Source organism: Bufo gargarizans, chromosome 10 (genome assembly GCF_014858855.1).
Source record: "Bufo gargarizans isolate SCDJY-AF-19 chromosome 10, ASM1485885v1, whole genome shotgun sequence".
Classification (NCBI taxonomy): Eukaryota; Metazoa; Chordata; class Amphibia; order Anura; family Bufonidae; genus Bufo; species Bufo gargarizans.
The window spans coordinates 67,164,125-68,316,190 of record NC_058089.1 but is presented as its reverse complement, the minus strand read 5'-3'; the positions used below and the strand labels follow the sequence as shown (position 1 = coordinate 68,316,190).

General features: G+C 44.2%; 3 protein-coding genes and 2 pseudogenes across 8 annotated transcripts; 2 read left to right on the top strand and 3 right to left on the bottom strand.

Moving 5' to 3' along the window:
- Window positions 1-19,957: 19,957 nt before the first annotated feature.
- Window positions 19,958-20,122, bottom strand: LOC122921154 (annotated as a pseudogene).
- Window positions 20,123-41,894: 21,772 nt separating this feature from the next.
- On the bottom strand, window positions 41,895-41,965 carry LOC122921157 (annotated as a pseudogene).
- A 64,976-nt stretch (window positions 41,966-106,941) lies between these two features.
- On the top strand, window positions 106,942-162,822 carry CTCF (CCCTC-binding factor). Of its 2 annotated transcripts, none has more exons than XM_044269692.1 (11): window positions 106,942-107,106; window positions 128,820-129,603; window positions 132,578-132,748; window positions 138,294-138,427; window positions 138,647-138,767; window positions 139,270-139,419; window positions 150,001-150,161; window positions 150,660-150,842; window positions 159,625-159,772; window positions 160,784-160,951; window positions 161,382-162,822. In XM_044269692.1, the coding sequence occupies exons 2-11, from the start codon at window positions 128,829-128,831 to the stop codon at window positions 161,567-161,569; spliced, it is 2,199 nt and encodes a 732-aa protein (XP_044125627.1). In that variant the 5' UTR covers window positions 106,942-107,106; window positions 128,820-128,828; the 3' UTR covers window positions 161,570-162,822. The 2 variants fall into 2 exon arrangements, with proteins under 2 accessions (XP_044125627.1, XP_044125628.1); XM_044269693.1 differs by lacking the exon at window positions 106,942-107,106 and adding an exon at window positions 107,197-107,525.
- Window positions 162,823-215,395: 52,573 nt separating this feature from the next.
- LOC122921143 (capping protein, Arp2/3 and myosin-I linker protein 3-like) lies at window positions 215,396-997,525 on the top strand. Of its 3 annotated transcripts, XM_044271158.1 has the most exons (25): window positions 215,396-215,448; window positions 289,793-289,884; window positions 316,558-316,608; window positions 336,790-336,849; window positions 374,914-375,035; window positions 395,987-396,081; window positions 417,112-417,182; window positions 425,375-425,448; window positions 452,479-452,554; window positions 491,929-492,017; window positions 530,751-530,845; window positions 596,741-596,827; window positions 633,805-633,914; window positions 654,741-654,818; window positions 654,905-654,981; window positions 660,708-660,809; window positions 691,220-691,289; window positions 712,428-712,509; window positions 740,082-740,178; window positions 764,349-764,406; window positions 829,248-829,420; window positions 841,798-841,866; window positions 874,997-875,090; window positions 971,362-971,433; window positions 996,810-997,525. In XM_044271158.1, exons 1-25 carry the CDS (start codon window positions 215,421-215,423, stop codon window positions 996,822-996,824), a joined length of 2,037 nt encoding a protein of 678 aa, XP_044127093.1. In that variant the 5' UTR covers window positions 215,396-215,420; the 3' UTR covers window positions 996,825-997,525. The 3 variants fall into 3 exon arrangements, with proteins under 3 accessions (XP_044127093.1, XP_044127094.1, XP_044127095.1); XM_044271159.1 differs by lacking the exon at window positions 316,558-316,608; XM_044271160.1 differs by lacking the exon at window positions 289,793-289,884 and having other exon boundaries at window positions 215,412-215,448.
- A 39,244-nt stretch (window positions 997,526-1,036,769) lies between these two features.
- Window positions 1,036,770-1,107,774, bottom strand: RELA (RELA proto-oncogene, NF-kB subunit). 3 transcript variants are annotated; one of them, XM_044269780.1, is made up of 11 exons: window positions 1,107,646-1,107,774; window positions 1,095,629-1,095,667; window positions 1,093,366-1,093,520; window positions 1,079,719-1,079,867; window positions 1,074,441-1,074,532; window positions 1,074,221-1,074,352; window positions 1,069,017-1,069,121; window positions 1,064,247-1,064,459; window positions 1,049,666-1,049,746; window positions 1,043,352-1,043,411; window positions 1,036,770-1,040,658 (listed from the first exon to the last, which is right to left on the bottom strand). In XM_044269780.1, exons 1-11 carry the CDS (start codon window positions 1,107,650-1,107,652, stop codon window positions 1,040,063-1,040,065), a joined length of 1,629 nt encoding a protein of 542 aa, XP_044125715.1. In that variant the 5' UTR covers window positions 1,107,653-1,107,774; the 3' UTR covers window positions 1,036,770-1,040,062. The 3 variants fall into 3 exon arrangements, with proteins under 3 accessions (XP_044125715.1, XP_044125716.1, XP_044125717.1); XM_044269781.1 differs by having other exon boundaries at window positions 1,064,247-1,064,456; XM_044269782.1 differs by lacking the exon at window positions 1,095,629-1,095,667 and having other exon boundaries at window positions 1,107,646-1,107,767.
- Window positions 1,107,775-1,152,066: the final 44,292 nt, after the last annotated feature.

Sequence of the window (1,152,066 nt, the reverse complement as noted above, 5' to 3'; positions counted from 1 at the left end):
CTTCAAAGTAGCCACCTTTTGCTTTGATTACTCTTGGCATTCTCTTGATGAGCTTCAAGAGGTAGTCACCTGAAATGGTTTTCACTTCACAGGTGTGCCCTGTCAGGTTTACTAAGTGGGATTTCTTGCCTTATAAATGGGGTTGGGACCATCAGTTGCGTTGTGGAGAAGTCAGGTGGATACACAGCTGATAGTCCTACTGAATAGACTGTTAGAATTTGTATTATGGTAAGAAAAAAGCAGCTAAGTAAAGAAAAACGAGTGGTCATTACTTTAAAGGGACACTGACAGGCCCAATTAGCATATTTAGGTATATATATGTCAGTACAGGTCTTCTAAAGTCTAATAAAATCATCTAAGTAGCCCCCCTGTCCACCTTTATAAATACCGAAATATAAAGTTTTATAACCTGCTTGTCCGGTCACCAATCTGCCCAAGGGGCGGCGTTTCATGTCAAAATGCGCTCAGCCAGCCGCTCCCAACTGCCGTTCTGAAGCCCTGCTCAGCTCATCAATATTCACTTCGCTGGGCGGTGGCTACAACTCTCCCGACTCACGATCCTGCGCATGGCCCATTCAATCCTCTGGGCACGTCCTCCGTCCAATCTTCAGCGCATGCGACTGGCCGGGGTCACATCGCTCCTGCATACAGAGCGCTGCAGCCTCTGCTTTATGCGCATGCGCCGGGCACTTGAGTCGGGAGAGTTGTAGCTGCCGCCCAGCGAAGTGAATATTGATGAGCTGGGCGGGGCTTCAGAACGGCAGTTGGGAGCGGCTGGCTGGGCTCATTTTGACATGAAACGCCGCCCCTTGGGCAGATTGGTGACCGGACAAGCAGGTTATAAAACTTTATATTTCGGTATTTATAAGGTGGACAGGGGGGCTACTTAGATGATTTTAATAGACTTTAGAAGACCTGTACTGACATATATATACCTAAATATGCTAATTGGGCCTGTAAGTGTCCCTTTAAGAAATGAAGGTCAGTCAGTCCGAAAAATTGGGAAAACTTTGAAAGTGTCCCAAAGTGCAGTCACAAAAACCATCTAGCGCTACAAAGAAACTGGCTCACATGCAGACCGCCCCAGGAAAGGAAGACCAAGAGTCACCTCTGCTGCGGAGGATAAGTTCATCCGAGTCACCAGCCTCAGAAATCGCAGGGTAACAGCAGCTCAGATTAGAGACCAGGTCAATGTCACACAGAGTTCTAGCAGCAGACACATCTCTAGAACAACTGTTAAGAGGAGACTGTGTGAATCAGGCCTTCATGGTAGAATATCTGCTAGGAAACCACTGCTAAGGACAGGCAACAAGCAGAAGAGACTTGTTTGGGCTAAAGAACACAAGTGGAAATCTGTGCTTCGGTCTGATGAGTCCAAATTTGAGATCTTTGGTTCCAACCACCGTGTCTTTGTGCGACGCAAAAAAGGTGAACGGATGGACTCTACATGCCTGGTTTCCACCGTGAAGCATTGAGGAGGAGGAGGTGTGATGGTGTGGGGGTGCTTTGCTGGTGACACTGTTGGGGATTTATTCAAAATTGAAGGCATACTGAACCAGCATGGCTACCACAGCATCTTGCAGCAGCATGCTATTCCATCCGGTTTGCGTTTAGTTGGACCATCATTTATTTTTCAACAGGACAATGACCCCAAACACACCTCCAGGCTGTGTAAAGGCTATTTCACCATGAAGGAGAGTGATGGGGTTCTGCGCCAGATGACCTGGCCTCCACAGTCACCGGACCTGAACCCAATCGAGATGGTTTGGGGTGAGCTGGACCGCAGAGTGAAGGCAAAAGGGCCAACAAGTGCTAAGCATCTCTGGGAACTCCTTCAAGACTGTTGGAAGACCATTTCAGGTGACTACCTCTTGAAGCTCATCAAGAGTGTGCAAAGCAGTAATCAAAGCAAAATGTGGCTACTTTGAAGAACCTAGAATATTACATATTTTCAGTTGTTTCACACTGAAAATATTATTATTTTTATATTATGTATATAAATCCACATGTGTTAATTCATAGTTTTGATGCCTTCAGTGTGAATCTACAATTTTCATAGTCGGGAAAATAAAGAAAACGAATGAGAAGGTGTGTCCAAACTTTTGGTCTGTACTGTGTATGTATGTGTATATATATATATATATATATATATATATATATATATATATATATATACCAACCAACCCCACCCAAACTGGAGGGGATGGGGGAGACAATTGAAGAAGAAATAGAAAAAAAATTAATTCTAATTTCAGAAAACCCAAAAACTTCCTCAAGTAATAACTACATCCAAGGAGTTCATACCAGATTATATTATTCAGCATATTTTTACAAACTAAAATTGAACAAAGCCATCCACAGAGCATCTGCATCTTGGCACACATAAAGTCTTACTATGTCACCAGATATGCACTTTGGAACCTTAAGGGACCTAGCATCTGTTAATATACAAATAACAGGACAAAGTGGAACTGTTATCTGATGAGACTTGCTGAGTATTTAATTGAATTTAATTTAATTAACGCTTCGGACACATCTTAAGATGAATCAGGTCAGCAGACCCCTGAACACATTTTGGGCATTTATCCGAAGATCTTTTCTGGATTTTAAATTTGCATATAATATCTGTGAATAATGTGACACTGACAAATGTTCCCTTATATATGTGAAATATCACCTACACCCTTTCTAAATTTTTTGCAGCTTCCAAATTCAAAATGTAAACACTTAGAATATATTCTCATTGAGTAAACCTTGCCGACAACTTATATCTATAGTGTTCCTCAGTAAAGAGATCCAGAATGGCAACATTTTCAATGTGAAAGACAACAGATTTAGCCTGGGCTCTATGAAAAAGACAATTCCATAGTAGGACTATAATTATAAAATGTATATTAATCTTTATTTAATCCAAATATACAACTTCAATATAAAATATAGAAGAGAAAGGCACGATTGAAATAGATACAGAAAATATGCTTGAGGGACATAAATTGGGTGAAGCACTCCATGTCACAATAACTGGATACAAATCAAAACCAGATGTATTGAATCACATATATTTAACTGAGTATATACAGATTATAAAATGAGCCTGAATAATAGTACTCTACCAAAAATTATGTATCGAGCTACATGTGTACAGCTGAATACATGTATATCATCTTCCTTGGGTTTCACATTGTGTTACCCTGGGGGAATAGCTATTATACATGTATTCAGCTGTACACGCATAGCTTGATATATCATTTTTGGTAGAGTACTATTATTCAGGCTCATTTTTTAATCTGTATATACTCAGTTAAGTATATGTGATTCAATACATCTGGTTTGGATTTATATCCAGTTATTGTGACATGGAGTGCTTCACCCGATTTATGTCCCTCAAGCATATTTTCTGGGTTCTTATTTATAATTCCATAGTATCTAAATAATGCACGGTAGGGAAACCCATATTGTTTCAGTACCTCAAAAGCAACCCAGAATGAATCACTTGATCAAGTCTGGTAATGCCAAATTTAATAAAGAACTGTGCATCCAAATCATCCGTAAAATGAGGCAGTGTATTATTACACTGCACCCGAGCTGATCAGCGCGTGTCTTTCTAGCAGCTTACCAAGCACAGTACCATGCATTGGATCTCAGCCGCATTCATTTAAATGGGACTGAGCTGTGCCTAGGCTATGTAACCACTAAACATAACACCACTATCCTAGAAAGAGGTCTCTTCAAACAGCTGATAAGAGATGGTGCCAGGAGTAGGACTCCCACTGATCGGATATTGGGTGTCCTGAGGATAGGTCATCAGTATAAAACTCGAGGAAAAATAATCTCTAGTCACACTTTCTGGTTTAAAATTGTGCTAAACTTAGTGGCCCCCAGAATTCGAACAGTGACGTTTTTCCACCTCCTAGACACATGCTCTGGATATAGTGACCAACACAACCTGACTCCCATTACGGCAAAAAACCTTACCTGACCTGCTAGAAAGTAATTCAGCAGATGTGAGAGCGCCATTTTGGGGGCATTTACCCTTCCAAATCAACTCAGAGTAAGGCCGAATGCACACGCCTTTCACTCCTGCTCTCAGCAGGAATCCAGCCCGTGGTTCCACGGACCACTCACGGCCGTGTGCATGAGCCCTTATGCATCAATTATTCTAAACACTGCAGGAAACCACACTGGGTTATTTGCAAAAGGAAAAAAGCAATAGCTGGAGGAGTATAACAATTTAGCATAACATCACCTGAGACGCAAAGGATAATGGAAGCTGTTTTCGTATCTTAATTTTCTCCATCAGTCTGTGGCTCAAGGTGATTATATTCAGATCAACATAATCCTCGATTCTCCTGGACACTAAGTATTTAAATGTAACGTTTTTATCAATTATCTCCAAGTGTTCCAGCAGTCAAGAGAAGCAGTATTAATTTCTGCTAGTAATGGTTCAGTCACACATCTGCAAGTGTTTTTCAGACCGCACATGGCTGGCACTATGATAGAATGCCTGTTGTCCGTGGCTGTGGACAAGAATAGAACATGCTCTATCTTTTTTATGGGGCCACGGAACGGAAGTGCAGATGCGGACTGCATATGGTGTGCTGTTTGCATCTTTTGTGGGTCCACACCCGTTCTGCAAAATTGTGGAACAGATGCAGACATTGGAATGGACCCTTAATCACAGGACCTGAGTAATCGCCAAACCTCCGAAAGATTTCTACGATAACTGGGAGAGCAACAATGGTATCACTGAAAAAGTATGATATTGTAAGCATACAAAGAAAGTTTACTCTCCCCAACACCATATCTAAATGACTTGCGAACACCATTTCAAATGGTTCAATTGCTAGGTCCATTATGCAGGTCACAGACTTCTATTATGACAGAATGAATAACAGAATGCCTCTAAAGGTAACAGAATCCATAACTCAATTCAGTAAATACTGCAACACGCACACAAACTTCAAAATTTGAAATTCGAGCACCCCTAGTGGTATTTGGAACACACTCTGCAATTTTGGGGTCATTCCCTTCCTTGCTGTTTGGGGGACTTCACCAGGGAAATGTTGCCCTGGTTTAACACAGGCACCATAACTTACAGAAGTACTGGGGCCATCCCATTTCTGGTTTTGAAAAATTACAGCCTTGATCACCACGTCTTTAAAATGAAGGAATTATCCTGTCTGGCTGGCAGAATGAAAAAAATAAAATAAAAAACACGTAAGCATTATACAGTGCCATCTGAACAATGTGCACTGCCAGCACACATACAGTTTCCTCATGGCACTGTATGGCTTCAGCATTTGATCTGAAAGGTCAACCAATATTAACCGGACAGAATAATATCAAAGAGACGGACCCCCAAGGAGTCATAATCGCCAAAAAATGAAGCTGACTTTTGTATATATGAAAATCCCAAAAACTTTATTGTAAATATATATATAAACAATACATACATGTAAAATAAAAGAGGCAGCACAAGGCGGGACACACAGATGAGGAGCAGGACCCAAGGAGAGGCCGGGAGATCAGTGCACAAAATAACAGGGAAAAAGAATGCTAGCTAGGAGCATACCTCAGAACCTTATAGCAGCAACGCCCCAAACAAAATGCAAAGGAGGCGATTATAGAGATTGAGGTTAAGATGAAAGGAACAAGATTAGACATACCCTGGATGGTGCAAAGATCTCTCGCCGACTCCTGACCCAACACCGTTTCGCCAGTAAACCTGGCTTCTTCCGGGGATAATTGCACAATAACGTAAGACCAGAGGAGAATGGTATAGTCTCCCTACAATAATCCCTATAACAGCAGGAAAATCAGAGAGGCCTCCAAAAATTAGAGGTATGGGAATTTTAAAATATAACTTTTACTATTGTTAAAATATTTCAACACCTTAAAGACATACAACAATTATAGAACTCTTGTGTGCAGTGCGCCACACTTTGGCTACAACCTACTAAAATATGTCACCAGGCAGGTTTGGACCATGGGATACAACCTGGGGGAGGAAAAAATGTAGGAATCTCACCAGTCCAGACACGATGGGTGGTTATTTCGGATGTGGATCGTTCAAAGGCCCCTAGGTTGCCATTAGTGCCAGCTCCGGTGCCTGATCAATGTACCACCAAGCGGAAGATAGGAGTTCTCCAATGTGTCATACATGCGAGGCAGGGTAGCTCTTGAATGTCTATGCAGAGGTGGCAGCAGGAACAGCTCTCCATAAATTGCCCTGGAAGGGGAAGGGAGCTGAGAAAACCCTGCCTACCTATGCAGAGCACCCGCCCGGATGCCTGTCCCTAGGCCCGAGCAGAATCCCTAGTGCACGCTAGAAAGAAGTTCCCGACGTGCCACGTTTCATTGCAGTAACTAATCATGGGATACACCGTCTAGGTTAAATAAGCTGAGTACACTAATGGCTGAATATACAATTGTCTTGGTGAATGAGCTGAGTACACTAATTGCTGGACATACAGTTGTGTTCAAAATAATAGCAGTCAGACATCACTAACCTGATCAATCACTGTTTTTGGTAGAAATTATATTTCTACATGGCAAATAATTTACTAGCAGGTGTACTAGAGTAATACAAATCCAACAGTCATGACTTGCATGCTGCTGATTCTCTGTAATTAAATAACTTATTGAAAGGGGCATGTTCAAAATAATAGCAGTGTGGGGGGGGGGGCGTGGCCTGCTGCCGACGGAGATGGCTGCTTGGTGAAAGAGCTCCGCTTCACCATCCCTGCAAAGCGACCTTAAGCATTCTGGCAAAGGAGATTCAGAGTCACCGATCCGTCTCCTACCTCCACAGTGACATGATGACCAGGAAGAAAGCGTCTCGCCCGGGTCTTAGACGTCTAACTGAATTCTTTTCAGCCCAGGAGCCTGATGGCGGTTTCCCGCCACTACGATCCGTCTTTTCACCAGCACAGCAGGAGAAGGAAAGCCACTCAGCACATGCAGCCACGGGTATTTCTTCGACTCCTACGGCTAGCCGGGTTGAAACAGAGACGAGAAGCAAGCGAGTACACACGCCGTACAGATCCAATGCCAGGGGAAGTGAGCTCCGTGATGATGCTGAACAAGGGGAAGCCATGATGTCCATGCTGCCGGTGAGTGACTCCATAGCCGGCTCAAAGAGTGGCGATATTTCCCCCTCAGATAAAGTGCGTTCCACCGCGGTAGTCAAAGCACCTGCAACGGGGGTTGCGACATCGGATCCTCTGCAGGACTTTGTATGCACAGATCAGGCGGTGACAGAAATCTCACTTAAAGTGATGATGACGGCTGTACATCAATCCCTTACATCTCAGTTACAACAAGTAGCTTCCTCCATTACATCTGCAGTGGATGACCTGGGCTCCAGGGTGAACCATATTGAACATAAAATGGGGGAGCTAACCAACTCCCACAATGAGTTAATTGATGCACATTATACTCTGGAGGATGAAGTTGCAGGGCTGAGAGCTAAATTAGCCGACTTGGAGGACAGAAATAGGCGTAATAACCTGAAATTCAGAGGGATATCAGATTCCATCGCACCGGCTAATCTGCAGCAATATCTGGGTGAGATGCTCAAATCAATATTCCCAGACAAAGATCCCCAAATGCTCCTGATTGACAGGGCTCATCATCTGCCTAAACCTAAACACCTTCCAGCTTCAGCGTCCAAAGATGTCATTGCACGCTTTCACTTCTACTGCATTAAGGAAGAGCTTGTCTCCTACATCAGGAAAAATCGTAACTTACGTTCCAGGACATTCAAATATTTGCTGATCTGTCGCAAGTGACATTACACGCTAGAAAGCAACTTTCACCAATAACCAGAGTCCTGAGGGATCTCCAAATTCCATACAAGTGGGGTTTTCCGCTGAAACTCCTGATTCATAAAGATGGGAAAACTTTTATTATCAAGAACCCTGAAGAAGGGGAGTCGTTGCTTAAAACGTGGAACATTGGAAGATCCTCATCGCCGGTTCCAGCTAGACAGAAATCTTCTACCCATGTGACCCTGGATTGGTCCACGGTGGGAGACTGATCCTGAGAATAGTACCTAGGTTGCACTTATTTCCCTGTAGCCAAGGGATGGCGGTGTTAGGCCGAACTGTTCACCCCCAATTTCTCTGGTCCAGGTTTCTTCTGAGAACCTCCCTTAGACCAGTCATTCCCAGTTGTTGTTTAATAACCTATGTTTTCTCTACAGGTTGCATTGGTAATGTTATTTGATTTTTTTGTCCTTTTTCTTTTTTCCAATGGTCCCATGTCGATCTATCATCCATCACCAGAATCTTGGGTTGTAGAGGTTATAGCCTGTTTTCAGCATCAAAGTACTAGTATTTATGATGGCGGTTAGAATAATGTCTATTAATGCCAAAGGGCTAAACTCCCCTTATAAGAGATCCTTACTTTGGAAAGATGTGCGGTCCTCGCAGACTGATATAATATGTATTCAGGAAACACATTTCATGCATAGCAATCATCCAGATTTCGCTAACAAAGGTTTCTCTACTGTATTACTTGCTAACTCTAGCAAAAAGAAAGCAGGGGTGGCTATTGCGATTAGAGATTCTTTGGCTATGCAGGTTGAGAAAGTGATAACTGATGTGGGTGGGAGATATATTGTCCTTGTAGGTCTTATTGGCTCAGTCGCGTTGACCCTGGTTAGTATATATGCCCCCAATAAATCTCCTGTCAGGTTCCTAAACAAAGTACTGAGAAAAGCGCAGTGTGCAAAAGGGTCATTTAATGATCTGCGGGGACTTTAACATAGTACCAGATAGGAACATGGATTCTTCAAGTTCTAGCAGAATTTTGGCTCCATCCTTGGGGCGATGGCTGAGAGATAATCGACTATACGATACATTTCGATGTTTAAACGCGAATTCGAAAGAATATAGCTTTTACTCCGCTAGACATCGATCGTTCTCTCGAATCGATCTGTTTCTCGCGGACAGACCTTTTATTATCTAGGATCTCTAAATCCTCGGTAGGAATAACGTCGTGGTCTGACCACGCACCAATCTCGTGTTCGATTTCCCAGTTATTGCCAACTAGTGCTCAAAAAACCTGGAGAAATAACACTTTTCTCCTCCGTCACCCTAAATACAAGCCGTGCACAGAAGCTGCCATAAAGGAATATTTCTCTATCAATGATACAGGGGATATTAGTGCTTTTACCCTTTGGCAAGCTCACAAGGCGACTATCAGAGGAGAATTGCTAAAACAGAGCTCACACTTTAAAAAAGCACGAGAGGCCAAACTTTCATCTCTCCTGGAAGAGGAGGCTAAAATGGAGGAACAAATAAGGTTAGATCCATCTGTAATTCTTCATAGGAAGTTAATGTCTTTGAGAAATTAAATCCATTCCACTCTCCAATTAGACTATGATCGTCAATTAACCTCCATGCGACTGTCATACTATAAGTCCTATAATAAACCGAGTAGGCTAATGGCGAGGAAAGTAAAACCCTTGACTCAAAAAATTAACATCCCCTATGTGCTTGCCCCTGATAAAAAGTCCAGAATCACTCACCCCAATGAGATAGCAGAATCCTTCAACCAATACTACTCAAAGTTATATAATCTCAACAAAGATCCCGCCACGCTGCAACCATCTGTAGAGAGTATTGCTGCTTTTCTCCAAAAAGTTAGCCTACCCTCATTGAATACTGAACAACTGGAGGATCTAAACTCCCCAATCTCAGCTTCAGAAGTCGAAGCCACAATTAAATCTCTCAAACCAAATAAATCACCCGGCCCTGATGGGTATTCAAATGAGTATTATCATCTGTTTTCCCCTATATTACAACCACATCTCGTGCAACTTTTCAATAAGGTGTTAGCTGGAGATCAATTTCCACCTGAAATGCTACAAGCTATGATTGTCACTATACCAAAGCCGGGAAAATCAACCGATTCACCAGCCAATTTTCGCCCGATTTCCCTCCTCAATTGCGATGTTAAGCTGTATGCAAAAGTACTGGCCCTTAGACTTTTGAAAATTTTACCTGAATTAATCCATAGTGACCAAGTGGGATTTACAAAGTGTAGGGAGGCACCAGATGGTACCCGTAGGATATTGGGTCTTCTACAAAAGGCTGGGGCTTTGACAACGCCTTCTCTGCTCCTTACTTTAGATGCAGAGAAGGTGTTCGACCGGATTCATTGGGGATTTGCATCAGCTGTATTAGATAAATTTGGCTTTCAGGGTCAAATTAAAAACGCGATCCTTGCTCTTTATTCTTCCCCGTACGCTAGGTTACTGGTGAATGGATCCCTCTCCTCCCCCTTTTCCATTACTAATGGTACCCGCCAGGGCTGCCCTCTCTCCCCTTTCCTCTTTTTAATGGTAATGGAGCCCTTTGCGGAAATGATACGGATGGCAGACAAGATTCGGGGTATACCAGCGTGCAATCGACAGCATAAGATTGGTTTATCCACTGATGATGTTATACTGACCGTATCTGACCCCTTGTCTTCACTTCGGGCTACATTGCAGATTATAAAGGAATTCGGAGAGGTATCCTATTATAAAATCAATGAATCTAAATCCCAGATATTAGCCATCAAAATTCCCCCATCATTGAGGAAGGTGTTGGAAATCGAATTCCCTTTTCAATGGACAGCAGATTCTATCACTTACTTGGGCGTTCAAATTTGCTTCCCGCTTTCACACTTAGTCAAAGCTAATTATGATACGCTTTATAATTCCCTTCAATCTGACCTGAACAAATATTCCAAATTGGACCTATCCTGGTTAGGGAGAGTAGTAATCTATAAAATGATGGTGCTCCCAAAGATTCTGTATCTATTTCGCACTCTCCCCATCCCTATCCCTGTCTCGGTCTTTGTAAAATTTAAGGCTCAGTTGCTCTCCTTTATTTGGAACAAAGGCCCTCACAGAATAGCAGCCTCTATACTTTATAGTCATAGAATGCATGGAGGTTTAGGGGTTCCAAATCTCCAGGGATACTACAACTCGTTTGTTTTCAAGCAGTTAAAATTTTGGTACAGTCAGGAACAAACCCCAAACTGGCAAAAGATAGAGGTGGACCTTAACAAAGGGAGATCTCTCTACTCTCTTCTCTTATTTACATGCTATAGACGACAGCTTTCCGCTACCTACAGCACTGACTCTGAAATCATCAATTCAGACTTGGAAATTGTTGTTACATAGGATGGGTCCGACGTCTCCAATGAGAACTATTCAGATACCTATAGAAATCCTGCAATACTATATGTCGGACTTCTCGGTGAGTAATTGGCGGAAAGCTGGAATACAGGTGTTAAATGATTTCTATGACAAGGATGTTCTTAAGTCATTTACAAGCCTTCAAGCCTCTTATAAGATACCAGACACATATTATTATCAATACACTAGGATTGCTCACTGTTTAGCTAAAGGGCCTAAAAGAATTGCAAAAGTTCCAGTAGTTCTTCTTAATGCTATACTTTATACACAAGGAGTTACACGTATTCCTACCAGCTCAATATACAAAACAGTTATAGGTGATGAACTCCTTTCAAAAAGAGCTCATTTTCTGAATTGGGAAAGGGATTTAAAAGTCTCATATCCTACGAATAAATGGCAAACAGCAATTAGAATTACCCTACAGGCTACAAAGTGTTCTAATTTGGTGGAAGGTTACCTTAAATTACTTTCTAGGTGGTATTTTACCCCAGCCAAGCTTTCCAGATTCTATCCCAATGTTGAAAATGTATGTTGGAGTTGTCAGAAGACACCTGGTAATCTGTTACATATATTCTGGGAATGCGTGGGAATCCTTCCCTTTTGGGGTGCGGTTGAAGGTCTGGTGAGAGAAGTAACAGGCTTTAATATAACACTCTCTCCAGCACTGGCACTCCTCTCATTAGACCTCGATTTGTTGCCACGGCAATTTAGAGTCTTAACCTGTCATATTCTGCTAACAGCCAAGCTCCTGATTGCTAAACACTGGAAGTCGGCCAAGATTCCCTCCCGTACTGACCTCATTGAAAGAATTTCAACACATGTTATCTTTGAACATCTCTGGGCTCAGAGGACTAATAGGTTGCAGCAATTTCATTCATCCTGGACACCTAAACTCGCTAAATTCCCTATGCCTAGCTAACCGAAATCTACCGTCTTGACTCCAAGCTGGCTCTACAAGCTGGTTTAGTTTTCCAGCAGTTATAACACTGGGGCCCACCGATTTACCTACTTCCTTATTCCATTGGGATTCCCTTTTATTTTTATTCTCCCCTGTTTATGTTTCTTGTCTTTGTTCTTCTTATTATTATTTCTTGATTGTCGCGGTTCTACGTTGGCAGCACCCGGGCGGGTGCCGTAGAACTTCTTTAATATACAAAATTGGTCAATGTTCTTTAATCAGTGGCTGTGACCACTATATATTGTTGTCTTGTGTATCGTATATACTGTATGCTGAGTGGCTGCGTCCACAAATTAACGATATGCGTCTGATATACATCTTTGACAATAAAAATGTATTGGAATAAAAAAAAATATATAATAGCAGTGTGGAGATCAATGAGTGAGGTCATTCATTCTTTGAAAAACAGGTGGCAATTATTCCCCTTATTTAAGGAAGGAAGGCAGCAAATGTTGTACATGCTGGTTACAGTCCATTTCTCTCTGAAATTTTGAGGATAATGGGTTGTTCCAGACATGGTTCAGAAGAACAGAGTACCTTGATTCAAAAGTTGACTGGAGAGGGGAAAACATAAAGAAGTGCAGAAAATGATAGGTTGCTCAGTTAAAGTGATCGCAAATGCTTTAAAATGGCAACCAAAACCTGAAAGACGTGAAAGAAAGTGAAAAACTACCATTCGAATGGATAGAAGAATAGCCCATATGGCAAGGACACTGTTACAATTAGAAGACACTTATGTGAAGCCAAGCTATCTGCAAGAAGCCCCTGCAAAGTCCCACTGTTGAAAAAAAAACATGGTTACAATTTGCCAAAGAGCACATTTACTGGCCTAAAGAGACATATTGTGGACTGATGAAAGTAAGATTGTTCTTTTTTGGGTCTAGTGGCCGGAGACAGTTTGTCAGATGACCCCCAAACACTGAATTCAAGCCACAGTACACTGTGAAGACAGTGAAGCATGGTGGTGCAAGCATCATGAGATGGGAATGTTTTTCATACTAGGGTGTTGGGCCTATTTATCGCATACCAGGGATCATGGATCAGTTTGAATACATCAGAATACTTGAAGAGGTCATGCTGCCTTATGCTGAAGAGGAAATGCCCTTGAAATGGGTGTTCCAACAAGACAAAGACCCCAAACACACCAGTAAATGTGCAACATTTTGGTTCCAGTCCAACAAGATTGACGTTATGGAGTGGTCAGCCCAATCCCCGGATCTTAATCCAATAGAAAACTTGTGGGGTGACATTAAAAATGCAGTTTCTGAGGCAAAACCAAGAAATAGAGAAGAACTGTGGAATGTAGTCCAATCATCCTGGGCTGGAATATCTGTTCACAGGTGCCAGAAGTTGGTTGACTCCATGCAACACAGATGTACAGCAGTTCTCAGAAACAGTGGTTATACAACTAAATATTAGTTAGGTGATTCAAAGGAAAGCAAAGTCTTCAAACATTTTTCTGTTTATATAGTGAATGTTTGAGTTTGTAAAGAAGAATACAAACGCTGCTATATTTTGGAAAAGTCTAATATTCACTTTTCTTCATTTTTTTTTTAGAGGAAAAACACAAATTTGATATATTTCTTTTCGGGTTTTGATTTGGAATTGAATGTCTAGTGTTCCCAATGCATTTGTGGGTATGGAAATAGAAGCTAGTAGAAGGTTTTTGAGCTTTATTCCCTTTTTTATTCACACTGCTATTATTTTGAACACAACTGTATGTTAGTTGCTGAATACACAGGTAGTTGAATACACAATGGCTGATTTACATAATTGCTAAACTCTGAATATTCTAAGTATCAAAAGTGGATAACTCCAACTTTGAGTCAAGAGATAGGGATTACCACCAATGTAAGAAGATGTCCCGCACTGAGGATGCAAGTGATCGTGAGAAATCCCTAAGGTGCCCTATAGTGATGAGGGACACCGAGCGACAGAATTAACACGGAGTCATGCGGCCCTGCCCACTGATAGAGATGTCCCGAACTATTCGCCGGCGAATAGTTCCCGGCGAACATAGCTTGTTCGCGTTCGCCGCTGCGGGCGAACATATGCGATGTTCGGTCCGCCTCCTATGCGTCATCATTGAGCAAACTTTGACCCTGTACCTCACAGTCAGCAGACACATTCCAGCCAATTAGCATACCCTCCCTCCCAGACCCTCCCACCGCCTATCAAAAAGCAAGGACAGCATCCATCTTAGATTAATTCTGAAGCTGCAGTTTCACAAAAATGTAATCGCAATGCGATTAATACAGGTTATATTAATAGCATTGCGATTACAACTTAGAGCTGGGTTCCTAATGGTTATATTGATAGAATATAACGAAGATTGAGAATATAGTGCTATATTCATTGTCAATTCTAGCAATACAACCATTAGGAACTCAGATCTAAGTTGTAATCGTAATGCGAATAATGCAGGTTATATTAATCGCATTGCGAATTCAAGCTAGCGAATGCAAGCTAAGTTCCTAATGGTTGTATTGCTAGAATTGACGAATATAACACTATATTCTCAATCTTCGTTATATTCTAGCAATGAAACCTTTAGGAACCCAGCAGCTCTAAGTTGAATTCGCAATGCGATTAATATAACCTGCATTAATCGCATTGCGATTACAACTTTCTCAAATCCGACAGTACATTCTAGCATGGAGCCGTTCCCATGGTGATGAGGACGCTGCATGAGCACGGAAGTCGGCAGAAGCTCTAAGTTGAAATCGCAATGCGATTAATTCAAGTTCTATAAATCGCATTGCGATTTCAACTCACCACACTCTGCGTCAACTATGTAATTTTCCATGGGAGTTTTGCCATGGATCCCCCTCTGGCATGCCACAGTCCAGGTGTTAGTCCCCTTGAAACAACTTTTCAATCACTATTGTGGCCACAAAGAGTCCCTGTGGGTTTTCAAATTCGCCTTCCTATTGAAGTCTATTGCGGTTCGCCCGGTTTGCACGTTCGCGAACATTTGCGGAAATCCGCGTTCGCCGTTCGCGAACGCAAAATTTTATGTTTGCGACATCACTACCCACTGATAGTTAGGCTACTGTAGTTTGTAATTACCTTGAAGTCCCTTATCACTATAGGGCACCTTAGGGATTCCTCCCAATCACTTGTATTTTCAGTACGGGACATCTTACATTTAACCTAGACAGTGTATCCCCTGATGAGTTACTGCAACGAAACGTGGCACATCGGGAACTTCTTTCTAGGGTGCACTAGGGATTCTGCTCGGGCCTAGGGACAGGTATCCAGGCGGGGTCGCCCCTTTTGGGGTGGGTGCTCTGCATAGGTAGGCAGGGTTTTCTCAGCTCCCTTCCCCTTCCAGGGCAATTTAAGGAGAGCTGTTTCTGCTGTCACCTCTGCATAGACATTCAAGAGCTACCCTGAAGTGGAAGAGATTGAGTGCAATGATGCCCAACCACTTATGTTTGAGGATTAGGATGTGGGAGGACCATCGCAGTATGTCTCTGATGATGATGACGAAACACAGGTGTCAACTGCGTCGACTTTCTGTAGTGTGCAGACCAGCCAGGAGGGCAGGGGTGAGGAGTGAGTGAATGATTATGTGGAGGATGATGAGGTCCTAGACCTCACATGGCATCCAGGTCATGCCAGTGATGTGTGCAGTTCAGAGGAAGAGGTGGGGTCACGCAGCACCAGCCACACAGCAAAAGAGGGACCAGGGTGCAAAAGCAGAGCAGCCAGCCCCCAGTCAGTACGCCTGCTGCCTCCCAATGCGCCAAGGAACATAGCACACAAAGCCAGTACGAAGGAGTTCCCTGGCGTGGCAGTTTTTCATGCATTGTTCTGATGACAGGACACTGGTGGTTTGCACCACCTGCATGATCCAGCATCTAACTGCAAAGCACGAGCTGCAGTGAAGTAGACACCTGAAGAACCATGAAAGATCTGAGGCTCCAACTCCCCCTCTTCTGCTGCAGTCTCGGCCTATTCCTCCCCCTCTGGAGCAACAGGGGCCCCTGCCACAATGCAGAAAGAGGATGTCACAGCAATACCACCACCACCGTCACCCAGCATCTTAACACTGTCCCATGGAATCGTTCAGCTGTCCATCCCTCAAACAAGAAAACGAGACCCCCCTACCCAACCGTGAAAAATCCTGGCCTTTGAAATGCTGCCATTCCGTCTGGCAGAGACAGACAGTTTTAAAAACGTCATGACGACATCTGACCCACTATATGTGGTTCCCAGCCTCCACTACTTTTCCAGGTGGGCCATCCCTGCCCTGCACAAACAACTGGTGGAAAAAAATCAGGTGTGTACTATGCGACGCCATCAGAGGTAAGGTCCACATAACCACCTATACATGGACCAGTAAGCACAGACAGGAACATTATTTCTCCCTAACTGCTCACTGGGTAAATGTAGTGGCGGCAGTGCCTGAGGCAGAAAGCATTGGAAGTACAAGGCGAAGGTAGAGTAGGAGGACGAAGAAGTTGCCAATGCAGCTGGGGCGAAGGGAGGGTTAGCATGACCAAAATGTGGAAAAATGTCTGCCTGCTACAACATCCAGCACCACCACCTGATATGGACCATCTTAGCAGGAGGCAGCGTTTCAGCAACATGGTGGAACAGTCTGCACCATTCAACTTCTGCTAGTTTGTGGATCTTCTATGATTTCCACAAGTCAGGCTTGTGGCCCTCCAGTTGATGTCCCCTGGCAAACCTGACGACATCTCCCTAATACCAGGGAGCATACCAGTTGTAAGGGATGAAGCTGTCCCACTTGTCCCAGCCTAGACCTCTCGATAGGGGCAGGAGAAAGAAGCAAGACATGGCCTTGCCTGCAGAGCCGTTTGCAGTTCTCAGAGTCCGGTGAACACTGTCACAAACAAAGCCGATTTGCAGTAAAGTGTGCAGGTCTGGAATGCCCTTCCCACCTTTACGGGGCCTTTGTACATGATGGCTCGCTTCACTCTGTCCATTTTGGATCCCTAACTAAAGCAAAACACTGTCCTGGTGATGGCCCTAGAAATGGTGGCAAGAGGGAGCCATGCCTGTGTGGTCTACTGTATAGCACAGGCAGAACTTCATTATGCAGGACAAATGCTTCTGACTTCCCGCAGTTGACTTTGGCCTGTGAAGCTTGTCCAAACTCCTCGTAGGTCTGGACGAGTGCAGTCACCGAATGCCGGTTAGTGTAGAAGATGGTCACGTCATCTATGTACAGCGAGCACTTGACCTCGTAGTGTCCTTGTCCTGGTGTGGTGATCCCTCTGATAGACTCTGCTCTATAACACAAACAAAAAGGAGAGGTGATAGAGGGAAGCCTTGTATGACCCCAAAGAGAACCGGGAGTGGTCAGTCTTCCAGCCGTTCACCATCACCATGCTATGGATATCAAGGTACATAAGGTTAACAAACTAGCAGAACCTCTTCCCCAGAACTAGTTTGCGCAGTTCTCTGCCCATGAATTCATGAGAGACTCGATCAAAGGCCTTCTCCTGATCAAGGCTGACCAGGGCTGCATGTACACTGTGGTCTTTGATGTAGCGGACTGTCTCTCACAAGGTCAAGAGTGTCTGTTACCAGGAATACTGCAGGTCTGGTCCGGATGGATGATCCTGCCAATGACCTTCAGCCAGTTGGCCAGTACCTTGGCGAGGATCTTATAGTCCACGTTCAAGAGAGAGATAGGACGCCAGTTTTTCAGGTCACATCTCTCCTCCTTCCGCTTATACAGGATCTTGAACATACCTTCCCTCAGTGAGTTCTAGCAGTTCCGGACAGATCCGTTCCCCCAGCACTACATAGAGCTCCGCTAGAAGGCCATCACTTCCCGGGGTCCTGCGAGACTTAAAGTATCTAGCAGTAGAGAGCAGCTCCCCCACTGTTAGTGGGACATCTATAGCCGTCGCACTGACAGGGTCAAGTTGGTTAGTGATACCTGACAGGAATTTATCGGCAGCTTCTGGGATGGTGGTCTTGGGGGAGTAGAGGTGGCTGTAGTAGTCTGTGACAACTCCCATCAGGTCCTCTTTCCCGGATCGCATGTTGCCCATCCTGTCCACCAGCTCATTCAGGGGCATGTGACCTGCGTGTAGCTTCTTGAAAAAGAATGATTTGCACCTCTGATCCTTTTCCATGTGTCCCATCTTAGAACGAAAGATGATTCCCCTGGATTCCTTCTCAAAGTGCCTTTTCAGGTTCTTCTTGGTTTCCTCCAGCTCCTCCTTCACGTCACAGCCGCAGTGGTAAAGGTCTTGCAGAGACTGCAACTCTTGCTGCAGCTTTCTGAAGACCCTCTTCCTCTCACGTGCCTGTTGTCGTTTGGCCTGAAAGAAACAGCGGAACTAGAGTTTAACATACTCCTACAAGTCAATGACTTCCGCCAGTATTTCCCCTTGTTTCAGCAGGGTGCAAATCAACTTCCAGGATCAAGGAGGGGGGACCCATTACCAAGGATACACTGGGCGTGAATGGCTCTGTGATCGGAGAAGGAATAGGGTACCATCAGGTGGCCATGCTACCTGACTGCCCGAGAGGTGAACACGAAGTCGATCCGAGAGCAAGGTGAGCCAACAGGCCGTCTCCATGTGTAATTTACAGAGCCGTTCCCCATGGAGCCCACTATGTCTCGCAAAGAAGCCTCGGTCACCATCTCGATCAGCAGTTGGGAGGCAACATTGAGCTTTCTCGAGGTGCCGGAGCAACACCCCTCTGCCTCGATCAAACAGTTGAAATCCCTGCCCATCACTACTGTCCTGGTGGTGGCAAGCTGAGGTCCTAGGGCCTGGAAAAGCTTTTTGGATGCATACACATTGATGAATCTAACCGGTTCACCTGCCCATGAGCCATCTACAACAAGAAGTCTACCGCAGATGAGTTTCTCGCAGAGTCAAGTGCAAAGGCATTCCCCCTGACGAGGATAGCCACCCCAGCGAACTTGCAGTCGCCACCCCCAGAACAGTACGAAGGCCCATGGGATCACTGGCGAATTGGTTATAGGTGTTGGCGGTGGGTAGGGCGCATTCCTGCAACATGAATACATCGTCAGCTTGAGGGGTGAGAAAAGCTAGTATCCTCTGGCATCTAAACCTATCCCTAATACTCCTCACATTGATGGAAAAAAGATTGAGATTAGCCATCATAGAGGTGAGAGAAAAAGTCAACGACACTGTCTAGTTACCATATTTCCATCCAGAAGCCTTGTTCATTCAGGATCTTGGTGGGCTCCCTTACCACCAGCAGAACTGCTTCAGGAATGTGGAGATGTTTTTCCCAGGGGTGTAGATGTTCCTGATGGATGACTGTTATCCATCTTTCTTCTTTCCTTACATTGCTGTTGTATAAGAATTTAGTGAATTCGGCCCTTGGAATGTCACCGTAGTCCAGTATCTTCTGCAGACCTCCATGGTTATGAAGGTTATGTAGAAAGTACAGTTCCAAAACTGGATGCCATAGGTTTTGCTTTTGGAGAACCCCTGATCCATCAGCATCTTCTTGACAAATATCCCATTGGGTATCTGCGGCCTCCTCCCATCCACTTCCTTAGGCTGCAGGGCCACAACATTCTGCATCCATGCATCCTGCCTTTGCTACTTGCTGTGGGCCCCTTGCTATGAGCAATCAAGGGTGCTAGCATCCTGGGGGGGGCTTGAAGTGCTGGTGGTGGTGGGGTTCCTCTTGGCTGATCCTGGGCCAAACTTCTAGTTTTTGCTGGTCGGGGACATGGCTTCCAGCAGGTTTGTTCCAAGTAAGTACTGTCTAACTCTGTACACCAAGACCGACAAGCAACAGGCCCAGATGCGGTCAGAGACTGGAACTCTTTCGTAACTAAGGGAACAGCTCTACACCCAATAGCAGCAGTGAGCTGAAGCCGATTTTAACAGACGATGCCCATTAGGCCAAGTGTAGGGGGTACCCAAAGCACCTGAGCCGTCAAGGTAGGCTGATAAGAACAGATACTACACTTGATCTTAGCTAAAAGGCTGAGAAGCGAGTAGGTCCATTCTTCGAGTGGACACAGCAAGCTCTTTTTCACTCTCCCTGTTCTAAAATTCTAATATATATATATATATATATATACACAGTACAGAGCAAAAGTTTGGACACATCTTCTCATTCAAAGAGTTTTCTTTATTTTCATGACTATGAAAATTGTAGATCCACACTGAAGGCATCAAAACTGAAGGTAAGCGAGAATGGTTCTTCTTACGTCGAGGCAATGGAACCTTTCTTCTTTCGCATTCTTAGGGGAGGTACAAAAGGAGGGAAGAATTATTTCCTGCTCTCTGTGAAACGGTGATACCACTTTTGGTAAGAAAGATGGGTCTAATTTCAGAATGACTCTGTCATCCAGAATCCTCAAGAATGGTTCTCTGATGGAGAGGGCCTGAATCTCCCCAATTCTACGAGCTGTGGTAATGGCTAGTAAGAAGACAGCTTTAAGGGAAAGCATTTTATCCGATAATTGGTCAATAGGTTCAAAGGGGGACCTACAAAGACTCTCTAAGACTACATTTAAGTCCCATGGGGGAACCGTCTGTCTAACAGTGGGTCTTAACCAGGAAATCGACTTAACAAACCTCCTAATCCACCTGTGGTCGGCCAGAGGGGTGTCGAGAAAACGACTCAAAGCCGAAATCTGGACCTTAAGGGTACTGGGCTTTAGGCCCAGGTCGAACCCTGCCTGTAAAAAGTCCAGAATGCAGCCTATAGACGGGACCGAGATTCCTGGATGAGTGTCTGCGAGCCATGATTTCGGCTCTGCTGCAAGGTTGAGATTACCTTATCTGAAAGGCCTTTACTTCTCAGGATCTGCCTTTCAGGATCCAGGCTGTTAGCTTTAACTTCCCGAGATTCGGGTGTTCCAGGGGCCCCTGAACGAGAAGGTCCTTCCTTGCTGGAAGGGTTATTGGGTCTCCTAGGAGTAAGTCCATCAACAGCGGAAACCAGGCTCTCTTCGGCCAGGCCGGGGCTATCAGGATAAGGGTCGCTGAGCAAGCCTTTAGTTTTTTCAGGACCAGTGGAATTAAAGGAAACGGAGGAAAGGCATAAGCTAATTCCATGTCCCATTTCTGGGATAAGGCGTCTACCCCCCGCGGATTGTCTCTGGGGTTCAGGGAGAAGAATTGATCTACCTGGGTGTTCCTTCTGGAGGCAAATAGGTCTATCTGTGGGAACCCCCATTGATGGCATATTTGAAGGAAAACTTCCCGGTTTAGACACCATTCGCCTGCATCGAGACAGTGTCTGCTCAGAAAGTCTGCCGCGGAGTTCTCTGCCCCCTTTAAGTGGACAGCTGTCACCGAGAGGACTTTCCTCTCTGCCCAGTGAAATTTTTTTTCTGATAAACCCTGAAGTAGAGGGTTCCTGGTCCCCCCCTGACGCTTCAGGTAACATACGGTGGTCACGTTGTCTGACAGAACTCTGATGTGGTGGTTGGAGAGAATATATTCGGCTGATATTAGTGTCTTCCATACCGCCTTCAGCTCCCTGTAATTTGACGATCTGCGGCTGTCCAGGCTGGACCATCTGCCCTGGAAGACCTGTCCCTCCAGATGGGCCCCCCAACCCACCTGGCTTGCATCCGTGGTGATGACTATAGAAGGAGAAGGGTTCCAGGCTACCCCCTTCTTTAGGTTTCCGGGATTGGTCCACCAGGATAGAGAATCCAGACACCGCTTTGTAAGCGTTACTTTCGAGTCTAAGGAATGATGATCCTTGTCCCAAGATGCCAGTACTGCGGACTGTAGGCTCCTGGAATGAAACTGGGCCCACGGGATCACTGAGATGCATGAAGTCATCAGGCCAAGGACCTTCATTGCCTCCCTTAGAGTATGACCCTTCTGTTTCTGGAAGGTCGTTATCTTTCTCCTTATCGACTCCTGCTTGGATTCTGGAAGGAAGGAGAATTGACTTTCTGTGTCCAAGAGAACACCTAAAAATTGCTTCCTGGTGTTTGGTACTAGGTCGGATTTGGGGTAATTTATCACCCAGCCTAGATCCTTGAAGAGGGCTAAGGTCTGATGAATACTGCCCTCCAGATTCTGTTTTGTGTCGGCCATAAGAAGAAAATCGTCCAAGTATGGAACAATCCTTATTTGCTGCTTTCTCAAATGCGCCACAATTTCCGTGATGACTTTTGTAAAGATTCGAGGGGCTGAAGAGATTCCAAAGGGGAGACACTGGAATTGATAATGAAGGACCGTCCCCTCCTGAATGACTGCAAACCTGAGATATTTCTGGTGTAGGGGGTGAATCGGGATGTGGTAATACGCATCCTTCAGGTCCAAGGTACATAGAAGGTCTCCCTCTGAAATCAACGGAATTGCCAACTTTATGGATTCCATCTTGAACTTGTGATAGATTATTGATTTGTTCAGGGACTTCAAATTGATAATTGTCCTGTAGGATCCATCTGGTTTTTTTATTAGAAAGAGACTTGAGTAATGACCCAGGAACTTCTGATTTTCCGGAACCTGGACAATAGCATTTAATTTTAACAGCTTCTGCACGTCCAGACCTAATTGATTTTGTTGACTCACTGAATGGACTTTTGTAACTAGGAATCTTTCCGGGGGAGGACCGCGGAATTCTAATTTTACCCCTTCTCGGATGGAATTTAGGTTCCACTGATTTTGGGTAATCCGAGTCCAGGATTCCCAAAATAAGCGGAGCCTGCCCCCTACTGGCCTGATGTCATTGCTTACTTGGGCCTGAGTTGGGATTGAAGAGGAAACCCCTACCTCTCCCTCCTTTAGGGTAGCTCCATCTACCCGGTTTACCTTTCCCTCTCTCTGAGGGTGTAGACTGTCTAGAGGTCTTACGAAAGGGCTGCACTGGCTTTTTTGCTTTTTCCTCCGGAAACCCTTTCTTTTTGTCTGCTGCGCTTTCCAAAATGGAATCGAGGACCTGGCCGAAAAGGTATGTTCCGGTGACGGGAATTGCGCATAGTTTGTTCTTAGAGGCAATGTCTCCTGTCCAGGATTTGAGCCAGAGGGCCCGTCTTGCTGTGTTCGTAAGAGCGTCGTTTCTAGCAGCAAAACGAATGGACTCTGCTGAGGCGTCCGCCATGAAGGATGCTGCAAATTTTAATAAAGGTAAGGACTCAAGAATTTCCTCCCTGGAGGTCTTCATCTTGAGATGCTCCTCCAGTTGCTCCAGCCATAAGCACATTGCTCGACCTACTGAGGTTGCTGAAATGTTAGCATTAATAGTGGCCGCTGAGGATTCCCAGGCCTTCTTCAGGAATCCATCCATTTTCCGGTCCATGGGGTCTTTTAATTGTGAGGAATCCTCGAATGGAATAGACGTCTTCTTCACCACCTTGGCCACCTGGATGTCGACTTTTGGAATTTCATCCCAAAGTTTAGTTTCCTCAGGATTGAAGGCCAGTCTGCTCTTGAATTCCCTGGGAATATAGAGTTTTTTGTCACCCTCTTCCCATTCATCTTTGATAAGATCTTGAAGATAATAATTCACCGGGAAAAGCTTCCTTTTCCTGGCCCTTCCGCCGAACATCTCGTCCTGTATAGAACGTTTCGGCTCCTCCTCCTCAACTGCCATGGTCTGTCTTACTGCAGTAAGGAGCGAGTCCAGTTGATCCGAGGAAAACAGGTATTTCCTAGGCTCCTCCGACACCGAAGGGGGGGATCTGATCCTCCAAATCGTCTGAAGGGTACCCGGTTTCTTCCTCTGAATCCGATACTAAGTGTACCCTGGTACGCTTGGACGGAGGGGAAGCGGGAACTGGAAGGGAAGGGGGCTGATTCATTCCGGCCGCCTGTACTTCCTCTCTGACGATGGTTCTCAGCTCTTCCAGGAAGGATGGTTGTTCTTCCTTCAGGATCTTTGCTAAGCAATCCATGCAGAGGGCCTTCCTATACGACTCAGACAGCTTTTTAGTGCATGTCGCACACTTCTTAGCTTTTTTCTTGGCGTCTCCATGCGGTCTATGTCCCGCCTCCTTTTCCACCTTAAAAGGGGGAGAAGGAGATATAAAACCAGCCTAGGGGGAACTATACACCTGCCAGCCGGATACCACTTACATTACTCTGGATGAGGGGGTCAGCTACCGCATCTAGCTTGCTCACACCTTGGGCCTCCATGATGCAACCGCCAAAGCACACATCACAGTGTTTATATAAGGGTCCTACCTTACAGGCCCTCCCCTCATCGCCGCCGGGACCGCCTCCTCTTCTGGGGGACTCTTCCTCAGAAAAATCGACCCCACATGCGAGGCCCCTAACCGAGGCCTCCAGCATGTATGCGCGCCGCCATCTTGGACGCGTCACTTCCGGGTCGCACAGGAAGTGACGCCGACCGCGTCATCGAGGAGGGCGGAGCCGCTGCTGAGCGCAGAGCTCCGTTGGAGAAGCCGCTCAGCGTCCAGGTACCTGCGGCCTGTTCCAAGGAAAAAAGGTACCGGACAAGCTAGGGGACCCCTTCCCAGAGTGGTGCTGGCTTTTAGGCCACACGGAGGCTGAAGAGGAGAGGCAAGAGCCCCCCGACCAGCCTCGGCCTAGTGCTTGTTCCCTACATTAGCAGGGATCCACTCACTGCTCCTATCCCAGTAGGGACAGGAAGAACACTAGTGGGAGGGTAGGGGAGGGGCCTTTTAACCTCTCACGCTTCCTGTCCCTACAGAGATCCAATAGGACATCCTCCAGTGGGTACTGTCATGGAGGGACGTCCTGGAAATATGTCTTCTAGATTCTTCAAAGTAGCCACCTTTTGCTTTGATTACTGCTTTGCACACTCTTCACAGGTGTGCCCTGTCAGGTTTAATAAGTGGGATTTCTTGCCTTATAAACCAGCATGGCTACCACAGCATCTTGCAGCGGAATGCTATTCCATCCGGTTTGCGTTTAGTTGGACCATCATTTATTTTTCAACAGGACAATGACCCCAAACACACCTCCAGGCTGTGTAAGGGCCATTTGACCATGAAGGAGAGTGATTGGGTGCTGCGCCAGATGACCTGGCCTCCACAGTCACCGGACCTGAACCCAATCGAGATGATTTAGGGTGAGCTGGACCGCAAAGTGAAGGCAAAAGGGCCAACAAGTGCTAAGCATCTCTGGGAACTCCTTCAAGACTGTTGGAAGACCATGTCGAGCCGCCGGGCTAATTGGAGTATCGTCCTCTGTATTACCTCTCTTCCTCCTCGCTCCTCTGCTGCAGCTGACTGACGTGCGGCGTGGTGTTGGCGCTGGGCCGCCGGGCTGATTGGAGTCCCGCCCTCCGTATTACTCTGGCTTGATGTCTTGCCCCTGAAATCGGCGCTCCACCTGGTGACCTGCGGTTTGGATGGACCGGTGGCGGGCTCTCTGCCATTGAGCAGCGGGTGTGTGGCGTGCAGCGGGACTGCACTGCGGCCGGCCAACATTGCACAGGAATACCTAAAGAGCCTCAGGAGGGTGGACGCGACTGGCTGTGTGTGTCAACAGCAGACTTCAGAGACACTGAAGAGTGGGATCGCATCCATTGTCTGTTAATTGGAGCCATTCACGGATTTGGGTCCATGGACTGACCACGCTGAGGATGGGCAAGTAGGGTGAAAGTCACCCGGTTGACTGTTTAACACTGCTATAAACATCTAACTAACTTACTAACCATATAAAAAAAGGTCTTCAACTGTGAAGTCACCGTGGGCAGCTCTTTTAATAATATTAACAAAGGAATACCTCTGAATGATCTAAGGGGTACAAGTGACTCCTTGGCTCTAGTTAGAGGGGCCCACTATTACATCTAAAGGGCCACTCTGAAGGAGCCGTGGAGTCGGGGGGGGGAAAAAACACCGTGACCTAGGCCAGACCGGCCAGTTATTGTCATAGATTATTGCGGTTGTCCAAAGGTGTGAATATGGCCCCCAAAGCTCAAAATAGGAAATCTCTGGGCACTACGTCCCCAAAAGGGTCAGAAAATAAAAGCCCTAGACCCAATATAGACAGGTATCTAAGATCCTCCCCCACAAAAACAACAGGTACATTGCCTAGAAAAACCGTAACGCCCTCCGACTATAGTGATAAGGAAGATATGGATACATTCGCGTATGGAAACAATTGAGCAAAAATTGGGGGACATCTTTGACACTTTAAAAATTACTAACCGAGCCTTAGGAACACTTACAACTACTGTATGCTCTATGCAAACTGATATCTCTCTTCTCAGGGACGATATGGACAAAATTCGCTGTAGGGTAAAAGAAACGGAACAATCCTTAACTGCCACTAAAAATGAAGTCACCTCAATGGGAAAAAAAATTGAAAGGATTGATTTAGAGCATAGGGCCCTCAAAGAAAAATTGACCGACTTAGAGGATAGGTCACGCAGGGGGAACACCCGAATGATAGGCTTCCCTGAAGGATCAGAGGGGGGCGACCCGGGGGGATTTATACAGCAATGGTTGGGGGGACTCCCTGGTCTGAGAATCCTTTTCATCATTATTTATGGTTGAACAAGCACATAGAGCCCCCAACAAAAGGCCGCCCCCTGGCGCCCCTCCACGCAGCCTTCTTGCTAAATGATGTGCGTTAGCAATCGAGATTAAATATTGCGTCGAAAAAGAGAGCTAGGCAATTTGGTGTATAACGGAAATCAAATTTCGATCTACCCTGATTATTCTTTCTTTCTCTACCCAGATTAAGATTAGGGAGATTAAGAAACGTCTTATTAATGCTTATATTAAATATTCAATGTTATTCCTGGCCAAATTAAGAATAGTATATAATGACTCTGTTCCCTTTTTCACAAGCTCTGAGGAGGCTTCTGCTTGGTTGGACGCCAGGGGGATATGAGATATGAGAACATCTGCTGCACAGTGCTTGGTTCTCCTTTTCCCACTTTTTTCCCTTTGTGGCCTACTACGAATTATTTATTTAAACGCCATTTTGCCTTGGGGTCTAAGTTGTTTTTCTCACTGTATATATAGTGGGTAGGAAAGTGGGAGGGATGAGGGGAGGAGAGGGGGGTAGGAGGCCTAGGCGATGTGTAAGAGGAGCATGGGTCTTAACTGTCTCGTGCACCATGGGAGGGGGAGGTGGGGATGGGGAGGGTTGTTTCACTGCTGCGGGATCCAATATAGAGTCAGAAGGGGAGCGCAATGGGATGGACCATCCTCCAATATAGGGTAAATGGCACAGATCTTGACATGGAATGTCCGCGGATTGGCGGACAAACTCAAACGGAGGGTGGTCCATGATACCATCTTTAGACACCTACCTGCCATTGTGGGGCTGTTGGAGACTCATTTAACTCCTGAAAAAATGCACTATTTTGCACTATATGCAAAAATCCTGGACGCAGTACGAGTACCACTCCCACTACTAGATATAACCTTCTAAATATAACTCCCATGATTAATAAGGTGAAGGAAAAGATTCAAACTTGGCAGAAGTTGCCTCTGTCACAGGCAGAAAGGATTGCACTGGTTAGGATGGTGATCCTCCCTATCGCCCTATACCCCTTGACAGCATGTCCAATATGGATTGACGATTTTTTTTTCGGGCTGCTAGATGGACTGCTAAATGAGCTAATCTGGGGGAAGGGAAGGGTTAGGATCAAGCAAAAATATCTCTGTCTTTCTGAGAGAGATGGTGGCCTCTCCCTTCCATTCCTGCAGGGATACTACATTGCAGCTCAGATAAGGTGGTGGGTGGGACGAGGGGGGGGGGGGGGACCACCAGTCTGCAACGCTGCTGAATATCCTGTCAAGGGACTTTCAGGGGCCTTATGGAGAAATGTTTTCTATTTTGGAGACTGGGCATCCAGGAAAAAGGAAAAAACTGTGTTTAATCAGTGATACGCTAGATAGGGTCTGGAATAAAAATAAAAAGATATTGGGTGTAAGCAGTCCCACACTTTTCACTCCACTTTGGTACAATCACAATCTAAAAGAGTTTAGGCTAATTGAAGACTATAAGTATTGGAATTCACGCAGCATCAATAGTTTAACCCAAATTATATCACATAGTAGTATTATCCCTTTTGATGAATTAATAAAGGGTACAAATGTCACCTTCTTAGATAGATATAGATATGCACAAATTAGTCATGCATAAACAAACACTCAGGATAAAGATTCTTTGGACGTTAGTGCAAACTCCTTTTTGGACTATTGTTTTAAATTTAGGGACACACAACTCACTCTCTCACAAATATATCTTAGATTTCGGGACTGCTTAGGTGAAATAACTTTTAAAAGCAAGGGAGGCTGGGAAGCTGAATTAGGCGCAAGAAGTGCTGTTGATTGGGATACAGTATATCGAAATATAAAAAAAGCATCAATATCCCAAAAATATAGATTAATCAAGTTCAGGATTGTACATCGCCTGTATTACTCCCCAGCCTTCCTCACCAAAATATATAGGGAAAGAAGGGATACGTGTTGGAAGTGCTTGGCTGAAAACGCCGGTCTAACTCATATGCTATGGAATTGCCCAGAAATAAGTGGATTCTGGACCAGCATCTATGAAGAACTACATAGCAGATAAAAGATTAAACTGAACCGCTGTTTTATGCAGGCAATATTAGGTATTTTCTCCCCTATGGATTTAACGCCCTATCAGATTAGAATCTCTTTGGAGAGCTTCATGGTCGCAAAGGCCTTGATTCTTAAACACTGGGGCACAAAAAATAGCCCTACTAACTTTGAGTGGAGGGCTCGGATAGACACCATTGATGCTATAGAAGACTGGTAAGAAAAGCAGAGTGATTCTAGAAAGGGTGGGTCCTTAATATCTTCTATTTGCTCTATAAAGCCTGGATGTTTGTTGCATCGGGGAACAACCACGAGCAACAGCAGGAGACAGCCGGATCCCGCAGCAGTGAACCAACGGCTGGGTGTATAAGGGGGCTAATTATATGAATTGGTGTATGATTATGTGTGTTTTTTTTAAACTATATGTAATGGAATTTATATTCTTGGCTTAGGAAAACAATAAAGATTAATAAAAAAAATTAAAAAAAATAAAGTTAAGTAGCTAATTTTCAAGTACCCAAAAAAAAAAAAAAAAAAATGATAACTTCTGCCTGATCGCACGTCCCTGTGACGTCCACCATCCATTTGGATATCTTCGCTATCAACTTTCAATGTTTTTTTTTTGAGCCTACCATGTTGATCACGGTTATCGGTGAATCAGGGTTCCACACCGGAGAGGGAGATAAATGGTTTACATTTTTTTTTTGATCGAGCAGAAATATGGGAAAAGTTATTGAAGCGCAAATGTGGTTCAAATTATTGAAGCGCAAATGTGGTTCAAATTATTGAAGCGCAAATGTGGGACAAATTATTAAAGCGCAAATGTGGGACAAATTATTAAAGCGCAAATGTGGGACAAATTTGGCTGTGATTGGCCAGCGCTGCAGCCTAGGAGAAGGAGACGCCCACAGGACAAGGGCAGACATCGCCTACTATAACTTACAGAGCGGAGATACTGGAGGGCATAACGGGAGAACGGAGCGGCGCCCGGGGATAATAGTAAGTGCAGTGAGATCCCCGGGAGCCGCTCTACATGTCAGCATACTTAGTTCACGTTGTTTTTACAGGTGAAAGGTCCTCTTTAAAGGGCAAATGTGGGACAAATTATTGAAGCACAAATGTGGGACAACTTGTTAAAGTTTAAGCATTGAATGAAAGGACGTGGCGAGCATGAATTAAAGAAGAATTTCTGAAATTTTATTCCCTGTCACCTATGCAGAGCAGGGGTTTCTATCCGGCAAAATTTTAAAAATGTCACCTGACAATATAACAGACGATATTTAGAAATTTATGTTCCTGTCACCTATGCAGAGGTGCCCCTGTGACGTCCACCATCCATTTGGATATCTTCTCTATCAACCTTCAATGTTCTTTTCTAAGCCTACCATGTTGATCACGGTTATCGGCGAATCAGGGTTCCACGCCGGAGAGGGAGTGTGAGAAAAAGAGACCGCATGCAAGGGAGATAAATGGATTTTTTTTGATCAAGCAGAAATATGGGAAAAGTTATTGAAGCGCAAATGTGGGAAAAATTATTGAAGCGCAAATGTGAGACAACTTGTTAAAGTTTAGGCATTGAATGAAAGGAGGTGGCGCGCATGAATTAAAGAATAATTTCTGAAATTTTATTCCCTGTCACCTATTCACGTCCAAAATGTTAAAATGTCAACCCAAGAATGTAACAGAAAAATTTGGGAAATGTATTAACCTGTCTACTTGGTAGAGCAGGGGTCTATGACAGAAAAAAATTGTTTAATGTCACCTGAAAATGTAAAATAAAAATTTGAGAAATTTATTAAGCTGTCAACTAGGTAGAGGCGGGGTACATCACACCCAAAAATTGGTTAATTTTACCCGAAAATGTAACAGACAAATTAGTGAATATTTTTAACCTGTCTACTACGTATAGCAGTGGTACATCACACCAAAAAATTGGTGAATCTCACCCGAAAATGTAACAGACAAATAAAATCTGTACAAATAAAAAAAAAATATTAGATTTATGAGGTGGAGGTCCATATGGAGTAGGAGTTTGAGGAGGCGGTGGACGTAGGTGGAAGCAGCGTTGGAGGAGGACGAGGTAGCCAACACTGGTTTTTGGTTTTAATTTTTTTTATTTATTAGGGTACCTTCCAAAAGAGTGTGAAATATCCAAAATACAAGAATGAGCAATTGCGCTGTAGTATAGCAATGGCTGGTTAAGGCCGGTCTATTCTGCACAAGGTATGGACAGGTCTGGTTCATTTTAATGAACGTGAGCTTGTCCACATTGGCTGTGGACAGGCGGCTGCGCTTGTCTGGGATGACGCCTCCTGCCGTGCTAAACACACGTTCAGATAATACACTGGCTGCAGGGCAGGCTAGCACCTCCAAGACGTAAAGGGCGAGCTCAGGCCATGTGCCCAATTTGGAGACCCAGAAGTTGAAGTAGGCAGACCCGTCATTCAGTACGTGTAGGCGTGTGCACACATACTGCTCCACCATGTTGGTGAAATGCTACCTCCTGCTAAGACGTTCCATATCAGCTGGTGGTGCTGGTTGTTGTGGCGTGCTGACAAAGCTTTTCCACATTTCAGCCATGCTAACCCTGCCTTCTGAGGTGCTGGCGGGGCCCCAGCTGCGTTGGCGACCTCTGCCTTCGCCTTGTGCTTCCACTGTGTCCCCGCTGTCAGGTGGGAATGCCACCAGCAGAGCGTCTACCAGCGTGCGCTTGTACTTGTGCATCTTACGATCATGCTCCAGTGAGGGAATTAAGGATGATACGTTGTCCTTGTAACGGGGATCAAGCAGAGTGGCCACCCAGTAATCAGCACACGTTAGAATGTGGGCAACTCGGCGGTCGTTGCGGAGATACTGCAGCATGTAATCAATCGCTCCTGTGTGCCAGGCTGCCCAGAGGCAACGAAAAGCTGTCCTCTGTGGGAGGTGTATCATCTGTGTCCTCTGTATCCCTCCCATCCACGCACCAGTGATGGCCATGAGCTGGTCTGGGTGTCACCCTGCTGTGAACATGGTTCCTCCACCTCCATCTCCTCCTCTACCTCGTCATCCTCCAGAACTGTGCCCTGGCTGGACAATTGTGTACCTGGCGTTTGTGGGTGCAGGAACTCACCCTCGGAGCCACTTGAGAATGACTTGCCGGAAACCCTACGAAATGATTCCTCTTCCTCCTTCTCCTCCTGTGCCACATCCTCTTCCATAATCACCAGCAACATTTTTTCAAGGAGGCATAGAAGTGGGATAGTAACGCTGAGAACGGTGTTATCGGCACTGGCCATGTTGGTGGAGTACTCGAAACAGAGCAACAAGGAATACAGGTCTCGCATGGAGGCCCTTTCATTGGTGGTAAAGTGGTGCTGTTCCGCAGAGCGACTCACCCGTGCGTGCGGCAGCTGAAACTCCACTATCGCCTGCTGCTGCTCGTACAGTCTGGCCAGCATGTGCAAGGTGGAGTTCCACCTTGTGGACACGTCACATATGAGGGGGTGAGCGGGAAGGCTGAAGTTACGCTGCAGCACTGATAGGCGAGCAGCAGCAGGGTGAGCTCTGACATATCGGGGTAATTTTAAGGAATCTCTGCACCACCAAATTAAGCACATGCGCCAGGCAAGGGATGTGCGTCAAACTGGCTAGTCCCAGAGCTGCTACGAGCTTGAGGTTCACTGGCACCAACCACTCATCGGTCTGTTGTTCAAGGCCTGTCCACAGCTCCACAGCTCCATGCACCAAACTGCTATCTGCCTCTGCATTTACCTAGTGTGCTGTTATGGAGATATAACGTCCCTGACCGTGCTTACTGGTCCACATATCCGTAGTGAGGTGCACCTTGCCACAGATGTCGTTGCGCAGTGCACACCTGATTTTGTCCCCCACTTAGTTGTGCAGGGAAGGGATAGCTCGCCTGGAAAAGTATTGGCGGCTGGGCACGACGTACTGTGGGACAGCCACCGCCATAAGGCCTTTAAAACTCTCCGTCTCCACCAGACGGAATGACAGCATTCCAAAGGCCAGTAATTTAGAAATGCTGGCATTCAGGGCTAGGGATTGCTGGTGGGTAGGGGGGTACTTCCTCTTCCTCTCCAGTGTTTGGGAGATGGAGATCTGAACGCTTCCGTGGGACATTGTGGAGATGCTTGGTGACCCAGTTGATGGTGTTGCTGACAGATCCTCTGTTTGCGGGGGGGCACTGTCACTCCAGAGGTGGATGAAGAGGCCAAGACTGCAGCAGCAGAGGAAGCAGGAGGAGCCAAAGACCTTTCTTGGTTTTTGAGGTGTCTACTTTACTTCAGCTCGTCCTTTGCACTTACATGCCTGGTCATGCAGGTTGTGCTCAGGTTGAGAACGTTTATGCCTCGCTTCAGGCTCCGATTGAACAACGTGCAAGCCACTCGTGTCTTGCACATTGTCTGAAGAACTGCCACACCAGAGAACTCCTTGGAGCTGGCTTTGGTGTGCTCAGTCCCTTGCTGCGGTGGGCAGTCTAGGGGACGTCTGCTCTGCTTTTGCACCCTGCTTCCTCTTCTGCTGTGCTGGTGGCTCTGTGCGACCACCGCCTCTTCCTCCGAACTACATAGGTCACTAGCATAACCTTGATTCCATGTGGGGTTGAGGACCTCATCGTCCTACACATCCTCTTCCACCCAGTCTTCACCCCTGCCCTCCTTGTCAGTCTGCACACTTTCGAAAGCCCTGGCAGTTGGCACCTGTGTTTCGTCATCATCCGAGACGTGCTGCGATGGTCCTCCCATGTACTTATCTTGAAACATAAGTGGTTGGGCATCGGTGCACTCAATATCTTCCACTTCTGGGGCAGGGATAGGTGGATGGGCCTGGGAAACCCTGCTAACAGAGTCATCAAAAAGCAGAAGAAACTGCTGCATAACTTAAGGCTCAGACTGCTTGGCTGATTTGCAAGGGGGTGAGGTGAAAGACTGATGGACATCGTTGCAGGTGCCAACTCTAATCTTTCAGCAGGAGACTGGGTGGGAGACAATGTGAAGGAACTGAAGGCACTGTCAGCAACCCAATCTACTATTGCCTGTACTTGTTCTGGCCTCACCATTCGTAGAGCCGCATTAGGCCCGACCAAATACCGCTGCAGGTTCTGTTGCCTACTCATACCTGAGGAAGGGGTTCCACTTGTTCATGTAACTGGCACAGATCGACCACGTCCTCTCCCTCCAACAGGAGCTCCACCAGCAGCACAACGACCTGGGCCACGTCCCTTATTTGACACTCTCCTCATATTTCTCAAATTTAGGATCTTGCCCTATATGGGTTTTTAATTAATAGCAGAATAGAACGACAGTATGTAAAGGTTGTATCTCACACATACAGATGCAGACTAGGCCGCAATTAACGTTTTTTGCCCAAAAAGGGTGTTTTATTAATAGAAGAATATAACCACAGTATCTAACGTGTGTATCTCACACGTACAGATCCAGACTAGGCCGCAATAAAAACAATTGCCCAAAATGGCTGCTTTTTAAATAACTGAATAAAACCACAGTATTTAAAGGGTGTATCTCACACGTACAGATGTAGACTAGGCCGCAATTAAAGTTTTTTGCCCAAAATGGGTGCTTTTTTTATAACAGAATATGACAGCAGTATATAACCCCTGATGCAGCAAGGGCTATAAAATGGTGTATTTTGCCCAAAAAGGGTGTTTTATTAATAGAAGAATATTACCACAGTATCTAAAGTGTGTATCTCACAATAACATATGCAGCAAAGGCTGCAAAATTTATTTTTTTGCCCAAAATGGTTGTTTGTTTAATAACTGAATATGACAGCAGTATATAACCCTTGAATTTCACACGTGCTGATGCAGCAAGGGCTGTAAAAGTGTGTATTTTGCGCAAAAAGGGTGTTTTATTAATAGAAGAATATAACCACAGTATCTAAAGTGTGTATCTCACACGGACTAATCCAACTAGGCCGCAATTTAAGTTTTTTGCCCAAAATGGTTGTTTTTCAAATAACTGAATAGAACCACAATATCTAAAGGGTTTATCTCACACGTACTGATCCAGACTAGGCCGTGATGGGCAAGGAGTGATGGGTGAAGTCAAACTAAATAGGGGGAGGTAAAGGTCACATGATCCACACCTGAACAGGAGGTGTCGACATACACGCAACACACAGACAAAGTGAAACCAAAAGATGCTGTCAGATCACTAATGAGCAGATAATCTTTCAGACCTTCTCAAACCTGTCACCGGTGTGACAGTACCCCCCCCCCCCTCTTCTACGGGTGACCTCCGGGCAGGATGAGCTCTGTGGAATGCTCTCACCAGACAACTAGCATTAACATCGGTCACTGGAACCCACATCCTCCCCTCTGGATCGTACCCTCTCCAATGAACGAGATACTGGAGGGATCTCCGGAGAACTCGGGAGTCCACAATCCTGCTGATCTGAAATTCCAAATTGCCGTCCACCATGACAGGAGCAGGAGGCAAGGAGGACGACTCAACAGGTTCAACACATTTCTTTAACAACGATTTATGAAATACATTATGGATTTTTAATGCCTGAGGAAATTCAAGACTGAAGGCTACAGGGTCATCTTATATGGACCAATAAATCTTGGTCCCAACTTCCAAGAAGGTACCTTAAGTTTAATGTTTCTTGTAGACAGCCACACAGAATCACCCACTCTCAGGTCCGGACCACTCATACCTGTTGCCCATCTTTTCCAGGTTATTTTCCGCCAAATAGAAGACAAAGAAGAGGAAAATCGTTCCTCCTCAGGAATGCCGGAATTATGAGCACCATAAAATGTACCAAACTGTGGATGGTACCCATATGCCCCAAAAAATGGCGACTTATCAGTTGATTCCTGTCTACGGTTATTTATAGCAAACTCAGCTAACAACAAAAATGAAGACCACTCTTCCTGATTCTCGGAAACAAAACATCTCAAGTAAGTCTCCAGATTCTGATTGGTGCGAACTGTCTGTCAGTTCGACTGAGGATGAAAAGCCGAAGAGAAGGACAATTGTACACCCAGACGAGTACAGAATGCTCTCCAGAATCTGGAAACAAACTGAGTCCCTCTATCAGACACCACATCAGAGGGAATGCCATGTAGTTTCACGATGTTGTAGACAAACACCTGCGCAAGAGTTTTAGCATTGGGTAGACTAGGTAATGCAATAAAGTGTGCCATTTTACTAAATCGACAACCACCAGAATCATGGTCTTTCCTGAAGAATTTGGTAAATCTGTGATAAAATCCATGGACAAATGGGTCCAAGGTCTGCAGGGGATGGGCAATGGAAGCAGAGATCCGGAAGCCCAAGTATGTGTCACCTTAGCATGTGCACAGGTACCACAGGCTGACACATAGTCCTCAATACACTTACGCAATCCCAGCCACCAGAATCTGCGAGAGATGAGATCGATAGTCTATCTGCTCCCAGGGTGCCCAGCAAGCACCGTACAGTGATGTTCCTCGAACACCTTGTGACGTAATTCGGAGGGAACAAACAATTTCCCCTGAGGACAAGAGTCCAGAGCATCCTCCTGTGCCTCCAACACCCTGGCCTCGAGATCAGGATAAAGAGCGGAAATAACTACCCCTTCAGATAAAATGGGACTAGGGTCATTAGACTCACCCCCCACAGGAAAGCTACGTGACAAAGCATCCACCTTGACGTTCTTAACCCCAGGGCAGCAAGTGACGATGAAGTTAAATCTGGTGAAAAACAATGACCAGCTGGCCTGCCTTGGGTTCAGTCGCTTAGCCGACTCCAAGTAGGCCAGATTCTTGTGATCCGTAATTACCGTAATAGGATGAATTGCTCCTTCCAACCAATGCCGCCATTCTTCGAACACCAACTTAATGGCCAGCAATTCCCTATTACCCACATCATAATTCCTTTCAGCAGTCGAAAGTTTTTTTGAGAAAAATGCACATGCGCGCCATTTACTGGGTGAAGGACCCTGCGACAATATTGCTCCTACCCCAACCTCTGACCCGTCAACCTCAACAATAAATGGCTGAGACACGTCCGGTTGCACCAGAATAGGGGCCGAAGCAAAACATTCTTTCATAGCTTAAAAAGGCCTGTAATGCCGCATCAGACCTGACAGAAATATCTGCACCCTTCCTAGTCATGTTTGTTAAAGGTTTAACCACCGATGAATAGTTCAAGATACATTTACGGTAGTAGTTGGTAAACCCCAAAAAACGCATAAGCGCATTTAGATTTTCGGGTCGATCCCAGTCCAACACAGCACGGACCTTCTTGGGATCCATACAAAAACCTGACGATGAGAGCAGGTAACCCAGAAATTGCACTTCCGGTACAGCAAATACACACTTTTCCATCTTAGCATACAACTTATTCTCTCTTAGGATCTGTAATACCTGTTTCACATGATCCTGATGAGTCTCCATATTAGGCGAATAAATTAGTATGTCATCAAGCTATACAACGACAAACCTCCCCACCAGATGATGAAAGATGTCATTGACAAAGTGTTTAAAAACCGCAGGAGCATTGGTTAACCCAAAGGGCATGACCAGGTTTTCAAAATGACCCTCAGGAGTATTAAATGCGGTCTTCCACTAATCCCCCTCCTTGATCCTTACCAGATTATATGCCCCCCCCCCCTCAGATCCAATTTATGGAACACCTTGGCACCAACAAATCCGGAATCAAAAGAAGGGGGCAAGGATCACGGAAGTCCAGACATGGTCTCAGGGTACCATCCTTTTTCTTTACATCTCAGGGTACCATCCTTTTTCTTTACAAAGAAAAATCCAGCAGCCACTGGGGACTTGGATGGTCTTATATGTCCCTTTGCCAAACTCTTGGTGATATACTCTCGCATAGCCTTTCTTTCGGGTTACGAAAGATTATACAACCGAGATTTGGGCAATTTAGCTCCGGGAATAAGATTGACGGGACAGTCATACTCCCTGTGTGGAGGCAACTCCTGATTACCACTCTCAGAAAACACATCAGAAAATTCAGAAATGAACGAGGGTACAGTTTTAGTGGTAACCATAGAGAACGATGCATTAAGACAGTTGTCCATGCAAAAATCACTCCCACATAACTAGGGTTATGTTTGCTTAACCATAGTAAGCCCAACACCCACGGAACAGGCAGACCCTCAAACACATAACAGGAGATAGATTCCTGATGCAAATCACCCACTCTTAAATGAATGTCATTCACTACCTGCGACAGGCATTTTTTGGCGAGAGGTGCTGAGTCAATTGCAAAGACAGAAATACTATTCTCTAATGCATTAGTAGTCAACCAGTGAATGCGTACAAACTATCCATCAATCAAGTTAACTCCTGCCCCACTGTCGATAAAAGCTTCGATTTTCACAGTTTTGGACTCTAGCGCCACCTTGGCTGACAGGAGAAAACGGGTACTACCAGTAAAAGACAAAAGTAGGTTTTCTTGCTGCCCACCCACACTACCAATAGTAATTTGGGGATTAAACATTTTTTTTCCTTTGGTTTACACCTTGATGGTGCAAATACGGACAAATATTCACAAAATGTCCCTTCTTGCCACAACAAAAGCAGACTCCTTTCACATGACCCAAGCTTTTGCCAGTAGTTCCAGACGTACAGCAAGACGTACAGCAAGGGACATAGCTGCTTCCAATGACTCAGGATTTTCATGAAAAGCCGATGCGTCCTGCAGTCTCTCAGAGAGACCCTGGCAGAATTGACTACGGAGAGAAGAATCATTCCACTCTGTATCCGTATCCCATCTCCTAAATTCAGAGCAAAAGGTCTCCGCAGAACGTTCTCCCTGCCGCAAACCCCGTAACTTGGTCTCGGCCTGAGAGATCCGATCCGGGTCATCATAGATAAGACCTAAGGCTCTAAATTAATCTACCGACCGGAGGGACGGTGATCCGGTCGGCAGAGAAAAAGCCCAAGATTGGACGTCCTCTTTAAGTTATGAAATAATCATACCTACACGTTGACACTCATCACCAGAAGAGTATGGATGAAGCCTAAAGTATAATTCACATGACTCCCTGAACCGGATGAAATTGTCACTACCCCTGAAAAACCTGTCCGGGAGAGCTACCTTCGGTTCAGGGCAGACCTGGAACCCGCCACCGGAACCTGCAGCCTGTGGGCTCTGAATCTGCGAAACCATCGCACGGAGGTCTGCTACCTCCAAAGTCAGATTCTGCATCTGTTCGACCAGTGCAGTCATAGCATCCATAGCTGCACAGATCAGAACATAAAATGGCGGTATTGGCTCTGGATAATGTCACGGATGTAGTAGGGGAGGACACCAAAAGACAACAAGACGGAAGGTAAAAGACACTAGGCCTCACCGCTAGGGAAGGAAAAGGGTCACCACCTATGAAACCCTGCTCCTGGCCCTCAGATGCCCTAGACTTAATGACATGGCAGAGATATGCCTCTCCTTCCCTGGTGAAGGAACCAGCGTCTCACTGAGGCCTAGTAAACAACAGAGGGGGGGGGGGGAATACAACCAAACACAACAAGCGGAACACTTAACTTCTAAGGATGATGGATGATGGATGGTCAGGACTTCAACTAGAACCACACTCCTGCTCCTCCAAAACCAAATGAAGCTATCCAGAGCAAGGAGTGATGGGTGAAGTCAAACTAAATAGGGGGGGTAAAGGTCACATGATCCACACCTGAACAGGAAGTGTGAAAGCAACACACAGACAAAGTGAAACCAAAAGATGCTGTCAGATCACTAATGAGCAGAAAATCTTTCAGACCTTCTCAAAGCTGTCACCGGTGTGACAGCATGGCTTTTATGGCTTCTAAGGTCACACGGTTAAACGCTTGTTGATTGGCTGCTCTGCAGCCTTTCAAAAAGCGCCAAGAAATCGCCAAACACCGAACCCGAACGTTTACTGAAATGTTCGGGTTCGGGGTCCAAAAATCCTAAAGTTCAGTACAGTTACAGTTCGGGTTCACTCAACCCTAGTCCCTAATACTCCTAAGGCCCCATGCACACGGCCATGTTTCACGGCCGTGTGCGGGCCGTGGAACCGCGGCCTGGATCCCTCCTGAGTGCAGGAGCGCACGGCGTCACTGGTTGCTATGACGCTGTGCGCTCCCTGCTGCCGGCACAGTACAGTAATACACTGGTATAGATGATACCAGTGTATAACTGTATTGCGGCGGCAGCAGGGAGCGCACGGCGTCATAGCAACCAGTGACGCCGTGCGCTTCTGCTCTCAGGAGGGATCCAGGCCGCGGTTCCACGGCCCGCACACGGTCGTGAAACACGGCCGTGTGCATGGGGCCTAACAGTAATGGAAAAAAAGGTTAAAATTTGCCATCATGTAAGGAAAAGAAATAGGTTAGCGGAAACAATACAGCTTATTTACCACCAGTTGTCCGGCGGCTTCTCTTCTTCTTGTCTGCTGGCACAACAGCTGGCACTTGATGTCAAGCTTGTCGAAATGTTCGGCGGTCTGGAGGTCTTGCAGCGTGGGGATTTCAAAGATGGTAGCCGGTTACTCCACGTTGGTCTCGTCCGCCTGTTCCTCCACTTGCTGCTCCACCACTTATTCTTTTTTGGGCAGGGGATCTTCCACCGCCTCGATCATCTTTTTCTTGGAGTGGTTAGCGACTGGGCTGTCCCTCTCCTTTCTTTTCCCCTTTCTTTGCTGGACACCTGGGGACGAGAGAGCGGGATATTCCTCCTCGTAGGAGGCTGCTGTATCTGGAGGAGCAGTTAGTGCTACTGCAGCGGTGGCAATGGGGCGGGTTGGGCTGGGGGCAATGGAAGGTGCCACTTAGGTAATGGGCAGTTGGATCTGGGAATCCTCAGTGGTGGTGATGATGGGGCGGGAGAGGGGGGGTGGGAGCATGGTCTAGGGCAGGTGTCTGCTTACCATTCTTTCTAGGTGGTTTCGCCTTGGGTTTGGTCACCGCCGGAGTCGGGGCTGGGGTGGGGTTCCGGCTGGCCGGAGCTCTGGCTGCGATGGCTGCCAGGTATGTTCCCTGCTCCGGCAGTCCTTGTAGAATTGGGAGACCAGACAGCACAGATTGCATACCAACTTCTTGGGGCAGTCCTTGAAGTTGTGCCCTGCCACATGACAAATCCTGCAGGCGTCCTCCTTGCAGTCCTTCATCTGGTGGCCCTTTTTGCTGCATTTCCTGCAGACCTGCGGCATATCGGGGTAGTAGATGAGGGCCAAAGAGTTGCCCAAGGAGAATGACTGTGGCAGGTGCCTGTACGCCATCCAGGTCTGAAGGGTCTTTGTTGAGGCGGACGATGACAGACCACTTGCCGGTCCAGAAGCCATTCCCGTCCAAGATGTGGGTGGGGTCCCTCACCACGGTGCAGAACCACTTCAGGAAGATAACGATATTATTGCCTGGGATATGTGGGTTCCGCATAGAGACGATCACTCTCCTTTCTTCCCTCTGTACGGAGCCGCTGCCCACAAATCACCTGAAAGGAATTGAGACAAACAGATTTATTTTTTTCTAAAAAGCCAGAAGAGCGTGCTTTCAACACCCATGCAACAAAATCGTGCAGCGTGCCACACAAAAATCGTGCACTAGTTCGCGGTCTCATCGCAGGCCCTCTCCAAAGAGAAGAGCCCCCCACAAACCATTCCCAATCCCTCCGGGGCCGAAGTTCCTGCAAGGGACTGAGACAAGTGGCAACCCTAAGCCTAAGCCAAGGGTTCGCCCATCTGTGCTCCCGGATTTTGCCTAGGCTTCCACCCAGGGAGTCAGCCAGGAGCTCAACAAAGGTCTGGACTCTCCCCGGAGGGAGAGCCCAAGGGGTTTGGCAGGGGGGTCAGGAACCAATATGGCCACACACCCCCTAGACCTCAAGTAGGGGGTACCCGTAAGGGCGCCACAACCCTGAAAATCCTAGTGGACACACAACGTATAAAAGTGCACACAGTGAACATAAAAAATAAATAAAGTGAATGTGTGCCTTACGGCTCGGCCATTCGGCTGGAATTATAAAAATTCCTCTCTTGTCAAGGCCGAAGCCGAGCAAAGAGGAGCGAGTGTGCTAAAATGTGTGAAAGTGAAGTGCGTGCAAATGTGCCATCACTCAGAGGGATCCCACAGCTAGTGAGTTCCGGCACCTTAGGGTCACTACTCCTGGGGCACTATTGCGCTTCGGGCTTCCAAACAACTCAGCCCCTGTCTTCGATCCACCAGAGCCCTTCGTCACCTAGCAAGGGTAACTTTAAACCCAAGCCGTACACGCTAGGGATGCTGTGTGCTTCACTGCTCTCCTCCATACCATACTGCAAGCCCTCAGGTATGCCCTGTATGGATGGAGTTTACAGTCCAGGAGCCAGGCACCAGATACTACACTTGATCTTAGCCAAAAGGCCAAGAAGCGATTGAGACGAACAGATTTTTTTATTGTTTGATTGAAACACCTTTGTTACAATCAGTCGTCATACATACATACTTTAGTACTGTGACGCAGCACAGGCCACGAATCAGCACTTAATAAATTACTTACAATCGTCTTTGCGAGCATGGCATTGTTATGTAACGCACAGGCTAACCTACACTATACATCGCAATGAATGCTACACTAGCATACCTATTCAATCACAAAACCTTCCAACAAAGCATTTAGACAGTGATGAGGGAAGGGGAGGTGGGAAGGAGGGGGTAGGGAGGGAGAATCACATGCCCGAAGCTTTAGAGGGGGAATCACATGCCCAAAGCTTTATTGAGAGGACAAATACAAACGGGGGGCGAGGGGGAAGGAGAGGGGTTTAGTCCTCTTCTTCGTCGACGTCCAAGATGTTGTAATCCTGCAGCAGACTATGGATAAGTGTGCGGCAGTCCAGGACGGACTTGTTCTCCCTCCTGGGGATGAGCCGGTTCCTAGCAAACCAAATAGCGTCCTTAAAACAGTTCATAAGGCGCCAGGCCTCCTGGATGGCTCCAACAGTATGAATCCCAGGAAATAGTCCATACAGCACCGAAGTGCATTGCAGGCTGTTCCTGGGTACAGAGTCTTTGAGTTCATGTTTCAGGACGTCCAACAGGCGCTGTGCAAAGGGGCACTCCCAAAACAGGTGATAAGATGTTTCCTCCACGAAAGGGCACCTGGGGCAGTACCGGGTTTTGCACAGATTGCGGGCATGCATGAATGACCGGATAGGCAGTCCGTCCTGGATGGCCATCCATGACAAGTCCTTATGCCCGTTGGTCAACCTGTTTGACGACACATTAGTCCAAACTGTCTCTACGGTGTTGTCATGGATCCCTGGAATTGACTCCACCACGTCCTTTGCTCTGATGAGTTTGTGGATAGTTTTTGGCTTCCACAAGTCGGGTTTGAGGCCCTCCAGCTGGTGTTCCCTCACAAACCTGACAACGTCCCCGTAGAACCAGGGAGCGTGCCAGTTGTAGGGTATGGAGCTGTCCCATTTGTCCCAGCCCAGACCCCTCCAGAGGGGCAGGAGGAAAAAGCGAGACATAGCCTTGCCCGCAGAGCCGTTAGCAGTTCTCAGAGTCCGACGAACACTGTCACAAACAAAGGCGATCCGCAGTAAAGTGGGCAGGTCTGGTATGCCCTTTCCGCCCTTGCGGGGCTCTTTGTACATGATGGCTCATTTCATCTTAGATCCTCAGATGAAGCGAAACACTGTCCTGGTGATGGCCCTGGAAACGGTGGCAAGAGGGGGCCATGCCTGTGCGGTGTATTGGAGCACAGGCAAAACTTCATTTCGCAGGACGAGTGCTTTGCCCTCAATCATGAGGTGTCTAAGGCTCCACAGTCCGATTCTTTGGTTGACTTTGGCCAAGCGTTCTTCCCAAGACTTGAGGGCTGCGCCTTCCTTCCCGAACCAGACTCCCAGAATTTTGACGAAGCCCGATTTGATGGTTAATGGGAAGGGGGCAGAAGAGGCCAGTTGCCAGTCCCCGAAGAGCCTGGCTTCTGACTTGCCGCAGTTGACTTTGGCCCCTGAAGCTTGTCCGAACTTCTCGCAGGTCTGGACGAGTGCAGTCACCGAACACCGGTCGGCGCAGAAGACGGTCACATCGTCCATGTACAGCGAGCACTTGACCTCGTAGTGTCCAGGTCCTGGTGCGGTGATCCCTCTGATCTCTCCATTCTGCCGGACAGACTCCACGATGGATTCTATAACACAAACAAAAAGGAGAGGTGAAAGAGGGCAGCCTGTCTGACCCCGGAGCGAACCGAAAAGGGGTCAGTCTTCCAGCCGGTCACCAACACCGTGCTGCAAATGTCAAAATACATCAGGTCAACAAACGAACAGAACCTCCTGCCTAGACCTAGCTTGCGCAAAGCTCTGCCCATGAATTCATGAGACACTCGGTCAAAGGCCTTCTCCTGGTCAAGGCTGACCAGGGCCGCATGTACACGGCGGTCTTTGATATATTGTACCGTGTCTCTCATGAGAGCGAGGCTGTCCGCGATCCTGCGGCCAGGAATGCCGCAGGTTTGATCCGGGTGGATGATTCTGCCGATGACGACCTTCAGCCGGTTGGCTAGCACCTTGGCGAGGATCTTGTTGTCCGCGTTCAGGAGAGAGATAGGACGCCAGTTTTTCAGGTCACATCTCTCCCCCTTCCGCTTATACAGGATCGTGATCATTCCTTCAAGAGAATGCCAAGAGTGTGCAAAGCAGTAATCAAAGCAAAAGGTGGCTACTTTGAAGAACCTAGAATATGACATATTTTCAGTTGTTTCACACTTTTTTGTTATGTATATAATTCCACATGTGTTAATTCATTGTTTTGATGCCTTCAGTGTGAATCTACAATTTTCATATTTGAAAATAAAGAATACTCTTTGAATGAGAAGGTGTGTCCAAACTTTTCGTCTGTACTGTATGTTTACAGCATTTACCTGACGGATTAGGTCATGTGACTTTTTTTTTATAGAGCAGATGGTTACGGATGCGGCGATACCTAATATGTCTACTTTTTTATCTATTTCACTTTAACACAATAATAGCAGTTTTGAAGCAAAAAAAATAAATCATATTTTAGTGTCTCTATTGTCTGAGAGTGATAGCAATTTTTTTACCGATTGTCTTAGTTGGGTCTAATTTTTTGCAGGATAAGATGGCGGTTTGATTGGTGGGCATACACCTTTTTGATCACTTGCTGTTGCAATTTTTGTGATGTAAGTTGACAAAAATGGCTTTTTTTACACATTTTTTTATTTATTTTTCTACGGTGTTTACCTGAGAGGTTAGGTCATGCAATATTTTTATAGAGCTGGTTGTTACGGACGTGGCGATACCTAATATGTATATATCCTAATATGTATATATATTTTTTTATGTATTTCACTTTAGCACAATAATAGCAGTTTTGAAACAAAAAAATAATGTTTTAGTGTCTCCATGTTCCGAGAGCTATAGTTTTTATATTTTTTGGGCAATTGTCTTAGGGGCAAATTTTTTGTGGGATGAGGTGACGGTTTTATTTATACCATTTTGTGGGACATTTTTTATGGTGTTTATCGAACAGGGTGGATCATGTGATATATTTATAGAGCCGGTCATTACGTACGCGGGGATACCTAATATGTGTGGGATTTTTTTTCTTCTGTTTTTTTTATTATAATATAAGGGGAAAGGGGTGCTTGTTTACTTAAAAACTTTATTCATTTTATTAAAAACACTTTTTTATTATTTTTTTCTTTAATTTATTTATGATGTTCACTTTTTGGGGTCTGATCCCCTCTGCAATGCATTACAAAACATCTGTATTGTAATACATTGCCTGTTAGTGTACTACAGTGAGGAGTACACTAACAGGTTGCCCAGAAGACCCAGCCTGAGGCTGGATCTCCTCGGCACCCGTAGAAGGCAGGTCCCGATGCTGTGCAAGGCATTTGGCAGCCTCTGCACGGCATCGGGCTGCCTTCTGACACTTGAGTCCCCGCACAGCAGCACGGGGACTCGCTGCGCTCCCTCACCCGACACAAACCCCTTCTATATCACGGTCAGTGTGGACCGCAGCATAGAAGAGGTTACTCCGCAGTCATTCGCTTTTACAGCGATGCCGGATGATACAGCAGCAGCCCGGCTACCAGGGACTGCCGGGCACCTGCAGTGATCGGGTGCGCACCGCTCCGGTGGCTCCGGTGCCTGCCCAATCACCATGACGTACTATTATGTCAAATTGCGGGAACGCAGTGGCTTCCATGATGTAATAGTACGTCATGTGTCGGGAAGGGGTTAAACAACACAATGTAACTCCAAGTCAATCACACTTCTGTGAAATCAACCTGTCCAGTGATGAAACAACACTGATTGTGAATCAATTTCTCCTGCTGTTGTGCAAATTGGACTGACAACAGGTAGAAATGATAGGCAATTAGAAAGACAACCCCTGTAAAGGAGTGGTTCTGCAGGTGGTGACCACAGACCATTTCTCTGTTCTCATCCTTTTTGGCTGTTGTTTTAGTCACTTTTGGATTTTGGCATTGCTCTTACTCCTAGAGGTAGCAAGAGCCGAAAAGTTGCTCAGATAGTGCAGCTCATCCAGGATGGCACATCAACGCGAGCTGTGGCAAGAAAAATAGCTGTGTCTGTAAGCACAGTGTCCAAAGCATTGAGCAGATACCAGGAGACAGACCAGTACACCAGAAGATGTGGAGAGGGCCGTATGAGGGAAACAACCCAGCAGCAGGACCTCTGCCTCCTCCTTTGTGCAAGGAGGAACAGGAGAAGCAGTGCCAGAGCCCTGCAAAATGACCTCCAGTAGGCCACTAATATCCATGTGTCTGCTCAAACTGTCAGAAACAGACTCCATGAAAGTGGTATGAGGGCCTGAGGTCCACAATGGTGGCCAAACCCACTGCTGAGCCTCATTTCCTTGTCTTGGATCAGCCTGAAATTATATTTTTCACTTTGATTTTGGGTAGAGATGAGCGAATTTTTGAAAAGTTTGATTCCGCTGATTCGCCGAACTTTACAAAGAAATTTGCTTAGTGGCTAAATACTTCGTCATGAAGTGCAATGGGGTGCAATGACAGGCAGCTGCGATAGCGCCGTTCACGTCATTCTACCCCTCAGATGCCGCGTTCATAAATGATAGCGGCATCTTAGTGTATAAACAGTGTAAAATGAAATCAAACTTACCGTATCCATTTGCTCGCGATGGGCCGGCCGTGAAGATCTAGCGTGACATTTCACGCAGCACAAGATTACATCATCACGCCAGCCATCGTGGTGACCTCATATGTCACCACTGTGAGACAGTGACAGATCTCACACAGGTTAAAGGCAAGGAAGGGGTGGATAATGCGGCCCACACCCCTATTCCACCATAGGTGAGACCAGCTGGAGGAACTCAGGCTGGCATAAATCACCTCCCAGGGTGTCAGTAAGGGGAAACTGTGCAAAGCGGCCTGGTGAGGCTCTGTGAGTGTGGTCTCAGCTGGTCAAGGCTGAGAGACCACGAGGCTGGGAGTTATTCTGACCATGCTGGTGCCTGGGGATTGGTGGACTATTGGGCTGAGAAAGCCGTACCTGAAACAGTGTGTGAACTGTGATGTATACTGTAGGTGAGTCAGAGAGACATGTCTTATGTTTTAGTTAGTGCCCAGACGGGCAGGCTTTTATTTTGTACTGTTAATGTTTGTGCTTTTGCCACAATAAAGCACAGTTGAACATGAAAATCCGTTGTCTGTGAAGATTTCTGCGAGCGTGACCCCAGTGAAAGAGAGCTACTCCTCACAATTGGTGGAGGATGCGGGCTAGGTCCGTGCTGAAAGGACCACACAGAAAGTAAAAGGTAAAGTGGTTTCTAGAGGCAACATCATCGCAGAAAAGGGCAGCATCCGTGCTGTTCTGTACTTTTTCTTTTGCTGGGTTGTAAAGGAAATTGTTGTGTGGAGCTTAAAGGGCCAGAAGCCCAGTACAAGTGACTGACCGGTGGAAATGACTGCAAAATGGTAAAGCCCGTGGGAGAAATCCTGCGAGTTAGTGATCGGGGTAATCCCGCTGGGGGTCATTCTAGACTCCCATCAGCAGGTGTCTCGGGTGCTGCCTGAAATTCTGGACTTTGTAATGAGGGGGCCAGAGACAAAAACTGCGGTGTCACTGACCTTCATGACGGACTATGGCTCTGTACAGTGGGAGCTCTTGAAATGCGAGACCCTGAGGGTAGAGTTCATACTGGTCAAGGACTTTCCGTTCTTTTGGCAGATATGGAGCGGCAAGAGTGCTTCAAGTTCTGCAGTTGGAGTTCCACTCAGAATGCATTAGGGCTGGACGGATCCGTTCGGGGACGCTTGTGCGAGCCTTTAAACGGAACTCACAAGCGGAGCCCCCAACGCAAATATGAAAGTAGCCTTAGCCTGTTGTGGTTGCTCCCTCACAGGAGTCTGCAGGGGAGAAGATTACTGTGTTGCCTAAATTGCCTGTAACAAAAGCTAAGTTTGGGATGGCAAAACTCAGAGATCCTATGCTAGCCTGGGTAAGAGGTAGCACGATAGTGAAACCTGAGACTGATAAAGTGATAAAGGGGCTGGACAGTCATGCTTATAATAAGGACTATCCGGTGGTTCTCACTGAGTGTGAGACTCCAGTGAGAACTGGGACTAGTGAACTTGATGTTAAGAATACACTCATACATGAGGGAATGTTAAGCCGTGATTTCCCGTTCCGTGACTTGTGGGGAAGTGGAAACACTTCTGCAGTCAGTGACGAAACTCCTGCAGAACTGGTACCTAATCCTTTAAGTCAGGCATGCTCAACCTGCAGCCCTCCAGCTGTTGCAAAACTACAACTCCCAGCCTGCCCAAACAGCCTACAGCAGGGCATTATGGGAGTTGTAGTTTTACAACAGCTGGAGGGCCGCAGGTTGAGCATGCCTGCTTTAAGTGAAGAGACCATTAAAAACAATGGTGTGGATAAGGTGCAAGGTGATTGTGGCAAGTTGGCGGAAATGCATAATGAAAGGCGGATGTCATGTGAAATATCTGATGTTGATAACATGCTATTTCCGTTGCAGGTTGTGGTCAGGGGAGAAGTGCCCCCTGGTGGTAAAAATGTAAATGGTGATGAAGCTTTATTTTCTTCATCTGCTATTTTCCATGAAGAACTATATGACTTGATCAAGAGATTTGAAGAAGTTCATATAAGTAGTGTGGAGAGAAGCACAGCTCCAACTCGGTGTTTTAATGTGCAGTAAAATATGGTAGGGTTAGAGGGTGTATCGCATATACCAGAGGTGGATATGCAGTCTCCACAGTGTTTTATGGTTATTAAGGAAGTGTCCCAGGTGGAGATTAGCTCATCGGTGCCCCTAGAGGTCAGAATTAATAATGACATGAGCGGTATATGTGACGTATGTGCTGTGATCGATAGCAACTCAAAGAGTAAAGCTACCATGTCAGGCTCCTGCGAAACTAAGGTGGTTACTAGCAGCGACCAGATGACAGTTATATAGTTATATCTGATGATATGAGAATTAAGTCGGGTGATGTCAGCCTAGTGTCTGAAGCCCATATCCAGACAGTTGTAGATGACCTGACAGGACAGTACAGCTGCAAACAGGAGAATAATCTCTCTCTCTCCACACGGTCCCTAGAAACGTTAGAGAAGGGACTAGCTGTCTTCACAGAGCAACTAAAGAAGGATTCAGAAGGGTCAGAGGAGAAGGCCCAGAAAGAGAATGGTGATACTTCTACATCTGCTGCAGCAGAGCCAAGCGAGGAGCAGCTGGACCCGGAGGCCCAAAAGCAAGGCGCTTCCCACAAGCTTGTCCGAAAAGCTGAAAAGAAACAGAAGAAGTTTGACCGGCTCCTGGCTATAGAGAAATACATGTCGGCTTGATATGCCAAAGAACGTGACTGAGCGGAGACTGATGCTTGGGAGAAGGAGACCAAGGCCCTCTCCTTGGCTAGAGTCCTTGAAGAAGCGCTTGAGTAGCGAGGTGAATTTAAGAGGCTAAACAAGCAACTCAGAGCAGAGATTGAGGATCTCGTGAGCTCAAAGGATGACGTCGGGAAGAACACCTATGAATTGGAGAAGTCTAAGCCAGAGCCTATTAAGAATGGGTCTGGAGATGGCACTGCGGTGCTGGCCGAGGCAGAGAAGATGGAAGATGCTTCTGCTGAACCATTTTTTGGGGCTGAAGTGGATGCCGAAGCCCACAGACCCATGGTAGAGTGTAGCCTGGGCCAGGAAGATGTCCCCTCTGCCTACAAGGCCTTCCAAATAGCCAGCAACCCGCTGGGGAAGAAGTACGAGAAGGTGAATGACCACTTTTCGGATCCTGGCTATTACGATGGGCTGGCTCTCCTGACTCCTCCCCAAAAGGAGAACAGTGTCCTGGGTAAGCCTCTGGAGAAAATGCCGGAAGACGAAGAGTCTGCAGAAGACCCCAGTGTCTCCGGTGCCTCCTGCCTCGATGAGAAAGAGGGGGAGGAGTTAAGAGGGCAAGTATATGGTGCCATGTCTGAGAAGGATGAGAAGGCTGTCAAAGAGACTGGTGACTCCTAGAAGACAAAGGCTGAAGAAGTTAAGGCCAATGTGTTGGTGGACGTGAAGTCCCCAGGTACTGCAGAGACCAAAGTTAAGACAAAGGGAGCGCCAGTCAAAGTGGAAAAAGTCACTAAAAAAGCAGAGGTCTCTGAAACTGCCACCAAAGCTGGGGAAACCACTGCTGGAAAGAAGGAAGAAGTGAACTAGATGCACGTAAAAGAAGCGAGCAGGGGCAAGCATGCTGTGCTGAAGGAGCCCTGCAAAGCAAAGGAGAAAGTGTCTGGACATGACCATGACTGGGAATAGTTCAGTCAAGATCTGCAGCAGTCCAATAAAGGATATGGGGAGCATGTGCGGGATACAGAGAATCTAAAAAGAGAGAGAGATCAAAGTGCGAGAGCGCATCTTCATCACTCGGGAAGGAATAGAAAAAGAGTATCTGGCCATGAGATGGGCACAAGAGGCCTTCTGGCAGTTTCTATTGGGCAAGACGTCAGTTTTGGTGATAAACCAAGCTCTGCTGGCGTGGGTCTGGCAGAACAAAGGGAAGGTTATAGGCAAGGTAGATGCCCTCTCACCAGCCTTCCGTGATTATGCATGTGTTCACTCTCACAGGCTTGAACAAAGGAGGGGGGGGGGGGAATGTGAGACAGTGACAGATCTCGCACAGGTTAGAGGCAAGGGAGGGGTGGATAATGCGGCCCACACCCCTATTCCACCATACTCAGGCTGGCATAAAGCACCTCCCAGGGTGTCAGTAAGGGGGAAGTGTGCAAACAGAGGCCTGATGAGGCTCTGTGAGTGTGTTCTCAGCTGGGCAAGGCTGAGAGACCACGAGGCTGGGAGATATTCTGACCGTGCTGCAGCCTGAAATTGGTGGACTATTGGGCTGAGAAAGCCACACCTGAAACAGTGTGTGAACTGTGATGTATACTGTAGGTGAGTCAGAGAGACACGCCTTATGATTTAGTTAGTGCCCAGACGGGCAGACTTTTATTTTGTACTGTTTATGTTTGTGCTTTTCCACAATAAAGCACAGTTGAACATGAAAATCCACTGTCTGTGAAGATATCTGTGAGAGTGACCCCAGTAAAAGAGAGCTAACACTCACACTACGCACAGGATCTTTAATCAAGATGGCGGCTGGCGGCCTGTCGTGAGCAAATGGAGGAGGTAAGTATGAATTTTTTTTTATTTTACACTATTTCAGGGAAAATTGATTCGCTAACATGAAACATGAGGAAATTGGGCTTCGAGGCGAATCAAATTTATCCTGAAATTCTGATTGAATTCCACTTCGTGGGATTCAATTCGGTCATCTATAATGTTGAGTATCATTCCAAATCCAGACCTCCATGGGATATTAATTTACATTAATCATTTTTATGTTTTATTGTTTTCAACACATTCCACTATGTAATGAATAAAGATTTGCAACTGGAATATTTCATTAATTGAGATCTAGGATGTGGTATTTAAGTGTTCCCTTAATTTTTTTTAGCAGTGTATTTCCTTGTCCTTCAGCTGCAGTACCCATGGGGATTTCTAATCCTCCTGAAATATAGGACAGGAGATGTCAATTAATCAATCAAGGATGGCCTCCTTCTTTAGAAGAAGGTGGAGATGTTGGGAAGTATCTTGTTTATTTATTATTATTATTCCTTCTACTCTCCTACATAGTGTCCCATACCTCTTACATCCAGTGATGTCACCTTTGTTGTAGACGTTCTCTTTCTTTATCTTCTCCATTCAGACCAGACCGCCATGATGATTTTTAAGCCATCTCCCGTCTCTGCAGAGATTGACAAACAGACATTAGTTTCCCACATTTCCATCATCTTCACATCTTCTGAACAACCTTTTCTGCCACCCCCAATACAATACTGCAGAAACAGTCCCCCTGGAAATTGTCATGGAACCATGAACCAGACGTACAACAAGAGATAAGTGGAAATAAGAAGGCTTTATTGAAAATCAAGCTGTAAGGCGAAAGTCCAAACGGATGGCTAAACCGAAGCAGGGTCTTGCGAAGCCAGAGGTCAGGAACCAGAAGGGTGGTCAGACGAAGCCTGGATCAGGAACCAGCAGGGTAGTCAGACGAAGCCTGGATCAGGAACCAGCAGGGTAGTCAGACGAAGCCAGGATCAGGAACCAGAAGCAGCAGCAGTCTTAGAAGCATGTGAACACAGGAGGACCAAGCAAGGAACTGAAGCCACAGACCTCCTATATATATGAGCTAGGCATCCAGCTCCTCCCAGTGGGAAGGAGAAGCCGCAGGGTGGGAGGCTACAAGAAACCCAAAAACCAAGATGGCCACCAGCACATGTCAAACAAAGGAGAACAGCAAGAAGGTAAGACCATGACAGAAATACTACTACCACACAGATAGTGCCCCCCAACACTGTGCCCGCTGTGCCCGCAATACTATACTGCAGAAACAGTCCCCCTGGAAATACTACTACCACACAGATAGTGCCCCCAATACTGTGCCCGCTGTGCCCCCAGTACTATACTGCAGAAACAGTCCCCTTGGAAATACTGCTACCACACAGATAGTGCCCCCTTCAACAATTATTGGCACACAATGCTCTAAAAAATAACTGCGCCCAGACAATAATAGTATAAAGATAATGTCCCCCCAAAATAATTGTGCTAAGCTGATATTGTCACCACCAGATCTCTGAGAAGTTCTGATAGACCTTCAGTACCTCCTGCACGATGTTCTTTTGTTTTGCTTTCGCTTTGACATCTCTCCTCCCTCTCCCAGCTGTCATCTTTTAGCAGTGATTGCCTCCCTATATATCTCCTCCCATACTGCCTCACTTTGCAGTTTATACTACTTCCTGGATTGTGTTCTCTGCTTGAAGTTGCTACAGCTGGTTCTTCAGTTAAGTCTATTTCTGTATTTGTTGTTTTCCTGTTGGCTTGATTCTAGGTGACCCTGACTCCCTCCGTATTTAGTGCAGGGAGCCGGTGGTCCTGTCCCCTCACTATTATAGGGTTTGCAGGTGTCACTCAGTCTAGGTACGTGGACATGCAACTTTCTATCATTGAGATCTTTGCATGGGCTGAGAAGACAGGGAGAGCTTCAGGGCTTTAATAGGGCTCACGCTTTTGTTCCTTAGTTTTGGATCAAGCCAGTCGGATCCTTAATTGTAACTTCTTGTTTTCTGCTACACCATCTGTGACAGATACTATAACACTGTAACAGTGCTCCCCAAAATCCCACCAATAGAAATAATTCTCTGCCAGAGCACACTTAGTAGTAATAATGCCCCTATAGTGCCCATACTAGTAATCATGTTCCTCATAGCCCCCCAGTAGTACTAAAGCTCTGCATAATACCTCCTAGTAGTAATAGTTCTCCCTATAATATGACAGTACATGAAATACCCCCACTTAGTGCCAGCAGTTGAGCTAATCTCCCCATAATGTATGCCAGTATAAAATACCCCAATATAGTGCCCCAGTAAATGCCCTCATAGTGCTCCTCTCCCCCTTCCCCATAGTGTCCCCCATAATATGCCAGTAAAAAAAAGAATGCCCCTTCTTAGTGCCCCCAGCAGATGCTCCTATGGTGCTCCGCTCCCCCATAATGTGCCAGTAAAAAATGCCCCTTCTTAGTGCCACCAGATGCCCCAATAGTGCTCTACTCCCCATAGTGCCCCCAAATAATGCCACATAGTGCCGCTCTCCCCTAAAGTGCCTCCCATAATGTGCCAGTAAAAAATGTCCCCTTAGTGCCACCAGATGCCATAGTGCCCCCCATAATGTGCCAATTAAAAAAAGGACCCTTTAGAGCACTCACTTCCCCAAAGATGCCCCATAGTGCCGCTCTCCCCTATAGTGCCCCCATAATGTGCCAACAAAAAAAAAGCCCTCTTAGAGCCCCCAGATGCCCCATAGTGCGCCTCTCCCCCATGGTGCACCCCCATAATGTGCCAGTAAGAAATGACCCCATAGTGCCCCCCCAAAAAATGGGCAAGAAATAAATGCCCCCAGAGTGCCACCCCCAAAAAAATGGGGCTGTAAGAAATGTCAGCTCCTCCCGCAAAGAAAAAAAAAAACACTAATACTTACCTCCATCAGCAGTGATGTGATGCAGGCCTCTTCCGGCCTGTGTCCCCCGCTGTGTGCTGCCCGGCTCAGGCGGTGTGATGATAATGACTTCATTGCGCGGCCTGAGCCGGCCTCTGATAGGCTGCAGGCATTAGTGCCTGCGGCCTATCAGAAGTACAGGGAAGGAAGACGCCTCTGCCTCCCCTGCTGCAGCACAGGCATCTGTATCGCTGTCCTGAGAACGGTGATACAGATTAATATGGAGATGAGCGCTTCCACAATGCAAGCGCTCATCTCCTACTGCCCCCCCCCACCGCTGCTGGCAACTAGAACCAGGGCCACGCCGCCTGTGGTGACCGGTGGTGCGGCCCTGAGGAATTTAAAGACGTTAAAGATGGCCCAGCGGCCGTTTTTAACATGCTTTAGGGCGGCCTGGGGGGCAATTGCCTCCCTGCCCCCCCTTTCCAGCCCTCATCTGACGATTAGGCAGGGATAGAACGGAGAGTTAGGGGAAAAAAAAAACTTTATCTGATTTATTGTCTCTGGTGGTTGGGGTACACAGCACTTAGCTGTGAGACCCTAGACCCTCCCAGGAGTGCTGGCACTTTCATGTGTACGAGGGGCGAGATTCTCGTATTGAACCCACAGAATGTCCCCCCACTTTGGGTGTTAACGGGAAACTCGTGTGGGACCTTATGCACCCACTGCTAGATAAGGGTTACCACTTGTACGTGGATACATTATATACTAACATTCCCTTGTTCAGGTCCCTTGCCGCCAGATCCACATGCGCTTGTGGGACCATGCGGAAAAATCAACGCGGCCTTCCTTCCTACCCCCTTCAGGTACCTATCCCCAGGTGAGACCCGTGCCCTTACCAGTAGAAACCTGTTGCTGGTCAGGTATAAGGACAAGAGGGATGTACACAATCCACGGTGTGGGGGTATTTATACTACCCTGGCATTTTAGGGGCCCTAAAGCATGAGAAGAAGTCTGGAATCCAAATACCTAAAAATGCCCTTTGCCCTCCTAGGCTGCAAAAAAATGTCACATGTGGTATCGCCGTACTCAGGAGAAGTTGAGCAATGTGTTTTAGGGTGTCTTTTTACATATACCCATGCTGGGTGAGAGAAATATATTTCTAAAAGACAACTTTTCCAATTTTTTTTATACATAGTTGGCATTTGACAGAGATATTTCTCTCACCCAGCATGGGTATATGTAAAAATACACCCCAAAACACATTGCCCAACTTCTCCGGAGTACAGCGATACCACATGTGTGACACTTTTTTGCAGCCTAGGTGGGCAAAGGGGCCTACATTCCAAAGAACACCTTTAGGATTTCACAGGGCATTTTTTACACATTTTGATTTCAAACTACTTCTCACACATTAGGGCCCCTAAAATGCCAGGGCAGTATAACTACCCCACAAGTGACCCCATTTTTAAAAGAAGACACCCCAAGGTATTTCGTTGGGCATAGTGAGTTCATGGAAGCTTTTATTTTCTGTCAGAAGTTAGTGGAATATGAGACTTTGTAAGAAAAAAATATATAAAAAATCATTTTCCGCTAACTTGTGACAAAAAAAAAGAATTCTAGGAACTCGCCATGCCCCTCACAGGATACCTTGGGGTGTCTTCTTTCCAAAATGCGGTCACTTGTGGGGTAGTTATACTGCGCTGGCATTTTAGGGGCCCTAATACGTGAGAAGTAGTTTGAAATTCAAATGTGTAAAAAATGTCCTGTGAAATCCTAAAGGTGCTCTTTGGAATGTGGGCCCCTTTGCCCACCTAGGCTGCAAAAAAGTGTCACACATGTGGTATCGCCGTACTCAGGAGAAGTTGGGCAATGTGTTTTGGGGTGTATTTTTATATATACCCATGCTGTCAAAGTTGTCATTTGACACAGATATTTATCTCACCCAGCATGGGTATATGTAAAAAGACACCCCGAAACACATTGCCCAACTTCTCCTGAGTACGGCGACACCACATGTGTGACACTTTTTTGCAGCCTAGATGCACAAAGGGGCCCAAATTCCTTTTAGGAGGGCATTTTTAGGCATTTGGATTCCAGACTTCTTCTCACGCTTTAGGGCCCCTAAAATGCCCGGGCAGTATAAATATCCCACATGTGACCCCATTTTGGATAGAAGACACCCCAAGGTATTCCATGAGGGGCATGGAGAGTTCATAGAAGGTTATTTTTTGGGCACAAGTTAGTGGAAATTTTTATTTTTTATTTTTCTCACAAAGTCTCCCTTTCCGCTAACTTGGGACAAAAATGTCAATCTTTCATGGACTCAATATGTCCCTCAGCGAATATAATTGAAGTTCTCAAGCGTTCACTGGCCAGGAGATAGTAAGCACCCACAGACTTGGTGTACAATGTGCAGTCTGAGTTTTAATTTTCTCAGTGTTTATTTATACATAAAGAAGAAAACACAAAGCCAATCAAGGGTTTATGGTACAGGACACTGATTCAATGAAGCCAGAGAAACAATGCATGATAGCCTCATTTCAGGACAGTGCAAGCTATAGTTGTATGTGTGTGGACAGAGTCTGCCCTCAGCCCCAGGCAATCATAACCAGTCTTGCGACCCACGACAACTTTGCCTACATTCTGTGTTTGGAATGTTCTTAAATAGTTTGGAAAAGTGCTTCCAGGACAAGATATTTTACTTTATAGTAGTATAATAGTATAGTAATAATTGGCTCCCAAGGTGGACATCATCCAGGCCCCAAAAAAATGTGAAGGGGGATACAGCCTGGGGTACTTTCAGGTGCTGGTAAAATAACCGGACACAGAATGCGTCATGGAACTGGGGTTCATCTGTTTACAAAAACCCATATATCGTCACCCCCCCCCCCCCCCCCGAGCTAATCTTTAGTAACTGACTGAAATACTGTAAACACTATGCCCTTTGCACAGCTATTATGGTGGTGCTTAAAATGGATGAATAATATATGTTTCTCATAACCCACTTAGATATTATAAACATGTTCAGCAATTCTCTCTTTTTTTAATGGTCTAGGCCAGGGGTGCACAGCCTATTTGGTCTGAGGGACGCATTGTCACATTGTTCTGCCTCCTGGGACCACAAAAAAATTGAGCTGCTGAAACACTAAAGGTTCAGTGCAGGAAAACGGTAACTTGTTTTGCATCATTAATATTTAGTTTATACATTAATGCATTCATATAGCAATGCCACACAGGAGGCCTGATTATGTAAAAGCACACAGAAGAAGCAGGTGATTATACATAGCTGTTTATTAGAGATCTGCAAAGTAATTAGTAAAATCAACTTTAGGACTGCAAATATTATGAAAAACACAAAAAACACACCCCAGTTGAAAAAAAAATGCATGTGTGTCCTTTATTCAAAAATTACCATATACTTTTGGCCAGCTTATGCAGTTGGCAATTTTCCTGCAAAAACCCAGCAATGCAAAAAGCTGTGTGAATCCAGTCTCAGTGAATAAACAAGGTTGTGTGAATAAGCACATTAAAATCAATAGATAAGTGTGCTAAGCACACATGATATACGAAAGATGTTTCACACTTCCATGTCTGTGATGACATCCATGAATTGTTACATAGGACGCGTTTCGGCCTGTCCAGAGTTTTTGTCAGCTATAGTGGACTCTTGACGGGCTGAAAAGAATCCTATGTAATAAGTGAAGTAGTAAGGGGGTATATGTTTCGTCAAACTGTAAAGTGACAGGTACCAGGCCCCTTTTATACAGCTACCCCGCCCCTTTTATATTGCTTGATATTACATTTATATTGCTTGATATTAAATTAATATTGATTTAATATTAACCACCTCAGCCCCCCTAGCTGAAACACCCTTAATGACCAGGCCACTTTTTACACTTCTGCACTACACTACTTTCACCGTTTATTGCTCTGTCATGCAACTTACCACCCAAATGAATTTTACCTCCTTTTCTTCTCACTAATAGAGCTTTCATTTGGTGGTATTTCATTGCTGCTGACATTTTTTGTTATTAATCGAAATGTAACGATTTTTTTTGCAAAAAAATGAAATTTTTCACTTTCAGTTGTAAAATTTTGCAAAAAAACAACATCCATATATTAATTTTTCGCTAAATTTATTGTTCTACATGTCTTTGATAAAAAAAGTTAAAGATAAAAGTTATAGCGTTTACAAACTATGATACAAAAATGTGAATTTCCACTTTTTGAAGCAGCTCTGACTTTCTGAGCACCTGTCATGTTTCCTGAGGTTCTACAATGCCCAGACAGTAGAAAAACCCCACAAATGACCCCATTTCGGAGCTCCGCCAAACATCCATACCCACTTAGCTCGTATGCCCTGGCAAACACGATTTCTCCATTCACATCAATCGATGTGGATGAATAAATCATTGCCAGGATTTTTATTTTTTATATATATATATATATATATACAAAGTGTTTGCCAAAGCATATGAACACCGCCACCTCCTCAGCTCATATGCCTCGGCAAACGTATCTTTTACTGCAGAGGAGAAATCTCGTCTTGCAGCACCGCATACACCGACTTGTGTGTAATCTGACAGCAGCGCAATGCTTCTGTCAGAATGCACATCAGTGCTGCAGCTAGTCGATCGGTTGGTCCACCTGGAAGGTAAAAAAAAGAAAAGAAAAAAGAAAAAACAGGCCGCAACGCAATAAATCTTATTAACTTTATAATAACTTTAGAACAGAACATATAAACTTTATTTAACTTTTGAAACTGAACTTTAACTTTTTTGCTTACTAGTGGTTTTTTTTGTTTAGTTTTTTTACCTTTATAGGACAAACCTCTCCTTCCCCATGGGACAATGTGCAAAGCGCAAATCGCCCAAAGTTGTGGCGAAGTGCATTATACACTTTGTCCCAGGTGAAAGGAGAGGTTTGCAGCAGCTCTGTGTGTGAATGGGCCCTAATAGCCCTGTGTGCCTGTCCTGGTGAGATGTGATCCCTATGCTATGTGTACCTGTGTGTGGTACTTCCGGAAACACTCTCCAAAGCATAGGGCAGGGTGGTCAGGGCAGTCAGGACAGAAATAGCGGGTGTCACGCCTTATTCCACTCCTGCTACAGACACAACATCTTTTTCGGGGTGACGGTTGGGTTGAGGTACCAGGAACGACACTGGGGAAATGTCGCTCGTGTAGACGGCTAACTACACTGGTGGATGGGGCCACGGAACCTCCTGGGTACAGGAGGTTCTCGATGATCTCTTCCTGAAATTTGAGGAAGGATCGTGTTCTCCCAGCCTTACTGTACAGAACAAAACTATTATACAGAGCCAATTGAATTAAATATACAGACACCTTCTTATACCAGTGTCTGGTGCGTCGGGAAACTAAATACGGAGACAACATCTGGTCATTGAAGTCCACCCCTCCCATGAGCAAATTATAGTCGTGGACCGAGAGGGGCTTTTCAATGACTCTGGTTGCTCGCTCAATTTGGATTGTCGTGTCTACGTGAATGGAGGAGAGCATGTAAACGTCACGCTTGTCTCTCCATTTCACCGCGAGCAGTTCTTCGTTACACAAGGCAGCCCTCTCTCCCCTTGCAAGACGGGTGGTAACGAGCCGCTGGGGGAAGCCCACGCGACTAGTTCGCTCGGTGCCACAGCAGCCAATATGTTCTAGAAACAAATGCCTGAATAGGGCCACACTTGTGTAGAAATTGTCCACATAAAGATGGTGCCCCTTGCCAAATAAGGGTGACACCAAGTCCCAGACTGTCTTCCCACTGCTTCCCAGGTAGTCAGGGCAACCGACCGGCTCCAGGGTCTTATCTTTTCCCTCATAGATCCGAAATTTGTGGGTATAGCCTGTGGCCCTTTCACAGAGCTTATACAATTTGACCCCATACCGGGCGCGCTTGCTTGGGATGTATTGTTTAAAGCCAAGGCGCCTGGTAAAATGTATTAGGGACTCGTCTACGCAGATGTTTTGCTCAGGGGTATACAAATCTGCAAATTTCTGGTTGAAGTGGTCTATGAGGGGCCGAATTTTGTGGAGCCGGTCAAAAGCTGGGTGGCCTCTGGGACGGGAGGTGGTGTTATCACTAAAGTGCAGGAAACGCAGGATGGCCTCAAATCGTGCCCTGGACATGGCAGCAGAGAACATGGGCATGTGATGAATTGGGTTCGTGGACCAATATGACCGCAATTCATGCTTTTTGGTTAGACCCATGTTGAGGAGAAGGCCCAGAATTTTTTTTAATTAGGAAACTTGGACTGGTTTCCACCGGAAAGGCTGAGCATAAAAGCTTTCCGGGTTGGCGGATATAAATTGAGTGGCATACCGGTTTGTTTCTGCCACAACTAAGTCCAAGAGCTCCGCAGTCAAGAACAGCTCAAAAAGTCCCAGGGCCGAACCGATCTGATCTGTCTCAACCCGAACTCCAGACTGGGTGGTGAAAGGGGGAACTAATGGTGCGGCTGAAGTTGGGGGCTGCCAATCAGGATTTGCCAGCACCTCAGGGATTCTAGGGGGTCTACGGGCCTGTCTGTGCAGTGGCTGCGACGGGGTAACTAATGCACGTGCCACTGAACCAGCTTCAACTGCCCTTCTGGTGCTCGCCACTTCACCATGTTGTACGGCAGTGCTGGTACTAGGTCCAGGGAGGGCTGCAAAGCTGGTGTATGCCTCACCACGTAATCCGATAGCGCCAGCCCCACTCTGCTGCGCTTGAAGCGGATCCTGTGCAACCTGTGGTCTAGCAACACGAGGCCGGGTACGCCTGGTGGTATCAGGGACCTCAACCTCATCGTCCGAACTTTGAGTCAGACTGCCACTGCTTTCTACAGGTTCATATTCTGACCCGCTAGATTCGTCAGATGAGGTTTCCCATTCCTCATCCGACTGGGTCAGTAGCCTGTAGGCCTCTTCAGAAGAATACCCCCTGTTTGACATTTGGGCAACTAAATTTAGGGGTATTCCCTGAGACTATCCAAGAAAAAAAGCAAGCCTGTCTTACAAATGGGAGGCTAGCGAAGTACTGGAGGCCGCTGCGGTTGATAAAAAATATCAAAACTGATTTTTTTTATCGCCGCAGCACTTGTAAAGTGAACGTGCAGTGATCAAAAAAAAATTGGGGTCACTGCGGCGGGGCGGGCGTGGGCGAACGCACGTGTGGGCGACCGATCAGGCCTGATCGGGCAAACACTGTGTTTTGGGTGGAGGGCGAACTAAGGTGACACTAATACTATTATAGATCTGACTGTGATCAGTTTTTATCACTTACAGATATAAAAGTACAAATGCTGATTAGCGATACGCTAATCAGCTAATAAGTGACTGCGGTGCGGTGGGCTGGGCGCTAAACGATCGCTAAACTACCTAACCAAGGGGCCTAAACTATCCCTAAAACCTAACAGTCAATACCAGTGGGAAAAAAATGTGACAGTTTACACTGATCACTTTTTTCACTTTCACTAGTGATTGACAGGGGCAAGAAGGGGTGATCAAGGGGTTAATTGGGGTGCAGGGGGGTGATGTGGAGCTAAGTATAGTGTTTGGTGATACTCACTGTGATGCCTGCTCCTCTGCTGAGACCAACCGACGAAAAGGACCAGCAGAGGAGCAGGGAAGCCATTTAACACATCATATTTACTAATATGATGTGTTAACTGGCTTCTGATTTGAGATTTTAAAAATCGCCAGCCTGCCAGCAACGATCATTGGCTGGCAGGCTTGTGACGTGACCCCCCTCTAACTTTTGCCGGCCTGCGATGCGCATGCGTCATCTCGCGTCTCCCTGCCGCCTCTGGACCGCGATCCTGCGGTTAGGCGGTCTGGAGGTGGTTAATTTAATAAAATAATAGCATTAAAAATCAAACGATGACAAATTAAATTCGTTTTAAAAAGCTTTATTAACCCCTTCACGACCGCAATCCGTCTATATACGTGATAGCTGCACATACCCCATGCAGCTACCACGTGTATAGACGTCATGGCAGTTCTTTAATCCAAGCGCTGCAAAGCGCTTGGATTAAAGCTTCTGCCCCTGCCCTGGTGCTGTCACAGACAGCATACAGTCTAGTAATGCCGGCAAGGGACCAATCAGAGTGGTCCCTTGCCGGCAATCGATTTGATTGGTTAGTCTGTGCAGACTAACCAATCGGATCGCGGCAGTGTTAAAATGCCGGTTTCAGGCTCTGAGCTGCGCTCTGCAGATCAAAGCCTGAAATCACGTAATGTGTCCTGAAGCCCCCCGATCTGTGCCCCCTTCCTGTGCGCCTCCAACCCCCCACCACCACTATGAGCCCTGCCTCTGCCATCGGTCCCCGCCCCCCCCATCCATGTAGGCAACCGGATGCTTTGCAAAGGCGTCAGGTGTTGCCACCAACAGGAAATCTGGTAGTATTATACTTTGCAATGCAAGAGCACAACCATCAGCCCCACTGGATCTTCAAGATCCAAGAGGGAACTGATAAAAAAATGTGAAAAATAATAAAAGTAAAAATAAATAAATAAACATGTAAATAAAAAAAAAAGCCTTTTCCTATAAAAAAACAAAAACCACACATATTAGGTATCACCGCGTCCGTAACGACCATCTCTATATCATATATCACATGATCAACCCTGTCCAATAAAAAAGCTAATTTTGTCACCTTACATCACAAAACACCAAGCTATCAAAAAGGCGTATACACCCCAAAATAGTACAAATCAAACCGTTACCTCATCGTGCAAAAAATGAGCCCCTATTTAAGACAATCGCCCAAAAAATTTAAAAGCTATGGCTCTCAGACTATGGAGACACTAAAACATAATTTTTTGGGGTTTCAGGAATGCTATTATTGTGTAAAACTTAAATAAATAAGAAAAAGTATACATATTGGGTATTGCCACGTCCGTAACAATCTGCTCTATAAAACTGTCACATGACCTAACCCCTCAGATGAACGCCGTAAAAAAAAGAAAACTGTTCCAAAACAGCCAATTTTTTGGCCACCTTGCCCCATAAAGTGTAATAATGAATGATCAAAAAATCATATGTACCCAAAAATGGTACCAATAAAAACCTCAACTCTTTCTGCAAAAAACGAGCCACTGCACAAGACGATCGGTAAAAAAATAAAAAACACATGCCGTTCAGAAAATAGACACACAAAAACATATCTCTTTTTCAAAAATGCCTTATTATGTAAAACTGAAACAAACAAACAAAAAAAGTAGACATATTTGATATCACTGCGTCCGTAACAACCTGCTCTATAAAAATAGCACATGATCTACCCTGTCGGATGAATCTTGTAAAAAATTAAAGATGACAAAACGGTGCAAAAACAGCAATTTTTGGTTACCTTGCCTCACAAAAACGTAATATAGAGCAATTAAAAATCATATGTACCCCAAAATAGTACCAAAAAACTGTCACCTTATCCCCTAGCTGTTAACCCTTAATGTGTTAAAGAAAAAAATGCAATAAAATGGAAAATCTGCCCAAAAAGTGAAATGTTGAAAATTCATCTCCATTTTCCTTTAATTCTTGTGGAACACCAAAAGGGTAAACAAAGTTTGTAAAATCAGTTTTGAGTAACTTGAGGGGGTGTAGTTTCTACAATGTAGTCATTTATGGGGGGGGGGGGGGTATTCCTTATGTAAGCCCCACAAAGTGACTTCAGACATGATCTGGTCCTTAAATAGTGGGTTTGGGAAATTTTCTTAAAAATTTTAAGAATTGCTTCTAAACTTCTAAGCCTTCTAACATCCTAAAAAAATAAATGACATTTCCAAAATTATGCCAACATAAGGTATGAATATGGGGAATGTTAAGTAATTTTTTGAGGTGTCGCTTTCTGTTTTAGAAGCAGAGAAATAAAAAAATTTAAATTGCTAATTTTTTCAAAATTTTTGGTAAATTTGGGATTTTTTCATACATAAAGTTGAAATATATTGACTCAAATGTATGGCTGTCATGAAGTCCAAAGTGTCACGAGAAAACAATCTCAGAATGGCTTGGATAAGTAAAAGCGTTCCAAAGCTATTACAACATAAAGTGACGCATGTCAGATTTGTAAAGTTTGACCTGGACACTGGGGCATAAATGACCTTTGGTCATGAAAGGGTTAATTTTCCTTATTTACAACAGTCCCGTAGGGACAGACACGTTTGATTGTAATTACAACATCGTATACATAATCGTTTCATGCGTTTTGTTACAAATGAACACACAATACGGTCATTTTTTCTAAAATCGTTAGTGAACATTTTTAACACATTTTCAAAAGACATTCCTTTAGCAAGACATTGTAAGATATAGTTACAATAATAGCCGCAGACCGTACTAACGGCGTCTTGTATTTGTCTGTTTTGATACCTTATAGTCTTAGAATGTTTATATAAAAACTTCATAAAGTCGCCAGGAAATATTTCATTTGCGGGTGATAAACCATAAATATAAAAAAAAAATAGATACATCATTCGGGTATAATATAATTAAAATCCAATGCTTCCCCCGCTGATACGAAGTATCCGTATTTACAATGTATGCCACGGGCCTGTCGATGATTTTATCCCCCGGTAATAAATCGAACGGAAATACACCTTTAAATATGCGCTGGGCGTTAATATCAGCTTTAATAACACAGGCAATTTCATAATTATTTATGTTTATTGAAAATCATATAATACCTCCCGCCGATTATTTATTTTAATAATATTTTCATGAACTGAATATACAATCATGTTAATTGTGTTCGTAAATCGGTTCGGCAAATCTAATTTCAGCTCTCAGATTGGCAGTTTTTACTAGAGAGAAATGACCGCCGGGCTCTTGATCCGGCGATAAATCAAAAGCGAACAAAGTAAAACCGTTCAAAAACTCGTGCCGATCAACGGATAAAGCGTTGTGGGCCTTGTGTTTCCCTGAAATATGTACTAGGGCCATATATTCACGAACAGCTAATTCGTCTTGGAAGTTAGGTTGAAAAGGTTTTGCCGGTATCCGTTGACCATCCAAATATAAGGCTGCATAATTCACATTATAGTGGTTGAAGCACAAAGGATTTCTTTGGTAACTCCCGGAAAATGATTTGTTATCCACAAACGCTAGTATTACTGTTTTTGGTAGGTTTCAGAGAAAAAGATTCTCGTGGTTAGATATGCGAGTACCGGCGGGTACGCTATACACTTTAAGTGACGCCCGATCGATCGAGTACTTTGCGTTAGCTGTTATCTTTAGATTTAAACCGTTCAGTATTAACTCCGGTTGATTAAATATTTCGGCGTAAATGGGTCCCATTAATTCCACACTTCTAGAGCGTGCGGAATACTGTGCTCTCTTGCTGAAACCGACATTACGCCTGTTGAGAACCCGGTCATCATGATGTCCCGCTGTGTCTTAATAGAATAAACCAGCTGTAAATTGGGAAGCTGAAGTTTGTGAATTATAATTTATTACTGCCTCTATATACGCTCTATACGTATAAAGGTTGTCGCTTCTTGAAATCAACATGTCGCCGAGCGTTATAGCCAGTTGATTAAAAAGACTCGCTATAGGGTAGTTAATAATCGCAACGCAGGATCATTCTTATATGGGTGTGTTATCAGGACTAACGATTCTGCAAACGACGTGTAACAATGTGTTATTAAGGTCGTAATAATATTCACCATTGCCCGTGAGTAAAATTCCAAAAGGTGCTGTCACCGCCAGATCTCTGAGAAGGTCTGGCAGACGTTCTTCTCTACCTCTTGCATGACGTTCTTTGTTTTGGTTTCACTTTGTCTTTTCCTTTCCTTCTCCCAGCTGTCACCTATTTACACTAATTGCCTCCCTTTATATTCCCTCCTATACTGCCTCACTTTGCGGTTTATACTACTTCCTGGATTGTGTTCACTGCTGGAGGCCGCTGCTGCTGATTTCTCAGATAAGTCTTTTTCCTTTATTTGTGTTTCCTTGCTGGATAGATTCTAGGTGACCCTGAGTCCGTCCCTATTAAGTGCAGGGAGCCGGTGGTCGTGTCCCCTCACTATTATAGGGTTTTCCGGTGTCACACAGTATTAGGTACGTGGGCATGCAATCGTCTACAATAAAGATCTTTGCAGGGGCATAGCAGTCAGAGAGAGCTCTAGGGGTTTTATAGGGCTCACCCATATGCTCCTTAGTTTGGGATCAAGCCAGTCGGATGTTTATTTATAAGTTCCAGCTTTCTGCAACTCCATCTGTGACAGGTGCATTGTCAGTGATTGCGGCGACTGGTTGCACCTCTGCATAAAGCAATTTTTCAATGCTTGTTTGTGTAGGCGATATTTGAAAGATGTCCAACTCTGATTTGGCATACTCGGCGGAGGCGTCATGCACGAAAGCCATAGCGTCCGACTAGAAGATGTCGCTTGGTGAACGACTTCTTGTTTTCTGGTGGTGACATCTCTTAGATTGTGATACTTTATTCATAAAAGTTGGTAAGACAATGGCATCGCGTTCACGTTTTTCTTTTACGTATTTTTTTTACGTATTTGTACGACACCAGAGCCCTCCTTGCCTTGCGTCGACCTATTTATACTATCCATAAAGGCTGTCGACGCCGTAGTGACAACGTCTTTAGCGTTGTTACAAGCGGCTGTTTTCACGTGCGGCTTTACAAGCTCCACGCCTTTCTTAAATAGGGGAACGACACGCCGAAACAGACCCCGAAATAACCCGGCGAGGCCAGAACCATGCATGAATTCTGTACCGTGAAATCCGTCCAAACCATGACCGGCTTGCGGTATGTAATAATGCATATACGCGTCTGGGTCACTGTACACTCTCTGGGACAACATTTTAGTGCATCGTCACAGCGTGTGGTCTAAAGTGTAATCGCACAATAGTCTTACCTTATTTGAATTTAACAGGTTTAGCCTGATCCGTGAGTATCGATATTGTAACCGTGTCAAAATTATGTTTACAAACAGGTATATAGTCTGGCCGGTGATACTTTTGAGTGACTATCTCACAATTTTTACCGCCTAACTCGACGTTCTTAAAAGTTGTACGGAACTATCGCTAACAAGTTGATGTTGGACGATATCTGTACAAACAAACATTGTATAAAAACCGGCTTTAATATCGGGATTCATTTTTTTCTCTTTTGATGAAACTAGAACAATCCCCTTTATACCACCAGCAGGATGTTCTAAAACAGGTAAGCCAGGTCCTTTGTAGCGGAGAGCGATTTGCTTGGCGTCTACATTCTTGAGCGACGGAGCTTGCGAATACCCCGGCAGCCCCAAAATATTCCCCAACTTCACACAAGGCATGAACTTGTATAATGGTGAATTCATAACATAAACGGTTCTGTCAATATCGTCGTATCTCAGGCGCAGTTGATCGGGAGGTATTTTTATAGATTCAAGTTTGCTATTAATGGCTTTGATGAGATCGTGCATATTGGAGTAATAACCTAATTTAACAAAAAGCTTGCGGATCGGCTCGTCGCGATGAGCTATGTAGAACACACCATCTCTGGGGCCAAAGGTTTCCCACGTATGTGGGTACTAAATCTCCACTAAAGCCACTTTGTAAGGACCGCAAAGATGGACCGCTTTTGCTAACTTAGTGATGTAATCGGCGATGTTGTTTTTGGGATAAAGTTTGGCGGATGCGTTGCAGGGTAGCGTGATAAAAAAACTATCTGTCCTCCATAGTTTACAGATTCATCAACTGTTTTTCAGGCACCCAAGAGTTAAACTTGCAAAGTTTTCTTTATTTTTTCTTAATTGTTAGAAGAAATAAAATTGTTTGTTTTCAGAAGGATAAAATAATTGAACTACAAAATAATAAGTGGCTGTGTGACATCTGAATGCACTTAATTAAAAACTAAAATCAGCTTGTTAGTAATCTTTGTAACTATATCTTTCCTTTCCAATCCAAGCTAAAATTGTTCCAATGTCAACTTGAAAATGGTGATCTTGTGCATTTCCCAGACTGCAGACAAAATTTTTGAAGAGCATCTATTTATGCCTGCCTATTTAGGTCAACGTACTCTTGCGAGCAGACATTTTCTATTATGAACATTAGCAAAGCCAAAATTTAGGAGCAGACTTACTAATGAGAATCTTCAATCAATTCTGCAACTAGCCACAACTGAGCTAAGGCCGAAAATCCCAAAACTAGTGGAAAATATGTAACCCCATAAATCACACTAAGGCCTCTTTCACATCAGTGGATTACAAAGGTGCTGCCTGTGTTCTCCATAGACAGCACACTTATGGTCTCTTTAAACTGGATGATGATCTAGCAGATTGTTAGGAAGCGTTCCTTCTCAGCAATCTGCTGATCGCTAGCAGAGGAGACAGGTGCATTTACATGCACCGTTCTCCTCCAGAGTATGGAGAGGAGCGATCACTAATGCCATCCCCATACTGTCTCGTTGTTTCCCAGCAGCAGATTGTGTTTACACAGCACTATCTGCCACAGGAAAACGATGATCTTTTGTGCTGCACAAAAGATACAATTACCCAATAAACAAGCACTTTGCACATTCATTGGGTAACCGGCTGTGCATTTACACTGCAAGATCATCACTAACCAGCGTTACTAGTAACACTGCTCTAGCGATGATCTGTTCAATTGTCAGCCCATGTAAAGGGCCCTTTACCCATTGTGATAAAAGAGAACTCTTTAGCCGTTTGGGAAAATATCTACGGATATTACACTACTATTAAAAAAGTTAAACCGGTATTAAATATAGGTGATCACGTCAGAATTGTGCGCTATAGAGGGGCTTTCACAAAGGGGTATGAACAAACCTATACGGACGAGATATTTAAAATTTACGCTGTAAACACTAGGGGCCTCAGACCCCTTTATAAGTTGAAAGACCTATCCTACGAGTTCATTGATGGCTCGTTCTACCCGGAGGAAGTCCAAAAAGTAACCCTCGGCAAGCTACGGGTTCACAGGATAGAAAAAATACTGAGAAAGAAGAAAGTTCGGGGTAAAACGTTGTGTTTTGTAAAGTGGATAGGATACCCTGACAAGGTTTTCCCCTGGCGCATAAAAAAAAAAAAAAACTGGTCCTGATATTCAGTCTCTTCTAGAAAAGATTTAAATTGCCTATGGTTAAGCCCTCGCGATTTTATGAAGTTGACAACAACTTTCATTACATTTTCAAATCAAGCTTTTTTCCACACAGGGATAGTTGGTGGATGATGCAATGAAGCTGAATCAGTTGGTGCTTGCGCTACCCAAGGTGTTGCCTTAACAGAGATGCCATACAACTTTTGAGGCCTATGATGGCTGGAACTCCATCAGTAACAATTCAAAGTAGCTGACTTAAATCTAGATAATATCTAGACATAATTCCAATATACCACTTAACAAACCACTTCCCTTTGTTTGCCCTTGAAATTAGATCATTTCAAGTAATTCCTTCAAAAATTTGAAAATCTGTGGTCACCCCTTGAATGAAAAACAGTAGTTGAACTGATATCGGTTGACTCATCTGCTGCTCTTAAGAAAATACTTTTTTTTTTTTTTGCCCTTTTCTTTGGTCTGTCCTGAAATGTCTACAGCCATATTAGCAATCCTACTTTGAACAGTTATATGCCTGAGGCTAATAGATTCAAATTTTTTAACAGACACTGGGCATAGTTTCTGTGAAACAATTAAGCACTTTTGGTCGAGAAGACTTTGTATTCAATTCTGATATTCCCTAACTGACTTTCCATAGCCATTTCACTTTCTTTAGATATCTTGGTGAACATGGTCTACACTGTTCATCAGTTCATCGCCGCCTCTCTAACGTCTGCTCGCTTCAGCCAGATCCCGCGTGTGCGCACTAGGTATAGGGATCTGGCTGAAGCAGGCGGAGGTTAGAGAGGCGGCGATGAACTGAGGTAGGCGGATCTAATGAAAGGGAGGGCGGCGATTTCACTTCAGAAGGCGGCGCTGGGCACCTAAACGAGATGGGTGCAGCCGGGCACCCTTCACCATGAGACGTCCCCTTGGACACATTTTGAAGTGAGTGACAGGTGATATAAACCAGTTTTTTATGATTATAGAGCCACAGGCGCATTTGATAAAGTCACTTTTGGATTCAGTGTATTACTAGGGACATTGCCATATATTTAGGTTATAGGCCTCATTTCTGATGACAGAATCCCTTTAAATTGCTCAAATTTGAATGTTTGGTTTCATAGTGCCGCTTAAAATTGAATACCTTCGGCACAGCAACTATACTTTTGCAAATTAAGTAAACTAGCTATTCCCCTTTCTTCAATAAATAATTTTTCTGTCCAGGTCTCATAAAATTTCCTGTTCTCATCTGCAATTTTTCTCTTCTTCGCACTGCCTGCAGCATTCATTTTATGTATGTGCAGCAAAGACACTTAGGCAACTTTCACACTCGGGTTTTGTGCGGATCTGTCATGGATGGATCCGTTCAGATAATACAGCCATCTGCATCCGTTATGAACAGATCCATTTGTATTATCTTTAAAGGGACCCTGACACCAGTTTTGTGGTGTCCTAACTAAGGGCAACATAAATAAGTGACTGATTCTCTTAGCAAAATGCTGGTTCACTTTCTTTAATTGACCCAGTCAATCTCCCAACATCTTGTATTGAAAAGCTCCAGCTCATAATGATGAGTCATGAATATTCATGAGCTCCTGACTCTCCCCGCCTACCTGCTGCTGATTGACAGTTTTTTTTTTTTCAAATGAATCAGCAGCAGGTGGGCAGGGGAGTGGCTATAGCTGTTAATTAAATAAACGCTGGACTCAATGACATCATGCTGGACTCAAATCAGCTCATTAGCATGCGGCATGTGGCATCTTTGTGTGTATATTATGAGGTAACCATCTGTCACACCAGTAAGTGAATACATCTAAGGTACTTTTTAGTAGTTAATGATTGTATATAATTAGTTAGATTATAATCAAATATAAACATGACAGGTTTCCTTTAACATATCCGAGATGGATCCGGCTTGAACACCATTGAAAGTCAATGGAGGACGGATCAGTTTTCTATTGTGCCAGATTGTGTCAGTGGATCTGTCCCTATTGACTTACAGTGTGTGCCAGGACGGATCCGTTTGGTTCAGTTTCATCAGACGGACACGCTGCAAGCAGCATTTTGGTGTCCATCTCCAAAGCGGAATGGAGACTGAACTGATGCAAACTGATAAATTCTGAGCGCATATATTTTTCCATTCAGAATGCATTAAAATGCAAACTGATCCGTTTTGGACCGCTTGTGAGAGCCCATGACGGCTCTCACAAACGGAAAGCCAAAACGCAAGTGTGAAAGTAGACTTAGCTGTCTCCAATCTGTGAAAAACATATCACATGTAGGTTGTCAGAGAAAGTTAAACTGTGCACTTAAAATGACACAACGACATTGTGTGGGGCAGTACGATTTTGGCAATACTGAATTTATACACTATATTTTCCGCTTTATAAGATGTACTTTTTCCCCCCAACTTCTCATTAAAAAGGTTAATGCGTCTTATAAAGTGAATACTATGGAAGTGCTCAAAAGTATGTAGGAGGCGTGGGAAGCGGTGAGTAAACCTACTCACCCCGCTCTGCTGTGTCCTGACTGTGTACAGCCCTATGACCTGACACTGCACGCAGTCAGATGAGCGTGACTGCAGGAGAGACCGCTGGAGCTGGAGAGTAGCGGCGGAGCAGGAGAGGTAAGTGAATTTATTTATTTTCTCTGATGGGCATCTGATCTGAGGTCTGATATGGGGGGGCCTGATGTGAACTCTGACAGGGGTCTGATCTGAGGTCTTACATGGGAAGGTCTGATGTGGCATGGGGGGCTGATCTGAGGTCTGATATGGGGTTCTGTGATATAGGGGTCTGATCTGATATGGGATCTGATCTGAGGTGGAATAAAAAATATTTTTTTATTTTCCTCCTCTAAAACTTAGGTCTTATAAAGTGAAAAATACTATACTTTTTATTTAGTTTCACTATTCTAAAGAAATAAGATATATTGACAAAATAAGCTTTCTTTGCACCACCATATTCTAGCAGCCATACATTTTTTTTAATTTCCATCTAGAGCTGAGTGAGGGCTGCTGTGTTGCAGGCAAAAGCCACTTTCAGACCAGCGAGTTGTACACTCCGGACTCAGAGAGTGAGTATAAGACATTATAATGATTTATGATGCTATGTAATCCTTACAGTTTTGGAACGTACTGGATAACGCTAACATAATGCTGTTAGTGTTATCCAATACATTCCAGACCTCTAAGGGTTAAATAGCATCATAAATCATTAGAATGCTATGTGAGCCCGGCAGTGCTGGGAGTTCGGGACTGGAGCTGTCTTATACTCACACTCCAGTCCAGAGTGTACAACTCCCCCGTCAGAAAGCGGCCAAACTGTAGTTTTTATTGGTGCCATTTTGGGGTATGTGATGATATCATGAATAATTTTTTATAGCATTTTATTTAGTTTTTTTTTAAGGGGCAAGATTAATGGCGAATTGTGCACTTTTTTTTTTAATTATGTTGTTCACCGTGCAGGAAACATATTTTGATATTTTAATAGTTCAGAATTTTTTTTATGTGACCGTGCCTGCTATGTTTATTTCTTTATTTTTTATTTTTATATGTAAAGTTTACCCTTTAGGCTACTTTCACACTGGCGTTTTGTCTTTCCGTTTGGGAGAGCCGTTCAGGGCTCTCACAAGCGGTCCGAAACAGATCAGTTTTGCCCTAATGCATTCTGAATGGAAAAGGACCTGCTCAGAATGCATCAGTTTACCTCCTTTCTGTCTCCATTCCGCTTTGGAGGCGGACACCAGAACGCTGCTTGCAGCGTTTTGTTGTCTGGCTGACGAAACTGAGCCAAACGGATCCGTTCTGACACACAATGTAAGTCAATGGGAACAGATCCGTTTTCTATGACACAATCTGGCACAATAGAAAACTGATCCGTCCTCCATTGACTTTCAATAGTGCTCAAGACGGATTTGTTTTGGCTATGTTAAAGATAGTACAAATGGATCCGTTCTAAATGGATGCAGACATTCGTATTATCTAAACGGATCCATCTGTGCAGATCCATGATGGATCTGCACCAAACACGAGTGTGAAAGTAGCCTTAGTAACTAATGACATACTGTGTACGTCATGATGTGGTGTTAGTTACTGCATCATGACGTGCACAGTATATGATGAGGTCAAAGTGTCAACGCAAGTATAGTTACAGGTCATCTAATAAGCCTTATCTGTAAACCTCTAAGAGGTCATAAACACTTATTTAAGCCACATCATAATCACTAAGATAAGGATTGAGCTTTAATGAGTGTTTATAATGTCAGAGAGCAGAGATAAGAAGTCTGTCTGCACCCCAGATGACAGAAAATACTCGTCCCTGTCTGCTCTTGGCTACCTACCACCGCCTCCTTCATCTGCGCATGGGGTGAAGCAGCAGCGGCCGTGCGGGCTTCAGAAGCTACCCAGGTGCCGGGGAGTACATTGTGTGTGAGGGGTCCGGGCATATGGGGGGCATTTCAGGGGTCAGATAACCACTTTAACTTCACACAAAAGCAATCATTGGTTATGACAGGTGTCATGCAGTAACCAATAAGCACTTTTCCTTACTAGCAAGGAAAGTGCTCATTGGCTAATGTAGGCTCCTGTGACACACAAATACCTTGCACTGTGACAGGAAACTGTAATAACCAGAGCACTGCACTCAGCAAGCTAAGGTAATGGTTGGACTAATATTGGAGACGGCAGCGTTCCAATGCATGCCATCTAGCTTGTAGTGGTAGTGCAGTGTAATTACACCTGCCCTATCCAGAGGATAGGTTATCAATATCATTATGGTGCACAGGCAATATGCACCTGATTTTGTACAGAGATCAGCTGTGTCTTTGTGCAGTAGTACGGGGGCAGGATGGGGGCCACAAAAAGCGTCTGTGCGGGCCGCATGCGGCTTGCGGGTTGTGCACCCCTGGTCTAGGCTTTCTGCTTATGTATTGCTTTCTACATGGGCACCGGACCAAATAAATGGCACCGTGACTACTCTGCAGGTTAAATGTTAACCCCTTCTACACCGGGCCAGTTTTCAACTTCCTGCCCAGGCCATTGTTTGCAAATCTCACATGTGTCACTTTATGTGGTAATAGCTTTGGAACACTTTTACTTATCCAAGCCCTTCTGAGATTGTTTTCTCGTGACACATTGTACTTCATGATAGTAATAAATTTGAGTCAAGATATTTCACCTTTATTTGTGAAAAAATCCCAAATTTACCCAAAATTTTGAAAAATTCCCAAATTTCTCTACTTTTATAATAGATAGTGATACCTCATATAATAGTTATTACTTTACATTTCCCATATGTCTACTTCATATTTGGATCATTTGAAAAATGACATTTTATGTTTGGGGGACATTAGAAGTTTGGAAGCAAATCTTGACATTTTTGGGAAAATTTCCAAAACCCACTTTTTAAGGACCAGTTCAGGTCTGAAGTCTCTTTGTGAGGCTTACATAATAGAAATAACCCCAAAATGACCCCATTTTAGAAACTACACCCCTCAAGGTATACAAAACTGATTTTACAAACTTTGTTAACCCTTTAGGTGTTCCACAAGAATTAATGGAAAATGGAGATGAAATTTCAGAATTTCACTTTTTGGGCAGATTTTACATTTTAATCCATTTTTTCCAGTAGCAAAGCAAGGGTTAACAGCCAAACAAAACTCAATATTTATTACCCTCATTCTGCGGTTTACAGAAACAACCCACATTTGATCGTAAACTGCTGTATGGGCACACGGCAGGGCGCAGTAGGAAAGGAATGCCATATGGTTTTTGGAAGGCAAAACTGAAGCTGAACTGGTTTTTAGATGCCATGTCCCATTTGAAGCCCCCCTGATGCACCCCTACAGTAGAAACTCAAAAAAGTGACCACATTTTGGAAACCATGGGATAAGGTGCCAGTTTTATTGGTACTATTTTGGGGTACATATGATTTTTAATTGCTCTATATTACATTTTTTGTGAGGCAAGGTAACAAAAAAACTGATGTTTTGGCACTGTTTTTATTTTTAACAACTTTCATCTGACAGGTTAGATCATGCGCTATGTTTTTAGAGCAGGTTGTTACAGATGCAATGATATCAAATATGTGTACTTTCTATGATGTTTGTTTCAGTTTTATATAATAAAGCATTTTTGAAAACAAAAATGAGGTTTTTGCATCTCCATTTTCTGAACACCCTATTTTTTTTATTTTTCTGCCGATCGTCTTGTGTAGGGGCTCGTTTTTTGCAGGGAGAGTTGACGTTTTTATTGGTACCATTTTTGGGTACATATGATTTTTTGATGGGGCAAGGTGACCATTAAATTGGTTGTTTTGGTGCACATTTTATTTATTTATTTTTACAGCGTTTACCTGAGGGATTAGGTCATGTGACTTTTTTATACAGAAGATCGTTATGGACGTGGCAATACCTAATATGTGTACTTTTTCTTATTTATTTAAGTTTTACACAATAATAGCATTTTTGAAACCGAAATAATGTGTCATGGGGCGCCGGCCGTGCGGTCCGCTTCCGCTGTGCCGCCGGCGCCCTGTTAATAGTTCGTAGCGAGGACGCGCACAGCGTCTGCATCTCCAGGGCAACGGAAAACAGGGAGGACCCGGCTGCGCATTCCCCCTAAGCATGGCCGGCATCCTCCGCTCCCATGGGAACCATAGTAGGTCTGAGTGCCAAGCTGATCATTTGGCCCTCAGCAGTAGGGTAGGTCATGTGACGCTGGCCACGTCACATGACCATTTCCCTCCACTATTTAAACAGGCAACCTGTTGGCCAGAGGTTGCCTGTGATTTAGTTCTTCAGCTAAGGGATCATTCCTTTGGTCTCCTGCTTTAGGTATGGAATCTCGGCTCATGTTTTGTATTCTGGTTTTGCCTTCCTCTTGGATCTTTGCGTTTCTCCTGGTATCGACTCTCGCTTGGCATTTGGACTCCCTTTGTTTGCTCCTTTTGGTCTGGTTAGTTCCACCTGGTTTTGACCCTCAGCTTGTCCCTGTTTCTGGTATTGTATACTACCTGATACTGTCTTGACCTCCTGGCATTTGACCTAGCTTGTCTGACCTTGTTGTTTGTTGTCTGTCTCGTTTGTCACCTCTGCACTTACTTAGGTCAGGGACCGCCGCCCACTTGCACTCCATTATTTAGGACAGGTAAGTGCAAGTAGGCAGGGACAGAGATGTGGGTGGAGCCAGTTTGCACTTTCCCTTACCCCCCTGTCCGAATCACAGGCGCAACCACATTACTTTTTCTCATTATGGATCCGTTACAAAGGCTCACAGATCACGTTCAGAATTTGGCTCAGATTGTTCAGGAATTAGCGGAGAGGTTACAAGAAATTACCCATAATTTCTCTGCTTGCTCTCCATCCACATTACCGGTGGAACCCCATGTGAAGCTTCCAGATCGGTTCTTGGGGGATCGTAAGTGTTTTTTAGCTTTCAAAGAAAGTTGGAAATTGTATTTTTGTTTGAGGCCTCATTCTTCTGGTTCGGGATCACAAAGAGTGGGGATTATTATCTCCTTATTAGTGGGTGACCCTCAAGACTGGGCATTTTCATTATCCCCCGACTTTCTGTGTCTTAGGTCCATTGATGCATTTTTTCAGGCCCTTGGGACGAACCAGACAGAGCTACTGTTGCTGAGAGTCAGCTCAAGTCTCTGGTACAGGGTGACCGACCGGTGGAGGAGTAGTGCACCCAGTTTAGAAAATAGTGTGTCCCCTCTAGATGGAATGAACCAGCTCTTAAGAGTCAGTTTAGGTCAGGTCTGTCTGAGACCCTTAAGGATATGTTAGTGTCCTATCCTTTCCCGGACACCTTAGAGGAAACCATGACTCTTGCTATCAGACTGGACAGACGGCTTAGGGAGAGACACAGAGAGCATCTGTTTTTTCCACAGGTTTCCTCCAAAACCGAGACATATCCTATGGGGGTCAAATTCGAGCCCTTTCCAGACGAAGCCATGCAGTTGGGGATGACCAGAAGAGACCAACGCCGCCGCCGCGGTACATGTTTTTACTATGGTGACTCTGACCATTGGATCTGGCAGTGTCCCAAGGGTCCTCCTTCTGGAAAATCACCCAAACCAGAGGGACTTAAAGATAAGGTACTCCCCGGAGTAGTTAAGATAAAATAATTAGTACCTGCTACTATTTCGTTAAGTTCAACAAGGGGTCGGGTTAAGCTTTCATTGATTCAGGGTCGGCCTCTAACTTTATGGATCTTAAGTTTGCTCTTCAAGTGGGGATACCTGTTTTAGATCTTCCCAGACCTCTTTATATTGTAGCCATTGATTCTACCCCTTTGCTAGGTGGCACTGTTAGGTGTTGCACACCGGAAATAACTTTGACGGTGGGGGGGTGTCATACTGAAGTGTGCACGCTGATGTGTTTTCCTCATCTGATCCGGAGGGTCTGCTGCCCCATAGACCTTATGATTGTGCCATTAACTTAATGGCAGACTCTAAGTTTCCTAAGGGTCGTAAATATAATTTATCTGGACGGAGCGTAATTCCATGAGGGAATATATACAGGAAAGTCTTACTAAGGGACACATTAGACCCTCCGTGTCTCCTATTGGGGAGGGGTTTTTTTTTTGTCAAAAAGAAGGATGGAGGTCTCAGACCCTGTATTGATTATAGAAAATTGAACGAAATCACCATTAAAGGGTTTCTACCACTTTGATTTCACATAATTAGGTGTCAGACACTAGCGATCCGCTAGTGTCTGCTCTGCCAAATAATCCTGCTATAATAGATTTTGGGGCAGCCGTTTACCTAAAAAAAGAACTTATATTAATATGCTAATGACCCTCTAGGTGCTATGGGGGCGTCATTAGCACCTAGAGGATCGGTGTACCTTCACAAGATGCCGCCGCCCAGCGTGTCCCTCCAGCCCGTCCATCTCCTCCGGAATGCGATCAAACGGACACTTCACGCGCATGCGCCGTGTGCGGCTGTATTCGGCGCATGCGCAGTGAATGTCCGACCGCTTCCCTGCTCAGACATCTCCACTGCGCCTGCGCCGATGACGTCACAGTGCTCCATCGGCGCAGGCGCTGTGGAGATGTCTGAGCAGGGAAGCAGTCGGACATTCACTGCGCATGCGCCGAATACAGCCGCGCACGGCGCATGTGTGTGAAGTGTCCGTTTGATCGCATTCCGGAGGAGATGGGCGGGATGGAGGGACGCGCTGGGCGGCGGCATCTTGTGAAGGTACACCGATCCTCTAGGTGCTAATGACTCCCCCATAGCACCTAGAGGGTCATTAGCATATTAATATAAGTTCTTTTTTAGGTAAACGGCTGCCCCAAAAGCTATTATAGCAGGATTGTTTGGCAGAGCAGACACTAGCGGATCGCTAGTGTCTGACACCTAATTATGTGAAATCAAAGTGGTAGAAACCCTTTAAGAATCAATATTCCCTTCCATTGATCCCCGATCTTTTTAATCAGGTTCTGGGGGCATCCTGGTTTTCCAAATTCAATCTGAAGTGAGCATATAATTTAATTCAGATTAAAGAAGGGGATGAATGGAAAACTGCTTTCAACACCCCTGAGGGACATTTTGAATATTTAGTCATGCCTTTTGGACTGAGTATGTTCCTGCAGTTTTCCAAAATTTCATGAATTCCGAATTTCATAATATTCTTTAGAGAATTTATTGGTAGATTTGTTATTATTTATCTGGATGATATTTAGATATTTAGATATTTTTCTCCGAATTGGGAGTCTCATGTGTCACACATCAGACAGGTACTTGAGATTCTAAGGAAAGATCAATTGTCTGCTAAGTAAATTTTTAAGAAATTTATTTTTGGAGTACAAAAGATTTTATATCTAGGTTATATCCTCACTCCACACTCGTTTAACCGCTACTCGACCGCCTAAAGCAGGATTGCGTTCGGGCGGCGGCCGGGTTATTTCTCCTTGACGCATCGGCACGTCATCTCGCAAGACGCGAGATGACGCACCAAGCCGGCCCGCACATGCGCAGTGCGGGCCAGGAATCGTCGCAGAAGAAGTTCGTCACCAGCCTGCCAGCCAATGATCATCACTGGCAGGCTGGTGACTTTTGAAAAATCGAATCAGAAGCCATATAACACTATATTTATAAATATAGTGTGTTAAATGGCTTCTGTGCTCCTCTGCTGGTCCTTTTCGTCGGTTGGTCCCAGAAGAGGAACACAGATCACTGTAAGTGCAGCAAACACCTCACATTTAGCTCAAGATCACCCCCCCCCCCCAATCACCCCAATTAACCCCTTGATCACCCCTGTCAATCACTAGTGAAATGGAAAAAAGTGATCAGTGTAAACTGTTAGGTTAGGTTTTAGGTTCATTTAGGTTTTAGGTTAGGTTTTAGGTTCATTTAGACCCCTTTGTTAGGTAGTTAGCGTCGGTTAGCGCCCAGCCCACCGCACCGCAGTAACTGATTCGCTGATTAGCGTATCGCTAATCAGCATTAGTACTTTTATAGTATCTGTAAGTGATCAGAACTGATCACAGTCAGATCTATAATAGTATTAGTGTCACCTTAGTTCGCCCTCCACCCAAAATGCAGTGTTTGCCCGATCAGGCCTGATCGTTCGCCCACACGTGCGTCCACCCATGCCCACTCCGCTGCAGTGACAAATTTTTTAATTTTTTTTTATCACTGTGCAATCACTACACAAGCACTGCGGCGCTAAAAAAAATATCAGTTTTGATATTTTTTATCAATCACAGCGGCCTCCGGTACTTCGCTAGCCTCCCATTTGTAAGACAGGCTTGCTTTTTTTCTTGGGTAGTCTCAGGGAATACCCCCTAAATTTAGTTGACCAAATGGCAAATAAGGGATATTCTTCTGAAGAGGCCTACAGGCTTGTGACCCAGTCGGATGAGGAATGGGAACCCTCATCTGACGAATCCAGCGGGTCAGAATACGAACCTGTAGAAAGCAGTGGCAGTCTGACCCAAAGTTCGGATGATGAGGTTGAGGTCCCTGATACCACCAGGCGTACCCGGCCCTGTGTTGCTAGACCACAGGTTGCGCAGGATCCGCTTCAAGGGCAGCAGAGTGGGGCTGGCGCTGTCGGATTACGTGGTGAGGCATACACCAGCAGCGCAGCCCATCCTGGACCTAGTACAAGCACTGCTGTAGAACATGGTGAAGTGGCAAGCACCAGAAGGGCAGTTGAAGCCGGTACGGTGGCACGTGCAATAGTTCCCCCGTCGCAGCCATCGCACAGACAGGCCCGTAGAGCCCCTAGAGTCCCTGAGGTGCTGGCAAACCCTGATTGGCAGCCCCCAACTTCAGCCGCACCTGTAGTTCCCCCTTTCACCGCCCAGTCTGGAGTTCGGGTTGAGACAGCTCAGATGGGATCGGCACTGTTTTTCTTTAGCTGTTCTTGACTGCGGAGCTCTTGGACTTAGTCGTGGCAGAAACAAACTGGTATGCCACTCAATTTATAGCCGCCAACCCGGGAAGCTTTTATGCCCAGTCTTTCCAGTGGAAACCCATCCAAGTTTCCCGAATTTAAAACTTTTCTGGGCCTTCTCCTCAACATGGGCCTGACAAAAAAGCATAAATTGCGGTCATATTGGTCCACGAACCTAATTCATTACATGCCCATGTTCTCTGCTGCCATGTCCAGGACACGATTTGAGACCATCCTGCGTTTCCTGCACTCAAAATTCGGCCCCTCATAGACCACTTTAACACCAAATTTGTATACCCCTAAGCAAAACATCTGCATAGACGAGTCCCTTATACATTTTACCGGGCGCCTTGGCTTCAAACAATACATCCCAAGCAAGCGCGCCTGGTATGGGGTCAAATTGTATAAGCTCTGTGAAAGGGCCACAGGCTATACGCACAAATTTCGAGTCTATGAGGTAAAAGATCAGACCCTGGAGCCGGTCGGTTGCCCTGACTACCTGGGGAGCAGTGGGAAGACAGTCTGGGACTTGGTGTCACCCTTATTTGGCAAGGGGTACCATCTTTATGTGGACAATTTTTACACAAGTGTGCCACTTCAAGCATTTGTTTCTAGAACAGATTGACTGCTGTGGTACCGCGTGACCTAGTCGCTGGGGCTTCCCCCAACGGCTCGTTACCACCCGTCTTAGAAGGGGGGAGAGGGCTGCCTTGTGTAATGAAAAACTGCTCGCGGTGAAATGGAGAGACAAGCATGCTCTCCTCCATTCACGCAGACATGACAATACAAATTGAACGAGCAACCAGTGTCAATGAAAAGCCCCTCTGTGTCCACAACTATAATTTGCTCATGGGAGGGGTGGACTTCAATGATCAGATGTTGGCTCCTTATTTACTTTCCCGCAGGACCAGACGCTGGTATAAGAAGGTGTCTGTATATCTAATTCAATTGGCGATGTACAATAGTTTTGTTCTCTACAGTAAGGCTGGGAGAACACGATCCTTCCTCAAATTTCAGGAAGAGATCATCGAGAACCTCCTGTATCCTGAACCTAGGAGGTTCCATGGCCCCAGCCACCAGTGTAGTTAGCCGTCTGCACAAGCGACATTTCCCCAATGTCGTTGCTGGTACCTCAACCCAAGCGTCACCCCGAAAAAGATGTGTCTGTAGCACGAGTGGAATAAGGCGTGACACCCGCTATTTCTGTCCTGACTGCCCTGCCCACCCTGCCCTATGCTTAGGGGAGTGTTTCCAGAAGTACCACACACAGGTACACTTAGCATAGGGAGTGCGTTACACAGGACAGGCACACAGGGCTCTTAGGGCCCATTCACACAGAGCTGCTGCAAACCTCTCCTTTCACCTGGGACAAAGTGTATAATGTACTTCGCCACATCTCTGGGCGATTTGCGGTTTGCACATTGTCCCATGGGGAAGGAGAGGTTTGTCCTATAATGAAGGTAAAAAATTAAAATAAAATCACAGGTAAGCAAAAAAGTTAATGTTCCAAAAGTTCAAAAAAGTTTATAAAAGTGAATGTTCTGTTTCAAATGTTATATAAAGTTAATGTTAATAAATTTATTGCGTTGCGGCCTGTTTTTTTTTTTTTTACCTTCTAGGTGGACCAACCGATCGACCAGCTGCAGCACTGATGTGCATTCTGACAGAAGAATTGCGCTGCTGTCAGAATACACAAAAGTCGGTGTATACGGCGCTGCAAGACGAGATTTCTCCTCTGCAGTAAAAAAGATATGTTTGCCGAGGCTTATGAGCTGAGGGGCGGTGTTCACATGCTTTGGCAAACACTTTGTATATAAAAAAATTTAAAAAAAATTCCAGCAATGATTTATTTATCCACATTGATTGATGTGAATGGAGAAATCGGGTTTGCCAGGGCATACGGGCTGAGTGGGTTTGGATGTTGGGCGGAGCGCCTATGTCCTGGCAGACGCCTTTCCCCTTCTTTTTTTATTTTGCACATTTTTTGGCCGTTCATTTTTTTCTAGGTGACCCCACAAGTGACCCCATTTTGGAAAGAAGACATCCCAAGGTATTCAGTGAGGGGTATGGTGAGTTCATGAAAAATGTTAGTGAAATATGAGACTTTGTAAGAAAAAAATAAATAAAATAAAAATATCATTTTCCGCTAACTTGTGCCAAAAAAGAAATATTCTAGGAACTCGCCATGCCCCTCACGGAATACCTTGGGGTGTCTTCTTTCCAAAATGTGGTCACTTGTGGGGTATTTATACTGCCCTGGCATTTTAGGGGCCCTTAAGCGTGAGAAGTAGTTTTGAATCCAAATGCGTAAAAAATGCCCTGTGAAATCCTAAAAGTACTCTTGGCTGCAAAAAAGTGTCACACATGTGGTATCGCCATACTCAGAAGAAGTAGGGCAATGTGTTTTGGGGTGTGTTTTTACATATACCCATGCTGGGTGAGAGAAATATCTCTGTCAAATGACAACTTTGTATAAAAAAATGGGAAAGGGGGGCGGATCTTGTTAACTGGCTGTGGTGGCCGTTAAAGCCTTTGAAACCCTTAAAAATCATTTAAAAACACCCCAGTCTTGGTTCAGCTGGATCAAAAAAGACCTTTTATTGTGGAGGTGGACACATCTGAAGATGGGGTAGGGGTGGTTTTGTCTCAAGGACCCAATAACCTCACTAATTTAAGACCTTGTGCATTCTTTTCATGAAAATTCTCTCCCACTGAGAGGAATTACGATATCGGGAATCGGGAATTGTTAGCCATTAAGTGGGCATTTGAGGAGTGGAGGCATTTTTTGGAAGGGGCCAAACATTGCATCACTGTTCTCACTGACTATAAAAATGTATTGTTTCTTTAATGTGCTAAACGTCTGAATCCTCGCCAAGCCAGGTGGGCGTTATTCTTCACTCGTTTTAACTTCTCTATTTATAATTTTAGGCCAAGAAGTAAGAATGTGAAGGCCGACTCTTTGTCTCAAAGTTTTTGCGCGTTTCAACCTCCTGACGCTCCTCCTGAACCCATCTTACCACCTATTATTGTGGCAGCATTTTCCTCGGTTCTTGCGTCTGATATTGAGTCAGCACAACACCTAGCTCCGGCGCAAACACCCTCAGATAAGTTATTTGATCCTGGGCACTTTCGTCTCCGACTGCTGGGTGAGTGTCATCTGCTTGCGAGGTATGTGCTAGATCCAAGATGCTTAGAATTCGTCCTGCGGGTGAGTTACGGCCGCTACCCATTCCTAGGAAACCCTGGTCACATATCTCTATGGATTTCATCACTGACTTTCCACCCTCTGAGGGTAAGACAGTGGTTTGGGTAGTGGTCGATAGGTTCAGTAAAATGGTACACTTTGTTCCTTTGGCCACGCTCCCGAATGCCAAGACTCTGGCTTCTGTTTTTATTGAGCATGTGATACGATTGCATGGAGTGCCAGAGAACATAGTATCTGACAGGGGTGTTCAGTTCATATCAAAAATTTTGAGAGCCCTTTGTCAAAAATGTGAGATATCATTGTCCTTTTCGTTAGCTTTTCATCCTGTGACCGATGGACAAACCGAACGCCTTAATCAGGCTGTGGAACAATTTTTAAGGTCTTACATCTCTGACAATCAGCAATTGTGGGTGAAATTTCTTCCTTGGCAGAGTTCGCCATCAATAACCGGGTGAACTCTTCCACTGGAGTATCTCCATTTTTCTGTAATTTTGGTTTCTATCCTCGATTTAATTCTTGCTCATCTGTTTCCTCACTTAACCCTGAAGCTGATAGAGTAACGTCACAACTGTGCACAGTCTGGGCTCAGGTTCGGTCAAACCTGGAAAAACCTCAGGAGAGTCAAAAAATCTAAGCCAATAGGAGACATTCCAGATTTTATGGTGGAGGAGAAGGTTTGGCTGTCCACCAAAAATTTGCCATTAAAAGTATCTTCTAGGAAGTTTGCGCCACGATTTATTGGACCATATAAAATTCTTGACATTATTAACCCCGTATCATTTAGGTTGAAGCTGCCAGAGTCATTCTGTATTCACAATGTATTTCACAAATCATTGCTCAAGAAATATGTTTCACCGGTTGTTCCGTCGCAATCTGTTCCTCCCCCGATACTGGTGGACGGTCAAAATGAGTTTGCTATATCTAGAATCATCGATGTCAGGAGAGTTTGAAACTCGTTGCAGTACCTGGTGCACTGGAAGGGTTATGGCCCCGAGGAGAGGTCCTGGGTGCCGGTTAATAGAATCCATGCTACTAGGTTGATTGAAAAATGTCATTGTGCTCATCCGGAGAAGTCTTCTCCAGCTATTTTGGGTCCGGGGGCCCCTCATGGAAGAGGGGATACTGTCACGGGGCGCAGGCCATGCGGTCCACTTCCGCTGTGCCGCCGGCGCCCTGTGAATAGTTCAGAGCGAGGACGCGCACAGCGTCTCCGTCTCCAGGGCAATGGAAAACGGGGAGGACCCGGCCGTGCATTTCCTCTAAGCGTGGCTGGCGTCCATGGGAACCATAGTAGGTCTGAGCGCCGAGCTGATCATTCGGCACTCAGCATAAGGCAGGAGGATACGTCATGTGACACTGGCCACGTCACATGACCATTTCCCTCCACTATTTAAACAGGCAACCTGCTAGCCACATGTTGCCTGTAATTTAGAGGTGTGGATGGAGCCAGTTTGCACTTTCCCTTACCCCCTGTCCGTGACATAATTATATTTTAGTGCATCCATAGTCTAAGAGACATAGCTTTTTTCTTTTTTCGACTAATTGTCTTAGTTAAGTACTCATTTTTTGTGGGATGAGGTGACGAGGGGGTATATGCCTTTTTGATTGCTTGGTGTTGCAATTTTTGTGATGTAAGGTGACAAAAATAGCTTTTTTTTTTTACACAGTTTTTATTTTTTACGGTGTTCACCTGAGGGGTTAGGTATATATATACAGCTAGTTGTTATGGACGTGGCGATACCAAATATGTATACTTTATTTATTTTACTTTAGCACAATGATAACAGTTTGGAAGCTAAAAATAATCATATTTTAGTGCCTCCATTGTTTGAGAGTGATAGCTTTTTTATTTTTTGATAGGGTAGGGTCTCATTTTTTGCAGGATGAGGTGACTGTTTCATTGGTACTGTTTGGGGGGCATACGCCTTTTTTTTATCACTTGCTGTTGCAATTTTTGTGATGTAAGGTGACAAAAATGTTTTTTTTAACACCATTTTTAATTTTTTTATGGTGTTTATCAGACAGGGTGGATCATGTGATATATTTATAGAGCCGGTCATTACGGACACGGTGATACCTAATATGTGTGTTTTTTTTTTATTATTATAAAATAAGGGGAAAGGGGCATTTTTTCTCTTTTTTTTTACTTTATAAATTGTATTACTTTATTAATTTTATTCAAAACAGTACACCCAGAAGAGACGGGTGTACTCAATGATGTCATTGGCGCAGGCGCATTGTGGATGGAGCGGCCGAGCGAGCGTCCACCTCTCAGTGCGCCTGCGCCGACTGAATACCGTTACGGCGCAGGTGCGAGATCTTGATAGCAGACAGGGCTAGCCAGAGGACGATCCTGTTCCCTGGCCCTGTCAATCAACATGCGGAGGGGGCGTCTTTAGGATAGGAGAATGCGGCTACTACAAGCAAGTAGCCGCCCTACTTGCTGGTAGCAAGGTAATTTGCATATTTTATAAGTACGCTTTTAACAGAATCTACTGAACCGAAATGATTAATTAGATTATGTATGCATAAATTGCAGTAAAGGGATTATAAGTAAACAAAAAAAAAAAAACTGTTTAGTGGGGTGACAGAAGCCCTTTAAATTGGATTCTTTACTGTATGGGCAACCAGTGCAATGACTGGCACAGAGTGGAGGAATCGGAGTAGTGGTTAGACAGATAGGTGACCCTGGCTGCTGCATTAAGGATAGATTGGAGAATGAAGAGTCTGGTGAGGGGGAGGTCAATTAATAGTGAGTTACAGTAATCTAGGTGGGAATGCATCTGGGCAACAATAACAGTTTTTGTTGTTTCCATAGTGAGAAAGGGGCAGATTCTAAAGATATTTTTGAGGTGCAGGTGACATAAGCGGGCGAGAGATTGAATATAGGGAGGAAAGATCAGTGTCAAATGAAACATCAAGACAGCGAGCGTGCTGCCAAGCGTTATGGTAGTGCCACACACTGAGAGGAAGGTATCAGGTTTAGGTAGTTTAGTAGATGGAGAGAACACAAGAAGTTCTGTTTCAGACAGAGAGCAGACATGATTTTCAAGACAGTGGACAGAGAGTCACTGGTGCTCTGTAATACAGAAGGGGTGATGTCAGGGGATGAAGTGTATAGTTGTGTGTCATCAGCATAGAGATGACACTGGAAACTTAATCTTCTGATGGTCTGTCTTATTGGGGCTGTGGCAAAGAGATAGTGTGTGTGTAGGCAAGTTTTGTTTAAGGCTTGTATTAAGACATCCTCAGCATATTATTTATCTAAAAACCGTCAGTTTAGCCACCTCCTCCTTAACTTTACGTGTATCTGTGCAGTTCCTCTTAAGTTGATACTGGCTATATGGGTAGGTACATTCAAGAACCACCTTGAAAAATAAAGCTGTTTGTCTCCACAGGTTTGTGATATATATATCTAGGCTAGGACTGGCCCACAGGGGAATACTTGAGTCCCTGGTGGGCCTCTAATTCATCTCCCCCTGCACAAGTACACTAGAATGACTGTGGAAAACCATATCCAGCACTGCAGCAGGAATCCTGAATAGACTTCATTATTCAATCGGCAAGGTGGTACAGAGGTATGCTTACATGTTCCAGACCAAGTGGTCTGCCATGACTAAGGACCGTTTGGTCTGAAACATGTGAGCATACCTCGGTACTACCTGGCACTTGAGGAATACATGTCTAAGGACTGGTGAGTTGGACTATAGCTATTCTTTATAACAGTAGACTGCACTACATATAGACAGGCAGCATACAGCATCTCAACCAGCCTTTCATAAACAAAATATAGCTGACATGACTTCTAGGCACAGAAGTAGGCTAGCTCATATCCTCTTTTCCCAGGGATCTGCCTTCTTGAAGTTGCTGCAGGGACACCCATAACTAATTATCTTTTGCACCTTGCTACAACTGTGTGAGCACATTGTATTTGTTCAGTGGGCCCTCAGAATGAATTTTACTGGTGGGCCCTAGGCACACCTGCTAGAATTGTTATTTAGATTGGTGGTAAAACTATCCAAATTATAGCTAGGACCATCTCAAATTAAAATTATGTTGTCTATGTAGTGATGCCAGTGTACCAGGTCTGCATTGTAATATCAGAAACATTTCAGTAGCTACACTAAATTTGGTCACCATCCACAATAGTAATATCTCTTCATTTACTGTCCAAGGCCTTGAAAGGGTTAACACTCCAGTTTACAGGGGGGACCATAGAAAGAAACTATTGAATAGAGAATCCAACAAACAGCATAATGTCATGAGTAAGGATCTTGATTTGTTGAACCGAAACGCGTAGATGCTGCTCATCCTTATTATATGGGTTTCATATTTCTGCTTAATAAATTATAAGTATTTCTAGAAGCTGGATTTTTATTTTTGGACATTTAATTTGGTGGTACCCTGGCTGTTTCCTGCTTCATTGAGTATGACAGATGAGCTGTCCTGCTTTCCTATAAATTATTTCAAGATATATTTATGTGCTTTTAACTAATGTTGAAGAGCTGTTACTAGTTGGGGCCTCATAGTGAACTTCTGTTTTTCCACACAGACCAAACAAACGTATAATCTTGAGAGCCATCTGTCTATTCAACCTCTGGAACTTAAAGAGGACCTTTCATGGGTCCCGACTTTATAAACTAAGTATCAGGGTATGTAGGGCATACAGCGGGGATCTAATAGCACTTACAATTTTTTCTGGGCGCAGCTCCGTTCGCCCGCTGTGGCCCCCGTTAAATTCTCCCGCCCTGTATGCTAATTTTCACATAGGTACAGGGAGGAGGAGTCTGCCCTGTTTCTCACTGGGCGTCTCCTTCTCCCTGGCTGTAGCGCTGTCCAATCGCAGCGGAGAGCGTCACAGCCAGGGAGAGAAAAAAAAATTCTGCTTCTCCCTGGCAACTTCTTTTCTTCACTTTAATGGGGCCGCAAAAGATATGGACAGCACACCGTGTCCTGTCCGCATCTGTTTGTCCGTTGCAGAAAATGCGGAACACACGTGGCTGGTATCTGTGTTTTGTGGTCCGTAAAAAACGGTACAGTCATGTGTATGAGGCCTTACTAACAGGGAAAGCACTTATTGGTTAACCCTTTAATGACCAGGCCTGAAAAGGTCTTAATAAGTCACTTTTTTGTGATTTAGTAATAACTTTTGCAGCTTTTTATTACATGACACAGGGCTTTCTAATATTTTTTTTTTGTTTTATTAGGGGGAAACTATATAAAAAAAAATTATATTTTTATTCAAACTATAGCGCATTCTTTAAATATTCAAATTATTATAATTAGATGCCTATTTTGTGTTGGGTCGTTTTTTTAATTATATAATATGTATAGTTTCACCCGAATGGGATGATAATGGTGATGGTTTTGGTTGGTGTAGGCTTTTTTCTCTTTTATGTATTTTATTTTTTAAATATATTTCTGCTACAAAAAGACCTTTGGGGACACTGACTTTTTTTATTTTGCACATTTTCCTTTTTTTTCATTTTATTTATTTTGTATTATTTTTTATAATCACTTTATTACTTATTTTTCAAATATATTTTTGCCACATAATATCCCCCCCCCCTCCCGAGTGGTCATAAAAAGACAGCTGGGGGACAGTGAACAATTTCCTTTTGCACTTTTTCCTTTTACTTGTATTTTATTACTTTTTTTTAATGTTCTTATCTTTTTTTTTTTATATACTTTTGCCAGACAATATGTCCCCCAAGAGGTCTTTAACCCCTTCCCGACTAGTATGGCGCTGGCCGGGTCTTTAAAAATGGCGTCCCCTCTGTTTCTTACAGCAGACACCTGCGGCTAATGTCTATGACCGGCGGTAATGCCGATCGTGGACATTTTGCACTTCAGATGCCGTGATCAATCCTGACCACGGCATCTGAGTGCGCAAAATACTGGAAGCGCGCTCTTCCGGTAATAGCTGGAGGAGCCGGAGCTTGTGTGCAGCAGCCCCTTAGTGAATAACAGGAGGCTGCTGCTGAGTGTTTCCTATAGAGCACTTTCCTGTAATAGGGCTCTATAGGAAACTAGTGAGAATAGCAATCTAGGAAAAAAGCGTCAAAATGGCTGATTTGTCGTTTTTGGTCTCTTCATTTTCTACCAAAAATGTAATAAAAAGTGATCAAAAAGTCATACAAACCCTAGAATGGTATCAATGAAAAGTATAGATTGCCTGCAAAAAAGGAACCCCCACACAACTTCGTACATATAATTACAAAAAGTTTTAGGGGTCAAAACTGATTTTTTTCCAGCTTTTTTCCAGCTTTTTTTATTATTTTATTACTCATGCGAAAAGAATCAGCGGGGCATACTGCAGACATCCCGGAGAACTGATCCAGGCAGGGAGATGATGTGACAAAAGAGTATAAAAGAGGGGATAGCAATAAGAAAATAAATTCGAGAAGGAAAGCACATACATATTTATGCAAAGTCTCCTCAAATAGAAAGCAAGGAAGATCAAGTAGGAACTTGTATAGGAAAGAAAAGTTCAGAGTGGCAATTTAGTTACCACAAGAAAGATAGAAATAGATACAAAGAAATACTATCTTTCCATCTAACAGCTACAGGGAGGGTGTGAATGTAAATACCCTTTTGTAAAGAATTTTGCAGATCATATAAAAAATAATCACATCCTACTGCCATAAAAAAAAAAAATAACACAGCTTGCAAGTTTTAACCATTTATTGGGTTTCCTTTTTCTGATTTTATAAGGGTACTTTTACACTAGCGGCAAGGAACTCTTGCAGGCTGGTCCGGCGGGTGAACAGCCTGTCAGATCCATGCTGCCGCTAGTGCACGCGTGTCCCCGAACCACCGCTCTGACCCCATTGACTATAATGCCAAGAAGCAGCTGAAATAAAAGTACGACATGTCGTAGCCTGCCTTGCCGCTAGTGTGAAACTAGCCTTAGGAGAAATAGTAAAAGTTATTTTTGAAAAATAATAAATAAGGCCATAAACCGAAATAATATATTCTTTGGCTATTGTTATATATTAATTCATTCTGGGCCACTAAGGTCTCTTGAATTTATAGTGTTATTTTTCGCCACACATACAGTTTTGCATTTAGGCCAAAAAGTTCAACTTTGGTCTTATCTGACCAGAGCACCTTCTTCCACATGTTTGTTGTGTTCCCTACATAGTTTGTGGCAAACTTTAAAAGGGATTTCTTATGGCTTGCTTTCAAAAATGGTTTTCATCCTGCCACTCTTCCATAAAGGCCAGATTTGCGGAGTACACAACTTAGGCTACTTTCACACTAGCGTTTCACGGATCCGTTTGAAGGGCATTTCAAACGGATCTGTCAATAAACTGACTAAACGGAGCCAAACGGAAGCCATTCAGACGGCTCAGTTTGTACGGATCCGTCTGTATTACGGATCCGTTTGTCACGTTGGTTTCCGTTTTGTCATCCGTTTAGCGGATCCGTTTTGGAAGGAAAAGCATGTATTGAGATCTATAGGGTTGTAATGCTCCTTTATTTCTCCAGGGCTATCTTGTTGAAGTTCCAAAGCTGGTCCGACTTTGATTATGGACCACACCTTTCGGACTCTTGTACATGACTACATGCACTAAAAGATGTATAGTGTTCGTTAGCGGGCAATATGTCCCTGATCGTCATTGATCGTGCGTACAGGAGTAAAGAGCATCATGATGCTGACCATGTTGTGCCGCAAACTGGGCTATTGTCCCGCACTCATATGATGTATTAGTGCAAGACTATATCCCCGCGGGCAGCTCAACTTGCACAGGATGATTGTACACTATGATGCTGTGTACTCTCGTGTGCACGATCAATGCCACTATGGGACATATGGCCCGCTCACGGACCGTATGTCTCTTGTGGCATACAGTCGTGTGCAAGAGGCCTTAAAGGGGTTTTCTCATCTCATACATTGGGGGCATACCACTTTAACCTCTTCAGGACACATGACGTACCGGTACGTCATGATGCCCTGGTACTTAAGGACACATGACGTACCGGTACGTCATGTGTTGTTCCGATCACTGCCGCCCGGCTGGCAGTGATCGGAACAAGGTGCCTGCACAAATCATTGAGCAGGCACCTAGGCTAAATGCGCGGGGGGGTCCCGTGACCCCCCCATGTCGGCGATCGCAACAAACCGCAGGTCAATTCAGACCTGCGGTTTGATGCGCTTTTTGCCGTTTCTCATCCCCGCGGTCCCTGACCGCGGGGATCAGAAACTTTACAATGCCCAGAATATATATGTTCTTCCTCCCCCTGCACCCCTGAATGATATTTAGTGGGCGGGTGGTGCAGGGGGAGGGTTGCGGGCGGTGCGGGAGGCGGGCGGTGCGGCAGGCGGGATCGCGATCCCCCGCCCGCCTCCCATTGCGTAATCGTTGGTGTACAGTGGGTATACCAGGGTGCCAGCACATTGCTGGCACCCTGGTATAAACGGCTGACATCGTTGATGCGATGTCAGCCGTTTAACCCTTTCCATACAGCGGTCCGTACGGACGCTGTATGGAAAAGGTTAACAGTAAGAGGGAGCTCCCTCCCTCTCCGATCGGGGGGCTGCTGTGCCTTTGCAGCCCCCCGATGGGAGAGGGAGAGAGCCCCCAGACAGCCCCCCGACACCCCAGTCCTCACCCTTCCCCGTCTGCGAAGTTGTGGCAGACGGGGAAGGTTCCCATGGCAACAGGACGCCTGCTTAGGCGTCCTGCTGTCCATGGTGCTGAACAGATCTGTGCTGAAAGCATAGATCTGTTCAGTGTAAGTAAAATACAGTGCAGTACCCTATATAGAGTACAGTACTGTATTATGCAGACATCAGACCCACTGGATCTTCAAGAACCAAGTGGGTCTGGGTAAAAAAAAAAGTGAAAAAAAAGTAAAAATCAAAAAACACATTTATCACTGATTAAAAATGAAAAAAATTAAATTCCCTACACATGTTTGGTATCGCCGCGTCTGTAACGACCCGATCTATAAAACTGTCATGTTACTTTACCCGAACGGTGAACGCCATAAAAATAAAAAATTAAAAACTATGATGAAATAGAAATTTTGCCCACCTTACTTCCCAAAAAAAGGTAATAAAAGTGATCAAAAAAGTCGCATGTACGCCAAAATTGTAACAATCAAACCGTCATCTCATCCCGCAAAAAATGAGACCCTACTTAAGATAATCGCCCAAAAACTGAAAAAACTATGGCTCTTAGACTATGAAAACACTAAAACATCATTTTTTTTGTATCAAAAATGAAATCATTGTGTAAAACTTACATAAATTAAAAAAAGTATACATATTAGGTATTGCCGCGTCCGTATGGACCGGCTCTATAAAAATATCACATGACCTAACCCCTCAGGTGACCACCGTAAAAAAATAAAAATAAAAACGGTGTAAAAAAAGCAATTTTTTGTCATCTTACATCACAAAAAGTGCAATAGCAAGCGATCAAAAAATCATATGCACCCCAAAATAGTGCCAATCAAACCGTCATCTCATCCCGCAAAAAATGAGACCCTACTCAAGATAATCGCCCAAAAACTGAAACAACTATGGCTCTTAGACTATGGAGCCACTAAAACTTTTTTTGTTTTAAAAATGAAATCATTGTGTAAAACTTACATAAATAAAAAAAATTGTATACATATTATGTATCGCCGCGTCCGTGACAACCTGCTCTATAAAATTACCACATGATCTAACCTGTCAGATGAATGTTGTAAATAACAAAAAAAAAAAAACGGTGCCAAAAAGGTATTTCTTGTTACCTTGCCGCACAAAAAGTGTAATATAGAGCAACCAAAAATCATATGTACCCTAAACTAGTACCAACAAAACTGCCACCCTATCCCGTAGTTTCTAAAATGGGGTCACTTTTTTGGAGTTTCTACTCTAGGGGTGCATCAGGGGGGCTTCAAATGGGACATGGTGTCAAAAAAACTGTCCAGCAAAATCCAGCCTTCCAAAAACCGTATGGCATTCCTTTCCTTCTGCGCCCTGCCGTGTGCCCGTACAGCAGTTTACGACCACATATGGGGTGTTTCTGTAAACTACAGAATTAGGGCCATGAATAATGAGTTTTGTTTGGCTGTTAACCCTTTCTTTGTAACTGGAAAAAAAAAATTAAAATGGAAAATTTGCCCAAAAAGTGAAATTTGGAAATTGTATCTCTATTTTCCATTAAATCTTGTGCAACACCTAAAGGGTTAAAAATGTATGTAAAATCAGTTTTGAATACCTTGAGGGGTGTAGTTTCTTAGATGGGGTCACTTTTATGGAGTTTCTACTCTAGGGGTGCATCAGGGGGCTTCAAATGGGACATGGTGTCAAAAAAACAGTCCAGCAAAATCTGGCTTCCAAAAACCAAACGGCGCACCTTTCACTCTACGCCCCGCTGTGTGGCCGTACAGTAGTTTACAGCCACATATGGGGTGTTTCTGTAAACGGCAGAGTCAGGGCAATAAAGATACAGTCTTGTTTGGCTGTTAACCCTTGCTTTGTTAGTGGAAAAAATGGGTTAAAATGGAAAATAAGGCAAAAAAATGAAATTTTCTAATTTCATCCCCATTTGCCAATAACTCTTGTGCAACACCTAAAGGGTTAACGACGTATGTAAAATCAGTTTTGAATACCTTGAGGGGTGTAGTTTCTTAGATGGGGTCACTTTTAGGGAGTTTCTACTCTAGGGGTGCATCAGGGGGCTTCAAATGGGACATGGTGTAAATAAACCAATCCATAAAAATCAGCCTTCCAAAAACCATACGGCGCACCTTTCACTCTACGCCCCGCTGTGTGGCCGTACAGTAGTTTACGGCCACATATTGGGTGTTTCTGTAAACGGAAGAGTCAGGGCAATAAAGATACAGTCTTGTTTGGCTGTTAACCCTTGCTTTGTTAGTGGAAAAAATGGGTTAAAATGGAAAATTAGACAAAAAAATGAAATTCTCAAATTTCATCCCCATTTGCCAATAACTCTTGTGCAACACCTAAAGGGTTAATGACGTATGTAAAATCAGTTTTGAATACCTTGAGGGGTGTAGTTTCTTAGATGGGGTCATTTTTGGGAGGTTTCTATTATCTAAGCCTCACAATATGACTTCAAACCTGAACTGGTCCATAAAAAGTGGGATTTTGAAGATTTCTGAAAATTTTCAAAATTTGCTTCTAAACTTCTAAGCCTTGTAACATCCCCAAAAAATAAAATATCATTCCCAAAATGCTACAAACATGAAGTAGACATATGGGGAATGTAAAATCATCACAATTTTTGGGGGTATTACTATGTCTTACAGAAGTAGAGAAACTGAAACTTTGAAATTTGCTAATTTTTGAAATTTTTTGGTAAATTAGGTATTATTTTGTGCAAAAAAAATAATTTTTTTGACTTCATTTTACCAGTGTCATGAAGTACAATATGTGACGAAAAAACAATCTCAGAACGGCCTGGATAAGTCAAAGCGTTTTAAAGTTATCAGCACTTAAAGTTACACTGGTCAGATTTGCAAAAAATGGCCTGGTCCTAAGGTGTAAAAAGGCTGTGTCCCTAAGGGGTTAAGATATACCTACATTGTCTTATAAAAATAGAAAAAAGAGAAGCAGCACACAAAGAGAAAACGTGTGGGTGCAAAAAATCCTCCTAGGGGACCTGCGACCAAGGTCCCAGGTATGGATAATGTAGCAAAAAGAAGGCAGCACTCCAGATGATTGTGAAAAAGTGGACGGTTTATTCACTCATCAGCGACGTTTCAGCTCTCTCAATGGAGCCTTTTTCCAGCTACATTGTCTTATAGGCGCGGGTCCCACGGCTGGTACCCTCACATATATTGAGAACGAAGCCAAGAAAGTAGATGAGGTCGCACTGCGCTGCCGCCCTCCATTCATTTCTATGGTTGAGGCGGGGATTAGTGCTTGGCGGTGAACATACCATGGGAAATGTGTCCTACAGCAACGGTGCTCCCCGCTCTGTTCTCAATATAGGTGTGGGTCCTACCAATGTTACCCACACCTATCAGACAATGGGGGCATATTCAAGTGAAATCCCCCCATTGTCTATGTGAATACCCCTTTAAAAACTGTATGCCCCTTACGTGTCCCTTGTGGTAATCACACTAGTTATGTCAGAGCGTCATCGGGAAATCATTAATTAAACTGTAAAATTACAATTTATTAATGAATTCCTGATGATGCTGATGGACCGTGACTCCCACAAGGGCTTATATGAAAGGGCACAAGATTGAACAACGAACAAGCATTTGCTTGTTCATGTGCCAATCAAAGGGTCTACGATCAATAAAGAGCCAAAATTTAGCTCATTATTGATGGTCATGTATTAATGGTTCTTACGACATTGGCACTAATGCTGTTTTGATATAAAAACTACCAAGGGTGTTGTAATAAACGCACAGTAGTGAGACTAGGGTAGTTTTTATTTCAACACAGCTGTAGTGCCAAGGTTCCCTGTACAGGACAATAAAAACACAGACACAGTACAGTAAAGTATAATTTTTTTTTTTTTACTGTAAATAAATAAATAAATAAAATAAATATAAACTTTTTTTTTTTTTTTATAACTGTTCATAACTGTGAGGGGAGGTGGACTGTCGTGGACTCGATTCGCTGGGGCTGGCAATGGTAGCCTCCCTGTCCTGGCGAGCCACTGAGATTAAACTACGGGCCATAGGAAAGGATGCAGGGCGTAATTGAGGGGTGTGGAGAAAGGAAGGGTCTGAGGAGGAGGGGACCCGAGCATGTGTAGAGGTGGAGGGAGTTTGAAAAGAAGTAGGGGGAAAATAAGGGGTAGGAGAAGAAAAAGAAGAAGGAAACACATGCTCGGGGGGGGGGGGGGGGGGTGGGAAGGGAAAGGTTTGCGGTACTGGCCACTGGTGTGGGATGGGGGGTAGGTGTGGGATGGGGGTGGGGGTTGGGGGCGGTGCATGATTTCCCATGACCCGTTCTCTACCATGATCTTAAACTCATGCAACTGCTTGGGCGTCATTGAGTCCATCAAACCGATCATGTTTAGCCCATAATGGTAGTTTGGGCTGCGTTGATGCGCCGACTCCGCCCCCTCCCAGCGGCGAATCAAGTCAGCACCAAACTCCATCTGATGTCGGGCAAAACCTTCTAGAGCAGTGATGGTGAACCTGTTAGAGACTGAGTGCCCAAACTGCAACCCAAAACCCACTTATTTATCGCAAAATGCCAACCGGGAAATTTACCCTGAATGCTACAGTCCAATATAGTATATCTTCCATGTACTTTATTATTTAGCTATAATAGGCTGCCAGCATTCAGTGCACTGCCTGTGCTGTTCATAGTGCGTCCTGCTCTGATGAATGGCAGGAAAAGTCTAAGGCATATTGGTATACCATAGACTTTTCCATGGCTTGGGTGCCCACAGAGATGGCTCTGAGTACCGCCTCTGGCACCCATGCCATAGGTTCGCCACCACTGTTCTAGAGCGTCGGAAACGACCTCTACAAGGTTCGCATAATCGGCTTGACTTGGCCTACCGGATCTCTGCCCGCTCACCAGGGCTCTCAAATTTTGACAGAAACCTAAGAGCCTCTGTTGAGCGGAGGGACCCGGTAGGGGACCCAGATTATCCTGAGCCAATGCATGAGGGACAGGAGGGCTGGCGCTGGCGATCTGTTCCGGTTCCGCCTCAGGAGGTTGGTCAGGCTCCCGAGTGCTGCTGGCACTTCTGTAGAAAAAAAAAGGAAAGTTAGGAATTGTTCTTTAACCACTTCAGCCCCGCTAGGTGAAACCCCCTTCATGACCAGAGCACTTTTTACACTTCGGCACTACACTCCTTTCACCGTTTATCGCTCGGTCATGCAACTTACCACCCAAATGAATTTTACCTCCTTTTCTTCTCACTAATGGAGCTTTCATTTGGTGGTATTTTATTGCTGCTGACATTTTTACTTTTTTTGTTATTAATCAAAATGTAACGATTTTTTTGCAAAAAAATGACATTTTTCACTTTCAGCTGTAAAATTTTGCAAAAAAAACAACATCTATATATAAATTTTTCGCCAAATTTATTGTTCTACATGTCTTTGATAAAAAAAAAAATGTTTGGGCAAAAAAAAAAATGGTTTGGGTAAAAGTTATAGCATTTACAAACTATGGTACAAAAATGTGAATTTCCGCTTTTTGAAACAGCTCTGACTTTCTGAGCACCTGTCATGATTCCTGAGGTTCTACAATGCCCAAACAGTAGAAAAACCCCACAAATGACCCCATTTCGGAAAGTAGACACCCTAAGGCCTCTTTCACACGGGCGTCATGTTTTTTGCCCGGATAAGAGGCGGGTGCGTTGCGGGAAAATGCGCGATTTTTCCGCGCGAGTGCAAAACATTGTCATGCGTTTTGCACTCGCCTGAGAAAAATCACGCATGTTTGGTACCCAGACCAGAACTTCTTCACAGAAGTTCGGGCTTGGGATTGATGTTCTGAAGATTGTATTATTTTCCCTTATAACATGGTTATAAGGGAAAATAATAGCATTCTGGCTACAGAATGCTTAGTATAATAGTGCTGGAAGGGTTAAAAATAATAAAAAAGTTAACTCACCTTCTCCTCTTGTTCGCGTAGATCCCGGTCTGTTCTTTAGCTGTGGACTGAATAACCTGAGGTGATGTCAGATCACATGCTCCAATCACATGGTCCATCACCATGGTGATGGAGCATGTGATCTGACGTCATCAAAGGTCCTTCAGCCACAGCTAAAGAACAGACCGGCCTCTACGCGAACAAGAGGAGAAGGTGAGTTAACTTTTTTATTATTTTTAACCCTTCCAGCACTATTATACTATGCATTCTGTATTCAGAATGCTATTATTTTCCCTTATAACCATGTTATAAGGGAAAATAATACAGTGAATAGACTGTCACCTAGAACCCATGCGTGAAAATCGCACCGCATCCGCACTTGCTTGCGGATGCATGCGATTTTCACGCAACCCCATTCATTTCTATAGGGCCTGCGTTACGTGAAAAACGCACAAAGAGGAGCATGCTGCGATTTTCACGCAACGCATAAGTGATGCGTGAAAATCACCGCTCGTGTGCACAGCCCCATAGAAATGAATGGGTCAGGATTCAGTGCGGGTGCAGTGCGTTCACCGCACGCATCGCACCCGCACGGAAAACTCGCCCGTGTGAAAGGGGCCTTAAGGTATTCGCTGATGGGCATAGGGAGTTCATAGAACTTTTTATTTTTTGTCACAAGTTAGCGGAAAATGATGATGATTTTTTTTTTTCTTACAAAGTCTCATATTCCACTAACTTGCGACAAAAAATAAAAAATTCTAGGAACTCGCCATGCCCCTCACGGAATACCTTGGGGTGTCTTCTTTCCAAAATGGGGTCACTTGTGGCGTAGTTATACTGCCCTGGCAATTTAGGGGCCCAAATGTGTGAGAAGAACTTTGCAATCAAAATGTGTAAAAAATGACCGGTGAAATCCAAAAGGTGCACTTTGGAATATGTGCCCCTTTGCCCACCTTGGCAGCAAAAAAGTGTCACACATCTGGTATCGCCGTACTCAGGAGAAGTTGGGGAATGTGTTTTGGGGTGTCATTTTACATATACCCATGCTGGGTGAGAAAAATATCTTGGTCAAATGCCAACTTTGTATAAAAAAATGGGAAAAGTTGTCTTTTGCCAAGATATTTCTCTCACCCAGCATGGGTATATGTAAAATGGCACCCCAAAACACATTCCCCAACTTCTCCTGAGTACGGCGATATCAGATGTGTCACACTTTTTTGCTGCCAAGGTGGGCAAAGGGGCACATATTCCAAAGTGCACCTTTCAGATTTTGCAGGCCATTTTTTACACATTTTGATTGCAAGGTACTTCTCACACATTTGGGCCCCTAAATTGCCAGGGCAGTATAACTACGCCACAAGTGACCCCATTTTGGAAAGAAGACACCCCAAGGTATTCCGTGAGGGGCATGGCGAGTTCCTAGAATTTTTTATTTTTTGTCACAAGTTAACGGAAAATGATGATTTTTTTTTTTCTCTTTTTTCCTTACAAAGTCTCATATTCCACTAACTTGCGACAAAAAATAAAAAATTCTAGGAACTCGCCATGCCCCTCACGGAATACCTTGGGGTGTCTTCTTTCCAAAATGGGGTCACTTGTGGCGTAGTTATACTGTCCTGGCAATTTAGGGGCCCAGATGTGTGAGAAGTACCTTGCAATCAAAATGTGTAAAAAATGGCCTGCAAAATCCGAAAGGTGCACTTTGGAATATGCGCCCCTTTGCCCACCTTGGCAGCATAAAAGTGTCACACATGTGGTATCGCCGTACTCAGGAGAAGTTGGGCAATGTGTTTTGGGGTGTCATTTTACATATACCCATGCTGGGTGAGAAAAATATCTTGGCAAAAGACAACTTTTCCCATTTTTTTATACAAAGTTGGCATTTGATCAATGACAGGGGGGTGATCAATGACAGGGGGGTGATCACCCATATAGACTCCCTGATCACCCCCCTGTCATTGATCACCCCCCCTGTAAGGCTCCATTCAGACGTCCGTATGATTTTTACGGATCCATGGATACATGTATCGGATCCACAGAACGCATGCGGACGTCTGAATGGAGCCTTACAGGGGGGTTATCAATGACAGGGGGTGATCAGGGTAATCAGGGTGATCACCCCCCTGTCACTGATCACCCCCCCTGTAAGGCTCCATTCAGACATCCGCATGATTTTTTACGGATCCATGGATACATGTATCGGATCCACAGAACGCATGCGGACGTCTGAATGGAGCCTTACAGGGGGGTTATCAATGACAGGGGGTGATCAGGGTAATCACCCCCCTGTCACTGATCACCCCCCCTGTAAGGCTCCATTCAGACATCCGCATGATTTTTTACGGATCCATGGATACATGTATCGGATCCACAGAACGCATGCGGACGTCTGAATGGAGCCTTACAGGGGGGTTATCAATGACAGGGGGGTGATCAGGGAGTGTATATGGGTGATCACCCGCCTGTCATTGATCACCCCCTGTAAGGCTCCATTCAGACGTCCGCATGTGTTTTGCGGATCCGATCCATGTATCCGTAAAAATCATGCGGACGTCTGAATGGAGCCTTACAGGGGAGTGATCAATGACAGGGGGGTGATCAATGACAGGGGGTTCCAGAAGCACTGCACAGTTCCAGCCACAAACACCCCCGCAGTGCCAGAAGCACTGCACAGTTCCAGCCACAAACACCCCTGCAGTGCCAGCAAACCGCACAGTTCCAGCCACAAACACCCCCGCAGTGCCAGCAGCAACCACAGTTCCAGCCACAAACACCCCTGCAATGCCAGCAAACCACACAGTTCCAGCCACAAACACCCCCGCAGTGCCAGCAGCAACCACAGTTCCAGCCACAAACACCCCTGCAATGCCAGCAAACCGCACAGTTCCAGCCACAAACACCCCCGCAGTGCCAGCAGCAACCACAGTTCCAGCCACAAACACCCCTGCAATGCCAGCAAACCGCACAGTTCTAGCGACAAACACCCCCGCAGTGCCAGCAGCAACCACAGTTCCAGCCACACACGCCCCCCCCAGTGCCAGAAGCCCCCCATAAAGGCAGCCCACACCACCAGTGCCAGCGGCTCCCACTGTTCCAGACACACACACCCCTTCCCAAGTGCCAGCAGCCCCCCCACCCTAGAAATAGAGAGATAGATAGATAGATAGTAAAAAAAAAAAGATAGACAAACAGACAAAACTTCATACACTTTCCAGTCTCACCAAGTCGATGATCCAAAATGGCCGACGATGAGGGGGAGGGACAGGAAGTTACTGGGCATGCGCAGAAACATGAAAAGTTTGCGAACGGATCCGTGTCAAAGCGGAGCCAGGCCAGACGGATCCGTCCCCATTGACTTCAATTGTAAGCTGCGTTCGGGTGTCCGCCTGCTGAGCGGAACGGAGGCCAAACGCTGCCAGACTGATGCATTCTGAGCGGATCCTTATCCATTCAGAATGCATTGGGGCTGGACGGAAGCGTTCGGGGCCGCTTGTGAGAGCCTTTGAACGGAAATCACAAGCGGAGCCCCGAACGCAAGTGTGAAAGTAGCCTAAGGCTGCTTTCAGACGAGTGCGTGTCACGCTCCGGCCTCGCAGCGCAGCACCCATCCTGAACTTACAGCACTGCCGGATTGCATAGTATTATATTAATTTATGATGCTATGTAACCCTTACAGTTCTGGAATGTATTGGATAACACTGACAGCATTATGTCGTCTGAAGGCAGCCTAAGGCTGGTTTCACACGGGCGTTGCGGATTGGGGCGGGATGCGTTCAGGGTGCGTTCAGTGAAACTCGCACTATTTTGCAAGCAAGTTCAGTCAGTTTTGTCTGCGATTGCGTTTAGTTTTTCCGTTTTTTCCGCGCGGGTGCAATGCGTTTTGATGCGTTTTTCACACGCGTGATAAAAAACGGAATGTTTACAAACATCTCTTAGCAACCATCAGTGAAAAACGCATCGCACCCGCACTTGCTTGCGGATGCAATGCGTTTTTCATGCAGCCCCATTCACTTCTATGGGGCCAGGGCTGCGTGAAAAACGCAGAATATAGAACATGCTGCGATTTTCACGCAACGCAGAACTGATGCGTGAAAAACAACGCTCATGTACACAGACCCATTAAAATGAATGGGTCAGGATTCAGTGCGGGTGCTATGCGTTCACGTCACGCATTGCACCCGCGCGGAAAACTCGCTCGTGTGAAAGGGACCTAATAGTTGTCCTGTGGACAGATTCTCCCACCTAAGCTGTGGATCTGTGCAGCTCCTCCTGAGTGACCACGGGCCTTTTGGCTGCTTCTCTAATTAGTGCTCTACTTGCCTTATGGCTTGAACTAGAGATGTTCAAAGATTGAGATTTTTTTTTATAACCTAACCCTGCTTTACCCTTCTCCACAATGCTATCCCTGGCCTGTCTGGTGTATTCCTTGGTTTTAATGATGTTGTTTGGCCGTCAGGGAAGGGGAGGAGAGGGATGAGACGCTGTGGGCGGTTAGGGATTCAGGAGGAAGGCGTTTTGGGCACTGCAGGGGGGCGTTACTGGGCACACAAAGTGGAACATAACGCCCCTCTGGGCACCTTCAGGATTAATTAGCATAATTATAAAAGTCGTTTTTCAGCAAAACTACTGGACGGATTACAGTATAGAACAGCAAAGCCGATTCAAGGTAATCTGTGGAGCATGACTGGTTTAAAATCTGAATTTGTGTTATGAGAGGTGACAGAATCCCTTTAACCACAGGGGTGATTGGTGCTGTCCATTTCAGCACTACTCACCCCCATTGGAGCTCACCTGCAGCTCCCTCACTGGTTTTTACAGTGAGGAAACTGGATTGGCTCAAAATGGTTAATAGTTAATATTTACCACTTGTCTACTTAAAGTGGCTGGCCACTTTCTGCCTATTGTGAAACAATGTGTATGCAAGATGATCATATGACACTTACTAATATGGACAGCTCTCCACACAGATCCATGGGCTGCAGATCCCTTGATAAAGGTCACAACTGACCGAAACGTCGGGACTTCTGTATATGACCCTATCTTATGCCTAATATGTAACACTGGATGTGGAATGACACAAAGTGTTGTAAAGATAAAACACATGAATTCATGAATTAAAACTACTACCTTTAATATCACAACATGTGGTGTGCCATAGATCCCTATCTACAATTGTCTCGATCCTCTATGAGCACCCACCCCATTTAAGGTGTGCAGATCCCAATATCTTCCAACGCATATTATAATCAGCCATAAATCACTCCATTTTCAAAGTGCATGCCTCAAAGTACTCAAGATGACATGTAGAAACTTTTTTTCTTTTTACCCTTTAGGTATTTTACAAATTTTGGGGGGCATATTTGCATAACCTTGCATTTTTCAGTACTAAAGCTCATTTGCCACTTCTCTATCCAAGCCTCCAATCTATGCAGATCCATCTGTAGCAGTATACTGTCCACATTTGTGTTAATTTCTTTACACACTTTAGTATCGTCCACAAAAGTGTATATTTTACTGTGCAAGCCTTCTACAAGATCATTAATATATTGAAGAGAAAAGGTCCAGTGTGGTACCCCAATAGTGACCGAATCTGAGTATTATTTATTATTGTATGCACTTATATAGCGCTGACATATTCCGCAGCACTTTACATAAGTACCAAACTGTCTCCAATGGGGCTCAGAAATCTAAGTTCCCTATCAGTAAGTCTTTCGATTGTGGGAGGATTCCGTGAAGCAGCCCTTCCCAACATGTGTCTTGGATCACAGGAGGCATATCTTCAGCCACCGGTTGCCCATCAGTTTGTGGAGTGCGCGTTCGGGATACTTTACTCCAAGTGTAAGGTGTTCTTGTAGTCCCTACAAATGTATCCGGACAATGCAAAGCTGGTGATTCAAGCTTTTGTAGTCCTACACCACTTCACCAGGATTCACAATGCTTCCTTAGATGCTGGCCTGGACCAATATCTAACGTCATCAACTGTTGGTTTGGACCAGACCCTGCATGGACGACCTGGAACGTCCGGACTGTCTGTTCAGGAACTCTACGAGGACTACTGCAGCAGGGCTAAATGAGCAGTTCTGTGGCAGATGGATGATATTCATGGCAGTCACTGATTTGTTCTGGACTCTGCCCACTTTAATTTACTTGGTTAGTTAGCTTCCCTGTTGTTGTGTAGTTTCTGTAGGGACTTGCAAGAGAATAAGCATGCGCTTGCGAGGCAAGGTATTTTTCTGTCCCAATTCCACTTTTAATCCGACTTTTAAGACTGATTGCATGCAAATACAATTCTTTTCCTGCTAACAAGAAATATAATTTGGCGTAAAATACCTTCCTGATACCTCATTACAATCCTAGTAGCAGTGATGCAATGTGATTCCCATCGCTCATCTAATTTATTGGAATAGTTGTATTTACACTGCATCCCGGCTACTAAACAATGCCTTTCTAATTTTGAAGCCAAGTTATCACATGCAGAAGTGCTGCTACCGCACAAAATAGCTGATCCACAGGGGATGCCAGTCTTGGGGCACATGCCAAAGGTAGGGGCTAGGCTTTTTAACAAAGCTTCCTCCTGCCTCTCAGCACTAATCAATCAGGGCCAGAGTATATCTGGCTGATACAGGCTGAAGGTGACCCCTTCTTCATCATGTGGTGCGCTGGCAGAAGACCTCTAGGCTTGAGACCTCTGGCAACAGCATTCACGCCAACCGTGTCACGGCGCACAACAAAAGCCGTGACAGCATGTTGTACAATTGGCAGCGATCACACCCTACCAAACTTGGTATATACACACAAATGCACAGGGTCCTGGAGACATGGGGCGTATCAGTCGGTGTGGGTTAGAGGTGCTGCCTACGGTACGAGAACGGAGCGGGGAAATACTGTGCAGCCACCCTCCATTCATTTCAATGGGGCCACTGAAAATAGCCGAGCGCTGGCTCTGCTGTTTCCCTCTGCCCTATAGAAATGAATGGGAGCAGGGGCCACGCGTGAGCTCCTATTTACTTGTATGGGAGCAGCGCTTGGTGGTAGATGGACCCCGGGAAACCCAGGGTCCACCAGCCACAGCTCTCCCCGCTCTGTTCTCCTTGTAGGTGCGGCAGAGGTGGGACCCGCACCTATCAGACAATCCTAGCGATATGCCCCCATTGTATGTGATCAGAATACCCCATTAGCATTTCTGTACGCTGCTGTATATGGGAGTATGGATTCCACGGGGGCCGCACTGAACGCTGTACAGGCAGCAGCACACATCGCTGCTGTGCTATGCCAGGCTCTAGAGGAGCTGTCACCTCCCCCGACAGGTCAGTTTAGTAACTACTGGCACCGCCATGTAATGACCGTTCTCGAGTGCCTGTTCTTATGGCTCCAGCCCCCTATACCAGTAGGAGCTGGCACAGATTTCAGACATAATGTTCTCCTGTTTTTTTCTTCAGATAATAGTAAATGTGTCGGGCTGCATTTCTGGTAAAGTAAAGAGGGAGACCGAGAAGGAGGAAAAGTTCAGATTTTGCAGCAATACTGCACTAAAAAAGCTTCCTGTTGTTTTCAGTGGGAAATATGCACCACGGTTCACACAGGCGCGTATTTTTATGCTGCGGTTTTCAGAAAGGCTTGAAGAGCTGGTATGTCACTTCTCTGAATTGTTTCCGACTCGTTAAGTATTTAGCAGGAGTTTGACAAGAACGTTATCACCCATACAGGTGAACCGCCTAGTATTATTGGGCCACATTCACATCAGCAACGGAACCGTGTACAAACAGAAAGGTTTTTTTCTGGATCCGTTGAAATACTGGATCCGTCATTAAAAATTTTCAAAGGTCAAAAGTCCTGCGCAGACCAGAAAACCGGATCCGGCAATGTCTGGAACACTTGGTACCGGATCCAGCATTAATACATCTCTATGGAAATGAATGCTGGATCCGGTAAGTGCGGTATTGTTCCAGGATTTTGGCTAGGAAAAAAAAAGCTGCAGCATGCTGCAGTATTTTATCCGGTCAAATACCGTACAAGTGACGGAACAGAAGACATCCTGATGCATACTGAGCGGATTGCTTTCCATACAGAATGCATTAGGATAAAACTGATGCATTTTTTCTGGTATTGAGCCCCTTTACCAGATTTCAATACCGGAAACGAATAACGCTAGTGTGAAAGTACCCTAACGAGGACACTAATGGCAGATCCGGCACCTGACAAACACCATGCCCTGCTGGCCTGACCTCCCTTCAGGGGGCTGCATTCTCAGTGGGGAAAAAGGGCACAAAGGACTTTTTATTATCTTCAGAATTATACAGTGTGAACATGAGGCACATTTCATGCGATATTCAGCAGATATGAAAGCCTTTCCCACTGCAGAAAAGAGGCGAATAGATCGAAGTACCCGTCACGCATGTGGACGGTCCCAGGACCCGTCATCTAACCCTCCGCTTCTATCTCACAGCTACGAACACGTACATTCCCGACGTCACGACGTCGCTTTTAAATTTGGCGCTCAAATTGCGATTCCTCTCTAGAGCTCATCTCACTCACTCACCCCAGAAACATCGCCCCCAGTCCTCGAGCGGTTATGTAGTTCAATGCTGTGCCCGCATCAAACTACAGCTCCCAGAAGCCCTTCGGTCCCGCCTCAACTACGCATGCGCTGTAACTGATTATGCCGCCATTTTGTGAAGCAGGGGTTTGGAGAGATTAAACGGCGAGCTGGTTATCGTCTGGCGCCTCCGTTCTCGTCTCTCGCAGGTTCTCTATTCTGGATCCTTCGAATCTGTCCAAAAAGCAGAAAAAATCAGAGAAAAAGCTGCTCTAGGGAGGTAAGTAGAGGGAAAAACGCGATTTTGCAGGAGCTTTCTCCGGCCTCTAGGTGTCACGATGGGGCTCCGGTTCGGGCGGCTGATGGGGTGTTTGTCTCCCTCTATCGTTATTTGTATTTGGCGAAATGTCTGCAGCTCGGGCCTGGGAAGCGGCGTGTGCAGCGACGCCATTTGCTGTGCGCTCAGGCCGGCGCCAGCCCTGGGGATGCTGCGGGCCTGACCTCCATTTTACTCTCGCTTTTCTCAGTCTGCCCCGCTAGTGGAGGGGCTGTGCGCGGATTACTTCGCTGCCATACTCGGCGGTTCCCGCGCCATCACTTCTCCCGCACAATGCTGACTTGTGGACAACCACGCCCGCGGTCTCCCCGAGCCCCTGTCTGGACGAAGATGCTGAGGGCGGGAGAAGCTTCGCAGCTGTGGTAAATGTGGCCGCCTTACTGGGAACCGCAGTGTGTGAACAGGTTCTGACCCTGGCATTGACCCTGCATTGTGGGTCAGGTGACTGCATTATGCCTCCTCCAGCATCAGTGGTCAGGTGGCATCTCTTTCCTCTCCCACATCAGATCCTAACCTGCCTGAACCCCCTGGAAAACGCCGGCCTGAGGGGAATGTACAGGATTTCTGTGCGGACAGTCCTCATCAATTGATGCGGATTGAAGTGAATGGAGAAAATCTGCTCAGGAAATATAAAATAAATTGACTTGCTGTAGATTTTAAAATCCGCACGGAAAAAAAATCTGCATAGTGTACATGAGAATGCAATGTGCATGACCTATGGTGGGGATTTTCCGCGCACAATCCTGATCGTTTGCCTTTAGCCTAAGGGCGGCTGTACGTGGTGCAGATTACGCACGGTTTTTCCACACAGATGTTGTCCTGAAAAAGCGCAGTGTATTACAGCACCAGCAAAGTGTGCGAGAAACGTCTTGCACGCTTCGCTTTTTTCTTGGCTGTGAGGATTTTGCCGTCTGCAGCTCGCCAGTTGAGTTTTTTTTTTCTTTTTTTTTGTTCACATTTTGCCCTTTTCAATGGAAAGGTGAGATCTGCAGACCTGCAATAAATAGTGCAGATATCGTGTGCAGGTGGCCTTAGGGCGCATTCACGTGACCGCATGTATTTCGCAGTCTGTAAACAGTAAGTCCACAACATACGGATGCGGTCTGTGTGACATTTGTGTTTTATGCGGACCCATGGACTTCTTCATAGGGTCTGCATTTTGCGGTATGAAAGTGGAACGAACACTTGGATTCGGACAGCGTGGACCCCCCTCAGCAGTGTGAATCCCCGAAATACAGAGGGGATGCTGTCCTACTACCCCATGTTCATGCACACTACTGATCAAATAACTGAAGTGTGAACTCAGCCTTATAAAGCTCTAAGTTCACATCATTAAAGGGGTTGTCTCACTTCAGCAAATGACATTATCATGTAGAGAAAGTTAATACAAGGCACTTACTAATGTGTTGTGGTTGTCCATATTGCTTCCTTTGCTGGCTGGATTCATTTTTCCATCACCTTCATACCCTGCTTGTTCCCATGGATACAACCACCCTGCAATCCATCAGTGGAGGTCGTGTTCGCACTTATTAGGAAAAGGAGCCGGTTCTCTTGTGGCTGAGACCATGGGAGTGCACATAGGACAGTGCTTTTTCCTATAGTCTGCAAGCACGACCACTACTGATGGATTGCAGGGTGGTCGTAACTAGGGTTGTTTTGATACTAAAATTTAGATTTGGTATTGATACCATAAGGTATTGCGATATTCGATACCATGCGAAAAAATAAGGCTACTTTCACACTAGCGTTCGGGTTTCCGCTCGTGAGCTCCGTTTGAAGGAGCTCACGAGCGGACCCGAACGCAGCCGTCCAGCCCTGATGCAGTCTGAATGGAGGCGGATCCGCTCAGACTGCATCAGTCTGGCGGCGTTCAGCCTCCGCTCCGCTCGCCTCCGCACGGACAGGCGGACAGCTGAACGCTGCTTGCAGCGTTCGGGTGTCCGCCTGGCCGTGCGGAGGCGTGCGGATCCGTGCGGATCCGTCCAGACTTTCAATGTAAGTCAATGGGGACGGATCCGTTTGAAGATGCCACAATGTGGCTCAATCTTCAAGCGGATCCGTCCCCCATTGACTTTACATTGAAAGTCTGGACGGATCCGTACGAGGCTATTTTCACACTTAGCTGTTCTATGCTAAAAATAATGCAGACGGATCCGTTCTGAACGGAGCCTCCGTCTGCATTATTATGAGCGGATCCGTTCAGAACGGATCCGCCCGAACGCTAGTGTGAAAGTAGCCTAAAACGGCCTAGAAAAGCTGCGCGCATTTTATGGATGGCCTGGCTCATAATTGAACAGCCCCCCCCCCCCTTTAGAAATAGTCATTAATATTCTAATAGTTTGGACTTTTTGGACGTGGTGATATGTTTATTTATTTTATTTTATATGTAAAATTGGAGAAGGGGGTGATGTATACTTAACCCTTTCAAGACCAAGGGTCATTGATGCCCTAGTGTCCAGTTCAAAATTTACAAATCTGACATGTCACTTTGTGGTAATAGCTTTGGAACACTTTTACTTATCCACGCCATTCTGGGATTGTTTTCTCGTGACACATTGTACTTCATGATAGTCATATATTTGAGTCAATATATTTCGCCTTTATTTATGAAAAAAATCAAAAATGTACCCACAAATTTTGAAAAATTCTCAATTTTCCAAATTTCGGCGATTTTCTCTGCTTCTAAAACAGAAAGCGATACCTAATACAATATTTATTACTTAACATTCCCCATATGTCTACTTTGTTGGCATCATTTTGGAAATGTAATTTTATTTTTTTAGGACGTTAGATGGCTTAGATTTCAGGGATGTCAAACTCGTGGCCCTCCAGCTGTTGCAAAACTACAACTCCCATCTTGCCTGGGCATACTACCGCTATCAGGGAATGATGGGAGTTGTAGTTTTGCAACATCTGGAGGGCCATGAATTTGACATCCATGGCTTAGAAGTTTAGAAGCAATTCTTAAAACTTTAAAGAATTTCCAAAACCCTCCTTTTTAAGGACCAGTTCAGGTCTGAAGTCACTTTGTGGGGCCTACATAGTGGATACCCCCATAAATGACCCCATTGTAGAAACTACACCCCTTAAGTTACTTTGTTAACCCATTAGGCGTTCCACAAGAATTAAAGGAAAATGGAGATGAAATTTCTAAATTTCACTTTTTTGGGCAGATTATCCATTTTATTACATTTTTCTTTCTTTAATACATTGAGGGTTAACAGCTAAACAAAACTCAATATTTATTACCCTGATTCCGCGTTTACAGAAACACCCCACATGTGGTCGTAAACTGCTGTATGGGCACACGGCAGGGCGCAGAAGGAAAGGAATGCCATACGGTTTTTGGAAGGCAGATTTTGCTGGATTGGTTTTCTGAACGCCATATATTTTTTTTTTTTTCTGCTGATCATTTTGTGCAGGGGCTCTTTTTCTGCAAAAAAAAAAGTGTTGAGGTTTTTACTGGTAGCATTTTTGGGTACATAGGCTTTTTTGATCATTCATTATTACACTTTATGGGGCAAGGTGACCCAAAAATTGGCTGTTTTGGAACAGTTTTCATTTTTTTTTTTTACAGCGTTCATCTGAGGAGTTAGGTCTTGTGATAGTTTTATAGAGCAGATCGTTATGGACGTGCCAATACCTAATATGTATACTTTTTCTTATTTAAGTTTTACACAATAATAGCATTTCTGAAGCCCAAAAAATGTTTGTCTCCATAGTCTGAGAGCCTAGCTTTTTTTTATTTTTTGGGCGATTGTCTAAAATAGGGTATGAGGTGACTGTTTGGTACTATTTTGGGGGTCATAAGCCTTTTTGATCGCTTGCTGTTGCACTTTTTGTGATGTAAGGTGACAAAAAAGCTTTTTTGGCACTATTTTATTTTTAATCGGACGGGGTCTATCGTGTGATATATTTAGAGATGGTCGTTACGGACACGGTGCCTAATATGTGTATTTTTATTTTATTCCATTTTATTTTTTTTATAGGAAAAGGCAATTTCTTTTTTAATTTCCATTTTTTTTTTTTTTTTTTTTTTATCAAGTCCCTATTGGATCATGAAGATCCAGTGGGGCTGATGGCTGTACTATACTTTGCAATGCTCTTGCATTGCAAAGTATAATACTTTTAGATTCCTTGTACGGCCGGCAACATAACTGCAACAGGCGGAGGACCGCATCAGGAGATGAGCTGCAGGTGGACACAAGGGGGGGGCTTGGAGGGGCACAGATCGGCACTATCTTATTTCAGGCTCTGATCTGCAGAGCGCAGATCAGAGCCTGAAATCGGCATTTTTTCACTGCCGCAATCCGATTGGTTAGTCTACACACTCTGGTCCCTTGCTGGCATTACTGCACTGACAGCAGCAGTGCAGGGGCAGAAGCTTTAAAGAGCTGGTTTGACGTTTATAGACGTGATAGCTGCACGGGGCATGTGCAAATATCACGTATATAAACGTATTGCAGTCGTGAAGGGGTTAATATTATTTTTAAATATATAGACCGTATATATTTAACTATAACGTGGGATCTTTCATCCCTTGTCCTATTCACCCTATTAGAGCTCTATCAGGGTGAATATGACCTCACACTGTCCCTGCTGCTCTGTGCACACAACAGCAAGGAGATTACCATGGCAGCCAAGGCTTCAGTAGTGTCCTGGCTGCCATGGTAACCGATCGGAGCCCCAGGATTACAATGGGGCTCTGATCAGAAGCTACCACTGCCATGAGAGGAGGAGACTCTGCCACCAATGATTTTTAATACTGTGGGGGGGAATGCAGGAAGGCGGTGCCAGCAGAATCACATAGCCGGCATAGAGGCAGGTTGCCGGCTATGTGATTCTGCCGACTCCTGTATTAGGCTACTTTCACACTAGCGCTTGATCGGATCCGTTCTGAACGGATCCGATCATATTAATGCAGACGGAGGCTCCGTTCAGTACGGATCCGTCTGCATTAATAACTTAGAAAAATTTCTAAGTGCGCAAGATGCCTGAGCGGATCGACTTACATCGTTCAGCTGTCCGCCTGGCCCTGCGGAGGCTGAACGCCGCCAGACTGATGCAGTCTGAGCGGATCCGCTCCATTCAGACTGCATCAGGGCTGGACGGAGGCGTTCGGGTCCGCTCGTGAGCTCCTTCAAACGGAGCTCACGAGCGGACCGACGAACGCTAGTGTGAAAGTAGCCTCAGACGTTAATTATCATTGGTGGAGCAGTGCGCCCACCCCTCCTCCTAGGCAGCGGCATGGGGGGGGGGGGAACGAGAACAATGCTTCCTTCTCTCCTGTGCTGCTGAGGGAAGTTGGAGTGCGCTGAGAGCGGAGCGCTCATGTTCTGTGATACTAGACTGCGCAGCTCAGTATCTAAAAGAAAAAAAAATATGGAAATCGTATCGAAACTGGTACAAAAGTATCGATTGTGTATCAAAATTTCGATACCCGAAACAACCCTAGTCGTAACCCTGGAAATGATTAGTGTATAATGTGATAGAAATTGACGCCAGCAAAGGACGCACTAAGGAGAATACATTAGTAAGTGGTTTGTATTAACGTCCTCTACGTAATACATGCTATTTGCTGAAGTGAGACACAGCGGGGTCTGCTGTAAGTGATGCTGAATCTGATGATATCGTTTTTAGCATTCTAAGGCCCCATGCACACGGCCGTGTGCGGGTCGTGGAACCGCGGCCTGGATCCCTCCTGAGAGCAGGCGCGCACGGCGTCACTGGTTGCTATGACGCCGTGCGCTCCCTGCTGCCGCCGCAATACAGTAATACTGGTATGATCTATACCAGTGTATTACTGTACTGTGCCGGCAGCAGGGAGCGCACGGCGTCATAGCAACCAGTGACGCCGTGCGCGCCTGCTCTCAGGAGGGATCCAGGCCGCGGTTCCACGACCCGCACACGGCTGTGAACAACGGCCGTGTGCATGGGGCCTAACGCTGTGCTCCCACAGCCCAGCAGTAAGACATGGAGAGGTCTCTGGGAGCACAGCATCAGAGTATGAGGAGAACAATTACATAACTGTTTACAGGGCTCTTTTGGAGCTGGCGGACATTGGGTGTGTTCTTACCTGGCAGGTTGGTGCACACCACCATTGACTTGCAGACAACTACTTCCTACAATGCTTACTGAAGAATAAGATGGAATTGCTTGTGTTGTAAAACGATCACTTCTCATAAGCATAGACTCCGTTATAAGTTATTGACTCTTCTGTCATTGGTGACATGTCCCGAAGAGACCGGTGACCCAGCAGGGATATGCCGCTTGGGGACTTATCACCACAGGGGATAGTTTCTGGGAACTGGAAGGGTCTGCCTGCTGGAGCAGAGCAGGTCGGAGTGTATAACAGGGAGCATGCTGCCAAGAATAGGCCTTCTAACTATTACATCAGAGGACTGATCTACTGCACAGGACAAGCAATTCAGGACATGGTCACAGCGTGTGCGGCGGGCAGGTTTAAGAAGGATTTGGATGACTTCTTAAAAGTGACATTAATGCTTATGAAAACGTGTACAAATCCCCACCTTTCCTTTGGTTAATCCTGATGGACTGATATAAAATAAAATTATATATATATAACCTCTTTACTGAAGAACTGCGTGACTAGTCAGTATATGGAGACATCTACAGTAGGAAGGTGATGTCTGGCCAGTATGATTACATATACTACTCATTGAACTTTTGGTATTTGTGTTCATATATTTCAGCTAAACACGGGCCAGAGAGCATGCCTGCGACAAAGTTATGAAACAGCAAATGTAGATAAGTTTGCCTATCTCCCACCCTTCCCACAACCTGTCTTCAGAAAGTAGCGAGGTCGGCACAAACGCCACTTGTGATTTGTTGCAAGTCTTGTTTAAAAAAAATCGCAAACATGAGATTTGCAACTTTTCTTTCTGCCAAAAGAGGTGCAGAGAGCTGCTAAATCTCCCCATTAATCTGCAATGCGGTGGGACGTTTAAGTGTACTGTATTACATCGCTGGCAGTTTACAATGGGAAATGTAGGTGATGCTTCCTTTTACCTGTAATTAGCCTGTAGGTTGTGAAATGAAGATTTTGACTTGTTTGTGTGAATGTAGGGAAGGCTATCGCCTGCTCACAAGTGGAGGAGTGATCACAGAAGCAATCGCACATCTCCGTACAGAATCGCTGTCCAGTATAAAGATCGCTCTGCTGCCATCAAGCTATGATTTAGGTGTCCGCACAAACTATCCAATTACCTGATGTACAAGTGTTTGTCCATACTAACGCCTGTCGGTAATAATCGGCCCAAACGTCAGGCAGTGTAAAGGGCACTTTAAGAGGAACTTTCATGGGTCCAGACATTATGAAATAACTAGAAGGTTATGTAGGGCATAGTGCAGGGATGTAATATCGCTTACTAGTTTGTCTGGGCGTTGCACCGTTCCCCCGCTGTGCGCCCCACCCCCGCTCACTTTTTTCTACCTGATACGCTAATGAATAGCATCAGTACAAGGGAACCTGTCACCAGTTTTATGGTGTCCTAAGGCCTCATGCACACAACCGTTGTGTGCACCCGTGGCCGTTTTCTGTGATTTTCTGCGGACCCATTGACTTTCAATGGGTCTGTTGAAAACTCTGGAAATGCACCGTTTGTCATCCGCCTTCATGATCAGTGTATCCTGTCCGTCAAAAAAATGACCTGTCCTATTTTTTTATTTTATTTTTGGGGCGGACAACGGTTCATGGACCCATTCAAGTCAATGGGTCCGTGGAAAAACACAGATGCCCAAAAGATTGGCATCCATGTCCGTAGGCTACTTTCATACAGACGGATCTGAAGATCCGTCTGCATAAAAGCTTTTTCAGAGCTGAGTTTTCACTTTGTGGAAACTCAGATCCGACAGTATATTCTAACAGAGGCGTTCCCATGGTGATGGGGATGCTTCAAGTGAGAATATACTACGAACTGTGTACATGACTGCTTCCTGGCAGCACCCGATCTCTTACAGGGGGCTGTGATCCGCACAATTAACCCCTTTACTGTGATTTCGTAGTAAAGAGGTCACAGAGAGGCACGGAGCATTATCAGTCATGTTAATGCTCCGTGCCTCTGCAGTCTGCATCGGGTCTTGGCACTCTTTCACGGAGCGGATGCCACGCACGGCATCCGCTCGTGTGAAACAGCCCTTACATGGCAATAGAAAAGTGAACTCCCATTTAGAGGGAACAACCCTCTGTCCCTGGCCTCCTCAGGGTGGATTTGATTTAAATCCTAGTATTCTACATAAAGGCTAATTCTTGCTGGTATAACTTATAATATGCAAGTAGATGAAGATTTTTAGAATAACAACTTTTCATATTAGTTTGATTAGGTTGATTCTGCATTCATAGGTTTGTAGAAGTTCGGATTAAGGTATTTTTCTCAACTCTGTTCATGTTATAACATTTTTGCTGTGAAGAAGAGGCATGTGATCTCTGCTGAGTCAAATTCAGTTTTGAGAACTGCAAAAGTAAACCAAGCATCTGTGATAATATCTTGTAGGCAGAGAAACTGCCCAATAGTCTTACAAAAACGTTTGGAAGAGCATGACGTTGTGAATGGATTAATGGAATTTATTTACCAAAAAAATTACACATACAGAAACAGAATGTGTCGGCAGATGAGAACCATTTGGCCCATCTAGTCTGACCAATATACTGAATACTATGGATAGCCCCTGGCCCTATCTTATATGAAGGATGGCCTTATGCCTATCCCATGCATGCTTAAACTCCTTCACTGTATTTGCAGCTACCACTTCTGCAGGAAGGCTATTCCATGTAGGGGTAGGCGATATGCGATATAAATTTGTGCCACGATATGGATTTTGTGCATATCGCTGGACTGCGATATGACCACGGAGCGATCATGGTATGTCCGTGAGCGACATTATACTCACGTGCGCGGTGGCCGCCGGGCGCTCCTTCTGTCTGTGCGTCGCATTGCTAATGCTTATAGCTCACATGCGCCGTGGCCGCAGGGTGCTTCTTTTTCTCATAGATCTGTGCGGCGCATTGCTAATGCTATAAGCATTAGCAATGCGCCGCACAGACGTGCGCGGTGGCCGCAGGGCGCTCCTTCTGTGAGTATAATGCTGCTCACTGACATACCATGGCAGCTAGGACTTCAGTAGCGTCCTGCTGCCATGGTAACCTATCGGAACCCCAGCATTAAACTGCTAGGACTCCGATCCGAACTGCTGCTGCCACCAATGGTGGGGGGGTGGGGGGGGGGCGGCCCCTGCCACCGATGATCAATACTGGGGAGGGAGGGGGGGCCCACTGCCACCGCTACCAATGATGGAGGGGGACCGTGTGGCCACTGCCACCAATGAGTAATACTGGGGAGGGGAGGGGGGGGGGGGGGTTTGAGCTAGCAGAGGGGGCTGATAAGAGGATGAGGCGGGGGGGGGGGGGGCTACATGAGAGGCCTGCTGCCATGGTCAGCTCCCTGCTGTTGTGTGCACAAAGCACAGGGCAGCAAGGAGACTGTAAAGTCCTATTCACCCTAATAGAGCTATATTAGGGTGAATATGACAAGGATTCTAGCCCTTAACGAGGCTAATAGTTATTAAATAAAAAGTTTAAACCCCCCCTCCAATATAGAAAACAATATATCGCATATCGCACATGCCTAAAATTATATCGCGATATAGATTTTAGGCCATATTGCCCACCCCTAATTCCATGCATCCACTACTCCTAGTAAAGTAATACTTCCTGATATTACTTTCAAACCTTTGCCCCTCTAATTTAAAACTATGTCCTCTTGTAGCAGTTTTTCTTTTAAATATTCTTTTCCTCTTTTGCCTTGTTGATTCCCTTTATGTATTTAAAAGTTTCTATCATATCTCCTCTGTCTCGTCTTTCTTCCAAGCTATACATGTTAACCACTTCAACCCCCCTAGCTGAAACACCCTTAATGACCAGGCCACTTTTTACACTTCGGCACTACACTACTTTCACCGTTTATCGCTCGGTCATGCAACTTACCACCCAAATGAAATTTTACCTCCTTTTCTTCTCACTAATGGAGCTTTCATTTGGTGGTATTTCATTGCTGCTGACATTTTAACTTTTTTTGTTATTAATCGAAATTTAACGATTTTTTTTTGCAAAAAATGACATTTCCACTTCACCACCATGACGGCCCAGAGAGATTGACCCCTGACCTCTGTAGGGGCAGGAACAGAGATAGGTTTAAAAGGACCCCTCCCACCACCATTCACCAGTGTGTTCCTGCCCCTATAGTGGCCAGGACAGAGTAAAGTCCTCTCTGGCTTCCAGGGAGGTGAAGTGGACCTCGTTTATTATTTTCTAGTACCTGGGTGACCGCATCGGTGGTGCTCTTGCCTCCCTTGTGGCTCCTTTTCACCCAGGGATGCGTCCCCTGCTCTCCGGCGGACTCGTTCTCAAGCTGACAGGGGACGCCGGGGTCACGCTCCCTTGTGAGGGAAGCCTGCCCTGAGAATGCCGCGGGTCGCCTACCTCTCGGAGGTAGCCGACCGGAAAGACGCTCGCGGCCGTCGCGCGCGTCTGACGTCACTTCCGGGCCGCAGGCCGGAACCCGGAAGTAGATGGTTTTTCATAAAAAGGACGCTAACAGCTTTCCCGCTGCGCTATCTGCATCGCTCTCCTACCAGAGATGTCGGACCAGGAGAAGGAGACACAGCAGAAGGAGCAGACCGCTCCAGAGCGCCCTAGCGTGAGTAGCCCACCTGGGCACGGCGGCTTATTAGTTGGCTACAGGGGGAGGTTGTGCCTTAGAGGGTAACCACTGTCCCCTCCCCCTGGTGGTGTCTGCTGGTATACTGCATTTAATTTTGCTCCTATACCAGATTGACATTAATTAAATGGGCTGCCTCTCTCTCTCTCTCGCTAGGCCAAACTTACTTTAAAAAAAGTTAAGAAGACCGCCAGATGCATCCAGTGTACCGTCAGGCTTCCTGAGGATTACACAAAAAAACTGTGCAAGGATTGCATCACTAAGATAGTGAGAGATGAACAGCCCTCAATCATGCAGGAGTTCAGATCCATGATCCAGGAGGAGGTTAAATCTTCTTTGGCCTCCCTCCGTGAGGATACCAGGGAGATCCGCCCACCGAAAAGACCCAGGGGGGCAGACATCCCCTCTGACTCCGAGGATTTAGAGGAGGATGCATCATCCTCTAAAAAAGAGGAAGACGATCACCTATCTGAGGGCGAGATCATTGAGGACTCCAGAAAATTTTCCTTCACTCCCAGTGAGATGAGCGACCTTCTAAAGGCGGTCAGGGATACCATGGGGGTAGAAGATGTTCAGCAACCCCATACAGTTCAGGAGGAAATGTTTGGGGGATTGAGGGTCAAACGCTCCAGAGTATTCCCCATAAACGAAAATATTAAGGAGATGGTGATGGATGAATGGGCCCATCCAGAAAAGAAGCTGGGTATATCCAAAGAATTCAGGAATCGCCTTGCATTTGACCCTTCAGACTCAAAAATTTTTGACGAAGTCCCTAGAATCGATGTACAGGTGGCCAAGGTCAACAAGAGAACCTCACTTCCATTTGAGGATTCCTGTCAGCTAAAGGACACGATGGAAAGAAAGGCCGACAGCTTATTAAAAAGGTCCTGGGAGGCGGCTATGTTTAGTGTTAAGACAAACATAGCCGCTACTTCAGTCGCTAGGTCTATGTACCTATGGCTGAATGAATTAGAGGATCATCTAAGCAGCAAAACGCCTAGGGAACAGATATTAGATTCCATTCCCTTGTTAAAATCTGCTACAGGTTTTCTTGCGGACGCCTCTGCAGAGACAATTAGATTTTCGGCAAAGGATGCAGCCCTGTCCAACGCAGCCCGGAGGGCGCTTTGGATGAAATCTTGGTCAGGAGACATCCCTTCCAAGATGAAATTGTGTTCCATAGCCTTCTCGGGCGAATACGTGTTCGGCCCTGTACTGGACACGATCCTTGAAAAGGCTACGGATAAAAAGAGGGGTTTCCCTGAGGATAGGATCCCTAAAAAGAAACCTTCCTTTCGTGGTCAAAATACCCAAAGCAGTTCCTTTCGTGGTAAAGGAAAAACCGGACGTTGGAGTTACCCCAAAGGGGGGAGAGGTAGAGGGTTCTTGCTTAATCCCCAAAACAAGGGCGGTGAGAAACTGTGACGCCAGGATAGGGGAAAGACTATCCCTACATTTTGCTCAGTGGCAACAGACTTCTCCGAGCCTCTGGGTGCAAAATCTGGTCAAGTTTGGATACAAAATAGAACTATCTTCCCCCCCTCCGAACGTATTTCTGATTTCTCACCACCCTTCTCCTTTTCAGTACAGCCAGATCTGGAAGGAGGTCCAAAATCTTCTGGACCTAGGAGTAGTAATTCCAGTTCCCGAACTTCAACGAGGGCGGGGGTTCTACTCCAGCCTCTTCTTGGTAAAAAAGCTGGGGGGCGCCTTCCGCATGATCATAAATCTAAAGAGGCTAAACAAATTTGTGATCTACAAAAGGTTCAAGATGGAATCTTTAAATTCTACCATCCCCTTAATCCAAAAGGATGCGTCCCTCTGTACAATCGACCTGAAGGACGCATATTATCATGTTCCCATTCACTCCCAGTCTCAGAGGTTCCTGCGCTTTGCAGTAAGGGATCACGAGGGGTCTGTTCACCACTTCCAGTTCGTGGCTCTCCCCTTCGGGCTGGCCTCAGCCCCAAGGATTTTCACGAAACTGGTGGTAGAGATGGTCGCCTCCCTGAGACCTCAGGGGGTGACGGTGGTCCCTTATCTAGACGACTTTCTACTTATTTCAAACACGGTAGGTCAGTCTATAGCAGATCAAGAAATCTTCTGCTCCCTTCTGACATATTTAGGTTGGGTGATAAACCTAAAGAAATCCTCCCTAGTTCCGAATACCAGGGTAAAATTCCTAGGGGTTTTGCTGGATTCAGAAAAACAAACAACATTCCTTCCGGCAGAAAGAATCCAGAACCTACAGTCATCAATCAGAGCCTTCCTGAGACGTCGCTCCTTCTCGTTCAGAGAAACGATGAGCCTTTTAGGTCAGATGACAGCCTGCATTGTAGCAGTCCCATGGTGCCAAGCCCATTACAGAGCCCTTCAGTCCTGGCTTTTAAGGAAATGGGACAAAAATCTGACCTCGTTGGACAAAAAGATCCTGATCCCGGGCCACGTAAAGTCTTCAGTCCGGTGGTGGCTTCACACAAGAAATTTAAGAAAGGGCATGGTCTGGTCCAAGACCCCAGCAGTGCATATTCAGACCGATGCCAGCCTAAAAGGATGGGGCGCAAAAATTTACTCCGATCTGTACCAGGGAGACTGGCCTCCAAGGATTGCAGCCCAGTCCTCCAACTACAGGGAGCTCAGGGCAGTTTGGGAGACAATACGAACAGCTGCTCCAAAACTACAAAACCAACATATAAAGGTCTATTCAGACAATATAACGACCGTGTCCTACCTCAAGCATCAGGGGGGCACACGATCTCAGAAGCTGGAATGTCTATCCAGGAAAATCTTCCTCTGGGGGGAAAAAAACGTAAAATCAATATCGGCAGTTCATTTAAAAGGAAGCCTAAACTGTGCAGCAGACTTCCTCAGCAGGACTACCATAGACCAGGGAGAATGGGCCTTAAACGCCGAGATCTTCAGTTTGATTGTCCAGAGATGGGGTCTTCCAGTAATAGACCTATTCGCCACAAGGACAAACGCAAAGGTATCAACCTTTTGCTCCCTAAACCCAAGGGACGGGCCCCTAGCGATCGACGCCTTCTCCCTGCACTGGGACTGGGTCCTTGCATATGCCTTCCCTCCATTCCCATTAATCCCAAGGGTTCTCCAGAAGATCATCAGGGACAGAGCCAGAGTAATCCTGGTCACCCCGTACTGGCCCAAGAGGAGCTGGTTCTCGATCCTAACCAAACTCTCTCCACAGGAAGCATTTATTCTCCCAAGGAGAAAGGATATCCTGATCCAGGGGCCGGTTCTCCATCCCCATCCGGAAATCTTCAGCCTCTCGGCCTGGATCCTGAGTCCAACCTCCTAAGGCAGAGAGGTCTCTCTGAGGGTGTTATATCTACCTTAAAGGCCAGCAGAAAGAAGGTGACTAACTCCATTTATTTCAAGATCTGGAAAAGATTCTGCACCTGGTCGGGCGACGAAGCCCCAGATCAAACCAGACCAAATATACAGAAGATTCTGGATTTCCTTCAGAAGGGACTAGAGTTAGGGTTAAGTCCTTCTACCCTGAGAGTCCAGGTCTCAGCACTTAGCGCCTACTTCGATTCCGAATTGGCCAGCCATAGATGGATCCAAAGATTCCTAAGGTCTGCAGCCAGACTAAGACCGTCCCTCAGATCGAGGATGCCTACCTGGGACTTAAACATCGTCCTTAGAGGACTCACAGGTCCACCCTATGAACCCATGGACGCAAGTTCCCTGAAGAATCTTTCTCATAAGGTGGCTTTTCTTATAGCCATAACATCAGCAAAAAGACTGAGTGAGATCCAGGCATTGTCAATAAGACAACCATATCTCAGGGTACAGGAGGACCGTATCACCTTGAGGCTAGACCCTACATTTTTGCCAAAGGTAGTAACAGACTTCCATAGGAACCAGGAGATCATTCTGCCCTCCTTCTGTGTAGATCCTAAAAATTCTGGTGAGGAACGTTTCCATACGCTAGACGTCAGACAAGCAGTACTAAAATACCTAGAGGTCACTAAGAACCTGAGGAAGGTGGACAACTTATTAGTGCTCTTCGGTGGTAAGAATAACGGGAAGACAGCTTCCAGATCTACCATTGCCCGTTGGGTAAGACAGACTATTACAGACTGCTACAAGATCGAGGGCATCAGTTGTCCAGAGGTCATTCGGGCTCACTCCACAAGAGCGGTATCTGCCTCCTTCGCTGAAAGGGCAGGAGCTTCCTTAAATCAAATATGCCAGGCTGCTACCTGGTCTAATGTTAATACCTTCATTAAACATTATAGGCTCGACTTATCCAGGTCCTCCGACCTCGCATTTGGTCGCAAGGTCCTTCAGGCCGTTGCCCCACCCTAGTTCATATATAATCTGTTATGTCTCTCTGGGCCGTCATGGTGGTGAAGTGGAAAGCCGGAATTAGACTTACCGGTAATTCATTTTCCACGAATCCACCATGACGGCATGATATCCCGCCCTAAAAAAAAACAAAAAAAAAAAACCTTGGTATGAGGTAATACCAAAAAAAAAAAAAAAAAAACACAACACTTTGAGTTGTCTCACTTGTAAACTGGTGATTGTAGCACTATAATCTGGAACTCACTGGTGAATGGTGGTGGGAGGGGTCCTTTTAAACCTATCTCTGTTCCTGCCCCTACAGAGGTCAGGGGTCAATCTCTCTGGGCCGTCATGGTGGATTCGTGGAAAATGAATTACCGGTAAGTCTAATTCCGGCTTTTTCACTTTGTGTTGTAAAATTTAGCAAAAAAAAAAAACTACATCCATATATAAATTTTTCGCTAAATTTATTGTTCTACATGTCTTTGATTAAAAAAAAAAAGTTGGGGTAAAAAAAAAAAATGGTTTGGGTAAAAGTTATAGCGTTTACAAACTATGGTACAAAAATGTGAATTTCCGCTTTTTGAAGCAGCTCTGACTTTCTGAGCACCTGTCATGTTTCCTGAGGTTCTACAATGCCCAGACAGTAGAAAAACCCCACAAATGACCCCATTTCGGAAAGTAGACACCCTAAGGTATTCACTGATGGGCATAGTGAGTTCATAGAACTTTTTTTATTTTTTGTCACAAGTTAGCGGAAAATGATTTTTAACTTTTTTTCTTACAAAGTCTCATATTCCACTAACTTGTGACAAAAAATAAAAACTTCCATGAACTCACTATGCCCATCACAAAATACCTTGGGGTGTCTTCTTTCCAAAATGGGGTCACTTGTGGGGTAGTTATACTGCCCTGGCAATTTAGGGGCCCATATGTGTGAGAAGTAGTTTGAAATCAAAATGTGTAATAATAAAAAAAAAAATTAAAAAAAAAAATGACATGTGAAATCCTAAAGGTGCTCTTTGGAATGTGGGTCATATTGCTTTTTTTTTTTTTTTTTTTTTTTTTTTTTTTTTCATGGACTGGAAAAACGGATCACGGACGTGGATGACAAATGGTGCATTAGCTGAGTTTTCAACGGACCCATTGAAAGTCAATGGGTCCACAGAAATTCTCGGAGAACGGACACGGGACACAACAATGGTCGTGTGCATGAGGCCTTATTCTACATAATTAAAAAACGTATCTTTATTTCATGATGGAATAACCTTTTGGATGGTAATATATTTTCCTCCAAAAAGCATTTTATATAAAAAAAACTATTTAAATAAATCATATTTTACACAGGCACTGCCGTGCCCTTTGACAGGGTATATGCGCGTGTGTGTGATTTTAAATGCTTTCACTTATCAAAGTCATTCTGGATTTATTTTTTTTATTTTTTTATATACATAGTACTTCATGTCTGTTGCAAATTTAAGTCGATATATTATACCTTTTATTTAAAATGAAAATATAGAAAAATTCACTATTTGATATTTGATTGTCTGTCTGCTTTTAAGATGGATAGTGATCTCATAAAATTGCTATTTATCATTCACCAGATCTCTACTTTATGTTGGCATTTGTTTTGTAAGTGGTAATTAGCCTTTTAGGATGTTAGTTTTTTTTTTTAGAAGCAATTAAAAAAAATTCAAGGAATTTCCAAAACTGACTTTTTACAGGAAAATTCATAGACACCATAAATGACCCCATTTTAGAAAATACACCTTTCAAATTATTTAAAACTGATCTAACAAACTTTGGTGTTCCCCATGAGTTAAAGAAAATGGAAATATGTTGTTTTCTTTGCAGATTTTCCTTTTTTCCAGTATTGCTTAACCACCTCCTGTCCGCCTGTTGACTATAAACGTCCGGGAGGTGGATTTCTATCTCTGCATGGACGTTTCTGGACGTCCATTCATAGATAGCTGCTGCGTGCTAATCGTGCAGCTGCAGAGCGTGTTGCCAGCTGTCGGTGACAGCAGGGCAACCCAGAGGGAAGGCATGGACAGTTCCCAAGTGTCCTTGCCTTCTAGATCGCTTCCTGTCCTGGCGGTCATGTGACCGACGGGGTCGGGAGAGTGCAGGAGCTTTTGGGTCTTCTACAGACCTTGATCAGCTTTGCACTGAGGCTGTATAGTGCTGTACAGCCTCTTTGGGAGGTATATTTCCCCTGTAACTGGGGCTACTATGTTAGCCCCAGTTACAGGAGAAATCAATAGTGGGGGAAAAAAAATTGAATTTAAATGTCCCTATGTATGACCTTATAGGGGACGCAAAGTGTAAAATAAAAAGTTTCACATGTTAAAAAAAAATAAATAAAAAAAATTCCCTAAGTAAGGAATAAAATAAAGTAGACCTATTTTGGTATTTCTGCGTCTGTGATGGTTAGCTCTCTAAATATATCACATAAGTCCGATAAACACATAAACAAAAAAACTGTCAGCCATTTTTGTCACCTTACATCACAAAAAGTGCAACACCAAGTGATCAAAAAGGCCTATGTCCTACAAAATGGTACCAATAAAACCCTCACATCATCCTGCAAAAAATGAGCCCCTACATAAGAAAATCGCTAAAAACTATAGCTCTCAGAACTTGGACCACATTAAAACATTATTTTTTTGTTTCAAAAATGCTATTAAATTGAAATAAAAAAAGTATACATATTGGGTATCACCGTGTCCGTAACAACCAGCTCTCAAAATATCACATGACCTAAACCCTCGGGTGAACGCCATAAAAAAAAACTGCCAAAAAAGCTATTTTTCGTCGCCTTACACAACATAAAGTGCAAAACCAAGTGATCAAAAAGGCGAATGCCCCCAAAAATAGAACCAATCAAACTGTTATCTCATCCCACAAAAAGTTTGACCCTAACTAAGACAATCGGTCAAAAAATAAAAAAGCTATGGCTTTTTACACCTTCTATATGTAGTTGCAATGTTCTGAGTGGGATAGGTCCTTACTGGATCTATCCCATAATAAAATGGCTGCAGCTCTCACCTCTGTCTTTAATCCATGAAGCATGGAAAAAAGGCCAGAACTGGGCCTAATAGAATATCCAATAGAAAGAGAGAATCCTGCTTCTTGTGGAGTTAAAAAATTGTTCTTTATTGGCTCATTGTATAAAATCCAGCAAAATCGCAAGATATTGATGAAGGGCCGGATTCTGTAGCCCGAAACATGTTACTGTACACCTTTCTCTTGTGATTTTGCTGGATTTTATACGATGAGCCAATAAAGAACAATTTTTTTACTCCACAAGAAGCTGGATTCTCTCTTTCTATTGGATACTTCCCAGTAAGGACCCATCCCACTCAGAACTGCATATAGAAGGTGTAGCCATACCCCCCCCCCCCCCCCCCCCCCTCTGCAACATTGATGGGATTAGAAGAAAAAGCAACTTGGAAACCACAGTACCTGAGTTTTAATGTATTGTGGGGTTGTGGTTTACTAGAGACCATATTTTAATTCATTTAATAAAGTTTATACCTTTTTTTAGTTTACAATAAGTAGTACCCCTACAGGGATTTTCGGTCTTGTGACCGGTTGTATATTGAGGGTTTACCTTCCGGGGGTCTCTACTAGGGCCTATAGGGACGTGGTGATACCTAATATGAACACTTCTATAGCGATCTGCTCTTTTGATTAAAATGGAAATTCTGCCAAAAAAGTTAAATTTATAAATTTGATCTCAATTTTCCTTTAATTCTTGGGGAACACCTAAAGGGTTAACAAAGTTTGTAAAAATCAGTCTTGAGTAACTTGAGTGGTGTAGTTTCTACAACGGGGTCGTTTATGGGGGGGGGGGGGGTCATTTATGTAAGCTACACAGTGACTTCAGACCTGAACTGGTCCTTAAAGTGGGTTTTAACAATTTTCGTAAATATTTTAAGAATTGCTTCTAAAATTCTAAGCCTTCTAATGTTCTTAAAAAAAAATAAAAATTACAAAATGATGCCAACATAAAGTAGACATATGGGGAATGTTGAGTAATAAATATTTTGTGGTATCACTTTCTGTTTTAAAAGCAGAGATATAGAAATTTAGAAAATTGCAAATAAAAAGAAACACCACATATGTGTTCATAAACTGCTGTATGGAGACACAGCAGGGCTCTGAAGGGAAGCAGCGTCTTATGCTTTTTGGAAGGCAGATTTTGCTGAAATGTTTTTGGGTGCATTGTCACATTTGAAGAGACCCTGAGCTACCCCTACAGTGGAAATCCACAAAATTGGTTTTGGAAGCTGCACCACTAAAGGAATTTATCGAGGGTTATGCTTAGGCTTTGACCCCACAGGCATTTCATAGCACTTGGCAAAAAATTACATTTATCGTTTTTTAGATTTTTCATTTTCACAAGGGTAATAGGAGAAATGGGATCCCACAATTTCCCACATATTTTCTTCTGAACAAGGCAACACCTTATGTGGTCGTAAACTGTTTGAGCACACAGCAGACTTCAGAAGGCAATGGTGCCATGTGTATTTGAGGCCTGGTTTGGTAATTTATACAGCACTGGCTGACAACTGCAAAGGCTCTGAGGTTAAAGAGGACCTGTCACCACTCCTGACATGTCTGTTTTTAATAGCTTCATGCGTTCCCCATGTAACAACAATTCTGGAGCATCTACTCTGTATGTTGTGCCATTCCTTTATTTGCACTAGAACAGTGTTGGCGAACCTATGGCACCCTTGCCAGAGGCGGCACTCGGAGCCCCCTCTGTGGGCACCCGCACCCTGGAAAAAGTCTATGGCACACTAATAACTTTTTCCTGCCCTTCATCAGCGCAGGGCTCGCTATGAACAGCGCACTGAGTGTAGCAGACTATTATAGATAAATGATAGAGTACATGAAAGATATACTATGTTTGAGTGTAGAATTCAGGTTAAATTACAGAGTTGGCACTTTGCGATAAATAAGTGGGCTTTGGGTTGAAGTTTGGGCACTCCGTTTCTAAAAGGTTCACCATCACTGCACTAGAAGTTATAAATGAATTGCTATTAGCTTTCAGTAGAAGTACAGAGGGGAGGTAACCAGTTGGAAGGGGTGTCCCTGCACAGACTCACTCTATCCAAACTGGTTACCTCCTTTGTACCCTTACTGAAGGCTAATAGCAATTTATTTATAACTTCTAGTGCAAATAAAGGAATAGCATAACAAACAGCCATAAGAATAGATGCTCCAGAATTGTTACTATGTGGGGAATTCATGTAGCTATCAAAATAGACATGTCAGGAGTGGTGAAAGGTCCTCTTTAAATAAAATGGAAACCCCCAAGAAATGACCCCATTTTAGAAACCATACCCCTCAGAACCAAGGGGTGTAGTGAGCATTTTAACCTTATTGGTGTTTTGCCACAATTCATTTACAGCAGATTTTTTTTACATGGATGTGTGATTTAAGTGCCCAGTATGTTATGCCCAGCTTGTGCCAGTGTGAAAAGCCATCCCTTGTATTTTAATGCTGTGCTTGATGGTTTTAAAGAGGCCCTACATGTAAACATACCCCAGGGCTTAGGAGTAAAAGAGCACTAATGTGGTGGTTTACTGGGTGCAGAAATGCCATACATTTGGATGTAAACTGCAAAGTGGGACCGACTTCAGGATTTTGAACATAAGTCATCCCTGGCGCATCTCTGTTGTAAGCATAGAGGTTAATTGGAAACGGTGGATATGTCAGCAGTGACAGCCGCTGCTGGCGATAACTGCACACTAATGCTGCATGTACATGCTGCTGGTATCGCTTGTCCCTGGATAGCAGAGCTCGGGAACAAGGATTGAGGCGTCTTCACCTCTGATTTCTAAGTGGTTCACTCGTTGTTTGGGCGATGGATTATCAGGAACAAGCATTCGTAGGAACGTTTGATCCTGATTATTGGCGTGAACATCAGACCTTGTAAATGAAGTTTAGGGCACCAGCACACGTGGAAAAGTGCACTGTATGCTTTCTAGTACATACGATTTTCTAAATCTCATCCACATGATTTTCTGTCTATAAATTGATCTGAGGTAGATGTTTAAACCCTCATTATGTAAATTTATATGAAGGCACCTTCACACACTGCAGACTGTTCGCAGAAAATTCTGCTACTGAAAGTCTGCTGATTGGGGTTGCAGAAATCAATGTGCTTGCTGCCCCATTGAAATGAACAGAACTAATTTTCAGTTGTGGAAAAGTCTGGCACAAAATCGACAGTGTGTGAAGGCAGCCTTACTGGCCTTTCTATAGGAGCACCACCAGCGGTGGCTATTGCAGGGGCACTTGTGTATTACCTTAGTTTGTTTGCGGTGAGTTTTTTTTTTTTTTTTTTTTATTTACGGGCAATCCTTTAGACTCCTTAGGACCTGGGTGGTTTTTGGTTAGATGGCCTCTGCTCAGCTCCTCTTGTCTGTGCTACTGTTGAACGCGGTATCTCCAGTGTGTGAGGTGTAAAGTGGGGACGTGTGGAAAAAAAAATAATAATAATATATATATATATATATATATATATATATCTGCATATGCAATTTGTAATATACTTTTCAATTAATTGTTTTTCTTTTTTTTTATTTTTCCTTATAGTTCGTCAAAATGGAAGGAGAGATGGCAGAAGCCATTGTTGAAGATTCGGAGTCCTTCATGAAAAGAAAAGAAACAAAGACTTATCAGAGGCGAAGAGAGGGTGGGGCAGATGAAGATGGTTGTGTCATGGTGCAGAGTCAGACAGATGTGAATGATGTGTCCAGTGATGTTAATAGCAATGTTCAGATGGTTATGATGGAGCAGCTTGATTCTACTATACTTCAGATGAAAACTGAAGTCATGGAAGGTGTAGTTCCTCAAGAAGGTGATTCTTCAGTGGATGACACACAGATTATAACATTGCAAGTCGTTAATATGGAGGAACAGCCAATAAATTTAGGAGAACTCCAGCTTGTTCAGGTCCCAGTAGCTGTTCCTGTTGCAGCTACTTCTGTGGGCGAGCTTCATGCAGCATATGACAATGAAGTGGCAAAAGAAGGTCTGACTGAAGGTGAACCCATGATTTGCCACACCCTGCCTCTTCCAGAGGGTTTCCAAGTTGTTAAGGTTGGTGCAAATGGTGAAGTAGAAACATTAGAACAAGCAGAACTTCAATCACAAGAAGAGTCAACATGGCAGAAGGATCCAGATTATGCACCACCCATCAAAAAAACTAAGAAAATAAAGAAAAGTAAACTGCGCTACACAGAAGAAGGGAAGGATGTTGATGTTTCAGTTTATGACTTTGAAGAGGAACAGCAGGAAGGATTGCTCTCTGAAGTTAATGCTGAAAAGGTTGTTGGGAATATAAAGCCTCCTAAACCAACAAAAATTAAAAAGAAAGGTGCTGTAACTTAATATTTTAACGTTTTAATTAGTTTTGCTAATGTCCAAAATGGTGTGTTTTTTTTTTTTTTTTTTTTTTAAAGGCAATCATAAGTGGGATATCCCTTTTTTTTTTTTTTTTAATTATTATATGAACACATATTTTGATTACATTTGAAGCATTATTCAAACCTGCAAGTAAAATAGCAGCTACAGAATAAGTAAGGCTACTTTCACACTGGCGTTTTGGCTCTGTTTGTGAGATCCGTTCAGGGCTCTAACAAGTGATCCAAAACGGATCAGTATTGCCCTAATGCCTTCTGAATGGAAAAGGATCCGCTCAGAATGCATCAGTTTGCCTCCGATCAGTCTCCGTTCCGTTTTTTTTTTTTTTTCCTGCAAGCAGCGTTTTGTAGTCCGCCTGATGAAACTGAGCCAAACTGATCCGTGTTGGCTGTTACAGATAATACAAATGGATCTGTTCTGAACGGATGCAGACCATTGTATTATCTAAACAGATCCGTCCATGACTGATCCGCACAAAACGTGAGTGTGAAAGTAACCTAACAAAAAAATCAGCAGGAACTCAAAATTTGGGATGAAATTAACACCCCTCCCTCTTTAACCACCTCCCGTCCCCCCATAGACTAAAAACGTCCGGGAGGTGGTTCTCTCTCTGGACGTTCCTGAACGTCCATTTAAAGACTGCAGCCGCACGCTAATCGTGCAGCTGCAGATCGGGTTGCCCGCTGTCAGTGACAGCATGGCAACCCTTAGAGAACGCAGGTGTCCCTGCCTTCTATATCGCTGTATACACAGCGCTCACCAAGACCTGTGTATACAGTGCAGGAAGCGCTATGCACTTCCTGTTCCGGCCTAGTTAAATGTCCCCCAGAGGTCTTGTATAACCTTATTGGGGGATGAAAAGTGTAAAATAAGGGTTAAAAAAAAGTTTCACATGTAAAAAAAAAAAAAATACTCCAAGTAAGGCATTAAAAAAATAATAAAAATACAATGACATATTTGGTATTGCCACGTTCGTGACGGTTGGCTCTATAAATATATCGCATGATCCACCCAGCCTGATAAACCATAAAAAAGTAAAAAAATTCCATTTTTGTCATCTTACATCACAAAGGCGTATGTTCCACAAAATGGTACCAATAAAACAGTCACCTCATTCTGCAAAAAAGGAGCCCCATCATAAGAAAATCGCTTAAAAAAATAAAACTATAGTTCTCACAACATGGACACATTAAAACATCATTTTTGTTTCAAAAATGCTATTGTGTAAAACTTAAATAAGAAAAATTATACGTATTAGGTATCGCCACGTCCGTAACAAACTGCTCTATAAAAATGTCACATGACCTAACCCCTCAGATGAATGCTGTAAAAATAAACTGTGCTAAAACAACCAATTTTTTTGGTCACCTTGCCCCATAAAGTGTTATAATAAATGAACAAAAAATCATATGTGCCCAAAAATGGTACCAATAAAACTGGCACCCTATCCTGTAGTTTCCAAAATGGGGTCATTTTTGGGGAGTTTCTACTCGTGGGTTTTGTTTGGCTTTTAGAGGGCTTTTCACCAGGATACATGTATTGAAATGGTTGTTAGCTTACAGTGCGGCCCTTTGGAATTTTTTTTTTTAACTAGGCGGGGACTTGACTGTCTTGGGCGCGGTTATCTTCTCCCTGCATCCAATCAGAGCGCCCCGCTCTTAGCCAGGGAGAAGGAGCTCAATTTCTCGTGAGAACTTGAGCTTTTACACATCCCATGCCGTGCGCCACCTTTGGAGGTCCCTTAGGGGGTGGTGGGAGGAAAATTTGTAAAACTAACATCATGCTAGTTTGCCTAAGGGGGAGTATTAGTAAAGGTTGAACAAGTTGCTTCTTTTCTAGGGTTGTTTTTCATACTTACCCAAAGGATGCTGCTGCCGCCTGACTCCACCGCTGCGATGCTCTCTGCCGGGGACTCCAAGATGGCGAACGGCTCGGGATGTGTAAAAGCTCAGATTCTCGCAAACGGGGACCACAGCGGACGAAAGGGGGGGTTCTCTGAAAAAAAAATTAGCGGAAAGAAATCACTGGGGGCCCACACTGTAATGTAGTATAACTATTTCAATACATGTATCCTGGTGAAATGTCCTCTAACACTCAAAGGAAGAAATGGATTAAAATGGAAAATCTGCAAAAAAATGTGAAATTTAATCTCCATTTTCCTTTTATTCTTGTGGAGCACCTAAACGGTTAACAAAGTTTGTAAAATCAGTTTTGAGTAACTTGAAGGGTGTGACCAAAATGGTAAATCGTGGATTTAATTTTTTTCCCATTACAGCGTTCACAAAGCAGGAAAAATATTTGTATTTTAATAGTTCAGGCTTTTTTTTTGACTTTTGCACAATAGAGTCCCCTTAGGGGATCTTTGGATCGCTTGTCCCATAGACTGCAGTACAATACTATTGTGGTCTCTGGTATTCTAAGGCACTACCTACTGAGCCGTGCCTCAGACATAGTTAACTATGACACGCCTGGGAAACTTGAGAAGAACCCAGGCTGTCATGGTGAGCTATTGGGAACCCTGTGATTTCGCAGTAGGTGATCAGGTTGAAAGTTGTAGGAAGCCCCTCCGTCTGCCTAACTACACAGATTCCATGTTTGCTATGGACAGCAGCATCTGAGGTGTTATATGACCCGGTTGGACGTACTTGCTTATCCTGGTGATTGCGGCTAGTTGCCTACTGTATTGCACAGCACCTAGAATGCTTGCATGCGATTTTTTTTTGTCTATGCCTTTACTTTGGATTCTTTATTAGATAAACTAAGAGCTTACCACTGAAGAGGTATTTCAGACATTACAGAATTTCAAGTCTGTGGGGGAAAAAAAAAAGTGGGCATCTGCCAATGTTATTTAACCATGTAGTTTTATGTGGTGGAGGTATACTTGACGAAATAACTTTTTTTTTTTTTTTTTTTTTTTTTTTTTTCAGGTGTCAAGAAGACTTTCCAGTGTGAGCTTTGTAGTTACACATGTCCTAGACGTTCAAATCTTGATCGTCATATGAAAAGTCATACTGATGAACGACCTCACAAATGCCACCTATGTGGTCGAGCATTTAGAACAGTTACCTTGCTTAGGAACCATCTCAATACCCATACAGGTTAGATGTAACTTTTTTTCTTTTTACAATTTTTTTTTTTCATATTTTGACAGTGTGTATATATACCATTTATGTCAACATTTTATTGATCCAATGCAATGTGCTAAATGGTTTGTGCCAAGTTGATAATTAACTGATTGCTGATTTCCTCCGTTCTGAGCATGCACCCTGCCTCTTGATCCAGAGATAGCAGTGTTTTGTGGGCTATTTTCGGTGCTCCCAAGCAGAATGAATGGAGTGGCAGTGTGTGTGCATGACCTCCATCAGAACAGGGCCTTGTTCTTGGAATTGGAAGGGTTCCCAGTGGTCGGACCCCCAGTGATCAACTGGTTATTCCCTTTCTTGTGGATAGATGATAACTGATAAACTTGGCTCAACCCCTTTTAATGTCCCTAAGAAACAAACTTGCTTTCTCATCACTTTTTCTCGCTCGTTATCATTGGGGAACACAGGACTGTGGGTATAGCTTGCTGCTGCCACTAGGAGGCGACGCTAGTCTAGAACTGTTAACTCCTCCCCTGCAGGCTATACCCCCTCTAGCCAGGAGAGAGCATATCCGTTTTAGCTTGGTGTCCGTAGGAGGCAGACGTACAAACGAAGAAGCCACCCTGCTTAGGGTGGCTTCTTAGTGTGTGTGTGTGTGTGTGTGTGTGTTTTTTTTTTTTTTTTTTTTTTTTGTGTTTGGGAAACTGAGTCGCCCAGCCTATGTTATCCTGGGGAGCAAGGTCGGTGTCTGTTTCCCTCACCGCTCGACCTCCCCACAGAAGCAAAAGGAGGATAGAGGGCACCCGAGCTCCCCTGCTTCCCGCCAGCCAAAGGGTCACCTAAGGCCGCATGCATACAAGACCCTACAGTCATTCCAGAATCCTGCCACTCCGGTGCCAGCTGCTGAGAAGGTGACCCTGCTGGAAGACGTGACCCCCGTGGGTCCATTTAGGGAGGGTGAAGACGAGAGGATGAAGATGGGGTGAGTAAACCAGAGGAGGTAAGTATTTCCCCGCTTACCCCCCCCTTTCTGCTCCCATTTGGCACATACAGGGTCTAATCCCATAATAATGGTGGCAAAGTTGTGGGACTTACGGGGTTAACTGTGCCGGCTGGGTGGCATTGCCAGCAGGATTTTTGGGCAGCACTTCAGCGTGTAACTGGGACCATACTTGGCGGGCCACATCGCACTGCAATCAAAAGATCCAGGCGAGCCCCCAACTGGGTTAATTTACTTTTGCCAGCCCGCGCTTGCAGCGGAGCTGGCGCACAGTGTCTCCGGGCCACCCGACACTCCCCTTGGGCGCACGCTAACCCGAGATGGGTAGCGCCAGTCACATTCTGCCAGCTGTCCCTAGGGAGGAGCTTAAGTCCTTAATTCGCCAAATCTCACTGGCATTGATGCGGGCACTCTAGTAGCCCGATTATCGGCCCTTGCAGAGTCCTTGAAATGTTAGTTGTGGCTTAAGTTCTGGACTGCAGACCCTTCATCATAGCGCTCCCTCACACGCCTTCCTTTTGCAGAGTCCCGGTCTTCGTTCCAGGGGCATCGCATTGTTTCCTTACTTGGCCCCCACCCCCATCCAGCCACACATTAAAATCGAGGAACACTACAGGAAGTAGCTGCATATAGCCCGGTGGGGCGGTTTGCGATGCCTGCCAGAACGGGGGCAGAGCCTCTTTCTCCCCCGCTTGGTCGGACATCTCCTCAGCAACTGTACCTGCTGCATGGCACACTGGTGGGACAGTTAACCCCTTGCCCCCTGGCGATCTGGTAAAACAGTTAACCCTTTCCAGCCTCTAGTCTAGGCAGCGGGTTTAGGACCAGCCATGTCCAAACCAAACAGAGCACCCCGCAAAGCTGTTTACTACTCGCTTACCCTCGCTCCCAGCCAGACCCTGTCTGTACGGCATGCAATGCACCCAGTCAGATTCTGTCCTCCCCAGCCTGCTGACCGCCCTATAACCATGACTACGGACTGGGCCTTTGCCCTTTCCCAGGCAGTGGAGGACCTGACAAAAGTATCCCAATCCACCCTTTTCTCTTATGGGTCGTTTGGTTGGAAACTCTCCACCTACTCAGTCCGCACCTATCGTGGCTGAGCATTCTAGGGGCAGACTTGCTCAAAAACTGCCTAGAGCAGGACATCTCTTGTCCTCTATAGTCTTTGCATCCCCTCCCCCAGCTGGGTCATGCTCAGACGCATCCTCCCTCTTTGCGGAGGTTCTGTCTCATGTGGAAATTTGGGACTCGGACTCTGATCTGGATGCGGAACAATCTTCTAGGATTGCTTTCATGGTAGACAGTTTTGTCACAGTGGTCCGGGACACTTTCCAGGTACAAGATGTCTCTCCAGGTCCTTCTCGTCTTTTGGCGGCAAGTGGTTGCTTCACTGGACCGAGGTGAATTTCTTCCCTTGGTTTGGCGCCGCGAGTCTTCACAAAAGTACTCGCTCCCCTCCTTGCCATGCTTCGTTCCAGCGGCATCACATTGGTTCCTTACCTGGACGACATTCTAGTCAAGGCGCCGACATTAGATCAGAACAAAGTCTGCGAATTGCTTTGGATTCCATGACTTGCTTTGGGTGGATGGTAAACTTCCACAAGTCTACGCTTCCTCCCTCCAGACGGATCACCTTCCTTGGAATGATTCTCGACACGGAAGTGGCACATGTCCGTCTCCCTCTGAACAAGCGTCTAGCCCTCCTGTGGTCGATCTGCCTTCTTCTCTGGCACTAACATCCCTCGATTCGCAGTTGCATGCAAGTCCTGGGGTTAATGGTAGCCTCCTTCGAGCGATCAATTTTATCATCTTGTGAGAAGTCTCCGGACTCCCTGGACCACCGCATAGTCTTATCCTGGAAGGTGTGTTCGGTCCTCAGCTGGTGGCTAGTGACCCCAGTGCTACTGTCTGGGAAGTCCTTCCTCCCGTTCTCGTGGCTGGTCATCACCACTGATGCCAGTCTCCAGGGGTGGGGGTGAAGTTTTCCAACCTCGAACAGTTCAGGGCGTATTGCCTCTATCAGAATCCAAACTGCCCATCAGCATCCTGGAACTCTGGGTCATTCACCTGTCCCTCCTTCATTGGACCCCCTCCTGAGAGGCCGGCCGATCAGAATCCAGTCTGACAACGACACGGCAGTGGCATATTTAAATCGCCAGGACGGAATCCGCAGTCAAGCAGTGACTGAGTCGGCAAAGATCCTGCGATGGGCAGAGAAACATGTGCCAGCTCTTTCAGCGGTCTTCATCCCGGGAGTAGAGAATTGGACAGCGGATTACCTCAGTCGGACGACACTGGACCCCTGGGAGTGGTCTCTACATACGGAGGTGTTCGAGGCGATCTGTCTCCGTTGGGGTTGACCGGACGTGGACTTGATGGCATCCAGGCTCAACCACAAACTTAGTCTTCTCACGCACAAGGCATACGCCATAGACGCGTTGGTAGCGACATGGGACTGGTTCGATCTGCTGTATGCATTCCCTCCCATTCCTCTCCTACCCTGGCTCTTGTGCAGAATCCGGACAGAGGGCACCCAGACGATCCTCATCGCACTGGATTGGCCCAGTCGAGCGTGGTACTCCAACATAATACTTCTTCTGGGAGACGTACTGTGGCCCCTCCCGCTCAGGACCGATCTTCTCTCTCAGTGGCCTCTCTTCCACCAGAATTGACAGTCTCTTCATTTGACTGCGTGGCTGTTGAGGTGATCTGCACCATGATCAGGACCAGGAAGTCGGCATCGTCCAAGATTTATTATAGGATTTGTCTTTCTTTCCTGAGGTCTTGCAAGGACGTAACCTTCCCCTATGCGGTTCTCGCTGCCCACCGTTCTTTCCTTCCTGCAAGCAGGTTTGGACTTAGGTCTTGCCCTTAGTTTCCTGAAAGGTCAAGTCTCAGCGCTGTTCTTTGGGGGGCCCCCCCCCCCCCCCCCCCCTTTTCTTCCAGCACCCCTTGGTCTTGAAGGGCCCTGTTAAGACCTTCCTTCAGGGGGTGGCTCACACACTGTTCCCCCATATTGTCATCCTGTCCCTGTGTGGGACTTAAAGGGAACCTGTCACCTGGATTTTGGGTATAGAGCTGAGGACATGGGTTGCTAGATGGCATCTAGCACATCTGCAATACCTAGTCCCCATAGCTCTGTGTGCTTTTAATGTGAAAAAAAAAATAATGATTTGATACATATGCAAATTAACCTGAGATGAGTCAGGGACAGGACTCATCTCAGGTTAATTTGCATATGTATCAAATCGGTTTGTTTACACAATAAAAGCACACAGAGCTATGGGGACTGGGTATTGCGGATGTGCTAGATGCCATCTAGCAACCCATGTCCTCAGCTCTATACACAAAATCCCGGTGACAGGTTCCCTTTAAACCTCGTACTGGGGGGCATTCCAATCGGCCCCCTTTGAGCCTCTCCACTCGGTGTCGACCCGTTTGCTCTCCTGGAAGGTGACATTCCTGGTGGCTATCATGTCCATTAGGCGTGTTTCAGAATTAGCAGCGCTTTCTTGTAAGGAGCCCTTTCTAATTCTGCACCAGGACAAGGCGGTGCTTCGCCCGATACCTTCTTTTCAGCCGAAGGTATTCTCTGCCTTTCATCTTAACGAAAATATTGTTCTCCCTTTTTTGTTTTGCCCTTCTCCATCACATCCTCGAGAGCGTGCTCTCTATCGACTTGACAAGGTGTGGGCACTGAAGATTTATTTCAGTCATTGGCTACTTCTGGCATATGGATGCCTTTTTGTCATTCGTGAAGGGCCTCGTAAGGGCTTGGCAGCCTCCAAGGTGATGATCGCTAGGTGGATTTGTTCAACAATCACCGAGGCGTACTACTCCTGGGACAAGGTTCCGCCTCTCGGCGTCACGACTCATTCAACCAGGGTGGTTGGCGCTTCTTGGGCTCGCAGTCACCAGGCTTCGGCTCCCCAACTGTGCAAGGCGGTGACTTGGTCCTCCTTGCACATGTTCACCAACTTCTACCCGGTGCACTCTTTCGCATCGGCGGACGCTGCCTTGGACCACAAGGTCTTGCAGGCAGCTGTGTCCAGAGCTTCTATGGGAGTGTTTTTTTTTTTTTTTTTTTTTTTTCCTCCATGTGTTTGGGCTCTTCCCTCCCAGTGGACTGCTTTGGGACATCGCACAGTCCTGTGTCCCCCAATGATAACTACGAGATTTTTGTGAACTCTCCTGTAAAATCTTTCTCGCTGAGTTTTCATTGGGGGACACAGCACCCACCAGTATGGATATTTCCTTTTGTCGCTAATGCTTAGCGATGGGTTTGCCAGGAGCGTCCTCAGTTTGGTTCGGACCATTGGCGTTTGTTGCTCTCTCCTGGCTGGATGGGGTATAGCCTGAAGGGGAGGAGTTAACAGTTCTAGCCTAGTGTCTCCTGGTGGCAGCATCAAGCTATACCCACAGTCCTGTGTCCCCCAATGAAATCTCAGCGAGGAAAGAGATTTTACAAGTCCACAAAAATCTTGTGTTGATTTTTGCTAGTGTTACATTCATGATGTTTTGTGATAAAAATTAAGTGATTACTTTCATTTTTATTAGGTACTAGGCCTCATAAGTGCCCAGATTGTGACATGGCCTTTGTGACAAGTGGTGAATTGGTCAGACATCGCCGTTACAAACATACTCATGAGAAACCTTTTAAATGTTCCATGTGTGATTATGCCAGTGTTGAGGTAAGTGGTATTTAGATTTTTTTTTTTTTTTATTTATTTTTTTATATATATAATCATATTCTGGTAATTCACAGCAGACAGGTTGTTAACACTGCTAATTACTAAGGCATGGTTTGACCTATTTTCTGTTCTTTTGGATCCAAAAGAGAAGGCTTTTTTTATGCTTTGCAATTTGCACAATCTTTTGAAAACTAGAGATTCTTTTGTTCTCTTGACTAGGTAAGCAAGTTGAAGAGACATATCCGTTCTCACACTGGAGAGAGGCCTTTTCAGTGCAGTTTATGCAGTTATGCTAGTAGAGACACCTACAAACTGAAACGACATATGAGAACTCATTCAGGTAACTTTTCTTTATTTTTAATTGGCCCAGGCATACATCTGTGGTAAGGTATTGCAGCAGAGGAGGAGACTATTGAAACTGCCGTATGTGCATCACTGGCCACTGCACTATTATGAGATTGATCGCGTTTCCAGAGAGAATGCTGGCTATCTGCCAGAAAACTGCTGCATGCATCCCATTATAGTAAGGCATCTGGCGATGTCCAGCTATGCCCGTACTCTACCAGGACACATTCCACTAGACTGCTAAAATGTAGATGTGGACATAACCTTACAGAAAAGGTAAAGCCACAAGTGGAGTAAACCTTGCTGAATTGTGTGCTGAAAATCTACAGCAGTTTACAGTAGCAGTGACGTGGCTGAGTTTTAAACCGATCTCTTCCACATACAATGTAAGAAATCCACAGCAGTAATTGACCTACAGTGTAGATTTTACATCCCTGCCATGTCAATGTATGATGTGTATTTTACCCTTATAATGGATGCAAGGTCTTGTTTCCTAGGTGAAAAGCCATATGAATGCTATATTTGCCATGCACGCTTTACTCAAAGTGGTACAATGAAAATGCATATATTACAGAAGCACACTGAGAATGTTGCTAAATTTCACTGTCCCCACTGTGATACAGTTATTGCAAGGAAAAGCGATTTGGGTAAGTTTCAGTGCATGTCTTGTTTTATGGTATAGAAGATTGTAGATGGGAGTGGACAGCTCCCTTTTAATAAAGAGCATTAAAATTTAGTTTTTAATTTTAAACATTTGCTTACTAAATTCCCAAATCTTTTCGGCCATTTTGGCTCACAATTGTATCCAAAATCCAAAGTTGATTTGCTCCAAACGTTGTTTTAATGCGGTATGGAGACCTGTCTGCATTGAAAGTCTTTAAACCCTTTCCCTTTTTCACGCTTTGTTGCGGCCATCCATCTATTATCTGTCCTTTAATAAAAATGAAAACAGAATTTTAGAAATGTTTACAGTTGTCATTGAGGGTCTTATCCTATGCAGCCACCCTTATGGGGGCTTAGTTTAAGCGTTACCATCCTCCTGTTTAGAGATTCCTGCTCGGATCTTAAATAAGGCTCATGCACACAGCCGTAGTTTCTGTAATAAATAAAAAAAAATTAAAAATGCGTTGGATGTGGTCCCATTCATTTCAATGGGGCCGCAGAAAATGCAGACAGCACACCGCTTGGCCCTCGGTGTATGCCTATGAGGCTAGAGTGCATGTCAGTTGTGGTGCTGTACGTAAGGAAGAGGCACTCCGACTTAACCTGTAAATCACATAATGGAGGGCCTCATTCACATTGTGGTACAATTATTCAGGTAGTGGGACTTCTACACTCATAAAGCCTATGCACTAAGTGAAAGGCTTCCAAAAATTCCATGGAACTGCGTGCTCACGTCTCAAACAGTTGATGAGCTGCCAATTGTAAGCGCTGCTGCAGCATTCTTAGACCGGCGAAAGCTGTTGATGACTTGCGGAAATGGGAGCACACGTGGCGCACCTTTACCAGTAGCTCAGGCAAGATGGGGTAGGGTTTGATGATGCTTCCCCACTGCAGTGCTACACTGCTTCCAGCTACCGACTGATAGCGGACTGGTGATGCAAGAGGATAATTCTGAGGTGGAGGAGGAGAAGTGGGAGTTGGAACCACTAACGTAGGTGGTGGCCGAAACCCTGATGGAATTGGGGCCCGCAATCCTTGGCGTCAGTAGCACCTGTGCCATCCCAGGGTACGACTCTACCAGCCTCCATATCGTTCACCCAGTGTGCCATCAGGGAAATTGTGTCCCTGGCCGAATGCACTTGTCCATGTGTCAGTGGTTTAAGTTGACCTTCCCAGTAACTGCTTGGTCAGGGCATGGGTGATGTTACGGGACACATGCTGGTGTAAGGTGAGCACGGCACACCGTGAAAAAATGGTGATGGCTGGGGACTGCGTAACAAGGGATGGCCGCCGACATCAGACTGCGGAAGGCCTCAGTGTCCACAAGCCTAAATGGCAACATTTCCAGGGCCAGTCATTTGGAAAGTTGTGAATTTAGTGCTATGGTCTGTGGGTGGGTGACTGGGTATTTGTGCTTGCGTTCAATGGCCTGGGGTACGGACATTTGTATGCTGCGCTGGGACAAGGAAGTGGATGTGGTCGCTGATGGTGCTTGCAAAGGTCCATGTGCAGGGCGGGAGGCATCCGGGCTTGCACATTTTGACACGGGATTGGCCAGCACGTAACACACGGGAAGAGGAGGCAGTGGTGTGACCCGCAGACACAGATTGTGGACCCAGGCATTTAGCACACCTATTACGGTGCTTTGCCATGTGGTGGATCATGCTGGTGGTGAGGTTGCTAGTGTTCACTCCTCTGCTCATTTTTGTATGGCACAGTTGCGAATTACAATTCTTTTGTTGTCCACACTTTTCTCAAAAAAGCGCCCTTACTGCGAAACACCTACCTCTTGGCAAGGGAGTTTTCTGCAAAGGTGTGCTGCGGGGAACAGTTTCAGGCCTATTTGTGTGGCGCGCCGCCTCCCTTTTTTGCCACCCCACTGCCTCTTACAGCATGATGCGGTGCTGCGAACCTTCCCAGGTTGGGACAATGACTTTGTTGTCCACCTCCTCACTCTGCTCATCCTCCTGACTTGACCAAACAACCATCTCGGTTATTGACAACTGTGTCTCATCATCAACCTCTTGGGACTCTAATTGCCGTTGACTTATTTGCAACTGTCTCTTCATCATCCACCTCGTGATACACTAATTGCCGTTCCCCCACAGTCATCTTCTTGTGACTGTGGATGCTCAAGAGATTGGGAATCAGGGCACAAGATTTCATGTCCCTCTTCAAGCGAACTTGTCTAGAGGCCCAAATGAAGGAATGGCACTTAAAAGAGCTCCTCGGAATAGGAGTGTGGGATCACTTGTTTGGCAAGACTCTCCATGGTGGGAGGAAGGAGGATCAGGGTTAGGATTGTGTTGACCAGACTCTTGGCTACTGAGACTGGACTTGGTGGAAGACAGGGTGGTGCTTAACTGACTGGAAGCATTATCTGCTGCAATCTGACCGACTATCTGGTCGCACTTGTCTGACTTTGAGAGCGTTGTCCTGCAAACTGGGACATGAAGCTAGGTATCGTGGATGATTGTTTTTCTTGTGCTCTGGAAGCGGGCACAGTTTTAACACGCCCAGGGCTACAGCCTTGGTGTGCACAATCGGCATCACAGCCACTTTCCTGTCCCTTACTGCTATCCTTCATATTAAATGTTATATATGCTTGAAAGTATGTCACACGTACAGTAGCGTAGTATTTGTAAGTGTATGCACAAAATTTTTAACGGTATTTGGGATGTGGAAACATCACACAGGAGAAATACTGCAGATAATGTCGCTAATAACAGCAGCTGCTAATATAAAATTCAGGGAATGTCACAGGTATTTCGGATGTGGAAACGTTACACAGGAGAAATACCGCAGGTAATGTCCCTGTCCGCAGCGGACACTGTCTACGGAAAAAGTACACTGGATGTCAGTAATATTTTTTGGATGTGCACACGTTACACAGGAGATGTAGCGTAGCTAATGTAGCTGTCTGCAGCGGCTTAACTATTGCATGTTATTTAGCGCAGGATGCGCTAAAAATATATATTGCTGTCCTTTTGAAAGAACTTTTGCGTTTCAACTTAAAAAAAAATATGATTCACTCCCTACACTATTTCCCTTTTTCATCACAGCTCTCCCTGACTAATACAAAGCGGAACACGTGTCATCGGGTGCTATATAGCACCCAATGACTCGTTCTGACCAGCCAATCGCGAATGCCAGTAACCAATCTGGCTACGGCATTAGTGAAGGGCAGTACTTACCTGCACGTTTATTGTCTGCGTAGCTGAATACCGCCATGAGCCGAGCATTGAGATGCTCAAGCCGAAATAGAGTCCAGTTATGTGATTGTTTCTTTTATCTACATACTCACTTGCTTTCTGATGTTGTGCTCCCACAAAGCAGCTGTGAGATATATTGAGAGGACTCCTGTCTATTATATGCATGAGCTCAGGAGTCCCCTCAATGCATTATACTGCTGGGTTGTGGGAGCAAGAAAATAATGAAGTATAGAGATAAAGATCCATAACTAATCTTCCTCATATCTGTAAAGAATAAATCAAGGCAACTGGACGTACTGTAGATTTCTTAAACTTTTCGCTCATTCTTCCAACAAGCTTTCTCAATTCTGAGTGACGTACAAAGTGAGTGTCTGCCACATACAATGCTGTCTTTACACCTTTTTCTGGGAAGTCTTTATCACCTACTGACTCCAATTAGGATAATGGAATCAACACCTTTGACCCAATGCTGGGTATAATTACCAGATGTGGATTCAGTTACATATTTATTCCCAGAATTTTTGTACAGTCACTCGAATTGAGAAAGCTCGTTGGAAGAACGAGTGAAACGTTTTCAAGAAATCTACAGTACGTCCAGTTGCCTTGATTTATTCTTTACAGATATATACCATGACCTGGATAAATGAGAACCTTCAGACATTTAATCTTCCTCACTTACACTACACACCGCATATCCTAAGCCATAAGGTTGATTGCATACATTTTACCCTTCAGATGCCGCGGTCAAATGTGATCATGTCATTTTTGCAGTCCGGAAGCGGAAGTCTACGGGTAACCTGTTACAGCTCTGAAATAGCCCAAAGCCTCAAGCAGGCTTCGTAGTCAGTTTCAGAAATATACCAATACAGGGCACTGCGTGGCAGCATTGGATTGTTATATTGCAAATGAAGTGTTGAATGATGGCTATATAGTCATCAATAAACACAATGGTCAATCTAATGACTTTAAAAAAAGTTCAAATCACACCCCCTCCCCCTTTCCTTAAAATAAAAATACTTAATAAAAAAATAAACATTATGGGCATCACCATGTACGAAAATGCCCATACATTTAAAATATAACTATATTAATAGCGTAACGGGAGGGGGGAGGAAGAAATAAAGACTATTTGCCAGTTTTTGTCACTTCAACTACTATATATCTCTATCTATCTCTGAAAAGAACAGATAATCTTGATTATAAAGATTATTTTTCACGTTTTGCAATGCGCACAGGGATAATACTTATATGAATTGGAAACTTATTACAAGACCTAGGAGGGCATATAAAGATCTAATTATGCGCAGAAGGCCTGACAGTGTCCCTTTAAGGTCCAGCGCCCTACATGTACGGCGGGTTGATTGGGTGGATGCAGGAGCTGCACCTGCCTGATCAGTGGCATGGGTTCGGCAGTCACTGATAGCCAAACCTCTACTGTATGCGCCGGCATCGGTAAAAACACTTGCACTGCCATAGTCAGAGCTGCCTGTGCAAACTTTTTTTTTTTACATTTCAAGTTTAAAAAAAAAAAAAAAAAAAAGCAGCCTTTACCCAAAATAAAAAATATTGTAAACAAAAAAAACGGGGAAAAGAGAAACTTAGACACATTAGGTATTGCGGCGTCTGTCTCGGCTTGCTCTAACGCTACTTTCACACTAGCGGCAGAACGGATTCGACAGGCTGTTCACCCAGTCGGATCCATAAGGTGTTCCATGAGGGGCATGGCGAGTTCATAGAAGGTGTGTTTGTATATAAAAAAAAAAACAAAAAAAGTGTTTGCCAAAGCATATGAACACCGCTGCCTCCTCAGCTCATAAGCCTTGGCAAACGTATATTTTTTTTAAATTTTTTTTTATACTGCAGAGGAGAAATCTCGTCCAAGCGCAGCATACACCGACTTTTGTGTAATCTGACAGCAGCGCAATGCTTCTGTCAGAATGCACATCAGTGCTGCAGCTGGTCGATTGGTTGGTCCACTTAGACGGTAAAAAAAAAAAAAACAGGCCGCAACGCAATAAATTTATGAACATGAACTTTATAATAACATTTGAACAAAACATTAACTTTATTGAACTCTTGGAACAGAACATTAACTTTTTTGCTTACCGGTGATTATTATTTTATTTATTTTTTATAGGACAAACTAGGGCTGAAACGATTATTCGAATAACTCGATTAAATCGAGTCAAAAAATTCATCGATGCAGTTTCCCTGCATCGAGGAATCGTTCAGATCACGTGATCACGGAGCGGGAGTGAAATTGAGCGGCCAGCACAGCGGAGGAAGGAGGAGGAGGGAGTCTCTCCCTCCCCACTGTGCGCGGCTGCCGCTGAAGACCAAGTAGGAGGAGGAGGGGAGGGACTGTGGCCACTGCGCCACCAATGAATGTGCCGGCCATATCCCACAGGGTCCCCCTCCCTCCCTCCCCAGTATTAATCATTGGTGGCAGTGGCCACAGGGTCCCCCTTCTCCCCCTCATCATTGGTGGCAGTGTCAGTTCCGATCGGAGCCCCAGCAGTGTAATGCTGGGGCTCTGATCGGTTACCATGGGAGCCAGGACGCTGCTTAAGTCCTGGCTGCCATGGTATGTTAGTGAGCAGAGAGCAGCGCATTATACTCACGTGCGCTGTGGCCGGCGGTCGCTCCTTCTCATAGGTCTGTGCGGCGCATTGCTAATGCTGTAAGCATTAGCAATCCGCCGCACAGACAGAAGAAGGAGCGACCGGCGGCCACAGCGCACGTGAGTATAATGCGCTGCTCACTACTAACATACCATGGCAGCCAGGACTTAAGCAGCGTCCTGGCTCCCATGGTAACCGATCTGAGCCCCAGCATTACACTGCTGGGGCTCCGATCGGAACTGACACTGCCACCAATGATGGGGGGGAGGAGGGGGACCCTGTGGCCACTGCCACCAATGATTAATACTGGGGAGGGAGGGAGGGGGGGTTGCGTTACCAGAGGGGGCATATCAGAGGCTGGGGGGAGGGAGGGGAGGCAGATCAGAGGCTGGGGGGAGGGAGGGGAGGCAGATCAGAGGCTGGGGGGAGGGGGGGGAGGCAGATCAGAGGCTGGGGGGAGGGGGGGGAGGCAGATCAGAGGCTGGGGGGAGGGGGGGGAGGCAGATCAGAGGCTGGGGGCAGGCAGATGAAGAGAGAGTGGTTAATGGAGGCTGCAAGCACCACCTTTGCATGTATAAAGTTATTGGTTTAGAGAGGGGTTAATGAAGGCACCTCCAAGGTGCTTTCATTAACCTCTTCAGACCAATAACTTTATACATGCCTAATGCCAAGGTGCTTCCATTAACCCCTCCAAACCCAATGGGCATGTATAAAGTTATTGGTTTGGAGGGGTTAATGGAAGCACCTTGGCATTAGGCATGTATAAAGTTATTAACCCCTTCAAACCAATAACTTTATACATACCTAATTACGTACGTTATTTTAAGTAGCTTTTTCTTATTAGATTACTCGATGAATCGAGAAATATAATCGATAGAATACTCTATTACAAAAATATTCGTTTACTGCAGCCCTAGGACAAACCCTCTCCTTCCCCATGGGACAATGTGCAAAGCGCAAATCGCCCAGAGATGTGGCGAAGTACATTATGCACTTTGTCCCAGGTGAAAGGAGAGGTTTGCAGCAGCTGTGAGTGAAAGGGCCTTAACAGCCCTGTGTGCCTGTCCTGTGTAACGTAATCCCTATGCTAATAGTGTACCTGTGTGTGTGTGGTACTTCCGGAAACACTCCCCTAAGCATAGGGCAGGGTGCTCAGGGCAGTCAGGACAGAAATAGCAGGTGTCACGCCTTATGCCACTCCTGCTACAGACACGACATCTTTTTCGGGTGGCGCTTGGGTTGAGGTACCAGCAACGACATTGGGGAAATGTTTCTCGTGTAGACGGCTCACTACACTGGTGGATGGGGCCATGTAACCTCCTGGATACAGGAGGTTCTCGATCTCTTCCTGAAATTTGAGGAAGGATCCTGTTCTCCCAGCCTTACTGTAGAGAACAAAACTATTTTATGTACAGCCAATTGAATCAAATATACAGACACCACCTTATACCAGCGTCTGGTGCGGCGGGACACTAAATAAGGCGCCAACATCTGGTCATTGAAGTCCACCCCTCCCATGAGCAAATTATAGTCGTGGACCGAGAGGGGCTTTTCAAGGACACTGGTAGCTCGTTCTATTTGTATTGTCGTGTCTGCGTGAATGGAGGAGAGCATGTAAACGTCACGCTTGTCTCTCTATTTCACCGTGAGCAGTTCTTCGTTACACAAGGCAGCCCTCTCTTCCCCCCCCCCCCCCCCCCCCCCCCCCCTTGCAAGACGGGTGGTAACGAGCCGTTGGGGGAAGCCCCGGCAACTAGGTCGCGCGGTGCCACAGCAGCCAATCTGTTCTAGGAACAAATGCCTGAAGAGGGGCACACTTGTGTAGAAATTGTCCACATAAAGATGGTACCCCTTGCCAAATAAGGGTGACACTAAGTCCAAGACTGTCTTCCCACTGCTCCCCAGGTAGTCAGGGCAACCGATCGGCTCCAGGGTATGATCTTTACTCTCATAGACACTAAATTTGTGCGTATAGCCTGTGGCCCTTTCACAGAGCTTATACAATTTGACCCCATACTGGGTGCGCTTGTTTGGGATGTATTGTTTGAAGCCAAGGCGCCTGGTAAAATGTATAAGGGACTATGAGGGCCAAGTTTTGTGGAGCTGGTAAAAAGCTGGGTGGCCTCCGGGACGAGAGGTGCTGTTGTCACTAAAGTGCAGGAAACGCAGGATGGACTCAAATCGTGCCCTGGACATAGCAGCAGAGAACATGGGCATGTGATGAATTGGGTTCGTGGACCAATATGACCGCAATTTATGCTTTAGGTCCATGTTGAGGCGAAGGCCCAGATTTTTTTTTTTTATTCGGGAACTTGGACGGGTTTCCACCGGAAAGACGGCAAGCTTCCCGGGTTGGCGGCTATAATTTGAGTCCAAGAGCTCCGCAGTCAAGAACAGCTCATAAAATCCCAGTGCCGAACCGATCTGAGCTGTCTCAACCCAAACTCCAGACTGGGCGGTAAAAGGGGGAACTACTGGTGCGGCTGAAGTTGGGGGAGCTGCCAATCAGGGTTTGCCAGCACCTCAGGGGCTCTACGGGCCTGTCTGTGCAGTGGCTGTGACGAAGGAACTACTGCACGTGCCACCGTACCAGCTTCAACTGCCCTTCTGGTGCACGCCACTTCATGTTGTACGGCAGTGCTGGTACTAGGTCCAGGATGGGTTGCGCTGCTGGTGTATGCCTCACCGTGTAGTCCGACAGCGCCAGCCCCACTCTGCTGCTCTTGAAGCGAATCCTGCGCAACCTGTGGTCTAGCAACACGGGGCCGGGTACGCCTGGTGGTATCGGGGACCTCAACCTCCTCGTCCGAACTTTGGGTCAGACTGCCACGGCTTTCTACAGGTTCATATTCTGACCTGTATACCCCTTTTTTGCCATTTGGTCAACTAAATTTAGGGGGTATTCCCTAAAACTACCCAAGAAAAAAAAGCAAGTCTGTCTAACAAATGGGAGGCTAGCGAAGTACCGGAAGCCGCTGCGATTGATAAAAAAAATATCAAAACTGATTTATTTATTTTTTTATATCGCCGCAGCGCTTGTGAAGTGATTGTGCAGTGATGACATAAAATAATTTTTTTGTCACTGCGGCGGGGCGGGCGTCAGTAAACGCACATGTCGGCAACCAATCAGGCCTGATCAGGCAAACACTGCGTTTTGGGTGGAGGCCGAGCTAAGGTGACACTAATACTATTATATATCTGTGATCCGTTCTGATCACTTACAGATACTATAAAAGTACCAATGCTGATTAGCGATACGCGAATCAGTGACTGCGGTGGGCTGGGCGCTAACTGCCTAACAAAGGGGCCTAAACTATGCTAAACCTAACCGTCAATACTAGTGAAAAAAAAGTGAGTTTTCACTGATCACTTTTTTTTTTTTTTTCCCTTTTACTAGGTGATTGACAGGGGTTAATTGGGGTGATCTGGGGCTAAGTGTACTGTTGGTGTGTACTCACTCTGAACTGTGCTCCTCTGCTGGAACCAACCGACGAAAAGGACGAGCACAGAAGCCATTTAACACCTTATATTTTTAAATATCAGGTGGTATGTGGCTTCTGATTATTTTCAATAAAATGAATCAGCCTGCCAGCGACGATCATTGGCTGGCAGGCTGACGAACTTGTCCTCTAACTTCGCGGGCTGGCTATGATCGTAGTCTCGCGAGATGACGCGCCGGCGCGTAAAGGTGCCTGAGTCGGCCGCCTCCGGAACGCGATCCTGCGTTAGGCGGTCTGGAGGCGGTTAAAGTGGGTTTTGGAAATTTTCTGAAAAACTTCCAGATTTGCTTCTAAATTGCCTTCGAACATCCCAAAAAAAGAAAATGTCATTTACGAAAGATCCAAACATGAAGTAGACATATGGGACATGTAAAGTAATTATTTTAGAAGGTATCGCTATCTGTTATGAAAGCAGAGAAGTTGATGTTTTGAAAATTGCACTTTTCAAACTTTTGGGTATTTTTTTTTTTATAAATAAAAATGAAATATTTTGACTCATTACCATGAGTCATGATGTAACGAGAAATCAATCTCAGAATGGCTTGGATAAGTAAAAGCGTTTTAAAGTTATCACGGCATAAAGTGACACGTCAGATTGGTCCAGATAAAAAAAAGTTTGGTCCTTAAGGTGAAAAATGGGAGGGTCCTGAAGGGGTTAAAGACCATACCAAGTCCTAGCCACTTTTATGTAAACTTCTAATCCACTGTGAATGCATTAAAAGAAATAAACGCTGAAATCCTGTAGTATCATTCTGACACTTCACATTCTTGAAATCAAGTAGTGATTTCCGAGGTATCAGTTAAAACCGAAGCCGAGTTCGGTTCTAAGTTTTTTAAACTGGTTTTCCAATTTAAAAATCTAGTACCAAAGTTATTCAACGAAGTCACGAGCGACATCGAATAATTAACTTTGCCTTACAGCCAAAACTGTTAAAATTTTAATGTGGCAAAGGTATATTCACACTTATGACTTGTAAACTGTAAAAAAAACAAAAAAAAAAACTTGGGCTACTTTTACACTAGCATTGTTTAAATCCGGCATTCAATTCCGACACCGGAACTGCCCGCCGTATTCCAGAAAAAAAACTGATTACATTTGAATCCTGATCAGGATTTTGATCACAATGAAAAAATGCATTAGAAAAAACACGATCCGCCATTTATGGACTTTTTTTTTTCCTTCACATTTTTCGGGTTTAACATGCAATTTTTTCATTTTATTCTTGATCAAGGTGTGCATTTACGGAAGCAGCATTCCTTCATTGAGCAAGGCAAGAAGTGCCGCTACTGTGATACGGTCTTCCATGAGCGTTATGCCCTCATACAGCACCAGAAGTCTCACAAGAATGAAAAAAGATTCAAATGTGACCAGTGTGAATATGCTTGCAGACAGGTAAGTTACCTTTTGGTAAAGTATATTGACATTTTCTTAATGTTAAAGGGGTTGTCTGGATTCAGAGCTGAACCCAGACATATCCCTATCTTCACCCCTCCGATGCTTTCCCTAGCCCTGCGCTGTATCATGCAGGGCAAGTGCTTCTGCCCAGCAGTGTTCCTGGTGATGTCACAACTCTGATGGGCTAGCTTTAGCGCTGCCCTAGCCGTTTTACAGCCTGCCCATTAGTACCAATGATGTCACCCGGTTCACTGCTGGGCGGAAGCTTCCACCTAGCGGTCACTATGGAGAGCCTGGTAAGTCACCGGATCTCCTAAAAATGCCTTTGCCCTGCGCGGTGCTCATATTACAATGCTCATCAGGAGGTGTGGTCTTGTTCACTTTTAAGTGTTTTTTGTTTAAACTTTGTGTGTGTGGATAGAGATTAGAGAGAGAAGGTGTGTATAATGTTTTTTTTATTTGTGGAAGTTTGACTACATTATTTGTTTTATTCAGGAACGTCACATGATAATGCACAAACGTACCCATACTGGAGAGAAACCATATGCATGCAGCCATTGCGACAAAACGTTCCGTCAGAAGCAGCTTCTGGACATGCATTTCAAGAGATATCATGATCCTAGCTTTGTTCCTGCTGCATTTGTGTGTTCAAAGTGTGGAAAAACCTTTACGCGAAGGGTAAGATGTTGGAATAAACTGTTTTTCATAGAAAAAAGCAAAAGCTGCTCTTTCCTATTTTGTACTGTTACGTTGCTTCAAATAGGTTGTTAATGCAAAAAGACCTAATAGTACAGCACTGCGGTGGTGAGGACTTCAGAACTGTCTGCACCATCACTTTCAGGTGGCATCCTACTTTCAGTGCTAGGTTGTGATTATTATTTTTTTTCTCTTTTTCCATCATCTGAAATTTCATCATCAATAAGAAAAGGGTTACATTTTTAATCTATCAAAAACATACAATTTTTTTCTATACATAGACAAATATTTTCAATCCCCATTTACCCACTCTCCTACCACCCTTATGGGGAGGGAGAGGGGGATGTGTAATAAACAGCAAGGGGGAAAAAAAAAAATCCTCAATCTATCCAGCCCTAAAGTAACCACTTCTTCCATATTTCATCAACACTTTTTACTTTTCTACTATGGCCCTCCATCACTCGTTCTTCTTTAATCAGGTCATCAACTGCTTTTCTCCACTGCCGAACTGTTGGAGGGTCAGCCCCTACCCATTTCTTAAGTATTAGGAGTCTAGCTTGAAATAGCACTTTACTCGAGACCATTCGTGTATCTCTATTTAGGCTCAAATGTTTGGTTGCCCCCAAAATAGTCACGGGATCTTCTGATATTTGAACCTTCAAAATTAGGTATACAGTATCTGTTATTTCTGTCCAGTATCTGGGCAGTCTTGGGCATTTCCAGAAACAATGTATTAAATCAGCATTCTCTCCCCCACATTTTGTACAATCATCCGAAACTCTAACACCCATTCTTTTCAATATCCGTGGGGATCGATGCAGCCTATGAACTACTAAAAATTGTGAGATCTTATGTGAACCCCTGTTTGAGACTCCAGAATAATTTTTTAAAGCATCGTTCCATTTTTCTTCTGTAAAGAATTGAAGTTCATTTTCCTTTTTTGAGCAAGTATTGTAACCCGTTTCTTTTTTCCCTCCATCAATATCTTGTATCTTTTTGCCGTTATTCCTCCTCTTTCACCCACGTTGGTAAATTTGTGCAATAATTCAGATCTTTCCATCTTATATTTATCCTCTTGCATAACTGTCCACAATGCATTCCTAAGTTGGAAATATTTATATATACACTACGTGCAGAATTATTAGGCAAATTAGTATTTTGACCACATCATCCTCTTTATGCATGTTGTCTTACTCCAAGCTGTATAGGCTCGAAAGCCTACTACCAATTAAGCATATTAGGTGATGTGCATCTCTGTAATGAGAAGGGGTGTGGTCTAATGACCAACACCCTATATCAGGTGTGCATAATTATTTCCTTTGGCAAAATGGGTCAAAAGACGGACTTGACAGGCTCAGAAAAGTCAAAAATAGTGCGATATCTTGCAGAGGGATGCAGCACTCTTAAAATTGCAAAGCTTCTGAAGCGTGATCATCGAACAATCAAGCGTTTCATTCAAAATAGTCAACAGGGTCGCAAGAAGCGTGTGGAAAAACCAAGGCGCAAAATAACTGCCCATGAACTGAGAAAAGTCAAGCGTGCAGCTGCCAAGATGCCACTTGCCACCAGTTTGGCCATATTTCAGAGCTGCAACATCACTGGAGTGCCCAAAAGCACAAGGTGTGCAATACTCAGAGACATGGCCAAGGTAAGAAAGGCTGAAAGACGACCACCACTGAACAAGACACACAAGCTGAAACGTCAAGACTTGGCCAAGAAGTATCTCAAGACTGATTTTTCTAAGGTTTTATGGACTGATGAAATGAGAGTGAGTCTTGATGGGCCACATGGCTGGATTGGTAAAGGGCAGAGAGCTCCAGTCCGACTCAGACGCCAGCAAGGTGGAGGTGGAGTACTGGTTTGGGCTGGTATCATCAAAGATGAGCTTGTGGGGCCTTTTTGGGTTGAGGATGGAGTCAAGCTCAACTCCCAGTCCTACTGCCAGTTTCTGGAAGACTCCTTCTTCAAGCAGTGGTACAGGAAGAAGTCTGCAAGGTAAGAAAAACATGATTTTCATGCAGGACAATGCTCCATCACACGCGACCAAGTACCCCACAACGTGGCTGGCAAGAAAGGGTATAAAATAAGAAAATCTAATGACATGGCCTCCTTGTTCACCTGATCTGAACCCCATTGAGAACCTGTGGTCCATCATCAAATGTGAGATTTACAAGGAGGGAAAACAGTACACCTCTCTGAACAGTGTCTGGGAGGCTTTGGTTGCTGCTGCACGCAATGTTGATGGTGAACAGATCAAAACACTGACGGAATCCATGGATGGCAGGCTTTTGAGTGTCCTTGCAAAGAAAGGTGGCTATATTGGTCACTGATTTTTTGTTTTTGAATGTCAGAAATGTATATTTGTGAATGTTGAGATGTTATATTGGTTTCACTGGTAAAAATAAATAATTGAAATGGGTATATACAGGTCCTTAAAAAATTAGCATATTGTGATAAAGTTCATTATTTTCTGTAATGTACTGATAAACATTAGACTTTCATATATTTTAGATTCATTGCACACAAACTGAAGTAGTTCAAGCCTTTTATTGTTTTAATATTGATGATTTTGGCATACAGCTCATGAAAACCCAAAATTCCTATCTAAAAAAATTAGCATATCATGAAAAGGTTCTCTAAACGAGCTATTAACCTAATCATCTGAATCAACTAACTCTAAACACCTGCAAAAGATTCCTGAGGCTTTTAAAAACTCCCAGCCTGGTTCATTACTGAAAACGGCAATCATGGGTAAGACTGCCGACCTGACTGCTGTCCAAAAGGCCATCATTGACACCCTCAAGCAAGAGGGTAAGACGCAGAAAGAAATTTCTGAACGAATAGGCTGTTCCCAGAGTGCTGTATCAAGGCACCTCAGTGGGAAGTCTGTGGGAAGGAAAAAGTGTGGCAGAAAACGCTGCACAACGAGAAGAGGTGACCGGACCATGAGGAAGATTGTGGAGAAGGACCGATTCCAGACCTTGGGGGACCTGCGGAAGCAGTGGACTGAGTCTGGAGTAGAAACATCCAGAGCCACCGTGTACAGGCGTGTGCAGGAAATGGGCTACAGGTGCCGCATTCCCCAGAAACAGCGGCAGAAGCGCCTGACCTGGGCTACAGAGAAGCAGCACTGGACTGTTGCATGTCATTCGGAAATCAAGGTGCCAGAGTCTGGAGGAAGACTGGGGAGAGGGAAATGCCAAAATGCCTGAAGTCCAGTGTCAAGTACCCACAGTCAGTGATGGTCTGGGGTGCCATGTCAGCTGCTGGTGTTGGTCCACTGTGTTTTATCAAGGGCAGGGTCAATGCAGCTAGCTATCAGAAGATTTTGGAGCACTTCATGCTTCCATCTGCTGAAAAGCTTTATGGAGATGAAGATTTCATTTTTCAGCACGACCTGGCACCTGCTCACAGTGCCAAAACCACTGGTAAATGGTTTTACTGACCATGGTATTACTGTGCTCAATTGGCCTGCCAACTCTCCTGACCTGAACCCCATAGAGAATCTGTGGGATATTGGGAAGAGAAAGTTGAGAGACTCAAGACCCAACACTCTAGATGAGCTTAAGGCCGCTATCGAAGCATCCTGGCCTCCATAACACCTCAGCAGTGCCACAGGCCGATTGCCTCCATGCCACGTCGCATTGAAGCAGTCATTTCTGCAAAAGGATTCCCGACCAAGTATTGAGTGCATAACTGAACATAATTATTTGAAGGTTGACTTTTTTTGTATTAAAAACACTTTTCTTTTATTGGTCGGATGAAATATGCTAATTTTTTGAGATGGGAAATTTGGGTTTTCATGAGCTGTATGCCAAAATCATCAATATTAAAACAATAAAAGGCTTGAACTACTTCAGTTGTGTGTAATGAATCTAAAATATATGAAAGTCTAATGTTTATCAGTACATTACAGAAAATAATGAACTTTATCACAATATGCTAATTTTTTGAGAAGGACCTGTTATTGTTTTTTAAGTTGCCTAATAATTATGTACAGTAATAGTCACCTGCACACACAGATATCCCCCTAAAATAGCTAAAACTAAAAACTACTTCCAAAAATATTCAGCTTTGATATTAATGAGTTTTTTGGGTTCATTGAGAACATGGTTGTTCAATAATAAAATTAATCCTCAAAAATACAACTTGCCTAATAATTCTGCACTCCCTGTATATCCTTTTGCGGTATACCAAACTCTCTAACCATTGTGTTGAAGTCTTTTAGTTTACCCTGTTCAAATATCTGGTTTAAGTTTTTCCTCCCATTTTTTTCCCTGTCCATATAAATCTTAATCCCTTGCAGTTCCTTAAGGTTAATATTTTTCCAAATAGGTGTATAGTGCAAAAACCCTTTAATCTCTAATATTTTTTTAATTTCCACCCATATGTATTCCAATAAGTTTAAGACTCTATTTCCGATACTATTTCTCCCCAGTGTACCTGATTCCAACACCTCTAAATAATTCCATTCTTCTTTCCACCCCAATCTATTTACTACCTGCCTACCCACTAAACCATCTAAACTACCTTTTATGTGGCCATATTGTGTAATTATATAATAAAAAAATAAAAAAAAACAATTCGGAACTGCTAACTGGAGTATCTCTCTTTATTCTGGGAATCGTACCTTTCCAAAGAAAATCTCCCATTAAACTGTAGAGTAGTCTAAAAGTACCCTACGGCAGCCTGACTGGGGCATTTTGAAGAACATACAGTATTTTAGGGAGGAAAACCATTTTTATTAAATTTACACGACCCTGTATTGAAACTGGTAATCTTCGCCAAACATGTATTTTGGCCCCAAGTTTTTAAAGGGAGTACATTTAATTTTTCATATTCTTCTATATTTCCAGAAATTTGTATCCCTAAATATTTAAAGTTTTCTTGTTTTCCAAGCACCTGCACCTTTAAATCCCTCTGGGGTTGTGAATCTCCCAACATCAACATGTGATTTCCCCCAATTGATATTTAATCCAGAAAAACAACCAAACCTATCTATTATATCTATAACTCTATTAAACTGATCCCCAATATTGTGCGTAAATAACAAAATGTCATCCGCATACATTAACAATTTTTCCTCCCCGCCCTCATAGTGAAAACCTTTACTCTCCCTGTCATTTCTTATTATGCATGCCAAAGGTTCAATCGCAATAGCGAATAATAGTGGAGAGAGAGGGCATCCCTGCCTAGTGCCCCGGTATAGGGCAAGGGGCAGGGACAAGCTCCCGTCCACCATCACTCTAGTCCGAGGATTGTGATATATTAACTGTATCCACCTTATAAATCCTTCCCCTATACAGACCCTTTTTAATACTGTCCATAAATATTCCCATTCAATACAGTCGAATGCCTTTTGGGCATCCAATGATAGTACCGCTTTCTCTCCCACTTCTGATCTATTGGCTTCAATATTTAAAAATGACCTTCTTATATTTGAATATATCGTTCTACCAGGTATAAAACCTGTTTGATCTTCATTTATTACACCTTTAACCACCTTTTGATAGCCTATCGTCCAAAACTTTTGCCGAAATTTTAACATCCGTGTTTAAAAGTGATATTGGCCTATATGATCCAGGGTCTAATTGTTCTTTGCCCTTTTTTGGAATTAGTGTAATAATTGCCTCTTTCATGGAATCTGGTAGATCCCCGATTTTTTTTTATTTTTTTATATTCATTTTTTTAAGCCTCATCCAATGTTTTTAATTCGGGTACTAACACCTGGGAGAAAGTTTTAGATATTTCAAAAGGAAGCCCATCGCATCCTGGTGCCTTTTCAGATTTTACCTGCCCCAAAACCTTATTTATTTCCGCCATTGAGTTTTCTTTTTCTAAAAATTCTTTTTGGGCCTGGGATATCTCCCTAAGGGGAATCTGGTCTAAGTATAAATCTAGTTCTTGTTTTGAGTATTGTACCTTGGACTTGTATACCTCCTGGAAATATTCCAGGAACACTTCTTTAACTCCTTCAGGTGTATTAATTATTTCACCCATTTTGTCTTTAATCTCCCCTATCAAGCATTTCTCTTTAATTTCTTACTATATTTGCCAAAATATTACCAACTTTTTCTCCCTCTGAGGCTAACCGAATCCCTTGAAAAAGTAATTATTTCGTACTTCTCTCCATTTGATATACCTTTAACTTTTCCTGTTCTTCCTCCCATATTTTCTTATTATAATCAGTAGGGTATCTTATACATGTTGTTCCTGCTTCTTGAAATTTTTTTTTTTCCAATACAGTCCCCCTTTCCCTAGTAGTTATATTTCCAGTAATTCACTTTTTTTTTTTAAAAGCAATCCTCTTAAATATGCTTTAGCAGTGTCCCAAAAAATTAGCCTACTTATGGAATGATTATTCTCCCTAAAAAAATGTTTTAATTCTTCCATTATACTTTCTTTATCTGGAATCATTGGTAACCAATGGGGGTTGAACTTAAACGGTGGTAAAGCCTTCTTCTTTTTATTCAGATCTAGTTCCATTACCACCGCATTGTGGTCTGATAGGGCCATGGGCAAATACTTTATTTTAATCCTGTTGTAAGACATTAAACTTTTATTTCCCAGGACCATATCTATTCTAGACAAAGTTTGATGTGTTTTAGAATAACAGGAATACATGATTTCATCCGGGTTCTGGAAGCGCCAAACATCAATTCAATTAAATTCATGGGCTAGTTTATAAAAATCTACTTTTTGTGTTCTTCCCCCTCTGCTAGACGTTCTATCCCTGAGTGGATCCATTACTGCATTATAGTCTCCTATCGCAATCATTATGGATTCCTGTCTGTTCAACATAAATCTATACAGTTGATACAAAACATCTGGCTTATATGGTGGAGGAATATATATATTTGCAATTACCATTTTAACCCCTTCTATATTACAATATAGAAAGAGGTACCTGCCATGATCATCAGCCTCATATACCAGACACTCAAATTTAATTTTATTATGATAAAATCGCCAGCATAATTGCCAAGCAACAGTGAGAATAACCTCTCAACAAGTCCCATAAAAAAAAGAACACTGGAACCTCTTTCTTCCAAGGTGTACCGATACCTCCTGCTCGCTGCCGACTGCACCGGTCCCTCATAGCATCTGGACGCCTTACCACCACTCCACTCCCATCAGCCCCAGCAAGCCAACAACTCGCCACCCCAGTGGCAGACAGGTAACATCGCTGACCACAATATCAGGCATATCTGGGCGCCAACAAGCTAAAAAGCAGGGCAGAGGCAGCGACAGGACAGGAGAATCCCCGAACTTCAGTATATCGGCAACTCACCAAGCAGGGTCGGCGTCTCACATGGCAGGGTCAGCAAACAGCAAGCATGCGATCCGGGCGGCCAGCGTGCGGGGGGCGGAGCCTAGCGTCGCAAGTCTGACGCTCTCATGCTGGAGTTGCACCGCTAGGTTCTGAGTTAAAGGGATTGTCTCATGAAAAATATTCTATAGTTCAAAACAGCATCTAAATACTTTAAGAATTCCATGCAATTAAAAAAGTAGCCATAGTTATTCAATAAAATGTATCTGTATAGCGCCACCTGCTGTCTTATTTCTTTGTCCTGCCGCACATCCTCAGCGTCGTCCTTTATCTGCCTCCTGAGCTGTGATAGGGAGAGCCTGGACACGCCCCCTGAGCTGAAGCAGAAAAGACACTCCCCTTGAGCTCTCTCGGCTTGATATAACTCTAGGAGAGCAATGAATGTGGGGCACAGGGCTGGTTCTACCTTTGTTAGAAAGATATTGTATACTAGAATTTTTTGTTGGTCATGGAATAACCCCTTTAATTTTAGCCCTTAGCCCCCTGTGTAGCTCTATAAATTCATATGTACTGAACCCCCACTAGTGGTGGCTCCAAGCAGTTCATGGTGGGTATGGAGCTTAAAAGGGGAATATTAATGTATTGTATTTCTGGCACTTTTGCAGCCTAAATATGTTGAAAAATACTTAGTTGGGTCACTTTATTATTGGCACTTCCTACTTTTGACCTCAGCCGCACGTAGCTCATGAAAGAAGGCGCGTCATGAGCCAGCATGATGGGTATGTAAGGTGTGCAAATAGGCCATCTTGCACACTCATCCCTTGTTGCGGTAATGATTAACAGGTGGTTGATCTAATAACTTTTTTCTGGACGAGCGTGCTATTTCTGAAACCGCAGTTTATGAACTGTTCACCTGCTTTTATGGTGAAAATGCATCATGAGAGGACAAGTGGCACCATTTCATGCAAAGGTTTCTAGTCTTTGTAAAGGGGATAGATATAGATATCTCCATCTCTCATCCATTGCGCCCTCTCCTCTGCATTTTTCTGGTACCTGCAGCTGATTACTTGTATCAGTCGGTAGGAGCGCTCAGTGTCAAAACCCCCTGATATATTGATGACCTATTCTGCATATAGTTCATAAATATTTAGAGACCAGAAGACCCCCCCCCCCCCCCCCCCCCTCTCCTCATGCACAAATGCTGTGGCATACATTCAGACTATTACTGCTACAGCAAGTCAGTGTCCTCAGTGGCGATACTAGATTGTACAGCATTAGACCATGAAGCCAACAATTCGCGGTAGCTGTCACATTGATGAATCAATACATTTCTAGTTCTATAAGACTGTGCACATATTTGGGATTGCATTTTCATGGCAGGTTCCTTTTATTGCTTAGTCTGTACCTGCAATGCTTTTTTAATACTTGTATGAACTCAATTTCGCTCCTATGTTATCTCTGTGATCACATTTGTGCTCTTGCTTCTCGCTTCAGAATACAATGTCAAGGCATGCAGATAATTGCACTGGCCCTGATGGTACAGATGGCGAAAATGGTGGGGAAGCTGAGGCAATACATAAGAAAGTAAAACGTGGACGCAAGAGAAAGATGCGCTCCAAAAAGGAAGGGTCCACTGATAGTGGTAAGAATATACAGTTTAGGAAAAGAGAATTTTAGATTTTGTAGATAGCTTGAATCATCAAAGATCTCTGTAGTTTTGCAAATCTTTTATCATTTTGTCCCTCTCTGCAGTGGTGTGGTTAGCTCTCCATATTGTTCTCCTTGGCATTTCTAGGAGACCTTAAAAGCCAGTTGGGTGGGTACATTCAGCTCTTGGCTACCCACCTTTTTGTTCTGGTGATCTTTAGTGTTCAGCAAACTTGCGATTTCCAAGTTCCGGTTATCTAAGAATTCTGTAATGGGTTCTGTTACCACAGACCATAACTGAATTCTATGAAAGCATGCACCAAGGAAGCCTATATAATGGCCAGCATAGACTTCTATTATGATGGAATGCCTCTTATAGGCGTCCGTGGTGCATACCGTCAGAATTCCGCTATGGTCCGTGGTGATGGAATTCTTAGATAACCTGAACGCCGAAATTGCAAGTTTGCTCAACAATACTGATCTCAACTTTACTATATTATGTGAGATATAAGAAATATCACAGCTGGCACTGCCACACGTGTCTGTATGATCACATAAATCACTTCATCGCACTGACTCAAAAGCTTCACGGTGGTGATCTGCTGGTGATATAGTCCATATTATGGTCTCCAAGAATAGATAAAAGTACCGCGGCACTCACCATCAATCTTGAATTGCAGTTTATTTCATAGTTACCAAAAAGGTGGTGGACATGGAGCAGTACACAGGTGTATGAATCGGCAACAGCTGTTTTGCGCTTTGTCAAGCCTTGACAAAGCACGAGTTAGCGCAAAACAGCTGTTGCCGATTCATACACCTGTGTACTGCTCCACCTTTTTGTAACTATGAAATAAACATCAATTCAAGTTTGATGGTGAGTGCCGCTGTACTTTTTTCCATTTAATATATTCTGAGCTGAGAAATGTGTACACTCCTTTGGAACTCTTTAATTTTCACTTATAAGCTTCTTGGTGCTGAAGGTTTGATTTTGTATTACAATTTTTAGAGGATAATGCAGATCCAGACTTGGATGATGAAGATGACGAAGAGGAGGAAGATGAACTTCCAGTTGAAATAATAGATCATGAAGCAGAACAGTCACTAACTTCACTATCCCCTCCTGCTAAGAAACGCAGAGGAAGGCCACCCGGAAAGACTAATCAGCTGAAACAAAGTATGTTTCTATCGTTTTATTTTAATCAAAGGTGTGAAATTGCCTTGAACTTGTTATAAAAAGCATCCCATTTGCATAAAGTTAGAATTTTTGTAGGCAGAAAACTGGTAAAGTTGAGTAATGTGCCCTATTGACTTATGTGGGAAATCTTTGTATATGTGCTGTGACCTGTATGGGGTGGATGATCTGCGTCCTCTGTCTAGAACAGGTCAGCCTATTATAAGGCTCAGTGGTCGGAGAGAGATTTCAGGGATTTTTTGTCTTTATTTTTATATAATGGTGAAATATGGAATATAGGTAACACAGAAAATTAGGAAGGATAATTGACTGCAAGCAATCCGGTACTTGTATGCTGTATCTGAGCACCGTTAAAAACCTAAGATTCTTTTCAGACTATCAGATAATGCTAATACTTTTTTTTCCCCCCCAGCTGCTACAGTTATTCAAGTGGAGGATCAAAGTACAGGAGAAATTGAAAACATCATAGTACAAGTGAAGAAAGAAACTGACATGGAAGCAGAAGTAGTAATAGATGCTCCACCAACTGTTCCTACAATTGAAGCACCAAATGGAGATCTCAGTACTCCAGAGATGATATTTAGCCTGATGGACCGGTGATGAATAAAGGATCTTTTGGCTTCTGATTGAACTGGCAGGGGCTGTGTTTAAATGGCTCATTTCTATTTTATGGGAAATGTTTTATTTTTGTTTCTCTTTTTGTTAATTTAGCTTTCAGTAAATTTTAAGGACTTTTACTGAACCGGTTAGGCGGAAAGGTGGTAATACACTTTGTCTGTCTAAGGATGTGGTCTTCAGTATATAAAAAAAAAAGTGAAGTCATGGACGCCTAGAAGTTGTACGTAGTGTTGGTGGCATTTTAGAGATTTCACTAAAAGAAAAGTGACTACTTTCTTAGTTGCTTATTTTTACGTTTTGGCATTGAGATCTCAAGCAAGGGTCTTACCCAATTTAAAAACGGATTAACTTGTTCTTTTAGCAAATTCTTTCATTTTTTTAAATGGTATTAGGCATATGTAAAAAGATAAATGTCAAATGCAGATGGACTGGCTATAAAATCAGCTATTACTTTTGTGTAAATTGTTTTATTTGCATTAGTGAAAATTGAATCCTGATGAGGCCTACATTTTTATTGTAAAAATTATGGCATAAAACAGATTATTCCCAGAAGTACAACTGATTGCTACACATGGATGTCCATCATTAGTATATATAGCATGCTTAAATGTATTTGATTTTCTTTTTCAGAATATGGCTTTGTTGTGCAACACTTGATTCTGTAAATAACTTTTTTACATTTAATCTTTTTCTATTAAGAAATTTCAATAACTGTGGCAAGATGTAGTCAGTCATTTTAATTGCTGACTTGGGAAGAATGAATATACATAAATGTCCTTGGATGATAAAATTTGCAAATCTTGAACCAAAAGCTACATGTTGGCTGTTTTTTTTCCCCTCCGATCTCCATACTGTCCATGACCATAAATTAAATTATGCATAAAACATATTGACACTATATATATATATATATATATATATATATATATATATATATATATATATATATACAATTATATACACATATACACACACACACTCATATTAAGTGAAACTCCATTCCGTTTGCCTGTAATTTAATTTTCCCTAAATGTTCTCTTTTTCAACAACTTTCAGTTTAGATTTTGTAAAGTCCGTTCTTGTGGATTTTCTTCATTTTATAACCTTCTGTCCTGTGATATTTTCATTTTAAGAGGCCAACATTGTTTCATTGTTAAAATATTGTGATGGGCAAAAAAATAGGGGTTTTCCAATGCGAATGTACTACTGTACAGCTAATAAATAATGTAGGATTATTTTGTCTGATTTCTTTGTAAATATACCTGTTCCTTTCTCTTTGTCACTTATGAGCAGGGCCAGACTGGGAATCTTATTTTGGCCCTTGAAAAAAAATGTCGCCCTATGTTGTAGGTGGGCACAAATGACAGAAGGTGGGAGTAACACAAATTGGCATGGTCAGCTCAAGTACTTGGAGCGAGGACACAAAGGCCGGTCCAGCAATACCATAGAAGTGCAGCACAATTTGCTGTCCCAGCAGAGCCAAATACCACAGTGCAGCACAATATCACCATTCAGAGGATGATATCGCCATCCTGAGTCTGTTGGCCCACCGAACATTGACTAATTGGGAAGTCTTAAGGTAGGGTCAATGGCCCATCTGCCCCTGCTTGTGGGCAGTATAGTTGCAACACATTTTGCAGTGTAAAAAAAAAAAAAATAAATCCTAATGGCTATTCACACCTTTTTTGCATTTAATTCTTTCAGAACCTTGAAAATCTGTTTGCAAGCTGCTACAATTTTCAGACTTTTCATGTGGTCATGTCCCTTTCAGTACATGTTTTTATGTAATGTGTGTGTTCTGGAGGCTGCGGTCTTCATTAGCTCTTATGTGTAGAGGAGGTGGTTTGGTGTATTCTGGATAACTTGTGTTGGAAGGTGTCTCCTAGTTCGTAATAGTAGAAACTAGATTTGGTTACCATCATGTGGAGCTGTAATAGATTACAGAATACTAAATCTACCAAGATAAATCCCCCTTCACACTCCAATATACATATTGCAGATTCCACATCAGGTTTTTTCATTGTTGAAAATTCTCCTGTGAACCTACCCTAAAGCCTCATTCACACATCAGTATTTTGGTCAGTGATTGTGAGCCAAAACCAGAATTGGAGCCTCCACAAAGATAAGAAAAATCACCAAAATAAAGTGGCCTAAATAGGAGGAAATGCTCAAAAACCCCCACACTGTGGTGTGTTTATAACCGGGGGAGCATTTCCTCCACATGTGATCCGTTGCTAGCGACAATCCCCAGCAAAAAATGCATACAATGGAGGATGTCGGCAGCGGACAACATGTACCACAAAAGCATCCTACACAAGATGGGAGTAGTGTGTGGATGAAAATATACATACATAATAAATACATAAATCACTGCAAAAGGTGCACCACAATGATATGCAACTGACAACACTGGCCAATCCCTCAGGCTGATAGGAACTGAGACTTTAGCCAATGTATTCCAGTCAGGAACACAACTGAGCCTTTTTTGCACAACCGTCAAGGTATCCAAGTGTGGCATGGGTCCTACCACTAGACTACCTATGGTGTGTGAATGGTGCTAAGATCTAACTCGCAGCAAAGCTCCCACATACCTCCATAGTGAGATCACTCATGCAGTGGGAGAAGGGATAGGGCTGCAAGCCTCACCTATAATAGGCCATGTTACACAGGCTACCAGGTGCACTAGAATATTACCAGCATTGTGCAATGGCACACTCCATACATATAAAGAAAAATCACAACTAGTTTTTTGAGCATTTCCTAAAGCATTCCAGTTTCCTATAAGTATTTTAGTAAATATAAATATTAAAAAGCATACAATTCTAAGGTGAGAAGTCCTAGATGACAATACGGCCTCCAGGTGAATTGTATGCCAAAACCAGTAACTACGCTCCCACTATAACAATCACTGATTATTAGTCCAATCCCAGCTTGTGATAGATTACATATTAACATAGTTTATAAGGCTGGAAAAAATAATTTGTGCATCTAGTTCAGCGTGCTGTCCTGCAAGTTGATCCAGAGGAGGTGGAAACCAATTTTCCTCATTTTAGAGGGGAAAAAATGTCTTCCCGACTCCAATCAGGCAATCAGAATAACTCCCTGGATCAGCAACCCCTCTAGTAACTATACCCTGTAATATTACACTCCAGAAATACATCCAGGCCCCTCTTGAACTTTTAGTGAATTCACAATCGCCACCTCCTTAGGCAGAGTGTTCCATAGTCTCACTGCTCTTACCGTAAAGAATCCTCTTCTGTTTGTGTACAAACCTTTCCTCCAGACGCAGAGAATGTCCCCTCGTCACACTTTTATACATAGTTTTTAGATCTCCCCTGAGTGTGTGTGTGTGTCCCCCTAAAGTGAATAACACTAATTTTGATCTTTCATGGTACTGTGGTCCCCCATTCCAGTTATTACTTTAGTTGCCCTTCTCTGAACCCTCTCCAGCTCTGCTATGTCTGCCTATGTTAGTACTCAGTGTGGTCTGACTAGTGATTTGTAAAGTGGTAGGACTATGTTCTCATCACGGGCATCTATGCCCCTTTTGATGCAACCCATTATCTTATTGGCCTTGGCAGCAGCTGGTTTCTATAGCTTAGTTTGCTGTTCAATAAAAAATGTTAAGTCCTTTTCCATGTCAGTGTTACCCAGTGTTTTACCATTTAGTATGTACTGGTGACATGTTATTCAAATGGGAAGGAAAAAATACCTTAAAGGGATTTTGTCACCAAGTTTTGGGCTATAGAGCTGCGGACATGCACTGCTAGATCGCCGCTAGCATGTCCGCAATATATCTGTCCTATAGGGCTGTGTGGTTTTAATTTCTTTAAAAAATGATTTTAGAGATATGTAAATGAGTCTTGTATGTGTCCAAGGGGCTGTACTAACCTTCCTGGAGCCCAGCCGTGCCCGCCTGTGAAGGAGCCCAGCACCGCCTATGTCCTCTATCTCTTCCTTTCATCAACTATAGATTGCTGTAATCTCTCGATGCGCAGTGCCGGTTTAGTGTTCCTTTCATGTGCTGGCATCAAGAACTGCGCATGCCCGAGCTCGTGCATCGTAAGATTACGGCAATCTATAGTTGATGAAAGGAGGAGATTCAGAGGACATAGGCGGTGCTGGGCTCCTTCACAGGCGGGCGTGGCTGGGTACGGCTGGGCTCCAGGAAGGTTAGTACAGCCCCTTGGACACATACAAGACTAATTTACATATATAATATATATATATATATATATATATATATATATATATATATATATATATATATATATATATAATTCCTTTTTTTAAATGAAATTAAAACCACACAGATATATTGCAGACATGCTAGCGGCGATCTAGCCGTGCATGTCCGCAGCTCTATAGCCCAAAACTTGGTGACAGAATCCCTCAACTTTAGTGTTAAAGGGAACCTGTCGTCAACTTTATGCTGCCCATACCAACAGTAGAATAAAGTAGACAGGTGGGTTGATTTCAGCGGTCTGTCATTTAAAAGTAAGTGGTTGCTGAGAACCAACATTACAATCATTGCAGACTGGGCCTGGAAAAGAGTCCCGGCCACCAGAGAAGTCATGGTTATTCATGAAATCCTGCTCTCCTGCTGATGATTGACAGTCTTCTACCTAGTTTTCTTCCTTTCTCTCTAGCAGAAAACTGCCAATCAGCAGCAGATGGGCGGGGAGAGCAGGAGATTATGAATAACCGTGACTCTTCTCTTAGGTAGATTTGACTGTTTTTCCCGGCCTGGGCTGCAATGATTATGATGCTGGTTCTTGGCAACCACTTACTTTTAGCTCATGAGTGACACAGCGCTGACATCAGCATTTCTGTCCTTTAGTAAGGTCAGCATAAAGTTGATGAGAGATTCACTTTTAAACCTCATTTTCCACTTATCTGCTCAAGCCTCCAGTCTATCCAGATCCATCTGAAGCAGTATAATGTCCTTTTCAGTGTTAATTACTTTACATAGTTTAGAGTCATCTACAGAAATGTATATTTTACTATGCAAGCCCCACTGCTAATCATGCACTCCTCATTGCCGATGGTGCACCATAATCTCGTGCATGCGCCCTAAGTCCACTGGTCAGCGCCTGCTCGGTGTCCTTGCATCAGCCTCAGCGAACAAAGCGTGCATGCACCAACTGTCTGCGCACTTCGCCAGCGGGCGCTGACCAGTGGATTTAGGGTGCATGCGCGGCATTACGGTGCATAATTAGCAGTGGGGCGGCGCTGGGCTACGAGATGAGGGGCGTAGCTGGGCACAAACAGCCGGAGGGGCAGCCCCTTGGGCACGCTAGTAAGGTAATTAGCATATTAATGGAACCGATTTTTAGCCAAAATGAAAGGACAGGTGTGGGTAAAACTAGTATATTTTTAATTAGATAATGGAGACTGAGAGGATGATATGAACAGCTCCATATCGAAAATCTTGATGACAGAATCCCTTTAATTCTCTTAGAATATGGGAGTGTGTGCCATCTGGACATGATTTGTCTATTTTAATCCTTTTAAGAGGCTGCTGCACTTCTTCTAGGGTCAGATAGGCCATATTGCTAATTGTAATCCAAACAGAATGGTTAATTCCATAACAGCAGTTTATGATAATAAAAATCCACTGATATGGATACAATAATAGATTGTTTGAGGTTTCCCTAATCAAATGGTATTAATGTATTCCAACTTATATTAATTGTTGAAAATAGGAGTCTTTAGTCGTGACAGTTAGGGGCCAGCTGTATAATACAGCTGGCAATCGCAAGTAATGTCATGGGCCTTAAGCCTGGGCCATTGTCATGACGTTTCGGAATCACTACCTGTGCTCTGTTCTATAATATTTCAGGGAGAAGGGGGTTGAAATATTGAATTGTTGGCAGGACTATCCATAGTCCTGCCAACTCGCAAGTTAAAGGTGGTGATCTTTATACTTGTGGCTTTCACTGCCAACCTGGTTACTACAGTCTCTCTTCTCATTCTCTATATCAGCTATTAAATAGTTCAATAGGTATATGGGATTCTACAATGATCCTGTTTACAATGGTGATCTAGAGATTTGGAAGCATTGCACATGACAGATGTGATGTTGGCCTGCAGGCATGGAGGAGTCACTGCCTCACGCACCTGCCACTCTGTTGATGGACGGAAATGTCTATATGGAGCATGGAACACCAAATGATACCTCGCAAGTTGTACTGGTGACATGTGACTTCTTGTGAGTGGATAGTCTGCATTTTATAATGCCCTCTTTCCACTCTGTAGGTGCCACTTCCTGAGATAGCAATGCATGAAACGCATGTTATGGGGCCTGCCCATTTTGATCAATTAGTCTAATTTGGTGAACGTATATTGCTGTTATCAGATTAACCATTCTAGGTTTCTGTTGCATTTGGCAATATACCAGAAGCTCTGATTGGACTGTTAATCGTAGTGATTGTTATAGTGGGATTGCAGTTACTGGTTTTGGTATATAGCTGTAGCGCTGAAAGCAGTCTTGTCATCTAGGATTTCTTTCACGTTATTGTATGTTTTTAAATATTGATATTTAATAAATTAGACCTTTTATTGGGAACTAGAATGCTTAGTCTTTTATTTATAATCAGAGTAAGCTTTTCTCCGTCATGCAGGGTGTTATTGTGAAGAAGGGGCTTTGTTTTGTTGGCATTATATGGTTTTTATGTCTCATTACTTAAAAAAATAAAATGAAAGCTTTTTTAAAAAACATTGCTTTGTGTTACCATATTTTGACATCTATACCTTTTTGACTTTTCTGCTGACTGAGCTGTGTGAAGGTGCCATGGGGGCCTAACTCCTAAGCCTGGGCCATCTGCATGACTTTCTATGTCACTACCTTTGCTCTGTGCCTTAATGCATCAGAGTGAGAAGGGGTTAAAATATTAAATTGTTGGCAGGACTACTCCAGTTAGCTTGAGAGAGCTAGGTCAATCAAAAAAAGACTGCACTGCCGAAAGAATATAATATATATTTTTTTCTTTTTTTTCCCCTTCCTCTTTTCTTCTGCAAACTTCTCTCCTCGGATTTAAAGGGAAAGACTGGGTTTTCACCAGGTTTACAAGATGTAAAAAATCCTCCTCAGATCTACAAGTGCCTGCAGGGTGCAAATAGAAACTCCATATGGTGAAGTACTGCCACTGTGTTTTAAAACCACAAGGAAGAGATATACTCACAAGATTCCATTCACAGTGTGCGTATTTATCACCACTTGTGTCCCCACATCTCCATAAGCTTCAGCAAACACCTTTGGAATTCCTTGATCGTCTCATGGATCCCTGTTTCAAAGCTAAAAACATAATAAGCATTAACCCCTTAGTGACCACCCATACGTGTTTTTACGGCGGTCACTAAGGGGCCTTAGGCTGGGCCGCCGCGTTTTTACGGCGGCCCAGTCTAAGCGCTGCACGGCTCCCCCGTGCAGCGGGGAGCACGGACCCGGCTCTCACATGAGAGCCGGGACCCTGCTTTAACAGCCCGGACCGGCAGGAGTGCCGATCCGGGCTGTTTAACCCTTTACATGCCGGGCGCAATGGCGCCCGCTGCATGTAAAGTGGTGACAGAGGGAGCGGACTCCCTCTGTCTCCCATCAGCACCCCGAAAATAAGATCGCGGGGTGCTGATGTGTTCGGAAGCTTACCTTGCTTCCGTTCAGGGCCCCGAGCCTGTCTTCAGTTATTTCCAGCAGGCTGTGCCTCTCTGGCGCCACCTGCTGGTAAAGGTTTGAATAGCATTGCTATTGAAATGTAATGCCTTATAGAGATAATGCATTACATTTTAAAAGCAATCAAAATACTGTATATTATAGTCCCCTTGTGGGACTTTTAAGTAGTAAAAAAATTAAATAAATACACATTTATTAAATAAAAAAATTCCATAAAATAAAAAAATAATGCTTTTTTTTCATTGAAAATACGCTTTTCAATGAAAAAAATTGCAAAAAGAAAATATCCCCCATATGTTTGGTATTGCCGCGTCCGTAACGACCCGGACTACATAAATATTACATAAATTATCCCCTATGGTGAACGCCGTAAAAAATAAAAATAAAAAAAGACAGAATTTCTAATTTATTCTTAGTTTCCACCGAAAAAAACGTAATAACAAGCGATCAAAAAGCGCCATTTACTCCAAAATGATACCAATGAAAAATACAAGTTGTCCATCAAAAATCAAGCCCTCACACAACTCCATAGAAAAAGAAAAAAAAAAGTTATGGGTCTTGTGAAGTGGCAATGCAAAATCATTTTTTAGGTTAATAAAAGGGGTTTTATTGGAAAAAAAAAGTAGTAAAACGTAAAAACAATTATAAGTATTTAGTATCACTGTAATCGTACTGACCCAGAGAATAAAGATATGTTATTTGTACCGAAAAATGAACGCCGTAAAATTTATAATGTAAAAACGCAGTGGCAGTATTGCTATTTTCCCCCATCTCCCTCCCAGAAAGAGTTAATAAAAGTTAATCAGAAAGTTATGTGTACCCCAAAATGGTTCCATTAAAAACTACAACTTGTCCCGTAAAAAACAAGCCCTCATAAAGCTATATAGACCAAAAAATAAAAGTTATAGCTCTTGGAACGAGACCATGAAAAAAGGAAGAAAAACGCTTGGTCATAAAGGCCCAAACAGGCTTGGTCACTAAGGGGTTAAGATCAGCCTGCACAGACGTTGAGGTGAGCCAGGTAAAGGTGGTGATCCTTATACTTGCAGCTCTCACTAACGACCCTGTTACTACAAGTCTCTTATTTAGTAGAGTGGCTAGAACCACAATACAGGTCCTTCTAAAAAAAAAATAGCATATTGTGATAAAGTTCATTATTTTCTGTAATGTACTGATAAACATTTAGACTTTCATATATTTTAGATTAATTACACACAACTGAAGTAGTTCAAGCCTTTTATTGTTTTAATATTGATGATTTTGGCATACAGCTCATGAAAACCCCAAATTCCTATCTAAAAAAAATAGCATTTCTCGTACATTCCATTGGGGGACACAGACCATGGGTATAGCTTAGAGGTATTAGTAGGAGGGACACTATGCAAAACGAAACTCCTCCTCCTCGGGCTATACCCCCAGACACCTCCAGGAGGACTTCAGTCTTTGCTTAGTGTCCGTCCAAGGAGGTGACGCTTTTTCTTCTCCTGTTTGTTATTTTTTTCTGTTTTCAGATGGGGACGCAGGTCAGCATTGCGCTTTCCTGGCCCCCGTGGAGTGTCTGCCACTGTCTTTCGACGTGTCCAGGCTCAACATGTCAGCTCTGGCATCCCACCTGGGATGCCTGCTGCCTACCCTCCTCCAGAGCACTGTTCTCCTGGGTTGGAGTCAGAAGTCTGAAGAGGTGCATCCCTGCTGGTCTGGACATCGAGGGAGCATGCTGAGCAGATAAGTATTGCCCAGTCCCTCCCCCTCCCTCTGTGTCTGTTTGTCTGTGGCTACCTGGGTGAGCTTGAAGAAGGATCCTGATGGGCATCTCTTCCCCCTTAAACTTCCATCATAACTGTGGGCTTCAGCGCTTCTCTTCGGGCCTTGGCTGCTGCGCTCACTCAGCGCCCGCCGGCAGGCCGCTCCTCCATGGCCTCATTAACCCCTGCTGCGCCGCGTGAGGGGAGACGGGGTGTGTGTTCAAATCGCGCGCACTTATTTTCGCGCGCCATGATGACGCGTTCGGGGGGGCGGAGCCTCGGCATGCCGCTCTGACTGTCCTTACACTGGAGACTCTGTTTGCTCACTGCAGTGCAGCTCCTCATCTCTCTACACCGGAGACCTGCTAGCGTTGCCTGGGTGGTAGGAAAACAGCTTGCTCTGCTCCTGATCTTTGCAGCAACTGGTAGGAGATCTTTTACTGTGGGGTTCCATCATGCCAAAGCCTGGGGCACTTAAATCTGCCAAGGCCTCCTCTCAGGCTCTTTTGGGGTCATGCAAGGTGTGCCTTCTGCCTTTTTCTGCCTCTGGCACCTGTGACTCTTGCCCTGCTCCTGGACAGGATCAGCCTCCTTCTCTTGCTCAGCCCAGTCCTCCCTCTGCCCCTGCGGAACCGGCGGTACCCGCCTGGACTTCCGCCATGTCTAGTGCGGCAGCGGATCTGGCCCTAGTTGCCAAGGCAGCCATGTCCTTCATGGAGTGTATGGCAGCTACTACTCCAGTAGCATCCACCGCTCCATCTCCTCTCAGTGATTCTCACAGGGGGCGTCTGACGTCTAAGAGGCAGCGTGAGCGGCAGCATTCATCGTCGGATGACTCCGCTTCTCCCCCACGCCTTGAGGCATGCCCGATTGACTCTCCCTCTCGTGGGGAGCGCAAATCCGAAGGGGAATTATCCGGATCGGACGAGGCCACGGAGCAGGAACCCCTGCCTAAGCTTTCCACCATGGTATCCGAATTGGTGGAGGCTGTCCGTGACACTTTTAATATCCAAGGAGATTCCACTCCCTCCACTAGTCGGGAGTTCTCCCTCTTTCCGCCCAAAAGGGCCGAATCCGCGGTGTTCCCCGTTCATGAGGAATTCACAGCGGTCATATCAAAGGCTTGGGACCGACCCAATCAGAAATTTTCGGCCACCAAGCGCATGGATACGCTTTACCCTTTCCCCTCTGACTCAGTGGAAAAGTGGACTTCTTCCCCTAAGGTAGATCCTCCGGTGGCCAGGTTGGCCAAGAACACGGCCCTTCCTGTCCTAGACGGTTCCTCCCTGCAGGATGCGGTGGACAGACGCCTGGATTCACTTTCCAAGTCCATCTTCTCTCTGGCGGGCGCTTCCCTGCGACCGGCTTTTGCGTCGGCTTGGGTTGCCAGAGCCCTTACGGCGTGGTTGCGGCGCCACCACCAGGATCTGACGGAACAGGGCGCCCCTGCAGCCACTTTGGAATTTATTCTCCAAATGTCTCAGGCTTCTAAATATCTCAGGGAACCGATATCCATTGAAGCTTCACAATTTGCCCGTATTTCGGCCCTCTCGGTCATTCAGCGTAGAGAGGTTTGGTTGAAGGTGTGGGATGCTGATGCTTCTTCCAAGCGTTCCCTCGCTAACCTTCCCTTTGAAGGATCTAGGCTCTTTGGAGCCCAGTTGGACGAATTCATTTCTGCCGCAACGGGGGGCAAGAGTACGCATCTGCCTCAATCCAGATCCAAACGGCCCTTTCGATCTCGGGCTTCAGGGTTCCGGGTCCAGTCCTTTCGTCGCTTCTCCACGGCCAGGGCGTCTTCGTCCTCGTCGGCTGGGGGATCCCAGGAATCCCGCAAGAAGCCTTTCTTCAAACCCCAGCCCTCTTGGCGACCACGGGCACAGTCAACCCGTCCCCCTGCTCCCAAACAGCCCTCCGCATGAAGGGGTGCCCCCACCCCTCATGGTGGGGGGGGCCATTTGCTCTCCTTTCAACAGGTTTGGAGGGCTCACGTTCAGGACGCCTGGGCTCTGGAGATTGTGACGTCCGGTTACAGTTTGGAGTTTTTTCCCGTCTCGCGTTCTGGGGGATCCAGCCAGGGCCTCGGACCTCCTTTTGGCGGTCTCCTCTCTTCTGGACCGGGGTGTCATTTTTTTTCCGTTCCCCCGGAGGAACAGGGAACAGGTTTTTACTCAAACCCGTTCGTCGCTCCGAAAAAGGAGGGGTCGGTGCGCCTGATACTGGATCTGAAGCTTCTGAACAAGTTTCTACGGGTGCGGAGGTTTCGCATGGAGTCCCTTCGCTCCGTTATTGCTTCTCTGCTTCCAGGGGAATTTCTTGCGTCTGTGGACATTCAAGACGCCTACTTACACGTCCCGATTGCGAAGTCTCACCATCGCTTTCTGCGTTTTGCCATCTGGGGTAGTCATTACCAGTTCGTCGCCCTGCCTTTTGGGTTGGCGACCGCCCCTCGCCTTTTCACCAAGGTTTTGGCACCTCTCATGGCGCTTCTTCGCACCAGGGGCATCTCGTTGTTGCCCTACCTGGATGACCTCTTGATAAAAGCCTCGTCTCTTCCACAGGCCGAGGACAGCGTCCGAATTACCGTTCAATCTCTAGAACGGTTCGGGTGGCTGATCAATCTACCAAAATCCTCTCTGCACCCTTCCCAGAGACTCTCCTTCCTGGGGATGATTTTGAACACCTCGAGTTCTCGGGTGTTTCTTCCGGATTCCAAGTCCTCTCAGATTCGGAGGGCGGCGTCGCTCCTTCTACAAGCTCCTCGTCCCACCATTCGGGAGTGCATGCGGGTTCTGGGCCTTATGGTCTCCTCCTTCGAGGCGATTCCGTATGCCCAGTTCCACACTCGACCGTTACAACAGTGGATTCTTGCCCTATGGGACAAGACCTCTCTGGGTCTGGACGCTCCCGTCCGCCTGTCCTGGCAAGTTCGGTTGTCTCTCCCTTGGTGGCAGGCCTCCCCGAATCTCTCATCAGGGAGGTCCTTCCTTCCGTTCTCCTGGACGATAGTCACCACCGATGCCAGCCTCATCGGTTGGGGAGGCGTTCTCCGGAACCTTACAGTTTTGGAACTAAGGGCGATCTTCAACTCCCTCTCCCACTGGACTTCCCTCCTTGCGGCTCGGCCGGTGCGTGTTCTGCCGGACAATGCCACGGCTGTGGCCTACGTCAATCATCAGGGCGGAACGCGCATTCGGGCAGTGATGCAGGAGGTGGCAAGGATCCTCCTATGGGCGGAGTCTCATGTTCCAGTGTTGTCGGCGGTGTACATTCCGGGCGTCGACAACTGGACGGCGGATTTTCTGAGCCGCACCAAGGTGGATCCGGGAGAGTGGTCCCTACATCCGGAGGTGTTCGAGGACATCTGCCGCCGATGGGGCCGTCCGGACGTGGATTTAATGGCGTCCCGGCTAAACAACAAGGTGCCGGTGTTCCTGCCCCGTGCTCGGGACCCAAGGGCGTGCGGAGTGGACGCGCTGGTGTCTCCTTGGCAGCGATTCGACCTCCTCTGTCTTCCCTCCACTTCCTCTGTTGCCGAAGGTGCTGCGCAAGATCAAGGCGGAGGGGATACCGGCAATTCTTATCGCTCCGGATTGGCCTCGCCGCGCCTGGTTCTCCAACGTCGTCCGAATGCTAGCGGACGTTCCGTGGCCTCTTCCCGACAGAGAGGATCTTCTATCTCAGGGACCGCTCTTCCACCAGAATTCACGTCAGTTGCGTTTAACGCGTGGCTATTGAGACCTACATCCTGAGGAAGAGAGGCTTCTCTGATGCAGTGGTGAGAACCATGATCAGAGCTCGAAAGCCGGCTTCTTCGCGGATCTATTATCGCACCTGGAGGGCCTATCTAACCTTTTGTGAGAAGTCGGGTTTTCCGCCGCTTCGTTTCTCTGTTCCGGTGGTGCTGGCCTTTCTACAGTCCGGCCTTGAGGTGGGGCTGTCGCTCAGTTCTTTGAAGGGTCAGGTTTCGGCCTTGGCGGTCTTTTTTCAACGGTCTATTGCCTTTTTGGGGCCTGTGAAAACCTTCCTGCAGGGGGTGGTGCATTTGGTTCCTCCGTATGTTCCTCCCTTACCCCCCTGGGATCTTAACCTGGTCCTGCGCGCCCTTCAGGAGGCGCCTTTTGAGCCTCTGAGGGAGGTCTCCCTAGTCTTCCTCACCTGGAAGGTGGTTTTTCTGGTGGCCATTACCTCCATCTGGAGGGTTTCGGAGCTAGCCGCACTTTCCTGTCAGGAGCCTTTTCTGGTCTTCCACCAGGATAAGGTGGTGCTACGGCCGGTTCCTTCTATTTTGCCCAAGGTGGTTTCCCCGTTCCACCTTAACGAGGATTTTGTCCTGCCCTCTTTTTGTCCTTCTCCGGCGAACCCCAAGGAACGTGCTCTCCACTCCCTGGACGTCGTCAGGGCCCAGAAAGTGTATCTGGGGGCCACCGCCTCCTTTCGTCGTTCGGACTCCCTCTTTGTGGTTCCCGAGGGGTCTCGTAAGGGTCTGGCGGCTTCCAAGGTTACTGTGGCGCGGTGGATCTGTTCCGCTATTGCTGCGGCCTATCGCGCTCGTGGTCAGGTTCCCCCGTCGCGGATTACCGCTCACTCCACAAGGGCAGTGGGAGCTTCCTGGGCCAGACGCAATCGCGCCTCCGCCTCCCAGTTGTGTAAGGCTGCCACTTGGTCGTCCTTGCATACGTTCACAAAGTTTTATCAGTTGCACTCGCTGGCCTCGACTGATGCTGTCTTCGGGCGCAGGGTATTGTAGGCCATGGTGTCCGTTTAACGGTTGGACGTTTTTTCTCCTGGCGGTGTTGGTTTTTCCCACCCCATGGACTGCTTTTGGACGTCCCATGGTCTGTGTCCCCCAATGGAATGTACGAGAAAAGGAGATTTTTGTGAAACTCACCTGTAAAATCTTTTTCTCGTCTTTTCCATTGGGGGACACAGACCATGGGTAAAGCTTAGAGGTATTACTAGGATGGACACTATGCAAAACAAAACTCCTCCTCCTCGGGCTATACCCCCAGACACCTCCAGGAGGACTTCAGTCGTTGCAAAAGCAGTAGGAGAAGGAGAACTGAAAAAAACCACAGTGGAAACCATCACACCAACACACCATGAGCATAAACGAAAAAAGTGGGCGGGAGCTGTGTCCCCCAATGGAAAAGACGAGAAAAAGATTTTACAGGTGAGTTTCACAAAAATCTCCTTATTTCATCCGACCAATAAAATAAGTGTTTTTAATACAAAAAAATGTCAACCTTCAAATAATTATGTTCAGTTATGCACTCAATACTTGGTCGGGAATCCTTTTGCAGAAATGACTGCTTCAATGCGGCGTGGCATGGAGGCAATCAGCCTGTGGCACTGCTGAGGTGTTATGGAGGCCCAGGATGCTTCAATAGCGGCCTTAAGCTCATCCAGAGTGTTGGGTCTTGCGTCTCTCAACTTTCTATGGGGTTCAGGTCAGGAGAGTTGGCAGGCCAATTGAGCACAGTAATACCATGGTCGGTAAACCATTTACCAGTGGTTTTGGCACTGTGAGCAGGTGCCAGGTCGTGCTGAAAAATGAAATCTTCATCTCCATAAAGCTTTTCAGCAGATGGAAGCATGAAGTGCTCCAAAATCTCCTGATAGCTAGCTGCATTGACCCTGCCCTTGATAAAACACAGTGGACCAACACCAGCAGCTGACATGGCACCCCAGACCATCACTGACTGTGGGTACTTGACTTCAGGCATTTTGGCATTTCCCTCTCCCCAGTCTTCCTCCAGACTCTGACACCTTGATTTCCGAATGACATGCAAAATTTGCTTTCATCCGAAAAAAGTACTTTGGCCCACTGAGCAACAGTTCAGCGCTGCTTCTCTGTAGCCCAGGTCAGGCACTTCTGCCGCTGTTTCTGGTTCAAAAGTGGCTTGACCTGGGGAATGCGGCACCTGTAGCCCATTTCCTGCACACGCCTGCTCTGGATGTTTCTACTCCAGACTCAGTCCACTGCTTCCGCAGGTCCCCCAAGGTCTGGAATCTGTCCTTCTCCACAATCTTCCTCAGGGTCCGGTCACCTCTTCTCGTTGTGCAGCGTTTTCTGCCACACTTTTTCCTTCCCACTGAGGTGCCTTGATACAGCACTCTGGGAACAGCCTATTCGTTCAGAAATTTCTTTCTGTGTCTTACCCTCTTGCTTGAGGGTGTCAATGATAGCCTTCTGGACAGCAGTCAGGTCGGCAGTCTTCCCCATGATTGCGGTTTTGAGTAATGAACCAGGCTGGGAGTTTTTAAAAGCCTCAGGAATCTTTTGCTGGTGTTTAGAGTTAATTAGTTGATTCAGATGATTAGGTTAATAGCTCGTTTAGAGAACCTTTTCATGATATGCACATTTTTTTAAATAGGAATTTTGGGTTTTCATGAGCTGTATGCCAAAATCATCAATATTAAAACAAAAAAAAGGCTTGAACTACTTCAGTTGTGTGTAATGAATCTAAAATATATGAAAGTCTAATGTTTATCAGTACATTACAGAAAATAATGAACTTTATCACAATATGCTAATTTTTTTAGAAGGACCTGTACAGTTACTTTTTTACCCCTTAAAGGCTATGGACACCTTTTTGGGAGAAGTTTCACACCCCCCAGTCATCTCAATTGACTGCACACCTGAGACTGCATTCCTTGTGATAGAACAGGAAAACAGAGGTTTGAAAACCACACCCCTCCCCTTCGTCATCAGTGTTTTTCCTGTCCTACCAGAGGAAGGAATCCAGAGAGGGGCTGGGAGCTCGACCTCTTCAGTCAGGCAGGCAGAGGTCGGATCTGGGGGCCAGCTCTCCCTCCTCTTAATAAAGCCTGCGCTCGGGCATTGCAGGCACAGATTTCCCTGCAAAGTTCCCTCCTGCAGCGGTCTAACGTGGATTGGTAGTATGGGCCGGAGTGACGCTGTGACGCGCTCCCTCTGGCATCTTATGGATGCAGCATGACGTCGATGCAAGTGGGTGGAGAGCTGTGACATCATTTTCGGTGTCGCAGGTAATGGAAGCGTGTGCTGGTCTTAAACGGATCCAATCCAGGGCATCCAAGCTGGAAGCAAACATTGGGTTGTGGACAGACCAGCAGAGGAATTGAGCGCCCATACCACCCCAAGCTCTGGTGCAGAACCTGCTGCTATACAGGGCACAGTGAGTAGCCTGACTTTAGGTGCTATTATGACTTCTGGGTATTTGTGCTTTATCCTTCTCTCCCTTACACTTTCAGGGAGGCAAGGATCCAACTGCCTCAGTAAAGCCCAAAACTAGATTGTGGCATATGCTCTAAACAACTTTCTACTTGTGGCTCTAAACCACTTTGCAAGAAGTGTATGCAAATGTTGTTAAAGGGGAATCCTCTACCTTTTTAGAAGATAGATTCATGGTTAGAGAGGAAGTAAAATCTGCCTATGATTTACCCGTCTCCTCTAAGCCTCCACCTGTTCCTACAAAATTTCATCAGGTCCTGGTTAGTGATTCTGACAATATTGTCCTCTCTGATAACGACCCAGGTGATAGATCTTATGTCTCCTCGGATGAGGATAATGAATATAAAAGATTCCTATTTAACTCCGAGTATATTGACAAAAGAATTAGATCTATAAGGGGCACTATCCTCGTTCGATATAGGAAGACATTTTTGGGGGAAGGATGAAAAAGCATATTTCCCGTACTAGAAAATAAACAAAATATGATTAAGATGGAATGGACAAAACCAGAAAAGTGCTCTTTCATTCCTAGAGCATTAAAGGGTTTCTACCACTTAGGTGTCACATATTTGGCTGTCAGACACTAGCGATCCGCTAGTGTCTGCTCTGGCCAACCATCCTAATATAATTGCTTTTGGGGCGGTGGTTTGGCTAAAAAAACTACTTTTATTAACATGCTAATGAGCCTCTAGGTGCTATGGGGGCGTCATTAGCACCTAGAGGCTCCGTCTACCTTCAGAAACTGCCGCCGCCGAGCGCGTCCCTCCAGCCCGCCCATCTCCTCCTGAATGCGATCCTCGTATGTATTCTGCGCATGCGCAGTGAATGTCTGACCGCTTCCTTGCTCAGACATCTCCACTGCGCCTGCGCGATGACGCCATAGTGCTCCGAGGAACAGGCGCAGTGGAGATGTCTGAGCAGGGAAGCTGTCACATTTACTGCGCATGCGCAGAATACATACGAGGATCGCATTCAGGAGGAGAATGTCTGGTCCAGACATCACCACCTTACTATCAAGAATTCCACAATGTCTATCTTCTATATCATCCTTCTTCTCCTCTCGCTTTCTAAAACTTAACATGGATAAAACAGAATTCATCCTCTTTCCCCCATCTTGCTCAACCCCCCCCAACAGACCTATCTATCATGATCAATGGCTGCACACTCTCTCCGGTCAACAAAGTTCGCTGCCTTGGAGTGACCTTGGATTCTTCCCTCTCCTTCAGACCGCACATCCAAGCCCTTTCTACCACCTGCCACTTCCTACTCAAAAACATCTCCCGCCTCCGTGCTTTCCTTAACTTTCCTTTATCTGCGAAAATGCTTGTACATGCCCTCATCATCTCCCGCCTAGACTACTGTAACACTCCCCTCTGTGGCCTTCCATCTAGCACTCTCACACCCCTCCAATCTATCCTCAACTCTGCTGTCCGACTAATCCACCTCTCACCCTATTACTCCTCTGCCTCTCCCCTTTGCCAATCCCTTCACTGGCTCCCCATTGCCCAGCGAATTTACTTCAAATCACTAACAAATACATACAAGGCCGTCCATAACCTGTCCCCTCCCTACATCTCTGAGCTACTTTCCCGATCCACCCCCAAACGCACTCTCCGATCCTCACAAGACCTTCTCTCCTTTTATCGCCTCTTCCCACAATCGACTCCAAGATTTCTCCCGTGCATCCCCCATACTCTGGAACTCGCTACCCCAACATATCAGACTCTCACCTACAGTGGAATCCTTCAAAAGAAACCTGAAAACCCACCTCTTCAGACAAGCCTTCAACCAGTGACCCTGCTGCCTCCATACCGCCATGACCAACTTCACCCGCACCTATTGTGTCCTTCTCCCATACCATATAGATTGTAAGCCCTCACGGGCAGGGCCCTTTCTCCTTCTGTACCAGTTTGTAACTCTAATGATATTGAACTGGCTGCTGCTGCAGGCTCTGCTGCTTGTGGTTCCAGAGATGGTGGGAGGTCAGTGACTCTGTGTGGGGAGGAGAGGGGACTTTCCTGAAAGGGAGTTTCAGCAAGAGGAAAGCATTCCCCCATTTTGCTTTACTACTGAGAGTCTACTTGCATGGCTATATAGTAATCATCATGTGAATGATGCGCCTGTCATAAGCAAGCATACAGTTTGCCATTCTGGCTAGCGTGGACCCAGTTCTTTCCAGCTTCCCCCACTTAGATGATTGGTTATCATGGCCAGTGTCATCATCATCGTTATGCTCCTGCTCCTCCACCACCGACTCTTTCTCCTCCTCCAGTGCAGCTCTTCATCCTCCACTTCCTCCTCCATAGGATTTCTCCTTGTGGGTCCCCAACAACTACAAGGCGGCCAGCATGATGCGTTGCAGGACTAAATAACGATGTAGGGAGAATGTAATATTTCACCCAAATGCAATGCAGCCACAACGTTCCTGCCATTGTTGCTGACTATCTTGTCTAAATGGAGTTGGTAGGGAGACAGCCCCAAGTGATTGGCTGTGTGGCTACTTTCGCCCAGCTCTAATATGACATGGCAACACTTCACTTTATGTATATGATAGGGAGTAGGAGTGAAAGCAAAGATCTGTTCTGCTTCTGTTAGGGACGGGAGGATGTTCATAGAAGAGGATGTTAAGGGGGTGAATAAGCGCCTGGTGTGGGAACCAGACCAATCCAAATGTGGAGGTGTCAAAAGGACTTGTCTTTGGTGCCATGCTGCCTCTCTGCTACACAAAAACATTGAACCAGTGGTCCGTGAAGGACATATAATTGCATAGTTAATATGGTTGAAATAAGACATAAATCCATAATTATCAACCAAGGGATATGTGGGAATGTTAATTTTACAAAAGGGGACTAAGTCCCAGACTTCTACACACTTTCTTAAGCATGAATGTTATTTAATTTTAAGAATTCAGCTAAGCCTTTTTTTAAACTATCTACTGTTCCTGCTTTGACCATGTCCTGAGGTAGACTATTCCACAGATTTACAGTTATCACAGTAAAGAAGCCTTGACACCTCTGGAGACTGAACTTTTTCTTCTCACATACTCCAGTATATAGTCCCTTAACAGCCCTGGCAACACCGATATCAGCTCTTTTCGTATGGTATATTCTAAAAAAAACATTTTGTAGCTCTGTCTTTTCCTGTTCTTCAATGACCATCACCCCATTACCACTATTTAGGGAAGTTACCTGCTCTGACCTTGTTTTTTTTTTTGCATGCACTATATATGCTTTTTTTTGCGCTCTTTGGCCATCTGCCATTCATTTTTTTCTCTTTTTTTCACAGACATTATTAAGTCCTTTATAAATTTGGAAGGCTACAGCTGACCCCTCAGATTAATTTTTAATTATTAAAAATTAAATTACATTTTTTAAACCCCTTCTTTAGTTATTTATTGCCCTTTTTACTGTAGCTGAAAGTAATGTGAGGTTTAAATGTAGCCTACCAGAATATATTTTGCAGCATAATGTTGCATTGCAGATTTATAGCTCTCCCATTTATCCTCTGTATTAAAATTAAAATTAAGTGTTTTGCCCCCCCCCCCCCATTTGCTTTTTATAGTTCAGGGGGAATATTGTAGTCATGATTACCAAGTGTTTAACAAACAGTAACATTTACAACAAGTTCTATATTCTTAGAAATTACAATTACCAGATCCAAAAGAGCATCACCCCTAGTGGGGTCTTCTACAAACTGTTCAATAAAGTGGTCCTGTAACTGACTCCTGTCAATATCTGGGAAGTTAAAATTTCCCAGTATTACTACTGTACTCACCTGTGCAGCTTGCTCTATTTGGTTATTAAGCTGAATTTTTATCTCTTCTGTGACGTTAGAGCATCTATAGATTACTAGTGTTGAGCGAATATTCTAATCGTGAATTTTTATTGCGAATATCGGCACTTCGAGAATTTGCGAAGATCTAGAATACAAAGCTATATCTTTGTAATAGCGAATATTCTAGATTTTTTATTTATCACTAGATAAACCTATGATCTTTTCTCACCTATTGTATATAGCTTCTCTTAATCCTTATATAGGAAAGCGTGTGGTGGCTCACCTGTTGTGACAAATGATTTAAGTGCTCTGCTAAAAAATGGTTTTCCCTGAGAACCCTGTGAAAGTCAGAAAAATGTGAATAGTTTTGTATAGCAGGCACTCTACTATACAGAACTGTACCAATGTATTGCACAAACGGAGGTGTAATAAATGGGTATATATCCCAATAACTAATTGGTTAAGTATATTGACCTCTAGAGTAGAAATTTCTAAAAATACATTATTTATTATAATTATAAAAAATAGAAAAAGTATATGAGATGAAATAAAAATATAAAATACTCCGTACCAGTTAATAAATAGTTATGAATCAATAAGTCCATGTAAATAAATAAATATATTACATTAGAAAATCATAGTTTAGGGATTGGGGAAAAAGAAAAATAGTAGAACAAAGAATAAAAAATGGTAGAATAAAAAATGATAAATGAACCTGGTCCAGTGTTTAAAACACAAAAGGAATAATAATAATTAAAATCCAGTGATTGTGAAAAAATTATAATTAACCCCTTTAGGACACAGCCTTATTTCACCTTAAGGACCAGGCCATTTTTTGTAAATCTGATCAGTGTCACTTTAAGTGGTGATAAAAAAGATGTCTAAAAAAATTGCAAATTTCCAAGTTTTAATTTCTCTACTTCTATAATACATAGTAATACCTACAAAAATAGTTATTATTTGTGAATGATATTTTATTTTGGGGGGATGTTACAAGGCTTAGAAGTTTAGAAGCAAATCTTGAATATTTTCTGAAATTTTCAAAAACCCACTTTTTAGGGACCAGTTTAGGTCTGAAGTCACTTTGTGAGGCTTACATAATAGAAACCACCCAAAAATGACTCCATTATAGAAACTACACCCTTCAAGGTATTCAAAACTGATTTTACAAACGTTGTTAACCCTTTAGGTGTTCCACAAGAGTTAATAGCAAATGGTGATAACATTTCAGAATTTTTTGGCAAATTTTCCATTTTAATCCATTTTTTCCAGTAACAAAGCAAAGAGTTAACAGCCAAACAAAATTCTATATTTTTATTGCCCAAATTCTGTAGTTTGCAGAAACACCCCATATATGGCCTTAAATTACTGTACGGGCACACAGTAGGGCGTAGAGGGAAAGGTGCGCCTGATGGTTTTTGGACGGCAGATTTTGCTGTACTGTTTTTTTTGACACCATGTCCCATTTGAAGCCCCCCGATGCACCCCTAGAGTAGAAACTCCATACAAGTGACCCCATCTAAGAAACTACACCCCTCAAGGTGTTAGGCCTCTTTCACACTTGCATTGTCCGGATCCGGCGTGTACTCCACTTGCCGGAATTACACGCCGGATCCGGAAAAACGCAAGTGTACTGAAAGCATTTGAAGACGGATCCGTCTTCAAAATGCTTTCAGTGTTACTATGGCACCCAGGACGCTATTAAAGTCCTGGTTGCCATAGTAGGAGCGCGGAGCGGGGGAGCGGTATACTTACCATCCGTGCGGCTCCCGGGGCGCTCCAGAGTGACGTCAGAGCGCCCCATGCGCATGGATGATGTGCCATTCGATCACGTCATCCATGCGCCTGGGGCACCCTGACGTCACTCTGGAGCGCCCCGGGAGGGAGCCGCACGGATGGTAAGTATGCTGCTCCCCCGCTCCCCGCTACACTTCACCATGGCTGCCAGGACTTTAGCGTCCTGGCAGCCATGGTAACCACTCTAAAAAAGCTAAACGTCGTATCCGTCAATGCGCCGAAACGACGTTTAGCTTAAAGCCGGATCCAGATCAATGCCTTTCAATGGGCATTCATTCCGGATCTGGCCTTGCGGCAAGTCTTCAGTTTTTTTGGCCGGAGCAAAAAGCGCAGCATGCTGCGGTATTTTCTCTGGCCAAAAAACGTTCCGTTCCGGAACTGAAGACATCCTGATGCATCCTGAATGGATTTCACTCCATTCAGAATGCATTAGGATAAAACTGATCAGGATTCTTCCGGCATAGAGCCCCGACGACGGAACTCTATGCCGGAAGACAATAACGCAGGTGTGAAAGAGCCCTTAAAAGCTTATTTTACAAACTTTGTTAATCCTTTAGGTGTTCCACAAGATTTAATGGAAAATAGAGATACAATTTAGAAATTTCATTTTAATAATTTTTTTCCAGTTACAAAGCAAGGGTTAACAGCCAAACAAAACTCAATATTTATGGCTCTGATTCTGTAGTTTACAGAAACACCCCTCTGATGCACCCCTAGAGTAGAAACTCCAGAAAAGTGACCCCATTTTAGAAACTACGGGATATTGTGGCAGTATTGTTGGTATTAGTTTAGGGTACATAGGATTTTTGGTTCCTTTATATTACACTTGCGAGGCAAGAAATAACTGTTTTGGCACCGTTTTTATTTTTTGTTATTTACAACATTCATCTGACAGGTTAGATCATGTAATATTTTTATAGAGCAGGTTGTCATAGACGCGGCGAAGGCATCCGGTTGCCATGGTAACCATCACTCGCTGCCACAGCAGAGCAGTGGGTTATGGGGTTGGAGGGGGGCCACCTCCCTCTCCCATTGGGGCCTGAAAGGTACAGCAGCCCCCGATGGTAGAGGGAGGGAGCTCCCTCTTAACCTTTTCCATACAGCGGTCCCTACAGACCGTGGCATGGAAGGGGTTAAACGCATGGCATCTGTGCCAGCACAGATGTCAGGCATTTCAAGAAGAGTTTCAGCAATGTGCTGACACTCTGCAAACCGCTCGGCTATCCTGAGAGAGGGGACGGGCGGATGATCGCATGCCTGCCCGCCCTCCCTGCCGCCCTCCCTACCCCCCCGCTGCGCACGCCGGCAGATAACAAAGAGGGCAGCGGGGGGAGGGGGGGGGGGTAAACATTAAAATAAAGGTTATTTGAAGTTTATGATCCCCGTGGCAGGCGGCGGTGATCGGAACTATACATGACGTACCGGTACGTCTTGTGTCCTTAAGTACCAAAACAACATCCCGTACGTCATGTGTCCTGAAGAGGTTAAGGACCCTCAAAAAGTGGTGGGCAGAATTATAAAAGCATGATTTGAGTATGCAGGTGTGATCGGTGAGTATTGTAGAGAAGTTGATACAAACTCCGTAGTAGTGATGGTTGGTATCGCAATAGTGCTGTAGAAATAGTGATTCAATTGTTGCTCTGTACCTTTAGGTATTTATTGTATCAAATAATAATATTTTGAGTCATTCGGAATATTTTTTGTTGGCTACTATGTAGCTAGATCACTGTACTGTTGTTCTGATGCGATCTCCTCCCGGCTGTATTCTTTCAGCGCTGAGTCGGGGTTGGCATCCCACATGGCGTCCCCCATGTTGGCATGCTTTTGCTCCCGAATTATAACTGCGGGCTGTATGAATTGTCGGGTAATTAAGTTGCTACAGGTTGTGACTCTATATGGGGGTTGTAGTAATATCACCCCGATTACTAGCCAGACTGTATTCTGCAGCCAGCGATTAAAACCCACCCATCTGTGCCGGCGACGTCACCGGGCTTCCGGTACATCACCGGAACTCCAGAAAATGCCTTTGCCCTGCGCAATTTAGCGCAGGGCAAAGTAAAGCATCGAAGCATGAACTGCTCGGATGCTTAAGTCAGGGGGGGCTGCCTGGGTGAAAATGGAGGTATGTCTGGGTTCAGCTCTGAACCCTGGACAAACCCTCTAATAAGAATTTGGCTGAATGATTTTTTGTAGAGCAATGATATCTGTTTTATTACAACATCTGGAAAGTTGAATTGCTTCAGCACCAACCACAGAAAGTCACCTGATTTGAGATGTATGGCTTGGGGGACCTGCACACCTAGATCGCTATCATTAGGGTGAAAAACAATGTGAACTTTGGGATGCCAGCTAACTCTTCTCTCACTGCTTAGGAGGGCTGCATACAAATTTCTGTTTTTGTCCTAACATTATATTCAATAACCTTTCTGTATTGTTTTGTAATGTAAACTCATTTACCTCATAAACCTGGAACATCCAGAGTGCTGATGAAGGAGAACATGATGGATCCTGTGAAGAGTGTCCTGGAAAATCTGCTACTGCAAAGGTGGCAGGGGAACCTGCTACTGACGCAGGAGTGAAGGGGACGATTGCAGGAGACAAAGCCATAAACCTACAGACATAAAAAAAAAAAAAAGAAGTGAGTGGTCATGAAAAACTGGTTCTAAATGTCAAAAGAGCATCCCGTCAAAGTGCAGATGAGAGCGACAGCAGCTTAAGACGCATGACCTTATCTGATTCTATGCAAATTCTTCAATTTGAGAGCATAGCATCACCAGAGCCATTAGTTCCATTTATGTCAAGTAGTTCATCTGATGAAATTACCTGATGCGCAATGCTTTTCTACAAATGTATCCCACAGAAAGTGAGAAATTTCGAGAGAGCTCAACAAAGAGAGCTGCTTTTGTATGCAAAGAGACTTTCTGTTATTTGAAGTTTTTTCTTAATGGACAATCTCTGATACCCTAAAAATCTCCTCACGAATATCATCTTTTTACAAGAATGTGGAATAAAATAATCCCCAAACTACGCAGACCTAAGGGAAAGTTGTACACAGGGCCCTTCATTGTGGTCAGACAACAATAACAAAGCTACTGGAGTTGGAATACTATTCAAAGAAAATAGTTGCCAAATCATTTCATACATGCAATTGATTCCAGGGAGAACTTTATTAGTAAATATCAACTTTAATGGCAGAGAAATCAAATTACTAAATTGATATGCTTCACCTGAACTTCATGAAAGAGCTGAAATACTAGAGGACATACAACCTTTCTTAGGTGGTCAATCACCAGTGATCATGGCCGGAGACTTTAATTGTGCCCTAAAAGAGGAAGATAGAACTGGTGAGCAATCAAGAAGAAGAGACAAAACAGTGGAGCAACTTAAATATATGATTTTGGACTTTAATTTAATTGACATTTGGAGTAATGTAAAGGACAATGAACCAGGATACTCAGGGAGTAACTCTTTAGTTCAATCAAGACTGCATTATTTCTTAATTTCAAAAGTCCTGAAGCCTGTGATGATGTCCTTGGAGGGTAATATCTTCTCTAATCATAAGTTGCTTCTAGCGCAAATTCAAGTAAGTGAAGGTGGAAAAAGGCAAAGGCGTATGGATCTATTGAATGATGAAGATATAAAGAAGGTATTCGTTCAAAACTACAAGAAATTGACTTGTTATAAAGAAAAGTTCATATCAATATTGCTATGGTGGGAATATGTAAAAGCCAAAATTAAACAATTTTTCCTCAAAAGTTGAATTAAAAAAGCAAAAGAGAAAAAAACTGTGGTTCAAAAATCTTAATACCAAACAACAGACTTACCTGAAGCTGAGAAATGGAGGCTTCGATGTCTCAGACCTGATAGAGAAAACAAAAGGAGAAATTAAAAAGGCAATTTACCAGAAAGGCAAAGAAATAATATTTAATACCAAAATAAAGCAGCTTGAAGCTGATGAAAAATGTACAAGATTCTTCTACAAAAAAACAACTGGGCAAAAATATTAATATCAAATGTCAGTGGTGAAACAAAGAAAGAAGAAATGCTTAAAAAAGTCAATCAATTCTATCAAAAACTGTTTAATAAAAAACAATAGATAAAGCCTTTGTCGAAGATGCCTTAAACTCTTTAGAAAACAAGCTGGTAAAAGAGGAGCAATAAATGCTCTGCAAGGACATCTTGCTAGAAGAATTGCATGCTGTCTTTAAAGGTTTTGCAAAAAACAAAACGCCAGTGTCTGATGGACTTACAGTAGAAATGTACTTAACATTCTGGACTGTATTGAAAGGAGACCTGATGGCTATCTTCAAGGAAGCTTTAAGTACAGAAGTGTTGCCAGAATCTTGGAGGAAATGTACAGTGACATTATTATACAAAATGGCGACAAATTGCAATTAGAAAATTAGAGACCAATCACACTCCTAAATACGGATTACAAAGTTATGGCCAATTTGCTTGTGAATTGGATTAAAAAAGTAATTGGCAAAGTAATACATAAAGACCAAGTATGTGCAGTACCCGGTAGAGGAGTATGGGAAAATCTCAACATAATAAGAGACTGTATCTGGTATCACAATGAGAGAAAACAAGATCTAGCCATACTATCCTTGGACTTTCTTATGTGACTGAGTGTCACATAAGTTTCTGTGGTTGGTGCTGAAGCAAATGAACTTCCCCGATGTAATAAAACAGATATCATTGCTCTACAAAGAATCCTTCAGCCAAATTCTTATTAATGGTCTTCTCTCTGGACCCCTTGTCACCCATTATGATTGTGTTTTGGAGCCACTACTCTCACTACTACGAAAAGAAAAGGTAATCAAGGGTGTCTCTATACCTGGTGGTAATGGACCTACTGTTAAAACAGGGGCCTACATGGATGATGTCACAATCTTGTGTACAACAATACTTGCATTGAGGAGAGCCGTACAAATTACAGTATTCTTTAGCCAAGCTTTTGCCTTTCGTCTTAATAGAACAAAGTGTGATTGCTTTGCCATAGGAGATTGGAGAGAAGCAAATATCATGGATCAAAAAATACAAAAAGAGCAGATAAAAATACTTGGAGTATTTTTTATGACAATAACAACGGTCAAAAGAGTTGGGAGGAAGTCAAAGCGAAAGTCCAAAAGAAAGTGGAGTTTTGGAAGCTGCACAAATTAACAATAGAAGGGAAAAATGTTATCATTAAAGCCCTAATAATCCCAAATCTACTGTACTTGAATGTAGTCTGCCGTCCAAGTGATCAGTGTCTGAAATATCTTCAAAGAGTAATCTTTCACTTTATTTGGAGCTCGAAAATGGTGAAAGTCAACAGGGAGACAATGTATAAACAAAAATGTTTGGAGGCAAAGGGATACCTAATATTAAGAAAATTCTGTACCTGCATTTCTTTTCCCTGTGCTTCAGGATGATAAAAAGAACTGAGAATACCTGGTCCTTTTTCCTAAAGTATGCAGCAGGACATTTGTTCCGGAAATGAAAATGGTTACAAATTCTTTTAGCAGTTACCAGAGTTGCTTGTCCCAACAAGGAAATATGTATTAATTGAGAAGATCATTCGATAGTACTCCCTAGAGAAGTGTGAAAGAGACTGACTGTATAATGCTGAAATCATTATACAACATCTGAATAATAAGGAACAAGTCTGTCCAGTCTCACATTATACAAAAGCCAAGTCTTTGGAATGTTGGAAGCTTTGTAATTGCGCTTACCTCTCGAACTGTTTAAAAGACTTAGCTTGCATGGTAATGCAGGATTGTCTACTGACAAGAGCCTTTCAGCACAGGAGAGGACTGGTGTCAACGGCAAAGTGTACAAGAAGTGACTGTGTTATGGATGAAACCTCTCTCCATGTACAGGTCCTTCTAAAAAAAATTAGCATATTGTGATAAAGTTCATTATTTTCTGTAATGTACTGATAAACATTAGACTTTCATATATTTTAGATTCATTACACACCAACTGAAGTAGGTCAAGCCTTTTATTGTTTTAATATTGATGATTTTGGCATACAGCTCATGAAAACCCCAAATTCTTATCTAAAAAAATTAGCATATCATAAAAAGGTTCTCTAAACGAGCTATTAACCTAATCATCTGAATCAACTAATTAACTCTAAACACCTGCAAAAGATTCCTGAGGCTTTTAAAAACTCCCAGCCTGGTTCATTACTCAAAACCGCAATCATGGGTAAGACTGCCGACCTGACTGCTGTCCAGAAGGCCATCATTGACACCCTCAAGCAAGAGGGTAAGACACAGAAAGAAATTTCTGAACGAATAGGCTGTTCCCAGAGTGCTGTATCAAGGCACCTCAGTGGGAAGTCTGTGGGAAGGAAAAAGTGTGGCAGAAAACGCTGCACAACGAGAAGAGGTGACCGGACCCTGAGGAAGATTGTGGAGAAGGACCGATTCCAGACCTTGGGGGACCTGCGGAAGCAGTGGACTGAGTCTGGAGTAGAAACATCCAGAGCCACCGTGTACAGGTGTGTGCAGGAAATGGGCTACAGGTGCCGCATTCCCCAGGTCAAGCCACTTTTGAACCAGAAACAGCAGCAGAAGCGTCTGACCTGGACTACAGAGAAGCAGCACTGGACTGTTGCATGTCATTCGGAAATCAAGGTGCCAGAGTCTGGAGGAAGACTGGGGAGAGGGAAATGCCAAAATGCCTGAAGTCCAGTGTCAAGTACCCACAGTCAGTGATGGTCTGGGGTGCCATGTCAGCTGCTGGTGTTGGTCCACTGTGTTTTATCAAGGGCAGGGTCAATGCAGCTAGCTATCAGGAGATTTTGGAGCACTTCATGCTTCCATCTGCTGAAAAGCTTTATGGAGATGAAGATTTCATTTTTCAGCACGACCTGGCACCTGCTCACAGTGCTAAAACCACTGGTAAATGGTTTACTGACCATGGTATTACTGTGCTCAATTGGCCTGCCAACTCTCCTGACCTGAACCCCATAGAGAATCTGTGGGATATTGGGAAGAGAAAGTTGAGAGACGCAAGACCCAACACCCAACACTCTGGATGAGCTTAAGGCCGCTATTGAAGCATCCTGGGCCTCCATAACACCTCAGCAGTGCCACAGGCTGATTGCCTCCATGCCACGCCGCATTTAAACAGTCATTTCTGCAAAAGGATTCCCGACCAAGTATTGAGTGCATAACTGAACATAATTATTTGAAGGTTGACTTTTTTGTATTAAAAACACTTTTCTTTTATTGGTCGGATGAAATATGCTAATTTTTTGAGATAGGAAATTTGGGTTTTCATGAGCTGTATGCCAAAATCATCAATATTAAAACAATAAAAGGCTTGAACTACTTCAGTTGATGTGTAATGAATCTACAATATATGAAAGTCTAATGTTTATCAGTACATTACAGAAAATAATGAACTTTATCACAATATGCAAATTTTTTTAGAAGGACCTGTAATGTGGAATTGTAAGAATGCACAGAACTTATAGAGGAGGGTGGGTGTGTTGCTGAAGTATACTTGTTATCTGGGGTTCTTGAATCACAAACTAGTAATTTATGGACTTTGTACTATGCAGACAGACAGTAAGAAGCAGGTATTATGGATTATGGTGAACTGCTTGAAACATGCATTATGGAAAGTTCGTAATATTTTTTTGATCAAGAGAGACTTGATTGATGAAAAATAATGCATCAAACTTGCTTTAGGTGAGATTTATGTTTTCTATTTACTTGACGTTTAGGTGTTAGAGCTGCTACATTGTTCCAGTTCCTGGAATATAAATACTTTTTTGGTAACTTGGTTTGTATGTCTGGTTTGTAACAGGTTGATGTTACCAGCAGCTTTCTTTTTTATGGGTGTTCAGTTATTCCTAGCCACCTCCTCATTTCCTCACTAACCCCACCCCCCACTAAATCCCCACTGTCCCATTCTATATCCCACTCTCTATCTACTATTTCTAACCAATATTGGTATGACCACCCTCTCTCCCCCCAGATCCTAGCTTAAAATCTCGACCAGCCATCTAACCATTCTCTTAATCCCAGCACAGTTACACCCTCCCCATTAAGGTGCAGCTTGTCCTTAAGGTACAGCTTGTAGCTGACAGAGAAGCCCAGTTCTCCATGAACCCAAACTTTTCATTCCTGTGCCAGCTTTTAAGCCACTTATTAAACTCCCTAAGCTCCAGCTGTCTCTCTAGTGACACTCATGCCACTGGTAATATTTAAAAAAAAAAAAACTCAGAGGTCTTGGACTAGAGCTTCTCTCCTAGCTCCCTAAAATTATTTTTATCGCCCTTCACTCTCACCTTTACTTTAAAATCAGTACCATTGTGTACCATGAATGCCGGGTGTTCCCCAGCCGCACCCAGCAACCTGTCTATCCAATTCACAGTGCTGACTATATTAGAATCACATCTGGCCTTGGCAGTTTTTTTTTGAGGTTTTGGCTATAAGTTGCCTCTGCTATCTATTGCCACCTTGCCCACCACCCTCCTCCACTGATGCAACCTTCTCCTCAGCACCTTGATCCAGCTTTCAGTTTCTGTGCAACATGCAATAATTGTCATAGTCCTCCACCTCCCCACCACTTTTACAGTTGCAAGAAAAAGTATGTGAACCCTTTGAATGATATGGTTTCTGCACAAATTGGTTATAAAATAAGACCTGATCTTCATCTAAGTCACAACAATAGACAATCACAGTCTGGTTAAACTAATAAAACACAAAAAATTCAATGTTACCATGTTTTTATTGAACACACCATGTAAACATTCACAGTGCAGGTGGAAAAAGGATATGAACCCCTAGACTCATGACATCTCCAAGAGCTAATTGGAGTGAGGTGTCAGCCAACTGGAGTCCAATCAATGAGAAGAGATTGGGGGTGTTGGTTGCAGCTGCCCTGCCCTATAAAAAACACACAACAGTCCTGGGTTTGCTTTTCACAAGAAGCATTGTTGACTTGCATAAAGCTGGAAAGGGTTATAAAAGTATCTCCAAAAGCCTTGCTGTTCATCAGTCCATGGTAAGACAAATTGTCTATAAATGGAGAAAGTTCAGCACTGCTGCTACTCTCCCTAGGAGTGGTCGTCCTGTAAAGATGACTGCAAGAGCACAGTGCAGACTGCTCAATGAGGTGAAGAAGAATCCTAGAGTGTCAGCTAAAGACTTACAAAAGTCTCTGGCATATGCAAACATCCCTATTAGCGAATCTACGATACGCAAAACACTAAACAAGAATTGATTTCATGGGAGGATACCACAGAGGAAGCCACTGCTGTCTAAAAAAAACATTGCTGTACATTTACAGTTTGCACAAGAGCACCTGGACGTTCCACAGCAGTTCTTGCAAAATATTCTGTGGACAGATGAAACCAAAGTTGAGTTGTTTGGAAGAAACACACAACACTATGTGTGGAGGAAAAGAGGCACAACACACCAACATCAAAACCTCATCCCAACTGTGAAGTATAGTGGTCTGGTCATCATGGTTTGGGGCTGCATTGCTGTGTCAGGGCCTGGACAGATTGCTATCATCAAAGGAAAAATGAAAAACCAAGTTTATCAAGACATTTTCCAGGAGAACTTAAGGCCATCTGTCCACCAGCTGAAGCTCAACAGAAGATGGGTGTTGCAACAGGACAACGACCCAAAGCATAGAAGTAAATCAACAACAGAATGGCTTAAACAGAAGAAAATACACCTTCTGGAGTTGCCCAGTCAGAGTCCTGACCTTAACCCAATTGAGATGCTGTGGCATGACCTCAAGAAAGCGATTCACACCAGACATCCCAAGAATATTGCTAAACTGAAACAGTTCTGTAAAGAGGAATGGTCAAGAATTACTCATGACCGTTGTGCACATCTGATCTGCAACTACAGGAAACGTTTGGTTGAAGTTATTGCTGCCAAAGGAGGTTCAACCAGTTATTAAATCCAAGGGTTCACATATTTTTTCCACCTGCACTGTGAATGTTTACATGGTGTGTTCAATAAAAACATGGTAACATTTAATTCTTCGTGTGTTATTAGTTTAAGCAGACTGTGACTGTCTATTGTTGTGACTATTGTTGTGTCATTTTATGACCAATTTGTGCAGAAATCCATATCATTCCAAAGGGTTCACATACCTTTTCTGGCAACTGTATATGACTATTATATGTTATCATGTGATTCTTGGTCCCACTCTCGATTCCCTGCTCTGTCACTGTTGCTACAACTTCCCCTACCACCACCACTATGGCTACAAGTGCCACTACTACTACTGGCCAGATCTCTGCTGCTGCTACTAAACACATTGGATGATGAGGCCTGAGTCTTTTGTTTGCACTCCTCTGTTTTCCAGTTATTTTATTGTAATAAAAAGTCACAGGTGTCCTATAAATAAAAAATCATAGGTTTCCTTTTTTATTTCTTTCCTCTATTCCTTATTTTAGAGAAAATAAAATAAAATAAAAAATAACACAAACTTACTGTCCTGTTCTCACAACATGTACCCCCGGGGTCTGTATGCAGTTCAACAGGCAGATATCACCATTCTACTAGTTAATAAGATGAGACTTGTTTCTGTAGTCTGTGGTTTTTATTAACCGGCAGTAGATAAGGTAAACTATAGGAAGATGAACATACAAGAACTGAGTATACAGCACAATGTACACAAAACCAATACAAAAACATAAATAAATCCCTTACCGACGATGCTTTAGTAAGAGACACACAATGTGCAGCTGCTCCTTCCATAAGGTGAGGAGAAAAGGGAGCAGGAGCTTGTCTCTTTCCCAGAAAGCACTGTGAGCAGGAAGTCATAAGTCATAACTTAAAAAGGCAGAAGATGCACTTACAGCTAAAGGTCACTAGATGGTGCTAAAGGCACACACATTAACAAACTATGCAGAGAAGACAGTACACTCCCCGCTTGACATCAGCCGATGTCACTATTAGAATCCTCAGCAGATAACAGTAGGATTAGTTTGGAAGTAGGTCTGATAAACAGTTTGGTCTCATTTTGTTTGAAAATCTTGACCTCAACTTTACGGACATGTCCGTCTTCACTTGGGAACACTTAAGTAATGAGGCCCAAAGGCCAATGATTTCTTTGAGCCTGAGAGTCTTTAACAAGAACAATGTCATCAGGTTTTAGGTTGGGCTTAACTGTGTGCCATTTAGTTCTTGTCTGTAAGGTGGGAAGATATTGCTTCTTCCACCTATTCCAGAAGGTATCGGCAAGGCCTTGTACTTGTCTCCATTGGCGTTTGTAGAGATCTTTGGTGGCAAACTCTCCAGAAGGAGCACTCACTATACCAGTCTTTTGGGTAAGTAGAGAGGCAGGTGTAAGCAGTATTGGATCTCCTGGGTCATTTGATATCGGAGCCAAGGGTCTGGCATTGATAATGGCTGAGACTTCGGCCATAAAGGTTGTAAGGCATTCATGAGAGAGTCTAGCATTACCCACTTGTAGGAAAATAGAGTTCAAGATTCTGCGGGCTATGCCAATCATTCTTTCCCAGGCTCCTCCCATGTAAGAAGAATGGGGGGAATTGAAAAATCCAAGTACATCCTTGCTCACTAAGGAATCTTTTTACACTGTTATTATCCAAGTTGGAGAGAATCTTTAGCTCATTAGCAGCTCCAACAAAGTTTGTGCCTCTGTCAGAGCGGATTTGTTTTGCCTGAGGGCATTTATGAAGCTAGAAGTGTCCATAGACTCAATAACTTCAATGTGGACGGCTTGAATTGACATACAACTGAAAATGACTGCCCATCGCTTGGAGCTAGCGTGACTACTTCTAGTTTGACGTGTGATAACGGACCAGGGACCAAACATGTCAAGGCCCACATTATAAAATGGAGGGTCCATGTTAACCCTGTCGGATGGGAGATTGGCCATTTTTTTGCGTTTGTAAACCCCCACGTAGCTTGCGGCAAGTGATACATTTGAATATACATTTGTTAATACACCTTTTTACACAAACGAGCCACAGCCCAGCAGCACGTAACGCCCCTTCGGTGAATAGTCGGCCCTGGTGTTTTATCTTACTGTGGTAGTGCTCTACAAGCAAGGAAGCTAAATGATGATGACCAGGTATTATGATAGGGTGTTTCTCATTAAACCCTAATTTGGCCTCTTTAAGCCGCCCTCCCACTCTTAGCAGACTCTCATCAAGGACTGGATCAAGCTTCACTAACACACTGTCTTTTGACACAGGTTTTTTGTTGTTGATGCAGTAGAGTTCCTTAGCGAATGTCTCTTGTTGCATGGAACAAATAATTACTGTATATGCCGGCGTATAAGACGAGTGGGCGTATAAGACGACCCCCAACTTTTACACTGAAAATATAGAGTTTGGGATATACTCGCCGTATAAGACTACCCCTTTTTCAACACACAGCAGTACATTACTGCATCCCACCACCATCCCTGGGTACCTCTGCCATTCCTGAATCCCACCACCATCCCTGGGTACCACTGCCATCCCTGCATCCCACCACCATCCCTAGATACCACTGCCATCCCTGCATCCCACCACCATCCCTAGGTACCACCGCCATCCCATGGTATCACCACCATCCCTAGGTACCACCGCCATCCCATGGTATCACCACCATCCCTGCATCCCACCACCTTCCTTGTCCTCCCTCCCTGCCTCCCAGACCCTAAACATGTGCCACCTATACCCTGAACATGTTTTTGTTATGTTATTCTTCATATTCACATTCACTTATGCACATCTGCGCCGCACTTAGATACGCCGCACAGAGATCTCGCACATGCGCAGGAGCGAGATGCGAGCGGCCGTGAGGATCCCGTGTATCCACGCTCGCCGCATGAAATCTCGCACATGCGTAGGAGCGAGATGCGAGCGGCCAGGAGGATGGCGGTACAAGGAGCATACAAGGTACAGAGCAGGGGGAGGCATACAAGGTACGGAGCAGGGGGCGGTATACAAGGTACAGCGCAGGAGGGGCATATGCCGTGGGTTACATCACAGCTCTCAGCTGCTGGGGATACAAGGCAATAGCCCGGGCTCTCTCTGTTGATAATTCGGGCGTCCCGGCACTGCAGCGCCCGCCATACCCGGCGTATAAGACGACCCCCGACTTTTGAGAAGATTTTCATGTGTTAAAAAGATTTTCATGTGTTAAAAAGTAGTCTTATATGCAGAAATATACAGTAGATTTTTTGATTGTTCTAGCTCACTTACTGAGTATTCATTCTTACAATGGTGCCAACTTTTGCAGTTACATTTCATAACAAATGGGGTATGCTTGAAGGAACGGGCTACGTGTGCTAAGCAGGTGATAGCTCACACAAGTGACTTTCAGGTGGAAAACCTGATGAAACGGTGGCTACCAAGCTGATTGTACGAATTTACAGTGACTAGTACAGATACCTGGGGGCGGTTTTCTTTGTCAGAATCTGCATCTAACAGCTCATATGAGTCACAGGCTGAAGAATGTTCTGAGTTTTATAGAAAAGCAGGACCCGTGAACCAAACTGTGTCCTTAAGATGACTGGCAGCAACTGACCTGGTTGCTAAGTCTGCTGGGTTATGGTCAGTAGGTACAAAGTGCCATTGTTTTGGGAAAATGGACCTCCTGATTCTTAACACTCGGTTGTTAACGTAAAAACGCCTAGTTTGGTTGTAAATGTAGCCCAGGACCACTTTACTGTCTGTATAAAACTCGGTGTCTCGAATCTCTAGGTTTATCTCTGATGTAATTAATTCTGCTAGTTTAACGGCTAGTACAGCGGCACAAAGCTCTAGCCTGGGTATTGTATGTTCGAGAAGTGGTGCGAGTTTTGCTTTGCCCATGACAAACCCTGTGTGGCACTGACCTTTGTTGTCTATAGTTTTAAGATACGCTACAGCGGCAATTGCCTTGACGGACGCATCAGAGAATACATAAAGTCTTTGTGTTTTTACTTCTGTGGATGGCACAGGAGCGTAAGAACGTGGAACATGCAGGCTAGATAAAGTCTTTAGGGAGTTTCTCCACTCTATCCATAGGTTTCTTTTTTCAGGGGATAGTGGGTGATCCCAATCCAATGTTTCCTGAGTTAAATCTCTAAGTAGTGATTTGCCCTGGATTGTAACAGGGGCCATGAATCCTAAGGGATCATAAAGACTGTTTATGGCAGACAGGACACCTCTACGGGTAAAGGGCTTCTCTTCCTGGCTGACTTGGAAGGTAAACGTATCTGATTTTAGATCCCAGAGGAGACCAAGGCTACGTTGTATAGGAAGGGAGTCAGTCCGTAAGTCTAAGCTCTGTAGGTCATTTGAGTGGTCTTGAGAGGGAAATGCTTCTATCAGCTGCTTACTATTGGAGGCTATTTTGTGGAGTCTCAGGTTTGAGCATGCAAGCATTTCTTGAGCTCTCTTAAGGAGACTTATTGCACCCTCAACAGTGGGTAGTGATTTTAGACAGTCATCTACATAAAAGTCTCTTTCTACGAATTGTCTGACATCTGACCCATATTCTATTTCGCCTTCCTGAGCAGAGTGTCTGAGACCATAAGTTGCAACTGACTGCAGGGGAGGGCCTGTTACCAAAGATATGTACCCGCATGCGGTACTCTGCAATATCTTATATGGGGTCATTGTCAATAAACCAAAGAAATCTTAAAAAGTTTCTGTGTTCCTCTTTAACGAGAAAGCAATGAAACATCTGCTGAATGTCCGCCATGAAGGCAACAGAGTCTTTGCGAAAACAAAGCAGTACTCCTAGGAGCTTGTTGTAAGATCTGGACCTGAGAGCAGGACGTTGTTTAAGGAGACGCCTTCATATTTTGCGCTAGAGTCAAACACTACTCTAATTTGGCCCGCTTTCTTTGGGTGGTAAACCCCGAATATGGGTAAATACCAACATTTTTCTGAGTTTTTAAGGGTGGAAGCTATCTCAGCATGACCATTCTCAAATATTTTCCTCATGAAAGTAAAGAAGTGGTCTTTCATTTCTGGTTTCTTGTGGAAGCTACGCCTTAGAGAGACAAAACGTCTGTAGACTTGCTCTCTGTTGTTAGGCAAACGTTGCCTTTGAGGCCTGAAGGGAAGGGGTGCGACCCAACTATTTGTTTCATCCTTAGTGATTTCCTTTTGCATGGTTTCTAAAAACAATCTGTCTTCGTGGGACATTGCTACCTGATTGTCCTCCTTGGTCCTTTGGAACACTGAGCAACCTAGATGGTTTTTGTCACTGTCACAAGTTATGTCATGGTCTACAGAGTCTATGAAAGAACAAGATAGTTGAGTACTATGTGGCAATTCCTTTATGAGGAAGTTGTTTTTACATGGTTGGAAGATAGAGGGACGTCCATTATCTAATGTGCTTGTAAGCATGCTATTAATGGAAGTTGGTTTGTGTATGCTTGCTAAGCAGACATCTCCTACTATGACCCATCCTAGGTAATGCCTTTGGGCATAAGTAGCATGATGAGGGCCATTAATCTGTTCTCTAGTTTTATGAACTTATAAGATATTTCTCCCTAGGAGTAGGATTATCTGAGCGTTAGGATCAAGTTTTGGTAAGAGATGGGCTATACGCTGTAAATGGTGATGTATGGCTACCTCTGGTGTAGGGATCTCGTGTCTATTATCAGGGATTTGGTTACATTCAGTAATAGTTGGTAAGGAAAGACATGTTTTACCATCTATGGATTCAATTAGGTAACCACTAGCTCTCCTCCCCACTGTTTCTACAGTACCTGCACAGGTCTTTAGAGAATAAGGAGTGTTGGACCCTTTGATGTTGAAAATGTCAAAGAAAGTAGATTTGGCTAGGGACGCATTACTTTGGTCATCTAGGATGGCGTAAACATTGATGGCTTTGTCTCTGCAGCCCTTTGGGTATACTTTTGTTAGGCAGATTTTTGAGCAGGACCTGCCGCCTATGAGACCTTTACAGACTTCAGTGCATTGTGAAGCAACTGCTGGTGGGTTAGCTTCAGAGGTACTTTCCTCCCCGCCATGCTCTCTGGCACTGTTACTCTGTGATGAGGTCCATGGGGAAGGCCCAGGATGTAGGGCTGTGTTGTGATCTGAGTTGTTGCATTCTGTGCATTTTACACTAACCTGACAGTCTTTGGCAATATGTGATGTAGATGAGCAGCACTTGTAGCAAATGCAGTTCTCTTTGAGGAAGGCTTTGCGATCTCCTATGGACATTTCTCTAAAGGCTCTGCACTTCAGAAGAGGGTGTGGCTTCTTGTGTAGAGGGCACTGCTTACCAGGATCTTTGACTGTTTCGCGGCTGGCGGAGCTGTAATGCCTGTAAGAATCTGCAGGTGAAATGTTAGTTTTGTGCACTGCCACTGATCTGTTGTGTGGTCTGTGGTCATAGGGAGTGGCACAAGACTGTGATAGATCAAAGCTAGGGTCATTACGAATATTAGCCTCTAGCCTTACAAAGTCAACAAACACACTGAGGGGAGGGAATGACACATTGTAGGTATGTTTGTACCTTGACCCGTGGGAGACCCATTTCTCCTGCAGGTTGTGGGGAAGCTTTAATACAATAGGCTTGACACCTCTGGCAGTGTCGAGGAAAGCAAGACCCGGTAAATCCCCTTTGGCTTTGGCAACCTGTAATTCCATCAGTAGATCACTTAAATCCCTAAGTTTCTGGAACCCTTTGCTAGATATTTAAGGGAATTCGTCAATTCTTTTAAACAACGCATCCTCTATGACCTCTGCAGAACCATAACATTCATCAAATCTATCCCGGATCATTTTTAGGCAAATCTCTGGGTAGTTTATATTAATATCCCTGATTCTCTTGGCATGTTCTACAGAGTCTTTTCCAAGCCAATCTACGAGGAAGTCTATCTCCTCACTGTATGACAGACCCAAGTCTTTTGTAATGTTATAAAAGGAGGCCCGCCATGCTCTATAGTTTTCAGGGCGATCGCTGAACTTCGCCAGTTCCTTTGTAACTAGCTCTCGTTTAGTAAAGAAACTGGCAAAGTCTATTGTGCTCTGGTTACTATTAAGGTTGGTTGGAGGTGGAAAGTCACAGTGAGAGTGTGGTGTGCGATCATACCTGTATGGAGTCTCCCATGTAAGAGACTTAGGCCAGCCCATGTCATACCGTCTTGTGGGATACGGTGGCTCTGCAGGCTGGACTGGAAGCTGTCTTCCTTGGTGTTCAGGGAAGTTAGCTGGAGTTTTGTCACGTGGCTCTGGGCTCTCTTGTTTGTAGGACTGGGTTCCGAGCGTTACTCTTTCTTTTGGACGGTATGATTGCTCTGTGGCATAGGTGACATCTTCGGTTCCAGGGAATGGATCGGCATTGCTGTTTGGTCTGGAGTGTTGACGGACGTACTCTGAAGTGCGTTGTACAGGATCTTGCTGGCCGAGTTCTGGACTAAGCACACTGCGGTGACTTCCGGTTCTCGGGTATTCCATTGCTTCCAAGAACTCTGCTTCAGCCGTTTCTTTCTCTACGGCGAGTTTCTCTAGCTTTGCATCTGTTGGACCTGTTGCTTTGCTTTCTCAGCCCTTTCTTCTTTCATCTTCATTTCTTGTTCGGCAAAGGCTGCTTTGCTCCTTTGCGGCTTCTGCCTTTGCGCGGGCAATGGCGGCTGCATTGCTAACGGAAGATGATTTGGTGGAACCATCCTTCCCTGATCTTGTCTTGTAGCTTGATACTGTGCTACACGACATGGTGTTGGTGAAGACACTTAACTGCGTGGAGACTACTGTGCTGTGGAATGCCGGTCGCTGTGCTTAGAGAGTGGTCACAGTATGCAATCAAATGTGTCTACATTGCTTGAAGCGGCTATCCCGTTGCAGCACTGGACTGTATAGAAGTCGCTGTGGTGTCCATTTGCAGATATTGCGTGGACCGTAACAGACTTCTGTGTAGTCAGGTGTGCTTCTCTCGCTAGAAGTCGTCATTTACTGTCCTGTTCTCACAACATGTACCCCCGGGGTCTGTATGCAGTTCAACAGGCAGATATCACCATTCTACTAGTTAATAAGATGAGACTTGTTTCTGTAGTCTGTGGTTTTTATTAACCGGTAGTAGATAAGGTAAACTATAGGAAGATGAGCATACAAGAACTGAGTATACAGCACAATGTACACAAAACCAATACAAAAACATAAATAAATCCCTTACCGACGATGCTTTAGTAATGCAGCTGCTCCTTCCATGAGGTGAGGAGAAAAGGAAGCAGGAGCTTGTCTCTTTCCCAGAAAGCACTGTGAGCAGGAAGTCAGGTGACCTAATGAATATGCATAACTTAAAAAGGCAGAAGATGAACTTACAGCTAAAGGTCACTAGATGGTGCTCAAGGCACACACATTAACAAACTATGCAGAGAAGACAGTACACCTACTATCCAACCCAAAAATCCCCCACAGATTGGCACAGGAAGGTTTGAGGGAGAACCGGAATCGGGTTCGTACCAAACTTTAGGATTTTTGGACCCCGAATCCGAACTTTTCCGTAAAAGGGTTCGGTGTTCTGCGCCTTCTTGGCGCTTTTTGAATGGCTGCACAGCAGCCAATCAAAAGCAGTTAACTGTCTGACCTTAGAAGCCATCACAGCCATGCCTACTAATGGCATGGCTGTGATTGGCCAGAGCAGCATGTGACCCAGGCTCTATATAAGCTTGAGTCACGTAGCGCTGCACATCACTCTGCTGTTACAAGTGTAGGAAGAGGATGCTACTGGACTTGTGATTTCAGGGAGAGGATAGGAGAGAATCTAACTCAGCGATCTACAGAGAAATAGTCGTGTGGGTGCAGGACCCAATCGTTTTACCCTGCCCTGAGGCCATTGACCAAAAAAACAACAACAACTTTTATAATTCTGTTAGTTAGGTGGGTGGCAGCGGCGGCAACCATTTTATACAAGCTCGGTGCACCAGCACTGCATCTGAGCTTTTGGGACATTGCAAATCCCAATTTTTGGGGCAAACTACAAAATCTGGATTAGTCAGTGTGTAATATAAGGTAGAAATACACCCACCATTTTCTGGGGTTTTAAAAACACACAATATTTTTCAAAAAACAGTATTTTCCAGATCTGCAAGTGTTAAATTCAAGTTTAATATATACAGCTTTCATAATATTCTGTTACCCAAAAAAATACTTTTTGGGCAATCTACAACAGCTTTATTTGTCAGTGTGCAATTTAAGCTAGAAATACACCCATAATTTTCAGGTGTTTTAAAAAACACACCATTTTTTTCAAAAAACTGTATTTTCCCGATCTGCAAGTGTTAAATTCAAGTTTAATATATACAGCTTTCATATTCTGTTACCAAAAAAGACTTTTTTTGGCAATCTACAACATCTGTATTAGGCCTCTTTCACACTTGCGTTGTCCGGGTCCGGCGTGTACTCCATTTGCCGGAATTACACGCCGGATACAGAAAAACGCAAGTGTACTGAAAGCATTTGAAGACGGATCCGTCGCTATTGAAGTCCTGGTTGCCATAGTAGTAGTGGGGAGCGGGGGAGCAGTATACTTACAGTCCGTGCGGCTCCCGGGGCTCTCCAGAGTGACGTCAGAGCGCCCCATGCGCATGGATCATGTGATCCATGCGATCACGTCATCCATGCGCTTGGGGCGCCCTGACGTCACTCTGGAGCGCCCCGGGAGCCGCACGGATGGTAAGTATGCTGCTCCCCGCTCCCCACTACACTTTACCATGGCTGCCAGGACTTTAGCGTCCCGGCAGCCATGGTAACCATTGAGAAAAAGCTAAACGTCGCATCCGGCAATGCGCCGAAATGACGTTTAGCTTAAGGCTGGATCCGGATCAATGCCTTTCAATGGGCATTCATTCCGGATCCGGCCTTGCGGCAAGTGTTCCGGATTTTTGGCCGGAGCAAAAAGCGCAGCATGCTGTGCTATTTGCTGCGGCCAAAAAACGTTCCGTTCCGGAACGGAAGACATCCTTATGCATCCTGAAGGACCGACTGTCCATTCAGAATGCATTAGGATAATCCTGATCAGTATTCTTCCGGCATAGAGCCCCGACGACGGAACTCTATGCCGGAAGAAAATAACGCAATAACGCAAAAAAGAGCCCTTAGTCAGTGTGCAATTTAAGCTAGAAATACACCCATCATTTTCTGTGGTTTGAAAAACACACATTTTTTTCTCAAAAAACAGTATTTTCCAGATCTGCAAATGTTAAATTCAAGTTTAATATATACAGATTTTATATTCTGTTACAAAAAAAAAAACTTTTTGGGGAATTTACAACATCTTGATTAGTCAGTGTGCAATTTAACCTAGAAATACACCCATAATTTTCTGGTGTTTTAAAAACACACTATTTATTTATTTTTTTTAAACTGTATTTTCTGTATCTGCAAGTGTTAAATTCAAGTTTAATATATACAGCTTTCATATTCCGTTACCCAAAAAATACTTTTTGGGCAATCTACAACATCTGTATTAGTCAGTGTGCAACATTTTCTGGGGTTTGAAAAACACTTTTTTCCCCCAAAAAACACTATTTTCAGGTCTTGCAGCATCAGCACGTGTGAAATTACAGGCTTATATACTGCTGTCAAATTCAGTTGTTAAACAAACACTCATTTGGGCACAATTTTTTTTTGTTGGCAGCCTTTGATGCAGATGTCATTGTGAGATACACCCTTAATACATTTAGGTTACATTCAGAGATTTTAAATACAGCCATTTGGTGCACCAATATTGAATTCAGGCCTACACTGGTTCAGGCCGTGTGAGATACACCCTCTACATACAGGGGTTTTATTCAGGGATTTGAAATACAGCCATTTTGCGCAAATAAATATTTACTTCAGGCCTACACTGGTTCAGGCCCTATGAGATACCCCCTCTACATACAGGCATTTGATTCAGGGATTTGAAATACAGCCATTTAGGGCAATTAAATATTTACTTCAGGCCTACACTGGATCAGGCCCTGTGAGTAGAGTTGAGCGAACACCTGGATGTTCGGGTTCGAGAAGTTCGGCCGAACTTCCCGGAAATGTTCGGGTTCGGGATCCGAACCCGACCCGAACTTCGTCCCGAACCCCATTGAAGTCAATGGGGACCCAAACTTTTCGGCACTAAAAAGGCTGTAAAACAGCCCAGGAAAGGGCTAGAGGGCTGCAAAAGGCAGCAAAATGTAGTTAAATCCCCTGCAAACAAATGTGGATTTAACTCATAGGGAAATGAATAAAAATAAAAATAAATAAAAATTAACCAATATCAATTGGAGAGAGGTTCCATAGCAGAGATTCAGGCTTCATGTCATAGCAGAGAATCATGCTTCATGTCACCCAACACTGGAACAGGCCACTGTCAGATATTTTTAGGCCCTGGCACCGAGACAGAGGAGAGAGGTCCCATAGCAGAGATTCAGGCTTCATGTCATAGCAGAGAATCAGGCTTCACGTCAGCCAAAACTGAAACAGTCCATTGTCAGATATTTAGGCCCCGGGACCCAGACAGAGGAGAAAGGTCCCATAGCAGAGAATCAGGCTTCATGTCATAGCAGAGAATCAGGCTTCACGTCACCCACCACTGGAACAGGCCATTGTCAGATATTTAGGCCCCGACACCCAGACAGAGGAGAGAGGTCCCATAGCAGAGAATCAGGCTTCACGTCACACAAAACTGGAACAGTCCATTGTCAGATATTTAGGCCCCGGCACCCAGACAGAGGAGAGAGGTCTCATAGCAGAGTATCAGGCTTCAAGTCAGCAGAGAATCAGGCTTCAAGTCAGCAGAGAATCAGGCTTCATGTCATAGCAGAGAATCAGGCTTCATGTCATAGCAGAGAATCAGGCTTCATGTCAGCCAAAACTGGAACAGTCCATTGTCAGATATTTAGGCCCCGGCACCCAGACAGAGGAGAGAGGTCTCATAGCAGAGATTCAGGCTTCATGTCATAGCAGAGAATCAGGCTTCACGTCAGCCAAAACTGGAACAGTCCATTGTCAGATATTTAGGCCCCGGCACCCAGACAGAGGAGAGAGGTCCCATAGCAGAGTATCAGACTTCATGTCAGCAGAGAATCAGGCTTCATGTCATAGCAGAGAATCAGGCTTCATGTCATAGCAGAGAATCAGGCTTCATGTCAGCCAAAACTGGAACAGTCCATTGTCAGATATTTAGGTCCTGGCACCCAGACAGAGGAGAGAGGTCCCATAGCAGAGATTCAGGCTTCATGTCAGCAGAGAATCAGTCTGCATGTCATAGCAGAGAATCAAACTTCACGTCAGCCACCACTGCAACAGTCCATTGTCATATATTTAGACCCAGCATCCAGGCAGAGGAGAAAGGTCCCGTAACAGAGAATCTGGCTTCATGTCAGCAGAGAATCAGTCTGCATGTCATAGCAGAGAATCAGGCTTCACGTCACCCAACATTGGAACAGTCCATTGGCATATATTTAGGCCCAGGCACCCAGGCAGAGGAGAGAGGTCCCGTAACAGAGAATCTGGCTTCATGTCAGCAGAGAATCATGCTTCATGTCATAGCAGAGAATCAGGCTTCACGTCACCCAACACTGGAACAGTCCATTGTCAGATATTTAGGCCCAGGCACCCAGGCAGAGGAGAGAAGTCCCATAACAGAGAATCTGGCTTCATGTCAGCAGAGAATCAGTCTTCATGTCATAGCAGAGAATCAGGCTTCATGTCATAGCAGAGAATCAGGCTTCATGTCAGCCAAAACTGGAACAGTCCATTGTCAGATATTTAGGCCCCGGCACCCAGACAGAGGAGAGAGGTCTCATAGCAGAGATTCAGGCTTCATGTCATAGCAGAGAATCAGGCTTCACGTCAGCCAAAACTGGAACAGTCCATTGTCAGATATTTAGGCCCCGGCACCCAGACAGAGGAGAGAGGTCCCATAGCAGAGTATCAGACTTCATGTCAGCAGAGAATCAGGCTTCATGTCATAGCAGAGAATCAGGCTTCATGTCATAGCAGAGAATCAGGCTTCATGTCAGCCAAAACTGGAACAGTCCATTGTCAGATATTTAGGTCCCGGCACCCAGACAGAGGAGAGAGGTCCCATAGCAGAGATTCAGGCTTCATGTCAGCAGAGAATCAGTCTGCATGTCATAGCAGAGAATCAGGCTTCATGTCAGCCACCACTGCAACAGTCCATTGTCATATATTTAGACCCAGCACCCAGGCAGAGGAGAAAGGTCCCGTAACAGAGAATCTGGCTTCATGTCAGCAGAGAATCAGTCTGCATGTCATAGCAGAGAATCAGGCTTCACGTCACCCAACATTGGAACAGTCCATTGGCATATATTTAGGCCCAGGCACCCAGGCAGAGGAGAGAGGTCCCGTAACAGAGAATCTGGCTTCATGTCAGCAGAGAATCATGCTTCATGTCATAGCAGAGAATCAGGCTTCACGTCACCCAACACTGGAACAGTCCATTGTCAGATATTTAGGCCCAGGCACCCAGGCAGAGGAGAGAAGTCCCGTAACAGAGAATCAGGCTTCATGTCATAGCAGAGAATCAGGCTTCACGTCACCCAACACTGGAACAGTCCATTGTCAGATATTTAGGCCCAGGCACCCAGGCAGAGGAGAGAGGTCCCATAACAGAGAATCTGGCTTCATGTCCGCAGAGAATCAGTCTTCATGTCATAGCAGAGAATCATGCTTTACGTCACCCAACACTGGAACAGTCCATTGTCAGATATTTAGGCCCAGGCACCCAGGCAGAGGAGAGAGGTCCCGTAACAGAGAATCTGGCTTCATGTCAGCAGAGAATCAGTCTTCATGTCATAGCAGAGAATCATGCTTCACGTCACCCAACATTGGAACAGTCCATTGTCATATATTTAGGCCCCGGCACCCAGACAGAGGAGAAGTTCATTCAACTTTGGGTTGCCCTGCAATATAATGGTAAAATGAAAATAAAAATAGGATTGAATGAGGAAGTGCCCTGGAGTACAATAATATATGGTTAAGGGGAGGTAGTTAATATCTAATCTGCACAAGGGATGGACAGGTCCTGTGGGATCCATGCCTGGTTCATTTTTATGAACATCAGCTTGTCCACATTGGCTGTAGACAGGCGGCTGCGTTTGTCTGTAATGACAGGCAGGCCAGCACCTCCAAGGCATAAAAGGCTAGCTCTGGCCACGTGGACAATTTAGAGACCCAGAAGTTGAATGGGGCCGAACCATCAGTCAGTACGTGGAGGGGTGTGCACACGTACTGTTCCAGCATGTTAGTGAAATGTTGCCTCCTGCTAACACGTTGCGTCTCAGGTGGTGGTGCAGTTAGCTGTGGCGTGTTGACAAAACTTTTCCACATCTCTGCCATGCTAACCCTGCCCTCAGAGGAGCTGGCCGTGACACAGCTGCCTTGGCGACCTCTTGCTCCTCCTCTGCCTTGGCCTTGGGCTTCCACTTGTTCCCCTGTGACATTTGGGAATGCTCTCAGTAGCGCGTCTACCAACGTGCGCTTGTACTCACGCATCTTCCTATCACGCTCCAGTGCAGGAAGTAAGGTGGGCACATTGTCTTTGTACCGTGGATCCAGCAGGGTGGCAACCCAGTAGTCCGCACACGTTAAAATGTGGGCAACTCTGCTGTCGTTGCGCAGGCACTGCAGCATGTAGTCGCTCATGTGTGCCAGGCTGCCCAGAGGTAAGGACAAGCTGTCCTCTCTGGGAGGCGCATCGTCATCGCCCTGCGTTTCCCCCCAGCCACGCACCAGTGATGGGCCCGAGCTGCGTTGGGTGCCACCCCGCTGTGACCATGCTTCATCCTCATCCTCCTCCACCTTCTTCTCATCCTCGTCCTCCAGTAGTGGGCCCTGGCTGGCCACATTTGTACCTGGCCTCTGCTGTTGCAAAAAATCTCCCTCTGAGTCACTTCGAAGAGACTGGCCTGAAAGTGCTAAAAATGACCCCTCTTTCTCCTCCTCCTCCTCCTCCTGGGCCACCTCCTCTTCCATCATCGCCCTAAGTGTTTTCTCAAGGAGACATAGAAGTGGTATTGTAACGCTGATAACGGCGTCATCGCCACTGGCCATGTTGGTGGAGTACTCGAAACAGCGCAACAGGGCACACAGGTCTCGCATGGAGGCCCAGTCATTGGTGGTGAAGTGGTGCTGTTCCGCAGTGCGACTGACCCGTGCGTGCTGCAGCTGAAACTCCACTATGGCCTGCTGCTGCTCGCACAGTCTGTCCAGCATGTGCAAGGTGGAGTTCCACTGGTGGGCACGTTGCATATGAGGCGGTGAGCGGGAAGGCCGAAGTTACGCTGTAGTGCAGACAGGCGAGCAGCGGCAGGATGTGAACACCGGAAGCGCGAACAGACGGCCCGCACTTTATGCAGCAGCTCTGACATGTCGGGGTAGTTGTGAATGAACTTCTGCACCACCAAATTCAGCACATGCGCCAGGCAAGGGATGTGCGTCAAACCGGCTATTCCCAGAGCTGCAACGAGATTTTGCCCATTATCGCACACCACCAGGCCGGGCTTGAGGCTCACCGGCAGCAACCACTCGTCGGTCTGTTGTTCTATACCCCGCCACAACTCCTGTGCGGTGTGGGGCCTGTCCCCCAAACATATGAGTTTCAGAATGGCCTGCTGACGTTTACCCCGGGCTGCGCTGAAGTTGGTGGTGAAGGTGTGTGGCTGACTGGATGAGCAGGTGGAAGAAGAGGAGGAGGAAGCTGAGTAGGAGGAGGTGGCAACAGGAGGCAAAGAATGTTGCCCTGCGATCCTTGGCGGCGGAAGGACGTGCGCCAAACAGCTCTCCGCCTGGGGCCCAGCCGCCACTACATTTACCCAGTGTGCAGTTAGGGAGATATAGCGTCCCTGGCCGTGCTTACTGGTCCACGTATCTGTGGTTAGATGGACCTTGCCACAGATGGCGTTGCGCAGTGCACACTTGATTTTATCGGATACTTGGTTGTGCAGGGAAGGCACGGCTCTCTTGGAGAAGTAGTGGCGGCTGGGAACAACATACTGTGGGACAACAAGCGACATGAGCTGTTTGAAGCTGTCTGTGTCCACCAGCCTAAATTACAGCATTTCATAGGCCAGTAGTTTAGAAATGCTGGCATTCAGGGCCAGGGATCGAGGGTGGCTAGGTGGGAATTTACGCTTTCTCTCAAATGTTTGTGAGATGGAGAGCTGAACGCTGCCATGTGACATGGTTGAGACGCTTGGTGACGGAGGTGGTGGTGGTGTTGGTGGTACATCCCATGTTTGCTCGGCGGCAGGTGCCAACGTTCCTCCAGAGGCCGAGGAAGAGGCCGAGGCGGCGGCAGCAGCAGAAGAGGCCTAGGCGGCAGCAGCAGAAGAGGTAGCAGGGGGAGCCTGAGTGACTTCCTTGTTTTTAAGGTGTTTACTCCACTGCAGTTCATGCTTTGCACGCAGGTGCCTGGTCATGCAGGTTGTGCTAAGGTTCAGAACGTTAGTGCCTCGCTTCAGGCTCTGATGACACAGCGTGCAAACCACTCGGGTCTTGTCGTCAGCACATTGTTTGAAGAAGTTTCATGCCAGGGAACTCCTTGAAGCTGCCTTTGGGGTGCTCGGTCCCAGATGGCGGCGGTCAGTAGCAGGCGGAGTCTCTTGGCGGCGGGTGTTCTGCTTTTGCCCACTGCTCCCTCTTTTGCTACGCTGTTGGCTCGGTCTCACCACTGCCTCTTCCTCCGAACTGTGAAAGTCAGTGGCACGACCTTCATTCCATGAGGGGTCTAGGACCTCATCGTCCCCTGCATCGTCTTCCACCCAGTCTTGATCCCTGACCTCCTGTTCAGTCTGCACACTGCAGAAAGACGCAGCAGTTGGCACCTGTGTTTCGTCATCATCAGAGACGTGCTGAGGTGGTATTCCCATGTCCTCATCATCAGGAAACATAAGTGGTTGTGCGTCAGTGCATTCTATGTCTTCCACCGCTGGGGAAGGGCTAGGTGGATGCCCTTGGGAAACCCTGTCAGCGGAGTCTTCAAACAGCATAAGAGACTGCTGCATAACTTGAGGCTCAGACAGTTTCCCTGGTATGCATAGGGGTGATGTGACAGACTAATGGGCTTGGTTTTCAGGCGCCATCTGTGCGCTTTCTGCAGAAGACTGGGTGGGAGATAATGTTAACGTGCTGGATCCCCTGTCGGCCACCCAATTGACTAATGCCTGTACATGCTCAGGCCTTACCATCCTTAGAACGGCATTGGGCCCCACCAAATATCGCCGTAAAGTATGGCGGCTACTGGGACCTGAGGTAGTTGGTACACTAAGACGTGTGGCTGTGGCAGAACGGCCACGTCCTCTCCCAGCACCAGAGAGTCCACTAACACCACCACGAACATGTCCGTGTCCCTTACTAGATGTTTTCCTCATTGTTACCGTTCACCACAATAACAAAAATATTATTTGGCCCAATGTATTGAATTCAAATTCAGGCCTTTTTTTACAGACACCTAACACTATCTGGCTATCTATTTAGGTACCGTATTACACTAATAAAAGCACAGCAGTAACAACAGATTTAGCTGAATATAAATTTGAGGCCTAGTATTTAGGCGCTGGATGACAGGTATACGTTTACGGACAGAATTAGACTTGGAATTGCACAGTAGCGTGTGTGTGAAGTTATTGAGAATGACCCTATCTGCACCTCGAATCTAATATACCCTTTTAGGGATAGATTTAAAGTAGGCCTGATACAGCAGAAACCACTAATTTAGAGAATTGCTAAATTGGGAATTGTATTTCAACCCAGAACAAAAACTGTGCTTTGACGGACACTAAATAACTTGACCAGCCACAGCAATAATGACAGATTTAGATGAATATAAATTTGAGGCCTATTATTTAGGCGCTGGGTGACAGGTATACGTTTACACACAGAATTAGACTTGGAATTGCACAGTAGCGTGTGTGTGAAGTTATTGAGAACGACCCTATCAGCACCTTGAATCTTATAGACCCTTTTAATGAATAGATTTAAAGTAGCCCTGATACAGCAGAAACCACTAATTTAGGAAATTGCTAAGTTGGGAATTGTATTTCAACCCTGAACAAAAATATATCCTTTGCCAGACAGCAGACAGTATTACAATTGGCTGGCCACAGCTGAAACACCAGATTTAGGGTACTGCTATTTTGGCAATTGTATTTCACCCCTCAATAAAATAGCAAGCACAGCCAAGCCCCTGATATAGGGTATAGCCAAAAAATAACCACACTATTGATGGTTAAATGCACTTGGTGACAGCTTGCCCCTGATGTAGGATATTGGCAAAAAATAACCACACTATTGATGGTTAAATGCACTTGGTGACAGCTTGCCCCTGATGTAGGATATTGGCAAAAAATAACCACACTATTGATGGTTAAATGTACTTGGTGGCAGCTTGTGCTGGCGCACCACAAGACACAAAATGGCCGCCGATAACCCCAGAAAAAAGTGACTGAAAAACGCTCTGGGCAGCCTAAAAACTGTGAGCAATTCAATAGCAGCAGTTCAATCATCCACAGCTGCAGATCGATCTCTGAATTAAGTCTTTTGGAGGAGTTAATCACTGCCTAATCTGGCCCTAATGTCTCAGCTGCAACCTCTCCCTACACTGATCAGAGCAGAGTGACGTGCGGCGCTACGTGACTCCAGCTTAAATAGAGGCTGGGTCACATGCTGCACTGGCCAATCACAGCCATGCCAATAGTAGGCATGGCTGTGACGGCCTCTTGGGGCAAGTAGTATGACGCTTGTTGATTGGCTGCCGCCTTTCAAAAAGCGCCAAGAAAGCGACGAACACCGAACCCGGACTTTTACGAAAATGTTCGGGTTCGGGTCCGTGTCATGGACACCCCAAAATTCGGTACGAACCCGAACTATACAGTTCGGGTGGGCACATCCCTAGTTCAGACCTTCAGTGGCATTCAGAAAAGAAGATTTCCATGCCCATTAGTTTTCAGGACAGTCATCAAATTGGAGAAAGCCTGAGCTAACCATTTCTTTGCGGGTGAGATATTTGGTGACATCCACTGCACATTGTTGTTCGCGCGTGTAATCTATAGGTTGAGGTGATGGGAACGCTTGTTTTTTGTTCTTAGGGGTTTCTGGTGCTTCATTCTTGGTTTGCTGGCAGCCGCTGACCTCATGAGGTTGATTGGGCCTGCTCAGGGGGTATGTTGATCTCGGCCTGAATTCCTTTGCTTCAGGTTTAAGAGACTGTTCCTTTGTATGCGCATCAGTAAGGTTCTGGACGTACTCACTTGTTTGATCTGCAGAGAACCTGTGAGTCTTCATATGATTTTTCACTTCCTGACCGACTTGTTCCCATGTAGGCAGCGACCTCTGCTTCAGCAGCTGCAGTCTGTCGCTGCAGGATGAGCAATTTTGATTCTAAAACCGCTTCTTCTTGTGCTATGGCAGCTTCCCTAGCTGCTTTCTCTTGTGCTATGGCAGCTTCCCTAGCTGCTTCCATAGCTGCTTCCTTAGCTCTCTCTTGTGCTATGGCAGCTTTCTTTGCTTCTAACTCCTGCATCATCATGGCTTCTTTTTCTGCGTACTGTAGCTGGACGCGGGCAGCTTCTGCCTTGGCATGAGCTCTAACTGCTGAGGAACTTGCTGAGGACATCTTGCTAGCCCGTGAAGTTCTGGACACATGCGACTTTGCATTGTCTTGCTGGGCACTGGGAATGTTCTCCCTGCCTTGCTGTGTCGGCGGTAGCATGTCATCAGCCTGGTACTTTGTGATCTTAGACTCATGCTGCAGTTATGGCGTCTCAGTTTATTCCAAGCCGCCACGTCTTTTTACTGTTCTGCTTTGCGTTATTGAACTGTTGTATAACACTAGTCAGACAGCTTAACAATAATTCAGAAGTCATGAAACGTGAGACATCAGATCTGTATGTATTCTCTTTTCTGAATAACTTTGTAAAACTACAACATAAGAATAAACAAAACATATGTGTCTCACAGACAATTCCATCATAAGTCCAGGAATAGATCAAGAGCTCCTCTGCATGCAGCATGCTAGATCCAGGAGCAGTCATAAAATGGAGGAAATACAGTTCCAGGTTAAAGGTTACTGCCTCTGAGAAAAATACACTTCCTATAAAGTTCTGCCAAAGTGGAAACTAACTTTGACCACTAGATGGCAGCAACGTCAAACATAACATTTCAGTCTAATCTTTATAGCACATTACATACATTTATTATGCACAAAATGGGCAGAACAATGGCTATGAACAAAGTGGGTCCGTTTATACAGGATAATCTATTAAAAAACAGTGGAAAAAATAGACATAATGGAAAAAATGAGGGCAGGCTTGTGTTTGCTCATACTGCAGATATAACTGTCAGATGAAATTTTTTGATGTTTGGGGACATCCAGCATAAAGTATCCCAATTTATTACGTGGAGAAGCAACTATGTAGTATATAGTGTTATGTCGCTGTGGGGCCTTTTTATATAGGTAAAACAATAAGACCCCTATATGAAAGAACAGGGAAGGGATGTCCCCGGCTAATTAATCATGTACGTGAGACCCATGGAGGCGATCCGAATTGCCTTACGTTTGCCGGCATTGAGCTTGTTCCAGGCATGTTACATGGTGGAGATAGACACTGTGTGCTATTACAAAAGGAAGCCAGATGGATAATCTGGATGTCTGCCATGGGTCTCCTTGGTCTGAAATTAGAGGAATGACCTCTGTGTTTTTTTATTTTTATGAAATGATGTTTTTTATATCAAATGGTTTATCAAGCAATAATCAATTGTTGGTTTATAGTGTATGTTGTTTTTAACTCACCTAGTAAGCGTCTGAGGTCACCATGACAACCACAGGTAGTGACGGTGAGGTCAGTGGCCTGAGGAAGCTCGATAGCACGAAACGGTCTTTGCCGCTTGGCGTTCTGTGTTAAAATAAGTCCGCCCCAGCCCTATTGTCTGTACCTGTCTTTATATGAAGAATAAAGGAATCAACTACAGCAGTGGTGAGTGCCGCCCATCTTTCTTTACTCATCTTTTATGGATTTGATGCACTGTTATTAAGGACTGCGCACCACCTGTGCTGCTATTTGACAGGGCACATAGGTAGCTATTAGCTGTGAGAGAGGCATTGAGCAGTACCGCCCCGTTTCATGTTTTCTTTGGATTGCAGTTACTTTGAAACAGAATTTTGCACTAGAATTGTGGTGCAATTCTGACATAAAAGTTACACCGTAGACCACACCAATTTTCAACTAAGCCTCACTGTGTTTTTGAGCAAGTCTGACAAATTTGTAGAAACAGTAGTTTACATTCCCTACATTCATACATATATTTTTATTTTTACAATAATAAATGTTTTATAGAAGACTAGCAGTTAGTGGGAAGAAAATTTAAAAATAATGTAAAATATAAAAGAAGAACGTCTGCTGCCAGCTGGGTCCATTTCTGGCTTTAGCTTAAAAAGCTGCAAGGAAAGCTGTGGTGGTGATTTTTCCAAAACCAACCATAGTAAAGGTAAATTATTAGATGCTCTATGTATAACACATGAAGTTTAGTACATGACTATCAATGTCATACAAGTAAAGGTTATTTCCTTACTGTGATGCAGTTAGAGATGAGCTCAAAGGGTGGAGTTAGACTGAAACATATTGCCTTCCTGTATTCAGCTACAGAAGTTCTCTTTACAGCGAATGATTCAATAGGTGTGGTAACATCTTTTGGAAAGCAGCATGCAGGCCATCAGCTATGAGTTGCAAGGTGTGTATGTGTTTCTCATGTTACATGTACTGTATGTTGCAGGTTAAATGTAAAATTAAATATCTGAATTTTTGTATAGAGGATCTTTGCTTTAAAAAACTGAGAACAAAATCCATATCTCATTTTCTTATATTTATAAATTACCTTTTACCCTAAAGATCTTACATTACTACACTATTAGTATTTAACCCTTCCAGAAGCATGTGCGCCCTGTTAGTATGAGCAAAATATACTGCAAAATATATGTAGAGTGTTTAGGTAGCAACTGGTTTGTTTGAATGGGGCAGAAATAAGGCAGACGGAAGCATGACATTTTTTTCTTGAATCTTGCTGTACAATAAATATAATCATGTTCTCAAAACATAGTATTATTGACATTTTATTAATAAAATATAAAAAATATATCATGTACCAAACATGTGACATAATGGTATATTCACAATAAATAAAAACACAGGTATGGTAGGTACACCGAACATAAGTTAATGGTCATAAACCAAGTAAGGACTTGGAGTGCAACAGGTGAACCTCAAAAATCCAAGCACACCACTGTTTAAATTAAAAATGGTATCCTCATTGGTAGTGGTCAGCATTGCAGTTAGTGTCAAAGGGTCTGCTTTACTCCAAAGGAAAAATCTTCTCACCAACAATGCGGGCACTGACCCCCTGTAGTCTCCTCATAGCATCCTTGTCTGTGTGCCTGTGAACTTGTATGGATCACCAAAAGTAGATGTAGATAGTAGAGATGAGCGAATCTAAATAGACAAATTGGAATTCGATCCAGATTTCAGGAACATTTCGATTAGCACCAAAGCCAAATTTTCTCGCGCTTCCTGGTAGTGAATTGCATTTTTTCCTAAATTGACTGCTGCACGTGTTAGGACATGGAGCAAAGAACTCTGGGAATGAGGGATCACCCACAATGCTATAAATGCAGCCAATCAGCAGCCAGCCAGCCCTGTGATGTCACAGCCCTATAAATAGCCTCAGCCATCTTGTATTCAGCCATTTTCCAGTGTACTTAGTGCAGGGAGAGACATCAGCAGGCGCTAGGGACAGTGCTAGGAAACACTTTATTGTGCTGAAAAATCAATTTAGAAGTTCAGGGAAAGATTATTCAAGGTGTAGGGAAAGGATAGGGAGGCATCATCCACACTATAAAAGGACAACAGGGTGCAATAGGAAAGTGTACAGCCTGGGTAATAGGAGCGATTCTATTACACCTTGCTGTACTATTTGGGAATCCAAATTGCAGTTATACTGCTGCTTTTAGGTTGTTTGCACTATATGATACATCAGTAATTCCAGCAAACATTGCTTGTTATTGGGGTGTATTAATAGGAAAGATACATGCGTCCTTTTAGCCAGTCTGCTGTGAATTTTGCATTGTTTTACTTTTTTTGGGGTGGGGGGGTGTAGTGATAGGGAAAAAAAAAATATATGTCATAATTGCCATTCAGCGGTGAAGTTATACTGTACTACAGCCATTTACGGGGTGTATTAATGGGAAAGATATGTACGTCCTATTAGCCGCTCTGCATTAAAGTTACATTGTTTTACTTTTTTTGGGGGTTGTATTAATAGTAAAAAGAAAGGTCTTAATTGCCGTTCTGTGGTGAAGTTACATTGTACTACAGTTATTTACGGGGTGTATTAATAGGAAATATACCTCCTGCTGCCACATCACCACTCTGTGGTCTCCTCATGCTGTTGACACCTCACCACTATGTCACTGGGCCACTCTGTGGACTTATCATGATGTCCCCACCCTCACTGGGCCACTATTTTGCCTTTTTGGCCTGGTACACAGGGGTACAGGTGAATCCCCCGGTGGGCCCCTAGTTTCCTCCTCTTGCACAATAACACAGTAGACGTACTGCACTACATACATATAGTCAATGTACAGCATCTCAACCAGCTTATGTTCCTATGCAAAACTTGATAGATTATTACAGAAACTCCCCAGTTTATTATTATCGACCCAATCAGAGCTGAGATGACTTCTAGGTATAGGGCAGAGCTAGCTAGTGTCCTTTTTTCCCCAGGACCTACCTTCTCAAAGTTGCTGCAGGGACCCCCATATTAAATCATTTAGTAGCACCTTGCTGCTTTGTGAGCAGGTAATATATGACTGTATCTGTACGGTGGGCCCTACACCACTATACACACTCTCTGCAGCCAGGAAATAGCTGTTTTGCAGATACATTGATAAAAATGCTATAGATTATTTTTATCTTTATTTTTATCTTCATTTTTATTATGTCTTTGCCTTTATTTCATTTTTTTTTCTATTATTTGGTTCCAGGGCCGGACTGGGGATAAAAACCAGCCCTGGAAAAAGTTGCACACCAGCCCCACAGCGTTGCGTCATTATTTACTTGTTTATAAAAGGGGAAAGCATTCATTTTAAAACACGTGTGTAAACACGAATATGAACTTTGCCCCACAATAGCTCTTTTGTAGAACCCCATTGTTCATATTACTGTTTTACTGGCTAGGGCAGCGCTAAATCCCGGCCATCAGTGACGGTGACGTCACTGGGCTTCCTGGCAGCCCCATGGAGAGCCCCGGCACGTCACCAGATCTTCAAAAAATGCCTTTGCCCTGCGCGATTTAGCGCAGGGCAAAGGAGAGCATCGGAGCATGAACTGCTCCGATGCTCAAGTCAGGGGGGCTGCCGGGGTGAAAATGGAGGTATGTCCGGGTTCAGCTCTGAACCCGAACAACCCCTTTAATTTACACTCAGATATAGTCCTCCTGTAAGTACCTGGCCTTCCCCCTCTGTCCTCCTCTTCCTCACCCCCTTCCCCTTCTGTCCCCCTTGAATTTATGTCAGCAGCAGCACCAGGAGAAGGACTGGAGCTGCAGGCTGCACAGGGACAGGTGAGTGACTGGCACCCCCTTCCTGCTGTCACAGAGTTGCTGGGTTCTCCTGGAAAAGTTGTTGAAGTGCAGCTGCCTGGAGGTGGTGGGCTCCAAGCTTCTCACAGCCACTCTGACCACCATGCATGGAGTTTCAGCTGCCTGGAAGTGACCTTCAGGCTTCTATGTATGAAGGCACAGTAGACTGCTGGGAGCTGCCTGTGTGGAGGCTGAGCAGCCTGCTGGATGCAGAGAGTGTGATCACTGTCCCCTCCTGTACAGAGAGCAGCAAGGGACTCTCCAGGAGTGGCATCAGCTGGGCAGATCCGCTTCTAGGATCTGGGCACCATGGACATTCTGTAGCCCTCACATGCTTCTTTATGTATCACAGCAAGGAGATTGGGGCAGTTGACAGCAGGGCTCCGGCTGGAGGTAGCACTTTGTGAAAGGTTGTCACACAGGTTGTCAGGGGCTGGGAGTGGAGAACATCTTGGTGTGTAACCTGGTGTCACTGTGCTGTACAAAGGATCTGGTGGGCATGGTGCCTCCACAGAGGGCAGGGAATCAGATTGACTGAGGAGGGCTTGTACTTTGGAGAAGTATATGTGGCTTCATGTGACAGAGCAGAGGAATCGCACAGAAGAGTGTGCGGATGAGGATACGTTGTGTCTCCAGGAGCTCTGCCCCTGACATCTCCAAGTGTCAGACACTGCTGGACCCCTCTGGCACCCTGCACACAGAGCCTTCCTGTATGTATGGCTGGTGCCAACTTGTGATCAGATCTGACAGTCTAAAGCCAGGAAGCGCTGCCACCCTGTCCCCAGGTCTGCTCTGTGCATGCACCCGGAGCCCTCTGTGCCCACGCCGGTGATGCAATGTCCTGCAACCATAGTGGAGGTGATGTGGGAGGCTCTGGGCTCTGGATAAAAAGCAGCTCTGAAGGTAAAGGCAGGGGTAGGGACCGTTACTACGGCATGAAAGATGTGGTCGGGTCGGGGCAACAGGGTGCTGTTGAACTCCAGTAGAGGGGACGGGCTGCTTCTCCTGGGCACCAGTGACACTGGCAGGGGCAGCGGTGTGGGACCGGGAGGGGGCTTGCAGGAGAGCCACCGAGGGAAGCAGGGAGCTTGCATGAGCTTATTGGGGAAGCCGCTATCGTACAACAGCAGCCAGAGCTGCCGGAGGAACGTGAAGTACCAGAGGCTGCATAACTACCTGTGCAACGTGCTGGAGAGACCCCAGGCCTGGGCATTTGTCTACCACGTCTTTGTGAGTACCGGACACCGTGCTGCTGTGTATAATGCACCGCCACTCGCCACATGTGGGCATGGCCCTGGCATTCAATACATATCAGGGAAATCTATATTGTGCATTTATAATGTGTGCAGGGTGCCTGGGGGGTCCAGCAGGGTCTGTCACTTGGAGATGTCAGGGGCAGATCTCCTGGAGACACAACGTATCCTCATCCACACAATCTTCTGTGCCATTCCTCTGTCACATGAAGCCACATATTCTTCTCCAAAGTACAAGCCCTCCTCAGTCAATCTGATTCCCTGCCCTCTGTGGAGGCACCATGCTCAGCAGGTCCTTTGTACAGCACAGTGACACCAGGTTACACACCAAGATGTTCTCGACTCCCAGCCCCTGACAACCTGTGTGACAACCTTTCACAAAGTGCTACCTCCAGCCAGAGCCCTGCTGTCAACTGCCCCAATCTCCTTGCTGTGACGCATAAAGAAGCATGTGAGGGCAACACAGTGCCCATGGTGCCCAGATCCTAGAAGCTGATCTGCCCAGCCGATGCCACTCCTGGAGATTCCTGTAAACTGGAGACTGTATGTAAACTAATAGTATACATTACATAACCCTGACAGCCTGCACAGTCACATGTGGGCACAGCCCTGGCATCCAATACATGTCACAGAGAGCTATACTGTGCATTATAAGCTATACTGCACAGTATAGCTCTCTGTGATATATTTTGGATGCCAGGGATGTGCCCACATGTGACTGTGCAGGCTGTCAGGGTTATGTAGTGTATATTAGTGTAGTCTTATAATTTATAAGACTGTATGTAAATAATATACACTACATAACCCTGACAGCCTGCACAGTCACATGTGGGCACAGCCTGGCCCCTTCTTACCCCCAGTATTTACGGCTCCTCAAGTCCTCTCAGGGCATCGGTCATGACGGCAGCATACACAGGGGTCGGGCTCTGCTTCCGGTCTGCGGCCTGGGCCCGGCATATTGAATCTGGAGGTGAGGCGGCGGGAGCCTGAGGCCACTTGCAGGAAGAGAGGGGCAGCCACACACAGGACAGCCAGGCCGGGCCAGGAGGATCACGGGCTGCTGCTCACAGCGACACCAGGTGGTCGGAGGGAGCAGTGCCGCTCCCACGGAGGCCGGCCTGCTCAGCTCCCCCTAACGGCCACCACTACATCAGAGCTTTCGGATTCGGCCCGAGCTTTCGAATTCTCATCCAAGTAGCTATCAGCAGGGGTGAACCACTGATGAGGCAAAGTGAGGACTGCAAGGAGACGGCAATGTAGCTTCTAGCCCTGTACGCCTGCACAGCCCTGAATGCAGTTATGTCGCATAACGAGATTCAGAGCAGTGCCGAGATGGAGGCCAAATTGTGCTGTTTATTGTACATAGCAGCCTTCACATATTTTTTGCTACAATTTACGGCAGAAACTATAACATAAACTGCTATTCACAATATTTCCTGGACATCGCTGTTTTCAGTAGTGATGAGCGGCAGGTGCAATATTCGAATTTCGCAATATATCGCAAATATTTTGCAGAATATTCGCGAATTTGAGATTATATTCTTGATTGCGAAAATCGGCAATGTAATATTCGCTTAATGCGCGCAAAATACAGGCGTGGGTCACTTATACTACATTTTTCAAGCTGGTATAAGTTTCCTGAGACTGGAAAAAATGGTTGACACGGCAGAACATTAGAATAGCTTTATATGCAGATAGTGCTCCAATATATTTGCACAATTTTTTCTTAATACGTGCAACTTGTGACATCACAGCACTATGTCTGTAGCATGTATGTATGGACAGCAGAACCTGCCTAACACCCTGCACTGGAACCTATCAGCTACACTAAAGATCAATCTAACCTACACTGATCTCCCTCTAACTATCTGAATTATAGATATACAGTCAGGTCCATAAATATTGGGACATCGACACAATTCTATTTTTTTTGGCTCTATACACCACCACAGTGGATTTGAAATGAAACAAACAAGATGTGCTTTAACTGCAGACTATCAGCTTAAATTTGAGGGTATTTACATCCAAATCAGGTGAACGATGTAGGAATCACAACAGTTTGCATATGTGCCTCCCACTTGTGAAGGGGCCAAAAGTAATGGGACATAATACTAATCATAAATCAAACTTTCACTTTTTAATACTTGGTTGCAAATACTTTGCAGTCAATTACAGCCTGAAGTCGGGAATGCATAGACATCACCAGATGCTGGGTTTCATCCCTGATAATGCTCTGCCAGGCCTCTACTGCAACTGTCTTCAATTCCTGCTTGTTCTTGGGGCATTTCCCATTCAGTTTTGTCTTCAGCAAGTGAAATGCACGCTCAATCGGATTCAGGTCAGGTGATTGACTTGGCCATTGCATAACATTCCACTTCTTTCCCTTAAAAATCAGTTTGGTTGCTTTTGCAGTATGCTTTGGGTCATTGTCGTGAAGCACAGTCCAATGAGTTCTGAAGCATTTGGCTGAATATGAGCAGACAATATTGTCCGAAACACTTCAGAATTCATCCTGCTGCTTTTGTCAGCAGTCACATCATCAATAAATACAAGAGAACCAGTTCTATTGGCAGCCATACATGCCCACGCCATGACACTACCACCACCATGCTTCACTGATGAGGTGGTATGCTTAGGATCATGAGCAGTTCCTTTCCTTCTCCATACTCTTCTCTTCCCATCACTCTGGTACAAGTTGATCTTGGTCTCATCTGTCCATAAGATGTTGTTCCAGAACTGTGAAGGCTTTTTTTGATGCCTGGCCTTCCTGTTTTTGAGGCTCACCAATGGTTTACATCTTGTGGTAAACCCTCTGTATTCATTCTGGTGAAGTCTTCTCTTGATTGTTTACTTTGACACACATACACCTACCTCCTGGAGAGTGTTCTTGATCTGGACAACTGTTGTGAAGGGTGTTTTCATCACCAGGGAAATAATTCTACGGTCATCCACCACAGTTATTTCCGTGGTCTTCCCGGTCTTTTGGTGTTGCTGAGCTCACCGGTGCGTTCCTTCTTTTTAAGAATGTCCAAACAGTTTTGGCCACACCTAATGTTTTTGCTATCTCTCTGAGTGGTTTGTTTAGTTTTTTCAGCCTAATGATGGCTTGCTTCACTGATAGTTACAGCTCTTTGGATCTCATCTTGAGAGTTGACAGCAACAGATTCCAAATGCAAATAGCACACTTGAAATAAACTGTGGACCTTTTATCTGCTCATTGAAATTGGGATAATGTGGGAATAACACACACCTGGCCATGGAACAGCTGAGAAGCCAATTGTCCCATTACTTTTGGTCCCTTAACAAGTGGGAGGCACATATGCAAATTGTTGTAATTCCTACACCGTTCACCTGATTTGGATGTAAATACCCTCAAATTAAAGCTGACAGTCTGTAGTTAAAGCACATCTTGTTCGTTTCATTTCAAATCCATTGTGGTGGTGTATAGATCCAAAAATGTAAGAATTGTGTCGATGTCCCAATATTTATGGACCTGACTGTAAGTTAACTGTCTAATGTAATACAACAAAGCACAGAGCACAGCAATGACACTGCTGTATCTTTCATAACTGCAATAAACTTTTGAAATTAGCTGCTGGGGAGGTTCTTATATAGTAAGGGGTAGACAAGCTGTGACAAAACCTTCTCATTGTCCCACAAGCTAGAAGAAGGGAGGGATGATCACCTGTAGAGATGGCCCTGCGGTTCGCCTGGCGGTCATTTCCGCGGAAAACTTTGTTAGTTCGCGGCTCGCCGAATGGGCGAACATATGGCGATGTCTACATTGTAAAGAACTTTGACCTATGACACATCCATCAGGTGGTACAGGACAGCCAATTGAGATGTTTCAGCACATGGACATACCCCCTACCTTATAAATAACCCGATCTGGCCGCCATTTTATATTCAGTCTTTTGCCAGTGTAGGGAGAGGTTGCTGTGTGAGGCAGGGACAGACTGTTAGGGACACCAAACGCTAATAGGGCCACAAAAGTCCTTTTAAGGACTGGTATAGGTGTGCTATCGATAAGTTTGACTTTTTGAGGGGTGTAATATACTTATAATATACTTTCTAACATAGAAAGTATAATATAGTGCATTTGGGTAGTGCAGCATTTGTTTGCGGGTTTGCTGCGTTACCGCAGCTACACAGAGTGACAAACGCTATTTGAACAAATAATTTCTACTGGTGTGATATACCAGTGTCCCCACAAAAAAAGTGATTGAGGCAGGGGTGTGATATACCAATAATATTCTTTCTATATAGTGCATTAGGGTAGCGCAGAATGTTCGAGCTTAAAAAGATGATGACGCTGGATAACCCTGTTGCCCAACAGCTGACGACTGGCTTGTCGGAACTGCTAGCCCGCCAACTACTGCCATATAAACTGGTGGACTCGGAGGCCTTTAGAAAATTTGTGTCCATTAGCACACCGCAATTGAAGGTCCCCGGAAGGAAATATTTCTCCCAGAAGGGCATCCGGAGTTATATGGTAACGTTCAGCGGCAAGTGAATGTATCTCTGGCACACAGTGTCAGTGCCAAGATACATCTGACCACAGACCTGTGGTCTAGCAAACACGAGCAGGGAAGGTACATAACTTTTACTGACGGCCGTCAAGCATGCAACCCATGGCACCCGTGTGGATTTGGTATTACCACCACGATTGCATGCAGGCCTGCTTCTTCTTCTCCTCCTCCTACTCCATCCTCCGTCTCCTCCTCGGCTGACTCCTCCTTTTCCACTGCTACTGCCTCTTCCGCTGTGCCCCCCTCAAGATCCCCAGAACCTATTCGACGTGCCAGTTGAGACGTTGCCATGCTATGTTGCGGCTGTTGTGCCTGGAAGCCCAGAGCCACACCGGTCCTGGACTTATTTCAGCTTTGCGGTCACAGGCCGATCAGTAGCTGACCCCACTCAATTTGGTAAAGTGGTGTGCGACAACGATGCAAATCTGCTGAGCACGCTAAAACAGGGCAAAATGACACACGTGCCATACATGGCACATGTCCTGAACTTAGTCATGCAGCGATTTGTTGCCAAATACCCCGGGGTCCAGGATGTCTTGCGGCAGGCCAGGAAAATCTCTATTTTAAATGATCTTACACGGCCATGGCTTGCCTTGCTGACGTTCAGCGGCGACACCACCTGCCCGTCAGATGTCTGATTTGTGACAGCCCGACGCGCTGGAACTCCACCTTCTATATGCTTGATAGGCTGCTCCACCAGAAACATGCAGTTAGCGACTACCTGTATAAACTCTGCAGCAGGACGGGTTCTGGGGAGCTTGGTGCCTTTTCACCACCCCAGTGGCTGCTCATGCGCGACGCATGCAGACTTCTGTGGCCATTTGATGAGATCACCAAACTGGTCAGTCGCAGCCAGGGCACCATCAGTGACATCGTACCTTACGCCTTCTTTCTGGAGCGTGCATTGTGTTGTGTCCTTGATCAAGCCATCGAGGAGCAGGATCTGGTAGATGAGGAAGTCGTAATGCTGGATGAATTCCCTGGACAATAAGCAGGAGCCAGGCCACTCCACTGCTTCCAGTTTAGTGAAAATGGGGGCCTTCATGCTCCAGTGTTTGAAGAGGGATTAAAAGCATAAAGGGCAAGGACCAGTACTGGGTGGCAACATACTTAAACCCCCAGTACAAAAACAAAATGGCAGACATGTGACCAGCATCACAGAGTGCTGTCAGAATGCAGCACTTCCAGGCCTTGCCTCGAGAAATTCTGCATTCTGCTTTTGCGGGCACTAGCAGAGGAATTTCCACTCACAGAGAAACAGTTGTGGGTACCAATACAACAGCACTTGCAAGAAGAGGGCAGTTTGAAGATGCGTTGGTCACTTCAGATATGAGATCATTCTTGCAGCCAACCCATTGACAACTGCCCTCTGGATCCAGCATCAGGGAACGCCTAGACCGACAGTTGTCTGACTACATTGGATTAACGACCGATGTGGACGCTCTGAGAAGCGAGGAACCCCTGGACTACTGGGTGTGTAGGCTTGACCTGTGGCCAGAGCAGGCACAATTTGCCATGGAACTCTTGGCTTGCCCCTCGTCCAGTGTCCTGTCCAAAAGGAAGTTCAGCACAGCAGGGGGGATCGTGACCGATAAGCGCACTCGCCTAGCTCACGTTTAATTCAACTTTCCCATGACAGCCCACAAATATCCACCACCACCCAGAACAAATAATGGTCCTTGTCTTAGGTAAATGCAGCGGCATAAAAGGCCTTTTCTGTCCGGTGAATGCTTAATGTTTTGGGCCTCGGAGGAATTCAACACCTGTGATAACCACTTGTTTCAACTATTATCGTTAGTTTTTTTTTTTCAAGAGGGGGGATTTCGTTAGCCATGTTTTTAATCCAATTTTATATTTTTAGTTCTTTTAAACATATGTATTGGGATGGCTCACCCTCCAAGTTGCAAGGAAAAGGGTGCTCCCCCTGGAAAGGTTACCCCAAACCTTTGAGGGAAAACAGATATGCAAATAAATAAGAGGGGCACACCTACATCTAATTCACACGAACACTGGCCAATATTATTGAATTTATTAAATATAAATACAGTACCTAATTGATCACTCTAAAATACATAAAATGCTAATTTAAAATATAGCCATGCTAAGGGTTAATGTTTACATGGACTAGAATCTCAGTAGTGAATGTCTCTTTCAATAGTGCTGAGACTCAGCCTATAGGGTGATAGGTACAGTCTCTGTATTGGTCCGCGGTTTGTCTGAGATTCTTTCAGTATAGGATGTTTCACTATACTTGATGTAAAAAGAGATAGGTTTATTATCCTTTACGTTTTGTTACATATATTCTTTTCACAGTTATAGCTTTGTCTCACAGTTGTAGCTTTGCTAGTACACTGTGATAAGGTATGACAGGTTACTCACTGTTTAGAAGCGGTGGAGTGTTCGGATTTTTGCGCTTAGCGTGGCGTCCCATGTGTTTTCAGCGCAGATGATCGTACCTCCGGTCAGCTTTATAGTGAGTAATGAACTTGCAAAAAGGAGTAATGAACTTGCAAAAAGAGAAACAGTCCGTTAAAGTGCTGGGGTCAGTAGAGGATTAGACCCTACTTGAGATTTGCCGTAGCTTAATGTCCTTTTTACGGGGCAAAGCAGGACTTTCGTTTCCTTACGAAATATATTCGGATGTCATTGCAAATTCAATGGAGATGCGCAGATGGTATGCTGCGGTTTCCTTCTTTCTGTAGAGACTCTACAGAAAGAAGGAAACCTCAGCATACCATCGGTGCCTCGGAGGAATTCAACACCAGTGACGACCATGTGTTATCGAATTTCAACTATTATCATTAGTTTTTTTTTCAAGAGGGGGGATTTTGTTAGCCATGTTTTTAATCCAATTTTATATTTTTATAGTTCTTTTAAATATATGTATTTGACCTGTATTTGTACTGGCCTGCAGTAAAATGGATATCCATTGACCGTCTACTATACCTCTGGCCACATAATCACTTGATCTTTTATGTCCGGTGAATGCCTAATGTTTGGGGCCTGTAGTCCAGTGGCCTACAGTAAAATTTTTATCCATTGACAGCATAATTTACCTCGAGCCACAATCAGAATTTCTTTTATGTCAGGTGAATGCCTAATTTTTAAGGCCCGTACTCCCGTGGCCTAAAATAAAAGTTTTCTAGGGCACATTTCAGAGAATTTCCCTTTAAGACACATAAACATATCCCCTGATTAGGATACATATTTTTGGTTGGAATTTTTGTCATCGATCCCCTTCTAGTATATCACTGTCCTTTTGTTGTGGGACTATTTGCGCACTTCTACTAAGTATTTGGTGGCTGCAAATATGAGCTGACGGTTTTTCAGGTTCGCTTGCCATTAAAGTGTATGGGGCCCGCCGTTAACTTGTGGTTTACGAACATTTGATCACATTCGTGAACTGTCCTGGCCGATGTTCATCTATCACTAAATCACCTGATGTGTACTGTGTTAAAAAAAAGGAAAAAAAGAAAACTAATATTCATCATTACGAATATATAGCACTATATTCGAAATATTTGCCAATTCTCAAATTCTCGAAGTGCCAATATTCGCGATAAAAATTAGTAATATGAATATTCGCGCTCAACACTAGTATTTAGAAGTGCTGAGAAAGCTTTTGATCATATGTGCAGGTCATATGTGCAGCTCACATGAGTAAAGTCCTTCAGCACCTAAAAAACTCTAAGAAGTTGAGCATGGAGAAGCAGCAGCTTGTAAGTGTACAAATGTGTGTGTATGTGTGTGTCTCTGTGAATGTGTGTCTATATCTGATCTTATCTATATATATGAACTTGTATCTTATCTTATATATGTATTGTATCTTCCTGATCTTATATATATATATATATATATATATATATTATACACATTGTGGGAGATTAGCTCGTGGGGATCACTTTTTTCTGAAACAGACAGTCCGTAAGCAGGCAGTTTCCTTGAAAATCTGGCTGGTTGCCAGGTTTATTTAGGCAAAAAGGTTTGTACAGCAGAAAACAAACAAAACATAAAGTAAATCCTTGCCGTCCGGCGCTAAGCTATACAGTCGTGTCCTGACTATACGGTGTGGGGCTGCTCCCCGACACCGCCAACACAAATGGTATAGCAAACCTTTTGTTTTTCTCGCATCCAAACATAGCTCTCTCTTCAGCAACACAGGTTACAGTCCTGAGACTCAGCACATGAGAGCCCTGTTGTGCTCTCCTCCTGTTTATTTAAAGTCAACCTGGAGGTGAACTTCAGTGGACCACAATCTCTGGACCGGAACCAAGCCTGCCACAGAGGCTGGAGAAACCCGGTCCGGATTCCGGTTCAGTCCTTGACAACAGAGCGCATGCGAGGTGAAACATACCTATCATCCACCACCTCGCCTCGCATACCATCACATATCCTCCCCCTCTGCTCTAGCCCCCGCGGCTGAGCAACTGTCCCCAGCATACAATGTATGCGGGAGAGGGCATCCACAATGTTTTGGAGCTTGCCCGACCTATGCTCTACTGAAAACTTAAAGGGCTGTAAGGCCACAAACCATCTTGTCACACAGCTATTTTTTTCTCTGTTGTCACACATCCACTTTAGGGGTGCATGGTCGGTGAAGAGCTTAAACGACCTTCCCAATAAGTAATATTTCAGTGAGTCTAGGGTCCATTTAATAGCCAGACACTCCTTCTCAACAATGGTATAGTTCTTTTCATGCTTGTTCAGCTTTCGGCTCAGGTATACCACTGGGTGCTCCTCACCATCTCTGGTTTGGGATAGGACAGCCCCTAGGCCCACCTCAGAGGCGTCTGTCTGTACCACAAACTCCTTTGAGAAGTCCGGGGTTACCAACACCGGTAGTACACAAAGGGCCTGCTTTAACTTCTGGAAGGCCTCCTCAGCTTCAGGATTCCATTTAACCATGGCGACCCTCTGCCCTTTGTCAGGTCGGTCAGAGGGGCGGCAATGGTGGCAAAGTCGGGTATAAACCCGCGGTAATAACCCGTAATGCCAATAAAGGCCCGAACTTGTTTTTTGTTTATCGGTTGGGGACATTTTTGAATTGCCTCAACCTTATTGGTCTGGGGCTTGACTAGTCCCTGGCCAATAACGTAGCCATGGTATTTAACTTCCTCTAGGCCTATGGCACACTTTTTTGGGTTGGCCGTAAGACCTGCTTTCTTAAGGGAATCTACCACTGCTTGTACCCGGAGCAGGTGCGATTCCCAATCTGGGCTGTGGATGACCACATCGTCCAAATAAGCAGCTGCATACGGGCGATGTGGGCTCAAAGTTTTATCCATCATTCGTTGGAATGATGCAGGAGCTCCATGCAGACCAAAAGGCATCCGCTTATACTGAAACAAGCCTTCAGGAGTGGAAAAGGCCATTTTCTCCTTGGCCGATTCAGTTAGGGGTATCTGCCAGTAGCCTTTCGTCAGGTCTAGGGTCGTCATGTAGCGGGCTTGTCCCAACCTGTCCACGAGTTCGTCGAGGCATCGGGTAGGCATCGAACTTGGAGACACTGTTGAGTTTCCTAAAGCCGTTACAAAACCTAACAGTGCCATCGGGTTTTGGGACCAGCACTATGGAGCTCGACCAATCACTGTGGGACTCTTCTATCACGTCCAACTCTAACATAATTTTTATTTCCTTTGCGACTGCCTCTTGCCTGGCCTCCGGTATTCTATATGGCTTTACATTTATGCGAACCCCAGGTTCTGTCACTATGTCATGCTGAATCACGTTGGTTCGTCCGGGTAAGGGGGAGAAAAAGTCTCTATTTTTGTACAAAAACGCCCTAACGTCACTTTGTTGTACCAGGGATAGGGACTCCGTTATGGGGACGTCAGGGATCACCGGTCGCCAGACTGTTGCGGTCGGAGATGTGGCCAACAAAGTCTCTCTGTCCTTCCAGGGTTTTAAGAGATTGACATGATAAATTTGTTGTGGCTTCCGTTTCCCGGGTTGGTAGACCTTGTAGTTTACCTCTCCTACTTTTTCAACCACCTCAAAGGGACCCTGCCACTTAGCCAGGAACTTGCTTTCAACCGTGGGAACCAGTACCAACACTCGGTCCCCGGGGCTGAAAGTACGGACCTTGGCTCCCCGATTGTAGACCCTCCTCTGGGCCTCCTGGGCTCGCTCCATATGTTCACGAACCAGGGGCAAGACAGCTGCGATTCGATCCTGCTTGAAGGAGACATGCTCTATGATGCTTCGATACGGGGTGGCCTCTCCTTCCCATGTTTCTTTGGCGACATCTAGCAGCCCCCTGTGATGTCTACCATACAAAAGCCTCAAAGGGAGAATAACCTGTGGACACCTGCGGAACCTCGTGTATAGCAAACATGACATATGGTAGCAAAAAATCCCAATTTTTCCCATCTCTGTCAACCACCTAGATATATGGGGTGCCTTGATCGGTTAAGATCTCCTTTGGGATCCCGACTCGACTAAACACCTGGACTAACTCCTTGGCGATAGTCTTAGCGGAGGTGTTACGCAAGGGGATGGCCTCAGGGTAGCGTGTCGCGTAGTCCAGGATTACCAGAATATGCTGGTGACCTCGGGCAGACTTCACCACTGGCCCCACCAGGTCCATGCCAATCCGTTCAAAAGGGACCTTAATTATTGGTAGAGCGACCAGGGGACTGCGAAAATGGGGTGCCGGTGCTGACAATTGGCACTCGGGGCACGACCCACAGTACTGCCTGACATCTGCATGCAACCCAGGCCAGAAAAATCTCTGGGCGATTCTCTCCCTGGTCTTTGCAATGCCAAGATGTCCCCCCATCACGTGACTATGTGCCAGGTCTAGTACGACCCTGCGGAAGGGTTTGGGAACCAGTAGCTGTTCGACCTTGTCTTCTCCACGTTTATCACCTGATACAGTAAATTGTTGTTGAGGGCCATGTAGGGGAAGGACACCCCCCAGTTAGGGACCACCGGTTCCCCATCCACCATCTTAACATTTTCCCTAGGTCTAATGAGGGTGACATCTCGCCCAAATGCATGGCACCGATAACACTGTATGTGCTCTACCCCCAGTCCTTTGAAGGGTCCCAAAGACCTTCCTGGCTTCTTTGGCCAGTCTCCAGGTCTAGGACCCACAGTCTCATTAGCTGCAAAATCAGTCTTAACATTACCCCTGCTTTTAAACCCAGGATACCTTACCAGATACTGGGGGTGATATTGCGTCCCAAGACACTCCACGGTGGGGCATAGACGGATTCAGCAAGTCCTCAGAAGCAAGGTACCTCTCCACTAGGTCCACCAACTGGGTTGCAGTGTTGGGGTCCCCCTGTCCGAACCACTTCTTCAGTTTCGCAGGGAGCGCACGCAGGTACCGGTCCATTACTACCCGCTCCATGATCTGAGGGCCGGTCAAGGTCTCTGGCTGCAACCATTTCCTAGTGAGATGGATCAGGTCAAACATTTGAGAACGGGGTGGCTTGCCGCTGGAGTAACGCCACTGATGCACACGCTGGGCTCGGACTTCCATGTTGACACCCAAGCGTGCAAGTATCTCCGTCTTAAGTATCTTATAGTCCTGGGCCTTATCCGGTTTGAGATCAAAGTACGCCTTTTGAGGTTCCCCGGTCAAAAACGGGGCAACTAGACCAGCCCACTGTTCTTTTGGCCACTCCTCGCGGACAGCAGCTCTCTCAAAAGTCGCAAGGTAGGCCTCAACATCATCAGTAGGTGTCATCTTCTGTAGGTGGTAGGAGGCACGTACCAATTTTGGTTCCCCTGGCGCAGGAGGTGCGAACCCCTTTTTCAGTTCCACAAGAGCCTCGTCGAACTGCCGATTCATCTCCTGTTGGGCCACCTGTTGTGCTGCAGCGGCCTCTGCGACTTGGCGGTTGGATTCCCGCTCAGTGGCATTGGCCTGTAGCAGGGCCTTTAACATTTCCTCCATTTTCAGAAAATGCCTGCTGAGTCCACCACGTGTAGGATTTTAGCTCGTGGGGATCACCTTTTTCTGAAACAGACAGTCCGTAAGCAGGCAGTTTCCTTGAAAATCTGGCTGGTTGCCAGGTTTATTTAGGCAAAAAGGTTTGTACAGCAGAAAACAAACATAAAGTAAATCCTTGCCGTCCGGCGCTAAGCTATACAGTCGTGTCCTGACTACAGGGCCGGTGCTACCATAAGGCAGACCAAGCGGCCGCCTTAGGGCGCACCCAGGGGGAGGGCGGAAAAATGTGACATGGAGGGGGAGAAATGTGACATGGGGGTCTGATGGCTGACATTGGGGGCTGATCTGAGGTCTGATTAACATTGGGGGTCTGATTGGGGCTGTGAGCTGAGGTCTGATTAACATTGGGGGTCTGATTGCTGGTCTGACCTGAGGTGTAATGGAAAATATTTTTTTCTTATTATCCTCCTCTAAAACCTAGGTGTGTCTTAGAGGGCGTAAAATATGGTCCTTAAACGAGCCATTGTCTGAAGCAGAGAGAAGATACCAGGACCACAGAGAGGAGAAGCGTGGGGGGGGGGCGCCAAAATGTAGCTTCGCTTGTGTTGGCAAAAATCCTTGCACCGGCCCTGCCTGACTATACGGTGTGGGGCTGCTCCCGGACACCGCCAACACAAATGGTAAAGCAAACCTTTTGTTTTTCTCGCATCCATACATAGCTCTCTCTTCAGCAACACAGGTTACAGTCCTGAAACTCAGCACATGAGAGCCCTGTTGTGCTCTCTTCCTGTTTATTTAAAGTCCACCTGGAGGTGAACTCCAGTGGACTACAATCTCTGGACCGGAACCAAGCCTGCCACATAGGCTGGAAAAACCCGGTCCGGATTCCGGTTTAGTCCCTGACAACAGAGCGCATGCGAGGTGAAACATACCTATCATCCACCACCTCGCCTCGCATACCATCACAACATATATATTACACATAAAAATTTACAGGGGAAACTCATTACATGCAAAGCGAGATATTTCAAGCCTTTATTTGTTATAATTTGGATGATTATGGCTTACAGCTTATGAAACCCCAAAGTCCCAATTTTGAGGTACCCTTTTCTCAGGGGATATGGATTAATTAGCTGATTAGTGTGACACTTTGAGCCTAGAATATTGAACCTTTTCACAAAATTCTAATTTTAAGCTGCATTAATGCAATTCCTTTTAATTTGCATTACTGAAATAAATGGACTTTTGCACGATATTCTAATTTTTCGAGTTTCACCTGTATCTTAGCATTGCACAGTACCATTTCTCTTATCCTGAATAATGGGTGTAATTCTTTTATTCTGTATATACGGACGCTGCACAGTATGTCTTTTGTAACATATACTGGGTGTAATTCTCAGTATCTGCTCATATTCTGTATATATGGACACTGGACAGTACCACTTCTCCTGTCATGTATACTGGGTGTAATTCTCATTATCTGTGCTTATTCTGTATGTATAGACACTGCACAGTGCCACTTGTCTTGTCCTGTTTTTTGGATGTAATTCTCAGTATCTGCTCTTATTCTGTATATATGGACACTGCACAGTATATTGGGTGTAATTCTCAGCATCTGCTCTTATTCTGTAAATATGCACACTGCACAGTGCCACTTCTCTTGTCCTGTATACTGGGTGTAATTTTCAGTATCTGCTCTTATTGTGTATATATGGACACTGCACAGTGACACTTCTTTTGTCCTGCATACGGGGTGTGATTCTCAGTATCTTCTCTTATTCTGTATGTATGGACACTGCACAGTACCACTTCTCCTGTCCTGTATAATGGGTGTAATTCTCAGTATCTACTCACTCATTATATATATATATATATATATATATATATATATAGAAACCAAAAAGCGGGTCTCAGCAGCACAAGACAGAGATATAGGTGCACGTCCTCTCAGCCGTGGGCTCAAGCGGCTATAAATGGATAAATATCAAAAGGATGAGGCAGCACTCCAGATAAAGTGAAAAAAGGTGGTTCTTTTATTCCCTCTGCAACGTTTCAACCGTCTCGATGCGGTCTTTCTCAAGCATATCAAACAGTGTCATACAAGGGTATATATACCCACAATCCATAGCAAGAAATTATAGTGACAATTATTCAATATACAACATAATTAGTTCATAAAAAACATAATAAAGTGCATTGTGCATTATACAGTGAATCTGTCTAATACGATTACATGATGATTTATATATCACAGTACATTCACAGTGTATACAGTTCCAACAATTATGACTGTGATTTAATTGTTGGTTCACAACTCATCAACATACTCAAAAATCACCTGTGTATCATATAAAGTGCAATTATAACAACATAAGTTAAAAACAACTCACACCATAGCACCTGTGCAGGGGCGCCAAGATCCGCGTCCTCACTGTCGAACCGCGCATGCCCAAAATGTCAGCCGCATCACAGTAGCGACACCATCAAGGCCGAAGCCAGCAGCCGTCACCAAGGAAACGTGACGTCAAAGACACGCGACTCGGGAGGCGGCCACATGACCAAACCAGAGGCGTCGCCGGGAAACACCCACGATGCAGGGTCCGCGTCACCAGGTCAGACACGCCTACAACAGTGGCGTCACTGCCATGGCAACAGCCGGCCCAGCAGCATGCTCAGTGTCTCCACAAAATCCAGCGGCAGGCATAGGGCAGGCGCGAGCTTACAAAGAACGGCGGAGGGAGAACAAAAGGCCAAATAGAAATCTATGAGAACATATAGACGAGGGTTACTGAATACCTCACTAGGTCAACCTGTATTTATGTATTTAGAATATTTAAAAATAGGAGTGAACGTGGTTCGAGTATATCGGCAACAGGGGTTACCCCTAAATTATCTGTGCCATACTCATGTTAAATGACACTGGGACGGGGACCAAAAGGGGCCACGTCGTTCTCACGATCATCGCCCCCGGTCCATGACAGGCCTGGGATCCAAGGCACATCAATGCCAAGGTGCCCAGTTCCAGACACCGACCCTCATGTCTTAAGTAACCAAAGAGAAAACCACCACTCCAAAGAAATATAATTACAGTAGACCCCTTGAGTATCTTATTAAAGACAATGCAATTCATAAGGCCCCAAAGATCTCCCCCACCGCCATAGATCAACAAGGAGACGCAGCAATAGATGCCCACTGTCCATGCACAGAATTGGTGGAGTCCCAATAACTGGAGGAAGAAAAAAGAGAAAGAAGAAAATTAGAAAAATAAGGTAAAATAAAAAACGATCATATTATATATATAATCAGTTTCCATAGTTGATGACACTAGTAAATAAATATTCACATACACCAGGGCACGGCGAGTCAAGGATCAACAGGGAGTAGCAAGGAGCCCCCTCCTACAACACACTCCACTTAAAATCGACATTGAGACCATAAGGTCTCAGGGTGTTGAGGCGATGGATCCACCTCAATTCCCTCTGTTTAAGGGTCAGCGTCCTATCACCTCCCCTTCTGGACAAGGTGATCTGGTCCACCACCATAAACTTTAAATCTTTCTCTCTGTGTTTGGCCTCCACAAAGTGTTTAGGAACGGGCAGATCTTTTCTTTTTTGTCTGATAGAGAACCGGTGATTGTTGAGACGTGTCTTGATGTCACAAGTGGTCTCCCCAACATAAAGGAGACCACAAGGACAAGAAAGCACATAAATCACAAACGAACTGTTGCATGTTAGAAAGTGACCAATCCCATATTGGGTCCCTGTGACGGGATGCGTGAACTTCTCACCCTTGATCATGTAAGGGCAGTTAACACAACCCAAACAAGGGTAAGAACCCCTCCTTCGGGAGCCAATATGGGATTGTACCAAGGTCTTAGTGGGAATGTCTGCCCGTACCAGCTTATCACGAAAATTGGCAGCCCTCCTATACGAAAGCAGAGGCGGCAAAGTCAAAGCTGTAATGTCAGGAAAGTTACTCCTCAATATCGGCCAGTATTTGCGAACAATCTGAGCAATAGGGGCACTCTGTTCCGAGTACGTTGATATGAACGGTATCCTCTCAATTTTGCTACGTGTATTCACAGATGGTATCTGTTGTGGATCTCTCACTCTGCTAAGGTGTTTATCAATCACCTGAGCAGGATAGCCTCTTTTCATAAACTTATCTACCATCTGTGAAAACCGAGTCGGGAGTAGATCAGGGTCCTGTACCACCCTTTTAGTGTTGAATCTATTCTGTACCACCCTTTTAACCCTAAGTAATTGGCCATAGGGTACAGAATTAATAATTGACCTCGGATGACAGCTGTTGAAGTGTAACAGCGTGTTACAGTCAGTCGGCTTGGTATAAATATCCGTAGAAAGTCTATTGTTCACTATAGTGACCATAGTGTCAAGAAACTGGACATGGGTCGCAGAGTGGACCAAGGTGAAACTGATGTCAGGGTCCATGCTATTCAAAAAGTCATGGAAAAACCCTAACGAAATAGAGTCACCATGCCAGATGAGGAAGGCGTCATCTATGTATCTCCACCACCCCAGGACATTCCTGAAGTGGTGGGATACATAGATAAGGTCCTCCTCGAGGGCCGCCATGAAAACATTGGCATAGGTGGGTGCCACATTTGACCCCATGGCGGTCCCTCGTAACTGGAGATAAAAACTCTCCATAAACAAAAAATAATTGTTTCTCAAGACTAGATCAAGTAGATGAACAATGAAATCCTGACAGTGTGAAGAATGGCTACTGCCGGACAACTGCCTCCGGACTGCAGACCCCCCCCTATCAGGGTCAATGGAGGTGTATAGACTGGTTACATCAAAAGATGCCAGGAGGCAGTTGTCCGGCAGCACCATGTCAGAGATTTTATCCAAAAAGTCCCCAGTGTCCCTAATGTACGATCTGGCCGTAACAGCATACTGGCGAAGCAATTTATCCAGAAAAATCGAAATGTTAGAAAAAATGGAGCCAGTACCGGCAACAATGGGACGGCCAGGTGGGTCAATCAGTGATTTATGTATCTTGGGGAGTACATATATGACCGGTGTACGTGGTTGTGTTACGGATAAAAATGTATAAAGTTCACCATCAATAATGTCCTGAGCCAAAGCTGCATCCAGGACATTCTTGATGCATCTAGTAATCTCAAACTTCGGATCACCAGCCAACATTCTGTAAACATTCGGGTCACTCAGCTGTCTCCTAATCTCAAGGATGTATTTAGAGGTGTCCATGACAACAACCGCACCACCCTTGTCAGCTGGTTTGATGGTGAGGCTGTTGTCATGGCACAAACCCTCCAAAGTGACAACCTCAGCGGAAGTCATATTGGGATGTTTTAGGGGTATGGTGCTAGTCTCATCACGTAATGAGGCTACATCCCTAGAGACAGCCTTTCTGAACGTTTCTAGAGCAGAAGAACCACTGTGTGGTGAAAAATCACTCTTATTTGACAATCCAAAGGATTTAAGCCTCAATTCAGTAACAGAAGTCGATTGCTCCACCGAAGGACGACCTGCAAACCATATCTTGAGTTCAATACTCCTATATAGGCGCTGCAGGTCGGCCTCAAGATTGAACCAATCGACCCTGGTTGAGGGACAGAATGAAAGACCCTTAGACAACACCTTAATTTGTAAATCAGATAATGGCACAGAAGAGATATTTACCACCGTAGATAGATTATTCACTGGGCCTGATTCCCCTTTCTGCGCAATGACATGTGTTTGATTGTCCTTGGTGATTTGGGATTTACACCACTTGTGGTGTCTTCTGCCACCCCGTCTGGTTCTCTGACCATCACAGGGCCCATCTCTAAAAAAGGTTTCTTTGATGTAGGGTTCTGAGTGGCTGATGGCCCGGATTGTCCCGACTGTTTCCTATTATTACTCGATCGCTGTGACGAAAATTGCTGCTTTTTAGACATATCATTTTGCCATGTATATACTTTGCCCTTTGCGTAATCATCAGCGTCCCGCTGCCATTTCTTCCTTTTGGTGGATTCCTGTTCTTTGGTAAATTTAGATAGATATTCATTGCAACTATCATCATAGATTTTAAATTCATCCTGCCCCAGCATGGTTTCCAAAGCCGCTGTGGTCTGAGCTTGCCGTAGCCTACTATCCGCCAGTTCCTGTTGTAGAAACTCCAAGTTCAAGAGATTAATATCATAGGCGTATTTATTAGAAATCTGTACAAACTTCTGTGTATAAATAGATTCAGCAGGGAAAAGATTTGGTTTAAGTTGTGAGCGTATGCCTCTAGGGATTCTATGTTCCCTGAAATATTGACCAAGAGTCATTAGATGCAAGTCAGTGGACACAATTTTCTTGGCGTCTGCCTCAAAACTTCGCTTTAAGTCGATCAAAGTGGGTGTGGATAGAAAAGAGGGCTCACTCACCAGACACACACACTCACCTAAAGAATTATTAGGAACACCTGTCCTATTTCTCATTAATGCGATTATCTAGTCAACCAATCACATGGCAGTTGCTTCAATGCATGTAGGGTTGTGGTCCTGGTCAATACAATCTCCTGAACTCCAAACTGAATGTCAGAATGAGAAAGAATGGTGGGCTACAAAAGCAGAAGACCCCACCGGGTACCACTCATCTCCACTACAAATAGGAAAAAGAGGCTACAATTTGCGCAAGCTCGCCAAAATTGGACTGTTGAAGACTGGAAAAATGTTGCCTGGTCTGATGAGTCTTGATTTCTGTTGAGACATTCAAATAGTAGAGTCCGAATTTGACGTAAACAGAATGAGAACATGTCTCCATCATGCCTTGTTACCACTGTGCAGGCTGGTGGTGTAATGGTGTGGGGGATGTTTTCTGGGCACACTTTAGGCCCCTTAATGCCAATTGGCCATCATTTAAATGCCACGGGCTACCTGAGCATTGTTTCTGACCATGTCCATCCCTTCATGACCACCATGTACCCATCCTCTGATGGCTACTTCCAGCAGGATAATGCACCATGTCACAAAGCTCGAATCATTTCAAATTGGTTTCTTGAACATGACAATGAGTTCACTGTACTAAAATGACCCCCGCAGTCATCAGATCTCAACCCAATAGAGCATCTTTGGGATGTGGTGGAACGGGAGCTTCGTGCCCTGGATGTGCATCCCTCAAATCTCCATCAACTGCAAGATGCTATCCTATCAAAATGGGCCAACATTTCTAAAGAATGCTATCAGCACCTTGTTGAATCAATGCCACGTAGAATTAAGGCAGTTCTGAAGGCAAAAGGGGGTCCAACACCGTATTAGTATGGTGTTCCTAATAATTCTTTAGGTGAGTGTATATGGACCCTGCACAGTACTATTTCTCTCGTCCTGTATACTGAGTATAATTCTCAGTATCTGCTCTTATTCTGTCAATCTTATCGCAAATGTTTCAATTGCCGAGTAAAAACATGATTCCTCCCTGCTTCTTGCTTGTGGGCCAATGACTCATTGGCCCACAAGCAAGAAGCAGGGAGAAATCATGACTTTAAATGGGAAAAATGTACAGTACAAACCAAAAGTTTGGACACACCTTCTCATTCAAAGAGTTTTCTTTATTTTCATGACTATGAAAATTGTAGATTCACACTAAAGGCATCAAAACTATGAATTAACACATGTGAAATTATATACACATAACAAAAAAGTGTGAAACATTTGAAAATATGTCATATTCTAGGTTCTTCAAAGTAGCCACCTTTTGCTTGATTACTGCTTTGCACACTCTTGGCATTCTCTTGATGAGCTTCAAAAGGTAGTCACCTGAAATGGTTTTCACTTCACAGGTGTGCCCTGCCAGGTTTAATAAGTGGGATTTCTTGCCTTATAAATGGGGTTGGGACCATCAGTTGCGTTGTGGAGAAATCAAGTGGATACACAGCTGATAGTCCTACTGAATAGACTGTTAGAATTTGTATTATGGCAAGAAAAAAGCAGCTAAGTAAAGAAAAACTAGTGGCCATCATTACTTTAAGAAATGAAGGTCAGTCAGTCTGAAAAATTGGGAAAACTTTGAAAGTTTCCCCAATTGCAGTCACAAAAACCATCAAGCGCTACGAAGAAACTGGTTCACATGCGGACCGCCCCAGGAAAAGAAGACCAAGAGTCACCTCTGCTGAGGAGGATAAGTTCATCCGAGTCACCAGTCTCAGAAATCGCAGGTTATCAGCAGCTCAGATTAGAGACCAGGTCAATGCCACACAGAGATCTAGCAGCAGACACATCTCTAGAACAACTGTTAAGTGGAGACTGTGTGAATCAGACCTTCATGGTAGAATATCTGCTAGGAAACCACTGCTAAGGACAGGCAACAAGCAGAAGAGACTTGTTTGGGCTAAAGAACACAAGGAATGGACATTAGACCAGTGGAAATCTGTGCTTTGGTCTGATGAGTCCAAATTTGAGATCTTTGATTCCAACCACTGTGTCTTTGTGCGACGCAGAAAAGGTGAACGGATGGACTCTACATGCCTGGTTCCCACCGTGAAGCATGGAGGAGGAGGTGTGATGGTGTGGGGGTGCTGTGTTGGTGACACTGTTGGGGATCTATTCAAAATTCAAGGCATACTGAACCTGCATGGCTACCACAGCATCTTGCAGGGGCATGATATTCCATCCGGTTTGCGTTTAGTTGGACCATCATTTATTTTTCAACAGGACAATGACCCCACACACACCTCCAGGCTGTGTAAGGGCTATTTGACCATGAAGTAGAGTGAAGGGGTGCTGCACCAGATGACCTGGCCTCCACAGTCACCGGACCTGAACCCAATCGAGATGGTGCTAAGCATCTCTGGGAACTCCTTCAAGACTGTTGGAAGACCATTTCAGGTGACTACCTCTTGAAGCTCATCAAGAGAATGTCAAGAGTGTGCAAAGCAGTAATCAAAGTAAAAGGTGGCTACTTTGAAGAACCTAGAATATTACACATTTTCAGTTGTTTCACACTTTTTTGTTATGTATATAATTCCACATGTGTTAATTCATAGTTTTGATGCCTTCAGTGTGTATCTACAATTTTCATAGTCATGAAAATAAAGAAAACTCTTTGAATGAGAAGGTGTGTCCAAACCTTTGGTCTGTACTGTATATATATAGCACTATATCAAATATATTCATTTTTTAGACTATTCGTAATATTCTAAAACAAGAATATATAGCAATATAGTGAATATTCAAAAAAACCCACAAATACAGCCAGGTCCATAAATATTGGGACACCGACACAATTGTAACATTTTTGGCTCTATACACCACCACAATAGATTTGAAATAAAACTTACAAGATGTGCTTTAACCGCAGACTGTCAGCTTTAATTTGAGGGTATTTACATCCAAATCAGGTGAACGGTGTAGGAATGACAACAGTTTGCATATGTGCCTCCCACATTTTAAGGAACCAAAAGTAATGGGACAATTGGCTTCTCAGCTGTTCCATGGCCCGGTGTGTGTTATTCCCTCATTGTCCCAATTACAATGAGCAGATAAAAGGTCCAAAGTTTATTTCAAGTGTGCTATTTGCATTTGGCATCTGTTGCTGTCAACTCTCAAGATGAGATCCAAAGAGCTGTCACTATCAGTGAAGCAAGCCATCATTAGGCTGAAAAAACAAAACAAACCCATCAGAGCGATAGCAAAAATATTAGGCGTGGCCAAAACAACTGTTTGGAACATTCTTACAAAGAAGGAACGCATAGGTGAGCTCAGCAACACCAAAAGACCCGGAAGACCACGGAAAACAACTGTGGTGGATGACAGAAGAATTCTTTCCCTGTGAAGAAAACACCCTTCACAACAGTTGGCCAAGAACACTCTCCAGGAGGTAGGTGTATGTGTGCCAAAGTCAACATTCAAGAGAAGACTTCACCAGAGTGAATACAGAGGGTTCACCACAAGATGTAAACCATTGGTGAGCCTCAAAAACAGGAAGGCATGATTAGAGTTTGCAAATGACATTTAAAAAAGCCTTCACAGTTCTGGAACAACATCCTATGGACAGATGAGACCAAGATCAACTTGTACCAGAGTGATGGGAAGAGAAGAGTATGGAGAAGGAAAGGAACTGCTCATGATCCTAAGCATACCACCTCATCAGTGAAGCATGGTGGTGGTAGTGTCATGGCGTGAGCATGTATGGCTGCCAATAGAACTGATTTTCTTGTATTTTTTATAATGTGACCGCTGACAAAAGCAGCAGGATGAATTCTGAAGTGTTTCAGGCAATATTGTCTTCTCATATTTAGCCAAATGCTTCAGAACTCATTGGACGGTGCTTCACAGTGCAGATGGACAATGACCCAAAGCGTACTGCAAAAGCAACCAAAGAGTTTTTTAAGGTAAAGAAGTGGAATGTTATGCAATAGCCAAGTCAATCACCTGACCTGAATCCGATTTAGCATGCATTTCACTTGCTGAAGACAAAACTGAAGGGAAAATTCCCCAAGAACAAGCAGGAACTGAAGACAGTTGCAGTAGAGGCTTGGCAGAGCATCACCAGGGATGATGTCTATGCATTCCAGACTGCTGGCTGTAATTGACTGCAAAGGATTTGCAGCCAAGTATTAAAAAGTGAAAGTTTGATTTATGGTTATTATTCTGTCCCATTACTTTTGGTCTCTTAACAAGTGGGGGGCACATATGCAAACTGTTGCAATTCCTATACCATTCACCTGATTTAGATGTAAATACCCTCAAATTAAAGCTGACAGTCTGTTTCATTTCAAATCCATTGTGGTGGTGTATAGAGCCAAAAATGTTAGAATTGTGTAGATGTCCCAATATTTATGGGCCTGACTGTATAGAGCAATTTAGCTAATATAGTGCTATAATCTTCTTTGTCTAGTAGTTGTAATTTTTTTTCTCATCTGAAGTCCAGATTGGAAAAAAAATTTAACTATTGAAAAAAAAGATTATAGCACTATATTAGTTAAATTGCTCTACATTTGTTTTTTTCAAATATTCGCTGTATTGCTATATATTCTTGTTTTAGTATATTAAGAATATTCGAAAAAATTAATATATTCGATATAGTGCTATGACTCATTGACACACATGCAAGAAGCAGTGAGGAATCATGTTTTTGCTCGGCAATTAAAAAATTCACGATAAAAATTAGCATTACGAAAAATTTGCATATTACGCGATCATTACCTAGTCGATTTTTCAAGTAAAAAATCTGAGAATATAATAAATATTCAAATTTGCAAATATTCACCGAATATTCTACAAAATATTCGCAAAATATTGCGAATTCGAATATGACCCCTGCCACTCATCACTAGTAATTATTAGTATTTGCTCTTATTCTGTATATATGGAAACTTCACAGTACCACTTCTCTTGTCCTGTATACTGGGTGTAATTATCAGTATCAGTATCTTCTCTTATTCTGTATGTATGGACACTGCACAGTACCACTTCTCTTGTCCTGTATACTGGGTATACTTTTCAATATCTTTTCATATTCTATATATATATGGACCCTGCACAGTACAATTTTTCTCGTCTTGTATACTGAGTATATTTCTCAGTATCTACTCTTATTCTGTATATATGGACACTGCACAGTACCACTTCTTTTGCCCTGTATAATGGATTAATTATCAGTATTTGCTCTTATTCTGTATATATGGAAACTGCACAGTACCACTTCTCTCATCCTGTGTACTGAGTGTAATTCTTTGTATCTACTCACTGGAGTAGAAGCCCCAAAAATGAGGCATTCACCTGACAGAAAAGGCCATATATACATAAGACAAGGACCATTCTTTATTTTATGTGGTGGCAGATATGTGTCGGCTAGCATGAGAAAATTCAATTACACGTGGTCGTCATAGGTGTTGAATTCCTCAGAGATCCATGCCTCATTCTTTTTTAGAAATGTGAGGTAGTCCACACTGTCGTGAGCTAGGCAAGTGCGCTTATTGGTCACGATCCACCCTGCTGCGCTGAACGTCCTTTCGGACAGGACACTCGACGAGGGGCAAGCCAAGAGTTTAATGGCAAATTGTGTCCGGGCAAATTGTGCTCTGACCACAGGTCAATCCTGCACACCCAGTAGTCTAGGGGTTCATCACTTCTCAGAGCGTCCACATTGGCCATAACCCAATGTAGTAGGACACCTGGCGGTCTAGGCGTTCCCTGATGCTGGATCCGGAGGGTTGATGCTGTCGATGGGTTGGCTGTAAGAATGATATCATATGCTAAATGACCAACACATCTTCAAACTGCCCTCTTCTTGTAGGCACGGTAGGATTGTTACCCGCCCCTGTTTTTCTGTGGGTGGAAATTCCTCTGCCAGCGCCCGCAACAGCAGAATGCAACATCTCTCGCAGCAAGGCCTGGAAATGCTGCATTTTGCCAGCCCTCTGTGATGCTGGTAACATGTCCGCCAGTTTGTACCGGGTTTCTAAGTACGTTGCCACCCAGTACTGGTCCTTGCCCTTTATGCTTTTTTATACGGGGGTCCCTCTTCAAACAGTGGAGCATGAAGGCCCCCATTTGCACTAAATTGGAAGCGATGGAGCGCCCTTGTTCCTGCTCATCGCCCAGGAGAATGTCTTCCTCGGTCTCCTCCCCTCAGCCACGGACAACACCAGGGATCCTCAAAAAGTTTAAAGCCCCCCTCAAAGCCTGCTCTTCTTGCTTCTCCTCCCCCCAACCACTATCCTTCTCTGACTCCTCTTCAGACTCATGTTGACTTGTCTCAGATGGAGTAGCCCCCCCCTTGGAATTTATTCAGCATTGAGTCTTCCTCATCTTCCAGCTCCTGCTCCTCGACGGCTTGATCAATGACATGGCATAAGGCACGCTCCAGAAAGAAGACGTAAGGTACGATGTCACTGATGGCGCCCTGGCTGCGACTGACCAGTTTGGTGATCTCATCAAATAGCCGCAGAAGGCTGCATGCGTCGCGCATGAGCAGCCACTGGCGCAGTGAAAAGAAACCAAGCTCACCAGATCCTGTCCTGCTGCAGAGGTCATACAGGTAGTCGCTAAAGGCATGTTTCTGCTGGAGCAGCCTATCAAGCATATACAAGGTGGAGTTCCAGCGCGTCGGGCTGTTGCAAATTAGACATCTGATGAGCAAGTGGTATCGCCACTAAACGTCAGCAAGGCGAGCCATGGCCGTGTAAGATATTCTAAAATAGCCAGAGATTTTCCTGGCCTGCCGCAAGACGTCCTGGACCCTGGGGTATTTGGCAACGAATCGCTGCACGACTAAGTTCAGGATGTGTGCCATACACGGCAGGTGTGTCATTTTGCCCTGTTTTAGCGTGCTCAGCAGATTGGCATCGTTGTCACTTTACCAACTGTCAAATTGAGTTAGCCACTGATTGGCCTGTTATAATATAATAATTATATGTAATAGTTGTTCCAATAGCGCTTGTCCCTCTATATAGCTGCAGTATCACAGCAGAACCGCACACAACTGCTGCACAATACAAAGGCACTATAATATACTTTCTTTGTTAGAAAGTATATTAACAAGTATATTAAACCCCTCAGTATATCACACCTATCGATAGCACACCTATACCAGTCTTTAAAAGAAATTTTGTGGCCCTATTAGCTAGTGTTTGGTGTACCTAACACCCTGTCCCTTCTCCACAAAGCAACCTCTCCCTACACTGGCAAAACACAGATTTTAAAATGGCTGCCAGATCGGGTTCTGTTATAGGATGGGGGTGTGTCCATGTGCTAAAACATCTCAATTGGCTGTCCTGTCCCACCTGATGGATGTGTCATGGCAAACTGCTGTGGAGCACATGGCAGGATTCAGAACGGAAGGAGCGCGATATGGCTTTTACAGTACAGATTTTGATGATTTGGTTTAGGGGTGCCATAGGTTTTTATTTTTTAAGTAGTTCACCTGAGGGGGCATATAATGTGATATTTTTATAGAGCAGCCTGTCAAGTATGCGACGATACCTAATATGTGTATCTTTTTTATTTTTGTTTTTACACAGCGAAAGCCTTTTTGAACAGAATAAAATCTTGTTTTTGTGTTGCCATTTTCTGAGAGACATATTTTTTTCATTTTTTGGGCGATTGTCTTAGCTAGGGTCTCTTTTTTTGCAGGATGAGATGATGGTTTGATTGGTAGCATTTTCAGCTAAATAAACCTTTTTGATCGCTTGATAGCACACTTTTTGTGAGGCAAGGTGACCATAAAATGGCTGTTTTGGCACAGTTTAATTTTTTTTTATTTTTACGGCATTTACCTGACGGGGTGGATCATTTGATATTTTTATAGAGCCGGTCGATACGGACGTGGCAATACTGAATATATATATTTCTCTTTTTTTTTCCCTTTTTTTTTTACTTTACTTTGGGAAAAGGACGCTTTTTTTTACTTGAAACTTTAAATTAGTTTTTTGTAAAACTTTATTTTTAGTACTTCTTTTTTAACTTTATTTTTTGTCCCACTCTGGGACTTCAACCTTTCAGGGTCTGATCCCCTTTGCAATGCATAACAATACTTCTGTATTGTCATGCATTGGTTGTAAGTGTATTGCACACTGTAATACACTTCCAGCCTTTCTGCCTGTGAAATCCAGGGGGCTGGATCTCACAGGCTCACACGGAAGGCAGCCACGATGCCTAAGGAAGGCATTGGGCTGCCTTCCCGGACATCAGGTCCCCGTCACCGCAGTGTGGGGAACCCATGGGCGCCTGGCACACAGCAGGATACCGCACATGCCTCTGTCAGCGCTGACTGCAGCAGTGCAAGAGTTAATGCGCCAGCATCAATGTTTTCATTGGTCTCGGCTCATACGGCAGGGGTCCGTCTATCAGTGCCTGCTGGAACCCTGCAGCTGATCAAGCTCCTGCGCCCGCCCTATCGGAGCGCCATAGCTGTACGGTGCTGGGATTTGTGACCCAGTTCCCAGCGCATAGTATCCTATTGGTTAAAATAAGCCAGGGTGTATGTCTGTAAACATTTTGGGCCATTCATGATTTTTGGTTCAGTTGTCTAGAAAAAAATTGAGTAGGTTAAACCTGGACTGCAATGTGGTCTGCATTTGTTTTAGTTGCTGTACTTATGTTAGGGTCTGCAGTCTGTATTTACTCTGGGCTTTGCGTCTAATTACACTTTGGAGTCTAGTCTGGGGACTAAAGTCATGTTGAGGTGTGATTGATAAATGAGTTGCAATCACTACTTTGATTAGGTTAGCGATGTTTGGGGTATATGTAAACGGATGGCGTAGTGCGTCACTTAACACATTTTGTGCACCAGAATCTCCCTGGTGTAAGTAGAGAAAAATAGTGAATGATGGTGTGTATATGCTGTCTATATGTGTGTTTTTTATATGCTGTATATGGTACACTATGTGTGTATATGGTATATGTATGTGGATGCTGTGTGTATATGCTACATGTATGTGTGTATATGTAGCATGTGTATATGCTGTATACTGTATTTGTGTACAGTACAGACCAAAAGTTTGGACACACCTTCTCATTCAAAGAGTTTTCTTTATTTTCATGACTATGAAAATTGTAGATTCACCCTGAAGGCATCAAAACTATGAATTAACACATGTGGAATTATATACATAACAAAAAAGTGTGAAACAACTGAAAATATGTCATATTCTAGGTTCTTCAAAGTAGCCACCTTTTGCTTTGATTACTTTTTTTTGCACACTCTTGGCATCTGCATTTTCTGACATGGATGTTGGAAATCTACAACACTGACATTGGAGGGTGGGGGCACCAATTAACTTTTCACCTCAGGCAGCAAAAAGACTTGGTTCACCCCTGGCTATCAGAATGTATAATTATTTTTATGAGAGGTGCTGCAAACAAGTCGATATTTATAGAAAGTAAAGCATGTTCAGGAACTAACTTAAAGGGGTTATCCCATGATTAATGTAAAAAATGAAAATCAGACATCATATAGTACATGGCAATCTCTTTCTAACAAAGCAAGAACCAGTCCTGTACCTCACATGGATCCAGAGATCTCCCCATTAATTTCTCTGCTAGATTTATATCAAGCTGACAGCTCAAGGTGAGTTCTTTTCCGCTTTTGCTCAGGGGGCGTGTCTATTTAGTTGTAGATAAGGAGGCTTGTCCAGGCTCTCCCTATCACAGCTCTGGAGGAAGCTTCAGGGTGAAACTGAGCATGTGCGGTGATCTCAGTGAGCTGGACAAAGAAATAAGAATAAAAAAAACAACAGGTGGCGCTATACAGATATATTTTATTGAATAGCTCACTAGCTATACAAAATTATAAAAGTATTCAGATCTAGGTGCTGGTTTGAAAACTTTAGAATATTTTTCATGAGACATCCCCTTTAACTTTGAACCCAATCACAAACATTAGATAATAGGGAATCAACTGACTCGCACAATGGATAGTATCGCATTCCCAACATATATGATACATTTGGCATTTTCTGGTTAACACCTCTAGAATTTAGTAGGACAGCCATATTATAATTTAGACATTTTACTTGGACTTAATTAGATACCACCTATAAACATCTTAGCTGCTTTTTTAAATAGTTGACACATTTAAAGGATTTATAGATTGAAAATATAGAAACGTGCCATACATTAGGGGAGTTAAATCCGATTCCCAGTTTAAGATGAAGGGAAAGGAAACTTCCTTACATGAATCACGAAGTATTCCTGCAAGAAGTTTACAAATACTAGTGGAGGGTATGTTTGACGCTCTCCACTCAGTGTTGTTGGTGTCAGACTATACAGGGACACTCTCCCAATTGGTAACCTTCTCTGCAAGCTGCTGGTAATTCATTAATAAATTCTGGTAGAAATAACAAAGGAATGGCATAAACACAGAGCCATAAGAATAGATGCTCCAGAATTACTACATGGGGATTGCAAGTAGTTACTAAAACAGACATGTCTAGATAGGCGACAAGTCTTCTTTAAGGTTAGTACGTAAATTAAACAGATTTGTCACAGGCCCATCACCATTTCCATCTGGAAATAATAGATCTTATCTGAAAGAGATCTCTGTTAGAAATTTCAAATTTCTAACAAATGGATGAGAAGGCCACTAAACTGTTTCCTTGCAGAAAGGTGGTAATCAAGTGTTTCTTTGTTAGGGGGATCCAGATATCAATAATAATGCTTTAAAGGCTATAGATACCTTCATGGCAATTTTTTATGATTACATTTCATAAATTTTTGGACTAAAAATCATTTGTTCAATTGGTCTTTATTAAACACGTTCTGCAGTTTCTGAAATACAAAGGTTAAGAAGAGGCTGTTTGCAAGCTGTCATTTTCTGTTTTCTTTGAATAGCCTTATCTCCTGACCTCATAAAAACTCATTATAGCTCAATTTTTTTTTATCAAACTGATAAGATTATGGCTTAAATTAGTGTTTATGAAGTCAGACGATCAGAGATAAGAGCTACATGACCTAGCTACACATGAAAGACATCCTAAACCTCTCTTTGCAATTGGATGAAATAATACTTCTGCTCTAACTCGTGTTTTTTTTTCTGTTTCCAAATATAAAAGCAGATTATGTTCTATATTTATTCTACCGAGTAGCAAATAGATTTGTAAAAAACCTAGTTTGTTAAGAATTTCACAAAAATTCAGCCCTCAAATGAATCCAAAGCTTTTGCAATTAGTTTCGAACGAATCGCATAAAACCATGCGCAGTGCCATTTTACTGTGAGAATTGGTGGGAAAATACCACGAGGGAGAAAGAAGGATGCTCCATGACACTGGGAGGAAGTGGAGGTGAACGTGCCCTGGTTGGCTCAAAGGCTGACAGACAGCCTAGATTAGCCAATCAGGGGCAGCAGGCAGAGTTGTGCCTGTGCAAAACTAGCAGAATGTAATTCTGCTGTCTACTTGCGACCAGGCAGAAACAAGCTGTGCTGTGTGGCGTTGCTTCTGGAAACTGAAACTCTGAACTTTGAGTTACAGAAAATGCACTTACAGTTTTGCTAGTACCATTCAATAATCTGTGTGTTTCAAACCAGTGACTTTTCATTTAGGCTGAGTTCACACGAGCGTGACAGATTTGGTCCGGATGCGTTCAGGGTGCGTTCAGTTAAACTCGCACTATTTTGCAAGCAAGTTCAGTCAGTTTTGGCTGCAATTGCGTTTAGTTGTTCAGTTTTTTCCGCGCAGGTGCAATGCGTTTTGATGCGTTTTTCACGCGCGTGATAAAAAACTGAAGGTTTACAAACAACATCTCCTAGCAACCATCAGTGAAAAACGCATTGCATCCGCACTTGCTTGCAGATGCAATGCGTTATTAACGCAGCCCCATTCACTTCTATGGAGCCAGGGCTGCGTGAAAAACGCAGAATATAGAACATGCTGCGATTTTAAAGCATTGCAGAAGTGATGCATGAAAAAAAATGCTCATGTGCACAGCCCCATTGAAATGAATGGGTCAGGATTCAGTGCAGGTGCAATGCGTTCACCTCATGCATTGCACCCGCGCGGAAATCTCGCCCGTGTGAACGCAGCCTTAGGAAATCCATGACTTTTAATTTATAGGAAACTGATGTCTTTTCATATTAATTGCTCACAATAAAATGTCTTGAAAACAGAAGAGTGCAAAACGAAAGACCCAGGATTCATCATCTGAGAGTCAGAATGTGACAATTAGCCTAACCTTTACACATTCACACTGTACTCTTGCTGCTCCCAATTAAAAGGGAGAATTTTTCCAGGCTTGTTCAGAACAAGACACATTTTTTAATGACATTAACGTGTGTGAATAAATAGGGTAGGGTTCTTTCCCTGTTGAGGCCTAACATTTGGACACTTGGGGGGGGGGGTCATTTTTTATTCAGAAATACATCTATATTAGGCGAAGTTTGGTGCAGATTGCCGTTGTTCTGCAATCTGTGACTTTTCCCTGCTCACACAGATCCACCAAACAAATTTTGAACGTTTGCCGGTTTGTTTCTGACAATCATTCAAAAACAGCGCCAGTGCCATTTTTGACAATTGATGGGGAAAACTAGGAGGAAGGAAGAAGATGGCGGATCACATGACACTGAAGGGGGGTGAGGGTTTGCCTTGATTGGCTCAGAGACTGACAGACAGCCTGATTAGCCAATCAGGGGCAGGATTTAGGAAGGTCCTTTTGCTAAAAACATGATAGAATGCCTTTCTGTGTTCAACTTGTGACCTGAAAGGATGTCTTGTCTTGGAGAGTATTGGGAGAAAATATTGAGCTATAATTGGGTATATTTTAGGGTTTGATCAGCGAAAGAATATAGAAAGACTGAGAGACTGGTCTCACTTGCTTCATGCAGCTTGCTGACAACTAGTTCTGCATTACAAAACCATGCAAGAAACTCATATTTTTCTGTATGAACAGCCAGCCAGCTTTTGTTTTGTAAAAAAAAAGTTTCTACAGTTGATAGACTTATTGGCAGCATGCAAATAGCATACATTTTGCTACAAACACTGAGCAATAGTCCCCTTTTTTTTCTAAAAGTTAACCGTTTGTAATTGAGCATTTCAGTGTATTATACTTGTGTTACAGAATGCATTTTTTATTACTGCAGATTGTAAGCCCTCGTGGGCATGGCCCTCTCTCCTTCTGTACCAGTTTCTAACTCGTCTTGTTCATGCTTAGTGCAATTGTCTGTATTATGTATGTATATCCCTTTTCATATGTACAGCGCCATGGAATGAATGGTGCTTTAATAATTTATAATAAAAATACTGCAACATAATGGGTAGTTACAGCAAACGCAATACTGCAATAACGCCATTGTTAAATCTGTGTTACTGTCCACATTTTATTTTAACAGCAAAAAGCATGTTGCAAAATACCATTTAATTCAAACACATTTTACTACAAAAACTGCATTGTTATAAACGTTAATTAATATATTCTATTACTGCAGACATTTTACTGCAAAAACTGTGTTCTTATACGCATGCTAGAGAAGGCTTTCTTTTACTTCAATATACATTGTAATTCAAACACATTTTATTGCAAAAACTGCCTTCTTTCACCTGTGTTACTAAATGCATTCTATAACTGCAATATACCATATAGGTCAAACATATTACAGAGATAGTATTTTTATACGAGTATTAGTGAATGTATTCTTTTACTGCAATATATTGTGCAGTTCAAACACATTTATTACAAAAACTGCCTTGCTATAACCATGTTAATAAATGCATTCTATCACTGCAGTATACCGTGTAGTTCAAATACATTTCACTGCAAAAACTGCATTATTACCATTCTATATTGTCAATACCATTGTGAAGGGTGTTTGTAGAAGAGGGTGGGGGAGACATTTGTGTTTTTGGCTTTAAATTACAGAAAAAACACTAGCAATTTTGCTAGTACCATTTAATGTGTAACAAACCTATGACTTTTCATTTAGGAAACATTATTTTTAATTTATAGGGAACCCATGACTTTTATACATTATATGACATTCATTTATAGGCCTCAATAAAATGTCTAGAGAATGGAAGAGTGGAAAATAAAAACCCATGCCTTGTTATCTGAGAGTCAGAATGTGGGTAGTAGCATCTCAGACCATACCTTGGAGCCAGTGATCATAGCATTCCACCTGCTCCTTCTCCTTGAAACCCAAGATAAGCATTTCAGCTTCATAATCTCTGTTTTCATTGATCCTTTCTAGTGGGGTGCCTTAATTTTTCCTAAGTGGCAACAAAACCCTATGTGCTATAGAGGATACTCAAGTCAGTCTCCCTGTTAATGACTTGCGTGAAATCTATGAGCTGCAGGTTTATGGAGATGCGGGGGACCACATGCATAGAAGTAATGGTGGTGATAGTAGAGGCACCTATACCCGTGGGGGTGGTAGGGGCAGCGATAGTGACAGTGGCACCCGGGGCAAATACAGAGCAGGGAATAGGAAGGAGGGAGGAAGCCAAGCTCAGCTGCCACTATCTCTGTGCAAGTATCCCCCATCTGGCAATTTTTCTTCAGAGTGCCAGAAGACAACAGCATTGCTGTGTTCAAGATGTTCAGGGTTAAAATAAGTCTTGGTTACTCAAAAACAAATGTAGGCCACATGAAGCAGCATCAGCAGGTACTGTGGAAAAATAGAAGTGGCTTCCAGCTAGGACAAATTATTGTTTTTCTTTTCCCAGTCTCCTTTGCAGCAGCTAGACGTGCAGTACAGTGTCCTTGTCATCATCATCATCATCACTTGCTGCTTTTCCCGCTCAAACTACTCTTCCTACTCCGCTCCATTGTCAGTCATCATTAATGAACTGTGCGGCCTGGAAACAACGGTATGCAGCCAGCAATCTGCTGGTAAGCAAGTTTAACTGCCGACTGGCCAGTTTGCTGGTGGTGCAATCGCTGCCATACCACCTACTGGATTCTGCTGCCTTTAAGGAACTGACAGTCTGCGCTCAGCCTCACTAGATGATACCTAGCTGTCATTACTTCTCCCAAAAAGCTATCTCTGCTTCGCATTATCATGTGGTGGAGAACATGATTTGCTCCTAGCCATTCTGGCTATGCAGCAAAGTGCTTACATTTCCAGGTGACTGTCCTCCCATTTCAGCCATTCTTTTGTGGCAAGGAACTCCCTCCTGGACCTGCAGCAACAGAATGGTTTGTCATTGCACCACTTTTCATGACATTCCAACTCACTGGAATTCCACCTTGCATATGCCACACCATCTGTATGAGCAATAGAGGTAGAAGCCAATTTTCTTCATTTTAGGGGAAAAAAATCTTTCCCGACTTCAATCAGAATAACTCTCTGGATCAACAACCTATCTCTAGTAACTATAGCCTGTAATATTATTACAGTCCAGAAATACATCCAGGCCTCTCTGGAACTCTTTTTTAGTGAATTCATCATCACCACCTCCTCAGGCAGAGAGCTCTATAGTGTCACTGCTCTTACAGTAAAGAATACCCTGCTATCTTGAGAAACCTTCTTTCTTCTAGACGCAGTGGATGCCCCCTTGTCACAGTCACAGTCCTGGGTGTAAATAGAGGATGGGAGAGATCTCTGTACTGACCCCTGATGTATTAATACATAGGTATTAGATCTCCCCTTATGCCTATTTTTCTAAACTGTATAGCCGTAATTTTGACAATCTTTCAGGGTACTGTAGTCCATCCATTCCAGTTATTACTTTAGTTGCCCTCCTCTGAACCCTCTCCAGCTCTGGTATGCCTTGTTCACAGAAGCCCAGAACGGTACACAGTACTCCATGTGTGGTCTGACTAGTGATTTATAAAGTGGCAGGACTACTGGTAATTTATAAAGTGGCAAGACTATATTCTCATCATCATAATCTTATTGGCCTTCGCAGCAGCTGCCTGACACTAGTTTCTACGGTTAAGTTCAGCTGTTGCAGGACCTCATAGTACACACCTTAGCTGGTGCAGAATCTTATCATACACACTTCAGCTGGTACAGAATCTTATCATACACTCCATCTGGTGAAGAATCACATCATACACACCTCAGCTACTGCAGAACCGAGCCTCATAATACACACCTCAGCTGCTGCAGAACCTCATAATACACACCTCAGCTGCTGCAGAACATGATAATCTGATACTACAGAACACATAAGAATGGCAAAAGTCACTACGGTGCCTCCAGCAATAATACCCCCTATTGTACCCCAGTAATAATGCTCATATAATGCCCTTGTATTAATAATGTCACCTATAGGGTCTACAGCAATAATAATGCCCCCTATTGTTTTCCCAGTATTAATAACACGCCCAGTGCTAAAAATTCCACTATAGAGCCCCAGTATTAAAATGCTCCCAGTGCCTCTGTTAATGCCCCATATAGTGTCATCTGTATTAGCAAATGTCCCTGCAAATGCCCCCAATAGTATCCCAGTATTAAAAATTCCTTCATAGTGCCCCCCACAGTCCCCTAATAATGTCCCCAACAGTAATATCTACCCACAGTGCCCCGCCAGTCATATCGGCATCGCCTTGTCTACATTGTTTACCTGGCTGTCACAAACGCAGCAGTGATCAGGTGTAATTATAGTTCAGCCGTTCCATTCACTTCAATGGGAAGCTCCTTTCCATACACTTGAATAGGAAGGAGCAGCCCCTTTGAAGTGAATGGGACTGCGTAGGTGTAATTACACCTGCTCGCCTTCACAACTGTAGCGCTGCTTTTTCTGTAAACAGCTGATTGGAGGGGGTGCTGGGAGTCGACTCCCCATCGATTTGATATTGATGACCTATCCTGAGGACAGGTCATCAATTAAAAAAAAAAAAAACCCCTTTAAAGTACACACTCCTACTGGTGCCAAACTCTACTATTTACCATTTCTCTTGGCCCCCTTCTTGTTGCACAGATGGTCCAACTCTCTGTGCCACATTGCTCCAAACCATGTCAACATTGTACTCTATATGGGCCTTCGCTTACCTCCTCCACCTGCTATACTGCATATTAGTGACAGCACTTTGCAGCTTTCTGTGAAGTCGAAAGTGGGAGAAATACATGAAGAAAAAAATCTTATTTCTCTGTAAAGAAAAAAGCAAGTTAACAAAGTTTATGATGCAAAAGCTTTTGTCAGCGTGGAGTGGAAGGTTCTATGGGTTGTATTAAAAAATATGGGGTCTGTCTCTCAGTATATCTAGAATAAGGTTATTATAGTATATACCCACAGTCTATAATTACAACAAATTATATAATATATATAATATGCTCTTAATCTTTTTCGTTGGGTAAGGGTCCATTCACACATCTGCAAATTGGTCCGCATCCGTTCCGCAATATCGGGAATGGGTGCGGACCCATTCATTCTCCAGTAGGGGCCGGAAGAGATGCGGGCCGCGGCTCCGCAAAAAAATAGAACATCTCCTATTCTTGTCCGAAATTGCGGACAAGAATAGGCAGTTCTATGGGGGTGCTGCATCCGCAATACACTACGGACTTGTGAATGGATCCCAAGGGAACCCAACAGGAGCAGCCTCTATCCCTGCTCCTCTTTGAATTAGCTATAGAGCCGCAGGTTCAGTTAATCTGTGTTTCTACAGCAGTTAAAGATATGTGTTGTAGTTCCATCAATTAATGCATTGTTGCTGTTCTTAGATGTGGATTCTGACATGCAGCTTATTGATGTTTTTGGTATATACTCCAATTAATTGGGCAAGTCAATTCTGTTCCCCATGGACCCGCTATTCCCCTCAGTGTCAGAGAATAGATTCAGATAATGACTACATATTCACAGATTCAGATAATGACTACATATTCATAGATTCAGATAATGACTACATATAAATACCTTGGAGTGCAGGTTTTGACTTTTCCTCAGAATCATGTTGCCCTTAATATGACTCCCTTACTAGGGTACAGCCACATGTAACAGATTTACTGTAGATTTTATGGGCTTTAATTTCACAATCCTTCAAGTAAAATCAGCAGTGGAAAACCTGAATTAAATCATGCAGATTTGGTGCAGATGTTACTTGTGGAGTTGATGTGGAAAATAGAGAAAATATTTTGTTGTTTTAGATTTTCTAATTCTGAATTTAGTGATACTCTATATAAGATAAAAGTCAGGGGGTAAATTCTACAAAGAACCTTCGTTAATTCTGCAACAGAGATTGACATACTGCTACATATTCGCACTGCAGGTCATTTTCCGTGCAGGAAATCTACAAAGCATATGGATAAGATTTCTGCAAATCTGATTCTATAATCTGTCATTACTTTGTAAGCATGTACAATAGGTATTAACGGTTGCACGAAGCTCACACCATTATGGAATAATCCCAAATTGCCAGAAGTGCAATGGTTGGAGGTACAGTGGCCCAAGTAAATTCTGAGAACTTTGAGCAATTGCATTGAGAATTGGACTTACTAAACTCTACTAAGGCCTCTTTCACATGAGCAATATGGATTGTGTCAGGATCTGGTCAGGAAAAAACAAATGGTTTTGCACTCGTTTTGATGCATTTTTCATGCATGAAAAAAAGAAGAGTAACACTCGTAGCAACCATCATTGAAAGCATATTGCATCCCGATGCCTTTCGTTTTTTTATAGTAGCTCCAATCACTTCCATGGGGCCAGGGATGTATTTAAAAAATGCATACATTTTCCTAAATGCATAGATGATGCATAAAAAACAACACTCATATGCACATAACCATTGAAATGAATGGGTCAGGTTTCAGTCCAGATGCTATGTATTCGCTACACACATCACATCTGAATGGAAAACTGGCTAGTGTGAAATTAGCCTAATTTTAACAATATCTGCAACTTCCCTATGATTTGTATATTCACGGAAGATTAGGAGATTTTTTGCATAACCTAATCCCTAGTGGTAGAGGTTAGCTCCCTTTTTTATCAGCATTTCTTAAAGCTGGTCTGTCACCAATGAGCTCCCAAATCAACTGTTTGCATAAACAGATAGCTGTAGTTCACCTGATTAAAGTGCTGTTTATTGTTTGATCTGTTCCAGAGTTGAAATACTTGTTTACTAATATGCAAATTAGGCGTTTGGTAAAACAAGGGCATCACAGTTGCCATTATTGCACCCATCCTCCGCTCCTTTCTGTAGACAGCCCCCACCCTGCTTTGATTGACAGGGTCAGGCAGGCAAAGCAGTAACGGATGGGCTGGCCACAAAAAGGAGCAGAGCATGGGTTCAATGAGAGCAACAGTGACACCTTTGTAGCACTAAATGAGTAATTTGCATATTTAAAAAAGTATCATAACTCTGGAACAGAGCCTTGGATCAGCAAAAGAAAAACAGTGCTGTAATCGGGTGAACTAGAGCTATTTATCTGTACAAATAGTTGAATAGATCCTGGGAGATCACTTCTGACAGGCTCCTTTACGGGTCCATTCACACGTAAGTATTTTTATTTTCCAGATTTCCACTCAGTTTTTTTCAGATCCATGTTTTCGCAAAAAACTTCTGTTTTTACCAATTGTACATTCGCATCCGTTCCATTTTTCCGCCAAAAAAGGAAGGAGGAATATATGTTGCTAGGGCACAATTATTATTATTTTTTAATATTTCCTGGAAATTGCATTGCAAATGACATATTAAAGCGTTCAGCATGTCATCCACATTTTTGCGCACCCATTGACTACAAGAGGACCACGGACTGCATTTTGCAGACAATAGTAGGACAAGCTCTATTTTTTTTTGCGGATCAGCATAACGGAACGGAATGGAACAACGGATGCAGACTGCACACAGTCCGCATTTTTCGCGGGGCCATTAAAATAAATTCCGTTTGTCAAGTTTACATCAAATCCAGGTGTACAAAGAAGACTGGAGTCAGTAATTGCTGCCAAAGGTGCTTCAACTAAGTAATTAGAATAGGGTCTGAATACTTATGTCAATAAATTAAGAAAGATTTTGAATATTCTGTTTTCACGTTGTCATTATCAGGTAATGAGTGGAGAATGATGGTGAAAAACGTGATTTTTTTATTTTACACAAGGCCGCAACATAACAAAATAAAGTGAAAGGGCCTGAATCTCTGACTTAATATCCTGATACATCCCCTCTTTCTTTTCTTTCCTCATGTTTCCTCCTCGCACAATTGTTTAATGGATTCCTCTGCACATCCCCCACGCTCTGTAATTTTCTACTCCAACATGTCAAACACTTCCCCACCCCTACATCAAAAGCAACTCAAAAATATACCTGTTCAGGAAAGTCTACAACTTATCCTGTCCTGTCCTCACCTACTGTCTCCTTCCCTTTCCCCTAAGTCCTCTCGGGCAGGGTCCTCTCCCCCTCTGCACCAGTCTGTCACTCATTAATTAGTTCCTAGTTGAACGTGTTTTCATATTTTATTATGTATGTTAACATCTTTACATAAGTTAATTGCCCTGGAATTAATGGTTCTTTAAAAAAAATACTATGATCTTCTAAAATATTTTTCTTTAGTGTCATGTACATTCAAGTGTCATAAAATCTAGTATCCATGAATACTCAGTGAGCTTAAAAGACCATCAAAACAACAATAACAGAAACGGAAGATGTAGGTGTGTTATCAAGCAATTGATCTGACATAGCATGTGGTTTCCTGTGAAGATAAAATAATGAGTAGGTAAATTCAATTTGTGCACACCTGTTTTCAAAGAAACATTTAGACCTCATTCATACATCAGTGTTTTGTACCAGTGATTGTCATCTAAAACTAGAATTATATCCTCCAACAAGCTAAGGTATAAATGAAATATTTACACAGGTTGTGTGAGACACGTGAATAAGGCTTGTGTATATTTGAGTTATTCAGATATTTCTATATTTTTCACTAAAAACATAGATTTTCCAATCATCCCATTATCTTTGGCACCCCCTTGTATTTCATAAGAGTAATCTCAACTACCCAGAGCCTATGTTAGCTGGATATTAGGAGATTAACCACTTTTTTTTTTTTAGGGAGGGTTCACATGTAGTTTCTTAATGGCACTTTTGTGCGCATTTACATTTTTAGTGTAATTTCTTTTTATCCTGGTGTAAAAATACCAGCTCTAGATGTTAGCTAAAAGTCTATGGGAAACGTGAAATGCAGGACACACAAGAATTTTTTTTTTTGTAAATGCATTTTTTTTCACTTAAGCTTTAATTAAACTTTAAATCTGGCGTTAGGCAAAGTGAGGTAAATGGATAGAAAATAATTTTTCAGAGAAAAAGTCAATGTCCATAAAGAAAAGACAGATAACCAAGTAAAACTGATACTACCATACAGTAGCGACTATGGTAAAATAAGAAATATTATACATAAACATTGGGATATAATCAAAAAAGAAAAAGTGGTGGGGACGGTAATCCCACCTAAACCTCGGATCGTCTTTACAAAAGCACCCACCCTGGGAAACAAGATAGCCCCGACAGTTAGGGAGGAAGAACAAAGCAATAGTCCATCACTACAAAAATGGATGGAACTTAAAGGTTTCTTCAGGTGTGGACAATGCGGTAACTGCAAATTAACATCATTTACGAAACAAACAAAATAAATAATTGCAACAACAAATGGACATAAACACATCATAAAAGAATTTTTAACCTGCAGTACAGAAAACGTTATTTATATTATAGAATGTCCTTGCAAACGACAATACATTGGCAGGACCAAAAGAACCCTCAAAAAACGCCTAGCTGAACATATATCGAATATCAAAAAGGGGGTAGAGACTCACTCACTTTCCAAGCATTTTAAGATTACTCACAATAGTGACCCATCTGGTCTAAAATTTGCGGCCATCGATAAAGTACCTAAAAGTTGGAGAAGAGGAAACCACATAATTAGGATGTCTAGAATGGAAATGCAAAGAATTTTTGAGTTAGAGACTATGGGCTTGAGTTAAAGAGGGCTTAAACACAGAATATGAATTGTTTGGTTTTCTATAACTACAAGTTGGAGGCCTGCCTTTGAAGGTGAGCCCAGCCGAGCAGCTAAATGCCCCGGCGGGTTCCCCCTTGACGGCAGTCCATCATTCAACATCAACCGACTGCATGGAATATTTAATTATTTAATATTTAATTATTTTAGACTTATGTCAACTCACACAAATACTTTATAAACTTGTAGACAATACCAATAAAGAATGATGGGGCCAATGTCACATAAAGATATTGGCTAGATACCCAATTTTAGTTCTATTTTCCATTTTTATTTCCATGCTGGTATTTAGTATGATACTATATAATCTAAAAAATGTTTTATAGTTTTACATTTCTATATTCATATATTTTAGAATTCTATTTATGTATTTATACTGTATATATACTTATACATTTGCTTACATTGGAATCTCTTTCTGTCGACATGACATGTCGGTTTTTTACTCCGGTTAGGGGTCTCTGTTTTTAAACTCTATCCACCCTCTGCATCCTTTTGCATGTATACATGTCTTATGTTCTTTATCCTAGATCCATAGAATTAACAAATAAAACACAGACTGTTATACTGTTTTTTCAGACACAATCACCACTATACACTAACTGTGCCTTATAGATAATAACTGCATCTTTATAAATAACAACTGTAACCTCGATTCTATTTTGGAATAATGACCCATACTCTGAATTATACATATTGCTAGAAACAGAAAATATCACTATGTTACTCTGGAAATGTGTAACCATATTGCGGCGAGAAATGTAGGAAAATCGCATTGATACCGCATGGCTGCATCTTGCGTTTCTATTATGGTGGAATAGTTGCGCAAATCATTGGGAAGGTATGGCTGCAGCCACATATTTACAATAAGAAAAACCGCCAGCGTGCAACAATAAGAAAAACTACTAGCCTGAAAGAATTAAATATACTGACATTTATTGGTCAGATGACGGCTTTTGCAGGACTTCCGGAATAGAGTCCGGCTCGGATTTTGTAAGAGCCTTTCATGTGGAATATAAAAGGAGGGTCGCTTGGGGGGGTTGGATAACCACTGAAGAAGGGGATACTCTAGCCCCGAAACGCATCTGGTCTGACCCCCCAAGCATATGTGAGTGCACCACATTGAGGACATTAAAGGACGACTCTGAACCGATTACAACTGTCAGCCGGTCTGAATACTTTGCCCGGAGGGTTGGAATATGTTACCTGGATCCGAAATAGGCGAGGTCGCAGACAGCAACTAAACTGCAAACAGGTGATTCACAGCTGAACATAAGGGATCCACCCGACCGCAGTGAGCGTACCGGGAGCAAGCTTCGAAAGACGGCAGACACCGGTAAGAGCGTTCCATATCTCTAAACTGATATATTTCAGGAATGATTCCTGACCCAAAGCGGGACGCCGCTGGGTCAGCTACAAAACAGGTAACTGCCTCAGACTATTTCACCCTCTCTACCAATTTGGAAGTTATTTGACAATTACCTTCAAGCGCTACGTTGCCTTCATATATTGGAAACAATATCAGAAGAACCGATACTCTATTACTTCTTATTACTAGAACTCTTCCGAACCATCTACACCAGGGAACTTTTATCTATTCCACCAACTAACACATCGGCGAGATAGTTACAATCGGGTTTTCTGCTTCCCAACATTATTCTCATTATTCTCTGTGTTTAGATTGTGTCAGTACAAACTGTCAAACATTAAATGCGCACTGTTACAACACTAATGCAAGCCCATTGTACCTAAAGTGTAGGCGGCGAGAGCAAATTGCTCCGCAACACAATACTGAAAAATCGATCACTCTCCACCAAACATTAGCTACAATACTCTACAATACGCTAAGATCCTATGTAATTGAATATGGCTTCCTTGTAATCTATTGTAATTTATTGTGGCTGCATTGTTCTTTTAATGTTCTTTTAATATCCTTTTAATATCTTTTAACATTACTAGTATGTTCTATTGATCCATTGCCATAATTAATAAAGATAAGTTACCAAATATCCTAGGTGTGCTCAGGTTTTTCATTTAGAATTTTTAACCTTGTCTCAGCAGTGGGGTGATGCTGCGAAACTGAGAGCACCCTTCTTGATGTACCAACCACCTTGTGCATCCTACTAATATACTATTATTTTTTTAAATTAGTTGATATTCCAGCGCCTCATTCACGCCGTGTGCGTCAAGCCCCATAATATATGAAAGACGTTTATCTTTACCCAAGCATCCCTCCATGTCCCAGTAGACAAGCAAAACTTCAGCAGCCCCCCGACTCTCTCGTTACCATTTAGATGTCAGTCGCCACAGGAATCGCTCACCCTCTTGAGAGAGATCATTCGGCAACCGAGCAGGGGCATCCGTCTGGTCCCAGAGGATGCCGGGGATCCAGGCACGTGCGCCTTCCTTGCCAGGCGCTCCAGCATCAGGTCCAGCTGGCACACATAACGCGGGACAGAGGGGAGGGGAGGTCGGGAGGCGGCTTGATGTGTTACACAGCTCACGCCGTGCCCCTCCCCGCCAGCTCTGTCTTAAAGGGGTTGTCCAGGTTCAGAGCTGAACCTGGACATCCCTCCATTTTCACCCCGGCAGCCCCCCTGACATGAGCATCGGAGCAGTTCATGCTCCGATGCTCTCCTTTGCCCTGCGCTAAATCGCGCAGGGTCAGGGCATTTTTCTGAGTTCCGGTGACATACCGGGCTCTCTATGGGGCTGACAGGCAGCCCGGTGACGTCACCGGCACTGATGGGTGGGATTTGGCTCTGCCCTAGCCAGTAAAACGGCTAGGGCAGAGCTAAAGCCCGCCCCTCAGAGCCGGTGACGTCACCGAACACACTGCTGGGCGGAAGTTACCGCCCGGCAGTGTGTTATTGAAAACACAAGAGCCTGTGCCCTGCGCGATCTAGCGCAGGGCACGGGAGCGCATCGGAGCATGAGATGCTCCGATGCCAGGCTCAGGAGGGCTGCCGGGGTGAAAATAACGGTATGTCCGGGTTCAGCTCTGAACCCGGACAACCCCTTTAAGCTTATGTTAGTTCCTTTAGTCACGTTATATTCTAAAGTCTCCTCAAGGAGTTAGAGTCCCCTCTGTAGATGTGAATCAATATCTGTCTTATAAGTTATTGCTGCCGCCTTGAATTACTCTTAATGGTGTTCGCCATACAATTCTACTCTTGTGTAAAGCACGTACGCTACAGAATTTGTGGATTTTTATCCAAGCCTTTACACTTCAGAAAAACCTTTGAGGGTGGAATCTAGTAGGGGTAAGGCATGACAAAATCAATGGTAGAAATAAAGGGTAGAGTCAGTACGGGCAGAGTATTATCACAATAGGATAACCTGTCATCATAGGCAAAACAGCAGTTATGGCAGTTATGGCATAACTTAAACTGCTAGGCAGAGTTAGGGTGAGGTAGGTCAGGTTCGTTTCTGATAGCCGATCAGACCACAAATATATTAATACAGAGAATTGACAGGTAGATAAAGTCAGCATGTATGATATACTCCCTAACATTGAAATTACAACACCAAGAAGGAAAACTCGTGAAATTATGGAAATAACAGGATAGATAGACATGTTAATGATATGCAAATGATAAAAAAAATGGAAACTAAAATATTCAAAACATATTGATTTATTCACAATTAGTATGAGCACCACACGCAGAAATAAATAGGCTTACTTGTCTTTGCTGGCTGTCAATAAGGTTATTAAAGGGGTATTCCCATCTTGATGATCATGTTTTCAAAAGTTTACACTGGTGCCATACTTCATTTTTCTAAATAGCTTCTATTATTTATAATGCACCCATTTAGATAAATTGCCTTCCCTCCTACGCCATTGTTTACATTTGGGAACCCAAAGATAGATATGGCCACCGCTTCACCGCCGCATCTATAGGCCACCCTTGCAAAGACCGCATTTACTTTTCACCCAGGCAGCCGGTCATTCGAACGAGAGCACGCACACTGTGTACATGGCGTTTCTTCTTTCTTCATGGCCTTCTGATACAGAGCCGTGCATGCTCTGTATGCAGCGCTGCCGTAGGGGGAGAGAATGGTGAAGAATTAAGGGAGGAGGAGGGGAGCTGTCCGGGCTTTCTGATCGATGTGATTGGTCACTCAGATCTGAGTGACCAATCGCAGCATTCAGCAGCGCAGCCCGGATCTCCTCAGTAAGTCGTCAGGAGATCGGGGCTGCGCTGCTGTGTATAACCGTGCTGACCCCCCACCTTTCAATTTCAGGATGGCCGAGCGAGGCCCCATGCCCCATGCCCCCATGCTGGCACTGATGTCGGCCGTTAACCTTTTCCATCCCGTGGTCTGTACGGACCGATGTACGGTAGGGGTTAACTGGGAGGTAGCTCCCTCTCCCATCGGGTGCTGCCTTCACAGGCATCCTGCTAGCCATGGTATTTTTTTCCTTATAGTTTTTCAGTGCTTCCGTGCTACCCTCCTGTTTTAGTGATTTATATGCTTTCTTTTTGTCATTTATTGCTTTCTTTACAGTTCTTTTTATCCACATTGCATTGGTTTCTTTTTGTTCTTTATCCTTTTATTCCCATACGGTATTTACCTCTCACAATGAGATTTTAGGATGCTTTTAAAAAAAAACATTTTGTGGCTGTATTTTTATTTTTGAGGACTTTGTCCCAGTTAGTTAGGCCTGTGGCCTCTCTAAGTTGGCTAAATTTAGCTTTTATGAAGTTTGGTATTTTTGTTCCTCCCTGTAGAACGCACTTTTGAATTATAAATTATAATTGGAAGGTTATTACTTTATGGTCACTATTTCCCAGGTGTCCCCCAACCTGCATGTCTGTTGTTCTGTCAGGCCTATTGGTTAATACTAAGTCCAGTATGGCTGTCCCTCTAGTCGGGTCCTGAACCAGTTGGGAGAGGTAACCGTCTTTGGTTATTGCCAAGAACCTGTTTCCTTTATGAGATATACAAGTTTCAGTTTCCCAGTCTATATCTGGGTAGTTGACATTCCCCATAATAACCACCTCATTATGATTTGCCGCCTTGTCCATATCATTTAGTAGTAGATTTTCTGTGGACTCTGGTATATTAGGTGGTTTATAGTAAGCTCATATTAGTAAGTTATTATTGTTTTTAGCTCCTTGTATCTTTACCCACAGTGACTCCACATGTCCCTCACTTATATATTCCTGGAGTGTGGGATTTAGACAGGACTTTACATAAAGGCATACCCCCTTCTCTGGTTTTGATGATGCTTTCTAAACAGACTTTAACCTTGTACATTAACTGACCAGTCATAGCTATCATCCAGCAATGTTTCTGTTATTCCCACTATGTCATAGTCCTCCTCACACATCACTAATTCCAGTTCCCCAGTTTTATTAGTAAGGCTTCTGGCATTAGTATACAGTGTATACTATACAGTGTACTGCAATGTATTATAGAGGCATCAGACCCAATGGATCTTTAAGAACCAAGTGGGTCTGAGTCCAAAAAGTGTGAAAAAAAGGAAAAAAAGGAAAAAAATAAATCTAACATTTTCCCATATGCGCACTTTTATAATTCAGTAAAAATTAAGAAAAGAAAATATCCTAAATATTTTGGAATCGCCACGTCCGTATCGACCAGCTCTATAAAAATATCACATGACCTAACCCCTCAGGTAAACACCGTAAAAAAATAAAATAAAAACAATGCCCAAAAAGACTTTTTTTTGTCACCTACTGTCACAAACAGTGCAACACCAAGCAATCAAAAGGGCGTATACCCCCCAAAATAGTACCAATCAAACCGTCATCTCATCCCTCAAAAAATTATCCCCTACCTAAGACAATAGGCTAAAAAATAAAAAAGCTATGGCTACTAAATTATACTAAAAAAAAGCTATGACCTACTGTATAGGAATAGGCAGCCCAACGCGCTCTTTTATGAGGTAATAAATTGACATAGTAGCCAAGAGGAAGCTTTTTTGGCCTCCATCGGGTGAATACAGGCCTATGGCTACATACACCAACTGCGTCCACTGACTGCAGCGTGAACACAGGTTTATCAACACTGGTGCATGGTACAGAGCAGAGCTTCATAAATACAGCATTTTATCCAGAAAATTTACAGATATGCCCCGTTATTTTTCAGTTATTGCATAAAAGGACATGAATAAGGGTAGGTTCACACAGAAATTTTTGGAGGAGGTTTTGAGACAAAATTTTCCTGCATGTTTTTCATTCAAAACCAGAAGTGGGTTCGAAAGGAATCGGAAATGTAAAAGAAGGACTCAACGTCGCCTTCCTTCTGGATTCACTTCTGGCGTTGGATTCAAAATCTGAAGGGAAATCTACCTCAAAGCCTGCTTCAAAAAACCTCAGCGTGAACCTACCCTTAGGGCTCATGCATAAGAAAGTGTTTTTTGTCCGTGTCCGTTCCGTATTTTTTTTTCTGCCACTATACGGAACTAATATATATATATATATATATATATATATATATATATATAGCAGAAGCTGTTCTGCCACAGTGCTAGTGGGGGAGGGGAAGACAGATGTAGCAGAGCTGTATCTGAAGCTGTTCTGCCACAGTGCTAGAGGGTACTGGCGAAGACAGATGTAGCAGAGCTGTATCTGAAGCTGTTCTGCCACAGTGCTAGAGGGTACTGGCGAAGACAGATGTATCAGAGCTGTATCTGAAGCTGTTCTGCCACAGTGCTAGAGGATTTTGGCAAAGACAGATATAGCAAAGCTGTATAGGAAGCGGTTCTGCCACAGTGCTAGAGGGTACCAGCGAATATAGATGTAGCAGAGCTGTATATGCATCTATACAGATACATGGTCTAAGGTGTATACACAACTGTAGTAGAGCTGTAATGGAAGCAAATCTGCATCGGTGCTGGTGGATGGTGGATGGTAATATTTTAGGGGAAGCAAAAGCACAGATCATTTGGCTACTAGCTAACATGCTTTTGGGCTGATTTATAGTAGCAAATTATTGTTTTGCGGCTCAGAATGGGTTTTGTGTGTAAAACTGTATTGGCATGCAGGGCAGCCACATGTTACTGTCTTAGCTCACTTCCCATGGCTCTCTGAGGATGATTGCCCAGCATGGGGGATGGGCTTCACAGACACTGTAGGCTGCGAGACTGATGAGTCAGACTAATAACATGAACCAGCAAGCAAGGGCTGAGTTCTCAGTGTGATGTCATAAGGAGGTGTGGCAGGCCTTCACTCAAACTGCCTAAGCCCGCCCAGACTTAGAAGCAGAAAACCAGGAAGTGAACAGCAGAGCTGGCTGCAGGTGAGGATGAAATAGCAAGATGGGAAAACCCCTTTAATGATTGTCCTAGGAATGTTTTGCCACACTGAGAGCACTTGGGCACAGAAATCATCAAGATCCACTGCTAGCAGCTCTTTTTGCAATTGCCAACCAATGGCATTGACTTGTGGTCTCCAGACCAATCTTCCTCAGTACATCAGAGACCAAAGCAGAACTTATCACTGAGAACAGACTTCCATTCCAGCTTCCACTGCTGTGTTTTTTTTACACTGCATGGAATTTTCAAGCACCTAACTCCAGTCTGTGCAGAAACTGCACCCGCCCGATCAGTGGCAGGGGTCTGGCAGTCACTGATAGCTGGACCCCTGGTAATGCTGCAATGTAAATTGCTAAAATGTAATTCCCAGAGTGGGACAAAAAATAAATTAAAAAAAAGTTTTACACAATATAAAATTAAAAGTTTCAAGTAGATATATTCGGTATTGCCACATCTGTATCGACTGGCACTATAAAAATATCACATGATCCACCCTGTCAGATAAATGCTGTAAAAACAAAAAACAAACCCAGTGCCAAAACAGCAATTTTCTCGTCACCTTGCCTCACAAAAACTGTAATACCAAGCGATCAAAAAGGCATATGTAGCCGAAAAAGGTACCAATCAAACTGTCATCTCATAGCACAATAGTTCAGATTCCAATGTACTCCTAAAATATGGTTGATGAAAACGTGAACTGAAAGTGTATGTATAATTGACAAGTAAACTGTTGTATAAGATAACACTTTTGTTTAATAAAATGAGAGTAAACACAAACTGTCATCTCACCCCGCAAAAAAATGAGCCCCTACCTAAGACAATCACCCAAAAAATAAAAAAATATGTTTTTTTTAGAAAATGGCAATGCAAAAACAAGATTTTATTCTGTTCAAAAATGCTTTCACTATGTAAAACTTAACAACAATAAAAATAATAGATACATTTGGTATCACTGCGTCCATAACAACCTGCTCTGTAAAAATGTCACACAACATACCCACAGAGGTAAATGCTGTAAAAAATTTAATTAAAAAACTATGCTAAAAAAGCCATTTTTTGTCACCTTGCCTCACAAAAAGTCTTATATAGCCCAAAATGGTACCAATGAGAATGTCCCCTAATCCCGCATAAAATGAACCCCCACAAAAGACAATATCTCAAAAATGAAAAACCAATGGCAGTAAATCAATTCATCGAAATCTGCACTGCAAAAGCCATATAACGCTCCTTCTTTTCTGAGTCCTGCCATGTACCTGTGGCAGGCGCAGCATTATAAAGTGCCTTTTGCGTTGTGGAATTAGAAGAATTTTGATATCTCTGACTTTTAGTCTAACCAGACTGTCTATTACTCTGTAATTCATCTAGAACCGTTCTATGGAAACAGTAGGCTTAAAGAGCACACCAAATGCATCAAATAACTTCTTTATTAAAGGTGTTTTCTCAACACGCTATTTGATATTTACCTGCTCACGGCGCGCCGTCCACTTCCTGGTTCTGGCACTCGGCAGGGGGCGGGCTCCATCTTCATTGATGTCTTCTCCCGGCCGGGCCGCGCGCTGTACTGAACGCGCACGCCGAGTCCGCGCATGCGCCCTGGTGACTTCTTCCTGGCCAGGAGAAGAAAATAAGTCGTCTGCGCACGCGCTGCCACCGCGATTCCTGAGAAGAGCGGTGGCCGTAACCAGGGGAGACGGAAGACAACAGTCAGGTAAGTATAGGTTTATTTTTTTCTAAGGGGTGGGGATTTGTTAATGAAATATATTTAGAAAAATGATCACTGTTAAATCATTAACAGATTTAACAGTGATAAATACCCCTAACAGGATAATACCCCTTTAACTTCAACTTTTCTTCATATATAACACTGTCGCCTCTGCAGCAGATAGTCCATGTACAAAACATGTGTTGAATAAAGTGTCATAAAATGGTGGTTCAACTGTTCAATCTTGTCATTAAACATAAAATGCTGGATATATTTCTCTCCTGAGTATCTGTACTCTCACTTTAAGTTATTTAAGCACTTTATAATCTGTGTGTATTCAGCTCCTCTTTCTGGTGAATAATGATTCTAGCAGCTCCTGCTAGGGGAGTTCCCTGACAGGCTGTGTGTGAGGCTGGCTGTAATTGGTCTAGACTTCTGCCCAGCAACAACAGATTAATACTATGCTTTATGTTGTTTCTGCTGTGTCACTGAGCTTACCTTACATTACAAAATGAATCGTTAAGGCATACTATCATTATAGGACATCAAAAACATGATTTCACAGTAAATAACTCTGCTTTAGTCTTTAACACAAACATAGAAACTGTATTAAGGCTATTGGCAGGTCTAGCTGTATACACATATAAGCTATACTAGAAACCTAGGACAGGTCCTAGCTGGCTTGCTACACTCCCACCAAAATTACCTATAATTCTATGTTCTTAGTGGTAGGACTTCAACATTAATTTGAGGAATTTTCCATCAGGTTCTCAACTTCCAAATGTCTTTTATCAATCTCAAGTAGAGCAGCTTACTTCTGTATAGGACGTTCCAACCTGAGTGGAGTAGTGAGATGTTTTCCTTTTTTGACAAGTTTTGAATCTCCTATTTGTAATAACACTCTTCTTACTAGTCTTCATCCTTTTGAACTTCTAGAACTTTGGCCAATTTCCATTGACTTCTATGTAAATCTTCCTCTTTTACTAACACTATGTCACCAACTTGGACATTTCAGTGTTTGCCATTCTTCTTATCCAATCTTATGCTAAGTTCTCTTTCCTCCATCTATTCCAAAACTATGCTGATAGATATTGAACTGTTTGCCATCTCCTTTGAGCATATGAAATTCCCTTTGGTGAACTTGTCAGGCGGTGGCTGTATGTAATCAGACTTAAGGTGAAGTAGATGGTTGGGAGTTAAAGGTTCCAAACTTGTTGGATTGTTGATGCTATCAACTGCATGTGGACGACTGTTAACAATAGACATTACTTCATAGAATATGGTCCTAAGTGAAGCATCATCTATTCTTCCCGCATTCTTTTTCAACACTGAACTTAAACACATTTCTCACAGTTCTGATTTGTCTTTCCCAAACTCCTCCTGTATGGCTTGCATGTGGAGCATTCATATAAAAATTACACAGTTTCTCTAACAAATACTCAGTTACTTTTTCTTTATTGATCTCTTTTAGAGCTTTCTTTAATTCATTCTTTGCTCCGACAAAATTAGATCCTTGGTCAGATCTAAGCTCTCTGATAGTACCTCTAATGGCTATGTAACATCTTAAGGCGTTGATGAATACGTCAGTTGATATATCTTCTAACATTTCCAAGTAAATCGCTCTGGAACTCAGACATGTAAATATTAGTTCATATCTCTTGTACTCCTTGCAGTTCTGTTTGGTGATTAATGGGCCAAAACAATACATTCCACTATAAAGAAATGGTGGTGATGGGTTTACACAATCTGCCGGAAAATATGCCATTCTTTGTTCTTCTGTAGGTCTACGTGCCTTTCTGAAAACTACACATTTACTTATATACTTTGCTATAACTTTGCTTCCTTTCACAATCCAGTAACCACCTTCTCTCAAACAGCTTTGGATAAAGCTTCTTCCTTGATGCAAGGATATGTTGTGGTAGTAATCAATAATCAATCTTGTGAAAGTAGAGTTTTTGGGTTGAATTGCTGGATGCTTCACTCTTCTAGGTAACGAACTAACGATGCATTTTCCAGTCTCCCTCCCACTTTCAGTATACAATCCCGCAGAACAAGATTAAGCTTATACACTAGGTGATTGTTTGGAAGCCTTTTAGGTTCTTGACTAAGTCTCTTCAACTCTTCACTGTAGAATCTCTGTTGAATGAGTCTTATGACCATTTCTTCAGCTGTCAGTCTTTCTTCTACATTCAATGATTCCTTCTTTCTGATTCCCTTTGCCAAATGTTGAATTCGAGCTACTACATTTATGAATGTTTTCCATTTTCAACATCTGGCTAGTCTTTCAAGTATGTCATCAGTGCAGTTCCAGGTAAAATTTCTCTCAGGGCGAGTGTCAAAAAAACTCCTCCCCCCCAGCCCCCCCACCCCAGCCCCTATATTAGGCCCAAAATTGTGGAACGCATGCGGACCCATTTTGCAGACGTGTGAATGGAGCCTAACCCCTACACAGTGTAGAGGTATACTGTATATTGTGTGGCACAGTGTATGCTATGTGTGTATAACAAACATATTTCACATGAAAACTTACAATTACTTGGCTTGGCCCTTGGGGATCTCGGACGCCATTTCAACACTTTGGCCAGGGGCTCGGCGGAGCTGATGTGTTTTATCCTAATGAGAAAGATTTCATAATAAGGATTAAGGGGCAGAGGGATAGCAGAGCAGAGAGAGGCTGGTGCTGCTATTAGGGGGTCATACCATGAGGGAGTAATAAAGCCGACCATAATGCCCCCCCAGTAGTAATAATTCTCCTTATAATGTGCAAAACATATCCCCTTGTAATGCCCCCAGTTGAGCTAATGTTCCCATAATGTGCCAATATAAAATACTCCTTCTCAGTGCCCCCATAGATGACCCCATAGTGCTCCTCTCCCCCCTTCCTCATAGTACCCACCATAATGTGTCCCAGTATAAAATGCCCCTATACAGAGTCCCCATATAAAATACCCCTTCTTTTTAGCCTCTGGAGATGTCCCTATAGTGCCACCCAATAATGTGCCAGTAATAAGTGCCCCAATAGATGCCCCCCAATCATGTACCATTAAGATGTGCCCCCATATCATGTGCCAGTAAGATGTGCCCCCATAGATGCCCCCCAATCATGTGCCAGTAATAAGAGCCCCCCACCATCATGTGCCAGTAGCCTGAGTACCCCCCTATCATGTGCCAGTAGCCCCCCTATCAAGTGCCAGTAGCCCCCTATCAAGGGCCAGTAGCCCCCCCTTATGTGCCAGTAGCCTCCTATCATGTGCCAGTAGCCCCACTTATGTGCCAGTAGCCCCCCTTATGTCTGTGCCAGCAGCCCCCCTTATGTGCCAGAAGCCCCCCTTATGTGCCAGTAGCCAGTATTCCCCCCTATGTGCCAGCCCCCCTTATGTCTGTGCCAGAAGCCCCCCTTATGTGCCAGAAGCCTCCCTTATGTGCCAGCAGCCAGTAGCCCCCCTTATGTGTCAGCAGCCCCCCTTATGTGCCAGTAGCCAGTATCCCCCCTTATGTGCCAGCAGACCCCCTTATGTATGTGCCAGCCCAGCAGACCCCCTTATGTATGTGCCAGCCCAGCAGCCCCCCTTATGTCTGTGCCAGCCCAGCAGCCCCTCTTATGTCTGTGCTAGCCCAGCAGCCCCCTTATGTCTGTGCCAGCCCAGCAGCCCCCCTTATGTGCCAGGATTGTCATTTTTACATATAAAAAAAAACAAAAAAATGTATACTTACCTCCTCCAGGATGCAATGCAGGCCTATTCTGGCCTGTGTCCCTCGCTGGCTCAGGCGACGTGATGAAGTCATCGCGCCGCCTGCACCGGCCTCTGATTGGCTGCCGGCCTAGTGCTGGCAGCCTATCAGAGGAACAGGGAGGGGACACACCTCTCCCTGCCCTGCCGCATTACAGACATTTGTATCGCCGTCCCGAGGACGGCGATACAGATGAGATGACTTTGGAGATGAGTGAGCGCTTCCACAATGGAAGCGCAGCGCTCATCTCCTGCTGTGCCCTGCCGGCGCCCCCCTTCTGACAGCGCCCCGGGCGGCTGCCCGGCCCGCCCGCCCCAAGAAACGGCCCTGTATGTCATCTTGACACTTGGCAGCAGTGCTCAATGTTTGTACAACTTTTACTTCTGGATCAACCATAGACAATTCTGTGTAACCTTTACTGGGCGTGATTCCTTTTCCCAAATGAACTCTGGACCGGAGAGCCAGTTTGAATTTTTCAGTTCTGTTACATTCAGGCCTCTTGAAGCATGATCTGCTTGGTTATGCTTTGTATCAATTTCATGCCATTGTTCTGGATTTGTTATTTCCTAAATTTTCTCAACTCTGTTGGTGACAAAGATATGGAATCTTCGAGCTTCGTTGTTTATGTATCCTAGGACAACTTGTGAGTCTGTCCAAAAATATTCTTCATCTATTTTCAATTCCAATTCTTCTCTCAGAAACTTGCTTACTGATGCTGAAACTACAGCTGCAGTCAGTTCAAATCTTGGTATTGTCTGAATACTGGTAGGTACAACTCTGGCCTTCCCCATTACCAGGGCACAGTGTATATTTTCTTCTCCTATTACTCTGATGTAGGAGCACTGACCATAACCATATCTACTGGCATCTGAAAAATGATGAAGTTCTATTTTCTTGTACTTTCCGAAATCATGAGGTACAAAACATCTGGGTATTCGAGCTTCACTCAAGTTTTGCAAGTCTCTTATCCAACTCTCCCACCTTGGCCTCAAATTTTTTCAGATGGGCTCATCCCATCTTAACTTCTGTCTAATTCTTGCAGTATTTATTTTGCTCTGAGTTTTATTGGGGCCTAGAATCCCAATGGATTAAATATAGAAGCCACTGCGGAAAGAATGGTTTGTCTAGTTGAAACTTTCTCTTTAATAGATGCTTCAAAGAAGAACTTGTCGTTCGGTACATTCCATCCCAATCTAAGTACGTTCTGAACTAGAAAATTATCTACATTCTATATTGTTGATGCACGTTCAGAGTCACTGATGGATTCCATTACCTCTCTGAGATTAATTTATGAAAGCGCAGGTTTCCTCTTGCTCATAACTCTTGGCTTTCTTTCACTAGTTTGATTGCAGATTCTGTAGACTCTAGACTTAAGAGACCATCATCTACATAAAAGTTTTTCTTCAGAAAATGTGTTGCTGATAGGCAATCCTTTTCATTCTGATTAGCTAGGTACTTCATACCATAATTGGCGCAACCTGGAGATGATGCTGCTCCAAATAAGTGTACTTTTATTCTGTATTCTACTTGCTCTGTATCTCCATCCTCCTACCATAGAAACCTCAGGAAGTATCTACAGTCAGGTCCATAAATGTTGGGACATCGACACAATTCTAACATTTTTGGCTCTATACACCACCACAATAGATTTGAAATTAAACAAGCAAGATGTGCTTTAACTGCAGACTGGATCCACAGGATTTACTTTATGCTGTTAAAAACAAAGCAGGGCGCACCATAGGGTTATACCGTTGGTAGACAGATAAGATAAATGGTTCCAGTACAGGGCTCACCTTTTGTGGTTGTGCTATTTGTAGGCACAACTCTAGTAAAAGCTTGTCAATGACTGCGATGGAGTCTCGGTTCACTGGTGGATCTGCAGCCGCGGAGGGATGACTTCTTGTCGGAGATCCCTGAAGTCTCCAAGAAGTGGTAGGATACAGATATAAATAGATAAAATATCCCAGGGCGCAAGAATCCAGTCCAGATAGTAATAGTAAATAGAAACGTATTTATTGCAGAAGTACAACGTGTTTCGGGGAGTAGTTCCCCTTCATCAGGTACACAACACTGCATGCAGTTTAACTGCAGACTGTCAGCTTTAATTTGAGGGTATTTACATTTAAATCAGGTGAACGGTGTAGGAATTACAACAGTTTGCATATGTGCCTCCCAGTTGTTAGGGGACCAAAAGTAATGGGAAAGAATAAAAATTATAAATCAAACTTTCACTTTTTAATACTTGGTTGCAAATCCTTTGCAGTCAATTACAGCCTGAAGTCTGGAAAGCATAGACATCACCAGACGCTGGTTTTCATCCCTGGTGATGCTCTGCCAGGCCTCTACTGCAACTGTCTTCAGTTCCTGCTTGTTCTTGGGGCATTTTCCCTTCAGTTTTGTCTTCAGCAAGTGAAATGCATGCTCAATCGGATTCAGGTCAGGTGATTGACTTAGCCATTGCATAACATTCCACTTTTTTCCCTTAAAAAACTCTTTGGTTGCTTTTGCAGTATGCTTTGGGTTATTGTCCATCTGCACTGTGAAGCGCCGTCCAATGAGTTCTGAAGCATTTGGCTGAATACGAGCAGATAATATTGCCCAAAACACTTCCGAAATCATCCTGCTGCTTTTGTCAGCAGTCACATCATCAATAAATACAAGAGAACCAGTTCCATTGACAGCCATACATGCCCACACCATGACACTACCACCACCATGCTTCACTGATGAGGTGGTATGCTTAGGATCATGAGTAGTTCCTTTCCTTCTCCATACTCTTCTCTTCCCATCACTCTGGTACAAGTTGATCTTGGTCTCATCTGTCCATAGGATGTTGTTCCAGAACTGTGAAGGCTTTTTTAGATGTCATTTGGCAAACTCTAATCATGCCTTCCTGTTTTTGAGGCTCACCAATGGTTTACATCTTGTGGTGAACCCTCTGTATTAACTCTGGTGAAGTCTTCTCTTGATTGTTGACTTTGACACACATACACCTACCTCCTGGAGAGTGTTCTTGATCTGGCCAACTGTTGTGAAGGGTGTTTTCTTCACCAGGGAAATAATTCTTCAGTTATGCACAGTTGTTTTCCGTGGTCTTCTGGGTCTTTTGGTGTTGCTGAGCTCACCGGTGCATTCCTTCTTTTTAAGGATGTTCCAAACAGTTGTTTTGGCCACACCTAATGTTTTTGGTATCTCTCTGATTTTTTTTTTCAGCCTAATGATGGTTTGCTTCACTGATAGTGACATCTCTTTGGATCGTATTTGGAGAGTTGTCAGCAACAGACTCCAAATGCAAATAACACACTTGAAATGAACTCTGGACCTTTTATCTGCTCATTGTAATTGGGATAATGAGGAAATAACACACACCTGGCCATGGAACAGCTTAGAAGCCAATTGTCCCATTATTCTGCTGAATAATTTCTTCTAGAGCGAGTACGAATTTTATGTCTTCTTGGGATACACTCTTTTCTTTAAAACCTATATCTGCAAAGTCAGATTCAAGGATCTTGATTACTTTTGCTGGACTTACAGTTGGTAACTCTTGAACAGATATTCGATGATGCAATCCTGTCACCTGTCTTGAGTTTGCGATCTGCTGTTTTCCTCCAACACCCCATCCTAGATCAGTTTGAACATCTCAGGGTTCACCTTTTCCTCCTGTGATTACCTTTCATGGTACCAAGGCTTCGGGACAATCATAGCCTATCAACAGTCCAACATCAAACTCCTTCAGCAGCGACATTTCATGAGATATGATAGGTGCTCCCATTCATTGGCTGTTTCACAGGTAGGTATGCAATCTCGATCTAGAGGTATATCTTCTTTTGTATAAGCTGGAGGTAGATCTAATGTGCAGTTTGAATGAAGTCCTCCAACTCTGTTGTTTGACCCTTTGACTGTTCACTAATGTGTCTCTCCCCATCATTGTGGTGAATTTGAGCATCACTGGTTTCGTAGCCACTTGTAATTTCTTGATCAATGAAGGTGACATCACTCTGGTCATTCAGTAGCGCATAGGTGTATACCTTCTTGTTCCTCCTTTTAGGATTTAATATGCACACTGGCACAACCATTGATGTGCCATTGCTTTCTCCTTTCCTCACTCTGCAAGAGAATACCAATACTTTTTTTCCTTCCTTAGTATCTTTAGGTATTGAGGGTTTATCTTTCTTTGGACGTTCTTTATGTCGTGGTATAGGATGGCGTACTTTGCAAATACTGCATGTGGCCTTTTTCTTACACTCCTTAGTAACATGGTCTTTTCCTAGGCATCCAAAACACAGTTGGTTATCCAGCACAAATTTTTTATTTTCTTCTTGGGACTTCTTCAATTGTTGGCACTTATGTATGGAGTGGTTCTCTCCACAGAACATACATTTGAAGATAGTCTGAAGATTTGTCAGTTCTGTCTCTCTACTGATCCCAGTAGTGACTTTGAACTTGATCTCGTAGGTATCTGGACCTTTAGCTGCTGTGTTGGTTGCAAAGCTAGTTGCTCTTGCACATCTTCTCTCTCTTGCAGGCCTTTCTTCAAAGGATGTTAAGACGTAAGATGATGTTACTGGATTACATGCTATCATTGCTTCCTCATTAAAGAACTGAGAGAACTCTTTAAAACGTAAGAAATTTGTACCTAGATCTAACTGTTTAGTCACATACCGATTCCATCTAGAAGCCAGTTCTTCAGGTAGCTTAGTTAGCATCCTGTGGTTTTCTAGATAGTCGTGCAGTACTTCCAGTCCTTGAACATGTGGGATGACATTGCTGCATGTTTGCAGGAAGTCACCATACTTTTGGAATCTGAAGTGTTCTTTAGGACCCATTTTAGGCCAGTTATTCAGTTACTTTCTAAAGGCTCTTTGTACTAAGAAAGGATTACCATATCTTGCATTACATTTTTTCCAAGCTTGTTTGTAGGCTTCGTCTTTTCTATAGAAGTTACCTTCAAGAATTTCCTTGGCTTCTCCCCCAACATATCTCTGAAGGTAAAATAACTTGTCAACTGGACTGAAGCAATGATGCTAAATGATCATTTCAAAACTTGCCTTCCACTCTATGAACTTCAGTACGTCCCCTAAAAATACCGGAGCGTGAATTCTAGCTAGGACTGTTCTCTGTGGTCTTGCTGGAACAATGGTTGTAACATTCTCCTGATCATTGCTGTGGCATCTCGGAATAGAATCATCTGGTTCTATTTTCTCACTTAGTTCTGAATTAGGTGAGTCCTTTTGTTCATCTTTTCTGGTAGAGATAGAGGGTAAATTCACACAACTTTTTCCTAAAACTGGACTAGGCCTCTCTTTGTCTTTCTGAGCAGGGATGGAAGGATAATGACTTATTTCCTCACTACAAGCTGAAGATTTCCTTCCATTCTCCTGGGCATATGAAGAAAATTAGGAGTCTTATTCTTCACTTAGTACAGATTTGGACATATGACTACTCTGACTCATATCATCCTCATGTACTCTGAGTCTGGCTTCTATGATCTTAACTTCTTTCTGCCTTTCCAGGCTTTTCAATTCAGTTTCCATTTGATGGTGTTGTGCCTCCATTTCAGATTCCATCTGATGGCGTTGTGCCTCCATTTCAGATTCCATCTGATGGCACTGTGCCTCCATTTCAGCTTCCATCTGATGGCGTTGTGCATTCTTTTCAGCTTCCTTTTCAGCCATCAGTTGGCACTGCGCTTTGATAGCAGCTTCCATTTCAATTTCTGCTCTCTTGACAGCAAGTTGTTCAGCTAATTCCTTTCCTTTGGCTGAAGTATTTGAGGACTCTGATATACGGGTGGCACTTCTTGCTCTAACTTGATCATAGTTTTCTGCAGATGATAGTTCTCTCATGAGCTATACCAAATCTTTAGTGACCACAGTACATGTTTCCATGTTCCTTACAATATCCTGGGAAGGTGTCGTAAGTGACCGCAGGTTGACATATGCTGCCATAAGCTCCGATTCAGATTCTTCTACCGTCTCTACCATATCACTAAAGTTCCTTTTTATACTTTCTTGCTTTAGCTTTTTAAGAATGTCTTTAATGTATGATTTCCACTTCTCATACATTCTGGCAAACTTTTTTCCTTTTAATGCTGCTTCTTGCTCCAAATTTTCCAGTATCTTTGGGGTCGGTTTTCTGGCACGTGATAAACGTTTTAGTTCATCTGCTTGGGCTATATTTGTTTAAGGCAAGACTGATGCTGCAAAATAATCCTCTACCTCAGACAAGTTCCCTTGCTCTTCAACTTCTACTCTATCTATCTTTGTATCCTCTAACAGTGGCATGGTAATACTAGGCTCAGATATTTTACTTTAAATGATATAACAATCAATACAAATATTAAGAGTCCTTTCACTTTAAATGCAATATTGACAAATGTAGAAATAAAGGACTTTTACTTTAAATGTAACAGCAATAAATGCTGTCAATAAATGACTTTCACTTTAAATGCAATAGAGTTTGTGTAATACAAACTGTCCTTTGTCTTACTTTAAAGTCTTTATCGGAACACAAAAATGTCTCTTCTTGCCAAAGCCTATATGCAATGATAAATAATAAAGGAAAGCTCTGACCTTATTCTGAAGAGCAGTATACTGCGATCTGAAGGTTGCTGGAAAAAATGTCTGTCTTAAAGGAGACTTGTCTTTTCTTGATGTGATGCAATGCTTTGCGCTGACTTGCGATGCTCTGTTCAGACTTGCGATGCTCTGCGTTGAGTTGTGATGATCTGTGATGACTTGCGATGCACTGGCTTGGATACGCTGCTGCAGGCTCTGGGCCTAATGGCGGGAAACTAGCTGACTGCAGTACGTGGTCTCTCCGTAGATAGCGGTGCAGGCACTCTAGCTCTGGAGTCTGGCCTCCCACCATGCGTCTCTTTCTCTCTCTAGGGATCGCAGGAGAGTTGGCGCTCTTTCTCTGACTATCTTGCCTTTGCCGTTGTGCCACTTTAAGAGTCGGCTGCAGTTTATTAACTTCAACTTTTCTTCATATATAACACTGTCGCCTCCGCAGCAGATAGTCCATGTACAAAACACATGTTGAATAAAGTATCATAAAATGGCGGTATGCATAAGATGGTGGTTCAACTGTTCAATCTTTTCTTTCAACATAAAATGCTGGATATATTTATCTCTTGAGTATCTGTACTCTCACATTAAGTTATTCAAGCACTTTATGAGCTCTCTGAGAGGTATGAGGTCTAACTAATAGTTCACTTGCTGAATTTGGTCTTAATTTGTAGTATGCAATTTGTATGCTGGTAGTTTTAATTTGCAATTTGTATTTGCAATTGTATGGTTGCAATTGGTGGAACTGTAAGTAAACACATATATATCTAGTTCAGTATACAGTTCTAAACACAATACTAACAATAGGAACATTATAGAACTGGTTTAACTACCTATTTTGGCCTCTTGTTCCCATAAAACTGAACTCTGGCTGGATCTGTGTGTGTTCAGCATCTCTTTCTGGTGAATAATGATTCTAGCAGCTCCTGCTAGGGGAATTCCCAGACAGGCTGTGTGTGAGGCTTGCTGTGATTGGTGAAAACTCTTGCTGTGTGATAAGCTGGCTGTGATTGGTCTAGACTTCTGCCCAGCAACAACAGATTAACACTATGCTTTATGTTGTTTCTGCGGTATCACTGAACATATATTGCAACATGAATCTTAAAGGCATATTATCTTTTTATGCTTCTGTGAACACAAAATATAACAGTTATATGACATCCAAAACATGATGTCACAGTAAATAACTCTGCTTTTATCTTTAACACATAAACATAGGAACTGTATTAAGGCTATTGGCAGGTCTAGCTGTATACACATATAAGCTATACTAGAAACCTAGGACAGGTCCTAGCTGGCCAGCTACAGTACCCCCTGGCAGTTTACCACTACATATGGGGTGTTGCCATATTCAAGAGAAAATGGGCAATAAATTATGGGGTGCTTTTTCTCCTGTTACCCCTTGTGAAAATGTGGGGCTAAAGCAACATTTTATTGGAATAAATTACTTTCAATTTTCACAGCCAAGAGTTTCCAAATTCTGTAAAATGCTTAGGTGGTTAAAGTGCTCAGTAGACCCCTTAATATATCCTTTAAGGGGTGTAGTTTCTAAAATGGGGTCACTTTTTGAGGGTTTCCACTGTAGGGGTACATCAGGTTGCATTTAATACAAAATGGTGCCTAAAATCTATTCTAGTAAAATCTGCCACCAAAATCCATATGGCGCTCCTTTCCTTCCGACCACTGCCATGTGTCCATAGATCAGTTTGCTACCACATATGAGGTATTTCTGCAAACTGCAGAATCAGAGTAATGTATATTGAGGTTTATTTTGCAGGTAACCATTGCTGTGTTGCAAGAAAAAAATTGTTGAAATTTTGAAAAATTGCTTCTAAAATTTGAAGCCTTCTAACGTGCTAAAAAAATATCAGAATGGCTTGGATAAGGGCTCGTTCAAACGACCATTGGTACTCTCGTGCCTGTGCTGTGAACTGCAAATTGCGGTCCGCAATGCATGGGCACCTTCTGTGGGGCAGGCGCATGGGGATTGCGGACCAATTCACTTGAATGGGTCCGCGATCCCTCCATTCCGTAAAAAAGATAGAGCATGTTCTATCTTTTTGCGATGCAGAAGCACGGAATGGAACCCCAGAAAGCACTCCGTAGTGTTCCGTTCAATGCTTCCATTCCACATCTCCGGATTTGCGGACCCTTTGAAATGAACGGGTCCGCATCCGTGATGTGGAATGACAACGGAATGGTGCCCGTGTATTGTGGATCCACAAATGCGGTCCGTAATACGGGAATGAGACACCAACGGTGGTGTGAATGAGCTCTAAGAAAAAGCGTTCCATTTATTACCACATAAATTGACACGATTAGCAAAAATCGGCCTGGGATTTAGGGTGAAAAGTGGCCTGGTACTGAAAGGGTTAACTACTTTTTCTGGCTCAAGCTGAATGATAAATATTCCCCTGACTGTTGAGTCCACTATTTTAGAAGTACCAATTTAGAGTACTGTCTCTCTTGACAGTAGTATTGTTGATAAAATTTAATATAGGAATAAGATATAGATAAATAATATACATCAAATAATATCATTATAAAATAATTAGATAAATAAAACAATCCCCCAAAATTTATGGAATGTCCCAAAAAAGTTACTGTTTTTGCTGTAAGTGGTAAATTTCATACAACCTTTATTTTATATTGTATTGAATGTCTGATATAATCCATGCCATACTCTGGTATATTAGCAGCATATATATGGTATATGATATATAATGCCTTGAAAAAGTATTCATACCACTTGAACTTTTTTAAAAAATTTCACGTTACACCCACAAACTTAAGCCTCTTTTAAGCCTTTTAAGTTTCCGTTCTGTTTTTGCGGATTCCGTGTACGGTCTGTATGCGGAACCATTCACTTCAATGGGTCCGCAAAAACAACGGAAGGTACTCCGTATGCATTCTGTTTTCGTATTTCTGTATTTCTGTTCAAAGATAGAACATGTCCTATTATCACGTTCCGTGGCTTCATTCAAGTCAATGGTTCCACAAAAAAAAACTGAATGTCTTCCGTATCCGTTCCGTTTTTGCGGAACCATCTATTGAAAATTTTATGCCCAGAGCAATTTTTTTATTTACTTACTGTTTAAACATTCTTGTATGCTTCCGTTTCTGTTTGCGATCCGCAAAAAAAGGATCACAAACAAAAACCAAATGAAAAAACGGAACGTCAAAATGGAACGGAAGCAGAAACTTTACTGAAACAAAAAAACGGAAAAACAAATCTGTTTAAAACGGACTGCAAATTACTGAAAAAGCCATAGGGTCGTGTGTAAGAAGTCTTAAATTTATTTTATTGGGATTTTATGTGATAGACCAACACAAGGTAGCAAATATGTAGGAAGTGAAAAGAAAATGGTATATGGTTTTCAAAATGTCTAATAAATAAAAATCTGGAAAGTGTTAGGCTACTTTCACACTAGCGTTCGATCGGATCCGTTCTGAACGGATCCGATCATAATATTGCAGACGGAGGCTCCGTTCAGAACGGATCCGTCTGCATTATTTTAGCATATAAAAGCTAAGTGTGAAAATAGCCTCGTACGGATCCGTCCAGACTTTCAATGTAAAGTCAATGGGGGACGGATCCGCCTGAAGATTGAGCCACAGGGTGACATCTTCAAACGGATCCGTCCCCATTGACTTACATTGTAAGTCTGGACGGATCCGCACGGATCCGCACGCCTCCGCACGGATCCGCACGCCTCCGCACGGATCCGCACGCCTCCGCACGGCCAGGCGGACACCCGAACGCTGCAAGCAGCGTTCAGCTGTCCGCCTGTCCGTGCGGAGGCGAGCGGAGCGGAGGCTGAACGCCGCCAGACTGATGCAGTCTGAGCGGATCCGCTCCATTCAGACTGCATCAGGGCCAGGCGGCTGCGTTCGGGTCCGCTCGTGAGCTCCTTCAAACGGAGCTCACGAGCGGACCGACGAACGCTAGTGTGAAAGTAGCCTTATACTGCATTTGCATTACGACCAGGTTTTGCAGGATTGCCCTGTATTTAGACCAACTCTATATCAACTCTGACCAGCTATCCTGTTCCTGGGCCATGGGCCTCTTGGCTGCTTTTTTTAAATTAGTGCTCTCATTGATGTGCTGTTATTTTAAGTGAATGGCCATTCCTTGGTACGTGTAGGTTTGTAGTTGTGCCATACTCCTTCATTTTTTGGATAATGGATTTAACAGTGCTCCCTAAGATGTTCAGAGCTTGGGATATATTTTTATAACCGGACCCTGCTTTACACTTCTCCTCAACTTTATCCATGATCTGTGTGGTGTGTTCCTTGGCGTTCATAATAATCTTTGATCACTAATGTGGCTGCCCCTTTAACAGTGACCACCTTTTTAACAGTGACTTTCACAGTTACCGCCCCTTTAACAGTTACCGCCCTTTAACAGTGACTTTCACAGTGGCCGCCCCTTTAACAGTGACCGCACTTTTAACATTGACTTCCACGATGCCTGCCCCTTTAACAGTGAACTCTACAGCGCCCGCACCTTTAACAGTGAACTCCACAGCGCCCGTTTGTTTAATAGTGGCTTCTGCCCCCCATGCATGTAGCAGTTTAGTTGTGCCATCATACGTCATATGACTATAAATATTTCAGGACCTGCGAACTGCTAAAACCTGTGATCATTTATGGCAACCTGAAGTAGGACCTGTGAGCTTCTATTGGTTGATAAGGGACATGTGACCGTGTATGGCAGTTGGGATATAAAGAGAAAGACTTGCAGGCTTGTATTGGCTAATGCTGGTCATTTTTGGGGAATATCTTGGGAATGGTAAGTCCTAAAGAGCTGAGACCCCCCCCACAAGATTTCTTTTCAGGTAGCAAGGGATGTGTATACGAAGTTTCGTTGAAATGGATGATTGAGTTTTTGAGTTTTCACGGAACATACACACATATGTCAATTTATATATATAGATGGTGATATCTGTCTCAATATTGTTCATCAGAAATGTTTAGCTATTGCCCATGCCCAACACTTTTCAAAGATGAAGAGTGGCTGAAATTGTTTAGACATAGTTTAATGAGACTTTAGTAAAAAGAAAATGTGAGTAGAAGACCAGAGTGTTACCAATACAAGAATTGTGTTGAGAAAAATGGCAGCCAATTGAATTGGATGCATTATAAAATGTTCCTATATACATGCCATTATACTCTGTGCATGTCATTAGTCATTATTTAAACACAAAATAGCGACACTTATACAAAAGGTACTGATTCCCAAAACAGAGGCATCACTGGGGAGAACATTGTAGCAAATCCTCAAAATTTGAAAATTCATTGTTAATAGATATACAGATGCAGCAGTGTTAGCACTACTGCTGTTAACTCAAATTTCTTAACTCATTTCATTATCTTGAGACAAAAGCCATTGAAAATCAATTGAAGGTGTTTGCTTAGATTAGATAACCAAACTCAGAAATCTCAGAAAAAAGGAGTGCTAACCATGCTACATCCGTACAGTAGCTGTCAAGAGGTTGGACACTCCTCTTTATTCCATGTTTATTCTTGTCTTTTTTTATTTTATACTTTGTAGATTCACATTAAAGACATGATAACATATGTGAAATTAAAGGGGTATTCCCATCTCAAACACTGATGGCATATTGCTAGGATATGTCATTAATGCTAGAAAGGGGCAGGGACCCACTCTTATCTCCAGAACAGACCCTCCAAAGTGAAGAAGAGTGCATAGCACAAGCGCGGCCATCCTTCATTCACAGCTTTTGTACTTACGAAAATAGCTGAGCTCGCTTGCATAGCTATTTTTGGAACTCCTGTAGAAGTGAATGGAGAGCACACTGTGCATGCACAGCACCCTCTCCTTCACCTCGGGCGGCCCATTCTGGAGATAGGAGTGGGTTCCAGAGGTGGGACTTGCACCTATCTGGCATTGATGGCATATGCTAGCGATATGCCATCAATGTCTGAGATGGGAACAACCCTTTAAGTAGTAAACAAAAACCGTGCTAAACAAACCAGAATATGTTTTATATCCAAGATTCTTTCAAGTAGCTCTCATTTGCATTGACAGCTTTGCACACTCTTGGCATTCTCTCAATCAGCTTCAGGGTGTAGTCATTAGGTATAGTCTTCTAACAGTCTTGAAAAAGTTTCTAGAGGTACTGAGCTGTTGTTCCTTCAGTGCATTTCAGACCATTTCAATGTGGCTAAGGTTGGGTGATTGTGGATGTTATTTGACACAGCATTTCAACATTCTCTTGCTTGGACCAATAACCCTCACATCACCTTGGGGTGTTTTGTGGGTCATTTTCTTGTTGAAAACCAAATTATGATCCACCTAAGCACAAACCAGATAGGCACATTGATGCAAAATGCTGTGTTGCTATGCTTGTTAAGTGTGCCTTGAATATTGAATAAATTGCCAACAGTCTTTAGTTGCTAATGCCCCCATACCATCTCAACTCCTCCTCTATGCTTCACATTGGGAACCACAAATGTAGAAAGAATCTGTGTACCTTTTCTATGTCTCACAAAAACATGGCAGTTGGAAACAAAAATCTTGACTCATAAGACCAAAGTACAGATTCCCACACTGTGTTTCTTACCAGAAAACCTTTTTTGTAGTTGTTACTCAGTAGTGGCTTCTTTGCAGCAATTTGACTATAATGGGATGATTCTGACATATAATGGGATGAGTCTTCTCTGAACGTTTGATGTTGAGATCTGTCTGGTACTTGATTTAAGTAGGCTGTAATTTGAGGTGCTGTTAATTTGTGGTTACTGAGGCTGGTAACTCTAATGACCTTGTCTGCAGAGCTCTTGGTCTTCCTTTCCTGGGGCATTCCTCACAAAAGCCAGTTTCATCATAGAGTTTCATGGTTTTCATGGCACATTAGGACACTTTTATCTCCCTATTATGTTCTTATACTGTCCCTAGCTCAATATATACAGTGCATAAGTCTGCAGACAGAGCCGCACGGCACAGCTTCCTGCCAGGTTGCAAGTACAAAGCAGAATGACGTTCTGCTTGTTCTGCAGAGGCTTGCCCCTATCTGCTGCCCCCCTGATTGGCTTATCTAGGCCATCAGCCTGTGAGCCAATCAGGGCAAGCCCTCCACCTAGTAAAATGATGCTGCGTGCTGTTTTATGCGATTCATCTGAGACAAATCAGAAGTGAGTAAAATAAATAAAAATTGAACCAGTAAAAAAGTCACACACACTTGGATAATGAGGTCTATGGGCACATAGGTGTGGATGTTGATGTCAGGAACACTTCAGCATATACACAAGAAATTATTAAAATGATTCTAAACTAATTGAATCCATTACAAATTTCACAAAATTTCTGCTGCTAAACAAATGCTTTTGATGAATCATGCAAAAAAAGCACCTGCACCATTTTACTGTGACAAATTGAGGGAAAGAGGACAGCGAGAATAACGATGGAGGATCACATGACCCTGGGATGGAGGGGAGCTTGCTCTGATTGGCTTACAGACTTTCTGTCAGCCTGTGAACTAATTAGGGGGGCAGGAATTTAACAGGTTCTTCAGGCTCTTGGACAGCTATTATGAACTTTTTTCAATTGTGCAGGCTATTGACCATACATGCATCACCATAGGAGTGTGGTGTGTAGCAAATTCTCTTATTTCTTGTATACTCACCTACAGGAATAGATTTAATGGTATGCTTAAGATAGCAGCCATGCACATCCAAAATAGTATTTGTATTGGCTTCCAATAAAATGATATCATTACCTTGCTATTTTCTCTGTCATATGCTAGGGTAATGTCTAGAATAGAAACTTGTTAAATACTGCTGGTTCCCAAAAACTTCAAGTTGACAATATTATTGTTTATGTAGTCCCAAAAACTCTGTACAAGTGATACATCGACATCTCAAACCATTACTAGTTTCAATTGATCAGAGCTCCCATTGGTGTCTAAGTTTGGTAATTTATATAAGGCCTGGTGGGTATATACAGTTTCAAGAAAACATATGCGAACCCTTTGGAATGATATGGATTTCTGCACAAATTGGTCATAAAATGTGATCTGATCTTCATCTAAGTCACAACAATAGACAATAACAGTCTGTCTAAACTAATAACACACAAAGAATTCAATGTTACCATGTATTTATTGAACACACCATGTAAACATTCATAGTGCAGGTGGAAAAAATATGTGAACCCCTAGACTAATGACATCTCCAAGAGCTAATTGGAGTGAGGTGTCAGCCAACTGGAGTCCAATTAATGAGATGAGATTGGAGGTGTTTGTTACAGCTGTCCTGCCCTATAAAAAACACGCACAAGTTCTGGGTTTGCTTTTCACGAGAAGCATTGCCTGATGTGAATGATGCCTCGCACAAAAGAGCTCTCAGAAGACCTACGATTAAGAATTGTTGACTTGCATAAAGCTGGAAAGGGTTATAAAAGTATATCCAAAAGCTTTGCTGTTCATCAGTCCATGGTAAGACAAATTGTCTATAAATGGTGAAGGTTCAGCACTGCTGCTACTCTCCCTAGGAGTGGCCGTCCTGTAAAGATGACTGCAAGAGCACAGCGCAGACTGCTTAATGAGGTGAAGAAGAATCCTAGAGTGTCAGCTAAAGACTTACAAAAGTCTCTGGCATATGCCAACATCCCTGTTAGCGAATCTACGATACGTAAACCACTAAACAATAATTAATTTCATGGGAAGATACCACAGAGGAAGCCACTGCTGTCCAAAAAAAACATTGCTGCACGTTTACAGTTTGCACAAGAGTACCTGGATGTTCCACAGCTGTACTGGCAGAGTATTATGTGGACAGATGAAACCAAAGTTGAGTGGGCCAGATTTATCATGACTTTGACAGCTCACTCCACTTTAACATATGGCTAAAGTCAGTTTTAGCCAAGTCAGATTTATGAACGGCCCTTTAAGACTGTAATAAATGTGGTTTGACAGTAGCAGTTTATCCGTCAGTAAGCAGCTTTACAAAAGTTGCACGTTTTTATGAAAAAGTTGCACGTTTATATGAAAAAGTCTCATATTCTATTAAAAAGTCTCATAAGATATGCATGGTCCTCACTGGAGTGAAACTTTTTAAATAGTCCCAATAGTAAATCTGTCTAGAGATTCATTTACATAAGAAAACACGCCCACTTTCAGAAAACCGGTGAGCATAGTGCAGAGCAGAAAAAAGTCGCAAATTTGTGCACAGTTTTAGCGTTTGGGACTTTTTTGGGGACTTTTTCACTCCATTATTCTGACCTGAGCTAATGATAAATCTGGCCCTATGTGTGGAGAAAAAGAGGCACAGCACACCAACATCGAAACCTCATCTCAACTGTGAAGAATGGTGGTGGGGGCATCATGGTTTGGGGCTGCTTTGCTGCATCAGGGCCTGGACGGATTGGTATCATCGAAGGAAAAATGAATTCCCAAGTCCATCAAAACATTTTGCAGAAGAACTTAAGGCCATCTGTCCACCAGCTGAAGCTCAACAGAAGATGGGTGTTGCAACAGGACAACGACCCAAAGCATAGAAGTAAATCAACAACAGAATGGCTTAAACAGAAGAAAATACACCTTCTGGAGTGGCCCAGTTAGAGTCCTGAGTTGACCTCAACCTGATTGAGATGCTGTGGCATGACCTCAAGAAAGCGATTCACACCAGGCATCCCAAGAATATTGCTGAACTGAAACAGTTTTGTAAAGAGGAATGGTCAAGAATTACTCCTGACTGTTGTGCACGTCTGATCTGCAACTACAAGAAACGTTTGGTTGAAGTTATTTCTGCCAAAGGAGGTTCAACCAGTTTTTTAAATCCAAGGGTTCACATACTTTTTCCACCTGCACTGTGAATGTTTACATGGTGTGTTCAATAAAAACATGGTAACATTTAATTCTTTGTGTGTTATTAGTTAAATCAGACCGTGATTGTCTATTGTTGTGACTTAGATGAAGGTCAGATCACATTTTATGACCAATTTGTGCAGAAATCCATATCATTCCAAAGGGTTCACATACTTTTTCTTGCAACTGTATCTACAACAACAAATCCATTTTTCCACTGTGCCTCCTTACTTTTATGTTGTAAATGTTCTATTGTACTCTCTTATTAACACAATTGAGGTTCACTTATTAATTTGTAACTTATTTTATTTGCAGCATATATCGCTGATTTCTTTCATCCCAGGCAAGTAATGCTAATTAAACCTATTCAACTGAAAATGAAATCACAAAGCAAAGACTTAGCTTTGGTAGGTATAAAAGCATCCACTTTCACATGTCACTGAGAATAGATAAAAAGGGAATATACTGTGCATAGTTTGGTCTCTGCATACTCTACATGCTACAGAGCTTTTTAAACCTGCTGAAAAAAAATCTGCAAATTATGGATTAAAATGTGGAATTATCCCTGTATTTGCTATTTAGCTGTCCTTAAGGGCTCTTTCACACTTGCGTTGTCCGGATCCGTCGTGTACTCCATTTGCCGGAAAAACGCAAGTGAACTGAAAGCATTTGAAGACGGATCAGTCTTCAAAATGCGTTCAGTGTTACTATGGCAGCCAGGACGCTATTAAAGTCCTGGTTGCCATAGTAGTAGTGGGGAGCGGGGAAGCAGTATACATACCGTCCGTGCGGCTCCCGGGGCGCTCTAGAATGACGTCAGAGCGCCCCATGAGCATGGATGATGTGAACCATGCGATCACGTCATCCATGCGCATGGGGCGCCCTAACGTCACAACGTTTAGCTTAAGGCCGGATCCGGATTAATGCCTTTCAATGGGCATTAATTCCGGATCCGGCCTTGCGGCAAGTGTTCAGGATTTTTGGCCAGAGCAAAAAGCTGTCATAGTCTGTTATTCAAAAAACACCCATTTTGGGCAAAATACTTAATATTTCAGCCTTTGCTGCATCTGTGATTGTTAAAAACAAGCTTGAAATACTTCAATAATCTTCTGGCTTTGAAAAAACACCAATTTTTGGCAATACCCTCCATCTGGGGCCTCTGCCGTATTAGTCATAGTAACATAGTAACATAGTACATAAGGCCGAAAAAAGACACTTGCCCATCCAGTTTGGCCTGTCATCCTGCAAGTTGATCCAGAGGAAGGCAAAAAAAAACTGTGAGGTACAAGCCAATTTTCCTCACTTTAGGGGAATAAAAAATTCCTTCCCGACTCCAATCAGGCAATCAGAATAACTCCCTGGATCAACGACCCCTCTCTAGTAGCTATAGCCTGTAATATTATTACGCTCCAGAAATACATCCAGGCCCCTCTTGAATTCCTTTATTGTACTTACCATCACCACCTCCTCAGGCAGAGAGTTCCATAGTCTCACTGCTCTTACCGTAAAGAATCCTCTTCTATGTTTGTGTACAAACCTTCTTTCCTCCAGACGCATAGGATTCCCCTCGTCACAGTCACAGTCCTGGGGATAAATAGATGACGGGATAGATCTCTGTACTGACCCCTGATATATTTATACATATTAATTAGATCTCCTCTCAGTCGTCTTTTTTCTAAAGTGAATAACCCTAATTTTGATAATCTTTCAGGGTACTGTAGTTGCCCCATTCCAGTTATTACTTTAGTTGCCCTCCTCTGGACCCTCCCCAGCTCTGCTATGTCTGCTTTGTTCACTGGAGCCCAGAACTGTACACAGTACTCCATGTGTGGTCTGACTAATGATTTGTAAAGTGGTAGGACTATGTTCTCATCACGGGCATCTATGCCCCTTTTGATGCAGCCCATTACAGGGCTCCAGATGGCGACCAAAATGGTCGCCAATGCGACTTAGAATTTACAAATGGCGACAAGACTTTTTAGTCTTGTCGCCATTTGCGACTAGACCCTCCGCGGCAGCTCTGCAGTAGAACAGCGACGGGCACAAGAGCTGAGAGTTCTCTGCCCCGCCGCCAATGTTCTTCTCAGTCTGAGTCAGTGAGTCACAGCACACACTAGCAGAGACGCTGGCAGCAGGGAGGGGAGGGGCTGGGAGGAGTGTAATCTGATCCTAGAGTGGAAGCTGCTTCTGCCAGCCCCTCCCCTCCCCGCCCACCAACCAATCAGAGCTGAGGCAAGGCAAGGCGAGCACTAGCAGCTCTGAGTCACTGACAAGTACAGGGAGAAAGAATCGAATGAGTCACAGGTGAAAAGAACTAAAGATCCGACTTAGTGACTCATTCGATTCTTTCTTAGACTCCCTGTACAGTGTGCCCCCCCCAACACCCCAGTATAAGAAACATTGGTGGCACAGTGTGCCCCCCCAACACCCCAGTATAAGAAACATTGGTGGCACAGTGTGCCCCCCCAACACCCCAGTATAAGAAACATTGGTGGCACAGTGTGCCCCCCCCAGTATAAGAAACATTGGTGGCACAGTGGGAAGTGCCAATGAGGGTTAAAAAATAATTTTAAAAAATTAACTCACCTCCTCCAGTTGATCGCGTAGCTGCCGGTCTCCTGTTCTTTCTTCAGGACCGGTGGTGATGTCACTGAGCTCATCACATGGTCCATTACCATGGTGATGAATCATGTGATGTATCATGTGATGAGCACAGTGATGTCACCACAGGTCCTTTGACAGGTCCTGAAGAACAGGAGACGATCAATTGGAGGAGGTGAGTTAATTTTTTATTTTATTTTTTTAACCCTTATTGGCACTGCCCACTGCGCCAATGTTTATTATATTGAGGGGGGGGGGCGCACTGCGCCACCAATGTTTATTATATTGAGGGGGGGCACACTGCACCACCAATGTTTATTATACTGGGGTGTTGGGGGGGGGGGGTGCACACTGCACCACCAATGTTTATTATATTGAGGGGGGCACACTGCGCCCCCCAATGTTTATTATACTGGGGTGTTGGGGGGGTGCGCACTGCGCCACCAATGTTTATTATATTGAGGGGGGCACACTGCGCCACCAATGTTTATTATACTGGGGTGTTGGGGGGGTGCGCACTGCGCCACCAATGTTTCTTATATTGGGGGGGCGCACTGCGCCACCAATGTTTATCAAACTGGGGTGTTGGGGGGGCGCACTACGCCACCAATGTTTATTATATTGACCTTCTACTATGCATTCTGTATTAAAGAATGCTATTATTTTCCCTTATAACCATGTTATAAGGGAAAATAATACAGTGAATAGACTTTCATCCTAGCAACCATGAGTGAAAATCGCACCGCATCCGCACTTGCTTGCGATTTTCACGCAGCCCCATTAGCTTCTATGGGGCCTGCGTTGCGTGAAAAACGCACAACATAGAGCATGCTGCGATTTTCACGCAACGCACAAGTGATGTGTGAAAATCACCCCTCATGTGCACAGCCCCATAGAAGTGAATGGGTCCGGATTTAGTGTGGGTGCATTCCGGTATTTTGAATGCCAGATCCGGCACTAATACATTCCTATGGGAAAAAATGCTGGCTCCGGCATTCAGGCAAATCTTCAGGTTTTTTTCGCCGGAGATATAACCGTAGCATGCTGCGGTTTTATCTTTTGCCTGATCAGTCAAAATGACTGAACTGAAGACATCCTGATGCATCCTGAACGGATTACTCTCTATTCAGAATGCATGGTGATATGCCTGATCAGTTCTTTTCCGGTATAGAGCCCCTAGGACGGAACTCTATGCCGGAAAAGAAAAACACTAGTGTGAAAGTACCCTAAAATATTAAGTTTAAATCCCCCCTTTCCCAATTTTACATATAAAATATATAAAGAACAAATAAACATATTACATAGCGCTGTCCAAACTATTAAATTATTAAAAATATCTCCTATGCGGTGAGCATTCACCCTTTTTTAGTCACCTTGTCACCCCAAAAAATAGGATAGGACTGTTCTATTATGGGCTGAACACTTCATAATATGCGAAATGCACGCAGCCTTTTTTGGTGTTTTTTTTTTTTTATTATTTTTTTTTTTCGCGGTATTGAGTATCGCAATACTTTATGGTGACGAAAGCGAATAAAAATTTTGGTATCAAAACAACCCTATGCCGATCTGATCGGCGTAGCGTTGTCACGATACCAAAATTTTTATTCGGTTTTGATTTGGCGACTAAAAATTTGATTTGGCTCCTAAATTTTTCAGTTCAGGAGCCAATGGCTACCAGGTATTTTTTTTAGTCTGGAGCACTGCATTATCTTATTTGCCTTGGCAGCAGCTGCCTGACACTGTTTTTTTGCAGCTTAGTTTGCTGTTTATTAAAATTCCTAGATCTTTTTCCATGTCAGTGTTACCGAGTGTTTTACCATTTAATAAGTACGGGTGACTTGCATTATTCCTTACCATGTGCATAACTTTACATTTGTCAGTGTTAAACCTCATCTGCCACTTATCTGCCCAAGCCTGCAATCTATCCAGATCCCTCTGTAGTAGTATACTGTCCTCATCAATGTTAATTACTTTACACAGTTTAGTGTCATCTGCAAAAATTGATACTTTACTATGCAAGCCTTCTACAAGATCATTAATAAATATATTGAAGAGAATAGGGCCCAATACTGACTCCTGAGGTACCCCACTAGTGACAGTGACCAAATCTGAGTATTTACCATTAATAACCACCCTCTGTTTTCTATCATTGAGCCAGTTACTTACCCACTTACAGACGTTTTCTCCCAGTCCGAGCATTCTCATTTTATATACTAACCTTTTATGTGGTACAGCAAGCATGTCAAACTCAAATGCTAACATGGGCCAAAAAAACAAAATTTTAGTTTATGTGGGCCGCATCAAAAAAAAAAAAAATCTGACATTTTCATAGAACAACATTGTTGTTTCATGACTGCTGACCCCCAACATCCCGTTGCCCAATAATACAAGTGAGACCTAGGTTTGTTGGGTAAGGGCAACGGCCACAGCTTTATTTATTTTAAACATCAAATGCCAGCAAACATATCACCCTGTCAGCTGTTGGAATGTTTCCCCAACAGACAGCTCTACCATTAATAATAAAAGAGTCCGGAGCAACCTGCTCTCAGTAGGCTTAGACTCCCCAAGCCGCCTCTGCACCTTTTACCACTGCACTGTGCTGGCCAGGACGCCCACACTTCTTCTGAAAGACCCTTTGGTCTCAACCTCATCAGTCTGGTCCTTCCTTCCTTGGCAGTCCAGGGAGGTACAAGAACAACATAAAAAAAAACAAGAACAAGAACAACAAGAACAACAAGAAAATTAATGTTTTCTTCCAGACACTTGGCATCTCTTCTCTGCCACTAGCTTTCCTACTTCGGGGGAAATCTTGTTTGCAGTGATCACTTTTAAAACTGACCCAAGGTGAATGTCTGTAATTCTGGTTCTGACAGGAGACTTATTTCCTTTCATAAGTGAAAACAGCTGCTCGCACCGATAAGTACTTCCAAACATGGAAATAATTTCATATGCAAGTTTTCCAGTATTTATTAAACCTGGCTGGCAAATATTTGTAAAATTCAGGCACCCCAACTTCACTGAATTTTGCCTTCAAATCTTAATCGCACTGGATCTCAATTACTTCCATTTGCATATGATTAGGTACTGATTCTATGTTTATTGAAAAAAATCAAAGAAAACAGACAAATATTGTGGTTACTAGGAAACCAGCTAAACCGCAAGACCAAGCCGATGTGGCAACTAGGCAATAAATCAACAAATATCAAAAAGTGAAAATGTATTCACGATAAAACCACCAAGGAGGAATGATTATTATATTTATATATATATATATATATATATATATATATATATATATATACAAATATTAAACTTCACTATATGTACAATACCCCAACCCCCCCTGCACAATACCCCATGCCCTCCCTGCACAACACCCCATGACCCCCTGCATAAGACCCCATGCCCCTTTTGTACAACACTCCATGCCCCCTTTGCACAAGACCCCATGCCTCTTTTGCACAACACCCCATGTAGAGTTGTTGCGATACCAAATTTTTGATTCGGTTTCGATACCATGAAAAAGTATTGCGATACTCGATACCATTCGATACCACGCGAAAAAAAAAATAAACCAAAAAAGCCGCGTGCATTCTGCATTTTTAAAAATGGAGAATCGCGCAGTTTTTATTATTTTTTTTCTGTTCTGGCGTTCACCACCTAGATTTTTTTTTTATATTTTAATAGTTTGGACTTTTCTGACATGGCGATATGTAATATGTTTATTATTTATATATTTTATATATGTGAAATTGGGAAAAGGGGGTGATTTATACTTCATATTTTGGTGGGGGTTTTTTTTACTTTTTTTTTTTTTTACACTTTTTATTTAATAACTATTTCCCCCCTTAGGCTACTTTCACACTAGCTCACAAGCGGCCCCGAACGCATCCGTACGGCCCTAATGCATTCTGAGTAGATACGGATTCGCTCAGAATGCATCAGTCTGGCGGCGTTCAGCCTCCGCTCAGCAGGCGGACACCCGAACGCTGCTTGCAGCGTTCGGGTGTCCGCCTGGCTGTGCGGAGGCAAGCGGATCTGTCCAGACTTACAATGGAAGTCAATGGGGACGGGTCCGTTTGAAGATGACACAATATGGCTCAATCTTCAAACGGATCCGTCCCCCATTGACTTTCAATGTAAAAGTCTGGACGGATCCGTTCAGGCTACTTTCACAGTTAGAATTATTTTTACAATATAATGCAGACGGATCTGTTCTGAACGGATCCACCGTCTGCATTATATGAGCGGATCCGTCTCAGACGGATCCGCTCTGAACGCAAGTGTGAAAGTAGCCTTAGGGGCGAGAACCTGGGATCTTTCATCCCTTGTCCTATTCAGCTCTATCAGGGTGAATTGGACTTCACACTGTCCCTGCTGCTCTGTGCCTTGTGCACACAGCATCAGGGATGTTACCATGGCAACCAGGGCTTCTGTAGCGTCCTGGCTGCCATGGTAACTGGTCGGAGCCCCAGGCTTACACAGCTGGGGCTCCGATCAGAAGCTGCCACTGCACCACCAATGAGGGGGAGGGGGGAGGTCCCCGTGGCCACTGCCACCAATGATTTCAATACTGGGGGGGTTGAGAGGGGCTGGCGCACTGTGCCACCAATGATTTTAATGGGATGGGGGGTTAAGGGGGGGGGGGGGGCACACTGCACCACCAATGATAAATTACCCCTTTATACAGGAGGCTGGTACTGGCAGATCAGCAGTTAACCCCTCAGGTGCGGCACCTAAGGGGTTAACTGCCTCTGATCGCAGCTCCCTGTCAGCGGCAGGGTGCCGGCAATGCGATTCTGCTGCCGGCACCCGCCTCCTGTATTGTGTTAAACTTCTTTCACTATCAGGCCACACAGAGCGGCGCCCAGCGATGTCTCAGCACTCACCATTAGTCCTGGGCGCCGCTCGTTCGCCTGCAGTGCTCCATTACTGTCTCCTGCTCCACATGCTGCTGATTACTATCGGAGCGATGGGAGGAGACATCAGCTTCACTAGTGGGCGTTCCTTCTTCCTGGCTGTAGCGCTGTCCAATCGCAGCGCAGGGAGAAGGAACGCCCACTAGTGAAGCTGATGTCTCCTCCCATCGCTCCGATAGAAAGCAGCATGTGGAGCAGGAGAGGAGACAGTAATGGGGCACTGCGGGCGAACGGAGCGGCGCCCAGGACTAATGGTGAGTGCTGGGCGCCGCTCTGTGTGGAAATAGTCCAATCATTGGTGGCGCAGTGCGCCCGCCCCTCCTCCCCCCCTCTATTCTCATTGGTGGCGCAGTGCGCCCGCCCCTCCTCCCCCCCCTCTATTCTCATTGGTGGCGCAGTGCGCCCGCCCCTCCTCCCCCCCCTCTCTTCTCATTGGTGGCAGCGGCAGCAGCACAGGGGGAGGGAGGACAGCTTCCTTCTCCCCGTGCTGCTGAGAGAACATGAGCGCGCCGATAGCAGCGCGCTCATGTTCAGAGATACTTGCCGGGCCGCAAAGATATTCATTGCGGGCCGCATGTTTGACACCCATATGGTACAGTGTCAAATGCTTTGGAGAAGTCCAGATACACGACATCCATTGATTCGCCGCTGTCAAGTCTAGAACTTACCTCCTCATAGAAACTGATTAAATTTGTTTGACATGAGCGATCCCTCACGAAGCCATGCTGATATGGCGTTATTTGCTTATTTCCGTTAAGATGCTCTAACATAGCATCTCTCAGAAAACCTTCAAACTGTTTACCCACAACAGATGTTAAACTTACCGGCCTATAGTTTCCAGGCTCTGTTTTTGGACCCTTTTTGAATATTGGCACCACATTTGCCATGCGCCAATCCTGTGGGACATTCCCTGTCAATATAGAATCTGCAAATATCAGAAATAAGGGTCTGGCTATGACATTACTTAATTCCCTTAGGACACGAGGGTGTATGCCATCCGGTCCTGGCGATTTGTCTATTTTAATCTTTTTAAGTCGCTGTTGCACTTCTTCCTGGGTCAGACAGGACACTTTTAATGGGGAATTTATTTCAACATTCGGCATGTCATCTTACAGTTTATTTTCCTCAGTGAATACATTGGAGAAAAAAATATTTAACAGCTTTGCTTTCTCCTCGTCGCTCTCTGCGACTCCCCCCTCATTACTCTTTAACGGGCCGACACCTTCAGATTTATACTTTTTACCATTTATATAATTGAAGAACATTTTAGGGTTAGTTTTACTCTCTTTGGCAATTAATCTCTCAGTCTCTAGTTTGGCCGCTTTTATTTGTTTTTTACATGTTCTATTTTTTTCCTTATAGTTTTTCAGTGCTTCCGTGCTACCTTCCTGTTTTAGTGTTTTATATGCTTTCTTTTTGTCATTTATTGCTTTCTTTACAGTTCTGTTTATCCACATTGGTTTCTTTTTGTTCCTTAACCTTTTATTCCCATACGGTATGTACCTCTCACAATGAGATTTTAGGATGCTTTTAAAGATATCCCATTTTGTGGCTGTATTTTTATTTGTGAGGACTTTATCCCATTTAGTTAGGCCTATGGCCTCTCTTAGTTGGCTAAATTTTTCTTTTTTGAAGTTTGGTATTTTTGTTCCTCCCTGTAGAAACGCTCTTTTGAATGATAATTGGAAGGTTATTACTTTGTGGTCACTATTTCCCAGGTGTCCCCCAACCTGCACGTCTGTTGTTCTGTCAGGCCTATTGGTTAATACTAAGTCCAGTATGGCCATCCCTCTAGTCGGGTCCTGAACCTGTTGGGAGAGGTAATTGTCTTTGGTTATTGCCAAGAACCTGTTTCCTTTATGAGATATACAAGTTTCAGTTTTCCAGTCTAACAAGCTCACGTTTATTAAAATGAACCAGGCATGGATCCCACAGGACTTGTCCGTACCTTGTGCAGAATAGACATGTATACCGGCCTTAACCAGCCATTGTTATACTACAGCGCAATTGCTCATTCTTGTATTTTGAATATAGTACTTTTGGAGTGTACCCTAATTAAAAAATTTAAATTTAAAACCAAAATCCAGTGTTTGCTACCTCGTCCTCCTCCACTGCTGCTTCTACCTACACCGCTACGTCCACCACCTCCTCAAACTCCTACTCCATATGGACCTCCACCTCATAAATCAAGTTTCTTTATTTTTATTTGTACGTATTTTATTTTATGTCATTTCACTAATTTGTCTGTTACATTTTCGGGTGAAATTCACAAATTTTTGGGTGTGATATACCACTGCTATACCAAGTAGACAGGTTAAAAAAATTCACTCATTTGTCTGTTACATTCTTGGGTGACATTTTACAATTTTTGCCATGAATATACCCCTGCTCTGCATAGGTGACAGGGACTGAAATAATCTGTTCCATTGGTGGATGACATTAACCCATTTCTGGCGAGGAAAACCCCCTGTTCCATTGGTGGATGACATTAAACCATTTCTGGCGAGGAAAAGCCCCTCTCTGCACAGGTGACAGGGACCTACATTTCTAAAATTCATCTTTAATTGGCCCTTTCATTCGATCCTTCTGATTTAATAACTTGTCCCACATTTCCCTTCGGATGTGGTCTCTCTTTCTCACGCTCCCTCTCCTGCAAGGAACCCTGAATCGCTGCTAACTGTGATCAACATGGTAGGCGCAGAAAAGAACATCGAAAGTTGATAGAGCAGATATCCAATTGGAACGTGAACATCACGGGGACGTGCGACATGTTGGGGCAGTATGTTTGCACACGCCTACATGAACTGATTGGACACATGTCCTGAGCTTGCCCTTTTTACGCCCTGGAGGTGCTGGCCTGCCCTGCAGCCAGTGTATTGTCTGTGTGCTTGGCACAACTGGAGGGGGTTATCACAGGTTATATTTCCCAATGTTTTGGGGTGTACCCTAATTAAAAAATATATAAATACATTTCAAGCCAAAAAGCAGTGTAGGCTACCTCCTCCTCCACTGCCACTTCCACCTACACTGCCACATCCTCCGCCTCCTCAACCTCTTGCTCCATATGGACCTCATCCTCCTAGATTAAAATTATTTTTTTTTAATTTATGTATTTTATGTTATTTAAAGTCATTTCCCTATCCACATTTGTTTGTAGAGCACTTGCCATGCTCTTATCCACATTTTGATGCCATTTGCAGCCCTCCATTACATTTTTACAGCCATTTTAGTGCTCAAATGTTTGGGTCCCCATTGACTTCAATGGAGTTCGGGGTCAAGTTCGGGTTCCGAACTCGAACTTTTTTGTGAAGTTCGGCCGAACCCGTCGAACCCGAACATCCAGGTGTCCGCTCAACTCTAAAAGTGACGCATGATTGTTATTATGGGTGAAAAGCCTCTTGCTCTTTTTTGGTATACACGTTTAGTGAGAGATGTAAGCTTTATGTTAGGCTTTGTCCTAGTCTTTAGGTTCAGAAGCTCAGTGGATAGGCATAGCTATTTCTCTAACTCTGGTAAACCATCAGACCTAGGTATTTTCTCTTTCTCCTGGGCTGACTTCTGTGTACGCCTTGTTCAAGTCCCTTGGCCTACTCTGCGACATCACTGACCACGTCACAGTAGAAAAGAGCGGTAGGAGGACAAAGGAATACGCACTTCTATATTTCTTTTGTGAGGTGCTGTGGCATACGGGTCTATACCCATAGATACTTGGATAGAGAAAACCACGCAATCTCCATATGAAGTATGCAAAGTGGATTATTTATTTTAATACACTCCAAAATTGTGCGGTCGTTATTGACCTTTATCAATTGATTGCTGTAACATAGAAGGAGAGTGTAAATATAAAGAGGTTATTGGTAAATACTAAACGGTATAATGCTGTTAAGTAACCTGTATTCAGTAGCTATAATATGTAGCCAGTGAGGATACATAGGTACAATATTTAGAATAACTTTGCTACATGCTAGCTGTCTAATCTATATTCATTATAGTCATGCGGGAGCATCATGGGTTCCAAATTGGCGCCGGTATATACTAACACATAGATGGCACATTTTGAAACTTGCTACATCTACGTACTATTTCAACAATTTGCCCTTTGCTGGTATAGCTATATAGATGATGTATTCTGTATATGGATTGGCCCGGCACATACTCTCACACAATTCGTGGATAACATCAACCAGATAAGAACAGAATTAAAATTTACCTTACACTGCGATCCCAACTCCATAAGCTTCTTGGACACTCTGGTCCAAAACGATGAGAATGGTAACCTTGCCACTGATCTTTACACAAAACCAACAGACAGAAATGGACTCCTCCAATACACCAGCTGCCACCCCCAAAACACAAAGAGATCCTTACCGAGATCCCAGTTCACTAGAGTATGACGTATAGTATCCAATCCAAAGAACCAATTAATCCAATTAGAAAAAATGCAGAACAAATTCAGAGATAGAGGATACCCAGACCATCTCTTAACAGAAGAGTCCACCTCGATACTAGAATCTTATAACACCACCCAAAAAACTAGAATAGCTTTCGTCCACACATACCATACCATTGTTCCCAAAATACAACAGGTGACTCGTAAGCATTGGCCAGTGGCCACTACTACAGAAAACATATCTGACAATAACAGAGTTTCAAACACCAGCCTTAATGTGCCTTAAAAGACCAAAAAATCTGAGAGATCATCTAATACGACCGAAACGTCTCACATATCGCAGCCTTATTGGACAAGATTAGCAATCCAATTTACAGCAAATCCAAGAATTCAGAGCTGTAATATAATATATATGTATATCACTAGACAATATCTGCCTGCAGTTTCATGCAATCAACCATGACTCTACCTCTAATCTCTTTATTTTCATTTTGTTGCACTATTTTGCACAAATTTGGAGTGTATTAAAATAATCCACTTTGCATACTTCATATGGAGAGTCCATGGTTTTCTCTATACAGTAGAAAAGAGAAACATAATGTCTTTAAGAGTAAACATCTTGTTTAAAGATATTGCACTGAGTTTAGTCAGTGGGCCAATGAGTCTTCCCTCCACTGCCAGTTCCGCTTAGTGTTGATGTAGGTCATCACGTACACGATGGTCCATAATTCTGGTGATTCATGTGGATTATCACCTATGTGAGCATTACTTGGAGCTTCCTACTACCCTGCCTCCCAGGGTGGAAGATGCTATTTCCTCTACAGATAAGCCCATGTCAACTAGAATAATGCAATCTGCCTGCTATCATAGAAACTACTGGAGAGAGCATTGACTATGCTTCTGTTGTGTGAATCTGACATCAACTCTGCTCCTGTCCAAAATGCCAGTTGCTGGAAAAAACAAAACTGAACTTGAAAAAATAGGTTATTGACTGTGGGGACCGCTACCAACTTAATAGACTACCAGATGGTTAATGAACGTAAACTGGCTGTTATGAGTTCCTGTTAAGGTGACAGCAGTTGACACCACACCTCTGTCCCAAGGCATGATCCGTTTCATAGTCACAAAATATCCAAAGAACACCATGCAATATGTAACACCCCAGAGTGGTGTTACAACTTCTGCACCTTGCTCCTATCTTTTATGGTCTAACCTGTATGTCATGTATATATTTATTTCCAGGTCCCTCAACACTGTGCATTTATATCAATGTTATGTAACTGTTTATGTACAAACCGGATTCCAAAAAAGTTGGGACACTATACAAATCGTGAATAAAAACTGAATGCAATGATGTGGAGGTGCCAACTTCTAATATTTTATTCAGAATAGAACATAAATCACAGAACAAAAGTTTAAACTGAGAAAATGTACAATTTTAAGGGAAAAATATGTTGAATCAGAATTTCATGGTGTCAACAAACCCCCAAAAAGTTGGGACAAGGCCATTTTCACCACTGTGTGGCATCTCCCCTTCTTCTTACAACACTCAACAGATGTCTGGGGACCGAGGAGACCAGTTTCTCAAGTTTAGAAATAGGAATGCTCTCCCATTCTTGTCTAATACAGGCCTCTAACTGTTCAATCGCCTTGGGCCTTCTTTGTTGCACCTTCCTCTTTATGATGCGCCAAATGTTCTCTATAGGGGAAAGATCTGGACTGCAGACTGGCCATTTCAGTACCCGGATCCTTCTCCTACGCAGCCATGATGTTGTGATTGATGCAGAATGTGGCCTGGCATTATCTTGTTGAAAAATGCAGGGTCTTCCCTGAAAGAGATGACGTCTGGATGGGAGCATATGTTGTTCTAGAACCTGAATATATTTTTCTGCATTGATGGTGCCTTTCCAGACATGCAAGCTGCCCATGCCACACGCACTCATGCAACCCCATACCATCAGAGATGCAGGCTTCTGAACTGAGCATTGATAACAACTTGGGTTGTCCTTGTCCTCTTTGGTCCGGATGACATGGCGTCCCAGATTTCCAAAAAGAACAAATCGTGGCTCGTCTGACCACAGAACAGTCTTCCATTTTGCCACACTCCATTTTAAATGATCCCTGGCCCAGTGAAAACGCCTGAACTTGTGGATCTTGCTTAGAAATGGCTTCTTCTTTGCACTGTAGAGTTTCAGCTGGCAACGGCGGATGGCACGGTGGATTGTGTTCACTGACAATGGTTTCTGGAAGTATTCCTGAGCCCATTCTGCGATTTCCTTTACAGTAGCATTCCTGTTTGTGGTGCAGTGTCGTTTAAGGGCCCGGAGATCACGGGCATCCAGTATGGTTTTACGGCCTTGACCCTTACGCACAGAGATTGTTCCAGATTCTCTGAATCTTTGGATGATGTTATGCACAGTTGATGATGATAGATGCAAAGTCTTTGCAATTTTTCGCTGGGTAACACCTTTCTGATATTGCTCCACTATCTTTCTGCGCAACATTGTGGGAATTGGGGATCCTCTACCCATCTTGGCTTCTGAGAGACACTGCCACTCTGAGAAGCTCTTTTTATACCCAATCGTGTTGCCAATTGACCTAATTAGTGTTAATTGGTCTTCCAGCTCTTCGTTATGCTCAAATTTACTTTTTCCAGCCTCTTATTGCTACTTGTCCCAACTTTTTGGGGATTTGTAGACAACGTGAAAATTTGAATCAAAGTATTTTTCCTTTAAAATGATACATTTACTCGGATTAAACGTTTGATCTGTCATCTACGTTCTATTACAAATAAAATATTGACATTTGCCATCTCCACATCATTGCATTCAGTTTTTATTCACAATTTGTTTAGTGTCCCTTTTTGGGAATCCGTTTTGTAATATGCCTGGTTCACCAGCAGGTGGCAGCAAACATGGCAGAGCTTTATGTAGGTAGAATGGAGCATTCCATTCAATTCTAACCCCCCTCTGGAGAGAAGTGGGCTAGCCCTACTTCCTGAAGGAAAGGTGGGGACCAATTAGAGTTAGTGTAGTTTACCCACTGTAAGGGGAAGGGTGCACAGGGGCACGTGTCTGCTGAACGTGCCCACTCTAGCCAGAGCACCTTATGCTCTGCTGGCCGGGGAGGCTGAAGCCCAAAGCCTCATGAGCCAGGATATTAGTTCCTCGGCTGAAGATAAATCCAACTAAAGAGTGAAGTGCAGCGTAAAGAAGAAGTCGAGTTACTAAGTCAGCTTGTCAGTACAGCAGATTGAGAGAAGGATAGATCAGAGTTGCGTTTGCCTTCCAGTTTAATACTAAAGCCTGTGGAACAAAGACAAAGCCTGTAAACTGTTGGAAGAAATGTTTATTCAAAGTAAAGCTGCTGTTGAACCTCATCTCAAGGTCTGGACTCAAGTTCTTTCCAATCCCTCAATTATCTCCCCTTTTCTTTGCTTCGAAGCCAAAGCCTGGGGTCCAGCAGTATTCAGGTAGGAGCACCTTGACACGCATAGAGAGACATTTAGGCTGCACTACACCACTCGACATTCCTACGGGACTTGGGTCGCGATATAGAGGGCCCTTGGGGGAGGTTGCCCGTTGCAAATATACTTCCAAAGTGGCTCCCGGACTGAAGCTTCATCATGCTCCAAACACAATTCACTAATTTGCTCACTCTCCTCTCAGTGTAACAATTAGTGTTTATCGTGAATATTCTAATCGCAAATTTTTATCGTGAATTTGCGAAGATGTAGAATATAGTGATTATATATATATATATATATATATATATATATATATATATTATACAGTACAGACCAAAAGTTTGGACACACCTTCTCATTCAGGCATCAAAACTATGAATTAACACATGTGGAATTATATACATAACAAAAAATTGTGAAACAACTGAAAATATGTCATATTCTAGGTTCTTCAAAGTAGCCACCTTTTGCTTTGATTACTGCTTTGCACACTCTTGGCATTCTCTTGATGATCTTCAAGAGGTAGTCACCTGAAATGGTCTTCCAACAGTCTTGAAGGAGTTCCCAGAGATGCTTAGCACTTGTTGGCCCTTTTGCCTTCAATCTGCGGTCCAGCTCACCCCAAACCATCTCGATTGGGTTCAGGTCCGGTGACTGTGGAGGCCAGGTCTTTTGACGCAGCTTCCCATCACTCTCCTTCATGGTAAAATAGCCCTTAGACAGCCTGGAGGTGTGTTTGGGGTCATTGTCCTGTTGAAAAATAAATGATGGTCCAACTAAACGCAAACCGGATGGAATAGCATGCCGCTGCAAGATGCTGTGGTAGCCATGCTGGTTCAGTATGCCTTCAATTTTGAATAAATCCCCAACAGTGTCACCAGCAAAGCACCCCCACACCATCACACCTCCTCCTCCATGCTTCACGGTGGGAACCAGGCATGTAGAGTCCATCCGTTCACCTTTTCTGCGTCGCACAAAGACACAGTGGTTGGAACTAAAGATCTCAAATTTGGACTCATCAGACCAAAGCACAGATTTCCACTGGTCTAATGTCCATTCGTTGTGTTCTTTAGCCCAAACAAGTCTCTTCTGCTTGTTGCCTGTCCTTAGCAGTAGTTTCCTAGCAGATATTCTACTCCGCTTAACAGTTGTTCTAGAGATGTGTCTGCTGCTAGAACTCTGTGTGGCATTGCCATTGACCTAGAGCCAGATTTATCATTAGCTCAGGTCAGAATAATGGAGTGAAAAAGTCCCCCAAAAACTCCCAAACGCTAAAACTGCGCACAAATTTGCTACTTTTTTCTTCTCTGCACTATGCTCGTCAGTTTTTTTTAAAGTGGGCGTGTTTTCTTATGTAAATGAATCTCTAGACAGATTTACTATTGGGACTATTTAAAAAGTCGCAAAAAAGTAGCAATTTCACTCCAGTGAGGACCATGCTTATCTTATGAGACTTTTTAATAGAACATGCAACTTTTTCATAAAAAAGTGCAACTTTTTCGTAAAGATGTGCGACTTTTGTAAAGCTGCTTACTGACGGATAAACTGCTACCGTAAAACCACATTTATTACAGTCTTAAAGGGCCGATCATAAATCTGACTTGGCTAAAATTGACTTTAGCCATATGTTAAAGTGGAGTGAGCTGTCAGAGTCATGATAAATCTGGCCCCTAGTCTCTAATCTGAGCTGCTGTTAACCTGTGATTTCTGAGGCTGGTGACTCGGATGAACTTATCTTCCGCAGCAGAGGTGACTCTTGGTCTTCCTTTCCTGGGGCGGTCCACATATAAGCCAGTTACTTTGTAGCGCTTGATGGTTTTTGTGACTGCACTTGGGGACACTTTCAAAGTTTTCCCAATTTTTCGGACTGACTGACCTTCATTTCTTAAAGTAATGATGGCCACTCGTTTTTCTTTACTTAGCTGATTTTTTCTTGCCATAATACAAATTCTAACAGTCTATTCAGTAGGACTATCAGCTGTGTATCCACCTGACTTCTCCACAACGCAACTGATGGTCCCAACCCCATTTATTAGGCAAGAAATCCCACTTATTAAACCTGACAGGGCACACCTGTGAAGTGAAAACCATTTCAGGTGACTACCTCTTGAAGCTCATCAAGAGAATCCCAAGAGTGTGCAATGCAGTAATCAAAGCAAAAGGTGGCTACTTTGAAGAACCTACAATATGACATATTTTCAGTTGTTTCACACTTTTTTGTTATGTATATAATTCCACATGTGTTAGGCCTCTTTCACACTTGCGTTGTCCGGATCCGGTGTGTACTCCGCTTGCCGGAATTACACGCCGGATCCGGAAAAACGCAAGTGTACTGAAAGCATTTGAAGACGGATCCGTCTTCAAAATGCTTTCAGTGTTACTATGGCACCCAGGACGCTATTAAAGTCCTGGTTGCCATAGTAGTAGTGGGGAGCGGGGGAGCAGCATACTTACCATCCGTGCGGCTCCCGGGGCGCTCCAGAATGACGTCAGAGCGCCCCATGCGCATGGATCATGTGATCCATGCGATCACGTCATCCATGCGCCTGGGGCGCCCTGACGTCACTCTGGAGCGCCCCGGGAGCCGCACGGATGGTAAGTATGCTGCTCCCCGCTCCCCACTACGGTTTACCATGGCTGCCAGGACTTTAGCGTCCCGGCAGCCATGGTAACCATTGAGAAAAAGCTAAACGTCGCATCCGGCAATGCGCCGAAACGACGTTTAGCTTAAGGCCGGATCCGGATCAATGCCTTTCAATGGGCATTCATTCCGGATCCGGCCTTGCGGCAAGTGTTCCGGATTTTTGGCCGGAGCAAAAAGCGCAGCATGCTGCGCTATTTGCTGCGGCCAAAAAACGTTCCGTTCCGGAACGGAAGACATCCTGATGCATCCTGAAGGACGGACTGTCCATTCAGAATGCATTAGGATAATCCTGATCAGTATTCTTCCGGCATAGAGCCCCGACGACGGAACTCTATGCCGGAAGACTATAACGCAGGTGTGAAAGGGCCCTTAATTCATAGTTTTGATGCCTTCAGTATGAATCTACAATTTTCATAGTCATGAAAACAAAGAAAACTCTTTGAATGAGAAGGTGTGTCCAAACTTTTGGTCAGTACTATATATATATATACACATATACACACACCGCTTGTGGGCCAATTAGACGGCTGCAATATCTTTGTCAGAGCTTAGCAACATACCTAGCAACCAATAGGAAAGTTGCCTACCCCTTTAATATATAAGAAACTCCCCAGTATCCATTTTCTGCATTTTTTTGGCAGTTGAGAGAGAGAGAGCGAGAGCAGTGACATTGCTGTGCTCTGTGCTTTGAGCTGGATCCTATTCCTTATCCAATGACATTAGATAGTTAGCTCATATATATAATACAGATAGTTAGTGGGAGATAATCAGTGTAGGTTAGATATAGTGATATAGTGCAGCTGATAGATTCCATTGCAGGGTGTTAAGAATTACTGTTTCTCTTCTGTCCATACATACATGCTACAGACATAGTGCTGTGATGTCACAACAATACTTAGTGCACCAATCAGTAATATCTACTCAGACCTGATAAAATGTGAAGTTGCATGTATTGCGCAAAAAATATGCGCATCATTAGTGCTGATTTGCGCAATCGCAAAAATAATGACTGGAGATCACAAATTCTAGAATTCACGAATTTATAGCTAATATTGTGCGAAAAATTAGCAAAATATCGCAAAAATAAATATTGCCTATACCGCTTATCACTAACAATGCGTTATTCTTCAAACTTTTCCCAATTGCAATCACAGATAGCAATTGCAGAGTTCATCAAAATACATAGATAAATTATAAAAAGAAAGCAGTTAATCTACTAGAACAAGAAATGTAAAGACATTAAAATATTATAGAGAATAAAATGCTCTGTAAAATGCAAATACCAGTGGTACTCCAGCCTTGTTTGGTGTAGGAGCTCTGCTCCTCTTCTGGGTGATTCTGCCCAGTCCTTGAGGGCCACCTTGTTGGACATAAATTGTCTTCCTTTTGTATGCTCCTTATACCCTACCTCACTTTTTGTATGTTAGGTGTGGGTTTATGTTCAGGGTGTATTATACGTCTGGATTGTTGTTACATGTCTTGGCGGTTGTTGTCGTTTGTCCCTGCATGTATGTAAGATGTTTTCCTTGTTTGTTGTGTCCTCCGGAAGGGGGTTGGTTTCCCGGAGGGGTGAACCACTAGCCTGTATGCAGCAGTGTCTGGGGCTGCCATGCACCTTGCAGCATGGCGGTCCTGGTGGAGTCTGGTGTGCTGGATACCCGTGTGAGTTGCTGGTATGGCATCCTGTCGGGTGTTAGGGCTCCTGTACCTATACCCGGGTTCCAGTCATGGAGACTTTGGTAGGTAAGTGTGTTGTCTTGTGTCCTCACCTGCCAATCCTCTTGCTGTGTATGGTCTCTCCTTTTCCCTGCTGTTAGGTCTTTAGAGACTCTTGTTCTTCCTCGTCTTGGATGAACAGGATGTCTCCCCCCTGCTCCTATCTGAAGGATTATCAGGGCGACTCAGGGTCCCATGCTTCCATCGGAGTTCGCTCATACGGAGAGGAGTTAGGGAGAGGATTAGGGACGCCATAGGAGGTAATCTGCTTCCCTTTTCCTGGCTTCTTGGCCTAGCAGTTATCTCTCATCACTTTACATTGTGCGGTGGGGCGTTTCCCCTCTCCCCACTGTGACAAATATGAACAAATATGGGCAGCATGGTGGGCTCAGTGGTTAGCACTGGTGCCTTGCAGTACTGGGGTCTTAGGTTTGAATCTGACCAAGGACAACATCTGCATGGAGTTTGTATGTTGTTTGCGTGGGTTTCCTCTGGGTACTCCGGTTTCCCACACTCCAAAGACATACTAATAGGCAGCTTAGATTGTGAGCTTGTATGCTAATGTCTAACAGTTGGATGCTAATATCTGTGAAGTGCCGCAGAATATAGTGGTGCTATATAAGTGCATAAAATTGATAAATAATTAGGAGAAACTGAAGCTAACTATTCATAAAGCGAAGATCTCAAAATTTGAGGGATATACTTTAGATTTTCTTCATAATAGAGTATAGATACTTGGACAGGAAAAACATGTCAGGCAAGGCATGTGAATAGGAATGTGTCTGATAGTCTGCTTCTTCAAGTGAAGGTATAACATCTGATTCTTGGTCAGGCTTCATGAAACTCCAGTCAGGATGGGGTCCAGGGTGTTTTTATTTTTATTTATTTTATTTTCCTAAAAACACTAGATACTGCATGCGTCCTTATTACTGACAATACTGACTATTTACTATAAGAGGAAAATGAAATAGGTGGTGCTACAGTTGTCCTTACTCACAAATCTTGTGCTGTTTTCCAAGGACCTGGGTATGCGAGCTGCCTTTTTTATTTTTTTCGTTTATGTTTCTTACTTTCAGCTTCCCAGATCCATAACTTTTTTTATGTTTCTGTTTAAATAGCCATGTGCAGGCTTGTCTTTTGCAGGACAAGTTGTACTTTCTAATGCCACTATTTAATTTTGCATATGATGTAGTGGGAAGCTGGAAAGAAAATTCTAATTTGTTGTAATTGGAAACAAAATGCAATTCCGCCACAGTTTTATGCATTTAGTTTTTGCGGTGTTCCCAAGGGTTTTGTTTTTGTTTTTGTATGTGTGTGTATACATAGCTGTCCGTCAAAGGTCCACCTGGGCAACGCACCGCAGTAATAGCAGGAGATTTTAATGTAGATTTAACATTATTTGCTGAATCTATTCCTGCAAATCAATCAGCTCCTCCTGCTCTATAACATGCTGTCTGCAGGTTGCACTGCCTTTTATCCCCAAGTCTTTGTTACCAAATGTTACTTAATAATTTGGATTATATTTCCTTTTTTGACAATGATTCTATTTGCATTTTACAGAGCATTTTATTCTCTAATGTCTTTAAATTTCTTGTTCTAGTAGATTAAATGCTTTCTTTTTATAATTTATCTATGTATTTTACCACACCGTTTATATATCTCACAGGATCTATGCATGATGTTTTTAGAAATGTGTAAGGCCGATTCATTGGCCTGTATTTGTGGGAGGGGCTTGGCTGCCTACATCAGCCGCCGGCGCCCTCCCACATGCGTACGACGTACGAAGTTCCCAGTGTTCCGGAGCGTGCGTTGTACCTGACAGTCCTGCTGAACAGGCCAGGTAAGTCCGGTGGTGCGGTCGGCCCTGTTGGTAAGTGGGCCCCGCGCTCCGGAACACTTCATATGCCTCGTCCCCGCTCACGCTCGTACCATGGAGGTGGTGGAGCCCAACATGAGACCGCGCTTCCCTCCTCCGCCCGTTCAGCTTACCTCCACAAGCGCCTCCCACGCTCCATGTCTGCCGGTGCTGCCCCGCTCCCCCATGTGGTGGGCGTGGCCTTCAGCGGCGGGCCGGCCCCCCAGTTGGGGGGAGGCGCCCCTGCCACCGCACTATGCCGGGGATCGGGGCGGCTCCATGTGACCCGCCTTGCCACAATCGGGGTGGCAAGCCAGGGGGCACCACCGTGTCCCCACGCGGTGGATTTTGCCCAGCCGGCGGTGGGTCGGCCCTCCGGAATCGGGGGGCACCACCGCACTGGGCACTCCACCAGGGAGCGGTGGGCCTCCCACGTGGCACGAGGTTAAGGGGAATAAGGGGGGAAGGCGGTGCTATATTCACCTTCCCCCTATTCCAAATTATGTCAGGGGGCTACGCCGGTTCCCCACGCGGTGGACGCGCTCAGCCGGCGGAGGGTCGGCCCACAGACGGCAGGAGGGCACCCTCGCACTGGGCGCTCCACCAGGGACCGGTGAGGCCCCCCACGCGGCATTCCATCATCGGCAGGGATAGGCCCTCACCACCGGGGGTCCTCCCTGCGCCGGTTCAGGCCTGAGGGCTGCGCAGCTCCCCACGCGGCAGGTGTGCTCAGCCGGCGGGCGGGCCAGCCCTCGAACGGAGGGGGGCCCCTGCACTGCGCACCCTGCCAGGGACACGCGTCAACTCTCCACGTGGCACAAAAATCGTGTTGCGTGAGGCGTGAGCCGTTGCTCTTAAGTATCCCCCCGCTTGGTCCTCGGTGTCAGGGAGCTCCGCGCTCCCCACGCGGCGCAGTGGAACACGGTGGGGGATGCAATGGCCAGCGCCTCGCACACACTTAAAGTCTGGCACGGGCCGCCGTGCTGCTAGGTAGGTAGGGGTTCACCACAAACGACAGACAGAGTCGGGGGGGTGGAAAAACGTCAATCAATGCCACCCCCATCCGTTGATCAAATCCATTGCTCACAGCTCGCGCTCCATCAGTTGTACCTCGTGTATTGATTGGTTTCTTTGTGCTGCTTGTTTCCCAGGTCAGAGAGAGAATATAAAATATATATACACACACGAGAGAAGCCAGTCTAGGATTCACCCGAGTTTCCCACGAACAAGGTAGTGGGGGTTCACGTCAGTGGACGGGAGGTATTGATCACTAGCAAGGGAGTGGTCTCATGCACTGTTTTACGTCCAGGTTTCCTTTTCCATTTAAAACATCCGCGGGGTTCAGAACGCAGTGTTCCTCAGTTGGTAAGTAAGTTAGGTTCTGGCGTGTACTTCGGGTGGCGGTTCCTGGCCACTCTTTCACGGCTGCCGGGGGTTAGTGTGTGTGCTTCACAGGGACAGTGCACCTTTTCTACTACGTTGTCAAACAGCTTCACGGACACTGGTGGTCGCCCAGGGTAGCCGGTCACCTTGCATTATTGTCTCCTCAGCTGTGATGTCGCACGCGTCTGATATCATGGAAGCATCAGTGGATGAAAACGCTGCAGGGACGTCCGAAGGGGGCAGCACGTTATCCCTGCGTGCTTGGACTATCCCCAAGCTGATGGCGGAGCTGACGAGACGGGGCGTTCCTTTCCCGGCATCTGCCAGAAAAGCGGAGCTATACCGGTTATGGAAAGACTCCTTGGTGCCCAGCAGCGGTGATCCCCCCGCAGCCACGATACAGACATCGCTGGCCCAATTGCACCTCATGCTGAACAATTTGACTTCGGCCGTCACGTCCATACAGGCTAGACTCGAGTCAGTCGAGGCTCACAACTCGGCAGTGTCGGTTTCTTCCCCCGAGCCTCCGGTCGCCTCCACCTCTGCTGCAGCAGACATTCGCACTGCCCAGCCAGTCCCCAACGTGACTCCGTCTCACTTTGTCCCCATCAACATCAGAAAGGACATCCTAGAGGGTAGGGATATCAATCTCGCTTCGCTACTAATAGCCTCTAGGGACCTTTCCGACAACAAGGTGATAGCCTGCGGGGAAGTCTCGGTGGTGCTGAGAAGCCGCGACCACCGGCTCAATCGCAAATTGAACATTCCAGAGTTCGTCATGGCTTTCAGCCTTTTCAGGGACGTCATCTGTACTGCCAGGCCGGACAGGAGGGAGGAGCTAGACCTGTACCTCTTTAGGGTCACAGAGTTGGGACATAGGTATGGTGGGAACGCGTTCTATGATTACCACTGTTCGTTCTCAGCCAAAGCAGCTGCAGCCCTGTCCCAGTTTCAACATGTCACAGACTGGTCCGTCTTGGACACAGAGTTGTTCTGCAGACACTTTGCAGGCCTGTTCGGCCTGTCAGTCTATCTTCCACTCAGTAGAGTGGTGCCATAAGTCGGCTGTCGGCACGACATCATACCCCTCCGGCTCTTCAGCGGGGCCACTCGACATCTTCAGACCCCCCAATTCGGTAGACAAACTAGGACGACCCATCGTCCAGTTAGGTAGGGCCCAGATATGCAACAATTTTAATTACGCGTCTTGTAATTTCGGGCAATGCCGCTTGTTGCATATCTGTACCAACTGCTTCAGGGCCCACCCCCGAGTAGCTTGCTCATTAAAATCGGTGAAGAATTACATGAGCGTGGTCAATACTAGTCGTCTACAAGTAATGTTGCAAGGTCATCACAATCCAGGGTTCGTGCAGTTCCTGGTGTCAGGGTTCCATCACGACCCCAGAGGTCACACATGAGTGTAGGAACCTTCAGTCAGCCGAAAGGAATCCTGGCTCAGTAGACACACTCATAGAATCCGAGTTAGTCAAAGGGTTCTTAATTGGTCCTTTCGAAGTACCCCCATTTCAACGGTGGAGAGTCAGTCCCGTAGGGGTCGTCACAGGCAAGTTCAGTAAGAAGGAGAGACTCATCATTGACTTGTCTGCCCCACATGGCTCACAGGTTCCCAGCCTCAACTCCCTCGTTCCTTCAGAAGAAGTTGGTATGAGGTATTCTTCTATAGACCAGGCCATCGCCATCATCTTGCAGACAGGTCCCGGGTCCGTATTGTCCAAAGCAGATATATCGGACGCCTTTAAATTGCTCCCCATCATGCCAGCACTCTGGCAATGGCACGGTATCAGGTGGAGAGGCCTGTATTACTTTGCCACAAAACTCACCTTCGGTTCCAAGAGCAGCCCCTGGCTCTTCGATCAGCTGGCCCAAGCCCTCCACTGGGTTCTGGTACACAAGGTGCGCTGTGAATTCGTCATCCATTACCTAGACGACTTCCTACTGATTGAAAGGCCAGGGGCTGCTCCTCTGGGGCTGGGGAAGCTACGAAGGTGTTTTCCCCAGTTGGGGGTACCAGTTTCTTCCAAGAAAGTAGAGGGCCCGTCCACCGTGATCACCTTTCTGGGCATCGAGTTGGACTCCCAACACATGTTAGCCAGGTTACCCACGGACAAGCTAACGAGAGTCCGAGAAGTGATCCACAGGTTTTCAGCCACATCGGTGGTCACTAAGACTGACCTTCAGTCGCTACTGGGTATGTTAAATTTTGCCATGCGTATCATTCCGCAGGGCAGAACGTTCATATCCCGCCTGCTGGTGCTCCTAAGCACCGCCCCAGAACAGGACAGCCCAGTGCGTCTGGACAGCCAGGCCTTAGCGGATCTCCGTATGTGGGACCATTTCCTGGACCAGTGGAACGGGGTGTCCCTATTCGTTCCCGAGCTGTCGTGCCAGTCCCCCTTAGTCTTTTCGGACGCGGCAGCCGGCACAGGGTTTGCCGCTATATTTGGCATTCACTGGGTTGCAGACAGATGGCCTGCCGAGGCGGTACTAATCCCAGGGTTCCTCCACTCCTCGGCACTGTTCGAGCTGTACCCCATTGTGGTAGCTGCTCACATATGGGGCAGTCTCTGGGCGAACCAGTCCGTTCTGTTTGTGACGGACAACGCAGCCGTGGTAGACATCATAAACAGTGGGTCAGTGGCGGTTAGTACAACTCTCCCTACACCACCATTTCCACGTTCATAGCGCGCACGTGCCAGGTGAGCAAAACTTGGCTGCCGACGCCTTATCCAGGGCTAACTTTTCCCGTTTCTTTCAGATCATGCCAGAGGCAGATGCGACAGGCGCCACCGTTCCTCCTCACGAGTCCTTAATGTTAGCATAACCGACCACCTTGAGACGGCCCACGCTCTGATTCGCGATTCTCTCTCGCCCAACACGACCCGAGCATACCACACCGGGTGGAAGATGTTCTGCAGGTTCCAAGGGGAATGTCCTCAGGGGGAATCCAGTTTTCCAGATCACATCCTGGCGTTCATTGGCTACTGCCACTCAGTGCACAAGCTCTCCCACAGTACAGTGAGGTCGTACCTAGCGGGCGTACAACATTTCCTCTCAGTCAGTCATCCCGAACGACCATCAGTGTTCGCCATGCATGCTGTTAAAGCAGCACTCAAGGGCTTAAGTAAATGCGGACCTCAAGGCCAGGGGCGTAGGCAAGCGGTCACCGGGCCCCTTTTTCGCAATCTATCCGACGTCCTGGACAGTAATCCTTTCGGGGTTTTGCCCAGCTTGGTACTCAAATCTGCCATCTATTTAGCCTTTTACGGCTTTCTGAGGCCCGGGGAGTTCACTTGTTCTTCAGGCAGTAGCAAGTTCCTCACGGTCAGCCAGCTGGTCCAGAACACCGAGGGGTTCACGTTACTGCTCAAGACGTCTAAGACCTCCCAGGTGGGCCCCCCTGTCCCTGTGTCCTTCTATCCCACGTCACACCAATGGTGCCCCGTCACGGTGCTCCGTCAGCTACGATCCGCCTTGTCGGGGTCTGGGCCTAACAGTCCACTGTTACCCTTCGGGGTGGTTCCACTCACCACCCATCAGTTCGTGTCCCACGTCAGGTCACTGGTGGCCAGCCTGGGTGGTGATCCCTCCGCTATTTCAGGACATTCGTTCCGCATAGGCGCTGCGTCTGCAGCATCCAAGAATCAGGTACCAGCACACGTAATTCAGAAATTAGGGCGTTGGCACTCGGTATGTTTCACCCGTTACATACCTCACCCCGATACCGAAATGTCAACAGCTTTTCAGAACCTGGCTTTGTAATTACGTCGCAATAAAGTACTTTGCCTATCAGTATGTCTCTTGCCCTCTTTCAGGCGTCCCTCCATGACGCGGTTGCGGCACAACTCTGACCGCCTAGGGTTAGGTTCCCCAGGTAGGGTCAGGTACGTACCTGGTGGCCACGACCACAAATCTTACTTAGCATTGGGGACATTATCCCAGTCTAGGCAGTTAAGGCCTATGTTGCAGTTTGATATGTCGCCAGTGGTTTTACAAAATATTAATGATATTGCTATTTTAGCATGAAAGGAAATGGAGGTTGTTGTACCGGTCACTGGTGCTGTAATATGTTCTCATACCATCCATAGGTACTGACTTCATGCAGAGGATTCATGATGCATAACACACTTCAACCGAAGGTGAGTAAGCTGAAATATTGCAAAGCATTGTATTGTCTAATACTGAAATGATGTTACTAGCTTGTTACAGAATAGTATTTCAGTTTTTTATATATTTAAAATATTTATAGATGATTAATCCAGATGTGGACTCATTAAGATTGCAGTGAAACTAGTGTTGGTTAATTGAAACTATCCATACTAATTGCAACAATGTTGGTGATGCTTGACCAATTTCGGCATCATGAGTCAATGTTGTAATGTGTATGCAGGCCTCTGGTTGGCAGATATATTAACCATATACGTTTTCCTCAGCTGTTATGTGCAGTTGAATTGCAACCTTGGAACAGAAAGTAACTACTGGATCTCAAAACTTGAGGCACTAAAGCCACTAGACAGGTATACAAAGTAATTTTTAGTGAATCAAATCTCTTGATGAAGTTTGGCTAGGCAGCCGAATCAAATTTTTTATAAACTTCGCTCATCTCTAGTAGTGGAAGTCAATGGGAGAACCCGAGCATTAATCTGGTTCATAGGTCAAAAGGTCATAAATTGATGGAAACACCACCAAAATGGTTCAGGAACAGCATGGGGAGGATGTCTCGATGCATCTTGGACTCCCTGGTCGCTGCTGGGAACCATGTTGTCCGAGTAGTACGCCACTTTTAAAGACTGACAATAATACGCACAAAATCGGTTAAAAAAAAATCAATTTTAGAGGAAAAATTGTCAAGAAACATTCTTTCCTGTATATTCACTTGTATATAAAGTGCAAGTGCTGCCAAAAATTTACAAAGAAGAGGTACTCCGATACAACCTGTATATCACATAATGGAGGGCCTTATTCTCATTGTGGTACTTTTCTGCCCCTACCATGGTGATCATAGGTAACGGGGAATCAGGGTTCGATGCCGGAGAGGGAGCTTGAGAAAGGGATACCACATCCAAGGGAGGTCAATGGCTGAAATCTGATTGGCTGTTGTTGCCTTACCCCTTTTTTTTCCTAATTGTGAACCACCCAGAGAGGTCAAGTTATTAAAGCACAAGCATCCAAGGTAGGCAGCAGGTGCGCGGCAATTACCCACTCCTGACTTGGGGAGGTAGTGACAATAAATAACAGTACAGCACTCCTAAGCGGCCCTGTTATTGGAATGAGTACACATTCCGTTAACGAGGATCTATTAGAGGGCAAGTCTGGTGCCAGCAGCCAACTTGCTCCCGGCCTCCACAACGGATTGTGTTCACCAGACTCTTGGCTACCGAGACTAGACTTGCAGGTGAGGGCCTGCTGCCGCATTGTTGACTCTGGATAACGTCTAGGTGACTGCACGTACCTGTGACGGCGACAATCCATTTGATGTCTGCCCTATCAACTTTGGAGCAATTTTTGAACAAGGACCTTCTGGTATAGCACCGTTTTTCTTGTCCTCTCCACCAGAGGAATGAGAGATCAGAAGTTCTTTCTGTAGCGGGGGTCAAGAAGGGTGAACAACCAGTAATCTGTGTTGTCTAAAATGCGTATAACGAGTGGGTCGCAGGAAAGGCAGCCTAACATGAAGTCAGCCATGTGTGCCAGAGTACCAACAGGCAAGACTTCACTGTCGTCATCAAGAGGATCACTCTGAATCTCCTCATCCTCTTCCTCCTCTTCTGCCCACCAACGCTGAACAGATGGAATTAAACTACCCTCTGTAGCGGAGGCAACCATCTCCTGCTCCTCTTCATCGTCCAATTCACGCTGAGAAGACAGCCAGACCACCCTCCGTCCATCACCCTGTGTAATGTCTTCCCCCATTTCCACTTCTTCCACATGCAAAGCGTCGTCCTTAATTGTGAGCAGTCAGCGTTTGAGTAGACACAGAAGTGGGATGGTTACGCTGATGGCGTTATCGCCGCTCACCATCTGTGTTGATTCCTCAAAGGTTCTTAAAACGTCACAGAGGTCAGACATCCATGCCCAACTCTCGCTTCTGACTGGAAAGGCAATGATAATGTTGCAGCTGGTATTCCAGTACTGCCCTCTGCTGCTCACAAAGCCTGGCCAACATGTGGAACGTGGAGTTCCAGCGCATGCTCACGTTGCACAACAGCAGACCGGCTGAAGCTGTCGATGACTTGCGGAAATGTGCACACACCTTCACCAGTAGCTCAGGCAAATTGGGGTAGGTTTTGAGAAACCCTAAACCACTAAGTTTAAGACGTGGGCTAGGCATGGGATGTGTCTAAGCTTGCTGAGCTCCAAAACCGCCACCAAGTTACAGCCATTATCACACACAACCATGCCTGGTTGTAGGTTGAGTGGCCAGAGCCACATCTCAGTCTGGTCTCTTATCCCCTGCAGCAGCTCTGTGGCGGTGTGCTGTTTGTCCCCTAAGCATATCAGCTTCAGCACGGCCTGTTGTCGCTTCCCCACTGCAGTGCTACACTGCTTCCAGCTACCGGCTGATGGCCGACTGGTGCTGCATGTGGATAATTTGGAGGTGGAAGTGGAGGAGGAGGCGAAGTAGTAGAAGTGGGGGTTGGAGCCACTAACGTAGGTGTTGGTTGAAACCCTGATGGAATTAGGGCCCGCAATCCTCGGCGTGGGTAGCACCTGTGCCATCCCAGGGTATGACTCGCTCCCGGCCTCCGCAATTTTCACCCAGCATCCCTGTCCAAATGCACTTGTCTATGTGTCCGTGGTTAAGTGGACCTTCCCAGTAACTGCGTTGTTCAGGGCACGTGTGACATTTCGGGACACATGTTGGTGTAAGGCGGACATGGCACACCTCGAAAAATTGTGGCGGCTGGGGACAGAGTACCGCGGGATGGCTGCCGACATCAGTCTGCGGAAGACCTCAGTGTCCACAAGCCTAAATGGCAACATTTCCAGGGCCAGTAATTTTGAAAGATGCGCATTTAGTGGTATGGCCTGTGGGTGGCTGGGTATTTGCACTTGCATTCAAATACCTTGGATCATGACATTTGGACACTGCGCTGAGACAGGGAAGTGTATGTGGTCGCTGATGGTGCTTGCGAAGGTCCAGATGCAGGGCAGGATGCATCCTCGCCTGCACCTTCAACAGGCGATTGGCCAGCATGTACCATAGGGAAGATGAGGCAGTGGTGTGACTTGCAGATTGTGGACCCAGGCGTTCGTCTCACTTATTACGATGCTTGGATTCCATGTGGCGGATTATGCTGGTGGTGGTGAGGGTGATAGTGTTCACGCCCCGGCTCATTTTAGTGTGGCACAGGTTGCAAACTACTATTTTGTTGTTGTACGCACTTTCCTTAAAAAAAGGGCCATATTGGCAAACACCTACCCCTTGTCAAGGGAGATTTACGTAAGGGGGTGCTCCGTGGAACTGTTGCGTGCTTGTTTGGTGTGGCCCGCCCTCTCCCTTTTGCCACCCCACTGCCTCTTCCAGCCTGTTGCGTTGCTGCAGATCCCTCCCCCTCTGTACTGCTGTCCTCGCTTGGCTTTCCACCTTCCCAAGTTGGGTCAGTGACCTAGTCGTCCACTACCTCCTCTTCCACTTCCTCACTCTGATCATCCTCTTGATTTGTTGACCTAACCACAACCTCAGTGATTGACAATTGTGTCTCATCATCTACCTCATTAAACACTAATTGCCGTTCACCACCGTCATGTTCTTGTGACATATGTGTGGATGCTCAAGAGGTTGGGAATCAGGGCACAAGATCTCATGTCCCTCTTCAAGCGTGCTTGGCTAGAGGGCCAAATCAAGTAATGGCGATGAAAGATGAAAAAAGATCCTCGGAATTTCCGAGTGTAGGATCACTTGTTTGGCCAGACTCTCCATGGTGGGAGGAAGGAGGATCAGTGAGAGGATTCTGTTGACCAGACTCTTGACTACTGAGACTGGACTTGGTGGAAGACAGGGTGGGGCTTAACCAACTGGAAGCATTATCTGCTGCAATCCAACCGACCACCTGGTTGCACTGGTCTGACTTCAAGAGTTTTGTCTTGCGACGCCCTGCAAACTGTGACATGAAGCTAGTTATTGTGGATGATTGTTTTTCTTGTGCTCTGGCAGCAGGCACAGTTTCACGGCCATGGCCTCTGCATGAACCATCAGCCCACTTCCCCGTCCCTTACTGCTCGCCTTGTGCATATTAAATGTTATATGCAAGCTTGACACACAAGATGTGGCATTTATGTCACAACTCACAGCAAGCACAGTATATGGAAAAAGTATGTATAAGTACGGAAAAAGGAAAATAGATTTCAGTTATATTTCTCCAATCTCTGGCCTTGATACACAGAAGTTGCAGAAGAAGAAAGAAGATGAACCTTTGGATGGCGCTGTCAGCAGGAGTCGGAAGCGGGTAGGTATTGATAATACTTTTTTATTTTCAGTCAACGCGTTTCAGGGGCGGAGAGCCCCCTTCATCAGGACAGTATACAATTGTATACTGTCCTGATGAAGGGGGCTCTCCGCCCCTGAAACGCGTTGACTGAAAATAAAGTATTGTTATCAATACCTACCCGCTTCCGACTCCTGCTGACAGCGCCATCCAAAGGTTCATCTTCTTTCTTCTTCTGCAACTTACTTCTCCCCGACGAATGCTTCCAAGGCACGGGGCTGGAACCTAGGCAGCAGCGCAGGCACCCCGCACGCTGATCGGGAAAATCAGCACAAGCTTCATATAGGTGTTGTGACTTTTCACAACACCTTCTGGTAAGAGTTTTTATCTATCTCTTGCACCTATTAGTATACAATACCACACATGAGGCGCTGCCTCCTATCTCTCTTTTATCTTCTCTTGATACACAGAAGGTATTGGACAGATGTCTTTAGTCACTGCATACACCCTCTGTGAGGGATACCACCCCTCGTGCCCACTTAACGTCAACTACGTCGAGCTCACGGGATACGATATAGTCCCTGGTTTCCAAGATGTGGTGTTACGCCCTCCTGGAGGAGTATGTAAGGTCAGCTTGGTACAAGTTTACACAGACACCTCCTGTTGATGTGGGCACAGAGAGGCAACAAGCTGAGAGAGCCTTTTTTACTGCCGCAGTGAAACAGCGCTTTCTCAGCCCAGGTAATCTGCAACCAGCTTCTTGTTTGATATAAGCCCGGTCTGCTAACGGGATTATATAGGGTGAGAAACGGTAGCTTATAACTAGGCCAAAACATGGACGTGGGGATTCGTGATCGAGATACAAGACAGAACAAGATTAAATTATATATTTAATCGCATTAAGGTCACACTAGATATAACACTATACACACAGAATATATACAGTGGTCTGAGGTTATAAATACAGGCAATATGGTATACACAGGATTACACAGAGCACAAGTCAGTTACCGGGTAGATGAATGTTCCTTTGCGTTCTGATTAGTCCTTTGCTGTATTCACATAGAGGGCAGTGGTGTCAGCTGGTTGTAGGTCCCTCTAAACACATGGCACGATGTGACCCTCCTTCAGAGAAAAGACACGCGCGCTTGCTGGCACAAGTCTTTTAACCGGTAGCCGGTCCCTCCCCTCCCGGCCTTTAGGAGGGGTCCACCCCCCCTCTGCTGGGCTGGCAGCAAATAACTGTTATTTGGTTTCATTGGGGAGATATACATATCTCCCCTCCCTGGCCTCCCACCACCACACAAGAACATGGGCATGCTCATCGTGGCCACCGGTACACAATTATGTATCCGGTTTGCACCTGTGATGGCCGGGTGATTCATAATTTCTTATAAATCACTGGTTCCATGCTGTCTGCTAGATTTGATTGAACTGGGAAATGGCTTAGACCCACTGCAGGGAGGTTTTCCAGCAGGATCCATGCTGTCTGAATGGGGTGTGAAATTGTAGACAAAGGTGGCTTGCAAGAAGTTCCCTGCCATATGGCTGGGGCTTTGAAGCAGGGCTCTCCTGTGGAGTTCACTACCTCTGCTATCTTTCAGCAAATAGCGGGGGTGGAGACATGGCTGACAGTAATTATTAATCTATATTCCTCACACCCTCTATATAAAAAGTATTGAAAATGATGGAAAAAATATATTAATTTTCAGTTATATTTCTCCAATGAAAGATCCTCACCTGTCTCGCACTCCGGTGTGACTAAAAAGGGTCCTCGTCGAGCTGCGGGTTAGGTTACACGTGTTTTCATTGATACACCAGCTCTGACCCCTTTGCGAACCGACGCAGGGATGCGTTCACATGTGCACCAGAGGGGAAGACCGCATGGCTTTCGGGAACAGCTTGGCCGGACTAGTGGCAGTGCGCTGTGGCAGTGTACTGCTAGCTACTGACTGAAGATTGCTTAGGACTTCGTCCGTTCCAGTGGGACCCAGGATCCGGGACTTTCCGTGACCCATCCGTTTACCTGGCAAGTTGCACAGAGACTTATGCACGGATCGGGACTACTTCTGGCTCCTTCATTTTTTGTTTGCCTAATATTTGCCCAGTGAAGTTTACCTGGACTTTATTTTGTTAATAAATCCCTTTGATTTCATCCTCACTGGTCTGTTTCATTGGTGCCTTGCATTACAGAAGAGTGGCCCAACAAACAGTTGCCATGGAAAGAATCCAGCAGCACCTAACTGAGTTAGGATCTGTTAACCCAACAATGCCTGAATGTGTCGGCAGTCACTGCAGCTCAAATCCAGGAGCAACTGTCTAATGTGATGGGGCAGCAGCTGCTCCAAGGAGCTTCCATGTTACCCATCACGATCGCAAGACACCAAGTGGAGACGGAGATTCCTCTGCCTGTCTTCATCACAGGAGAAAGACAGGAATTCCTAAACTTCAGGGACTCCTGTCTTTTATATTTCAAGTTGCGGCCGATAGCTTCAGGCAATAATAGACAGAGGATTTGGGATTATAATGTCCTTGCTGCATGGAGATCCCCAACGTTGAGAGTTTAATTCAGAGCTTTCTTTGAGTCCAAGGCCGTTATCTACCATGACCCAGATCGTACCTGTACTACCGAGAACCATCTCGAGCATATTCAGCAAGGTCGCCGCCCTGCCGAAGAACACGCTGCGGAATTCAGGCGATGGCCAACTTTTACCACCTGGGGCAATGCAGCCCTCTGCCATCGCTTCCGGCTGGGACTTTCTAATTCAGTCCGGGATCTTCTTCTAGCCTTACCCACTCCTATCTCATTAGAGATGGCCATCTCCCAGGCAATCAATGCTGACAGACGAATCTGGGAGAGGCAGGTAAAATGGTTGGCTCGCTTTACACCATCACAGCCACATCCAGGGGCCACCAAGCTGGCAGAAGAGCCAATGGTGGTTGGGTCCTCCCATCTTACACAAGCGGAACAAGCTAGTCTCCAACAGAAAGGTCTGTGCCTGTTTTGTGGAAGAGCAGGACATCTTGTTAAGACCTGTCCCCTCCTGTCAGCGAGAAACTAATGTAACTAGGGGGCATAGAGGAGAGCCTCCTAGGTGCTATTATTAGAGTTGAGCGGACACCTGGATGTTCGGGTTCGAGAAGTTCGGCCGAACTTCCCGGGAAATGTTCGGGTTTGGGATCCGAACCCGACCCGAACTTCGTCCCAAACCCCATTGAAGTCAATGGGGACCCGAACTTTTCGGCACTAAAAAGGCTGTAAAACAGCCCAGGAAAGAGCTAGAAGGCTGCAAAAGGCAGCAACATGTAGGTAAACCCCCTGCAAACAAATGTGGATAGGCCCAGCACCCAGGCAGAGGAGAGAGGTCCCGTAACAGACAATCTGGCTTCATGTCAGCAGAGAATTAGTCTGCATGTCATAGCAGAGAATCAGGCTTCACGTCACCCAACATTGGAACAGTCCATTGGCATATATTTAGGCCCCGGCACCCAGACAGAGGAGAGGTTCATTCAACTTTGTGATTGATGCAGAATGTGGTCTGGCATTATCTTGTTGAAAAATGCAGGGTCTTCCCTAAAAGAGATGACGTCTGGATGGGAGCATATGTTGTTCTAGAACCTGAATATATTTTTCTGCATTGATGGTGCCTTTCCAGACATGCAAGCTGCCCATGCCACACGCACTCATGCAACCCCATACCATCAGAGATGCAGGCTTCTGAACTGAGCGTTGATAACAACTTGGGTTGTCCTTGTCCTCTTTGGTCCGGATGACATGGCGTCCCAGATTTCCAAAAAGAACTTTGAATCGTGACTTGTCTGACCACAAAACAGTCTTCCATTTTGCCACACTCCATTTTAAATGATCCCTGGCTCAGTGAAAACGCCTGAGCTTGTGGATCTTGCTTAGAAATGGCTTCTTCTTTGCACTGTAGAGTTTCAGCTGGCAACGGCGGATGGCACGGTGGATTGTGTTCACTGACAATGGTTTCTGGAAGTATTCTTGAGCTCATTATGCAATTTCCTTTACAGTAGCATTCCTGTTTGTGGTGCAGTGTCGTTTAAGGGCCCGGAAATCACGGGCATCCAGTATGGTTTTACGGCCTTGACCCTTACGCACAGAGATTGTTCCAGATTCTCTGAATCTTCGGATGAGGTTATGCACAGTTGATGACGATAGATGAAAAGTCTTTGCAATTTTTCGCTGGGTAACACCTTTCTGATATTGCTCCACTATCTTTCTGCGCAACATTGTGGGAATTGGTGATCCTCTACCCATCTTGGCTTCTGAGAGACACTGCCACTCTGAGAAGCTCCTTTTATACCCAATCATGTTGCCAATTGACCTAATTAGTGTTAATTGGTCTTCCAGCTCTTCGTTATGCTCAAATTTACTTTTTCCAGCCTCTTATTGCTACTTTTCCAACTTTTTGGGGATTTGTTGACACCGTGAAAATTTGAATCAACGTATTTTTCCTTTAAAATGATACATTTACTTGGATTAAACGTTTGATCTGTCATCTACGTTCTATTACAAATAAAATATTGACATTTACTGTCTCCACATCATTGCATTCAGTTTTTATTCACAATTTGTTTAGTGTCCCAACTTTTTGGGAATCCGGTTTGTATCTGCTCGCAAACCTATATGTTCTCGATCCACAGTATAACACTGTTCCACTCCAAGGGGACACAGAATGAAACAAAAACAGCAGACTGGACTTACAGCAAGAAATGCAAACTACATAAATTAGCATGGTGGAACACATTCGTAGACAAGGACTACCACCATCAACATCCAGAAGAACGTACAAACAGATAACAAAAACACACAACATGGACATACACAGGGAACAAACTGTGTAACAAATAGTACAGGGGTGTCAAATGTTGCCTAGCCTAGCTTGGCCATTCTGACCCCTCAGCGCCTGATGAGTCATTTGTCGCTGAGAGGTAACCCCTTTATAGCCAAACTGACTAGACCCCGCTGCACGATTTGTTACCTGAATCCCATCACTGGACACATTGCAATTACTTGCACAAGGGCAATTCCTTGCAATGTGTCCTTTGTTCCGACACCTGCAGCACCTGATTGGGCTTTCTGTCTTGTGTGTTTTGCAGTGCTTTGCTATATGACCCAAGCCACCACACGCAAAACATTTGATGTTTGCCCGGCATGGCTTAGGTCCATCCACACTGCATCCGCGCTCCCTGAATTATTCCATCTTCAGGGAGGCACTTTTCACAATCTTTCTTTCCCCCAATGTCAGGGAAACATCTCTGTTAGTCTGGACCGGCTTGGTCTAGTGATTTGGCCTGTCACAGACTACTCTCCCCTCTTTTTGCCCTGCATAGGGCAAAGTTTTGGGAAATTCCGACCCTGACTTTACGGGGAAAGAAAGGGCCGGCACCAACTTGGTGATGACCTGTTGCATGCCAGTCATTATCTGGGAGCTTACAGCAACCTGAGCCTTCAATTTGGCTACTGTCACATTAGTAGAGGCAGTCTGCTCCTTGGAGGCCTTGACCTCAGTATAAGACTGAGTCAACTTACCCTCAATTTCCTCCTTCTGCCTCTGCAGCTCTACCAACTGTGACTCTAACCTAGCCACCTGCGCATCTCGGTCAACAGTAGACTGCACATTCTCCGCCAGCTGTGTCCGTAATGCCGAAACCTGGTCCGAATTACTGGCACAGCACTGGCAGTGAACGGCCGGAGGAATTGTCTCTGTTGACTGAGACACCAGCGCCACTTCCTTTGGCTTACAGATGCTAGCCTCAAACGCATGAACCAGTTTGGCTAGCATCCGAAGCCGTTTGGTGGCCTTGTTCAACACCGTCCGTTTGTTAACACAAAGCTTGTGATAACTACAAGCCTGTGATAACAAATTGGACCACCGCATTTCTGCTGACTTGTATGTGGTGGGGAGGATGCGGCTAAATGTGCTGTGTCTGCTCAAGTGTTGCAGTGTGGGGAAGTCCATACTCACTGTTTGATGAGCGTCCATCTTCTCATTGGGGCTGTACCTCTTCGTCCTAGCGGCTGCTTGGAAGGAGTCCTTTTCCCGGATCGCTTCTTCCCGACCAGCTGGATTTGTACACAGCTCCAACAAAGATGGATCTCCTTGAGTGATGTTTCCTCTTCTCCCTCGCAATAATTTGTGCGATGCAGTGACCGTGTAAAGCAAATAGCAAAATATTACTCACAGATAGATTATAGAGTCTCTGCTAAAGATTTTGATCTGCGTTTGGTACTATATGGAAGAGTTGCGTTACCTGTCTGAATTATCAGGTCCTAGACGTTCAGATCACTGACCGCGTCTCTCTTGCCTGACAATTCACAGTATAACTGAGCTCTAGCCTCAAACACCATAAGGAAGAGTCGCATTACCTGTCCGAATTATCAGGTCCTAGACGCTCAGAAACCACTGACCACGTCTCTCTTGCCTGATAATTCACAGTATAACTGACCTCTAACCTCAAAACCAAACACAGATTTCAAAATCTAAGCAGTGGGCCTGGCTCGCCAGTGTAAAGGGGGAATATTAGTCACCAATATTATGCGAATATCGATAATTAATATTCATAAATAGGAGGAGCTGTCTATTGATGACTCCGCCTATTTATACCTTTATATAATAATAACAATACTTTCACTATACTTTACGCTAATCATTAAACTAGCTGCATGCTAGTGCAGGGGTACAGAGAAGGGTTGAGTATGGGCAGGTTGTGGGTAGGTAGCGGGTAGGGGTGAGGTACAAATAGTGGGGGTGATCGTTGGAGGGAATCAGGGGAGTAGGGGTTTGGGTCGTTGGTGGGATAATCAGGGGAGTAGGGGTTTATCGTTGGTGGGATAGCGGTAGGGGTTAATCGATACTTAGCGTTCTTGCTCATTCGTCTAGGGTTACTAGGCCATCTCCAGCAGCATGTGGCCCTCAGGGTGCTGTTCCCATGTGAGTCTCGCTCCAAGAGCCCCTGTTCCTTGCTTGGAGCGCCTATATCATCCTCAGAAACAGCCCACCTCCCCCCTCCTCAGGCATGTGACATCATAGTGTGCCTTCCTCAAATCCCCAGAGTCCTCGTCCCTAGTCCCAAAATGCTGGGAGTAGGAGCATGGAGTTTAGCCATGGGGCAGAGGTGTAGAAAACAGGTTTATGATGTCTTTGGTTATAAAGTCCCCTGACAAATGGTGCCAGAGAGTCTGATTGTTTGGGGCCTGAACAAAAGAGGACTAGATACTAATCAGCTGTTATCCTACAGGCTATCAGCACAAGTTTTACTCTAAACATGGGGGATGAACTGTTGATAAGAGTTGATAGAGAATTGAATACACTTCTATTTGGGGGCACATATTTTCCACAGGGGCCACAATGAGTCCCTGTGGACCACAGGGGCAGATGTGCGCAGATGCTGGGCACATCTGCGCACATCATCCTTTGATATGGCAGTCAGTGCATGCTTATATATCACACATACATGCACGTATTTCCATGCATGTATGGATATATATGCTTACGTCTCAACCCTTCCTCAACACCACTCTTACACTTTGACAAAACGGTTATTTCTGGCTACCTTCTTCAGCTACTATTCTGATGCTGCCACCTGCCTGATGCCACACCTGCCAGGTGTTCCTACTGCCAGCTACCATATTCCGCTGGTACTGGTATTGCCCCACACCTCCTTAATCTGTCACTGGGCCACTCTGTGGTCTCCTCATGCTGCTGCCATTTCACCACTCTGTGGTCTCTTCATGCTGCTTCCGGCTCCTCACTATGTCACTGGGTCACTCTGTGGTCTCGTCATGCTGCTGCCACCTCACCACTATGTCACTGGGCCACTCTGTGGTCTCCTCATCCTGCTGCCACATCATTACTTTCTGGTCTCCTCATGCTGCTGCCAGCTCACCACTATGTCACGGCGGACGTACACTAGTACCAAAGATAACACACCAACCAGGCTCTGGACGAGAGACAGGGGAAGGGTCACCTCCTAGCTAATCCCTGACCTCTTTCCCTGCACTGCTCAGCCCACAGCAGACCTTAAAGATAGGTGTGCTAGTGTCCTCCAGCCTGGGCTAGCAAAAACCCTGAATTCCCTAAGATGGTGAAGTGGGAAGATAGGAGCAGTCTGCTCGCACAGAACCTGGATGGACAAGAAGACACAAACAACCAAACTAACAATGACACTTATCTCAGAGAGCAGGAACAGACAGCTAACCTTCTCTTCAAGCTTCCCAGACAGAATGAACAGTATAATCCGCTCAGGGCACTGGGCGGTGTGCTATTTAAACTAATGACCCCACCCAGTGCACCTTATGAGAGGCGGATCCAGAACAGCTCCAAAGCAACCACTAAACTTGTGCTGCAATCCTGGCCGACCTCCGTACAGCGTCAGAATGGGGCATGACAGTACCCCCCCCCTTCTACGGGTGACCTCCGGACACCCTGCACCAACTTTATCCGGATGGGACCTATGAAAGGCCCTCACCAGTCGCCTGGCGTTGACATCTGATGCCGGAACCCACATCCTCTCCTCAGGACCGTATCCCTTCCAGTGCACCAGGTACTGGAGGGAGCCCCGAAGAACTCTCGAGTCGAGAATCCTGGAGATCTCGAACTCCAAGTTTCCCTCGACTAGAACAGGAGGAGGAGGCAATGGCGATGGTACCACCGGTTTAACTTTTTTTTTTTGCAAAGACCTGTAAAAAGACATCATGGATCCTCCAAGTCTGCGGAAGATCCAGCCGGAACGCCACCGGATTGATCACCGCAGAAATCTTATACGGACCAACAAATCTTGGACCCAGTTTCCAAGATGGCACTCTCAACTTGATATTCTTAGTGGACAACCACACCAGATCACCCACACACAGGTCCGGACCAGTCACACATCTCCTGTCAGCCATTCGTTTATACCTCTCACCCATCTTCTCCAAATTCCCTTGAATCCTCTGCCAGATAGAGGACAAGGCGGAAGAGAATCTCTCCTCCTCTGGCATCCCGGAGGAACCAGAACCAGAAAAGGTACTAAACTGAGGATGGAAACCTTATGCGCCAAAAAATGGCGACTTACCCGTGGACTCCTGCCTACGGTTATTCAATGCGAATTCTGCTAAGGACAAGAATGAGGACCAGTCCTCCTGATTCTCAGCCACAAAGCAGCTCAAATAGGTCTCCAGGTTCTGATTGGTACGCTCCGTCTGACCATTCGACTGTGGATGAAAAGCCGACGAGAAAGAAAGTTGAATGCCAAGCCGAGAGCAGAACGCCCTCCAAAACCTGGAGACAAACTGCGTGCCCCTATCAGAGACCACATCCGAAGGAATACCGTGCAATTTCACAATATTATCCACAAAGATTTGCGCAAGAGTCTTAGCGTTAGGCAGACTCGTTAGTGGTATAAAGTGAGCCATTTTACTGAAACGGTCGACTAACACCAAAATCAATGTTCTCCCGGAGGAACTCGGCAGGTCCGTAATAAAGTCCATGGACAAATATCTCCAAGGACGAGATGGAATAGACAATGGAAGAAGTGAACCAGGCGGTCGAGTATGAACAACCTTTGACCGAGCGCAGGTTTCACAAGCTGTCACGTAATTCTCAATACTCTTACGTAACCCTGGCCACCAGAACCTCCGGGACACCAGATCACAGGTGGACTTACCACCAGGATGTCCAGCGAGAACAGTATCGTGATGTTCCTTGAACATCTTGTATCGCAGGCCCTCAGGAACAAACAACCTCCCTGGGGGACACGAACCAGGAGCCCCCTCCTGAGCTCCCAATACCTCCATCTCCAATTCAGGGTACAGAGCAGAGACCACCACCCCATCCGCCAAAATCAGCGCCGGATCCTCTGAATCACCTCCCCCAGGGAAGCTGCGAGACAAGGCATCTGCCTTGACGTTTTTGACCTCTGGGCGAAAGGTAACAACGAAATTGAACCTGGTAAAAAACAATGACCATCTGGCCTGTCTAGGGTTCAGATGCTTGGCAGATTGCAGGTAGGCCAAATTCTTATGGTCTGTATACACCGTAACGGGGTGAGACGCCCCCTCTAACCAGTGACGCCATTCCTCAAAAGGCCAACTTGATAGCCAACAACTCCCTATCTCCAACATCATAATTCCTCTCGGCGACCGAGAGCTTCCTGGAGAAAAAGGCACACAGGACCCACTTGCCAGGAGAAGGACCCCACCTCTGATGCATCAACCTCCACCACGAATGGCTGAGACACATCCGGCTGCACCAGAATGGGAGCAGACGCAAAACGCTCCTTAATAGCCGAAAAGGCCTGCAATGCCTCATCCGACCAGACAGAGACATCAGCGCCTTTCTTGGTCATATCAGTAAGGGGTTTGACTAGGGTGGAATAATTCAAAATACATTTTCTATAATAATTTGTAAACCCCAAGAACCGCATCAAAGCTTTCTGATTCTCCGGTCGGTCCCACTACAGAACCGCCCGGACCTTTGCGGGGTCCATACGAAATCAGAAAGCATGTATCCCAAGAACGGAAGCTCTTGCACCGCAAACAAACATTTCTCCAGTTTAGCATATAACTTATTCTCCTGAAGGATCGTCAAAACCTGTCTCACATGATCCTGATGGGTCTCCAGATCAGGAGAATAAATTAAGATGTCATCTAGGTAAACTACTACGAACCTCCCCACCAAGTGATGAAAAATATCATTGACGAATCGCTGAAATACCGCTGGTGCATTAGTCAACCCAAAAGGCATTACCAGGTTCTCAAAATGACCCTCGTGCGTATTGAAGGCTGTTTTCCACTCATCCTCCTCCTTGATCCTGATCAGATTGTATGCTCCTCTCAAATCCAACTTGGAGAAAACCTTGGCTCCAACAATCTGATCAAAAAGATCAGAGATCAAAGGCAGGGGATATGGATCCCGGACTGTAATACGGTTCAACTCCCGGAAGTCCAAACACGGTCTCAGTGATCCATCTTTCTTCTTCACGAAGAACAAACCTACTGCCACTGGAGACTTAGATGGTCTGATATGACCCTTTGCCAAACTCTCGGCGACATACTTTCGCATGACCTCTCTCTCAGGTTGAGAGAGGTTGTAAAGCCGAGACTTAGGCAACTTAGCCCCCGGAATGAGATTCACTGGACAATCATAGTCTCGATGAGGGGGCAATTCCTGAGCCCCACCCTCCGAAAAGACATCCGAAAAATCCAAGAGATACTGAGGCAAGGCCGTAATGGACACTTCAGCAATAGATGTGACAAGACAATTATCTGAACAAAACTTGCTCCAACCAATGATTTGTCTTGCTTGCCAGTCTATAATAGGGTTATGTCTAGACAACCATGGCAACCCCAATACTATTGGAGCTGACAAATCCTTCATAAAAAAACAAGAAATAATCTCAGTATGTGAATCACCCACCCTTAAATGAATACCATGAACAATGTGAGTAAGGATCCTTTGAGAAAGAGGGGAAGAATCAATTGCAAAAACAGGAATCTCGTTCTCTAACATGCAAGTACTTAGTCCTAGGTCCTGAAGAGAAAGAAAGTCAATTAAATTTACCCCAGCACCACAATCAAGGAAAACATCAACAAACACATTTCTAGACTCTAGCGCCACCATAGCTGAAAGGAGAAAATGGGAACTGCAGGGAGCTTGCATACCTGTCTGCTCCACCACACCATTCATACAACCAAGTGTGAGGGGATTTTTTCTCTTCCACCTGTGGTTTAACATAAGGACAAGAAAAAAATAAAATGACCCTTCTTCCCACAATAGAAACATAGATTGTGCACTTTTCGAAAGTCTCTACGATCAGAATGGCCGGAAATCTGACCTAACTGCATGGGTTCCTCCCCTACCCCAGAGTAACAAGAAATATCACCCTGGGCAGCTGGTGAAACAAAACCGCACGCGGGAGGAATCCCCTCCACAGAGGGACCCTTACACCTCTCTCTGATACGTCTATCCAAACGTATAGACAAAGACATAGCACTCTCCAAAGTATCTGGGTATTCATGAAAAGCCAGGGCATCTTTCAACCTTTCAGATAACCCCTGACAAAACTGACTACGTAACGCGGGGTCGTTCCACCTCGACTCAGTAGCCCACCTCCTAAACTCTGTGCAGTAAACCTCAGCAGTATGTTTACCCTGTAGTAAGTTACGTAATTTTGATTCTGCCATCGAAACTCGATCTGGGTCATCGTAAATCAATCCCAGGGCTTTAAAGAATTCCTCCACCGACCGGAGGGCCAGAGAACCGGGCGGAAGAGAAAAAGCCCAGGATTGCGCGTCCCCTTTAAGCAAAGACATGATGATACCCACCCTCTGATCTTCATTACCTGAAGAAAATGGGCACAATCTAAAGTACAATTTACATGACTCTTTGAAGCGGAAAAAATCATCAGTACCCCCTGCAAATTTCTCAGGAAGAGCGACTTTAGGCTCCCCAACAATTTGACCAGTACCTGTTGCCAGCACCTTCTGACACTGTGACCGAACTACGCAGATCCGCAACCTCTAGGGATAAACCCTGCATGCGGTCAACCAGTGCATCAATTGACGCCATCGCAAAAGCGCTGAGCAATGGCCGTCACAGTGGGGCGGATTATAATGTCACTGCGGACGTACACCTTAAAGGTAGGTGTGCTAGTGTCCTCCAGCCTGGGCTAGCAAAAACCCTGAATTCCCTAAGATGTTGAAGTGGGAAGATAGGAGCAGTCTGCTCGCACAGAACCTGGATGGACAAGAAGACACAAACAACCAAACTAACAATGACACTTATCTCAGAGAGCAGGAACAGACAGCCAACCTTCTCTCCAAGCTTCCAAGACAGAATGAACAGTATAATCCGCTCAGGGCACTGGGCGGTGTGCTATTTAAACTAATGACCCCACCCTGTGCACCTGATGAGAGGCGAATCCAGCACGGCTCCAAAGCAACCACTAAACTTGTGCTGCAATCCTGGCCGACCTCCGTACAGCGTCAGAGTGGGGCATGACACATTATGTCGCTGGGCCACTCTGTGGTTTCCTCATGCTGCTGCCACCTCAACACTCCATGACTGGGCCACTATTTTGCATTTTAGCCTGGTTGACATCATTTATTTGACCCTTCTTCTGATATGTCAGAAGGAAGGAAAAATGAGACGTACAACGCATCCTTTCTACAGTATGTAGCATCTGTAGGGCCTTTATGACATAGTCCCTTTTTTTGCATCAGAATTGGCTTATGATTTGGTAGCTAAAAGCAGGAGTGGGTACAAAACACAGAAGACATGCAAAGATTCCATTCACGTGTCATCTCTGTTTTGGATCCACTCCTGTTTTTTTTTTTTTTGGTAATACGTTCATTTAAAAAATAGAAATCCTACCAAACCATGAAAACGTTCTCTTATGCCACCTGTCTAAGTCCGCTTTTATGGCCCGAAGAAGAGGCGGGTAGTTAACCTGATACAGGTCAGAGAGTGTAGGGGTCAGGAATATACCAAGGTACTTTAAAGACGAGCGCGCCCATTTAAAGGGGAAGTTGTCTGAAATGGACGTGACCGTGGTAGACGGGAGAGTAATGTTTAAGGCCTCAGATTTCTGATAATTAATTTTAAAGTTTGAGAGGTGGGCATATACTTTAAGTTCCCTCAGCAGGTTAGGGAGGGTAACCCTTGGGTTGGTAAGGAAAAATAGGAGGTCATCAGCGTAGGCTGCGACTTTGTGTGAGGTCCCATGTATCTGTAACCCGGTGATATCGGGGTTCCCCCTTATGCGACACAGAAGCGGTTCCAGACAGATCACAAATATTAGAGGGGATAGGGGACAACCCTGTCTCGTTCCATTGCGGATGGATAGGGGTGAGGAAAATTGGCCATTCACTTTGACAACCGCAGTGGGATTGGAGTAGAGATTGGTAATCCTAGACATCATCTTCCCACCCAGTCCTATGTAACGTAGGGTCTCAAACATGAATTTCCAATTGACCCTGTCAAATGCCTTTTTGGCATCAGTTGATAGGAGTAATGTCGGGATCTTAGAGGATACAGCTTGGTAAATCATATTTATTGCCCTTGTCGTGTTATCTCGAGCTTCTCTCAGGGGTAAGAACCCAATTTGGTCTAAATGGATTAATTTTTGGAGATGAGGGAGGAGGCGTGTAGCAAGTATTTTAGAGAACAATTTTAGATCCACATTAATCAGCGAGATGGGACGGTAACTTTGGCATTGTGAAAGGTCCTTCCCTTCCTTGGGGACGACCGTAATGTGCGCTCTAAGGGTATCATTGGGGAGAGTACGGGACATATCAAATGAGTTAAAGGCAGCTAAAAAATGAGTAAATAAAAATGTCCCCAAATTGTTTATAGTAGGGTAGCGTGAGTCCATCTGGACCAGGAGCCTTCCCAGCTTGAGAATCTTTAATAGCAGCCTGTAACTCAGATAGTGATATGGGCGTCTCCAATAGTGAGACCACCTCTGGAGGGAGAAATGGAAGGCCAGCGGACTCGAGATGAGACCTCATTGAGGGCATCGATCCATGGGCATTGGACTGATGGGAGTCCCCTAAGTTATATAGTGTGTGATAGTAGGATCTGAACGCTTCTGTTATTTCCCGCGAAAGGGAGACCTTTGAACCGGAGAGGGTAGACAAGTGTGGAACATAAGAGCATAGCCTAGTTTTCCGTAAAGCCCGGGCAAGGGTTCTGCTTGGTTTATTCCCATGTTCATAGTAGTGTCTACGGAATTTGGTTAAGGTCGCCTTTGCTTTTGAGAGGCAAAGTGAACGAACCTGATCTCGGAGCTGGGTGAGCTCTGCTCAATGCTGCGAGTCCAGGGTCTGTTTGTGTTGCTGTTCTAATGCGTGAATGCGCAACAGAAGGGAAGTTATCTTTACTGCTCTCTCTTTTTTCAACTGGGAACCTAGTTTTATAAAGGAGCCCCGAATAAAGCATTTATGGGCTTCCCAAATAGTAAGGGGATCACTCTCTGGTGCCACGTTAGTCACAAAATATTCAGTCAGGTCCTTCCGGATTTCAGAAGAGACCTGTAGGAGTGAGTCATTTAGTTGCCAATGCCAGGCCCTAGTTTGGTGGGTCGGGAAAGAAAGCGATGTAGAGATTAGGGCGTGGTCAGAGAAGGCTATTGGATCGATCTCCGCCCTTGTAAGAAGGTCTAGTCTAGCATGATTCAGGAGGAAAAAATCCAACCTGGAGTAGGAGTTGTGCGGGTATGAGAAGAACGTATAGTCTCGGGATGTTGGGTTTAAGATGCGTCATGTGTCTACAAGTTGCTGGGAGAAAAGGAGCTCTTTAAGCTTGGAAATGGTTGAGTGGGGATAAGAAACCTGACCCCTGGAGGAGTCCAAGCGAGGGTCTAGAACAATGTTGAAGTCACCTCCCAGAATCAGGAGGCCCTCGGTGAAGTCCTCCAAGGCTCTAAGGGTCTTGGACAGGAACCAAATCTGCCCATGTTAGGGGCATAAACAGACGCCAATGTAACTAAAGTACCTGCTATCTTTCCTTTAACAAACAGGTACCTGCCAGCTCCATCAGTGCGAGAATCAATCAGGTCCCAGGAGATTGCGTTGGAGATAAGGATTGAGACTCCTTTCGTCTTAGAATCAGGATCAGAACTGTGGTAGACATGTGGAAAACATCTATCGGAGAGCTTCGGAGTAGAAGAGGAGCGGAAATGTGTTTCCTGGATAAATGCCACATGTGCTTGTTTTAGGAAATAGCTGTTTTTTTAATTCGATTCGCCATGAATAAGTTTGGGTCAAATTGAATATTTTTTGAAAATTCAGCAAACTGACCAAATAAAATTCTGAGTTTCATTTTTTACATTAATGATAAGATAACCCTTTTTAACTTCATTATCATTTATTTTGTTTTAATGACTTAGGTGGAAAGTACATTCAGCTACTTAGAAATTACTGCCATTGATATTCAAGATCTTAAACTGGTGAGTACTTTAGTTTTGGTTTTACAGAATTTATTTGAATAAATCAATGCACTGATATGCATGTATAATGTCACAAATCAAGCTGCAAATAAAAACTAACAAAAAACAATCACACAGATTAATCAACTGTAAGAATTCAAAAAGGTGTTAACCACTGATAAAAATCAACAGTCTCTATATACCAGGCATGCTCAACCTGCGGCCCTCCAGCTGTTGCAAAACTACAACTCCCAGCATGCCCGAGCAGCCTACAGCTATCAGTCTACAGCAAGGCATTGTGGGAGTTGTAGTTTTACAACAGCTGGAGGGCCGCAGGTTGAGCATCCCTGCTATATACTATAGGTAATATTCAGGAAAAAATTGTAAGGCAGACTCTGACAATGTCATTATTTATATCTGATGGGGTTGTTTCTGCAGCACTGCATTTTTGTAAGGCCGAAATACAATAATGGTACAGTTGCTGAATTTCTGAAACAAATCTGCTGTATGTTGACATACCCTCAAGGCCCTTTATCACAGGCCTAATGAAAAGTTAATTTCCGATCGTTGTAAACATGTCCAGCTAATCACATTTCTTATTTGTACATAAGGCTTCAGTCGGCAAAAAAAAAATTCCAGCGGCACAGCTGAATAGATTTCTCAAATGCACACAACACCACCTCCATGCATCCACTGTACCTCATAGTTCACGAGCAGTGTCGCGGTGCTCTAGCCCTCCAGAAACATGTAACGTCCATAAAAATGAAGAAATGAATGGGGCGGCACTCACCTCTGTAAACCCTTAAAAGTATTCCCTTATTTGTACACGGAGCACTTCATTACAGCACATAGGGGCGGCACGCATTCCTCCCACACATAGCATAGTCGACGACCGTTCCACGCAGATACGCATTTCTTCAGGCCACTGACGTCAGCGCGTACTCTTGCTTTGCCTTTTTAACCACCTCAGCCCCCCTAGCTTAAACACCCTTAATGACCAGACCACTTTTTACAATTCTGCACTACACTACTTTCACAGTTTATTGCTCGGTGATGCAACTTACCACCCAAATAGATTTTACCTCCTTTTCTTCTCACTAATAGAGCTTTCATTTGGTGGTATTTCATTGCTGCTGACATTTTTACTTTTTTTTGTTATTAATCGAAATTTAATGAAATTTTTGCAAAAAACTGACATTTTTCACTTTCAGTTGTAAAAAAAACAATATATATACATTTTTGGGTAAAAAAAAATGGTTTGGGTAAAAGTTATAGCGTTTACAAACTATGGTACAAAAATGTGAATTTCCGCTTATTGAAGCAGCTCTGACTTTCTGAGCACCTGTCATGTTTCCTAAGGATCTACAATGCCCAGACAGTAGAAAAAACCCACAAATGACCCCATTTCGGAAAGTAGACACCCTAAGGTATTCGCTGATGGGCATAGTGAGTTCATAGAACTTTTTATTTTTTGCCACAAGTTAGCGGAAAATGATGATTTTCTTTTATTTTATTTTGCCTTACAAAGTCTCATATTCCACTAACTTGTGACAAAAAATAAAAACTTCCATGAACTCACTATGCCCATCACGAAATACCTTGGGGTGTCTTCTTTCAAAAAAATGCCCTGTGAAATCCTAAAGGTGCTCTTTGGAATGTGGGCCCCTTTGCCCACCTTGGCTGCAAAAAAGTGTCACACATGTGGTATCGCCGTACTCAGGAGAAGTTGGGCAATGTGTTTTGGGGTGTCATTTTACATATACCCATGCTGGGTGAAATAAATATCTCGGTCAAATGCCAACTTTGTGTAAAAAAATTGGAAAAGTTGTCTTTTGCCGAGATATTTCTCTCACCCAGCATGGGTATATGTAAAATGACACCCCAAAACACATTGCCCAACATTCCAAAGAGCACCTTTAGGATTTCACAGGGCATTTTTTACACATTTTGATTCCAAAACTACTTCTCACGCATTAGGGCCCCTAAAAAGCCCGGGCAGTATAACTACCCCCACAAGTGACCCCATTTTGGAAAGAAGACACTCCAAGGTATTCCGTGAGGGGCATGGTGAGTTCCTAGAATTTTTAATTTTTTTTCAAAAGTTAGTGGAATATGAAACTTTGTAAGAAAAAAAATAATAATCATTTTCCGCTAACTTGTGACAAAAAATAAAAAATTCTAGGAACTCACCATGCCCCTCACAGAATACCTTGGGGTGTCTTCTTTCCAAAATGGGGTCACTTGTGGGGTAGTTATACTGCCCTGGCTTTTTAGGGGCCCTAATGCGTGAGAAGTAGTTTGAAATCAAAATGTGTAAAAAATGCCCTGTGAAATCCTAAAGGTGCTCTTTGGAATGTGGGCCCCTTTGCCCACCTAGGCTTCAAAAAGTGTCACACATGTGGTATCGCCGTACTCAGGAGAAGTTGGGCAATGTGTTTTGGAGTGTCATTTTACATATACCCATGCTGGGTGAGAGAAATATCTCGGCAAAAGACAACTTTTCCAATTTTTTTTTTACACAAAGTTGGCATTTGACCAAGATATTTCTCTCACCCAGCATGGGTATATGTAAAAAGACACCCCAAAACACATTGCCCTACTTCTCCTGAGTACGGCGATACCACATGTGTGACACTGTTTTGCAGCCTACATGCGCAAAGGGCCCAAATTCCTTTTAGGAGGGCATTTTTAGACATTTGGGTTCAGGACTTCTTCTCACGCTTTAGGGCCCCTCTAAAATTCCAGGGCAGTATAAATACCCCACATGTGGCCCCATTTTGGAAAAAAAGACACCCCAAGGTATTCAATGAGGGGCATGGCGAGTTCATAGAAGATTTTTTTTGTTGGGCACAAGTTAGCGGAAATTGATTTTTTCTCACAAAGTCTCCCTTTCCGCTAACTTGGGACAAAAAGTTAAATCTTTCATGGACTCAATATGCCCCTCAGCGAATACCTTGGGGTGTCTTCTTTCCGAAATGGGGTCACATGTGGGGTATTTATACTGTCTGTATACGATCAGTTATGATGTTGTATCGATCAGGTAGTGTAAGGGTTACGCCCGCTTCACAGACTTTGACAGACCAAACTCCCCTTTTAATGCACCGCAAACAGTCCATTTGCCCAACAGCAAACTTCCCATTTGCACAAGGTTGGATACCAAGCTAGCCATGTCCCGTTGATGTCATTGAAGGTTTCTTCCTCCACCCAGCCACGTACAACACCAAAGGTCCCTGAAAGGTGAAATGAATTGATTTTTCAAAAAAACGCTGGCTCCCTCCCCTTTGTTTGAATCCACGCCACGGTCACTGCGTCTGCGCCGTGCAATTTACTGTCGCACCCGATATGAGTGGTATTTTCTGTAGTACTATTCTCATCAGTTTAATCCCTGTTACGTGACGTACCCAATCTGGGGTCTATTTATTAAATAGATTTTTTGAACGGGGAGATGGTTAAAAAAACGCTGGCTCCCTCCCCTTTGTTTGAATCCACGCCACGGTCACTGAGCCTGCGCCGTGCAATTTACTGTCACACCCGATATGAGTGCTATTTTCTGTAGTAGTATTCTCATCAGTTTAATCCATGTTACGTCCCATATCAGGGATTGCCTTTTGTGAAAATTATTTAGGCCGGGTACCTTCGACTGCCTTCACAGTGACAGACCAAACTCTGATACACCAAACTGAATTGATTTTAGGAACCGGGAGATGGAAAAAGCAGCTTGGTCGGTCCTCTTACTCCCAAGTTGTGGTACTGCGCGTGCACGGAGCAATGTGCTGTGACACCCTATATGAGTGGTGTCTTAACTAGTACTATTCCTATCAGTTTAATCCCGGTTACGTCCCCTATCCGGGGACATGTGTCGAATTGATTAATCATTGTCGAATTAACGACATCCTGAAATAATTTTGTTCTGAGCTCTGTACTTGCTTTGTTTTGGGATTTTTTAAATTGTCTGCATTATTTCTAATAAAAAAAATCATAATAAAGTCTCTTAATAGTTTATTTTATGTATTAAAAACCCATACAACTTAAAGGGGTTGTCCGGGTTCAGAGCTGAACCCGGACATACCCTTATTTTCACCCCGGCAGCCCTCCTGAGCCTGGCATCGGAGCATCTCATGCTCCGATGCGCTCCTGTGCCCTGCGCTACATCGCGCAGGGCACAGGCTCTTGTGTTTTCAATAACACACTGCCGGGCGGTAACTTCCGCCCAGCGGCGTGTTCGGTGACGTCACCGGCTCTGAGGGGCGGGCTTTAGCTCTGCCCTAGCCGTTTTACTGGCTAGGGCAGAGCCAAATCCCGCCCATCAGTGCCGGTGATGTCACCGGGCTGCCTGTCAGCCCCATGGTGAGCCCGGTTCGTCACCGGAACTCAGAAAAATACCTTTGCCCTGCGCGATTTAGCGCAGGGCAAAGGAGAGCATCGGAGCATGAACTGCTCCGATGCTCATGTCAGGGGGGCTGCCTGGGTGAAAATGGAGGTATGTCCAGGTTCAGCTCTGAACCTGGACAACCCCTTTAAAAAAAAAAAAAAAGTTTTTTTTTTTATATGAAAAATTATCCAGCCGATCGCTTTTAGTCTGATCATAATGAAGCAACGGCCTTATCTGGGGTGTGGCAACATTGCCAACACACTCATAGAGGTGATGATCGCTTCATTGTGATACGCAAGCCCCTTCACCACAACAAGGTACCGATCACGAAGGGGAATTGACACATGTATGTGCCTTTTTTTTTGTTTCGTTTTTGCAGCCACAGTGCAGCACTAGAGGCCAGAAAAATTAGGCATGTACACATGCCTGAAAAATTAGGTATTGTTGCAGCCGCTGCTACTGTTGAGGTTTTCCAGGCAGAAAGGTGACTAAAACATTGCGGCTTGAACCCTAGTTGGTGGCAGAGAATTCACGAAAGTCATCCGGTATGCAGACATTAAATACAGCAGCGTGGGGACCATTTTGAGGCCAAGGCATGTCATCAGGCCTTTTGTTAGTCAAACGTATCACCCACTGTCAGTACCTTCGGGATCCATGCCTCATTCATCTTAATGAAGGTGAGGTAATCAACACTTTTTTGACCGAGGCAACTTCTTTTCTCAGTGACTATGGCTCCTGCTGCACTGAAGGTGCTTTCTGACAGGACACTTGAAGCGGGGCAGGCCAGAAGTTCTATCGCAAACTGGGATAGTTCAGGCCACAAGTCAAGCCTGCACACCCAGTAGTCAAGGGGTTCATCGCTCTGCAGAGTGTCGATATCTGCAGTTAAGGCGAGCTAGTCTGCTACCTGTCGGTCGAGTTGTTCTCTAAGGCTGGATCCTGAAGGGCTGTGGTGATGTGTAGGACTGAAAAAGCTCCCCATGTCCTCCATCAACAACACATCTGTAAAGCGTCCTGTCCTTGCCGCCGTGGTCGTGGTAGGAGGAGGATTACTTTCACCTCTTCCCCTATTAGATTCCCGTTGTGCTGTGACATCCCCCTTATAAGCTGTGTAAAGCATATTTTTTAGTTTGGTTTTGAACTGCTGCATCCTTTCTGACTTCCGGTAATTTTGTAACATTTCCTCCACTTTCTGCTTATACCGGGGGTCTAGTAGCGTGGCCACCTAGTACAGGTCGTTCTCCTTTATCCTTTTTATACGAGGGTCCCTCAACAGACATGACAGCATGAAAGACCCCTTTTGCACAAGGTTGGATGCCGAGCTACTCATTTCCCGTTCCTCCTCCTCATTGATGTCATTGACGGTCTGTTCTTCCCCCCAGCTACGTACAACACCACGGGTCCCAGATAGGTGACAACAACGAGCACCCTGGGATGCCTGCTGTGGTTGGTCTTCCTCCAAAGCCACATTCCTCCTCTGACTCCTCTTTCTCATACTCCTCTTCCAGCGTTGCCGCAGGTCCGGCAAGCGATGATGACAAGGCTGTTTCTGGTGGTGATGGTGACCACAACTCTTCCTCTTCACGCTCATCTACAGCCTGATCCAGCACTCTTCGCAGGGCACGCTCCAGGAAGAAAACAAATAGGATGAGGTCGCTGATGGTGCCTTCGGTGCGACTGACTATGTTTTTCACCTTCTCAAAAGGACGCATGAGCCTACAGGCATTGCGCATGAGCGTCCAGTAACGTGGCAAAAATATTCCCAGCTCCACAGAGGCTGTCCTAGCACCCCGGTCATACAAATACTCGTTGACGGCTTTTTCTTGTTGGAGCAGGCGGTCGAACATTAGGAGTGTTGAATTCCAACGCGTCGGGCTGTCGCAAATCAAGCTCCTAACTGGCATGTTGTTTCGGCGCTGAATATCTGAAAAGTGCGCCATGGCCGTGTAGGAACGCCTGAAATGGCCACACACCTTCCTGGCCTGCTTGATGACATCCTGTAAGCCTGGGTACTTAGACACAAAGCGTTGTACGATGAGATTCAACACATGTGACAACTTCCAAATTCAATGCCGCCAACAAATTGCTTCCATTGTCACACACCACTTTGCCGATCTCCAGTTGGTGCGGGGTCAGCCATTGATCCACCTGTGCGTTCAGGGCGGACAGGAAACATAGAAACATAGAATGTGTCGGAAGATAAGAACCATTTGGCCCATCTAGTCTGCCCAATATACTAAATACTATGGATAGCCCCTGGCCCTATCTTAGATGAAGAATGGCCTTATGCCTATCCCATGCATGCTTAAACTCCTCCACTGTATTTGCAGCTACCACTTCTGCACGAAGGCTATTCCATGCATTCACTACTCTCTCAGTAAAGTAATACTTCCTGATATTACTTTTAAACCTATGGCCCTCTAATTTAAAACTATGTCCTCTTGTAGCAGTTTTTCTTCTTTTAAATATTCTCTCCTCTTTTACCTTGTTGATTCCCTTTATGTATTTAAAAGTTTCTATCAGGAGTGCTGGTCCGGTGTGGCTCTCTGCTTTCAGGCAAGTCAACCCCAAGACAGCGTGACACTGTCGTATCCGGGATGTGGAATAGCCCCTGGGGAGCTGGGGGGATTCAGTTGATGTGCAGCTTGATGCCGCAGCAGAAGAAGGTTCAGCCGAGGAGGTTATGGAAGAGGATGGAGTGGGAGGAGTAGAGGAGGTGGCAGGAGGCCTGCCTGCAAGTCGTGGCGGTTTCACCAACTCCGCTGCAGAGCCATGCATTCCATGCTTGGCAGCCATCAGCAGGTTGACCCACTGCGCAGTGTAGGTGATATACCTGCCCTGACCGTGCTTTGCAGACCAGGAATCAGTGGTCAGATGGACCCTTGCCCCAACACTGTTTGCCAGAGATGCCATGACTTCCTTTTCAATCACTGAGTAGAGGTTTGTGATTGCCTTATTAGAAAAAAAAATTTCGTCGGGGTACCTTCCACTGTGGTGTCCCAATAGTGACAAATTTTTTGAAGGCCTCAGACTCCACCAGCTGGTATGGTAAAAGCTGGCGGGCTAAGAGTTCCGTCAAGCCAGCTGTCAGACGCCGGGCAAGAGGGTGACTGTGTGACATTGGCTTCTTACGCTCAAACATTTCCTTTACAGACACCTGACTGTAGGCAGATGAGATGGAACTGCTCAAGGTGAGAGGCGGAGTGGCGGGTGGTTGAGAGGGGGCAAGGAGGACAGCAGTGGTTGACGTGGCTCAAGATGCTGGACCAGGAGGAGGATGGTGGCTTTGAGCTTGTGTGCTGCTTCTACTCGTCATCATGTGTTGATCCCATAGGCATTTGTGATGTGCGATCATGTGCCTTCGCAAAGCAGTTGTACCTAGGTGGGTGTTGGATTTCCCACGACTCAGTTTCTTTTGGCACAGGTTGCAAATGGCATCGCTGTTGTCAGAGGCAGACACACAAAAAAATGCCACACTGCTGAGCTTTGCAATGACTGCATTCTGGTGGTGGAAACAGCATGCATTGATTGGCGTGCTGTCTGGCTGACCCCGGGTGCCGATACATGCTGTCTGACTGTGCCACTAGCTCCTTGCGACAACCTCCCCCTGCTTCCAACTCGTCTCCTCCTTCTCTCTGTCTCCCCTTCTCTCTGTCTCCCCCCTCTTCTTCTTCTCTTTGAGCAGGCACCCATGTGGCATCCACAGACACATTGTCATCATCAACCACTTCACTTGTATCTGACACCTCAGCAAAGGAAGCAGCAGCGGGTACAACATCATCATCATCATAGAAACATAGAATGTGTCGGCAGATAAGAACCATTTGGCCCATCTAGTCTGCACAATATATCTGAATCCTATGAATAGTCCCTGGCCCTATCTTATATGAAGGATAGCCTTATGCCTATCCCATGCATGCTTAAACTCCTTCACTGTATTTGCAGTGAATCATCACACTGTACGCCCATGTGTGTAATGCTGCCTGACTGAAACATATCCCTGTTATCTACATCCCCTGGCAATATTGGTTTTGCATCACTAATTTAATCCAACTGATGTGTAAATAACTCCTCTGAGGAATCAAGTGAAGCTGTGGTGGCTGTGGTGGTGGCGGTGGGCAGGAGAGTGGTAACTTGAGAGCAGGTGACCAAAGCTGAGCTGGAGGAGGATGGTGCGTCAAGGTTCTTAGCGGAAGCTGTTGAAGATTGGGTGTCCTGTGTAAGCCAGTCAACTATTTTCTCCGAATTTTTGGGGTTCAGGGTACATGGTCTCTGAACACTGGGCATTATTCCAGGGTCAGTGGAAATCACAGCACCACGAACACGACAGCCTCTGCGGCGTGGCCTGCCTCTGCCTGTCATTTTTTATTAGATAAGTGTTACTATGAGTGCAAGGTACTGTGCCACCCTAAATAAGTGGTGGGCAGTAGGCACAGTACTGTCTGTGTGGGCCTGACACACACGGACTTGCAAATGTGATTATATAACAGAAATTTTTTCAATAGAATTCTTTTTATCTGCAAGGTATTTGAGTGAATGACACCCTGTAACGGTATGAGTGCAGGCCTAGACACTAGCCAGTGGGCCCAATACAGAATGTGTGGGCCTGACGCACACGGGCTTGCAAATGTGATTAGATCACAGAAAAAATTTAAATCAAATTTTTTTTTTCTGCAAGGTATTTGGGTGAATGACACCCTGTAACGGTATGAGTGGAGGCCTAGCCACTAGCCAGTGGACATAATACAGTATGTGTGGGCCTGACACACACGGGCTTGCAAATGTGATTAGATCACAGAAAATTTTTAAATGGAATTTTTTTTCCCTGCAAGGTATTTGAGCGAATGACACCCTGTAACCGTATGAGTGCAGGCCTAGCCACTAGCAAGTGGGCACAATACAGTATGTGTGGGCCTGACACACACGGGCTTGCAAATGTGATTAGATCACAGAAAAATGTTAAATATAATTTTTTTTTTCTGCGAGGTATTTGAGTGAATGACACCCTGTAACGGTATGAGTGCAGGCCTAGACACTAGCAGTATACAGTATGTGTGGGCCTGACACACACGGGCTTGCAAATGTGATTTTGTCACAGAAAAATATAAAATATAATTTTTTTTTATCTGCAAGGTATTTTCTGTCACACCCTTTATGAATGGTGTGCACTGTGCACACGTTGCTGTCTATGACTGAGACTGCAGCCTCTCACACACGGGCAGCCAGGCAACTGCAATAATATATATATATATATATATATATATATAAAAAGCACACTAATTTACCAGCCCTGAAAAGGGCTTTTTGGGGTGCTGTCTGGATGCTGTCCTTACAGCAGATGAGTCTGTGGACACAGAACAATGCCCTAGCTAACGCTTTCCCTATTGAATCAGCAGCAGCAGCAGCACTCTCCCTCCTCTCACTGTGAATGCAAATTCCGAATGAATCTAAAATGGATGCTGTCCAGGAGGTGGGAGGGTCTGGGAGGGAGGGTCTGCTGCTGATTGGCTGGAATGTGTCTGCTGACTGTGAGGTACAGGGTCAAAGTTTACTCAATGATTATGTATAGGGGCGGACCAAACATCGCATATGTTCGCCCGCAGCGGCGAACGCAAACAAGCTATGTTCGCCGGGAACTATTCGCCGGCTAATAGTTCGGAACATCACTAATAAAGGCTGTCTCCACCTTAACAGCAGGCTGGAGAGCCAATAAGTACAAAGAATAAGAAGAGGTAAATGTTCTATAAGCCATACTGCCAATAGACAGGAGATAGGCCACAATGACACATACCACTGTCATGCGGGTGGGTGTGTCCTTGTAGTTCAGCTGCGTGCCCGATACCTGCGCCAGGACTTACCTTCTGGGAACGCCACTATGCTGAACTGCGACTGCGCAGGAACTTCAAAACTATTCAGACGAGCCTCTAGTCCCAGTGCGCCTGCACCAACACTTAATCTCAGGGTGCACTCCTCCGTCTTCATGCGGATGCGCGAGGACTTAACCTCACAGCATATAAGCTATGAGGTAAACACACATGCGCGAACACTTTATCTCAGGGCGCGCTCCGCCGCCTTAGTGTGGCTGCGCACAGACTCAGCACATATGCTATAAGGTACCACAAGACTTATCTGCAGCTGTGTAGAGGGTAAACAGGCGCTATAACCAATAGAGTGCATGCGCTGACACTTAGTCTTAAAGTTCAGAGCTTACATTTAAAAAAAAAATATATATATTTAATCTATTATTATCTATCATACAAACAACATGTACAACATCAGACCATCAAAAGGTCCGTATCACAATAATCAACCGCATAATAACATTTTACCCCAAATTGAGAGAGGGAGAGAGAGGGAGAGAGAGGGACAGAGGGAGAGAAAAAAAAAAAAAAACAAAAAAAAAAACACACCTCGGCCCTGGTTCAACCATTTCTTCCATATTTTATATATTTTTTTCAGCTCTACCACTATTTCCCTTGGACACCTGTTCCAATTTAATCAGATTGAGCACTGCTTCCTGCCACTGTCTTTGTTTACCCATTTCCGAAGTATAAGCAGTCTCGCCTGAAATAGTACTTTACTCAATGCCGATTGTATCTCTTTGTTTAATTTAAGTTGTGCAATGGCCCCCAAAATACAGACTACGGGGTCTTCCAAAACTTGAATACCCAAAAATACCGATTTAGTCTCTACAATCTCTTTCCAATACCTTAATAGTGTATAAGGTCCGCCTTCTCCCCCCTTATATTAATATGTCCCTGCTAACTCAGTCATAAATTGAGGTGCTTTCTTAAGGCTTTATGCCCAAGTTCAAGCTTTGTCTCAGGTTTACTACTATACTATACCATCCACACTATAGCCTGACTGGCAGGTTATTCTTTGGACACCACACCATATATATATATATATATATATATATATATTTATTTGTGGTCATGGCTACGGCCAAGAGGTATCCAAAGAACCCTAGGGAGAAAACAACGGGAACAACCTAACCCAGCTAGGCGTGTCTTAGCTGACCTCACTAAATGGCTTGTTGTGTGCCCTAAGCCATGATCGTGGGTAGGCCTATAAGTGGGCAAAAACCAAGCCAAGTAGGGTAGAAGAGGAATTTGAATGGCATGTACAAACTAATCCCCAAGCCAACTGCAGGGCATCCGGGATCTAGAGCGAAAATTCGGGGTATGTGAGGCAAGACCAGTAGGAAACCTACAACCCATCTTGTGGATGACAAGGCCAGAGACATGATGCTCAATATTGCGGATACTGCACCAAAGCGGAATGGAGGACCGAGAAAACGTTGTGAAATGGATCATAAAAACCAACTGAAACTTGTAAAGTTTGGTTCTAGTGCGAGTACTGGCAATGCCCTAGCGTCAGGAGATCGTGGGACCAAAACCTAACTGCCTAGACTATGCAGGAATGAGGGCCAAAAGAACCATGTAGATAGGAAGAGAATCCTTGAATAGTTACCCAGACAACAGCTATCCGCGCTTTGTTCTACTGTGCGCCCCTGAGAATTGTTTTTACGCTTGAGACGTGAAGACCGACCTACTATCTGAATTTTCTAACGTGAGAAAATGCTGGACCTTGTCCAAAATCCGATTCAGCGTGGTTGTAGGGAGTCGGAGGTTAGTGCGGCAAGAAGCTATGAAGCCATAATATACAAGATTCTGTCTATGCCCTCCCATGAGTGAGGGAATGCAATGCAATGAAGCTACTGGCGAAAATGAATTCCTGGTCGTGGTAAAAAGGCAAAGACTTTGCGCGGGGACCTGGTTGACAAGATATGATCGACTACAATCAGAGACTGAAATGCTAGAGCGAATTGCCCTACTTGTTCTTCCTCTGGCAGGACCTGAACGAAAGCATGAACAATTAAAGAAAGACGAAATATCTGCGTAAGACATGACAATAATGCTGTAGGGCGAACCGGACCAGTTTGTGGTCAAAACATAAAATGAGCGATCGACATGGATTATTAGGGAAGCAGGTATGTATGCGATACATAGGGGCCATGGGGCCGAAGCAGTCGTCGGGCCCCCGAAGCCATAGGGCCAAAGCAGTCGTCGGGCCCCCGAAGCCATGGGGCCGAAGCAGTCGTCGGGCCCCCGAAGCCATAGGGCCAAAGCAGTCGTCGGGCCCCCGAAGCCATAGGGCCAAAGCAGTCGTCGGGCCCCCGAAGCCATAGGGCCAAAGCAGTCGTCGGGCCCCCGAAGCCATAGGGCCAAAGCAGTCATCGGGCCCCCGAAGCCATAGGGCCGAAGCAGTCGTCGGGCCCCCGAAGCCATAGGGCCGAAGCAGTCGTCGGGCCCCCGAAGCCATAGGCCCGAAGCAGTCGTCGGGCCCCCGAAGCCATAGGGCCGAAGCAGTCGTCGGGCCCCCGAAGCCATGGATCAACATGGAGCGATCAACATGGATTATTAGGAAATTAGGGAAGCAGGTATGTGTGCGATACATACGGGCCAGCCTAGATGCACAGATGGACAACCAACCAGGCAATCAGCCCAGCAGGACTGAAAACAGTCGTCGGGCCCCCGAAGCCATGGGGCCAAAGCAGGTCGTCGGGCCCCCGAAGCCATGGGGCCAAAGCAGGTCGTCGGGCCCCCGAAGCCATGGGGCCAAAGCAGGTCGTCGGGCCCCCGAAGCCATGGGGCCAAAGCAGGTCGTCGGGCCCCCGAAGCCATGGGGCCAAAGCAGGTCGTCGGGCCCCCGAAGCCATGGGGCCAAAGCAGGTCGTCGGGCCCCCGAAGCCATGGGGCCGAAGCAGGTCGTAGAATTAAGGACGGCTGGGGAAAAGATTGGGCCTTAACCCAACGGGTTTAGTAAGCAACCGGGACTCGATAACCTAGAAAGACAAAGACATGGACTCGCATAACCTCCAACAGAAACCTGGGACACTAACCAGCCTACAACCATGTCGTACCCTTAACAAACAAAACATGAAAAGTAGTCAAGGGGCCCCCGGAGCCATGAGGCCGGATCGGTCATAGGGCCCCCAAAGCCAGAGGGATGACGCGGCGGTGACGATAAGTAATTAAAACGTAAGCCGGACCTGATGGCATATGAAGCGACATGAATGATTGGATTGGTTAGAAGGTGGCCTAAGGAACATGACTGCCAACAGGCGTTAAAAATATAGACATTAGTAATCCGAAGCACGTGCATACATAACACTAACCACCGCGAACCATAAACGTAAACATGAAATGCCTGGGGCATTGCGAGTTCGCTAAGAGAAGTCTCTTATCGTGACAAACAAATGAACAGCTTGTGAAAACATAGCAGGGAACTTACTCCTATCGGCCCACTGACCTCCGCTGAGGAGCTGTTTGGTGAACTGGGGCAGGAGACCAATCTGAGTAAATACGAAACAGGATTAAACAGAAACTAGGCCTATGGAATGTGACAGACCACCGAGGAAGGGAACATAAGCCTGAAAAGAACGCAGTTATGTTTGTCAGGAGAGAGGTACCAGAGCGGTGGGTGCAGACTGCCCCGGTGAGATTGAGCAAAACCATGATGTAGCAATAAACAGGAGAATGCAGCTTTGAGTGGGAGCAGAGTACAACACATGATGTAACAACAAATGGGTGAATGCAGCTTTGGATGTGAGTGGTATCTAAAACCATGGTATAGGCGCATGAAAAGCATGGTATAAAGCAGACGTATAAATGCAACCTGAAAGTGAGCAGAGTATTGACGTGATGCGAAGCAGACATGTGGACGCAGCTCTAGTAGTGAAAGGAGTATAGGACAAGATGTGAAAAGCAGACATGCGGACGCAGCTTTGGATGTGAACGGAATATTAACTTGATGTGACATGGAAAGCGGCTTTGGTGAGTGGGGTATACAACCTGGTGTAGCAGTAGAAGTGTGAACACAACTTTGGGTATAAGCAGAGCATGAAAATTGGTATAAACGCAGCTCTGGTTGTGAGTGGAGCAAGGTGGGAACACCAGGGTGGTGCGTCCAGAGCATGAAAACGGAGTAACAGTAGCAGCTATGGCTGTAAGCTGAGTATACAACATGTAATAACAGGCCTGTAATATGGATCCGGCTGTCGGCTGGGGACGGAATGAGATGTAACAGCCAACAGGTGAGCGCAGCTTGAATGTGAGACCAATCTGAGTGAATACAAACCAAGAGTAGAAAAGTGCAGTACAGTGAAGACGTGCGGATGCAGCATAAGACATTAAATAAAAGCCGAAAGTGTAAATGCCGCTCAGGATAACAGCGAGCATGAAAGTGTGAGATTGTGGATAAGCTCTGCCTGTATATTTATGTTTAAATTGTATTGGAGCTGTCATTTGGCATTCCGGGCACTAGAGGCCGCTGTTTTGCAGCACAGTCAGCATGCTTCTGGGTGAACCAGTAAGTGTTGATCTGACATGGTGGAAGGATTGTGCTGTGAGGGGCTGAATCCGATTCCATCCTGGCTTGCGGATGTTCGGCAGTGAATGGACACTCAAAGGAAGGAGAGTATCTGCTGTCCCCTGTCAGGATCCAGCACTTTGAAAGAGAGGTTGTCCCAGGAAGACCAGTTCCAGTGTATGGACAGAAAACCTTAGCATCAAGCAAGGCCGCACGGTTGCTGAGAGCTTGGTGGCCATCCTGGGTAAGCGGCATCCTAGAGCCCAGAACGGACGCAGGTCAGTACACCTGATTACCAATTGTACTTCACTGTTTGGCGCCTAAAGTAACAGAGACTAGCCTAGGCCTTGTATGCGCTAGTTAGATAGGGTTATAGCTTTGTTAGGCCTTACTGTACTGGACTGCAGCACAGTAATTGACTTGCAGGCTCTGCTGCGTCTGCCACCGGTTAGGTGTGTCTTCTATAGCGGCACAGTACGACTTGTAGGCTCTGCTGTGTACCTTCGGACAGGGACGGTGACTGTAGGCTCTGTGTGTCCCTTCGGACAGGGACGGTGACTGTGGGCCTGGGGTATTACTTATACTGTTTGTACTTGTGTTAATACTGTTTCCAAAGTAAGTTTATATTCTTGCATATAAAGCTGGTGTCAGTGTTGCTTCCATATCTGTGACTTTGCTGTATCCTGGAGATCCCACGGCTTACGAAAGTGAAATACATGAAGTTTAAAGATGGTGGTAGCAGGGGGAACGAGGGGGGGGGGGGGGGAGACACATGGCAAGGAACAGCTACAGCAAAAGGCCTAAACAATAAACGCTGCATCCGATCTCCAAACATGACGTCAGGCGCAGCCCGGGTAACTCTTACTTCAGCCGGATTGCTGTAAAGAAACTTCATACAAGACGAACAAAGCAAAGTGAAACTTGTAAGATTTATAGGAACCAACTCTTATTACCAACAAACAAAAATGAAAAGCAAATGGAAGTATTTAGGCCCAAACGAGCAAACCTGAGGTAGCAGATTCTGAGGCGAAGCCTCCCGTTCGCTAGCAAAGTCGGATCCGACCGGCCTGGAGAGACGGCCCCGGCCCAACCTACTTACGTAGTATGGCGCGTGCATGCCACGGTAGCAGAGAGCAAAATAACAAGCTCCATGCTGCAAAGAAAGACTCCTACCACCAGAGAACCTAGTGCGCTAATGACACCCAGCGGCAGCTGTGCACCTGAAACACACACCTGTGAGTGAGGGTGTGGCTCATATATGAAGAGCCTCCGCCCCTCCCACAAATGCAGGCTGACTAATCAGCCTTACCAACATATATATATATATGGGATTGAGGAAAAATTCAGTATAATGTCCCTAATTACAGGGGATATATCAACAGCTATAGGGAACAATATTGTTACAAGGTTCAGAAGCATAAAAATTCTGGTATATGTCACCAAACGTGGTGTATACCATCTGACATGATCATAGAAAAACATTCTTACTGTACCTAACATACTAGAGGTAGTCAGATTGAATTAATTTTAGCAGCGTCTATTTTTGATACTACTCACAAGATGACGAAAATACTTCATAGTCAGTTGAATAAAGTGTGCAGACGACTATTCTAAAAAGGAAGAAAAAGTAAAGCCTTCATTGAGGCCTTTTGGGCTGAGACTGTCAAGGCGGTAAATCCACCTAGTCTCCTCTTGAAGGAGAAGTCTATCCAGATCACCTCTACGTACACCTAATGTCCTTTTAAATAGACCCCAACACTTTTAACAATTTGGGTCTCCCCCATGGAAGGCTCTAACGTGCCTGGATATTGTAGTATCTGATTTTGTGTTGATACTACTTCTGTGTTGGCAGATACGCCATCGAAATTCTTGTGATGTCTTGCCAACATACAATTTTAAACAGGGGCATTGGGCCACATACTCTATACCCGTCGTTTGGCAATTAATAAATTGCCTGATCTCATATTTTTTATTATCCACGGGGTAAATTAAATTTTGATATTTTTAATGTATGGACAGAAACTGCATCTCCCACATGGGTAGCTTCCCACCACATATGATTTCAACCAGATTGTTTTGGGGGGGGTCTTTTCTGTAAAGGCTCTGCACTAGATGGTCCTTGAGGTTTTTTCCCCTGCGATACGTGACGCTGGGTTTGGTCAGGAGCACTTCCCTAAGGTCATTGTCGGTTTGTAAAATATGCCAATGCTTTTGCATGACTTGAAAGAGTCCACAATGCTGTCCGTGATCCCTGCCTGTCTGCGCTCCCTCTCGCGCGCGCGCTCCCCTATCTTCAGGCTCCAAGTGGCGAAGGAGGAGGACGGCGCATGCGCTGGATTCACAAGCGTGGTCCCGGCGACTGTGCCGGCTGTCAATTACAGCGCATAGAGGCGGCGTTAGGGCAGGGGAGGTACGGCCAGAGGTGAGGGAAGGGCTACCCCCTTGACTTGTAGCGTGACTTCAGGAGCAGGAAATGAGAACTTTATAAGTTGATTTTTATAAGAATAAACAGCGCAGGAAAGCGGCTCTAACATGTAGAAGAACACACTGAAGATAATCTATAAGGTACTGTTGCTAGTTTATATAGTGAAAATGAGGTGAAAGGTTCGCTTTAACTTTTAATATCTGGGACAAGTGAGGTTATTAGCCTAAATAGGCTTTATTTTATCCATAACAGAGTGGGGATGAGGGCCAATAGCAGTGGCAATAACAGGGACAATAGTGTCCCCATGACAGAACGGGGAGGGGGGACAGCAGCACTTTCGTACAGCACAAGATGTTGCCAGATCACATTAGTAGCAGAACCCAAAAACAGCAATGTGATAGCAAGACCCAGTGGCATGCATATTCTTTTAAAAATATAACATGTACATATCAGTAGGTCAAGAAGCCCCATTGTAGGAATGGCAGTAGAGGCATCAGGCGGGTGGCATAAGGCAGGTGGCAGTATCAGAATGGTGGCAGCAGGATATGGCCAGAATTAATGGCCCATTTTGCTGAATATTCTGGTAGGCAGCACACTACAGTGTTATCATTAGTGGCAGAATAATCTATTCTGTTGCATCAGGCACCATCATCTGGACCTAGTCCAGGGGATCTTGGATTATGGGTGACAGGGTGCAGTCAAAGTATGCCACCACCTGATGGTTGAGGATCTTCTGCATGTCCTGCTGCTGCTGGGTGGTTTCTTGGTATGAGGCAGAAGAAAACTGCTCATTATAGACTCCAGACTTAAGTTTCTGCATATGGAGCCTGTTCTGCACTTCCTGCTCCCCATGTTCCTCCTGCCCCTCTCCTGTTGCTTGGGCAGATAAACCACTTAGTTGTGTATAAATTTCATGGGCGTTTATGTCCTCCTCCTCCCACCAGTTTATCCTCCTCAGGGCTCAGGTGACCTTGAAATGTAGGTGCAGTGTCTTCTGTCCCCTCGCCAATCAAATTTGTCAGCATCACCTCCAAGACATCAAGGAGTGGAATGACATCATTCATCCCATAGTTCTGCCAACTGACAAAGTGGCCTCCTCAAAGGGCCTAAGCAAATGGCATGTGTCACACATGAGCTGCCACCTGCTAACAAGGAAGTTACACCAGGGAGAAGACCTGTCAACCTGCAACATTAAGAAATCATTGACTGCCTTTCTCTGCTCGTACATGCAGTCTAACATATGGAACGTGGAGTTCCAATGGGTAGAAACATTTCATATCAGGCGATGTTGAGGACGGTGTGTTTGCAGCTCAAGGAGGATGTGTTTTACATGGTAAGAGTGGCTGAAGTGCAGGCATAGCTCTTGCAGTTCAGTGGAGTGAAGACATGAGAAACTGGGTGACAATGAGATCGAAGACGTGTGCCAAGCAGGGTGCATAGGTCAGCCCTCCCTGATGCAGTACAGACAAGATGTTCTTCCCATTACCAGTAACCATGGTTCCTATCTCCAGTTGGCGAGGAGACAGCCAGTATTTGATTTCTTTATTGATGACGCCGAGCAGTTCCTCCCTGGTGTGGCTTCATTTGTCAAGGCTGACCAGTTGTAGAACAGCTTGACAACACATAGGTGATATGGTAGAGGGCCTGTGATATGGTTTAGGAACTGTTCCTAAAGGGGAGGGTGAAGATAAGGTGGAGGATGAGGAGGCATTGCCAACAACTGGTCAAGTTGCTGGTGTTCCAAATCCGGAACCACATTTACCCAGTGGGCTGTGAAGTACATATATTGTCTTTGACCATAGTTGCAACTGCATACGTCAGCGCTGGTGTGAACTCACCTACCTTCTGCTCAAATTCCTTGTGCATGGCTGGTACAGGTTTTTTGGAAAAGTAATGTTGGCATGGACCTCTCCACCTTTGGTGGGCACAAGCCATTAGCTCTCTGAAATGTGCAGAGTCAACTACATGGAACGAGAAGGACTGTAGTACCTGCAACTTGGCCAGGTGCACATTCAGCTTCTACCCCATTCAATGAGTGCACACATTCTGTTGTCTTTTTGCAATTGCCTTGTGAATGATTGCTGTCGAAACAAGTGACAAGGAGGAGGAAGAGAAGGAGCATCAAGAGCAATAGATGACATTTAAGTAATCTATTAAGACATTTAAGTGAACAAAAGCTTCCTTCTGCTTACATTGTTGAGCCCTGACTGCTGGAAAGGGGGTGCGGGCCGATGGGAGATACAGCCTGATGCTGCAATGGCTGCAACACAAAATGAGTGGCACAGTTTTCCCACATTACTTTATGATGATGATCCATGTGTTGACGCAGGGCCATCGTGCCAACATTAGCACCCTGGCCGCGCCCCACCTTCTGCCCACACATCGTGCATACCACCATGCTAACTTCCCCCAGCAACTTGTTGAAACATTCCCACACTGGAGAATATGGCATTTTCTCTCCACCACTGCATGATGCATACCTGCTGCAGATTTTTATGATGCAGTGCACTGCTAGTGTGTTCCTCACAGGTAGTCTCGGAAGTAGCAGACGGTATACCCCTATCGCGTTTGGCTGTAGATCTCCCACTGCTTCCACTCTGCGGTGTCACGGGCACGCTTCCACCCTGCTGTCTCATAGGCATGCTTCCAGACTGCTGTTTCATGGGCACGCTGACTCCCTCGCCCCCTGATGAATGACGATACTTCCTCTTCACCCAGCTTCCACATTTGATCAGCAACATCATCTACATCTGTTTGGTCATCATTTGTATCACCATTACCTGTATATTGTGCATGTCCCTAACCTCTCGTAACATGTGATCCTACCCAACTGTCATCATCAGTAGTTGCGCTCCTAGAGGAGTCTGCAGCGGACCTCTCCTCCTAGTCTCGGCTGGCCTATAACTGCTCATTGTCCTCACAATTCTCATCCTCACTGAAAAGCGAGGCGTTGCTTGGCTAGCAGAAGGAGAAACAAAAACAAGAGGTAGGTTGAGGACAGCATGGTGTCAAAGGAACCCACTGATTCCTGGCTGTGTGTACCTGTTGTCATCTGAGATGATGCTAAAGAGCGAGTTAACTATTCCAGTACAGCTGGATTGTGGGTCAAAACATGACCACTAGATGACAGTGGTAGCTCTAGCCTGTTGCCGTGGCTGCTACCACTTGCCCTACTTCTGTTGCTACTTGTGCCATCTACAGTAACCTTTTTGCCACTGCCTGTTCTTTTGGAGGGCCCAGGCAACTGTCTGTTGGCCATAGTGTTCAGTAACTGAGCAATATAAATGTAGTGATATATTAGACCACCTTTTAATACTGAGTCTGAGGCACAGTAAGTCTATCTATAAAATAACTATGAGAAGCAAACTCTGTCAGACAGAGCAAAAACACTGAATTTATAAAAAAAACTATTTCCCTGAGTTGAGGGCAGCATTTCAGGGCATAAACTGGGGGCAGCTACTGTCACATAATAATACTGAGGATAAATGGGAGAGCTTTAAATCCACATTGAGCAATTGCACAAAAAAAATGTATTCCTTAAGGTAACAAGTATAAACAGCTAAAATTAACCCCCCCCCCCCATGGCTTATAGCTACTGTAAAAAGGGCAATAAATGACAAAAAAGGGCATTTAAAAATACAAATCTGAGGGGTCAGCTGTAGCCTTTGATGTTTACAAAGGGCTTAATAAAATCTAAAAAAAAGGAGATAAAATTTGCAGAAATACAAAAGAGAGTAAAACAAATTACAAAAAATTATTTAAATATATAAATGCCAAAAAACCAAGGTCTGAGCAGGTAGGCCTCCTAAATAATGGTAAAGGCGGGGTTAGTCACTGAAGATAAGGAAAAGGCAGAGTTACTAAATCGGGTTTTTGCGCTTAGTATATACAAAAGAAAAGAAAGGAGCTGATATCTGTGGTGCTGGGGCTCTTAGTACATCCATTAATATACTCAATTGGCTAACTGTAGATATGGTCCAAGCTAAGATAAATAAGGTAAATGTGAACAAGGCTCCGGGTCCAGATGGATTACACCCAAGAGTTCTTAAAGAGCTCAGTTCAATCATTGATGTGCCCCTATTTATAATTTTAAAAGAGTCTCTAGATACTGGTACAGTGCCAAGTGATTGGCGCAAGGCAAATGTGGTGCCCATATTCAAAAAATGATCTAGGTCCTCCACCTCCACAGTTAATTATAGACCAGTTAAACTTCTGTTGTAATAATAAGGTTTGAAAAGTAACAAATCGTAATATCACAGAAAAAAATTACTTTTCATATAAAAATGGCTGCCATTTAGGTTTTAGGCAAGTGCAGCTGAGACTCAGTGAGAAACAATCTTAGACTCTGGTATATGGAGATAGAGAGCAGTGATCTCACCATATTAATAGAGTGATATCCGATCCCAGACAGGAAAAGGAAAATATAGGAAAGTGACTGCAAATATAAGCAGTAACATCTATGAAGAATTACCACATTACCCCAGCGCATTTTATTTTTAAGACACTTGCTTTCTTTTTTCTTCCCATATATTTTTAATAAAGAAGTAAATGTTATGTTTTAAATTAGACCTGAAACGGGAACTTATTAGCCTTAGGCTATTTGAATTGTAATACTTAAATCCTGGGTCCAAAAGGGTCCCTGAAGGGAACTTCTCACTGTTTACCGCTGGCCCAGTGACGTCACGACTAGCATCAACTGACCTGGGCGCGGCTAAGCTCCGTTCAGTTCTCAAACAGCTGATCGGCAGGGGTCCCGGGTGTCAGACCTCCACCGGTCAGATGCTGACGATCTATTCAGAGGATAGATCATCAGTTTAAACAAACTGCAGAACCCCTTTAAACTAGGCATCAACTCGTGGGGCAGGGATGTAATACTACCGCTTTACAAAGTGTTGGTGCGGCCTCATCTGGTATATGCAGTTCAGTTCTGGGCACCAGTCCATAGAAAGGACGCTCTGCAGCTGTAAAAAGTACAGAGGAGAGCGACTAAACTGATAAGGGGCATGGAGGGTCTTAGTTATGAAGAAAGATGAAAAGAATAACATTTATTTAGCCTTCAGAAGAGACATCTAAGGGGGGGGGGGGGACGACATGATTCACCTATACCAGGGATGGGCAAACTGCGGCTCTCCAGCTGTTGTAAAACTACAAATCCCATCATGCCCTGCTGTAGGCTTATAGCTGTTGGCAGAAGCAAAAAAAAACAAAAAATATATAGTGGCAATTCTGGAGGAGCTGCCAAACCCCTGACACTGTAGCGTGTCTTCAATTGGGGGAGCAGCCCGACCGCATGTGGACCGCAGTAATCGACTAACCCCAGCAAAATATGCATACAATGGAGGATATCGGCGCGGTCCACATGCACCACAAGAGCAAACTACACTAAATGTAGCAATCATATAATACACGGAGAGAAAATGCACCAAACAGATATAACACTGACTATGCTGGCAAGACATAAGTAAAGGTATTAAAAGCTGAGACTTTTGCCAATATGTTCCAGTCATGGAAATATCGGAGCCCATCATGCACCACGTCACGGTTCTCAGCATGGCAAGGGGTCCTAACCGCTGCTCTAACTATGGTGTGAACACGGTCTAAAGGTGATATGGTTCAGCTCGCAGCCAAGCTCCCCCACAAATGCCCAGCATGAATACTGAGTAGTACCATGTGAACGGAACCAGGCCGCGAGCCACACCCACACCAGACCATGTGATGGAGGTTACCAGGTGCAAAAAAGTGTTAGAATGCCAAGTAGGGCAAACGCACTCAAATCTAACAAGTCAGAAGCAAAAAAAACAAAAAATATATAGTGGCAATTCTGGAGGAGCTGCCAAACCCCTGACACTGTAGCGTGTCTTCAATTGGGGGAGCAGCCCGACCGCATGTGGACCGCAGTAATCGACTAACCCCAGCAAAATATGCATACAATGGAGGATATCGGCGCGGTCCACATGCACCACAAGAGCAAACTACACGAAATGTAGCAATCATATAATACACGGAGAGAAAATGCACCAAACAGATATAACACTGACTATGCTGGCAAGACATAAGTAAAGGTATTAAAAGCTGAGACTTTTGCCAATATGTTCCAGTCATGGAGATATCGGAGCCCATCATGCACCACGTCACGGTTCTCAGCATGGCAAGGGGTCCTAACCGCTGCTCTAACTATGGTGTGAACACGGTCTAAAGGTGATATGGTTCAGCTCGCAGCCAAGCTCCCCCACAAATGCCCAGCATGAATACTGAGTAGTACCATGTGAACGGAACCAGGCCGCGAGCCACACCCACACCAGACCATGTGATGGAGGTTACCAGGTGCAAAAAAGTGTTAGAATGCCAAGTAGGGCAAACGCACTCAAATCTAACAAGTCAGAAGCAAAAAAAACAAAAAATATATAGTGGCAATTCTGGAGGAGCTGCCAAACCCCTGACACTGTAGCCTGTCTTCAATTGGGGGAGCAGCCCGACCGCATGTGGACCGCAGTAATCGACTAACCCCAGCAAAATATGCATACAATGGAGGATATCGGCGCGGTCCACATGCACCACAAGAGCAAACTACACGAAATGTAGCAATCATATAATACACGGAGAGAAAATGCACCAAACAGATATAACACTGACTATGCTGGCAAGACATAAGTAAAGGTATTAAAAGCTGAGACTTTTGCCAATATGTTCCAGTCATGGAGATATCGGAGCCCATCATGCACCACGTCACGGTTCTCAGCATGGCAAGGGGTCCTAACCGCTGCTCTAACTATGGTGTGAACACGGTCTAAAGGTGATATGGTTCAGCTCGCAGCCAAGCTCCCCCACAAATGCCCAGCATGAATACTGAGTAGTACCATGTGAACGGAACCAGGCCGCGAGCCACACCCACACCAGACCATGACACGCTACAGTGTCAGGGGTTTGGCAGCTCCTCCAGAATTGCCACTATATATTTTTTGTTTTTTTTGCTTCTGACTTGTTAGATTTGAGTGCGTTTGCCCTACTTGGCATTCTAACACTTTTTTGCACCTGGTAACCTCCATCACATGGTCTGGTGTGGGTGTGGCTCGCGGCCTGGTTCCGTTCACATGGTACTACTCAGTATTCATGCTGGGCATTTGTGGGGGAGCTTGGCTGCGAGCTGAACCATATCACCTTTAGACTGTGTTCACACCATAGTTAGAGCAGCGGTTAGGACCCCTTGCCATGCTGAGAACCGTGACGTGGTGCATGATGGGCTCCGATATCTCCATGACTGGAACATATTGGCAAAAGTCTCAGCTTTTAATACCTTTACTTATGTCTTGCCAGCATAGTCAGTGTTATATCTGTTTGGTGCATTTTCTCTCCGTGTATTATATGATTGCTACATTTCGTGTAGTTTGCTCTTGTGGTGCATGTGGACCGCGCCGATATCCTCCATTGTATGCATATTTTGCTGGGGTTAGTCGATTACTGCGGTCCACATGCGGTCGGGCTGCTCCCCCAATTGAAGACACGCTACAGTGTCAGGGGTTTGGCAGCTCCTCCAGAATTGCCACTATATATTTTTTGTTTTTTTTGCTTCTGACTTGTTAGATTTGAGTGCGTTTGCCCTACTTGGCATTCTAACACTTTTTTGCACCTGGTAACCTCCATCACATGGTCTGGTGTGGGTGTGGCTCGCGGCCTGGTTCCGTTCACATGGTACTACTCAGTATTCATGCTGGGCATTTGTGGGGGAGCTTGGCTGCGAGCTGAACCATATCACCTTTAGACCGTGTTCACACCATAGTTAGAGCAGCGGTTAGGACCCCTTGCCATGCTGAGAACCGTGACGTGGTGCATGATGGGCTCCGATATCTCCATGACTGGAACATATTGGCAAAAGTCTCAGCTTTTAATACCTTTACTTATGTCTTGCCAGCATAGTCAGTGTTATATCTGTTTGGTGCATTTTCTCTCCGTGTATTATATGATTGCTACATTTCGTGTAGTTTGCTCTTGTGGTGCATGTGGACCGCGCCGATATCCTCCATTGTATGCATATTTTGCTGGGGTTAGTCGATTACTGCGGTCCACATGCGGTCGGGCTGCTCCCCCAATTGAAGACACGCTACAGTGTCAGGGGTTTGGCAGCTCCTCCAGAATTGCCACTATATATTTTTGTTTTTTTTTGCTTCTGACTTGTTAGATTTGAGTGCGTTTGCCCTACTTGGCATTCTAACACTTTTTTGCACCTGGTAACCTCCATCACATGGTCTGGTGTGGGTGTGGCTCGCGGCCTGGTTCCGTTCACATGGTACTACTCAGTATTCATGCTGGGCATTTGTGGGGGAGCTTGGCTGCGAGCTGAACCATATCACCTTTAGACTGTGTTCACACCATAGTTAGAGCAGCGGTTAGGACCCCTTGCCATGCTGAGAACCGTGACGTGGTGCATGATGGGCTCCGATATCTCCATGACTGGAACATATTGGCAAAAGTCTCAGCTTTTAATACCTTTACTTATGTCTTGCCAGCATAGTCAGTGTTATATCTGTTTGGTGCATTTTCTCTCCGTGTATTATATGATTGCTACATTTCGTGTAGTTTGCTCTTGTGGTGCATGTGGACCGCGCCGATATCCTCCATTGTATGCATATTTTGCTGGGGTTAGTCGATTACTGCGGTCCACATGCGGTCGGGCTGCTCCCCCAATTGAAGACACGCTACAGTGTCAGGGGTTTGGCAGCTCCTCCAGAATTGCCACTATATATTTTTTGTTTTTTTTGCTTCTGACTTGTTAGATTTGAGTGCGTTTGCCCTACTTGGCATTCTAACACTTTTTTGCACCTGGTAACCTCCATCACATGGTCTGGTGTGGGTGTGGCTCGCGGCCTGGTTCCGTTCACATGGTACTACTCAGTATTCATGCTGGGCATTTGTGGGGGAGCTTGGCTGCGAGCTGAACCATATCACCTTTAGACCGTGTTCACACCATAGTTAGAGCAGCGGTTAGGACCCCTTGCCATGCTGAGAACCGTGACGTGGTGCATGATGGGCTCCGATATCTCCATGACTGGAACATATTGGCAAAAGTCTCAGCTTTTAATACCTTTACTTATGTCTTGCCAGCATAGTCAGTGTTATATCTGTTTGGTGCATTTTCTCTCCGTGTATTATATGATTGCTACATTTCGTGTAGTTTGCTCTTGTGGTGCATGTGGACCGCGCCGATATCCTCCATTGTATGCATATTTTGCTGGGGTTAGTCGATTACTGCGGTCCACATGCGGTCGGGCTGCTCCCCCAATTGAAGACACGCTACAGTGTCAGGGGTTTGGCAGCTCCTCCAGAATTGCCACTATATATTTTTTGTTTTTTTTGCTTCTGACTTGTTAGATTTGAGTGCGTTTGCCCTACTTGGCATTCTAACACTTTTTTGCACCTGGTAACCTCCATCACATGGTCTGGTGTGGGTGTGGCTCGCGGCCTGGTTCCGTTCACATGGTACTACTCAGTATTCATGCTGGGCATTTGTGGGGGAGCTTGGCTGCGAGCTGAACCATATCACCTTTAGACCGTGTTCACACCATAGTTAGAGCAGCGGTTAGGACCCCTTGCCATGCTGAGAACCGTGACGTGGTGCATGATGGGCTCCGATATCTCCATGACTGGAACATATTGGCAAAAGTCTCAGCTTTTAATACCTTTACTTATGTCTTGCCAGCATAGTCAGTGTTATATCTGTTTGGTGCATTTTCTCTCCGTGTATTATAGCTGTTGGCAGACTGGGCATACTGGGAGTTGTAGTTTTACAACAGCTGGAGAACCGCAGTTTGCCCATCCTTGACCTATACAAATATGTAAATGGCCATACAAAAAATACGCATAGTGAGTCTATGTGTAAAATAACAAATTAACTATGAATACTGAAGCAGTTAAACAAAATGCACATGGCAATTACACTCAACCTGCAGTGTCCCTGCTGTCTCCCTATGCTCTCCCTACAGTGTCAAAAAACTTCACTTTCCCTATCCAATATTCTTTTTTAAACTGTCGTCTGCAACAGTGTCCTTAGTGTGTAATCTTTTGTCACGTCTTTCCCTAAGCTTAGCTCACACGAAATGGCAGAGATGAGGCTGGATAAGGATTTTATAGGGCTGTGACATCACAGGGGACTGGCTAGCTGCATAGCCTTATGGATGGTCTCATGGTCCCAGACTTCTTACTTTCACTTTGTAACACGTGTAGCCGTCATTTTAGAAAAAAAAACTATTAGCTACCACGAAGTGTGAGGAAATTTGGATTTGTAGCAAATTACATTTTTCCTAAATTTCAGATCGAATTCCACTTCAGATGCTTTGATTTGCTCAACAATAATGAAATGTTGTGCCTTTCTGAAGCCAGCGATAACTGTGATCTGCTATTACTATAACTTCTGGCCAGATAGCCAGTCCTGCTACTACCTACATTCCACCTACAAACATGAGTTTGGTACACAGTCACACAAATTATGGTTATAGCATTTAATGTATCCGGTATAAAACTGGCGTTATTGCTGTAAAAGGCTTGTGCTATAATCCAATTGCTCAGCAGCAGAATGCTATTTGGGTGCTGTACTGCCAATAATAATATGTAGATACTTGAGGTTTTGGGGGGGGGGAAGCAAAAAAACATTTTTTTTTTCTTGTAGGTGGCTGGTTTTATAGTGCAGAACAGCAAGAATGAGATTCTGCAGCAGCTAAATTATTAAGCACTGTGCCCCAGCCCCTCACATCTTCAAACTGCTTTCCCTAATCAAAGCCCCTAGTATTCTAAACAATTATTTATTTCTATTCTTTTCCCATAATGTCTCTGTTACACTAGAAGAGATATGTAACGGGGTCTCGAAGGCACACTCGGTCTCCCATCAGCCGCAGACCTGCTGCTTAGCTTCGGGAGCGAGGATCTGTGTTTGACCTCGTTCCCAGGGCGGCTTTGCTAGCTGGGAGGCTCCCTGCTACTAGGTCTGCCTTGAGCACCGAGCTGATCACTTGGTGCTCGACTGGTTGGTCTATCGGTCATGTGACGCTGGCCACGTCACATGACCCTCACTCCCCACTATAAATACAGGCAGCCTGCTGGCCACAGGTTGCCTGTTAATTTAGGTTCCTGGCGTTTGTTGGATACCTGTATACTTACCTGATCCTGTTCCCTGACGATCCTTTGCCTGCTCCTCCTGTACTGCGCATCCTTCCTGGTATTTTGACCTCGGCTTCCACCTGACTATTCTTTGCGGACTCCTTTGGTACTTCTCGACTCTCCTGGTATTTATGACCCCGGCTTCTCCTGACCATTCTTTGCTTATCCCTCTGTACTGCGTTGTCCTCTTGGTTTTGACCCACTCTGTTTACTATCCGTTATTTGTCTTGTCTGTCCTTCCCGCATGTATCCTAAGTTAAGGACTGCCGTCCAGTTGTCCCCTGTCATCAGGACTCGTGAGGCAAGTAGGCAGGGCCAGGGGTGAGGGTGGAGCACAGTGGTCACTATCCTCCCCCCCTGTGTGTGTGTGTACGTGACCGTTACAAGATACTTGCTTGTGACTCTGTATACTGTCTAAGATCATTTTTACTGCATACATCCATCCACTCTCATTGACAGCTTAACACAGCCTCACTGAGGCTCTGTGAGCCATTTATGGTAAGCTTTCCCCCCCCCCCCCCCCACTCGTTCCTAGGGTCTTGTCAACATCCTTCTTCTTGCTCCCTCATGGTTTTGCTGCATGCCTTCTTACTGGATTCATCAGAAGCGAACCTGAAAAGCTTCAGGTTCGTTTGGTGGACACATTTTAGTGAAATTTTTAACAAACCCGGATTGTTTACAATGGCATAACACGGGGGAGATTTATCAAAACTGGCACTTTTTATGCCTGTCTTTATATTCCTTGAGCTGCTGGAGGATGTGCGTAATTTATGACAAGGCGCACGTCTCATCATAAATTAGGGTGCATCCTCCTGCAGTCCGTGCGCCTAACCAGAAATCTGCGATAGCTCAGAGCTGCAGTAGATTTCTAGCTTCATTAATGCCAGGAAACTGGTGTACATGAAGATAAATTTGATGCAGTGGCTGGCCAAGACAATCTCATTTACAAAAGTGGTGAGGATAGTGAAAAAGGGGAGATACAACTATTAATAAATTCACAGCTAAAACGTCACACCTGAGACTTCTTATCACCACTTTTCAGGCGCACAGGGAATTATAGATCTATTATTGTTATACAAAAAGCTTGCTTTCAGAATACCAGCTCATTTATATGATCTCCTTTCACATGCTTATTAACACCTTCCCACATTATGGTTTTAGGGATTCAGTGACTAAGCATTTTGGGATACATAGAACTTGCTGGTTAATTTCTATTAGCTCTTTCTGGGGATATGGAAAAAAACTGCAATACCACCACTAGGTTTTTACATAGTAAATTTTGCGGCATACACTTTGGGGCATAAATAACATGATAGCTTTATTCTCTAGGTCAGCATGATTACAGCAATTCCAAATATATACATATTGTAGGAGAGTACATGGGGTGGTGGTAGACGGGAGGTACGTGCCACCGGGGGTCCTGGCCCCGGTGGAGTAAGAGCCGGAAAAGTACATTTTGCAGCGGTTATGCTGCTAACACAGCGGATCCGGGCCGGCTCTTACTGGGAGCAGGCAGAAATGCGGGTGGGTCTCCCCACGGTCCAGGCCAGGTTTTGCAGGGAAGGGTTAAAACCCGACCAGCAACAAGGGTGTGGTGTGCAATGTGGAGGTTTTTTGTTCTCTGGCTGGGAGAGTGAGAGGTGGAGGTGAGCTGGGCTGTGTGCAGAGGCCTGTAAAGGACTGTGCGGGGAACCGCAGCTGAAGCCAGGAGGGATCTGTGTTCTGTGGCTAGAAGCCGGACCCAGGGACTTACTTCACCAAGGATAAAAAGGTGACATTACTCCTGGCTTTAAATAGATTTCGCTTTATGTAACGGAAACAGGCCTCAAGTAGCCTGCAGCAGGTTTGGGGCCCATTCAGGGACTTGCTGTGATTGAACTCTTATTTTGCTATTGTGTGTGACCACCCTCTCTATAAACTGCACTGCCTTTCACTTGTATTCACCGTGTGAATAAACAAAGCACTGGTCTGTGTAGCCTCTATACTGCACTCGCTACCACTACCTACCAGTGCGGATCCCCACAATATACAGTATAAATAATGTTTGATCACTTTTTGACGATAATTTTTTATTTTATTTTAAAGAAAATATTTTTGCATTACCGCATCCCAAAACTCATGCAGTTTAAATTTTTTGTTTTACAGAGCTGTTTGAGTTCTTGCTTTTTGCGAGACAATTTGTACTTTCATTGGCACCATTTTGGAGTACATAGCACTTTATCTCTTTTTATTCAATTTTTTTGTTGGTGGATAAAAATATACAGCAATATTGCCATATTTTATGGTGTGTTCACCATGGGGGAAAAGTTACATGATAATTTCACAGTGCAGGGGTCGTTTCAGATGTGGTGATACATAGTGGATATAAAAAGTTTACACACCCCTGTTAAAATGTCAGGTTTCTGTGATGTAAAAATAATGAGACAAAGATAAATAATTTCAGAACTTTTTCCACCTTTAATGTGACCTATAAATTGTACAACTCAATTGAAAAACAAACTGAAATCTTTTAGGTAAAGGGAATAAAAAAATATAAAAATAAAATAATATGGTTGCATAAGTATGCACACCCTTAAACTAATACTTTGTTGAAGCACCTTTTGATTTTATTACAGCACTCAGTCTTTGGGTAGGGTATGAGTGTATCAGCATGGCACATTTTGACTTGGCAAGATTTGGCCACTCTTTAACCACCTCCGGACCGCCTAACGCAGATGTGCGGTCCGGAGGTGGCAGCCCTGCGCACGACGACGCATATACGCGTCATGTCATCTCGCGAGGGCCGGGATTTCAGGAACGGAAGGTAAGCGAGTGGATCTCCAGCCTGCCAGCGGCGATCTCTCGCTGGCAGGCTGGAGATCCGAATTTTTTAACCCCTAACAGGTATATTAGACGCTGTTTTCATAACAGCGTCTAATATACCTCCTACCTGGTCCTCTGGTGGTCCCTTTTGTTAGGATCGACCACCAGAGGACTCAGGTAGGTCAGTACAGTCGCACCAAACACCACACTACACTACACCCCCCCCCCCCCGGTCACTTATTAACCCCTTATAAACCCCTGATCACCCCATATAAACTCCCTGATCACCCCCCTGTCATTGATCACCGCCCTGTCATTGATCACCCCCCTGTCAGGCTCCGTTCAGACGTCCGTATGATTTTTACGGATCCACGGATACATGGATCGGATCCGCAAAAAGCATACGGACGTCTGAATGGAGCCTTACAGGGGGGTGATCAATGACAGGCGGGTGATCACCCATATACACTCCCTGATCACCCCCTGTCATTGATCACCCTCGTCATTGATCACCCCCCTGTAAGGCACCATTCAGACGTCCGCATGATTTTTACGGATCCATGGATACATGGATCGGATCCGCAAAACACATGCGGACGTCTGAATGGAGCCTTACAGGGGGTGATCAATGACAGGCGGGTGATCACCCATATACACTCCCTGATCACCCCCCTGTCATTGATAACCCCCCTGTAAGGCTCCATTCAGACGTCCGCATGCGTTTTGTGGATCCGATCCATGTATCCATGGATCCGTAAAAAATCATGCGGATGTCTGAATGGAGCCTTACAGGGGGGGTGATCAGTGACAGGGGGGTGATCACCCTGATTACCCTGATCACCCCCTGTCATTGATAACCCCCCTGTAAGGCTCCATTCAGACGTCCGCATGCATTTTGTGGATCCGATCCATGTATCCATGGATCCGTAAAAAATCATGCGGATGTCTGAATGGAGCCTTACAGGGGGGGTGGTCAGTGACAGGGGGGTGATTACCCTGATCACCCCCTGTCATTGATAACCCCCCTGTAAGGCTCCATTCAGATGTCCGCATGCGTTTTGTGGATCCGATCCATGTATCCATGGATCCGTAAAAAATCATGCGGATGTCTGAATGGAGCCTTACAGGGGGGGTGGTCAGTGACAGGGGGGTGATTACCCTGATCACCCCCTGTCATTGATAACCCCCCTGTAAGGCTCCATTCAGACGTCCGCATGCGTTTTGTGGATCCGATCCATGGATCCGTAAAAAATCATGCGGGTGTCTGAATGGAGCCTTACAGGGGGGGTGATCAATGACAGGGGGGTGATCAGGGAGTCTATATGGGTGATCACCCCCCTGTCAATGATCCCCCCCCTGTCATTGATCACCCCCCTGTCATTGATCACTCCCCCCCCTGGTGAGGCTCCATTCAGCCATTTTTTTTGGCACAAGTTAGCGGAAATTTTTTGTTTGTTTTTGTTTTTTCTTACAAAGTCTCATATTCCACTAACTTGTGTCAAAAAATAAAATCTCACATGGACGCACCATACCCCTCACGGAATCCAAATGCGTAAACCTTTCCAAAGTGGGGTCACATGTGGGGTATTTATACTGCCCTGGCTTTTTAGGGGCCCGAAAGTGTGAGAAGAAGTCTGGGATCCAAATGTCTAAAAATGCCCTCCTAAAAGGAATTTGGGCCCCTTTGCGCATCTAGGCTGCAAAAAAGTGTCACACATGTGGTATCGCCGTACTCAGGAGAAGTTGGGGAATGTGTTTTGGGGTGTCATTTTACATATACCCATGCTGGGTGAGAAAAATATCTTGGTCAAATGCCAACTTTGTATAAAAAAATGGGAAAAGTTGTCTTTTGCCAAGATATTTCTCTCACCCAGCATGGGTATATGTAAAATGACCCCCCAAAACACATTGCCCAACTTCTCCTGAGTACGGCGATACCACATGTGTGACACTTTTTTTGCAGCCAAGGTGGGCAAAGGGGCACCTTTCGGATTTCGCAGGCCATTTTTTACACATTTTGATTGCAAGGTACTTCTTACACATTTGGGCCCCTAAATTGCCAGGGCAGTATAACTACGCCACAAGTGACCCCATTTTGGAAAGAAGACACCCCAAGGTATTCCGTGGGGGGCACGGCGAGTTCCTAGAATTTTTTATTTTTTGTCACAATTTAGCGGAAAATGATGATTTTTCTTTTTTTTTCTTTTTTCCTTACAAAGTCTCATATTCCACTAACTTGCGACAAAAAATTAAAAATTCTAGGAACTCGCCATGCCCCTCACGGAATACCTTGGGGTGTCTTCTTTCCAAAATGGGGTCACTTGTGGGGTAGTTATACTGCCCTGGCAATTTAGGGGCCCAAATGTGTGAGAAGAACTTTGCAATCAAAATGTGTAAAAAATGCCCTGCAAAATCCGAAAGGTGCACTTTGGAATATGTGCCCCTTTGCCCACCTTGGCAGCAAAAAAGTGTGACACATCTGGTATCGCCGTACTCAGGAGAAGTTGGGCAATGTGTTTTGGGGTGTCATTTTACATATACCCATGCTGGGTGAGAAAAATATCTTGGTCAAATGCCAACTTTGTATAAAAAAATGGGAAAAGTTGTCTTTTGCCAAGATATTTCTCTCACCCAGCATGGGTATATGTAAAATTACAGTTTTTTATTTTTTGTCGCAAGTTAGTGGAATATGAGACTTTGTAAGGAAAAAAGAGAAAAAAAAAAATCATCATTTTCCGCTAACTTGTGACAAAAAATAAAAAATTCTAGGAACTCGCCATGCCCCTCACGGAATACCTTGGGGTGTCTTCTTTCCAAAATGGGGTCACTTGTGGGGTAGTTATACTGCCCTGGCAATTTAGGGGCCCAAATGTGTGAGAAGTACCTTGCAATCAAAATGTGTAAAAAATGGCCTGCAAAATCTGAAAGGTGCACTTTGGAATATGTGCCCCTTTGCCCACCTTGGCTGCAAAAAAAGTGTGACACATCTGGTATCGCCGTACTCAGGAGAAGTTGGGGAATGTGTTTTGGGGGGTCATTTTACATATACCCATGCTGGATGAGAGAAATATCTTGGCAAAAGACAACTTTTCCCATTTTTTTATACAAAGTTGGCATTTGACCAAGATATTTTTCTCGCCCAGCATGGGTATATGTAAAATGACACCCCAAAACACATTCCCCAACTTCTCCTGAGTACGGCGATACCAGATGTGTCACACTTTTTTGCTGCCAAGGTGGGCAAAGGGGCGCATATTCCAAAGTGCACCTTTTGGATTTCACCGGTCATTTTTTACACATTTTGATTGCAAGGTACTTCTGGGGTCATTTGTGGGGTAGTTATACTGTTTGGGCATTGTAGAACCTCAGGAAACATGGCAGGTGCTCAGAAAGTCAGAGCTGTTTCAAAAAGCGGAAATTCACATTTTTGTACCATAGTTTGTAAATGCTATAACTTTTACCCAAACCATTTTTTTTTTTTGCCCAAACATTTTTTTTTTATCAAAGACATGTAGAACAATAAATTTGGTGAAAAATTTATATATGGATGTCGTTTTTTTTTGCAAAATTTTACAGCTGAAAGTGAAAAATGTCATTTTTTTGCAAAAAAATCGTTACATTTTGATTAATAACAAAAAAAGTAAAAATGCCAGCAGCAATGAAATACCACCAAATGAAAGCTCCATTAGTGAGAAGAAAAGGAGGTAAAATTAATTTGGGTGGTAAGTTGCATGACCGAGCGATAAACGGTGAAAGTAGTGTAGTGCCGAAGTGTAAAAAGTGCTCTGGTCATGAAGGGGGTTTCACCTAGCGGGGCTGAAGTGGTTAAAAAAAAACCACTCCAAATCTGTCAGATTGCGAGGGCATCTCCTGTGCACAGACCTCTTCAGATCACCCCACAGATTTTCAATCGGATTCAGGTCTGGGCTCTGGCTGGGCGATTCCAAAACTTTAATCTTCTTCTGGTAAAGTCATTCCTTTGTTGATTTGGATGTATGTTTTGGGTCGTTGTCGTGCTGAAAGATGAAGTTCCTCTTCATGCTCAGCTTTCTAGCAGAAGCCTGAAGGTTTTGTGCCAATATTGACATATTACAACTGTACATAATTCCCTCTAGCTTAACTAAGACCCCTTCCAGCTGAAGAAAAACAGCCCCAAAGCATGATGCTGCCACCACCATGCTTGACTGTGGGTATGGTGTTCTTTTGGTGATGTGTTGTTTTTGCGCCAAACATATCTTTTGGAATTATGGGCAAAAAATCCAACCTTGGTTTCATCAGATCATAACACCTTTTCCCACATGCTTTTGGAAGACTTCAGATGTGTTTTTGCAAAATGTAGCCTGGCTTGGATGTTTTTATTCGTACGAAAAGACCTTCGTCTTGCCACTCTACCCCATAGCCCAGACATATGAAGAATACGGGAGATCATTGTCACATGTACCATACAGCCAGTACTTGCCAGATATTCCTAAAGCTCCATTAATGTTGCTGTAGCCCTCTTGGTAGCCTCCCAGATCAGTTTTCTTCTCGTCTTTTCATCAATTTTGGAGAGACATCCAGTTCTTGGTAATGTCACTGTTGTGCCATATTTTCTCCACTTGATGATGACTGTCTTCACTGTGTTCCATGGTATATCTAATGACTTGGAAATTCTTTTGTACCCTTCTCCTGACTGATACCTTTTAACAATGAGATCCCTCTGATGCTTTGGAAGCTCTCTGTGGACCATGGCTTTTGCTGTTGGATGCGACTAAGAAAATTTCAGGAAAGACCAACTAAAGCAGATGAAATTTATTTGGGGTTAATCATAGGCACTTTAAATGATGGCAGGTGTATGCTGACTCCTATTTAACATGATTTTAAATGTGATTGCTTAATTCTGAGCACAGCTACAGTTATAAGAGGGTGTGCACACGCATGCAACCACATTATTATTTTTTTGGTTTTGTTTTCTTCCCTCCACCTAAAAGATTTCAGTTCATTTTTCAATTGAGTTGTACAGTTTATAGGTCACATTAAAGGTGAAAAAAGTTCTGAAATTATTTATCTTTGTCTAATTTTTTTACATCACAGAAACCTGACATTTTAACAGGGGTGTGTAGACTTTTTATATCCACTGTATATAATATAACAATATGTGGAGAAGATTACATTTTTGTAATTTTTTACATTAAAATGCTGTGTTCTTTTTTTTTTTTTTTACCACGAACAAGATGTGGTTTAACTGTAAACTGAGCTTTAATTTGAGGGTATTTACATCCAAATCAGGTGAACGGTGAAGGAATTACAACAGTTTGCATATGTGCCTCCCACTTGTTGAGGGACCAAAAGTAATGGGACATAATAATCATAAATCAAACTTTCCCTTTTTAATACTTGGTTGCAAATCCTTTGCAGTCAATTACAGCCTGAAGTCTGGAACGCATAGACCTCACCAGAAGCTGGGTGTCATCCCTGGTGATGCTCTGCCGGGCCTCTACTGCAACTGTCTTCAGTTCCTGCTTGTTCTTGGGGCATTTTCCCTTCAGTTTTGTCTTCAGCAAGTGAAATGCGTGCTCAATCGGATTCAGGTCAGGTTGGCCATTGCATAACATTCCACTTCTTTCCCTTAAAAAACTGGTTGCTTTTGCAGCATGCTTTGGGTCATTGTCCATCTGCACTGTGAAGCGCCGTCCAATGAGTTCTGAAGAAATTGGCTTAATATGAGCAGATAATATTGCCTGAAACACTTCAGAATTCATCCTGCTGCTTTTGTCAGCAGTCACATCATCAATAAATACAAGAGAACCAGTTCCATTTACAGCCATGACACTACCACCACCATGCTTCACTGATGAGGTGGTATGCTTAGGATCATGAGCAGTTCCTTTCCTTCTCCATACTCTTCTCTTCCCATCACTCTGGTACAAGTTGATCTTGGTCTCATCTGTCCATAGGATGTTGTTCCAGAACTGTGAAGTTTTTTTTAGATGTCGTTTGGCAAACTCTAATCTGGCTCTCCTGTTTTTGAGGCTCACCAATGGTGAACCCTCTGTATTCACTCTGGTGAAGTCTTCTCTTGATTGTTGACTTTGACACACATACACCTACCTCCTGAAGAGTGTTATGGATCTGGCCAACTGTTGTGAAGGTTGTTTTCTTCACCAGGGATAGAATTCTTCGGTCATCCACCACAGTTGTTTTCCATGGTCCACCGGGTCTTTTGGTGTTGCTGAGCTCACCGGTGTGTTCCTTCTTTTTAAGAATGTTCCAAACGGTTGTTTTGGCCACGCCTAATGTTTTTGCTATCTCTCTAATGTATTTTTTTTTTTTTTTTTCCAGCCTAATGATGGCTTGCTTCACTGATAGTGACAGCTCTTTGGATCTTATCTTGAGAGGTGACAGCAACAGATTCCAAATGCAAATAGCACACTTGAAATAAACTCTGGACCTTTTATCTGCTCATTGTAATTGGGATAATGAGGGAATCACAAACACCTGGCCATGTAAGAGCTGAAAAGCCAATTGTCCCATTACTTTTGGTCCCTTAACATGTGGGAGGCACATATGCAAACTGTTGTAATTCCTACACCGTTCACCTGATTTGGATGTAAATACCCTAAAATTAAAGCAGACAGTCTGAGGTTAAAGCACATCTTGTTCGTTTCATTTCAAATCGATTGTGGTGGTGTATAGAGCCAAAAATGTTAGAATTGTGTCGATGACCCACTATTTATGGACCTGACTGTATGTATATATATATATAACCTAGGGCTTCAGTTACCCTTGGGCCTTAATATATGATATCTGAAACGTGTCATGCAAGGTGCACAACTGCAACATTTAACCCCTCCCCACTGCACTGATTGTCACTACCACATCATTTGATGGGTATCTGGATGAAGCCCTCTTTTAGAGTTGTTCTTTAAGCAAAGAATGTCTAATCTTATTTTTTTTTTTAAGTATTTAACATTTGTTTTAACAGGCTGTATTAGAAACTGATACTTCTCTTTATCCTTGTCAATTTATTTCTGTGGAGGACCTTGAACAAGTTTTGATTTTTGTGATGACTGCCATAAAAAAAATATTTCCAGATTCATCTCCTGGGTGAGTACCATATTAAAAATATGCGTTGCAAAAAATCTGTGCAGCTTTGAATGCATTGTAGTCTCGTATAAATTAATCACCTGCTGCTATGTTCCATTTCTGGATGGAAACTGACTCAGCTTAGCCAAGTAGTGGGCCTAACTTTTTTTTATGTGCAATTTCAGTCAGGGCAAAAGAGGCATGCTCATGCGGCAGCCCATTGTATTACAGCCAGATGCAGATCGTGAGGAGGTGGGATGAATCTCCTGGGACACAAAGAATAGTTTTCTCTATCCCCTTAATGACTAGTCTTAAACTCTTTAAAGAGGACCTGTTGACAGGATCAACCATATTATATCAGCCATGCTACCTGGTAGGGTTCATCCTGCTGTTTAAATGAAACCTATCTTGTGAAAATTGGTAGCAGGGTTCGGGCTTAGGCATTTAGCCCTAAGATTTTTGTTTTTGGGTCTACCAAAATAATTTTTGTGGCATGTGTTTTCTTGTCACATAAGGCAGCTTATTGAACATTTTCTAAAGATTTTTTTTTTTCTTTAGCTTTATTTAGAGTAAACTGGACAAAAATGAAAACAGCAATTATTTTTTTTTTTTTTTTTTACTCTGGAGCCTTGTATTCTTTAAATTTGCAAATTGACACCGAATAAAATTCTTAAAATGGGATCTCTAATTTGCACTGGTCATTTTGACATCTGATATGTATAGTCTTGCATTGTCAGAAAATTACATTTATTTCTCAATCGTTTCTACCCAAATCAAAAATGCTCCAATTGGCCTTAAAATTCATGTATGATGCTCTGAGGTCTTCTATGACTCATCTTCTCTCTGGTTGAGACCAAAATATACACTGCTGTTGACGCACTAAATTATCTTTGCAGTATTATAAACTGTAGAAAAATTGCAACAGGACAAAAAAAGTGTGGCTTCTGCACATAGAAAGTGCTTTCTGTTTTAAAACTCATGTCATTTTCTCTGTACAACATGTTACAAGTACCCCTATCTTGTCCCTAATGATAAAACCTAACTTTCAATCTAGTAATCTTCTGAATGGAATACTATATATCTTCTTCAAAATCCCTATACTATGTCTGCAAGACCCAAAAATGGCTGGCTTGCTTGTGTTATTACTGTGTCTGTCTCAGACATGGTAGACATGTCCTATCACATCAGTGGCTAAGCTCAGAATGGAGTTTGTGCTTCAGAGCTAGCATAGAGCCTGATTGACCAGCCAATACCCTTCCTGCTGACTAGCTGTCAGACTGACAAAGGTTTGTGTGCAATCCCACTGGCCAGGGCTTCGCTGGGTTCATATGATCATCTGTATTCATCATCTGTATTGATCACCCTGTTTCACTCATCAGAGTACTGAATTTTAAATGTAAAATCGTGGTCATCCTTTTGTACGATTCAAATATTCATTTGGAAATTTGTGCTTAATCTTTTTACTTTCTGCTTATTTTAAATGATTTGCTCATCTCTACTCTGCTATAAACATTCTTATAAAATAGAGGGATTAGAAAGTTTCAGGTAAGTGGTAGAATGGGTTAAAAATGTATAAAATAAGCAGTATTCAACAGACTGATCTGGTGCCGTTCCTACAGTTAGTGGGTTTCCTCTTCCTAGTTCCAGCTCGACACACAAGAAAGGGCAAGAGTTACTGATTCACTCAGTTACTGGCTGAATTGGTGAACTGCCTCAGCCAGTTTTTGGTAAGTGTTCTGTCCACGTTATGTGTGAAGGAACATAGCTTGACAGACAGCTAAACCTTTTCCCGGGAATGAATTGACAATAGAATAATGTCCAGCTTTATCTTTATTGCAAGGATGTAAATGTGTTTGCATGGTAAAACAGCGATGCTACCGTGAGCTTAGATGTAGAGGATGACTCAAGAGACTTCCAAGACATTTGCTATTCCCATGCAGTGATGACTATGAATGAAGAAAATGGCTGCTATGTGCAGGGATGATGATGTCACTAAGATATGGAAGATGAAGTAGACCAAACTTGCAATGTGAATAGCTGCAATTGTATGTAAAACGGCCACTAGATGGAGCTGTTACACAATGAACAGAGAATGATACAGAAAACATATTAACTATGTATGAAAGTTATGTATAAATGAACAATAAACTTGTTAAAGGCATGACACTCCCTGCCTGGTATCTATAGTATACCATATTAAGAGAGCAACAAAATCAGTTCAGTAACGGGTCTGAAGAAGAGTTTATGCTCATGTTGCCTGCAGACTTTAACTTCCACCTTTCTGACCTTGCCATCTTCACGTGGGAACACCTTGGTTATTAGTCCCAAAAGCCAGTAATTTTTTTTTCGACTAAGGGTCTTTGACAAGGACAACATTACCAACCTCCATGTTGGGTTTGCTGGTTTGCCATTTATTCTGGACATGTAGTGTGGAAAGGTATTGTTTCCTCCATTTATTTCAGAAGGCATCTGCAAGGGTTTGCACTCGTCTTCATTGATATTTGTACAAGTCATTAGTACTAAACTCACCAGGAGAAGCTGATGCTGTACCGACCTTTTGGGTGAGAAGAGTGAAAGGGGTGAGCAAGAAAGGATCCTCTGGGTTGTTGGATATTGAGGTCAAAGGTCTGGCGTTTATGATCGCCACTACTTCGGCCATGAAGGTTGAGAGGGTCTCATGAGTGAGCTTTGAAGTTCCCAGCTCTAAAAAGACAGGATCAAGGATCCGGCGAACTAAGCCAATCATCGCCTCCCATGTGGGAAGAGTGTGGGGGATTGAATGACCATTTGCAGTCTTGGTCAGCAAGATATCTCCCTACATGGTCATTGTCAATGTTTGAGGGGATATATAGCTCTTTGCAGGCTCCAACGAAGTTGGTACCCCTATCAGAGCGGATAAGTTTAACTGGGCCTCTAATGGAAATGAAACGTCTGAGAGCATTTATAAAGCTGGATGTATCCAAAGACTAACTTCTATTTTCACATACCTGATACTCATGCACGGAAATAGGACTGCCCAGCATTTACTTTTTTGCATAGCCTCCTCTAGTGTGTTGTATGGTGACAGACCAGGTTCCAAACATGTCAAGACCAACATTATTAAAGGGGGGTCCTGTACTGAGACGGTCAGCAGGGAGGTTAGCCATCTTTTGTGACTGAAACATACTCCGTAGTTTTTGGCAAGTGACATATTTGAAAATGACACTACTCAAGACTTTTGGCTCCCATTATACAGAATCCAAACGTACGTAAAGCGCCTTCAGTAAACAAACGTACCTGATGTTAAGTCTTCTCTAGTGTTGCACAAGTAAGGATGCAATATGATTGCTTGGGAGTATTATATAAGTACATTCATTACTCTTGAGTTTTGCATTTGAAATGCGTCGTCCAACTCTCAACAGTCCATTAGCATCTATAAAGGGGTCAAGTCTCCTGAGGGAACTGTCTTTAGGAACACCCTTTTGATTTCGGATGAGTCAAAGTTCTTGAGCATAAACTTAGTGTTGGATACAACGTATGATAACATCTCTTGCCTGTGTGAGCTTGTCTACTGTATGAGCCTTGTGACAGTACTGCCAACCTTTGCAGTGCTCTGATCCTGTAGGTGTGGCTCTGAAAGATTTGGCTATGTGGATCAAGCCAGCTATAGCTCTGTTTAGTGATCTCCACGTAGAAAACTTGTTGAATCGTATGGATCCAAGCTCTCTGTTAAAAACTTTTGTGTAGAGTACAGAAACATGAGGACAAATCTCTGCATCAACGTTTGGCTCCAGTAATTAAAATTTGTATTTCTGAAGAGTGCCAAACACAGGTTTGTAGAGGAATGGTGGTCCTGTGAGCCATGTGGTATCTTTGAGTTGGGCTGCAGGAATGGCTCTTGTAGCATGGTCTGCAGGGTTGAGGTCATTTGGTACATAGTGCCACTAGGTAGGCTGTGTAGACCTCCTGATTCTTTGAACATAGACATAAAATCTCCTAGTCTCATTATAAATGTAGCCCAACACTACTTTTCTGTCCGTGTAAAATACTGTATTATCAAGATTTCCATCTATTTCAGACACAACAAGATCTGCTAGCTATACTGCTAGAACAGCAGCGCAAAGTTCCAATCTTGGTATGATAAGCTCAGGACTTGGTGACAGCTTTGCTTTGCCCATTGTAAAGTCAATTTGGACATGGCCTTTAATATTTATAGTTTTAAGGTAAACGACTGCAGCGATTGCTTTTACTGAGGCATCACAAAACATGCACAGCTGCTTGGACTGAACCTCAGCAGGAGAGAAGTGGGCATATAGCCTATGTATATGCAGGTTAGATAATGCCTTTAGAGAATCTCTCCATGTTGCCCATAGTGCGTATTTCTCTGAGGGAAGTGGCGAATCCCAATCACATATATCTGTGGTTAGCTCCCTGAGCAGAGTCTAACCTTGCATGATCACAGGCGCTGCAATTCCAAGTGGATCGTATAGACTGTTGATGGTGGACAGGACTCCACATCGTATGAAGGGTTTATGTTCTTGGTCAACCTGAAAAGTAAAGGTGTCAGACTTGAGGTCCCAGCTGAGCCCTAGGCTGCGCTGCATGGACAATGGGTCTGTTGCCAAGTCTAGATCCTTCGAATCACTAGCATTATCTTGAGTAGGAAAGGCCTCAATAACAACTTTGCTGTTTGAAGCTATCTTATGCAGCCTGAGGTTTGAACAGGAAAGCATACTTAAGTCCTTTTGAGTAGACCGATTGCGGCCTCTGGTGAGGGAAGAGACTTTAAGCCATCATCTACATAGAAGTCTCTTTCAACAAACTTCTTAACGTCCTCCCCATAGACTTTTTTTCACCTTCTTGTGCAAAAAGTCTGAGTCCATAAATAGCGACTGCAGGAGATCGTCTGTTGCCTAAAACATGCACCTTCATGCGATATTCTATGATGTCTTGGGTAGAGTCGTTGTCCTTGAACCAAAAGAATCTTAAGAAGTTCCCGTGCCCTTCTTTAACTTGGAAACAATAGAACATTTGTTGTATGTCGGCAATTACAGCAATGGGTTCTTCGCGGGATCTGATGAGGACACCGAGAAGTGTGTTGTTGAGGTCTGGTCCAGTCAAAAGAACATCATTGAGAGAGACTCCCTCATATTGTGAACTGGAGTCAAATACTACTTGGATTTGTCCTGGCTTCTTAGGCTGGTAAACGCCAAAGATTTTTAAGTACCAGCATTCTTCCTTTTCTTTTAGGGGTGGAGCTACTTCTGCATGACTGTTCTCCAATATCTTGTCCATGAATAAGAAAAAATGTTCCATCATTTCTGGTCTTTTCTGAAAGTTCAAGAATCCTTGCTCCATTATGTTTAAGAAGGCCTCATCTTCAATAGAGGGAGCTAACTTGTGGTCTTCCTTTGTCTTCTGGAACACCTTGCACCCCAAGCGGTCTTGGTCTTCACCACAAGGATGGTTCTCGATTTCTGAAAAGTCAGGATACAGTACACTTGCCAGCTTCTCCCTTACAAGGAATCTGTTAGGACAAGGCTGAAAGAGGGATGGATGTCCGTTGGCCAAAGGTGTTTGTGTAAAGAGAATTCACTGTGGTAGGCTTGTGAGCATTTCCTAAGCAGACATCATCTATAATGACCCACCCTAGGTCAAGCTTCTGGGCATATGGAGAATCATGACGACCGTTTATTTGTTTCCTCACCTTGTGGACTCTTATGATATCTCTTCCAAGCAGAAATATTATTTGCGCCTCTGGGTCGAGTGCAGGTATGAGATGTGCTATGGATTTTAGCTCTTCTGCCTTTTTCTTCACTTACACCTGTTCAAGTTGTAAGTGAATATGGAGAGCTGTGTCCTTTAATATTGAAGATATCAAAGAAAGTCGAGTTAGCAAGAGATCTATTACTCTGTTCATCAAGGATGGCATACAACCTTACTGCTTTCTCTTTATGACCAATAATAACAAGACAGATCTTGGAGCAAGATTTGTTACTAAGACCTTTTCCGCAGACTTCGGTGCACTGGGTGTCACTTCAGGAGGTACTTTGTGTCACTCTCCTCCCCACCGTGCTCTACAGCCTGTTCTGAGGGTATGAAAGTGTGAAAGTCTGAGGGTGTGAAAGTCCATGCAGCTGACCCATGGAGTAAGGCTGTATTGTGCCCTTCACTTCTGCGTTTAGAGCATCTGATGTTTACGGTACATTCTTTTACAAGAGGAGAGGTTGATTCACAACACCTGTAACAAATGTGGTTCTCCTTGAGGAAAGTTTTGCGGTCCCTGAGAATTTTTTTAATCTATTATCTATAATCCTCTGCATTTCAGCAATGAGTGCGGTTTCTTATGTAGAGAATAAGAGAGAAAAATCAAAGGAGAGTTTTTTTAATCTCACCAGGGGGCGCCACTCATAGCTTAATTGCATATAGATTATCGTCATAAATATTAAAAGGTAAGAAAATATATATATATATATTTTTTAAATATATATTTTACCAGAGTCACTCAGTTATGGTGAAATAGAATGTAATCATGCAGTGAAAATTCCACAGGCTTGTAGCCATACAAAATTCATCCATAAAATGGAATTGTAATTGTACTCACTTCACCCAGGAGGAGAGATGGGGGATAAACTCAAGACACCCCCAAACCCTTCCTCCTGCGCCTGGTTCGCTTCTAGGGTATCAGGAAATAACGGCAGTCCTACGACTGGAACTTCTTGTCAAATCCTTTATTCGGACAATCAGGGTAGGGTGAGGAAAAAAGGCCCAACGCGTTTCGGGGATACATAAATCCCCTTCATCAGGAGCATAAACACTTTTAAAGATAGTGGCTTATTTAAAATCAAATCTGGTGCCAAAAACGGTGTTTGAAACGTCACTTCCGGTCCGCGTGTATCCATGCGTTCCAGCATGGAACGCAAAAACGGAAGTGAGGTGTACAAAATACAAAGCATCTTATTATCTATAATTAATGCTCATTCGCCTATATGAGGCTACTCTACAAGTTATGTTATGCATGTATCGATCTTAAATATGGTGTAGATTCTGGCTTCTGATACGATACCCAGGTCCCGTCTCTTCTGCATATGTGAACGAACAACCGGAAGTGAAATCACTTCCGGTGGTCCAGGTACTCAAATGTAAGTCTACACAAAATTGTCTTTTCTGGGAAGGAGAGACATGTATCGGTCACAATGGTAAAGAGAGCAGGGAAGAGGTAGAGGTTTTTCAGTTAGTATTTGTTTTATATATTCACCAGTCTACGTCGACGGCCATGGAATGACGTCACCCCCCGATCTCCGCCCACTTCCGCTCGGTGGAACGCAAGTGGCGGGGCAGAGGGTTTCCGTCACCACGCAGGGATTCTGTGCACATGGGCAAAGGGGAAAAAAGGCATCTGAACACATTATGTCTAGGGTAATGGGTAAACAGGGGACAATACATAAGTAATTCTATTAAAACATCAAAGGGCTAACCCATATTCTCAGCCGATGTTGAGCATGAGGCCCTAAGTCTATTCATGTGAAAAGGTTTCCCAGATATATTACAATATATTAATAATAAAATGATATATATCAGCACATATAAAAAAAATGTATATATACATGAAAAATACATATGAAAAATAAACAGTAAAAAAATAATAATAAATAAACTAAAAATTAGAAAATAATAATAAAAATAGATCAGAAATAGATGAAAAATAATAAATATTTTTTTTTATTTATTTTATATTTATTTATTTTTCATCTATTTCTGATCTATTTTTATTATTATGTTTTAGTTTATTTATTTTTTTACTGTTTATTTATTTTTCATATGTATTTTTCATGTGTATATATACATATTTTTGTATGTGTGCTGATATATATTACTTTATTATTAATATATTGTAATATATCTGGGAAACCAGTATGCTAGACCTTGTAAATCCCATTCAGCTTTGGCAACTTGGAGCTCTGTCAGCAGGTCACTCAGTTCTCTCAGTTTCTGAAACCCTTTGTTCTGGATCTTGGAGAAATCCTCAATTCTTTTGAAGAGTGCGTTCTCTATAACTTCTGGTGAGCCGTAACAGTCCTCAAGTCTCTCCCATATCATGTTTAACCCAGTGCTTGGGTAGTTAATATTAATGGCTCTAATCCATTTTGCATGCTCTGCTGATTCATTTCATAGCCACTTGACAAGATCAATTTCCTCACTTGCAGACAGATCTAGGTCTCTGATTGTATTTCTGAATGATGATCGCCATGACCTATAGCTTTCGGGTCTGTCATCAAACTTGGAGAGCCCCTTGGTTATTAACTCACATTGTTCAAGGAATTTTAGAAACTCTGACATACCTGGATCTTTGTTTGTTGGATTGTTGCTGTAATAGTGACCATATACTTGTTCTTTCTTAAAGGATTTGACTATACTGAGATTATTTGTAGGCCTGAATGCAGGTTGCGTTGGGGGGGTTGATGTCCTATGAAACTGTCTCATTCAAATTGGGGTTTTTGGTTAATTTTAGTCACTAGTTGTGTGACAGGCGCTTGTTGGGGTTCTTCAGCAGGGGTTGACGCTGCTTTTGGACTTGAATTTAGGCTGTCATCTGGCTCCACATGCTGCATGACCTAATGTGAAGTGCGTTGCAAGTTATCATCATGATCAGGTTTAGGTCCAACTATGCTGCTGGGTCTATCACTTGCAGAGTTTTCTGCTTCTTCTAACGCTTCTGCTGCAGCAGCTGCAACTTCCTTTTCCACAGTTAGCTTTTCCAGAGCTGCTTGTTGTTCAGCCAGGGCTTTCCATGTGTGCTTTCTCCACTTCCATACAAGCTTTCTCCACCTTTAACTGTCTTTCTTCAGAAAATGTTGCGTGGGTTTTGGCGGCTTCAGCTTTTGCGCAGGCAATGGCGACTGTGGAGCTGTTCACTGATCTCTTTGAACTTCTGGAGCTAGCCGAGATGCGAGACCTTGTCTTGTACAGTTTGGATTCTCTTGACCACATAATGGCACAGCGAACAGGTTTGCACACTTGCAAATGTCGTGGATGACGAAGCTGCACCTTGCAGGGTTCAGTACCATGCGGTCCAACCTGTTAGAGGTTGTTGACTCGCAGGGTTTGAGGAATCACAGTTTCTAGTATCTAGCTTGTAAGAAGCCATTGTTTTACTGCGGCCAGGGAGTCGCAGTTCCTCGTATCTAGCTCATAAGTAGCCAGTTACTGGCTGAATTGGTGAACTGCCTCAGCCAGCTTTTGGTAAGTGTGAAGGTACATAGCTTGACAGACAGCTAAACCTTATCCCGGCAATGAATTGACAATGGAGTAACGTCCAACTTTATCTTTATTGCAAGGATGTAAATGCGTATGCGTGGTAAAACAGCAATGCTACCGTGAGCTTAGATGTAGAGGATGACTCAAGAGACTTCCAAGACATGCGCTATTCTCATGCAGTGATGACTGTGAATTAAGAAAATGGCTGCTATGTGCAGGGATGATGTCACTAAGATATGCAAGCTGAAGTAGACCAAACTTGTAATGTGAATAGCTGCAATTGTATGTAAAACGGCCACTAGATGGAGCTGTTACACAATGAACAGAGAATGATACAGAAAACATTAACTAGGTATGAAAGTTATGCATAAATTAACAATAAACTTGCTGAAGGCATGACAGTAAGTATCATAATAAATCCACTTGCAGTGTCGGGGGAACAATTAGATGAATGTTTCATTTAATTTATTTTTGCCTCTTTTCTCCAACTTTTTATCCCACTGGATAACCTCTTTAAACTCAGACAATGTATGGGTGAGAGTGGTTAGTAGAAAGAGATAGCACCTGCTAAGAAGCTGCCAGAATCAGAGATGGCTCCTATACAGAGAAAATAAACCCAAAATTATGTGCTGGATCTCATCCTTGTTGTACTTAACTTTTCAATTAAAATGTCATTCCATTATTCAACTTTCTTTAAAAACATGATCCAAGCATCACAGAGATAAATCAGAGCATGTAGACACAGTTTGAACATCGCTAGTACTTATCTATGATCTGTATAATGTGCCCTGTGATATACATTTATAGCAGAGGACAGTAAACCGCTGCATGGAGGCAGAACTATCTACACCAATAAGCAGTAGTAACATATGCCTGTAAGTAATGTTTCCAAGGCACAAAACTGGAATCTTAAAATAATAAAATTAATAATATATGCAAAACTTTTAAACCCAAAATATTGGGAACTTTTTCAGTAATGCAATATTAGATGTCATCTGTAATTTAAACCTGCCGGGAAAGAGGTGTTCAACATTTAGATACAAAGTGCCTTCCGATACAAAAGCACTTATCCTTAATAGAGATGAGCACATTTTTTGAAATACTGTTCAGTCTCTCTCTCTTTCTCTCTTTCTCTCTTTCTCTCTTTCTCTCTTTCTCTCTTTCTCTCTTTCTCTCTTTCTCTCTTTCTCTCTTTCTCTCTTTCTCTCTTTCTCTCTTTCTCTCTTTCTCTCTTTCTCTCTTTCTCTCTTTCTCTCTTTCTCTCTCTCTCTCAGGTTTGTTCTGACACCAAAGTGTTATGCAAGCTGGTGTGGACCCACTGCGCCACTGACTGGCTATACTCTGGAGTGGCGTGACTAAGCAACTACCTGGTCTTCACTAGAGCCTCTGATGGTGAGGATAGGCTTGGGCCGTTAAGGTAGTTGCCAGGTGCCACTCCAGAGCAGTCCCCGAGTCAGAGGCAGCTGACCAGGGGGTCAGAGATATCGGTGCAAGCACCGAGGGGAAGTGCGTGGTCAGGAAGTCGGGGGTCAGGGCAGGCAGTGATCAAACAAGGTCCATGAACAAAGTCCAAGGTCAGAGGCACATGGCAAACAAGCAAAAGTCTTAGTAACCACCTTTAAATACTTCCGGCAATCTAGCCATAGGCTGGTGAGAGAGGGCATGTACGTGCTGCCTCACAAGGGAGGAGAGACACACCCATACAAGCCCTCCACTCCAGCAAGAAGTAAACATTCAACAAATAAGCTAGCTGTTACCCGCGCTTGTCAGCACGGCGCATGGCAGCAGGAGGGAAAGGGAGCCCAGCGGCCGTGCAGAAGCACCGGCACGGACCGCAGGGGCAGAAGCCCCGGCACGGACCGCTGTGCTAGCAATAAGCTTCCAAAAATTCTCCCCTTTTTCGGAGAGCAAGCAGCAGCAGTACAGTTTGGAATATCATAAACAAGGCAGGAGATGTGTGGTTGCAGTACAGTATGGAAACTAACAGACAAGGCAGTAGATGTGCAGCTGTGTGATAGCAGTAGCCCTGGAAGCAGCAGTACAGTATCTGACAAGACTAACAAGGCAGACAGTGGCATCATTAGGCCGATGGTAAATAAATGTAATATTTTCCATGCTTATTCAGGACAATTTTTCACTACAGCCACCCACACTCTTAGGCTACTTTCACACTCGCGTTTTGGGTGGATCTGTCATAGATCTGCAAAAAAACGTCTGTTACAATAATACAACCGCATGCATCCGTCATGAACGGATCCGTTTGCTTTATCTGTAACATAGCCAAGACGGATCCGTCATGAATTCCATTGAAAGTCAATGGGACACGGATCCGTTTTCTATTTTGCCAGATTGTGTCAGAGAAAACGGCTTTTGGCTCCGTTTCATCAAGTGAACAGCAAAATGCTGCAGGCAGCGTTTTGGTGTCCACCTCCAGAGCGGAATTGAGACTGATCGGAGGCAAACTAATGCATTCTGAGCGGATCCTTTTCCATTCAGAGCCCTGAACGGATCTCACAAACGGAAAGCCTAAACGCCAATGTGAAAGTAGCCTTACTTGTGGATGACGTGGCACGAGTCACTTTCCATTACCCTGCCTGTTGCCACTCTGTCTTTTAACAGACATTATGAGGTCTATTTAAACAATGAGAAGTCACAGGTGTGGTGAACGGATTATTAAAGGGGTTGTCTCATTTCAGTAAGTGGCATTTATCATGTAGAGAAAGTTAATACAAGCCACTTACTAATGTATTGTTATTATCCATATTGCTTCCTTGGCTGGCCGGATTCATTTTTCCATCACATTATACACCGCTCGTTTCCATGGTTACAGACCACCCTGAAATCCATCTGTGGTGGTCATGCTTGCACACTATAGGAAAAAGTGTCAGCCTCTCTGGTGGCAAGGACCATGGGAGTGCATATAAGCTAGTGCTTTTTCCTATCTTCCTAACCATGGAAACGAGCAGTGTATAATGTGATGGTAAAATGAATCCAGTAAAGAAAGCAATATGAATAATAACAATACATTAGTAAGTGGCTTGTAATAACTTTCTCTATATAATAAATGCTACTTGCTGAAGTGACACAACCCCTTTAAATAAGGAAACTCTGTAACGTGTTTTTGGGAAAAAAGGTACTTTATAACCAAAATATACTCTTCTGTTGGTGCACTAAAATATGCCGAAAAATACGCTTATTGCAGAATCATAAACTGTGAGGACTTTGCAACAGGATTTTAGAAAGAAAAAGTCGCAATTGCACAACATCTTAAGCTAAATATACAGTGGATATAAAAAGTCTACACACCCCTGTTAAAATGTCAGGTTTCTGTGATGTAAAAAAAGGAGACAAAGATAAATCATTTCAGAACTTTTTCCCCCTTTAATGTGACCTATAAACTGTACAACTCAATTGAAAACCAACTGAAATCTTTTAGGTAGAGGGAAGAAAATACAAACCGGATTCCAAAAAAGTTGGGACACTAAGCAAATTGTGAATAAAAACTGAATGCAATGATGTGGACATGGCAAATGTCAATATTTTATTTGTAATAGAACGTAGATGACGTTTAATCCAAGTAAATGTATCATTTTAAAGGAAAAATACATTGATTCAAATTTTCACGGTGTCAACAAATCCCAAAAAAGTTGGGACAAGTAGCAATAAGAGGCTGGAAAAAGTAAATTTGAGCATAACGAAGAGCTGGAAGATCAATTAACACTAATTAGGTGAATTGGCAACATGATTGGGTATAAAAAGAGCTTCTCAGAGTGGCAGTGTCTCTCAGAAGCCAAGATGGGTAGAGGATCACCAATTCCCACAATGTTGCGCAGAAAGATAGTGGAGCAATATCAGAAAGGTGTTACCCAGCGAAAAATTGCAAATGACTTTGCATCTATCATCATCAACTGTGCATAACATCATCCGAAGATTCAGAGAATCTGGAACAATCTCTGTGCGTAAGGGTCAAGGCCGTAAAACCATACTGGATGCCCGTGAACTCCGGGCCCTTAAACGACACTGCACCACAAACAGGAATGCTACTGTAAAGGGAATCACAGAATGGGCTCAGGAATACTTCCAGAAACCATTGTCAGTGAACACAATCCACCGTGCCATCCAACTCTACAGTGCAAAGAAGAAGCCATTTCTAAGCAAGATCCACAAGCTCAGGCGTTTTCACTGGGCCAGGGATCATTTAAAATGGAGTGTGGCAAAATGGAAGACTGTTCTGTGGTCAGACGAGTCACGATTCGAAGTTCTTTTTGGAAATCTGGGACGCCATGTCATCCGGACCAAAGAGGACAAGGACAACCCAAGTTGTTATCAAGGCTCAGTTCAGAAGCCTGCATCTCTGATGGTATGAGGTTGCATGAGTGCGTGTGGCATGGGCAGCTTGCATGTCTGGAAAGGCACCATCAATGCAGAAAAATATATTCAGGTTCTAGAACAAATGCTCCCATCCAGACGTCATCTCTTTTCAACAAGATAATGACAGACCACATTCTGCATCAATCACAACATTATGGCTGCTTAGGAGAAGGATCCGGGTACTGAAATGGCCAGTCTACAGTCCATATCTTTCACCTATAGAGAACATTTGGCGCATCATAAAGAGGAAGGTGCAACAAAGAAGGCCCAAGATGATTGAACAGTTAGAGGCCTGTATTAGACAAGAATGGGAGAGCATTCCTATTTCTAAACTTGAGAAACTGGTCTCCTCGGTCCCCAGACGTCTGTTGAGTGTTGTAAAAAGAAGGGGAGATGCCACACAGTGGTGAAAATGGCCTTGTCCCAACTTTTTTGGGATTTGTTGACACCATGAAATTCTGATCCAACATATTTTTCCCTTAACCACTTAAGGACCACAGGTTTATACCCCCCCCCCCCCCCCCTAGTGACCAGGCCCTTTTTTACAAATTGGCACTCCACAACTTTAGCGGTTTATTGCTCGGTCATGCAACTTACCACCCAAATTAATTTTACCTCCTTTTCTTCTCACTAATAGAGCTTTCATTTGGTGGTATTTCATTTCTGCTGACATTTTTTGTTATTAATCGAAATTTAACAATTTTTTTGCAAATAAATGACATTTTTCACTTTCAGTTGTAAAATTTTGCAAAAAAAACGACATCCATATATAAATTTTTCGCAAAATTTATTGTTCTACATGTCTTTGATTTAAAAAAAATGTTTGGGTAAAAAAAAAAATGGTTTGGGTAAAAGTTATAGCGTTTACAAACTATGGTACAAAAATGTGAATTTCCGCTTTTTGAAGCAGCTCTGACTTTCTGAGCACCTGTCATGTTTCCTGAGGTTCTACAATGCCCAGACAGTAGAAACCCCCCACAAATGACCCCATTTTGGAAAGTAGACACCCTAAGGTATTCACTGATGGGCATAGTGAGTTCATAGAACTTTTTATTTTTTGTCACAAGTTAGCGGAAAATTATGATTTTTTTTTTTTTTTTTTTTTTTTTTTTTTTTTTTCTTACAAAGTCTCATATTCCACTAACTTGTGACAAAAAATAAAAACTTCCATGAACTCACTATGCCCATCACAAAATACCTTGGGGTGTCTTCTTTCCAAAATGGGGTCACTTGTGGGGAAGTTATACTGCCCTGGCAATTTAGGGGCCCAAATGTGTGAGAAGTACTTTGCAATCAAAATATGTAAAAAATGGCCTGTGAAATCCGAAAGGTGCACTTTGGAATGTGTGCCCCTTTGCCCACCTAGGCGGCAAAAAAGTGACACACATCTGGTATCGCCGTACTCAGGAGAAGTTGGGGAATGTGTTTTGGGGTGTCATTTTACATATACCCATGCTGGGTGAGAGAAATATCTTGGCAAAAGACAACTTTTCCCATTTTTTTATACAAAGTTGGCATTTGACCAAGATATTTATCTCACCCAGCATGGGTATATGTAAAATGACACCCCAAAACACATTGCCCAACTTCTCCTGAGTACGGCGATACCAGATGTGTCACACTTTTTTGCAGCCTAGGTGGGCAAAGGGGCACATATTCCAAAATGCACCTTTAGGATTTCACCGGCCATTTTTTACAGATTTTGATTTCAAACTACTTCGCACACATTAGGGCCCCTAAATTGCCAGGGCAGTATAACTACCCCACAAGTGACCCCATTTTGGAAAGAAGACACCCCAAGGTATTCCGTGAGGGGCATGGCGAGTTCCTGGAATTTTTAATTTTTTGTCACAAGTTAGTGGAATATGAGACTTTGTAAGAAAAAAAAAAAAAAAATCATAATTTTCCGCTAACTTGTGACAAAAAATAAAAAATTATAGGAACTCGCCATGCCCCTCACAGAATACCTTGGGGTGTCTTCTTTCCAAAATGGGGTCACTTGTGGGGTAGTTATACTGCCCTGGCATTCTAGGGGCCCTAATGTGTGGTAAGTAGTTTGAAATCAAAATGTGTAAAAAATGACCTGTGAAATCCGAAAGGTGCTCTTTGGAATGTGTCCCCCTTTGCCCACCTAGGCGGCAAAAAAGTGTCACACATCTGGTATCGCCGTACTCAGGAGAAGTTGGGGAATGTGTTTTGGGGTGTCATTTTACATATAACCATGCTGGGTGAGAGAAATATCTCTGCAAATGACAACTTTTCCCATATTTCTCTCACCCAGCATGGGTATATGTAAAATGACACCCCAAAACACATTCCCCAACTTCTCCTGAGTACGGCGATACCAGATGTGTGACACTTTTTTGCAGCCTAGATGCGCAAAGGGGCCCAAATTCCTTTTAGGGGGGCATTTTTAGACATTTGGATCCCAGACTTCTTCTCACGGTTTCAGGCCCCTAAAATGCCAGGGCAGTATAAATACCCCACATGTGACCCCATTTTGGAAAGAAGACACCCCAAGGTATTCAATGAGGGGCATGGCGAGTTCATCGAATTTTTTTTTTTGGGCACAAGTTAGCGGAAATTTTTATTTTATTTTATTTTTTTCTCACAAAGTCTCCCTTTCCGCTAACTTGGGACAAAAATGTCAATCTTTCATGGACTCAATATGCCCCTCACGGAATACCTTGGGGTGTCTTCTTTCCGAAATGGGGTCACATGTGGGGTATTTATACTGCCCTGGCTTTTTAGGGGCCCTAAAGAGTGAGAAGAAGTCTGGAATATAAATGTCTAAAAATGTTTACGCATTTGGATTCCGTGAGGGGTATGGTGAGTTCATGTGAGATTTTATTTTTTGACACAAGTTAGTGGAATACGAGACTTTGTAAGAAAAAACAAACAAAAAATATATATATTTCCGCTAACTTGGGCCAAAAAAATGTCTGAATGGAGCCTTACAGGGGGGCGATCAATGACAGGGGGTTGATCAGGGAGTGTATATGGGGTGATCACCCCTCTGTCATTGATCACCCCCCTGTCATTGATCACCCCCCTGTAAGGCTCCATTCAGACGTCCATATGTTTTTTACGGATCCACGGATACATAGATCGGGACCGCAAAACACATACGGATGTCTGAATGGAGCCTTACATGGGGGTGATCAATGACAGGGGGTGATCAGGGAGTGTATATGAGGTGATCACCCCCCTGTCACTGATCACCCCCCTGTAAGGCTCCATTCAGACGTCCGTATGCGTTTTGCGGATCCGATCCATGGATGCGTGAATCCGTAAAACACATGCAGACGTCTGAATGGAGCCTTACACGGGGGTGATCATCCCATATAGACTCCCTGATCACCCCCCTGTAAGGCTCCATTCAGACGTCCGTATGCGTTTTACGGATCTGATCCATGGATGCGTGGATCCGTAAAACACATGCAGACGTCTGAATGGAGCCTTACAGGGGGGTGATCAATGACAGGGGGGTGATCAGGAAGTCTATATGGGGTGATCACCCCCCTGTCACTGATCACCCCTCTGTAAGGCTCCATTCAGACGTCCGTATGTGTTTTGCGGATCCGATTCATAGATGCGTGGATCCGTAAAACACATACGGACATCTGAATGGAGCCTTACAGTGGGGTGATCAATGACAGGGGGTGATCAGGGAGTGTATATGGGTGATCACCCGCCTGTCATTGATTCCCCCCCTGTAAGGCTCCATTCAGACGTCCGTATGTGTTTTGCGGATCCGATCCATGTATCCGTGGATCCGTAAAAATCATACGGACGTCTGAATGGAGCCTTACAGGGGGGTGATCAATGATGGAGGTGATCAGGGAGTCTATATTGGTGATCACTCCTCTGTCATTGATCACCCCCCTGTAAGGCTCCATTCAGACGTCCGTATGTGTTTTGCGGATCCGATCCATGTATCCGTGGATCCGTAAAAATCATACGGACGTCTGAATGGAGCCTTACAGGGGGGTGATCAATGACGGAGGTGATCAGGGAGTCTATATTGGTGATCACTCCTCTGTCATTGATCACCCCCCTGTAAGGCTCCATTCAGACGTCCGCATGTGTTTTGCGGATCCGATCCATGTATCAGTGGATCCGTAAAAATCATACGGACGTCTGAATGGAGCCTTACAGGGGGGTGATCAATGACAGGGGGGTGATCAATGACAGGGAAGTGATCAGGAAATCTATATGCGTGATCACCCCCTTGTCATTGATCACCCCCCTGTAAGGCTCCATTCAGACGTCCGTATGCGTTTTGCGGATCCGATCCATGTATCCGTGGATCCGTAAAAATCATACGGACCTCTGAATGGAACCTTACAGGGGGGTGATCAATGACATGGGGGTGATCAATGACAGGGGGGTGATCAGGGAGTCTATATGGGCTGATCAGTGGTTTATAAAGGGTTAATAAGTGACGGGGGGGGGGTGTAGTGTAGTGTAGTGGTGTTTGGTGCTACTTTACTGACCTACCTGAGTCCTCTGGTGGTCGATCCTAACAAAAGGGACCACCAGAGGACCAGGTAGCAGGTATATTAGACGCTGTTATCAAAACAGCGTCTAATATACCTGTTAGGGGTTAAAAAAATCACATCTCCAGCCTGCCAGCGAGCGATCGCCGCTGGCAGGCTGGAGATCCATTCGCTTACCTTCCGTTCCTGTGAGCGCACGCGCCTGCGTGCGCGCGTTCACAGGAAATCTCGGCTCACGCGAGATGACGCCAATTGGCGTTAGCGTAGCCTGGGAGAGCCGCCGCAATGACGCCTTTCGGGGTTAGCGCGGCGCCAAGTGGTTAAAATGGTACATTTTCTCAGTTTAAACTTTTGTTCCGTGATTTATGTTCTATTCTGAATAAAATATTAGAAGTTGGCACCTCCACATCATTGCATTCAGTTTTTATTCACGATTTGTATAGTGTCCCAACTTTTTTGGAATCCGGTTTGTATATAAAAATAAAATAATTTGGTTGCATAAGTGTGCACACCCTTAAACTAATACTTTTTTGAAGCACCTTTTGATTTTATTACAGCACTCAGTCTTTTTGGGTATGAATCTTTTAGCATGGCACATTTTGGCACATAAATACTGTTATAAGGGTGAAGGCTGTCTTGGTTATGTACAATATATGTTTTTATATGTTGCAAGAGTTGGTGTGTTCACACTGTGCGTTTCTTTGGACTTTTGGTTGTTTCCTTTTCTAGTGAATGTTCACGGGAATTGGATCAGAGTCCCTAAGGGTTAACTTTTCGTTAAGTCCCAGTACAGTCTGTAATGCATCAACTCGGTAATGAGTGGGTGGCAACTAGGGTGTGATGCACAGGGAGACGACCAATAGGATCAATGCCGCCCCCCATGGATTGTTTGGGGGAATGGTCATCTTTTTCCTTTATATTGGGGTGTCTCACTGTGCAACAACGTTACGACTAAGGGTCCCAGTACCCGAAACGCGTCAACGCTAATCTGTTGTACTATGTGGCAGTCTGTCATGTCTGCATGATGTCCTAATAAAGAAGAGGTTTTTAATATGGATCCAACTTGAATCTGAGACCTTTCTTCATAATTACCTGCAGCCTGCGATGGGGTCACTCCCCTAGGGTTTCGGAATCGGGATCATACAACACTGGGAGGTGAGCTGGATAAAAATTGTCTCTCACATTTTGACTTCTCTGCAAAAACACTCCAAATCTGTCAGATTGCGAGGGCATCTCCTGTGCACAGCCCTCTTCAGATCACACCACAGATTTTCAATCAATCAAGACTCTGGCTGGGCAATTCCCAAAAACTTTAACATCAAGGTGTGGAGAGTAGAGAGAGAGGAGGCACTGCCAGACGTCACATTAATAATGATACCCAGTCTTCAACTACCTGTCCCTTGCACGTCTCGGTGGTGCACAGCCTTGACAGTATGCACACAAAATAGGGAGAGGAATAGAAAAAGGAGCACTCACCGGCGTGGTTAAAAGTCCTTTATTCGTACAAAAAGGTAAAATCTTCGGGCTGGGGCGTATGGTGCGACACAGCTGAAGTCAGCTTCAGCTGTGTCGCACCATATGCTCCATCTTCTTCTGGTAAAGCAATTCCTTTGTTGATTTGGATGTATGCTTTGGGTCGTTCTCATGCTGAAAGATGAAGTTCCTCTTCATGTTCAGCTTTCTAGCAGAAGCCTGAAGGTTTTGTGCCAATATTGACTGGTATTTGGAACTGTACATAATTTCCTGTAGCTTAACTAAGGCCCCAGTTCCAGCTGAAGAAAAAACAGCCCCTTGGCATGATGCTGCCACCACCATGCTTCACTGTGGGTATGGTGTTCTTTTGGTGATGTGCAGTGTTGTTTTTGTGCCAAGCATATCTTTTGGAATTATAGCCAAAAAGTTCAACCTTGGTTTCATCAGACCATAACACCTTTTCTCACATGCTTTTGGAAGATGTCAAATGTGTTTTTGCAAAATGTAGCCTGGCTTGGATGTTTTTCTTCATAAGAAAAGACTTTCGTCTTGCCACTCTACCCCATAGCCCAGACATATGAAGAATATGGGAGATTGTTGTGACATGTACCACACAGCCAGTACTTGCCAGATATTACTGCAGCTCCTTTAATTTTGCTGTAGGCCTCTTGGTAGCCTCCCAGATCAGTTTTCTTCTTGTCTTTTCATCAGTTTTGGAGGGACATCCAGTTCTTGGTAATGTCACTGTTGTGCCATATTTTCTCCACTTGATGATGACAGTCTTCACTGTGTTCCATGGTATATCTAATGCCTTGGACATTCTTTTGTACCCATCTCCTGACTGATACCTTTTAACAATGATATCCCTCTGATGCTTTGGAAGCTCTCTGTGGACCATGGCTTTTGCTGTGGGATGCGACTAAGAAAATTTCAGGCAAGACCAACTAGAGCAGATGAACTTTATTTGGGGTTAATCAGAGGCACTTTACATGATGGCAGATGTATGCTGACTCCTATTTAACATGATTTTGAACATGATTGCTTAATTCTGAACACAGCTACATCCCCAGTTATAAGAGGGTGTGCACACTTACGCAACCACATTATTTTTTTTTTTTTTTTTTGTTTTCTTCCTTCCACCTAAAAGATTTCAGTTTGTTTTTCAATTGAGTGGTACAGTTTATAGGTCACATTAAAGGTGGAAAAAGTTCTGAAATGATTTATCTTTGTCTCATTTTTTTTACATCACAGAAGCCTGACATTTTAACAGGGGTGTGTAGACTTTTTATATCCACTGTATATAATATGTATATATTTTATCCATAATGCTTCTAGCAAAATATATATGAAAATGCTAAACACATTTTGTATTTTTATTTTTTTTATCTGCAGAAAGATAATAAGGAAAAATCCAGATCTACAAGACAATTTCACAGGGATTACCGATCATCTGGAAGATTTTACAGAAGTGAACCAAGGACCTTGTGGTAATTGTCTATTTTAATGAAATTATCAAAGTCTTTTTTGAGACTGTATATGACTGTCATTCATAAAAACCATAAAGGGGGAGGGGTTTGCCTTTATATAAAAACCTGACTAAAGCCCATACTCTGAGTTACTGTGGGTAGAAATACATAGTGGGAAACCCAATAATAAAATACTGATAGGAGTTTGTTATAAGCTACCTAATATAACAGAGTCCACAGAAAATCTACTATTAATGGAAATAGAAGAGGCAGCAAAACAAATAAAGTTCTTTATTATAGGGGACTTCAATTACCAAGACTGAGAAACTGAAAGCTTTGGATATCATGAAGGAAACAGATTCTTGGAAAAGCTAAAGATAATTACCTTTCTCAACTGGTATAGGATCTAACTAGAGGGATGGCCATATTGGACTTTACTATATTAACCAATAGACTTGACAGAACAGATGTGTAGGTTGGGGGATGCCTGGGAGTAATATAATCAACTTCCAATTGTAATTCAAAATTGTGTTTTTTTTTCAGGGAGGCACAAAACGCTTAACTTCCCAAAAAAATATAATAATAATTTGACCAGTTTAGATTGTCCAAGTTAGTGAGACTGATGAACTATGTCCTAAAAAACTAAAATACAGCCCACAAAATGGGATATTTTTAAAAGCATCCTAAACTCTAATTACGAGAGATACCTATCTTATGGGATTAAAAGGGTCACAAACTAAAAAATAACAATGTGGATAAATAGAAATGTAATGTGGCAATAAATGACAAAAAGAAAGCATTTAAGTTACTAAAACAGGAATGTAGTGAAGAAGAGCTAAAAACCTACAAGGAGAAAAACAGAATATGTTAAAAGACCGATAAAGGGAGCCAGGCTCATTGCCAAAGAAAGTAAAACTAAACCTAAAATGTTTTTCAGTTATATAAATGCTAAACCTGAAAGAGTTATGAGGAAGGAGTTGTAAAGAATGATAAGGAGAAAGTGGGTATGAAGCCAGGTATGCTGTGGTTGTCCCTGAGAATAATAGTTTTTGCCTCGGATCAATAGGGAATCCATAGAGAACCACATGAGGGCTATTTGCCATAGGAAGCTGGGGCAGGAAGACCAAAACTCACAGACTGGCAAGGATGGCATTAATCAGAGAGGCAGCACAGAGACATAAGATAACCCTGGAGGAGCTGCAGAGTTCCACAGCAGAGACTGGAGTATCTGTACATAGGACGACAATAAGCCGTACGCTCCAAAGAGTTGGGCTTTATGGCAGAGTGGGCAGAAGAAAGCCATTACTTTCAGCAAAAAACAAAAAGACATGGTGTGAGTTTGCAAAAAGGCATGTGGGAGACTCCCAAAATGTATGGAGGAAGGTGCTCTGGTCTGATGAGACTAAAATTGAACTTTTCAGCCATCAAAGTAAACGTTATGTCTGGCGCAAACCCATCACATCACCTAAAGAACACCATCCTCACAGTGAAACATGTTGGTGGCAGAATCATGCTGTGGGGATGTTTTTCGGCAGCCAGGACTGGGAAACTTGTCAGAGTTGAGGGAAAGATGGATGGTGCTAAATGCAGGGATATTCTTGAGCAAAACCTGTACCACTCTGTGCGCGATTTGGCACTAGGACGGACGTTCACCTTCCAGCAGGACAATGACCCCAAACACATTGCTAAAGCAACACTTGAGTGGTTTAAGGGGAAACATGTAAATGGGTTGGAATGGCCTAGTCAAAGCCCAGATCTCAATCCAATAGAAAATCTCAGGTCAGACTTAAAGGGGTTGTCCAGGTTCAGAGCTGAACCCGGACATACCTCCATTTTCGCCCCGGCAGCCCCCCTGACAGGAGCATCAGAGCAGTTCATGCTCCGGTGCTCTCCTTTGCCCTGCGCTAAATCACCCAGGGCAAAGGCATTTTTTGGAGTACCGAAGTTCCGGTGATGTGGGCTCAGTTGTTTCAAGGGGACTAACACCTGGACTGTGGCATGCCGGAGGGGGATCCATGGCAAAACTCCCATGGAAAATTACATAGTTGACGCAGAGTTGGATTTTAATCCATAAAGGGCATGGAAAATTACATAGTTGACGCAGAGTTGGATTTTAATCCATAAAGGGCAAAAATCACCTAAGAATCCTATTTTTTTTTTGAACAACATGGTTTAAAACATCCAGTGTGTGTATACGATCAGGTATGATGTTGTAAGTATTGATCAGGTAGTGTAAGGGTTACGCCCGCTTCACAGACATTGACAGACCAAACTCCCCTTTTAATGCACCGCAAAAAACAACCGCAAACAGTCCATTTGCCCAACTGCAAACTTCCCATTTGCACAAGGTTGGATACCAAGCTAGCCATGTCCCGTTGATGTCATTGAAGGGTTCTTCCTTCACCCAGCCACGTACAACACCAAGGGTTCCCGAAAGGTGAATTGAATTGATTTTTCGAACAGGGAGATGGTTAAAAAAACGCTTGCTCTCTCCCCTTTGTTTGAATCCACGCCACGGTCACTGCATCTGCGCCGTGCAATTTACTGTCACACCCGATATTTGTGATATTTTCTATAGTACTATTTTCATCAGTTTAATCCCTGTTACGTCCCCTGTCCGGGGACGTGTGTCGAATTGATTAATCATTGTCGAATTAATGACATCCTGAAATAATTTTGTTCTGAGCTCTATACTAGCTTTGTATTGGAATTGATGGGGATTTCTTAAATTGTCTGCATTATTTCTAATAAAAAAATTATAATAAAGTCTCTTAATAGTTTATTTTATGTATTAAAAACCCATATAACGTTAAAAAAAAGTTGCTGTTTTTGCAGCCACAGTGCAGCACTAGAGGCCAGAAAAATTAGGCATGTACATATGCCTGAAAAATTCGGTATTGTTGCAGGAAAAATTGATGTTTACCAGGCAGAAAGGTGACTAAAACATTGCGGCCTGAACCCTAGTTAGTGGCGGAGAATTCACGAAAGTCATCCGGTATGCAGACATTAAATACAGCAGCGTGGGGACCATTTTGAGGCCAAGGCATGTCATCAGGCCTTTAGTTAGTCAAACGTATCCCCCACTGTCAGTCCCTCAGGATCCATGCCTCATTCATCTTAATAAAGGTGAGGTAATCAACACTTTTTTGACCGAGGCGACTTCTTTTCTCAGTGACAATGCCTCCTGCTGCTCTGAAGGTCCTTTCTGACAGGACACTTGAAGCGGGGCAGGCCAGAAGTTCTATCGCAAACTGGGATAGTTCAGGCCACAGGTCAAGCCTGCACACCCAGTAGTCAAGGGGTTCATCGCTCCTCAGAGTGTCAATCTGCAGTTAAGGCGAGGTAGTCTGTTACCTGTCAGTCGAGTCGTTCTCTAAGGCTGGCTCCCGAAGGGCTGTGGCGATGTGCATGACTGAAAAAGCTCTGCATGTCCTCCATCAACAACACATCTGTAAAGCGTCCTGTCCTTGCCGTCGTGGTCGTGGTAGGAGAAGGATTGCTTTCACCTCTTCCCCTGTTAGATTCCCGTTGTGCTGTGACATCCCCCTTATAAGCTGTGTAAAGCATATTTTTTTGTTTGGTTTTGAACTGCTGCATCCTTTCTGACTTCCGGTTATTTGGTAACATTTCCACCACTTTCTGCTTATACCAGGGGTCTAGTAGTGTGGCCACCCAGTACAGGTCGTTCACCTTCATCCTTTTTATACGAGGGTCCCTCAACAAACATGACAGCATGAAAGACCCCTTTTGCACAAGGTTGGATGCCGAGCTACTCATTTCCCGTTCCTTCTCCTCACTGATGTCATTGACGGTCTGTTCTTCCCCCCAGCCACGTACAACCCCACGGGTCCCAGATAGGTGACAACAACAAGCACCCTGGGATGCCTGCTGCGGTTGGTCTTCCTCCTTCTCAAAGCCACATTCCTCCTCTGACTCCTCTTCCTCATACTCCTCTTGCAGCGTTGCCGCAGGTCCGGCAAGCGATGATGACAAGGCTGTTTCTGGTGGTGATGGTGACCACAACTCTTCCTCTTCATGCTCATCTACAGCCTGATCCAGCACTCTTCGCAAGGCACGCTCCAGGAAGAAAACAAATGGGATGAGGTCGCTGATGGTGCGACTGACTAGGTTTGTCACCTCCTCAAAAGGACGCATGAGCCTACAGGCATTGCGCATGAGCGTCCAGTAACGTGGCAAAAAAATTCCCAGCTCCGCAGAGGCTGTCCTAGCACCCCGGTCATACAAATACTTGTTGACGTCTTTTTCTTGTTGGAGCAGGCGGTCGAACATTAGGAGTGTTATTATTATTATTTATTATTAAAGCAGAATTCATTCCATAGCGCTGTACATATGATAAGGGGTGCACATACATAATACAGATAAATGCACTAATCATAAACAAGATGAGTTACAAACTGGTACAGAAGGAGAGAGGGCCCTGCCCGTGAGGGCTTACAATCTACATGGTATGGGAGAAGGACACAGTAGGTGCGGGTTAAGTTGGTCATGGCGGTATAGAGGCAGCAGGGTCACTGGTTGTAGGCTTGTCTGAAGAGGTGGGTTTTCAGGTTTCTTTTGAAGGATTCCACTTAGGGTTGGGCGATATACCGGTATCACGATATACCGCGGTATAAAAAAAATGGCGATATGGCGATATCGCCGTTTCCTAAATACTGCAGTATTTCGTGACGTCATAGAAGCGGTCATGTGCGCTGACCGCTTCTAAATCCACGGCTGCCCGCCCCAGCATGAACCGTACGGCACAGAGTACTTGTACGCTTGCGGCGGCGCTCTTATCCATTCGGCCGGCGTGAGGGAGGGAAGGAATACTGTGACTCGCATTCCCGGCACCCGACCTCTGAGAGGACTCTGTGATCCGCGCAATTAATCCCAGCGCGGTGATCACAGCGTCCTCTCAGAGGTCGGGTGCCGGGAATGTTCTTAAGTCCCTGCATTGGTGGCAGTGGGCAGTTCCGATCGGAGTCCCAGCAGTGTAATGCTGGGGCTCCGATCGATTACCATGGCAGCCAGGAAGCTACTGAAGCCCTGGCTGCTATGGTATGTTAGTGAGCGGCATTATACTCACGTGTGCCGTGGCCGCCGGGCACTCCTTTTTCTCATAGGTCTGTGCGGCGCATTGCTAATGCTATAAGCATTAGCAATGCGCCGCACAGACAGAAGGAGCGCCCGGCGGCCACGGCGCACGTGAGTATAATGCTGCTTACTAACATACCATAGCAGCCAGGGCTTCAGTAGCTTCCTGGCTGCCATGGTAACCGATCGGAGCCCCAGCATTACACTGCTGGGACTCCGATCGGAACTGCCCACTGCCACCAATGATGGGGGGGGACCCTGTGGCCTCCAAAGATTAATATTTGGGAGGGAGGAGGGGGGGCCCACTGCCACCAATGATGGGGGGACGACCCTGTGGCCTCCAATGATTAATACTGTGGAGGGAGGGGGGCCCACTGCCACCAATGATGGGAGGGGGACCCTGTGGCCACTGCCACCAATGATTAATACAATTAACGTCTCCTTGTGGCTGCCTGGCTGCCCCCATACAGTGTAACGTCTCCTTGTGGCTGCCCCCATACAGTGTAACGTCTCCTTGTGGCTGCCCCCATACAGTGTAACGTCTCCTTGTGGCTGCCTGGCTGCCCCTATACAGTGTAACGTCTCCTTGTGGCTGCCCCCATACAGTGTAACGCCTCCTTGTGGCTGCCCCCATACAGTGTAACGTCTCCTTGTGGCTGCCCCCATACAGTGTTACGTCTCCTTGTGGCTGCCTGGCTGCCCCTATACAGTGTAACGCCTCCTTGTGGCTGCCCCCATACAGTGTAACGCCTCCTTGTGGCTGCCCCCATACAGTATAACGTCTCCTTGTGGCTGCCCCCATACAGTGTAACGTCTCCTTGTGGCTGCCTGGCTGCCCCTATACAGTGTAACGTCTCCTTGTGGCTGCCCCCATACAGTGTAACGCCTCCTTGTGGCTGCCTCCATACAGTATAACGTCTCCTTGTGGCCGCCCCCATACAGTATAACGTCTCCTTGTGGCTGCACCCATACAGTATAACGTCTCCTTGTGGATGCCCCCATACAGTATAACGTCTTCTTGTGGCTGCCCCCATACAGTGTAACGTCTCCTTGTGGCTGCCCCCATACAGTGTAACGTCTCCTTGTGGCCCCAAGTGTTTTTTTCTTCTAAATGGGCATTTATCGCAATAAATTTCTTAATATCGTTATCGTGGGTATATTTTTGATATCGTCCAACCCTAATTCCACTGTGGGTGAGAGTCTGATATGTTGGGGTAGCGGGTTCCAGAGTATGGGGGATGCACGGTAGAAATCTTGGAGTCGATTGCGTGTGGGGGTGTATCGGGAAAGTAGCTCAGAGATGTAGGGAGGGGACAGGTTATGGACGGCCTTGTATGTGTTTGTTAGTACTTTGAAGTGGATTCGTTGGGCAATGGGGAGCCAGTGAAGGGATTGGCAGAGGGGAGAGGCAGAGGAGTAATAAGGTGAGAGGTGGATTAGTTGGGCAGCAGAGTTGAGGATAGATTGGAGGGGTGCGAGAGTGCTAGATGGAAGGCCACAGAGGAGAATGTTGCAGTAGTCTAGGCGGGAGATAATGAGGGCATGTACAAGCATTTTCACAGATTCAAAGTTAAGGAAAGCACGGATGCGGGAGATGTTTTTGAGTTGGAAGCGGCAGGTGGTGTAAAGGGCTTGGATGTGCGGTCGGAAGGAAAGGGCAGAATCTAAGGTCACTCCAAGGCAGCGGGCTTTGTTGACTGGGGAGAGTGTGCAGCCATTGATCGTGATAGATAGGTCTGTTGGGGGGGTTGAACAAGATGGGGGAAAGATTATGAATTCTGTCTTATCCATGTTAAGTTTAAGAAAGCGAGAGGCGAAGGATGATATAGAAGATAGACATTGTTGGATTCTTGATAGTAAGGTGGTGATGTCTGGACCAGAGAGGTAGATTTGTGTGTCGTCAGCATAGGAGTGATACTGAAAGCCATGGGACTCTATGAGCTGTCCCAGGCCAAAAGTGTAGATTGAGAAGAGCAGGGGTCCTAGGACAGAGCCTTGTGGGACACCAACAGAGAGGGAATGAGACGAGGAGGTGGTGCGGGAGTGGTTAAATTCCAACGTGTCTGGCTGTCGCAAATAGAACACCTCACTGCCATGTTGTTTTGCCGCTGAATATCGAAATGAATAGCACACACCTTCCTGGCCTACTTAAGGACGTCCTGTAAGCCTGGGTACTTAGACACAAAACGTTGTACGATGAGATTCAACACATGTGCCATGCACGGCACATGTGAAAACTTGCCCAAATTCAAAGCCGCCTACAAATTGCTTCCATTGTCACACACCACTTTGCTGATCTCCAGTTGGTGCGGGTTCAGCCACTGATCCACCTGTGCGTTCAGGGCGGACAGGAGTTCTGGTCCGGTGTGGCTCTCTGCTTTCAGGCAAGTCAACCCCAAGACAGCGTGACACTGTCGTATCCGGGATGTGGAATAGCCCCTGGGGAGCTGGGGGGATTCAGTTGATGTGCAGACAGACGCCGCAGCAGAAGAGGACTCAGCCGAGGAGGTTATGGAAGAGGATGGAGTAGGAGGAGTAGAGGAGGTGGCAGTAGGCCTGCCTGCAAGTCGTGGGGGTGTCACCAACTCCGCTGCAGAGCCACGCGTTCCATGCTTGGCAGCCGTCAGCAGGTTGACAAAATGCGCAGTGTAGGTGATATACCTGCTCTGACCGTGCTTTGCAGACCAGTTATCAGTGGTCAGATGGACCCTTGACCCAACACTGTATGCCAGAGATGCCATGACTTCCTTTTCAATCACTGAGTAGAGGTTTGGGTTTGCCTTATTTAAAAAAATTTGTTCGGGTACCTTCCATGGTGTCCCAATAGCGACAAATTTGTTGAAGGCCTCAGACTCCACCAGCTGGTATGGTAAAAGCTGGCGGGCTAAGAGTTCCGTCAAGCCAGCTGTCAGATGCTGGGCAAGGGGGTGACTGTGAAATAAATCACAAAATCAAAACAAGTTAACAAAACAATATTACACAACCTAAAAACAATAATAATTATTTAGTCATGTAGAATTATTGAGTTATAGCTACCAGAATCAGCTTCTCTTTGGCCACCCTGCTCACAGGCCACCTCCTCTCAGGAAGGCTCTCTATAAACTGTCCTCTATGCCAAATTTTGCTCATGTTTTATACACATTTTTGGATCTTGGAACTCACTTCCACTCCCATCAGCAAATATTTCCTACTTCAAAGGATGGTTTTGATCTCTGTGTGTTCCTTCCCAATATGCACCAGGAGAATAAAAAGGTGTCACATTTTCCCACAACTTGCATATTATGACAACTCCTGTGATTTGTACATTGTTATGAGATCACACTGACTAGAGACATAACACTCTAGTGTTAATATTTGAATGGGAGAGTCCATCTGCCCTCAGGATGCCTTAAAAATGTAAGTTACTGTAAACACTACAACATCATGGCTGCGTAGGAGAAGGATCCGGGTACTGAAATGGCCCGTCTGCAGTCCAGATCTTTCACCTATAGAGAACATTTGGCGCATCATAAAGAGGAAGGTGCAACAAAGAAGGCCCAAGACGATTGAACAGTTAGAGGCCTGTATTGGACAAGAATGGGAGAGCATTCCTATTTCTAAACTTGAGAAACTGGTCTCCTCGGTCCCCAGACATCTGTTGAATGTTGTAAAAAGGAGGGGAGATGCCACACAGTGGTGAAAATGGCCTTGTCCCAACTTTTTGGGGATTTGTTGACACCATGAAATTCTAATTCAACATATTTTTCCCTTTAAAATGGTACATTTTCTCAGTTTAAACTTTTGTTCCGTGATTTATGTTCTATTCTGAATAAAATATTAGAAGTTAGCACCTCCACATCATTGCATTCAGTTTTTATTCACGATTTGTATAGTGTCCCAACTTTTTGGGAATCCGGTTTGTAGATTAACTTATTGAGAAGTTAGGCCAAGCCCGGTATTTTTCTGTGTTGGACCTCACCAAAGGGTACTGGCAGGTACCCTTGACGGAGGCTGACAAGGAAAAAACGGCTTTCATCACGCCAGAGGGGCTGTATCAGTACAAGCTATTACCCTTTGGTCTACATTGCGCTCCCACCTCGTTTCAAAGGCTAATGGATGTTGTACTCCGTCCACATCGTCGTTACACTTTGGCGTACCTGAATGATATCGTTATACACTGCACCGACTGGGAAAGTCACCTATCTAAAGTACAGGCTGTAGTGGACTCCCTTAGGAAGGCTGGCTTAACCGCTAACCCATAAAAGTGCGTGATAGGGTTAGAAGAGACCAAGTACCTGGGGTATGTAATTGGGCGTGGAATTATTAAACCTCAGGTAAACAAAATTGAGGCAATTCAGAATTGGCCATGAACGGTCACTACTTGGCAAGTAAAGTCGTTCCTCGGAATGGTGGGATACTATATGAGGTTTGTCCCTCACTTTGCTACAGTCACTGCACCATTTACAGGCCTTTTCAATGGATGCAATTCTGTGACGGTCCAGTGGAATGAGCAAGAGGAAAAGGCTTTCTCCTCTCTGAAGTCGGCCCTGTGGGGGTCCCCGGTGTTGGTTTACGCCCGACCTCAAGAGGGAGTTTGTGGTACAGACCGATGCCTCTGAGCTGTACTCTCTCAGGACATCAATGGAGGGGAACATCCTGTTGTTTTCCTGAGACGCAAACTTACCCTAGCCGAGACTAGGTACAGTATAGTGGAAAGAGATTGCCTGGCCATCAAGTGGGCACTTGAGTCTCTCCGCTATTATCTGTTGGGGAGAAAACTCTGTCTGGTAACCGACCACTCCCCTCTCAAGTGGATGAGCCAAGCCAAAGAGAGCAATGCTTGGGTCACCAGGTGGTTTTTGTCTCTACACAACTTTAAGTTTTCAGTGAAACATAGAGCAGGCAGGTTACAGGGAAATGCAGATGCCCTGTCTTGGGTACACTGTCTGGCAGATGTTCACCCCCTCAGGGTTGAACAAAGGAGGGAGATTCCTGGCCTCAGTGAGGTAAGAGCTGGTAATTTTAAGTGTCAGCGGCAGCTAGTGCTGACTGGCACTATGGGTGGGTGGGTGGCTGTTCCCCACGTTTGAGGCCAGGTTTTGGTTAGGGATATAAAACCCAGCCAGCAGTCTCATCTGTGGGTGTGGATTATCCTCCATCTGACAGTGGAGCTTTGCCAGTCTGTGTTGGGGCCTGAGAGTTTGGGCCGGGATTAAGGCCAGCTATCTTGTTTGGATGAAAGCACGTGGACTTCTGTTTCACCCAAGGACTTCTGTGTTGCTGCCTGGTGTGAACAAACACCAGACTCAAGCTGACTCAAGGTTTTTGTTGTCACTTTCCTTATGTGTAAATAAAACACTGAACTGTTTAAGTTAAAGATGTTGTAGTTGCCTCTATACTGTGTCTGCAAGCCTGTCTACCAGAGCAAATCCCCACAATATATATATACCGTACAGACCAAAGGTTTGGACACACCTTCTCATTCAAAGAGTTTTCTTTATTTTCATGACTATGAAAATTGTAGATTCACACTGAAGGCATCAAAACTATGAATTAACACATGTGGAATTATATACATAACAAAAAAGTGTGAAATAACTGAAAATATGTCATATTCTAGGTTCTTCAAAGTAGCCACCTTTTGCTTTGATTACTGCTTTGCACACTCTTGGCATTCTCTTGATGAGCTTCAAGAGGTAGTCTCCTGAAATGGTCTTCCAACAGTCTTGAAGGAGTTCCCAGAGATGCTTAGCACTTGTTGGCCCTTTTGCCTTCACTCTGCGGTCCAGCTCACCCCAAACCATCTCGATTGGGTTCAGGTCTGGTGACTGTGGAGGCCAGGTCATCTGGCGCAGCACCCTATCACTCTCCTTCATGGTCAAATAGCCCTTACACAGCCTGGAAGTGTGTTTGGGGTCATTGTCCTGTTGAAAAATAAATGATGGTCCAACTAAACACAAACCGGATGGAATAGCATGCCGCTGTAAGATGCTGTGGTAGCCATGCTGGTTCAGTATGCCTTCAATTTTGAATAAATCCCCAACAGTGTCACCAGCAAAGCACCACCACACCATCACACCTCCTCCTCCATGCTTCACGGTGGGAACCAGGTATGTAGAGTCCATCCGTTCACCTTTTCTGCGTCGCACAAAGACACGGTGGTTGGAACCAAAGATCTCAAATTTGGACTCATCAGACCAAAGCACAGATTTCCACTGGTCTAATGTTCATTCCTTGTGTTCTTTAGCCCAAACAAGTCTCTTCTGCTTGTTGCCTGTCCTTAGCAGTGGTTTCCTAGCAGATATTCTACCATGAAGGCTTGATTCATACAGTCTCCTCTTAACAGTTATTCTAGAGATGTGTCTGCTGCTAGAACTCTGTGTGGCATTGACCTGGTCTCTAATCTGAGCTCCTGTTAACCTGCAATTTCTGAGGCTGGTGACTCGGATGAACTTATCCTCCGCAGCAGAGGTGACTCTTGGTCTTCCTTTCCTGGGGCGGTCCGCATGTGATCCAGTTTCTTTGTAGCGTTTGATGGTTTTTGTGACTGCACTTGGGGACACTTTCAAAGTTTTCCCAATTTTTCGGACTGACTGACCTTCATTTCTTAAAGTAATGATGGCCACTCGTTTTTCTTTACTTAGCTGATTTTTTTCTTCCCATAATACAAATTCTAACAGTCTATTCAGTAGGACTATCAGCTGTGTATCCACCTGACTTCTCCACAATGCAACTGATGGTCCCAAACCCATTTATAAGGCAAGAAATCCCACTTGTTAAACCTGACAGGGTACACCTGTGAAGTGAAAATCATTTCAGGTGACTACCTCTTGAAGCTCATCAAGAGAATGCCAAGAGTGTGCAAAGCAGTAATCAAAGCAAAAGGTGGCTACTTTGAAGAACCTAGAATATGACATAGTTTCAGTTGTTTCACACTTTTTTGTTATGTATATAATTCCACATGTGTTAATTCATAGTTTTGATGCATTCAGTGTGAATCTACAATTTTCATAGTCATGAAAATAAAGAAAACTCTTTGAATGAGAAGGTGTGTCCAAACTTTTGGTCTGTACTATATATATTGTAGGAGAGTCCCCGGAATAATAATGGACGGACGATACGTGCCACCAGAGGTCCTGGCCTCGGTGGAGTAAGAACCGGATCATTGCGGTTACAGCGGCGAATGCTGCTGGCGCAGCGTGTCCGGGCCGGTTCTTACTGGGAACAGGTAAAGAGTGGGGGGGGGGGGGGGTGCCTGTTCCCCACGGCCAGCCCAGGTTTTTGGTGGAGCTGGGCCTTTAAGAACCCAGCCTGCTAATGATGGGGGTGGGGTGTGTCTTGCTGTGCTGGAGGTTTCCACAGAGAGAGTGACTGCTGGTGAAGGAGAGTCTGGGCGCAGCACACATTGAAGGATAGCCCTGGGACCTGTGGTGCTACGAGCCGAAGGGGCTCTGGCCTGAGGGAGACAAAGGCAGGTAGCTTACAAGCCTGCACGACCGCTGTGGTCTGTCCAAAACAAGGTGACTCAAACCTGCTGTTTATTTTCTATGGAAGGACTTTTGTTTTATGCACTATGTGAATATGCACCTGTGTGGTCTGCACAATGCCTGTTATGCCTTTGGTGTGAATAAAGTCACGGTGTATCACAAAGACTGTCTGTGATTGCCTCAATACTGCCGCCGCTACCGTAGCCTACCACGAGCACATCCCCACAATTGGTGGAGAATGCGGGCATTCCTGCAGTGAGGCAGGCCTGAAGCAAAAGTTGTGTTGGACTGCATGTCATATATCAGGCCTGCAAGTTTTATGGTTCCTGACAAGATGGAGGAGGCCATTAAGCACCTGATTCAGAGTAATGTACAGCAGCAGCAAACAAACAATCTCCTAATGCAGCAGCTGGCAGCCATGCAAGAGTCGGTGCGACCATCCCTGCAAGGAGTTTCAACTGCGACAACCCCGACTGTGTCTACCGCCAGGGACAAAGTCCGATCCGCCCTGAGGAAAATGGGTCCGGGAGATGATATAGAGGCATTCCTGATGGTGTTCGAAAGAACCGCGGAGCAAGAGAGGCTGCCGTTGGAGCAGTGGGCCGAGGTGGTGGCGCCTTTTCTGGTGGGGGACGCACAAAAGGCCTATTTTGACCTCAGCCGCGATGAGGCCAAGGACTATGAGAGGCTAAAAGCTGAGGTGTTGGCCAGGTTGGGGGTAAACACCTATGTGCGAGCGCACAGGGTGTATCAGTGGGTGTTTGCCGAGTCCCGACCCGCCCGGTCACAAGCCTATGACTTACTTCACCTAGTAAAAAAATGGCTTCAGCCTGAAATATTGAGCACTTCTCAGATGGTTGAAAGGGTCGTGGTCGACAGGTTCGTGCGTACCCTCCCGAGAGCCATACAGCGCTGGGTGGGACAAGGCGATCCAGGCAACCTGGAACAACTGGTTAGCCTGGTGGAGAGGTATATGGCCACTCAGGATTTGGTGCGGGACTCAGCGGTACTACCAAAGTCACGTCAGCCCCCGTTGCCGACCCGGGATCCTGAAAAAGGGATCCCACCACATAAGGAGGGGAGTGGATCTCCAGTCCGTGGGAGGAATACCCTGGGGAGGAGGGAGGCTGCGAGGATCAGATGTTGGCATTGTCAGGACTGGGGACATGTGGCATCCAACTGCCCTAGGGCGTCCGAACCCATGGACTGCGGGTTCGCTCGCCGGTCCTCTTTTTATGCCCACCCGGTGTATATAGCTGACCCCCTGCTGGCCGCAGACACCCCTCCGCTGTGTGATGTCGTTGTTAATGGACACTCCGTGCAGGCCCTGCTGGACTCTGGGAGCCTGGTAACTCTGGTCCATGAGTCGCTGGTAACGGAAAAACTCCCAGAAAGGCGAACCCTTACCATTGTCTGTATACATGGGGATCGCAGGGAGTATCCCACCACTAAGGTTACCCTGGCAGTGTGTGGAAAGGAGGTACCACATGTCGTCGGGGTGGGGAGACGGCTCCCTTATGCCGCAATATTGGGGAGGGACTTTCCCCTGTTCTGGACTTTGTGGAGGAACGGGTTGCCTACCTGTGGGGAAGGAAAATGTCCAGGTCCCGAGCCCGAGGACCCCGAGGCAGGGGCCCCAGCTGTAGGGGTCACCGTAGGGGAGGTAGAGTGTAACCCTGACCGGTTTCCCCTAGAAGTATTGGCGGGTGAGACAGTAGAAAGTTCGTCCGTCCTGGATCTGGAGGTACCCCGAGAAACCTTCGGGACCGCACAGCTCCAGGATTCGACGTTATTGCGGGCTAGAGAAGGGGTGTCGGTGATTAATGGTGTTGCCCAGCGTCCCGGCGCCGATACCGTATTTCCTCACCTGGCCTATAACCAGGACCTGTTATATAGGGTAGACAAGGTGAGGCAGGAGGTGGTGGAACAACTGGTGGTGCCCCAGCCTTACCGGCGAATGGTCTTGGATTTAGCGCATGCGCATGTGTTGGGTGGTCATCTGGGGGTTAAGAAAACGCTGGAGCGAATTCTACAACGGTTCTATTGGCCTGGGATATATGAGGAAGTCCGGAGGTTCTGTCAGTCCTGTCCAGTGTGTCAGCTGACTAGCCCCCAACCTCAGTATCGCAGTCCACTGGTACCTATGCCCATTATAGAGGTGCCCTTCGAAAGGATCGCCATGGATCTGGTAGGCCCCATTATTAAGTCAGCCCGAGGTCACCAACACATCCTGGTAGTGTTAGACTATGCCACTCGCTATCCGGAGGCGGGCCCATTGCGCCATACGTCGGCCAAGGTAATAGCTAAAGAGCTCATGAGTATGTTTGCCCGGGTGGGGATACCAAAGGAGATTCTGACGGACCAGGGGACACCCTTTATGTCCAAAGTAACAAAGGAATTGTGTAAGCTATTAAATATTAAACACCTGCACACGTCCGTCTACCATCCCCAAACCGATGGGTTAGTAGAACTGTTTAATAAGACCCTGAAGTCCATGCTAAAAAGAGTCGTGGCTAAGGACGGGAGAGATTGGGACTTACTGTTGCCCTATGTTTTGTTTGCGGTACGGGAGGTGCCCCAGGCGTCCACGGGGTTCTCGCCCTTTGAGTTGTTATATGGGCGACATCCCCGTGGGCTACTGGATATCGCTAAGGAGGCATGGGAGCAACAGCCTACGCCTCATAAAAGTGTGATAGAGCACATAGGAAAAATGCAGGACCGAATAGGGGTCGTGTTGCCGATCGTCCGTGAGCACATGGAAGCGGCACAACTGGCCCAGAGTCGGGTATATAACCGAACCGCCCGGGTAAGGACATTTCACCCGGGTGACCGAGTTCTTGTACTCGTGCCCACGGTCGAGAGTAAATTCTTGGCCCGGTGGCAAGGACCCTATGAAGTTAAGGAGAAAGTGGGCCCAGTTGATTACAGGATATACCAGCCAGGGCGGCGGAAGCCCGAACAGGTATATCATGTGAATCTACTAAAACCTTGGAGAGACAGAGAGAATTTGTTTGGAGACAGCCCGCCCTCTGTCGGGACGTCAGGGAGTGACCCGGGGTCACCAGGTGTTCCGGAGAGCGCCGCTGGGGTGACGATAGGGGACGGACTTTCGACCAAACAAGCACAAGAGGTGAGAGAATTTGTTAGTCGGAATAGGGACGTATTCTCTGACCTTCCTGGACGTACCACCTTGATCGAGCATGACATTGTCACCGAGCCCCGGGTGAAAGTCCGCCTAAGACCATACCGAGTACCGGAGGCTCGGCGACAGGCCATTTCGCAGGAGGTAAGATCGATGCTACGTCTAGGGGTCATAGAAGAGTCAAAGAGCGAGTGGGCTAGCCCGATTGTCCTTATTCCCAAACCGGATGGTTCATTACGGTTCTGTAATGATTTTAGGAAATTGAATGAGGTATCAAAATTTGACGCCTATCCCATGCCTCGGGTAGACGAGTTGATAGAGCGGCTGGGAAAAGCCCGGTATTTTTCGATCCTAGATCTCACGAAGGGCTACTGGCAGGTACCTCTGACGGAGGCAGCAAAGGAGAAGACGGCCTTTGTCACCCCGGAGGGGCTTTTTCAGTATAGGGTGTTGCCTTTTGGGTTGCATGGCGCTCCGGCTACGTTCCAGCGTCTGATGGATGTCGTCCTCAAGCCCCATCACCAGTATACCTCCGCGTATCTGGATGATATAGTCGTGTTTAGCCCAGACTGGGAGGGTCATTTGTCAAAACTTCAGGCAGTGATAGATTCTCTAAGGAAGGCGGGGTTAACTGCCAACCCAAAAAAATGCTCGGTGGGACTAGAGGAAGCTCGATATTTGGGGTATGTGATTGGACGCGGAGTCATTAGGCCCCAAGTGAATAAAGTTGAAGCAATCCGGAATTGGCCCCGGCCTCGTACGTCCAAGCAAGTACGGTCATTTTTGGGCCTGATTGGGTACTACATGAGGTTCATTCCCCATTTTGCCACCTTGGCAGCCCCGTTAACCGGCCTCTTGAAGGGTAGAAAGTCGGTGATGGTTCGCTGGGGGGAGCAGGAGGAGGAGGCGTTCTCCCGTTTGAAGTCGGCCCTATGTGAGTCCCCAGTTCTGGTGACGCCCGACTTCAAGCGGGAGTTTGTAGTTCAAACAGATGCCTCGGGAGTAGGACTAGGGGCTGTGCTTTCCCAAGAGCTCAACGGGGAAGAGCACCCCGTGGTTTTTCTAAGCCGCAAGCTTACCCCAGCAGAAACCCGGTATAGCATTGTGGAGAGAGAGTGCCTCGCCATCAAGTGGGCACTCGAGTCTCTCAGATATTACCTTCTGGGGAGAAGGTTTCGTCTGGTGACCGACCACTCCCCTCTCCAGTGGATGAGTCGGGCTAAGGAGGGGAGTGCTCGGGTTACCAGGTGGTTCTTGTCCCTCCAGAACTTTAAGTTCACTGTTGAGCACAGGGCCGGCCGCTTACAGGGGAACGCAGATGCCCTGTCCCGGGTACACTGCTGTGCATGTGTTCACCCCCTCAGGCTTGAACAGTATGTTCAAGCCCTCAGGGGTGAACAAAGGGGGGGGATATGTAGGAGAGTCCCCGGAATAATAATGGACGGACGATACGTGCCACCAGAGGTCCTGGCCTCGGTGGAGTAAGAACCGGATCATTGCGGTTACAGCGGCGAATGCTGCTGGCGCAGCGTGTCCGGGCCGGTTCTTACTGGGAACAGGTAAAGAGTGGGGGGGGTGCCTGTTCCCCACGGCCAGCCCAGGTTTTTGGTGGAGCTGGGCCTTTAAGAACCCAGCCTGCTAATGATGGGGGTGGGGTGTGTCTTGCTGTGCTGGAGGTTTCCACAGAGAGAGTGACTGCTGGTGAAGGAGAGTCTGGGCGCAGCACACATTGAAGGATAGCCCTGGGACCTGTGGTGCTACGAGCCAAAGGGGCTCTGGCCTGAGGGAGACAAAGGCAGGTAGCTTACAAGCCTGCACGACCGCTGTGGTCTGTCCAAAACAAGGTGACTCAAACCTGCTGTTTATTTTCTATGGAAGGACTTTTGTTTTATGCACTATGTGAATATGCACCTGTGTGGTCTGCACAATGCCTGTTATGCCTTTGGTGTGAATAAAGTCACGGTGTATCACAAAGACTGTCTGTGATTGCCTCAATACTGCCGCCGCTACCGTAGCCTACCACGAGCACATCCCCACAATATATATATATATATATATATATATGTATATATATATATATATATACTAACTAATGTAATGACACGGGAAAGCAGAGAGCACAGCAATAACACTGCTGTCTCTCTCAGATCTGTAAAACTGCAAAATTCTGCATACAAGGGCTGCTGGGGAGGTTCTTATATAGTATGGGGTAGGCAACTTTCCTATTGGTTGCTAGGAATGTTGCTAAGCTCAGACAAAGACATTGCAGCATTCTCATTGGCCCACAAGCAAGAAGGGAGGTTACTGTTGAAAAAAAATCTATAAAAATATTCGAAATTACGAATGTATATCACTATATTCTAAATATTAGCAAATTCTCAAAGTGCCGATATTCACGAATAATATTTGCTATTCGAATATTCAAGCCCAACACTAGTCATAATTTTTTTTACGCTCAAACATTTGGGCCACGGAAGCCTGCCTTGTGCCAGATTAACACGACGACAGCACGGTGAAAGGTGGAGTGGAAGACAAATGGGCGGAGAGAGGAGAAGGAGAAGAGGCAGGACATGGAGCACCAGGAGTGTGGCTTTGTTGGTTCTGACTGCATTGCTCCTACTGGGCTCGGTGATGGGAGGCCAGGTGCTAGGTGATTGTTGGGCATAACGCGACCTGTATGTTGACGGCACAGGCTGCAGATGGCAACACTATTATCAGCAGCTGACAAGTTAAAAAAAGCCCACACTGCAGATCCATGTGCTGGCGTCCTGGGAGCAAGATGTGACCGTGCATGGTGGATGGCTCACTCCAGATACATTTGTCTGCTTTTTGCCTCCTGTGCACTGTAAATTCTGCCTGCATCTCCTCCTTCTCCTCCCTATCTGCTGCTCTGTCTCTCCATCTGAATTCCTCTCCTCTTCCTCTCTTGTGGGCACCCACGTGACCTCCATCGACACGTCATCATTATCACCTTCACCACCACTGACATTAGAGATCTTGGAGTAGGCAGTAACAGCGGGAACCACCCTTGATGGGTTGATCTGGGTACTGTCGCTAGACCGCTGGGTGGCGGTCATTGCTACCTCATCTTCCTCATCTGATACCAAGAATGGCTGCGCATTTTAAGAACTGGGAATTAATGGGAAAATAATTCCTCTGACTCGAGTGGAGGGGCTATGGTGGTGGTGGTGTCTTTGGGAGTGCACACAGCAGAGAGTGAGGAGGGTGCAGATACAGTTGAAGAGGAGGGTGCAGAAGCAGAAGGCTGAGTGAGCCACTCAACCAACTCTGGTGCGTGAAGTATCGCACACACCTTCTCCAACTTCCCACTTAGGCTCCGGCCTGGTGCATCTACCAGACCCCTGCCACTCCTGCGGAATAGCCTGCCTCTTCCTCTGCCTGTCATATTCAAAATGACCCTGTGCCAAAGTCTGTAGAGAAGAGAGGTATTTGTAGAAGCAGGTATATACAACCCCTTAATCACTTTTTTGGGGGGAAACTGGTATTTCACACCAGTTGCAATTAGTTGTTTCAATGGCGTTTGTGCCTCTGTATAGCTGCGGTATCTCAACAGAACCGCACACAAATGGTGCACAATACAAATGCACTACATATAAATTATATTCTATGTATATATCGCACCCCTGCCTCACACTTTTTTTTTTTTAGGGCAGCTGTTATATCACACCAGTTGCAATTAGTTGTTTCAATGGCGTTTGTCCCTTTGTATTGCTGCGTTATCTCAGCAGAACCGCACACAAATGCTGCACTATACAAATGCACTATATAAAAATTATATTATAGGTATATCATACCCCTGCCTCAATAAGATTTTTTTGGGGGGGCAACTGGTATAGCACACCAGTTGCAATTAGTTGTTCCAATAGAGTTTGTCCCTGTTTGTCCCGGTGAACAGCGAACAAGCAAAGTTTGCCGGGCGAACCATAAGGCCATCTCTACTGTAGACTTATTAGTATTCGCAGCCCAAGACTGGTTGGATGTGGGGGTTCACCCTTCTCTCCCCACTCCAGCAATACAGGCCCTGAAAACCGGTTGTCAAGACAACTGCACAGATCTCTGTCATTCACATACCCTGGTTGCTTTTAGTAAAACATCAAAGTGATTAACCTTAGACGAATTTACACCCCATCCACCACTTCTCCAGACACTCTGTCACAATATATCTATATAAAAGAGAAAATACTGAAAATTACACCAAGCATACAGGAAAAGAGAAGTAGTATTTAGCAATGTCCAAACATACAGAACAAGGTAAGTGGTGCAGTGCAATGTCAAAAATGATCCTTACTCTGCATCCTTGTTTTCACCTCTTCATCAGATGTGAATGTAGCTGATTTTCAAATGATTTGCCATATGATTCACTCGCACTAGTCTGTCCAACACAATCAGTTCATGTGCAAACTCAGTGTTGTCCAGCTCCTTCTTCATGGCTGATACTTGTGTGACCTTCCTTGAACTTCTCTAGATATTCTTACACGTTTCTTTACAAATAAACACTTTCTCCATATTGTGCAAAGAGGTATCTCCCAAGAAAGAGACCCTCCATATTTTGCACAAAGTCTTCAATAAATATCAGTACCAGACACACCCTCAGACAAAAAAAATAATGAATCAGTGCACGCTGATCTTCATTCGTGCAAATCACAAGTTGTGCAGCCATTGTTTTTTATGGCGCAGTCACATATGAACTGACGTAACACGTTTAAATTGTTTATGTTGAAAAATTATGTTTATGTATAGAGGACAAGGAAAAATCTCATCCTCATTACTGGTAATGTAAGAGGCTGGAGATACTGTATGTGGAGCAACAATCCACATTGGAAAATCACAGAGGTGTCATAGACAAGTTGCAGTTGTAGTTGCATTGTGATCTATTATGGCAAAGTCACATGGGACTTGAACCTGGTTCCAGAAATCGAACAGGATTAGATTTTTGAAATAATGTTTGTGTTGTGGTAGGTCTACGGTCTCAACAAGATACCATTGACATCATAAGATGCCATGTCACAATGCAACTAATTTGTGATGTTCATGTTGTTATGTAACCCTAGCCTTCTCCATGGCTCTATAAAAATGTTACATTTTATTATTTTGATATGAATTTGAACCACTGGTTAGGCCCAGGTGTCATCATGTTCTACCATTTAAGCCACAGTAGAAAAAGGTTGTATGAAGCATTGCTTTACCCGTATGCTTGAGGTCTTAGATAGTTGTTATATTAAAGTAACAGCATTTTAGGTTACACCATTCTAATGTCTTTGTGGTCTACTGTAGTAATAAAGTAATTTCTTAATGAATACTCTACAGTATGTCCCGTTTTTGTTTTAGGAGGCTTTTCTGAGACATATGCCGCATTATGTGATTACAATGGATTTACTGTACAAGAAGAGATACAGTGGGTACGTTTATTTTTGCTTTGTACTATAAACTGCTTTGTAATATGACTTTTGTGAGTAATAATTAGTTAATTAATATATTTTATAACAAGTTCATTGAAAGTCTTAGTTTCCGTGCTAAACACAGCAAGGCCCTCTTGCTTTTACATTACCCTGTGAATTATATTAAACATTTTTAAATAAGTACATTTCATGCAATATGCTGCTCTAAAACACTATAGGGCCATGTTTCCTTGTGGCACATTTGGTATAGATTTTCACAGTAGAATTTTATATCATATATCTGCAACAGAGTAGAAGGGAGGGGAAGGGGAGGGTGCTTATGAGGGCTCTTCCTTGGGCTACAATGCAGCTAGCTAGTCATACAGCCAGCTGCATAAACCTGTAGCTATCAGTCCCGACTCAGATTCTGAAGGCTATAACCCTGGTTTTGTGGCAGTTAATACCACAATGTTTTGGTCTTCTTTTAAAGCTTAGATTGTCAGCTTCAAAAACAGAAAAGACCAATATTGTTTCTCTAGTTCCTGTTGACAGTCTGCACGAAGAAGAGATAATTAAATACTCTACTCTGTGTATAACTGTACAGATGACAAGAGGAGGGTAACATAGGCTTTTGTGAATGTTATCAATTGTCCAACAATCAGAGTTGTTGCATAGTAACATAGTTTACTCCAATCAGGCAATCAAAATAACTCCCTGAATGAATGACCCTTCTCCAGGAATCTAGTAACTATAACCTGTATTACACTCCAGAAATATATCCAGACCCCTCTTAAAATCTTTTAGTGAGTTCACCAACTCCTCTGGCAGAGGCTTCCATAGTCTCACTGCTCTTACAGTAAAGAATCATCTTCTATGTTTAGAAACCTTATTTCCTCTAGACTTGGATGTCCCCTCATCACAGCACTGGATATAAATAGATGATGGGAGAGATCTCTGTACTGACCCCTGATTTATTTATTTATACAGTACATAGTTATTAGATCCCTCTCAGTTGTCTTTTTTCTAAACGGAATAACCCTATTTTTGATAGTCTTTCTGGACACTGTAGTCCACCATTCTAGTTATAACTTTAGGTGCCCTCCTCTAAACTCTCACTATCTCTGATATATCTTTCTTTATCACAGGAGCACAGAACTGTACACAATACTCTGTGTGGTCTGACTAAGGATTTGTAAAGTGGCAGGACTATGTTGCATCCATCTATACCCTTTTTGATGCAACCCATTATCTTATTGGCCTTGGCAGCAGCTGCCTGACACTGGTTTCTACAGTTTAGATTTCTGTCTACTAAAATTCCTAGGTCTTTTTCCATGTCAGTGTTACTCAGTGTTTTATCATTTAGTATGTACTGGTGACTTGCATTATTCCTTCCCATGTGCATAACCTTACATTTGTCAGTGTTAAGCCTCATCTGCCATTTCTCTGCCCAAGCCTCCATTCTATCTAGATCAATCTGTAGCAGTATACTGTCCTCTTCAGTGTTAACTACTTTACACAGTTTAGTGTCTTCTGCAAAATTTGATCTTTTACTGTGCAAGCCTTCTACATTAATAAATATATTGAAGAGAATAGGGACCAATACTGACCCCTGTGGTACCCCACTAATGACAGTGACCCAATCTACGACATTTTCTCCCAGTTCAAGCATTCTTATTTTATATAATAATCTTTTATGTGGCACTGTATCAAATGTTTTGGAGAAGTCAAGATCTCTGACATCCATTGACTCACCCCAGTCCAGTCTAGAATTTTCCTCCTCATAGATAATGATTAATTCAGGACCAATCCCTCATGAAGGTGTGCTGATACAACTTTACATTCTAAATTTCATTTAAATACTCCAGGATAGCATCTCTTAAAAAAACCTTCAAACCGTTTACCCACAACAGATATTAGACTTACTGGCCTATAGATGCTATTCATTAACACTTTGACCCAGATGTTTACTAGAGATGTCGCGAACATTAAAATTTCCATTCGTGGACGGGGAAAATGAATTTCCGCAAATGTTGGCGAACGGGTGAACCGCCATAGACTTCAGTAGGCAGGCAAATTTTAAAACCCACAGGGACTCTTTCTGGCCACAATAGTGATGGAAAAGTTTTTTCAAGGGGACTGTAAACACCTGGACTGTAAACCCGACTCTACGTAGTTGACGCAGAGTCGGGTTTTAATCCATAAAGGGCATAAATCACCTAACATTCCTAAATTGTTTGGAATAACGTGCTTTAAAACATCCAGTGTGTGTATACGATCAGGTATGATGTTGTATCGATCAGGTAGTGTAAGGGTTACGCCCGCTTCACAGTGACAGACCAAACTCTGAGAGACCAAACTCCCCGTTTAACGCACTGCAAACAACCGCAAACAGTCCATTTGCACAACCGCAAACTCCCCATTTGCACAAGGTTGGATACCAAGCTAGCATTGTCCCGTTCCTTGTCCTCACTGACGTCATTGAAGGTCTCTTCCTCCACCCAGCCACGTACAACACCAAGGGTCCCCGAAAGGTGACAACAAGCACCCTGGGACGCCTGCTGTGGTTGGTCTTCCACCTCCTCAAAGCCACCTTCCTCCTCTGACTCCTCTTCTTCAGACTCCTCTCTCTGCGTTGCCGCAGGTCCAGCAATCGACGACGACAAGGCTGCTTCTGGTAGTGATGGTGGCCACAACTCTTCCTCTTCATGCTCATCTACGGCCTGATCCAGCACTCTTCGCAGGGCATGCTCCAGAAAAAACGCATATGGGTTGAGGTCGATGATGTTGCCTTGGGTTTGACTGACCAGGTTTGTCACCTCCGCAAAAGGACGCATGAGCCTATAGCCATTGTGCATGAGCGTTCAGTAACGCGGCCAAAAAATACCCAGCCCCGCAGAGGCTGTCCTTTTTTTTTTTTTTTTTCTTTCTTTTTTTTATACAAAAAATCTGTTCTTACCAGTTTAATCTTTGTTTTGTCCCCTATCAGTTGCCGGTGTATGGAATTGATTTTAGGAACCGGGAGATGGAAAAAGATGGTTCGTCGGTCCTCTTACTTCCAATTTGGGGCACTGCGCGTGCGCCATGCAATGTACTGTTACACCCTATATGAGTGGTGTGTTAAGTAGTACTATTCCTATCAGTTTAATCCCTGTTACGTTCCCTATCAGGGGACGTGTATCGAATAGATTTTAGACAACCACAAAGAGTTGTCAATAGTTGACACACTAATGACATAAATTGTATTCCTCTATGCGTCAATCTTGGTGTAGTGATGACTGTGCTCGTGCGCACGTTTGGGAGATTGCAGGCGATGGCGGTTTTTCAAAGCCTATGGTCGTGCTGAGGTAGTTTAGTGACAGTTAAGTGACCCAGAAAACAATGATTCTGCAGTGTGGGCCTATTGTTGGCCTAGTAGGCTTTAATGATCACCTTAGATGATCACAAAGAAAAATGTTTTTTCTATGCAAAATTATCCAGCCAATCGCTTTTGGTCTGTTCACAATGAAGCAACGACCTTATCATCTGGGGTGTGCCAACATTGCCAACGCACTCATAGAGGTGATCATTTACATGTGATACGGAAGCCCCTTCACCACAACAAGGTAACGATCACGAAGGGGAATTGACACATGTATGTGCCTTTTTTATGTTTTGTTTTTGCAGCCACAGTGCAGCACCAGAGGCCAGAAAAATTAGGCATGTACACATGCCTGAAAAATTAGGCATTGTTGAAAAATGTATGTTTTCCAGGCAGAAAGTGCACTAAAACATTGCGGCTTGAACCCTAGTTGGTGGCGGAGAAGTCACGCAAGTCATCTGGCATGCAGAGATTAAATACAGCAACGTGTGGACCATTTTTAGCCCAAGGCATCTCATCAGGCCTTTTTTAGTCAAATGCATCCCCCACTGTCAGTCCCTTCGGGATCCATGCCTCATTCATCTTAATAAAGGTGAGGTAATCTAGACTTTTTTGACCTAGGCGACTTCTCTTCTCAGTGACAATACCTCCTTCTGCGCTAAAGGTCCTTTCTGACAGGACACTTGAAGCGGGGCAGGCCAGAAGTTCTATCGAAAATTGGGATAGCTCAGGCCACAGGTCAAGCCTGCACACCCAGTAGTCAAGGGGTTCACCGCTCCTCAGAATGTAGATATCTGCAGTTAAGGCGAGGTAGTCTGCTACCTGTCGGATCGAGTCGTTCTCTGAGGGTGGTAGCACTTAAAAAGCTCTGCATGTCCTCCGACAACAACACGTCTGTAAAGTGTCCTGTCCTTGCCAGCGTGGTCGTGGCAGGAGGAGGATTACTTTCACCTCTTCCCTGTTAGATTCCCGTTGTGCTGTGACATCACCCTTATACGCTGTATAAAGCATACCTTTTTAACTTGTTTTGGAACTGCTGCATCCTTTCCGACTTCCGGTAATTCGGTAACATTTCAGCCACTTTCTGCTTATACCGGGGGTCTAGTAGCGTGGCCACCCAATACAGGTCATTCTCCTTTTTATACAAGGGTTATACGGAGGGAGTCAGGGTCACCTGGGATCCAGCAAACAGAAAAACACAAATTAATGAACAAAACTTATCTTGTAGAAGACTCAGAAGTAGGATGAACATGCACACACTCCAGGAAGTAATATAAACCGCAAACTGATGCACTATGGGGAGGGATTTAAAGGGATGCAATCAGTGCAACTACATGACAGCTGAGAGAGGCTAACGAGATGAGAAAATGAAAGCAAAACAAAGGAACCTCAAGGAGGAGGTTCTGAAAGGCATCTGTCAGAGCTTCTCAGATGTCTGGTGGTGACACATAATTGGTAAACTGGTAAAAAGTAGAACTGGCTTAGTTGCCTATAACAACCAATCAAATACCACCTTTCATTTTTGACAGCTCCTTTAGAAAATGAAAGGTGAAGTATGATTGGTTGCTATGGGCAAGAGATGAGATATAACTGCGCAGACTTAAAACCAAAATATGTGTGTCCTCGTACCAACTTATACCAAGTGCAGAATCTGGGAGCTGCTGTCAGCTTACCTATATAAACAAAGCCCCATTTGAAGGGACCCACAGTTAAAGCAATCTATACACTTTCCCCATAACCCTTATTTTTCCCTAACTCTTTAACTCCATGAATTTTTACATTTTTCAGAGTCTCTAGTGGAAGTCATGGTTCTTATACACCAAGGCAATAAAACTTAATTCACAGATGATTTTTCCATGATGTTTCCTAAACATCTGCACACTTTTCCTTATTAAATATAACTTCAATATCTGCAATAGGCAGGCTTTCAACTGTACAAGTTCCTCCAGACTGTCAGACTGGGTAAATGATCTCTACACATTTAGCCACTTGAAGAGATCTCATGCGACAGCTTAAACTGTCACCCTTCCCTTGTCAAATGGATGTCCGGGGTCCCATACATAGGCAACCAGACCAAACCAACTCTTTGTATTGTTTTATAAACAATAAGGCCCCTTTCACACGAGCGAGTATTCAGAGCGGGTGCAATGTGTGATGCAAACGCATTGCGCCCCCATGGAATCCAGACCCATTCATTTCAATGAGGCTGTGTACATGTGCGTTCGTTTTCTCGCATCACTTGTGCATTGCGTGAGAATCGCAGCATATTCTATATTCTGTGATTTTCCCGCAACGCTTACCTCATAGAAGTAAATGGAGCTGCATGAAAATCGCATTGCACCTGTGCGATAAACTGAACAACTGAACGAGATCGCAGAGAAAACTGAATGACTTTGTGAAATTGCGCATCTGGACCTAATCCGCACACGCTCGTCTGCAAGGGGCCTAAGTGTATTTCTTTTTTACCTAATCCCACTTCTGACACCAAATGTATTATGGTGCAGAAAGAGTGCAAAAAGAGTTACTAAACTGTGATAAAAGATATACAGTACAGACCAAAAGTTTGGACACACCTTCTCATTCAAAGAGTTTTCTTTATTTTCATAACTATGAAAATTGTAGATTCACACTAAAGGCATCAAAACTATGAATTAACACATGGGGAATTATATACATAACAAAAAAGTGTGAAACAACTGATGTCATATTCTAGGTTCTTCAAAGTAGCCACCTTTTGCTTTGATTACTGCTTTGCACACTCTTGGCATTCTCTTGATGAGCTTCAAGAGGTAGCCATCTGAAATGGTTTTCACTTCACAGGTGTGCCCTGTCAGGTTTAATAGGTGGGATTTCTTGCCTTATAAATGGGGTTGGGACCATCAGTTGCATTGTGGAGAAGTCAGGTGGATACACAGCTGATAGTCCTACTGAATAGACTGTTAGAATTTGTATTATGGCAAGAAAAAAGCAGCTAAGTAAAGAAAAACGAGTGGCCATCATTACTTTAAGAAATGAAGGTCAGTCAGTCCAAAAAATTGGGAAAACTTTGAAAGTGTCCCCAAGTGCAGTCACAAAAACCATCAAGCGCTACAAAGAAACTGGCTCACATGCGGACCACCCCAGGAAAGGAAGACCAAGATTCACCTCTGCTGCGGAGGATAAGTTCATCCAAGTCACCAGCCTCAGAAATTGCAGGTTAACAGCAGCTCAGATTAGAGACCAGGTCAATGCCACACAGAGTTCTAGCAGCAGACACATCTCTAGAACAACTGTTAAGAGGAGACTTTGAATCAGGCCTTCATGGTAGAATATCTGCTAGGAAACCACTGCTAAGGACAGGTAACAAACAGAAGAGACTTGTTTGGGCTAAAGAACACAAGGAATGGACATTAGACCAGTGGAAATCTGTGCTTTGGTCTGATGAGTCCAAATTTGAGATCTTTGGTTCCAACCACCGTGTCTTTGTGCAACGCAGAAAAGGTGAACGGATGGACTCTACATGCCTGGTTCCCACCGTTAAGCATGGAGGAGGAGGTGTGATGGCGTGGGGGTGCTTTGCTGGTGACACTGTTGGGGATTTATACAAAATTGAAGGCATACTGAACCAGCAATGGCTACCACAGCATCTTGCAGCGGCATGCTATTCCATCCGGTTTCCATTTAGTTGGACCATCATTTATTTTTCAACAGGACAATGACTTCAAACACACCTCCAGGCTGTGTAAGGGCTATTTGACCATGAAGGAGAGTGATGGGGTGCTGCGCCAGATGACCTGGCCTCCACAGTCACCGGACCTGAACCCAATCGAGATGGTTTTGGGTGAGCTGGGCCGCAGAGTGAAGGCAAAAGGGCCAACAAGTGCTAAGCATCTCTGGGAACTCCTTCAAGACTGTTGGAAGACCATTTCAGGAGACTACCTCTTGAAGCTCATCAAGAGAATGCCAAGAGTGTGCAAAGCAGTAATCAAAGCAAAAGGTGGCTACTTTGAAGAACCTAGAATATGACATATTTTCAGTTGTTCCACACTCTTTTTGTTATGTATATAATTCCACATGTGTTAATTCATAGTTTTGATGCCTTCAGTGTGAATCTACAATATTCATAGTCATGAAAATAAAGAAAACTCTTTGAATGAGAAGGTGTGTCCAAACTTTTGGTCTGTACTGTATACAAAGACAAGAAATGGGCCAGCTCCATCGACCATTGCCTAGCATGGCACTCAGCCAATGCCCATTATACAGAGAGGTGATGGTAGCAAGACATCTTACCTTAATGATATCTTCAATGGAGCTGAGCTCTCTATTCCAAAAAACTGTTTTCTACTCTCCTGGCCCACTCTAACCTCACCTAAAGGTTAGTACGCATATACAGTTTCCGCATACTGCAGAAATATGGTCAGGTATCGTCTCTGCCCATTTTTATTATAATGAATTAAAGGGGAAGAACCGATTAAAAACCTTGCTTTACAGGGACCAGTGTAAAGACTAGAGGGTTTTATGGTTATTGTTTAAATATAGATATTGACATGGAAAATTAAAAATAACATCATCAAAAATTCTAAGGATAGGTAATCAGTGTCTCATCAGTGGGGGTCTGACACCTAGGACCCTCGCCGATCAGCTGTATGAGAAGGCATAGGCACTCTGAGTAGTGAGGGAAAAAGACCCTTTTAACATAAAATTTTTAACAATAGCTCATTTTCTGATGACACATTCCCTTTAAATAGCTTTTCTAGGAAAAAAGAGCAAATTGCAGTTTATAACAAAGACATGTTAATTATGCAAATGAGTATAGATTCTTTAAGTACTGCATATCCTGTTGGAAACTGTATTTATATTGTTAAATATTTTGTAGGACATTGACAACATATATCACAGTCAAGAATCCAGAGAATTCAGATTATTAGATTTCATACACTTGGATGCCAGGTATGAATTATAGATCAAATATTTACTCAATGTACCATGCGCCATGTGATTGCTGTTTGTTTTTTGTTTTCATTTGAGACTGAATTTCTTATTTACATGGATTCTGTCAGCAGTTTAGTGCTTAATAGCAGGACAACATAAAATAGTGTTCACTATGCAAATAATATGGCTTACCTATTTTCATTTCTTATCATTTATTTACCAAAATAGACACATGACATAGGTAATCAATAGAGATATAGATCTATTGGATGTTGCAGAACCCAAAGATACTTGTGGTCATGAATAACATTATATTGTGATAAAAATGCATATTGTGTTAATAATACAGGGTGGGCCATTTATATGGATACACCTTAATAAAATGGGAATGGTTGGTGATATTAACTTCCTGTTTGTGGCACATTAGTATATGTGAGGGGGGAAACTTTTCAAGATGGGTGGTGACCATGGTGGCCATTTGAAGTCGGACATTTTGAATCCAACTTTTGTTTTTCAATAGGAAGAGGGTCATGTGACACATCAAACTTATTGGGAATTTCACAAGCATAAAATGTCAATCAGCTGCTCCTAAAACTACCAGGACATTGTTATGCATTAACCCCTTCCCGCCCAGAGCCGCAATAGTATGGTGCAGCGGGACGTGACTTGCCGCCCAGTGCCGTACTATTATGGCCCGCTAATCTGGGGGGGGGGGGGGGGGGGAGGAGCTGCGCCCGCCTGATCAGCTGCAGGGGATCGGCTGTTCCCGTTAGCTGGACCCCTGCTGTATGTGCCGGCATCAATGAAAACACAGATACCGGCATATTAACACCTACAATGCCGCGGTCAGCGCTGACCGTTACATAGAAGGGGTTTGTTGTGGGTTAGGGAGCCTATTTGGTCCCCATGCTGCTGTGGCGGGGACCCGATGGGTGAGAAGGCAGCCCAATGCCGTGCAGAGGCGACCCAATGCCTTGCACGGCATCAGAACCTGTCTTCTAGGGGTGCCCAGGAGAGACAGCCTGTGTCTCCTAGGCAACCTATTAGTTTATTACTCTGTGTAATACACTAACAGGCAATGCATTACAATGCAGATGTATTGTAATGAATTGCAGAGGGGATCAGACCCCCAAAAGTTTAAGTCAGAAATAAAGAAAAAAAAGTAAAAAACAGTGTTTCAAGTAAAAAAAAAAAAGAGAAAACGCCCCTTTTTCCCTGATTTTATAATAAAAAAAACAAAAAAAACACACATATTAGGTCTGTAACGACCGGCTCTATAAATGTATCACATGACCCACCTCGTCCGATAAACACCATAAAAAATAAAAATAAAAACGGTGTCAAAAAAGCCATTTTTGTCACCTTACATCAGAAAAAGTGCAACACCAAGCGATCAAAAAGGCGTATGTCCCACAAAATATCAATAAAACCGTCACCTCATCCCGCAAAGATGAGCCCCTGCATAAGAAAATCGCTCGAAAAAATAAAAATAAAAATATAACTCTCAGAACATAGAGACACTAAAACATCTTTTTTTTTTGTTTCAACTATGCTATTATTGTGTTAAAGTGAAATAAATAAAAAAGTATACATATTACGTATCGCCATGTCCTTAACAAACAGCTCTATACAAATATCACATGACCTAACCCCCCAGATGAACACCGTAAAAAATAAAAACTGTATTAAAAAAGGCCATTTTTGTAACAATCTAATCGTCACCTCATCCCACAAAAAATGAGATCCTACCTAAGACAATCGGTCAAAAAATAAAAAAATCTATTACTCTAAGACAATGGAGATGCTAAATTATGATTTGTTTTTGCTTCAAAACTGCTATTATTATGCTAAAGTGAAATAAATAAAACAAAGTAGACAAATGTTACCAATAAAACTGGCACCTTATCCCCTAGTTTCCAAATTGGGGTCACTTTTTGGGAGTTTCTACTGTAGGGGTGCATCAGTGGGGCTTAAAATGGGAAATGGCATCTAAAAACCAGTCCAGCAAAATCTACATTCCGAAAACCATATGGCGTTCCTTTCCTTCTGCGCCCTGGCATGTGCCCTTACATCAGTTTACAACCACATGTGGAGTGTTTCTGTAAACCGCAGAATCAGGGTAATAACATCCAAACAAAACTCAATATTTATCACTCAATGTGTTAAAGAAAAAAATTGATTAAAGTGGAAAATCTGCCAAAAAAGTGAAATTTTGAAATGTATTCTGCATTTTTCTTTAATTCTTGTGGAACACCTAAAGGGTTAACAAAGTTTGTAAAATCTTATTTAAAAAGTGTTGAGTAACTTGAGGGGTGTAGTTTCTACAATGGGGTAATTAATGGGGGGTTTCCACTATGGTAAGCCCCACAAAGTGGGAGTGGGAGTTTTGGTAAATTTGGGATTTTTTCATAAATAAAGGTGAAATATTTTGACTCAAAGTTATGACTATCATGAAGTACAATGTGTCACGAAAAAACAATCTCAGAATGGCATGGATAAATAAAAGTGTTCCAAAGTTATTACCACATAAAGTGACACATGTCAGATTTGCAAAACACGGCCTGGGCAGGAAGGTGAAAACTGGCCCGGGGTAGAAGAGGTTAAACGAGGCATGGACTCGTGGGGCAGGGATGTAATATTACCACTTTACAAAGCGTTGGTGCGGCCTCATCTGGAATATGCACTTCAGTTCTGGGCACCAGTCCATAGAATGAACGTACTGCAGCTGGAAAAAGTACAGAGGAGAGCGACTAAACTGATAAGGGGCAAGGGGGGTCTTAGTTATGAAAAAAGATTAAAAAAATTAAAGGGAAGAGACTTCTAAGGGGGGACATGATTAATCTATGCAAATATATAAATTGGCCATACAAAAAATACAGAGAAAAACTGTAAAAATGTAAAATGCCCTCAAAAGACAAGGGGGCACTGCCTCCGACTGGAGAAGAAAAAAGAAGCGTCAAAACTTCTTTACTGTAAGAACTATGAATCTGTGGAATAGACTTCCTCAGGACGTGGTCACAGAAGGAACAGTGGACAGTTTTAAAAAGGGTTTCGATGAATTCTTAAAAGTAAACAACATTACTGCTTATGAAAACATGTAGAAATCTTAGTCTCATTTCCTTCTGGGATTCGTATCCCCACCTATCCCTCGGTTGAACTTGAAGACTTATGTCTTTTTTCAACCTTATTAACTATACAGTATAACTATGTAATAGTACTGCGAATAGAAACTCAAATGTGTATGCTTTAAAAAAGAATAGCAAAACTAACTGTTGAGGCCCAAATAACTATAATACCATAATAAATGCCACAATTGGTTGCATTTTAACAATGTACTTTTAAAGAAATTTGTTCACACTGAAAATACAGTCTAATCTGTGGGCAGTATTTTGTAGAACAGGATGAGCTGAACAGATTAATATACAGTAGATTTGTGCAAAGAGGTTGTCTATAATTTGTATTTTATATAATTTTGTAGTTTTTTTGCGTGTTTTTTATTTTATTTATTTTTTTACAATGCAACATATTTAAGCAATACTCAAAGTATAGTTTTAGCTGCTAAAAAAATCCTGCAATCACAAGAAAATAATTTGGTAACTCTTTTCAGCCAAAGCCAGAATAAGATTCGAGAGGAGTCGGAAATATAAAGGAAAGACTTGGGCCTCTTTCACACGAGCGAGTATTCCACGTGGGTGCAATGCATGATGTGAACGCATTACGCCCGCACAGAATCCGGACCCATTTATTTAAATGGGACTGTATATATGAGCGTTGGTTTTCACACATCACTTGTGAGTTGTGTGAAAATCGCAGCATGTTCTATATTCTGCAATTTTCACACAACGCTGGCCCATTAGAAGTGAATGGGGCTGCGTGAAAATCGCATCCGCAAGCAATTGTGGATGCAATGCGTTTTTCACGGATGTTTGCTAAGAGATGTTTGTATAGCTTCAGTTTTTTATCATTAAATCGCATTGCACCCGCATGATAAAAACTGAACGCAATCGCATACAAAACTGAATGCCTTTGCTTTCGAAATTGCGCATTTTTTCCTGAACGCAACCGGACCTAATCCCCTATATTTCAAATTCCTGCTGGATCCACTTCTGATTTGGATAAAAAAAACTTGTTGAAAATGTACCTCAAAACGCCCTCCAAAAACTCGGTGTCAACCTACCCATAGAGTAAATTTTTAAACCAGAGGATCAAAAACAAATTTACACAAATACTTTACACAAATAATTATATAAAAATAAAACATACAAGTTAACTTAAGGGCATCCAGAGTTATATAAATAAAACTAATAATCAAAATATGTTATATAAAAGAATGTAATAAAAGCTTCATGATAAAAAACATAATGTATTACATTTCTTTTTAGTTTTAATTTAATAAATTTAGGCACTCCTTAAGAAACGGTTGGATTAATGTGCTTATTTTTATTTGATTTCCATTTGAATTTCATCAGAATATTAGGACATGAGTGCCACAGCTTACTAAAAGATTTTTATAGTGCATGTCACCATAAAATAATGCTAAAGAATCTATATATAAATTGTACGTGTCTACAGTAGAATCCTGATTAGAGTTGAGCGAACACCTGGATGTTTGGGTTTGACGGGTTCAGCCGAACTTTGGAAAAAAGTTAGAGTTTGGGACCCGAACTTGACCCCGAACTCCATTGAAGTCAATAGGGACCCGAACTTTTGAACACTAAAATGGCTGTAAAAAATGTCATGGAAAGGGCTAGAGGGCTGCAAATGGCGTCAAAATGTGGATAAGAGCATGGCAAGTGCTCTGCAAACAAATGTGGATAGGGAAATGACTTTAAATAACATAAAAAATTAAAAAACAAATCTTGATCTAGGAGGACCAGGTCCATATGGAGTAGGAGGTTGAGGAGGCGGTGGATGTGGCGGTGTAGGTGGAGGAGGAGGAGGTAGCCTACACTGCTTTTTGGTTTTAAATTTTTTTATTTTTTTTTAAATGGGGTACACCCCAAAACATTGGGAAATATAACCCTCCAGTCGTGCTCAACACACATTCAGACAATACACCGGCTGCAGGGAAGGCCATCACCTCCAAGTTGAAATATGGGAGAAATTATTAAAGCATAAAAGTGTGGCAACTTTTCAAAGTTTAAGCATTGAATGTAAGAATGTGGTCCGCATTTATTACTGAATAATTTATTAAATTTTATTCCCTGTCACCTATGCATAGCGGGTGTTTATTCACTTGTAAAATTGTATAATGTCAACCCAAGAATGTAACAGAAAAATGATTGAAATTTATTAATTATTATTTATTAATTATTTTTTTTCGGTCTACTAGGTATAGGAGTGGTGCATAACACCCCAAATTAGTGAATTTCACCAGAATATAAAACTGACAATTTTTTTATTTATTTTTTTACCTGTCTACTAGGTATAGCAGTGGTACTATACACCCAAAAAATTGTTAATTTCCCCATAAAATGTAACTGACAATTTTTTTTTATTTTTTTTTCCGGTCTACTAGGTATAACAGTGGTACTATACACCCAAATATTTGTGAATTTTACCAGAAAATGTTAATGAAAAAGTAGTGAAATATAAAATAAAAGATGTACAAAAAAAAATGGATTTATGAGGTGGAGTTCCATATGGAGTAGGAGTTTGAGGAGGCGGTGGACATAGCGGAGTAGGTGGAAGCGGCAGTGGCGGAGGATGAGATAGCCAACACAGGTTTTTGGATTTAATTTAATTTTGTCAAATTAAGGTACACTCCAAAAGATTGTTAAATATCCAGAATACAAACATGAGTAATTGCGCTGCAGTATAACAATGGCTGGTTAGTGCCGGTATACACTCACCTTTTGCCTTCAGAACTGCCTTAATTCTACGTGGCATTGATTCGACGAGGTGCTGATAGCATTCTTTAGAAATGTTGGCCCATATTGATAGGATAGCATCTTGCAGTTGATGGAGATTTGAGAGATGCACATCCAGGGCACGAAGCTCCCGTTTCACCACATCCCAAAGATGCTCTATTGGGTTGAGATCTGGTGACTGTGGGGGCCATTTTAGTACAGTGAACTCATTGTCATGTTCAAGAAACCAATTTGAAATGAATCAAGCTTTGTTACATGGTGCATTATCCTGCTGGAAGTAGCCATCAGAGGATGGGTACATGGTGGTCATGAAGGGATGGACATGGTCAGAAACAATGCTCAGGTAGCCCGTGGCATTTAAACGATGGCCAAATGGCACTAAGGGGCCTAAAGTGTGCCCAGAAAACATCCCCCACACCATTACACCACCACCACCAGCCTGCACAGTGGTAACAATGCATGATGGATACATGTTCTCATTCTGTTTACGCAAAATTCGGACTCTATCATTTGAATGTCTCAACAGAAATCGAGACTCATCAGACCAGGCAACGTTTTTACAGTCTTCAACAGTCCAATTTTGTTGAGCTTGTGCAAATTGTAGCCTCTTTTTCCTATTTGTAGTGGAGATGAGTGGCACCCGGTGGGGTCTTCTGCTGTTGTAGCCCACCTTTCTTTCCCATTCTGACATTCAGTTTGGAGTTCAGGAGATTGTCTTGACCAGGACCACAACCCTACATGCATTGAAGCAACTGCCATGTGATTGGTTGACTAGATAATTGCATTAATGAGAAATAGAACAGGTGTTCCTACTAATTCTTTAGGTGAGTGTACATGTCTATTCTGCACAAGGTACGCACAAGTCCTGAGGGATCCATGCCTGGTTAATTTTAATGAACGTGAAATTGTCCACATTGGCTGTGGACAGACGGCTGCGCTTGTCTATGTTGACGCCCCCTGCCGTGCTAAACACACGTTCAGATAATACACTGGCTGCAGGGCAGGCCAGCATCTCCAAGGCGTAAAGACCAAGCACAGGCCATGTGCCCAATTTGGAGACCCAGAAGTTGAAGGGGGCAGACCCGTCATTCAGTACGTGTAGGCATGTCCACACATACTGCTCCACCATGTTGGTGAAATGCTGCCTCCTGCTAAGATGTTTGATATCAGCTGGTGGTGCTGGTTGTTCCACATTTCGGCCATGCTAACCCTGCCTTCTGAGGTGCTGGCGGTGCCCCAGCTGTGTTGGCAACCTCTTCCTCATCCTTTACCTTTGTCTTGTGCTTCCACTGTGCCCCCACTGTCAGGTGGGAATGCCACCAGCAGTGCGTCTACCAGCGTGCGCTTGTACTTGCACATCTTATGATCATGCTCCAGTGACAGAATTAAGGACGGTACGCTGTCCTTGTAACGGGGATCCAGCAGAGTGGCCACCCAGTAATCAGCACAAGTTAGAATGTGGGCAACTCGACTGTTGTTGCGGAGACACTGCAGCATGTAATCGCTCATGTGTGCCAGGCTGCCCAGAGGAAACAAAAAGCTGTCCTCTGTGGGATGTGTATCGTCTGTGTCCTCTGTATCCCCCCATCCACGCACCAGTGATGGCCATGAGCTGGTCTGGGTTCCACCCTGCTGTGAACATGGTTTCTCCTCCTCCATCTCCTCACCCTCCACCTCCTCATCCTCCAGAACTGTGCCCTGGCTGGACAATTGTGTACCCTGGGTTTCTGGGTGCAGGAACCCACCCATGAGCCACTTGGGAATGACTGGCCGGAAACCCTACGAAATGATTCCTCCTCCTCCTCCTCCTCCTGTGCCACATCCTCTTCCATCATCGCCAGGTCTTGCATGGAGGCCCAGTCATTGGTGGTGAAGTGGTGCTCTTCCGCCGAGCGACTCACCCGTGCGTGGTGCAGCTGAAACTCCACTGTCGCCTGCTGCTGCTCGCACAGTCTGGCCAGCATGTACAAGGTGGAGTTCCACATTGTGGGCACTTCGCATTTGAGGCGGTGAGCTGGAAGGCTGAAGTTATGCTGCAGCGCTGACAGGCGAGCAGCAGCAGGGTGAGAACGCCTAAAACATGCATAGATGGCCTGCACTTTATGCAGCAGCTCTGACATATCGGGGTAATTTTTAAGGAATCTCTGCACCACCAAATTCAGCACATTCGCCAGGCAAGGGATGTGCGTCAAACCAGCTAGTCCCAGAGCTGCTACGAGATTTCGCCCATTATCACATACCATCAGACCGGACTTAAAGCTGACTGGCACAAACCACTCATCGGTCTCTTGTTGAAGGCCTGTCAACAGCCCCTGCGTGGTGTGGGGTTTGTCCCCCAAACAGATATGTTTTAAAACTGCCCGTCTGTTGTTTACCCCTGGCTGTGCTGAAGTTGGTGGTGAAGGTGTTATCTTGACCGGATGAGGAGCTGGTAGAGGATGAGGAAGCAGAGTAGGAGGAGGAAGCAACAGTAGGCAAACTGAAGCGCCCTGCAATCCTCGGTGGTGGAAGGACATGCACCAAACTGCTATTCGCCTCAGGCCCAGCCCCCACTGCATTTACCAAGTGTGCTGTTATGGAGCTATAACGGCCCTGACCGTGCTTACTGGTCCACGTATCCGTAGTCAGGTGCACCTTGCCACAGATAGCGTTGCACAGTGCACACCTGATTTTGTCCTCTACTTGGTTGTAAAGGGAAGGGATGGCTTGCCTTGAAAATAGTGGCGACTGGGCACGACGTGGATGAAGAGGCAGCGACTGCAGCAGAAGAGGAAGCAGGAGGAGCCAGAGACCTTTCTTGGTTTTTTAAGTGTCTACTCCACTGCAGCTCGTGCTTTGCACTTAAATGCCTGGTCATGCAGGTTGTGCTCAGGTTGAGAATGTTTATGCCTCGCTTCAGGCTCTCATTGCACAGCGTGCAAACCACTCGTGTCTTGTCATCAGCATATTTTCTGAAGAACTGGCATGCCAGGGAACTCCTTGGAGCTGCCTTTGGTGTGCTCGGTCCCTTGTTGCTGTGGGCAGTAGGAGGCGTACTGTCTAGAGGACAGACGCTCCGCTTTTGCACCCTGCTTCCTCTTCTGCTGTGCTGGTGGCTCTGTGCGACCACCGCCTTTTCCTCCGAACTACATAGGTCACTCGCATGACCTTGATTCCATGTGGGGTCGAGGACCTCCTCGTCCTCCACATCATCTTCCACCCAGTCTTCACCCCTGCCTTCCTTGTCGGTCTGCACACTTTCGAAAGCCCCAGCAGTTGACACCTGTGCTTCGTCATCATCCGAGACGTGCTGCGATGGTCCTCCCATGTACTCATCTTGAAAGATAAGTGGTTGGGCATCGGTGCATCCAATCTCTTCCACTTCTGGGGCAGGGCTAGGTGGATGGCCCTGGGAAACCCTGCTAACAGAGTCATCAAAAAGCAGAAGAGACTGCTGCATGACTGGGGGCTCAGACTGCTTGGCTGATTTGCAAGGGGGTGAGGTGAAAGACTGATGGACCTCGGCTGCAGGTGCCAACTGTGGTCTTTCAGCAGGAGACTGGGTGGGAGACAATGTGAAGGAACTGGATCCACTGTCAGCAACCCAATCTACTGTCGCCTGTACTTGTTTAGGCCTAACCATTCGTAGAGCAGCATTAGGCCCGACCAAATACCGCTGCAGGTTTTGACGCCTAGTCGCACCTGAGGAAGGGGTTTCATTTGTGCCTGTAGCTGGCACAGATCGACCACCTCCTCACCCTGCAACAAGAGCTCCCCTCATATTTTTCGAATTTAGGATCTTACCCTAAATGGGTGTTTAATTAATAGTAGAATAGAACAACAGTATGTAAAGGAAGTATCTCACAGGGCCTGAAATACTGTAGGCCTGAAGTAAATATATCTTTGCCCAAAATGGATGTATTTCAAATGCCTGATTCAAATACCTGTATGTAGACAGGGTATCTCACAGGGCCTAAAACAGTGTAGGCCTGAAGTAAATATATCTTTGCACAAAATGGCTGTATTTCAAATGGATGTATTTCAAATCTCTGAATCAAATCCCTGTATGTAGAGGGAGTATCTAACATGGTCTGAACCACTGTAGGCTTGAAGTAAATATGTCTTTGCACAAAATGGCTGTATATCAAATCCCTGTATCAAACCCCTGTATGTAGAGGGGGTATCTCACATGGTCTGAACCACTGTAGGCCTGAAGTAAATATTTATTTGCCCAAAGTGGCTGTATTTTAAATGGCTGTATTTCAAATGCCTGATTCAAACCCCTGTATGTAGTGGGGGTATCTCACACGGTCTGAACCACTGTAGGCCTGAAGTAAATATATCTTTGCATAAAATGGCTGTATTTCAAATGCCTGATTCAAATACCTGTATGTAGACAGGGTATCTCACAGGGCCTAAAACAGTGTAGGCCTGAAGTAAATATATCTTTGCACAAAATAGCTGTATTTCAAATTCCTGAATCAAACCCATGTATGTAGAGGGGGTATCTCACACGGTGTCACCGCCAGACATCTGAGAAGCTCTGACAGACGTTCTTCAGAACCTCCTGCTTGAGGTTCTTTTGTTTTACTTTTGTTTTGTCATCTCGTTTCCCTCTCTCAGCTGTCATCTAGTTGCACTGATTGCATCTTTTTAAATCCCCTCCCATACTGCATCACTTTGTGGTTTATACAACCTCCTGGAGTGTGTACATGCAGGATGCTACAACTGATGCTTCTACAGATAAGTCTGTTCATTGATTTGTGTTTTCCTGTTTGCTTGATCCTAGGTGACCCTGACTCCCTCCGTATTAAGTGTAGGGAGCCGGTGGTCGTGTCCCCTCACTATTATAGCGTGTTCAGGTGTCATACAGTCGAGGTACGAGGGCATGCAATTTTCTATCATAGAGATCTCATGCATGGGCTGAGAAGACAGGGAGAGTTTCAGGGCTTAAATAGGGGTCACCCTTTTGTTCCTTAGTTTCGGATCAAGCCAGTCGGATCCTTATTTGTAACTTCTTGTTTTCTGTTACACCATCCGTGACATTATAAACCGCCAAAACCGTCTTAAGCATGAATCCGGTTTCAACCTTGATTGACCGCATGCAGGGTCTTTCACTGGAGGTAGCAGATCTCCGGAAAACTGTCTCTGTTTGAGGTGACAGTTTCTGCTTGCGTTCATGGAATTTGTTCTGAGCCTAAAATCTCTCTTCCGGATACCTTCTCTGGGGGTAGTGAGAATTTTGTTCGCTTTAGAGAGGCTTGCAAACTCCATTTTCGCCTACTTCCCCATTCGTCTGGTGATGAGGAGCCGAGGGTGGGGATCATCATCTCGCTGCTCAGGGATAACGCTCAGTCTTGGGCCTTTTAGATATATGATAATCCGGATCGTATTGCTCTGGCTGAGTCTAGACTACGTCTTTTATGCCAGGGTAAACAGTCTGCAGAGATATACTGTTCAGTATTTCGGAGTTGGGCAGCTGATACTGGTTGGAATGATGCTGCACTCCGAAGTCAATTTTGCCATGGTCTTTCAGAGGGATTGAAAGATGCATTTGCCTTTCATGAGAGACCTACCTCCTTGGACTCTGCCATGTCTCCGGCTGTTCGTATTGACAGGCGTCTTAGAGAGAGGAGAGATCACTCCTTCCTGTCATACTCAGTCCAAGGACAGTGCAGCGGTCTCATTCAGCGCGCAGGGGTCTCAGTCTCTCTCAATCCCCTCTGAGCAGGAGCCCATGCAGCTGGGTTTGCTTGCCTCTGACAATAGAGGATTCAGCTCTCAGAGGAGGGTTTGTTTCTGTTGTGGAGGTATAAATCATTTGACAAATGTTTGTTCCTCTAGGAGATTCAGGCAATTTTTTTAGAGTAATAAAGAAACAAAAAGAAAAAAATCCTCTAAAAACATTCCATCTGTTACTATTGGCAAGGTTGATGCGGAAATTGAAGGTTTTCCGTTTGCTTGTAGTGGAGCAGCTGTCAATCTCATTGATAATCAATTTGCTATAACACATGGTCTCCAGGTATGCACTTTGGGAAAGGATATACCTGTTTTTGCTATTGATTCTGCTCCACTTTCTCAGAAATCGTTAAAGGGCATAGTTCACAATATCTGTTTTGATTGTGAGTGATACTCATGTTGAGGATGTGTCATGTTTCGTCCTAAGCGGGTTGCCTACTCCTCTAGTGTTGCGGCTACCCTGGCTCACTAAACATAACCCCACCATTGATTGGCAAGCTAGGCAAATAAATGGTTGGAGTGACTTTTGCAGAGAGAATTGCCTTACGACATCTGTTTCAAAGGTTTCTACTAAGACTGTACCATCTTTTCTCTCAGAATTTTCGGATGTGTTTTCTGAGAGTGGTGTTCAGGAGTTGCCCCCTCACAGGGAGTACGATTGCCTTATTAATCTCATCCCAGGCGCCAAGCTGCCTAAATCTCGTTTATACAATCTTTCCCAACCTGAAAGGGTCGCTATGCGTGCTTATATCTCTGAGAGCCTGAGAAAGGGACACATACGACCCTCGAAGTCACCTGTTGCCGCTGTTTTTTTCTTTGTTAAGAAAAAAGATGGCTCTTTAAGATTATGTCTGGATTTCAGGGAGCTGAACAGTATCACAATTCGTGACCCTTATCCGCTTCCTCTGATCCCGTACCTGTTTAACCAGGTTGTTGGGGCTAAAGTCTTTTCCAAGTTGGATCTAAGAGGGGCAACCTGGTCAGGGTCAGAGAAGGAGACGAATAAAAGACAGCCTTCAATACCCCTGAGGGCCATTTTGAGAATTTGGTTATGCCTTTTGGTTTGATGAATGCTCCAGCCGTCTTTCAGCATTTTGTGAACAGCATTTTTTTATCATTTAATGGGGAAATTTGTACTAGTGTATCTAGATGACATTTTGATTTTTTTCTCCTGATTTCAAAACTCATAAGGACCACCTACGTCAGGTCTTGCTCATCCTGCGGGAGAATAAATTGTACGCTAAACTGGAAAAATGCGTTTTTGCGGTTCCAGAAATGCAATTTCTGCGGTTTCTTCTCTCCGCTTCTGGTTTTCGCATTGACCCCGAGAAGGTCCGTGCTGTGCTTGAGTGGGAGCTTCCTGAGAATCACAAGGCGCTGATGCGTTTTTTGGGTTTTGCCAATTATTACATGAAGTTTATTTTGAATTATTCCTCTGTTGTTAAACCACTCACTGATATGACTAGAAAGGGGGTAGATTTTTCCTCCTGGTTGGTAGAGGCGCGTAAGGCCTTTTCTAGTATCAAGGAGAGTTTTGCTTCCGCTCCCATCTTGGTACAACCTGACATCTCAGGGTCCCTCTCCTAAATGGCGACCGTGTGCCTTTTTCTCAAAGAAACTCTCCTCCGCAGAGAGAAATTACGATGTGGGAGATAGGGAGTTGTTGGCCATCAAGTTAGCTTTTGAGGAATGGCGCCATTGGCTAGAGGGAGCCAGACACCCTATTGCCGTATTTACCGACCATAAGAATCTGGCCTACTTGGAGTCAGCCAAGCGTTTGACCCCGAGACAGGCCAGATGGTCTTTGTTCTTTTCTAGGTTTAATTTTGTAGTCACGTTTCGCCCTGGGGTTAAGAATGTGAAGGCGGATGCCCTGTCACGTTGTTTTCCAGGAGGTGGGAATTTTGAAGACCCGGGTCCCATTTTGGCTGAAGGTGTGGTGGTCTCTGCTCTTTATCCTGAATTGGAGGCAGAGGTTCAGGCAGCCCAGGCAGAGGCTTCTGATCTTTGTCCTCCTGGGAGGTTGTTTGTGCCTCTCGCTTTAAGACACAAGGTTTTTAAGGAGCACTGGCCTTGCTGGGCACCCGGGGGGTAGAGCCACAGTGGATCTCATCGCTCGGAGATTCTGGTGGCCGGCACATCGTAAGTCGGTTGAGGGTTTTTTCAAGGCCATCAGGTCCTCTCCTTCTGTTACCCATTCCTTCCCGTCCTTGGACACATCTGTCCATGGACTTTATTACGGAGCTGCCTCGTTCCTCGGGGAAGACTGTGATTCTGGTGGTGGTGGACGGTTTTAGCAAAATGGTGCATTTCAATTGCCCAATGCTAAGACACTGGCGCAGGCATTTATTGATCACATTATCAAATTGCATGGTATTCCTTCAGACATAGTCTCTGATAGGGGCACGCAGTTTGTTTCCAGATTTTGGAAGGCTTTCTGTTCTCGCTTGGGTTCGGTTGTCATTCTCTTCTGCTTTCGACCTGCAGTCGAATGGCCAGACAGAGCGCGTCAATCAGAATCTGGAGACATATCTGCGCTGTTTTGTGGCGGAGAATCAGGAGGATTGGTGTTCTTTTTTGTCCCTTGCTGAGTTTGCTTTAAATAACCGTCGTCAGGAGTCCTCTGATAAGTCACAATTTTTTGGTGTATATGGGTTTCATCCGCAGTTTTGGACATTCTCTGGAGAGGGGTCTTCTGGTTTACCTGATGAGGACAGATTCTCCTTGTCTTTGTCATCTATTTGGCAAAAGATTCAGGATAATCTAAAGAGCATGAGTGAGAGATATAAGCGTGTGGCGGATAAGAGACGTGTGCCTGGTCCGGACCTGAATGTTGGTGATCTGGTGTGGTTGTCTACTAAGAATATCAAATTTAAGGTTCCCTCCTGGAAGTTGGGTCCTAAGTTTATTGGGCTTTACAAAATCTTGTCCGTCATCAATCCTGTTGCCTACCGTCTTGATCTTCCTCAGACTTGGAAGATCCATAATGTTTTTCATAAGTCCTTATTTAAACCTTATGTCCAACCCATTGTACCCTCGTCTTTGCCTCCTCCTCCGATTGTGGTTGATGGTAATCTTGAATTTCAGGTCTCTAGGATTGTGGATTCTCATGTTGTCCGCGGTTCTCTCCAGTACCTCGTTCATTGGGAGGGTTATGGTCCTGAGGAGAGGATGTGGGTCCCAGTGATGGACATTAAGGCCACTCGTCTCATCAGGGCTTTCCATAGGTCCCATCCTGAGAAGGTGGGCTCTGAGTGTCCGGAGTCCACTCGTAGAAGGAGGGGTACGGTCACCACCAGACATCTGAGAAGCTCTGTCAGACGTTCTTCAGAACCTGCTGCTTGAGGTTCCTTTTGTTGTGCTTTCGTTTTCTCATCTCGTTAGCCTCTCTCAGCTGTCATGTAGTTGCACTGATTGCATCCCTTTAAATCCCTTCCCATACTGCATCACTTTGCGGTTTATACAACTTCCTGGAGTGTGTGCATGCTGGATGCTACTACTGAGTCTTCTACAGATAAGTTTTGTTTATTCATTTGTGTTTTCCTGTTTGCTGGATCCCTGGTGACCCCGACTCCCTCCGTATCAAGTGTAGGGAGCCGGTGGTCGTGTCCCCTCACTATTATAGGGTGCTCAGGTGTTATACAGTTGAGGAACGAGGATATGCGATCATCTACCATTGAGATTTTTGCATAGGCTGAGCAGTAAGGGAGAGAGCCAGGTCTGTTGCAGGGCTTTCCCTTTGGTTCCTTAGTTTTGGATCCAGTCAGTCGGATCTTCATTTTGTGTCTTCTAGTTTTCTGTACACCTTCCGTGACAGGCAGAGGACGAGGAAGAGGTCGTCAACGCAGCTGGGGCACCGTCAGAAACTTAGAAGACAGGGTTAGCATGGCTGAAATGTGGAAAAGCTTTGTCAGCACGCCACAACAACCAGCACCACCAGCTCATATGGAACGTCTTAGCAGGAGGCAGCATTTCACCAACATGGTGGAGCAGTATGTGTGCACACACCTACACGTACTGAATGACGGGTCTGCCCCCTTCATCTTCTGGGTCTCCAAATTGGGCACATGGCCTGAGCTTGCTCTTTATGCCTTGGAGGTGCTGGCCTGCCCTACATCCAGTGTATTATCTGAACGTGTGTTTAGCACACCAGGGGATGTCATCACAGACAAGCGCAGCGCCTTTCCACAGCCAATGTGGACAAGCTCACATTCATTGAAATGAACCAGGCATGGATCTCTCAGGTTTTGTCCGTACCTTGTCCAGAATAGACATGTATACCGGCACTAACCAGCCATTGTTATACTGCAGCGCAATTGCTCATGTTTGTATTTTGAATATTTCACACTCTTTTGGAGTATACCTTAATTTAAAAAAATTAAATTAAAACCAAAAACCTGTGTTGGCTATCTCGTTCTCCTCCACCGCCGCTTCCACCTACTCTTCTACGTCCACTGCCTCCTCAAACTCCTACTCCATATGGAACTCCACCTCATAATTTAATTTATTTAATTTTGTACGTGTTTTATTTTATATCATTTCAATACTTTGTCATTTACATTTTCAGGTGAAATTCACCAATTTTTGGGTTTATAGTACCACTGCTATACCTAGTAGGCCTGTTAAAAAATAAAATAAAATTGTCATTAACATTTTCTGGTGAAATGAACCAATTTTAGGGTGTATAGTACCACTGCTATACCTAGTAGGCCGGTTAACAAAAAAAATAATTATCAGTTACATTTCTGGTGAAATTGAGCAACTTTTTGGTGTGAAGTACCACTGCTATACCTAGTAGACCGGTAAAAAATAAAAAAAAATTGGCAGTAAAATTTTCTGGTGAAATTCAGCAATTGTTTGGTGTGATGTACCACTGCTATACCTATTAGACCGGTAAAAAAAAAAAAAAACATTTGTCAGTTACATTTTATGGTCAAATTCACAAATTTTGGGGTGTAATATACCCCTCCTCTAACTAGTTGACAGCTCAATACATTTCAATAATTTTTATTTCACATTTTCGGGTGACAATAAACAATTATTTTCTGTCATAGACCCCTGTTCTACCAAGTAGACAGGTTAATTAATTTCTGTAATTTTTCTGTTTCATTCTTGGGTTGACATTATACAATTTTAGATGTGAATAAACCCCTGCTCTACATAGGTGACGTGGAATAAAATTTTTGAAATGCTTCTTGAATTGATGCACGCCACCTCCTTTGATTCAATGCTTAAACTTAAACAAGTTGTACCACATTTAAGCTTTAATACTTTGTCCCACATTTCAGCTATACTCTTTTGGCCAACATTTGCGGCTCAATAGCTTTTCCCACAATTCCACTTTACTCTTTTGGCTCACATTTGGGCTTCAGTAATTTGTCCCACATTTGTGCCTCAATAGCTTTTCCCACATTTCTTCTCGATCCCCAATTTTTAAAAATAAATTTATCTCCCTTAAATTTGGTCTCTTTTTCTCATGCTCCCTCTCCGGCCTGGAACCCTGATCCCTAATCACCATGGTAGGCGTATAAAAGAACATCGAAAGTTGATAGAGCAGATATCAAATTGGATTGTGAACATCACGGGGACGTGCAACATGGTGGGGCAGTAAGTATGCACACGCCTACACGAACTTACTGACAGGGGTCAGCCCATGCAACTTCTGGGTCTCCAAATTGGGCACGTGGTGTGAGCTTGCCCTTTACGTCTTGGAGGTGCTTGCCTGCCCTGCAGCCGGTGTATTGTCTAAACGTGTGTTTAGCACAACTGGAGGGTTATATTTCCCAATGTTTTGGGGTGAACCCTAATTTAAAAAAATACATTTTAAACCAAAAAGCAGTGTAGGCTACCTCCTTGTCGCGGATGGTGTTGCAGAAAGCTGGAACTTATAAATAAACATCCGACTGGCTTGATCCCAAACTAAGGAGCATATGGGTGAGCCCTATAAAACCCCTAGAGCTCTCCCTGACTGCTATGTCCATGCAAAGGTCTTTATGGTAGACGATTGCATGCCCACGTACCTAATACTGTGTGACACCTGAAAAGCCTATAATAGTGCACTTAATACGGCTGGAGTCAGGGTCACCTAGAATCAAGCCAGCAAGGAAACGCAAATAAAGCAAAAAAGACTTATCTGAGGAAACGGCAGTAGCAGCCTCCAGCAGTGAACAACTCATCCAGGAAGAACTATAAACCGCAAAGTGAGGCAGTATGGGAGGGAATATAAAGGGAGACAATTAGTGTAAATAGGTGACAGCTGGGAGAAGGAAAGGAGATGACAAAGTGAAACCAAACGTCAGGCAAGAGGTAGAGAAGAACGTCTAACAGACCTTCTCACAGAACTGGCGGTGACACTCCTCCTCCACTTCCACCTACACCGCCACATCCACCGCCTCCTCAATCTCCTACTCCATATGGACCTGATCCTCCTAGAACAAGATTATTATTTTTATGTATTTTATGTTATTTAAAGTCATTTCCCTATCCATTCATTTGTTTTCAGAGCACTTGCCATGCTCTTAACCACATTTTGACGACATTTGCAGCCCTCTAGCCCTTTCCATGACATTTTTAGAGCCATTTTAGTGCTCAAAAGTTTGAGTCCCCATTGACTTCAATAGGGGTCAGGTTTGGGGTCAAGTTCGGGTCCTGAACTCAAACTTTTTTCCGAAGTTCGGCAAAACCTGCCGAACCCGAACAACCAGGTGTCCACTCAACTCTATTTCTGACTCGATTTCTAACAGTGATTTCTCCTCTGTTGCTTGGACTCTAGCTGTAATTTGTCATGGTCTGCTATTCCATCGATCCTATCCAAAAAATATTTTGTATCTCTGACATCTGTCAAAACTACCTACAATCTGTTGCAAAAAAAGAGTCCAGATAGATCGCAAGAGGATGCAGCAGCGAGTCAATGCAGGACACTATTGGACGTCTAGGAGAATAATCCATATTCTTGTGAACCTTTGGTAGCATATATAGGACCAGAATCTTGGGATACAAACTACTCAGGGCTTTTACAGTCTTGGCATCAAGTTGTCCTTACTATCTTCCAAAAAAAACATCAATCTCCTTTTTAAATACAGCGGTGGGATCTCCTGGCAGTTTCCTATAGACGTTGGTATCTGTTATTTGTGTATGTTTCCAAATATGATAGATATTCTAAACTAATAAAAAAAAGGTAATTCTGAAATATTGGGAGGAAGTTAGAAATGGCCAAAAATTTGGGAGAATATTTGTAGATAACCCCCTTTTTGCCTATAAAAAAAAAGTGTCTCTAAATAACATGCTGATTAGAAGTGACATACGCCCTAAAAAAAGTGAAAATCGTTAATTTCTAACGATAATTTGTTTTCCCTTAGTCCTAACAGCAGCACAGAGGAGGTTAACTGCCCCTGTGGACTGGTAGGACAGGCAGAATTTTTAATGAGCCCAAGAACCAATAAACGATCTTCAGCTCCCTGAAAGAGAGGAGATCACCCCCCAGCCCACCGTGTTTTTAACAAGCAAAATGTATTTAGGGTGGGATATTTGTGTGCTGCTGTTAGGACTAAGGGAAAACAAATTATCGTTAGAAATTAACGATTCCCTTACGTCCTACCAGCAGCACAGATGGGGAGATAGCAAGAAGAATCCCCTAGGGAGGGTCCTCATGCCTGGCAGAACTAAGAACAGTCTGCCCAAAGGCCGAAAACTCTGCCATCCTAGCATCTATCCTATAATGGGAGATGAAGGTTGACTCAGAGCTCCAGGAGGCCGCCTTACAGATCAACTCTAAGGGAAGAAGTCTTCTCTCTGCAACAGAGGTGGAGACAGCCCTAGTAGAATGGGCTCTCACAAACTCCGGAGGATTTAGGGATTGGGAGACGAAAGCCTCCCTAATGGCCTCCTTGATCCAGCGACTAATGGTGGCTTTAGATTTTCATCTATCCTGAATTCTCTGGATCTATCCACATAGACCTGGAGGCACCTTGAAATATCCAGCGGGTCTCTTGCTGGAGTATCAGAGGAGGATGCTGAAAACAAAACTGGTAAGGAGATTACCTGGTTGATATTTTGGAAGGTAGGCACCTTAGGCCTGAAGTAGGGTAAGAACTTCAGGAGTACCCTGTCCTGTAGGAAGATAATATAGGGGTGCATCGCAGAGAACGCCTGCAATTCAGAATTTTTTTTGGCTGAAGCTACAGCCAGAAGAAAAACCATCTTTAAAGTTAGAAATTTGAATTCGACCTCCTCCAAAGGCTCGAAGGGGGGGGGGGGGGATGCTAGCCCCCTGAGCACCACCGAAAGATCCCACTGGGGAATGGGTTTCAGTATAGTAGGCTTTAGTCTTTCAGCTCCCTTCAGGAAGCGTTTAATGAGTGGGTCCCGAGAATGCGGCCTGTTGAGACAGGCCGAGATGGCACAAATCTGTACCTTCAAGGTAGCTGGAGAAAGACCTTTATCTAATCCATCTTGAAGAAATTGTAATATCGCAGGAAGGGGCGGATCTGCAGACGCCACCTGTTTGGAATCACACCATGACCTGAAGAGTCTCATGATCCTGGAGTAGGCCTTCTTCGTAGACTCTGCTCGGGAATGCGACAACGTTCTCAGGACCGACTCGGAAAGCCCTTCTATGTTGGGAAGGGACTGATCAACCTCCAGGCTGTCAGGTTGAACCTGTGCAGATCTGGGCAGAGGTGAGTGTCCCACGACACCAGGGTCTGCTCCGGGGGGAGTCTCCAGTATTGTCCCCGACTCATCTGAATGAGCTGGGTAAACCAGGATCTCCTGGGCCAGAACGGTATGATGGCTATTACCGAGGCCTGATCCTGACGGATTTTCATCAATACCCTAGGTATCATGGAAAACCGAGGGAAGATGTAAGCCAGCCTGAACCTCCACGGTATCGACAGAGCATCTATCGCCAGGGGGTTGTCTTCCCTGTAAAGGGAACAGAACCTCGGCACCTTGGCGTTGAACCTGGTTGCCATGAGATCTACCTCTGGCATACCCCATCTGTGAACTAACTGCCTGAAGATTTCTGGATGCAGAGACCACTCCATGGTCGGTAATCCTCGACTTAAGCGGTCCGCTATCATATTGAGGGAGCCTCGAATATGAATGGCAGATAGATGGGAAAGGTTCGTCTCTGCCCACCAAAGAATTACCCCGTTCTTTGACAGAAGGGGCAATGATCTTGTGCCTCCCTGCTTGTTTATATAGAGAACCGCAGTCATATTGTCTGACTGGACTTTCACTGCTTTGCCCCGGATCTGAGGGGCGAAGTGAAGGAGGGCTAGCCGGATAGCTCGCATCTCGCGAAGATTGGAAGAAAGACGCCGCTCCAGAGGGGACCAAGATCCCTGTACTGGGGATCCGTCCAGGTGAGCGCCCCAGCCTACAAGGGACGCGTCTGTAGTCAATATGACCCAAGCTGGTTGGGTCATAGACATCCCTGCTGGTAGCTGAAACCACCATCTGAGGGAATTCCGGGTTTGACCGGACAGGGAATCTAGCCCCGCAGGGCTGCCGTTCTATAAGTGTAAGACCTCCGACTGAAGAGGACGGAGGTGCCATAACGCCCAAGGGACTGCGTCCGCAGCCGCTGACATGAGCCCCAGCATCTTCATGAGAGTCCGGATAGAGACTCGACGAGGGACAAAAAGGACTCTTGCTAGGTCCTGAATCCGCGCTCTCCTTTCTAGAGTCAACCGGAGGGACATCTCCACAGAGTCGACCACGAATCCTAAATAATGGATTGAAGTTGATGGGCTCACATTCGACTTCTGCCAGTTGATAATCCAGCCCAGGCGGAGGAGAAAGGAGATTGTGATCTGAGGATGGTGGGTAAGAATCGGAACTGAAGAGGCTACGAAAAGCCAATCGTCCAGATAAGGAATAATAGTCAGTCCTTGAAGTCTCAAGGCTGCCACCACCGACACCACAACCTTGGTGAAGATAAGGGGGGCGGAAGAGATTCCGAAGGGAAGCGCGGTGAACTGAAAGTGCCTGCGAACCCCTAACATCTGGACCGCGATCCTGAGGAATTTCCGGGAAACGGAATGGATCGGGATGTGAAGATACGCATCCTTGAGGTCCAGAGTAGCCATGATGTCCCCAGGACATGGCTGACTGACCTTATGGTTTCCATGCGAAACCTGGTTTTCCTTATGAATCGATTGAGGAATCTCAAATCGATGATCATCCGGAGATCTCCTGTCTTCTTGGGAACCAGGAACACTGGAGAATAAATCCCTAGGCCTCTCTCCCCTGCCGGCACCTCCTCTAGGGCTCCCTTGGAGATATAGTCCTGAATATAAGATACTAGGATCTTTTGTTTGGTAGACCCGAAGTTTCACGTGGCGATGAATCTTTCTGGGGGGAGGGAGATAAGATCTACCCGGTACTCGGCCGAAACTATGTCCTGAACCCAGGGGTCTGTGATCAACTGGGCCCAAGGTTCTTTGAAATGGGAGAGACGGCCCCCCACGGGAATCAGGGGGAGGGGTACGGGAAAGTTTAGAGGAGATACTGCAGGGGCAGCAGGGCTTATCCAAGAGCCTCGAGGAGGCCCATAGTCAGGAGGGTTTTGCCTCCCTGGTGGGTTTGCGGGAGCATCTCGAAAATTTACGAGACGGCCCCCCCAATCTCTGCGCCTAGCCTGCTGCCCTGGACGGCCTCTGCCTTTGTTCTCTTGTCTAGGGCGTCCCCGAAAGGGCTGCTGGGGGAGACTCTTCCCTTTCTTGTCAGAGAGTCCCTCCATAATCCTGTCTAATTAGGACCCGAACAGCCTATCCGGCTCGAAGGGGAGCCCACAAAGATTAAATTTGGACGCGTTGTCCGCGATCCATGGCTTCAGCCAAAGTGGTCTGCGGGCAGCTGAAACTAGGGCCATAGTTTTGGCGGCCAGTTTCAGGTGCATCTGAGAGGAATCGACCAGGAAGTCCATAGCCAGATTGGCTGATTTGAAGGCGGCCAAGATGTCGTCTCTCGAAACGCTCTGGTCCATGTCCGTCTGGATCTGGTTGAGCTTAGAGCGTAGAAAGGAGGCTACCTCAGTGGCCGCAATTGAAGTTGATGTGGAGGCAGCAGCCGCCGCTTAACCCCTTCTGAGGGTGCACTCTACCCTCCGGTCTAGAGGGTCCTGCAGACTAGACCGATCGTCTGCAGGGACCAGAGTGCGCCTGGACAACTTGGCTATAGCCATGTCCACCTTGGGAACGGAACCCCACGATTCCACCAAGGGTTTAGCCATCGGGTACATGAGCTTAAATTTCCTGGTGAGGACTGGGCCTTTTTCAGGCTTTCTCCACTCTGTACGCATTACAGTGAGGAGGGTCTCATCCGCTCTAAAGACACGCTGTGTCCGTCCGGCGGGATCGGAGGACTCCCCCATGTCAACATCCTGGTCCCCCGACCTGATGGACTTCAGAAACTTCTGCGTTTTCTCTGGAGGAAAAAAGCAAGAAGTTAATTCTTCTTACTCAGAAGAAGACCCCACGGAACACGGGGTAGGTCTCTCGACCGGTGCAACGACATCCATGGGAGTCTGAGAGGATCCTGGTAGTCTCTCATTAAGCAGACGCACCACTCCCTTAATGGAATCATCCACGTAGGTTTTAGTCCACTGGAACATTTCTTGCATCGTGGGTTCCGTGGATGCCGTGCAACAACTCTCACACCTGGAGTAAGGGCAGCTGTCGTCTAGAGGTGTGTTACACTCGTAACAGGCCAAATGCTTCCTCTTGGCCCCAGACTTCCGCGGATCCGAATCCTTAGGGGAAGCCATAATTCTGTAAAGAAAGAATAAACGGGTCATACCACCTACAAACGCCAGGAGGAGGTGAAACAAGACCATCTGGGCGCCCACCAGCACTGAAGAAAATAGAGCTGTGGAAGAAGAAGAACAACCCAAGCAATATATCACTAGAATATATCAAGGCACAGGGAACTCTGGAGCTAGCTTGTGAAGGGATGCAACCAGAGCACTGAATGAGAGGCTCTGGGCGCTTAAAAGGAGGAAGCCCCGCCCCCTGGGCGGGCCCTCGATTGAGACCAGCCCAGAGAGAGGTAATAGAGCCCATACTGGCTCACTTAACCCTATGTGTCTCCCCCTGCAATCCAGGAAGTCGAGGATGTCCATAAGGAGACAAATAGAATAGAGCGGTGAGGTTTAGAATCTCACTGCATTGATACGAAAAAAACGGAAGTGACGTAGCGCACACATGCGGGAAAAGCTGAGAGAACGGGACACCACATCGGCAGCTGGCGAGGGACCCGACAGCAGAGAAGGGCGCGCAGCTGCCGCGCTGAGGGGACGCCGCGGCGCCGCACACATGCGGGGACAACCGGGCGGCCTACAGCGGAAGAAGGGGGAGGGGAACACCCCCCCCCCCCCCCAACGGTACCCTAGAGAAAAAAAATAATAGCCGCAATAAGGCCTATAATAAAGGCAATGAGCGCAACAAAAAAGGGGCGATCCTGGATTAAGGAATAAAAGAGCCCCTAAGCACTCTTCAGCTCCCTGAGGGGGAGCGACACGCCAGTCCACCTGTCCAGTGGACAGAAAAAAACACGGTGGGCTGGGGGGTGATCTCCTCCCTTTCAGGGAGCTGAAGATCGTTTATTGGTTCTTGGGCTCATTAAAAATTCCGCCGGTCCTACCAGTCCACAGGGGCAGTTAACCCCATCTGTGCTGCTGGTAGGACGTAAGGGAAGACAGAGTTTCCTTGCAACCCAGAGGAGAGGTACTTTCCCCTGCCTGAGCTGTTAGACTTGTAGCGCTATAATTAAAGGTGACACTGTAGTACACTCGACACAGGGGGACAGGATACAAATTAAAGATTTTGCAACGTGCAAGACAAATAACGTCATATACTGCTTGAAATGTCCATGTGGTAAGATATACATTGGGCAAACATCTCGGGCTATAAGGATCAGAATCATTGAGCATAAGTCCAGCATTAGGAAGGAACTCAGAAGGGAGAGTAAGATGGATACAGTGGAGGTGAAAAAACAAAGGGAAACTGCGGTTGTCCAACATTTTTATGATCAGGCCTATCAGATGGCAGATCTGATTCTCAGGTGGCAGTTTCTGGAGGTAGTAAAAAGTGGAATCCATGAAGAGGATAACAGTAGGAGATTGTTAAAAAGAGAAAACTTTTGGATAGTGAAACTCCAGTCTTTAATACCTAAAAGGTTAAATGAAATTTGTAGATTTAGTGCATTTATATGATTGATAGCTTTCATGTTTTAGGGTTATTTATTTCTATGTATTTTGTATAAAAGTATATGGTTTGTATATACAGTACAGACCAAAAGTTTGGACACACCTTCTCATTCAAAGAGTTTTCTTTATTTTCATGACTATGAAAATTGTAGATTCACACTGAAGGCATCAAAACTATGAATTAATACATGTGGAATTATATACATAACAAAAAAGTGTAAAACAACGGAAAATATGTCATATTCTAGGTTCTTCAAAGTAGCCACCTTTTGCTTTGATTACTGCTTTGCACACTCTTGGCATTCTCTTGATGAGCTTCAAGAGGTAGTCACTTGAAATGGTTTTCACTTCACAGGTGTGCCCTGTCAGGTTTAATAAGTGGGATTTCTTGCCTTATAAATGGGGTTGGGACCATCAGTTGTGTTGTGGAGAAGTCAGGTGGATACACAGCTGATAGTCCTACTGAATAGACCAGTGTTTCCCAACCAGGGTGCCTCCAGCTGTTGCAAAACTACAACTCCCAGCATGCCCAGCTGGAGGCACACTGGTTGGAAAACACTGAAATAGACTTAGAATTTGTATTATGGCAAGACAAAAGCAGCTAAGTAAAGAAAAACGAGTGGCCATCATTACTTTAAGAAATGAAGGTCAGTCAGTCCAAAAAATTGGGAAAACTTTGAAAGTGGCTCACATGCGGACCGCCCCAGGAAAGGAAGACTAAGAGTCACCTCTGCTGCGGAGGATAAGTTCATCCGAGTCACCAGCCTCAGAAATCGCAGGTTAACAGAAGCTCAGATTAGAGACCAGGTCAAGCAGCAGACACATCTCTAGAACAACTGTTAAGAGGAGACTGTGTGAATCAGGCCTTCATGGTAGAATATCTGCTAGGAAACCACTGTTAAGGACAGGCAACAAGCAGAAGAGACTTGTTTGGGCTAAATAACACAAGGAATGGACATTAGACCAGTGGAAATCTGTGCTTTGGTCTGATGAGTCCAAATTTTAGATCTTTGGTTCCAACCACCGTGTCTTTGTGCGACGCAGAAAAGATGAACGGGTGGACTCTACATGCCTGGTTCCCACCGTGAAGCTCGTAGGAGGAGGTGTGATGGTGTGGTGGTGCTTTGCTGGTGACACTGTTGGGGATTTATTCAAAATTGAAGGCATACTGAACCAGCATGGCTACCACAGCATCTTGCAGCGGCATGCTATTCCATCCGGTTTACGTTTAGTTGGACCATCATTTATTTTTTAACAGGACAATGACCCCAAACACACCTCCAGGTTGTGTAAGGGCTATTTGACCATGAAGGAGAGTGATGGGGTGCTGCGCCAGATGACCTGGCCTCCACAGTCACCGGACCTGAACCCAATCGAGATGGTTTGGGGTGAGCTGGACAGCAGAGTGAAGGCAAAAGGGCCAACAAGTGCTAAGCATCTCTGGGAACTCCTTCAAGACTGTTGGAAGACCATTTCAGGTGACTGCCTCTTGAAGCTCATCAAGAGAATGCCAAGAGTGTGCAAAGCAGTAATCAAAGCAAAAGGTGGCAACTTTGAAGAACCTAGAATATGACATATTTTCGGTTGTTTCACACTTTTTTGTTATGTATATAATTCCAAATGTATTAATTCATAGTTTTGATGCCTTCAGTGTGAATCTACAATTTTCATAGTCATGAAAATAAAGAAAACTCTTTGAATGAGAAGGTGTGTCCAAACTTTTGGTCTGTGCTGTATGTATCAGCTGTTGGTGATATAAAAACCCCACCTCTCTCTCTACCTGCACTCATGAGTAAGAGGGCAGTGTTCACCTGAAATGTCGCATGTAGGGGAGGAGGAGTGAACGATGTCTGTCTCAGCGTCACTCATGATGTACCATTTTATATTGGAATGACGTAAAGAAATAAAAGAAACAAAAGGTTTTGTACCAGTGACTTGTGAGTATAACTTCTATTGCTCACTCACATGCAATATTGGCACAATGAGGTAAAAAGAGCACACAAGTTTGCAAGTTTGAAAGGCTTTTATATTATTAGGACTGCCAAATATCAATCACAACACTACTGCATTTAAACTGGATAATTATCAAATTTGTAACTCGAAAAAAGAAAGCATATCAATTAAAATTTCAAATTGTAAATGCGGTTTTGTGGAAATTGTTTTAGCAAACATCTAAACCTTAAAAAATAGTCATATTGGTGTTATATCATGCTAATGTTATTGGATCCATTTGTCTATTCTTCATTTTAGTGATGTTGCATTGGCAGTAACTTCATTGTCATTTAACCAGTGGTTCACAAAACTTCACTGCAAAGATATTCGTTTGGTAAGTTTAATGTTGCTGCTATTTTTCTCATGTGTGAATGCTGCTATATGACCACAGTATGGTAGTGTTGTCATTAGGGATGAGCGAACCCGAACTGTATAGTTCGGGTTCGTACCGAATTTTGGGGTGTCCGTGACACGGACCCGAACCCGAACATTTTAGTAAAAGTCCGGGTTCGGGTTCGGTGTTCGTCGCTTTCTTGGCGCTTTTTGAAAGGCTGCAAAGCAGCCAATCAACAAGCATCATACTACTTGCCCCAAGAGGCCGTCACAGCCATGCCTACTATTGGCATGGCTGTGATTGGCCAGTGCAGCATGTGACCCAGCCTCTATTTAAGCTGGAGTCACGTAGCGCCGCACGTCACTCTGCTCTGATCAGTGTAGGGAGAGGTTGCAGCTGCGACGTTAGGGCGAGATTAGGCAGTGATTAACTCCTCCAAAAGACTTAATTCAGTGATCGATCTACAGCTGTGGATCATTGAACTGCTGCTATTCAATTGCTCACTGTTTTTAGGCTGCCCAGAGCGTTTTTCATTCACTTTTTTCTGGGGTGATCGGCGGCCATTTTGTGTCTTGTGGTACGCCAGCACAAGCTGCCACCAAGTACATTTAACCATCAATAGTGTGGTTATTTTTTGGCTATATACTACATATGGGGCAAGCTGTCACCAAGTGCATTTAACCCTCAATAGTGTGGTTGTTTTTTGGCTATATCCTACATATGGGGCAAGCTGTCACCAAGTGCATTTAACCCTCAATAGTGTGGTTATTTTTTGGCTATATCCTACATATGGGGCAAGCTGTCGCCAAGTGCATTTAACCATCAATAGTGTGGTTATTTTTTGGCTATATCCTACATATGGGGCAAGCTGTCACCAAGTGCATTTAACCATCAATAGTGTGGTTATTTTTTGGCTATATCCTACATCAGGTTCAAGCTGTCACCAAGTGCATTTAACCATCAATAGTGTGGTTATTTTTTGGCTATATCCCACATCAGGGTCAAGCTGTCACCAAGTGCATTTAACCGTCAATAGTGTGGTTATTTTTTGGCTATATCCTACATCAGGGGCTTGGCTGTGCTTGCTATTTTATTGAGGGGTGAAATACAATTGCCAAAATAGGAATACCCTAAATCTGGTGTTTCAGCTGTGGCCAGCCAATTGTAATACTGTCTGCTGTCTGGCAAAGGATATATTTTTGTTCAGGGTTGAAATACAATTCCCAATTTTGCAATTCTCTAAATTAGTGGTTTCTGCTGTCTTAGGCCTACTTTAAATCTATCCCTAAAAGGGTATATAAGATTCAAGGTGCAGATAGGGTTATTCTCAATAACTTCACACACACGCTACTGTGCAACTCCAAGTCTAATTCTGTGTGTAAACGTATAACTGTCACCCAGCGCCTAAAAAATAGGCCTCAAATGTATATTCATCTAAATCTGTCATTATTGCTGTGGCTGGTCAAGTTATTTAGTGTCCGTCAAAGCACCGTTTTTGTTCTGGGTTGAAATACAATTCCCAATTTTGCAATTCTCTAAATTAGTGGTTTCTGCTGTATCAGGCCTACTTTAAATCTATCCCTAAAAGGGTATCTTAGTTTCAAGGAGCAGATAGGGTCATTCTCAATAACTTCACACACGCTACTGTGCAATTCCAAGTCTAATTCTGTCCGTAAACGTATACGGTCATCCAGCGCCTCAAATTTATATTCAGCTAAATCTGTCGTTACTGCTGTGCCTTTATTAGTGTAATACGGTACCTAAATAGATAGCCAGATAGTGTTAGGTGTCTGTAAAAAAAAAAGGCCTGAATTTTAATTCAATACATTGGGCCAAATAATATTTTTCTTATTGTGGTGAACGGTAACAATGAGGAAAACATCTAGTAAGGGACGCGGATGCGGACATGGTCGTGGTGGTGTTAGTGGACCCTCTGGTGCTGGGAGAGGATGTGGCCGTTCTGCCACAGCCACACGTCCTAGTGTACCAACTACCTCAGGTCCCAGTAGCCGCCATAATTTACAGCGATATTTGGTGGGGCCCAATGCCGTTCTAAGGATGGTAAGGCCTGAGCAGGTACAGGCATTAGTCAATTGGGTGGCCGACAGTGGATCCAGCACATTCACATTATCTTCCACCCAGTCTTCTGCAGAAAGTGCACAGATGGCGCCTGAAAACCAAGCCCATCAGTCTGTCACATCACCCCTATGCATACCAGGGAAACTGTCTGAGCCTCAAGTTATGCAGCAGTCTCTTATGCTGTTTGAAGACTCCGCTGGCAGGGTTTCCCAAGGGCATCCACCTAGCTCTTCCCCTGCGGTGGAAGACATAGAATGCACTGACACACAACCACTTATGTTTCCTGATGATGAGGACATGGGAATACCACCTCAGCACGTCTCTGATGATGACGAAACACAGGTGCCAACTGCTGCGTCTTTCTGCAGTGTGCAGACTGAACAGGAAGTCAGGGATCAAGACTGGGTGGAAGACGATGCAGGGGACGATGAGGTCCTAGACCCCACATGGAATGAAGGTCATGCCACTGACTTTTACAGTTCCGAGGAAGAGGCAGTGGTGAGACCGAGCCAACAGCGTAGCAAAAGAGGGAGCAGTGGGCAAAAGAAGAACACCCGCCGCCAAGAGACTCCGCCTGCTACTGACCGCCGCCATCTGGGACCGAGCACACCAAAGGCAGCTTCAAGGAGTTCCTTGGCATGGCACTTCTTCAACCAATGTGCTGACGACAAGACCCGAGTGGTTTGCACGCTGTGCCATCAGAGCCTGAAGCGAGGCATTAACGTTCTGAACCTTAGCACAACCTGCATGGCCAGGCACCTGCATGCAAAGCATGAACTGCAGTGGAGTAAACACCTTAAAAACAAGGAAGTCACTCAGGCTCCCCCTGCTACCTCTTCTGCTGCTGCCGCCTCGGCCTCTTCTGCTGCTGCTGCCGCCGCCTCAGCCTTTTCCTCCGCCTCTGGAGGAACGTTGGCACCTGCCGCCCAGCAAACATGGGATGTACCACCAACACCACCACCTGTGTCACCAAGCATCTCAACCATGTCACACGGCAGCGTTCAGCTCTCCATCTCACAAACATTTGAGAGAAAGCTTAAATTCCCACCTAGCCATCCCTGGCCCTGAATGCCAGCATTTCTAAACTACTGGCCTATGAAATGCTGTCATTTAGGCTGGTGGACACAGACAGCTTCAAACAGCTTATGTCGCTTGCTGTCCCACAGTATGTTGTTCCCAGCCGGCACTACTTCTCCAAGAGAGCCGTGCCTTCCCTGCACAACCAAGTATCCGATAAAATCAAGTGTGCACTGCGCAACGCCATCTGTGGCAAGGTCCACCTAACCACAGATACGTGGACCAGTAAGCACGGCCAGGGACGCTATATCTCCCTAACTGCACACTGGGTAAATGTAGTGGCGGCTGGGCCCCAGGCGGAGAGCTGTTTGGCGCACGTCCTTCCGCCGCCAAGGATCGCAGGGCAACATTCTTTGCCTCCTGTTGCTACCTCCTCCTACTCAGCTTCCTCCTCCTCTTCTTCCACCTGCTCATCCAGTCAGCCACACACCTTCACAACCAACTTCAGCACAGCCCGGGGTAAACGTCAGCAGGCCATTCTGAACCTCATATGTTTGGGGAACAGGCCCCACACCGCACAGGAGTTGTGGCGGGGTATAGAACAACAGACCGACGAGTGGTTGCTGCCGGTGAGCCTCAAGCCCGGCCTGGTGGTGTGCGATAATGGGCGAAATCTCATTGCAGCTCTGGGAATAGCCGGTTTGACACACATCACTTGCCTGGCGCATGTGCTGAATTTGGTGGTGCAGAAGTTCATTCACAACTACCCCGACATGTCAGAGCTGCTGCATAAAGTCCGGGCCGTCTGTTCGCGCTTCCGGCGTTCACATCCTGCCGCTGCTCGCCTGTCTGCGCTACAGTGTAACTTCGGCCTTCCCGCTCACCGCCTCATATGCGACGTGCCCACCAGGTGGAACTCCACCTTTTTTTTGATCAAATCTTTTTATTGAAGATCTGAATTTTTTTCATTTTTTTTGTCATGTGAACAAAAGTAACAACACACATAAACCCACCCTTAACCCCCCCCCCCTTCCCCAGCCCCCAAGTCCAGGTGCAGTCCATTTCCGAAAAAGTCCACAGCATATAGCAGAATGCAATCCAATACACATTCAAACCACAAGCACATCAGCTCATACCTATTGCTTTATAAAGTACATTATACCCATTTTCTTTTATTAATGCCTATGACTTCCACTCCCCTTTCCATTCTCAATCCTTCGTACTAAACAGTAAGATGAAAGTGTTCAATCCACGTATACCATATTTTGTTAAACTTTGTTATTCCCCCTCTTTTGATAAACATAACTCTCAAGTTGCACCAAGGTACGTGTCGTTGTTTTTAATTCACTTAACTCCGGTGGATCTTGAGCTATCCAACGGGACGCTATCCTCTTCCTAGCCTGATATAGAATGCGCTGAATTGCCAGCTTAACCTCTCTGGATCCTGACACTCCTCCAACATATCCCAAAATACATGAAATAGGAGAACATTCAATCGTAATCTTATAAACCTTCACAATGAGATCTACCACCTCCCTCCAATATCTACGTAGACGCGGACAGTTCCACATTAAGTGTATTAAGTCAGCCGACGAAGCCCCACATCTTGGACATGTATCATCAGTACGAAATCCTATTCTATATAACATTTTCGGCATCCTATACACCCTGTGAAGCAGCAGCAATTGCGAAACTCTATGAGCCTCACTCACCGCTATATCAGGAAAATCAGCTAGCACCTTCTCCCATTGATATTCCTTCAATCCTGGTATATCTTTTTCCCATTTTCCGAACAGTTGTAACGGATTTTTTTTATGCATGGCTTCCATTAGGCTAAGGTAATGCAGCGATATCACTCCCCCCGAGCCGCCACCAGTGGCCGTGAGGTCTATAATCGGGTGCTTCTGGGCAGGCATCAATTTCACCTGTCGCTCCTGCACTTGTATGGCATGTCTCACTTGTAAGAATACATAAAAGAGAGACTTGGGCAGATTGAACTCCTGCTGTAATGTAGAGAAATCCTTGAGGGATGTGTCTCCAAACAATTGACACAACCTGTCCAAGCCAAACTTCCTCCATGTCTTAACACTTGAAACCTTATTGAGTTCAGCATACATGATATTCGGCCAAATTGGAGTAAACTTCGTATATCCTTCAATTCCTGCCAATTTCCTGGTTTTCCACCACACCCTATGCATTAAATCCAATACCCCATATTTCTTCCCAATCTCTTTAAAAGCACCATCCTCCAGTGCTGATAGGAGACACCTTCTGTTAAGCAAGTGCTTTACTATTGTACCTGTCTTATTCACCGTTTCTTCCTCGCCCCAGCCCCTCATGTGCTGCATTTGGGCCGCCAGAAAGTAAGCTAAGGGGTCAGGGACACTCAGTCCTTCCTGGGTCTTAGACCTACACAGGGTACTCAATTTAATCTGAGAAATCCCCTTCTTCCAGATTAAGTCTCTAAAGATTGCATTGATAGTATAGAACATACCTAACGGAATCCACATGGGGGCGTTGTGCAGCACATAAAGGAGCTGGGGCATAAGAATAATTTTAAGCAGGTTTGTTCTGCCAACCATAGATAAAGGCAATTTCGACCATGCCTGTACTTTCTTCCTGAACTTACCCAGTAACGGCATTACGTTCAGATCTATAAAATCCCTATTATTCCTGGAGATCTGAATCCCCAAATATTTAAAACCCGACACTACCTGCAGCCCACCTGCCGAAACAGGATCTACCGCCATACCATCAGTAAGCGGCATTAGGACCAACTTTGACCAGTTAATTCTTAGGCCCGATATGTGTCCAAATCCGTTAATAATTTACATAGCAGCCGGTAGGGACCCATTCATCTAAAAACATGAGCAAATCATCTGCGTATAATGCTACTTTTTCAGTTGCCAACCCATATGCTATTCCTTTGACCTCCGTTGATAAACGTAAAGCCTCCGCCATAGTCTCAATTGCCATCGCAAACAATAGCGAATGGGTCAGAAAGGCATCCATTCACCAGTATTCTAGCCGTAGGGCCAGCGTACATCATTTTGATCCAGTCAATAAATACCGATCCCACCCCCATCTTTTCCAGTACCAGAACAGGTACTGTCATTCCACGCTGTCGAATGCTTTGGCCGCGTCAAGAGACGCGACCGCCGCATTCAAGGCGTGGACCTGGCCCACCTGAATATTCAGAAAGAGTCTCCTGATGTTTATCGCGGTCGACATGTTTGGCATAAAACCTGCCTGGTCCTTGTGTATGAGTGAGGCAATAACCGAGTTAAGACGGTTAGCCAATATTTTGGCCAGCAACTTAATATCCGCCTGCAACAATGAAATTGGCCTATATGACTATGCCTCCACCGGATCTTTACCTGGCTTTGGTATAACAACTATAATCGCCTCGTTCATTGTATTAGGCAATTTACCTGTCAGTTGGGCCTCATTAAGTACTTCCAATAGCTGGGGCAGTAAAATTGGGGCAAATTGTTTATAAATCTCAGCAGGTAGGCCATCACTCCCTGGAGCTTTATTGTTAGCCATGTCTCCCAGCGCCACTTCTAATTCTCTCAAAGTAAAGGGACTATCTAGGAGTGTCCTTTGGTCCTGATCTAGAGTAGGTAATCGTAAGGGATGGAGGAAATTTCGAATGTTGGTTTCTGTAGCTACAGTTTTAGAAGAGTATAGGTTCTTATAGAACCCTAACAATACCTGGGATGTTTTTTCTGTGGTAACCTGCACCATACCGTCCGTGTCACGCAGCGCGGCCACGTAATTAGACCTCTGTTGGGCCCTAGTAATCAGAGCCAACAGCCTGCCAGCCTTCTCCCCCTCTTCATAATACGTTTGTTTCAAGAAGAACCGCCTATTACGGGCATTCCGGAGCAGGCGTTCATCTAACTGCTGCTGCGCCTCTTTCCACTGAGTTTCAAGCTCTTGTCTAGGGTCTTCTATATAATTATTCTCGGCTGTCTCCACCGCTAGGAGTAACTGTTTGGTTAGAGCATTATTCTCTTTTTTCCGCCCACTAATTTTAGCAGCCAGTATCCCTCGCAGATAGGCCTTCATCGTATCCCATACTACTATCTTACTGGCAGAGGGAAGGTTTCGTTCAAAAAACTCAGTTAGATCATCCTTTACATCTGACAGATCAGCTAGGATATGCAGCCAGAAGGGATTGAACTTCCATTGAGTAGTTCTGCGCGACACGGGCGGCAACATCTGGAAGGTCGCCATAATCGGTGAATGATCAGAAATTTGTCTTGGTAAGTATCTAATGTCATGCAGTAAATAGCCCATTTCTTCATTGCCCAGAATGAAATAAATTCTGGACAAGGAACCAAATGTGCTGGAGCGACAGGAGAACCGCCTAATGTCAGGGTACTTCAACCTCCAGAAATCCAGAATGGCTGCTTCCTGTAGTAATCGGCCGAAGGGAGTGAGATCACTGCTGACAACCTGTGGGGAAGCCCAGAATTTATCCATTGATAAGTTAGGTATGTTGTTAAAATCTCCCATCATTAAAGTAGGTACATTAGGTCTTTCCGCTATCAAAGCAATTAACTGTTTCATCACCTGTGGGGAATATGGTGGAGGGATATAGACACCAATAATGACACATTCAACTGAGTATAGGGAGCCATGCAGATACACATATCTGCCCTCTCTATCAATTTTCTGGGAGAAACAGGTGAATGCAATAGACCTGTGTATCAGGATGCTCACCCCTCTTGCTTAAGCAGAATAGGTGGCATGGAAGCAGTGACCAGCCCATCTCGGTGTAAGAATGCCAGTTTAGTCTGGCAGTAAGTGAGTCTCTTGGAGACAGCAGATCAAGGGCTGATACTTCCCCACACCATCCAACACTGCCCGTCTTTTGTTTGCTTCCTTAATTCCCCTAACGTTCCAGCTGAAAAAGGTGACCTTACTAGCCATTAGTACAAAACAGTCCTCTACAGGCGAGTCGGATCCTATTCTGACCTAACCTAGCAATATGCTTATGCTGCAATCCCGCTGTGGATAATAGTATATTCCTGCATAACCTGGTTTCTAATTTAACCCACACCCCAAACATAAGAACACAGACAGACAAAACAAACAACAAAAACGAGACAGGAGAGAAAGGAACAATCCCAGTCACTCCTATCTTGAAGTAGTCTAAGACTCGGTCGTCGGTGTCTGACAGGTCCCTGCTCTTGCTCCCAAAGGGACTGCAGGTTTAAAGAAATTTAACCGTGTCAGAACCACCAACTCCTCATTGCATGTTGGACTTTCAGTGGGAAGACGCGACGAAAGCTATACAATGCTCCTCAGAATTCACAATACACTAGCATTCCCGCCCCCCACAGCCTCTCCTTAATAATCCATCTATTATCACATGAACCCGTTAAGTAAGTAAAGTACACATTTTCCATCAGTATGAGGCATATTGAAACAATAAACTGTAGATAAATCAACCACTATCCCTACGCACATGACTGTCTAATCACACAGACACAGTATCACGCACACGCATATATTCATGTAAACCGAACCGCTGTAACCGTCCTTCAGCCGTCATCCGCCTGTGGGTCAGCATTTCTCAAACAATTTTCGTGACTGTTCACCCATCGGAGGGCCTCTTTAGGGTCTTCAAAGAAATTGGTTCTGCCCAAAGCAACTATCCGCAGCCGCGCTGGAAACAGCATGGAGTAGGGGACGTTCAGGCTGAGCAGCCGCCTCTTTATATCTATGAACCGCGACCTCCGCTTCTGGACCTCCATAGAGTAGTCTGGAAACAGCGACACCCATTGACCACCAATGGTTAAATCAGGTTGTTCACAGGCCTTACGCAGGAGAATGTCTCTATCCTTATAGTGCAGGATTTTCATAAGGACCGGTCTTGGTGGGGCACCCTGTGGTAACGGTCTGGTAGGAACCCTGTGGGCCCTTTCTACAGCGAAAAGAGGTGTCAGAGTCTCTCTTCCAAAGGTTTCTCTCGCCCATGTTTCAAAATAATCTGACGGGTTAGAGCCCTCAACCTTCTCCGGCACCCCCACTATGCGTACGTTATTTCTCCGTGAACGATTTTCGAGGTCGTCCTGTTTTGCCATTAGAAGAGCTATTTTCTGAGTATGGTCAGCAGAAGCTCTTTTTAGGGAGGGTACAACATCTTCCATATCCCCTTCCAGGGCAGTTGTGCGGTCTGCCAGGCGCTTTAAATCATGGCGCACTATGGACATATCTTCCTTTATGGAGCCCTCCTGCATTCTCAGGGCCGTTAGTGATTTCCCACACTGGGTGATGGCTTTTAGCACATCCTTGAGGGTAGGTTCTTCTATATCAGGCTCCATAGCGTCAGTGTTGTCCGATTCTGTACAGCCTCGCAGCTCCTCATACCTGTTAGATCTGCTGGCAGAAATATCATGTACGCTATTCTCCTCGCCCACACAATTAGAGTCGGGTTGAGACGAAGACTTGTCTCGCTTCCCGCTTGATTCAGACAAGTCCACAAGTTCTGGTGAGTGCGCGAACCTCCCCAGCTTAGCAGCCGCTTCCCACTGGATGTCTTTCGCGCGATCGCTGCGCCGCAGCGTGTTAGGCCCGGCGCCATCTTTCAACTCCCTGCTCAGTCCTTTGGACTCTTTCTTTGGGCCCATTTTAGCTTACAAATCGGCACGGAAAGTTCCAGCTTTGGGTGAACAGGCGTCTACAGCACCAGGGCTTCAGTTGTGGTGAATTAAATTTGGTTTCTGGGGGTTCTAATCAGGATAAATAGACGAGGTGATGCGGGAGCTCTGCTCAGCACGTCTGCTCACATCCTCTGCTAGCCACGCCCCCCCCCCCCAATGTTTATTATACTGGGGTGTTGGGGGGGTGGAACTCCACCTTGCACATGCTGGACAGACTGTGCGAGCAGCAGCAGGCCATAGTGGAGTTTCAGATGCAGCACGCATGGGTCAGTCACACTGCGGAACAGCACCACTTCACCACCAATGACTGGGCCTCCATGCGAGACCTGTGTGCCCTGTTGCGCTGTTTCGAGTACTCCACCAACATGGCCAGTGGCGATGACACCGTTATCAGCGTTACAATACCACTTCTATGTCTCCTTGAGAAAACACTTAGGGCGATGATGGAAGAGGAGGTGGCCCAGGAGGAGGAGGAGGAGGAGGAAGAGGGGTCATTTTTAGCACTTTCAGGCCAGTCTCTTAGAAGTGACTCAGAGGGAGGTTTTTTGCAACAGCAGAGGCCAGGTACAAATGTGGTCAGCCAGGGCCCACTACTGGAGGACGAGGATGAGGAGGAGGTGGAGGAGGATGAGGATGAAGCATGGTCACAGCGGGGTGGCACCCAACGCAGCTCGGGCCCATCACTGGTGCGTGGCTGGGGGGAAACGCAGGACGATGACGATACGCCTCCCACAGAGGAGAGCTTGTCCTTACCTCTGGGCAGCCTGGCACACATGAGCGACTACATGCTGCAGTGCCTGCGCAACGACAGCAGAGTTGCCCACATTTTAACGTGTGCGGACTACTGGGTTGCCACCCTGCTGGATCCACGGTACAAAGACAATGTGCACACCTTACTTCCTGCACTGGAGCGTGATAGGAAGATGCACGAGTACAAGCTCACGTTGGTAGACGCGCTACTGAGAGCATTCCCAAATGTCACAGGGGAACAAGTGAAAGCCCAAGGCCAAGGCAGAGGAGGAGCAAGAGGTCGCCAAGGCAGCTGTGTCACGGCCAGCTCCTCTGACGGCAGGGTTAGCATGGCAGAGATGTGGAAAAGTTTTGTCAACATGCCACAGCTAACTGCACCACCACCTGATACGCAACGTGTTAGCAGGAGGCAACATTTCACTAACATGGTGGAACAGTACGTGTGCACACCCCTCCACGTACTGACTGATGGTTTGGCCCCATTCAACTTCTGGGTCTCTAAGTGGTCCACGTGGCCAGAGCTAGCCTTTTATGCCTTGGAGGTGCTGGCCTGCCCGGCGGCCAGCGTTTTGTCTAAACGTGTATTCAGCACTGCAGGGGGCGTCATTACAGACAAACGCAGCCACCTGTCTACAGCCAATGTGGACAAGCTGACGTTCATAAAAATGAACCAGGCATGGATCCCACAGGACCTGTCCATCCCTTGTGCAGATTAGACATTAACTACCTCCCCTTAACCATATATTATTGTACTCCAGGGCACTTCCTCATTCAATCCTATTTTTATTTTCATTTTACCATTATATTGCGGGGCAACCCAAAGTTGAATGAACCTCTCCTCTGTCTGGGTGCCGGGGCCTAAATATATGACAATGGACTGTTCCAATGTTGGGTGACGTGAAGCCTGATTCTCTGCTATGACATGAAGACTGATTCTCTGCTGACATGAAGCCAGATTCTCTGTTACAGGACCTTTTTCCTCTGCCTGGGTGCCTGGGCCTAAATATCTGACAATGGACTGTTCCAGTGTTGGGTGACGTGAAGCATGATTCTCTGCTATGACATGAAGACTGATTCTCTGCTGACATGAAGCCAGATCCTCTGTTACGGGACCTCTCTCCTCTGCCTGGGTGCTGGGCCTAAATATATGCCAATGGACTGTTGCAGTGGTGGCTGACGTGAAGCTTCATTCTCTGCTATGACATGCAGACTAATTCTCTGCTGACATGAAGCCAGATCCTCTGTTACGGGACCTCTCTCCTCTGCCTGGGTGCTGGGCCTAAATATCTGACAATGGACTGTTGCATTGGTGGCTGACGTGAAGCCTGATTCTCTGCTATGACATGCAGACTAATTCTCTGCTGACATGAACCCAGATTCTCTGTTACGGGACCTCTCTCCTCTGCCTGGGTGCCTGGGCCTAAATATCTGACAATGGACTGTTCCAGTGTTGGGTGACGTGAAGCATGATTCTCTGCTATGACATGAAGACTAATTCTTTGCTGACATGAAGCCAGATTCTCTGTTACAGGACCTCTCTCCTCTGCCTGGGTGCCTGGGCCTAAATATCTGACAATGGACTGTTCCAGTGTTGGGTGACGTGAAGCATGATTCTCTGCTATGACATGAAGACTGATTGTCTGCTGACATGAAGCCAGATTCTCTGTTACGGGACCTCTCTCCTCTGCCTGGGAGCCTGGGCCTAAATATCTGACAATGGACTGTTCCAGTGTTGGGTGACGTGAATCATGATTCTCTGCTATGACATGAAAACTGATTCTAAGCTGACATGAAGCCAGATTCTCTGTTACGGGACCTCTCTCCTCTGCCTGGGAGCCTGGGCCTAAATATATGACAATGGACTGTTACAGTGGTGGGTGACGTGAAGTCAGATTCTCTGCTATGGGACCTTTCTCCAATTGATATTGGTTAATTTTTATTTATTTTATTTTTATTCATTTCCCTATCCACATTTGTTTGCAGGGGATTTACCTACATGTTGCTGCCTTTTGCAGCCCTCTAGCCCTTTCCTGGGCTGTTTTACATCCTTTTTAGTGCTGAAAAGTTTGGGTTCCCATTGACTTCAATGGGGTTCGGGTTCGGGACGAAGTTCGGGTCGGGTTCGGATCCCGAACCCGAACATTTCCGGGAAGTTCGGCCGAACTTCTCGAACCCGAACATCCAGGTGTTCGCTCAACTCTAGTTGTCATAATAAAAGACATGTCTACATACATCCAGTTCAGCCTATTACCCTGCAAAGTTGATTCAGAGGAAGGCAAAAAAATAAAATAAAAAAAAATTAGATAGAGACCAATTTCCTCATTTTAGGGGAAAAAACGAATTCCTGACTCAAATCAGGCAATCAGAATAACTCCTTGGATCAACCACCCTTCTCCAGATCTCTAATATTATTACACTCCAGAAATACATCCAGTCCCCTCTTAAACTCTTTTAGTGAGTTCAACGTTACAACTTCCTCCGGTAGAGAGTTCCAAAGTCTCACTGCTATTACAGTAAAGAATCCTCTTCTATGTTGAAGAAGAAACCTTCTTTCCTCTACACAGTCTTGAGCAATAAATAGATCTTTGGAGAGATCTCTGTATTGACATTGATATATTTATACATGTAGTAGTGTTCAAAAGATGTCAGCCCAACATTGTTAACCTGATAAATCACTTTTTTTTTGTAGAAATGATATTTCTACATAGCAAATAATTTACTTGGAAGTGTAGTAGAGTAATAGAAAAAACACCCAAAAATTAGATCATGCATGCTGCTCATTCTGAGTAAGTGAATCATTAATTGAAAGGGGCATGTTTAAAATTTCAGCAGTAAGGATTTAAATTAGTTTAGTCATTCATTCTGTGGAATAACAGGTATCCATTTTGGCACTTATTTAAGGTGAAAAGGTGGCAAATGTTGCACATGTTAGTTATAGTTTGTTTCCTTCTGAAATACTGAAGAAAATTGGTTGTTCCAGAGATATTTCTGATTAATCACATACTTTGATTAAAAACTTCATTGGAAAGGGAAAAACATATAAGGGGTCATTTATGATCAGAAATACACCTATATTAGGTATATTTCTGGCACAGATTGTGGCACAGAGGTTATTCGTGTCTCAATCTGTGACTTTTCCCCGCTCATGTCAGGTCTAAAAAAGTGGGTGTGGTGTGGGAGGGGAAGGGGAGGGGCCGGTAGGCCTGTCTCATTCATCATTTTTTATGCCTGTTTTTAAGCATAGAAAATTGTATGAATCTAAGCCAGCAAGGAAGCTGGCTTTCATTTAGACAGGTGTTGGATACGCTGAAGTTATGTAGAGGCCTCTTTGGTGGGTCCACTGCCAGTGCAGGAGCTTCTTAAGACCGGTGTCTAAAACACCGGTCTTAATAAATGACCACCATAGAGAACTGCTGAAAATTATAAACTGCTCAGCTAAAATGATCTCAAATGCCTTGACGTGGCAATCAAAACCTGAAAGATGAATAAAGAAATGGGGAACTACTGTTCGAATATATCAAACAATAGCTGAAATGACAAAGGCTTGGCCATTGATCACTTCCAAAAAGATCAAAGACAATCTGAAGTTACCAGTGAACAATCAGAAGACAATTAATGAAACCAAGTTACCAGCAAGAACTCCCCACAAAGTCCCATTGTTGAAAATAAGATATGTCCTGAATAGGTAAAATTTTGCCAAGGAACAAATTGACTGGCCAAAGAGAAATGGAGCAACATTTTGTGGACTGATGAAAGCAAAATAGTTTTTTTTGGGTCACAGTAAACAGTGATTACAGTAAAGCATGGTGTTCAAAAATCATGATATGGGGATGTTTCTCATACCATGGTGTTGCGTTTATTTATTGCATACGAGGGATCGTGGATCAGTTTGAATATATCAAAATACTTGAGAAGCTCATGTTGCCCTATGTCGAGGAAGAAATGCCTTTGAAATGGGTGTTTCAACACAGTAATGAAATGGCCAAACCAATCCCCTCAATTCCTCAATTCCATAGAGAACTTGTGGGGTGACATCAGAAATGCTGTTTCTGAAGCAAAACCCCAAAAAGGCACTAACAATGGAATATACATCCTGGACTGAAATACCTGATCAGAGGTGCCAAAAGTTGGTCAACTCCATCAGGGCTGTCTCCAGTTTCATATGGGCCCTTTGGCTTAGTCTTAGTGGCCCCCCTTGTGGCATTTTGCATGACGCTTGCAGCAATGAAACTGCATGTGTTATAGATGTTGCCAAATACCTTACACAGAACATGCTATGGAGTGGATATATGTGAATCAGTCCTTATGTGCCTACTTTTTTTCCTACCCGGTGTTTCAGTCCCTCAGGTCTACTTACAGTATTCCGTTTTATACTGTATACTCTCTAAAGAGGTACTACAGACATTGAATATACTGCTGACTGGGAGAGGGTTACTGAGCTGGAGGCACTTTGCCCCACAGACACACTGCCCCACTTTATGCTTATGATGCCTCCTCTGACTGGCTGCTCACACTCCATGCTGGCACCTAGCCTGTTGGGCTTTCCTGTGGCTTCATTACAGATCAGAGCCGCCAGGTACTATTGGCTGATTGCCTAGGTGTAATTATTTCCCTTTGTGCCAGCACACAGTAGTAATGGCCAGATGTGCTCCTTCACAGTAGTTATGCCCAGATATGTGTCCTCTCACAATAGTTATGTCCAGATATGTGCCCCCTCAAAGTAGCTATGCTCAGATATGTCCCCTTCACAGTAGTAATGCCAACATTGTGCCCCCTTAACAAAAGCTATGGCCAGATATGTGCCCCCTTCACAGTTGCTATGCCCAGATGTGCCCCCTCAAAGCAGTTATGCCCAGGTATGTGCCCCTCACAGTAGTTATGCCCAGATATGTGCCCCTTCACAGTAGTTATGCCAGAAATGTGCCCTCTCACTGTAGCTATACCTAGATGTACCTCCTTACAGTAGTTATGCCCAGAGGTGCCCCATCACAGCAGTTATGCCCAGATATGTGCTCCCTTCACAGTAGATATGCCAAAATATGAGCCCCCTTCACAATAGATATGGCAAGATATTCTCCCCCTCACAATTGATATGCTAAGATGTGTGCCCCTTCACAATAGATATGCCAAGATATTTGCCTGCTTTACAGTAGATATGCCAAGATATGTGCCCCCTTCACAGTAGATATGCCCAGATAGATGCACCCTCATAGTACACATGCCCAGATATACATCATCTTCACAATAGTTATGCCCAGATTACTGCCCCCTTCATAGTGGATATGCCCAGATGTGCCCCCTTCAGGGAGTGAAAAATAAATAAAAAATACTCATCACCTGGCTCCTCCCATGATCTGCGCTCCCCATCAGCAGCAGCAGTTTCAAACAAAATGTGACCCTGGGCAAAAAAGTGGGCCCCAAATCTTGTAAGAATGTACTAACAATACTGTCACATTCTGTCAATTCCAGCCCAATTCCAGATCTGCACCCTCATGGCCCCAGAATACGCCACATGCCCTCTCCCCTCAACAGCAATGAGTTCCCCTCATTCAGAAAAAGATACAGCAATGGAGGGGGTCGTCATATAACATGTAGCCCAGGACTGCACTGCTCACCACTAGACCCTCCCTCACATGGCCACTCACAGGCATACACAACCCCTCTCACCCAATGTACCTGGACAAGCTCCAGTGCCCATGCAGAAAGAAAGCTCTGTCCTATAAACATTTGGTCATATGACCATTAACCCCTTTCCGACATCCGCCATTGATGTACGGGGCAATTTGGGTCTTTAAAGATGGTGCCAATTCTGGAGAAGAGCAGGTGCCATAGCAACCGAGTGCTATTTCATACAGCAGATACCCGAGACCAATGTACACGATTTGCAGTAATGCTGACCTGGACATTTAATCATTCAAATGCCGTGGTCAAATGCCACCATGTCAGGTCTTTAAAAATCTGAGAGTGTTAAAAACTGGAAACACGGGCTTCCTGTTCATGCACACTTTCCCCCAGAGGAGATCGGGGAAAGCACCCTGTTCTAAAAATGAGCCGCAGTCTGTACTAGGCTTCCAGGCTCATTATTAGTATGTCCCAGTTCAAACCAATAAGTGGCAGCACTGAACTGTAATACAGTGATTTCTATACAGAATAATGGAGCAATTCCCAGTACTCTGTATACGCTGCAATCTGATGATTGTGGTCCAAAAAAAATGAAAATAAAGTTTTGAAAATATAAAAAATAAAAATAAAATTAAAATCACCCCCCCCCTTTCCCCCAAATAAAAATAAACAAAAAAATTACATTATGAGCATCGCCGCATGTGAAAACGGCAATAATATTAAAATATTAAAAGTTAACCCATATGGTGAATGATGCAACAGAAAAAAATAAAACTGATTCTACGTTTTTTCATCATTTCATCACCCAAAATTGAATAAAAAGTGGTCAAGTTATACACACACTCAAAAACAACAGATCGTCCTGCAAAAAATTAGCCCCAAAACATCTCCGTAGACATAACTATAAAAAGTTATGAGGATCAGAATATCACGATGAAAAGGAAAAAAATATATTTTCCAAAGTGAGTCCTGACTTTTATAGCTGTGACAGAGGATGGGCTTGCTGCAGTAAGCAGGCCTATAAAGGGCGTGAGTGGGGGTGCTGTTAGGGTTGCCACCTTTCCCAACAAAGAATACTGGTTACTAGTGTTGGGTGAGCATGCTTGGCCGAATATCACGTGTGCTTGAGTCAGTGTGTTTAAATCTAATTTAACCTCTATTTAAGGAAAGTTTCTGGCAGGATTTGAACTCACAGCCTTCTACATTACAGCCCAGAATGTTAACCACTACACTATACAGCTGCATGGCCAGTTACTTAAAAAATAAAAAATAAAAATTAGTATTCCTATACAGCAGAAGTCTAATATTTATTTATTTATTTTTATTTATTATTATTTTTTTTGCAACTGGCCATGCAGCTGTATAGTGTAGTGGTTAACATTCTGGGCTGTAATGTAGAAGGTTGTGATTTCGAATCCCCTCAGAAATAGAGGCTAAATTTAATTTAAACATATATGTTTTTAGCCATAATATATTTACATATATTATATATATTTTAGAGTTGAGCGGACACCTGGATGTTCAGGTTTGGCAGGGCCGAACTTGAAAACAAAATTGGGGTTCGGGACCCGAACTTGAAGTCAATGGGGACCTGAACTTTTGAGCACTAAAATGGCTGTAAAAATGTAATGGAAAGAGCTAGAGGGCTGCAAAAGGCAGCAAAATGTGCTTAAGAGCATGGCAAATGCTCTGCAAACAAATGTGGATAGGGAAATGAATTAAAAAAACATAAAATACCTTAGAAAATTAAAAATTAGGAATGATGTAGGAGGAAGAGGTTGAGGAGGCGGTGAATGGGTGGATGTGGCTGTGTAGGCTCACGTGGCGGTCTAGGTGGAAGCGGCGGCGAAGGAGGAATAGGTAGCCTACACAGATGTGTGTTATTTAGCATTTTTACATAGGGGTATCCCCCAAGGAATAAGTGCACTTGAGTACAAGGATGGATGGTTGAGGCTGTTAGAACTGTCTATTCTGCACGAGGTACAGACAAGTCCTGAGGGATCCAAGCCTGGTTCATTTTAATCAACATGAGCTTGTCCACGTTGGCTGTGGACAGGCGGTTGCGTCTGTCTGTAATGACGCCTCCTGCCGTGCTAAATACACGTTCAGAGAGTACAATGGCTGCAGGGCAGGCCAGCACCTCCAAGGCATACAGGACAAGCTCTGGCCATGTGGACAATTTGGAGACCCAGAAGTTGAATGGGGCAGAACCATCAGTCAGTACGTGTAGTCGTGTGCACAGGTACTGTTCTACCATGTTGTTCAAATGCTGGCTCCTGCTAACATGCTCCATATCAACAGTTGGGGCCGGTTGTTGCGGCGAGGTGACAAAGCTTTTCCACATGTCGGCCATGCTAACCCTGCCTTCCGAGGTGCTGGCGCTGACACAGCTGCGTTGGCGACCTCTTCCTCCTCCCCTGCCTTCAACTTCTGTTTCCACTTGTCCCCCCGGCATCAGTCTGGAATGCTCTCAGGAGCACGTCTACCAGCATGCGCCTGTAGTCGCGCATCTTCCGATCATGCTCCAGTGAGGGAATTAAGGATGGCACATTGTCTTTGTAACGGGGATCCAGCAGGGTGACCACCCAGTAGTCAGCACACGTTAAAATGTGGGCAACTCTGCAGTCATTGCGCAGGCACTGCAGCATGTAATCGCTCATGTGTGCCAGGCTGCCCAGAGGTAAGGACAAGCTGTCCTCTGTGGGAGGCGTATTGTCTGTGTCCTCCGTATCCCCCCAGCCACGCACCATTGATGGGCCCGAGCTGCGTTGGATGCCACCCCGCTGTGAACATGCTTCATCCCCATCCTCCACCTCCTCCAGTAGTGGGCCCTGGCTGGCCAAATTTGTACCTGGCCTCTGCTGTTGCAAAAATCCTCTTTCTGAGCCACTTCTAAAAGACTGGCCTGAAAGTGTTAGAGATGACCCCTCTTCCTCCTCCTCGTCCTGGGCCACATCCTATTCCATTATCGCCCCCAGTGTGTTTTCTCAAGGAGACATAGAAGTGGTATTGTAATGCTGATAATGGCGTCATCGCCACTGGCCATGTTGGTGGAGTACTCGAAACAGCGCAACAGGGCACGCAAGTTTCGCATGGAGGCCCAGTCATTGGTGGTGAAGTGGTGCTGTTCCACAGTGCGACTCACCCGTGCGTGCTGCAGCTGAAACTCCACTATGGCCTGCTGCTGTTCACACAGTCTCTCCAGCATGTGCAAGGTGGAGTTCCACCTGGTGGGCACGTCACATATGAGGCGGTGAGCGGGAAGGCCGAAGTTACGCTGTAGAGCAGACAGCCGAGCGGCGGCAGAATAAGAATGCCGGAAGCGTGCATAGACGACCCGCACTTTATGCAGCAGCTCAGACATGTCGGGGTAGTTGTGAATGAATTTCTGCACCACCAAATTCAGCACATGTTCCAGGCAAGGGATGTGCGTCAAACCGGCTAGTCCCAGAGCTGCAATGAGATTTCACCCATTATCACACACCACCAGGCCGGGCTTGAGGCTCACTGGCAGCAACCACTCGTCAGTCTGTTGTTCTATACCCCGCCACAACACCTGCGCGGTGTGGGGCCTGTCCCTCAAACACATTAGTTTCAGAACTGCCTGCTGACGTTTACCCCTGGCTGTGCTGAAGTTGGTGGTGAAGGTCTGTCGCTGACCGGATGAGGAGGTGGTAGAAGAGGAGGAGGAAGCCAAGTAGGAAGAGGAGGCAAAGAATGATGCCCTGCGATCCTTGGCGGCGGAAGGCCGTGCACCAAACAGCTCTCCGCCTGGGGCCCAGCCGCCACTACATTTACCCTGTGTGCAGTTAGGGAGATATAGCGTCCCTGGCCGTGCTTACTGGTCCACATATTTGTGGTTAGGTGGACTTTGCCACAGATGGCGTTGCTCAGTGCACACTTGATTTTATCCGATACTTGGTTGGGCTCTCCTGGAGAAGTAGTGGCGGCTGGGAACGACGTACTGTGGGACAGCAAGCAACATGAGCTGTTTGAAGCTGTCCGTCTCCACCAGCCTGAATGACAGCATTTCAAAGGTCAGCAGTTTAGAAATGCTGGCATTCAGGGCCAGGGATCAAGGGTGGCTAGGTGGGAATTTACGCTTTCTCTTAAAGGTTTGTGAGATCGAGAGCTGAACGCTTCCGTGGGACATGGTGGAGATGCTTGGTGATGGAGGTGGTGGTGTTGGTGGCACATCCTCTGTTTGCTGGGCGGCAGGTGCCAACGTTCCTCTAGAGGCGGAGGAAGAGGCTGAGGCAGCAGCACAAGAGGGAGCAGGAGGGGCCTGAGCCCTTTCTTGGTTTTGAAGGTGCTTGCTCCACTGCAGCCCGTGTCTCGCATGTAGATGCCTGGTCATGCAGGTTTTGCTAAGGTTCAGAACATTAATGCCTCGCTTCAGGCTCTGATGGCACAGCGTGCAAACTACTCGGGTCTTGTCGTCAGCACATTGTGTGAAGAAGTACCATGCCAGGGAACTCCTTGAAGCTGCCTTTGGTGTGCTCGGTCCCTGGTGACGGTGGCCAGTAGCAGGCGAACTGTTTTGGTGATGGCTGCTCTGCTTTTGCACCCTGCTCCCGCTTTTGCTACACTGTTGCCTCTTCCTCCGAACTCTGAAAGTCAGTATCATGACCTTCATTCCATGTGGGGTCTGGGACCTCATTGTCCCCTGCATCGTCTTCCACCCAGTCTTCCTCCCTGACCTCCTTTTCAGTCTGCACACTGCAGAAAGACGCAGCAGTTGGCACCTGTGTTTCGTCATCATCAGAGACGTGCTGAGGTGGTATTCCCATGTCCTCATCAGGAAACATAAGTGGTTGTGTGTCAATGCATTCTATGTCTTCCACCCCTGGGGAAGGGCTAGGTGGATCCCCTTGGGAAACCCTGCCAGCAGAGTCTTCAAACAGCATATGAGACTCCTGCATGACTTGAAGCTCAGACAGGTTCCCTGATATTCACAGGGATGATGTGACAACTGATGGGCATGGGTTTCAGGCGCCACCTGTGCGCTTTCTGCAGAGAACTGGGTGGGAGATAATCTTAACGTGCTGGATCCACCGTCGGCCACCCAATTGACTAGCGCCTGTACTTGCTCAGGCCTTACCATCCTTAGAACGGCATTAGGCCCTACCAAATATCGCTGTAGATTCTGGCGGCTACTGGGACCTGAGGTAGTAGGTTCAGTAGGACGTGTAGCTGTGGCAGAACAGCCACGTCCTCTCCCTGCACCAGAGGCTCCACCAACACCACCACCACGACCATGACCGCGTCTCTTATTAGATGTTTGCCTTATAGTTAGCATTTACGAAGCAAAGTAAAAGTGGTTAAGTCTGTTAAAAATAATTTACCGCCAATAAAAAACCTGATGTAGGGTATTGCACTAAATTGTTTTTTTACTCTATATGACAGCGGTATTTGTGGCCTAAATGTGACACTCACTTTTGCATGTCTTATCCCAGATGTGCAGTATATCAGAGGGCTTTTTCACCCCGGTAACCAAAAAGCCGTATTTCTGGCCTAAATGTGACAGTCACTTATGCATGACTAATCCCAGATGTGCAGTATATCAGAGGCTTTTTTCACCCCAGTATGCCAAAGCCTTATTTCTGGACGAAATGTGACAGTCACTTATGCTTGTCTAATCCTAGATGTGCAGTATATTAGAGGTTTTTTTTCACCCCAGTAACCAAAAAGCCATATTTCTGGCCTAAATGTGACACTCACTTATGCTTGTTTAATCCCAGATGTGCAGTATATTAGAGGGTTTTTTCACCCCAGTAAGCAAAAAGATGTATTTCTGGACTAAATGTGACAGTCACTTATGTATGTCTTATCCCAGATGTGCAGTATATTAGAGGGTTTTTTCACCCCAGTAACCATAAAGCCGTATTTCTGGCCTAAATGTGACACTCACTTATGCATGTCTTATCCCAGATGTGCAGTATATTAGAGGGTTTTTTCACCCCAGTAACCATAAAGCCGTATTTCTGGCCTAAATGGGACAATCACTAATGCACGTGTAATCCCAGATGTGCACTATATTTAACAGATGTATTTTTTTAACCCCAGTAAGCAAAAAGCTGTATTTCTGTGCTTGCAGACATGCAGATAGCCTGTGCTGGTGCACTATCGTTGCATAAAATGGCTGTCGATTATGTATTGATATTGACTAACTGAATAAAAAAAAGTTTGTTTTCAGTAGTAGTTGGCTCAGGGCAGGCTTAAAAAAATGGTGCACTGCACCCACAAAACGCATTTGCTGTAGATCGCGGAGTACAAAAAACTGTTCTTGATAAGATTTCTCCCTGATCTCTCCTCTCCCTACACTAATCCGAGCAGAGTGACGGGCGGCGCTACGTGACTCCAGCTTAAATAGAGGCTGGGTCACATGCTGCAGTTGGCCAATCACAGCCATGCCAATAATAGACATGGCTGTGATGGCCTTTTGGGGCAAGTAGTATGACGCTTGTTGATTGGCTGCTTTGCAGCCTTTCAAAAAGCGCCATAAAAATCGCTGAACACCGAACCCAAACCCAAACTTTTACGTAAATGTTCGGGTTCGGGTCCGGGTGCCGAAAACCCGAAAAGTTCGGTACGAACCCGAACTTTACAGTTCGGTTTCGCTCAACTCTAATATATTTAGAATATATAACATGTGATAATATATGTAACTATATTATGGCTAAAACATCAGTAGTAGTTTCCCATATATTATGCATTCATATATATCAGGAGTATGATTATATATACTGTATGTATGTATGTATGTATATATATATATATATATATATATATATATATATATATATATATAGATAAAATCATACTTCTGCTATATATGAATGCATAATATGTGAGAAACTACTGCTGATGTTTTAGCTACAATATATTATAATATATTATATATTTAATAATTAAATTAAATTTAGCCTCTATTTCTGAAAAGTTTCTGATGGTTTTCGAACTCACAGCCTTCTACGTTACAGCCCAGAATGTTAACCACTACACTATACACTATACATCTGCATGGCCAGTTACTTAAAAAAAAAAGAAGAGACTTCTGCTGTATAGGAATACTTATTTTTTAAGTAACTGGCCATGCAGCCCTATGGTGTAGTGGTTAAGATTCTTCTGTAATGTAGAAGGTTGTGAGTCTGAATCCTGCCAGAAACTTTTTCAGAAATAGAGGCTAAATTTAAATATGCTGGGTGTCCCCAAGCAGTAAATCCATATATGGACATGGCTATACAGGTGAAACTCGAAAAATTTTAATATCGTGCAAAAGTCCATTTATTTCACTAATGAAAATTAAAAGGAATTGCATTAATGCAGCTTAAAATTAGAATTTTGTGAAAGGGTTCAATATTCTAGGCTCAAAGTATCACGCTCTAGTCAGCTAATTAATCCATATCCCCTGAGCAAAGGGTATCTTAAAATTGTGACTTTGGGGTTTCATCAATGGCGTACACACAATCCATGGCCCCGGTGCGAAACTGGTCCATGGGGCCCCCTCCCCTTCGACGCCCCCCCCAACCTGCCTTCACCCCCGCTGCACGCGCGTGTGTGTATGTGTGTATATGTATATATATATATATATATATATATATATATATATATATATATATATATATATATATATATATATATACTGTATATCATTATATACAAGAGAATAATATACAGTCGTGGCCAAAAGTTTTGAGAATTACATAAATATTGGAAATTGGAAGTTGCTGCTTAAGTTTTTTAATAGCAATTTGCATATACTCCAGCATGTTATGAAGAGTGATCAGATGAATTGCATAGTCCTTCTTTGCTATGAAAATTAACTTAATCCCCCCAAAAACTTCCCACTGCATTTCATTGCTGTCATTAAAGGGCCTTGCTGAGATCATTTCAGTAATCGTCTTGTTAACTCAGGTGAGAATGTTGACGAGCACAAGGCTGGAGATCATTATGTCAGGCTGATTGAGTTAAAATGGCAGACTTGACCTGTTAAAAGGAGGGTGATGCTTGAAATCATTGTTCTTCCATTGTTAATCATGGTGACCTGCAAAGAAACGCGTGCAGCCATCATTGCGTTGCATAAAAATGGCTTTATAGGCAGGGATATTGTGGCTACTAAGTTTGCACCTCAATCAACAATTTATAGGATCATCAAGAACTTCAAGGAAAGAAATTCAATTCTTGTTAAGAAGGCTTCAGGGCACCCAAGAAAGTCCAGCAAGCGCCAGGATCGTCTCCTAAAGAGGATTCAGCTGCGGGATCGGAGTGCCACCAGTGCAGAGCTTGCTCAGAAATGGCAGCAGGCAGGTGTGAGCGCATCTGCACGCACAGTGAGGTGAAGACTTTTGGAAGATGGCCTGGTGTGAAGAAGGGCAGCTTTGAAGCCACTTCTCTCCAAAAAAAACATCAGGGACAGATTGATCTTCTGCAGAAAATATGGTGAATGGACCGCTGAGGACTGGGGCAAAGTCATATTCTCTGATGAAGCCTCTTTCCGAGGCATCAGGAAAAGGGCTTGTCCGGAGAAGAAAAGGTGAGCGCTACCATCAGTCCTGTGTCCTGCCAACAGTAAAGCATCCTGAGACCATTCATGTGTGGGGTTGCTTCTCATCCAAGGGAGTGGGCTCACTCACAATTTTGCCCAAAAACACAGCCATGAATAAAGAATGGTACCAAAACACCCTCCAACAGCAACTTCTTACAACAATCCAACAACAGTTTTGTGAAGAACAATGCATTTCCAGCACGATGGAGCACCGTGCCAGAAGGCAAAAGTGATAACTAAGTGGCTCGGGGACTAAAACGTTGAAATTTTGGGTCCATGGCCTGGAAACTCCCCAGATCTTAATCCCATTGAGAACTTGTGGTCAATCCTCAAGAGGCGGGTGGACAAACAAAAACCCACTAATTCTGACAAACTCCAAGAAGTGATTATGAAAGAATGGGTTGCTATCAGTCAGGAATTGGCCCAGAAGTTGATTGAGAGCATGCCCAGTCGAATTGCAGAGGTCCTGAAAAAGAAGGGCCAACACTGCAAATACTGACTCTTTGCATAAATGTCATGTAATTGTTGATAAAAGCCTTTGAAATGTATGAAGTGCGTGTAATTATATTTCACTACATCACAGAAACAACTGAAACAAAGATCTAAAAGCAGTTTAGCAGCAAATTTTGTGAAAACTAATATTTGTGTCATTCTCCAAACTTTTGGCCACGACTGTACAACATCTTCTTGTATATAGTGATATAGTGGACCACGCTGATATAACCTGGGTATCTCTGGTATATTATTATATGTATAGCTGGTATAAGGCTACTGTTACACTAGCGTTCGGGGCTCCGCTTGTGAGTTCCGTTTGAAGGCTCTCACAAGCGGCCCCGAACGCATCCGTATGGGCCCCAATGCATTCTGAGTGGATGTGGATCCGCTCAGAATGCATCAGTCTGGCACCGTCTGTCCTCCGCTCCGCTCAGCAGGCGGACACCCGAACTCTGCTTGCAGCGTTCGGGTGTCCGTCTGGCCGTGTGGAGCCAAACGGATCCGTCCAGACTTACAATGTAAGTCAATGGGGACGGATCCGTTTGAAGTTGACACAATATGGCTCAATTTCAAACGGATCCGTCCCCCATTGACTTTCAATGTAAAGTCTGGACGGATCCGTCTGACTAACTTTCACACTTAGAATTTTTTTCGGAAATATAATACAGACGGATCCGTTCTGAACAGATCCCATCGTCAGCATTATAGGAGCGGATCCGTCTGTGCAGACACCAGACGGATCCGCTCCGAACGCAAGTGTGAAAGTAGCCTAAGTTATACATCTTAATATACCATAAGAAAAACTTATACCAGGCCAGGATGGCTAATTTGTAAGGGGGTGAGGTTCGTAAATCACTATTTAGAACATTAAAAAGTCAAAGATAACGGTAGTGAATACAAATTTGTACTCACTACCGTTACCTGTGATGTTTTAATGTTCTAAATAAAAAATAAGATTTTAATTTTCAATCTGGTGGGCCTGGATTGCTTTCTGTTTTGGTTGCACAAAAAAGACATAGAAGAGCTTGAGAAGGTTTTGGCTCTATTACCTACACTTGCTGGACTGGAATCTGTGCACCTTGTCGGAATATTTATGCTGTCTCCGATTGACAGTCTATATTATTTATGTGAATAAATAAGAATCTGTAATGAAGGAGATTCTAATCTATTATCATAAATACCAAGCTAAAACAATCTCGTGATCTGCGCTAAGTTAGACGATAAAAAGAAGGCGGTGGTAATTCAAAATATATATTTAATCAAGGGAGTCTGTCACCTCCATATGGCGATATACTGTGCTTACATGGCTCTGTAGCACACCTATACAGGATTGTAACGGTACCTTTGGTCTTTTCTTTAGACTTGTACAAGCAGGAAAAACAAAGTTTAATTAATATGCAAATGAGCACTCGCAAGTCCGGTGTTCAGTGTGTAGGTGCCCAGGCTGCTCTGCCTTCCTTTCACTTTACTCCTCCCCAGTCTCTGCCTTTGCCGCCCTCCAAGTCCGGACCTATCGATGAGGCAAGACACTTGGAGGGCAGGCAAAGGCAGAGGCTGGGGAGGAGTAAAGTGAAAGGAAGGCAGAGCAGCCTGGGCACCTACACACTGAACACCGCCCCTGGGCACTTGCGAGTGCTCATTTGCATGTTAATTAAACTTTGTTTTTCCTGCTGGTGCAAGTCTAGAGACAAATACAAAGGTACCGTTACAATCCTGTATAGGTGTGCTACAGAGCCATGTAAGCACTGTATATGGCCATATGGAGGTGACAGACTCCCTTTAAATAACAACAATAATACGGTGCAAACGAATATATGAGAAAATTGTTGACAATTGAAATTTAATCAATGATATGCAAAATAGTAAGAAAGTCAAAATAATCGAGAATATATATATATATATATATATATATATATATATATATATATATATATACACAATTATGCCTTATTATAGCAATACCCCTCAATTATATTTTAAATCAATTTGATACCTGATTTCTCTCAGCCGACAAATATCTGAATAAACCCAAATCTATACACAAAGTATGGTTAATTAAATATATATAGATATATTATATTAATAAATTATCCTATAAAATGTAGGTAAACAGAAATCAGTTTCAATGGTTCTAAGATGACTGCCTCAAATGGCTGAAAAGGAGGTCAGGGCTGGATCTGATGGATTAAGATGTCTTCTTCAAGATGATCTGATGATGGTCTGATCTGAAGCTGAAGGCCTGATGAAGGTTTTCTGATAATGAGTCTCTCTCTGTCAGCCCATACCATCTTTTTATCCTATCTTAGAAAGGGCTTAGTCAAGTTTTAATATTAACTAGTAACCTCATTTTATAACTAATAGGACCTCCCCTATGGATAATACACTCTAAACCTTAGGCCTCATGCACACGACAGTTTATTTTCACGGTCCGCAAAAACGGGGTCCGTAGGTCCATGATCCGTGACCGTTTTTTCGTCCGTGGGTCTTCCTTGATTTTTGGAGGATCCACGGACATGAAAAAAAAAGTCGTTTTGGTGTCCGCCTGGCCGTGCGGAGCCAAACGGATCCGTCCTGAATTACAATGCAAGTCAATGGGGATGGATCCGTTTGACGTTGACACAATATGGTGCCATTTCAAACGGATCCGTCCCCATTGACTTTCAATGTAAAGTTTTCCGTTTTCTCCAATCCGATGGTATATTTTAACTTGAAGCGTCCCCATCACCATGGGAACGCCTCTATGTTAGAATATACTGTCGGATATGAGCTACATCGTGAAACTCAGATCCGACAGTATATTCTAACACAGAGGCGTTCCCATGGTGATGGGGACGCTTCAGGTTAGAATATACTACAAACTGTGTACATGACTGCCCCCTGCTGCCTGGCAGCACCCGATCTCTTACAGGGGGCCGTGATCAGCACAATTAACCCCTCAGGTGCCGCACCTGAAGGGGTTAATTGTACTATCATATCCCCCTGTAAGAGATCAGGGCTGCCAGGCAGCAGGGGGCAGACCCCCCCTCCCCAGTTTGAATATCATTGGTGGCCAGTGCGGCCCCCCCCCTCCCTCCCTCTATTGTAATAAATCGTTGGTGGCACAGTGTGCGCCCCCCATCGCCCCCCCCTCCCTCCCTCTATTGTAATAAATCGTTGGTGGCACAGTGTGCGCCCCCCATCGCCCCCCCTCCCTCCCTCTATTGTAATAAATCGTTGGTGGCACAGTGTGCGCCCCCCATCGGCCCCCCCTCCCTCTATAGCAGTAACAACATTGGTGGCCAGTGTGCGGCCTCCCATCTCCCCCCCCCCCTCGATCATTGGTGGCAGCGTAGTTCCGATCGGAGTCCCAGTTTTTAATCGCTGGGGCTCCGATCGGTAACCATTGCAACCAGGAAGCTACTGCAGCCCTGGTTGCCATGGTTACTTAGCAATAGTACAATAGTAGAAGATTCATACTTACCTGCTTGCTGCTGCGATGTCTGTGACCGGCCGGGAGCTCCTCCTACTGGTAAGTGACAGTTCATTTAGCAATGCGCCGCACAGACCTGTCACTTACCAGTAGGTGGAGCTCCCGGCCGGACACGAACATCGCAGCAGCAAGCAGGTAACTATGAATCTTCTACTATTGTACTATTGCTAAGTAACCATGGCAACCAGAACTGCAGTAGCGTCCTGGTTGCCATGGTTACCGATCGGAGCCCCAGCGATTAAACTGGGACTCCGATCGGAACTACGCTGCCACCAATGATCGGGGGGGGGGGAGATGGGAGGCCGCACACTGGCCACCAATGTTGTTACTGCTATAGAGGGAGGGGGGCCGATGGGGGGTGCACACTGTGCCACCAACGATTTATTACAATAGAGGGAGGAAGGGGGGGCCCGATGGGGGGCGCACACTGGCCACCAAGCTATTATTACAATAGAGGGAGGGAGGGGGGGGCCGCACTGGCCACCAATGATATTCAAACTGGGGAGGGGGGGGGTCTGCCCCCTGCTGCCTGGCAGCCCTGATCTCTTACAGGGGGATATGATAGTACAATTAACCCCTTCAGGTGCCGCACCTAAAGGGGTTAATTGTGCTGATCACGGCCCCCTGTAAGAGATCGGGTGCTGCCAGGCAGCAGGGGGCAGTCTTGTACACAGTTTGTAGTGTATTCTAACTAGAAGCGTCCCCATCACCATGGGAACGCCTCTGTGTTAGAATATACTGTCGGATATGAGTTTTCACTAAGTGAAAACTTAGATCTGAAAAAGCTTTTATGCAGACGGATCTTCGGATCCGTCTGTATGAAAGCAACCTACGGCCACGGATCACGGACACGGATGCCAATCTTGTGTGCATCCGTGTTCTTTCACGGACCCATTGACTTGAATGGGTCCGTGAACCGTTGTCCGTCAAAAAAATAGGACAGGTCATATTTTTTTGACGGACAGGATAAACGGATCACGGCCTCGGCTGCAAAACGGTGCATTTTCCGATTTTTCCACTGACCTATTGAAAGTCAATGGGTCCGCGAAAAAAAACAGAAAACGGCACAACGGCCACGGATGCACACAACGGTCGTGTGCATGAGGCCTTAGTGTTACCCTAACACTAGATGGCACTAGTACTCCATACAAAAGTCGAGGCACTCATCTCTCTCTTCTGTATATTCTCTTATTCATTTAACTGAGATAAATGTTAACTAATGTTTTAGACAAAGCCTTGAAGAGACTGGAAAGAAACAATGAAGTTTATCTTTTGTCAAACATCTAGACTTTTTCTAAATCCCTGACTAAACCCAATTCATTCCAAACATAAACTACAACACTTCTGGTCATTGTTTGGTAAAAAGACAGGGTTTGTTTATGTTCCACATTTCTCCATTCATGAAATCTTCAGAGAAATAGATCATTAACTTACACTTTACTCTGGAAGACATTCCCTTAATTCTTACCCATATCCTACACACACATGTTGGTAAGGCTGATTAGTCAGCCTGCATTTGTGGGAGGGGCGGAGGCTCTTCATATACGAGCCACACCCTCACTCACAGGCCTGTGTTCTCAGGTGCACAGCTGCCGCTGGGTGTCATTAGCAAACTAGCTTCTCTGGTGGTAGGATTCTTTCTTTCTTTCTTTCTTTGCAGCATGGAGCTTATTTTGCTCTCTGCTACTGTAGCATGCACGCGCCATACTACGTAAGTAGGTTGGGACGGTCCGTCTCTCCTGGCCGGTCGGAACCGATTTTGCAGCGAACGGGAGGCTTCGCCTCAGAATCTGCTACCTCAGGTTTGCTCGTTGGGCCTAAATACTTCTATTTCTTTTCAACTTTGTTTGTTGGTAATAGGAGTTAGTTCCTATAAATCTTACAAGTTTCACTTCACTTTGTTCGTCTCGTATGAAAAGTTACTTCAGCCGGTTTGCTGTAAAGGAAGAGTTACCCAGGCTGCACGTGACGTCATGTTTGGAGATCGGAGGCAGCTGTTATTTTTTAGGCCTCTTGCTGTAGCTATTCCTTGTCACGTGTCTCCCCCTCCACCGCTACCACCATTTTTAGACTTCACGTATTTGACTGCTCAATGTACCTAAAAACCCTGCCGCTTTCATGCTCTGCTGTTATCCTGAGCGGCATTTACACTTTCGGCTTTTATTTCATGTCTTATGCTGCATCCGCACGTCCTTACTGTCCAGCACTTTCCTACTCTTAGTTCGTATTCACTCAGATTGGTCCCACATTCAAGCTGCGCTCACCTGTTGGCTGTTACATCTCATTCCGTCCCCAGCCGACAGCCGGATCTGTAGTACATGCCTGTTATTACTTGTTGTATGCTCGCCTTACAGCCATAGCTGCTACTGTTACTCGGGTTTCATGCTCTGGACGCACCACCCTGGTGTTCACACCTTGCTCCACTCACAACCAGAGCTGCGTTCATGCGTCGACTGGTATACCATGTTTGCTCTGCTCACTGTGAGAGCCGTGTTTACACGTCCGCTGTCACAACATATTCATGCTAGGCTTGTTTCAGAGCTGCATTCACGTTCACTGTTACATCATGTTTATGCTCCACTTACATTTAGAGCTGCTATTCTACCAATTTCATTCTTGGCCACACCCAGAGGTGCATTCACACTACGCTGTCAAATCATTTTTTGCACTCTACCCATGACCAGAGTTGCATTCACACGTCTATCGGTATATCATGTTTGCTCTACTCGCACCCAGAGCTGCGTTCACACGTCCTATGCTACTACAGGTTCATTCCAGGCCCATTTCAAGAACTGCATTCACGTCGCTGTTACATCTGTTATGCTCCGTTCACAACCAGAGCTGCTGTTATACCAAATTTCATGCTCTGCTTATACCCAGAGTTGTGTTCACACTTCTACTGCTACGCCAGGTCGTATACCCCACTCACCAAAGCCGCTTTCCGTGTGTGCTGTCACATCAAGTTAATATTCCGTTCACATCCAAAGCTGCGTCCGCATGTCTGCTTTTACATCTTGTCCTATACTCCATTCACTATTAGAACTGCGTTCACGTGTTTGCTTTCGCATCACGTCAATACTCTGCTCACTTTCAGATTGCATTTATGTGTCTGCTTTATACCATGCTTTTCATGCGCTACCCATACTCAGAGCTGCGCCCATACCATGTTTTTTAGGTACCACTCACATCCAAAGCTGCATTCACCCATTTGTTGTTACATCATGTGTGGTACTCTGCTCCCAGTCAAAGCTGCATTCTTCCATTCATTGCTACGTCATGGTTTTACTCAATAATCTCACCGGGGCAGTCTGCACCCACCGCTCTGGTACCTCTCTCCCGACAAACATAACTGCGTTCTTTTCAGGCTTACGTTCCCTTCCTCGGTGGTCTGTTACATTCCATAGGCCTACTTTCTGTTTAATCATGGTTCATAATCACTCAGACTGGTCTCCTTTTACTTCTGGTTCGTATTCACTCAGATTGGTCTCCTGCCCCAGTTCACCAAACAGCTCCTCAGCGGAGGTCAGTGGGCCAGTAAGTTTCCTGCTATGTTTTCACAAGCTGTTCATTTGTTTGTCACGATAAGAGACTTTCTCTTAGCGAACTTGCAATGCCTCAGGCTCTTGTTTTTCTCCCATCTGTTTCAATCTCCCATCTCTGTTAGTGTTTTATGTATGCATGTGGTTCGGATTACTAATGTCTATATGGTGGCAGTTATGTTCCTTAGGCTACTTTCTGGCCAATCCAATCATTCAAGTCGCTGCATATCCCATCAGGTCCGGCTTATGTTTTAATTACTTCTCGTCTCCGCAACGTCATCCCTGTGGCTTCGGGGGCCCCTATGACTGATCCGGCCTCATGGCTCCAGGGGGCTCATCACTGTTTTTCATGTTTTGTTTGTTAGGGGCACAACATGGTTGTAGGCTGGTTAGTGTCCCAGGTTTGCTGTTGGAGGGGGTCATGGTTATGCGAGTCCCCAAGGCATTCTGGTGCTGCATAAGTGGTTTATTTAAAAAAAAGAAAAAATAAATCATAAGAGACTCGCACGAGTGGCAGTTCGCTTATAGGACCTCACGACTGGCATCGTCATTCGTAGTTCACACTGCCATCTGATACTTTTTTCCGCCTTAAGAGACTCGCACGCATGGCTCCCCCCATAAGAGACTCGCACGCATGGCTCCCGCCATAAGAGACTCGCACGCATGGCTCCCGCCATAAGAGACTCGCACGCATGGCTCCCGCCATAAGAGACTCGCACGCATGGCTCCTGCCATAAGAGACTCGCACGCATGGCTCCCGCCATAAGAGACTCGCACGCATGGCTCCCGCCATAAGAGTCTCGCTGGAGTGGCTCTTGGCTTAGAGGATTTCACAATTGTCATCGACATTGGTAGGTCATACGGCCATCTGATACTATTTTCCATGGCACACCTTTCAGAAGTTTTCTTTTGTTCATTTATATTTTACAGATTAGTACTTGCGGTTCAATTCAGCCTCATTTCATTAAGAAGCTTTACCCCATGTCTTTGTCTTTCTAGGTTATCGAGTCCCATCAGCAAAGAAAAAGGAGCCTTTCAAAAGTGTGTAGAGGAAGATATATGTAAATTAAAGGCCAGACCAAGAGCCACAAACAATCTAACCAGAGGAGAGTTTGAGGCATTAAAACAATTTCAAAATAACTATTCCATCACCATACGCCCTGCAGACAAGGGAGGTGCGGTAGTGGTGATGGACACAATTAATTACAATAGGGAATGCCTCCAACAACTTTCAGATAGGGAGACCTATCAAAAATTTGGGGGAGACCCCCTTGAGAGATTTGAGTTGGAGCTCAGGAGATACAGTATGGACGGATTGGACAATGGTACAATATCACAGCAGGAACTGGATTTTATTTTGGGCATTCAGAGGAGGCTGCCATGCTTCTACTGCCTGCCTAAAGTTCATAAAAATCTGAATGATCCCCCAGGGCGCCCTATCGTCTCAGGGATTAGATCCATCACATCCAACCTGTCCAAATATATAGATGTGCAGTTACAGCCAACAATTAAGAAAAACAATTCCTATATCAAGGATACAACCCAAATCATACAGATTCTGGAAAACCTAGATGTCCAGCCTGAATGGATTATGGGCACACTTGATATTCAATCACTTTATACTGTGATTGATCATCACCAAGGAATTGATGCTGTAAAAATGCAACTAATAAGAGATGGCTCGTATGGAGCAATAAAAAAAGAGTTTATAATGAAAGGAATAGAGTATATCCTGAGCCACAAGTACTTTTTATTTGAGGGGTAATTCTTCTTGCAGAAACGGGGTACCGCCATGGGGACCAGATTCGCCCCCAGCTATGGAAATTTATTCTTGCCGAGTGGGAATATAACCACATCAAGCCGAGGCTGGGGACGGATCTGGCCCTGTGGCGCCGTTACATAGATGATGTGATCTTCATCTGGAAACAAAGTAAAGAAGAATTGGAAAAATTCCTAGAAATAATTAATATTAAAAACTTAAATTTGGTCTTTACCTCAAACATACAGGAGAGCACCGAATTCCTGGATTTACTAATCACAAAATCTGGTAATAAATACATATGTGAGACGTTTCGCAAACCCACAGCTAGAAATAGCTATATTGATTTTTCTAGCTGTCACCTGCCAAAATGGCTGACAAATGTCCCCTCTGGTCAGTTCCGTAGGATAAAACGGAACTGCACAGAGGGACACACTTTTGAGATAGAGGCCATTTGAGATGAAAAGATAATTTATTGAAAAGGAATATCCTGAAAACTTAGTGGCGGAGTCAATCAAATTAGGAAACTAGATAGAAGAGTTTTTTGAGAAGGAAGACAACAAAGATAAAAATGAGAAAGATAAAACACAAAACAAAGAAGAAGCTATTAGGGTTGTTCTTCCATTTAATTTAACTATAGGAAGATTCAGAAAATTATTAAAACCCATTGGCACCACGTGTTGAATGACAAAATTGTGGGACATCTACTTCCGACTGTTCCGACGATTACCTTCACTAGGGCACCTAATCTAGGTATTAAGGTGGCCCCTACTGTAAAACCTTGGAAACAGAACAAGTGGAGTCTTTCAGGAACCTGGCTGAGTCTGAAGGGTTTTTATAAATGTGGAAGGTGCATGGGTTGTAGAATGAATAAGAAACCCCGCCTGACGACGACTGTCCCCTCGACTCAGAATGATTTTAATTGGGAGATAGAAGATTGTCTTACATGTGACTCCAGTGGAGTTATCTACCTTCTCCAGTGTCCTTGCAATAGACAATATATAGGACGCACCAAGAGGCCATTCAAAAAAAGAGTGGCCGAGCATATTGCTAACATCAGGAAGGGGTACGATAAACATTCCCTATCAAAACATTATAAAGACGTACACAGGATCCATCCAGTCTGATGTTTGTGGCACTGGAAAAGGTGGAGAAACACTGGAGAGGCGGTGTTTTTTTTAGACAAATGTCTAGGATAGAATCCAGATGCATTTATGAATTTGGATCTCTACAACCGAAAGGTCTTAATTCGGAGTTGGAGATTTTTGGATTCATGTAGGTTGGGTGTCTTGTGGCCGACGGCACGTCGCATGCCAGGCCGTTTATTGGCGCTGCGACGTGTCCTTGGCTCCTAGACACCCACCCTTCCTTCTCTATCAAATTCCAAGAATTTTATCAAATTCCAAGAATCCTATAAATCTCCATTTTTCAAGATTCCTTAAATGCATTATAAATGTTGGGGAGTATTTATAGTTTTATATCCGGATTTTAATCTAAATAATTTGTTTAATAATATTTTATCATTAAAATGTGTTATCAATTAGATATTAAGTTTATATTTCAAACATCAGTATATCACACCAATTGGGACATCTGGGCAAAAAAACGCATGTGTCCCCAAAAAAAACGCATGGAAACTGCAAGTAGAAAAAAAAATGAAAAAAATAAAAAAAAAGGTTTTCAATGCTGTATGGAATTATCCCCTGATTATGTGGGAGGATTTCCTGACCAATTGGGAACAGCATGAACAGCAGGTGCTTGACAGTTGGGAAGTAATTAAGGAATGGATAAAAATGGAGGCCAGGCAGGCAGACACTTGACCACTGAGGAAGGGAGAGCGAATCTACCCGAAACGCGTATGGTGAAACAAGTGATGTACCTGTATTGAGAAGCTTCTGATAAAACTGTATGGCCATACAGAGAAAGAAAAAATTTTTTACAGTAAAGGAACAACTAGTTTTTTCGTCGAAAAGCTGTACCGAAGGAAATTGCGGAACAGAGTGTCAACTCTCGCGATCTTTAAAACTCCTGCAAAATTTGAACCAGCTTGCTGGAAGGAGCGATTAAATAAGCCGGCAGACATTTAAAGCTCCACTCAAGCAACAGGGAGACAGCAGACACCAGACGGTAAGCCAAATACTGATTTAAAGTTTACCTAGACTTTAAAAGGAAATACCATAAGAGACTTTTTATTCCAACATTATCAGGATTCCTGTGGACATTTTATGAATACATTACGTTCCCAGGGGAAATACACCTACAATATTTAAAGTGACACTCATTTTCCCAATCTGGGATAGAGTCACAGAGGAATTACCTCCCCCTTCACAATAACAGCATATATAAGACCTGGACAATACTTGAAGTTTTTGGTGTGTGATTTATATCAGTAAATTTATCGACTATAGATTAGTATTGAATATTTTATTATCATATATTTTATCATTCAATACAATATCGACTATACTATTACGTCTACTATAGTTTATGTGATTGTAGTTTTTGTATGTCATTGCTATAATACACTGTTTTTATTATTTTTATTACTTGAATTTTATGGGGATTTAATAATAAATATTTTCTGCATATGTCAATTTGGTTGCCAAGTGTATGAGTGCTCGCTCATTTTTCTATTGTTACATTCACTTTTTAACAGAGGGTGGGGTGATTCCCTCTATATGAGCTTGCAGCACCACCCTGTAACTACTAAGGAGTGAGCCACTACAACCCACTACTATTTTCAAAACTTGATATGTATTGTGCAACTCCTCTACAAGAGCATTAATAAATTTATTAAAGAGAATAGGCCCCTTAATTCTCTTATGTCTATTATAATCTATTTAAGATGCAGCTGCCTTTCTTCCTGGGTCAAATAGGCCACATTTCATAGGAAGTTTACTTTGACATTCTGCATTTCATCTTGCATTACATATTCCTCAGTGAATAGAGGAGAAAAAAATATTTAATACATTTGCTTTCTCTCAATTTCTTTCTATAACCCCTCCATCATCACTTTTTAAAGGGCACCAACACTTTCAAGTTTAACCTTTTTTATGATTTACATAATTGAAGAACATTTTAGGGTTAGTTTTACTCTCTTTGGCAATGAGCCTCACTGTCTTGCCTGCCTTTATCTGTTTGTATAGATGTTTTTCCTTTATAGTTTTTTATAGCTTTTTCGCTACCTTGCCGTTTTAGTAATTTAAATGCTTTATTTTTGTCATTTATTGCCCCTTTCTATTGCTATTTATCCAGATAGTTTTTTTTTTCTGTACCTAACACTTTTGTTTCTATTATGTATGTGCCTATTACAATGAACATTTAGGATGCTTTTAAAAAATATCCAATTTTGGGGCTGTATTCTTATTTGTGAGGAATCCCAGTAATGAAGCTAATGGCATCTCTAACCTGATCAAATTTTGCTTTTCAAAAGTTCTGCATTTTTGTGCCTCCTTGAACAAACACTCTTTTGAATGACCACTGGGAGTCTATTATATTATGGTCACTATTTCCCAGGTGTCCCTCAACATGTACATCTGTTGTTCTGTTAGGTCTAATGGTTAATACTAAGTCCAGTATGGCAGTTCCTGTATGAGATCCGAAGGTTTCAGTTTGACAGTCTATATCTGGGTAGTTGAAGTCCCCATAATAGCAACTTCATTATGTTTTGCTGCCTCATCTGTTTTCCTTCATGGTAGATTTTGTGTGCATTGATTTATTAGGTGACTTATAGCAAACCCCTATCTGTATTGTATTATTGTTTTGGCTCCATGTATTTCTACCCACAGTGACTCCACATGTTAATATGCCCTTACTTACAGGGGGAAATCTCGCCAAATTAGAATATCATCAAAAAGTAAATATATTTCAGTAATTCAATTCAGTGAAACTTTTCACTACGCACAGATTGATCTATTTCAAGTGTTTATTTTAATGTTGATGATTATAGCTTACAGCTAATGAAAACCCAACAGTCAGTATCTCAGAATTGTTTTATATTGTGAAAAGGTTCAATGTTGTAGACTCGTGGTGTTACACTCTCATCAGCTCATCAACACAAAACACCTGCAAAGGTTTCCTAAGTCTGTAAATGGTCCCTGAGTGCTGTATGCAAGCATATTGATGGAAAGTTAAGTGGATTGTCAAGAAAAGGCCTTTCAAGAACTTGGGGGAGATTCACAAGGAGTGGACTGCAGATGGAGTCAGTTCTTTAAGAGCCAACATACATAGATATTTCCAGGATATGGGCTACAACTGTCGCATTCCTTGTGTCAAGCCACTCTTGACCCAGAGACAATGTCAGAAGCATCTTACCTGAGCTAAGGAGAAAAAGGACTGGACTGTTGCATAGCGGTCCAAAGTCATGCTTTCAGATGAAAGTTAATTTTGTATTTCATTTGGAAATCGAGGTCCCAGAGTCTGGAGAAAAAGTGAAGAGGTACACAGTCCAAGTTGTTTGAAGTCCAGTGTGAAGTTTCTACAGTCAGACTGATGGTTTGGGGAGCCATGTCATCTGCTGGGATTTGTTCACTGCATTATATCAAGTCCAACGTTAGCACAACCATCTACCAACAAATTTTACAGCACTTCATGCTTCCCTCTGCTGACAAGCTTTATGGAGATGCTGATTTCATTTTCCAGCAGGACTTTCCCCCTGCCCAAAATTACTAATATCTGGTTTAATAACCACAGTATCGCTGTGCTCTGTGCTTGATTGACCAGCAAACTCACCTGACCTAAACTCCATAGAGAATCTATGGTATTGTGAAGAGGAAGGTGAGAGACACCAAACCCAACAATGCAGAGAAGCTGAAGGCCGCTATCAAAGCAAAATTGGGCTTCCATAACACCTAAGCAGTGCAATAGGCTCGTTGTCTCCATGCCACACTGCATTGATGCAGTAATTGATGCAAAAGGAGCTCTTACCAAGTATTGAATGCATACACTATATACACTTTTCAGTAGACCAACACTTCTGTTTTAAAAATCATTTATTTAATTGGTATTACATAATCTACTTTACTGAGATACTAACATTTGGGTTTTTATTAGCTGCAAGTCATAATCATCAAAATTAAAAGAAATAAACATTTGAAATAGATCACTCTGCGTGTAATGAATCTATATAACAATATACTCTATGTTTCACTTTTTGAATTTAATTACTAAAATAAATTAACTTTTTGATGATATTCTAATTTATTGTAATGCACCTGTAAACCTTCCCTATTTATAGCTTCCCCACGTGTCATTGTTGTCTATACCCATCCTGTGTATGTGGTAGTATTTTCTAATATGTGGTAGTATACCATAACTGCTTGATGGATGCAACTCTGGGACCAGTACTTATCCCTAGAACTATCTTGTGGATATCCCATAAGTTTAAATGGGAATAACCCTTTAATACTATTGCCCTTTTCAGAGGCCAGAGATTTCTGAGAAAATTCTATATGTGTTAGGAAGATCAAAGAAAATTGAAGAACTAGTTTTGGAGAACTGTGGATTAAAATGGTAAGAATGTTGTTGATTACTAAACTGCCAGAGCAAAGTAATACTCGTTTATAATGAAACTATTTTTGACATATTCTACGCTACTTGTCTTCGATATTTATGATCATTTTAGTCAATATTTTGCATTTAATAATCATATAGTTATTGGATTTTAAATGACAGTATTGCAACCCAGGAATTTTGTATTATTTTACAAACTAGCTTCGCACTGGTATATTTCCACTATTTCATTTAATGTTTGTGTGTGTCATTAAAAGATATCCACAGTGTCCCCCAAAACAGTGACATCCACAGCAGCCCATCCCTTAACACTGAACCCCCACAGTGCCCCGCCCCTTTAAAATGTGACCTCCACAGCACACTGCCTGACCCCCAAACAAAGACCTCCACAGCGGACCGCCTCCTTAAGTGACCTTCCACAATTATATACCTCTTAACAGTAACCTCCACAGGGCCCTGCCCCATAACATTGACCTCCACAGCACTTTGCCCCCTTAACTATGACCTCCACAGCACCCGCCCCTTAACAGTGACCCCCCACCGCCCCCTTAATGGTGACCTTCACAACACTACCCCTTTAACAGTGACCTTCACAGTACCCCACCCCCTTAACAGTGACCTCCACAGCACTCCATCCTCTTAACAGTGATCTTCACCATTCCCTGCCCCTTAACAGAGACCTCCACAGCGCCTGCCCCTTTAACAATGTCTTCCACAGTACCCCTCTCCCTTAAAAGTGACTTCCACAGTACCCTGCTCCCTTAACAGTGACCTTTACAATACCCCGCTGCCTTAACAGTGACCTCCACAGCAGCTGCCCCTTTAATAGTGAACTCCACAGTCCCCTGCCCCCTTACCTCCACAGTGCCTGCCCATTTAACAGTGACCTCCACAGCACCCTCCCCCCCCTTAAAAATGACCGCTGGGTTGTCATGGAAACCTGGTGTAAAACTGTGTGTATGTAGAGACTAAGGGCCTACGAGCTTTTATTGGCCGATAGAGGTCATGTGACCATGTGTATGGCAGTTGGGGTTTGAGTGAAAGACCTGTGGGCTTCTATTGCCTAATGCAGGTCATGTGATGGTGCCATATGTGCATTTTTTGGGGGGACTATCTCAGGAACGGTACATCTTAGAGAGCTGAGACTTAGTCTAAAACCTTCCCGTATGCCCAATGTACCTATATGCCAAATTTGTTGCAGATCAGTCCAGTCGTTTGGCTGTAAATAAAGAACAGACAGACGGACAGAAGTTAATTTTTATATACATGAGATCGAATTCCTTTTGTTATGGTCCATTATTGTCTTTAATTGACAGAATATAAAACCCTACAGAATTAGTATACACTTGAGGTCATGTGAGTTACATCAGCCTCTACAACTATGTTGGCTAAGCGTCGCAATGAAAATCATATTAACTCACACTCAAGCTGTCTTATACTATGCTCACCTTTAACCCATTCAGGACACAGACATATTTCACCTTAAGGACCAGACTATTATTAGCAAATTTGATGCGTCACTTTATGTGGTAAAAACATTATAACGCTTTTACTTATCCAGGCCATTCTGAGAATGTTTTCTCGTCACATATTGTGCTTCATAACAGTGATAAAATTGAGTAAAAATATTTCATTTTTATTTATAACAAAAATACCAAATTTACCAAAAATTGGGAGAAATTAGCAATTTTCCAAATTTCCGTTTCTCTGCTTTTAAAACAGATAGTGATACCTCCTAAAATAGTTATTTCTAATGGGGAGCTGGCGACGCGCTCTTCCCCCTGCAGCGCCACAGGCATCCCGCTAGTGAGGAGGAGTGAGGACGCAGCCGGCGTCCCCGTCTCCATGGTGATGAGGGTGCAGGGAGGACCCGGCCACGCACGATTCCTCAGCATGGCCGGCATCCTCCATTACCTAGACCAGTGATGGCTAACCTTGGCACTCCAGCTGTGGTGAAACTACGACTCCCAGCATGCTCCATTTATTTCTAGAGAGCAGCCAAGCAAGGGGGGTATCTTGGGAGTTGTAGTTTTACCACAGCTGGAGTGCCAAGGTTAGCCATCACTGACCTAGACAACGAGCAGCTGGGAAACTGAGTGCTGATGTCAATGAATCAGTGCTCAGCTGTACTGAGGTGCGGGACATGGGTCATGTGATGCTGGCCACGTCACGTGACCTCTCTAGTGGACCTATTTAAACAGGTAACCTGCTGGTCACAGGTTGCCTGTTGTTGGTCTTACTTGATCTAGTGATTCCTGTTTGTGCAACTTCTACCTTTTTGTTCTTGGCTCTGACCTGGTTCTACCACCTGTATTGACGTGATCTCTTGGCTCCTGACCTCGGCTTGTATTTGACCCTGACCTGGTGTTACTCCTGGTACTGACGCGAGCTCCTGGCTTTTGACCTCGGCTTGTATTCACTTGACATTATAGTTTATTGCGTGCTTTTGTACCCTCCTATCCTTTACCTGGGTCCTTTGCTCTATTGCTATTCTGTGCCGGCCTGGAAGCCTTGCTTCTGTGTCATCTGTCTCACTATTGTGTACACTCTGTGTTCCTTTTTTTTTAGGCCCCTGCACGTACGTGCGCTAGGGGCTGCCGCCCAGTTGCACGCCGTCGGTTAGGATGGACCGTGCAAGTTGGTATGGATGGGGATGTGGGTGGAGTTTAGGGTTGCACTCAACCCTAACTTTCGTGACATTTATTACTTTACAATTCCCATGTGTCTACTTCATGTTTGGATCATTTTGTAAATGACATTTTCTTTTTTTGAGACGTTAGAAGGGTTAGAAGTTTAGAAGCAAATCTTGAAACTTTTTTAGAAAATCTTCAAAACCCACTTTTTAAGGACCAGTTCAGGTCGGAAGTCACTTTGTAAGGCTTACATAATAGAAACCACCCATAAATGGCCCCATTTTAGAAACTACACCCTTCAATGTATTCAAAACCGATTTTACAAACTTTAACTCTAAGTGTTTCACAAGAATTAAAGGAAAATTTAGATGAAATTTCTGAATTTCACTTTTTTGGCAGATTTTCCATTTTAATCAATTTTTTTATATATTTTTGGCGGGGCCACTGAACGGAGCAACGGATGCGGACAGCATAAGGAGTGCAGTGAATGGGTCCGCATCCGAGCCGCACAAACTGCGGCTCGGATGCGGACCAGAACAATGGTCGTGTGCATGAGGCCTGATTCTGTCGTTTACAGAAAGACCTCATTTGCGATCGTAAACTGAGATTACACTGGGATAAATTTTAAGTTGCCGTGTCACATTTGAAGATGCGTAGAAACTCCCAAAAATTACCCCATTTTGGAAACTATGAGAAGGTGGTTTTGTTGGTACTATTTTAGGCTACATATGATTTTTGGTTGCTCTATATTACACTTTTTGTGAGGCAAGGTAACAAAAAATTGTTGTTTTGACACCGTTTTTATTTTTTGTCATTTACAATGCTCATCTGACAGGTTAGATCATGTGATATTTTTATAGAACAGGTTGTTATGGATGCGACAATACCAAATATGACTACTTTTATGGTTGTTTGTTTCAGTTTTGCATAATAAAGCATTTTTGAGATTTTTATATTTTTTTATAGTCTCCATATTCAGAAAGCCATATTTTTTATTTTATTTTTTTGGGTGACTGTCTTATGTAGGGGCTCATTTCGGTATGAGATAACCATTCGATTAGTACTATTTTAGGGTGCATATGATTTTTTTTATCGCTTGATGTCACAATTTTGTGATGTAAGGTGACAAAAAATTGCTTTTTTTACACTGCTTTTATTTTTTGGACAGTGCTCGTCTGAAGGGTTAATTCATGTGATATTTTTATACAGCAGGTTCTTACGGGCAATGCAATGCCTAATATGTATACTTTTTTAGTTTTTATTTAAGTTTTATACAATAACATTTTTGAAACAAAAAAAAAATCATGTTTTAGTGTCTCCATATTCTGAGAGCGATAGTTTTTTTATTTTGTTGGCGATTGTCTTAGGTAGGGGCTAATTTTTTGTGGGGTTAGGTGACTATTCTGGGGGGCATACACCTTTTTGATCGCTTAGTGTTGCACTTTTGGTGATGTAAGGTGACAAAAGTTTTTTTAGCACAGTTTTTTATTTTTGTGATGTAAGGCTTTTTTGACACCATCATTTTTTTTTATTTTTTACGGTGTTCACCTGAGGGGTTAGATCATGTGATATTTTTATAGAGCAGGTCATTATGGACCTGGCAATACCTAATATTATTTAAGTTTTACACAATAATATCATTTTTGAAACAAATAAAAAATCATGTTTTATTGTCTCCATAGTCTGAGAGCCATATTTTTTTGGGGAGTGATTTTCTTAGGTAGGGTATAATTTTGGCGGGATGAGATTCCGGTTTTATTTGCACTATTTTGGGGTGCATTTGAGTTTTTGATCACTTGCTATTGCACTTTTTGTGATGTAAGGTGATAAAAAATGGCTTTTTTGACATTATTTTTATTAGATTATTTTTACAGTGTTCACCAGAGGGATTAGGTCATGTGGTATTTTTAAAGAGCAGGTTGCTATGGATGCGATTTTTTTACATTTAACATGTTTTAGTGTCTCCATAGTCTGAGAGCCATATTATTTTTTTGGGGGTGATTGTCTTAGGTAAAGGCTCATTTTTTTTGAGGTGAGGTGACAGATTGGTACTATTCTGGGGGCATATACCTTTTTGATCGCTTGGTGTTGCACTTTTAGTGATGTAAGGTGACAAAAAATAGTTAAAATTTTAGGTCACGTAATATTTTTATAGGGCTGGTCAATACGGACGTGGCGATACCTAATAGGTCTACTTTTTCTTATTTTCCCTATTTTTAACATTTTTTTTAATGTTATTTTGGGAAAAGGACTTTTTTCACTTGAAACTTGCATTTTTTTATTATTAAACAAAAATTTATTTTTTCACTTTTTTTTCTTACTTTTTATATTTGTCCCACTGTGGGACTTAACCATTTTAATTGTTTGATCCCTATTTCAATTAAGTTCAGGGGGGCGATGGAATCAGAGGTAGCCCCTCCCTCTGTAAACCCTGCACGTGTCATGCACAAGCACCACATACCACATACAGCGATGCCAGTGGATGCAGCAGAGACCCGACTATCAGTAACAGCCAGGCCTGTGCTGTGGATCGGACGGGTGCAGATTCCCAATAACATCACGTACATGTACGTGGGAATGCGTTAAGGCACCACATTCCCCCACGTAGATGTACGTGATATTGCGGCAAGGGGCTAATGACCTGTAGCAAAATAGAAGCTGAGCTGTGATTGGTTGCTATATGCAACCTAATGAATATCCAGGCTAACTGCCACAAAAGCCAACAGACTATGGTTCCTGAAGTTTGGCGGTTAGGTTATTCAGCTAAATAATTGGAAAGCGCGCGGTGAAAATTTCAACTCAAAACATATTCTATAACCAGAGATGAGCAAATTTTTCAAAAATTCTATTTGCAGTGAATTTTGTTAAAAAACTGATATTTCCTGGCTGCAGAGAGCCTTTATAGTGGTGTAGAACACTGTGCCTTGCAGTAACATGCATAGGGAGTCTGCTTTGCTAGTGGGATACTGTGAGTCTGTATGACATGCAGATGACTGGCATCGCTCTTAGAATGACTGCACACTTCACTTATTTGGGCAGTCACGGGGTCAAAGCTGACCAAATAACTCAAGTATGTACTTGAGTCGATGTTAGCATCAAGAAGAAGCTCACATCTTTTACACCGTCGTCAGCTGATTCCACATAGATGTCAACAGAATCTGTTCTACAGTGGCATAGCTAGAAATGACTGGGCCCCACAGCAAATTTTTGAATGGGGCCCTCCTCCCCCAGTAATTTTTTCGCAACCCCTTCCTTTCATGCCGCCCTCATTCCTGTGGCTAGTAAAGATCGCTCTCTCAGACCGGGCCCGGCAGCTGTTCCATCTGTTTCCTACACTGTCTATACTGTCACTGTATATCATTTCATTGTGTAATACTGTTGAGGGGGCCCTGACAAAATCTTTTAGTCCTCCTGCCGCTTCCCCTGCTTCCCCTATAGCTACGCCCCTGGAGTTCTACTTATACACTTGTACAAGTAGAGCCCCCCCGACAGAGTGGGGAGGGTGTCAGCAGTAAGTTTGTGTTGACGTCATTAATTATTTTCCTCTTCCTCTGATCCATCAGAACAATAACCCACAAAAAATGGATCCTGACTGTGGAGCATCCATCCAACCTTGTGCAAATGGGGTCTTTCATGCTGTCATGCCTGTTGAGGGACCCTCGTATAAAAAGGCTGAAGAAGAACGACCTGTACTGGGTGGCCACACTACTAGACCCCCGGGAAAAGCAGAAAGTGCCTGAAATGTTAGCGAATTACCGGAAGTCGGAAAGGATGCAGCAGTTCCAAAACAAGTTAAAAAGTATGCTTTACACAGCGTATAAGGGTGATGTCACAGCACAACAGGAATCTAACAGGGGAAGAGGTGAAAGTAATCCTCCTCCTACCACGACCACGCCGGCAAGGACAGGACGCTTTACAGATGTGTTGTTGATAGAGGACATGCAAAGCTTTTTAAGTCCTACGGATCGCAACAGCCCTTCGGGGTCCACCCTCAGAGAACGATTTGACCGACAAGTAGCAGACTACCTCGCCTTAACTGCAGATATTGACACTCTGAGGAGCGATGAACCCCTTGACTACTGGGTGTGCAGGCTTGACCTGTGGCCTGAGCTATCCCAATTTGCAATAGAACTTCTGGCCTGCCCTGCTTCAAGTGTCCTGTCAGAAAGGACCTTCAGTGCAGCAAGAGGTATTGTCACTGAGAAGAGAAGTCGCCTAGGTCAAAAAACTCTAAATTACCTCACCTTTATTAAGATGAATAAGGCATGGATCCAAAAGGGATGCATTTGATTAAAAGAGGCCTGATGAGATGCCTTGGGCTAAAAATGGTCCCCACGCTGCTGTATTTAATCTCTGCATGCCGGATGACTTGTGTGACTTCTCCGGCACCAACTAGGGTTCAAGCCGCAATGCTTTAGTACACTTTCTGCCTGGAAAACAACACTGGCTGCAACAATACCAAATTTTTCAGGCATGTGTACACTCCTAATTTTTCTGGCCTTTGGTGCTGCACTGTGGCTGCAAAAACAAAACAAAAAAAAGGCACATACATGTGTCAATTCCCCTTCGTGATCGTTACCTTGTTGTGGTGAAGGGGCTTGCGTATCACAATGAAGCGATCACCTTTATGAGTGTGTTGCCAATGTTGGCACACCCCAGATGATAAGGTCGTAGCTTCATTGTGAACAGACCAAAAGCGATCGGCTGAATAATTTTTCATAGAAAAAACATACATTTTCTTTGTGATCATCTAAGGTGAGCATTAAAGCCTACTAGGCCAACAATGGGCCCACACTGAAGAATCATTGTTTTCTGGGTCACTTAACTGTCACTGAACTACCTCAGCACGACCATAGGCTTTGAAAAACCGCCATCGCCTGCAATCTCCCGAACGTGCACACGAGCACAGTCATCACTACACCAAGATTGACGCATAGAGAAATAAAATTTATGTCATGAGTGTGTCAACTATTGACGACAACTCTTTGCGGTGCGGTAAACGGGGAGATTGGTCTGTCACTGTTAAGCGGGCGTAACCCTTACACTACCTGATCGATACAACATCATACCTGATCGTATACACACACAGGATATTTTAAAGAACGTTATTCCAAACAATTTAGGAATGTTAGGTGATTTATGCCCTTTATGGATTTAAACCGGACTCTGCGTCAACTACGTAATTTTCCATGGGAGTTTTGCCATGGATTCCCCTCCTGCATGCCACCGTCCAGGTGTTAGTCCCCTTGAAAAAACTTTTCAATCACTATTGTTGCCAGAAAGAGACCCCGTGGGTTTTAAAATTCGCCTGCCTATTGAAGTCTATGGCGGTTCGCCTGTTCGCGAACATTTGTGTAAATAAATTTTATGTTCAACATCTCTAGTCATCAGGAGGATGACTCTCCATCTTCTCTTCTGCCCACCCACGCTGAACAGATTGAATTAAGCTTCCATGGGTACTACCCTCTGTAGCGTAGGGAACAGTCTCCTGCTCCTCCTCTTAATCAGTGGCGACTCTAGGAACAATATATAGGGGGGGGGGGGCACAAAGATACCACAGTCAAAAATGGGGGGCAAAAACAAAATAAGTATATATCAATAGGATTGCAAAATACAAGAGAATTGCGGTATGCAGCTATTCAGTCGTCTGCTGTGCCGTCCTCTGCTTGCTTCCACGGATTCTTTCCCCTTCTTTCTGTCTCTCGTCAGTGCACAGGCGCACTGTTATGGTGGATCTGTGGAAGACACACTGTTATGGGGGCATCTGTGGATGACACATTATGCCTCTCATTAGCCCTCATTATGCCTCTCATATCAGCCCCCATATCAGCCCTTATGCCTCATTAGCCCCCATTATTCCTCTTATTACCCCCATTATGCCTCTTATCACCCCCATATCAGCCCTTATGCCTCATTAGCCCCCATATCAGCCCTTATGTCTCATTAGCCCCCATTATAAGCCCTTATGCCTCATTAGACCAATTATAAGCCCTTATGTCTCATTAGCCTCAATTATTCCTCTTATTAGCCCGCATTATGCCTCATTAGCCCCCATTATGCCCCATTAGCCCCCATTATAAGCCATTATGCCTCTTATTAGCCCCCATCATGCCTCTTATTAGCCCCCATTATGCCTCTTATTAGCCCCCATATGCCTCATTTGCCCCCATATGCCTCAAATTAGCCCCCATAGCCCCCATATGCCTCCAATTAGCCCCATATGCCTCCAATTAGCCCCATATGCCTCCAATTAGCCCCCATATGCCTCCTATTAGCCCCATATGCCTCATAATAGCCCCCATATGCCTCCAATTAGCCCCCATAATGCCCCCAGCAGCCACATTTTTTATAAAATAAAATAAAAACACTTACCTCTCCTGCTCCTGGACGGACGCCGCCTGCAATTTTCTCCCTCCTCAGTCGACTGTGCTCTAAACTGGCGCACAGAGCGTGAGGTCACAGAGCGTCCTCACGCTGTGCGCAGCCCTGCACAGCTGACAGTCGAGGACCAGGAAGTGGCGAGTAGTGTTGAGCGCGAATATTCGAATATCAAATTTTTTTCGCGAATATCGGCACTTTGCTAATTCGCGAATATTTTGAATATAGTGATATAAATTCGATATTTCGAATATTCGTTTTTTTTTTTTATTGTTATATTTTTTTCTTTCCCACTTCCCTAAAGTTGTTCTTACCTGTCCTTTGGATTCCTGGCTTCCTAGCTGCTCCAGTCAGTGCCTGTTGCCGCTTCTGCCGACTTCCATGCTCATGAAGCGTCCCCATCACCATGGGAACGTCTCCATATACTAGAATGTACTGTCGGATTTGAGAATTACGTTGAAATCGCAATTCGATTATTTCAAGTTATAATAATCAAATTTCGATTTTAACTTAAAGGCTACTCTCCTATTGAAATAGCAATGCGATTAATTCAAGTTATAAAAATCGAATTTCGATTTCAACTTAGCACTGCTATATTCCATATTCGTTAATTCTAGCCTAATATGGACTGTAGCAGTGCTAAGTTAAAATCGAAATTCGATTATTATAACTTGAATTAATCGAATTGCGATTTCAACTTGGACCTGGTTTACTATATGGTTGGCTTCAATGGCTTGGTAGAATTAGCGAATATGACGAATATATTAGTTATATTCCACAAAACGAAGATAACGAATGTATTCTGCATCTTCGTTTTAGCTACCTATTCGTCAACTTCGCTAATTCTAGCAATCATATAGGAAAGTTTACTATAGAGACAGCTAAGTTTAATTCGCTATGCGATTATATGACTGCTTTTTTTTTAATAAATAGTATAATTATAATAATTATCAGGTATTATAATTCTATTTATTTTTAAAAAAAGCAAAGTAATATAATCGCATAGCGAATTAAACTTAGCTGTCTCTATAGTCAACTTTCCTATATCATTGCTAGAATTAGCGAAGTTGACGAATAGGTAGCTAAAACGAAGATGCAGAATACTTCGTTATCTTCGTTTTGTGGAATATAACGAATATATTCGTCATATTCGCTAATTCTACCAAGCCATTGAAGCCAACCATATAGTAAACCAGGTCCAAGTTGAAATCGCCATGCGATTAATATAACTCTAAGTAATCGCATGGCGATTTTAACTTAGTAATGCTATATTCCATGCTCATGGAGCATCCCCATCACCATGGGAACGACTCCATCTACTAGAATGTACTGTCGGATTTGAGAATTACGTTGAAATCGCAATTCGATTATTTCAAGTTATAATAATCGAATTTCGATTTTAACTTAAAGGCTACTCTCATATTGAAATAGCAATGCGATTAATTCAAGTTATAAAAATCGAATTTCGATTTTAACTTAGCACTGCTATATTCCATATTAGGCTAAAATTAACGAATATGGAATATAGCAGTGCTAAGTTAAAATCGAAATTCGATTATTATAACTTGAATTAATCGCATTAAGTTACAATCGCAATACGCGATTATTTAAATCGCATATTAATCGCGATAACAAGAATAATGACGAATATTCAATTTCAACGAATATAAAACGAATATTCTATCGAATATTCGCAAATTTTGTCGAAATCGAATATGGCACCTGCCGCTCATCACTAGTGGTGAGTACAGACCGTTCACAACTTTCTGGTCCTTCGGTACTAATGAGCGCTTCCATAATGGAAGCGCTCATTAGTATTCACCTGGGGGAATCAGCGGGGGGGGGGGGGCACCTGGGGGGGTAAAGAACAACATAGGGGGGCGATTGCCCCCCCTCGCCTCCTCTAGCGACGACACTACTCTTAATCATCCAATTCGAGCTGAGAAGACAAACAGGGTTGTCTTGCTATCACCCTGTGTAATGTCTTATTCCCCCATTTCCACCTCTTTAACACGCAAAGCGTCAGCCTTAACTGTGAGCAGCGAACGTTTGAGTAGACACAGAAGTGGGATGGTGACGCTGATAATAGCTTTATGGGGGATTCAGCCCGCACAACCCCTAGCAGATGCAGATTGCTATGGCGAAATACAGATTCAAACGCAAAAACACAAAATGGAATCGCACTCTGCAACCAGCACTCTGCCCTGCCTTTATGCTGGATGTTGAATAAGGCATTGGTGTACATTTTGGCCAAAGCGTAATAAGCCACTCACCACGTCACGGTCGCCTTAATGAGTGGTCCCTAACACTAGTTCCTACCCGTTATGGGCCATGACAGCCACACAAAGTCCAAGGAGCGCAGGTACAGCATGCACGCCAAGCACACTCTGCTTTTTACCCCGTCCGGTGCCATTACAGCTTTCATCGGATCCAGGGATGCAAGTACCAACATGCATGCTGAGCCCACTATATATTTCTCCTGGAGCCTAATGGCTACTGGTAGGTGCTATATAAGCAGACTCAGTTTTATACTGACTTTAAAACCAGCCTCCAGGGGATACTAACTGGTCAGGTGTGCATGACTGCTTGGAGATCGCCATGCCTCCAATATATACTACAAAGAAAAAATATGGGGGATTCAGCCTGCACAACCCCTAGCAGGTGCAGATTGCTATGGCAAAATACAGGGCAGAGTGCTGGTTGCAGAGTGCGATTGCATTTTGTGTTTTTGCTGATAATAGCTTTATCGCCACTTACCATCTGTGTTGATTCCTCAAAGTTTCTTAAAACCTCACAGAGGTCAGACATCCATGCCCACTCCTCGCTTCTGATTAGCGGAATCTGACTGGAAATGTGACGACCATGTAGCAGCTGGTATTACACTACTGCCCTCTGCTGCTCACAAAGCCTGGCCAACATGTGGAACGTCGAGTTCCAGCGCGTGCTCACGTCGCACAACAGCCGGTGATCTGGCAAGTTCAGGCGCTGCTGCAGCGTTGACAGACCGGCTGAAGCTGTCAATTACTTGTGGAAATGTGCACACAAGTGGCACAACTTCACCAGTAGCTCAGGCAAATTGGGGTAGGTTTTGAGAAACCACTGAACCACTAAGTTTAAGACGTGGGCTAGGCATGGGATGTGTGTGAGCTTGCCAAACTCCAAAGCCGCCACCAACTTACGGCCATTATCGCACACAACCGTGCCTGGTTGAAGGTTGAGTGGCGAGAGCCACAGCTCAGTCTGGTCTCTTATCCCCTGCAACAGCTCTGCTGAAGTGTGCTGTTTGTTCCCTAAGCATATCGGCTTCAGCACGGCATGTTGACACTTCCCCACTGCAGTGCTACAATGTTTCCAGCTACTGGCTGATGGCTGATTGGTGCTGCACACGGATAATTCGGAGGTGGAGGAGAAGTAGGGGTTGGAGTCACTAACGTAGGTGCTGGTGGAAACCCTGATGGAATTAGGGCCCGCAATCATCGGCGTCGGTAGCAGCTGTGCCATCCCAGGGTACGACTCGCTTCCGGCCTCCACAACGTTGAACATTCACCCAGAAAAGTAGCGTCCCTGTCCGAATGCACTTGTCCATGTGTCCGTGGTTAGGTGGACCTTCCCAGTAACTGCGTTGGTCAGGGCACGTGTAATATTTCGGGACACATGTTGGTGTAAGATGGGAACGGCACACCTTGAAAAATAGTGGCGGCTGGAAACGGAGCACTGCGGGACGGCCGCCGACATCAGGCTGCAAAAGGCCTCAGTGTCCACAAGCCTAAATGGCAACATTTCCAGTGCCAGTAATTTTGAAAGGTGCGCATTTAGTGCTATGGCCTGTGGGTGGGTGACTGGGTATTTGTGCTTGCGTTCAAATGCCTGGGGTAAGGACATTTTGGACGCTGCCCAGAGACAGGGAAATAAATGTGGTCGCTGATGGTGCTTGCGAAGGTCCACGTGCAGGGCAGGAGGCACCCTCGCCTTCGACAGGCGATTGGCCAGCATGTACCATAGGGGAAGAGAAAGCATTGGTATGACCCGCAGACACAGATTGTGGACCTAGACGTTGGTCCCACTTATTACGGCGCTTGGATGCCATACCATCATGCTGGTTGTGGTGAGGTTGCTAGTGTTCACCCCCCTGCTCATTTTTGTGTGGCACAGGTTGCAAACTAATATTCTTTTGTCGTCCGCACTTTCCTCAAAAAAGCGCCATACTGCGGAACACCTACCCACTTGGCAAGGGACATTTACACAAGGGGGTGCTCCGCTGAACAGTTGCGGGCCTGTTTGGTGTGGCCTGACTTCTCCCCTTTGCCACCCCACTGCCTCTTTCTGCCTGTTGTGGTGCTACAGATCTCTCCCCCTCTGTACTGCTGTCCTCGCTCGGCTTTCCACCTTCCCAGGTTGGGTCAGTGACCTCATAGTCCACCACCTCCTCTTCCACTTCCTCACTCTGATCATCCTCCCGATTTGTTGACTTAACTACAACCTCAGTGATTAACAACTGTGTCTCATCCTCTTAATCAACCTCTTGAGACAGTAATTGCGGTTGACTCATTGGCAACGGTGTCTCATCATCATCCACCTCAAACACTAATTGCCGTTCCCCACTGTCATGTTCTTGTGATTCTGGATGCTCGAGGTTGGGAATCGGGCACAAGATCTCATGTCCCTCTTTAAGCGTGGTTGGCGAGGGGGCCAAATCAAGTAATGGCGATGAAAAGAGGTCCTTGTAATATCCGAGTGTGGGATCACTTGTTTGGCCAGACTGTACATGGTGGAAGGAAGGAGGATCAGGGTGAGGATTGTGTTGACCAGACTTCTAGCTACTGAGACTGGACTTGGTGGAAGACAGGGTGCTCAACCGACTGGAAGCATTATCTGCTGCAATCCGACCGACCACCTGTTCGCACTGGGCTGACTTCGCAAGCGCTGTCCTGCGCTGCGCTGCAAACTGGAACATGAAGCTACAGTCAGGTCCATAAATATTGGGACATCAACACAATTCTAACATTTTTGGCTCTATACACCACCACAATGGATTTGAAATGAAACGAACAAGATGTGCTTTAACTGCAGACTGTCAGCTTTAATTTGAGGGTATTTACATCCAAATCAGGTGAACAGCGCTCCACAGTGCAGATGGATATTGACCCAAAGCATACTGCAAAAGCAACTAAAGAATTTTTTAAGGGTAAGAAGTGGAATGTTATGCAATGGCCAAGTCAATCACCTGACCTGAATCTGATTGAGCATGCATTTCACTTGCTGAAGACCAAACTGAAGGGAAAATGCCCCAAGAGCAAGCAGGAACTGAAGACAGTGGCAGAGCATTACCAGGGATGAAACCCAGCGTCTGGTGATGTCTATGCATTCCAGACTTCAGGCTGTAATTGACTGCAAAGGATTTGCAACAAAGTATTAAAAAGTGAAAGTTTGATTTATGATTATTATTCTGTCTCATTACTTTTGGTCCCTTAACAAGTAGGAGGCACATATGCAAACTGTTGTAATTCCTACACCGTACACCTGATTTGGATGTAAATACCCTCAAATTAAAGCTGACAGTTTGCAGTTAAAGCACATCTTGTTTGTTTCATTTCAAATCCATTGTGGTGGTGTATAGAGCCAAAAATGTTAGAATTGTGTAAATGTCCCAATAATGTTTTTCTATCTCTGGCCCTGCCATGCAGAAGGTAGTGCACAGATGTCAGAAGTCACTGCAGACACCCTTCTATAGGAAAAGTATGAAAAACATATACTAGATTTCACTTATATTTTTTCTATCTCTGGCCATGACACACACACAAGTTATAGCACAGATGTCAGAAGTCACTGCAGACACCCTTCTATAGAAAAAGTATTGGGGAAAAAAAATTAAAGGCTATATTATATTGCTGCCACCACACACAATAGTCCATAAAATAACTTTTGGGTCTTTGAAACGTTTTTCAACAAAATAGATTGTGATCACGCTCCCTACACTATCTGTCCCTTCCTAAGCGCAGCTCTCCCTGACTAATAATGAGCCGAACATGCGCCATAACGTGTTTTGGCCAGCTAATCACTGTAATGCCGGTAACCAACAAGGCTACGGCATTACAGTGATGGAAGTACTTACCTGCACGTTTATTGGCTGCATAGCAGCCAATAAACGTGCGAGGAGGAGACTTGAGCATGATGCTCGAGCACATGCGGTACTCGGGCGAGTACCGCCATGTGCCAAGCATAGCGATGCTCGAGCCGAACAGAAGTTTGGCCGAGCATGCTCGCTCAACACTACACAGGAGGCAAAAAGCAGACTGCTAATGTATCTGGAACGAGCCATCCACCATGCACGGTCACTTATGGTGCTCCTAGGATGCCGGCACATGGCTCCACAGTGTGGGCTTTTTAAAACGTGTCCGCTGCTGACAATATTGTTGCCATCTGCAGCCTGTGCTGTCAAAGCATAAGTCGCTGTAAGTCCAACACTCACCTAGGGACGACCGCCTTAAGATGGCACCTGGCCTCCCATCACCGAGCCCAGTGGGAGCAATACTGTCAGAACCCACAAGGCGCTCCACATCCTGCCTCTTCTCCTTCTCCTCTCTCCTCCCATTTGTCCTCCACTCCACCTTCCACAGTGCAGTTGTCGCGTTCATCTGGCAAAAATTAGTGGCCATTGTTTTTTTTTTTAAATAATTATTTTCTTTTTTACTCAATTTTACCACTGTCATGAAGTACAACATGTGACGAGAAAACATTCTCAGAATGGCCAGGATTAGTAAAAGCGTTTAAAAGTTATAACCACATTAAGTGACGCATGTCAGATTTGCAAAAAATGGCCTGGTCCTTAAGGTGAAAAATGGCAGTGTCCTGAAGGGGTTAACTTAAACAGTTCGGTGTTTATTCGCACATAAGGATAAGCAAAACAAAAAGTCAGTTTCAAGGAAAACTGTCACCTTGAGTCTGGTGTTTATTCACACCATGCAGCAATGCAGAAGTCCTTGGACATAGCAGAAACCAGCTGCTCTCATGCCAACAAGGTAGCAGGCCTTTACCTAGGCCTAAACTCCCAGGTCCCAACACAGAGACTGACAGAGCTTCACTGTCAGAGAGGAGTAAATTCCTACCACCTGACAGTGCTGCCTGTGTTTTATAGCCCAAACCAAGACCCGGCCTGGAATGTGGGCAGAAGCCACCCACCCTGCACTTTGGCTGCTCCCAGTAAGAGCCGGCCCGGATTGGCTTTACAGCCATACTAAATAGCAAAACCATGTCAGCCAGCACTAGCTGCCACTGACGCATGAAATTACTGGCTCTTACCTCACCGAGGCCAGGAAACTCTGTGACACATATCTTTCGTCAATAACGGACCCTTGCGCCTTCCTACATAACCCCCTCTTTGTTCAACCCTGAGGGGGTTAACATCTTCCAGACAGTGTACCCAGGACAGGGCATCCATGTTTCCCTGTAAGCAGCCTGCCCTGTGCTTCACTGAGAACTTGAAGTTCTGCAACGACTAGAACCATCTGGTGACCCGAGCAGTCCTCTCTTTGGCTTGACTCATCCACTTGAGAGGGGAGTGGTAGGTCACCAGACAGAACTTTCTCCCCAACATATAATATCAGAAAGACTCGAGTGCTTATTTGATGGCCAGGCACACTCTCTCCACTATACTGTACCTAGTCTCGGCCGGGATGAGCTTTTGGCTCAGGAAAACAACAGGATGTTCCTCCCCACTGATGTCCTGAGAGAGTACAGCTCCGAGGCCTACTTCAGAGGCATCTGTACCACAAATTCCCTCTTGAAGTCTGGTGTCACCAATACTGGGGACCCACACAGGGCAAATTTCAAAGCGGAGAAAGCCTTTTCCGCCTGTTCATTCCACTGAACAGTCACTGACTTGCGTCCCTTCAAAAGGCCTGTCAATGGTGTGGCAACTGTAGCAAAATTGGAGACAAACCTCATATAGTACAGCACCATACCCAGGAACGACTTTACTTGCCGAATAGTGACAGGTCGGGGCCAATTTCCAATTGCCTCAATTTTGTTTACCTGAGGTTTGATCATTCCACGCTCAATTACATACCCCAGGTACTTGGTCTCTTCTAACCCTATTGCGTACTTTTTGGGGTTAGCGGTTAAGCCAGCTTTCCTAAGGGAGTCCACTACAGCCTGTACTTTAGATAGGTGATTTTCCCAGTCAGCGCTATGGATAGCGATATCGTCTAGGTACGCCGAAGCGTACCGACGATGTGGGTGTAGTACAACGTCCATTAGCCTTTGAAACTTGGTGAGAGTGCCATGTAGACCAAAGGGTAATAGCTTGTACTGATACAGCCACTCTGGTGTGATGAAAGCAGTTTTTTCCTTGGCAGCCTCCATCAAGGGTACCTGCCAGTACCCTTTGGTGATGTCCAACACAGAAAAATACTGGGTTCGGCCTAACTTCTCAATAAGCTCATCTACTTGGGGGATGGGATATGCGTCAAACTTGGACACCTCATTCAGTTTGCGGAATTCATTACAAAACCGCAATGTCCCATTCGGCTTGGGTATTAAGACTATCGGACTGGCTCATTCACTTTTTGACTCCTCGATGACACCTAGCTGGAGCATTAGCTGCACTTCCTCCGCGATGGCTTGTCGCCGAGCTATGGGTACCCAGTACGGTTTTAACCGGACATTTGCCTGCGGCTCAGTGATAATGTCATGCCAGATTATGGACGAGCGTCCAGGAAGGTCTGAGAACACATCCGTGTTCCGACTAATGAACTCCCTGGCTTCCTGAGCCTGTTTAAAGGAGAGGCTGTCAGCAATTTTCACTGTAGCAGCCGCTTCCCTTGCTACAGACAGAGGGGCCGAAACCACTTCCCCTACGAACCTTGGTCGTGGGCTGTCTTCCGTACAGGTTTCCCTATCTCTCCATGGTTTGAGCAGATTCACATGGTACACCTGCTCCAGCTTTCGCCTCTCTGACTGGTGTACCTTGTAATCTACCTTTCCCATTTTTTCAATTACCTCGTAGGGCCCCTGCCACCTAGCTAGGAACTTACTGTCTACAGTCGGTACCAGAACAAACACCCGATCACCCGGGTTCAAGTTCCAGACCCGAGCCTGCCGATTTATAGACCCTACTCTGGGCTCACTGTGCTGCCTCCATATGCTCCCTAACCAGAGCTAACACTGTTTCCATCCATCCTTGCATCTGGGTGACGTATTCGACAACACTTTTGTGCGGTGTGGGTTGATGTTCCCACGCATCTTTGGCAACGTCCAACAGACCACGAACGTGTCTGCCGTATAGCAGTTCGATGGGCGAGAACCCAGTAGAGGCCTGGGGTACTTCTTGCATTGCGAACATGAGATAGGGCAGAAGAAGGTCCCAGTCCCTCCCATCTTTAGACACCACTCTTTTTAACATATTTTTTAATGTTTGATTAAACCTTTCTACCAGGCCATCTGTTTGCAGATGATACACAGACATCTGTAACTGTTTTATGTGAAGTAACTTACAGAGTTCCCTCATGACCTTGGACATAAATGGGGTCCCTTGGTCAGTCAGAACTTCCTTAGACAGACCCACTCAAGAAAACATCTCCATTAACTCCTTAGCTATGAGTTTGGCTGATGTATGACACAGTGGCGCCGCCTCCGGGTACCGGGTGGTATAGTCGAGGCTGACCAAGATGTGTTGGATTACAGAAATGTGGCTGGGGGCTGGTTATCTGACAGGTTGGGCAAGAGTTGCAATACTCTTCCAACTCTCTGAACACACTGGGCCAGTAGAACTGCTGTAGAATCCGGTCCTGTGTTTTCTGATGGCCTAGGTGTCCCCCATGAACATGTTGGTGGGCTAACTCCAACACGAGCTTGCAATATGCTCACCCGGTAGTTGATTTACTCGGTACAACATCTCCTGTTGAACCACAAAACAGGGGAACATAGACTCGGCCCCCAGTTGTTGAGGCTCACCCTGAACTACTACCACATTCTCAAAGGCTCAGGATAGAGTCGGCTCCTGGTGCTGTGCTGCACCAAAATTATCTCCGGAGACGTTGAGGTCTGCCAACTCCAGACCCGGCGGCAAGTCCTCCACGTCTCCCACCATCACACTTAGCAGGGTTGTCTCTCCCTCCTACACATACCGCTAGGCCTTCGGACTCAAGTTGCCAGGGTTCTGGTCTCCCCCCTGAGCCGGGCCACTCTGCTAGGGTTACGTCTGTCTCCCAGGTATCAGTAACTTTCTTATACGGCCATAGTGCCGGGAAACCGGGGAAGTTTCTCCCAATTATGAGTTCATACTGTAATTTTGTGGCGACAGCCACCTCATGAATCCACCTGCCGGCCACCGTTGATAGAGAGACCAGGGCAGTGGGATAGTCCTTTAAGTCTCCATGAATACACACTTTCGGCCAGTATACTTGGCGGGCCGTACCAAGGCAGCTTTTACAGGAACACCAGGCTCTCTGAATCCAGCAGAGCCACTGCCAGACTGTCCCCCACTTGACACACAACTTCCTGGCATATAATGAGTGGCAGTAGCCATAGTTGGTGTCCATGGGTTCACCCCCCGATGGGGACAGTCGCCCCTTATGTGTCCAGGCTCTTGACATCGCCAGCAGACCACCGGGGCTGCGTCTACAGGGGGTAACGCCCAGGCAGGTTTGGTGGCCCCCTCTCAAAAGAACCCCCCTGTAGATTTCTGGTGGCCTTGTAGCGCTCCACCAAAGCATTACACAGAGAGAACCTGGCCGATCCAGTGCTAGAGGGGATATGGCAAAGCCCTCCAGAACACATCCGCATAAGACGGTCCAGGATATCAGTGCATCAGGCTGCAGCCATTTTTGCAAACGGTGTAACAGGTCATAATACTGCAGTCTGGCGGGTTCAGCCGGGTTAAATTCCCACTGATGCATTCGCTGGGCCCAGACCAACACTTTCACCCCCAGTTTCGACAGGATCTCACCTTTTTATGGTCAGGTAGTCGGCCGCTTGATCACCGGGGAGATAGAAAAAAAACTTGCTGGGGTCCAGATGCCAGGAATGGAGCAACGACCTCAGCCCTTTGGTCTCAGGGTAACTTTTCCCTGAATGCCACCTTGTCGAACACCGCTAGATTGGTCTCGCTTATTCACACATAAGGATAAACAAAACAAAAAGTCAGTTTCAAGGAAAACTGTCACCTTAAGTCTGGTGTTTGTTCACACCATGCAGCAATGCAGAAGTCCTTGGACATAGTAGAAACCAACTGCTCTCATGCCAACAAGGTAGCAGGCCTTTACCCAGGCCCAACCTGCTTTATATAGCTCAAACCAAGACCCGGCCTGGAAAGTGGGCAACAGCCACCCACCCTGCACTTTGGCTGCTCCCAGTAAGAGCTGGCCCGGATCGGCTTTATAGCCATACTAAATAGCAAAACCATGTCAGCCAGCACTAGCTGCTGCTGACACATGAAATTTCCGGCTCTTACCTCACCGAGGCCAGGAATCTCGGTGACACATATCTTCCATCAATGACGGACCCTTGCGCCTTCCTACACCACATACTTACTTTTTGGGGCCTGTAGTCCACTGGACTGCTATAAAATTGATATCCAATGACCGTGTAATCTACCTCCAGTCACATACTTACTTGTTCTTTTCTTTCTGCTGAATGCATAATTTTTGGGGCCTGTAGTCCACTGGCCTGCTGTAAAATTGATATCCAATGACCATGTAATTTACCTCCAGCCACATACTTACTTTTTTATTTTCTGTACGAGGAATGAATAATTGTTGCGGCCTCGGAGGAATTCAACATCATTGACGACCACATGTTAGAAAGTACATTATAACATTGTACAAGGAAGGCAATCCATTAGAATATTCATAAAGATAAAACTTAACCTTTAATAATGTTACTATTAAAATATACCCTCAAAATGAAAATAAATCAAATTATTAAAGTTAAGCAAAAAGCATAGATGTGGTAAGCAATAACAAGTGCTCTGCGGCACTAAATCAGGTGCTCGGCAGCACCAAATCAAAATCCATATGTTCTACCACAATCCGGGGGGTTCCAGTGCACATCAATGAATCCCAGATGGAAAGCAAAAAACATCAATCCCTGGGCTAGATGTTGATGTGATATTGAAGGACAGGGAGGCAAAGAACTGTCCCTGATATTGCCTTACAGGGGGGTGCAATTCACTATATAAAAACGGCCCTAGTAAGCCCCTAGCCCCTAAGCGCCTGACTTCCAGGTGATCACTATATAGATCTATCTATGTGTTTTTGACTCATTATAAAAGTATAAGTATATCACACCCCTCAGTGTATCACACCTATTGATAGCACACCTATACCAGTTCTTAAAATGACTTTTGTGGCCCTATTAGCTAGGTGTCCCTAACAGCCTGTCCCCGCTCCACACAGCAACCTCTCCCTACACTGGCAAAAGACTGAATATAAAATGGCGGCCAGATCAGGTTTATTTATAAGGTAGGGGGTATGTCCATGTGCTGAAACATCTCAAATGGCTGTCCTGTACCACCTGATGGATGTGTCATGGGTCAAAGTTCTTCAGAATGTAAAAGAATATGGCGGGCGCGAATATCGCCATATGTTCGCATGTTCGGCAAATCGCAAACACGCAAAGTTCACCGCAAAACGACCGCCCGGGGAACCGCAGGGCTATTTCTAGTCAGAACACAAGCACACAGGAATAGATTAGCTGAGCAATCAGCCCACTGCTAGCCTCCTCCAGCGCAAGTGCCGCTGTGGGGAATAAGAGCATTGTATCCTTTTGGTAGGGGCAGCACAATATACTGCCCCAGCAAAACCAAATGCCACAGTGCAGCACAATTTACTGTCCTGGAAGGACCAAATACTACAGTGCAACACAATATACTGCCCCAGCAGAACCAAATACCATAGTGTAGCACAATATACTGCCCCAGTAGACACAAGTATCACAGTGCAGCACAATATACTGCCCCAGCAGAAACATATACCACTTTGCAGTACATTACAAATACTTTGCCCGCTGTGCTCCCCAATGTCCCCAAATATTATACTGTGGAAAACAATTCTTACAGTAATAATAATGCTGCCTATACTGTCCCCATCAATAATAAATCCACGGTTGTGCTGCCAGTATTAATAATGCCCCCTTTAGTGTACTCAGTAATAATAATGCCCCAATAGTTCACCCAATAATTCCCTCAGTAATAATAATGCCCCTTTTTTGTCGCAGTAAAAATGCCCATATAGTGCCCCCTGTAATAATAATGCCCACATAGTTCCCCAATAATAATGCCCCAAATAGTGCTTCAAGCAATAATACCTCCTATAGTGCCACAAGTAATACTAATTCACCTGATAGTGTCTCTGGTAATAATGCCCTCCGCAGTGACTCTGGTAATAATAATGCCCCCAATTTTGTCTCTGGTAATAATAATACCTTAATAATGCCTCAAACAATTTCCATCCCCGTTGCTACCAGAAATGTCTATTTCCACTGCCCCAGCAATGTTTATTCCCTCTCTTCCCAGTAATGTCCATCTCCACTGCCCCAGTAATGTTCATAGCTACTGTCCCAGTAATTTCTATTCCCACTGTTCCCAGTAATGTCCATCCCTTCTGTCCCCAGTAAGGTGGATTCCCACTGCCCTAGTAATGTTCATTCCCACTGTTTTCAGTTATTTCCTACTGCCCCAATAATGTCCATCCTCACTGTCCCAGTAATGTCCATCTGCAGTGACCAGGAACCGGGTACACTGATGCCACTTTAATGCAGTGGCAGGGTCAGGTGGATAATAGTCTGTATTTTTTCGTGACGCCAATTGCAGCGTGCGCAGGGTACTATTCCAGGGCCCTTTCAAGGTGTTATAACGCATGTCCCAGACTAGTAATGCCAGAGTAGTGTAATGGCCTATAAGTCTCTGTTGGGTAGTAGTACTTGTGTCAACGGTGTCTCCTACCTAGGTATGGCTGGACTCTTTGCTCCTGGCTCACTTACAATACATTTGAGTGTAGTGATAGTAGGAGTAATAGAGGAATTTTGCTGCAGAAATGATGTCTAGACATTAAGGTGAAGTTCAAATGTTTCTTTACTAAAGATAACTTGTATCCAAGCAGTATGCAGGTTTTGGCAACCATTGGCAGTAATAAATACTTCTGCTTAAAATTTTGAGCTTGCAGGATAAGTGGTCTGCTTGGTAGCTCTGTAATTGTGATGGGAATTAATCTTCTGCACTTTTCTGTGCCTTCTGCTGTATGGGACAGACTAGCTGAGGAGGAATGGCGTCTCCTAGGTCTCTAAACTTAACTCACAGATGATTTCTCAGTGGATGCTTTCTTCCTGGAACTCTGGAGGTTGTAGTTAGTTTTCTGCTTCTTCATCCAGCTGAGGCTGAAGGTGCTCAGACTGGGAATATGATCAAGTCTCAGCCAAGACAAAATCCTTGCTGTCTTCCCTATGCAGGGGAACTCCTCACACACACACACACTACCCTTAACAGGGGGTGGGCTACATCTAACTTCCTTCTCCTCCCATGCTGCAGGAAGTGGGAAGAGCCCACTTCCCTACAGAGGGGGAGCTAAGCTGAAATAATCCATTCCAGCCTAGATTCACTAAACTAGGACTTGGACCTTGCCAAAGAGTTGCTGCCACCTGCTGGTGAACCTGAAAAATTACAAGAACCATTGTGTTTAACACAGTTTTAGATACACATTTGTGAAGATATCATATAAATTACATCAGATGACAATGTAACGGCTCTTAGAAGATAGTAGCGGGGTAAATGTGTGTAGTAACACAACTCTGGGGTGTTACATTCCCCCTTACTTTGAGTTAAGCCGCCCTCGGATTATGCTTAGGATAATAGAAACAAGGGGGTACCCAATTAAGTGCTGCATGAAGTACACATAAAGACATACAAAGACAAACACATAACAGCTACCCCAAGGTTCCTGCCCGCATGAGTAGGGTGTCCTAATTAACAGTTTCCCTCGGTATACCCATGGGCATATGATACTTGAACGTTGCATAACCTGTAAACATGTTGGGGAGAAAAAAAACATGTTGGGGAAAACTGTGCAAAAACATTAGGCATTTATATAATCAATATTCAATAATAAGCCCAAATATAACCTGCGGCCCTCCAGCTGTTGTAAAACTACAACTCCCACAATGCCCTGCTGTAGGCTGATAGCTGTAGGCTGTTCGGGCATGCTGAGAGTTGTAGATTTGCAACAGCTGGAGGGCCGCAGGTTGAGCATGCCTGGTATAAAACAATAGATAAAAGCACATAAAATAGCAGCAAAAATGAGAACCATAGTCCCATGAGGCTCTCAAGTAATTTCAAGAAAGGGGATAAAACAATATGCAAACTTGGATGTAAAAAGTTATTGAAGATGGGGGGAGTCCTTACAAACCATGTTCATTATGGTGAAGAACAAACAAGAGCAACACACAGAACAAATGGCCAACAGATCTTCACCCATTAAGTGCAGTCCATATTGTGGCTCCCAGTAGTTCTTTATTTTTTTTTTAAGGACAAGGAGGATTTTAGAGAAGAACTTGCAGGTCCTCCTCACTGGTTAAGCTGCTGAAGCTCATCAGGGGGCGCTCCTGATTCTGATAATTAAATGTTGCAGCTGTTGTGGTGCGCCACTGCCCTTTTGTGTTTTTTTTTTTTTTTGGTACTGGCTGAGCAGTTAGCCTGTTGAATGCTGCAGTGACCTGCTGCAAGCCGGAATCCCTTGCCAGTGCAGAGGTGGGCAAAACCTCTGGCTGAAGAGGCTCTGGAAGGCAAACTGGGGGTGCCTGTGGGAGCTTCCATGGCAAAACGTAGCGTTGCACCCTGGGGTTAAAAGTCAGGATGGAGTTATTAATCTGAACCACCGTTAGTGTTGGGGGTGCAGCCAGGTCAGGGATAAAGGGCTCTAGCACAGGTTGGGCCCGTTCCCTAAAATGCAATTGTCCATCCGTGGTCTCTTGTAAGCACTGGACTCTCCCAGCAAAGCCTGGGTATTCCTGCCAGATCTCTGGGGTAGAAGCAGGGGTTAATGACTTGGCGCAAAGGGGCCTTGTATGGACCGCATTCAGGTATATTCTACCTGATCCCTGACATAGATATTGTGGCGGGCCTGAGGCAGGTAAGTCCACTTAACAGAGCGGCGGCCCATGAATACTTCGGCTCCCGAGTAATTATCCTGAAAGAAGCCCACTCCTCTCTCTACAGAAAACCACAGCACCATTCTGGTGCTCTGGGCGAGTTTTGGATCGTCGGGCTGGGGGGTCGTCCACTGCCTTTTTATATCTCCACTGACTTTGGGCATGGCTAGTGATTTTGAAGTGGACCTCGGGATAGAGGTAACTGGGCCTGGGTTCAGTCCTGCTGGGTGGCGCAGTGGGAACTCCAGCCGCCTCCGCCGTGCCAGCGGAGCGGGGCGGGGCCTCTCTGGGGCTAGTAGGCAAGTCAGGTACCACCGGGCGCAGTGCAGGTGCAGCTATGGGTTGTACCGGAGCCTAAGGGAGTGGGACTGCTACTACCTGATGTCGCAGCTGGGCGGCCGGTTCCGGTGCCTCCTGCTGGTCATCTTTGGTGGTCGCGGCTGTCTTTCGGAATGGCGGTCAACTCCTCCGAGGACGCAGCTGGTTCCTGGGCCGGGACATCAGTCGCTGGCGTTGACGACAGAGAGCTTGACGGTGATGTCTCTGAGACTTGTGTGACCTTGTCAATGGATTTCACAGGAGCATGCTTGAGTGTGGCAGCAATCTTTGAGGACATCTGTTCAGCTGTCGGGGAGGGATCCACAGCCTCCGGAGTCTGGACTGTAGTATCAACATCATCTTGCCCGGGAGCGGGTTTGAGAATGGAGGCCAACTTTACTTCAGCAGCGGTGGCCTTCTCACCACCAGTTGAGGAATCCACAACCTCCAGGGACACTCCGAAGGTGCTGGGGCCAGCTCTCCTCACAAGTTGGGAGACCCGGATCTCAGGTGGGTGAGTCGCATAAACTGGTTCTCCTTGCTCAGACATTTGGTCCCACTTGGGCTTTGTGAGCGCCATCTTCTTTGACTGCTCTGTCAGGATCAATGCAGGAAGTAAGGGTGGAGCCCATGGGGAGGAGTCTTTACTCCCTTGGCTCACATTGCAAATTTCTTGGTGGGTAGGCTTTAGTTTCCTGCTTCTAGGAGGGCGTAGTCATCATTTTCGCACTCTTGGAGGCCATAAAGACACTGCACCATTACGGAAAAATGGCGGATTAACCCCTGTAGTGCCGAAGCGCAAAATGCTGCATTTCTTGGTCCCGCAACAAAAGTAATAAAGTAAATTTTCAGGGTTTTCGGCAAAGTTCTTAGATCTTGCAGTACTGTTATACATCGATCCTGTTGTAGCAGTGATAGGCACACAATCGGATCCTGTTGTAGCAATGATAGGCACACAATCCGATCCTGTTAGGCACACAATTCGTTCCTGTTTGTGACGCCACTTTTGCAGTGACCAGGAACGTGGTACTCTGACGCCACTTTAATGCAGTGGCAGGGTCAGGTGGATAATATTCTTTATTTGTTAGTGACTCCAATTGCAGCATGCGCAGGGTACTATGCCAGGGCTCTTCCAAGGTATTAACACACAGATGATTTCTCAGGGGATGCTTTCTTCCTGGAACTCTGGAGGTTGTAGTTAGTTTTCTCCTTCTTCATCCAGCTGAGGCTGAAGGTGCTCAGACTGAGAATATGATCAAGTCTCAGCCGAGACAAGATCCTCACTGTCTTCCCTATGCAGGGGAACTCCTCACACACAACTTACCCCTAGCAGGGGGTGGGCTGCACTAACTCTAAATTCCTTCTCCTCCCATGCTGCAGGATGTGGAAACAGCCCACTTTCCTACAGAGGGGGAGCTAGGCTGGAATAATCCATTCCCGCCTAGATTCACTAAACTAGGACTTGGACCTTGCCAAAGAGTTTCTGCCACCTGCTGGTGAAACTGGAAAATTGCAAGAACAATTGTGTTTAACACAGTTTTAGATGCACATTTGTGAAGACATAATATAAATTACATCAGATAAAAATATAACGGCTCTTAGAAGATAGTAGCTGGGTAGAGACGTGTAGTAACACAACTCTGGGGTCTTACACATCCCCACTACCTCCAGTAATATTTATTTCCACTCTTCCCAGTAATGTCCATTCCCACTGACTATTCCTCATCACAGCCTGCGATGCAGGCCTCACACCTCTTCTTGCCTACAGCCTATGTCCCAGAACAAGAGGAGGATGGAGCTAAGCGTCATAGGGATGCTGGTGCTGGCAGTGGGAAAATCCTCAGCTTCTTTAGGACCTGAAGGGCAGACTAGTAAGCAAGTCTGTTATGACTTCTATTCAGCCGTCAGGTGTCAAAGGACCTGGCAGCAGGTGGTACTGGTCACGGATTGGTCAGTGGCAGCATCATGATAAGATAGCAGCAGTGCCTCTGCAGCCTGGAGCCCTCACTACAATATGCTGCAATGTCATTATTATGCTGGTACATGATAATGAAAGCACAATAGACGCCTTTGATGTGTAATCTGCTGTGATCTCATTATCAGGTTATAAAGTGTGAAGGGAAAGTCACTGCCGTCCCACAGTAAACTGAAGGCAAAAGGCCCCCCTGGAATACATTGCCAGTCCACCCCTGCATGCACCCTATACACCATGCAACCATTATATAAACTACTCTTACCCTATACAAACACTATGTAGACTACACTTATTCTATAAAAACACTATATATAGACTACATTTACCCTATATACACTCCATAACCCTATGTGCTTACTATATAGGCTTTCCTAACCATATGCACAAACTATGTAGACTAAATTTACTCAAATACACACACTCTATCCTTTACTAATTCTATGCACACACTATATAGACTATACTAATCCTATAATATTTCACACATAGTGGGTAGCATAATAAAACTTAACATTTAATAATTTCAAATAAAATAATATTTGTAAATGAGGAAGGGACCCAATAGAGGGATAGTGATAAAGATAGAGAGGAAAAAACAGACAGAAGGACACAATGCTGGGTCCCAAGCCCTAGGTGTCTCTAAGTCTGTCTCTGTCCCCACTCTAATTTACAAACCCTAGAGTCTCCCTAGTGTTCCTGCCTGACTTGATCATGCCTTGTCATTCAATAAACTAGGGACCTGATTTCATCCCTTGTAGTAGTAAACAAACTTGTTCCAACGCGTTTCATTAGTGGTTACCAATTCCTCAGGGGACTAAATTATACACTTTTGACCACAAGATACCCGGTCACAAATCAGATGTCTCAAATAAACACAAATAGGTTACAATCCAAGCTGATATAGTGTGATCAGCCCAGATCTACTTTTCTTATGACCACAAGATATCAGATCACAAATATGGTGTGTCAAGAAAACACAATTCAGTTACAATTCAAGCCGATATAGTCTAATCAGCCCAAATCCATTTTTATTCAATGCTCAAAAGGCTCTTATGGTGTTCACTCCCTAACATTGAAACAGTCATTATGGTCAGATTTTGCCAATAAGTATTACCAACTGTTCAAAGAGGTGTGCTCCAGGTGCTTAGCAGCGACAATTCAAAGGTACAGAGTCCCCATTAATTTTACTTATCTGCTCAATGTTAGATGGACATTGTATACAGACGGGTGATGCGGATGTCCTCCCTGGCGTTCTGCTGCCATATGCAGGACGCCGGGGAGGACATCCGCATCACCCGTCTGTATCGCAGAGGGACAAAATCTTGCGGGACAAGCGAGATCCGGTTCTGGGCTGCGGGACTTCCGGTGTTTGGAACGCACGCAGCGTGCGTTCCGGAAGTAGGAAGCAGATTTCCTATTAATGGCCGCAGATAGCTCCAGCAGGACCCGACCGAGGGAGTTCTCACCCACAGGAGGCGCGCGGTCAGTAGCAGCCCAGCCAGCCTCCTAGGAAACCGGACGTGGATTCTGGAAATCACTCTATCCTACAGCACCATGGAGGAGGAGAGTGCCCAACACGCAGATCAGCAGGAGGGTCATGAGAGCAGACCGGTACTCCTGGTGGGGTAAGGGGGATCATTCCCCATCCCTTTTTTCTTTTAGTCATGCTAAATCTCTTTTCCCTTTGTCTTGCCTTTTAGACTATAAAAGAGGGGCCTAGAAAGGCGGTCTCAAAAACCAGAGGGAAGGAAGTTGTTATGTCAACGTTGCGTTAAGAAAGTAGTGGAGGAAGAGTACCCATCCCTACTGCAGAATATTAGGGATATGGTGAAGTCAGAGGTTTCTGATTCCTTGAAAAAATAAAAAAAGAGCCTCCCTTCCGTAGCAGATCAGGGCAGATCAGGTATGGCTAATAAGACATCTGACACAGATTCATCAGAAGAAAGTGAACCAGGGGAGATCCTAAATAGCTCAGACTCGTCCCAGGACGAAGAATCCACTGGCAGACCACGTTTTTCCCCGGATGATATGGAAGCTTTACTAAAAGCAATCAATGCTACCATGAAGGTAGATGAATCCAGAGACCCAAAATCCGTTCAGGATATCATGTTTGGCGACCTAGGGCAGAAAAAATGAGAATTTAAAATTTTTGAATGAGAATATAAAATTTTTGATACAAAAGGAATGGAAAAAAACGTTATACATTTTTTTGTCCCTAAAAATGTGAAAAGGAAGTATTGGGACAGGTCTCCCCAGTTGGATGCACCTGTTGCGAAGATTTTAAAAAAATCGGCCTTAACGTTTGAGGACTTGGGTACTCTTAAAGACCCTATGGATAGGCAAGCGGAAGTTTACCTCAAAAAGGTCTGGGAGACCTCAGCTCAAACGTTTAAGCCAAATTTTGCCGCCACATCCACTGCTAGGTCTTAAAAGTCATGGCTACAGGAATTAGAATCTCACATTCAGAATAAAACCCCGTATACCACTATACTTAAAGCGGTAGATTTTATTTCTGACACCTCAGCGGATGCATTGAATTTGAACGCTAGGTCAACTGCACTCTCTAAGTCAGCCAGGCGAGCTATTTGGCTCAAAGGGTGGTCGGGAGACACTGGATCGAAAATTAAGCTTTGAGCAATTCCTTGTAACATAGTAACATAGTACATAAGGCCGAAAAAAGACATTTGTCCATCCAGTTCGGCCTGTCATCCTGCAAGTTGATCCAGAGGAAGGCAAAAAACCCCTGTGAGGTAGAAGCCAATTTTCCTCACTTTAGGGGAATAAAAATTCCTTCCCGACTCCAATCAGGCAATCAGAATAAATCCCTGGATCAACGATATCTCTCTAGTAGCTATAGCCTGTAATATTATTACGCTCCAGAAATACATCCAGGCCCCTTTTGAATTCCTTTATTGTACTCACCATCACCACCTCCTCAGGCAGAGAGTTCCATAGTCTCACTGCTCTTACCGTAAAGAATCCTTTTCTATGTTTGTGTACAAACCTTCTTTCCTCCAGACGCAGAGGATGTCCCCTCGTCACAGTTACCGTCCTGGGAATAAATAGATGACGGGATAGATCTCTGTACTGACCCCTGATATATTTATACATATTAATTAGATCTCCTCTCAGTCGTCTTTTTTCTAAAGTGAATAACCCTAATTTTGATAATCTTTCAGGGTACTGTAGTTGCCCCATTCCAGTTATTACTTTAGTTGCCCTCCTCTGGACCCTCTCCAGCTCTGCTATGTCTGCTTTGTTCACTGGAGCCCAGAACTGTACACAGTACTCCATGTGTGGTCTGACTAATGATTTGTAAAGTGGTAGGACTATGTTCTCATCACGGGCATCTATGCCCCTTTTGATGCAACCCATTATCTTATTGGCCTTGGCAGCAGCTGCCTGACACTGTTTTTTGCAGCTTAGTTTGCTGTTTATTAAAATTCCTAGATCTTTTTCCATGTGAGTGTTACCGAGTGTTTTACCATTTAATAAGTACGGGTGACTTGCATTATTCCTTCCCATGTGCATAACTTTACATTTGTCAGTGTTAAACCTCATCTGCCACTTATCTGCCCAAGCCTCCAATCTATCCAGATCCCTCTGTAATAGTATACTGTCCTCTTCAGTGTTAATTACTTTACACAGTTTAGTGTCATCTGCAAAAATTGATATTTTACTATGCAAGCCTTCTACAAGATCATTAATAAATATATTGAAGAGAATAGGGCCCAATACTGACCCCTGAGGTACTCCACTAGTGACAGTGACCCAATCTGAGTATTTACCATTAATAACCACCCTCTGTTTTCTATCATTGAGCCAGTTACTTACCCACTTACAGACGTTTTCTCCCAGTCCGAGCATTCTCATTTTATATACTAACCTTTTATGTGGTACAGTGTCAAATGCCTTGGAGAAGTCCAGATACACGACATCCATTGATTCTCCGCTGTCAAGTCTAGAACTTACCTCCTCATAGAAACTGATTAAATTTGTTTGACATGATCGATCCCTCACAAAGCCATGCTGATATGGCGTTATTTGCTTATTTCCGTTAAGATGCTCTAACATAGCATCTCTCAGAAAACCTTCAAACAGTTTACCCACAACAGATGTCAAACTTACCGGCCTATAGTTTCCAGGCTCTGTTTTTGGACCCTTTTTGAATATTGGCACCACATTTGCCATGCGCCAATCCTGTGGGACATTCCCTGTCAATATAGAATCTGCAAATATCAGAAATAAGGGGCTGGCTATGTCAGGGCGATTATCTTTTTGTGTCCGTCTTAGACGACCTTTTGGATAAGGCTTCAGAGTAAGAGTCCTGTATTGTTATTTATCGTCACTACCTCCACAAGTCAGGAGTGTGTGATTTGCACGACACCCGCTTGCCTTCCTTGGATGTGTTAGCCGTTTCTCAGGCTTCCTCTCCGGCATCGAACCCTGATTCCCCATTACCAGTGATCAACATGGTAGGTGCAAAAAAACCATCGAAAGTCGATAGGGTAGACATCCAAATGAATTGTGGTCGTCACAGGGACATGCAGTCTTCCAGAGGTTATCTAGAGTCACCTATACGGCAGCAAGCCCTCGCCCCTAAGGTTTTAGATGGTCAGATCAGCAGGCCCTTGCTCCAAATGTTTTTGAGGGTCACCAGCAGGCCATCAATCATCATTTTTCAAGGGTGTGTATGATGCCCTCCTTTATGTGTAACAAAGGGTGTTTTGGAGTGCCGGTTCCTTGTAATTTTATGAGTGTAGGAGTCCCACTACATGAACAATTGTACCACAATGTGAATGAGGCCCTCCTTTATGTAATATACAGGCTGTTTCGGAGTGCCTCTTGCTTGCAATTTTTTGCAGCACTTGCACTTTATATACAATTGAATATACTGGAAGGAATGTTTCCTAACAATTTTTCCTGTAAAATAGATTTATTTTTTTTGTGGGGGGTTTTGTGAGTATTTTTGTCAGTCTGTAAAAATGGCGTACAACTCGGACAACATGGTCCCAGCAGCAACCTGCGAGTCCAAGATGCATCCAGACATCGTCCCCATGGTGTTCCCGATCCATTTCGGTGGTGTTTCTGTCACTTTCTGACCTTTTCCAATGGACCAGGCACCCTCCCCTATTCAGAGCAGGGGGTGCATGGTTGTCTCCCATTGACTTCCATTATACTCGGGTGCTCGGCCGAGCACACAAATATAGCAATGTGTTCGGGCCAAAAACCCGAACACCCAAATACTTTGGTGCTCGATCAATACTACACCTTATACGCACACACCATATAGAGGACACTTACCCAGGTCACACCAGTTTAGTCCTTCTCCTGGGCCCTGCTTGGCTAGAGAACCTTGTTCACAACATCACAAAAGGTCCTGCATCTTCTGCTTGCTGTAGATGCTGAGCTGTTACTAGAATGTACAGGCTACTCCAGTCCTTTGCGCACTACTGAAGCTGAACAGAGGGGCGAAGCACTGGGCTGACTGCGTGCTTGATGTGGAGGAGAGGCGTTTGGCGCAGGAGAGGGGAACTCTAAGTAGCAAAATTTTGTATGTAGCACACAGCAACACAGGAAACAGGCTGTCATGGTGAAGCAGCTGTTCGCCTCTCACCTGACAGCCTGCTGTCTGCAGCAAGCACATGTGCTGTGTAGCCCTCTTTACTGCTGAGGATTTTTCTATGTTCCTGGACTGCGCATAAAATACACACTAAGGGCTTCTGTATGCTTTTTTTTTCGTGTTTATTTGTTAAATAAACTAGGACTGTTGGTGGTCTGCATGATTATGCCCACATCCTCCCTGTCATACTGAAGCACAGTAACTGTTTCACTACCAGAAAGGACTAGCTATGCATGTTGCTGCAATGCACAGTAATGAACGCCGACAGTGCAGTTTCTAGGTAAAATTTCTCTAAGGGCGAGTATCAAAAAAAACTCTCCCCCCCCCCCCTTCCCCATCAAAACTGCTTGATGAAATCATATCAGAAGAGTACTTGTAACCGTCTCACCATGTGTGTGTGTGTGTGTGTGTATATATATATATATATATATATATATATAAATATATATATAAATATATATAAATAGAAGACACCGCAGCACATCCGTTGGTGAAAATAGTGGATCTTTATTCACCCAAGCGACATTTCAGTCCACTTACTGGGACCTTTCTCAAGCAATACATCATATCAGACTGTGAGTTTTTATATGGTCATGGGTCATTAACATACATGAGTTTATACAAAAGTGTGCAAGAAAAATCGCATATGAATCTATACAAAAAAGACATCATACCTAGAAGAAAATATATCCAATACAAATAATCGTATAACAAAAACATCCAAGTATTGTGATTATACAATAGCGTAAAAAATTATATAAGTGGCAATCAATAGTATATAATCATCACCTGTGTATGTGTTATTGTGAACAGACCTTGTATGGAAGCGGGCAGGCTCAATAGTCAGCTGATACACTGTTGCGAATATCACCGCATGGAAACATCGTCCTGGAACTCAAGCTGCGCATGTCCATGATGTCACAACAGGGGCGGTCACGTATTCCCGTGTGAAGACATGGAACTAAAACTGCGCCTGTCCGTGACGTCGCCTAAGGACTAATCACATGGCATCATATGGAAACATCACATGACGGGTCGCATAATAATTCACTACAATGAAATAAATATAAGCGTCTTTATCGATGCGTAAATCGAGAGCAGCGGCTAATCAAGCAGGATGAAACACCCCGGGCATAATTTCGGATGTCATCCGGAAGGTGTAAGTAAAGACGGAGGGGACCGGCGGCAGCCGTAGCTCTCCAATCTCACTAGAGTAACCCTATCAGGTGAGAAACATCCAATATAGCCATAAAGTAACAGGTGTGAAAATTGTTTCAAAGAAATCTAACATATATATACAGCTGTCGCAGGATAAGCCGTATGAATTCAAAAGTATCCAGCTTCCTGTTGAGCAAAGCCCGTCCGTCCAAAGGTCCTATAAGTGACAAATATAAAAAAAATATATTATCCAAATATATTTATTAAAAGAAGACAAATTTTTCAATATATGACTCGACAGGTACAGAACAACGGGAAGTCATATAAATAGCCATGGCTTGTACTCTACGTTCAAACCACCCGGTTTGACAGTTTGTAACTTAAAGATCCATTCAGACTCACGTTTTTTAAGCATTTTCATGCGATTGCCGCCAGTTCACGGCTGTGGAACATGATCAAGAATTAAGTCATCTTCAACATGGCCCAGATCTGCAAAATGATGTGAGACAGGCAGGTCCCTGCGCTTCTTACGTATAGAGAAGCGGTGCTGGTTGAAGCGTGACTTAAAATCGCATGTGGTCTCCCCCACATACAAAAGTTTGCAGGGGCACCATAAAACATAAATAACAAAACTCGAATCGCATGTTAAATAAAATTTGAGAGGATAAGAAATCCCTGTGTGGGGATGCGTAAAATCACATCCCTTCACCATGTACTTCACACAGTGAAGGCACGGAAAGCTGCCACTTTTCCTCGGGGCCAAAAGTCGTTGACTTATACCTTTTTGTGGTCCTATATCGTTCTTAACAAGTTTATATTTTAAGTTACAAGCTCTCTAATATGACATAATCGGTCTAGTCATGAATTCTGGAATATTTTTATGTTCTGTACTCAGAATAAGAGAGCTTGTAACTTAAAAGATAAACTTGTTAAGAACGATATAGGACCACAAAAAGGTATAAGTCAACGACTTTTGTCCCCAAGGAAAAGTGGCAGCTTTCCGTGCCTTCACTGTGTGAACTGCAAGTACATGGTGAAGGGACGTGATTTTACGCATCCCCACACAGGGATTTCTTATCCCCTCAAATTTTATTTGACTTGCGATTCGAGTTTTGCGGACCTGGGCCATGTTGAAGGTGACTTAAAATTCATGATTCTTGATCATGTTCCACAGCCGCGAACTGGCGGCAATCGATGAAAATGCTTAAAAAAACGTGAGTCTGAATGGATCTTTAAGTTACAAACTGTCAAACCGGGTGGTTTGAACGTAGAGTATAAGCCATGGCTATTTATATGACTTCCCGTTGTTCTGTCCCTGTCGACTCATATATTGAAAAATTTGTCTTCTTTTAATAAATATATTTGGATAATATATTTTTTTATATTTGTCACTTTAGGACCTTTGGACGGACGGGCTTTGCTCAACAGTATGCTGGATACTTTTGAATTCATATGGTTTATCCCGCGACAGCTGTATATATATATATATGTTAGATTTCTTTGAAACAATTTTCACACCTGTTACTTTATGGCTATATTGGATGTTTCTCACCTGATAGGGTTACTCTAGTGAGATTGGCGAGCTACGGCTGCCGCCGGTCCCCTCAGTCTTTACTTACACCTTCCGGATGACAGAGCATCGCAAGATCGCACGTCATCCGAAATTATGCCCGGGGTGTTTCATCCTGCTTGATCAGCCGCTGCTCTCGATTTACGCATCGATAAAGACGCTTATATTTATTTCATTGTAGTGAATTATTATGCGACCCGTCATGTGATGTTTCCATATGATGTCATGTGATTAGTCCTTAGGCGACGTCACGGACAGGCGCAGTTTTAGTTCCATGTCTTCACACGGGAATACGTGACCGCCCCTGTTGTGACATCATGGACATGCGCAGCTTGAGTTCCGGGACGCCGTTTCCATGCGGTGATATCCGCAACAGTGTATCAGCTGACTATTGAGCCTGCCCGCTTCCATACAAGGTCTGTTCACAATAACACATACACAGGTGATGATTATATACTATTGATTGCCACTTATGTAATTTTTTACGCTATTGTATAATCACAATACTTGGATGTTTTTGTTATACGATTATTTGTATTGGATATATTTTCTTCTAGGTATGATGTCTTTTTTTGTATAGATTCATATGCGATTTTCTTGCACACTTTTGTATAAACTCTTAATTGTCATTCATGTATGTTGACCCATGACCATATAAAAACTCTGATATGATGTATTGCTTGAGAAAAATCCCAGTAAGCGGATTGAAACATCGCTTGGGTTAATAAAGATCCACTATTTTCATATATATATATATATTTTTTTTTTTTTTATGCTTAACACAAGATTTATTGAGAGCAAGAGAAAATTATAAATTACTGCTTAAACTGCTAAAAGTCGCAGGCAGAGTGGTACAGGAGAACCGCAGTACAAAGAAAGGCAATACCCTTAGAAGAGTAGTCATGAAATACAATCATTAATAATGTGCAAAACCAAGAAACTGTCATGTTAGCATTTAATAACTAACTAAAACCCAATCACAGCAGGTCTCAACTAGCACACTCAAGTAAATGTACAAAAAAACAAGTAACATATATAAACCAGATTCAAAGCATAGATGGCAAGGTGGATTACTGTATACTGTACATAAAATGTATGAAGGTTACACCATGCCGGACAATATAACCTCTGTGCCATGCTGTACAATAAATAGTATAACCCCCTACACAGTGTAGAGGTATACTGTATATTGTGTGGCACAGTGCAGGCTATATGTGTATAACATAAACATACTCCATATGAAATCTTGCAATTACTTGCTTGGCCCTTGGGGATCTCGGACACCACTTCAACACTTTGGTCGCAGGCTCGGTGGAGCTGATGTTGTGTTTTATCCTAATGAGAAAGATTTCATAATAAGGATTTGGAGGGACAGAGGGATAGCAGAGAAGGAAGAGGCTGGTGCTGCTACTAGGGGGTCATACCATGGGGGAGTAATAAAGGCCATCATAATGCCCCCCAGTAGAAATAATTCTCCTTATAATGTGCAAAACATGCCCCCAGTTGAGCTAATGTTCCCATAGTGTGCCAATATAAAATATCTTTTCTCAGTGCCCCCGTAGATGACCCCATAGTTCTCCTCTCCCCCCTTTCCCATAGTACCCACCATAATGTGTCCCAGTATAAAATGTCCCTATACAGAGCCCCCATATAAAATACCCCTTCTTTTTAGCCTCAGTAGATGCCCCTATAGTGCCACCCAATAATGTGCCAGTAAGATGTGCCCCAATAGATGCCCCCAATCATGTGCCAGTAAGATGCGCCCCCATAGATGCCCCCAATCATGTGCCAGTAATAAGAGCCCCCATAGATGCCCCCAATCATGTGCCAGTAATAAGAGCCCCCATAGATGCCCCCAAATCATGTGCCAGTAATAAGAGCCCCCATAGATGCCCCCAAATCATGTGCCAGTAATAAGAGGCCCCTACCATCATGTGCCAGTAGCCAGAGTAGCCCCCTTATGTGCCAGTGGCCCCCCTATCAAGTGCCAATAGCCCCCCGTATGTGCTAGTAGCCCCCCTTATGTGCCAGTAGTCCCTTTTATGTGCCAGTAGCCCCCTATCATGTGCCAGTAGCCCCCTATCATGTGCCAGTAGCCCCCCTTATCATGTGCCAGTAGTCCCCCTTATCATGTGCCAGTAGTCCCCCTTATCATATGCCAGTAGTCCCCCTTATCATATGCCAGTAGTCCCCCTTATCATGTGCCAGTAGTCCCCCTTATGTCTGTGCCAGTAGCCCTCTTATGTGCCAGAAGCCCCTCTTATGTGCCAGTATTGTAATTTGTACATATATATCTAAAAAAAAAAAGTATACTTACCTCTTCCAGCGATGCGATGCAGGCCTCTTCCGGCCTGTGTCCCTTCGCTGGCTCAGGCGGTGCGATGACATCATCGCGCCGCCTGCACCGGCCTCTGATAGGCTGCCAGTCTAGTCCTATCAGAGGAACAGGGAGGAAATAGAGATGGCTGTCAGTCACTGATAGCTGTGCGCAGATCTTAGGTCAACTACAGTAGCTGAACTTAAAGAAGTTGTCTGAGATTTTCATATTGATGACCTCTCCATCCAGTCTCTTTCCAATGGAGCTATCCAATCGTACTGGAGCGCCACGGCCTCCTCAAATAGCTAATGACTGCCAATCTGATATTGATGAGTTATCCTGAGGAAAGTTCATTAATATTAAACACCTGAACAACTCCCTTATAGCAGTTCTTTAGGTTTCCCGGAAGATTTTGACAATGTCTAAATCACAATTTTTGGCTAATCAATCAGGAGTTGGGAACAATTTTTTTCCCCCCTAAATGAGGAAAATTTGCTTCTACCTTATGATAGTCTTTTTTACCTTTCTCTGGATCAACTTTGCGGGATTAAGGGTTTAACTGGATGTATATATGTCTTATTTTTTAGCCTTATAAACTATGCTACTATGTTTTTTTGTCTACAGTGAATTTGCCATCAAGATGGCTCAGACACTTGATAACAATTCCAGCACCATGCTACATACAATTAATCTTTCTGGAAATCAAATAGAAGATAGAGGTAAATCAATGCAGTACATGTGTTGTGTGTATGTGTTTTGTACAGTACCAGACAAAAGTTAGAACACAAGAATTCAAAGTAGGATTGTTTAATTGTTGTCATAAATTTGTATACATAATGAACACATTACAATGGAAGTCATGAGAGATAAATATTACAACCAGGAAATGTACAAACCGGATTCCAAAAAAGTTGGGACACTAAACAAATTGTGAATAAAAACTGAATGCAATGATGTGGAGATGGCAAATGTCAATATTTTATTTGTAATAGAACGTAGATGACAGATCAAACGTTTAATCCAAGTAAAAGTATCATTTTAAAGGAAAAATACGTTGATTCAAATTTTCACGGTGTCAACAAATCCCCAAAAAGTTGGGACAAGTAGCAATAAGAGGCTGGAAAAAGTAAATTTGAGCATAACGAAGAGCTGGAAGACCAATTAACACTAATTAGGTCAATTGGCAACATGATTGGGTATAAAAAGAGCTTCTCAGAGTGGCAGTGTCTCTCAGAAGCCAAGATGGGTAGAGGATCACCAATTCCCACAATGTTGAGCAGAAAGATAGTGGAGCAATATCAGAAAGGTGTTACCCAGCAAAAAATTGCAAAGACTTTGCATCTATCATCATCAACTGTGCATAACATCATCCGAAGATTCAGAGAATCTGGAACAATCTCTGTGCATAAGGGTCAAGGCCGTAAAACCATACTGGATGCTCGTGATCTCCGGGCCCTTAAACGACACTGCACCACAAACAGGAATGCTACTGTAAAGGAAATTGCAGAATGGGCTCAGGAATACTTCCAGAAACCATTGTCAGTGAACACAATCCACCGTGCCATCCGCCGTTGCCAGCTGAAACTCTACAGTGCAAAGAAGAAGCCATTTCTAAGCAAGATCCACAAGCTCAGGCGTTTTCACTGGGCCAGGGATCATTTAAAATGGAGTGTGGCAAAATGGAAGACTGTTCTGTGGTCAGACGAGTCACAATTCAAAGTTCTTTTTGGAAATCTGGGATGCCATGTCATCCGGACCAAAGAGGACAAGGACAACCCAAGTTGCTATTAACGCTCAGTTCAGAAGCCTGCATCTCTACAGGTATGGGGTTGCATGAGTGCGTGTGGCATGGGCAGCTTGCATGTCTGGAAAGGCACCATCAATGCAGAAAAATATATTCAGGTTCTAGAACAACATATGCTCCCATCCAGACGTCATCTCCTTCAGGGAAGACCCTGCATTTTTCAACAAGATAATGCCAGACCACATTCTGCATTAATCACAACATCATGGCTGCGTAGGAGAAGGATCCGGGTACTGAAATGGCCAGTCTGCAGTCCAGATCTTTCACCTATAGAGAACATTTGGCGCATCATAAAGAGGAAGGTGCAACAAAGAAGGCCCAAGGGGATTGAACAGTTAGAGGCCTGTATTAGACAAGAATGGGAGAGCATTCCTATTTCTAAACTTGAGAAACTGGTCTCCTCGGTCCCCAGACGTCTGTTGAGTGTTGTAAGAAGAAGGGGAGATGCCACACAATGGTGAAAATGGCCTTGTTCCAACGTTTTGGGGATTTGTTGACACCATGAAATTCTGATTCAACATATTTTTCCCTTAAAATTGTACATTTTCTCAGTTTAAACTTTTGTTCCGTGATTTATGTTCTATTCTGAATAAAATATTAGAAGTTGGCACCTCCGCATCATTGCATTCAGTTTTTATTCACGATTTGTATAGTGTCCCAACTTTTTTGGAATCCGGTTTGTGAATCGTAGATGTAATATTGAAATGATGGGGGGGGGGGGGGGGGACCAGAAATGGGGGCAAGGAAGGAAAAAAGGACCAAAAAACAATACTCTGATCAATTTTCAAATTTTGCAGATCTTCAAAAGAGCAGAATCATGTTAAAGGCTTAGAAAAGCTTATTAAAAAATACAAAAAGTACAGCACCAAAGCACCTGATTGTTAAAAGCACATTAGTCACATAAGTTTTCCTAAAACACTGTTATGGCAGTCAGTGTGGAACCACTGTGTCAACCAACAGATTGGACTTTGGTCTACTCCTAAGGCCTAGTTCACATTTTAGAGATTTGATCAGTGATTTCCATCAGTGATTATGAGCCAAAAACAGGTGCAGATCAAAAACACAGAACAGGTGCAGAGCTTTCCAGGCCTAAGGGCATTATACTGAAAGTCCTCTGTTATTTATCCTTTAACTCCTGTATCCTAGATCTGGCCTTCACTGCAGGGGAACCACCAGGGCACTAACTCCTGGAGTAGTCTCTGTATAACAGAAAAGGGTCAATATCCAGGAAATGAGCAGAAGTCAGTACACAGGCAGAGAATTCAATACAGCACACCTAACACGAGGCTAGCGGACTAGGAACTAGAGTTGAGCGAACACCTGGATGTTCGGGTTCGAGAAGTTCGGCCGAACATCCCGGAAATGTTCGGGTTCGGGATCCGAACCCGATCCGAACTTCGTCCCGAACCCGAACCCCATTGAAGTCAATGGGGACCCGAACTTTTCGGCACTAAAACGGCTGTAAAACAGCCCAGGAAAGGGCTAGAGGGCTGCAAAAGGCAGCAACATGTAGGTAAATCCCCTGCAAACAAATGTGGATAGGGAAATTAATTAAAATAAAAATTAAATAAATAAAAATTAACCAAAATCAATTGGAGAGAGGTTCCATAGCAGAGAATCTGGCTTCCCGTCACCCACCACTGGAACAGTCCATTCTCAGATATTTAGGCCCCGGCACCCAGGCAGAGGAGAGAGGTCCCGTAACAGAGAATCTGTCTTCATGTCAGCAGAGAATTAGTCTGCATGTCATAGCAGAGAATGAGGCTTCACGTCAGCCACCACTGCAACAGTCCATTGGCATATATTTAGGCCTAGCACACAGGCAGAGGAGAGAGGTCCCGTAACAGAGAATCTGGCTTCATGTCAGCAGAGAATCAGTCTGCATGTCATAGCAGAGAATGAGGCTTCACGTCAGCCACCACTGCAACAGTCCATTGGCATATATTTAGGCCCAGCACACACACAGGCAGAGGAGAGAGGTCCCGTAACAGAGAATCTGTCTTCATGTCAGCAGAGAATTAGTCTGCATGTCATAGCAGAGAATGAGGCTTCACGTCACCCACCACTGCAACAGTCCATTGGCATATATTTAGGCCTAGCACACAGGCAGAGCAGAGAGGTCCCGTAACAGACAATCTGGCTTCATGACAGCAGAGAATCAGTCTGCATGTCATAGCAGAGAATGAGGCTTCACGTCACCCACCACTGCAACAGTCCATTGGCATATATTTAGGCCTAGCACACAGGCAGAGGAGAGAGGTCCCGTAACAGAGAATCTGTCTTCATGTCAGCAGAGAATCAGTCTGCATGTCATAGCAGAGAATGAGGCTTCACGTCAGCCACCACTGCAACAGTCCATTGGCATATATTTAGGCCCAGCACCCAGGCAGAGGAGGGAGGTCCCGTAACAGAGAATCTGTCTTCATGTCAGCAGAGAATTAGTCTGCATGTCATAGCAGAGAATGAGGCTTCACGTCAGCCACCACTGCAACAGTCCATTGGCATATATTTAGGCCCAGCACACACACAGGCAGAGGAGAGAGGTCCCGTAACAGAGAATCTGGCTTCATGTCAGCAGAGAATCAGTCTGCATGTCATAGCAGAGAATGAGGCTTCACGTCAGCCACCACTGCAACAGTCCATTGGCATATATTTAGGCCCAGCACACACACAGGCAGAGGAGAGAGGTCCCGTAACAGAGAATCTGGCTTCATGTCAGCAGAGAATCAGTCTGCATGTCATAGCAGAGAATGAGGCTTCACGTCAGCCACCACTGCAACAGTCCATTGGCATATATTTAGGCCCAGCACCCAGGCAGAGGAGGGAGGTCCCGTAACAGAGAATCTGTCTTCATGTCAGCAGAGAATTAGTCTGCATGTCATAGCAGAGAATGAGGCTTCACGTCAGCCACCACTGCAACAGTCCATTGGCATATATTTAGGCCCAGCACACACACAGGCAGAGGAGAGAGGTCCCGTAACAGAGAATCTGGCTTCATGTCAGCAGAGAATCAGTCTGCATGTCATAGCAGAGAATGAGGCTTCACGTCAGCCACCACTGCAACAGTCCATTGGCATATATTTAGGCCCAGCACACACACAGGCAGAGGAGAGAGGTCCCGTAACAGAGAATCTGGCTTCATGTCAGCAGAGAATCAGTCTGCATGTCATAGCAGAGAATGAGGCTTCACGTCAGCCACCACTGCAACAGTCCATTGGCATATATTTAGGCCCAGCACACACACAGGCAGAGGAGAGAGGTCCCGTAACAGAGAATCTGGCTTCATGTCAGCAGAGAATCAGTCTGCATGTCATAGCAGAGAATGAGGCTTCACGTCAGCCACCACTGCAACAGTCCATTGGCATATATTTAGGCCCAGCACACACACAGGCAGAGGAGAGAGGTCCCGTAACAGAGAATCTGTCTTCATGTCAGCAGAGAATTAGTCTGCATGTCATAGCAGAGAATGAGGCTTCACGTCACCCACCATTGCAACAGTCCATTGGCATATATTTAGGCCTAGCACACAGGCAGAGCAGAGAGGTCCCGTAACAGACAATCTGGCTTCATGACAGCAGAGAATCAGTCTGCATGTCATAGCAGAGAATGAGGCTTCACGTCACCCACCACTGCAACAGTCCATTGGCATATATTTAGGCCTAGCACACAGGCAGAGCAGAGAGGTCCCGTAACAGACAATCTGGCTTCATGTCAGCAGAGAATCAGTCTGCATGTCATAGCAGAGAATGAGGCTTCACGTCACCCACCACTGCAACAGTCCATTGGCATATATTTAGGCCTAGCACACAGGCAGAGCAGAGAGGTCCCGTAACAGACAATCTGGCTTCATGACAGCAGAGAATCAGTCTGCATGTCATAGCAGAGAATGAGGCTTCACGTCACCCACCACTGCAACAGTCCATTGGCATATATTTAGGCCTAGCACACAGGCAGAGCAGAGAGGTCCCGTAACAGACAATCTGGCTTCATGTCAGCAGAGAATCAGTCTGCATGTCATAGCAGAGAATGAGGCTTCACGTCACCCACCACTGCAACAGTCCATTGGCATATATTTAGGCCTAGCACACAGGCAGAGCAGAGAGGTCCCGTAACAGACAATCTGGCTTCATGACAGCAGAGAATCAGTCTGCATGTCATAGCAGAGAATGAGGCTTCACGTCACCCACCACTGCAACAGTCCATTGGCATATATTTAGGCCTAGCACACAGGCAGAGCAGAGAGGTCCCGTAACAGACAATCTGGCTTCATGTCAGCAGAGAATCAGTCTGCATGTCATAGCAGAGAATGAGGCTTCACGTCACCCACCACTGCAACAGTCCATTGGCATATATTTAGGCCTAGCACACAGGCAGAGCAGAGAGGTCCCGTAACAGACGATCTGGCTTCATGTCAGCAGAGAATCAGTCTGCATGTCATAGCAGAGAATCAGGCTTCACGTCAGCCACCACTGCAACAGTCCATTGTCATAAATTTAGGCCCAGCACCCAGGCAGAGGAGAGAGGTCCCGTAACAGACAATCTGGCTTCATGTCAGCAGAGAATTAGTCTGCATGTCATAGCAGAGAATCAGGCTTCATGTCAGCCACCACTGCAACAGTCCATTGGCATATATTTAGGCCTAGCACACAGGCAGAGGAGAGGTTCATTCAACTTTGGGTAGCATCGCAATATAATGGTAAAATGAAAATAAAAATAGGATTGAATGAGGAAGTGCCCTGGAGTCCAATAATATATGGTTATGGGGAGGTAGTTAATGTCTAATCTGGACAAGGGACGGACAGGTCCTGTGGGATCCATGCCTGGTTCATTTTTATGAACGTCAGCTTGTCCACATTGGCTGTAGACAGGCGGCTGCGTTTGTCTGTAATGACGCCCCCTGCCGTGCTGAATACACGTTCAGACAAAACGCTGGCTGCCGGGCAGGCCAGCACCTCCAAGGCATAAAAGGCTAGCTCTGGCCACGTGGACAATTTAGAGACCCAGAAGTTGAATGGGGCCGAACCATCAGTCAGTACGTGGAGGGGTGTGCACACGTACTGTTCCACCATGTTAGTGAAATGTTGCCTCCTGCTAACACGTTGCGTATCAGGTGGTGGTGCAGTTAGCTGTGGCGTGTTGACAAAAGTTTTCCACATCTCTGCCATGCTAACCCTGCCCTCAGAGGAGCTGGCCGTGACACAGCTGCCTTGGCGACCTCTTGCTCCTCCTCTGCCTTGGCCTTGGGCTTCCACTTGTTCCCCTGTGACATTTGGGAATGCTCTCAGTAGCGCGTCTACCAACGTGCGCTTGTACTCGCGCATCTTCCTATCACGCTCCAGTGCAGGAAGTAAGGTGGGCACATTGTCTTTGTAGCGTGGATCCAGCAGGGTGGCAACCCAGTAGTCCGCACAGGTTAAAATGTGGGCAACTCTGCTGTCGTTGCGCAGGCACTGCAGCATGTAGTCGCTCATGTGTGCCAGGCTGCCCAGGGGTAAGGACAAGCTGTCCTCTGTGGGAGGCGTATCGTCATCGTCCTGCCTTTCCCCCCAGCCACGCACCAGTGATGGACCCGAGCTGCGTTGGGTGCCACCCCGCTGTGACCATGCTTCATCCTCATCCTCCTCCACCTCCTCCTCATCCTCGTCCTCCTCGTCCTCCAGTAGTGGGCCCTGGCTGGCCACATTTGTACCTGGCCTCTGCTGTTGCAAAAAACCTCCCTCTGAGTCACTTCGAAGAGACTGGCCTGAAAGTGCTAAAAATGACCCCTCTTCCTCATCCTCCTCCTCCTCCTCCTGGGCCACCTCCTGTTCCATCATCGCCCTAAGTGTTTTCTCAAGGAGACATAGAAGTGGTATTGTAACGCTGATAACGGTGTCATCGCCACTGGCCATGTTGGTGGAGTACTCGAAACAGCGCAACAGGGCACACAGGTCTCGCATGGAGGCCCAGTCATTGGTGGTGAAGTGGTGCTGTTCTGTAGTGCGACTGACCCGTGCGTGCTGCAGCTGAAACTCCACTATGGCCTGCTGCTGCTCGCACAGTCTGTCCAGCATGTGCAAGGTGGAGTTCCACCTGGTGGGCACGTCGCATATGAGGCGGTGAGCGGGAAGGCCGAAGTTACGCTGTAGCGCAGACAGGCGAGCAGCGGCAGGATGTGAACGCCGGAAGCGCGAACAGACGGCCCGCACTTTATGCAGCAGCTCTGACATGTCGGGGTAGTTGTGAATGAACTTCTGCACCACCAAATTCAGCACATGCGCCAAGCAAGGGATGTGCGTCAAATTGGCTAGTCCCAGAGCTGCAACGAGATTTCGCCCATTATCACACACCACCAGGCCGGGCTTGAGGCTCACCGGCAGCAACCACTCGTCGGTCTGTTGTTCAATACCCCGCCACAACTCCTGTGCGGTGTGGGGCCTGTCCCCCAAACATATGAGTTTCAGAATGGCCTGCTGACTTTTACCCCGGGCTGTGCTGAAGTTGGTGGTGAAGGTGTGTGGCTGACTGGATGAGCAGGTGGAAGAAGAGGAGGAGGAAGCCGAGAAGGAGGAGGTGGCAACAGGAGGCAAAGAATGTTGCCCTGCGATCCTTGGCGGCGGCAGGACGTGCGCCAAACAGCTCTCCGCCTGGGGCCCAGCTGCCACTACATTTACCCAGTGTGCAGTTAGGGAGATATAGCGTCCCTGGCCGTGCTTACTGGTCCACGTATCTGTGGTTAGGTGGACCTTGCTACAGATGGCGTTGCGCAGTGCACACTTGATTTTATCGGATACTTGGTTGTGCAGGGAAGGCACGGCTCTCTTGGAGAAGTAGTGCCGGCTGGGAACAACATACTGTGGGACAGCAAGCGACATGAGCTGTTTGAAGCTGTCTGTGTCCACCAGCCTAAATGACAGCATTTCATAGGCCAGTAGTTTAGAAATGCTGGCATTCAGGGCCAGGGATCGAGGGTGGCTAGGTGGGAATTTACGCTTTCTATCAAATGTTTGTGAGATGGAGAGCTGAACGCTGGCGTGTGACATGGTTGAGACGCTTGGTGACGGAGGTGGTGGTGGTGGTGTTGGTGGTACATCCCCTGTTTGCTGGGCGGCAGGTGCCAACGTTCCTCCAGAGGCGGAGGAAGAGGCCGAGGCGGCAGCAGCAGAATAGGCCGAGGCGGCAGCAGCAGAAGAGGTAGCAGGGGGAGCCTGAGTGACTTCCTTGGTTTTAAGGTGTTTACTCCACTGCAGTTCATGCTTTGCATGCAGGTGCCTGGTCATGCAGGTTGTGCTCAGGTTCAGAACGTTAATGCCTCGCTTCAGGCTCTGATGGCACAGCGTGCAAACCACTCGGGTCTTGTCGTCAGCACATTGTTTGAAGAAGTGCCATGCCAGGGAACTCCTTGAAGCTGCCTTTGGGGTGCTCGGTCCCAGATGGCGGCGGTCAGTAGCAGGCGGAGTCTCTTGGCGGCGGGTGTTCTGCTTTTGCCCACTGCTCCCTCTTTTGCTACGCTGTTGGCTCGGTCTCACCACTGCCTCTTCCTCCGAACTGTGAAAGTCAGTGGCACGACCTTCATTCCATGTGGGGTCTAGGACCTCATCGTCCCCTGCATCGTCTTCCACCCAGTCTTGATCCCTGACCTCCTGTTCAGTCTGCACACTGCAGAAAGACGCAGCAGTTGGCACCTGTGTTTCGTCATCATCAGAGACATGCTGAGGTGGTATTCCCATGTCCTCATCATCAGGAAACATAAGTGGTTGTGCGTCAGTGCATTCTATGTCTTTCACCGCTGGGGAAGGGCTAGGTGGATGCCCTTGGGAAACCCTGCCAGCGGAGTCTTCAAACAGCATAAGAGACTGCTGCATAACTTGAGGCTGAGACAGTTTCCCTGGTATGCATGGGGGTGATGTGACAGACTGATGGGGTTGGTTTTCAGGCGCCATCTGTGCGCTTTCTGCAGAAGACTGGGTGGGAGATAATGTGAACGTGCTGGATCCACTGTCGGCCACCCAATTGACTAATGCCTGTACCTGCTCAGGCCTTACCATCCTTAGAACGGCATTGGGCCCCACCATATATCGCTGTAAATTCTGGCGGCTACTGGGACCTGAGGTAGTTGGTACACTAGGACGTGTGGATGTGGCAGAACGGCCACGTCCTCTCCCAGCACCAGAGGGTCCACTAACACCACCACGACCATGTCCACGTCCGCGTCCCTTACTAGATGTTTTTCTCATTGTTATGGTTCACCACAACAACAAATATATTATTTGGCCCAATGTATTGTATTCAAATTCAGCGGGATATAAATTTGAGGCCTAGTATTTAGGCGCTGGGTGACCGGTATGGATTTAGTGACAGAATTAGACTTGGAAATGCACAGAAGCGTGTGTGTGAAGTTATTCTGAATGACCCAATGTGCACCTTGAATATTATATACCCTTTTTGGGATAGATTTCAAATAGCTCTGATATAGCAGGAACCACTAAATTATGAAATTGCTAAATTGGGAATTGTACTTCAACCCAGAACAAAAAATGTGCTTTGACGGGCACTAAATAACTTTCCCAGCTACAACAGTACAGCGGTAACGAGAGATTTAGAGGGATTTAAATTTGAGGCCTAGTATTTAGGCGCTGGGTGACAGGTATGGGTTTAGTGACAGAATTAGACTTGGAAATACACAGTAGCGGGTGTGTGTGAAGTTATTCTGAATGACCCAATGTGCACCTTCAATATTATATACCCTTTTTGGGATAGATTTCAAATAGCTCTGATATAGCAGGAACCACTAAATTATGAAATTGCTAAATTGGGAATTGTACTTCAACCCAGAACAAAAAATGTGCTTTGACGGACACTAAATATCTTGCCCAGCAACAACAGTACAGCGGTGGGTAACGAGAGATTTAGAGGGATTTAAATTTGAGGCCTAGTATTTAGGCGCTGGGTCACCGGTATGGATTTAGTGACAGAATTAGACTTGGAAATGCACAGAAGCGTGTGTGTGAAGTTATTCTGAATGACCCTATGTGCACCTTCAATATTATATACCCTTTTAGGGATAGATTTCAAATAGCTCTGATATAGCAGAAACCACTAAATTATGAAATTGCTAAATTGGGAATTGTACTTCAACCCAGAACAAAAAATGTGCTTTGACGGACACTAAATATCTTGCCCAGCAACAACAGTACAGCGGTGGGTAACGAGAGATTTAGAGGGATTTAAATTTGAGGCCTAGTATTTAGGCGCTGGGTGACAGGTATGGGTTTAGTGACAGAATTAGACTTGGAAATACACAGTAGCGGGTGTGTGTGAAGTTATTCTGAATGACCCAATGTGCACCTTCAATATTATATACCCTTTTTGGGATAGATTTCAAATAGCTCTGATATAGCAGGAACCACTAAATTATGAAATTGCTAAATTGGGAATTGTACTTCAACCCAGAACAAAAAATGTGCTTTGACGGACACTAAATATCTTGCCCAGCAACAACAGTACAGCGGTGGGTAACGAGAGATTTAGAGGGATTTAAATTTGAGGCCTAGTATTTAGGCGCTGGGTCACCGGTATGGATTTAGTGACAGAATTAGACTTGGAAATGCACAGAAGCGTGTGTGTGAAGTTATTCTGAATGACCCTATGTGCACCTTCAATATTATATACCCTTTTAGGGATAGATTTCAAATAGCTCTGATATAGCAGAAACCACTAAATTATGAAATTGCTAAATTGGGAATTGTACTTCAACCCAGAACAAAAAATGTGCTTTGACGGACACTAAATATCTTGCCCAGCAACAACAGTACAGCGGTGGGTAACGAGAGATTTAGAGGGATTTAAATTTGAGGCCTAGTATTTAGGCGCTGGGTCACCGGTATGGATTTAGTGACAGAATTAGACTTGGAAATGCACAGAAGCGTGTGTGTGAAGTTATTCTGAATGACCCTATGTGCACCTTCAATATTATATACCCTTTTAGGGATAGATTTCAAATAGCTCTGATATAGCAGAAACCACTAAATTATGAAATTGCTAAATTGGGAATTGTACTTCAACCCAGAACAAAAAATGTGCTTTGACGGACACTAAATATCTTGCCCAGCAACAACAGTACAGTGGTGGGTAACGAGAGATTTAGAGGGATTTAAATTTGAGGCCTAGTATTTAGGCGCTGGGTCACCGGTATGGATTTAGTGACAGAATTAGACTTGGAAATGCACAGAAGCGTGTGTGTGAAGTTATTCTGAATGACCCTATGTGCACCTTCAATATTATATACCCTTTTAGGGATAGATTTCAAATAGCTCTGATATAGCAGAAACCACTAAATTATGAAATTGCTAAATTGGGAATTGTACTTCAACCCAGAACAAAAAATGTGCTTTGACGGACACTAAATATCTTGCCCAGCAACAACAGTACAGCGGTGGGTAACGAGAGATTTAGAGGGATTTAAATTTGAGGCCTAGTATTTAGGCGCTGGGTGACAGGTATGGGTTTAGTGACAGAATTAGACTTGGAAATACACAGTAGCGGGTGTGTGTGAAGTTATTCTGAATGACCCAATGTGCACCTTCAATATTATATACCCTTTTTGGGATAGATTTCAAATAGCTCTGATATAGCAGGAACCACTAAATTATGAAATTGCTAAATTGGGAATTGTATTTCAACCCAGAACAAGAAATGTGCTTGAACGGACACTAAATAACTCGCCCAGCTACAGCACTAGGGACAGATTTAGCTGGATATAAATTTGAGGCCTAGTATTTAGGCGCTGGGTGACCGGTATGGATTTAGTGACAGAATTAGACTGGGATATGGCCAAAAAATGAACAGACTATTGCTGGTTAAATGCACTTGGTGTGACAGCTTCACCCTGATGTAGGCTTTAGCCAAAAAACAACCACACCATTGAGGGTTAAATGCACTTGGTGACAGGCGCAGCTTGCCCCTGATTTTGTATATGGCCAAAAAATGAACAGACTATTGCTGGTTAAATGCACTTGGTGTGACAGCTTCACCCTGATGTAGGCTTTAGCCAAAAAACAACCACACCATTGAGGGTTAAATGCACTTGGTGACAGGCGCAGCTTGCCCCTGATTTTGTATATGGCCAAAAAATGAACAGACTATTGCTGGTTAAATGCACTTGGTGTGACAGCTTCACCCTGATGTAGGCTTTAGCCAAAAAACAACCACACCATTGAGGGTTAAATGCACTTGGTGACAGGCGCAGCTTGCCCCTGATTTTGTATATGGCCAAAAAATGAACAGACTATTGCTGGTTAAATGCACTTGGTGTGACAGCTTCACCCTGATGTAGGCTTTAGCCAAAAAACAACCACACCATTGAGGGTTAAATGCACTTGGTGACAGGCGCAGCTTGCCCCTGATTTTGTATATGGCCAAAAAATGAACAGACTATTGCTGGTTAAATGCACTTGGTGTGACAGCTTCACCCTGATGTAGGCTTTAGCCAAAAAACAACCACACCATTGAGGGTTAAATGCACTTGGTGACAGGCGCAGCTTGCCCCTGATTTTGTATATGGCCAAAAAATGAACAGACTATTGCTGGTTAAATGCACTTGGTGTGACAGCTTCACCCTGATGTAGGCTTTAGCCAAAAAACAACCACACCATTGAGGGTTAAATGCACTTGGTGACAGGCGCAGCTTGCCCCTGATTTTGTATATGGCCAAAAAATGAACAGACTATTGCTGGTTAAATGCACTTGGTGTGACAGCTTCACCCTGATGTAGGCTTTAGCCAAAAAACAACCACACCATTGAGGGTTAAATGCACTTGGTCGCAGCTTGTGCTGGCGCACCACAAGACACAAAATGGCCGCCGATCACCCCAGAAAAATGAGACTGACAAACGGTCTGTGCAGCCTAAAAACAGTGAGCAATTGAGGATCAGCAGCTCAATGATCCACAGCTGCAGATCGATCAGTTAATCAAGTCCTTTGGAGGAGTTAATCTGCCTAATCTCGCCCTACTGTCGCAGCCGCAACCTCTCCCTACGCTAATCAGAGCAGAGTGACGGGCGGCGCTATGTGACTCCAGCTTAAATAGAGGCTGGGTCACATGGTGCTCTGGCCAATCACAGCCATGCCAATAGTAGGCATGGCTGTGATGGCCTCTTGGGGCAAGTAGTATGACGCTTGTTGATTGGCTGCTTTGCAGCCTTTCAAAAAGCGCCAAGAAAGCGTCACAAAAGCGCGAAGAAAGCGACGAACACCGAACCCGAACCCGGACTTTTACGAAAATGTCCGGGTTCGGGTCCGTGTCACGGACACCCCAAAATTCGGTACGAACCCGAACTATACAGTTCGAGTTCGCTCATCCCTACTAGGAACCTATTGCTGTGGCACCATGCCACAGGGGAAGGAGCCTAAAGTGCCCCAAGGTGTGGATTAGGGCATGCACTGGCCCTTTAAGAGTTGGAGAGAGAGTGTGTGCACCGCACAGGCAGAGGAGGGACAGCCAGCAAGCAGGTTGCAGCCTGTATGGAGGGACAGAGCAGTCCTAGTGGCCAAACCCACCGGGAAGAGGAAAGAAGCGGGAGGTGGGTCCATGTCACCTTCCCATGATATAACTATGAAATAACTGTGGTACTCTTCAAAGTGACCTTATGACTCATCCCTTTCTGATGGGAGTTGATATGCACATATTTGTGTCATTGTTTATTATTTTTAGTAAATTTATTTTCATTTGGTAAAGACTAACTAACTTTAGTTTGCTCTATACTCCCTGATTAGGGCGTTCAGGAGGTTCCAGATACGGGATCGTCCCTATCTGGGCGGCCATTCTGTTCTAGGCAGGGCAGAACATAGATAGTCATCTCTAGGGACAGTCCTCCAAATATCGTTCATCATACAAATCCCTGTGTCTGCTACAAGAGTCATTTTCTTTTGTTTCTTGTTTTTTTCTGTTTTGTGTATTGGTTCATTAGGGGTACTTTATGTGTTTTTTACTTTTTATATTAATAAAGGCTAAGTTTTATAGGATGGTTATCTGTGATTATACTTTGCCTCATTAGATCATCACAAATTATACTACCCTCTGACGGGTTACAGTCTGTACTGGGAGCTCTTTTTTTCACCTTTAAAGGTGAGCATAGCAGGTGATCCACTGTAGAAATCACCTCCACTGTTGCCAGAGTTTTAAAAATTCATGGTGAGTCTTAATTTCTCATCTGGCCATCTCTTCCATATTTAATCAGCCTTTTCCAGCCAAAGGTTGATGAGCGATGATTCTCTACTAAGCCATTTAATGAGAATAAGGATGCCTGGATGCTGAACAAACTGGGTGGGGAGCTTATGCCTAAAGGTAGGCCAGAAGGAGTGTGGAAGCCACAATAATACAGATTCAGGGGTCAGTTTAAGTTAAGTGGAGCAGAAGATATTAAAGGGAACCTGTCATCAACTTTATGCTGCTCATACTAAAGGCAGCATAAAGTAGAGGCAGGTCAGTTGATTTCAGTGGTCTGTCATTTATAATTTAAAAGTAAGTGGTTGCCGAGAACCATTGCAGACTTGGCCTGGAAAAGAATTATGTCCACCTGAGAAGAGTCATGGTTATTCAAGAAATCCTGCTGTCCCTGTGTCACGCTTTGGTGTGAGAGGGAAACGCCACAGGTCTGAGAACTAGGGAAGGAAAATGGACACCTCCTAGTGAAAACCCTTACCAAAATTCTGACTGACTACAAGTATGAACAGACCCTAAAGGTAGGTGAGTTCATACGCAGGAATACCTAGAGTCCTATCAAGCCCTATAGGACCCTGTTACTTATGGCAGGGAAGAGACTACCTGTTCCTCCAAAAGGAAGGACGAATAGGAGTCTCTTTCAGGCCTAATACAAACAATAGGGAAATGCAACACACAGAACCCAAACAAAATACAAAAGGGAAAGAAAAGACTTAACTTCAAAAGAGCAATGGAAGCACCAGGAACTCAGCCGAGATCCAACCACAATCTATCCAAAGGTCCAAACAGAAGCTAAAAAACCGCAAAGCATTGTGGGAGAAACAACTATAAATATAGAAGGTTAAATGACCGTAATAGCCACCACCTAGGGAAAGAAGGTGTGGCAAACACCAGAAACAACACAGACGTAATTTGATCCAAACGGAAAACATGTCAGATCAAACCACATGTTGCCAGTCTCACCGATCTGCCACCTGTTGCGGGAACATCTGTGACACACTGCCCACCTGCTGATGACTGACAGTCTTCTACCTAGTTTTCTCCCTTTGTCTCTAGGAGAGAACTGCCAACCATCAGCAGATTGGCGGGGAGAGCAGGAGATTATGAATAACCATGACTCTTCTCAAGTAGATTTGACTCTTTTCAAGGCCTGGGCTGTAATGATTATAAAGCTGCTTCTCGGCAACTACTTACTATTGGCTAATGAGCGACACATCGCTGAAATCAGCATTTCTGTCACTTGTCACTATTCACTAATGAGGACAGCATAAATTTGATAACAGGTTTCCTTTAATTGTATCCTCTTTGTCTGGCCAATAGTCATGAATGGCCACGAAAAAAACTAAATTATGACCCAATGTTTAACATTTTCGAAACACCCCGCCAACATATATCCGAGAAACTCAAACCCATCTGCTTCATTCTTTGGGGTGTCTTATAGAGATGTGTTCAAAATAATAGCAGTCAGACATCACTAAGCTGATCAATCACTGTTTTTGGTAGAAATTATATGTCACGAGAAGGGGAATAGGGAAGTTGCAAACTGACTCCAGTCACTCCTCTGTCCCTGCCTACTTGCACTTACCCGTCCTAGGCAACGGAGTGCAACTGGGCGGTGATCTCTAGCCTGCATAAGTGTGCAAACAAACAGACAAACAAAGAGAGGTCGAACTAGCAATGTCAAAACCAGGAGGAGCAAGAATAACACAGGGAGCGAGCGAGGACAGGTCAAAGTCAAGCCAAAGTCAAATACCAGGAGATGCAAAAGTACATTAGAAGCAAGCAAGAGACGAAGTCAAGTAACAAGCCGAAATTCCGAAACCGAGTAAAATGCCAATTGAGTATTAAGGAGGTATAGAACCTTAATCACAAACAACCTGTGGCCAGCAGGCTGCCTGCTTAAATAGGGGAGAGAAGGAGTCATGTGACGCAGCCAGCTTTTCTAAAACGCACAGGAGTTTTTCACGAATTGATATAGCTTTCACAAATAATAGAGGTTCACTTGATATTGAAGGAGCTAGATATGGTCAACGTGGAATTTGGGATCATAACCCAATTATAATATACACAAAAATATACACAATTTTTTGGGGGGCGGATGAATGTTAGTTTAGGATGGATAAACATGATGGGTATACACGATAAGATAATGAAAAAGATAAGTGAATATTTTGAGATAAACGATGGATCAGCAGAAGATAAAATGGTATGGGAAGCTGCAAAGGCCTACATTAGAGGGATTATTATAAAATACACAATAATCTATAAGAAAGGGTTAAGAAAAAAAAATCCCAGGCTGCTTTCACACTAGCGTTCGCTGGTCCGCTCGTGAGCTCCGTTTGAAGGAGCTCACGAGCGGACCCGAACGCAGCCGTCCAGCCCTGATGCAGTCTGAATGGAGCGGATCCGCTCAGACTGCATCAGTCTGGCGGCGTTCAGCCTCCGCTCCGCTCGCCTCCGCACGGACAGGCGGACAGCTGAACGCTGCTTGCAGCGTTCGGGTGTCCGCCTGGCCGTGCGGAGGCGTGCGGATCCGTGCGGATCCGTCCAGACTTTCAATGTAAGTCAATGGGGACGGATCCGTTTGAAGATGCCACAATGTGGCTCAATCTTCAAGCGGATCCGTCCCCCATTGACTTTACATTGAAAGTCTGGACGGATCCGTACTAGGCTATTTTCACACTTAGCTGTTCTATGCTAAAAATAATGCAGACGGATCCGTTCTGAACGGAGCCTCCGTCTGCATTATTATGAGCGGATCCGTTCAGAACGGATCCGCCCGAACGCTAGTGTGAAAGTAGCCTAAGAACAACAGGCAGAAAAATATGAAAACATATATACTGAAAATCCAACAGAGCAAAACTATAGTGAGTGGATAAATAGGGTCTCTACATTGGAAGATGAATTGTATTTATCTGCAGAACAACAAAAAGAATTACGTGAGGGATAATTATATTAACGCTCACATACCTGATAAGAAGTTAGCGGCCCTGGTGGCAGCCCAGATTTAAAAAAAATAACTACATCCACTGGTAGTGGACAAATCAGGAAATAAAATGGTTGAACAAGCGGCTAAATTGGATGTGTTTAAGGAACATCTCTGAGATATATATAGTAGTAAGATAAATAAGAACTTGGTGCAAATACAACAGTTCCTAGACAAAATTAAGATGACTATGTTGACTTCAGACCAAAGGGAAAGTCTGGAAACCCCCTTAAACTCCTTGTAGGTAGAAAATATATTATCAAACATTACTAAGAACAAGACTCCAGAATTAGATGGCATCCCGTTTGAAGTATATGCCCAATATAAGGGAATACTTATTCGCAAATTAATGGCAATGTGGGATGCTTCGAGAAAATCAGAAAAACTGCCAGACACTCTGAGAGAAACCTTGATCACGCTTATTCTAAAACCTGGGAAAGATCCAATTTTTCCGGAATCATACCGTCCCATTTCATTGATTAATACTGACAACAAATTACTAGCAAAGACGTTAGCGTTTAGGCTTAGGAGGGTGGTCCCGGTGTTGGTCCATGAGGATCAGACAGGATTCATGCCGGGTAAAACACAACAGATAATATTCTGAGATGCTTTGTGAACACCCAACTTGAACCCACAAACTGTGGCGAACAACTGATTATAACGATAGATGCATCAAAGGCCTTTGATACTATAGAATGGCCATATTTAATCACAACAATTAAGAAAATGGGCTTTGGAGACAATTTTGTCTTGTGGATTAAGCTATTATACAACAAAATATCAGCAAGGGTGATAGTGAATGGAGAATATTCCGGGAATATACATATGGGTAGAGGGGTCAGACAGGGCTGCTCCCTCTCTCCTCTGCCATTCGCCATTGCTATGGAACCGTTAGCGGATATGATTAGGCAAGATGCAGAAATTGTGGGTTTCAGGTTTGGTGATCATGAGGAATAATTTTCTCTATGCAGATGATATTATGCTGTTTGTGGGATCCCATGGATCACTTACTAGGATCTTTACGATCTTTGATTACTATAGCAAATATGTCGGACTTAATATAAATTAGTCTAAATCGGCCTGCATTCCGATTGATCATCTGAAAGATTTAATACCGGGGCTACTTGAAATAAAGATGAGAGATGAACCCGTTAAGTATCTAGGAGTTCAAATAACCTCAAATCCTAAGGACTATGTCCAAATGAATGTGATCCCTAAAATACAGGAAATTAAGAAAAAAATTAGATGCATGGAAAAGACTTTGTCTCAATGGCAGGTCATATTTCATTGGTGAAAATGTGCTTATTGCCTTCTCTGAATTATATCCTATGGAATACGCCTGTTATAATTCCTAAAAAGTTTTTCAAAACAATAGCTAATCTTTTGTCGGATTTAATATGGAGAGGGAAAAAAACAAGGATAAGATCACAAATATTACAGATTCACGAGAAGGAGGGTGGATTATCAGTTCCGGATTTGGAACTATATTTTCTCTCTGGCCATATCAAAAATATGATAATATGGAGCAATTCACAAAGATACAAAACTATGTTAATAGGGATCAATAAAAAGCTGGATAAATGCAAAATTTTCCAAGTAGTCGAAGCTGGTATTCTGGCACAACAGCAAGTGAGCAAAATACCGATATATGAGCTGATGGCTAATGTCTGGAAGGAAACGAAAAAACGTATACATCTTATAGAATTAAGAACTTAAAATCTGGTGGAAAAATTGAATTTTTAAATTGGGCCAGGTATGGAAAGAGGGAGATATAAGAGCATACCAATATCTAAAAAATGAATATGAATTAGGGAGTAAGGACTTGAACCTTTACTATCTACAATTGAAGCAAGCATTAAGAATAACATTGGGAAAAGGAACACAAATTGCTGTCCTCCCACAATCTTTGGATAAAATGTTTAAATTAAAGCCAGGGAGGAAATTAGTTTCTAAAATATATGGAAGCCTTTTATATAAAAAAAAACTAAGGGAAAAGCAGTAACTAAAGAACTCAAGGGGCAGTAGACTAAATAAAACTTTACTTTTAATACATCAGGAGATAAAAAAGCCCCTACTAGACAAACAACGATTAAGACGTGCCCGGTGGGTATTAAACACCGAACAAAAATGTCACTGGTAAAACAGGCAGGAAGGGGGTAATTGACGGGCGGCGGAAACGTAGACAGAGACCACTAGCCCTAGTACCTCCCTGCTTGACCTGTGACACCCTATAAGTATCCGAGTGACGGGGTCCAAAAAACCCCGCAAGGGGTGGCCCAGACAGGAACTCTGATCCTAAATAAAAATACCCTGGTAAAGCCCTATTAGAACAGTGCCAGAAAAAATAGGAGGAGTTCCCACTTTGGGATACTGAAGGGTACAAGTGAACACAATACAAAAAAGAAAAAAAGGGTATAACATCACCTGGATGTCTAGAAGTCAGAGTGGGTGCATACCTATATAGTCCCGACGCGTTTCTTCAGTTTAGAGCCCCAAGATTCTTCAGGGGACACGGGGCTGCGTGTTCATGTAAGTCAGATCTTGACTACGCCTATGGACAAAGACATGTACATCTAAAAATATGTCACTATAGCAATAGTCAGATAGACAGAAGGTGAACCTCCCCCATTGTCTGTGTCAGATCAAGGAGAGGTATAGAACTTACTTCGTTTGCGGCTGCGGTCGAGAGTGGCTGTAAGCGCACTATGTAGCAAGACCCAGTGTGGTGGTGTCTGCTGGAGTTGTGACCGGCACTGGTGGGGTGAAAAACGCCGCATTATAAGGCTAGAGGGCCAGGTGGAGCGCATCAGTCTGAACTAATGGACTTCCGGCATGTGTGCTCCTTGATGACGCTACTGTATGGCTTCCTGAGGTCGCGATCACGTGGGCGGAAGTGACGTTTCCGCGCCTGCGCCTCTCTCATGCGTTCCATGGAGCTTGTGTGGAGCGCACGGCCGGCGCCATATTCAGACGTCATCCGGCCGCGCCGCACAACCCATGCACGTGTCAGAGATGCGGTCACATGATCGAGGCCAAGCCTCGGTCACACGGGCGCAGTGATTCCTCTTTATGGCCAGACTGCTGTGCATATCCACGATAGTGCAGTCGGCCATTTCTACAGTAAGACAAAGTATCCTGTCTTATTATCTCCTACACTAAGCAGGGTACTTATAAATTAAGCTAGAAAAATGGATGATTCCCCATTTAGCCAAATGTGGGAACCTACACCCATCCCAGCTATGGAAGGTGAGGGGGGGGGGGGAATCAATAAGGGGCGGGGGGAGAGACGCATTGCTCGCTGGTCCAGATGCGACCCCAGCATTTCCCTAAATATCCTCCGCCTCCTCACGCGTAATTGACAATTGTGTCAAGATCACGCGTGTACAAGACCAAAGAAAGAGGTTAAAAGTAAGAATAAGTGGCCACAGGGCCCACACAGAAAAATGGAGTAAATTACAGAAAGCAGCTGAAGTTCAACTGTTCATTAAGTCCATTGGGGGCTACTGTATTCAGTGTATATGTCCACCAACACTCCCTTTGGAGGATGGACCTGTTCCAGTCCCCCCCACGGGTCGGTTTGGCAACATGTTCGATTCCCATAAAACTAATCGATGTTATGCGTCCCTCATGGACCGTCTGCACATGACGCGCTACGGGGGTGTCCCTGTTGTTGCGAATATCGCCTTGGTGCTCCCCCATGCGTTTCCGCAGCTCCCTGACTGTCTTGCCTACATAACGCAGGCCGCACACACATGTGATCAGATAGATCACACCCGTAGTGCGGCAGTTCAGGAAGCTTTTAATGTGGTAGATGGTGTCCTTGGGTTCACCAATGAAAGTTTTCCCCTGTGTCAGGTGTACACAGAAGCTGCAACGGCCACATCTATAGCAACCCGTCAGGGATCTGTCTAACCACGTCTGTTGCTTGCTCGCCGTGGTGAAGTGGCTGTGCACCAATCTATCTCTCAGATTGTTACCCCTCCTAAAAGTGAGGGAAACTGAGGGATCCAGAACTTCAGCCAGGTCTGGGTCCATAAGTAATGTGTCCCAGTGGCGTGTCAATATACCTCTCACCTGTGACGCAGCCGCGTCAAAAGTACCTACCACCCGGACAGTACTCTGAGACCCGCGCTCTCTAGTCTTTGCTGGATGGAGAAGTGCAGTTCGTGCACGAGTCCTGGTTCTCTCATAGGCCAGTCTGAGGGTCCTATCCGGATACCCCCTCTCCTGGAACCTAGATCTGAGGTCGCGGGCCTGATGTTTAAAATCCGCGTCCTCAGAGCAATTGCGCTTGAGTCTCAGGTACTGTCCGGTGGGTATCCCTCTCTTAAGTGGGACAGGATGACAGCTGTCCCACCTAAGGAGGGAGTTCGTAGAAGTAGGTTTCCTATAGATGGATGTGTTGAGGCCGCCCTTGTCGTTCCTCCTGATGACTACATCCAGAAACGGAAGGCAGTCCTTCACAATGACCGATGTGAACCTAAGGTTGAAATTATTGATGTTCAGTTCACTGATCAATTTGTTAAAATCGCTCTCTGGTCCGCTCCACAACAGAAAAATATCGTCAATGTAGCGAGACCAGAGAGCGATATGACCCGTGAACCACCTTGGCGGATCACTGAACACCACCGATTCTTCCCACCAGCCCAGGAGCAGGTTGGCGTAAGATGGGGCACATGAACTGCCCATCGCTGTGCCCCTGAGCTGGTGGTAGACGCGGCCATCGAACATGAAGACATTGTTAGACAACACGAATTCCAGGAGCTCCAAGGTAAAGCCGTTGTGTTGAGAAAATTGTTGCCCCCTTGTACTCAAATAGTGACTGGAGGCCTCCAACCCTCGTCCATGTGGGATCGATGAGTAGAGGGCCTCCACGTCAATGGAGGCTAGGAACCAGTGCGGTTCTATACAAATGTCCTCAAGTTTCCCTAGCAAATCGCCAGTGTCTCTCACATAGGATGGCAGGGCCACCACAAAAGGACGCAGTACCCTATCGACGTATATCCCACAGTTCTGTGATATACTGCCGATGCCCGAGACAATCGGGCGGCCTTTCATAGGTGTTGTTTCTTTATGCACTTTTGGCAAACAGTAAAAGGTCGCCATAATCGGGTAGAGGGGGTACAGGAAGTCGTATTCCTCGTCACTAATGAGATGGATGTCTTTGGCCCTTGTCAAGATCTTTTTCAGGGTTCCTCGCAAGCTGTCAATAGGACTGCTTCGAAGGATCTCATATCCCGTCCCGTCTGACAAGATGGACAGACACATGTCACGATATGCGGACGTATCCATTATGACAGTGTTACCCCCCTTGTCAGACGGTTTGATAACAATGTTATTGTCATCCTCAAGGTCCCTGATGGCCTTTCTCTCTTTTTTGTTACAGTTGAACCTCAACGGAACTGGCTGTATATTGGCAAGCTCTGCAATAGTGTGTTGGAGGAACACGTCCACGCAGGACACTTCCCCCATGGGGGGCATTTTTACGCTTTTGTTTTTAAGAGATGTGAATGGACCCAGACCTTCAGCGTTCGGAGAAGGTTGATCAAGATTAAATAATATACGAACGTCTTTTAGAATTTCTACGGGGACACCAAGTTCGCGGCTTTCCCTTTTATCTCTCAATTTGTGGAACTTATGCCATCTCAGTCTGCGGGCAAATAGATTTAAGTCCCTAGTCCACCGAAATATGTCGAACTTGTTGGTGGGGACGAATGAAAGTCCACGTCCCAACAGACTGAGTTCGGTCGGGGAAAGAGTGCGGGAAGAAAGGTTTATAATTCGTTTATCTAGCAGGGCCTGGTCTACCCTACTTATTTCTCGATGTTCTTGCTCCTTAGGGGATAATGTGACCCCTGGTCTAAAAAAGGAACAGAAGAACCCGATGCAGCTGTATTTGGAGTTTGGGAGGAATATTGTGGGCCTTGTCGTGCCCGATTACCCCGTCCCCTGGACCTATATGCACCCCGTCCACGTCCCCTGCCCTTCGGGTTTCTCTCTTTCTCTGTATCGGAGAGTTCTGTATCCGTGGAGGAGATGTCTGTGTTCTGTGACGTGGGTGGGTTGGTTAGAAATTGGTAAGCTTTATTATCTCGGAAGTCCTGGGAGTCTCTGCTAAACTGTCGGTGTTTGCGGTCTTTTAGATGAAATTGATACCGCTCCACCGTATTCTGCAGCTGGACCTCTTTAGCAGAGAACTCCGGTTCCGATTGGAATTTCTTTGTGATGTCAATCTGTTCTTTTAATCCCGCCTCCGCCCGCTCCAGAACCACTCTCTCTTCATTCACCAACAGTTGCATAAACCGTAGAGAACTGGCAGTGGCCTCCTTTTCCCACTTTTTTAAGAACTCTGGGTTCCTAATGCGGTGTGCAGGGGATAGGGTGATACGAAGTCCTCTGGGCACTATCCCCTGTTTGATATAGTGCTCCAAGCCCTGCACCTCCCACCAGGAACTTATATGTTCTTTGTATAGTCTAGTGAGTTCCGAGAAGGCGCCATTGAGGGTAGGAGTGTACTTTTTTTGTATAAACAGTTGTTCAGAGAACACCAAACTGGCCTCTGAAACCCACACGTTTCTGTCTAAGCCTGTGGTCAGAAATCCCGACATGCCTCAAAGTAACAAATTCAATAAATGGTGGTCTTAACAGGAGGGGCTATCAAAGCCTCCCTGGTATACTGCTCAAAAATGCAAACAAAAGAACTCAAGGGGCAGTAGACTAAATAAAACTTTACTTTTAATACATCAGGAGATAAAAAAGCCCCTACTAGACAAACAACGATTAAGACGTGCCCGGTGGGTATTAAACACCGAACAAAAATGTCACTGGTAAAACAGGCAGGAAGGGGGTAATTGACGGGCGGCGGAAACGTAGACAGAGACCACTAGCCCTAGTACCTCCCTGCTTGACCTGTGACACCCTATAAGTATCCGAGTGACGGGGTCCAAAAAACCCCGCAAGGGGTGGCCCAGACAGGAACTCTGATCCTAAATAAAAATACCCTGGTAAAGCCCTATTAGAACAGTGCCAGAAAAAATAGGAGGAGTTCCCACTTTGGGATACTGAAGGGTACAAGTGAACACAATACAAAAAAGAAAAAAAGGGTATAACACCACCTGGATGTCTAGAAGTCAGAGTGGGTGCATACCTATATAGTCCCGACGCGTTTCTTCAGTTTAGAGCCCCAAGATTCTTCAGGGGACACGGGGCTGCGTGTTCATGTAAGTCAGATCTTGACTACGCCTATGGACAAAGACATGTACATCTAAAAATATGTCACTATAGCAATAGTCAGATAGACAGAAGGTGAACCTCCCCCATTGTCTGTGTCAGATCAAGGAGAGGTATAGAACTTACTTCGTTTGCGGCTGCGGTCGAGAGTGGCTGTAAGCGCACTATGTAGCAAGACCCAGTGTGGTGGTGTCTGCTGGAGTTGTGACCGGCACTGGTGGGGTGAAAAACGCCGCATTATAAGGCTAGAGGGCCAGGTGGAGCGCATCAGTCGGAACTAATGGACTTCCGGCATGTGCGCTCCTTGATGACGCTACTGTATGGCTTCCTGAGGTCGCGATCACGTGGGCGGAAGTGACGTTTCCGCGCCTGCACCTCTCTCATGCGTTCCATGGAGCTTGTGTGGAGCGCACGGCCGGCGCCATATTCAGACGTCATCCGGCCGCGCCGCACAACCCATGCACGTGTCAGAGATGCGGTCACATGATCGAGGCCAAGCCTCGGTCACACGGGCGCAGTGATTCCTCTTTATGGCCAGACTGCTGTGCATATCCACGATAGTGCAGTCGGCCATTTCTACAGTAAGACAAAGTATCCTGTCTTATTATCTCCTACACTAAGCAGGGTACTTATAAATTAAGCTAGAAAAATGGATGATTCCCCATTTAGCCAAATGTGGGAACCTACACCCATCCCAGCTATGGAAGGTGAGGGGGGGGGGAATCAATAAGGGGCGGGGGGAGAGACGCATTGCTCGCTGGTCCAGATGCGACCCCAGCATTTCCCTAAATATCCTCCGCCTCCTCACGCGTAATTGACAATTGTGTCAAGATCACGCGTGTACAAGACCAAAAAAGCAGTAACTACTTTAAGGTATAAATGGCAAGATGTTCTTAGTACCCAACCCGAGGTATTCTGGAAATTGGCTATACAAGCAAAGAGTGGAGTATCAAAGAACTGCTCCCATAGAATCACTCAACTTAATATATTATATTGTCTATACTATTCTCCCAAGATTCTGATGAAATGTTATAAATCTAAAGAATTTAGTTGTCAGAGGTGCGGGAGAGTAGGTGTAGACGATGTTCATATACTCTGGATGTGTACAGGGGCTCATGAATTCTGGGAGAAGGTAATTGAAAAACTAGAGTATCACTCATTCAGAATCCCTGGGTGCCTTGAAATATGTATTTTGGGGGTAATGGATAAAATAATGATACATGACCATCGAGATAAAGCATCTAAACTCCTATTTTAGGCCAGGAAATGCATTGTTAAACATTGGGGAGATAGTGCTGCGCCTACGGTCAAGGAGTGGGAAAATTTTACCCGAATTTCGCTTGCTAGAGAGAAATTTCACCTGGTAACTAAGAAGAAAAAATCTATTTTTGCTAGACTGTGGCAGGAATGGTTAAAATAGCTGCTACTTGTGGGGACGCTGGTTCTGTAGGCCCTGGGGGGGGGAGATGGGGAGAGAGGAGGAGGGGGATTTCCCCCCTTTTTTTTCTCACCAGAGGGAAAACATGTAGTGTGTGGAGGGAGGGAAAGGGAATGTAAATGATATGTATGTATGTATGTATGTATGTATGTATATTGATTATATTGTAAACTAAGACTAAAGATTGTTCAAGATTTTGTAAGATCTATTTGAAAAAATAAAAATAAAGATGATAATTAAAAAAAAAGGAAGGCGCGCGTGGCTGGGTCCTCTCCGCCCTCCGTTGTCCTGGAGATGAGGACACAGGGCACGTCCATGCTACGAGGTTATCGCTGGGCGCCGGCGGCTCCGAAGGGAAGAAGCCCTGTGACGGTACCCCCACCTTCAACGAGTGGCCACTGAACCCAAAATCACTGGAGAATGTTTTTCTGGAAGAGCGAGATTAAATTTTCTAATCTTTTTCTCGGGTCCATAACCGAGTTCATAACTGAAACGAGTTACGTACTTTCCTAACATCAATGATTTTAGAAATAAATTAATTTTGACTATTCACCAGTATCGGGGAAGGAACTGCCTGAGACGAAACTATGGGTGGAATATATTTTTTAAGCAAAGATTTATGAAATACATTGTGGATACGAAATTAGTCTGGCAGCTTCAACCTAAAAGATACAGGATTAATGTTGTCAAGAATTTCATATGGTCCAACAAATTGTGGTGCAAATTTCCTAGAAGATACTTTTAAGGACAATTTTTTTGTGGACAACCAGACTTTCTCCACAACCTTATAATCAACCACTTTGGAATGCTTCCTATTAGCTTTCATTTTCTGAACCTCCTGAGCTTTTTCCAGGCTCGACTGAACCCTAGCCCAAATACCCTAATTGCTGATTATCAGAGATGTAAGATCTTAAAAAATTATTCCACAGCCTGATTCAATCATTCAGTCTGTCCATTAGTCTCAGGATAAAAAGCTGATGAAAAGGATAACGATATCTCACACCTCTGACAACAGGCTCTCCAAAACTTGGAAACAAACTGAACACCCCTGTCACAATGTTCTCCGGAACTCCATGCAATCGTACCACTTGCTCAATAAAAACAGAAGCCAAAGTATTGGCATTTGGGAGCTTGGCCAGAGGAACATAATGTACCATCTTACTAAACCTATCGACCACTACCCAAACCACACATTTAACTTCAGAGGGTGGCAAGTCAGTAATGAAATCCATAGAAATATGTGACCGGGGTTTACTAGGAATGGGTAATGGTCGTAATTCACCAGCAGGGCGTGTTCTAGGAGTCTTGGATCTGGCACATACCTTGCAAGCAGAGACGAAAGAGCTGACATCCCTAGATAATGTGGGCCACCAATAAGACCTGGACACCAGTTCCTTAATGGCCTTTATATCAGGATGACCACATAAAACAGAATCATGGCACTCACTCAGCAGCCGGAAATGGAAATGACCAGGAACAAATAACTTACCTGTGGGTGTCTGCTCCGGAGCTAGGTGTTGCGCTGCCTCAATATCAGAAGCAAGATCCGTGGATAAAGATGCCACAATGGTGTTAGCCGGCAAGATAGGTTCAGGAGGAGTGTCAGGGGGTTGAAACGCACAAAAGCTTCAAGACAAAGCATCAGCTTTCACATTCTTACTTCCTGGCCTGAAAGTAATAGAGAAGTTAAAACATGTGAAGAACAATGCCCATCTGGCCTGACGATGATTCAAGCATTTTGCAGATTCGAGAAATAATACATTTTTATGATCAGAAAGAACAGTGATGCAATGTTTGGCCCCCTCCAAAAAATGTCTCCACTCCTCAAATGCCCATTTAATGGCTAACAATTCACTATTGCCAATATCGTAATTCCTTTTCCCAAAAAAATCACAAGAACTGCCCCCACCCCATCCTCAGAAGCATCAACCTCCACCACAAAAGGTTTCTCTTGATCCGGCTGAATCAAGACTGGGGCATTCCCAAAAGATTTCTTGAGAGTTTTGAAGGCTTCTATGGCCTCTATAGGCCAGTTAACAAGATCAGCCCCCTTCTTGGTTAAGTATGTTAAGGGTCTAGCAATTACTGAAAATGTTTTGATACATTTATGATAGTAATTAGAGAACCCATGGAAGCGTTGTAATGCTTTAAGGGAAGATGGCCTTACCCAGTCTTGAATAGCCTATACCTTACCAGGATTCATTTTAAATGAGTGTGGAGTAAGGATCTAACCAAGAAACAAAATTTCTTGTACCCCAAAAACACATTTTTCTAGTTTTACAGATAATTGATTTTTTTCTTAGACTTTCAGGCACTTGTTTGATATGAATAACATGGGAATGCCAAGTCAGGGAAAAAAATCTGAATATCATCAAGATATACAAACATAAATGTACCGATAAATTCTCTGAATATGTCATTCAGAAAATTTTGAAAGACTGCAGGAGCATTACAGAGCCCAAAAGGCATGACAGTGTATTCAAAGTGCCACTCTGGAGTATTAAAAGCTGTCTTCTATTCATCCCCTTCTTTGCTACAGATCAAATTATATGCCCCTTTTAAATCAAGCTGGGAGAACCATGATGCCCCCAGAATCCGATTGAACAGATTGGGGATCAATGGGAGAGAGTATTGATTTTTAATCGTGATTTTGTTAGATTCACGATAATCAATACACGATCTTAGGTCTCCATTCTTTTTTTTTTTTTTTTACAAAAAAGAACCCCGTCCCCATAAGAGACACAGAGGGTCTGATGTGTCCTTTATTTAGACTCTCCTTAATATACTTCCTCATAGAATAGTTCTCTGGCCCAGATAAATTATATATCCGACCCTTGGATTGGGAAGGACTAACAAAGGTATCCCCACCTGAATACTCAAACTTAAGATCAATAAAGTTAGAGGCCGACCCAGAATCAACAAAGGCATTACCTGACCCCTTGTTTAAACCAAATTTAATAGTAATAGGTACCAATAACTTCTGCTTTACCAACCCAGGGAGTACCTTATCCTTAGATCCCTCTGGTTTGGGTGATCTTCCGGAAGGAGGGACCTTGGGACATTGCCGGATCCAATGATCAGAGTCGCCACAATAGAAACATGCACCACGACAACGGCGTGGTTCTTTTCTAGTCAAACCGAGTTGCATAGGTTTATCGGTACAAGGCTCAGACTTGATCCCCACAGGATTGGTCTCTGGTTGGAACATAACCTGTGGAAAAAGCGAATGCTCCCGTTGTCTCTCCCTAATGCATCTGTCCAGTCTTACAGCAAGAGTCATTGTTTGCTCCAAGCTCTCAGGAGAGGGATAACACACAAGCATGTCTTTAAGAGTCTTCAGATAGGCCAGATCTAAACTGACTTTTAAGGGCAGGTTTATTCCAACCAGAGGGAACGCACCATTTACGAAATTGAGTACAGTAGTCTTCTACCGGTCGGTCACCCTGCTCAAGAGATTTTAACTAACTTTTCACGACTGATGCTCTGTCAGTCCCATCATACAAAACCCTGAGGGCTTGAAAAAACACGTCGTCCTAAGACACTGAGAGTCTGGGGGTAACGAAAACGCCCAGTTTTGGGGGTCGCCTTGAAAGAAGTATATAATAATTCCCACAACCGCTCCCCTAACTCCTGGACAATCTGAGACAGGTTTTGGACATGATCCGTGAGAGCTTGCAACGGATCCATGATATGGTAGTACGGCCTGTGATTCTGTCAGGAGAAGGGTAATAGGGAAGTTGCTAACTGACTCCACCCACTCCTCTGTCCCTGCCTACTTGCACTTACCAGTTCTAGGCAAGGAGCGCAACTGGGCGGCGATCCCTAGCCTGGGTAAGTGTGGAGGAACAAACAGACAAACAAAGAGAGGTCAAACTAGCAAGGTCAAACCCAGGAGGAGCAAGAATAACACAGGGAGCGAGCGAAGTCAAAGTCAAGTCGAAGTCAAATACCAGGAGATGCAAAAGTACAATAGGAGCAAGCAAGAGACGAAGTCAAGTAACAAGCCGAAATTCCAAAACCGATTAAAATGCCAATGGAGTATTCACAAGGTATAGGACCTTAATCACAGGCAACCTGTGGCCAGCAGGCTGCCTGTTTTAAATAGGGGAGATGAGTCATGTGACTTGGCCAGCGTCATATGACTCCTCCCCCTACAAACTGCTGAGCGCCGATTGCTCAGTTCGGCGCTTAGACTTTTCACCGAAAGTACGGGAGCGGAGGACGCCAACCACGTTAAGGAGGCATGCATGGCCGGGTCATCTCAGCCCCCCCGTTGCCCTGGAGACGAGGACGCACGGCACGTCCATGCTCTGAAGTTATTGCAGGGCGCCGGCGGTCCCGAAGGGAAGCCTGTGACATTATATTTCTACATGGCAAAGTATTTACTAGCAGGTGTAGTAGAGTAATAGAAATCCAACAGACCCAACAGTCATGACATGCATGCTGCTGATTCTGTGTAATTGAATCACTAATTGAAAGAGGCATGTTCAAAATAATAGCAGTGTGGAGTTCAATGAGTGAGGTCATTCATTCTTTGAAAAACAGGTGGCAATTATTGCCCTTATTTAAGGAAGGAAGGCAGCAAATGTTGTACCTGCTGGTTACAGTGCATTTCTGAATGGGGCATTCCATTGTTCAGAAGAACAGTGTACCTTGATTAAAAAGTTGATTGGAGAGGGGAAAACATATAATGAAGTGCAGAAAGTGATAGGCTGCTCAGCTAAAATGATCACAAATGGCTTTAAAATGGCAACCAAACCAAGGACTTGGCCATCAATCAGCTCCAGGAAGATAAAAGAAGGTCTAAAATTACCTGTGAGTACTGTTACAATTAGAAGACATCTATGTGAAGCCAAGCTATCTGCAAGAAGCCCCCACAAAGTCCCACTGTTGAAAAAAAGATACACTGCCCATCCAAAATAAGTCACCACCAAAAATATTTAGTTGGACCGCTTTTAGCTTTGATTACGGCACGCATTCGCTGTGGCATTGCTTCGATAAGCTTCTGATTTATTTCCATCCAGTGTTGCATTACTTTTTCACCAAGATCTTGCATTGATGATGGTCGAGTCTGACTACTGTGCAAAGCCTTCTCCAGCTCATCCCAAAGATTCTTAATGGGGTTAAGGTCTGGACACTGTGGTGGCCAATCCATGTGTGAAAATGATGTCTCATGCTCCCTGAACCACTCTTTCACATTTTGAGCCCAATGAATCTTGGCATTGTCATCTTGGAATATGCCCATGCCATCAGGGAAGAAAAAGTCTATTGAAGGAATAACCTGGTCATTCAGTATGTTCAGGTATTCACCTGACCTCATTCTTGGAGCACATACTGTTGCTGAACCTAGACCTCAACAACTGCAGCAACCCCAGATCATAGCACTGCCCGCACAGGCTTGTACAGTAGACACTAGGCATGATGGGTGCATCACTTCATCTTCCTCTCTTCTTACCCTGATGCGCCCATCACTCTGGATCAGGATAAATCTTGACTCATCAGACCACATGACCTTCTTCCATTGCTCCAGAGTCCAATCTTTATGCTCCCTAGCAAACGGAATCCTTTTTTTCTGGTTTGCCTCACTGATTAGTGGTTTTCTCACGGCTACACAGCTGTTCAGTCCCAATCCCTTGAATTCCCTTTGCATTGTGCATGTGGAAATGCTCTTACTTTCATTATTAAACATAGCCCTGAGTTCTACTGTTGTTTTTCCTCGATTTGATTTCACCAAACGTTTAAGTGATTGCTGATCACAATCATTCAGGATTTTTGCCCCACCACATTTCTTGGGTCCCCACTATCCTTCCAGTTTTTAATAATGCGTTGGATAGTTCTTAACCCAATTTTAGTAGTTTCTGCAATCTCCTTAGATGTTTTCTCTGCTTGATGGATGACAATGATTTGACCCTTCTCAAACATCTTTTCCACGACCACAAGATGTGTATTTCTTTAAGAAATGAGAAGCAACTCATTGTACCAGTTGGAGTTAAATAACTTGTTGCCAGCTGAAAAATAATTGCCCATGCAGCAATTGTCCAATAGGAGGCTCATAACTATTTGCTTAGTTAAATCCAGGTGGCGACTTTTTTTTTGGACAGGCAGTGTATATGCTGAAGAGGTTACAATTTGCCAAAGAGCACATTGACTGGTCTAAAGAGACATTTTGTGAACTGATGAAAGTAAGATTATTCTTTTTGGGTCTAGTGGCTGGAAACAGTTTGTCAGACAACCCCCAAACACTGAATTCAAGCCACAGTACACTGTGAAGACAGTGAAGCATGGTGGCGCAAGCATCATGATAGTAACATAGTACATAAGGCCGAAAAAAAGACATTTGTCCATCCAGTTCGGCCTGTTATCCTACAATGCCACCAATATAATAACCGGATCAATGATTTTAATACTATGTAAGCGAAACCACAAACAAATTAGCAACGCCACACTTCGATAAAGTGGTAAATACAACCTTTATTAAATGTAAAATATTACAATACATAGATAATTATTTAAGACAGCAGCCATAACAAAATGGAGGACACAAAACCAAGGAGGAGACTGAGGGGTCAGCACATGAGGGACACTGCGAACAGCATGAACAGAGCAGGCATCCACATTCACCTGTCAGTAATGTGCATAAGCTCCCGGACAAAACCAAAGAATGAGGAAAAAGCACAAGTGACATGTGGAGAAACACAAAAGTAGTAAAGACCCGCTGTGTGCTGGCTTCTCAGCCGCCGCCTCCCACCGCCGTTTCGCCAGACACGCTGGCTTCTTCTGGAAGAAGCCAGCGTGTCTGGCGAAACAACGTTGGGAGGCGGCGGCTATGTCTCCCTTGTTTACAGGAGCCCAGAACTGTACACATTACTCTATGTGTGGTCTGACTAGCGATTTGTAAAGTGGTAGGACTATGTTCTTATTACGGGCATCTATGCAACTTTTGATGCAACCCATTATCTTACTGGCCTTGGCAGCAGCTGCCTGGCACTGGTTTTTGCAGCTTAGTTTGCTGTTTATTAAAATTCCTAGGTCCTTTTCCATGTCAGTGTTACCCAGTGTTTTACCATTTAGTATGTACGGGTGACCTGCATTTTTCCTTCCCATGTGCATAACTTTACATTTATCAGTGTTAAACCCCATCTGCCACTTATCTGCCCAAGCCTCCAATCTATCCAGATCGCTCTGTAGTAGTATACTGTCCTCTTCAGTGTTAATTACTTTACACAGTTTAGTATGATCTGCGAAAATTTATACTTTACTATGCAAGCCTTCTACAAGATAATTAATAGATATATTGAAGAGAATAGGGCCCAATACTAACCCCTGAGGTACCCCACTAGTGACAGTGACCCAATCTGAGTGTGTACCGTTAATAACCACCCTCTGTTTTCTATCATTGAGCCAGTTACTTACCCACATACAGACGTTTTCTCCAAGTCTGAGCATTCTCATTTTATATACTAACCTTTTATGTGGTACAGTGTCAAATGCTTTGGAGAAGTCCAGATATACGACATCCATTGATTCGCCGCTGTCAAGTCTAGAACTTACCTCCTCATAGAAACTGATTAAATTAGTTTGGCATGACCGATCCCTCACGAAACCATGCTGATATGGCGTTATTTGCTTATTTCCGTTGAGATGCTCTAAGATAGCATCTCTCAGAAAACCTTCAAACAGTTTACCCACAATCGATGTAAAACTTACATGCCTATAATTTCCAGGCTCTGTTTTTGGACCCTTTTTGAATATTGGCACCACATTTGCCATGCGCCAATCCTGTGGGACATTCCCTGTCAGTATAGAGTCTGCAAATATCAGAAATAAGGGTCTGGCTATGACATTACTTAATTCCCTTAGGATACGGGGGTGTATGCCATCCGATCCTGGCGATTTGTCTATTTTAATCTTTTTAAGTCGCTGATGTACTTCTTCCTGGGTCAGACAGGACACTTTTAATGGGGAATTTATTTTTACATTCTGCATGTCATCTGACCGTTTGTTTTCCTCAGTGAATACATTGGAGAAAAAAAATATTTAACAGCTTTGCTTTCTCCTCGTCGCTCTTTGCGACTCCCCCCTCATTACTCTTTAAAGGGCCGACACCTTCAGATTTCAACTTTTTACCATTTATATAATTGAAGAACATTTTAGGGTTAGTTTTACTCTCTTTGGCAATTAATCTCTCGGTCTCTAGTTTGGCCGCTTTTATTTGTTTTTTTACATGTTCTATTTTTTTCCATATAGTTTTTCAGTGCTTCGGTGCCACCCTCCTGTTTTAATGATTTATATGTTTTCTTTTTGTCATTTATTGCTTTCTTTACAGTTCTATTTATCCACATTGTTGTTGTTTTTTGTTCCTTAACCTTTTATTCCCATATGGTATGTACCTCTCACAATGAGATTTTAGGATGCTTTTAAAGATATCCCATTTTGTGGCTGTATTTTTTTTTTTGAGGACTTTGTCCCAGTTAGTTAGGACTATGGCCTCTCTTAGTTGGCTAAATTTAGCTTTTTTGAAGTTTGGTATTTTTGTTCCTCCCTGTAGAAACACTCTTTTGAATGATAATTGGAAGGGTATTACTTTATGGTCACTATTTCCCAGGTGTCCCCCAACCTGCACGTCTGTTGTTCTGTCAGGCCTATTGGTTAATAATAAGTCCAGTATGGCCTTCCCTCTAGTCGGGTCCTGAACCAGAAGGGAGAGGTAATTGTCTATGGTTATTGCCAAGAACCTGTTTCCTTTATGAGATATACAAGTTTCAGTTTTCCAGTCTATATCTGGGTAGTTGAAGTCCCCCATAATAACCACCTCATTATGATTTGCCGCCTCGACTATCTCGTTTAGTAGTAGATTTTCTGTGGACTCTGATATATTAGGTGGTTTATAGTAAACTCCTATTAGTAATTTATTATTGTTTTTAGCTCAATGTATTTCTACCCACAGTGACTCCACATGTTCACGTCCCTCACTTATATCTTCACAGAGTGTGGGCTTTAGACCGGACTTTACATAAAGGCAGACCCCTCCCCCTCTCCGGTTTTGATGATCCTTTCTAAACAGACTGTAACCCTGTACATTAATTGACCAGTCATAGCTATCATCCAGCCATGTCTCAGTTATTCCCACTATGTCATAGTTCTCCTCACACATCGTTAATTCTAGCTCCCCAGTTTTATTAGTCAGGCTTCTGGCATTAGTATACATACATTTGAGAGGTTTATGTATATTTTTTACCCTACATCTTTCCTTCTGAACTGTTCTGGTCCCTCATTTCATTCCTTCCCCAGTCCCACTACCTTGCCCCCGGTCTCTATCTGCACTATCTTCCCCTCCTATAACATAATTACCCTCCCCCCAGTCCCCAGTTTAAACACTCTCCTCCAACCTTCTAGCCACCTTTTTCCCAGCACAGCTGTCCCTTCCCCATTGAGGTGCAGCCCGTCCCTACGATAGAGCCTGTAGCCGATAGAGTAGTCGGCCCAGTTCTCCAGGAACCCAAACCCCTCCTTCCTACACCAGTTCTTGAGCCACTTGTTAATCTCCCTAATCTCCCGCTGCCTTTCTTGTGTGGCTTGTGGTACAGGTAGTATTTTGGAAAATACTACCTTTGAGGTCCTTGCCATAAGCTTTTAACCTAAATCCCTGAAACTGACATCCCCCTCATCTGCCAAACGTGCAAACTTGTTGGGGTTTGTCAGATCAGGGCTAGCCTCCCTGGCACTCTTCCCTCTACCCCACTTTCTAACTGTTACCCAGCTAGCTAGCTCACTTTCCTCAGCCTCCTCTCTGTTACCATCCCCCTCATCTAACCCAAAGAGTGCTTACTCAGTGAGAAGCAAACTCTTTTGCAAATTGTCAATGCCTCTCAGTGTTGCGACTTGCCCGTTTAGAGACTCAATTTGCGATACCAAACGGGTAATTTGCTCACATCTTGAACAAAGATATACACCCTGGAACGGCAGTTCCAGGACTGCATACATCATGCAAGATGTGCACTGGACTGCGTTGTCAATTGTGCAACACATACTAAATGGGGATTATAACAGTAAAAAAGTAAAACGGTAAATATGATTTAGAATTAGACCCTGTCTGCTGTAGTTGAAGGACTACCTAGGATTAAGCCAACAACACACAAGTAAATTACAGCCAACCTTAGTTTCCTGCTCCTTGTCTTAAACTCCATTTCTTTAACTCCACTTAATAAGAAGCCCACTTAGTAGAGCAAGCCTCAGGAAGAGCAAGCTCTGGAGAGTTTAGTGGTTCAATTTTTAGCACCTGGTTGCCCAGGCCACTCCCCTTAATAAAGCAGAGGAAAAAAATGGGTTAAAATAGCAACACACAGCAGAGAAAAAAAAAAGTTTTAAATGGCAGTACTAAAATGCAAAAATGTAACTTTCAAGGATCTCTGCATCAAACCACACTCAGCCACCTTCAATCACTCCCACAAAATCACACTCGGCACCAGAAGCCCTTTTCTTTAACTCCACTTAATAAGAAGCCCACTTAGTAGAGCAAGCCTCAGGAAGCGCAAGCTCTGGAGAGTTTAGTGGTTCAATTTATAGCACCTGGTTTCCCAGGGAATGTTTCTCATACTACGGTATTGGACCTATTTATCGCATACTTGAATACTTGAAGAGGTCATGCTGCCTTATGCTGAAGAGGAAATGCCCTTGTAATGGGTGTTCCAACAAAGCAACGACCCCAAACACACCAGTAAACAAGCAACATCTTGGTTCCAGACCAACAACAACCTGTTCACAGGTGCCAGAAGTTGGTTGACTCCATGCAACACAGATGTACAGCAGTTCTCAGAAACAGTGGTTATACAACAAAATATTAGTTAAGTGATTCAAAGGAAATCAAAATCTTCAAACATTTTTCAGTTTCTTTAGTGAATGTTTGAGTTTGTAAAGAAAAATAAAAACACTGCTATTTTTTTAACAGTCTAATATTTACTTTTCTTCCATTTTTTTAGATGAACAACACAAACTTGATATATTTTTCTTCATGTTTTGATTTGGAATAGAATGTGTAGCGTTCCCAATGCATTTGTGTGTATGAAAATAAAAGCCATTAGAAGGATTTTGAGCTTTATTCACTTTTTTAAACACCTTGCTATTGTTTTGAACACAACTGTACTTCTTCTGGTTCCTCAAAGTTCCGCAAAGAGTTATATAAAAGGAAGATCAGATTGGGATGGACTCTTTTTGTAGCAATATTTTAAACAAAGTGTCTTTCTGCAAGACTTAGAATTCAGAAAGTAAAGCTGTACATGTGTATGGTATGTGAGTTCTAATGTGAAATTGCCAGGTTCAGAGCTACATGTACAAAAGTCAGAAGTATTAATCATGTCAACAAACTCATTAGTGAAGGCTGCAAAGGTCTGTGGATGTATGGTATTAGATTGTTAGGCATTGCAGAGGAAGGTTTTGATTCCAAAAGATAGTTGGAATTAAGGCCCTGAATATTTAGAAGAGGGTTTCTCAGAAGGCAGTTGGACAACTTTGGAGGTTTCAACAGATGCCATAACCCTGCAACGTGTTCGGATCCTAGAAAAGCTAACCCAATGTCTGATCCCATCCATTTGTAAATAGGAATACTAAGCTGAAGCATATAAAAAGCTCTACACTAAGATAGTACATCAGGGAGCCTAAAACCTCCCAATAGTCTCTTCTCCCTCTCCACACAATTTAGTTGAACAGTGAACTGACCTGCGAGAAAAGTAGAAACCATTACTAGAAATGGGTTGTTGATCTAGGGAGTTATTCTGATTGCCTGATTGGAGTTGGGAAGGATTTTTTACCCCTAAAGTGTTTTATTTATATTTTTTTGCCTTCCTCTGAATCAACTTGCAGGATAACAGGCTGAACTAGATGGATAAACTGTGTTCCTATGAGGTATAAACATTTGTGTGGCATAAAGGATTTCAGCAAATCCATCTAAGAGACTAAGTATGGGGCAGCACTGCTGTTAACGTACCAGATCACAGGTGTGGGACGGTAGACTGTAAGACCCAGTCAGATAATGCAATGTATAGTGGTGCTCTGCTATCTGAAAGTCCACAGTGAAGCATACAATAATCCAAGAAGAAGGAATAAATGACAGTGACACTCACCACTTTGCAGCAAAATTCTTCTTTAATTTCAATGAAGATAGAAGTTACAGAGGGCTGGGGCGGACAATGCGTAGGACGTTGAGTGATCAGCTGGCAACGGCCATTTCGCGCTCTTGCGCTTCCTCTGGCCTCTGACAAAGTTGCGCTACCCATGCGCTCATTTAAATGCGCCCACGTTGCCGCGGCAACCAAAGACACTGTCCACTATGGAACGGGGAGGGTATAAACTTAACATTCCCTGACAACCAGATGTACCTGTATCGTATGCATGGTCCTATATCTATATAAACAAACGCTAAGATCATTGCGATCATTTAGTCCCAAGGGACCCATAGCAGCAGTGCAGATAATCCACTCCGCCTCCTTTTGCAAAAGGGGGCGGTCCCTATCTCCACCCAGTACTGGGGTGGGGACATGTTCAAAGGCAGCGAATTTTAGACATTTAGTATTATAATCATGTTTTGTGCAAATGTGGTCAATGAGCCTGGGACAACCTTTTCCTGACTTCACTGAATTGATATGCTCCCTGAATCTCTCATACATAGGGCGGATCATCTTCCCTATGTAGAAGGATCCACAGGAGCATAATATCAGATATAACACGTATTTTGTTATGCATGTGGTAAATTGCTTGACTCTATGTCTAATACCCGCAAAGAAAAAATACTTGCCCTGTAAAACAAATTGACAAAATGAGCAGTCCCCACATTTATAGCTTCCTATTGGTATGCGCTCAGTGAGCCAGTTTCTAGCCTTGTTCTCCTTGAGTCTACTCCTCACCAACTTGTCTTTAATTGTATGGCACCTTTTAAAGGTAATAAGAGGTTTGTTGCATGTTAAATCTTGGAGCCCCTCTTCATTCTTGAGGATATCCCAATTTTTAAGTACAACCTGTTTTATGGTGTCTGCTAAGGGGCTGTATTTAAAGACAAATGCCAACCTATTTGTGGCGCTTTTATTAGAAGTGTTTTTTTTTCTTTTTTAGTAGTTCAACCTGTGTGAATTGGCCTGCTCTCTCTAACGCTGCGTTTAATTCAGATTCCGGGTATCCTCTGTGTAGGAGTCTCTCCTTCAATTCCTGGGCCTGCATAGTGTACCTTGCTTCTGTGCTGTTAGAACATTTCAAGCGCACAAATTGTCCAAAAGGGACCGCTCTCTTTTTATGATAGCAAATGTAGTTCAGTAAACCTTATCCCAAAGTAATTTATTACTCTATGCCCAGGCAAATCATTTGGGATGATTGCCATTTGAAAAGAGCTCTTTTTGACTCTAACCAAAGCAGAGATGTCAAAGTGTAACTGTTACAACATTTTTTAATTGTGTAGAAAAGTGATTACGAGTATATTTGTAGCATACTTTATAACATGATTTTGTCCTTTTTTTAATAATAAATAAAAAATAGCTCTGCATTTGTTCCTTAGTAATGCTCTGTAAATGAGCGTTGCTAAGGTAAACCAGTCTTCAATGTTTAGCACAGTACTGTGCTTGAAAGATGCTCCAGGCTCTCTGTTAGATGCAGAGTGAGCCTGCATCTAGCCTAACTGCCTCCCTGGTATTGACATTAGAGATGAGCAAATTTTTCAAAAAAAATTCAGAAAAATTTGATTCGATCTGAATATATTCGTAAAAAAACTGCTATTTCCTGGCTGCTAAGAGCCTTTATAGTGCCTTGTAGTAACACACATAGGGACTCTGCTTTGGTAGTGAAATACTGTGAGTCTGTATGACATGCAGATGACAGGCGTCGCTCTTAGAATCACTGCACACTTCACTTATTAAGGCAGTCAGGGGGCCAAAACTGACCAAAGAACTCAAGTATGATTGTATGAACTGAACCTTACATTTCGATGTTAGTGCCAAGAATAAGCACACTCCTTATACACTGTCGCCAGCTGATTCCACATAGATGTTATCAGAACCTGTCTATTAAACGCTTATACAAGTATAGCCCCCCGACAGATTGGAGCAGTAAGTTTGTGTTTACATTACTGATTAATAACCCACGAAATACATCAATAAAGATTTTACCGCAAATAACTGCAGCGCTGAATAAAATTCGTTTTTAGACTGAAATGTGTCAATAAAGATTTTGCTGCATAAAACTTCAGCGCTAATCGCTGAATAATATAAGTTTTTCAACCAAAATACGTCAGTAAAGATTTTACCGCATATAACTGCATGCTGCAGCGCTGAACGCAGAATAACATTAGTTTTTCAACCGAAATACATCCCAAAAGGTTTTACCACATATAACTTTGACTGAAATACGTCAATAAAAATTTTACCACATACAGGGAGTGCAGAATTATTAGGCAAATGAGTATTTTGACCACATCATCCTCTTTATGCATGTTGTCTTACTCCAAGCTGTATAGGCTCGAAAGCCTACTACCAATTAAGCATATTAGGTGATGTGCATCTCTGTAATGAGAAGGGGTGTGGTCTAATGGCATCAACACCCTATATCAGGTGTGCATAATTATTATTCCTTTCCTTTGGCAAAATGGGTCAAAAGAAGGACTTGACAATCTCAGAAAAGTCAAAAATAGTGAGATATCTTGCAGAGGGATGCAGCACTCTTAAAATTGCAAAGCTTCTGAAGCGTGATCATCGAACAATCAAGCGTTTCATTCAAAATAGTCAACAAGGTCGCAAGAAGCGTGTGGAAAAACCAAGGCGCAAAATAACTGCCCATGAACTGAGAAAAGTCAAGCGTGCAGCTGCCAAGATGCCACTTGCCACCAGTTTGGCCATATTTCAGAGCTGCGACATCACTGGAGTGCCCAAAAGCACAAGGTGTGCAATACTCAGAGACATGGCCAAGGTAAGAAAGGCTCAAAGACGACCACCACTGAACAAGACACACAAACTGAAACGTCAAGACTGGGCCAATAAATATCTCAAGACTGATTTTTCTAAGGTTTTATGGACTGATGAAATGAGAGTGAGTCTTGATGGGCCAGATGGATGGGCCCGTGGCTGGATTGGTAAAGGGCAGAGAGCTCCAGTCCGACTCAGACGCTAGCAAGGTGGAGGTGGAGTACTGGTTTGGGCTGGTATCATGAGCTTGTGGGGCCTTTTCGGGTTGAGGATGGAGTCAAGCTCAACTCCCAGTCCTACTGCCAGTTTCTGGAAGACACCTTCTTCAAGCAGTGGTACAGGAAGAAGTCTGCATCCTTCAAGAAAAACATGATTTTCATGCAGGACAATGCTCCATCACACGCGTCCAAGTACTCCACAGCGTGGCTGGCAAGAAAGGGTATAAAAGAAGAAAATCTAATGACATGGCCTCCTTGTTCACCTGATCTGAACCCCATTGAGAACCTGTGGTCCATCATCAAATGTGAGATTTACAAGGAGGGAAAACAGTACACCTCTCTGAACAGTGTCTGGGAGGCTGTGGTTGCTGCTGCACGCAATGTGGATGGTGAACAGATCAAAACACTGACAGAATCCATGGATGGCAGGCTTTTGAGTGTCCTTGCAAAGAAAGGTGGCTATATTGGTCACTGATTTGTTTTTGTTTTGTTTTTGAATGTCAGAAATGTATATTTGTGAATGTTGAGATGTTATATTGGTTTCACTGGTAAAAATAAATAATTGAAATGGGTGTATATTTGTTTTTTGTTAAGTTGCCTAACAATTATGCACAGTAATAGTCACCTGCACACACAGATATCTTGCCTAATAATTCTGCACTCCCTGTATAATGGAGCACGGAGATGGAGAGGGTCTTTGGATTCCCCCCACACTATACAGACATCTCAGAAATTAACCACTGCTCTCGACAGCAGTTCCTGGGAAGGTAATGGAGTGTCCCGGTCATCCGGCATCTATTCGCCCCGCTGAAGGATTATTTTAAAAGTGTGTAGAACCCACACGGGGCCCCAAACTGCAGATTTATCATGGAGACATCATGGAGATTTTACCGCATATAACCGCAGTAATGACCGCTGCATACATTTAGTTTTTAGACCAAAATACCTCAATAAAGATTTTACCACATATAACCGCTGCTGACGTGAACTGAGAATGTATTTGTCTTTTTGTACTAAAATAGGCCACTAAATTTTTCAAGACTTATAACTGCTGCCAACGTGAACTGAGTATTTTTTTTTCTTTTTGAACTGAAATAGGCCACTAAACGCTTTCAAGACATATAACCGCCACCGACATGAACTGAGAATGTATTTTTCTCTCTGTACTGAAATAAGCCACTAAACCCTTTTGCCACAAATAACTGCACCAGTGAAGTGCGTATATTTTTTTCATTCTTTAATAAAATAGGCCACTGAATGCTTTTGCCACAAGTGCACCAGTGAAGTGCGTATTTTTTTTTTCTTTCTGTACTCTTTCAACACATATAACCGCCTACGTAAACTGAGAATATATTTTTCTTTTTGTACTGAACTAGGCTAGTAAATGCTTTTAGCAGAAATAAATGCACCAGTGAAGTGCCTATATATTTTTCTTTCTGTACTAAAATATGCCACAAATAACTGCACCAGTGATGTGCATATATTTTTTTCTTTCTGTACTGAAATAGGCCACTAAACCCTTTTGCCACAAATAACTGCACCAGTGAAGTGCGTATATTTTTTCTTTCTATAATGAAATAGGCCACTGAACACTTTTGCCACAAATAAGTGCACCAGTGAAGTGTGCATATATTTTTCTTTCTGCACTGAAATAGATAACTAAACCCTTTTGCCACAAATAACTGCACCAGTGAAGTGCGTAAATATTTTTTTCTTTCCATAATGAAATAGGACACTGAATGCTTTTTTTTTTACAAATAAGTGCACCAGTGAAGTGCGTATATATTTTTCTTTCTGTACTGAAATAGGCCGCTAAACCCTTTTGCCACAAATAAGTGCACCAGTGAAGTGTGCATATATTTTTCTTTCTGCGCTGAAATAGATAACTAAACCCTTTTGCCACAAATAACTGCACCAGTGAAGTGCGTATATTTTTTTCTTTCTATAATGAAATAAGACACTGTACTGAACGCTTTTGCCACAAATAAGTGCACCAGTGAAGTGAATATATTTTCATCTTTCTGTACGCTTTCAACACCTATAACTGCAGAAGTCAACTGCATATATATTTTTCCTGTTTGAAAAGATATAAGCCACTAGAGGCTTTTCAACATAGTACTTGCACCCCAATAACAAATTGCTTGAATGACAGAGCTGTATAATGGCTATTTGGATCCCCAAGTAATCTTTCCCTGCACTTGTAAATTGCTTTTCTAGCAGTGGCCCTAGTGCCTTCTGACATCTCTCCCTGCACTAAAATGCTATAAAATGATTCCCCCCTATCCTTTCCCTGCACTTATAAATCGTTTTTTCAGTTTTTTTCCCCACAATTAGGTTTTTCCAATTGCTGTCCCTAGCGCCTTCTCACGTCTGTCCCTGCACTCAGAACGCTTTAAGATGGCCACCGTATTTATAGGGCTGTGACATAACAGGGCTGGCTGATGATTGGCTACATGCATGGCATTATGGGTCAGCCCGCCTTCCTAGAGTTCTTTACTCTATGTCCTCACACGTGTAGCCGCATTCGTTGCAAATTAAATTTTTCCTGAAATTCGGATCGAATTCCATTTCATCTGATTCGATTTGCTCATCATTTTTTTTTTTTTTTTTAAATATATTTATTTATCTTTTCCAATATACAAAAAACAGATACAAGTACACATATGGACCGTCCAAAGGGTCCATATTACAAAAACATTTTACATTTGTTTAAACATCTACATATATCTTTTTTATCCAAATACCACCCACCCCACTGAAGAGAGAGAGAAAAAAAAAAAAACTTGGCCCTGGTTCAACCATTTTTTCCAGATTTTATCCAGTTTTTCCTGTCTATCCCTCGATCTCTCCATGCCCTGTTCCAATCTAATCAAATTGTGTACAGCTTCCTGCCACTGTCCTACTGTGGGGGGATCTTTATTTATCCATTTTCGAAGTATCAACAGTCTAGCCTGAAACAATACCTTATTCAAGACCGACTGTACCTCTCTATTTAACCTAATATGTGCGGTAGCCCCCAGTATACAGACCACCGGATCCTCTGGAACTTGGATACCCAAAAATAATGCTATAGTCTCTACAATCTCCTTCCAATATCTGATCAATTTTGGGCATCTCCAAAAACAATGTATAAGATCCGCCCTCTCAGCCCTACATTTTGGGCACTTATCCGAGGTTCTAACCCCCATTTTCTTTAACAACCAGGGAGAACGATGTAGCCTATGAAGAATAAACAATTGCGAAATTTTATGTGAAGCCCTTTCTGAGACCCCCACATAACTTCTAAGGGCATCAACCCACTTATCTTCCGAAAGAGATAAAAGATCCTTTTCCCAATTTCCTCTAGCTGATATTATGATCCTTTCTTTTTTTGCCTCCATCAAAATTCCATACTTTTTTTTTGTCAGTCCCTATTTTTCCTCTCCACTAGTAAATCTATGTATTCTATTTGATTGTTCTTTTCTGTATTTATTTGAGTTACCTGATATCTTAACCGCGTTTTTTAACTGGAAATATTTAAACCTATCCTTCTGAGGGATCCCAAACTCTGTTACCAAAGTGGCAAAGTCCTTCAATATATCTCCCTCGAATAATTGCCCTAAATATTTGACCCCCTTTTTTTCCCAATCTATATAAGATTTAATCTTTTGCACTTCCTTTAGGTTTATATTGTTCCAAATAGGTGTGTAATTTAAAAAACCCTCAATATCCATATTTTTTTTCAATTCCACCCATGTGTTACCCATTAAATTCATTAACTTATTTTCTGTATTATATTTTCCTAATATTCCTGACTCCAAAACCTCTAAATAGTTTATTTCCCCTGTCCACCCCATCTTCATTAACTCATCCCTCCCCACCGTTCCATTTAAAGTTCCGCTTATCTGAGTATATTGTGTTATCAAATAATAAAAAATCCAATTTGGAACTGCTAAACCACCATCTCTTACTGGGAGTTGAAAAACCTGTCTCTTTAACCTAGGAGTATTGCCTTTCCAAATAAAATCCCCCATTAAAGTATCTAGCAACCCAAAAAACTTTCTGGGCAACCACATTGGGGAATTTTGCAAAACATATAGAATTTTGGGAAGGAAAATCATTTTTATTAAATTCACCCGACCCTGAATTGATGGTGGCAATTTTTTCCAAATATGTATTTTAGTTCTAAGTTCTTTTATTAAAGGAAGTATATTTAATTTCTCATAATCTTGAATATTTATAGAAATCTGTATGCCTAAATACCTAAAACTCTCGTGTTGTTCAAGTACATGCACCTTTGCAAAATTCTGTGGTGGCCCCTTACCTAATAACATCATATGGGATTTCTCCCAGTTTATATTTAATCCAGAATAAAATCCAAATTTATCTATTATATCTATAACTCTATTAAATTCCTCTCCCGTGTTGTGTAAAAATAATAAAATATCATCGGCATACATTATTAATTTTTCCTTTCCATCCTTATACTGAAAACCGATATACTCCTTATTATCTCTTATCAAGCATGCCAAAGGTTCAATTGCAATAGCGAATAATAGTGGAGAGAGAGGGCATCCCTGCCTGGTGCCCCTGTAAAGGGCAAAAGGCAGGGACAAGCTCCCGTCCACCATCACCCTGGACCTAGGATTGGAATATATGAGTTGGATCCACCTTATAAATCCCTCCCCCACACCAACCCTTTTTAACACTGCCCATAAATTGATTTGCTCATCTCTAATTGACCTCTATATAACTGTCCTTATGTAGTATGAAACCACTTCTTCCTGATTTCTGTACTATAAGTGGTGAGTGCTGACAGCGCATCTCTGTTCGAATTATGTAAATGTCACAAACCAGCAGGTGAGAACCTACTGTGCCACATGTCCTACCTCCTCTAAGGGCATTGTCTAAGTGAATACCTCGTTCTTCACAGTACCCCTGATAGTGGGGATAGACTTTCCAGAGGGGAACACAGGTCGCTACCTCTTGAGGAGAATTGGCACACGAGGCAGCTGGTTCAGGCGGACCAGGAGGTACCTGAGCAAGGTACAGACGTAGTCAGCAGGCCGAGTCATAACCAGGAGCAACAGTGCAGGAATGAAGGATGAGGCAGAGGAAAAAATCACGCAAGCAATAGATCAGGGCAGGCGGCACAGGTATAGGTCATACAATCCAGCTCGGAAACAGGAGAGTCAAGGCAAACAGACAGGGATCAAAGAGGTAGCGGAGTCCAGAAACACAAGCATGGGTCAGGTACACAGGAACACAAGCAGAGAATTCAGAAACCTTTGCAGGAAACAAGGACCTTGACACTCAGTCATCTGGGAAGGGGGCTGAGCCACTTATATATGTGCAGGAGGGCTAGGATTGGTCAGCGAGGTCACATGATCTACCCCATAAAGCACAGGAAGTGACACGTGCCAGCCCTTAATGAAATACTGCAGTGAACAAGCAGCAAGCATTCTATGGCCAGGGCTGAAAGGAAATCGTGGAGTGGATCCCAGAACAAATAGCACCAACAAAGACAGAGCTCAGGAATGCAGCAGTGAATGGGGAAGCACTAGCAGCAGATCACAGCTGAACACTACGCCCGGGACTGCGGCAGTAAGCAGGGGAACAGTGCGCATGGCAGCCACTGTTACAGTAAAAAAAATAAAGCAGTGTAAATCTGATGGTTATCAATATTTACACCAGCTTAGCAAGTTTTAAGCAAAAGTTCTGTTCTGGCCCTTTGTTGACATGCAGTTGCAGAGCTGTGGTGGAGTGTAACAACAATCTCTGAAGTTTTCCTTATGAATATGTATGGATGACAACAAAGACTGCCTTTCCCTCCACCTGCTCTGCAAAGGAAGTCAATAAAATTGCTGCCATGTTTGCAGTCTGACTGCTGGTATGTTGTATGTGTGGGACCACAAGCACCAGCTGTTCTTGTACAATGCTCTTCACAGCCAGCCGTAGACTACAGAGGAGAGAACTCCAGTATTTATAAGCTGTATGTCTGCAGGGTGAGGCGCGAGGGAAGATCCTGTGCACAGCATTTATCTCTTCAGTGCCTTGAGAAAAGGAAACCTTGCAGCTGCCCTGTACCTGAGGCAGAGCCTCCAACCCTGTGCTGCTTCTGCTATAAGGGGTTAAACCTTGCTGAAAAATTACAGGGGGGACACAGGGCAGACCACTAAGCCAGCAGGTTGGTAGTGAAGGGGGCATGGCTTGTTGCTCCAACCAGCACAGCCCATAGTGACGTTCCGTGCACAGAGGCAGATCTGCTCCCTCAGGCTTGTGCACAGAATGTCATCAGAGCAGGGAAAATAACTTCAACCCACAAAAATGTGAAAAAAAGATGAGACAACTGTGCATTAATTTGAATAGATATCTACCACATCACATCTCGCTATAAAAATTAGTGCATACTACATCCCTATATGAATACATACACATTGCTCTACGATTCCCTATAAACTTTATCACCTCAAAAACAGTTTAATTTTCCAATCTATGTTTAGATGCCCCAATTCTTTTCATGCTTTATACCTTACACATGGAAGAAAGGGCAAAGGTCCTTTTAGATCTCTGATATATTATTCTAGGGGTTGTAGGGAAATATGAGTCAGATAATTTTAACAGATTAAAACTTTTAATCTGTTAAGGAATATTCCTAATGTAATATGCACCTGTTAAAACAGGTAGATTTCTCTTTTTCATTCCTAATCTAACCATGTCGATTTTGTACTTTTTAATCTCCCTTCAATCCATTCCAATCCTTTCTATTTTTCCCTAGACTGTCCCTTTAACACTAGAATTGTTGCTTGTGCCTCTGCCAGAAACCCACCCAGAAACCCATCAGGAGGTCAACACTGTATGGCATCGGCTCGTTCTGCCCAGGCTTCTTCCTGCTGCTGCCACCCCTGATTGGCTGATGCGGCTGTATGCCATCCTCTGAGCAATCCCCTCCACTTCCTCCCAGTGTCATGTGACCATACCTCTTTTTTTCGCCCCTCGTGGTTTGTTCCTGGCAAGTCTCACCGTAAAAATGGTGCTGGATGCCATTTTACACAATTCATCCTAAACTAAACCAAAATCTTTGGATTGGTTTTGAGGATAAAGTTTTGTGAAATTTGTTTCGAATCTATTTGCTTATCTGCTTACTCAAGATCTGTGTGAGCTCCCTCCCTTACAATGGTATCATCAATATATCTTTGGTATATTTTTAAATTGTCCCTGTATTATTTTTTTTTAGTAACTAGTTTTATTGAAGTTTAACAAGAGGTATTAGACATTACGATGCAAAGCTGACACAACCCGCGCAGGGGATTTCCGAGCTTCATAGCATAATAAAACATGACATATTAGTGGAGAGTGAGTACATAATACATACATTATCAGATCAATAGTTACATTGAGGCCTACATCCGAGCCTTTTATTCGGAGACCATTCAGAGCTCAAGGGTCCACAATTCAGTGAGATACTACGGTCTGAACCCCTCCGACACAAAGTACATGTGTACAGGGTGTAAGGTCTGAGAAGAAGAGCACCATTCCCCTCATACCTTTTGAAACTTCTGCCTTTTGGCACTTTCTGTGTGTGTAAACTACTTTTTCCACGGAAACTGCATGGTTGACCAGTGCCTTTCACTGACTAACTGAAGGCCTCCTGTCCGCCATTCACCTCAGAGCTACTGCTTTCCTAGCCAGGAACAGGACCTCCCCCAGGAACACTCTCTGATGATGCGTCCACTGCTCCTCATCTAACTTTCCAAGGATACATATTTGGGGGCAGTAGAGGAAAGTTCAAAAAATGGCTCCAGCACCGCAATGTATGGTGTGAAAATCCCGGTCTTTATTGACACCATGAAATCCAGGTGAGTACAGCAATAAATAACAAACACCAGTGATCCCAGGGGCCCCGGATCTACGCGTTTCGAACTGTTAGGTTCTTAGTCATGATCCTAAGTGTCTTCCATGTTCGAAGCCTTATAAACTATCCGTCCGCCATTATCCCCTCCTAGTAAGGGAGGAGTATAGTGGAACAGGGCGGGCAGCAGAATCGGCCAGGTCCATGGGAGACACCTGTGTAAACCCAATCATAAGTAACAAAGTTTAAACCCCGCAAACACATATTATAAATCATATAAAAGAGTATATACACATATAAGACCTCTTACTATAGATAACTAATATAAAATCTTCTGTTGGTTGTCTCTCCAAGCATGCTTAATAAGATGTTCCTATTCATCATGAATTATACATCAGCAGACATGATATTCAGAAATCAAATACAAAAATCAAAAACCAAAACCCAAAGATAACTGCAAAGATCCCTGAGTCTTGGTCAGTGTCCAAAAAGCAGCAAATGGTCACATTTTACTGGAATATCCCATTTGTGTCATATATTTCTTTGATGTTCGTCCTTTCGTTTTGTTCATCCGTTGTATTGGAATTGAGTGTTTAATTTTCTTCATTAAGCTCAAAAAAACGCATTATGTGAACTAGGACCAAATGGGAGAAAAAGAAACCGCTTTTATCGGATGTGACATATTAAGTAATTAGTCCATATAACTAAACTAAAAGTGTATCGCATATCATGGGATCGGTTATTTAATAAATCTCCATAATGCATGCATTAATATAAAGTACATGTGTGTGGAGAGAGCAGATCATCTAATATAATAATAAAATTATTGCGGCAAAAAAAAAAAAAAAATTGTCATAACAGCAGATATATATGACAGTAATTCCACATGCCTATCCATTTTGCATATGCACACCATGGGCAAATTGTTGTAATATGTAAACTAGTATCCTGTTGTTGTAAGGATTTTTTCTTTTTTCAATTTTCAAAGACACACTGGATTATTATATTTGATCCTACATATTATCTATATCCATGTCCTATTTCTAGGACATGGACTATCTGTGCATAGAGCTTTGTTTTTTGGGGGAGGAACTTGAAGCAACAAATCTAGGAATCAAAGAGAACCCAAAATTCCGGCAATTCAAAACCGCACATGTGTTAAAACTATATTCCAATCCCGCCTTTATTAGACAGATGTACATTGTTCACTTAATATACAGAAGGGTATAAGGAGAGAAGAAAAACTTTTTCATCCCCCCTATACCTCCTATTATAAAATCAATCGGTGTGAACAATGTCGGTCACATGTGCGGCTTTGATTCCAGACCCGTAGCCTACTGTTCATTACAATATTACTGATTATCATTGTCTACCCTTGGTTTGACATGATGGTATATTAGTAAGGAGGAAAGACACCCTCAGAAGAAGAAAAAAGAAAGAAAGAGAAGACCTTAGCGGTTAAAAAGAAACATATAAATATATATGTTAGGTTAAAAATAATGGCCAATCCTACTTGTGCTGCAAATTCTTATCAGTATAAGTACATTAGTTCCCTTTTGAGATTGAGCCCCAGAGGATGTCTCGTGCTCAATCTCCAGATCCAGAATGCTTCTCTTAGAAAGATTTTTTGTTTCAGGTCTCCACCTCTTTTTGGTAATGTAACCCGTTCAAAGGCAAATGTGCTGAGATTGTCTACATTACGTCCATGCACATTTATGAAATGTTTGGCCGCATTCGATATACCTGTTGCTGTTGGATTACGGATGTAATTGAGATGTTCTCTCAGTCTATCCTTGAACTTTCTGCTTGTGCAGCCTACATATATTAAATCACACAATGTGCATGTAATAATGTAGACAACCCCAACTGTATCGCAGTTTATGTAGCTCCTGATGGGGAACCCTTCTGAGTGGGTTGAATTAAAGAATTCCTTGGTGTTGATGGTAAATTTACATGTTATACATCTGTTATTCCCACATTTGGAAAAGCCTGTATATTTTAACCACGTGGGTGGATCTTTGGCTTGAATTGGACTATACATGGATGGTGAAAGTAATTTGCCTAAGTTTCCGGGTCTTTTTGAGACCACGCGGCATCCATTTTGTAAGATTTCTCTAAGAATATTGTCCTCATACAGGATTGGAAGGAATTTTTTAATAATTTTCTTAATTTCAGGAAATTGTTTGCTGTAGGTTAAGACTAGTGTCGGTACGTATTCATCCGTCCGAACCTTTGTAGATGGAGTGTGCGTTTTACTAGAATCATCTTTTTTCCTTTCATCCTGTAGAGGGCACTCATATCCAATAGGAAATCTATTAGATTTGTGTTTAGTCATAAGTCCTAATAGGTCTGTTCTTGATTTATTTTTTGCTATTTTTAGACCTCTATGTAGCATCCAATGTGGGTAACCTCGCTTTTTTAAACGGGCCCAGATGTTAGCACATTCACCAAAGAAAGCTACATCCGTGCTACAATTTCTTCTTGCTCTTATGAACTCCCCCACTGGAATGCTCTTAATTGTGTGCAGTGGGTGGTGGCTATTCGCCTTTAGGATAGTGTTGCCAGACACCTCTTTACGATATGTCTCTGTCATCACTATACGACCTGGTTTTCCAGTCAACTTTAGATCTAAAAAATTGATACTTTCAGGTTGGTGGAAACAAGTAAATTTTAAATTGTATCTATTGTGATTCAAATAATCTATAAAGCCCGGTATGGCAGACACATCGCCACTCCATATGAGTAACAAGTCGTCGATGTATCTGCCATACCAGGCAAGAGAACCAGAATAGGGACCATCCACTGAATATATATACTTTTCTTCCCAGAAAGCCATCGATAAGTTGGCCAAAGATGGGGAGAATTTAGCTCCCATCGAGACCCCTGAGGTCTGAACATAAAAGGTTTCATCAAATGTGAAGTAATTATGTGTTAGGAGATAAACTGTGATCTCCAACACATAATCAATGAACACATCTGAGAAACTACTATATCTATGAAGGTTATATTCCAATGCCAGCGAGGCAAAATGGTGGGGAATGGACGGGTACAGTGCTACAACATCCAGGGTGACCCATGTATATGTATTTGACCACATGCAATTATGCATGTATTTTAATACATCGGTGGTATCCTTGATGTATCCTGGTAGTCTTTTCACTAGTGGTTGCAGCACTGAATCCAACCACTCACCCAATTTCTCGTTTAGCGATCCGATGCCTGATATTATGGGTCGTAGAGGGGGAGGATTCATCCCCTTGTGTATTTTGGGGAGGGCGTGGATGATAGGAGTTATTGGATATTGTACATTTAGAAAGTCCACTTCTTTTTGTGTTAGATGACCCTTGTCTAAACCCTTATTTAAAATGGAGGACAATTCCTGTTTGTATATAGTAAGGGGGTTACTTTTTAAGATGCTATATGTGGTGGTGTCAGACAACATCTCAAGCATCTGGGAATGATAACATGCTTTGTCAAGCACCACCACTGAGCCTCCCTTGTCCGCCATTTTAATAATAAGGTCTTTTTTATCTTCCAACTCTTTTAGTGCCGTTTTCTGTTTGTAATTCAAATTACATTCTCTATTTAAACGGATATTACTCTGTATTTTATGCAATTCGCCCTCTACTGCATCCTGAAAGATATCCATACTGTCAGTACGAAATTTGGTTGGATAATATTTACTATTAGGGGTTACAAATCTGTGCTGTGTATATTGTTCACATGGATCCCCGTTATCCACCTGTAGGTCCATAAGACATAATAAAGATTGCTGTTCTTTAAATGACATATTACAGAACTCATTATTATATTTATATTCACATATGTCACTAATAGGATCCTGTTGTGGTAAGGGGGATTCATGGAAACATCTCCTTAATGTTAGATTCCTCACAAACTTGTTCACCTGTAAAATAGTTATAAACGGGTCAAAGTTGTTAGTTGGTACAAAATTTAAACCTAAAGAAAGTACATCATTTTGTTCATCTGTTAATCCCTGGCTAGATAGATTCACAACATCTAGAAGTTGTATATTATTATCACAACCCACATTTATTTTTTGCGCAAGCGGGTCGACATCTGGTACGGTTTTTTTGTGCTTGCGGCCCCCCCTTCTATATCGTTTTTTGATTGTCCCGATTTATCTCTGTTACTTCTATTCTTCTGATAGTAAGAGGGTTTAACCTGCTGTGAGTTGTGGATATCGGAATCCTCCTGGGTTGTTTCATCCACTGATTCACATGATTCTGAAGTTTCTAAATCAGAGTTACTGAAACTAACTCTCCTTGAAGTGTCCGGTTTATTTATTCTTTTGTTATTTTTCGCATATTTTTTATTGTTGTTGTTATACTTTTTCTTCAGGATGGACTTTGGTGTACTGTACGGGTTATCTCTCCTTCCCCACTCATACACCTGGTTGTTTTTGTAGTCGTGGAGGTCTCTTTGGAATTTACGGTGCTTTGTTTCCATTATACTGTCCTCCATAACTTTAATGGATGTCATCATTTCCTCCTCTCTTCTGGAAAAATCTTCTGATGTTTTATATTTGCTCAGAGTCTCTTTACATGTATTAATTTCTGCTTGTATGTTGACGAGTCTTTCGCCTTCGTGCTCTATAATTAGAGACATCAACTGAAGTGAACAGGAGCTTAGTATTTGGTTCCAGCTTGATACAAAGGATTCTGAGAAGACCGTGGTTGGGACCTTTTTTAGTCTTAGGCCCCGTGGTATCATGGCTTTTTCAACATATTTTGTAAGGGTCGTTTGGTCCCACCAGATTTTGGTCTCATGTATTAAAAGTTTCTCCAGTTCTTGTAGCTCGGAGTCAGCATTGCTCCCGTCAGTTGATGTAAATTCATGTGCCGAAAAGACTTGATCAGCTTTGGATTTCCGGTCGGAATAAGCAGCATAAGCCATGATTAGTTAGGGGTCCCTGGGGTTGGTGTTGTCGCTGTCTTCGGGAAATATAAATAGTCCACATACAATAATATGGACGGAATGGTCAAAACTCGGTGAGCACGAGCGCTTGAACAATATAGTTTGAAAGAAAGGGGGTTGTAGCCAGCTCACCTCATCGTCTTGCAGCAGTGCACGGGGCGGACTCAAGCCGGTCCCTGGTCAGTAGAGGAAAGTTCAAAAAATTGCTCCAGCACCGCAATGTATGGTGTGAAAATCCCGGTCTTTATTGACACCATGAAATCCAGGTGAGTACAGCAATAAATAACAAACACCAGTGATCCCAGGAGCCCCGGATCTACGCGTTTCGAACTGTTAGGTTCTTAGTCATGATCCTAAGTGTCTTCCATGTTCGAAGCCTTATAAACTATCCGTCCGCCATTATCCCCTCCTAGTAAGGGAGGAGTATAGTGGAACAGGGCGGGCAGCAGAATCGGCCAGGTCCATGGGAGACACCTGTGTAAACCCAATCATAAGTAACAAAGTTTAAACCCCGCAAACACATATTATAAATCATATAAAAGAGTATATACACATATAAGACCTCTTACTATAGATAACTAATATAAAATCTTCTGTTGGTTGTCTCTCCAAGCATGCTTAATAAGATGTTCCTATTCATCATGAATTATACATCAGCAGACATGATATTCAGAAATCAAATACAAAAATCAAAAACCAAAACCCAAAGATAACTGCAAAGATCCCTGAGTCTTGGTCAGTGTCCAAAAAGCAGCAAATGGTCACATTTTACTGGAATATCCCATTTGTGTCATATATTTCTTTGATGTTCGTCCTTTCGTTTTGTTCATCCGTTGTATTGGAATTGAGTGTTTAATTTTCTTCATTAAGCTCAAAAAAACGCATTATGTGAACTAGGACCAAATGGGAGAAAAAGAAACCGCTTTTATCGGATGTGACATATTAAGTAATTAGTCCATATAACTAAACTAAAAGTGTATCGCATATCATGGGATCGGTTATTTAATAAATCTCCATAATGCATGCATTAATATAAAGTACATGTGTGTGGAGAGAGCAGATCATCTAATATAATAATAAAATTATTGCGGCAAAAAAAAAAACAAAATTGTCATAACAGCAGATATATATGACAGTAATTCCACATGCCTATCCATTTTGCATATGCACACCATGGGCAAATTGTTGTAATATGTAAACTAGTATCCTGTTGTTGTAAGGATTTTTTCTTTTTTCAATTTTCAAAGACACACTGGATTATTATATTTGATCCTACATATTATCTATATCCATGTCCTATTTCTAGGACATGGACTATCTGTGCATAGAGCTTTGTTTTTTGGGGGAGGAACTTGAAGCAACAAATCTAGGAATCAAAGAGAACCCAAAATTCCGGCAATTCAAAACCGCACATGTGTTAAAACTATATTCCAATCCCGCCTTTATTAGACAGATGTACATTGTTCACTTAATATACAGAAGGGTATAAGGAGAGAAGAAAAACTTTTTCATCCCCCCTATACCTCCTATTATAAAATCAATCGGTGTGAACAATGTCGGTCACATGTGCGGCTTTGATTCCAGACCCGTAGCCTACTGTTCATTACAATATTACTGATTATCATTGTCTACCCTTGGTTTGACATGATGGTATATTAGTAAGGAGGAAAGACACCCTCAGAAGAAGAAAAAAGAAAGAAAGAGAAGACCTTAGCGGTTAAAAAGAAACATATAAATATATATGTTAGGTTAAAAATAATGGCCAATCCTACTTGTGCTGCAAATTCTTATCAGTATAAGTACATTAGTTCCCTTTTGAGAAGTTTTGAGAAGTTTTTCTTCTCTCCTTATACCCTTCTGTATATTAAGTGAACAATGTACATCTGTCTAATAAAGGCGGGATTGGAATATAGTTTTAACACATGTGCGGTTTTGAATTGCCGGAATTTTGGGTTCTCTTTGATTCCTAGATTTGTTGCTTCAAGTTCCTCCCCCAAAAAACAAAGCTCTATGCACAGATAGTCCATGTCCTAGAAATAGGACATGGATATAGATAATATGTAGGATCAAATATAATAATCCAGTGTGTCTTTGAAAATTGAAAAAAGAAAAAATCCTTACAACAACAGGATACTAGTTTACATATTACAACAATTTGCCCATGGTGTGCATATGCAAAATGGATAGGCATGTGGAATTACTGTCATATATATCTGCTGTTATGACAATTTTTTTTTTTTTTTTGCCGCAATAATTTTATTATTATATTAGATGATCTGCTCTCTCCACACACATGTACTTTATATTAATGCATGCATTATGGAGATTTATTAAATAACCGATCCCATGATATGCGATACACTTTTAGTTTAGTTATATGGACTAATTACTTAATATGTCACATCCGATAAAAGCGGTTTCTTTTTCTCCCATTTGGTCCTAGTTCACATAATGCGTTTTTTTGAGCTTAATGAAGAAAATTAAACACTCAATTCCAATACAACGGATGAACAAAACGAAAGGACGAACATCAAAGAAATATATGACACAAATGGGATATTCCAGTAAAATGTGACCATTTGCTGCTTTTTGGACACTGACCAAGACTCAGGGATCTTTGCAGTTATCTTTGGGTTTTGGTTTTTGATTTTTGTATTTGATTTCTGAATATCATGTCTGCTGATGTATAATTCATGATGAATAGGAACATCTTATTAAGCATGCTTGGAGAGACAACCAACAGAAGATTTTATATTAGTTATCTATAGTAAGAGGTCTTATATGTGTATATACTCTTTTATATGATTTATAATATGTGTTTGCGGGGTTTAAACTTTGTTACTTATGATTGGGTTTACACAGGTGTCTCCCATGGACCTGGCCGATTCTGCTGCCCGCCCTGTTCCACTATACTACTCCCTTACTAGGAGGGGATAATGGCGGACGGATAGTTTATAAGGCTTCGAACATGGAAGACACTTAGGATCATGACTAAGAACCTAACAGTTCGAAACGCGTAGATCCGGGGCTCCTGGGATCACTGGTGTTTGTTATTTATTGCTGTACTCACCTGGATTTCATGGTGTCAATAAAGACCGGGATTTTCACACCATACATTGCGGTGCTGGAGCAATTTTTTGAACTTTCCTCTACTGACCAGGGACCGGCTTGAGTCCGCCCCGTGCACTGCTGCAAGACGATGAGGTGAGCTGGCTACAACCCCCTTTCTTTCAAACTATATTGTTCAAGCGCTCGTGCTCACCGAGTTTTGACCATTCCGTCCATATTATTGTATGTGGACTATTTATATTTCCCGAAGACAGCGACAACACCAACCCCAGGGACCCCTAACTAATCATGGCTTATGCTGCTTATTCCGACCGGAAATCCAAAGCTGATCAAGTCTTTTCGGCACATGAATTTACATCAACTGACGGGAGCAATGCTGACTCCGAGCTACAAGAACTGGAGAAACTTTTAATACATGAGACCAAAATCTGGTGGGACCAAACGACCCTTACAAAATATATTGAAAAAGTCATGATACCACGGGGCCTAAGACTAAAAAAGGTCCCAACCACGGTCTTCTCAGAATCCTTTGTATCAAGCTGGAACCAAATACTAAGCTCCTGTTCACTTCAGTTGATGTCTCTAATTATAGAGCACGAAGGCGAAAGACTCGTCAACATACAAGCAGAAATTAATACATGTAAAGAGACTCTGAGCAAATATAAAACATCAGAAGATTTTTCCAGAAGAGAGGAGGAAATGATGACATCCATTAAAGTTATGGAGGACAGTATAATGGAAACAAAGCACCGTAAATTCCAAAGAGACCTCCACGACTACAAAAACAACCAGGTGTATGAGTGGGGAAGGAGAGATAACCCGTACAGTACACCAAAGTCCATCCTGAAGAAAAAGTATAACAACAACAATAAAAAATATGCGAAAAATAACAAAAGAATAAATAAACCGGACACTTCAAGGAGAGTTAGTTTCAGTAACTCTGATTTAGAAACTTCAGAATCATGTGAATCAGTGGATGAAACAACCCAGGAGGATTCCGATATCCACAACTCACAGCAGGTTAAACCCTCTTACTATCAGAAGAATAGAAGTAACAGAGATAAATCGGGACAATCAAAAAACGATATAGAAGGGGGGGCCGCAAGCACAAAAAAACCGTACCAGATGTCGACCCGCTTGCGCAAAAAATAAATGTGGGTTGTGATAATAATATACAACTTCTAGATGTTGTGAATCTATCTAGCCAGGGATTAACAGATGAACAAAATGATGTACTTTCTTTAGGTTTAAATTTTGTACCAACTAACAACTTTGACCCGTTTATAACTATTTTACAGGTGAACAAGTTTGTGAGGAATCTAACATTAAGGAGATGTTTCCATGAATCCCCCTTACCACAACAGGATCCTATTAGTGACATATGTGAATATAAATATAATAATGAGTTCTGTAATATGTCATTTAAAGAACAGCAATCTTTATTATGTCTTATGGACCTACAGGTGGATAACGGGGATCCATGTGAACAATATACACAGCACAGATTTGTAACCCCTAATAGTAAATATTATCCAACCAAATTTCGTACTGACAGTATGGATATCTTTCAGGATGCAGTAGAGGGCGAATTGCATAAAATACAGAGTAATATCCGTTTAAATAGAGAATGTAATTTGAATTACAAACAGAAAACGGCACTAAAAGAGTTGGAAGATAAAAAAGACCTTATTATTAAAATGGCGGACAAGGGAGGCTCAGTGGTGGTGCTTGACAAAGCATGTTATCATTCCCAGATGCTTGAGATGTTGTCTGACACCACCACATATAGCATCTTAAAAAGTAACCCCCTTACTATATACAAACAGGAATTGTCCTCCATTTTAAATAAGGGTTTAGACAAGGGTCATCTAACACAAAAAGAAGTGGACTTTCTAAATGTACAATATCCAATAACTCCTATCATCCACGCCCTCCCCAAAATACACAAGGGGATGAATCCTCCCCCTCTACGACCCATAATATCAGGCATCGGATCGCTAAACGAGAAATTGGGTGAGTGGTTGGATTCAGTGCTGCAACCACTAGTGAAAAGACTACCAGGATACATCAAGGATACCACCGATGTATTAAAATACATGCATAATTGCATGTGGTCAAATACATATACATGGGTCACCCTGGATGTTGTAGCACTGTACCCGTCCATTCCCCACCATTTTGCCTCGCTGGCATTGGAATATAACCTTCATAGATATAGTAGTTTCTCAGATGTGTTCATTGATTATGTGTTGGAGATCACAGTTTATCTCCTAACACATAATTACTTCACATTTGATGAAACCTTTTATGTTCAGACCTCAGGGGTCTCGATGGGAGCTAAATTCTCCCCATCTTTGGCCAACTTATCGATGGCTTTCTGGGAAGAAAAGTATATATATTCAGTGGATGGTCCCTATTCTGGTTCTCTTGCCTGGTATGGCAGATACATCGACGACTTGTTACTCATATGGAGTGGCGATGTGTCTGCCATACCGGGCTTTATAGATTATTTGAATCACAATAGATACAATTTAAAATTTACTTGTTTCCACCAACCTGAAAGTATCAATTTTTTAGATCTAAAGTTGACTGGAAAACCAGGTCGTATAGTGATGACAGAGACATATCGTAAAGAGGTGTCTGGCAACACTATCCTAAAGGCGAATAGCCACCACCCACTGCACACAATTAAGAGCATTCCAGTGGGGGAGTTCATAAGAGCAAGAAGAAATTGTAGCACGGATGTAGCTTTCTTTGGTGAATGTGCTAACATCTGGGCCCGTTTAAAAAAGCGAGGTTACCCACATTGGATGCTACATAGAGGTCTAAAAATAGCAAAAAATAAATCAAGAACAGACCTATTAGGACTTATGACTAAACACAAATCTAATAGATTTCCTATTGGATATGAGTGCCCTCTACAGGATGAAAGGAAAAAAGATGATTCTAGTAAAACGCACACTCCATCTACAAAGGTTCGGACGGATGAATACGTACCGACACTAGTCTTAACCTACAGCAAACAATTTCCTGAAATTAAGAAAATTATTAAAAAATTCCTTCCAATCCTGTATGAGGACAATATTCTTAGAGAAATCTTACAAAATGGATGCCGCGTGGTCTCAAAAAGACCCGGAAACTTAGGCAAATTACTTTCACCATCCATGTATAGTCCAATTCAAGCCAAAGATCCACCCACGTGGTTAAAATATACAGGCTTTTCCAAATGTGGGAATAACAGATGTATAACATGTAAATTTACCATCAACACCAAGGAATTCTTTAATTCAACCCACTCAGAAGGGTTCCCCATCAGGAGCTACATAAACTGCGATACAGTTGGGGTTGTCTACATTATTACATGCACATTGTGTGATTTAATATATGTAGGCTGCACAAGCAGAAAGTTCAAGGATAGACTGAGAGAACATCTCAATTACATCCGTAATCCAACAGCAACAGGTATATCGAATGCGGCCAAACATTTCATAAATGTGCATGGACGTAATGTAGACAATCTCAGCACATTTGCCTTTGAACGGGTTACATTACCAAAAAGAGGTGGAGACCTGAAACAAAAAATCTTTCTAAGAGAAGCATTCTGGATCTGGAGATTGAGCACGAGACATCCTCTGGGGCTCAATCTCAAAAGGGAACTAATGTACTTATACTGATAAGAATTTGCAGCACAAGTAGGATTGGCCATTATTTTTAACCTAACATATATATTTATATGTTTCTTTTTAACCGCTAAGGTCTTCTCTTTCTTTCTTTTTTCTTCTTCTGAGGGTGTCTTTCCTCCTTACTAATATACCATCATGTCAAACCAAGGGTAGACAATGATAATCAGTAATATTGTAATGAACAGTAGGCTACGGGTCTGGAATCAAAGCCGCACATGTGACCGACATTGTTCACACCGATTGATTTTATAATAGGAGGTATAGGGGGGATGAAAAAGTTTTTCTTCTCTCCTTATACCCTTCTGTATATTAAGTGAACAATGTACATCTGTCTAATAAAGGCGGGATTGGAATATAGTTTTAACACATGTGCGGTTTTGAATTGCCGGAATTTTGGGTTCTCTTTGATTCCTAGATTTGTTGCTTCAAGTTCCTCCCCCAAAAAACAAAGCTCTATGCACAGATAGTCCATGTCCTAGAAATAGGACATGGATATAGATAATATGTAGGATCAAATATAATAATCCAGTGTGTCTTTGAAAATTGAAAAAAGAAAAAATCCTTACAACAACAGGATACTAGTTTACATATTACAACAATTTGCCCATGGTGTGCATATGCAAAATGGATAGGCATGTGGAATTACTGTCATATATATCTGCTGTTATGACAATTTTTTTTTTTTTTTTGCCGCAATAATTTTATTATTATATTAGATGATCTGCTCTCTCCACACACATGTACTTTATATTAATGCATGCATTATGGAGATTTATTAAATAACCGATCCCATGATATGCGATACACTTTTAGTTTAGTTATATGGACTAATTACTTAATATGTCACATCCGATAAAAGCGGTTTCTTTTTCTCCCATTTGGTCCTAGTTCACATAATGCGTTTTTTTGAGCTTAATGAAGAAAATTAAACACTCAATTCCAATACAACGGATGAACAAAACGAAAGGACGAACATCAAAGAAATATATGACACAAATGGGATATTCCAGTAAAATGTGACCATTTTCTGCTTTTTGGACACTGACCAAGACTCAGGGATCTTTGCAGTTATCTTTGGGTTTTGGTTTTTGATTTTTGTATTTGATTTCTGAATATCATGTCTGCTGATGTATAATTCATGATGAATAGGAACATCTTATTAAGCATGCTTGGAGAGACAACCAACAGAAGATTTTATATTAGTTATCTATAGTAAGAGGTCTTATATGTGTATATACTCTTTTATATGATTTATAATATGTGTTTGCGGGGTTTAAACTTTGTTACTTATGATTGGGTTTACACAGGTGTCTCCCATGGACCTGGCCGATTCTGCTGCCCGCCCTGTTCCACTATACTCCTCCCTTACTAGGAGGGGATAATGGCGGACGGATAGTTTATAAGGCTTCGAACATGGAAGACACTTAGGATCATGACTAAGAACCTAACAGTTCGAAACGCGTAGATCCGGGGCTCCTGGGATCACTGGTGTTTGTTATTTATTGCTGTACTCACCTGGATTTCATGGTGTCAATAAAGACCGGGATTTTCACACCATACATTGCGGTGCTGGAGCAATTTTTTGAACTTTCCTCTACTGACCAGGGACCGGCTTGAGTCCGCCCCGTGCACTGCTGCAAGACGATGAGGTGAGCTGGCTACAACCCCCTTTCTTTCAAACTATATTTGGGGGCACACTGGTATCAGAGTTGGAACCATTACCGATATGACATCTATCACACTCCTCCAAAAGGCCTGCAAGTGATCACACTCCCAAATCAAATGCCAAAAGTCCGCCCCCGGTTTGTGGCACTTATGACATCTACTGTGGGACAGTCTTCCCATTTTGTACAGTCTAGTGGGGGACAGATAGCTTCTGTGCAGTATAATATAGCCTATTATTAATCGATGGGAAGACCCTAGTAGGAGTCAGCAAGGCCTCCTCCCAGTCCTCCGCTGTAAGTGTAGGTATGGAGACTTTCCACCACTCCTCCACCACAAGGGGTTGGAGCAACTTCCAGCCTCCGAGTAAATGTGTATACAGCACAGATATGATCCCCCTAGGTCCTTGGGATCTCAGTACTCCTATCAAGGGAAACTTGGAGATGCTGCGGTCTGCACCCCGGAACTGGGCTCCAAGGGCATGTCTTAATTGAAGATAGCGATAGAAGAGGGTGCGAGGTATCCCAAACTTCCCCTGAATCTGCTGAAAAAAGCACAGTACACCTCCCTCGTAGAGGTCCTCCAGGGTGGTGACCCCTCTCTGTCTCCAGTCAGCAGAGCCCTCCAAGTCTGCCAGGTGTGGGAACATGGGATTATCCCAGAGTGGGGCGGCATCAGGCACATCTTTAAATGACTTCAATTTAGCAGCATTCCACACCTGGTTGGCCAGTTTGTATATAGGGAGTAGTCTCCCAGGTAGTGAGCGCGGGCTCTCTAACACCGGCCATAAGTGGGCAATTGGAGGTGCTCCTTCAACCAATACTCCGGTCCAGGTAAGTCCCCCAGTGTTACCCATGAGGATGTATACTTCAACTGACCAGCAATGTAATGCAAGAAAAATTCAGGCAGGGCGACTGTTAATGAGTGCAAGTGGTCGAAGAAGGCTTTGGGCACCGAAGTACATGCATGCGCCAGGAGGTAAAGACCTTTCGGAAGTAGTATCATCTTGACTTAGTTTAATTTTCCCATTACTGACAATGGCAGAGACTTCCACGTTTTAAACTTATCAATAAATAGTAGCTCCAAGGGGTCTATATTCCAAACCATTGACATGGCGGAGTCCCTGGTGATTACAATACCTAGGTATTTGAAGTTGGCTACAACAGGCAAATTTTGGAACCTTGGTGGCCAGTAATGTGACCATAGAGGCATAATGGCAGATTTCGTCCAGTTTATGTGTAAGCCCGAGTATGTGCCGAACTTCTCTATCACGGCTATTGCACCTGGAAGAGTACGTTCAGACTCAGCCATAAACAGAAGGAGATCATCAGCATATAGGCCTATTCTTTCCTCCCTATTCCCCATGGACACTCCCAAGTAGGACCCATCCTGTCTGATCCTCAAGGCCAGGTGTTCTATTGCTACCACGAATAACAGTGGGGATAGAGGGCAACTGTGCCTGGTACCCCTGTGAAGTGTAAAGGATTCAGATTGCATTCCGTTGACAAGTATATTAGCCATAGGTCTCTGATATAAGATTTCTACCCATCTCACAAACTTAGGGCCAAAACCAAAGTTCTCTAAGATCTGTAACAGGAAGGGCCAGTCTACGGAGTCGAAGGCCTTGGCTGTGTCCAGGGACGCCAAGGCCCAACATCTCCCCTCTACCGCGCCTATCTGTGCCACAACCTGTGCCCTTCTGACATTGTCAGAAGTCCTTCTGCCCGGAATGAATCCTGCCTGGTCTTGGTGTACAATAGAAGTTATAACTTTATTTAGATGGGTGGCGAGAAGCCTAGTTAAAATCTTATAGTCTAGATTTAATAGTGAAATCGGCTTATAAGAACCACATTCACCCAGGTCTTTATCCGGTTTCAGAATAACTACAATGGTAGCGTCATATCAGGTTTCAGGCAGTTGGTGCCGCTGATGGGAAGCTGAATACAATTTAAGGAGTTGAGGCCCTAGAATATCTATGTATCTGGAGTACACCTCCACAGGGATCCCTTCAGGTCCCAGCGCCTTCCCAGCAGGCAGATCCTTCACAGCCAGCTGGATCTCCTCCAGGGTTATATCTATGTCTAGAAGGTTTCTGTCCTCCGGACTCAGTTGGGGGTGGGAGACCTCAGATATGTACTCTTGCAGCTTCGGAGCAGTATATTGTGCCGCAGATCTGTACAGAGACCGATAGAAACTTTTAAAGCTGTTCAGGATACCGTCTACCGAGTCCACAACCGGACCTTCAGGGCTCTGCACACGTATGACTGAGGGTGACATAGTTTTAGCTATGTGGGCTAGAAGTCTACATGCCTGATCCCCAGACTCAAAGGACTGTTGCTTCATAAAGAACAACCTGCGCTCGCTCTTTTGAGATGCATCATATATGTTCTACCTCTAGCCATCCACTCTAACCTGTTCGCCTCCGAGGGGTCAGAACAAAACGATGCCTCAGCCTCCCTACATTTTATGTGCAGCTCCATCTCCTTTCGCACAGAATATTTTTTAATGTAAGAGAGGATTTCAAACAGCCTCTCAGGTAGGCTTTTAGAGTATCCCAGAGTAGCAAATCATCTGTCTCTTCACCCTGCATTTCTAGAAATACTTGGAGCTGATCAGGGACCCTGTCGTTGGGGGTCATCAGGGAGAGCCAGAAGGGATGGATTCTCATCTCCCCTTCCCCCTAGAGGTGGCGCTCGGCACTCTCAGTTGTGCCAGTACAGGGGCGTGGTCAGAAGGACCCTGCGGTTTATACTGAATGTCATCCAGATCCAATTTGTCTGAAATATGCACCCGCAGGATTTGAAAATTGTAATAAAGCTGAGAGATGGGGGAGGGTTAGTTATTCTGAAAGCTTGTATCTATCATAGCTAAATGAATGGGACATAGAGAAAGTTGAACGGGACCACAAGTTGTAATTACAGTGTGCTCCATCTACAAAGGAGACAATGTGCAGGTAATTTTGAAGAGGAAGCAGCACTTGCTCAAGCGACCCCTGTTGATCTTATATTGATGACTCATGCTGAGTATATTAAACCACTCCAAAAACCTTTTAAATCTTTCAAAAATGTGTTACTTTTGGCTCAACCCCAAAGCATTACCAAAAATGTATCAGAAATACAAGATTTGTTACAAGGGTTTCATTATTTTAGCCAATATTATTCTATTTATTTGTGTCAGAAAGCTGTCAGAAATATACTGTTAAAGCACACAAACAAATGGCAGGGGGATTTATAATAGAAGCTGTTTTACGTCTATGATATCCCTGTGCACTGCCTGAGGCTGCGCAATATTTATGATGAGGGCGGAGTGCCCCTCATCATAAATTAGGTGCAATATTCGGCAGTCCGTGCACATAAACTGAAATGTACACAAGCCCCTAGCTGGCATAGATTTCAGAAAACGCTTTAAGACCTCTAAGACGTTCACTAATAATAGCTGTATTTAAAAGTAGTTTTCTGAGAGCTGGCCTTTCCAAAAAGTATGCATAATGTTTGATGGAACTAAAAAATCTGTCATAGAAAATCTGGTCTGTATTAAAGGTCGACTTAGGTAGTCTATTGAAGAAGTTTTAGTGTATATATTAAACGGTAATTAAATGTCTTTTTTTTCCATAAGGAATGGCAGCAATTAGCCAACATTTTGAACAACGTCAACAAGTCTTACAACATCTTAGCCTTGCAAGAATTTCAGTAACAGCAAAAGGTAATCAAATTGTTTATATATGTATACAGAATTTTTTTCTTTTTTATGCAAAATAGTTTGGGATCTATTTTTAAATGCTATGGAATGTCACGGTTGTAGATGCATGTATTTCTGTCTGTAATTACCAATAAATAAGTATTGTGTCTAAGGCCTCATGCACACGACAGTAAAAAATGGCCGCCTGATAGCCGCTTGTGTAACGGCCATCACACAACCATTTTTTAGCACCAATATAAGTCTATTGGGCTATTCACATGGCCTTTCTTTTAACAGCCAGTGAATAGCGTCCGTTCAAAAATGGAACATGTTGGCCAGGCAGGCCCCATTGAAACCGTAACCACATGGGAGCCCGCAGTGACGTCACCACGCACAGTGCAGGTCTTTTGGCAGGACCTGTTCAATGAAGAGAGAAGAGACTGCTGCAGCACGAGCAAGTGGATGAGGTGAGTTTTTTTTTTTTTTCAAATCAACCAAAAAAATAACTAGGGGCCTACATTGGGGGCATTTTTATAAGCTGGAGGCAATAAAAAATAGATACACTATGGGGGACATTAATTTAGCTGAGGTCCTAAATGGGGCATTATTAAAGCTGTGGGCAGTATATAAAAATGTGTAACACCATGGGGAACACTACTATAGCTGGGGGCCAAATGGTGGGCATTATTAAAGCTGGGCGCAGTAAGAAAAAAAAATACTTACACTATGGGGGACATTATCTTATCTGGGGGTCTAAATGGGGGAACATTATTAAAGCTGGAGGCAGGATATAAAAAATAGCAACACCATGGGGGACATTATTTTAGCTGGGGGCCAAAATGGGGGCATTATTAAAGCTAGGGGCACTATAGAAAAATTATTTACACTGTGGGGGACATTATTTTAGCTGGGGGCACTATGGGGGACATTATAAGCATCATGGGGAGTCATGAAAAATAGATGCAAAACAGACATTAAAAATAGTGTTGATCGCGAATATTCTAATCGTGAATTTTTATTGCGAATATCGGCACTTTGTGAATTCGCGAAGATGTAGAATATAGTGCTATATATACGTAATCGCGAATATTCTTGATTTTTTTTCATCAGTAACCTCCCTTCTGGCTTGTGGGCCAATGAGAAGGCTGCAATAGCTTTGTCAGAGCTTAGCAACATCCTGAGCAATCAATAGGAAAGTTGCCTACCCCTTACTATATAAGAAACTCCCCAGCAGCTATTTTCTGCAGTTTTTTTGCAGTTCTGAGAGAGAGAACAGTGACATTGCTGTGCTCTCATCTGGATCCTATTCCTTATCCAATTACATTAGATAGTTAGTTAGCTCATATATATAATACAAATAGTGTAGGTTAGATAGTGATATAGTGTAGATCAGTGTTTCCCAACCAGTGTGCCTCCAGCTGTTACAAAACTACAACTCCCAGCATGCCCGCCCAGCCAAATGTTGTCCGGGCATGATGGGAGTTGTAGTTTTGCAACAGCTGGAGGCACACTGGTTGGGAAACACTGGTGTAGATGATAGGTTCCAGTGCAGGGTGTTAGGTAGTGTGATAGGAATTACTGTTTCTCTGCTGTCCATACATACACGCTACAGACATAGTGCTGTGATGTCACAACAATACTTAGTGCACCAATCAGTAATATCTACTCAGACCTGATAAAATGTGAAGTAGCATGTATTATGCAAAAAATATGCGCATCATTAGTCCCGATTTGCGCAGTCACAAAAATAATGACTGGAGATCACGAATTCTAGAATTCTTAAATTTATTGTGAATAGTATGTGAAAAATTCACAAAATATCACAAAAACGAATATTGTCGTGTGCATGTAGCCTAATATTACTGAAATAGAGCTAACTACCCTGTAATTGTGTTTCAATGCAGGCAGATGGGACAAGGCTGCTAATGATGTAATTATAGATCCATGAAATCACTTTCCCACATTAGTGTCCTAGTAAATGGGCACCACTAGGCAGTAGGCACAATTAGGCAGGAGATAACATTTTTAGCTACATAGGTATTATATATATATATATATATATATACACACACACACACTTCATCCAGCCTTCTTCATTACCCAGAAAAAGCTGGCTGAATAACATTTGTGATTCAAACAGTATCAATTGACTAATCAGCTGAAGCAAGAGCCAAAAAAAACACAACTCAGCAATGTTTCATTTAATTGCCACCTATCCTGATACAAGAGTCTGTTGTAATCTTCTGTAAGATAATAAGAGATAGGAAGCTATCACTCTCTATGCATTTTGACACCAAAGTTTCAAGTGTCCCATCAGGACAGCTATAGGTAGAAGATTCCTAGCATAGCAAATCCTTTAACACAACATAGAGTGCTGGTTGCAATGATGGTATACTAATGATGTTATTGCAGCAAAATGCTGTTTCTATAGTGCTGAACAGTATCTTGCCATAATGTACAATGTGTTCAAAGACACTGGTATAACAATGATGTTATTGCTGTAAAATGCTTTTGCCATAAGACTGAATGGTATTTTGCAGTAATATACAATGCATTCAATAACGGGTATAATAGATTGAATAACCCAAGTTTTTAGAAAAAAAAGGAGCAATTTCTTAGTGTTTGCAGCAGAATGTATGCTATTGGCATGCTGGCAATAAGTTTCTTGCAAGATTCTGTAATGCGGAATTTACCAGCAAGCTGTGTGAAACAGCCAGAAAAGTCCCTCACCCTCTATGCTAAGCTTTCCCTGGTAAAATCCTAACATCTATGTAATTATTTCCCCCTATTTTCTCTCTATATAATACCGCTATAATTTCTCTAGTACAATTGTGTCTGCAATTGTTTTTGGCAGACGCTGCCACTAGAATGTCACCTTTCACAAGACTGGGAACAGCATGTTGTTTTTTCCTTCTGAGCAGAAGGACCTGCCCAGATCAGGCTTGTCAGCCATTGAACCAATCAGGGCAAGCACTCCCATCCCTCACTTCCTCCCAGTGTCATGTGATCCTTCATCTTTTTCCTCCTTCCTGTTTTTCCAGCCAATTTTCCAGCGAGAATTAGATTGGTCATTATGGGAAACAAAACAAGTTTTTCCTTGCACCAGTTTTGATAAATCCGCCTCAGAGTGCATCTTTCCAAATCATGCCCAATCAACTGAATTTATCACTTGTGGGCTCCAATCAAGGTGTAGAAACATCTCAAATGTGATCAAGAGAAAAGCCCCAGAGCTTAATTTCAATACTTGTGTTAATGCAACATTTTTGTTTTTATTTTTAGTTGCAATAGATTTTTAGATTAAAATGAACAAATATTGTGGACGCAGCCACATGATACAAAATAATACATGAGTTATGCAGTGGTAAACTCTAACATGCTTGGGCATCAGGGCACCCGCTCAGGTGCTGCCAACCTGGTACATCTGATTTGCTTATTATCTTCAGTTGAGAGTGTTAGAGGGCTAGTAGCGAAACTCATTCAGTATCAAATGTGACTATCCGCGTAAGCGGAAGAGTACATATAAGTGGTCGCGTGCACATAAATAACAGTACATGCATGAGAAGAAAAAGAAGAAGAAAGAAGAATAAAATCAACAAAAAACCATAGCACAGGCATACAGGGATTGTGCATAGTATCTTAGCTTATCCATATGTGGGATAATGGGGGGGGGGGGGGAGGATAGGGAATCGTAATGTATGTGCCACTAACTATCTTTTCTCACACGGAATATCGGATAGACCAATACATAGTATAGCTAGTTCCGGGGATGGGGGACCCACATCTCAGTCACTTCTGGATGGTGCCATAGAGGAGAGATGAGAGGACAAAACCACCACATATGGGTTGGGTTACCCCTATATCCGCATTAGCGCCACCATACCGGAGAGTAATTCTCATTCACATGCGCTAGCCTATCGGGTGTGAGGTACCATCTTAGTTGGATTTTTCTATTTTGTTCTGCAAGATTAATGCATTTAGAGGGCTTAACTGCCCAAAAAAGTGCATCATGCCACTTCGCTAATGGGAATGTAGATTTGAGTTCCTCCTCCCATCTGATCATGAATGGCAACTTCCTCATACTGTATTGAGAGGATAGGGATTGAGACATCATAGACAGCCCCTTTTTTGCATTAGAAGCAAGGTTGAGGAATTTGGAGATTATCGTATTTACACCTGAGGGGTCATTAGATGTGGGAGGTAAGGAGTTCAGGAGGTGCCGGACCTGGAGATATTGATAGAAGACCTTATTGGGTAGGGCATATTGTCCGTCCAAGGATTCAAACTGTCATATTCATTTCCCATAATACAGCTTCCCAGTAGTATCAATGCCTCTGGAGTGCCAAGTTGAGAGGGAAAGATTAGGGATAAGGTGTTCTACTGACTTAAGAGGGAATAATTTTCTATCCAGAGTCCTAGCGAGGTCAGATTTGGAGAGCTTGAATTTCCAAGCCGCTGCGGTGGCCAGCATAGATTCTATTGGACCTACCTGGAGAGTAACCCCAAAGCCAACACTTTAGCTGAAGGTTCAGAATACAGCCCCATAATGCCTTTGACAATAGGACCAGAAAACCCAAATTTGCGTAACACACCTTCCAGATACCCCCAGTGTACCCTATCAAATGCTTTTTCTGCATCTAGTGACAGGAATGGAGTAGGGGATCTGGAAAGCTCTGCCACATGTAAGAGGTCTATAATACGTCTGGTTCCGTCCCTGCATTGTCTACCCGCCACAAAGGCTACCTGGTCTATATCAACCAAGGATTGTAGGACCTTATGTAATCTAGATGCTAGAATCTTCGAGAATAGCTTGATATCCGTATTCAACAAGGATATAGGTCTAAAGTTGCCAGGAGTATCTGCAGGCTTGCTTGCCAGGTTTAGGTAGTGTAACTACAGTTGCATTTAGAATTTCAGGAGGAATGTGGCCTGTAGACAAAAAGGAATTGAATAGCCGCTGCAGATACAGAACCAGAGTAGCCCGAAATACTTTATAGTACTCATTTATGTATCCATCTGGGCCAGGGGCAGAGTGCAGTTTTGCTGATCCTATTGCCTTCCCTATTTCCCGTTCAGTAATAGGGGTGTTTAGAGTGTCCAAGTCCGAAACAGAAATTTGGGGTAGAGAAAGTGGGTCAAGGAACGCTGCGATATCTGCAGGACTGGGTGTCACTACCAGAGCTTTGAGACGTTCTCACAGCTCTGTGTCTCCACCCCTGTGATGATGTCACTTAGAGTTTGGAGGTGTTCTCACTGTTCTGTTTCTCCGCCCCTGTGATGAGGTCTTTACTCCCAGCTGTCTCTCCTGCGTTTGATTTCCCTGCCTTTAAATCACCCCTCCTCCTATTGCAGGGCGTGGATTATATTTCTCTTTTCAGTTGTAGCTCTGCCTTGAGTATCTTCACTTCTTTAGCTACTAGTTCTCTGGACCTGTGTTCTGCTGCTGCAAGCACTCCGGATATTGCCAGCGGCCCTTGGATCCATCTTCTCTGCGGCTGCAGCTCCATCAGCTAAGTGTGCAGACTTTGTTGTGTACCTGGTGATTTCCTGACTGGATCTGGTGGCCACGGTTCCCTCAATATTCTGAGCAGGGCATCGGTGGCCGTGCCCCTTCCACTATTGTAGGGGTTACAGGGCTCATCAGTCTAAGGTACGCGGGCATGCCTCGTTCCACCATTTGGATCCGGGCATGTGCTTTAGCAGCATAGGGAGAGTGTTGAGGGTCTGACAGGAGTCACCCTTTCTCTTCCCTAGTTTGGGTCCGGTCAGTAGCTCTTCTTACTGTGTATGCTCTGGTTACCCTTAAACAGCCGTGACATTATAATCCACCAAAACCGTCCTTGTTGACATGGATCCGCTTTCTGACCTGGTTGACCGCATGCAGGGTCTTTCTTTGGAAGTAGCGGATCTCCGTCAATCTCTGACTCAGCTACAAGCATTGGGCTCTGCTCCGGCTCATGGAGTCTGTTGCAAGCCAAAGGTCTCACTTCCGGAAACGTTCTCCGGGGGCAGTGAGAATTTTGTTCGCTTCAGAGAGGCATGTAAACTCCATTTTTGTTTGTGTCCCCACTCCTCTGGTAATGAGGAACAGAGGGTGAGGATAGTCATCTCCCTGCTCAGAGGTAATGCTCAGACTTGGGCTTTTTCGCTGCCATCAGGGGATCCTTCCCTTCGATCCGTGGAAAGATTTTTTGTGGCCCTGGGGCAGATATATGATGACCCGGATCATGTTGCTCTGGCAGAATCGAACTTACGTGTTCTATGCCAGAACAAACTGTCTGCGGAGCTTTATTGTTCTGATTTTCGGAGATGGGCAGCTGATTCAGGCTGGAATGATGCTGCACTCCGAAGTCAGTTCTATCATGGTCTCTCAGAGGGTTTGAAAGATGCCTTTGCTTTCCATGAGAGACCAACGTCCTTAGAGTCTGCCATGTCATTAGCGGTACGCCTTGACAGGCGTCTAAGGGAAAGAAACAAGACCTCTCCGTCCAGCCATTGTCAGTCTAGGGGCAATGGTGCGGACTCATTCAGTATGCAGGGGTCTCATCCTGTCTCGCTCCCCTCTGAGGTGGAGCCCATGCAGCTAGGCCGACTTGCCCCTGATAAAAGAGGATTTAGTCCTCAGAATATGGTGTGTTTTTGTTGTGGGGGCATAGGTCATTTGGCAAATGTTTGTCCGTCTAGGAGATTCCTGACCTGTACTAAGAGCGATAATAAGAGAAAAACCTCAAGAGGTAGATCATCAAGTTCTGCTTCATCTGCTACTTTGGGCAAAGTTGATGTGGGAATTGATGCTTTTCCTTTGACCTGCAGTTCCCGTTTACTCCTGTCTGCCAGGGTGGCGCTAGAGAGCAAAGTCATTCCTTGTGAGATTTTTGTCGATAGTGGAGCGGCCGTCAATCTTATTGACACTCAATTTGTAGGCTTGCATGGTTTTCAGGTTTGTACATTAGAAAAGGATATACCTGTTTTTGCTATTGACTCTGCCCCACTCTCGCAGAGATCTCTGAAAGGCATTGTTCACGATATCCGGCTAGCTGTAGGTGACACTCATGTGGAGGAGATATCTTGTTTTGTCCTTAACAGATTGCCTTCTCCTCTAGTTTTGGGGCTACCCTGGCTCACTAGACATAACCCCACTATTGATTGGCAAGGAAGGCAAATAAATGAGTGGAGTGACTTTTGTAGAGAGAATTGTCTCACAGCCACTCTTGCAGAGGTGTCTACTAAAACTCTGCCATCATTTCTCTCTGATTTCTCGGATGTGTTTTCCGAGAGCGGTGTTCAGGAGCTACCTCCTCACCGGGAGTTTGACTGTCCCATTAACCTCATTCCCGGCGCCAAGCTGCCAAAGGCACGCCTCTACAATCTCTCACAACCGGAAAGACTCGCAATGCGAACCTATATCTCCGAGAGTCTCGAGAAGGGGCATATTCGTCCCTCAAAGTCACCTGTTGCCGCAGGGTTTTTTTTGTTAAAAAAAAAGATGGCTCTCTGAGACCTTGCTTAGATTTTAGGGAGCTGAACCGTATCACGATTCGCGCTCCCTATCCCCTTCCTCTGATCCCGGACCTCTTCAACCAAATTGTTGGGGCCAAGGTGTTTTCCAAATTGGATCTGAGAGGCGCGTACAACCTGGTCAGGGTCAGAGAGGGGGATGAATGGAAAACGGCCTTTAATACCCCTAACGGGCATTTCGAGAATCTCGTTATGCCTTTCGGCCTGATGAATGCTCCGGCCGTCTTTCAGCATTTTGTTAATAGTATTTTCTATCATTTAATGGGGAAATTTGTATTGGTGTATCTTGATGATATTTGGATTTTTTCCCCTGATGTTCAGACCCATCAGGATCATCTTTTTCAGGTCCTGCAGATACCTAGGTCACCTAGCTTATCCCTGACCTCTTTCCCTGCACTGCTCAGCCCACAGCAGACCTTGAAGGTAGGTGTGCTAGTGTCCTCCAGCCTGGGCTAACAAAAACCTTGAACTCCCTGAGATGGTGAAGTGGGGAGATAGGAGCAGTCTGCTCGCACAGAACCTGGATGGACAAGAAGACACAAACAACCGAACTAGCAATGACACTTATCTCTGAGAGCAGGAACTGACAGCCAACCTTCTCTCCAAGCTTCCCAGACCAGAATGAACAGTATAATCCGCTCAGGACACTGGGCTAAAGACCCCACCCAGTGCACCTGAGAGAGGTGGATCCAGCATGGCTCCAAAGCAATCACTAAACTCGTGCTGCTATCCTGGCTGACCTCCGCACATCGTCAGAGTGGGGCATGACAGTGATAAATGGGACTGCGACAGGAACGTATAGTCTCGTTCCCCTTCATGATGGTATCTCCATATATCAAGGTAAAAGAGGAAAGAATATTTAAAAGAAGAAAAACTGCTACAAGAGGACATAGTTTTAAATTAGAGGGGCAAAGGTTTAAAAGTAATATCAGGAAGTATTACTTTACTGAGAGAGTAGTGGATGCATGGAATAGCCTTCCTGCAAAAGTGGTAGCTGCAAATACAGTGGAGGAGTTTAAGCATGCATGGGATAGGCATAAGGCCATCCTTCATATAAGATAGGGCCAGGGGCTATCCATAGTATTTAGTATATTGGGCAGACTAGATGGGCCAAATGGTTCTTATCTGCCGACACATTCTATGTTTCTATGTTTCTATCATGGAGCTAAGTTTCTGCTATTAGGGATTTAAGGTCCCGTTTGTGTGTTGGGGTTCGACTGCTACAGTCGAACTCCACATTTGCCCGGATGTTAAAATCCCCCCCCCCCCCCTACCACCACAATAGAGCCCAAAGCCACAGCCCTGAGTTTGCGAAAGAAACAGCGAAGGAAGGATATTTGTCTGGTATTTTTATCATAATAAAGCATACTATCTCTGCACTGCTCCGGTTGCACAGACGGAAAATAAGCTACATCATTTGCCTGAATTATGGCTATAACCATATGAAAAACTATAACAGTAGTAAAACAAAAAACATAAAAAAAGGAAAAACAAGAGGCACTGGTAAAATGCCTCATATGGGTAGGTTTGAGAAGCTGGCTATTGCCCCTTTGAAATGTGGGGTGTAAGGAAGCGAGTCTTTCCGTTACCTTACAGCACCAAATACACGCTATTCAGTCCAGCTCAGGCTGGGTTCCATTCCACGGGAATGTTGGCCTGACGTCGCTGTAGATCTTCTGACATCTGAGCTTCTTCGGGAAGCAGGTCTAAGGCTTTCAACTTCTGCGCGCAACCTTCAGTGACGTGCACACGTGGATGACACCATCTTGCGCAATAATACGTTTCACTGGGAAGCCCCATCTGTAACGGATTTTCTTTTCCCGAATATCTTTGTTAAGGGAGCAAATTCTTTCCTTTTAGCTAGTGTCGCCGCCGACAGATCCGGCAACACTGAGAAGCCCTCAAAGAAACCAGGAGGTAACACTTTTAGAACTTGGTATAAGTGGATCCTCGCTAGGACATCACGAGGGACCGCTGAATCCAAGCTTGCCGGCTTGGGGATCCTGTGTATACGGTCAATGATAAGGTCCATCTCTGAAATCCAGCATAGCTTCTTTAAGCAGGGTCTGCAGTAGCGGGTGGAGTTGTTCTGGGCCTACCAACTCAGGTACTCCTCGCAAGCGTACATTGTTTCGTCGGCTTCTATCCTCCATATCAGAGAGTTTAGATTCGATCCTGCCAATCTCCTCCTCCAAAGCAGTGTTAGCATTGATAAGCTGGTTATGTGATGCAGTGAGTTCCGCCATCTTGCCTTCTAGGTTCGAGGTGCGTTCACCCAGTTGTACCACTTCGGTTTGTACCTCTCTGAGGACGTGGTGAAAGTCCTATTTCAGAGATGACCGCAGGGAGTCCAGCATATCGCGAAGCAGCTCTTCGGCAAGTGGTGAGCCTCCCGACCACTGTATGTAATCTGTGCGGGCCGCATCTAGAGAGGAAGCGGGAGAGCTCGCACAAGATGGCGGAGATGGTGACTTTGAGCTCCTGCTAAGCGGCGAAGTTTTATGGAAACTGGCATTTTTTAACTCGCGCCATAGTTGTATGAGACCTCATAAATTAGGGTGCTGGAAATGCTGAGAATTAGCCGAATTGCGGTGCTAACAGCGGAGCTCTTCACCTATGCAGCCAGCACCATCAGTGTCCAGGCCAAGCCCCATTTTTTTTTCTTTTTAATAAATTAGCAAACATATCTGAAATTCATAAAGAAAAAAGCACCGCGGCACTCACCACTGGTCACAAAGTTGCTGCTTGCAGTTTATTTTTCAAATACACATCGTGGACGTGGACAGAACACAGGTAAATGAACAGGCTACAGCTGTTTCGCGCTTGTGTTGTGCTTTGTCAAGCCTCCTGTGATGTGGAGGAGGGGGCAATAAATACCCTCATCTCATGCACGTCACTGGTTACAATTGAAGTGATATAAAAAACATGTGTGCTAAAACCAATCAAATGAAAACATTCTTGGCATTCTTGTCATTTAACCCTAGGGGGCCCATGGCTTGCGTTTTGATTATCCATGCAGCTTCTCGCTGCAGGCAGTGGCGGATCCAGGGGGGGGGGCAATGGGGCAATTGCCCCCTCCGAGCGGGCGGCGGCGGCGGCAGCGGGGCACAGGGAGATGAGCACTTCTATTGTGGAAGCGCTCATCTCCAGTCATCTGTATCGCCGTCCTCAGGACAGCAATACAGATGCCTGCCTGTGCTGCGGCAGGGGAGGGAGAGGCGTGTCCCTTTCCCTTCCTCTGATAGGCTGCCGGCCTAGTGCCTGCAGCCTATCAGAGGCTGGCGCAGGCGCCGCCTGAGCCATACAGCGTGGGACACAGGCCAGAAGAGGCCTGCATCGCATCGCTGACATGGAGATAAGTATGTGTTTTATTTTTTTTATTATATACAATACTTTTACTGGCGGGGGCTGTTATTACTTGCACCTGGGGGCTGTTATTACTGGCACCTGGGCCCTGGGGGCTGTTATTACTAGCACCTGGGGGCTGTTATTACTGGCAAAGGGGGGCTGTTATTACTGGGAGCTGTTATTACTGGCCCAGAGGGGCTGTTATTACTGGGGGCTGTTATTACTGGCAAAGGGGGGCTGTTATTACTGAGGGCTGTTATTACTGGCACAGTGGGGCTGTTATTACTGGGGGCTGTTATTACTGGCAAAGGGGGGCTGTTATTACTGGGGGCTGTTATTACTGGCACAGAGGGGCTCTTATTACTGGGGGCTCTTATTACTGGCCCAGAGGGGCTGTTATTACTGGCAAAGGGGGGCTGTTATTACTGGTGGCTGTTATTATTGGCACAGAGGGGCTGTTATTACTGGCACAGAGGGGCTCTTATTACTGGGGGCTGTTATTACTGGCACAGAGGGGCTCTTATTACTGGGGGCTGTTATTACTGGCACAGAGGGGCTCTAATTACTGGGGGCTGGTATTACTGGCACAGAGGGGCTGTTATTACTGGGGGCTGGTATTACTGGCATAGGGGCTGTTATTAATGGGGGCTGTTATTACTGGGGGCTGCTATTATTGGCACGGGGGGGGGGTTGTTAATACTGGCACATGATTGGGGGCACTATAGGGGCATCTACTGAGGCCACAAAGAAGGGGTATTTTATATGGGCTCTCTGTACAGTACAATTTTATACTGGGACACATTATGGTGGGTACTATGGGGAAGGGGGGAGAGGAGTACTATGGGGTCATCCACGGGGGGCACTAAGAAGGGGTATTTTATACTTGCAAATTATGGGGGACACTGAGGACATCTACTGGAGCATTTTATACTGGTACATTATGGGGAGCACTAGGAGGAAGGAGGGTGTGGAACACTATGGGGTCATTTACTAGGGGCACTATAGGGGTATTTTATACTGGCACATTATGGGGGCACTATAAGGACATTAGCTCAACTGGGGCATTACAAGGGTGTATTTTTTGCACTGTCACATTATAAGGAGAATTATTACTACTGGGGGGGCATTATGGTGGGCTTTATTACTCCCCCATGGTATGACCCCCTAGTAGCAGCACCAGCCTCTCCCTGCTCTGCTATCCCTCTGCCCCTTCTCTAAATCCTTATTATGAAATCTTTCTCATTAGGATAAAACACAACATCAGCTCCGCCGAGCCCCCGGCCAAAGTGTTGAAGTGTTGTCCGAGATCCCCAAGGGCCAAGCCAAGTAATTGTTTTCATGTGAAATATGTTTGTTATACACATATAGCCTACACTGTGTAGTCTGCTCTATAAGCACCATTGTTTTGTGGCGGCGGGCAGAAAATAATCTGAAAGTGCCCCTCCCGAGACCAGGCTCTGGATCCGCCACTGGCTGCAGGAGAATGCGTTTTCTGTCCCCCCTCTCATGGGGGTGTGGACCACTTCAATACCCGCATATTTCAAAATTTCACTGTTCCCCGCATGTTCATTATGTATATGCTCAATTAATCTCCATTTCTGGTAATAATAGATTATTTGTGTTCCCTAAAACGTACATATAGGCACCTGTGTGTCTTTCCAATGTAAAATCTCCCGCATGGGCACAAAATCGCATATACAACATATTGGGTCTTGACATCAAGAAAATCCAGTTCATATTGTTAGCTTGATTCAAATATTCCACAAATGCACTAAACATATGTTGATCAGTCACCTGTCCAGACAATAAATAGATCATCGATATATCTAAGGAAAACCTTGATATATCGAATGAATGGATTCTGGACGGTGTAAATATATCTCTCTTCAAAAATAGCTAAAAATAAATTAGCAAGGGTGCATGAGACAGGTGTCCCCATTGCTGTGCCTGACAATTGTTTGAACAATTTCTGATTAAAAGTAAAGGCATTATGTGTCAATATGAATGAGAGGGATTGCGTTCTTTTTCCCTCATCCCTGTGATATCTGAAATTCAGTTTTCTTATCATAGCGCATTGAGTGCAGAATAATGAGGGAAAACTTAGCACAAGGCCACAACATAACAAAATACGAAAAAAAGTGAAAGGGTCTAAATACTTTCCCTATATATATATATATATATATATATATATATATATATATATATATATACAGTACAGACCAAAAGTTTGGACACACCTTCTCATTCAAAGAGTTTTCTTTATTTTCATGACTATAAAAATGGTAGATTCACACTGAAGGCATCAAAACTATGAATTAACACATGTAGAATTATATACATCAAAAAAAAAGTGTGAAACAACTGAAAATATGTAATATTCTAGGTTCTTCAAAGTAGCCACCTTTTTCCTTTGATTACTGCTTTGCACACTCTTGGCATTCTCTTGATGAGCTTCAAGAGGTAGTCACCTGAAATGGTCTTCCAACAGTCCATCAATCTCCTTCATGATCAAATAGCCCTTACACAGCCTGGAGGTGTGTTTGGGGTCATTGTCCTGTGGAAAAATAAATGATGGTCAAACTAACAGCAAACCGGATGGAATAGCATGCCGCTGCAAGATGCTGTGGTAGCCATGCTGGTTCAGTATGCCTTCAATTTTGAATAAATCCCCAACAGTGTCACCAGCAAAGCACCCCCACACCATCACACCTCCTCCTCCTCCATGCTTCACGGTGGGAACCAGGCATGTAGAGTCCATCCGTTCACCTTTTCTGCGTCACACAAAGACACGGTGGTTGGAACCAAAGATCTCAAATTTGGACTTATCAGACCAAAGCACAGATTTCCACTGGTCTAATGTCCATTCCTTGTGTTCTTTAGCCCAAACAAGTCTCTTCTGCTTGTTGCCTGTCCTTAGCAGTGGTTTCCTAGCAGATATTCTACCATGAAGGCCTGATTCACACAGTCTCCTCTTAACAGTTGTTCTAGAGATGTGTCTGCTGCTAGAACTCTGTGTGGCATTGACCTGGTCTCTAATCTGAGCTGCTGTTAACCTGCGATTTCTGAGGCTGGTGACTTGGATGAACTTATCCTCCACAGCAGAGGTGACTCTTGGTCTTCCTTTCCTGGGGCGGTCCGCATGTGAGCCAGTTTCTTTGTAGCACTTGATGGTTTTTGTGACTGCACTTAGGGACACTTTCAAAGTTTTCCCAATTTTTCGGACTGACTGACCTTCATTTCTTAAAGTAATGATGGCTACTAGTTTTTCTTTACTTAGCTGCTTTTTTCTTGCCATAATACAAATTCTAACAGTCTATTCAGTAGGACTATCAGCTGTGTATCCACCTGACTTCTCCACAACCCAACTGATGTCCCAACCCCATTTATAAGGCAAGAAATCCCACTTATTAAACCTGACAGGGCACACATGTGAAGTGAAAACTATTTCAGGTGACTACCTCTTGAAGCTCAACAAGAGAATGGCAAGAGTGTGCAAAGCAGTAATCAAAGCAAAAGGTGGCTACTTTGAAGAACCTAGAATACGACATATTTTCAGTTGTTTCACACTTTGTTGTTATGTATATAATTTCACATGTGTTTATTCATAGTTTTGATGCCTTCAGTGTGAATCTACAATTTTCAAAGTCATGAAAATAAAGAAAACTCTTTGAATGAGGTGTGTCCAAACTTTTGGTCTGTACTGTATATATATATATATATATATATATATATATATATATATATATATATATATATACACACACACACAGCCAGGTCCATAAATATTGAGACATCAACACAACTCTAACATTTTTGGCTCTATACACCACCACAATGGATTTGAAATGAAACAAACAAGATGTGCTTTAACTGCAGACTGTCAGCTTTGATTTGAGGGTATTTACATCTAAATCAGGTGAACGGTGTAGGAATTAAAACAGTTCGCATATGTGCCTCCCACTTGTTAAGGGATCAAAAGTAATGGGACAATTGGCTTCTCAGCTGTTCCATGGCCAGGTGTGTGTTATTCCCTCATTATCCCAATTACAATGAGCAGATATAAGGTCCAGAGTTCATTTCAAGTGTGCTATTTGTATTTGGAATCTGTTCCTGTCAACTCTCAAGATGAGATCCAAAGAGCTGTCACTATCAGTGAAGCAAGCCATCATTAGGCTGAAAAAAAAAACCATCACAGAGATAGCAAAAACATTAGGCATGTCCAAAACAACTGTTTGGAACATTCTTTAAAAGAAGGAACGCACTGGTGAGCTCAGCAACACCAAAAGACCGCAGAAAATAACTGTGGTGAATGACCGAAGAATTCTTTCCCTAGGGAAGAAAACACCCTTCACAACAGTTGGTCAGATCAAGAACACTCTCCAGGAGGTAGGTGTATGTGTGTCAAAGTCAACAATCAAGAGAAGACTTGACCAGAGTGAATACAGAAGATTCACCACAAGATGTAAACCATTGGTGAGCCTCAAAAACAGGAAGGCCAGATTAGACCAAGATCAACTTGTACCAGAGTGATGGGAAGAGAAGAGTATGGAGAAGGAAAGGAACTGCTCATGACCCTAAGCATACATCCTTATCAGTAAAGCATGGTGGTGGTAGTGTCATGGCTGCCAATGGAACTGGTTCTCTTGTATTTATTAATGATGTGACTGCTGACAAAAGAAGCAGGATGAATTCTGAAGTGTTTCGGGCAATATTATCTGCTCATATTCAGCCAAATGCTTCAGATCCAAATACTGCAAAAGAAACCATAGAGTTTTTTAAGGGAAAGAAGTGGGATGTCATGCAACGGCAAGTCAATCACCTGATCTGAAACCAATTGAGGATGCATTTCACTTGCTGAAGACAAAACGGAAGGGAAAATGCCCCAAGAACAAGTAGAGGCCTGTCAGAGCATCACTAGGGATGAAACCCAGCGTCTGGTGAGGTCTGTGCGTTCCAGACTTTAGGCTGTAATTGACTGCAAAGGATTTGCAACCAAGTGTCACAGATGGTGTACAGGAAACAAGGCAAAGCAACATGCATAAATGACTCGCTGGATCCAAGAGCTAAGGAACCAAAGAGAGACCCCTGCAGAAGACCTGGCACTTTCCCTGGCTGCTCAGCCTATGCAAAGATCCGAATTGTGGAAGTTTGCATATCCACGTACCTTGACTATATAACCCCTGAGCACCCTACAATAGTGAGGGGACACGACCACCGGCTCCCTACACAAGATACGGAGGGAGTCAGGGTCACCTGGGATCCAGCAAACAGAAAATAACAGATAAATAATCAAACCTTAACTTTGTAGCAGACAGGAGAACAAGATCAGCATGCACACACACTCCAGGAAGAAGTATAAGCCGCCCAGAAAAGCATTCTGGGGAGGAATTTAAAGGGAAGCAATTAGTCCAACACATGACAGCTGAGAGAGGCTAACGAGATGAGGAACTGAATACCACAACAAAGAAACTCAAGGGGGAGGTTCTGAAAGGCCTCTGTCAGAGCTTCTCAGCTGTCTGGTTGTGACACCAAGTATTAAAAAGGGAAAGTTTGATTTATGATGATTATTATGTCCCATTACTTTTGGTCCCTTAACAAGTGGGAGGCACATATGCAATCTGCAAATACCCTCAAATTAAAGCTGGCAGTCTGCAGTTAAAGCACCTCTTTTTCGTTTCATTTCAAATCCATTGTGGTGGTGTAAAGAGCCAAAAATGTTAGTATTGTGTCGATGTCCCAATATTTATGGACCTGACTGTATATGCGAATTTCTTAAATTAGTTTTGTGTCTTATTTGTCTCCTATCGGGGTCAGACGGTGTTTGATCACATATGGCGTTATGGAAAGAAATGGCTTGTTGGGACCAAGTGTCCAAAAATGATGCCTTAAAATGGACAGATCCTTGCCCCTGTTTATGCACACAAAAATATCATAACAAAGTGTGGCTTCTTCTGCACAAGCATCCAAAAATTATGCACTAACAGGGGGAGAATGCTTGTCTCTATTTATATACACACAACTGTTAATTGTCAGAAGAAGGAGTAGCTTGTTCTGAATGAGCCTGGAAAAATTTGCCTTTTTAATTGGGAGCAGCAAAAGTATGTACAGTGTGGATGTTGAAAAGGTAGGGTAATAGTGGTATGTCATCGTAATAGTAGCGGTAGTAGCACAGCATGGAACAGACAAGCCAGTAGATGTGTGTGTGGCTATTAAGTAGTAGTAACGGATATGCAGTGGTAATGGTAGTAAGGTAATGAAAGTGGCAGTAGGGGCAGCAGAGAGTGGCAGAGAGTAGTAGCTGTGGTGGTGGCAGCATCAGCCATATGGTAAGGGACATGATGGTAGGTAGGCAAGACAGTGTCAGTGGCATAATGGCAGCAGCAGCAGGAGTCATATGGTACGGAATATAATGGTAGGCAGGCAGGAAGACAGCGACAGTGGCTTCTTGGCAGCAGCCATATAGTACAGAACATAATAGAAGGCAGGCAGACAGTGGCAATGGCATGATTGGGTACAGACAGAAAGGGAAAATCTATTCATCAGCTCAAAAGTGATGTTTTGTACACTGGAGGAGAACAACTTTGTCCCTTTTGATGTCATGATGCAACCTGCCACTCTGAAAACCCTCTCTAAGATATGACACCGGAGGCTAGGAAAGATAGTACAGAGAGCATACTGGGCCAGTTCCAGTCAATGTTCTAATCTTCACGCCCAGTAGTCCATGGGTTCAGGGAACAAGGATTGTGCTGGAGAAAGGCCAGAGTCCTGGTAAGACTGAATCTGGGTGTTCAGGTGTTATGTCTTTGTTTGCTGCGTCAGCCTGGCGCAGCACATGGAAAAAATTCTCTGTCATGTTGATGATACTTATCTGGCTGTTTGTCACGGAGGATGTTGCAGAAAGCTGGAACTTATAAATAAACATCCGACTGGCTTGATCCCAAACTAAGGAGTATATGGTTAAGCCCTATAAAACCCCTAGAGCTCTCCCTGACTGCTATGCCCATTCAAGGGTCTCTATGGTAGACGATTGCATGCCCACATACCTAATACTGTGTGACATCTGAAAACCCTATAATAGTGAGGGGACATGACCACCGGCTCCCTGAACTTAATACGGACAGAGTGTGGGTCACCTAGAATCAAGCCAGCAAGAAAACACAGATAAAGGAAAAAGACTTATCTGAGGAAACAGCAGCACCAGCCTCCAGCAGTGAACACCTCATCCAGGAAGTAGTATAAACCGCAAAGTGAGGCAGTATGGGAGGGAATATAAAGGGAGACAATTAGTCTAAATAGGTGACACCTGGGAGAAGGAAAGGAGATGCCAAAATGAAACCAAAACAAAGAACGTCATGCAAGAGGTAGAGAAGAACGTCTGCCAGACCTTCTCATAGAACTGGCGGTGACAGTACCCCTCCCTCTACGGGTGGACTCTGGACACTCAGAGCCCATCTTCTCAGGAGCAACCAGAATCTCAGAGCAATGAGATCCACTGTGGCTCTTCTCCCCGGGTGCCCAGCAAGGACAGTATTGTGGTTCTCCTTAAAAACCTTGTGTCGTAAAGCGAGAGGCACAAACAACCTCCCAGGAGGACAAAGATCAGGAGCCTCTGCCTGGGCTGCCTGAACCTCTGCCTCCAAATCAGGATAAAGAGCAGAGACGACCACCCCTTCAGCCAAATTGGGACCCGGGTATTCAAAGTTCCCCCCTCCCGGAAAACAACGTGACAGGGCATCCGCCTTCACATTTTTAACCCCAGGGCGGAACGTGACAACAAAATTAAACCTAGAGAAGAACAAAGACCATCTGGCCTGTCTTGGGTTCAGACGCTTGGCCAATTCCAAGTAGGTCAGCTTCTTATGGTCGGTAAACACGGTAATAGGGTGTATGGCTCCCTCTAACCAATGGCGCCATTCCTCAATTTGATGGCCAACAACTCCCTATCTCCCACATCGTAATTTCTATCTGCAGAGGAGAGTTTCCTTGAGAAAAAGGCACACGGTCACCATTTGGCAGGAGAGGGACCCTGAGATAAGACCGCACCCACACCCTCCTCAGAAGCATCCACCTCAACAATAAAAGGTAGAGAGACATCAGGTTGTACCAAGATGGGAGCGGAAGCAAAACTTTCTTTGATACTAAAAAAGGCTTTAAGCGCATCTACCGACCACAAGGAAAAATCTACCCCCTTTTTAGTCATATCAGTGAGGGGCTTAACAACAGAGAATAATTCAAAATGACCTTTCTGTAATAATTGGCAAAACCCCAAAACTGCATCAGCGCCTTCTAATTCTCAGGAAGCTCCCAATCAAGCACAGCAATGACCTTCTCAGGGTCCATGCGAAAACCAGAAGAGGAGAGAAAAAAAACTAGAAATTGAATCTCCAGAACCGCAAACACACACATTTTTCCAGTTTAGTTTCAATAGTTTTTTATTTTATCAATAAAACAAAGAAGTATTCGGACATAGACACCATCACAGTAGTCAGATGAGAAGGTGCGTTATGACAATACATCAGTGGGCGCAGCCACTGCCACACAATAATGCACAATACACCATAACCGTACATATCAGCAGTAACCCAGGTGTAACGCCAAAACACCTACAGGTGTTATCCACATTCCGCAGCATAGGCCATGCCGCCGTATACACAAACAGTATAAACAGATCAAACCAAGAGCTGTGGATTACCACAGAGCAACCTAGGGTAAGGCCTCCTCTAGGGAAGAGGAAATAACGGAGGGATGGGGGAGGAACACACATAAGGAAGGGTTAAGAAATACCCGTATCGTATTTCAGCTGTATCTCCGCTGCTTCCGCCTGTATCCCGGACTCCCTCCTCAAGGGGAGTAGAAGGGACCACTGATCCACTCACTCCAAGTCGCCTGTCTCAATTTAATGGGTATGGTTGATGGGGGTAATGAATGTTCATACCTGCAAGTCTGATTAATCTCTTGTATAACTTCGAAAATCGAAGGAGGGATCTGACTTTTCCAGTGCCGGGTAACTACCAATTTGGCGCTGAGCAAAACATGGCCTACAATGTGTCTATTCGGGAGCGGTATTTCCTTAATCCCAATGAACAACAAGGCCAACTCAGGGGATGGGTCTATTTTCCGCCTCGCTAAATTTGAAACCAAACGGAAGACTGACTTCCAATAGTCGTTTAGGATGGGACATGACCATAGGACATGGAGTAAGGATCCGCCTCCTCCACAGTTTCTCCAACAGTATGGCGATGTAGAAGGATAAATTATATGAAGTCTCTGGGGGGTAAAGTACCAATGTAGGATGGTTTTTAGACCTGCCTCATAGTGAGTGACACACTTGAAATTTGAAGCTACAAATCCAATAGCATCAGTCCATGAGTCCTCTGAAAAGGTCCTATTTAGATCCCTTTCCCATCTGAGGACAGGAGGGGATTTAACAAAAGAAGCTTTATCCCCCAGTATGTCATAAAGTGATCTTGTGGAGTGTTTTCTGAACAAGGAGGGAAACTGGAATAATCGCATCACGGATGAGTTGATCTGTGGAGGGGATTGAAGGGTCTTTGAAAGGAAGTGACGTATTCTTAAATATGTGAAAATTTCAGAGTGAGGTAATGCAAAAGCACTTTGAATGGTAGGAAACGGGAGAATTGAGTGGTCAGCTATCAGTTGGGAAATAGTGATGACCCCTTTATCTCGCCAAGGCGCTAAGTTAATGTCGGGTATGGACAACTCAATAGCCCGTGTGGAGGCTATTTTGAAGAGCTGGGATGAATCATCTTTCGATGCCTTATGTATGGTGGTCCACAGGGCTCCCACATGCGATATTGTGAGCAGAGTGGGTGCGAGGGAAGCAGGACCCCACAACAGGTGGATTAAGTAATCCCTAACCGGAACGTGTTTCAACGCATGGCTCTCAATCTGTTGCCACGCTTTTTCATTACTCGACGCCCACCATTCCCTAGCAAAGGAAAGGCCGATTGCTATAAAATAATCTCTAATGTTTGGGAGACCCGCTCCACCAGCGCGTCTCCTTCTGGTCAAGAGTTCGCGAGCTATCCTAGGCTTAGAACCTCCCCATATGTACTTGCCCAATAATGCCTGGGCTTTCTGAAAAAATGCAGCTGGGATCGGGATTGGAAGGGCCCGAAAGATATAAATCAGCTTAGGCAAGGTCATCATCTGGAACGATGCAATCCTACCCACCCAAGAGATTGTCTGCATAGAGAAGCTCGCGAAGTCCGTAGACAAGGTATTGAGAAGGGGGACATAGTTCTGTGTGTATAATAAAGAACAGGGCGAGGTGACCTTGATTCCTAAATAGGGAATCTCTGAACACTGCCAGTCCAGGTCGTGGGAAGCTTTCAGAGTGGCTAAATCTGCAGGTGAAATGTTGATAGGAAGGGCCTGAGATTTCGAGCTATTAATCTTGTAATACGAGAGGGAGCTATAGTGAGAGATCACATCGAATGTGGCCGAGAGGGATTGTGAGGGGTTTGTCAACGTGAGAATGATGTCATCAGCGTATAGGGTAATTGTGTGGGCTCTATTGCCAACTACAATCCCAGAGATAGTGGGCAGGTTTCTGATGTGTTGTGCCAGTGGCTCCAATGCCAAAATAAATAGAAGCGGCGACAACGGACAGCCCTGTCTCGACCCGTTAGTGATTATGAACGGATCCGACAGGATTCCATTAACCCACACTCTCGCCGAGGGGTGCGAGTACAGACTGGAGATGGCATGAATAATCGGACCTGAGAACCCCATCCCTCGGAGAGTGGAAAAAGCGTAATCCCAATGTAAGCGATCAAACGCTTTTTCGGCGTCTAAGGTCACTGCAAGCATTGGAAGAGAATGCACCTCCGCAAAGTTAACCAAATCTACAATGCGTCTGGTATTGTCGGAAGGCTGTCTTCCCGCCACGAAGCCGGCCTGGTCCGGATGGATCAAGGAAGGGATCAGGGGAGAGAGCCTGCTTGCAATGAGCTTGGCAAAAAGTTTTATGTCAGAATTTAACAGGGAGATCGGTCTGAAATTCTGGGGCACATCAGGGGATTTGCCTGGTTTAGGAATTGTGACCACTAAAGCTTCCACATTTTTCCAGTTTAGCGTACAATTTATTCTCCCGCAGAATTAGCAATCAGGAGAAAAAATCTACATCTAGATATGCCAGTACAAATTTCCCCATTAAATGATAAAAATGCTGTTCACAAAATGTTGGAAGATGGCCAGAGCATTCATCAAACCAAAGTGAAACCAAAACAAAGAACGTCATGCAAGAGGTAGAGAAGAACGTCTGCCAGACCTTCTCACAGGACTGGCGGTGACACTGCTGCTGTAGTGCCTTCCACTGCTTGGGAGATGGTTTGAGGTGGGTGACTCAGTGGGGGGCTGAGAGGGGCCTCAGACACACGGGTGGCAGACGTCTGGTCACTAAAAGCTACAGCAGGCTGAGTATACAGTGTTTCCGTGTAATAAAGTAATTTGGCCTCCCTTTTTGGTAATAGTAAAGCCTTGCTGTAATAGCGAGGGTGTAAAAGCATGGCTATCAAGTAATTATCAGGGTGGCCTTGAAATGGATCTCACAAGCGGATCCCCAAACGCAAGTGTGAACGTAGCCTAAACATTCATTTCCATGTACATAAACATCATTCTCCCCTCACCATCCACTTTCCACATACAGTCCCATGTAAATAACATCATTCCCTCCCTCAGCCACCTCAAGCACACAGTTCCATGTCAATAACATCCCTCCCTTCAGCCCTAACATACATCCCAGATAAATAACTACAACTCCCAGCATCTGCCTCTCCCTTAACTTACCTCTCCTCATGTACAGATATCACCATTAGGCTCCTTCTCCTCTTCACTCCGATCCAATCCTGCACTGGTCACATGATGGTGACATCATCCAGGTCATCCTATCACAGCCTGTTTTGCTGATCACATGACCTGTGATGTCACCACAGGTCCTTAACCTCTTCCCAGCGTAAGATTCAATTGTATTGTCGTTCTGTGTACGGCAATACAGTTGTATCTTGTAGGCAGGCAGGACATTCGGGGGCATGGGACAAAACATCCGGGCCCCAGGCCCCGAATGTTTTAACCTAGCAACGCCCCTGTTTGTAGCGCAACCTGCGCTAAATTGCTCGGTGTTAGGGAGAGCTGTGCATAGGAAGGGACAGACAAACTTTTCAGAGACCTAAAAGTCCTTTCAAGGACTATTGTGTGTGACAGCAGCAATATACATTTTTATTGCATCCTGTGCTAAATACTGTGTAATAGGCCGCTGCGGACAGTTAAATTATTCATGCCACATCTCCTGTGTAAAGTGTGCGCATACCTAAAATATCAGTTACATCCAGAGCACTTTTTCCGTAGACTGTGTCCGCTGTGGACAGTTAAATTATCCATGCCACATCTCCTGTTTAGGCCTCCTGCACACGACAGTATTTTTTAACGTCCCGCAAAACGTGGTTCCGTTGTACCATGATCCGTGCCCATTTTTTCTTCCGTGGGTCTTCCGTGATTTTTGAAGGATCCACGGACATGAAAAATGAAAAAAAAATCTAAGTCAAGTTTGCCATTGAAATGATAGGAAAAAACGGACACGGATCACCGAAGCGGATGACAATCTTGTGTGCATCCGTGATTTTTCACGGACCCATTGACTTGAATGGGTCCGTGAACCGTTGGCCGTGAAAAAAATAGGACCGGTCATAGTTTTTCCACAGCCAGGAAACACGGATCATGGATGTGGCTGCCAAACGGTGCATTTTCCGATTTTTTCCACGGACCCATTGAAAGTCAATGGGACCGCAGAAAAACACGTTAAACGGGACAACGACCACGGGTGCACACAACGGTCGTGTGCAGGAGGCCTTAAAGTGACATCCAGTACACTTTTTATGTATACGCTGCGAACAGTGACATTACCTGCGGGATATCTGCTGTATAACGTTTCCTCATTACAAATACTTTTGTAAATTTTTTTGCACATACATTTCCTAATCCTATGCGACTGTACGTGTGAAATTCTTTCAAGAATATATCACATTTAAAATGAAGAAGGCAAGCAGTAAGAGACTGGGAAGTGGCCATGATGCTGATGGTGCATGCAGAAAAGGTGCCTGCTGCCAGAACACAAGAAAAACAATCATCCACGATACCTAGCTTCATGTCCCAGTTTGCAGGGCGGCGCAGGAAACCACTCTTGAAGTCAGCCCAGTGCGAGTAGGTGGTCGGTCGGATTGCAGCAGATAATGCTTCCAGTCGGTTAAGCACCACCCTGTCTTCCACCAAGTCCAGTTTCAGTAGCCAATAGTCTGGTCAACACAATTCTCACCCTGATCCTCCCTCCTCCCACCATTCACAGTCTGGCCAAACAAGTGATCTCATACTCGGATATTCCGAGGACCTCTCTTCATTGCCATTACTTGATTTGGCCCTCTCACCAAGCACGCTTGAGACATGAGATCTTGTGCCCTGATTCCCAACCTCTTGAGCATGCACAGTCACAAGAACATGACAGTGGGGATGATGATGAGACACAGTTGCCAATGAGACGATCGCAATTACTGTCTCAAGAGGTTGATGAAGAGGATGAGCAGAGTGAGTTGGTGGCAAGCCGAGTGAGAACAGCAGTACAGAGGGGGAGGGATCTGCAGCACTGCAACAGCCTGGAAGAGGCAGTGGGTAATTTGCGCGCATGCTGCCTTGCTTGGATGTGGTAGCCATATCTGTTTCTCAGGCTCCCTCTCAGGAATCAAACACAGATTCCCCGTTACCCGTAGTCACCATGGTTTGCGCTGACAATAACATCGAAAGTTGATAGGCCAGACATCCAAATGGATAGTCGCCGTCACAGGGACGTGCGATCATCCTCAGGTGAACTAGAGTCACCAAAACGGCAGCAGGCCCTCACCCACAATGTTTTACATGGTCAGATCAGCAGGCCCTTGCTCCAAATGTTTTTGAGGGTCACCAGCAGGCCATCAATCATAATTTTTAAAGGGTGTGTATGATGCAATCCTTTATGTGTAACAAAGGGTGCATTGAGTGCCGGTTCCTTGTAATTTTTGGAAGCCCTTTCACTTAGTGCATAGGCTTTATGAGTGTAGGAGTGCCACTACCTGAACAGTTGTACCACAATGTGAATGAGGCCCTCCTTTATATGATATACATGTTGTATCGGAGTGCCTCTTCCTTGTAATTTTTGGCAGCACTTGCACTTTATATACAAGTAAATATACAGGAAAGAATGTTTCCTAACAATTTTTCGTCTAAAATCGAATTTTTTATTTGGTTTTCTGCGTATTATTGTCAGTCTTTAAAATTGGTGTACTATTCGTGGCTGTGTATAACAAGTCTGCAGAGCTGTACAGTACTTACAAAGTGAATGAGTTTTAAGCAATTCTCATTAATTTGTGGCTGAAACTTGTGTGGTGCAGATTTTAAAGGTGTTGTCTCACTTCAGCAAATGGCATTTATTATGTAGAGGAAGTTAATACAAGCCACTTACTAATGTATTTTTATTGTCCATATTGCTTCCTTTGCGGGCTGGATTCATTTTTCCATTGCATTATACACTGCTCGTTTCCATGGGTGTGACCGCACTATAGGAAAAAGTACATGCCTATGTGCACTCCCACGATCCCGGGCCACCAGAGAGGCTGGCACTCTTTCCTATAATGTGTGAGCATGACCACCGCTGATGGATTGCAGGGTGGTTGTAACCATGGAAACGAGCACTGTATAATGCAATGGAAAAATGAATCCAGCCAGCAAAGGAAGCAATATGGATAATAACAATACATTAGTAAGTGCATTGTATTAACGTTATCTACATGATAAATACCACTTGCTGAACTGAGACAACCCCTTTATATCTGCAGCATGTCAATTTATACCGCAGATTTTTATAGTGGATTTCAACCTTTTAAATACAAAGATTGAAATCTGTGCCTAATCAACAGCATCTCAGCATCAAAATCAGAGACAAAAATGCACAATTTTTTTCTGCTGTAGATTGCAAGAAGAAACACCACAGATTTTCTGCTGCAAAGATTCTGCAGCCAATCAGTCATGTGTGCACCTATCCTTCATGATATTTTTGAGGACAAGACAATTATAAATAATTTTGGTACTCAAGGACAATTTTCAACAATTTTTGTGGACAAGACAATTGTTACAATTTATACCCTAATACCTACAGATAGGAAGAGTGTACTACCACATGTCCCCTGTTGTTCTCATGTATTCTGTGAGTGATTATCCCTATCTTTGGCAATCTAATGTTGCCCTTCTTTCAACATGCCCTGGAATTGTTAGAGATAAAACTGATAATTCCTAGAGCTTGGAAGTCACAGTATCCGCCTCAACAGGTCAATTAATTTAGCTGTCTACAAAGCATGGAAGACATGATGGCTGCTGGGACAGTCAACTACTCAGTATTCATATCTCATTGGACCCCATGTCTGATGTTCTGAAATGTTCTCCCTCTTTGCATATCTGAATAGCTACTGTTGCAGTGAGCCAGACAGACAGGGGAATTATATGCGAGGTCACGGTTTGAGCATTAGGTGGGCCCAGGTCAATACAGTTCTGGTACTCACAGTTACATCGTTCCTGGGCAGGCCTGCACAAGTGATGAGGAGCACGGCACAGGAATTCTCTGGGGCACGCTCCGGTGTAAGGGACACAGGCCAGATGGTGGATCGAGGTGCCCTTGATAGTCTGTATTAATGTGCCTATGGCAAGGTCCCTTGTAGTCGTGACGCCAGTACCTTTTATGGTGGTACAACCGTTTACTGTAGTGTTAACTGAGGAATTGGAGACTGAGACAAGGATAGTGCAATCCAGCTTATAACTTTTACTGAACGATGCTCCTGGTAACGGTTACATCCAAGTATAAAACAGTCGCTAGTACATCCAGATATGAAATACAGTCTCTCATGCATACGGGGGTAGGATATTGTAAGTCCTCAGATCAAAAAGGCTCTTTGTCTTTTATATATATATATGAAAGCTACTGCTTTAGACTAGGCTTTTGAAGTATAAAAGTCTTGGGCTGGTATTAACTCTAGCCTTATACTAACCTGAATTAAAAGGTGGTTTTCAGAATCCTTGAACCTCTCCTTCCAGTGCATTTTTGACAGTTGGCCTAACTATCTTCAGGATTTAAACTGGAGGTGTGGAGGACGGAAGCTATGTCCTACACCTCATTGCAAAGGTGCCTGGAAAGCCTTTGAGTATGGTCGTTTGCTATCCTTTGACTTGAATAAAATATACTAATCCCCTTGAATACTTGCTGTTTGCAGCTTGTCACTGGTCACCCCGGAGGAGCGAGCTATAGAAGTAGATTTCTCACCTCTAGGCTGAATCTTATAGGCTTTAACCCTGGACTGTGGAGCCAACAGGGAGAGAGCAGAGAGGCAGGAGGCCTCCCTCCAGCAGGCAGCTACATCATGGCTGCACACTGACTAGACTAGTCTAAACTACCTAACTGGAATGTGTTGGAGGTGCCTTGACACTGAAGGCTCGTTCAAGCACATATGGTGGGATTGCCACCTAATAGAACCCTTCTGGAAGGGAATATGTGACATTATTTCTAAATTGCAGGATAGGACCTTCCCACTTTCACCACAACACTGTCTGATTGGCCTAAGACCGTCAAATTGCCATTCTCCACATACCAACCGCCTGCAACAACACCTCTTGGCAGTAGCCAGACTCCTCATAGTTTCATATTGGAAGTCGAGAAGTGTGCCTACTATCCCTCAATGGATGGCTCGCTGTGACCAAGTGTACCAGTTAGAGCAGATAGAGCATTGGGAGATTGACAACACTCCTCTGTTCGACAAAGTCTGGGGGGATTGGAAGAAATTGAGGGAATTTATCTAATTGGACCAAACCTGTTGTTCGTGTGTAACAGCCTTCCGCTTTGAGAGGTTTTCAGCTTATTATATTGATTATCACCTAGGAGTATAACTAAGGAGGTATACGATGCAACTGATATGACTTTTTTATCTGTCGTATGTTAACCCCTTCCCGACCGCAATCCGTATATTAACGTGATAGCTGCACATACCCCGTGCAGCTACCACGTATATAAACGTTCTGGCAGCTCTTTAATCCAAGCGCTGCAAAGCGCTTGGATTAAAGCTTATGCCCCTGCCCTGTATGCTGTCACGGACAGCATACAGTGCAGTAATGCCGGCAAGGGACCAATCAGAGTGGCCCCTTGCCGGCAATCGATCCGATTGGTTAGTCTGTGCAGACTAACCAATCGGATCACGGCAGTGAAAAAGTGCCGGTTTCAGGCTCTGATCTGCGCTGTGCAGATCAGAGCTTGAAATCACAGTGTCCTCGTGCCCCCCCCCCCATCTGTGCAGGCCGCCCCCACCATCTGTGCCCCATCTTGTGTCCACAGTGCCCCTCTTTGAGTCGCCCCCTCCCCGCCCCATACATTCCTCCTGCTGGCCGTGACCCCCCCCCCTTCCAGCGCTGCCCCCCGCTCGGTCCCCCCTTCTGTCTTTGATGGCAGCGGCTCCATTCCTGAGCCGCCACCATCATCAGAGTGTCTTCCTCCTCCTCCTGTGCCACATCCTCTTCCATCATCACCCAAAGCGTTTTTTTTTTTTCAAGGAGACATAGAAGTGGGATAGTAACACTGAAAACGGCATCATCAGCACTGGTCATGCTGGTGGAGTACTCGAAACAGTGTCAGCATCTGATTGTATTACACTTTGCAATGCAAGAGCATTGCAAAGTATAGTACAGCCCCACTGGATCTTCAAGATCCAAGAGGGACTTGATAAAAAAAAAATTTGAAAAATAAATAAAAGTAAAAATAAATAAATAAAAATGTAAAATTAAAAAAAAAAATTGCCTTTTCCTATAAAAAATGAAAAATAAAAAAACTACACATATTAGGTATGACCGCGTCCGTAATGACCATCTCTATAAAGATTTCACATGATAGACCCTGTCCGATAAACACCATAAAAAATAAAAAATAAAGTGTGTAAATTTTTTTTGTCACCTTTCATCACAAAAAGTGCAACAGCAAGCGATCAAAAAGGCGTATAACCCCCAAAATAGTACCAATCAAACCGTCACCTCGTCCCGCAAAAAATAATACCCTATTTAAGACAATCACCTAAAAAATAAAAAAGCTATGGCTCTCAGACTATAGAGACACTAAAAGATCATTTTTTTGGTTTCAGAAATGCTATTATTGTGTAAAACTTAAATAAATAAGAAAAAGTATACATATTAGGTATTGCCACATCCGTAACGATCTTCTCTATAAAACTATCACATGACCTAACTCCTCAGATGAACGCTGTAAAAATAAATAAATTAAAACTTTTCCAAAACAGCCAATTTTTGGGTCACCTTGCCCCATAAAGTGTAATAATGAATGATCAAAAAATCCTATATACCCAAAAATGGTACCAATAAAAACCTCAACACTTTCTCCAAAAAACGAGCCCCTGCACAAGACGATCGGCAGAAAAATAAAAAACATATGGCGTTCAGAAAATCAACCCAGCACAATCTGCCTTCCAAAAATCGTATGGCATTCCTTTCCTTCTGCACCGTGCCGTGTGCCCATACAGCAGTTTACGACCACAAGTGGGGTGTTTATGTAAACCGCGGAATCAGGGTAATAAATATTGAGTTTTGTTTGGCTGTTAACCCTCAATGTGTTAAAGAAAAAAAAATTATAAAATGAAAACTCTGCCCAAAAAGTGAAATTTAGAAATTTTATCTCCATTTTCCTTTAATTCTTGTGGAATGCCTAAAGGGTTAACAAAGTTAGTAAAATCAGTTTTGAGTAACTTGAGGGGTGTAGTTTCTACAATGGGGTCATTTATGGGGGTTCCCACTATGTAAGCCCCACAAAGGGACTTCAGACCTGAACTGGTCCTTTAAAAAGTGGGTTTTGGAAATTTTCTTAAAAATTGTAAGAATTGCTTCTAAACTTCTAAGCCTTCTAACGTCCTAAAAAAAAAAAAATGACATTTCCAAAATTATGCCAGCATAAAGTAGACATATGGGGAATGTTAAGTAATAAATATTTTATTTGGCATGACTTTCTGTTTTAGAAGCAGAGAAATTGAAATTTTGGAAAATTGAGAATTTTTCAAAATTTTTGGTAAATTTGGGTTTTTTCATAAATAAAGGTGAAAAATATTGACTCAAATATATGACTATCATGAAGTACAATGTGTCACGAGAAAACAGTCTCAGAATTGCGTGGATAAATAAAAGTGTTCCAAAGCTATTACCACATAAAGTGACGCATGTCAGATTTGTTAATTTTGACCTGGACACTGGGGCATCAATGAAAGGGTTAATGTTAATTGTTTCTTATTGCTTTACAAATTCACTGAAATTTGTCTATGTAGATGTCAATACTATTTTGCCTTGTGCGGTAGCACAACATGATGACATTCTTGTCCTCAAAGTATGACATTCTTTATGATATGTATAATAAAATATTTTACAAACTAAACTACCTAACTGGGCCTAAGCTATATATACACTGTAACACTGGAGAAACTAGTGTAGTGCACCCTAACTAGGCCTGTATAAAGGATCTTTCTTATAAAATCACATAGTTACATGGGAGAATATGCAGGGGCGGACTGAGAACCCTCAGGGCCCCCGGGCAAAATAAATCAAGGGCCCCTTTACAGGCCCCACCCATGTTCTGCTGCAAGCCCCACCCTTGTCCTGCCTCCATGCCCCGCCTCCAGCGACACCCTACACAATTTTTTATTTATTTTTTAACCCTCATTGGCACTGCCCACTGCGCCACCAATGTCGCACTCAATGTTTATTATACCGGGGGGGGAGGGTGCCGGAATGAAATAGCCGGCACCCGACCTCTATGACAGGGGGCTGCGATCAGCGGCAGTTAACGCCTCAGGTGCCGCTCCCTGTCATAGAGGTCGGGTGCCAGCTATTTGATTCTGGCACCCGCCTCCTGCATTTGTATTAACACGTCAGTTATCTTCATTGGTGGCGCAGTGGCCACAGCCCCTCCCCTCCTCCCATCTCTCTTCTTATTGGCGGAGGCGGCGGCAGCAGCACAGGGGGGAGGGAGAGGATCGCAGAGTTGTTCACATATGAATGAGTAAATACAGTGAGCGGGGCCCGGTGTTATGTTATTCTGCAGCGGGCCCCCATCCCGGCCAGGCCCTCGGACCATGTCCGAAGTGCCCGACCGGTCAGTCCGCCCCTGAGAATATGACATGAGATGAAGTACAGCATACAGGCATAATATATGACAATAAAACACAATCAAACTAGTTTCATGATCACGAGTTGGACACTGCACTGTGGTAATATATTTTGTGGTAATATCATACTGAAATTAGAAAGACCTGCCTTTTCCAATTTTTAACCATGGCAAAGTTAACCTTTCTGTTAATATAACTGTAGTATGTTGTCTTGAGGTGTCCAATAAAACTTGATTTAACTAAGTGTTAAACATTACCATTAGAGTTAAGCGGACACCTGGAAGTTAAGGTTCGATGGGTTCAACTGAACGTCGCAAAAAAGTTCGAGTTCGGGACCCGAACTTGACCCCGAACCCCATTGAAGTCAATAGGGACCCAAACTTTGGAGCACTAAAATGGCTCTAAAAAGTGATGGGAAGGGCTAGAGGGCTTCAAAAGGCAGCAAAATGTGGTTAAGAGCATGGCAAGTGCTCTGCAAACAAATGTGGATAGGGAAATGACTTAAAATAACATAAAATATGTAAAAATAAAGAATAATAATCTTGATCTAGGAGGAGAGGTCCATATGGAGAAGGAGGTTGAGGAGGCAGTGGAGGACGAGGTAGCCAACACTGGTTTTTGTTTTTTATTTGATTTTATTATTATTATTTTTTGTTAAAATTTGGGTAGACCCCAAAACATTGGGAAATATAAAGAATAAAACAAGAGAAGGTGCGCTGGAGTGCAACAATGGCTGGGTGAGGCTGGTATACATGTCTATTCTGCACAAGGTACGGACAAGTCCTATGGGATCCCTGCCTGGTTCATTTTAATTGACTGTGGACAGGCGGCTGCGCTTGTCTGTGATATACCCGTCCTGCCGTGCTAAACAAACGTTCAGACAATACACTGGCTGCAGGGCAGGACAGCACCTCCAAGACATAAAGGGCAAGCTCAGGCCATGTGCCCAATTTGGAGACCCAGAAGTTGAAGGAGGCAGACCCATCAGTCAGTACGTGTAGGCGTGTGCACACATACTGCTCCACTATGTTGCTGAAATGCGTTCCATATCAGCTGGTGGTGCTGGTCCACATTTCAGCCATGCTAACCCTGCCTTCTGAGGTGCTGGCGGTGCCCCAGCTGCATTGACGACCTCTTCCTCCTTCTCTGCCTTCGCCTTGTGCATCCACTGTGCCCCCGCTATCAGGTGGGAATGCCATCAGCAGCACATCTACCAGCGTGCGCTTGTACTCACACATCTTACGATCAGGTTCCAGTGACGGAATTAAGGACGGTACCTTGTCCTTGTAACGGGGATCCAGCAGCGTGGCCACCTAGTAATCAGCACAAGTTAGAATGTGAGCAACTCGGCGGTCGATGCGGAGACCCTGCACCATGTAATCGCTCATGTGTGCAAGGCTGCCCAGAGGCAACGACAAGCTGTCCTCCGTGGGAGGTGTATCGTCTGTGTCCTCTGTATCCCCCCAGCCACGCACCAGTGATGCTCATGAGCTGGTTTGGGTGCCACCCTGCTGTGAACAAGGTTCCTCCTCCTCCTCCACCTCCACCTCCTCATCCTCCAGAACTGTGCCCTGGCTGGAAAATTGTGTACCTGGCGTATGTTGGTGCAGAAACTCACCCTCGGAGTCACTTGTCAAGGACTGGCCTGAAACCTTTGTAAATTATTGCTCTTCCTCCTCCTCCTGTGCCACATCCTCTTCTGTCATCACCCAAAGCGTTTTTTCAAGGAGACATAGAAGTGGGATAGTAACACTGAAAACAGCATCATCAGCACTGGTTATGCTGGTCGAGTACTCGAAACAGCGCAACAAGGCACACATGGCTCGCATGGAGGCCCACTCATTGTTGGTGAAGTGGTGCTGTTCCGCAGAGCGACTCACCCGTGCGTGCTGCAGCTGAAACTCCACTATCGCCTGCTGCTGATCGCACAGTCTGGCCAGCATGTGCAAGGTGGAGTTCCATCTTGTAGGCACGTCGCATATGTAGCGGTGAGCGGGAAGGCCGAAGTTACGCTGCAGCGCAGACAGGCGAGCAGCAGCAGGGTGAGAATGCCGAAAGCATATACAGACGGCCCACACTTTCTGCAGCAGCTCTGACATATCGGAGTAATTTTTCAGGAATTTCTGCAGCACCAAATTCAGCACATGCACCAGGCAAGGGATGTGCGTCAAACCAGCTAGGCCCAGAGCTGCTACGAGATTTTGCCCATTAACCCACACCACTAAGCCGGGCTTGAGGGTCACTGGTACCAACCACTCATTGTGGAGATGCTTGTCGACCGAGGTGGTGGCGTTGCTGCCACATCCTCTGTTTGTTGGGTAGCAGGTGCCACTGTCACTCCAGAGGGGGATGAAGAGGCCAAGACTGCAGTAGAAGAGGAAGTAGGAGGAGCCAGAGACCTTTCTTGGTTTTTGAGGTGTCTACTCCACTGCAGCTCGTGCTTTGCACTTAGATGCCTGGTCATGCAGGCTGTGCTCAGGTTTAGAACGTTTATGCCTCGCTTCAGGCTCTGCTTGCAAAGCGTGCAAACCACATGTGTCTTGTCGTCAGCACATTGTCTGAAGAACTGCCACGCCAGGGAATTTCTTGGAACTGGCTTTGGTGTGCTCGGTCCCTTGGTGCGGTGGGCAGTAGCACGTGTACTGTCTAGAGGACGGCCGCTCCGCTTTTGCACCCTGCTCCCTCCTATGCTGTACTGGTGGCTCTGAGCGACCACCACCTCTTCCTTCGAACTGCACAGGTCACTCGCATGACCTTGATTCCATGTGGGGCCGAGGACCTCATTATTCTCCACATCATCTCCACCCACTCTTCACCCCTGCCCTCCTTGTCGGTCTGCAGACTGCAGAAAGCCGCAGCAGTTGGCACCTGTGTTTCGTCATCATCCGAGACGTGCTGCGGTGGTCCTCCCATGTACTCATCCTGAAACATAAGTGGTTGGGCATCAGTACACTCAATCTCTTCCACTTCTGGGGCAGGGCTATGTGGATGGCCCTGGGAAACCCTGCCAGCAGAGTCATCAAAAAGCAGAAGAGACTGCTGCATAACTTGGGGCTCAGACTGCTTGGCTGATTTGCAAGGGGGTGAGGTAAAAGACGGATTGCCATGGGCTGCAGGTGCCACCTATGATCTTTCAGCAGGAGACTGGGTGTGAGACAATGTGAAGGAACTGGAGGCACTGTCAGCCACCCACCCAATCTACTATCGCCTGTACTTGTTCTGGCCCTACCAAATAACGCTGAAGGTTCTGATGCCTACTCGCACCTGAGTAAGGTGTTTCATTTGGGTGTATAGCTGGCACAGATCAACCGCGTCCTCTCCCTGTAACAGGAGCTCCACCAACACCAGCAGCACCACGACCAGGGCCACGTCCCTTGTTTGACACTCTCCTCATTTTTTGCGGTCACCCACCGAAGTAGTAGACGTTTTTACTAAATTAAGTTCCTTGTAAACAATGTAGAGCAGGGTTTTTTTGACTGCCAAAATGGGTTAATGTCACCCATCAATGGAACAGACAAATTTTAGAAATATAGGTCCCTTCCACCTAGGCAGAGAAGGTTTTTTTGGACGGGAAAAATGGGTTAATGTCGCCCAACAATGGAACAGACGAGTTTTAAAAACTTATTGCCCAGTCTGCTATGCAGTGCAGGCAGCAAAGGTACTTTATTGCCAAAAAAAGTTTTTTTTCTCACACACAATGAAACAGATGGATTTAACTGTATTTCTTTAACTACCAGAAATGCAGCACAGGGCAAAAGGATACTTTATTGCTCCCAAAATAAAAAGTTTTTTTTTACCCTAAATTAAACAGATTTAAAGGGGTTCTGCACTTTCATTTAACTGATGATCTATCCTCTGGATAGATCATCAGCTTCTGATCGGCGGCGGTCCGACACCCAGGACCCCCGCCGATCAGCTGTTTAAGGGGCTAAGCAGGGGGCGGGGCTAAGCTCTGTTCACTTAAATGGAGCTTAGCCGAGCCCACGCAAGTTGATACTAGTCGTGACGTCAGTGGGCTGGCGGCCCGGCCGTAAACAGTGAGAAGGCCGCGGTGCTACTGGAGCGCCGCTGCAGCGCCGCTGCCTTCTCAAGCAGCTGATCGGCGGGGGTCCCGAGTGTCGGACCCCTGCCGATCAGAAGCTGATGATCTATCCAGAGGATAGATCATCAGTTAAATGAAAGTGCAGAACCCTTTTAACTGAGATTATATTTCACTGTCACAGATTAAGCACAGGGGGGTTTTACATAAAAAATTGTGGATATGTCACTCCTCCAATGGAACAGATTGATTTTCTGAATTTATGTGCTTGCCTGTGACATGTGCAGGCCTCAGAGGTACTTTACACCCAAAAATGAGAATTTGAAGTTCAAAAATGTAACAGCAGTATTTAATGGTTTTATTTGACTGACAGGAACGCAGCGTAGGCTGCAAATGTACTTTATAGCAACAAAAATTAGAATTTTTCAGCAAAAAATTTAACTGCAGTATTTGGCTGTTTTATATGACTGTCATAAATGCAGCACAGGGCAAAAAGGTACTTTATTGCCCCCAAAAATTGTTTTTTTAACCCTAAATGATGGATTTAACAGAGATTATAGTTCACTCTCACAAATTAAGTACAGGGGTTTTTTACTTAAAAAAACTGTGGATATGTCACCCCTACAATGGAACAGATGGATTTGCTGAATTTATGTACCTGCCTATCACATATGCAGTGCAGGCCTCGGAGGTACTTTACAACAAAAAATGTAAATATGTCGCCCTACAATGGAACAGATGGATTTAACTGATTATATTTCACTCTCAGAAATGCAGCACAGGGGTACTTTACAGAAAAAAAATGGGGATATGTCACCCCCTGGGTCACTGAGTTCACAGACGGCATTATTTTCCCTTCCCCGGCACATATGCAGTGCAGGTGCACTTTAAAAATATATGTATATGTCGGCCTCTGAACTACAAGAAAAAGATTAAATGATTGTCCCTGGCACATATGCAGTGCTGGCTGCACTGCTGTTGCACAAAATGGCCGCCGACGCCCATCTAACTAACAGATGGATTAAAACTTTTTTTTTCAAACTCGCTGGGCTCAGGGCAGGGTACAAAAATGTTGCATTGCACCCCTAAAACAAAAACTCTGTACATTGCTGACTTCACACCAAGTGCCGATATCAATCTTTCCTAATCTCTCCCTCACAGCAGCAGCATCCTATCCCTACAACTAGTAAGAACAGAGTGGTGCTACATGACTCCAGCTTATATAGAGGCTGGGTCACATGCTGCACTTGGCCAATCACAGCCATGCCATTAGTAGGCATGGCTGTGATGGCTTCTAAGGGCACACTAGTTGAACGCTGCACACTAGTTAAGCCCTGCAGCCTTTCAACAAGCGCCATTAAATCGCACCGAACTCGAACCCAAACTTTTACAAAAATGTTCGGGTTCAGGTACAAAAAACTTTACAGTTTGGGTTTGCTCAATCCTAATTATCATCATAAAAATGTGCACATTTATATGCCCTTTCCAACTCTTCCTTAAAAAAAAAAATTAGCTTTTCTCTTTAGATGGTGTCGTATTGCTATGATATATTACTGATTTTGTATCACTAATCTGCTGCACACATGAGGCCATGTACATAGGAGAAAATGTTCACACATCAATGCTGTAGTGGAATATACAAAGATCCAGTGGGGCCATGGAACTGTTAGCATGGGATTTTGTGTTATTTTAACCGAATGTAAAAATAATAATAATGAAGCTATTCAGTAGTTGTTTATTTTTCAGTAGTTTAAGAATAATGACTGTAAAATTGCATGTTATTAAAAAAGCTAATGAGTGGTTTACTTTTCTCTCTTTTTTATTTATTTATTTATGTATTTATTTGTTTTGCTTTCTAGGTATCAGCAGCTTATTTCAATGCCTTGCTTTGAATGACTCATTTAGTAAATCTCTTTACCATCTTGATCTGTCTGGAAACCCCGGCATTTTTGCCACGGAACATTCCACTGTGAGTTTTATTTTTACCTTCTTTAGATTATCTTTTTTGTTTAAAAAGAGTCTGTCACCTATTTTTGCACTTATTAAGCCATTGGTACTTACTGGCCACCAGATCATTTCAGATGTATTCCAGATGTACCATTGTGTCATTTGGCAATGTTTGGATTGTACTAAAAAAGAAGTTTTAATCCTCCAGATAATAGCTCCAGTGGAGAGTCCAGGGGACTGGGCTTGAGTTTTGAAAGTGCCCTAGCCTGCTGCCCTTCCCCATGCTTATTCCGCCCCTAAGATGAAAGGTTATCTGCCATTAGTAACAACATCACACTAATGCAGCGTTTCAGCCCTGGTTTCTCCTCAGGGCAGATGGGGAAGATTCCTGGCACAGCATAGGGGAGGAGAAAGCAGGGCTGAAACCTTTTCATCTTAGGGGCAGAACACAGTGCAGGAAAGGGTGGCAGAGTTGGGCACTTTCAAAACCCAAGCCCACACCACTGGGCACTTTGGAGCCCAAAGGCACATAGAACGGCAATGATCTGCTGGCCAGTACTAATGGTTTTAATACGTAAAAAATAGGTAAAAGACTCTCTAAGGTTTCAAAACTGTTCTAATAAAAAGTTCATCCAGCATTGAGGGGGTAAAAGTTATTTCCAGCTTTATTGTGAATACATATTAAAAACATTCCAGGGCATACCATTTTCCCAGCAAACACAAAGCAACAGCACTACAAATATAGAATATATAAACTAATGTAGTATTTACTACATTAAATGAATATCAGGTACTTAGCAAATATACCTGTATATGTCACGGTCCCTTCAGTGAAAGAGGTTAGAAGATCTGAGAGACTGGCTGCACGTTAGGTTATCTAACAGCCTATCTGTTTTCACTTGTTGCAGTGTTGTTGGTAATGAGCACATCTCTTGTCTCAGGTGTTAGCTTGTGGTCATTACTGCTCCTCTATTTAGTCTGGACTCACACTTTATACCATGCGGTTTATATTCTCTGCCTGGAGTTTGAACTGCTGGTGTGTGGTCCTCATCTGAGTTCCTGCTCATCCATTTTCTATTGACGATAAGTGTACTTCTCTTGGTATTTTGTTGATGATGATGATGTATAGTCTTGTGTACATGCAGTCTTACCGTTCAGGCCTCGATGCGCTTAGCTGACTAATTCAACAAGGGAGGAAATGTTGCTCCCATTTGCTTGTTGTTTACTAAGCCTCAGGGAGACTCTGGTTCGTTCATCTGGGAAGGAACCAGTAGTCTCAGACCCTGTCACTAATCCTAGGGCTTTTCAGGGTTACTAGGGCCTAGGTTTACGGTCTATGAATAGTCCCATCTTCAGGGTCTATGCATACTGACATGAGTCAGGGCTTGGTTTAGGGTTTCCTTAGGTGGTCACCTTTTTGCTTCCCCTAGCCTTGAGGCCTTGTTCCTGGTCATTTTCTTTCTGTTGTCATTCTGGTGTTCCTCCCCTCCCCCTACACTGTGACAGTACCTTTATACCTTACAATCTGCATTTCACCCTCTCCACTATACAGAAACTGCTGTTGCTAACGTGTCTAAAGATCTCCTGACAGCAAAAAGGAATTGCAAATATTCTCTACTGATTCTACTGGATCTCTCTGCAGTGTTTGATACGGTAGACCACAAACTCCTCCTCACCATGCTCCACTCAATTGGCCTTAAGGACTCTTCTCTCTCCAGGTTCTCTTCTTATCTCTCAGGCCACTTCTTTAATGTTTCATTCGCTTGCTCTACTTCTTCTCCTCTTAATGTTGGCGTTCCTTATGGTTCCTAGGTTCTCTTGTCTTCTCTCTCTACACAGCCCCCATCAGACAGACTATCAGTAGATTTGGCTTTCCGTACTATCTCTATGCTGATGACACCCAACTATATTCCCTGATATCACCCCTGCTTCACTCTAAAACACCAGTGATTGTCTAGCAGCTATCTCTAACATCATGTCCTCTCTATATCTAAAACCGAACCTCTCAAAAACTCAACTTTTTGTCTTTCCCCTCATCTACTAACCCACCTAAATTTGATATTTCGGTCTGCGGTACAATGATAACTCCTTGGCAGCATGCCTGCTGTCTTGGGGTTATGTTTGACTCAAATCTTTCCTTTGTTCTCCATATCCAATCATTTGCATGCTCTTTTGTCTGCACCTCAAGAACATCTCCAGAATCCACTATTTACTTACGTTGGTAATGGCAGAAACTCTTGTTGTTGCCTTGATTCATTCTCATCTTGACTACTGTAATCCATTACTAATTTGTCTCCCTCTCACTAAACTCTCCCACCTTCAGTCTGCTCTCCCACCTTCAGTCTGTCCTAAATGCTGCAGCCAGGCCCATCTAGTTGCCCATCCACCACAGAATACAGTTCAAACTTCTCACCCTCATCCACAAAGCTCCCCACAGTGCTGCACCTCCATATCTCTCCTCCCTAATTTCCATCTACCACTCTACTCGTGCTCTCCATTCTGCTAGTGATCTAAGATTAATATCCTCCATAAGGGCTCATTCGCACAAATTTATTTCAATGGGGCCACAAAAGATGCAGACCATGTGCTGTCCGCATTCATACTTCCATTCTGCGGTCCCGCCAAAAAAATAGAGCATGGTTTAATCTTTGAATAGGCATTTCTATTACAGTGCCAGCCATGTGTGGTCCGCAAAACACTGCAGTGCGCCCTAATTCGTAATACTCACTCCCATCTTCAAAACTTTACTCAAGCTGCACCTACTCTCTGGAATGCTCTGCCCCGAAATATCAAATCAATTCTCAACTCACCTGCCTTAAAAACACATATTTTCAGGCAGGCTTATCATGAATCTTCCCCCAGTAAATCCCCCCACCCCAACTCTTCAGACCTGGCCATATATAGCACCCGATGACGCGTGTTCGGCTCATCGAGATGTGCTGAGGAAGGGAAAGACAGTGTAGGGAGTGATATAGGAATATTTTTATTAGAAAAACTTTTCAGAGACCCAAAAGTCCTTTTAAGGACTATTGTGTGTGGCAGCAGTAATATATATTTTTAGCGCAAACTGCACTTAATAGCTTAAATTTTACAGACCCAAAAGTCCATCTAAGGACTATTATGTGTGGCAACAATATCTATTTTTAGAGCATCCTGCGCTAAATACCGTGCAATAGTTAGGCTGCTGCAGGCAGCGACATTAGCTGCCCCACATCTCCAGTTTAAAACGTGCGCATCCCAAAAATATCTGTGACTAGTGATGGATGAACATCGGCCGGAGCAATCAAATGTTTGCGAACCGCAAGTTCACTGCGAGCCCCATCCACTTTAATGGCAGGCGAACCTGAAAAACCTTCAGGTCACATTTGCAGCCACCAAATACTTATTAGAAGTGCACAAATCGTCCCACAATATGGACAGTGACATACCAGAGGGGAGCAATGGCAAAAATTCCCCCCCAAAATATGTATTTTAATCTGCGGCCATTTTTATGCATCTTTAAGGGAAACTGTCAAAAATGTGCCCTGCTGGAGCCTAGAAAACTTTTATTTTAGACCAAGGGAATATAGACCCCAAACATTGGGCATTCAACTGACAGAAAACATCAAGTGATTATGTGGCTGGAGGTATATTAGATGGTCATTGGATATAAATTTTACTTCAGGTCAGTGGAGTACAGGCCACAAAAATGATTAATTCACCGTACAGTAAAGAGCAAGTGATTATGTGGCTGGAGGTATATTAGACAGTCATTGAATATCAATTTTACTGCAGGCCATTGGAGTACAGATCCCAAACATTAGGCATTCACCGTACAGAAAACATCAAGTGATTATGTAGCTGGAGGTACATTAGGCGGTAACCGTATAACAATTTTACTGGTGACCATTATTGACGAAGGGCAAGCTAAGAGTTCCATGTCAAATTGTGCCAGCAAGCCTGCACACCCAGTAGATAAGGGGTTCCTCGCTTCTCAGAGCGTGCACATCGACCGTTAACCCGATGTAGTCAGACACCTGTCGGTCTAGGCATTCCCTGAGGCTGGATATTGAGGGTGGCTGTCGATGGGTTGGCTACAAGAATGATCTCACATCTTCAAACACATCTTCAAACCACCCTCTTCTTGCATGCGCTGTAGGATTGGTACCCACAACTGTTTCTCTGTGGGTGGAAATTCCTCTGCCAGTGCTCACAACAGCAGAATGCAGCATCTCTTGAAGCAAGGCCTGGCAATGCTGCATTCTGACAGCCCTCTGTGATGCTGTTAACATGTCTGCCATTTTGTGCTTGTATCGGGGGTCTAAGTATGTTGCCACCCAGCACTAGTCCTTTCCCTTTATGCTTTTTATACGGGGGTCCCTCTTCAAGCACTAAATTGGAAGCGGTGGAGCGGCCTGGCTCCTACTCATCGCCCCGGAGAATGTCGTCCTCGGTCTCCTCCCCCCAGCCACGGACAACACCAGGGATCCCAGAAAAGTTTAAAGCCTGCTCTTCTTGCTCCTCCTCCCCCCAGGCACCATCCTCCTCTAACTCCTCTTTAGACTCCTGCTGACTTGTCTCAGATGGAGTAGCCCCCCTGGGTATTCATTCAGCATTACGACTTCCTCATCTTCCTGCGCCTGCTCCTCAACGGCTTAATCAATGACACAACGCAATGCACGCTCCAGAAAGAAGGCATAAGGTACGATGTCACTGATGGTGCCCTGGCTGCGACTGACCAGTTTGGTGATCTCATCAAATGTCCGCAGAAGTCTGCATGCATCGCGCATGAGCAGCCACTGGTGCAGGGGAAAAAAAACAAGCTCCCCAGATCTTGCCCTGCCGCAGAGTTCGTACAGGTAGTCGTTAACAGCACGTTTCTTCTGGAGCAGCCTATCAAGCATATATAAGATAGAGTTCCATGCGTCGGGCAAGTGGTGTAGGATGGAGTAGGAGGAGTAGAAGAAGAGGCAGGCCTGCATGAAATTCGTGGCGGTAACACAAAATCCACACCGGTGCCACGGACAGAATGCTTGACAGCCGTCAGAAGGTTCACCCAGTGGTCAATAAAGGTTATGTACCTTCCCTGCCCGTGTTTGCTAGACCACATGTCTGTGGTCAGATGTATCTTGGCACCGACACTGTGTGCCAGAGATACATTCACTTGCCGCTGAACGTGCCCATATAGCTCTTCCATTGTGGTGTGCCAATGGCCACAAATTATCTAAAGGCCTCCGAGTCCACCAGTTGATATGGCAGAAGTTGGCGGGCTAGCAGTTCAGACAAGCCAGCGGTCAGCCATTGGGCATGGCGTCATCAACTTTTTATGTTCGAACATTTGGGCCACGGAAGCCTGCCTTTTGCCAAATGAACGTGACAACGGCGCGGTGGAAGGTGGAGTGGAGGACAAATGGGAGGAGAATGGACAAGGAAAAGAGGCAGTACGTGGAGCGCCGGAAATGTGGCTTTGTGGGTTCTGACGGTGCTGCTCCCATTGGGCTCGGTGATGGGAGGCCAAGTGCCTTCTTAAGGCGGCCGTCCCTAGGTGAGTGTAGGGCGTACCACGACTTATGCATTGACAGCACAGGCTGCAGATGGCAACACTATTGTCAGCAGTTGACACGTTAAAAAAAGCCCACACTGCGGAGCCATGTGCTGACGTCCTGGGAGCATGCATGGTGGCTAGCTCATTCCAGATACATTTGCAGTCTGCTTTTTGCCTCCTGTGCACTGCGAGTTCTGCCTGATTCTCCTCCCTATCTGCTGCTCCATCTTTCCCTCTGAACTCCCCTCCTCTTCCTCACTTGTGGGCACCCACTTGACGTCCATCGACACGTCATCATCGTCACCTTCACCACCACTGACATTAGAGATCTTGGCGTAGGCAGCAACAGCGGGGACCACCCTCCTTGGGCTGATCTGGGTACTGTTGTCAGACCGCTGTGTGGTGGCCGTTGCTACCTCCTCTTCCTCATCCGATGCCAAGAATGGCTTCGCATCGGTAAGGTCTGGGAATAGTTGGGAAAATAATTGGCCTGCCTCTTCCTCTGCCTGTCATTTTCAAAATCACCCTGTGACAAAAGTCTCTATAGAAGAGCAGTATTTGTGGAAGAAGGTATATAACACCCCTGCCTCAATCACTTTTTTTGGGGGCGACTGGCATATCACACCAGTAGAAATTATTTGTTCCAATAGCGTTTGTCACTCTGACCCTGTGACAAAATCCCTATAGAAGAGCAGTATTTGCGGAAGCAGGTATATCGCAGGCCTCAATAAATATTTGGTGGAAGCCGGTATATCAATACCCTCTATCAGTATTTTGTGGAAACAGGTATATAGAACCCAATAATGAGTATTTGCTGGAAGGTGGTAAATCAAACCCTTTAATCAATATTTCATGGAAGCTGGTGTATCGCAAGCATCAATCAATATTTGCTGGAAGCCGGTATATCAATCCCCTCTATCAGTATTTTGTGGAAACAGGTATATAGAACCCAATAATGAGTAGTGATGAGCGGCAGGGACAATATTCGACTTTGCGCTATTTAACAAATATTTGGTAGACTATTCATCATTTATTTGCAAATTCTAGATTATTTTCTTGATCGTGAAAAATAGGAAATGTAATATTCGCGTAATGCACGCAAAATACAGGCGTGGGTCACTATAGCTACATTTTTCCTGAGATTAGAGAAAATGGTTGGCAGGGCAGAACATAGCTTTATATATACAGTACAGACCAAAAGTTTGGACACACCTTCTAATTCAAAGAGTTTTCTTTATTTTCATGACTATGAAAATTGTAGATTCACACTGAAGGCATCAAAACTATGAATTAACACATGTGGAATTATATACATAACAAAAAAGTGTGAAACAACTGAAAATATGTCATATTCTAGGTTCTTCAAAGTAGCCACCTTTTGCTTTGATTACTGCTTTGCACACTCTTGGCATTCTCTTGATGAGCTTCAAGAGGTAGTGCTGAACCAGCGGACGAATTCTTGCTCCTGCGCCGTGCGAGTCTGTATTCGGCGCAGGCGCAGTGACTGTCTGAAAGCTCCCTGCCCTGGCATCTCCACTGTGCCCGCGCCATCTGTTCCTCGCAGCACTCTGACGTAATCAGCGCAGGCGCAGTGGAGATGTCTGTGCAGGGAGCAGGAGATGGGCAGGCTGGAGGGACGCGCTGGGCGGCATTTTGTGTGAGTAGACCAAGCCTCTAGATGCTGAAAAGACGCACCTAGAGGCTCATTAGCATATCAATAAAAGTTTGTTTTTTAGGCAAACGGCTGCACACAAAGGTATTATAATAGCATTGTTTGGTAGAGCAGTCAAAACGAGGTGATATAAACCCTTTAATGTTTGGATCATTTTGTAAACAGCATTTTTTTTTTTTTTGCGGATGTTAGAAGGCTTAGAAGTTTAGAAGTAAATCTTGACATTTTTCAGAAAATTTCCAGAACCCACATTTTAAGGACCAGTTCCGGTCTGAAGTCACTTTGTGAGGCTTACATTATAGAAACCACCCCAAAATGACCCCATTTTAGAAACTACACCCCTCAAGGTATTCAAAACTGATTTTACAAACTTTGCTAACTCTTTAGGTGTTCCACAAGAATTAATGGAAAATGGAGAGGAAATTTCAGAATTTAACTATTTTGGCAGATTTTCCATTTTAATCCATTTTTTCCGCTAACAAAGCAAGGGTTAACAGCCAAACAAAACTAAATATTTTTTGCCCTGATTGTGTAGTTTGCATAAACACCCCATATGTGGTTGTAAACTGTTGTATGGGCACATGGCAGGGTACAGAAGGAAAGGAACGCCATATGGTTTTTCGGAAGGCAGATTTTGCGCGACTGTTTTTTTTATACTATGTCCCATTTGAAGACCCCCTAATGCACCCCTAGAGTAGAAAATCCCCCAAATTACCCCATTTTGGAAACTACGGGATAAGGTGGAAGTTTTCTTGATATTATTTTAAGGTACATGATTTTTGGTTGCTCTATAATACACTTTTTGTGAGGCAAGGTAACAAAAATAGCTGTTTTGGCACAGTTTTTATTTTTTGTTATTAGCAGTGCTCATCTGACAGGTTAGATCATGTGGTATTTTTATAGAGCAGGTTGTGACGGATGTGACAATACCAAATATGACTTTGTGTCTCCATATTCTGAAAGCCATAGTATTTTTAGTTTTTTGGGGGGCGAGTGTCTTATATAGGTGTCTTATATAGGGGCTCATTTTTTTCAGTATGAGATGATGGTTTGATTGGTACTATTTTAGGTTGCATATGACTTTTTGATCACTTGGTATTGCACTTTTTGTGACGTAAGGTGACAAAAAATGTTTTTTTGACACAATGAATTATTTTTTATGGTGTTAACCTGAGTGGTTAGGTCATGTGATATTTTTATAGAGCAGGTTGTTATGGAAGCGGCAATACCTAATAAGTATACCCTTTTTTTTTCACTTTAGCACAATAATAGCAGTTTTGAAGCAAAAAAATCATATCTTAGTGTCTCCATTGTCTGAGAGCCATAGCTTTTTTATTTTTTGACCAATTGTCTTAGGTAGAGTCTCATTTTTTGCGGGATGAGGTGACTGTTTGATTTGTACTATTTTGGGGAGCATACGCCTTTTTGAGCGCTTGGTGTTGCAATATTTGTTATGAAAGGTGACCCAAAATTTATTTTTGGGCATTTTTTTTTTTTTATGGTGTTTACCTGAGGGGCTTGGTCATGTGATGTTACGGATGTGGCGATACCTAATATGTATACTTTTTTATAATTTAAGTTTTACACAATGATATCATTTTTGAAACAAAAATAAATAAATCATGTTTTAGTGTCTCCATAGTCTGAGAGTCATATTTCTTTTATTTTTTGGGCAATTGTCTTAGATAAGGTATAATTTTTGAGAGATTAGATGAGATTTGATTGCTTGCTATTATACTTTTTGTGATGTAAGGTGACAAAATTGCTTTTTGACACCGTTTTTATTTTATTTTATTTTTTTACGTTGTTTACCTGAGGGATTAAATCATGCAATATTTTTATAGAGTAGGTTGTTACAGCCGTGGCAATACCTAATATGTATACTTTATTTATTTAAGTTTTATACACTAATATCATTTTTGAAACCAAAAAATCATGTTTTAGTGTCTATAGTCTGAGAGCCTGTTTAATTTTTTGGGTGATTGTCTTAGGAAGGGTATCATTTTTGCGGGATGAGATGATGGTTTGATTGGCACTATTTTGGGATGCATATAACTGTTTGATCGCTTGCTATTATACTTTTTGTGATGTAAGGTGAGTAAGGAGAGTTATTTTTTTTTTTTACGGTGTTCACATGAGGGGTTAGGTCATGTGGTATTTTTATAGAGCAGGTTGTTACATATGTCGCAATATTTAATATCCCAACTTTTTTATTTTTTTTCACATTTAACACAATATAAAATCATTTTTGAAACAAAAAAAAAAATATTTTAGTGTCTCCTTAGTCTGAGAGCCATAGTTTTTTTTTGGGCGATTGTCTTAGGTAGGAGCTTATTTTTTGCAGGATGAGGTGGCCTTTTTGATCGCTTTGTATTGCACTTTTAGTTATGTAAGGTGACAAAAAGAATGGGGTTTTTTTTGCACAGTTTTTATTTTACTTTTTGGACGATGTTCACCTGAGGTGTTAGGTCATGTGATGTTTTTATATAGCCGGTCAATACAGATGGGACAATACCTAATATGTCTACTTTCCTTTTTTTCCCATTTTTTTTTTAAAAGGATGCTTTTTTTTTTACTTGAAACTTTTTATAGTCAATGGGGACAGAGCGGCAGTCCGGAGGCACACAGTCACTAGCGACATGACGGATCTGCCAGGCTGTTCACCCGATGGAACAGTCTGCCGGAGGTCCGTGCCGCTAGTGTGAAAGTAGCCTTAGCTTTATACAAGAACCAGTGAAGTAACTGGCGATTAGTGCAGTAATATGAGCAAGTGTGGTACTGCAGCAGGGAAGGTGCACACCCCAGCCAGTAGAAATAAAACACAAACACGCTAGTCATCAATACACAGGGCACAGTTTATTTTAATACCTGTTTGTCTGGCTCACTTATGTGTTTTAACAGATATTATTAAAAGCTATATTTTATTTTGTCACAATTATCTGGGTCAAGTTAGGTATCTAGCCTGTCAGGCTTATTTGTGTAGTTTGTAAAATAAAGCTATACCCAGATAAGGTTCTTTAGTTTCTTTGTACATACTTTTGCAGATGACCCCAAACTTTGTAATATGGTACAGTCTTTAGAAGATGTTAATAATTTTCAAGCTGACTTGGACAAACTTACTTTTTGGGCCTCCCCTTGGCAAATGAGGTTTAATATTGATAAATGTAAAGTTATGCACCTGGGGGCCAATAACCTGCATGCAGCATGTGTCCTGAGGGAGTCACTTGTTGAGAAGGATCCGGGTGTATTAGTAGATAACAGCATGCATGCAATATTTTTGCAGATGACACCAAACTTTGTAATATGGTACAGTCTATAGAAGATGTTAATAATTTTCAAGCTGACTTGGACAAACAAAAGCTATATTTTATTTTGTCACAATTATCTGGGTCAAGTTAGGTATCTAGCGAGTCAAGCTTAGGGCTCTTTCACACTTGCGTTGTCCGGATCCGCCGTGTACTCCATTTGCCGGAATTACACGCCGGATCCGGAAAAACGCAAGTGAACTGAAAGCATTTGAAGACGGATCAGTCTTCAAAATGCGTTCAGTGTTACTATGGCAGCCAGGACGCTATTAAAGTCCTGGTTGCCATAGTAGTAGTGGGGAGCGGGGGAACAGTATACTTACCGCCCGTGCGGCTCCCGGGGCACTCCAGAATGACGTCAGAGCGCCCCATGCGCATGGATGACGTGATCCATGCGATCACTTCATCCATGCACGTGGGGCGCCCTGACGTCACTCTGAAGCGCCCCGGGAGCCGCACGGACGGTAAGTATACTGCTCCCCCGCTCCCCACTACACTTTACCATGGCAAACAGTACTTTAGCGTCCTGGCAGCCATGGTAACCATTCAGAAAAAGCTAAACGTCGGATCCGGTAATGCGCCGAAACGACATTTAGCTGAAGGCCGGATCCGGATTAATGCCTTTCAATGGGCATTAATTCCGGATCCGGCCTTGCGGCAAGTGTTCAGGATTTTTGACCGCAGCAAGAAGCGCAGCATGCTGCGGTATTTTCTCTGGCAAAAAAAACTTTCTGGTCCTGAACTGAAGACATCCTGATGCATCCTGAACGGATTTCTTTCCATTCAGAATGCATGGGGATAATCCTGATCAGGATTCTTCCGGCATAGAGCCCCGACGACGGAACTCTATGCCGGAAAAGAACAAACGCAAGTGTGAAAGAGCCCTTATTTGTGTAATCTGCAAAAATAGAAACAGCACTATTAATCCCATCCTCTATGTAATTTATGAATAAGTTAAATAATAGCAGACCCAGCACAGAACCTTGGGGTATACCACTTATCACCGGGGATCATTCCAAGTAGAAATTATTAACCACAACTCTTTGAATACGATCTTGAAGCCAGTTTTCAATCCAATTACAAATGATATTTTCTAAACCAATAGACCTCAATCTACCCATTAGTTGTCAGTGTGGGACAGCATTGAATGCCTTTGCAAAGTCCAAAAACATAATAACCACAGCCATTCCTCTGTCCAGACTTCCACTCACCTCCTCATAAAAATAAATTAGGTTATTTTGACAGCTTTTCTTCTTAGTAAAACCATGTTGGCTATCACTTATTATATTATTTATTGTTACTGTTAATCCTGTATTTAGTCCTGTAGAAGGCCCTCAAACATTTTTCCCACTAGGGATGTTAAGCTTACTGGTCTATAACTTTCTGGTAAAGACCTAGCACCCTTTTTGAAAATGGCCACCACACTCACCTTGCGCCAGTTCCTTGGTACAATGCCTGTCATTAACCCCCTTCCCGACACATGACGTACTACTACATCATGAAAGTCGGTGACTTACCGCATCTTGACGTAATAGTACATCATGGATAACTCCGGTCACTGCGCCGAATCACGCGGTGACCGGAGTAAGCTGCCTGCACTAATCAGCAGTCAGCCATCTTAGCTGAGGGAGGCGAGGAGTATTTCCGTCCCCCTGCAGCTCCGACCGATCGCTGCGATTGGCTGGCTAGTGAAGACCAGCCCATCGCAGTGCTGGTAATGTATGGAGCTGCAGGGGGGCTCGGCTAGAGGTGGGAGGGGGCTGATGACATCAGCCTATGTCTCCTCCAAGGTCAGGGAGGGGACACCAGACACAGGTGTCCCTTCCCAGTGCTGCGATTGGCTAGAGCAACGCTCTAGCCTATGGCAGCGCTATACTTCTATTGCCCTATCTGTGGTGCTGATGGTGGCTGATATGGAGGTTATTGGGGCTGATTACATCAGCCCATGTCACCTAAGAAGTCAGGGAGGGGACATTAGACACTGATGTCACCTCCCAGCACTGCGAATGGCAGCGCTATGCAGCAGAAAGAACCGTTGGTGCCTCTCTGCAGGCAGCCATTCTAGCTTGGTGACTGCTTGCAGAGAGGACCTGTGCCCCTCTGTGCTGCTCGTTGTCGGCTGGGACTTGTGGTACTACCACATAAATCACAGCTTTTCATTCAGAGCTTTTCAGAAGAAGAAGAAAAAGAACAACACCTGGAACAGCTGTAGTGATCTTTGGCTAATCTGTAGCTGTTTCAGATCCCCATTCCCTGCCCCTGTGCCCCCCTCTCTCCCCCTTCACCCCCCTCGCCATCCTTTTTTTGTTTTTTTTTGTTTTTTTTTGCTTTTTTGGGCTCTGCACCACTTTTTCTGTGTGCGAGCTGTGACTGGCAAGTGCTGATCAGCAAGTGTGTTTTATTTTTTTGCGCCAGCTAGCTATATATGTAAATTTTAGTTTAGTATTTGGGATTTTTTAATCCACACACGTGCGGTCTGTGTTCGTGGGTCCTGCACCTGCTGAGCGCCGGTAAGTACTGTCAATTACTGACTGGTTATGCTCAGGTTTAGTGCCTTTTTTTTTATTTTATTTATTTTTGCCTTTTTTTTCTAAATTTTAATCTTATTCTTTCACTTATCTTTTTCTCTTTTCTTTCTTTCTCTTTTTTTCTTTATCATAAATTTTATTTTAATTAATATATTACAAGCCCCCTCACGTGTTAAATCTCCTTTTTGGAGGTATTACTATTTATTATAAAAGTAGAGATATTAAAATTTGGAAATTTGCTAATTTTTTCAAATTGTTTGTACATTTGGTATTTTTTTTATAAATAAAAATGTTTTTTTTACTAATTTTTACCACTGTCATGAAGTATGATATGTGACGAGAAAACTGTATCAGAATGGCCTGTATATGTAAAAGCGTTTTAAAGTTATTACCACATAAAGTGACACATGTCAGATAAAAAAAAAATGGCCTGGGCAGGAAGGTGAAGACAGGCCCGTGGTTGAAGGGGTTAAAGAATCTGTAAATATTATGAACAGAGGCAAAGCAATAACTGAACTGAGCTTCTATAGCAATCTAGGGATCTGGACCCTTGATCTTGTTCACTTTTACTTTTTTTTTTTTTTTTTACCATATTAGGAACTATAGCTACAGTCCGCCAGTTAAGTATTTTATTTGAGGTATTTACAACAGTGTATATACAGAGCTATAAAAAAAAAAAAAAACATTTAGGAGCTTTACCTTCTCTTGATCCCCACACCCTGTTACCTTCATTTAGTGGCCCTACATGTTCTGACCTTGGTATTTTGCATTTATGTATTTGAAGAATGTTTTGGGGATGGTCTTACTTTCTTTCATTGTGTAGTTTAGCTGATTTTATTACCCCCTTCCATAATTAATTTAGTTCTTTATACTACAGCTACAGTTGACCCCTCAGATTTGTATTTCCTATGTATTTCATCATTTATTGCCCTGTTTACACTATTTGTTAGCCATGTAGGGTTTCATTTTATTTGCTTGTACTTGTTACCTCTAGGAATGTATTTAACAATATACTTATCCATTTAGTAATAGTGTCTAGTGTTGAGCGCGAATATTCGAATAGCAAATTCGCGAATATTTCAAATATAGTGCTATATATTCGTTATAGCGAATATTCGTCATTTTCTCCCATCTGAACACATGATTCCTCCCTGCTTCTTGCTTGTGGGCCAATAAGTCATTGGCCCACAAGCAACTTAAGCAGGGAGGAATCATGACTTCAGATGGAAAAAAATGACGAAATATTCTAAAAAACGAATATAGCACTATATCGAATATATTCTTTTTTTAGATCTCACTGAGATCGTGAAAACTCAGATCCGATGGTATAATCTAACCCCCGGGCATTCCCATGTTGACGGGGACGCTTGTCGGGGAGGAGTATGCCGAAGTGGAACAACTGTACAGATTTAAAAAAAAGAAAAAGACGAATATTCTAAAAAAATTTATATATATAGTTTTTTTTTGAATATTCGTCATTTTTTTCCATCTGAAGTTATGATTCCTCCCTGCTTATGTTGCTTGACAAGCAACTTAAAGGGAATCTGTCACCAGTTTTATGGTGTCCTAACTAAGGGCAACATAAGTAAGTGGCAGATTATCTTAGCAAAATGCTGGGTCACTTTCTTTAGTTGACCCAGTCAATCTGCCAACATCTTGTATTGAAAAGCTACAACTGATAATGATGAGTCCTGAATATTCATGAGCTCCTGACTCTCCCCGCCTACCTGCTGCTGAATGACAGTTTTTTTCCATATGAATCAGCAGCAGGTGAGCAGGGGAGTGGCTATAGCTCTGAATTAAATATACGCTGGACTCAATGACATCACGCTGGACTCAAATCGGCTCATTAGCATGCAGCATGCGGCATCTTTATGTGTATATTATGAGGTGACCATCTGTTACACCAGTAAGTGAATACATCTAAGGTACTTTTTAGTAGTTAATGATTGTATATAATTAGTTAGATTATAATCAAATATCCACATGACAGGTTCCCTTTAAGCAGGAAGGAATCATAACTTCAGATGGAAAAAAATTACAAATATTCTAAAAAACAAATAAATGACACTATATCGAATATAGTGCTATATATTCCTTTTTGACCCACGCCTGTATTGATTGCGTAATATTTGCATATTACACGATCATTACATTGATGATTTTTCGAGTAAAACAAAAAGTATATTATAACGAATATTCAAATTTGCGAATAATCAACGAATATTCTATAAAATATTTGCGAAATATCACAAATTTGAATATGACCCCTGCCGCTCATCACTAATAGTGTCTATATGTGATAATAGTTGCTCCCAGTCTATGTCCTGAAGTGCAGCGCTAAACCCTGGGATATTCACTTTTTTAAAATTAAGTGTTTTTGCCCTACCAACCGGAGTTTGTTTTTTACAATTTAGTTTAATATAATTATATTATGGTCACTGTAACCAAGGTTTTCACGGACAGTAACATTTATCACAAGCTCTGCATTGTTAGAAATTACTAGATCCAGCTGAGCATCACCTCTAGTAGGATCTTCTACAAACTGGCCCAAAACATTATCCTGCAGAAAGCTGAGGAATCTTCTTCCTTTTGCAACAGAGGCAGAACCATGTTCCCAATCTATATATGTTGTTGTCACCACCAGATCTTTGAAAAGTTCTGTTAGACGTTCTCCAGTACCTTCTGCATGATCTTCTTTTGTTTTGCTTTCGTTTTGACATCTCTCCTCCCTCTCCCAGCTGTCATCTATTGGCAGTGATTGCCTCCCTATATATCTCCTCCCCATACTGCCTTACCTTGTGGTTTATACAACTTCCTGGAGTATGCTGATGCTAGAAGCTGTTACTACTGTATCCACAAGATAAGTCTGTTTTCTTTATTTCTGTTTGCCTGTGAGCTTGATCCTAGGTGACCCTGACTCCCTCCGTATTAAGTGTAGGGAGCCGGTGGTCGTGTCCCCTCACTATTATAGGGTGTTCAGGTGCATATAGTCAAGGAACGAGGGTATGCAATTTTCTACCATTGAGATTTTTGCATAGGCTGAGCAGTAAGGGAGAGAGCCAGGGCTGTTACAGGGCTTACCCTTTTGTTCCTTAGTTTTGGATCAAGTCAGTCGGATCTTCTTTTGTGTCTTCTAGTGTTCTGTAACATCATCCGTGACATATATGGGAGGGCCTGCAAGTGAGCTGACCCTTTAAAAGATTGTAGGCGAGGGCCTGCTAGTGAGCTGACCCTCTAAAAAATTTTATGCAAGGGCCTGCAGGTGAGCTGACCCTGTAAAAGATTTTAGATGCGGGCCTGCTGGTGAGCTGACCCTGTAAAATATTATATGGAAGGGCCTGCAGGTCACCATGCAAGGGCCTGCAGGTGAGCTCACCCTGTAAAAGATTTTAGGTGTGGGCCTGCTGGTGAGCTGATCTGCAGGCCCTTACTGCTCAGCCTATGCAAAAATCTCAATGGTAAAAAATTGCATACCCTCGTTCCTCGACTGTATGCACCTGAACACCCTATAATAGTGAGGGGACACGACCACCGGCTCCCTACACTTAATACGAAGGGAGTCAGGGTCACCTAGGATCAAGCTCACAGGCAAACAGAAATAAAGAAAACAGACTTATCTTGTGGATGCAGTAGTAACAGCTTCTAGCATCAGCACACTCAAGGAAGTTGTATAAACCGCAAGGTAAGGCAGTATGGGGATAAGATATATAGGGAGGCAATCACTGCCAATAGATGACAGCTGGGAGCGGGAGGAGGGGTTAGATGAAAGCAAAACAAAAGAAGATCATGCAGAAGGTACTGGAGAACGTCTAACAGAACTTCTCAAAGATATGATGGTGACAGTTGTATTTTATTCTGCACCCATGAAATAAAGAATATCACGTTTATTACTGCCATCTTGGAAGCTGGATCCCTTTCTTCTGATGTTCCCAATCTATGTTCGGATAGTTAAAATCTCCCATTATCACCACTGTGTCAGTCTGTGCCGCCCGCTCCATTTGCACATACAGTTGATCTTCTATCTCCTCAGTGATATTGGGGAGGTCTACACCAAAATAATTTTTTTCATTGTTTTCTTCCCTCTGTAATTCCACCCACAAGGTTTCAACAACTTTACAACCGTCATCCACAATTGTTTCTTTCACACTTACTTTTTATATCACTCCTTGCATACATACAGAAATTCACAACCACCTTTGCGGTTAGCCCTGTCATTTCTAAAGAGTGTTAAACCTTGAAGATTTACTAGATTCAGCTAGATATAGAGCAGAACCTGAACCAGCAGGTTGTGGCATACTTGGAGTGCACCCTGCCACCCCACATAAAAGATCCCCTGACCTACCGGGCAGCCAAACTCGATTTGTGGCCGCAAGCTTTCCTGCCTGGCCAGCAATGTCGCATCAGAGTGGGTGTTTAGTGCAGCGGAGGTCATAGTTACCCCAAGGAGAACTTGCCTGTCCACCCAAAATGTGGAGAAACTGACCTTTGTGAATATGAATCAGGTGTGGATCAGCCAGGATTTTTAAACATCAGCATAAAAAATAGCACAGTTCATGCATATAACAACACATGTAAGAAATAGTTCAAGTGGCACTGCGTTTAACTTCCTCTGCCAAACTGGCAATGTTACATTTGAGAAATTTGCTCATCTCTAGTCATAAAGCGTTCTCGGGATTCTTACTTTCACTTTGTAACACATGCTGCAGCTATTTTTTATTTATTTTTTTAAATCCGATTCATTTCCATAAAAGCATGAGGAAATTTGGCTTTGTGGTGAGTAACATTTTTCTTTAACCTCGGATTGAATTCTGCTTCAGATGCTTTGGTTCTCTCAACATTACTAAAAATGTTATTATGAAAGAGCACTGATTTAACAGTTTGAGGCTGCCGCCAAAAACCTAGTGGGTAAAAAAATAGGGGTAAATTGATCTATGGAGCAAAATATGCATACTCTAGACAAGCAAATCAATTTTATTAATATGGAACTCATCTTGAATTTCCCCAAAAATTTGGATTCTAATAAACCAAAATATTTTGCAACTAGAAAGTCCCACCTGAGAAAAACCCATCGAAAAATGATTAACAAAAGCTGAGTGTTTCACAACTACAGCACAGCCTTCCATTCATTGCTCAGCCTTTCAAACATAGCACAACTCAAAACTTAGCCTCACATCTGCAACTAGGTCTTTCAGGACAAAAGCCCTTTATCAGAGGAAAGCAGACATAATCAGATTTTCTAGTGTAGAGGCCTTGGGGGACTTCTGGCTGAATATTATTTCTATTATGGAGACCAGTTAATATTTATAATGACTATTGGAGATTAGGCAATGCTCATCTTGTTGTCAGAAAAAATGATATGCAAATTAGCATGTCTAACAGGCATCAGAAAAAAATTACTTTTAGTAACTTTTTTGTCACAAAAGCTAATTTGAATATTTTACCCCAAAACCCAAAGCTATACAATTAAGCTTTCCTGATAAAAAAAAAATATATAAAAGCAAAAAATTTCAGTCAATCAAATCTTAAAAGGGTTGCTCATCTCTACTTCACCTTAATGTAATTCAGCAGGCAGTAATACTTCTGGTCAGCTAGAGTTTAGTGTGTCTCATTGTCCTAAATGACTGTACCATTTCTCTAGCACAAATGTTCTCTGGTCCCATAGACTTCTGGGGAGGCAGAGGCTGACACTGGCCAATTTTGTTATTGCTATACTGTCTTGTCCTAATTAACTATTTAAAAGGTAATATTTTATTGGTTTACACCTAAAAAACAATGTGAAAAAAGGGGAAAGGGTTGACTCACATAAATCCCAGCGCGATGAGCAACAGGGGTCCAACTGTTACCATTACCCGTGCCCCTGCTGTATGCACCAGCATCGGTGAAAACACTGATGCCGGCATATTAACCCTAGCAGGGTCAGCGCTGACCGCAATGTCTTTGGAGGGAGGGAGTACCCATTGGGTCCCCGCGCTGTGGTGATGGGGACCCAATGGCTGGGAAGACATCCGATGCCTTCAATAGGCATCATGCTACCTTTCATGTAAGCCTGTGAGACCTAGCCCGCTGGGTCTCACAGGCAAGCACGCTGGGAGTGTATTACAATGTGTAATACAATTACAGCCAATGCATTACGATACAAATGTCTTCACCCGCCTGAATACACACATTAAAAAACGTCTGAATACACACATTAAAATGAATGGGGACGTGTGCTATCCGTGGAGAACACGAACAGCACACGTCCGTGGAACACTGACGTGTGAATGAGGCTTAATTTTTGTGGAACACCTAAAGGGTTAACAAAGTTTGTAAAATCAGTTTTGAGTAACTTGAGGAGTGCAAACATAAAGTAGACATATAGGGAATGTTAAGTAATAAATATTTCACGAGGTATCACTTTCTTTTTTAAAAGCAGAGAAATTTTGAAAATTGCAAGTTTTTCTACATTTTTTGTAAATTTTGTATTTTTTATAAAGGTGAAATATTTCAACTCATATTTATGACTGTCATGAAGTACAATGTGTCACGAGAAAAAATTATTCTAAATGGCTTGGATAAATAAAAGCGTTCCAAAGTTATTACCACATAAAGTGACACATATCAGATTTGCAAAAAATGGCCTGGGCAGGAAGGTGAAAACTGGCCCGGGGTAGAAGGGGTTAAATAAGGGACTCTGAGGCTCTCTGTTATCAGGATCTCTGGGGCTCCCATTGGTTAAACCCCCAGCAATCCTACATTTATCTATATGTGAATAGGTGATAAAGGGTTTATCACATGAATAGAATTTAAATTGTGCCTCTGGATTTTTTCAAATGTAATTTTATTTATTTTTTATTTATTTATTTATAAAAGTAAAACAAGAAATGAGATACAGGTAAAAAAATCGCAAGTATTACATACATGTGCATCACAGGAACATTGTACATAGAAAGTAAAAACCAATCCAGTGTGATGAATAAAATGTACGGTATTCCTTGATTTTATATCTTCATTAAAGACTTTTGGTACATCTTCACAACTTGTCTGAGACAAGGTTAGCTTACTGAAGAAAGAAGGTGTTGAATCCAGCACGCGATAAAATCTTTAAAATGTATAATATCCACATATGAATCCCAGGTACTATAGCACTCCTTTTAGCTTACATGTTTCGACCGAGTGTAGCAATCTTAAGCCTCATGCACACAGTACAGTACAGCAGCGGCACGAAGCGCACGGCGTCATAGCAACCAACAATGTTGTGCGCTCCTGCACTGAGCAGGAATCCAGGCCGGTATCTCACGATCCGTGTTCCACGACCATGTGCATTAAGCTTTAGTCATAGAAATATAACATGTAAGCTAACCTTGTTTGCGAAGATGTATCAACATTTTTTATGAAGATATGAAATAAAAATTCATTTTATTCATGCTGCATCAGTTTGTACATGCACTGTAGATCTGTGCAGTGAACACGCATTATATTTAACATGTGAGTGTGCTAGTTTTTCTTTTTGGGACTTCTTTACACTGGGTGTACAAAGTAAGTCCTATTAATACAAATGGCCATGTTGAGTAACACAGATGGTTTGGGAAACTGACCAACTGCACAAATTGGCACCTGAGGTTACTGTATCTGGTACCTGAGGTTATCTTCATGATATTGATGTAGGACAATTTTTAACAAAAACGTAATTGTCATAAACAAGAAATTATGGGAAAGAATGGATCTAGGCAAACAAAACCTCAGATGCCTAACTGAAAAGCACAGTTGACATTGTATGTTTATAGTGAAAATTTAGTGAATATTTTCAAAATATAATAATTTATTTTCTTTGTAGAATTTCTTCGAATTCTTAATTCATTGTACATCACTTTGTTATCTTAACCTTTCTGGGACAGACTGCGACCTAAATTCTGTGAGTATAGATTGTACACATTTCTTATCACTTGTAGAAACTTGCATACTTTACTTATAAGCTCTACGTTATTTTCTTTTCTTTAGCTGTTTGAATCCTTGCATCATGGTTGCTGCTTAAGCTTGTCCTGTCTGAATGCTGCAAGAAATGTATATTCACACAGGTAATCTGAAATTGCTAACTTTTATATTAATTTTAAAGGAACAGACACAGAGTTCCAATAATCCTCTGATTTATAGATTTTATAGGACATTGGACATTACTGAAATAAAAACCCACATTATCCCTGGTGCATTCCTAGTGTCAGAAAATAACAGCTTTGAAATATTTTAACAGTTCTTGCCATTGGTTTAAAACTCCTAGCAGTCACTGCAGATCTACAATGCTCATAATTTGTGTCCCAATATTTTTCATACATGATAATTGGGTCAATTAACCTGATTACAACCATGCACTGTACATGTAGCCCACTCTATATGCGGAGGGTGTCAGCTGTGAGATACTGCTGATACCTACCTCCAGTGACTGTGCTGCAAGCCCTGGATGAGCAAGGCAAAGGATGGGAGTGGTAAATGTATTTCTATTAGCACTGTTTTTATGTCTGACATATTATAGACAGGATCTGTTGTGCGTCTCATTTTTCCTTCCTTCTGACAGATAAGAAGGGTCAAATAAATAATTATGTCAGCCAGGCCGAAAGGCAAATAGTGGCCCAGTCATGAAGTGGGGAGAGTGGGAACAGTATGCAAAGTCCACAGAGTGGCCCTATGACATAGTTGTGAGGTGGAAGCAGCATGAGGAGACCATAGAGTGGCCCAAGGTAAGAGCCTGGAGGTGGCGGCAGCATCAGGAGGAGGCGACAGAGTGGCACAATGACAGTGTGGAGATGGCGGCAGCTTCAGGAGGCCACAGAGCGGCACAATGACATAGTGTGGAGGTGGCAGATACATGAGAAGACCAGAGAGTGGCAAAGTGACATAGTGTGGAGGTAGCAGCAGTCTGAGGAGACCACAGACTGGTAAGGGGACATAGTGTGAAGGTGGCAGCAGCATGAGAAAACCACAGAGTGGCAAGGTGACATAGCGTGGAGGTGGCAGCAGCATTAGGAGACCACAGAGTGACCCGGTGACAAAGTCTTGAGGTGGGTGTCAAAATCAGTGCCAGCTGAAGATGGTGGGTGAAAGAAGGAGCACTTGTCATCAGATTTGTGGCAGCATAGAATAGAAGCTGAGGCAGGTAGCTAGAAGAAACTGGCCCTCCTTGACACAGCGCCGACACCATGTTCTCCGCGTTGTCGGTCACCATGGTTCCGATTTTCAGTTGTCAAGCAGAAAGCCAGGAGCATCATGACACAGCTGTGCCCTGCACATGTGGAATGCTGAAGGGGCACTGTGAATTGTCCCTGCAGTGGAGGCTAAGGACACGGTGGAGGATGAGGAAGCAGAGGTGGACATTGTTGCAGGACCAACAGCGTGACAATGTTGAGGTGGAATCGGCGTCACCTTGCCAAGTTGCCTGTGTGGCTGTGCAGGAACCACATTCCACCAGTGGGCCGTAAAGGACATGTATTGTCCCTGACCTGACCATAGTTACAGCTCCACACATCATTGCTGGCGTGCACATTAGCAGACACCGACAGGCTCAAGGACTGGCCCACTTTCTGTTCTACATATGTGCAGGGCTGGTACTGACTTTTTCACAATGAAATTATGGTTTGGGACTCTCCACCTTGGCTTGGCACAAGCCATCAGTTCTCTGAAAGGTGCAGAGTCTACCACTTGGAAAGGGACAGACTGCAGCACCAGCAACTTGGCCAGGAGCATGTTCAGCTTTTGCGCCATTGGATGAGTTCACGCATACTATTGTCTCTTGGTAATCGCTTCAGTGATTGAAAACTGATGGAATGACTGACGAGGAGTAGGTTGGAAGAGGAGCATGAGCATCTGGACCAGCTCCCTTCGGCTGAGATGGTGGAGCCTTGACTGGCTGAAACTGGGTGCGTGCCATTGGGTGAAGCAGCTGTTGCTGCCGCAGGCTGGACCACCACATAGGAGCCATGGTTCTCCCAGGCCACTTTATGGGGACGCTGCATATGTTGACGAAGGGCCGTGGTGCCAACTTTGGCACCCTGGCTACGCTTCACTTTCTGCCCACATATTCTACATATGGCCATGTTAACCTCCTCCGGGGGCTTAACAAAAAACTGCCACACCACCGAGTAGGTAATTTTCCCCCCCAACAGTCCGCACTGACTGACTACTACCGCCACTGCCTCTGTGAACCCCTATACCACTACTTCCCAGGCAAGTAGGCTGCTGAGAAGCAGGTGGTCTACCCCGGGCATGTTAGGCTCCTGACCTCCCACTGCTGCCACCTTGCTGACTCCGAGCCATGCTACCACCTTGCTGGCTCAGCTGCTGCCTCATGGGCAAGCCTCCACCCTCTTCTCCTGATGATGATGAAGCCCCTTCTGCACCTGGCTCCCAAGTGCGATTGGCTTCATCATTATCGAGTAGTGTCTGCACGTCACTGATGTCCTCCTCAACAGTCTCTGGGTCAGGAGCCTGACTGCTCGCAACACCACCTCCCACGCCACTCTCCTCATCACTACTTAATCGCCTAGCGGAGGAAGCGGCGGATGTCTCCTCTAGATCTTGGCTGGGCAGTAGCTGCTGACTGTTCTCTAGTAGCTCGTCCTCGCTGTATAGTGGAGCTGAGCCTGCAACTTACAATACTTCTGTGGCTGAGGGAACAGCAAAAGACAGAGGACAGGTGAGGGCACATGGCCTGCTCCCGGGCCATGCCAACTAAGGGTTGTGTCTGACGAACCCACCCACTGTTGGCTGGGGGTGTCTGATGTCACTTGGGATGAAGAGAATGACCGAGTCAACCAATCTAGAACCGCTGAGTTGCTGGTCAAGACACGACCACTAGATGACACCGTGAGCTCAGGCCTCTCGCTGCGACTCCTGCTGCCATGCCCCCTTACTTTACTGCAATCTCTGCCTACGCCAGAAATATTTAGGCCTCTGCCACTCATCTGTGCATGGCCTGGCACTTCTCTGTCTGACATACTTTTAGCTGAACTAAATAAATTAAAAGCAAATTAAAACACCCCTAAAAGCGACAAATATATATATATTTTTTTTGTACTGAAATAGGCCACTAACCGCTTTCATCACAAATAACTGCAACACTGAAGTGTGTATGTATTTTTCTTTCTGTACGGAAATAGGCCACTATATGCTTTCGCCACATATAGCTGCAATAGTGAAATGCGTATATATTTTTTCTTTTTGTAATGAAATACGCCACTAAACGCTTTCAACACTTACAGCTGAAGTGAACTGCATATATATTTTTATTTTGTACTGAAATTCGCCACTAACTGCTTTCGCCACAAATAACTGCAACAATGAAGTGCGTATATATTTTTCTTTCTGTACTGAAATAGGTCACTAAACACTTTAAACACATAACTGCAGAAGTGAACTGAGAATATATTTTTCTTTTTGTACTGAAATAGGCCACTAAACGCTTTCACCATAAATAACTGCAACAGTGAAGTGCGTATATATTTTTCTTTTTGTACTGAAATAGGCCACTAAACGCTTTAAACACATATAATGGCAGAATTAAACTGAGAATCCATTTTTGTACTGAAATAGGCCACTAAATGCTTTCAACACTTATAGCTGAAGAAGTGAACTGCATATATATTTTTATTTTGTATCGAAATTCGCCACTAACAGCTTTTGCCACAAATAACTGCAACAATAAAGTGCGTATATATTTTTCTTTTTGTACTGAAATAGGCCACTAAACTCTTTTACCACAAATATTTGCAACATTGAACAGCATATATATTTTTCTTTTAGTCCTGAAATACATCACTAAATGCTATTGCCACAAATAATTGCAACAGTGAACTGCATATATATATTTTTTTGTGTACTGAAATTCGCCACTAACTGCTTTTGCCACAAATAACTGCAACAATAAAGTGCGTATATATTTTTCTTTCTGTACTGAAATAAGCCACTAAAAGCTTTAAACACATATAACTGCAGAAGTGAAAGAATATATTTTTCTTTTTGTACTGAAATAGGCCACTAAACGCTTTCACCATAAATAACTGTAACAGTGAAGTGTGTATATATTTTTAATTTTTGTACTGAAATAGACCACTAAACACTTTTAACACATAACTGCAGAAGCGAACTGAGAATCCATTTTTATTTTTGTACTGAAATAGGCCACTAAACACTTTCAAAACTTATAGCTGCAGAAGTGAACTATGTATATACTGTATTTTTCTTTTTCCACAGATATAAGCGACTAAAGGCTTTTCAACATAACTCTTGCACCTCAAGAACAAATTGCTGGAATGACAGCTGTATAATGGCTATTTGGATAATCTTTCCCTGAACTTGTAAATCGCTTTTTTTCCACAATGAGGTTTTTCCTATCACTGTCCCTAGTGCCTTCTAACGTCTCTCCCTGCACTAAAATGCTGTGAAATGATTCCTCCCTATGCTTTCCCTGCACTAATAAATCATTTTTCCAGTTTTTTCTTTGGTCACAATGAGGTTTTTCCTATTGCTGTCCGTTTCACCTTCTCACATCTGCCTCTGCACTCCAAATGCTGTAAAATATCTGAATCCAAGATGGCCACCGTTTTTATAGGGCTGTGACATCACAGGGCTGGCTGGCTGCTGATTGGCTTCATGCATGGCATTATGGGTCATCCCGCCTTCCCAGAGTTCCTTGCCCCATGTCCTCACATGTGTTGCCGCCATTTTAGGAAAAATTGCAATTCGTTACCATGAAGCACGAGGAAATTCGCATTAGTTGCTAATCAAATTTTTCCTGAAATTCGGATCGAATTCCACTTCGTCAGCTTCGATTCGCTCAGCTCTAGAAATAATGTCTAGTTCAGGAAATCCAATTAATTGCACACGAGTTCAGTCCCTGGTTTTAACAAATGTTCTCCTGTTCCAGTCATGTTCATAGGTATTAGGTTCTCTTAAAGGGAGTGTGTCATCAGATAATGACCGATTGTTTAAATGTGATTATTTTTAGTTTTCCTCAAAACGGCAAGATGCCAGCCCCAATATTCACATAGAATTTAAAAAAATCTGTAACAAAAAATGAATATGTGTTCCTATCTGGTTTTAACGGGTAGAAATACATTTCCCGACACATTCCCTTTAATACAGTATAACTCATGGTTTGGGAAGACTAGTTTAGTGACATAGTATGTTTTCCCCGGTGAGCCATTGGTGCCATATCTCTGTTGTCATATGGATGAAATGTCTAGTGCCAGGTAAAGAATTATATAACTCCACATAGATATGCTATATGTTGGTGAGTCTTAAACTGTCGATAAACATTCAATAACTATTGGCTGAATGGCTATCTTTCCCAACCCTCTCCCAGCTTCCCCATACACATACACATTCAGCTCAGCCGAACGTGTATGTGTGTTTTATGGGGAAAGTAGAGATAGCCACTGCCAGACGCTTCTGGCTTATCTCCAGCAAAACTAAAAGATTGGGCCAAAATATTCATTTCCCTCAATCCTTGTTCCCCCAACATCTGTCGGGGAAGAGTCGGGTGCTCCCAACACACATTAGTTGTGTTGGCATAACTGACTATTCTTGGCAAATTCGACCAACAAAAGGCTAATGTGTATGACTAGCTTTATACTTTAAAGATTGTTTACTGTGCATTAAAAATAGCTTACTTTTATTTGTTGAAATCCCCTGTGAGGAACTGTAGAACCAATTTTATTGGGACTAATATAAGCTTTTATTGTTAGATTATTCTTCTTAAAATGTTACTTATATAATATCATATGATGGATTTGACTTTGTATTTATTTTGCAGGAAAATCAAAGATTTAACTCCTATCGCCAAGTTTTTTAACAAAGCCTTTGTTCTCAAACATCTTAATCTATCAGGAACACAATTACCTTCAGATGTATTAAGGTAATATAGTAACAGTAACAGTTTATAAGGCCAAAAAAGGCATATGTACATTCAGTTTAGCCTATTATCCTGCAATGTTGATCTACAGGAAGGTAAAAAAAACTTATGGGGTTGAAGCCAATTTTCCTCATTTTAGGGGGAAAAAATCCTTCCCGAAGTTCACTGTCCATTATAATTCCTATGTAATTTTCCATTTCAGTATTAACCAGTGTTTTACCATTTAGTGTGTACAAGTGATATGCATTTTCCCTTCCCATGTGCATAACCATACATTTGTCAGTGTTAAACCTCATTTGCCACTTCTCTGTTCAAGCGTCAATCTCTCCAGATCCATCTGTAGCAGTATATTGTCCCCTTTTGTGTTAATTACTTTACAAAGTTTAGTATCATCTGTAAAATGTTATATTTTATTTACAAGATCATTAATAAATATATTGAAGAGAATAGGGCCTAATATTGACCCCACTAGTGACAATGACCCAATCTGAGTATTGTTGCTGCAATTTAGTAAAACCTCGCTTGTCTGTGGGATTCAAATAGATTAATAAGTTTTCCTATGTGCCAGGAGATGTGGTCAACCTAAGAATCAAAGACCCAGACACTTTGCTGGTTAAAGGGTTCTCTGCCGGGCAACGCCCGTAGAGTCAATTTTATTAGTTGTACATTGTGGATCTAACCACCCCCCTTTAGCTATCAATTTCAATATGTCCAAATCAAGTATTTATTAAAACAACCAGTCAGAAGCATAATGGTATGGAAAAATACATGTACACAGACATGACTGATATATGCAAAAGTCCTTATCTATATTTCTTTCAAGCAGTTCCTTATTTGTGGTGTTTGTCTAACTTTCTTTTAAGAATCATGTGACTATATTTCTGAATCATAGATGTTATATCAAAGAAATTTAAGCATAAAACCCAAAAATTTTGAATATTGGACAATTAGGTACAATTAGCACTATTCATGTTCATTAACCACTTAATTTCTTTCACATTTTCCTCCTCTTGAACATAATTTCCTAATTGTCTCAAGAGAGTTTCCAAATTGACTGCATTTAGTTTAAATCATGCAGTTGCAGCACTATGAAGTGCCTTTTGCGCTGTGGCATTAGAAGAATTTTGGTATCTTTGACTTTTAGTCTAACCAGACTGTCTATTACTCTGTAATTCCTCTAGCGCCGTTCTATGGAAACAGTAGGTTTAAAGAGCACATCAAATGCTTCAAATAACTTATTTATTAACTTCAACTTTTCTTCATATAAAACTGCCGCCTCCGCAGCAGATAGTCCATTGTTTTTAAGACGTGTTGAAAATATATCACAAAAAGATAGTGGTTCAACTGTTCAATCTTGTCATTCAACATAAAATGGTGGATATATTTCTCTTTTGAAAATCTGAGCTCTCACTTTGAGTCATTTAAGCACTTTATGATCTCTCTGAGAGGTATTTCTGAGGTCTAACTAATAGTTCTGCTTGCTCAACTTGGTTTGCAGTATGTAATTGCTTATGGTCTGGTATGAGCAGTTCGCAGTTTGTATGCAATTTCTATGGAATCTGGTTTGTATGCTTGCAATTGTATGGTTGCAATTGGTGGAACTGTAAGTAAACACATATATATCTAGTTAAGTATACAGTTCTAAACACACTACTAACAATATGAACATTAAATAACTGTTTTAAATACCTATATTGGCCTCCTGTTCCCATAAAACTCAGCTCTCAGTGGAGTGAATGTCTCTTCAGCTCCTGTCTCTGGTGAATAATAATTCTAGCAGCAGGAGCTTGGGAAATTCCCAGACAGGCTGTGTGTGAGGCTGGCTATGATTGGTGAAAACTCTTGCTGTGTGAGAAGCTGGTTGTGATTCATCTAGACTTCTGCCCAGCAGCAACAGATTAACACTATACTTTCTGTTGTTTCTGCTGTGTCATTGAGCTTACCTTTCATTACAAAATGAATCTTAAAGGAATATTATCTTTATCTGCATCTGGGAACACAAAATATATAACAGTTATAGGACATCCAAAACATGATGTCACAGTAAATAACTCTGCTTTTGTCTTTAACACATAAACATAGAAACTGTATTAAGGTTATTAGCAGGTTTAGCTGTATACGCATATAATCTATACTAGTAACCTAGGACAGGTCTTAGCTGGCCAGCTACACTATAGGCCATTCATCAATTGAGGTGTACCCTTAAGGGCCTTATATCCCTAATGCAGATCTTATATTTGTTCACCTCTGGGGAGTCGAAGGAGACACAAGTGAACAAGTGTTTTCCTCCTCATAAACACAGCCTGCTTAGGTATCCAGAGGATTCCCCAAATGACTACATTCTGACTGGATTCCCCAGATCAGGGCTAATAAGCCATTCAACATCTATGGTAGACTCCACTGTACACCCAGTTCCTCGCTTTCTTTCAAGTTATTCCCTGGAGAGGCACAGTCAGGAGGTGAGGCAATTGTCCCATAATCATCAGAATTCAAAGTATTCATGTCCAGGCTTCCATAGTTCTCAGCTGAATCATCTGAATCGTCAGGTTCAGTGTTCGCAGGTTGCATTGATATACATATATTCCTCTCTTGTAGCTTCTCCATGATTCACATTCAGTATATAGGTTGCAATTACAGTTGGTTTGTGATATGTGACACAGTGAGAGGTTTTGTCTAGGAAACCAGGTCTTTTCCTCCCAGCACGTGCTGCTTGGCGGATTTACAGCCTGGTGAGGTCAAATACTAGACCGGATTTTAAATGCTAGCCCGGGTTTTGGCAGCATCTGGCTGTCCTTAAATAGGCAGCTGGGCTCAGAAGCGAGGTTTCTGTGTTGGGACCTGGAAGCCTTGTGTTTGGATGAAGGATTGCTACCAGGGACTCAGGGAGTCTGGTGACCCTAGTAAGGGCTACCCTGGTGCAGTCCACTGAGTATACTGGCCGGAAAGTCGGGGTGATGTGCATCCACGGAGACTTAAGACTACCCCACGGCACTAGTGTCTCTAACCACAGTGGCCAGTAGATGGACCCAAGGATGTCGCTGTCTCCACAAATCTACATTATGAACTCATAATAGGGAGAGACTTCCCGGGCTTCCCGTCACTGTGGCCTGCTATGACAGTGGCTGATACCCATAAGACAGGGGTAACCATAGCAGAGTGGCCTGGCTCAGGGGGCAGACCAGAACCCTGGGAACCTGAGACCGAAGGGCCAGCGGTAGGGATGGCCGCCACTTCGGTGGAAGAGGGGGAGACAACCCCGCTAAATGTGATGGTGGGTCCTGAATTGGCAGACCTCAATGTCTCTGGGGATAATTTTGGTACCGCCCAATGTCGGGATCCAACCCTATGCCACGCCTGGGAAAATCTGTTAATAGTAGATGGTGAACAACAACAACCTGGGGCAGAGTCGCTTTGTGGTTCATCAAGATATGTTGTATCGGGTAAAACAACTACGGGGTGAACCTATTTTACAGTTGGTGGTTCCCAAGGCTTATCACAAGCTTGTGTTAGATCTAGCCCACCAACACATTCTCGGGGGTCACCTGGAGCTGCAGAGAACTCGTATTCTACAGCGGTTTTACTGGCCCAGTATATTCAAAGTGGAAGAGTTTTGTAAGTCTTGCCCGACCTGACAGATAATTAGCCCCCAGCCACATTTCCATAGTCCCCTAGTACCTCTCCTGATTATCAAAGTACCGTTTGACCGAATAGCTATGGACCTCATAGGTCCAGTACCAAAGTCCGCCAGAGGGCATCAACACATCTTAGTCATTCTAGACTACGCCACTCGGTACCCGGAAGCTGTGCCACTGCGACATACCTCAGCCTAACTCATAGCTAAGGAGTTAATGGAGATGTTTTCCCGAGTATGACTACCTGAAGAGGTTCTGACCGACCAACGGACCCCTTTTATGTCCAAGGTGATGAGGAAACTCTGTAAGTTGCTGCACATAAAACTACGGACGTCCGTTTACCATCCGCAAATGTACGGTCTGGTAGAACGGTTTAACCAAGCATTAAAAAATATGTTGAAAATGGTAGTGTCTAAAGATGGGAAGGACTGGGACCTCCTTATGCCCTATATCATGTTCGCAGTGTAAGAGGTACCCCAGGCCTCTACTGGGTTCTCGCTATATGGCAGACACCCTCGCGGTCTCTTGGATGTGGCCAAAGAGGCATGGGAACAACAACCCACTCCACATAAAAGTGTCATTGAGTATGTTACCCAGATGCAAGATCGGATAGAGACAAAGTTGCCTCTTGTTAGGGAACATATGGAGGTAGCTGAGCGAGCCCAGAGTCGGGTCTATAATCGGCAGGCTCGGATCCGGATCTTTAACCCAAATGATTGAGTTTTGGTTCTGGTGCCGACCGTGGAAAGTACGTTCCAGCTAGGTGGTAGGGGCCCTACGAGGTACTCGAGAAAAATGGAGATGTAAACTACAAGGTACACCAGCCAGGGCAGCGAAAGCCAGAGGAGGTTTACCATGTGAATTTACTCAAACGGTAGAAAGATAGGGAAACCTATACAGAAGACAGTCCGCGGCCGGGTTTTCTAGGAGAAGAGGTTGCCAGGCCCTCTGTCTGATGCAAGATAGACGGCTGCCACAGTAAAAATTGCTGACAGCCTCTCCTCTAAACAGACTCAGGAGGCTAGGGAGTTCGTTAGTCGGAACACGGATGTGTTCTCGGACCTCCCTGGACGTGCTTCCATAATCCAGCATGACTGTCACTCAGCCTCAGGCAAAAGTCAGATTAAAACCATACCGGGTACCTGAAGCTCGGCGACAAGCCATATCGGAGGAGGTGTAGCCAATGTTGCAGCTAGACATCATTGAGGAGTCAAAAAGTGAGTGGGCCAGTCCTATAGTATTGATACCCAAGCTGGATGGGATGTTGTGGTTTTGTAACAACTTTCGAAAACTTAGCAAGGTTTCCAAATTCGATGCGTATCCCATGCCCCAGGTGGATGAGCTCATCGAGAGGTTAGGACAAGCCTTGTATCTTTTTGTTTTTGATCTCATGAAAGGGTACTTGCAGGTGCCATTAACGGAGGTGCCAAAGAGAAAACTGCCTTCATCACGCCTGAGGGGCTGTATCAATTTGAGGTCTTACCCTTTGGTCTGCATGGCGCCCCTGCCACTTTTCAGCGACTAATGGACATTGTGCTTCGTCCACATCGTCGGTATGCTTTGGCTTACCTGGACAATATTGTTATCCACAGTACCGTCTCAGAAAGTCACCTACCCAAATTGCAGGCTGTAAGCTGGCCTAACCGCTAACCCCAAAAAATGGGCGATAGGGTTAGAAGAGACTAAGTACCTGGGGTATTGTAACGGATCTCCTGGCACCCCGACCCGGTACCTCCGTCGATAGATGCTCCTAGTGCTTCCCGAGGACTCCAAGCACTCCACTTGACACCGTAAGCGCTGCAGACTCCACGAACCGCCGAAGATTGGTTGAGGTCTCACCGTCTCTTACCCACCCTGGACCTACGACAAGGCTCCAGGCTCCAGTGGGTGAACCTCTCCTAAATCCAGAGAGCAGGAACAGCTCTTACAAGGGCTAATAGTATAGCCCAGGGAGTATAGCAAATCTTCAGCGTATAGAAATCCCCAGTGTCGATCAGTTACCCAAACACCAGCCTTAGCATGATGAAGGGTAAAAACAGGAACTCTTTATTGAACACACAAGCATTGACTTATACACATTTTCCAACAAGGTTACCAACCACAGGGTTTTGTAAAACCAACCAATAAACAGGTACAATACACTCAGACACTCCCACACAAAGTCCTCCCCTCTGCCTGTGATACAATTACCCCACACAATGGGTTGATGCAATTGTATCACAGGCAGGAGATACACAGTGTCTTCTATCCTAGAGACAACCGAGGAGTAAGTCAATTATCTCTCAGGACAAAGGGAAATCGCCAATACACACGTGGGGACAATAGGACAGACATCACCACTCAAATATACAATGTCCCACCCTTTACAGTACACATAGACATTTAACATATCCCAAAATGGCACGAATTAGATCAGGGATTAAAAAGTTAGTAAAAGTCCTTTGTAAGAGGGCCCATAATCCTGGGGCAAGAGGCTGGTAGCCAGGCTTCTTCACCACCCAGTGGCGAGGTTGGTTTCGTCGAATTTCTCCCCTTTTCCAAACAGACTAACAGGGTCTCTGACCTTCTGCCGGTCAGTGCCCTTGTTAGTCCAGCAGCCCACCCACAAAACAGAAACAGCAGTACAGCCCACCCACAATAAATGGTTACTACACCTGAGCAAGGGATAAACCTGTCCATGTCCATGTGCCTCACCACAGCTGTGTGGGGGACTGGTAGACTGCCTTGGTGGGTTGCTGAGTGGGCAGAGACCAGCGGTACTTTTCCCTGGTGCAAGCGCTACCATGTAAGAAGCCTGGTTGCAGCCTGGTTGTTGTAGGGGGGAGACCGACTGCCTCCCCTTTAGATACACCGCTCTGCTGTTGTAGGGAGAGACCGACTGTCTTCCCTTTAGATAGACCACCATGCTGCTGTGGGGGGAGACCGATTGTCTCCCCTTTGGCTAAACAGCCCTGTTGCTGGGGGACAGGACCGACTGTCCCTACCCCCTGTGCTGTGGAGTGCAGACCATGGTCCCATCTGCACTGTTGTGGGGCTTACTGTCTCCTGGGGATGGAGACTGTGCTCCCAATTCCTTGTAGATCACACGGCCGCTAGGGAATGGAGACTGGGCTCCCAAATCCCTGTAGATCACACGGCCGTTGGGGAATGGAGACTGGGCTCCCAATTCCCTGTAGATCACACGGCCGCTGGGGAATGGCGACTGGGCTCCCAATTCCCTGTACATCACATGGCCGCTGGGGAATGGAGACTGGGCTCCCAATTCCCTGTACATCACACGGCCGCTGGGGGATGGAGACAATGCTTTCCTCTCCCTGCAAAACATACTGCCACTGGGGAGCATGACTGACTGTCCCTACTCCCTGAAACTCCGGCTGCCGTTGGGGATCTGGGCCGACTGCCCAGCATCCCTGTAGGGCCGCTGGAGAGACCTCAGTCCCATCTCCACCTGCCATATGGGGTTCCCCCAGGACCAGTCTATGAGGTCCCCTACCTGTGTAGCTGGTACTGAAGCATGGAAAACTTCAGTCGGGTCTTCCCAGTAAACCTCCACAATATCCTCCCAGCTGAAGGGCTCTGGACCTGGGTCTGAAACTCTGCTCTCTCACTGAGACCTCTCAATGGAGTGGAAGAGATCTCGGTAGTCCTGCTCCAGTTCCCACTCCAGGGTTGCTAGGTGAGCCAGGTCTTTCTCTACCTAGTGGGGGTCATCCCAATCCTGCCTAGCCTCCCTCTCGTAGAAAATGTTCTGAAGTCTGGACTGTGCAGGGCTCCCAAAGTAAGGCTCTGCAAAGGACTCCCATAACAAGCCAGGACCATCAAACTCCTCTCCCTCTGGCTTGTCATGCTCAGCTGTCCAGGATATATACTGTGCCATATACCACCAGAGCGCCTGGTAGGCTTCCTCCAAACATAGATTCTGCCATACACTGTGCTCTAGTTCCTTCACCCATTCCTCCAGGGGCTGCTCTCCCAGGAAGGGCATCCGCAGGGCCACTTGCTTCTGCAATCGCTGCTCTCCATTGGGGAGACTCTCACCTCACTGGTATTTTACATTACCCAGGGCCTGGTACCAGATGCCTTTCCTTAATGCATCCCGGCCATCCAGGTCTTCCTCATCGTATGCCACGTCTGGTTCCATCCTGCTGCTGTAGCCAGGTGTGCTGTACGGATGCTAGTGTTGCCCTCAATTTTGTCAATCCACGAACAGTTTCTCCGAGCTGCTTCTCCTCTCACTAGGACGCCATCCCACTGCTTGCCACCAATGTAACGGATCTCCTGGCACCCCGTCCGGGTATCTCCGTCGAATGATGCTCCTAGCGCTTCCCGAGGACTCCAACACTCCACTCGACACCGTAAGCACTGCAGACCCCACGAACCACCGAAGCTTGGTTGAGGTCTTGCCGTCTCCTACCCACCCTGGACCTACGACAAGGCTCCAATGGGTGAACCTCTCTTCCTTCAGAGAGCAATGCAGGAACAAGTAACTGGAGCAAGCTCTTACAAGAGCTAGTAGTTATAGCCAGGGGAGTATAGCAAATCTTCAGCGTATAGAAATCCCCCAGTGTTCATCAGTTACTAAAAAAACAGCCTCAACATGATGAAGGGTAAAAACAGGAACTTTTTATTGAACACACAAGCATTGACTCATACACATTTTCCAACAAGGTTATAACCCACAGGGTTTTGTAAAACCAACCAATAAACACGTACAATACACTCAGACACTCTCACACAAAGTCCTCCCCTCTGTCTGTGATACAATTACCCCACACAATGGGTTGATGAGATTGTATCACAGGCAGGAGAATACACAGTGTCTTCTGTCCTGGAGACAACTGAGGAGTAAGTCAATTATCCCTCAGGACAAAGGGAAATCGCCAATACACACGTGGGGACAATAGGACAGACATCACTACTCAAATATACAATGTCCCACCCTTTACAGTACACATAGACATTTAACATATCCCAAAATGGCACAAATTAGATCAGGGATTCAAAAGTTAGTAAAAGTCCTTTGTGAACAAAGGAAGCCTGGCTGATGAGAGGGCCCATAATCCTGGGGCAAGAGGCTGGTAGCCAGGCTTCTCCACCACCCAGTGGCGAGGTTGGTTTCTTCACAGGTATGTCATTGGTTTCAGAGTCATCAAACCACAAGTGAACAAAATAGAGGTGATAAAGAATTGGTCCTGAACTGTCAATGCTAGGCAAATAAAGTCATTCCTGGGAATGGTGAGCTATTACATGAGGTTTGTTCCCCACTTTGCTACTCTAGCCGCGCCATTGACAGGACTCTTTAAGGGACACAAGTCAATGATGGTTCACTGGGATGATCGGGCAGAAGAGGCTTTCTCCACTTTGAAGTCGGCCCTGTGTGGGTCCCTGGTTTTGGTGATGCCTGACTTCAAAAGGGAGTTTGTAGTACAGACCGATGCCTCTGAAGTAGGCCTTGTGCTGTACTGTCTCAGTAAGTCAACAGGAAGGAGCATCACATTGTCTTGCTCAACCCAGCAGAGACCCGGTATAGTATAATTGAGAGAGAGTGCCTGGCTATCAAGTGGGCACTAGAATCTCTCTGCTATTAATTATTGGGGAGAAAATTCCGCCTGATGACTGACCACTCCGCTCTTAAGTGGATGAGCCAGGCCAAGGACAGAAATGCCCAGGTCACCTGATGGCTTCTCTCTCTACAAAACGTTATGTTTTTTGTGGAACACAGGGCAGGCCGGTTACAGGGAAACGCGGATGCCCTGTCCTGGGTCCACTGTCTGGCGTGTATTCACCCCCTCAGGGTTGAACAAATGGGGGGTATGTGACACAGTGAGAGGTTTGATCTGGGAAAACAAGTATTTTCCTCCCAGCATGTGCTAATTTACAGCCAGGTGAGATCAAATATCGGACCAGATTTTAAATGCTGTTCCTGGTTTTGGCAGCACCTGGCTGTCCTTAAATAGGCAGCTAGGCTCAGAAGCTTGCTACCTGTTTGGTGTGGAAACAGGTTGGTGCTGCTATCAGCAAGGACTCTTTGAGGCAGAATTGCTGCATGGTGTGAATTACCACCAACACCGCAAGGTGACTTTTAGTTTGAATATGACTGCTTTTTTTGTCACTTGCCTAAAGTGTGAATAAAACGCTGAACTGTTTGATCCAAAGAACTTGTTGTTGCCTCTATACTGCGTCCACTAATCCTGTCTACCAGAGCTAGTCCCCACAGATGATAACATCTTCTTCCTGATCTTACTGCAAATTTAATCAGAAATGATAAATTTACAACTGCCACAATTATCTCAATCTTCTTATAAAGATGACATCAACCACCAGCCAATCATTTTATTTAACTAAACCAGTTAACTGGGTTTAACCAACACGGCAAATCAGTCTAGTTGATAAGCCATTCTTCCTTAGAATTAGCGGCTCTATAAATTTTCCTTAACCTCTTAGCATGTTCCATATCAGCAACCACCCAAATTATACCATCCTTATGGCATGTGCACCAAACACTTGGTCTTCTGCTGTAACAGAACACCTTTTTGTTCTCAGACTCAAGCCCCAGGGATGATTAGCTAAGGTGCAGACTCCTGAGTGGTGAGGTGAGAGCCATCTATATGTATCTGTTTCACATACTACAAACACATTATGGTGGAAAAAACGTTTCCTGATTTTTTGTTCCTGATTGTTTGATGCTCCTGTTAAGTAGGTTGCTATTCTTTCCATATACTATAAGTTAAGAGGAGGATAAAAAATAAAATTCCCCCCAAAAAAAGAGTGTAAATCAAAGAGCTATTTTGGATGGAAGTCCAAAAGATCTTAGAGTAAAAGGAAGGAGAGCCAATCACCATAAAAGAGGGCGGTAGGAGGCTGCCGGTAAAGGCTGTATATGTAGAGAGCACTGCTACATACGTAAATACAGTAGACGAAAAGGAAAAGAAAAAACTGCCACAAGAAGAGGCGCCAACCCACTATTGGTCACTAATACAGGGTCATACTTGTATGGGAAAACTGTCTCTCTCAATGCACATCTGAAATAAAGATTAACACACATGTGTTCCACCGATTGATAGAATGGGCGGGAAAACATGTTCTCATGATATAGCCTATGCAGTAAGTGAAAGGGCTGCTAGAAACTGCAAGAAATCTGCACAAAACAACCTTTGTTACACAAAAAGGAGGGCATCATAAACACCCTCAAAAAATTATGATTGATGGCCTGCTGGTGACCCTCAAAAACATATGGAGCACGGGCCTGCTGATCTGACCATCTAAAACATTAGGAGCAAGGGCCTGCTGCCGCATTAGTGACTCTAGATAAACTCTGGGCAATCGCATGTCCCCCGTGACCGCGACGATCCATTTGGATGTCTGCCCTATCAACTTTCGATGTTCTTTTCTGCACCTACCATGGTGATCACGGGTAACGGGCAATCAGGGTTCAATGCCAGAGAGGGATCCTGAGAAAGGGCTACCAAATCCAAGGGAGGTCCATGGCTGAAATCTGATTGGCTGTTGTTACCTTGCAACTTTTTTTTCCTAATTGTGAACCATCCAGAGAGGGTGGGTCAAGTTACAGTTACTGGAATCATTTCCAGGGCCAGTAATTTTGAAAGGTGCGCATTTAGTGCTATTGGACTGTGGGTAGGTGGCTGGGTATTTGCGCTTGCATTCAATTGCCTGGGGTAATGACATTTGGATGCTGCACTGGGACAGGGAAGTGGATGTGGTCGCTGATGGTGCTTGCGAAGGTCCAAGTGCAGGGCGGGAGGCATCCGGGCCTGCGCCTTCGACAGGGGATTGGCCAGCACATACCATAGGGGAAGAGGAGGCAGTGGTATGACCCGCAGACACAGAGTGTGGACCCAGGTGTTCGTCCCAACTAATACGGTGCTTGGATGCCATGTGGCGGATCATGCTGGTATTGGTGAGGTTGCTAGTGTTCAAGCCCCGGCTCATTTTGGTGTGGCACAGGTTGCAAACTACTATTCTTTTGTTGTCTGCACTTTCCTCAAAAAATCGCCATAGTGCGGAACACCTAGCCCTTGGCAAGAGAGATTTACATGTGGGGGTGCTCCATGGAACAGTTGTGGGCCTGTTTGGTGTGGCCTGACTTCTCCCTTTTGGCACCCCACTGCCTCTTCCAGCCTGTTGCGGTGCTGCAGATCATTCCCCCTCTGTACTGCTGTCCTCGCTTGGCTTTCCACCTTCCCAGGTTGGATCAGTGACCTCATCGTCCACTACCTCCTCTTCTACTTCCTCACTCTAATCATCCTATTGATTTGTTGACCTAACCACAACCTCAGTGATTGACAACTGTCTCTCATCCTCTTCATCAGCCTCTTGAGACAGTAATTGCAGTTGACTCATTGGCAACTGTGTCTCATAATCATCCACCTCTTTAAACACTAATTGGCGTTCCCCACCATCATGTTCTTGTGACTGTGGATGCTCAAGAGGTTGGGAATCAGGGCACAAGATCTCATGTCCATTTCATCTGAAGTGCTTGTTAACACAGCGATCTACCTAGATTTTATTTTGTGGGTGCAGTGCACAATCTTTTTACCTTGCCCTGAGCCCTGTGACACAGAAAACTAACTTTTATCCGTCTGTTAGTTAGGTGGGCGGCAGCGGCCATTTTATGCAAGTTCAGTGCACCAGCACAGCATATGTGTATTTGTGTCAAATACAAGCTTGAAATACTGCAATCATATTCTGGGTTTATAAAAATCACACATTTTTGGCAAAACCCTACATCTGGTGCCTTTTGCAACATTTGTCAGTGTGAAATATAAGCTTGAAATGCTGCAATAATTTTCTGGGTTTTAAAAAACACCCTTTTTGGGCAAAATACTAAATTTGCAGCCTTTGCTGCATCTGTCAGTGTGAAATACAATTGTTAGATACTACTGTTATATTCTGCTATTAAAAAAACACCCATTTTGGGCAAAATACTAAATTTGCGGGATTTGCTGCATCTGTCATTGTTAAATATAAGCTTGAAATGCTGCAATAATTTTCTGGGTTTAAAAAAGCACCCTTTTTGGGCAAAATACAAATTTTTCAGCCTTTGCTGCATCTGTCAGTGTGAAATAAAAGCGTTAGATACCACTGTTATATTCTAAAAAAAATAAAAATAAATGTAAAATTAAAACAAAAAAAACAGTGTTGGCTACCTCGTCCTCCTCCACCGCTACTTCCACCTACACCGCTACGTCCACCGCCTCCTCAACCTCCTACTCCATATGGACCTCCACCTCATACATCAAGATTATTTTTTAAATTTGTACTTATTTTATTTTATGCTATTTCACTAATTTGTCTGTTACATTTTCGGGTGAAATTCACAAATTTTTGGCTGTGATACACCCCTGCTCTACATGGTAGACAGGTTAATAAATTGCACACATTTTTCTGTTACATTGTCGGGTGACACATTTCACTAATATGTCTGTTACATTTTCGGTTGAAATGTACCAAATTTTTGCTGTGATATACCCCTGCTCTACCTAGTAGACAGTTAAAGAAATTTCACCAATTTGTCTGTTACATTTTCGGGTGAAATTCACCAATTTTTGGCTGTGATATACCCCTGCTTTACCTAATTGACAGGTTAATACATTTCTCAAATTTTTCTGTTACATGGTTGGGTGACATTCACCAATTTTTAGCTGTGATATACCCCTTCTCTACCTGGTTGACAGGTTGATACATTTCACAAATTTTTCTGTGACATAGTTGGGTGACATTCACCAATTTTTGGCTGTGATATACCCCTGCTCTACCTAGTTGACAGGTTAATACATTTCACAAATTTTTCTGTTACATTCTTGGGTGCCATTTTACCATTTTTGCCGTGAATAAACCCCTGCTCTGCATAGGTGACAGGGACATACATTTAAAAAAATCATCTGCTCCATTGGTGGGTGACATTAACACATTTCTGGCGATGAAAAACCCCTGCTCTGCATAGGTGACAGGGACTTAAATTTCTAAAATTCATCTTTAATTGGCCCTTTTATTCGATCCTTCTGCTTTAATAACTTGTCCCACATTTCCGCTCAATCACATTGCAGCTATTGACCTTTCTGGGATGTGGTCTCCCTTTCTCACGCTCCCCCTCCGGCGTAGAACTGTGATTCACCGCTAACCGTGATCAACATGATAGGCTCAGAAAAGAACATCAAAAGTTGATAGAGAAGATATCCAATTGGATATGCGACATGGTGGAGCAGTATGTGTGCACACACCTACAAGTACTGACTGATGGGTCTGTCCACTTCAACTTCTGGGTCTACAAATTAGGCATATGGCCTGAGCTTGCCCTTTACGCCTTGGAGGTGCTGGCCTACCCTGCAGCCAGTGTATTGTCTGAACGTTTGTTTAGCACGGCTGGAAGGGGTTATAACAGGTTATATTTCCCCATATTTTGGGGTGTACCCTAATTTAAACAAAACAAATAAAAAATAAAACCAAAAAGCAGTGTATGCTACCTCCTCATCCTCCACCGCCGATTCCACCTACACTGCCACATCCTCCACCTCCTACTCCATATGGACCTCGTCCTCCAAGATCAAGATTATTATTTTTAATTTTTACTTATTTTAAGTAATTTCCCTATCGACATTTGTTGTTTGCAGAGCACTTGCCATACTATTAACCACATTTTGCTGCCATTTACAGCCCTCTAGCCCTTTCTATGACTTTTTTACAGCTATTTTAGTGCTCAAAAGTTCAGGTCCCCATTGACTTCAATGGGGTTTGGGGTAAAGTTTGGGTCCAAAAACTCAAACTTTTTTGTGAAGTTCGGCCAAACCTGAACATCCAGGTGTTTGCTCAACTCTTCAAATCAGCTTTCATCTAAATAAGAGCCAGTAAGCCTCAAATTTACTTCAGATCTGTTGAATGGTTTGGGCGGACCTGCGCACCTAGATCAATATCTTTAGGGTGACAAAATGTTTTCTGATTGTCCTAACGTAATATTCAATAACCTTTCTATAGAGTTTTGTCATGTAAAAACGAATTTGCATAAACATGGGCATATGGGAAAGACATGCAAATGAGCAAAATCTGCCTTGTTTTTCAGCTGAAAAACCATCTGCATGGAAAATTCGCAATCTACACTACTCATGAACAGCGCCATCTATTGGTTTCCTAGTCTAATGACAAGACTAATAGACTATTAGTCTTATGACAAGACTATTAGTGTAGCCTTTTGCATGGAAAATTTGCGATAAAAATTCACAATTAGAATATTTGTGATCTACACTACTTATGAACAGTGCCATCTATTGGATTCATAGTCTTGTCATAAGGCTATGAAACCAATAGATGGTGCTGTTCATGAATCATTACAAGCAGGGCAATAGTCCTCAGATACACCCTAGCAAGCCTTTATTACCGCAGATAAAGTGCTAGAAGATGTGTGACTGATAGCAGCAATCCGATATACACCTCAGTGCAAGCGCAAGCTATTATAGTACATGGGGGAGAGAAACAGAACTGGATCGCACATCCACAATGCTATGCTTTGATCTAACTCGCTTATCAGCGCTATATTAAAGTGTACAGCCCCCATACTGCATGCTGTACAAGAGGCATTAGTGTACATTTTGATCAAAAGGCATAAGCCCACTCACCACGCCAAGGTTGCCTCTTTGAGTGGGACCTACTCTGACAAAAAGGCGCAGCGCAGTGCGGTGACAAAGCGGCACTGCCCTGGTAGGCGGCGGGACCCAGGAGTCAAAACAGCAATCCTGCTGTCTGACAATGCCACCCATGGCACTGGGTCCCACAAACCCACCAGAACAGCACCACAAAAACAAAGGCCACCACGCAGTACTGCACCATGTGAACAGTTGTCTAACACAACATGTCCATTGCTATCAGGAGCTACAGGTCAATGACCACTATATGCAGACTTGTGTGATTAAAACCACCTGTGCCGAATGGGAGGAGTGCTGATACCAGTAAAGAAAAAGTGGTGAGTGGGCTTATGCCTTTTGATCAAAATATACACTAATGCCTCTTGTACAGCATGTAGTATGGGGGACTGTACACTATATTATAGCGCTGATAAGCAAGTTAGATCAAAGCATAGCATTGTGGATGTGCGATCCAATTCTGTTTCTCCCCCTGCAGAAAGCTATTATAGGCTGAGTGCTACACGGTGTGTGGACTGTGTTGAGCAGTGTGCCCCACTTACTAGCGCCCCAACAAGAGGAACAGTGCCCTCTATTGGTTTCATAGTCTTATGACAAGACTAATAGTCTTGTCATAAGACTATGAAACCAATAGATGGCGCTGTTCATTAGTAGTGTAGATCGCAAATTTTCCATGCAAATGTTTTTTTAGCTGAAAAACAAGTCATATTCTGCTCATTTGCATGTCTTTCCCATATGTCCATGTTTATGCAAATGAGTTTACATGACAAAATTGTATAGAAAGGTTATTGAATACTATGTTAGAACAATTAGAAAACCTTTTGTCACCCTAATGATATTGATCTAGGTACGCGGGTCCACCCAAGCCATCCAACAGATCTGAAGTAACTTTGAGGCTTACTGGCTCTTAGTCAGATGAGAGCTGGTTTGGAATGTCTCATAGTGCACAAGGCTGCCATTGTAAGGTATGCTGACTCAGCCTGTCATCTGTCTCATGGATAGATTGATGGCTTGCATATACCTGACTTTTGGCATATAGCCTTTGTGTGGTTATCTATTGTACGTCGTAGATAATAGGAGTCCAAGACGCATCCAGCCATCCTCTTAATGCTGGTTCCAAACTATTTTGATGGGTTATCTACAAAGAAACAGTACAATTCTTTTCTAACCCAAGCGATGCAGCCGATTGGATGGACTCTAAGGGCATTAAATAATTTACTCGCAGCAATACAGGGGGGAGCCAGGGGGGTCGATGGCGGGGGGGAGGGGGGAGGGGGGGATAGCCTATAGTTAGAGACCTATGAGTCACACTCAGCGACTCGCAGGTCAGTATGGGAGTAGGGGTAGGGGGGGAAGGGGGGGGGCTTTTTCCGCGGGGATCCGTCGAGGTATTGAGGGTGTGTCGTTGGGGGTGCCCCTGCCCTTCCGCCTAGCGCTGTCTTGAATTCAGGAAAAAAAAAAGAGGTGTGCAGTGTTTGACCTAGTTTCTAGACATTTACCAGCTATAGTCGCCTTGTTAGAAACACACCTATCAGGTGAAAAAGTGGCAGCGCTTAGCAGAAGGAGATGGGCCTCTCATGAATACCATTCCTGTTATTACACATACTCCCGTGGAATTAGCGTCTACGTCCACAGACAGGTAGACTACGTCCCAATAGAACAACTAATTGATCAAGAGGGTCGGTACATTTTTCTTCATTGTCAGTGGCAGGGTCAAAGGAGTATAATCGCTTTTATATATATTACACCCCCTTTTACAGCAATTTATGTAAACTGATGGATTATATTTCAGCACGAGAGGAGTGCCTGGTACTGGTGGTGGGCGACTTCAACTCGGTCATGGACATCAAAATAGATAGGATATCCACCATAACTAATTACGAACAAAACTCCAGTTCAAGTACTTTACTGTTTAGAATGTGTAAAGAAATGGCATTGGTCGATATATAGTGATCTCTCTATGGAAATAAGCAAGTATTTTCATGCTTTAGTAATACATATAGGTCCATGCCCCGGGCTCATCAACAGGGTTAAAAAAATGAATTATGAAAGTCACGGTATTTCCGACCACTCCCCGGTTACGGTAATATTGGATAGCTGTAATAAACCAAATAAAAATTTAATTTTTAAACTGAACCCCCCATTGGATAACATTAATAAGGGATGTGGATAAGATTAATGAAGAAATTAAGGTCTTCTGGAGCGACAATATTAACTGCGCTTAAGGCATACCTTTGAGGTTTATATTCACACCAAATTAGGAAACAGAAAAATGTATTTGCCCAAACTCAAAAAGAAATAGAAGGTACGCTCAACCAGATAATGAATGAGATCGCTCAGTTAAATATCCCAGAAAAACAACTTCAATTAAAAAAAGTGCGAGACGAATATAAACAGTATCTAGATAAAAAAGCACAGAATAAAATGTTCTTCTCGGGGCTGAGGACCTTTAGCGAATCCGGCAAACCAAGTAGATTATCCACAATAGTAAAAAATCAAAGGGGGAGTAACAACATTATGGGAATTAGGACAGAGGCAGGAGACATTTTAAGAGACCCTGATGATATCCTAGGGGAATTCACTCGATATTTCTCCATGCTATAGCAGGCTGGGCCCATAGATCAGGGAGGAAAAATAAATCAATACCTAGATAACATTAAGATTCCGGAATTTGACAAACAAGACATTGAATGGTTGAAAAGACCGATCCAACTGAGTGAGTTACAAACTACGCTAAAATCCATCAAGGGTAATACGTCCCCAGGGTTGGATGGTTTCCCATTCAAAGTATACCGAAAACATGAGGGAAATATCCTCCCCCAAATGTTGGAAGTATTAAACCAATCATAGATACTGGGCTCTCTACCTCCCTCATGGATGGAAGCAACCATCACAGTAATCCCAAAAAGGGGAAAGACCCGTTGTCAGTTACATCTTATCGTCCCATCTCTCTGTTGAACACAGATTATAAAATCCTTGCAAAACTGTTGGCCAACAGATTAAAAGTTGTTATTCATAAAGTTGTTCACGCGGACCAAACTGGGTTCATTCCTAAAAGGAATATACAGGATAATGTAAGGAGGGCCTTCCTGAATATTCAGATGGGGGATGGGGAGGACTGCTCTATCCTGTCTCTTGATGTGGCTAAGGCGTTCGACAGGATTTGGTGGCCCTTCCTCTGGAGACTGATGTCACGGGTGAAGATAGGTGAATATTTCTCCAGATGGGTTCACATTCTGTATCAAAACTCGGTATCCAGGGTTCGAGTTAATGGGGAATACTCTACCTCTTTTCCACTGACCCGAGGAACACGTCAGGGATGCCCCCTCTCCCCTTTACTCTTTTCATTGTTCCTGGAGCCAATGGCATGCAAAATTAGAGCAGATGAGGAAATACAGGGCTTTGGATGTGAGGGAGAAGCCGACAAAATAAGTCTGTATGCGGACGATACTTTTTTTGGGGAGAGGGTATAGGAACTTGCCCAGGGTTATGGAAAGTGTGGATGAATTTGGATGTTTATCTGGATATGAGATAAATTGGGAAAAATCAAAGTTTCTTCCATTGAGACGCCCTGTTCCACTGGGTTATCACTTTCGGGTTAGTACACTGACCCCATCAGAATCTCTACTATATCTGGGCATCCATATTGGGACCAAACTGGAATATTATAAGAAACTGAATATACTCCCAATAATAGTTAAAGTTAAGGAAAAAATTAGAACATGGTTAAAACTCACAAATCAACCGTATAGCCCTTATAAAAAAGACATTATTACCAATGCTATTATATGTACTAAATGCAAGCCCAATAATGGTAGAAGATATGTTTTTTAATAAACTGGAAACCCTTTTCAATGAATTAATATGGGGGCGCAAACGAGTTAGAATTAAAATACAATACTTGTATAAAGAAGAGGGTGGAATCTCTGTCCCTTTTCTAAAAGGATACTATGTGGCTGCACAGTTGAGATGGTGCGTGAGGAATCGAAAGAATAAATGTATACGCTTATTTTTGGGGAGCACTGTGGACCTTGGGAGGATCTTTTCTACATCCTCGAAAAGGGTCCTATTGAGAAGAAAACAATAACAAACCTGTTTAGTAGAATGCTTGGGTACATTTGGCAACAAGTTACACGTATAGCTGGAGTATCCCAAGCGGTTCAGTACACCCCCCTGTGGGGGAACGCACACTTACCACAAGTTATGCAACTGGGTGATGTTGAATATTGGGAAAAACAGGGGATACATTTAATTGCACAGGTTTTTGATAAAGGACAGATCAAGCCTCTAAATGAAATCCTCCCTGACACCACACTAGGATTCATTGATAAATTCCAATACGAACAGCTACGACACACCATACACTACACGGAAAATAAGAACTATTTCAATATCGCACGGAACACTTTTTTAGATTTCTGCCACGACATGACACTAAACACTTCCGCTATATCGCACATCTATGCAAAGTTAAAATATGAATACCCAAAATCGATCACATTTAGAGCTGAGGCTAAATGGGAAAAAGTTCTGCAGAATGCGGATCCAATCCCGTGGAATATTGTTTATTAAAATATTAAAAGGTCCACGGTCTCTCCTGCCCATGCGTGGATTCTTTTGAAAATTATACACCGTCTCTACTACACACCAGCACTATTGCATACTATTTATAAAAACAGAGAACAGAACTGCTATAAATGTAACAAAGACAGAGGAGAGTACAAACACTTGCTGTGGGAATGCCCGGGGATAAAAGATTACTGGATTAAAATATTTCGGAAACTGCAGAATAGCTCCCCCATGAAATACGAAGCACGCAGCGATTATGCGATTCTGGGTATTTTCCTAGAGACAGATAAAAATAAAACCGAGCAACTACTTTGGCTTCGGGGCATTGCCTTGGCCAAAATAATAATAGTTAAACATTGGGGCTCCAATAAATATCCTAATTTCCAGGAATGGATAGAGTGCATGAACAGGGCAAAGCTGTATGAACACAGTCTTGCCCAAACAGTGGGAAAAAAAGCAGCCTGGCTGCGGATATGGGGTAATTGGAAATGATAACACTAGGTGCGACGACGAAAAAAAAGGGGGTTGGAGGGAGGGGTGGGAGGGTATAAAACAAGAGGGAGAATTAATACAAGATGAGAACATGTCGTATTGTACTGCTTTTGATATTGAATTGGAATATTGTAGATTTCTATTTTTCTGAAGCATTAAACAAAAAAAAAAATATTTTGATGGGGTTTCCATCAATTTCTAACCATTTTTTGTGAACCAGACTCCTTCTCTTCTTTAGAGCAGGGTGTGCCTGGTTTGATGCTCGTGTCTCCCATTGAGTTTCATTGTATTAAATTGTACTCGAGCACCCCCAGTATTCAGCCAAGCGCTCTGATGTGCCAAGCATAGCGATGCTCGAGCCGAACAGCAGTTCGGCCAAACATGCTCGCTCAACACTACTCATAGTAGTTTCTCATGCATTAGGTATTCCTTTACAGCAGAAGTATATTTTTTTATTTTTTGGGCAATTGTAAAAAAATATATGGTACAAAATAATTGTGTAATCACTAATATATATATTCATACTTCTGATATATAAATACATAATATGTGGGAAACTACTACTGAGGTTTTTAGCCATAATATACAGTATGTACAGCAGGTTAACATGAAGCTCTGTAGTCCAGTGGTTAAGGTTCTTGACTTTAATGTAGAAGGCAAAAAAAACCTTGAAAAATTTGTGTAACAATTTTTTTTGGGGGGGAAAGGTCACAACCCTAACAGAACCTCTGCACCCCGGTGACCCCCATAACTTTTTTTTATAGTTATGTCTACAGAGATGTGTGGGGGCTTTTTTTAGGGAAATTCTTCTTTTTTTGCAATACCATTTTGGTGTGTGTATGAGATAAAATGATGAAAAAATGGCAAATCAGCCATTTTTTTTTCTGTTACATCCTTCACCATATGGGCTACCTTTTTGTTATATTTTAATAGTATGGATGTTTTCGGATTTTTAGTTTATTTTTGTGATTTAACATTTTAATTTTTTTTTATATTTTAAAAACTTTTTTTTAACTTTTTTAAATTACTTTTCATCAGATTGCAACTTATACAGAATAATGGAAATTGGTCCATTATTCTCTATAGAAATCACTATATCGACCCCTAAATATTAAAAAAATTGTGTGGCTTGTCTCAGAGGGCTTAACTTCTTAACTTCCTCCCATGTTTTCGTGTTCAAGGAGACATTAAACATTTCAGATTTGTTTGAATTGATTTTAAAATCTGAGATTTTATTAAAAGATTCAAACTCTATCAGCTTGGGTAAGGATTTCAGCGGATTTGTTAGAGCAAACAAGGTATCATCTGCATATGCCGCAATTTTATGATCCTTATTCTGGGTGGGTAGTCCAGTTATGTCCGGGTTTTACCTGATTTTGTCAAGGAAAGGTTCCAGACAAAGGAAGAAAAGAAGGGGGGATAACGAGCACCCCTACCTAGTCCCGTTGTAGATGTTAAAAGGTTTTGAGAGTATCCCATTTACTCTGACACTGTAACGGTCACGTACACACACACACAGGGGGGAGGATAGTGACCACTGTGCTCCACCCTCACCCCTGGCCCTGCCTACTTGCCTCACGAGTCCTGATGACCAGGGACAACTGGACGGCAGTCCCTAACTTAGGATACGTGCGGGAAAGACAGACAAGACAAATAACGGATAGTGAACGGACCGGGTCAAAACCAAGAGGACAACGCAGTACAGAGGGATAAGCAAAGATTGGTCAGGAGAAGCCGGGGTCATAAATACCAGGAGAGTCGAGAAGTACCAAAGGAGTCCGCAAAGAGTAGTCAGGTGGAAGCCGAGGTCAATATACCAGGAAGGATGCGTAGTACAGGAGGAGCAGGCAAAGGATCGTCAGGGAACAGGATCAGGTAAGTACACAGGTATCCAACAACTGCCAGGAACCTAAATTAACAGGCAACCTGTGGCCAGCAGGCTGCCTGTATTTATAGTGGGGAGTGAGGGTCATGTGACGTGGCCAGCGTCACATGACCGACAGACCGACCAGTCGAGCACCGAGTGATCAGCTCGGCGCTCAAGGCAGACCTAGGAGCAGGGAGCCTCCCAGCTAGCAAAGCCGCCCTGGGAACGAGGTCAAACACAGATCCTCGCTCCCGAAGCTAAGCAGCAGGTCTGCGGCTGATGGGAGACCGAGTGTGCCTTCGGCACCCCGTTACAGACACAGGCTATAATGACATTATTTTGTCAACAAAGGATGCTTTGAAAGCCAATTTGTTTAGAACCGCCCGGAGATAACCCTAGTTCAGTTGAGGAGAAGGGGTATATTTTTAACTGTAGCATGTTGCATCATATGGAAAACCTTAATAGTGTTATCCTTGGCCTCCCTTCCAGGAACGAAACCCACCTGGTCTCTATCAGAATATTCATTAATTTCTGCAGTCTGGCTGCCAACAATTTGGAAAACAATTTGATATCATTATTTAGTAGTGCTATCGGTCTGCAATTTGCACATTCAGTGCTGTCCTTCCCTTCTTTGGGGATCACAGAGACATGCACCAGCAGAGATGCGGATCTGAAGGGGACAGTCGGGGAGATCTTATTAAAGAGGCTCTCCAGATGAGGCGCTAACATTTCTTTAAATTTCTTATAATAGGTAGCAGTGAGGCCATCTGGGCCTAGTCGTTTCCCATTTTTAAAAGTGTCTATTGCTTGTCTAATTTCTTCAATAGTGAATGGGGCATTACGTTTATCTATCTGATCTTTTGTGAGGTTGGGAGTTTGCATATCCTTCAAATATTCATTGATATTAGTCATGGAATCAGTGTTAGCATCTTCATCTGGGTGAAGATTATAAAGTATAGGCCTTAATAACAAGGAAGTATACAAAAAAAAATTACATCCCACTACTTAGAGCAACAGAAACCCAATTTAAAAACTGGGAAGCACTTTGGCTATCATTGTTTGGCAGAATTAACTTGATAAAAATGGTTATCCTGCCCAAAGTTCTTTACCTTTTTCAGACTCTTCCTATAGAGATCCCTCAAGATTTCTTTAAAACGATTAAAAAACTTATACTAACAGTTGTTTGGCAAGGAAAACAAAATAGGCTGAAATACAAGACTTTAACCAGACATAGGAGAGATGGAGGTATGGGTCTCCTTGATATAGAAAAATTATAAAGCCATCATGCTCTCCAGAATTCTAGAGTGGGGAGTATTTCCACCCAATAAAAACTGAGTAGATATAGAGCAAGATTGTTTAGATTTTAATCTATATGCCATGCTCTGGAAAACACCTCAATATGCCAGTGACTTAAAGGTTAGAAACCCGATCACTAAACTGTCCTTGAAAAAAATGGCATCATATCAATAGAATGCTAAATTTCATACCCAAATGTGATATAAAAACCAGTTTTATACCACATAAATGGCATACTTTTTTAAAGATTCTAGATGAAAATAAAGCCCTGGGAGAACTCCTGTTGAAGTCTTTTTTAAGAATAATAACCTCATCTTAAAAGATTTAAGATGTAAGAGAGAGGTCAGTACCTATGTTCATATTTGGTACAGCTGTCCATTTATCTCTCCTTTTTTGGAAATCCATTAATAAAATACTTGATGAGGTGTTCAAGAAGGAGACTAAGCTTTCAGAGAAATTGATACTCAATATTTTTTTATGTAAGACAGGCTGTTATTAAATATGACCTATGCATACATTTCCTAAACGCTGCTAAGAAAATGGCTACAAGAAGATCCACCAACCAAGAATGGTTCCTGGAAATTCAGAAAATTCTAAGTTTTGAGAAACTAAGATGGACTATAGCCCAAAACCTGCAAACATTTTAGGATACCTGGCTTAAATGGACGGAATATCTAACACCTGATAGAGTTGCCTTGTTAATGACCTAATTTTACAGATTAAATGTACACTTTTGTCTTCTGGAACATTAACAATCAAACTGGTACTTTTCCCTTCTTTTTTTTCTTCCTTCCCCCCCTTCAACCCTCTCTTCTTTCCCTACCTCTACCTTGTTGGATAAACATGTTTAAATGTTGATGTTATACATGGATTGATGTATAATTTCTAGGAAGTATAACGATATGACTGTATTAAAATTGATTTGGAGTGGAGTAATTCCAATGTTTGTAAACTATAATACTTCCTCTAAATATACATATTTTACAAGAAATCACTATGTCACAGTTCAATGCTGCCACCTAGTGGCCTGAACGGAGATATACTAACAATGAGCCTGGAAGCCTAGTACAGGCTATGGCTCATTTTACCTGATCTCCGCTAGGGGAAGGTGTTTTTTAACACTAAGATGCCATGGTGACATTTGACAAATGCCACAAGGGGGCCCACTGAGATTTATCGCCCAAGGACCCACATGAACCTGGAGCCGGCCCTGTCAGCTACTACTCTGATTCCGCAGCCCGCCTGATGCCACACATCTGATGCCAAGTGCTCCTTATTTCACCCTTCTTCGTCAGCGGGTACTGGTATTGCCACCCACTGCCCCACTCTGTTACCTGGTCACTTTGTGGTCTCCTGATGCAGCTGCTGCTGCCATCTCCAAATGATGTCACCTTGCCACTCTGTGGTGTTCTGATGCTGCTGCTGCTACGGCCATCTTCACACTATGTCACCTTGCCACTCTGTGGTCTCTTCATGCTGCTGCCATATCCACACTATGACACCTTGGCACTTTCTGTATCCTGCTGCTGCCATCTTCACATTATGTCACCTTGCCACTCTGTGGTCTCTTCATACTGCTGTTACTGCCATCTCCACACTATGTCACCTTGCCACTCTGTGGTATCCTCATGCTGCTGCCATCTCTACACTATGTCACCTTGACACTCTGTGGGTTCGTGATGCTGCTGCCACCTCCAAACTATGTCACCTTGCCATCCGTGGTACCCTCCTCCTGATGCTGCTGCTACTGCCATCTCCACACTATGCCATCTCCACACTCATTGTGCCACTCAGTTGCCTCCTCATGCTGCTTCCACCTCACCATTATGTCATAGGGCAACTTCTCATGCTGTTCCCACCCTCCCCACATCACTACTGGGCCGCTATTTTTCCTTTCGGCCTGGCTGACATAATGATTTATTTTACATTTCTTCTGATCTGTTAGAAGGAAGGAAAAATGAGACGCACAACATATCCGGTCTGTATAGCAGCTGTAAGGCCTGTATGGTCCCATCAGAATTGGGTTATGATTTGGTAGCCAAAAGCAGGAGTGGGTACAAAACAAAGATGACAAGCAAATATTCCATTCATGTGTCATCTCTGTTTTAGATCCACTCCTGGATTTTTTTGGGCATTAGCAATACTGATAGATTATTAAGCAAATGCTGACCGAGTGAAGGCGGATGCTCCACAGACAGGATCCGTTTTTTGTGGGTTATTGTTCTGACGGATCAGAGGAAGGGCAAATTAATCAGTGATGTCAACACAAAGTTACTGCTGACACCCTCTCCACTCTGTCCGGGGGGGGGGCTCTACTTGTATATGCATTTAATAGAACAGGTTCTGTAGACATCTATGTGGAATCAGCTGGCAACGGTGTAAAGGAAGTGCGCTTCTTTTTTACGCTAATATCATCAAGGCTGAGTTCATATTTGAGTTATTTTGTCAATGTTGGCCCTGTGACTGCCCAAATTGGTGAAGTGTGCAGTGATTCTAAGAGCGACGTCTGGCATGTGCTTGTCATACTGACTCACAGTATTGTTTCACTACCACAGCATGCCCCCTATCCATGTTACTGCAAGGCACAGTGTACTACACCCCTATAAAGGCTCTCTGAAGCCAGGAAATAGCTGTTTTTTAATGCGATTCACCACGAATAAATTCGGATCGAAGCAAATTTTGCCCAAGAATTCGGTGAACCGGCCAAATCAAATTTTTGAAAAATTCTAGTCATAACCAGACGGGCTACCACAGTACCAAATTGTGAGACAGAGAGTAGTCAGAAGACAAACCGGTGTTAGAAACACTGGGAACAAATAACAGTACCAGAACCAGGAACAAGGGAACCAGCTAGAGCCAAACAAAGATGGTCACTGGCAATGGTGGCATGCACTAGGGGTTTTAAAGGGACACTGACAGGCCAAATTAGCATATTTAGGTATATATATGTCAGTACAGGTAATAAAGTCTATTAAAATCATCTAAGTATCCCCCCTGTCCACCTTATAAATACCGAAATATAAAGTTTTATAACCTGCTTGTCCGGTCACCAATCTGCCCAAGGGGCGGGGTTTAATGTCAAAATGCGCCCAGCCAGCCGCTCCCAACTGCCGTTCTGAAGCCCGGCTTAGCTCATCAATATTCACTTCGCTGGGCGGCGGCTACAACTCTCCCGACTCAAGATCCTGCGCATGGCCCATTCAATCCTCTGGGCACGTCCTCCGTTCAATCTTCAGCACATGCGCCCGGCCGGGGTCACATCGCGCCTGCGTACAGAGCGCTGCAGCCTCTGCTTTATGCGCATGCGCCGGGCACTTAAATCAGGAGAGTTGTAGCCGCCGCCCAGCGAAGAGAATATTGATGATCTGGGCGGGGCTTCAGAACGGCAGTTGGGAGCGGCTGGCTGGGCGCATTTTGACATGAAACGCCGCCCCTTGGGCAGATTAGTGACCGGACAAGCAGGTTATAAAACATTATATTTCGGTATTTATAAGGTGGACAGGGGGGGTACTTAGATGATTTTAATAGACTTTATAAGACCTGTACTGACATATATATACCTAAATATGCTAATTGGGCCTGTCAGTGTCCCTTTAAATAGAGATCCAGGTACTTTTATTCATCCGATGATCTGGCTCTCCTATAGGTAAGACCAGGAGGCATGAAGGTGATTGAGCAGATGGGCTGTCATTCAGCCAACTGCTTATCTTTCCAGCACATGCGCACTGCAGGGAGAAAGCAGAGCATTTCACTCTGTAAGTAATGACACAGTGCGTCCCTAGAAGGTAACTAGGGACGTGGCCATGTGACTGGGGGGGTGACTCAATATCGCATCTCTCACATCGCATGGGTGCCAAAGCTGAGGATCGTGCCACTGGAGCCCGGACAGGTAAGTTCATTACAAGTTCAGGAGGCATTATACAGATACATTTTATTGAATAACTCAGTAGCTATACTAAATGCTGGACACTGTCAAGGTGTCACTTAGTGTTGCTGTTCTCTGGAAGGGATGGTAAGGTGTGTTGCACCCCAAAGGGAAATAAGTCCAGAGAGTCAGGGTCTGCAGTAAACTAGTGTGCTTCTTTACTGGAGGACTTCAGGTGCAAAACAATACAGGTGAGGCATAGGGCTGGCTTCTCAAGTCTCCTCCCTGGTAGAAGAAGGGTTTGATCCTGCAGAAAGGCCTAAGATGGCTATCCCTCTCACTTTCAAGAAAGCTGGTACCCTGGTCAAAGGCTTGAGGCCCACGATCTGCAGATTCGTTTTCTGGTGATCCATGGTCTGTGGCTCAGTGTTCCCATCTTAGCATCTTCTTCTGGTCACTCATGCAGACTGGCAGAGTCTTAGCCTCCAAGCACTGGTCCCTAACCTTCTAGTGGGAGGAGTGGAGTAGAGAAACTCAGCACAAACAATTACAAATTTACCACTCCTGTCTATCATAGACTTACATTAGAGCTTCAATGATACACAATAGCAATGACAGAGCAGTTTTCCCAGACAAAACAAGTTTTCAGACATAACAGCATAGCTAAAACCAGACATTCAAATGTCAGTCTGCCTGGTTTTGGTGCTAAACAAGTCTGCTTTTTTCCCTTCAAAAACTCTTCTTTAAACCCTGTGGAAAATTACCAACTTATTATTAGCTAGAAAGTCCCAGAAGTCTCTAAGTGTTCATGAACCCTTTCCATGGAGCCTTGCAAACACATAGATATATGCAGTTACACAATATTAAACAGTGCAAGTTAACCCTTTAAAGTGAAATAAAGTAAGAAGTTGATGCTTATAGAAGAAAAAGGCAAATGTCCACAAATGTCCAGACTTCATAGTAACCTCTGCTCCAGGGCACTACGCTCTCCTCTACTAAGGAATACAAATTTGTGCAACAGGCACCAATTATGTACATAGGGGTGAGATAATCCAGCTCTACGGGGGCCTCAATCTTAAAGTTGGAGTTTGTTCTCCCTGTGTTACCCTGCTCCTACTGGGCTATCCAGGAAGAAAACATGAGGTTGCCTACAGGTGCAGAGAATAGTAGAAAAAAATCAGATGCACAGTAGTCCAGTCAGTAAATGTTAATACAGTAGAGGTTAGGTCAATGGGCAGGGGCGTAGCTAAAGGCTCATGGGCTCTGGTGAAAGAGTTCAGCTTGGGCCCCCCTTCACCTAGCTTTTCCGCTGCCTGAGGCAAATATTGAAACAGCCCCTACCTGCCAAATTCTCAACCTAACCCCTTCCCTCTAGTCCTACAGGGATTAAAGGGATTGTCCTCTTTTTACTACTGATGACCTATCCTCAGTATAGGTCATCAATATTAGATCGGCCGGGGTCCTCCTGCACCCCCAATGATCGGCTGTTTGAAGAAAGGGTAGCGCTCATATGAGAGCTGCTTTCTCTGCTCTGTTCACCTGCTCATCATAGCATTTTCAGTGATGAGCAAGTAAACAAAGCAGAGAAGGCAGCGCTCATACAAAAAAAAAAAAAAAAAAAGCAGACAGCCCCTTTAAAGACATACTTGGAAAACATTCCATATAGCACTACAGAACATACAGGGCCACACAGCGCCATGTAAATATTCTCTTTCCTCTTCTTCTCCTGTTAGACCAGACCCCCATGGTGACTTCTTTCAGCCATGCCTCGTCTCTGCAGAGTTTAACAAACAGACATCTTACTTTCCTACTTTTCCATCATTCTCCTACCTTTTCAACACCCCATCCTGCCACCCCCAATACTGTGTCCACTGTGCTCCCCAATACTTTCCTGAAGAAACAGTCCCCCTGAAAATACTGATACACCCCTTTATATTGTGCACTAGTACAAAAAATCCCCCCTTCTTTTCAGATCAGACCCCCACATAAAACCTTAAATGCAATCCTCCCATCTCAGACCAAACCCCCTTTAGACCTCTATGTCAGACCCCATATAAGACCCCATTTTAGACCTCAGATCAGACCCCCCTTAGACCTCCATGTAAGACCCCGACCCAATATCAGACCTCAGATAAGACCCTCATTAGAACTCCAGACCCCCACAGCGCTTCTCTCCCCCTCCTCCTGCAGACTAGTGAGCGCTTCCATTATGGAAGCACTCACTATTATTCCCTTTATAAGATGCACTGCACAGTACCACTGCGACCCCTATAGTTACGCCGGTGTCAATAGGACAATGTAGGAGATGGCGAGATACCATCTAACATTAAATAAGTCATATGAGCCCCAGGTCCAGTACATTGGTCAATGAGTACACTGTAGGAAATATTAGATGCGTTGGACTTAATGGTTCTCATGACTGATGTAACAGTACTTGCTGTCTAAGATCTCCTAGTGTCCTCATTCACCAATGTACTGGACCTCATATGCCTCATTTAATGTTAGGGGGTATCTCAGTATCTCCTACAGTGTCCCATTACCTAACCTGTACTGTATTGACAGTGACTGGCTGAACTACTGAATATCAGCATTACAGTCTCATTTTTTTTCTACCATCCCCTGCACTTTTAGGCAACCCCATGTCTTCTTCCTGGAAACCCCAGTTAGATCAGGGAGAACAAAGAAGACAGTAGGATACCCTTGTCAGGGTTTCTGGTACGCCCGTAGGCAGGGAGAGAGTAGAGCTAATGTAGGGTGTTTTACTAGGGTTGTTTTCATTTTGGGAGTTTTATAACGATAGTTAAAGGTTACATTTTATGGGGTAATTCTGTTTTTGCTGTGATGATATTTACATAACATCTTATTAGACATCCCAACTTTGCTGACAAGTGACTGGTCAGATCTGTGATTTCCTACTGTCTGCTGGTAAAAGGTAGTGCATTAAATTTATAGATGGATATACATTTTTTGTTTAGACGGATTACAGTATATTGTCAAGCAATAATTTATTTTAATTTTATGTCATTGTTTAACTCTAGAGCAATGTTTCAAGGGTTGGCAAGTAACGGGAACATATGTGATCTTCACATGGACCTTAGCAACTGTGAGGTATGTTTAGTATTATTTACTATCATTCCCAAACATATATAACAATTATAACTATAACTACAGTATTTAGTCCTCATGTATTTAGCAGTGTGGGTTTTTTTCTAACAATTTATAGCTTCCATGTGTATTTAATTTCTTTCTCCCATCAATCGAAAAACTATTTTTATCTTCAAAAATAGTAGCTGCGCTGAGATTCTTCGACTTGCCACATGGATTTGTGAAAAAAAAAATTGATGTGTATAGCTCAGGGATCAGCAACCTTCGGCACTCCAGCTGTTGTGAAACTATAACTCCCAGCATGCTCCTTTCACTTCTGTGGGAGTTCAGAGAACAGCCAAGCAAGTGTGCATGATGAAGTGTCGGAGGTTGCTGATCCCTGTATAGCTCCATTGGCTTGTATTGGTCTGCATGCTCCATTTTACCAGATAATTAATTTAAACATTTGAAGATTAATATATTTAATATTATATAGTCATGTGCTTTGAATAAATTAGATAATTTTCATTTTAGCTCTTTTAAATTGACATGTTCTGCTTAGTTCATCTATACACATAATTGGAAGTAAGAAAAAAATAAGATAGTGAAAGTCTGTGATTTTTTTTTTTATGATTGGCATTACCATTCTTACCATTCATTAATTGGATAAAGGTATTGATTTCTAAGATTACACATTTTCACGAGAACACTTTAGTGCCCAGATAAGGCCTTATTTACAGTTAAGTTTTTGGTAAAAAATAAACTATTCCCAGAGGGGAACAGAGGGAGGCTAAAACTTAACTTCTAATAAGTGTCAATAAAAAAGCTGCATTACACACAAGGACATATACATGCAACAAGGACTGACAGACAACGGCCCGCTGGGGTTAAAACAAAATTAGGATAATACCTAATTTGCAACAAAACAAGAAAAGGAATGGTCTCACCAATCAGTAGATGCAGATGGGATGGATGCTCCAGGAAATTTTACCAGTTAGGTCACCAGCTGTCTAGATCCACTGGATATGTTGGGCAGAAGTACCATCCAACAAAAAGATGCCAAATTGCAGTGTAGGTAGATGTCAGTAGCTGCTCACCCTAAATAACCCTCTCCAGGGATGGGGTCTAGCAAGCCCTACCTACCTACACAGAGCCCCGAAAGGGGCGACCACGTCCGGATACCTGTCCCTTTACGCAGGCCGAATCCCTACTATGCCCTTACACAAATGAGCTCCCGACGCGCCAACATGAACTCATCAGGGGAGAAATTTAAAAAAGGATACAGCAAAATTGGGGCAAAGCAAGTTGAAGTTTAGATGCTAGGTATATAATCCAAAGAAACAGAGATCCAGCTTCCAGTACAAAAAAGTGGCAGCTTTTATTGGAAATAGTGCTTAAAAACCAAACGGGGTATTCATGTCTATGCGTTTCTGATCATGTAGTGCTGATCCTTAGTCATGACAGAGAAGAAGTACACTGGCATGGATTTATATAGTGCCTCACCAAAAAAAAAAAAAAAAAGGGGGATCACAATTAAACCAAGCCACACCTTCATGCAAATGAAATACACAATGTTTCAGTGTTTGAATAAAACCACAGGCAAACAAATCTAAAACCATTGTAGTGCATGGAGTCAGTAGTGTAAAATCAAATCATGCCAACAATTGAGACCTTTAGGGATACGTGAATCCATACAAAAAATCCAGAAGGGTTCCCTGTTTAGCAATTTCCTTCTGTGGTCACCTACCCTTGCTGGAGGGTTAACTCTCTCCAGACCCTGAACATGCATGCCTGTGATATTGCCTCCATGAACAGCCGCATAATGTAAACTGACCCCAGACACGTTCCTCACCTTGGAATGTGGAATGTCAGAAATGTGCCTGCAGATCCTGTTTTTTAGGCATTATAGGGAGTCACATCCGGAACAGTTCGGGATTGTTGCATATTTGATATATTTGCAATTTCCTGAAAGGAAAGACCCGCTGTGCAAGACAAGATAAAAGAAAGAGAAGTAGGAAAAACAGGTGACAAAGAGGACGACAGGGATATATAATTTGCTACTTCAGAGCTGGAAAAATGCTTCTTAAGGGTTAAATTTCAAGCCAGTCTGTTCACATCCAGGATGGTGCGATAAATGTCAAAATGACATGCGGGGGAGAAAATAAGTCCTCTGGCTAATATGCCAAGTTGTGGCTGTGTGAGTATTTTAGAAGAAAGATTTATGACTTGGAGGGCATGTCCGCCTAGGTTTTCTTGTTTCGGGAGCGATATCGACCACCTCTTTGTGTGCTTAGGCCCGGAACAGCGTTTTTTGATGATTTAGGAAGAGAGGCTTTATCGCTGGTAATGGCGCTTGGTGAGGATGTTCTTATATTCACAGGAAGCACAGGTTGAAAACTCCAATGAAGAGTCTGAGGAGTCAGGTTCTGTAGAACTAAAAAACACTTTAGCCTTTTTTTTATTATTTTTGTTGCGGTTTGTTCTTTTCATAATGGAGTGTGGGGTGTTCACCTTGGTATCAGTCCAAGTATATACCATATGAGTTTTATGGTCCTGTAAATCGCTGTTGAACTTGTCTTGTTTGATGGTAATAAGAGTGTTCTCAGGTTGTCCTGTAGTTTTGTATCCATATCAGAAAAAGCCTGTAATTCTGAAAAAGTGATGGAATCCTGAATAACGTTTATTTGCTCTCTCAGTTTGGAGAGAACATGAACTCATCAGGGGAGTAATGTAAGAAAGGATAGAGCAAACTTGGGGAAAAGCAAGTTGAAGTTTAGATGATAGGTATATAATGGTCCTAAGGCAAACAGGTGGGCAATAGGACCAATGGGCATCAAATCAAAAATGAGTTTTTCCCATATATCTTTCCCTAAGGCTCAGTCTGTAATGGTGTCCTAGACTGGCCTAACCTGAAGGCTGACCTGGGGGCCTACACCTTGTGAATGTATATGTCCTTGTGTGTAACGCAGCTTTTTTATTGACACTTATTAAATGTTAAGTTTTAGCCTCCCTTTGTTCCCCTTTGGGAATAGTTTATTTTGACGTTGTATTTTGGAGATCCCTGTGAAGTTTATTACATTATTTGATACACACTTCGCTATTTTTGTTTCAAGTTTACGTTTCTTCAGAGTATGGCAGGCTTTCACTCAACAGGCTTTAACGCGGATAATTGGTTAGTGGAAGCCAAGGATGTATTCTCTGACAAACAATTCTCCCAGACAAAGTACACCCCTTCTTTCCATGTGGCCTTTAAAGAATTTACTGACACATGTAAGGATCAAATCCTTTCATGGTGGGATGTACAGAGCCTAGAGAGCTATCTAAAACATAACATTGTAACTAGGGGTCTTCGGATCTCACTCCTACCAGCCACGAGATTTAGAAATAAGTGGGAGCAGGAAGCAACAAGTAGCTCTCTTCGGCTCATGCACCTTCTGGTGGCAGAAGAGAATAATCTTGAGATTCTGAATAAAAATTAACCAAGAGTATTGAGGTAGCACAAACATTCTCACAGGAGGCGGAGTTTTCAAATAAATAAAAACAACTACAAAATACCCTTGAGAGGTTTCAATACAATCTTAAGGAGCGCAAGCACAGCCAGTTTGGGAGGGATTTGGCAGACTTCAAAGAAAACAGAATCTACTCCTCTATTGCCACATCAGGTGGCCATATCGATCAGTCTTTCACAGAGACAGATTTTTACGATAGCACGCACAAAGAGATCAGGAACCCACCCCAATGGTGGGGCCACCGGGGGCGACAAAAAGGATGATCAAGAGGGAGATACCGATTTTTTTTTTTAGGGGAAGCAGCCCAGAACCAGAGCCAATTCAACCAAACTCTGGTTTATCCGCTGCGCAACCGTATTCAGCCTCCCTCAAACCCTTAGGACCCCAGGTGGTAAATTTGTCCTCCCGCCCCCTTAGTACCGTTGAAATCTGTGTGCTTGAACTAGGCCTTTCATTGGAACCCACCCCCAATTTTAATAGGTTTGACATTATTAAGGATTTGAACCTTTTTGCTCGTAAGCTTCACTGGTATAAACATTTCGAGCATCAGGAGAGGAGACAGTGTCACGAACTTGGTATCCCTATGGACATTCTATCAGATGTACACCTACTTTATGATCTTGAAAGGGAGTCAGAACATCAGGAGGGTTCGGGTCCGTTTACTGACCTAAAATGAAACAGTAAAAAAAATGCCACCCACCCCAGCTGAGCTATCTTGTGTTGATGTCTTACTTGATATGGCTACACAGCAAATTGAGGAATTACGGCCTTGTCACGTCTCCAATCTTGATCGTGCCCAGACCACTGCTATTTCAAACCTTGAAAGTGACTCGTCCATAGTCATTAAACCCTCAGACATGGGGAGGTAATACAGTGGTCATGGATCACGATCAATATAGAGTTATGTGCGAATCGTTACTTCACGACCCCCTAACTTATGAAATATTGCCCCGAAACCCTACTGATGACTTGAGCGTGAGCTTAAGAGCATTTTGGATTAGGCTAAACACTCAGAGCTCATCACAAAGGAGGAATATAACTTTCTATTCCCGTCATACCCCATATGTCTACTTTTTACAGCCTCCCAAAATCACACAAAGGGACTAACCCCCTTAAAGGTCGTCCAATAGTGTCGGGGGTGGGGAATCTCTGTCAAAACTTGGGTATTTATATTGATCAGATTTTATCCCCCTTTGTGACGGCACTTCTGTCCTACACCCACGACACTACAGATCTACTTAAGCGCCTGGAAGGGATTTGTGTTGAAGAAGACAGTCTACTTGCAAGCATTGATGTTGAAGCTCTGTATTCCAGCATTCCACACTCATTTGGGATTAAGGCAGTTGACCACTTCTTGCAGACTCGGGGCTGTTAGTACCACGCCCACAGCCTCTTTGTCCTCCGTTTACATTGACCAAAAATGTGTTTTCCTTTAATAGCAGGATCTACCACCAGCTCAGGGGCACCGCGATGGCGAGTTCCTGTGCCCCATCGTATGCTAACCTGTTCCTGGGCTGGTGGAAAAACGACCCAGGTCTTTACGGAGGAACGCTCCAGCACCATGGAGCCTGTGGGGCTGTCGGCGCGATATATTGACGAGATCTTCATCACTTGGAACAGTAGCTGTCACAACCAGACATCTGAGAAGCTCTGACAGATGCCTTTCAGAATCTCCTCCTTGAACTTTCTTTGTTTTGGTTTTCAGTTCCTCATCTCGTTAGCCTCTCTCAGCTGTCATGTAGTTGGACTGATTGCATCCCTTTAAATTCCTCCCCATAATGCATTAGTGTGCGGTTTATACAACTTCCTGGAGTGTGTGTGTATGCTGATCCTATTTCACAGTCTTTTACAAGATAAGTGTTGTACATTCATTTGTGATTTTCTGTTTGCTGGATCCCAGGTGACCCTGACTCCCTCCGTGTCTAGTGTAGGGTGGTCGTGTCCCCTCACTATTGTAGGGTGTTCAGGTGTTATATAGTCGAGGTACGAGGATATGCGATCATCCACCATTGGGGTGTTCGCATAGGCTGAGCAGTCAGGGAGAGTGCCAGGTCTTATGCAGGGGTCTCCCTTTTGTTCCTTAGTTTTGGATCCAGTGAGTCATATATTCATTTTGCATTGTCTTGTTTCCTGTACACCTTCCGTGACAGTAGCATTGCTTCCTTCAACTCCCTGGTTGAAGGGCTCAATGACAATCACATTGGGTTACGCTTCACATCTGAGATTAATGAGGTGACTTTGCTGTTCCTTGATGTACTGATTACCAAAACCAGGAGAGGTGAACTAGACACATCAGTATACAGGAAACAAACCCTTTAATCAGTATTTTGTGGAAGCAGGTATATTAAACCACTCAATCAATACTTGGTGGAAACTAGTATCTCAAACCCCTTAATCAGTATTTTATGGAAGTAGGTATATCAAACCCATTAATCAAAATTTTGTGGAAACAGGTATAGTGCAGTCGTCAATCAATATTTGGTGGAAACAGGTATATCAAACTCCTTAATCAGTATTTTGTGGAAGTAGGTATATTAACCACTTCAGCCCCGCTAGGTGAAACCCCCTTCATGACCAGAGCACTTTTTACACTTCGGCACTACACTACTTTCACCGTTTATCGCTCGGTCATGCAACTTACCACCCAAATGAATTTTACCTCCTTTTCTTCTCACTAATGGAGCTTTCATTTGGTGGTATTTCATTGCTGCTGGCATTTTTACTTTTTTTGTTATTAATCAAAATGTAACGATTTTTTTGCAAAAAAATGACATTTTTCACTTTCAGCTGTAAAATTTTGCAAAAAAAACGACATCCATATATAAATTTTTCGCCAAATTTATTGTTCTACATGTCTTTGATAAAAAAAAAATGTTTGGGCAAAAAAAAAATGGTTTGGGTAAAAGTTATAGCATTTACAAACTATGGTACAAAAATGTGAATTTCCGCTTTTTGAAACAGCTCTGACTTTCTGAGCACCTGTCATGTTTCCTGAGGTTCTACAATGCCCAAACAGTAGAAAAACCCCACAAATGACCCCATTTCGGAAAGTAGACACCCTAAGGTATTCGCTGATGGGCATAGTGAGTTCATAGAACTTTTTATTTTTTGTCACAAGTTAGCGGAAAATGATGATGATTTTATTTTTTTATTTTTTTCTTACAAAGTCTCATATTCCACTAACTTGCGACAAAAAATAAAAAATTCTAGGAACTCACCATGCCCCTCACAGAATACCTTGGGGTGTCTTCTTTCCAAAATGGGGTCACTTGTGGGGTAGGTATACTGCCCTGGCAATTTAGGGGCCCAAATGTGTGAGAAGAACTTTGCAATCAAAATGTGTAAAAAATGACCGGTGAAATCCAAAAGGTGCACTTTGGAATATGTGCCCCTTTGCCCACCTTGGCAGCAAAAAAGTGTCACACATCTGGTATCGCCGTACTCAGGAGAAGTTGGGGAATGTGTTTTGAGGTGTCATTTTACATATACCCATGCTGGGTGAGAAAAATATCTTGGTCAAATGCCAACTTTGTATAAAGAAATGGGAAAAGTTGTCTTTTGCCAAGATATTTCTCTCATCCAGCATGGGTATATGTAAAATGACACCCCAAAACACATTCCCCAACTTCTCCTGAGTACGGCGATACCAGATGTGTCACACTTTTTTGCTGCCAAGGTGGGCAAAGGGGCACATATTCCAAAGTGCACCTTTCAGATTTTGCAGGCCATTTTTTACACATTTTTATTGCAAGGTACTTCTCACACATTTGGGCCCCTAAATTGCCAGGGCAGTATAACTACGCCACAAGTGACCCCATTTTGGAAAGAAGACACCCCAAGGTATTCCGTGAGGGGCATGGCAAGTTCCTAGAATTTTTTATTTTTGTCACAAGTTAGCGGAAAATGTTTTTTTTTTTTCTCTTTTTTTCTTACAAAGTCTCATATTCCACTAACTTGCGACAAAAAATAAAAAATTCTAGGAACTCGCCATGCCCCTCACGGAATACCTTGGGGTGTCTTCTTTCCAAAATGGGGTCACTTGTGGCGTAGTTATACTGCCCTGGCAATTTAGGGGCCCATATGTGTGAGAAGTACCTTGCAATCAAAATGTGTAAAAAATGGCCTGCGAAATCCGAAAGGTGCACTTTGGAATATGTGCCCCTTTGCCCACCTTGGCTGCAAAAAAGTGTCACACATGTGGTATCGCCGTACTCAGGAGAAGTTGGGCAATGTGTTTTGGGGTGTCATTTTACATATACCCATGCTGGGTGAGAGAAATATCTTGGCAAAAGACAACTTTTCCCATTTTTTTATACAAAGTTGGCATTTGACCAAGATATTTTTCTCACCCAGCATGGGTATATGTAAAATGACACCCCAAAACACATTCCCCAACTTCTCCTGAGTACGGCGATACCACATGTGTGACACTTTTTTGCAGCCTAGATGCGCAAAGGGGCCCAAATTCTTTTTAGGAGGGCATTTTTAGACATTTGGATCCCAGACTTCTTCTCACACTTTCGGGCCCCTAAAAAGCCAGGGCAGTATAAATACCCCACATGTGACCCCACTTTGGAAAGAAGACACCCCAAGGTATTCAATGAGGGGCATGGCGAGTTCCTAGAATTTTTATTTTTTTTGCATAAGTTAGCGGATATTGATTTTTTTTTTTGATTTTTTTCTCACAAAGTCTCACTTTCCGCTAACTTAGGACACAAATTTCAATCTTTCATGGACTCAATATGCCCCTCACGGAATACCTTGGGGTGTCTTCTTTCCGAAATGGGGTCACATGTGGGGTATTTATACTGCCCTGGCTTTTTAGGGGCCCTAAAGCGTGAGAAGAAGTCTGGAATATAAATGTCTAAAAATGTTTACGCATTTGGATTCCGTGAGGGGTATGGTGCGTCCATGTGAGATTTTATTTTTTGACACAAGTTAGTAGAATATGAGACTTTGTAAGAAAAAACAAAAACAAAAACAAACAAAAAATTTCCGCTAACTTGTGCCAAAAAAAATGTCTGAATGGAGCCTTACCAGGGGGGGGGGTGGTCAATGACAGGGGGGTGATCAATGACAGGGGGGTGATCACCCATATAGACTCCCTGATCACCCCCCTGTCATTGATCACCCCCCTGTAAGGCTCCATTCAGACATCCGCATGATTTTTACGGATCCATGGATACATGGATCGGATCCACAAAACACATGCGGACGTCTGAATGGAGCCTTACAGGAGGGCTATCAATGACAGGGGGGTGATCAGGGAGTGTATATGGGTGATCACCCGCCTGTCATTGATCACCCCCCTGTAAGGCTCCATTCAGACGTCCGTATGCTTTTTGCGGATCCGATCCATGTATCCGTGGATCCGTAAAAATCATACGGACGTCTGAACGGAGCCTGACAGGGGGGTGATCAATGACAGGGCGGTGATCAGGGAGTTTATATGGGGTGATCATGGGTGATCAGGGGTTTATAAGGGGTTAATAAGTGACGGGGGGGTGTAGTGTAGTGTAGTCTGGTGTTTGGTGCGACTCTACTGACCTACCTGAGTCCTCTGGTGGTCGATCCTAACAAAAGGGACCACCAGAGGACCAGGTAGGAGGTATATTAGACGCTGTTATGAAAACAGCGTCTAATATACCTGTTAGGGGTTAAAAAATTCGGATCTCCAGCCTGCCAGCGAGCGATCTCCGCTGGCAGGCTGTAGATCAGCTCGCTTACCTTCCGTTCCTGTGAGCGCGCACACCTGTGCGCGCGCGTTCACAGGAAATCTCGCGTCTCGCGAGAAGACGCGTATATGCGTCCAGGAGGAATAAAGCAACCACCTCCCGGACGCATATATTCGTACAGCGGTCGGGAGGTGGTTAAACGCCTTAATCAGTATTTTGTGGAAGCAGGTATATCACAGGCCTTAATCAATATTTGGTGGAAATAGGTATATCGAACCCCTTAATCAATATTTGGTGGAAGCAGGTATATCGCAGGCCTCAATTAATATTTGGTGGAAGCAGGTATATCAAACCCCTTAATCAGTATTTTCTGGTAGTAGGTATATTGTAGGCCTCAATCAATATTTGGTGGAAACAGGTATATCGAACCCCTTAATCAATATTTTGTGGAAGCAGGTATATCTAAGGCCTCAATCAATATTTGGTGGAAGCAGTTATATCAAACCCCTTAATCAGTATTTTCTGGAAGCAGGTATATCTCACCCCTCAATCAATATTTGGTGGAAGCAGGTATATCAAACACCTTAATCAAAATTTTGTGGAAGCAGGTATATTGCAGGCGTCAATCAATATTTGGTGGAAACAGGTATATAAAGCTCCTTAATCAGTATTTTGTGGAAGCAGGGATATTAAACCCCTTAATCAGTATTTTGTGGAAGCAGGCATATTGCAGGCCTCAATCAATATTTGGTGGAAATAGGTATATCGAATCCCTTAATCAATATTTTCTGGAAGCAGGTATATCACACCCCTCAATCAATATTTGGTGGAAGCAGGTATATCGAACACCTTAATCAGTATTTTGTGGAAGCAGGTATATCACACCCCTCAATAATTATTTTTTGCCACAACAGTTATATCACACCACCCTGTTTATTTGTGGCAACAGGTATATCGCAGCCCTCAATCAGTATTTTGTGGAAGAAGGTATATCTCACCCCTCAATCAGTTTTTTGGGGGGGCATCATGTTTATCACACCTATTTCAAATAGTTGCTCCAATAGCGCTTGTCCATCTATATAGCTGTGTATCGCAGGAGAACCACACAGAACTGCTGCACAATACAAATGCACTATAATATACTTTCTATGTTAGAAAGTATATTATAAGTATATCACACCTATCGATAGCATGCATATACCAGTCCTTAAAAGGACTTTTGTGGCCCTATTAGCTAGAGTTTGGTGTCCATAACAGCCTGTCCCTGCTCCACACAGCAACCTCTCCCTACACTGACAAAACACAGAATGTAAAATGGTTGCCAGATCAGGTTCTTTTATAGGGTGGGGGTGTTTCCATGTGCTGAAACGTCTTAATTGGCTGTCCTGTCTCAACTGATGGATGTGTCATGGGTCAAAGTTAGGCGCAAAGTTCGGCGAACATTGCCATATGTTCGCATGTTCGGCAAATCGCGAACGCACAAAGTTCACAGCGAAATGACCGCCGGGTGAACCACAAGGCCATCTCTAACAGCAAGCAATACAGGTGCAGGCAGCCTGGGATGTCGAGTCAGGTTACCAAGTAAGAGACCGACACAAGCACACGCTAACACTGTTCCAACACAGTGGTGGGAAGCTCCAGTTTAGTATGCTGAGTGAAGCACCGATTGGTACGCAAAGAGATACAATTGCAGAGAAATCGCAAAAATACTCTAACATACTGGCGAGTGAGCCCCAGGGAACATATGAATGAGGTGCCGGCACAGTTGCCGGGAAGGGCACACCGTGTAAATAGTGAGTGACTTATGGTTCTGCCAGGATGGGGCATGCTGCATAACTACTATATGGAGGTTTCAATATTTATTATCTCAGCAGTAATACCCATCTATTATAAATCTCATTATCAAAAATATTATTGCTGCTTACGGGATCTCAATTTACAATATAGATTGATCTATGGAGACATTTAAAAAATGTATAATACATATTGGCTATATTATTAGATATTTTATTCGGCTTATATCGAGACTATAAAAAAGGAACATTCTGTTTGGCTATATTCCATTTTGAAGATTTCTTAATTATTTGTTTTTATATCCTTCTATACAGAGAGTGCATAATTATTAGGCAAGTTGTATTTTTGAGGATTAATTTTATTATTGAACAACAACCATGTTCTCAATGAACCCAAAAAACTCATTAATATTAAAGCTGAATATTTTTGGAAGTAGTTTTTAGTTTGTTTTTAGTTTTAGCTATTTTAGGGGGATATCTGTGTGTGCAGGTGACTATTACTGTGCATAATTATTAGGCAACTTAACAAAAAAACAAATATATACCCATTTCAATTATTTATTTTTACCAGTGAAACCAATATAACATCTAAACATTCACAAATCAAAACAAAAACAAATCAGTGACCAATATAGCCACCTTTCTTTGCAAGGACACTCAAAAGCCTGCCATCCATGGATTCTGTCAGTGTTTTGATCTGTTCACCATCAACATTGCGTGCAGCAGCAACCACAGCCTACCAGACACTGTTCATAGAGGTGTACTGTTTTCCCTTCTTGTAAATCTCACATTTGATGATGGACCACAGGTTCTCAATGGGGTTCAGATCAGGTGAACAAGGAGGCCATGTCATTAGATTTTCTTCTTTTATACCCTTTCTTGCCAGCCACGCTGTGGAGTACTTGGACGCGTGTGATGGAGCATTGTCCTGCATGAAAATCATGTTTTTCTTGAAGGATGCAGACTTCTTCCTGTACCACTGCTTGAAGAAGGTGTCTTCCAGAAACTGGCAGTAGGACTGGGAGTTGAGCTTGACTCCATCCTCAACCCGAAAAGGCCCCACAAGCTCATCTTTGATGATACCAGCCCAAACCAGTACTCCACCTCCACCTTGCTGGTGTCTGAGTCGGACTGGAGCTCTCTGCCCTTTACCAATCCAGCCACGGGCCCATCCATCTGGCCCATCAAGACTCACTCTCATTTCATCAGTCTATAAAACCTTAGAAAAATCAGTCTTGAGATATTTCTTGGCCCAGTCTTGACGTTTCAGCTTGTGTGTCTTGTTCAGTGGTGGTCGTCTTTCAGCCTTTCTTACCTTGGCCATGTCTCTGAGTATTGCACACCTTGTGCTTTTGGGCACTCCAGTGATGTTGCAGCTCTGAAATATGGCCAAACTGGTGGCAAGTGGCATCTTGGCAGCTGCACGCTTGACTTTTCTCAGTTCATGGGCAGTTATTTTGCGCCTTGGTTTTTCCACACGCTTCTTGCGACCCTGTTGACTATTTTGAATGAAACGCTTGATTGTTCGATGATCACGCTTCAGAAGCTTTGCAATTTTAAGAGTGCTGCATCCCTCTGCAAGATATCTCATTATTTTTGACTTTTCTGAGCCTGTCAAGTCCTTCTTTTGACCCATTTTGCCAAAGGAAAGGAAGTTGCCTAATAATTATGCACACCTGATATAGGGTGTTGATGTCATTAGACCACACCCCTTCTCATTACAGAGATGCACATCACCTAATATGCTTAATTGGTAGTAGGCTTTCGAGCCTATACAGCTTGGAGTAAGACAACATGCATAAAGAGGATGATGTGGTCAAAATACTCATTTGCCTAATAATTCTGCACTCCCTGTATATTTATGTGATATGTTTTTTTATCCAGCTAGGGCCCTGCTGGAAATATTTTGATATTAAATGTTATTGTCACGTTATGGACCGTGACAGTTATAGACAACTATTATTGGAATTCAATACATAACTATTAGGTCTGCACAATATATCGCCAAAGCAATCGCAATAAATCGCCATATCGCAATCGCCAATTAGCCGACCTAAAAATGCTGCAATTGTATTACCATATTTTTCGCTTTATAAGACAAACTTTTTCCCCCCAAAAGTGGGGGGGAAATGGCAGTGCGTCAAATAAAGCGATGGTTGACTTTTTAGGTGGCTGACACTGATGTATCGCCGGCCGCTATGCTGCACAGAGCAGCCGGCGATACATCAGTTACTGTGCGGGGAGGGAGGAGGTGCTGGAGGCAATCCCGTTATTTAAATGAACAAATGTTCTTCTATTTATTATATTTTATTTATCTGTTCTGTGCATTGCTAGTAAGAAAATTGCAAGTTTTGTATTTTGTACTTTTGCAGTAATGCAAATATGTTATTTAATTTAGTAAAAGATGTTTTATTTTGAAAAACAATGTGCATTTCAGTTCTTGAGTTAAAGGGCTTCTGTCACCCCCAAAACCCTTTTTTTTTTTTTTGGTCGTGTTAAAATCGTTATTTAATGACTATTCCCTATATAGGGATCTTCCCTTTGTCTGTGGCTTCTTTTTATTAAAAAACAATCTTTTAAAATATGCAAATCGCTTCACTACCAGCAAGTAGGGTGTCTACTTGCTGGTAGCCGCCGCAAAAAAACGCCCCCTCCTCCTGTTGATTGACAGGGCCAGCAGCGATCTCCTCCTCCGGCTGGCCCTATCAGCATTTCAAAAATCCCGCGCCTGTCTTCATTCGGCGCAGGCGCTCTGAGAGAAGGAGGCTCGCCTTCTCAGCACTCCCTCAGTGCGCCTGCGCCGATGACGTCTTCTCTTTCGGTGATCAATTTATTGTATCACCTATTTTACCACTCAACACATAAAAACTGTCAACAAAATATATATTTAAGAGATGTTAAAGAAAATTCCCCTAACCGTTTCCTTCCAGAACAGACCCATTAGAATTGCATTACAGACATGAATATGCAGGCCATAAATCAGTTATAGAAAATTAATAAGATCATAGATGGGTTGTAAAATATTAGATAGTTTAATATGCCCATACATCATAATAGAAATACTTTACGAAACATTTACATAGCATTATATACTCCATCCCACACTTGGCTGTTATTACAACATATTAGGACATGTTAAATACCGTGCTGGATGGCAATACTGAATTATTTATCCAAGGTCCCCAAATACTATCAAACTTACAGAAGGCATTCATTTCTTTATATACAGACAACATGATGGTAGGCATGCAGGCAGACAGAAACAGTGGCAAATTGGGGAACTGTCCACAAGGCCTGGCCTATTCATTGACCTCAGCCGGAAGAGTGTGAATCCTCCTGGATCCATGCCTGGTTAATTGTGACAAAAGTGATTTTTTTTTTAACACTGGCTGAAGACAATTTGGTCCGTTTGAGTGTCATTGCACCCCCTGCTGCACTACAAACCCTGTCTAAGATGACATTGGAGAATAGGCAAGAAAGAACATAGCGAGCATACTGAGCCACTGTTCTAGTATGCCTGTCCAGAGGAGACCAAATTGACTACTGCTATTGCTGCGGCTTCTACTTCTTGTGGCATTGAAGATGGTGAAAGGTGGATAACTGTGGGGAGCAGAGAGGAACTTCTGTTTCAGACATGCTCGAGCCAGACATTTGCCCGCTGAACGTTGCGGAAAGCTGCATATACAGTGTTTCCGGAGGAAGAAAGCATTTCCTCATTTTTCTTTGATAGTGAGCAGGGGTCAAGTCCTGGGAAAAGAAAGTGTGGGAACTCACCCAAGATCCAGTGCCTCTGCGTGAAGTCACGGCACGTGGCGTACACAAAGGGCAGGGAAGGTCGGGAGGAGGAGCAAGCAAGTGCCTTATTTTTCGCCCTCTAAGACGCACCTAGGTTTTAGAGGAGGACCATAAGAAAGCAGCCCTCAGTAGCCTCATAGCAGCCCCCAGTGCATCTCCACCAGCCCCCAGTGCCTTTTCACCAGCCCCCAGTGCCTCTCCATCAGCCCCCAGTAGCCTCATAGCAGCCCCCAGTGCCTCTCCATCAGCCCTCCCTTGTCACTCTCTTTCTCCTCAATCCCTCCCTCGTCACTTTCTTTCTCCCCCCTCCCTTATCACTCTTTCTCCCCCTCCCCCCCTTGTCACTCTCTTTCTCCCTCCTCCCTTGTCACTCTCTTTCTCCCTGCTCCGCCCCCTTGTCACTCTCTTTCTCCCCCTCCCTCCCTCCCTTGTCACTCTCTTTCTCTCCCTCCCTCCCTCCCTTGTCACTCTCTCTTTCTCCCCCCTCCCTCCCTTGTCACTCTCTCTTTCTCCCCCCTCCCTCCCTTGTCACTCTCTTTCTCCCTCCTCCCTCCCTTGCCACTCTCTGTTTCTCCCTCCTCCCTCCCTTGTCGCTCTTTCTTTCTCCCCCCTCCCTTGTCACTCTCTTTCTCCCCCCTCCCTCCCTTGTCACTCTCTTCCCCCCCTCCCTCCCTTGTCACTCTCTCTTTCTCCCTCCTCCCTCCCTTGTCACTCTGTTTCTCCATCCTCCCTCCCTTGTCACTCTTTCTTTCTCCCCCCTCCCTTGTCACTCTTTCTTTCTCCCCCCCTCCCTTGTCACTCTCTTTCTCCCCCTCCCTCCCTTGTCACTCTCTTTCTCCCCCCCTTTCTCCCTTGTCACTCTTTTTCTCCTCCCTCCCTTGTCACTCTCTCTTTCTATCCCCTCCCTCCCTTGTCACTCTCTCTTTCTCCCTCCTCCCTCCCTTGTCACTCTCTTTCTCCCCCCTCTCTCCCTTGTCACTCTCTTTCTCCTCCCTCCCTTGTCACTCTCTCTTTCTATCCCCTCCCTCCCTTGTCACTCTCTTTCTCCCCCCTCCCTCCCTTGTCACTCTCTCTTTCTCCCCCCTCCCTTGTCACTCTCTCTTTCTCCCCCCTCCCTCCCTTGTCACTCTCTCTTTCTCCCCCCTCCCTCTCTTGTCACTCTCTTTTTCTCCCCTCTCCCTCCCTTGTCACTCTTTCTTTCTCCGCCCTCCCTCCCTTGTCACTCTCTCTTTATCCCCACCCACCTCGGGTGTAGCGTGGCCAAGCTCTGTCCGGTCCGTGGTACAGGAGCATTTGTTTTCTGTACCCGGCCGGACTGAAAGGAAGTGCACACTAAGTGAGCACTTCCTGTCAGTTCGGCTGGGTACAGGAAACAAAAGCTCCTGTACCACGGACTGGACAGAGCTCGGCCACGCTACACTTGAGGCGCTTCCTTCCTGTCAGTCCCTCTCTTCATGCTGCGCTAGAGCGGTGCGCCGACAGTGTTGAGGGGCACAATGTGCTGCCCTGCTGAAAGGGAACGGCGTTCCTGCTAAGAAAAAAGTGCAGGAACGCCGTTCCCACGCGTTCCTGCAGGACTCGAGCCCTGATAGTGAGGGTTAAAAAGCATTGCTATCCAGTAATCATCAGACTGCTTGACGAGAATGATATGTCTGAGGAACGTGCCTGAGGAGCCGCTTCTTTCCCACTCTGCCCCCACTAGGATGGTTGGGTGTCACGGATGATGTCATCATCATCCTCCTGTTCCTCCACCTCTGACTCCTCCTTCTCCAGTGGCAGTTCAGCCAATCGGGGCAAGTCCCGCTTCTTCTCAAAGTCATGTGAGCATCATTCTTCCTCCCTCATCGTTTTGCCTGCCAACTTGTTTTTATTAGTTTGATAAGAGTTTAGCTATAATGAGTGTTTGAGGTGATGAGATCAGAGATAAGGCTTCACATCAGCCATCAGTTGTTGGGACTCAGAAGTGATACTCTGCAAACAGACCGATTTTTAACCCCTGTTTCTCAAAAACTGCTGAAATATTTGAATAAAGACCAATTGAAAAAATGATTTTTTTTTTTTTGCCTAAAAACTAACCAACCGTGCATTGTAAATGTAATTCTGTGGGCGGGGATGGGCCAGTAGGCCCATCTCATTTTCCATTTTCTACGCCTAAAAAAGGTCTAAATGTAAGACAGCTTGGAAGCTGTCTTACATTTATAACTGGGGGAGGATCCGCCGAGGTTATGAAGAGGGTAGCACCATCCAAAACGCCGGTCTTAATAAATGTGCCCTATAGTACCTACATACTGTGGAATTATGCTGTCCACAATACAATATACAATACAGTTGACAAGTAATGCATGTGTGCTGTCATGTGCATAAGACCTTACACAAATAATATAGTTTAAAAGTTTATGTTGAAGTATAATAAGTTGTAGAAGTAACTGAATTCAGACGTATATACTGTACACCTAGCAGGGATTCTCTATTGCAGAGATTCCTGTAACAAATCTGCCATGTGTGCCATATTCTCATTCATCAGAATAATTTTTATAATGATACAAGTTAAAGGGGTTGTCCAATTTATTTACAGTGATGATCTTTTCTCAGAATATATCATCAATTTTAGATCAGCAGGGGCAGGGGGCACTCCCGGCACTCCCGCTGATCAGCTGTTTGAAGAGAAAGCAGCGGTTGTAACAAATACTGCCTTCTTTTCATTGTTTACCTGGTGAGCAGATAAACAATGAAGGGAAGGCAGCACTCGTACGAGCGCTGCTTTCTCTTCAAACTGTTGATCATCGGGGGTGCCGGAAGTTGCCGATCTGATATTGATGACCTATCCTGAGACTAGGTTGTCAAAATAAAAAAAGCGGACAACCTTTGATCCCATAACAGACAATACAGTATTTGAATCCAGAGGGGGAAAAAACTGCAGTTTGGTTTGAAGTACATATACAAGCAGATAAACAACACGAGTTTGTGAGAGTTCGCTTTTTTTTATTTCAAATGTGTGCTTGAATTAAAGAGGTATTCCCATCTCAGACAATGGGGGCATATCGCTAGGATATGCCCCCATTGTCTGATAGGTGCGGGTCCCACCTACAACGAAAACGAAGCGGGGAGCGCTGTGGCTGGAGGACCCTGGATTTCCCGGGGTCTGTCCACCACCAAGCACTGCTCCCATATAAGTAAATGGGAGTGCACGCACATACGCGGCCCATGCTTCCATATATTTATATGGGGCAGACGGCACTAGCCGAGGCTGTGCTCGGCTATTTTCGACGTCCCTATAGAAATGAATGGAGGGCAGCTGCGCATGCGCAGTGAGCCCTCCGTTCATTTCCCAGCTCTGTTCTCATTGTAGGTACAGTTCCCAGTTGTGGGACCCGCACCTATCAAACAATGGGGGCATATCCTAGCGATATGCCCTCATTGAGATGGGAAAACCCCTTTAAGTGTGTGACTTTAGATTCAGGGACTTTAGGAGAGACTACAATAAGTCAGTTGCTTATCATTGCACTGTATTATTGCATTTTTTTTCTTTCTTTTTTCTTGTGTAATCCCCAATAGTGTTCCATTATTGACAACCCAGTCCGGTGCACATCTTGTCAAATGTATGCAGTCCTGGAAGAGCAGTTTCAGGGTGCATATCTTTGTTCAAAATGTGAACAATGTCAAAATGTGTTTGGAATAGCACATTGTCTATCTAAACAAGCCAGTTTCGACACTAAGAAGCTTTAGTAATTTGGAAAAGGGTTTGCTGTTCACTGAGCAGGCACTCTATGAGGTAGATGTGGAGAAGGGTGGTAGCATGGAGGTTCAGAAAAGTGGCCTGTCTGACCCAGGAAAAAGTGTAGCAGTGTCTTTAATAGATTAAAATAGGCAAATTGTTGGGACCAGATGGCATACACCCCATCGCAGACTGCTATTGCCCCCCCCCCCTCCATCACCAAATGTTTTGATCCACGCGATAGTATTACCTGTATAAGGTGCCTGGGCATTTTGGGAGGCATGATAGGTGTTGGATAACCCGTAGTCAGACCCTTATTCCTGATATTTAAGGACTCTATAACGACAGGGAGTGTTCCACAGGATTTGCTTTTAGCAAATATGGTGCCAATATTTAAAAAGGGGTCAAAAACAGAGCCCATTAACTATAGGCTGGTAAGTTTAAAATCTGTCGTGGGTAAACTGTTTGAAGGTTTTCTTAGAGATGCTATTTTGGAGTACCTCAATAAAAATAAGCAAATAACACTGCATCAGCGTGGCTTCATGAGGGATCGGCCATCTCAAACTAATTTAATCAGTTTTTACATGGAGGCAAATCCTAGGCTTGACAGCCACGATTCAATGGATGTCATATATCTTGACTTCTCCAAAGCATTTAATACTGTGCCACATAAAAGGTGTCAGTATTGGGCTCTATCTCTTCAATATATTTATTAATGATCTTGTAGAAGGGTTATGCAGTAAAATATAATTTTTTTGAAGATGACACTAAACTGTGTAAAGTGATTAACATGCAAGAGTACAGAACACTGCTACAGATGTATCTGGATAGATTGGAGGCTAGGGCAGAGAAGTGCAGATGAGGTTTAACACTGACAAATGTAAGGTTATGCACATGGGAAGGAATAACGCAAGTCATCCGTACATACTAAATGGTAAACCACTAGGTAATACTGACATGGAAAAGGACCTAGGAATTTTTGTGAAGAACAAACTAAGCTGTAGAAACCAGTTTCAGGCAGCTGCTGCCAAGGCCAATAAGATAATGAGTTGCATCAAAAGGAGCAGAGATGCCCTTGATGAGAATATAGTCCTGCCACTTTGCAAATCACTAGTAGTATCATGGAGTATTGTGTACAGTTCTGGCCTCCTTTGAACAAGGCTATCATAGCAGAGCTGGAGAAGGTTCAGAGGAGGTAAAATAAAGTAATAACTGGAATAGATGGACTACAGTACCCAGAAAGATTATTAAAATGAGCGTTATTCAGTTTAGAAAAAAATGTGGGAGATCTAATAACTATGTATAACTTTATCAGGGGTCAGTACGAAGATCACTCCCATCATCTATTTATAACCAGAACTGTGACGAGTGAACATCCTCTACATCTAGAGGAAAGAAGGTTTGTACACAAACATGGAAGAGGATTCTTTACTGTAAGAGCAATTAGACTATGGAACTATCTGTCAGAAGAGGTGGTGATGGAGAATTCACTAAAAGAGTTCAAGAGAGGCCTGGATGTATTTTTGGAGTGTAATAATATTACAATTATAGTTACTAGATTTGTGGGGAGGTTGTTGATCCAGAGAGTTATTCTGATTGCCTGATTTAAGTCGGGAAGGAATTTTTCCTCCTAAAATGAGGAAAATTGGCTTCTAACTCATATATATATATATTTTTGCCTTCCTCTGGATCAACTTGCAGGATAACAGGAAGGCCTCTTTCACACTTGCGTTGTCCGGATCCGGCGTGTACTCCACTTGCCGGAATTACACTCCGGATCCGGAAAAACGCAAGTGAACTAAAAGCATTTGAAGACGGATCAGTCTTCAAAATGCGTTCAGTGTTACTATGGCAGCCAGGACGCTATTAAAATCCTGGTTGCCATAGTAGTAGTGGGGAGTGGGGGAGCGTTATACTTACAGTCCGTGCGGCTCCCGGGGCGCTCCAGAATGACGTCAGAGTGCCCCATGCGCATGGATGACGTGCCATGCAATCACGTGATCCATGCGCTCTGGAGCGCCCCGGGAGCCGCACGGACGGTAAGTATACTGCTCCCCCGCTCCCCACTACACTTTACCATGGCTGCCAGGACTTTAGCGTCCCGGCAGCCATGGTAACCATTCAGAAAAAGCTAAACGTCGGATCCGGCAATGCGCCAAAACGATGTTTAGCTTAAGGCCGGATCCGGATCAATGCCTTTCAATGGGCATTAATTCCGGATCCGGCCTTGCGGCAAGTCTTCAGGATTTTTGGCCGGAGCAAAAAGCGCAGCATGCTGCGGTATTTTCTCCGGCCAAAAAACGTTCTGGTCCGGAACTGAAGACATCCTGATGCATCCTGAATGGATTTCACTCCATTCAGAATGCATTAGGATAAAACTGATCAGGATTCTTCCGGCATAGAGCCCCGACGACGGAACTCTATGCCGGAAGAAAAGAACGCAGGTGTGAAAGAGCCCTAAAGTGGATGGACAGATGTCTTTTACAGCCTTACAAACTATGTTACTATGTTATTTAAACACAAAATGACCCAACAACAAAAAACTTAAATGTGTCCTTTTCTGATGATAGTCTGGTAACTTTATGGTAGCACTAATGCACAGATTATTTGATGTTCTCATTTTATGTCTGTAGAGGTTTGTTATAAAGAAAAGCTTTTTTATTTTTTTTCCTAAGCTCCGTTCATCTGGTGCACAAGTGATACAAGACATGATCTTTGATGTCAATTCTGTAGGGTCCTTGGATATATCTGGAAATGGTATGTAGTGTATTAGCAAGTAGCAATTTAAAAAAAATCATGTAATTCGGTTAAATATTGTTTTAAAAAAAACAGAGGCTGTTTTTTTTTGTTTTTTAGTTTTTTTTCGGTTCATGATTTATACACAGGATAGCTCATAAATATCAGATATTGGGGACCGAAACCCAACCACCCTACGATCAGCTGTTTGGGGAAGCCTGCAATGCTGGAAACTACATAGATCCTGGCTCCATCAACCTTATAATCTCTGCTAGCAACGGCTTCCCCCAGCAGCTGAAATGTGTGTGTCCCACCAGTCTGATATTGATTACCAATCCTGAGGATAGTTCATCAGTAGTGATAAGCGCAGGGGCAATATTCAAATTTGCAATATTTCACTAATAATTAATAGATTATTCATCATGTATTCGCGAATTCGAGAATTCTCTGTTATTTTCTTGATTGCAAAAAACAGCAATGTAATATTTGCATAATGCAAGCGCAATACAGGCGTGGGTCACTTTTGCTACATTTTCCAAGCTGCTAGAAGTTTCCTGAGAAAAAAAATTCACAGTAGTAAATATATTTATTTTTTATACGTAGGAATATAAACTATGTATCACTGGATAATTATCCTACTTAAAACTTAACTTTTAGTTAATATCAATTAAAATAAATCCCACAAAGTTGATGTGTATATTTATGATAACTGCATAGGTCAAATGCTATGGACTTAAGTACAATTAGACATGGGTAAATATGCAAATTCAAGTGCTCAAGGTTGGACATGAAGTCCCACTCACGGTTTGATGATAATTTCGTTATGTGGAGATGAAATATACCACAGTAAAAATCAACGTGACTGGGCGGTCCATGGAGATCTTGATTGGAAAAAAGAATGTCGAGATGAACAATATTTTCTTTTTGGGGTGTATATAGGGTAAAAAGGCAGGCAGATGCTGGGGAAATGAGATATCCCTACCAGGCTATTTTTATTTCTGCCTAAAAGCGGAGAAATCTCCCGCCTAAACGCGGAAGAATCACCTCAGGAGGAGGCGACCCCACTTATCGACGGCTATCCCTATTATACTATCCCTATAGCATCTCCCAATGTCTGTACAGCCAAAAAAAGATTAGGTTATTCCCAAAAAGAGAATGAGTTATTCCCAACGCGTTTCCTCCAGTGCAGGTGTGACCGGATTCATCAGGGGAAGAAAAATTGATGGTAAAACGGCACAATCGCCCTCAGCACAATGGCTCTCCAAAGATGTGTCCAACTGGATAATGCAGTCCCTGCTCAGGGACTGCATTATCCAGTTGGACACATCTTTGGAGAGCCATTGTGCTGAGGGCGATTGTGCCGTTTTACCATCAATTTTTCTTCCCCTGATGAATCCGGTCACACCTGCACTGGAGGAAACGCGTTGGGAATAACTCATTCTCTTTTTGGGAATAACCTAATCTTTTTTTGGCTGTACAGACATTGGGAGATGCTATAGGGATAGTATAATAGGGATAGCCGTCGATAAGTGGGGTCGCCTCCTCCTGAGGTGATTCTTCCGCGTTTAGGCGGGAGATTTCTCCGCTTTTAGGCAGAAATAAAAATAGCCTGGTAGGGATATCAAGTTTCCTGAGACTAGAGAAAATGGTTGTTGGCACGACAGAACATTACAAATGGCTTTATATGCAGATAGAGTGCTCCAATATATTAGCGATTGCGCTAATCGGCACTAATAATGAGAATATTTTGGTGCAATACGTGAAACTTCACATTTTAGCAGGTCTGACTGCATATTACTGATTGGTGCACTATGTATTGTTGTGACATCACAGCACTATGTCTGTAGCGTGTATGTATGGACAGCAGAACCTATCACACTACCTAACACTCTGCACTGCAACAGCTAGAGGATATAACCTACACTGACTATCTCCCACTAACTATCTTTATTATATATACAGTACAGACAAAAAGTTTGGACACACCTTCTCATTCAAAGAGTTTTCTTTGTTTTGATGACTATGAAAATTGTAGATTCACACTGAAGGCATCAAAACTATGAATTACACAGTCTCCTCTTAACAGTTGTTCTAGTGATGTCTGCTGCTAGAACTCTGTGTGGCATTGACCTGGTCTCTAATCTGAGCTGCTGTTAACCTGCAATTTCTGAGGCTGGTGACTCGGATGAACTTATCCTCCGCAGCAGAGGTGACTCTTGGTCTTCCTCTCCTGGGGCGGTCCGCATGTGAGCCAGTTTCTTTGTAGGCGATGGTTTTTGTGTCTGCACTTGGGGACACTTTCAAAGTTTTCCCAATTTTTATGACTGACTGACCTTCATTTCTTAAAGTAATGATGGCCACTCGTTTTTCTTCACTTAGCTGCTTTTTTCTTGCCATAATACAAATTCTAACAGTCTATTCAGTAGGACTATCAGCTGTGTATCCACCTGACTTCTCCACAACGCAACTGATGGTCCCAACCCCATTTATAAGGCAAGAAATCCCACTTATTAAACCTGACAGGACACATCTGTGAAGTAAAAAACATTTCAGGTGACTACCTCTTGAAGCTCATCAAGAGAATGCCAAGAGTGTGCAAAGCAGTAATCAAAGCAAAAGGTGGCTACTTTGAAGAACCTAGAATATGACATATTTTCTGTTGTTTCACACTTTTTTGTTATGTATATAATTCCACATGTGTTAATTCATAGTTTTGATGCCTTAAGTGTGAATCTACAATTTTCATAGTCATCAAAATAAAGAAAACTCTTTGAATGAGAAGGTGTGTCCAAACTTTTGGTCTGTACTATATACATATATATATATATATATATATATATATATATATATATGTAGCTAAGTCTGACTTGTCAGCCTGTATTTGTGGGAGGGGTGAAGGGCCTTTAAATTCGGCGGCAATCTCTCCCCAGCTGCACGCACTTCTCACAGTGCCCCTTCCACCCTCCCCTTTTTTATTATATCTCACTAGGGTGTGCCACCTTATTGGCCTACCTTCGTTCATGGCTAAGGACACTCCACCAGCCATCCAGTTTGGGTCAGTAATCGATAGTCAGGACAGGCTAGTCTCTGCCACTTTTCACAGTCCAGGTTCCTCTTCCTCAGTAGCCTCGACCACAAATAAATAAATAAATATATATATATATATATATATATATATATATGTATGTGTGTATATATATATATATATATATGTATGTATGTGTATATATATATATATATATATATGTATGTGTATATATATATATATATATATATATATATGTGTGTGTATATATGTATATATATATATATATATGGGGTGGAAATCATGTTTATATTTCCAGTCTATATTATGTACCATCCTGGCAGCATATGTATGTTTCTATTCAGGACTTGGTGGCTGTAGGTATGTGTGTTGGACATATCTTTAGTCCACACACAATGATGCAATTGTATACCATGATTTTAAAACTTATTTGGGCTTTGTGTGTTTTTGAATAAATTATATTTTTTAACAAGAGGCGCGGCCTTTGTATTCTGTATTTCTTTCTCTTAGCGTGTATGGTTACATATTAATACCGTGGTTTGCACTCTGACATTTATTTGGTTTGCCCCCCTTACCATATTTCTCTGTTTCATGTTAACGAGGAACTGTCACTAGAGATGGCCTTGCGGTTCGCCCGGCGGTCGTTTCACGGCAAACTTTGCGTGTTCGCCGAACATTCAAACATATGGAGATATTCGCGCCCGACATTTTACATTGTAAAGAACTTTGACCCATCCATCAGGTGGTACAGGACAGCCAATTTAGACATTTCAGCACATGGACATACCCCCTACCTTATAAATAAACCTGATCTGGCCGCTATTTTACATTCAGTGTTTTGCCAGTGTAAGGAGAGGTTGCTGTGTGGAGCAGGGACAGGCTGTTAGGGACACCTAGCTAATAGGGCCACAAAAGTCATTATAAGCACTAGTATAGGTGTGCTATTGATAGGTGTGATACAAAGAGGGGTGCAATATACTTATAATATACTTTTATAATGAGTCAAAAAAACACATAGATCTATATAGTGATCACCAGGAAGTCAGGGGCCTAGGGGCTAGGGGCTTACTAGGGCCATTTTTAAATAGGGTAATGTTCCGGACGGGGTCGCTCTTATCAGGGCGGGTGGTCTGTGGTTAGGCTATCAGGGCCAGAATAGCACCCCCCTGTAGGGCAATATCAGGGACAGCTCTTTGCCCACCCTGTCCTTTAATACCACATCATCATCTAGCCCAGGGATAGATGTTTTTTTGCTTTACCTCTGGGATTCATGGATGTGCACTGGAACCCCCCCGGATTGTGGTAGGACATATGGTTTCTGATTTTGTGTCGCCGAGCACCTGATTTAGTGCCGCTGAGCACTTGTTATTGCCTACCACATCTATGCTTTTTGCTTAACTTTAATCATTTAATTTATTTTCATTTTGAGGGATATCTTTTCCATTAACACTTCCACAAAATGGATCTGCATCCGTCCCGCAGATTTACGGAACGGGTGCAGACCCATCCGTCCCGCAGATTTACGGAACGGGTGCAGACCCATTCATTTTCAATGGGGCCGAAATGTGCTATCCGCATTTGGGGATCCGCACTTCCGCTTCCTTAAAAAAATAAAACACGTCCTATTCTTTTCCGCAATTGCAGGCAAGATTAGGTATTTTCTATTATAGTGCTGGCGATGTGCGGTCCGCAAATTGTGGAATGCACATTGCCGGTGTCTGTGTTTTGCGGATCCGCAAATCATTTACGGACGTGTGAATGGCCCCTCATAGTAACATTATTAAAGGTTACGGTTTATCTTTATGTATATTCTAATGGATTGCCTTCCTTGTACAATGTTATAATATACTTTCTATGTTAGAACGTATATTATAGTGCATTTGTATTGTGCGGCAGTTGTGTGCGGTTCTGCTGCGATACTGTAGGTATATAGAGGGACAAGCGTTATTGGAACAAATAATTTCTACTGGTGTGATTTACCAGTCGCCCCCCAAAAAAATGATTGAAAGGGGGTGTTATATACCAATATACTTTCTTTATAGTTCATTTGGGTACTGTATAGTGCATTTGTGCATGCGCGTACGCGACAATTATAATGCCGATATTTTGCATTGAAAGAAATAATGAATGGAGATCGCAAATTCAAATAATACATCTGGTATGTCACTGTCCATGTTGTGGGACTATTTGTGTGTAATTATTTCTTGGCTGCAAATATGAGCTGAAGGTTTTTCAGGTTCGCCTGCCTTTAAAATGAATGGGACCCACCGCAAACTTGTGGTTCGTGAACATTTGATTGCGTTTGCGCGATCTTGTTTACGAACCGTCCCGGCAGATGTTCGTTCATCACTAACTGTCACCATGAAATGCAATGCAATTTGCAGGCAGCATACGATAAAATAGGAGAAGCTGAAAGGATTGATAGTTTTTTTTTATGTGTAATTTAAATTACAGATGAGCGATATATATGGTATAAACAGTCATGGCTGAAAGTGTTGGCACCCCTGAAATTTTTCCAGAAAATGTATTTCTCCCAGAAAATTATTGCAATTACACGTTTTATTATACACATGTTTATTTTCTTTGTGTATACTGGAAGAACACAAAAACACGGAGGATAAAAAGGCAAAATGTTGTAACACAGGATGGTCAAGATGGTGGATAAGCAGCCCCAGTCAAGTTCCAAAGAAATTCAAGCTGTCGTGCAGGCTCAGGGTGCATCAGTGTCTCCATGAACTATCTGTAAACATTTGAATGAAATGAAACATTATGGCAGGAGACTCAGCAAGACCCCACTGCTGACACAGAGACGTAAAAAAGCTAGACTGCAGTTTGCCAAAATGTAAGTGACTGAGTAAGCCAAAATCCTACCGTGCAGGGTTCATTCCTTTATTAGTGACATATGCTGAACACAAATCAGATGTATGCATCAGGGCTGGGGCGGACTGTTCCTACACAGAATACTGAATGGCGATGGCCGTTTCATGCTAACTGCACTTCCAGGGGCCAACCAAAGCACAGTTAGCGCTAACCCAGCAGCGGTGAGTGCCGTCTACTTTCTTTTATCTACCGACCTGGATTCTACGTTGTTTGTATATATGGACTGAGCACCATGTTGCTGCATTGATAGGACACATGGAGAGCCAGCAATTTAACAGAGAAGCACTGAGCGGTGCCGCCCCATTTTATCTTTTCTACTCTACAGTATCACAAAGCACTGGAGAGTTCTGAAGTGTAAGGGGATGTAATAGAGAAAAAGAGGAGGAAGAGGGGGCTAAACAGATTCTTTGGATTAGAAGGTGTGAAACCCCAGAGGCGCCACCAGTGATGGTTTCTACACAACAATGGTGAGGATACTAGTGATCATATAAGATCCGTTTTTTCTTTTTTGTGAGAGAGAGAGAGAGAGAGAGAGAGAGAGGGAAGGCAGCTGAAAAAAGCATTAGTAGATACTATACGCTTGTATAATCAGGATAGATAAAAAAAAGGAGGATATGTATATCTGCATATATATTCCTCTAGCAGTTTAAAGCGCCACGCCCCAAATAAAATAATAAGTACATGAAGATATAAAATTCCAGTGAAGTAGCTATTAAGATAGAAAATAAAAGTTAATCATATTGATTAAATGGGAACAGTAGTTGTTGTTGTGATAGAATATAGCTGTGAGGAGCGAATAGAAATAATCATATGGTGTTACTGTCCACAACAACAATTTAAATTTTCCACTCACTTCACTAGGGTGTTGTCCAGGGGTTAAACTCAAGACGCCCGTGACAATACCCCCCCAGCCAGGATCGCTTAGTAGGTCTAAGAGGTTGCAGTCAGCAGGTAAACCAAGGCTTCAGTTCAATCTCTTTAATGGTGATACAGGCTGTCAATACACACAAAGGTAATAAACATGTGTATAATGAACCGTGTAATTTCAATAATTTTCTGTTAGAAATACTTCATTTTCTGAAAAACATTCAGTGATGCCAATACTTGCAGCCATGACTGTAACCATCCCTAGTCTCCTAGGACTCTTTCTAGGACATTTTTAGGAAAAGATGCTGTTAATTTTTTAAAAATTTTGGTATTTTGTTTTCCTTTTGGCATTAACAAACTGTGTTTAAAAACACACTGAGCTGTTGCATGAATTATGCTTTTTAATAATACCAAGCTTCCAAAAACGTTCTCATCAGGGGCACATACACAGTGTTATGAGGAAATAAAACGTGCCTTGTTGAGTAACCAGGCGTCCAAAAATTATGCATTAATGGGGACAGAATGCTTGTCTGTATTTATACACGCACAAGTGATAATTGTCAGACGAAAGAGTGGCTGGTTCTGAATGAGCCTTATAAAATTCAAACTTTTAATTTACGAGCAACAGGAGTACGGTGTGGATGTGAAAAGTGTTGGGTAATTGTAACAGGTAGCCACAACAATAGGGGCAGCAGTAGCAGCATAGCATGAAACCGACAAGGCAGTAGATCAGATGTTTAGGGGTAGTAGTTGTAACGGATGTGTAGCCTTAATAGTGGTGACAGTAGGTGATCAGCAGCGAGGAGTATCAACTGAATCAGTGACAGCAGCAGCAGCCATATGGTATATCTGTCTCCATATCTTGCGAGGGGCATTTGGGACGCTACTTGGCCCAATGATTTGTACCACCGCAGTATAAAACAATGGGGGTCATTTATTAATAGACATATGTCTATATTAGTCATTTTTCTGAAGCAGATTGTGGCACAGAGATTCTTTGCGCCGCAATCTGCGACTTTTTCACTGCTCATGCTAGATCTACAAAAGTGGTGCGTGGGATGGGCGGGGAAAGGGGTAGGCCCGTAACATTCATAATTTTCATTTTAATAATTTAGGCATAGAAATTGGTCTAAATCTTAGCCAGCAAGGGAGCTGGTGTATATTTAGAAGCAGCAGTGCAACCGCTGAAGTTATGTATAGACCAGCGCCTCTATCTAACTGGCGGATTCCCCTCAGTGCAGGGCCTTATTAAGACCAGCATTTTAGATGACCCTCAAAGTCTGTGACTTCTTCTGAGAGTTCTTTGTTCCAGAGAGAGATAAAGGTGGCACCAAGCTGCATAGGTTCTTCCAGGTAAGAAACCAGTACAAGGAAAGTAGGAACCAGATCTAGAGGATACCTGGGAACCTGCAAAACCATGCGTTCTCTATTTTATTCTCTGAGCTGACGATCCAAACTTACAAGCATCATAGTCTTGTCTAAAGAGTCAGGGGTAGGATAGCTCACAAATAAATCTTTTAAGGCCTCAGAAAGACCACTGACACTTTAATGTGGGATCGTTCCATCCAGAAGCGATACACCACTTCCTAAACTCGGCGCAAAACTACTCTAAGGTTGACTACCTTGTTTCAAACTGACCAGTTACTTTCAGCATATGCTGCTTTCTCCATTTCATCATAAAACAGACCCACAGCCAAAAAGAAATTGCCAACCGAGGCCAAATAGGTGAATCAAAAGAAAGAGAGAATATCCACTCCTGGGGGTCTTCCTGTAACAATAAAATGACAATTCCTATTCGTTGCTGCTCAGAACCTGAGGAAAAAGGCCTGAGTCTGATTATCTTATTGACCTTGGCAGTAGCTGCCTGACACTGGTTTCTACAGTTTAGTTTTCTGTCCACTAAAATTCCTAAGTACTTTTCCATGTCAGTGTTTTACCATTTGGTCTGTACGGGTAACTTGCGTTATTCATTTCCATGTGCATAATCTTACATTTGTCAGTGTTAATCCTCATTTGCACCTCTTTGGCCAAGCCTCCAATCTATCCAGATCCCTCTGTAGTAGTATACTTCCCTCTTCCATGTTAATTACTTTACACAGTTTAGTGTCATCTGCAAAAATTTATATTTTACTGTGCAAGCCTTCTACAAGATCATGAATAAATATATTGTGGAGAATAGGACCCAACACTGACCCCTGAGGTACCCCACTAGTGATGGTGACCCAATTTGAGTGTGTACCATTGATAACCACCCTCTGTTTTCTATCACTGAGGCAGTTACTTACCCACATACAGCATTGTTATTTTATACACAAATATTTTATGTGGCACAGCATGAAATGCTTTGGAGAAGTCAAGACGTATGACATCCATTGACCCCCCCCCCCCCTCCCCCATCAAGTCTATAGAACTGACCTCCTCATAGAAACTGATTAACTTAGTTTGACATGACTGATCCCTCGTGAAACCGTGCTGAGATGGCGTTATTCGCTTATTTTCATTTAGATACTCCGAGACAGTTTACCCACAACAGATGGTAAAGGGAACCTGTCATCAACTTTATGCTGATCTCACTGAGGGCAACATAAAACAGTGACAGAAATGCTGATTTCAGCGCTGTGTCACTCATGAGCTAAAAGTAAGTGGTTGCTGAGAACCAGCATCATAATCATTGCAGCCCAGGCCGGGAAAAGAGTCAAATCTACCTAAGAGAAGAGTCATGGTTTATCATAATCTCCTGCTCTCCCCGCCCATCTGCTGATGATTGGAGACAACTAGGTAGAAAACTGTCAGTCATCAGCAGTTGGGCAGGAGATTATGAATAACCATGACTTCTCAGGTGGCCGTGACTCTATTCCCGGCCCAGTCTGCAATGATTGTAATGTTGGTTCTCGGCAACCACTTACTTTTTACTTTTAAATGACAGACCACTGTAATCAACTCACCTGTCTCTACTTTATTCTGCCGTTAGTATGACAGGTTCCCTTTAAACTTACTGGCCCATAGTTTCCAGCCATGTCTCAGTTATTCCCACTATGTCATAGTACACCTCAATCCAGGTCTATATCTGAACTATCTTCCCCTCCTACAATGCTATTACCCCCCCCCCCCAGTCCCTAGTTTAAACACTCCTCCAACCTTCTAGTCATCTTCTCCCCCAAAACAGCTGCACCTTCCCCATTGAGATGCAGCCTATCCCTACGATAGAGTCTGTAGCCAACAGAGAAGTCCAGTTCTCCAGGAACCCAAACCCTTGCTTCTTACACCAGTTCTTGGGCCACTTGTTAACCTCCCTAATATCCCACTCCCTTTCTGGTGTAGCTTGTGGTACAGGTATGATTTTGGAAAATATTACCTTTGAGGTCCTTGTGACCAAAATCCCTAAAATAATTTTTAAGAACACTCCACCTAACTAGAGTTGAACGAAGTTGTTAAAAATTAAATTTGGTTGCTTCGCCAAATTTAACAAAAATGCTTGGTGGCGAATTACTTCACTGAACACCTCAGATGCCGTGTTCATCACTGATCGCAGCATCTGAGAATTATATTAAGGCCTTTCAGAGGTTGATCAGCTAAAAAAAAAAAATTAAATTGTACTTACCTTATCCATTTGAGCACAAAGAGGCTGCAGCAGCCATCTTGCTTGAAAAGCACAAAACCTCACACACTACGTGATGACATCATCAAGCTGGCCGCTATGGCGCCATAATACATCACTGCGCACGAGTTTTTGCGTACAATCTTCTAGCAATATGGCCACGGTGACCTCTTTGCACTCAAATAGATTAGGTGAGTATGATTTTTATTTTATTTTTTAATCGGGAAAATTGATTTGATTCCACGAAACAGGAGGAAGTTGGCTTCAAGGGGAATCAAATTTTCCCTGAAACTCGGATCTAAATCCGCTTCTGATATTTCGATTCGCTCAACACTATACCTAACTCTAAATTTGTCATTGGTTCCAATGTGGACCAGGACCACTGAATCTTTGCCAGCCCCTCCCATTAATCTATCAACCCGGTCTGCAAAATGTTGAACTCAAGCGCCAGGAAGACAATGCACCATCTTGGTCTTTGTGACAAATCACCCTATCTGTACCCCTAATAATTGAGTCTCCCACTACCAGCACCTGTCTGGCCTGCCCTGCTCTCCTGGTCCCCTGCTTTCTGGAGCTGACATTCCACTGTCTGGCAAAGGAAGTGTCTTGCTACAGCAGTTATCTCCCTGAACTGACATCCCCCTCATCTGCCAACCTTGCAAACTTGTTGTGGTGTGTCTGATCACAGTTGGCCTCCCTTGCACTCTTCCCTCTAACAGGCTTTCTGTTACCCAGCTAGCTACCTCACTTTCCTGATCCTCCATACTACCACCCTCTCCCGCACCTACTCCACAGAGTGACTGCTCAGTGAGCAGAAAGCTCTTTTCCAAATTGCCAATGCTTCTCAGTGTTGAAATTCGCTTATATAGATACACGATGTGCGATTCCAAACGGGCAATTTGCTCACATTTTGAACAAAGATATGCCCCTTCAAGCAGCAGTTCCAGTACTGCATACATTTGGCAAGATGTGCACTGCACGGAGTTGTCAGTAATGGAACACATACTAATGAGGATTACACAAGAAAGGAGGAAGAAAAAAAAATACAATAATACAGAGAAATGAAAGGCAACTTCATCTAGTCTCTTCCCAAAGTCTCTAAATCTAAAGTCACTTAATCTTAAGTCACACACTTAATACAAAGGCACACTTGAAATTTAACCCCTTCCTGACACATGACGTACTATTACGTCATGGAAGCCAATGCGTTCCCGCAATTTGATGTAATAGTAAAAGCCGATGCCAGTGGATTAACCCCTTCTATGCCATAGGCCGTCCTGACCGCAAGATAGAAGGGGTTTGTGTGGGATGAGGGAGCGCATTGAGTCCCCGCGCTGCAGGGACTCGATGTGTCAGAAGGCAGACCGATACCGTGCATAGGCTGCTCAATGCCTTTGCACGGCATCGGGACCTGCCTTCTACGGGTGCCGAGGAGATACAGCCTTAGGCTGGGTCTTCTAGGCAGCCTGGTAGTGTACTACTCTCTGTAGTACACGAACAGGCAATGCATTACAAGACCGATGTATTGTAATGCATTGAAGAGGAGATCAGAACCCCAAAATGAACATCAGAAATAAAGTTAAGAAAAAAAGTGTTTTTAATAAAAATTAATAAAGTAAAAAATAGAAAAAAAACGCCCCTTTCCCCTTATTTTCTAATAAAAACAGAAAAAATAAAATAAACCACACATATTAGGTATCGCCGCTTCCGTAATGACCGACTCTATTACTATATCACATGATTTACCCTGTCGGATAAACACTATAAAAAATTATAATGCTAAAAACGGTGTAAAAAAAAAGCCATTTTTGTCACCTTACTTCACAAAAAATGCAACACCAAGCGATCAAAAAGGCATATACCCCCAAAAATAGCACCAGTCAAACCGTCACCTCATCCCGCAAAAAATAGACCTTACCTAAGACAATTGGTCAAAAAATAAAAAAATTGTGGCTCTCAGACTATGGATACACCAAAATATCACTATTTCGGTTTCAAAAATGCTATTATTGTGTAAAACTTAAATAAATAAGAAAAAGTAGACATATTAGGTATTGCCACGTCCAAAACAATCTGCTCTATAAAAAGTCATTTTTTTTAGAGCAATTAAAACTCATATGTACCCCAAAATAGTACCAATAAAACTGTTTCCAAAATGTGGTTACTTTTTGAGTTTCTACTGTAGGGGTGCATCAGGGGGCTTCAAATGGGACATGGCATCTAAAAACCAGTTCAGCTAAATCTGCCTTCTAAAAATCTTATGGCGTTCCTTTCATACTGCGCCCTGCCGTGTGACCATACAGAAGTTTACGACCACATGTGGGGTGTTTCTGTAAATGGCAGAATCAGGGTAATAAATATTGAGTTTTCTTTAGCTGTTAACCCTTGCTTTGCTACTGTAAAAAATGGATTAAAATGTAAAATCTGACAAAAAACTGAAATTCTGAAATTTGATCTACATTTTCCATAAATTCTTGTGGAACACCTAAAGGGTTAACAAAGTTTGTAAAATCTGTTTTGAATAAATTGAGGGGTGCAGTATCTAAAATGGGATCATTTTTGGGTGGTTTCTATTATTTAAGCCCCACAAAGGGACTTCAGACCTGACTGGTCCTTAAAAAGTGGGTTATGGAAAAATTTCAAGATTTGCTTCCTTCTAACGTCCCCCAAAAAATTACATTTCATTTTCAAAATGATTCAAACATGAAGTAGACATATGGGAAATCTAAAGTAATAATTATTATATGATGTATCACTATCTATTATAAAAGTAGAGAAATAGACATTGGAAAATGTGGGAATTTTTAAAGATTTTGGGTAAACAACAAACCAGACTGCTGTTTTTTTCCCTTTGAATAAATCAGGATAAGGCGACTACCGTCACACACACAAACAGGGATAGTGCAGCCCTAAAGCTTCCTGGACCCACTATCCCTACCTAACGGCAGTTACTATACTGAAATACGTGTGAGGGCGTCACACATGAACAGGGAACAACAAACAAACACTAAGATGGTAGTTGTACAGAAAATGGTAAACAATGCAGACTACTGTTGAGCGAATCAAAGTTGATGAACTAGAATTCGATCCAAATTTCATTTTTTCTAAAACGACTATGCACATGTTACAAAGTGAAAGTAAGAAGGAGGGATTACCCATAATGCCGGGCAGCCAGCCAATCAGCAGATAGCCAGCCCCTGTGATATCACAGCCCTATAAAAAGCCTAATCTTGCCCAGTCTCCTCTATTTTACTGTGTACTTAGTACAGGGTGTGACAGGCGCTAGGGACAGTGGTTAGGAAAGACTGTCCCTAAACTTTTGAACAGTTTAGGGACAGCACTGAGATGTAGGGTAGAGTGTAAGGAGATAATAGGGAGACTTTATCCACACTATAGGGAGAGTGTAGGGGCCAATTGAACAGTGTAACGCTTTGCTGCACTCTATTCTAATACTACTGATTCTAGGTAGTTAATATTATTTTATACATAAGTAATTTCATCAATCCTTGATTCTGTAATTGGGGAGAATTTGTGGCCTACCTTGTTTTTCACTTAAGTAATTCCATTAATCCTTGATTCTGGGATGAAATTGTGTCCTGAAACTGCAGATTTGGGGGTGTTTACATTGTTTTTCACAAATTCCATTAATCCTTGATTCTGTAATTGTGGTGAAATTGTGGCAGGCGCAGCACTATGAAGTGCATTTTGCGCTGTGGCATTCGAAGAATTCTGATATCTGACTTTTAGTTTAACCAGACTGACCTTGTAATTTCTCTAGCGCCGTTCTATGGAAACAGTGGGTTTAAAGAGCACCAAATGCTTGAAATAACTTCTTTATTAACCTCTGCAGCATATACTCCATATACACTATAAAAGATTATCATAACAGTGATCCCTCTACTCTAAAATTTGCAGCCCTTGAAAAAGGTCAGAAGACATTGGAGAGGCGGCAATCACATAATGAACATGCCCAGGATTGAATCAAAAATATGTTTTTAATTTGATACCTTGATGCCAGAAGGCCTCAACGCGGAATTGGAGATTTTCAGTTTCCTGTAGACACTCTGGGGCGGGTGTCAATCTGGGATGGGACATCGAGGTCAGGCTGTCTACCAGAACCTTGATCTCCCCTCCTGGGTTGGCTCCCATCCCTACCTTCTCCACCAATCTCTACAACACTAGTCCTCCACACTTGAACCTGGATGACAAGACAGGAAAGTTAATACAAGTACCATGAAACATATGACATATTGATCGGCTAGGAACATTAATACTAAATGTATCCACTACACAAAAATTCAACATTTAATCTCACATATCGTAAATATAACAGAAAATAAACTGAAAATCCACTAGCACCACCTCCCTAGAAAATAACACGATCTGCCAGTAATATCAATAATAAATACATGATTTCAACATTTAATACTACATATTGTGAATAACAATAAAAAAATAAGTAGCAAATTTACCAACACTAAATCGCCTCCCCAGTAGAGTTCTTTACTAGAGTGGAGCGAACACCTGGATGTTCGGGTTCGAGAAGTTCGGCCGAACTTCCCGGAAATGTTCAGGTTCGGGTTCCAAACCCGATCCGAACTTCGTCCCGAACCAGAACCCCATTGAAGTCGATGGGGACCTGAACTTTTCGGCACTAAAAAGGCTGTAACACAGCCCAGGAAAGGGCTAGAGGGCTGCAAAAGGCAGCAACATGTAGGTAAATCCCCTGCAAACAAATGTGGATAGGGAAATTAATAAAAATAAAAATAAAATAAATAAAAATTAACCAATATCAATTGGAGAGAGGTCCCATAGCAGAGAATCTGGCTTCACGTCACCCACCACTGTAACAGTCCATTGTCATATATTTAGGCCCCGGCACCCAGGCAGAGGAGAGAGGTCCCGTAACAGAGAATCTGGCTTCATGTCACCAGAGAATCAGTCTTCATGTCATAGCATAGAATCAGGCTTCACGTCACCCACCACTGTAACAGTCCATTGTCATAAATTTAGGCCCCGGCACCCAGGCAGACGAGAGAGGTCCCGTAACAGAGAATCTGGTTTCATGTCAGCAGAGAATCAGTCTTCATATCATAGCAGAGAATCATGCTTCACGTCACCCACCACTGGAACAGTCCATTGTCATAAATTTAGGCCCCGGCACCCAGGCAGAGGAGAGAGGTCCCGTAACAGAGAATCTGGCTTCATGTCAGCAGAGAATCAGTCTTCATATCATAGCAGAGAATCATGCTTCACGTCACCCACCACTGTAACAGTTCATTGTCATATATTTAGGCCCAGGCACCCAGGCAGAGGAGAGAAGTCCCGTAGCAGAGAATCTGGCTTCATGTCACCAGAGAATCAGTCTTCATGTCATAGCATAGAATCAGACTTCACGTCACCCACCACTGGAACAGTCCATTGTCATAAATTTAGGCCCCGGCACCCAGGCAGAAGAGAGAGGTCCCATAACAGAGAATCTGGCTTCATGTCAGCAGAGAATCAGTCTGCATGTCATAGCAGAGAATCATGCTTCACGTCACCCACCACTGGAACAGTCCATTGTCATAAATTTAGGCCCCGGCACCCAGACAGAGGAGAGAGGTCCCATAACAGAGAATCTGGCTTCATGTCAGCAGAGAATCAGTCTTCATATCATAGCAGAGAATCATGCTTCACGTCAGCCACCACTGTAACAGTCCATTGTCATAAATTTAGGCCCCGGCACCCAGGCAGAGGAGAAAGGTCCCGTAACAGAGAATCTGGCTTCATGTCAGCAGAGAATCAGTCTTCATGTCATAGCATAGAATCAGGCTTCACGTCACCCACCACTGTAACAGTCCATTGTCATAAATTTAGGCCCCGGCACCCAGGCAGAGGAGAGAGGTCCCGTAACAGAGAATCTGGCTTCATGTCAGCAGAGAATCAGTCTTCATATCATAGCAGAGAATCATGCTTCACGTCACCCACCACTGTAACAGTTCATTGTCATATATTTAGGCCCAGGCACCCAGGCAGAGGAGAGAAGTCCCGTAGCAGAGAATCTGGCTTCATGTCACCAGAGAATCAGTCTTCATGTCATAGCATAGAATCAGACTTCACGTCACCCACCACTGGAACAGTCCATTGTCATAAATTTAGGCCCCGGCACCCAGGCAGAAGAGAGAGGTCCCGTAACAGAGAATCTGGCTTCATGTCAGCAGAGAATCAGTCTGCATGTCATAGCATAGAATCAGGCTTCACGTCACCCACCACTGTAACAGTCCATTGTCATAAATTTAGGCCCCGGCACCCAGGCAGAGGAGAGAGGTCCCGTAACAGAGAATCTGGCTTCATGTCAGCAGAGAATCAGTCTGCATATCATAGCAGAGAATCATGCTTCACGTCACCCACCACTGTAACAGTCCATTGTCATAAATGTAGGCCCCGGCACCCAGACATAGGAGAGGTTCATTCAACTTTGGGTTGCCCCGCAATATAATGGTAAAGTGAAAATAAAAATAGGATTGAATGAGGAAGTGCCCTGGAGTACAATAATATATGGTTAAGGGGAGGTAGTTAATGTCTAATCTGCACAAGGGATGGACAGGTCCTGTGGGATCCATGCCTGGTTCATTTTTATGAACGTCAGCTTGTCCACATTGGCTGTAGACAGGCGGCTGCGTTTGTCTGTAATGACGCCCCCTGCCGTGCTGAATACACGTTCAGACAAAACGCTGGCCGCCAGGCAGGCCAGCACCTCCAAGGCATAAAAGGCTAGCTCTGGCCACGTGGACAATTTAGAGACCCAGAAGTTGAATGGGGCCGAACCATCAGTCAGTACGTGGAGGGGTGTGCACACGTACTGTTCCACCATGTTAGTGAAATGTTGCCTCCTGCTAACACGTTGCGTATCAGGTGGTGGTGCAGTTAGCTGTGGCGTGTTGACAAAACTTTTCCACATCTCTGCCATGCTAACCCTGCCCTCAGAGGAGCTGGCCGTGACACAGCTGCCTTGGCGACCTCTTGCTCCTCCTCTGCCTTGGCCTTGGGCTTCCACTTGTTCCCCTGTGACATTTGGGAATGCTCTCAGTAGCGCGTCTACCAACGTGCGCTTGTACTTGCGCATCTTCCTATCGCGCTCCAGTGCAGGAAGTAAGGTGGGCACATTGTCTTTTTACCGTGGATCCAGCAGGGTGGCAACCCAGTAGTCCGCACACGTTAAAATGCGCAGGCACTGCAGCATGTAGTCGCTCATGTGTGCCAGGCTGCCCAGAGGTAAGGACAAGCTGTCCTCTGTGGGAGGCGTATCGTCATCATCCTGCGTTTCCCCCCAGCCACGCACCAGTGATGGGCCCGAGCTGCGTTGGGTGCCACCCCGCTGTGACCATGCTTCATCCTCATCCTCCTCCACCTCCTCCTCATCCTCCAGTAGTGGGCCCTGGCTGGCCACATTTGTACCTGGCCTCTGCTGTTGCAAAAAACCTTCCTCTGAGTCACTTCGAAGAGACTGGCCTGAAAGTGCTAAAAATGACCCCTCTTCCTCCTCCTCCTCCTGGGCCACCTCCTCTTCCATCATCGCCCTAAGTGTTTTCTCAAGGAGACATAGAAGTGGTATTGTAACGCTGATAACGGCGTCATCGCCACTGGCCATGTTGGTGGAGTACTCGAAACAGCGCAACAGGGCACACAGGTCTCGCATGGAGGCCCAGTCATTGGTGGTGAAGTGGTGCTGTTCCGCAGTGCGACTGACCAGTGCGTGCTGCAGCTGAAACTCCACTATGGCCTGCTGCTGCTCGCACAGTCTGTCCAGCATGTGCAAGGTGGAGTTCCACCTGGTGGGCACGTCGCATATGAGGCGGTGAGTGGGAAGGCCGAAGTTACGCTGTAGCGCAGACAGGCGAGCAGCGGCAGGATGTGAATGCCGGAAGCGCGAACAGACGGCCTGCACTTTATGCAGCAGCTCTGACATGTCGGGGTAGTTGTGAATGAACTTCTGCACCACCAAATTCAGCACATGCGCCAAGCAAGGGATGTGCGTCAAACCGGCTAGTCCCAGAGCTGCAATGAGATTTCGACCATTATCGCACACCACCAGGCCGGGCTTGAGGCTCACCGGCATCAACCACTCGTCGGTCTGTTGTTCTATACCCCGCCACAACTCCTGTGCAGTGTGGGACTTGTCCCCCAAACATATGAGTTTCAGAATGGCCTGCTGACGTTTACCCCGGGCTGTGCTGAAGTTGGTGGTGAAGGTGTGTGGCTGACTGGATGAGCAGGTGGAAGAAGAGGAGGAGGAAGCCGAGTAGGAGGAGGAGGCAACAGGAGGCAAAGAATGTTGCCCTGCGATCCTTGGCGGCGGAAGGACGTGCGCCAAACAGCTCTCCGCCTGGGGCCCAGCCGCCACTACATTTACCCAGTGTGCAGTTAGGGAGATATAGCGTCCCTGGCCGTGCTTACTGGTCCACGTATCTGTGGTTAGGTGGACCTTGCCACAGATGGCGTTGCGCAGTGCACACTTGATTTTATCGGATACTTGGTTGTGCAGGGAAGGCACGGCTTTCTTGGAGAAGTAGTGCCGGCTGGGAACAACATACTGTGGGACAGCAAGCGACATGAGCTGTTTGAAGCTGTCTGTGTCCACCAACCTAAATGACAGCATTTCATAGGCCAGTAGTTTAGAAATGCTGGCATTCAGGGCCAGGGATTGAGGGTGGCTAGGTGGAAATTTACGCTTTCTCTCAAATGTTTGTGAGATGGAGAGCTGAACGCTACCGTGTGACATGGTTGAGATGCTTGGTGACGGAGGTGGTGGTGTTGGTGGTACATCCCCTGTTTGCTGGGCGGCAGCTGCCAACGTTCCTCCAGAGGCGGAGGAAGAGGCCAAGGCGGCAGCAGCAGAAGAGGCCGAGGCGGCAGCAGCAGAAGAGGTAGCAGGGGGAGCCTGAGTGACTTCCTTGTTTTTAAGGCGTTTACTCCACTGCAGTTCATGCTTTGCATTCAGGTGCCTGGTCATGCAGGTTGTGCTAAAGTTCAGAACGTTAATGCCTCGCTTCAGGCTCTGATGGCACAGCGTGCAAACCACTCAGGTCTTGTCGTCAGCACATTGTTTGAAGAAGTGCCATGCCAGGGAACTCCTTGAAGCTGCCTTTGGGGTGCTCGGTCACAGATGGCGGCGGTCAGTAGCAGGCGGAGTCTCTTGGTGGCGGGTGTTCTGCTTTTGCCCACTGCTCCCTCTTTTGCTACGCTGTTGGCTCGGTCTCACCACTGCCTCTTCCTCCGAACTGTGAAAGTCAGTGGCACGACCTTCATTCCATGTGGGGTCTAGGACCTCATCGTCCCCTGCATCGTCTTCCACCCAGTCTTGATCCCTGACCTCCTGTTCAGTCTGCACACTGCAGAAAGACGCAGCAGTTGGCACCTGTGTTTCGTCATCATCAGAGACATGCTGAGGTGGTATTCCCATGTCCTCATCATCAGGAAACATAAGTGGTTGTGCGTCAGTGCATTCTATGTCTTCCACTGCTGGGGAAGGGCTAGGTGGATGCCCTTGGGAAACCCTGCCAGCAGAGTCTTCAAACAGCATAAGAGACTGCTGCATAACTTGAGGCTCAGACAGTTTCCCTGATATGCATGGGGGTGATGTAACAAACTCATAGGGTTGGTTTTCAGGCGCAATCTGTGCGCTTTCTGCAGAAGACTGGGTGGGAGATAATGTGAATGTGCTGGATCCACTGTCGGCCACCCAATTGACTAATGCCTGTACCTGCTCAGGCCTTACCATCCTTAGAACGGCTTTGGGCCCCACCAAATATCGCTATAAATTCTGGCGGCTACTGGGACCTGAGGTAGTTGGTACACTAGGACGTGTGGATGTGGCAGAACGGCCACGTCCTCTCCCAGCACCAGAGGGTCCACTAACACCACCACGACCAAGTCCGCGTCCTTTACTAGATGTTTTCCTCATTGTTATCGTTCACCACAACAACAAAAATATTATTTGGCCCAATGTATTGAATTCAAATTCAGGCCTTTTTTTACAGACACCTAACACTATCTGGCTATCTATTTAGGTACCGTATTACACTAATACAGGCACAGCAGTAACCACAGATTTAGCTGACTATGAATTTGAGGCCTAGTATTTAGGCGCTGGGTGACAGGTATACGTTTACGGACAGAATTAGACTTGGATATGCACAGTAGCGTGTGTGTCAAGTTATTGAGAATGACCCTATCAGCACCTTGAATCTAATATTCCCTTTTAGGGATAAATTTTAAGTAGGCCTGATACAGCAGAAATCACTAATTTAGAGAATTGCTAAATTGGGAATTGTATTTCAACCCAGAACAAAAACTGTGCTTTGACGGACACTAAATAACTTGCCCAGCCACAGCAATAACCACAGATTTAGCTGACTATAAATTTGAGGCCTATTATTTAGGCGCTGGGTGACAGGTATACGTTTACGGACAGAATTAGACTGGGATATGCACAGTAGCGTGTGTGTCAAGTTATTGAGAATGACCCTATCAGCACCTTGATTCTAATGTACCCTTTTAGGGATGGATTTAAAGTAGGCCTGATACAGCAGAAACCACTAATTTAGAGAATTGCTAAATTGGGAATTGTATTTCAACCCAGAACAAAACCTGTGCTTTGACGGATACTAAATAACTTGCCCAGCCACAGCAATAACCACAGATTTAGCTGACTATAAATTTGAGGCCTATAATTTAGGCGCTGGGTGACAGGTATACGTTTACAGTCAGAATTAGACTGGGATATGGCCAAAAAATAACCACACTATTGATTGTTAAATGCACTTGGTGTGACAGCTTGACCCTGATTTAGGATATAGCCAAAAAACAACCACACTATTGAGGGTTAAATGCACTTGGTGACAGCTTGCCCCTGATGTAGGATATAGCCAAAAAACAACCACACTATTGAGGGTTAAATGCACTTGGTGACAGCTTGATCCTGATGTAGGATATAGCCAAAAAATAACCACACTATTGAGGGTTAAATGCACTTGGTGACAACTTGACCCTGATGTAGGATATAGCCAAAAAATAACCACACTATTGAGGGTTAAATGTACTTTGTGGCAGCTTGTGCTGGCGCACCACAAGACACAAAATGGCCGCCGATCACCCCAGAAAAAAGTGAATGAAAAACGCTCTGGGCAGCCTAAAAACAGTGAGCAATTGAATATCAGCAGTTCAATGATCCACAGCTGCAGATCGATCAATGAATGAAGTCTTTTGGAGGAGTTAATCACTGCCTAATCTCGCCCTAACGTCGCAGCTGCAACCTCTCCCTATACTGATCAGAGCAGAGTGACGGGCGGCGCTATGTGACTCCAGCTTAAATAGAGGCTGGGTCACATGCTGCACTGGCCAATCACAGCCATGCCAATAGTAGGCATGGCTGTAACGGCCTCTTGGGGCAAGTAGTATGACGCTTGTTGATTGGCTGCTTTGCAGCCTTTCAAAAAGCGCCAAGAAAGCGACGAACACCGAACCCAAACCCGGACTTTTACGAAAATGTTCGGGTCCGTGTCACGGACACCCCAAAATTCGGTTCGCTCATCCCTATTCTTTACCACTACGGCACCCAAATTGCACCAGTGTGATCATTACCATATACATCACGTCTATATTTATCCCACATATCATAATGGACAATACTATCATCCTTATTACTTTTAATACATTGTAAACTTATTTGATATTAAGCAGGTCTTTTCTACAAACCGGATTCCAAAAAAGTTGGGACACTAAACAAATTGTGAATAAAAACTGAATGCAATGATGTGGAGATGGCAAATGTCAATATTTTATTTGTAATAGAACGTAGATGACAGATCAAACGTTTAATCTGAGTAAATGTATCATTTTAAAGGAAAAATACGTTGATTCAAATTTTCACGGTGTCAACAAATCCCAAAAAAGTTGGGACAAGTAGCAATAAGAGGCTGGAAAAAGTAAATTTGAGCATAACGAAGAGCTGGAAGACCAATTAACACTAATTAGGTCAATTGGCAACATGATTGGGTATAAAAAGAGCTTCTCAGAGTGGCAGTGTCTCTCAGAAGCCAAGATGGGTAGAGGATCACCAATTCCCACAATGTTGCACAGAAAGATAGTGGAGCAATATCAGAAAGGTGTTACCCAGCGAAAAATTGCAAAGACTTTGCATCTATCATCATCAACTGTGCATAACATCATCCGAAGATTCAGAGAATCTGGAACAATCTCTGTGCGTAAGGGTCAAGGCCGTAAAACCATACTGGATGCCGTGATCTCCGGGCCCTTAAACGACACTGCACCACAAACAGGAATCCTACTGTAAAGGAAATCACAGAATGGGCTCAGGAATACTTCCAGAAACCATTGTCAGTGAACACAATCCACCGTGACATCCGCCGTTGCCAGCTGAAACTCTACAGTGCAAAGACGAAGCCATTTCTAAGCAAGATCCACAAGCTCAGGCGTTTTCACTGGGCCAGGGATCATTTAAAATGGAGTGTGGCAAAATGGAAGACTGTTCTGTGGTCCGACGAGTCACGATTCGAAGTTCTTTTTGGAAATCTGGGCCGCCATGTCATCCGGACCAAAGAGGACAAGGACAACCCAAGTTGTTATCAACGCTCAGTTCAGAAGCCTGCATCTCTGATGGTATGGGGTTGCATGAGTGCGTGTGGCATGGGCAGCTTGCATGTCTGGAAAGGCACCATCAATGCAGAAAAATATATTCAGGTTCTAGAACAACATCTGCTCCCATCCAGACGTCATCTCTTTCAGGGAAGACCCTGCATTTTTCAACAAGATAATGCCAGACCACATTCTGCATCAATCACAACATCATGGCTGCGTAGGAGAAGGATTCGGGTACTGAAATGGCCAGTCTGCAATCCAGATCTTTCACCTATAGAGAACATTTGGCGTATCATAAAGAGGAAGGTGCAACAAAGAAGGCCCAAGACGATTGAACAGTTAGAGGCCTGTATTAGACAAGAATGGGAGAGCATTCCTATTTCTAAACTTGAGAAACTGGTCTTCTCGGTCCCCAGACGTCTGTTGAGTGTTGCAAGAAGAAGGGGAGATGCCACACAGTGGTGAAAATGGCCTTGTCCCAACTTTTTGGGGATTTGTTGACACCATGAAATTCTGATTCAACATATTTTTCCCTCAAAATGGTACAGTTTAAACTTTTGTTCCGTGATTTATGTTCTATTCTGAATAAAATATTACAAGTTGGCACCTCCACATCATTGCATTCAGTTTTTTTATTCACATTATGTATAGTGTCCCAACTTTTTGGGAATCCGGTTTGTACAATATGCTTTCATTATTTTTGTGTATCTACCCCATAACTAAGCGCATATTTACATATACATAATTTTAGTTAATTTATTTACCTCATCTATCTAATTAACCTCATAAATTATATGAGCCTCTTATATTATACTCTATATAATACATTCCATTTGGGTTCCTTCCTATTATATTTGAGAATGATTTTGAATGATGTGCCACTGAGGAAGAGACATTGAGCCTCGAAACGCGTATGGTTATCCTGCAGTATCACAGTTTCTTGCAACATCGAGTGAACCTGGGAAAATGACTGAAGAGATACTGCCGGTCATCCCAATACACACACCGCCCGATAACCTGCATCTTGGATCGTTCTATCTAAGGATAAAACAGCATGCCGCTACTCCCGCCCACGTGGGATGCCATGCAACGGGCAGGTAGAGCTAGGCCGACAAGCATCCCATCTTACCAACATGGGGATGGGTAACGTAACCAACAATCTGTTATCTGTACAAGCTACTTGCTCTGATTTATTTAATATATCTCCTTGCCCCTGGAGCGGCATATCACCTTTACAGTTGACATTAGATTTTTAACATACAAGATAGCGCAAGTAACATCCTATTTGTTGCAGTACAACTATAAGATAGGGAGCGCTTCTGGCGTGGTACTGCCTGGTAGTGAGATAAATCGGAACATTCTCCTCTTCTTCACCGTTATAGGGAGACATATATAGTTACCATCCGGTATAAAATGACCTTCCAAAACTAAAAGTTGGCTCTCTGTTGTACTAAATATACACAGAGCCGCCGCCGATACACCACAGGGGAGACTCTTACAACTTTACAACTCTGTACTGCCTCCTACTATTTATGAATGAATCCACTCTAAAATTGGGGCCTTTTTTCCACCCGCTGACAGGGAGCATAAATTAAAATACTATCAAGACATCCCATGTATTCAGTTGGCCCCTGCCTATGTGTGCCATCTCCCATCCTCATGAAGGGCTGACCAGGGGGACCCTCTGTGCTCACATTCCACTGCCATGACTGCTGGAGGGGGTGAGAAATTAGGAGCAGCACCATCTCCATCAGCAGCAACTTAAGTCTGGAGTCTCTAATGAGCACTTTTCTTCACCCGCCTACTGAAGAAACCACCCACTAGCAACAGCAGCAAGACATGGAGCAAAACCTGAACCAACAGGTGGTGGCATGCTCGGTCTGCACCCTGCCATCCCACTTCCAAGATCCCCTGGACTACTGGGCAGCCAAACTTGATTTGTGGCCGTCACTGGCCCAGTTTGCCTTGGACATGCTTTACTGCCCGGCTAGTAGTGTGGCATCAGAATGGGTGTTTAGTGCAGCAGAGGCATAGTTACCCCAAGGAGCATTTGCCTTTCCACCCAAAATGTGGAGAGACTGACATTTGTAAAGGTGAATCAGCTGCGGATCAGCCAGGATTTCCACACCCAGTGCGTGATGCATCAGACTAGATCATTCTGGCAGTCACACGAAAACATTGTGAAAAAACAGTCCATTACTTCTGGCCATATACTTCAACCACTATTCTGATGCTTCCACCCGCCTGATGCCACATACCTGCTGCCTCTGCTACCATCGTCTCCTGTTGCCACCCACCATCTTGTGCTGTTACTGCCACAGATTTTGCCACCCACCTCCCCACTCTGTGACGGGGCCACTATGTTGACTCCTCTCGCTGTTGCCACCCTCACCGTTCTGTGACTGGGCCACTGTGTTGACTCCTTATGCTGTTGCCAGCCTCACCACTCCTTAACTGGGCCACTACGTTGACTCCACATGCTGTTGCCACCCTCACCACTCTGACGGGGCAACTATATTGACTCCTCCCGCTGTTGCCACCTCACCACTCTGTGACTGAGCCACTATGTTGACTCCTCATGCTGTTGCCACCGTCCCCACTCTGTGACTGGGCCACTGTCCCTGTTTGGCCTTGTTGACATCACCATTTATTTTACCCTTCATCTGATCTGTCAGAAGAACTGAAACATGAAAAAGACAAGGGATCCTGTCTTTGGAGCATCCATAAGTCTTTATCATACTGTCAGTATTTTGCATCAGGATTTTCTAAAAATTAGGAAACCAAAACCAGGAGTGGGTACAAAACACTGAAGATATGCAAATATTCCAAACACATGTTATCTCTGTTTTGGGTTAACTTTTTTTTGGCCTTAGCAATTACTGACCAAATACTGACCACAGATGCTCAAAAGACATTTTTTGGGGGCTGTTCTTGTGATGGATTAGAATTAGAGGAAAATAAACAGTGATGTCAATACAAACTTACTGCTGACACCCTCTCCATGCTGTCATGGGCCACTACTTGTATCAGCGTGTAATAGGTTCTCTAAGCAATCTATGTGGAATCAGCAGTGTAAAATGAGACTGCTCTTTCAGTCTATAGTAGAATCTTGTGCCACTGCATGGTTAAGTCCTTTATACCTGATGTTAACATTGACCTGTAAGGCTAAGTTCACTCTTCAGTTATTTGGTCCGTTTTTGACTAAATAAGTGAAGTGGGAACTGATTCTAAGCGTGGCACCTGTCAATTGCCTGCCTCCAGGTGATTTTTTTTATAATTTTGGAGCAGCAACACCAGGGAATTTCCACAAATAGAGCGAGTGGTAAGAAAAGCTTACTGGCAAGTGTCCAAGCCGCGTATAGTCATGCCTGTGATTTTAATTTTTAACATTTTACATTGTGTTTTAAAGGCTTTGAACACATTCAGAGGCAAATATTTTTTATAATTGCATTTTCTTATTTTTGGCTAAAATTATTTTTTTCAATTGGTCTTTTTTAAAAATATTGAGCTGTTCTGTCACAAAGGGTTAACTGTTTAGATTGCTGTGGCATTGTACTTTTTACTTTCACGTTGTGCATGTCATCTAATAACTTTTATCTCTAATATAGTAAGGGGTAATAAACACTTATTTAAGCCACATTCTTAACAAGATTAAGACATGAGATATTATGAGTGTTTATAATGTCAGAGATAAGGAGACCATCAGATTAGCTGGCTGATGGAGCTGAGAGAAAATACAGATCCTTCTAGTAGAGCATCTAAGCCCTGTACAGAAAAAAGGGCTCCATATTTGTAATAAAGACTAATCTAAAAATGATTTTTAGCTCAAAATGAGTACAATGCAATAATAATAAAAAATGCCCCCAAATGTGTACATAGCCTTTAAGGATGTATAAAACAAAAGCAATTATTTTTATAAAGTTTTATTTTTTTCAAGGTTGTAAAGCATAAGAAAAAACTACTGTATATAAATTTTGTACTGCTGCAATCTTCGTGACTATGGCTATTTACCGATAAATAAAAAAGTAAGCAGGGAGGGAAAAATTCCTGCAGTGCCATGGGGTTAACAGGTGTGTAAAGGGTCCATTTACACAAATTGCGGATCCGCAAAACACGGACACCGGAAATGTGCGTTCCACATTTTGCAGACCGCACATCGCCGGTACTCTCATAGAAAATGCCTTTTCTTGTCCACAATTGTGGACAAGAATAGTACATGTTCTATTTTTTTGCGGAACGGAAGTGCGGCTCCGCGGATGCAAACAGCACATTCTGGCCCCATTGAAAATTAATTGCGGAACGGATGCGGACCCATTTTGCGGACGTGTGAATGGACTATAATGTTTGTTTGTGTCTCTGTTAGCTAACCCTTTAGAAGGATACAAAGTTGCTTGACCCTGTGCTATGAATTGATTATAGGAGTCATAAAAGAAAAACTCTACTCAAACTAGACAACCTTTTAAAAAGCTACTTCGGCACTGCATGTATAACATTGTTGAATTACCGTTATACTATTGTATAGGCTTACATTTTTAATGACAACTTATTTTTTTCTTGTAGGTTTTACCTCTGAAATGGTAACATTGATATTATCAGTTGGAAGGAGTAAATCGATAAAACATTTGTCTTTAGGCAAAAACTTCAATTCGAAGTTCAAGTGAGTATTATAAATTCATCTAAAGCTGTGTTCACATCACTTTTTTTTTCCATCTGTTTAAAGCAGTGATGCCCAATCTGCTGCCCTTCAGCTAGTGTAAAACTACAACTCCCATCATAGGCTGTTGTAGGATGATAGCTCTAGGCTGTTCGAGCATGCTTGGAGTTGTAGTTTATCAACAGCTGGAGGGCCACAGGTTGGGCATCCCTGATTTAAAGTAAACAAAAAACATATACATTAAAAGGATGCCTCAGACTGATGCCATACAGTGGCATCTGTTCACCATAGAGTTTCATTGTTTTAAAAAAAAAAAAAGTATAAATTTTTTTGACCATTGTAAAAAAATAGATATCCTTTTTTTTAACCGGACTGTGCGTGATACAAGAGCGTGGTTTCTGTATCCTTTTTTCTAAAGTATACATCAAATGGATGCATAAAACATAATGTGAACATACTCTAATATGTTAATTATCTTATATGGTAAGGGTGCTGGCACACAGTGCAGATCTGAGATGCATTCAGAATGCTGTTTTCAATTTAGCCAGTTTAGCAGCCTCCTTAACCCCTGGTGTTCAGCATTGTGGGAATGCTTCAATTCATTTCAGCTATCTACAATAAAAAACGGCATCCTGAATGCATGTCAGAACTATACTGTGTGCCAGCACCCTTAGGGTAAGGCTAACACTCTTTGTCACAGTAATATTGCTCAAAAATTTTTAACACAGTCCCACACAGATCCATCCAAGTTGGATTTTTGTGCGACTGTTGTGTTACAGTAGCAGCATGGCGCACGTCGAGCGAGTTTTCAGCGTGGGTGCGTTGCGTGAAGTGAACGCATAGCACCGCACTGAATCCTGACTCATTCATTTAAATAGGTCTGTGTACATGAGTGTCTTTTTTTTCACGCATCAGTTCTGCATTGCATGAGATTCGCAGTATGTTCTATATTATGTGTTTTTCACTCAGCCCTGGCCCCATTCAGTGAATGGGGCTTCAGTGAAAAACATACCGAATCCGGATTACATCAGATTGCAGTCTGGGTGCAAAGCGTTTTTCACTGATGGTTGCTAGTAGATGTTTGTAAACCTTCAGTTTTTTTTCACGCGCGTGAAAAACGCATCAAAACTGATTGCACCCACACAGAAAAAACTGAAACACTGAATGCAAATGCAGACAAAACTAATTGAACTTGCTTGTGAAATGGTCGAGTTTCACTGAACGCACCCTGAACGCATCCTGACACAATCCGTAATGTTCATGTGAAAGAGGCCTTAGGCTAGGGCTACACGCCGTCATTTGTTGTGTGACTATTTGTCGCAGTAATGTCACACAACATAATTTATAATGCTAGTCTATGGTGTCGCACTGCGACATCCTGTTACTGCGACATGACATGCCGCAGTTGCAGCTTGTCGCAGTGTGACACTATAGAATAGCATTATAAAATATGTTGCATGACATTGCTGTGATATAAATGTCGCACAACACATGTTGCAATGTAGTTGTACCATTCTTGACACGTGTAGCCCTAGCTTTAAATAACTTTCTATACTATAAGGATATTGCTTGGGATGAGGCTGGGGTTAGGTATTACAGAGCTTGTTCAGCATTACACCAAACTTCTTACAAAATTTGAGACTCCTTTTCTTGCCTCTAAAATAACTGCAACGCTACATGACATGGACTGCCCATGGTAAATGGATTTTAGCTGGACTTTAAACAGAACCAAATATTGTTTGTTGATTCTTTTGCTGGTGAATTGCTTTCCTAAAGGAGCACCAACAAGCATACCCAGCAGTTAATGGCAACTTCTGTTTCTGGTGGCATTAACTGAACCTTATTTGGTTCAAGTTCCAGTCACATGGTTCCCATTCCCATAATGAACAATTAGTGCACTCAAAGTAAAGATATATTGCAGTGACAAACCTTTTTGCGGTCTGAGATCTAAAAGATTCTCACTGTACTCAGGTTTTCTATAAGATCAGAGCAGAGAGAAACAAAAACAACATACAAACATACATACATTAGGTTCACAACTTAAGGGCTGTATTAATCACTAAGTACTGGAAGCGCTTCTTGAAGGGGGGGCAATGCCTTTCACTAGGAATAAAGAAAGAACATTTTTAAAATATTTTTTAAGATCGTTTTTTGACATGTTGTGTATGTGAATCAGGCGCCCTGGAGGACATTTATCAAATCTTTTACAACATTATTGTGGCATGAAATAAGTCGCAAATTATGGCGCACTGCATATTTGCTCCATAATTTGCAACTTTTTGAATTTCTTGACAAAGAAAGGGACAGGTTTAGTGGGAGGGCCAGGGCTTCCCACAACCCAAACAGGCATAAGTTATAGCTAAAGTCTACGCTGGCATGCGTAGATTGGAGTTTCTGGCACACCAAGGACCAGAGATATGCAGTTGCCTCTTAATAAATTAGACACATTTCCGGCCCACAGGTGCTCAAGACTGACGTATGGGAACGATGGTCTTGATAAATTTCCCCCGCTTTATAAATCAATGGCAAGGCCCAATACTAATAATAGTAACTCATCCTGCTTGTAAGCCTGGACAACTATTGGCTGTTGTTCGTATTTTGGACACATTTATACGTATAGTTTATAGATGAGCGAATCGAATCTCACGAAGTGGAATTCGATCCGAATTTCAGGATAAATTTGATTCGGCTCGAAATTTTATTCACCTTGAAGCGATGCTTCGTGTCAGCGAATCGATTTAACCTGAAATAGTGTAAAAAAAAAAAAAAAATTCAAGCTTACCCTCCTCCATTTGCTTGCAACGGGCCGTCAGCCTCCATCTTAAATGAAGATCTTGGCCCAAATCACGTGCGTGGTGACGTAATCTCGCTCCAGAACTTCAAGCAAAATAGCGGCGGCTAGCCCATCGCAAGCAAATGGAGGAGGTAAGTTTGAAATAATTATTTTTTTTATTGTTAATTTTACACCGTTTTTACACTCAGATGCCGCGATCATGTATGAACAGGGCATCTGAGGAGTACAATGACGGGGGCGGCGTTATAGCAGCTCCCTGTCATTGCACCCGTCACTTACCAAAGAATGTGCTTTGTGAAGAAGTAATTAGTCGCAAAGCAAATTCTTTTGTAAAATTCGGCGAATCAGCCGAATCGAACTTTACAATTATTTGCTCATTTCTAGTATAGTTGAATAAGACAGAACATGACAATGGAATTTACTGTAATATCTATACACATATGCCCATAGCTGGAGTTTTACTAACAGAACAATAGTACATGCACAATAACTTCATTTGTCACACTGGGTTATATCTAGAAGTTGTCACGGAAAATTCTCCTGGTCAGTCATCTTTAAAAATAAAAATGCAAAAAATACAAGTGGTCACCAAGATCCAAAGGTATAAACCTCTTCTTTATTTCAGCCAACATCTATACATAGTAGTAAGCAACCTTTAGATGTGAGTGACCACCTGTAATGTTTGAATCTGGATCTGTTGGAGGGAAGAACCGCCTCCAGTTCACTTGTGCATCCTTTGCATGAACTGCTGAAGACTACCTGGTGCTGTCTACAGAAGTACAGTATTAGGATCTTTAAAAATAAGTCAATATAATTAGATAGTTATAGAGATCACATTTCATAATTGTACCAAATGTGTCACATGTATCCTTGGAAGGTGTTTGTTGGGTGTATTAACAGCAGATATGTGCTGTTACTCTAGGGCAGGGGTGCACAACCCAGGGGCCACATGCGGCCATTGATACCATTCTATGCGGCCCCCAACCATCTGGTAACAGACATGTACAGTTGCAAGAAAAAGAATGTGAACCCTTTGAAATGATATGAATTTCTGCACAAATTGGTCATAAAATGTGATCTTCATCTAAGTCACAACAATAGACAATCACAGTCTGCTTAAACTAATAACATACAAAGAATTAAATGTTACCACGTTTTTTATTGAACACACCATGTAAACATTCACAATGCAGGTGGTAAAAGTATTTGAACCCCTAGACTAATGAACTCTCCAAGAGCTAATTGGAGTGAGGTGTCAGCCAACTGGAGTCCAATCAATGAGATGAGATTGAAGGTGTTGGTTACAGCTGCCTTGCCCTATAAAAAACACACACCAGTTCTGGGTTTGCTTTTCACAAGAAGCATTGCCTGATGTGAATGATGCCTTGCACAAAAGAGCTCTCAGAAGACCTTCGATTAAGAATTGTTGACTTGCATAAAGCTGGAAAGGGTTATAAAACTATCTCCAAAAGCCTTGCTGTTCATCAGTCCACGGTAAGACAAATTGTCTATAAATGGAGAAAGTTCAGCACTGCTGCTACTCTCCCTAGGAGTGGCCGTCCTGTAAAGATGACTGCAAGAGCACAGCGCAGACTGCTCAATGAGATGAAGAAGAATCCTAGTGTGTCAGCTAAAGACTTACAAAAGTCTCTGGCATATGCTAACATCCCTGTTAGAGAATCTACGATACATAAAACACTAAACAAGAATGGATTTCATGGGATGATACCACAGAGGAAGCCACTGCTGTCCAAAAAAACATTGCTGCACGTTTACAGTTTGCACAAGAGCACCTGGATGTTCCACAGCAGCACTGGCAAAATATTCTGTGGACAGATGAAACCTAAGTTGAGTTGTTTGGAAGAAACACACAACACTATGGGCCAGATTTATCATTAGCTCAGGTCAGAATAATGGAGTGAAAAAGTCCCCAAAAAAGTCCCAAACGCTAAAACTGCGCACAAATTTGCGACTTTTTTTTTTTGCTCGGCACTATGCTCCCCAGTTTTCTGAAAGTGGGCGTGTTTTCTTATGCAAATAAATCTCTAGACAGATTTGCTATTGGGACTATTTAAAAAGTCGCAAAAAAGTCGCAATTTCCCTCCAGTGAGGACCACGCTTATCTTATGAGACTTTTTAATAGAACATGCGACTTTTTCATAAAAGCGTGCGACTTTTTCGTAAAGATGTGCGACTTTTGTAAAGCTGCTTACTGACGGATAAACTGCTACCGTCAAACCACATTTATTACAGTCTTAAAGGGCCGATCATAAATCTGACTTGGCTAAAACTGACTTTAGCCATGTGTTAAAGTGGAGTGAGCTGTCAGAGTCATCATAAATCTGGCCCTATGTGTGGAGAAAAAGAAGCATAGCACACCAACATCAAAACCTCATCCCAACTGTGAAGTATGGTGGTGGGGGCATCATGGTTTGAGGCTGCTTTGCTGCGTCAGGGCCTGGACGGAATGTTATCATCAAAGGAAAAATGAATTCCCAAGTTTATCAAGACATTTTGCAGGAGAACTTAAGGCCATCTGTCCACCAGCTGAAGCTCAACAGAAGATGGATGTTGCAACAGGACAACGACCCAAAGCATAGAAGTAAATCAACAACAGAATGGCTTAAACAGAAGAAAATACGCCTTCTGGAGTGGCCTAGTCAGAGTCCTGACCTCAACCCGATTGAGATGCTGTGGCATGACCTCAAGAAAGCGATTCACACCAGACATCCCAAGAATATTGCTGAACTGAAACAGTTCTGTAAAGAGGAATGGTCAAGAATTACTCCTGACCGTTGTGCACGTCTGATCTGCCAAAGGAGGTTCAACCAGTTATTAAATCCAAGGGTTCACATACTTTTTCCACCTGCACTGTTAATGTTTACATGGTGTGTTCAATAAAAACATGGTAACATTTAATTATTAGTGTATTATTAGTTTAACAAATTGTGATTGTCTATTGTTGTGACTTAGGTGAAGATCAGATCACATTTCATGACCAATTTGTGCAGAAATCCATATCATTCCAAAGGGTTCACATACTTTTTCTTGCAACTCTATGTCTATGTCTTGTGGCTGCTCACGTGCATTTTTCATGTATTCTTCCATTAGATGGGAGTCCTGGAGGTATAACTAGACATTTATGATATATACTATGTGTACAATACACCATGAATACAGTATTCCACTTTATAATACCCCTTTAAATTTTATTTTCGCCTCTTGGGATTTCTTCAGTCTGACAATGTGGCTCCCACCCAGAAAACGTTGTGCACACCTAGACAGCTCTAGGGGCTGTCTACAGCTGAATATGCACTGAGGTGTGGCTTGATGATAGTGAGGCTATAGACACTTATGGGGTCATTTATTAAGTCTTTATAACTCCTATAGTTGGCGGTGGATCCGCCGAAGTTATGAAGAGGCGCAGGCTTCTAAATAACTCAGGCGTATCCAGCACCAGTCTAAATATAAACCAGATTCCATGATCGCTTACATTTAGACCTAAAACAGGCGTGAGCAAGGAAAAGTTGCAGATTGTGGCACAAATTAACTTTGCGCTGCAATCTGCACTAGAAATACACCTAATATAGGCAGATTTCTGAATACTAAATGACGCCCCCTTAAACTTTAGACCTGGCTCAGTTGTACGATGAGATCACACTGAGTAAAGGTCTTGATGTGCATTCGTTTTTTTTTTTTGGCAGCACTGTCTAACAATCTAATTTGTATTGGGAGTTTTCTGACTCTCCCATAACACATGAGGCTGTGAAGAAAAGAACTGGGTCAGCTGAATTTCAGCACCCAATCTTTTTGCTCTCTGGTGACATATGCAGCTGCCAGAGATGTCTCGAAAAGCCATAGGTGTTAGGCCTCTTTCACACGGGCGTGTGTGCCCCGTAGTCGTGCTGCGGTCCGCCAAATGTGGGCCGCAATGCACGAACATAGTCCGTGGGGCAGCTGCAGCGGATCGCGGATCCATTCACTTGAATGGGTCTGTGATACGGCCGTTCCGCAAAAAGATAGGACATAATCATTCTTTTTGCGGAACGGAAGTATAGGACGAAACCCCACGAAAGCACTCCGTAGTGCTTCCTGTAGGGTTCCGTTTCGTGCTTCCGTTCCGCACCATTCCACATCTCCGGATTTGTGGACCCATTGAAGTAAATGGGTCCGCATACGTGATGCGGAATGCCCACGGAACGGCACCCGTGTATTGCGGATCCGTAAATGCGGTCCACAATACGGCAACGGGGCGCACACGCCCATGTGAAAGAGGCCTTAGGCAGAGGCTTTCTTATTTCTCCCCATTGAAACCACATGTTCTGCCAAGCAGGTAATGTGAATGAATGTAGCTGTTGGTCTGGTCACAACTTAGCAAGCATTAGGTAGATGTCTGCCAGTGACTTATTTCCTTCTCCCCATTCAAAAACCATGCAAGCTTGGCCAAGTGTGCAAATTTATGGTGGAGTCAGGACAAATAGCTGCCAGTCTATTTAGTGTTATGCCAATCTAATATACACTGCCTGTCCCAAAAAAAAGTTGCCACCTGGATTTAACTAAGCAAATAGGTATGCGCCTCTTATTGGATAATTACTGCATGGGCGATTATCTTTCAGCTGGCAACAAGTTATTTAACCCCAACTGGTGCAATGAGTTGCTTCTCATTTCTTAAACAACCATGTGGAAAGACACATCTCGTGGTCGTGGAAAAGATGTTAGTCTGTTTGAGAAGGATCAAATTATTGTCATGCATCAAGCAAAGAAAACATCTAAAGAGATTGCAGAAACTACTAAAATTAGGTTAAGAACTGTCTAACGCATTATTAAAAACTGGAAGGATAGTGGGGACCCATCATATTCGAGGAAGAAATGTAGCGGGGAATAAATCCTGAATGATCGTGGTCGGAGATCACTTAAACGTTTGGGGAAATCAAATTGAAGAAAAACAACAGTAGAACTCTGGGCTATGTTTAATAGCGAAAGTAAGAGCATTTCCACATTGACAGTGAGAAGGGAACTCAAGGGATTGGGACAGCTGTGTAGCCATAAGAAAACCACTAGTCAGTGAGGCAAACCAGGAAAAAAAGGCTTCAATTTGCTAAGGAGCATAAAGATTGGACTCCGGAGCAATGGAAGAAGGTCATGTGGTCTGATGAGTCAAGATTTACCCTGTTCCACAGTGATAGGCGCATCATAGTAAGAAGAGAGGCAGATGCCTATTGTACAAGCCTGTGGGAGCAGTGCTATGATCTGGGGTTGCTGCAGTTGGTCAGGTCTAGGTTCAGCAACAGTATGTGCTCCAAGAATAAGGTCAGCTGGCTACCTGAACATACTGAATGACCAGGTTATTCCACCAATGGATTTTTTCTTAACCCTATTGAGAATCTTTGGGATGTGCCGGAGAAGGCTTTGCACAGCAGTCAGACTCTACCATCATTAATGCAAGAGCTTGGTGAAAAATTAATGCAACACTGGATGGTAATAAATCTTGTGACATTGCAGAAGCTTATAGAAACTATGCCGCAGCGAATGTGTGCCGTAATCAAAGCTAAAGGCGGTCCAACGAAATATTAGAGTGTGTGACATGAGCATTAAAAGTTCCTATGGCACCATGAACCTAAATAGGTGTACAGAGTCATGAACTTAGACCAGGCTATTATTCTAAAATTACAAATCTATTCTATGATAACACCAATATACAAATGGCTCCAATATAAGTCCTCTATCACGGTAGGTGAGGGAAGGGAAGCAAACCAAATACAACAAAAGCAACAAAACTCCAGGCTAGGCCCTAAAGCTAGGGAACAGGGAAAGGTCACCACCTGACAATCCCTGAGCCTTTCCTTGACTGCTGACAACTTGAGCAAATCCTTAAGATGGAAGTGCTCTTGCACTGGAACCTAAACCTTAACAAACCCTCAACTAGGGAGCTGGAGATAAGACGACCGGTTCCTAGCACAAGGTGGAGGAACCAGTGTCTTCCTGAGGCCTAGCCAGAACACACAACAAAAGGGAAGGAGTAGGACTTAGCTTAAGACGGACGGGGATCAGGGGATCCAGAAAACACCAGCTGAGAACTCCAGAAGCAAATATAAACCACAAGGGCTAAAGTCAGAGGCCGGTAAAATCAGCACCACTAAATAACTAATGAGCAGAACCTGTGGGGAGGTGGAATCCTGCCCAAAAACCACAACAAAGAGAAACAGAACAATCTGTCAGATCTTCTCAGGCCTCTCACAGGGCAGGGCAGGACATCCTCACTGTGTAAATCAGAGTTGATAAACCACACCAAAAATTGAACACATACACAGTACTACAAAATCATAAACAATACTTTATTAGTAACTTGAATACAATGTTATCTAAAAGAATATCAGTAACAGCAGCAGTCATTAGAAAGAAAAGGAACTGAAGCGGTGAAGCTACAAAAAAATAAAAAATAACCAATGTCTACAATCCCCAATAAAGACAGCCTATCAAAAGTAGTCACCAATGGACCAGGATACTTTCACAAGAGTGCAATAAATAAAAAACATATGCAGGGGTACATAATGAAAACGTAAAATACAGACCACTAACATTTCCAGCTCCGATGCACACATCACATCTAGCTTCCTCAGGGGAAGTTAGCTGGAACTGTTATTGGTCTTTATTAAAAATTTTAATTCTGTACCCCTGTATATGTTTTATATGTATTGTGCTATACACTTTACCTATGGAGGTTGTGAAAGTATCCTGATTAGTGATGAGTGAGCACCCAAAGTATTCGGGTGTTTGGCCCGAACACATCGCGATATTCGTGCGCTCGGCCGAGCACCCGAATCAGGGCTCGAGTCCTGCGGGAACATGTGGGAACAGCATTCCTGCACTTTTTTCATAGCAGGAGCGCCGTTCCCTTTCAAGGCCGGATGTCTTTAACGCCAGGCAAAAGGACCAGGAAGTGGTGAAGGCTTTGTACTCACCGCTTCCTGGTCCTCGGTAGGTGTAAAGGGGGGAATATTAATCACCAATATTATGCGAATATCGATAATTAATATTCCTAAATAGGAGGAGCCGTCTAGTGATGACTCCGCCTATTTATGCCTTTATATAGTAACAACACAATACTTTCGCTATGCTTTACACACTAATCACTATACTAGCTGCATGCGCCTTACTCACTACCGCTAACAAGTATACACTACACAAAGGGTACAAATATAACGGTATTTATTACATACTAAGCACGCAATACAGTAATTACTAACAATACACAGCACTACACATATACAATACTCAACTACACTATACGTTCCCAATGTCCACCCACAAACTATCTAGACAATTCACACATACATGTAACGTTAACAACCCACCCACCTGACTAATATTCTATCCCTAGGGGGGCACAACAAGGGTTAATCAAACCACACACTAAGGGGGATACAGGGGTAAGAATACAGGATAAATCAGTGGGACAGGGTTACTTAGGGGCAAATGACAGGGTTAACCAGGGTTCAGGGGTGATAGGATCAGGGCGGGGGATCAAGGGTACCTGGGACTGGGATGATAAGGGACTAGGATGTAGGGTCAGATATGGGGTACAGGGAGGTGGGATAGGGGGGGGATTTGTATTGTAGCAGGGGGGGGTAGATAGCAGCAGGGGGGTAGTCGTTGGTGGTATAGGGGGGTGGTGAGGGTATAGGAGGGTGTCGTTGGTAGTATAGGGGGGGTGGGTGATACTTAGGGTTTATTGCTCGTTGTCCAGGGGGGCTCGTCGTCCAGGGGATGATCCTCAGGTAGGGTGGGCGGCCGGGTCTCCTCTAACTTAGTGTCGGGTCCGCTGGACTTATATGTCCAGCGGCCCGCACTCCGTACCGCCCACATAGCGGCGCGCGAGCGCGCACCACTGTGAGGGACACGTGGGCCGGCGCGGTGAGATGACGTCACCGCGCATCCCTGCACGCGCGCCGCAGGGCCGCGCTTACTTGCTGGCAGGCGGGAGATCCTTTGATCTCCCGTCTGCAGCTCTCAGCATTCCGGACATCGCAATGGTAATTGCGATGCCGGAATGCGCATAATAGAGGGAGCGGAGGTGTCTCCTCTCGCTCTATTATGCCTAATTATCTCCAGCCGGGCTGCAGATAATTAGAACAAAAGGACTCAGATTCATTAGAATCTGAATCCTTTTGAGGTCGCCAGAATGACTGGACCTTATCCGGTCATCCTGGCGCCTTTACTCAGAATACATCAATGTGAATGTTTGGGGCACATTCACATTGATGCATCTGAGTCCATGTAGGGGGGGTTTATATATATATATATACAATATAGATATATATATTATACATGGGTATGGATGCTTGGGGCACATCCATACCCATGTATACATTAACTATGCATAAGGGGGCACATATAAGGGGTCACAAGCCCCTACATAACATATTATAAGGGGGCATACACCTTAAAGGGGCAGATACCCAAATATATATATATATATATATATACATATATATATATATATATATATATATATATATATGTATTCACGGGGCAGATTATATGAATTCCCACAGGGGCATGGATGAGCCCCTGGGGAATATCAGAGGCGGATGGGCGCAGGTGCTGGGCACATCTGCGCACATCGCCCTGAGGGGATGCACCGCCAATACATATATATATATGCACATGCCACCCTTCCTCAACAGTAGGTAACGCTTAAAGTTAAAATATACCATCAGATTGGAGAAAACTCAGATCCGATGGTATATTCTAAACCTGAGGTGTTCCCATGGTGATGGGGACGTACCTCTGACATGGTGCTGCCATCCGCGGCACCTGAGGGGTTAATTGCGCGGAAGGCAGCTCCTTTTCAGAGGTGGGGTGCCGGGAATATTTCTACAATGCTTGCATTGGTGGGCAGTGCGCCCCCTCCCCCCGTATTAAAATCATTGGTGGGCAGTGCGTCCACCCACTCCATCATTGGTGGCAGAGGCAGTTCCGATCGGAGTCCCAGCAGTGTAATGCTGGGGCTCCAATCAGTTACCATGGCAGCCAGGACGCTACTGAAGTCCTGTCTGGCTGCCATGTTTAGTTACTTAGCAGTATTATACTTACATGCGCTGTGGCCACCCGGCGCTCCTTCTTCTTGCAACTCACAGGTCTGTGCAGTGCTTTGCTATAAGCATAAGCAATGCGCCGCACAGACCTGTAAGTTACAAACCGATCGAAGCCCCAGTATGACACTGCTGGGACTCCGATCGGAACTGCCGCTGCCATCAATGATGGGGGGGAGGGCGCACTCTCCACCAATGATTTTAATACTGGGGAGGGCGCACTGCCCACCAATAATTTTAATACCAGGGAGGGGCGGGGCGGGCGCACTGCCCACCAATGATTTTAATACCGGGGAGGGGGGGAGGGCGCACTGCTCATCAATGATTTTAATACGGGAGGGCGCACTGCCCACCAATGCAAACATTGTAGATACATTCCCGACACCCGACCTCTGACAGAGAGCTGACGATTAACCCCAAATAAAGTTCAGCCGCTCTAGTTGGTCTTTCCTGAAATTTTCTTAGTCGCCTTCCACAGCAAAAGCCATGGCCCACAGAGAGCTTCCAAAGCATCAGAGGGATCTCATTGTTAAAAGGTACCAGTCAGGAGAAGGGTACAAAAGAATTTCCGAGGCATTAGATATACCATGGAACACAGTGAAGACAGTCATCATCAAGTCGAGAAAATATGGCACAACAGTGACATTACCAAGAACTGGCCGTCCCTCCAAAATTGATGAAAAGACGAGACGAAAACTGGTCTGAGAGGCTACCAAGAGGCCTACAGCAACATTAAAGGAGCTGCAGGAATATCTGGCAAGTACTGGCTGTGTGGTACATGTGACAACAATCTCCCGTATTCTTTATATGTCCGGGTTATGGGGTAGAGTGGCAAGACGAAAGCCTTTTCTTACAAAGAAAAACATCCAGGCCAGGCTACATTTTGCAAAAACACATCTGAAGTCTCCCAAAAGCATGTGGGAAAAGGTGTTATGGTCTGATGAAACCAAGGTTGAACTTTTTGGCCATAATTCCAAAAGATATGTTTGGCGCAAAAACAACACTGCATATCACCAAAAGAACACCATAGCCACAGTGAAGCATGGTGGTGGCAGCATCATGCTTTGGGGCTGTTTTTCTTCAGCTGGAACTGGGGCCTTAGTTAAGCTAGAGGGAATTATGAACAGTTCCAAATACCAGTCAATATTGGCACAAAGCCTTCAGGCTTCTGCTAGAAAGCTGAACATGAAGAGGAACTTCTTCTTTTAGCATGACAACGACCCAAAGCATGCATCCAAATCAACAAAGGAATTGTTTCACCAGAAGAAGATTAAAGTTTTAGAAGGGCCCAGCCAGAGCCCAGATGTGAATCCGATTGAAAATATGTGGGGTGATCTGAAGAGGGCTGTGCACAGGAGATGCCCTCGCAATCTGACAGATATGGAGTGTTTTTGTAAAGAAGAGTGGGAAAATCCTGCCAAGTCAAAATGTGCCATGCTGATAGACTCATACCCAAAAAAAGTGCTGTAATAAAATCAAAAGGTGTTTCAACAAAGTATTAGTTTAAGGGTGTGCACACTTATGCAACCATATTATTTTATTTTTAGATTTTTTTCTTCTCTCTACCTAAAAGATTTCAGTTTGTTTTTCAATTGAGTTGTACAGTTTAAAGGTCACATTAAAGGTGGAAAAAGTTCTTAAATTAGTTATATTTGTCATTCATTTTTTTACATCACAGAAACCTGACCTTTTAACAGGGGTGTGTAGACTTTTTATATCCACTGTGTGTATATATATATACAGACGTGGACAAAATTGTTGGTACCCTTTGGTCAATGAAAGAAAAAGTCACAATGGTCACAGAAATAACTTTAATCTGACAAAAGTAATAATAAATTAAAATTCTATAAATGTTAACCAATGAAAGTCAGACATTGTTTTTCAACCATGCTTCAACAGAATTATGTAAAAAAATAAACTCATGAAACAGGCATGGACAAAAATGATGGTACCCCTAGAAAACACAGAACATAATGTGACCAAAGGGACATGTTAATTCAAGGTGTGTCCACTAATTAGCATCACAGGTGTCTACAACCTTGTAATCAGCCATTGGGCCTATATATATGGCTCCAGGTAATCACTGTGTTGTTTGGTGATATGGTGTGTACCACACTCGACATGGACCAGAGGAAGCAAAGGAAAGAGCTGTCTCAAGAGATCAGAAAGAAAATTATAGACAAGCATGTTAAAGGTAAAGGCTATAAGACCATCTCCAAGCAACTAGATGTTCCTGTGAGTACAGTTGCACATATTATTCATAAGTTTAAGATCCATGGGACTGTAGCCAACCTCCCTGGACGTGGCCGCAGGAGGAAAATTGATGACAAATCTAAGAGACGGATAATCCGAATGGTAACAAAAGAGCCTAGAAAGACTTCTAAAGAGATTCAAGGTGAACTTCATGCTCAAGGAACATCAGTGTCAGATCGCACCATCCGTCGTTGTTTGAGCCAAAGTGGACTACATGGGAGACGACCAAGGAGGACACCATTGTTGAAAACGAATCATAAAAAAGCAAGACTGGAATATGCCAAACTACATGTTGACAAGCCACAAAGCTTCTGGGAGAATGTCCTGTGGACAGATGAGACAAAAATCGAAGTTTTTGCCAAGGCACATCAGCTGTATGTTCACAGACGAAAAAATGAAGCATATCAAGAAAAGAACACTGTCCCTACTGTGAAACATGGAGGAGGCTCTGTTATGTTCTGGGGCTGCTTTGCTGCGTCTGGCACAGGGTGTCTTGAATCTGTGCAGGGTACAATGAAATCTCAAGACTATCAAGGAATTCTAGAGAGAAATGTACTAGCCAGTGTCAGAAAGCTTGGTCTCAGTCGCAGGTCATGGGTCTTGCAACAGGACAATGACCCAAAACACACCGCTAAAAACACCCAAGAATGGCTAAGAGGAAAAAATTGGACTATTCTAAAGTGGCCTTCTATGAGCCCTGACCTCAATCCTATTGAGCATCTTTGGAAGGAGCTGAAACATGCAGTCTGGAAAAGGCACCCTTCAAACCGGACACAACTGGAGCAGTTTGCTCATGAGGAGTGGGCCAAAATACCTGCTGAGAGGTGCAGATGTCTCATTGACAGTTACAGGAAGCGTTTGATTGCAGTGATTGCCTCAAAAGGTTGCGCAACAAAATATTAAGTTAGGGGTACCATCATTTTTGTCCATGCCTGTTTCATGAGTTTATTTTTTTACATAATTCTGTTGAAGCATGGTTGAAAAACAATGTCTGACTTTCATTGGTTAACATTTATAGAATTTTAATTTATTATTACTTTTGTCAGATTAAAGTTATTTCTGTGACCATTGTGACTTTTTCTTTCATTGACCAAAGGGTACCAACAATTTTGTCCACGTCTGTATATATATATATACATATATATATATATATATATATATATATATACAGTACAGACCAAAAGTTTGGACACACCTTCTCATTCAAAGAGTTTTCTTTATTTTCATGACTATGAAAATTGTAGATTCACACTGAAGGCATCAAAACTATGAATTAACACATGTGGAATTATATACATAACAAAAAAGTGTGAAACAACTGAAAATATGTCATATTCTATGTTCGTCAAAGTAGCCACCTTTTGCTTTGATTACTGCTTTGCACACTCTTGGCATTCTCTTGATGAGCTTCAAGAGGTAGTCACCTGAAATGGTTTTCACTTCACAGGTGTTCCCTGTCAGGTTTAATAAGTGGGATTTCTTGCCTTATAAATGGGGTTGGGACCATCAGTTGCGTTGTGGAGAAGTCAGGTGGATACACAGCTGATAGTCCTACTGAATAGACTGTTAGAATTTGTATTATGGCAAGAAAAAAGCAGCTAAGTAAAGAAAAACGAGTGGCCATCATTACTTTAAGAAATGAAGGTCAGTCAGTCCGAAAAATTGGGAAAACTTTGAAAGTGTCCCCAAGTGCAGTCACAAAAATCATCAAGCGCTACAAAGAAACTGGCTCACATGCGGACCGCCCCAGGAAAGGAAGACCAAGAGTCACCTCTGCTGCGGAGGATAAGTTCATCCGAGTTACCAGCCTCAGAAATCGCAGGTTAACAGCAGTTCAGATTAGAGACCTGGTCAATGCCACACAGAGTTCTAGCAGCAGACACATCTCTAGAACAACTGTTAAGAGGAGACTGTGTGAATCAGGCCTTCATACATAGTAACATAGTACATAAGGCCGAAAAAAGACATTTGTCCATCCAGTTCGGCCTGTTATCCCGCAAGTTGATCCAGAGGAAGGCAAAAAAAACAAAAAACCCTGTGAGGTAGAAGCCAATTTTCTCCACTTTAGGGGACTATAAACTTCCTTCCCGACTCCAATCAGGCAATCAGAATAACTCCCTGGATCAACGACCCCTCTCTAGTAGCTATAGCCTGTAATATTATTAAGCTCCAGAAATACGTCCAGGGCCCTCTTGAATTCCTTTATTGTACTCACCATCACCACCTCCTCAGGCAGAGAGTTCCATATTCTCACTGCTCTTACCGTAAAGAATCCTTTTCTATGTTTGTGTACAAACCTTCTTTCCTCCAGACGCAGAGGATGTCCCCTCGTCACAGTCCTGGGGATAAATAGCTGATGGGATAGATCTCTGTACTGACCCCTGATATATTTATACATATTAATTAGATCTCCCCTCAGTCGTCTTTTTTCGAAAGTGAATAACCCTAATTTTGATAATCTTTCAGGGTACTGTAGTTGCCCCATTCCAGTTATTACTTTAGTTGCCCTTCTCTGGACCTTCTCCAGCTCTGCTATGTCTGCCTTGTTTACAGGAGCCCAGAACTGTACACAGTACTCCATGTGTGGTCTGACTAGCGATTTGTAAAGTGGTAGGACTATGTTCTTATCACGGGAATCTATGCCCCTTCTGATGCAACCCATTATCTTATTGGCCTTGGCAGCAGCTGCCTGACACTGGTTTTTGCAGCTTAGTTTGCTGTTTATTAAAATTCCTAGATCCTTTTCCATGTCAGTGTTACCGAGTGTTTTACCATTTAGTATGTATGGGTGACTTGCATTTTTCCTTCCCATGTGCATAACTTTACATTTATCAGTGTTAAACCCCATCTGCCACTTATCTGCCCAAGCCTCCAATCTATCCAGATCCCTCTGTAGTAGTATACTGTCCTCATCAGTGTAAATTACTTTACACAGTTTAGTGTCATCTGCAAAAACTGATACTTTACTATGCAAGCCTTCTACAAGATCATTAATAAATATATTGAAGAGAATAGGGCCCAATACTGACCCCTGAGGTACCCCACTAGTGACAGTGACCCAATCTGAGTGTGTACCGTTAATAACCACCCTCTGTTTTCTATCACTGAGCCAGTTACTTACCCACATACAGATGTTTTCTCCCAGTCCGAGCATTCTCATTTTATATACTAACCTTTTATGCGGTACAGTGTCAAATGCTTTGGAGAAGTCCAGATATACGACATCCATTGATTCGCCGCTGTCAAGTCTAGAACTTACCTCCTCATAGAAACTGATTAAATTAGTCTGACATGACCGATCCCTCACGAAGCCATGCTGATATGGCGTTATTTGCTTATTTCTGTTGAGATGCTCTAATATAGCATCTCTCAGAAAACCTTCAAACAGTTTACCCACAACAGATGTTAAACTTACCGGCCTATAGTTTCCAGGCTCTGTTTTTTGTCCCTTTTTGAATATTGGCACCACATATGCCATGCGCCAATCCTGTGGGACATTCCCAGTCAGTATAGAGTCAGCAAATATCAGAAATAAGGGTCTGGCTATGACATTACATAATTCCTTTAGGATACGGGGGTGTATGTCATCCGGTCCTGGCGATTTGTCTATTTTAATCTTTTTAAGTCGCTGATGTACTTCTTCCTGGGTCAGACAGGACACTTTTAATGGGGAATTTATTTTTGCATTCGGCATGTCATCTGACAATTTATTTTCCTCAGTGAATACATTGGAGAAAAAAATATTTAACAGCTTTGCTTTCTCCTCATCACTCTCTGCGACTTCCCCCTCATTACTCTTTAAAGGGCCGACACCTTCAGATTTATACTTTTTAACATTTATATAATTGAAGAACATTTTAGGGTTAGTTTTACTCTCTTTGGCAATTAATCTCTCGGTCTCTAGTTTGGCCGCTTTTATTTGTTTTTTACATGTTCTATTTTTTTCCTTATAGTATTTCAGTGCTTCCGTGCTCCCCTCCTGTTTCAGTGAATGATATGCTTTCTTTTTGTCATTTATTGCTTTCTTTACAGTTCTATTTATCCACATTGGTTTCTTTTTGTTCCTTAACCTTTTATTACCATACGGTATGTGCCTCTCACAATGAGATTTTAGGATGTTTTTAAAGATATCCCATTTTGTGGCTGTATTTTTATTTTTGAGGACTTTGTCCCAGTTAGTTTGCCTATGGCCTCTCTTAGTTGGCTAAATTTAGCTTTTTTGAAGTTTGGTATTTTTGTTCCTCCCTGTAGAAACGCTCTTTTGAATGATAATTGGAAGGTTATTACTTTGTGGTCACTATTTCCCAGGTGTCCCCCAACCTGCACATCTGTTGTTCTGTCCGGCCTATTGGTTAATACTAAGTCCAGTATGGCCGTCCCTCTAGTCGGGTCCTGAACCAGTTGGGAGAGGTAATTGTCTTTGGTTATTGCCAAGAACCTGTTTCCTTTATGAGATATACAAGTTTCAGTTTCCCAGTCTATATCTGGGTAGTTGAAGTCCCCCATAATAACCACCTCATTATGATTTGCCGCCTCGTCTATCTCGTTTAGTAATAGATTTTCTGTGGACTCTGGTATATTAGGTGGTTATAGTAAACTCCTATTAGTAAGTTATTGTTGTTTTTAGCTCCATGTATCTCTACCCACACTGACTCCACATGTTCATGTCCCTCACTTATATCTTCGCGGAGTGTGGTCTTTAGACAAGACTTTACATAAAGGCAAACCCCTTCCCCTCTCCAGTTTTGACGATCCTTTCTAAACAGACTGTAACCTTGTACATTAACCGCCCAGTCATAGCTATCATCCAGCCATGTCTCAGTTATTCCCACTATGTCATAGTTCTCCTCACACATCACTAATTCCAGTTCACCAGTTTTATTAGTCAGACTTCTGGCATTAGTATACATACATTTGAGAGGTTTATGTATATTTTTTACCCTACACCTTTTCTTCTGAACTGTTCTAGTCCCTCCTTCCATTCCTCCCCCAGTCCCATTACCTTGCCCCCGGTCTCTATCTGCGCTATCTTCCCGTCCTATAACGTAATTACCCTCCCCCCAGTCCCTAGTTTAAACACTCCTCCAACCTTCTAGCCATCTTTCTCCCCAGCACAGCTGCCCCTTCCCCATTGAGGTGCAGCCCGTCCCTACGATAGAGCCTGTAGCCGATAGAAAAATCGGCCCAGTTCTCCAGGAACCCAAACCCCTCCTTCCTACACCAGTTCTTGAGCCACTTGTTAATCTCCCTAATCTCCCGTTGCCTTTCTTGTGTGGCTCGTGGTACAGGCAGTATTTCAGGAAAATACTACCTTTGAGGTCCTTGCCCTCAGCTTTTGACCTAAATCCCTGAAATCATTTTTAAGGACTCTCCACCTACCTCTAACTTTGTCATTGGTTCCGATATGGACCATGACCGCTGGATCTTCTCCAGCCCCTCCCAGTAATCTGTCAACCCGATCCGCGATGTGTCGAACTCTAGCGCCAGGAAGACAGCACACTGTTCGGCGATCACGGTCTTTGTGACAGATTTCCCTATCTGTTCCCCTAATAATGGAGTCGCCCACTACCAGCACCTGTCTGGCCTGCCCTGCTCTCCTGGTTCCCTGCTTACTGGAGCTGACATTCCCCTGACTGGCAGAGGAAGTGTCCGGCTGCAGCAGTGCCGTCCCCGGACTGACATCCCCCTCATCTGCCAAACGTGCAAACTTGTTGGGGTGTGTCAGATCAGGGGCTAGCCTCCCTGGCACTCTTCCCTCTACCCCGCTTTCTAACTGTTACCCAGCTAGCTACCTCACTTTCCTCAGCCTCCTCTCTGTCACCCTCCCCCTCATCTACCCCAAAGAGTGCTTGCTCGGTGAGAAGCAAACTCTTTTGCAAATTATCAATGCCTCTCAGTGTTGCAACTTGCCCGTTTAGAGACTCGATTTGCGATTCCAAACGGGTTATTTGCTCACATCTAGAACAAAGATATGCACCCTGGAACTGCAGTTCCAGGACTGTATACATCATGCAAGATGTGCACTGGACTGCGTTGTAAATTGTAGAATATCTGCTAGGAAACCACTGCTATAGATAGGCAACAAGCAGAAGAGACTTGTTTGGGCTAAAGAACACAAGGAATGGACATTAGACCAGTGGAAATCTGTGCTTTGGTCTGATGAGTCCAAATTTGAGATCTTTGGTTCCAACCACTGTGTCTTTGTGTGACGCAGAAAAGGTGAAAGGATGGACTCTACATGCCTGGTTCCCATCGTGAAGCATGGAGGAGGAGGTGTGATGGTGTGGGGGTGCTTTGCTGGTGACACTGTTGGGGATTTATTCAAAATTGAAGGCATACTGAACCAGCATGGCTACCACAGCATCTTGCAGCGGCATGCTATTCCATCCGGTTTGCATTTAGTTGGACCATCATTTATTTTTCAACAGGACAATGACCCCAAACACAACTCCAGGCTGTATAAGGGCTATTTGACCATGAAGGAGAGTGATGGGGTGCTGCGCCAGATGACCTGGCCTCCACAGTCACCGGACCTAAAGCCAATCGAGATGGTTTGGGGTGAGCTGGACCGCAGAGTGAAGGCAAAAGGGCCAACAAGTGCTAAGCATCTCTGGGAACTCCTTCAAAACTGTTGGAAGACCATTTCAGGTGACTACCTTTTGAAGCTCATCAAGAGAATGCCAAGAGTGTGCAAAGTAGTAATCAAAGCAAAAGGTGGATACTTTGAAGAACCTAGAATATGACATATTTTCAGTTGTTTCACACTTTTTTGTTATGTATATAATTCCACATGTGTTAATTCATAGTTTTGATGCCTTCAGTGTGAATCTACAATTTTCATAGTCATGAAAATAAAGAAAACTCTTTGATTGAGAAGGTGTGTCCAAACTTTTGGTTCTTACTGTGTATATATACAGTGGGATGCGAAAGTTTGGGCAACCTTGTTAATCGTCATGATTTTCCTGTATAAATCGTTGGTTGTTACGATAAAAAATGTCAGTTAAATATATCATATACGAGACACACACAGTGATATTTGAGAAGTGAAATGAAGTTTATTGGATTTACAGAAAATGTGCTATAATTGTTTAAACAAAATTAGGCAGGTAAATAAATTTTGGCACTGTTGTCATTTTATTGATTCCAAAACCTTTAGAACTAATTATTGGAACTCAAATTGGCTTGGTAAGCTCAGTGACCCCTGACCTACATACACAGGTGAATCCAATTATGAGAAAGACTATTTAAGGGGGTAAATTGTAAGTTTCCCTCCTCTTTTAATTTTCTGTGAAGAGTAGCAACATGGGGCTCTCAAAACAACTCTCAAATGACCTGAAGACAAAGATTGTTCACCATCATGGTTTAGGGGAAGGATACAGAAAGCTGTCTCAGAGATTTCAGCTGTCTGTTTCCACAGTTAGGAACATATTGAGGAAATGGAAGACCACAGGCTCAGTTCAAGTTAAGGCTCGAAGTGGCAGACCAAGAAAAATCTCGGATAGACAGAAGCGACGAATGGTGAGAACAGTCAGAGTCAACCAACAGACCAGCACCAAAGACCTACAACATCATCTTGCTGCAGATGGAGTCACTGTGCATCGTGCAACCATTCGGCGCACTTTACACAAGGAGATGCTGTATGCGAGAGTGATGTAGAGGAAGCCTTTTCTCCACCCACAGCACAAAAAGTGCCGCTTGAGGTGGGCTAAAGAACATTTGGACAAGCCAGCTTCATTTTAGAATAAGGTGCTGTGGACTGATGAAACTAAAATTGAGTTATTTGGCCATAACAAGGGGCGTTATGCATGGAGGAAAAAGAACACAGCATTCCAAGAAAAACACCTGCTACCTACAGTAAAATATGGTGGTGGTTCCATCATGCTGTGGGGCTGTGTGGCCAGTGCAGGGACTGGGAATCTTGTCAAAGTTGAGGGACGCATGGATTCCACTCAGTATCAGCAGATTCTGGAGACCAATGTCCAGGAATCAGTGACAAAGCTGAAGCTGCGCCGGGGCTGGATCTTTCAACAAGACAACGACCCTAAACACTGCTCAAAATCCATTAAGGCATTTATGCAGAGGAACAAGTACAACATTCTGGAATGGCCATCTCAGTCCCCAGACCTGAATATAATTGAAAATCTGTGGTGTGACTTAAAGAGAGCTGTCCATGCTCGGAAGTCATCAAACCTGAATGAACTAAAGATGTTTTGTAAAGAGGAATGGTCCAAAATACCTTCAACCATAATCCAGACTCTCATTGGAACCTACAGGAAGCGTTTAGAGGCTGTAATTTCTGCAAAAGGAGGATCTACTAAATATTGATTTCATTTCTTTTTTGTGGTGCCCAAATTTATGCACCTGCTGTCACCACCAGACATCTGAGAAGCTCTGACAGACGTCTAGAACCTCCTCCTTGAGGTTCCTTTGTTTTGCTTTCATTTTCTCATCTTGTTAGCCTCTCTCAGCTGTCATGTAGTTGCACTGATTGCATTCCTTTAAATCCTTTTCCCATAGTGCATCACTTTGCGGTTTACACAACTTCCTGGAGTGTGTGCATGCTGTTCCTACTTCTCAGTCTTCTACAAGATAAGTTTTGTTCATTTATTTGTGTTTTTCTGTTTGCTGGATCCCAGGTGACCCTGACTCCCTCCGTATCTAGTGTAGGGAGCCGGTGGTCATGTCCCCTCACTATTATAGGGTGTTCAGGTGTTATACAGTCGAGGTACGAGGATATGCGATCATCTACCATTGGGATTTTCGCATAGGCTGAGCAGTCAGGGAGAGAGCCAGGTCTGATGCAGGGCTCTCCCTTTTTGTTCCTTAGTTTTGGATCCAGTCAGTCGTATATTAATTTTGTGTTTTCTAGTTTCCTGCACACCTTCCGTGACACCTGCCTAATTTTGTTTAAACAATTATAGCACACTTTCTGTAAATCCAATAAACTTCATTTCACTTCTCAAATATCACTGTGTGTGTCTCCTATATGATATATTTAACTGACACTTTTTATCGTAACAACCAACGATTTATACAGGAAAATCATGATGATTAACAAGGTTGCCCAAACTTTCGCATCCCACTGTATGTATATGTATGTATATATATATATATATATATATATATATATATTCTGCATCTCAATAAACTGCTATTCACCTATTAGATATCTGGACAGTTAACTGAAGAAGTCACATTACTGACTCCATCTTTAGTCCTATCCAGATCTCCTACAGATGCATTTTACAGGACTAAAATTAGAGGCTGTTGTGCAAATATAATAAAGGTCTGCAAGCAAACTTTTAAATACATGTATATTAGAAAAATGTATAACTGAGTATACTCTAAAAAAATAAATGTAGTCATTAAAATCAGAATACCTCTTTAAATACACTTTGTGCTATATACTTAAATTTTATTGCCAAATTCTTAATTATTCACTATTTAATCAGATGACTCTTGATTTATTATAGACGTATGTATTTAATTAAGGGGGTGTTCTGGTTACAAGACGTTATCCCATGTACACTGGTAGAAGCAGGTTAGGGGATATCTAACCGACCAGTTTGGTACTGACTACTGTGCTCAGCTAACTCTGACAGTCCAGTAGAGAAAAAATAGAGTGGAAAGGTGCATGCTTGACCTGCTATTCCTTTAGGAAAGGGGAACAGGATCCCGACAGTTGGTCTCCCACTAATTCGTTAGTTATCCCCTATTCTGTCCATAGATTTTGACTTCTTATACATGGAAGACCCTTTTAGGCTTAAGATTTCTATTTTTGTTATATCTGTCCCCCTTGCCACATGGAGGATTGTGATTAGTCTATGAATAGGCCTTTATTTTATATTAATGATTTGTACTTTTATGTGAAATGTATTTATAAAAATTATAACATTCATAAATTGCATTAAAATATATACATACTGCAAGCATTATATTTAGAATAGTAAATGGCAGACGCCAGTGGTTATAGGCTAGCTTTGATTACACAGTTATTTATTTTATTAATTGTAATTTTTTTTCTATTTTAGCACCTCTATCACAGATGTACTTCATCGAATTGTACAGCTGCTGCAAGATGATGACTGTGTATGTATTAATTGTGTCATGATGTAAACTGAACAGCAATATTGTGTTGGGGACTTTATTTTATGGAACATTGTCTGAAATGTGAGGGAAATAGGTTATGATAATCCTGTTCCCACACCTTCTTACCTGGCTATGGAGAGGTGGTGAGGAGGAAAAGAGAATCACAGGGATGGCTGTTAAATTCAGTTTGAGCAATGGAGTATGGTGTGAGGTTTTAAAGGGCCACAAAACCTTGAGAAACAAAGAAAAAAAAGTATAACGCTCTAAGGAAAGTTTGCCTATTGCTATTTCTGTATGGACATCTGCAAGCTGTTACAGATGTCCTCCCAGTCCCTCCATCTTTGGCTGTGGCGTGACCAGGGGCAGAACTGGGAAATTAAAGTGGCCCTGGAAAAAAAAAAAAGTGGCTCCATGTTTTAGGTGGGTTCAAATTCACAGAACGCAGGACAACAAAAGTAGCCTGGGCCAGCAATACCATAATAACATAGTAACATATTATAAAAGGCCAAAAAAAGACATTTGTCCATCCAGTTCGGCCTGTTATCCTGCAAGTTGATCTAGAGGAAGAAAAAAAAATGTGAGGTAGAAACCAATTTTCCCCACTTAAGGGGGGAAAAATTCCTTTCAGACTCTAATCACGCAATCAGAATAACTCCCTAGTGCAGAACAAAATGCTGCCCCAGCAGAACCAAATACCAAAGTGCAGCACAAAATACTGCCTCTGCAAAACCAAATGCGACAATGCAGCACAAAATACTACCACCTGTACCACAGTATAAAACCGTGTCATTGTCCTGAGGATGGCAATACAGTTGAATTCAGAAGGGCACCTGTGCCCGCTGGGCAGGTCCATATGTGCCTGATGATCCTACATTAATTAATGCTGAAGTATCAGATCTTTATGTACCTGATTGGTGGCCAAGAGGAGAGCTTTGGTCGGCATCGGCCCACCAGGAAATTTCCCTGTAGGTTCTATGGCCAGTCTACTCATGGGACTGACTCTTAAGGTATCTGACCTCACAGTCAGAAATGGACATTTGGGGAAATGGGAGGGACTTAAAAGGTTTGGCAACTATGACACAGGCTTTATTAGTGAATCGACAATGAATCAGCAACACAATGGAAAGCAAGGGGAAGGGACCAACCAATTACTGTAAAAACGTGGGGGAGTGAGCGCCAATCTCAAGCATATCAAAGTAAAATAAATGAAGTTAAAAGTTGCACCACCCACAAAGACGTGGGACTTGCATGTTGGGACAAGATAGTGGGTTGATAATATGATATGCAATGCAATAAAACAATGAATAAAACTGTCACGGCCATGGCTATGACCGTGACTCCTTAACCGCATGCGGTTGCCTGCGGTTTAGTTTGGGTGTTCAACCACAGGTGAGGGCCGCTGGTGTGTGGCCTCACTTGTGGTTGCCGCGGGCAACTAGTTGTGTTGTGTATGTGTCAGCGACACTGGCTTTTTGTTGGGAAAATGTATGCGTGATTCCACACCTCCTTTTGTGGTAAGGGTCGGACAGGTGCACCAGGCTAAGTGGGAAGTTGGAGAAGGTGCGTGTGATTGCGTCAAAAGACAAACCAGAGTTGGTTGAGTGGCTCACTCAGCCTTCGGCTTCTGCACCCTTCTCATCCTCTGTATCTGCACCCTTCTCACTCTCTGCTGTGTGCACCCCCAAAGACACAACCACCACCACCATCAAAGCCCCTCCACTCGAGTCAGAGGAATTATTTTCCCATCCATGCCCAGACCTTACTGATGCGCAGCCATTCTTGGCATCGGATGAGAAAGATGAGGTAGCAATGGCCGCCACCCAGCGGTCGACAGTACCCAGATCAGCCCAAGGAGGGAGGTCCCCACTGTTGCTGCCTACTCTAATGTCAGTGGTGGTGAAGGTGACGATGATGATGTATTGAAGGAAGTCACGTGGGTGCCCACAAGAGAGGAAGAGGAGGGGAGTTCAGAGGGAGAGACAGAGCAGCAGATAGGGGGTAGAGGGAGGAGACGCAGGCAGAACTCGCAGTGCACAAGAGGCAAAAAGCAGACAGCAAATGTATCTGGAGAAAGCCATCCACCATGCACGGTCACATCTGGCGCTCCTAGGACGCCAGCACATGGCTCTGCAGTGTGGGCTTTTTTTTTACGTGTCAGCTGCTGACAATAGTGTTGCCATCTGCAGCCTGTGCTGTCAACGCACAAGTCGCGGTAAGTCCAACACTCACCTAGGGACGACCGCCTTAAGAAGACACCTGGCCTCCCATCACTGATCACAGTAGGAGCAACACCATCAGAACCCACAAAGCCACACTCCCAGCACTTTACGTCCTGCCTTTTCTTCTTCTCCTCTCTTCTCCCATTTGCCCTCCACTCCACCTTCCACCGTGCAGTCGTCGCATTCATCTGGCAAAAGGCAGGCTTCCGTGGCCCAAATGTTTGAACGTAAAAAGTTGATGATGCCGGATAACCCTCTTGCCCAACGACTGAAAGCTGGCTTGTCGTAACTGCTAGCCCACCAACTACTGCCATATAAACATATAAATGGCCATATAAATTTGTGGCCATTGGCACACCACAATGGAAGGTCCCCGGAGGGATATATTTATCCCAGAAGGGCATCCCAGAGCTATATGGCCATGCTCAGCGGCAAGTGAATGTATCTCTGGCACAAAGAGTCGGTGCCAAGATACATTTGGCCACAGACACGTGGTCTAGCAAACACGGGCATTGAAGGTACATAACTTTTACTGCCCACTGGGTGAACCTTCTGACAGCTGTCAAGCATGTAACCCATGGCACCCGTGTGGATTTGGTGTTATAGCCATGGATTGCATGCAGGACTGTTTCTTCTTCGCCTCCTCCTACTCCATCCTCCGTCTCCTCTTCAGCTGACTCCTCCTTTTCCACTGCGCTTCCCAAGCTCCCCAGAAGCTATTCGACGTCCCAGGTGAGATGTTGACATACTGCGCTGCGGCTGTTGTGCCTGGAAGCCAAGAGCCACACCAGTCTTGCACTGTTTTCAGCTCTGTGGTCACAGGCCGATCAGTGGCTAACCCGCTCAATTTGACAGTTGGTAAAGTGGTGTGCGACAACGATGCCAATCTGCTGAAAGCACTGAAACAGTGTAAAATGACACACGTACCGTGCATGGCACATGTTCTGAACTTAGTCGTGCAGCGATTCGTTGCTAAATACCCCAGGGTCCAGGACACCACGCGGCAGGCCAGTAAATTCTCTAGCCATTTTAGAAGATCTTACACTGCCATGGCTCGCCTTGCTGACATTCAGCGGCAACACCACTTGCCCCTCAGACGTCTGATTTGTGACAGCACAACACGCTGGAACTCCACCTTGTATATGCTTAATAGGCTGCTTCAGCATCAACGTGCCGCTAACGACTGCCTGTATGAACTCTGCAGCAGGACAGGTTCTGCGGAGCTTGGTTTCTTTTCATTAAGCCAGTGGCTGCTCATGCGCTACACATGCAGACTTCTGCAGCCATTTGATGAGATCACCAAACTGGTCAGTCGCAGCCAGGGCACCATCAGTGACATCGTACCTTATGCCTTCTTTCTGGAGCGTGAATTGCGTTGTTTCATTGATCAAGCCATCGAGGAGCAGGAGCTGGAAGATGAGGAAGTCGCAATGCTTAATGAATTCCCAGGGGGGCTACTCCATCTGATACAAGTCAGCAGGAGTATGAAGAGGAGTCAGAGGAGGATGGTGGCGGGGGGAAGAGGAGGAGGAGCAAGAAGAGCAGGCTTTGAGGGGGACTTTAAACTTTTCGGGGATCCCTGGTGTTGTCTGTGCCTGGGGGGAGGAGACCGAGGACGACATTCTCCTGGGCGATGAGCAGGAGCCAGGGCGCTCCACTGCTTCCAATTTAGTGCAAATGGGGGACTTCATGCTCCAGTGTTTGCAGAGGGACCCCCCGTAAAAAAAGCATAATGGGCAAGGACCTGTACTGGTGCAGCGTCCCACTCAGGAACTCGTGGGAACTGCAAAAAAGCTTAAAACGACATTATCCTATTGCATGTCATTTTGTACTGCAACACCTGTTGTATCCCTGTTCATAGGCTGGTCTGGTGTAATTTATACATCCCACCACTAGATGGAGATAGTACTTAGGTCATACAAATACTTAGGTCAGGCCTAGTAAGGCAGTTGAGAGATGGTTTTTAAGTCATTAGGAGGTTAGGTAGAGTAGTAGAATCAGTGGTTACTCTGAGGCTACACACCACACATTAGTGGGTGAAGCCAAATGAAGAAATGAGGTAGAGCCAAGGTATGAGGCGCAGGAGAGCGTTTTCCTTCTGTGACCTTTTTAGATCCCAGAACCTACAACCAGAGGATAGCGTTTTCGTCCCTGGAAGAAGATAACCAATCTAAAGAGAGACATCGGTGAAAACAGCCATTACTAAAGGCTTAAAATGGATTCTGTCACCTCTCATAACACAAATTCAGATTTTAAACCAGTCATGCTCCACAGATTACCTTGAATCGGCTTTGCTGTTCTATACTGTAATCCGTCCAGTAGTTTTTCTGAAAAACGACTTTTATAATATAGCTAATTAATCCTGAAGGTGCCCAGAGGGGCGTTATGTTCCACTTTGTGTGCCCAGTAACGCCCCCTGCATTGCCCAAACTGCCTTCCTCCTGAATCCCTAACCGCTCACAGCGTCTCATCCCTCTCCTCCCCCTCCCTGACGGCCGAGCGAAGTCTCGCGCAGACGCAGTACCCACTGAGGGCTGCGCCAGTGCGATTTGCTGGAGACTGAGGGCGGGAGCTTCATCGTCGTCACTGGGCATGCGCCGAGCCCAGTGACGTCCGATGCTCGCTCTTCCCTCAGTCTCCAGCAAATCGCACTGGCGCAGCCCTCAGTGGGTACGGCGTCTGCGCGAGACTTTTACTGCAGTAAAATTGATATCCAATAACCATCTAATATACCTCTAGCCGCATAATTACTTGATCTTTTCTGTACGTTTAATGCATAATTTTTTGGGGCCTGTAATCTAACTGGCCAACAGTAAAATTGTTATAAAGTGACTGCCTAATGTACAGTACATCCAGCTACATAATCACTTGTTCTTTTCTGTACAATGAATGCCTTATGTGTGGGGCCTGTACTCCACTGGCCTGCAGTAAAATTGATATCCAATGACCGTCTAATATACCTCCAGCCACATAATCACTTCATCTTTTCTGTACTGTGAATGCCTAATGTTTGGGACCTCTACTCCACTGGCCTGCAGTAAAATTGTTATCCGAGGACCATCTAATATACCTCCAGCCACATAATCACTTGATCCTTTCTGTCCGGTAAATCCCTAATGTTTGGGGCCTGTACTCCACTGGCCTGCAGTAAAATTGATATCCAATGACCGTCTAATATACCTCCCGCCACATAATATCTTCTGTAGTGTGGATGCCTAATGTTTGGGGCCTATACTCCACTGCCTGCAGTAAAATTGATAACCAATGACTGTCTAATATACCTCCAGCCACATAATTACTTGATCTTTTCTGTAGTTGAATGCATCATTTTTTGGGGCCTGTAATCTAACTGGCCAACAGTAAAATTGTTATACGGTGACCGCCTAATGTACTGTACCTCCAGCCACATAATCACTTATTCTTTTCTGTACGGTGAATGCCTAACGTTTGGGGCTTGTACTCCACTGGCCTGCAGTAAAATTGATATCCAATGACCGTCTAATATACCTCCCTCCACATAATCACTTCATCTTTTCTGTACTGTGAATAGCTATTGTTTGGGGCCTTTACTCCCCTGCCTGCGGAAAAATTGATATCCAATGACTGTCTAATATACCTCCAGCCACATAATTGCTTGATCTTTTCTGTACGTTGAATGCATCATTTTTTGGGGCCTTTAATCTAACTGGCCAACAGTAAAATTGTTATACGGTGACCGCCAAGTATTAAGCAATGTATTGCTGCATTTGTGGGAGGGGAGTCTGATTACAAGGCTAATTATACGCACCTGTGAGCCAGGCTGGCTGATTACTAGGCTATTTACAGGCACCTGTGGGCCCAGGCTAACGCTGATTCAGCAGATTTCACTACCTCTGAGTCAGCTCTAGGATACAGCAGCATGGTGTGGAGGCTCCTTACAGCTGGGCAACTGCAGAATGCCTCAGGAGGGCGCTGGTATTCGTGGTAGGATCGGAGTTGTTTGCACGGGACCCACGCTGCGGTCCGCGACGTATAGTGCCCTGGGATGAAGCAGAGTTTGGGCGCTAATGGTCGAACCATGGTTGTTTGCATTGTTTGTCTGGCTATTCAGAGGCCTGGTGGGGCCATTGCATACAGTCATTGGGGTAGCAGGTGCTTAGAGTGGGCATGGTTGTATGTATGTTTTCTGATACCTGGTTTACATGCGGGGCGCGTGTCTGCAGTTGGCTCAAGCACGCGTGCTGGGTTTAAGTGATGGTAAATGTGGTTCAATGGTCGATAAAAAAAAAAAAAAAAAACTTAGTATATTTTGTCCAGCTTGCAGGGGGCTAGAATAGGCATGGTCGCATGTTCTGATACCTGTTACATATGGGACGCGTGTCACCAAGCTACGCACGCTGTGTTTAAGTGATGGTATTTTATTAATTTAGTTTTTGGAAGGGTCATGGATCAATGGGGGAAAAAAAATAAAAAATTAGGAGGTTCGTTTGCACCTGGGCAATGGCAGAAGGTGCCAGGCGAGTGCTGGCATTCACGGTAGGATCGGACTTGGTTACCTTCAAAGCTACATCCGTGTGTCTGCGTTCACATTTTGTCCTATACACCATTCACTACTAGAGCTGCGGTCATACGTCCGCTGTTACATTACATTAATACTCTGCTCACTTTGAGATTGCATTCATACAGCTTCTTTATACCATGCTCCTCATACTCAGAGCTGTGCCCATACCATGTTTTTAGGCACCACTCACATCCAGAGCTGCACTTACCCACTTGTTCTTGCATCATGTGTTATACTCTGCTTCCACTTAAAGCTGCATTTCTTTTCATTGCTACATAATGGTTACTCAGTATTCTTACTAGGGCTATCAGCATACTGCTCTTCCGATAAACATAGCTGCTTACGGTTCTTTCCCTGGTGGTTTGTTACATTCCTTAGGCCTACCTTTTTCAGTTTACTTGGAGAGAGGGGGGGGGGGGAAGGAAAAAAAAAAACATTTTGGGTGGTGTTCTTTAGTCCTGGTTTGCATTCACTCAGACTGGTCTCCTTTACTTCTGGTTCTCATTCACTCAGATTGATCTCGCACCCCAGTTAACCAAATACCTCCCTAGCGGTCAGTGGCCAATAGGAGTAAGTTCCTACTATGTTTTCACAGTTGTTCATTCGTTTGTCACGACAAGGGTCTTTTCTTAGCGAACTGCAATGCCTCTGGCTCTTGTTTTTCTCCCATCTGTTTCAATTTCGCGGTTGATTTAATGTTTCGTTCATGCAAGTGGTTCGGATCTCTAATATCTATGCATTTTCCATTAGGTCTGGCTCACGTTTTAATTACTTATTGTCACTGGAAGGTCATCCAGGTCATTGTCTGGGCTTCGGGGGGCATCATGGCTTTGGGGGCCCGATGGCCATTCTTCATGTTGTTCGTTAGGGGTACAATATGGTTGTAGGCTGGTTAGCATCCTAGGTTTATTGTTGGAGAGGGTCATGGTTATGCGAGTCCCCAAGTCATACTGGTGCTGCATAAGTGGTTTAAAAAAAAAAAAAAAGATAATTTATATAAATCTGCCATTAGTCTCGCACGCATGGCTTCTCCCCTTTTAGTGTTACATATGACTCCGCCATTAGAGGCTCTCACGCATGGCTTCTCCCTTTTAGTGTTACATATGACTCCGCCATTAGAGTCTCTCACGCATGGCTTAGCCATTAGAGTCTCCCACGTATGGCTTCCCCCTTCTAGGAAGATGTTCTAAGTTTGCTGTCTAAAGTGAAGACAAATAAGTCACAGGGGCCTGATGAGATACACCCAAAATTATTAAAAGAGCTTAGTGGTGAGCTGGCAAAACCGTTAACAGATTTATTTAACCAATCATTAGTAACAGGAGTCGTCCCGGAAGATTGGAAATTGGCAAATGTCGTGCCCATTCACAAGAAAGGTAGTAGGGAGGAATCGAGCAACTATAGACCAGTGAGTCTGACATCAATAGTAGGCAAATTAATGGAAACCGTATTAAAGGATAGGATTGTGGAACATCTAAAATCCCATGGATTGCAAGATGAAAAACAACATGGGTTTACTTCAGGGAGATCATGTCAAACAAATCTTATAGATTTTTTTGACTGGGTGACTAAAATAATAGACGGTGGAGGTGCAGTAGACATCGCATATCTAGATTTTAGTAAGGCTTTTGACACTGTCCCACATAGAAGACTTATCAATAAACTGCAGTCATTGAGCATGGACTCCCATATTGTTGAGTGGATTAGGCAGTGGCTGAGTGACAGACAACAGAGGGTTGTAGTCAATGGAGAACATTCAAAACAAGGTCATGTTACCAGTGGGGTTCCACAGGGATCTGTACTGGGACCAATTTTGTTTAATATCTTCATAAGTGATATTGCAAAAGGCCTCGATGGTAAGGTTTGTCTTTTTGCTGATGACACAAAGATATGTAACAGGGTTGATGTTCCTGGAGGGAAACGCCAAATGGAAAAGGATTTAGGAAAACTAGAAGAATTGTCAGAACTCTGGCAACTGAAATTTAATGTGGATAAGTGCAAGATAATGCACCTGGGGCGTAAAAACCCAAGGGCAGAATATAGAATATTTGACACAGTCCTGACCTCAGTATCTGAGGAAAGGGATTTAGGAGTAATTATTTCAGAAGACTTAAAGGTGGGAAGACAATGTAATAGAGCAGCACGAAATGCCAGCAGAATGCTTGGATGTATAGGGAGAGGTATAAGCAGTAGAAAGAGTGAAGTGCTTATGCCGCTGTACAGAACACTGGTGAGACCTCACTTGGAGTATTGTGCGCAGTACTGGAGGCCATATCTCCAGAAGGATATAGATACTCTAGAGAGAGTTCAGAGAAGAGCTACTAAACTAGTACATGGATTGCAGGATAAAACTTACCAGGAAAGGTTAAAGGACCTTAATATGTATAGCTTGGAAGAAAGAAGAGACAGAGGGGATATGATAGAAACTTTTAAATACATAAAGGGAATCAACTCGGTAAAGGAGGAGAGCATATTTAAAAGACGAAAAACTACCACAAGAGGACACCGTTTTAAATTAGAGGGGCAAAGGTTTAAAAGTAATATAAGGAAGTATTACTTTACTGAGAGAGTAGTGGATGCATGGAATAGCCTTCCTGCAGAAGTGGTAGCTGCAAATACAGTGAAGGAGTTTAAGCATGCATGGGATAGGCATAAGGCTATCCTTCAGTTAAGATAGGGCCAGGGACTATTCATAGGATTCAGATATATTGGGCAGACTAGATGAGCCAAATGGTTCTTATCTGCCGACACATTCTATGTTTCTATGTTTCTATGTTTCTAGTGTTACATATGACTCCGCCATTAGAGTCTCTCACGCATGGCTTAGCCATTAGAGTCTCTCACGTATGGCTTCTCCCTTTTAGTGTTACATATGACTCCGCCATTAGAGTCTCTCACGCATGGCTTAGCCATTAGAGTCTCTCACGCATGGCTTAGCCATTAGAGTCTCTCACGCATGGCTTAGCCATTAGAGTCTCTCACGCATGGCTTAGCCATTAGAGTCTCTCACGCATGGCTTCTCCCTTTTAGTGTTACATATGACTCCGCCATTAGAGTCTCTCACGCATGGCTTAGCCATTAGAGTCTCTCACGTATGGCTGCACCCGCACTGAATACCGACCCATTCATTTCTATGGGGCTGTTCACATGAGCGGTGATTTTCACGCATCACTTATGCGTTGCATGAAAATCGCAGCATGCTCCTCTTTGTGCATTGCGGTGCCATAATCCACGCAACGCAGGCCCCATAGAAGTAAATGGGGTTGCGTGAAAATCGCAAGCATCCGCAAGCAAGTGCGGATGCGGTGTGATTGTCACGCACGGTTGCTAGGAGACGATCGGGATGGAGACCCGATCATTATTATTTTCCCTTATAACATGGTTATAAGGGAAAATAATAGCATTCTGAATACAGAATGCATAGTAAAATAGCGCTGGAGGGGTTAAAAATAAATAAATAAATAATTTAACTCACCTTAATCCACTTGCTTGCGTAGCCCGGCATCTCCTTCTGTCTTCATCTGAGCTTTGTGCAGTAACAAGGACCTTTGGTGACGTCACAGTCATCACATGATCCATCACCATGGTAAAAGATCATGTGATGGATCATGTGATGACCGGAGTGACATGATCACAGGTCCTGTTCATGTATTTAATGCTCACCCCAGGTCCTGTTCAGCAAAGGAGCCAGAAGGAGATGCCAGGCTACGCGAGCAAGTGGATTAAGGTGAGTTAAATTATTTTGTATTTTTTTTAACCCTTCCAGCGCAATTTTACTATGCATTCTGTATTCAGAATGCTATTATTTTCCCTTATAACCATGTTATAAGGGAAAATAATACAATCTACACAACATCGATCCTAAGCCTGAACTTCTGTGAAGAAGTTGGGGCTTGGGTACCAAACACGCGCGATTTTTCTCACGTGAGTGCAAAAAGCATTACAATGTTTTGCACTTGCGCGGAAAAATCGCGGGTGTTCCCGCAACGCATCCGCACATTTCCCGCAACGCCCGTGTGAAACGGGCCTTAGTGTCACATATGACTCCGCCATTAAAGTCTCTCACGCATGGCTTAGCCATTAGAGTCTCTCACGTATGGCTTCTCCCTTTTAGTGTCACATGTGACTCCGCCATTAGAGTCTCTCGCGCATGGCTTCTCCCTTTTAGTGTCACATATGACTCCGCCATTAGAGTCTCTCACGCATGGCTTAGCCATTAGAGTCTCTCACATATGGCTTCTCCCTTTTAGTGTCACATATGACTCCGCCATTAAAGTCTCTCACGTATGGCTTCTCCGTTTTAGTCTTACACAATGACTCCGCCATTTGTCTCTCATGCATGGCTTCTCCGTTTTAGTCTTACACATATGACTCTGCCATTAGTCTCTCACGCATGGCTTCTCCGTTTTAGTCTTACACAATGACTCCGCCATTAGAGTCTCTCACACATGGCTTAGCCATTAGTCTCTCACGTATGGCTTTTCCCTTTTAGTGTCACATATGACACCGCCATTAGAGTCTCTCACATATGGCTTCTCCGTTTTAGTCTTACACAATGACTCCGCCATTTGTCTCTCATGCATGGCTTCTCCGTTTTAGTCTTACACATATGACTCTGCCATTAGTCTCTCAAGCATGGCTTCTCAGTTTTAGTTTTACATATATGACTCCGCCATTAGTCTCTCACGCATGGCTTCTCTGTTTTAGTCTTACACAAGTCTCCGCCATTAGTCTCTCGCGTATGGCTTCTCCCTTTTAGTGTTACACATATGACTCCGCCATTAGTCTCTCATGCATGGCTTTTCCGTTTTAGTGTTGCACATATGACTCCGCCATTAGAGTCTCTCACGCATGGCTTCTCCCCTTCTAGTGTTACATATGACTCCGCCATTAGTCTCTCACGCACGGCTTCTCTCCTGTTAGTGTTACACATATGACTCCGCCATCAGTCTCTCACGCATGGCTTCTCCCTTTAGTGTTACACATGTCTCCGCCATTAGAGTCTCTCACGCATGGCTCCACCATTAGTCTCTCTGTTTGTATTGTTTGTCTGGCTATTCAGAGGCCTGGTGGGGCCATTGCATACAGTCATTGAGGTAGCAGGTGCTTAGAGTGGGCATGGTTGTATGTATGTTTTCTGATACCTGGTTTACATGCGGGGCACGTGTCTGCAGTTGGCTTCTCCGTTTAAATTTTACACACATAACTCCGCCATTCGAGGCCGGCTGCGTGGTCCCACAACACGTACGTTCCATGTCTTTTTCTGCCTTCGGACCCGCTTGCATGGCTCGGTCATCTGTGGCTCACAATACAATACTTGTGATGGCTCGCACGCATGGCTTGTGCCATTAGAGTCTCACTCACGTTATTGTTTTCCCTGACTTTTATTTTCTAGGTTGTTGGGTTTTCATTGTTTTCTTTATAAACAGTCATCCAAAGCCTGCCTTTGCGGACATCGTCTTCTCCCAGGCATGCTTACTTTATCTACAAACTTGGGCCGAGGGTGTTGGTGTCCGGCCTAAGTCCTGGGTATCGGCCGTCTTCCAGTAGGAGGTACAGTAATAAGACGCAGTTTACGAAGTCTGTCATGTCTTCAGACACAACAAGTCCTATCACGACTACAGGCGCAGCATACATAGTTTATCACGACCTTAAGCTTATTTTCTGTCACAACTGCAGGTATTATGTGTACGTTCTGTCCTTATTACAGGCAACATTAGCTCGTTAATCGATATAGCCATGTAGTCCTGTGTATACGGCATACATATTAGGACATCATCAGACATCATCCACAACTCCATCCTCCGTCAGGCAAAACTCAATCAGCCCTCAGACATCAGACAAAACTCCGTCCTCCGTCAGGCAAAACTCCATCAGACATAAGACAAAACTCCGTCCTACGTCACCCAAAACTCCATCAGACCTCAGACATCAGACAAAACTCCGTCCTCCATCAGGCAAAACTCCATCAGAACTCAGACATCATCCACAACTCCATCCTCCGTCAGGCAAAACTCCATCAGCCCTCAGACATCAGACAAAACTCCGTCCTCCGTCAGGCAAAACTCCATCAGACATCAGACAAAACTCCGTCCTCCGTCAGACAAAACTCCATCAGCCCTCAGACATCAGACAAAACTCCGTCCTCCGTCACCCAAAACTCTATCAGACCTCAGACATCAGACAAAACTCCGTCCTCCGTCACCCAAAACTCCATCAGACCTCAGACATCAGACAAAACTCCGTCCTCCATCAGGCAAAACTCCATCAGACCTCAGACATCAGACAAAACTCCGTCCTCCGTCACCCAAAACTCCATCAGACCTCAGACATCAGACAAAACTCCGTCCTCCGTCAGGCAAAACTCCATCAGACCTCAGACATCAGCTAAAACTCTGTCCTCCCTCAGACATCAGCCAAAACTCCGTCCTCCCTAACTCAAAATACGCCCTACTACACACACTCTTCACCTGACGGAGCTGCTAGCTGCTGGAGAAGCAAAGGACCTGTGATGACGTCATGACCATGTGACGAGTCACGTGTGTGGGAGGGGTCAGATGTGCACAGCAGCTGGTAGAGTGTACAGAACAGTAGCCATCAAATAGAGCTCTGTACTAGAGATGTGTGTGTAACCTGCATGTAGCAGAGCTGTGTACTGTGTTACAGAGATGTATGTGTAACCTGCAGGTAGCAGAGCTGTGTCCTGTGTTACAGAGATGTATGTGTAACCTGCATGTAGCAGAGCTGTGTACTGTGTTACAGAGATGTATGTGTAACCTGCATGTAGCAGAGCTGTGTACTGTGTTACAGAGATGTATGTGTAACCTGCAGGTAGCAGATCTGTATGTGTAACCTGCAGGTAGCAGAGCTGTGTACTGTGTAGCAGATCTGTATGTGTAACCTGCAGGTAGCAGAGCTGTGTACTGTGTTGCAGAGATGTATGTGTAACCTGCAGGTAGCAGAGCTGTGTACTGTGTTACAGAGATGTATGTGTAACCTGCATGTAGCAGAGCTGTGTACTGTGTTACAGAGATGTATGTGTAACCTGCATGTAGCAGAGCTGTGTACTGTGTTACAGAGATGTATGTGTAACCTGCAGGTAGCAGATCTGTATGTGTAACCTGCAGGTAGCAGAGCTGTGTACTGTGTAGCAGATCTGTATGTGTAACCTGCAGGTAGCAGAGCTGCGTACTGTGTTGCAGATCTGTATGTGTAACCTGCAGGTAGCAGAGCTGTGTACTGTGTAGCAGATCTGTATGTGTAACCTGCATGTAGCAGAGCTGTGTACTGTGTAGCAGATCTGTATGTGTAACCTGCAGGTAGCAGAGCTGTGTGCTGTGTAGCAGATCTGTATGTGTAACCTGCAGGTAGCAGAGCTGTGTACTGTGTTGCAGATCTGTATGTGTAACCTGCATGTAGCAGAGCTGTGTACTGTGTTACAGAGATGTATGTGTAACCTGCAGGTAGCAGATCTGTATGTGTAACCTGCAGGTAGCAGAGCTGTGTACTGTGTAGCAGAGCTGTATGTGTAACCTGCATGTAGCAGAGCTGTGTACTGTGTAGCAGTACTGTATGTGTAACCTGCATGTAGCAGTGCTGTGCACTGTGTAGTAGAGCTGTATGTGTAACCTGCATGTAGCAGTGCTGTGTACTGTGTAGCAGAGCTGTATTTGTAACCTGAATGTAGCAGAGCTGTGTACTGTGTAGCAGAGCTGTATGTATAATCTGCATGTATCAGAGCTGTGTGCTGTGTAGCGGAGCTGTATGTGTAACCTGCATGTAGCAGGCTGTGTACTGTGTTACAGGGATGTATGTGCAACCTGCATGTAGCAGTGCTGTGTACTGTGTTACAGAGATGTGTGTGTAACCGCAAGTAGCAGAGCTTTTTACTGTGTAACAGAGATGTGTGTGTAACCTGGGAACTATAAAAAAGTGTAAAATAAAACATAAAAATTCAGATCACCCCCCTTTTCCCAAAATGAAAATAAAAGAACTAAAAAAATACACATCATGGGTGTCGCAATGTGTAAAAACACCCATTGTATAAAAATATATTCCCCATACGGCAAACGGCAAAACAGAAGAAAAAAAAGAGTCCAAATGTCCGATTCGCCGTTTTTGGTCGCTTCATTTGCTACAAAAATGTAAATAAAAAGTGATCAAAAAGTCTTAAACACCCCAGAATGGTATCATTAAAAAGTTTAGATTGCCCCACAAAAAATGAGCCCCCATCCAGCTCTGTACACATAATTCCCAAAAAGTTATAGAGCTCAAAATATGACGACAAAAAAATAAATCTGATTCTGTAAATCTCCTGTCACTCCGAGTTACTCAGAATTGGTCGCCCTAATTAATAAATACATGCAACATGAATGCATATATGCCGCTTCACACAGATCACAAGTGTTAGGCCTCTTGCACATGAACGTTGTTGGTCCATTCCGTGTATTGGGGACAGCAATTTGCAGTCCCCAATGCACGGGCAACGTGCGTGCAGCGGCCGGGACAGATCCAGACCCATTCAACTTGAATAGGTCCGTGAATATGTTCTACTTTTTTGCTGTGCGGAGGCATGGCCAGAAACACCACGGAAGCACTCTGTAATGCTTCTGTGGGGATCCGATCCGTGTTTCTGTTCCGTTCAAGTGAATGGGTCGACATCACGGATGCGGGATGCACACGGCTGGTGCCCTGTGTATTGCGGAACTGCCGTATGTGGTCCACAATACGACCACAGGCACACAGCGACCATGTGCAAGAGGCCTTACAAAGATGGGATTTAAGGTGCACATCCTCTTGTGCTTCCCATATTCCACAGATTTATATCACACAGCTACTTACAGTTGTGCTGATAAGTTTACATACCCTTGCAGAATTTATGATTTCTTAAAGGGGTATTCTCATCTTCCCTTTTTCATACTTACCTTCCTTGAGCGTTCACTTCCTGTATTCTTCTCCCGGCCGGGCCGCGCTTGCGCAGAAGACTGAAGATTCTCTCCCGGCCGGGCCGCGCAATGTCCTGAACGCGCACAGCGCCGCGCATGTGCCATGGTGACTTATTCCTGGCCTGTATAGTACAGAGTCGGCGTGCGCATTCGCGGCTCTGTACTATACTGGCCAGGAAGAAGTCATCATGGCGCGTTCAGGACATTGCGCGGCCCAGCTGGGAGAGAATTTTCCGTCTTCTGCGCAAGCGTGGCCCGGCTGGATTCGACAGGAGAGGTGGCCGTGACCAGGGGAGACCAAAGACAACATCAGGTAAGAGGGGACTTATTTTCTAAAAAAGGATGGGAATTGGGTAATAAAATGTATTTAGAAAAATTATCACTGTCAAATCATTAACAGATTTACCAGTGATCATTAAGATGAGAATACCCCTTTAACCATTGTTCAGAGAATATGATTGATAACACGGACACTTTTCTCTCGCTCATGGTTAGTGGTCGGCTGAAGCCATTTATGTCAAACAACGGTGTTTACTCTTTATAAATCATAATCACAACACAAACTCCCCAAATGACCCTGGTCAGAAGTTTACACACCCCAGTTATTAATACCATGTATTGCCCCCTTTAGCATCAATGACAGCTTGAAGTCTTTTGTGGTAGTTGTGGATGAGGCTCTTTATTTTCTCAGATGGTAAAACTGCCTATTCTTCCTGTTGAAAAAAAAAAAGCAATTCCACCACAGTTTTACGTGATTTTTATTTACGACATTCGATGTGCGATAAAACTGACTGGTTACTTTTATTCTACAGGTCAGATCGAATCCGGCAATACCTTATATGTATAGTTTTTCTTGCGTTTTAATAGTGATAAAAAATTTAAAATATCCGATTTGTTTTGTCGCCATATTTTGAGCCCCATAACTTTTTTGTAATTATGTGTACAGAGCTGGATGGGGGCTCATTTTTTGCGGGGCAATCTAAACTTTTTACTGATACCATTCTGGGGTGTTTAAGACTTTTTGATCACTTTTTATTTACATTTTTGTAGCAAATGAAGTGACCAAAAACGGCGAATCGGACATTTGGACTCTTTTTTTTTTTTCTGTTTTGCTGTTTGCCGTATGGGGAATATATTTTTATACAATGGGCGTTTTTACACATTGCGAAACCCATGATGTGTCTTTTATTTTAATTTTGGGAAAAGGGGGGTGATCTGAATATTTATGTTTTTTTTTTTACACTTTTTTATAGTTCCCAGGTTACACACACATCTCTGTAACACAGTACACAGCTCTGCTACCTGCAGGTTGCACATACATCCCTGTAACACAGTACACAGCTCTGCTACATGCAGGTTACACATACAGCTCTGCTACACAGTACACAGCACTTCTACATGCAGGTTACACACACATCTCTGTAACACAGTACACAGCTCTGCTACATGCTGTTACACACACTGCTCTATATACACAGTACACAGCTCTGCTACATGCAGGTTACACACACATCTCTGTAACACAGTACACATCTCTGCTACACAGTACACAGCACTGCTACCTGCAGGTTGCACATACATCCCTGTAACACAGTACACAGCTCTGCTACATGCAGGTTACACATACAGCTCTGCTACACAGTACACAGCACTGCTACATGCAGGTTACACGTACAGCTCTGCTACACAGTACACAGCACTGCTACCTGCAGGTTGCACATACATCCCTGTAACACATTACACAGCTCTGCTACATGCAGGTTACACATACAGCTCTGCTACACAGTTCACAGCTCTGCTACATGCAGGTTACACATACAGCTCTGCTACACAGTACACAGCTCTGCTACATGCAGGTTACACATACAGATCTGCTACACAGTACACAGCTCTGCTACCTGCAGGTTACACATACATCTCTGTAACACAGTACACAGCTCTGCTACCTGCAGGTTACACATACAGATCTGCTACACAGTACACAGCTCTGCTACCTGCAGGTTACACATACAGATCTGCTACCTGCAGGTTACACATACATCTCTGTAACACAGTACACAGCTCTGCTACATGCAGGTTACACATACATCTCTGTAACACAGTACACAGCTCTGCTACATGCAGGTTACACACACATCTCTAGTACAGAGCTCTATTTGATGGCTACTGTTCTGTACACTCTACCAGCTGCTGTGCACATCTGACCCCTCCCACACACGTGACTCGTCACATGGTCATGACGTCATCACAGGTCCTTTGCCTCTCCAGCAGCTAGCAGCTCCGTCAGGTGAAGAGTGTGTGTAGTAGGGCGTATTTTGAGTTAGGGAGGACGGAGTTTTGGCTGATGTCTGAGGGAGGACAGAGTTTTAGCTGATGTCTGAGGTCTGATGGAGTTTTGCCTGACAGAGGACGGAGTTTTGTCTGATGTCTGAGGTCTGATGGAGTTTTGGGTGACGGAGGACGGAGTTTTGTCTGATGTCTGAGGTCTGATGGAGTTTTGCCTGATGGAGGACGGAGTTTTGTCTGATGTCTGAGGTCTGATGGAGTTTTGGGTGACGGAGGACGGAGTTTTGTCTGATGTCTGATGTCTGAGGTCTGATGGAGTTTTGGGTGACGGAGGACGGAGTTTTGTCTGATGTCTGAGGGCTGATGGAGTTTTGTCTGACGGAGGACGGAGTTTTGTCTGATGTCTGATGGAGTTTTGCCTGACGGAGGACGGAGTTTTGTCTGATGTCTGAGGGCTGATGGAGTTTTGCCTGACGGAGGATGGAGTTGTGGATGATGTCTGACGATGTCCTAATATGTATGCCGTATGTGTATGGTTCCCCAGGCCTGGTGAGTTTACACATTTCACTTAATTTACTACTACAGTAAGACGGAAGACTCCATGTTCTAACTTTTGGGCCCTTAATAGAAAGTGTGGCCTGGCGAATAAGTAGAGGTAAGTATTTTGCCACCAGGAACAGTTGGTGCCTGATCAGGGCCCATGGCAGATGGTTGGAGTTCATCTAGGCCTTCCAACAGATTCACCATTGTTTGTTTCAGTCTGCAGCTCTCAGGAATCAGACCTTCTCGTTATAGGGTCATATGTTAGTCAACATAGGAGTAAATCGTTCCTGGTTACCGGCCACTCTATGAATCGCATCAGCATTTACCATCTCCAAGAACTATGTGGTGGTGCACATAACAAAAAGGTAAGGTAGATGGAAGTCACTGATATATACGGTATATTCCGCACCTTCATCGTGAAAGATCTTTTCCGTTCAAAATCTGGTGTTGTAACGGTATGTATATATTACTCTAAACTAAGGTATGCTCTTTTTGACCCCTTTAGGCTGCCCTACCACAGCGTTATGGCATAACTCTACTGCTTGTTGTAGATGGGTTAGGTTCACCTTTCTGATAGCCGATCCGACCACAAATGTACTGTACCTCCAGCCACATAATCACTTATTCTTATCTGTACTGTGAATTAGAGATGTCGCAAACATAAAACTTTCCATTTGCGAACGGGGAACGCAAATTTCTGCAAATGTTCGCGAACGGGCAAACCACCATTGACTTCAATAGGCAGGTGAATTTTAAAGCCCACAGGGACTCTTTCTAGCCACAGTAGTGATGGAAAAGTTGTTTCAAGGGGACTAACACCTGGACTGTGGCATGCCGGAGGGGAATCCATGGGAGTTTTCATAGTTGACGCAGAGTTGGATTTTAATCCATAAAGGGCATAAATCGCCTAACAATCCGAATTTTTTTTGAACAACGTGGTTTAAAACATCCAGTGTGTGTATACGATCAGGTATGATGTTGTATCGATCAGGTAGTGTAAGGGTTACGCCCGCTTCACAGACATTGACAGACCAAACTCCCCTTTTAATGCACCGCAACTTCCGATTTGCACCAGGTTGGATACCAAGCTAGCCATGTCCCGTTGATGTCATTGAAGGTTTCTTCCTCCACTCAGCCACGTACAACACCAAGGGTCCCCGAAAGGTGAATTGAATTGATTTTTCGAACGGGAAGATGGTTAAAAAAAATCACTGCGTCTGCGCCGTGCAATTTACTGTCACACCCGATATGAGTGGATTTTCTGTAGTACTATTCTTATCAGTTTAATCCCTGTTACGTCCCATATCAGGGATTGCCTTTTGTGAAAAAAAAATTTGGCCGGGTACCTTCGACTGCCTTCACAGTGACAGACCAAACTCTGATACACCAAACTGACTTGATTTTAGGAACTGGGAGATGGAAAAAGCAGCTTGGTCGGTCCTCTTACTCCCAAGTCGGAGCAATGTGCTGTGACACCCTATATGAGTGGTGTCTTAACTAGTACTATTCCTATCAGTTTAATCCCTGTTACGTCCCCTATCCGGGGACGTGTGTCGAATTGATTAATCATTGTATTATTTCTAATAAACTATTAAGAGACTTTATTAAGATTTTTTATTTTATATATTAAAAACCCATACAACTTAGAAAAACCTTTTTCTTTTTTTTTTTTTATGAAACATTATCCAGCCGATCGCTTTTAGTCTGATCATAATGAAGCAACGGCCTTATCTGGGGTGTGGCAACATTGCCAACACACTCATAGAGGTGATGATCACTTCATTGTTATACGCAAGCCCCTTCACCACAACAAGGTACCGATCACGAAGAGGAATTGACACATGTATGTGCCTTTTTTTTGTTTTGTTTTTGCAGTCACAGTGCAGCACTAGAGGCCAGAAAAATTTATGTTTTCCAGACAGAAAGGTGACTAAAACATTGCGGCTTGAACCCTAGTTGGTGGCGGAGAATTCACGAAAGTCATCCTGTATGCAGACATTAAATACAGCAGCGTGGGGACCATTTTGAGGCCAAGCCATGTTATCAGGCCTTTTGTTAGTCAAACGTATCCCCCATTGTCAGTTCCTTCGGGATCCATGCCTCATTCATCTTAATGAAGGTGAGGTAATCAACACTTTCTTGACCGAGGCGACTTATTTTGTCAGTGACAATGCCTCCTGCTGCACTGAAGGTCCTTTCTGACAGGACACTTGAAGCGGGGCAGGCCAGAAGTTTTATCGCAACCTGGGATAGTTCAGGCTACAGGTAAAGCCTGCACACCCAATAGTCAAGGGGTTTATCGCTCCTCAGAGTGTCGATATCTGCAGTTAAGGCAAGGTAGTCTGCTACGTGTCGGTCGAGTCGTTCTCTAAGGGCTGTGGCGATGTGTAGGACTGAAAAAGCTCTGCATGTCCTCCATCAACAACACATCTGTAAAGCGTCCTGTCCTTGCCGCCGTGGTCGTTGTAGGAGGAGGATTACGTTCACCTCTTCCCCTGTTAGATTTCCGTTGTGCTGTAACATCCCCCTTATAAGCTGTGTAAAGCATATTTTTTTGTTTGGTTTTGAACTGCTGCATCCTTTCTGACTTTCGGTAATTTGGTAACATTTCCGCCACTTTCTGCTTATACCGGGGGTCTAGTAGCGTGGCCACCCAGTACAGGTCGTTCTCCTTCATCCTTTTTATACGAGGGTCCCTCAACAGACATGACAGCATGAAAGACCCCATTTGCACAAGGTTGGATACCGAGCTACTCATTTCCCGTTCCTCATTGACGGTCTGTTCTCCCCCCCCCCCCCAGCCATGTACAACACCACGGGTCCCAGATAGGTGACAACAATGAGCACCCTGGGATGCCTGCTGTGGTTGGTCTTCCTCCTTCTCAAAGCCACATTCCTCCTCTGACTCCTCTTCCTCATACTCCTCTTCCAGCGTTGACGCAGGTCCGGCAAGCGATGATGACAAGGCTGTTTCTGGTGGTGATGGTGACCACAACTCTTCCTCTTCACGCTTATCTACAGCCTGATCAAGCACTCTTCGCAGGGAACGCTCCAGGAAGAAAACAAATGGGATGAGGTCGCTGATGGTGCCTTCGGTGCGACTGACTAGGTTTGTCACCTCCTCAAAAGGACGCATGAGCCTACAGGCATTGCGCATGAGCGTCCAGTAATGTGGCAAAAAAACTCCAAGCTCCGCAGAGGCTGTCCTAGCACCCCAGTCATACAAATACTCATCGACGGCTTTTTCTTGTTGGAGCAGGCGGTCGAACATTAGCAGTGTTGAATTCCAACGTGTCGGACGTTGCCGCAAATCAAGCGCCTCACTGGCATGTTGTTTTGGCGCTGAATGTCTGAAAAGTGCGCCATGGCCGTGTAGGAACGCCTGAAATGGCCACACCCCTTCCTGGCCTGCTTGAGGACGTCCTGTAAGCCTGGGTACTTAGACACAAAGCGTTGTACGATGAGATTCAACACATATGCCATGCACATGTGACAACTTGCCCAAATTCAATGCCGCCAACAAATTGCTTTCATTGTCACACACCACTTTGCCGATCTCCAGTTGGTGCGGGGTCAGCCACTGATCCACCTGTGCGTTCAGGGCGGACAGGAGTGCTGGTCTGGTGAGGCTCTCTGCTTTCAGGCAAGTCAACCCCAAGACAGCGTGACACTGTCGTATCTGGGATGTGGAATAGCCCCTGGAGAGCTGGGGGGATTCAGTTGATGTGCAGCCAGACGCCGCAGCAGAAGAGGACTCAGCCACCCTATATGAGTGGTGTGCACACAGTACAGTCTGTGGGCCTGTGGCCTCTCACACACGGGCAGGCAACTGCAATATACAGGGAGTGCAGAATTATTAGGCAAGTTGTATTTTTGAGGATTCATTTTATTATTGAACAACAACCATGTTCTCAATGAACCCAAAAAACTCATTAATATCAAAGCTGAATATTTTTGGAAGTAGTTTTTAGTTTGTTTTTAGTTTTAGCTATTTTAGGGGAATATCTGTGTGTGCAGGTGACTATTACTGTGCATAATTATTAGGCAACTTAACAAAAAACAAATATATACCCATTTCAATTATTTATTTTTACCAGTGAAACCAATATAACATCTCAACATTCACAAATATGCATTTCTGACATTCAAAAACAAAACAAAAACAAATCAGTGACCAATATAGCCACCTTTCTTTGCAAGGACACTCAAAAGCCTGCCATCCATGGATTCTGTCAGTGTTTTGATCTGTTCACCATCAACATTGCGTGCAGCAGCAACCACAGCCTCCCAGACACTGTTCAGAGAGGTGTACTGTTTTCCCTCCTTGTAAATCTCACATTTGATGATGGACCACAGGTTCTCAATGGGGTTCAGATCAGGTGAACAAGGAGGCCATGTCATTAGATTTTCTTCTTTTATACCCTTTCTTGCCAGCCACGCTGTGGAGTACTTGGACGCGTGTGATGGAGCATTGTCCTGCATGATAATCATGTTTTTCTTGAAGGATGCAGACTTCTTCCTGTACCACTGCTTGAAGAAGGTGCCTTCCAGAAACTGGCAGTAGGACTGGGAGTTGAGCTTGACTCCATCCTCAACCCGAAAAGGCCCCACAAGCTCATCTTTGATAATACCAGACCAAACCAGTACTCCACCTCCACCTTGCTGGCGTCTGAGTCGGACTGGAGCTCTCTGCCCTTTACCAATCCAGCCACGGGCCCATCCATCTGGCCCATCAAGACTCACTATCATTTCATTAGTCCATAAAACCTTAGAAAAATCAGTCTTGAGATATTTCTTGGCCCAGTCTTGACGTTTCAGCTTGTGTGTCTTGTTCAGTGGTGGTCGTCTTTCAGCCTTTCTTACCTTGGCCATGTCTCTGAGTATTGCACACCTTGTGCTTTTGGGCACTCCAGTGATGTTGCAGCTCTGAAATATGGCCAAACTGGTGGCAAGTGGCATCTTGGCAGCTGCACGCTTGACTTTTCTCAGTTCATGGGCAGTTATTTTGCGCCTTGGTTTTTCCACACGCTTCTTGCGACCCTGTTGACTATTTTGAATAAAACGCTTGATTGTTCGATGATCACGCTTCAGAAGCTTTGCAATTTTAAGAGTGCTGCATCCCTCTGCAAGATATCTCACTATTTTTGACTTTTCTGAGCCTGTCAAGTCCTTCTTTTGACCCATTTCGCCAAAGGAAAGGAAGTTGCCTAATAATTATGCACACCTGATATAGGGTGTTGATGTCATTAGACCACACCCCTTCTCATTACAGAGATGCACATCACCTAATATGCTTAATTGGTAGTAGGCTTTCGAGCCTATACAGCTTGGAGTAAGACAACATGCATAAAGAGGATGATGTGGTCAAAATACTCATTTGCCTAATAATTCTGCACTCCCTGTATATATGTAGAAAAAAATAAATAAAAGCAGACGGATGTACCAGCCCTAAAAAGGGCTTTTTGGGGTGCTGTCAGGGCGCTGTCCTAACAGCAGATGAGTCTTTGAGGATTGGAGTGGACACAGAACACTGGCCTAGCTAACTATTTCCCAATTAATTCAGCAGCAGCACTCTCCCTGCTCTAACTAACACTGCAGCTTCAGAATGAATCTAAGAGGGCTGCCGTCCTTGCTTTTTTTTAGGAGGTGGGAGGGTCTGGGAGGGAGCATATGCTGATTGGCTGGAATGTGTCTGCTGACTGTGAGGTACAGGGTCAAAGTTTGCTCAGTGATGGCGTATAGGGGGCGGACCAAACATCGCATATGTTCGCCCGCTGCTGCGAACGCGAACAAGTAATGTTCGCCGGGAACTGTTCACAGGCGAATAGTTTGGGACATCTCTAGCTATATACAGTGGTACCGAAGCACGATATTGTAAAGACTACATCGTATAGATAGGAGGTACATGGCAGTCTTACCTGGTTGAGCCGCATAGATAGAGGACAAAAAAGCGTAAGGTTGAAATACCCACAGTGGGTTGCAGTTTGCTGCAGTGGTATGGGGCTCTATTTTCATTATTAGTTGGCCTGGGAACCATCTCCTATTACCCACACACTCAATCAATTGGAGTACCATCCAACCTTACATCATCACTGTCCATGTTGTAGGGCTATTTTTGCACTTCTAGTAAGTATTTGGTGAATGCAAATAAGACCTGAGGGTTTGTCAGGTTCGTCTGCCATTAAAGTGAATGGGGCCCGACGCAAATTTGCAGTTCGTGTACATTTGATCGTGTTCGCGAATCGTCCCGGCTGATGTTCGTCCATGCCTATTCTACACCTTCTTTTGCTGTATGGGCCGAATTACGCAGTGGTGAAATTTTTAATTTCAAAGCAATCTCCGCTGCTCTGGATCTCCTGTAAAGTCAATGTCTCCAACTATGCCCCTCGTGCGATTTACACCAGATACATTATTTTCATGTAGAGATCCAAGAATTATGTTGGAGGCATGTAGTGTATGCAACCCATGTGCGACCACTCTTATCACTCTCACGCTTTTCTGCACCTTGTTTGAAAATCGGAACCATGGTGACCAACAACGGTAAGAACATGGTGTCGGCACTGCGTCAAGGAGGGCAAACGTGTTTAATCGTGTTGTCAAGCAGTTCCTGAAGTCTTCCACCCATCTGCAAGACAGATGGCCAGTAAACTTTGTATGCACTTCAGTTACTCGTACACCGCAAAGCACACCCTCCTTGAGCTGCAGTGGCAGAAAGGCATCCCCCAACATTGACTGATATGTGCAACGTTTCAACCCGTTGGAATTCCACCCTCCATATGCTGGACTGACTATACGAACAGAGAAAGGCCATCCAAGCAGACAGGAGTAGTCCCCTGTGTAACTTTGATGTCAGCCAGTGGCAGCTTATGTGTGACACCTGCCATTTGCTCAGGCCCTTTGAGGAGGCCACATTATTTGTCAGTCTCCAGAACTACGGGATCAACAATGTCATTCCACTGCTTCATGTCCTGGAACAGATGCTAGTAAATCTGGCTGGTCAGGGGACTGGAGACGTGGCGCTTAGAAAGATGGCGTCAGAGTTTGATACCTTTTGTCTGTCAAGATCTCTGTTTACAGTCAGTGAACGGGAACATCATTTATCGCAAGGATATGCAAACACCAACCAATGGGGTGTTAACCCCAGAAGTAGGTAATCGGCACTGTAATTTTCACAGCCCGAGGTATCCTTCCGGAAGCTTGACCTCTGCACGACGGCAGTCCGCATTGCGGAGCTGTCTAAAAGAAAAATCCCACAGTGCAACTCTTGGAGGAAACTCTTGATCCAGCACAGGCTGCTTTGCTCCTTCAAAAACAATGGACTCTGTACAGCGTGACACCGATGTATAATTTCTCCTACACCAGACTGCAAAAGTATTTCAAGCACCTGTCTGCACACGAAGCTGCCGAGAAGCAGAAGGGTCTTGCCATTGAAGTGGGCTCAGAGGTGAACCTAAAAGCCAAATTTTCCTGTTTACCTGGACTCAAAGGCAAACTCAGAGAAGCGGATTCTGTGGACAGGTTGGTTCTGCGGGAAGTACACAGAGGATGATCTATTGGAGGTGTTACCAAAGACAATTACTTGCCTCCCGCTCTTCTTGTATAACGGCTCCAAGGCGTTCACGGCTATCGTAGGGACATGGTTCCAAATAAACTTTGTTGTTTCTGTAAGCTGGTGATCAGTTCTCTTACATGGCTAGCATTGATATGGACCAGGTATGACATGTCTGGATCAGTGTCAGACACAGAGCTTGTTTTCTCTGTGCCTGTCGAACCTCGCATGGACATTTCTTATGCCATCCACACAGAGGATTTCAAGACTTTATGGAATGATATTCATAAATCAAAGGATGAGGTCACGTTGGAGGAAGTGGACAATTTATTCCAATGTATGTACTCGCAGTTCTTCAGACACTTTAGAATCCACTTATCTGTGGCATCAGTGCATTGTGAAGTTCCTCAGTAAGGACTACCTAATCCGAAAGCTGGGATCATCACTGAGCTGACCATCACTAACATCCAGTATTGAACACATGGACGACTCTCAACTCGGACCTTGTTCGGGACCCCCCGGACGTCTTACATGTCTTAGACATGATCCCTGCAGTGGTTACTACATGTAACTTATATCGCTTCTTACTGGTCTGTTACAGCAGCTGTGAGACCTGCACATACTAAGGCTTATTTATGAAGATTTTCGGGTGTTGCCTGTACCGACCAGTTACCTTACAGCTGTGATTGTGTAGCCTGCACTGTAGGAATGAGCTGGAGACGGCGTGTTTGCTGAACTGTCCTCTGGTTATCAGCCATAACCCCATACATTTCATGATTAATATGCATTACCATCATGGTCACCCCCTCACTGGTTGTCAATCCATTCTTGTTGATGAAGCACTTTTTTTTCACTTTCTCTTTTAAATCTTGTGCTTTTACCCCTTCTGTGTTGTATTTTATGTGTGTTAAATTAATGTCCTGTTTATGTTAAATAAACATTTTTTTTTTTCTCCCCAGTAAAAATAATATTTTTTTTGAAGAATTGGCTTGTGATTTGGTAGCCAAAAGCAGGAGTGGGTACAAAAAACACAGAAGACATGCAAATATTCCGTTCACATATCATCTCTGTTTTTGATCCACTCCTGTTTGTTTTTTTTGGCATTAGCAATACTGATGGATAACTGACAAAATGCTGACCAAGTGAAGGCGGATGCTCCAGACAGGATCTGTTTTTTGTGGGTTATTGCTCTGATGGATCAAAGGAAGGGCAAAATAATCAGTGACATCAACACAAACTTATGGCTGACACCCTCTCCACTCTGTCTGGGGGCTCTACTTGTATACGTGTTTAATAGAACAGGTTCTGTAGACATCTATGTGGAATCAGCTGATGACAGTGTAAAAGGAGTGCGCTTCTTCTTGGCACTAACATTGACATGTAAGGCCGAGTTCATACTTGAGTTATTTGGTCAGTTTTGGCCCTGTGACTGCCCAAATAAGTAAAGCATGCAGTGATTCTACAGACTTACAGTATTATTTCACTGGGAATTAGTAGCAGGGAATAGCAGCTGTGGCAAGGCAGCAGCAGTAGCCATACAGTACAAAACATGATAGTAGGTAGGCAGACAGCACAGTGGCCTGATGGTGGCAGCAGCAGCCATGTGGTACAGAACATGAGGTTAAGCAGGCAGACAGGGGCAGTAGCAAACTGGGGTACCATCAGAGAGGACAGATCGACTCATCAGCCTCAGCTGAAGGACTGTACAAAATCCTAACATATCCGTGCATCATTGCTTTTGACAGAAGTGATGTTTTGGACACCAGTGGAAGACAACTTGGTCCATCTGGGTGTCATAATGCCCCATTCCATGCTGAAAGCCTTCTCTAAGATTACACTGCAGGCTGGGCAGGATAGAAGAGAAAGTGCATACTTGGCCAGCTCGGGCCACTGTTCCAGTCTGCTTGGCCAGAAACCCATGGAATCAGGAAAGATGGTATGTGCTAATGAAAGGCCACAATCATTTAGAGAACTAAACAATTTTAAACAAATATAAGACAGCAAAATTATATTTGGGTGAAGGTGCAGAAGTGCCTACATTTGCATAACAAGACAATTTATACTTTTGCTTACCTAGCCAGAAGTTCAACACAGAAAAATTAAATTGGAGCGAAGGTGCGGAAGTGTACCAAATTTGTGTAACGACAAGACAGTTTATAGTACTTTTGCTTACCTGGCCAGGAGTCCAAAACACTACACAGGTCATAAAAATTGAATTTTGATGAAGGCAAGAAAGTGTGCCACAATTCCCACTACTGACAGGTACAGCAGCAACTGCACTGCCAACAACTTGGCCAGGTGAAAGTTCAGCTTGCACACAAGCTAATTGCTGGTCACAAAAAGTTTTCTCAGCGGGCCGAGTTTTCTCAGAGGACTGAGCTGACTGGACGTGCTGTCCTGTAGATCCTGGCACAGGTCATATCTTCCTTCCGGCTGCTTAAACCTCCTTTACATGTGCCAGTTAAGGGCATCTGTACTTCTGACACATAGAGGCACCATCTCTTCAGCGATGTAACTGAATTCTCCATTTTCTATGAACAACACTATCTGCAGCGCAGTCAACATTTAACTCATGGTTAAAATTGGCAAGCACAGAGCCCAGGCACAGGTCAGGAGTGTCCAGACAAATCAGTAACTCTACTATCTGATAACTCTCTGGGATTTACAGTATAAAAAAGTATTGCAATGCCTCCCCCTAACAAATCTACCCAAACTCTCCCAGCTGGGTCCACTGAATATCACAATTCCCCCTGATCACCTTCAACAAATAAAAATGAAATCCCCTTTTGAATGTCCCAATGGCTATATTCAATACCCTAGGATTAGAATCATGGCAAATCTAAACAAGCTATATAACATTAATTACAAACCACTACTCGTGTCTCTGCCATCCACTATACACTCATGGTCCCCTGCTTTGCTTTCATGGATTGGCAGAAAAAAATTCCAGAAACTGAATTCCATAATCATACCAAAAGCAACATACTTCCTCCAGATCCTTCCAATGTTCTTACGAAGTTCTTTGAAATTTTGAGTTTCTTAAGAAGTTCTTTGAACAGTTTGAGAAAATTTGCTCTGTATATATCTGGGACAAAATCAAACCCTGTATATCACGTAAAATTCTCCAACTTCCTTCTGATAAAGGTGGTGTTGGTTTTCCATCTATACATAAGACTTACTGAGCAATCCACCTTGGTGGGGCTTAGATGCCCCAGTCACAAAGATATGATATGTCTAGGGGAGAGCATAAGATAAAATACTCTTAAGATAATTAATATCTCACAATCTCCCAAGATATTACCCCCATTGGCATATGGCGTTTTACCAGCAGCCACACTAAGGGTCTGGAAAGATCATCGCATCAGAGCTCTTTGCTCCAAATTCCCTTCACCATTAACAAAACTTAGAGACTGCTTTTCCCTTCCAAATACGGATCAGGGAAACCCCCTCCTTAGTCAAAAAAGAAGAAATCTATCCCACTGACCTGCTGGACCAGGTAGGCGCCCTCCTTTCTGCTTCTGATATTTTGGACTTATTAGATATCCCTCTATTAGAGGATAAGCAACACAAGTATTTTTGCAAACATATACAACCTTAACTCAACTCGAGAGGAGAGTAACGTCCCCTTTCTTGGTTCGAGCAGTTCTGCCTACAAGTAAAATCCCCATCCAAAGTAATCTCAACTATAAACAAACACTCCCTCCCCTTAGATAACCCATCAATTCCATATTTCATTAAAGATTGGGAGAAAGACTTGCAAACCATATTCTCACCTTCTCAGATCACATCACTTTTATGCAACCACAAACATATCTCTAGGTGCGTGAAGATTCAGGAGAACACTTACAAAATCCTTTCAATGTGGTATCTAACACTACTTAAACACAAATGTACAATACAGTAGATACAAACTGCTGGAGATGCTGGCAAACAAAAGGCTCTTTCCTGCACATCTGGTGGGAATACAAGTTAATAGAACCATTCTGTCAATATACTTTTAAGATCATCAATAAAGTCTGTAAAACCAATCCCACTTAAACCTGAGCGCTTTACTCTCGCTATTCCTCTGGAGATGTCTCCTCAACCCTACATTGGCTAAACAAGATAGACCAATTTGCCAGATTTGAAGAAATGTATTACTGGGAATCGAGTTCTCATCAGGCTTACTCACGTACAGAATATGGGCACTTTGGTCGCAATGTAGAGGACTTCTCTATGACGCCTGCCCTTCACCCACTCCCATTTGAGATTTCTTACTAAGTTCAGACCTACGCCTTTTATGCAATATTATGCCATGTATTGTACTTAGGTAGTGTGTGGTCTTACCTTGCTAACTAGTTAAACCCACTTAACGGTCCTGATCAAGGGGACAGTAGCTTACCCCCATTCCCCCTCCAGCCAACCCCACTCCTCACTCTCTTCCCTTTTTCAACTTTTTATCTCCACTATACTTAAGCTGATTGTCACAAATATTGGGGAGAGGAGGGACACCAGACAAGAAATTACACAAAACTAGGCCTCAACGCTATGGAGAAGGGAAAGGTCACCTCCTAGGAAACCCCTAGATCTGGCCCTGACTCCTGTCAGTATGTATAGACCCTAAAGATGGGAAAATACATATTCTGGAACCTAAACACCTTAAGAGCCCTGATAAGCCCTAGAGGTAGTGAAAGGGAAAGAGACTACTGGTTCCTTCCCAGGTGAATGAACCAGTGTCTCCCTGAGGCCTAGTAACAACAAGCACAAGGGAACAACCAAATGCATAGAGCAGTACAACTTATCTTATAGAAAATGGAAGAGCAGGAACACAGGAATGTCCACACACCAACTATTCCAAAACCATGCAGAGAATATTAACCACATGGTAAGAAGTGTGAAACCAAACTAAATAGGGAAGTAGTAATGTCCAGCCAGCTGCACTTGACAAGAGGTGTGGTCATTACCAAATCACAACACTGAGAATCAAGAAACTGTCAGTTAACCTCACGTGCTGACAAGCTCTCTGATCTTCTAGCCTCTGTCACAGACGGTACCAGCCTAAAGTCTTTATAATTTTGCTCTTTGCACATGCAAAATCCAACAAGAGTTTTTATGTACTTGTTTTAGCTACTGTGCATATTATACAAGATCTCCTGTACTCTCCTCTTCAGGTTAGTTCAATTTGTTGTAATTGTTATTGTTGTTTCAATTTGAAAAAAACAATATACAAATATTTTAAAAGACAAGAATACTTTTCTCATGGTCACACATTCCTGTCACAGGTAAGAAAGGTAGAGAGGAAGTGCACCCCCTAAACTGCCAGCCTCAACCCTGTCCCTACCTACTTGCACCACCCGCCCTAGGTGACGGGGCGCAACTGGGCGACGGTCCCTGACCTATGTAAGTGTAGAGCAGAGCGAACAGAGAAAGAGAGGAACAGACAGCCAAGGCAGAAGGCGGTACACAAGACTAAGGCAAACGGATAGACAGGGAGGTAGATAAGACAACAGGCAAATCCTAAAAAGCGCTGAAGTGCCTTTAATGAAGATGGTCTTACCCAGTCTTGGATAGCCTGAACCTTACTGGGATCCATTTTAATTGGATGTGGAGTAAGAATGTACCCAAGATAGGGAATTTCTTGACCTCCAAACACACATTTCTCCAATTTAACGGACAGATGATTCTCCCTGAGGATTCTAAGAACAGATCTGATGTGAGATACATGGATATTCGAGTCAGGTGAAAAGACAAGAATATCAAGATAAACATTCATAACTTTGCCAATAAGTTTTCTAAAAATGTCGTTCATAAAGTTCTGAAACACAGCTGGGGCATTACATAGACCGAATGGCATAACAAGATACTCAAACTGTCCTTCTGGGGTATTAAAGTCCATTTTCCACTCATCACCTTCCTTAATACGAATCAAGTTATAAGCCCCCCTCAAATCGAGTTTAGAAAACCAAGAAGCACCCAAGATCTGGTTAAATAAATCCAGAATCAACGGGATGGAATATTGATTCCTAATAGTAATTTTATTCAAGTTTCTATAATCAATACAGGGTCTGAGACCACCAGCCTTAACAAAAAAGAACCCAGCTCCCAAGGGCGAGGTGGAGGGCCTAATATGTCCCTTCTTAAGACTCTCCTGGATGTAGTCTCTCATGGCAGTGCGTTCAGGACCAGAGAGATTGCAAATGCGTCCCTTAGGAAACTTGGAGTCGGGAACTAACTCAATAACACATAAGGCCTATGAGGATCGAGAGTGTCGGTCTCAGCAGTGGAAAAAACATCATGAAAATCAGCAATAAAGTGGGGAATGGTATCAAAAGAAACTCCAGCTTGAACTACTGTTAAGCAAGAACTACAGTTGGAACCCCATCTCTCTAACTCGCCCGAACTCCAGTTTATGACCAGATTATGTTGCCGAAGCCAGGGCATGCCAAGAACTACTTGTACCGGAAGATTCTCTAAAATGAAAAAAGAACATTTCTCAGAGTGGCAGACCCCTACAGACAGGGTAATCTCGGAAGTACTGAGTTTTATCGTGCCCCCCCCCAGGAGGGGAGTAGAGTCGATAGCAACCACCTGGACCGGGGTGGACAATTTTAGTATTGGGATCCCTATCCGTTTAACAAATTTGAGATCAACAAAGCTAAATACTGACCCAGAATCCACAAAAGCACTTCCTGACCCCTTTAAGACCCCCCAAGGAAATTGAGACAGGCGACAATAGTTTGCTTATTACCACCTCTGGGAATACCTTGTCCTTGGATCCCTCTGACTTGGACGATCTTCCGGAAGGAGGTGTTTTGGGACATTGACGAACCCACTGGTCAGAATCGCCACAATAAAAACAAGAGCCGCGACAACGGCGTAGTTCTCTTTGCGTCATCCCTAGCTGCATGGGCTCGTCCAACTGAGTCTCCATCTTGGGTTCGGTAGGAGAAGTCTCAGGTTTGAGAAGGGGATGAGGAGAAAACAAATGCTCCCGCTCTCTCTCTCTATCTCTCACTAATCCGTCTGTCAAATCTGATGGCTAAGGTCATGGTCTCCTCTAAAGAGTCAGGACCGGGGTAGCAGACCAGCATATCCTTCAACCTCTCTGTCAACCCTGCTTTGAATTGGCATTTGAGAGCAGGTTCGTTCCAGCCCGAGGGAACGCACCACTTGCGGAACTGGGTGCAATAATCTTTCATGGGCCGCTCTCCCTGGGTAAGGGCCTTTAGATTAGATTCAGCCACAGATGCCCGGTCAGGCTCATCGTAAAGGACCCTTAGTGCCTGGAAAAAGAGGTCGACAGAATTGAGACAAGGGGAGTCAGACGGCAAAGAAAAGGCCCACTCCTGGGGGACCCCTTGAAGCAAAGAGATGATTATCCCAACCCTTTGTGGGTCAGGGCCCGAGGAGTGAGGTCGTAGTTGGAAATAAGGTCTGCAGCTCTCCCTGAAAGCTAAAAAAATTTGAGAACCGATCAGGTAATTTAATATGCGGTTCTACCTGAATGTTGGCGGGAGCAAGATGGGGGGTGTCTGGGCGGTCTCCTGTACCTGTAACCTCTCCCCTAATTCTTGCACAATTTGGGCAAGACCCTGCACATGCTCGTTGAGACTCTGTAGAGGGTCCATGTTAATTTGAGGCCTGTGATTCTGTCATGGGTAAGGAAGGTAGAGAGGAAGTGCACCCCCTAAACTGCCACCCTCAACCCTGTCCCTGCCTACTTGCACCATGTCCTAGGTTACAGGGCGCAACTGGGCGATGGTCCCTGACCTACGTAAGTGTAAAGCAAAGTGAACAGAGAAAGAGAGGAACAGACAGCCAAGGCAGAAGGCGGTACACAAGGCAAACGGATAGACAGGGAGGTAGAAAATACAACAGTACCCAGTGATGGGAAAGGCAATGGCGGGTCAACTAGCCGAGGTCGGTCCGGGAGGTCACGTCAATACAAGGGATGAGGCAGGAGACGAAATCCGAGAACGAGCCGAGGTCAAATCCGAGATATAGTGTAGGTACCAAGGGAGCGGGCAAAGCGAGGACAGGAAACAAACAAGGTCAATACCAGAGGTCAAGTAGGAAGCAATAATAATAATACACACAGCCCTAGAGACAAAAATCACAGGCAACCTGTAGCCAGCAGGCCGTCTGTATTTATAGTGGGGAGTGAGGGTCATGTGACGTGGCCAGCGTCACATGACCGACAGACAGACAAGTCGAGCACCGAGTGATCAGCTCAGCGCTCAAGGCAGACCTAGGAGCAGGGAGCCTCCCAGCTAGCAAAGCCTCCCTGGGAATGAGGCCAAACACAGATCCTCACTCCCGAAGCTAAGCAGCAGGTCTGTGGCTGATGGGAGACTGAGTGCATCTTCGGCGCCCCGTTACACATTCCATTATGAATGTTTCACAATGGAGTAGGGGATAAGAGGATAAGTCTGGGCAAGAGAAGAAACAAGTGATGATGACAAGGAAACTGTGCTGCTTGGGGATGCCGGCTGGCTGCTACAAAGAAGACCAGGAGAAGGAGTACAGACTTTTTCTGATTAAGCCACAGCTTAATTTACTCTTGTACACAGCCGCTTGTAGAGCAGGCATCCTCAAACTGTGGCCCTCCAGCTTTTGCAAAACTACAACTCCCAGCATGTCCGAACAGCCTACAGGTATCAGCCTACAGCAGGACATTGTGGGAGTTGTAGTTTTACAAGAGCTGGAGGGCCGCAGTTTGAGGATGCCTGCTGTAGAGAAAAAAAAGCCATATGAGAGTTGTTCTCACTGAGCTATAGGCAGCCAAGCGTGGCCTAGGACTTTCCTTTTTTCAGCCTGCACACATAGTATCGGCGGCTTCACCAGTTCCTGAGCTGAGCACAACAGAAGAAGATCTGACCCTTCCAATTTTTTGGGAGGTTTTGGGCATACGTTGCCTCTGCTCTATTTTGCCAGCACAGCCACAGCCCTCCTCTGATGTCACCTCCTCCTCAGCACCCCAATCTGACTTCCAGGTCCTGTCTAACACACAATCATCATCATAGTCCTCAACCTCGCTGCCACTTTTATCAGACTATGATATGTCATTGTGGGCTCCTTGGCCCCCCTCCTGAATCTGATTCCTTTCTCTGTATTTTCCCCTAGTGCCACTATTGCTACCACTGCCCCTACCTCCACTACTACTACAACTTCTACTACTGGCCAGATGGCTGGTGCTGCTACTAAACACATTCTAACTCTCGAATGATAAGGCCTGGGTCTTACATTTTGCACTCTTCCATTTTCAAGACATTTTATTATGGGTTTCCAATAAATCAAAAGTCACGGGTTTGGTACACACAGATTATTAAACGATGCCAGCAAAATCACAATTGTATTTTTGGAAATTTAAAGACAGAGGCACAATAAAAAGTCCCTACTCCCTCCGCTTCTACAAACACGCTGCACATTGCTATTGACTAATATGATGTTTGTGGTGAAATGTTTTTGAACTCTTCATTTAATATTAATGGTTCAACAATTACATTTTTGTACTATGAAACATGATGCAATGCAATAAAGCGGTCACTAACACCAATCTAATGATGCAGTGTGTGCAGTAAAATGTCTTTGAACTATGAATGCATTTAATATCACAGGTTCAACAATAATAGTTTTGTACTATAAAAGATTATGGGATGCAGTAATGCATCCATTAACACCAATATAGCTATGTAGTGTTTGCAGTGAAACGTAATTGAACTCTGCATCTAATATAATTTATGGGCAGGGCTGAACGTGTCTTGGTCGTGGGTAAGGCATGCCGAACCTGAACTGTATGGCTGGGTTGTGCCTGGAGCCACGGGCGTGGGTAGGCCTGGAGAGGGCATACCCTGTTGGAGTGTATGAGAAAAGGGGATGGGAGGGAGGGGTAAGTGAGTCACACCACTAGAGAACAGGGGAGGCAGGTATATATAGGGTGCCGACGCCCTGCCCACAAATACAGGCTGACCTCAGCCTTAATACTTATGGGCAGGGCTGAACGCGTCTTGGTCGTGGGTAAGGCATGCCAAACCTGAACTGTATGGCTGGGTTGTGCCTGGAGCCACGGGCGTGGGTAGGCCTGGAGAGGGCAAAAAGTCAGGGACACTGTGTTGACTAAATCAGTTTATTCGAATTCCTTCCAACATGCATAATCTATAATGCCAATAACTGAAAAGCCTGAGAGATTTCCCTGTGTGGATCGGGGATGTACCTGCTGAAGCAAGACGATCTCCAGCGCCCCATGGACCGGATGACTTGAGCGGGGACCCTGTGCCTTGATGCTGCAGATGCTGCCCCGATGCGGAATGAATGGCCCGAAATGGGATATAAATTGGGTTGAAGAGAGTGGCTTGTTTTTGAACGGCAGGAGAGGACTGTCAGGAGGTGCTGTTCGTAACAGGGACAATAACTTGTTGAGGATCTGGACTGGGCACCAGTTGTTCTGGGCGGGGAAATATTTTATTTCCGTGGGTGGCCCCGTCTGGCTTATCTTGGTCAGCGGGATGCTGAGTATGAAATGATTATTGTGCCAAGACAGCTGTTCTTTGCGGAGACAGCCATGGCCCAGCGAGCTGCCAGTGAACTCTCCTGGCCGGAGGAAGCCATAGAAACTTAGGAACATGGCCGCTTGAATAACCGTGCTGGTGAGGGGCCCAAAAGGGTTGCCGTCCAGGGCGGAAGACAAGTCCCTGAACAACTCGCTGGATACTGGCTGCCTGCCGGTGGGAGCCTGTTTGGCACTTTTTTGGATTCCCCTGAGAGCCGCCTTGATAGCCTGGTTTGAAAAAATGGAAAAGTGACCTGGGTTACTGAGGATGAAGTGATGTTGGAGACCTGCTAGGTATAATTTGATGGTATTGTGTGAAAGTTTTTGTTGGGAGAGACAGAAGGCTATGAATGCCAGAAGGTAGGATATTTCATCCCGGCCGTCCTGAGGATAGCGAAGCTTAAATTGATTGAACGCTTTCAACCCCGCTCTGTAGTTCCTGGACGTATTTGGGGCTAGAGACTGGCCCGTGAGGTGTTTCGCCATTGAAACCAAAGCTTCTAACCCATGACTAGGGTGTGGTATGCTGGGACTGAGGCTCCCATGGGATCCACGTCAGGCATCTCCTGAAAGAAAACCGTAAAATTTAATCTGGACAGTGCGTCTGCTGCTACATTTTTTGGGCCCTGAATGTGTTCACCTGAAAAACGGAAGTTGAGGGAAAGGGAGAGCCATACTAGCCTGCGCAGCAAAGACATGATCCTGGGTGACTTGGCTCTTTGTTTGTCCAGGATGTCGACCAACGCTTGACTATCCGTGACAAACAAGACGGAGGAGTTGGCCCACTGTTCGCCCCCAGACTCGAGCCGCGGCGACTATTGGATGTAACTCCAGGAGAGGAGATGACTTTAAGGCTTCTGTGTCTGAGCTCAGTTCTAGGGGCCACCCACCTGCCAACTAGTGGTTGCCGAAAATGGCTGCAAACCCGGCTGACCCTGCTGCGTCCGAAAAAACTATGGGTGAGAGCATGGTTCAAGGGGGGATGAATAAAGCAACGCCATTCCAGTCCGCTAAAAAAGATTCCCACATTGACAGGTCTGCTCTGGCATGACTATCTAGGGGAATGGTGCTGCCTTGATCTTGAGCTTCAGGGAGAAGCTGAAGCAACCTCGACATGAATGATTTGCCTTGAGGCATGACCCTGGTCGCAAAGTTAAGCATCCCCAGAAGAGACTGGAACTCCGTTTTGGTGACGGAATTTGCGAGTCTGGCTTTGGTTATGGCTGTTCGGATCTTGGTCAGTTTTTCTGCTGGGAGCCTGGCTTCCATCCGGACAGTGTCCAGAATGATGCCTAGGAAGGTGACCTGGGTGGCTGGCCCCTCTGTCTTATTTGAAGCTATCGGAACCTGTAACTGTCTGAAGGTTTCCGTTAGCGTGACTAGGCCGGACGGTTGAGGATGTTGTTTTTCGACTATCAGGAAGTCGTCTAAATAGTGGATAACCATTGGCAAGTCACCGTGGTGGACCAAGATCCAGTGGAGCGCTTTCGCCAGCTGGTCAAAAATCCAGGGACTGCTTTTGCATCCGAAAGTGAGACGGTTTGCAAAGTAAAATTTGTTGGACCATCTGATGCCGTAGTAGCCCCAAAGCTGCGGCCGAACAGGCAGCAGCTTGAAAGCGTTGGCTATGTCTGCCTTCGTGAGCCAAGAGCCCTTGCCTGAGAGCAAAATGAGTTGTACTGCCTGGTCGATGGAGGAATAACGCATCGAATACTCGTCTGAAGGTATCAGGGAATTCAGGCTTGGGGTGGAAGAAGCATGTGGAGCGGACAAGTCGTAGATGAGACGTTTTTTATTTGACGACTGTTTAGACACAATGCCGACTGGATTAATGCGCCAGTGCGGGAAGGGAACATCAAAGAAGGGGCACAACAAAAAACCCTTAGTGACCTCCGCTTGGAGCAGAGATTCAACCGTTTCCGGGTCCTGACTAGTGGATAGTATGAAACCCTTCGTGGAAGCCAGATATCAGGAACTCTACGAAGGCTCGGTGATGGTGATTTTCGAGGAGCCCCGACAGCAATTCGACATTGATGTCGGTTGGTCATAGCTGTTTGGACGTCTTCCTAGGGCACGTGGAGCGAGGGTGGGCTCTGAAACATAGTGAACAAATGTGGAGGGCCCTACATGCGTTGAAGGCGCAACTTCCCAGATTAAAGTTGTTGCATAGTTGGCTCTTGCCGAGGTACACTATGGGTCTCCCTAGTTTGTCGATTGTGCTGGAGTTCCCCTGGGTTCCAGAGGGGCCGGGCCACACCCCTTGCGGAGTAGCAGGGTTGGAGTTCGGGCACCATCCGGTGGAGTGGAATATGGCTTGGCAGCTTGCGCATGTGGGAGCCCGGAGACCCGCGAAGTGCCGTCAGAAAAGTTCCATGTCCATCTCCGCCCAATTAGTGACAAACTGGAATTGGGCGAGCGCTGCTGCTGCTTTGGCGGAAAAGGACCGGTGGAAATCGTAAAAAGCCGATCCACCATATTTCTGGCCAAGGTCGGTGACCCGATATAGGTATTTGTCCAGTTCCTCCCTCCTGTCTGGCTGGGCTGAACATACCACATCCCTGTATATGCTAAAGGCCAGCACGAATTCGGGGATGGTCAACTATTCATGCGTGCGTCCTTTGCTTTCAGGACTATTGACACGTCCCCGCAATTAATCACTCGACTTTCTGGGGTGTCTTGGGACGTTATCAGGATCGATGCTAGGTTTATATCCCTTCCTGCCAAGATATCCTTTTTGAGGCTATCTGGTAAGAAATGAGATGGGGCAATCTGGGGGGGGGAGGCATGAGTGTACCTGGAAGAAGCTGTGGGAGAAGCAGGGATGGTGCTGGTGCCTGGGTCTGACCGGACACTGACGGCTGAGATTCCAGGACCCCCACCCTTGACTGGATGTCTGAGATGGAGCTGACTAAGCCATTGATGGAGGACTGGAGTTGGGCCAATGACAGTTGAATGGACGGAAGGGAGGTTTGTTCCTCTGAGGGCCCGGCCTCTGTTGTCAGTAGCCCATAAAGTTCGGCTTTCCTGGCAGAAGCTGGATACCGAATCCCTCTTTTGTTCAGCTCCATGATCAGTCTTGGGATGGTCCAGCTCCGGAGGGACCCGTTGTTGGCCCGGCCCGAAATCGAAGAGCCTAGCATGGAACCATTGTCCTCTATGTCGGACACCTGTGACATCGTGGACCAGTCTTTTAACCGGACCAAGACCTGCTCCTAGGTTGTGGAATGGACCGCTCCTGGCTTGCCACTATCAGAAAAACCAACAATAAGAACTAACAAAGTATATACAGACTGGGGTATGCATGGATAGGACCTACCGGTGCTTTTACCCTTATTGCGCATTTCTTACCTTGCGGGGCTTTGCCTGAATTGGAGATGATGGTGGTCGGTAGACACTTCTAGGAATCTGAGGGGAAACATTAAGTAGACTGAATAACGTAGCCGTGGAGGCAAGATGCGGACCGTGAGACCCTTCGCCGTTCGGGGGGTTCTTAATTAAAGGCGGGTCAGGATAGCGTGCGGGAGTGTGGAGGGCTCCGCCTGACATAGTGTGGTAGCTGCGGCGGCTGGACCTGGCGGCCAAGCAGTTAGTTTGTCTTGGGGAACCCGGGAGACAAAATAAATGACATGGCAGAGTCAACGGTAGCTGAACCTGGACGATCCAGGTGACGTACAACATTTAACGTGGCCTGGACGATCCAGGTAACGAACAATAACATCACAGGTATCTGTGGAGGCTAGACCTGGGAGAATTAGGTGACATACAACATTCAAAACTCGGCCTGGACGATCCAGATAACAAACAACTGACATAGTTGAGGTCTGCAGCAGCTGGCCCGGCGGGGTCCAGGTGACATGCAACATCGAACTCGGCCTGGACGATCCAGGTAGCATGCCACATTTAAAACTCGGTCTGGACGATCCAGGTGGCATGCAACATTTAAAACTCGGCCTGGACGATCCAGGTGGCATGCAACATTTAAAACTCGGCCTGGACGATCCAGGTGGCATGCAACATTTGAACTCTGCCTGGACGATCCAGGTGACATGCAGCATTTGAACTCGGCCTGGATGATCCAGGTGACATGCAGAATTTGAACTCGGCCTGGATGATCCAGGTAAGATGCAGCATTACACTCGGCCTGGACGATCCAGGTGACATGCAACATTTAAAACTCGGCCTGGACGATCCAGGTGACGTGCAACATTGGATTCGGCCTGGGCGATCCAGGTAACATGCAATATTACACTTGGCCCAGACGATCCGGGAGCCATGCGACATTGCACATGGCCTGGACGATCCAGGTGACATGCAACATTGGGTTCGGCCTGGATGATCCAGGTGATATGCAGCATTACACTCGGCCCGGACGATCCAGGTGACATGCAACATTTAAACTCGTTCTGGACGATCCAGGTGACATGCAACATTTAAACTCGGCCTGGACGATCCAGGTGACATGCAACATTTGAACTCGGCCTGGACGATCCAGGTGACATGCAACATTTGAACTCTGCCTGGACGATCCAGGTGACATGCAGCATTACACTCGGCCTGGACGATCCAGGTGACATGTAACATTTAAAACTCGGCCTGGGCGATCCAGGTAATATGCAATATTACACTTGGCCTGGATGATCCGGGAGCCATGCGATATTGCACATGGCCCGGACAATCCAGGTAACAAAACAGCTGATATTTCGAACTTGGCCTGGACGATCCGGGTGGGAGACCTAACGATGTGGCCGGTATCTGCGGGGCTGCATATGGACGACCCAGATAAGCTATGAGCGTGTTCGACTGTTCGTTCATTGCTGTCCCCTCCGCCTGGCTGGGACATGCGATGAAGCGGTGACGCTTGTGAAGCGCAATCAGGGCCCCCGGTGCCTACTGCTGCCATGGGGCCCCGCCTCCATGTTATGCGGCAGCCCCAGCCTGGACTGACCCACGACTTGGCAGGGTGATGGGTGTGTGGGTATGCATCCGTTGTGGGAGATGTACCTCCTGATACCGGTTGGGAGCCGGGCTGCCCGTTGCCGGCTCGCCGCCAGTGGCTGATGTGCCCCTGCTGCCTAACCGTGTCGCCTCTGCTGTATAGCACGTGCTGCTATGTTTGGGGAGAGGATCTGGCGGCTGTGCGGGCGGTGCGCGGCGCCCCTGAGTGCTTCAGAGGTGGAGGGGAGGAACCCTGGACCTGTGCCCTGCTGCGGAATGCTGTCCCCCGTCGCTTGCTCCGTCCCTGAAGGAGTGGGTGGCGGACGTGTGTGGGGGGAATCGCTCGGCGCTCTGCTGGAAGTGCCTGGAGCGCCGGCGGACGTGCGTTCCACCGTGGCCCGCATGCGAGTCGTGCAGACTTCTCGCGGGAAGAGATCCCTGGCAGAGGACAGGGAAGAAGCTGAGGCTCCGAGCTCCCGGTACTTACTTGGGGCCTGAAGAAATCTGTCCGGAATGGTAGCGCTCTGCGATGCGAGGCTTGCGTGGAGACGAAAGGTGGCTTGCTTGTGACGGCAGCTAGATGTGGCTCCTCCTACTGAAGTAAGTGAGTCACACCACTAGAGAACAGGGGAGGCAGGTATATATAGGGTGCCGACGCCCTGCCCACAAATACAGGCATTTTTGTGCTATGAAACACACTGTGCGATGCAATAATGTGTTTCACAAACACCAATATAACATTGCAGTGTATAAGGTAAGATGTCTACATACGCTGCATTTAATATTACTGGTATAAAAATGGCATTATCACCATAAAATGCTTTTGCCATAATGCAACACATTTAATAACAAGGACAGATATAATGCTAAAAAAAAAATGCAATTGCTCAATGTTTTCACCAGAATGTTATTGGGATGCAGTGCTGACAATAACAAACTGTAGAAACGTGAGGTTTGGCTGATGCAGTATATCTGTCAGCCTCTGAGCCAATATGGGCAAGTCCTTACCTCTCTTCCTAATAGTGTCATATGATCCTCCATCTTCTTCCTCCCTTATGTTTTTTTTCTGGTGATAACAGTAAAATTGAGATGGGTGCTTATTTTAACCACCTCCTGTCCGCACGTTTACTATAAATGTCCGGGAGGTGGTTCTATATCTCTGAATGGATGTTTCTGAACGTCCATTCAGAGATCGCAGCTGCATGCTAACCGTGCAGCTGCAGATCGGGTTGCCCTCTGTCAGTGACAGCAGGGCAACCCTTAGAAAAAGCAGGGACAGTTCCCAGGTGTCCCTGCCTTCTAGATCGCTGTATACACAGCGCTCACCAAGCTATGCGCTTCCTGTTCCGGCCTGGGGGTCATGTGACCGCCGGGTGAGTGCAGGAGCTGTCGGGTCTTTCACAGACCTTGATCAGCCCTGCACAGAGGCTGTACAGCGCAGTATACCGCTGTACAGCCTCTCTGGGGGGTGTACTTCCCCTGTAACTGGGGCTACTATGTCAGCCCCAGTTACAGGAGAAATCAATAGTGAAAAGAAAGAAAAAGAAAGTGAAGTTAAACGTCCCCCAGAGTGTATGACCTTATGGGGGATGAAAAGTGTAAAATAAAAAATAAAAAAATAAGTAAGGAATGAAAAAAAATATTTAAAACTAGAAGAAAAAAAATAGACATATTTGTAATTGCAGCGTCCGTGACGGTCGGCTCTATAAATATATCACATAATCCACCCAGTCCGATAAACACCATAAAAAAAACGGTGTAAAAAAAAGTAATTTTTGTCACCTTACATCCTAAAAAGTGCAACACCACAAAATGCTACCAATAAAACCGTCACCTTATTCCGCAAAAAATTTGCTCCTACATAAGAAAATCGCAAAAAAAATATAAATATATAGCTTTCAGAACATGGACACATTTAAACATATTTTTTTTGTTCAAAAAATGCTATTATTGTTTTAAAGTGAATTAAATAAAAAAAAAGTATACATATTAGGTATTGCCACGTCTGTAATGATCTGCTCTATAAAAATGTCACATGACCTAACTCCTCAGGTAAAAGCTGTAAAAATAAATAAATAAAAACAATGCTAAAACAACACAATTTTTTGGGGTCACCTTGCCCCATAAAGTGTTATAATGAATGATCAAAAAATCATATGTACCCAAAAATAGTACCAATAAAACTGGCACCTTATCCTCTAGTTTCCAAAATGGGGTCACTTTTTGGAAGTTTTTACTGTAAGGGTGCATCGGGGGGGCTTCAAATGGGAGATGGCATCTAAAAACCAGTTCAGCAAAATCTGCCTTCCAAAAACCATGTGGCGCTCCTTTTCTTCTGCCCCTTGCCGTGTGCCCATACAGCAGTTTATGACCACATGTGGGGTGTTTCTGTAAACCGCAGAATCAGGGTAATAAATATTGAGTTTTGTTTGGGCTGTTAACACTCGATGTGTTATGGAAAAAAAATTATTAAAGTGGAAAATCTGCCAAAAAAGTGAAGTTTTAAAATTTGATCTCCATTTTCCTTTAATTCTTGTGGAATGCCTAAAGGGTTAACAAAGTTTGTAAAATCAGTTTTAAGTAACTTGAGGGGTGCAGTTTCTACAATGGGGTCATTTATGGGGTATCCACTATGTAAGCCCCACAAAGTGACTTCAGACCTGAACTGGTCCTTAAAAAGTTGGTTTTTGCAATTTTCTTTCAAATTTCAAGAATTGCTTCTAAAATTCTAAGCCTTCTAACGTCCTAAAAAAATAAAATTACATTTACAAAATGATTCCAACATAAAGTAGACATATGGGAAATGTTAAGTAATAAATATTTTATGAGGTATTACTTTCTGTTTTAAAAGCAGAGAAATATAAATTTAGAAAATTGCAAATTTTTCAAAATTTTGGGTAAAATTGGGATTTTTTCATAAATAAAGGTGAAATATATTGACTCAAATTTATGACTCATGAAGTACAGTCACGAGAAAACAATCTCCTGAATGGCTTGGATAAGTAAAAGTGTTCCAAAGTTATTACCACATAAAGTGAGATATGTCAGACTCCTGGTTCAAGAAGGGGCAAATGGCCCGGATGTGAAGTGGTTAAGTAATTTTTAAAAGCAAATCGCAAAAGAATCTCATTCATTCAACGGACAAACTACTTTGGTATATAATTTGACATCTGTATTCAGTACAGATATAGGTCAGAAATTTACTGGAGAAGTAGGTTTCTTACCAGGTTTAGGTATTGTTATTAGAGCATATAGCATTTCAGGTGGACATTAGATGGACATTAGAGCAGATAGCATTTCAGAGGGATATTGAAAAAGGGTCCAAAAACAAAGCCTGAAAATTATAGGCCAGTTTAACATCTGTTGTGGGTAAACTGTTTGATGATTTTCTAAGAGATGCTATCTTGGAGTACCTCAATGGAAATAAGCAAATAATGCCATATCGGCATGGTTTCATAAGGGATCGGTCATGTCAAGCTAATTTAATCAGTTTCTATGAGGAGGTAAGTTCTAGACTTGACCGCGGTGAATCAATGGATGTCGTATATATGGACTTCTCCAAAGCATTTGACACTGTACCACATAAAAGGTTAGTATATAAAACTGAGTGATAGAAAACAGAGGGTGGTTATTAACGGTATACACTCAGATTGGGTCCCAGTCACTAGTGGGGTACCTCAGGGGTCAGTATTGGGCCCTATTCTCTTCAATATATTTATTAACGATCTTCTAGAAGGCTTGTACAGTAAAATATCAATTTTTGCAGATGACACTAAACTATATAAAGTAATTAACACCGAAGAGGGAAGTATACTACTACAGATTGATCTGGATAGATTGTTGGCATGGGCAGAGAAGTGGCAGTTTAACACTGACAAATGTAAGGTTATGCACATGGGAAGGAAAAATACATGTCACCAGTACATATTAAATGGTAAAACACTGGGTAACACTGCCATGGAAAACGACTTAAGAATTTTAGTAAACAGCAAACTAAGCTGTAGAAACCAGTGTCAGGCAGCTTCTGCAATGACCAATAACATAATGGGTTGCATCAAAAGAGGCATAGATGCCCGTGATGAGAACATAGTCCTGCCACTTTACAAATCACTAGTCAGACCACATATGAAGTACAGTGTACAGTTCTGGGCTCCTGTGAACGAGGCAGACATAGCAGAACTGGAGAGGGTTCAGAGAAGGGCAACTCATGTAATAACTGGAATGGGGGACTACAATAACCTGAAAGATTATCCAAATTACGGTTATTCACTTTAGAAAAAAGACGACTAAGGGGAGATTTAATAACTAGGGTTGAGCGAACCCGAACTTTAGGAATTTTGTACCCCGGACCCGAACCCAAACATTTCAGTAAAAGTTCTGGTTCGGGTTCGGTGTTCATCGCTTTCTCAGCACTGTTTGAAAGGCTGCAGAGCAGCCAATCAACAAGCGTTTAACTTTCTGACCTTAGAAGCCATCACAGCCATGCCTACTAATGGCATGGCTGTGATTGGCCAGTGCAGCATGTGACTCAGGCTCTATATAAGCTTGAGTAGCACTGCACGTCACTCTGCTGTTACAAATGTAGGGAGAAGATGCTGCTTGACTGGTGATTTCAGGAAGAGAATAGAAGAGAATCTAACTCAGCGATCTACATACAATTAGTTGTGTGGGTGCAGGGCACAATCTTTTTACCCTGCCCTGAGCCCATTGACCGAAAAAAATAACTTTTCTAAGTCATTAAGGGGGGCGGCGGCGGCAGCCATTTTATGCAAGCTCAGTGCACCAGCACTGCATCTGAGCTTTTGGGACATTGAAATCCAAGCTTTAAAAACAAGCACAAATAATCTTTTTTTTTTTTTTTAAATCACCATTTTTGGGCAATTTACAACATTTGGTGCATTTGCAGGCTTAGTCAGTGTGCAATTTAAGCTAGAAATACAGCCATTATTTTCTGGGGTTTTAAAAACACACTTTGTTGCCAAAAAATACTATTTTCCAGATCTGCAAGTGTTAAATTCAAGTTTAAAATATACAGCTTTCATATTCTGTTACCCAAAAAACACTTTTTTGGCAATATACAACGTCTGGATTAGTCAGTGTGAAATTTAAGCTAGAAATACAGCCATCATTTTATATGTTTTCAAAAACACACTTTGACAAAAAAATATATTTTTCTGATCTGCAAGTGTTAAATTCAAGTTTAATATATAGAACTTTCATATTCTGTTACCCAAAAAACACTTTTTTTGCAATATGCAACATCTGGATTAGTCAGTGTGCAATTTAAGCTAGAAATACAGCCATTGTTTTCTTGGTTTTTAAAAACACACATTTTTTCGCCAGATTCCACTATTTTTCTGGCCTTGCAGCATCAGCACGTGTGAAATTCCAGGGTTATATACTGCTGTCAAATTCAGTTATTAAACAAACACCCGATTGGGCAAAAAAAATTAGTTGGCAGCCTTTGCTGCAGATGTAATTGTGAGATACCGCCTTTACATACTGTCTTTCTATTCAGTTATTTGAAATAAAGCCATTTTGGGCACAATTCTTTGATAGCGTCATAGTGTGGATCAGGGCGTGTGAGATACACCCTGTATATACAGGGAATCTATTCAGGTATTTGAAATACAGCCATTTTGGTCAAACAAAATTAAAAGAAGGCCTAGTCTGGTTCAGGGCATGTGCGATACACTCTTTAAATACATGGGTTGGATTCTTTTATTAATTGTGAGATACACCCTTTATATATTTGGGCTATATTGAGATATTTAAAATACCGTCCATTTGGTGCACAAATCTTTAATTGAGGCCTAGTGTGGGTCAGGCCGTGTGAGATACACCCTGTATATACAGGGCTCATATTCTTCTATTAATAAAACACCCTTTTTGGGGCAAAATACACAATTTTCAGGCCTTGCAGCATCTTGACGTTTGAAATACCAGGGTTATATACTGCTGCCATATTCAATTATTAAACAAACACCTGTTTAGGCAAAAAAAGTTTTTGGGGCAGCCTTTGCTGCATATGTCATTGTGACATACACCCTTTATATATTTGGGTTATATTCAGATATTTGAAATACCGCCATTTAGTGCACAAATCTTTACTTGAGGCCTAGTCTGGCTCAGGCTTTAAATACAGGGGTTTGATTCAGGTATTTTAAATACAGCCATTGTGGGCAAACAAATTTAATTGAGGCCTAGTCTGGTTCAGGGCGTGTGAGATACACCCTGTACATACTGTCGTTCTATTCTACTATTAATTAAACACCCATTTAGGGCAAGATCCTAAATTCGAGAAATATGAGGAGAGCGTCAAATAAGGGACATGGCCCAGGTCGTGGTGCTGCTGGTGGAGCTCCTGTTGCAGGGAGAGGACGTGGCCGATCTGTGCCAGCTACACGCACAAGTGAAAGCCCTTCCTCAGGTGCGAGTAGGCGACAGAACCTGCAGCGGTATTTGGTCGGGCCTAATGCAGCTCTACGAATAGTGATGCCTAAACAAGTACAGCCAATAGTAGATTGGGTTGCTGACAGTGGATCCAGTTCCTTCACATTGACTCCCACCCAGTCTCCTCCTGAAAGACCAGAGTTGGCACCTGCAGCCGATGTCCATCAGTCTTTCACCTCACCCCCTTGCAAATCAGCCAAGCAGTCTGAGCCCCAAGTCATGCAGCAGTCTCTTCTGCTTTTTGATGACTCTGTTAGCAGGGTTCCCCAGGGCCATCCACCTAGCCCTGCCCCATAAGTGGAAAAGATTGAGTGCACCGATGCCCAACCTCTTATATTTCAAGATAAGTACATGGGAGGACCATCGCAGAACATCTTGGATGATGACGAAACACAGGTGCCAACTGCTGGGGCTTTCGAAAGTGTGCAGACCGACAAGGAAGGCAGAGGTGAAGACTGGGTGGAAGATGATGTGGAGGACGATGAGGTCCTCGACCCCACATGTAATCAAGGTCATGCGAGTGACCTATGTAGTTCGGAGGAAGAGGCGGTGGTCGCACAGAGCCACCAGCACAGCCGAAGAGGGAGCAGGTTGTAAAAAGCGGAGCAGCTGTCATCTAGACAGTACGCCTGCTACTGCCCACCGCAGCAAGGGACCGAGCACACCAAAGCCAGCTCCAAGGAGTTCCCTGGCGTGGCAGTTCTTCAGACAATGTGCTGATGACAAGACACGAGTGCTTTGTATGCTGTGCAATCAGAGCCTGAAGCGAGGCATAGACGTTTTTAACCTGAGCACAACCTGCATGATCAGGCATTTAAGTGCAAAGCACGAGCTGTAGTGGAGTAGACACCTAAAAAACCAAGAAAGGTCTCTGGCTCCTCCTGCTTCCTCTTCTGCTGCAGTCTCGGCCTCTTCATCCACCTCTGGAGTGACAGTGCCACCTGCCACCCCACAAACAGAGGATCTGCCAGCAACACCAACACCTGGCTCACCAAGCATCTCCACAATGTCCCACGGAAGCGTTCAGCTTTCCATCTCCCAAATGCTGGAGAGGAAGAGGAAGTACCCCCCTACCCACCTGCATTCCCTAGCCCTGAATGCCAGCATTTCTAAATTATTGGCCTTTGAAATGCTGTCATTCTGTCTGGTCAGCGTAACACCTTCACCACCAACTTCAGCACAGCCAGGGGTAAACGACAGAAGGCATTTTTAAAACTTATCTGTTTGCGGGACAAACCCCACACTGCGCAGGAGCTGTGGACGGGCCTTGAACAACAGACCGATGAGTGGTTGGTCCTTGAACAACAGACCGATGAGTGGTTGGTGCCAGTGAGCCTCAAGCCCGGCCTGGTAGTGTGCGATAATGGGCAAAATCTCGTAGCAGCTCTGGGACTAGCCGGTTTGACGCACATCCCTTGCCTGGCGCATGTGCTGAATTTGGTGGTGCAGAGATTCCTTAGAAAATTACCCCGCTATGTCAGAGCTGCTGCATAAAGTGCGGGCCGTCTGTGCCTGCTTTCGGCGTTCTCACCCTGCTGCTGCTTGCCTGTCAGCGCTGCAGCGTAACTTCGGCCTTCCCGCTCATCGCCTCATATGTGACGTGCCCACAAGGTGGAACTCCACCTTGCACATGCTGGCCAGACAGTGCAAGCAGCAGCAGGCGATAGTGGAGTTTCAGCTGCAGCATGCACGGGTGAGTCGCTCGGCAGAACACCACCACTTCACCACCAATGACTAGGCCTCCATGCGAGACCTGTGTTCCTTGTTACGCTGTTTTGAGTACGCCACCAACATGGCCAGTGCCGATAACGCCGTTCTCAGTGTAACTATCCCACTTCTATGCCTCCTTGAAAAAATGCTGCTGGCGATGATGGAAGAAGATGTGGCACAGGAGGAGGAAGAGGGATCATTTTGTAGGGTTTCCTGCCAGTCATTCCCAAGTGGCTCTGAGGGTGGGTTCCTGCACCCACAAACGCCAGGTACATAATTGTCCAGCCAGAGCACAGTTCTGGAGAATGATGAGGTGGAGGATGAGGAGGAGGAGATTGAGGAGTAGAAGGAACCATGTTCACAGCAGGGTGGCACTGGTGTGTGGATGGGGTGATACAGAGGACACAGACGATACACCTCCCACAGAGGACAGCTTTTTGTTGCCTCTGGGAAGCCTGGCACATATGAGCGATTACATGCTGCAGTGTCTCCACAACGACTACCGAGTTGCCCACATTCTAAGGGCTGTTTCACACGACAACTGTGATTTCGTAGTAAAGAGGTCACAGAGAGGCACGGAGCATTATCAGTCATGTTAATGCTCCGTGCCTCTGCAGTCTGCAGCGGGTCTTGGCACTCTTTCACTGAGCGGATGCCACGCACGGCATCCGCTCGTGTGAAACAGCCCTAACTTGTGCTGATTACTGGATGGCCACGCTGCTGGATCACCCATTACATGGACAATGTACCGTCCTAAATTCCTTCACTGGAGAGTGATCGTAAGATGCGCGAGTACAAGCGCACACTGGTAGACGTGCTGCTGGTGGTATTCACACCTGACAGCGGGGGCACAGTTGAAGCACAAGGCCAATGCAGAGGAGGAAGAGGTCGCAAACGCAGCTGGGGCACCGCCAGCACCTCAGAAGGCAGGGTTAGCATGGCCGAAATGTGGAAAAGCTTTGTCAGCAAGCCACAACAAGTAGCACCACCAGTCTTAGCAGGAGGCAGCATTTCACCAACATGGTCAAGCAATATGTGTACACACGCCTACACGTACTGAATGACGGGTCTGCCCCCTTCAATTTCTGGGTCTCCAAATTGGGCACATGGCCTGAGCTTGCCCTTTACGCCTTGGATGTGCTGGCCTGCCCTGCAGCCAGTGTATTATCTGAACGTGTGTTTAGCACGGCAGGGGGCGTCATCACAGACAAGCGCAGCCGCCTGTCCACAGCCAATGTGGACAAGCTCACGTTCATTAAAATGAGCCAGGCATGGATCCCTCAGGACTTGTCCGTACCTTGTGGAGAATAGACATGTATACCGGCACAAACCAGCCATTGTTATACTGCAGCGCAATTGCTCATTCTTGTATTTTGGATATTTCACACTCTTTTAGAGTGTACCCTAATAAAAATAAAAAAAATGTAAACCAAAAACCTGTGTTGGCTACCTCGTCCTCCTCCACCGCCGCTTCCACGCTTCCACCTACACCGCTACATCCACCGCCTCCTCAAACTCCTACTCCATATGGAACTCCACCTCATAAATCAATTTATTTTTATTTTATTTGTACGTATTTTATTTTATGTCATTTCACTACTTTGTCATTTACATTTTTGGGTAAAATTCACCAATTTTGGGGTGTATAGTACCACTGCTATACCTAGTAGACAGGTAAAAAAATTAAAAATAAATTGTTAATTAAATTTTCGGGTGAAATTCCCCAATTTTGGGGTCTATACATAGTAGACCAGTAAAAAATAAATAAATTTGTCAGTTACATTTTCTGATGAAATTCAAAAAATTTTGGGTGTGATGTACCACTGCTATACTTATTAGACCAGTAAAAAAATATATATATTTTGTTAGTTACATTTTCTGGTGAAATTTGCCCATTTTTGGGTGTGATGTACCCTTCTTCTACCTAGTTGACAGCTTCATAAATTTAAATAATTTTTCTTTAATATTTTCGGGTGACAATTTTTTTCTGTCATAGACCTCTGCTCTACCAAAATAAATTTCACAAATTTTTCTGTTACATTCTTGGGTTGACATTATACAATTTTAGACGTGAATAAACCCCTGCTCTGCATAGGTGACAGGGAATACAATTTAATGAATTCTTCAGTAATTAATGTGCGCCACATCCTTTCATTCAATGCTTAAACTTTAAAAAGTTGTCACACTTTTATGCTTTAATAATTTCTCCCATAATTTCAAATTTGAAAAAAAATAATCCTCCCTTGGATGTGGTCTCTCTTTCTCACGCTCCCTCTCCGGCATAGAACCCTGATTCCCCGCCATTGATCACCATTGTAGGCGCAGAAAAGAACATCGAAAGTTGATAGAGCACATATCAAATTGGATCGTGAACATCACGGGGACATGCGACATGGTGGGGCAGTAAGTTTGCACACGCCTACACGAACTGACTGACAGAGTCATCCATTGCAACTTCAGGGTCTCCAAATTGGGCACATGGCCTGAGCTTGCCTTTTACTACTTGGAGGTGCTGGCCTGCCCTGCAGCCAGTGTATTGTCTGAACGTGTGCTTAGCACGACTGCAAGGGGTTATCACAGGTTATATTTCCCAATGTTTTGGGGTGTACCCTAACCAGGGAATTCTACACAAAAAAGAAGCAGTATTCATAAACATATAACACCCGAAAACCGCTGTGTTCTACCATAACCCCAAAATACATAAGGACACGCAAAATCCACCAGGGAGACCGATCGTGTCAGGCATAGACTGCCTTACCAGTTCTTTGTCCAGATATATCGATCAACAGTTACAGCCATATGCACAAGCACTCCCCACATACCTAAAGGACACAAAACATACATTACAAACGTTGATCAAAGTCAAATGGATAGAGGATTATATAATTGGTACATTAGATATCAAATCCCTTTACACAGTTATTGAAAACCAGAAAGGAATTGATTCAGTTAAATATTTTTTTTAAACCAAAGGGGAGATTCCAGAGACGCAAATTAATTACCTAGGGGATTGCATTATGTTTATTTTAACTAAAAATTATTTTACATATAATGACCACATGGGGGACCATGATGGGGACAAGGTTCGCAGCGGGGTTAGCAAATCTTTGCGTTGGATGGTGGAAACACCAATATATCAATGGAGAACTCCGGGCGGGCCTCGTTCTCTGGCGACATTTTATTGATGATATAGTTTTTATATGGGAAGGAGGGGAAAATAGCTTACAGGAGTTTTTAAATTATATTAATAAAAATGATTTTTATCTGGAATTCACGGCAACTTACAGTAGGAAAGAAGTACATTTCTTAGATTTAACTCTATATATAGAAGGGGACACACAATTTCCAGACTGGAGCTCTGTGCTGCTGTGCTTGCAGTAGAGTTGGCTGAACTTATAACATCAGAAATGAACCTGGAAATCAAGGAAGTCGAGTTTTACACGGACAGCAAGGTAGTTCTAGGATATATTTGCAATGAAACCAGATTTTTTTATGTCTATGTCAGCAATCGGGTGCTAAGGATCAGGAGATCCACTTGTCCTAAACAGTGGCACTACGTGCCTAAACAGCATGATCAAGAAGTCACAACATGGTTTACGGGTCCTGCATTCCTGTACTGTTCAACGACTTGCAGTATCTTATCCGACACGTTTGAATTGGTAGACCCAGATGCTGATGAAGAGATCTGGCCTGAAATATCTGTTCATCTACGTGCTGTGACTTCGCACAACCAACTCAAATCCCATCGTTTTGACAGGTTCTCCACCTGGATGTTGTTTGTTTGTGCTATAGGTTATGTAGTTCATAGAGCTCAGTCTTACAAGTTGACATTACCTGTGAGCCAACATCACTGCAAACACGCCTTTACTGCTGCTAATCTGGAAAGGTCCAAGAACGTAATAATTTGCATGATACAACGTGAATGTCATGCTAAGGAAATAGACTACCTCAGCAAAGATCAAACAGTCTACAAGAATAGTGCTTTGATGAAGCTTGATCCCATCATTGGCCAAAATGGGTTGCTAAGAATGAAGGACCTAGTAGTTGACGCCAGATGGGGAGTGTTCTACCCAGCTGAGTTAGAGAATCATTACAGATCACGTCTGCCTCAGTCTTGGTATTTTTGAAGTGTTACTATGGTTGTAGCACCATCTAGTGGTGTTAAGTTGCATTACACTTTGTTTTTCCTGTTACAAAGAATACTGCATTGTGGGTGGTGCACTGCATTGTGGGAGTGCAAAGCATCCTGGGAGAGAGAAGCTTCCAGTCTCCAGGACACATCAGCAGAGGTGTCCTTTTGCATATCTCCTTCTTAAACTGCACTATCCTTGTAAAAGCATATCTGGTGAGAGATCTACCTTTGTTTCAGGGATATTGTGTTATACAGAGCTGTTCAGCTAGTTGTAATTGTTACTCAGGGAGTTGTTACTAATGTTAGCTAGAAAAGTAATCTTATGTACAGGCAGCCATTTTACCATGTGCTTCAGTGTTAATGCAAATTTTATAGTACATGCTATCTATACTTTATACTTGCCTTTTTCATTCTTGTCGTTTTACCAAACAAGTTAGATTTCAAAAAGTGTTGAGTGCAAATATTCGAATAGCAAATTCGCCACTTTGAGAATTTGCAAATATTTGGAATATAGTGCTATATATTCGTATTCACAAATAGTGTTGATTGCGAATATTCTAATCACAAATTTATTGCAAATTCATTGCGAATATCGGCACTTAGCGACATCCCTAGCAACCAATAGGAAAGTTGCCTACCCCTTAGTGTTGATCGCGGATATTCTAATCGTGAATTTTTATCGTGAATATATTACATTGCCGATTTTTGCAATCAAGTAAATAATGACTGGAGATCACAAATTCTCGTATTTGCGAATTTATGGAGAATATTCGGCCAAAAATTTGCAAAATATCGCGGATTCGAATATTGCCTATGCCGCTCATCACTAATTGCAAAGAACAGTCCTCTTATTTGGAAGACAGGAATGTTTTATGCTGAATGTCAGCCTGGAGACTGTGTGAACATGTATGAAGACAGAACAGGGGTCATTTTGCCTTCCTCTGGTTCAACTTGCAAGATAACAGGCTGATCTGATGGACAGATGTCTTTTTTCAGCCTTATAAACTATGTATTCTTGAGTTTCGGCTGCTTGGCCAAACAGCAATGCAAATGAAGGGAAAGAATATGAGAATATTTTTTTCTAAATAATCATTAGATAGATTGTCTTTAGATAGACCATCTTGGCCAGTAGATGTACAAGTTTTAGGGATTTAATAGCAGTGACAATCTCAGGTATCATAAAGATAATTTTTGTAAATCACTCAAATTAAGCCTTGGGAGATTCAAGTTATGTAAAAATGTATTCATGCTATTAATGTCTAGTTGGAAGGGAAGGTTATCATTTTTGAAGTTATAATAGGTTTAGTAATAAGTTCTGAATTGGGCAATATCTTGCAGGTTAATGATTTTCCCAGTTCTCTTATGATATAGTACTTAGATATAAACTCAATTAGCATGCAAATAATATCATAGTTGGACTTTAAGAGTTGATGAAGGTCATCTCTTAATTTTTTAAGGGCCATAGAGTTATAAAGAGAAGGGGACTTTTTGTTAACCCCTTAACGACCAGGCCTGATAAGGCCTTAAAAGGGGCTGTCCGCTCTTGTTATACTTAGGATAGGTCATCAGTAAAACAAAAATGGAGAACCCCTTTAAAGTGTAACTGACGATTTTTTTTTTTGTGTAGTGCATAGGGGCAGTGATACTGACCATTTTTGTAATATACTGTAATTACGGAAATCATGCATTTCTATTAGAAAAATATCCCCAAATTGTCCCATTTTGAGCCTTAACAACGCTCTTCTGTTTACATAAGTCAGTGTTGAGGAAATCTCCATAGTTATGTAAACAGAAGACAGAGGACCATTGCCATTTTCTGAGAGCCCTATTTTTTTTTATTTTTCTACCGATATTCTTGTGTGAGGGCTTGTTGTTTTGCACAATAAAGTGATGTTTTCCTTGGATTCACTTTGGGGCCCATAGTAGTTTTTGATCACTCAAGTTGACCAAATAATGGCTGTTGCGGCACATTTTTATTTATATTTTTTCCTGTTCACCTTAGGGGGTAGATAATGTGATGATTCTGTACAGCTGGTTGTTATGGATGTGTGATATCTAATATGTCTATTTTCTTTCTATTTTTTACAATCAGAAAGGCCTTGATTAGGGGAAGAGTGAGCATTAAAGTAATAAAATTCAGTTAGTGTTTTAGTAATTCTGTTAGAGTAATCAGGATATTCTAAAATGTAGTTGTTTAGACGCCAAATATGAACTGGGGTAGTGTGTGTGGATTCTGCAAATTTGACAGATATAAAGGGGTGATCTGACCATGAAATAAGACCTATTTTGCTATTTTTAGCCCTAAACAGGCCTTGGCTTAATATTTAAAAAAGTCCTTCTCAGACCCAGGTTGTCTACATAGGCAGGAGGGATTTCTCACTTTCTGTCTAGACAAATATAACATTCATTAGTGTTGAAAAGCTGGATTACAAGTCCTGTTGAGCTGTACTTCCTGCCCATATAATGTTACCCTTACATTGGTCAAGTAAACCAGCTCTTCCAGGACCCTGAAAGGCAAACTTGACTATTATGGCCTATATGGGAGTGGGGAGGGGGTTTGTCTTGGTAGATTTAGCATTCTGAAGTTTCTATTGCATCTCCAAATGGGGGTCACCCAATATTCCCAAGACCTTGAATGCCAAATCCACCCAGCTTTGCTATTCTACAAATGGCATACATCTTGCCAGGTGGAATGTCTTTAACCTGAACTGGAGTAACATAAATGACGCAGACAGGATCTTTGATGAACTGGGGCTCTTTTACTCAGTGATCTGGGTCAAACAAGAAAGAAAGGACATTGACTTTGGTATTCTTCTTGTCTGGGTGGAAATAGACAGCAAAATTAAATCAGCTACCACCGAGCCTGTTGAGGGTTGAGATACTGAGCAGACTGAAGTCAAGCTCTTGTGGTCTATAGATGACAAAGGGATGGCAGGCGCTCTCTATAGATGTCTCCAAAGGACTTGGAGAAAAAAAAACACAAGTTACCATCTTACTGAAGGCCACTTTCTGGGTGAAGACAGCTCAGTCTCCTAACAAAAAAACAGTTGAAATATCTAGGTGACGTAAAATTGAGGCAGTGGTGAAGTCCTGCTTAAGAGATTTAAATGCAGATTAATCAGTTGGAGTGGAGAAGTGAGGGATAAATTGCTTGTAGTAATTTGCATAGAATAGAATGGTTGGAGATGATATAGTCTCAAACAGACACTTCTCAAAATTAGCATATACTTTGAATTTCTCCTGTAGAATAGTTTACAATGAGAGGTTAGAGAAGGGGAGAAAACCAGAATTTCTGCGTTGCACAGTCCAAAGGGCATAGTAAGATAATCGTAATAGCCGTCAAGGGTATTCAATTCTGTCTTTCACTTGTCACCCTCATGGATTGGAATGAAAATGTGAGCCCCATGGAGATCCAGCTTCGTGAGCATCCTGGCTCCATAGAGTCTATTAAAAGGCTCAGGGGTTAAGTCAGAGGGTATTTTCTCTTTTGCAGTAATCTTATTCAGACCACGATAATCAATTCCTTTCCTTAACAAAGAAAGAAACTGGTACCTGCCGGTGAGGTGGACTTCTGGATGAAGCCTCTTTCCAGGTTCTCTTTACTATAGTCAGACATGGCCTAAGACTCAGGCAGAGAGAGTGGGTAGCACAGCCACGTGGTTGTTAGTTCCTGGCATTAGGTATATAGGTAGTCTCATCTTGACATTTGCTTAGCTTGTTAGGCATGAGGTAGACCCTGTAGATTCTGAGGTACCTGTAAAATTCAGGCAGGTCATACAAGAGCCAGACAGTGCAAAGTCTGTCATGAGTTCTAATCAATAACAGGACATCGCCATATCAGTCCCAGTGCAAGGTGACTAGTTGACACAAACAGGACATAGAAGGAAAGCTTTTCCGTATGCAAGTTTCCCACATCCCCAACAGCCGCCACAGGCAAAATACACTCACCTAAAGAATTATTAGGAACACCATACTAATACGGTGTTGGACCCCCTTTTGCCTTCAGAACTGCCTTAATTCTACGTGGCATTGATTCAACAAGGTGCTGATAGCATTCTTTAGAAATGTTGTCCCATATTGATAGGATAGCATCTTGCAGTTGATGGAGATTTGAGGGATGCACATCCAGGGCATGAAGCTCCCGTTCCACCACATCCCAAAGATGCTCTATTGGGTTGAGATCTGGTGACTGTGGGGTACATTTTAGTCCAGTGAACTCATTGTCTTCAACAGTCCAATTTTGGCAAGCTCGTGCAAATTGTGGCCTCTTTTTCCTATTTGTAGTGGAGATGAGTGGTACCCGGTGGGGTCTTCTGCTGTTGTAGCCCATCCGCCTCAAGGTTGTGCATGTTGTGGCTTGACAAATGCTTTGCTGCATACCTCGATTGTAACGAGTGGTTATTTTAGTCAACGTTGCTCTTCTATCAGCTTGAATCAGTCGGCCCATTCTCCTCTGACCTCTAGCATCAACAAGGCATTTTTGCCCACAGAACTGCCGCATACTGGATGTTTTTCCCTTTTCACACCATTCTTTGTAAACCCTAGAAATGGTTGTGCATGAAAATCACAGTAACTGAGCAGATTGTGAAATACTCTGACCGGCCCGTCTGGCACCAACAACCATGCCACGCACAAAATTGCTTAAATCACCTTTCTTTCCCATTCTGAAATTCAGTTTGGAGTTTGCATTGAAGCAACTGCCATGTGATTGGTTGACTAGATAATCGCATTAATGAGAAATAGAACAGGTGTTCCTAATAATTCTTTAGGTTAGTGTATATGCTGCTGGTTATGCAGTAAAATGCACTTATTGTATGTAACGCTTGGAGATAGGGACAGCCCACTTTCCCTACCTACTTGCAGTTCAAGCCTTAGGTAGCAAGACCGCAACTGGTCAACAGTCATTATGTTACTAAGGGGCAGAGACAGACATACCTCAGGAGAAAAAACAAACAAAGAGATAGTCGTATTTAAAAATGGTTCAAAACCAGGCAGACAACGCAGTACAAAAACAAAAGACAGCAGAAATCAAATACCAGATGGGATGCACAGTGCAACTCACGTGAGACAGAGAGCGGTCAAAAGCACAAGCAAATCCAAATGAATCCAAGAACCGGGAACCTAGCTAGTGAGCCCAAACTAGACTACCACTTGCACTGGTATATGGCCAAGAAGAGGTTTAAATTGAGCACTGAGTCCCAGGATCAGAACCTGATCAATCATGACTCTGTGCTCAATTAGTCAGAAGAATAGCACACAAGAATAGAGCAGCTGAGCAATCAGCTAACTGCTTGCCTCCTCCAGCACACGCCCACTGCAGGGAGAAACAGAGCATTGCATCCTGTTGCTAAGGATGCTGTCGCATCACCAGGGGGCACAGCTTAGCATCACATCTCTCCCAGCACCAAAGCTGGATATTTCCCTGCTGGAGCCCAGACAGGTAAGTTTCTGACCTTGTGTGCTTATTAACTATAAAAACTTAGCAACATGTTTTTGGAAAAAAAAGGGTGCAATTGTGCAACATCTGCGGCAACATATACGCTGTTGGTGATGCTGGAAAATAGAATTATTTACAATTATTAACTGTAGAAGCTTTCAATCATCAGTACTTCATTGACAGTTCATAACCTCAATGATGTGCAAAAGTACAAGTTTGTGAAGTTGAAAAATACATACAGTACAGACCAAAAGTTTGGACACACCTTCTCATTCAAAGAGTTTTCTTTATTTTCATGACTATTAAAATTGTAGATTCACACTGAAGGCATCAAAACTATGAATTAACACATGTGGAATTATATACATAACAAAAAAGTGTGAAACAACTGAAAATATGTCATATTCTAGGTTCTTCAAAGTAGCCACCTTTTGCTTTGATTACTGCTTTTCACACTCTTGGCATTCTCTTGTTGAGCTTCAAGAGATTAGTCACCTGAAATGGTTTTCACTTCACAGGTGTGCCCTGTCAGGTTTAATAAGTGGGATTTATTACCTTATAAATGGGGTTAGGACCATTATTTGCCTTGTGGAGAAGTCAGGTGGATACACAGCTGATAGCCCTACTGAATAGAATTTGTATTATGGCAAGAAAAAAGCAGCTAAGTAAAGAAAAACGAGTGGCCATCATTACTTTAAGAAATGAAGGTCAGTCAGTCTGAAAAATTGGGAAAGCTTTGAAACTGTCCCCAAGTGCAGTCACAAAAACCATCAAGCACTACAAAGAAACTGGCTCACATGCGGACCGCCCCAGGAAAGGAAGACCAAGAGTCACCTCTGCTGCGGAGGATAAGTTTATCCGAGTCACCAGCCTCAGAAATCGCAGGATAACAGCAGCTCAGATTAGAGACCAGGTCAATGCCACACAGAGTTCTAGCAGCAGACACATCTCTAGAACTGTTAGGAGACTGTTTGAATCAGGCCTTCATGGTAGAATATCTGCTAGGAAACCACTGCTAAGGACAGGCAACAAGCAGAAGAGACTTGTTTGGGCTAAAGAACACAAGGAATGGACATTAAACCAGTGGAAATCTGTGCTTTGGTCTGATGAGTCCAAATTTTAGATCTTTCGTTCCAACCGAGTCTTTGTGCGATGCATAAAAGGTGAACGGATGGACTCTACATGCCTGGTTCCCACCGTGAAGCATGGAGGAGGAGGTATGATGGTGTGGGGGTGCTTTGCTGGTGACACTGTTGGGGATTTATTCAAAATTGAAGGCATACTGAACCAGCATGGCTACCACAGCATCTTGCAGCGGCATGCTATTCCATCCGGTTTGCGTTTAGTTGGACTATCATTTCTTTTTCAACAGGACAATGACCCCAAACACACCTCCAGGCTGTGTAAGGGCTATTTGACCATGAAGGAGAGTTATGGGGTGCTGCGCCAGATGACCTGGCTTCCACAGTCACCGGACCTGAACCCAATCGAGATGGTTTGGGGTGAGCTGGACCGCAGAGTGAAGGTAAAAGGGCCAACAAGTGCTAAGCATCTCTGGGAACTCCTTCAAGACTGTTGGAAGACCATTTCAGGTGACTACCTCTTGAAGCTCATTAAGAAAATGCCAAGAGTGTGCAAGACAGTAATCAAAGCAAAAGGTGGCTACTTTGAAGAACCTAGAATATGACATATTTTCAGTTGTTTCACACTTTTTTGTTAGATATATAATTCCACATGTGTTAATTCATAGTTTTGATGCCTTCAGTGTGAATCTACAATTTTCATAGTCATAAAAATAAAGAAAACTCTTTAAATGAGAAGGTGTGTCCAAACTTTTGGTCTGTACTGTATGTCCATCCAGTTCAGGATACCATCCTACAACATTGATCCAGGGGGAGGCAGAACCCCGTTACTGAGTAACCCACCCTTGCATAAGCAGCATCATCCAGCCCAAAATGCCACCCTCCCCCCTTAATCGCTATTAACCGTTAAAGTGTGTCTTAGGCTTGCAATACCACTGGAGTGCACCCTCAACCCTATCTAATCTTCTAAAACAGACACGCTGAAGAATGTAAAAATCCTAACAGTTTAAAATCAGAAGAATTTCATGCAAATTTATTATCACCATCAATTGACTCACATGCATCAACTATTCCATAAAGCATCTGGCTAGAATGTCTATACACACAAAATTGGAATAATGTGCATCTCCAATATGGTCGTCCTCAGAAAAGAATACATTGGAGTAGATTACTAATACAGTCTTTAGTTAGGCAGCATAACCCCTTTCCGGCATCTGCCATACATGTATGGCAGATGTCGGGTCTTTAAAGATGGTACCCACTCAGAAGCAGGAACACAATGAGTCTCCCATACGCTGCAATGTTAATCATTACAGTCTATGGGAGAAGCAATCAGACAATCTCATGTAAAAGTCCGCTAGGATGATGATAAGCATAAAAAAAAGTTATTTAAATATTTTAAAAAATCCAATCATCACCTTTACCCATATTAAAAAAAAACTATAAAAAAGATGAAGATCATTAGCATCATCACTTCCCAGAATATCCATATTTAAAACAATGCAATGGTGAATCTGGATTTTTTATTTTTTCATTTCTTCACCTCCGAAAAATTTATACACACTCCAAAATGGTATCAATAAAAGCTACAGATCATTCTACAAAAAAAAGTCCTCAAAGAGCTCCATAGACATAAATATAAAAAAAAGCTATTTTTAAAGTATTAAAACACAATAAAAGCTATAAAAATGTGGTATCACTGTAATCTTACTTACCACATATAGAACACCGTTAAAATGAAACCCATAAACTAGCAGAATTGCATTTTTGTCATTTTTTCCAGCTTCCACCTACATCTTATCCAATATTAATTGGTGCCATTAGAAAGTGCAAGTTGTCTGGCCACACACCACCCACACAACTACAGTCAGGTCCATAAATATTGGGACATCGACACAATTCTAACATTTCTGGCTCTATAAAACCACCACAATGGATTTGAAATAAAACAAACAAGGTGTGCTTTAACTGCAGACTGTCAGCTTTAATTTGAGAGTATTTACATCCAAATCAGGTGAATGGTGTAGGAATTACAACAGTTTTTGATGATGTGACTGCTGAAAAAAGCAGCAGGATGAATTCTGAAGTGTTTTGGGCAATATTATCTGCTCATATTCAGCCCAATGCTTCAGAACAGAATTAAACGGCGCTTCACAGTGCAGATGGACAATGACCCAAAGCATACTGCAAAAGCAACCTAAGAGTTTTTTAAGGGTAAGAAGTGGAATGTTATGCAATGGCCAAGTCAATCACCTGACCTGAATCGGATTGAGCATGCATTTCACTTGCTGAAGACAAAACTGAAGGGAAAATGCCCCAAGAACAAGCAGGAACTGAAGACAGTTGCAGTAGAGGCTTGGCAGAGCATCACCAGGGATGAAACCCAGCGTCTGGTGATGTCTACGCATTCCAGACTTCAGGCTGTAATTGATTCTAAAGGATTTGCAACCAAGTATTAAAAAGTTTGATTTATGATTATTATTATGTCCCATTACTTTTGGTCCCTTAACAAGTGGGAGACTCATATGCAAACTGTTGTAATTCCTACACCATTCACCTGATTTGGATGTAAATACCCTCAAATTAAAGCTGACAGTCTGCAGTTAAAAAGCACATCTTGTTAGTTTCATTTCAAATGCATTGTGGTGGTGTATAGAGCCAAAAATGTTAGACTTGTGTCAGTGTCCCAATATTTATGGACCTGACTGTATATGAAGGAAAAAACAAAAAGTTATGGCTCTGTGGAAGAAGGGAGAAAAAATAAATAAATAGAAAATCGCTCAGTAAGGAAGAGGTTATAATTACACCTAGCTGTCAATCATGCACCAAATTAATCACAGTGACATACATATTATAGTAGTCATATACCTCTTAAATGCTATTCTTTAGTCCAATATTTTGCACAAAAAGTGGTGCATGGCAGACAATAGATCTGCCCTGTTTTGCAACTTCACAGAGTTGCACAACCTTTACCATCTGTTTTGGGAAAACAGGTTATGTAACTCTGTTGCACAGATTAGGGTGGGCTCACAGCTGTGTTCTGGATTTCGTTATGGCTTTCCGTTATAACATGGTTATAACTGAAAATAACGGAATCCATAAGACAATAGTCAAAACGGAAGCCTTTAAGAGGCATTCCGCTTTGATCCGTCTTAATAGAAGTCTATGGGAATCATAACGGATCCGTCTGGTTCCCGTTATGCAAGACGGAAAACAAAGTCCTGTCGACAGGACTTTTTTCTACGTTCTGCATAACGGAAATGGGACAGGTCCGTTATGATTCCCATAGACTTCTATAAAGACGGAATGCCTTTTAAAGGCTTCCGTTTTGCATTCCGTCATAATACAAGTCTATGGGCCGCATAACGGATCCGTCCTTCAGTCTTATGGATTCCATTATTTTCAATTATAACCATGTTATAACGGAAAGCCATAATGGAATCCAGAATGCAGATGTGAACCCACCCTTAATAATAAATCTGTATACCGTAAATTGATTTGTATCCAATAAAGGGGGAATTCTGGCATTCAAGCTAACAATTAAAATCATAATTTATTGAAAAGTCCATTAAAATAAGGTATCTGACACAGAGCCCTTCTCATATAGCTGACATGTTTCGAATCTAGTAGCACTGGTTCTTACTCATAGCATAAATTGATTTGTGCCTGTTAGCCCAGTGCTCCGTGTCTGCGCTGCTGCCCCTACACGCAGACATGGGCGTCGGGCTCCTTCACCCCCTCCTAGTGCATCGTGCCATGCTGACAAGCGGGGGCAGCGGGTAGCTTAACTGTTATATATGCCCCTACTTGCTGGCACGGGTTGAGCTATGTAGTTTCTAGCATCCTCCTTCTAGCACTCTATCTTCCCCAGCCTATTGCTGGCCTGCAATGTGCATTTAAAGGTGCCTCCTTCAACTGGGAGGTGGCTTAGCAATTAGGTTCCTAGCTAGTCTAGTTTCCTGTTTAAGCTATATGTGTTCTGCTGTTTCTTGTCATTTTGTGTACCAGACTTTGGATTACCTTTTATGGACTTTGCCTGATTGCCATCTGTCCTGACTTTGGATTACCTTTTATGGACTTTGCCTGATTGCCATCTGTCCTGACTTCTGCCTTTGTACCCTCTAATCAGCCTCTGAACTCCCAGTATCCACTGAGTGTATTATGTCACCTGGATGTCAATCCAGTGGGTTCACACTCAGGTCCCGATTCCATTGTGTTCTAATTTCCCTTTGGAGTAGCATATGGCACACCCCTCGGGAAAGTCTCTCCTCGCTATCAGAGGTATCATGTGAAGGACAATTGGTGTGCTCAGACATCGCACTCAGACGGAGTTGGTCATGTGGGACAGCGGGTTGTCACCCACTGGTCATAACACTTATTGACATTTTGATGTATTGTATGCATTGTATATTGTATTATGAGTCTTGAATATGCCTCATATCGCCGAATATACATTGATGCCATTATTTATTCCTTTAAATTTAGGCAATCATTTCCCTGTCTCTGGCTGATTCAAGATTAAAGTCAGGAACCAACATTATTCTGAATGCTCTGAAAAACATCAACAACCTTACTAAGTTAGATATAAGTGGAAATTTAATGGGTGACCATGGAGCAAAACTACTAGCAAAAGCCTTACATGTTAATAGAAAACTCAGGTGAGTGACCACTTTATTGTAAGTAATGTTTACTTATAAACAATCATCTCACAATATGTAAAGGATTGATTTACACATTCATGTTTTTATGCTGTTTTTCTAAAGTCAAATACAATTGTTTATTCAACATGAAGCTATGACTTAACAATTCCTTAAGGCTACATTCACACAGCTGTATTCATTTAGTGGTTTGCAAAATGAGGATACTGAATGTGTGCATCCCACAGTTTTTGAATCTCCTGTAACACCTGGGACAGACATGGACAGTAAGCCCTAACCTAGAACCCAGCCCCATTTCTCTATCTACTTGCAGTGCAAGCTTTGGGTAGCAACACCACAACTGGTTGACAGTCCATATGCTACTTACGTGCAGAGACAGACAAACACCAAGAGACAAAACAACATAAAAACAGGAATGTATGTAAATGGATCAGAGCCACACATGTTATACAGTACCAAACGAGAGACAGAGTGGTCAGAAGACAAGCCAAGATCAGAACCAGAGACAACGCAATACCAAATGAGAGACAAAAAGTAGTAAAAAGACAAGCCAGGGTCAGAGGAACAAACAATGCAATATGCACAGAAACCAGGAACACAGCTAGTGAGTGTCACAGCGAGGTGTGGGAGGTAAACTCCAAACCGAACACAGGAGGGAAGGGAAAAGGTACCAGGCCTGGAAACTAGGGAAAGGGGGAAGATCACCACCTAGTGAATCCCTAAACCAAGCCCTGGCTACTATCAGTATGAACAGACCTCGATGGTAGGAATGTTCATACGCAGGAACCTGGAGCCCTATCTGACCCTAAAGGGCCCTGGAAATAGTGTCAGGACAAAAGATGACCTGTTCCTTTCCAGGTGAAGGAACAGGAGACTCCCTCAGGCCAAATACCAAAAGATAGGGGAATAAAACAACTAGAAATAGGAAAAAGACACTTAACTCCGAAGTACACGGATGAGCAGGAACTCAGTGAAGAACCATACACCAACACTTCCACAACCAGAAAGGAGTTATCAACCGCATAGCATGATGGGCGAGACCAGACTAAATAGAGGAGTTGGAATGACCACTTAAGCTACACCTGAGACAAAAGGTGTGGTTATAACCAGCAACAACACAGAAACAAGTGAAACCAAACAGGCTGTCAGATCAAATCACGTGCAGCCAGTCTCTTAGATTTTCTGACCCCTGTCACGGGAGAGACCGTGACAGTGAGTCAGAGACTACCACTGGCACTGGTATATGGTCAGGAAAACATTTAAATAGAGCACAGAGTCCCAGGATCAGAACCTGATAGGTCATGACTCTGCAATCCATTAGTCAGAACACTAGCACACAGGAATAGAGCAGCTGAGCAATCAGCCCACTGCTAGTCTCCTCCAGCACATGCCCGCTATGGGGAGAAAGAGCATTACATCCAACAGGACGCTCACAGTAGCGCCGCTACCTTCTCAAAACAGCTTATTGGCAGGGATCCCAGGTGTCAGACCCCCATAAATTAGAAACTGTTGACATATCCTAAAGATAATTTTGCGTTTTAATTCCATCCGGTTTATATATTAATAAGACTGGCCTTGAGAATAGTCCCAACGTTTTGGTTGGATAACGACCTTTATCAAGGGATCTGTGCCCTTAGTTGCAGGGATTCAATCCGGCCAGTCACATTGATATATAAACCGGATGGAATTAAAACGCAAAATGATGTAAATATAAACATTATGTATTAAAGCATCACTTGAAAAGGAATCCCGGTGTGCCATAGATTTTTGCATTGGATTACACTGACATTTTTGTCCTCTATGAGCACCCAGAATTAATGGGTGTGCAGGTCTCTTTCTCCTTCACTATCCTGAAGATAAGTCATCAGTAAAAAAAACTCTTGGAAAACCCTTTCAACTATCAGGGCCATATGACATAATGTTTAAGTAGCAGCAGCAGCATGAGGAGACAACAGAGTGGCCCAGTGACATAGTGGGGAGGTTGCAGCAGCATGAGGAGACCACAGAGTGGTCCATTTACATAGTGTTGAGGTGGCAGCATGAGGGGAAGCCACAGAGTGGCCCAGTGACATAGTGTTGAGTTAGCAGCAGCATGAGGAGGCCACAGACTGGCAATCTACCATAGTTTGGAGGTGGCAGCAGCAGCAACATGATGAGACCACAGAGTGGCCCAGTGTCATAGTTAATTTAGCAGCAGCAGCATGAGGAGACTACAGAGAGGCCTAGAGACAGAGTTGTGATTTGGCAGCAGCATAAGGAGACCACAGAGTGCCAAGGTGAGATAGTGTGGAGGTGGCAGCAGCAGCATGAGGAAGCCACAGAGTAGCCCAGTGACACAGTGTTGAGTTAGCAGCAGCATAAGGAGGCCACAGAGTGGCCCAGTGACATAGTGTTGATTTAGCAGCAGTATGAGGAGACCACAGAGTGGCAAGGTGACATAGTGTGGAGGTGGCAGCAGCAGCAGCATGAGGAGGCCACAGAATGGTAAGGTGACAGTGTGGAGGTGGCAGCAGTAGCAGGAGGAGGCCACATTTTGTCAAGGTTTGGGTGAGGCAGCATGGTGGATGATCTAATCTCATTTAGGCTATTAACCTCACTTGTCCCAGATATTAAAACTTAACTTTTATTAAGTCTACTAAGAATTTCAAAATGAAAACAAAGTGTACTCAGAAGGAATTGAAACTTTCTGATGTCCTGTCAGTACTACAGCATTAATGACCTAGCTGGAATGTGAGCCAGGGGTGCACACCCCATTCGTTTACACACTTTGTTGCTGTGTTAGCAGTTCTATATAGTACCATCCTATCTATATAGCCATAGAGGATTCCATGTGCAAACACTAAAGAACCAGGACATGATCTGCTATTACTACTTGTAGCTGGAGCTGACATGGATTTCAGAGTCTAAAACATAAGACTGTCCCATCTGTGAATTGTCCCTGCAGTGGAGGCCAATATTTTGTAGAATATTTGTCATATATTTGAGAATTCGAGATTATATTCTTGATTGTGAAAATCGGCAATGTAATATTCGCGTATAGCGTGAAAAATACAGGTGTGGGTCACTTATGCTACATTTTTCAAGCTTGCATAAGTTTCCTGAGACTGGAGAAAATGGTTGGCATGGCAGAACATTATAATAGCTTTATATGCAGATAGTGCTCCAATATATTTGCGCTTGCGAATTATCGGCAATTAATGATGTGCATATTTTTCGCAATACGTGCAACTTGTGACATCACAGCACTATATCTGTAGCATGTATGTATGGACAGCAGAACCTATTACACTGCCTAACACCCTGCACTGGAACCTATCAGCTACATTATAGATCAATCTAACCTACACTCCCCCTATCTGAATTATATAATATAAGTTAACTGTCTAATGTAATACAACAAAGCACAGAGCACAGCAATGACACTGCTGTCTCTTTCATAACTGCAATAAACTTTTGAAAATAGCTGCTGGGGAGGTTCTTATATAGTAAGGGGTAGGCAACTTTTCTTTTGGTTGCTAGGGATGTTGCTAAGCTGTGACAAAGCCTTCTCATTGGCCCACAAGCTAGAAGAAGGGAGGCATGATCACCTGATGTGTACTGTGTTAAAAAAAAAAAAAAAAAGAATATTCGTCATTGCGAATATATAGCACTATTTTCTAAATATTCGCAAATTCTCGAAGTGCTGATTTTCGCAATAAAAATCTCTTAATGCGAATATTCGCGCTCAACACTAATGGCCAGGAGCATGTTCAGCTTCTGTGCCGCTGGATGAGTGCATGCATATTGTTGTCTCTTGGGAATCGCTTTGGTGATCGATTGTTGATGGAATGACTGATGAGGAGTAGGAGGATGAGGAGCAGGAGCATCAGGACCAATAGATGATGGGAAGGACAGACAGATCCCTTCATCTGAGGTGGTGGAGCCTTAACTGCCTGCAATCAGGGTTGTGCCACTGGTGATGCAGCAGTTGCTGCAGCAGGCTGGACCACCACATTGGAACCACGGTTCTCCCAGGCCACTTTATGGTGACACTGCATATGTTGACGCAGGGCCGTTGTGCCAACGTTGGCACCCTGGCTACGCTCCACCTTCTGCCCACAGATTCGGCAACGAGCCATGTTCACCTCCTCCCCCAACACTCCGCACTGACTGACTGCTACCACCGCTGCTTCTGTGAACCACTGTACCACTGCTTTCTGAGCAGGTAGGCTCCTGAAAAGCGGGTAGTCTACCCCGGGCACGTTTGGACCCCGACCTCCCACTTCTGCGACCATACTGACTCCGAGCCATGCTACCGACTTGCTGGCTCTGCCGCTGCCTCACATGCAAGCTGCCACCCTCTTGTCCCAATGATGATGAAGCCCCTTCGTCACCCGGCCCTCAATTGCGATCAGCTACATCATCATCAAGTATTGTCTGTACGTCACTGATGTCCTTCTCAACGGTCTCTGAACCAGGAGCCTGACCACTCGCAACATCAGCTCCCACACCACTCTCCTCATCACTACTTGCCAGCCTACCAAAGGAAGCGGTGGATGTCTCCTCCAGATCTTGGCTGGGCAGTAGCTGCTGACTGTCCTCTAGTAGCTCGTCCTCGCTGTATAGTGGAGTGGTATTATGTCACTAGGGAGGAAGAACTGCTGGGTTGCTGGTCAAGACACAACCGCTAGCTGACTGAGAGCTCAGGCCTCTGGAAGTGACCCCCTGATGCCACGCCCCCTTACTCTGCTGCGACCTTTACCTGCACCAGAAACATTTAGGCCTCTGCCCCGCCCCTGTGCAGGACCTGTTACTTCTCTGTCTGACTCACTGTTAGATCAAATAATTAAATAAAAAGGAAATTAATACACCCCAAAAAAGGCTGCAATTTTGTCGCTTCACCACACAACAGCAAATAATACTTTTTTTGCCACTAATACACGCCAATAAAGGCTTTAGAACATATAACTGCACCGTTGAACGGCAAATAATACATCTTTTTTTGCCACTAATACAATTCTAAAAGTAATGTAATTTTCTCACTTCACCACAAAACAGCAAAAAAATACTTCTTTTGTGCCACTAATACACGCCAAAAAACTAATGCGTGACAAAAAAGGCTTTAGAACATATAACTGCACTGCTGAACGGCAAATAAGCCCTTTTTTCCGACTTATACACTCCAAAAAAGACTTTAGAACATTTAACTGCTCCGCACAAGGGCTAATATTTCTTAGTAATTTCCACCTGCTGATGTCTCTCTCTGCACTATGCAAACTGGAAAATGCCTGAATCCCAGATGGCTGAGGCTTTTTACAGGGCTGTGAAATCACAGGGCTGTCTGGCTGCTGATTGGCTGCATACATGGTGGGTGATCTTTCGTTCCTAGAGTTTTTTGCTCCATGTCCTAACGTGCAGCAGCCATTTTAGGAAAAAAAATGTATTCCTTACCACGAAGTGTGAGGAAATTTGGATTCGGTGCAAATCAAATTTTTCCTGAAATTCGGATCGAATTCCACTTCGTCAACTTCGTTTCGCTCATTTCTAGTTACAAATTTAACAAGCAATTCTGCAGCCAAATGATTCCAAGGTTTTGTTATTTGCTTCAGACAAATTATCCAAAATAGTTCCTGCTATTTTACTGTGAAAGTTGGAGTGAAACAGGGCAGGGAGGATGAAGATGGAGGAACACATGACCCTTGGAAGGAAGGGAGCTTGCCCACAGCCAACCTGATTGGCTGAAAGTATGTGAGACAATCAGGGGTCATGATATTGGCAAGTCCTTCTGCTCTGTGCAATGTATAAAGCACAGACACCATTCTGAGCTTTGCCTGCCATGTAAGAGGGCATGTGTACTTATGTGTCCTGGCAGAAAACAATTTTAGACACAAGCTAGCCATATTAGAGTGTTGGGATAGTTTAGGGATATATTTAGTTAACTACTGTAAATTGAATTACTAGATAGAAAAGTTAGGGTTTTATCAAAGAGGGAAAGCTTAAGGTCATAGTTGTATGTATGGCTTACAGTGAGGGCCAGCTGCTGGCCAGTGGAAAGCTTTATGTAATCCACTAATTAATCACCAGTGACTGCAGAAATATTTTGAGCAAGTTTCTACAGGTCCTAAGTGTTTAATAGGCATATTTCCAATCCCAGCACCTCCAGCACCATACATTTCACTAGATACGCTGCCCAATTAAGCCTTTTACTTTATAAATACCAGTTGCAATTAGGCTACCGTTTCAAATTGCGCATATACCAGTTCAATTCAAAGCGTTGTGCTACAGTGTTAATATAAAAAACATAGAAACCTAGAAAAATAGAATGTGTCTTCAGATAAGAACCATTTGGCCCATCTAGTCTGCCCAATATACTGAATACTATGAATAGCTCCTGGCCCTATCTTATATGAAGGATGGTCTTATGCCTATCCCATGCATGCTTAAACTTCTTCACTGTATTTGCAGCTACCACTTCTGAAGGAAGGCTATTCCATGCATCCACTCAGTAAAGTAATACTTTCTGATATTACTTTTAAACCTTTGCCCCTCTAATTTAAAACTATGTCCTCTTGTAGCAGTTTTTCTTCTTTTGAATATTCTCTCCTCTTTTTTACCTTGTTGATTCCCTTTATGTATTAAAACGTTTCTATCATATCCCCTCTGTCTCGTCTTTCTTCCAAGCTATACATGTTAAGGTCCTTTAATCTTTCCTGGTAAGTTTTATCCTGCAATCCATGTACCAGTTTAGTAGCTCTTCTCTGAACTCTTTCCAAAGTATCACTATCCTTCTGGAGATATAGACTCCAGTACTGCGCACAATACTCCAAATGAGGTCTCACTAGTGCTCTGTAGAGCGGCATGAGCACCTCCCTCTTTCTACTGACAATGCCTCTCCCTATACACCCAAGCATTCTGCTAGCATTTACTGCAGCTCTATGACATTGTCTGCCTACGTTTAAGTACTAGTTTAATTTATGCATTGTACCGCTGCTTTTATATACCTGTTAAATTTAATGCACTCCACTGCACGTTGATATACTAGTTAAATTCAATGCATTATACTGCTGCGTCAATAAACACCACTTAAATACAATGCATTATACTGCTTCATTAATATACCAGTTAATAAATACATACCCGTTATCAACCCATTATACTTCTGCGTTTATTATACCAGTTAAATTCAACACAATATTCTGCTGCATTAATATAGCAGTTAAATTCAACAAATTATACTGCTACATTAAATGGGTTGTCCTGCCATTTATATTGATGACCTATTTTCTGTATACTATCTGATCTAACAAAATGTGAAGAAAGTGAAAGTGAGTGGAAAACAAAAGACCCGTGCTGGTCATCAGCAAGTCAGAATGTGTGTAGCTATAGTAGTGCCAACAGCAGTAGCAGCACCAAGCCATAAAGCCAGTAGTAGTAGAAGTAGCAGCAGGCCACATTTCTCTCTCACTTCTGATAGGCACCAGAATATTGAGGACAAGGGGATGACATTGAGGTTTGGATGGCTCACTCCTCCCCTTAGTCACAATAAGTTGATGTTGATGTCATCTCTGAGTCTGACACCATGCATTTGAGCCGTGGCTCAGCACGTCTTGTAGCCCCAGAGAAGCTTTTCACTTGTATTATCTCTATCATCACTGCCCCCTCCTAGTGGAGCACCTTATTTTTCCCTAAGAGGTAACAATACCCCATGTAATATGGAAGACAGTCAAGATAGTCAGCATGTTGACGACTTGTGTGAGAACAGTCCGTTTTTGGACTGCCATAAGGAGGTGGTTCAGGCAGAGACAAGAAAACCGATGCATAGCTGTGTTGGTGGTAATGGTAGCAGTAGTGGCACTTATAACCACAGTGATGATGGTAGGAGCAGAGGTAGCCATTGTGACAATGGCACTTGGGGTAAATAAAGAGGTGAGAAATGGGAGGGGGGTCAAGGCGCCCATAATGAAATATCAATAAGTCTGATAAAAGTGATGATGATTGTATGTTGGACAAGATCTGGGAGTTTGATCGGGATGCTGAGGAGCAGGTGACATCAGTGAAGGAGGGTGGTGGCCATGTTGGCAATAAAGAGCAGAGGCAATGTACGGCCAAAACCTCCAAAAAATGCCATTGCTAGATATGCTTATATTGTGATCACCTCGAGAACTGGTGATGGCACTAAAACTATTGGTGCAGGCAGGGGCGTACATAGAAATCATTGGGCCCCATAGCAAGAATCTGAATTGGGCCCCCTAACTCCGCCCACTAGCCAACCCTTGGCCCATCCCTGTGCCCCACGTTAAACACGCAGGCCACAGTGGGTACAAGCTTACTTACACACAGCCCCAGAGAATAAAGAGTTAAAGCAGTGACGTCACCTCCTTCTGCAAAACAAGAACGTTTCTGAAAACTGGATTCACAGGAAGGGGGAAGACGACAACATCGCCCCCCTGACGGCCACAAGCAGAACAGCATTTCCCCGGATGATAAAAGTCAGCAGTCAGACGCCCCTGTGAAAAATAGAGGTTGAGGAGACACAGGGTGAGGAACTGCAGGCAGATGGGGGCGCAATAGAACAGCCAGGCTGCAGTGCATTGGCCTGAGCAATACTTATACCAGCTGTACATATATAATTATATACAGGAAATGCCCAGGTTATACCAGCATGCTCCATATCACTATATACAAGAAGATGTATACGGTATTGCATCTTCTTGTATATAGTGATATGGAGCATGCTGGTATAACCTGGGCATTTCCTGTATATAATTATATATGTACAGCTGGTATAAGTTATACATCTTCTGCTATATAATATACCAAAAGATCTGTAACTTATACCATATACGTTACAATATGTACATATATAATTATATACAGCAGATCCCCATGTTATACCTCAATGCTCCATATCACTATATACAAGATGTTATACCGTATACATATTATTGTATATAGTGATATGGGCCATTCTTGTGTAACCTGGGCATCTCCTGTATATGATTATATATGTGCAGCTATTACCATCTGTACATATATATGAGCCTCCCCCCCTGAGTCCTCTAAAAGCCCCCCAAAATGTCCAGGGGATGGGGAAGTACACTGTCCTTTATGAGACCCCCCCCCCGTTCCCCCATCTTGCTCCCCATGAGTCCTTGATGCATACTACATGATGAACCAACCATATAGTCAGGAGCGGCCTTAAGTCCGGGAAGGGAGGGGGGGTGTCTGCCACTGCACTGACAGTGGCTGATAACTTCAGGCGGGCAGCACATGTGAGCAGCGCGCAGGGACTCCAGAAGATCATGCGCCGCATCGCCTCACTGGACTGTATGTATGGCCAATCAGCAGCAGCCTCTTTGCGCTGATTGGCCAGTGTGAAATGCAGCCCGGAGTCTCGCTTCTTCCGGTCAGTGATTGGCTAGTGGCTCCGACGGGGGGGGGGGGGCCCCGTTCGGAAGAACACACAAGTGCCGCTAGCGCCGCATATTAACTAAGTGTGCAGACTGTAGAGCAAACAGAGGGGGCGGGGCCTTCGGTGCACTCCGGGCCCCCCTGTGCCACGGGCCCCATAGCAACGGCGTGGTCTGCCTATATTGGCGGTACGCCACTGGGTGCAGGCTCGAAACATGGTAACCTAGGACAAGATCATCTTCCACTAACTGTGTGCGAGTATCTCTCGTATTGCAGTTTTTCCTCTTGTGTCAGCAGACAGAAGCACTGCCATGTACAAGATCTGCTGGATGAAAATAAGCAGTAGGTGATCAAACACAAACATAGGCACCACAGCTGTAGTGTAGCACATGAAGCCGCATAACCAGATCCAGCGGGAAAATAGAACTGGCCAGCAACCAGAACAAGACTGTTCTCCTTCCGCCAGTCGCCTTTGTGACAGCCTGCATCTGCAACAAGTACAATGTCCTTGTCATACATGAGCAAAGGCATATGCAGCACCCAAACAACCAGGTGCAGTCGTACCTAATCTGTGCGCTTTCTCAGGCACATACCCTGTTCAATTGCCCAATAAACTTCTGGTGAGACTGAGAGAGATCTTTCCATGTCCATGTTCCATACTGTATTGCTTCTCCCCGTGCTTCCACTACTTCTACTCCTACACAGCAGTACATCTACTACCTTGTTTCCCAGGTTCCACACTGTACTGTTACTTTTTTTTTTCTGACAGTTTTTTTTTTTAGAAGAAGCCACAGTTTTTTCCCTATACTATTGTTTTTTTTTTTTTATGGTATTCCTCTGACGGGGTATATCATGTGATATTTTTAGTCTATTTTATTTAAAGTATTTTTTTATTTAGTTTTACATAATAAATGCATTTTGAAAAGAAAAAGGTTTTTGTGTAGACATTTTTTGAGAGCTAGAATTTTTTCATTTTTCTGGCTATGGTCTTGTGTGGGGCTCACTTTTTTGTAGAATGAGGTGATGTTTGATTATGGCCTCATGCACACGACCATTGTGTGCATCCGTGGCCGTTGTGCCGTTTTTCAATGGGTCCGTGGAAAAATCGGAAAATGCACCGTTTGGCAGCCGCATCCGTGATCCGTGTTTTCTGGCCGTGAAAAAAATATGACCTGTCCTATTTTTTTCACGGCCAACGGTTCACGGACCCATTCAAGTCAATGGGTCCGTGAAAAATCATGGATGCACACAAGATTGTCATCTGCGTCCGTGATCCGTGATCCGTGTCAGTTTTTTCCTATCATTTCAATGGCAAACTTGACTTAGATTTTTTTTTCATTTTTCATGTCCGTGGATCCTCCAAAAATCAAGGAAGACTCACGGACGAAAAAACGGTCACGGATCACGGACCTACGGACCCCGTTTTTGCAGACCTTAAAAAAACGGTTGTGTGCATGAGGCCTATGGGAAAGGGGCACTTTTTTTTACTTGAGACTTTTCTCTTTTTAATTTTTGTAAAACACATTTGTCCCTCTATTTCACTTCAACTTTTGGAGGTCTGATCCCCTCTACAATGCATAACAATACATTGTGTAATGTAATGTCAGTATTACATTGACTGAGACCCAGCCTGGCAGCTGTTCCATGGCAACCCCTCCACCGAAATGAGGGGCCTAATGTTGTAAAAGAGGGATCGGGAAAACACTCCAGACCCCTTAGATGATGCATTTAGCATTGACCGTAAAATCTAAAGGGTTATTACACCTGCATCTGGATTTTCACCAATGCCTGTGGACACAGCAGGGGCCCAGCTGTCAGTAACATAGCCATATATGTTGCTCTAACTGTCTTTGCACTAGAAGCTGGTGCAAGAGTTTGAAAGGAGTTGAATACAGTCCTAGGAGACCGCAGTGTCATATGTGATTTTTTATTTTTTTTTAACCGAATCGAATATGATAACCGATGTAACAGAATTGGACCTGAAATTAATTTAGGGAAATTCGCTCATCTCTAGTGCCCAATTATGCTAACAATTGACATAGATTGTTTTGTAAATGTAGACCAAAGTGTTTTTGAGCATTACTGTATGTGGCAGTATTTCATGCATGTCGGGTGTTTGGGTGTCCTATGTTGATATTATTGAGGTCCGATATAGATATTTTAAAACTGTGTAATAAAAAACTGGCATTCTTTCCAATACCAACTAATCACAGAGTTGCTTTAATTTCCTAAATGGCTATGGTAATAAAAGCCCTTACTGGTTGCCATGGTGAAGCAAAGAATGTGACACCTATAGAATAATATTAAATATTATTTGCAGAGATAAGTGGATCGAGGCTCAATTTCTTTTATTTCTTCTAATAGAATCTGTGGTCCACTGCCACAAAAAGCACATACGGCATACTTACCAACTTTGCAGTTGGCAAAATCAGGACCCATTTATGGCCAGTGTTTACATAAGCCCCACCTATTTTTACATCAGGAAAGTGCACATTTTCAGGGACTATCTGTTAAAATTAGAGACAGTCCCTGCAAATTCTGAACTGTTGGCAACTATGTTGGAGTTATGTTCCGAGGAATGAATCAAATCCCTAATATGGTCATGTACATGAGCCCTAAATCTGACAAAATCAGTTGCACACAGGATGAGGATGTTTTTTTTCAGTTGAGGAAGAGGGAAACATAATTTCAGAGTCCACCTCCTGCAACAAGATATTTAGATCCAACCCACCAATAGACTTCTATGTGCAATGTAATTTGATCACCCAAAATGGATTTATCAGAAAATCCCAGAGTGAGTGAACAGTTTAGTAAGGAAGGGAGGAGGAAAAATTAAACAGAAATTTTTGGGAAGATATATTACAAAATGTATTATATTTACAATCTCTACTGAATTATTTGTTTAAACTTCAGTTACCATTTATTATGATCTTATTTGTATATAATAGTGCCTTTTTCTTTTCATCATTTGTTTTCACCTCCAACAGGACACTAATCTGGGATAGAAATAATACAACCTGTGTTGGATTTCTGGATGTAGCACATGCCTTAACAAGGTACAGTAAAACTGCAAATTGTTATACACAGGCAATATATAGAGGTTTCCTTTTGTTCAATTTTTAAAGAGGTTCTCCATGACTCCGAAACCAGGCACTAGCAATGCAAAACTCTGTGCACTTTGTGTAGAGTAAGTCTCCCTGCACTGTCCCTCTCCAATATTGATAGTTCATCAATAGTTAAGGGGGTTATCCAGGAAATGATAATGATGATCTATCCTCAGGCTAGGTCGCCATTATCACTTCAGAATGGGAGGGCGCAGCTGGCTCACTGCATCTCTCGAACACTTATTCATTGTTGGTGAGTTTCAACTTGGAACGCTACATCACTTCCACTAAAGGGAATTTGTGCAGGCAATGAATTCAAGCATATAGGGCCAGGAAGAGATATCTTTCATCTCACATCAGAGCGCCAGTGGCTCCTCCTGGAATGCACCGCACCCACCGCTCAAAACTAGTGGCCACATTGGAACATGGATACCTCCACTTTGGTGTCATGCGTTCCAGCCTGGGACACACCACATGCTAAAAATTCTTTCTAGATGATTATATACTATTATTGGTTACAGATTATTGGTTCTAGTTATATTAATAGATGGATAAATTCTAAAATATTTGGTAACGAATATCCATAATTGTTTTCAATAAATGAAATAAAGATTGATATATATATATATATATATATATATATATATATATTGTAAGGTATTGCCTCTTATTCGGGGGTCATTCTCACAATGATATTCATCGACCACATGGTTAGGGGCCAAACATTGCTTTTATTTGGCACCTCAGCAAAACCAAAACAAACAATACAAATAAAACACCTGATCGGCTGGGCTCTAACTAAACATTAGGACTCCCTACCTCACTGAAAGCCCCGTTCACACATGGGAAGAACATGCAGCTTTTCCCAGCCTAACAATCCAGCACTTCCAGGCTGTAACAAAGTCCAGTACCTTTTAGGGGATTGTGGCCCAGAAGTCCTCCTGACTCTGGCCTAGTGACAGTCGATTCCAAGACCTCGCGGAGTCCCCCAAAGTTCAGACTAACACCTAGCCCAGTGGCCCCTCAGCCACTTTACAGAGCCTTCTCAGGCCTCTACTGCACACAGACTCTTCCTCCTCCTAATAGTCTGGACTGGGCTCTTATTCCACACAGATTGTTCCACCTAGTGCAGCCTCTGACCTGCTGATTGACAGCGAAGAAATGGAAACTCCTGCCATATCTCTCCCCTAGCGGCCGTGAGGCCTGTCACTGCCTCACATATCCCCCCCTTTATTTAAGCCCGTGGGGGGAACACTAGCACCAAACCCAGATGCTCGTGAGAGGGCATCTACCTGGCCTACAGTCTTCCCTTTATTCTGCCAGACCTAGGACAACAGTGCTTGGTTTGTCACGAACACGAGTTTATTATGGAGTAGATCATATCTATGGGACTTTCTTCCCCATCTCCTGAGCAGGTACTCTCTTTCACGATCGAGGATGTTACGCCTTCGCACCCGTGGCTTCTCTCTTTTCTTTCTTTTTCTCTCCACATTTGGCCTTCGGCCTCTGGAACTTCTCTCAGAATATGTTTTTATATGATTGGCAAGCTCTCTTTTTTGATTCTCGGGCTTCTGTACATGCTCCTCATGTCCTTTGTTGGACTGCTGCAACTCTGGACTGAACGGTTCCAGTTCATGGTTGTGTCTCGACCCTTTCTCCTTCAGCAGAGCAGGCTTGTCCCCGCACGCTTTGTTAAAGTGCCTCTGGTGCACATCTTCAATCTTCACAACTGTGGTTTCCCCCACTTTGGCATCAGTTTCAGAGACCTCTGCTTCTTTAGTGGCTTTTTCCACATCAGTAGCCACTCCTTCGGTCTCTGCAGCACCTAAGGACTTCACGTCCCCCAACCCCTCAGCCTTAACTTCTTCAGCCTTTGTTTCCTTGTACCCGGCATCATATTCTTGCCCTTTTAAGTCCTTCTCCTCTTTCTCCAGAGGCTCACCCAGGACACTGTTCTCCTTTTGGGAGGAATTCTGGAGAGCCAGCCCACAGTAGTAGACAGGATCTGCATACTGGTCGTCCATCTCCTCATATTTCTTCCCCAGCAGGCTGCTGGCTTAGACCTCTTGACATCCTTCAGAGGACTTTCCACCTGCTGCTCGAGAGCATGCTTAGACTTCTCCAACTTATAGACGTTCTTCCAGACGTCATATTTTGAGCTCATAAGATCTTTCATCTCTGCTCTGAGTTGCCTGTTCAGCCTCTCAAATTCATCTCGCTCCTCAAGTACTTCTTCAAGAGCTCTGGCCAAGGAGAGGGCCTTGGTCGCCTTCTCTCGAGCATCAGTCTCCGCTTGGTCACGTTCTTCAGCATATCTGGCCGAGGTCGTTTTCTCTTCAGCCAGGAGCTTGTTTCTTCTCCAATTTAGACAGAATTTGTTTCTGGTGGTCCAGGTCTACCATCCGATCACGCAACTCTTGATCAAGTTGAGCCATCCTGGGGCACTGTTTAGAAGCTCATCAGCCAGCACATCTCTTTCCTGCTCTGCATGAAGTCTGGATCACTCAGAAGCTGCAAGTTCCTCTTGAAGTTGAAGAATTCCCGCTTCTATTAGTGACTCTAGTTCCTTCAGTTCATTCGTCTCTTTCTGTGACTCCTCTGGAGATTCCTGCAGTTGCTCTGCGAAAACCCGCTAGCCCCATCTCTAGTGTATCTAGGGACTGTGCAGAGCGAGCGAAAACATCTTCAAGTTTGTAGCTGGCCACAAACTGTCCTGTCAGGTCATCTACAACTGTCTGGATATGAGCTTCAGACACTAGGCTGTCACCCGACTGAACTCTCGTCTCGTCAGATATAACTGTCATCTGGTCGCTACTAGTAACCACTTTAGTTTTGCTGGGTCTTGACATGGTAGCCTCACTCTCGGAGTTGCTAACTGTCACGGCACATACGCCACTTATACTGCTCGTGTCATTATTAACCCTGACCTCTAGGGGCACCCATGAGTCAATCCCCACCTGGGACATTTTATTAATCATAAAAATCTGTGGAGACTGCACATCCACCTCTGGTACATGTGGTACACCCCTCAAATTACTAGCACATATATTCAAAGGCTCAATTAGCGGTTATGATGTCATATTATGAATAAATTAAAAACAATTTTAACTCACTTCACCCAGGAGTTACCGGTGAGAGAATCGATCCCCGAAATAATTGGCCTACTAGGTGGACAAGTGATAGATTTATGTATTTTTGGAAGAAAGTAAAACCGGGCTATTGTGGGGTGGGTGTTGGAAACAAAAGATTTTTCATTTTTATTTAAAATTCCTGTGCTATATCCTGAATCAATCAGGATTTGCAATTCCTTTTTAAAAGATGGAGTGGGATCTGCCTTAATGATGCTGTAGTACTCGGCATCTGATAGAATTCTCATTGATTCTTTAAGATAATAATTTTGATCCATGATGACTATGCTCCCTCCCTTATCTGCACTTTTTATTTCCACCTCTTTATTTTGTTTAAGATGTTTAAGGGCTTTGTTTTCACGTCTGGTAAGATTGAGTGTTGGTTTATCTGTTTGTGTATCTGTAAGGGTTTTTAGGTCATCGAGAACTATATTGAAAAACTCTCTAGATGCGGACCCCTGCTTTCTAAGGAATAGAAAGACGATTTCAATTTTAAGTTTGATAGGATCGGTGCTGGTTCGGATGTTTCTATAGAGGTGGCGTTTGTTAGTGGTGTAGTGTTGGTGTCAGGAATGGGGCTTATACCATTTTCTTTGTTCAAATTTTTAATTGTGAAATGTCTTTTTAAAGTTAGTTTGCGTATGTATTGGTTGAGGTCCACAAACAGCTCGAATGGATCAGGATATTGAGTGGGGCAAAACGATAAGCCTTTGCTCAAGAGTAGTATTTCATTGGATGTTAGATTATGTTTAGAAAGGTTAAAGATGCCTTTCTTTTGAGCTATTATGTTGGGTTCTTCAGTCGATGTTGATGCCTCTAAGGGAGAAATGGTTGTTCCTACGGATTTGGTGGAGTCTGAAAGGGAGGAGTAAGGTTGAGTTTTTTCTTTTTTGGTGTTCTTAGACTTTCCTCCTCTGCACCCTCGTCTTCTTTTATGGGGCTTTTTCTTGTTATTGGTATTGGACTGAAGAATTGTGTGATTTTTTGAGGACGGTGTTTTGGGGCTAGTGTAGGACCTGTCGGAGTGAAGAATGGACTGAGGATCTGAATGCTGGATATATTGTTTCTCAATGGGGTGTTCGAAGGTGTTGTTGGCGGTGCGGGTGAAAGCTTCCCTAAAAAAGAATTCTCAGATAAATTGGAAGGTAATGCTAAAAACGTCTCGGATTGATCGTTGGAATGGGAGTGTGTAGATGCATTAAGAATTGATTCTGAAATACTGGTGTTCTCGTTTTTGCCTTTGTCTTCTGTAGGATGTGATATAACTGTATTAGTCTGAGTCGGGATAGATTCCGACCGAGGGCAGTTTTGTGTTGTAATTATTTGTGGGGCAGTGTTGTAGGTAGACTGATGCTTTATTCTAGATGATTCTGTCTCTCGGCTTGGTGCTATGTTTTTTTGTATTCTACCATTGATGGTAGATAGAGTGGTAGGTGGTGTAATGTCACTGGCAGTGGGTAAACTGGTATTTGGGTTGGTAAGTTTATAAGTATTTGGTGGTGTTCCTGATGGAAGTTTAGAGTGTTTTTGCTATTTGCTATTTAAAAAAAAGTCTTCCTGGACCAGTGTGTTTGGGCAGTTGGTTCTGTGATTGTGTTTTCCCTAACTGGGAAGGGTGGGTGGGAACTTGGGTCTTAGCCAGGGTTTGGTGAAATCCTGCCTGATATGGGTATTTTCTCTCCCGTGATCTGATCTTTTCTAATTTGTAATTGTTTATATCTCTCAAGAGTTTTCTAAATTTTTTAGTTACTTCATTATATTCAAAAATTCTTGCTGCATTTGTGATATAATTCATGTTCAGATTCTGAGCTTGATTTTCAAGCAGTGTCATTGTACAACTAGGACTTGTAATCCTACACATACAACATTCTGCTGAGTCTCCCAGCAGGCAGACATGTCACTCAGGGCAGCACTTGTATTCACTTCCTTTGCAGAGCAGGGGGAGGAGCAGAGATTGTTGTTATTGCAGGTAAACAAATGGCCAGAGAAGAACCAGAGAAATGAGGAAATGTAATTATTATTTTTTTTACCTAAAATTTGCTTAGCTTAGTTATATATTGCTGCCTATCAGATTTACAGTACTATATATATATTTTTTTTATAACTCAGGCAACCCCTTTAAGAGATTTAGTCCTGAGGAAACAATCTTGCTAAGAGGTGTTTGTATAACAGGGCCCCAGGACATTAGATTCCTGACTATTTCCCTCGTTATCAGACAGAGCACTGTAGCAAATGATCATTGAGAGAAGTGTGCAGCTGTTCATAGCATGTCTTCCTACCCAGCACTAATCTGAATAATTAATTTATGCAGATTTATGTTTGCGGCAAGGCTTTGTAGAGCCACCTTTTGCGGCAATCACAGCTTCAAGTCGCTTTGGTTAAGTCTCTTCGAGCTTGCCACATCTTACCACTGGGATTTTTGCCCATTCCTCCTTGCAAAAATGCTCCAGCTCCTTCAAGTTGGATGGTTTGCGCTTGCAAACAGCAATCTTTAAGTTTGTCCACAGATTTTCTATTGGATTGAGATCTGAGCTTTGACTAGGCCATTCCAATAACATTTGTAAATGTTTCTCCTTAAATTACTTAAGTGTTGCAGTGTGTTTGGGGTCATTGTCCTGCTGGAAGGTGAACCTCCTTCCTAGCCTCAAATCACGCACAGAGTGGGACAGGACATCCCCACAGCATGATGCAGCCACCACCATGTTTCACTGTGGGGATGGTGTTCTTTGGGTGATGTGATGTGATGTGTTGGGTTTGCGCCAGACATAGCGTTTTCTTTGATGAACTAAAAGTTAAATTTTAGTCTCATTAGACCAGAGCACCTTCCTCCATACATTTTAGGAGTCTCCCACATATCTTTTCGCAAACTCACAATGTGCCTTTTTTTTTTTCAGCTGAAAGTAATGGCTTTCTTCTGGCCACTCTGTCATAAAGCCCAACTCTATGGAGCGTACGGCGTATTGTCGTCCTATGTACAGATACTCCAGTCTCTGCTGTGGAACTCTGCAGCTCCTCCAGGGTTACCTTAGGTCTCTGTGCTGTCTCTCTGATTAATGCACTCCTTGCCGGTCCATGAGTTTCGGTGGGTGGCCGTCTTTTGGCAGGTTTGCTGTTGTGCCATGTTCTTTCCATTTGGTTATGATAGATTTGATAGTGCTCCTGGGGATCATCAAAGATTTGGATATTTTTTTATAACCTACCTAACCCTGACTTGTACTTCTCAACAACATTTTCACTTACTTGTTTGGAAAGTTCCTTGGTCTTCATGGCAGTGTTTAGTTAGTGATGCCTCTTGCTTAGGTGTTGCAGCCTCTGGAGCCTTTCAACAAAAGGTGTGTGTATATGTAATGACAGATCATGTGACACTAAGATTGCACACAAGTATGTAAGCAAAACTTTGTGGCACTCTGCCGTCCGTTTGCCGCTGGAAATCGGGTTCCCACCCCGTCTTTGTACAAATATATAGAAACTCCAGCAATAAATTTGCAATAAAGGATTTTTTTAATTGTTATTTGCGGCTGTGTACAATGTCACGTTTCGCCACACATTGGCCTTCATTAGACTTGTGCCGCTTGTTTAGATGGGTCTCCAAGATGCAGGCGTCAGGAAAATAGTGCACTATTTTACTGTAGTGGACCCAGCCACGTACACTACAAGAGGTACGGGCATTCGTGGGACTGGCCGGCTAGTACAGGAGGTTTATACCCAAATTTGCTCTTTTGGCAGGCTCGTTAAACGAGTTATCGAGGGGCACTGCAGGGAACCGAATAATCGTCCCATCGAGTGGGGACCCTGGCAACAAGAGGCAAAGCCTTTGAAGCAGTGAAGGAGGACGCTGACCAGTGCCCTGATTCTGGCGTATGCGCAGCTTGATGCCCCATTTCTGCTGTACACTGACTGAAGTCTACATGGTCTTGGGGCCATATTATCCCAAGTCCAGGACAGACGTGAGAGAGTCTTTGCCTGCGGCAGCAGGTCTCTGATAGAGTCATAGTGCAACGCTGACAACTATAGTTCCTTTCAATTGGAACTACTGACTCTAGTGTGGGCCATAACTGAAAGGTTGGCGGAGTAGCAGACAGGTGCAGAGGTGACTGTGATGATGGACAACAACCCGTTAGCACATCTGGAGAACGCCAAGCTTGGTGTGCTTAAACATGGGTGGATGGCTCGTCTTTCTAAGTACCAATACCGCATAAAGTTCCAGTCAGGGAGGAAGAACAGCAACGCCGATGCACTCTGCTGAGTCCCTGTAGGGTTGTCGACTCAGATTGCCGATGAGGAGCTAGAGGACACTGAAACTCCTAAGCGTGGTCCATTACCTATGTTTCAGGACATGGCACATTCAAGTGGGGTGGTGCCCGGGATACCAATGGTGCTGGGAAAGATTGGTAGAGGGTCCAGATTGGCTGCCCAGACTTGTGGAAAGTGAAAGAATGGGCCCGGACCAAGATATGGCCTTGGCCAGAAGAGCAGGCTTGTCTGACTCCAGAGGGCCAGAAGTTGTTGAGGCAGTGGGATAATTGACTATTACCTAGGGCTTCCTGTGTCGGATCATATACTTACAATCAGAGCTGCAGTACCAGCAACAGATTGTCATCCCCAGGTCATTGGGACCGGAGGCCACTCGGGAATCGCATGAGAGGGGTGCCCATTTTGGGAGCGACAAAATGTTCAAGTGGCTCCAATGGCTGATATACTGTCCAGATTTGGCAGACATGGTGGCCAAGGAATGTCTTAAGTGTCGACCCTGCGGGCTGAGTAAGAATACTGAACAGCGAGCTCCTGTCCAGGCCATCCGGACCTCTGCGCCCCTAGAGCTCCTTATGATCGATTATGTACAGATTGGGTACTCTATCTCGGAACACTCGTACTGTCTAGTCATGACAGATCATTTCACAAAGTATGCGGTGGCTGTACCCACCAGAGACCAGACGGCAGAGTCGGCCACTGAATCGGTCTGCAAACACGTTATACAGGTGTTCGGGTGTCCATGGAGGATACATTTGGACCAGGGGGCCATATTTTCAGAGTACTCTAATGAATGAGCTGTACCAACTGTATGGGATCGAACATTCCCACACCACCTCATATCACCTCCAGGTCAACAGGGCATGCGAGGGGTTTAACAGCACCTTTCTCCAGATGTTTCCAACTCTGGAGGACAGCCAAAAGGCTTGGTGGCCCGAATACCTACCTGATTTGATGTGGGCTTATAACAACAGGGTACACAGTACCACTGGATACTCCCCACATATGCTCATGTTTGGTAGAGCAGAACAGGAGATCCAGTGGAGCCACCACAGAGAAAAACCACTGCATCGGTGCGAGAGCACAGCTGTCGGCTGAGAGCGATCCACAAGATTGTGGGGAAGCGCCTGAGATAAGTGATACACCCTAACCCAAGACCAGTGCAGAGGGACAGGTATGCCCTGGGTGATCGAGGGATGGTCAGAGCCAAACGGCAGTCTGGGAAGCTGGATGGGCGGTGGGAGGCAGTCCCATACACTGTGAAGAGGAGGGTTGACCCTACCATCCCAGTTTATGAGGTAGAGCCAATAGGGACTGGGGGGCCATCACAAAACTTGCACCGTAACATGTTGAGGCGTTGTAATTTTGATGAGCCCGTGTGCGTGGAGGAAATACCATCTCATGCTCAGCGTACAGAGGAAATCTTTTTAGAGGAGGAGGAGGAGGAGGAGGAGGAATGGTGGGTTGTCCCTGCCCTGGTACCCACAGAAGCTCCAGCCATGGCAAGTTTGCCACCAAGGGATAGTGTTGAGCAGTTGTCAGCTCCCCCTCCATTAAATGTGCTTGACGTCACCAGTGCTTCTGAGCCTATCACTCTGTGAAGGACAACCAGGCCCAATGCTGGTGTGCCCCCACAGCGCTATTCTCAGGATGAGTTTGTATGGGGAGGATTGTCGAGGACGACAATCTCTAGTGGGGTGGCATGTGAGATTGGGAAACAGCTCTTATTGTCTGAACACTGTATGTGCAAATTAATTTAAATATCTGAACTGACATTCTGCTGTTTGGCCATAAGATAGGGTGGGGTTACAAAGCCTGGAGAGGAAGAGATAGAGCAGCCATCTTGTGGAGAGCTTGTAAGACATCCCGGTATGGGTGCACCCTTCGGTGACCAGGGCTGACTGTGTCCAAGGCCCTGATCCTGTCCAGAAGAACGAGGCTTGCTTACCAGAATGCTGATGAGAGCTGAGGAGCAAAGCAACATACACTGCGGTACCGCATTCTTGATGGAGAAGCTTTTGGTCAGTTCATAGTCACCAGCGGATGCAGAGCAGACCCGGGTCGGTAAGACTGGTAGCGCACGCACCTCATCACAGTGTTGGTGCCTAGAATCCTAGAGACTGAGACCAGGCTTGTAGTCAGTTAGATAGGATTTCTGTTTACGTCGGGCCACAAGTGTTGCTGGCTGTTCATTGCAAGGACTTCAAAATTTATAGTGACATTTCACACATGAGAGCTGATAAACTTCCCCACAAACTCAAGCCAGGCTGGCGTTTTGGCTCAGAAGGAATACTCTGGCACATGCTACAAGACCAGATATGGGAGAGGAATACTGTAGAGCAGGAATGCTCAACCTGCGGCCCTCCAGCTGTTGTAAAACTACAACTCCCATCATGCCCTGCTGTAGGCTGATAGCTGTAGACTGTCCGGGCATGCTGGGAGTTGTAGTTTTGCAACAGCTGGAGGGACGCAGGTTGAGCATCCCTGCTGTAGAGCATTGTAAGTTTGTACCACACACCCATACAGTTGTTTTTGATTTGTTCTTGACAGTAAGCCATGCCATGGCTGTCTAGTTGTGCCCACCAGTAGGTAAATTACCGCACTTTCCTCCGGCTTTCATCGAAGGGTGCAGCGCTTTGCAGCACAAGGGTCTCAGCCGTCTGGCTGGGTGTATGTATGATTACTTCAAGCTAAATTTAGCCAACTAAGAGAGGCCATAGGCCTAACTAACTGGGAGAAAGTCCTCAAAAATAAAAATACAGCCATAAAATGGGATATCTTTAAAAGCATCCTAAAATCTCATTGTGAGAGGTACATAGCGTATGGGAATAAAAGGTTAAGGAACAAAAATAAACCAATGTGGATAAACAGAACTGTAAAGAAAGCAATAAATGACAAAAAGAAAGCATATGAAACACTAAAACAGGAGGGTAGCACGGAAGCAATGAAAAACTATAAGGAAAAAAATAGAACATGTAAAAAACTAATAAAAGCGGCCAAACTAGAGACCGAGAGATTAATTGCCAAAGAGAGTAAAACTAACCCTAAAATGTTCTTCAATTATATAAATGTTAAAAAGTATAAATCTGAAGGTGTCGGCCCTTTAAAGAGTAATGAGGGGGCAGTCGCAGAGAGCGATGAGGAGAAAGCAAAGTTGTTAAATATTTTTTTTTCTCCAATATATTTACTGAGGAAAATAAACTGTCAGATGACATGCAAAATGCAAAAATAAATTCCCCATTAAAAGTGTCCTGTCTGACCCAGGAAGAAGTACAACAGCAACTTAAAAAGATTAAAATTGACAAATCGCCAGGACCGGATGGCATACACCCCTGTATCCTAAAGGAATTAAGTAATGTCATAGCCAGACCCTTATTTCTGATATTTGCGGACTCTATACTGACAGGGAATGTCCCACAGGATTGGTGCATAGCAAATGTGGTGCCAATATTCAAAAAGGGTCCAAAAACAGAGCTTGGAAACTATAGGCCGGTAAGTTTAACATCTGTTGTGGGTAAACTGAAGATTTCCTGAGAGATGCTATGTTAGAGCATCTCAACAGAAAAAAGCAAATTAGGCCATATCAGCATGGCTTCATGAGGGATCGGTCATGCTAAACTAATTTAATCCGTTTCTATGAGGAGGTAAGTTCTAGACTTGACAGCGGCGAATCAATGGCTGTCGTATATCTGGACTTCTCCAAAGCATTTGACACGGTACCACATAAAAGGTTAGTATATAAAATGAGAATGCTCGGACTGGGAGAAAACGTCTGTATGTGGGTAAGTAACTGGCTGAGGGATAGAAAACAGAGGGTGGTTATTAGTGGTGCACACTCAGATTGGGTCACTGTTACTAGTGGAGTACCTCAGGGATCAGTATTGGGCCCTATTCTCTTCAATATATTTATTAATGATCTTGTAGAAGGCTTGCATAGTAAAATATACATTTTCACATATGACACTAAACCGTGTAAAGTAATTAACACTGAAGAGGACAGTATACTACTACAGAGCGATCTGGATAGACTGGAGGCTTGGGCAGATAAGTGGCAGATGAGGTTTAACACTGACAAATGTAAAGTTATGCACATGGGAAGGAATAATGCAAGTCACCCGTACATACTAAATGGTAAAACACACGGTAACACTGACATGGAAAAGGATCTAGGAATTTTAATAAACAGCAAACTGAGCTGCAAAAACCAGTGTCAGGCAGCTGCTGCCAAGGCCAAAAGGTAATGGGTTGCATCAAAGGGGCATAGATAGTTCTACCACTTTACAAATCGCTAGTCAGACCACACATGGAGTACTGTGTACAGTTCTGGGCTCCTGTGAACAAGGCAGACATAGCAGAGCTGGAGAGGGTCCAGAGGAGGGCAACTACAGTACCCTGAAAGCTTATCAAAATTAGGTTATTCACTTTAGAAAAAAGACGACTGAGGGGAGATCTAATTACTATGTCTAAATATATCAGGGGTCAGTACAGAGATCTCTCCCATCATCTATTTATCCCCAGGACGGTGACTGTGACGAGGGGACATCCTCTGCGTCTAGAGGAAAAAAGGTTTGTACACAAACATAGAAGAGGATTCTTTATGGTAAGAGCAGTGAGACTATGGAACTCTCTGCCTGAGGAGGTGGTGATGGTGAGTATAATAAAGGAATTCAAGAGGGGCCTGGATGTATTTCTGGAGTGTAATAATATTACAGGTTATAGCTACTAGAGAGGGGTCATTGATCCAGGGCGTTATTCTGATTGCCTGATTGCAGTCGGGAAGGAATTTTTTATTCCCCTAAAGTGGAGAAAATTGGCTTCTACCTGTTTTTTTTTTTTATTTTTTTTTGCCTTCCTCTGGATCAACTTGCAGGATAACAGGCCAAACTAGATGGACAAATGTCTTTTTTTCGGCCTTATGTACTATGTTACTACTGTATGTTACTATGTTATTGTATATTCCCAGCATGTGTGGTTGTTCTTATTGCCACATATAAGTAAGACACTGTTTTGACAAAAGCTGGTGTTGGAGTTGGTTTCCTCATTCGTGACTTTGCTGTATCCTGGGGAGGCCACCCCGGTACATGGCTTACAACTGAACGGCTCAATCTTTTTAATAAAGGCCATTGAAAAAAAAAATTTTTAGCCACAAATGAGTAAATTGCAATCATAAACAAAAATTTACCCTTAAGTTCCATAAGCCAAGTCAACTATAAGAGAGATAAAAAATGGAGTTTAGCATGTATACAAAATGGGGGATGAAAATACAGAATTTTGCCAAGTTGTCTAATCTTGCAAGTGTTATACCAAACCTCATTCATTGTACTGTATGTGCTACTGATTTCTGGCAGCTGCATAGTGGTACTGTCTGCTTCTCATGAATATCCAACAATCAGAACACAGATTGCCTAGCCCTGAGATTCCCACAAATTTCCCCTTACCCCCTCCCCAGTGCTTCCTACAACTACTGCTGTGAAGAGAGGGTTGCATGGCTTGGCAGTCCTCATTGTCACATACTGTATACTTGTATAGCAAGACACAGTATAGTATACTAGACTACGTGTTGTGTAGTGCTGGCAAGCATTGTCTGTATGCACTGCTGGTGTCTAAAGCAGAAAGCCCCAGTAGACCCAAATTGTGTTTTATACAAGAATGTAATAGTTACAACACATATTGCCCAACTCCCTAAATGAGCATAGATATGTATGTTTGCACGTATACATGACTCTAAACAAAAGAATAAAAATAAAAGTGCAACTCTCAGGGATTGTTCATATTTTAGTTACTAGATTTCTGGAGAAGGGTCATTGATCCAGGAAGTTATTCTGATTGCCTGATTGGAGTTGGGAACGTTGGAAAGGAAATGTTTCCCCTAAAAGGGAAGGAGGATTGGTTCCTAACTCATGAGTGATATATATCTTTTTTCAGCTCCAAACTATGTTATCTTACATCTAAGTTGGAGGTTCATGTCCGAGCCTCCGTCGTAAATTCCTTCTGACAGAAAAGCTCTGCACGCAGAACAATTTTTTTCTGCTAAAAAAAGGGAACAACCAGATGGCAACTGAAAGGGCGCCATTTTAGTCAATGGGGTCTGTTCAACTTCTTTCTTTTCAGTTATGTGCCAAAACCAACACTTCCGTTATATACATTGTTTTGCACCTCTTACAGAGCAATGTAAATTGCTAATAAAAATGTGGCCTTTGGCATGTAATTACATTTAAAGTGAGGGACAGGTGCATGTTACCACACTACACAACCAATATAACCTATAATATTGTCATATAGTAACCATAAAGCAGTCACATAATCAGGTCCACAAAGCTGATGTGCAACTTATTATCAAGCTGCAGAGTATACAAAAGAGTACCACACAGATCAGTTTCATCCAATTAGGTTGGTTGCAACTGATGATCATCTCTGGTTGGAGTTGTACTCTTTCATTTCACTTCCACCTGGCCTAGACCGCTATGATGAGTTCTCTCAGTTTGCTGCCAATGCACCTTGTTTCTCAAGCCTCTAAAGCATTTCAAATAAATTCTGACCCCAACCAGACCCCTCAATCAATTTAGACCACAGACCAGACATCTAAATTAATTCAGACCATGTCCCACTTGAGTCATGGAGAGACCAGGGAGTAAGGGTAAGTACTCCTGAATGTTATCAATTTGTATTAATCAAAAGATGATGGCCAGTAAAAAAAAAAAAAAAAAATGGTGATTGCTCCATCACACTCCTAAATTCATAATAAGTGTTTGTGTGTATGTATATTCTGGTGAAATAGGAATGAGCAATCAACCCTTTAATCTTGCGGGAATGCATCTAAAGACATTGATGTATTTGATGCCATGCTTTAGGTATATGATTATAATATGCAAATTACAGCACACAAAATATTTGGATGCAACTTCGGTATGTTATTAGTGCCATATCATGCAAAAAATTGTGATCCAGTTATATAATGGTTTAATTTTGGTGACCACTCTTGATAATGTTGGCGACCAAATGTTTCGGTCCAGGCGGACCTTCTTCAGCGGTCTTATTATCTATAATAATAATAATAACAACAACACGGCCATTAATGGTGTAACCAGATATAAACAATAAATAAAGTGACGAAAAGAAGTATATACAGCATATTAAATATAGCATGTTGATAAAACAATGTTTGGAGCCATATACCCTGAAAATGAAGATGTTTGGGGAGTATGTTCACCTTCATGGGTATAGATCAGGTGAAGATAGTTTATTCAGAATATAAGAATTGTATGTAGAATAATAAGAGGGAAATTGCAAGATAGGAGAAGTTAAGGTTAGTTAAAGTGGATATTAAATAAAACCAGAGTCTGTATCTGTTAAAAAAAAAAAGAAGATTTAACTTTAGAATGTGGTACAGGAGGTGTGGGCTGGATCACAGGACGCCGGCCTGTGTCCACCCCTTTTTATGGGCTGTATGGAGCGCTTGGCCACGTGACTGGGAATCGCAATGTGCATTCAACAGGCGGTGTGGCTGTGTTTGTAAGGGAAATAGAGGGGATAATGGAATTAAAGTGTTATGTAGTTGACGAAGGAAGATGATTAGGAAAAAAATATATCATGTAGGTGGATAGGGTATGGATGAAAGGATGTGGCTGTATGACACAGGGATAGATGAAATAAGTGAAAAAATAAATTAGGGAATTAGGCATGTGGAGGATCTTTTGAAAGGGGTTAGGAGGATAATGTACATGAATACATGTTAATGAATGTATGTAATTATGGTGGTGGACAAAATGATGATAGTAGGTAAAACATATACAATATATATATATATATATATATATATACATATACATATACATATTGCAAAGGAATTAACCCCTCAATGTTAGTATACATACCTGAATACAATGTACAATAAATACAATGACAAAATATTAAACAGAACTAGTGTTGGGCGAGCATGCTTGGCCGGACACCATTTTGACTCGAGCATCGCAATGCTCAGCACATCGCGGTGTTCGGCCGAACACCGCGTGTGCTATAGCGAGATTCTCGAGTCTCCTCCCTGCATGTTTGTTGGCTGCAGGAAAGTACTGACACTCACTGTAATGCCGTAGCCATGTTGGTTATTGGCATTACAGTTATTGGCTGTCCGGAACGCGTCATTAGGTGCTATAAAGCATCCGATAACACGTGGTTCGGCTTAGTCTTAGTCAGGGCGAGCTGCAGCAGAAGGGACGGATAGTGTCGGGACAGGAATTGTTTATTTTTTTAGGTAGGGTTTAGTGTTGAAAGGTGTTAGAGACCCAAAAGTCCTTAAATGGTTTTATCTGGCTGCAATATATATTATTAGCGCAATCTGCTCTAAATTGCGTGCAATTGTTTGGCCGCTGCTGACAGTGACACAACCTCTGCTACATCTGTTGTGTTACATTTGCACATCCTAAATAACTGTGACATTCAGCGCAATTGTTTGGCCGCTGCTGACAGCGACATTACCTGCGCTACATCTTCTGTATAACATTTGCGCATCCTAAATATCTGTGAAATTCAGTGTAATTTATTTGCGCATACACTTACAAAACCTGCGCTACTGTATGTGTTCAGAAAATAGAAAAGATGTCCCACGGCGCACAAACCACCCAAAAGTTGGAGTGATAAGGTTAATAATTTATTAAAGCAAGTGGTACAACGCGTTTCGGGGTTTAACCCCTTCTTCAGGTACAATAGGCTTGCATACATACAGAAAGAATTGTATACATATAAATACAGTAAAAAACCGCCAAATTCGCACAGGGGGCGGGGTAGGGGCGGGTCAGTGGGCGGTCCTGGACAGGCTCTCAGGGTTTTGTGAACAAAAGAGTTAAAAAGCTTTAATATCTATCAAACTTGATTTTGATGCATGGGTTTATTGTCCCTATTCAAGGGCAGATCAGTATTGGTATTCCGATTCCTGCATATTTATTCCAATATAGAGGAATTTGTACGAGAATTAGGGGTGATGTAGGACCTTGTAAAGTCATGTGATGTGGTCACATGACCGCTGTCAGGATGGGGTCATGGGCGTTCCTGCAGCCCTGGTGATGCGGTGCAGGGCGGTCACATGACTGTACCATGTGACCGCCGTCTCAGAGAGATGGTGAGCTTGAAGGGGAGGCGGCCGCTGGGAGCGATGGGCGGTCGCATAGAGCTGCGGCCGGTCACATGCTGGGAGACGTCACACTTCTGTCTCCTAGCAACCAGACGCTGCTATTGTATCGGAGAGGGAGAGTGTCATAACGAGCAGACTGGTAAGCAGTGTGTTCGTATTGTGCAAACTAGGAGCGATCGGACCTAGATAAAAACCTGATTCTGGGCTAAAATAAGATAAAAAGACACAGATGAAAAGAGCAGATATAAATAAATGTATAAAAGCCAATATCTGAAAGGCAATTAGAACTAATGAACCTAGTATAAGGCTAATTTAGGGAATAAATTTTGGGTCTAAAGGTGCATGCCCAAGGGTACAGTTAAGATATAATGGATAAATAAATAAATAGATAAATGACATTAGGCACAATTGTATAAATAGCATTTACATCTTGTATTAGGCTGATTTGCAGATATAGATAGTCAGTGGTTTTGAGAGTGAATCCCAATCGGAAAAAAAATTGGATTTAGGGTGGATATATAATATTATGGTATTTGATGCATGTGAAAATCCTATTTATTTCTTGAGGATGGCGGAATGCATAGTAAGAAATGGGGTTGCTACGTCACTGGAGTGGTTTATTGGATAGCAGATTTATGATAACTAAAGGGGGTTCTTGAAAGAATAAAGGAGGATCCTTGGAGGGACAAGGGGTGTGGGACAAGGGGTGTGGGACAAGGGATGTGGTCGGGGTGAGGAGGGGGGGGGTGAGAGGAGGGAGGGGGGAACAAAAGGGGGACTTAACAAGGGGAGGGGGTTTAAATTGGGGCTGGGGTATTATTCATGAACTGGACGTGATGAGGTGGATTTTATAGGTTGATTTCAAAAGCCTCATTCAGGCCATATGGGTTGAGGCAATTTAATTTGTAGATCCAGAACATTTCACGTTTCCTTAGTGTCTGAATAATATTGTATCCGTTGGATCTGACTTGCTCGATCGGGGTGACCGTGAATCCCAAAAAAGAGCCTTGATGGTGGACGGTAGCATGTCTGGAGATACTGTGCTGAAGGAATTTTTTCTTCACATTGGATCTGTGTTTATTAAGGCGGTTGCGTAAAGTCTGTATGGTGCGCCCTACATAATGGAGATTACAGGGACACGTAATGAGGTAGATGATGTTGGATGATCCACAGTTTAATTCGTCCTTGATTTTAAAAAATTCATCGTTTCGGCCCGTGAAAAAAGTGGTATTGTTAATTGATCTGCAGCAGAGACATCTTGGTTGGTTGCACTTATAGCTCCCCGGGGTCTTAATATCTGCTTGGCTGCCTAGTTCTTCACGTTTGTTCTTCAATTTACTGGGGGCTAGCATATTTTTTAATGTTTTTGCTCGTCTAAATACTAGAGACGGTTGTTTCGTTATTTCAGAGTTCAGGAAGGGATCTTTTCTTAGGATATACCAATGTCTAGACAGAATTTTACGGATGTCTATGTGGTTACTGTTATAGGTGGTTAGAAAATTGATATTGTGGTGTTTGGCATCTTTTAGTTTCTTGTTTCCTGCTAGACATTCGGCTTGTGTGAGTGTTTTTGCCTTATTAAAAGCTGTATCTATGATATCCGTCGGATAGCCTTTTTGTATGAATCTGGACCGGATTACGTTACTTTCGCCAATCTTTTTATGGGGGCTTTTGAAGACACTTTTATCTACAAATCTAAATATTGGACACAAAATATAATTTTTTATCGTCGTTACATCGACGATTTGATTTTAATCTGGGAAGGCGACATTTTAACAATTAATGACTTTATTAAGGACCTAAATTCCACTAATTGGGGTCTCACCTTCTCAGGCTCAAGTGACAAATCCAAAGCTGAATATCTTGACCTAGAGCTTCATATAAATGATGGATCAGTTAACACACAAACTTTTTTTAAAGAAGTGGATTGCAACAGTTATTTGGACTATTCAAGTGAACATTTCAAGAAGTGGAAGAAGAATATTCCGTATAGTCAATTTAAGCGAATTAGGCGGAATTGCTCTAGGGACGAAGATTTCGCCACACAAAGTAACGTAATCCGGTCCAGATTCATACAAAAAGGCTATCCGACGGATATCATAGATACAGCTTTTAATAAGGCAAAAACACTCACACAAGCCGAATGTCTAGCAGGAAACAAGAAACTAAAAGATGCCAAACACCACAATATCAATTTTCTAACCACCTATAACAGTAACCACATAGACATCCGTAAAATTCTGTCTAGACATTGGTATATCCTAAGAAAAGATCCCTTCCTGAACTCTGAAATAACGAAACAACCGTCTCTAGTATTTAGACGAGCAAAAACATTAAAAAATATGCTAGCCCCCAGTAAATTGAAGAACAAACGTGAAGAACTAGGCAGCCAAGCAGATATTAAGACCCCGGGGAGCTATAAGTGCAACCAACCAAGATGTCTCTGCTGCAGATCAATTAACAATACCACTTTTTTCACGGGCCGAAACGATGAATTTTTTAAAATCAAGGACGAATTAAACTGTGGATCATCCAACATCATCTACCTCATTACGTGTCCCTGTAATCTCCATTATGTAGGGCGCACCATACAGACTTTACGCAACCGCCTTAATAAACACAGATCCAATGTGAAGAAAAAATTCCTTCAGCACAGTATCTCCAGACATGCTACCGTCCACCATCAAGGCTCTTTTTTGGGATTCACGGTCACCCCGATCGAGCAAGTCAGATCCAACGGATACAATATTATTCAGACACTAAGGAAACGCGAAATGTTCTGGATCTACAAATTAAATTGCCTCAACCCATATGGCCTGAATGAGGCTTTTGAAATCAACCTATAAAATCCACCTCATCACGTCCAGTTCATGAATAATACCCCAGCCCCAATTTAAACCCCCTCCCCTTGTTAAGTCCCCCTTTTGTTCCCCCCTCCCCTCCTCTCACCCCCCCCCCCCCCTCCTCACCCCGACCACATCCCTTGTCCCACACCCCTTGTCCCACACCCCTTGTCCCTCCAAGGATCCTCCTTTATTCTTTCAAGAACCCCCTTTAGTTATCATAAATCTGCTATCCAATAAACCACTCCAGTGACGTAGCAACCCCATTTCTTACTATGCATTCCGCCATCCTCAAGAAATAAATAGGATTTTCACATGCATCAAATACCATAATATTATATATCTACCCTAAATCCAATTTTTTTTTCCGATTGGGATTCACTCTCAAAACCACTGACTATCTATATCTGCAAATCAGCCTAATACAAGATGTAAATGCTATTTATACAATTGTGCCTAATGTCATTTATCTATTTATTTATTTATCCATTATATCTTAACTGTACCCTTGGGCATGCACCTTTAGACCCAAAATTTATTCCCTAAATTAGCCTTATACTAGGTTCATTAGTTCTAATTGCCTTTCAGATATTGGCTTTTATACATTTATTTATATCTGCTCTTTTCATCTGTGTCTTTTTATCTTATTTTAGCCCAGAATCAGGTTTTTATCTAGGTCCGATCGCTCCTAGTTTGCACAATACGAACACACTGCTTACCAGTCTGCTCGTTATGACACTCTCCCTCTCCGATACAATAGCAGCGTCTGGTTGCTAGGAGACAGAAGTGTGACGTCTCCCAGCATGTGACCGGCCGCAGCTCTATGCGACCGCCCATCGCTCCCAGCGGCCGCCTCCCCTTCAAGCTCACCATCTTTCTGAGACGGCGGTCACATGGTACAGTCATGTAACCGCCCTGCACCGCATCACCAGGGCTGCAGGAACGCCCATGACCCCATCCTGACAGCGGTCATGTGACCACATCACATGACTTTACAAGGTCCTACATCACCCCTAATTCTCGTACAAATTCCTCTATATTGGAATAAATATGCAGGAATCGGAATACCAATACTGATCTGCCCTTGAATAGGGACAATAAACCCATGCATCAAAATCAAGTTTGATAGATATTAAAGCTTTTTAACTCTTTTGTTCACAAAACCCTGAGAGCCTGTCCAGGACCGCCCACTGACCCGCCCCTACCCCGCCCCCTGTGCGAATTTGGCGGTTTTTTACTGTATTTATATGTATACAATTCTTTCTGTATGTATGCAAGCCTATTGTACCTGAAGAAGGGGTTAAACCCCGAAACGCGTTGTACCACTTGCTTTAATAAATTATTAACCTTATCACTCCAACTTTTGGGTGGTTTGTGCGCCGTGGGACATCTTTTCTATTTTCTGAACTACTGGCTTTCTGCGGGACTCCAGGCATCCCTGAACAGAAGCATCCATCCCGGGCTGCACACCATCCGTTATGAGGAGTTTATGGCAACTTGATACACGTCCACATTAGAGTTGTGCCTAAAGTAGCACAACTCCATCAGGTGAGCCTCCCCAGTGGAGATACCTTTTTATCTTTAATCTCAACGTTATTACCCTATGGTGCGCCATTCTTCTTTTTTTGTTCTATAGTTGAACGACGCCTGTTTTCCGCTACTGTATGTGTGACATACTTGCAAGCATATATACCATTTATTATGCACAAGGCAAGCAGTAAGGGACAGGGAAGTGGCCATGCTGCTGATGGTGCACGTAGAGGCCGTGGCCCTGGGCATGGTGAAACTGTGCCTGCTGCCAGAGCACAAGAAGCACACTTATCCCCGATACCTAGCTTCATGTCCCAGTTTGCAGGGCGGCGTAGAACACCACTCTTGAAGTCACACCAGTGCGACCAGGTCGGTTAAGCACCACCCTGTCTTACACAAGGAGTCTGGTCAACAGAATCCTCACCCTGGTCCTCCTTCCTCCCACCATATAGAGTCTTGGCACACAAGTGATCCCACATTCGGATATTCCGAGGAGCTCTTTTCAGCACCATTTCTTCATTTGGGCCTCTCGACAAGCCCGCTTGAAGAGGAACATGAGGAGATCCAAACTCTCGAACATCTACAGTCAGAAGAAGATGACAGTGGGGAATGGCAATTAGTGTTTCACGAGGTGGATGATGATGATGAGACACCGTTTCCAATAAGTCAACGGCAACTAGTGTCTCAAGAGGTTGATGATGCGGATGAGACACAGTTGTCAATAAGTAAGGTTCTTGTTAGGTCAACAAGTCAGGAGGATGACAAGAGTGAGGAAGTAGAAAAGGAGGTGGTGGACGATGAAGTCACTGACCCAAACCTGGGAAGGTGGCAAGCTGAGCGAGGACAGCAGTACAGAGGGGAAGAGGCAGTGGGGTGGCAAAAGGTAGAAGGTGGGCCACCCCAAACAGGCCCGCAACTGTTCCCCTGAGCACCCCCTTGCAGCAATCTCCCCTGCATAAAGGTAGGTGTTCAGCAGTCTGGCGCTTTTTTGAGGAAAGTGCGGATGACAAAATAATTGTTATTTGCAACCTGTGTCGTACCAAAATGAGCAGGAGCGTGAACACTAGAAACCTCACCACCACCAGCATGATCCACCACATGGCATCAAAGCACCCTAATAGGTGGGCTGAACTCCTGAGTCCACAATCAGTGTCTGCGGGTCATACCACTGCCTCCGCCTCCCCTGTGTTACGTGCTGGTCAATCCCCTGTCTAAGACAGAGGCCCGGATGCCTCCCGCACTGCACCTGGACCATTGCAAGCACCATCAGCTAACACATCCACTTCTATGTCCCAGCGCGGCGTACAGATGTCCATACCGCCGGCCTTTGAACGAAAATGCAAATTCCTAGCCACCCACAGGCCATAGCACTAAATGCGGACCTTTCCAAATTGCTGGCCCTGGAAATGTTGCCATTTAGGCTTGTGGACACTTAGGCTTTCCGCAGCCTGACAGCAGCGGCCGTCCCTCGTAACTCAGTCCCCAGCGCCACTATTTTTCAAGGTGTGCCATCCCCGACTTACGCCAGCATGTGTCCCGTAACATCACCTATGCCCTGACCAACGCAGTTATTGGGAAGGTCCACTTAACGACTGACACATAGACTAGTGCTTTTGGCCAGGGACACTACATTTCTCTGACAGCACACTGGGTGAATGTTGTGGAGGCCGGGAGCGAGTCATACCCTGGGATGGCACAGGTGCTACCGATGCCAAGGATTGTTAGCCCTACTTTCATCACCTACATTAGTGGCTGCAACTCCCCCCCTTCTTCTCCTCCACCTCCTCCTCCACTTCCACCTCTGAATTATCATCTTGCAGCACCAGTCAGCCATCAGTCAGTAGCTGGAAGCAGTGTAGCACTGCAGTGGGGAAGAGGCAACAGGCCCTGCTGAAACTAATTTGCTTAGGTGACAAACAGCACACCGCCGCAGAGCTGTGGCAGAGTATAAGGGACTAGACTGAGCTGTGGCTCTCGTAACTCAACCTACAACCAGGCATGGTTGTGTCTGATAATGGCCATAACTTGGTGGCGGCTTTGGAGCTTGGCAAGCTCACACACACATACCATTCCTAGCCCACGTCTTCAAATTAGTGATTCAGTGGTTTCTCAATACCTACCCCAATTTGCCTAAGCTACAGGTCTCTAGTCCGCATTTTGAGCCCCAGATTAAGCTTCCAGAACCCTTTTCTGGAGACCAGAAGAATTTTCTCTCTTTCAAGGAGAGTTGCAGACTTTACTTCCATTTGCGCCCTGTGTCCTCTGGCCCTGAGAGTCAACGCGTGGGCATTATCATTTCCCGACTACAGGGTGATCCCCAGGACTGGGTGTTCTTTTTACCTGCTGGCGCCAGTTGTTTAACTTCTGTGGAGGGGTTCTTTCAGGACCTGGGTCCCCTCTATGATGAACCAGACAGGGCTCTGGTAGCCTAGACGTCTCTAAAGGCACTGGTTCAGGGCAATCTACCTGCGGAGGATTATTGCACCCAATTCGGAAGGTGGTGTGTCCCCTCAGGATGGAACGAACCAGCCCTGAAGAGTCAGTTCAGGTCAGGTCTGTCTGATAATTTAAAGGATCTTCTGGTCAGTTATCAACTTCCAGAGACCATAAAGGAGATGATGACCCTTGTTGTCCGACTTGACCGTCAGGTTAGAGAGAGACGACAGGAACGACAGTTCTCTTCCCAGATGATGGTCCACCCAGAGGCCTATCCCAGAGACAACGCTGAGGTCTCCATGAGGAACCCATGCAGGTTGGCATGACCCGAGGGAATCTTCGCCGCAGACGTGGAGAATGCTTTTACTGTGGAGATCCTGACCATTGGATCAACCAGTGTCCTAAGAAGGTCCTCTCTGTCAAGTCTCCTAAGGAAAGGCAACCTAAAGACCAGGTACACCCTGATTTTTCTAAATATAAGCTTTTGGTACCCATTACGATTTCTCTGGGTGTAGATAAATGGTCGGGTAAGGCCTTTATTGATTCTGGCTCAGCGGCCAGCTTTATTGACTCTGAGTATGCTGTAAGATTGGGTATTCCAATGTTTGCTTTAACAACTCCTATCCATGTCATGGCTATTGATGCTACTCCTCTTATTGGTGGTACGGTGAGCTCATGTACCTCAGGGATTTCTCTAACCGTGGGTGTGTGCCATTTAGAGAGATGTTCCCTTTTAGTCCTGGAGAACCTACCGGTTGAGGTGGTACTAGGGTTTCCTTGGCTCCGACTACATAACCCCACTATTGATTGGTCCAAGGGGGAGTTGGTGAGATGGGGGCCTAAGTGTGACTCGTTCTTGTCCGTGGTACAGGCTGGGGTCTCAGTAAAGTCTGATACTTTACCCACTGTTGTTAGGGAACATTCTGATGTATTCTCATAACCAACCCTGGAGGTTCTACCCCCCATAGACCTTATGATTGTACTATAGAGCTAGTAGAGGGGGCCAAGTTTCCTAAGGGGCGAATTTATAATCTTTCTAAGCCCGAACACAAGGCCATGGAAGATTATTTTAAGGAGAGGGCATATTAGACCTTCTGTCTCTCCTATAGGGGCAGGGTTTTTCTTTGTTAAGAAAAAAGATGGTGGTCTTAGGCCATGTATCGATTACCAAGGATTAAATAAAATCACTGTCCCGAATAGATACTCCCTCCCATAAGGAGGGAGACGAATGGAAGACGGCGTTCAATACTCCGGCAGGACACTTTGAGTATCAGGTGATGCCTTTTGGACTCAGCAATGCCCCAGCTGTGCTCCAAAACTTTATGAATGACATTCTTAGGGAGTTCTTAGGTAAATTTGTTATTGTCTATCTTGACGACATTTTGATATTCTCTCCTGACTTCGAATCCCATGTGTCTCATGTTAAACAAGTATTTGAGGTGTTGAGGGAGAATCAGCTATCCGCTAAGCCAGAGAAATGTGTCTTTGGTGTACAGGATATTCTGTTTCTAGGGCATGTTCTGACTCCTCACACCTTCAAGATGGATCCTGGTAAGGTACTAGCAATTAAGGAATAGGTAAGACCTTCATCCTTAAAGGCCTTACAACGGTTCTTAGGTTTCGCCAATTACTATCGTAAATTTATTATGAATTTTTCTGTAATTGCTAAACCGTTGACCGACCTTACTAAGAAAGGGGCGGATTTGGAGAATTGGTCTACTGAGGCCATTTCTTCATTTGAAAAATTAAAAAAGGAATTCAGTAGCGCTCCCATTCTGATTCAGCCTGATCAGCAGAGACCTTTTATTGTGGAGGTGGATGGGTCCGATGACGGCGCAGGAGCAGTCCTTTCACAAGGTCCTGCTAGCCCCACTAACCTGAGACCGTGTGCCTTCTTTTCCAGGAAATTCTCTCCCAGCTGCTGGCCATTAAATGGACATTTGAGGAGTGGAGGCATTTTCTGGATGGGGCAAGGCATTGTGTAACTGTTGTCACTGACCATAAAAACCTTATGTTTCTCGAGTCTACTAAGAGGTTGAATCCCCGTCAAGCCAGATGGGCTCTGTTTTTTACTCGTTTTGATTTTTCCACATTACATTCAGGCCGGGAAGTAAAAATGTGAAGGCGGATGCATTATCTCGGAGCTTCCATCCTTTTCAACCTACTGAGGTACCACCTGAATCCATCCTACCAGCAAAAATCTTCATATCAGCTCTAAACCAGGATATCTCAGATCTCATTAGGTCTGAACATCTGGCACTGGTATCCACCCCAACAGATAAGTTCTTTGTTCCCATACAATTTTGTCTCTAGCTGTTGGGTGAGTGTCACGATTCTGCCTTTTGTGGACATTCGGGTGTTGAGGGCACTAAGGATCTGGTTTCTAGATCTTGTTGGTGGCCCACTCTAACTAGGGGTGTGAAGTCCTACGTGTCAGCCTGTGAGGTTTGTGCCAGGTCCAAGAAACTTAGGACTCGCCCTGCTGAACCTACAACCCATTCCCAGTAGACCCTGGTCCCATATCTAGATGGACTTTATAACGGACCTACCGCTGGCGGAGGGTAAGACTGTGGTTTGGGTAGTGGTCGATAGGTTTAGCAAGATGGTCCATTTCATTCCCCTGTCTAAACTTCTGAATGCCAAAACCCTGGCGTCTCTTTTTGTTAAAGAAATTGTTCGATTGCATGGTATCCCGGAAAATATTGTTTCTGACAGGGGTTTGCAGTTTGTGTCCAAATTCTGGAGGGCCTTCTGTCAAAAATGTCAAATTTCATTGTCTTTTTCCTCAGCCTACCACCCTGAGAGTAATGGGCAGACTGAACACCTTAATCAGTCTGTGGAACAATTCTTGAGGTTGTATGTTGCTGATGACCAGCAATTATGGGTTCAATTTCTTCCATTGGCTGAATTTGCTTTGAATAACAGTTTCAATTCAAAAGTTTCACCTTTTGTAACCATGGTTTCCATCGCCATTTTCATTCTGGGTCATTCGTCTCCTCCACTAACCCTGAGGCGGATAGGCTCTCCTCTGAACTGTGCACAGTTTGGGCCCGGGTTCAATCGAACTTAGAAAAGGCTCAAAGTTCTCAGAAACTCAAGGCCGATAGGAGACGTTCAAGGGGGGTGAATTTTCAGGTTGGGGATAAGATATGGTTGTCCTCCAAGAATCTCTACCTTAAGGTAGATTCTAAAAAGTTTGCTCCTCGCTTTATTGGACCATATAAGATCACGGAGGTGATTAACCCAGTATCATTTAGGTTGGAGCTGCCCGAGTCATTCCACATTCATATTGTGTTCCATAAATCTCTATTTAAAAAATATTTTGAACCGGTAGTACCATCGAAACCCTCCCCTCTGCCGATTCTTGTTAATGACGCTATCGAGTATGTGGTGTCTAAAATAGTGGCTGTCAGGAAGGTGCGTAATTCCTTGAAGAGAGATCTTGGGTACCTGCCAGGGAGGTTCATGCTCCTAGACTTGTTTGAAAATTTCATTTAGAACACCCTGAAAGGCCATCGTCTGAAGTCTTGGGTCCAGTGGGGGTACTGTAACCGGGTGCCGAAGGCGCACTCGGTCTCCCATCAGCCGCAGACCTGCTGCTTAGCTTTGAGGATCTGTGTTTGACCTTGTTCCCAGGGCGGCTTTGCTAGCTGGGAGGCTCCCTGCTCCTAGGCCTTGAGCGCCGAGCTGATCACTTGGTGCTCGACTGGTCGGTCTGTCGGTCATGTGACCCTGGCCACATCACATGACCCTCACTCTCCATTATAAATACAGTCAGCCTGCTGGTCACAGGTTGCCTGTTAATTTAGGTTCCTGGCATTTGTTGGATACCTGTATACTTGACTGATCCTGATCCCTGAAGATCCTTTCCCTGCTTTCCACCTGACTATTCTTTGCGGACTCCTTTGGTACTTCTCGACTCTCCTGATATTTATGACCCCGGCTTCTCCTGACCATTCTTTGCTTATCCCTCTGTACTGCGTTGTCCTCTTGGTTTTGACCCTTGTCTGTCCTTCCTGCACATATCCTAAGTTAGGGACTGCTGTCCAGTTGTCCCCTGTCATCAGGACTCGTGAGGCATGTAGGCAGGGCCAGGAATGAGGGTGGAGCGCAGTGGTCACTATCCTCCCCCCTGTGTGTGTATGTACGTGACCGTTACAATAGAGGCCTTTCAGGGGTTAGTCAGGGTTAAAAAAAATACATAAACAATAATACTATCAAGAGAGCTCACCGGTATACACCTCAGCCTGCTATACCACATAGCTATTATACCCAAAAATTTAATTAATGGCTGGTTTATTGTTTGAAAAAAATGAAAAAGAAACAATATATATCTAAAAATACATATATCTTTTTATTCCTATCTTACAATCCACATCTATCTCTATAAGGTACCAATGTTTTATATCATTCAAGAGAGCGTTTGTACAGGGAGGAATAAAAATACCAAACTTCAAAAAAGCTAAATTTAGCCAACTAAGAGAGGCCATAGGCCTAACTAACTGGGATAAAGTCCTCACAAATAAAAATACAGCCACAAAATGGGATATCTTTAAAAGCATCCTAAAATCTCATTGTGAGAGGTACATACCGTATGGGAATAAAAGGTTAAGGAACAAAAAGAAACCAATGTGGATAAACAGAACTGTAAAGAAAGCAATAAATGACAAAAAGAAAGCATATAAAACACTAAAACAGGAAGGTAGCACGGAAGCATTGAAAAACTATAAGGAAAAAAATAGAACATGTAAAAAAAAATAAAAGCGGCCAAACTAGAGACTGAGAGATTAATTGCCAAAGAGAGTAAAACTAACCCTAAAATGTTCTTCAATTATATAAATCTTAAAAAGTATAAATCTGAAGGTGTCGGCCCGTTAAAGAGTAATGAGGGGGGAGTCGCAGAGAGCGACGAGGAGAAAGCAAAGCTGTTAAATATTTTTTTCTCCAATGTATTCACTGAGGAAAATAAACTGTCAGATGACATGCAGAATGTTGAAATAAATTCCCCATTAAAAGTGTCCTGTCTGACCCAGGAAGAAGTACATCAGCGACTTAAAAAGATTAAAATAGACAAATCGCCAGGACCGGATGGCATACACCCTCGTATCCTAAGGGAATTAAGTAATGTCATAGCCAGACCCTTATTTCTGATATTTGCAGATTCTATATTGACAGGGAATGTCCCACAGGATTGGCGCATGGCAAATGTGGTGCCAATATTCAAAAAGGGTCCAAAAACAGAGCCTGGAAACTATAGGCCGGTAAGTTTAACATCTGTTGTGGGTAAACTGTTTGAAGGTTTTCTGAGAGATGCTATGTTAGAGCATCTTAACGGAAATAAGCAAATAACGCCATATCAGCATGGCTTCGTGAGGGATCGATCATGTCAAACAAATTTAATCAGTTTCTATGAGGAGGTAAGTTCTAGACTTGACAGCGGCGAATCAATGGATGTCGTGTATCTTGACTTCTCCAAAGCATTTGACACTGTACCACATAAAAGGTTAGTATATAAAATGAGAATGCTCGGACTGGGAGAAAACGTCTGTAAGTGGGTAAGTAACTGGCTCAGTGATAGAAAACAGAGGGTGGTTATTAATGGTAAATACTCAGATTGGGTCACTGTCACTAGTGGAGTACCTCAGGGGTCAGTATTGGGCCCTATTCTCTTCAATATATTTATTAATGATCTTGTAGAAGGCTTGCATAGTAAAATATCAATTTTTGCAGATGACACTAAACTGTGTAAAGTAATTAACACTGAAGAGGATAATATACTACTACAGAGTGATCTGGATAGATTGGAGGCTTGGGCAGATAAGTGGCAGATGAGGTTTAACACTGACAAATGTAAAGTTATGCACATGGGAAGGAATAATGCAAGTCACCCATACTTATTAAATGGTAAAACACTCGGTAACACAGACATGGAAAAAGATCTAGGAATTTTAATAAACAGCAAACTAAGATGCAAAAAACAGTGTCAGGCAGCTGCTGCCAAGGCAAATAAGATAATGGGTTGCATCAAAAGGGGCATAGATGCCCGTGATGAGAACATAGTCCTACCACTTTACAAATCATTAGTCAGACCACACATGGAGTACTGTGTACAGTTCTGGGCTCCAGTGAACAAAGCAGACATAGCAGAGCTGGAGAGGGTCCAGAGGAGGGCAACTAAGATAATAACTGGAATGGGGCAACTACAGTACCCTGAAAGATTATCAAAATTAGGGTTATTCACTTTAGAAAAAAGACGACTGAGAGGAGATCTAATTAATATGTATAAATATATCAGGGGTCAGTACAGAGCTCTATCCCGTCATCTATTTATTCCCAGGACGGTGACTGTGACGAGGGGACATCCTATGCGTCTGGAGGAAAGAAGGTTTGTACACAAACCTAGAAGAGGATTCTTTACGGTAAGAGCAGTGAGACTATGGAACTCTCTGCCTGAGGAGGTGGTGATGGTGTGTACAATAAAGGAATTCAAGAGGGGCCTGGATGTATTTCTGGAGCGTAATAATATTACAGGCTATAGCTACTAGAGAGATATCGTTGATCCAGGGATTATTCTGATTGCCTGATTGGAGTCGGGAAGGAATTTTTATTCCCCTAAAGTGACGAAAATTGGCTTCTACCTCACATGGGTTTTTTGCCTTCCTCTGGATCAACTTGCAGGATGACAGGTCGAACTGGATGGACAAATGTCTTTTTTTGGCCTTATGTACTATGTTAGGACCTTAAATAAACCTTAAAACATATATTAAAACTGACCAATTTACAATTCGTACATATAGTGCTTGTGTCAATCCAGTAATGTTTCAAAACGCGTCTGGCAGACATCTGGACACAGCGATACAAAGAATTTGCGACAGCAATAAAAAGTCACATTGCCACTGAATACAACCAGTGCTGGAAAAGCCCTCATTGCAATCAGCGTTCCAGAACTTCTAACCCGCATGCGCGGTGAAGTCAATGCCGGCACCAACGCGCAGACCCAGGAATCAACAACGCAAGACACCCCGCAGCCGAATGGGAGATACAAACAAGTATCTACCCTGATACCAGCGATATCACATGCTGGGAGTCCGGTAAGCGGAGAAGTACTGTCTGATGTCTAATCTAAGCGCTGATTGAATGAACACACTATGTATCGATTCACTCTGTGAGGAGGGAATATAACACAATAAGTGGCAACAACGAGACTACCGTTTGACTATAATATATCACAAGAAAATAACACATGAGACACTGTGAAACAATTTATAATATTGCTGTGAACTTTATTCCAAAAAGTGCGTGAGCTCTGCACACGGAACTAAGAGAAGGACGGTGACTATATATTATCGCAACACAAGCACTATATGTACGATTTGTAAATTGGCTGGTTTTAATTTATGTTTTAAGGTTTATTTAAGGTCTTATATGTAAAACATTGGTACCTTATAGAAATAGATGTGGATTGTAAGATGGGAATAAACAGATATATGTATTATTATTTTTTTATATATATATACAATAAGTCAGCCATTAAAAGAGCCGTCGTGGCCATCTTGATTTAAGAAATCTCGCAAAATCTTGGCCATCACGGTGAAGGGATGTCACCCCGTGTGAGATTTCGCACAGTTTCTTCAATCAAAATGGCTGCGATGGCCTATCCACAAGATACTGGATAAGGAGTATGTTTTTTTTTTGTTTTGTTTTTTTGCTGACGTTTCAGGAAAAATAGATTCATTACCTCGAACGGTGATGAAATTCAACTTTGCAGTGAATGAAATTTTTCCTGAAATTCAGATCGAAGTAAATTCGTTTGGCTTTGATTTGCTCAACACTATTTATGACCTTTTGATTGGCTCTTTGGCAGAAAAGCAGTCCCTTTCATTGATATATGGTAGACTAAGAAAGGTCATTTCTAAGAAGGATCTGTCATGCTTTTAAAAGCTGGTTAAAAGACTTCCAGGATACAGAGCTCCAAGAAAAGATTTTTGGTGGGTGGGCCCTGCCTAATTTATAAGCCAATATATTGTTTTAATAACATGTCAGGGAGATCCCGATAGGTTGACATGCTATCTCAAATGCCATCAACAGGAATTGGACCTGGCCATTGGTATTTGGTCCTTTCCAGTAATAGTTGATTATTGGAAGATGGTAAAGAAAAAATTGCTCATTCAAGTTCCAGTCACAAGAAGAAGATAATATTTCATACTGATCAACAAACACCACCATTCATTCCTTTAGTAATGCAGCCAGAACATGTTTTCGATCCCTGAAACACTCTCAAAGGTTAGGATATGTCTAGATATGGATTGCCTGGGAGTAGAGTGCTAAAAGTTCTCACTTACAAAAGCATTTATTAGGAAGTGGAAATCCTTTACTTTTGCCTTTCTAAGAGATGCTAAAATTAACAAAGAGACAACTCCCTTTTTCTTACTGCTTGGTATGCTTTAGCTGAACTGTCCCTCATGCTTAGTATGCTTTAGCTGATCTGTCATGTACACTTGGTAGACTCAAACTAATGTCTCCTGTACTGCAATGATCCAGGGGTACACTGGTAAAAGTTAAAATTTCTTGCTAAATTAAATTGTGTGCCAAGAGTCAAATGTTGTGATTTGTTTTAAAAGCACTTATTTCTTTATGCACTATTTGTCGTGTATGGTCTTGTATGGGCAATATATTATTAACCTTTGCAGACTTGGTTAGGTTGCTGAGGTGATGGGCTAAGCTCAACCCCTGGTTATAGAGTCTAGTCTGAGTGAGCAAAGAGGGAAGAGGTGCGTGTGTAATCTCCTAAAAAAAAAGGCACAAATCCAGAGACTCTTTATGTCTGATACTACAGCTGCTAGAGAAGTAACTTTACCACAAGAATACCCATGAGGGAAAAAGAACCATCAAGGCTGTGCCACGGATTCATTAAGTTGCTGCTCTTTTATGTTACTTTACATTACTACTTCTGGAAAAGGATAATTGCCTCTGGTACCAACCACACTTTCAGATGGACTGTCCACCTGGACATCTCCACTTGGATCTAAGATCTGCACCCCACAGTCTGGGAATTGCAGAAAGAGGTAATGAAAACAGACTTGAATGCATGTGCTCATTTGGGAAGATTGCAAAGTGTATTTAGAGTGAGACTCAGGGAGTACTGCTACCATCATTGCCGCTGCCTCTCTCATTCTCTACTTAGTAAATAGAGACTTTATTTTTTCTAATTAAGCAACTTGGTTTTTTCCTCCATCATATGACAGTCATTGCCTAACCCCATGCCTTGTACCCTGCCATACAACTAACGTCAAGAGCACCCCACCTAACACCAGGCGGGAGTCTAGGGTTTGCCCAGAGGGAAGAAAGGGTGCACCCTTTATTCACTGCACTGCCCCTGGGAGTGTTGGAGTGAGAATAGCTGCCATGAATAACTACTACTCTAATCTGTGCCTCAACTACTACTCTTATCCTCCTCATAGTACTCCCCAGTGGGTCATTTGATGTAATACCCATCACTAGGTCCCTACTCCTTATGTTATATGTGCGATTAAGTTCTTTTCATTGTCCAGAAGGATGAAAGAGAAAGCCATCCATGGAAAAGTGGGGAGTTGGGAGGGTTAAGGGAATTGTGTTTTTGTTATTATTCTACAATTGTGCTGTATGTTTTGTGGTGTATAACCATTTATTGCTCGTATCGTACTTTGTTTTCTCTATCAGCGACAAAAAAAGTTGTTTAAAAAACAATGCTGCACTGTTAACTTTTTATACCATTTTACATTTTTCAGGAATTTTACACTAATGGCAATGCCGTTACCGATGACTGATATATCACAAGCATATCGAGTTAATCCAGGAAAAACAGAGAGTGCCTTGCAACAGGTTTGGACTCTTTTTCACTCCCAGTTTTGAAATGCTAAGCTTTTTATGCAGATCTACTCTGAAAAAGATGAACTCATGCTCTATTAAACCTACGGTACCACACCAATGAATTACAAAAATGTCAGCAGTACAAAGATTTTTTTCTGCCCAGTAGATAAAGTCTCACTTTCAGTCTAGCTGGTGCACACAGTGCTAGGTCCCAGCTCCAGAACTCCAGGTCATATAATGCATTGTAGGACCACATGCAAATGCCAACTTCTATATTAACTAAACTAGTAAAATTTTGACTCATCTGACTCTTTATCAAGGCTTGATAAATACTCAGATGAATGCCTGATAAATGAGTCAAAACATCACTGTTTGGTCAAAAAAGAAGTTGAATTTCCATGGAATAAAGAGTGCAGATGTCCTTTAGTATGTTACATAATGGCTAGTGTTGATCGAGCACCAAAGTGCTCGGGTGTTCTGGTGCTTGGGTCGAACACCTCGGGATGCTTGGGTGCTCTACTGAGTTCCTTGGGGAACCGAGGAGGGAAGACGAGGGGAACACACAGCAGTTCCAACACTCTCCAAAGCCTGGGACAGTTTCATGACACCCCGTCAGCACCCTCACCCTGATGCGCAGCCTAGTGTCACAAGGAGGGAAAAATTTTGGAAGATGGTGAAGGAGTAAATAGCAAACCGTGTCAGCATCCTCAATGATCCCTCTGTGCCTTACAACTACTGGGTGTCCTAGCTGGACACGTGGCACGAACTGGCACTCTACGCCTTGAAGGTGCTGGCCTGCCCTGCCGCCAGCGTTTTATCAGAGTGGGTATTTAGTGCTGCTGGGGGCATAATAACTGATAAGCACTGTAATGGACCGTTTCAGCAGACAAGGGGTTAAAATCCGTTTAGGCGATATGCCCCTTTCTGAGAGACAGGCACAGCTACTGCAGAACACCAAACTCCCGAACTGGATACAAAATAGCACTCCAAACTGGAACCTCGCGAATAGCTGCTAGCAGACGAACAGGAAAAGCATACAATCCGCTTACACTCCTGGCAATCAGTCTCCAACAGCATACAGGGAATCCCCCCAATGACGAGACAAGGCTCCGTGTTCAGGGTCAAGCAGTGGTCTGACTGTACTTCAGATACAGCCTCTTTTATTCATAAAAAACAAACATAGTACTGCCCACAGGGTTTTGAAATCCACCCAATTAATATCTTACAACACACACAATGCAAGTACAGCAACCAATCGTTCACACCCCCTAGAGGACCAGAAGGGAGACTGCGACACAGAACAGATACAACACATCCCCACAATGCATCATGGTTTCCTCCTCTCTGTCCCGGAGACAACCGAGGGCAATCCAATTATCTCTCAGGACAAAGGGGAGATCGCCAATACACATGAGGAGACAACAGGACAGACATCACCATTTAAACACACAATGGGACAATAGAAACACACCCAGCATATTCCTCCCAATCTGACAAGTTACACTTATTATAAATTGTTACAACTTTGTGAGGGTACATTGTCCATACATATAACTTACATCAATTTAAACAGTATAACTTGGGGACAAACCTATCCAAAATTCACTTGAATAGGGTAAGGGGTTTAAAAGTTTGCAAACTTATCTCAAAGGGCCGTAATCCTGGGGCAGGAGGCTGGCAAACAGCCCCCTCCAAAACACCGTGGCGAGGTTGGTTTCACCACACATCTCCCCCCCCAGGGAAGACTAACCAGATACCTGACCTCACGCCGGTCGGTACCTGAGTTAGTCTGGCAGCCCACCCACAACCCAATACTGGACCTGTTGAATTTTGAGGCCTGGCTCTGTTCTGTAGGTCCCCAGCTGTTTAGTGTGCATCTGCTACTCCTTGCTTTGTGGTTCTCCAGCTTGGAGCTGTGGGTACTTGGTGGGCAGAGGCCGACTGCGCTCTGCCCAGATGCCAGCTCTTCCGCTGGGGTGAGGGGGTACAAGCCAGTCCTGTAACAAGGGGGTCGGTGGAGCAGAGGCTAGCGGATCTCTGCCCTGATGCCAGCTCTTCCGCTGGGAAGGGATCAGTGGGTATTGCAGGCTCATCCCCTGCCCCCAGAACTCGGTTGGGAAGTAGCTGGGAAGGGGAGGGCTCGCTTACCTCCTCCTCCTGGTATCCCTGCGGAGATGGCTGGAGATCTGGTTGTTTGAGGAGGAGACCGACTGTCTCCTCTTTGGCTAAACAGCCCTGTTGCTGGGGGACAGGACCGACTGTCCCTATCCCCTGTGCTGTGAGCGCAGAGACCACGGTGGTCCCATCTGCACAGTTGTGGGGCTTACTGTCTCCCCCTGGTGCGTTAAGCTGCCACTGGGGAATGGAGACTAGGCTCCCAGTTCCCACAACTGTAACTTCCGATAGAGGTCCACCCAACGTGGCAGCTGACCGTCACCTTCTGCCCGGTATAGTAGGGTCTTGAACACTAGACTCCTCACAAACTTCACGTATTTCTCAGCTGGATTGGGTCCGAAGAAGTTCAGCCGCAACCACATCATACGGTCAAATTCCTCAACAGAGTATCTATACTCCACTGCTGGTTCCATCCTGGTGCTTTTAGGGTCGCTGTACTGAGACATGCGTTGCCCTTAAGTTGTAAAATCCAAAGAAATAGTGTCTCCTGTAGCTGTCCTTCTGGCTGTAGGAACGATCCCGCTGCTGCCACCAATTGTAACGGACCGCCTAGCACCCCGACCGGGTACCTCCGTCGATAGATGCTCCTAGTGCTTTCCGAGGACTCCAAGCACTCCACTTGACACCGTACGCACTGCAGACCCTACGAACCGCCGTAGCTTGGTTGAGGTATCACCGTCTCCTACCCACCCTGGACCTACGACAAGGCTCCAGGCTCCAGTGGGTGAACCTCTCCTAAATCCCGAGAGCAGGAACAGCTCTTATAAGAGCTAGTAGTTATGCCAGGGGAGTATAGCAAATCTTCTAGCAATCCCCCAGTTTTGATCAGTTATCCAAACACCAGCCTCAACATGATGAAGGATAAAACAGGAACACTTTATTGAGGGCTACTCGCCCGTATTTATGCAGGTCCCCATCTGGTGGACACGCCCCTAGGGGACCAGAAGGGAGACTGCGACACACAGACTCAACACATCCCCACAATGCATCATGGTTTCCTCCTCTCTGCCCTGGCGACACCCGAGGAGCAATCCAATTATCTCTCAGGACAAAGGGAAATCGCCAATACACATGTGGAGACAACAGGACAGGAATCACCACCCAAACACACAATGTCACACCCCCACAGCAAACACAGACATTTAACATATCCCCAGATAGCTCAAGTCTGAGTGCATATCATTAGGTGAATGGCACTCAGAATACACAAATACAATAATATTAGCTCTCTGGGTACCCTCACATAACATACAATTTAACTGAACGCATAATAACATAAAATACAATTCCAAAGACAGATTTAAGCTGTGCGGCCGGTCTGTCTTCTCCTTTAAACTTAGTATGGGCCATAATCCTGAGGCAAGAGGCTGGTAAACAGGCCTCTCCAAAACCCAGTGGCGAGGTTGGATTCGTCACAAGCACATCCGCCTGTCAACTGAAAATGCTGACAGGTTTACTCTTATAAAAAAGAACAAGGCCTGTATTGCCCCTTAAGTCTCTACTCCACCAGAGGAAAGCTGCTGAACATAAAGGCACTTTAAATGTGTTTTTTTATAATGTACTGAATACACTGTATTCCCATGCACCCCTTCCACCACAAAAAAGGGTATATGGTTTAATCTTCCTTTTATCGTCCTCCTCCTCTTCCATCATATCAACATGCTTATTAGTGTGCCCTTGCTCATAATGTCAGCTGGCATAAGGTCAGCTCACCAGCATGCCCTTACCTACAATCTTTTAGATGGTCAGCTCACCTGCAGGCCCTCACATGTAATGTTTTATTGGGTCAGCTCACCAGCAGGCCCTCACCTACAATCTTTTAGAGGGTGAGCTCACCTGCAGGCCCTCGCATATAAGGTTTTTGAGGGTCAGTTCACCTGCAGGCCCTCGCATATAAGGTTTTTGAGGGTCAGCTCACCAGCAGGCCCTCAACCATAATGTTTTACAAGGTCAGCTCACCACCAGCAGGCCCTTGCATATGTTTTTGAGGGTCAGCTCACCAGCAGGCCCTCAACCATAATGTTTTGCAGGTTCAGCTCACCAGCAATTTTTTCAATGGTTAGCTAAGCAGCAGGCACTCGTACTCTGCCACCAGCGTTGTTAGCAAGGACCACCTGGTATTGCACAATTTTGCTCGTCCTCTCCACCACAGGAATGAGATATAAGAAATTCTCTTTGTAGTGGGGGTCGAGAAGGGTGAGCAACCATTAATCGGTGTTGTCCAAAATGCGTAAAACGCGTTGGTCACGGGAAAGGCAGCCTAACATAAAGTCAGCCATGTGTGCCAGAGTACACATGGGCAAAACTTTGCTGTCGTCATCAGGAGGATGTCTCTCAATCTCAATCGCCTCATCCTCTTCCTCCTCTTCTACCCATCCACGCTGAACAGATGGAATTAAACTTCCATGGGTAGTACCCTCTGTAGCGGAGGCAACCGTCTCCTGCTCCTCCTCCTCATCATCATCCAATTTGCGCTGAGAAGACGAACTGAGGGTGGTCTGGCTATCACCCTGTGTAATGTCTTACCCCATTTCCACCTCTTCCACATGCAAAGCGTCGGCCTTAATTGTGAGCAGCTAGCATTTGAGTAGACACAGAAGTGGGATGCTGACGCTGATAATAGTGTTAACAAATAGAAACAGATGCAGCCGTCACTCTGATATATCAGCCTCGCGGTGCTCGCATCCAGGGTCAGTGTCCCATAAATCAATGTAAAGTAAAGGACCGGCACTCGCAGTAAGGTATAATCTTCAATCTTTCTTTATTTCGCCAGGTACTTGACAAAGACTCAGAATATGAATCGAAACACGTTGTTTTTCTATTCCTCTAAATAGCGAAATAAAGAAAGTTTGATTGAAGATCATACCTTACTGCGAGTGCCGGACCTTTACTTCACGCTGATAATAGTGTTTATCTCGGCTCACCATCTGTGTTGAATCCTCAAAGCTTCTTAAAATCTCACAGAGGTCAGACATCCATGCCCACTCCTCGCTTGTGAAGAGCGGAAGCTGACTGGAAAGACGACGACCATGTTGCAGCTGGTATTCCACTACTGCCCTCTGCTGCTCACAAAGCTTGGCCAACATGTGGAACGTGGAGTTCCAGCGCGTGCTCACATCGCACAACAGTCAGTGAGCTGGCAATTGTAAGCGCTGCTGCAGCATTGACAGAACAACTGAAGCTGTCGAAGACTTGCGGAACGCTGAACCACTAAGTTGAAGACGTGGGCTAGGCATAGGATGTGTGTGAGCTTGCCGAGCTCCAAAGCCGCCACCAAGTTACGGCCATTATCAGACACAATTATGCCTGGTTGTAGGTTGAGTGGTGAGAACCATAGCTTAGTCTGGTCTCTTATCCCCTGTCACAGCTCTGCGGCGGTGTGCTGTTTGTCACTTTAGCAGATCAGCTTAATCACAGCCTGTTGATGCTTCCCCACTGCAGTGCTACACTGCTTCCAGCTACCGACTGATGACTGACTAGTGCTGCATGAGGATAATTTTGAGATGGAAGTGGAGGAGGAGGCAGAGGACGAGAAGAGGGGGTTGCAGCCACTAACGTAAGTGATGGTGCAAACCCTGATGGAATTAGGGTCTGCAATCCTTGGCATCGGTAGCACCTGGGCCATCCCAGGGTACAACTCGCTCCTGGCCTCCACAACATTCACCCAGTCTTCCGTCATGGAAATGTAGCGTCCCTGGCCGAAAGCACTTGTCCATGTGTCAGTGGTTAAGTGGACCATGCCAGTAACTGTGTTGGTCAGGGCACGGGTGATGTTACTGGACACATGTTGGTGTAAGGTGGACACAGCACAACTTGAAAAATAGTGGCGGCTGGGGAAATGCGTAATGAGGGACGGCCGCCGACAACAGGCTACAAAAGGCCTCAGTGTCCACAAGCCTAAATGGAAACATTTCCTGGGCCAGAAATTTGGAAAGTTGCGCATTTAGTGCTTTGGCCTGTGGGTGGGTGGCTGGGTATTTGCGCTTGCATTCAAATGCCTGGGGTAAGGACATTTGTACGCTGCGCTGGGACAGGGAAGTGGATGTGGTTGCTGATGGTGCTTGTGAAGGTCCAGGTGCAGGGTGGGAGGCATCCGGGCCTGCGCCTTTGACAGGGGATTCGCCAGCACGTAACGGAAGGGAAGAGGAGGCAGTGGTGTGACCCGCAGACACAGATTGTGGACCCAGGCATTCGGCCCTCCTATTACGGTGCTTTGATGCCATGTGGCGGATAATACTGGTGGTGGTGAGGTTGTTAGTGTTCACGCCCCTGATCATTTTTGTATGGCACAGGTTTCGAATTACAATTCTTTTGTGGTCCGTACTTTCCTCAAAAAAGCGCCAGAATACCTACCCCTTGGCAATGGAGATTTTCTCAAGGGTGTGCTCCAGGGAACAGGTGCGGGCCTGTTTGGTGTGGCTCGCCTTCTCCCTTTTGCCACCCCACTGGGCGTGTTGAAACTGTGCCTGCTGCCAGAGCACAAGAAAAACAATTATCTACGATACAAAATATTTGCAGGGAGGAGCAGGACAACGCAGAGAATCAGGCTTCATATCACCCACCACTGGAACAGGCCTCTGTCAGATATTTAGGCCCCGGCACCCAGACAGAGGAGAGAGGTCACATAGCAGAGAATCAGGCTTCATGTCATAGCAGAGAATCAGGCTTCATGTCACCCACCACTGGAACAGGCCACTGTCAGATATTTAAGCCCCGGCACCCAGACAGAGGAGAGAGGTCCCATAGCAGAGAATCAGGCTTCATGTCATAGCAGAGAATCAGCTTCACGTCACCCACCACTGGAACAGGCCACTGTCAGATATTTAGGCCCCAAATATTTATTTATTTATTTATTTTGTTCCCCCTTTATACTATGCACTGTTTCATGTTGCCTCAGCCCTATTTGAGTGGTGTCACACTTGGGACTAACCGGTGACAGCCCCTCTGCCGCAGGTGCGCCCTGACTGCCCCACTGTCACGGCTGGCGGTGGGGGAAACCCCCAGCCGTGCGGTGCCAGGAGATGATAGGGTTACCCCTTGGCCGGGACCACAGAGTTAGGGAGCAGGTCACCTCCTATTGCGTCCCTAACGCTGACCCTGTCTCCTGTCAGTATGAGCCGACCTTGGTGGTAGGAGGGCTCATACGCCGGAACCTAAAAGTCCCTACGAGCCCTGAAGTCGGCCCTGAACTAGGGGACAGAGTCAGACGCCCTACTCCTCCTAGGCACGGAGGAGCAGGAGTCTCAACGGCCAAGCAACACAGGGGGAACATCAACAGACATATGGAAATGACAGGTAAGTGAGACTAGTCCTGCACTTACCTGCCACAGACACACAAACCTGGAACAAGTGCTGAAGTCCACAGCAACATAAAGGACACAGCACACACCAGACATAACACGGGAACCCAGGAAACCATATGCTGCACCAACAAAGAGACCACACAAACATCTTCTGAACACCAAACATGAATATAACTAACGAAGATTTATGAACAGAAGGATGGTCCCCACCAAGCAGATGGAGGATACAGGAGGCTGCTCCAGCCAGCATGGCTGAGAGCAACCTACTGAACCAAGCCAGGGACTGAGGCTTTATAGGCCAGGTGGCCACACCCACGGTCAGACACACCCAGTGACTCACAGACACACTGGGAAGGGAGTTAACCCTTCCTACACCACAGAAGGGAAAACACACATAAAGGGGAAAGCACACAAACTCACTCACCTGTCTCCGACGGCAACGGCATGCGTGGCAACCGTGTCCTCAAGAACAGCCAACGGGCCGAGACACTTCCACAGCATGCAAACATCACCAGACGTTGCCGCGGACAACCGCAGGTGAAGGGAGGAGTCCAAGTGCATACAAACACCACCTCGTGCACAACAAACAGACAAAGGGAGTGCACACAAAAACACGTTGCCAAGGGCAACCACACGCATGCCTATTGTCCGCGGCAACCGCACCTGAGGCAACAACGAAGTGCTCCCAGCTGCGGTTGACAACGGAAAACCGCGGGCAACAGCATGCGGCGCCCAAGAAGTCACGACCATGACCAAGGGTCGTGACACCCACCATCCAAATCCAACCTTTATATGTAGCTATATGGCTCGCTGCCATAACAGGAAGTATTAATAATTCTATGCAACAATAGATGTCTCAACGTATGTGCTGTTGTGCTCTGGGGCAATCGTCTTTTTCCGATTGGCCACAGTGCACACCACGTACGTAACCAGCAATCTTGTTTCTAGCACTCTCACACCCAGTGCTATTGTGTAAAATGGAGCGCCCAGGAATATGTATGGCATATGTGATGTTAACTATGCCCAGTGGGCCTGCCTCCTTCGCATGTGATATTTTTAGCTGTATAATCATGTATCTGTACATCTATTTATACTATCATGTATTGTTTGATTTCTATGATTACCATATGAATTTTTTTGGTACATCTATTTATACTATCATGTATTCTTTGATTTTTATGATCACTGTATGAACTTTTCTTTCTGCACATTATGTCTTGTCAGCCTGATGAAGGGCGATTATTACGCCTGAAATGTTGCAACTAACAAAAACCACCTATTCCGGCTGAAATAACATGAAATAAAATCATTTAATTATCACTAAACAAAGGAGTGCTGTCTAAATATTTGTGACACTTACAAGTTCTGGAGGTGGAGCCTTAGAACGCTACCCGGACGTGCACCCACCCCTGCCATTCTATGAACAGAGTGCTGTGGCCAATTTTGTTGTAAAAGATATTTAGGCCCCGACACCCAGACAGAGGAGAGAGGTCCCATAGCAGAGAATCAGGCTTCTTGTCATAGCAGAGAATCCGTTTTCACGTCACCCACCACTGGAACAGGCCATTGTCAGATATTTAGGCCCCGGCATCCAGACAGAGGAGAGAGGTCCCATTGCAGAGAATCAGGCTTCATGTCACCAACCACTGGAACAGGCCACTGTCAGATATTTAGGCCCCGGCACCCAGACAGAGGAGAGAGGTCCCATAGAAAAGAATCAGGCTTCATGTCATAGCAGAGAATCAGGCTTCACGTCACCCACCACTGGAACAGGCCATTGTCAGATATTTAGGCCCCGGCACCCAGACAGAGGAGAGAGGTCCCATTGCAGAGAATCAGGCTTCATGTCACCCACCACTGGAACAGGCCACTGTCAGATATTTAGGCCCCGGCACCCAGACAGAGGAGAGAGGTCCCATAGCAGAGAATCAGGCTTCATGTCATAGCAGAGAATCAGGCTTCACGTCACCCACCACTGGAACAGGCCATTGTCAGATATTTAGGCCCCGGCACCCAGACAGAGGAGAGAGGTCCCATAGCAGAGAATCAGGCTTCATGTCATAGCAGAGAATCAGGCTTCACGTCACCCACCACTGGAACATGCCATTGTCAGATATTTAGGCCCCGGCATCCAGACAGAGGAGAGAGGTCCCATTGCAGAGAATCAGGCTTCATGTCACCCACCACTGGAACAGGCCACTGTCAGATATTTAGGCCCCGGCACCCAGACAGAGGAGAGAGGTCCCATAGCAGAGAATCAGGCTTCATGTCATAGCAGAGAATCAGGCTTCACGTCACCCACCACTGGAACAGGCCATTGTCAGATATTTAGGCCCCGGCACCCAGACAGAGGAGAGAGGTCCCATAGCAGAGAATCAGGCTTCATGTCATAGCAGAGAATCAGGCTTCACGTCACCCACCACTGGAACAGGCCATTGTCAGATATTTAGGCCCCGACACCCAGACAGAGGAGAGAGGTCCCATTGCAGAGAATCAGGCACACTATTGATGGGTAAATGTACTTGGTGGCAGTTCGTGCTGGCGCACCACAAGACACATAATGGGTGCCGATCACCCCCAAAAAAAGTCACAGAAAAACGCTATGGGCAGCCTAAAAACAGTGAGCAATTAAATTGCAGAGGTTGACTGATTCACAGCTGTAGATTGATCACTTCATTAAGTGTTTTTGAAGAGTAAATCACTGCCTAATCTGGCCCTAACAGCAGCAGCTGCATCCTATCCCTACACTGATCAGAGCAGAGTGATGTGCGGCGCTACATGACTCCAGCTTAAATAGAGGCTGGGTCACATGCTGCACTGGCCAATCACAGCCATGCCAATAGTAGGCACGGCTGTGATGGCCTCTTGGGGCAAGTAGTATGACGCTTGTTGATTGGCTGCTTTGCAGCCTTTCAAAAAGCACCAAGAAAGCGCCGAACACCGAACCCGAACCTGGACTTTTACGAAAATGTTCGGGTTCGGGTCCGTGTCACGAACACCCCAAAATTCGGTACGAACCCGAACTATACAGTTCGGGTTCGCTCATCCCTAGTCACCTCACAATGTAACAGACGATTTTTTGAAATTTATGTTCCTGTCACCTATGCAGAGGTGCCCCTGTGACGTCCACCATCCATTTGGATATCTTCTCTATCAACTTTTGATGCTCTTTTCCATGTTGATCACGGTTATCAGCAAATCAGGGTTCCACGCCGGAGAGGGAGCGTGAGAAAGAGAGACTATATCCAAGGGAGATAAATAGGTGAAATCAAAATGGGTTTTGATCAAACAGAAATATGAAAAAAGTTATTGAAATGTGGGACAAATTATTAAAGCACAAATGTGGGACAAATTATTAAAGCGCAAATGTCAATTTGGTAGGACAGGGGTCTATGACAGATTTTTTTTTTAAGTTTAATGTCACCCAAAAATGTAAAAGAAAAATTAGTGAAATTTATTAAGCTGTTAACTAGGTAGAGGAGGGGTATATTACACCCAAAAATTGGTGACTTTCACCTGAAAATGTAACAGACTAATTTGTGATTTTTTTAACCTGTCTACTAGGTATAGCAGTGGTACATCACACCCAAAAATTGGTAAATTTCACCAGAAAATGTAACAGACAAATTTGTGAATTTTTTTAACCTGTCTACTAGGTATAGCAGTGGTACATCACACCCAAAAATTGGTGACTTTCACCTGAAAATGTAACAGACAAATTTGTGAATTTTTTAACCTGTCTACTAGGTATAGCAGTGGTACATCACACCCAAAAATTGGTGAATTTCACCAGAAAATGTAACAGACAAATTTGTGAATTTTTTTAACCTGTCTACAAGGTATAGCAGTGGTACATCACACCTAAAAATTGGTGAATTTCACTCGAAAATGTAACAGACAAATTTGTGAATTTTTTTAACCTGTCTACTAGGTATAGCAGTGGTACATCACACCCAAAAATTGGTGAATTTCACCAGAAAATGTAACAGACAAATTTGTGAATTTTTTTAACCTGTCTACTAGGTATAGCAGTGGTACATCACACCTAAAAATTGGTGAATTTCACTCGAAAATGTAACAGACAAATTTGTGAATTTTTTTAACCTGTCTACTAGGTATAGCAGTGGTACATCACACCCAAAAATTGGTGAATTTCACCAGAAAATGTAACAGACAAATTTGTGAATTTTTTTAACTAGGCATGTACTAGGCATAGCAGTGGTACATCACACCCAAAAATTGGTGAATTTCACCAGAAAATGTAACAGACAAATTTGTGATTTTTTTTTTAACCTGTCTACTAGGTATAGCAGTGGTACATCACACCCAAAAATTTGTGAATTTCACCATAAAATGTGACAGACAAATTTGAAATTTTTTTTTAACCTGTCTACTAGGTATAGCAGTGGTACATCACACCCAAAAATTGGTGAATTTCACCAGAAAATGTAACAGACAAATTTGTGAATTTTTTTTAACCTGTCTACTAGGTATAGCAGTGGTACATCACACCCAAAAATTGGTGAATTTCACCAGGAAATGTGACAGACAAATTTGTGAATTTTTTTAACCTGTCTACTAGGTATAGCAGTGGTACATCACACCCAAAAATTGGTGAATTTCACCATAAAATGTGACAGACAAATTTGAAATTTTTTTTTAACCTGTCTACTAGGTATAGCAGTGGTACATCACACCCAAAAATTGGTGAATTTCACCAGAAAATGTAACAGACAAATTTGTGAATTTTTTTAACCTGTCTACTAGGTATAGCAGTGGTACATCACACCCAAAAATTGGTGAATTTCACCAGAAAATGTGACAGACAAATTTGTGAATTTTTTTAACCTGTCTACTAGGTATAGCAGTGGTACATCACACCCAAAAATTGGTGAATTTCACCCGAAAATGTAACAGACAAAGTAGTGAAATGACATAAAATAAAATACGTACAAATCAAAGAATAAAAATATTTGATTTATGAGGTGGAGGTCCATATGGAGTAGGAGTTTGAGGAGGCGGTGGACGTAGCGTTGTAGGTGGAAGCAGCATTGTAGGAGGACAAGGTAGCCAACACCGGTTTTTGGTTTTAATAAAAAAAAATATAGGGTACACTCTAAAAGACTGTGAAATATCCTAAATACAAGAATGAGAAATTGCGCTGTAGTATAACAATGGCTGGTTAAGGCCGGTATACATGTCTATTCTGCACAGGGTAAGGACAAGTCCTGTGGGATCCATGCCTGGTTCTTTTTAATGAACGTGAGCTTGTCCACATTGGCTGTGGACAGGCAGCTGCGCTTGTCTGTGATGACGCCCCCTGCTGTGCTAAACACACGTTCAGATAATACACTGGCTGCAGGGCAGGCCCAAATTAAAGAACTCAGAAGTTGAAGGGGGCAGACCAGTCATTCAGTGTGTGTAGGCGTGTGCACACATACTGCTCCACCATGTTGGTGAAATGGTGCCTCCTGCTAAGACGTTCGATATCAGCTGGTGGTGCTGGTAGTTGTGGTGTGCTGACAAAGCTTTTCCACATTTTGGCTATGCTAACCCTGCCTTCTGAGGTGCTGGCGGTGCCCCAGCTGCGTTGGTGACCTCTTCCTCGTCCTCTGCCTTCACCTTGTGCTTCCACTGTGCCCCCACTGTCAGGTGGGAATGCCACCAGCAGCACGTCTACTAGCGTGCGCTTATACTCACGCATCTTACGATCACGCTCCAGTGAGGGAATTAAGGACGGTACATTGTCCTTGTAACGAGGATCCAGTAGCGTGGCCACCCAGTAATCAGCACAAGTTAGAATGTGGGCAACTCGGCGGTCGTTGCGGAGACACTGCAGCATGTAATTGCTCAAGTGTGCCAGGCTGCCCAGAGGCAACGAATAGCTGTCCTCTGTGGGAGGTGTATCCTCTGTGTCCTCTGTAACCCCCCAGCCACGCAGCAGTGATGGCCATGAGCTGGTCTGGGTGCCACCCTGCTGTGAGCAAGGTTCCTCCTCCTCCATCTCCTCATCCTCATCCTCCAGAACTGTGCCCTGGCTGTACAATTGTGTACCTGGCATTTGTGGGTGCAGAAACCCACCCTCTGAGCCACTTGTGAATGACTGGCCGGAAACCCTACAAAATAATCACTCTTCCTCCTCCTCCTCCTCCTCCTCCTCCTGTGCCACTTCCTCTTCCATCATTGCCAGCAGCGTTTTTTAAAGGAGGCATAGAAGTGGGATAGTAACGCTGAGAACGGCATTATCGGCACTGGCCATGTTGGTGGAGTACTCGAAACAGCGCAACAAGGAACACAGGTCTCGCATGGAGGCCCAATCATTGGTGGTGAAGTGGTGCTGTTCCCCAGAGCGACTCACCCGTGCGTGCTGCAACTGAAACTCCACTATGGCCTGCTGCTGCTCGCACAGTCTGGCCAGCATGTGCAAGGTGGAGTTCCACCTTGTGGGAACGTCGCATATGAGGCGGTGAGCAGGAAGGCCGAAGTTACGCTGCAGTGCTGACAGGCGAGCAGCAGTAGACAAGCCCGCACTTTTTGCAGCAGCTCTGACATATCGGGGTAATTTTTAAGGAATCTCTGCACCACCAAATTCAGCACATGTGCCAGGCAAGGGATGTGTGTCAAACCGGCTAGTCCCAGAGCTGGTACGAGATTTTGCCCATTATCGCACACTACCAGGCCGGGCTTGAGGCTCAGTGGCACCAACCACTCATCGGTCTGTTGTTCAAGGCCCGTCCACAGCTCCTGCGCGGTGTGGGGTTTGTCCTCCAAACAGATAAGTTTTAAAACTGCCTGCTGTTGTTTAACCCTGGCTGTGCTGAAGTTGGTGGTGAAGGTGTTACGCTGACCGAATGAGGAGCAGGTAGAGGATGAGGAAGCGGAGTAGGAGGAGGAAGCAACAGGAGGCAAACTGAAGAGCCCTGCAATACTCGGTGGTGGAAGGACACGTGGCAAACTGCTATCCGCATCAGGCCCAGCCGCCACTGCATTTACCCAGTGTGCTGTTATGGATATATAACGTCCCTGACCGTGCTTACTGGTCCACGTATCCGTAGTGAGGTGCATCTTGCCACAGATGGCGTTGCGCGGTGCACACCTGATCGCCTGGAAATGTAGTGGTGGCTAGGCACAACGTACTGTGGGATAGCCACCGCCATAAGGCCTTTAAAACTCTCCGTCTCCACCATACAGAATGACAGCAATTCAAAGGCCAGTCATTTAGAAATGCTGGCATTCAGGGCTAGGGATCGCGGGTGGGTAGGGGTGTACTTCCTCTTCCTCTCCAGTGTTTGGGAGATGGAGAGCTGAATGCTTCCGTGGGACATTGTGGAGATGCTTAGTGACCCAGGTGGTGGTGTTGCTGGCAGATCCTCTGTTTGCGGGGTGGCAGGTGGCACTGTCACTCCAGAGGTGCATAAAGTGGCCGAGACTGCAGCAGAAGAGGAAGCAGGAGGAGCCAGAGACTTTTCTTGTTTTTTTTAGATGTCTACTCCACTGCAGCTCGTGCTTTGCACTTATATGCCTAGTCATGCAGGTTGTGCTCAGGGTTGAGAACGTTTATGCCTCGCTTCAGGCTCTGATTGCACAGCGTGCAAACCACTTGTCGTCAGCACATTGAAGAACTGCCACGCCAGGGAACTCCTTGGAGCTGGCTTTGGTGTGCTCGGTCCCTTGCTGCAGTGGGCAGTAGCAGGCGTACTGTCTAGGGGATGTCCGCTCCGCTTTTTCACCCTGTTCCCTCTTCTGCTGTGCTGGTGGCTCTGTGCGACCACAGCCTCTTCCTCCAAACTACATAGGTCACTCGCATGACCTTGATTCCATGTGGGGTCGAGGACCTCATCGTCCTCCACATCATCTTCCACCCAGTCTTCACCCCTGCCCTCCTTGTCAGTCTGCAAACTTTCGAAAGCTCTAGCAGTTGGCACCTGTGTTTCGTCATCATCCGAGACGTGCTGCGATGGTCCTCCCATGTACTCATCTTGAAACGTAAGTGGTTGGGCACCAGTGCACTCAATCTCTTCCACTTCTGGGGCAGGGCTAGGTGGATGGCCCTGGGAAACCCTGCTAACAGAGTCATCAAAAAGCACAAGAGACTGCTGCATGACTTGGGGCTTAGACTGCTTGGCTGATTTGCAAGGGGATGAGGTGAAAGACTGATGGACATCGGCTGCAGGATCTTTCAGCAGGAGACTGGGTGGGAGACAATGTGAAGGAACTGGAGGCACTGTCAGCAACACAATCTACTATCGCCTGTACTTGTTCTGGCCTCACCATTCGTAAAGCCGCATTAGGCCCAGCCAAATACCGATCGAGGTTCTTGCACCTGAAGAAGGGGTTTTCACTTGTGCGTGTAGCTGGCACAGATCGACCAGGTCCTCTCCCTGCAACAGGAGCTCCACCAGCAGCACCACGACCTGGGCCACGTCCTTTGACGATCTCCTCTTATTTCTCAAATTTAGGATCTTGCCCTAAATGGGTGTTTAATTAATAGCAGAATAGAACGACGGTATGTAAAGGGTGTATCTCACACGTACAGATGCAGACTAGGCCGCATTTAAAGTTTTTTGCCCAAAATGGCTGTTTTTCAAATAACAGAATATAACCACAGTATCTAAAGTATGTATCTTACACGGACTGATGCAGATTTTTGCCTAAAATTGTCGTTTTTCAAATATCTGAATAGAACCACAGTACCTAAAGTGTGTATCTCACAATGACATATGCAGCAAAGGCTGCAAAATTAAGTTTTTGGCCCAAAATGGGTGTTTAATAACATAATATGACAGCAGTATATAACCCTTGAATTTTACACGTGCTGATGCAGCAAGGGCTGTAAAATTGTGTATTTTGCCCAAAAAGGGTGTTTTATTAATAGAAGAATATAACCACAGTATCTAAAGTGCGTATTTTTGCCCAAAATGGTTGTTTTTCAAATAACTGAATAGAAGCACAGTATCTAAAGGGTGTATCTCACACTTACTGATCCAGACTAGGCAAGAATTTAAGTTTTTTGCACAAAATGGCTGTTTTTCAAATAACTGAATAGAACCACAGCATGTAAAGGGTGTATCTCACACGTACTGATTCAGACTAGGCCGGAATTTAAGTTTTTTGCACAAAATGGGTATTTAATAACTGAATATGACAGCAGTACATAACCCTTGAATTTCACACGTGCTGATGCTGCAAGGGCTGTAAAAATTGTGTATTTTGCCAAAAAAAAGGGTATTTTTAAAAACACAGAAAATGATGGCTGTATTTCTAGCTTAAATTGCACACTGACTAATCCTGCAAAGGCACCAGATGTTGGATATTGCCCAAAATTTGTGTTTTTTCAAAGCCAGGATTTTTTATTTTTTTTTAAAACTTGTTTTGCAAAAAAAAGGTTGTTTTTTAAGAACAGAATATGAAAGCTGTATATAACGATTGAATTTCACACATGCAGATGCAGCTAGGGCTGTAAAATAGTGTATTTTGCACAAAAAGGGTGTTTGTAAAAAAACATAAAATGATGGCTGTATTTCTAGCTTGTATTTCTAGCTTTTTATACGGGGGTCTCTCTGCAGACACGGGAGCATGAAGGCCCCCAATTGCACTAAATTGGAAGCAGTGGAGCTCCCTGGCTCCTGCTCATCGCCCAGGAGAATTTCGTCCTCGGTCTCCTCCCCCCAGCCATGGACAACACCATGGATCCAAAAAAAGTTTAAAGTCCCTCTCAAAGCCTGCTCTTCTTGCTCCTCCTCCTCCTACCCCCAGCCACCATCCTCCTCTTCAGACTCTTGCTGACTTGTCTCAGATGGAGTAGCCCCCCTGGGAATTCATTCAGCATTGCGACTTCCTCATCTTGCTGCTCCTGCTCCTCGGCGGCTTGATCAATGACACAACGCAATGCGCGCTCCAGAAAGAAGGCGTAAGTTACGATGTCACTGATGGCACCCTGGCTGCGACTGACCAGTTTGGTGATCTCATCAAACGGCCGCAGAAGTCTGCATGTGTTGCGCATGAGCAGCCACTGGCGCTGTGAAAAGAAACCAAGCTCCCCAGAACCTGTCCTGCTGCAGAGTTCGTACAGGTAGTCATTAATGGCACGTTGCTGCTGGAGCAGCCTATCAAGCATATACAAGGTGGAGTTCCAGCACGTCGGGCTATCACAAACCAGACATCTGATGGGCAAGTGGTGTCGCCTATAAATGTCAGAAAGGCGAGCCATGGCCGTGTAAAATCTTCTAAAATGGCCAGAGATTTTCCTGGCCTGCTGCAATACATCCTGGACCCCGGGGTATTTGACAACGAATCGCTGCACAACTAAGTTCAGGACGTGTGCCATGCATGGCACGTGTGTCATTTTGCCCTGTTTCAGCACACTCAGCAGATTGGCACCGTTGTCGCACACCACTTTACCAACTGCCAAATTGAGCGGGGTTAGCCACTGATCAGCCTGTGACCGCAGAGCTGAAAGCAGTGCAGGACCTGTGTGGCTCTTGGCTTCCAGGCACAACAACCGCAGCACAGCATGGCAACGTCTCACCTAGGTGGTTGAATAGGTTCTGTGAGCAGTAAAAGTTATGTACCTTCCCTGCCTGTGTTTGCTAGACCACGTGTCTGTGGTCAGATGTATCTTGGCACCGACACTGTGTGCAAGAGATATATTCACTTGCCGATGAACATGGTCATATAGCTCTTGGGTGCCCTTCTGGGAGAAATATTTCCTTCCGGTGACCTTCCATTGCGGTGTACCAGTGGCCACTAATTTTCTAAAGGTCTCCAAGTCCACCAGTTAATATAGCAGTAGTTGGCGGGCTAGCAGTTCCGACAAGCCATCGGTCAGCCGTTGGGCAAGAGGGTTATCCGGCGCCATCATCTTTTTACGCTCAAACATTTGGGCCACAGAAGTATGCCTTATGTCAGATGAATGCGACGATGGCACAGTGGAAGGTGAAGTGGGGGACAAATGGGAGGAGGGAGGAGAAGGAGAAGAGACAGGACATCGAGCGCCGGAAGTGTGTCTTTGTGGGTTCTGACGGCGTTGCTCCCACTGGGCTCGGTGATGGGAGGCCAGGTGCGGTCGTCCCTAGGTGAGTGTTGGGCTTACCGCGACTTATGCGATGACAGCACAGGCTGCAGATGGCAACACTATTGTCAGCAGCTGACATATAAAAAAAGCCAACACTGCGGAGCCACGTGCCAGGGTCCTGGGAGCGTCATAAGTGACCGTGCATGGTGGATGGCTAGCTCCAGATACATTTGCAGTCTGCTTTTTGCCTGCTTCTCCTCCTTCTCCTCGCTCTCTACTGCTCCATCTCTCCCTCTGAACTCCCCTACTCTTCCTCTCTTGTAGGCACTCACGTGACGTCTATATACTTTAATGGCCCTATTATCTAGTGTTTGGTGTCCCTATCAGCCTGTCCCTGCTCCACAAAGCAACCTCTCCCTACACTGACAAAATACAGAATGTTAAATGGCTGCCAGATCGGGTTCTGTTATAGGGTGGGGGGTGTCCATGTGCTGAAACGTCTCGATTGGCTGTCCTGTCCCACCTGATGGATGTGTCATTTGTCAAAGTTCGGCGCAATGCAAAAGAATATGGCACGCGTGAACATCGCCATGTGTTCGCATGTTCGGCGGATCGCAAACGCGCAAAGTAGGCCGCAAACTGACCACCGGACCAACCACAAGGCCATCACTAAATGTCACAGGTATTTGGGATGTGGAAACGTTACACAGGAGAAATACCGCAGATAATGTCGCTGATGTCACTAGCGGCTAATAAAAAATTACAGGGAATGTCACAAGTATTTGGGATGTGGAAACGTTACCCAGGTAATGTCACGGTCCGCAGCGGACACCGTCTACTGAAAAAGTACACTGGATGTCACTGATATTTTTTGGATGTGCACTAGTGCTGAGCGAGCATGCTCGGTCGAATACCAGTTCGGCTCGAGCATCGCTATTCTCGGCACATGGAGGTACTCGGCCGAGTACCGCATGTGCTTGAGCGCAATGCTTGAGTCTCCTTCCCGCACATTTCGTGGCTGCTAAGCAGTCAATAAACATGCAGGTAAGTACTGACCTCACCATGTTGGCTACTGGCATTACAGTGATTGGCTGGCCAGAACCCGTCATCGGGTGCTATATAGCACCCGATGACTCGTGTTCGGCTCATTCGAAGTCAGACAGAGCTGAGAATAGGAAGAGACCGAGTGTGTAGGGAGTGTAATTGAATATTTTACATAAACTTTTCAGAGACCCAAAAGTCCTTGTAAGGACTATTGTGTGTGACACCAGCAATATATGTTTGTAACGCAACCAGCGCTAAATAGCTCAGTGTTAGGGAGAGCTGTGCATAGGAAGGGACAGACAGTGTAGGGAGTGTAATATTTTTATACAAAACACTTTTCAGAGACCTAAAAGTCTTTTTAAGGACTATTGTGTGTGACAGCAGCAATATCTATTTTTAGCTCATCCTGCACTAAATACTGTGTAATAGCAGGTAAATTATCCGCGCCACATCTCCAGTTTAAAGTGTGCGCATTCCTAAAATATCAGTGACATCCAAAGCACTTTTTCTGTAGACACTGCGAACAGTGACATTACCTGCGGGATTATCTGCTGTATAACGTTTCCTCATCACAAATACCTTTTTTTTTTTTTGCACATACACTTACAAATCCTACGCTACTGTACGTGTGACATTCTTTCAAGCATATATCACATTTAAAATGAAGAAGGCGAGCAGTAAGGGACGGGGAAGTGGCCGTGATGCTGATGGTGCACGCAAAGGCCGTGGCCCTGGGCACGGAGAAAATGTGCCTGCTGCCAGAGCACAAGAAAAACAATCATCCGAAATACTTAGCTTCATATCCCAGTTTGCAGGGCGGCGCAGCACACCACTCTTGAAGTCAGCCCAGTGCGAGTAGGTGGTCGGTTGGCTTGCAGCAGATAATGCTTCCAGTCGGTTAAGCACCACCCTGTCTTCCACCGAGTCCAGTCTCAGTGATGTCACAAGTTGCACGTATTGAGAAAAAAATATGCACATCATTAAAGGGCTTCTGTCACCCCACTAAAGTGATATTTTTTTTTTGGGCTAGAGAAATTAGTTATATTGCGATATATGACAATATAATTGTGTTACTTACTTTGATCCAGCAGTTTATGCAAAAAACGAAGTTTTATAATATGTAAATTCGGTCTCTAACAGCAAGTAGGGCGGCTACTTGCAGCTAGCTGCTGCAGAAATCCGCCCCCTCGTCGCGTTGATTGACAGGGCCAGCCGGGATCTCCTCCTCCGGCCAGCCCTGTCGGCATTTCAAAAATCGCGCGCCTCTGTTGATTCGGCGCAGGCGCTCTGAGATGAGGAGGCTCGTCTCCTCAGCACTCCCTCAGTGCGCCTGCGCCGATGACGTCTTCTATTTCAGTGATGTCATCGGCGCAGGCGCACTGAGGGAGTTCTGAGGAGACGAGCCTCCTCATCTCAGAGCGCCTGCGCCGAATCAACAGAGGCGCGCGATTTTTGAAATGCCGACAGGGCTGGCCGGAGGAGGAGATCCCGGCTGGCCCTGTCAATCAACGCGACGAGGGGGCGGATTTCTGCAGCAGCTAGCTGCAAGTAGCCGCCCTACTTGCTGTTAGAGACCGAATTTACATATTATAAAACTTCGTTTTTTGCATAAACTGCTGGATCAAAGTAAGTAACACAATTATATTGTCATATATCGCAATATAACTAATTTCTCTAGCCCAAAAAAAAAATATCACTTTAGTGGGGTGACAGAAGCCCTTTAATTGCCGAAAATTCGCAAGCGCAAATATATTGGAGCACTCTATCTGCTGTGAGAGAGTGACTGGAAAAGTAGTAGAGAATCGTTATATTTCACCTAGGTTTCTTTCATTTACCATGTACTACGCTACAGGAGGTGGATATATCAACTAGGAAACCTGGGTGAGATATCAGAAATCCAGGAAAAGATGGTGTGCCTTAGCAAAACATAGTTTGCTGAGGACTTTGGTAAATGGTGTTGTCGGGCCTGGATTTTAATGGAATGAGGATGCAGGTTGGTAGCGGGGCTCCTCATTCCCTTCCTGTCCAGAACAGGTTTCATATAGAGCTCTCAGCCAGGTGATGGAGCTCAGCTCATTTCTGGGCTATAAAGGTTTGCACTATGAGCATACCTGGGTGGGGACTGGTTAAACTGACTAGCTTTCACCATTGCTGCTGAAGTCTGCTAAAGCAACAAAACGGATACTGTGTGTTTATTTCGAATTGTGTCGTGTGGCTGGTAATAGGCCGCCCGTATAGAAAGGGTAATTTTATGTTTACTTAGTGCTCAGCCGAGCAGGAATAAATTGTGTATCTTTGCCTGAATGTAAAAGGCCTTATATTTTGTTTGTGGACGAGAATAAAGAAAACAGGCAAACCCCTGTGTGAACTGTGCCATTGTGTCACTGTCTCTGACTGCTGTGCCTACTACTATTGAGCTGACCCCCACACTGCACATAAAGCTATTCTAATTTTCTGCCGTGCCAACCATTTTCCCTAGTCTCAGGAAACTTATACCAGCTGGAAAAATTTAGCATAAGTGACCCACGCCTGTATTTCGCGCGCATTACGCTACTGTACGTGTGACATACTTTCAAGTATATATAACATTTAATATGAAGAAGGCGAGCAGTAAGGGACAGGGAAGTGGCCGTGATGCTGATGGTGCACGCAGAGGCCGTGGCCCTGGGTGCGTTGAAACTGTGCCTGCTGCCAGAGCACAAGAAAAACAATCATCCACGATACCTAGCTTCATGTCCCAGTTTGCAGGGCGGCACAGGACAGCACTCTTGAAGTCAGACCAGTGCGCCCAGGTGGTTGGTTGGATTGCAGCAGATAATGCTTCCAGTCGGTTAAGCACCACCATGTCTTTCACCAAGTCCAGTCTCAGTGGCCATGAGTCTGGTCAACACAATCCTCACCCTGATCCTCCTTCCTCCCACCATTTACAGTCTGGCCAAACAAGTGATCCCACACTCGGATATTCCGAGGACCTCTTTGCATCACCATTAATTGATTTCGCCCTCTCGCCAAGCACGCTTGAAGAGGGACCTAAAATCTTGTGCTCCGATTCCCATCCTCTTGAGCATCCAGATTCATAAGAACATGACGCTGGGGAAAGGCAATTAGTGTTTAATGAGGTGGATGATGATGAGACACAGTTGCCAATGACTCAACCGCAATTAGTGTCTCAAGAGGTTGAGGAAGAGGATGACACACAGTTGTCATTCACTGAGGTTGTGGTTAGGTGAACAAATCAGGAGGATGATCAGAGTGAGGAAGTGGAAGAGGAGGTGCTGGACGACGAGGTCACTGACCCATCCTGGGAAGGTGGTAACAAGCCGAGCGAGGAGAGAAGTACAGAGGGGAATGGATCTGCAGCACTGCAACAGGCTGGAAGAGGCAGTGGGGTGGCAAAAGGTAGAATGCGGGCACCACCGAACAGGCCCACAACTGTTCCACAGAGCACCCCCTTGCGGAAATCTCCCTTACCAAGGGGTAGGTGTTCGGCAGTATGGTGCTTTTTTGAGAAAAGTGCGGACGACAAAAGAATAGTAGTTTGCAACCTGTGCCATACAAAAATGACGGGCGTGAACACTAGCAACCTCACCACCACCAGCATTATTCGCCACATGGCATCAAAGCACCTTAATAAGTGGGACGAATGCCTAGGTCCACAATCTGTTTCTGCGGTTCATATCACTGCCTCCTCTTCCCCTATGTTACATTCTGGCCAATCCCCTGTCGAAAGCGCAGGCCCGGATGCCTCCCGCCCTGCACCTGGACTTTCGCAAGCACCATCAGTGACCACATCCACTTCCGTGTCCCAGCGCAGCGTCCAAATGTCCTTACCCCAGGCATTTGAACGCAAGCGAAAATACCCAGCCACCCACCCACAGGTCATAGCACTAAATGCGCAGCTTTCCAAATTACTGGCCCTGGAAATGTTGCCATTTAGGCTTGTGACACTAAAGCCTTCCGCAGCCTGATGTCGGCAGCCGTCCTGCGTTACGCAGTCCCCAGCCACCACTATTTTTCAAGGTGTGCCGTGCCCACATTACACCAACATGTGTCCAGTTAGATCACACGTGCCCTGACTAATGCAGTTACTGGGAAGGTCCACTTAACCACGGACACATGGACAAGTGCATTCGGCCAGGGACGCTACATTTCCCTGAAGGCACACTGGGTGAATGTTGTGGAGATCGGGAGCGAGTCGTGCCCTGGGATGGCACAGGTGCTACCGACACCAAGGATTGCAGGCCCTACGTCGATCAGAGTTTCTGCCAGCACCTACGTTAGTGGCTCCAACCCCCACTTCTCCTCCTCCACCTCCGAAATATCCACATGCAGCACCAGTCAGTCGTAGCTGGAAGCAGTGTTGCACTGCAGTGAGGAAGAGGCAACAGGCCGCGCAGAGGCTGATATGCTTAGGGGACAAACAGCACACCACCGCAGAGCTATGGCAGGGGATAAGAGACCAGACTGAGCTGTGGCTCTCGCCACTCAACCTACAACCAGGCATGGTTGTGTCTGATAATGGCCATAACTTGGTGGCGGCTTTGGAGATCGGAAAACTCAGACACATCCCATACCTAACCCACATGTTCAACCTTGTGGTTCAGCGGTTTCTCAAAACTGTCTGTAAACGCTGCAGCAGCGCTTGAACTTGCCATCTCACTGGCTGTTGTGTGACATGAGCACGCGCTGTAACTCCACCTTCCATATGTTGGCCAGACTTTGTGAGCAGCAGAGGGCAGTAGTGGAATACCAGCTGCAAGATGGTCATTGCCTTTCCAGTCAGCTTCCGCTATTCACAAGCGAGGAGTGTGCATGGATGTCTGACCTCTGTGAGGTTTTAAGAAACTTTGATGAATCAACACAGATGGTGAGCGGCGATAACGCTATTATCAGCATAACCATCCCACTTCTGTGTCTACGTAAATGCTCGCTGCTCACAATTAAGTACGACACTTTGAATGTGGAAGAGGTGGAAATTGGGGAAGACATTACACAGGGTGATAGCCAGACCACCCTCAGTTCGTCTTCTCAGCAGGAATTGGACGATGAAGAGGAGGAGGAACAGGATATGGGTGCCTCCACAGAGGGTAGTACCCATGGAAGTTTAATTCCATCTGTTCAGCGTGGATGGGCAGAAGAGGAGGAAGAGGATGAGGAGATTAAGAGTGATCCTCCTGATGACATTAGTGAAGTATTGCCTGTTGGTACTCTGGCACACATGGCTGACTTCATGTTAGGCTGCCTTTCCCGTGACCCGTGCGTTATATGCATTTTAGACAACACGAATTACTAGTTATTCACCCTTCTTGACCCCCACTACAAAGAGAACGTCTCATCTCTCATTCCTCTGGTGGAGAGGATGAGCAAAACTGTGCAATACCAGAAGATTCTTGTTGAAAAATGTCCATCTGACAATGCTGGAGGCAGAGTTCGAAGTTCCTTGGCCAACCGAGGAGGGAAGACAAGAGGAACACACAGCAGTTCCAGGAGAGGCAGGACAACACTCTCCAAAGCCTGGGACAGTTTCATGACACCCCGCCAGCACCCTCACCCTGATGCGCGGCCTAGTGTCACAAGACGGGAAAAATTTGGGAAGATGGTTAAGGAGTACATAGCAGACCGTGTCAGCATCCTCAATGATCCCTCTGTGACTTACAACTACTGGGTGTCCAAGATAGACACGTGGCATGAACTGGTGCTCTACACCTAGGAGATGCCGGCCTGCCCTGCTGCTAGCGTTTTGTCTGAGCGGGTATTTAGTGCTTCTGTTGGCATTATAACAGATAAGCTTATCCGCCTGTCAACAGAAAATTCTGACAGGTTGACTCTTATAAAAATGAACAAGGCCTGTATTGACCATGACTTCACCAGAGGAAAGCTGATTAACATAAAGGCACTTTAAATGTGTTGTTTATAATGTACTCAATAAACTGTATTCCCATGCACTCCTTCCACCACAAACAAGAGTATATGGTTGAATCTACCATTTCTCATCCTCCTTCTCTTCTTCCATCATATCAACACATGCTTATTTGTCGCATATAATGCCCTCGCATATATGCCCTTTGCATATTATGTTTTACAGGGTCAGCTCAACTGCAGGCCCTTGTATATAATTTTTTAGGAGGGTCTGCTCACCAGCAGACCCTCACCTACAATGTTTTACAGGATCAGCTCACCAGCAGGCCCGCACCTCAAATCTGTTAGTGTCAGCTCACCAGCAGGCCCTCGCATATAATTTTTTACAGGGTCAGCTCAACAACAGGCCTTCACCTACAATCATTTACTGGTTCAGCTCACCAGCAGGCCTGCACCTAAGATCTTTTACAGGGTCAGCTCACCAGCAGGCCCGCACCTCAAATCTTTTACAGGGTCATCTCACCAGCAGGCCTGCACCTAAAATCTTTTACAGGGACAGCTCACCAGCAGGCCTGCACATAAAATCTTTTATAGGGTCAGCTCACCTGCAGGCCCTCACCTAATTATACCTAATAGGTAATTTGCGCGCATGATGCCTTGCTTGAATGTGGTAGCTGTAGCCGTTTCTCAGGCTCCCTCTCCGGAATAAAACCCAGATTCCCCGTTACCCGTAGTCACCATGGTTTGCGCTGACAGTAACATCGAAGGTTGATAGGCCAGACATCCGAATGGATCATCGTCGCCACGGGGACGTGCGATCGGCCCCAGGTTAACTAGAGTCACCAAAGCGGCAACAGGCCCTCACCCATAAAGTTTTAGATGATCAGATCAGCAGGCCCTTGCTCCAAATGTTTTTGAGGGTCACCAGCAGGTCATCAATCATAATTTTTAAGGGTTTGTATGATGCCCTCCTTTATGTGTAACAAAGGGTGTGCTGCTAAGCAGTTAAAATCTATATAGTTTAATTCATATGATATCCTATATTTGGTTATATGCTCCCATCTAGTGGCTGTTTTTGGTAATGCACTTGTTTTTCTTGTTCGTGATATCTGTGATTCATTTCCTTGCTCCATCCCTTCTTCTGTGTACTTCACTTCCTGTATCTTCACACTGGTCCAGACATATGTACAGGTACACATGTATTTTCGTGTACACTTAGGAAAGCATCATCTTATGACCGCACAATACCAGAATCAATATGTTCTGCTGTACTCTGTTATCTGGCTTACAGAATAAAGCAACTTACATGGATAAACTCAGTGTTGGTGAGTTCAAGCTATCTGATAAGGATTGTCCGCAGTGATTATATCTGCCTATACAGGCCAGGCATAGAGGTCTCACTAGGGATAAATCTCTATTACAACAATCGGAGTCAGAATAGTCAAAAGATGCATAGAATTCCTACAGCCTGCTGTCTATATGTGTGTGCCTAATCTGCAATCAAGCTCAGTGCCATCCGCCATATTGTGAAAACACATGGTCGCACAAGCTTACTGCACTTCAAGTGAATGTTGAAAATTGTTTCTCTACATTGCACTGTGTTACCTCACCTGTCTAAGCTGTTCGTCTTCTTAAAGAGACAGTAACATTTTTGCAAAACCGCAAAAAATTTCTAGACAAGGCTCTGAACACTCTTTTATGGCTGAACCAACGCAGATACATTATGCCTCTGAATCCGCAGACATACAGGGAGCAGATTCTGCAGATATTACCGAACAGAGTGTAAAACCCAAATGTACAATAAAACCAACACAGAAACTAAGAGAAAACTATGAAGCCACTAGAGATGAGTTCTTCAGTAATCTGTCAGACGTCTGGGACAGAACCTCACACCACATGTCAGTTTTGTCACACTCTAATGTTCAACCAGCTGAAATAAGAGACTCTATAAATCACCTATTTGCTGTACATACGCTACCAGCAGCTGTCTGCAAAATACTCAGCCTTCTTGCAGGACTCTAATATAGAGGATTCTTCAGCAGAACTGACCAGGACTGATGCACTGAACCAACAAAGGGATCTTGCAGTGCAAAATGCTTATTTTAAGCCAGATCTCCACATTACTCAGCTGCAGGAGACCAAATCTCACAGATCCACCTCAACCAAGCGCACTGCACTTTCTTTCAGATCCTCTAGTTCCAGAGGATCAACATAAAGCGACAAGTTAATAGAGGCCCGCGCTGATGCTGAATCAAAAAAAGGCGCAAAGCCCCCTTACCAGAAAGCAAGCAGAGATGGCAGCTCATCAAGCCAAGATGGAAGCTCAAAGCAAAGGTCCTCAAGCAGATATAAAGATTAACAAATAAAGATTCTGCAAATGAAAGGGGAGGAAGCAGCTTCCCTAGCAAGGCTGAAAGTCCTTGAACAAGCAATGGGACAAAGTACTAATTCAAACTGCCTCATCCCAGCAGAACTGGAAGATCCAGCTGAACGCACCAGTGAATACATTCTATAGCATAACATCTGCAAAGATACAGAGTCATCTCCTGTTCCTCCTACTAACAACACTGTTCTGACTCTCAACGCAGAGACCTTTCAGCTCTATATGTCTGAGCCTCTTCAAGTCTACAACGCAAGTACATCTATGCAGCAAACCGGATCAACTCATGTCAACAACAAGGTGACTTCCTGTAATAAGCCGCAGCTCAAACCAAAGCCAGCACAAGCCTTAGAGACGACACCACAGTTAAACGCTCATGCAACATCATTTTACCCTGGTAAACCTCACCCTACATCACTTTCACACCTAAGGGGTTCCACAAGTTATTTTGAGTGAGAGACCAGACATGAATGACTTTGCCAGATACATGGTATGCTGTGAGCTCATTAACACCAGCCTCTCAAGGTTTGATGACTGTCCAGAGAGCTACAGGGCCTGGATATCAACCTTCAAGGCCACTATTGCCGATCTCAACCTTACTGCTAAGGAAGAACTGGATTTGCTCATAAAGTGGCTGGGACCAGAATCTGCAGGTCGTGTTAAAAGACTCAGAACAGTACATGTTGACCACCCATATGCAGGTCTTGTTACTGCATGGGCAAGACCTGAGCAAGCCTATGGTAGCTCTGAAGCCATAGAAAGCGCTCTATTCAAGAGACTGCAAAACTTCCCAAAAATAGGGAACAAAGACTATCGCAAGCTCCAAGATCTAAGTGACCTCCTCATGGAGCTAGAGTTGGCAAAGACTGACCCACGTCTACCTGGACTAAGCTTCTTGGACACTGCTCATGGTGTCAACCCAGTGGTGTCTAAACTGCCATATGGCCTACAAGAGGAATGGGCACAACAGGGCTCAAGATACAAAAGAGACTATAATGTATCCTTTCCTCCATTTTCATACTTCTGCAGGTTCATTAGTGATCAAGCCTAGATGAGCAACGATCCCAGCTTCAGCTTCGGTGAACCCAACCTGTCTGCTTCATCCTCACCATCATCAAGGTATGATAACACAACAGCTAAACGTAGAGACTTAAATAGAGAAATATCTGTTAAAAGGGCAGACATCTCACCCTTCGCAACCTCACCTATTGATCAGGGCGTTGTGGATGACAGAGATAAAAACCCTAATCATCAGTGTCCTATTCACAAGAAGCTTCACCCTCTTAAGAAATGTCGTAGGCTTAGGGCAAAGACTTTACAAGAGCGCAGGGAGATTCTCCGGAAACTTGGCATATGCTACAATTGCTGTGCTTCTTATAGCCATTTTGCTAAAGACTGTAAAGTTGTCATCAAGTGCACAGAATGCGGTAGCTACAGACATGTTACAACCATGCATCCTACTCCACTTCCAGACAACCCACAGCAGCTTCCTACCTCCACTCCTGTCTCAAATCATGGCGAGGAGCAACAAGGTCATGCTCCAACCAAAGATAATGTCTCTTCTTCATGTACAGAAGTCTGTGGCGAAGGCAAGGACCACAAATGCTGTGCCAAGATATGCCTAGTCAAGATATACCCAAAGAGTCATCCTGAGAAAGCTGCTAGGATGTATGCCATAATAGATGAACAGAGCAACAGATCCCTGGTTAAGCCTAAATTATTTGAGATCTTTGGCATAGAGGGTCAAGCAACACCATATACTCTCAGAACCTGTTCTGGTCGTGCAGGGACCTTCGGCAGAAGGGTTGATGGATTCATGGTCTCTCATATCAACGAGGGAGAGGGCATACCACTACCAACGTTAGTTGAGTGCGACCAGATACCAGATGAAAGGGAAGAGATTCCCACTCCAGAAGCTGCGTATCAACATCCTCATTTAATGCACCTTGTTGATGAGATTCCTGCAATGGACACGAGTGCTGAAATCTTAGTCCTGCTAGGAAGGGACATTCTCAGAGTACATAAAGTATGCGATCAGTCCGATGGGCCTGACGACATCCCTTATGCACAAAGACTTGACCTAGGCTGGGTAATAGTGGGCGATGTATGCTTGGACAGGATGTGTACGCTATTTCAGATCCAATCCTTCAAGGCTATCGTGTTGGGAAACGGACGTGCATCCCACTTCAAACAGTGCCCTCACCAATATGAAGTAAAGGAGAAGCTTCTTGACATCATCCAAGTACCTGATGTTACTCCTGTCCTTTGTGATGACAACCTAGGTACCACAGTGTTTTGTACTACAAGTGAGGACAACACTTGTCAGTTGAAGACAGAGAATTCATCAAAATAACGGATAAGGAATTCTTTCAGGATGAGTCTAACAGCTGGGTTGCACCATTACCTCTTCGTGCTACAAGGGACAAACTCCCGACCAATCGTGAACAGGCTTTATCCAGATTCAACTCACTTCAACGAACACTAAGGAACAGGCCTGAAATGAAGGACCATTTCATCACCTTTATGAAAAGGATCTTTGACAATGATCACGCCGAACCAGCGCCACCACTTCAAACACACGATGAGTGCTGGTATCTGCCTTTCTTCGGAGTGTATCATCCACGTAAGCCAAAACAAATCAGGATAGTATTTGACTCCAGTGCCAAGCATCAAGGTGTATCCCTAAACGATGTTCTTCTCACTGGCCCAAATCTAACTAACAACCATGTAGGCGTACTTATGAGATTTAGAAGAGAACCAGTTGCCATAACTGCTGATATTGAACACATATGTCATTGCTTCATTGTACGCGAAGACCATAGGAACTTCCTAAGGTTTCTGTGGCACCGTAACAACAACATGGACAATGAGATTATTGAATACCGCATAAAAGTACATGCTTTCGGAAATAGTCCCTCACCCGCTGTTGCAACATACGATTTACGAAGGACTGCCATTGATGGAGAAAAGGAGTATGGCGTGGATGCTTGACACTTCGTTGAGAGAGACTTTTATGTTGACGATGGACTTAAGTCTTTACCTACAGACGAAGAAGCCATAGATCTGCTCCAAAGGACACAAGGTATGCTTTCTGAAGCTAACCTCAGACTACACAAAACTTCCTCAAATAGTGTTGCTATTATGAAAGCTTTTCAACCTGGCGATCATTCCACAGGGTTTAAGGACTTAAATCTGGGAATGGACATACCACCTATACAGAGAAGTCTGGGCCTACGGTGGGGCTTATTAAAGGACACATTCAGCTTTCAAGTCAGCTCTACAGACAAGCCATTTACCAAGCGTGGTGTTCTGTCAGTAGTAAACAGCCTATACGATCCAATGAGATTTATGGGTCCCATCACCATACAAGGTAAAGCCTTACTTAGCCAGCTCTCAGAGTATATTAAAGATTGGGATGCTTCACTGCCATTTGACAAGCTTTGTACCACGCTGCTACACCTAAGCTTCCCTTGCTACGAGCCAGAGAAAAGAGCTTCACATCCTCTCAGACGCATCTACTGAGGCCATAGCAGCTTTTGCCTACCTCAAGGTGAGAGACTCTTCTAATCAAACCCACATAGGGTTTCTGTTTGGGAAAGCTAAGTTAGCACCTAAGCCTGAGCACACAATTCCTAGGCTTGAACTTTGTGGAACTGTGCTAGCTGTAGAAATCGCAGATTTTATATTACGCAAGCTAGACATTCAGATAGATTACACCAAATTCTACACAGACAGTAAGGTTTGTCTGGGCTACATATTCAACCAGACTAAACGTTTCTATGTCTAAGTCAGCAACCGTGTAGAAAGAATCAGGAAATCATCTAAACTGGAACAATGGCATTATGTCCCATCTGAAATTAATCCTGCTGATCACGCTACTAGGCCAGTGTCTGCAAGTGTATTTGCAAATTCTTCCTGGTTAACAGGTCCTGAATTTCTGCTGGATCACACAGAAGAGAACATGGCTGACGTCTTCAGTCTTCTAGAACCTGACAATGATCCAGAGATTCGTCCTGAAGTTACAACCCTCGCCACCAGAACTGAACAAAGACTCGTCAAAGGCTGTCAATGCTTTGAATGTTTTTCCAAGTGGACAAGGCTTGTAAGCACCATCGCAAAGTTAGTCCATATCATACACTGCTTTCACACATGTCAAGGTTGGCACGCGTGTCAAAAGCCTCTTTTGGCAACGGACATTGCTAAAGGTGAAATGATCATAATATGCAGTGTACAACAGGATGTCTTTGGCTCTGAAATTAAATGTATCCGTGACAAGAGGGACATTCCAAAAAACAGTCCAAATGCTAAGGATGTTTAAACAAGGCTGAATTGGGTGAACAAGAACAGAATCCTCTCATAATACCTGCTCGCCTCCATATCACCACTCTGCTCATACTGCACTACCATAAAAGGGTTAAGAACCAAGGTAGACACTTTAATGAAGGTGCCATAAGAGCTGCCGACTTTTGGATCATAGGAGCAAAAAGACTAATTACAGCTCTACTGCACAGCTGTGTTCAGTTCCGTAAATTAAGAGGTAAACATCAGCAACAGCTAATGTCAGATTTCTCAGATGACAGATTAAGTACTGACCCACCTTTCTCTCATGTTGTATTGAATGTCTTTGGGCCATGGATGGTAACAGCACGCAGAACTCGAGGTGGCCATTCAAATAGTAAACGATGGGTAGTGCCGTTCACTTGCATGAGTGTGCGCTCAGTACACATTGAAGTGATAGAATCTATGGATGCTTCAAGCTTCATCAACGCTCTAAGACGATTTCTCGCCTTCAGAGGACCAGTCAAGACACTGAGGTCTGACTGTAGAACTAATTTTGTTGGAGCCTATAGAGAGTTACAACCCAACTCTAGGCCAATCCAAGAACTTTTAGCTGAAGAGGGCTGTACATGGATTTTCAATCCTCCTCATTCTTCCCACATGGGCGGCTCATGGGAGAGAATGATAGGCATCACACGAAAAATACTGCACTCTATGTTTATGGACCTAAACTCCACGAGACTTATCCACGAGATTCTAACCACCTTTTTGGCAGAAGCATCTGCCATAATTAACTCAAGACCACTTGTTCCAGTGTCTACAGATCCAGAGTACCCAACTATCCTTACCACAGCTGCCCTGCTTACCCAGAAGCTTGGATCCGTTCCTGTTTCACCTGGAAACTTTAACCACCTCAGCTCCCCTAGCTTAAACACCCTTAATGACCAGACCACTTTTTACAATTCTGCACTGCACTACTTTCACGGTTTATTGCTCGGTCATACAACTTACCACCCAAATGAATTTTACCTCCTTTTCTTCTCACTAATAGAGCTTTCATTTGGTGGTATTTCATTGATGCTGACATTTTTACTTTTTTTGATATTAATCGAAATTGACCGAAATTTTTGCAAAAAAATTACATTTTTCACTTTGTTGCATTTTTTTTAAATAAAACTACATTTATATATACATTTTTCTCTAAATTTATTGTTCTACATGTCTTTGATAAAAAAAAAATGCAATAAGTGTATATTTATTGGTTTGGGTAAAAGTTATAGCGTTTACAAACTATGGTACAAAAATGTGAATTTCCGTATTTTGAAGCAGCTCTGACTTTCTGAGTACCTGTCATGTTTCCTGAGGTTCTACATTGCCCAGACAGTAGAAACACCTCACAAATGACCCCATTTCGGAAAGTAGACACCCTAAGGTATTCGCTGATGGGCATAGTGAGACAGTTTTATTTTTTGTCACAAGTTAGCGGAAAAAGTTTTTTTTGTTTGTTTGTTTTTTCTTACAAAGTCTCATATTCCACTAACTTGTGACAAAAAATAAAATTTTACATCAACTCACCATACCGCTCACGGAATAACTTGGGGTGTCTTCTTTTCAAAATGGGGTCACATGTGGGGTATTTATACTGTCCTGGCATTTTAGGGGCCCTAAAGCGTGAGAAGTAGTTTGGAATCCAAATGCGTAAAAATGACCTGTGAAATCCTGAAAGTACTCAGTGGTATTTTGGCCCCTTTGCACATCTTGGCTGCAAAACAGTGTCACACATGTGGTATCGCCGTACTCAGGAGAAGTAGGGCAATGTGTATTGGGGTGTCTTTTTACATATACCCATGCTGGGTGAGAGAAATATCTCTGTAAAATGACAACTTTGTATAAACAAAATGGGAAAAGTTGTCTTTCACAGAGATATATATCTCACACAGTATAGGTATATGTAAAAATACACCCCAAAACACATTGCCCTACTTCTTCCGAGTACAGCAATACCACATGTGTGACACTTTTTTGCAGCCTAGGTGTGCAAAGGGGCCCAAATTCCAATGAGTATCTTTACGATTTCACAGGGCATTTTTTACGCATTGGATTCCAAACTACTTCTCACGCTTTAGGTCCCCTAAAATGCCAGGGCCCTAAAGCGTGAGAAGAAGTCTGGAATCCAAATGTCTAAAAATGCCCTCCTAAAAGGTACTCATTGGAATTTGGGCCCCTTTGCGCAACTTTGGCAACTTTATATAAAAAAAATGGGAAAAGTATTCTTTTAGAGAGATATTTCTCTCACCCAGCATGGGTATATGTAAAAAGACAAACCAAAACACATTGCCCTACTTCTCCTGAGTACGGCGATACCACATGTGTGACACTTTTTTGCAGCCTAGGTGCGCAAAGGGGCCCAAATTCCAATGAGTACCTTTTAGGAGGGAATTTTTAGACATTTGGATTCCAGACTTCTTCTCACGCTTTAGGGCCCCTAAAATGCCAGGGCAGTATAATGACCCCATTTATGTAAGAAGACACCCCAATGTATTCCACGAGGGGCATGGCGAGTTCATAGAAGATTTATTTATTTTTTGGGCACAAATTAAAATTGATTTTTTTCTTTTTATTTTTTCTCACAAAGTCTCCCTTTCCGCTAACTTTGGACAAAAGGTTCAATCTTTCATAGACTCAATATTCCCCTCAGCGAATACCTTGGGGTGTCTTCTTTCCAAAATGGGGTCATTTGTGGGGTGTTTGTACTGCCCTGGCATTTGAGGGTCTCCACAATCATTACATGTATGGCCAGCATTAGGAGTTTCTGCTATTCTCCTTATATTGAGCATACGGGTAATGAGATTTTTTTTTTTTCGTTCAGCGTCTGGGCTGAAAGAAAAAATGAATGGCACAGATTTCTTCATTTGCATCGATCAATGTGGATGAAAAAATCTCTGCCAAAACAAGAGGGGAAAGGCGTCTGCCAGGACATAGAAGCTCCGCCCAACATCCAAACCCACTCAGCCCGTATGCCCTGGCAAACCCGATTTCTCCATTCACATCAACCAATGTGGATGAATAAATCATTGCCGGAATTATTTTTATTTTTTTTATATACAAAGTGCTTGCCAAAGCAAATGAACACCGCCCCTCAGCTCATAAGCCTCGGCAAACGTATCTTTTTTACTGCAGAGGAGAAATATCGTCTTGCAGCGCCGCATACACCGACTTTTGTGTAATCTGACAGCAGCGCAATGCTTCTGTCAGAATGCATATCAGTGCTGCAGCTGGTCGATCGGTTGGTCCACCTAGAAGGTAAAAAAAAAAAAAAACAGGCCGCAACGCAATAAATGTATTAACATTAACTTTATATAACATTTGAAACAGAACATTAACTTTTATAAACTTTATTGAACTTTTGGAACATTTACTTTTATGCTTACCTGTGATTATTTTATTTTTTTTACCTTTATAGGACAAACCTCTCCTTCCCCATGGGACAATGTGCAAAGCGCAAATCGCCCAGAAAGGTGGCGAAGTACATTATGCACTTTGTCCCAGGTGAAAGGAGAGGTTTGCAGCAGCTCTGTGTGAAAGGGCCCTAAGAGCCCTGTGTGCCTGTCCTGTGTAACACAATCCCTATACTAAGTGTACCTGTGTGTGGTACTTCCGGAAACACTCCCCTAAGCATAGGGCAGGGTGGTCAGGGCAGTCAGGACAGAAATAGTGGGTGTCACGTCTTATTCCACTCCTTCTACAGACACAACATCTTTTTCGGGGTGATGCTTGGGTTGAGGTACCAGCAACGACATTGGGGAAATGTCGCTCGTGTAGACGGCTCACTACACTGGTGGTTGGGGCCACGGAGGTTCTCGATGATCTCTTCCTGAAATTTGAGGAAGGATCGTGTTCTCCCAGCCTTACTGTAGAGAACAAAACTATTGTACATCGCCAATTGAATTAGGCATAGAGACACCTTCTTATACCAGCATCTAGTCCTGCGGGAAAGTAAAGGAGCCAACATCTGGTCATTGAAGTCCACCCCTCCCATGAGCAAATTATAGTTGTGGAAACAGAGGGGCTTTTCAATGACACTGGTTGCTCGTTCAATTTGCATTGTCGTGTCTGCGTGAATTGAGGAGAGCATGTAAACGTCACGCTTGTCTCTCCATTTCACCGCGAGCAGTTCTTCATTACACAAGGCAGCCCTCTCCCCGCTTGCAAGACGGGTGGTAACGAGCCATTGGGGGAAGCCCCGGCGACTAGGTCGCGAGGTGCCACAGCAGCCAATCTGTTCTAGAAACAAATGCTTGAAGAGGGGCACACTTGTGTAAAAATTGTCCACACAAAGATGGTACCCCTTGCCAAATAAGGGTGACACCAAGTCCCAGACTGTCTTCCCACTGCTCCTCAGGTAGTCAGGGCAACCAACCGGCTCCAGGGTCTGATCTTTACCCTCATAGACTCGAAATTTGTGGGTATAGCCTGTGGCCCTTTCACAGAGCTTATACAATTTGACCCCATACCGGGCGCGCTTGCTTGGGATGTATTGTTTGAAGCCAAGGCGCCCGGTAAAATGTATAAGGGACTCGTCTATGCAGATGTTTTGCTCAGGGGTATACAAATCTGCAAATTTGGTGTTAAAGTGGTCTATGAGGGGCCGAATTTTGTGGAGCCGGTCAAAAGCTGGGTGGCCTCTGGTGCTGTTGTCACTAAAGTGCAGGAAATGCAGGATGGTCTCAAATCGTGTCCTGGACATGGCAGCAGAGAACATGGGCATGTGATGAATTGGGTTCGTGGACCAATATGACCGCAATTCATGCTTTTTTGTCAGGCCCATGTTGAGGAGAAGGCCCAGAAAAGTTTTAAATTCGGAAACTTGGATGGGTTTCCACCTAAAAGATTGGGCATAAAAGCTTCCCAGGTTGGCGGCTATAAATTGAGTGGCATACCAGTTTGTTTCTGCCACGACTAAGTCCAAGAGCTCCGCAGTCAAGAACAGCTAAAAAAAAAACAGTGCCGATCCAATCTGAGCTGTCTCAAAACGAACTCCAGACTGGGTGCTGTGAAAGGGGGAACTACTGGTGCGGCTGAAGTTGGGGGCTGCCAATCAGGGTTTGCCAGCCCCTCAGGGACTCTAGGGGCTCTATGGGCCTGTCTGTGCGGTGGCTGCGACGGGGGAACTAATGCACGTGCCACTGCATAAGCTTCAACTGCCCTTCTGGTGCTCGCCACTTCACCATGTTCTACGGCAGTGCTGGTACTAGGTCCAGGATGGGCTGCGCTGCTGGTGTATGCCTCACCACGTAATCCGACAGCGCCAGCCCCACTCTGCTGCCCTTGAAGCGGATCCTGCGCAACCTGTGGTCTAGCAACATGGGGCCGGGTACGCCTGGTGGTATCAGGGACCTCAACCTCATCGTCCGAACTTTGGGTCAGACTGCCACTGCTTTCTACAGGTTTGTATTCTTACCCGCTGGATTCATCAGATGAGGGTTCCCATTCCTCATCTGACTGGGTCAGAAGCCTGTAGTCCTCTTCAGAAGAATACCCCTTACTTGCCATTTGGTCAACTAAATTTAGAGGGTATTCCCTGAGACTGCCCAAGAAAAAAAGCAAGCCTGTCTTACAAATGGGAGGCTAGCAAAGTACAGGAAGCCGCTGCAATATCAAAACAGATTTTTTTTTTTTCATCGCCGCAGTGCTTGTGTAGTGATTGCACAGTAATAAAAAAAAAAAATCATGTTGTCACTGCGGCGGGGCGGGTGTGGGTGAACGCACGTGTGGGCAACCGATCAGGCCTGATCAGGCAAACACTGCGTTTTGGGTGGAGGGTGAACTAAGGTGACACTAATACTATTTATAGCTCTGACTGTGATCAGTTCTGATCACTTACAGATACTATAAAAGTACCAATGCTGATTAGCGATACGCTAATCAGCGAATCGGTGACTGCGTTGCGGTGGGCTGGGCGCTAACTGACGCTAACTACCTATCAAAGGGGCGTAAACTATCCTAAAACCTAACCGTCAATACTGGTGAAAAAAAAAAGTGACAGTTTACACTGATCACTTTTTTCCCTTTCACTAGTGATTGACAGGGGTGATCAAGGGGTTAATTGGGGTGATGGGGGGTGATCTGGGGCTAAATGTGTAGTGTTTTGTGCACTTACAGTTATCTGTGATCTCTGCTGGGACCAACCGACGAAAAGCACCCAACAGAAAGCACAGAAGCCATTTAACACACTATATTTATAAATATAGTGTGTTAAATGGCTTTTGATTAGATTTTTCAAAAGTCACCAGCCTGCCAACGATGATCATTGGCTGGCAGGCTGGTGACGAATTTCTGCTGCGACGATTCCCGGCCTGCACTGCGCATGTGCGGGCCTGCTTAGTGCGTCATCTCGCGTCTCGCGAGATGACGCACGGATGCATCCAGGAGGAATAACCCGACCGCCCGCAGCACGCATCCCTGCGTTAGGCGGTCAGGTAGCGGTTAAAGACGGAAATCTGTGCTATGATCAATGGAAGCGAGTACAAAACATTGCCAACCGCTTCTGGAATCATTGGACGATAGAGTATCTTTCCACTCTGCAAGGATGCAGGAAATGGCAACGACAGTACCCTAACATACAAGTTGGAGATTTTGTTCTGCTCAAGGACCAGCAAGCCGAAATAATCAAATGGCTTATGGGACTTATTGTGAAGAGCGTTCCTACGCAAGGTGGAGGTGAAAGTTGCAAGACAAGGGACTATAAAGACTTTCATCAGGCCTATCACGGAACTTATTCTGCTCTTGCCCTTTGGAGAATGAACTTATTTGCCTAGGCTGCTGAATCCAGCCTGAAACTTCTAGCAAGAAGTGTTTGAACTTTACTTGATAGATACGCTTGAAGCCTTACATTTTAGTTGTTGCATTATATGCCTGTTCTCTTTGTTTTTCAGGTTCTCGGACATCAAGCAAATTGCACTGTTGTTTATTTGCAATTATATAACTACAGTTATGGTTTAAATAGTGACATTTTCAATGCCAGAAAGGGAGTGTGCTGCTACGCAGTTAAAATCTATATAGTTTAATTCATATGATATTCTATATTTGGTTATATGCTCCCATCTAGTGGCTGTTTTTGGTAATGCACTTGTTTTTTTGTTCGTGATATCTGTGAGTCATTTCCTTGTTCCACCCCTTCTTCTGCGTACTTCACTTCCTGTATCTTCATACTGCTCCAGACATACAGTACAGACCAAAAGTTTGGACATATCTTCTCATTCAAAGAGTTTTCTTTATTTTCATGACTATGAAAATTGTAGATTCACACTGAAGGCATTAAAACTATGAATTAACACATGTGGAATTATATACATAACCAAAAAGGGTGAAACAAGTGAAAATATATCATATTCTAGGTTCTTCAAAGTAGCCACCTTTTGCTTTGATTACTGCTTTGCACACTCTTGGCATTCTCTTGATGAGCTTCAAGTGGTAGTCACCTGAAATGGTCTTCCAACAGTCTTGAAGGAGTTCCCAGAGATGCTTAGCACTTGTTGGCCCTTTTGCCTTCACTCTGCGGTCCAGCTCACCCCAAACCATCTTGATTGGGTTCAGGTCCGGTGACTGTGGAGGCCAGGTCATCTGGTGCAGCACCCCATCACTCTCCTTCATGGTCAAATAGCCCTTACACAGCCTGGAGGTGTGTTTGGGGACATTGTCCTGTTGAAAAATAAATGATGGTCCAACTAAACGCAAACCGGATGGAATAGCATGCTGCTGCAAGATGCTGTGGTAGCCATGCTGGTTCAGTATGCCTTTAATTTGGAATAAATCCCCAACAGTGTCACCAGCAAAGCACCCCCACACCATCACACCTCCTCCTCCATGCTTCACGGTGGGAACCAGGCATGTAGAGTCCATCGTTCACCTTTTCTGCGTCGCACAAAGACACGGTGGTTGGAACCAAAAATCTCAAATTTGGACTCCTCAGACCAAAGCATAGATTTCCACTGGTCTAATGTCCATGACTTGTGTTCTTTAGCACAAATAAGTCTCTTCTGCTTGTTGCCTGTCCTTAGCAGTGGTTTCCTAGCAGATATTCTACCATGAAGACCTGATTCACACAGTCTCCTCTTAACAGTTGTTCTAGAGATGTGTCTGCTGCTAGAACTCTGTGTGGCATTGACCTGGTCTCTAATCTGAGCTGCTGTTAAAGGGATTCTGTCACCTCCCCTAACCCAAAATCCGATTTTAAAGCAGTCTTGCAGCACAGTTTACTTTGAATCGGCTGTGCTTTTCTATCTTGTAATCCGTCCAGTAGTTTCTGTGAAAATCGACTTTTATGGTTATGCAAATTAGCCCTGAAGGTGCCCAGAGGGACGTTTTGTTCCCCTTAGTGAGCCCAGTAACTCCCCTCTTACAGTGCCCAGCCCGCCTTCCTTGCGACTGTGTAACCGCCCCCAGCCTCCCACAGCCTCTCCTCCCCCTCCCTCATGGCCGAATGAACTCTCGCACAGGCGCAGTACCCACTGAGGGCTGCGCCAGTGCGATCTGCAGGAGACTGAGGGCAGGAGCTTCATCCTCGTCACTGGGCATGCGCCGAGCCCAGTGACGTCCGATGCTCGCTCTTCCCTCAGTCAGCAGGGAAGACCGAGCATCATTTAAAGGGGTTGTCCAGGTTCAGAGCTGAACCTGGACATCCCTCCATTTTCACCCCGGCAGCCCCCCTGACATGAGCATCGGAGCAGTTCATGCTCCGATGCTCTCCTTTGCCCTGCGCTAAATCGCGCAGGGCAAAGGCATTTTTCTGAGTTCCGGTACGTCACCGGCACTGATGGGCGGGATTTGGCTCTGCCCTAGCCAGTAAAATGGCTAGGGCAGAGCTAAAGCCCGCCCCTCAGAGCCGGTGACGTCACCGAACACACTGCTGGGCGGAAGTTACCGCCCGGCAGTGTGTTATTGAAAACACAAGAGCCTGTGCCCTGCGCGATCTAGCGCAGGGCACGGGAGCGCATCGGAGCATGAGATGCTCCGATGCCAGGCTCAGGAGGGCTGCCGGGGTGAAAATAAGGGTATGTCCGGGTTCAGCTCTGAACCCGGACAACCCCTTTAAATTTGCCTCATATCTAGGGCATAATAAAATGTAAAATATTTTTAGAGGCTGAAAGGGGATTTGAACTCAGAAAGCCTGGACACAAGGCAATGACATTACCACTGAGCTACCAGCTTGCCTTGTATAAGCTTGTGAATTTTGTTCCTCTATGTGATGTAGCATACAAAACCACAGTAAAACTAAAATCTTTTGTGACAATGAGAAGTGAAGGACGTGAGATATCAGCGTCACACATTTAAATTTGCCTCTTATATAGGGGATAATAAAATGTAAACATTTCTGAGAGGCTGAAAGGGGCTTTGAACTCAGAAAGCCTGGACATGGGGCAGCAGCATTACCACTGAGCTACCAGCTTGCCTTAAAAAAAAACTTGTGAATTTTGTTCATCTATGTGATGTAGCATATAAAACTACAGTATCAGATGTGAGAGTCAGGTGTCAGGGTCAGGCATCAGGTGTCAGGGGTCAGGCGTCAGGGTCAGGCGTCAGAGTCAGGCGTCAGGGGCGTCAGGGTCAGGTGTCAGGGTCAGGCGTCAGGGTCAGGCGTCAGGCATCAGGGTCAGGCGTCAGAGTCAGGCGTTAGAGTCAGGCGTCAGGGTCAGGCGTCAGGGTCAGGCGTCAGGGTCAGGCGTCAGGGTCAGGCGTCAGGGTCAGGTGTCAGGGTCAGGTGTCAGAGTCAGGTGTGAGTGTCAGGTGTCAGGGGTCAGGTGTCAGGGTCAGGTGTCACATTGGCATTATTTTGATACTTGACTATGATATCTGACCATGTCCTAAAATGAACACTGTACTAGTGAGACCTCTATGCCTGGCAGATATGATCACTGCGGACAATCCTTATCAGATAGCTTGAACTCACCAACACCAAGTTTATCCGTGTAAATTGCTTTTTTCTGTAAGTCTTCTTTTTACTTTATTTTGTTTTGTAGTTTTGATATAAAAGCAATTTTTATGTTATGCTAATTAGGGTCCAAGGTGCCCAGAGGGGCGTTTTTTTCACTCTCCGGTGCCCAGAAAACTCGCGCAGGCGCAGTACTGCCTGCGGCCTGCGCGATCATCAACCTCCTGAGGGCAACAGCCTCAAAAGTCTCACTGGTCATGCGCCGAGCCCAGTGATGTGAGCTGAGCGCTGTTGCCCTCAGGAGGTTGATGATCGCGCAGGCGCAGGCTGCAGGCGGTACTGCGCCGGCGCGAATTTTCTGGCCGCAGACAGGAAGAAGGACGGGGCATTTCTATAAGGTAGATTATGACGTAGGGAGGGGGCAGAACCGTTTGCCGGGCTGTGGGAGGTTATTTGATGATCAGGAGGCGTTCTTGGGCACTGCAGGGGGGCGTCACTGGGCACCGGAGAGTGAAAAAACGCCCCTCTGGGCACCTTGGACCCTAATTAGCATAACATAAAAGCTCTTATATATCAAGACTACAAAACCAAATAAAGTAAAAAGAAGACTCCTGGAAATAAGGTACTTTAGTCAACATAGCGAAGGTGCCAGCTTAAAATGGTAAAAGCAGGTGACAGATTCCCTTTAAAGGGCTTCCCTTGAGTATGCTAGGTAGAGACTTCCAACTAACAGTGAGCCCGGTGATGTCGTTGGCACAAATGGGAATTCTACAGTACTGCCCTAGGCTTCAAAACAGCCTAGGGCAGCGCTGAAGATCGCCCATTTGTGACAGTGACATCACTGGGCTCACTGCTAGTACGTCACCGGTAGTAAAGAATAAGCCCTTATCCTGCACTATGCAGTGAAGTGCAAGGGGGAGCTCTGATGCTCCACTTATAGTATATGAGTGAATACAGGGGCCCAGAGCTGAATCCGGACAACTTTTTTACGTTGCAAAAAGTGATAGAGGAACTTTGGTCGAAAAGAGGGACAGTAGGTAGGCATGCTATATCTCCTAAGTGGTAAAAAAAAGTGGCTTATATGATGCATAAAATGCCTATTATTGAAACTGAACAACAAATTAGAGGAAGCTATACAGTAAAAACAGCATGACTAGACAGTTTTTAAAAATACCAGAAATACAGTGATTCTAGCTAATATGGAACTGCATACACACTTGAGAGAGGTGAATCAATGTATAAGCCATGTAAGATAGTGGAGGAGAGCAGACTTACAGTAAGATAATTCGGTTTGCTGTGAAGAGGTAATGAATCTGGCAAGTCTCCTCATCAGCTACTCCAGAATATACATTATTATATTGTACAGTGACTGTTTCAAGACAACAAAAAAACAAAACAAAAAAAACTGTCAACTTGAAATAGATGACAATACAGTAAATTAGTGCCCCCTTTACTATAGTGCTAATAAAATAAAAAAGGACTACTTATATCACACAGCACTTGAATTTGTCTCTGATATAGAGCTCTATAAAATTTTAAATATTAATAAAAGCCTGAATAGGGTTTTGAACCCATGAACACCACATGCAAAGCAAGTGTCTTACCACTGAGCTATAGCTCTAGACACCAAAGCTAGTGATTTTTTTGATCTATGAGATGTAGTATAGCAAAAAACACATTAAACCTAAGATCCTTTGTGACACTGAGAAGTGAAGGACGTGAGATATCAGCGTCACACATCATTTAAATTTGCCTCATATCTAGGGCATAATAAAATGTAAATAATTTTTAGAGGCTGAAAGGGGATTTGAACTCAGAAAGCCTGGACATGGGGCAACAGCATTACCACTGAGCTACCAGCTTGCCTTGTATAAGCTTGTGAATTTTGTTCCTCACAATGTAGCATACAAAACCACAGTAAAACTAAAATCTTTTGTGACACTGAGAAGTGAAGGACGTGAGATATCAGCGTCACACATCATTTAAATTTGCCTCATATCTAGGGCATAATAAAATGTAAATAATTTTTAGAGGCTGAAAGGGGATTTGAACTCAGAAAGCCTGGACATGGGGCAACAGCATTACCACTGAGCTACCAGCTTGCCTTGTATAAGCTTGTGAATTTTGTTCCTCACAATGTAGCATACAAAACCACAGTAAAACTAAAATCTTTTGTGACACTGAGAAGTGAAGGACGTGAGATATCAGCGTCACACATCATTTAAATTTGCCTTTTATATAGGGGATAATAAAATGTAAACATTTCTGAGAGGCTGAAAGGGGCTTTGAACTCAGAAAGCCTGGACATGGGCCAGCAGCATTACCACTGAGCTACCAGCTTGCCTTAAAAAAGCTTGTGAATTTTGTCAGGTGTCAGAGTCAGGTGTCAGGGGTCAGGCGTCAGGGGTCAGGCGTCAGGGTCAGGCGTCAGGGTCAGGGGTCAGGCATCAGGGTCAGGTGTGAGGTTCAGGGGTCAGAGTCAGGTGTCAGGGTCAGGTGTCACATTGGCATTATTTTGATACTTGACTATGATATCTGACCATGTCCTAAAATGAACACTGTACACTAGGGATAAATCGCTACTACAACAATCAGAGTCAGAATAAAGGGTGTATTGAAGTGCCAGTTCCTTGTAATTTTTGCAACCCTTTTACTTAGTGCATAGGCTTTATGAGTGTAGGAGTTCAACTACATGAACAATTGTACCACAATGTGAATGAGGCCCTCTTTTATGTGATATACAGGTTGTATCGGCGCGCCTCTTTCTTGTAATTTTTGCCAGCATTTGCACTTTATATACAAGTAAATATATAGGAAAGAATGTTTCCTAACAATTTTTCCTTGAAAATCATTTTTTTTTTGGGTTTTGTGCGTATTATTGTCAGTCTGTAAAAGTGCCGTACTATTCAGACAATATCGTTCCCAGCAGTGACCTAGGAGTCCAAGATGCATAAAGACATCCTCCCCATGCTGTTCCTGAACCATTTTGGTGTTGTTTCCATCAATTTCTGACCTTTTACTATGAAGCAGGCACCCTCCCCTCTTCAGAGCAGGGGATGACTGGTTTAATGCTCGGGTTCTCCCTTTTATTTCCATTATACTCTACTGAGCACCCGAGCATCGCGATGTTTGGCCCGAGCACTACGGTACTCAATCAACACTAATGTGCACACTGTGCACAGGAGATGTAGCGCAGCTAATGTTACTGTCCGCAGCTGACACTGTCTACGAAAAAAGTACACTGGATGTCACAGATATTTTGGGGATGCGCACACGTTACACAGGAGATGTAGCGCAGATAATGTCGCTGTCTGCAGCGGCCTAACTATTGCACACTATTTAGCGCAGGATGCACTAAAAATAGATCTTGCTGCCACACGCAATAGTCCTTAAAAGGAATTTTGGGTCTGTATAGTTTTAGCAATTTAGAGCAGGTTGCACTAAAAATATATATTGCTGCTGCCACACACAACAATAGTCCTTTAAAGGACTTTTGGGTCTCTGACAAGTTTTTCAACTAAAAAAAATATTTCACTCCATACACTACCTTTGCCTTCTTCAGCACAGCTCTCCCTGACTAACACTGAGCCAAACACGTGTCATTGGGTGCTATATAGCACCTGATGACGCGTTCTGGCCAGCCAATCACTCTAATGCCAATAATCAACATGGCTACGGCATTGCAATGATTGGCAGTACTTACCCACATGTTTATTGGCTGCGTAGCAGCCAACAAACGTGCGGGGAGGAGACTCGAGCATTGCGCTCGAGCACATGCGGTATTCGGCCAAATACCGCCATGTGCCGAGCATCGAGATGCTTGAGCCGAACTGATGTTCGGTCGAGCATGCTCAATCAACACTAATAATGGCTATTAATTTGAATAGTCACTATGTCATGAGTAGCAGATGAAATAAACAATAACCGCTAGCGGTTCCCCCTCTTCCCAACTACTGCACTTTTACACCTTGTCTATAGTTATGGCACGGCCAGCAACATTCCCTCACCTCAGTTTCAGTCCACCATATAGTGCAGCTCCTATAGTCAATCAATAAGGTTAATTAGAGATTATTTCCTGTCTACCATTATATTCTGTTGTGTACACATCAGTGTCTGTGCTGCTAACACAATGAGCCTCATTCCAGAGGCACAGACTTTGTTCACTGTTGTGGTACATTTGAAGACCTGCAGGCCGGTGTCAAGTGTTGTCCGTCGGATTGGTGTGTGTTTCTGCATTGCCAATGTACACCTTGATCTCCTGTGCAGAAATACCTGATGTCACGGTCCCTCCTGTGACAGAGGTGAGAAGATCGGATAGACTTGCTGCACGTGAGGCTATTTGACAGGTCTCTCTGTTTTCCTCTTTGTTTGTTGTTGGTTGGCAGGATCTCACCTCTCCTCAGGTGCTGCTTGTTATCAGTGATGAGGCCCCATTCAGGTCCGCCTCACCCTGCTGAACAGGTGGTTGATATTTTCCTTTTGGAGTTGCTAGTGCTTGTTTGTCTTGGATCTCCTGCTTTTCCATACATCTCAAAGCTTTTCTGTTTGTGGTTCTCAGGTGTGTTTTGGTTCTAGGGACGCAGGTTTTTTCATCTGGGAAGGAACCAGCTGTCTTGTCTCCTGCTGCCTATCCTAGGGCTCGTCAGTTTTAGCAGGGCATAGGTATCTGGCGTATGAGCATTTCCACCATCAGGATCTGCTCATACTGGCAGGAGTTAGGGAAAGGCCTAGGGATTACTAGGAGGTCACAATCCCTCTTCCTTAGCTTTTGAGGCCTAGACTGTTGTCTAATTCATTTGTATACATCTGGTATTTTCCCCTTCCCATTACCCGTGACATTATCAACCGACCGTGTTTTTCAGTGCAGCTATGGATACTGTTTCTGCACTGGTCGATCGTATGCAGGGGCTGTCTTTGGAGGTAGCTGGCCTCCATACGACCGTTCCACAATTTCAGAGACAAACAGGTGGTGGATTCTGGCAGCGGGAACCAGGCCTGCCCTGAACCTAAGGTCGCTCTCCCGGATAGGTTTCCCGGGGGAAGTGACAACTTTGTCCGGTTCAGGGAGTCGTGCAAATTATATTTTAGACTATGTCCTAACTCTTCTGAGGACGAGAGTCAAAGAGTGGGGATTATTATTTCATTACTCAAAGGTGATGCTCAGTCTTGGGCTTTCTCCTTGCCAAACGGATCACAATCCCTCCGGTTGGTAGATTAATTTTTCAAAGCTCTGGGACTTATCTACAATGACCCAGATCAGGTTTCCCTGGCCGAATTTAAGTTGCGTGGTTTGCGGCAGGGAGAGCGTTCTGCAGAGTCCTATTGCTCTGAATTTAAAAGGTGGGTAACTGATACGGAGTGGAATGACCCAGCTCTCTGTAGTCAGTTCTGTCAAGGGCTGTCTTAGAACCTGAAGGACGCCTTGGGATTTCACAAAAATCCAGAATCATTGGAGGCAGCCATGTCTCTAGCTGTACGTATTGATAGACGCCTGAGGAAGAGATCTAAAGTCCCTCTCACCTGGGACGTACTATCATATGGGGAAGCGGCCTCTTATGACACTCTGGGTAAAGAGACACTCGAGCTCATCTCTGGTGATGAGAAAATGCAACTGGGGCAGGTCGCTCCTGGACCAGGTGATAAAAACTTTAGGGTTAAGAAAAGACTTAGCTTTTTCTGTGGAAAAGGAGGACATTATGTTAAAATATGTCCTTATGTTAAAGGGAACCTGTCACCGGAATTTTGTGCATAGAGCTGAGGACATGGGTTGCTAAATGGCTGCTAGCACATCCGCAATACCCAGTACCCAAAGAGATGAGTACTGTCCCTGAGATGAGTCCAGCGTGAAGGAGCCCAGCACCGCCCTGCATCCTCAGAATCTCCTCCTTGCTCCCCGACATCAGAAAGCTAGAGCGTTGTAATCTCGCGATGCGTGAGCTAGCGCATGCGCAGTTCATTCCCTGAGGCTGATGCCAGCAAAGGGAAGGAACACTATGACAACACTGTGCATGCGCTAGCTCACGCATCACGAGATTACGACGCTCTAGCTTTTTGACGTCGGGGAGCAAGGAGGAGGTTCTGAGGATGCAGGGCAGTGCTGGGCTCCTTCACACTGGACTCATTTCAGGGACAGAACTCATCTCAGGTTAATTTGCATATGTATCAAATCGTTTTTTTACCACAATAAAAGCACACAGAGCTATGGGGACTGGGTATTGTGGATGTGCTAGCGGTCATCTAACAACCCATGTCCTCAGGTCTATACACAAAATCCCGGTGACAGGTTCCCTTTAAACAAAGGTGAAAAGGGAAAAAAAAACTAATGTGTTTAGTCCTCTTCTCACTCTTGGTAGTGTGGGTGGGGAATCTGAGAATGTACTTTTGTCATTTACCGGTAGTACCCGATTTCTACTGCCTGCCAAGACTCAAAAACTGTGGAAATGGAGGTATTTATCGACAGTGGGGCAGGGGTTAACCTTGTGGATGGTCAGTTTGCCCGTATGCATGGTTTGACAACAATCGATTGGCAAGCAAGACAGATTGGAGTGATTGCTGCCTTGATAACTGTCTCTGCATGCCGCTTTCTGTTGTAACTTCCGTGAGCTTAATCACATCACTATCCGTGATCCCTATCCCCTTCCTTTGATCCCAGATTTATTCAATCAGATTGTCGGCGCCAAGGTGTTCTTTAAGTTGGATTTGAGGGGGGCATATAATCTGATAAGAGTCAAGGAAGGAGACGAATGGAAAACAGCCTTTAATACTCCTGAGGGTCATCTGGTGATGCCTATTGGTTTGACCAATGCTCCTGCTGTTTTTCAACACTTCATCAATGACATCTTTCATCATCTGGTAGGCAGGTTTGTGGTGGTTTATCTGGATAATATTTTAATTTATTCCCCTGATATGGAGATGCATGAGGATCACGTGAGACAGGTCTTACAGATCCTAAGATAGAATAAATTGCTAAAATGGAAAAGTGTGTATTTGCGGTCACAGAAGTGCAATTCCTGGGGTACCTACTCTCATCTTCGGGTTTTCGTATGGATCCAGAAAAAGTCTGTGCTGTGTTGGACTCAGATCGACCCGAAGATCTTAAGGCACTCATGTGATTTTTGGGGTTCACCAACTACTACCTTAAATTTATTTTGAATTACTTAACCGTTGTTAAACCTTTAACTAATATAACTAAGAAAGGTGCGAACTTCTCGGTCTGATCTGAAGAAGCATTATATGCTTTTTCAGCGATAAAGGAATGTTTTGCTTCTGCTCCTATTCTGGTGCAACCTGATGTGTCACAACCCTTCATTGTGGAGGTTGACGCATCAGAGGTAGGGGTTGGAGCAGTCTTGTCGCAGTGTTCATCTCCTAGCAAATGGCTCCCTTGTGCTTTTTTCTCTAAAAACTCTTCTGCTGAGAGAAATTATGATGTAGGTAATAGAGAGTTGCTGGCCATTAAATTGGCTTTTGAGGAATTGCGTCTGGTTGGAAGGAGCAATTCATCCTATAACGGTAATTACTGATCACAAAAATCGGGCTTACCTGGAGTCGGCTAAATGCCTGAGCCCAAGGCAGGCCAGATGGTCGTTGTTGTTTACTAGATTTAATTTCATTATCACTTATTGCCCTGGGATTAAGAACGTCAAGGTGGATACCTTGTCGTGTAGTTTTCCTGAGGGGGGGGGGGGGGTGATTCAGAAGATCCTGCTCTGATATTGGCTGATGGGGTGGTTGTATCCACCCTTTATCCTGAACTTGAGGTAGAGGTGTTGGAGGCCCAGGGAGAGGCACCTGATTCCTGTCATCCAGGTAAGTTGTTTGTCCCTTTGGAACTACGGCACAAGGAACATCACAATACTGTTCTTATGGGACACCCTGGGAGCAGATCCACTGTGGATCTCATTTCCCGGAGATTCTGGTGGCCAGGGTTACGTAAATGTGTTAAGGGGCTATGTGGCAGCTTGTGAGACTTGTGCGTGTGCTAAGGTGACTCATACTCGGCCTTCAGGATCTCTACTTCCCTTGTCTGTCTCATCCCGACCCTGGACTCATTTGTCCATGGACTTTATCACAGATTTGCCTAATTCCTCTGGGAAAACTGTGATTCTGGTGGTTGTTGACCGCTTCAGCAAGATGGCGCACTTTATACCATTATCAGGTTTACCCAATGCAAAAACTCTCTCTCAAGTGTTTGTCGATAACATTGTGAAACTACACGCCATTCCCTTTGATGTGGTGTCTGATAGAGAGACTCCATTTGTTTTCAGATTCTGGAAGGTGTTCTGTACTAGTCTGGGGGTCCAATTGTCCTTCTCTTCTGCCTTTCATCCTCAGTCGAACGGACAGACTGAGCGCACTAACCAGAATCCGGAGACTTATTTGAGATGTTTTGTCTCTGAAAATCAAGAAGAGTGGTATTTGTTTTTGTCGTTAGCCGAGTTTGCCATAAATAACCATAGACAAGAGTCCACTGATAACAAACATGTGATAGTATGATGTGTTTTTATGCATACTACTATGCTTTTTCATATGCCAAGTTCAAAAAGTGTTCCCTTATCGGGGTCAGATAGTGTTTAAACACACACAATGTTATGGGGGGAAAAAACTGTATATGGTTGGGGGACCAAGCATCCAAAATGTATACCTTCACGGGGGAATGTCTAGAATGCCTAGAAAGCTGTCCCATAGAACCAAGAGGTTACCTCCAGACCATTGTATCTAAGGTCCATAGGGCTGCCAAAAGCAGTTTTCCTAATGTTTTTATAAACTCTGTTAAGAGCTGTTCAGGCAAGATGGCTGCCCCCCTAATCATGTTCAGGAAATATAATAAATATATCTATTTCAGAAAATAAGAACAGATTTAAATAAAAAGGATATGTATTGCTATCTGGTTTTAACTGGCAGATAAAATATTTGGTGACACATTTCCTTTAATTTAGAGCAGAGGGAGTACAGCATCGAAAGGGTAAGGTAACAGTGGCATATGGCTGCAACAGTAGTGGCAGAAATAACAGCAGTATACAAGGCAGTAGATCAGCTGTTTAAGGGAAGTAGTAGTGGTAAGGGCTGATGTAAAGCGTTAATAGTGGTGGCAGTAAGGGATTAGCAGTAAGTAGCAGTAAGTAGTGGCAGCAAAAGCAGCCATATAGTACACGTTAGGCAGACAGCGACAGTGGCATGATGATGACACTGGCATGATGGCAACAGCAGCAGCCATATGGTACATGATGGTAGACAGGTAGCACATTAGGCAGGCAAACAGGAGCAGTAGCAAGAAGGGGCACCGTCTGCAAGGCTAGATCTATTCATTGACCTCTGGGAGGAGTGTGAAAATCCTCCTGTATCCATGCCCAGTTCATTTTGAAAAAAGTGATGTTTTGGACAATGATGGAAGACCATTGTCCATTTGGGTGTCACTACACCCGTCACACTGAAAACTGCCTACGAGATGTCACTGGAGGAGGGACATTGAGCATACTGGGCCAGTTCGGGCCACTGCTCTAGTCTGCCTGCCAGACTAGGGAGAAAGGGAACAGGTTATGCACCGAACACTGGGCAGAGTCCAGGTAGGGATAAACATGGCATTGCGACGGTAGGTCGTCTTTACTGATTTGCCTCAGCTTTGTGTGGCATTTGAAAAAACTGTTTTATCATATTAAAGAGACTGAAATCGCTGCTGTTGCCTCTGCTGCTTGTAGTAGCAGAGAAGGAAGGAGGTGGGTGACTCTAAGGGGCCTCCCTTTCAGATATGCTGGTGGAAATGAAAGCTGCGTAGACAATGTTTCCTGGTAATAAAGTAATTTGGTCTACCTTTTGACGGGAGCAAAACATTAACCACATTTTGCTTTGATAGCAAGGTAATCTTCAGACTTCATGTCAATGTGTAAGCAAGTAAGCATACAGTTTGCCATTCTGGCTAGCATGTGCTATCTTTTACAGGTTCAACACGGTCATGCGGCAGCCATTGTCGCTGGCCACTTTGCCTGTTTGAAGTTAGCAGTGGAACAGCCTTCGGGTTGTCTGCTACTTGATACACTTTAGCAAGTGATCAGCTGTGTTGATACTCTTGCCCAGGCCAAAAGGCATAAGCCCACTCACCTGTTTTTCTCCCCCTGGCATGTTATTGGACTATCTTTTTCTTTATTACTGGTATCAGCACTCCTCCCATTCGGCACAGGTGGTTTTAATCACAGAAGTCTGCATATAGTGATCATTGACCTGTAGCTCCTGATAGCTATGGACATGTTGTGTTAGACAACTGTTCACATGGTGCAGTACTGAGTGGTGGCCTTTGTTTATGTTAAGATAGGATCCACCATTCACAATAGGGGATTGTCAAATCTTATCTATTCTTTCCTTGTACAATAACCTCTGCACAGGTCACAGAGCATGCCTAGAAGACCGTCCCATAGAAGGTGAGTGAGGTCCCCTCCAGACCATTGTGTCTATGGCTCATGTGGCTGCCATTTTTTTTAATGCTGTGTAAATGTTGTTAAGTATAGCTCAGGCAAGATGAAAGGCCCAATAATCATGTTCGTAAAATAAAATTAAATTAATTTAAATAAAATAAAAAATCTGTAAAAAACAAACAAAAAATGAATATGTGTCACTATTTGGTTTTAACTGGCAAAAGGTTCCCCACCAGGAGGGGGCTGTGAAGGCAGAGAGGACACCACTGATGGCTTCTCTGGGGCTGGAAGGAGGAGGAGGAGAAATGTTGTGACCCCTGGTTCCAAGGCTTGGTAATAGACTCAGAAGTGACCTCCATGTTATCCTGCTGTAACTGAAAAGAGGAGTGAGACATCCAATCCACAATCTCATCCTCTTTCTCCTCAATATAATGCTGTGCCTTTCTGAAGCTAGGAAGACATGCGGCCTACTGCTACTACTACTTCTGGGTTTATAGCCGTGCTGCTACTACCCACATTCTGGCTGTAGAAGCACAAGGCCTGGGTCTTTCATTTTCATTTTGAAATCTTCCGTATTCCAGACATTTTATTATGAGGCAAAAATAAAAAGTCACTGATTTAGTACACAGTAACACAAAGTATAGAACAGTTATAGAGAAATTGCAAGTGTGTTGTCTGTAACTTAAACGGGTGTTCCGATTTTTATTTTATAACTTATTTGTTTATATAATAGGAAATCATATAACTTTCTTATATAAACGTATTTAATATTCTGCATACATACAGTACATTTCTTATATCAGATGATTGACCCCTATATGAAGAAGAATGGTATAGCGCATGTATCAGTCCTATGTAATGCATCCATGGCCTAGCATGATACATGTGCTAGGTCAGCACACAAGACACATTTATGTGATAAATAAATAGGACTAGAGGTGGAATCATGATTTTTTTTATTGTGGTCATTACTTTAATGATGTCATTGTGTGGCTGTAGTGATCTGTAAAATGGCTGCCCGTCTCTGATGTTAACATGTTGTTAATAAAGTTTAGTAAAAAAAAAAAAAAAGATCTGCTTCTACACTGGCACTGCAGAGAATGATATATAGGAGAAGGCGCTCATAGGGTAAGTATGTACAGGTGCAAGAACCCTGGTAGGGTATGTCGTCTGCTCACCTATATTTGTTGTGCGTGACTGGGGACATCTCAAGTGAATGCTTTATAGCGGTGGAGGGTCGGTGCAGCTGATGCCATCCAGAACCCCAATGGCAGTGGCCAAGTGGGGAGAATTGTAGCAGTATTGTATCTGCCACATCCCTGGATAGATAGTCAGTAGGCATGAGACACGAACCGGGGCATTGATAAAGTATTGATCTTCTATTGACGACGCGTTTCGGGCTGCATGGCCCCTTACTCAAGTATATAAGGCAATTCAACACAAAACAAGAGCAGTGGCATAGCTAGAAATGACTGGACCCCATTTTGAATGGGGCCCCCCTCCCCCAGTAATTTTTTCGCAACCCCTTCCTTTCATGCCGCCCCCATTTCTGTGGCTAGTAAAGATCGCTCTCTCAGACCAGGCCCGGCAGCTGTTCCATCCGTTTTATACGCTGTCTATACTATCACTGTATATAATTTCATTGCGTAATACTGTTGAGGGGGCCCTGACAAAATCTTTTAGTCCTCCTCCACCTGGATGGGCCCCTTCGGGGTCAGGGCTCCAAGGCAGCCGCTTCCCCTGCTTTCCCTACAGTTACACCCCTGCAAGAGCTCCAGTTCACCTGAAGTAAGGACACACGCCGTGCCTGGATAGGTTTGGATCACAACCACTTTGAACTTGTGGGAAAATGGATTTTAATGACCTGTGCTGGATTTTCCTACAAATATAAAAGGCAATTGTCAGATGACAGAAATCATATAGTACAGTGTTTCAAAAGAATAGTGGAAAATTGAGGACTAAACAAACTAAACCTGAGATCTGGAAGGTGACAGGTAGTTGTTTGGTATATATCCACAAGAAATCAGAATATATATTTATATATATATTGTGGGGGTTTGCTCTGGTAGGCAGATGGTAGCGGTGGCAGTATAGAGGCTCAGGAGACAGGCTTTGTGTCCAAACCGTGCTCTTTTATTCACTCCAGTGCATCACATCAAAACTGTGCAATTCACACAACAGCAATGTCCATAAACCCCACCTCCCACAACGGAGCCCCAAACGCTGCAGGCGTCTTGGTGCCTGTTCACACAGTCTCTCACATCCGTGATCAGTACTACACCTTGTATTGGGGCGGGTTTGTCCAAGTTTGTGCAAGTTAGACAGGCCACGTGTCGGCCTGGACAAGGGATTGGCTCCGGCCACAGTATCCCTTCTTTTGGTCCTTCGCTGAGCCTGCAGCAATTGGGCAGTCTTTGTTAGATGAGCGGACTACAGAGCTCAGCCCGACCGTGCGATCAGCCTCCCGTACAGCTTCGTGCAGTGAGACAGGAGACCAAACTTCATCAGCCCCACAGTCAGTGAGCATCAAACCTATATTCACAGCCCTGGGTGTAGCAGGCAGACCACACCCAGTGAGCCTAGTGAAGGATTAACTCCTTTCCTACCCAACTAAGGCCAGAGATAACCAACCTGCCAGGATCAGTGTAGACTGACACCAACAACCGAAACCCGTCCACCCGTGGTGGTCCGCGGGGAACAGACACCCACCCTGCTCTTTGCCTGTTCCCAGTAAGAGCCAGCCCGGACCGCTGTGTGACAGCACTCACTGCTGACAAAACACAAAAGACCCGGCTCTTACTCCACCGGGGCCACGACCCCCTGGCACGTATCTTCCATCCACTACCACTCCAGACACTCTCTTACATATCCCCCCCCCCCCTTTGTTCACCCCCGAAGGCTTTCTGACCCTGTTCAATCCTACCGGGGTGAACAAACATATAGCAGTGTACCCGGGACAGGGCATCAGTGTTTCCTTGTAGGCGACCTGCCCTGTGCTCAACCCTGAACTTAAAATTCTGGAGGCATAAGAACCATCTGGTGACCCGATCGCTCCCCTCCTTAACCTGGCTCATCCACCGCAGATGGGAGTGATCAGTCACCAGAAGAACCTTCTCCCCAACAGGTAATACCTGAGCGATTCAAGTGCCCACTTGATGGCGAGGCATTCTCTTTCTACCACGCTGTACCGGGTTTCGGCTGGGATGAGCTTGCGGCTCAGGAAACCAACGGGGTGTTCTTCACCATTGATTTCCTGGGAGAGTACCGCCCCGAGGCCTACTCCAGAGGCGTCCGTCTGAACTATAAACTCCCATCCGAAGTCAGGCCGGGGGACCTGCATAGGGCCGACTTCAAACGGGAGAACGCCCCTCCCGCCTGCTCATCCCAGCGAACCATTACTGACTTCCTACCTTTCAGGAGTCCTGTCAACAGCTATTGTGGCGAAATGTGGGATGAACCGCATATAATACCCTACCATCCCTAAAAATGACCGCAGTGGCCTGGTCGTAAGGGGTCTAGGCCAATTTCGGATCGCCTCGATCTTATTTATTTGGGGCTTAACAACTCTGCGTCCAATGACATAACCCAAATACCACGCTTCCTCCAGGCCCACTGAGCACTTTTTTGGGTTGGCGGTCAATCCTGCCTTCCTGAGCGAGTCTATCACTGCTTGAACCTTCGACAAGTGACTTTTCCAGTCCTGGCTAAATATAATTATATCATCTAAATATGCTGAGGCATAACGGAGATGTGGTCTGAGGACGATATCCATCAGCCGTTGAAACGTGGCTGGAGCACCGTGCAACCCTCTATAATGGAACAGCCCCTCCGGCGTGACAAAGGCGGTCTTCTCTTTTGCTGTCTCTGTTAAAGGTACCTGCCAGTACCCTTTTGTGAGATCTATCACCGAGAAATACCTGGCTTTACCCATTCGCTCTATTAACTCATCTACTCGCGGCATGGGATAGGCGTCAAACTTTGAAATCTCGTTTAGTTTCCGGAAATCATTACAAAAACGTAATGATCCGTCGGGCTTTGGGATAAGAACGATCTGGCTAGCCCACTCGCTTCTAGACTCCTCAATGACCCCTAACTTCAGCATAAACTTTACTTCCTCTGAAATGGCTTGTCGCCGAGCCTCCGATACCCGGTACGGTCGTAAACGGACCTTTTCCTGGGGCTCGGTGACAATGTCATGTTGGACTAGATTGGTACGTCCCGGAAGGTCAGAGAACACGTCTTTATTCCTGCTAATGAACTCCTTCACTTCTTGAGTCTGCTTAGTCGACAAACTGCTACCTATCTTTACTGCAGGGGTGTCCTCTGGTACCACCGTAGGGCCGGGGACGTTCTCTGCAGCCAAGACAAAGCGCAGGTCATCCCCAAGGAGACTTTCTCTATCTTTCCAGGCTTTCAGTAAATTAACGTGGTACACCTGCTCGGGCTTCCGCCTTCCTGGCTGGTATACCCTGTAATTCACGGGGCCTAACTTCTCTCTTATCTCATATGGTCCTTGCCACCTGGCCAGGAATTTGCTGTCTACGGTGGGCACTAGTACTAACACTCGTTCGCCCGGGTTAAACGTCCTTACCTGGGCGGCCCGATTCTACACGCGGCTCTGGGCCAGCTGTGCCACTTCCATATGTTCACGGACTATGGGCAGAACTGTTCCTATCCGGTCCTGCATCTTCTCGATGTGCTCGACTATGCTTTTGTGAGGGGTAGGCTCGTGGATGCCTACCATATAACAGCTCAAACGGTGAGAACCCCGTGGACGCCTGGGGCACTTCTCGCACCGCAAATAACACATAGGGCAGCAAGAGGTCCCAGTCCTTTCCGTCTTTTGCCACCGCTCTCTTGAGCATGGACTTTAGGGTCTTATTAAAGCGTTCCACCAGCCCGTCAGTTTGGGGGTGATAGACGGACGTGCGCAAGTGCTTAATATTTAATATTTAGCAGAGCTCCCTCATCACTTTGGACATGAAAGGGGTCCCTTGGTCCGTCAATATCTCCTTTGGGATCCCCACCCGGGAGAACATCCCCATCAGCTCCTTGGCTATTAGCTTGGCTGATGTGTGGCACAGGGGTATTGCCTTAGGGTAGCGAGTAGCGTAGTCTACCAGGATATGTTGGTGGCCTCTGGCTGACTTGTTAATGGGGCCTACCAGGTCCATAGCGACCCTTTCAAAAGGTACTTCAATAATGGGCATGGGCACCAGGGGACTACGATAATGAGGCTGGGGGCTGGTCCTCTGACATTCTGGACAGGACTGGCAAAACCTCCTGACTTCCTCATATATCCCCGGCCAATAGAAACGCTGCAGTATACGTTCCTGAGTTTTCTGGACCCCCAGATGTTCTCCTAACACATGAGTAAGCGCTAGGTCTAATACCATGCGGCAGTATGGCTGGGGTACCACCAAATGTTCTATTACCTCTTGCGGACTTTGTCGACCCGGTACAGTAGGTCCTGGTTACAGGCCAGGTGGGGAAATTCCGAGTCGGCTCCCGGGTGCTGAGCCACTCCATTGATGACAGTCACCCCTTCTCTGGCCCGTGACAATGTAGGATCCTGGAGCTGGGCGGTCCCGAATGTGTCTCGGGATACTTCTAGTTCTGGAACAGATGGGGCTGCCACCGGCTAACCAGCCAACCCTTCTAGGGACAAGCTATCGGGGTGGCACTCTTCCTCCTTATTGTTGACCCCTACAGCTGGTAGCCCCTCTTCAGGATCAACGGGCATTGGCTCTGCACCCCGTCCCTCCCAGAGAGACCAAAACAGGGGACAATCCCTACCTAGGATGGCAGCGTAAGGGATTTGTCTCCCCACCCGAACCACCTGCTGTATCTCCCTTCCGAGGGTAGACAAGGTCACACAGGTTGTAGGATATTCTCGCTGGTCCCCATGAATGCACACAATCCTGATAGTTTGCTTGCCTGGGCTGCGACTGGCCACCAGGGACTCGTGCACGAGGGTCACTAAGCTCCCCGAGTCCAGCAATGCCTTAACTGGGTGTCCATTAATAGAGATGGCACACAATGGAGGTGTATCAGTGGATAGCAGCGAAGCAGCAACATACACCGGGTGGCCGAAAAAGGAGGACCGGCGTGCGAACCCGCAGTCCATGGGCTCTGCCGCCCTCGGGCAGTTGGCAGCAATGTGTCCCAGGCCCTGACAGTGCCAACATCTAATCCCCGGGGCCTCTCGTCTGCCCAGGTTTGGCCTCCCAGGAGTGGAAATCACCTCCCCCCCTTAAGCGGTTGAGCCCCCTTCTCAGGTCCCCTTTGTAGCAGGGAGAGTGAACGCGGCTTTTGCAGGAAGGCGGACTCTCGGACCAAGTCCTGGGTTGCCATGTATCTCTCGAGTAGGCCAACAACTTGCTCCAGGGTGCCTGGATCACCTTGTCCCACCCAGCACTGTATTGCTCTTGGGAGGGTACTCAACAAACGATCGACCACCACCCGTTCCACCATCTACGAGGGGCTCAATGTCTCAAGCTGCAGACATTTTTTTACGAGGTGTAACAGTTCATAGGCCTGGGACCGAGCAGGCCGGGACTCGGAGAAAGCCCACTGGTAGACTTGATGTGCACGCACATAGGTATTAACCCCAAGACGAGCCAACACCTCCCCCTTCAGCCTCTCATAGCTCTTGGCTTCCTACTGACTGAGGTCGAAGTAGGCCTTTTGTGCGTCTCCCGCTAAAAATGGCGCCACTACTTCGGCCCACTGTTCTGCCGGTAACCTTTCCTGTTCCGCAGTGCGTTCGAAGACCATCAGGAACGCCTCGATATCATCCTCGGGGCCCATCTTTTTTAACGCTGAGCGCACCTTATCCCGGGCAGCAGGTAGGATTGCGGTCCCCCCCGGGACGGCTTGTTGTTGTAACACACGCATGGACTCCTGCAAAGTCGCCAGTTGCTGGGCCAGTAGACTATTCAATTGCTGCTGGTCTCTCAGGGCTTCCACATATCTCTGAGTAGCCTCCTCATTACTTTGCACCAAGAGCCACAAAACTTGCCGGCTTAATATATGACATACAGTCCAAACAACACAATTTTCGGCCTCACTGCCATTTGCCTGCTGAAACCACCAATTGTGGGGGTTTGCTCTGGTAGGCAGATGGTAGCGGTGTCAGTATAGAGGCTCAGGAGACAGGCTTTGTGTCCAAACCGTGCTCTTTTATTCACTCCAGTGCATCACATCAAAACTGTGCAATTCACACAACAGCAATGTCCATAAACCTAAATAAATATATTATATGTTGAAGGCTGCTTGCAGCCTGTAATTGTGGGAGGAGCGTGCTCCCCCTTTATAAACCCCCTCCTACAAGCAGGAGGGCGCCCGTTGTTGCCTACTTTTCGTGATGAGCAGCAGCCCAGCGCCTGACATCACTTCCGGTCGCCGCGTCAGTGTGTCTCCGGTTCCAGCAGCATTCCCTGTGGTGAGTATAGCCGCTCTGCGGCTGGCCAGGCGCGCCGCCACCGGCACCTCGTTCCTTGGGCTCGGCAGCGCTTGCCCGTCGGCCCCGCTCTGGCTGCCGTTGCAGCCCGATCTGTGTTCATCGCGGGCCTCCCCGCCCCCCGCACCTCGTGCTATTCCTCTGGCGCTCGGCGTCACGGGATGCCGCTCCGCCTGAGGGGCGGGGGGAGGGCGGGGAAGCTGGTCAGCTGGCAGGGACATGTTACGGCAACCCGGGCCGTTATTTCAGCATGGCTGGGGTGCTGTGTTGGGGATTCGCCCCTCAGCCGGCGAAAATTTTGTTTGTTGTTCCCTCCCCAGGTGACTAAGCCATTGCGGGGTCGGGAGCGCCGGCATTGGCGGCTCCCGGCGTCCAAGTGCCGGCCTGCGGCAGTCACCTTTAATAAATGAAGAATGAAGTTCTGCAGCTCGGGCTCACATTTAACCCTCGCACTGCTGGGTTGAATATGGGAAATAAATAACCAAGTTAAGTGCTGCAGCTTGTTCTCACATTTAACCCTCGCACTGCTGGGTTAAAAAAAAAAAAAAAAAAAAAAAATTCATTTCAGCTGATGGTTAACTCTTGCACTGCTGGGTTAAATTAAATGAAAAAAAAAAAAAAAAAAAGGGGGGGGGGCCGTTCCCAGTTCCACATCTCCGGTGCTGGGCTACCTGGTCTCAGGGGTAATGCCGCCCTGATTCGCTCAGGGGGCAATGTCTTCCTGAATCACCCAGCTGTGGTGTCTTCCTGAATCGCTCAGGTGTGATGTCTCCCTGAATCGCTCAGGTGTGATGTCTCCCTGAATCGCTCAGGTGTAATGTCTCCCTGAATCGCTCAGGTGTAATGTCTCCCTGAATCGCTCAGGTGTAATGTCTCCCTGAATCGCTCAGGTGTAATGTCTCCCTGAATCGCTCAGGTGTAATGTCTCCCTGAATCGCTCAGGTGTAATGTCTCCCTGAATCGCTCAGGTGTAATGTCTCCCTGAATCGCTCAGGTGCAATGTCCCCCTGAATCGCTCAGGTGCAATGTCCCCCTGAATCGCTCGGGTGCAATGTCTCCCTGAATCGCTCGGGTGCAATGTCTCCCTGAGTCGCTCGGGTGCAATGTCTCCCTGAGTCGCTCGGGTGCAATGTCTCCCTGAATCACTCGGGTGCATGTCTCCCTGAATCACTGAAATGCGAGGTCTCCCTGAATCACTCAGGTAATATTTTCCCAAATCACTCAGGAATGATGTCCGCCCAGCTTCATGTTGGTGTCACGTGTTCACTGGGTCAATCGGGGGCCGGGTGTTCCTGGTTCGTCCAGGGTCATATGTTCCCTGTTCGCTCGGGTTTCATGAATCTCCGTGGTTGGCCGAGCTCCTGGTGTTCCTAAGCGTTCGGGGCTCATGTGTTCCCTGTTGTTCAGGGGTCATGTGTTCCCCGTGTTGTGTCAGGTGCCACGGGCAGTACAAACCCGGGTGTCATGTGTTCCCTGGGTCATCCGGACCCGAGTCCGGCCCAAGTTTCCCTTGGGTCAGGGCCACGCACCCTTCCCTGCCCAGGGGTCTAGCTGTTCGCATCCCTCGCCGGGTATCGGTCCAAAACCCAGCTTGTTTTCACGTATAACAGGGTCTCGGCCTCCAGGATTGCGAGCTAGCTGCGTTCGTTCCGCCAAATCTTCTCCTGGTCCAGGTAAAACCCAGCCACGGGCCTGCTGTGCACCTTGCCACTACGCAGCGTATTCATTGTCACAAGCTCCCGTCCACAGGTCTCCATCTCACCCAGAGATCAGTAGCACGGTCCGTTCTTTTCAGGTAAGTAGCGAACACCTCTACGTGGTCAGACCCATTCCCCCTGCATCGCCCAAGTGCGAATGTCTTCCCCGAATCGCTCGGGTGGGAGGTCGTCCCTGGATCGTTCAGGGGCAATGTCGTCCCTGAATCTTGGGGTCAATGTCGTCCCTGTGTCGCCCAGGGGTAATGTCTTCACTAAAACACGTAAGTATCATGGTTTCCCTGTATCACCCAGGTATCATCTTCCCAGATCCCTGAATCGCTCAGGTCTCATGTTTTTCCTCAGGTCCCAGGGGTCATGTCTACCCTGAATCATTCAGGTTTGTTTTCCCTGGCTTTTCTCCAAATTACAGGTGTCATTTTACCCAGGAACCACATGTGTCATGTCTTCCCTGAATCCTCAGGGTTATGTTTCTCCAATTCAGGTGTCATGTTTTCTATCGCTCATGTCATTCTTCCCTAAGTGACTCAGGGGCCAGGTCCCTGAATCGCTCTGGTGTTATGCCTCCCTTAGTCACTTAGGGGTAAGGTTCCCTGAATCGCTCAGGTGTGGTGTTCCCTGAATCGCTCAGGTGTGGTGTTCCCTGAATCGCTCAGGGGTGGGTGTTCCCTGAATCGCTCAGGGGTGGGTGTTCCCTGAATCGCTCAGGTGTGGTGTGTTCCCTGAATCACTCAGGTGTGGTGTGTTCCCTGAATCACTCAGGTGTGGTGGGTTCCCTGAATCGCTCAGGTGTGGTGTGTTCCCTGAATCGCTCAGGTGTGGTGCGTTCCCTGAATCGCTCAGGTGTGGCGTTCTCCCTGATGCAGGTTTTGTTTTCCTTCCTCTTCCAGGTCGGTTGTTCCCAGGTTGCATATTTTCCTGAACAGTCTAGTTATGTATTCCTCTGATGCACACAGGTCAGGTTGGCCTGATTCGCTCAGGCTTCTGTTTTCCCGGCTCTCCCAGGGAGTATGTAGTGGCCAGGTCCAGCCAGATTCAAGGTTCTGCCCGGCCCTCCCAGATGTCCGTCATCTTCATGTAGATGCATATAATTGCCTGCGTTGCTTGGTTTTCCATGTCGCCTGAACCGCTCAGGAGGCAGTGCATCGCCCGATTTTCGCAGGTTCCATGCGTCAGCCTGTAATGCTCAGGGATTGGTTCAGCAACGTCCGGCTGGTTCCTGGGTACCCGATTCGTGTCCTGTGTGTCTGGATTTTGTTTCCGCAGGTTTGTTGCATGCTGCGCGACTTCAGGCTCTGATGCTGGCTGTCCAGGGTCACCCAGCAGTTGGCCATGACGCCCAGGCTGCATCCCGGTTCTCCATCACCTCTTTCCAGTGCCACCAGATCGCACCTCTCTCCGGGTCTCGCACCGACGCAAGCTTATTTTTCTTGTAAGCAGGGCCTCAGCCCACCGGAATGTCGATCCATCCTCAGTTATATCGCAGGGCTCCTCCATGCCCCGTCACGCCACGGGCCGGGTTTCAGGTAGGTTCCAGCCGAGTGGCGGCGTGATGCCTCTCCAAAGCTCAGAGCCTTCCTTCATTCATCACGAGCCACCTTTCCAGGTCTGCGGTTATCGCCGGAGACTCGGCAGCAGTGTCCGTTGATTCGGTTAGGTTGCAATCCTTTCTATACCATGTTCTTCTCTGTTCCTGCTGATTCTCAGGTTTCATGTTTTCCGGATTAGCTCAAATGCACGTTTTTTGCCCATTCACCCAGGTCTAATTCCCGGAGTCGCGCGGTTCACGTGTTTCCTGGATCACTCAGGTCCATGCATTTCCCTGGGTCGCTCGGGTTCATGTGTATTCCTGAGTTCCTCGGGTTTATGTTCCAGAATCGCCCGGGTTCATGTTGTCTGTGTCGCTCGGGTTATGTATGTTCCCAAGTCACTCAGGTTACATTTCCCTGAATCGCTCAGGTTTTGTATCTTTCTGTCTTGCAGGTTGCCAGTATCGCCAGGTGGTATGTTTTCCTGATTCACCCAGGTCACGTATTTTCCGGAATCACTCAGGTTTTGTTTCCTGTCTCCAGGTTGGCGGTTTTTCAGGTTGTGTGTTTTCCTTGATTTCTCAGGTTACATATTCCCGGATCGCTCAGGTCTGTGTCCCACAGGTGGTTCGCTTTTGCCTGAATCGCTCAGGTCTTTTGGTCCCACAGGTTGTACGCAGTGGCCTGAATCGCTCAGGATCCGTTATTTGCCTGGAACGCTCAGGGTTTCAGCGGTAACCAGTGGCTTCCATAGCCCATTACCACACGCACCGCCACCTGTCATTCAACACCATCAAGCTGTATTGGCCGGCATTCAATACCGTTGGGTGCTCGGGGACCCCTCCGCCAAATCCGTTTCGTATCAGGCCTTCAAAGCCACCCCCAGGGTTAGCGCGGCGGACAAGGTGAGTAGGCAACCAGTGTCGGGCTAGCTTTCTGCAGAGTGGCCGTAGGCCTAAACGGTCTCCCTTGGGCACTCAGCAAGCATCATCACCAAGCAGCCATGTACCTAGGGTTCCACGGGCTCTTGGACCGGGGGAGTTCACCTGCGGCACGGTCAACCGAGCGACCCTGCTCAGGCAACATCTCGCCTGGAATTTGGTCCACTTCATACGATCCATCCCGGCCACCGAATCCAATCTGGCTGGTCCTCCCACCGAGGTAGAGTTCTTCCCTACGGCCGACTGTTGGTGTTCCGCCAAGGTGCTCCGGGAGCTCCTGGCCTCCCTCCGATTTTCCGCTCTAGACGACCCGGGGCTCCCGATCAACGGTAGGCACCTGCCTTAAACCCTGTTTATGTCAACATCCGTACCCTGGCCGCAGGGCTGGGTTCATGCCTAGCACGACATCCAGGCACTCCTTCTGCTAGGGGCCGCATCCGCAGCATCAAGTCATCGGGTGCCGGCGCATGTCATCCGCAAGATGGGTCGTTGGCGGTCGTCCGGCTTCACAAAGTACATTCCGAATCCACGGGCGGAGATCTCCAGAGCCTTTTGATCTTTGGCATTAGTTCACACTATGCTTCAATTAATGCTTCACTCCCTGCTACGTACCAGTTCTCTTTGGCCACTATTCAGGCCGTACCTCGTCACTGGCGCCGGGCACACTCCAGCCAGTTGATCTAGGACAGTCCGTAGGCATGCCTATTCTGTTCCTCGCTTAGCTCCTCCCACAAATGTTGAAGGCTGCTTGCAGCCTGTAATTGTGGGAGGAGCGTGCTCCCCCTTTATAAACCCCCTCCTACAAGCAGGATGGCGCCCGTTGTTGCCCCTCCCTCCCATCCCCTTTTCTCATACTCTCCTCCTAGGTGGCCCACTATTCAGGCCGTACCTCGTCACTGGCGCCGGGCACACTCCAGCCAGTTGATCTAGGACAGTCCGTAGGCATGCCTATTCTGTTCCTCGCTTAGCTCCTCCCACAAATAATAAATGATTGATGTTTCCATCTATAACATACATAAAAATATAAATAGAAAATCTATATATATGTGGTCCTAATATTTGTGTATGAAAGAAAACACAATACATATAAATAAAACATGATTCATATAAATGTTTATATAGATAAAATATGGAGCATGAGTAACATAAAAACATTGTACAAGTAGTAAAACATAATTTATACTGATTGATATTGTCGGGATTCGCTCTGGTAAACAGGATAAGCGGACACAGTATAGAGGCACCAAGTTTGTAAACCAAAAGGTCAGTCTTTATTCACACGTTAGAAAGTTTACAGAACAAAAAAAAACTTTCTTTTTTAAATCAGATAATTTTTTTATTATCATTTTTTATTTTTCATCATCAAATGACAGTCAAATCAAATATCCAATCATCAAAAAGACATCAGGTACAAAGGATAAATGTACAAAATATCACATATGCACAATGTACATAATATACATCCTATGACCGTAAGACATCGTAAGAATTTACACAATAGATCTAGACCTTTATTTATCTATTTTTTCTCCCTCAACAAACATCCCTGTAAACATCCCCCCCCCCCTCCCCTCCCAAACCTTCCAAGAGCAGGACATCATTGCAATAGGAGCATAACTACCTCCTAATTCTTTTTCTCCTCATCATATCGGCACCTGTTCCATTGATTTTAATATATATTACAGGCAATGAGCCCCAAGTAACTATACTCCCATACAGTTATGGCACTCAGTCCACGGTCACACATCACACATCAGATACCAACAAACGTACATCACACATTCCACATATCACCAGGTTGTACACAGTCACTTCCCCAGATCAGCCTTAGCGGGCACTCAGAACACTCCTTGTTAATGCTAGCCAAGGACTACAGCATCCCGACCTATCTATCCAGCTACCCCAAATAGCCTCAAATTTAGTCAAGCATTTTCTTTTCTGGTACACACCCCTCTCAAGGCGCACTACCACATTCATTCTAGCAACATATTCCGATACCTCCGGGGGTATCCCCTGTATCCATTTTGCTGCAATAGTCTTCCTCGCCTGATACAGCATCCTTTCTATTCCCGTAGCTACTGTAGACTGCAAATTTTCCTTGGCAGCATTCCCAGAATACAAATTTTCGGATCCATTTTAAATTTAGTACTATGTACCTTATTAACAAGATGTAATATTGCTCTCCAGTAAGAGGTCAATGAAGGGCATGACCACAACATATGCAGGAGATCAGCTTCAGCGCTACCACATTTCGGACAATTGGGACTATCCCTGCAACCCACTTTATGTAGGAATACCGGAGTCCTATATACTCTGTGCACTAGATACAGCTGGGAGAGATGTGCCGCCTCACTGAGAGATAGAGTGGGAGTAAGCGCTACTACCTCTGACCATTGTACATCTGTAAGCCCACCCAAATCTCTTTCCCATTGCTGTCTGCATTTTAGCGGGTATCCTTTAAGAAAATCCTCTAGTAAGGCCTGATACATCACGGAGATTGCCCCTGTCACTGATCCAGCAGCCACCACTGTGTTCAGTGCATGAGTGGATGTAAATACTATTGGAGCCACTTTAGCCTGAGCATCCAATGCATGCCTGAGCTGAAGATATCTATAGAACTGCGAGGAAGGAAGCCCAAACTCCGAGCATAGCTGTTGATATTGTTTTAATACCCCACCTGAGAAGATATGGCCCAAATTCCATACTCCCTTGTTATTCCACCCAGAAAATCCAGTTAGACCTTCCAACTCTGGCAGTGCTGGGTTCCTCCAAATAGGCGAGATATTGACATATCCCTCTAATCCCAAGATATGTTTGGTTTTACACCAAACTTTCCTCATGAGCACTAGTATTGGGATACGCCCTGCATCTTCCTTTACCCTACTTTCAATGGCCGTCAACGGGGGAGACCTATTCGACGCCCACTCCATCAATCGTCCACTCTTCGTGCCTGGGCTACCCACCACTCCCCACCCTTTAAAATGCTGCAACTGGGCCGATAGAAAATAAAGTAAAGGGTTGGGCAGAGCAAGTCCCCCTGCATCTTTGTTCCTCTGTAGCGTTTCATACTTTATCCTTCCCCTATTACTTTTCCACAGAAAAAAACGAAACAATCGTAAGATTTTGTGAAAGTAATGCACGGGAATCCAAACAGGGGAGTTGTGCAGGACATAGAGCAATTGCGGCATAAGGATCATTTTCAACAAATTTCCCCTTCCTATCACTGACAAAGGCAATTTATGCCACACTGTGATCTTATTTTTAAATTTCTCCAACAAGGGTAGGAGGTTACTAGTAATATAATCTGCAGGGTTCATGGACACTGTTACCCCAAGATACTTAACCCCTTAAGGACCAGGCTCATTTTCACCTTAAAGGGAACCTGTCACCCAAAAATCGCCTATTAAGCTGTTTACAGTACCTTATAGTGCTGTATAGTCGTTTCCTGATGCACTTTTTGTTAGTTTTGCAGCATGTATGCTCAGTCAGAAATCGATGTTATATTCAGCTGCTGCCCCGTGCTTCAAGTCAGGCTTGAAGTCACGGGGGCAGCGGCCTCGGCGTCTTACATGGCCCTCTCCCCGCCCCCTGCCTCTGTGACTGACAGCCGAAATCCGATTCCGGGACCGCGCTCAACGGCCGCATGCGCAGTAAAGGGCGGCAGGAGCGCGGTCCCGGCTGCCGCGCGTACTACGCGCCGTCTTACTTTCGCCGCACTGCGCATGCGCCCGACATCCTGTATCAAACGCGCCCGCGCCCAGATGCCGGGCGCGGGCGCGTTTGATACAGGATGTTGGGCGCATGCGCAGTGCGGCGAAAGTAAGACGGCGCGTAGTACGCGCGGCAGCCGGGACCGCGCTCCTGCCGCCCTTTACTGCGCATGCGGCCGTTGAGCGCGGTCCCGGAATCGGATTTCGGCTGTCAGTCACAGAGGCAGGGGGCGGGGAGAGGGCCATGTAAGACGCCGAGGCCGCTGCCCCCGTGACTTCAAGCCTGACTTGAAGCACGGGGCAGCAGCTGAATATAACATCGATTTCTGACTGAGCATACATGCTGCAAAACTAACAAAAAGTGCATCAGGAAACGACTATACAGCACTATAAGGTACTGTAAACAGCTTAATAGGCGATTTTTGGGTGACAGGTTCCCTTTAAGGACCAGGCCATTTTTTGCAAATCTGACCAGTGTCATTTTAAGTGCTGATAACTTTAAAACGCTTTTACTTATACAGGCCATTCTGAGATTGTTTTTTCGTCACATATTGTACTTCATGACACTGGTAAAATAAAGTCAAAAAAATTAATTTTTTTGCATAATAAAATACCTAATTTACCAAAAATTTGGAAAAATTAGCAAATATCAAAGTTTCAGTTTCTCTACTTCTGTAATACATAGTAATACCCCCAAAAATTGTGATGACTTTACATTCCTCATATGTCTACTTCATGTTTATAGCATTTTGGGAATGATATTTTATTTTTTGGGGATGTTACAAGGGTTAGAAGTTTAGAAGCAAATTTTGAAATTTTTCAGAAATCTTCAAAATCCCACTTTTTATGGACCAGTTCAGGTTTGAAGTCACTTTGTGAGGCTTAGATAATAGAAACCTCCCAAAAATGACCCCATTCTAGAAACTACACCCCTCAAGGTATTCAAAACTGTTTTTACAAACTTTTTTAACCCTTTAGGTCTTCCACAAGACTTCATGGCAAAAAGACATACATTTTAAGAATTTTGATTTTTGGGAAAATTTTCCAATATAATCAATTTTTTCCTGGAAAAAAACAAGGGTTAACTGCCAAACAAAACTCAAAATGGGTTGCCCTGCTTCTGTAGTTTGCAGAAATACCCCATATGTGGTCGTAAACTACTGTTTGGCCGAACGGGAGGACATAGAAGGAGGGGAACACCATATGGGTTTTGCAAGGCAGATTTTGCAGGACTGGTTTTGTTTATACCATGTCCCATTTCAAGCCCCCCCTTGTACCCCTAGAATAGAAATTGCAAAAAAGTGACTCCATCTAAGAAAGTACACCCCTCAAGGTATTCAAAACTGGGTTTACAAACTTTGTTAACCCTGTAGGTGTTCCACAAGAGTTAATGGCAGATGGAGAAACAATTTAGAAATTTCTATTTTTTGGAAAATTTTCAATTTTAACCCATTTTTTACAGCAATAAAGTAAGGGTTAACAGCCAAACAAAACTCAAAATGGGTTGCCCTGCTTCTGTAGTTTGCAGAAATACCCCATATGTGGTCGTAAACTACTGTTTGGCCAAACGGGAGGACATAGAAGGAGGGGAACACCATATGGGTTTTGCAAGGCAGATTTTGCAGGACTGGTTTTGTTTATACCATGTTCCATTTCAAGCCCCCCCTTGTACCCCTAGAATAGAAATTGCAAAAAAGTGACTCCATCTAAGAAAGTACACCCCTCAAGGTATTCAAAACTGGGTTTACAAACTTTGTTAACCCTGTAGGTGTTCCACAAGAGTTAATGGCAGATGGAGAAACAATTTAGAAATTTCTATTTTTTGGAAAATTTTCAATTTTAACCCATTTTTTACAGCAATAAAGTAAGGGTTAACAGCCAAACAAAACTCAATATGGGTTGCCCTGATTCTGTAGTTTGCAGAAACACCCCACATGTGGCCGTAAACTACTGTACGGACACACGGTAGGGCGTAGAAGGAAAGGTGTGCCGTGTGGTTTTTGGAAAGCAGATTTTGCTGGACTAATTTATTTACACCATGTCCCATTTGAAGCCTCCCTGATGCACCCCTAGAGTAGAAACTCCATAAAAGTGACCCCATCTAAGAAACTACACCCCTCAAGGCATTCAAAACTGGTTTTACAAACTTTGTTAACCCTTTAGGTGTTCCACAAGAGTTATTGGCAAATGGAGATGAAATTCGAGAATTTACATTTTTTGCCAAATTTATTATTTGCTCCATTTTTTCCAGTAACAAAGCAAGGGTTAACAGCCAAACAAAAGTCTATATTTATTGCCCAGATTCTGTAGTTTGCAGAAACACCCCATATGTGGCCGTAAACTACTGTACGGGCACACGGTAGGGCGTAGAGGGAAAGGTGCGGCGTGTGGCTTTTAGAAGGCAGATTTTGCTGGACTGGTTTATTTACACCATGTCCCATTTGAAGCCCCCCTAGAGTAGAAACTCCATAAAAGTGACCCCATCTAAGAAACTACACCCCTCAAGGTATTCAAAACTGGTTTTCCAAACTTTGTTAACCCTTTAGGTGTTCCACAAGAGTTATTGGCAAATGGAGATGAAATTCGAGAATTTAAATTTTTTGCCAAATTTTTGGCCAAATTTTTTATTTACTCCATTTTTTCCAGTAACAAAGCAAGGGTTAACAGCCAAACAAAAGTCTATATTTATTGCCCAGATTCTGTCGTTTGCAGAAACACCCCATATGTGGCCGTAAACTACTGTACGGGCACACAGTAGGGCGTAGAGGGAAAGGTGCGGCGTGTGGCTTTTAGAAGGCAGATTTTGCTGGACTGGTTTATTTACACTATGTCCCATTTGAAGCCCCCCTGATGCACCCCTAGAGTAGAAACTCCAAAAAAGTGACCCCATTTTAGAAACTACGGGATAGGGTGGCAGTTTTGTTGGTACTAGTTTAGGGTACATATGATTTTTGGTTGCTCTATATTACACTTTTTGTGAGGCAAAGTAACAAAAAATTGCTGTGTTGGCACCATTTTTATTTTTTGTTATTTACAACATTCATCTGACAGGTTAGATCATGTGGTACTTTTATAGAGCAGGTTGTCACGGACGCGACAATACCAAATATGACAACTTTTTTTGGTTGTTTGTTTCAGTTTTACATAACAAAGCATTTGAAAAAAAAAATGATTCTTTAGTGTCTCCACATTCTGAAAGCCATAGTTTTATTTATTTTTTTGGGCGACTGTCTTGTGTAGGGGCTCATTTTTTTCGGGATGAGATGACTGTTTGATTGGCACTATTTTGGGGTGCGTATGACTTTTTGATCGCTTGCTATTACACTTTTTGTGATCTAAGGTGACAAAAAAATGGCTTTTTTTACACCGTTTTTATTTTTTATATTTTACGGTATTCACCTGAGGGGTTAGATCATGTGATATTTTTATAGAGCAGGTTATTACGGACGCAGTGATACCTAATATATATACTTTTTTTTATTTATGTCAGTTTTACACAATGATTTCATTTTTGAAACAAAAAAAATCATGTTTTAGTGTCTCCATAGACTGAGAGCCATTGTTTTTTCAGTTTTTGGGCGATTATCTTAGGTAGGGTCTCATTTTTTGCGGGATAAGATTACGGTTTGATTGGCACTATTTTGGGGTGCGTATGACTTTTTGATCGCTTGCTATTACACTTTTTGTGATCTAAGGTGACAGAAAATGGCTTTTTTTACACAGTTTTTATTTTTTATTTTTTACGGTATTCACCTGAGGGGTTAGATCATGTGATATTGTTATAGAGCAGGTTATTACGGACGCAGTGATACCTAATATATATACTTTTTTTTTATTTATGTCAGTTTTACACAATGATTTCATTTTTGAAACAAAAAAAATCATGTTTTAGTGTCTCCATAGTCTGAGAGCCATAGTTTTTTCAGTTTTTGGGCGATTATCTTGGGTAGGGTATGATTTTTGCGGGATGAGATGGCAGTTTGATTGGCACTATTTTGGGGTGCGTATGACTTTTTGATCGCTTGCTACTACACTTTTTGTGATGTAAGATGACAAAAAATGGCTTTTTTTACACCGTTTTTTATTTTTTATTTTTACGGTATTCACCTGAGGGATTAGGTCATGTGATATTTTTATAGAGAAGGTTAATACGGACGCGTCAATACCCAATATATAAATATTTTTTTTATTTATTTAAGTTTTACACAATGATTTCATTTTTGAAAAAAAAAAAATAATGTTTTAGTGTCTTCATAGTCTGAGAGCCATAGTTTTTTCAGTTTTTGGGCGATTGTACTATGTAGGGGCTCATTTTTTGTGGGATGAGGTGACGGTTAGATTGGTACTATTTTGGGGGGCATACGCCGTTTTGATCGCTTGGTGTTGCACTTTTAGTGATGTAAGTTGACAAAAATGGCTTTTTTATACACAGTTTTTATTTTTTATTTTTTATGGTGCCTATCGGATGGGGTGGATCATGTAATATATTTATAGAGCCGTTCATTACGGACGCAGCGATACCTAATATGTGTGTTTTTTCTTTTTTTTTCAATTTTTTATTAGAAAATCAGGGGAATGGGGCTTTTTTTTTTTTTTACTTGAAACTTTATTTTTTTATTCCAAACACTTTTTTTTTTAACTTTTTTTTAAAACTTTATTTCTATCCCACTCTGATCCCCTCTGCAATGCATTACAATACATCTGTATTGTAATGCATTGCCTGTTAGTGTATGACACTGAGTCATACACTAACTGGTTGCCTAGGAGACCCAGCCTGAGGCTGGATCTCCTCGGCTCCCGTAGAAGGCAGTTCCTGATGCCGTGCAGGGCATTGGGCAGCCTCTGCACGGCATCGGGCTGCCTTGTCACGCATCGGGTCCCCGCCACAGCAGCGCGGGGACTCGATGCGATCACTCACCTGCCGCAAACAACTTCTATGTCGCGGTCCGCGCGGACCGCGGCATAGAAAGGGTTAATCCGCCGGCATCGCTGTAAACAGCGATGCCGGCGGATACAGCAGGGGCCCGGCTACCAGGGACTGCCGGACCCCTGCAGTGATCGGGTGCGCACCGCTCCGGTGCCCGCCCGATCATCCTGCCGTACATGTAAGGCGGAATGCATTCTGGCAATGCATCCCCCGCCGTACATGTACGGCGTTCTGCGCTAAGGGGTTAAAGGATTGCACCACCTTAAGTCCGGAGAAGGCAGCAGTGCGTGACGGTACTTGAGAGGATACTGGAAGAATCACTGACTTATCCCAGTTTACCAGTAATCCAGACTGGTCGCCAAACTGAGACACCACAGATATTATTGCATCCATATACTTTTCCAGATCATTCACATATATCAACGTATCATCCGCATATAACGAAACTCGCTCCTCCATTGAGCCCCGCAATAACCCTCCCACCGAAGAAGTAGAACGCAGGATACAAGCTAAGGGTTCAATGGCTATCGCAAATAATAACGGAGACAGCGGACAGCCCTGTCTTGTCCCCCTCTCCAAAGCAATAGTTGACGATAAATGCCCATTAACTCGTACTCTAGCTCTAGGTTCACAGTACAACAGTTTAACCCACTTCATAAAGTCCATTCCAAAGCCCATCTTAGTCATGACCGCCCACAAGTAATCCCATTCAACACTGTCAAAAGCCTTGGCAGCATCAAGAGAGACCACCGCGGCCCTGTTATCCAACACATCCCTACCCTCTAACTGGAGGTTCAGGAATAGCCTCCTAAGATTTAAAGCCGTGGATTTACCAGGCATAAAACCGGACTGGTCATCATGAATAATGGTGTGAATAACTCTGTTTAATCGATTAGCTAGAATTTTTGCCAAGAGTTTAACATCAACCGTCAGGAGAGAAATGGGCCTATATGAATCTACCAAAGCTGGGTCCTTACCCGGTTTGGGTATTACTACAACTATAGCCTCTCTCATGGAGGAAGGCAAAATACCACTACCAAAAGCATACTTAAATACTGCAAGCAGATGCGGAAGTAGCAGTTCCCCATGTTTTTTATAAAATCTCCACCCGGTGCCTTCTCATTAGGCAAAGACTTTAGTGCCTCTTCCAATTCCTCCAACGTTATATCCTCCTCAAGGAGCGCCCTATTTTCCTCAGACAGGACAGGCATATCAATGCCCTCCAAATATCTAGACCTACAGGAATCAGTGGCGACCAGCCTGGATCTATAAACCTCTTTAAAGTGTACATAGAATTCTTCCAGAATGTTCTCATTTCCCACCACCATTTGTCCATTCCCTCTCCTAAGTGAGGTTATAGAGGAAGGACCCTGCTGAGCCCTAGAAATCACAGCTAACAAATGACCTGCACTTTCACCTTCAGCAAAATATCTTTGGGTCGTAAACAACCTTTTATCCTCCGCTCTAGCCTGTATATGTTCCTTCAGAAGATTCTGAGCTTCCTTCCATCGCAGCTCACCAGCTACCGTGGGCTGTGCAACATAATCGGCCTCTAAATGCGTAACCCGATCTGAGAGTTCCTTGTCCAGAGCACGACTTTTAGATTTCTTAACGCTGATTTGTTTAATATATAGCCCCCTCACATATGCCTTCATAGCATCCCACACCACATCTAGTGACGCCGAACCCATATTAATAGACAAAAAATCAGCCACAGCCCCGGATATCACAGTACCAGTATCCACTATTGACAACCAGAATGGGTTCAGGCGCCAAATAGGTCTTACAGCATGTGTCTGAGGACCTACTTCCAGAGTTATCAATAATGGAGAATGGTCAGATATGCTACGAGGTAGATACAAAATTTTCTTTGTCAAGGTCACTAAAGATAAGGATCCAATAGCCAAGTCTATTCTGGACAAGGAACCATGTGTGGTGGAATGACAGGAAAATTGACGTTGTGTAGGATACAAAGTTCTCCATATATCACATAGATCCACCTCTGACAACAACCGTGCCAGAGAAGTAGAAGCAGCGGAGCATGTTCCCAGCCCATTATGGAGTTTATCCAAGGAGCCATTACAAAAAAAAACTTTCAAGCAAAAAAGTCACCTTGCAGTATTGGTGTCAGTTAACACCATGCGGCCTGTTCTCCCAACAAGAGTCTATCAGCAGGCTTTAGTCGGCCTGTTTCCCCTCACATGGGTCTCAGCCCTCAACCCCGGCACAAGCCTCAGATCCCAATACAGAGATCCCCTCTGCTGATCCCAGCTGTCTTTTAAAGGCAGCTAGGTGCTAACAAAAACCCGGACCGGCACCTGCGATCCAGTCTGGTGTTTGACCTTACCTGACTGCTAATTAGTCCAGCAGCACACACTGGGAGGAAAATGCAACAGTAGTAGATATATGTTAGACGGCTGGTAGGTGACATAATGAAGACACATGATCAAGGATTGTCACGTGATCGGGATCCTCCAGTTTAGTTTGAATGGCCTGGGTTGTAACGTATACGGAGTGCTCCTATTTTAGTCTTAAACGTCAATACACAATGATCCTCCACACTTCTTAAACGCGTTTCGAGACTTCACTTGGTCCCTTCATCAGTAAGTGGAGGGTTCATCTCATATGTGTGGTATTTATTGGGTCATCAATTAGGGATGCAATGAATCAATTGAAGCTAATTTAGCGATTGAATGGGTATGTGGCTTGTTAGGGATGAATGTCTCTATGTAGGATCATGGATAGGAATGGAGAAAAGCTCTGAGAGTATATTAATTTTAGGATAGTATAAATTATATATATGTCTCCCATGGTGTTGTCTAATCTAATGGTAGAGTGATTGTAGGTTTTCGGGTAGCCCAGTGTCCCCATTTACATCCTAATAACATGGGCGCACTGGGCTACCCGAAGACCTACAACCACTCTAGCATTAGATTAGACAACACCATAGGAGACATACGGGGACCCATTAGTACATAGGCATACCACTCACCACTGGTCCCCTTTACCTATACGGTTCCAACTAATTGCTAAACAATACCCCAAAACATTTCACAGTTCCACCATTTACCTTATGATCACACAGGAACCTATCTATGTATTTTTGTAATTTTTCACCTAAATTTTATGATTTTGTATAAACATGTTTTATTATCCATACGGATCCATTTGAACGTTTACCTAATAGGTACCCACCTAATAGTGGTACCACACACTAACCCAAACCCTATTCTATCCGGTACACACACCTAGTATCCGAACACCCCACCACTACCACCACCCTTCCTCCATCCCACATTATCATCCATCACCCCCTCAAAAGACACCATATTCTATACCAGATTTTAACCAATTTTAACTATATAAACAAAATCCTACAATTTTTATACCAAATAAGAGTGTGCCTGCTACCTTTTATACTATTACTGGGAGGAAAATACCTTCCTCCACATACAATTCCCTTTACTGTGTCACAATATATATAAAACATGATTAAAAGGGGTTGACCATGGGAAAAATACTTAAACATTAAACACACCTGCCTGCATTTCTTTCAGTTATAAGCCACGCCCCCTTAGTCCTGCTCTACCTTGCAGCTGAGTTCGTCCATGGCTGCACGCGACATGGAGGAGCTTGAGAGCAAGCTCGTCCATGCGCATGTGCAGTCTGCTCCTGTCAGAGGTGGGCTCCCTGCTGCCCGCTCCAACTGTGACAGGAATCAGCTGCTTCTTCCCTCTCTCCCGACAGCTGATTTCTGTCAGAAGCTGGCTGTAATAAAAACCTTGAGTAGCTACTTCGTCAATCCCCATCCCCCCTGCACTACCACCACACAGCCGACCCGCTAAGCCACGCCAACTGGTCCCATTAGGCCATGCCCCTGCAACCAACAGGGAAAGCAGGACATCTAGTCAGGAACTTTGAAATATATATATATACTGTACATATACATACAAACTTTGCGTCCACATGGGTGAATAATCTTTTTTCTATTTTCATATGAGTGCTTTGTTTTGCTATATATACAGTATATAAAACCTTGAGGCTTCTATCAGAAAGCTGAACATGAAGAGGAACTTCATCTTTCAGCATGACAACAACCCAAAGCATACATCCAAATCAACAAAAGAATGGCTTCACCAGAGGAAGATTAAAGTTTTGGAATGGCCCAGCAGGAGCCCAGACCTGAATCCGATTGAAAATCTGTGGGGTGATCTGAAGAGGGCTGTGCAGAGGAGATGACCTCGCAATCTGACAGATTTGGAGTGTTTTTGCAAAGAAGAGTGGGCAAATCTTGCCAAGTCAAAATGTGCCATGCTGATAGACTCATACACAAAAAGACAGTGCTGTAAAAAAATCAAAAGGTGCTTCAACAAAGTATTACTTTAAGGCCTCATGCACACTACCGTTGTTGTGTCCCGTGTCCGTTGTTCCGTTTTCTGTGATTTTCTGCGGACCCATTGACTTTCAATGGGTCCGTGGAAAACTCGGCTAATGCACCGTTTGTCATCCGCGTCCGTGATCCGTGTTTCCAGTCCGTGAAAAAAATAGGACCTGTCCTATTTTTTTCATGGACAACGGTTCGCGGACCCATTCAAGTAAATGGGTCCGTGAAAAAACACGTAGGCACACAAGATTGTCATCCGCGTCCGCACGTCCACGTCGGTTTTTTTCCTATCATTTGCATGGCAAACTTCACTTAGATTTTTTTTTACTTTCCTTCATGTCTGGTGATCCTCCAAAAATAAAGAAAGACACACGGAAACAAAAACGGACACGGATCACGGAACAACGGAACCCCGTTTTGCGGACCGCAAAAAAATACTGTTGTGTGCATGAAGCCTTAGGCTGGTTTCACACGGGCGTTGCGGAAAAATGTGCGGGTGCGTTGCGGAAACACCCGCGATTTTTCCGCGCGAGTGCAAAACATTGTCATGCGTTTTGCACTCGCGTGAGAAAAATCGCGCATGTTTGGTACCCAAACCCGAACTTCTTCACAGCAGTTCGGGCTTGGGATTGATGTTCTGAAGATTCTATTATTTTCCCTTATAACATGGTTATAAGGGAAAATAATAGCATTCTGAATACAGAATGCTTAGTATAATAGTGCTGGAAGGGTTAAAAAAAAATAAAAACGTTAACTCACCTTATCCCCAAGATCGTGTAGTTCCCGGTCGGTCTCTTCTCTAGCTGTGGGCTTGGGCTGAATGACCTTTGGTGATGTCAGATCACATGCTCCAATCACATGGTCCATCACCATGGTGATGGAGCATGTGATCTGACATCACCAAAGGTCCTTTAGCCACAGCTAAAGAAGAGACCGACCGGGAACTAGGCGATCATGGGGATAAGGTGAGTTAACTTTTTTATTTTTTTTAACCCTCCCAGCACCATTATACTAAGCATTCTGTAGTCGGAATGCTATTATTTTCCCTTATAACCATGTTATAAGGGAAAATAATACAGTGAATAGACTGTCACCTAGAACCCATGCGTGAAAATCGCACCGCATCCGCACTTGCTTGCGGATGCTTGCGATTTTCACGCAACCCCATTCATTTCTATGGGGCCTGCGTTACGTGAAAAACGCAGAATATAGAACATGCTGCGATTTTCACGCAACGCATAAGTGATGCGTGAAAATCACCGCTCATGTGAACAGCCCCATAGAAATGAATGGGTCAGGATTCAGTGCGGGTGTAGTGCGTTCAACTCACGCATCGCACCCGCACGGAAATCTCGCCCGTGTGAAAGGGGCCTTAGGCTGTGCATACTTATGCAAACATATTATTTTATTTTTATATTTTTTCTTCCCTCTACCTGAAAGATTTCAGTTTGTTTTTCAATTGAGTTTTACATTTTATAGGTCACATTAACCCCTTCTACCCTGGGACAGTTTTCACCTTCCTGCCCAGGCCATTTTTACAAATCTGACGTGTCACTTTATGTAGTAATAGCTTTGCAACATTTTTACTTATCCAAGCCCTTCTGAGATTGTTTTCTCGTGACACATTGTACTTCATGATAGTCATAAGGCCTCATGCACACGACCGTTGTGTGCATCCGTGGCCGTTGTGCCGTTTTCAGTTTTTTTTCGCTGACCCATTGACTATCAATGGGTCCGTGGAAAAATCGGAAAATGCACCGTTTTGCAGCCGAGGCCATGATCCATGTATCCTGTCCGTCAAAAAAATAAGACCTGTCCTATTTTTTTGACGGACAACGGTTCACTGACCCATTTAAGTCAATGGGTTCGTGAAAGAACACGGATGCACACAAGATTGGCATCCGTGTCCGTGATCCGTGGCCGTAGGTTGCTTTCATACAGACGGATCCGAAGATCCGTCTGCATAAAAGCTTTTTCAGATCTAAGTTTTCACTTCGTGAAAACTCATATCCGACAGTATATTCTAACACAGAGGCGTTCCCATGGTGATGGGGACGCTTCTAGTTAGAATACACTACAAAATTTGTACAAGACTGCCCCCTGCTGCCTGGCAGCACCCGATCTCCTACAGGGGACCGTGATCCTACAATTAACCCCTTCAGGTGCGGCACCTGAAGGGGTTAATTGTACTATCATATCCCCCTGTAAGAGATCAGGGCTGCCAGGCAGCAGGGGGCACACCTCTAGTGTAATAAATCATTGGTGGCACAGTGTGCGCCCCCCATCGGGCCCCCCTTCCTCCCTCTAGTGTAATAAATCGTTGGTGGCACAGTGTGCGCCCCCCATCGGGCCCCCCCTTCCTCCCTCTATTGTTATAAATCGTTGGTGGCACAGTGTGCGCCCCCCATCGGGCCCCCCTTCCTCCCTCTAGTGTAATAAATCATTGGTGGCACAGTGTGCGCCCCCCATCGGGTCCCCCCTTCCTCCCTCTATTGTTATAAATCGTTGGTGGCACAGTGTGCGCCCCCCATCGGCCCCCTCCCTCTATAGCAGTAACAACATTGGTAGCAGTGTGCGGCCTCCCATCTCCCCCCCCCATCATTGGTGGCAGCGTAGTTCCGATCGGAGTCCCAGTTTAATCGCTGGGGCTCCGATCGGTAACCATGGCAACCAGGAAGCTACTGCAGCCCTGGTTGCCATGGTTACTTAGCAATAGTACAATAGTAGAAGATTCATACTTACCTGCTTGCTGCTGCGATGTCTGTGACCGGCCGGGAGCTCCTCCTACTGGTAAGTGACAGTTCTTTAGCAATGCGCCGCACAGACCTGTCACTTACCAGTAGGTGGAGCTCCCGGCCGGACACAGACATCGCAGCAGCAAGCAGGTAACTATGAATCTTCTACTATTGTACTATTGCTAAGTAACCATGGCAACCAGGACTGCAGTAGCATCCTGGTTGCCATGGTTACCGATCGGAGCCCCAGCGATTAAACTGGGACTCCGATCGGAACTCCGCTGCCACCAATGATCGGGGGGGGGGCGGGGGGAGATGGGAGGCCGCACACTGCCACCAATGTTGTTACTGCTATAGAGGGAGGGGGGCCGATGGGGGGCGCACACTGTGCCACCAAGGATTTATAACAATAGAGGGAGGAAGGGGGGCCTGATGGGGGGCGCACACTGTGCCACCAACGATTTATTATACTAGAGGGAGGACGGGGGGCCCGATGGGGGGCGCACACTGTGCCACCAACGATATTCAAACTGGGGAGGGGGGGTCTGCCCCCTGCTGCCTGGCAGCCCTGATCTCTTACAGGGGGATATGATAGTACAATTAACCCCTTCAGGTGCCGCACCTGAAGGGGTTAATTGTGCTATCATATCCCCCTGTAAGAGATCGGGTGCTGCCAGGCAGCAGGGGGCAGTCTTGTACAAAGTTTGTAGTGTATTCTAACTAGAAGCGTCCCCATCACCATGGGAACGCCTCTGTGTTAGAATATACTGTCGGATCTGAGTTTCACGATGTAGCTCATATCCGACAGTATATTCTAACATAGAGGCGTTCCCATGGTGATGGAGACGCTTCAAGTTAAAATATACCATCGGATTGGAGAAAACTCCAATCCGATGGTATAAAAGAACTCCAGACTTTACATTGAAAGTCAATGGGGACGGATCCGTTTGAAATGGCACCATATTGTGTCAACGTCAAACGGATCCGTCCCCATTGACTTGCATTGTAATTCAGGACGGATCCGTTTGGCTCCGCACGGCCAGGCGGACACCAAAACGACTTTTTATTCATGTCCGTGGATCCTCCAAAAATCAAGGAAGACCCACGGACGAAAAAACGGTCACGGATCACGGACCTACGGACCCCGTTTTTGCAGACCGTGAAAATAAACTGTCGTGTGCATGAGGCCTAAATTTGAGTCAAGATATTTCACCTTTACTTGTGAAAAAATCCCAAATTTTCTCATTTCAATTTCTCTACTTTTATAATAGATAATGATACCTCACACAATAGTTATTACTTTACATTTCCCATATGTCTACTTCATGTTTGGATGATTTCGAAAATAACATTTTATTTTGGGGGGATGTTAGAAGGCTTAGAAGTTTGGAAGCAAATCTTGAAATTTTTCGGAAAATTTCCAAAACCCACTTTTTAATGACCAGTTCGGGACTGAAGTCACTTTGTGAGGCTTACATAATAGAAACCACCCAAAAATGACCCCATTTTAGAAACTACACCCCTCAAGGTATACAAAACTGATTTAACTAACTTTGTTAACCCTTTAGGTATTCCACAAGATATAATGGAAAATGGAGATGAAATTTCAGAATTTAACTTTTTGGGCAGATTTGACATTTTAATCCATTTTTTCCAGTAGCAAAGCAAAGGTTAACAGCCAAACAAAACTCAATATTTATTACCCTGATTCTGCAGTTTACAGAAACATCCCACATGTGATCATAAACTGCTGTACGGGCACACGGCAGGGCGCAGTAGGAAAGGAACGCCATATGGTTTTTGGAAGGCAGATTTAGCTGAACTGATTTTTAGATGCCATGTCCCATTTGAAGCCCCCATGATGCACCCCTACAGTAGAAACTCAAAAAAAGTGACCACATTTTGGAAACTACGGGATAAGATGCCAGTTTTATTGGTACTATTTTGGGGTACATATGATATTTAATTTCTCTATATTACGTTTTTTGTGAGGCAAGGTTTTGGAACCGTTTTTATTTTTTATTTTTAACAACATTCATCTGACAGGTTAGATCACGCACTATATTTATAGAGCAGGTTGTTACAGACGCAATGATGTCAAATATGTCTACTTTCTATGTTGTTTGTTTCAGTTTTACATAATAAAGCATTTAAAAAAAAAAATTGGGTTTTTGTATCTCCATTTTCTGAACGCCCTATTTTTTTTATTTTTCTGCCGATCATCTTGAGCAGAGGCTAGTTTTTTGCAGGAAGAGTTGACATTTTTATTGGTACCATTTTTGGGTACATATGATTTTTTTGATCATTCATTATTGCACTTTATGGGCAAGGTGACCAAACAATTGGTTGTTTTGGCGCAGTTTTTATTTATTTTTACAGAATTTACCTGAGGGATTAGGTCATGTGACTTTTTTATAGAGCAGATCGTTACGGACGTGGCAATACCTAATATGTCAACTTTTTCTTATTTATTTAACCACCTCAGCTCCCCTAGCTTAAACCCCCTTAATGACCAGACCACTTTTTACAATTCTGCACTACATTACTATCACGGTTTATTGCTCGGTCATACAACTTACCACCCAAATGAATTTTACCTCCTTTTCTTCTCACTAATAGAGCTTTCATTTGGTGGTATTTCATTGCTGCTGACATTTTTACTTTTTTTGATATTAATCAAAATTGACCAAAATGTTTGCAAAAAAATGCAATTTTTCACTTTCTGTTGTAAATTTTTTTAAATAAAACTACATTTCTATATAAATTTTTCTCTAAATTTATTGTTCTACATGTCTTTGATTAAAAAAATGCAATAAGTATATATTTATTGGTTTTGGTAAAAGTTATAGCATTTACAAACTATGGTGCAAAAATGTGAATTTACGTATTTTGACTTTCTGAGCACCTGTCATGTTTCCTGAGGTTCTACAATGCCCAGACAGTAGAAACACCCCACAAATGACCCCATTTTGGAAAGTAGACACTCTAAGGTATTCGCTGATGGGCATAGTGAGTTCATGGACTTTTTATTTTTTGTCACAAGTTAGCGGAAAATGTTTTTTTTCTTACAAAGTCTCATATTCCACTAACTTGTGACAAAAAATACAATTTTACAAGATCAGGCCTGATCGAGCGAACACTGCGTTTTTTGTAGAGCCCATAGAACGTGTCCTATTCTTGTCCGCAATTGCGGACAAGAAAAGGCATTTTCTATATAGTTCTGGAAATGTGCGGATCCGCAAAATGCGGAAAGCACATTGCCAGTGTCCGTGTTTTGAAGAACCATGGTGTCCGTGTTTTGCGGATCCGCGGATCCGCAAAACACATACGGACGTCTGAATGGAGCCTTACAGGGGGGTGATCAATGACAGGGAGTGATCAGAGAGTCTATATGGGGTGATCAGGGGTTAATAAGTGACAGGGGGGGTGTAGTGTAGTGTGGTGCTTGGTGATACTTACAGAGCTGCCTGTGTCCTCTAGTGGTCGATCCAAGCAAAAAGGAACACCAGAGGACCAGGTAGCAGGTATAACAGACGCTGTTAACAAAACAGCTTCTGATATACCTTTCAAGGGTTAAAAAAAATTTTTTTTTGCAGGATGCAGTGACAGTTTGATTGGTACTATTTTGGGGAGCATATGCCTTTTTGATCACTTGTTGTTGCAATTTGTGTGATGTAATGTGACAAAAATTTCCTTCTTTTTTTTTTCCACTTTTTTTTTTCCACTTTTTTTTTTTTTACTATGATGTTCATCTAAGGGGTTAGGTTATATGATATTTTTATATAGCTGATTGTTACAGACATAGCGATACCTAATATGTATATTTTTTTATGCATTTCACTTTAGCACAATAATAGCAGTTTTGAAACCAAAAAATGATGTTTTAGTGTGTCCATGTTCTGAGAGCTATATATTTTTTTTTTGTGATGTAAGGTGACAAAAATTGCTTTTTTTTTTACACAGTTTATATTTATTTATTTTTTATGGTGTTTATTGGACAGGGTGGATCATGTGATATATTCATAGAGCCGGTCATTACGGACGCATCGATACCTAATATGTGTGGGGGTTTTTTGTTTTTCAGTTTTTTATTATAAAATAAGGGGAAAGGAGCGTTTTTTTTCTTTTTTAACTTTATTAATTTTATTAAAAACACATTTTTTTTACTTTTTTTCTTTACTTTATTTCTGATGTTCACTTTTAGGGGTCTGATCCCCTCTGCAATGCATTACAATACATCTGTAATGTAATGCATTGCCTGTTCATGTACTACAGTGATTAGTACACAAACAGGTTGGCTAGGAGACCCACCCTGAGGCTGGATCTCCTCGGTACCCGTAGAAGGCAGGTCCCAATGCCGTGCAAGGCATTGTGCAGCCTCTGCACGGCATCGGGCTGCCTTCTAACACATCAAGTCAACGCCACAGCAGCGCGGGAACTCGATGCGCTCCCTTACCCGACACAAACCCCTTCTATGTTGTGGTCAGCGCAGACCGCAGCATAGGAGGGGTTAATCCGCCGGCATTACAGCGATGCCGGCGTATACAGCAGGGCCCCTGCAGTGATCGTGCGCGCCCTGCTCTGGTACCCGCCCGATCACCATGACGTACTATTGCAGGAACGCAGTGGCTTCCATGATGTAATAGTACATCATGTTTCGGGAATGGCTTAAAGGTGGAAAAAGTTCTGAAATTATTTATCTTTGTCAATTTTTTTTACACAGAAACCTGACATTTTAACAGGGGTCACACAGTCAGTCACCATTCCTTTTTGGAGGCGGACACCAAAACGCTGCCTGCAACGTTTTTCTGTCCGCCATGCGGTGCGGAGCAAGACGGATCCATCCTGACACACAATGTAAGTAAATAGGGACGGATCGGTTTTCTCTGGCACAATAGAAAACGGATCCATCCCCCATTGACTTTCCGTCAAAGACAGATCCGTCATGGTTATAGAAGACATAATACAAACGGATCCATTCATGACGGATGCATGCGGTTATATTATGGTAACGGAACCGTTTTCGCAGATCCATGTCGGATCCGCAAAAAACACTAGTGTTAAAGTAGTCTTAGGCACATAGTGTCCCTCTTCCTTCTATTCTAAAGTTGGGAGGTATGCTAAAGCACTGATGAAATGACACCTGAGGTGCTGTTGTTACTATGGTATCACAGTTGGCCAGGGATGTCATGTGTTCACTTCTCTGAAGATGCTTGCTGTGATGCATGCTGGGATTTTTACTTTCACTTTGCAGCTGCTCCGCCCACACAGCCTCTCATTAATGGGAGCATGCTATGCTAAATGCAGTAGAAAAATTATATATATACAGTATATCTGTCATTATGCAAATTTCTCTTGGCTTTAGTTATTGTCTGGGGCACTTTATTTGTTTTTATACTTATGGTGGCCAACCCCTTTAAGAGCTCTTGTGTCAGTCTCCTGTTAGCGGTTAGCAGACATAATAAAGAAACAAAAAGATTATGAATAAATAAAAAGTGCTTTAAAAGAGTGGAAGGTATTTGATGTGGTGGTGTACCACCGGGAGTGGGGGGTATTTATGAGATGCACAATAAATGCAGTAGATGGGGAGGGTCTGTAGGTCCAGAAGTAGTAGTATTTTCTATCAGGGGAGTCTGTAGTCTCAAAAGGGGTGGTAATTATAGCTGGAGGGATAGAAAATAAAGGGGGGGGGGGGGCATAACATTAGTAGGTTAGCATAATGGGCTCTATATAGAGAGAAAGTAGGGAAATGGGGGCCGAAGAAAGAGAATAGCTGTGATGATGTGATATGAGCATGGGACAGGAAGCCGGGTGAACTACTGTTAAAAACTGGCGTTCAGGGAAACCAGAAACTGCTCAGAAGGGGGACCGAGAACATGTGAGGCTGATGCTGGTGGGCCAGGGTACTGGACGGATAGATGGATACTAGCGAGCACCACTGCCCCTTGTCATAGGGAGAGTGGTATGCAGCAGTCCGTGCTCTGAGCAGTATAGTTTAATGAGGATCGATACCTGCAGTATGTGAGCTCTATCGCGGAGAGACACTGCTGGGAAAAGCAACTTAATGCTACTGCTGTTCTACATTTGTGGCAGGGGCGTAACTAGAAGTGACTGGGCCCCACAGCAAATTTTTGTAGGGGGCCCCCTCCCCCCAAGAAAACTACTGATCGTTACACAAAAATAAGCCCTCACATAGACCGAAATATAGAAAAGTAATTTTTTGAAGTAATTAAACCAAATAAAAACTATACAAGTTTTGTATCGTATTGAGCTGCAGAATAAAGACGTCATTTTTAGTGAACGCCATGATGTCAAAACCTCAAAAACCTTTGCGGAATTGTGTGTGTGGTTTTTTTACCCACAAAGATTTTTTTTTTTCCTGCTTTCTGATACAAGACATGGTAAATTAAGTGGCGACATTTAAAAAATGCACAAAATAAGCCCTCATATGACTATGTGAATGGAAAAAAAAAAAAGGTTATGGCTAATGTAAAAATGAAAACGGGCCCGGTGTTTAAGGGGTAAAAGGTATCAAACTACAATGTTTATATTGCTTGTTCTTTTTGAAAGCATCATGGTTTCTGCACATTTTACATACAAAACTCTGCTACATGCGCACACACACACATAGCTTTGGGTGGCACATTATATATCACTGTGTTGCACATTTTACATACACAGCTATGCTACACACACAGCTCTGAGTGGCACATTATATATCACTGTGTTGCACATTTTACATACACCACTCTGCTACACACACAGCTCTGAGTGGCACATTAAATATCACTGTGTTACACATTTTACACACACAGCTCTGCTACACACACAGCTCTGAGTGGCACATTATATATCACTGTGTTGCACATTTTTAAGTAATTAAACCAAATAAAAACTATACAAGTTTTGTATCGTATTGAGCCGCAGAATAAAGACGTCATTTTTAGTGAACGCCATGATGTCAAAACCTCAAAAACCTTTGCGGAATTGTGCGTGTTTTTTTTTGTTTGTTTTTTACCCACAAATAATTTATTTTTTTTCCTGCTTTCTGATACAAGACATGGTAAATTAAGTGGTGACATTTAAAAAATGCATCTTGTCCCACACAAAATAAGCCCTCATATGACTATGTGAATGGAAAAATAAAAAGTTTATGGCTAATGTAAAAATGAAAACGGGCCCGGTCTTTAAGGGGTAAAAGGTATCAAACTACAATGTTTTATATTGCTTGCACTTTTTGAGAGCATCAGGGTTTTTGCACATTTTACATACACAACTCTGCTACATGCGCGCACACACACACACACACACACACACAGCTTTGGGTGGCACATTATATATCACTGTGTTGCACATTTTACATACACAGCTCTGCTACACACACAGCTCTGAGTGGCACATTATATATCACTGTGTTGCACATTTTACATACACAGCTCTGCTACACACACAGCTCTGAGTGGCACATTATATATCACTGTGTTACACATTTTACATACACAGCTATGCTACACACACAGCTCTGAGTGGCACATTTTATATCACTGTGTTGCACATTTTACATACACAGTCTGCTACACGCACAGCTCTGAGTAGCACATTAAATATCACTGTGTTACACATTTTACACACACAGCTCTGCTACACACACAGCTCTGAGTGGCACATTATATATCACTGTGTTGCACATTTTACATACACAGCTCTGAGTGGCACATTATATATCACTGTGTTGCACATTTTACATACACAGTTCTGCTACACACACAGCTCTGAGTGGCACATTTTATATCACTGTGTTGCACATTTTACATACACAGCTCTACTACACACACAGCTCTGAGTGGCACATTATATATCACTGTGTTGCACATTTTACATACACAGCACTATTACACACACAGCTCTGAGTGGCACATTTTATATCACTGTGTTGCACATTTTACATACACAGTCTGCTACACGCACAGCTCTGAGTAGCACATTAAATATCACTGTGTTACACATTTTACACACACAGCTCTGCTACACACACAGCTCTGAGTGGCACATTATATATCACTGTGTTGCACATTTTACATACACAGCTCTACTACACACACAGCTCTGAGTGGCACATTATATATCACTGTGTTGCACATTTTACATACACAGTTCTGCTACACACACAGCTCTGAGTGGCACATTTTAGATCACTGTGTTGCACATTTTACATACACAGTCTGCTACACACACAGCTCTGAGTAGCACCTTATATATCACTGTGTTACACATTTTACACACACAGCTCTGAGTGGCACATTATATATCACTGTGTTACACATTTTACATACACAGCTGTGCTGTGCACATTATACATTCCTCTGTCGCATACAGCTCTGCTACATACACCACACACACTACTGTGCTGGATTCACACTATACACCTATCCAGGGTCGGTGCAAGGATTTTTTTCAAGCGAATCTACACCATCATTTCACATTTCTGCCGCTCATGATTTATATCCATTTCTTGCCCCCCCCCCCCCATAATTTCACATTTCTGCCCCTCATAATTCATAGCCATTTCTTGCCCCCCCCCATCATTTCACATTACTGTCCCTCATGATTCATATCCATTTCTTGCCCCCCCATCATTTCACATTTCTGCCCCTTATGATTAATGTCCATTCTGCCCCCCCATGTGCCAATATCATAGTGCCATCCTCTCCCCCTGCCCCTCCATGTGCCAGTATCATGGCGCCAATAGCCCCCCTACACCCTCCCACCGTGGCAGTAAAGTAACAGTCCGGTATAAAAAAAAATAATAATAATTCTACTTACCTACATGTCAGCGATGCGATGCAGCCTCTAGTGTTGAAGATGTGGTGCTCGTGTTCTACTGTAGATAGCTTTGATACCTAGTGTACAACCATATACATGACAGTTGCCCCAACACACCCAGCTCTGCTACATCCATACACAGTGTGCTGGGGAAGCTGTCATGTGTATGTACACTAGGTATCAAAGTTACCTACAGTAGAAGTCTTATGTTTTTTTCCTAAGTAACTGGTATTACAGCTCTAATAGCTGTGTGGTTAAATGCCTTGCCTCTGATCTGAAAGGTTGCAAGTTTCGAATAACAGGAGAAACTTTTCTGTAAGACATGCTAGATGAGATTTAAATACACCAGGGTCTTGTAGCTCAGTCAGCTTGTCAGCTGTGCAGGGATAGACAGGGCCCCGAAGCAGCCGCTTCCCCGGTAGTTACGCCACTGATTTGTGGCTTCAGCGATGTCTGCTCTCAGGAGGTGCCCTTTTCTAAAAAGAAAGAACAGGATGTCATGTGGGGGGGGTTGGTCAGTTGATGACACAGGAATGAAAGTGATTATGCCTGGACTGCATGATGGGGTGGGGAAAGAGGAAGGGGGACAGAAATGGGGACTGGGAAATTAATCATGAAGATGGAGACTGGGTTGTTGGTCTGAGGGGTGTGTGGCCAGAGAACTATTGTTATATTATCAAGATTATGTTTAATATAGTGTTTATGATATAATGAAAAATGGGGATATGTGAGCAACCAGAGTGTATGTGAGCGATCGGGGAGTTGTAGAAAAGGGTGGGGACCATGGGTATCTGGATGGGGAAAAACAGGACAATGAGTGAACAACTGGGGACTGCGGGGGTAATAGGGACCATGAGAAGTGGCAAACAGCTTTTTTGGAGTGAGACTGTTTTCCAGCAAAAGCAGTTGATTACTCTGTCCTACGGGCACTTGGCATATCATGGGCAGCACTGTGGCTCAGCACTGGGGTCCTGGGTTTGAATCTGACCAAGGACAACATCTGCACGGAATCTGCATTTCCTCCCCGTTCTTGCATGAGTCTCCCCTGGGCACTCCAGCCTCCTTTCAGACCCCAAAGACACACCAATAGGGAACTCAGACCAAGAGCCCCACTAGGGACACATGGACCGATGAGGTTAAAATAGAACTCTTTAATCGTGATGAGCAAAGGTATATTTTGAGAAAAAAGGGCACAGAATTTCATTAAACACTTCCACAACCATTAAGCATGAGAGTGGATGAATCATTATTTGGGGTTATGTAGCAAATTCTGGAAGAAAACATAACACCAACTGTAAAAATGCTGAACTTAAAAAGGGGATGGCTTCTACAAATAGATAATGATCCTAAACACACCTCATAATTCACAAAAGACTACCTCAATAGGCGCAAGCTGAGGGTTTTACCATGACTCTCATGATCCCCTGATCTGAACAGCATTTAAAATCTGTGGATAAACCTCAAAAAACAATGCATGCAAAGCATCCCAGGAATCTCACATAACAGGAAGACTTTTACAACGAAAAATGGATGAAAATCCCTCAAACAAGAATTGACATAATCTCTTCTGGCTACAAAAAATGTTTACAAGCTGTGATACTTGCCAAAGGGGGTGCTACTGAGTACTAACCATGCAGGGTGCCCAAAGTTTTACTTCTGCCCTTTTCCTTTTTTGTTATTTTGAAAATGTAAAAGATAAAATAAAAAAAGATACAAAGGGAATGTGTCATCTTTAACTTTATGCCTTTTATAATTTACTTACTTAACTGTTCACAGTAACAGTAATTTTGACAGGGGGTGCCCAAACTTTTGCATGCTACTGTACGTATGGGGTGTTGCCGAATTCAGGAGAAAATGGATAACAAATTATGGGGTGCATTATCTCCTGTTACCCCTTGTGAAAATGAAAAATTTGGGCCTAAAGAGTCATTTTCTTGTAAAATATATAATTTTTCTATTTTACTGCCAAGTGTGTCTAAATTCTATGAAAAGTCTGTTGGGCCAAAGTGTTCACTAAACCCCTTGAAATATTCCTTGGGGCTGTAGTTTCCAAATATAAATATTTTTTTTTGGGGGGGGGGAATCTTCAAATGCGACATGGCACCTGAAAATCATCCCAAGTGAAATCTGTCCTCTAAAATCCATAAGTCGCTCCTTCCCTTCTGAGTCCTACAACCACATATGGGGTAACATAGTATATAAGGCCAAAAAAAGACATTTGTCCATCCAGTTCGGCCTGTTATCCTGCAAGTTGATCCAGAGCAGGGTTTCTCAACTCTGTTCCTCGGGACCCACCTACCAGTCTGGATTTGAGAATATCCCACAGAATGAATACCTGTGGTAAGTCCTGATGCATTGACACTAATTATATCACCTGCTCAATACTAAGGAAATCCTGAAAACATGACTGGTAGGTGGGTCCCGAGGACCGGAGTTGAGAAACCCTGATCCAGAGAAAGGAAAAAAAAAACTGTGAGGTAGAAGCCAATTTTCCCTACTTAAGGGGAAAGAAAATTCTTCCCGACTCCAATCAGGCAATCAGAATAACTCCCTGGATCCCTCTCTAGTAGCTATAGCCTGTAATATTATTACACTCCAGAAATACATCCAGGCCCCTCTTGAACTCTTTTAGTGAACTCCCCATCACCACCTCCTCAGGCAGAGAATTCCATAGTCTCACTGCTCTTACCGTAAAGAATCCTCTTCTATGTTTGTGAACAAACCTTCTTTCCTCCAGACGCAGAGGATGTCCCCTCGTCACAGTCACAGTCCTGGGGATAAGTAGATGATGGGATAGATCTCTGTACTGACCCCTGATATATTTATACATATTAATTAGATCTCCCCTCAGTCGCATTTTTTCTAAAGTGAATAACCCTAAGGCTACTTTCACACTAGCGTTCGATCGGATCCGTTCTGAACGGATCCGATCATAATAATGCAGACGGAGGCTCCGTTCAGAACGGATCCGTCTGCATTATTTTTAGCATATAACAGCTAAGTGTGAAAATAGCCTCGTACGGATCCGTCCAGACTTTCAATGTAAAGTCAATGGGGGACGGATCCGCCTGAAGATTGAGCCATATTGTGGCATCTTCAAACGGATCCGTCCCCATTGACTTACATTGTAAGTCTGGACGGATCCGCACGGATCCGCACGCCTCCGCACGGCCAGGCGGACACCCGAACGCTGCAAGCAGCGTTCAGCTGTCCGCCTGTCCGTGCGGAGGCGAGCGGAGCGGAGGCTGAACGCCGCCAGACTGATGCAGTCTGAGCGGATCCGCTCCATTCAGACTGCATCAGGGCTGGGCGGCTGCGTTCGGGTCCGCTCGTGAGCCCCTTCAAACGGAGCTCACGAGCGGACCGACGAACGCTAGTGTGAAAGTAGCCTAATTTTGATAATCTTTCCGGGTATTGTAGTTCCCTAATTCTAGTTATTACTTTAGTTGCCCTCCTATGAACCCTCTCCAGCTCTGCTAGGTCTGCCTTGTTCACAGGAGCCCAGAACTGTACACAGTACTCCATGTGTAGTCTGACTAGTGATTTGTAAAGTGGTAGGACTATGTTCTCATCACGGGCATCTATGCCCCTTTTAATGCAACCCATTATCTTATTGGCCTTGGCAGAAGCTGCCTGACACTGGTTTTTACAGCTTAGTTTGCTGTTCACTAAAATTATTAGATCCTTTTCCATGTCAGTGTTACCCAGTGTTTTACCATTTAGTATGTACGGGTGACTTGCATTATTTCTTCCCATGTACATAACCTTACATTTGTCAGTGTTAAACCTCATCTGCCACTTCTCTGCCCAAGCCTTCAATCTATCCAGATCCATCTGTAGCTGTATATTGTCCTCTTCCGTGACAATTACTTTACACAGTTTAGTGTCATTTGCAAAAATTGGTATTTTACTGTGCAAGCCTTCTACAATATGATTAATAAATATATTGATAAGAATAGGGCCCAGTACTGACCCCTGAGGTACCCCACTAGTGACAGTGACCCAATCTGAGTGTGTACCACTAATAACCACCCTCTGTTTTCTATTACTGAGCCAGACTGGTCTGAGCATTCTCATTTTATATACTAACCTTTTATGTGGTACAGTGTCAAATGCTTTGGAGAAGTCCAGATATACGACATCCATTGATTCGCCGCTGTCAAGTCTAGAACTTTCCTCATAGAAACTGATTAAATTAGTTTGACATGACCGATCCCTCACGAAGCCATGCTGATATGGCGTTATTTGCTTATTTCCGTTGAGATGCTCTAAGATAGCATCTCTTAGAAAACCTTCAGGCAGTTTACCCATGATGGATGTTAAACTTACAGGCCTATACCCGTGTTTCTCCGAAAATAAGACAGGGTCTTATATTATTTTTTTCTCCAAAAAAAAGGGTTAGGGCTTATTATTGGGGTAGGGCTTATTTTGGCTCCATGAATATTTTATATAGACACATGCCAATTAAAGAACAGTCCCTGGACAGTGTTTATATTAAATATGACTATAACCCCCTCATCCATAGGAATGCACCCATATACTGCAGTACATGGGTGCATTCCTATGGATGAGGGAGGTTATAGTCATATTTGCCACACATTTTTCATTCTGGTACCGTATATTGCCCCTGAGCTGTCCTTACCCAAGGGACCTAGGCAGTAATCTACGGTACCAGGGAGAGCAGATAAGGCACGGGAGAGATGTAGGGAGCTCCTCCAGGCAGCAGAGAGGAGAAGGAGATCCTCCTGCTGCCTCCTTCATGTGAGTAAGAACGCGCAGGCTGGCGGCAGTACAGGGCATACAGAGAAGCCGCCAGCCCGCCCAACGGGAAAGTGAAGGGAAGCATGGGCTGCCGGCATAATTTAGCATTTAGTGAAGCCGCAAGCCCGCCCGCCAGTTGCTGCTTAGTGCCGCGATGTAGCCTGAAGCCTGCGCTGGCCGCCCGCCCACGGTTTCATGGCAGCTCAGGAGCCATTAGTGAGCGCTCCTGAGCTGCTGCAGCCCACACATTTCCCCCACCTTCCCTTTACCTAAAAAAATATACGGCTGTATATAGGGCTTATATTTTAAGCCTACTCCAAAAACCCTGCAAAATAGCGCTAGGGCTTATTATCAGGGTAGGGCTTATTTTTGGGGAAACATAGTAGTTTCCAAGCTCTGTTTACGGACCCTTTTTGAATATTGGCACCACATTTGATATGCGCCAATCCTGTGGGACACTCCTGTCAGTATAGAGTCCTTAAATATTTCTGCAAATTGCAGAACCAAGGTATTAAATATTGAGTTTTGTTTGGCTGTTTTCTCTTGCTGTGTTACAGTAAAAATGGATTAAAATGGAAAGTCTGCAAAAAAAAGTGACATTTAGAAATTTCTCCTCTAGTTTCCTCGAATTCTTTAATTATGTGTGTTTTTTATTATTATATAAGGCCCTCAAATTGACAACATAACTGAACTGGTCCCTTAAAAAGCTTTTAAAAAATAAAAAAATATTGCCTCTACAATTTTAAGCTATCTAACATCCTAAAAATATAAAATTACATTTACAATGATGCCAACAAAATGATAGACATATGAGGAATGTAAAGTACCGTATTTTTCGCTTTATAAGATGCACCTGATGATAAGACACACCTAGGTTTTTGAGGAGGAAAATAAGAAATAAAATAGTTTGAACCAAAAGGTGTGCTTTTGAACTAATGGTGGTCTGTGGATGACACACTGTTATGGTGGTCTGGGGATGACACTATTATAGGGGATCTGTGGATGACGCACTGTTATGGGAGCATCTGTGGATGATGCACTGTTATGGGAGCATCTGTGGATGATGCACTGTTATGGGGGCATCTGTGGATGATGCACTGTTATGGGGGCATCTGTGGATGACACACTGTTATGGGAGCATCTGTGGATGACACTGTTATGGGGGGATCTGTGGATGATGCACTGTTATGGGAGCATCTGTGGATGATGCACTGTTATGGGGGCATCTGTGGATGATGCACTGTTATGGGGGCATCTGTGGATGACACACTGTTATGGGAGCATCTGTGGATGATGCACTGTTATGGGGGCATCTGTGGATGATGCACTGTTATGGGAGCATCTGTGGATGATGCACTGTTATGGGGGCATCTGTGGATGACGCACTGTTATGGGAGCATCTGTGGATGATGCACTGTTATGGGGGCATCTGTGGATGACGCACTGTTATGGGAGCATCTGTGGATGATGCACTGTTATGGGAGCATCTGTGGATGATGCACTGTTATGGGGGCATCTGTGGATGACGCACTGTTATGGGAGCATCTGTGGATGATGCACTGTTATGGGGGCATCTGTGGATGACGCACTGTTATGGGGGCATCTGTGGATGACACTGTTATGGGGGGATCTGTGGATGACACATATATAGCATCTTATGCTATATATATGTCATCCACAGATCCCCCCATAATAGTGTGACTGTGTAAATAGTGACCCCCAATACATCTGGCCCTGCTTACAGCAGTCTTCATATCTAAATTGTAGTCATGTAATCCCTTACCTCTTGCCACCTCCACATTATACTGTATGAGTATCAGGAGCTCCTTCTGCTCCCGCCATGTGCACTTCATTTCTGTGACTGTCACCGCAGTCAAAAAATTGCAACAGGGCCAGGTAGATAGCGGACTCTTTGGGTAGTCTGAGCAGGACACTGTGCAGTCCCTACAGCATGGTAAAATGCTCCAAAGTGTGTACTCACTCAATCAAACTACCGTAGCAGGCGGAGCAGGCACGAGAGGGAGTGAGTGACGTTACACTGCTGGCCAGCCTGCCTGCTACGGTAGTTTGATGTGTGCGTACTACTACAGAGGATTGCACTTTAGTGAAACTGCATGCAGCTGTGATGCAGTTTTTGGAGCATTTTATCATGCTGTAGGGACTGCACAGTGTCCTGCTCAGACTGCCCAAAGAGCCCGCTATCTACCTGGCCCTGCTGCAATTTTTTGACTGCGGTGACATCCAAAGCTAACCAAGAGGTTAAGGAGTACATGACTACAGTTTAGATATGAAGACTGCTGTGAGCGGGGCCTGGTGTAAGAGTACAGTAACTGCATCGGGCCCCGCCGCGAGTGCAATTGCCAGCCTCCAGCCCCTCCTCCCTCCCTGCTGATACATAGCAGGCCGCGGTGTGCAGCATAGCGGCCAGCGATGTATCAGTGTCAGCGCACCATTCACTTTATAAGACGCACTGCATTTTCCACCCACTTTTTTTGGGGGGGGAGTGCATCTTTTAAAGCGAAGAATACGGTAATGTAAATGTAAATTTTTTTTAGTAAATTTGGGATTTATTTTTATAAATAAATGTGAAACATATCAACTCAAATTTACTGCTAACATTAAGTACAATGTATCATGAGAAAACATTTCTCAGAATGGCTTGGATAAGTAAAAGCATTCCAAAAGTATAAAGTGACACTTCAGGTTTGCAAAAAAAAAGGGACTGGTCAGGAAGGTAAAAGCTGGCCCAGGATAGAAGGGGGTTAAGGTTCTGACTATGTATTTTGCCTATATTTGCTGTACCTACTGAATATAGGGTCCACAGAATGCACACTGTACTATGCTACATTGGTTTGTTTACATTTATTTGAAGTAAATAAGTATTTTCCCATTTTCTTCAACAGATTCAAAATTATCTCCTAAGAAACAATCAACTTCTAAATACCATTACTGGAAATACTACTGTATCTCAAGAGGTAAAATGAACTGTAAAAGAAATGACTGATCAATCTTTAATCAAATTTGCCAACATTTTTTGGCATTTGAAGTGAATTAAAGGGGTTGTCACATCTCAACGTTACCAAGGTGCGATAAGACACAGTCCCGACCACTTCCAGGCCGGGAAAGACCGGTGTGCTCTGCTGCTGTTTCAGTGGCTCTCTTTGCCATGCATGAGAGCTACTGAAACAGTGTAGCACAAGCTATGTTGTATCCCTAACTCAAACACCATAGCTTGCTGTGCTGCGCTGTTTGCAGCTATCATGCACGGCAATGAGAGCCACTGAAACAGCACAGCGTTGGAGCGCACTGGTCTTTCCCGGCCTGGAGGTGGTCGGGACAGTGTCTCATCTTGCCTTAGTAACAGCGAGATGAGACAACCCTTTAATAAAGAGAAGCAACATGTTTCCAATATACTTCACCTCCCTTTACTATCCACTTCTCACATGGATTTGTTGAAGATTTGTTAAAGGGGTTGTCCAAGTTATTTTTTAGGTTTTTGCATGTTTTTCACTAAGCAAATGTAAGGGGTTTTCAATTCACTTACTTCGAGTACAGTGGCCCTGTTCTCCTAGTTAGCTGAGCGTCACAGGACCTGTGATGGCGGCTTCTTTCCCAGCTCTGTGCACGGAATGTCACTGTGGGCTGTGCTGGTTGCAGCTACAAGCCACGCCCCCTGTACTACCCTATCTGCAGGCTGAGCTGTCTGCCCTGTGTCTCCTCTCCCACTGGATTCTTCAGCAAAGTTTAACCCTTTCTACCAGAAGCAACACAGGATTGGAGGCTCTCCCTCAGGCACTGAGCAACTGCAGAGTTTCCTCTTCTCCAGACACTGAAGAGATAAATGCTGTGCACAGGATCCTCACTCTGCAGACACAGAGCTGACAAAGACTGGAGGAGTTCTCTTCTCTGCACTCTTCTGCTGGCTGTGAAGACATGTCTGCAGAGCATTGCACAAGACCAGGTAGGGGGTATATCCTGTGTGTATCTGCAATGTCATTGTACTGTACAGCTGGGACTTGCAGTCCCACGTGTGCAATATAAATATCCCAGCAGTCAGACTGCAGATAGGAAAGCAATTTTATTCACTCCCTTTACAGAGCAGTGGGAAGGAAAGACTGCCTTTTTGTGATGTCCGGATCATGAACGAATCGTTCTTTTGAATCGATTCAGTTCACTGAACCGGAAGAGTCGATTCCTCTGACTGAGCTGATCCGAGTGAAACAGCTCACTGCCATTAGCATAGAGGCAGCAGCAGGCAGTGTAATAGGAGCCGACAGTGGAAGCTAGCCCCGCCCCTCCCCACCCTCCAACCAATCAGAGGCAGCCAGAAGGCCAGCACTGACTCACAGCACAGGGGAGTCGTGCAGGGACTCAGAGAATCGTCTGAGTTTATTAGTTAAAAGAATCAAATGAGTCAGAGACGTGTCACGAGTCCCTGCCAGGCTTCCTGACTGTCTCTGACTCATTCGATTCTTTTAACTAATAGACTCTTAGACAATTATCTAGATCCCTGCAATAACTATACAGTATAATTACATACCAGTCTGCCCACTGCATTCACTGCAGCAGAGCTGTGTTTGCCAGGAGCGAGTCCTCCAGACCTTCGGTTGACTTAAGAGCCGACTCAGCAAGTGAACCGAAGATTCGATGAACTGAGCATGCGCATTGATCTTCAGTTCACTTGCTTCTGCCGGCTCAGGAAGTGAACCGAAGATCCGATTCATGAAAAAGTTCCGAACTTCCCATCTCTACTGCCTTTGTTGACACCCACAAATATTCATGAAGAAAACCTCAGAGATTGTTGTTACACGCCCCCACAGCTCTGCAACTGCATGTCAACAAAGGGCCAGAACAGAACTATGGAAATGAGGAAATATATATATATTTTTGCCTGAAACATGCTTAGTTTATGTACAGTATATATTAGTGATCATCAGATTTACAGTGCTTATATTTTATTTTTTTACATAACTCGGACAACCCCTATAAAATTTGGCAACCACTAGACGCTTTGTACCAAACACTCCCCTATGCAGTAATACACATACCAGGTGACAAACATACCTTCATGGCTGTAAATGTTGGCACCCCTGAAATTTTTCAAGAAAATGAAGTATTTCTCACAGAAAAGTATTGCAGTAACACATGTTTTGCTATACACATGTTTATTCCCTTTGTGTGTATTGGAACAAAACCAAAAAAGAGAGTAAAAAAAGCAAATTGGACATAATGTCTCAAATTTCAGGGGTGCCATGACTGAACAAATGAAAAATAGATAACTATATGTATTATTGGCACTTATGATTCCTCGGCACAAGAAGTGATGAATATACTTGGTAAATATCGGTCACTTCTAAAAACAGATCCAGATATTTTGGGATTCATTCCAGATTTTCCAGCAATTACGTATAGACTTGGCCGCAACCTAAGGATTACCTTGGTTCATAGCCATTTTGAGATGTATAGAAAACGATACGTGGCTGACTAATAGACAACTGGGTACCTTCCAATGCGACCAATTCGTTTCTAGAGGGTCTCAGTTATCTGACTCTGGTGGACACAAGATATACCAAACCTGCTTGTTTGCTAATTGCAACACTGAGGGAGTTGTATATCTATGTAAATGCACATGTAATCTTATGTATAAAGGCAAACATAATGGTGATGTCAGAATATAAAGACAGGCATAAGAGGTGGAGATCTTGATATAATCTTGAAACAAAAAGAAGCTAGATGGACATATATCACCCCGTTTGGTTTAAATGACTATATAGATTTTGAATGTTTTATCTGAATTTTGTTTGGGGAATAGTCATTCTATTCCTAATATCTACGCTTGGGCGAGGTTATAGTGCAGCTAATAATTATTTGCTGCACTTGATTTTTTTATCGTAGCCTTCCCTCTATTAATACCTCCCCATCCCACAGTCCATAAGTAGAGTTGAGCGAACACCTGGATGTTCGGGTTCGAGAAGTTCGGCCGAACTTCCCGGAAATGTTCGGGTTCGGGATCCGAACCCGATCCGAACTTCGTCCCGAACCCGAACCCCATTGAAGTCAATGGGGACCCGAACTTTTCGGTACTAAAAAGGCTGTAAAACAGCCCAGGAAAGGGCTAGAGGGCTGCAAAAGGCAGCAACATGTAGGTAAATCCCCTGCAAACAAATGTGGATAGGGAAATGAATTAAAATAAAAATTAAATAAATAGAAATTAACCAAAATCAATTGGAGAGAGGTCCCATAGCAGAGAATCTGGCTTCACGTCACCCACCACTGGAACAGTCCATTCTCAGATATTTAGGCCCCGGCACCCAGGCAGAGGAGAGAGGTCCTGTAACAGAAAATCTGTCTTCATGTCAGCAGAGAATCAGTCTGCATGTCATAGCAGAGAATCAGGCTTCACGTCAGCCACCACTGCAACAGTCCATTGTCATAAATTTAGGCCCAGCACCCAGGCAGAGGAGAGAGGTCCCGTAACAGACAATCTGGCTTCATGTCAGCAGAGAATCAGTCTTCATGTCATAGCAGAGAATCAGGCTTCACGTCACCCACCACTGTAACAGTCCATTTTCATAAATTTAGGCCAAGCACCCAGGCAGAGGAGAGAGGTCCCGTAACAGACAATCTGGCTTCATGTCAGCAGAGAATCAGTCTTCATATCATAGCAGAGAATCAGGCTTCACGTCACCCACCACTGTAAGAGTCCATTTTCATAAATTTAGGCCCAGCACCCAGGCAGAGGAGAGAGGTCCCTTAACAGAGAATCTGGCTTCATGTCAGCAGAGAATCAGTCTGCATGTCATAGCAGAGAATCAGGCTTCACGTCAGCCACCACTGCAACAGTCCATTTTCATAAATTTAGGCCCAGCACCCAGGCAAAGGAGAGAGGTCCCGTAACAGAGAATCTAGCTTCATGTCAGCAGAGAATCAGTCTGCATGTCATAGCAGAGAATCAGGCTTCACGTCAGCCACCACTGCAACAGTCCATTTTCATAAATTTAGGCCCAGCACCCAGGCAGAGGAGAGAGGTCCCGTAACAGAGAATCTGGCTTCATGTCAGCAGAGAATCAGTCTGCATGTCATAGCAGAGAATCAGGCTTCACGTCAGCCACCACTGCAACAGTCCATTTTCATAAATTTAGGCCAAGCACCCAGGCAGAGGAGAGAGGTCCCGTAACAGACAATCTGGCTTCATGTCAGCAGAGAATCAGTCTTCATATCATAGCAGAGAATCAGGCTTCACGTCACCCACCACTGTAAGAGTCCATTTTCATAAATTTAGGCCCAGCACCCAGGCAGAGGAGACAGGTCCCGTAACAGACAATCTGGCTTCATGTCAGCAGAGAATCAGTCTGCATGTCATAGCAGAGAATCAGGCTTCACGTCAGCCACCAATGCAACAGTCCATTGTCATAAATTTAGGCCAAGCACCCAGGCAGAGGAGAGAGGTCCCGTAACAGACAATCTGGCTTCATGTCAGCAGAGAATCAGTCTGCATGTCATAGCAGAGAATCAGGCTTAACGTCAGCCACCATTGCAACAGTCCATTGTCATAAATTTAGGCCCAGCACCCAGGCAGAGGAGAGAGGTCCCGTAACAGACAATCTGGCTTCATGTCAGCAGAGAATCAGTCTGCATGTCATAGCAGAGAATCAGGCTTCACGTCAGCCACCAGTGCAACAGTCCATTGTCATAAATTTAGGCCAAGCACCCAGGCAGAGGAGAGAGGTCCCGTAACAGACAATTTGGCTTCATGTCAGCAGAGAATTAGTCTGCATGTCATAGCAGAGAATCAGGCTTCACGTCACCCAACAGTGGAACAGTCCATTGGAATATATTTAGGCCCCGGCACCCAGACAGAGGAGAGGTTCATTCAAATTTGGGTAGCCTCGCAATATAATGGTAAAATGAAAATAAAAATAGGATTGAATGAGGAAGTGCCCTGGAGTACAATAATATATGGTTAAGGGGAGGTAGTTAATGTCTAATCTGGACAAGGGATGGACAGGTCCTGTGGGATCCATGCCTGGTTCATTTTTATGAACGTCAGCTTGTCCACATTGGCTGTAGACAGGCGGCTGCGTTTGTCTGTAATGACACCCCCTGCCGTGCTGAATACACGTTCAGACAAAACGCTGGCCGCCAGGCAGGCCAGCACCTCCAAGGCATAAAAGGCTAGCTCTGGCCACGTGGACAATGTAGAGACCCAGTAGTTGAATGGGGCCGAACCATCAGTCAGTACGTGGAGGGGTGTGCACACGTATTGTTCCACCATGTTAGTGAAATGTTGCCTCCTGCTAACACGTTGCGTATCAGGTGGTGGTGCAGTTAGCTGTGGCGTGTTGACAAAACTTTTCCACATCTCTGCCATGCTAACCCTGCCCTCAGAGGAGCTGGCCGTGACACAGCTGCCTTGGCGACCTCTTGCTCCTCCTCTGCCTTGGCCTTGGGCTTCCATTTGTTCCCCTGTGACATTTGGGAATTCTCTCAGTAGCGCGTCTACCAACGTGCGCTTGTACTCGCACATCTTCCTATCACGCTCCAGTGCAGGAAGTATGGTGGGCACATTGTCTTTGTAGCGTGGATCCAGCAGGGTGGCAACCCAGTAGTCCGCACACGTTAAAATGTGGGCAACTCTGCTGTTGTTGTGCAGGCACTGCAGCATGTAGTCGCTCATGTGTGCCAGGCTGCCCAGGGGTAAGGACAAGCTGTCCTCTGTGGGAGGCGTATCGTCATCGTCCTGCCTTTCCCCCCAGCCACGCACCAGTGATGGACCCGAGCTGCGTTGGGTGCCACCCCGCTGTGACCATGCTTCATCCTCATCCTCCTCATCCTCCTCCTCCACCTCCTCCTCATCCTCGTCCTCCTCGTCCTCCAGTAGTGGACCCTGGCTGGCCACATTTGTACCTGGCCTCTGCTGTTGCCAAAAACCTCCCTCTGAGTCACTTCGAAGAGACTGGCCTGAAAGTGCTAAAAATGACCCCTCTTCCTCCTCCTCCTCCTCCTCCTCCTGGGCCACCACCTCTTCCATCATCGCCCTAAGTGTTTTCTCAAGGAGACATAGAAGTGGTATTGTAACGCTGATAACGGCGTCATCGCCACTGGCCATGTTGGTGGAGTACTCGAAACAGCGCAACAGGGCACACAGGTCTCGCATGGAGGCCCAGTCATTGGTGGTGAAGTGGTGCTGTTCTGTAGTGCGACTGACCCGTGCGTGCTGCAGCTGAAACTCCACTATGGCCTGCTGCTGCTCGCACAGTCTGTCCAGCATGTGCAAGGTGGAGTTCCACCTGGTGGGCACGTCGCATATGAGGCGGTGAGCGGGAAGGCCGAAGTTACGCTGTAGCGCAGACAGGCGAGCAGCAGCAGGATGTGAACGCCGGAAGCGCGAACAGACGGCCCGCACTTTATGCAGCAGCTCTGACATGTCGGGGTAGTTGTGAATGAACTTCTGCACCACCAAATTCAGCACATGCGCCAAGCAAGGGATGTGCGTCAAACTGGCTAGTCCCAGAGCTGCAACGAGATTTCGCCCATTATCACACACCACCAGGCCGGGCTTGAGGCTCACCGGCAGCAACCACTCGTCGGTCTGTTGTTCTATACCCTGCCACAACTTCTGTGCGGTGTGGGGCCTGTCCCCCAAACATATGAGTTTCAGAATGGCCTGCTGACGTTTACCCCGGGCTGTGCTGAAGTTGGTGGTGAAGGTGTGTGGCTGACTAGATGAGCAGGTGGAAGAAGAGGAGGAGGAAGTCGAGTAGGAGGAGGTGGCAACAGGAGGCAAAGAATGTTGCCCTGCGATCCTTGGCGGCGGAAGGACGTGCGCCAAACAGCTCTCCGCCTGGGGCCCAGCTGCCACTACATTTACCCAGTGTGCAGTTAGGGAGATATAGCGTCCCTGGCCGTGCTTACTGGTCCACGTATCTGTGGTTAGGTGGACCTTGCCACAGATGGCGTTGCGCAGTGCACACTTGATTTTATCGGATACTTGGTTGTGCAGGGAAGGCACGGCTCTCTTGGACAAGTAGTGCCGGCTGGGAACAACATACTGTGGGACAGCAAGCGACATGAGCTGTTTGAAGCTGTCTGTGTCCACCAGCCTAAATGACAGCATTTCATAGGCCAGTAGTTTAGAAATGCTGGCATTCAGGGCCAGGGATCGAGGGTGGCTAGGTGGGAATTTACGCTTTCTCTCAAATGTTTGTGAGATGGAGAGCTGAACGCTGCCGTGTGACATGGTTGAGACGCTTGGTGACGGAGGTGGTGTTGGTGGTACATCCCCTGTTTGCTGGGCGGCAGGTGCCAACGTTCCTCCAGAGGCGGAGGAGGAGGCCGAGGCGGCAGCAGCAGAAGAGGCCGAGGCGGCAGCAGCAGAAGAGGTAGCAGGGGGAGCCTGAGTGACTTCCTTGGTTTTAAGGTGTTTACTCCACTGCAGTTCATGCTTTGCATGCAGGTGCCTGGTCATGCAGGTTGTGCTCAGGTTCAGAACGTTAATGCCTCGCTTCAGGCTCTGATGGCACAGCGTGCAAACCACTCGGGTCTTGTCGCCAGCACATTGTTTGAAGAAGTGCCATGCCAGGGAACTCCTTGAAGCTGCCTTTGGGGTGCTCGGTCCCAGATGGCGGCGGTCAGTAGCAGGCGGAGTCTCTTGGCGGCGGGTGTTCTGCTTTTGCCCACTGCTCCCTCTTTTGCTACGCTGTTGGCTCGGTCTCACTACTGCCTCTTCCTCCGAACTGTGAAAGTCAGTGGCACGACCTTCATTCCATGTGGGGTCTAGGACCTCATCGTCCCCTGCATCGTCTTCCACCCAGTCTTCCTCCCTGACCTCCTGTTCAGTCTGCACACTGCAGAAAGACGCAGCAGTTGGCACCTGTGTTTCGTCATCATCAGAGACATGCTGAGGTGGTATTCCCATGTCCTCATCATCAAGAAACATAAGTGGTTGTGCGTCAGTGCATTCTATGTCTTTCACCGCTGGGGAAGGGCTAGGTGGATGCCCTTGGGAAACCCTGCCAGCGGAGTCTTCAAACAGCATAAGAGACTGCAGCATAACTTGAGGCTCAGACAGTTTCCCTGGTATGCATGGGGGTGATGTGACAGACTGATGGGGTTGGTTTTCAGGCGCCATCTGTGCGCTTTCTGCAGAAGACTGGGTGGGAGATAATGTGAACGTGCTGGATCCACTGTCGGCCACCCAATTGACTAATGCCTGTACCTGCTCAGGCCTTACCATCCTTAGAACGGCATTGGGCCCCACCATATATCGCTGTAAATTCTGGCGGCTACTGGGACCTGAGGTAGTTGGTACACTAGGACGTGTGGATGTGGCAGAACGGCCACGTCCTCTCCCAGCACCAGAGGGTCCACTAACACCACCACGACCATGTCCACGTCCCTTACTAGATGTTTTCCTCATTGTTATCGTTCACCACAACAACAAAAATATTATTTGGCCCAATGTATTGTATTCAAATTCAGCTGAATATAAATTTGAGGCCTAGTATTTAGGCGCTGGGTGACCGGTATGGATTTACTGACAGAATTAGACTTGGAAATGCACAGTAGCGTGTGTGTGAAGTTATTCTGAATGACCCTATGTGCACCTTGAATATTATATACCCTTTTAGGGATAGATTTCAAATAGCTCTGATACAGCAGAAACCACTAAATTATGAAATTGCTAAATTGGGAATTGTATTTCAACCCAGAACAAAAAATGTGCTTTGGCGGACACTAAATAACTTGCCCAGCCAGAACAGTACAGCGGTAACGACAGATTTAGCGGGATATAAATTTGAGGCCTAGTATTTAGGCGCTGGGTGACCGGTATGGATTTACTGACAGAATTAGACTTGGAAATGCACAGTAGCGTGGGTGTGAAGTTATTCTGAATGACCCTATGTGCACCTTGAATATTATATACCCTTTTAGGGATAGATTTCAAATAGCTCTGATACAGCAGAAACCACTAAATTATGAAATTGCTAAATTGGGAATTGTATTTCAACCCAGAACAAAAAATGTGCTTTGACGGACACTAAATAACTTGCCCAGCCAGAACAGTACAGCGGTAACGACAGATTTAGCGGGATATAAATTTGAGGCCTAGTATTTAGGCGCTGGGTGACCGGTATGGATTTACTGACAGAATTAGACTTGGAAATGCACAGTAGCGTGTGTGTGAAGTTATTCTGAATGACCCTATGTGCACCTTGAATATAGGGTCATATACCCTTTTAGGGATAGATTTCAAATAGCTCTGATATAGCAGAAACCACTAAATTATGAAATTGCTAAATTGGGAATTGTATTTCAACCCAGAACAAAAAATGTGCTTTGACGGACACTAAATAACTTGCCCAGCCAGAACAGTACAGCGGTAACGACAGATTTAGCGGGATATAAATTTGAGGCCTAGTATTTAGGCGCTGGGTGACCGGTATGGATTTACTGACAGAATTAGACTTGGAAATGCACAGTAGCGTGTGTGAAGTTATTCGGAATGACCCTATGTGCACCTTGAATATAGGGTCATATACCCTTTTAGGGATAGATTTCAAATAGCTCTGATATAGCAGAAACCACTAAATTATAAAATTGCTAAATTGGGAATTGTATTTCAACCCAGAACAAAAAATGTGCTTTGACGGACACTAAATAACTTGCCCAGCCAGAACAGTACAGCGGTAACGACAGATTTAGAGGGATATAAATTTGAGGCCTAGTATTTAGGCGCTGGGTGACCGGTATGGATTTACTGACAGAATTAGACTGGGATATGGCCAAAAAATAACCACACTATTGCTGGTTAAATGCACTTGGTGTGACAGCTTGACCAACCACACTACTGAGGGTTAAATGCACTTGGTGACAGGCGCAGCTTGCCCCTGATGTAGTATATGGCCAAAAAATGAACAGACTATTGCTGGTTAAATGCACTTGGTGTAACAGCTTGACCAACCACACTACTGAGGGTTAAATGCACTTGGTGACGGGCGCAGCTTGCCCCTGATGTAGTATATGGCCAAAAAATGAACAGACTATTGCTGGTTAAATGCACTTGGTGTGACAGCTTGACCAACCACACTACTGAGGGTTAAATGCACTTGGTGACGGGCGCAGCTTGCCCCTGATGTAGTATATGGCCAAAAAATGAACAGACTATTGCTGGTTAAATGCACTTGGTGTGACAGCTTGACCAACCACACTACTGAGGGTTAAATGCACTTGGTGACGGGCGCAGCTTGCCCCTGATGTAGTATATGGCTAAAAAATAAACAGACTATTGCTGGTTAAATGCACTTGGTGTGACAGCTTCACCCTGATGTAGGCTTTAGCCAAAAAACAACCACACCATTGAGGGTTAAATGCACTTGGTGACAGGCGCAGCTTGCCCCTGATGTAGTATATGGCCAAAAAATGAACAGACTATTGCTGGTTAAATGCACTTGGTGTGACAGCTTGACCAACCACACTACTGAGGGTTAAATGCACTTGGTGACGGGCGCAGCTTGCCCCTGATGTAGTATATGGCCAAAAAATGAACAGACTGTTGCTGGTTAAATGCACTTGGTGTGACAGCTTGACCAACCACACTACTGAGGGTTAAATGCACTTGGTGACGGGCGCAGCTTGCCCCTGATGTAGTATATGGTCAAAAAATAAACAGACTATTGCTGGTTAAATGCACTTGGTGTGACAGCTTCACCCTGTTGTAGGCTTTAGCCAAAAAACAACCACACCATTGAGGGTTAAATGCACTTGGTGACAGGCGCAGCTTGCCCCTGATGTAGTATATGGCCAAAAAATAAACAGACTATTGCTGGTTAAATGCACTTGGTGTGACAGCTTCACCCTGATGTAGGCTTTAGCCAAAAAACAACCACACCATTGAGGGTTAAATGCACTTGGTGACAGGCGCAGCTTGCCCCTGATGTAGTATATGGCCAAAAAATAAACAGACTATTGCTGGTTAAATGCACTTGGTGTGACAGCTTCACCCTGATGTAGGCTTTAGCCAAAAAACAACCACACCATTGAGGGTTAAATGCACTTGGTCGCAGCTTGTGCTGGCGCACCACAAGACACAAAATGGCCCCAGAAAAAAGTGACTGACAAACGGTCTGGGCAGCCTAAAAACAGTGAGCAATTGAGTATCAGCAGCTCAATGACCCACAGCTGCAGATCAATCAATAATCAAGTCCTTTGGAGGAGTTAATCTGCCTAATCTCGCCCTACTGTCGCAGCTGCAACCTCTCCCTATGCTGATCAGAGCAGAGTGACGGGCGGCGCTATGTGACTCCAGCTTAAATAGAGGCTGGGTCACATGGTGCTCTGGCCAATCACAGCCATGCCAATAGTAGGCATGGCTGTGACGGCCTCTTGGGGCAAGTAGTATGACGCTTGTTGATTGGCTGCTTTGCAGCCTTTCAAAAAGCGCCAAGAAAGCGTCACAAAAGCGCCAAGAAAGCGACGAACACCGAACCCGAACCCGGACTTTTACGAAAATGTCCGGGTTCGGGTCCGTGTCATGGACACCCCAAAATTCGGTACGAACCCGAACTATACAGTTCGAGTTCGCTCATCCCTATCCATAAGCCTTTATGAAATGATACTATTTGATGACAAAGTATGAATTTAAAATCACTTAACAGACTTCTTGTACTGGCAAGGATAATTAGCCAGCCACCTGTATTCTTATTTATATGCCCAGTCTTTTTTCTGTCCTGCCCTGTGTATGACTGTGATATCGGCGATCTGAGGATACCCCATAGCTGGAGGGAGAGAGATTCTAACTATCTGCGTATCGTCATTTGCTCTGGTTTCCTCAGGGCTATTGATTCCTGTTTCCTGTGTATTTTATATATTAAATGCTGATACAATACCTGAAATGAAGAATAAACCAGGAAGAAAGGGGATTACCTGACAAATGGTAGTGCTCAGAAGTACACATGACACAGGTGATTGTAGCAACATTACAATCCTCCAAACATGCATGCTATATACTGTGGATCAATCTCAAAGAAAGACATTTGATGGCCCCACAAAAGTATCAATTTTCAGTGCAGATGACAAGTTATGTGCATGCACTTACACAACAGTATTTTAAACAGTATCATAGATATAGATAGATATAATAAAAACTAATGATGGTGACAATTAAATATATATGCACATTTGATCTCAACAGGTAGTAGCTTTAAGGGGTTCTCCAAGCTTTTAATATTGATGACCTGTCCTCAGCAAAGGTCATCAATATCAGATCGGTGGAGGTCCCGCCGATCAGCTGTATGTGGGGACGGCGCGCACAGTGTGCATGTGCCGTCTCCCTTTTCTCTTCCTGCTCGCTGCTGGTTTGCCATACACATAGAGCAGCAGGAAGAGAGACAGGAAACGGCACATGCACACTGCATGCAAAAGCATGGATCACACATCCACATGCTCCACATTGATCTATTGTTGCTTTTTAGCACAATTGCTTCCCTGTGTAATAGTATTTTAATCTATATATTGTGCACAAGGTAATTGTATATATTTTGATCAAAATGCTTAAGCCCATAAATTTTTTGTGTTTTTATGGCAAAATATACCACCGGCTCAGGGCACCGAGCACCTCTTGAAACAGCTGATCAACAGCGTGCCAGGAGTTGGACCGCCGCCGATCTGATATTGATGACCTATACTAAGGATAGGTCATCAACATTTAACCACTGCACAACCCCTTTAATAGTTTATTTTTAGCAATTAACAAACATGAAAGTGAATGAACCAAAGTGAAATCTAAACTAAACCAATATTTGATGTGACCATCCTTTGCCTTCAAAACAGTTCATACATTCTTCTAGGCATACTTGCATACAGTTTTTGAAGGAACTCAGCAGGAATATGGCCCCCACCGAGCTCTGGTATCAACATCATCAAGTCTGTCTGGATTGAATAAAAAAGACAGAAGAATTTGAGCAAGTCTACATCCACAGAAGATCTGTAGTTCGTTCTCCAAGATGTTTTGAACAACCTCACTGCTGAGTTCCCTTCAAAGACTGTGTGCAAGTGAACCTAGAAGAATTGATGGTGATTTGAAGGCAAAAGGTGGTCACACCAAATATTGATTTGATGTATATTCTTTTGTTCATTCACTTTGCATTTGTTAAGTGAGAACAATAAACTATTAACACTTCTATTTTTGAAAGCATTCTTACTTTGCAGAATTTTCCATCTGCCTAAAACTATTGCACATTACCGTATATACCCAATAGCTGTGCTATATCTGAAGCAATAGCCTAGTAAAAAAGAAATATATGACATAATAAATAGATCTAATGTGATCTGGTTATCTACTTTGTAATCTCAGCTAATCTTTTATCTATATAGAAGCCCTGTCCTTTCTGCCCGTGGTGCATGACAGCCCTCAGGAGGCTTTATTTCTATTGATGGCAGTGCTGATTATATATAACCTTATTCTGATTTGGTATCAATATTAGAATGTTTCAGCATTTCATTTATTTTCATTTTTTATTTGGGCAGAACACATTTTCTAAGGGAATATTTTCTTAAAAAATAATATAGATACACCAGCAGACATCACACACTCACTTTGGGTTACTACAAAAATATTTAAAGGGGTTATTCAGGCTAAATATACTATTGACCTATCTTCAGGATGGATCATAAGTAGGCTTGAGCGAATAGACCTTTGGATCATAGATCCAAAATGGATTCGTTTTACTACTTCAATTTGAATGCTGTTTCTGCACTGCAATAAAATGTATTGGCTCTGTGGAGCCAAAGTTCTTCTTGCGCAAGACTTCAGTATTAAAAAACTATTTAAAATATCAATCTGAATTGGACTTTGGTACCGAGGTACCAGCCAGTACAAAAGACCAATTCGGATTGCTATTTCAAATGGTTTTTCAATACGGAAATATGAATACAGTAGGAATTCACTGAAGTTTCGCTTGACTTTGAGCCAAACTTTGGCTCCATGGAGCCAATACATTTTAATGCTGTATGGAAATAGCATTAAAATCAAAGTATTTAAACAAATCAACTTTGTATCTATGATAGGAAGGTCGATTCACTCAAGTATCAGATAAACGGGTGCTCAAACAGCTGTTTTAGTTAGCTGGAAACTAAGCTGTGTCTAGAGCACAGCTGCACACACAGTGTAATGGTCATGCTGTAGTACTGCAGCTCACATCCCATTCAAGTGCCGGGAACTACACTGTGTCTGGAGCTTTCCGATTCACACACTGTATAGTTTCTGGCGCTGCAGGTCCACAAAACCCCACCAAGCAGGGTGCTTTACCCCACCAATCTGATATTGATGGCTTACTGAATCCTGGGAATAGGTAATCAATATCTGTAGCCAGGACAACTCCTTTAACACTGTGCATTGGCCGATGTGCTGTGCATGAGTGGTGTTTCTATAAGTAGGGTATTTTACTACATAGCCAACTCTTAAAGAACTTTTTATTTAATACATATTTGTGGTTTATTATTTTTCATCGGTCACTCAGTGTTCAAGTGTTGTATAGACATTGTAACCATATTTTGGTGTTTTGTTAGTTCCATCGCACTGAGCATGTCACATTATGTGCACATGTACATGCAAACAGTACACAAGAGCTGTGATTGTTAGGTTTTATTCACAAGTGTAACTAAGGAATAGGTATTCTTTGGTGCTTTTTAAACTTGGCCTCTTTCAATCTATACACCCTTAGTGGTGCCTCTGTATGGAAACCATTTTGCAAATATACTATATTAACAAAAGTGTTGGGACAAACCTCTTCATTATTGAATTCAGGAGTTTCATTCAATCCCATTGCCACATGTATGTAACATCAAGCACCCAGCCATGCCGTCTGCCTTTAGAAACATTTGTGTAAGAATGGGTCATACTAAAGAGCTTACAGAGTTCAAACATGGTACTGCAATAGGATACCAATGTTACAACAAGTCATTTCATGAAATTTCTTCCCTCCTAAACATACCACACTCTGTTGAGGGGGCATTATTGAAAAGTGAAAGCATTTAGAAACCACAACAACTCAGTAAAGTGGTAGACCACTTACAGTTTCCGCAGAGTCACTGAGTACAAAGGCACATGGTGCCTGTGGTACTTGACTCAGTAACTGCAGAGTTGTAATATCTAAACCTCTTCTGACATTAGCATCAGCACAAAAACTATGAGACCTGAGCTTCATAGCATAGGTTTCCATGGCTGAGCAGTTGCATGCAAGCTTTACATTGCAAAGCACAATGCGAAGCATCTGATGGAGCAGTGGAAACGTCTTCTGTGGAAAGGCGATTAAGGCTTCTTTGTCTGGCAGTCTGATAGGCAGTGTGTGTTTGGTAAATGCCAGGAGAACATTATCTGCCCGACTACATTGTGTCAACTGTTTGGTTTGGTGGAGAAGGGATAATACTATGAGGTTGTCTTTCAAGGGTTGGCCTAGGCCCCTTAGTTCCAGTGAAGGGAAATCTTAATGCTTCAGAATACCAATACATTTTAGACAATTTTATCCTGCCAACTTGGATCTGGGGAAGGTCCTTTTTTGTTTTATTATAGCAGTGTTCCAGTACACATGGCAAAGTCCATAACAACATGGTTGGGGGAGTTTGGTGTGGAAGAACTTGACTGACTCGCACAGAGCCCTGACCTCAACCCCACTGAACACACTAGAATGGAGACTGTGAGCCAGGTCCACTCCTCCAGCCTCAATGTCTGCCCTCATAAATGCTCTTCAGGATAAACAAGCAACAGTCCCACAAACACACTCCAAAATCTTGTAGAAAGCCTTCTCACAAGAGTGAAAGCTGTTTTAACTGCAAAGGGGTGACCAACTCCATGCCTATTACCGTAATACCTATGGATTTAAAATGGGATGCCATGAAAGCTCCTATATATGTACTGTGTAAGTGTACTAATACTTTTGTCTATGTATAGTTATAACAGCACCATTATGTTATATAGATTCACTTATACAGGACTTTCTTCTATGTAGTTGTTTAAACTAATTTTGGTCTTGATAAAGTTTACTGTCCCATAACCACACCCTGTTGTTACCTGCACCTGCTCCATACATTTACCATACCATACTATTTTAATACTTGCACTTGGCATTCAGCTGTCTTTCCCAAGATTGATTTTTAGCATGTGTGTTTGGAGGATCATACAGCAATCTCAACTGCTCTATGTAGGCATGTATCTTCTGAGCACTGCCATTAACCACCTCAGCTCCCCTAGCTTAAACCCCCTTAATGACCAGACCACTTTTTACAATTCTGCACTACACTACTTTCACGGTTTATTGCTCGGTCATACAACTTACCACCCAAATGAATTTTACCTCCTTTTCTTCTCACTAATAGAGCTTTCATTTGGTGGTATTTGATTGCTGCTGACATTTTTAAATTTTTTACATTAATCGAAATTGACCAAAGTTTTTGCAAAAAAAATTACATTTTTCACTTTCCGTTGTAAAATTTTTCAAATAAAACTACATTTCTATATACATTTTTCTCTAAATTTATTCTACATGTCTTTGATTAAAAAAAATGCAATAAGTGTATATTTATTGGTTTGGGTAAAAGTTATAGCGTTTACAAACTATGGTGCAAAAATGTGAATTTCCACATTTTGAAGCAGCTCTAACTTTCTGAGCACCTGTCATGTTTTGTGAGGTTCTATAATGCCCAGACAGTAGAAAAACCCTACAAATGACCCCATTTCGGAAAGTAGACACCCTAAGGTATTCGCTGATGGGCATAGTGAGTTCATGGAAGTTTTTATTTTTTGTCACAAGTTAGCGGAAAATTATTATTTATACTGCCCTGGCATTTTAGGGGCCCTAAAGCGTGAGAAGTAGTTTGGAATCCAGATGCGTAAAAAATGCCCTGTGAAATCCTGAAAGTACTCATTGGAATTTGGGCCCCTTTGCGCATCTTGGATGCAAAAAAGTGTCACACATGTGGTATCGCCGTACTCAGGATAAGTAGGGCAACGTGTTTTGGGGTGTCTTTTTACATATACCCATGCTGGGTGAGAGAAATATCTCTCTAAAAGACAACTTTTCCCATTTGTTTATACAAAGTTGTCATTTGACAGAGATATTTCTCTCTCCCAGCTCATAGCCTGGGAGGTTTTTTCTCCCAGGCTGTGAGCTGTGCCCTGCGATTGGCTAGCGCTGCAGCCTAGGAGAAGGAGACGCCCACAGCACAAGGGCAGACACCGCCTACTATAACTTACAAAGCGAAGATACCGGAGGGCATAACGGGAGAACGGAGCGGCGCCCGGGGATAATAGTAAGTGCAGTGAGATCCCCGGGAGCTGCTCTCCATGTCAGCATACTTAGTTCACATTGTTTTTGTTGGAGACTGAACATTGTTTCATGCTATGTTATACATTGCTTGGTTTATTTCCCTGTATGCCTATGTATTTGAAGTATTCAGTCTGACCACTAGATGTCACTATACACAAATACTCTATCATAATGTTCCATGTGTTGACTATCTGTTATTGCATTTTCCTGTTATCTATGGTTGTTGTTCTTCTATATCTCCTGTGCTAACATGAGCACCATGCTCTCTGCTGTATGTTTCTTCAATACAAATGAATCCTAGTAAACTACAGCCATCCATATATGTCTGATTATTCTCTGCATCATCTGCACCAGCCAACAGTTTTTACAGGTGAAAGGTCCTCTTTAAGGGCCCCTAAAATGCCAGGGCAGTATAAATACCCCACAAGTGACCCCATTTTGGAAAGAAGACACCCCAAGGTATTCCGTGAGGGGCATGGCGAGTTCCTAGAATATATTTTTTTGGGCACAAGTTAGTGGAAAATATATTTTTTTTCTTACAAAGTCCCACATGTGTGACACTTTTTTGCAGCCTAGGTGCGCAAAGGAGCCGAAATTCCAATGAGTACCTTTTAGGAGGGCATTTTTAGACATTTGGATTCCAGACTTCTTCTCACGCTTTAGGGCCCCTAAAATGCCAGGGCAGTATAAATACCCCACATGTGACCCCATTTTAGAAAGAAGACACCCCAAGGTATTCCGTGAGGGGCATGGCGAGTTCATAGAAGATTTTTTTTTTTTGGGCACAAGTTAGTGGAAAATAGATTTTTTATTTATTTTTTTCTTGCAAAGTCTCCCTTTCCGCTAACTTGGGACAAAAAGTTAAATCTTTCATGGACTCAATATGCCCCTCACTGAATACCTTCGGGTGTCTTCTTTGCAAAATGGGGTCATTTGTGGGGTGTTTGTACTGCCCTGGCATTTGAGGGTCTCCACAATCATTACATGTATGGCCAGCATTAGGAGTTTCTGCTATTCTCCTTATATTGAGCATACGGGTAATGAGATTTTTTTTTTACGTTCAGCCTCTGGGCTGAAAGAAAAAATGAACGGCACAGATTTATTCATTCGCATCAAATAATGTGGATGAAAAAAATCTCTGCCAAAAAATGTGTAAAAAAAAAATACGAGGGGAAAGGCGTCTGCCAGGATATAGGAGCTCCGCCCAACATCCAAACCCACTCAGCTTGTATGCCCTGGCAAACCCGATTTCTCCATTCACATCAATCAATGTGGATGACTAAATCATTGCCGGAATTTTTTATTTTTTATATATATATATATATATATATACACAAAGTGTTTGCCAAAGCATATGAACACCGCCCCTCAGCTCATAAGCCTCGGCAAACGTATCTTTTTTACTGCAGAGGAGAAATCTAGTCTTGCAGCGCCGCATACACGACTTTTGTGTACTCTGACAGCAGCGCAGTGCTTCTGTCAGAATGCACATCAGAGCTGCAGCTGGTCCACCTAGAATGTTAAAAAAACTAAACAAAAAGAAAAAACTGTCCGCAACGCAATAAATTTATTAACATTAACTTTATATAACATTTGAAACACAACATTAACTTTTATAAACTTTTTTGAACTTTTGGAACATTAACTTTTTTGCTTACCTGTGATTTTTTATTTTAATTTTTTATTTTTTTGCCTTTATTATAGGACAAACCTCTCCTTCCCCATGGGACAATGTGCAAAGCGCAAATCGCCCAGAGATGTGGCGAAGTACATTATGCACTTTGTCCCAGGTGAAAGGAGAGGTTTGCAGCAGCTCTGTGTGAATGGGCCCTAAGAGCCCTGTGTGCCTGTCCTGTGTAACGCAATCCCTATGCTAGGTGTACCTGTGTGTGGTACTTCCGGAAATACTCCCCTAAGCATAGGGCAGGGGGGTCGGGGCAGTCAGGACAGAAATAGCGGGTGTCACGCCTTATTCCACTGCTGCTACAGACACATCTTTTTCAGGGTGACACTTGGGTTGAGGTACCAGCAACGACATTGGGGAAATGTCGCTCATGTAGATGGCTCACTACACTGGTGGTTGGGGACACGGAACCTCCTGGATACAGGAGGTTCTCGATGATCTCTTCCTGAAATTTGAGGAAGGATCGTGTTCTCCCAGCCTTACTGTAGAGAACAAAACTATTGTACAGTGCCAATTGAATTAGATATACAGACACCTTCTTATACCAGCATCTGGTCCTGTGGGAAAGTAAATAAGGAGCTAACATCTGGTCATTGAAGTCCACCCCTCCCATGAGCAAATTATAGTTGTGGACACAGAGGGGCTTTTCAATGACACTGGTTGCTCGTTCAATTTGTATTGTCGTGTCTGCGTGAATGGAGGAGAGCATGTAAACGTCACGCTTGTCTCTCCATTTCACCGCGAGCAGTTCTTCATTACACAAGGCAGCCCTCTCCTTGCAAGACGGGTGGTAACGAGCCATTGGGGGAAGCCCCGGCGACTAGGTTGCGCGGTGCCACAGCAGCCAATCTGTTCTAGAAACAAATGCTTGAAGAGGGGCACACTTGTGTAAAAATTGTCCACATAAAGATGGTACCCCTTGCCAAATAAGGGTGACACCAAGTCCCAGACTGTCTTCCCACTGCTCCCCAGGTAGTCATGGCAACTGACCGTCTCCAGGGTCTGATCTTTACCCTCATAGACTCGAAATTTGTGCGTATAGCCTGTGGTCCTTTCACAGAGCTTATACAATTTGACCCCATACCGGGCGCACTTGCTTGGGATGTATTGTTTGAAGCCAAGGCGCCCGGTAAAATGTATAATTTTATTGCTCAGGGGTATACAAATCTGCAAATTTGGTGTTAAAGTGACCACTTTAACACCAAATTTGCCGAATTTTGTGGAGCCGGTCAAAAGCTGGGTGGCCTCTGGGATGAGAGGTGCTGTTGCTGTTGTGCTGTTATCACTAAAGTGCAGGAAACGCAGGATGGTCTTAAATCGTGTCCTGGACATGGCAGCAGAGAACATGGGCATGTGATGAATTGAGTTCGTGGACCAATATGACCGCAATTCATGCTTTTTTTTCAGGCCCATGTTGAGGAGAAGGCCCAGAAAAGTTTTAAATTCGGAAACTTGGACGGGTTTCCACTGGAAAGACTGGACATAAAAGCTTCCCGGGTTGGCGGCTATAAATTGAGTGGCATACCGGTTTGTTTCTGCCACGACTAAGTCCAAGAGCTCCGCAGTCAAGAACAGCTAAAAAAAAAACAGTGCCAATCCGATCTGAGCTGGCTCAACCCGAACTCCAGACTGGGCAGTGAAAGGGGGAACTACTGGTGTGGCTGAAGTTGGGGGCTGCCAATCAGGGTGTGCCAGCACCTCAGGGACACAGTGGCTGCGACGGGGGAACTAATGCACGTGCCACCGTACCAGCTTCAACTGCCCTTCTAGTGCTCGCCACTTCACCATGTTCTATGGCAGTGCTGGTACTAGGTCCAGGATGGGCTGCGCTGCTGGTGTATGCCTCACCACGTAATCCGACAGCGCCAGCCCCACTCTGCTGCCCTTGAAGTGGATCCTGCGCAACCTGTGTCTAGCAACACGGGGCCGGGTACGCCTGGTGGTATCAGGGACCTCAACCTCATTGTCTGAACTTTGGGTCAGACTGCCACTGCTTTCTACAGGTTCGTATTCTGACCCGCTGGATTCGTCAGATGAGGGTTCCCATTCCTCATCCGACTGGGTCAGAAGCCTGTAGGCCTCTTCAGAAGAATATCCCTTATTTGCCATTTGGTCAACTAAATTTAGGGGGTATTCCCTGAGACTACCCAAGAAAAAAAGCAAACCTGCCTTACAAATGGGAGGCTAGCGAAGTACAGGAAGCCGCTGCGATTGATAAAAAATATCAAAACTAATTTTTTTTTATCGCCGCAGCGCTTGTGTAGTGATAAAAAATAAAATAAAATTGTGTCACTGCGGCGGGGCGGGCGTGGGTGAACGCATGTGTGGGCGACCGATCAGGCCTGATTGAGCAAACACTGCGTTTTGGGTGGAGGGCGAACTTAGGCGACACTAATACTATTATAGATCTGACTGTGATCAGTTCTGATCACTTAGAGATACTATAAAAGTACCAATGCTGATTAGCGATACGCTAATCAGCGAATCAGTGACTGCGGTGCGGTGGTCTGGGCGCTAACAGACGCTAACTACTTACCAAAGGGGCCTAAACTATCCTAAAACCTAACTGTCAATACTGGTGAAAAAAAAAGTGACAGTTTACACTGATTCCTTTTTTCCCTTTCACTAGTGATTGACAGGGGTGATCAAGGGGTTAATTGGGGTGATGGAGGTGGTGATCTGGGGCTAAATGTGTTGTGTTTTGTGCACTTACAGTTATCTGTGCTCTCTGCTAGGACCAACCGACGAAAAGCACCCAACAGAGAGCACAGAAGCCATTTAACACATTATATTTATAAATATAGTGTGTTATATGGCTTCTGATTCGATTTTTCAAAAGTCACCAGCCTGCCAGCGATGATCATTGGCTGGCAGGCTGGTGCCGAACTTCTTCTACGACGATTCCCGGCCCGCACTGCGCATGTGCGGGCCAGCTTGGTGCGTCATCAGACACCATTCAGACGTCCGTATGTGTTTTGCGGATCCGATCCATGTATCCGTGGATCCGTAAAAATCATACGGACGTCTGAATGGAGCCTTACAGGGGGGTGATCAATGACAGGGGGGTGATCAGGGAGTCTATATGGGTGATCACCCCCCTGTCATTGATTACCCCCCTGTAAGGCTCCATTCAGACGTCAGTATGTGTTTTGCGGATCCGATCCATGTATCCATGGATCCGTAAAAATCATACGGACGTCTGAATGGAGCCTTACAGGGGGGTGATCAATGACAGGGGGGTGATCAGGGAGTCTATATGGGGTGATCAGGGGTTCATAAGGGGTTAATAAGTGACAGGGGGGGGTGTAGTGTAGTGGTGTTTTGTGGTACTTTACTGAGCTACCTGTCTCCTCTGGTGGTCGATCCAAACGAAAGGGACCACCAGAGGACCAGGTAGCAGGTATATTAGACGCTGTTATCAAAACAGCGTCTAATATACCTGTTAAGGGTTAAAAAAATCGCATCTCCAGCCTGCCAGCGAACGATCGCCGCTGGCAGGCTGGAGATCCACTCGCTTACCTTCCGATCCTGTGAACGCACGCGCCTGTGTGCGCGCGTTCACAGGAAATCTCGCGTTAGGCGGTCCGGAGGCGGTTAAAGAAGTTGAAAGCCGTCAGGGAACACTTTTTCTTATGTAACAGCAAGACTTGCTGGCTTTAAAATGACATGTCAGCTTGCAGGCTGGAAAGTAACCTCTTCCTGCCTTGACTGTGACAGAAAGGGGTTAATTTACTTTAAAAAAGTAAATATCAAAAAAAAATTATGCATTTTTTAAAAGATATAGCAATAGTTACTAGTATTAGCAATAGTAATTAGACTACAAACATACCCATATGAACATCTCGCCCCTTTTTGTTCATAAAAATAAAATATATATATTGATTATATTTGATTTATTAGTTTTAGCAATAGTATAGTGGAATTTGTATGTAAAATATACAAACATACTGTAAGGGATCACCTCTTATTCGGGGGTCATTCTCACAATGATCTTCATCGACCACAGGGTTAGGGGCCAAACATTGCTTTTATTTGGCACCTCAGCAAAACCAAAACAGACAATACAAATAAAACACCTGCCCAGCTGGGCTCTAACTAAACATGAGGACTCCCTACCTCACTGAAAGCCCCCAGTTCACACACGGGAAGAACATGCGGCTTTTCCCATCCTAACAATCCAGCACTTCCAGGCTGTAACAAAGTCCAGTACCCTCCTGACTCTGGCCTAGCGACCGTCGATTCCAAGACCTCGCAGAGTCCAAAGTTCAGGCTAACACCTAGCCCCGTGGCCCCTCAGTCAGCTCCGCTGAGCCCACCTGTACAGAGCCTTCCCAGGCCTCTGCTGCACACAGACTCTTCCCCCTCCTAACAGTCTGGACTGGGCTCTTATCCCAGACTGATTGTTCCACCTGGTGCGGCCTCTGACCTGCTGATCGACAGCGAAGAAATGGAAACTCCTGCCATATCTCTTCCCTAGCACCCGTGAGGCCTGTCACTGCCTCACAATACACACATTTGTTTATTTTAAAAATCTAGATATTTGTTTTAGCTATATTTTGTATAGCAGTTTTTTTTCTGCGTAAAATATACAAACACACACAAATATGTAAAAAAAAAAAACAGAAACCCTTAAAATGTCCAAATTTCCCCAAGATGAATGCCTTAGGCGAATAACATAAAAAAAAGTCACTTTGAAGGGGCTTGTAGCGTTTTGGCACTATACAAGATTTTTCTGGCAGTACGGTGCTATAGAACCAGCAATAGAAAAATAGGCCGTCAAAATCCAAAGTGCGCTCCAGTCTTTTGTAGTCTTGCAGCGGGCCCAGCCAGTAGATAAATTACATAAATAGCGTCCATTTTCGGGGTACAAGGGTCATGATTGGTTTTAAAATTGTTTTGTCTTGAAACCTTTTTTTCCTTAATTTTTTTTTATATTATATCCATCATCTAATGGCACAAAAGAAAGGGCTAAGGTATCACGTGAAAAATAATATCAAATAGATGTAGGCTGGCTCAGAAATTAATCAGTTATTTGCAGTTGGATAGAAGCATTGCTACAACTGAAAAACTGGCCTGGTGAACAATATTCGACAGTAATGAGTCTTTTGTGTATGTAGAAAATGTTTCAGATCTTTGAGTTCAGCTCATGCAAAATGGGAGCAAAACCGAAAGTGTTGCGTTTATATTTTTGTTCAGTGTATATTAGGCCTAGTATTTTGTAGATTTATTTATCTGTTTTTCATTTGTATGATTGCCACCTTTTATGTGTATTGCTGCACAGGGACAGTTTATGCACCATTGGTACTTTTGTTTTTAACATGTAATTGCTCTGCATCTTTGCATTGTATATTTTTCCATATATCATGGAGATTGTACATTTTTTGCTGTCATACTGTATTTTGCCGGATATACACTTTTCCTTTGGACTACTTTTCATTTAATTTTTAGGGTATAAGGCAACACTATTATGGTCTAAAAGTGGTGCCTGCCTTCATTCGTGTCTATTTGAAAATGTGCTATTTCCCACATAGCAATGTACCTTCTATATGATGGTGATCAAGCAGATAATGTCAGTGCCCCTGCAAAATCTGTGGCAAGAGTGGGGCTCAACTTTTTGGTAGAGGAGGGGGCTCTCTCTGTCATCCCATAAGTGGCATGTGACATGACTAGCATGAAAAACTTTGATTTAATTATCATTCAGCTCAAGGAGGGTCTGGAGACTGAAGTCCTGATATACTGTATCTAGACCAGCAAGTGCTGGAGCAGGCATTTAGCACAGGCCTCATCATAAATAAATGCTTCCTCCGTCAGCTGGAGTACATTTCAAACATTACTTACGCTAGTTGGCTCGGTTCACATCCTGCCCTTATCACGCCACCTTTTATACGACCAGGACGGCATAAAAATGGCATTTGCGACTAAATCTAGTTGTAATGACATTTAAAAGGTTGAAAAAATGGGTTTTGTGACTTTTTAAAAGCCAATAACGTGGTGTAGGTGTTCTGTAGCACAGAACAGAATTCTTATTATGTATTGAACTACCCACAAGTTGCTTAAGATACATGGTTCAAAAGTGTTAAGAAAGAGCAATTACAAAAATTATATTTAGCCCAATATATATGCAAATCAATACAAAATGATGTACAGATGCCAATAGCTCTTAAAGCTCAAAATACACTGGTTTCTAGGTGGGTTACAACCTGACAGTATGGCTGGGCACAGGCCACACTCATCCATGGCAGCCAATGGCTTCACGATGGCCAGCCACATACAGACTGTATTTAAAAAAAAACTATATAAAAATGGCATGTGTTGAAGTACCATGTAACCTTTTGTTTTTCAGGTGAAAGCCTTCTAACGTCGAGCAAATCCTTGAAAAAAACTGAACATAAACATGAATTTCTTGTGGCTTCTACCAGTAAATGCCTAAAACAAGATCAGATCTCTGCATGTGGAGTGTTAGTCAATAAAGCCTAATTCACACGTCATTCCATCAGTGATTGTGAGACAAAACCAGGATTGGAGCCTCCACAGACATAAGGTATAAGGGTATATCTGTTCTGTGTTTAGAGCCACACCTGGTTTTGGCTCAAAATCCCTGATGGAAATCACTGACTGAACACTGACGTGTGAATGAAGCATAATGCTGGCACTAACGATAAGAACATCAGTGTGTCAGTATTGTGCTTGTGCGTAATTGTAATGGCAAAGTCTATGCCGCCAGCCTGTGTTTCATTTATCTTTTAATGTATCTATATACCCTAAAAAGAATATATCATATGCCTTTAATCATGAGGATAACGAGTGTGTATAGGAACTAATGAAGTTAAAGCACAGAGAGGACAGACTGGTGAGCAGGGTAGCTAATGAGCATGTGCACTCTGCTACATTACCGCAGCCCCACAGTAGTCTTTCCTACTGTCTGTACTTTCACTTCCTTGGTTCCTACACACAGCTGAAGATGTTATCAGCTGTGTGTAGGATCATAATTCATGACAGCCAGAGCTGTGAGGAGAGATCTCTGCTTTCATCTACCTGTCCAAGTAATAAATGCTATTATAAGTAATAAGTGCTATTTTGTAATGTGTTTTTAATAAAGTAATATTTAGATATTTCATTAATGTTATTTTATTAATACCAGATAACCACTTGAATGCAGCAATTGTGATATCAATACTTTGTATAATGTGTCTTTTAATGAAACTTAGTGTTGAGTGTATTCTATTATTTTGTTTGTTGTTCACCCTTGACAGCACTTGCAGAGGTGTTTTTTTCCCCTGTATATGTATTTCTTCTACCCTTTCTTAATGTTACATTTAACGTCCATTTTTATGATCCTTAGTACTTTGTTGAGATTAGGCATGCACTCTCAGTGATAGGGCTTGGTACCAGCAGAGGACTTGTTAGGCCTCTTTTACACGGGCGAGTTTTCCATGCGGGTTCAATGCGTGAGGTGAACACATTGCACCCGCACTGAATCCGGACCCATTCATTTCTATGGAGCTGTGCACATGTGCGTATTCATAGAAGTGAATGGGGCTGCGTGAAAAATGCAAGCAATCTGCAAGCAAGTGAGGATGCGGTTCGATTTTCACGCATGGTTGTTAGGTAACGATCGGGACAGGACACGATATTTATTATTTTCCCTTACAACATGGTTATAAGGGAAAATAATAGCATTCTTAATACACAATGCTTAGTAAATTAGGGGTGGAGGGGTTAAAAAAAAAATATATAATTATTAAACTCACCTCATCCACTTGTTCGGGCTGCCCGGTTCGTCTTAATTCTTCTTTTTTGATGACCTGGAAGGAAAAGGACCTTTGGTGACGTCACTGGCTCATTACATGGTCCATTACCATGGTGATGGACAATGTGATGGACCAGATGATGAGTGCGGAGCCATCACATGGCCCATCACAGTTTACACACACACACCTCTTGTCCATGCGCAAAGAGGCAACAAGCTGAGAGAGCCTTTTCACTGCCGCAGTAAAAACAGCGCTGTCTCAGCCCGGGAAATCTGCCACCAGCTTCTCGTTTGATATAAGCCCGGTCCACTAATGGGATTATATAGGGTGAGAAACCAACCCACGGTAGCTTATAACTAGGCCAAAACACGGACATGGGGATTCGTGATCGAGATACAAGATAGCACAAGATTAAATTATATATTTAATCGCTATAAGGGCACACTAGATTTAACACAATATACACACAGAATATATACAGTGGTCTGAGGTTACAGACAAAGATTATATGGGTACAACAGGGTTAAGCAGTGTAAAAGTCAGTTACTGGGTAGATGAAAGGGACCAACGGACCTGCCTGGGTTCCGGCTACAAGTAGAGTTATGTGGTTTCTATGGGGGATATATGGATATCTCTCTTCCCTGACCTCACCCCATTAAAAAAGGACCATGGGCACGTGCCTCATGGCCACCAGGACACAAATGAAAGGTAGGTGTCAACATGTCTGGGAGGTATCATTGATCTTGAGCAAGGGCTGATACCTCCTGCTGAGGGTTTTCCTGCAGGATTTAGCTTGGCTTAAAACTGGTTGACTGAGGTGTGACCTTTTCCACCTGGAGCCTCCTTGAAGCCTGGACCTTTCTTCCTTGCCAGCTGACACTCAGATGGCTGGGGGTGGAAAATGATTTTGCATGTACAGTGATGAAGAGGCCAAGAGGTGAATCAAATGACAGCCAGGCCTGGGGATTTGAAGTAGGGCCCTCCTGTGGAGTTCACTACCTCTGCTATCTGTCAGCTAATATGGGTGTGAGGACATGGCTGACAGTAAATATTAATCCATATTCCTCACAATCTCAAAAAAAAATGAAGAAAATTATGGAAAAATTATAGAGGTACAGCATGTAGGTGAAAAGGATATACAATAAAAATAAAGATATGAGGGGAGTATGCAGTCCCTGGGAAATAAGGGGATTGTATGATGCAGGAAAATTGCAGAAATGCATGTGGGAATAACCACTGAGATGTTTGCAGGGCATGGTAAACTACATGATTAGAAGAAGATGGTGGAATGCAGTGCATGGTAACCTACATGATTAGAAGGAGATGGTGGAATGCAGTGAATGGTAACCTACATGATTAGAAGAAGATGGTGGAATGCGGTGCATGGTAAACTACATGATTAGAAGAAGATGGTGGAATGCGGTGCATGGTAAACTACACGATTAGAAGATGGTGGAATGCGATGTATGGAAAACTACACGATTAGAAGAAGATGGTGGAATGTGGTGCATGGTAAACTTCACAATTAGAAGAAGATGGTGGAATGCAGTGCATGGTAAACTACACGATTAGAAGAAGATGGTGGAATGCGGTGCATGGTAAACTACACGATTAGAAGAAGATGGTGGAATGCAGTGCATGGTAAACTACATGATTAGTAGAAGATGGTGGAATGCAGTGCATGGTAAACTAAATGATTAGAAGAAGATGGTGGAATGCAGTGCATGGTAAACTACATGATTACAAGAAGATGGTGGAATGCAGTGCATGGTAACCTACATGATTAGAAGAAGATGGTGGAATGCGGTGCATGGTAAACTACACGATTAGAAGAAGATGGTGGAATGCGGTGCATGGTAAACTGCACGATTAGAAGAAGATGGTGGAATGCAGTGCATGGTAAACTACATGATTAGAAGAAGATGGTGGAATGCAGTGCATGGTAAACTAAATGATTAGAAGAAGATGGTGGAATGCAGTGCATGGTAAACTACATGATTAGAAGAAGATGGTGGAATGCAGTGCATGGTAAACTACACGATTAGAAGAAGATGGTGGAATGCAGTGCATGGTAAACTACACGATTAGAAGAGGATGGTGGAATGCGGTGCATGGTAAACTACATGATTAGAAGAAGATGGTGGAATGCACTGCATGGTAAACTACATGATTAGAAGAAGATGGTGGAATGCAGGGCATGGTCAACTACATGATTAGAAGAAGATGTGTGGTCAGGAGGCGATGAGCTGGATCACAGGACACTAGCCTGCGATTACAGCCATTTATATCTAGTACTGGCTGTGCCGAGAGCCGATCACGTGATCGGGGCGTCACGTGACATCGGTGATGCAAGCATACGTTCCACAGCGGCATCATGTGACATAAGAAGTAACGTTCCACACATAGAGGGGACAAATGCTGAAGAAAAGGCAATGATAATAAATAGAAAACAATAAGAACGGATATGGGATGTGTTATACAGTAAACAATGGATGAGTGATAGTGGTGTGTGGAAATGTTTTTATATGGATGATGGGGAAAGAGATATATGATTATATGAGGATAATCACTTGGTAGTAAAAAATAACAATGTGAATTACTACAGCAGTAGATCTGAACCTGTTGTTATAGGCAAATTAGTTTAGTTTTTAAAATATTTTATTGTGAAAATACAAAAATTTCATCTTCATACATACTTGAGAGATAATATAGTGTGCATACGCACACAGCAAATAGGAATCTGACATATACATTGACACTTTATAGCGACAATTTTATAGAACAATAGAAACAAAGTAAACTACAGAGATTACTTCCAAGTCGTTGTATAGTAAACCATCTTTGATCTATTTCCAATACATCCTTCGTAGTATCTTAAACTAAAGTAGCTCAGGTACTAAAAGCAATACCGTGTCTCAGCATGATTTCTCTTTTAAGCAAAATTGCTGAATTTTTTCCAAGCCCCCCAAACCGTTTCTAACAAAGGGGAATTATTTATCTCCCAGTGTGCTATTTGTTCCAACCTGTACACCTGGTCACACCGAGAGATCCATTGCGGAATACTCGGCATTGTTCTTGATTTCCAGTTAGAGGCAATGAGGAGTCTTGCCACTGCTAAAAGTTGTTGTTGGAGGCGATTTGCATGATAAGAGTGACAACTCAGGGATTTCAAACCGATAAGGCAACATTGTGGCGTGAGTGGGAAAGTATGACTCTGCAATATGGAGATGATGTCGCAGACTCCTCTGCACAAGGGTATCACCAAATGGCACGTCCACCATATATGTAGGAACAAGCCCTCAGTATCTAAACATCTCCAACACTTTGATGAGGAGGAGGGAAAGATCCAATGCAACCTTGTCGGAGTATAATACCATCTAGTGATCATTTTGCAATAATTCTATTGAAGGCGTACACACCTAGAAATCTTGTTAGTTTGCGATAGAAGTGTTTTTATTTCCTCTGAAGAGAATGTTACATCTAGATCTTTTTCCCAGCTCCTAATAAAAGGTGGTGTAAATATACTGGGAACTTCGAGAAGGGAGGAATAGATGTTGGAATTTTTTTTCCTCGGTTCGTTTTTTCCCCATAACCATTTGCTCAAAGTGTGTAGGAGTACTCTGGCTGTGTATTTGCCTCCCCGCAATAGACTTTAGAATGTGGGAATGTTGAAATTGGGTCAGATTCGCCAATTGGGGGTATTCCAGAGCTACTTCCCCATCCTCAATAGGACTGGAAACCAGATCCATAATTGAAATTGTGTTTGCTTTAGGCCCTTCACACAGCGTGGATCTAAACTCAGGGGGGGAGTCCCACAAACTATCCCTGACCTGCAATCATGAAGAGATTTGATCTGTCAGCACTCTCTCCGAGACCCCGGTATACCATACTCTCAGAGTGTTACGTGTAAGGGGGTTGGATACTTGTTTCATAGATTCCCATCTATATCTGTTATTTAAAGCTAAAGAGCGCAGGGGTATGCCCACTAGGTCTTGTTCTAACATAACATCTAATCTCTCTGGCGAGTACCGTAACCATTCTAAAACCCTCAGCCCCTGAATTGACTTACAGTAAAGAAGAAAGTCTGGTACTCCCAAGCCTCCCAGTTTCCAAGCTTTAACCACTTGGCTATAAGGCAATCTAGGTCTGGAGCTATTCCAGAGGAAACGCGTCAGTAACGCCTTTAGTTGCAGAAAGAAAGCTCTAGATATACAGATTGGTAGCGCCTGCAGGTAGTACAATACCTTCGGGAGGACAATTGTTTTAATTAGGGTTCTGCGACCAAACCAGGAGGTAAACGGTAAATCCTAAGAAGCTATTAGGTCCTTAATATTACGTAAATTTTTAAAATTCTCTTTGTACAAAGTTGAGTAATGGGAGGTGATATTGATGCCCAGGAAGGGAATGCTGCGGAGTGACCACGTGAAGGGGGTGCTCGACTCTAATAAGGTTTGCGTTCATGCATCTAATGATACATTTAAGACCTGTGATTTGGAAAGGTTCACCTTAAAGTTAGAGAGAGATCCAAAATACTCCAATAAAGTATGGGCTGCTGGGAAAGCTTCAAGAGGGTTTGTAATAATGAGGAGGAGGTCATCAGCAAACGCTGCAAGTGAATGGGTTTTCCCTTTTATAGTAATTCCCTGGATCTTTTGATCCAGCCGTACCGCTTTTAATAACGGATCCACGAAAAGGATGAAAAGGAGCGGGGAAAGGGGACAGCCCTGTCTGGTGCCGTTGCTAATTTTGAATGAGGGGCAGAGTACATTATTTACCGGGACTCTTGCACTAGGGTTATTATACAGGGTGGGCAGGGCCGGACTGGGGATAAAAACCAGCCCTGGAAAAAGTTGCATACCAGCCCCACAACGTTGCGTCATTATTTACTTGTTTATAAAAGGGGAAAGCATTCATTTTAAAACACGTGTGTAAACATGAATATGAACTTTGCCCCACAATAGCTCTTTTGTAGAACCCCATTGTTCATATTACCGTTTTACTGGCTAGGGCAGCGCTAAATCCCAGCCATCAGTGCCGGTGACGTCACCGGGGTTCCTGGCAGCCCCATGGAGAGCCCCAGCACGTCACCAGATCTTCAAAAAATGCCTTTGCCCTGCGCAATTTAGCGCAGGGCACAGGAGAGCATCGGAGCATGAACTGCTCCGATGCTCAAGTCAGAGGGCCTGCCTGGGTGAAAATGGAGGGATGTCCGGGTTCAGCTCTGAACCCGAACAACCCCTTTAATTTATACTCAGATATAGTCCTCCTGTAAGTACCTGGCCTTCCCCCTCTGTCCTCCTCTTCCTCACCCCCTTCCTCTTCTGTCCCCCTTGAATGTATGTCAGCAGCAGCACCAGGAGAAGGACTGGAGCTGCAGGCTGCACAGGGACAAGTGAGTGACTGGCAACCCCTTCCTGCTGTCAGGGCTGCCATCAGAAATTTTGGGGCCCCTTACACAGCTCAAGGCCTGGGCCCCGCCTCCTACCCCGCCCCTTTAGAATCCGTCCTGACTCCATCTCCCCTCCACCCCCAAGGACCTACCCCCAGTTTCATTATTTTTTTACAACTACAAAGACAGTAAAAATTTATAATCAGGATTTCAGTAAGGAATAAATTTTTGACCAAATAATATGAAGCCTGCTACCACGACAAGGTAGACTCTTTTAAGCAGGACCCTCCACTAACACTAACTACACTACCTGTTCTAATCTGCCCCAGCAATCTTTCCCTGGCACATTTAAGAAAAAACACCTTAAAAGCACAAGGTTTACTGTTACAGTGTTATGGGGGGATCTGTGGATGACGAACACTGTTATGGGGATCTGTGGATGACTTACTGTTATGGGGGATCTGTGGAGGACTTACTGTTATAGGGGGAATCTGTGGATGACTTACTGTTATGGGGGGAATCTGTGGATGACTTACTGTTATGGGGGGAATCTGTGGATGACTTACTGTTATGGGGGAATCTGTGGATGACTTACTGTTATAGTGGGAATCTGTGGATGACTTACTGTTATGGGGGAATCTGTGGATGACTTACTGTTATGGGGGGAATCTGTGGATGACGGACACTGTTATGGGGGGAATCTGTGGATGACACACTGTTATGGGGGATCTGTGGATGACACACTGTTATGGGGGATCTGTGGATGACGAAGACTGTTATGGGGGATCTGTGGATGACACACTGTTATGGGGGATCTGTGGATGACACACTGTTATGGGGGATCTGTGGATGACACTTTTATGGGGGATCTGTGGATGACACTTTTATGGGGGATCTGTGGATGACACTTTTATGGGGGATCTGTGGATGACACTTTTATGGGGGATTTGTGGATGACACTTTTATGGGGGATCTGTGGATGACACTTTTATGGGGGGTCTGTGGATGACACTTTTATGGGGGATCTGTGGATGACACTTTTATGGGGGATCTGTGGATGACACTCAACCACTCTCAAACCCAACTGGTCAAACTTGTTAAATGGATCCCAAACACAATATGCACAATAACACCCCGCAACCCCATGCATTTTACCCCCGAGCAAAGACCACACAACATAGAGCTGCCGAGCCAAGTAGACAACATAAGGATCAATATGAAAATAAATAATTTGGAGCCTTTGAAATTGCTCAGCTCAGTATGCGGCACAGGCTACTGTCACACTGCCATTTCTGGGTCCGCCTGTGAGATCTGTTTCAGGGATCTCACAAGCGGCCCCAAACAGACCAGTTTTTTGCCCCAATGCATTCAGAATGGATAAGGATCCGTTCAGAATGCATCCGTTTGGCTCCGTTCCGCCTCCATTCTGCTATGGAGGCGGACACTAAAACGCTGCTTGCAGCAGGCAGGCAGGCAGGCTGCGGAGCGCTAATCTGAAGGCGGCGTCACGGCATGAGGCGGCAGCGGACAGTGACAGCGTCTGACGTCACCTGCCGCTGCGCAGCTACATTCCTCTGCGCAGCGGCTCAGAGCCTTTTAAAGGGGAATGCAGCTGGAGCCGGTATACCAGGTATAATACGGGAATCAGCGGAGCGGGGGGGGGGGGGGCAAGGAATAGAGATAGGAAGTTCGGATCTTTCAGATCAATCGGTTCATTTGAATAATCAGCTCATTCATGAATCGGATCTTCGGTTCACTTGCTGAGTCACTGACTGAAGAGCTTAGTTGGTGCGCATGCGCGGATACTTCGATTCACTTGCTGACTCGCTAGTCAGCTCTTGGTACATTGTCTGAGCTCTGACTGAGTGAGTCAGGAATGAAGGGAAGCGGACAGGAGGACTCAGGAGCTGTGCTGTGCATTGTTGTCTGTTGTGCATGCAATGCATTGTTACCCACAGTGACAGCAGTCTGACAGCAGTACAACCAAGTGAATGCACAGGGAAAACTGGATGTGCTAAGGTGATAACAGTAACACTGGCTGATAATAAAATAGTCCCCACAGTCCACACAGACATCACTCCGGAAAATAACTAGTGTGCAATTTGTGCACGATTTTCTAATAAACCTGAAGAGAGATTGTCACCCTGTTGTATCCGTCCTGCCGCCGCTCCGTCCCCTTTGACTATAATGGGGACGGGGGTGGAGCTCCGGTGCAGCGCGGCTGCGCAGCTCTGCCCCCGTCCCCATTATAGTCAATTGGGACGGAGCGGCGGTCCGGTGAAATAACGGCAGGACGGATCCGACAGGGTGAACAGCCTGTCGGATCCGTCCTGCCGCTAGTGTGAAAGTAGCCTTACAATCTCATGGCTTCTGAGCAACAGATTGGGTGGTCTTCACAGTCATCTGTCACTTCTCTTATCTCTCTGCTCCTGTTCCTTAATCTTATCACTGCTGCAAAAGCATCAGCAGACAGCCTCAGTGTAAACTGTTCTAGTGACTCACGGTTCTTTTAACTCAAAGAATCAAATGAGTCTCTAACTAAGGCCTCTTTCACACTTGCATTGTCCGGATCCGGCGTGTACTCCACTTGCCGAAATTACACGCCGGATCCGGAAAAACGCAAGTGAACTGAAAGCATTTGAAGACGGATCCGTCTTCTAAATGCGTTCAGTGTTACTATGGCAGCCAGGACGCTATTAAAGTCCTGGTTGCCATAGTAGTAGCGGGGAGCAGGGGAGCAGTATACTTACAGTTCATGCGGCTCCCGGGGCGCTTCAGAATGACGTCAGAGCGCCCCATGCGCATGGATGACGTGTCCATGCGATCACGTGATCCATGCGCTTGGGCGCCCTGACGTCACTCTGGAGCGCCCCGGGAGCCGCACGGACGGTAAGTATACTGCTCCCCACTACACTTTACCATGGCTGCCAGGACTTTAGCGTCCCGGCAGCCATGGTAACCACTCAGAAAAAGCTAAACGTCGGATCCGGCAATGCGCCGAAAACAACGTTTAGCTTAAGGCCGGATCCGGATCAATGCCTTTCAATGGGCATTCCGGATACGGCCTTGCGGCAAGTGTTCAGGATTTTTGGCCGGAGCAAAAAGCGCAGCAGAACTGGCAGGGCCCCCCCAGGGTCCGGGCCCCTTACTGGGGTATTGGCTGTACCCCCCTGATGGCGGCCCTGCCTGCTGTCACAGAGTTGCTGGATTCTCTTGGAAAAGTTGTTGAAGTGCAGCTGCCTGGAGGTGGTGGGCTTCAAGCTTCTCACAGCCACTCTGACCACCATGCATGGAGTTTCTGCTGCCTGGAAGTGACCTTCAGGCTTCTATGTATGAAGGCACAGTAGACTGCTGGGAGCTGCCTGTGTGGAGGCTGAGCAGCCTGCTGGATGCAGAGAGTGTGATCACTGTCCCCTCCTGTACAGAGAGCAGCAAGGGAATCTCCAGGAGTGACATCGGCTGGGCAGATCCGCTTCTAGGATCTGGGCTCCATGGGCACTCTGTGGCCCTCACATGCTTCTTTATACATCACAGCAAGGAGATTGGGGCAGTTGACAGCAGGGCTCTGGCTGGAGGTAGCACTTTGTGAAAGGTTGTCACACAGGTTGTCAGGGGCTGGGAGTGGAGAACATCTTGGTGTGTAACCTGGTGTCACTGTGCTGTACAAAGGATCTGCTGGGCATGGTGCCTCCACAGAGGGCAGATAATCAGATTGACTGAGGAGGGCTTGTACTTTGGAGAAGAATATGTGGCTTCATGTGACAGAGCCCAGCCGATGCCACTCCTGGAGATTCCTGTAAACTAGAGACTGTATGTAAACTAATAATATACACTACATAACCCTGACAGCCTGCACAGTCACATGTGGGCACAGCCTGGCCCCTTCTTACCCCCAGTATTTGCGGCTCCTCAAGTCCTCTCAGGGCTGTTTGCATCGGTCATGACGGCGGCATACACAGGGGTCGGGCTCTGCTTCCGGTCTGCGGCCTGGGCCCGGCATATTGAATCTGGAGGTGAGGCGGCGGGAGCCTGAGGCCACTTGCAGGAAGAGAGGGGCGGCCACACACAGGACAGCCAGGCCCAGGAGGATCACGGGCTGCTGCTCACAGTGACACCAGGTGGTCAGAGGGAGCAGTGCCGCTCCCACGGAGGCCGGCCTGCTCAGCTCCCCCTAACGGCCACCACTACATCAGAGCTTTCAGATTCGGCCTGCCGGCCGCCGAAAAAGTGCAGACACATTTTAAAGCGGCCCCAGGGCCGGCGGCCTACCGGGAAATTTCCCGGTATCCCGGTAGGCCAGTCCGGCCCTGGACAGCAGCGAGGTGGACACAAAGACATAATCTAGTCTTTGGTAGTTTTTGTGAGCCGGGGAATAGTAAGTATAGTCCTTTTGTCCCGGGTGGATGGCCCCGGAAATGTTTCTCCTTATAGACCTCAATGCCACCTGTGAAACCGATGACCTCCCAAGGGAAGAGTCCACAACAGGGAATATAGCTATATTCAGGGCTCCACCAAGGATGGTTGGGCCTTCTGCAAATCCCTGGAGAAGTGCCAGTGTGTCCCCCAGCCAGGCCGTTGTGCGGTATTCGGAACATAAATGCTCCCAAATGTATACATTTGTTGTCCCATCACCCCCTTAATGAAGATATATCTGCCCTCCGTATCTACAAGGGATGAACGCACCTCAAGGGGGACATGTCTATGAATTGCTATGCTAACTCCTTTGGAGGCAGAGTTTGGCGAGGTACTATGGAAACACTGATTATAAGTTATGTGGTTAAGTCTAGGTACATGATTCGTCCTGAAGTGGGTCTCCTGTAACACCAGGACTTCTACCTTTTGCTTTCCCATCAAAGCACAGACCTGCCCTCTCTTAGCGGGTGCGTTCAGCCCCCGCGCGTTAAAGGAACATACAATAGTCACCGCCATTTACATTTTAGGACACTCAAAATACTACTAATGAAGGAAACAGGTATTAGCAACCTATGTCACCTGAAGTCATCTCTGTCACAATCAATATAACATAACAATTCAGACATCAGAAAAATCACACATCTCCTAGTAATTGCGGCTATTACAGTCTCATACACAATTTTCCTATGTGCGGGTGTTATCATCAAATAATAAACTAAAGTAAACATTAACATAGCTCCTTTCAGGAGCAACTGGTGGTTCTCAAAGGTGATTATAAGAATCGTGGGCGTAGGTTGCCACCTAGAGGATCTAGTGGGGTGGGCAGGCAGCTAATGCAACATAGGAGCAACAATGGAATATATGGCAAACATCTGTTATAAAGGCTGGAATATCAAAAGGCACAGATAATATCAAACCTTAGGCCTATACAAATCATGCTCAGTCCTTTTCTAGTGTGGGGCTGTGGGATCGTTTTTTTCTCCAGTCTTCTCCTCTGACGCTGGGGTCGCCCCGAACTCACCGGTGTTCAGGGGGTGATCAGTGGCAGAAGTACTGGGACCTGCCATTGCTTGTTTTAAAAAAAAAAAAAATAGGTACTTTATCAGCACCTCTTGATATTGTAGGAATGTTCTTGGATGGCCTCTAGATCTAAATAACACAAACGCATTGTACAGCGCAATCTGTACAATGTGTACGGCCAGCTTTTTGTACCACACTTTTGTTTTTCATGTGGCATTGTAGGGCTTCAGAACTTGATCTGTAAGATCAACCCAACCCCCCCCCCCCCCCCCCTTCTTCTGTGGTTGTTGGATTACTGATCTCCAGGCAGGCTGTACTCCTTCACTAGCCTCCTGGGGCAACTAGAAGCCTGGACTATCCAGCTGCATGTCAGGAGGAGGCCCCCAGCATATATCTGACTGGTGCCTTCTCACTTCTGTCTCCACAGACTCGTGACTATGACCTAAACCCTCCCTGTCTGGGCCTGGACATTTATACTAGGGGCTCCCTATCTCACATGTAAAAACACATGTAAAAACACATTAAAGGCATATAGGAATATAACATCACTGTCCCTTGTGAGCAGAAGTAACACGTTACCCAATAGACCCTTGTGTAGTGCCCACTCCTACCTAGTGGGACACTACATCCATATGGAGTCACTCTGGGGGGCTGTCTCCATTGCTACCCTGGGGCGCCTTCTAGAGGGTGCCCCATCAGCGGATGATGATGATGAGGGGGTAGAGGAGTAGAGGAAAGTGGCAACTCTTCTCCCTCACTGGTCGATTCAGTATCAGAGGCAAGCACGGCGTATGCCTCTTCAGCTGAGTAAACTTGTTGGGATGGACGGGCCATTTTTATTTTATTGGGGTGTAACGTGAAATATGTCAAACATTTAGTGTGGGGTGTGTATTAGGTGCTTTCACACGTGAAGGGGCTTGTAATAAACTGGAAATTAAATTTAGGAGAAAAAGGGGAGAAGGAGAAAAGGAGAAAAAAAATAGCAAAAAAATAAGTTTCTTGTGCTCGTGTGCACTATCAGTGCTCAGTGGTTTCAAAATACACACGCAGATGGTGTGTTCGTGCAAAATGCTAAACTGACACTAAACTAACACTAACTGAAATAGATTTATATATATGTAGTTAAGGCTGCCGGGCAGTCTGTATTTGTGGGAGGGGCTGAGGCCACGCCCCTTGGCCTTATAACACCTTCAAGTTCAACGGACGGGACGTGCAGCCAGGTACTTCCGGGATACGTCTACATGCCTGGTTCCCTGCACATCCCGCACCATTGCGTCCAGGCTTAGGTAAGTATCATGGCAGATCGGCGGTTTCATCGTTTCATGCGGCCACAGGTAAGCGGTGGAGTCCGGTGCCGGGCACGGCGCCAGCATCGGCGACGGCTGCTCGCCTGGAGCATCGCATGTACTTACCCTAATGCAGGGGGGGTGGATGTCGGGTCCTCAGCTCGCAATCACGCGGCAGGCCGGACGGCGCAGGCCCGCCCACGTCGGTCACATGTTCAGGGTGCAGCGGCGGTTGCCGGTTGCTAGGCACGCTCGCCGGCTCCGCCCCCCTGCCACGTTCGCTCCTACAAGGGGGATCCCTCCTGCAGCCAGAGGCGTCCTGTATAGAGTTACATCCATCTCCTGCAGGAGCCTCCATATGGTCATGTCTTAGATATCACGCCTCATGTCCTCCACATTTATATATACATATAAAGGCAGGTTGGTACAGACTTTACTAGTGTTTCTACATGAGGTCCCTGGACAGGGCGACTTTATTCATTGGGCATTGCTTGGCCATGCTGCTGCGGCAAGCATTTGTATATGTGCCGCCATATATGTGGTGCATGCCACATGAAGTTGTGTCTCATTTTGCACTTTCACCTATTGCTGTTGAGTTTTCAGGGAATACAATATGCCCTGTGTTACAAATACCACTAAGTCAATTGGTGCTGCAGGGGATTCTTTAAACTGGTACACATAACAGTAGGTTGCTGGGGGTGATACATGGGACGCGGTCACATTCTGATTAAATTATTTTAGTCCATGGTATTTATCAGTTCGCTTGTATGCTGGTCTGCATTAGCTGAAGCTATGGTTCATATGTTAATATTGCACTAGAGGTTTTTGGAGTTGATGGGGTCCCCGTTCTGGATCCGCGGTTGGCCGTGTTCAGTTGCGGACCAGTGGCTCTGGCTGGAGGACCTGGCCTGTCCTGCGTAAGGCAGGCAAATCAATGAGGGTGACCCAAAAAACAAAAAAAAAATAACATGTTCTGGTCATATTGGTAATTTGTCTCACCTATACATATGCAGTGTTTTTTAATACATCGTCATATTTCAGTGGCTGCATTCGGGTCACATAGCTGACGCTTCACGCCGTTCCAAGGACATCCTTTGCAAAACAGTAGGTGGTACGTCCTGATATTACATGCTTTTATGTTATGTGTTATTATCACAGTGGTGTTCTAGGCCTCGCTGCCCACGCTGGCTTGCAAGGGGAGGTGGTATTGGGATTCCGGCACCTGGTGCGGCCAGGCAGCTTGTCAACACGGCACGTCATGTTAAGGATAATAATTGACCAGGTTCACCTCGGCTTGGGGGGCAGGTTCTTTGCATGGCACCGGTGGAGGTTAGGCGTCCTGCACAGTGGCACCATGTTGGGATACTATCTTCTAGGGGCCATGTTCGTCAGTCCTCGTTGCACGTCCGTCTAAGCGGTCACTCGCTATAGCACGTCCGCCGCTGCGGTGGCATGTTGTCTGGCCTGGTACCCACAGGTTATGTACGACTATGCTTTTCGTTACTTGTGGGCCTGAAGCGTTCAGGCGCGTTGTCACGTCTGCCGCCCGCGGTGGCATGTTGTCCTGCCGGGAACGTCCCGGTTGTCATACTCGTCAATCTTGTTACACGTCGGCTTGAAGCGTTCAGGCAATGTTACGTCTGCCGCCCCGGTGGCATGTTGTCCCGCCTGGAACGTCCAGGTTGTCATACTCGTTATCTTGTTGCTCGTCTGCTTGAAGCGTTCAGGCAATGTTACGTCCCGGTCACTCGCTATAGCACGTCCGCCGCTGCGGTGGCATGTTGTCTGGCCTGGTACCCACAGGTTATGTACGACTATGCTTTTCGTTACTCGTGGGCCTGAAGCGTTCAGGCGCGTTGTCACGTCTGCCGCCCGCGGTGGCATGTTGTCCTGCCGGGAACGTCCCGGTTGTAATACTCGTCAATCTTGTTACACGTCGGCTTGAAGCGTTCAGGCGATGTTACGTCTGCCGCCCCGGTGGCATGTTGTCCCGCCTGGAACGTCCAGGTTGTCATACTCGTTATCTTGTTGCTCGTCTGCTTGAAGCATTCAGGCAATGTTACGTCTGCCGCCTCGGTGGCACGTGGTCTTGCCTGGAACGTCCAGGTTGTCATACTCGTTATCTTGTCACACGTCTGCTTGAAGCGTTCACGCAATGTTACGTCTGCCACCCCGGTGGCATGTGGTCCTGCCTGAAACGTCCTGGTTGTCATACTCGTCTATCTTGTTGCTTGTCTGCTTGAAGCATTCAGGCAATGTTACGTCTGCCACCCCGGTGACATGGTGTCCTGTCTAGTACGTCCAAGTGGTCATACTCGTCAATCTTGTCGCACGTCCGCTCGAAGCGGCATGTTATGTCGCGGCAGCGCCTGTGAGGGCATGTCATCTTCCCAGGATCGTCCTGGTTGGTCTGTTCGTCAGTCCTCATCGTTGTCTGCCTGAAACGGTCAGGCCCATCTTTTTCGTTTGCCCATGGTAGCAGGTTGTCCGGCCTGATACCTCCAGGTCGGTAAAAATTTCCGGTGCATTAAGGTGTTCATTCATTATTCTTTGTTTATACGGCAGCGTTGGGGGGGATTCAGTTCCTTCGGCCTTCCTAAAACAAGGCCTCTACCTCCGTTGGTGGGTCCGGTCCTCCATTACGGTACCTGTTCCATTCTCGTCCACTTCCATAACCAGGTGAGTGTCAGCACTGGTCCTCTGGGCTCCGGCCACAGTCAGATGGTCGGTTCCCCCTTTTATTCCCCGGCAGTGGTCAGGTTTGGGCACCGGGGTGTCTGCGGTACGCTTGGTCTCCTCACAAAGTAACAAAGGTTTTGTCCTCAGGTGGTGGCCCAGGTCGTAGGATCAGTCGGCACGGTCAACATGTCCCAGGCCTCAGACACAGATGACGCCTCGTCCATCTCCGGGTCCCAGGTATCCGGTCTGGCCGGCCATGGATCCCTCAGGAACTGGACAATTCCAAAGCTGATTGCAGAGTTGAATAGAAGGGGCATCAGCCATCCGGCATCGGCCAGGAAAGCAGAACTATATAGGCTGCTGGTATCCAATCCGGGTCCTTCCAGTGATCAAGCTGCATTACCAACTATACAGTCTTCTTTGGCTCAGTTGCACGCCACTATGGGAAGTCTGGCTGCTTCAGTAGCTGACATCCAGAACAGGGTCATGGAACTCGAGTCCAGGGCCTCCGCCGTCTCGCAGCCTGTGGCTCCCGTGGCAGCTGTGCCATGGCCTTTGGCAGGTTCCCCCGGTATGTCCTCTACTCCTCCAGCCATTGTCCCAGCTCATTTTGTGGCGGAGAATATCAGGAAGGATATACTGGCAGGCAAGGAAGTTAACCTTGCGTCTATCCTCATAGCATCACACGATGCGAGCGAGAACAAAACTATTGATTGCGGGGAGGTGTCAGTAGTGATGAAGTCCAAAGATGCCCGCCTGAATCGCAAGCTTTCCATACCCGAGTTTGTACTCGCCTTCAGTTTGTTTAGGGACGTCATCTGCTCGGCACAGCCCAATAGGAGGGAGGAGCTGGACGCCTATCTATATCAGGTCACCGATTTGGGCCACAAGTATGGGGGCTCGGCGTTTTACGATTATCATCGTTCCTTCGCGGCTAAAGCTGCAGCCTCCTTAGCACAGTTTCAATTCATGACCAATTGGGCTCTGCTCGATATGGAGCTCTTCTGCAGACATTTTGCAGGTCTCCGAGCCCCCACTTGTGGATCTTGCCAATCCATTTTTCATGCCACAGAATGGTTCCCCAACGAGGCGGTCTCCCATCCAGATAGAGCCCTTTCAGGAACATCAGGGGTCCCCAGGGGCCCGGCCCTCATGGACAAGTTTGGAAGGCCTATTGTGTATCTGGGCAAAAGTCAGATATGCAATAACTTTAACTTCGGTCACTGCATGTTCAGTGGGTGCAGGGCCCTCCACGTTTGCACGGTCTGCTTCCGTGCGCATCCCAGGTCCACCTGTCCAAAAAAGTCCTCTAAGCAGGTGTGACTGAACGACATCAACGTTGACCTCCTGGGGGCGCTCCTAAAAGGTCATGGCGACCAACAGTTTGTGGTACATCTGCTTACGGGTCTGTCACAAGGGTTCCACACGGGGTTGGTGGCCCTTCCGCATTCCAACTGGGAGTGTGAGAACCTCCTCTCTGCCAGACAGGATCCAGAGGCGGTGCAAGCTGCGATTTCCTTGGAACTGGACAAAGGGTTCCTCATCGGTCCGTTTGATTCAATTCCCTTTGATGTATGGAGGGTCAACCCCATTGGAGTGGTGGCCAAGAAGGACTCAAATAAAAGAAGGCTTATCTATGATCTCTCGGCTCCTCATCCTTCCCACATACCCAGTATTAACTCCCTCATACCATTGGAAGAGTTTAGTATGAAATACTCCTCTATCGACGAGGCCATACAATTTATTCTCAAGGCAGATAGGGGGGCCTGGTTGTCCAAGACGGATATTGCGGACGCCATTAAACTTCTCCCGATCCATCAGCAACTGTGGCAATACTACGGCATCAGGTGGGCAGGCAGGTACTACTTTGCCAATCGCCTGACGTTTGGCTCAAAGAGCAGCCCATGGCTGTTTGACCGTCTTGCCCAGGCCCTGCACTGGATCCTGGTATAGCATGGGCAGGCCCCCATGTGCATCCATTACCTTGACGACTTCCTGCTGGTGGAACACCCTTCCCGGCAGCCCTCTAGCTTGTCCTCCCTGTTGGAATTATTTTCTGCGCTTCAGGTTCCTGTCGCCCCAGGGAAGACGGTAGGTCCTTCCAAGACGATCACCTTCCTGGGGGTCATTCTGGACTCAGTAAGGTTGGAAGCAAGGCTCCCCGAGGAGAAGTTGCAGCAGATCCGGTTAGCCATCCAGGAGGCTTGCAAGTCCTGCTTCCTGACCAAGACAAACCTCCAATCGTTACTGGGCTGGCTGAACTTCGCCATGAGGGTCATGCCCCAGGGACGGACCTTTGTTTCCCAGCTCTTGCTGCTCCTTCCGTCGGCCCCAGAACAGGACAGTGTTATTTGTTTGGACCAACAGGCCATGGCGGACCTGTCCATGTGGAGTACATTCATGTCCTCATGGAATGGGGTGAGGTTGTTCATTCCCGCAGCCAAATTTTGCAATCACTGGCTTGCCAGCGCCTGGCCATCTCATATCACGGGGGACAAGGAGGCCCTTCGGTCTCTCCCCTTTTGGAGTTATATCTTTTGGTGGCGGCGGCTCATGTATGGGGCCACGAGTGGTCGGACTCGAGGGTGTTGTTTGTCACCGATAGTCAGGACTTGGTTGACATCATCCGCAGTGGCAGAGCAAAATCCCCTAAAATCAGGGCCCTCATGCGTAGGTTGGTTTGGCTGTCTATGGTGCATAATTTTTACTTTGAGTGCTCCCACATTGAGGGTTCCAGGAATACGGCTGCTGATGCGTTGTCCCGGTTTGACTTTAATGTCTTTTTTTCAGAATATGCCACAAGCGAACGCAACGGGGGCAGGCATTTCAGCATACAGTGACCTGGTGTGGGATTAACGTCATTGATCAGGACAGCAAAAGACCTGTTGCACCAAAGCCTTTCTGAAAACACAGTCAGGAATTATCGCACGGACTGGAATCTTTATAGGGATTTTGCCAATAATCACCCACAGGGCAATGTGGATGACGTGTCCTTCGTGATGGCGTTTATCGCTCATTGTGATTCCAACCTCGGCCTCGCTCCCAACACCATCCGAGTCTCTTTTTTCACGTCACAAGCCATCAAAGCCACGCTCAGGGACATTGAGAAAGTCGGTGCAAGTAGGCCAGTGGTCCGACAACCCATGTCCGGCTCCTTGTTTAGGCAGTTGTCTTTGGCTCTGGATGGTGATCCTTTTGGGCCCTTGGTCAGCACCATCATTAAAGCCATCCTATACCTAGGGTTTTACGGGTTCCTCCGGCCGGGGGAATTCACCACTGCCGTCCGGAGCGGCAGTCATCTCCAGAAGCAGCACTTGACCTGGCATCATGACCATTTTATACTGAGCATACTGTCTACCAAGACCGCTCAAACAGGGCCTCCAACTCTGGTAAAGGTTTTACCCCTCGCACAACGACTGGTGCCCGGTCAAGGCGCTGCAGCAATTGTCCTTGGGGCTGCAGGCGGTGGCCTCGGGTAGTCCTCTACTTCCCTTTAAGGGGGGGGGCGCTATTATCCACATCCCAGTTTATGTCACATGTACGCTCCTTGGTTGCAGGGTTAGGTCAGGACCCAAATACCATCTCGGACCACTCCTTTCGCATTGGGGCGGCCTCAGCAGCTTCTAGGCACCAGATACCTCCGCATGTCATCAGGTGCATGGGGCGTTGGAGGTCGTCTTGTTTCTCCAGATATGTTCCAAATCCTCAATCAGAGATTCGTAATGCTTTCTGTTCACTTGCCCTGTAACAGTGCAATAAAGTGTTTTGGCAGTATGATTGTGTCTCCTTTTTGGCCACTTTTAGGCCTATCCTCGTACCGGGCTCCCGGCATTAACCAGCCATCGGTTAGCTCTAGTTCTACGTCCAGGGGCCGTCGCCCTGACCACAAGTAGTTAAGGCTGCCAGGCAGCCTGTATTTGTGGGAGGGGCTGAGGCCACGCCCCTTGGCCTTATAACACCTTCAAGTTCAACGGACGGGACGTGCAGCCAGGTACCCCTCCCACCCTCCCCTTTTTTCTTTAGCTCTCTTTGGGTAGGCCCACTTTTAGACCTATCCTCGTTCCGGCCTCCCGGCATTAACCAGACATTAGTTAGCTCTAGTTCTACGTCCAGGGGCCATCGCCCTGACCACAAATATATATATATATATATATATATATATGATATAAAAACTACTGGCAGCACCACCTTAAAAGCAAATGAAGGCGGGTGCAAAGTCCAAGTACGGTAACTGGAGCTTACCCAGACAATAGAAAAAAATTGGACAGCACTCCAAACGGTTTCTTCAGTAAAACAACAGGTAGTGTTTATTCACCCATGTGGTGGCAGCAAAAAAGCGACGTTTCGGCTCAACATGAGCCTTTCTCAAGCATTGATAAAAGTGCAAAGCAAGCATATATAGGTGACCCAATCAGATCATTTGATACATCAACATGATTGATACTTAATAAAAGACAGTACAAAAAATATACATACAGTCATAAGGAGGTCATCCTAGTGATCATTAGTAAAGTGACTAGTGCTAACAATAAAACAAGTGCATAATATGGATGACTATCATATAATATTACATATAATCCATGAACCTTGTCAGCTGTTCCTTATACATACATAATTATTAATAATACATTAATTGTGCACATATGTGATGGGGATGTAATGATGAGTTAGTACCTGGGGGAGTGATGTAGCCCACGCATACTATCGCGCTGTTCAGCATGTCTCAGGGGTGCAAGTGCGCATGTCCCGGTCGCATATACCTAAACAGTCGGCGTTCGAGCAGCACCACGCTTGTCCAGTGATGTCGATCTTGGGTGGCGTAACCGGCGCATATCGCTGACTCCTGCTACGTCACGTATACCGATAGTAGAGGAAGGCAGCGCATGCGCACCCCCAACATTGAAGCCTAAGGCCACCATAATACAGAAGGGAGTATAGCCAGTATACACTCACCTAAAGAATTATTAGGAACACCATACTAATACGGTGTTGGACCCCCTTTTGCCTTCAGAACTGCCTTAATTCTACGTGGCATTGATTCAACAAGGTGCTGATAGCATTCTTTAGAAATGTTGGCCCATATTGATAGGATAGCATCTTGCAGTTGATGGAGATTTGAGGGATGCACATCCAGGGCAGGAAGCTCCCGTTCCACCACATCCCAAAGATGCTCTATTGCATGGATGTCAAACTCATGGCCCTCCAGATGTTGCAAAACTACAACTCCCATCATTCCCTGATAGCTGTAGGAGTTGTAGTTTTGCAACAGCTGGAGGGCCACGAGTTTGACATCCCTGCTCTATTGGGTTGAGATCTGGTGACTGTGGGGGCCATTTTAGTACAGTGAACTCATTGTCATGTTCAAGAAACCAATTTGAAACGATTCAAGCTTTGTGATATGGTGCATTATCCTGCTGGAAGTAGCCATCAGAGGATGGGTACATGGTGGTGATGAAGGGATGGACATGGTTAGAAACAATGCTCAGGTAGCCCGTGGCATTTAAACAATGGCCAATTGGCACTAAGGGGCCTAAAGTGTGGCCAGAAAACATCCCCCACACCATTACACCACCACCACCAGCCTGCACAGTGGTAACAAGGCATGATGGATACATGTTCTCATTCTGTTTACGCCAAATTCAGACTCTACCATTTGAATGTCTCAACAGAAATTGAGACTCATCAGACCAGGCAACATTTTTCCAGTCTTCAACAGTCCAATTTTGGTGAGCTCGTGCAAATTGTAGCCTCTTTTTCCTATTTGTAGTGGAGATGAGTGGTACCTGCTGTTGTAGCCCACCCTCCTCAAGGTTGTGCGTGTTGTGGCTTCACAAATACTTTGCTGCATACCTCGGTTGTAACGAGTGGTTATTTCAGTCAACGTTGCTCTTCTATCAGCTTGAATCAGTAGGCCCATTCTCCTCTGACCTCTAGCATCAACAAGGCATTTTCGCCCACAGGACTGCCACATACTGGATGTTTTTCCCTTTTCACACCATCCTTTGTAAACCCTAGAAATGGTTGTGCGTGAAAATCCCAGTAACTGAGCAGATTGTGAAATACTCAGAGCGGCCCGTCTGGCACCAACAACCATGCCACGCTCAAAATTGCTTAAATCACCTTTCTTTCCCATTCTGACATTCAGTTTGGAGTTCAGGAGATTGTCTTGACCAGGACCACAACCCTACGTGCATTGAAGCAACTGCCATGTGATTGGTTGACTAGATAATCGCATTAATGAGAAATAGAACAGGTGTTTCTAATAATTCTTTAGGTGAGTGTATGTGTTTATACTATATTATATGCTGAGAGCCTGTTGAGTTCAATATCGGGTCACAGTGGATAGATTCCACTAACCGCAATCAAGAGGAGGGTCCCCACTTTACCAAGATGGGAAACCCTCCTCTGCATGTGACCCCGATGCTGCAAGGACGCTAGTGCCATCAGCACCGTGGGTTACGTTCTTGCTGCGGCTCGTGACCTAGAGGGTTCTCCTCAATTACATATGCCAGAATGATAATTTACAAGCGGTCAGCAATATAGATCTGATCTACACACCACCCTTCTTTATATGTAATCGGGACAACAAAGTTATACCCCAGAGAAAAAAAAAAAAAAACGCAAACATTTACATAAAAAAGGAAAGGCGAATACTTTGTGGGCTCCTCATACCTATAATCAATGTTCAAACCATTGGGTTGTAAGCTATTAATCCAAAATGATTCTCTCTTTTTAAGTAATGCTACACGATCACCACCCCTACGGGGCATTTGTATCTGGTCAATAATCCAGCATCTCAAGTCCTTTTCATTATGCTTTTTGAGTGAGAAATGTCTTGGCACTGGGAGATCTGTACGGCCCTTTCTGATAGTAAACCTATGGTTATTGAGCCTAGTTTTTAGGTCAGTGGAGGTTTCACCTACATACAGTAACTGACAGGGACAGGAAAGAACATATACTACAAAAGTAGAATCACATGATAGATGAAATTTAATAGGGTATGATATTCCCATATTGGGATGTGTAAAGGACCTAGATCTACAAATAAAATGACAATTGACACAATGCAGGCACGGGAAACAACCAGTGCCCGATGGTGCCAATGTGGTTTTTCTGATAACAATTTTGGGTCCCACATCTGCTCTAACTAATTGGTCTCTGATATTTTTGCATCTCCGATATGCACAAAGGGGAGGTATCTTAAATTCAGGCGCAACTTTTTTTGCAACCACTTAATACGGGCCAGTGTCGTCTCAAGATTTTATGTCATTACTATATTCAGAATAAGTGGATACAAATGTAACTCTCTTTCCTGTCCTCCTGTTTTTGTTGCTAACCTGTAGCAAAGAGTCTCTGTCCAAAGCTAATGCTTTATCTTTCTGTATATCCAGTAATGTACTGGAACAGTGCAACAACTACAAGACTTCCACCGACATCTGAATAGTGTAGATGAGGAATTACAGTTTACTATTACTCGGATGTTTCTGTCCAATTTCTGGACACTAATGTTATTGTGTCCAATGGGTCTTTAAAGGGAACCTGTCACCCAAAAATCGCCTATTAAGCTGTTTACAGTACCTTATAGTGCTGTATAGTCGTTTCCTGATGCACTTTTTGTTAGTTTTGCAGCATGTATGCTCAGTCAGAAATCGATGTTATATTCAGCTGCTGCCCCGTGCTTCAAGTCAGGCTTGAAGTCACGGGGGCAGCGGCCTCGGCGTCTTACATGGCCCTCTCCCCGCCCCCTGCCTCTGTGACTGACAGCCGAAATCCGATTCCGGGACCGCGCTCAACGGCCGCATGCGCAGTAAAGGGCAGCAGGAGCGCGGTCCCGGCTGCCGCGCGTACTACGCGCCGTCTTACTTTCGCCGCACTGCGCATGCGCCCGACATCCTGTATCAAACGCGCCCGCGCCCAGATGCCGGGCGCGTTTGATACAGGATGTCGGGCGCATGCGCAGTGCGGCGAAAGTAAGACGGCGCGTAGTACGCGCGGCAGCCGGGACCGCGCTCCTGCCGCCCTTTACTGCGCATGCGGCCGTTGAGCGCGGTCCCGGAATCGGATTTCGGCTGTCAGTCACAGAGGCAGGGGGCGGGGAGAGGGCCATGTAAGACGCCGAGGCCGCTGCCCCCGTGACTTCAAGCCTGACTTGAAGCACGGGGCAGCAGCTGAATATAACATCGATTTCTGACTGAGCATACATGCTGCAAAACTAACAAAAAGTGCATCAGGAAACGACTATACAGCACTATAAGGTACTGTAAACAGCTTAATAGGCGATTTTTGGGTGACAGGTTCCCTTTAAGTACGCAACTTTATATAAAACCCACGAACAGAAACATGACGTTGAGGTATGAGAGTTGTCACCCCCGCAGCATGGTGAAACATCTACCGTACTCGCAGTTTTTGAGGGCAAGGAGTATAGTCACTGACAGGGACACCTGTTTAAGCTACGAGGGTACCCCAGTACATTACTGGATATACAGAGAGATAAAGCATTAGCTTTGGACAGAGATTCTTTGCTACAGGTTAGCAACAAAAACAGGAAGACAGGAAAGAGAGTTACATTTGTATGTATGATACCTCCCCTTTGTGCATATCGGAGATGCAAAAATATCAGAGACCAATTAGTTAGAGCAGATGTGGGACCCAAAATTGTTATCAGAAAAACCACATTGGCACCATCGGGCACTGGTTGTTTCCCGTGCCTGCATTGTGTCAATTGTCGTTTTATTTGTAGATCTAGGTCCTTTACACATCCCAATACGGGAATATCATACCCTATTAAATTTCATCTATCATGTGATTCTACTTTTGTAGTATATGTTCTTTCCTGTCCCTGTCAGTTACTGTATGTAGGTGAAACCTCCACTGACCTAAAAACTAGGCTCAATAACCATAGGTTTACTATCAGAAAGGGCCGTACAGATCTCCCAGTGCCAAGACATTTCTCACTCAAAAAGCATAATGAAAAGGACTTGAGATGCTGGATTATTGACCAGATACAAATGCCCCGTAGGGGTGGTGATCGTGTAGCATTACTTAAAAAGAGAGAATCATTTTGGATTCAGACTCTTAATGGCTTACAACCCAATGGTTTGAACATTGATTATAGGTATGGAGGCGGACTGAGGCGAGAAGTTTGCCCTCTGTATATGCTGCTTATGTTACGTTATTTTCTCCTGCAGAGGACATGTTCATTGATAAAAATATCTTATATAAAAAATGTAAATTGTAAAAAATAATAACAAAAAACAATAGAAATAAGTAAAACAAGGGCATTGGCCCTGTTGGGTGTCACTTGTATCACTAATACTGTATCATTTCAGATTCACTGGAATTCCAGGGGAAAGATATGAAGGAAAAATTATGAGCCTGGACGGTGGATGAGGAGCCCACAAAGTATTCGCCTTTCCTTTTTTGTGTAAATGTTTGCTTTTTATTTTCTCTGGGGTGTAACGTTGTTGTCCCGATTACATATAAAGAAGGGTGGTGTGTAGATCAGATCTATATTGCTGACCGCTTGTAAATTATCATTCTGGCATATGTAATTGAGGAGAACCCTCTAGGTCACGAGCCGCAGCAAGAACGTAACCCACGGTGCTGATGGCACTAGCGTGCTTGCAGCATCGGGGTCACATGCAGAGGAGGGTTTCCCATCTTGGATTGCAGTTAGTGGAATCTATCCACTGTGACCCGATATTGAACTCAACAGGCTCTCAGCATATAATCTAGTATAAACACATATACTGGCTATACTCCCTTCTGTATTATGGTGGCCTTAGGCTTCAATGATGGGGGTGCGCATGCGCTGCCTTCCTCTACTATCGGTATACGTGACGTAGCAGGAGTCAGCGATATGCGCCGGTTACGCCACCCAAGATCGACATCACTGGACAAGCGTGGTGCTGCTCGGACGCCGACTGATTAGGTATATGCGACCGGGACGTGCACGTGCACCCCTGAGACGCGCTGAACAGCGCGATAGTATGCGTGGGCTACATCACTCCCCCAGGTACTAACTCATCATTACATCCCCACCACATATGTGCACAATTAATGTATTAATAATAATTATGTATGTATAAGGAACAGCTGACAAGGTTCATGGATTATATGCAATATTATATGATAGTCATCCATATTATGCACTTGTTTTATTGTTAGCACTAGTCACTTTACTAATGATCACTAGGATGACCCCCTTATGATTGTATGTATATTTTTTGTACTGTCTTTTATTAAGTATCAATCATGTTGATGTATCAAATGATCTGATTGGTTCACCTATATATGCTTGCTTTGCACTTTTATCAATGCTTGAGAAAGGCTCATGTTGAGCCGAAACGTCGCTTTTTTGCTGCCACCACATGGGTGAATAAACACTACCTGTTGTTTTACTGAAGAAACCATTTGGAGTGCTATACACACACACAGTACAGACCAAAAGTTTGGACACACCTTCTCATTCAAAGAGTTGTCTTTATTTTCAGGACTATGAAAATTGTAGATTCACACTGAAGGCATCAAAACTATGAATTAACACATGTGGAATTATATACATAACAAAAACGTGTGAAACAACTGAAAATATGTCATATTCTAGGTTCTTCAAAGTAGCCACCTTTTGCTTTGATTACTGATTTGCACACTCTTGGCATTCTCTTGATGAGCTTCAAGAGGTAGTCACCTGAAATGGTTTTCACTTCACAGGTGTGCCCTGTCAGGTTTAATAAGTGGGATTTCTTGCCTTATAAATGGGGTTGGGACCATCAGTTGCGTTGTGGAAAAGTCAGGTGGATACACAGCTGATAATCCTACTGAATAGACTGTTAGAATTTGTATTATAGCAAGAAAAAAAGTAAAGAAAAACGAGTGGCCATCATGAAGGTCAGTCAGTCCGAAAAATTGAAAAAATTGGGAAAACTTTGAAAGTGTCCCCAAGTGCAGTCACAAAAACCATCAAGCTCTACAAAGAAACTGGCTCACATGTGGACCGCCCCAGGAAAGGAAGACCAAGAGTCACCTCTGCTGCGGAGGATAAGTACATCAGAATCACCAGCCTCAGAAATCGCAGGTTAGCAGCTCAGATTAGAGAACAGGTCAATGCCACACGGAGTTCTAGCAGCAGACACATCTCTAGAACAACTGTTAAGAGGAGACTGTGTGAATCAGGCCTTCATGGTAGAATATCTGCTAGGAAACCACTGCTAAGGACAGGCAACAAGCAGAAGAGACTTGTTTGGGCTGAAGAACACAAGGAATGGACATTAGACCAGTGGAAATCTGTGCTTTGGTCTGATGAGTCCAAATTTGAGATCTTTGGTTCCAACCACCGTGTCTTTGTGCGACGCAGAAAAGGTGAACGGATGGACTCTACATGCCTGGTTCCCACCGTGAAGCATGGAGGAGGAGGTGTGATGGTGCTTTGCTGGTGACACTGTTGGGGATTTATTCAAAATTGAAGGCATACTGAACTAGCATGGCTACCACAGCATCTTGCAGCAGCATGCTATTCCATCCGGTTTGCGTTTAGTTGCACCATCATTTCTTTTTCAAAAGGACAATGACCCCAAACACACCTCCAGGCTGTGTAAGGGCTATTTGACCATGAAGGAGAGTGATGGGGTGCTGTGCCAGATGACCTGGCCTCCACAGTCACCGGACCTGAACCCAAGCGAGATGGTTTGGGGTGAGCTGGACCGCAGAGTGAAGGCCAAAGGGCCAACAAGTGCTAAGCATCTCTGGGAACTCCTTTAAGACTGTTGGAAGACCATTTCAGGTGACCACCTCTTGAAGCTCATCAAGAGAATGCCAAGAGTGTGCAAAGCAGTAATCAAAGCAAAAGGTGGCTACTTTGAAGAACCTAGAATATGACATTTTCAGTTGTTTCACACGTTTTTTGTTATGTATATAATTCCACGTGTGTTAATTCATAGTTTTGATGCCTTCAGTGTGAATCTACAATTTTCATAGTCATGAAAATAAAGAAAACTCTTTGAATGAGAAGGTGTGTCCAAACTTTTGGTCTGTACTGTAAGAGCTAGACAAATGGATTGCAAGGTAAATTGAAACTCTGGTTATATGTATAGGTATGGGTTCTGGTTGGGTCACCGCTTGCAGCCTTAATGCAGTTTTTCAAAAATTAAGTTACTTTACTGGAATACCCCTTTAAGTTCAGTTTATAACACTGTACCTTGTTCACTGGCAAGCATCTGCCCCTCCAAAAATTTCTGGAATATCCAGCGTGCATAAAAGTCTACCTTTATTCAACCGTGGTTAAAAGATTCTCCTGATATGAATGCAACATCAAGCCAACATTTTTCCACCAAAAATTGTCTTATTTAGGAGGTAAACTGAAAAGGTAAACTTGGCTTATAAACTATGGGGGTCATTTGTTAAGACCAGATATACTGGCATATATCTGATAATAAATGTACATACAGATTTCCTCTTTAATTTATTCTCATCTTATTATAAAACCACTCCATATGTATCTATAAAACTTCTAATACAAAAAAAGAAGTCCGATACCTAATACAGTATATGTGAAAAGGAGCAGAAACTATAAAGAGTAATCCCAAAACTCCACTTGTAAAACCACAGAAAACAAATAAAAGCATTAAATAATGGGAGAAAAGAAGAAATGAATCGCACATCCACTGCTAATGCTATGATCTCATCCCTGCATTCCTGCAGGAGACAGCACTAAATAGCGCATGTGTACTACCTCCATGCTACATGCCAAATGAGGCATTTGTGTACATAAAATTGGCGCGGCGCTTGTAAAACCACAGAAAACAAATAAATAAAAGCAGTTCCGCACAGTCTCTACTTATGGTTAGTTAGTTATTGCATGTGATGTGCAATCTCATAGAAACCCTTCCTCATAAGGCCGAATGCACACGGCCGTGTTCCACGGACAGCAGGAGTGCACAGCGTCATTGGTTGCTATGACGTTGTGCGCTTCATGCTGCCGCTGCACTACAGTAATACACTTGTATAGATCATACGAGTATTACTGTAGTGCAGCGGCGGCATGAAGCACACAGCGTCATAGCAACCAATGACGCCGTGCACTCCTGCTGTCAGCAGGTATCCAGGCTGGGATACCATGGGCGACTCACAGCCGCGGAACACGGCCGTGTGCATTTGGCCTAAATCTGTGAGATTGTGCAGTTTGTCTTTGGCCCTCGGGGTACTTCAGATCCAAATGTTATAGCCTTTCCTCAACGCCGAGTGATTCTTTAGGTGTTCAATACTTTTCTTCACTTCAGCAAGAGGTCCTATAAAAGGATATACGCACTAGTGTTCGCCGTGTTTAGGATATTAAAACAGGTTTTAATTGTACTTACAAGATTTAAGACTTGCTTCATTCACATAAAATTTCATAAAAACTCATAGAAACATAGAATGTGTCGGCAGATAAGAACCATTTGGCCCATCTAGTCTGCCCAATATATCTGAATCCTATGAATAGTCCCTGGCCCTATCTTATATGAAGGATAGCCTTATGCCTATCCCATGCATGCTTAAACTCCTCCACTGTATTTGCAGCTACCACTTCTGCAGGAAGGTTATTCCATGCATCCACTACTCTCTCAGTAAAGTAATACTTCCTTATATTACTTTTAAACCTTTGCCCCTCTAATTTAAAACTGTGTCCTCTTGTGGTAGTTTTTCTTCTTTTAAATATGCTCTCCTCCTTTACCAAGTTGATTCCCTTTATGTATTTAAAAGTTTCTATCATATCCCCTCGGTCTCTTTCTTCCAAGCTATACATGTTAAGGTCCTTTAACCTTTCCTGGTAAGTTTTATCCTGCAATCCATGTACTAGTTTAGTAGCTCTTCTCTGAACTCTCTCTAGAGTATCTATATCCTTCTGGAGATATGGCCTCCAGTACTGCGCACAATACTCCAAGTGAGGTCTCACCAGTGTTCTGTACAGCGGCATAAGCACTTCACTCTTTCTACTGCTTATACCTCTCCCTATACATCCTAGCATTCTGCTTGCATTTCGTGCTGCTTTATTACATTGTCTTCCCACCTTTAAGTCTTCTGAAATAATTACTCCTAAATCCCTTTCCTCAGATACTGAGGTCAGGACTGTGTCAAATATTCTATATTCTGCCCTTGGGTTTTTACGCCCCAGGTGCATTATCTTGCACTTATCCACATTAAATTTCAGTTGCCAGAGTTCTGACCATTCTTCTAGTTTTCCTAAATCCTTTTCCATTTGGCGTTTCCCTCCAGGAACATCAACCCTGTTACATATCTTTGTGTCATCAGCAAAAAGACAAACCTTACCATTGAGGCCTTTTGCAATATCACTTAATGAAGATATTAAACAAAATTGGTCCCAGTACAGATCCCTGTGGAATCCCACTGGTAACATGACCTTGTTTTGAATGTTCTCCATTGACTACAACCCTCTGTTGTCTGTCACTCAGCCACTGCCTAATCCACTCAACAATATGGGAGTCCATGCTCAATGACTGCAGTTTGTGGGACAGTGTCAAAAGCCTTACTAAAATCTAGATATGCGATGTCTACTGCACCTCCACCGTCTCATTAGCCCGACCAGTGTTTCGCACTGCTTCATCAGGGGCGCATTACACCACCAAATTTTATGTGAATGAAGCAAGTCTTAAATCTTAGTATAATAAAAACCTGTTTAATATCATAAACATAGTGAGCACTATGTGTATATCCTTTTATAAGACATCTTGCTGAAGTGAAGTATTGAACACCTAGAGCAGGCATGGCCAATCTGCGGCTCTCCAGCTGTTGTAAAACTACAACTCCCACAATGCCCTGCTGTAAGCTGTTGGCAGTCTGGGCATGATGGGAGTTGTAGTTTTGCAACTGCTGGAGAGCCTCAGGTTGGCCATTTCTGACCTAGAGGATCACTGGGCATTGAGGAAAGGCTATAACATTTGTATTTGAAGTACCCAGAGAAAACTGCGCAATCTCACAGATGTATATGAGGAAGGAGTTCTGTGAGATTGCACATCACATGCAATGACTGACCATAAGCAAAACAACTTTTTTGGGGAAAAAAAAAAAAAACTTTTTTTTCTCCAAATATTAAAGTGTAAAGATTATAGTTGACTAAAATAAGCAGCCTTTTTATGGTATGTACATGCATAACAGCTCTTTTTAAAGAGGACCTTTCACCACTTCTGACATGCCCTTTTTAAAAGCTTCATGCATTACCCATGTAATAATTCTGGAGAATCTATTCTTATGGCTCTGTGTTGTCCCGTTCCATTATTATTTCTACTAGAAGTTATAAATGAATTGCTAATCAGCCTTAAGTAAGGGTATAGAGGGGAGGTAACCAGTTGGGGGGGGAAAGGGTGTCCCTGCACAGACTCACTCTATCCAATCAGTGCTGCCATTTTCAGACTGTGCATGAAGACCCCCCCCCCCCCAACTAGTCCCACAAAAGAAAAACACATGGGCGGCACTCACCAAAAATATGGGTTTCTTCATTTCTGAACTTTCACATCAGTATAGGCATGGGGCAGATTGGCATACTGCAGGCAGTAACATGTGGCGATGGCCGTTTCATGCCTCAGCGCTTTCTCTGGCCACTGACGTTCTGACGTACAAGTGTCATCTTTATGCATCTGAACTGCTGTGGGTTCGGTGCCATACATAAAAACATATATTATAACATAACAGAATCAAAAGAGATCACAAACCAAAGCGCTGCACTATCTACAAAAATACTCCAAAATCATTTCTATGATATGATAAATATATTTATTTTCAGTCAAAAACCCCTATGTGTCCTATACAGTTGTACTTAAAGATTTATAATGTTTTCATGGTTTGGTCTAGCTCTGAATCCCTGTTCAAGGAGTTTGTAGGATATCTGAATATGGTGAATAACATGAATATGCGGTTTACCCACAACTTTGGAAGATGTAGGTTGGAATTTTTGGATGTGAAGGTGTTAGAGAGAAGGGGCGAGTTGGTTACAGAGGGCTATCGAAAGCCAACGGCTACCAACTCCCTGCTACACTTCGAGTTATCACCCGGAGAGTGTGAAGAAAGCAGTCTCTTATGGGCAGATTGGGAAGAATCAACAAAACAGAAAAGAGCTTTAGGGAACAGTCCTTAGACCTAAAGAAACACCTATTGGCTAGAGGGTATCCTATGAGCCTGTTAAATGATGCATTGCAGAGTGCTGCATCAATTCCTAGGGTTGCGGCACTTGAAGGCAACATAAAAACTAGGAGACCAGTAGATAAAAGAAAAAAACAAAGCATTTCTGGTTAAGTACAGCCCTATGGCAGACCAAATTCAGAGAGTGATAAGGGAGAATTGAGATATAGTAAAGAAAGATGAGAGTCTAAAAGAAATTAAAGGATCCAGTCCCTTAGTGGCTTTTAGGAAATGTCATACTTTTAAAGACAAATTGGTTAGAAGTCGCTTTGTAGAATTGAAGTCAGATATGTGGCTGAGAAATTGGGTACCCACTGGGAATCGCCGCTGCGGGAACTGTTCTTCCTGTAAGTACAATCCCCAAATGGGACTTATTAGCTTTTAGAGGTTTGCAATACAGAGGTAATACTCTGATTACATGCAGGAGTAAATATGTTGTATATCTTATCTCATTTATATGTGGTAGATTTTATGTAGGCAAGACTATTATTAGGAACATGATCGAAAGAGTTGGAGAACATTTGAATTCTTTCCATACACAGAAAGGTTATTCATGATTAATAGAACATGTGAGATTGGAACACAATAGTGATGGTAAGGTTTTGAGGTTTGCAGGAATCGAGTTAGTGTGTAATCCACCACAAGGGGGCGATATACAGAGCTTTTGAGAAAATAGGCAAGATGGCTACCGAGATCTGGAGCTATAGGCCCACTAGGCTTAAATGATAGAAATGATTTATGAGTATTTTTGTAGATCGTACATCTCTTTGGTCTGTGATCTCTCTTTTGATTCTATGTTATGTTACAATATTTGTTTTAATATATGGCAACAAAACCTCTGGTGATGTCACTAGTGCGTGCCGTGCAGAGGTTCCGATGCATAAAAGGTGACACTTGTACGTCAGAAGCCTGAGGAAGCGCTACGGCGCGAAACCACCATCGCCACGAGTTACTGCCTACGGTATGTCGACCCGTCCCATGCCAATACTGATGTGAAACCCATCCTTTTTGGCAAGTGCTGCTGTGAGGGTTGAGACTTCATATTGTGCCTTCAGATTCCATCTTGTGCTTACTACTGACATTTTATGTTATAAACTGAACTTCTTTGCCAAGGTCACTCCTAGCCCCCCACTACCTGGTCTAATAAGGAATTTCTATAATTGCTAGAAAGACTGGTACGTGATTAACACCCACACTTAAGATTAGGGAGACGCTCCGGGCGTATAGCCAAGAGATGCTCCTTTCAGATTATGGTTTTAATGAGTTACTGATGTAAATGTATGTTTAACTAAGTCTTTAGTTGGAAATGATCCTGAATTTTGCTTTATAACTCTGCTTTCTTTTTTCAATAAACTAGAAACACTTGGTACACAGCAATGTGCCTGTTATCAGTTTCTCTGAGTACTCACATTTTCTCATTCGGAATCCACTGCTCATCCGGCATTGGAGTCTTTACCCTAACACCGCTCATGTGTTTTCTTTTGTGGGATATGTATATGAAGACTTGAGAGCAGAACACCACCGACAGTGGGGGAAAAGACCTGACTCGAGATTAGAGACCTAAAAGAGGAATCTGGGCAGTGTCACCCAGTCTGTATCCTGAAAGTTGTTTGGACACCCTTAACTAGTCTCATCTGAAAGGGGCCTAATGGAGAAAAAACGAGATTTTTGTATAACTTACCAGTAAAATCTCTTTCTCGCTCTTCCTTGGGGGACACAGGAACTCTTGGGTATAGCTTATCTCCATAGGAGGCGTGACACTAAGTAAAAGACTGTTAAGCCCCTCCTCCAGCAGCTATACCCTCAGCCTGGAGAGAGAGACTTCCAGTTATGTGCCCAAGTAGTGCAAGACAAAGGCAAGGAGCAACCAAACCAATACCAACAAGTCAGAAAAAAACACCCGAAGGCCAACAAAAAAACAATGGGCGGGCGCTGTGTCCCCCAAGGAAGAGCGAGAAAGAGATTTTACTGGTAAGTTATACAAAAATCTCGTTTTCTCGCCCAATTCCTTGGGGGACACAGGAACTCTTGGGACGTTCAAAAGCAGTCCACAAACAGGGAGGGACCACAATCAAAAGCGAACCAGGCACCGTAAACATTAAGGCACCGCCGCCTGCAAGACCAAGCGGCCCAAAGCAGCATCCGCCGAGGCATAAGTGTTCACCCTGTAAAACTTGGTGAACGTGTGCAAAGAAGACCAGGTGGCCGCCTTGCACAGTTGTTCAGCCGAGGCACGATTACGCTGAGCCCAGGAAGCCCCGACCGCTCTGGTAGAATGAGCGGTAACACCAAAGGGCGGATCCCTGCCCCGAGCACGGTAAGCCTCAACGATAGCCATCTTGAGGAAGCGGGCAACAACCACCTTAGACGCCGCCAGCCCCCTGCGCGGACCCTCCGGAATCACAAACAGAGAATCCGAGCGTCGAAAGGGTCTGGTCACATCCAGGTAGATCCTGAGAGCCCGAACAACATCCAGACGGTGAAGCTCCCGCTCCCGGGGATGCGACGGGGACGGACACAGAGAAGGAAGGACAATATCCTCATTCAGGTGAAAGGCGGACACCACCTTCGGAAGAAATTCCGGAACAGGGCGGAGAACCACCTTGTCCTGGTGAAAAACCAAGAAGGGCTCCACGCAAGAAAGAGCCGCCAACTCAGACACACGCCGAAGAGACGTGATGGCGACGAGAAAGAAAACTTTGCAAGACAACAAGCGAGGGGAAACCTTGCGCAGAGGCTCGAAAGGGGAAGACTGGAGAGCCGCCAACACAACGTTAAGATCCCAAGCCGGAACAGGAGGACGATAGGGGGGAGCACAGTGAGCAACCCCCTGAAGAAAGGTCTTAACCGGACCGAGCGGAGCCAGTGGACGCTGAAAAAGGACCGAAAGAGCCGAAATCTGACCCTTCAGGGTACTGAGACCCAAGCCCAGAACCAGACCAGATTGCAAAAAGGATAAAACCGTAGGAAGGGAAAACCTCAGAGGGGGAGTCCCCAAGGCCTCACAGAAAGCCAAATAGGCCCGCCAGGTACGATAATAAATCCTGGCCGAGGCCGGTTTTCGTGCACGAATCATGGTACGGACCACGTCAGCCGAAAACCCCCGCCGCGTCAGGACCGCGGTTTCAATAGCCACGCCGTCAAACGTAGCGACCTTAAATGCTGGTGGAAGATCGGCCCCTGAGAGAGGAGGTCTTCTCTGAGAGGCAGAGGCAAGGGAGCGTCTGCCAGAAGCAACATAAGGTCGGCGTACCACGGACGACGCGGCCAGTCCGGGGCGATTAGGATTGCTGTCGTGCCCTCCGCCGCAATCTTCCGAAGGACACGCGGAAGAAGAGGCAGGGGCGGAAACACGTAGAGGAGCGAAAACTCAGTCCAGGGGAGGACGAGCGCGTCCGCGCCGTAAGCGTCCGGATCTTTGGCCCTGGCCACGTAGATGGGAAGTTTGTAGTTGAATCTGGAGGCCATGAGATCCACGTCCGGACGACCCCAACGGAGACAAAGACTCGAAGACGTCGGGGTGCAGAGACCACTCCCCCGGGTCGATCGTCGTCCGACTGAGGAAATCCGCCGCCCAATTGTCCACCCCCGGAATGTAAATGGCCGAAAGGGCCGGAACATGAACCTCCGCCCAGCGAAGGATCAGAGACACCTCCCTCATCGCCGCCGCGCTGCGAGTGCCCCCCTGGTGATTTATGTACGCCACAGCCGTGGCATTGTCCGACTGGACCCGAACAGGGCGACCCTGAAGCAACGAAGTCCAGTGTCGGAGCGAGAAGAGGATGGCCCTCAGCTCCAGAACATTGATCGGCAGTCTGGACTCCGACGGAGACCAAGTGCCCTGGACGGACCGAGGAGGAAACACGCCCCCCCAACCCCGCAGACTGGCATCGGTGGTAATCACCAGCCAAGTCATTGGCAGGAAAGACTTCCCCTGAAGAGGGGTCCGCAGCCACCAGAGGAGAGAGGAACGAACCTGGGGGGAAAGGGGAAAATGCCGATCCAGACTCTCCTGGGACTTGTCCCAAGCGGACAGAATGGCCGTCTGAAAGATGCGGGAGTGGAACTGTGCGTAAGGAATCGCCTCGAAGCAGGACACCATCTGTCCCAGGACCCGCATGCTGAACCGGAAGGAAGGGCGGCGGTGGGACAGAAGGCTCTGAACCGACCGGTGAAGGAGCTGGCGCTTTTCCAACGGAAGCCGAACCACCGCTGACTCCGTATCCAGCAGCATCCCCAGAAAGACCAATTGCCGGGAAGGAACAAGAGAGGATTTGGGCAGGTTGATAATCCAACCGAAGCGGCGCAAGGTTTGCAGCGAGAGATCCACACTGGCGGAAGTCTGTGACAGAGAAGGCGCCTTGATTAGGAGATCGTCCAGATACGGAAGTAGAAAAACTCCCCTGGAACGAAGTAAGGCGAGGACGGGGGCAAGGACCTTCGTGAACACACGAGGGGCCGTCGCCAGCCCGAAGGGAAGAGCCACGAACTGGTAGTGGTCGGACCCCACTGCAAAGCGCAGAAAGCATTGATGACAACGCGCGATTGGAATATGAAGATAGGCGTCCTGGATGTCGATGGAGGCCAGGAACTCCCCCTGTTCCAGAGAAGCCACCACCGACCTGAGAGACTCCATCCGGAACCGCCGAAGACCAAGGAAGCGGTTCAGCCTCTTCAGATCCAGAATGGGACGTACCGAACCTTCTTTCTTGGGGACCACAAAAAGGTTCGAGTAGAACCCCTTGAACCTGTCCCCCATAGGAACCGGGGCGATGACTCCCTTGTCCAGAAGGGTGTGAACGGCCGCAAAGAAATCGGCCACCCCTCGGGGATCCAGGGGAACCCGGGAACGAAAGAACCGAACTGGGGGAAGGGACGCAAACTCGAGTTTGTACCCGGAAGACACAACCTCGAGGGTCCAGGTGTCGGAGACGTGCGCCTGCCAGAAGTCCCTGAACAGGAGGAGACGTCCCCCCACCCGGGTGGGTGGGGGCGCACCTTCAGGCGGGGGCCTGCTTGGTCGCAGGAGCGCGAGCAGGTTGTGACTTGCGCCAGGAGGGCTGGGTCCGAAAAAAGGGTTTTTTACGCCTGTCCTGGACCGGATTAGCGGATGGACCTGAAGCGGTGCGAGGAGCGGAAGCCCTACGAGAAGACCTGAAGCGGGGGAAGGTGGGACGACCACGAGTGGCGCCTCTAGCCTTAGATTGGGGAAGATGAGTACTCTTCCCCCCTGTGGCTTCAGAGATGATTTCATCCAAGCGAGTCCCGAACAAACGAGAACCAGTAAAGGGAAGGCTAGTAAGAGACCGCTTAGACGCGGCGTCCGCCGACCAAACCTTTAACCAAAGCTCCCTTCTAGCCGAAACGGCCAGGGCAGACGAACGGGCGACGAGAGCCCCGGCATCCAGGGATGCTTCACAGACAAACTTACCGGCCTGAACGATAAGTTGAGCCAGAGCACGGAGGTCTTGAATAGGGACGTCGGACTCAAGCTCCAGATCCAGCTGAGACGCCCACTCTGAAACCGCTTTTCCAGCCCAAGCGGAGGCAAAAATCGGCCTAAGAGCGGAACCGGAGGCCGCAAAGATACCCTTTGTAAGGGTCTCTATGCGGCGATCCTCAGTAGATTGTAAGGAAGAACCATCCGCAACGGGAATAGCCGTGCTCCTGGATAGACGGGCCACCGGGGGGTCGACCTTAGGGGGGGACGCCCAGTTAGAAATGCAATCCGCCGGGAACGGATAACAGACATCCAACTTTTTTGGCGGGGTAAACCGTGCGTCAGGACGGGCCCAGGCCTTAGAAACCACTGACGAAAAGTCAGCATGGAGGGGAAAAACTGCAGACGCCTGTTTTTGGCGAAAAAAGGAAACACTGGTCCTTTCAGGATCAGGGGGATCATCGTGAATCTTAAAAGTATCACGGATATTGCTAATAAGGTGGCCCACGGCAGAGGCCAGCTTTGAGGGCAGTGCCGAGTCCATATCCCAATCGGAATCGACTAGTTCCCCTTCAGAGAGCCCATCCTGTTGGGAGGAAGGACCCGACAGAGAACGCACCCTTGGGGGGGATACCGAAGCATCTGAGGATGACCGGTGGTCCACCCTCGGCCGCTTCTGGGGTTGACGGGCTCTAGAGGAATCGCCTGCGGAGAGGGACTCAGCCGGGTCGACCACAACAGCGGACCCGGAGGGGCCAGCAGGGGAATCATCCGGCTGCGGCAACGCATCTGCAAGTCGGCCCACAACGCTAGTGAGACTAACCACAGCCTGGGACAGGGATCTAGCCCAGTCAGGGGGATCCAAGAGGCCAGGGGGTGACACAACAGATGGCGGGCCCTGCAATGGGTCTTTGCAAGCCGAGCAATGTGGGTCTGACTGCCCTTGAGGGAACGGCGCCTTACACGCGGTGCAGGTATGATACCAAGGTCCCACAGGCACTAAGGGGTCAGACATGTTGGTTGGAAAATATATTCCAGGCCAGAGGGGTGCAGAGATGGAGAGGTTCAACAGTCCTACCAGGTCACAGTGAATCGACTAGCTCCAAGCAGACGACCGCGGCACAGCAGAAGACAGCAGCAAGATCCGTCCTGCACACAAGCAGGCACGAGAGGGGGCGGGGCCGGTGAGGAGCGGGAGAAAGGACGTCCGCCCCTTAATTGAATCCAGAGCCCAAAGCGCCTGAAAAACTCCGCCCCCCGCCGAGACATTTCGCGCGCGCGAACAAAATGCCGCCCGTGCTGATCCAGACTCTCCCCGCCGAACCCCGACAATACAGAGATGTCCCCCTCCGGACCCGCAACGGGTCTCTGAAGGCAGGAGCCGACGGAGAGGATCCGCGTCGCCACAGCAGTAACCCTCCCTCATTACGCCGCTCAGCCTGCCCAGAGAGTGCCGATAGATAGATAGGCCAGCTGAATCGAGCAACGGAGGCCCGCAACGGTAGGAGCCAGCTAACGGGGACAGGAGCGAGAACGGGGAAAAGAAGAGAGGGGAGGAGAGGGGGGAGGGGAGCGCACGGCTGTACAGCCACCTCACCATTCGGCGACTTCACCCTCTATTCCATCCAGCTGGGACGCCCCTTCAGCCACTGACACAGAAGTGGCAGCAGCTGGAGAGGGGCTTGCAGGTGGGCGACCCAGTGCTGGCGGGATGCAGGGGAGCATGAGCTGCCCTGGTCCTCCTTTTCTTCTGCGGGGGAGGCAGCAGGGCGGATAACCGGCCCTGGCGCAGCTCAACCCCGGGAAAACAGAGAAGTCTGCTGCGACTCTGTTGTCCCTATGGAAAAAAATCAAGTGAAAAAAACAAAAATAAAATAAAAAATTAAAATCTTCACAAAGACAACTCTGCAGTGCAGAGAGTGTCTTGCCTCCTTGACACTAAGCAAAAAACTGGAAGTCTCTCTCTCCAGGCTGAGGGTATAGCTGCTGGAGGAGGGGCTTAACAGTCTTTTACTTAGTGTCACGCCTCCTATGGAGATAAGCTATACCCAAGAGTTCCTGTGTCCCCCAAGGAATTGGGCGAGAAATGTATTTTAATATTTAGGAAACAAGCACCAGTCTACCATTTGCAGTCAGGTGAAAAAAGGACAACTCAAGCAAATAATTTTTTATTTTATTTTTTTAAAAGGACATATCAATATTTGATCATTTAAACATCGTATACAGAGAATGTATCACTTAATCTGACCAGTATGTGGTGATATTTTTTTGCATTTACCCACATTTAGATAATAACTAGGGGTACAGATATTTTGGTATAATTTTTTTTTATACTTCCTCCTTCAGGATCTGTTTTGAAAATAGTACACCATGTAATATAAAGAGTAGTTCACGTCAGTGTTTTGTATCAATGATTGTTAGCGAAAACTAGGAGTCGAGGATACACTGAGATCGGGTATATTTGAAAGATTTGCACCTGTTCGGTGTTTAACCACACCTGGTTTTGGCTCCCAATCATTGACAGAAATTTGTGTTGAGCGAATCGAGCTTCGGATCACAGAATTTGTTTCTGCTGAAGTCATGCGAGACTTCAGCGAATGAATTCGATAATACCTTCTGAGTCTTTAAAAAACATTTTGAGATAGTAAATCTGAAGTCTGGTTTAGTATCGAGGTACCAGCCGGTATCGAACCCAGACTTTGGATTCTGAATTATAAATGTTTTTGAAGATGCAGAATTCATAGACAGAAGTCTTGCGTGACCGGTTGAAACTAATTTTGCCTCCAAGGAGACAATACATTTTAATGCTGTATGGAGACAGGTCTCTGGACAGCATTAAAACAAAGTGTTTGAATGAATCGACTTCGGATTTATGTTCGAAGCTCGATTCACTCAAGTCTAATTAAAAATCACCGATCAAAACACTGAAATATGAAGTAGACCTAAATTATACATTTTATACAGTTTGTCATTATAACTGTAATACCAATGTTTTCTCGACACATTCTTGTATAGTTGTATACAAAAATGTTGTTGCTTTGTGGGAGGGGGTTTAGTTTTCATGGCACCATTCTAGGGTACATAGAACTTCATTAAAACAATGCTTTGATTACTTCCATAATACACTGCAATATATCATGTCTGGCACAGACATGACAGGCCTGGGATCCTGTAGCAGTCACTTTTGGCCATGGCATCTTAAGGGTTAAACACATGGGAAAAAAGATGTCCCCTGTATACATGATACCCACTGCTGAAAGCACCATTTCACAGAATTATTAATTAACTTAAAGGAGTTGCCTCGTCTCAGACAATGATGTCACCAATGTATGAGAACTTTTTTTTATTCTAAGCATTAAAATGAGAAAATGTCAACATATGTATAAAATGTGTAGTTTGTAAAGTGGCTGAACTAACCCTACAATGACCCTAAAGGAATTTTCATTTAAAATAATGGCTTGATACAGCTTCCATGGCCTGTAAAAGCCATATCCTGATTCAACAGCATAAGCCTACCTAGCAAGTAGCCCTGCTACGTGACAAGTGGTTTGGATCGTGTTACATACCACAACCGGCTTACAGTTTCCCATCTAAACCCTGTGTGATGGATTGTGATACGTTATAGTACAGTTACGTGCCTCGCAAAACGTTTAAACATACTTAATTCATTAAAATAATTATATTAAGAAAAGTTATGTTTTAAAGGGGACCTTTCATGAGCTTTACCAATTAAAGACTTATTTTATTGCAACTGTTGCCCTATGTACTGCGTTTAAAAAAAAATTTGAACTGGACCTCCTGTTCACAAGTTATATCCCCTCTTTCTTTTGCTACTTTATATGGTACACTCGGGTGACCATTGGGGCAGAAATTCTCTGGGGATGGAGTCTGTATATTCAGTGTAACGCTGTCCAACAATTGCACACCGTGGCAGAACAGTCAATAGGGGGATTCTTCTACTTTGATGTAGTGCAGCATTTTCTGGCCAGCTTCCTCCAGACCCTGTCTGCGCTATGTTGCTACCTTCTTCTTGAAGATGTTTCAGTCTGAAATCTTTGGCCTGGAATGAACTCTATTACGTGGTCTCGAGATATGATTATATCCTAAAATATCATGCAGAGCCAGGCTAGTCTGATGGTCAGAGTTTTCTGACCGAAGCCTCATTGGGGAAAGAGAAAATATCGCAAATAAGCCAACGAAGATGCACACCAGAAGCTGCAGAACTACATCAAGCTAGGTAGACCTATCCCCTTAGAGAGACTTTGACACTGTCCGCAATGATTAGTCAGACTGAATATGCAGGCTCCACACTGGAAAAACAGTCTGTCAGAAACTAGTAGATTGTTTTCTGCCAAAGCAGCCAATACCAGAAGGAAATATTTGGATTATTTATTAATAATTATATAAGTAATATGCATCACCTTTACATAAAATTTATATTTACATTTTTTTTTTAGATATATTTACATGATTGTAGGTCAACAAGCATGTACAGTGATCCCTTTAGGCAAAATAATTGGTTTCGGAACAACCATTGTATGTTGAAACCACTGTAACCTCAGTCCAAACTCTATGGTAATTGGTTCCAGAGTTGGCAAACAGCATAGCCTGCTGTGCTACGTTGTTTGGGTAGCTCCGATACACTATAGGTCCCTACGGAAGCAGCACAGTACAGGCCCGCAGTGGTGTTTATGGGCTGCATGGGGGCAAGGGTTTGGAGTCTTCTCACCGTAGTAACAGCGAGATGAGAACACCTTTAAAAGAGGCCGCTACCATACCCATAGATCTAGTTAGGGAACTCTTAACCTTGAATTTCATAATCTGAATCAATTAGAAGGTTACGGCATTTGGGGTTAGCTTTATAAATATGAAGAGTACTAGTAATTTATTTAGAAAAGTTCAGCTAATCTCAATAAGTGAACCTCTAAAAGCTTCAACTAGAAAAAAAGAAGAAAAAAAAAAAACGCTACATCATGAGACTGAAATATACTGGTTTGTTACAAATCAGAACACCAAACATATTTATAAGACTGATTCTTACTAAATATATACCATATATTATACATGCTGGTTTGAGACAGTAGAAGTCCAGTGCATACAATAAACTTATTCTAGGGATATGATGATGAAGACAGAAAGGAATTAAGAAATATTTATTCAAAGGTCTGCACTCCAAATGATAAAATTTGGGTGTATCAGTGCAAAAAAAGCTTCCTAGTTGATGAAAACTGTGCCTTCTGTTGAAAATTTAAAGAATGTCCAGCTTCTGCAAAAACTTCACAAACTGATTCAAATTTTAATGGGCCAGCACAGTCCGAGTTCCAGTATGACCAACACAACACCAATACGGTTCTGTTGGCCACTGTTGTCTTGAGATCCAGGTAGGCGAATGTATATTGCTCAATGTTTACTGAGCTGAGTATAGTGCCTTCATAAGAATACATTTCATTTCATGGCACCCATAAAAGATGCAAAGTCCAGATCCAAAAAAGAATTTAAACTTTCTCCCTGCTGCATATCAAAAATCCCATTCATTAGAGCACTCTCAAGCCTTTCTGAATTCTCACTACCACCTGCCTCCTCGCTGGGTCCAACAGTCATGAGCCTAGCAATAGATTCAGGATAAGCCATGAGGGTATTCTGGCTGCTCCCAGGCTCATGAAGACCTTGTGAAAGAGTACTTGAAGACTGAGATTCGCTCAGAAGTTGTCCAAAATCACTATTGTCAATAGAACTAAGACTTGCACAATGGCTGTCAGGGTCATTCTGCAGCATGTTTACTAGGTCAAGATTTCCATCATCTGTAAAGGAAGGGTAGCCCAACATAGAGTCCAGACGTTCATCGACTGATGCTGAAGGCTGTGGTGCAGAAGGTAGAGGTGAGAATCCCAGGCTGCTGAAATCATTAGCATTTACAGTGAAGAGGGGGGTCATTGGATTTGATGTATCCATTTTTACCATTGGCATTGGGTACTGAGAGCCTGAGGGAGTCATCTGCATTGACATCGGAGTGTTTCTTTGAACAGTTGTTGCTAAAGGTTCTAAGAAAAAGATTATAATTATTGCCATGACGCACCATGAAAAGTAACCAATTTCCCCCCAAGCATACTCCCACCCTATAATGCCCATGGAAGATGCTTCCAGTTTACCAGGCCTGAGAAAAGGCAGAGTTAGGACATATACAGTCACTTCTAGTGTAGTTAAAGGACTGTGACAGAATATTAACTTATCCCCTAACCACAGGATGAGTATAGTATCTGAACAGTGGAAGTCCCAAAGGCCAGACCCTACCAATCAGATGCTTATCCCCTTATCCACACAGGATAGGGGATATATTGATACCTTGGCACAACCATGTTAAAGAGGACCTGTCACCAAACCAAACATTTTTGCTGCTTATATAATCCAACTAGTCTTGCATCCCTAAGAACGCCGCTGTGCCTTCTGTTGGCACAGTGTCTCACTGGGACCAGAGTCTCCTCTCACCGGTGAAGTCTCACTTTGGTCAGTGAAACACTGTCCTGACAGGAGATATTCTGCGGCATGGTCTCACAAGAATTAGCAAGTGTTATGAGATCACACTACAGCTGGTGGGAGTGTGTGAAGAAGATTACAGCAGAGAGAAACCTTCCCTTGCAAAGAAGCAAAGTGGCTAGCCACACTAAGGAGCCACATGGTTAGTTAGATTATACAAGCAGAATGCAGTGGTATTTGTCCAGCCAATTACAGTTACATTGTTAATACGGTTAAAAAAAAAACATAAGTCCATCAAGTTCAACCAAGGGATAGGCGAGGACACAAATTCCAGAAGGAAATTACTCAGATTTACTTTTAACCCATTAAGGACCAGGCCATTTTTCACCTTAAGGACCAGGCCATTTTTCACCTTAAGGACCAGGCCATTTTTCACCTTAAGGACCAGGCCATTTTTCACCTTAAGGACCAGGCCATTTTTCACCTTAAGGACCAGGCCATTTTTCACCTTAAGGACCAGGCCATTTTTCACCTTAAGGACCAGGCCATTTTTCACCTTAAGGACCAGGCCATTTTTCACCTTAAGGACCAGGCCATTTTTCACCTTAAGGACCAGGCCATTTTTCACCTTAAGGACCAGGCCATTTTTCACCTTAAGGACCAGGCCATTTTTCACCTTAAGGACCAGGCCATTTTTTGCAGATCTGACAAGTGTCATTTTATGTGGCGATAACTTTAAAACCATTTTACTTATCCAGGCCATTCTGAGACTGTTTTCTCATCACATTGTACTTCATGACAGTGGTAAAATTGAGTCAAATATATTTTTTTTTATAAAAGATAAATTAAAAAAAATTAACCAAATTTTTATTTCTCTACTTTTATAATAGATAGTAATACCTCCAAAAATAGTTATTACTTTACATTCCCCATACGTCTACTTCATGTTTGGATCATTTTGTGAATGCCATTTTTTTTCTTCCCTTTTTTTACTTTATAAATTTTATTACTTTATTAATTACACAACTTTTTTTTCTTTACTTTATTTCTGATCACTTAAGGGGGTCTGATCCCCTCTGCAGTGCATTACAATACATCTGTACTGTAATGCATTGCCTGTAAGCGTACGACACTGAGGCCGAATGCACACTGCCGTGAGCGGTCCGTGGAACCATGGCTGGATTTCTGCTGAGAGCAGGAGCGCACGGCGTCATTGGCTGCTATAACGCTGTGCGCTCCCTGCTGCGAAACAGTAATACACTGGTATACCAGTGTATTACTGTATTGCGGCGGCAGCAGGGAGCGCACGGCATCATAGCAACCAATGACGCTGTGCACTCCTGCTCTCAGCAGGAATCCAGCCCATGAAACACTGCCGTGTGCATTCGTCCCGAGTCATACACTAACAGGTTGCCTGAGGCTGGATCTCCTCGGCTCCTGTAGGAGGGAGGTCCCAATGCCGTGCAAGGCATTGGGCAGCCTCTGCACGGCATCGGGCTGCCTTCTGAGACATCAAGTCCCCGTCACAACAGCACAAACCCCTTCTATGCCACGGTGAGCGGCATAGAAGGGGTTAATCCGCAGTGATCGCCGATCTGGGGGGGGGTCACAGGGTGCCTGCTGATTGATTTCAGCAGGCACCCAGTTCCGATCACCGCCCGCCGGCGTACTGTGTCCTTAAGTATCGGGACATCAGGGCATACCTGTACGCCTTATGTCCCCAAGAGGTTAAGAATTCATCTAAACCCTTTTTAAAACTGTCCACTGTTCCTGGTGTGACCACGTCCTGAGGAAGTGTAATCCACAGATTCACAGTTCTTACAGTAAAGAAGCTTTGACGCTTCTGGAGACTCAGAACTCAGCATATTTGTAGGGCCAGTTCCCATTATAGTTAATAGGGCCGGCGGGCATTCAGGCAGCATTCAGCAATGTCAGAACCAGAGAGCACCAGCAGGTTATTCCTAGCTGGAACACCCTGCCAAATCTCTGAACGCTAGTGTGAGACTAGCTTTAAAAGTGGACAAATACAAAATTGGCAAATCAACTGAAATTTACCACTAACAAAGTACTATGTGTCACGGAAAAACAATTACTGAACCGCTTAGATAAGTAAAAGCATTCCAAAGTTAAATGACAAAGTGACAAGTGTCAGATTTGAAAAATGGGTCTATGTCCAGAAGGCCAAAATAGGTTTCGTCTTTAAGGGGTTAAATACCTACAATAAATCTACTAGAAAACTACATGGATCAAAATCACACACCTGTCTTTGCAAAGTTGCGTGCAGGAACAGCAATTTTTCGTTGGTTCTTCACTTCACCCCCTAAAAAGTAGAAATCAGAGCTTGTTTATAAGTCTGCTTCATACATTTCATACTAAAATCTTTTCACTTTGATAAATCACACTTGGGTTATCCATCAAATATAAAAAAGTGAAAACATACATAATATAGTAGATGACAACCTCATTCTAACAAAGCTAGAACCAGCCCTGCACCTCACATGGATCCAGAGATCTCCTCATTCATTGCTTTGCTAAATTTATTTCGAGCTGTCAGTTTAGATTACAACCCCGAGAAGGGACACGTCCCCTGTATTCTGCAGCTGGAGGAAGTTGAAGGATGGAACTGAGCATATGCTTCCATCTCAGTGAGCAGGGAAGAGAAAAAAAAAAGCAGACAGCAGGTGGGGCTATACAGATTTATTCAATCAAATCTATTTTCAGACTAGCGGCAAGGACCTCCGGCAGGCTGTTCCGTCGGGTGAACAGCCTGTCGAATCCATCCTGCCGCTAGTGACCGTGTTCCCCCAGACTACCGCTCCGTCCCCATTGACTATAATGGGGGCGGGGCGGAGTTCTAGCAGAGGCACAGCAGAGCACGGCGAGAGGCCAGAATAAAAACTACGACCAGTCCGACATTTATTCACTAGCGGCAGGACGGATCCGACAGGCTGTTCACCCGAAAGTCAAAAAGTAGCTGAACTCTGGGGTTATAATACATTTTTTTAATTACATGCAATTACAAAAGTATTCAGATCCAGATGCTGGTTTGAAAACTGGAATATTTTTCATGCGACTATCCCTTTAATGTATCTTAATTTTTCCCTCTAAAATTTACACTGGAACAAGTTGTTCCATATAGTAATACCTGACAATAAGTAATGTAGGTCAGTAAATTAAATTTTCATTTGCTTTTTTATTATAAATTTATGGGGGAGGTCTATTAAGCTTCCAAGCCAGTTTTCAGGTGCAAAAATAAAATAAAATAAAAATAAAACCCTTTGGCGCAAGGTCTGGTTTGTGCCAAAATTTGCATCTTTCCCCCCCATTTCCAACACATCACCATTGATAGCTGTCACTGATAACACCTTACCCCACAAACCATGAAATAAAAAATAGCAGATATTTAGGCTACTTGTTTTCCGGTATTGAGATCAGTCATAGGGTCTCAATACCTGAAAAAAATGCCTCCATTTTGTCCCCATTCTCAATGGGGACAAAACGTAACTGAACAGAACTCAATGCTCCAAAATGCATTCCGTTCTCATATCGGAGAGTAAACTGCAGCATGCTGAGGTTTGCTTTTCCGTCCTGGGATGAGGAGCAAGACGGATCCGTCATGATCCACAATGCAAGTCAATGGGGACGGATCTGTTTTCTCTGACACAATAGAAAACTGATCCGTTCCCCATTGACTTTCAATGGAGTTCATGACTGATCCGTCTTGCCTATGTTAAAGATAATACAACCGGATCCGTTCAGACGGTTGCATTATCAGTAATGGAAGCATTTTAGCGGAACCCTGCCGGATCCAGCAAAAACACTAATGTGAAAGTAGCCTTAGATTTACAAGTTACACATTCAAAACTATACTTCAATCTGCTTAGCTTCTCCTGCTCTATAACCTACTGCATTGCATTTCATAATGACAGGTTCTCTCTAAAGATATTGCAATATTTTCCTTTTTTTTCTCCTTGCATTGCAAGAGCCATAACGTTTATTTTCCCATCAATATAACTGTATGTTGGCTTGTTTTTTGTGGGAGTGTTGTATTTTTCCATGGCACCATTTTGGGGCACATTACTTACAGCTTTTTTTTGGCATTGACCATGTGGGTTAAACAACATGATATACATTATAGGTCAGGTCATTAAAAGTGTTTTCTGGGACTAGAATTTTAATGTTCTACCCTCAGGATACATCAATACACGGTCGGTGGGAGTCCGACTCCCCGCAGATGAGCTGTTTTAAGAGGCTGCAGCACTTCAGTGAGCTGCGGCCTCTTCCTAGGCCAGTGACAGCATGTTCACCATTCATATGGTCTAGGCACAGCTCATTGAAGTTAATGGGCCTGGGCTGCAATACCAAACACATCTGCTATACAATGAATGGAGCTGAACTTGGCATGTTATGAGGAGGCCACAGCCTCTTTCAAGCAGCTGATCAGTAGGGGTGCCACTCTAATATTTATGACCTATCCTGTGGAATAACTTATTTTCAGAAAACTCTTAAAGGGTCCATTCACACGTCCGCAAGTGTTTTGCCGTCCACAAATTGCAGATCCACAAACATGGACACCAGCCATGTGCATTTTGGGGAACGCACATGGCCGACCACCATGATGGACAAGAATAGGCAGTTCTGTGACTGCAAACAAAAATGCTTTATCTTTTTTACGGGGCCGCAGAAAAGAAGTGTGGATGCGGACAGCACAATGTGTGCTGCCCCCATCTTTTGCGGCCCTATTGAAGTGAATTGGTCCGCACTTTGCGGAACAGATGCAGACCCATTCATGCAGAAGTATGAATAAACCCTAAGGGTATGGCGATAACCTGTATGTGAGGAATACCACCCCTCGTGCCCTCTTGACGTCAACTACGTCGAGCTCACGAGACGCGGTATGGTCACAGGGTAATAAGACGTGACATTACGCCCTCCCAGAGGAGCATGTAAGGTCAGCTTGGTACAGTTTACAGACTCCTCCTGTCCACACGGGCACAGAGAGGCAACAAGCTGAGAGCCTTTTCACTGCCGCAGTGAAACAGCGCTCTCTCAGCCCGGGTATATTGCCACCCACTTCTCGTTTGATATAAGCCCGGTCCGCTAACAGGATTATATTAGGGTGAGAAACCAACCCACGGTAGCTTATAAATAGGGCGAAACACGCATGTGGTGATTCATGATCGAGATACAAGACAGCACAACATTAAATTATATATTTAAATCGCCTTAAGGGCACACTAGATAACACTATACACACATAGAATATATACAGTGGTCTGAGGTTACGAGTACAGGTAGTATGGTACAAACAGGATTACACAGAGTACAAGTCAGTTGCCGGGTAGATGAATGTTCCTTTGGGTTATGATGGTGTAATAGTAATTGTCCTTGGCTGCGGTCACGTGGAGGCAGTGATGTCAGCAGTTTCCAGGTCTCTCCAAAGACATGGCACAATGTGACCCCCTTTCAGAGAAAGACACGCCCGCTTGCTGGCACAAGCCTTTGAAACTGTAGCCAGTCCCTCCCCTATATCTCCCTTCCCTGGCATCTCACCACCAAACAGACCATGGGCATGTGCATCTTGGCCACCGGGACACAAATATGTATCCGATTTGCACCTGTGATGGCCGGACAATTCATAATTCCTTATAAATCGCCGGTTCCAATAGTCTGCTAGATTTGATTGAACTGGGGAATGGCTTAGACCCCCTGCAGGGAGGTTTTCCTGCAGGATCCATGCTGTCTGAATGGGGTGTAAAATTGTAAACAAAAGGTGGCCTGCAAGAAGTTCCCTGCCATATGGCTGGGGGTTTACAGCAGGACCCTCCTGTGGAGTTCACTACCTCTGCTATCTTTCAGCAAATGGTGGGCGTGGGGACATGGCCGACAGTAAATATTAATTCATATTCCTCACACTGTACTTTTTTCATTTTCATTTGTGCCAAACCATTTTTAGAGGAGGAGGATTTTTTTTATTTATTTTTTTATTTAATCTCCCTTTGCCGGAATTAAACTAGGAAACTGATCACTCAAGTATTGTGCTGCATTATTCCTGTCAATAATATACAGACAGGCAGCCTATTAGACTCTACTTCCGACAGGATTTAATAGGCATATTTACATGACAGCCCTAGGGGACAATGCTAGACCCCCCAGCTGCCATAGCATCAATTAGCACCACACAATTGTGTCGGGTGGGGACCAGTAGTAAGACAGAAGGAGCCCCTCCCTCTGTCTAGCCACCTAAATACTGCTGTCACCACTGAATGTGGAATCTAAAGGGATCAGCGGTTGCAGCAGGAGCACGGCTGCGAAATCCAAATTTGCTTTTGCCGCTGATCTTGTTCCTGGTTTCCTCTTCCTGCAGAACTAGAGATCCCAGCAGCGCAAAAGCACATTTTGGTGAAGTGGAAGATTGGTCACACTGGATTATTGTGAAAACAGTCTAGAGACTGTACTTTTGAGTTAACATGGTCACATCATTGAGCAGTAAGGCATTTTAATAACTATTTGTAAGAGACCTGCCGTACATAATCAGTTAATAAACCTACTGCACATATCGATGTAATTATTTATTTTCAGCCTTTTATTTCCGCAGTTAAATCATGTAACCCCTGATGAGACTTGCTGGATCCCACAGCATTTGCTGAGTGGAAAGAAGTCAGTTTCTAACTTCACGAGACTGAAAATGAGGCCCTCTCAGCAATGAATAGAGGAACTGACTTACTGTCTACACAGTAGATGCCGGGGGAGAGGCCATGCTCAGACCAGCACTGCCTTCTCTTCTGCTCACCATTGTAACAGCAGCGGAGAGCAGATGTAATTACACCTAGGCCGTCCTATTCACTTCTATGGGACGGCTCTGTCCAATTTAAGTGAATGGGATAGATTGTAATTACACCTGCGCACCATCGCAACCGCAGCACAGGCCGGTCTTCTCTTCAAACAGCCGATTGGCAAGTGTGCCAAGAGTTGCCCCCCTTCTAATCTGATATTGATGAACTATCCTACAGGCCATCAATATTTAAAAAGCAGACAACCCCTTTAATATAAAAGCACAGATTATGCCAAGGAACTGGTGCAAGGTAAATGATGGTATCAGTTTTCAAAAAGGGATGAATGTTTTTTCCCCAAGTAATGATAGACCAGTACAGCTTAATTGGTTATTCAAACATCATATAGTACCTGACAATTTCTTTCTAACAAAAGGTAGAACAAGTCTTGTACCTCACATTAATCCAGAGATTGTCCCATTCATTGCTACAAAAGCTAGACTTTATTCAGGCTGGCAGCTCAGGGGTAGCGCATTTTCTACTGTAGCTCTCGCTCGGTATCTGTCATAGCTTGCCGAGGCAGATCGTTCTGCCTTTGCCTCCTGTCTAGGAGAAGTTTCACAAATGCCCTACATAGACTTTCTGCTAGATAGCTCAAGAAGAGGGAGAGCCCGGAGCTTGTGCAGCAGCCCAGGAAGAGCGGGAGCAGAGGATGGAAGCTGTAATGGTTCGGACGGTAACATTCAAACAGCAGGGGTCTCAAACTGTTGACCCCTTGGGCCACGTAGTGGGAAAAAAAAAAAAAAAAAAAAGGTACACCCTGATGTTGGGGCTCCTGCCTGATGGTAGTCGGGATGCCCGTGATGTTAAGGGTTTGTATGGGTGCAAGGCAGGATGTACAGAATGCATTAGCCATTGTATGGTGCAGGAGTCAGCAACCAGGCCAGGTGTAGCAGAATAAAGATACACTACAACCAGCAATAGCAAGACACAGCTCCAACTGTACACAGTGCAATTATTTCCAAATAACTAACTTAAACAAGGTTAGGAGTTATGGCCCTCTCTCTTTTCTATCTGTCTCAAGTCTCTTCCTGCAGAAGCGATGGTGGGCAATCCTACTCTTGCAATGGTGGCTGTAAAATCCACTGGGGGATATAGGGTTATAGGAGACACAACTGGCAAAGCTGTCTTAACAGAATCCCTTACTGAAGTAAAGTCTTAACAGATTTCGGTATCAGGTTATCTTACAGACTCCAAGGCTCTGCCATGCAGACTCTAGCTTTTCTAGTCTTACTCCTCCTGTTTGCAGATCATGCCAGGATCTCTATAGCTTTTGTGGCCTAAGAAGATAGCCAATACTGACTAGAACCAAGGATGGAGCCAGTCTACACCTAACATCTTACAAGGGCTAAGCCAGGATTGTTCAACTTGGCTGTGCCATCCATAAATGGTTATACTGGGCGCAGTACATAGCATTACATAACATTACAAAGCAATTCATTTGCAAATAATCCCTGGCTCTAGGCTACTGCACTTGCACACAGTGAGAGGCTGAGCAAGAAAGGAGAGAGCTCAGAGCTGTATATGTAAGCAGAGCAGTATGGTCAGGTCCTCAATCTGTGAAAACTGCAGGTTCTTCTCACCGAGAAATCAGAGCACAAAATATTTTTTATTGGTTGTCAAAAATATCAATCAGCCTAAAAGAAGATACATTAAATAATGCTGTACTTAGGAAAAAGTGCATATCAACAGCAATACTATACATACAGTGAATGTAACAAATGCAGAAATGTATGCTTACCAGCAAAAGGGCTTTTTTTTACAATATGCTTGAAACTTTCCAAAGTTCTCTTTCTTTTTTCATCAATATGATGAAGATCACCTAAAAAATACACAAAAAGCAAAACATTAAATCATTTCTGTTTTATCACATTTAAACTGGTCAAATGTGGTTGAATCTACTATGCACAAAATGTGTGATGTAAAAGTGATATTTTAAACGGGACATCCAACAGTTTTTAAAATTCTCAGGGGAGAAGACAGGCTTATTAAAAAAAAAAGGGTTTTCCAAGATTTTAATACTGTTGACCTAGCCTCAGAATAGGTAATCAGTAGGTGATTGGTGGGTGTCCAACACCCGGGGCCCTCACCAATCAGCTGTTTGAGAAGACACCAGTGCTCTTGTGAGCACCACAGCCATCTCCGTGCTTACCATGCACAGCTTCGTACATTGTATAGTGGCTGTGCTTAGTATCATGCTCAACCCCATCTATGGGGCTGAGCTGCGCCTAGGCCATGTGACGTCACTGGCCTAGGAAAAGCTGTTAGAAGGCAGCGGTGCTCATAGCAGAGCCGATGCCCTCTCAAACTGCTGATCAACTGGGTTCCCAGGTGTTCGACCCCAGCTATCATATACTGATGACCTATCTAGTAGGGATGAGCAAAGCGAGCTGCGGATCCTAGATCCAAAGTCACTTCGCTACAAACATCAGTTGAATGCTGTAGAGAGATTTCTCTGTACAGCATTCAAATGTATGGGCTCCAGCGAGACAAATTAGTTATCATCGAAGTCTCGCAGGACTTCAGTGAATAACTTCGAGATTAGATTTTTCAACTTGAAAACCATTTTAGAACCAAAGCCTGCTTCGGTACAGAGGTACCAGCTGGTACCTAAGCCGACTTCGGATACCAGTTTTAAAATGGATTTCCAACTTAATAATCGATGTCTAAAGTTATCCACTTAAGTTATTTCACTTGAGGAGCTTATACTTTTGAATACTATACAGAGAAGAACCTAGTCGTCAGCATTAAAATCTCGGAAACCCCCTTTAAACTAACAGTCGCTATTAAATTGGAAAAACACTCCAAAAAAGGTTACTTAATTTTTAACCCATTAGTGAATATTAATTTTAACATGAAGGACCAATAATATTTTCTCCCTTTGTGTTCTAGCAGTGATAAAAAAAATTCTTAAACTCCTCAGGACCGCCGCACGCAGGGATGCGTCTTTGCGGTGGCCCTGTAATTCCTCCTGGACGCGCCATCTCGCGAGACGCAAGATTTCGGTTAGAGCCGGCCCGCGGATGCGCATCGCAGGCCGGCAAAAGTTAAAGGACAATTTCGTCATCAGCCTGCCAGCCAATGACGATCATTGGCTGGCAGGCTGATTGGCTGATGATTTTTTTCACTGGTATTGACTGATAGTTTTAGGATAGTTTAGGCCCCTTGGTTAAGTGGTTAGCTATCGTTTAGCGCCCAGCCCACCACACCGCAGTCACTGATTCGTTGATTAGCGTATCGCTAATCAGCATTTGTACTGTTATAGTATCTGTAAGTGATCAGAACTGATCACAGTCAGATCTATAATAGTATTAGTGTCACCTTAGATCGCCCTCCACCCAAAACGCAGTGTTTGCCTGATCAGGCCTGATCGGTCGCCCACACGTGCGTTGACCCACGCCTGCCCCGCCGCAGTCACAAAATATATATATTTTTTTATCACTGCACAATCACTTTACAAGCGCTGCGGCGATAAAAAAAACAATCAGTTTTGATATTTTTTTATCAATCGCAGCGGCCTCCGGTACTTCGCTAGCCTCCCATTTGTAAGACAGGCTTGCTTTTTTTCTTGGGTAGTCTCAGGTAATACCCCCTAAATTTAGTAGTCCAAATGGCAAATAAGGGGTATTCTTCTGAAGAGGCCTACAGGCTTCTGACCCAGTCGGATGAGGAATGGGAACCCTCATCTGACGAATCCAGCGGGTCAGAATATGAACCTGTAGAAAGCAGTGGCAGTCTGACCCAAAGTTCGGACGAGGAGGTTGAGGTCCCCGATACCACCAGGCGTACCCGGCCCAGTGTTGCTAGAGCACAGGTTGCGCAGGATCCGCTTCAAGGGCAGCAGAGTGGGGCTGGCGCTGTCAGATTACGTGGTGAGGCATACACCAGCAGCGCAGCCCATCCTGGACCTAGTACCAGCACTGCCATAGAACATTGTGAAGTGGCGAGCACCAGAAGGGCAGTTGAAGCTGGTACGGTGGCACGTGCAGTAGTTCCCCTGTCGCAGCCACCGCACAGACAGGCCCGTAGAGCCCCTGAGATGTTGGCAAACCCTGATTGGCAGCCCCCAACTTCAGCCGCACCAGTAGTTCCCCCTTTCACCGCCCAGTCTGGAGTTCGGGTTGAGACAGCTCAGATCGGTTCGGCACTGTTTTTTTTTTTTTTTTAGCTGTTCTTGACTGCAGAGCTCTTGGACTTAGTTGTGGCAGAAACAAATTGATATGCCACTCAATTTATAGCCGCCAACCCGGGAAGCTATTATGCCCAGTCTTTCCGGTGGAAACCCGTCCAAGTTTCAGAAATTAAAACTTTTCTGGGCCTTCTCCTCAACATGGGCCTAACAAAAAAGCATGAATTGCGGTCATATTACGAACCCAATTCATCACATGCCCATGTTCTCTGCTGCCATGTCCAGGACACGATTTGAGACCATCCTGCGTTTCCTGCACTTTAGCGACAACAGCACCTCCCGTCCCAGAGGACACCCAGCTTTTGACCGGCTCCACAAAATTCGGCCCCTCATAGACCACTTCAACCAGAAATCAGCAGATTTGTATACCCCTGAGCAAGACATCTGTGTAGACGAGTCCCTTATACATTTTACCGGGCGCCTTGGCTTCAAACAATACACCCCAAGCAAGCGCGCCCGGTATGGGGGTCAAATTGTATAAGCTCTGTGAAAGGACCACAGGTTATACCCACATATTTCGGATCTATGAGGGTAAAGATCAGACCTTGGAGCCGGTCGGTTGCCCTGACTACCTGGGGAGCAGTGGGAAGACAGTCTCGGACTTGGTGTCACCCTTATTTGGCAAGGGGTACCATCTTTATGTGGACAATTTCTACCCAAGTGTGCCCCTCTTCAGGCATTTGTTCCTAGAACAGACTGGCTGCTGTGGCACTGCGCGACCTAGTCGTCGGGGCTTCCCCCAACGGCTTGTTACCACCCGTCTTGCAAGGGGGGAGAGGGCTGCCTTGTGTAACCAAGAACTGCTCGCGGTGAAATGGAGAGACAAGCGTGACGTTTACATGCTCTCCTCCATTCACGCAGACACGACAATCCAAATTGAACGAGCAACTAGTGTCATTGAAAAGCCCCTCTGTGTCCACGACTATAATTCGCTCATGGGAGGGGTGGACTTCAATGACCAGATGTTGGCTCCCTATTTACTTTCCCGCAGAACCAGACGCTGGCATAAGAAGGTGTCTGTATATTTGATTCAATTGGCTGTATATAATAGTTTTGTTCTCTACAGTAAGGCTGGGAGAACAAGATCCTTCCTCAAATTTCAGGAAGAGATCACAGAGAACTTCCTGTATCCAGGAGGTTCCGTGGCCCCAACCACCAGTGTAGTGAGCCGTCTACACAAGAGACATTTCCCCAGTGTCGTTGCAGGTACCTCAAACCAACCGCCACCCCGAAAAAAATGTTGTGTCTGTAGCAGGAGTGGAATAAGGCGTGACACCCGATATTTCTGTCCTGACTGCCCTGACCACCCTGCCCTATGCTTAGGGGAGTGTTTCCGGAAGTACCACACACAGGTACACTTAGCATAGGGATTGCCTCTCACAGGACAGGCACAGAGGGCTATTAGGGCCCATTCACACAGAGCTGCTGCAAACCTCTCCTTTCACCTGGGACAAAGTGCGTAATGTACTTCGCCACATCTCTGGGCGCTTTGCACATTGTCCCATGGGGAAGGAGAGGTAAAAGGTAAAAAAAAAAAAAAATCACCGGTAAGCAAAAAAGTTAATGTTCTGTTTCCAAAGTTCATAAAAGTTAATGTTTTGTTTAAAAGTTATTATAAAGTTCATGTTAATAAATTTATTGCGTTGCAGCTTTTTTTTTTTTTTTTTTTTTTTTACCTTCTAGGTGGAAGAACCGATCAACTAGCTGCAGCACTGCATTGCGCTACTGTCAGATTACACAAAAGTCGGTGTATGCGGTGCTGCAAGACGAGATTTCTCCTCTGCAGTAAAAAATATATGTTTGCCGATGCTTATGAGCTGAGGGGGCGGTGGTGTTCATATGGTTTGGCAAACACTTTGTATATAAAAAACAAAACAAAATAAACCCGGCAATGATTTATTCATCCACATCGATTGATCGGGTTTGCCAGGGCATAAGAGCTAAGTGGGTATGGATGTTGGGTGGAGCTCCTATGTCCTGGCAGACGCCCTTCCCCTCTTTTCTTTTGGCAGAGATTTTTTCATCCACATTGATCGATGCGAATGAAGAAATCTGTGCCGTTCAGTTTTTTCTTTCAGCCCAGAGGCTGAACGGAAAAAAAATAATCTCATTACCCGTATGCTCAATATAAGGAGAATAGCAGAAACTCCTAATGCTGGCCATACATGTAATGATTGCGGAGACCCTCAAATGCCAGGGCAGTACAAACACCCCACAAATGACCCCATTTTGGAAAGAAGACACCCTAAGGTCTTCGCTGATGAGCATAGCGAGTTCATAGAAGTTTTTATTTTTTGTCACAAGTTAGCGGAAAATGATGATTTTTTTTTTCTTACAAAGTCTCATATTCCACTAACTTGTGACAAAAAATAAACTCTTCCATGAACTCACTATGCCCATCACGAAATACCTTGGGGTGTCTTCTTTCCAAAATGGGGTCACATGTGGGGTATTTATACTGCCCTGGCATTTTAGGGGCCCTAAAGCGCGAGAAGAAGTCTGGAATTCAAATGTCTAAAAATGCCCTCCTAAAAGGAATTTGTGCCCCTTTGCGCCCCTAGGCTGCAAAAAAGTGTCACACATGTGGCATGACCGTACTCAGGAGAAGTTGGGCAATGTGTTTTGGGGTGTCATTTTACATATACCCATGCTGGGTGAGAGAAATAGCTGTGTCAAAATGACAACTTTGTATTAAAAAAATATATATATATTCTCTCACCCAGCATGGGTATATGTAAAAAGACACCCCAAATCACATTGCCCAACTTCTCCCGAGTACGGCGATACCACATGTGTGACACTTTTTTGCAGCCAAGATGCGCAAAGGGGTCCAATTTCCAATGAGTACTTTCAGGATTTGACAGGGCATTTTTACGAATTTGGATTCCAAACTACTTCTCACGCATTAGGGCCCCTAAAATGCCAGGGCAGTATAACTACCCCACAAGTGACCCCATTTTGGAAAGAAGACACCCCAAGGTATTTCGTGATGGTCATAATGAGTTCATGGAAGTTTTCATTTTTTGTCACAAGTTAGTGGAATATGAGACTTTTATTTTTTCTTTTTTCTTATAAAGTCTCATATTCCGCTAACTTGTGACAAAAAATAAAAAACTTCTATGAACTCACTATGCCCATCAGCGAATACCCTAGAGTGTCTTCATTCTGAAATGGGGCCACTTGTGGGGTAGTTATACTGCCTTGGCATTTTAGGGGCCCTAATGCGTGAGAAGTAGTTTGAAATCCAAATGTGTAAAAAATGCCCTGTGAATTCGTAAAGATACTCTTTAGAATTTGTGCCCCTTTGCCCACCTAGGCTGCAAAAAAGTGTCACACATGCGGTATCGCCGTACTCAGAAGAAGTAGCGCAACATGTTTTGGGGTGTATTTTTACATATACCCATGCTGGGTGAGAGAAATATCTCTCTAAAAGTCAACTATTCAAATTTTTTTATACAAAGTTGTCATTTTAGAGAGATATTTCTCTCACCCAGCATGGGTATATGTAAAAAGACACCCCAAAACACATTGCCCAACTTCTAAGTACGGCGATACCACATGTGTGACACTTTTTTGCAGCCTAGTTGGGCAAAGGGGCACAAATTCTAAAGAGCACCTTTAGGATTTCACAGGACATTTTTTACACATTTGAATTTTAAACTACTTCTCACGCATTAGGGCCCCTAAAATGCCAAGGCAGTATAACTACCACACAAGTGACCCCATTTTGGAAAGAAGACACCAAGGTATTTCGTGATGGGCATAGTGAGTTCATGGAAGTTTTAATTTTTTGTCACAAGTTAGTGAAATATGAGACTGTAAAAAACCACAACATCATTTTCCAACTTGTGACAAAAAATAAAAAGTTCTATGAACTCACTATGCCCATCAGTGATTACCTTAGGGTGTCTACTTTCTGAAATGGGGTCATTTGTGGGGTTTTTCTACTGTCTGGGCATTGTAGAACCTCAGGAAACATGACAGGTGCTCAGAAAGTCAAAGCTGCTTCAAAATGCGGAAATTCACATTTTTGTACCATAGTTTGTAAACGCTATAACTTTTACCCAAATATTTTTTTTTTATCAAAGACATGTAGAACAATACATTTAGAGAAAATTTATATAGAAATGTAGTTTTATTTGAAAAAATTTACAACTGAAAGTGAAAAATTTCATTTTTTTGCAACAAAATCTGTAAATTTCGATTAGTAACAAAAAAAAGTCAAAATGTCAGCAGCAATGAAATACCACCAAATGAAAGCTCTATTAGTGAGAAGAAAAGGAGGTAAAATTAATTTGGGTGGTAAGTTGTATGACCGAGCAATAAACTGTGAAAGTAGTGTAGTGCAGAATTGTAAAAAGTGGTCTGGTCATTAAGGGTGTTTAAGCTAGGGGAGCTGAGGTGGTTAAAAAAGGTTTTATTTTTTATTCTGCGGGATTAGTTGTAGGTTTTTAGGAACCATTTTTGGGTATATATAGTGTATTAATTAAAACAAAAACAAAAAATATGATAATACTATTTTTCCTTTCTTCCTGCAGCCTGTCAGCTCTGCAACTGAATGACAGCAATATCTTCAGTATATGGGAAAATGTCAGTGTTAGAAATCGGAATGCAGCTGAAAGTGAAAGTAAAAGCAGATTTTACCCTCGATTCCCAATTGGATTTCTAACAGTGATTTCAACTCTGTTGCTTAGACCAATGCCAGCGTTGCATGCTTCTATCAGCAGCTATACATGTACTACTCCTTATCAATAGTCTTACGAATGACAGAGAGAGGAGAGGATAAAAGTTGCAAATTAGGAAGAAAAAAAAAAAAAAAAGGAAACACAACTTGTCTTAACTTGTGCTAAGTGAGCAATGATCTAAACTGAGTAACATTCCTTCCTGATAGTTGCCTATCACAATTATTATTCATCCCTATACAGTTTCATTGTGTGTTGGCAGCACAACCCTGTTTACTCAGGACAATGTGCTGCCAACAAACGAATACTAAAAGTTGCGATCAATTAAATTACAATTTTCTCTTTTTTTCAGGACATTGGTGGCACATTAATAGGGATGAGCGAACTAGTGTTTCAAGTTTGGCGTACATGGTTCGTGTTCAGGTTATCTAAGAATTCCGTTATGGTGCGTGGTAGTGGAATCCATAAGTTATTGTCTGTGGGAGCAGAATCCATAAGAGAATTCTTAGATAACCCGAACCTTGTATGCCGAACTTGAAACAAGTTCCCTTAACAATACATATTAACACAAGCCAATTATCGGAAAAGAATGTTAATAACTGAAAATTGCTCCAATCCGCTATACAAGTAAAAGGTCCCTCACTATCGTCCTTTACCCTGTACAGCCTCCAATGATAAGGGAAGGGAGTGTGGACATACAGGTACTATTCTTTAATGTTATTAACCCTCTTACTAATCACCGGAGGGAAGGTTGAATGTTTTCAGATTTATTAATTTTTTTAACTAGTATCCGGACCGTGGAGATTTTTGGTCTACTTAGTTTTAGTGACTATGTTAAAATATGCGGATGTGGATGTGGATTCAACTCCTCTCACACTATTGTTTTTAGGAGGTGTTGTGTATACCTGTTTAAAGGGGTTGTCCGAGTTATATCTATATATGTTATGGTGGCTTATAACATTATTATAAATACATTAGCAATTTACTCACATTTATTCTGCAGTGCTTCTGAACGGCAGATGCGGGTCACGTGACCCCTGACATCATCCACCAGGCTCCGGTGGTGACATCTCGTGTACAGGCTCCTCCGCCTTGTGTGAACGCCCCCCTCTCCCCTCTGGCTGCTGAGGCTCCTGTGAGGAATTGCGCATGAGTGATCCTTACCAGTGCCAGCGGGGCAGAAAGATGTTGTGCCCGCTCCCTCCCTGTGACCACCAGTGTGCCTGTTCCCCTGCCTCTGACGATCTGGCAGCCTCAGCAAGTTACCATTGCCCTACTCCACTGGCCATAAAAAAAATTAAAATAAAAAACACCCCCAGGAACATCACAAAGTAAATCATTGTCCCTCACATATAGATATCGGCGTCACATGGCTTAGATGCATACAGCCGTCACATATAGATTATATATATATATATATATATATATATATACACACACACACACACATATATACACACACACACACACACACACACACTTATCTATATCTCTATATACATATATATCTATATATGTCATCAATATATGTATATAGAGATATAGCGTAGAAAAATAGAATGTGTCGGCAGATAAGAACCATTTGGCCCATCTAGTCTGCCCAATATACTAAATACTATGGATAGCCCCTGGCCCTATCTTATATGAAGGATGGCCTTATGCCTATCCCATGCATGCGTAAACTCCTTCACTGTATTTGCCGCTACCACTTCTGCAGGAAGGCTATTCCATGCATCCACTCTCTCAGTAAAGTAATACTACCCGATATTACTTTTAAACCTTTGCCCCTCTAATTTAAAACTATGTCCTCTTGTAGCAGTTTTTCTTCTTTTAAACATTCTCTCCTCTTTTACCTTGTTGATTCCCTTTATGCATTTAAACATTTCTATCATATCCCCTCTGTCTCGTCTTTCTTCCAAGCTATACATGTTAAGGTCCTTTAATCTTTCCTGGCAAGTTTTATCCTGCAATCCATGTACTAGTTTAGTAGCTCTTCTCTGAACTCTCTCCAAAGTATCAATATCCTTCTGGAGATATGGTCTCCAGTACTGCGCACAATACTCCAAATGAGGTCTCACTAGTGCTCTGTAGAGCGGCATGAGGACCTCCCTCTTTCTACTGGTAATGCCTCTCCCTATACACCCAAGCATTCTGCTAGCATTTCCTGCTGCTCTATGACATTGTCTGCCTACCTTTAAGTCTTCTGAAATAATGACCCATAAATCCCTTTCCTCAGATACTGAGGTTAGGACTGTATCACTGGTTTTATATTCTGCTCCTGGGTTTTTACACCCCAGGTGCATTATCTTGCACTTATCAACATTAAATTTTAGTTGCCAGATTTTTGACCATTCCTCTAGTTTTTCTAAATCCTTTTCCATTTATTGTACCCCTCCAGAAACAGAAACCCTGGCACAAATCTGTGTGTCATCAGCAAAAAGACACACCTTACCATCAAGGCCTTTTGGAATTTCGCTGATAAAGATATTAAACAATATGGGTCCCAGAACAGATCCCTGAGGTACCCCACTGGTAACAAGACCATGGTCTGAATATACTCCATTGACTACAACCCTCTGTTGCCTGTCCCTCAGCCACTGCCTAATCCATTCAACAATATGGAGTTCAACCACTGTGGCGAAACCAACCTCGCCACAGTGTTTTGGAGGGGGCTGTTTAAAAGCCTCTTGCCTCAGGATTATTGCACATACTAACTTTTAAACCCCTGAACCTATTCAAGTGAATTTTGGATAGGTTTGTCCCCAAGTTATACTGTTTAAATGTAAGTTATATGTATGGACAATGTAAACTCACAAAGTTGTAACAATTTATAATAAGTATAACTTATCAGCTTGGGCGATAGTTGGGTGGATAGACAGAGGGGAGGAATATGCTGGGTGTGTCTCTATTGTCCCATTGTGTGTTTAAATGGTGATGTCTGTCCTGTTGTCTCCACATGTGTATTGGCGATTTCCCTTTGTCCTGAGAGATAATTGGATTGCTCTTCGGTTGTCTCCAGGACAGAGAGGAGGAAACCATGATGCATTGTGGGGATGTGTTGTATCTGTCCTGTGTCGCAGTCTCCCTTCTGGTCCTCTGGAGGCATGAACGATTGGTTGCTGTACTTGCATTGTGTGTGTTGTAAGATATTGATTGGTTGGATTTCAAAACCCTGTGGGCAGTACTATGTTTGTTTTTTATGAATAAAAGAGGCTGTACTTGAAGTACAGTGAGACCACTGCTTGACCCTCAACACGAGCCTTGTCTCGTTATTGGGGGGATTCCCTGTATGCTGTTAGAGACTGATTGCCAGGAGTGTAAGCTGATTGTATGCTTTTCCTGTTCGTCTGCTAGCAGCTATTCGCGAGGTTCCAGTTTGGAGTGCTATTTTGTATCCATTTCGGGAGTTTGGTGTTCTGCAGTAGCTGTGCCTGTCTCTCAGAAAGGGGCTTATCGCCTAAACTGATTTTAACCCCTTGTCTGCTGAAACGGTCCGTTACAAGCACAAAGACTGCAATTTATTGATAAGCCTTCTATGTGGGACAGTATCAAAAGCCTTACCAAAGTCTAGATAAGTGATGTCTACTGCACCTCCGCCATCTATTATTTTAGTCAACCAATCAAAAAAATAATAATCAATAAGATTAGTTTGACATGATCTCCCTGAAGTAAACCCATGCTGTTTTTCATCTTTTAATTCATGGGACTTTAGATGTTCCACAATCCTCTCCTTAAGTATGGTTTCCATTAATTTCCCCACTATTGAGGTCAGGCTTACTGGCCTATAGTTGCCCGATTCCTCCCTACTACCTTTCTTGTCAGTGGGCACAACATTTGCTAATTTCAAATCTTTTGGGACGACTCCCGTTAACAGTGATTGGTTAAATAAATCTGTTAATGGTTTTGCCAGTTCACCGCTAAGCTCTTAATAGCTTTGGGTGTATCCCATCAGGCTCTTATTTGCATTAATTACAGACAGCTGACTTAGAACCTCTTCCTCTGTAAAGACACATACATCAAAAGATTCATTAGACTTCCTCCCTAACTGAGGTCTTTTTCCTTCATTCTCCTTTGTGTATGTATGTACAGGTCCTTCTCAAAAAATTAGCATATTGTGATAAAGTTCATTATTTTCTGTAATGTACTGATAAACATTACACTTTCATATATTTTAGATTCATTACACACCAACTGAAGTAGTTCAAGCCTTTTATTGTTTTAATATTGATGATTTTGGCATACAGCTCATGAAAACCCAAAATTCCTATCTCAAAAAATTAGCATATCATGAAAAGGTTCTCTAAACGAGCTATTAACCTAATCATCTGAATCAACTAATTAACTCTAAACACCTGCAAAAGATTCCTGAGGCTTTTAAAAACTCCCAGCCTGGTTCATTACTCAAAACCGCAATCATGGGTAAGACTGCCGACCTGACTGCTGTCCAGAAGGCCATCATTGACACCCTCAAGCAAGAGGGTAAGACACAGAAAGAAATTTCTGAACGAATAGGCTGTTCCCAGAGTGCTGTATCAAGGCACCTCAGTGGGAACTCTGTGGGAAGGAAAAAGTGTGGCAGAAAACGCTGCACAACGAGAAGAGGTGACCGGACCCTGAGGAAGATTGTGGAGAAGGACCGATTCCAGACCTTGGGGGACCTGCGGAAGCAGTGGACTGAGTCTGGAGTAGAAACATCCAGAGCCACCGTGTACAGGCGTGTGCAGATAATGGGCTACAGGTGCCGCATTCCCCAGGTCAAGCCACTTTTGAACCAGAAACAGCGGCAGAAGCGCCTGACCTGGGCTACAGAGAAGCAGACTGTTGCTCAGTGGTCCAAAGTACTTTTTTCGGATGAAAGCAAATTTTGCATGTCATTCGGAAATCAAGGTGCCAGAGTCTGGAGGAAGACTGGGGAGAGGGAAATGCCAAAATGCCTGAAGTCCAGTGTCAAGTACCCACAGTCAGTGATGGTCTGGGGTGCCATGTCAGCTGCTGGTGTTGGTCCACTGTGTTTTATCAAGGGCAGGGTCAATGCAGCTAGCTATCAGGAGATTTTGGAGCACTTCATGCTTCCATCTGCTGAAAAGCTTTATGGAGATGAAGATTTCATTTTTTAGCACGACCTGGCACCTGCTCACAGTGCCAAAACCACTGGTAAATGGTTTACTGACCATGGTATTACTGTGCTCAATTGGCCTGCCAACTCTCCTGACCTGAACCCCATAGAGAATCTGTGGGATATTGGGAAGACAAAGTTGAGAGACGCAAGACCCAACACTCTGGATGAGCTTAAGGCCGCTATCGGAGCATCCTGGGCCTCCATAACACCTCAGCAGTGCCACAGGCTGATTGCCTCCATGCCACGCCGCATTGAAGCAGTCATTTCTGCAAAAGGATTCCCGACCAAGTATTGAGTGCATAACTGAACATAATTATTTGAAGGTTGACTTTTTTTGTATTAAAAACACTTTTCTTTTATTGGTCGGATGAAATATGCTAATTTTTTGAGATAGGAAATTTGGGTTTTCATGAGCTGTATGCCAAAATCATCAATATTAAAACAATAAAAGGCTTGAACTACTTCAGTTGGTGTGTAATGAATCTAAAATATATGAAAGTCTAATGTTTATCAGTACATTACAGAAAATAATGAACTTTATCACAATATGCTAATTTTTTGAGAAGGACCTGTATGTATGTATGTATGTATGTATGTATGTATGTATGTATGTATGTATGTATAAAAACACACACACACACACACACACACACACACACACACACTCTATATACACTGCCTGTCCCCCCAAAAAAAAGTTTGCCGCCTGGATTTAACTAAGCAAATAGTTAGGAGCCTCCTATTGGATAATTACTGCATGGGCGATTATCTTTTAGCTGGCAATAGGTTATTTAACCCCAACTGGTGCAAGGAGTTGCTTCTCATTTCTTAAACAACCATGTCAAAAGACATCTCGCGGTTGTGGAAAAGATGTTAGTCTATTTGAGAAGGATCAAATCATTGGCATGCATCAAGCAGAGAAAACATCTAAAGAGATTGCAGAAACTACTAAAATTGGGTCCCATAGTATTCGAGGAAGAAATGTGGCGGGAAACAAATCCTGAATGATAGTGATCGGCGATCACTTAAACATTTGGTGAAATCAAAATCAAAGAAAAAAAACAGTAGCTTCAATATGCTAGGGAGCATAAAGATTGGACTCTGGATTTACCCTGTTCCAGAGTGATGGACACATCAGGGTAAGAAGAGAGGCAGATGAAGTGATGCACCCATCATGCCTAGTGCCTACTGTACAAGCCTGTGGGGGCAGTGCTATGATCTGGAGTTGCTGCAGTTGGTCAAATCTAGGTTCAGCAACAGTATGTGCTCCAAGAATGAGGTCAGCTGGCTACCTGAACATACTGAATGACCAGGCTATTCCATCAATGGATTTTTAAATCCCTGATGGCACAGGCATATTCCAAGATGACAATGCCAGGATTCATTGGGCTCAAATGGCAAAAGATTGGTCATTTTCACGCATGGATTGACCACCACAGGAGTCCAGACCTTACCCCATTGAGAATCTTTGGGATGTGCTGGAGAAGGCTTTGCGCAGCAGTCAGACTCTACCATCATCAATGCAAGATCTTGGTGAAAAATTAATGCAACACTGAATGGAAATAAACCTTGCGACATTGCAGAGACGCTTATCGAAAATGCCACAGCGAATGCCTGTGTGAGCTATGAAATAATCATGTGACTTTTTTTTTTTTGAGCAAAGTTAGGATGTGCAGAGCAGGGTGAGGGGAAGGGCAGATTATTCACGCCCCCCAAATATTTATGAGGGAGAGCTCAGGCATTGTTGTTACACGCCCCCAAAGCTTTTCTGCACCATGTAAACAAAGCAATAATAACAGAACCATGCAAAGGTGTAAGTATGGGTTTTTCTCAAGAAATCAAGCTTAACTAATGTATATCCTGATGAGTTTTATCAAGTTTTTTTTCCCCATAACTCTAATAACCCTTTTAATTCAGACCTTTTTTTATTTTTTTTATTTTTTAAATCAAAACTTCTCTCTCTGATGCAACATTGCATGCAGGAGCATGAGTATTATGTGCTGGGTGTCCTTTTCACAATGTACCAGGTGTCCATTTTCAGAAAATATATGGCTGAGGGAAAATACTTCTTTTTAATAATTAAAATTGTATTTATTTGTCAAAAGTTTGAAAAGTGTCCTGGCAGAAAAATAGCACAATTCATTTGCCAATATTCATTAAAATAAAATATTCGTACAGAGCTTCAACAAGGTGCACAGTGTCCACACCACATTAACCCAAACGCAATCTTAACCTCAGAGCAAATACATAGTTTGGATTTATTCAAATGGCCAGTAAAATTGATTAAAAATAAATCTGTTAATTTGTAATGTAGAAACGCAAGCTAACATACCTTCATATGGTAGATACTGAAACTCCATAGGTTCGCTCACTTCTTTATCAGATGGCCTTCTCAACTGCATCTGGACTTTCACAGGCTGATGGATTTCTGGATCTTGGTAGGGGGGAGTCTTGAAGACTATAGCTACCTGCCTGTGAACATCTGCTTGGGAAAACGACCCCCGTGCTTCCCAGTTTCCATGTACAAACACAACCTCAATATCTTCTAGGAAGGAAAAATACACAGTTACATTTTTCTTTGCATTCCAAATATTATATCATTTTTTTTTTTTTTTACTGTACTGATGACCTATCAACCGATTAGCTGTTTGAGAGGCAGCGATGCTCGTAGTAGCGACACAGACTTCTCTCTGCTTACCAAGCACTGCTCAGACCCATTCAAATCCATAGGGCTGAACTGCACCTAGGCCATGTGACTGATGAATGTGACATCACATGGCCTAAGCAAAGCTGAGGAAGGCCACAGCGCTACTACCTTCCCAAAACAGCTGTCCAGTGGGAGTCCGGGGTGTTAGACCCCACCGATCACATACTGATGACCTATCTAGATGATAGGTCATTAGCTAAAAAAAAAAAAAAAAAAAAAAAAAAGCCCCTTTATGTTCAAATCTGCATTTATATTCTCTGTTCCGCTTTACTGTTCTGTTATATAAACAGAATAGCAATGGCAGCGCCAGATCAGTCACATGAACACCAAAGGTCCCCACTGACTATAATGGGGCATACTGCTCTGTGAACAGTAAACTATATACAGAACACTGGGTGACATAAGTAGGGAAAAGCAGTATCTACAGTATCTAGATACAGAAGCATTTTTTTTTATGATAAAAAAAAAAAATATATATGTTATGATCTAATGCTGAAATATTTACATAGAAAATTTATGTAGGACAACCTGTTTAATAAAATGATAAAAATGCTTGCGATTTGGCACTGCTCTAGGAGAACAGTTATAATGGAGGATGAGCCCCTTGAAATAACTGGTGGTTCTCAGTGATACAGTAAACATCCAAGATCCAAATTACATTTGAACCAGCTGAAACAAGGTTTTACCTGGAAAACCACTTAAATATAAATATTATATAAATCCACTACTGTGTTGCTGAGTGTAATGAGTTAACGCTCACCCCAGTAAGAGTGCAGTGCTGTAATGGTGAGGGCTCAGGAACCTGGCCCGCATCATCACTTGGAGGCACCAACTGTATTACACAGCTGGAGCCCTGCTCTCACTGGTGGGATTGGAATCAATGTATTTTTTGCTTTGTAAGATGAAAATGTCACTGCGTCTTATGGGACAAATAATTTTTCACAATAAGCGATATCACAGCATGCCTAGAAAAACCTACTACAAGAGTCAATGAGGTCCCCACCAGTCTAGTCATCTATAAAAAGTCTTAACATATTTTAGGCCTAATAGCCAGCGTGAAAACTGCATGATTTTAGGATTTATTTATTTTTATACACTGGTAATTGTTTGATTGTTTGTTAAACAATTGCATTTTCTGATGAAAAATTCCCTTTAAAAAAGACCAAGCTTTTTTTTTATTGTGACAAAAGCCACAACTTTTTTCCCCCCCATTTTTTTTATTAACATAGCTATGTGAGGCCTTAGTTTTTGAGGAATGAGTGAAAATTTTCAATGAGAATTTTGGGAGTACATTAACTTATTAATGAACTTTTATTAAAATCATTGGTACCATTTCGAGATTTTACATTTTTTTTTTGGGGGGGGGGGGGGGGTACAGTTCTCAATAACATGTTACAGGCTATGTACACCTTCAGGAGCATTTTATGATCACATTTTACCTATTGTGGACTTAAAATAATTTTTACAATTTGTCTTTATGAAAAATATTCAGAAGCTTTGTCATAAAGGGTTAACTTCTGCCTAGCTTTGAGATTTTCACTTTCTGCCGGTCATCTAATAAACACCTCTCTCTAAATTACTAATAGCTCAAAACACTTAGGGTCCCTTTACACGGGACGATGTATAAGCAGATTGTCGGGAAGGATGAGTTCCCTCGCGACAATCTGCGGATTGCTCGCAGAGAAGACCGCTACATGTAAATCTCCTCTAGAGATAGGGGAGGAGCGACCACTAATGCAATCACTCTTCCTCCATACAGACTTGTTGTTTCTCAGCAGCAGATCAGGTTTACACCAACGCTGGCCAAATTATTTATAAGACTACTTTCACACTAGCGTTTTTTTGCGGATCCGTCATGGATTTGCAAAAACGCTTCCGTTACAATAATACAACCGCATGCATCTGTCATGAATGGATTCGGTTGTATTATGTCTTCTATAGCCATGACTGATCCGTCTTGAACACCACTGAAAGTCAATGATCTATTGTGCCAGATTGTGTCAGAGAAAACTGATCCGTCCCCATTGACTTACATTGTGTGCCAGAACGGATACGTTTTGCTGTCCGCCTGACGAAGTGGAGCCAAACGCTGCTGGCAGTGTTTTGGTGTCCACCTCCAGAGCGGAATGGAGACGGAACAAAGGCAAACTGATGCATTCTGAGTGGATCCTTTTCCATTCAGAATGCATTAGGGCAAAACTGATCAGTTTTGGACCGCGTTTGAGAGCGCACAACGTATCTCAGAAACGAAAGCCAAAACGCTAGTATGAAAGTAGTCTAATGGGGTCCGGAAGAGATCCATACACATTCCGGCAGACAAGCGAAGAACTGGCCAACAACAAACAGCTGCGGCTTGTATCCGACCGATTCACCGATTGTCTGCCAAAACAGCTAGGTGGTGTCAAAGTAGTCCAAGATAAAGATTGCGCTAGAATGGGTGTTTATCCGAGAATAGAAAGTCAGGAGATAAGGAGCCATCAGCTGAGCTGCCTGACAAAACACAGTAAAAACACATAGTATGCTACTAGAGAATCTCAACTGTGTAAGGGGCTCAACATTTTTTTTTATAAAAGACCAATTAAAAATTATTTTTTGCTCAGAATAAGTACAATGCAATAAGTCCATAGCTATTAACTTTATTGTTTAGGTTTAACTCTCCAAAATAAAACTTCTTTTTATGGGGAAAAATGTTTTTTTTTTAGTTTTTTTACTGTGCATGATTTTTTTTTTTTACTAACTATTTTGTTATCTTTTTAGTCCTAGTAAAATATTTCACAATATGATTGTTGGCTCACTGACTTTTACATGAACAGGCAAAAATGTTTTATTACACTAAGAGGAAATCTATTATGCTGCACCTTTGTGACAGGAGTACTGTCCCACTGTCAAACCACTTAATTGCCACGATTGCTATTATTTGCGACATCTAAAAGGAGTTAAATGGGCTTTACTGCAGTGGCCCACTATCAGTTACAGCCAGGCTCCTGTGGTATTCATGTGCAATCAGGATAATGTACCATATTTTTCACTCTATAAGACCCACCTGACCATAAGACGAAAAAAAACAAAATAAGACCCCAGATCAGACCCTCAATTTCATTAGACTTCTTACAGCTCTGCATTCTGACAAAACGCTGTACAGTGTCAGGACACAAAGTACTTGTATGGGACTATTGTGCTCCTGCAGATTAAGTACACATGTCATTCTGTGTTAAATAGACCCTGTCAACACAAAATGCAGTACAGTGTGCTGGAAAAATGTTATAAAGCAGGAGGAGCTGAGCAGATTAATATATAGTTTTGTAGAAAAAGATACAGTAAGGCCTCATGCACACGACCGTTGTGTGCATCCGTGGCCGTTGTGCCGTTTTCCGGTTTTTTTCTCGCGGACCCATTGACTTTCAATGGGTCCATGGAAAAATCGGAAAATGCACCGTTTTGCAGCCGAGACCGTGATCGGTGTATCCTGTCCGTCCAAAAAATATGACCTGTCCTATTTTTTTGACGGACAACGGTTCACGGACCCATTCAAGTCAATGGGTCCGTGAAAGAACATGGATGCACACAATATTGGCATCCGTGTCCGTGATCCGTGGCCGTAGGTTGCTTTCATACAGACGGATCCGAAGATCCGTCTGCATAAAAGATTTTTCATAGCTGAGTTTTCACGTTGTGAAAACTCACATCCGACAGTATAATCTAACACAGAGGCGTTCCCATGGTGATGGGGACGCTTCTAGTTAGAATATACAACGAACTGTGTACATGACTGCCCCCTGCTGTGTACATGACTGCACCCGATCTCTTACAGGGGGCCGTGATCCGTACAATTAACCCCTCAGGTGCTGCACCTGAAGGGGTTAATTGTGCTATCATAGCCCCCTGTAAGAGATCCGGGGCAGCCAGGCAGCAGACCCCCCTCCCTCCCCAGTTTAAATTTAATTGGTGGCCAGTGCGCCCCCCCTCCCTCCCTCTATTGTATTAATAACATTGGTGGCACAGTGTGCGCCCCCCCCCCTCCCTCCCTCTATTGCATTAACATTGGTAGCAGTGTGCGCCCCCCCCCTTCCTCCCTCTATTCTTTTAATACATTGGTGGCAGTGTGCGCCCCCCCCCCCTCTATTTTCTTAATACATTGGTGGTAGTGTGCGCCCCCCCCCTTTCCTCCCTCTATTCTTTTAATACATTGGTGGCAGTGTGCGGCCTCCCCTCTCTCCCCCCCAGATCATTGGAGGATAAGTCCTCCAGATTGTTGTCTACCTGGTTGTACACTTTTCATCCAAATAATATAACAATAGCAACTAGTTTGTAAATGTACAAAGCATGAAAAGGGTATTTTACGGTACAAAGAAAAATACAATTGGACACTTCAAAGCATATATGAAAACAGTTTACCTTTTTGCACTTTATCGCACAGTAAAAATATCTCATCACCTCCCAAGCAACTCCCGGAGTTCTTATTCACTCTACAAATCTTCAGTTCAGCGGTGTTAGGGGCTCCTACAATCCAATAAAAAGCACAAAAGTAAACAAGGCTGCGCAGCGATATAAATTTATCAAAAGCAAATTATTGCTGCTAGTTATTAACGATCATTAAAAGGAATGTTCCACATATCTAGTTTTTATTAATTAGATGGAAGTCTATAAAAGAACTTGTGTGCGTTTTTAGGGTTGTAGCTATTCATAATTTTAAAAAAAAAGGGGTTGTGCACATTCGCCAAAACCTCCATTCCAGGACAGACCTGCAAAGCATTCTTTTTTTTTTAACTCTGCATCACTTACACTATATACTGCTTACTCTAGAAAGGGGGGGGGGGGGGGTAGTGTTTCGGAGCTGACAGATTCCCTTTAAAATATCTTGGGACTGCCATTTTCGGAGACACAAACTTCTGTACTGTTTTGGCCAAGTAGGCTGCCATACAGCACATGTGGACTGATGCAAATGAATAGAAAAAGTCTACTGCAATCTCCAGGAAGTGATAGGGTACAGACCCTACTAAAGAGCCATAAGAATAATAGGGGAGACACATACAGAGTCTTATGTGTGCGCTTTGTGTTGCAATGTGACTTATCTATGCCACAAGCAGCACAATACAGCTGTAATACACTCCCCCGCAGGAAAGGTCAGCTAAGGGCCCATTTACAATATCGGGCTAGTAAGTTATTCCTGAGAAAACTCGTGAACGTACACATTTATGCAGCACACTGCTCTGGGTGGGATGTGCAAATTACAAAAAAAATAGAACTTTATGGGAACAAATAAATGAAGTAACCATTCATCCCACCACAGAAGCAATGACTGCTGCATGTAAATTGGTCCTTACTTCAATTTTAAGCGAATAAGCAACATCAAGTGAATCGTCATAAAAATTACTTTTTTATGTTAATAAAATCGGATTTGAAAAATATGTAAAAAACTTACTATAGGTATCATGATGAGGTTGTACATCTTCCTTATGTCCTATTAGGATATATAGGCAACCTAGAGAGGGGTCACTTTGGTAGCTATATGAATGATCTACTGCAGAGTGCGACTATCCTGCTGGAAAACTAAGTAATCGTGCATTAAATAGTTGTGCACTGACTTTAATAGACACATAGGGAGAGATTTTTCAAAAGACAAACACGTCCAGCTCTTTTCAGTTAAAATAATTTACTTTGGTTCCTTTATTGAATATGGAATCAATGGAAACCAATATACAAAAAATGTGTTTGTGCAGCAAGGGAATCCCAACCTCCTAACGTGGGGTCTGCAGAAGATAGTCTACATGTTTTGAGCACACCTGCTCTTAAATCATGACTCCATGTTGGACCCTGACTCGCTCAGTTTTGAATGCCCCCAGAGTTCGGACTCCACCCTCAAAGGAGGAAAGAGAACTCAGGTGTGGAATAATTAGGTAGTACTACTGGACTCAGCCAGGGACCAACATATTATCTGCAGTGTTCAATAAACCGTGCGCCACCCAGGTGACAGATCCACGTATAAATATATACTGTAGACTAACAAATGTCTTACTGGTAACATTTTTGACATATACAAAAACATTCTAAAAAAAAAAAAAAAAAAAAAAAAAAAAAACAATGTGTGACCACACATTTGTTTCCATGCCAAACATAGCCAAATGCAGTAACTTCAGGAGAGTGTGGAGAGGTCTACAGAAGGAGGAAGAAGAAAAAAAAAAAAAAAAAAAAAAGCTTAACTGTGATGTGAACTCTCCCTTAATTGTCAGGCTACTTAGCTATAGAGCTATAAACTAATTCCTACCCCATCTCAGTTGAAGCTCCTGAGAAGCCGTGAACAGGTGATCCCTTTGCACCAGTTCACATGCGGCGCTGGACGGTGGCCGCCGCTGCTTCTGTGCCGTGCTGGTGGGGTGATGGGATCCGAGGCCTAGGTGGCTCTGTCTCACGGTGGGGCCACATTGTGGCTGTTGGATCCCGTTGCCTGCTGGAGCGGTGTGGAGGCGCGGTGGTCGCCGCACGGCACTGCGCTATGGATAGAGTAGGTTCCCACTTAACAAGAGGCAACCTTGTCGCGGTAAGCCTATGCCCTTTGATCAAACTGTATACTAATGCCTCTTTTAGGGCACAGCAAATGTTTGATACTTGTGCTGTATAGCCATGTTTTATCAATAGAAATGCTGCAAAATACGTACAGTAGTCATCAGTATAGGAATGAGGAGGAGCGATTCAGATTCTCTCTCCACATAATACTACTTAGCTATAGAGGCTAGCCAAGGATCCAAGGTACTTAAGAAAGGCTATCTATTTAAACCATCCCATCTTCTGCAGACCCACGTTAGGAGGTTGGGATTCCCTTGCTGCACAAACACATTTTTTGTACCATATTCAATAGAGGAACTAAAGAAAATTCTTTTAACTGAAAAGAGCTGGACATGTTTATTGTATTGGATATGCCTGGGATCTCATCTCACAAGTCCGTGCACTGACACCCAATGGATAATGCTATTTTCAAAACTGATGGCGTTTGTCAGACGGATCCAGATGCGGAGCTGTCTGACAAATAAATTGAATCTCTCTGGTGTCATCCAGAAAAACAGAACCGAAAAGCCAGATCCATTTTGCCGGAACATTGTGGGCCGTTCATTTAAAAAAAAAAAAAAAAAAACTGAGGCTAATTCTTTGCCCTATGGCAGTTACACTGCAGGCCACACATTTAACCCCTTCAATTGGCTACATCCCCTTATAAATTGAGATTCAAAAATACAATTGACTTTGGATCATGATGTACACAAAACTTAAGTGCCTCGAAACCTTCATTGAGATACTCGCCAAAAGCTGGGATGTCCGACCCATATGATCAGTACATAGTCGATACAGCGTCCATACCATTTAATGTTCTGGAGAAAAGGGTTGGTATCTGTAAATGGGAACTGTGTCTCCCACCAAGCCATGAAAATATTGGCTATGGAAGGCGAGAATTTCACCCCAATAGATACTGTTACTTATAACAATAAGTCACACTGCCATTATTGCTTGAGCAGTGAATCATCCACTCACGGCCAGTCGGATCACAAAAAAAAGCCTATCAGCTTTAGAGTATAGGCGGCCCTTTTGGCATTAAAGGGAACCTGTCACCGGGAACACTCAGTCCCCATGGGAGCCCATGCTCCACCCAGAGCCTCTGTCCCCTGCTCAGCCCTCCTAAAAAGGGGAAGGATCCTTAGGCTGAGCACATCAGAATCTTTAGTCGGCACACTGACAAGGCTTTCACCTGTCCTGAGAGACAGGAAACAACAACTGGAGTAGGTTGGAGGAGGTGTCTTTATTTTGACTTACAGCGTTTCCTGTCCCTGGGAGGCAGGATCAACCTCCTATCAGTGCCAATGTGGAAGAGTCATAAGGGTGATGAAACATAGCACAGCTGTGCATCAACAAACATACTTACAATGCAGAATTTAGCAAGTTTATCTCCTAATTAAACACTGGTGTTCTGAGCACTCCGTAAGAATTCTCTCATCTTGTTCATCAAATGGTAACTTACATCTGATAGTCCTAGGTACAAAACCTTCCTGTCAAATGTCTACATTTACGTCTAATTAGGTAATGTAAATGTTTATGTACCAGAAAACACACAGGGAGAGATCAAACTGGTGCAAAGGAAACCTGGTTTTGTTGCCCATAGCAACCGATCAGCTTCCAAGTTTCATTTTCCAAAGGAGCTCTGAAAAATGAAAGTTGGAATCTGATTGCTATCGGCAAGTAAGCCAGTTTTGATAAATCTCCCCCACTTTCTCATTTCCTCCAGGTCACTAAGCATTTCATCATAAATAGTTTTATCACGCAAACTAGCATTGAGTTTTTGGACAATTCAGCTATTAGAAGAGATAACTTGTGCACCACAGTGAGGTGGCTCTGTCTGTTCTTCCTGGCTGACAGCACCTGCTGGCATGCTGACACTCTTCTCCCCACCTGGATTGGACAGAGACACAGACGAGGAGATAGAGGAGGGCCATTTTAGCCCTCAATTTTACATCCCAACATCTCCAGGGGATGTCAATGAGTGCCCATATTCATTAGCTCATGACTCCCACCCAGTCTACCTGCCTCTGATTTTTTCCAACTAAAACAGGAGAAGGGCGAGGAAAGCCAAGAGCTTATGATTGTTCAGGAATCATTATGCACTGGAGCTGTTCAATAAAAGATTTTGGCAAAACGGGTCATTTAAAGAATGTGACCCAGAAATTGGCAGAGGGGCTCTGTCACTAGTTTATGACGCCCTTAATTAGGACACCATAAAACTGGTGACAGATTCCCTTAAAACTTTGTCCCTGCCTAGTTGGAGGAGGATCATCTTAAGGTCAGGTGCAGTCACGGAAGGTGAACAGTAAAACAAAAATAATGTAATAATTTTAATATAATAAATATATCAGAGGCTGGGGGGGGGGCGCGGATCAGAGGCTGTGGGGGGGGGGGGGGGGGGGGCGGATCAGAGGCTGGCTGCCATGGTCAGCTCCCTGCTGTTGTGTGCACAAAGCACAGGGCAGCAGGGAGAGTGTAAAGTCCTATTCACCCTAATAGAGCTATATGTGCGGATCCGTCCAGACTTACATTGTAAGTCAATGGGGACGGATCCGTTTGAAGATGACACACTATGGCTCAATCTTCAAACGGATCCGTCCCCCATTGACTTTCAATGTAAAAGTCTGGACGGATCCGCTCAGGCTACTTTCACACTTAGAAAATTTTATACAATATGATGCAGACGGATCCGTACTGAACGGAGCCACCGTCTGCATTATATGAGCGGATCCGTTCAGAACCATATCGCCCACCCCTAATCTCTACTTTTGTCTAATCTGAGGTCAGTTTAACTTTTGGATCTTATTAACATGGGGGTCTGACCCGAGATCTGATTGAGGGGGCAAAAAAATGCATACATATATACATACGGTACACACACACACCTGAAACTGTCTGTACTACAAAGCTACAAATAAGCACGTCAAACTTCTACATTTCCTTTAGTCTGACAAGAAATGGGACCTAGTAAGTGATGTCGTCACTTACTGAAAACCAGAAGTTAAGGTTTTTCACAGTATGCATTTTTAAATTAAATTTCATAATTAATTACTTACTATTATCATAAATTGGCTGAGAAACCACAAATTGAAGTGGAGCGAGAACTCCCGACTGATCACGTATGTAAACTTGAAAGCAAAGACAGACTGTATTCAAGTCATAGTCAGACTTCAGATCTTCAACAGGTACTACAAAAAAAAATAAAAAATGAATAACTGTAGAGCAGAATGAACAGGATCATGCAGCAAAAGTAACTGTATGTCTATTATGTATTACCATTAAAGGGATTATTATTTGTCTGAATTCGTTGTGCGATGGCATCATCCACTTCCCTCTTTTTCACACACTGAATGCCCAAATTCTGGAAACTGAATAAAATACATTAATAGCAAAGCAAAACATGAAAAATAAAGTAGAGTTTAAAGGCTACAACACATACCAGACTGCCTCCATGTTAAGTTACAGGTACATTTCAAGGAAAGGTGTAATCAGAAAATGACCTTTTGTTTAAATCACGTTTTTAACATTTTTAAAGAATTTTTGGTGACGTTTTTAATTTTCCATGTCAATAACTATATTTAAACAAAAAACTAAATCCTGCAGCTTTCGCCCTGGTCACTAAGCCCAATAGGTGCCACTTGTTGGTCTGTACAGATGCTTATCTATAAACAGAGGTGATATCTTTCATTCTAATCCTGCATGTAATGATAAGACAGGATCCACCATTCCCAATAGGTGATAGTCAAAGCTCATCTATTCTCCCCTTGTACAATGACCTCTGCACAGGTCACAGAGCATGCCTAGAAAACTCCCATAGTAGTCAAAAGGGTCCCTTTCTGTCCATCGTGTCTATGGCCCATGTGGCTGCCATAAAGCAATTTTCTTAAAGAGGAACTGTCATTTGTTTTACTTAAAGGAGCTAAATACCTATACTTGCGGGGTGCTGATGTAAAACAAAAACATGCAATGCAACACCAAATAAAAGTGCTGATGCTGCCAACATTTTTTATTTTTATTTTTTTTTAAACATCGGGGCGGTGTTTATGCCCCGCTCTCGAAGTTTTCGCGCTCAGTATGTAAATACTGAGCATCGGTACAGGGCAGAGGAGACGCCAGGGTTTCTCAATGGGCGTCTCCTTCTCCCTGGCTGCACCGCGATCCAATCACATCAGAGACGGTCACAGGGAGAAGGAGATGTCCATTGAGAAACCCTGGCGTCTCCTCCACCCTGTTCCTATGCTTGCTCAGTATTTACATACCGAGCGTGAAAACTTCAGGCGGGCGCAGCAGGGCCATGTTTAAAAAAAAAAAACAAGTACGGGTATTTAACTCCTATAAGTAAAAACAGATGAAAGGTCCTCTTTAAATGTTTTCTAAATGCTGTTAAGAACCAACTGCTCAGGCAAGATGGCAGCCCCCATAATCATGTTTAGGAAATAGAATAAAAAAAATAATCTGTAATCAGAAAATAAAGAGATTAGAAAAAAGGAGATGTGTTGTTGCCTGGTTCCACCTGGCAGATAATTTTGTTGACACATTTCCTTCAAAATTTAACTGTAAAAACCCTATGGACAATTAAAAAATCAAAACATTGGCTATGGCGATAAAAGCGGATGCAGGTTTTAGAATATACAGTTGCTGCAGTTTCTTTTACCACTCCTCACCACAACCTATCTTAAAGGGAACCTGTCACTGGGATTTTGTGTATAGAGCTGAGGACATGGGTTGCTAGATGGCCACTAGCACATCCGCAGTACCCAGTCCCCATAGATCTGTGTGCTTTTATTGTGTAAAAATAACGATTTGATACATATGCAAATTAACATAAAAAAAAGTCATATCTTACTTGTGTGACCAGAGAAGAGTCCTATTTTCAAGCTCTGACTCATCTCAGGTTAATTTGCATATGTATCAAATCTGTTTTTTTACACAATAAAAGCACACAGAGCTATGGGGACTGGGTATTGCGGATGTGCTAGCGGCCATATAGCAGCCCATGTCCTCAGCTCTATACACAAAATCCCGGTGACAGGTTCCCTTTAAAAGGTAAGGGTACTTTCACACTTGCGGCAGAGGATTCCGGCAGGCAGTTCCGTTGCTGGAACTGCCTGCCGGATCCGTCAAAACGTATGCAAACTGACGGCATTTGTCAGACGGATCAGTGTCATCTGGAAAAACGGATCCGGCATTTATTTATTTTCACGTCAGCATATCCTCTGCCTAGATTTGGACTTTCTTACAACATTCCTATGAAAATAATTATCCAATAAAAGAATTACATCCATATGTCAATTGCTGATCAATAATAACAGACATATGGATCCAATTCTTTTGTCAAACAATTCTTTTCATAGGCATCTATAGGATACCTTCTTATGTGTGTGTAGTTACATGGTGCTTGACTTTTGCGGATAATGGTATGGCGACAGAGGGTCTGCTGCAGATTTTCAGGGAGGCACACATATCGCTAGAAAGAAGTTCAATAGCAAATGCAAGGACAGACTCTGGTTTTTGTGGACTTACACTGACCAATCTGGTGGGCTGCCAGTGACATTTCGGGGAGCAAACCGCCTCAAAATATTTTGGGAGTCCAACAAATAAGGTTACAACCATTAAACCACCACATGCGCCAAATCATGAAAAAGTGTCTGGTCATTAAAGCCTTTTCAGGCCTGGTCATTAAAGGGTTAACCAAGGAGCGTTTTTCCTGCCAGCTGACTGGTTATTGCAGGGCACCGGTCACACAAATATAATCTATACCTGTGGGCAGTAATATATCGCGATAAATGCCCATTTAGAAGAAAAATAAAAACACTTGGGGCCACACGGAGACATTATACTGTATGGGGGGGCCACCACACGGAGACATTATACTGTATGGGGGGGCGCCACACGGAGACGTTAATTGTTATACTTTTATATGTGATATTTTTCACCATTTCGGGTGTCTGTAACTAGTCGATTGGCTTCTAGTAACACTTTCGGGGGCCAATGGAAAAACAAAAACAATTCCAACATTGATTTTATATTCGTTTTATATTTTGTGCTATTCAGCATGTGACATAACTAAGGTATTATGGGGCTGTACGATCACATCAAAACCAAATAGGTATATGTTCTTTATTTTATTTTTTTACTACCTTTGTATCTCATGTGTTTTTATGTCGCCCTTGATGGACCTTATGTGATCTTGCAACACAACAACCAATCAATCAGAGCGCTGCTTTCAATGTTTACTCTGCTGAGATACAAATGCAAAAAACGGCCAGTGATTGGCTGCTGCCATCAATGCCGAGTTCACAAGCTACTATGTACCATTACAGGGTTAATTCTGTACCAGAACGAGTGGTTTATAGTAATCTCATGTATCATCTCCTACTAGAAGGTGTATTGCAGGCTGTAAGTAGAAGCGTTGGTGGCGCTCCTGTCTTGTGCAGCCTCGCCCGTCATCTGATTCAGATGTCGGTGTGCGGAGACTGCATTATGGGAGCCTGCGTGGAGGAGCTGGGGTAGCCGCTGCGGGCAGCAATTGGTATGGAATCATGCTGGGGCGGGCAGCCGCAGATTTTGAAGTGGTCAGCGCACATGACCGCTTCTATCACATCACAAGATACTGCGGTTATTAGGAAACAGCGATATTTCCCAATACCGCCAACACCGGTATATTGCCCAACCCTAGCTCAGACCCCAATGTGAACGACCTCCAATCAGACCTCAGATAAGAGCCCCATGCCTCTCTTCAGCCACCATTGCCATATTTCACCCCCAATAATAGCCCCCATTACCATATTTCAGCCCCCATTATCAGGTTCCATTACCATATTTCAGCCCCCACATCATCAGCCTCTATTGCCATATTTCAGCCGCCATGCCTCTCATCAGTCACAGAACACAAAACAAAAAAACACTTACCTCTCCTGCTCCCAGATCTCATTGCTCCTCTCCTCCAGTGCTATCCTCTTCACAGCGCAGCCAGATGCAGGATGAAATGGCGTGCAGTGTAAGGCCTCAGAGCGCCCTCACGCCGTGTGCAGCCACTGCACAGCCGAGGACCAGGAAGTGGCGAGTACAGAGCCTTCACCGCTTGCTGATCCTCTGGTACTAAGTGCTTCCACAATGGAAGTGCTCATTAATATTCACCCCATAAGAGGCAGGGACATTTTCCCCCCACTTTTTTTTTTGGGGAGAGGGGGGGGGGGGGGGTGGTGGTGCGTCGTATGGGGCGAAAAAGATCTGACATACGCCAAAGTGTTGCTACGTCTTTTGTACATTATGGGAAGCAAATAAAGCTGGACAGAGAGGATATGTGGTACTTCAGATAAAGTACAATGAAGTTCTACTGCATTCCTGACTGGTCCAAAATAAGGGGCAAATGTTGACGCTCTCATTTTCTGTTTTTGTTGCTCAACCTTAAAGAGGGCCTGCCTCCACAAAATGCAATGCTACCGACGGGCACCATGTTATAGAGAAGGAGCTGAGCAGATTTATATATAGTTTTAATTTAAATCTCTGCTCATTCAGAACCCAAGGAACAGGTATCAGTGACTAACAACTATCTCTGAATACACACTGATATATTGATTGTCAATGATAATACCTCTCCGTTTACAATGGAGATCAGAAACAGCACATATTTAAATATATAAAATACAAGTTTTACTGCATCTCTTCCCACAAAACTATATATCAATCTGCTCAGCTGCCCACTGTTCAGTAACCTGGATATGAATACTTTTGTAATTTTAAATAGCCACCGAGTTATTCAATAAAATGCATCTGTATAGCGCCACCTGCTGTCTTATTTCTTTGTCCTGCCGCACATGCTCAGTGTCCTCCTTTATCTGCCTCCTGAGCTGTGATAGGGAGAGCCTGGACACGCCCCCTGAGCTGAAGCAGAAAAGACACTCCCCTTGAGCTCTCGGCTTGATATTAAAAGGGAACCTGTCATCAACTTTATGCTGACGTCACTGGGGGCAGCATAAAACAGTGACAGAAATGCTGATGTCAGCGCTGTGTCACTCATGAGCTAAAAGTAAGTGGTTGCTGAGAACCAGCATCATAGTCATTGCAGCCCAGGCCAGGAAAATGAGTCAAATCTACCTGAGAAGAGTCACGGTTATTCATAGTCTCCTGCTCTCCCCGCCAATCTGCTGATGATTGGAGACAACTAGGTAGAAGACTGTCAGTCATCAGCAGGTGGGCAGGATTTCATGAATAACCATGACTTCTCTGGTGTCCGAGATTCTTTTTTCAGGCCCAGTCTGCAATGATTGTGATGTTGGTTCTCGGCAACAACTTACTTTTAACTTTTAAATGACAGACCAGCGAAATCAACTCACCTGTCTCTACTTTATTCTGCCGTTAGTATGGGCAGCATAAAGATGACAGGTTCCCTTTAATCTAGAGCAATAAAAGGAGAGATCTCTGGATCCACGTGAGGTACATGGCCGCTTCTAGCTTTGTAAGAAAGATATTGCTATATACTATACGATGTCCGATTTTAATTTTTTTACATTAATCATGGGATCATCCCTTTAAGTAAGTTAATAATTACCTGTGAATATTACGATCAAGTGACAGGTCAGCCTCATAGTAACCATCTTTGCAATCTTTTCCGACAAGTTCATGAGGATGTGGTTTATAGGGTGCTTCTTTTGTAACCAGCGATATCCTTATACGGGCTGGCCCTTGGTAATTGTTTACCTGCAAGTAAAAAATTCTTGAGAAAAAAAAAAGAAAAGAAAATACACACTAATTTTTAACAAACTCCTGCAATGATCTCAAGATAATTTACCCTTTCTTGAAAAAACATGGTTCCACGGGAATCTACAATGCTGAAAATGCTACTCTATCTAGAACAGGAGGACGACTTGTTTTATGGCTTTGAAGGAAAAAAAAAAAAAAAAGAGTCTTGAATTGCTTTCTCCTTTAGTATACAACAGCCAGAATAAAAAGCAAGCAGAGTAAAGGAACAGCCAACTATCTAAGGTTAGGTTAACACAGGGCAGTTACGGCAGTTTTTTAATCCATTAAAACGTGGAGAGTCTGAACTTATGCTAAATGTTAAGCTTTTTCTATTAAAAAGGCACAGTAATGCATGAGACTAAATACTCATTTACATGCCATGATTTTTTTAAACCATCAAAGAACCTTTAACCTTGTGAAAAAGTTAAAAACATACTGTCACTACCGCGTCCACAACCAAGCTAACTCTGGTGCAACCACCTCCAGTTGCTACTGGTAACAGGCGCCTGCCGGAAAGAGCCTGTCCGCATAACATGGCCATGACAATATATGGGTTTTGAGAATCAAAGCATTAACTCCCCACACCCTATACTTGCTGCAACCAGGATTGTAAAAAGAACCAGACTAAGGCTACTTTCACACTTGCGTTCGGAGCGGATCCGTCTGGTGTCTGCACAGACGGATCCGCTCCTATAATGCAGACAGTGGGATCTGTTCAGAACGGATCCGTATGCATTATATTTCAGAAAAAATTCTAAGTGTGAAAGTTAGTCAGACGGATCCGTCCAGACTTTACATTGAAAGTCAATGGGGGACGGATCCGTTTGAAATTGAGCCATATTGTGTCAACTTCAAAACGGATCCATCCCCATTGACTTACATTGTAAGTCTGGACGGATCCGTTTGGCTCCGCACGGCAGGGCGGACACCCGAATGCTGCTTGCTTGAATCCTGCTGAGCGGAGGCCAAACGGTGCCAGACTGATGCATTCTGAGCGGATCCGCATCCACTCAGAATGCATTGGGGCCGTACGGATGCGTTCGGGGCCGCTTGTGAGAGCCTTCAAATGGAACTCACAAGCGGAGCCCCGAACGCCAGTGTGAAAGTAGCCTAAACCTGAGGATTAGGGGTTTTGATACTGTAATTGCCAATCTACCGCCAATTAAGCATCAACTTGCTCCCTGTCGATCAATATCTTATCGATCGCTTATGACCGATTGCACTGCAACACTTGAGAACTATACCAAAAGATCTATTTGCCACTTTCCTGGACACACTACAGATGACCCACATCCGATTGGACAGTCACCACACATATACATACAATCGTCATACAATTAAATCTTAGCCATAACACTGGAATATACCAATTCTCTCATTAAGGAAGTTGGATTCTCAAGCTGTTAATATTTCAGAGCGAAAGAAAACAGACCATTAGCTGAAGCCTATACAGGCATGCTGGGAGTTGTAGTTTTGCAACAGCTGGAGGGCCGCAGTTTGGACATGCCTGACATAGGGCATAAAATGTAAACAAAAGGGGTTTAACATTGAAAAAAATACCTATAACTATTTTACTCTAAATGAGTAGTATCTAGGCTCTATATCTCAGGTTATGTCTAGAGTCCTGCACACATTGGATATCGCTGTCAGTGCCGAGGGATGGTGATGGTGAGAGTGTGTGAGAGTGCGAGTGCAGGACAAGCATTCTCGTCCTGCAGTCCTTCCTCCCCCCCATATGCGGTTACTGACAGCCGAATCCTTGCTGCATCCACTAGCATAGGTGATGATGCCGATGTCAGTGGTGTCAGAACTATTGGGTATAGATGAAGTCCATAAGTATGAGGCCTATATAAGATGTTTGGACATGAGCCTAAAGGACAACCATTTTGTCTTATTTTAGAAGTGCAGGGTGAGTTCAGGATTTTAACTCTGAATAACTAGCCTAGGATTTACGATATGTACCAAAGTGTTTACCCAAGTCTGTTTTTGTGAGAAGGAGATGTCCCAAGGTCTAATGAAAAGTAATTGCCTAGATAAGACAATGTATTAGAAATGTGCTGAGTTTTGATGATTTTCAGTGAATAGAAAGACTAATCTTTCTTTGGGGTTTTTATATTAATCAATGTAGGAGTAGATTGATTTTTATATCATCAATTTAAATACGTGTGCTGTATATATAAGAGAGTGGTCCTTATAGATATATTCAGTTTTAAGGTTAGAAATGAGGTACAACTTCCCATGTCATTTTTAAAATCTCTCTCAGTGTAAAACACAAGTTAATGATCGCTTTCCTGAAGGTTTCTTGAATGGAGAACTGTGGAAACAGGTGATCATAAACAAACCCTGTCTTTTCCCCAGAACAATGACTTAAGAATAGTCATGTGTATCTTGATTTAATTAGGTCTGGTCAAAAGATTTAAGGATAAACAAGGTGGTTGACTAAATACAAAAGTCATTGTCTATTCAAGATCTTCTCAAGGTTTTGTCTGAAACCTTAGTTAAAAATGATCGCTAGTGAGTGCATAAGAGAAATAAGTGAGTGCTTCGACTTTTGTATGGACTACTAGTGCCATCTAGTGTTAGGGTAACAAAGATCTAGGGAGTATTTTCCCTAGAGGAAAAATACTAGAGGGAGGTTCTATTAATTATTAAGTGAGGTCACTAGTTAATGATAAAACTTGGCCAAGCCCTTTCTAAGATAGAATAAAAAGATGGTATGGGCTGACAGAAAGGATGGCTCTAAATCTCTCTAGCTCTCTCTGACCATCTTCAAAAGACCATCCTCAAGGGACGATCATCAAAGGAAAAGACCAGATCCAGCCCTGACCACCTTTTCAGTCATTGGAGGCAGCCATCTTAGAACCATTGAAACGGATTTCTGCTAGCTGACATTTTGGTATAGTATAACCTTACCTATATTTTATAGGATAGTTAATTAATATAATATAATACATATCTATATATATATTCAATTAACCATACCTTGTGTATAGTATCTGTTTTGGAATAAGATTGGGGTGTACCTGCAGCATCATCCTGAAAATGAATCCAATACAGGGAGATTGATAATATACTGGTGAAAACACGGTATTATCTCCAAGGAATTTAATTCAGTTCTAGACCGATATGGTTGATATAATTTTATATATATATATATATATATATATATATATATATATATATATATATATATATATATATATATATAAATATATAATTTAGGTTTAATCAGACATTTGTCGGCTGAGAGAAATAAAAGTATTAAATTGATTTTAAATATAATTGAGGGGTATCATTATAAGAAGGCATAATTGTGTGTGTGTGTGTGTGTATATATATATATATATATATATATATATATATATATATATATATATATTCAATTATTTTTGACTCTCACTATTTTGCATATCATTGATTGAATTTTATTATCACCAATTATATATTATTTTGCACTATAAATTGTAATAATAAATTACATATAAATTTTGTCTGTAACTGGGTTTTGTCTTCAATTCAACGCAGATTACGAGCTTGTTTTAGCTTGATATTTATGATAATAAATTAGAATCTCCTTCATTACAGATTTTAATTTATTCACGTAAATAATATAGACTGTCAATCGGAGACAGCATAAATATTCCGACAGTGGATTAACCCCTCCTATGCCACGGTCAGCACTGACCGCAGCATATGGGAGGTTTGCGCTCCCTCTCCTTAGCCATCGGGTCCCCGCACTGCGGTGGCGGGGATCCAATGGTTGCCATAGCAGCCCCAAGCCATTCAAAGGCCTTGGGGCCTGGCATGTAGGGAAACCTATGAGGCTCAGCCCCCAGGCTGGGTCTGATAGGCAAACTATCAGTGTATTATACTGTGTAATACACTAATGTACAATACAGATGTATTGTGCTGCATTGAAACAGGGATCAGACCCTGTAATGTTGAAATCCCCTAGATGTCACCTTACATCACAAAAAGTGTAATATCAAGCGATCAAAGTTATATGCACCCTAAAAAAGTACCAAACCATCATTTCATACCGATCAAAATGAGACCCTACATAAGACAATCGCCCAAAAAATAAAAAAAACTATGGCTAGACACTAAAAAATTAAAATATCTTTAAAAAATATATTTGGCTTTTTTTTTTATCATAATATTATTTGATATCATATTTGGTATTTTAGCATCTGTAACAAACTACTCTATAAAAATACCACATGATCTAACCAGTCAGATGAACATTGTAAATAACAAAAAATAAAAATGGTGCCAAAACAATCATATGTTGGGGGGGGGGTCTTTCAAATGTGACATGGCAACTTAAAATGATCCCAGTGAAATCTGTCTTCCAAAAATCATATGGCGTTCCTTTCCTTCTGCGCTCTGCCGCGTGCTCGTACAGCCGTTTACAACCACATATGGGGCGTTTCTGTAAACTACAGAATCAGGGCAATAAATATTGAGTTTTGTTTGGCTGTTAACCCTTGCTTTGTTACCGGAAAATAAAAAAAATGGAAAATCTGCCATAAAAGAGAAATTCTCAAATTTCATCTCCATTTTTCTCTAATGCCTCTGGAACACCTAAAGGGTTAATAAGTTTTGAATACGTTGAGGGGTGTCGTTTCTAAAATAGGTCAGTTTATGGGTGGTTTCTAATATGCAAGCCTCAGAAAGTGACTTCAGATCTTAACTGGTCCTTAAAAAGTGGGTTTTTGGAAATTTTCTAAAGATTTGCTTCTAAACTTCTAATGTCCCAAAAAAAGGAAAATCTAATTTACAAAAATGATCCAAACATGAAGTAGACATATGGTAAATATAAAGTGATAACTATTTTAGGAGGTATCCCTATCTGTTTTAAAAGCAAAGAAATTGAAAACTTGTAAATTTTGTATTTTTTTAATAAAGAAAAAAAAAATGAAATATTTTGACTCCAAATTTACCACTGTCATGAAGTAACAATATGCGACGAGAAAACAATCTCAGAATGGCTTGGATAAGTAAAAGCGTTTTAAAAGTTATCACATCATAAAGTGACACTGGTCAGAATTGCAAAAAATGGCCTGGGCAGGAAGGTGAAAACTGGCAAGGTCCTTAAGGGGTTAATACCCCACTATCACCCCACATACCTGTATGGGTTCAAGACTAATGAAGACAAATGATAATCAATAGCTTTATTCTTGGGAAGGATCTTCATCTCCCCCTCCCACCCCAATTAATTAACGAGAAAGGTATTTTTACAGCAAGTACAAGAATCTCATTTTCTCGTTAAGATCATTTGAGGGCACAGCACCATGGGATATCCAAAAGAAGTACTACAGAATGGGAATAGGAAGAATAGTCATGATAATCATCTAGAGTACAGCTGTTTGGTGCATCCTGGGAAACCAACAGTGGCTCATCTCACCCAAACCAACTGCATCATTTTATGATGCAGTGAGTTTGGGTCAGATGAACCACCATCCCTATGGGAAAAGCAGCTGTCAAACAGATCATATTTCCAGCCCTAAGAGAAAAGACTCAATGGCTCAAAGACCAGGTAGCATCCAAAGAATTTACAACAAGGAATTCCAAAGGCACAAGCTTAGAGAGAAGAAATCCACGTCTGGAGGAAACTCAGGAATAACCCCAGATAGAGAAAAATCTAAACCTAGAGTAAAGATTAACAGGAGATACAAATCCCCCTTTGTAATAGCAGTAGGAAGGCAAAGGACCTTCAGAGAAATGATCTGGAAAAAAGTTCTATGCAGGAAAAATAAAATAAAATCTATAAATAATTTTACACACAGACATGCAGCACTGGCAACACAGGGACATTCCTTCAGTTCTATTAGGCAGTCCTCAAGGACCTGATCTTCTCTGACCGGGAAAGAGCAGGCCGGAGTACCTCGAAAAATGGAGGCGCCCGGATCGTCCCTGGCCAACACTTTCCAGGTGTGGTCCCCCATACTGGAAAGAAGGGACTGACCCCAAAAAGGTGCAGAGTGTCACAGGAGGGGGTACGGTGAAATAGAAGGAATAAAATTGGGTAAGGTTATACACCAATCGGCCGCCTTCGCTGATGATGTTCTCTTATTCATCACCAACCCAATCCGAGCTTTTCCAGCAATTATGTCTACTCTTCAAACTTACCACTTGTTATCCAACTTCTCAGTGAATTTATCAAAATCCACAGTGCTAAATGTGTCCCTGAAGGCGAAAACTATGGCTTCATTAAAGAAAACCACCCCATTCCAGTGGACCAATGAATCCATAGTTTTCTTGGGGATAACTTTGACCCCAATTTTTTCAAACTTGTTTCGGGATAACTTCCAACCACTGCCAAAACGTTTAGAGGATCTTCTGGGTTCTTGGGATATACCATTTGTTTCATGGTTCGGGCGAAGAACACTAATTAAAACAATACTGCTACCCACAGTTCTATACTACCTACAAGCATTGCCGATTCCGATCCCCAAAGCTTATTTTGTAAAACTGCAGGGAATTCTGTCTAAGGCTGGGTTCACACCTGAGCGTTTTACAGCGCGTTCCTACGCGCTGTAAAACGCACAACAGGCAAGAACCAATGATTCCCTATGGGAATGGTTCTCACCTGGGCGTTATTATAGCGCGTACGATCGCGCTGTAAAACGCCCGACCGTCAAACAAGTGCTTGAGCTTTTTTTGGGGCGTTTGTCGCGCGTTCCCGCACATAGAAATTCGGGAACGCGCGACAATTTGTGAACGCCAGTCTCTGTATGCGCGATTGTAAACGCCCGTACAATCGCGCATACAGAGCGCTCGTTTCAGAACGCTCAGGTGTGAACCCAGCCTTAGTTCCTCTGGGGTGGAAAGAGAGCTAGACTACCTCTCACTCTCATGGTGCAACACCCTAGAAATGGGGGTTTGGGTATCCCAGATCTGTATACATATCATAAAGCAGTGATTGCACTTAGATGCCTAGAGTGGTTGAGACCCTATTCAGAGCGATTAGATCTGAATACAGAGGAGAATATGCTAAATCTCCCACTTCACTCTCTCATTTTTTTGGATCATTCCCCAAAACACGCCAGATTACAAACGTGTAGCAGCATCACTAAATACGCTTTGGACATATGGAAAGATTCCAAATGGACGCAGCATCTACTGTCTAATTACCTCATTCTAATGCAGGTGCGGGATGTACTCTGCCACTCCTCGACCCAGTTTTGGGAAACTGTATCGGACAGAGCCAAAGCTATTACCACTCCGGTTTTGGCGTTATGCCCAAATAATGATGTCCCAACTTTTGAAGATCTGAAAAACCACCCGACAGTAGCGTGCCTATCGGACTTCCAGAAAGCACATTTTCTTCATTCCATGAGATCCCATCTTAAAAACTTAAGTGCCCCTTTAGAAAACTCCCTTTTTGAAAAAAATGGCTCTGCAATTAAAAGACTCAAAGGGTAAGATATCTAAATTGTATAGCCTGCTAACCGCCTTATCCCGCCCAGACAAGTTTCCTTTCATATCTAAGTGGGAGAGAGTTAAGTATTCAGTTTTCAGCGAAAGAATTGCATTGTGTATTAATGGCTCCTCATGGAGGGTCCAGGTGTGTCAAACTACAAGAGAATAGCTATAAGGTACTCACTCAATGGTATTATACGCCACAAAGAATTAACCGCATGTTCCCTGAATGCAGCCCAAACTGTTGGAGATGTGGACAGGAGATAGGCAATCATAGCAATTTATGGTGGAAGTGTACAAAGATTACTCCCTATTGGCAGAAAATATGTAGAGTCTTGTCTGAGATATGTAAGATACCATTCCCGGTCTCTCCGAAAGTTTGCCTCTTTGGGGTGTTCGGGGATCTCAGAAGCCCTAGAGACACGCGAAAGTTGAGCCAAATTTTACTGGCGGCCTCCAGATTACTCATTGCAGTTTATTGGAAAAAAACGGAGATTCCCCCATTAAAACAATGGGTCACTAGATGTGACCAGTTGTACCGCCTTGAGCAGATAGCTCACTGGGAAGCCCGAACACCACACAGATTTGAATTGATATGGAAACCTTGGAAAGACTATAGAGGTTTTGCGATCTGACCTGTACAGCTGTAGGGTTATCGCAAACATTGACGGTAGCACAACAACTAGTATTTGGTAATAGTCCATCCATGTGGCAACATGGGGATTTTTCTCTTCCCCCCCCCTCCCGACCCCCTCCTCCCCTCCTATGTTCTTGTCTCCCCCCTTATTGTTTGTTATTATGTGTTTTTTGCACTTTATCATATGACAGTACTGTCTCAAATGCATTCTTGTATTTGCGCCTATGAAGGCAAACTAAGATTGTACGTCTTAGGCTGCTTTCACACTAGCGTTCGCTGGTCCGCTCGTGAGCTCCGTTTGAAGGAGCTCACGAGCGGACCCGAACGCAGCCGTCCAGCCCTGATGCAGTCTGAATGGAGCGGATCCGCTCAGACTGCATCAGTCTGGCGGCGTTCAGCCTCCGCTCCGCTCGCCTCCGCACGGACAGGCGGACAGCTGAACGCTGCTTGCAGCGTTCGGGTGTCCGCCTGGCCGTGCGGATCCGTCCAGACTTTCAATGTAAGTCAATGGGGACGGTTCCATTTGAAGATGCCACAATGTGGCTCAATCTTCAAGCGGATCCGTCCCCCATTGACTTTACATTGAAAGTCTGGACGGATCCGTACTAGGCTATTTTCACACTTAGCTGTTATATGCTAAAATAATGCAGACGGATCCGTTCTGAACGGAGCCTCCGTCTGCATTATTATGAGCGGATCCGTTCAGAACGGATCCGCCCGAACGCTAGTGTGAAAGTAGCCTTACTGTTGTAAAACCAATAAAAACAATTTTAAAACAAACACAGGAGGGGGTACGGAAGGACACCACCACTCAGTGCGACACGTGCCCCGATCATCCGGGCCTTTGCATTATTGGTGGCTTCAGGGAGTACCACACTTCCATGGAGTACTAAATTTATTTACCAACTAAAACTTAAAAAAAAGGTTTCAAAAATATTTTTAAACTAAAAAAAGACATTAGGTATCGCTGTGTCCGTAAGAATCTGCTCTATAAAAATACACCCCCCAACCCCTGAGATGAACATTGTAAAAAATATAAAAGATAAAAACGGTGCCAAAAAAGCAATTTTTTGGCAAATTTTCCATGTTAATCAGTTTTTTTTCCAATAACAAAGCAAGGGTTAACAGCCAAACAAAACGTAATATTTATTACCCTCATACTGCAGTTTACAGAAACCCCATATGTGGTCGTATGACCAAACTGCTGTATGACCAAATGGCAGGGCACAGAAGGAAAGGAATGCTGTATGGTTTCTGGAAGGCAGATTTTTATGGCCTTTTTTTGGGCACCATGTCCCATTTGAAGCCCCCCTGATGCACTCCTAGAGTAAAAACTCCATAAAATCGACCCCATCTAAGAAACTACACCCCTCAAGGTATTCAAAACTGATTTTTACAAACGTCATTAACCCTTTAGTTCTTCCACAAGAGTTATTGGCAAATGGAGATGAAATTTCAGAATTTCTATTTCTGGTAACCTTGCCTCACAAAAATGTAATATAGAGCAACCAAAAATCATATGTACCCTAAAATAGTCCCAACAAAACTGCCACCTTATTCCATAGTTTCTAAAATGGGGTCACTTTTATGGAGTTACTACTCTAGGGGTGCATCAGGGGGGCTTCAAATGGGACATGGTGTAAATAAACCAGTCCAGCAAAATCTGCCTTCCAAAAACCACACGGCGCACCTTTTCCTCTACGCCCTACTGTGTGTCCGTACAGTAGTTTACAGCCACATATGGGGTGTTTCTACAATCTACAGAATCGGGGCAATAAATATAGCATTTTGTTTGGCTGGTAACCCTTGCTTTGTTACTGGAATTTTTTTTTATTAAAATGGAAAATTTGCCAAAATATTGAAATTCTCAAATTTCATCCCCATTTGCCAATTACTCTTGTGCAACACCTAAAGGGTTAACAAAGTTTGTCAAATCAGTTTTGAATACTTTGAGGGGTGTAGTTTCTAGAATGGGGTCATTCTTGGGTGGTTTCTATTATGCAAGCTTCACAAAGTGACTTCAGACCTGAACTGGTCCCTATAAAATAAGATTTGCTTCTAAACTTCTAAGCCTTGTAACATCTCCAAAATATAAAATATCATTCCCAAAATGATCCAAACATAAAGTAGACATATGGGGAATGTAAAGTAATAACAATTTTTGGAGGTATTACTATGTATTATAGTAGTAGAGAAATTGAAACTGGGAAATTTGCTAATTTTGGGGTAAATTTGGTATTTTGTTTATAAATAAAAATGTATTTTTTGGACTTCATTTTACCAGTGTCATGAAGTACAATAAGTGACAAAAAAAAAACAAAAAAAAAAAAAAAACACACAATCTCTGAATGGCCTGGATAAGTCAAAGCGTTTTAAAAGTTAATCACCACTTAAAGTGACACTGGTCAGATTTGCAAAAAATGGCCCGGTCCTTAAGGTGAAATAAGGCTGTGTCCTAATTTTTTTTTTTTTACTTTTTATTTAATAACTATCAGCCCCCTTAGGGGATAGAACCTGGGATCTTTTCATCCCTTGTCCTATTCACCCTAATAGAGCTCTAATTAGGTTGAATAGGACTTCACACTCTCCCTATAGTACACAAAGCAGCAGGGAGATTACCATGGCAGCCAGGGCTTCAGTAGCATCCTGGCTGCAATGGTAACCGATTGGAGCCCCATGCCACCAATGAGAAGGGGACCCTGCCACCAATAATTTTAATACTGAGGGGTTGAGGGGAGGGGCAAACTGCGCCACCAATGATTTTAATACTGGGGGGGGGGGCGCGGGACCTATGATAATTAACCTTTAATACAGGTGTAATCTTAATACACATAATTAAAACTAGGTTTAGAGTTTAGCAAAGTTTATTTTGCTTTGGCAAAGGGTCTCTGTGGTAATATTGGAAAGTGTTATTTAAATACAGTATTGGAACGGCAAAAGTTCAAGGACTTTTGTTTGTTTTACTCGATCCATTTGATGAAGGGATGGAGAGGAAACCACCCCATCAATGGCTTTCCAGGACATGGACTGAGTTTTTTTTTTTAACATCTTCTCTAAGTGCAGGATGCATCAGCTACTTAACAGAGCCGGGACTGGCAACCTCGGATAAGTCCAGGGGCTGCCCAAGTCAACGACACCAGGTGTGGCAAGACAGTTTTTAGTGACCTGTAACCCAACAAGAAAAGATCTCAACCACGCTAAACAAGGTCTTGCTGCTCGTACTACTGCTGTCTAGGGTTAGTTACAATATTAATTCGTTCCAGGACAACCATTGTATGTTAAAACCATTGCAACTTGAGTAATCTGTTTCAAAGCACCAAAATGAAATCAAAGATAAGATACAATGAAGATTTAAGAAGAACAAACAGGAATGCTGCTAACTAAAAACTAATACAGCGAGTTTACCAGAGAAGCCGCCTTGATTGGTTGGATCAGAGTCTGAGACATTGTATGTTGAGTCTGGTTTAAACTTACAATGGGTCAGAAAAGACCACTGTATGTTGAAAATATTGTATCCTGAGGCCATTGTATCTTGAGGGAGCACTGTATGGTAAGGGTATTTTAAGTATAAATTGGTTCTGTCCCATTTAATTCTTTTATATCACTTAATTTCCCTTGTAATGTATTGGGTTAGCTAGTACCCATCCCCCAGTGTGCTGATAAGAACACATTTTTGAGAGATCTCAAATACACGTGTGATGCACACTGGAGGAGGGGATGATGGGAATAACTGTGGTCTGCACTACAATTAATTGGGATTCGACCAGATACTTCATCCTGGGTACCTTACATTTAGTAGTTTCCAGAGGCGAGAGAAGCAGGATCTTAATTATATACCAGCATAAATTCCTGGAGTCTCATCCATTAGTCCGAACGAACTGGGAATAAGATTTGGGAGATATTCCACCGGATCAATGGTCATATTCTAGAAGCGGTATCCCTATCTTCTTTAAACGAAAGTGGCAAACTAATCGCAGTTATTTATTATTCATAAAGTTAAAAATACTTTTTTTTTTTTTCCTACATAGGATTGTTGTCAGACCTGATGCAAAATGTCCTAGATGTTAGGTGGAGCCGTCAAATTTGTTACATATGCTCTGGAGTTGCACAGCGCTAGTTTCCTTCTTGAGTGATAAATATAATTAATAAGGCATTTACAACTCAGATCTCATTGGGTCCCAAAATGTGCTTATTGGGATATGTGATGAGCATAGCAGATGGGACATTGATTCAAGTGGCCATAGGCAGATTGTTATAAGTGGCTAGAAAATTAATAGCACTTCACTGGATCCAGCCTGCTCCTCCGCCGGTAGAAAAATTGAAGATGAAAGTTACTACAATGCTGATGTATGAGAAGGCGGTTAAAAGGTTATAGAAAAAAAAAAAAAAAAAAGGCAGTCCTTAAGTTTGAAAAGCAATGGGGTCCGAGGCTGACATGTACTGAGCTGGCAACTGGCACTTCACAACTATGTAGGCAATAACGGAATAAAAGCGTGGGAGCTGGGAGGGGGGTTGTTTTTGTATAGATTGAAATGTGAAATGTCTCTCTACGTGTCTTTATCACCTATTTATGGTGGTGTGGAAATAATGCTATACTTTTGATTCATTACAGCATTCTTAAAAGGAGACAGATCATAGCTCATAGCAAGGGCAAAAAAAAAAAAAAAAACTGTGTAGAAGTGTGCAAACGAAAATTCTGAAGAGCCACAGAAAACCCTCAAATCCATTCACATTTCTTTGTGTACCATTTTAATTAGTGCATATTTTTCATATGAAATCTTAATATAAAAAGATAACATTGTGATTCTAATGCCCTATCAAACAGTGGGGCCACTGCAAATGGTGTCTCACTATAAGGCCTCGTGCACATAACAGTATTTTTTCATGGTCCGCAAAACGGGGTTCCGTTGTTCCGTGATCAGTGTCCTCTTTTGTTTCCGTGTGTCTTCCTTGATTTTTGGAGGATTTTGGAGGATTAACAGACATGAAGTTTGCCTTGAAAATGATAGGGAAAAAAATGGACACGGATCACGCACGCGGATGACAATCTTGTGTGCCTCCGTGTTTTTTCACGGACCCATTGACTTGAATGGGTCCGCGAACCGTTGTCCGTGAAAAAAATAGGACAGGTAATTTTTTTTCACGGACTGGAAACACGGATCACGGACGCAGATGACAAACTGCATTTCCCGAATTTTCCACGGACCCATTGAAGGTCAATGGGTCCACAGAAAATCAGGGAAGACGGACACAACAACGGTCGTGTGCATGAGGCCTAACCATGCATAATATGACTGACCACGTAACACTACATTCCCCTTTGTAGTTACTTCAGAGGTGCTATCAGATAAAGACATGAACAATATTCACAAAATTAAGGGAATGAGTACGGACCTTTATAGTGGGATGAGTTTTAGTTGTATCTGTACTTCGCTCTCCAGGAATGCTTCCCGCGGAGCGTCCCTCACATTTGTACCGAAATCTCATACCTCGCTGCTTTGGCTGTTCAATAATCTCCACATATGGAATAGAAGGAGGCACAACTTGGCCTGCATGGAGAAAACAAAATTCCAGTTTTTAATATAAAAGTATAATTTTTTTTGTTTAGAAATCGGAAATCATACAATTTTCTAATATACACGCATTTAAAATTCTGCATGCATACCTTTCTTGTATCAAGCAGTTGACCCCTTGTGTTTTAAGAGCATTTTACATACTCAATTAAGTACTGATTGGTTCCGTCCGCCTTATTATATCACCTTCTATATATAGATATATTCCTTGTAATGTATTGAGCTAGGGATAGTTTAGTTGGATAACATATACAAGCCCCTCATTGTGCTGAGGAGGCCACATTCCTGAATGATTATCTCAGAGACATGCGTACTGCAAACTGGACATCCTTGAGAGCAGGGGCTCAAAGGTATAAACTTTGCTGCATGCAGAATTAATTGGAACTCTTCAGGAACACTATTCAGGTAGGATGTTGGAAGGGCTATATCCAGTATCCCTATATGTGCTATGACATGGAGACTGAAGTCCCCCCCATAGATTGTATTGTGCAGGTTATGCAAGTTATTCTGCATGTGATTTGTCTCCTTTACCTTACATGTAATATTTTTACTCACTTGGCCTGCATATTTATTCTCAAATCTTTTGAATTCATGTTAAAACACCCATATATGCAGAAGAATTGTATAGCCCTGTCATGGCTAAATTCCAGCACTCCGGCTGTGGTAAAACAACAACTCCCAAGATACACACTTGCTTGGCTGTTCTCAGAACTCCATACAAATGAATGGAGCATGCTGAAAGTCGTAGTTTCACCACAGCTGGAACGCGGGAGGTTAGCCATCACTGGTATAGCCCATGTATCAGTCCTAAATAATGCATCCATGGCCTAACTGAAAGAATCAGTCAAGTGACACTCTTTACACCCTGGCATTCAGTAAAAAAATTAAAATAAATAAACAGCACACAGATCTGAAAAACATTATAAATACACTCCTAAATGTCTTTATTTATAATGAATCGTTTTGTCTAGGGGGACAATCAGTGAAGGAGTTAAAATGGCGCTGTCAGATTTATTATCATGGAATCCGTCCGCCTAATGACACAGCAGCGCTTCTGGTCCTCATTCCTACCCTTCAGCTTGCGACTACGAGGCGAGGTGAACTCTGAAGCACAGGGACACAGCTTTGCTACCGGAAAAGATAGGCGTTTACATAGGGTCCTGTGCACTGCAGTGTCATTAGGACGACTGATTTCATGCCCATAAATCTGACAGTGACACTATAAATAGTTAAAAGCATTTAAGAGTTTATTTATAATATGTTAAAGGGTACTTTCACACTAGCGTTATTCTTTTCGGGTATAGGGTCTCAATACTGGAAAAAAAAAGTATCAGTTTTGTCCTAATGCATTCTGTATGGAAAGCAATCCGCTCAGTATGCATCAGGATGTCTTCTGTTCTGTCCCTTGTACGGTATTTGACCGGACAAAATACTGCAGCATGCTGCAGCTTTTTTTTTCCTAGCCAAAATCTTGGAACAATACCGCACTTACCGGATCCAGCATTCATTTCCATAGAGATGTATTAATGCCGGATCCGGTACCAAGTGTTCCAGACATTGCCGGATCAGGTTTTCCGGTCTGCGCATGCGCCGGCACATAGGAGGCGTGGGTTTCTCTTTTGAGCTTTAAAAAAAAGATTGAAATACCGGATCAGTTATTCCGGATTATACCAGATGAGACGGATCCGGTATTTCACTGGATCCGGAAAAAATTGCTTTCCGTTTGTATACGGATTGCCGGATCTGCCTGTTGGATTCCCAAAAAACCCTTTAATGAGAGCAGATGTAACAAGTCAATCAGCACTAGTGTAAGGGGCTTTTACACTGCTGGATACAAACTGTATGGGGATAAAAGTTTATTCTGAGAGCCACGGGAAGAAGCGAGGAGATTTGCTGCCATGTTTGAATTGGCCAATGATCTGGAACAAGCATTGTTATGAATGCTTATTTGGCCGGTTATTGGCACATATAAAAAAGGTGTTAGACATAAGAACCCTCCAGGAATGGGTCGGGAAGAGAAAGAAGGCGTTTTAGCACATACAAGATCATCAACACATTATTAGAGACGACAGGTAATCTCTTACTTGACGCAATCCAGTCTTTTGTAAAAGAATTTAATAGCTCTAGAAAGAGAAAAAAAAAAATGAAAACCAATTATTTAGATTCAAAGTCTATCATCCAGAACAGAAATGCAAGGCTTTATCAGGTCACATCCACAATCCTACAGAAAGGCAGACACTGGAGACGGAGCACTAGCTGGAAAAGATGGAGGTCCAGGCAAGAAAATATGGTATATCAAATAAAAGGCACTTAAAAGGAAACCCGTCACCGGGATTTTGTGTATAGAGCCGAGGACATGGGCTGCTAGAACATCCACAATACCCAGTTCCCATAGCTCTGTGTGCTTTTATTGTGGGGGGAAAAAAACTATTTGATACATTTGACTCATCTCATGTACAGGACTCGTCTCAGGTTAATTTGCATATGTATCAAATGTTTTTTTCCACAATAAAAGCACACAGAGCTACGGGGACTGGGTATTGCGGATTTGCTAGCGGACATCTAGCAGCCCATGTCCTCAGCTCTATACACAAAATCCCGGTGACAGGTTCCCTTTAATATATTGTCCATATTGCCTCTTTTGCTGGCTTGACCTTTTCCATCACATTATACACTGCTTGTATCCAAGGGTTACGACCACCCAGTAATCCAATAGCAGCGGACGTGCTTGCAAACTATAGGAAAGGGTGCTGGCCTCTCTGGTGGCTGGGACCGCGGGAGTACGCATAGGCTTGTGCTTTTTTTTTCTATAGTGTGCAAGTATGGCCATGGCTGCTAGATTACTGAGTGGCTGTAACCCCTGGCTACAAGCAGTATATAATGTGATGGAAAAATAAGTCAAGCCAGCAAAGGAGGCAATATTGAGAATCACAAAACATTAGTAAGTGGCTTATATTAACTTAAAGCGAACCTTTCACCCGCATTTCACTTAATAAACTATCAAAAGTACCTTATAGATCATCCTCATTGTGTTATCATACAGTCTTGTCCCACTTTTCTGCCATGTATATGCATGAAAAAAAATCGCCTTATAAAGTACTCTTCTCCAGCTCCACAAGTCACGATAGAAGTCAAGGGGGTAGCCCTTCCCTCACTCCAGGCTGTAACTCCCCTGCCCTAACCCCGCCTCTATGCAGTCTAATTGACACCCAGCTCAGTCGCCGGGACCGCGCATGCGCCGTCGGCCTCAGGAGCAGCTCGATCCCGTCTATCGCGCGGACTCAAGCGCGATCCTGCAATTCAGTTTTACCCTATAGAGATGCAGACATGCACGGCTAGATTGACGCTACCATGTCCACAATATACCTGTCCCATATCCGAGTGGTTTTATTGTGTGTAAAAAAAGGAATTAAAAAAATATATATAATAATTAAATATAAAGCAAAAGTTTGGACACACCTTCATTCAAAGAGTTTTCTTTATTTTCATGACTATGCAAATTGTAGATTCACACTGAAGGCATCAAAACTATGAATTAACACATGTGGAATTATATACATAACAAAGTGTGAAACAACTTAAAATATGTCATATTCTAGGTTCTTCAAAGTAGCCACCTTTTGCTTTGATTACTGCTTTGCACACTCTTGGCATTCTCTTGATGAGCTTCAAGAGGTAGTCACCTGAAATGGTTTTCACTTCACAGGTGTGCCCTGTCAGGTTTAATAAGTAAGATTTATTGCCTTATAAATGGGGTTGGGACCATCAGTTGTGGAGAAGTCAGGTGGATACACAGCTGATAGTCCTACTGAATAGACTGTTAGAATTTGTATTATGGCAAGAAAAAAAGCAGCTAAGTAAAGAAAAACGAGTGGCCATCATTACTTTAAGAAATTAAAGTCAGCCAGTCCGAAAAATTGGGAAAACTTTGAAAGTGTCCCCAAGTGCAGTCACAAAAACCATCAAGCTCTACAAAGAAACTGTCTCACATGCGGACCGTCCCAGGAAAGGAAGACCAAGAGTCACCTCTGCTGCGGAGGATAAGTTCATCCGAGTCACCAGCCTCAGAAAATCGCAGGTTAAGAGCAGCTCAGATTAGAGACCAGGTCAATGCCACACAGAGTTCTAGCAGCAGACACATCTCTAGAACAACTGTTAAGAGGAGACTGTGTGACTCAGGCCTTCATGGTAGAATATCTGCTAGGAAACCACTGCTAAGGACAGGCAACAAGCAGAAGAGACTTGTTTGGGCTAAAGAACACAAGGAATGGACATTAGACCAGTGGAAATCTGTGCTTTGGTCTGATGAGTCCAAATTTGAGATCTTTGGTTCCAACCACCGTGTCTTTGTGCGACGCAGAAAAGGTGAACGGATGGACTCTGCATGCCTGGTTCCCACCGTAAAGCATGGAGGAGGAGGAGGTGTGATGGTGCTTTGCTGGTGACACTGTTGGGAATTTACTCAAAATTGAAGGCATACTGAACCAGCATGGCTACCACAGCATCTTGCAGCGGCATGCTATTCCATCCGGTTTGCGTTTAGTTGGACCATCATTTATTTTTCAACAGGACAATGACCCCAAAGACACCTCCAGGCTGTGTAAGGGCTATTTGACCATGAAGGAGAGTGATGGGGTGCTGCGCCAGATGACCTGGCCTCCACAGTAACCGGACCTGAACCCAATCGAGATGGTTTGGGGTGAGCTGGACCACAGAGTGAAGGCAAAAGGGCCAACAAGTGCTAAGCATCTCTGGGAACTTCTTCAAGACTGTTGGAAGACCATTTCAGGTGACTACCTCTTGAAGCTCATCAAGAGAATGCCAAGAGTGTGCAAAGCAGTAATCAAAGCAAAAGGTGGCTACTTTGAAGAACCTAGAATATGACATTTTCAGTTGTTTCACACTTTTTTGTTATGTATATAATTCCACGCGTTAATTCATAGTTTTGATGCCTTCAGTGTGAATCTACAATTTTCATAGTCATGAAAATAAAGAAAACTCTTTGAATGAGAAGGTGTGTCCAAACTTTTGGTCTGTACTAATATATTTTATGTGAAGGAGCCCAGCACCACCTGTATCCACGAATCTCCTCCTTGCTCATGAAGTCAGATCGCCGTAATCTCCTGATGCGCGAGCTTGCACATGCGCAGTTCCTTCCCTGAGGCTGATGTCAGCACAGGGAAGGAACAGTATGCTGGCAATGCACATGCGCAAGCTTGCGAGATTACGGCGATCTGACTTCGTGAGCAAAGAGGAGATTCGTGGGTACAGGCGGTGCTGGACTCCTTCACAGGGGGGCGTGGCTGGACTCCAGAACGGTTAGTACAGCAGTAAAAAGAGGTGACCGAATCCCTATAAAGGGATTGTGCAGCCAATACGTATTGATGATCTATCCTACTGATGGCTAACCTCCGGAACTGCAACTGTGGCGAAACTACTACTTCCAGAATGCTCCGTTCATTTCTATGGACTTCTGAGAACAGCCAAGCAAGTGTACATTTTGGAAGTCATAGTTTTGCCACAGCTGGAGTGCCGGAGGTTAGCACTCTCAGAGCCATCCTCAAGATAGGTCATCAATACCGGATTGGTGCGGGTCTGACTCCCGGCACCCATGCCGATCAGCTGTTTGAAGAGATGGTGGAACTGGTATGAGTGCTACCTCCACTACAAGATTACACTGCCCATTGTCTTGGAGACGCAGTGTGATTACAAGTGCTTGTTCCAAGTTTGCTTTAAAAAAGGTGTCTGCAACCAGCAACCTCCCTATCCAAGCAGACACACAGCTGTGGTTGACTTCAATAAAATCCATTATCATTTTGGAGATCCGAGGCTCTGTTCCCAAGTTATGATATTTAGAAAAAAAATAGATTTTTGGTGCAACAAAGACATCACCGTTTCTGTCCTTGCACCCAAGCTCCACACATTTCTGTGGTCAGACCCTCTCTGGCCCTGTCAATCAAAACAATCAGGCTGGCCACAGAAATGAGTGAAGATCGGGTGCAACAAAAGCAACGGTGACACCTTAATTGCACCAATAGTCTAATTTGTATATTAAAAAGGGTATCTTTAAAAAAAAACTGTTTAAATCAGGTGAACCAGAGCTTTGTCTCTATTTAAACGGCGCAAGAGAGACTTATAGGCCATACATGCTCCTCTGGAATTCTTGGAAGAAAGGGATGTAAAAATCTCCTCACGCCGACTAAGGAGCTCTCTTCCCCAAGGAGAGATGGTACTCCCCAAATCCTGACTCTCACCTGATTAGGGGGCAAACACCCTGAAACAGCTGTCTGATGTTAAATAGGCCAATACCTCATCTACAGTCACGTCTCAAGGCCCATTTAACCGCCTCCGGACCGCCTAACGCAGGATCGCGGTCCGGAGGCGGCTGTCTCAGGCAGAGTGACGCATTGGTGTGTCATCTCGCGAGAGGCGAGACTTCCTGTGAACGTGCGCACACAGGCATCTCCTCCTCCCTGGCTGTGAGCTGTCCAATCACAGCAGAGAGAATCACAGCCAGGGAGAAAAAGAAAACCTCACCTTCTCCTTGGCTGTGAGGCTCTCCGCTGGAAGGAGACACCCATTGAGAAACAGTGTCCTTTTTTCCATGCTGGAGATGTTTTTAAAAGGATGAAATAAATGTAAGTTTTTATGGAGTTCTGGATCACTTTGTTGTTTAATAGAACAGTCCTATCCATGTCGTTAATGTGGACAATAATAGGACATATTCTATTTTGCGGAATGGACATATGAAAACCGAATACTCATGGAGCAACATCCTTTTTTTTTTTTTCGCAAACAGAACGAACACAAAGAAAATACAGTCATGTGCATGAACCCTTATATGGGAGAAAAAAAATAAAAATCTAAAGATTGCACATTTAGGTCCCCTAGAGGAACTGAATGAAAAAAAAAAAATATATATATTATATATATATATATATATATATATATATATAACACACCAAGGTTTTAGACAAGAAAAAAATATAAGAATTTTTTTTTTTTCCATCAGACCTCAGATTAGACATTTCGACCAAACATCACAGCTTTATGCTGTCAGGTCACAATTTTATTTATTTTTTTAATCGGCATGTTTGGTACCCAGACCTGGACTTCTTCACAGAAGTTCGGGATCGGTGTTATGTAAATTTTATTATTTTCCCTTATAACATGGTTATAATGGAAAATAGCATTCTTAATACAAAATGCCAAGTAAATTAGGAATGGAGGGGTTAAAAAAATATATATTAAACTCACCTCATCCACTTGTTCGTGCAGCCCGGCTTCTCTTCTTTCTTCTTCTTTGAGGACCTGGGAAAAAAGGACCTTTGGTGACGTCACTGCGCTCAACACATGGTCCATGTGATGAGCGCAGTGACGTCAAAGATCCTTTTCTCCCAGGTCCTCAAAGAAGAAGAAAGAAAAGAAGCCGGGCTGCACGAACAAGTGGATGAGGTGAGTTTAATATTTATTAATTTTTTTAACCCCTCCATCCCTAATTTACTTAGCATTCTGTATTAAGAATGCTATTATTTTACCTTATAACCATGTTATTAGGGAAAATAATAAAAATCGGGTCCCCATCCCAATCGTCACCTAGCAACCATGCGTAAAAAAATAAAAATAAAAAAAAAATAAAAAAATACACCGCACCTGCTTACAGATGCTTGCGATTTTCATGCAGCCCCATTCACTTCTATGGGCCTGCGTTGAGTTTAAAAAAAACAAAACAAAAAAAACACACACACGAATTATAGAGCATGCTGCAATTTTCACGCAATGCACAATTGATGCGTGAAAATCACTGCTCATGTGCACAGCCCCATAGAAATGAATGGGTCCGGATTCAGTGCGGGTGCAATGCGTTCAGCTCACGCTCGTGTGAAAGGGACCTTAGGGTTTATGCACACAGCCGCTGCCCAGCAGTGCCCGTATTGCAGCCTGAAAACAGCGGGTCCACAATATGCGAGCATCAGCCGTGTGCACATTGTATCACAGAAGCAGACTTATTCACTTGAACATGTTCTATTTTTTTTGCGATGCACACAGATCACATATTCATTAGAGTTGAATGGGTCTGGATCTGTCCGCAGAATCCACACGGATCTTGCCCGCAATTTGCAGTCGCCAATGTACGGAACAGCCGACCAAAGGCCATGTGCAAGAGGCGTTAGGCCAGACACAGCATGTGCTAGTGAGAGGCCCCGTTCTGATTTCCACTCCTCTGACAGGATCGCACATCATTACACTGATTTATAATGCTGTGTAACCCTTTAGAGAATGCATACTTCTCCTTCCAGGTGTATCCACTTCTTGTTTTGGCTGAAAATCCTGCAGACAGATCTGCTTCAAATCCTTGTGCAAGAAACTCTGTGTGAACCCAGCCTTAGGGTGCATTCAGACAACAGTATTCAATTTGTGGTCTGCAAATTGCGGATCTGCAAAATACAGATGTGGTCCATGTGCATCCCACACTTTTCAAAGGCCCCACTGAAATAATGCTTATTCCTATGGACAATAGGACATGTTCTATAATTTGCTGCTCAGTCACATTGTTGCCGATAGAACACAGATGACATCCATGTGCTGTCGGAATTTTTGAAGCCCCATAAAAATAAAATCGGTCAACGTGTAATCGACAAAAAATGTGAATTGGCCTGAAAATATGGTCGTGTGAATGCACGCTTACGGTAGGTGAACCACGTCCTTAGAGGCATAGACAGACTGAAGATGATGGGCGTCTTTCTTTACTGGCTGCCTCTGGAGCTCAGTGTGCTTCTGAGCTCAGTGCAGAGGCCCCTTCCGCATCCAGGGTTCAGAACATGAACACTACAGAAAGCTCAGCATCTCAGCCACATCTTCCCTCCAGGACATGGCAAGTGCATTTCTTACCACAGTCATAACAGAATTCATTTATGAAGTGCTTGAGCGCCACTGCATGCATCAATTTTAGCTTATTAGTCAGCATTCCTCACTGGACTGACTAGGCATCAATTTACATAGTCTTCGCACAAACTGTGCTGTAATCAATAAATGTCTCATGTTCTGGATTTGATGTGTGCCGTTTCTCCTCTCTTTGCTGTCAGGAACATGAGCATTCTGAGTCCTAGGTCTGTGGATAAGGCTCACGAGTGATTGGCCACGGCAGTGACCTGCTTACGTCATGAGAAATTTAACTGGATGCTGACGTCAAAGGAGCCCAGCAGAGTATTGAGGCCTGCAGAAGAGCCAGGAAGCAGGCAAGTCATCTTTCCTTTACAGGTCCATCTGAATGGGGAGGTTCACCAGATTCCAGATTTTATGGAACGTCTGGACCATAATAAAACAGTCCTAACCTAATTTTTGTCGGGACAAGGTAACAAAAAAAATAGCAAATTGCACATTTTTTTTCTGTTGCGTCGTTCACCGCATAGGAGATATTTTTAAATATTTTAATAGTTCACACTTTTTCGGGCGTAGCGATATGTAATTTTTTTTATTGTTTAGATATTTTATATCTAAAATTGGGCAAGGGGTGATTTAAACTTAATATTTTGGTGTTTGATAAAAAAAAAAAAAAATTCAGTTTATTTAATAACTGGGATCTTTCATCCCTTGTACTATTCACCCTATTAGAGATCCATCAGGGTGAATAGGACCTCACACTGTCCCCGCTGCCCTGTGCAGACAGCAGCAGGGAGATTACCATGGCAGCCAGGGCTTCAGTAGTGTCCTGGCTGCCATGGTAACCGATCGGAGCCCCAGGATTACACTGCTGGGGCTCCGATCAGAAGCTGCCGCTGCCACCAATTATTATAATACTTGAAGGGGTTGGGGCGCACTCCGCCACCAATGATTCTACTTTATAATACTGGGGTTGGGAAGGGGGGGGGGGGGGGTTGGTGCACTGTGTCACCAATGACTATAGTTTATACCCGGCACCCAGCCTCTATGACTGCGCGCTGCGATCCGCCGCTATTAACTCCTCCCAAAAGTGGGAGAAAAATGCCCCTGCGTCTTATGGGGCGAATACTAATGAGCATTCATTAGTATCGGGAGGAGGTGAAGGCTCTGTACTCACTGCTTCCTGGTCCTTGGCTGTGTGCGTCAGGTCACAGCCGCGGCAGGAAGAAGAGCAAGCGCAGGCATCCAGGAGCAGGAGAGGTAAGGGTTTATTTTTTTTATTTGCGCTGCTGGCTGACAGGCCATCTATCAGCCCCCAGCCATCTATCTGAAGCATTGGGGGGCTGATCTGAGGTCTGATTGGCGCTGTAAGCTGAGGTCTGACTGCGGGCCTCATCTAAAAATGTGATAAAAAATATTTTTTCCTATTGCCCCCCTCTAAAACCTAGGTGCGTCCTCTCTGGGTTTTTTTGTATTTTGCATTATTTCCACTATAAAGCCTCATTCACACGTCCGTGCTCAAATCCGTGACCAGGTGGTCAGTGATGAATCCGTGAAGCTGTCCGTTAAGGATCCGTGTTTCACTGACACTGAACAGCTGAAAAATAATTTTCAAAAGCATCTCTTCTTAATGATCCGTGAAACACGGATGCAACACTGATGGCTTCCGTGGTTTTCACAGACTCATTGACTATAATGGCCGTGATGGATCCGAGAACACAGACCAAGATAGGACATGCATCCGTGCTGAAAACCCAGATGTGTGAATACACACATTAAAATGAATAGGGGGAATTGTGTGAATCGGATGTATTTGAAGGCATCAAAGTTGGGAGGTGTAGGGTGAAGGCGGCATTGTTCGCCGACGACATAATATTGTTCTTAGCCCGCCCGAAGCAACATCTGGGGAAGGTTATGGAATTGCTAAGTGACTTCGGGAAATACTCGGGATATGCAGTGAATAGGAGTAAATGTGAATTACTTCCGTTGGCCCAAGGCGACGATGGGAGAGATGTGGACACAGGGATGTACGGTATCGCTAAACCGTCGACCCAGATTACTTATCTAGGGGTCAAAATAGGGAAGTCGCCACATTCAATTTATAGGCTGAATTACCCGCCCTTGTTTACCAAGATTAAAAAAGATCTGGAGAGGTGGGTGAACCTACCTCTATCCTTAATGGGTCGTTGTCAGCTGATTAAGATGATGGGGGCGGCAAAGTTAATGTACCCTCTACAGACAATACCGATCCTGTTGCGACATGCAGATGTTAGTGACCTAGAGAAAAAATTTACCGGATTCTTGTGGAGAGGGAAGAAGGCAAGAATAGCGTTAAAAAAGTTGAAGGTTAAGAAGGAGCAGGGGGGTCTTAATTTCCCAGACTTGAGGGGATATAATTTAGCGTGTCTTAGCAGACACATACTAGACTGGGCAAATGGGACTTCATTTTACTCAAATCTGGGTGTCGAGAGCCAGTTGGCAGCTCCATGGAACCTAGTAGCCCTCCTTCACACACAGGTGTCGAGGCTCCCTTGTGTGGCAAGAAGGTCCCTTATTCTTAGGGACACAATCATTGCTTGGAAAAATGTGAGGAAGCTTTTTGGCCTGTCCTATCTGTTCTCAAAACACCTTCCTATACGAGGTAACCCTAACTTTCCTCCTGGCTATAGCGAAAAATCCTTCCAAGAGTGGGTGAGCAAGGGAATTATAAAGATGGGGGACCTGATGCACGAGAAAGAGACCAGATGGGCATCATTGGAGGAGTTAATAGAGAAGAGGGGTCTGCAGAAAACGGCACAATTCCCATATAGGCAAGTTCATAGTTATGTGAGAAGTATTATAAGGGATATCTCCAAAGAAGGACAAAGGAATAAGTTTGACGCCTTTCTGGGTCAGAAGTGTAGGAGGTCCATTTCAGAAATCTATAATGTTCTTAGGGCAACCTGGGAGGATCAACTGGTAGCGGGCATGTTCAGGAAATGGGAAAAACAATTGGAAATAATGGACTTAGAGCCCATCGCTCGGGCAGGTATGCAGGCGCTATATCGTGCAGTACCAAACGAAATGATGAGGGAAACGCAATTCAAGATTCTACACAGGGCGATTTATGGATTTACTTTTTCGCCCTCTCAAGCTAGGCCGGATAGAATAACGGCATGCCCAAAATGTAATCTATCAGGAGCAGACTTGTTGCATGGTTTATGGGTATGTCCCAGCGTAGCTGGATTTTGGGCTCAGGTGTCTGCAATTATGAAACAGCTGGGTAATACCCGGAACAAATTATCGCCTCAGTTGATCATATTCCAGGCTGAGGGAAAAGAAACATCTGATGATGGAACGGATAGAGAGTGGAGGGGTTTGTCCGTTCTGGATCACAAGATTCTGTTAGAGGCAAAACGCTGCATATTGACGCGTTGGTTGTTGGCGACTGTCCCCAGTGCCGAAATGCTACTGAACCGACTGAAACAGATATTGAATCTAGAATGGAGGGATGCGACTACCAGGAAAGAAATATTAGGTAAAAAATGGTATAAAGTGTGGAGGAGCTTTCTGGTCCAGTACATTACCAATTCAGAATATCCAACATTGATGGGACCTTTCAGACTTACAGCTTGGTATTTACAGGAGGATTTGAAGGGTCGATTGGGTGTATTGAAGGTGTGAGGATGTGAATGAGTAATCTTATGGAATTGACCAATGAATGTTCTAGCAGCCGAGACGTTCAAAATGGACAAAAGTGGGGGGGGGGGGGGGCAGGGAGGGGTAGGGGGCCTTGGGGGAGGGGCGCTTCTAGGGGGAAGATATAGAAGACAACGATAATAAAGGTTCTCACTGATGTTAGCGATATGGGGGTAGTTATCCTCAAAATTTTTGCACAACCAAAATGATTTGGTTCATAAGTTGGATATGACAGTTTTTTGGAGGGCATAGAGGGGGGAGAGGGATAGGGAGGGGGGGAAAGGGAGAAAAAGTGAAAAAATTGGGGAAAGTACTGGTATTTTCTTATCATTCTGACATGTTTTTTTTCACATGCTGTAATCGAAATGACTGATGCAATGACTTTTGACTAGTAATTGTTTTTGACTACAGCTTACTTGTACTTTTCCTGAATAAAAGTCTATTTAAAAAAAAAAAAATGAATAGGGACGTGTGCTGTCCGCGGAGAACACGTGAAACACCGACATGTGAACGAGGCTTTACTGGGCCAAAGGAGCCCCCGTTACAGGGGGAAGACAAAATAAATAAATGAAAAAAATAAAGCAGCCCCCACACGGCAGCTTCCAGCCCTGCACCCGGGGAGTCTAAACTATAGTTTCTCTCTAAAGAAAAACGATCCTGGTGGAGCGGAGAAATCACCTGAATTGATACTTTAGTTGCACTTTGTCAGGGTACTTTCACACTTACGTTATTATTTTCCGGTATTGAGTTCCGTCCTAGGGGCTCAATACCGGAAAAAGACGCTTCAGTTCTATCCCCATGCATTCTGAGGGGAGAGCAATCCCTTCAGGATGCCTTCAGCTCACTCTTACGGTATTTGGCTGGAGAATATACCGCAACATGTCGGCTAAAATTCCAGAACACTACCGCACTTGCCGGATCCTGCATTAATTTCCGGCAAAACGGATCCGGTTTCCCGGTCTGCACATGCACAGACCTTTAAAAATGTGAAAATAAATAACTATCAGATCCGTTTTTCCGGGTGACACCAGAAAGATGGATCCGGTATTGCAATGCATTGTGAGACAGATCCGCATCCGTCTACAAATGCTATCCGTTTGTGCACATTTTTTTTCCGGATCCGGCAGACTGTTCCAGGAACGGAACTGCCTGCCGTTTCCTCACAACGCAAGTGTGAAAGTACCCTAATATAAAAAAAAAAAAATCATAATAATTACAAAAACTGTGAAAAACATTATCTCCAGGTATTAGAAAGCAAGTACAGCAATAGTGGCTGGCCCGGGGGTGGCAAGTGGCCCAGGCCTGAACTGGCCACACACATGGATATGGTGGTCGCCAGCTCCTTGCACTCTCACAGCAGCTGAAGCACAGGCCCTGTTCAGCAGGGGGTGCCCCGAGACGGAAGAAGAGTACCAACACCTCCCAGGTGCACCCTAATAACCTACCTGGATGTTACATAACTAGGAAACACGGACATATGGCTATCTGAAGCAGCTACGGACACCGTGCACCACGGGCCGGACTACCGGACTCCTCTTACCTTCCATATTCGGCGCCGCTGTGAGGCCAGCACTCAGCCCCTTCAGGTTCTAAAACACTCGCTCTTTTCTTCAACTACACTTTTCCTTCGTTAGGCACACGCCCCCTTACACACCCATTGACCCACAATCCCTTACAACGCTGCGGAAATACCCATCTGACGTAATTCGTGGACCGCCCTGAATACTGCGCCTGCTCCTTTCCCACACTGCGCCGCCCATTTTTTAGGTTACAGCCAATCAGCTGCCTGTAAGCCTCATTCCTTCGTTCATCATTTAGACAACAATGCGCGCTCCGGGAAGTCGCTAGGGGTGGGAGGAAAATAAACTCTGGTTTTCAAAACGTAAAAATGTCCAGTCCTAGTTTTAAAAGTGATCTGTAAGTGACGCGGTTGTTTTGGTCGCCATGTTTGGTAGTCGCAGGCAGAAGAACTGTTGTTTTGTGGTGGGGTTTGAACTGTTGATTGAAAATTGCTAAATAAGACGCCTTGTTCTGGGGCTCCTAAGTTGAAATAATGAAGGGATTTGTGCTCACAATGTTTGTGAAATTATTATTGAAGTATAAAATAGTGAATAATTTTTAAAGGGCTTATCCAGGATATTTCTGTTGATGGCCTATCCTGGAGGGGCAGAGAGGCCACTGAGCTCTGTACACGACCGTTGTTTCATTCCGTGTCCATTGTTCCGTTTTTCGTGATTTTCTACGGTCTATTGAAAACCCGGCTAATGCACCGTTTGTCATCCGCGTCTGTGATCCGTGGTTCCAGTCAGTCAAAAGAAAATATAACCTGTCCTATTTTTTTCACGGAAAACTGTTCGCGGACCTATTAAAGTCAATGGGTCCATGATAAAAACGCGGAGGAACACAAGATTGTCATCCGCGTCCGTTTTTTTCCTATAATTTGCATGGCAAACTTGACTTAGACTTTTTTTTTTACTTTCCTTCATGTCTGGTGATCCTCCAAAAATAAAGGAAGGCACATGGAAACAAAAATGGATCACGGAACCCCATTTTGCGAAACGGAACACAACAACGGTCGTGTGCCTGAGGCCTTATGCTGTATATTAGGTGGAAAAATACTTCTACTCCATCCTTAATCAAATATAAACCTGCATATATTGTACATATGATAAAAAAAACTAAAACACAAAGCATGTTCAAACCTTATTACCAACTAAGGGTGCTTTCACACTAGCGTTTTTCTTTTCCGGCACAGAGTTCCATCCTAGGGGCTCAATACCGGAAAAGAACTGATCAGTTTTATCCTAATGCCTTCTGAATGGAGAGCAATCAGTTTAGGATGCATCAGGATGTCTTCAGTTCAATCATTTTGACTGATCAGGACAGAGATTAGGGTACTTTCACACTTGCGGCAGGACGTATCCGACAGGCTGTTCACCCTGTCGGATCCGTCCTTCCGCTATTTCGCCTGACTGCCGCTCCGTCCCCATTGACTATAATAGGTAAGGGGGTGGAGGTCCGGCGCAGTGAGAGGCCACCGGACTAAAAAGTCGGACATGCAGGACTTTTAGTCCGGAGGCCTTTCACCGTGCACTGCCGTGCTGCACCGGAGCTCTGCCCCGTCCCCATTATTGTCAATAGGGACAGAGCGGCGGCACAGCGAAATAGCGGAAGGACGGATCCGACAGGGTGAACAGCCTGTCAGATCCGTCTTGCCGCAAGTGTGAAAGTAGTCTAAAACCGCAGCATGCTATGGTTTTGTCTCAGACAAAATAAAACTGAGGACTTGCCTGAATGCCGGATCCGTAATTTTTTCCATAGGAATGTATTAGTGCCAGATCCAGCATTCAAAATACTGGAATGCCGGATCTGTCCTGCGCAGACCGAAATAAAGGGAGAAAACGTTTTCTCTCCAGCTTACCGGGATGGCGATGGGGGCCAAATGCACCCCCAGTTTAGCCAATTTGTATATGGTGCTTGGGAAAAGTTAGCGATTGAACCCCTTCTAAAAGCAGTCCAGGAAGGAGGCACGTTCATATTGTGGAAGCGCTTTATCGACGATTGGAAATTTACTAGTGAAATGAGCCCAGTAGTATTAATTTCTTGGATCTGACCATTTTTTTGGAGGAAGGTCAGCTTAAGACAAAAACGTACTTCAAACCAACTGATGTGAATGGCTACATCGATATGCAGAGCTGCCACCATGCCCCCTGGAAACAAAATATTCAGAAGGGACAATTTATACGTGTCCCTCGTAACTGCACTGAGGGCAGAGACTACAGGGAACAAAGTAGGGTGATTCAGAAGAGGTTTGAAGAGAAGGGATATAACCCCGAGGCTTTGGAGAAGATCAGGAAAGAAGTGGAAGAATGGGATGGGGGGTTAAAAACACAAATAGAAATTAGGAAACAGACAAGGAGAATAAAATGTTGGACTTTACTTTAAATTTACCTTCCTCACCCAATATAACACGCAGGTAGGACCGTTAAAGAACTCCTTGCAGAAAAATTGGTTCATCTTAAAAAATGACCCAGTGCTGGGACAGGTCATCCCCGAGCGGCCGAGAGTGCTATATAAAATAGCACCAAACCTGCGAGGTCCCTTGGTACATAGCTGCATAGTGAAAAATAAAAAACCAAGTAGGGATCAGTTCACCTGGTGCAGTTTCTGCGGTGTTTGCAGAAACCGCACCAGAGAGGACAAGAAGAGAAAAAAGCAGCAGGAAGTTGTATCGAAAGGAGGACAGGTACATAAGATTAAAGGTGAAATGTTGTGTGAGATGATGGGGGTTATCTACATGCTGGAGTGCCCTTGCGGGCTCCAGTATGTGGGTAGAACCCTTCGTGAACTGAAGACCCGACTGCAGGAGCATATAGGGAATATTAGGAAAGGCAAAGAGGATCACAGTGTCCCACTGCACTTCAAGCTTATGCATGGAAAAAATCCGGCGGGCTTGAGGTTTAGTGGTTTGGAGAAGGTGGAGAGGAATTGGCAAGGAGGGGATCCTGTTGCCAACATTAACCGCAAGGAAGTTGGATGGATATATAGATTGGGGACCTTGAAACCAGCAGGGTTAAATGCTGAGTTTGATTTGAAGCCGTGTTTGGTGGAATGAGGAAGAGTTGTAAGCGGGGGGTGTATTGCTGTCGTCACTGGATACCTGTTCAAGCTAACTATGCGGGGTTAAATGCTGAGCCGTTTCTGAAGCCGTGTTAAGTGGAATGAGGAGGAGTTGTGAGTGGGGGGGGGGGGGGTGTATTGCCGCTGTCATTGGATACCTGTTGATGCTCATTATGAATGAATAGAATATAGTGGGTTGTGATTGGCTCTAGGAAATCATGTGATCGGAGTGCAATCATGTGACTTTTCTATGAATGGAAAGGAGAGGGCTATTAGTTATGTGTGAAATATAAGCAGAGAAACAATTTTAACTTTGTGTCAGAATACCGCTAGCCTTTGTGGGCTCTAGGAAACTTTGTTTATTATTGTTTGAGTTCTAATGAGTATCCTAAAGGAATAAAAAAGGAAAAAGTTTTGTATAAATGGGCATAGATGAGATCGAGCACTAATAAATACTGCAGCTGTGAGAGAGGATACCATCGCCCCTGACGAAGCTGGACTGGCGAAAGCCGGGTCGGGTGGACTTTTGATGAGAATATATTGATTTTAAGGCTGAAATTTTTTGTCCTTTTTGTAAGTAGACTAAAAACTGCTATTTGCGGAACTATCTGATGGAACTTCACTATTGTGTTATAACTTCACTCTAGGGTGCAGGTGTACGTGAGTGCACCAGCCTCTGGAAACCGATTGTTTGGCTACAAGGTGAAACAACTGCGCATTTGGAATAAGAATCTGGGATTGGAATCCTATACTCATAGGCAGCGCGATGAACATTTACTGGAACTTGAAAAAATGTATTACAAAAATTCCTTTATCACAGAATAGATTCATAAAGTTTAGTCAAAAGTTTAGATTCACTTTCAAAGCTTACCACCTTTTTTGCTGGTAACCTACTGTCACGGCCTATGGTGTGTTTTGTGACACTTTCCTTCACTTGGTTGCCCGTGGCAACGTGTGGTGTTGTGTGCATGTGGTGGCAATGTCTCAGCCCTATGGCTGATCCCCAGGACATGGTTGCCACGCATGCCGTTGCCCGCGACAACAGGTGAAGTGTGGGTTTGTGTGTGTACTTCCCCTTTAAGTGGCCGTCTTCCCTTGCCTTGTGTTAGAAGGTTAACTCCCTTCTGTGTGTGTGATCACCTGGTGTGTCTGAGTGTGGGTGTGGCTACTTTGGGCTATAAAGCCTCTGCTGTTTTCAGTTAGCTGAGGGGTTCTTTAGCCATGGTTGCTGGAGACATCCTCCTGTTATACCATCTGCCAGTGGGGGCCACTCTTGTGGTCATAAGCTTTATGTATGGTGTTTAGTAGATGTCTCTTTGGTCTTTATTTATTGCAGCATATGGTTTCCTGGTTTATACATGGGTTCCAGGCTCTGTGTTGGTGGCAGGTAGGTGTGGTACTAGTCTCACTTACCTGCCATTGCCATGTTTCTGTTTCCCCTGTCTTTATAGCTTGGCCAGTGAGACTCCTGTTCGTCCGTATCTAGGAGGAACAGATAGTCTTACCCAGCTCCTAGTCCAGGGCCACCCTGATGGCTAGCAGGAATATTAGGTTCCAGAGTATGAGCCCTCCTACCATCAGGGTCGGCTCATACAGGCTAGAGGACAGGGTCAGAATTAGGGATTGTTAGGAGGTGACCTGATTCCTGTCCTGGCCATGCTCTGACCATCCATCTGCTGATACCGCACGGCTGAGGGTTTTCCCCATCCTCAGCCGTGACACCTACACCAACAGTATGGAACCGATTTTAATTCCCAAATATGATAGACTTATAGTCGGTTTAACCGTTTTTTCATTTTCCTTGGCCTATCAACAAGAAATCATCCAGATAAAGGGCTATAAAGTCTTAGGCTACATGCACATGACCGTTGTGTGTTTTGTGGTCTGCAAATTGCAAAGTCCATGGCATATTTTCCCATGGGTCCTGGCTTGGGGGCATCCCTCCAAAGTTTCTGGCCACCCGTGTCTCTTTAAGACCACTAGCCTGATTACTCAACATTACTAGTGGCCTACGACTTCTAAGGATGTCCATGATTTTGTTGCTGAGTGTTCTAGTTTTGCCCAGAACAAGACCCCAAAACAAAGACCTGTGGGACTTTTTCTTCTTTTGCTAGAGCCCCATGCCCAGTGGCAATATATTGCCATGGACTTTATCACTGATTTGCCTTCTTCCTCGGGATGCTCTGTGATCTGGGTGCTGGCCAACTGGTTTTCTAATATGGCACATTTTGTACCTCTGTCTGGTTTGCCTTCCTCGAGTCAACTGGTCAATTTATTCCTGAAGTATATTTTCCTGTTGCCCCTTCACGTCATGTCTAATTGAGGAGTGCAGTTCACGTCCAAGGTCTAGAGAGCTATCTGTAACTGACATCAAATTGGACTTTTCTTATGCTTAACATCTGTAACAGTGGCTGCTGTACACCGCTGTTCCCCCGCTTATTGCCGCGGTCCCGGGCACTGCGCTCAGCGGTGACCTGTGGTCGGTGCTTCCCATTTCACCGCTGGGGTCCTGGGCTCCTGGGCTCTGTTACTGTAGGTTGTATTGCTTTTGAGGATTCCGCTTCACAGCTTCCACTCAGCCCTGGACACAGCATGAGTTTGGCTGGCTTCGTGTTACACTGCTCTAAGGGCGGAGCGCATCACTCCCTGCGCTGTGTATGTTAGGTTAGGTGACCTCACTGACCAACCCTGTCTCTCCTGCAGGTATTTAAGTGGCTCAGCCCTCTTCCCAGATGCCTCAGTGTCAAGGTCCTTGAGTTTGCTGTTTCCTGATACTCTCTTGTGCGCCTGATTTATACTTTGTTCCTGGACTCTGCTTATCGTCTGATCCCTGCCTGCTTGCCTTGTCTCTCCTGTTGCTGATCCGGATTGCCTGCCCTGTACCTGTAAAGCCTGCCCTGACCTATTGCCTGTCTGATTACACCTCTGCCTCATCCTTCGGTACCTCACTGTTGGTCCTGGTTACGACCCGCCTGTCTGTCTACAAGTGTACTTCTGGTACCTACCCAGGTATCTCCTGGTCCACCTGGACCAGCTGCCACTGACTGGGGGATTGCTCTGGAGTAGCCCCTAACAACTACCCTAACTGCTGAGGTATATCCTCACCATCTGAAGCTCTAGTAAAAACCAGGTAGTTGCTTAGACACGCCCCTCCAGAGTATAGCCAGTCAGTGGCACAGTGGGTTCACACCCGCTAATCCATGACACCATCTGCAGACCAATGGGTAGGTGGCATACATTAATTAGGTTTTGGTCAACAATTTGATGACACTTTACTTCTGCATACCATGATAATTGGGCTGCTTTGCTTCCCTGGGCAGAATTTTCTTACAATAACCATCCCAGTGAGTCCACTGGTAAGACCTCTTTCTTCATAGTGCATGACCACCAATTATAGACTTCTCTTCCAGTAGCTGTCTCCTCTTGGGTTTCGGTAGTTGAGTCTACTGTCAATAACCACAGATCTGTCAAGAAATTAAAGCCTCTCTACCACACTTCTCTGCTCGCATGAAGAATCTCCCTGATTGCAAGAGCAGGACGCCACTTCAATTTTCTCCTGGGAACAAGGCCTAGCTTTTCTCAAGAAACAAGGTAGAAGGTACTATTGTACAAACTGGCACCCTGATTCATTGGCCCTTTCAAAGTGTTGAGACAATTGAATATGATTTGTTATAAGGTATGCCTTTCTGACTCTTTATGTATTCCTAACTCTTTTCACGTGTCCCTCCTCAAGCCTGTTGCATTCAATCATTATTCCAGAAGTTCTGCTCCTTCTTCTATTCTTATAGTCATGGAAAAGGTATACAAAGTCATAAATATTTTTGACATGAAGAAACTCAGTGATAAAAACTTCTTCCTGGTAGATTGGTAGGGTTTTGGTCCAGATATTTTTCTGAAGAAATTTTTGCAGTGATCCGGACCAAAGAAGAGAGGGTGAAAGGGAGGGGAGGGGCCCTTAGTCTACTCTTCTTACCTCAGTCTGGACCTGCCACCTGCTGTCTTCTTCTTATCTTGTCTTCTTCTCTAGGCCGTGGCACATGTCAAGACCAGCACCCATACCCTAATCTTCACCAGCCAACGGGCTACTTAAGGCACCTTAGCCTGTAGGAAGGTGCCTGAGCAATAGACTGTCTAGTTTGCAAGTTCTCTGAAAATGTGCCATAGTTTTGTGCGTTTGCCTGTGTACCAACTCTACCCATTTTTCCTGCTTTTGACCTTTCACTGCCTGACTTGACCTCTGTATTAACCCTGAGCTTCCCACCATGACTATGGACTGTTTAGCCAACTGCACATACTCTGCCTGGCATGACATCGGCCTGTCTCTAACTATGGCTTTGTCTGAGTCCTCGGTGCTCCGTACCGGTGTCTCTTGACCCCCGTGGGTCAGCAGTCAACCAAACAGAGACTATTCCGGGAGGCAACAGACTAATGGTGCAGTGATGTCCAGATCCCTGTACAGGAGTTAAAGGGTGGAAACCAGGGAACTGCCAACATAATAGCCGTAGGAGTAGTTCCAAGTCCAATCTGTTCGGTTGACACAGTGGTTTCACACCCACTGCCGTAACAGGTTTATGATGTCCTACCAATGTAGTACTTTGAACATGGACATTGTATCAAATATATCACGTTTTACTTTTGTTGTGGAGTGTATTGATTCAGTTTGTGCCCTAAATTGGCTGCCTTGGTATATACGATTGGTGGTTCTTTTGGTAAGGCTGGCCCTATTATATTATTTTGACACAACGGGTGTCAATGTTTTGTACAGTACAACGGGTGTCAATGTTTTGTACAGTGCTTTTTACCTTTTTATACTGTGTATTATATGTCAATATAATCTTTCCCATGTTTGTTCTTTCTTTGGTAGATGTCTGTTGATTATTATTTTTTTGAGAACGATGCTCTGTCCATCTCTCCTACCTTTGTTAAAGCATCCCATAAGCAGTCCTAGGATATATCTTAATACACCAAAAAGTACCTCCATATCACTCAATGACATGAACCAAATATCTGATACAAATCCATATTACCTACAAATGATATATCAGTCATAATGATGTCAATGAATAACAACAATCTTTATTAAAGCATATATTAAATGATAAACATGAACGCCATCATAATGAATATAAAAACAGTTAAAACAAGCAAAGATGGTTAGTCATTATGCCACAAAGGTTACATCATAAAGAAATAGTATAAATACTTACTGTCCTATTGTAACGACTGTAGGTAAGGACAGACAAGAACAGTTAGTCCTAAGGCTAGTGCACCGCCAGCTTTCCCTACCTACTTGCAGTACAAGCCCTAGATAGCTAGACTGCAACTGGTCGCCGATCCCTATGCAAATGAAACTCTCTTTCAGGGTTGCAAAAGTAGACAATACATCCAAGGACCAGTTAATTAGATTCGTCCCTATCCCTATTAAATCTGTCAGCTGTTTGGCAATGATTGAAAATTTCTAATACATTTTCTATAATAATTTGCAAACCCTAGAAACCTCTGAATGGCCTTGAGGGAAGTCTGTCTAGCCCAATCAAAAACAGCTTGCATTTTGGCGGGGCCCATATAAAAATTTTGAGGTGTCAGTATATAACCAAAGAAGGAGACTTTTCTAACAACGAAAACACATTTACAGAATTTTGCAAATAGTTGGTTTTCGCTCCATTTTTGTAAAACCTCTATTTACATGTACAACACGTGAAGCCCAATCAGAAGGAAAATTAAAATATCGTCAAAACAACAATGAGATCCAGGAATTCATGAAGAATGTAATTATTAAGATTTTAGAAAACTGCTGGGACATTACACAGCCCAAAGAGCATTACTAGATATTCAAAATGCCCTTCAGGCAAGTCTGATTACTTAGGACTGATCAAAGACTTTATTCATAATGAAATTGATGGTTATTTTTTAACCATCTATCTTTCTCTCAGAATAATACCCAAAGGATTACGATTATCTTTAAAACCCACCTTTCCGGATGATGAGTTGTTTTCCGAAAGATGGCTTAGGATTGGTGATGAGTGCTCTATCCAATTTGTGAGGAAACTCATCACCAGACGTAAACACATTTATATATATTTGGTGACTATATTAAAATGCATTTTACTCACTCCACCCAAAAATAATCACTAGTTATCCAACAAAAGAACCGCTCTGTGAATATGCGAGTATAATAAAGTCAGGAATAAATGTAATAAACTCCTGAGAGACCTGGCAGACTATAGAAATTACAATATTAGAGTATGGGAAAGAAATATACGGAACAAACATTGCACAAATATCCTACTCTCATCCACAGCAACATATTAAAAAAGGGAGACGCCACTTCCTATGGCCCTTCCAACCATTCCTTAAAAAGTAGTAAGATATGGATACCCACAAGAACCATTTATCATAGTCGTATGAAGGTCCACAAATTTATTGACTCTTACCCTAAGTCCAACACGGTAGTCCCACTGAAATCATCTGCGCAGCAAATTAGCTGCCATAATATACCTTCGGTTAGATCCTTCGCTATGAGACTGACACCTAACCCCTCTGATTTAGAGTCACAAATACAACAACCTAAACATCGCACGGACAAAACCACCTCGCCTAGGCTGTTTTTCACCGAGAATTCCTCAACCAGGAGGGATTCTGTTAGTATTATCCCCTTTCAGAACCATTCGAGCAAATGTCCACCAGTTCCACCCTTATCTTCCCATACATCTATACAACCATCTGGGCCTAATACGTCAAGTGCGAATTTAGTCAACATCGCCCTCGCCTCTACCAATAATGTTCCAGAGAGCAATTCCTCTGGCTCCCTAACTTCACCTAATACCATAAACCCTGTACTTTCATCCAATGATCTTTCTAATATTTCAACCCATTCAGTGTCATTGTCCAGCCCTGTCGACTTTTTAGCTCTTCCGAGCAACCTTACAGAAAATTCTTCTTTTTTAGAACAGGTCTCGCCAACAGCTCACAAGGGACCCACAATACCCCCTTCCAGAAAGATACTCAACAGTTTTTTAGCCCTCAGCCCATTGGCCCTCTCCACAGATTCACCCCAATTGAGCACTCCATTAACATCCCGGACATTAAAGATCACCAACTTTTACACTCCGGTCTCCTGTCTAAAGAAAAAAAAAAAAAAACACAGATCCCGAGGATGGAGAGGAAGTGGAAAACGACGTTCCCGTAAACAAGAAACCAAAACCCAAAGATTAAAAGAGACAAGTATTAAGGGGATTAACGATCAGAAAATACTTGAAAACAGGTTAGGTATATTCAATTTATCTAAGCACATTCTCACCAAAAATGAATTATTGAGCAAGGGTCTTTCATTTTGTCCCACTAACCAACCTGATCTTTTCGAATTATTTATAGATCTAAATAAATTCATACGCAAACTTACACTGCATCGCCATTTCACCATAAAAAATCTTTCACGTAAAATAGAAATTTCTACAACTTATGCCGTTACTAGTACCACGAAGCTTGATACATCACTTAGTTCCTCAGAGTTACATGAGGACCCAAGTTCTCTATCAACTGCAGTAATCCATTCAGAGGACCCAAGTTCTATCAATTCCAATCATTCACTTGCCCCCATGCCATCCAACGTAAGAGAAAAATCTATCTTTTATCCTCTGGAAAGTAAAGGCCCACACGTAGAGAGTTTCTATAATATGGTAATGTCTGATTTTAGAGAGTCTTTCAATAAACACTCCCTGACAACTGGTTCAAACAATCTTAACCCTCAATTATCTAAGGCTCTACAGACCCTTACGGGTAACAATGAGATTGTGATCAAGAGTGCGGACAAAGGGGGGGGGCATAGTACTTATGGATGCCTCCTTTTATATAGAGGAATCTCTACGTATTCTGTCTGATAAGACTTATTATCAAACTCTATCCTCTGACCCTACAAAAGAATACAGTAAGCACCTAACAACACTAGTTGACGAAGGATACAGATTGGGTATCATTGACAAGAAGGTGAACCACTTCCTTAAAACACCCCATCCAACTTTGGCACGATTTTATTTTCTGCCGAAGATTCATAAATCTTTAGAAAATCCACCAGGGAGACCCATTATATCGGGAGTAGGGTCCCTAACTTCCAATCTCTGATTATGTAGACGGTATCCTACAAAAATATGTCCTCCAGTTACCTTCCTATTTACGAGATACGTCCAACCTGAACTCTATGCTTGATAATTTTGTCTGGAAAAGTACTTATAGATGGGCCACACTACATGTTAGTTCTTTATATCGTAATATTACTCATTCACTAGGCATACAAGCAATTGAGAACATGCTCACCGCTGACCCTATGATGCCTCTATCCCAGAGAGTTTTCGTTTTAGACTCTATACAGTTTATTTTAAATCACAACTATTTTAATTTTCAAGACACTATCTATCAACAATGCAAAAGGACAGCGATGGGTACTAAATTTGCGCCTGCCTATGTGAACATCTTTATAGGGGCTTTTGAGAAAGAACACAGTTTTCTTACTCATCCGAATATTAGGTTTTATAAGAGGTACATTGACGACTTGATCCTCATATGGGATGGAAACTTCGAGAAATTGTCATCATTTCTCAAAAACATTAATGTAAACACTTGGAATATCACGTTTACTTTAGAACATCACTTCTTTAAGGCCACTTTCCTGGACTTAGACTTAGAGATTATTAATAATACTATCACCACCAGAACACATTTTAAAAAAGTAGACACGAATAGTTATAATATTCGATACCGTCAGATGAGAAGGATCCGGAGAAACAGCTCTGACGATGGAGTGCTGAAGGAACAGCTTGCCATCCTCAAGAAAATGTTTTTAGATAAAGGCTACCCCAGAAATTTATTAAGGGAGACAGAAACTAGGGTCTTAAAAACAAGTCAAAAGGAGAGTTTGGCTGGGAAGGCGAAAAAACAAAGTGAGCAAACAATTGGGAGATTCAATCTTATAACAAGTTATAATTCTCAGCACTCTGAGATCAGAAAGATCATTAACAAACATTGGACTATTCTCCTGAAAGACCCTATCATAGGCACAACGATTCCCAAACTCTCCAATCTTACCTATAGAAAAGCACGTACCATAAAAAATATTATAGCACCTTCTTATCCTAAATTGCCCCAAGATCCCATTTCTCTTATATCCAGAAGCACTAAAACACACCTAAAATTAGGCTAATCCAAATGTGGTATTAAAAGATGCAAATGTTGTGCCATTATCTGTTGTGTGAGGCAAGTTCAATTACCATCACCCAGAGAACTTATTATACTACGCCACGCTATGAATTGCAGTACTTCGAATGTTATTTACCTCTTCCAATACCCGTGTGACCTCTTGTATGTGGGTAGGACCACCCAGTGTTTAAGAGAACGGATGAATAATCACCGTTCAAATATACAACGGAAAGTAGCGACTCATAGTGTATCCCGCCATTTTTCATTATATCATAACATCTGTAATAATACATAATAATCTGTATTAAGGGTTACGCCCCTCGAATGGATCTCACACTCCTACCAGACATTATATAGAGAGGAAATGTTTTGGATCTTTAAACTTAACACTTTGACTCCCTTTGGTCTGAACGAGTCACTCGAGTATACAAATTATTAACAGCTACTAATTCTAATCTGGTATTATTTATTTATATATGTTTACACATATATATTTTTTACATATATTTTTTTAATTAGATATTTTACCATCTTGTATCGATATCCATTATGCCTAATGGTCACGCGTATATTCATTGAGTATGATTTTAGCCATGATCACTGGGATTTTATTGGATTTTATGTAGTATGATTTCAGCTATGATTACTGGGATTTTATTGGATTATATGTAATATGTTTCTATTTATGGTTTTATGATATCTACTACCCCTCATATTATTACATTATTATAAGTGACATATAATTCTTTATTTCTATATACATATTTTTCAATATATAGTTCCATATGCATGCGATGACAATGTATCTCTATGTATATATATATATACACACACACACTTTTTAGTATTTATATTTTTAGTCTATGTACATTCTTTATATATATATATATCAAAATGAATTGTATTACTATCCTCTCTTAGTGCCCCATAGCGACTTATTATTATCAGATTATTATTATTAATAATATTATGCTATTTTTAAGCTGTAATGATTATATTAACTTCTACATCACGTGGGCAGAGAACCTCCCCTATTTTACATAGAGTTCATATCTGTTATCCCATTCACATAATCTTGCCCAACCCCCATATGCACACATGGCTAATTGTCCCCCTATATATCCTCTTTTTAGGGATACATTCTAAAATTCAATGCTGACGCCCCCACTATATTATTATTTCATAGTTAGTCTAGCTCTCGAATACACTCTAGCAAAGCACATGCGCACTGGTGATTGTGCGTTCCAGCCATGCGGTTCATCCTAGCCCACTTCCGGTTTTTGTGCATTCCATCTATGCATTCCACCTCGGTTTACCAAAAGCCAGCGCACTTCCGGTTCTACTGGGGAATGAACGCTTCCAATTTAAGTTTTTTTTCCCTTACCATCGGCGCTCTATTTTTTGAATGTTAATGTAGTTGGCATTATCGCTCACCAGTACAGTGGAAATTATATACAATTTATCAGTGGCCAATACAAATTTTGTTACTATATGCGTTCCACAGTGGAACGCACCATTTCCGGTTTGTTCCCAAAACCGGAAGTGATGTTTTTTAGGTGGAAATTTTGTATTATATAACTGTGTAATTACTGCTATCCTGTTATTTACTTTTCTCCTGATGAAGGGGACCATTTGTTCTCTCCGAAACGCGTTGAGCCATTTTATATTTAAGTAAAAAAGATTGATGAAGAGTCGCTGTCCCACGTGCCGTGTATGTCCATCTTGGTACTACCGGAGCGCTGACGTCATATCTTCTACAAACTAAAGGCGATCCTGGCTGGGGGGTTGTGCTCCAGGTGTCTTGAGCTTTATCCTGGTGGCACACCCCCTGTGAAGTGAGTGCATCAGGGTGTCTCCCTGCCTTGATTTTAATTTAACACGTATTCAGTGTATATTTTAATTCAACACGTTATTCAGTGTATATTTCACTTTCTTATGCTACATAGCACAAATAGTACGCTAGTTTTATTGGTATCCACTTGAGTGTTAATTATTCACCCTGAGGCTCGTTCATGGGCCACTAATATTACATATTTTTTTCTGAGAGTGGCGCTATTATTTGTTTGTTTGTCTTTTGTTTGTTTTTAGATGACGGTAGGGCCGTCTTGAGATGTCTTCCTTGACGTTTCAGGCATTCACGGCCCAACCTTTATCTTTTATCTTTCACCTCTTCAGGTGTATTGAATGCCTTCTTCCATTCGTCCCCTTCCCAGATTCTAATCAAATTATAGGCTCCTCTGAGGTCAATCTTTGAAAACCACTGAGCCCAAACAATTTGTTTAAAAAGATCAGGAATAAGGAAAGGTTATATTGGTTCCTGACTGATATTATTTCATTCTCTATAGTCGATACAAGGGAGTAATGCACCATCTTTCTTCTAGACAAAAAAGAACCCAGCTCCCATAGGGAATACAGACAGATGAATATGTACTTTGCTCAGACTATTATGTATATAATCTTTCATGGCCTGTCTTTAGGGTCCAGAAAGATTACAAATCATGCCCTTAGGAAATTTAGCATTGACTGTTAGTTCGATAGCACAATCATAATCTCAATGCGGAGGCAAGGACTTGGATATTTTTTTAGCAAAAACATCCTGAAAATCTTTAATAAATTAAGGTAAGGGACCTTTTTTCTGTATTGCTACGAGTTCCGCAGGTGGTGTATGGCGCTTGGCTGGAATATTTCAGCCCTTAGAGTGCAGTTGTGACTGGGTCTCTCAGACACTCTAAAGGACCTTCTGGTTTATCACCCGCCTCCAGGATTCTTAGATGTGGCTATGTCTCTGGCTGTACGACTGGACCAATATCTTAGAGAACTAAAACGTGAACATTGTGTCTCTGTTCATCCCTCTTCCTTTCCTTCTGTCTTTCAATACTCTGTGGGTAAAGCACCAGTGGAGTCTGAAGAGCCTATGCAAGTGGGTACCTTGGCTTCCCAGCACAGGAGGGATCATTGCTTGAAAAACGTCTACTGTGATCCTGTCCTACAAGGCTGAAGGCGGAAAACACCATTGTAGTTTGCTGAGCAATCAAATACTACTCTAATCTGGTTTCTTTAAATGCTAAACACCTTGATGTGGGATGTACCACACTTCTCCTTCTTTAGGTTCATTATTAACTTTCTCTGCATGTCCTTCTTCGAGGATGCCTTCGATGAATTTAAAATAAAAATTCTTGTGTTTAGGAACTCTTCCTATCCTTTTCTTCAAACATGTCAATCTTGCTAGGTCAAGATTTCTGTTATTTGGCAGACAAGTATACTTTCTGCCAAATAAGTATACTCTCTGCTGAATACTTTCTTCTAGAGTGTGTACGAACTTAATATCTTCTTAGGATACATTCTTTTCTTTAGAACTTATGTCTGCAAAATCGGATTCAACTATCTTGATTACTTTTGCTGGACTTACAGTTGGTAACGCTTGAACAGATATTCAATGACACAATCCTGTCACCTGTCTTGAGTTTGCGATCTGCTGTTTTCCTCCAACAATACCCCATCCTAGATCAGTTTGAACAGCGTTGGGTTCACCCTTTCCTCCTGTGATTACCTTTCATCGTACCAAGGATTCGGGACAATCGTAGCCTATCAACAGTCCAACCCCAAACTCCTTCAGCGGGGACATTTCATGAGATATGACAGATAGGTGCTACCATTTATTGGCTGTTTCATAGGTAGGTATGCGATCTCGATCTAGAGGTATATCATCTTTTGTATAAGCTGGAGGTAGATCTAATGTGCAGTTTGAATGAACTCCTCTAACTCTCAGTCCTTTGACTGTTCACTAATGTATCTCTGCCCGTCATTGTGGTGAGTTTGAGCTTCACTGGTTCTGTAGCCACTTGTAATTTCTTGCAGATTTCTTGATCAATGAAGGTGACGTCACTCTGGGCATCCAGTAGTGCATAGGCGTATACCTTCTTGTTCCTCCTTTTAGGATTTGAAATGCAAACTGGTACAACTATTGATGTGCCGTTGCTTCCTCCTTCCCTCACTCTGTAAGAGAATACCGTTACTTTCTTTCATTCCTCAGTATCTTTAGGTATTGATGATTTATCTTTCTTTGGACATTCTTCATGTAGTGGTGTAGGATGGCATCCTGCAAACGCTGCATGTGGCCTTTTTCTTACACTCCTTAGTAACATGGCCTTTTCTTAGGAATCCGAAACACTGTTGGTTGTCCAGTACAAACCTTTTCTTTTCATCTGGGGACTTCTCCTTCAATTGTTGGCACTTGTGTATGGAGTGGTTCTCTCCACAGAACATACATTTGAAGGTTGTCTGAAAATTTGTAGATTCTGTCTCGCTACCTGTAACGTACCGTTTCAGCAGACAAGGGGTTAAAATCCGTTTAGGCGATATGCCCCTTTCAGAGAGACAGGCACAGCTACTGCAGAACACCAACCTCCCGAACTGGATACAAAATAGCACTCCAAACTGGAACCTCACAAATAGCAGCCGGCAGACGAACAGGAAAAGCGTATCAGTCAGCTTACACTCCTGGCAATCAGTCTCCAACAGCATACAGGGAATCCCCCCAATAACGAGACAAGGCTCCGTCTTGAGGGTCAAACAGTGGTCTGAAGTGCTGGCACACCCAGCCTGGTTTTTATTACAGTTTGTTGCAGATACAACACATCCCCACAATGCATCATGGTTTCCTCCCCTCTGTCGAGGAGACGACCGAAGACAATCCAATTATCTCTCAGGACAAAAGGGAGATCGCCAATACACATGTGGAGACAACAAGACAGACATCACCATTTAAACACACAATGGGACAATAGAAACACACCCACACAAAATCCTCCCCTCTGCCGATGATGACCATTGAACACAATGACGAATATAATTATCAAAGGCAGAGAAATACAGTTTTATAAAACATATCACAGGAACCCCAAAACATGCAATAACCCCATAACCAATATATCCTCGGAATCGGGGGATCTGGGTGAACCACATATCCAAAATTCACCCACATCCGTTCAGTAGTTTGGAAGATACAGTTTTATGCCAGTTACACTGAAAATATACAAGTTATACAGAAAATAGTCACTAATAAATGTGTCCCCTGTTTGGTAGTTTCAAACTACTGAATGATGTCTCTGTGCACCAAATACAGGCAAGATAGCACTGTGTTGAAAAGTCAGAACAGTGTCTGTGAGTTAAAATGGCCGCTATCTATTGTTCTCACCATGTGCTCCATCCAGGGCAAGTAAGGCAAAGGATGCAATCCAGGGACAGAGGGCTCCGTCCCAAGTGCCTTAAGACCCAATAACTTAAGGGACCATAATCCCAGGGCAGGAGGCTGGTAAACAGCCCCCTCCAAAACACTGTGGCGAGGTTGGTTTCGCCACACATCTCCCCCCCCCCCCAGGAAAGACTAACCAGATACCTGACCTCACGCCGGTCGGTACCTGAGTTAGTCTGGCAGCCCACCCACAACCCAATACTGGACCTGTTGAATTTTGGGGCCTGGCTCTGTTCTGTAGGTCCCCAGCTGTTGAGTGTGCATCTGCTACTCCTTGCTTTGTGGTTCTCCAGCTTGGAGCTGTAGGTACTTGGTGGGCAGAGGCAGACTGTGCTCTGCCCAGATGCCAGCTCTTCCGCTGGGGTGAGGGGGGTACAAGCCAGTCCTGTAACAAGGGGGTCAGTGGAGCAGAGGCTAGTGGCTCTCTGCCCTGATGACAGCTCTTCCGCTGGGAAGGGATCAGTGGGTATTGCAGGCTCATCCCCTGCCCCCAGAACTCGGTTGGGAAGTAGCTGGGAAGGGGAGGGCTCGCTTACCTCCTCCTCCTGGTATCCCTGCGGAGATGGCTGGAGATCTGGTTGTTTGAGGGGGAGACCGACTGTCTCCTCTTTGGTTAAACAGCCCTGTTGCTGGGGGACAGGACCGACTGTCCCTACCCCCTGTGCTGTGAGTGCAGAGACCACGGTCCCATCTGCACAGTTGTGGGGCTTACTGTCTCCCCCTGGTGCGTTAAGCTGCCGCTGGGGAATGGAGACTAGGCTCCCAGTTCCCAACAAATCATGCTGCTGCTGGGGAGAGGGGGTAATGAGCTCCTCTCCCATACATACTTCCAGCTGCTGGGGAGGGCGACCGACCGCCTCCGCTCCCAATACAGTGTCCTGCTGCTGGGGAAAGGAGACTGGGCTCTCTATTCCCTGTAGGACACTCTGCCGCTGGGGGACAGGACCGACTGTCTCTGCCCCCTGTAACTCCGCCTGCCGCTGGGGAATGGAGACTGGGCTCCCGATTCCCAAAAAATCATGCTGCTGGGGGGGCAGGAACAACTACCTCTGCCCCCTGTAACTCAGCCTGCCGCTGGGGAGGGAGGCCACTGCTCTCCCCTCCCTGCACTTCACACTGCCGCTGGGGAATGGAGACTGGGCTCCCACTGTCCTGCAACCGTAACTTCCGATGGAGGTCCACCCAACGTGGCAGCTGACCGTCACCTTCTGCCCGGTATAGTAGGGTCTTAGACACTAGACTCCTCACGAACTTCACGTATTTCTCAGCTGGATTGGGTCCGAAGAAGTTCAGCCGCAACCACATCATACGGTCAAATTCCTCCACAGAGTATCTGTACTCCACTGCTGGTTCCATCCTGGTGCTTTTAGGGTCACTGTACTGAGACATGCGTTGCCCTTAAATTGTAGAATCCACAGAAATGGTGTCTCCTGTAGCTGTAGGAACGATCCCGCTGCTTGCCACCAATGTAACGGACCGTTTCAGCAGACAAGGGGTTAAGATCCGTTTAGGCGATATGCCCCTTTCCGAGAGACAGGCACAGCTACTGCAGAACACCAACCTCCCGAACTGGATACAAAATAGCACTCCAAACTGGAACCTCACAAATAGCTGCCAGCCGACGAACAGGAAAAGCATCCAATCGGCTTACACTCCTGGCAATCAGTCTCTAACAGCATACAGGGAATCCCCCCAATAACGAGACAAGGCTCCGTCTTGAGGGTCTAGCAGTGGTCTGAAGTGCTGGCACACCCAGCCTGGTTTTTATTACAGTTTGTTGCAGATACAACACATCCCCACAATGCATCATGGTTTCCTCCCCTCTGTCGAGGAGACGACCGAAGACAATCCAATTATCTCACAGGACAAAAGGGAGATCGCCAATACACATGTGGAGACAACAAGACAGACATCACCATTTAAACACACAATGGGACAATAGAAACACACCCACACAAAATCCTCCCCTCTGCCGATGATGACCATTGAACACAATGACGAATATAATTATCAAAGGCAGAGAAATACAGTTTTATAAAACATATCACAGGAACCCCAAAACATGCAATAACCCCATAACCAATATATCCTCGGAATCGGGGGATCTGGGTGAACCACATATCCAAAATTCACCCACATCCGTTCAGTAGTTTGGAAGATACAGTTGTATGCCAGTTACACTGAAAATATACAAGTTATACAGAAAATAGTCACTAATAAATGTGTCCCCTGTTTGGTAGTTTCAAACTACTGAATTATGTCTCTGTGCACCAAATACAGGCAAGATAGCACTGTGTTGAAAAGTCAGAACAGTGTCTGTGAGTTAAAATGGCCGCTATCTATTGTTCTCACCATGTGCTCCATCCAAGCAAGTAAGGCAAAGGATGCAATCCAGGGACAGAGGGCTCTGTCCCAAGTGCCTTAAGACCCAATAACTTAAGGGACCATAATCCCAGGGCAGGAGGCTGGTAAACAGCCCCCTCCAAAACACCGTGGCGAGGTTGGTTTCGCCACACTACCGATCCCAGTAGGGACTTTGGACTTGCTCTCATAGGTATCTGGACCTTTAGCTACTGTGTTGGTTGCAAAGCTAGTTGCTCTTGCGCGTCTTATATCTCTCACAGGCCTTTCTTCTGAGGATTTTAAGACGTAAGATGCTGTTACTGGATTACATGCTATCCGTGCTTCCTTATTGATGAACTCAGATAACTCTTTAAAACTTGTGAAGTCTTTACCTACAGTCGTGGCCAAAAGTTTTGAGAATTACAAAAATATTGGAAATTAGAAAAGTTGCTGCTTAAGTTTGTATAATATCAATTTGCATATACTCCAGAATGTTATGAAGAGTGATCAGATTAATTGCATAGTCCTTCTTTGCCATGAAAATTAACTTAATCCCAAAAAAAACTTTCCACTGCATTTAATTGCTGTCATTAAAGGACCTGCTGAGATCATTTCAGTAATCGTCTTGTTAACTCAGGTGAGAATGTTGATGAGCACAAGGCTGGAGATCATTATGTCAGGCTGATTGGGTTAAAATGGCAGACTTGACCTGTTAAAAGCAGGGTAATGCTTGAAATCATTGTTCTTCCATTGTTAACCATGGTGACCTGCAAAGAAACGCGTGCAGCCATCATTGCGTTGCATAAAAATGGCTTTACAGGCAAGGATATTGTTGCTACTAAGATTGCACCTCAATCAACAATTTATAGGATCATCAAGAACTTCAAGGAAAGAGGTTTAATTCTTGTTAAGAAGGCTTCAGGGCATCCAAGAAAGTCCAGCAAGCGCCAGGATCGTCTCCTAAAGAGGATTCAGCTGCGGGATCGGAGTGCCACCAGTGCAGAGCTTGCTCAGGAATGGCAGCAGGCAGGTGTGAGCGCATCTGCACGCACAGTGAGGCGAAGACTTTTGGAAGATGGCCTGGTGTTAAGAAGGGCAGCAAAGAAGCCACTTCTCTCTCAAAAAAATATCAGGGACAGATTGATCTTCTGCAGAAAATATGGTGAATGGACTGCTGAGGACTGGGGCAAAGTCATATTCTCAGATGAAGCCTCTTTCCGATTGTTTGGGGCATCAGTTAAAAGGCTTGTCCGGAGAAGAAAAGGTGAGCGCTACCATCAGTCCTGTGTCATGCCAACAGTAAAGCATCCTGAGACCATTCATGTTTGGGGTTGCTTCTCAACCAAGGGAGTGGGCTCACTCACAATTTTGCTCAAAAACACAGCCATGAATAAAGAATGGTACCAAAACACACTCCAACAGCAACTTCTTCCAACAATCCAACAACAGTTTGGTGAAGAACAATGCATTTTCCAGCACGATGGAGCACCGTGCCATAAGGCAAAAGTGATAACGAAGTGGCTCGGGGACCAAAACGTTGACATTTTGGGTCCATGGCCTGGAAACTCCCCAGATCTTAATCCTATTGAGAACTTGTGGTCAATCCTCAAGAGGCGGGTGGACAAACAAAAACCCACTAATTCTGACAAACTCCAAGAAGTGATTATGAAAGAATGGGTTGCTATCAGTCAGGAATTGGCCCAGAAGTTGATTGAGAGCATGCCCAGTCGATTTGCAGAGGTCCTGAAAAAGAAGGGCCAACACTGAAAATACTGACTCTTTGCATAAATGTCATGTAATTGTCGATAAAAGCCTTTGAAACGTATGAAGTGTGTGTAATTATATTTCACTACATCACAGAAACAACTGAAACAAAGATCTAAAAGCAGTTTAGCAGCAAACTTTGTGAAAACTAATATTTGTGTCATTCTCAAAACTTTTGGCCACGACTGTAGACCTAACTGTTCAGTCACATAGCGATTCCATCTAGAAGCCACTTCTTCAGGTAGCTTGGTTAGCATCCTGTGTTTTTCTAGATAGTCGTTCAGTACTTCCTGTCCTTGAACATGTGGGATGGCATTGCTGCATACTTGCAGGAAGTCACCATACTTTTGGAGTTAGAAGTGTTCTTTTGGACCTATTCTAGGCCAGTTATTCAGTTTCTCTCTAAAGGCTCTTTGTACTAAGAAAGGATGACCATATCTTGCATTCAGTTTTTCCCAAGCTTGATTGTAGGCTTCTTAGTCTTTTCTATAGAAGTTACCTTCAAGAACTTCCTTGGCTTCTCCACCAACATATCTCTGAAGGTAAAATAACTTGTCAACTGGACTGAAGCAATCATGCTTAAAGGGGTTGTCCAGGTTCAGAGCTGAACCTGGACATACCTCCATTTTCCCCCCGCCAGCCCCCCTGACATGAGCATCGGAGCAGTTCATGCTCCGATGCTCTCCTTTGCCCTGCGCTAAATCGCGCAGGGCAAAGGCATTTTTCTGAGTTCCGGTGACGTACCGGGCTCTCTATGGGGCTGACAGGCAGCCCGGTGACGTCACCGGCACTGATGGGCGGGATTTGGCTCTGCCCTAGCCAGTAAAACGGCTAGGGCAGAGCTAAAGCCCGCCCCTCAGAGCCGGTGACGTCACCGAACACACTGCTGGGCGGAAGTTACCGCCCGGCAGTGTGTTATTGAAAACAAAAGAGCCCGTGCCCTGCGCGATCTAGCGCAGGGCACTGGAGCGCATCGGAGCATGAGATGCTCCGATGCCAGGCTCAGGAGGGCTGCCGGGGTGAAAATAAGGGTATGTCCGGGTTCAGCTCTGAACCCGGACAACCCCTTTAATGATCACCTGAAAACTTGCCCTCCACGCTATGAACTTCAGTACGTCTCCTGAAAATACAGTAGGTTCCGGAATGGGAAGTTTAGCTAGGACTGTTTTCTGTGGTCTTGCTGGGACAATGGTTGAGCATTGTAGTGGCATCTAGGAAAATAATCATCCGGTTCTATTTTCTCACTTAGTTCTGAATTAGGTGAGTCCCTTTCTTCATCTTTCACAGTAGAGGTGGAGGGTAAATTTACACACCTTTTTTCTAACATTGGACTAGGCCTCTCTGTTTTTCTGAGCAGGGATGGAAGGATAGTGACTTATTTCTTCACTACCACCTGGAGATTTCCTTCCATTTTCCTGGGCGTATGAAGGAACGTAGGAATCTGTTTCTTCACTTTGAACCTATGACTACACTGAGTGATATCCTCCTCATGTACTTTGAGTTTGGCTTCTATGATCTTAACTTCTTTCCGCCTTTCCAAACTTTTAATCTGTTGGTGCTGTGCTTCTATTTCAGCTTCTATTTAATGGCGCTGTGCCTCCATTTCAGCTTCCATATGATAGCACTGTGCATCCATTTCAGCTTCCATTTGATGGCGCTGTGCCTCCATTTCAGCTTCCATATGATAGCGCTGTGCATCCATTTCAACTTCCATCTAATGGCGTTGTGCATCCATTTCAGCATCCTTTTCAGCCATCAGTTGGTGCTGCGCCTCGATGGCAGCCTCCGTCTCAATTTCTGCTCTCTTGACAGCAAGTATTTCAGCTAATTCCTTTCTTTTGGCTGAAGTATTTGATGACTCTGATATGTGGGTGGCACTTCTGCTAGCAAAGGAAGTCATACTTAAGATTGTGGTAACACCTAAGGACCTAGAATATTCTCTTATAAAAAGCTCATTCATTCTACTTCTTGCTTCAACTTCATCATAGTTTTATGCAGATGTTAGTTCTCTTATGAGCTTTACCAAATCTTTAGTGCCCGCAGTACATGTGTCCATGTTCCTTACAATATCCTGGGAAGGTGTCGTAAACGACCGCAGGTTGACATATGCTCCAATTCAGATTCTTCTACCTTCTCTACCATATCACTCAAGTTCCTTTTTATACTTTCTTGCTTTAGCTTTCTACGAATGTCTTTAATGTAAGATTGCCATCTATCATACAAACGGGCAAACTTTTTCTCTTTTAATGCTGCTTCTTGCTCCAAATTTTACAGCATCTTTGAGGTCGGTTTTCTGGCACTTGATGAACGTCTTAGTTCATCTGCTTGGGCTATATTTGTTTGAGCCAAAACTAATGCTGCATCAGACAGGTTCCCTTGCTCTTCAACTTCTACTTTATCTTTGTATCCTCTAACAGTGGCATGGTATTACTAGGCACATTTTACTTTAACTGCAATACTGACAATCAATAATAATAAATATGCCTTTCACTTTAAAGGGTTTCTACCACTTAGGTGTCACATATTTAGCTGTCAGACACTAGCGATCCGCTAGTGTCTGCTCTGGCCAACCATCCTAATATAATTGCTTTTGGGGCTGTGGTTTGGCTAAAAAAACTACTTTTATTAATATGCTAATGAGCCTCTAGGTGCTATGGGGGCGTCATTAGCACCTAGAGGCTCCGTCTACCTTCAGAAACTGCCGCCGCCCAGCGCGTCCCTCCAGCCCGCCCATCTCCTCCTGAATGCGATCCTCCTTGTGAGCGCCTGTATTCGGCGCATGCGCAGTAAATGTCTGACAGCTTCCCTGCTCAGACATCTCCACTGCGCCTGTTCCTCGGAGCACTATGGCGTCATCGCGCAGGCGCAGTGGAGATGTCTGAGCAAGGAAGCGGTCAGACATTCACTGCGCATGCGCAGAATACATACGAGGATCGCATTCAGGAGGAGATGGGCGGGCTGGAGGGACGCGCTCGGCGGCGGCAGTTTCTGAAGGTAGACGGAGCCTCTAGGTGCTAATGACGCCCCCATAGCACCTAGAGGCTCATTAGCATATTAATAAAAGTAGTTTTTTTAGCCAAACCACAGCCCCAAAAGCAATTATATTAGGATGGTTGGCCAGAGCAGACACTAGCGGATCGCTAGTGTCTGACAGCTAAATATGTGACACCTAAGTGGTAGAAACCCTTTAAATGCAATATTGACAAATGCAGAAATAAATGACTTTCACTTTAAATGTAACAGTAATAAATGCAGGCAATAAATGACTTTCAATTTAAATGCAATAGAGTCTGTGTATTACAAACTATCCTTTGTCTTTTTTTCCTGAACACGAAAATGTCACTTTATACCAAAACCTATGTTCAATGATAAGTAATAAGGAAAGTTCTGACCTTATTCGGAAGAGCAGGAACAAATGTTTGTCTGAAAGGAGACGTGTCTTTTCTTGATGATGTGATGCTCTGTGTGATTTGCGATGCTCTGTGCAGACTTGCGATGCTCTGTGCAGACTTGTGATGCGCTGGCTTTGGGCCTAGTGGCGGTAAACTAGCTGGCTGCAGTACGTGGCGTCTTTGTGGATGGCGGTGCGGGCACTCTAGCTCTGGAATATGGATCATTATTTACTGGAAACCATGATTTTCATCTGATTCACCTTTGTCAGTGTACAGTCGTGGCCAAAAGTTTTGAGACTGACACAAATATTAGTTTTCACAAAGTTTGCTGCTAAACTGCTTTTAGATCTTTGTTTCAGTTGTTTCTGTGATGTAGTGAAATATAAATACACGCACTTCATACGTTTCAAAGGCTTTTATCGACAATTACATGACATTTATGCAAAGAGTCAGTATTTTCAGTGTTGGCCCTTCTTTTTCAGGACCTCTGCAATTCGACTGGGCATGCTCTCAATCAACTTCTGGGCCAATTCCTGACTGATAGCAACCCATTCTTTCATAATCACTTCTTGGAGTTTGTCAGAATTAGTGGGTTTTTGTTTGTCCACCCGCCTCTTGAGGATTGACCACAAGTTCTCAATGGGATTAAGATCTGGGGAGTTTCCAGGCCATGGACCCAAAATGTCAATGTTTTGGTCCCCGAGCCACTTAGTTATCACTTTTGCCTTATGACACGGTGCTCCATTGTGCTGGAAAATGCATTGTTCTTTACCAAACTGTTGTTGGATTGTTGGAAGAAGTTGCTGTTGGAGGGTGTTTTGGTACCATTCTTTATTCATGGCTGTGTTTTTGGGCAAAATTGTGAGTGAGCCCACTCCCTTGGATGAGAAGTAACCCCACATATGAATGGTCTTAGGATGCTTTACTGTTGGCATGACACTGGACTGATGGTAGCGCTCACCTTTTCTTCTCCGGACAAGCCTTTTAACTGATGCCCCAAACAATCGGAAAGAGGCTTCATCGGTTAATATAACTTTGCCCCAGTCCTCAGCAGTCCATTCACCATATTTTCTGCAGAATATCAATCTGTCCCTGATGTTTTTTTTTGGAGAGAAGTGGCTTCTTTGCTGCCCTTCTTGACACCAGGCCATCTTACAAAAGTCTTCGCCTCACTGTGCGTGCAGATGCACTCACACCTGCCTGCTGCCATTCCTGAGCAAGCTCTGCACTGGTGGCACTCCTATCCCGCAGCTGAATCCTCTTTAGGAGACGATCCTGGCGCTTGCTGGACTTTCTTGGACGCCCTGAAGCCTTCTTAACAAGAATTGAACCTCTTTCCTTGAAGTTCTTAATGATTCTATAAATTGTTGATTGAGGTGCAATCTTAGTAGCCACAATATCCTTGCCTGTGAAGCTATTTTTATGCAACGCAATGATGGCTGCATGCGTTTCTTTGCAGGTCACCATGGTTAACAATGGAAAAATAATTATTTCAAGCATCACCCTCCTTTTAACAGGTCAAGTCTGCCATTTTAACCCAATCAGCCTGACATAATGATCTCCAGCCTTGTGCTCGTCAACATTCTCACCTGAGTTAACAAGATGATTACTGAAATTATCTGAGCAGGTCCTTTAATGACAGCAATGAAATGCAGTGGAAAGTTTTTTTGGGGATTAAGTTAATTTTCATTGCAAAGAAGGACTATGCAATTCATCTGATCACTCTTCATAACATTCTGGAGTATATGCAAATTGCTATTATAAAAACTTAAGCAGCAACTTTTCCAATTTCCAATATTTATGTAATTTTTAAAACTTTTGGCCACGACTGTACATGCAAAATAAGTTCTCACTTCAACCCTCTGCTTGTCAGATAGCGGAGGTAGTGACCTCAACAGGGGTTCTGGCTTCAAGGAGGCCACATGTGTACAAATTCACACCTCAACCAGTCAGCAAGGAACCAAGATGATGTGACAGGAAGAATCTCTCAGCATGAGGTCTAGTCCATTCCCCAGTTCAATCAAATCTATCAGACAGCATGGAACCAGCTAAAGGAATTATAAATCGCCCGGCCATCACAGGCACAAACCGGATACATATTTGTGTCCCTGTGGCCATGATGAACAGGCCCGTGGTATTAGTGTGGTAGTGGGAGGCCAGGGAAGGGAGATATACATATCTCCCCACAGAAACCAAATAACGGTACCATGCTTGGACTCTACTGGTAGCCGGAACCCAGGTGGACCCGTTGATCCCAGAACCATCTCCCTGTGACCTGGTCTGGAGCGATGAACCCTAAAGGTTTTTGTGGGTCATTTGCTGTCAGTCCAGCAGAGGGGGTGGTTGACCCCTCCCAGCCGGCTACAGGTTAAATTGCTTGTGCCAGCAAGTGGGTGTGTCTTTCTCTGAAACGGGGTCACATCGTACCATGTGTTTGGAGAGACCTGGAAACTGCTGACATCACTGCCCCCACTTGTCCGCAACCAAGGACTATTACACCATCATAACCCAAAGGAACATTTATCTACCCGGTAACTGACTTGTACACTGTGTAACCCTGTTTGTACCATACTACCTGTACTCGTAACCTCAGACCACTGTATATATTTCTCGTGTGTATAGTGTTATCTAGTGTGCCCTTAAGGCGATTAAATATATAATTTAATATTGTGCTGTCTTGTATCTCGATCACGAAACCCCATGTCCGTGTTTCGGCCTAGTTATACGCTACCGCGGGTTGGTTTCTCACCCTATGTAATCCCGTTAGTGGAACGGGCTTATATCAAACGAGAAGCTGGTGGCTGATTTACCTGGCTGAGAAAGCACTGTTTTACTGGGGCAGTGACCAGGCTCTCTCCGCTTATTGCCTCTCTGTGCCCGTGTGGACAGGAGGAGGCGGTGTAAACTGTACCAAGCTGACCTTACATGCTCCTCTGGTAGGGTGTAACGTCACGCCTTGGTAACCAGTGACCATACCAAGTCTCATGAGCTCGACGTAATTGATGTCAAGCAGGCACGAGGGGTGGTATCTCTCACACCAACCATTTGTCTTTTTTCTCTGTAGGGATTGCAGAAGGGTTGGCGCTCTTTCTCTGACTATTTTGCCTTTGCCGTTCTGCCACTCTAAGAGTCGGCTGCAGTTTGACTAATGCACTCGTTCTATGGCCTCTGTGGTAGCTCCACTGAGGTGTCTTTGTTTGCTCACTCAGGGAACAGTTGCTGCGCGGCGGTATATGCTGGAGCTCTGCTGCTCTAATGTGCTCTTTACTGTGAAAGTTGAGGAGCGCTATCACTTCGCCCTCTAAGGGCAATAGTTACACCGTGGCAGGCACAGCACTATGAAGTGCCTTTTGCGCTGTGGCATTAGAAGAATTACCTCATATCATATAATGAATCTTAAAGGCATACTATCTTTTCTGCTTCTGTGAACGCAAAATATAACAGTTATATGACATCCAATCATAAAGTAACTGTAAATAACTCTAGGAACTGTATTAAGGATATTGGCAGGTTTAGCTATATCAACATATAAGCTATATTAGCAACCTAGGACAGGTCTTAGCTGGCCAGCTACACTATGTTCTCATCATGGGCATGCCCCTTATGATGCAACCCGTTATCTTATTGGCCTTGGCAGCAGCTGCCCGACACTGGTTTTTACAGCTTAGTTTGCTGTTTACCAAAATTCCTAGGTCCTTTTCTATGTCAGTATTACCCAGCGTTTTGCCATTTATTATGTACGGGTGACTTGCATTATTCTTTCCCATGTGCATAACCTTACATTTGTCAGTGTTAAACCTCATCTGCCACTTCTCTGCCCAAGCTTCCAATCTATCCAGATCCATCTGTAGCAGTATACTGTCCTCTTCCATGTCAACTACTTTACACAGTTTAGTGTCATTTGCAAAAAATAATTTTTTACTGTGCAAGCCTTCTACAAGATCATTAATAAATGTATTGAAAAGAATAGGGCCCGATACTGACACATGAAGTACTCCACTAGTGACAGTGACCCAATCTGAGTGTGTACCGTTAATAACCACCCTCTGTTTTCCATTACTGAGCCAGTTACTTACCCACATACAGACATTTTCTCAGAGTCCAAGCATTCTCATTTTATATACTAACTTTTCATGTGGTACAGTGTCAAATGCTTTGGAGATATCTAGATATACAACATCCGTTGATTCGCCACTGTCATATCTAGAACTTACCTCCTCATAGAAACTGATTAAATTAGTTTGACATGACCAATCCTTCATAAAGCCATGCTGATATGGCGTTATTTGCTTACTTTCATTGAGGTACTCCTAGATAACTTAGATTTCTTAGAAAACCTTCAAACAGTTTACACATGACAGATGTTAAACTTACTGGCCTATAGTCTCCAGGCTCTGTTTTTGGACCCTTTTTGAATATTGTCACCACATTTGCTATGCGCCAATCCTGTGGAACACTCCCTGTCAGTATAGAGTCCTTAAATATCAGAAATAAGGGTCTGGCTATGACATTACTTAATTCTCTTAGGATACGGGGGGTGTATGCCATCCGGTCCTGGTGATTTGTTTATTTTAATCTTTTTAAGATGCAGTTGTACTTCTTCCTGGGTCAGACAGGGCTCTTTTAATGAGGAATTTACTTTTACATTCTGCATTTAATCTAACAGTTTATATTCCTTAGTGAATACAGTGGAGGAAAAAATATTTAATAGCTTTGCTTTCTCCTCATCGCTCTCTGCAATGGCCCCCTCATTACTCTGTAAAGAGCCGACACCTTCAGATTTATACTTTTTACCATTTATATAATTAAAGAACATTTTAGGGTTAGTTTTGCTCACTTTGGCAATTAATCTCTCGGTCTCTAGTTTGGCTGCTTTTATTAGTTTTTTGCATATTTTATTTTTTTATATGAAGTGAATATACTGCAATCCATTTAAAGTGCAAAAGTGATTATACAAAAAAAGCCCCAAATCAAAAGTATGGGGCTAGTAAGGAAAGTATCAGAACATGAGAAATACATGTCCAAAGACACCTTAACAAAAACAGCACTAAATATACAGACCCATGTGGGATAAACAGCAATTCAGCAACAGACTGCCAAGACAATCGCCAGAAAAACCTTCTCTATAAAAATATCACATTATATGCCCCCTCAGGTGAATACTGTAAAAAAAAAACATTTTTAAAAACTGCGCCAAAATAGCCTTTTTTTTTTACTATGGCTCACGAAAACTGTAATACCAAGCGATCAAACAGCCAAGTGTTTTGAAATTCCGTAAAACGCTTAGGTGGTAAAAGTGCTCAGTACCCCCCTTGATATAGTCTTTGAAGGGTGTAGTTTTCAAAATGGGGTCACTTTTTGAGGGTTTCCACTGTATGGGGTACATCAGGGTCTCTTCAAATACAAAATGGTGCCTAAAAACCATTCTAACAAAACTATCAGGAAATTGAAATTTTGCCCACCTTACTTCCCCAAAAAGGTAATAAAAGTGATCAAAAGAGTTGCATGTACGCCGAAATAGTAAAAATCAAACCGTCACCTCATCCCGCAAAAAATGAGCCCCTACATGAGACAATGGCCCAAAAAATAAAAAAAACTACGGGGACACTATTATCATTTGTTTCAAAAATGATATTATTGTGTAAAACTTACATAAATAAAAAAAATTATACATATTAGGTATCGCCGCGTCCGTATCGACCAGCTCTATAATAATATCACATGAGCTAACCCCTCAGATGAACACCGTAAAAAATAAAAAAATAAAACTGTGCTAAATAAACATTTTTTGTCACCTTACATCACAAAAAGTGTAATAGCAAGCGATCAAAAAGTCATATGCACCCCAAAATAGCGCCAATCAAACCGTCATCTCATCCCGCAAAAATCATACCCTACCCAAGATAATCGCCCAAAAACTGAAAAAACTATGGCTCTTAGACTATGGAAATACTAAAACATGATTTTTTTTGTTTCAAAAATGAAATCATTGTGTAAAACTTACGTAAATAAAAAAAGTATACATATTAGGTATCGCCGCGTCCGTATCGACCGGCTCTATAGAAATATCACATGACCTAACCCCTCAGGTGAACACCGTAAAAAAATTTAAATGGTGTAAAAAAAGATTTTTTTTGTCATCTTATGTCACAAAAAGTGTAATAGCAAGCGATCAAAAAGTCATATGCACCCCAAAATAGTGCCAATAAAACCGTCATCTCATCCCACAAAAAATGAGACCGTACTTTAGATAATCGCCCAAAAACTGAAAAAACTAGGGCTCTCAGACTATGGAGACACTAAAAATGAAATCATTGTGTAAAACTTACATAAATAAAAAAAAAAGTATACATATTAGGTATCGCCGTGTCCGTGACAACCTGCTCTATAAAAATACCACATGATCTAACCTGTCAGATGAATGTTGTAGATAACAAAAAAACGGTGCCAAAAAAGCTATTTCTTGTTACCTTGCCTCACAAAAAGTGTAATATAGAGCAACCAAAATTCATATGTACCCTAAACTAGTACCAACAAAACTTCCACCCTATCCCGTAGTTTCTAAAATGGGGTCACTTTTTTGGAGTTTCTACTCTAGGGGTGCATCAGGGGGGCTTCAAATGGGACATGGTGTTCAAAAAAACTGTCTAGCAAAATCTGCCTTCCAAAAACCGTATGGCATTCCTTTCCTTCTGCGCCCTGCTGTGTGCCCGTACAGTGGTTTACGACCACATATGGGGTGTTTCTGTAAACTACAGAATCAGGGCCATATATGAGTTTTGTTTGGCTGTTAACCCTTGAGGTAGGTGTATGTGTGTCAAAGTCAATAATCAAGAGAAGACTTCACCAGACTGAATACAGAGGGTTCTTCACCACAATATGGAAACCATTGGTGAGCCTCAAAAACAGGAAGGCCAGATTAGAGTTTGCCAAACAACATCTAAAAAAGCCTTCACAGTTCTGGAACAACATCCTATGGACAGATGAGACCAAGATCAACTTGTACCAAAGTGATGGGAAGAGAAGAGTATGGAGGAGGAAAGGAACTGCTCATGATCCTAAGCATACCACCTCATCAGTGAAGCATGGTGGTGGTAGTGTCATGGCGTGGGCATGTATGGCTGCCAATGGAACTGGTTCTCTTGTATTTATTGATGATGTGACTGCTGACAAAAGCAGCAGGATGAATTCTGAAGTGTTTCTGGCAATATTATCTGCTCATATGCAGCCAAATGCTTCAGAATTCATTGGATGGCACTTCACACGGCACTTCACAGTGCAGATGGACAATGACCCAAAGTACTGCACAAGAAACCAATCACTTGACCTGAATCCGATTGAGCATGCATTTCACTTGCTTAAGACAAAACTGAAGTGAAAATTAGTGATGAGCGGCAGAGGTCATATTCGAATTCGTGATATTTCGCAAATATTTTGTACAATGTTCGTCGAATATTCGCAAATATTTGTTATATTCTACGATTTTTTTTACTCGAAAAATCGGCAAGGTAAGGATTGTGTAATATGCAAATTTCCGTAATGCGAATTTTAATAGAAAATTTTTCAACTTACAACTATTACACAAAGAAGATTATAGCACTATATTAGCTAAATTGCTCTATATTCTGAATTTCAGATGAGAAAAAATTACAACAATTAGACAAAGAAGATTATAGCACTATATTAGCTAAATTGCTCTATATTAGTTTTTTTCCGAATATTCGCTATATTTCTATATATTCTTGTTTTAGAATATTACGAATATTCAAAAAAACTAAGTTATAGCAATATAGAGAATATTCGAGAAAAAACAAATCGAATATAGAGCAATTAAGCTAATATAGTGCTATAATCTTCTTTGTCTAATAGTTGTAAGTTGAAAAATTCACAATAAAAATTTGCATTAAGAAAATTCGCAAACAACACTACTCCTAAAGTCAAATATACTGCAGCCTTCTCATTGGCCCACAAGCTAGAAGCAGGGAGGGATCATGTGTACTGATTTTAAAAAAAATTGAATATTCAAAATTACAAATATATAATCACTATATTCGAAATATTCGTGAATTTTCTAAGTACCTATATTTGCAATAAAAATTCGAAATTTCGAATATTCGTGATCAACACTAGTGAAAATGCCACAAGAACAAGCAGGAATTGAAGACAGTTGTAGTAGAGGCCTGGCAGAGCATCACCAAGGATGAAACCCAGCATCTGATGATGTCCATGCGTTCCAGACTTCAAGCTGTAATTGACTGAGAAGGATTTGCAACCAAGTGTTAAAAAGTGAAAGTTCGATTTATGATTATTATTTTATCCCATTACTTTTGGTCCCTTAACAAGTGGGAGGCACATATGCAAACTGTTGTAATTCCTACACCGTTCACCTGATTTGGATGTAAATACCCTCAAATTGAATCTGACAGTCTGCAGTTAAAGCACATCTTGTTTGTTTCATTTCAAATCCATTGTGGTATATAGAGCCAAAAATGTTAGAATTGTGTCGATGTCCCAATATTTATGGACCTGGCTGTATACAATAATCTCCCATTACCACTGGAGTGAACTTTATCCAGCCTTGCTCAGTGATCAAATAAAGTTACTATGATCCTCATGCATGTTTATTTACAGGACAACGTCATTATCTCCAGCAGCTGATTATCTCCAGCACTAGAGACAACAAACGCACGTTCCTTTCATATATTGTTCTCTTAACAAATGTATCCACGTCAAGCCAATATATCCGCGTCTTGCGCGGGGGCCCTAGCCGACGTCTATACATTCGCCAAGACGTCTATACATTCGCCAAGAAAACACTGCTCTGTTGAATACATCAGTCTCTCCCGGCCCACAGCCCAGTGCATCATATTGGACCATTCGCCGACGGAGACCTCTGCGCCTGTGGAACATACACAGGAAGATATCCACTTAAATGGTTTACCCTGACACTGAGCGACATGATGACAATACACAGTATATTAAAAACACATCAAATATCATTTCGCCGGTCAGTGCAGTCGAGATGAGGACGTTTTGCGGCCTCGTGCTGCACATGGGCCTAGTAAAAAAAAACAGTGTCAGGCAGTACTGGAGTGGGGACGTCCTCTACCAGACCCCACTCTACTGTATGGCCATCACACGTTTCCATTTTGAGGCCATTCGTAAAAGCCTGCAGGTGATCCTACCTATGACCACCTGAACAAAATCAGGCCGGTCATCGATCACTTCAGGGCCAAATTTTTTGAGGCCTATGTACCTGGAAGGGTCTCTCATTGCTTTCAAGGGGAGACAAATTTTCCGCCAGTATGTTTCCTCTAAGCAGGCAAGGTATGGTGTGAAGCTGTACAAACTTTGTGAGAGTACCTCAGGGTACACTTACAAGTTTTGTGTGTACAAGGGGCTAGATTCCCGTATTAAAACCCCAGAATGTCCCACCACTCTGGGTTTTAGCGGGAAACTTGTGTAGGACCTTATGCACCCACTGCTAGAAAAGGGTTACCACCTGTACGTGGATAACTTTATACTAGTATCCCCTTGTTGCAGTCCCTCGCCACCAGATCCACGTCCACTTGTGGGACCGTGCGGAAAAATCAACGTGGCCTCCCTACCCACCCCCTCCACGTACCTATCCCCAGGGGTGAGACCCGTGCCCTTACCAGTGAAAACCTGTTGCTGGTCAGATATAAAGAGAAGAGGGATGTCCTTGTACTGTCCACAATTCACGGTAACGGCATCACCCCTGTCCCTGTGTGAGGTACCGCGGCAAAGGTCTTCAAGCCCCGATTGTATCGTGGACTAAAATCGGTATATCGGAGGAGTTGATCTCTCTAATCAAGTCCTCAAGCCATATAATGCCATGCGCAAAACCCTGGAAAGAAGGGACTGTCCCCAAAAAAGTGCAGAGCGTGTCACAGGAGGGGGGATACGGAAGGACACCACCACTCAGTGTGACACGTGCCCCAATCATCCGGGCCTCTACATTGACGGTTGCTTCGGGAGTACCACACTTCCATGGAGTACTAAATTTATAATTAATGCCCTTCCCCAATTTTAATTCTATTTGGCCACAGACAATCGCCCAGAAAAAATAAAACTGGCTCTAAACACTGGCACTAAAACCATAATTTTTTCCCCAAAAATATTATTTTCTAAAACTAAAATAAATAAAAAAGCATACATATTAGGTATCGCCACGTCCGTAAGAACCTGAACTATAAAAATACCACATGACCTAACTCCTCAGATGAACTGTCAAAAAATTTAAATAAAAACGGTGTAAAAAAAGCCATTTATTTGTCACCTTACATCACATAAAGTGTAATAGCAAGCGATCAAAAAGTCGTATGCACCCCAAAATAGTGCCAATAAAACTGGACCCTCATCCCGCAAAAAATGAGCCCCTACCTAAGACAATTGGCTAAAAATTTAAACAAAACTGACTCTCAGACTTTGGAGATAGAAAAATGTTTTTTGTTTGTTTAAAAAAGGATATTATAGTGTAAAACCTAAATAAATTGAAAAAAGTTGACATATTAGGTATTTCCGCGTCCATAAAAATCTGCTTTATAAAAATAACATATGACCTGACCCCTCAGATGAACACAGTCAAAAGAAATGATATAAAAACAGTGCCAAATTTTAAATTTTTATCATTTTTTTCCATTAACAAAGCAAGGGTTAACAGTCAAACAAAACTCTATATTTATTGCCCTGATTCTGTAGTTTATAGAAACACCCCAATGTGGCATAAAATGCTGTATGGCCAAATGGCAGGGCACACAAGAAAAGGAGGGCCATATGGTTTTTGGAAGGCAGATTTTGCTGGACTGATTTTTTTACACCATGTCCCATTTGAAGCCCCGCTGATGCACCCCTAGAGTAGAAACTCCATAAAAGTGACCCCATCTAAGAAACTACACCCCTCAAGGTATTGAAAACTGATTTGACAAACTTTGTTAACCCTTTAGGTGTTACACAAGAGTTATTGGCAATCGGAGATGAAATTTAAGAATTTACATTTTTTGTAACCTTGCCTCACAAAAATGTAATATAGAGCAACCAAAAATCATATGTACCCTAAAAAATAGTCCCAAGAAAACTGCCGCATTATCTCATAGTTTCCAAAATGGGTCACTTTCGTGAAGTACAATGTGTCACGAGAAAACAGTCCCAGAATGGCTTGGATAAGTAAAAGTGTTCCACATGTCAGATTAGCAAAAAATGGCCTGTGCAGGAGGTTGAAAACTGGCCAAGGGTAGAAAGGGTTAATGTGTGTTTTGTATATTGTTTTTGTACAAAGGCAAATATTTGTGTCTAAAAGGAAATAAACTTATTCAAAATAGATTTAAAACTGTTAGGTGTTTAGTAATAACTAATGAAAGAAACTAACCAGACAAGAATATATTGTATTTCTTGGTATCCAACTGGTACAGTTATTTATAAATAATTAAGAGGAAGACAATTATTGTGTGTGTCCACTAGATGTCAGTCTGTGCTGGTAATAAAAAAAGGACAATATAATCTAAAATAAAGGCTATATATTTGGATTCATCTCGTAGAGAAATTTTTGTTATGGTGGATTGTGTGAAAAAGGAAGATACAAGGAAAGGACAATAATGGGTAAATATTTAACCACCTCTGTTTTGCTAGAGTCTAGCTTGGACAAAGGGAAAAGTACTTAAGGCCTCTTTCACACGGGCGTCTTTTGTGAGGGCCAGATAAAATGCGGGTGCATTGTGGGAAAATGCACGATTTTTCAGCGCGAGTGCAAAGCGTTTGAATGCGTTCTGCACGCGCGTGAGAAAAATCGGCATGTTTGGTACCCAGACCCGAACCTGGACTTCTTCACAGACATTCGGTTTTGGGTTAGGTGTTCTGTAGATTTTATTATTTTCCCTTATAACATGGTTATAAGGGAAAGTAATAGCATTCTTAATACAGAATTCTAAGTCAATTAAGGACGGAGGGGTTATAAGAAAATGGTGATGGATCATGTGATGGACCATGTGATGAGCGCAGTGATATCACCAAAGGTCCTTTTCTCCCAGGTCCTCAAAGAAGAAGAAAGAAGACAAGCCAGGCTGCGTGAACAAGTGGATGAAGTGAGTTTAAAGAGGACCTTTGACCTGAAAATGCAAGTTAAACCAAAGATATACCCTTACTTGCCGGCCCCCGGTGGTGCTTATTCAGTTGTTCATTTTGCACTCAGTGCCCCCATTTGTCTGCGGTACCCCCCGCAATATTTCTCGCCTTCTATAATAATGAGCCATTCGGCTCAACTGGGTGGGCCTGCAAAAGTTCTCCCGGGCGTGTATTTCTTCTCCCTGGCACGGAGCGCATCCAATCAGCGCGCTCCGCTCTTAGCCAGGGAGAAGAAGCTCCAGTTTTTGCAAGATTCGCGAGAACTGGAGCGATTTCATCCATCCTGAGGCGCGAGAATCTTGCGAGAACTGGAGCTTCTTCTCCCTGGCTAAAAGCGGAGCACGCTGATTGGATGCGCTCCGTGCCAGGGAAAAGAAAGACACGCCCGGGAGAACTTTTGCTGGCCCGCCCAGATTAGCCGAATGGCTCATTAGTATAGAAGGTGGGAAATATTGCGGGGGGCACCGCGGACAAACGGGGACACTGAGTGCAAAATGAACAACTGAATAAGCACCACCGGGGGCCGGCAAGTAAGGGTATATCTTTAATTTAACTTGCATTTTCAGGTGAAAGGTCCTCTTTAATTTATATATTTTTTTAACCCCTCCATCCCTAATTTACTTAGCATTCTGTATTAACAATGCTATTATTTTCCTTTATAACCATGTTATAAGGGAAAATAATAAAGATCGGGTCCCCATCCCAATCGTCACCTAGCAACCATGCATTAACCACTTCAGCCCCCCTAGCTTAAACCCCCTTAATGACCAGACCACTTTTTACAATTCTGCACTACACTTCTTTCACGGTTTATTGCTCGGTCATACAACTTACCACCCAAATTAATTTTACCTCCTTTTCTTCCCACTAATAGAGATTTCATTTGGTGGTATTTCATTGCTGCTGACATTTTAACTTTTTTTTATATTAATCAAAATTGACCGAAATTTTTGCAAAAAAATGAAATTTTCACTTTCTGTTGTAAAATTTTTCAAATAAAACTACATTTCTATATAATTTTTTCTCTAAATTTATTGTTCTACATGTCTCTGATAAAAAAAAATGCAATAAGTTTATATTTATTGGTTTGGATAAAAGTTATAGCGTTTACAAACTATGGTGCAAAAAAATAAATTTACGCACTTTGACTTTCTGAGCACCTGTCATGTTTGCTGAGGTTCTACAATGCCCAGACAGTAGAAACACCCCACAAATGACCCCATTTCGGAAAGTAGACACTCTAAGGTATTCACTGATGGGCATAGTGAGTTCATGGAAGTTTTTATTTTTTGTCACAAGTTGCGGAAATGGAATTTTTATAAAAAAAAATTCTTACGAAGTCTCATATTCCACTAACTTGTGACAAAAAATTAAATTTTACATGAACTCGCCATGCCCCTCACAAAATACCTTGTGGTGTCTTCTTTCCAAAATGGGTCACTTGAGGGGTATTTATACTGCCCTGGAATTTTAGGGGCCCTAAAGCGTGAGAAGTAGTTTGGAATCCAAATGCGTAAAAAATGCCCTGTGAAATCCTAAAAGTACTCATTGGAATTTGGGCCCCTTTGCACACCTAGGCTGCAAAAAAGTGCCACACATGTGGTATTGCCGTACTCAGAAGAAGTAGAGCAATGTGTTTTGGGGTGTATTTTTACATATACCCATACTGTGTGTGAGAAATATCTCTGTAAAAGACAACTTTTCCCATTTTTTATACAAAGTTGTCATTTTACAGAGATATTTCTCACACACAGTATGGGTCTATGTAAAAATACACCCCAAACCACATTGCCCTACTTCTCCTGAGTACGGCGATACCACATGTGTGACACTATTTTGCAGCCTAAGTGCGCAAAGGGGCCCAAATTCCAATGAGTACCTTTAGGATCTCACAGGGAATTTTTACGCATTTGGATTCCGTCAGGGGTATGGTGAATTCATGTAAGATTTTATTTTTTGTCACAAGTTAGTGGAATATGAGACTTTGTAAGAAAAAAAAAAACAAACAATTTCCGCTAACTTGTGCCAAAAAAAAAAATCTTCTATGAACTCGCCATGCCCCTCAAAAGTGATTTTTTTAGCGCCGCAGCGATTTTACGGTGTTTTTGCAGTGATCAGAAAAAAAAAATCTGTCACTGCGGTGGGGCGGACTGAACGCAAGTGTGCGCACAAGATCAGGCCTGATCGGGCGAACATTGGGTTTTTTGTAGAGCCTATAAAACATGTCCTATTCTTGTTCGCAATTGCAGACAAGAAAAGGCATTTTCTATATAGTTCTGGCAATGTGCTGACCCGCAAAATGCGGAAAGCACATTGACGGTGTCCGTGTTTTGCGGATCCTCAAAACACATATGGACGTCTGAATGGAGCCTTACAGGGGGGTGATCAATGACAGGGGGGTGATCAGGGAGTCTATATGGGGTGATCAGGGGTTAATAAGTGATGGGGGGGTTTAGTGTATGTGTGGTGATTGGTGCTACTTACAGAGCTGCCTAAGTCCTCTGGTGGTCGATCCAAGCAAAAGGGACCACCAGAGGACCAGGTAACAGGTATATTAGATGCTGTTAACAAAACAGCGTCTAATATACTTTTTTAGGGTTAAAAAAATCGCATCTACAGCCTGCCAGAAAATGATCGCTGCTGGCAGGCTGTAGATTAACTTGTCAGCCACGCTTCGCTGTGAACGGCTCTCGCGGGATGACGCGCCGACGCATCAATGAGGAATAACCCGGCCGCCCGCAGGACGCATCCCTGCGTTAGGCGGTCGGAAGAAGGTTAAAATCACACCACATCTGCACTTGCTTGCTGATGCTTGCAATTTTCAGGCAGCCCCATTCACTTCTATGGGGCCTGCGTTGCGTGAAAATCGCACAATATAGAGCATACTGCGATTTTCACGCAACGCACAACTGATGCGTGAAAATAACTGCTCATGTGCACAGCCCCATATAAATGAATGGGTCCAGATTCACCTCACGCATTGCACCTGCGCTGAATTCTCTCCCGTGTGAAAGGGGCCTGACTGTTCTGCCTAAGCTGGGCTCGGGCAGAAAGTGGAAGGGGGAGGGCTGTTTTAGATGCTGCTTTCTCCTGAATGGTAGCAGATAGAAACATGCAACTGGTCTTGTTTGAAAGCTGACATTCCAGGCTTTCATACAAGACAGGTGATAGCTAAAATCTAATCACTGAAATCACTGTTGGAATAATTGCTGGTAAAACATGCTTTTACTTTCACTTTTAGCTGCATTCACAGCATCCCGATTTCTAACAGTGATATCTTCCAATGTATTGAACATATTGCTGACATTCTGGTATTGTCTGAAAGCTTGGCATATATCTAACTGGTACAAAACCAGAGATATGAGCAGAAAAAGCAGCCGACCTCCCACCTCCCCTTCAGTCTGCAGGAGAATGAGAGAGCAGCTGCAGAGCTGCAGGAGAAAAGAAAAAAACGGTAAAATATACAGAAATGTGACATCATCAGCGTATTAAACCACATAAATAAATAAAATTATATTATTTTTACCACACAGTGAACAATACACTATATATACTCCAAAATGGTTCCTAAAAATAACTACAACTAATCCCGCAAAATAAAAAAAATAGACATTTAGAAGAAAAAAAATAAAAGTTATGACTGCTAGAACACAAAGGGGGAACATATGGTCCTTAAGGCTAAAATTAATGATGTCACTAAGGGGTTAAAAATGCAAAAAAGTGTCCCCTGAGTTGTGCGCCAACAAGATTTGCTGCAGACACACATTAAAAATCTACAACAAAAAAGTGACATTTTTGAGAGGGCTTTCCCAATTTAAACGTAACTGTTAAGAGGTTAAAGGGCATCTATCAGATTTGTACCTATGTGAGAAACTGGCAGACCTGTTGCACATATGCTTGGCAGCGGATTGCATTTGTGTTGGTCCCATGTTCACATGTGCCCAAATTGCTGAGAAATGTTTTAATATATGCAAATGAGCCTCTCAGAGCTGTTACACCAGGAGGCTCTGTTCACTGCAACTGTTTTGCTCACTGCACTTTGACAGGAAGTGGCATGTCTAAGGTATTTGCCACTCTGGACCTTTTGGAAGGGATGGAGGAGGAGAAGGGGGTACCGCCCATCAGTACCTGAGTGACATTCCTTCCCACTGGTGTGGGTGGTTTCAGCTACAGAACCCCCACACCTAGTCAGACCCAGGCGTCAGCAGGGGGACAGCGAAGCCAGGTTAGGGGCTCCATGTCTGCTGTCCCCCTCATTCTACCACTGGTCGACCTTGGGTATACAAATGAAAGCAAGGAAGAGGAGGGTGACACTGACCAAGAATGAGTGCCACCTCCCTTGGCAGGTGACAGCAGCACTTATGAGGAATGTAGACACCTGAGGCAAACGGTGCGCTAGGTCACCAGGGAGCCCAGTGGCAGGGGCTCCACTGGTAATGGCAGCAGCAGGTAGCCCCTCCAACTGTGTGCACCGAGCTCGAACAGGTGCAAGCCAGCACCACCCCATCTGACAGAAGGTTAGTGTCACCGCCAGACATCTGAGAAGCTCTGACAAACGTTCTTCAGAACCTCCTGCCCGAGGTTCTTTTGTTTTGTTTTTGTTTTGTCATCTCGTTTCCCTCTCTCAGCTGTCATCTAGTTGCACTGATTGCATCCCTTTAAATCCCCTCCCATACTGCATCACTTTGCGGTTTATACAACTTCCTGGAGTGTGCTGATGCTAGAAGCTCTTACTGCTGCATCCACAAGATAAGTCTGTTTTCTTTATTTCTGTTTGCCTGTGGGCTTGATCCTAGGTGACCCTGACTCCCTCTGTATTAAGTGTAGGGAACCGGTGGTGGTGTCCCCTCACTATTATAGGGTGTTCAGGTGTCATACAGTCGGAATGAGGGTATGCAATTTTCTACCATTGAGATTTTTGCATAGGCTGAGCAGTAAGGGAGAGAGCTAGGGCTCTTACAGGGCTTACCCTCCTGTTCCTTAGTTTTGGATCAAGTCAGTCGGATCTTCATTTGTGTCTTCTAGTTTTCTGTAACACCATCCGTGACATTATAAACCACCAAAACCGTCTCAAGCATGGATCCGGTTTCACTTTTGACTGAACGCATGCAGGGTATTTCATTGGAGGTAGCAGATCTCCGTAAAACTGTGTATCATTTTCAGGTGACCGGTTCAGCTTGCGTTCATGGAGTATGTTCTGAGCCTAAGATCTCGCTCCCGGATACGTTCTCCGGGGGTAGTGAGAATTTTGTTGGTTCTAGAGAGGCTTGCAAACTCCATTTTCGCCTACTTCCCCATTCCTCTGGTGATGAGGAGCAGAGGGTGGGGATCATCATCTCGCTGCTCAGGGATAACGCTCAGTCTTGGGCCTTTACGCTGCCGGTTGGGGCACGGCCCCTCCGTTCAGTGAATTATTTTTTTTTAGCCCTGGGTCAGATATATGATGATCCGGATCGTATTGCTCTGGCTGAGTCTAGACTACGTCTTTTATGCCAGGGTAAACAGTCCGCAGAGATATACTGTTCAGAATTTTGGAGATGGGCAGCTGATACTGGTTGGAATGATGCTGCACTCCGAAGTCAATTTTGCCATGGTCTTTCAGAGGGATTGAAAGATGCATTTGCCTTTCATGAGAGACCTATCTCTTTGGAGTCTGCCATGTCTCGGGCCGTTCGTATTGACAGACGTCTTAGAGAGAGAGGAGAGATCACTCCTTCCTGTCATACTCAGTCCAGGAACAGTGCGGCGGTCTCATTCAGTGCGCAGGGGTCTCAGTCTCTCTCAATCCCCTCTGAGCAGGACCCCATGCAGCTGGGTTTGCTTGCCTCTGACAATAGAAGATTCAGCTCTCAGAGGAGGGTTTGTTTTTGTTGTGGAGGTATAAATCATTTGGCAAATGTTTGTCCCTCTAGGAGATTCAGGCAGTTTTTTGAGAGTAATAGAGAAACAAAAAGAAAAAAATCCTCTAAAAACGTTCCATCTGTTACTATTGGCAAGGTTGATGCGGAAATTGAATGCCTTCCGTTTACTTGTAGTTCCCATTTTGTCCTACCTGCCAGGGTGGCGCTAGAGAGCAAGAACATATTTTGTTGTGAGATTTTTTTAGATAGTGGAGCAGCTGTCAATCTCATTGATAATCAATTTGCTATAACACATGGTTTCCAGGTATGCACTTTGGAAAGGATATACCTGTTTTTGCTATTGATTCCGCTCCACTTTCTCAGAAATCGGTAAGGGGCATAGTTCACAATATCCGTTTGATTGTGAGTGATACTCATGTTGAGGATGTGTCATGTTTCGTCCTAAGCGGGTTGCCTACTCCTCTAGTGTTGGGGATACCCTGGCTCACTAAACATAACCCCACCATTGATTGGCAAGCGAGGCAAATAAATAGGTTGGAGTGACTTTTGCAGAGAGAATTGCCTCACGACATCTGTTTCAGAGGTTTCTACTAAGACTGTACCATCTTTTCTCTCTGAATTTTTGGATGTGTTTTCTGAGAGTGGTGTTCAGGAGCTGCCCCCTCACAGGGAGTACGATTGCCCTATTAATCTCATCCCAGGTGCCAAGCTGCCTAAATCTCGTTTATACAATCTCTCCCAACCTGAAAGGGTCGCTATGCATGCTTATATCTCAGAGCCTGAGAAAGGGACACATACGACCCTCGAAGTCACCTGTTGCCGCTGGTTTTTTCTTTGTTAATGTCATGGATTTCAGGGAGCTGAACAGCATCACAATTCGTGACCCATATCTGCTTCCTCTGATCCCGGACCTGTTTAACCAGATTGTTGGGGCTAAAGTTTTTTTCCAAGTTGGATCTAAGAGGGGCATACAACCTGGTCAGGGTCAGAGAAGGAGACGAATGGAAGATGGCCTTCAATACCCCTGAGGGCCATTTTGAGAATTTGGTTATGTCTTTTGGTTTCATGAATGCTCCAGCCGTCTTTCAGCATTTTGTGAACAGCATTTTTTATCATTTAATGGGGAAATTTGTACTAGTGTATCTAGATGATATTTTGATTTTTTCTCCTGATTTCAAAACTCATAAGGACCACCTACGTCAGGTCTTGCTCATCCTGCGGGAGAATAAATTGTACGCTAAACTGGAAAAATGTGTGTTTGTGGTTCCAGAAATTCTATTTCTGGGGTTTCTTCTTTCCGCTTCTGGTTTTTGCATGGACCCCGAGAAGGTCCGCCCTGTGCTTGAGTGGGAGCTTCCTGAGAATCAGAAGGCGCTGATGCGTTTTTTGGGTTT

Bases quoted from the DNA above. Each gene is read 5' to 3' on its own strand.
- RELA (XM_044269780.1), bottom strand. The intron at 1,079,868-1,093,365 runs GTCCGTACTCAT...TTTTACTTGCAG, and splicing joins AAACTCATCCCACTATAAAG to GTAAACAATTACCAAGGGCC. The intron at 1,074,533-1,079,718 runs GTAATTATTAAC...TATTTTATTCAG, and splicing joins CTTGATCGTAATATTCACAG to TTTCCAGAATTTGGGCATTC.
- CTCF (XM_044269692.1), top strand. From the start codon at position 128,829: ATGGAAGGAGAGATGGCAGAAGCCATTGTTGAAGATTCGGAGTCCTTC. The intron at 138,428-138,646 runs GTAAGTGGTATT...TCTCTTGACTAG, and splicing joins GTGATTATGCCAGTGTTGAG to GTAAGCAAGTTGAAGAGACA. The intron at 150,162-150,659 runs GTAAGTTACCTT...TGTTTTATTCAG, and splicing joins GTGAATATGCTTGCAGACAG to GAACGTCACATGATAATGCA.
- LOC122921143 (XM_044271158.1), top strand. From the start codon at position 215,421: ATGCAGGCCATCAGCTATGAGTTGCAAG. The intron at 417,183-425,374 runs GTACGTTTATTT...AATATTTTGTAG, and splicing joins TACAAGAAGAGATACAGTGG to GACATTGACAACATATATCA. The intron at 764,407-829,247 runs GTATGTATTAAT...CTTTAAATTTAG, and splicing joins TGCTGCAAGATGATGACTGT to GCAATCATTTCCCTGTCTCT.